General features: G+C 42.2%; 4 protein-coding genes and 1 long non-coding RNA gene across 12 annotated transcripts; 3 read left to right on the forward strand and 2 right to left on the reverse strand.

Annotated features, from left to right (window-relative positions):
- The first annotated feature begins 244 nt into the window (after nt 1–244).
- On the forward strand, nt 245–12,252 carry EMC7 (ER membrane protein complex subunit 7). 2 transcript variants are annotated; one of them, XM_067742118.1, is made up of 5 exons: nt 249–550; nt 4,092–4,211; nt 8,046–8,184; nt 9,483–9,563; nt 11,778–12,252. In XM_067742118.1, the coding sequence occupies exons 1-5, from the start codon at nt 318–320 to the stop codon at nt 11,928–11,930; spliced, it is 726 nt and encodes a 241-aa protein (XP_067598219.1). In that variant the 5' UTR covers nt 249–317; the 3' UTR covers nt 11,931–12,252. The 2 variants fall into 2 exon arrangements, with proteins under 2 accessions (XP_067598226.1, XP_067598219.1); XM_067742125.1 differs by lacking the exon at nt 4,092–4,211 and having other exon boundaries at nt 245–550.
- Nucleotides 12,253–27,204: 14,952 nt separating this feature from the next.
- CHRM5 (cholinergic receptor muscarinic 5) lies at nt 27,205–28,806 on the reverse strand. The gene has a single exon (XM_067748137.1). The coding sequence runs from the start codon at nt 28,804–28,806 to the stop codon at nt 27,205–27,207; it is 1,602 nt and encodes a 533-aa protein (XP_067604238.1).
- A 13,571-nt stretch (nt 28,807–42,377) lies between these two features.
- Nucleotides 42,378–236,223, forward strand: AVEN (apoptosis and caspase activation inhibitor). The gene is made up of 6 exons (XM_067742213.1): nt 42,378–42,736; nt 81,192–81,369; nt 225,957–226,027; nt 231,637–231,732; nt 234,553–234,913; nt 235,720–236,223. Exons 1-6 carry the CDS (start codon nt 42,491–42,493, stop codon nt 235,833–235,835), a joined length of 1,068 nt encoding a protein of 355 aa, XP_067598314.1. The 5' UTR covers nt 42,378–42,490; the 3' UTR covers nt 235,836–236,223.
- A 127-nt stretch (nt 236,224–236,350) lies between these two features.
- RYR3 (ryanodine receptor 3) lies at nt 236,351–790,287 on the reverse strand. Of its 6 annotated transcripts, none has more exons than XM_067742171.1 (103): nt 790,103–790,281; nt 601,835–601,954; nt 572,763–572,870; nt 546,241–546,315; nt 543,857–543,935; nt 537,577–537,689; nt 536,141–536,240; nt 532,959–533,052; nt 527,799–527,873; nt 525,383–525,539; nt 509,165–509,338; nt 505,526–505,647; nt 498,030–498,198; nt 496,549–496,684; nt 494,322–494,417; nt 492,727–492,845; nt 487,018–487,151; nt 484,958–485,199; nt 476,248–476,440; nt 462,041–462,257; nt 457,464–457,568; nt 455,709–455,812; nt 454,358–454,441; nt 452,565–452,724; nt 450,674–450,821; nt 449,591–449,796; nt 448,824–448,998; nt 439,426–439,634; nt 437,564–437,739; nt 436,648–436,684; nt 434,616–434,776; nt 431,488–431,653; nt 425,491–425,577; nt 424,856–425,082; nt 422,396–423,191; nt 419,191–419,391; nt 407,939–408,041; nt 406,968–407,105; nt 379,555–379,828; nt 377,186–377,300; nt 375,581–375,710; nt 374,325–374,428; nt 370,458–370,593; nt 360,301–360,481; nt 358,753–358,864; nt 355,949–356,069; nt 349,938–350,107; nt 347,323–347,543; nt 344,175–344,265; nt 342,347–342,487; nt 340,867–341,030; nt 338,354–338,432; nt 334,796–334,885; nt 333,570–333,716; nt 333,298–333,360; nt 332,035–332,110; nt 331,797–331,920; nt 328,910–329,025; nt 328,324–328,391; nt 327,219–327,340; nt 323,808–323,857; nt 323,354–323,414; nt 321,217–321,455; nt 319,786–319,867; nt 310,845–310,975; nt 304,226–304,546; nt 301,754–301,994; nt 294,913–295,000; nt 294,725–294,817; nt 287,075–287,245; nt 286,301–286,360; nt 284,660–284,791; nt 284,089–284,201; nt 281,232–281,328; nt 279,507–279,613; nt 279,047–279,098; nt 277,882–277,938; nt 276,916–277,015; nt 276,684–276,763; nt 275,136–275,212; nt 272,310–272,383; nt 272,037–272,054; nt 271,543–271,623; nt 271,006–271,094; nt 269,881–270,009; nt 266,946–267,050; nt 265,124–265,205; nt 263,141–264,468; nt 260,834–260,892; nt 259,496–259,664; nt 258,348–258,434; nt 256,604–256,804; nt 253,349–253,479; nt 249,492–249,534; nt 248,883–249,010; nt 248,391–248,451; nt 247,975–248,121; nt 243,194–243,328; nt 241,724–241,880; nt 239,823–239,887; nt 239,308–239,408; nt 238,229–238,280; nt 236,351–237,346 (listed from the first exon to the last, which is right to left on the reverse strand). In XM_067742171.1, exons 1-103 carry the CDS (start codon nt 790,151–790,153, stop codon nt 237,251–237,253), a joined length of 14,592 nt encoding a protein of 4,863 aa, XP_067598272.1. In that variant the 5' UTR covers nt 790,154–790,281; the 3' UTR covers nt 236,351–237,250. The 6 variants fall into 6 exon arrangements, with proteins under 6 accessions (XP_067598272.1, XP_067598264.1, XP_067598282.1 ...); XM_067742163.1 differs by having other exon boundaries at nt 358,753–358,861; nt 434,616–434,779; XM_067742181.1 differs by having other exon boundaries at nt 286,301–286,357; nt 434,616–434,779.
- Nucleotides 790,288–809,346: 19,059 nt separating this feature from the next.
- LOC137229936 (uncharacterized) lies at nt 809,347–867,495 on the forward strand. 2 transcript variants are annotated; one of them, XR_010945935.1, is made up of 3 exons: nt 809,347–809,452; nt 853,665–853,740; nt 867,131–867,495. It is a non-coding gene; the product is annotated as an uncharacterized lncRNA (long non-coding RNA). The 2 variants fall into 2 exon arrangements; XR_010945928.1 differs by lacking the exon at nt 867,131–867,495 and adding an exon at nt 862,420–862,539.
- The last annotated feature ends 33,165 nt before the right edge of the window (nt 867,496–900,660 follow it).

Below are 900,660 nucleotides of genomic sequence, written 5' to 3' on the forward strand. Positions count from 1 at the left end.
CGGTTTTAATCATCTTTCACTCGCGTGAGTTCCTCAGCCCCCGGCTGCCACAGCAACACGCCCCTCACTTTCACCTTGTGGGCGGCCCCCTTAAGCGGCACTCTTCACACCGCACTCCAATCCGGAGCGCGCGGAGGTATCCGCAACTCTTCCGCCACGCAAGTGGATTAGCTAAGACTCCTGCGCTCGGGTTTGAGCCCACAGCTGGTGCCCGAACCCGGCGCGCAGGGATGACGACATCAGCCTGCGGAGACGGCGACGGCGAGAGACGGGGAGGGCTTCCGGGGCTCCCGGCCTAACCGCCGAGAGCTGCAGTCATGGCGGCCGCAGTGTGGGGCTTCTTTTCCTTCCTTCTGCTGATGCTCTCAAGGGATGCTCAGAGCTCGGAGGTGTCTGGGGCTACCTCCGAGGGCTCAGGAGGGAGTGGGGTCAGCATCGGAGATCGCTTCAAGATTGAGGGGCGTGCGGTTGTTCCTGGTGTGAAGCCCCAGGACTGGATCTCGGCGGCCCGAGTGCTGGTAGACGGAGAGGAGCATGTCGGCTTCCTTAAGTGAGCATCCTGAGGGCAGCGCGAAAGTGGTTGGGTTGGGAGCCGGGAGGAAATTCCCCATAGTGGAGCTGAGTGTCAAGACCTGACGACGTCGCTGTCCGAGGGTGACCCTTGCGAGGCAGTCGACGCTTTCCCCTTCCCGGTCCCGTACCTCAGAAATGAGGATGGCTGGCGCTCGTCCCAGGGCCGGAGCAGTGGAGTCGGTTATCTTCAACTCCATTTTGGCCCTGAATGGGGATGACCACTCCCGGGCCCTGGGCACAGATGGACCCCTTATTTGTCTTTTGCTGAATTCTTTCTTTTGCATCTCATCTGGTTTCCCTGGAATCTGGCCCCTTTTTGCATCCATTTCAGTCTTTTGGTAGCTTCGTGTTGTGTAGAAAGATACTAAGCAAGTGGGAATTCTCAAAGCCCACAGGGCTTTTAGTGATGACACAGACTGGGAGGCTAATGTTGCTGCTTCTAAAATTAATGGGCCCTGAAGTCCCTAATCAAAGCACCTTTTTTGCCTGGAGGTGAGATTGTTCTTCTTTTTTACGCTTGAATTCATCGAGGGATTTGCGACATCACTATTGTCATTTATGTGAGACTCTACAGGGCTTGCTTACTCCCTTCTGTCCTTTCTAGCTGTTAGTAGAAATAGGATTTGAGCCTATATTAAAAGACGTGGTAGATTTATTAGCAGTCCAGTTCTGCAGCAGCCTGCTTTTCAGATGTCTAGGCACAAGTATAATGTTTTAAATCTTTCAATTGCTGCTTGGAAAGTGAAACTTTGAACTGAAAATTCATTTGGTAAAGGAAGCGTTTCTCTGGTAGGTTTGTATACGAGCAAGTGGTATCTGAAAACCAGACAATTTAAGTGTGGACATTTAATTCTAAATCTGTTTTGGAAATATTCAGAGTATCCAGGTGCCTTTGAATGAAATTTCAACCTCAGATTAATAAATAGTGACAAGCTTACAATCATTTTTAAAGTGCTGTATATTATTACAAATATGGCATTAGGGCATTCCTTAAGTTTTACCCTAATATAAATGAACTTTTAATAATAAAACTCATTAAGCTTTAGAAAATTAGCCATAATTAACCATTTGACCTCTTTTTTTTCTTCTGCAGTATACAGTTTTTTAAAATAAACATTATTTTTATTTGAAAATAATATATATGTGATGTGTCTATTGAAGAAAATGTAAACAAAGTAGAGATAACAAGCCTTAGCATTTTATTGTATCTCTTTGGAATCACATGACCTACGTTTTTAATAGTAATATACAATATACAGTGCTTTGTAACATGCTTTTTTTCATTTAATATTTTGTGAGCAGCTTCTGATACCATTTCATGTTCTTTCATTTGTATGTAGAAAGGTTAATTGAGAATTAATATGAAGAGCTTATGGTGGCAACCTTTTTGGAAGAGGGATAGGTAATTTGTCTTGTACCTGTTATGCATAAGTAACATGCAATTTTGACTATGTTTATGCTTATTGGAGGTGGCTTGGGACTTGGCTAAATGGACATCAGGGGAGTTTCAACTGAGGACTCCCATGCCACTTCTTGCTCTCATCACTGTGTATGTAAACCATAATTTATTTATCTAGTCCTCTGGGGGCACTTAGGTAGTTTTCAGTTTTTTGAAATTATGTGCTATGCATTATGTACTATACGTAAGATTACATACTATAATTTTTTGAACTTTTTCTTATGGAAAATTACAGACATACACTAAAATAAACAGAATAGCTTAGGAACCCATCACAATTTACTGTTTGAATTTATATCTCCTCTGCACCTCATTAATTTCTTTCTGGAATATTTAAATATGATGATCTTAAACATAATATAATTTCACTTATAAAAACACTACTATGTATCTCTGAAAGATAAGGACTTTAAAAAAACCCCCACAGTACCGTTATGGATTTGACAAAAGAAATGATAATGCCATAATATCATCTAATACCCAGTCCATTTTTATGTTTTCCCACTTATCTCAGAAATAGTTTTATGTGATTGTTCTTTCAAATCAGGGTCCAACAAGGTCATTGTATTGTAGAGTACATTTTAAAAGCCAAGTTTGAAAATTTCATTATACAATGTCTGTGTTATCTTTTAAAGCAAAATATTTACCTTAGGAGGAAAAATATATTTGCTTTTCCTTTACGCCATTAGTTCTGGTATTATTTGTGTTGTGCTGGAATTAATTCTCTTTTTTCTGGACCTAGGAAAATGTTTTGAAATTCATTAAGTTAGGATCCCATCAAGAAACTGAATAATTCAAGGAAAGTTAAATGAAAGGATTAACCAGGGTAGTCATGGTGTAGGGAAACAACCAGATTATGCAGTACTCCAGAGTTTACAACCTCAAGGCTATTGTCACCTCTAAGCCTGAAGGGAGGCGGGGAAGTAAAGGTTACTGGAACCTAGAAAAGAGGAAAGAACTGCCTTGAAAGGAGCTGTGTCCCTTGACAAAGCCAGTTAGGGGCCTCTCACGGGAGAGAGCTGGGGGGGGAAAAGTATACTAAGCTCATTTTCTTCCCTTCCTGCTGTGGGGAGAGACGGGTGGAGAATGATCTGAAGGGCAAATAGAAGACATCCAGCTCAGGAAGAAGTTAACTTGATGTTTGCACTTTGATTCTGTTTCAGCTCAGTGTGTACTTTGAAGTAGTAAGGAACTTTTTCCTCTTACTTTTTAGTAAACATTGTGGATGTGACAGAATCAGCTATTCCTTTAACTGTGAAAGAGCCTAATGATTTAAGGAGCATTATTTTAACATTATTGTGAGACTGGCAATTCTCTGATAAAGTCAATCCCTTTAGAACCATTTGTTCTGAAACAGAAACATCTTTTTCCTCGGAATGGCAGTTTCTCATTAGCAAAACAAATTAATTTTGGTCTGTGAACATGAAATTATCAGTTCTTGATGGGGTGGTTTTCTAAGTCTAGAAGTTTAGAAGAAAGCAGTAAGGAAAAGGTGGATGGTTTTAACTACATAAACATTTTAAATTTCTACATACCCAAAAAGAAGTAACCAAGGTAGATGGGAACTATTTGTAACAAGTGGAACAAACAGTACTTAATTACCTTTTCCATAAAAAAGAAAAAAAGGAAAGAAAACAAAATGCAAATTAAACCTAGGAAAAAAGGTCATTTTTAATTAAGAAATTGTTGGAGGGGATCTGCAAAATTGGACCCCTAAACTTGTAGGAATGACATATATTATTCATTCCCTTGAATAAAGACATGGCTTTAGAATTGGACCTGTGCTCCTGTCACCTGTCATCTCTATTTCACAGAAGGAATAGAAGTACTTTCTATGTCTCTGTGGAATGGTCTGGGGCGTTTTCAGAACTCGTGCAGTGTTAATTATGGAAGCTGAAATGTGGGACAACTCTTGCCAGTTTGGGTTTTTTTTTTTGCTAATTACTCTGACTGTCATTTTGGGAGGTGTTGGTTTGGGAGTTAACAGATGGTTTAAAACATAAGAAAAGAATAAGCTATTGATCAGAAGTGACTAAATATGATAATTTCATTGTTCCAGGACAGATGGGAGTTTTGTGGTTCATGATATACCTTCTGGATCTTATGTAGTGGAAGTTATTTCTCCAGCTTACAGGTTTGATCCTGTCCGAGTAGATATCACTTCAAAAGGCAAAATGAGGTGAGGACAACTGATTTAATTTTTACCAAAGGCTAGGCTACTGAATACCTCATTATATATATTCCTTTTAGAATTTATAGTTAAGGTTGGAAAGTTTCCTATTTAAACTACAGGTATTCCTTAAAATATTTAAAACATCCTTATATTGTTCTAATCTGAGCATTGATAATATTGTACAGTTGAACTTTCTCCTGCTCTGGCTTAATATTTATTTTAAAGCTCCTAATATGATTATATAGAGAAGAGGTAAGGTTACTTACTATAGGAGCAAAAGCACTGTGAAAGTTTTAATTGAAATGTGATTATTAAAGTTGGAAATAATTTAAATTTTCTAAGTTGAAAATACTCATCATTGGGATATTTTGATGATACCTCTTAGTATATTTGATAGTATGTTGATCTAGAAATTTCTATAGTTTTTCCTGTCTGGAACATTTAGTGTGCAATGGAAATTTAGTATTTCTTTGGAAAACGGTAGATTACATCATGGAGTTTACTTCAAAGTGAGGATCATAATAAAAAAAAAGAGAAGTACAGTATTAGAGGCTGGAAGACTAGGGAAAAGTTTCAGAAGTTCTAAGTAGATGAACACATGCTTTGAAGTCGAGGTGAAAAGAATTTTGGACTAATTCAGGCTCTGATCCTGTAATACCACAAACCCATTTGAAGTTAGAATCAGTTGTATAGATTTCCACAGTGTTCAGATTCAGCCTTATGCTCTTATAACCCCAATTTATTTATTTGTTATTAGTCTCATGCCAATAGTGCTCTCTTTAGTCTAATCTGACCAGGAAGTATAGGAAGCAGTTTTCTTGCTTGCTTTATTGAGGTGTAATTGACAAATACCAAACAATTTTAAATGGTAATGTCTCTTCTTTGTTTGAGCTATCACAGAATTACTTCATGTTGCAGTAATAACGAAGAGGTCATGCAAAGGCAAAAATAATTTGGGGGTTAGAGGAGCTGTATTTTACTACTGACCTTTTTGTTATGTGCCTAGCATATTTAGGTTGATTTGTAGAGACCCCAAATAGAGCTGACATAAGAGAGATGTTCGGTTAGTACTGTAATATTTATATTTGAGTTAGTGTTTACTCCTAAAATGCTTTCCCTCTTCCTTTGTTTTTTTTTGGTCATTGAAAGTTTTTAAAGCGTAATGTGTAAATATGCTATAATTAAAATAGTGAGTCATATATTGAGCTGCGTCATCCTTTAATATCAGCTGCATATTAGTCCAGTGAAGTCAGCTCCTGTTGACAGAGTTTTCTTTTTCGTCTTTTAGGATGTGTAGTGAACAGAGATGGTTATTCTGTGGTAATTTAAATTCTTGATATTATTACGAAACCAATACTGTGATGCTACTAAAAACGCGTTCTTTAGAAACAAACTACTTTCCCCTCTATTTTTGAAATTAAATTGTCTTAGAATATTCTACTTTGTCCAAATGCTAATATTTCTTGCTATTGGCTATTGAGAGCAAGGTGGAGCATGAATTAACGGTAATACCTTGCAAATATGTTTATAAATATTTTTGATGTAATAAATGGATTGTTTCAAAGTAACTGAACCACATTAGCTATTGACTTTCTCATGTCTTTTTAGAGGCATAAAAGTTTTTTAAAATATATGTATAAAACTCTAGTATGTTAAAATCTAAACTGTAAAGGACTTATCATGACTTTTTATGTATTTTAGAATTGCAAGCTTGGAGATGGGGGTGGTTTGTAGATTTACCATATGAACTTTATATAGGTTTAAAAGTTTTTTAAAAATACTAAAAATACTGGGAGTTCCTTGGGGTCCAGTGGTTAGGACTCTGCACTTTCATTGCTGTGGGCCCGGGTTCAATCCCTGGTTGGGGAGCTAAGATCCCACAAGCCGCGTGGCCTGGCTCAAAAAAACAAAACAAACGAAACTGAATACTGGAGAGAATGAAAGTTGTTAAAGGGGGATACTTGTCGATTAAAAACTATAATTTATTTTTATTTATTCTTTTTACTTTGAATTTTGAATAAAGTAGTCTAAGCAATTAGAAATATTTTTCTAAATATAAAGTTTTATTTGCTTTTTCACTTTGGGTAAAGAGTACTTCCTGCTTTAGTATTTAAGGACTGGTTGCAGCAGTTGGATTCATGTTCTCAGATCCATCCCTGATGATTGGATGCCTGAAACATAGGTAAAAAAAACAAGGCCCTTATCATTTTAATAATTGGGGAGGACAGAGTAGAGAACAAAGAGGGATCCATATAAGATACTAATATTCTTGACCAATATTTTGTATTCTTGACCAATATTTTGCAGAAGTTAGTTTCAAATATATGTGAGACTTACATTTCTGACATTTTGTCAGAATGAAAAATTTTAGAAATGCTGGGTAAAGCATGATAAACATTTCCTTTTAAATGTATAGCTCCCAAAAAAGTAAGGGAAATCCTCAGAGGATAAACTGTAAACTACTTTCCTACCTGGGGGTTTTGTTATTCTCTCACCAAAAGCCTTAGATTTTATTAGCAGTGTGTAGGTGGGAGGCAAGCCTGTGCATGCTTGGAGTCAGAATTAGATCTAAGACTTGGTTTCCCCTTTGACCCTTGGCCTGAAATCCAAAAGATCAGATTCCCTGGCTTTTGGAGGGAAAAATCTATCCTGAAAATTGATAGTCACACCCTCATTGAAATTTGGATATGAATTTGTTCTTGCATGATCCAGAAACTTCCAATCTGAACAGTTAATAAGGTGGCCCCTGGTCATAATCCCCCACTCCTGGCAGAGACAAATGCACAACTCTCTGTCCCAGTCCCATGCAAAAATAAAGTCTACTTAACTTATAAAATACCCAAGAAAACAATGTACGTGGAGTCAGCAGATGAATCAGACCTCTGAGAACTCTAGTTAGTAGGCTTATTGGATATAGACTATAAAATTGTTTAAAATATATTTAAAATGCTTTAAACAAATAAAAGAAATGCTTTTACCATAATATCGAAATAAGCCATAGATATTTGAAAAAAGAATGAAATTGAACTTTTACACTCAGTATATGCTTTGGAATACAAAACTCAGTGGATGTGCTAAGCAACTGAACAGAGGTTTGATGAGCTGGAAGACAGATCAGAAAAATTACCCAGAAAGCAATACAGATAAAGGAAAGGACACTGTGAAAGTGAGAGTTTAACAAGATGTGGAGTAAAGAATGAAAAGGTCTAACATGTGTCTAATAGAAGTTCCAGAAGGAAATGATAGAAAAAATAGGGGAGGCAATTTTCAAAAAGTAAACTGGAATATGTCTGAACATGGCTGATTAAAATTACTGGCATGTCTGGTAAAAATGTAATGTTACCTATGGCACTGTTGCAGGACTTTCTTAAATCATTAAGTTTTTCTTGCAAAATACCCTTTAAAATTAGGTGTACTCAACAATGCATGTTTCAGACAATCAAAAAAATTCCAGCATTTTTGTATATTTATAACAAAATAAATTTATTATTAAATAGAATCAAAGAGCTTTAGAGCTAGAAGAATTCCAGGAGAACTTCTGATATAACCAGAAAAGTTAAGAACTTAAGACCACAAGCCTAGGTAATAACAGAGCTATAGCTAGAAACTAGGTCTCTTGATTCCAAATCTAGTGTTCTCCCTCTACATTTTGCTAAGTATTTTAGACATACAGATAAAGCTACTTTGATCAGATTTTCAAGATCAAAAGTTTAGATGCCAAAGCATTTTGGAAAAAGCTAAAGGTAATTATAAGGCATTGATAATATATTATAAGCATTTCTTTTAACTAGTAATGCTTTTAGTAGGATTACTGATGCTTTTTTCATGTTGCTTTATCAGAGCGAGATATGTGAATTACATCAAAACATCAGAAGTGGTCAGACTGCCCTATCCTCTCCAAATGAAATCTTCAGGCCCACCTTCTTACTTTATTAAAAGGGAATCTTGGGGCTGGACAGACTTTCTGATGAACCCAATGGTATGTATCAGGCTACAATAAAGTATCTTTACTAATCTGTAATTTGCTTCCAGGCAGTTGAAAAATTCTAACCCCTGTGAAAGGAAAGCTAGAGTCAGATTGTTGGATCAAAGGATTACTGTGAACAATTCATGAATTTCATGAAAATAGTAGCTTTGGGAATACATAATAAAAGATAGTGAGAATGACACAATAGATTTGACATTGAAATGTGCAGCAGAAATTAGATAAGTACTTACGTTTAAAATTAAAATAGAGTAAGAGTATGTGGTAAGTCACACATGGAGCTAGCTATCTCATCCTTCATACTACCTGAATGTTAGTCCATTGATGAATGTGCCATCAGTTAATAAATTTCCCCTCTTGATGGCACAAGTAAGGTTTTTACAAAGGCTTTTTTTTTTTGATGTGTTATGAACAGAGAAGTTATTCTGTAGTAATTTAAGTACTTGGTATTTTCATGAAACGATTTTATGGTGTCCACTAATATAAAATACTAATAGCATATGTAGAAACAGCTTGACTTCTTTTTCTTTGCTGTTTTTGAAAGTTGAATTATTACCTTAGAATTATCTAAATGTTGATCATATTTCTTGCAGATAGCTATTTAGAACACAAATAGGGACGTTTCAGGCTGTACCTCCTTTGAGAGGAATAAGTTAGTACCTGGAATCTGCAGTTAGGCATAAAGAGGCAGGAGGGTAGAGTGGATGGGTGAAGTTAGCAATGAGACTCCAAAGCTAATTGAGAAATATCTTCCATGTTCTCATTTCTGAAATTCCATGGGAACATGCAGTGGTAGAAGCTCCTAGGTCATTTTTTAAAACTTGTCTGCTATAGTAGTTGCCTAGTGGTATATTGTACATTAGAGGGGGGATGTGGTGTTTTCTCCAAGAATCACAAGTCATCTGGAAAGACTTGTGGATCCAACCTGATGGTGAGCCATCAGGATCACCAATCTCAATGCCAGACTGCAGACTGAAGAAAGTGAATGAATAGTTCAGTTTGCAAACTATTTGTGTTAGATAAAACTCTAAACTCTGCAAAATGATAGGTAGCACAGACGTGAAGCAAGGTGTCTATATAAAGTCCACACACTTATAGGTAAGACTCTTATATTACGACAGTCAGATACTGAGGAGCACCTTGCTGTCACCAGGGCTCGTTCAGTAGAATTGAAGTGGTGGCTGCTAGTTTTATTCTGTTTACAATATTTAATTCCATCATTGGTTGTTAAGTGCAGATTTTGTTCTGCAGTTAAGTAGGAAAAACATTTTCTGAATTTTTTTCTTTCACAGGTTATGATGATGGTTCTTCCATTATTGATATTTGTGCTTCTGCCCAAAGTGGTCAACACAAGTGATCCTGACATGAGGCGGGTAAGATGACTGAACTATGTTCTGATGCCTGGTCTGTCCGTTGTGGCTGAATGGCTTGGGTTTGTTCAGCCTTATCCTAATTACCAAGCCAAATTCATCTACAGGTTGTGTTGATACAGTATTATGTTCCTGGCATTTAATTAATTGTTTCCACTGGACCAGATAAATTCAGTTGGTTCTGCCTGATAAAAGCCTGGGTCTTTTCATATAGTTAAAACATTTTGCTTAGTACTTGCCTCTTTGCACCTCGCTTGTTTAATAGTTGAAAAGCATAATAATTCTGGTATACCTAATCCAAATATTTCACAAAATGGTAGCTTCTTATAATCTATCTTTACTTTACAAAACTCTTCAAAGTACACATTTAGTTTATGTGTTCAGACACACAGAAGAAATTCGGATAGACCAAGGGAGAAAAATAGAATAGTGGTTTTCAGACTCTCTACCACAAGATCATACTGTTTGGCAAAGGGGAGAGGAGTTGCCAAGTAAGATGCTTCAAATTTTTAGTGCCACCACTTTGTCTCTTTTAAATATTTGCTTCCGTATAAAATCTTCAGAATTAAAAGAAAAAAAATTATCTATTCTTCCACCCAAAAACCATCAACAGATATCTCCTGAATTCCAGGTTTTTCTGTTGTATTTAATATATATGTATTTACACTTTATTCATCACTGAATAAACATTTATTAATCAATTTTTAGGTTCTGGATACAGGGGACACAAAAATGGACTATATGTCATCCCTGTTGTCAACAAGCTCATAGTCCAGTTAAATGTAGGAAGTAGAATGGATTTATAAAGCACTCTTCTTGCCATCAGAGGATTGTGTTTGTGTGTATGTGCGCATGTGTGGATTTAAATGGAAAAATAAGATATACATAAATAAAAAATGTTTGCTGAGGTACTAGGTGATTAAGTTCTGTAGAAGGTAAGACACTTATCCCAAGCTGGAATGGCAGAAAAAGCTTCATGAAAAAAGAAAACTTTATGATGTTTCAAAATGTATTGTTGCTAAATTTTGGCATCTTTGCCTCAGTGTTGGTCAGAAAGTGTACATCCTATATCCTTGTATCTGTTAAGGCAGTTAACTCTCTGTGGTATCAATAGAAGGAAACATTAGAAGTCACATTGGATTAAAAATTCATTTCTTGCAAAATGCTTTGCATATATAGTAAGCAGTGTAAAAAGTTGTTCATTCAAGAGCTTCAGAATTGAACAGCTTCAAAAATAGAGTTGATGATATATTTTTGTGGGGATTCAAGACCTGTTATATTTAAAATAAACATTTAATTCTTGATTACTAGGGCATGTTAACATAATGTTTCTTTCCTGGCCATATTTGTAAAGGTGATTTCTCCCTGAAAACTCATGTATATATTCTACATTTGGGGAGAAAGCCCAAGCTAATAATTGAACAAAAAATTCAATTTTAAATAATAGATAATAGAGTATTTGCTATTTTTTTCATGTCCGAACTAATATAATTTTAAGTTCACTTTTGGAATGTCACATATAATTCAAATGAAGCAGACATTACATTAATATTGTCAAAAATGGAACAGTACTTTATAGATTGTTGGCTCAGTAAGGGGGAGGACAAGAACCTCAAAATAAAAGTGCCATGTCCTTAGGTCCTGCCAGTGACTGTTTGTAACATTTTAACATTGATGTTGCTTGCTTTAGATGCTGTAACTGAGGTCACCCAAGTCATACAGTATTCATAGATTTACTACTAAGGCCCTTAAAAATCAAGTCTTGGAAATGCTACAGTTACCTTCCAGACTTTTCTGATACCTTGATACATGGTTAAAGATTGCTGTTCTGGTTATATGCATCTAGAAAAAGCATGAGTTTAAGAAAACACTTGTTAAAACAATAAGAAAGCATTCTGATCAGAAAACAAAATAAGGTGGCAGGAATATGATCACATATGTCCATTATCCGAGAAAATGCCCTTTATATATATATATTCGGCTATATAAGCCGAATCAAACCCCAGGCAACACTTATCGGACATTTACTAAGGGTTGAAATGCTTAGTGATATAAAGGAGGCATGAAACATGGTTTCTGAAATGCTGTTGGGTATGACATTACATCATTGCTCAGAACCAGTACCTTTTACCTGTTCTATTTCTCTCCTCCTTCCTTAAGGGAAGTGTTGTTAAATGACGTGTGCGTTTCATATCATTGTGCTTTGTCTTCCCACAGGAGATGGAGCAGTCAATGAATATGCTGAATTCCAATCATGAATTGCCTGATGTTTCTGAGTTCATGACAAGACTCTTCTCTTCAAAATCATCTGGCAAATCTAGCAGTGGCAGCAGTAAAACAGGCAAAAGTGGGGCTGGCAAAAGGAGGTAGTCAGGCAAGCCAGAGATGGCATTTGCACAAGCATGGCAACACTGGGTGACATCCAAGTCTTGAGGGAGAACCGTGTGAAGCAACTACTGTAAACTTGAGTCATCCTTAAAGTTGATCTCGTATAACTGTTGTATGTGATAACTCTTCAGCACATGTTTTGTATTTGGTACACAAGAAAACCCAGCTTTCATCCTTTGTCTGTATGAGGTCAATATTGATGTCACTGAATTAATTACAGTGTCCTATAGAAAATGACATTAATAAATTATATGAAGTACTATACATTATGTATATTAAAATAAGTCTTAATCCAGAGATAAAATTATCTTGTCATTTTTTTTCCACTTAATGTTTCCTTTATTTCTGACAGTTTTCTTCTATCTTTCATTATCGGAGGCTTGAAATTGATTTTTCCTGTTTAAAAAGAAGTGGTTGATATTTTTAGAGCAGCATGCACTGTGGGTTTTTGTGTAACTAGACCTTTCAAAATTCTTAGTCCTGCCCTGCCATTTAAGATTCCCTGATATTTGAAGTAGAACCACATGTTCCTGATGTAGTTTTAATTTTTATTATTACAGTTAGTTTCAGAGTGTGGGTATATGAATTAGGATAGGTGTTAACCAATTTTTAAATTCTGGTTACCATCTCTGGTTTCATTTTACAATTATTGAATATCAGCTATGTGCTGTGATTCAAGGTAAGATACAGAGATGGGTGGTATCCAGTGCCTGTCCTCCGTAGAGCTTATTATGTAGGGAGGAAGCACAAATAATAACAGGGAGTGAATGGCCAGGGGAAAGAAGTGCAGCAGTAGGAGAGCCTTGTAGAGTCTGAGGATGGAAAATCAACCTTAGAGCTCCATATTGTAATGTTGGTAGTATAGCAGAGGTAGCTTATAAATCCCCTCATCTTCCCCACTATTGATTCTCAGAGGTGTTGGAATATCCAATCAGGATATCTCATATATCAGGAGTGTCTCAAAACCTTTTTATTTCAGTAAGTTACAACACCTTTTCTTTTGGACTTTGGTTGTTTTTTTTTTTTAGCAATCTTTTAAGTATTTATTTATTTATTTATTGGCTGCGTTGTGTCTTCGTTGCTGCATGCAGGCTTTCTCTAGTTGCCGCGAGCGGGGGCTACTCTTCGTTGTGGTGCGCGGGCTTCTCATTGCGGTGGCTTCTCTTGTGGAGCACAGGCTCTAGGTGTGCAGGCTTCAGTAGTTGTGGCTCACGGGCTCTAGAGTGCAGGCTCAGTAGTTGTGGCGCACGGGCTTAGTTGCTCCGCAGCATGTGGGATCTTCCCGGACCAGGGCTCGAACCAGGGAAGCCCTGGATTGTTTTAATTAAAGAATGCTGAGGCTGCAGTATTGCTTCTATTAGGGCTCCTATCCTCTCCTATGTTAGAGAACTCCCCTGTTGCTTTCTTGGGGTTATTAAATCAGCAAAAAAAAAACAACAACAAAAGATTGGTTCCAAACTCTTATTTTCCCTTTTATTATCCTATTATAGGTGCCATTTTTCATTTTGAAATAAGGTACATGAGTTTTCTTTTAAAGAATTGAGTTCAAAAAAAAAAAATCAAAGGGAATTCGGGACTTCCCTGGTGGTACAGTGGTTAAGAATCTGCCTGCCAACGCAGGGGACACCGGTTCGATCCCTGGTCCGGGAAGATCCCACATGCCACGGAGCAGCTAAGCCCATGTGCCACAACTACTGAACCTGTGCTCTAGAGCCCATGCGCCACAACTACTGAAGCCTGTGCGCCTAGAGCCCGTGCTCTGCAACAAGAGAAGCCACCGCAATGAGAAGCCTGCACACCACAACAAAGAGTAGCCCCCTCTTGCCACAACTAGAGAAAGCCCACACACAGCAATGAAGACCGAACACAGCCAAAAATAAATAAATATTTTTTTAAAAAAGGGAATTCACTTGCGGTCCAGTGGTTAGGACTCTGGGCTTCCACTTCAGGGGGCACAGTTTCGATCCCTGGTGGGGGAACTACAATCTACAATCCTGCATGCTGTGTGGCGCTGCCAAAAAAGAAAAAAGAAAAAAATAAGTTCCAATGCAGGACATTTTAAAAGCTGTATCTCTGATTATATTACATACACTAAAGTTACCACGCTGGTTAAGCTATGAATGAATAAGGTGGGTAAACTGGTTAATGGTTAGAATCCTTTAAAATAGTTATTTACTGAAAATAACTAAAATATTAGAACACAGATTGCATAAAAGTTGAAATTCAAAGCAGCCAGAATATAGTAAGAGTCATAGTTGTACAATCAGAAATCATATTAAAAAATTTCAAAATTTGGATTGTCAAAATTTGCACATGGAATACGTAGTAAACTAGAAATTAGCACTTCCAAGGAAATTACCATTTCATTTGCTAATTAAAAAACTCTTTATTTTATGTAGGTTTTAACACTGAATATAATATAAACATATACCTTATTACAGAATGTTATTACATCAATTGTATATGAAAATCTTATCTTTGCACAGCTCCTTCATCAAATGCTTAGTGTATTTTCAGGTACAGAAAAGATTGTATATTATTAGACAATTTGGAGTTGAGTGCAAGCAGCCCGTTTAGTTGCTAACTTGCTTAGTGAATTTGGGCAAGTCACATTCCCTCTTTGGACCATGTCTTGTCTTGTTCATTGTTGTATTTCCAGCATTGAGCATGTAGGCACATAATAAATGTTGTTGAATGAATAAACAGGCCTCAAGTTTCATCATCTATAAATTGAGGGATTTGGATTAGACCTGTAAATCCCTTTTCAGATCCAAAATTCCAGTATAATTTTAACCCAATACTATTATTTCCTACCTTTGAGAACCATATGATTGGTGCCAAGTTTTTGAACTTCCTTGGGTTCTTTCTGCTATTCCTCTCTCAGAGACAAAGTGTTTTGCTCTTCCTTAGGGTATTTCTTAGATTCAGTTTACATGTATCTCCTTTTAAATGTAAGCTTTGTGGTTAAAATTTTTTCAGTTCTGCTAAATTAAACCTGAGTAGTAACTCTGTGCAAAACAGATCTTTGTGGCCCATTCTTGCCAGGAAGCCCTGAGTGCCTGGGATGGATCCATAGCTCCCAAGTTTCCAAGCATTTTTTTAGGAGTCAAATCCTCAGAACTCATCTCGAGACTGGTTAACATTTTGAAAAAAATGGGCATTTTACCTAACATGCCCAGAGTAGTAAAGTCTGTTATCATTTTTTTTCTTATGTTTCCTCTGACAAGAGAGAGGAAGCAACCATTCAGCATACTTTTCAGTAGCTGGAAGAGTTTCGAAGTCCTGATGAGGTCAATAATAAAGAAGACCTTTTTCATTTAAATAGTTACTCAAACTTTCAGAAAGTTTGGGGTTTTTTTTAAGTGTTCAACTAAAAATAATCTATTGAAAATATTTTTATTAAATATCCTAAAGAAAAAACTAAAACAAATATTTTCATTTTTTAGAATTGCCTTCCAGGTCAAAAATAGTCATATTTTTGCATGGTTACAATCAGTTCTTTAAAAATTGGGCAAAAAGTTCACCTTTTAGGATGGTTTACATATGCATTTTGCATTTTAACCCAACAAAAATTCTGCTAAGCACTAACATTAGGGAACACAATAGAAACTAGCGACCCAGTCCTTTAGTGTTGTTCAAAGAGTATGTTGAGGCAGGACCTAGTTGTGCTCTCCCCTTAGCATTTTAGGTGTGATTATTGTCGTCACAGTCAATTATTTTTTAATTTGAAAAGTATATGAGAATATCCAATTGGTACAAATGTTTATAATTATTTAGGAGAACTTGAGGGTAGGTTTTGCAAAATTCAGATGTTGCCTATAAATTATGAACATTGTTTTAATATTCCTGAAAAAAAGATGATGAAATACTAAAATAGCTATTTTAGATAAAAATCCCCCCTCCCCCAAATAGCACCATGTATTAGCTTATCTCCTTTCCCACAGTAACACAGCTTCATCATGGGAGCATAGGGAATTGAAGCTTTTCACAGCGGCTGCAGTCTGATAGCATTGAGCCAGCCTGGGCAAACCTGAGAAGAGGGAGGAGTAAATTAATAATGTCAAGTGGTAAACAGGAGGAATGGGTAGGGCCGTAAAAACTATCTGGGCACAGCATTTCCAATAGAAAACTTTGACAAGGCATTTAATTCCACTAAAATTTAATGAACTAGTAATGACTGAAGATTTGTATCTGTACCTCCTTAGTAAACAAAAATTTCCATATACATATGGAAAACATGTATATATAAAGTAATCCCACTCGAAGTAATCCCGCTCCTACTACATATATTTGGATATTTTAAAGCATATTTCTAAATAACTGTAGTAAAAAAAAATTAGAAAATCTTCAGAATTAAGTGATCATGAAAATTTGGCATGAAGATTAAGAAACGGAATCATTCTAAAAGTTTTATGAGGTGATTCATAAGGGACCATGAGAAGATATGTAAGAAAAGCTTCCTTGCAATCATTGCTGTCACGGTATCTTGTGCATTATACACAAGAAAGAAAAATTTCATTTTGCATTTGTCTCTTCACAGGCCTGGATGGACCTGCCTTCCCATCCACAGCTGGTTGGACTGAGGGTGGGACTTGAGCCAGTCAGTTGGGTGGTACTGTATCAGAGAAGCCGGTATGTTGATCCTGAGCCACAGGTAAGCAGAATCAACAGTCTAAGGAATCTGGCCCACAAAGAGAGTATGGCAGAGATTGGTGGAGCAAGTAGCTGCTGGACAACCTTTCAAGTCCATGGAGGTTCAGCTGCAATTCGTGCAGGGATTCAGTGAAAGCCTCTTGAATCCCTTCCCCCACCATCTCCAGCCTAGCCCCTTACTTATCATTTATCCTGATTTGGAGAGTACTGTGTTCAGTTTTAGCCTCTATAATAAGATATATAGAGCAGGTCTAGAGAAAAGCTGCCAGCGATTAATATTCATACTTTTCTATACAAATGATTCTACTGACCTCATGACTATATTAACTAGATATACTTTAAGAAGGATTAAAGTGGCTGTAATTTTTAGTTTGGTAAAGAGAATGCTGAGGGGATTTTTCAAAGGCTTGATAATCCCTTTAAAGCAAATTCTGATGAGCTGTGTACCACTCTGTGAAGTCTGAGAAAGGAAATGGACTTAAATACAGCAGAAGGAATTAGTTTCTTGTGAAGAGGAATTTCTTGGCATAGTAAACAAGATTGTGAGGTGCCAGTGACCGTGAGATTTACTTTTCTTGGCGTTGTTAAAAAATTGGGCAGAAGTCACCTCTTAGGAGGTTTATATGTGCACCTACCTGATGGTCTCTCAAATTTCTTTCTATCCCCAAAAGTAAATTATTTTATTCCCAGAATGTGAGGAATGGTAGGATTGAATCTTTATGGAGGAGAAAATGAGATATATTAGCACAATTGGAAAGTGGGGAAGGGCAGAGGAAAATCTAAACTCTGACAATCAGAGCCTGCCTTCCTTTAATGTACATCTGTTGAGCTGTCGCCCAGCTTACCCCTGTAACTGGTTCTCCCCTGAGAAGGGGGTGCAAAGATGTTGTCCCAGCAACCATATTTGTGCTGTGCGGCTCTGCTTTTATGGGCATCTCATCCAGGTTAGGCCAAAGGCTGTTCCTGAGGAATTTAAAATGAAAACTCAGGGACTAAACGCGTAGATTGCAACATATAAACTTGCAAGCTGTTCCTGGCTCTTTATTCTACCATGTACACTACAGAAAAGGAGAAAACAGGTTCCAAGCTGAAGTGGAAGATGAAATCTGAGAACTGTACCTTTTTTCAAATCCTTTCCTGAGGTCGCTGCGTTCTTGCCCTTGCGTTCCACGGAGCACTGGTATATCCTCTAGTATAGTGTTTATGTGTTTTACTAAAGCTAGTTCCAGTAGGTGTCTATCACTTGAACCCAGTGTCCTGACTTATGCACTTATCCAGAACGGACCAAAATGATCTCCAACCTGCTGAAAGCCTTCTCTTTTTCCCTCAGTCAATGCAAAATTGGCTGTGTTGCCTCCATATCCATCTTGAATGAATGGGTCAGAAGGAACTTTCTAACTTAAGGGAGAAATTGGGTGAATACATGTCCTGGCTCCGTCACTTACTAATTGTATGATCTTGGGAAAGAAACCTTTCTGAGCCTCAGTTTCATCATGAGTGAAATGGATCAAAGGTTCAGCTGTAAAATGGGGGAAATATCTACTTCATAAGTAGAACTGTTTAGAACACTTTACATGTATTATCATCCCACTTAATATTAATACTAACCCTATTCATATAAGTGCTCAGTGAAAGCTCATAATTATTAATATTCTTACTTTTCAGATGAGGAAACAGAGGTTAAAATTTTCCCAAGCTCACCTGCTGGTAACCTAGAGCAAGTCCTGTTAACTACTTCCTACAGTGCTTCTCTCATAAGCTAAACTAAAAAAACTAAACATTCACATACCCATGATCAACACATAGCCATACATCTATTCACTTGCCCACCCTCTGCCTACAGCTGTTGGCATGATCTGGGGACTTGCCTCTCTCCTTCCAAACACTCCTCAGAAGGGGTGGTGTAGTCAAGAGAAACTGACTTCCAAGGCAAAGCAGTCCTAGTCCTAATGTCTGGTGCCTAGAGTTTCAGACACTGTAAACCTAAAGATCTTTCTAAAAGGCAAATCCGACGGGGTCATTCCCTTATTAAAAACCCTTTGTAGACTCTCCATAGACTTCAAAATATGGGACCCTGACCGTGGTCCCTCCAGATTCACTTCTTGCCACTTTGATCCCACTTACATCTTGAGTTTTCCTCATTTCCCCACTCTTAAGTTCTATATGTTTGCTCACCTCTGGACCTTTTTGATTATTTCTTCCTCTCAACTCTCTACCCCACCCCCATCCCTTTCCCTTGTCTACCTCTTACATTTTCTTCAGGACTTAGTGTAGAAATCACCTTTGACAAAAATCTTCCAGATGCCCCAAAGGCTTGGATAAGAGCCTCTTTTTTGTCCCCTTTCATGCCTGTGCTTACACCGTTATAGAATTTCATTTTATTGGATTACCTGTTTACTTCTCTGACTTTCCTCTCTGGACTCTAAGCTACCTGGACTGGAAAGCACTAGTAATACAACAGTCCTGTTCTCAAGGAAGGGTGGGAAGAATCTTAATTTCTCCACTATAACAGTTCTGGGTGGCTGCCACATACAGCTTCATCATTTTTAGGGATCCCAACTCAAATCAGACAAAAATGGAGATCAGAGACTCGTGGTGAATTAAGCTACTTCTCAGGGAAGCACAAAGATACTAACCATGCTAGAAAAAACCCAGGAATCTTACCTTGCAACCATCGCTTATCTCAGGTATGCACTTACTGTTTAGTAAAGACTACCTTGTGAAGCACCTATACTCTTGAATGTGCCAAAGGCTGTTAGGTGAGGGGGCACAGTGATGAGCAAAACAGCATGACTCTGGCTTCAGAGCTTAGAGTTTAGTGGGAGAAATAGACATGAATAACCAAACACATAAATATATGTAATGAAAACCTTGATAGGTGCTCCACGGAAAAGTCCTGGGTGCTATAAAAGCTCATAACATGGGAATCTGGATGAGAGGGTAGAGGGCCAATGTAGGACCACTTTGCTGAGAAAGTGACCCGTGAGGTAAGACGAAAGACTACATAAGAATAAACTAGGCTGAGGCTGAGAAGAAGGGATGAGAATGAGGGGCTTCCCAGTGTGAGCTGAGGTGGGAGGGAGGTTGGCCCCTGAAGGAACTGAGAGAGCCATATAGCTGGACCACTTCTGGAAGAGGGGAGAGGAGAAGGCCTGGACAGGTAGGCAGAGGCCGCCTGGAGGCCTTGCAGGCCTGAATTCGCCTTATCTTCTCGAGGACACACCTCGCTCCTCTCAGGACAAACGGTAAGGGAAAATCCTGTGTGTGGCGTTCCATGGTCACCTGGTGTGACTGATTACTGCTAACCAGTCTCTAAACTAACTGTGGTATATGAAAATCACTGCCCCAAAGCCTAGAGTCTTTCGTAGAAACCTCAGGTACCCAAAACCTTTGAGATAATATGTTAATGGAAGAAAAACAAGCTTTGCCTTCCCTCCTGACTTGCTCTCCGGCCCAACCTCACATCTTTAAATGATGTGGCCCAGCAGATGTCTGTGACATAAAGCAGCTTCTCTTTCCCTTCATCTTCTTTGGGGCTGGTGGGGATTGGTTGGGAAGGAAGTTCCCGCTCTTCTTCAAGGCGTCTCGAAGGACTCTGAGCTCCTGGTAGGCTCTCAGCCCTCCCACTCTGAACCAACTGCTTGAGGCTCTTTTCCATCCTCACTGCTTCAAGTTTTATGTATGTAAATATGTGTGTGATTGTATGTATTTGATTTTGAAAGTGTCCTTGCAGAATCCTACTGACAACTTCTCCAATTTCTGCATTCCTACCTGACCTCTACCTTGAGAAGGGATTGGATTATGGAATAGGAAGGTTAGGCTGTATCCTGACAGGGCAAGACTCCTTTCTGAAAGGCCTGGGAACCAAACTGGATAAAAAAAGACCAGAGGATTGCTTGTGAGAGCTTCTAAGTGGAATGTTGGATATAATCCACATTCATCTTGTTACTCTTCACTCACTTTCTCTTTTCAATCATATAAGGGTTCTACCCTCTGCAGTTCAGATTTTGGTGCTAGTTTCCCCTTCTGCCAAAGAGCAGGGAAAAAAAAGAGGCCTAGAGAAGGGGAATGTTTGTGCTTGGGGAGGAGGAGACCTGGAGGCCTCCAGCCATCACTGGGGTGATTCTCTTTGTACTGTCCCTCATTCTGTTAGTCTGTGTTCTTGGAGGCCGGGACAGTGTCTTGTTCCCCTCTGAAGTCACGTGGTTCCCACAGAGATAAATAATTATCTGCTGAACAAATGAGTAACCAAACAAAGGAGTAATCAGGTTGCCTGGATGGTGGTTCTTGGATCTAAGAAGATGGTGAAGGAAAGAGGGTACAAAGATTTGGGGCATTTGGAGAAGGTGGCGCCAGTGAAAAATAGAGGAAAGAAAAACAAAAACAAAATGACTGTGAGTAAAAATGAAACAAGTGTTACTGATTGTTTTTTTAACATTAAAAAAAAATAAATTTATTTATTTTTGGCTGCGTTGGGTCCTCGTTGCTGTGCATGGGCTTTTTCTAGTTGAGGCGAGCGGGGTTACTCTTCATTGTGGTGCATAGGCTTCTCATTGTGGTGGCTTATCTTGTTGCGGAGCACGGGCTCTACGCGCGCGGGCTTCAGTAGTTGTGGTGCATGGGCTCAGCAGTTGTGGTTCATGGGCTCTAGAGCACAGGCTCAGTAGTTGTGGTGCGTGGGCTTAGTTGCTCCATGGCATGTGGGATCTTCCCGGACCAGGGCTTGAACCTGTGTCCCCAGCATTGGCAGGCGGATTCTTAACCACTGCGCCACCAGGGAAGCCCCTGTTGTTTGAATTGCAGATGTCAATATGAACTCATTGTTTCTAGTAAGTATACACATATACATATTTTTTAGTTCCATCCACTGAAAGGGCCTAATAGCAATGAATACATCCTGATTCTAGAACTGAGTCAGGTACCATTCTCTACTTAATGAAACCAGGGCTCCTTGAAGAAATGGATGATTCTTGGGTTGGGGTGGGGAGAGTGAAGATGAGCCTGGAATATCTTCTTGTACCAGAAAGTAAGGGAGTGCTCAACAAATGTTTGAACTATGTCAAAGGGTCACAGGAATCATCTTGAAGGGGCTCTTACTGCATAAATTTGTGACAATTTTAACATTGAAATAATGACAGTAATGGGTTTTAACCAATTATTATGAGTTTGTTAGTCTATAATAGTAATAAATAAGTAAATAAATAGATAATAAAGAGGGAACAAGTCTTCCTTACAGTGGAATGCCAACCACTTGGCAATCATCATAGGCATAACTTGATGAGAATAATAAAGATATGTTACAATTATTGAGTGAAAACCTGATGACCCATAGGACGTTTATAGAGGCTTAAAATCTCTTTCTCAAAATTATTAGTTGCAGAGGGAAAAATAGTAAATTTATAGTGGAGAAACGTGGAGGGGTGGATGGAAGGTACACTTTAACCAAGCGATCCATGTTAGCGTCACCACTACTGGGATAAAACATCATGTCTTGCTAATGTGAGGCACTGAGGACACGATATCACATTTGTGACATTCCTGCCCAAATCAAAACAAACAAACTGAATCTGATGTGAAACATCAGACAACCGCAAACTGATGGAAATTCATTTTTTTAAAACTAACCCTTTAATTAATTAATTAATTTTGGGGGGCTGTGTCGGGTCTTAGTTGCGGCATGCGGGATCTTTGTTGTGGTGCACGGGCTTCTCTCTAGTTGTGGCGTGTGGGTTTTTTTCTCTTCTTTAGTTGTGGCGTGCATGCTTAAGGGCGCTTGAGCTCTGTAGTTTTGGCGTGTGGGCTCCAGAGCGCGTGGGCTCTGTAGTTTGCGGCACGGGAGCTCAGTAGTTGTGGTGCGAGGGCTTAGCTGCCCTGTGGCATGTGGGAACCTAGCTCCCCGACCAGGGATCGAACCTGAATCCCCTGCATTGGAAGGCAGATTCTTTACCACTGGACCACCAGGGAAGTCCCTGGAAATTCTTTTTTAAAAATCGGATTGAATGTACGCTAAAGAAATGACCATATCATAAAAGACGAAAGAAAGCTGAAGACCTCTTCCAAATTAAAAGAGGCCAAGAGACATGACAACTAAATGCAGTGTGTGGTCCTGGATTAGATCCTAACTGGAAAAGAAATTCTTATAATGAACATTGTTTGAACAACTGGTAAAAGTTGAGTATGGACTGTATTACATAATTATGATTCACATAACAATATTACTGCAATATTGAATTTCCTGATTTTGTATTTGTATTGTGGGAATGTAAGATAATTTCCTTGTTCTTAAGAAATACCCACTGGAGTATTTAGAGGTCAGTGGATGTGATGTCTGCAACTTACTCCAAATGGTTGAGAAAAAAAAAAAAGTGTACTCACACACACAGCACAAATGTGGCAAAATGTTAACAACTGGGGAATGTGGGAGAAGGATATCAGAGTTCTCTGTACTATTATTGCAGCTTTTTTTCTAAGTTTAAGATTATCCTCCCCCCCAAAAAAAGTTGTATGTTTTAAATAATTTTTCTTCTGGTTCCTTTCTGGATGCTTAAAAAACGTATTTCCCTTCCTCCTCACTCTCAATCTGGGGCTCTTATCAGAAAGAATTATATAATCTCAAACTTCACTGGTGATATGAGTGGGGGGAGATGGGAATTAGTATCCCTTACAATGGGAATGAAATGACTGGGGCACAGCTCTTCAAGCAGTGGGAGAAGAAATGCTGCTGTTCTGGTTTGTTGCAGGGTCTGTATTGGCTAACGTGCCCTGGATTGAGGTCTGCCTCACCTCCCTCGTCCTGGAGGGTGATGGGATCATTTTAGTCACAGGAACCTTGTCATCATTATTTCATCTTAATTTGGTCATTTGGTAACTGAGAGGAAAGGGGAAAATCACAAAGGTGGCAAGAGGGACATGTGTCTACATTGTATATCAACCCCTACTCCCTTAAAAGGCCAGGCAATGCGAATGTGTATGGAATCTCTAACATAGATGGATCTGTCAAGCTCACTGAGACCATTTTCTTTCTTTTTTTTTTTCAAATTTATTTATTTAACTTATTCATTTTTGGCTGCATTGGGTCCTCGTTGCCGCATGGAGCCTTTCTCTAGTTGCGGTGAGCGGGGGCTACTCTTGGTTGCAGTGCGCGGGCTTCCCATTGAGGTGGCTTCTCTTGTTGCAAGAGCACGGGCTCTAGGCGCGCAGGCTTCAGTAGTTGTGGCACATGGGCTCAGTAGTTGTGGCTTACAGGCTCTAGAGCACAGGCTCAGTAGTTGTGGCGCACGGGCTTTGTTGCTCCACGGCATGTGGGATCTTCCTGGACCAGGGCTCAAACCCATGTCCCCTGCATTGGCAGGCAGATGCTTAACCACGGTGCCACCAGGGAAGCCCGAGACCATTTTCTTATTTAAACACTTTGCGTTGGACTACTGTGTGGTTAAATTTCTTTAATATCTAGAACAATGCTAGTATGATACAGAAAAGCAGTCCAGTCCCCACATCCTTTGCTGTGATTCCAGTATTTACAGTAGACAATGGGATTTTTCTCTCCAGAGATTAGGTACAGATTTCACAACGACAAAGAGCCAAACATCAGCATCACCCTCAAAAGACATTCACCAGAGGAGCAAAGCAGAGACCAGGAATACTGACAAAATGCTTTAACCAAACATTGTACTGAAAACAGATTCCTCGACAAGCCATCAAATTCACAGCAAGGAGAAACAAACCACAATGTTAGCAACATAGCAGTATCCAACAGGCCACTAATCAAAGCTGCACATAGTGTACCACAAAGAGAGCTTTGGAGACGGGGCATAAGAAGGCCTAAGATCCAAAGTCAGTCCACACCCTACCCATCCACCCATCAGGTCCCTGTAGTTTACAGTTGGATCTGTTCATTCTGAGGACCCCACCAGAGGCCCTAGTCTAAAGAAGTCTCCTTTCCCCTAGTAGTTTGGGGCATTCTTTTTGTCTTTGTCAAGGGGCATAGGTAGTCTTCATAACTGGTTGCCTCCCAAAGCCCGTGATGTAGGAGGCATAGACCTCTCAATGAATTTCACAAAAGACAAAAAAGGCTTAGTTCTAGGCAGTTGTGGAGTGAGAAAAGTGTGCCTCCACCAGCCCACCCCCTCAGTTTTGTGTTCTTTTGTTTGAATTAGGTTGTATCTCTGTCTACTGTGAACAGTGAGTGAGCTCAAAGTGCTATTCTCTTGGAGGGATTTTCACTTTTGTCAAAGCCTTAAACTCAAAGAATCAACTGTTTATCCGGAGCTTATGAAGCCACGTCCTGTTGGCATCTTGTAGACCTGGGAGTCTCTGTCTTGGGGAATTGAGCCAGTTAATATTCTCTACCAAATTCTTGGTGGGTGTCAACCTGCCCTTCATAAAGCCTCAGCAGCTACATTGCTTCAAAGATGTTCCATCTCAACATCAAGTCCCTACAGGGCTGGAGAGGCCTGGGTTTCCACTTCCCTGAAGCGTCCTTGGTACTCTGTAGAAGAGGCCAAGTCACTCTTCAGTGGAAAGCTTGAAACTCTCCTATACTCAAGTACGTACCAAATTCCCAGGACAACTAAACCAGCTATTCTTACATCCCTTTAGCAAACGAGGCTGAGAAAGAACTGGCCCACATTAGGTGAAAAGAAGCCCAGAGATTTTTATATACAACTGCAGATGTAATTAACAGGTCAAATAATGAGTTTCTGTCTGACAGGAGTGTTTCATCTTTCAAATCCTTGTTGTATGCTATACTGCTGCTTTCTTTGTGGACTGTTCGTTAATCTTATGCATTATTGTTTTGATTTCCTGCACATTGGTTTATTTTCAGAATCATCAAAGAAGCCTCTTAGATTTGGTCTGTTTATATACGCAGAGACTTCAGTTAAAATTTGGTTTTTGGATAATCCTGATATTTAAATGTATGTTGATAACTTTTATTTTTATACATTATTATGGCCTACATTTTGTTTTTAAAGAAAACATGATCATTTTTAATGACCATAGCCAGCATTACTGGACCTCAACTGTATTTTTCTGGGCTTCTCATTTTTGTGAATTTGGAGAGGAATGACTAAGTAAGTCATTTCTTTTTTTTTTAATTAATTAATTAATTTATTTATTTATGGCTGTGTTGGGTCTTCGTTGCTGCGCACAAGCTTTCTCTAGTTGCAGTGAGCTGGTACTACTCTTCGTTGCGGTGCGCGGGCTTCTTCTCATCATGGTGGTTTCTCTTGTTGCAGAGCACAGGCTCTAGGCACGTGGGCTCAGTAGTTGTGGCTTGCGGACTCTAGAGCACAGGCTCAGTAGTTGTGGCGCACGGGCTTAGTTGCTCCGCGGCATGTGGGATCTTCCCAGACCGGGACTCGAACCCATGTCCCCTGCATTGGTAGGCGGATTCTTAACCACTGTGCCACCAGGGAAGCCCAGTAAGTCATTTCTGAGCCATGATTTGGAGGACCTATTTTTTTTTAAAAGAGCCTTTCCCCTGCTGTCCCTCTAAATAGCATTTCTGGCTGGAGACAGCAAAGTGACCTGCTTGTGCCTGGGTGTGAATTGAGGGTCTGGATGAGGGCCTGCAAAAGGGCCTGGAAGAAGTTCAAAAGCATGGAGCGAAACCAGATTTGTTTTGCACATTTTGCCTCAGGTTTGCCTTGTGAAGAGATTAGAAAGTAAGACCTCTGAAAATAATTTAAGAGAACCATGATTAAACAGACTGGAGAAGGTCTTTACCCAGTGAAGAGCTGTCATACAATTAGTCTTCCTGAGGACAGAGCATAAATAAATGGGTTCAAAGGGCACAAACTATAATACATAATATTTGTTTACATAAATGGAAAAAAATCCCCACTGGTAAAAACAAAATAAATGACTGTGGAGACCTGATCACCTTTATTAACAGAATAGAGGCTTCTCTGTAGGACTGGGTGTGATCAGGTTCCAGTGTCCTTTCAGACCCAGGACTCTGAGAGGAAGGGTGGTTCTGTGGGGACCAGCCTGCCCTCAGTGGGTTCCAGGAATTGGCATCAGTTGTGAAAAGGAAGAGCAAGAGCTTTGCTCAGATGTAGGGACAGGAAAACATACCACAGTACAGAACACATAATAGCTGCATAATAAATACTGATCAGTTCATAAAGAAATAGAATCTTAGAAGCCAGTTGAATATCACTCTTGTTAACAGGTGACACTGACTTACATTCTCCTCGTTCTCACTGAAATGAGACAACTTCACAGACACATACATACTGCACAAAACTCTGTGACAGGTTTCCACCGGTCCTGCTGTTGCCCACAGAAGGTTGGACAGGAGCTCCCTCAGTTGTTGTTTGCTGTGACCAACTGCTCCTCCTCCTGTGAAGGGTCATGAGTCTGTCTCTTTACTTTGGTGGCAAACACTCCAGCAGCATCAGGCGACCCTGGTCATGGATAAGAATCATTCAATATGGCAGTAACTGTGGCAGCTGTGACTCTTTCCTTCTGGCGACGGACCTCGAGGCTTTCCATGTCCTCAGGGACTCAAAAGGTCTTTTTGAAAAGTAAAGCAGAATCAGCTCACCCGTCCTCAGAGGACCTTGACCTTGGTCATTCTTTTGAGGGGAGTCGTTACTTTTCAGGGGAGCTTGCTGTTCCCCTGCCAGTACAATTTCTCTTCCACTTTTTTCTTTTTCCATCGGCAGAGAAGCAGCATCTTAAAGGTCTTCCTGAAGGTTCTGTTGCAGAGGGCATAGCAAATGGGGTTGACAGTGCTATTGACATAACATAGCCAGTAGCCCAAGTGCCACAGGGTGACTGGGACACACTTGTCGCAGAAGGTGGAAACCAGGACCATGATGTTGTAAGGGGTCCACGTGACGATGAAAGCCAGGAGAATTGCACTCAGGGTCTGGGCTGCTTTCCTCTCTTTGACGAGGACCATCCTCTTTCGTTTGGTCATCTGATGGCTGAGGTTGGGATCAAGGCCTTTCGTTGAAGGGTCCTTGGACACCGGGAAGGAGCAGGGCATGATTTTCACCTTGCGACAGCCGTTGTTGGTATCCTGGGTCCCATCAGCTTTCACCACCAGTCGGAACTTATAGGCCATGCCCTTCTGACTCTTGGGTCGATGAGCAGCAGCTGGAGACAGGAAGTATTTTTGGCTGTCATAGTCATTTTTTTCAGTTTGAGCGTTCACAAAAGTTTCCTTGACCTCTTCAGCACTGAATTCTTCCCTTGGGCTTTCCTTGGCCTGACTCTTGTAGACCACTTGAAAGACAGGGTCAGTGGTGGGCTTGTCTTCATCTTCTGAGGAGGGGTAGCTGCTACAGGTGGTCAGCTGCTGAGCTTTGCCCCACTCAGTGCTCAGGCCAGTGGCTCGGGATGGCTTCCCAGTGACGGAGGTGCTCCTGCAGGAGGATGGCCAGGAGGCTTGGTTCCTTTCCCTCTGGGCCAGTGTGGGCTGGGGGCAGCAGCTAAAGCAGGACGTGAGCAGAGCCTCGTGAGCTGGCTTTCTCTTCTCAGTTTCAGCCACGCAGTCAGAGCCCTGGAGGTCGGCCAGGTCCTTGGTTCGCTTCTCTGTTTCCCGGTAGATCCGGCAGTAGAGGATTGTCATCACAGAAACAGGGATGTAGAAAGCAGCGATGGCAGTGCCAAAAGTGATGGTGGGCTCCGAGAGGAACTGGATCTGGCACTCATCTGGTGGGACCGTCCGCTCCCCAACCAAGTACTGCCAGCAGAGGATCGCTGGGGCCCAGAGGATGAAGGAGATCAGCCAGGCCAAGCCAATCATGATGCCGGCCCTCTTTGGGGTACGCTTGGCCCGATACGTCAGGGGTCTTGTGATAGAAAAGTATCGGTCAAAACTGATCACCAGAAGGTTCATGACAGAAGCATTGCTGGCCACGTAGTCCAGTGCGAGCCAAAGGTCACAAGCCAGACTCCCGAGAGCCCAGTGTCCCATGAGGATGTACGTGGTGTAGAGGTTCATGGAGAAGATCCCAATGATGAGGTCTGCACAGGCTAAGCTGAGCAGGTAATAGTTATTAACTGTCTTCAGCTGGCTGTTGACTTTGAAAGAGATCATGACTAAGACGTTGCCCACGACGGTGATCAGGCTCACCACAGCTGTCACAGCTGCGATGGTGATGACTTCCCACAACCTGTGGCGTTCCAAAGGCTGGTGATTCACTGGGGTGCCATTGACGGTAGTGGCATTGTGGTAAGATTCCCCTTCCATCCTGGTGCAAGAGTTTACATTAGGAGTAAGTCTTAGGTTCTAGACTGTTCTCTTTTCTATCTCATTTCTCTTGCCAGTTTCTGGAAGAGAGGGAAATACATTAGCTCCACTCACCAGCATGAATTTCTTTTCCACTCATTGTTTATAATTTCTAACAGAACATTAAATGTGGTTCCACATCTATTCAGAGCAAGATGCTGAAATCTCTAAAGTTTTGATAACACTTTTTATAAAGGCATCTCCTCCCTTTGCTTTTTATGATTACCAATGCCTGAGAGCCTTTCTTGTGCATGAGGCTGCTGCCCTCTTGTGGTTCTAATGGGCAATTTTAAAAAAAGGGCTGGGAAGATGACAAGGGCAAACAAAAAGAAAAGAATCAGATTGTTGGAAAGCAGGGAAGAGGGGAAAACAGGTGATGTTAAGTTATCTTAGACTATGGCCTTGAGGTCAGACCCTCTGTTTTTTTGTTTTTTTTTTTTTTTTTTTTTTTGCGGTACGCTGAGCCTCTCATTTTTGTGGCCTCTCCCGTTGCGGAGCACAGGCTCAGTGGCCATGGCTCAAGGGCCCAGCCGCTCTGCGGCATGTGGGATCTTCCCGGACTGGGGCACGAACCCGTGTCCCTTGCATTGGCAGGCGGACTCTCAACCACTGCGCCACCAGGGAAGCCCCAGATCCTCTGTTTTTTAAGCTCCTGGTGATAAGTATCTATTTTGTCATTCACTTGGGAAAAAGACAAGTTGTATCTACTTTATAGTCCAACTTTATTGAGTTTAATTATAAATTCAGTTATTAAATATTACTGAGGCACTGTTGTGAGCCAAGGCTGTATTACAGCACTTCTCCCTGACTTAAGGCACACACTCCCCATGAGTACCTCGTTTTCATCTAGAGGGTTTAAAAGTTGCCCCAGCTGCTGAAGATGATGACCCTCCCTCCATTTTGGGGCTATTTGCGTTGTCACAAATGTTTTAAATTATCTTTTTTTCTGATTATAAAGTAATATGCTCCTTGTAAAAGTTCAAACAATGTCAAAATATATAACTTAGAAAGCGAAAGTATCTTCTAATTCCATCTTGCCAGGGTAATCAATGCTAACAGGTGTATTTTGACAGCTTTTCCCTATGCATATACATGCTAACAGGTATTTAAACACGTTTTTTTCTAATGGGTGGATTTTTAATGTTTACACTCTAAATTTTGTTTTTTACTTAACTAATCATCTTGGACATCTTTGGATCAGTACATCTTTTGGATCAAAGCTGTCTCGTTTTCATTTTAATGACTGTACATTATCCCACTTAATGGATGTACTATAATTTATTTAACCAACAGCCCATTGACAAATTCCAACTTTTAAAAATAAAATAAAAAATTTTCTTTTCTACATTAAAGATTTATGTACATGATAAAAAGCTTCAGTGGGTACAAAAGTGTAAATGGTAAAAGATAGGTTTCCCTCCCACCTCTGACCTCCAATCTCCTAATCCCCCTTTTCCAGAGGTAACCACTGTTACCATGACTTATCTTTCCTTCCAGAGATATAATATGTGCATACAAATTATATGTGGTGATATACGAAAAGTACCATTTTAATTACATTTCAGGTACCTTGACATGATGATAGATCGTGAAGGAGAAGAGTCTTTTTGATGACTCTCAAAGCACATCGTATAGGCAATACCGGTTCTGCCTACCGGCTAGTTTTGACACTTCTCTGATAACAGGAATTGATATAAATAATTTGTGAAGGACTGTAGATCTTCTTGGCTTTGTTTTATATTTTCAGCTGTGTTTTTAGATGCTTTCCTAATACCTCCAATTCAGTATGGAATTGATGATATTGTCTTGTACCAGAAATCAGATTCTCCCAGCTTCCTGATCTTGCACCCTTCTCCTTCACATCCCAACGAATGCAGTCCAAATTAGCCATGAAACATCCCTTTATGGGTCCCTTTCCATTCCTGCTGCTACCACCCTGGTTCAGCTTCTTGTTACTTTACACCGATAACTCCCTGGTGATATCAATGTCCAAATGACGGCAAAACAAAACCCCAGGATGCCGGGTCACTTGATAGAGACTCCCTAGCACCTGAAATGACCAAATTTGCTCTACCCCCTGCAGTTCCCTGGGCAAATTTCATCACAGACTGTTTCTAATAGTCAGATCTCAGTCATGCAGTGCAAGATAGGCCCTACAGAAATCCCTTCCTTTTTCCTTCATTCCTCCTTTTCTTCCTTCCCCCAATAAACATTTATTGAATGTCTTTTATGTGATACACTCTAACATTGGGGATACCATGCTGGGGATACCATTAGTGGGGATATAGATAAATAAACAGTACATATCAGGGGTTGGTACTGCATGCCATAGGGGTGCATGGGAAGGACATCTAACCCGGTCTGGTAGGGGCAGGGGCATTACCTGAGGAAAAGATGTTTCAGCTGAGACTTAGCATGACTGGGCTTTAACCAGGCAAAAGGGGTGTGTGTGTGTGGAGGGGTAGGGGGTTGAGGAAAGAGTGCCGCAGACAGAAGAGCATATTTGCAAGCCCAGAGGCAAAAGGAGGCATCAAGTTGGAGGAAGCCTGAGAAGTGACAGGTGAGACTGGAGAGGTTGAGGGGGTGAGTAGGAGGGACAGGAATGAACTTGAGAGTAAGTCCGCTTTTGGGGAGAAAAGTGTCAGCTATTTCCAGACTCCCCATCTGCTCTGAAAGTAGTCCCCACATCCAGCATGTGGGAGCATTAGCCTGGAGAGAAGTAATAAAATGGACTGTTTGCTGAATTTTCTAATCAAGTCTTCAAAATAAAAATAAATGGTGTTTTGGAGGGATTTAATTTTTCCACTTAATTGTATTAGAAGGTAGTGAGCAACTTATGAAAGGTTCTGCGAATGTGGGTGTGCATGTTCTCCTGTGAACGCATGTTTATCACTGGGTGCCTATCCTTTCTGATCTGTTTTCTCATTTGCAAAATAAGGAAATTGGACTATGCAATCTAGGATACCTACATTTTTAAAAATTTTTGTTTATTACATAGTGTGATGGTTAATTTTAAGTGTCAACTTGGCCAGGCTACAGTACCCAGCTGTTGGTCTAACACCTGAGTCTAGGTGTTGCCGTGAAGGCATTTTGTAGATGTGATAACATTTGAATCAGTAGACTTTGGGTAAAGCAGATTGTCCTCCATAACGTGGGTGGGACTCGTCCAATCGGTTGAAATCCTTAAGGGAAAGGACTGAGATCCCCAGAAGGAATTCTGCCTCCAGATTGCCTTCAGACTCAAGACTACAGCGTTGACTCCAGCTGGGATTTCCAGCCTGCTGGCCTGCGCTGCACACTGCAGACTTGTTAGCCCTCACAGTCCTTAAACATTTCTCCAAAAGCTCTCTCTCTGTCTCTATCTCTCTGTCTCTGTCTCTCTCTGATAAATGGAATACACTCTGATAAGTGGAAAAGAAGATCATTTATAGTGGCAACATCATGTCATAATCACATAACTGAATCTGGCATTGGGCAGCTTCAGGTTCAAAACCTAGTTCCACTACTTACTGTATGACTTTGGACATGCTACTTAACCTCTTTTAAGTCTCAGATTTTTAAACTTTAAAGTAGGGATACTAAGAGTCCTTACCTCATAGGATTGTTTTAAAGATTAAACAAGATTATCCGGGTAAGTGCTTTGCCTAGTGCCTGACACAGGGATTTGCTCATTACAAAGTAGCAAACCAGCAAGAAGGACATCACAATGACTTCCTATTGGGGGAATGGGTCTGAGGCACGGTCTATTAAGGGACAACGTGGAATAAAATGATGAGGCCATACTTTTGCAGCCTTGAGCTGACTGTTTTAGATGTCTTGTGGTGCTAATGATACTTTTCCCTTTAGTTATTATAGTTGGTGCCGTAATTCTGAGGGCATAACCTTGTTTCCAACCCCTCAAGCAGAGTAGCCTACAGTCCTCCTCAAGGTCTGCTTATTTGAATAGGACTATTTCCAGATTCTTGACTAAAAAAAAGTGGTTCCATAGTCAAATAAGTTCTGGAAATGCCATATATTACATAAAGCTCTCAGAGACTTGGAGGACACATGAGCCCAGTGAAGGCCGAGAAGTCGTGAGGTCAAGGACACGATTGAATTTGTTTTAACCCACATATGGCTTAGCATATCTAACCTTTTTCAGTGGAACATCTGTTAGTATCTTGTGGAATCCCACAAGATGGATCATGCTTGGGAAATGCAATTTACTGGGAAACATACTGAACTAGGAGCGTGGAGATCTGAGTTCTCATTTCAGCTAAAATTTGTGGTTTGAGACAAATTTCTGGGCCTCAGTTTCCTCACATATAAAATTAAGAGATTGGCATTGGTGATTTATCCTTGAAAATGAGTTCAGGTTTTTCCTATAGACTCACAGTGGAAAACACTGGATGTTGTATTAACTTTAGACCTCAACTTTCCGCTATTCTCAACCAGGGAAATAGCAGTTATTTAGCTGTGCCCTAAGTTAGTGTCGTGAAAGCAGCTCTCAGCTAATTTTCTTATCTGTTAAACAGGTGTAACAATATCTGCTGTATCTACCTTACAGAGTTGTTTTGAGGACTCCCAAATGAGATAAAGTAGGGAAACCACCAAGTCCTATTCTAATGGCAGTTTGGGGTTTTAATTATTAAAAAATGAAGAGTTAGTCTAGGTAAATGGATCTCACCACTGGCCACTTGTTAGAGTCATCTGGGAGCTTTTGAAAAATCCTAATGTCTGGGCCCCACCCCAGACCTGTTAATTCCGAATCTATGTAGGAGAGACTCAGGCTCATGTTGTTTTGAAATTCCTCAGGTGATTCTCACTTGCAGCCAGGGTGGAAAGCCAGTGCCTTCTCTAGATCCTTGCTACTCAAGGTGCGGTTGATAGAGGGGCAGTGTCGGCATCACCTCAGAGCACATTAGAACTGAAGGATGACCAGGATCAGTGCTTCTCAAAATGCTCACGAATTACCTGGAGGATCTTGTTAAATTGCAGAAGGGCAGGGCTTGCAATTCCACATTTCTCAAAACCTCTCAATGCTGCTGAGCCATGAGCCATACTTTAAATAGCAAGGCTGAGGGTAATTTCTGAACTTCTTAGAAAAGGGGAACCATAGCTTACAATGTGCTGTTGAAACCAACTGAAATGTTCGGTAACAATTCGGATCCCCCTCTGCCTTCCAAGGACAGTTGAGGGACTTCCCTGGTGGTCCAGTGGTTAAGACTCCACACTTCCAATGCAGGGGGTGTGGGTTCGATCCCTGATGGGGAAACTAACATCCCATATGCCGCGCAGCCAAAAAAAAAAAAAAAAAAAATTAATCACAAGGACAGTTGAGTTCTTCTTATTTGAAATTAATACATATTTCCTTTCCAGCTTTGCTTCCCTCTATTCTTTCCTTTTTTTCCCCTGCCTCATTTTTGAGAGTGATTTTCCTGATTCCTAAACTGCTGGGAATGGACAGACTTTCCACAGACAAAGGCATCTGGGACATGAGGTAAGTTCCATGACTGAGGATTGATTTCTTTTTGTTCTGATAGCTGGATGATAGTTGAGGGTGAAAACTGAGTTTCAGGCATCTTAGTCTTCCATAATAAACTTTATGAATCATTAAAATGTTTTTGACTGAAAGATTGTATTTATGGAGGGGAAACTCAATGTTTTTGTGTGTGTTATGGAGGCAAATGAAATAGAAGTGGTTATGGGGAGGAGTGAGAATTCTTCTGAGTTCTTATTTGGTCACTCAAACTTTAAAAGTTTCCATTTTTCACCATAGTGTCTAGAATATGTTTTTTTCTAGGGTGCCTGCATCAGCAGAGAACAGATAATCATCCCTGGTTTATTTTCCACTACTGAACAGAAAACAAGAATCTCAGAGTAATAAAAGTGTCCTTGTTCCCAACCTTGGTAGATTGCTTCTTGCTTCTTTGTTGTCAAATTACAAATGGAGCAAAACAACATAAAAACCGAAAAAGGTAACACTGTGTACCAAATGAATTCCTTTCCTTGTGGAGTGGACTTGATGACTTCTGGGGCTTTGCTTTTCTCTGAGAAGCTTTATGCTCAAACCACTCTTCACTGTTTCCATAGCAACCACAGTGGAAACCGTTAACAGCATCTACAATCCAGTGATATCAGGACACCATCATCACCAGCTTGTGTTGTTATGCAGACTATTCATGTGCAGCTCCTCCTCTCCTTTATTTTCAAGGCTAAATCATAGAAAGTAAGCTTAGACTCATGGTACCATCAGGTTAGATATCAGGAAGAACTTCCAGTGACACAGTGTGTGAGTAAGGGAGGTTCTGGACTTGTCTTTTTTGGTTTCTACTTTCAAGTAAGATCTATCTAACCTTTGACTGATAGAACAGAATGCTGTCCAAAAATGTATGGCGATTCAGAAAGGACTTCTCGGCCACTCTCGCCTCCTGAGACAGACTGCATCTGCCTATGGGATGTGTATCTCTCTAAATAAACCTGCTTTCACATAAAAGAAAAAAAAAAGACAATGTTGCTGAAGCAATAGTATCTGGCACAGAATTTTATTCTGACATATTTTAAAAAATATGTTCTGTGTTCACCACTGTGCTAGGTGCTGCAGGGCATGTAAGAGGGATATACAACAGGCCTTGAACTGAAGGAGTTAAACTTCTACAATTCTAAGAAAAAGAGTATATAAGAATTACTGAGCCTTTGCACCACATTTATGCAACAGAGAAGTCTATGACCAAGGCCATCAAATGACTGTATTTTCATTGTAGCCCAAGAAAACAGAGGTGGGTTGCTTTACATGAAGGCATACATTGGAGCCATTCAAAGCACGTGTTGTGACCCTCAGGCCTTGGAGTTGCCTAGGTGGGTTGTCTTCTGTTGGGGTCGGTCTTGTCTCCTTATCCCGAAGTACGGGGCAGGTGTTATCATCTTTTTACGTGTGCCTGGACATGAAAACGTCTGGGCGGTACCGCCACAAATGGATTTATGTGAGACTCTGGAAGTCCAGAAGCTCTTGACGGTGTTGTCCAAGTCTTCCTAACAGACTTGGCGGCATGGATCATATATTCATCTTTGAATTCCCAAGGATAGTGTGTCATTCTGGAAGCAACAAGGGAATGTTTCAAGGAGGGGGGAGTGATCGATCAACGGTATCAAATGAAGCTGATAAAACAAGAAAGATTAAGACCGAGACCTGACTAGTGGATGTAGTTACATGGAGAGCGTAAGTCATGTTGGTAAAGTGGTGGGCACGAGAGCCCTGTGGGGTGAATTCAAGGCTGAATGGGAGGAGAAATGAGACAGTGCCGTAGATGACTCTTCTGAGGAGCTTTGCTGTAGAAAGGAGTGGAGAAATGGGGCAGAAGCTGGATTAGAAGGTGGGACCGAGTGTTTTAGTTTTTGTTTTTAAGAAAGGTGTAAATTATAGCAGTTTGCAGCCTGATGGGAGCGATCCAGTCATTAGAAGAGAAGAACTCATGTGTAGGAGAGAGGAGGGGTAGTTGCTAGAGAGACGTCCTCTGATAGGTGAGCAAGGATAGGACCCAGCGCCGTACTAAAGGCACTGACGTCGCACTGGAGCAGAGGCCCCTCTCAGGAACAGGAGAGGAGGAAAGGTATATGTGTGCAGGCACAGGTAGGCTGGGAGTTGCAGTGGTGGAGAGTCTTTTCTGATTGCTCCCATTTCTCCGTGAAACAGAAAGCAGGAGTGGGAGTGAGGATGGAGGGAGAGAGGAGAAGGGATCAAGTCATGAATTCTGTATGTTTGGAGTTTGTTCCGTTCATTTTTGGGAGTTCTCTACCCCTGACACCAGCTCTGGAAGCCAAAGCACCATTGTGAGCTGACAGGCGGTTCACTTGCCCTCATCATCCGCAGGTTACAGGCTGGGGAACCTGGCCTGAAAGAATGACTCCTGTCAGACTCCCTCCCCCTTCAGCCAGAGAGCACCCCTCACTGACGCATGCTGCTGTTCAAAACACAAAGTAAATAAACAGACATAAGAGACCTTATCAGTGTTTTCCAATTTGCATTGTTCATAGACAAAGCATCAACTAGACTGTAGAAAATCTGCCTGCCTATAAAGAGAAGAATCAGGAAGACGCTTTTTTTCCCCATAAGAATTCTATTTGCAAGGGCACAGTGCCTTTTAAAAAAAATCCTATCATAACAGCTACTTTCTGACAAATACCATATGATATCACTTATATGTGGCATCTAAAATATGGCACAAGCGAACCTATCTACAAAGCAGAAACAGACTTGTAGACACAGAGAACAGACTTGTGGTTGCCAAGGGAGATGGGGGGAGGGAGAGGGATGGACTGAGAGTTTGAGGTTGGTAGATGCAAACTATTACATTTAGAATGGATACACAACAAGGTCCTACTCTATAGCACAGGGAACTATATGCAGTATCCTGGGATAAACCATAGTGGTAAAGAATATAAAAAAAGAATGTCTATATGTGCATAACTGAGTCCCTTTTCTGTACAGCAGAGATGGGCACAACATGGTAAATCAACTGTACTTCAGTAAAAAAAAGTTGAAAAAAAAGAAGAAAAATAACATCTACTTTCATCAAACAGTGAGAGTTTATAAAATCTTGGACTAGGAATTAGGAGGTATTCTTGTGGTGTTTAAATGCCCAGTACTACCTTGAGATGGTGATTCTCAAACTTGGGCACGCATCACGATCACCTGATGGGTTTGTGAAACTCCTGATTGCTGGGCCTTATCCCCAGAGTTTCTGATTCTGGGGTGAGGCCTGAGAATTTGCATTTCTAATAAGTTCCCAGGTGATGCTATGCTGCTGGTCTACACTTTGAGAACTATTACCTTAAGGAATTGGCTTCATTTAAAAAAATTAGGTCATATATATTTTATTTTATTTATTTATTTTTGTTTTGCGGTATGAGGGCCTCTCACTGTTGTGGCCACTTCCGTTGCGGAGCACAAGCTCCAGACGCACAGGCTCAGCGGTCATGGCTCACGGGCCCAGCCGCTCCGCGGCATGTGGGATCTTCCCGGACCGGGGCATGAACCTGCGTCCCTTGCAATGGCAGGTGGACTCCCAACCACTGCGCCACCAGGGAAGCCCGGTCATATATATTTTAAAATATGCAACAAGTGCGGTTTATTTTCTTAGGAGTTACCTATGTAATTCAGGACTTTGTTTTAGATTATCTCATGAATACTACCTAAGGGAAAACTGAATTTTTTATTCATGCAATGGCGTATATTTAAAATCAGGACTATCATGTCAAATCAGTTGCAGAAAATCCTCCTTCCCTTTGTTATTTATAAAACTAAAAGCTCTCTGTTGTTTTTTGTTGCAGTGCAGTAGGTACTTGTGTGCCATTTTCATCCTTGATGACACTTTTCCCATGTGGATCAGAATCAAATGAGGAAAGCATTCTCAACATACTGGTTAAAAGAATTTCTGTCAGTGATGTCCTCCAATTAGGAAGTGTTAGCAGGAGACCTTCAAATTCTCCATATCCTAAACACTCCTGGTTGAATTGAAAAAACCTTGAACTCAGATGGGGAGGTCAGAGTAATGTAGTCCCTGGACTTCTGATGGCATCCGCAGCATAGACATAAGGGCACAGATTCTGAAAACAGACTGACCAGGTATGAATCTCAGTTTTGTCACTCAAAGCTTGAGCAAATGATTGAACTCCTTTGTGACTCAGTTTTCTTATCTGTAAAATAGGAATAATAGTATTTACTTCATAGAAATATAAATGAAGATTAAATGCGTTAGTGTGTGTAAAGTGCTTGGAATTGTGCCAGGCACAAAGTAAATGTTAAATAAATGTTACCTGTTACTACCCACAAACAAGTCTCTCTGCTTGAACGAAGTTGGCTTAATCTGAAACCCACTGATCTTATTTCCCCGACCAGGGATTGAACCCACGCCCTCGGCAGTGAAAGTGTGGACCCCTAATCACTGGACTGCCAGGGAATTCCTGCTCCCCCCACCCCCACTGATCTTTTGAATGTCATAATTTTGGAGGCTTCTTGAGGGATAGTTATACAGTTAAATCCATTTTTGCTAGTGGTTCTCATGCAGGGTGATTTTGCCCCTTGGGATACATGTCTGGAGACATTTTTGGTTGTCATAACTGGGGGGAGGGAGGGTCGCCAGTGGGTAGCACCTAGTGGCTGGAGGCTGGGGGTGCTGTTAAATTCTACAATGCTCGGGACAAGCCACCACCACCACAAAAAATGACCGAGTCCTAAATGTGCCAGAGTTGAGAAGCCCCGATTTGTGCTGTCTGGTGTGAGATTAATATGCGGATCTTCATCTTGGTGACAGCCTGAATCTGTGGTGTGTTGATCAATATTTAACAACCTGTTTCCACCCCCACTGATTTGCAGAATTTTGCCAATTTCCGTGGTGTAAAAATTCCCACTGTAACCCGTTTCAAGCAACCAACTTTATGTCACTGCACGTAGAATTAGGAAGAGATAACGCACCAGACCATTACAGTTCCTGGCCACATAGAGGATGGGGGCCCAGGCTGTCCAAGGGGTTCTCCTATTGGTTCCTTTATGGGGCGCAGAGAAAAGGATAAAATTCTTGTTACTACTCCCATCTGCTTGTTTAGTGTTTCTCTAGGGGTGGGATTATGAATTTGAGCATGAGGATGAATAACTTAATTCTGAGTGCCGTTGACAGTGTTAATTTCACACAAAAAGATAAGGTAGAAAAACAGAGAAATAGGATGTGGAGGAATAAAAAATGGGAAGAGTAGAGAGGGAAAAGAAAGAAAAATTGATGTACTGTGTGAGAAGTGACAGTGTCTATTGACAAAAATGTTAACTATTAAGACAATGAATAGAGAAAAATATATAATACAGTGTTAAAAAAAATACTATTATCCTGACACATCTCCTCTCCCAACCCTGTATTTCCTCTCGACTAATAGCATCATTAGCTACCTGGTCACTCAAGCAAGAAACCTGGGCATCACCCCTAACTTCTCACCCTGACCTCCCCACTTAGAATTGGACACGAAGTCCTATCAGTTCTCCCATCTCCTATCTGTCCCATTATCTTCCTTCTTAGCTCTCAACTTAATTTAGGCCCTAATTATTTGTGGCTTGGACTCTTCCAGTAGTTTCCTGATGGCTGCCTGGAATTCTGAGTCTCCTCTACAGAATGGTTTTCTGAGTACAGTGGTTAACAGCATAGAATCTGAAGCCAGACTGCCCTGGGTTCCAATCATTCCATTACTCACTAGCTGTGTGATTTGGAAGTTACTTTACGTTTCCGTCTTAGATCCCTCATCTGTGAAACAGGGATGACACTAGTAGTACCTCATAAGGCTGCTGTGAGGTCTAAAGGAAGTGCTATATGGGAAGTACTCAGAACTGTGCTCTGCGTTACTTTGTTCAAGATTGCAGTTTACAACCCTTCAGCAGTTCTCTAGTCCCACTTATCAACCAGGCAAACTCCTGACCAACCATCAGGATTTGGCTCCTGGGTCTGTTTCTCATGAAGCCCTGGGAGACTCATTTAGGCAGTTTAACTTTTCTTCCTTCCAGACTTCACCTTGAATCTCTCACTGCACTCAGCACAATAGTGCAATCACCTGCTTACAGAGTTATTATCTTCCTTCTGGGAAGTGAGCTATTCATACTTGAGAGCAAGGATTGTGGCTTTTCTTTCTTTTCTTTTTTTCTAAATCTTCAAGACCAAGCACTGCGCCTAACACAGAGTAGATAATTAGAAGCAATGAACAGTGTTAACTATGTATGAATGTAAGAAAGCGACAGAAAGGATTGGGAAAAAGACACCTGTTTCACCACACTGATTGGATGATGGATGTTTTAACCCTTCTCTGTATTATTTTCATGTGGTTTCTACAATACAAAGTTTTTTTAAAAAAATAATTTTATTTATTATTTTTGGCTGCATTGGGTCTTTGTTGCAGCGTACGGGCTTTCTCTAGTTGTGGCGATTGCAGGCTTCTCATTGCTGTGGCTTCTCTTGTTGTGGAGCACGGGCTCTAGGGTGTGCAGGCTTCAGTAGTTGTGGCTCGTGGGCTCTAGAGCGCAGGCTCAGTAGTAGTTGTGTCACATGGGCTTAGTTGCTCCACGGCATGTGGGATCTTCCCAGACCAGGGATCAAACCTGTGTCTCCTGCATTGGCAGGTGGATTCTTAACCACTGTGCCACCAGGGAAGTCCTGGTAATACAAAGTTAAAAATGGCTCCCATGTAACAAAAGGCCCTTTTCCCCCTTGGTTAAAATAGACTGGATCCATAAAAGGAACTACTGCTTAGCAATAAAAAGGAACAAAATATTAAATCATAAGATATGGGTGAGTCCCCAAAACTGTCTACTAAGTGACACTGACACACAAACATGAATAGACTGAGCTTGCCTGAATTAGAATGTCATTTCCACCACTACCGTAGCTGTGTCACATCAGACAAGTGGTTTAACTTCTCTAGGGGTATTTCCTTATCTGTAAAATAAGGATGACAGTAGTACCTACCTCACAGGGCTGACAGGAGAATTAAATGCTCATGTGCTCAGTAAGTGTGAGCTAAAGCAGCCATTTCTATAAAAATTCTTTTGACGTCCTGGGAGCCCCTTCTGTCCATGACAGGCTGCACTGTTCTCTCTACTCCCAGTGGCTTGTTGCAGGCCACACCTCTCACCTGAGGGCTGCCCCCCCCTTCCTTCATACCTCCTCCTGAACCCAGAGGTATGAAGGAATTTTAATAATTACACCTATTCATTTTTGATGATCAGAAGACTAAATAGGAAAAAAAATGGAAAAATTAACTCACTGGAAGTCTCACCCCGCAGTTAACCACTAATGTAATAGGGAAGAACCTTCTATTCTATTACAAGTTAGTCACTAAAGGGCTGTTGCCTGTAAGCTTCAATTATACATAATGGCCCATCTCTGGGAACCCTGCCTCCCAGGTAGTGAGCATTAAGCTAAAATACCTTTTTTTTAGCTCACAAGATAACATCCTGACCAGGCCCACCTGTGAATGACTGCAGGGAGGAAGAGAACCTGTTTGACTTCGCCCGCCCTCTCCCGTTTTAGTATAAAAGAAGCCTGAGTTCCAACACAGGCAGCTGGTTCCTTGGGGGCAGAAGTCCACTCTCTTCTCGGTTTGCTGTGTCTCCAAGTAAGTCTTCACTCCTTGCCCCAACAAGTCATCTCTCGGATTCATTGGCCTGTCCTCTGCAGCGTGCACCAGGAGCTTGGACTCGGTAACACTAATGTTTTGGTATATACTTTTTAAGACCTTTTCTTAGGCAAATACACCGTATCAGTATGTCTTTCTTCTTTTAATTAAAAAACGAATTCATATTATATAAACTTTATTTTATAACCCATCCTTTTACTTATACTACGGACCTTCCCCCAGAAACACCACTGTCTCCCACTTGCAGCTTCTACTAGTCAGGCCTTTCCTCTGAGCCCCCGGCCGTGCCGGAGACCAGGTTCCGGCCCCACCTGCCAGGCCCCGGGGCCGCCCCGCCCCCGCCGCGGCCAGCTTCATACCCGGCCCCGCACCCCGCGCTCGCTGTCACCGGGGGCCCGTCGCTCGCGGCTCCTCCGTGCGGCCCGTTTCCGGTGGGGCAAGGGCGTCTCCGCGGCGGCCCGGCTCCCGCGCGCTTAGCACCGCCGGCGGCGGCCAAATGCAGGCGGAGCGAGGAGCTCGGGGCGGCCGAGGACGCCGACCCGGCCGCGGCCGGCCTACCGGGGATCGCGACCGCGAGCGGGCCGGCGCCCCGGCGGCGGTGGCGAGAGGCGGCGGCGGGGATGGAGGCGGCCGCCGGGGCCGCGGCAGGGGCTTCCGGGGCAGCCGCGGAGGCCGAGGAGGAGGAGGTCCGCGAGGCGGCCGCCGAGAGCCACGAGGCTGGGGCGCTGGGGCCAGTGCGCCGGTAAGAGGCGACAGCTGGTGGGATCCTGGTCGGGGTCGGGGTCGCGGCCTCGTGGGACCGGGGCTGGTGTGGGTCCAGGCCCGGTGGGGGTCCGGGCCCAGAGTCAGAAGCCGCGAGCGGCATGCAGGGAATGCGCGAGCCGGACGGCGGCAGCGCCTGCGCAGGGCGGGCGGAGGGCGGCGGGGGCGTGCGCTGGGGTGCACACGTGGCGTGGGGGGTGGGTGTGCGTCCCTTCCTCCCTCTCTGCTGGGCTGCGCTGAGGTTCAAGGCCATGGGCTTCCCCCGCCTGCCCAAGAAGTCTTGGCCCAATTATTAAAGAACCCAGCGGCCGCGGCTGTGTCCGCAAGTCAAGGGGGCCGGTTGGGTTCCGGTGCGGGTGTCAGTGTGATTAACCCTTTTGGGGTAGGGACAACCAGGGCTTGGTCTCCCAGTGCCTAACCTCACAGGGAGACATTCCTATTATTAAGAAGGGAGGGATTTGGGGGTCAGTTTTGTTCACTGCCTGTGCAATGCGTGGCACACAGTAGGCACATAATAAATGTTTACTCAGTGAAACAATGACCCCGACAAGCTGGACTCTATAGTATTTGGGGGCGGGATCGGATGCATAGTTCTCTTTTTTTTAATAGCATAGTTCTCTTTCATTGTATATGTGTAGGAATCAGGGGGTGGTGGCCTTCGTCTATTTGAATTTTCTATCTGTAAATGTTTCAGCAGTCAGGTCTCAATTTTACTAGCAATATAATCGGCCATATTCACACATTCATAATTGGAAGTGTCTTAGAGCTTGGAGCAGGGAATGGTTTGGGGGCAAACTGTTACTCTACTGATACCCTAGCTAAAGGAGTTAAATTACTTTCTTTATGAGCTGTTCTGTTATTTTAACATTTGTAGTACAAAACTGTCTTTATATTTTGAATTCCCATGTGCATAGATTAAAAAATTATTTTGGGTTGAGTTAAATTTCCTATTACTGAAGTATTGATATTTGTAACATCTTAAGGGCATAGTAGGTAGGATGTCCCTAAAGATAGGAGTTGTGTACAGAAGTAGAGTTGGAAAAAATACAAAACTTAAGTGTGCCATATTTAACCTTGTTAGGATTAAGGCAGGTAATAAGTAAAATTTGAGAGAGGTATGAAGAAATTCTTAGAGTCAGCTCATCAGGAAATGAAGGAAACTGACCAGTCTAGTGCACATTATATATCACATCTTGTTTCTATAACATTATTTACCTATATAACTTTATTACAACTTAATTTTTTTAGTAACTTGAAAGTTGTTTAAACAACTTGATAAATTTTTTATATGTATACTTTATAAAATCTTCATTTTTATAGGTTAACTGACTTGCCTAAGCTGTTGAAGCCAGTGGCAGAGCTGGGATTTATACCCAGCTGCCTTTGACTTGACTGTTTTATCTCTCACATTTTTGTGAACCAATCACTGCTTTACTGAGAATAAAGGGGACACTCCTTGGTTGCAGGGATCATGTTTTAACAGTAATTGTAGTAATGGTACCTTTGGTATTTGGTCTCTGTTGAACTAAATTGAATGAAATGATGGTGTATCATTTAGAGATGAATAATGTATTTTTTGATTTATGCTAATATTGTAACCATTGTATTAAAACTTTAGGCTTTTATCCTTTTTTACAATGGTCTGAAAAATTCCATCTTGTGTTTTCTTTTAGGATTTTCTCACTTCACAGTTTAATGATTCAGTGTGTCAGTGAATGTAGATGATTTGCACAGTGCCTGGGGCATAGCTGCAGCCACTGTTACTACCACCATCATATTTTTAGGCAGAGGTGGATGAAGAGTGGTTGGAAAGATTATTCCTTCATTTTGGTTTGGGTTGGTGGCCTGTAAGGTCACTTCCACATCTCAGATTCTGAAGTGCTCTTCCTGTTTAGGCTTGCTAAGAATACCATTTCTTGGTGCCTAAAGACTAAGTGGGACAAGGTTGATTAAGGTGCCTGAGGCCTCCTTGCTCTCATATCCTGTGGTGCATTTGTGCCCCAAATGGAGATTAATTGAAATGATTAGAAAGAAAAAAAAGTTCACAGTGGAGTTTTAGCTGTGTAAGGACCAGGTACCTAACTCCAGAATTGAATACTGTCTATTCCCTTTGCTACCGTAGACTACTACGGATACATGGCTTATAAGTGGAAAACAGGCCAAAATAAAACTAAACCAAACAACTTCTTGATATGTAATACTCCAAGGTAACTTAGTTGAGTACATTGCATCTGCTAGTCTCTTGCTCTTCAATCATTTCCTCTATAGATGGTATGAACCCCAAGCCTATGGAGTTTGGGTAAGCATGTCATAAGGCTAATTATCTTCATTGAATACCCACTAGGTGTAATATTATACTTAATGCAATCATTAACTTAAAAAAAACCCAATACTAGGATTTGCTTAGTATTATATTAATATTTTTGATGAACTGTTAACAGAGAGGAAGTCAAGGCCTATTGGCAGTCCTTGGAAATTTTTTTCTTCCCTGTAATATTAATAGTAACTTACATTTATTGAGCACTTAGTATGAGATGAGAAAACTGAGGCACAGTTAGATTACTCACAGTTAGGAGAGCTTAGGTGATTTACCCAATATCACTCAACCACCAAATTAAGGAGTCTGAATTTAACCCAGGCATTTCGGCTCCACAGCTGAATCTTTTAACTACTACCCCAAATTGCATCTGGAGTGATTCAGAGATGTGAAGAGCGGATGTATGGATGACTTGAGTGATACCTGTTTTCCTGATATTTTGATATGATTATAGGTTTTAAGGTAATACAGATACCATATTCAATTATTGTGGGTGTCAGATCTTTGCTTTCTTGCTCCATGTTAATGTGTCAGCTGCTCTTATTCATTTTTTTAAATAAATTTATTTTTTTTAATTTTTTTTTTTTTTTTTGGCTGTGTTAGGTCTTTGCTGTGTGCGGGCTGTCTCTGGTTGCGGCGAGCGGGGGCCACTCTTCGTTGCAGTGCGCAGGCTTCTCATTGCAGTGCTTCTCTTGTTGTGGAGCACGGGCTCTAGGTGCACAGGTTTCAGTAGTTGTGGCTTGCGGGTTTCAGTAGTTGTGGCACATGGGCTTAGTTGCTCCGCGGCATGTGGTATCTTCCCAGACCAGGGCTTGAACCCGTGTCCCTTGCATTGGCAGGCAGACTCTTAACCACTGCGTCACCAGGGAAGTCTCTGTATTGATTTTTTAAATAGAAGTGTCACATCATTCTTATGCATGGTCTAAATACTATAGTCATTTAATATTCTCCATTATTATCTATTTTTCCACCTTTTGCTTTTTTCGATGTTATTATTTTTTAAAATTTTCTTTTCAAGGTTTTCTTTTTTTTTAAAAAATTTATTTTTGGCTGTGTTGGGTCTTCATTGCTGCACACGGGCTTTCTCTAGTTGCGGCGAGTGGGGGCTACTCTTCGTTGCGGTGCATGGGCTTATTGTGGTGGCTTCTCTTGTTGCAGAGCATGGGCTCTAGGCACACAGGCTTCAGTAGTTGTGGTGCACGGGCTTAGTTACTCTGAGGCATGTGGGATCTTCCCGGACCAGGGCTCTAACCCGTGTCCCCTGTATTGGCAGGCAGATTCTCAACCACTGCCACCAGGGAAGTCCCTCGATGTTATTTTTTTTCCCAGTTTGAGTTATAAATGATGTATAGCACTATATGAGTTTAAGGTGTACAGCATAATGATTTGGTGTACATACATCATGAAATGATTATCACAATAAGTTTAGTGAGCAACTGTCATCTCATAGATGCAAAATTAAAAAAAATAGAAAAAATTTCCTTATGATGGGAACTCTTAGGATTAACTCTGACTTTCATATATAATATACACCTGTGTTAATTATATTGCTCATGTTTACATTACATCCCTAGTATTTATCTTATAACTGGAAGTTTGTACACCACCATCCATTTAAGAATCACATTAATATTAACAGTGAGAAGACTTACATTATTCCTTATTCTTTTTAACTTGTTTTTTAATTCCACATCTCCCTTAGAGCTTGACCCAGTGTAATATATATATATATATATATATATATATATATTTTTTTTTTTTTTTTTTTTTTGCGGTGTGCGGGCCTCTCACTGTTGTGGCCTCTCCAGTTGTGGAGCACACGCTCCGGACGCACAGGCCCAGTGGCCATGGCTCACGGGCCCAGCCGCTCCGCAGCATGTGGGATCCTCCCGGACCGGGGCATGAACCCGTGTCCCCTGCATCGGCAGGCGGACTCTCAACCACCGCGCCACCAGGGAAGCCCGTAATATATTTTTGAACTTGAAAATCTTTTAGTGATTACCCTTTCTGCTTCCTTGTAACAACTTGTGATTTAAAAAAATGTTCTGTAACCTTAAGGCTTGGGTATAAATTTTTCTTTTAGATTAAATTAAAATCACATTGATTTATATACAATCTATTTTAATTAGCAGTTGTTAAACATGTAAAATTTTATGTAAATTTTATGTAAAATTTTATGTAAAAAGATCATGTAAATGATCTTTTTCCCTAATGAGTTTAGTTGGCTATCCATGAATGAATATTACTTATTGCCTGAATGAGACAGGATTCACTGTCAATTCTCTTCCTAATTTTTCTTTTTATAGATGTAAGTACTGAGAAACATAGTTCTCATAAATTGGTAGATGGGACTGGTTGGAGTTTTGTCATGTAAGTGTCACTCAATTCTTTGAACACCTTTCTGATTATATGCTGAAATCATTACTGTAAAACATTTGAATGATCTGTCAGCTGACGACTAGATTAGGTCCTCCTTCAATTTTGTTGAAAACAAGGAATTGGAAACTACTGATTTGTGAAAGGTCTCAATACTTTCCCAGTATCTACACCTGTATTTCAAATTACCCTTTGCTTGGGCTTCAGGGAATGCACCACAGTCAGACTGAAAATGGTCGAGAAGGGGTTGCCTTGTCCTCAAGTGCTAAGTGTCCTGTATTTCTAAGATAGACTGCTCTTAGGAAAGAGTATAGACATTGAATATCTGGAACTGGAACTTGATTCTTTTAAAAACGTGCTTGTTCAAAAACCCTTAGGAAAATCTATATGACCCCCCCTCTCCGCCCCAGGCCTATGCCTGCTCCATCAGGGGCCTGCTGAGATCACATTACTTACGAGCTCTCCTTCCTATCAGGAGCCTGTGTAGAGCCCTGTGAAAAAGGGAAAAGAGGAAATCAATATGTGAAGGCTCTGCTAATTGCACTAGTCAGAAGGCCCTGTTCAGGATCTCCTTCTTAGGGATGATTTCCCCTCATCTCCCCTCATCTCCTCGTGACCTGAACCCTCTCTCTCACTGAGTTCGGTGCCCCGTCTTTGAGCTGCCTTAGCCCTTGACTTTCTGCTTTGTCCTAGAGGATAGGAGCTTGTGTTGTTCACTGTTAAATTGGAAAAAAAAAAAAAAAAAAATCACATACTTTTTTTTTTTCTTTCCTTAGTAAGATAGTTTATTGCATGTATTCACCCAGAAGGTTGGAGCGTTTTTGTTTTTCTGGGTTTTTTTGGGGGGGATTTCACACTATGCAGAGTATGGTTTCCAATTTTTTGTCATTCTTAGTAGTGTTACTGTCTCTGATTTAAACTACTGCTAGGATGGAAAATGGCAAGCTCATAATTCAACACGGCTACATTTCCTGGGGAATTATGTAGTAAGCCTTTTCTGCTTTTTCCTTTTTTCTTCAGAAAAAGTAGTGATCATGTTTCACAGTACCGGTCACTGTGCAGGTGACCTCTAGAGAGGCTGTGTAAGAAGTCATTTGGTCTTAGCCACACCACAGCATGACTGACAAGGCTTTTTTAAGAAATTAATTTAAGTGGTTGTAAAGGTGTTTTCTCTTCAGATGTTGCTATTTCCTGATGCACTTTGAAATACCAAAGGGAGAAATAAAGACCATACTGACACAATTATTTCTATTTTATAGAAGCTCCCGATTAACTTATTAGGGCACTACATTCATTCTCTTTAAAATTTCTTTTTCTTTTTTTAGAGCCATTTGTGCGTGTGTGTTGAGGTACCAAGAATAAATTCTTTAATACTTTTTCCTTTTGGATGGAAATAACAACTTTGTTCTGAATATTTTCTACAGAGTTTTCATGGGGCAGTGCATTGATAATTGTTATAGATAATATCACACTTTTGAGTGGATTTTGTCAAAGGGTGTTGAGAAATACAAATTGATATGCTTAGTTTTTTCCTGATGTTGCTAGGATGCTGTTTTTAGAATTTGACTAACCTGATGTCTGTCAGCCTTAAATTACTTAAAAGACAATTTCTGTAAAGAACAGTACTCCCAAGGATGCCATTTCTACCATCCATGCACATCATTGGTATGTGCACATAGCATGACAATTAAAAAATTTGTAAGAGACAGATAGAATGAATTCTCCATTGTACATATTTAATTCGCCTTTTTTCTTCTTGCTATTAAGGACTGATACAAATACGTCTGATCCATATTTCTTTAGTACCAAGTCAAACCTATACTGAGGGATAGCAAACACATTTTAATATTAACCTAAGCAAAGTATTGGGGTGACAGGACTGTTGCCCCAAATTCATATATACTCTTGGATTATCAGTGCTGTGATCCCTCCATTTCTGTATTTAGCTGTGGGAAGTTACTAGCGCTGGGAGATTTTGTCAATGGATGTGTATTTTGTGAAATGATTAGTCGCCAAATTTAGATGTCTGTAGTCTCTGGCTTGAAAGGACCATTAACAGCTGCATTTTGGGAAAATATAAAATACTTAGCCTTCTCTCTCGAAGTCTAATGCAGTGTGAATTTCATTTAAATCATGGGTTTGGCTCTGTGGTTCTATTATGAATCTAAAGTTCACCTCCCAGTAGCTGGATTCACGATATTGAAGACTAGGATATTTTGCTCTCATTTTTTTTCTTTTACTACAATGCTGATGATAAAATAACATGTCTTTGTTTAATACTTGGACTAACTAACGCCTAGTCTTATTTTATACTACTGAAGAAGGCTTAATCTCTGTTGCAGATACACAAACTTCAGGTCCTTCTGAAGAACTTGTGAGTTCTCTGGGAGCAAAGCCTGATTAAGAAATGAGTATTTTTCTAAAGGCAAAGCTTGGCTTCCTATTTTCCCTTACTGTCCTTCACCCCACTCCCAGGTTGTATTTTGGTTTGCTGCTTCTTTTTTTATGTCAGTAGTATTATGATTTTGTAGAACAATTCCTATTAAGTTTCCCTTAATTTTTATTTTATATTGGAGTATATTTGATTTACAATGTTGTCTTAGTTTCAGGTGTACAGCAAAGTGATCAGTTATACATATACATATATCCTTTTTCAGATTCTTTCCCCATATAGGTTGTTACAGAATATTGAGTGGAGTTCCCTGTGCTATACAGTAGTAGGTCCTTGTTTACCTATTAAGTTTTAAAAAGTATTTTTTTTCACAGTCAAGAGAATCATTGAATTAAGAGGTTAATAGAAAATGTTATTTTAAGAGCAATTATTTTATGTATATTGGAGGGGAAAATTAAGCAGATAAGTTGGTTTTTCATTTTTACCGTATGGAAGTAGACTTAAAATGGAGGGTTTTTAGACAGAATTGGCGGGGAGGGGAGCTTCAGGTTTGCACCTCATCTGTTTCCTGAGTGGCTTCGTGGGGGCAGGGAGGAGAGGGGAAAGTGCTGTTGAAGCCTGAGGATGGGTGTCCATGCTGGTGGGGGCATCATGGTGATCCCATGTGGGATGGGGTCTCTGAAAACATAAGTATGAGAGTTGAAGCATTATGGACAAATAGGAATTATTGTTTCAAGGTGGTAGATAACAGGACTTTAGAGACAAATGAATAGTTAGGGTATAACTTCTCAAAACCCACCTAAGTTCTGCTTTTTGCCTGTCTCCCTTCCTTCCTTTCTCTCCTCCCCCCCAGCCCCCACCCATGTTTTTTGTTTTCTGTTTTTTCATTTTTCTTTCAGGCGCTATATCACATGGCGGTCAGTGATGTGTGTTTTGCAGTGTAGCTGACTGGTTAGAAACCTACCTTCCAAACCCCTACTTACTAGTTGTAAAACCTCAGGAAAGTTGCATAAGCTTTCTGAAACTCAGTTCCCTTACCTGTAAAGGGTGACTAAGAGTGTCTACCTTACAAAGTTGTAAAGATTGAAATTAGATGAACACAGTCAAAGGTGGTTCTTTTATCTACAGTCGTGCTGCTGTCCTCTCTCATGCAGAGTGTTAATCTTCTTAGAGTATGCAGGTCAAATGCAAAACTACACTTAGTCACACACAGGAACTTACAGATGTATAGAATATTTAGAATTTGTATTACTTATTGAATAAGGTATTATCTTTTTTCATTTAGAATTTCCTTAAAAGCTTTGAAGCAGTAAGTCTCCCAGCCTTTACTGAGAGGCTCTGTGCGTGTGTTTTTGGGTATGTTTTCAATGCTCTATCAGGAAATTTACAGCTCTGCCTTAACTTTCACTTCCTGCTTGTGCAGAGCCTCAAGGTTGGCCTGAGGGAAAAGATTAGGGCCTTCTCAGATCTTTCCTGGGCATGCCCACAGCTTTGCACATGTGCATGGCCTCCTAGATTCTCAGGAATATGTCAAACCTTTACAATGCCCTCTTGGGCATCTCATTCTCCAGTTTTACCTTATAAGTTTCAGCCTCTTTTGAGCCCACCTGGTATCACTGCCTCAAGTGGCTATGATTTTAAACTTTTGCTGCTGATTTTTTTTCTTTTTTACAAACTTCCTGGTTATATGACTGTTTACCCAGGGTGAGTTCTAAGTCTGCTCAAATAAAAACAAGATCTGAGGGCTCCCCTGGTGGCGTACTGGTTAAGAATCTGGTTGCCAATGCAGGGGACATGGGTTTGAGCCCTGGTCTGGGAAGATCCTGCATGCTGTGGAGCAACTAAGCATGTGTGCCACAACTACTGAGCCTGCGAGCCACAACTACTGAGCCCACACGCCTACAGCCCTTGCTCTGCAACAAGAGAAGCCCCTGCTCACTGCAACTAGAGAAAGCCTGCGTGTAGCAATGAAGACCCAACACAGCCGAAATAAATAAATAAAATAAATTATTTTAAAAAAGCAAGATCTGAGAATGGAGCTTTTCACAGAGCTTCCAGAAAAGTCAAATAGTGACAGCTCTCTGGGGATGGGACTTTGGCAAGCTCTCCTACCCTCTCCAGTGGCTGCAAGGCTGCTGGTTTTCACAGTCACCATTGTAGTGAGGCTTTTGGTTTTCAGGGCTATTGTAGAGCTGGGTAGAGTGGGATTGGAATAAGCAAGTTGCTGTTCTTACAGAAATTTAGCTGTTTTCCTTGAATAAACACTCACTGGGTTGTTGCAAAGTTTTGGTTAATTTCCATAGTTCTGAAAGTGTTGGTTTTAACAATTTTTTGTCAGTGTTCTTGTTGCTTTTGTGGCAGAGTGGATATTCGGAAGTCCTTACTCCGCCATTCTGGAAGTGCTTCTATCCTACTGTTTTTTGAAGCAGCCGTTGCTACTCTTTCTAATTGTTGGAAACTTCTTTTTCTTTTTGTGACAAAACATGTCTCCCCTTAACGCTGTTATGTGTAGGACAGAGTTCTGTTCTCTGGAACAACAGAATTTTTTTTTTTTTTTTTTTTTGCGGTACACGGGCCTCTCACTGTTGTGGCCTCCCCCGTTGCGGAGCACAGGCTCCGGACGCGCAGGCTCAGCGGCCATGGCTCACGGGCCCAGCCGCTCCGCGGCATGTGGGATCTCCCCAGACCGGGGCACGAACCTGTGTCCCCTGCATCGGCAGGCGGACTCTCAACCACTGCGCCACTAGGGATGTCCCAACAACAGTGTTTTTGACTGAGCTAAAACATAGGAAGAATTCCCTTGAGACTAAAAAAATGCCCTGGGGGACTTTTTAATGTTTAATTTGGGAGACTTTTTTTTTTCCTGAAACTGTCAACTTGGGATTGACCACATATAGTCAGAGTATGGTAAGTAGGCAAAAATGAATGATTTTTAATTATTTAGTCAAATATGATATTTTATCATTTTATGAGACTATTTTCATGATTGATTCCTCTGAAGATTTTGGCACCTAATTTACAGTTTATATTTTTTAGTACATCCTGGGTGACACTCACTTACATGGGATTGATACACACCACATCATGGTCTCTATCATGTGATTTCTTCAATTCTAAACTTCTCAAATTTGACTTCCAATATTCCTCCCTATGTTGTCAAAATTAATCTGTTTCTTTTCCTTCCCTTTTGTATCAGAGATACAGGTATCTCCTAAGATCAAAAGTTCTACCTGTTCTGTTAAATAACAGAAAAATACCAAGAAGAAAATAAAAATTATGTGTAATATCATTACCCAGAAATAATCAGTCAACATTTTGCTGTATGGTCTTTTGATATAAAACTGGAAAGATGTCATGATAAGACTTTAAGGAAAAAAGATAATATGTATTTATGTCAAAATTATAAGATGTGTACATTCATTTAAAATCCTGAGAGGGTGTGAATACGTATCAAGCTATTAATCTGTGTTTGGAGTGGGGAAAATATAGGGACTATGTGGAACTTTGTCTTTCTCTTTATTCAAATTTTTTATAGTTGTATATTATTAGCAACATAAATACATTGCATTTGAAAAGAGGATTCTACAAATAAACTTTGATTAGAAAATATGACAAGATGGGCAGGCAAGATGATGCATATACAAATAATAGGGATTATCTCTGGGTGAAGGGACTGTGTGGTGTCATGCACTGTACAAAGGACTTTGTGCGGAAGACAATCACTTTAGTTTGGACAGGTTATATTCCTGTCCCTCTCCTATTTCTCTCTCTCCACATACACACACACTATTGTTTTTTTAACATCTTTATTGGACTATATATAATTGCTTTACGATGGTGTGTTAGTTTCTCCTGTATAACAAAGTGAATCAGCTATACATTTACGTACATCCCCATATGTCCTCCCTCTTGCCTCTCCCTCCCACCCTCCCTATCCCACCCCTCTAGATGTACACAAAGCACCGACCTATTTTGTTTTTTCTTAAAGATTTTATTTTGAATCTTTAAGAGTGAATGGTAGACATGATGTCCCTTCATCCCTAAACACTGCAGTATGTATTTTCTTTTTTTAAAAAAATTAATTAATTTATTTTTGGCTGCGTTGGGTTTTTGTTGCTGCTCGCAGGTTTTCTCTAGTTGCGGTGACTGGGGGCTACTCCTGGTTGCGGTGCGCGGGCTTCTCATTGCGGTGGCTTCTCTTGTTGCTGAGCTTGGGCTCTAGACATGCGGGCTTCAGTAGTTGTGGCTTCTGGGCTCTAGAGCGCAGGCTCAGTAGTTGTGGCGCATGGGCTTAGTTGCTCTGCAGTGTGTGGGATCTTCCCAGACCAGGGATCGAACCTGTGCTGCCTGCATTGGCAGGCAGATTCTTAACCACTGCGCCACCAGAGAAGCCCTGTATTTTCTAAAAGCAAGGAAATCTCGTACATAACTATAGAACAATTATTAAAATCAGGAAACTAAATTGATACAATACTATCATCTAACTTGATTGAGATTTTTCCAGTTGACCCAATAATGTCCTTTATTAGGCTTTGAATCTTGAGGAAATGACATATAGATGTAGGATAATTAGAGATTATTTGCTATAGCAATGATCATGGCATCCTCACTATTTCTGTTAGGTGACTGAGTTCTTAGTTGCTCGTTTCCTGCTTGGGTGTTTTGGGTTTTTTTTTTTCCCCCAGCCTCTAGACTTCTTATCTATTTTATAAGCTACTCGAAATTCTTTTAGTAAATTCATTTGCTGCCCAGGTTTGCCAGAATTGATTTCTATAGTTTGCAACCCAAACTTTGACTGATATATTACATTTCTCACACTCTCTGGTTTTCAAAATCTTGTTCATCCTCACATGCTAGTTCGAATGCCACCTTCAGTGAAGCTTCCAGTTTTCCTCAGTTAGCAATGTGGTACTTTGTAAATAGAGCACTTATTTTTAGTCTTCGTTTTATTATAGTCAGTTATTTACTTGTATGTCTCCTTCATTAATTGTAAGCTACTTGAAGGCCTGTACATGATATAGCACTGTGGTGTTCAGATGAGTGATAGGATTTATCAGTAGAAGGTAATTTAGAAGGTAAATGGAGCAAGCTAGAGAGTGTGTGTTTTTAGACAGTGTCATTTGGGAGTTCAGGTCAGGGGAACCCTTTATGTTTCATTTGCCTTTGTTATGCTATTTGAAGTACCCTTCATTGGTGGTTGAGAGCTCAGTAACTAAAAAGTTATTGCTCTCCCAAGGGCCAGATCTACACAAGAGCTTTAAATCACATTGGATTTTATATTTTCCTTGTTCTAAATCTTTTAAACTTTCCAGTGTAATGCAAACCACAGATTTTTTAGACTGTGAGGATAAAACAGGAATTATAGTATCCAGAGGTCTTATATGTATAGCGCCCCTTTTCACTATTTTGTTTTCTATTTATGTTTTAAACTCATTTGTTGTATGTATTATTCAGACTTGATTCTTATTTCGTCTATACTTTGGAGTCCTTGCCACTTTTATCTTTGCCATTTTTTTGGTCAGTTATTAAATAGAAAAGTTTTTTTTAAAGCTGTGTGATTTATATGGTTCTGTATATTTTAACTTATATTTGAAATGTTAGCGTCCATAAGAAATTTTAGTGTTTATTTTTCTGTTTTTTCTTAACTATTTCCTAATCTGTTACTAATGAATTGACAAGAGTACATGTTTGTTAAATTTAAAGTAGAATTTATTTGTAAAAATGTGCTGTGTTAGTTCTATGTATAGAATAACGGGATTGGAGAAAAAAAATTTTTTTACCTAGCAGGGAATAATGAAAGTAACTAGCTTTTTAGTAGTGTTTCTTTATGCTGTAAAATTAGGTCAGGACTAACCTAGGACAGAGCATTTCTTGTGCCCTAATTTTATTATTATTGTTACTTTTGTTTCTTTTGCCAAGTAGAAATTGTAGGTTCTTTATTTGCTTCAAAGAGATGGTAGGAACATAAATTAGGTTGCTTACAAATATTTAAAAATCTATGTTAGGGACTTTGCTGGTGGCTCAGTGGTTTAAGAATTCGCCTGCCATTGCAGGGGACACGGGTTCGATCCCTGGTCCAGGAAGATCCCACATGCTGCGGAGCAACTAAGCCCATGCGCCACAACTACTGAGCCCACATGCCACAACTACTGAAGCCCGTGCACCTAAAACCCCTGCTCTGCAACAGGAGAAGCCACCGCAATGAGAAGCCTGTGCACCGCAACGAAGGGTGGCTCCGGCTCACCGTAACTAGAGAAAGCCCGTGCGCGGCAACAAAGACGCAACGCAGCCAAAAAAAAAAAAAAAAAAGATGTTAATTTCCTTGCAGATAAACTTCCTAATGAAAGCATATACAGAAAGAACCTTTAAAACTATGTTTTTTAAAAAAGTGTTGATCATATTCAATACTTAGATAATCTTCTCTTGGTGGGAGTTGATACAACTCACTAATGAAACCATTTGACATCAGGGTTTAGCCCGTGACCTTAGGTACTCTTCTCTTGGTGGGAGTTGATACAACTCATTAATGAAACCATTTGACATCAGGATTTAGCCCGTGACCCAGCAATTCCATGTTAGCAATTTATCTTACAAATATGTCTGAATAGTTAGCAAATGTAAGTAGATGATTGTTCTTTGCAACACTGTTTAAAATAAGGAAAATCTAGAAACAACTTTCTAAATGTCTGTTAAGAAGGACTGGTTAAGTAAATCATGGTATGTCTATGCAGAGGGATACCATGTAGCTATTAAAGAATGGGGTAGATGTGGAAAATGTCTAATATCAAGGGAAAAAGTTACTTCAGAAAACTTAGTGTTACATTTGTGTAAAAAGATATTCATACAAAGGCATACAATGGAAGGCTGTATAAGAAACATGAAGTGGTTACCTTTGGGGAATAAGAATAGGAGAAAAGGAGGATTTTCCTTTATATCTTTCTGTACTATTGAATTTTTATTTTGTTGCCATGGACATGCATTACTCATATGAGTAAAGAAACAAGCATTAAGTTAAATTACCTAGAACTGCTTCTTCGTAGGCCCTGAAAGGCATCCTTACATTTAACTGATCAGAACCTCCCTGTGAAGGAGGCTGGCAGTGTTAAGTGTAGTTTTGTTTTTTTTTTAAAATTAATATTATTTTTGGCTGCACTGAGTCTTCATTGCTGCATTCAGGCTTTCTCTAGTGGCGAGAGGGGGCTACTGTTTGTTACAGTGTGTGGGCTTCTCATTGCGGTGGCTTCTCGTTGCAGAGCACGGGCTCTAGGCCTGCAGGCTTCAGTAGTTGTAGCGTGCAGGCTTTAGTATTTGCAGCATACAGGCTCGGTAGTTGCAGCACACGGGGTCTAGAGCTCAGGCTCAGTAGTTGTGGTTCACGGGCTTAGTTGCTCTGCAATCTTCCCTGACCAGGGATCGAAACCGTGTCCCCTGCATTGGCAGGTGGTTTCTCAACCACTGTGCCACCAGGGAAGTCCTAAGTGTAGTTTTATAGATGAAGATATTAGTAGTTGGGTGGATTTAGGCCTTTTAAAAGATATAGTGAGGTAGTTGGTGGTGGAATGAATACCTGAGGTTTCTAACTTCTAGGATGGGACAAGTTTTTTGTTTATGAATGAACAAAACAATGAATTGTGAATTGTTTTTTTTTCCCCCTCCTAGAAGGGGGGTTATGTACTTTTCATGCTCTCCTATCAAACATATATATCTTTTCTAATATAGCAAATGGTTAGGCTATATTGAATTGTAGTTTATCCCTTAGATCTGTTGACTTTTTTTTTAGTTTATTCAATATGTATCTCATTGCTCTTAGAGATAGCAAATGTGGGGTAGTAAAATGTGGAGATGGGAATTTAAGATTTTCACCAAATGACACAAATGGAGGTTTCTGCCCAGTATGCTAGGTCTACGTGTGTGGCTTCACCACACTGTACCCCCTAGGCTGTAAGAAGCCATGCTTCTATCCCTCAGTTTCTAGTTCCTTAAACATAAGGGGTTCTAAATGGGCTGCTGTGATATTAAAAAGACTGGGAAACTTTTAGCATCCCACTTACCTTCCCTTCTCAGTTTCTTTTTCTAAAATTGGGACCTCTATAGCAAACAAGTATTTATTCATTCTCATTCTCTCTCTCACTTATAAAACATTTAAGTGTGAAAAGCCTTTAAGAGACCACTCAGTTTTATAATGTCATCATTATAGTTTATAATCAATTAAATCATCCTGTAGCTTAAAAAAAAATCGTGTAAGATTCCGATTTGCTCTGTAAGTCCACATTCTGGAAGTGCAGACTGCTTACAAGTGACTGTGAAATGGTGACGCTTCATTTCTCTTCACAAAAGTTAAAGGATTTTTTTTTTTTTAAATAAGAAGTGAATAGTAGAGAGAAAAGCAAATGTGTAAGTGCTCTTTGGCCTAATCAAATAAAGGACAATTGAGCCATCTGTCAAATGCAGGTTGAACTAGATGTATGAACTCCAGTGCCCTTGTCCAAAACAGGAGTGAAAAGAAAATTCCAGGCCACTCCCAGGCATCATCTGCTGCACAGAACGTGTGTCTGCTCGCAGCTGACGTGAAACCAGCAGCCAAAGTACAGTTTTAGCCTTGAACAGCAGGTGGGGTAAGCAGTGAAACATTTTTCCAAATGGGAGTAACGTTCATTTCATACCTAGTCATTGATTGAACAACCACGGAATGCGTGCAAACCCGAGTGGGTTCAAACCTTAGCTGAGTAGACTAAAACAACAGCAACAGCAACAAATTCTTCACTGTGATTATAAATCTTCTCAATTCTATTTCCTAGATTGTTGATATCATTTTAAACCAGACTGGAAATCTGAGAAATGATGTACACTAACGATTCTCTTGTGTTCTTCCTCCCCTTGTTTTGTTAGAATCATACCGTCTTACCCATAGAGGAAAAAAGAGTGGGAATCAGACAAGTTGTAGGAGAAAATCTTCTTTATTGAGGGGGTTTCTTATCTCTTGGGTGTGTGGGCTTTATCTCTGATTGTTGGTGTGTATGTCATGGCCAAGGGTAACTCAGGCAAGGATAATTAGCAAATGTGTAAGCTTAATAGGCTGCTTAATATTTTATCCTTAACGTAGGTATTTCTAGATGAAAATGTTGCCTGAAACGGACTTTTGCAGTATAAACTCCAGATCTGGCATGTATTATCATATTTGTGAAATTTCAATATAGTTTCATTGATTTTTCAGCATTAGTGGCTTAGAGTTAAGGTAGAACTTAGAGAATAAATTTTGTGGAATAAACAACAAACTTAGGGAGTTGTTCTTTTATTTTGCGTTGAGTCTCTTCTGATATATGGACTTTCGTTTATGCTACTTCCTTCATTTTCTGTATTGTAGAAACTGAGTTGATATTTGCAGTTTATATATATATATATAGTGACTTTTGGTGCCACAGCCATTGTACTTCTCCACTACCAAAGCTGGTATATCTTTAAATACACATTTATTTTAAAAGAACAAATTAAAGGGGCACCTTTCTTTTTTAGTGCAGGAGCTGACCGTCTGTGTTCTGTCAACACCCACAACCGGCATGTGCCCCTCTCTGTATCTACACATATATATTCATTAACATACTCATATAAGTTGTATATTAATATGCTATTTGGAAGTGCTTTATACTCACAGTTTTTTCCTTTTTGTTTATGGTAATTTATATGACTTAATAGTTTTCCCTAATGAATATTCTCTGGGCAAAATATCTTTCTTTTTTGTTTTCTGACCTAAATAATGATTACTGATGATGTTATGAAGTGAATGTTTCTGTTTCCCCCCAAATTCCTATGTTGAGGCCTTAATTCCCAGGTGACTGTATTTGGAGATAGGGCTTGTGAGGAGGTGATAAATGTTAAATGAGGTCATAAGGGCGGGGCCCTAATCTGATAGACCTGGTGCTCTTGTCGGGAAAGGCAGAGACCAGAGCCCTCTCTCCTTGACATGTGAGGATACAGTGAGAAGGCAGCCATCTACAAGTTAGATAGCCGGTCCTCACTAGACATCGTCTGCTGGCACCTTGATCTTGGACTTTCTAGGCTTCAGAACTGAGAAATAAATCTCTGTTGTTTAAGCCACATGGTCTGTGGTAATTTGTTTGGGCAGTCTGTATGGCTAATACAGATGGCTAACTTTCTAACCATAAATAAATAGGTATTTTTTATAGTGGGTAATGTGAAGACTTCAGATGAAATAGATTAAGAAACTGATGGGAAATTTAATGCAAACTAAGACCACTAAGACTGTTACTGACCTGAATAGCCCAGTCTGCTTTTTGTTGTAGCTTACATATATCAATTCTTTTAGATACTGATCTTCGGATTTTCTTATTTGTGATTGTTGACTTCACATGCGAATGACACATTTTTTCCCCCTTTCACTCGTCTGTGGTAAAGACACCCCCTGATACTGGGTTAAAAAGGGCTCTCTCCTTGAAGCAGGAGAGTTCTTTTTAGAGGAGGCGTATTTGTTTTTTTTTTATTGTTGCTGTAACAACTTGCCGTAAAGCTTAGTGGTTTAAGACAATACAAATTGATTATCTTATGGTTCTGGAATCCCAACGTGGGTTTCACTGGGCTAAAATCAAGGTGTCTGCAGGGCTGCATTCCTTTCTGGAGGCTCCAGGGAGAATGTTTCCAGTTTCTAGAGGCGGCCAACGTTCGTTGGCCCTTGGCTTCTTCCTCTGTTTTCGAAGGTAGCAACGTAGGGTCTGTCTCACTTTACTTCTGTGGTCACATCTCTTTTCCTTTCTCTCCTTTTTTCTGCCTCCCTCTTCCATTTGTAAGGATTCTTGTGATTACAGTGGGCCACCTGTATAATCCAGGGCAGTCTCCCTGCTTTAAAGTGGACTAGTTAGCAACCTTAATTCCCTTTTGCAGTGTACCCTAACATTCACAGATTCAGGGGATTAGGATGTGGGCATCTTTGGGGAACGATTCTTCTGCCTATCACAGGCAGAAAGTGTTATATTTAATAAAGTATGAGAAAACTTTGCTTGGAAAATTATTGGAGCTCTTGTGTTCCAGCCTGTCTTTTATTGGAAGATTCATGGTCTATTTTTCAACTGTTTAAACCTATGTCCTCTTTTGAGAAACAAACCTCGTCTGTTCTGCGGTTGATAATAAACATATTTGTTTTTTCCCCTCTAAAATATTCACATAACCCCCGCATCCCCCAAGTGTTTGAGCTAAATAAGGTTTGTCACACCTGTACTTCGCCTATATCTGGGCCATTGTTTCAGACTTCTGGAGTATTTTAGGCTCTGGGATATAACATTTGCCCTTTTGTTTGACTTAAAAATCTGCCTAGGGTTTGCTTTATTCTTATTACCGGCTCCATTTCCCCCATAATAGTAATTATTTGCTATTGCTATCGTGAACTTATTTAAAGAGGTAAGCATGCCTAACATATTTTCTAAACATGTCCATATACTTAAGAGGTAGGTAGAGTATGGACAGTGCTTGTTCAAAAGAAGTGAGTATCTGCAATCTTAATTGCTTAGTTGATTGGAAGCTAATTTTCAGTTTCATTGTTGTATCAACTGAAATAACTCATAGCAGTAGGATAAGGTGATTGCTTTTGTTGGTATGTGGTTTCAGAGCATATATCCTGCCCTGAGATTTTATATATTTATCAATATATGGAGATTTTATATATCTCTGTATAACTATGTATTACCTCTAGATAACTATATATGACTATATCTATATATACATAGTTTTAAAATAGACCTTATAGACTTTTTAGAAGAGTTTAGATTTACAGAGAAATTGAGACTAGTATAGAGAGTCCCCATAGATCCCATACCCAGTTTTTCCCGTTATTAACATCTCACATTAGCATGGAACATTTGTTACAATTAACGAACCAATATTGATATAGTGTTATTAACAAAAAGCCATGATATCAATTTTGTTTTTTAGTAGAAAAGGAATAATTTGGCATTTGAGAATATTACTTATGAAATATAAATAATGTGTTTTTGGGGGGTGAGTTAATTATGCTTTATTCATCTTTAACTTTGTGATTTGACTTTGTATTGGCTTCTTGATCTGTGAAGACTGACCATGAAGTGGATTTGAATGTTAGATTTAGCTCTGAGTTTGAAAGTAATTTTTCTGGTTAGGACTGAGAGATGGTCAGATTACACCTTGCACTTTTCATGTCTTTATGGATCTGCCTTCCCATCACATTTAGAATGAAATCTGAATTCCTTACCCTGCCCTGTAATGCTCTTCTCTGACTCCTGTGAGCCTCTTAGGCCTCATTCCTTCACTCTTTCCTCCAGGTTCAATGCAGTGTAGCCGGGATACTGGCTTTACTTCTGATTTTTTTTTTTTTTTTTTGCGGTACACGGGTCCCTCACCGCTGTGGCCTCTCCCGTTGCGGAGCACAGGTTCCGGACGCACAGACCCAGAGGCCATGGCTCACGGGCCCAGCCGCTCCGCGGCATGTGGGATCCTCCCGGACCGGGCCACGAACCCATGTCCCCTGCATCGGCAGGCGGACTCTCAACCACTGCGCCACCAGGGAAGCCCTTTACTTCTGATTTTTGAATGTGGCAGGATTGTTCTCTCCTGAGGGCCTGGAATGTTCTGCCTTTCTGCCCCAGATCCCGGCATGGCCTCCTCCCTCATTTATCTGGTTCTCTGCTTAAATGTTCTGTCTGAAGATGTTTCACTGATGATTCTGTATAAAATAGTGCCCTCATCCTTCTCCAAGCCATTACCCTGCTTTATATTTGTAGGGTTTTATTTGTCACTACCTGAAAGCACAGTGTTTTATGCATATATTTATTCAAACACTGTCTATCTATTTATCTGTTGGTTGACTCCTACAGTAGAATGTCAGCTCCAGGAGGGCAGGGAATGTTCTATGCACACCAAACAGTGCCTGGCATAGTATAGGCTCTCAATAGATAATTGTTATGTGAGCAAAGAGTGGGTTTTGTGTTTAAGCATGGCATTAGAATATTCTGGAAATATTCACATTTATTTTTTGTTAGCAGCTTTATGCTTTTCCTATTACAACTGAAAGTAGTGAAGGGAGGCTGGGTGTAGCTGTAGTAACTCTGAAACCAACTCCACTCTCTGGGCTCCTCTCTGCATTATAGTCCTCTATTTTGCCATCCGTGAAAAGAGCCAGAAGGAGTTTAAATGCCTCTGCCAAAGAAATAAGCATCTGTCCGTTTCCAACAGGTGTTTTGTCTTTCAATGCCCTTAACAGGGGGAATGTGTGTAGACTACTTTTCTTTAGTCTCTAGCAACATACCTGATGAGCAGCTGTTTACAATGAATAATTACCCCCCCTCCTGGCCTCTTAAACCCAGCCTGAGTGGCAGGGAAGGTAAGAGGTGAGGCTTACAGAGTGGGGACTGGAAGAGGAGAGTGTTCCAGAGGTCAGGAAGTTTTGGTTTTCTTTCTTTCTTTCTTTTTTTGTTTTTTGAGGGTATTAGGTAAATTGTGACACCTAAGAGGAGAATAAGAAATGTGCGCGAATATCACGGTTTCATAAGAGTCAATAAAATGGCGATACCATCAAATGGAAGGTGAGAAATGGGTTGGCCCTCAACTCAGGTGTGTGGAAGCTCTCATAATCCGAGAGGTTGAGAGAGATGCTGCCTCAGCAAACCACGGTAGAGTCACTGGGCAGACACGACCAAGGTGGAGTTGGCCCACTACGGCCTGTTTCTTCTGCTGAGTGCAGTTCAACACCATGGACAGATTGCCCGAGGACTCAGAAAAGCAAGGAAAAGCTGGCACGTGGTGAAGGGAGTGAAAACCCGGGTAAGCGACCTGTATGGGGACCAGGGAGGCGAGTTTCTCATCGTTTTCCTTTTCTCTCTGGCCTTGAACCAAAGGCAGGCTCTCAGCAGAGCTGCAGCCATGGCGCGGAGGTAGCTAAAAACCAAGAGAAAGTCCATCTTTCTGACCAGAAGACTAGGAAAATGCAAGTTGGGGAGTATGGGGTGGGGGGTCCCCTCCTTCTTTTGAATCATGGGATGAGCGCCGGGGTCGGGGAGCACCAGACTTTTTGGAGAGTCAGGCTGGCTGGTGGTGCTAGCAGCTAAAACGTGTAGAAGTCTGTTTTTCTGGCCAGAGGACAAGGAAAATGGGTTCCTGCAGTCAAAAAAGTATGGGAAAATGCCCGTTGTTTGTTTTTTTTTTTTTGCGGTACGCGGGCCTCTCACTGTTGTGGCCTTTCCCGTTGAGGAGCACAGGCTCCGGACGCGCAGGCTCAGCGGCCATGGCTCACGGGCCCAGCCGCTCCGCGGCATGTGGGATCTTGCCGGACCGGGGCACGAACCCGTGTCCCCTGCATCGACAGGTGGACTCTCAACCACTGCGCCACCAGGGAAGCCCCCGTTTTTTTTTTTTTTCCCCCACTTTCTTTTTTTTTCCCCCTTTCAGCTTTGCCCTCTGAGGGGCAATGTGGGCGGCTAGAACTCTAAGAGAAACCCGACCTTTGGGCCAGAGGATTGGGAGAATCCTAGAGAGGAAAGAGCTGGAAGGGGATCCTCTCTGTGTGTGAAATGTCCAAAGGCAGGGGCTCACCCTGAGCTGCACATCGGGGAGACAGACTGGAAGTAGCAGAGTAGCAAAAGCCTTGAGAAGTGACATGGGAACTGTTGCCCACAGGAGATGAGACAGAACTTACTGTCTGGATCTAACCAGATTGGTTGCCTGATAAAATGGAACAAACAAAACCGTAACATTCTCCGGAGGATTTTTAATGGGATCCAGAGTCTAAACAACTTCGTATTCACAGTGTTATTCTACATCTAAAATGTCACAGTATACCAGCAAAATGTGACCAATTCTTGAGGCAGAAGACAATCAATAAATGCCAACCCCAAGATGGCCCAGATAATGGAATTCTGAGCCAGAGACTTTAAAGCAGTTATTATAAGTCTGCTCCCTCCATGAGTTAAAGTATCTTGACATGAATGGAAGGATAGCTATTCTTCTTTTAGAAGAAACCATAGGAGGGAAATGTTCGTGACCTCGGATCAGGCAAACATTTCTTAGGTATAGCACCAAAAGGATGATCCGCAAAGAAAACAATTGCTAAGTTGGACTTCCTGAAAATTAAAAACTTATGCTTTGGGAAGGACACTTGAGGAAAAAAAAAAAAAGCGACATAGGAATATATGGGAAATTGCTGTACCTTCCATGTAATTTTTCTGTGAACCTAAAATTGCTCTAAAGAATAAATTCTATTAAAAAAAGACAAGCCACAGACTTGGGAGAAAATATTTTCAAATCTCATATCCAACAAAGGACCGGTAGCCAGAAAATACATAGAGCTCTCAAAACTCAGTATGAAAGTCAACAATTTGTTTAAATCTTTTCCCCATTTTTAAACAGATGGTTTACCCAAGAAGATATATTGATGGCAAATAGCACAAGGTGGTCAACATCATTTGTTATTAGGGAAATCCAAAGTAAAACCGCAATGAGAAACCGCTTTATGTCTATTAGAATGGCTTAAAAAAAACCCTGACAGTACCAAATCCTAGCACTTTATTATCAACTTAAACGTACGCTTTTCATATGACCCTGCAGTCCCACTCTTAGGTATGTATTTACTTACCCCAAGGAAATGAAAACTTTCTGTACATGAACGTTTATAGCAGCATTTTTTTCATAATTGCCAAAAGCCAGAAACAACCCAAAGATTCTTTAACTGGTGAATGGAGACACAAGCTATCCATGCAGTGGTCTACAACTTGGCAGTAAAAAGGAATGAACCACTGTTGCTCAAAACAACATGGATGGATCTGCCACTAATGTACTCGATTAAGTGAAAGAAGCTTGGAGGGTGGTATGAAGGGAAGCTTTGGGATGATGGGATTGTTCTGTATCTTGATCGTGGTGGTGGTTACATTGATTCCATTTGTCTAAGCTCACAGTACTTTGTATTTTACTATATGGAAATTGATAAAATAATTATTGGGGACTGTCTAGTTATAATTTTTAGCAGATCCTAAAAAGGTAAGTATTCCAGACCGAGAGGGCTATTATTTTTCACATGATATACTTTGGCTTTGAGGTCAGTCATCAGCCCTCTTCAGTGGTGAGAGAAGAGCGTGTCTGTTTAGTAGACTTGTAAACCTGTGATGTCTTTTTAAGTGAATTGTGTGCCTTAGCTAACGAAATCTACCACTCTGGATCTTACTGCTTTTTGAGTGGCTTCAGGACCATGAGAAACAACGAGAGGAATTTCCTTTTTTCTTTTTAACGTTTAGTGCACTGAATTGCTGTGAATAATGCCTGAAGGCTGGTCTCAGAATTGTGTGCGGAAGGAAGCAAGGTTTATCTTGCTGGTGATTGTGACATTTTCTTTGGGACAGACCCAGGGCCTTCTTCCTGTTGCTTCTGTCCTCTAGGGTTGTCTCTGAGGTAGCCCGTTCAGAACTATCTTTTTTTTTTTTTCTAACATCTTTATTGCAGTATAATTGCTTTACAATGGTGTGTTAGTTTCTGCTGTATCACAAAGTGAATCAGCTGTACCTATACATATATCCCCATATCCCCTTTCTCTTGCATCTCCCTCCCACCCTCCCTATCTCACCCCTCTAGGTGGTCACAAAGCACCGAGCCGATCTCCCTGTGCGATCTTAATGACAAGTCACACTCCAGACATTTTCTTTTCTTCTCCTCTTGTCAAAATTGTGATAATGACCGTGTGTTACTCTCAGGGAAAGGCTTTGAATTTCAAGTTTCTTTAATCTAGTCAGTGTGTTGCCTTTTTAGACATCCCAGTGGGGACACTATTTGGGGACACTTTTTGTGCTGCGCATATTATGGAAAGATGCAGCATTTTCCTTCTGCCAAGCCTAGAGCTCATGTTCTAATAGGTAGTAGCTTTTTCATATTTATTCCTCTTGAGAGTTTCGATCACGATTTTAAACTCACAGGCTGCCGTGTTAGAGGAAAGCAATACTACGAGTTTAATTTGTGCTTCCTCCACAAAAGAGTATTTGGACACTGTGGGTGGGGATCTAGAGAAGGTGGAATTAAGTGTTGCTTTACATTTCTATGAAGCGGAGATAGTCTCACGCTTACACAAAAGATGAGGCACACGTCACGTCAGTATTGCTAACTCCAAGGGAGTTTTACCGACACGCGATTATTCCGCCTCGCTGTTCCGTGGCCCAGCTTCAAGGCCGTTGGCTTGTGTGCACTTCATAATCCTGGTCCTGAGATTTGCGTTTTGTCCTTGTGGATTGAGGGCTTTGAGAAAATCCACCTTTCTCTAATGCAAGGTGGAAAGCTCTCTCCCTTCTTTATGTGTCTTTGCTGCCCTTTCTTTTAATTAAAGTTTTTTCCTCCCTAATGTTGGAAGAGCTTCCTAAAGGTCACACTTGAAAAGAGCTGCAGAAGGGAAATGCTGATTATAGTATTCTGTCCTTTCACAGGGGAAATTGTCTTGCGAACCTTTCTGCCTCCGGAAAGTGCATTTTCTTTTTCTCATTTCTCAATTTTGGTTAAAGTGGTGCGGATGGGAAGGAAAGTTTTTGCTGACATGTAGCCATGATGTCATTCTGTTGATGGCAGAGGAACAGAGAAGGCAGTTCAGCCCGAAAAGAAGAGTGTGGCAGCTTGAGCTCCTTGCAAATGTCACGCATTATGGGGCAAACGTAAGGCTTGCGTTTAACGCAGGCGTTTGTCTTCATTGCAAACAATGCCATCTACAAAATATTTGCCCTTGAAATCTCTAAATACGATGTTTGTAGAAGTTGTCATCCGATTTTTATGGATGTTAAGGGAGCCGACTGACAAGAGTGCTCCGAGTGTCCCAGTCCTTTTCTCTTCAGACTAATGTTGTCATGTGTAAGTGCTCTTGAAAATAAAAGATTTTAGTGTTAAAAAAAAAAAATCAGCCAGCCCACAAAAGAGAAATGATATGCATTTTGTACAGATTCTATTCATCAGGGAAGAACTGAATAGGGGGATGAATTCAAAAGAGGCACTTCAAATGGTAGAAAGCGAGAGACCGTGGAAGCATACGTTAAATTATGTGTGAGATAAAATACATGCACAAAGAAACACTTTTCCAATGATTGGTCGAGTGATTCATTCCTCCTCATTCGGTCAGTGTGTGCATGGGCTGCCCCACATCACGTAAGGTAGGGACTTAACAGGAAGAGAATTCTCTTAGGTCCGTTTGTTCTTTCATGTGAAAGGGCAAATTCAACAGCTTTCACTGGGTAGGGCCTGGGTTTAGCCCTTGTCTTTAAAGAGAGAACAGCTAAAAAAGGGTAGCTGTTGTCTTCAGAAATTTGACCTATAGGTTAAATTTATAGGTTAAGCTTATAGGTTTTTGCCACAAGGAGAGTAAGACTGTAATTCAGTCAAGGGATCTAAATGAGGTGATGTGCAGAACTTGTATGAAGGCCCACAAGTTTCTAGCTGCACAGCTGTAACTTAGATCAGTCACTAAGGAAAGTGCAGTGAAAATTGCAGTCCACTTGACTGAGTTGTGAGGTGGTGTGAAGTGTGTTCTACCAGATGGTAGCATTCGTCCTTTAATTAATATAGATTGTATAAGATGTAAATCACACCTATTTGCTTATTGTTTCCTTTTTCCCACATTTTATCAGTTTGTCACCCATTGACATCATCTTCTATTTTAGTTTCGACAATTTTTGCAAAAGCTCATCAACTCCCCTGTTTAACTGCATATTTTTCTTCATGTCATTGATGTAGGGAAGGTAGTTTCACACATCAGAAGATGATTCTTGAACTATCAGTCTCTGGCTGGTTACATCTCTTCTGCCCGTTAAACAGTCTCATTATTTTTCTCTGTTGGTAGTTAGGAGTTTTGAGCAGGACCTTCACAAAAGCTTTAGAAACTAAAAGACTAAAAACATTAGAATGATTTGTTTCACTAAGATTTTGCTCAGTGAAGAGACATATTTGCAAAAGCACTAAATTGCATCTCAGGCAGATTGTCATTCTGCCTCTGCCAGTAAGACCTTGGGCAAGTTCTTTTCTGAACCTCATCTCATCTCCAAAGCCTTGGGGCTTAAACCAGATGATCTACAAAGATCCTTTAAGAGAAATACTGTTATTTCAACCAAATTTTCAATTTGTCTCCTTGGGTTGATTATTGTGGAACAAGTTTGTAAAGGTATTGGTAAGAAATTCTGTTCTAAAGGTAGAAAATGACATTATCTAGTAGTAAAACGTGTTTTGAGGCATGGAAAAGGGTAGATGACTTCATTAAAAAAATAAATTTATTGACTCTTATGTGCACAGGATAAAGTACAGCAGCATACAAAAGAACTGTATATGACTTTGTGCTTCTTCTAAGTGCTGCTGGAATAAATGGTTGCCAGGTAACAGTTTTCAATCCTTTCAGAATCTCTGAATAAGGCTTACTGAAATCACTTACCTTGGTAATTGGCATCTTATTAGAATTAATAGCTACGTGATAACAGGGACATTGTATGAAAAATTAAGTGATAAATGTTTCAAAATAGCTAACTTCTTTGAGGAAGCCGCTTAGCATTACTGAAACAAGGATGAGATCTCCATGCTGTTTAAAAGGCAGGTGGAGGCGGTTACTTTGTCTCATTTCGTAGGGAGAGTGTAGCACTCCATTCTAGGCTCTGTGATGAATTGTTAACAGGTGGACTGTGGGTGAATTTGGGATGGGTGGGTGTGTGCGTAGTTGGTGAAGAGACACTTGGCAAATCATACACAATATTTTGATAAGCCCAAGAGATTATTTATAAGACAGTGGTTCAGAACTCAGAACGTAAAGAAGACAAAAGCCTTGCTTTTGTCTCAATACCTGTGCTCACCAGAGGAGGGTATTCACTAAGTATTTAAACTGTTTCTTCATTCTCCCGGACTCTAGCGCACAAGCACCCAGAGACACTTGGGTTTAGCTCACAGTGGGTTCACAAGTTTGATGGAGAAAAGTTTGTTAGCTGGACCAAAAACTGGTAGAAATATTTTAGAAGAGATGCAGTTTCATTTTGCGGCTCTGGAGATAAATAGTGCTTGAGATAACTTTTGACTAAAGTGTAATATGAAAGAAAGGGGGAAGCTTGTGAGCAAAGAGACTGCCCCATGCAAAGAAGGAAGTAACAAGGAAATGTGACCGTGTGAGACAGATACCCATCAGAGTCCATCTCAGAAGCTATCTTTAATATAACGTTTATTAGGTAATTTTGAAACAATCTGTTGTGCTGATCCGATAGTGCTGGGAACTTCATTCTGATAAGGAACCTAGGAAGTAGAAAATATCGCCCCATTTTGTGTTCGCATAGTGGTTACTGTTCAGATCTGGGGTGTATCGTTTGAAGGAAAGGTGCAGAGCCTCTGAGGAGCTAGGAATGGAGATGAGCGGTATGGCCCCAGCTTCTTGATTCTGCTAACAAATGGTAATCAGTTTTTCATACCTCATTTTTATCAGACTCTGAACCAAAATAACACCAATGAGAAAGAGATAACCTGGAGAAGGAAAGGGATGGCATGAAGGGCCCCATGAGCCGAGTCATTAACAGTCGCTTCATGGGTTGTTTTACCTTTTTTCTCTGTTCTCAGATTCTTTCCGCCTCACTTTTTTTTTTTCTTTTCATGTATTGACATCTCTGAGCAACACTGAGACTGGACAGCTGTTCTTTTTTATCCTTTGCCCCAAAAGACTCGGTAGAATTTCTAGTTACATACTTAAAACAGTGAAATTGTATTACGATAAAACACTTCTGGATGCTGTGTGGGATTTATTGTAAAAATGCGCTTATCCTTAGTATGTTTGTCCTTTACAATAACAACTTTGTATGGGATTTGATCATGATCCTCGGTTGTTCCTGATTTTCATGTGAAAGCAGTTTCCGGAACTTTTAAAAGGGAGACACACTTAAGGTTGGCTTTTCAGATTTCATGTCTCTGGAGCCCCCTCTTCTGTTATTTTGTAGTGTAAAAATATGGACATCTTGGGCTTCCCTGGTGGCGCAGTGGTTGAGAGTCTGCCTGCCGATGCAGGGGACATGGGTTCGTGCCCCGGTCTGGGAAGATCCCACATGCCACAGAGTGGCTGGGCCCGTGAGCCATGGCCGCTGAGCCTGCGCGTCCGGAGCCTGTGCTCCACAACGGGAGAGGCCGCAACAGTGAGAGGCCCGGGTACAGCAAAAAAAAAAAAAAAAAAAAAAAAAAAAAAAAAAAATATATAGATATAGATATAGACATCTCACATCTGGTATATCCCTGCGTCCTCACCACCCCTACCCCCAAACCTGGCCCTTCTTTTCCCTCCCTCCCTCCCCTGTTCTGCTCAACTGTGACTCTACATCCAGCAGTTTCTCCAGAGTGGAGTCTTGTCCTGCAAAGGAGCTTTGTTTGCCCTGTTACTTTTGAGAGTTCATAAGGCCCTGGCTTACTCAGCCCCTTCAGGCTTTCCTGTGAACGCCTTGTACACACCCACTACTGGAATACAAACGACCCAAGATTCTTAGCCGCTGCTCTCCACGGACCTCTTCTGGTGAGCACCTGTTGTTTATTTTGGGATGCTCAGGTCTCCTAGGTGTTCCATTGCTCTCTTTGCTTCCTCTCACAGGTGCTGGTACATGTGGGGCTTGTGACTGCTGGTGATTGGTTTCTCCCTGTTCATCTCTGTCACTTTGTGGCCGTACCTTGCCACCTAGGTTTTTGTGGATGTTTTCTGTGTATTTTTGATTTTTCTGTCCTCGTGGTTCTGTGTGGACTTTATGAGGAGATTTGGGAAGACTAAAAAACTGCTACTACTGCTACCATCTTCCTCGAATCCTCAAACATGTTTTTCTTTTTTACCCTTTCCCATGGTTGACCTCCCTGGGCTGTGCTTTCAACAGCTCTCATCCCATAGTTAGAAGCATGTTTTTTGCTAATTCTCCTTGAACCTGGGGACCGCCTTCCAGCAGGAGATAGCAGCTGTTTCCTTTACTAGACTAATCTCAGGCCATGTGTTCACAGCTAGAGCCGAAGTATACCATTCCCTCAACCTTCTTGCCTTCCCTGAAGTGCAAGACTGTTCCTGCAAACGTCCCCCATCCCTCTCCTTCCTCCATTTCTGATGCTCTCTTGCTCCCATAGCGTCTTAGGTTTTTTTTCAAAGCACATATCACACTGCTTTAAGTGTATGTTTGCTTCTCTGATTTCCCCACAGAACAGCGGTTCTTAAGGCTAGGGACCTTGTCTTGTTTTTTATATTCCCAGTGCCTGAGCTGGTGCTTGGCACTCAGCAACTACTCAAGAAATGCTTGTTGAAGGAACACTCGCAAACGAGTGGTGCAAGGAACAAAAGCAGCCCTCTTCAGATATATTGTAAGATAGACAGAGGGAAAGGAAAGTGCCACTTAGGCTTGTATTTAAAGAAAAAAATGTGTCTTGGTATGGAACTCTGAAGATGACTATTTTAATTTTTATTTTCAAAATTTCCGGTGGGGAGAGGGTGGCAGTGGTCAAACCACATCTACCAAGTCCATTTTGATTATAACCACGAAAAATGGTCATGGGGAATTTAAGAGATGTAGAACAATCAGTGATAATGATTAAGGAATCAGAACTTTGTCATTATGAAGGAAGAAATATGATTAATTTAGGTAGAGAACATAATCATAGACTCAGGTAGACTGGCCCAATGTGATTGCTACATGATCTTGCTTGAGGGCAGAGGGTGGACCAGGGCTACCCAGGTTCCCTTTAGCTTGATAATTACTAATTTAATTAAATTCTCTCTGGTGTTTTGAGGGTTTGGGGAGTGTCTTAAAGTTGGCCAGATAAACAACAGCTCTTTAGTGGTCTGTGATTTTTCTTGAAAATGAAAGGTGATGACATTAAAACCTCAGTAACTAAGGAAACCAACCCTGTGCTGGTAGAGAAGTGAGATGAAAATTTAACTGAGACAGAGTTGAAAGAAAATCTGGCCTATAGAGAACACACTAGTGGGGAGGGGGAAGAGGAGAGGGGCAAGATAGAGGTAGGGGTTTAAGAGGTACAAACCACTGTGTATTAAATAAATAAGCTACAAACAAGGATATGTTATACAGCACAGGGAATATAGCCAGTATTTTATAATAACTATAAATGGATATAGCCTTTAAAAATTGTGAATCACTGTGTTGTACACCTTAAATTTTATAATATTGTACATCACTCTACTTCGATCTAAGAAAAAGAAAATCTGATTTCCAGTGTTAAGCCCATGCAGTGTAATCCCTGGGACGATGGGACAGAGGCAGGTGCACCTGAAGTACCATTTGCCTTCTTAGGAAGAGTAAACTGTCAATGGCTGTGATAGAGGGGAATATGTTTTGTACACTGAGCTTTACCCAGGGATGCTTGGTTTACATGCACTCTTTATACGAAGGTTGATTATTTTTGTGTATGTAAAACCTTTTAGTCAAGTGTTTTGATAAAGCAGGGTTCTTACTTGAAGGCCTCTTAGTTGCTTTTCTGGTTAATTTGTGTGACTTAGAGCATAACCACAGCAAGAAGCAAATTGTCTCCCTTATAGTTGCATTTAGTGCCTTCTCTACCGGAAAAATTTTTGATGTTGATTCGTAGAATTTTACCTGGGAGTTGGGACTTACAAGGTGGATTAATTTGGTAGTTTTTCAGCCTTTTTAAGCCTGAATTCTTACATGGAGCTCAAGTTGTAAAGCAGATAAAGCGAAACTGATTCGTTCTATTGCCACTCCCACCCTCCTTTCCATAAGGACTCTATAAAAGGACAAACACGAAGTAGAGTTTAAAATCACCAGTTGGAACGAATGGATAAATAAAATGTGGTCTATACATACAATGGAATATTATTCAACAGTAAAAGGAATGAAGTACTGACACACACTACAACATGGACGAGCCTTGAGAACATTATGCTAAGTGAAAGAATTCAGCCATAGAAGTGAGTTCATTTATAGGAAATGTCCAGAATAAGCACATCTGTAGCGACAGAAAGTATATTAGTGGTTTTCTAGGGCTTTCTAGAAAATGGAGAGTGACTGTTAATGGGTACAGACTTTTTGGGGTAATGAAAATGTCCTAAAATTGATTGTGGTGATTGTTACACAATGTTGTGAATATACTGAAGACTATTGAATTACATACGCTAAATGGGTGAATTGCATGGTATGTGAATTATACATCAATAAAGCTACTATTTTAAAATTTGAAAAAAATAAAATCACCAGTTGGCCCAATGAAAGTTACTGCAGTCTAATTTCCCAGACTGCCCTTAAATCATGGAAGCAGTAAACTCTCAAGGTCTTAGGTGGGCTGCCAGCAAATGGTAATTGGCTTTCTGTGCCTCCTGTTTTTAGGCAATGTGCTGAAACAATAACACAGGTGAGAAAGAAAGACTTGAGAAAGAAAGATATAAGGACTGGGGTGAGTGAGGGGGCCTGTGGAGAAGTGTCACTGAACAGCTGCTTTGACGGTTGGGTTACCATTTTCTCTGTTCTCAGATGCCTCCACCCTCTCTTCTTTCCCGTATACTGATCACAAGGAGGGACAAGAAAAGAGGCTGTGTATCATTCTCTTGCTAGAGAAACAAGCAAATTGAATACAAATTGAATGTGAATACAGTCTGGATCACTTTTTTTTCCCATTAATGGCCACAGTATTTTGGAGCTCAAATACGCCGTACGTTGTTCTGGGATAGATAATTTATATATATATGCCATATATTGCATTGACTAATTTTTTCAAGTATGATCATGCTGTAATGTGTATTTTATTTAATACACAATGACAAATGGAAATGTCCTTCTTAGTATACCTGTATACTAGGTATATACTATATTTTTTATTCAATCATTTATTAAAATTTAGCTTCTTGAAATGATATATAAAAGTTATTTTTGCTAGCACACTTTTCTAATACCGAAAGCTGTCATTGAACTCTTTAACCATGATGGCGTGTGAATTTTTTTTTACTAAAAGCATAATTAAAAAAATAGTGATGCCCAACAAGGGCCTACTATATAGCACAGGGAACTATACTCAGTATTTTGTGATAACCTATCAGGGAAAAGAATCTGAAAAAAGTAGATAAATATGTAGGTGTAACTAAATCACTTTGCTGTACATCTGAAACTAACACAACATTGTAAATCAACTACACTTCAATAAAAAATAGTGACGTATCAGTTGCTGCTTAGGGTCCAAATGATTATGTGAGAGAAAAATAACCTTAATAGGGTTAAAAATATAAAAGTTGGCAACTAGATTATTAACTAATGATATATTTTAAAGCTTGATAACATTTAAAAATTTTATAGTAGGATGAATTAATATAATTTTCAAATTATACACAGTGTAACATTTTTGGTTGGATATATTTGACATTATTACTTAATTACTGAAATCAGTTTCCAGTTACTTTCTGTAGGAGGGTTTCCTTAAAAGTGTTCTTTCATATTTTTCTATCCCACCTGTTCGCTTCTGTGGTATAATTACATTTTGTGAGAAACATACGAGTTTGTTGAAAAATGTGTGATTGACTATTTTCAACCTCCTTATTAGGTTCAAAGCAGGAAAGCTTTTTCTACACCCATTTACTCCAGAAGAAAGTAGAACAGGGACCTTCAAAAGCTAGGTTCCTGAGTATAAAAGGCTTTAATTAGGATCTGTTGTCTAGCTGTTATCTATTAGTAACTTCCCAGATTTTACTGGCTTATCTGCAAGCTCTTAATGATAAACATAATCTTTAAAGACTGTTGCTTTTTTGAAAGAAAAGGTAAGAGGATATTTAAAAAATAATGTTGCCCAAACATGATGTTCATAGGCTGGCCAGTTAAATTAAGCTGATTGCAAGTTAATGTAAATTATTGTCGTAAGTTAAATAGGACTACAGCTTCAGTGAGTAAACATTTTTATTTGTTCTGCTGTGTGTATTGGTACCTTTTGTCTAGTTGCTCTAGCCATTATCAAAAATGAGGTGTTGAAGTTTCCAAATATTGTTGAACTATTTTTCCCTTCAATTCTGTCAGTTTTTGCTTCATACATTACGGGGATCTTTAGGAACATATGTTTAAGTGTTTACAGTTGTTATCTTTCTGATAGATTGACCCCTTTTCTCCTTGTATAGTGTCCTTTTTTGTCTCTTATGACAGTTTTGCCTTGAAGTCTATTTTGTCTCATATTTGTGTAGCCACTCTAGATCTCTTTGGCGAACTGTTTTGCATAGAATATCTTTTTCCATCCTCTTACTTCATTTTAATGATATTTTTATCTTTGAATCTAACATGTCTAGTGTAGACAGCATATAGTTGGATTTTAAAAAATGTATTCTGCTAGTCTCTGCCTTTTTGATTGAATTGTTTCATTTAATCTATTCATATTTAATGTTATTATTGATACAGTTGGATATTTGTATCTGCATTTTACTTTCTGTTTTCCACATGTCTCATGTATATCATTCCTCTGTTCCTCCTTTACTGCTTTCTTTTGCACCAAGTGAATACTTCTAATGTAACATTTTAATTCCTTTAATGATTTTTTTCACTTTTTTGTAGTTATTTCCTTAATGGTTGCTCTAGGGCTTACCATATACCTTTTAATTTATTAGAATCTGCATCAGATAAGTTAATTCCAATGAGATATAGAAACATTACTCCAATACACTCTAGTCCCCATTTCCCCTTCTTGTGGCATTGTTGTTATACATATTACATCCATGTTACAAAACCAGTAACACATTGTTATAATTATTGCCTTATATAATTTTATATCTTTTAAAGAATATGAGAGAAGAAAGAAGAGTAAGCATATATTTATGGCTTTTGTTACAAGAGCCTTCTTATTTCCTATTTCTAGTCTTTTTCATTTGTTTTTGTGTATTCCCCATATAGAGTTATTTCCTTAGACTAATACAGTTTTGCTCCCACTCACATCCTTTTTGCTGTTATTGGCAAATGTATTGTTGGGTCTATAACGTATAGAAATATAATTGTGCACATATTGTTTTGTACAGTTGCTTTTAAAATCAGTTATTGGAAGAGAGGCTGTATCAGATATGATTTGCAAATATTTCTCCCATTCTGTAGGTTGCCTTTTCATTTTGTTGGTAGTTTCCCTTGCTGCGCAGAAGCTTTTTAGTTTGATGTAGTCCCACTTGTTTATTTTTACTTTTGTTGTCGAATCCAAAACCTCATTCCCAAGACCTATGTCAAGGAATTTATCACCTATGTTTCTTCCAGGAGTTTTATGGTTTCAGGTATTACATTCAAGTCTTTAATCCATTTTGAGTTAATTTTTGTGTATGGGGTAAGATAAGGGCCCAGTTTCATTCTTTTGAATGTGGCTCTCCAGTTTTCCCATCACCATTTAAAGAAGAGATTGTTTTTTTCCCCATTGTATATTCTTAGCTCCTTTGTCATAAATTACTTGACCATATATGCATGGGATTATTTCTGGGCTCTCTATACTGTTCCATTGAGCTATGTGTCTGTTTTTATGCCAATACCATACTGTTTTAATTGGTATAGCTTTGTAATATAGTTTGAAATCAGGAAGTGTTATGCCTCTAGCTTTGTTCTTCTTTTTCAAGATTGCTTTAGCTATTTGGGGTCTTTTGTGTTCCCTTACGAATTTTAGGATTGTTTGTCCTATTTCTGTGAAAAATGCCATTGGAATTTTGATAGGGATTGCACTGAATCTGTAGATTGCTTTGGGTAGTATGGACATTTTAACTATTAATTCTTCTAATCTGTAAACATGAACTAGCTTTCCATTTATTTGTACTGTCGATTTCTTTCATCAGTGACTTATAGTTCACAGTATACACCAGACTTATTTCATAATGATGAGGTTAACATAATAATGATGCCTTCCTATTTAGTTTTCACATTGCTTTCATCAGTATTTTCTTATTTGTTCTGTTCTTTCTCTCCATCATGGGACTATGCATATTTTATTTTTTGTCCCAGATTTTTGCCAGATGAACCAAACATAAAATCTCTAGGAGTTTTTAAGATACACCTTTCTCTAAGTTACATCAAATGTATTCTAAACTTTATTACTTTTACTACCCTCTTGTGATGGAGGCTAATGACGACTTTTCTTGTCTCCACTGTTGGGTGGAGGTAATGAGATTCTTGTTCAGTGATTCTTCTAATTTGGGAATTAGTCATTCAGCTGTGTGAGGCCCAGCCTATTATAAACACTCTGTAAATATTAAATGAGGTGATGGCAGAGTCATTAATTCTATCTAGGTCTCCAGTCTTCCATTTCAGTGGTTATTTCTGTGTTAATACTTCCTTGGGTGTTTCAGATCATAATCCTTTCACATCAAGCTAATTATTTTGCTCAGGGTTACATTTTTGCTATGGCTATATCTGTGTTCAAAGTTTTTTACTAACTGGAGAAGACTCTCTGAACTCTGTTCACCCAGTGGGTCAGCAAAAGAATATTGGATTTTCTCAAATTAAACCCTGCAAGTATTTTTCAGCTGTAGTTCTATTCCCCAAATTCTCGTCAGTTGGGAAGCTATTTTCTTTGGAATATTCCTGGTATTTGTTATTTATATAGCAGGTATCATTCAGTCACATACCTTTAATCTGCCAGCATCTTATGGTTCTGAGAAACTTGCAGGAATGGTAGGAAACCTCTAGGTTTCAGGCAGTGTCTGCAATTTCTAGAATATAATGTGGATTGCCATTTTTTTGTGTGCTGTCAAGGAGGTTTATGATGATATTTGAGTGCTGAAAGTGATTGTGAAAGGTCAGTTACTCCATTGTTTCATGAAAACTTATGAAATTTGATTCAGGTGAGGACTGTTGCCTACTGTTAAATTTGTTACGTGAATGGTTGATTGGGGAACTAGAAATTTGTAGTGGACCAAAATAACACTACACAGACAATTTCCTAGATGTAACAGGGAAAACATATCCATACAGTGGGTGGATCAGGCTTCATCATCCAAATTCATTGGTTAATCTCAGCTTTACTTATGTTGGCTTAGCCGTTTATCAGCTGTCATTTGATGTGATGTAATATAAGGTTCAGAGCACCATCTGTGATGTATTTTAGCCAAAAAATACCTGACTCTATTGGGTGTTTATAGATTAAAAAAATTTTTTTATCCACTATTTCCTGTAAACTAATATACTAACACCACAAGGAATCAGCCAGACAGAAGATGGGTCCTTTTGCATTCTACCTGTACTGGTCTCTTCAATAAATCAATGTCATAAAAATAGAGGTTGTACTAGATTCAAAGAGACTTAAGGGACAAGCACTGAGATACAACGCATGATCTTGAATCGGATACTGGCTTAGACAAACCAACTGTAAAGGAAATTTTTTTGGTCAGTTAGGGAAATTTGGAAATAGTCTGGATGTTACGTGAAATGAAATTTACTGAAATGCAGAAGTGGAGAATAACTCTGGTGACCAAGAAAAAGTATATATAAATATTTATATAGTAAAAGATCTGGAAGTATATACACTTAAGGTGTTAGTAATGGTACTCCCAGGTGATGGGAATGTGGGGTTTTAATATTTTTACTTGTCTTTCCCTCCTAATTTTCTGCAATGTACATGCCTGTTTCTGTGTTATTAAAAACTTACTTTAAAAAAGTCTAACTCATCCTGTACAGATGGATTATTTTAATATATTTCACAAATTCTTTTCTTGGTAAGGATTTTATAATCTTTGGGATACTCCTTTGAATTGTATCTTTAGATTCTATATACAGCTTTTTAAAAATTTAATCTTTTTTTTTTTTTTCGGTACGCGGGCCTCTCACTGTTGTGGCCTCTCCCATTGCGGAGCACAGGCTCCGGACGCGCAGGCTCAGGGGCCATGGCTCACGGGCCCAGCCGCTCTGCGGCATGTGGGATCTTCCCGGACCGGGGCACGAACCCGTGTCCCCTGCATCGGCAGGCGGACTCTCAACCACTGTGCCACCAGGGAAGCCCCTAAAATTTAATCTTTTATTATGGAAAATTTCAAACACATATTAAAATAGAATAATATAATGAATTTCCGTGTACTCATCATCCAGCTTCAGAAATGATCAATTATGCCGTTTATTTCATCTCTACCCACAATTCCTCTCCACCTATTATTTTGAAGCAAACCCACATGTCATATCTTTGCATCCATAAATAGTTCAATATTTATTTCTAAAAGATAAAAACATTAAAAAAATAATGGTATCACACCAAACAATAAGTAAATAAAATAACAATATTTCCTTAATATAAGAAAATGTCTTGTTCACATTTCTTCAATAGTCTTATAAGTGATTTTCTCTAGTTATAGTGTTTGAATCAGAGTACAGATAAGTTCCCAACATTACAATGGTTACGTGTCCATTAAGCTTTTTTTTTTTTTAGTGTTTATTTATTTTTACTTGTTGACAGTTTGCTTTATTTATTTATTTATCGCTGTGTTGGGTCTTCGTTTTTGTGCGAGGGCTTTCTCTAGTTGTGGCAAGCGAGGGCCACTCTTCATCGCGGTGCGCGGGCCTCTCACTATCACCGCCTCTCTCGTTGCGGAGCACAGGCTCCAGATGTGCAGGCTCAGTAATTGTGGCTCACGGGCCCAGTTGCTCCGCGGCATGGGGGATCTTCCCAGACCAGGGCTCGAACCCGTGCCCCCTGCATTGGCAGGCAGATTCTCAACCACTGCGCCACCAGGGAAGCCCTAAGCTTTTTTTTTAAACATTTTTATTGGAGTATAATTGCTTTACAATGGTGTGTTATTAAGCTCTTTTAATCTATAGGTTTCTCCCTCCTCCCCCATCATTTTTTTTTCCTTGCAATTTATTTGTTGAAGAAACTAGACCCTTTATCTTTTGTAATTTCTCACATTCTGCATTTTTCTGCATGCTGTCTTAACATTTTAATGCCCAAGTCTGGAAACTGTTCTCTGGAATGCATCTGAGTAGGTTCCCATTTAAAGCTTATAAAATATACTTGCGGAATGTGTTTGTAAAATCTGTAAACTGGAAGAACTAATTTCCATCCTAAAGTCTTTTGAATTTAAGACTCTTACAGCCTTGACTATTTCAGTAAGAAGAAACAACTCGTGAAATAGGATTACATTGGGGGTAGACTTCAGTGATTCAGTTACACAGATTTTAGGTAGGATCTCATCAGATTTCCTTTGCACAGCTAAATGAAGAGTTTACACTGAAAGTACATTCTGATGTAGTGGGGTTCTCTTGAAATATTATTTAATACTTGCATAAAGCTTGGTTTATAAGATGTGCTCTTTATACCTATGTACTATTTTTTTGTTTTCATTTGTTTTTAAAAATTTTTACTGCTAAGGCTACTAAGGTTAAGATTTCCACTGCCTGCTTATCGATTTGTCTCTAATGATTGCAGGTCGAAGATGACAGTGATGCAGAGACCTATGGAGAAGAGAATGAAGAACAGGGAAATTATTCTAAAAGGAAGATAGTTTCTAACTGGGATCGATATCAAGATACTGAAAAAGAGGTCGATAATGAAAGTGGAGAATCACAGAGGGGGACAGATTTCAGCGTTCTCCTCAGCTCTGCAGGTATGAATTCCAGTTGCGTGCGGACTGCTTAGTGCTATGAAAGTTGCATAGGCATTTATGTTCCTTTTTAAATAGCATTTTAATAACTAGGAATTCATTGTTTGTTCTTTGGATTTTAAATCCAGATAAAGGACAGTGTGTCTAATGGTTGGCAAGGAAAAAGTGACATTTCTTTAAATGGAAATCTGGGTTTCCATGTACTGATGTAGAAAGACTTCAGTCCTGGTTGAAAGGTAAAAGGCTTTATAGGAATGAAAAATGCTAAACTATGCCCCTGTAAATTGGGTAGGCTGAGAAACAGAAGTGTTTTCTTTGATTTCAGAGGAATTAGTACTGAAGTTTATACAAAGGTTTACAAAGTTTCTAGAATATACATTCTTTTTTCCTTTTATACTCAAGAACGTACATATTAGTGGGTAGGCACATATTGTAGCCATATGTGTCTGAATACTGATACTTTCTTTGTTGGTTTTGGACAGTCTTCTCTGTCAGCAAGGGGAGACACTCATCCCTTCTTTGACCAGCTGTTTAAGATTGACTCCGTTGAGCAATGCACAGCAGTGTGAAGCCTGAGAGTAGCAACAGGAAATGGACCAGAGCTGGTTGTATAGAGGGCTGTTCCCTACCAGCGTGTGGCATAAGAATTCAAAGGAAAAATGGTGGCTAGACTTTTGGTTTTCAGGAGTTACGGATGGGGAGTGGGCGGGAGGTGGATGTGCACATGAAAGGGCAACACGAAGGATCCTTGCAGTGCTGGTACCGATCAGTATCTTGATTGCGGTGGTGGACACACAAATTCTTACATACACACACGTAAAAGTGAGTGCAAATAAAACGGGAAATCCAAATAAGATTAGTGGATTCTATCTATGTCAAATGTCAATTCCTGGTTGGGATATTATACTATAGTTGTGCAAAATGTTATCATCGGGGCCAACCGTGTAGGAGATCTTGCTGTATTATTTCTTGTAACTATCTGAATTTACAATTACCTCAAAAAAGTTGCCAGGTTAAAAAAAATTTAAAGGATGAAGCTATGAGAAACGGAAATAAAGTGAAAGTAATATTTTCAGACAGTTGGCTTTGAATTTCTTCTTCTCCCCAGCTTTTATGTTGCTGTTGAGTTGTGCCTTTCTTTTTTCTCATCTGCCTGTATTTTTGAATGTCTGCACCAAACTAAGTATCATAAAGTGATGAATTGTCTTCCAAGTTAATAGAATAAACCCTTTGAGTAGGAAACGAAGAGGTAAGTGGAGAGAGTATTAGATTTGAGTAGGAGAGCAGATTCAGCCTGGGGTTGTTATGTTTATGCCACGTAGCGTAACCCCCTTGTTTGGATGATGGCATCCAACTCGTTGTTCAGGGACTGGTAGCTCATCTTTTTGCCACTCAGATGAGTGTTTCCCTCTCATTACCTGCATTTTGGCCAGTTATGGATTTATAAGCACTTTTTTCCAAGATAGGAGAAGGATAAAATGTGGGCTCATCAGTTTCAATTTTTACCAGCTGTCCCACTAAAAGATTTAGGGGGCAAATTGAAGTAGTGCATAAAATTAACATGTGGACTGCCTACCAGTGGATTTAATTGAATCAGTTGTGTAGTCAAGTTACTAGGACGGTATCTGGCAATAAAAGAGACTGCATAAATGTTTGAAAGCAATTCAGAATGCTAGTTTAATCCAACAGTTATGCACATTGGCTTATGATTTTGGTTATTTATTGTAGCGTTTTATTTATAACTAAAAGCCTGGCATGGTTTGGGTCTTATATGTATATTTTTCTTGTAGTCTGTCTTTGCTTACTGATTTCTTAAGTGGTTTGTTTATCGGTGATTAGTTTCTTGGGAGATCACAACTGTCACATCTTGATATGTGCTTACATTTCTTTCCCAGTTTGCTGCTGATCTATCATTTTCTTTTCACTACAGCGTAAGCCTGAGAAGAGCTTCCGTGCTTTCTTCCTCTATGGTGGGGTAGGCTATATTGGATTACTTTTGAGAAGTGGAGTTCATTCTGTGATCATAAAATATTAAGAATGTCCTCTAGATAGGCTGACCATATTCCTTGGAATGATTCTGATTTTTAGTATACTGTCCTTATTTGTATAAATACATATACAACCCAGAAAAAATATCACTGACCATACTCCTTGGAATGATTCTGATTTTTTAGTATACTATCATTGTTTATATTAATAAATATACAACCCAGTAAAAACATCATAGACGTGCGCATTGTAAACTTTCCTAGATATTGCCAAAATGCTCTCCAAAGAGGAGATGAGCTGAACTTCCTAGGGTCCACTGTCTTTGCCAATATGTAGCACTGTTAGACATTTTTTTTTTTTTTTTTTTTTTTTTTTGCGGTATGCGGACCTCTCACTGTTGTGGCCTCTCCTGTTGCGGAGCACAGGCTCCGGATGCACAGGCTCAGCGGCCATGGCTCACGGGCCTAACTGCTCGGTGGCATGTGGGATCTTCCTGGACCGGGGTACGAACCCGTGTCCCCTGCATTGGCAGGCGGACTCTCAACCACTGCGCCATCAGGGAAGCCCTGTTAGGCTTTTAAAAAATTTTTTTATTGTGGCCAATTGATTGAGTGGTATCTAGTTGAGGTTCCTTCAATTATTGGAGCACCCACCATTTCCAGGTACCGTTTCAGAGGCTGAGCATACACAAGTGAAACAGAACAGACACAAACACCTGCCTCGTGGAGTTGACATTCTAGAGGGTGCAGACACAGAATAAAGAAAAGGAAACTATGTAAGATGTCAAATGGCTATAATTGCTTAGGGTAGAAGTGAAGTGAGGAGGGGCCTTTACAATTTTAGAAAGGTGGCCAGAGAAAGTCTTACTGATAAGATGACATTTGAATAAAAGACCTGAGAAAGGTGAGGGAGCAGGCATTGAGGATATCTGTGGGAAGAGTGTTCCGGGCAGAGGCGGGAGCAAGTTCAGAGGCTTTGAGATAGGAGTAAAGGAAATAGCAGAGAGGCCAGCGTGGCTGGAGCAAAGTGAGCAGGTAGGCGGTGAGGTCAGAGATGCGTCGCGTGGCCAGATCGCCTGGAGGCTTGTAGGCCATTCTAAAGATGTTGGCTTTTACTCAGAGTGAAGTGTGCAGCCACTGGAGGGTTTTGAAGAGAAGAGTGATATAGCTAACTCTTGTTTTAACGGGATCATTCTGGCTGCTGAGTTGGAATAACCTGAAGACTGGTGAGGGAGGGAGCAGGTAGACCAGTGAGGCTACTGAAATACAGTTGTTCCTCGGTATCCATGGGGGTTTGGTTCCAGGACCCCCAGTGGATAACAACATCTGTGGATGCTTAAGTCCCTTGCATAAAATGGTGTAGTAGAGCTAGCCCTCTGTTTCCGTGGGTTCTGTATCTGCAGATTTCTGTCTGTGGTTGAATCTGCGGATGTGGAACCTGCAGATATGAAGGGCCGACTGCAATGCAGACAAGTACTGATGGTGGCTGGGGCTAGGGGTGGTAGCGGTGGAGGTGGTGAAACATGGTTGAGTTTCGGATCTATTTTGAAAGAACTGCAAATGTAGGGTATAAGATCAGACTTGCACATGTGGGGTGTGAGATTAAGAGATGCACGAGGATGACACCAAGATTGTGGCCTGCAGAGCTAGAAGAAGGGGTTTGACATTAAATGAGATGGATAAAACTATAGGAGGTGCTCAGTTTGCACGTGTTAAAATTGAGATGCCAGTTAGACATCTGTATTAGTCCAAATCCTGTAGGAACTAGATGGTACAGTCAATATAATTATAAAGAAGTTTTAATGAAGGAAGCATTTCCAAAGTTACAGGTAGCACGTAGGGAAAGCACAAAGATAGTACAGCATTGGGAGGGCAGGTAAAGGCAGAGATGTTACCACCCCTGTTACTAGAACTCTGAAGGAGAGCTTCATGTGAGAAGTTTGCCTTGAGAGGATGAATCACCTTTGGTCTAAAGATGTAGCCAGCAAAGGTGACTCTACAGGGAAAGGGACAGGGGAATAAGTGCTCTGGTCTTAGACTCCTTTTTTCCTTCATTCTCCTTCCAAAGCTCCCCCATAAGCCTAACCTACTGGAAGTCAGAAGGCAAGGGAAGCCTGAAGCTGTGATCCATATAGATCAACCTCCTAGGGCAGAACAGAGAGGGGACGGGTGGAGAGTGAACCTGGAGTGATAACTGCAAGAGACCTAGCACAACACCCAACAGGAAGTATTGGAAATATTTCCAAGTAGCTTGTTGGATAAAGGTATCTGGGGTTCAGGACCCGGGTTTGGACAGGAGATAAACATTTGGGTGATGCCAGATGGTATTTAAAGTCATGAGAATGCGTTAGGATGACCAAGGGAGTTATTGAGTAGAAAACTACTGAGCCCTGGGTACCACAGTGTCTAGAGGTTAGGGAAATGAGAAAAAAACAGCAAGGAGAATGAAGAAGGAATGAAGGAGTGTTTCCAGGAAGAACAAGGGATTTGTGTCAAACACAGCTGACGACAACCAAGAATTGACAGTTGAATTTAACAACATAAGGTTACCGGTGAGCTTAGCTACAGCAGTTTTGTTGGAGTGGTGGGATAAATTCTTCTTGGATTCAAAAAGAATATGGAAGGAGAGACATTTGAGACAGAAAGTATAAACAACTATTAATATTGAGGAATTTTGTTTATAAAGGGAAGGAGAATAATGGGCTGGTGGAGGAAGTGGGTCAAAACATATTTTTTAAACATGGGAGAAGTGATTGCATGTTTATCTGTTGATAGAAAGATCCAGAAAAGAGGTCAAAAATAATGTGAGAAGAGGTGAGAATTGCTGGATCTGTGTTCTTTGGTCCACATGAGGTGATGGAATCGTTTGTACAGATGGAGCGATTGCCCACTGCCAGGGGCTGGGCCAGTTTTTCAACTGTAATTGGAGGAAACCCAGAATATTTGGGCATAGGTGTAGGTAGTAGGTGGGTAGATGTGATGGGGGCTTGAGGAAGCCGTCTTCTGATTGCTTCTGTTTTCTTAGTGAAATGAGAAAGCTGTCAGTGAGAGTCAGGGAGGAGGTGTTGGAAATGTGAGGAGAGAGTAGAAGTTAAGAAATAGTTATCTATAGAAGACAAACTCATGGTTGCCAAAGGGGAAGGGAGGGGGATAAATTACGAGTATGGGATTAACAAGTACAAACAACTGTACATAAGATAGATAAGCAACAAGGATTTACTGTATAGCACAGGGAACTAGATTCAGTATCTCATAATAACCTATAATGAAAAATAGTCTGAAAAAATAGACTGAATCACTTTGCTGCATACCTGAAACTAACATAATATTGTAAATCAACTACATTTCAGTAATCAAAAAGTACTAAAAAAAAAAAGAAACAGCTGTCTAGAGAGTGGGAAACTGAATGAAATAGGAAAATGTGGTATGGTTGCTGGGTGCTCATGGACGCCCACGGGAGGTTGATGGTCATGAATTTAAGGTGAGAAAAGGTGTGTTTTCCCCCATTCACATCCTGCTGTGTGGGTGCAGGTATGGAGGGATGGAGAGTAGGATTTAATCATGATTATATCGTTGTTCAGCCCAGCAAATGCAACGAAGTGAGAAACAGAAAAGGGGTGATTAGAATGATTGCCGTTGCGTTCAAGCTGGGTAAAGAGAGACGTGCAGGCACGAGAGAGGTGAGGGGCAGAGGAAAGACAGTGGGATCAGTGGACTATAGATTTCTCTGTGCAGAAGGATTGTTGACCTCCTTGAAGGGGTATGAGTCGGAAAGTGGGGAAGAGGTGGCCATAGAGTGGAGCATTTCAAGTTTGGGTTTAGTGGGGCAGAGGTTGTAAGTGATGCTAATGATGTACTCTAGTATGAAATCGTGAGTGAGTGTCTGAGCTGGCGTGGAGGCCTGGGTGGTTGCATTTCCTGAGCTAACTGTTGAGGCTGAGCATCTTTTTTTTGCTGTGCTAGCTTGCTTCTGTAGACGCCTGCACACATTCTTTGACCATTTGGCTTGTTTGCTTCTCATTGACATATATTTTTAATATATTCTTGATACTTTTGATGTTTATTTTTACAGATACCTTCTATTATGGGATTTTTCTCTTACTTTTGTAATGGTATCTTTTGGTGCATGGTTTTATGTTTTAATATAATTGAATTTATCAACTTTCTGTCTTACAGTTTGTGTTGTTTTGTGCCTTGTTTGGGAAATTCATCTTTCCCTCCAGATCACAAAGATATGTTCTCTTATATTTCCTCTTACAAATTCAAATTTTGCTTTGTTTTCTGAAGCGTGTTAAATTTTATCAGTTGCTACATTCTTTCACAACCTTTAAAAAAGAAAAACCTTATTGAGGTATTATTGACATATAAAAAGCTGTTCATATTTAACATATACAACTTGATGAGTTCAGGGATTAAGTTTGTACCTGTGAAATAGTCACGGCCATAGAATGTCCATCAACCCCCCAAATTTCCTCCCATCTGCTTTATCTTATTATTAATTTTGGTGGTAAGAACACTTAAGATCTACCCTCTTAGCAAATTTTAGGTATACAATACAGTATTGTTAGCTACAGGTACTCTGCTGTGTAGTAGATCTCTACCGCTTACCTATCTTGTATAACTGAAACTTTTACAACCATTTTTAGATTAGTGGAGTGAGGTGGCATAATTACTCCACCTTGCATTTCAGTCTTCTAAAGAGTATTTAACTTTTGACGGTAGAACAGATCTGGTTTTGAATCCTATTCTATCATGTTTTTGTCTAAGGCAACGCTATTTCTCTCAGTAGGAAATGCAGGAATAGTAGGAAGTAACAGTGTTTGATTTGGTGATGTCAGCATCTTATCCCAAATTTACCACTGATTTTAGTTCTGCTTAATGTGTAACCAAGGTACCTAGATTTAGTATTTATCTGAAATTTGTTGTTGATAGAAGCTTAGTTAACTGTGTTCAGTAAAATAAAGTCCAATTTCTTTTTTCCTTGAATGTTAGACATAATAGCAGTGGTTGCCAACAGAATTTATATATCTTTGTTTTCCTGAGAAATTAAAAGTTATCCTTGGGTATAATATAACTTACTTATTGAGTCTATTTCTTGAATAATCAGTGGTGGTGATCTGAGTTACTAAACATTTAAAAGTTGGTGGCCTTAAGTTAAGTCATAAAACAGTCTTTTCCCCTTTCCAGCGCTTTGTTCCCTATAGTTATTAATCTGCTTTTCTCCCCCATCTCGGTGTCCGCCACATGTCATGAAAGGATCACCATTGCCATTGCAATGTGTCATCCAGACTTGGTTTTCCAGTCAGGGGCTCTTTGCTTTGGACTGTTCTTTAGACATTATTTCCTATTCCAGAATTAGCTGTGCTTTGCGTACACCTCTGGTCCAATTCTCAACTGCCATTCTGAAGGCAGACCTTCTGCTAAGAGTATACCTAGCTTAATGGGGTGTTCTTCTCCTAGTAGGATTTCCATTACAGTGGTGAATTTTTGAAGACCATGAATGAATTCAAAGAGTGAATTTCTGTTGTGCACACAGTTGGTGTATACGTATGTTGGTATATTAACTTTGGAAGACAGTTTGTCATTTTCCAGTAAAGTTGACGCTCCAGTACTTCCAACCTTGGAAGATACTCTAGAGAAATTCTAGCACGTGTGTATCAGGAGACATGTGCATGAATGTGCATAGCTGTATTTGTTCAGAAGAGCCACAAATGGAAGCAACTCAAATGCCCATTAACAGTGGGATGAGTACATAAATATTGTAAGTGGATGAATCTCTGAAACCTTATGTGAATACCTCCAAAATAGCTCAGTATGATTCTATCCATAGAAAGTTCAAACACAACAAAAAGTAAACTGTGTTATTTAGGGATGCATGTTTAAATGGTAAAATGAAAATCAAGGACATGATTATTACAAAAATCAGGGCTGCGGTCACCTCCAGTGGAGAGATGAGGGGAAATGATTGGGAAGGGCGCATAGTAGGTGTGCGGTGGGGTTGGTAGGGAGGCTTCTGTGGCGTCGGCGGTATTCTATTTCTTGATCTGGATAATGGTTCCTTGTGTTTGTTTAAAAATCCTTTAAGTTGTCTATATCCATTGCCTATTCTTTACGTATCTCTCTATACGAGGGAAAAAAAAAGTCTAAAAATGGACTTCTCACGGTAGAATTTCAGTTACTACCATAGACCATGGGAAACATTTTGGGAGAAGCAGCCCTTTTCAGCACCTTCATCCTGTGTCTTCAACATGCAGGTGCTTTCTGCTTTGTTTGAGTTTCTGGCCAGGGGCAGTGGCATCTCATTTTTATAAATGGAGGATATGGGAAGGGGACTAGTTTGCTTGAAGTCCTTTTTCTGGTAGGATTGGGAGTCTTCAGACATCTGTTTAGTACTCTTTCTGGAAGCCTTCATCTTATAGCTAATCATGCCTTCCGCTTTTCTTTTTGAACAGTATTCTTGCAGTTCTAGGTTATGTTTCAAAACCTTTGAAAATGACACCATACTCTCACATTCAGGCATAAAAACTTAGATCTTTAAGCATTTTTTCTGCCTCCTACTTTGTTTTTCAAATGGTGAGTTATTGAAACCATGCCATGTGCTTTATTATTTTTCTTTTCAGATGTCACAGATAACCAGAGTTAGACAGATGTTTACAGTGTGAGCAGGATGCACTGAAGCAACGTTGAAGATAAACATGAGGAAAACAGTCTTTTAGGTGCAAGTCTATAAGCTGTTTATTTATTTATTATTTATTTATTTATTTATTTTTGCCGTACGCGGGCCTCTCACTGCTGTGGCCTCTCCCGCTGCAGAGCACAGGCTCCGGACGCGCAGGCCCAGCGGCCATGGCTCACGGGCCCAGCCACTCTGCGGCATGTGGGATCTTCCCGGACAGGGGCACGAACCCGTGTCCCCTGCATCGGCAGGCGGACTCCCAACCACTGCGCCACCAGGGAAGCCCTAAGCTGTTTATTTTAAGTGGAACAAATAAAAATGATTAGACTACAGTTTGGTCAGCATAGTTCTCTAGGCATATTTTCATTTAAAGCTGTTATAGGAAAAGCCCATCTATCCTATAGATGGGATGCTGCCTGATTCATGAATCATTGAATAAAGCCAATTAGACCTTCAAAAAGCTACTATATATCTTCCTGAGTGTAATTTTAAGAAAAGTTGATTTTGGGGGGAGATTTTAATTATAATATTAGATTTTCTTACCTCTGCATCCTTTTGCCAGCAATTAGACCGAAAGGGAAAAGAAGGCTGTCACTCTAGCAGCCTGTATTTTTTCATTAAACTTTGAACCTTTTTTCCCATGAAGCAGTGGGACAGTTTGAGTTGTATTTGTCCTCTTTGATTGAGTTCTTTTGTTTTTTTCTTTTTATTTGGTATGCATTTTATTGGTTTTTACTAATATATTCTTATATTACGAAGGAATTTAGTGGAAATACATTCCCTTTGATATTGGAATCATTTGAAATAACACAAGCAGAACTATACATTAAAAAAATCTTTATTTGAACAACAACAACAAAAAGACAGGTTAAACCACACACACAGGTTAAAACACACACACACACACACACACACACAAATCTTTCCTTTCTTACAGCTGGATATTGAAGTGGGTCTAATTTGATTTTCTTATTTTCAAACCTCCAAAGATAGAAGCAGCTGAATACCTAGAAATTTGTTTGCTACCCTACTGGTCTCCTGCACCATTGTGTTTTCTATTGTTTTGATGAAGACTCTTTGTCTACTTTTACCGTCCAGCTGCTTCATTTTTTATCATGTTTATCATTAACTGTCAATTTTCATTCTCTTGCTCTGAAACTGTAGTTTTCCTTAAACAGACGCAGCCTAGGCAGCTTTAATTCCTTTTCCTTTAAATCTGTGACCTTTTGATTTCCATTTGTTGAGGGATTCTGGTTGATCCACCACGATTGTTTTCAGCGCTGTGTTTTCTCTCTCCTGGTACTCCCCACCTCTCTTCTTTGTTCTTTAATTGGAGGTTACCATTATTGGCTTCTTCGGCTATATCTAGTGCTGCTTCGGCTTTCTCATGAAATGGAATTATTTCTCTCTTTTGCACCTCTGATAAAGTCTATCCGCTTTATCTCCCCACAGTTTGAGGAAAGGAAGTGTAGATCTTCTCTACAGGTCGAATCATCTAAGTCATCCAAAAAACTCAGCAAAAATCTCATCTTCTAGAGATTTCATTTCAGCATTTATAGCACTGCTGTTTTTCTTCTTCTTTAGCTCTCAATTTAGCTTATACTTCATTTTGCCTTCTCTCTCTCTCTTTTATTTTTTTGCAAATTAATCTTTCTCGAAAAGTATTAGAGAGTCTCTCTTTATGCTTTTGGTCAGAGGTCTCAGTTTCTCATTTGAATATTTTTATTCTAATCTTTCTTTTGTCTTTATCTTTATCTTCTAATCTTTCTTTTGTCCCCTAGGGTTGTACCAGTTGAGAAGCCTTTTATATAAATGGATCTGTTTTTACATCATTTTTTATGGTCATCCGTCATCAGACATTTTATACTCATCAGAGAGTTTTGCATGGAGAGCTTCTGATTTTAGCTTTATCTTTATTTATTTTCATGGGTTTTGACTTTGATTTTCTTACTACTTCTATTAAAGTCTGAGGGATTTTAACCTGTTGAATTATATTATCTCCAGAGGTACCCAGCTTTCATGCAGTTTGATCTGTTCCTTAAAAAATTTGTCTTATGGCAAACTGTAGTCAGATAACACTTGGTTCGATGACTGATTTTGGTCCCAGAGCAGCCATTTTCTCACCACCACCATTTTTGGCTGTTGTTGCTGTCTTCCTGAGCCCAGTCCTTCAGAGCTGAGCCGTGGTGACTGAAATGTCTCAAGTTCATTTTATGAACTGAATGTTTATTTAGACTATTAGATAATTTAGATTATTCTTACTAGAAATTTTACTGAGAGAACATTATTGAATCTTTTTGGATTTGACTTGTATTCCAGATACTGTTCTGGTTGATAAATGTCTAACTGGCTACATCATCCAGTCTGCATGTTACATTCTAACAGCATCTACATATTCCTCTCAACTCTGCTGTCTACCCTCTCAGTCTGTTTATTCTTGTGGACTCATACTTCCCTTTAAAAAATTACCCTCATTTAAAAGAGGGTTTTGGGAAGCAGAGCAAATAAATGCTCATGATCAATGTCATATTTAAGTGGAAGTTGATAAGTTCTCTTTACTTGCTCTAGAAAGAGAATAAAAGAGTTATTTTGGTAAAAGCTTTAATGAAGGTCAGGGTAGAACCTCTTCTAATATAAAGAGCATGGAACATGAATTTAAAGGCTATGAAAAGGGCAGACATAACCATAGGATTGTGATAACAAAGTCATCTATTTCAGTAAGTGTACCCAAAGTGTTGTATGTGTATTTTGGTTGTAGAATGGAAGGCGCATTGGATTGAAGGATGTCAGCTGAACTGTCTTGGTTCTGGTTGTCACTTACTAACTACATGCCTTTGGGGGAGTGAAACTCTCGGAACTTCCTTTTTTATTTTTTTAAACTGTAAAAAATAATACCTGGTTTAATACTTGCTTTAATCCAGGATGGTTGTAGGGATCATGTAGAACTATTAAATAAACTATAAAGTGCTGTAAAATGTTAAGAACTATTTTATAGGCAAAGACAAGCAAACCGTTGGGGTAGATATACAGTGTAAGTGTGACGATTGAGAAAATCTAGTTGTATTTAAAATCATGCCATTAACATGGGGCCATCATTAAAGTAACAGCATAATACTGACATATATAATTAGAATATAAAACACAATGGCCATTAGCTCGTTTTCTCTCTTATGGGATTTGTTGACCTCTTTCAATCTCTACAACTACAGAGGTGACACAGGGAACTTGAAAGATGATTAAAAATGGGAAAAATTGGATCTGTGATGAAAGGTTTATGATGCTAAGGAAAAGAAGTCTGAGAAGTGATTTAATAATTATGTCATATGTGTTCCAGGCCCTAAAGACAATGGAAAAAACCAAATGGGCTCAACTAAAATGTAAGGGAAATCGATTAGATATTCATGTACATTTTGTACATGAGATGTTAACTGGGCATCTGAGGGAGAGTTGGGGAATCATCCTAACTGTGGAAACCTTTCAGAATCGATATGGTCTCATTTGACTGGAATGGATCCAACCATTGTCCTTCCTGCGGCACAGGGACAGGCAAGGTGATTTGTCAAGGAATTTAATTTTGTTATTCATTTATTTGGCTGTGCCTCGCGGCTGGCAGGATCTCAGTTCCCCTACCAGGGATTGAACCGGGCCACAGCAGTGAAAGCGCCGAATCCTAACCACTAGGCCACAAGGGAACTTCCAGGGAACTTATTTTTAAATCCTATAATTCTGTTCTCCTGGCTTCTTTAAATTTTGCAATGATTCTATAGCATTTTACTCAAGCATTAAGTTAACACTTCCAGTGTTCTCAGAAGGGTTAGGCTTAAAATAAATAAGTGAGGGGTGTGTGTGTAAATGGATCCCTGTGGCCATTAGTGACCCTGTGACAGCAAATGACCTGAAGCTAACAAGCTGATGGCAATAAGTACTGCCATTTCCTGAATACCTAGCAGGTGCAGGATGTAGGCTTTTTCTATATCATTGATTTGGAATGGTAACTACAGGGTAGATTTCATTATCTCTACATGTGTTGAAATTAAGCCTTAAAAACAATGTTAAATAATATATGCAACATTCACACATCTAATATGCAGCAGAATAAGGATTCAAACTTAAGTATGCCTGACTTCAGAGTTGGTATCTTTCCCATTTGACACTCTCCATTAAAGTCTACATGTACATCATTATCTAAGATACACGTTCTCTTGTATATCTGTCTCTGCAAAAGGAAGCTTTATTGTTGACACTTGGTCTGCATCTTGGGACAGGGTTTGTGATTGGTTAAGAAGCTGCCATGGGGCTGGAGGCAGACGTCCAGAGGCCAGGGAGCTGCAGCAGGGCCTTAGAAGGTGCGGCCCCTGGAGGCTTCTAGTCATGCTTACGGTTGAGCGTTTCAAAGAGGCCTCGCCCAGCCCTGCCTCAGGCTGGCCCGAGGAGGTTGCTCAGGTGGTTGTCCTTCCTGATGAATTTCACCTCGTCTTCCAGGAAGTGTTTCTCCAGGAAGTCCAAGAGACGGGAGTCTCTGTGGGCAAAACCCAGGGCGTGCAGCTTCAGCAGGACCTGGTTCAGGGTTTCCCCTAGGGCCAGGACCCCTTCCTTGCCACCCAGACTGTGACCTCACTCATCTTGAGGCCGCCTCTTCATGTCCTGGAAGAGGACTCAGCTGCAGCCCCGGTTCTGGATCTTCTAGAGACGTTTGGTGCCCTTGCATTTTCCCGGCAGCTCATCGCCAGCCACACTTTTGCAGCTGGAATGGAAGCCCAGAGAGAGGGAGGTGTAGGAAGCCCACAGATGCAGGTTGATCAGGTAGGTGATAGCAGCTTTGACCTTGGTGGAATAATTCTGGTGGATCTGGGAGCTCACGGTTGATTGGCGACAAGGAGCTAAGCACAAAATCTGGGGTTAACTGTTGTGGGAAGCAAAGGATGGCAAGGAGATGTCCTGGAGGCTGCAGCTGGAGAGGGGATTTGAGCGGTGATCAAGAGGCTGGAGTAAGGGGGCAAATCTTGGGTCTATTCCACCTAACACTGCTGAGGCAAGAGACAGGTCCAAGGACTGCCTGGTGCTGTTGATTCTTTTGGTCAAAAAAAAAAAAAGCCAATATCAAATGAATTTGATGGAAAAAAAACCTCAAATATGTCTTTTCCACCTGAAAGGTGACATAACTCAAAAGATTAAAACCCATACAGGATACTGCATTGTATATTCTTAGTGTATCGTCATACTTGAAGGGAGTGGAAGGAATACCTTCACATGATTTGTTACGAGAATACTGCATCTGTCTCAGCATTTTCAGTTAACCTAAGAATGGAACTGATGTTAATGAAATACCAATATATACTGCTTAAGTTTGTGACTGAGTGTGGTGTACATTCCCCACATAGCTTTTCATAATCTGTGGTGGGAATTCCTCTTGGAAATTAAATCTGTATCTTACACGTTTTGCTGGCACTTGTCGAAGGGACTTAATAGTCACGTGATCATTATCTATTATCCCTTAAATATTGCATCCTGTGTATTGTACATAGAGGGAGATGTTTCAGTGTTAATGACACTGCTAGTCTCTTAAAATCATGAAGTTTGAGAAGGTTTTTCTTCATCTATTCATCTATCATTTACTAGGTAAGTAGATAATTTATGTGGTTTTAATATTTACCTTGAGAATTCTGTGACAGTAGAGGTTTCTGCCTTGTTTTTATAGAGTTTAGTCTTTATGAAATTTTATAGTGAAATTTGAGGTTATCATGAATAACTTTGGATAACCAACATTAGTAGAATTCTAAGTTTGTTGTCACGAATTTCTACCTCCATGGTGGGAATGCAACGGGAATCACATCTATCAGAGAGACAGTCAGGCACCCAGGCTTTCTGGCATCTCCTGTTTAGAAAATTATAGAAACTTTCAGTTTTAGAGATAGAAGAATCCTTGGAGGTAATTTTTTCATTATCTTTTCATTTCCTTTCTTGAGTTTCTATTTTTGAACATTTTCTAGAAATTAAGAGAATGAAGCTTAAGGAGATTAAGTGACTGTGTCCATGGTCTTGATATTGAGCAGCTGTCTTTGGCTTCAAACTCAGGATTTCTAACTTGTAGTCATTCCTTTAGCAAACACTTAACAAGTGTCTACACTTTGTCCCATGTCATGCCAGGTGTTAAGGGTACAGAAATGCCTAAAACATTCCCTGTGGTTAAGATTATTGTTGGAACCTCCTACACTGTTGGTGGGAATGTAAATTGATACAGCCATTATGGAGAACAGTATGAAGGTTCCTCAAAAAACTAAAAATAGAATTACCATATGATCCAGCAATCCCACTCCTGGGCACATACCCGGAGAAAACCATAATTCAAAAAGATACATGCACCCCAGTGTTCATTGTAGCACTATTTACAATAGCCAGGTCACGGAAGCAACCTAAATGTCCATCAGCAGAGGAATGGATAAAGATGATGTGGTACATATATGCAATGGAATATTACTCAGCCATAAAAAGGAACGAAATAGTGCCATTTGCAGAAATGTGGATAGACCTAGAGACTGTCATACAGAGTGAAGTAAGTCAGAAAGAGAAAAACAAATATTGGATAATATCGCTTATATGTGGAATCTAGAAAAATGGTACAGATGAACTTATTTGCAAAGCAGAAACAGACACAGATGTAGAGAACAAACTTATGGACACCAAGGGGGGAAGGGGGTGGCATGCATTGGGAGATTGGGATTGACATATATACACTACTATGTATAAAATAGACAACTAATGAGAACAGACTGTATAGCACAGGGAACTCTACTCCGTGCTCTGTGGTGACCTAAATGGGAAGGAAATCTAAAAAAGAGGGGATATATGTATACGTATAACTGATTCACTTTGCTGTACAGCAGAAACTAACACAACATTGTAAAGCAACTAGACTCCAATAAAACTTAATTAAGAAAAAAAAAGATGATTGTTGGGAGAGGCAACAGGGGTCCTGAGCATTCCTGCATGTTCCTGCTGGACGAGCCAAGAATGCGGGACCCTGCCCATTCTCTACCTGAGGCAACAAGCAACCGTGAGGGATGAGGTAACACCTCCCCCAGGCAAAGGTCGGGCTTGCTTCCACTTACTGTAAGAGCAGTGAGTCTCCTAAGCTTAGTGTTCCTTTCCTGTAACATGACCCATAGCATGTGGAGGATTCCATGACGGGCTCTTTGAATTACTGCTCTGAGGCAGAGGGGGCCTGAGAAACCAATGCAGACGAACATGAAGCTTTGGCCATGAGTATTCATGTCCTTGGTCTCTGATCCAGGAGTCTCATGTCTTCTGCCAGCATCCATGGAACCGTAATAGGCTAACTTATTATCTTACAAATAGGATAAAATCTCAGACCCTGAATAGTATTTGGCAAGTATCAGTCGTGGGAAAATACAGGTGAGAAAACCAACAATTACAGTTCAGTGTGGGCAGCACAGAACTGTGGAACAACCAAGGGAGGGCACCCAGTTCATCTTGGGAAGGTCAGAGAGGCTTTTCTGAGTGCATTGCCGTTGACCTGATCATACTGGATTGTGTGTCTGTTGAGGGTAGATCTTTTTATCCTCAGTATTTGGCACGGTACCCAGCACATGGTTCATGACTATAAGCTTGCCGAATGGATGAGTAAACTGTTACTTGTAGCTGCTGGTTGTGATTTACTGCATTGGTGGTCCAGATACTTGCTACTACGGTTTGTCTCCTTTTTAAGAACTGTAGTCCTGGGAAGGTAATCTTCAATGAAAAGCAACTCACTTCGACACCTAGCATAAATCTATGCCAACAAGTGAGGAAGGTGGTCAAGTTGCAGGATATCTTGCATGTGGATTCATTTAATACTAAGTAATATTAAGGCCCAATTATTTGTTTCTTGACTTTTTAATTTTCTAATACTACTTAGATTTTTCAGAAGAGTTGCAACAATAGTTCCCTTATACCCTTCACCTAGCTTCCCCTAATGTTAAATAACATCTTAGATAAACATGGTACCTTTATCAAAACTAAGAAATTAATGTTGGTATACTACAGACTTTATTTGAATTTCCCCATTTTCTTCCCACTTTCTTTGTGCTTTCTTTGTTCTAACTCAGGATACCACATTGCATTTATTTAGCTCCTTAGTCTCCTCCAATTTGTGACAGTTTTTCAGTCTTTTCTGGACACTTTCGAAGAATAGTGGTTAGGTATTTCATAGGATCCCTCAGTTTGGGTTTTTCTGATATTTTCTGGTGATTGGACTGAGGTCTTGGATTTTTGGGGGGATACCACAGAGATGGTGTGCCTTTCTCGTTGGCACACATGCTATCAATGTGACATTACTGATTGTGTTGACTCTGATCCCTTGATGAAGATGGTATCTGTCAGGTTTCTCCACTGTCACGTTACTTCCTACTCTCTGTTCACTGAGTCCTCACACCGAAGGGGATGGGAATTAAGCTTCACCTACGCGGGGGAGGAGTGTCAAGGAATTGGTGGGCATATGCTAAAATAGTGACAGTAAATAATAACTATCTTGGGGGAAATATTTTTAGGTTATGCAAATGTCCTATTGCTCCTTAAAGGCTCAGGAGAACCAGTTCTCTCAGAATGAGGCCAAGAGTTGCCTGGGACAAAGCATTTATATTAATTGAATCGGGTGAATGAGGGTATATTTGTTAAACAAGGTAAAACATCAATAATTGATTTTAATTTCTTCATTAATCAGTTACAAAATGCTTATTTATCTCTGAGGGTGTGTTGGCTACCAATTAAGAAGGTACGTATGTATGTGTGTATATATATGTGTGTGTGTGTATGTGTATTTATGCATGTGTTTGTGTGTGTATATATATATATGAATAGCTTCATTCCAAACGACTTGTATACATGTCTAAAGTCCATTGATCAGAAAAACTTCATTTAAAGAATAGATATATATGTATAACTGAATCACTGCTGTACACCTGAAACTAACACAATATTGTAAATCAACTACACGTCAATTAAAAAAGAAACTTTTTTTTAATGTTGTGCTTCTTGTGCAAGAGACTGTCTTGATGTCCCATGCAATCAGGAGGTGCAGTCTTCCAAAAGGTACTCTAGCAGTTGATAGATGAGAGGCAGGCATGCTTCTGTTAGCCAGCAGTCATCCCAGCACGTACCACCTATGTGGCTAATCTTCCATGGAAGTTGGGGCAATTCTAGGGTAGCCTTTGTTGCCCCAGGTGCTGTCCAAACAGGGGCTGGTCCAGAGAGAGAATCTGTTTAATGTGTCTTTAGATGGATAAGGGGAAAAACATCCTGACATTTTGATGTATGACATAACCATTTATCCTTACTGCTATTCTCAGCAGCCCCATAATCTGAAAGTACTCTTGCTTAGATATTTGAGTTGAGTAAGAGAAAATCTGGAATACTATTTGGTACAGTGCTATGGTGCTAGATATGGGTAAGGACTTACAGCATTTAAAAAGAATTTGTGGGCTTCCCTGGTGGCGCAGTGGTTGAGATTCTGCCTGCCGATGCAGGGGACACGGGTTCGTGCCCCGGTCTGGGAAGATCCCACATGCCGCGGAGTGACTGGGCCCGTGAGCCATGGCTGCTGGGCCTGCGCGTCCGGAGCCTGTGCTCCCCAATGGGAGAGGCCACAACAGTGAGAGGCTCGGGTACCTCAAAAAAAAAAAAAAAGAATTTGTAAAATCTTAAAAAAATATATGATCACGATTTGGCGGTGATCAAACCATTGGACTGAAATTTGGTTTCTTAACCATATGTTATTGCTTTGCTCCAGAACAGATTTTAGTGATGAGCTATTGTCAGGAATACTTTCATTTCTTTTTTCTTTCTTTCTTTCTTTTTTGCAAAGCACAGCATTTCTAATTCTTGGGGTCATCAGAGTAGGGTTTAGATGAGAGGAGGGGGTATCCTTGCAGGAATTTGCAATGGAGAAGGCAACATCGTTGTGCTATGTATTGGGGCCATTTCATATTAATTTAAGTTGAATAACAATATCTGCCTTAATTTGGGGTGGAGGGGGTTGATGAGGTGTAGACATAAACAAATTCAAATTTCAAACAAAATGTGTTAAAATAGTTCTTATTTGTAGAGCACTTGGCCAGGTAGTTGGTACTTTATGTACAACATTCTCTTTAACTTCAGGATAACCCTGCAAGGTTGGTGCTGGACCGTTTTACAAATGAGGCCAATTAAGCTCAAGGAAGTTAGATAATTTGCCTAATGTCACATCACTAGTACATGGTGAAACTGCAGTGTAATTTTCTATCAGCCTGATTCCAAAACCCATCACTATTCTTTACTGAACTCTTACCTTCTGACTATGCACGCAGTTGGCTGTGTGGCAGTAGTCCCTTTTGGTATATTGTATAGAAAATGAGTCATTTCATGGTCTGGGAATAGTTATGTCCCACCCCCCTGCCCCCCTTGTAGTAAAAACAAACAAACAAAACTTTTAGCTACTTTAAAAAAGTTATCTTTGTTGTATAGTTTGTTGCCTTTCGATCTGCTCATGAGAATGGAAACATTACTCTTATTACCTGCTACTTGTTTCATTTATACTGAAAAGTATGGAAGAATAGGGATTTACTTCAACTCTCTGACTTATTATGACAGAGGTACTCAGGAGCTCTAACACGGAAATGAGTTTTTCTTGACTGCTGGTAATTAGCAGCTGGAGCAAGAGAATAATTAGGTGTTAACCTGTTTATGCAGCGTATGTGTAAATGAAATTCATCTGCTTCACATTAGGAAAATTGACAAGGCGTCACTATTGTTAATATTTTTCACATTACCCGCTTGGATTTTTTATTTGGATGTCTTCATATAATTTTGAGAGAAAATCCAAAGGGATTGTTGCCAGGGCTTAGAGGAGTCTTGGAAAAAGTTGATTGTAATATTTACACATAAACTCACTGTAACCTCAGTAGGCCGTTGAGCATTTTTACAACTTGTTGATCCCCATTTTAAAGTGAGAGAGTCCTTATTTGCAACACGTTTCTGAATCCCAGGTTAGTCTTTTTTGAATTTTGATTGGAGGCTGTCATGATGTCATTTTTAGGGTAGGCTACGGTTACCTATATGAGAACTGTATCATTTTCCTTATATTATTTATCTATTTATTTATTTGCCTGCGTTGGGTCTTTGTTGCGGCGTGCGGGCTCTTCATTGCAGTGCACAGGCTTTTCTCTAGTTGGGGCGCGTGGGCTCCAGATTGCGGGCTCAGTAGTTGCGGCGTGTGGGCTTAGTAGTTGTGGTGTGCAGGCTCTAGAGCACGCGGGCTCAGTAGTTGCAGCGCATGGGCTTAGTTGCCCTACAGCATGTGGGATCTTAGTTCCCCAACCAGGGATCGAACCCGCATCCCCTGTATTGGAAGCGCAGTGTCTTCATCGCCAGGGAAGCCCTAAATGCCTCTTTAAATGCTCCAGAATGAGTATACTTTAAAAGCCTCAGGGATCTTAACCACTGAACCGCCAGGGAAGTCCCTCCCTTATATTTTGAAGTCAGAATGGTATTGCACATGAGTAGTTTTCATACTGTTCTTGATGCTTTAATTTGCTTACCGTGTAAATGGAATTTGGGAACAGCTAAGGGAGTTGCCTATATACCTCTCTTCAGAGCAGGAAGTAATTTTGAGCTCTGTGTATAGCTAATGATAAATGGGCCAAGTTGTGGGACCAGTTTTATCGTTAGACCTCCGCCCCTTTTTTTCCTCTGTGGTGTTCCCTTTTCTTTCCCATTTAGGTACTTGACCACCTATTGTAATGCTCAAGGCTCTTAGGTACTCACTTATGCTTTGCCTGCTCTCAGGGTACCTCTCCTAGGAAGCCCATTTGTGTATGTTTGATATTCGTACGTCGTGCTCATATCATATATGACCATCAGGCCACAGTTGGAGAAATCAGAGGGAGTGTTGCTTGAGGGTCAGTCCACTGGAGTGTTCATATGAGGGACTATACCAGGACACCCTTATATAAGTAAAGCAACAGGTAGAGTGAAATCATTTTAGAGCAGGCTGCTGGGTGAGGTCTTGTCAAGTTAAGACATTCCCGGTGCACTGGTACTTAAAAGGTAAGCTGCAAACAAAAAGATATTATTAAATCTGGTCTGTGTAGGAGTGTGCATGTGTCAGCTATACAGTATAATTCCTAAAGAAGAATTTGCTGTTCCTGATGTAACTTTAAAGCAACGTGTCTTCAGCTCTGCGTGTTTGATTTTCTTGTGCCTCATCTCTACTGTGCCTGGTTGCTATGAGCTGTACCAGTTTACTGTGGGATCATTAAAAAAAAAAAATAGTACTTATTCAACCAGAATATCTTATTCAACCAGAATATCTTAAGTCTTTGCCCCTGTTATTCTTATGCTTTTCTTTTTCCCTTTAACACTCAAAATCATAGTGAAAAAGTGAATTGTTTCTTATTTTGAAACCCAGAGAATAGAACTATCATTACATAATGAATTCATAGCTAAAAACAAGTAAGGACTCACCTGAATCGTTTCTTCTAATAACCAGTCTTAAATCTCTTGGGTTGCTCCTGCTATTCCAGTAATCAGCGGCTGACATAAACATATACAGCCACGCATAAGTCGCTTTTTTCCTGACCACTTCAAGTCCCTATTACTTTTTTACATGTACCCTTTAAGATCCCCAAGGGCGACAAACTAACAACTCTTTTTTAAAATGAATTTTTATTTTTTTAATTTAATTTTTTATTAAAAAGTTTTTTTTTTTTTTTGGCCATGCTGCATGGCTTGCAGGATCTTAGTTCCCTGACCAGGGATTGAACCCAGGCCCCAGCAGTGAAAGCACCGAGTCCTAACCAGTGGACCGCCAGGGAATTCCCCAAGCTAACTACTCTTAGTTGAGTGAAGATAGTTTGTTTTGAACTTTTGATGTCTTTTTCCTCATTCTTTAAGGGGCATCGTAGAATGTACACCCTGAAACAATCTTAGATATCGTTTGGTCCAAATCTTTCACTTTTTAAATTGGGAAACTGAGACTCATATAAGTTGGGGTTTAACCTAAGGCCATATAGGTATTTGTTGGAGATGAATTGCTCAGATGAGTATCTTTTCTGAAGGCTCATAAGGTAGAGTGGTTTCCATGTCATAGCAGTAGACATCTCATTGAATTCCAGTTTTTATTTGGAAAGGAATTTGAGTTGATTCCTTGGGGGTCGTGTCCTTGGGGTAAACAATAATCAGATTGGTACGTAGAGAGAAAATAGAGATCATTTTTTTCAGAGTTAAAAATTGTGAATATTCTCAAGTTTATAAACTTTCCCAAACATATTCATACAGGATGAAGAAGAAACTTGGAGTACCATACAAGCCCGAAGTTCCATCTATTGTCTGACTTTTGGCTGTCTCATTTTGCTACCCCTACTCTCTACTCTTGCCTGACATGGATATATATCTTTTTCCTCTGTCCATTTTCCACTTTTGCTTTTGTTAGACCTTGGACTTCAGTATGGAAGCGAATATTACTGATTAGTTTCCATGTTTGTGATTTATATCCTTCTAATGTTTCTTGGGTGCAGGAACCATGGGAAAGGAAAAAACAGAGGCTGATTTCTGTTTTTCTCTTTGGACCCTTTAAGGACCAATTTGTACAACTTATTTTTCATTTGGTACTTTTCCCAGTTTTTAAAATGTACTTCTTTTCCTTTTTTTTTTTTTTTTTTTTTTTTAAATCTCGTAGAGACTTCTGTCTACAATGGATTTACCACAGTCTGGTTCCCCAACATGTTCAGAGGCTGTTTGGGAAATACTAATAATACCTAAGTGCCACTTTGATCAGAATGGCCAGTCTATATTGGATCTCTGCCTACAGAGAGATTTTCTTCTCTCATCATCTCCTCTGATCCCCCAGTCTTTCTGGACCAGTTCATTTGTAGTTTTAAATAGAAGCAGTGAATTTTGAACCAGTCTTTCTGATTGAAGCCTGGCTGCTTTAACAGATAGGACTCACTTACCTGAAGATCTTATTATTGGAAACATAGAGTAATAGAGCACCTGTGATCCTTCATTCGTAGAAATAGAGTTTCAAGGTTCAAAATTGCACAGAGATATAGGGATGTAATGAAAAGGAAAATATGCATGGGCCATCCTTTCTTTCAAAGTGTCCTTGAGGAGAGAGAACATATGAATTGTGCTCAGTGAAGCCACTGGGCTGGGATACAACAGCCTGACTCTTAAGTATGCTGTCAGAGCCTCGTAACGAGAGAGAAGGTGAATGTGTACAATTGGAACTTACTGTGATGTGCAGTATTTGATGTGTCGTGGATAAAGGCAAGGGGGGAGTAGCAGGAGGTGGTGAGGAGGGGAGGGTTTGTCTGAAACTGTCTCATTGTCAGCATTTGTTGACACGTTAAATCAGATGATCTTTCTATGGTAACAGTATACCAGAAACAGTATCCTTTTTTTAAAAAATTTAATCTTTATTTTATATTGGAGTATAGTTGATTTACAATGTTGTGTTAGTTTCAGGTGTACAGCAAAGTGAATCAGTTATACATATATCCATTCTTCTTCAGATTCTTTTCCCATATAGGTTATTATAGAATATTGAGTAGAGTTCCCTGTGTTATACAGTAGGTCCTTGTTGATTATCTATTTTATATATAGTACTGTGTGTATATGTTAATCCCAAACTCCTAATTTATCTCACCCTCCACCTTTCCCCTTGAGAAACAGTATTTTTTTTTTTTTTTGCAGTTCACGGGCCTCTCACTGTTGCGGCCTCTCCCGTTGCGGAGCACAGGCTCTGGACGCGCGGGCTCAGCGGCCATGGTTCACGGGCTGCGGCACGTGGGATCTTCCCGGACCGGGGCACGAACCCGTGTCCCCTGCATTGGCAGGTGGACTCTCAACCACTGTGCCACCAGGGAAGCCCGAGAAACAGTACCTTTTAAGGGGTGAGAGTATTGGAGCTCACTCCCAATTGTTATCCTGAAGGAGGGCTTCCTTGTCTCCCTGTAAGAAGTCCAGCCTTACATTCCCTTTAAAGGCGGTTATTCTGGTTTTTGTTTTATTTTGTTTCTAAAAAGGGGAGTGGCTGGATTTTCCGACTGTCCTTCGAGCTAGGAGATGCACGTTTTCAGTCTTCCTAGCTCTTTGGTACTGACTTGAGCCAAAAATGCATTATTTAAAAACACAGTATTAACCTTACCATCCTAGTTCATGCCTTTGTGACCACAAGTTGAGGTATTTCTTTTCTACATAAGAAATCACTGTTGAGGCTTGGTTTCCTTCCCAAGGGACCCTGTAATATTGATTATTTTACTTCTACCCAGGATGTTACTACACCACAGGAAGCTGACACAGTGTGGAGGTGAAAGAAACTAGTCTATGATTCTGTTATCAAGGACATTTATTTCAAAAGTTCAGCAGGGTGGGCTTTCCTGGTAGCGCAGTGGTTGAGAGTCCGCCTGCCAATGCAGGGGACACGGGTTCGTGCCCCGGTCAGGGAAGATCCCACATGCCGCGGAGCGGCTGGGCCCGTGAGCCATGGCCGCTGAGCCTGCACGTCCGGAGCCTGTGCTCCGCAACGGGAGAGACCACAGCAGTGAGAGGCCCGCGTACCACAAAAGTTCAGCTGGGCATCTGAGACAGGAAGGGTACAATAAATTTTAAAAAAGTCTTTATCTCTGCCTTGATATTTACATTTATTTAAAATATTTGTAACGAAGGTAGTTCTATAAAGAATAATTAAGTATCCTTCTGATACTTAAAAACCTTAATATATATGTAGAATTATAACTAGCTCCTAATATGCTTATCTTAGAGAAAACAGTTGTATTGCCTATTGGAGTTTTTCTTCACAGATCTATTTATGGAGGGGACATAAAATATGATGCAAAGATGGCAAAAATTGATACTTGCTAAAAGCTGGGTGGTAATTACATGGGTACTGGCTGTTTGAAGTAATTCAAAGTAAAATATTAAAAATAAATAGAATATCAAGATATATTTCAGAGTATTTAAAAACGTTTTAGGGGGAAAAAGATGTTGCTCACTTGGGAGATTGGCTTCAAGATAGGAATCATTCGAGATTTTGGAATAATAGTTGTGCAAATTCCTTAGTAAATAGGAAATAGTGCTGGAGCTGATCAGTGAATGGAAATGAATAAATTATTACATAACCAGTGTGTCACTGTGATTGAAATATGTTTTTTGGGGGATGGAAAATGATATTTCCTCTTGGAAAAAAACAAAGGTTGCTTTTATCCACTATATCCTGCTAGGTATAAAATTTAGTTGTGTATGGTTTCTAGTTTAAATACTTGAGCCCTATCTCATTCTCAGAGTAAATTACAGAGCCCACAAACCTGGAATAAACTGACGGTAACTAAAATGGTTGGCACAATGTTATCAGCGAAAGAATATTATAGAGGAAGCTTCTTGGATTTCCAACAATTAAATTCTGTTGATTTCTCACACTGCATTTTTTTTTTTTTTTTTTTTGCGGTATGCGGGCCCCTCTCACTGTTGTGGCCTCTCCCGTTGCGGAGCACATGCTCCGTTCATGCAGGCTCAGCGGCCATGGCTCACAGGCCCAGCTGCTCCGCGGCATGTGGGATCCTCCCGGACCGGGGCACGAACCCGTGTTCCCTGCATCGGCAGGCGGACTCTCAAGCACTGTGCCACCAGGGAAGCCCTCACACTGCATTTTGACTCCTTGTATGACATAGTCTCACTCTTTGATTTCTATGCCTTACTTCTTGATTGCAAATGATATAATTTTCTGAGATTTTGTTAATTTTAGTTACTTCTGCAATATCCTAACCCAAATTACAGATGTTTAGTCCATGTTTATCAACTTGTAATTTATTAGACTCCTTGGTCTTGGTTGCTTGATCACTGTTGAGACAACAGAATAAATGAGTAGCAGTCTGCATGTCTACGCTGCACTGTTTTGCAACGTGTGCCCACTTGGGCTAGCAAAAGCTAGGACTTGACATGACTCATTCCAGGAATTTCAGATAAGAGTATTCATCAGTGTCTATAAGGTTTTAAGTGTGTGTATTAAAATAGAGAGGAATGCTTTGGTGGATCCTCTAGATGGCAGAACAGTTACAACAAATATACCTCAGGAGCCTTTCCAAGAAGTATGGGGAGGGGAGAGCAAGGAGAGATGGGGTGCCAAGGGGACCTTCTAGCTAGCATGGCTCCAGGCTTTCTATCTCAGCCCAACCAAGGGAGGTCTGCTTTTATATGCTTTATCTCGATGATCTATCTGAGACCTTGTTTGAAAGAATGCAACACTGCTGAAAAATGATGGGATAAAGGTTAAAAAAAAAACAAAACCCTTGAGCTGTGCCCACCAACATCAAACCACAGATTTTTATGAGGACTAATGAATACATTCGTCCACATACCCTGAGCATCTCTAGAGATTGTAGCTGACTCCACCCCAACACGCATGCTGATGAATTCCAGAGTGATACTGGCCTGCTTCCACACTCTTCTTACCTTAATTTCTATCAGAGAGGATCAGGTACAGCATAGACTCTAGCCTTTGTCCCTACTTTGAAAGAGATCACCATTGTTGGCATAGATTTGACAGATGAATCGGATAATGTGGCTCTCAAACTCAGAAAGGAGACTAAACTTAGGTACCCACATAGATTCATTCCTCACACAGAGCATAGAATAAACGTAAGATTGTAAGTATGCCACTTCCCCATTCTCATCTTTGAGTTGAAAGCTGATTGTAGTATTGCTTCAGTTTCTCTTGCAAAATGCTTATCCCAATTCTCCTGTAATCACCTTTTAATAGCAAGATCAATTTCGGTCCCTTTGGACTATTGATGAAGTTCCAGACCACAGTGTGGTATGGCAAGTGTGATTTCCATATGTCAAATACAGCAAAAGTGTAAGGGATAAATTTGCTATCCTGTGTTTGCATACCTCATAATATCACATAATATGCTTAACAGATCCGATCTCTTTGTAGCCATTATTTCTGTATGACTGCTCCAAAAAATTCCTCACATTGAGACACTTTGTCTTAGTTGCTCATTACTAGTGAATTGAAGCTAAGGTATATTTCAGGATCACTCTTCTTCTGCCTGTTTGAGATTGTACTTGAGAATGTATTAGGATACATTTGTACATTGACTTAACTATTGATTCACTAGTCCTGTGCTTATCTTGGGAATAGACACATTAATGAGATGAGGCCCTCACCCAGGAGGGTGCAGAGTTTAATAGGCAAGATAAGTATATAAATAGATATTCAGTGCCATCTAACAAGATGTTACAAAAGAGGTGTTACCAAAATGCTATGGAAGTTTCTAGGCATGAAAACTCTTCTGTAGGTATTACCACAAACTACCCAGAAATTACTGCATGCAGAGGACTGTGTCCTTGCAACACATATGAAGGAAAACATGCAGTCGATGAAGGATTAAATATTAGAGTGGTAGCATGTTAAGCACTAAGCCCCATAGATTTAGACTGTGCATCAACCAGCATATTTAGATGATTGCACCAAGAAAATTCTATAAACAGCTAAAGATTTTTATTGGGATAACTGAACTGGAAGCTGTCTTTGACTTGCTACCTGAAGAACATTATTCAACGCTACATTCCTATAGTGACAGTCAGTAAATGGGAAACCCATGTGTTCTGATGATGACAACATGTGACCTCGTACTATGAGTCTATAAAAGTGGTCTATAAAATTTGGTCTGGGTTATTGAGCTATTTCACTAATACCTTCAATACCATATGAAAAGTGGAGAATGACAGGATCTTCAAACAGCTGTTGAATAATAAAGTGGTAGTAATTAACCAGTGTGTGGGACTGGAAGAATGCTTTAGGAATTCTCTAACACAGCACTGTTTCAAGCAAACTCAGTAACTGTAGATGACAAGTCCTCAGGTTGGCTTCTAGTAATTCATGGAGTTGTTATTTTTTGTGAGTAACGTAATCGTTACACAGACTCTGAGTTCAGGAGGCTAAGACACAAAGGACTGATGTTGAATTGGGGCTACTGCAACTAATCAAAGGATAAACTGCACATGTGTTCACTGTGGAAGGATTGGTGGCTCTGTCCTTTGCAGCGAGAGCTGCATAAAGATGATAAAAAGAGGAGAGATGGTCTATATATGTTTATGTGTTTGTAAGAGGGGTCTCATTTTGTCTCCTTTGTTGAACTCTAACTTCCAAATTATTTTTTGCAAATTTTTGTTGAAGACTTTTTTTAGAACACACTAGGTTTGCTTATAAAGAGATTCCTCTTTTATGAATCCATGTTTTCTCACAAGGATGTTCACCAGCTTTCTCCTCACCCCCCCCATGTTACAGTACTGTGTATGTGCCTCACACTAATTAATTATGTCATGGGATCACTTTATAACCCATATTTAGGGGTCTCTTTCTCATTCAGAGGTTCTTTCCCGTTTTGAGTGTATTGATAATTTTCTCAGTTTCCTGAGCGGCGTCAGTGTTTGTTTGAACCAGGGTGGAGTTGTGCACCCATCCCTCACTCTCTGTGTCCCTCTTCCTTTATTGTCTGGTTGCTTGCTGGTACTTTCCTCCCTCCCATTTTATCATTATCTGTGAGTTTTATTAACATGACATTAACTCCTTCTTTTAAATTAATAATGAAGTAAACCGTGAAATGGTACTTTTATCTTTAATGGCCGATGCTGTAAAAGTGACAAATGCAACGCAAGCATCTTTCCCTAACGTGGCTCCTGTCATGCATCTCAGTAGTGTCTCTGTGACAGGACTTGAAATGATAGCGCTCACATCTCTTGCAGCTCATTCACACTGAAAGCATATAATCATCGGTTTGCCATCACAGCCACTTCCCCAGCTCAGACTGTGATGTCACAAACCAAAGACGATTCTCTCTCAGTAGGATGGTTCCATGATGAACCATCAGCCTTATTCAAATTTGGTCACTTCATGAAGAAAAATTAACCATAATAATGATCAAAGATACCAGCTAGTTGAAATACCCTGTTGAATTAAGCTTGAAAAACTTTTCCATGATACTGGAATGAAGGAAATTCTTTCAAAATTCTAAGGAAAAATTTGAGAGTTATACTAATGCAGATATCAGTAAATATTTATGGAATTAAAAATATTATGCAGTGCTGGTCCCTTTAAATGTTAACACTTAAAAATAACTTATAGGTATGTTTCTTATTTTCTATGCAAAATTATGTGGCTTGCTGTTTCAGACAAAGATGACATATCAATCTGAAAAGAGTCAGCAAAGACACAAAATGGATGTACTTTATTTTGACCTATACACCTACTTTTATATTCTCATGGTTTAAATAAAAAGTACAGCTTTTGGATGATTTAAAAAGAGCAGAAGCTAAAAATACAGTACTAAATATCATTGCAAGGATTTGGTAGCCAAAATATTTGCTCCATTTCTATGAAAGAATCCATTAATACAAAATTATATTACTTTTATACTATAATACTTTTTATATCATGTGTGCATGAAAAACATTCCAAATTACAGAAACAATTAGACAGTCACTGAATACTTCCCAAGATGTTCAAAATCTCTTTAATTGTTAAATCTATCAACACACAACACAGAAACTCTCATAAATAAACCAAGTCTTCAGGTATCAAACCAAATCTTCTAGCCTAAAATTCCTTATCCGTTTGTACCCATGAGATGCTAAAGTTGAAGCAGTTTTCAACTTCAATCATTGATAAATGATGTGTTAAAAAATAGCTTATGTTTTTAGTCTTTATTTTTTCACTTAAAATGAAGAAGAAACTGTAGATTGGGCTAATTTGGAATAAATTGCTATAGAGTTTTTTTTTTTTTGAAAGCAGTTATTTAAATCTCAATAATCATTATTCAGAATGGGTTATTATAGAGAAATAGCTTGATTTAGATAGGAAAGAAGAATGAAGATTCACTGGGACTGATGCTAACCAGGGCTGAAGGGGAGGTGGGTTTGCTCATCCATTGTCTTTAGAAGATAAATCGTAGAAGCAAAGTCCCCAAACTGGTGGGACGTGGGTCTCTTTGTACATTACAATGAGTAAATAAAATCCAGAAGACTTGAGGAATGTAATTTTATACCCCCTTCAATTCTATTTATTGGAAGCAAATTGTTTGAGTATAATATTGTTAATCTCTTATTTTTGCCTAAGTTAAACAATTCTTTGAGTTGAAATAATTTTTTAACTTAAAAAATATATGCATATTTTCAAAGCATGTCAGTTTACAAAATATAATGAGGAAAAAGATGAATTCTTAAGGGTTCAGGTACATGTAAGTATAGTTAAAGAATACTTTTAGTTAGGGCTAGGTATAAAAAGTATTTTGAAAATTTTAAATAAACATTTTTCTCTGCAACAAATTGATACACTACAGTATTACTGCTTGTATTTGAATTACTGCTTTCCTTTACTGGAAAATGATGGGTGAATTTCTGTAATGAATTCCGACGCCCAAGATTTATGACATTTAAGGTTATTTATAGACTGTCTTGAAAAGAGTGATGGGATCATGTAATTCACTCTATTAATTAAATTTTGAAAAAAGGAAAGAATTCAGTGAAATGGAAGAATTTCAAATTTGATTTATTAGGCAAGTACTGAATAATTACTTTAGATAAATTTCCTTATACTTTCAGAAGATCTCTACGGTTAGGTGTGATTTGGCTTTTATTGTTTCACTTATCTCCTGTCTTCTAAGATAGTAGAAGCATATTATTTGTAGGGCTTCTTTATGAAAAGATTAAGCTTTGAACTTTTCCTATTGAAGTTAACTAATATGGTTGAATTTTTGCTAAAAATCTATGTAGGGAACTCAGATTCTGACAAATCCTTTTCTTTTTTTTAAACATAAGATAGTCTCTCTGAAAGTCGCATTATGGAGTGATTTCTAGGGAATTTCTAAAAGCCACTGTACCCTTTAAAATTCTTTGATGGTTTCAGTAGTTCTTTGCATTTTACGGTTTGGGCCATTTGATCTGAGTTAAAGCTTTTGAGGCATTAAGATACCATTTTTTTTTTGTTCTGTTGTTAAATCAGAAAAATGTCCTCATTTATAAATGTTACGAAAATATGCCCAGAACCTTTGGGTATTTTAGCTCCATTCTACTGAAGTGCTTGCTATACCTTAGTTTACTAGAGATTGTTTTTCTTGAGTGTGAATGAGAATGACATCACAGGGATTTTTTTTTTTTTTTTTTTTTGGCTAATGATAAAAACCAGTCATTGAGCTTTGTTCTTTTGCATCAATAGAAATAATATTAAAAACAATCATTTTTCTTTGTTTTACCAAGTGCCCTGGGAAATAAATTACATTTGAATGTGTTTGGTAAATAGCATCTGAATGGCTCTTCTGCCCCATTCAGGGCTCTCTTTGTGCATTTTTTCCCCAAGCTATTAAATAAAACAAAACTGGGAGTTTTAAGACGAAGACAAACATGGGGCAAATCTATTGAAAAATGAATGGAATTTTTGGAGTGTTTTCTTACCTAGTTATGGATGATTAGTTTATGAGCATAAGTAAAAACAAGTGTTTACCTTACAAGGCTTAAATCTGCCCAGAGCTCAAGGGAGGGTCACATGAAATTCAAATCTACTAGCTCATTCACAGCATCAGCAGGTTTAGCTTCAGTGGTCGAGACAATGTTACAAAATTAAATCTTACCTGGCAGTGGTTTGTTTGAAGCTCAGTCATTTGAACTCCGGCTGGAAATAGCAAGCTTCGATACCTGAAATGCTGTCTCTACGTCCTTTCGTGTTCTCTTACCACTGTGTTTTTCTTTCCTGCAGTCTCTACCTGTATTCCTGGTAATCTTGGAGCATTAGTTAGGACAGCATGCAATAATAGATGAAACCTCCTTTTGGATAAGATTATAGAACTAGAAGGGTGAATTTTGCCTTTCTCTATCTGATGACAGCCGTCGATCTGACCGCAGACAACTTGAGTGTTCAGAACTTATTAAAAATTCATTGACTGTTTCAGCAATTGAGAAATCCTGGGTCTTTCTATATAGACATTTTACCTTCTGCAAAAGTTCTGTCCATATTTCAGAATTACACATGCTCCTGAATCAAGTTGCCTTAAAAAATTGTCTGGACTAGAAGCGTGGATGTTCTCTTGCATTCTCTTGCTTTCCTTGTTTTTCCCTTTACCAACTTTTCAGTCCGTGAGCTTCCTCTCTGTAGAGGTTGAAGGGATTTCTTCTGTCCTTGTGTTTCTGTAACACATAGTTCTGTTCCACTGTTCTGTGAATAGTGAGCGGAAAATCCAAAAGGAGGCACGGCTTTATCGTAATCTCCGGACACTGAGCACGCTTGTCATGAATGAAGAGCTGATATGAGCTATTCAAACCAAGCAGCAAACTGATGGGATGACGCTTTCATAACATAATAAACCCATTAATTACTTCTCCTGATGGACAGCAGTATGCCCTGAAAGGAAAAAAGGAAGGAGCAGATGATCACATTCGGTTTAATAGGTGTTCTCTGAGCAGCTTGTCATTGAGAAGTGAGTCCAGGAAAAGCTGCAGCTTTGGAATGTGATCAGGTAGAGCGGGCAAGAGTTGTTTTGACAGTTAAGTGACGTATTTTGGGAGAGAAAAAAAGAGCTGAGCACAGAGGTAGCTGGAATAAGGTTCCAAAATGCTTTTGAAAATGTTCATTTTTCCCTGTTAGTCCTTTTGGCTGGAAGAAAGTAATCTGCATTATTTGCAGGGATTTTGCTGAGCTGTTTTCTCATGATATAGCTTTCCCTAAAGAAGGAAAATAATTTTTAAAAAGTCTTTGAGATAGAAAAGTATATTGTGAGTTTAAAAAATTCGTAGCAGGGAAAAGGCTACTTTTTTGTGAAAGATGTGTAAAAAAAAAAATTGTAAGCTGTGTTCTGACATAAATCTGAGGGTAAGCAGAGAAAAGGCTGCTTTTTAAAAAATATATTTTTATTTTCTATATATGTTTTAGGCACATGCATTTTGTTGCTTTGGAATAAAGCATCACTTGACGTAAAAATTTAGCAGGGTCTTCCTTTTAAGAAGTTCTTAAATTAGAGGGAATTTTGAGTAGTTGTATAAATGAATAGATCTAAAAATGTCAATTTCATAATTTTTTACTTCATTTTTGAAATATCACAAGATGATTTTTTTCCCCTACCTGTTCATAGAGTCCTTTAAGGAGGGTTTCTGGGCAACAGAATGCTTTTAAATGTTTTTTAAAAAAAGTATTATGAGAAATCTCAAATTTGTACAAAACTACAAAAAATAATATATGAACTTCCATAAACCTATTACCCAGATTCAATAAGTACCAAGATTTTTGCCATATTACCTTCATTTAGCTCTGTTTTTTCAGTAGCTGAAATATTTTAAAGCAAATCTCATTTCACCCCTGCATACTTTAGTATGTATATGTTTAAAGCATTAACACTTTCTCACGTGACTACTGTGCCATTATCACACTTAACAATAATAATAATAATAATTAATAATTAACAAAGGGGTTAATTGTAATAATCATTTGGGGTCATATAATACCCAGACTATTTAAAATTTCTCATGTGTCCTAAACTGTGTCTTTACATAGGTTTTTTTTTGAATTGGGATCTAGACAAAGTCCACACATTTAGTTGTTAGGCATTAGAATTTTAAACTCTGACTCAGATGCACATATGAGGAAGAGGTAAAATTTACTTTTATTGTGGTTTCTACACACACTCATAATATGAATATCTACAGAGAATGTATCTCTAGAATATTTTCTTGAATATTTTCCCACTTAACATTATGCATGATACCAAACAAGGAATGTAATTTTATATGGTAATGATTGGCCATCCGTTAGGTTCATTGCTTTCTATAAGTTTTGGTTTTGACTTGTTCTGGAGTATGTATTGATAATGCAGGATTCTGCCCAAGCTGTTGAGCCTACCATTTGGGCTGGGCAAATTCAATCCAATGCATTCCAGTCAGTTCTGCTTTATTGCTGAAAAAGACCATCTTGCTTGTTTACCTTATCAAACACAGTAGAACATTGCGATAATAAACACTCCAAGTTTAAAGCCATTGATTATTAAGCCACTTTCAACATTTGAATGTGACCTAAGAGTTCCATGAAGATCTAAAAAGAGAGACGTAAGAATCAGATGGGGTCATTGTGTTCATGAGGACCAATGACTGTAATACTGTATAATTACATAATATCCATAGTAGTGTATAATTTTATAAATTATTGTATAATTATTTCCAATAATAGCAGTTTTCCTCCTATGAATTCTTATTTTCCTGTGATATTTGAACTCCCAGCTTCTTTCTGAAAAAGCAGAGCATTTGGCTGCCTACTTAGCTTTCTCAGGAGTGCAACAACATGAGGTCCTTGAATAACTTGTGTGCTGCCTTCTCCCCTGTTGACATTCATTCTTCATTCTCATCCCGATTCTCTCTCTCCCTCTCCATCTTCCAGGTTGGCTAGATAAATGAGAATGGGGAAGATGAAATATGGGGGGGGGTCACTAAAAGGGCATGGATGGAAATTATACTCAGGTTCAGAGCCAGTGCTGAGGACCATGCTCCCATTTCTCTGGAGGCTGTAGAATTCTGCTCTCCCAAGTTGTCCATGGATGGTACACCCCTGGCTGTATCTCCTGTCCCATGTCAAGTTATGGCATGATTGTTTGTGTAACACTTCTTTATGTTGTCAAATTATGCCTAACGAGGTTTATATGTGTTTATTATCTACATATGTGAAAGCCTGGTAAATAGTTAATGACTATGACCATTTTATACACGTAAATGGAATAGAAAAAATGAGGCAAAATGCTTCTACTTTCTGCAGGATGGACTTTCTGCTTTGAAGCAAGGCGTTGTCACTGTGAATAATATTGTTCGGGGATCTAATGGGTTGAGCGGCTAGTTGGGTGAATGGCTTGTTCTCCTCACCTCCACCTCCATAGGAAGAGGAGGGAAAGTCTCAGGGAGATGGATTTTATGTTCTCTTTGATGCATGTGATAAAGCACAATTTTCTTTTGTTCAGGTGTTTCAACTCCCATCTTCCTTTTTTTCTTTTTTTTTTTTTTGCGGTACGCGGGCCTCTCACTGTTGTGGCCTCTCCCGTTGCGGAGCACAGGCTCCGGACGCGCAGGCTCAGCGGCCATGGCTCACGGGCCCAGCCGCTCCGCGGCATGTGGGATCTTCCCGGACCGGGGCACGAACCCGCGTCCCCCGCATCGGCAGGTGGACTCCCAACCACTGCACCACCAGGGAAGCCGCCTATCTTCCATTTTGCAACTCCCTTTATTCTCTAAATTTAAGTTAATCTGAACTCACCCATTTCCACTATAAAACTGACCAAAGAAGTTCAGAAGTTTCATAGTCTTTATAGATTTTTAAAGAGCTTCATGTATAATAAGATAAATGACTTTTCCCCACAAAGTTCTTTCTTGTAGGAGTGTTTTGTCCATACCAAGAAGTATGCTCACAGCTGTTTCTGAGTCTTTGCAAAATCATAACTGCTTTTATAAAGGAAAAATAAAAAAAATAGCCCCTTCTTTATGTTCTCCAGTTCTTAGATGAGTAGGATTTGTGTTTCAGGACTGCTTCTGTGGCAGCTACTTATTTTTAGGGCATTTTAAATATCCATAATCTCAATCAAGTGTCATTATTTTTCAGTTAATAAAGAAAAAAGTTGCATTTTAAGAGTATTGTAGAATCATGCAAATTCTTTCTAAAATATGCTTTTTTTGGTTGCTCTTGTTAAAGACATCAAATCTTTGTTGGCTTACATGGGTCATTCTAGATCACTTTAGCCCATTAATTGTAATAATTAACAAATATTTGATTCCTTCCTAGGTACACGACACAATTCTAGATTCTTTGAGTGTGTAATAATCTACTTTTTGTAGCTTTGGGGCAGAGACTGTTATCAATCATATTTTATAAAGGAGGAAATTGAGATACAGGGGGGCTAAGTAACTTGCTCAATTTGACCCAACTAGTAAGATGTTGAACTGTGGTATGAATCCAGTAGGATGCCCTACTAAGGAAAAAGATAATGGAGCCTTTTCCTTTACATGTGAGACTCCCAGGATAGTTCTGACAGTGGTGTGTCTCCAGCATAATCAACACTTTACCAGAATGAGGTCTGCAGTTTCTCTGAGATCCCAGATGACTGGCAGATGACCCTAAGAATTGACTGTTCTTGAGAAAAGGACAGTGAATTTAATATAGAACGAATGTTGCCTTTCTAGCTTCCCTGCTTAACATTTACAAAGGGGGTGATTTCTTCCTTCTAAAATTATTCATTTTATTCTTTTATGGGGTCTCAAATAGTAGTATGTTTTAGAAGACCACTCACATTTAATTAAAAATTTTTAAACTGAGTGTGGTGCTATGAGGGGATATGAACTAGACTTGTACTTTGTAATAAAATTGATAGGAAACAAGTCTTCATATGTGTCACATTCAGATAAACTGATTGCAATTTTATCTTCTTTGGATTCGTTTTATGTTTCACTTTTAAACTTCTTTAGTTCATTACTCTACCATAGCACTTACTTGTTTCTCTTGTCTTGGGCTTTAACCTGTGTCCTGGTGTTTGGCCCTTTCCATCTAATCTGTCCTCCTTCAGATCTTGACTTCTCCTGGTGACCTGCAGACAACCCCTAGAGGTCTCCAGACCACAATTTAGAAGGCTGATTTTACAGGCACACCCCAGTGAGTGGGATAGATATGTTCCTGGGGAGATTGGTTACTAATATTTCTCATTAAATATTTATTAAGTGCCTCTAATGTTCCAGGTCCTAGACTAGGCTATGTTCTGGGGGTAGATTAAAAAAAAAAAAAAGAAAAAGGTAAGAACCTTGAGAACCCTGCAGCCTCGTGGGGACACTAAAGTGAACACATGGTCCCCAAACCGAATGTTAGGTATGGCCACATCATATGCTTTTAGATCCCAGTTACTGGGGCCCTTCAGATTTCCAGGTTTATTAGAGCTCTTCTAATACTCTTGAACTTCTCTGTAGCTCTTCATCTGTTGTGAGATCACTTCTGCTTTCTCAGTGAGCTCTGATACTGCATCTTCATCAGTCTGGCAAGGAGCCATTCTCTGGAGCAAACTGGATTATTTGGATAGGCTCTGTTTTTTGTTTTTGATGCCCTTCTCAGTGGCTCTAGGCCTCTAGCCTTTAGGGAATCACTTCATACAAGAGTCAGCCTCTCCGATCCCAGGGAACAAGGTAATCCCCACAATTTGGGATCTTCCATTTCCATTTTGCTTTCTACCAGAGACATTTTTTTTAGAAAGCGTCTGTGTCCCGTTTGCCTTTCGCTGTGTTAGGAGTGGTCTCCTAGTGACATGCTTATAGACTTATTCTGAGTGATCCATGAAGAGTACCCAGCACAGTGCCCCACATAGATGGCAAATGCTCAATAAATGTCAGCAGTTATGATTATGGGATTTAGTTTAAGTTTAGTGCTGGAAGAACTTCAGAGATAATTTATTCTAACCACCCATTTTACACAGTAAGTTTTAATGTTCTTTTTCAGATGGGCCGTTTAACTGGAATTGTTATCTTTAGTGCTATCCATTCCAGAGTAGGAAGGCCAAAATTTTGATTTGGTCATTATCAGCTTAATGATTACACTATTTCATAGGAGTTTTTTTGTAGATAAATATTTTGAAGTAAATGGCAATTATGTGTTTTAAAAGAAATTAAGGGTGAAATTGGGAAAGCACTAAACATTTCTACATAAACAGTGATGGTATAGAAAACCTGACAATTTGTTAGTCTTCTATCTGTAACAAAAGTTCCAGAGGGAATTCTGAAAATTATAGATTAGTAACTTTCTGGAGGGTTGATATTTATGTATGTATGTATTTATTTATTTATTGTAAATTAATTTTTATCGGATATAGTTGATTTACAATGTGTTACTTTCTGCTGTGCAGCAAAGTGAGTCAGTTATACATATACATATATCCACTCTTTTTCTAGATTCTTTTCCCATGTAGGTCATTACGGAGTACTGAGTAGAGTTCCCTGTGCTATACAGTAGGTTCTTATTAGTTACCTATTTTATATACGGTAGTGTGTATATGTCAGTCCCAATCTCTCAATTTATCCCTCCCCCCACCTTTCCCCCTTGTAACCATAAGTTTGTTTTGGTAGATCCGTTTTTTTTTAAAATATAGAATTGTGCAGCCACTTTATTTATCTTCATTTATTTATTTATTTTTGGCTACATTGGGTCTTCGTTGCTGCGCGCAGGCTTTCTTTAGCTGCGGCGAGTGGGGGCTACTCTTCGTTGCGGTGTGCGGGCTTCTCATTGTGATGGCTTCTCTTGTTGCAGAACCTGGGCTCTAGGCACGCGGGCTTCAGTAGTTGTGGTACGCAGGCTCAGTAGTTGTGGCACACGGGCTTAGTTGCTCCGCGGCACGTGGGATCTTCCTGGACCATGGCTTGAACCCGTGTCGCCTGCATTGGCATGCAGATTCTTAACCACTGTGCCACCAGGGAAGCCCGGTAGATCTATTTTTAAAAGTGTAGAATCCTTGAATACTTAGGTGAGCAATTATTGAAGCAAAGGTAGCTTGGTTTCAGAAATAAATAACTATATGAATGAATAGAAACGGGGGTTATATTTTAGATTTAAAAATATATTTTGACAAAGTATGTACCTTAAAATAAAAGCTTAGTAAATAGCTAAACACTTAAGTAACCTTGGGGACCTTTAAGTGGATAGCCCAGTTGTCTGCGCCAGCAAGAGAACCGTAGGAATAGACGTCAGTTCTTGGAATGGAGGAGCTTTGGGGATCGTCTAGGAGTTGAGACAGTTTTCATTTAACATTTTTATAGATTATTTGAAAGACAGAGGATAGGAGGAAAGCCCCAAGATTAGGTAGTAGTATATAAATCTGTTAGGGATAAATTCTAGACTAGAGCTCTGTGAGTGGGAAGTGGTAGATGCATTTTACTGTGGGCATGAGTAAGTAAAAATAATATTGATGACAGCTATGTAATGATAGGCTGTAAGATAAGGGGGGAGTTATAGGAAGGTTTCAATCATTCCATGATTTGCCGTGTTTTTATTTTATTTTAATTAATTTATTTATTTGGTTGCACCAGGTCTTAGTTGCGGCAGGCAGGCTCCTTGGTTGTGGCTCACTGGCTCCTTGGTTGAGACAGGCGGGCTCCTTAGTTGCAGCTCACCAGCTCCTTACTTGCGGCCTGTGAACTTTTAGTTGCGGGATGCATGGGGGATCTAGTTCCCTGACCAGGGATTGGACCTGGGCCCCCTGCATTGGGAGTGCAGACTCCTATCCACTGCACCACCAGGGAAGTCCCCTTGCCATGTTTTTAAAAGATCTGAGTCCTATGTGGCATCGTAAGAAATTAAGAGATTGGTAGACTAGTAAGTAAGGAGATGATTGTGATGATCTAGGCAAAATATGATGGTTCCTATCTTAGCTTAGGCTGCTGTAACAAAATACCATAGACTGGTGTGTTTTTAAAAATTAAGTAGGGCTTCCCTGGTGGCGCAGTGGTTGAGAGTCCACCTGCTGATGCAGAGGACGTGGGTTCGTGCCCCGGTCTGGGAAGATCCCACATGCTGCGGAGCAGCTGGACCCGTGAGCCATGGCCGCTGAGCCTGCGCGTCCAGAACCTGTGCTCTGCAACGGGAGAGGCCACAACAGTGAGAGGCCTGCGTACCGCAAAAAAAAAAAAATTAAGTAAAGAATTTATTAGAAATGCTTAATCCAAGTTTAATAAATCTGTAATTCACTAGTATGTGTGCTTTAAAATTGAAGTATAGTTGATTTACAATGTTGTGTTGATTTCTGCTGTATAGCAAAGTGATTCAGTTATACATATTTAAAAAAATTCTTTTCCATTATGGTTTATCACAGGATATTGAATATAGTTCCCTGTGCTATTGACCTTGCTGTTTATCCATTCTATATATTGTAGTTTGCATCTGCTAATCCCAAACTTTCAATCCACCCCTCCCCCACCCTCTGTCCCTCTTGGCAACCACGAGGCTGTTCTCTATGTCTGTGAGTTTGTTTCTATTTTGTAGATAGGTTCATTTGTGTCATATTTTAGATTCCACATATAAGTGATAGCATGTGGTATTTGTCTTTCTCTGTCTGACTTACTTCACTTAGTATGATAAGTCCATCCATGTTGCTGCAAATGGCATTATTTCATTCTTTTTTATGGCTGAGTAGTATTCCATTGTATATATATATTCACATCTTCTTTATCCATTCAGATCCATTCAGTGGATATTTTGGTTGTTTCCGTGCATAGACTGGTGTCTTAATCAACAGGCATTTGTTTCTCACTGTCCCGGAGGCTGGAAAGTCCAAGTTCAGAGCACCAGCATGGTCAGGTTCTGGTGAGGGCCTTCTTCCTGCCTCGTAGACGGCTCCCTTCTTTCGGTATCCTCACATAACCAAGAAAGGAAGCTCTGTTGTCCCTTCGTCTTCTTATAAGGGCACTAATCCCATCATGGGAGCTCTACTCTTGTGACCTCATCTGAACATAATTACCCCCCAAAGACCCCACCTCCTAGTATCATCACATTGGGGATTAGGGATTCAACATATGGATTTGGGGGCTCACAAACACTCAGTCCATAACAGTTCCTTAGACTAAGGTAATAACGGTGGAAAAGGAAAGAAGTGGACAGATTAAAGGAATATTTTGCAAGTATGAAAGATAGAAGTTGCTGATGAATTGGGGAGTGATGGAGAGTGAAGTGATGGAGATGTGAACGTTGAGAATGACTCTCAGTACTCTGGCTTGAGTAACTGTGGATGAAGATGCCATTTGCTGAAACTGGGGAAGCTCCCTGAGGAGGAGCTTTGGGAGGGGAAAGATCACTAGAGAAAATACTGAACAAGCTGGGCTGTGGATCTGGTAAGGCTTACCTTCTTAGTTACTTGGGGCATGTGAAAGAATACAATCTTTATAGGCAGGGGTCAACATGCTCTTATATGTAATCTTTGTAATAGGCCTTTTTCTCTGTTTTAAATGGTGGTTTCAGCTTCACTTTGTTTTCTCTTGTCTCCATTATTTACATGTAACACATACTCATCATAACTTCTCTCCATGCAGGTATTCCAGGGAGGTAGGAAAGGAGTGGATAACTTAATCTCTCTGTATGGGGTATGGTTTGAAAAAGTCACTCTGGGAGAAAATATGCCCATGCATATTTCCATTCCCACCCCTACCTGGTTGAGAATAATTAAGAAAAAATTCTTCTGTGAATGGTTTTCGACATGTCCAGATTTCTTTAACGTTTTTTTGGTTTCTTGGTCGCACTGGCTCGTAGGCAGAAAGGGCTCTCCTCAGATGGTCCAGACACCTCATTTTCTAGATGAGAATGCTGAGCATCTGAGAGGTTGGCGTTTACCCAACGATGCAGATCTTGCCGCTGGTTAACAGTAGATATATTAGAACATTAGAACGTCAAGAATCAGAATCCCAGCCTATAATTCTTTCCATGAGACATACCATTTACTTCTCAATTTTCTCTTGTAGGAGAAATTCTCATGAATAATAAGAGAAGTGAAATATGTTTTATAAGAAATATGTTTGATAAAGTAAAATATGTTGTTCTGTAGAGATTTCCTATTTATTATTTGATAGGATTGATACTTTAGTCCTCAGTTGAACAGCTTAGCGCCTAAAATATCTGGATCATTGTGCAAGGGTGACTAAGGATAAACTGTTCCCAGGCAGCTGACGTGGAGTGAGGGAGACAAGCATACAAACGAACGATGTTGTCCTTAGTGTGACAGTTACTAAAGTGGCTATAGAATAGTCAATAACATGGGGCTTACACGCAGGAGGAAACAGTGTTACCTGGAGACATTAGGGAGGTTTTCTAGAGGAGGTGTGTCGGGGGTAGACATTGGCTCGGTGCTCTTTGAACCCCTCCGGAAGAATCAGTTTTAAGAAGTTCATTTTATTCTTCTTGTTTATCGCGAAACATTAACCAAGAGGCTTGTTGTGTGCTAAGTGGAGAATTAGTTTGAGATAATATGTGTAAAACATTTAAAATAATAGGAGTGGCAGCAGTCTGAGACACACACACATACACTCTCTTCCTCTTTTTAACCCAAGTATTCTAGTTGCCATAACAACCCGATTATGGGAGTGCATTTGCTAGTATGGTTGAGGTTGTGTCAGCAGATCCATTATAAGCTGCAGTTTTCAGGATTTTAAAATTCAATGTCATATTCACCGACGTGAATATAAAATCCCATCCATTGGTTTTATTTTCTTATCTAGTTGAGTACCCAAAAGTCATTCTCCTCTCCCCTCTTGTTGACAAAGTCCATATGTACAGTGTCTAGGATTCTGCTTTTGTTTGTGAATATTTTACTGCTCAAAGAAACCTCCATATCTGATCAAGTTTTCTCATCTTACAATGAGGAAATTGAGGCTCTGAAGGGTTAAATGACTTGCCTGAGGGCCAATAATTCAACAGGGATTTACTAGTTAATACATTACAGCAGTGATGGTGTCGGAGTTCAACAGTTTGTGCTTAGTGATCTCCTTGATCTTTGGTTAAATCTCATGACATGCCTTTAATTTATCTAACTATGTGTCTGTCTATATTTGATGTGTGTCCTTTTTCGTATAACAGCATTCTTTTGTCATACGCTGCATTGCAGACATTTGTTTATATGTCTGTTCAATCTCCACTGAAAGAGCTTCTCAAAGGTGGACACCAGGCTTTACGCACGTCTCCAGCATTTGCTGGGAGAGGTCAGCTCAGCCCCTTCTTCCTTCTTGCCTTGACTCACGGTTCCTGAGCTTCTGGTCTTCCTTGTTGCCTATTCCTCGTTCTTAGACCTGGTGACCTGTTACGGGTTTGTTGTAGTTTGACTCCTAGCACTCTCACTAGAGAGCACTGAGAGGAGGAGATCGAGGAGATCGGGAAAGAGGAAGAGATGAGGGGGAGGGAGGATGTTCGTGGCAGAGGCAGAAGCCCAGGGAAACGTCTGGAAACTCAGGAGAGCATGGTGCTTTGAGGGCTGCCGCTTCGCTAACAGTGTGAGACGTGGGTCAGAGAGATATTAAGGGGCCTGAAGATAGACTTGTACTGGACCTTCTGCTAAGGAATTTACAATTTGTCTAGTAGGTAATAGAGACCCATTGAAAGGTCATTAAGTGGTGGAGTGATAGAGATTACCTAGACCTACTGACTTGAAGACTCAAATGTGCATGTAAAAAAGAGTGAGGCATAGATAGATACACATTCTCTGAAGTAGAAAAATCTAAGCACAGAAAAGGAAGGAATTAATTCTGCCTGGGGTATGATGATAGGGAACTTTGAAAGTGGTGATATTGTAGCTTGATTTTAATGGGCAGCTAGGATTACACCAGGCAGGGAGGTGGGAGAGATGGCATTTTAGAGACGAGAAGCACCTTGAATGAAGGATTTGGAGGCAAGAACATGGTTGGCATATTAGGAGAATCTTGACTGCCAATGTCGGTGCAGTGTAAGGTCCAAGGGGGCCAATGGCTCGGGATGAGACTGGATATGTTGGGCTGTGACCAGGTTGTCAAAGGTTTTTGGTGTAGACTTTGTGCTTTCGATAGATTGGAGCCATGGTCTTGAGAAGAGCAGCAGGAAAGCACTGAACTGACATAGGGAAATAGTTCCGGCAATTTAGAGCCTGAATCAGACAAGGACAGAGGTAGGCTGTTCTGCTAGACCAGGTTAAAAAAAAGAGTGTTGAACTAGGGTGTGGGATTAGAAATACTAGAAATGGAGGGTAAGAATTGAAGAGGGAGGGGCATTCCAGAGGTGCATAGAGCAAAGGAGGGGAAGGAGTGGAAAAGGGAGGTTTCTCATTCAAGCTTCCAGATGGATTCTTTTGCCATGTATCAAGATGCAGAAAACAGGAGGAGGAGATAGATTTGGGTTAAAGATAATATTTAAAGAAATATATCCAAATTCTAAAAATCGAGTTGTCACTTGCTTACAAAATGCTCGTATCCTAAGCGAACATATAGATGAGCTTAGACAATCGTATACACCTGTGTAACCACCCTCACAAACAAGATATAGAAGAGTGGCTCTCAACCTTCAGGGAGCATCAGAAACACCTGGATGGCTTGTTAAAGCATAGATTGCTGCACCCACCCCCAGAATTTCCGATTCAGTAGGTCTGGGGTGGGGACTTGAGCTTACATTTCCAGCAATCCCCAGGTGCTGCTGGTTCAGAGCCAGCATATTGAAAATCGCTGATAGAATACATTACCATCTCTCCAGAAAGGCGGTTTCCTCTCTCTCCCTTGCTCCCCAAGGAACCATGGTTTGATTGCCATCATCATGATACAAATGTAATTACACAGTATATACTCTTTATGTTTGGCTTCTCTTCATACAGTGTAATGAGTTGAGATTCATCTATGTTGCTGCACGCAGTTTATTCCTTTTTTATTTTTGCGGACTAGTGTCCTGTCATATGAATATAGCACAATTGCTTATCGATTCTGTTCACAGACATTTGTTTTAGTTTCAGTTGTGGGCTATTATGAATAAAATTTCTACGAACACTTACATACAAGTCTTTTTGTGGTCACATGTTTTCATTTTTCTCAGGTAAATACCTAGGAGTATGCTGGATCATAGAGTAGATATATGTTCAGTTTTCTAAGAAACTATCAAATTGTTTTCCATAGTGGTTGTAATATAACTGGTTGAATTGTGATTAAATGTTAATTGACTCTAGGGGCTTCCCTCGTGGCGCAGTGGTTAAGAATTCGCCTGCCAATGCAGGGGACACGGGTTCAAGCCCTGGTCCAGGAAGATCCCACATGCCATGGAGCAACTAAGCCTGTGTGCCACAACTACTGAGCCTGTGCTCTAGAGCCCGTGGGCCACAACTACTGAAGCCTGCGCACCTAGAGCTCGTGCTCCGTAACAAGAGAAGCCACCGCAATGAGAAGCCCGCGCACTGCAACAAAGAGTCGCCCCCGCTCGCCACAACTAGAGAAGGCCCACGCATAGCAACAAAGACCCAACACAGCCAAAAATAATAAGTTAAAAAAATGTTAATTGACTCTAGGGAGGATACTACATTTTGACTAGACTGAAGGACTTTTCTTAAAGGAGAAAGGGCTAGAGTGGACAGGGAAGTTTGGCAAAACTACCCTTTGGGACATACACATAATTAAACAACAGTGATGCAACTCTCCTCCAAGTCCTAAGAGAATCTATATCTATACTTGGTCTTAAAAAATGTAGATCACTGTTCATTCAAAGGACCTTTAATAAGCAATTACTGTGTGCTAGTCACAGAAAGGTACATAGGTCAAGATGTCTGCCCCAAGGAGCTCACAGGTAAATTCTTTAAGAAGGTATAAAGCAATGCTTTATAGTATACATTGCTCTTAATTCTAGCTTACCTGAATGCCATTATCCTAGAAATCCTAAGCATCAAAGAATCATGACATAAACAAATACCCCAAACACCCCAAACTTCAAGCATTTCATATCACTGGGAAAAAGACAGATTTGTCAATCAATGATGTTGGTCCAAGTGGAGTCACCATCTGGGAAAAAAGTGGGATGCAAACCTCAGACTGTATAAGTGAATAAAGTCTACGTGGGTCCAGTTTTTTTGTTTGTTTTAATAAATTTATTTATTTATGGCTGTGTTGGGTCTTCGTTGCTGCACACGGGCTTTCTCTAGTTGTGGCGAGCCGGGGCTACTCTCTTGTTGCGTGCACGGGCTTCTCATTGCAGTGGCTTCTCTTATGGAACATGACCTCTAGGCTCACGGGCTCAGTAGCTGTGGTGCGTGGGCTGTAGAGCGCAGGCTCAGTAGTTGTGGCACACGGGCTCAGTAGCTGTGGAGCATGGGCTCTAGAGCACAGGCTCAGTAGTTGTGGTGCACGGGCTTAGTTGCTCCGCGGCATGTGGAATCTTCCTGGACCAGGGCTCGAACCTGTGTCCCCTGCATTGGCAGGCGGATTCTTAACTACTGTGCCACCAGGGAAGTTTTTTTTTTTTTTTAACATCTTCATTGGGGTATAATTGCTTTACAATGGTGTGTTAGTTTCTGCTTTATAACAAAGTGAATCAGTTATACATATACATATGTTCCCATATCTCTCACCAGGGAAGTTTTAAGTGTAAAGAAAAAAAAAAAAAAACCCATAAAAGTATTAGAGAACAAATCACTGACAGATTCTTTTCTAATGTCAGAATGGGGACGGTCTTTCTAAATATCACACAAAATCCAGAAACCATAAAAGACTTAAATTTAATCATAAAAATGAAGAATTTCTGCATGGCAAAGACCATAAACAGAGCCAAAATACATGTGATGATGTGCCTGGTAGTGGCAGTTGGAGGATCATAACTCATATCACAGAGGACTAATTTCCAGTATGTATATAGTGAGTTTTAACAACCTTATTAAAAATGGGCAAAGGCTATCAGCAGACTGTTCACAGGAAATGAAATGCACATGGCTCTTCAACATGTGAAAAGATGCTCAACCCACTCAAGATAAGAGAAATGCAAATTAAAACTGAACCGAAATCCATACTTTTCAGCTTTCAGATGGACAGACGTCAGAGAGTTTGGAGAGAGACCGCGTTGGAGAAGGGCACTGGGGTTGAGGGAAAAGCAAGAGAAGAGACACGGAGGCTGAAAAGTAGGGTCAGCAAGTTGGAGCAGGGCAGGGAAAATGGGGGCAAGCATGCTGACGATAGCGAGGAGTGACAGCAGCAAACTCCTGTCGGGGAGAAGGCGGGGAAGCTAGACGTCGAAAGCCATGGCTCAAAACGTTCACTACAGTGAAGGCAAACAGGCCGACAGGTACCAGCGTCCTAAGAGTGTCACTTTATAATGACCAGGGTCACCATAAAAGGTTGAATTATGCCCCCAATTTTTTACTTAAGAAAGCTTTAGGGTAGAGTTTTAAATTTAGCACACTCAAATGATCGTTCAAGGATAGGTTTTTCTCAGCTATCTTTAATATATAGAGGATACTTTGCATTTGAAGATGCTTAGTAAGGGAAATGCATTTCTTACTGTTTTAGTTGCTTATTGCCACTCTTAGCTTCTCTTATAGTGAGTTATGTTACATCACTGAATGTTTAGGCCAGTAGTCACCCCTCTGTCTCTCTCTGGTTGCCAAGGAATAGGTAACATCATTTGCTGATTATGGGAGAGAGATGAGCTACTACTGTTTGATTTTGAAAAGCAAGTAATATGTGGAATTTAACAGAATGGTGCTTTTATTTTTAATTCCCATTCCCTCCCTTCCCCTCATATTTCTTATCCTTCTTTTATTACTCCTGCTTCATTGCTCACTTTATTCTCAGAATTCTGAAATTCACGATGCTCTTTAAAATGAGGTTATTGTCACCTTTTCATGACTAGTTTAGTATTGGAGGGCAGAAGGTGAGATGAGAACTGCCTGAGATACCTTCTGGTCTAGAATGTTATTCTCTGCAGCCTTCATGGTTTAAGCATTGTACATTGTGGATTATGCCTTCAGATTTTATAAGTATTAGGGGCAAATAGGGCACCAAATACTTAATGAGATTCTTGTCTGCTTACATTCTTAACAAAGAATGTAATTATATGCTCAACCCAAAAAGTCAACTTAATTTACATCTTCCTTCTTTCTCACAATTTGGTTGCTATCTAGATTTTAAAAAAAATTAATCCTTTGCCCAAGTATATTTCAGTAGTCTCTTTGAGTCACTAAGGCAAAAGCTTTAGCAAAAAAATAAACCTTAAGAGAGTACTTTGAATGCTGATGAGTGTAGATCCTATAGGGTTTTCTGATAGGCAAGGATGTATGTGCTATTTAAAAAAAAAAAAAAAAAGGGCAGTGGTGTTACATGATTAGTATCCTCTGTGGTATCTGAAAGGTAAGCATATCGTTTTCTATTGAATTCTTGGACAGGTAGTCACTAACCAAGATGTTTTGTACCCTTTTCAGTGCAAAGTTGGAGAAAGATAACCATCTGATACTTGTCAGTGGTCCTTTCAGGGACTTGTCTAGGTAGAGAATCTGATGATTAAGAATCTGATGATTAAGAAATGTTGACACTGATAACTCAGGTGTTATTCATCTCAATTAAGAAGAGTTGAGGGCTTCCCTGGTGGCTGCAGTGGTTGAGGGTTCGTGTCCCAGTCTGGGAAGATCCCACATGGTGCGGAGTGGCTGTGCCCATGAGCCATGGCTGCTGACGTCCGGAGCCTGTGCTCCGCAATGAGAGAGGCCACAACAGTGAGAGGCCCACGTACCGCAAAAAAAAAAAAAAAAAAAAAGAGTTGAGCTTGTGAGACTAGAAGTAGATGGAAAAATCTTGTTTACTAATACTGGGATACCTGGAAATCTGTGTGTGTCCTTGAAATGTTTTGTTTATTTCCTTTTTTAGATCCTGTGGACAAAGGTCACGTCAGACGTGGCATTCTTGTGTGTATGTGGCTGTCTTCCTGTAGCGCCATGTTAGATACTCAAATGTAGTTTTTGGTTGATTGACATTTTTGTCTGTATTGTTTTCCTCAGACAGTTTCATCCCATATCCGGTTCAACTATCTGAGAAAATTAGATAAATTTGAGTTGAGTTGTTATACAAAAACCTAATGCATGATTACTCTCTATTTTTCTGTTTATGCTGTTTGGGAGCCATTTAAAAAAAAAGAGTTAATTCTGTTTCATTATTTATGCAATTTCATATCTTATCAGAGATTTATCTTAATTTTTGCCCTTGAGCATGTTGATGACTGACTCAGAAAGAGGAGAAATACTGAAATTGCAGTAAATGAGACTTAATTTCACACTTCCCTCTAACCAACAAATACTACAGGTGCTACCAATTATGGGCGAGCCTCTATATTGAAAGACAAAGTAGGATAAATTTAGGAGTCATCTTTTAATAGCTCAGGGAATAGGTTGCAAGGTGTTTTGCTGTCTTCTCAGTGCTTTGCTTCTTCCAACTTTCTCCACCTGTACCCTTGAAAATTAGGATGGATTTTTTTCTTTTTTGATGTGGAAAACAACTGGCATTTTTCTAATTGAAGATAATCACCCCCGCTCCCATCCCAATCCTGTGCTTGTGAGCTGCTGTTATCTGTATAGCCACCTCGGTACCGACTCTGATTCAAACTAGGCCAGACGAAGAGAATTTGGCTCTAAAATGTATCTTTTGTTACTATGGCCACATAAACCCTGGGTGATCTAGACATCTTGCTATTGTAATTGAATGGATTTTTGAGCTACAGAGCTGTGTTTACTTGAATGGAGAAGAATGAATTGTGTGTGGCAGGTATTTAGGAAATTAATGTTTGGCAGTGGTTTTATGTGACCTTATAGATAGAGGTGAGAGTGATTTCCCTGAAGGATAGAAGCATCCTTCTCAGTTAAGATGCAATTTAAATTTGAAGTCTACCAAACTTTTCCTCCTGTGCTACCGTGGTCTTTCCCAAATAATTTCCTCTTAAAATTATTTTGTATTCATGGTGTGTGTGATACTTTAGTAGTGGACATGGTCCTTGAACTTGGGAAGTAGCCCTCACCTCCATTTTCTTCTGCCTTACTGGCTTGCTTGGCTTATTCTAGGGTGACCGTAATTGAGTACGTAAGTACCTTCTCCCTCATAGTTGGGAGTGGACAAATAATAAGATTTTCCCTAGTTGTTTTTTTGTTGCTGTTGTTTGTTTTTTACAAAAGTGTTTTCTTAAATGTACAGCAGGGTCCAAGACAATATTTCATTCTAGCTATAGGTGACAACAGATGTTACGGCGGCGAATCCAGATGTTTAAACAGGAATGGATTTAAGGATCATCATTGCCTCAAGCACGAGGAACAGCTTACTTTTTGCCAGATTTGTATCCCACCTGTGGCCAGGGAGCTTTTCCACCACGGCCTTCGCTTTTATTTTATTTTAGGCTGTGCCGTGCAGCTTGTGGGATCTTAGTTCCCCAATCAGGGATTGAACCTGGGCCACGGCAGTGAAAGCGCTGAGTCCTAACCACTGGACCACCAGGGAATTCCCGGCCTTTGCTATTAGCTCCTCAGGTTTCTTCTGCTTCTCTTTCTGTTTCTGTTTGAATACCTTATCTTCCTCGTCCATCTCCTTGGCCTCCTCCTTGGGTTGCTTTAGGGGCTTCTTCTTGCTACCTTCGTGGCCCAGCATGGCACCTGCCGCCCCTTCTCCCTTGTGCTATAATGGACACTAGAGATGCTCGCCATTTGGCATGAAGTGAATTAGCCTTTGAGGCCACGCTGGCTCATTTGGCTGAAAGTACCTTGTAACTTTTTAGAGCCTTTGAGACCGGATGAACTAGATGCTGTAGAGGTAACTAAAATGATAAACTATAAATACTCTAACTTTTATTATTTGGTTAAATATTTCAAATAAATTTCATTTGTAGGAACTGTAAACAGAATAATCTTAATATTACATGTGTATATATTTTAAAAATACAAATAATCTGTATTAACTTTTGATGACTGATTTGATGTTCATGCCAGAAACATCTGTTATACAACACCGTGTGTTTGGGTACTGTGCTAGGACCCTGGGGAGGTTGGTAGGGGTACAAAGGGGAACAGGACTTGGTTCCTGCCTTTGAGGAGCTTTCAAGCTAGTGGAGTGGATGGATATGCAAATATGTGCCGAGCACCTGACAGAGGTACATAGATAGGGTATGAACACAAAAGAGGAAGGGAGTATTCTCCTTGGAAACCTGTACTGAGAGGTACTCCTAGGGAATGTCAATATTTGATGTACAGAGGAGGGGTTTGGGCTTGAGAGAGGGGTAGAGATAAGAAAGAGTTTCTGGTGGAAAGGAAGAAAGCAAAGGAAAGTGATCAAAGATGTTAAATGCCATAGAGCAGTAAAGCAGGATGAGGATTTTTTAAAAAAATTAATTTATTTAACTGTGCCAGATCTTTGTTGTGGCATGTGGGATCTTTTTTTTTTTTTTTTTTTTTTTTTTAGTTGTGGCATGCAGGATCTTTAGTTGCGGCATGTGGGATCTAGTTCCCTGACCAGGGATTGAACCCTGGCCCCCTGCATTGGGAGCGTGGAGTCTTAACCGCTTGACTGCCAGGGAAGTCCCAGGATGAGGATTTTAAAGTGCCAATAGTTGTGGCTTGGCAGTCACCTTGGCGAGGACCAAGTTCAATGGGGCAATGAGTACAGAAGCCAGGGTGTTGGGGTCTGAAGGATGAGTGAGAAGAAAACGGAGGGAAAGTAGGTGTAGCTCATGTTAAGAAGTTTGTTGGAGAAGAGGCAAAGGTTGAGGGAGAGACAAGGCCAAGGAAAGGGTGTGCATGGATTGTAGAATATTTAAAACATCATCAAGTATAGGAAACTTGAGCTTGTAAGTGGGCTGAGAAGAAGCTGTAAAGGGTGACATTGAAATGAAAGAAAAAGGAGCGATAATCTTTAGCTCAAAGTCAGAGGAAGTAGAAGGGGATGTATAATATAAACAATTAATGCCATAGGTCATTTTGTTTTGTTTGCATCTACACTCTTTATTCTCCTGGAACCCTAAAGAGCAGTGTTACGCTCAGGCAAACTGGAAATACAGTACATATAAAATCAGTAGCATAATTCTTGACAAGGGTCCAGTGTTATGTTTAGTATATGCTAGGTGAATTCAGAAAGGGAGTGAATTAGAAACTGAGCATAGAGGTTATAGAATTACTGAGGTTGTAGAGAAAATGTGCTAAAGGACGTGAGTGCAGAGCTTCAATTTGAGAGTCTGTGTCTGTTCCCATAGACTGGGAAGGAAACTTGTTTCTCATGTACGTGGAGTCACTTGGGCAAAACGTCTCCCGCCTTCAAGGAGACAGGTTTGATGAGAGTGGAAGAGCATGGGCTCAAGGATAACGAGATGAGAGATGCCTCAAGGAGGAAAAGGGAAATGAATGAAGGGATTTGAAGGCTTGTTTAATTTTTGGCTCAGGGAATAATGGCTGTAAGTATTACGTTGACATGGTCAAGGTATTAATGGTTAAGAAATTGTCTCAGGAATACTGTGAAGCACGCAGAACCCAGGAGGCTAATCAGTGTTGGCCTCCCTCCCCCAGGCAGGCCTTCATAAAGGTTTTGGTGCTGGAGGTGTAGACAGGAGTGCCACACGAGACTTCCCAAGATCTGGCCTTGGCCAAGGTCCTGTCTCCTCTCTCAAGTTCACCCTTCTTTTAACGATAGCAGCTACTTACAGTTTCCTGAACATACCAGACTCTCTACCCTTTTACCGGTTGTTTTATCTGATTACACCTCTAACCAACTCTTCCCTTTTTCTTAGACCCTCAGTCATCCTCATTTCCTTCCTGGAACTTTCCCGGATGGCCCATTACAATCAGTCAATCCTTTCTCTATGTTGTCTCTGTCCCTTGGACCTGTGTTCTCACAACCGCGGTAATGACCTGTAATGACAACTTGTAATGTTTGGGCTCTGTCTCCCTCATGACTTTTAAGTTCCTTGAGGGCAGACGCAGTGCCTTTCATTTCTGAGGCGCCAGCACCTGGCGGGTTACTTGGCATATAGTAGGACATCTATAGATGTTTGTTGAAATGAATTGAGTTTTCATACTTAAACAACCTTCAAAAACCAGACTTTATTCTAGATGCATTCTTGGGGTCTCCTGCCACAGTATCCACGAATACAGAGAAGGCGTTCTTCCTTACCTGGTTAGTGTAATATTTTTAGATATTTATTAAAAGATACTAAAAGTATTCCTTAAAAGTATTGTTACTTTCTTTATTGTTATGCCTTCTGCCTTAATGGCATCTTTAAAATATTGATGTTCCTTAGACATTTACGTATTTAAAATTTACTTTTAAAATATATCAATACAGGGCTTCCCTGGTGGCGCAGTGGTTGAGAGTCCGCCTGCAGGTGCAGGGGATGCGGGTTCGTGCCCCGGTCCGGGAAGATGCCACATGCCGCGGAGCGGCTGGGCCCGTGAGCCATGGCCGCTGAGCCTGCGTGTCTGGAGCCTGTGCTCCACAACGGGAGAGGCCACAACAGTGAGAGGCCCGCGTACTGAAAAAAAAAAAAAAAAAAAATCATTGCACAGAGATTGCACCATTCTTTTTGACTCTTTAGAATTACATTGTGTGGCTATACTGCAATTTACATAACCATCGCCCTGTTGATAGACATTTTGGTTATTCTCCACCTGTTGCTGTTCCAATGCTGCAGTGAGTATTCTCCATATATATCTTGTATGTATATTTCTGTAGGATAAATGGGATGCTGGGTCAAAGTTATGGTCATTTTTGATACATATTGTCAAATTATTCTCTAAAAAGATTGTACTAATTTACGCTCTCGTCAACAATGTATGAGAATAGTTCCCCATACCCTAGCCAAAATAATGTATTGTCAAACCTTATCTTTGCCAAACTGATGAAAAATAATATCTTACTTAGTTTTAATTTTCAGATCTCTCATTCTAAGTGAAGCTGAACATCTTTATTATATGTTCAGGGACTTCCCCGGTGGCCCAGTGGGTAAGACTCCATGCTCCGAATGCAGGGGCCCAGGTTCAATCCCTGGTCGGGGAACTAAGATCCCGCACGCATGCCACAACTAAGACCCGGTGCGGCCAAAAATTAATAAATAAATATTAAAAAAATAAAATATTATATGTTCAAAAGCCAGTTTTTGTTCAGAAAGTTTGCTATAACCTAATGCAATAACAGAAAGTTAAAGAACCTAATGGAAGAGGGTGGATAACATAGAACACCCTGTTTGATATCGGAGATGAAAGATGAAGAAGACGAGATCTGTGCAGTAAAGACTGGCCATTAAAAGTACTTAGGCAGGAGAAGTTGCCATAGTCAAAATTGTGTTTTGAGGGGCTTCCCTGGTGGCGCAGTGGTTGAGAGTCCGCCTGCCGATGCAGGGGACGTGGGTTCGTGCCCCGGTCCGGGAAGATCCCACATGCCGCGGAGTGGCTGGGCCCGTGAGCCATGGCCGCTGAGCCTGCGCGTCAGGAGCCTGTGCTCCACAATGGGAGAGGCCACAACAGTGAGAGGCCCATGTACCGCAAAAAAATAAATAAATAAATAAAAATAAAATAATGGAGATAATCAATGAAGTCAACAGTGATTCTCTGAAGAAAGCAATAAAATTGATAAACTTCTAGCCATACTGATCAAGGAAAAAAAGAGGCAAGACATAAATTACCAGTGTTAACAAAGAAAGAGAGGATATCAATATAGAGCCTTCAGATTTTAAAAGGATTATAAGATAATATCGTAAACATCTTTATGCCAATGATTTTGATAGCTTAGGTGAAACAGACAGATTCCTTAAAAGACACAAACTACTCAAGAAGAAATGGATGTGGAGACCTTTGGGCAAATGTCTCCTGCCTTCAATGTCTCCTGCCTTCACTGTGCCACCAGGGAAGCCCTGATTTTTTTTTTTTTATAAATTTAATTAATTAATTTTATTTTTGGCTGCATTGGGTCTTCATTGCTGTGTGTGGGCTTTCTCTAGTTGTGGCGAGCGGGGGCTACTCTTCGTTGCAGTGTGCAGGCTTCTCATTGTGACGGCTTCTCTTGCAGTGGAGCACAGGCTGTAGGCACACGGGCTTCAGTAGTTATGGCTCGCGGGCTCTAGAGCGCAGGCTCAGTAGTTGTGGCGCACGGGCTTAGCTGCTCCGCGGCATGTGGGATCTTCCTGGACCAGGGCTCAAACCCGTGTCTCCTGCATTGGCAGGTGGATTCTTAACCACTGTGCCACCAGGGAAGCCCAAGGTGCTTGATTCTTTACATCAGTTAGTATAGCACCTGATACAGCTGACATAGGCAATTAAGAGACATAATTTGATATTCTTATAAGTGTGTTAGATATTTTTAGAAACAGCATGTGGTCTCATGTTTATATCTCATTGTATATATATTTGAACATGTAATCACATATAGTTTTAAAAAATTTTATGTCATTCTTGGAAAGGAAAAACCTTTAAAACTGTTGGAATTATTCATATATTTTCTACCTTAGAAATAGTAGAAACTTATTATCACAGTATTTTCCATGCATCACAGATACAGCCTAGCTATCATTTTTGTTCCAAATGATTGCGTCCAAGGGAGTCTAAGCGATTATACTTCATGGTTAAATCACTTATTTAATTACATAGTCCCCAAATACGTCTACATATTACAGATATTTCTATTTTCTTCATCTTTTTGTCTCAGCCTCTTATGATGGTTTTGCGCTTTTCCTGTTCTGCTCGTTGGGGTACGTATATCTCTCGGTTTTTAAGCAATTAAAGCCCAGGGAGCACGCCAGCTGTTTGGCTTTCCCTGCCTCACGCTGGGAGCTTCTCTGTGGCTCTTTGCCCATGTCCGTCTCCAGCAGATGTGTAGGAGTCTGGCTGCCCGGGTTTCCTGTCAGCGGTTCCTTGGAGTTAGATGGGAAAGGAGACGGGAGGGGCTGGGAGTTCGTCACCTTTTACTTAGTCTCCCCGTTTTTAGTGGAGCCCCCCACTTCCTCCCACAGCTACGCCTAGCATCCCTGAGCCCAGAGCTCCTCTGATTCCATGGTTCTAACCTCATCTGCGCGTTCGAACGACCCACGGAGATGTTGAAACTACCGATGGCCAGCCACACCTCATACCTATCAAAATTCGGATCAGAAACTCACATTTTTTAAAGTTCTCCAGGTGCTTCCGAAGTGAGGCCAGGTTAAGGGAATCATTGCTCCAGCGGGTCCTTCTGTGATCTGGCCCCTCCCCCATCACCTACACACCACGTCAGCGTCCGCGTGGTTCGCCCACTGAGCGTGCTCCCCCATCGAGGTCTGTGCAGCCAGCCTGCTGTGTCTGTCTGGGGTGATCTTTCCCTGGGTATCTGCGTGGCTCATTTCTCTTTTCTGTCAGGTTCCTGCCCTGCTGCACCTTGCTCCAGAGCAGTTATCACAGGGCCACTTGCTCGTTTCTCCCCACTAGAGCGGAAGCTCCATGGGGGCAGGCCTTGGCTGTGATCCCATGGAGATTTCTGGGCATTTAGGACTGAGCCTGGCACAGAGTAGTTGCTTGCTGTCCATCAGCTGAACAGTTTCTCTAGAGAAGTTTCCCTGCTGGCCTTGGAGGGAGAGTTGGTTACATGCTTGTGTAGGGTTGGGCGGGAGCTCTGGGGAGCCTGATGGCTCTTTCTAAGATTTTTTTCAACCTGCCTTTCCCTTTGCAGCCCTCCCTGCACCCATGCATCAGAGACACCCGTGCCTCCATTCCTAAGCCTTTCCTCTGGGCTGCCCTTCTGAGATTCACATGACTCGGGCTGCTGGGTCAGTTGTCTTCCCCCATTTGGCTGCTGTCATCTCTTTGTCCTTATGGATTTATGTTTCTTTAGAAAATGACTTTAACGGTTATTTAAGTGAGAGTTCAGGAGGGAGTAGAGTAACATTTGTGTTCGGTCCACTCTTTTTAACTAGAAGTTGGGCCCCTCATCAGTTCCTCCTTCACTGTGCCAGACGCTATGAATGAAATATGCAGTTCCTGCTCTCACTGAGGTTGTGTCCTAGGGTTCATGAGTGGTGAATTTGGATGAAAGAATCAGTATAGTTGATTTACAATGTTGTGCTAATTTCTACTGTACAGCAAAGTGATTCAGTTATACATATATTCTTTTTCATATTCTTTTCCGTTATGGTTTATCACAGGATATTGAACATAGTTCCCTGTGCTATACAGTAGGACCTTGTTGATTCATTCTGTATATAATAGTTTGCGTCTGCTAACCCCAGACTCCCAATCCTTCCCTTGCCCACCTCCTTCCCCCTTGGCAACCACAAGTCTGTTCTCTGAGTCTGTTTCGTAGATAAGTTCATTTGTGTCATATTTTAGATTCCACAAGAATAAGTTCTTTTTACTATTCTTGCAATGTTTCTGTAAATTTGAAATTTTTTAAAAATGAAGTTTGGTTTTTTTTAATGTGTCACATAGGGACTAAATCGTCAAGAGCCTCTCCTGTGCCGTGTCAGAGATTCTGAAGGCTTTGTGAACCATGGAAGGTCTTAAGCAGGGGAGTGCGGTGATAAGTTTTGGATTTAGAAAGATTAACTCTGAGTGTAAACTAGGATGGGTTTGAGGCATGCAAGACTGGAGGAAGGGAGAGCAGGTAGGAGGCTTTTGCAATAATCCAGAAATGATGAAGGCCTAAGATGAGACCCTGAGGATGGAGCAAAGCTGCTTTTCCCATAATGCTCATGTTATCAGATACCATTGGAAGTAAAGCTGTTTCTGTGGTAATGCAACCTGCCGATATACCATTATTAAGGAAAGGAAGCTTGGTCTTAGAGACTGTCTCTTGTGGTTGTACCCAGAGACGAAATAACTAAGATTTATGACAAAATTGATACTGCCGTACACGAAAAGACCCACCAGAAAGTAACATGGATTATTACTGTTCACGGGACAACTCCGGGTGCTGTCATGATGAGACATTGCCCAGTACTGAATTCAACTGGTCTGATGGGTAAAGTGTTGGAATTTGTACTAACACATTTCTTTATAGTTATCACAGCCATAAATTTTGTATTTTATTGGGTTGCATATTTTTATTCTGTTGGACGGCGTTTGCTCGCTCTTGTTGCTATGCAGAGTCCGTCCCCGCTCTGCTAGGCTATTAAGTGCCTTAAGGATTCTTTATACATATCTGCTTTAGTGGAAGGGCATTTCTATCATTTTTACTTCAAGTTTTTCTTTTAACAAAAGAACTTTGGGTTAGTTGATTGTTTTACAGTTTATACTGACTTCTTCTGTCCCTCATGTGGGTATTGTTCTTTGTGCTATACTATAGGGGAAGTTTGCCCAGAGAAACTTCAGTCCTGAGAAATCCCACTTTTCTCCTGTCATTTAGCAGCTAATTGAGGAGAACTGTAGAACTGGTTGATCCATTGCACGGATAATAGGTTCCCAGCACTGAGCTCGGTGCAGCTGGTTTCTCTGATCTGCTCAGGGGCAGGGATCATGGCCTACTTAATCTTTATATTCTCTTTCAGTTACCACAGTCTCACTGCTTGCTTGATATCTGGTGAATTGAGGAGGGGATCTGAGAGAAGGAGGTTTTGTTCTGTGAGCCGCTTTCAGAGCTGCATGGCAGCTGAGGCTGCTTTATTCAGTAGGTGGCTGTGTATATTGAGTAAATATGGTCACATCAATTTTACTGGAAGATTTGGGACAAATAAAGTGACTAAAAATTTTTAAAATTGTGGTAAAGAACACATAATGTAAAATTTACCACCTTAATCATCTTTAAGTATATATAGCTCAGTAGTGATAAATATATTCATATGGCTGTGAAACAGATCTCCAGAACTTTTTAATCTTGCAAATCTGCAACTTTATACCTGTTAAATAACAACTCCCCTTTCCCCCTTTCTTCCAGCCCCTGGTAACCACCATTCTACTTTTTGTTTCTATGAATTGGACTATTTTAGATACCTCATATATGTGGAATCACACAGTATTTGTCTTTTTGCAACTGGCTTATTTCATTTAGCGTAATGTTTTCCAGGTTCATCCATGTTTATCATGTGACAGGATTTCCTTCCTTTCTTAAGGCTGAATAATGTTCCGTTGTATGTATGCATCACAATTCATGTATCCGCTTTTCTGTCAATAGACACCTGGGTTGCTTCTTCTTGGCTATTGTGAATAGTGCTGCTATGAACATAGGTGTGCAAATATTTCTTTTAGACTCTGCTTTCAATTCTTCTGGGTATATACCCAGAAGTGGAACTGCTGGATCATGTGGTAGTTCTTCTTTTTTTTAATTGGCGTATAGTTGCTTTACAGTATTGTGTTAGTTTATACTGTACAGCAGAGCGAATCAGCGATATGTACACATATATCCCCTTTTTTTTCAATTCCTTTCTTATTTAGTCACCACAGAGCATTGAGTAGAGTTCCCTGTGCTACACAGTAGGTTCTCATTAGGTATATATTTTATACATAGTATCAATAGTCTATGTATGTCAATCCCAATCTCCCAGTTCATCCTACTCCCCCTTGGTATCCATATGTTTTCTATGTTCTCTATGTCTGTGTCCCTCTTTCTACTTTGTAAATAAGGTTGTCTATACCAATTTTTTCTAGACCCCATGTATATGCGTTAATATATGATATTTGTTTTTCTCTTTCTGACTTCGCTCTGTATGACAGTCTGTAGGTCCAGCCACGTCTCTGCGAATGACCCAATTTCGTTCCTTTTTATGGCTGAGTAATATTCCATTGTATATATATATACCACATCTTGTTTATCCGTTCCTCTTTTGATGGACATTTAGGTTGCTTCCATGTCCTCACTATTGTAAATAGTGCTGCAATGAACATTGGGGTGCATGTGTCTTTTTGAATTATGGTTTTCTCTGGGTATATGCCCAGTAGCTGGGATTGCTGGGTCATATGGTAGTTCTATTTTTAGTGTTTTAAGGAACCTCCATACTATTCTCCATAGTGGCTGTATCAATTTACATTCCCACCAAAAATGCATGAGGGTTTCCTCTTCTCCACACCCTCTCCAGTATTTATTGTTTGTAAATTTTTTGATGGATGGACATTCTGACTGGTGTCAGGTGATACCTTATTGTGGTTTTGATTTGCATTTCTTTAATAATTAGTGATGTTGAGCAGCTTTTCATGTGTTTGTTGGCCATCTGTATGTCTTCTTTGGAGAAATGTCTAAGTCTTCCACCCTTTTTTTTTTTTTGTGGTACGCAAGCCTCTCACTGCTGTGGCTTCTTCCGTTGCGGACGCGCAGGCTCAGCAGCCATGGCTCACGGGCCCAGCTGCTCCGTGGCATGTGGGATCTTCCCAGACTGGGGCACAAACCCGTGTCCCCTGCATCGGCAGGCAGACTCTCAACCACTGCACCACCAGGGAAGCCCTTTCCATCCATTTTTTGATTGGGTTTTTTGTTTTTTTTGATATTGAGCTGCATGAACTCTTTGTATATTTTGGAGATGAATCCTTTGTCTTTTGCAAATATTTTCTCCCATTCTGAGGGTTGCCTTTTTGTCTTGTTCATGGTTTCCTTTGCTGTGCAAAAGCTTTTAAGTTTCATTAGGTCCCATTTGTTTATCTCTGTTTGTATTTTCATTAAGAGGTGGGTCAAAAAAGATCTTGCTGTGATTTATGTCTTAGAGTGTTCTGCCTATATTTTCCTCTAAGAGTTTTATAGTTTCTGGCCTTACATTTAGGTCTTTAATCCATTTTGACTTTATTTTTGTATATGGTGTTAGGAAATGTTCTAATTTCATTATTTTACATGTATCTGTCTAGTTTTCCCAGCACCACTTATTGAAGAGGCTATCTTTGCTCCATTGTATATTCTGGCCTCCTTTGTCATAGATTGGGTGACCATAATCTGTGGGTTTATCTCTGGGTTTTCTATCCTGTTCCACTGATGTATATTTCTGTTTTTGTGCCAGTACCATACTGTCTTGATTACTGTAGCTTTGTAGTATAGTCTGAAGTCAGGGAGCCTGATTCCTCCAGCTGTTTTTCTTTCTCAATATTGCTTTGGCTATTCGGGGTCTTTTGTGTTTCCATACAGATTGTAAAGTGTTTTTTTCTAGTTCTGTGAAAAACGCCATTGGTAATTTGATAGGGATTGCATTGAATCTGTAGATTGCTTTGGGTAATATAGTAGTCATTTTCACAGTATTGATTCTTCCAGTCCAAGAGCATGGTATATCTCTCCATCTGTTTGTGTCATCTTTGATTTCTTTCATCAGTATCTTATAGTTTTCTGTATACAGGTCTTTTGCCTCCTTAGCTAGGTTTATTCCTAGGTATTTTATTCTTTTTGTTGAAGTGGTAAATGGGATTGTGTCCTTAATTTCTCTTTCTGATCTTTTGTTGTTAGTGTATAGGAATGCAAGAGATTTCTGTGTATTAATTTTGTATCCTGTGACTTTACTAAATTCATTGATTAGCTCTAGTAGTTTTCTGGTGGCATCTTTAGGATTTTCTATGTATAGTATCATGTCATCTGCAAACAGTGACAGTTTTACTTCTTCTTTGCCAATTTGGATTCCTTTTATTTCTTTCTCTTTTCTGATTGCCGTAGCTAGGACTTCCAAAGCTGTGTTAAATAATAATGGTGAGAATGGGCACACTTGTCTTGTTCCTGATTTTAGAGAAAATGCTTTCAGTTTTTCATCACTGAGAATAATGTTTGCTGTGGGTTTGTCATATATGGCATTTATTATATTGAGGTAGTTTCCATCTGTGCCCACTTTCTGGAGAGTTTTTATCATAAATCGGTGTTGAATTTTGTCGAAAGCTTTTTCTGCATCTATTAAGGTCATCATATAGTTTTTATTCTTCAATTTGTTAATATGGTGTATCACATTGATTGATTTGTGTATATTGAAGAATCGTTGCATCCCTGGGTTAAATCCCACTTGATCATGGTGTATAATCTTTTTAAAGCGTTGTTTGATTTGGTTTGCTAGTATTTTGTTGAGGGTTTTAGCATCTCTGTTCATCAGTGTTGGCCTGTAATTTTCTTTTTTTGTGATACCTTTGTCTGGTTTTGGTATCAGTGTTATGGTGACCTCATAGAACAAATTTGGGAGCATTCCTCCCTCTGTAATTTTTTGGAAGAGTTTGAGAAGGATGGGTGTTAGGTCTTCTCTAAACGTTTGATAGAATTCGACTGTGAAGCCATCTGGTCCTGGACTTTTGTTTTTTGAAAGATTTTTAATCAGTTTCAGTTTCATTACCTGTGATCGGTCTGTTCATATTTTCTGTTTCTTCCTGGTTCAGTCTTGGAAGGTTATACCTTCCAGGTTGCCCATTTTATTGGCATGTAGTTGCTTGTAGTAGTCTCTTATGATCCTTTGTATTTCTGCGGTATCAGTTGTAACTTCTCCTTTTTCATTTCTAATTCTGTTGATTTGAGTCTTCTCCCTTTTTTTCTTGATGAGTCTGGCTAGAGGTTTATCAATTTTGTTTATCTTCTCAGAGAACTAGCTTTTAGTTTTATTGAGCTTTGCTATTGCTTTTTTCATTTCTATTTCATTTATTTCTGCTTTGCTCTTTATGATTTCTTTCCTTCTACTAACTTTGGGTTTTGTTTTTCTTTCTCTAGTTCCTTTAGGTGTAAGTTTAGGTTGTTTATTTGAGATTTTTCTTGTTTCTTGAGGTAGGATTGTATTGCTATAAACTTCCCTCTTAGAACGGCTTTTGCTGCATCCCATAGGTTTTGGGTTGTCATGTTTTCATTGTCATTTGTTTCTAGGTATTTGTTGATTTCCTCTTTGATTTTTTTCAGTGGTCTCTTGGTTATTTAGTAGCATATTGTTTAGCCTCCATGTGTTTGTGTTTTTTTCCAGTTTTTTTCCTGTAATTGATTTCTAATCTCATAGCGTTGTGGTAGGAAAATATGCTTGATATGATTTCAGTTTTCTTAAATTTACTTGATTTGTGACTCAAGATGTAATGTATCCTGGAGAATGTTCCGTATGCACTTGAGAAGAAAGTGTATTCTGCTACTTTCTGGTGCAATTTCCTATAACTATCAATTAAGTCTATCTGGTCTAATATGTCATTTAAGGCTTGTGTTTCGTTATTAATTCTCTGTCTGGATGATCTATCCATTGGTGTAAGTGGAGTGTTAAAAGTCTCCCACTATTATTGTGTTACTGTTGATTTCCTCTTTTATGGCTGTTAGCATTTGCCTTACTGAGGTGTTCCTATGTTGGGTGCATAAATATTTACAATTGTTGTATCTTCTTCTTGGATTGATTCCTTGATCATTATGTAGTGTCCCGATCATGTGGTATTTCTTTTTTATATTTTTTGAAGGAACCTCTATACTGTTTTCCATAGCAGTCACAACATTTTACAGACTTCCAGTAGTGTACAAGTGTTCCAGTTTCTCCACATCTTCACCAACATTAACACATTTTTATTTTTATGTTAAAACAAATGTACTGTGGTATTGAATCTTACATTTTGAATGACTTTTAAAGGTAAAACAGAAGACTTCAGGTAAATTTTGCTTCTGTAGCAGATCCTCTGACAAAGGGAGTACTTTGGTAGAAACATTTGAGAAGCCCTAATTGTAAAAGAATTCCTCAGAATAATCTAGCTGAGAAGAATTCATGCACATACATGAAGATAAAGAACATTTTCCCAAAGCAGCATGTCACAAAGAACAACTTAATCTTTCAACATTTAGTGCCACAGGCATTTAGCTAGATAGAGTGAAATCTAATTATGTCAGTAACACAAGAGTTCCTGAAAGTGATCTTTTTGAATAGGAGCTTGAAGGAGGATGGTAAATGTGAATTGACAGCAAGAAGAATATGCATTAATGTAAAAAAAAAAAAAAAAAGTGATCCCATAATGACGCAATCATAGAAGTTGACATTGATAGATAATACTCACTGCTTTTTCTTTCGTATTTAGTAATAGTTGTAATTGGATGTAGTTAGTGTGAGTTTATTTTTATTTTTTTTTGCAGTACGCAGACCTCTCACTGTTGTGGCCTCTCCCGTTGCGGAGCACAGGCTCCGGACGCGCAGGGTCAGCGGCCATGGCTCACAGGCCCAGCCGCTCTGCGGCATGTGGGATCTTCCCAGACCGGGGCACGAACCCGTGTCCCCTGCATCGGCAGGCGGACTCTCAACCACTGCACCACCAGGGAAGCCAGTGTGAATTTGTTTAATGAGGACAGGTTGAGTATTTTTATTTCGATTTTTCTTCAATATCTGACGGTAAGGCTTCAAATGCCATAATGATTTGTGTCACTGAATTTGTAGAGTGGGTTTTGATGACTACTTGATAGACACCGTTTTGTTAGCTAATCCCCTAGGACCAAGTGTTTTTGATGATTATGATTTAGGGTAGGCTGTGCCTTTATTTTCTTTTTCTTTGACATGGCTTGAAGGAAGAAAGAACTCTTACTGTCAAGAAAGCAAATGCTGAAAGACTTAAATGTATAGATAGCTAACAAAGTGTTCTGTTTTTTGCAAGTATTGGCCCATCTTGTGTGGATCTAAGTCAGTCTTAATTCAAGTGATGACTTATGTTTTCAGTATGAATGCTGACTATAAGACTGTTGATCCATAAGTCTTATGTTTTTCACACATAGATTTTTCTTCTTTTATATAGTGTATCTTAAGATTTGTCCATTTTCAGTTTTTTTTTTTTTCTTTTTCCGGTACGCGGGCCTCTCACTGTTGTGGCCTCTCCCATTGCGGAGCACAGGCTCCGGCCGTGCAAGCTCAGCGGCCATGGCTTACGGGCCTAGCTGCTCCGTGGCGTGTGGAATCTTCACCTACCAGGGCACGAACCCGTGTCCCCTGCATCGGCAGGCGGACTCTCAACCACTGCGCCACCAGGGAAGCCCTTGCACATTCTTTTTTAATTGCTCAAGAATGAGGTATAGCATGCAGCGTTTCTGAAACTTTCCTGGCATTCTTTTTTCTCAGGGCATCTTGCAGGACTAATATTCTGTAGAACAAACTGTAGAAAGATGGACTAGGAATTGCTAGAGCCAGTTTGTTGTAGGTTACAAGAAGGATGTATGGTCCAAATGAAATTAAACCTGACAGATCACACAAACATTTCAACTATATTTTACGTGTGCATCCTCCCCCCCAGTTTCATAGGTATGACTGAAGTCTACTTTGGGGACAGAGAACAATGCGGAGAAGATATCCTGCCAGTCAGGAACTCCTAATATTGTATTTGTGCTTCAGAACACAGGAAGGAAGTGAAAGATTGATTGATGAAAGGAAAAATAAAAGGAAGTTTGTTTTCTTGAAATATTTGCTATTACTTGATTTTATACTCTTGAATTTTGCATATTAAAAGAGATAATAAGTACCTTAATAGTTGTTCAAGCTTGTTAAAAGGAAACTGAGATGCTGATTTACATTACCTGTTCAGTCCAAATTATTATTTTCAGCTCACTGTGCCACATTTCCCCCATCTGTGGAGAAGAGTTTATAGAATCATAGAATTTTAGAGCTTTTAACAATCATTTCACCCTATTTTTGAGAATGAGAAAGCTGAAGACTAGGGGTTTTATGCTGCTCACTTCATTCACAGCTAATTTATGGTGGGGTTTAGACTAGCATTTGGGTCTCCTGATTCCTAGTTTAAAATTCTTGCCAGTGCATTTTGCAACTTCTTAGGGTGGCTGTGATCCCTCCCTCCCTCCCTCCCTCCCTCCCTCCCTCCCTCCCTCCCTCCCTCCCTCCTTCTCTCCCTCTCTCCCTCCCTGTTCCTTTAGAGTTTACTGCTGTAGAGGACTCTGTCTTTAGCATATTTTATTCAGCTCTACGTGTTACTCCGTAAAGAAAACAATTGATACTGATTTCTAGCTTATCATATCTCCTAAAATGGTGCCGTTTTATACTCTGGCAATTCATGAATTATAACTGATTCTTCAAATTGAACCAAATTCTGGTGATCACGTTGGAGATTTGTGATAATTCAGAGGGAGGAGTGAAAGACTGCTGGGAGTTTTCAAGGCTTTAGTGGCCGGGACAGTGACGGTGCTGTTAAAGGAAACAGGCATGTCTGACACTGGGGGTTTGGCAGGACACTTGATGCTGGTGGTAAGACATCTCGAGTTCATTTAAAAAGCAACTTTATCATTTATTCTGATTATATGACTAGTGCATTCTCAATTTGATTAATAAGGTGCTGCTAAGAGGTTCCATATAAACGTCCAGCAAGTAGTTTAGATTTGTAGGAGTTCTTTGTATACTCTAGAACTAGATGTTAATTTTTGATTAGCTGCATGTGTTAAGATAGTTTCTCCCAGGGAATGGCCTGCTAAAAAAAAATTTTTTTTTTTTACCTTGCACAATTTAATAAATGAAAGCAAAATGGATCATAGACCTGAAAGTAAGAGCTATAATTTTAAAAATTCTGGGCAAAACAGAAGAAAATCTTTGAGATCCTCAGTTGGGTGAGTGTGTTTTAGAAAGGACTCCAAATGAACAAAAGAGAAAAATTAATAAATTTGTCTTCATCTGCCTTAGTCTTGGGCTGCTGTAACAAAGTACCACTATGAACTAGGTGGCTTTTAACAACAGAAACTTCTCACAGATGTGGAAGCTGGGAAGTCCAAGATCAAGGTGCTTGTATGGTTGGTTCAGATGAGAGCTGTCTTCTAGGTTGCAGACTGCCGACTTCTCATTGTTGCCCTCACATGACGGGAAGAGAAAGGCCTGTTTTTTACTTTGGTTTATGGTGTCCTTTGTTGAATGTAACTTTTAAATTTTATAGTAACCAAATTTACCGGCATTTCCCTGTATTCTTTCAGGTCTATTACTTCAAGAAATCCTTCCTTTCTCTTAAAATCTTATGTGAATATATTTACTTTCTTTTAAATTCCTTAATTTTCAAAGTTAGTACCTTAATTCTCAGGTGGTTATGTGTGTGTGTGCGTGTGTGTGTTTGTGTTTGTGTGTGTGTGTGTGTGTGTGTGTGTGAAGCATTTGTATTAATCATCTAGGCTGCCGTCACAAAATACCATAGACTGGCTGGCTTAAACAGCAGAAATTTACTTTCTCACAGTTCTGAAGACTAGAAGTATTATATAAGATCAAGGTGCCAGCATAGTAGGTTCCTGGTGAGACCTCTTTCCTTGGGTTGCAGACAGCCACCTTTTCTGTGTCCTCACGTGGTAGTGGTGGGTGGGGTGGGTAGAAAGTGTACAAGCTCTCTTGTGTCCCTTCTTATAAGGGCACTAATCCCATCAAGGGGACCCCATTCTTATGATCTCATGTAAACCTGATTACTCTCCAAAGGCCGTATCCAATACCATCACATTGGGGGTTAGGATTTCAACATATGAATTTTAGGGGGACACAATTCATAGCAGGATGTTGTTTTATGTTTTTCCATATGGCTAACCAGTTGTCCCAGAATCATTAATTGCATCAGCTTTTCTTTCCCCACTGATTTATAATTGCTATAAAGGTCTATTTTTGGAGGCTTAATTTTTAATCACTGCTTTATCTTTTTTTTTTTTTTTTTGTGGTACGCAGGCCTCTCACTGTTGGGGCCTCTCCCGCTGCGGAGCACAGGCTCCGGGCGCGCAGGCTCAGCAGCCATGGCTCACGGGCCCAGCCGCTCCGCGGCATGTGGGATCTTCCCGGACCGGGGCACAAACCCGTGTGCCCTGCATCGGCAGGCGGACTCTCAACCACTGCGCCACCAGGGAAGCCCCTGCTTTATCTTTAATTGTACTACTCCCACGCTGTCTTTTTTTTGTTTTAACATCTTTATTGGAGTATAATTGCTTTACAATGGTGTGTTAGTGTCTGCTTTATAACAAGGTGAATCAGCTATACGTATATACATATCCCCATATCTCTTCCCTCTTGCATCTCCCTCCCACCCTCCCTATCCCACCCCTCTAGGTGGTCACAAAGCACCGAGCTGATCTCCCTGTGCTATGTCCCACACTGTCTTAATTATTATAGTTATATAGTAAGTCTCAATATCTGAGAAGACGAGACTCCACTTTGTTATGCTTTAAAATTGTCTTGGCCATTCTTGGCCCTTCTATGTGAAATTTAGGAGTAGTTAGTTAAATCACACACAAACTAAAAAATAATCCCAAACTTAAGGATTTTGTTTGGATTTGCATTGAATTTATAGGTGATTTGGGGTGAACTGACTTCTTTATGATATTGAGTTTTCCCATCCATGATCATGGCACAGACTCCATTTATTCGGCTCTTTTCTATTCTTGAATAACATATTGTAACATTTTTCCACAGGAGTCTTTGACATATTTTGATGTATTTATTCTTAGGTAACTGGTAGTTTTGTTGTTATGGTACATAGGATTTTTTTTTATCAGTTATATTTTCTAGTTATCATTGGAACAGATTTGATTCAGTAACCTTAGAGAACTCTCATTAATTCTTGAGAGTTGTCTGCAAATGCTTTTGCATTTTCCATGTACGTAGCTGGGTTGTCTGAGTACAAGATGAGTTTTGTTTCTTCCTTTCCACTTCTTACATCATTGATTTCTTTTTCTTATCACACTAGTTTTTCCACAGGTTAAATGGAGGCAGCGTTGGAGGGCATCCTTTTTGGTTTTTACTTGATTAGAAATGATTCTAAAGTTTCACCATTATGTGTGTTTGTTGAAGATTTTTGATAACTTATCAGTTTAAGAAAGTTCTCTTCTATTCCTAATTTTGGTTTTGATTTTTTTTTTTTATTCTTGACAGTGGTTCATTTTATGATTGTGTTTTCAGGAAATTAAATGGTTACTCTTAGACACATTTCTTGCCAGTGGTATTACAAAACTAAATGTGTGACCATATGTTGACTCAGTGAGACTAACTTTTTAAAAAAGTAGAATGATAATCTCCCCAACAGTCTTAAACATTTATGGTACATTATAGAAAATTTGGAAAATACTCAAACACATTTAAGGAAGTAAAAATTAGTTCATTGTAAATGTCTCAAAATTTTCAGTTTGTGCATTTGTGGTTCAAAACAGGAGAAAATACAGCCATCAGAATACATGAATGATGTCTGCACATTATTACCATGGAATCACAACACCTTGGTGGATCACACCACTTCTGAAAAGGGCTTAAGTGACATCTGGTTCAGTTTCCTATTTTATAGATGAACAACCTGAAAATCAGAAATTATTTCTTGTTTTTGGCATGGGTATGATTACTTTCAAAGTAAATAATATTTCAGACCTATACTTTGCCAGGCAGTGTACTATCTGCTTTACATACATGATTTCATTGATTTTTACTCAACCGTATGACATAGGTATTCTCATTCACCCTTTACAGTTGAGGAAACTGAGGTTTAGGATTTAGGTGGGTAACTTCCTGAGTTACACAATCAGAAAGTGGTAGAAACAGAGTTTGAAACCACGTCTTTCTGATAATAGAGCCCGTGTTCTTTAAGTTACTTCCTTTCTGGGAGACCGTGTAACCAGGATACTTGTAAATACATTACATTCAGGTTGTGTCTATAGCGTATTGCTTTCACGATGCCAAGAGTTAAGTATATTTACTGTTTACCAGTCATGTTTGGTGAGGATGTTAGTATGCTGCTGGGAGAGCCAACTTAACAGAGAGACTGCCAGGAAGGGGGCCAGCTGACATTTGTATTGATCAGAATGGCTGTCCAGGGCTATTCTGAGATCAATATAAAAAAAACAAAATAGAGTCAACCTGGGCATAGATGACACTTTGTGTGATTTTTGTCCTTCCCTCACCCCCGCAAATTCTTTTCTATTCTTTGGGCTCCTAGAAGAATCGCTTGAAATCTAGCTCCTGAAGATCTTCTTAATCATGTTATCTTAATTTTATTAGGTACTTCTGCTAAGTAATAGATTGAGCCTCAGCAATGAACAAAGAGGGATTTCTTTAGCAAGGAAAATTCCTTTTCTTAAACCAATCTTTTTTTTTTTTTTTTTTTTTGCGGTACGGGGGCCTCTCACTGCTGTGGCCTCTCCCGTTGCGGAGGACAGGCTCCGGACGCGCAGGCTCAGCGGCCATGGCTCACGGGCCCAGACGCTCCACGGCATGTGGGATCTTCCCAGACCGGGGCACGAACCCGTGTCCCCTGCGTCGGCAGGCGGACTCTCAACCATTGTGCCATCAGGGAAGCCCTTAAACCAATCTTTTACCATTATGGGTCCTTCTTTTTGCTGTTGCTTATTTTTTATTTTAAACATGTTTGATAAGTAGAATCTAGGTTGGTTGATCAGTCTTAATAACTTGTGATCCAAATCTTCATTGCAAGAGGAAAATCACTTATTAACTGACTTGGTGATTTTTTAAAAAAAATTCAAATAACATTTTGAATGAGCCTTCACTACTTTCTCTTTCAAATACTTTTAGAACCTTTTCTGACACTGTGAAGGTACATATTTAAGATTATGTGTAGCCATAAAAAGTACATTGGCCATACACATTTAACAGATTTGCACACTTATTATTTTATTTAGTCTGCTTTATGACTGATTTTTTTCCTTAGAAGAGAGACATCATCTCTCAAAGTACCTTTGGCAAGTTTGGGTCTTTGAAGTTATTTTGGAGACAGGACCATTTGATTCCTCTAGAACAAAGATTTCCCCATTCTTAGATGCCTTAATTCTACAAGATGTGATGTCTTGACTCTACAATTTAGTTGTCATGAACTTTCTTTTGATTTCTCACTTTTGGCTTTTAAAAAGGGACAGATAGCTTCTCACTGAGACCTGCATCACAGCCAGTGTTAATATGTTGACTAGTGATGCTAGAAAGTGACTGGATCATAGGTCGCATCTCATCAGTATTGTAAAGTTAACTGGGGTGCGGGGTGAGTCTATGGGAAAACAATGGTCATTTTAACAGATTGAACTTTACAGTTGAAAAACTTAATTTTCTAGTTTGTATTCTAGACTTGTCAGGTTCACAGCCATTTGATAGAGATATGGACAGGATGTTCTTTTGTGTCATGGTGACGATAGCCCAGCTTCCTCTCTTGTAGCTTCTCATCCTGTAATGATTACTGAAATACTGAAGCTTTTGTTATTGGCCACTATATAGTTGCCATATGTCCTGGCCTAGAGTTTCTCTTCATCTCCACATGGAGTCAGACAGATAACTCTGGTCTAACCTTGTTCTCTCGGAGCTTCACAGCCTTGTTTCTGCTTCCGAAAGACCATTCTACTCCAGCAGTGTGTAGGCAAGAGCTGTCTTTGGAATACGTCCTACACCTCTCCAGTGATGCAGAGTGATTGTGAGCTGCTTAGAATAAGCTTTGTGGTTCTGGAGCTGCAGGCTCTGAGAAGGAACGTGATTCTTTCACGGTTCCCTTCATCTCAAGCTCTGGTTAATCATGTTCTGTCTTGTAAAGGCAGTGCTTGAGGCAGTGACTTTCAAACTGTTTTGAATAGCATCCAAGTAAGAAATACAGTTTATATTGCCACCCCTTCTCCCCACACACCAGAAATAAGACTCATAAAATCTTATATTTCCTACATGCAATGTCTTTGATATATCCTACTATTTATTTAATTTGAAAATGCCTTCTATATTGATTTAACAAAACACTAATATGCCAAGACTTGCAATTTAAAAACAATACTGACTTAAGGAGACCATTTATCATTTTCCTTCATAATTGCTTATTATTCCTGTTACAGTTTAACTTCCTCATGGAAATAATCTTCCAAAACTGTGTACCTTGTGATGTAGTGGACATAACACATTGTTGTTCTCAAACTCTTTGTCTTCTGTGTGTGCATATGTAACTGACAAGATGCCTTTTCAACTGTATGCATTTTCAACATGCGTGTCCTTTGGTGGAAATGGAGACTCCAAACTATTTTGTTGATTTAGAGGGAGTAGTTACAAACTTGCCAGATTGAATATATGTTATTGAATAGTGTATATTACAAAGAGGACCAGAGGTTCTCAGAACTTGTTTCTATTCTTCAGATTTTTGCTCATTCATGTCAGTAGATGTAGCTTGTTTATACCGTCTAACGCAACTCTTAGTGGCTTGCATCCTTTTTTTAAAAAATATTTATTTATTTATTTGGCTGTGCCGGGTCTTAGCTGCAGCATGCAGGATCTTTAGTTGTGGTGTGCAGGAAATTTAGCTGTGGCATGCGAACTCTTAGTTGCAGCATGTGGTATCTAGTTCCCTGACCAGGGATCGAACCTGGGCCTGGGCATTGGGAGCACACAGCCTTAGCCACTGCACCACGAGGGAAGTCCCTAGTGGCTTGCATCTTGACCTGGTAAGATATACTTAGTGACTTAGTGATTTTCAAATTTTTACATGCTGGGAGTCTGTTCAAACTAACCTTATAGGATGCTAGATAGTATTTACTTCTCATTATGATTTATTTCCCTGGAGATCAATGTCATCTCAGAATCAAGCTATTCAAGTAAGTGTGAACTGGATGTTTTATTGTTTCTCTGATCCCTCTCTTCTGTTGGAGGGATTATTTTGACTATGATGAGCTATTTTCTCTGTTGCAAATTAGCTATGCTTCTAGATGTGAGAAAGGAATCTTTCTAACCAGTTAGATCTTGTATTCTTCTTACTACATGAATTCTAATGACCAATCTCTTTATTAAGAAAAAAAGATGAAATGAAATATTTAAAATTAAATACTTAATTTTGCTGTAATACTGTTTGTTTTAATGAATTTAATGAAAATATTCAGTGTAGTTTCTTTCTGGCAAATAAAGAGGTTTAAAAAGTTGTCTCCCTTAATATTTTTTTTTTTTTGCGGTACGCGGGACTCTCACTGTTGTGGCCTCTCCTGCCGTGGAGCACAGGCTCTGGACGCGCAGGCTCAGCGGCCATGGCTCACGGGCCCAGCCGCTCTGCGGCATGTGGGATCTTCCCGGACCGGGGCACGAACCCGTGTGCCCTGCATTGGCAGGCGGACTCTCAACCACTGCACCACCAGGGAAGCCCATCTTTCTTAATTTGATGCTCATATGCTGACTGAAATAACTTCAAAATAAATCCATACAAATGATCCTATAAATGGAATGCAATATTTAAATTTCAGTATTTGAAAGCTGCCTTTCTTTAAGTGAAGAGTGATAATGGTTTATGATTCAGGCTGTAGATAATTTACTCATTGTTTATACCATAGTTGTCATTGTAGTCATTCTGAAAGAAAAGCACCTATTTGTAACTTCTATTTTTTCTAAGGAGTGGGTGGTATATGCAAGTAAAATATAGGATCTGCCCAGGGAAGAAGAGGGGATGTTTAAAAATCATGAAATCGTGGTTATTATGATTATCATGCAATCTCCCCTTAGTATTTCTTAAATTATAACAGATTGCTTTTCATTCAGAATTTCATATTCAATGTGATAATCTTAATTTGGGGTCTAAGTGACTATTTCTACAGCGTTTTACATTTATCAAAAAAGTATTTATAGACTGTTTCATGTGAAAGAGGGAATGTTTTGCTTAAAGAGTTATGGACTATAATTTACGCATATTTTATTCATGCTTACATTCTTTTGTAGAAAGTCTCTTTATGTCTAGGACCTTACTTTTTCTTGGCTTAAGCTGGACTTGAAATTAGTATTTGGTTAATAAACTGTCATTAAGGATTACTAGAGTGGTTCTTTGTCACAGATGGACTCAAAATAGTCCTCGTGTCATGGTTTACCTCTTGTCTCGAGTGGCTAGGTGTCAAGATGCTATCCTGAATCAGATCTTTATTCCCTCAATAAAATCTTCTCAACTTTGGAACATGGTTCTGCTCACTCCTAAAAGATTAGGAAATCACAGACAGAGGGACAGAGAAAGATAACAGAAGGTTATTTGTAAAACGATGGAAGGTATTTGTTAATTTTTTCAGTTGTCCTGGGGGCTTACCATGTCATATTGGGACAGTTACTTAATCTGCTCATCAAGATGCTGGTGCACTTACAGGACCCTTTGGTATGTTTCAAGCAGATGCTTGATTTGCAGCACTTATGAAGAAAGGACTGGATGGATTTTTTTTTTTTTTTTTTTTTTGTTAACAACAGTTGTGCCAGTTATAACCGAGCATGCTTTAGTCATCAGTCTGTTATCATATACTTTTTATTCATTTCGCTAGTAGTTTAATGCCTTATGTTCCTATTTGTTCTGAATAAATTTCCCTTCTCAGATATGTGAAGATTAGACTGATCTGCTTCACTGTGTATTTAGGGACACCGTGTTTCCCATTTATCACCTGCTGCTAACCTTCAGCAGTAGGATTAAATTGACATTTGTTAAAGGGTGTTTTGATCTATCTTTGAAAAGGGTAGTAAAGAGTAATTAGTCACAGTAATGGCTCCCCCCTCCCCATTTTGTGTGCAATTTTAGGTTGCTTGCTGAAACAGATTCTAATTTTGTAATGGTGGTAGAGAATTCTTGCTTTAGTTTCATGGTTTGTTTAAGCAGTTAAAAATCTGATGAATCCTTGAAACGTGTACATTCAGCAGCCTTCAAAACTAGCCTCCTTTTTTTTTTTTTTGCTTGCCCACAAGGCTGGCGCCAGCACCCGTCCTGCAGTGTTTTTCCTTTTTTCCCGTGACCCAGAGGTTGGCCCCAGTCCTGTCTGTTGAAAGAGTGTCTACGGCTACGTGGTGGGGACAGCTTGCTTGAAATCATCGCTCAAAATAGGAAGTCAGGACATTGGCAGTATGACTTTAACTTTCCTGGGTGACTAAGTTTAGCATTTCGCTGGCTCAGTAAACTAACAGTCAGCATAAAGACCTGGGAGGGAATAGAATGAATATGGGAGGGCAGAATGCATCAGGTAAGACTCAGGTGCTAAGACTAATAAAACCTGTATGCTTCATATGCTGGGCATAATTGATTATTCTGGGTCGGGCATCCCGTTCTGCACATCCGTGGTCCTAAAGCTCCACCAAGAGCAAGTTTTCTCTCGCCCCCAATCAGCTGCTTCTTGGAGAGCGCTCTGCCCGTTTTACTGTTCCTCATCATTCAGCTTCAAACTCTTGCACTGTCTATTAGTCCTCAAAATGCATTCTTCAGTCTAGGCTTGCTGGCAGTGTCACTCCCTACCTCGAATTCTCTCATGGCCACCTTTGCTACCACCCTTACAGCCCTGCCCGCCTCGGTTGGTCTCCTGCTTTCACGCTGCTGGCCTGCCTTCTGTCAAATTTGGGAACACCGCTCTTAGGTTTCTTTCATAACAGGAGTTGTAAGACTACAGAGCTTTCCAGTTTTCTCATGCAGAGACTCACCTTTGAATTGATAGCGCTTGGTAAACCGTTTGTTCTTGTCTTTGTTGCAGTTGTTGATCATGAGTTTCATGGAATTTTTTTTTTTTTTTTTTTCCCGGTACGTGGGCCTCTCACTGTTGTGGCCTCTGCCGTTGCGGAGCACAGGCTCCAGACGCGCAGGCTCAGCGGCCATGGCTCACGGGCCCAGCCGCTCCGCGGCATGTGGGATCTTCCCGGACCGGGGCACGAACCCGTGTTCCCTGCATCGGCAGGCGGACTCTCAACCACTGCGCCACCAGGGAAGCCCGGAATGTTTATTTAATAGTAGTACCAGTGCATTATCGAATGGAGAGGACTTCCATTTTGACTAAGTGTTGAAGAGAACCACATCTTTAGCTTACAACTTTACTCGTTTGACGGCTGGAAGACTTTGGCATGGATTAGCTCCTGCCTTGATACATTTCAGACCTTGATTCCACTCCACTACCCACAGACTTCATCACCAGGTCTGGAAGGACACGCAGGGACCTTTGTGTGTATAGGGATTGCTGAAAGCTATCCCTGGAAGGACACGCAGGGACCTTTGTGTGTATAGGGATTGCTGAAAGCTATCCCTGTACCAAGACGGTCAGCACTACAGAAGTGACTGCAAACCACATGCACCCATCCCACTAAATCCCAACTATGTCTCCAATTCAAATTCCCTTTATCCAAATCCCTCAAAGGCCCAGGGCCACACCAATGCTGCCCCACGCAAGGGAAAGTATGAAATCAGAGTAGAAAGAGTGCTCTTAACAGATTGCAGTTAAAATATCTTACTTTCGCAAATTCTACGAAAACATCCGATCGCATGAATATGTTCCTAGGCTTCCCAGGGCCTTGGAAGGAGCCTGTGCGAGTGAGGGGCCCTGAAGTATAACCTTCATTAGGTTTCTTGTAAACTGCCTCTGGCCATTCTTCATCTTCTGTGGTAGAGAAAGGTCTGAGTGTCCTGTCTGACTATGGTTGGAGCAGTGCCTTTTAAAGTGTTTTATAGTTGGCGCTGGAGAACTCATTGAAGCGAATTAGCTGCCAGTATACACAGCATTATTGGTAATAATGGTGGGCATTTAGTTAGCACTTTCCACCTGCTAGGCTCTGTCAGGAGCCCTTAACATATTATCTCGTTTAATCCTTAGGACAACACTACAAGTTAGGTGCCATTATAATTCTCAGTTTAAAGAGGAGAAATCTGAGGCACAGAGACTTTAAGTAACCTGCCACCACCAATCAACGGTAGAGCTGGGATTAAAGCTCAGGCTGCCCCGTCTGAGTCCTTCACCTACTGACCGCGTCTCAATCCTGGTAGAGCTGCCATAATCCTGACCCAACGCAGAAGGTCAGTTTGTTCTTGTCTTCGTTGCAGTGGAACAAAGGAAACCTTCCAGTGTCCTTAGGATGGATGTCTTCTGTTTTTCCTATTGTAAGAAGGCTGTGTAAGAGAGAAAGATTCATAGAAGAGAGACTACAATAAAAGAAGTTATAAATAGCGTTCCTAAGAAAATAAGAGTTCAGGCTGTTTAGCCAGGGAGAGGGCAGTGATTGAAAAGCTACTTAATTTTACTGTGTTTTCTAAAGAAGTTCTTCTTTTCACATTTTTGATGTTTATAGTCAATATGTGCTTTACAGATACGTATAGGTGACATATTTCTCCCACCCCCCCCCATCTGAAAAGATGTTTTTAAACTGATGCTACAAATGAAAATGGTGTCTTGCAAAAACAACACATACAGGGTTGCTATAAAAACTGTTGCCCAGTATCTTCATTTGCTGAAAAGGAATAATTAAAAGGAAATAGGTTAAGTAACATAGGAGTAGTTTGATGGAACCTAAGTAACGCTTTCTTAATGATGATATTAGACCACTGCACCAAGAAGAGGTATAGAATGTCAGTTTCTCAAGGTATATAGATATGATTAAGAGCTTTCCATGTCCAGTATGCTAAGGGTTGGATTCTAGCTATGGTTTGGAAAACTTCGCTGTCACTTAAGAGAGATTTAGCACATAAACTAACTTTGCCATGGTACCTTTTTAGATAAGTCTCTTTTATTGTGTACCTCATTCACTGCAGTCTTACTACTTTATAGTATTCGGCCCTCACCTGTGCTTATGTGCAGGAATCACCTTTAAGTATCTCATGCATTTAACAACCACTAACCTACAACCCTATCTTAGAAGCCCTGCCTTACGGTTCCGATGGCCAGCAGTACCACTGCAGTGCTACCACTGTAGTGACTGGAGCATGAGAGAAATTAATGGCAGTAGAATGGTCCCACTCTTCTTTTACCCATCCCTTCAACCAAAGTGTCATAGATAGACATCAAAGACTTCCTTCTTTGTCACTTTTATTATACCTTCGTCCTGTTGGGATCAGGTGAGCAGCCCTGGTTTTGCCTTAAAGGAAGGTATCAGAAGGGAGATTTGAAGGCAGCTTTCTCTCCATCTACTCTCAGCACTAATGATTTATCCTTCTGGGACTTTGTAAAAATTATATTGTTAGGGGGGATGGAGTGGTACTTTTTCTGGTAATTGTTTCAGGGAATCATCAGGAGGAAGGTCCAAGGGGCTTGTGTGAAGTCATCACTGAGTTGCTTTATAAACCAGAAGATATGTAAAAGTTAACATGGTTGGCTTCCAGTTTAATGAAGGATGAGTTTCAGTTCTAATTTTGACATGAACAATTAAATTTTTTTTTTTAAAGCAAGGTTTTTATACCATAGGGGTGCTTGTGATAAGGAGTTTAGTATATGTGCTGCCGAAGTGAGCACTGTGATAAGGAGCTTAAAAAAGACATTTAATCACAGTTATATAATTTATGTTTCAAACATAACTCATAGCTTTTAAAATATAGAATTACATGTTTTCTCTATTTAATTCAGAGTAGAAACAAATTGTTTCAATTATTTATTGCCTACCTGCTTCTTCAAACAATGCCAATAATTCTGGATCCATGATAACAGCGGAATGTTCTACATGAGAAGCAGGAGTGTGTTCTGAATGCTTACACCTGTATAACTTTAATGTTTCAAAATGCTTTGAAAAATTCCAGGAGCATATTCATTAAAATAGTAGGAGACAATCATAGTAAAACATTTAAAATGATGTGCTATGAAAAACGTAGTGTGAGGTATGATTTAATGGAGTGGAAGATTCTCAGGAGCTCCATCAGACTCTGCGGACTGGATCCTGGACAGTGCAGATGTAACACGTTGCCATCACTGCAGAAAGTTCCTCTGGACAGTGCTGCTCTTGAGAGTTGTGTTAAATCAACAGCCTCTCGCTGACTACCTACTAATCACGTGCAGGTCTCTAGGGGTTTGAAAATGACCTCCTCTCGTACTTTATGTAGAGCTGGCCCTCTGATCCGAGCTCTTTTACCTGTCCTGCCTTCCTCTCAAAATTTGTGTCATACCTCCATGATCATTTAAACTTTTCTGCATGTTCACTCAGCAGTTTTCCCCCCAATAGAAGCACCCTTTGCTTCACCTCTTTCCATCTGCCTAAATCCTACCTTATTTCAACTTTGTTTAGGCTCAGTATGTACTGCTTTATATTACCGAGCAGCTTTGTTACTTTGGAGAGGACAGGGGCCAGACTGTACCCCCAGTCCTCTGCATTCAGTGAGTGGTTAGTGGAGATGAAGACACTCTGCGTAACAGGTGCACAGAGTACTACCTGAGGCCCAAATCTGGCCCATTGCCAGCTTTTGTAAATAAAGTTTTATTGCAACACAGCCATGCTCATTTATTTGCTTATTGCCTAAGAGTGCTTTTGCACTGTAACAGTGAGGTAGTAGTTGCAGCAGAAACTAGGTAACCCAAAGCCTAAAATATTTACTACTTGTCCCTTTGCCAAAAAAGTTTGCTGATCTTCGCTCCGCATTTGTGCATGTGTAACATCGCAGGCTCTTACAATGTGGTAGTCACAGAATATCACTTAGTGTGCCAAGGTGAAGTGACTGTGATTAGGCTTCATTCGTGCATCTGCTCGACTGTTATTGTAAGGTTACATATAATGATCATTAACATTATGGGAGTTAAACACATATTTCAGGGATAGAATGAACTCCCAAGTACTCATTCCTTCAATTGGTAAAAACAATGTTTGACTAAATCTTACATTACTAATTCTTTTTCTCTGCCTAATAAGGATGTTTCATTGAAATGGAACAAAAGGATGGTAATTACCAAGCTTATATCCCCTTCTTTTCAGTATGTCCTTTTTTAACGTAGTTTGCCTTAATCTTGTAAAAAACTTGCTAATTATTGTATGAAATTTGTATCCGTAAAATATGTGTTCTTAGGTTAACCCAGAAAGTGTAAGATTTATCTTAAATTGATATTTATTAAACATATATATGATACTGGTTAGAATACCCGTAAAGCAGATGTAAATTTAACATTCATTCACTCATTTATTCCTAACGAAACTTTGAGCTTTGTACAGGGACTTGTGAATGTCCTTAGGATATGGTCACAGGACAAAAGAAAGGAGGAACGTTTAAGTATCAGAAGTAAAGCAGAAAACAACATTTCATGAAATAAGCTGTTCAGAAGAGAAGGCCTCTGGGATAACACAGAGGATTCGATTGTCAAATCAGATTCACAAGAATCAGATCTTACCTCCCATTAGGCTTTACTAATGATGTTTTAAGGGTACAGTTGGTCCTGAGGCACAGCAAAGCATGATGAAGACCAGGACTGCCCCCCACCTCCGGCCACTGACCCCCGCCCCCAGGTCCTCTCTGGCTGTATGAGGATCTTCTGGTCCGCATTTAAGGTACCACATCTCTAAGCAGTGCCTGTGGTGTGTTAGTACACTGTTTGCATTGGGAAGCATTTCTGTTTTGTACTCTGATGGTGACAAAACTTATGTGCCATATTTTCCAAGGGCGTATACTCCATAAATTCAAAGATTCCGGATTTGTTAACCATAAGTGATCCTAGACAGATTAGGTATATATCCTGCTGAAGTAATTCCATACATAGGGACTCTGTTGCTAATAAACATCATTAGACTTTTTTTTTGTGAAGAGCTCTGACACTAGTTGCTTACAAGAAGACCAGACCAGGTTAACTGCCCTCTTTCTTTCCTAGGGCATTTCCACACCCCAGTCTCTCCCAGCCCGCAAAGGGAGAAGATGACTTACAGGCTTGCTGCTAACCATTTCTTCCCAGTCTCTCTCCCTAGCCTTTCCCTCCTCCCTCCTTGCCGCCCCTGCTCGCATACAAACATTTGTGCTGTGGAAGCTGATAACAGACCTGAAAGAGGAGGCCGGATGATAAAGCCGTGTCAGTCAGCGTGTGCCCCGAGTTCTGCTTTTGTTCCTTTTTCTTAACATTTATGGAGATTTGTGGACGTGCTTACATTTTGAGTATGATTCTTGTTACCTGTATTTTCAGGATAGGAAGACAAATGGATCTTTCTCTCAATCCTCACTATGTCATTGCTTTCTCACCATTTCTGCTGCCACTCTGTGGGCTGTAGTTTAAATATCTTCTCCCACCATTTTTAGGCGATGCAGTCTGGTCCCAATTTACCTTTCCAACTCTCTTGGTTTCCATTTTCCTAAAGAACCCTCCTGGCCAACGAGAGGGAACCACTCCTGCCACCAACATGGTTCCCTCACGTCTGTGACTTCTGATAAGTTCCTTCTGCCACAAATGCCCCTTCTCACTGCAGCCTGTCTGAGTTCCACTCCTCTCAATTCCGGATGACATCTCACCTGTCCTGCCAAACTGTTTCTGACTGTCAGTTTACAGCAGGCTCTCTTCTGAAATACTAATTGTCACTCTTTGTGTCTGTCGCCTGGAACGTGCCAGTTTTCCTCCCTAATTAGTTTGCGAGCTCCTGAAGGATGGGCACTGTTTTATGTACATTAGGTGTATAGGTACTGTGCTGCAGAGGTTAGTCTGTGTCCATGGGTTGAGAGTATTTGAATAATAATAATAATAGTAATAACTTGTGGGCAGGGCCATATTTTTCAAGTTGGTGAGATACTTGTTTTCTTTGTTTTTCCATGTTTTGTGTTTGTTTTTGAAAATCAGACCTGTCAGTCCTGCATGAGGACTGCACTACAGAGGCAGCAGGGTGGTAAGAGTGGAGGACTCTGTAGCCATTACAAATCCCAGGGCCACCAGGATTGCTCGTGTCTGACCTTGAGCGAGTCATATAATCTTCTTTTCCTGAGTTTCCCCATCTGTAAAATGGGGCGATAATAGTACTTACCGCATGTGGTAGTGGTGAAAGTCATGTGAGTAATGTGCAGAGTGTGGAACAGTGTCTGGCGTGCAGGGGAGCTTCTGCTGCTGCTTTCTGTCATCGTTGAGATACGAAATGTAAGAGCCAACAGTTTTTCTTTAAATGTCCTAAAATAAGTCAATTGTTCATTGGTGGTTAAGCGGTCGTCAGGTTACTTGCAGAAGCTGGTTATGCCTTCAAGAGATTTTGACCACATTTGAAGATGAATTCTGATGCCAGAGGAATTCGTGCTACCTAAACATAAGAAGCTTCTCAGGGCACGCTGATATCCAAAGCCACATGTTCTGTAATGGAGATCCTGTCTGACTGGACACGTTTACCCTTCATTAAGCTGTGAGAGCCCCAGAGGCTTAATGAGGTGGCGCAAGGAGAGTGCTGATGTCAGCCGATTTCTTGACATGATAACTAACAGCTCCAAAAGAAGTGTATGTACAAAGTAAGATGCTGTAGGTTTATTGTTTTAATTTGGAAAAAGAGCTGGTGTAGAGAGTGATAAATAGGGGAAGGAAATCGACATGTGGAAATGGAATCCATATTCACTAAGACAAGGAGAACTGGTAAGGAGTGGGGGCTTTCTCAGAGCTTATAAAACGTAGTTGTCGTTCTCTAAGCTTTTAGGTATTCAATAATAACTTTATAAGGGCAGAGCATGGTAAGGAGGGTGACAGAAGAAGATAGGGGCTATCGGATCAGCTAACTCAATGAGATTCTTCTGATTAGTCTTTCAAGAGCCAGATTTTAAGACTATGTTAAGAACAGGGGTGGCTATTAAATAGTGAGGTGGAATGTTACTTTGATATCAACTGAATACAGATTTAAATGATTAATAGTAAAATACCATTTCCTATCAAATCGTTGAATATAAATGAGATGATAATGTTCACTACTGATGAAGGTATAGTGAGAGAGGCATTCTGATTATGTAGTTATTGGCAATGTAATTGATAGAACTGTTCGTTAAAGTATTGTATTAACGTGTTTCCAGGTATAAGAAGTGCTTCCTTTTAATAACTTTACTATTCTGACTATCATTAAGAAATAGAGTATTAGATAGAGATTTATGCATAAGAAAGTTAATTGAATCATCATTTATGATGAAAAAATGGGAAACCATCTAAATTTCCACCAATATTGCAATGGTTAAATTGTTTGATAACTATAAAAGGGAACATTGTACAGCCATTAAACTTGGGCTGTAGAAGAATACGGGGTAACTTTGAACACATTTGTGATTTAATATTGATTTTTAAATGGTGTACTTAGAATGTGTACAATTTATATAAAATTATAAACACGGAGCATGACCGAATGAAAATACAGTGAAGGGTTATCTCAGTATGGTGGAATAACAGGTAATTTTAGTTTTCTGTATATACTTTATTGAAATTAAAGAACCCTTGTTTTTACTTTTATTAGAAAAAATGTTATTGAAAAATGAATGGTTGTACACTACTGTGGCCTGAGCACCCCCCATCATAGGGCTCTCTAATGGCACATGTCAGTGTAAGCTAATAAACGCACTGTTTCACCAGCAATAAGTATAGCCTGGCACAAAACAGGTGTCCTAAAAATGTTTCTTGATTTGAAATTAATCCCTAGGTAGGTTGGACCTAATTACTTTGCCTCTGCCTGTTGGCAGCCTAAAGGAGTGAGAATCTTAATTGTAGAGAGTGTCACTTTTTTAAAAAACTGAAATTCAGTGGAAGGAATTTGGTCACAATAAGTGGTTGAAGCTAGACTTTGTAGAAAAGCATTAAAAATTATCAAGGGCAAATAAAAAGTTAGCTATTGAAAATTGAAAAAATGAGGAAGCATATTTAGAAAATTAATCATCAAACATTTATTGAGTGTCTTTTATGTACTTGCCCCTCTGCTAGAGATCCAAGGAGGAATCAGATGTGGCCCTTGCCCTCAAACTCACAATCCACTGGTGAGGTAGACACACACACAGTGGGTCGTTAGGAAACCACGTAGTACGTCCAGTAGCAGAGAAAAGTCCGGGCTGTTACAGTGAGCAGTAGAGGGGCGCTAATGTAGGCTGGAGTGGGCAAAAGGAACTCTTTCTGGAAGGCGATGATGAAGAAGGTTGACGATGGTTACTCTTAAAATGCATAGGAGTGAGCTGGATGAAGGAGAAAAGGGGGCGGTCATTCCAGAGAGAAGGAACAGCAAAAAGCAAAAGCCAGGGCATGGAGGCAATGCACATCCCAGTATATTGCAGAGTGGAGGGGTGTGTGTACCCCCTACTGGCATATAAGGAGGCAGTAGGTAGTTGTTAGGGGTCAGGCTGTTGAGGAAGGCAGAGAGCAGGTACCAGTACCCTCTCTGGAGCCCTGAAGGTCTTAGACTTTGATTTCTGCGTAGTAGTTATTCAGGGGTTTTAAGCGGAGTGACAATGAGATTTGAAAATTAGGAAGACTCTCTGGTGGCATATATGGCATGTGGTTTAGAGGTACGAGACTAAAGGCAGGAAGAGCCCCCAGTTTAATGGTCTTTGCAGGAGTGGACCTAGAACATGAGGGGAACAGGACCGGGAGAAGGGCAAAAACCAATAGGACAATTGATGAAACAGGAAAGAAAAATCTAGTATGTATGTCACAATGCCAGTTTGTTAAAATTTTTTTCTGCATCCGTATGTATACAGAAACAAGACACACAGAAGATAACTGTAAGGACCTTATAAAGACTGTAATATCATTCATGTTAATAGTGACTCTTTTTAGGTAGTAGGAATTCAGGAGCCAATGCCTTTTTTCATTTTTTTTTCCCCAAGTATTTTGCTTTGAACATGGATTACTTTTGTAATCAGAAAAAAAAAGAGGCATGTCCTTTTATTTTTTTTAATATCTTTATTGGAGTATAATTGCTTTACAATGGTGTGTTAGTTTCTGCTTTATAACAAAGTGAGTCAGCTATACATATACATATGTTCCCATATCTCCTCCCTCTTGCGTCTCCCTCCCTCCCACCCTCCCTATCCCACCCCTCCAGGTGGTCACAAACCACCAGGCTGATCTCCCTGTGCTATGCGGCTGCTTCCCACTAGCTATCTCTTCTACGGCAAAGTGAGAGAGTGGCATGGACATATATAGGCATGTCCTTTTAAAAGTAATAGGAGAAAGATTAAAGAGAGTACCGGGATTAAGATACCCATCAGATTTAGGGATGAGACTGCTGTAAGGAGGAATACCACAAAGTACTGACGAGAAGATAATAGGACCAAGTGAAACAAGCCAGTCACAAAGAGACACATGCCCACATGACCACCTATACGAGTAATCACACCGATAGAGGCAGTAAGTAGAAATGGTTGTGGGAGCGGGGTGAGGGGGAAGTGAGGAGTTGTTTAATGGGTGTAGAGTTTTAGTTTTGCAAGACGAGGAAGTTCTGGAGATGGGTTGCAGAACTATAGGAACACAATTAACAAGTAAATTTAAAAATGGCTAAGATGGTAAATTCTATGTGTATTTTACCACAATTAAAAAAAAAAAAAGTAGGACAGATCCTCATGTCATAGTTAATCTCTAGTGCCCTGTTGCCTAGAGAAACAGGTAAGTCATGAATCCAGGGTTAGGGTTTTGCTGGACCAGCGTAGAAGGCGGTAGGGAGTGCTGATGAGAGCAAGCACACATGGTCAATTAATTCTGGGGTAGGGGATGGACAGGGAAGAAATAAGAGGTTAGGAAGGACTCTTAAAGAGCATGCATATTGAGAAGATGCCAAAGAGACAGGAGATTGTAATCCGAGAACAGGAAATGGAAGTTTAAATGTATTCTGTGGGAGGGATACTTAACATTCATTATAAATCCAGTTCTCCTATTCGATGGGAAGCTCCTTAGAGGTGGCTTGGAATTGTTCTTATTTGTACTTCGTAATAGTTGAGGGAATGAGACAAAATCTGTAAACGTGCTCAGTAAAGTGATCGGTTGAAGAATGTGTATATATTGAGTCTCCCATATTTGGAAGGAGCATCCCACACCTAGAAAATGCCTTTTGCTTGCCCATCTTTTCCTTCTGTGTCTTATTCTGAGCCACAGATCGCTGAGGTGTTCGGCAGTAGGGCTCAGCATTCATATGGCCCATCCCCATACCCTCTTTGTTTTCTGTCTAAGGGCACTTGACAGTCCACTGAGATTTGGGAACAATTTTATGGACGTTAACTCCACGCTGTAGATTCTGATTTAGTTGCTTTCGGGTAGGACCTGAGCATTTCTACCTTAAACAAGCTCCTTGGATGATTCTGAAATACACGAAAGTTACACACCTACTTTTTGAGAAACACCAATTTTGTCTTTCTAATGTTAGAATTACATCACTGTATTTGCCTTTGGTATACAATATGACCATTACCCAATGTTTTCAGACATTATTGAAGTTTGGAGTAGAGTCTGGAATTTATTTTCTTCTTTCTCAGAAAATTTGTCAGCAAGATACTAATGCGGATCTTTTTCTTAAAAACACAAACAAAAGCAGAGGTATGTGCTATTCATGTTTGATGAGAAGTCAACAGCATTAACCTCCGTTAAAAATGGTAGATCAGGGCTTCCCTGGTGGCGCAGTGGTTGAGAGTCCGCCTGCTAATGCAGGGGACATGGGTTCGTGCCCCGGTCCGGGAAGATCCCACATGCCGCGGAGCGGCTGGGCCCGTGAGCCATGGCCGCTGAGCCTGCGCGTCCGGAGCCTGTGCTCCGCAACGGGAGAGGCCAGAGCAGTGAGAGGCCCGCGTACCGCAAAAAAAAAAAAAAAAAAGTAGATCAGTTTTCTCCATATTGAGGAAATTCTGTTTAGTCATTTGAAACCATATAATTTATAAGAAAAAGTTTTATTATAAAAAAGCATGCTTTAATTTAAAAGACTGGGAAGCGATAACATGCTTCATTAAATTTTATAAAATGCTCTGTTTTTCTTTGACACAAATTTTAGCGATGTTCAATTTGTGCTGTCTAAATTATTTAATAAGCAAGATTTAGGAGAAGGTTGCTAGATTTATAACATCAGTTTGATTTTGAAAGTACATAGTGGGAGCTAAATTAGCTTAAATTTTATGGTCATTTAAAGGAACCTTCAAGAAGTTTTTAAAAGTTGATTAATCTTTTCCAGACCTGTCAATCGTTTCTGCTTCGCTTTTCTTAGCTACGTATAAGAATCTGCTTTTACATAAGAAAGCCTAAAGTGAAATATCTTATTTCTGTTTTTGTTGCATAATTTTATTATAGAATAAAACAGGTACAGAAGACTTCACAAAATAAATTTATAGCTTAAGCACAAGACAGATACCTTTGTGATCACCACCTGGATCAAGAAATATCGTTCGAACTTTTTGGCCAACCCAATAAAACTTCATACCCCAGGGGTCCTCCTTACACCACAGCCCCATCATAGCCCAGTCCTTCCCTCTGTTTGTAACCACCATCCTGGTTTGTAGTAATGACTTCCTGTGTTTTCAAAACGTTTTATTACCCAAATGTAGCTCTAGACACTATAGTTTAGCTCATTAAAAAAAAAAAAAAATAGATCTGTTTTAAAAACATCTCTTAATGGACAGCAGCACTGTTCAGTAATGGGAGCCTCGTATGCAATTTAAAATTTTTTAGTAGCCACGTTATAAAAGGTAGAAAGAAACAAATGCAATTGAGGTTCATAATATATTTTTTAAATTAGATATATCCAAAATATTATCATTTCAACATTTAACCAATGTAAAACTTATTGAGATATTACACACACCCCACACATATATATTTTGATGGGAGAGTACTAAACGTTTGGAATCTGGTGTGTGTTTTATACTTACAGCACACCTCAGATTATCTTGGATTTTGCCATTTGGAAGCCCCTTTTAGCTGGCTGCTGTATGCTTGTGACATGCCCCATCATTTTGGGGGGTACTTTCTTACTTTCTGTCATTCAAGATGTTTCAAACTCATCTTGTACCTGCCCCCAGTCCCAATCCTGGAATTGGCCATTTATCTCAGGGGCCCTGGTTCCTTTCAGTGCTGATGGTTCTAAAGACCAAGATACGGTGCTACGTGTGTACATTGCTCCTGGGGTGCCTTTGCTAGGTGGTCAGAGGTGGGGAAAATACAAATATATATATGCATATGCACAGGAATACACACACCTGTGCATGAATATATCTCTACATATACTTTTTTTAAACATCTTTATTAGAGTATAACTGCTTTACAATGGTGTGTTTCTGCTTTATAACAAAGTGAATCAGTTATACATATACATTTGTCCCCATATCTCCTCCCTCTTGCGTCTCCCTCCCTCCCTCCCTATCCCACCCCTCCAGGTGGTCACAAAGCACCGAGCTGATCTCCCTGTGCTATGCGGCTGCTTCCCACTACCTATCTACCTTACGTTTGGTAGTGTATATATGTCCATGCCACTCTCACTTTGTTCCAGCTTACCCTTCCCCGTCCCCGTATACTCAAGTCCATTCTCTTCCATATACTTTTTTTTTCTTTTGTAGTCATGAATTCATACCAGTACTTCCAATTCTAATCTATCCCCACAAGATTCCTTCTTGCCTCTCCCTTCATATTTGTATGTTTTTTCTTTCACAGTGAGAACTCTGGCACTCAGCAATATCAACCCATTTACTTATTTGCTCAATCTTATAATTCGTCTAGCATACTAGTATAATTTCCAAACCGCTTCTCTCATTTTCCACTACAAAACCCAAAACCTCTAGAAAGAGATGGGGATTTATTTGCTGTTTTACCCCACAATTAAGAGTATACAGTCTGTATATACTACCAAATGTAAAATAGCTAGCTAGTGGGAAGCAGCCTCATAGCAGAGGGAGATCAGCTCGGTGCCTTGTGACCGCCTGGAGGGGTGGGATAGGGAGGGTGGGAGGGAGACGCAGGCGGGAGGGGATGTGGGGATATATGTATACGTATAGCTATTCACTTTGTTATAAAGCAGAAACTAACACACCATTGTAAAGCAATTATACTCCAACAAAGATGTTAAAACAAAAAAAAAGTATACAGTCAAGTATGGTGTTTATAAATTTCCTGTTTATTGAGATATAACTCACATTGCCATACAACTCAGCCATTTAAAGTGCACAATGGCTTTTAGTACCTTTAGGGTTGTGCAACCACTACGACGATTTTAGAACATTTTCATCATCCCAGGAAGAACCACTGTTGGTTCCTCACTGCTGGAAGAACCAGCAGTCACTCCTCATTTACCCCCAGGCTCTCTAGCCCTAGGCAAACATGTATCTACTTTCGGTCTCTTCAGTGTGCCTATTATGGACACAGTGTGTGAGAAGGAAAGGGAAATGAAGAAAGCATATATATGCCCATCCATATAAAATGAAACATAAGAAGGATAAACTAGAAAACAATGAGGGTAGGGGAAGCAGGGTGGAAGAGATATAGAAGGGAGTGATACTTCTCTGGATGTACCGTGTAAAGTCTTAACCTTTGGAAGCTTAGCAATGTTATACGTACAACTGAATCAGTATGGTTGGGTACGAGAGGAAACACCTAAAACAGGAAATTAAAAAATACTCCTTTGTATTTCAAATGAATATCATAACCACGCTGAAGGAGCAGGGAAGGGAGAAATAACTAACTCAAGATATTTATTAAAAAAAAAAAAAAAAAAAAAGAAGAAATGTGGGACTTCCCTGGTGGTCCAGTGCTTAAGACTCCATGCTCCCAATGCAGAGGGCATGGGTTGGATCCCTTGCCAGAGAACTAAGATCCCTCATGCCACATGACTTTTTTAACTAGCTGCTTAGTACTCTGTTGTGTGTATATAAAATAGTTTATTCAGCTATTCTCCTGTTCTTGAACATTTAGGTGGTTTTTAATCTTTTTCAGTTATAAATGGTCCTGCAATGAATAATCATGTGTAAATACATCCTCACACTGTTGAGGGTTATCTTCAGGGTACATTCCTCGAAGTGGGATTACCGGATCAAAGGGAAAATGCATATGCAGTTATAAGATAATGCCGGTTCTCCTCCATTCTGCATTCCCACAACGCAAAATGTGTCTCTCTCCCCATAATTTGCCAACAGAGTTTATTTCCAACTTTGCCAATATGATGGCTGGAAAATAGGATCTTATTATTTGCACTTCTCTTTTCGTGGGTCAAGCTGAATGTCTTTTCATATTTTAAGGGCCATTATATCTTTTTATGAATTGTCTTTTCCTGTTTTTCTGTAGGATTTTTATTTATGTTTTTCCTCCATTTTAAAAAGCTCTTTGTTGTAAATCAACTATATACTTCAATAAAATTAAAAAAATTAAAAGCTCTTTGTATATTAGAGGTGTTAACACTTTATCTCTGTAGTATGTTGCAAATGTTTTCTCCCAGTTTGTCTTTGAGTTTTGCTTATGCAAAAGTTTTTACGTCGTCAAATTATCAATCTTTTTTTTTTTTGCATCTGGATTTTAAATCATAGCAAGAAAGCCTTTCTCTTTACTCACATTAAAGAGGAATTCACCTATAGTCTCTTCCAGTACTTGCTGAGTTTCATATTTTACATTTAGATCTCTGTTGCATGTGGAGTTTATTCTTCTGTATGGTTTGAGGCATGGATCTAATTTTATCTTTTTCCAATAACTGTCCATTTGTAGCAGTCCTGTTTATTAAAAGGGCTGTCTTTGCCTCTGTGGTTTGAGATACATCTCCCTCATATGGTAGAAGTGGGTCTATTTCTGGACTTTCTGTTCCGTTGGCATCTCTGTGTGCGTGTGCTAGATACTGTTTTAATGAAAGAGGCTTTTTAATGTGTTTTAATATTTTTCACGGCTCTTCCATTTCCGTGTGCTCCTAGCTATTCTTATATGTTTATTTTTACATTCGAGCTTTGTAAAGAATGACTATAAAACTGCCGTGAAAGAGCTCATTGCTATCCTGGGGGGATTTCATTATATTGATACATTAACTTAAGGAGAACTGACATCTCACTCTTCCCACTCCTCAAATGTAAGTATAATTCCATTCACCTCCTCCTCACTCTTTGTGCTGCTGTTTACTGCTACATAGGGCAATGACCCCTACCTTATGATGTTATTTTGCTTTAAGCATCAGTTGTTTTTTCCAAGAAATTAAGAGAGAAGAAGAAAAATGGTCTTTTATATCTCCTCACATACTTAACCATTTCCAGTGCTCTTCAGCAATGTCTGTAGGTCCTAGTTTCTGTCTGGTACCCTTTGATGACGCTGAGATGTCCATAGCAAGAGCAGGGGATAGCTTTTGATGCGTTCAAGTCTCCTTTTTGTTCTCAGAGTAGTGGGAGAGGACATTCTTATCTTGTTTCAGATTTTATGGGAAAAGCACTCAAGATGCTACGACTAATTATATTCTTGGTCATTCTGTTAGGACTCAGTGGGCTGCTTTTCAGTTTTAGGGGAAACGTATAAACTTAGGGCGATTTGTACATGAGCGTGTACTGCGTTAGATCTCATCCCAGGCCCACTGCACTTGCCACTTAGTGTATTGCTAGTCATCCCACCACGAGGCTTAAGAAAACTGCAAGGCAATCTTAATATTAGATTAAGCAAAACGTAATTATGAATGTAAATCTGCTCAAAGTCCCTTATGTTCTGTAATGTGCTGTAAGGTCCCAAATTAATGATGTTTTGGTTGTCTCTTCTACCTTCTTCATTAATTGAGCAATCGTAGTGTTGACTGTTTTGGAATCAGTATTATTTGGCACCTGTGTGTATATTTCTATTCTCTTTAAAACCAGTCAGTTTAAAAGCTGAACGTTTGGTTTCAGCCTTTGTTTAAAAGTAGGCGTAGCTGCTGTGTTTAAGTTAAAGCCTCTTTATATTATTTTTTCTCTTATGTCTTTTACACAGTAATCTCTAAATAATATATGCAGGCTATATGAGTGTTATTGTTACATTAATTTTTACTAATGAATTTTAGAAAGTTCTTGCCATATGGGTTCTAGTCACTGGCCTCTAGGGACTCAGTTTTTTCCCTTTGCCATCAGTGCATCAATGTAGTACACATGAGTGTCTTGTGTCACCAGTCTGGGTGCGATGATTGATTTGATCAATTAGCAGTGAAAGACAAGCTTCTCCCTTAAAAAGAGAACACAGGAGAGCTAAGGTCAGAAGAGGAAAGCATTTCAAATGGGCAGAACATCAACTAAGGTGCTCTCTTTGAGAGGAGTTAGTTTACATGTTAATGGAAATCCATACTGGGGAATGTTTTATATTGTAGTTTTGCCCTTTTACCAAGAATTGTCCCTAACATTATAGATGATAATTTTGTGAGGAATCTCATTTGGATGCCCATATTAAATAACCTTTCCTATGAATATTTTACATTTCTTGTATTAAAATTTTATTTTGTAAACTGACTTTTAATGGCTACTGTTCCATAATTGATAATTTTAAAATATTAAGCAAAAACTACCATATTATGTAGGATACCTTGCAACTATGGTCTGTTAGCATGGTAAGTGGTGAACAAGGAGAGCACGTAGGGAGCACTAATGTTGATTGTGCCTCTTCTGAAAGACATTCTCTGTTCTTTCACTTCAATTTGACGGTAGCTCTGTGAAGTCGATAGGATTAAATCTTATTTTACAGTTGAGAAGGTTAAGAGAGATTAATTGACCTTACTGAGGTCACAGAGCTGATGAGTTGTGGAGGTGTGTTTTAGGCATATGTCTCTTTGATTTCCATTACTTTGTGCTGCTTCCAAAGAGCCACAGATAATTTACATCATGCAGGGAATGTATAGGTGACACAAAGCCTTCTTGAAGCCTGGAGTTCCTTCCTTTTCCTGTCTTCAAGTATAGTTATTGGAAGATCCAATATAAAAACAGCTAACTGACTTGCATTTCACCCCTCCCTCTCTCTTCCCGCCCCCCCCCCCCCCCCCCAGTATATAACTGAGAACAAGCAAGGGAACTATGTAAGTCACTAGCTAGTTGTCAGCCTCTAAGGAATGGGAAGTTTACTAAGATGATTCTTAATCGCTATTTCATTTTTCTGTATAATTTAGAACAAACTAGAGTTCCATCTTTTCATATTGCCAGTGAGATGAATACACAGTGGTTTTCAATGTTTAAATAATATATGCTTTCATTTTCCGAGCTCTGTATTATTATCTATTGTGTGTAGCTCTTTAACTGTCTCAGTTTATGGCTCAGAGATTATTTTAAAACCTTGGCCCTGGGAGTGCCTTAGATTTCAAATGCAACGTATGCTTTTTTTTTTTTTAACATCTTTTTTGGGGTATCATTGCTTTACAATGGTGTGTTAGTTTCTGCTTTATAACAAAGTGAATCAGGTATACATATACATATGTTCCCATATCTCTTCCCTCTTGTGTCTCCCTCCCTCCCACCCTCCCTATCCCACGCAACGTATGCTTTTAACAAAGAGTTATTCTCCCATTTGGTCTTGTTATACTGGATAAAACGTATACTCTTTTTCCAGGCATTGCATTATTTCTAACAGTCAACTTTGAATGAAAGGTGTGTAGTGCTCTGTGAAAGGCCATGTGAAATATTTGATCATTTAGCTGTAGTTCATCAAAGAGAAAAGGAAACACGAAGCACAGATGAAAATGACAGCTAGTGACACTGTTGATTTTGTTGGGCACGTCGTTCCTGTGTCCCTCTCTGGTTCTTCACGAGGTGTCCAGCACTGGCTCTTATCTGCTTCCTTTATGGTGATATGGTGGTCGGTGGAGCAAGCTTTCACTATGTATTTTGCTTGACCCCTAATATGGCATTGGCACAGAAGTGGTTTTGATGCTGAGAGTGGTGAGGAAGAGTGAGGGTGCTGGAGTTTGTCCCCAGAGGAATAAGGAACATTGATTTAACATCTATACATATTTTTGAGAGAGGATTGTAATGAATTGCATTCAGTGCAGTTTAGTTTTTGAAACTGTTCTCACTGCTTTAGCTTCTCCCCCCTAATTCAGCATTGAGTCACAGTGATTCATTTGTGTAAGGTTGCTTTTCTTCCGAAGAGCTTAAGGCACTTTAATAAAGAATATTTACGATCTTGATATCTGCCCAGAAGTGGGCAAATGGAGAGTTGAAGTGATAACTAGTTGGCACTCGCCGTGGTACTGGTGTGTCCCCTGCGTCTTCACTAGAGCTGCCTTCTCTTGGCTAGACTTCGGAAAACTGATTTCTTTTTAGGTCTGTCCTTATAGGAGTAAATGCATTGGTCCACCTGTAGAATGTTACTGTTATTCAAACCTCACCATTGTGTCTACTAGACAGATCTCCTCCTAGCAGAATGGGTAAGTCTCCCTTTGGTGAGTCGAGCATTTATGAGGTGCATTCGGTCACTTTAAAATCCTAGAGCAGAAATTCCACTAGTGTCTGTGAGAGAGGAAGCCTCTGTCCAGCATCACTTTAGCCATGGGACAAGTAAATAGGCACCAATATGGGTGGCACAATCTTCAGGCCCCAGTAACTTCCATCCACTTTTTGCCTGGTTCTTAGAGCACCAGGCACAAAGCCTTGCAGATACTGGGTATGTATGTGGTACATGTTTTTGCTTTGTATTATTTTTGTTTTTCTTCTGATCTTTCCTGCGGGTGATTTCTAAAGAGACAACTCAGTAGTCATCCGGCAGAGTTCCTAGCCAGCTCACAACTTCCCACCTTGTTTGTTTTTAACGCTCCCTGGAGCTCCCCGTTGACAGATCTCAGAGAAAGAGAAGGAAGGTGTATCTCCCACAGAGACCAAGGGGACCCCTGAAAGAGACTCATTTTAACAAGCAGTACCTTGCTTACTATGCACATGCTTTTAATGCTTAACAAAAAAGAAGTCCTAAATAAATGCAAAGTTGTGGTGTTTATAATTTTATATACCTGTTATAGTAATTCAGTCATTCTAAAATTGTTTTGATTTTAAACATTTGAAAAAAAATACTTAGATGATTTTTAACTGGTAGCTTGATGGAGGTAGGAATATAACGGACACTTTTTAGCATCTAACCAAAATTCTTTCACTTATAAAGCTGAATTGCTAATTCCAAGGAACAGTGTGCCGACAGCGCCTGCAATTAAGAAGCTCTCACCTTTGTAGATGACAATTCTGTGTCTTCCAGCAAGTGCTATTGTTAATGGGAAGAAAAGATTCCTGCTTTCTTGTTCAAACCTTGAACTAGTAACATACCATTATTCATTCACATTACTGCTAGTGCATTGATTTAGTGTAAAATCATTTTATAATCACAAATGGGCAAACAGTTTATTTACATGAGCGCTCTTACTGCCCCCTCACCCTGCACATTTTACCTTTGTCTTTTTCTCTGAATTGCCAGCCTGTTACCTAGCTTTCTTCCTCTCTCTAAAGGAGAAGGCACAAAATGTCTTCTTTGTGCCCGGGTGTGGAAGTAAAGACGTTTCTGCTGTATGCCTTCCTGAGAAACCTGGAATTTTGCAAAATCACACACAAACATAATAGGGCTTAAGGGACAAATAGAGTAGAAGCTGGCCACTCGGAACTTACGCAAGTTTGTGACCTGATGACTGACTGACTCAAGCACGGAAAAAATAACTAGTGCTTAGGGAGATCATTTGAGGGACAGCCCAGGCAGGCAGCTCCTAATGGTGGGAGGCTGCTGCAGGGGATATTAAGAATGTACGAAAACATGTTAGTCTCTGCAGCATCTTCAGAACTCAGCAAGCATCGTGCGAGGGACGTTGGTCACGCTTCAGATCTCCAGCTTTGTCGCTCTAGACCTACGTGACTGCTCCCATCTCAGCTGGCTTCTCTTCCCCAGCAGCAGTTCTCTGCATGAGCTAGGACTCGGGCCTGCTGGAGTTTTGTCCATTAACTGGATTCTTTGTCTTTCAAAAAAATTGATTTGTACACAGTAGCCAGTATATGGAAACAGCCTAAATGACCTTTGATGGATGAATGGATAAAACATGTGCTATATACACACAATGGAATATTATTCGGCCTTGGAAAGGAAGGAGATTCTGACACATACTACAACATGGAGGAACCTTGAGGACATGCTGAGTGAAATAAGCCAGTCACAAGAAAGGACATATATGAGTCCATGTACATGAGGTGCTCAGAGGAGTCAAATTCATAGAGACAGAAAGTAGAACGGTGGTTGCCAGAGGCTGGGGGAGGCGGGAATGGGTCTCATTGTTTAATGGGTACAGAGTTTCCGTGTGGGAGGAGAAAAAAGTTCTGGACATGGATGGTGGCCATAGTTGTGTAACAATGTGAATGTACTTAATACCATTGAACTGTACAATTTAATGAATTTACCAATTTCATTTTTTATGCTCTGTTTTACCACAAAAATTTCTTAAACATTGATTTGTAAAGTGTACGTTGTAGTGGATGAATAGTCTTTTATCTGTTGTGTTGCACATATTTCTCTTATGTTGTGATTTGTCTTCTGACTTGATGGCTTTTGGCTGTACAGATGCTTTACATTTGATGGAGTTACAGACATTTTGTATTGTGTTTATAAAGGTCATCTTCACCCCTGAGGTTATAAAAATATAATAAGGGCTTCCCTGGTGGCGCAGTTGAGAGCCTGTGCTCCGCAACGGGAGAGGCCACAACAGTGAGAGGCCCACATACCGAAAAAAAAAAAGAACTTGCTGTATTAAAAAAATAATAAAATTAAGAAGAAAAATGAGGCCCTCATTGGTTAACTGGCTTTCCAAAGCAACCAGTTAATAATAGAACAGGGATTAGGGCCAAGTTCTTCTAGTTGATGGTCCACAGCTTTTCCCACGAAACCGTGAATGAAAAGAAAAATGATGATGTATTTGGAGTGTCTTCCCCATCAGCATCTGGACCACCTCTGGCCTAGTATTACAGTATTCCAGGTATCACCAGGTTATGCCCCTGCCCACCCAACTCCAGTTCCCTGCTGACACCTACAAGGCACTAGATTATCTGGTCTCTACTTACAACTGAATCTTCAAATGGTGGAACTGGAGGCCATGCACTTTCCTACCCCCTCAGACACTGCATTGTCTCAAGGGCAGCCATCTGAGGCCGGCTATTAAAGCAGGCTCTGGGAATGTTAAGGGGTATCTCATAGGAAAGAAAGCCTGAGGTACGAAGGTTATTTTGCTTCCAAACTGGTTTATGCTTTTTGAATGAGACATTGGTTCTTAAGGGACATTGCCAACCCTCTGCTCCATGTTTTTCACACATTAAAAAAAAATTTTTTTTTGCTAAGTCAGTCCATCCAGAACGAATGAAATGTAACCCTGCTTTAGGCCTGCATGTTCTAAATGTCCTCAGAATTTATAAATGTCCTCATAAGTAGTCACCCTGGAAGCACAGATTTCGTGTTGCCATGTGGTTTTCATTCCCCTCACCTCTTCATTCCGACAACCATATACAAGTCAAAATTCAGCAGTGTGTAAGAATCAAACAGAGAGCAAAGGCTGTTTCCCTCAAGTCCTAATAATCCTTGAAAATAATAAAGCACTAGAAATATCCTTGCTGTACTGTCCTGAACCACTAAATTCCCAACACCAAAATAAACTCTACAGAGCAAAGATTTAAAGATTTTAAAAAGGTGAAAGTGCTAGAAAAAAACGTGGGTAAAACCTACTTTATATGTGTGTGTATGTGTGTGTGTGTGTGTATATATATATATATATATTTTTTTTTTTTTTTTTTTTGCGGTACGCGGGCCTCTCACTGCTCTGGCCTCTCCCGTTGCGGAGCACAGGCTCCGGACGCGCAGGCTCAGCGGCCATGGCTCACGGGCCCAGCCGCTCCGCGGCATGTGGGATCTTCCCGGACCGGGGCACGAACCCGTGTCCCCTGCATCGACAGGCGGACTCTCAACCACTGCGCCACCAGGAAAGCCCACATGACTCTTTTGGAATTGTGGTTTTCTCAGGGTATATGCCCAGTAGTGGGATTGCTGGGTTGTATGGTAGTTTTATTTTTAGTTTTTGAAGGAAACCCCATACTGTTCTCCATAGTGGCTGTATCAATTTACATTCCCACCAACAGTGTAAGAGGGTTCCCTTTTCTCCATACCCTCTCCAGCATTTACTGTTTGTAGATTTTTTGATGATGGCCATTCTGACTGGTGTGAGGTGATACCTCATCGTAGTTTTGATTTGCATTTCTCTAATGATCAGTGATGTTGAGCATTCTTTCATGTGTTTGTTGGCAATCTGTGTATCATCTGTGGAAAAATGTCTCTTTAGGTCTTCTGCCCATTTTGGGATTGGGTTGTTTGTTTTTTTAATATTGAGCTGCAAGAGCAGCTTGTATATTTTGGAGATTAATCCTTTGTCATTTGCTTCATTTGCAAATATTTTCACCCATTCTGAAGGTTGTCTTTTCGTCTTGTTTATGGTTTCCTTTGCTGTGCAAAAGCTTTTAAGTTTCATTAGGTCCCATTTGTTTATTTTTGTTTTTATTTCCATTTCTGTAGGAGGTGGGTCAAAAAGGATCTTGCTGTGATTTATGTCATGGAGTGTTCTGCCTATGCTTTCCTCTAAGAGTTTGATAGTGTCTGGCCTTACATTTAGGTCTTTAATCCATTTTGACTTTATTTTTGTGTATGGTGTTAGGAAGTGTTCTAATTTCATTCTTTTACGTGTAGCTGTCCAGCTTTCCCAGCACCACTTATTGAAGAGTCTGTCTTTTCTCCATTTTATATTCTTGCCTCCTTGATCAAAAATAAGGTGACCATATGTGCCTGGGTTTATCTCTGGGCTTTCTATACTGTTCCATCGTCTATATTTCTGTTTTTGTGCCAGTACCATATTGTCTTGATTACTGTAGCTTTGTACTATAGTCTGAAGTCAGGGAGCCTGATTCCTCCAGTTCCGTTTTTCGTTCTCAAGATTGCTTTGGCTACTCCGGGTCTTTTGTGTTTCCATACAAATTGTGAAATTTCTTGTTCTAGTTCTGTGAAAAATGCCATTGGTAGTTTGATATGGATTGCACTGAATCTGTAGATTGCTTTGGGAAGTATAGTCATTTTCACAATGTTGATTCTTCCAATATAAGAACATGGTCTATCTCTCCATCTATTTGTATCATCTTTAATTTCTTTCATCAGTGTCTTATAATTTTCTGCATACAGGTCTTTTGTCTCCTTAGGTAGGTTTACTCGTAGGTATTTTATACTTTTTGTTGCAATGGTAAATGGGAGCGTTTCCTTAATTTCTCCTTCATATTTTTCATCCTTAGTGTATAGGAATGCAAGAGATTTCTGTGCATTAATTTTGTATCCTGCTACTTTACCAAATTCATTGATTAGCTCTAGTAGTTTTCTGGTAGCATCTTTAGGATTCTCTGTGTATGCTGTCACATCATCTGTAAACAGTGACAGCTTTACTTCTTCTTTTCCGATTTGGATTCCTTTTATTTCTTTTTCTTCTCTGATTGTTGTAGCTAAAACTTCCAAAACTATGTTGAATAATAGTGGTGAAAGTGGGCAACCTTGTCCTGTTCCTGATCTTAGTGGAAATGGTTTCAGTTTATCACCATTGAGAGCGATGTTGGCTGTGCCTTTGTCATATATGACCTTTATTATGTTGAGGTAAGTTCCCTCTATGCCTACGTTCTGGAGAGTTTTTATCACAAATGGGTGTTGAATTTTGTCAAAAGCTTTTTCTGCTGCATCTATTGAGATGATCATATGGTTTTGCATCTATGTTCATCAGTGATATTGGTCTGTAGTTTTCTTTCTTTGTGACATCCTTGTCTGGTTTTGGTATCAAGGTGATGGTGGCCTCGTAGAATGAGTTTGGGAGTATTCCTCCCTCTGCTATATTTTGGAAGAGTTTGAGAAGGATAGGTGTTAGCTCTTCTCTAAATGTTTGATAGAATTCACCTTTGAAGTCAACTGGTCCTGGGCTTTTGTTTGTTGGAAGATTTTTTATCACAGTCTCAACTTAAGTGCTTGTGATTGGTCTGTTTATATTTTCTATTTCTTCCTGGTTCAGAGTTGGAAGGTTGTGCTTTTCTAAGAATTTGTCCATTTCTTCCAGGTTGTCCATTTTATTGCCACATAGTTGCTTGTAGTAATCTCTCATGATCCTTTGTATTTCTGCAGTGTCCGTTGTTACTTCTCCTTTTTCATTTCTAATTCTATTGATTTGAGTCTTCTCCCTTTTTTTCTTGATGAGTCTGGCTAATAGTTTATCTATTTTGTCTATCTTCTCAAAGAACCAGCTTTTAGTTTTATTGATCTTTGCTATTGTTTCCTTCATTTCTTTTTCATTTATTTCTGCTCTGATCTTTATGATTTTTCTCCTTCTGCTAACTTCGGGGGTTTTCTTGTTCTTCTTTCTCTAATTGCTTTAGCTATAAGGTTAGGTTTTTTTTTTTTTTTTTTTTTTTGCAGTACGCGGGCCTCTCCGCTGCGGAGCACAGGCTCCGGACACGCAGGCTCAGCGGCCCTGGCTCACGGGCCCAGCCGCTCCGCGGCATGTGGGATCTTCCCGGACCAGGGCACGAACCCGTGTCCCCTGCATCAGCAGGCTGACGTTCAACCACTGCGCCACCAGGGAAGCCCAGGTTAGGTTTTTTACTTGAGTTGTTTCTTGAGGTAAGATTGTATTGCCATAAACTTCCCTCTTAGAACTGCTTTTGCTGCATCCCATAGGTTTTGGGTCATCATATTTTCATTGTCATTTGTTCCTAGGTATTTTTTGATTTCCTCTTTGATTTCTTCAGTGACCTCTTGGTTCTTAAGTAGTGTATTGTTTAGCCTCCAGGTGTTTGTATTTTTTACAGATTTTTTTCCTGTAACTGATACATAGTCTCATAGAGTTGTGGTCGGAAAAGATACTTGATACAATTTCAATTTTCTTAAATTTACCAAGGCTTGATTTGTAAACCAAGATATGATCTATCCTGGAGAATGTTCCGTGAGCACTTGAGAAGAAAGTGTATTTTGTTGTTTTTGGATGGAATGTCCTATAAATATCAGTTAAGTCCATCTTGTTTGATGTATCATTTGAAACTTGTGTTTCCTTATTAATTTTCATTTTGGATGATCTGTCCATTGGTGAAAGTGGGGTGTTAACGTCCCCTACTATGATTGTGCTACTGTCCATTTCCCCTTTTATGGTGTTAGCGTTTGCGTTATGTATTGAGGTGCTCCTATGTTGGGTGCATCAATATTTACAATTGTTATCTTCTTGGATTGATCCCTTGATCCTTATGTAGTATACTTCTTTGTCTCTTGTAGTAGTCTTTATTTTAAAATCTATTTTGTCTGATAGGAGAATTGCTACTCCAGCTTTCTTCTGCTTTCCATTTGCATGGAATATGTTTTTCCATCCCCTCACTTTCAGTCTGTATGTGTCTCTAGGACTGAAGTGGGTCTCTTATAGACAGCATATATATGGTCTTCTTTTTGTATCCATTCAGCCAGTCTGTGTCTTTTGGTGGGCTCATTTAATCCATGTATATTTAAGGTAATTATCGATATGTATGTTCCTATTCTCATGTTCTTAATTGTTTTGGGTTTGTTATTGTAGGTCTTTTCCTTCTCTCGTGTTTCTTGCCTAGAGAAGATCCTTTAGCATTTGTTGTAAAGCTGGTTTGGTGGTGCTGAACTCTCTCAGCTTTTGCTTGTCTGTAAAGGTTTTAATTTCTCCATCAAATCTTAATGAGATCCTTGCTGGGTAGAGTAATCTTGGTTGTAGGTTTTTCTCCTTCATCACTTTAAATATGTCCTGCCAGTCCCTTCTGGCTTGCAGAGTTTTTGCTGAAAGATCAGCTGTTAACCTTATGGGGATTCCCTTGTGTGTTGTTTGTTGTTTTTCCCTTGCTGCTTTTAATATGTTTTCTTTGTATTTAATATTTGATAGTTTGATTAATATGTGTCTTGGCGTGTTTCTCCTTGGATTTATCCTGTATGGGACTCTCTGCGCTTCCTGGACTTGATTGACTATTTCCTTTCCTATGTTAGGGAAGTTTTCAACTATAATTTCTTCAAATATTTTCTCAGTCCCTTTCTTTTTCTCTTCTTCTTCTGGGACCCCTAGAATTCGAATGTTGGTGCGTTTAATGTTGTCCCAGAGGTCTCTGAGACTGTCCTCAGTTCTTTTCATTCTTTTTCCTTTATTCTGCTCTGCAGTAGTTATTTCCACTATTCTATCTTCCAGGTCTCTTATCCGTTCTTCTACCTCAGTTATTCTGCTATTGCTTCCTTCTAGAGAATGTTTAATTTCATTTATTGTGTTGTTCATCATTGTTTGCTTGCTCTTTAGTTTTTCTAGATCCTTGTTAAATGTTTCTTGTATTTTCTCCCTTCTTTTTTACAAGATTTTGGATCACTTTACTATCATTACTCTGAATTCTTTATCAGGTAGGCTGCCTATTTCCTCGTCATTTGTTAGGTCTGGTGGGTTTTACCTTGCTCCTTCATCTGCTGTGTGTTTCTCTGTCTTCTCATTTTGCATAACTTACTGTGTTTGGGATCTCCTTTTCACAGGCTGCAGGTTCTAGTTCCTGTTGTTTTTTGTGTCTGCCCCCAGTGGGTAAGGTTGGTTCAGCGGGTTGTGTAGGCTTCTTGGTGGAGGGGATTGGTGCCTGTTTTCTGGTGGATGAGACTGGATCTTGTCTTTCTGGTGGGTAGGACCACGTCCAGTGGTGTGTTTTGGGGTGTCCTTTACCTTATTATGATTTTAGGCCACTTCTCTGCTAACGGATGGGGCTGTGTTCCTGTCTTGCTGGTTGTTTGGCACAGGGTGTCCAGCAGTGTCGCTTGAGTGGAACTGGGTCTTGGCGTTGAGATGGAAATCTCTGGGAGAGCTTTTGCCAGTTGATATTATGTGGAGCCGGGCAGACTCTGGTGGACTCATGTCCTGAACTTGGCTCTCCCACCTCAGAGGCACAGGTCTGACACCTGGCCGGAGCACCAAGACCCTGTCAGCCACACAGCTCAGAAGAAAAGGGAGTAAAAAAGAAAGAAAGAAGAATATAAAATAAAATAAAGTTATTAAAATAAAAATAATTATTAAAAGTAAAATTAAAAAGTAACAAAAAAAGAAGAAAAAAAAAAGAAAGAAGGAAGAGAGCAACCAAACCAAAAAACAAACCCACCAATGATAACAAGTGCTGAAAACTATACTAAAAAAAACCCCCAAAAACAAAAAACCGACACACAGAACCCAGGAGAAATGGTAAAAGCAAAGTTATACAGACAAAATCACATGCAGAAACATACACATACACACTCACAAAGAGAAAAAGGAAAAATATATATATATCTTTGCTCCCAAAGTCCACTGCCTCAATTTTGGGATGATTCGTTGTCTATTCAGGTATTCCACAGATGCAGGGTACATCAAGTTGATTGTGGAGATTTAATCCTCTGCTTCTGAGGCTGCTGGGAGAAATTTCCCTTTCTCTTCGTTGTTCGAACAGCTCTTGGGGTTCAACTTTGGATTTGGCCCCGCCTTTGCATGTAGGTCGCCTGAGGGCGTCTGTTCCCGCACAGACAGGACTGGGTTAAAGTAGCAGCTGATTAGGGGACTCTGGCTCACGCAGGCGGGGGGGGGGGGGGGGGGGGGAGGGAGGGGCACGGAATGCGGTGCGAGCCTGTGGTGTCAGAGGCCAACATGATGTTGCAACAGCCTGAGGCACGCTGTGTGTTCTCCTGGGGAAGTTGGCCCTGGATCGCTAGGACCCTGGCAGTCGCGGGCTGCACAGGCTCCCAGGAGGGGAGTTGTGGACAGTGACCTGTGCTTGCGCACAGGCTTCTTGGTGGCTGCTGCAGCAGCCTTAGCGTCTCATGCCTGTCTCTGTCTGTCTGCGCTGATAGCCATGGCTCACGCCCGTCTCTGGAGCTCATTTAGGTGGTGCTCTGAAACCCCTCTCCTCATGCACTCTGAAACTGGTTTCTTGCCTCTTAGGCAAGTCCAGACTTTTTCCCGGACTCCCTCCCAGCTAGCTGTGGGGAACTAGCCCCCTTCAGGCTGTGTTCACGGAGCCAACCCCAGTCCTTTCCCTGGGATCTGACCTCCGAAACTCAAGCCTCAGCTCCCAGCCCCCACCTATCCTGGCGGGTGAGCAGACAAGACTCTCAGGCTGGTGAGTGCTGGTTGGAACCCATCCTCTGTGCGGGAATCTCTCTGCTTTGCCCTCTGCACCCCTATTGCTGCGCTCTCCTCCGTGGCTCCAAAGTGTCCCCCACACACACACCCCGTCTCTGCCAGTGAAGGGGCTTCCTAGTGTTTGGAAACATTTCCTCCTTCACAGCTCCCTCCCAGAGGTGCAGGTCCTGTCCCTATCCTTTTGTCTCTGTTTATTCTTTTTTCTTTTGCTCTACCCAGGTACGTGGGGGAGTTTCTTGCCTTTTGGGAGGTCTGAGGTCTTCTGCCAGCGTTCAGTAGGTGTTCTGTAGGAGTTGTTCCACATGTAGATGTATTTCTGATGTATTTGTGGAGAGGAAGGTGATCTCCACGTCTTACTCTTCCACCATCTTGAAGGTCTCTCCTTTAATCCATTTTGAGTTTATTTTTGTGTATGGTGTTACGAAGTGTTCTAATTTCATTCTTTTACATGTAGGTGTCCAGTTTTCCTGGCACCACTTGTTGAACAGACTGTCTTTTCTCCACTATATAGTCTTGCCTCCTTTGTCATAGATAAGTTGACCATAGGTTCATGGGTTTATCTCTGGGCTTCCTATTCTGTTTCATTGATCTATATTTCTGTTTTTGTGCCAATACCATATTGTCTTTATTACTGTAGCTTTGTAGTATAGTCTGAAGTCAGGGAGTCTGATTCCTCCAGCTCCGTTTTTCTTCCTTAATATTGCTTTGGCTATTCGGGGTCTTTTGTGTTTCCATACAAATTGTGAAATTGTTTGTTCTAGTTCTGTGAAAAATGCCTTTGGTGGTTTGATAGGGATTACATTGAATCTGTACATTGCTTTGGGTAGTATAGTCATTTTCACAATGTTGATTCTTCCAATACAAGAACATGGTATATCTGTCCATCTGTTTGTGTGATCTTTTATTTCTTTCATCAGTGTCTTATAGTTTTCTGCACACAGTTCTTTTACCTCCTTAGGTGGGTTTATTCCTAGGTGGTTTATTCTTTTTGTTGCATTGGTGAATGGGATTGTTTCCTTAATTTCTCTTTCTGATCTTTTGTTGTTAGTGTATAGGAATGCAAGAGATTTCTGTGCATTAATTTTGTATCCTGCAACTTTACCAAATTCGTTGATTAGCACCAGAAGTTTTCTGTTGTCATCTTTAGGATTATCTGTGTATACTATCATGTCATCTGCAAACAGTGATAGTTTTAATTCTTGTTTTCCAATTTGCATTCCTTTTAGTTCTTTTTCTTCTCTGATTGCCGTGGCCAGGACTTCCAAATCTATGTTGAATAAGAGTGGTGAGAGTGGACGTCCTTGTCTTCTTCCTGATCTTATGGGAAATGCTTTCACTTTTTCACCACTGAGAATGTTTGCTGTGGGTTTGTCGTATATGGCCTTTATTATGTTAAGGTAGGTTCCCTCTGTGGCCACTTTCTAGAGAGTTTTTATCATAAATCAGTGTTGAATTTTGTCAGAAGCTTTTTCTGCAACTATTGAGATGATCATATGGTTTTCATTCTTCAGTTTATTAATATGGTGTATCACATTGATTGATTTGCATATATTGAAGAATCCTTACATCCCTGGGATAAATTCCACTTGATCATGGTGTATGATCCTTTTATTGTATTGTTGGATTCTGTTTGCTAGTATTTTGTTTAGGATTTTTGCATCCATAATCATCAGTGATATTGGTCTGTAATTTCCTTTTTTTGTAGTATCTTTGTCTGGTTTTGGTACCAGGGTGATGGTGGCCTCTTAGAATGCGTTTGGGAGTGTTCCTTCCTCGGCAGTTTTTTGGAAGAGTTTGAGAAGGATGGGTGTTAGTGCTTCTCTAAATGTTTGATAGAATTCACCTGTGAAGCCATCTAGTCCTGGACCTTTTTTGGGAAGATTTTTACTGACAGTTGCAATTTCATTACTTGTGATTGGTCTGTTCATATTTTCTGTTTCTTCCTGGTTCAGTTTTGGAAGGTTATACCTTTCTAAGAATTTGTCCATTTCTTCCAGGTTGTCCATTTTATTGGCATAGAGTTGCTTGTACTAGTCTCTTAGGATGCTTTGTATTTTTGCGGTGTCCGTTGTAACGTCTCCTTTTTCATTTCTAATTTTATTGATTTGAGTCCTCTCCCTCTTTTTCTTGATGAGTCAGGCTAAAGGCTTATCAATTTTGTTTATCTTCTCAAGGAACCAGCTTTTAGTTTTATTGACCTTTGCTACTGTTTTTTTCATTTCCATTTCATTTATTTCTGCTGTGATCTTTATGATTTCTTTCCTTCTACTAACTTTGGGTTTTGTTTGTTGTTCTTTTTCTAGTTCCTTTAGGTGTAAGGTTAGATTGTTTATTTGAGATTTTTCTTGTTTTTTGAGGTAGGATTGTATTGCTGTAAACTTCCTCTTAGAACTGCTTTTCTGCAACCCATAGTTTTGGGATCATCGTGTTTTCATTGTCATTTGTCTCTAGGTATATGTTGATTTCCTCTTTGATTTCTTCAGTGATCTCTTGTTTATTTAGTAATGTATTGTTTAGCCTCCATGTGTTTGTGTTTTTTACACTTTTTTCCCTGTGATTTATTTCTATTCTCACAGCGTTGTGGTCAGAAAATATTCTTGATATGATTTCAATTTTCTTAAATTTACCAAGGATTGATTTGTGACCTGAGATGTGATCTGTCCTAGAGAATGTTCCGTGTGCGCTTGTGAAGAAAGTGTAATCTGTTTTTGGATGGGATGTCCTATAAATATCAATTAAATCTATCTGGTCTCTTGTGCCATTTAAAGCTTGTATGTCCTCAATAATTTTATGTCTGGGTGATCTGTCCATTGGTGTAAGTGAGGTGTTAAAGACCCCCACTATTATTTTGTTACTGTTGATTTCCTTTTTTATAGCTGTTAGTATTTGCCTTATGTATTGAGGTGCTCCTATGTTGGGTGCATATATATTTATAATTGTTATATTTTCTTCTTGGATTGATCTGTTGATCATTATGTAGTATCCTGTCTTGTCTCTTATAACATTCTTTATTTTAAAGTCTATTTTATCTTATATGAGTATTGCTACTCCAACTTTCTTTTGATTTCCATTTGCATGGAATATGTTTTTCGATCCCCTCATTTTCAGTCTGTATGTGTCCCTAGATCTGACGTGGGTCTCTTGTAGACAGCATTTATGTGGGTCTTGTTTTTGTATCCTTTTAGCAAGCCTGTGTCTTTTGGTTGGAGCATTTGATCCACTCACATTTAAGGTAATTATTGATATGTATGTTCCTGTTACCATTTTTTTAATTGTTTTTGGTTTGTTTTTGTAGGTCCTTTTCTTCTCTTGTGTTTCCCACTTAGAGAAACTCCTTTAGGATTTGTTGCACAGCTGGTTTGGTGGTGCTGAATTCCCTTAGCTTTTGCTTGTCTGTAAAGCTTTTGATTTCTCTGTCGAATATGAATGAGATCCTTGCCGGGTAGAGTAATCTTGCTTGTAGGTTCTTCCCTTTTGTCACTTTAAATATATCGTGCCGCTCTCTTCTGGCTTATAGAGTTTCTGCTGAGAAATCAGCTGTTAACCTTATGGGAGTTCCCTTGTATGTTATTTGTCCTTTTTCCCTTGTTGCTTTTAATAATTTTTCTTTGTCTTTAATATTTGTCAGTTTGATTACTATGTGTCTCAGTGTTTTTCTCCTTGGGTTTATCCTGTCTGGGACTCTCTGTGCTTCCTGGACTTGGGTGGTATTTCCTTTCTCATGTTAGGAAGTTTTTGACCATAATCCCGGCTTCTTTCTTTCTCTCTCTCTTCTCCTTTTCGGACCCCTATAATGTGTATGTTGGTGTGTTTAATGTTGTCGCAGAGGTCTCTTAGGCTGTCTTCATTTCTTATCATTCTTTTTTCTTTATTCTGTCTGTGGCAGTGAATTCCACCATTTTGTCTTCCAGGTCACTTATCCGTTCTTTTCCCTCAGTCATTCTGCTATTGATTCCTTCTAGTGTATTTTTCCTTTCAGTTATTGTATTGTTCATCTCTGTTTGTTTGTTTTTTAAATTATTCTAAGTGTTTGTTCTTTAATTCTTCTGGGTCTTTGCATCTTCTCAGTCTTTGCTCCATTCTTTATTCGAGGTCCTGTATCATCTGCACTATCATTATCCTGAATTCTTTTTCTGGAAGGTTGCCTATCTCCACTTCATTTAGTTGTTTTTCTGGGGTTTTATCTTATTCCTTCATCTGGTACATAGTCCTCTGCCTTTTCATCTTGTCTATCTTTCTGTGAATGTGGTTTTTGTTCCACAGGCTGCAGGATTGTAGTTCTTCTTGCTTCTGCTGTCTGCCTTCTGGTGGATGAGGCTATCTAAGAGGCTTGTGCAAGTTTCCTGATGGGAGGGACTGGTGGTGGGTAGAGCTGGGTGTTGCTCTGGTGGGCAGAGCTCAGTAAAACTTTAATCTGCTTGACTGTTGATGGGTGGGGCTGGGTTTCCTCCCTGTTGGTTGTTTGGCCTGAGGCACCCAGCCCTGGAGGCTACAGGCTCTTTGGTGGGGCTAATGGCGGACTCCAGGAGGGCTCACGCCAAGGAGTACTTCCCAGAACTTCTGCTGCCCATTTCCTTGTCCCCGTGGTGAGCCAGAGCCACCCCCCACCTCTGCAGGAGACCCTCCAACACTAGCAGGAAGGTCTGGTCACTGCTCCTTCCCTGTGGGTCCTGATGTACATACTACTTTGTCTGTGTCCTCCAAGAGTGGAGTCTCTGTTTTCCCCAGTCCTGTCAAAGTCCTGCAGTGAAATCCCACTAGCCTTCAAAGTCTGATTCTCGGGGAATTCCCCCTCCTGTTGCCGGACCCCCAGGTTGGGAAGCCTGATGTGGGGCTCAGAAGCTTCACTCCAGTGGGTGGACTTCTGTGGTATAATTGTTCTCCAGTGAGTCACCCACCCAGCAGTTATGGGATTTGATTTTATCGTGATTGCGCCCCTCCTACCGTCTCATTGTGGCTTCCCCTTTGTCTTTGGATGTGGGATATCTTTTCTGGTGAGTTCCAGTGTCTTCCTGCCAATGATTGTTCAGCAGTTAGTTGTGATTGCAGTGCTCTCGCAGGAATTCTTCTCCACCATCTTCAACCAATCTCCCTGGACCTCATTTTTTATGTCTGTAAAGTGAAGCAGTTGAATCAGAGGACTGCTAAAGCCCTTCAGGTGTCTCTAATATTCTCTGGACTACGTTGGCATGGAGGGCTCCTACCTCCTGTGGGTGAGAGTTCCATTTCCTCTTCAGTGTTTGCCTTTGCTGCCCCTTGCCAGTCCCACCCGTCTTACATATGCAGGAGAACAAACACACGTGCGTTTGACTCCAGCTCTGATCAAGAAGTAAAGGGAAACTAGCACCTACTCTGAGATAGTTGCGTGGCGTTGAGTTGACCTTAATCGTTTTCGTTTTGTTAGGACAGTTGCATTAATAAAATCAAATTTGACAACTTAATATAAATATATGCCTTCATAGATATAAGGACAGTAATTCATGTGTAGGAGGTAATCAGAAAATCTAGAAATAGGAGAAAGACAGTATATTAGAAATGTAGGGAAGACAGTATTCTAACTAGTACACCGAACACCGGTTCTTTGGTTAGATTGGGTTCAGGAGTGAATTTTACTTTCCTTTTCCCTAGTTGGGAACAAAGAATTCCTGGAGATGAGTTTGGATTTGACATTGAGAGGATGGGCAGATTGTTGAGGGTAGGAGTATAAAAGTTTGTTTAGTATCAAATACATGTCAGATTCTGGAGTTCGTGTTTTAGACATATTATCTCTTATCCTGGAAATAGCCCTACAGAATGAGTGTTATCATCCTCAGTTTTTCCAATGAGAAAACTGAGGCCCAGAGAGTTTAAAGAACTTCCCCAAGATTTCACAGCAAGTAAGCAATGAAAAGTAGTTCTTTCTGACCCAAAGTTCATGTTCTTTTATATATATGCCATTGTGATATTGTGATTTATAATAAGAAATATATATTTGATCTTCCTCCCTGTTTCTGGCACAGAGCTCCTAAACTCCTGGAATTTCCTAACAACTGAGAGCCAAAGGTTTTCTTTTGTTAATGTCAACAAGATGACTCTTGGACCCCACCTAAGGATGGAGGCTGGTTGCCAGGAGAAGCAACCCTGTTATTAGAGGGTTGGAACTTTCAGCCCCACCCTCCTGACCTCTGGGAAGGGGAGGGGGAGTGAAGGTTGAGTCAGTTGCCAATGGTCAGTGATTTAATCAACCATGCCTATGTAATGAAGCCTCCATAACATCCCCCAAAACGGGGTTCAGGGAGCTTCCAGGTTTGTGAACACTTGGAGGTGCAGGGAAGGTGATGCTCTTGAAGCATGGAAGCTCCATACTTTGCCCTGTGTATCTCTTCCATCTGGTTGTTGATTTGTATCCTTTATCATATCCTTTTATAATAAACTGGTAAATGAAAGTAATGTTTCCCTGAGTTCTAGGAGCTGTAGTAGCAAATTAGTTGAATCTCCAGTCTATAGTGGGTTGGTCAGAAGCACAGGTGACAACCTGGGCTTGCAGCTGGACTGGTGTCTGCATGTTTATATGTGTGTGTGTGTGTGTGTGTGTGTGTGTGTGTGTGTGTGTGTGTGTGGTTAGGGAGGGTAGTCTTGTGGGACTGAGCCATTAACCTGTGGAATCTGATGCTATCTATGGGTAGATAGTGTCAGAATTGTTTTCAATTGTAGGACACCTAGCTGGTGTTGCAGAGAATTGCTTGGTGTGGGGAAAAACCTCCACACATTTGGTGATTAGCAGTGAAGTGTTCTTTCTGAAGGTAAAGAAAGATGCAGTAGGAAAGAACTGGATTTTTCCCTACATAGAAAGGAAAAAGCTGAGTTTTTCCTTTACAGCCATACTGTTTTTCATTCTTTTAGAATCAATGAAGATCTATTCATTGCAAAGAGTTAACATTATATATATATATGTATGTGTTTGTATATATATATATATATATATGTGTGTGTGTATATATACACACATACATATATATATATATATTTTTTTTTTCCCCCCAAACCTATCTCCTTATATAGGATCCCATCTGTGCTTTGAGGAAACTTATAGTTAATGAGATTATATAATGCCAAAAATACGTAAAATTAAGTAGACCAAGATACTGTATCAATCAGGGTCTTAGTTGTAAGCAACAGTATCTGACTTAGGCTAATTTAAGCAGAAAAGGAATTTATTAGAAATGTATTGGGCAGCTCACAGCCTCTCTGCAAGGGCCTGGTGACCAGGATGAGGGCTAGAGGGCCAGGAGCAGGGCTTCAAATTACATTGCAGAACTGACCGCTGTGCAGAGGGACACCGCCGCTTGTACCACCCACACCAGTGTCACTGACACTGGGCACTGCTCTGTCCTTTTAGAGACTGGTTATAGTTGGGACCACCCAATACTAATAATGGATTCTGAATAATGGTCCCTTATCCTTGTCATTAGCTTTTGATTCAAATATTGGGATGAGTATTAATGATCAGTGTGGCCTTGTTTATGTGCCCATGTTTTACAGAAGTGAAAAGGGAGTATCTGGCATTTTCTGCTGTGATAGTAGGAAGAGGACTGTTTCATAAGCAAGGGGATTCAGATCTGGTGGCCAAAAGAATGATACATGGCTCCAGTAGGTGACTGTTGCTTATTTAAAAGTTAATACCTTTTATCATATTTTATCTTCTGAAAGATCTATCTTGTATCATTTATAGCTGAATGTCAAGTTTTAGTCCTTAAGGAAATTATATTGTAGTAGAAGAGAAGGATGACACCAAAATGATGTTGTAATTGACATCATGTAATTGACATGTTGTAATTATCTGGCTATGCAATCACACTTTTTGTATTTAAAATAAGAAAAAATGTTTTTCCATCTACTTTTCTGTGCTAGAGTTGCTGTGATCTCTGACAGTTGAGAACATTTAGACACAATGTAGCTTTGTGGGAGAGGTGACCTAAGTGGGAAAGGTTTCAAGGACTCCTTTCCATAGAGCAGTTACAATTACATAGTCCTAGAAGAGGGCTTAGAAGAAAAGGGCGGGGGGAAAGAAGGTTCTTAAATACAGATGTAGGATGCTAGACAAGAGTACAAGCAATAATTGTGACCGTGGCATTCTCCCTGTGAATTTCAGCAGAGTTGCTGTCAACTAGATCTTCTGTTCTATGTACTTATTTGCACATGCTTTCTCCCTGTATGTAGAAAATAACGTAGCTATGATTTGAGGATCCTCAGCTTTGTAACCTAAAAGAATGAGTTGGTTTACACTCCGGGAATACTCTTTTGGAGAGAGGAATTACCTACCTACAAGGAACTACCTACAAGAATTGTTCCCCTGTGAGTTAGAAATCTTACTAAATTTTGTGTACTAGCTTGCAAGCTAACACTAGAAAAGGCTTTTACTGAAGCACATAAGTATAAACACTTTTGAATTAATGTTGCATTTTCAAGAGGGAACTATTTCAGCAGGTGAGTGAAATAGATTATGGCAGGGGTCCCAAACCCCTGGGCCACAGACTGGTGCCGTTCCATGGCCTGTTAGGAACTGGGCGGCACAGCAGGAGGTGAGTGGCGGGCCAGCCAGTGAAGCTTCATCTGTATTTACAGCAGCTCCCCATCGCTCGCATTACCACCTAAGTTCTGCCTCCTGTCAGATCAGCAGCTCATTAGATTATCACAGGAGCATGAACCCTACTGTGAACTGCGCATGTGAGGGATCTAGGCTGTGCGCTCCTTATGAGAATAGAATGCCTGATGATCTGAGGTGGAGCTGAGGCAGTGATGCTAGCGCTGGGGAGTGGCTGCAGATACAGATTATCATTAGCAGAGAGGTTTGACTGCAAAGAGACCATAATAAATCAGTTGCTTGCAGACTCATATCAAAACCCTATCAGTGAGTGGCAAGTGACGATTAAGCTGCATCTGGTGGCAGGCTTTATAGTGGCAAGTGAGTTGAGGTACTTCAATTGCACAGCTGCATCTGGTGGCAGGCTTTAAGTCAGAATCTGACACTTATTTTAGTCCGCACGTGGCCCACCCATTATTTTATTTACCACTTCCGTCCGTGCCTCTTTCCCGCACTGCGCACTTGTCTCAGTTTTGGTAAGCCCACGAGCTAACCCTAGCCAAAATGAGTAAAAAAACAAACATCACTGGAGAGCTTCTTTGAAAAGGGGGAAAGACACAATGATGAAACAGCAGAAGACTCTTAAGACTGCCAGCAAAAAGAAAGCTGCATTTAAAGCTGGGACGAAGTGAGAGAGTAGCACTGACGTATATACACTACCAAATGGAAAATGAATAGCTAGTGGGAAGCAGCCGCATAGCACAGGGATGTCAGCTCAGTGCTTTGTGACCGCCTGGAGGGGTGGCATAGGGAGGGTGGGAGGGAGATGCAAGAGGAAGGGGATATAAGGATATATATATACACGTATAGCTGATTCACTTTGTTATGCAGCAGCAACTAACACAACAATGTAAAGCAATTATACTCCAATAAAGATGTTAGAAAGAAGAAAAGAAAATACCAAGAGTCCTACTTAAATTACGGGTTCATTGCAACAGGTGATTCACATTCTCCAAGCCCTCTTTGTATAATATGTGGCTACCGGCTATCCAACCAAGTTATAAAACCTTCAAAACTGCTTTGCCATGTGGAAACCAAGCACCCTGCATTAAAAGACAAGGCTTTGGAGTTTTTCAAAAGAAGAAAACAGGAACAAGAAGAACAGAAGCGATTATTGAAGGCTACCACTTCATCAAATGTGTCTGCACTGAGAGCATCATTCTTAGTGGCTAACCGCATTGCTAAAGCTAAGAAGCCCTTGACTATTGGTGAAGAGTTGATCCTGCCTGCTGCTAAGGACATTTGTCATGAACTTTTAGGAGAGGCTGCAATTCAAAAGGTGGCACGTGTTCCTCTTTCGGTTAGCAGCATAGCTAGACGAATTGATGAAATAGCAGAGGATACTGAGGCACAGTTGTTAGAGAGGATTAATGAGTCACCATGGCATACAATCCAGGTTGACAAGTCTACTGATGTTGATGACAAGGCAACAGTGCCTGTTTTTGTGCGGTATATTTTTCAGGAGGATGTGCATGAGGATATGTTATGTGCGCTTTTGTTGCCAACCAACACCACAGCTGCAGAACTATTCAAGTCTTCAAATGATTACTTATCAGGAAAACTGAATTGGTCATTTTGTGTCAGTGTATGCACAGACGGAGTGGCTACCATGATTGGACGGCTTTCTGGTTTCACTACTCGGGTCAAAAAGGTCGCTTCTGAATGTGAGTCTACGCACTGTGTCATCCATAGAGAAATGCTGGCTAGCCGAAAAATGTCACCTGAACTTAACAACGTTTTGCAGGATGTGATTAAAATTATCAACCACATTAAAGTACATGCCCTTAATTCACTTCTGTTCACACAGCTCTGTGAGGAGATGGACGCAGAGCATACACGTCTTCTCTTGTACACAGAAGTGAGATGGCTTTCTAAAGGTAGATCACTGGCCAGAGTTTTTGAGTTACGAGAGCCGCTCCAGAGATTTCTTTTAGAAGAACAGTTGCCTCTGGCAGCACATTTCAGTGACACAGAATGGGTTGCAAAACTTGCTTACTTATGTGACATATTCAACCCGCTCAGCGAACTCAATCTGTCACTTCAGGGGAGAATAACAACTGTGTTCAAGTCGGCAGATAAAGTGGCTTCATTCAAAGCCAAACCGGAATTATGGGGGCGACGAGTGAACATTGGGATTTTTGACAATGTTTCAAACATTAGCGGAGATTTTGAAAGAGGCTGAGGCGGGGCCTTCTTCCTCCCAGCTGGTGCATGATCGCCTATCTCAGCTTTCAAAGGAGTTTGAGCATCACTTCCCAACCACAAAGACACCCGAACTGGGAAGGAATGGATCCGTGACCCATTTGTGAATAAGCCAGGTGAATCGACTTTGTCCATGCTAGAAGAGGATCAACTGCTCGAGATCGCAAATGACGGTGCCCTCAAAAGTATGTTTGAGACAACTTCAAATCTCCATACGTTCTGGATTAAAGTCAAGGTGGAATATACCGAGATTACCACAAAAGCACGGAAAAGCCTGCTTCCGTTTCCAGCATCCTATCTTTGTGAAGCAGGGTTTTCTGCAGGGACAGCAGCCAAAATGAGATTATGGAGTAGATTGAACATAAGCAACACTCCTTGGGTGTCACTGTCTCCCATCACCCCCAGATGGGACCACCTAGTTGCAGGAAAACAAGCTCAGGGCTCCCACTGATTCTGCATTATGGTGAGTTGCATAATTATTTCATTATATATTACAATGTAATAATAATAGAAATAAAGTGCACAATAAATGTCATGCGCTTGAATCATCCCGAAACCATTCCCCCTCCCCCAGTCCGTGGAAAAATTGTCTTCCATGAAACCGGTCCCTGATGCCAAAAAGGTTGGGGACCGCTGGATGACAGGGAGTAAAAGTGTTTGGGCCCCTCCAGCTGTTTCTAATTCCGATATTAGGTGTTAGCCGAATCAGTAGGGAAAATTCCCAGTTTGGGCCCCAGTAATTGCAAACTGGGCTATGTGAACTGTCCAGAGAACTACTTTGAAAAGTCCCCTGTCATGTTATGTGAACCCCTTCTATGTGTTATCTAGGCAGGGGTGAGAAAAGCGGGCTATTTCTACCACTGTTAGTCCCTCAGTGGCCCCCAAGCACCTAGTGAGTGAAGTACAGGCTCCTTATTTAGATATTCAACCACCTGCTACCTGGTTCCCACCTACCTTTTCTATATATCACCCTTAGAGCTAATGCTTTCACTAAATTGGATTCTTCTCTGCTTATTCACCGCTTCCTGCCTCTGGATGATAACATCATAGCATTTCTTCACTTAACTTAGAATGTCCCACCTTTCTCCTGCATATCTCCTGGCACAAATCATACTCCTCTGTCTCAGGACTGTCTTCTCAAATACTATTTTTCAATTACGATGAAGCCCTCTCTTAACCCCCCTAGAGCTTCTGAACAAAAGCACTTTATACTTCTTGTTGTGTTGTCATATTTTTGCCTTGTTTCATAGCTACTTGTGTGTCTTATGGATTGAATTGTGTCCCCTCAAAAGATATGTTCATGTCCTAATCCCAGTACTGGTGAATAGGACCTTATTTGGGAATAAGGTCTTGGCAAATATAATCAAGTTAAGATGAGGTCATACTGCATTAGGATGAGCCATAATCCAGTGACCAATGTCCTTTCCTTAAAAGAAGAGGGAAATTTGGACACAGAGGAAGGATACATGAGGAAGAAGGCCATGTGACCACAGCTGCAGTTATTGGAGTGATGTAGCTACAAGCTAAGGAACACCAAGGGTTGCCAGCAACACCAGAAGCTAGGAAGAGGCAAGCAAGCATCCTCCCCTAGAGCCTTCAGAGAGAGCATAGCTCTGCCAACACCTTGACTTCCAACTTTTAGCCTCTGTGAGTGAAGAAATTTCTGTTGTTTTAAGCCACCCGTTTTGTGCTACTGCCCTAGGAACTGAAGTCCTGAGAAAGGTCTGTGAGTATCTGAATGTTCTGTAACCAGACTATGCAGAGCAGGCGCCTTCCAGAGGTGTCATAGGATTCAGCAGCTTCTTCCCAGTTCTCCATTTTTAGGAGCTGGTGAAAACCTATTTGAAATTCTTGGCATCATGGTTGTTCCTCCTTCCCACTCTTTTCTGTTTGAGAAATTTTGAGAAGGAACTTGGTATCTTCGATGGAACACTGTGGCCATACTCTCTTCCAGCTGCTTCTTCCATTTATTGCACATTTGGTGTGAACCAGAAGTAGCTGCTCTGAGGTGCTGCAGAGCAAAGAAGGAGGGCCTGTGGAGTGCATGCCCACTGCTGCGGTTCCTCTCATCAGTTCCGAGATCTCAGGCCCTTTTCATTTTCCTAGTAGAGGACCACGATTTTTACTCAGGAAAGATAAAGTGCAAAAAGAACAAAAGTAAGTTTCTAAAGAATTTATATTAGGTCATTAGGTATTGCAAAAAAAAAATAGTTTAAAAGTAGAGAATCTTCAGGAAAATACTGCCTTATAATACAAGCAGGGCTGGTGTTTGCCTGCATCTTCTCCTGTATATTAAAGTTTCCCTGAGGATGCATTTCTAAAACTTACTTATTAATAACAAGTGGAATATTTTATTTGTTGAACTATGGTTGATTCACAATGTTTCAGGTATACAGCAAAGTGATTCAGTTATACATGCATACATATATATGTATTATTTTTCAAATTCTTTTCCATTATAGATAGATAATTAAGATATTGAATACACTTCCCTGTGCTACATAGTAGATCCTTGTACAAGTGGAATATTTTAAAGCTGTGTTTTCCAATAAATATTTTAGGATTTTTTCCTTTTTTTTTTTTTGCTATACGCGGGCCTCTCACTGTTGTGGCCTCTCCCGTTGCGGAGCACAGGCTCCGGACGCGCAGGCTCAGCGGCCATGGCTCACGGGCCCAGCCGCTCCACGGCATGTGGGATCCTCCCGGACCGGGGCACGAACCCGTGTCCCCTGCATTGGCAGGCGGACTCCCAACCACTGCGCCACCAGGGAAACCCCTTCCCTTTTATTTTTATGATTTTTTCCCCCAGCTTTCTTGAAAATAATTGACGAATATAATTGTATATATTTAAAGTATACAGTGTAATGATTTTGCTATACATATGCATTGTGGAATGATTACCAAGATCAAGGTGATTAACATATTCATCACCTCACCTAGTTAGCTTTTTTTTTTAATGGTGAGAATACTTAAGATCTACTCTCAGCAGCTTTCAAGTATGCAGTACAGTATTATTGACTATAGTTACCATGCTGAACATTAGATCCTCAGAACTTATTCTTCATATAATTGAGAATTTGTATCCTTTGACCTACATCTCCCCATTTCCATCTCCCCCAGCCCCTGGCAACCACCATTCTACTCTCTGCTTCTGTAGGTTTTCTATTTTAGATTCTCCATGTAAGTGAGATCATGCAGTATTTGTATTTGTTTGGCTTATTTCACTTAGCATAATGCTTTCTAGGTTCATCCCTGTCGTTACAAATGGCAGGATTTCCTTCTTTTTTATGGATTAATATTACATTGTATACACACACACACACACACACACACCACATTTTCTTTATCCATTCATCTGTTTAAGGATGTTTAGGTTGCTTCTGTATCTTGGCTATTGTGAATAAAGCTGCAATGAACATGAGTGTGCAGGTATCTCTTCGAGATCCTGATTTAATTTCCTTTGGCTATACCTATATCCAGGAAAAGGTTTGCTGGATCATATAGTAGTTCTATTTAAAATTTTTTGAGGAATCACCATACTGTTTTCCATAATGGCTGTACCAATTTACATTCCCACCAACAGTGTACAAGAGTTCCCTTTTCTCCAAGTCCTTACCAACATTTATTATCTCTTGTCTTTTTGATAATAGGCATCCTAACAGGTGCGAGGTGATCTCATTGTGGTTTTGATTTGCATTTCCCTGATGATTAGTGATTTTGAGCACTTTTTCATGTACCTTTGGCCATTTGTATGTTGTCTTTGGGAAAATGTCTATTCAGGTCCTTTGTCCATTTTTAAATGGGTTATTTGCTTTTTTGCTATTGAGTGGTATGGGTTCTCTATATATTTTGGATAGTAATCCCTTATCAGATCTATGGTTTGCAAATATCTCTCCCATTCTGTAGGTTGCCTTTTCATTTTGTTGATGGTTTCCTTTGCTGTGCAGAAGCGCTTTAGTCTGATGTAGTCCCACTTGCTTTTGTTGCCTGTGCTTTTGGTGTCTTAACCAAAAAATCTTTGCCAGACAGAAACAGACTCACAGACTTATAGAATGAACTTACGGTTACGGGGGGAAAAGGTGGGAGGGAGGGATAGATTGGGAGTTTGGAATTGACATGTACACATTGCTATATTTAAAATAAAATGCCTTTCCATGAAAAAAAAATCAACTATACTCCAATTAAAAAAAAAAAAATCTTGGGCTTTCCTGGTAGCGCAGTTGTTAAAGAGTCTACCTGCCGATGCAGGGCACGTGGGTTCGTGCCCCGGTCCGGGAAGATCCCACATGCCGCGGAGTGGCTGGGCCCGTGAGCCATGGCCGCTGAGCCTGCGCGTCCGGAGCCTGTGCTCTGCAACGGGAGAGGCCACAACAGTGAGAGGCCCGCGTATCGCCAAAAAAAAAAAAAAAAAAATCTTTGCCAAGACCAATGTCAAGGAGCTTTTCTCCTATGTTTTCTTTTAGGAGTTTTATGGTTGCTGGACTTACATTGAAGTCTTTAATCCATTTTTGAGGTAATTTTTTGAGTGTCATAAGACAGGGGTCCAGTTTCATTTTTTTGCATGTGGCTGTCCAGTTTTCCCAGCACCATTTATTGAAGAGACTGTCCTTTCCCCGTTGTGTGTTCTTGGTGCCCTTGTCAAAACTTAGTTGGCTGTTGGACTTCTTGCTTCAATTTGCACCGTTCACTTGCCTTGGATAGTGTTAATTGTTAGAATGTTTTCATTTTGAGATCCATCCTTTGTTTCTTTGCGTCTTTCTCCAGTTTTGAGGGCAGTGTAAGTTTTCCAACTGAAAATCTCTGTGTCTTTTCCTCCTTCCCGCTTGTTCTTAATTGAGGTCCTTGCTTTAACAGAAGGTTCTGGCTGCAAATATAATTCTGTATTTTATGTTTCTGCCTGATATTTTGGCACGTTTCGTGAAAGTAGAATGTTTACTCTTTGTCTTATTTCTTGATCACCTACCGCTTTTAAGTCACACGGACCACTTACATCATTTGCTGATTTGTTCTTTGATCTGTACATTTACTCATTTGCTTATTCGTTCTTGCACGCATAGATTTACGCATTGTTCATCCAGTAAACACACACGTACTAACTGCCTACTGCTGTGCCAGAAACTGCACTAGTCCCAGGAGTATGTGATAACGGAACCAGCGGGCTCTGACGATTACTGTACTTGAGATGATTGCTTTAGCGAAGGTGTGTGTAAGATGCAGAAAGGACCTTGGCTTTGTGTGGAGCAAGGTGGAGTGGGTCCCCCACAAAGATCAGGTCATTTGCATCACCCATTTTCTCTCAAGGAATAGGGAAAAAAAAACCCAAACAGTATCAAAGAACAAAAACCGAGGCACTGTTAGTGATGCGTCAACACCACCAGTGAGATCAGCGTGACACTCCGTGAAGGGAACTTGGGTTGATACCTTGCGGCAAATTGGATTTGGGTGAAGTTTAGTATTGCAGGACGCTGGGCTGGCAGCCACCTTTCTGTGCCCCTGCCCCATGGGTGGAAAGCACATTCATTTGCACGTAATTTTCACAGCCAGGCTTTGTGACCACTGCCTCTCAACCCCCTCCTGAGGTCAAACTGTGTGCCAGATTTCCCTGTAGGTGAGGAAAAGGAACAATAGCTGCTTTGTAAGTCTCTAAAGACACGACTCAGAGAAAACCACAGCTCTTACATTATTTGCTTTATTTCTTGACAGGAAGGCAAAACAAAAAACTTTTAAAATTCAAATTACTCTGCATATATTTGCCCATTAAATCGTAGCTCAGTAGAATAATACTTTAGTGTTTTTCAAAAGTAAAAATAAAAGGAAAGAAAATCTACTGGGATGAGAAGGTTGATGGTTTTTTCCCATGTAGAAACATTTCATATCCATTGGGTTGAATGGTATGAGGATGAGGCAGAGAAACAGACATTTAAGATTTACATTGGCATGTGAGGGGGCGAATCCAGGGGACAGCATGAACTTTTTAATGAGCCTAATATTATTCTAGAGTTTTCAGCTGAGCTCATAGTATATGCAAAAACAAACAACAAAACAAAGTTCATAAGCCAACAATGGAGAAGACAATAAAAGCCAGAAGTCTGCCGGATACTAACAGAAATGATCTTAGTATTGGTCGGAAATGTTTCGTTACACTGACTTAGATTAAAAGGGCATCATTAGGGCTTCCCTGGTGGCGCAGTGGTTGAGAGTCCGCCTGCCGATGCAGGGGACACAGGTTCGTGCCCCGGTCCGGGAAGATCCCACATGCCGTGGAGCGGCTGGGCCCGTGAGCCATGGTCGCTGAGCCTGCGCGTCCGGAGCCTGTGCTCCGCAACGGGAGAGGCCACAACAGTGAGAGGCCCGCGTATAGCAAAAAAAAAAAAAAAAAAAAAAAAAAAAAGGGTATCATTATTGGATAATGGGGTCTTAAAACTGTTGAATTTAATATATTTGTCACTTGAAGTCTTTGTAGTGCAACAAAGATGCCCATTTTTATAGCTTTATTAATAGAATAGATTCTTGATTTTTTAAAAATAAAATGGTAAATGTTCAAAATGTAAAATATGGTAATTAAATATTTTCTGAAAGGTATATTTTCTTGTACATGTAAGTTAAAAGAATAATCTCTTTTGAATATCTGTAAGTAAGAGTACATCTTTTTAAAAAATTTTCTTTATTATTTTTGGCCGCGTTGGGTCTTCGTTACTGTGCGCGGGCTTTCTCTAATTGCGGCGAGTGGGTGCTACTCTTCACTGCGGTGCGCGGGCTTCTCATTGCGGTGGCTTCTCTTATTGTGGAGCACAGGCTCTAGGTGCGTGGGCTTCAGTAGTTGTGGCACGAGGGCTCAGTAGCTGTGGCTCGCGGGCTCTAGAGCGCAGGCTCAGTAGTCGTGGTGCACGGGCTGAGTTGCTCTGCGGCACGTGCGATCTTCCTGGACCAGGGATTGAACCCCTGTCCCCTGCATGGGCAGGCTGACTCTTAACCACTGCGCCACCAGGGAAGTCCCAGAGTACATCTTACTTAAGTACCAATATAGGAAAAAAGCAGAATTCCAAAAGTATTTCCTATAAATAATATGTTAAGTTCCCCCAAATTAAAGCTATTTAATAAAAATGTCAGTTTGGCTTATGAAGTACATTTACACATTGTTTTGGGTCCTCACACAATCCTGTGAAGAAAGGTAATGACCCATAGCTTTAGCTACTCTGGGCGCTGCTGCTCCTCACATGTGTGAAGCATCATCCCAAGGCTTTGCATGTTTCCCCTCCTCCTGGGGTGCTCTTCCTCCAGAAATCTGCATGCTCCGGTCCTTGCTTCCTTGAGATGGCCTCAGTGTTACCCATCAGAGAGGCCTTCCCTGACCTTTCCATGATGCATTAGCAGTCCGCCCGCCCTCCCTCCTCGGTCCAAGCTGTTCTTACCCTGCTTTGTTTTTCTGCACAGCATTTACAGCCACTGGACACACTACATATTGATCTTGTGTAGATAGAATGTAAGCTCCAAGAGGCAGGGCCTTTGTTTTATTCACCCCTGTACACCCCCCCTCCAATCTGGGACAGTGTATAATAGGTGCTCAATAAACGCTGAACCAATGTACCTAAGGACGAATGAAGTTTACAGATGAGAAAATGGAGTTAGCAAAGATGGAACTAGAACCTGGTCGTGCCAACTCTAAATACATCTTCTTCCCGTTATGTGGCCTGTTTTTACTCTTCATGGTTGTACAGAAAAGCATTAACAGAGGAGGCCTGAGACAGCTTATGTACAGAAGGGCCTGCTTGCCAGGTTGGCCCTTGGCTGGTGTGGGGAACTTGGAACCTGGGAGGACTCTCATCATCCCCGGAACTGATTAGAGTGGCTCACTGTATCTAAACTGTTTGTACAAACAATATAGTTTATGCTAGACACCTGCTTTCCTCGGGGTGTCTGGAATTTTGGAACAGGCTAGGCAGCAAGTGCCTATGTGATCAGCCCCCAGTACGTACCCTGGGCACCAAGTCTCTAATGAGGTTCCCTGGTAGCCTATTTTACATGAATTTTCATATTTCGTTGCTGGAGGAATTGGATCCAGGTGAGTCCAGGGAGAGGACTGTTGGGAGCTTGGGCCTCTGGACTTCACCCACACCCCTTCATCCATGCCCCTTTTCCCTGATTTTGCTTTGTGTTTTTTTGCTGTAATAAATCATAGTTACGGGTACAACTGTTTGTTGAGTCCTAAGAGTCCTTCTAGCAAATCATTCAACCTGAGGATGGTCTCAGGGACCTCTGACGTAATGGTGTTCCTTAGCTTGCTCTTCGGACTCATCAGTGCATTACAAACGTCCTCCTGTGTTAGTTATACAGACCTATCTCATTCTTTTTAATGGCTGAGTAGTAGTCTATATTAGGAGTATGCTGTGAGTTAGTTAACCATTCTCCTATTAATGAATATTGAGGATGCTTCGAGTTTTTCATTTTTATAAACAATGCTTGCACATATACACTGAGTTCTAAAAGTAGATTTGCTTTGGTCAGTTTTGATAGGTACTACCCAATTATCTTTCAGAAACTTGCTCCAAGGTATATTTCCACTAGCAATGTATAATGCCCCATCTCTCCACATTCTTACTAATCCTGGATGTATCAGTCTTTTAAATTTTTGTGCCTCATGGTCAAAAAATGGAACAGTCTCTTATGAGTTTTAAATTTGAATTTTCTGACAACTAGCAAGTTTGAGCATCTTTTCCTATGTTAACTTCATTGGTCTATTCTTTCGTCCTCAGTTCTATTCTACTGAGTGTGTTTTCTGAGTTGATTTGTGAGTGCTCTCGGTATATTAGGGATATTAGCTCTTTGTCTTTTTTATCTTGCTCATTTAAAAATTCAAGTCAGTTTTTCTTTCTCTAATCTTTTTCTTTTGCTTAACAGAAGTTTTCAATTTTAAGTAGTGAAATCTGTTTATCTTTTCCTTTATGGATTTTCTAAATATCAAGTCTTGATTTGAAAAGTCCTACCCCATTCTAAGATAATAAAACTGTTCCCTTCTGGATTGTCTCAATATTTTTGTAGTTTCATTTTTTACATTTATATTTTAAATTTTTCTGAAGTTGTGTGTGTGTCTGTAGCAAGAAATGTGAAAACCTAATGTAAATTTTCTTCCACGTGGATAAGAAAATTGTCCCACTCATGGGCTATTATGTTTTCCCCCACTGATTTGAAATGCCATCTTTATCACATACAAAGTTGTGTGCCTGGGTTTCTTTCTGAAGTGTGTATCTTATTTTCCTATTCCTCTGCCAGGACTATAATGTGTAATGACTATAACTTTATAGTCTGCTCTTTTGATTTGGTAGGTAGGGCTCATTCTTTTTATTTAAAAAATTTCAGAAAAGTCTTGTTTGTAATCCATTTACTCTTGCAGATGAAACAGAATAGTTGATAAAATTCTCCCTCTACCCCAAATTGGGATTTTTATTGGAATTGTGTTGAATAGAAATATTTATTTGGGGAGAAATCGATGTTTTTACAATTGTTTCATTCCTAGGTTTCATCTAGGAATGCTGTATTTTTCCATTTATACCTTTTCCTTATTTTTAATTACTCTTTCCTCAAATTTTATGCTCTAGTAACACCAAACTGCATGAGGGTACCCACAATGCCTGCATTTTCTCACTTTCTGATTTTGGCCAAACTTCGTCATCCTTCAGGTCAGGCATCACCTCTTCTAGGAATCCTGACGCTGCCCTAACCTGAATTAATTATCCCTCCACTCCCCACACACAAGACACACAGCGCTCCCATAAAATGTTGCGTCTTTCGTTGTACGTTCTGTGATTGCTTCTTCATGTAACCATGAACTCATCAAGGGCAGCAATGTCCTATACAGTGCTATACTTTCAGCACTTAATACAGCCTGGTTCTTAGTAAATTTTTGTTAAATGAATAAACAAGAATCCTTCTTTATAATTTTATAATTTTCTTCATATAGGCCTCAACATATATTAAGTTTTTGTTGCTGTCATGAAGGGGTTCTTTTTTCCTCCATCCCATTGTCTAATTGTTTATTGATAGTATGTGGGAAAGTTGTTGATTTTTTTTTTCATTTATCTTGTAATCATCCTTCTACTGAATTTCTCTGTTCTTCAGGTAGATTCCCTTGGCTGGTGTTAAATTCTTGCTAGTATAGCGTGGGAAGAGGTGGCTGGAAGTGACAGAGATAAGTATTAAAAAAGTATTCTAGGGCTTCCCTGGTGGCGCAGTGGTTGAGAGTCCGCCTGCCAATGCAGGGGACACGGGTTTCTGCCCCGGTCCAGGAAGATCCCACATGCCGGGGAGCGGCTGGGCCGGTGAGCCATGGCCGCTGAGCCTGAGCGTGCGGAACGGGAGAGGCCACAACAGTGAGAGGCCCGCGTACCGGAAAAAAAAAAAAGTATTCTATGCTTTAAAAAATGTTTTCCTATTAAAGGGAGATTAGATATATTATTTCAGAAGATACTTTAGTTTTTCTTTATATTAAGTCGATTAACTATAATCTGAGTAAGAAGTAAGCTAAGTTTATATTTGGTTACCTTATATTATATGGGTTTTTTTTCCTTCCCAGCAAATCTTAGCCAAATGATTAAGTACGATTAAAAAATATATAGTTGGGGCAAGTTTTGTTATATTAATATTGAATTATGCAGATGAACAAGGTGAGCATGAGGTTGATTTGGTCATTGGAACATCCTGATAATTGATGGGTGAATTTTGAGATTATCTTTCCCTCTTATCCAGAATCACTTTTTGTGATAATGATAAATTATGTACTGATATTTGATGTAGTTATTTCTAGGTAAAGAAATAAAAGAAATTTAATATTTAGGATTTATATGATTTTCTTTCTGTCGTGATACAGGAACAATTTATAGTGTCTTTTTTTTTTTAACATCAGTGTACTAAAAACTACTTTGAATGTCTTGGAACAATGACAGTTCTTTCTATAGTTCTCATAATTTAGGCTCAACACGATGTTTGACGGTAAATGATTGGTTTTTGAACGCAATTACTTAATCAGGTGGAATTTCTAACCTTAACCTTTTTATTCACTCTAATTCAAGGTTACAGTAGAAATTTAATACAGTAGAAAGCAACTGTGAGCTTTCAAATAATCACTATACTTGGCTATTACTCTTTCAATTTTACTTAACGCCTGCGGTCTCATGGCAAAAGATTTTTTTCTTTGTTATTTATCTTTCCAAAATTGGTACAGGGAAATCAGCCTGAGTGGCATTTTTGGGAGAGCCCTGGCATCACTGGCTTTGGGGGACACAAAATAGGATAGAGCAGCATCATAATTTCTACTCACTGTTTGCTTGGTGATTATGTTGACATCAACTAAAACTACTAAGCATTTGCTGTCTGCCAATGACTGTGTTAAAACAGTTTATGTGCATAGATCATTTAATCCTCATAATCGTGTGAAGCTGAGAACTATTATTATCCCCATTTGACAGAAAGGAAGGGGAGGCACAGAAAGTACCGGCAACTTTCTTAAAGACATACAGCCACTAAACAGTGGGGCCAGGATTCAAACTCAGACAGTCTGACTTCAGAGCCTAATCACTTAACCACCATAAAAGGATAAATGTGTTACTTGTACGTTGATTTACCAAAATGATTACCTCTCAATGAACATCCCCAATTTTGCTCTAGTGGCTCAGTTTACTTCTTTTATCTCTCTTTCTCTTTTTCCTCTTCCATGAAAATTAGGTCTGAGGACTTGATTTGGTATCCTTCAGGTTGATCTGATCTTCCTCTTGGCACCCAGTTCTTCACCTTTAAAAGTGTCACTGACTATTCAGCAACATTCTATAGTGTCATTGAATCTGTCACGCAAACCTTTGTTGTTTCTTTAAAACATTATGAAATCAAAAGTCCATCTTAAACTCTCAAACGTATAGTCTGTGAATTTCATTTTCCATCCATCATGTCCAGTTACCATAGCCCTTGTCAGCAGTGTTGGTATCATATGATCATTGGATCTGACGCTCTGGAGTCAGATAAGACTCTTACATGTAATCAGTTACCTGGTGCTGGCAGTGTCGAGGATGGACCTCTCTCTGGCTGACATTTCACTCTGATCCCTGTGGGTTCTTGCCCGGGGGCTGAGTGGCAGCAGCAGTTGAGGGTGAGCTCCGAGGTCTGGTTCATAGTCTTGGGTCAGAGCAAACACATCATCTTGGATCTTGCTTGTCCGAGATCACGTGGCCTTGTGTGCCACACACATGTCGTGATTCATAGTCCTCGATGAGTAGACCTGCTTCGAGAACTTCGGGAAGTCTGCATAGGAGAGCCCTCCCTTTAGGTTGACGGCCCTCTGCATAATGCTGATCTCTGCCATTTTATTTTGGGATCTGTGTCATGGCTATGTTTTCCTTCACATCGATGGCTAGTGTATATTTTGACGTAGTTTATGAATATTCATTGCTTAAGTACACCACTGTGAAGCCGGCCTACTATGGTCTTCAGGCATTTGGCCCTGCAACCAACCCAAGAAAAGCAAAAAATTAACCATGTTAACTATACAAGTTCACAAAATATTTTAAAGTGTAAAATAATAAAAAGTAAACGACATAACCCAGTCTTTCTCTAGAGACAGTAAGTTACCTTGAAGGGCTTTACATCTATAAAAAGAATTATTAGCTTTTGAATGTCACAACTGTAAAACAAAACAAAACAAAACAAAAAAACCTATGTCTTATTTGGTAGGAGGATGGACCTCTCCAGAAAAGAAACCAAAGGAAAGCAATGCCAGATACATTTAAACAGTTTAAAATACGTACTGGGTTTAGAAACACTGACATTTCAAATCGCTATTTTTTCCTTATTCTCCACCAGAAAAGAAAAACCTTAACATTCTCTCCTGGAGAGAAGTGATAAAAATTGAAATTTTATTTTGTAGCAAAATACTACTTTGCAATTCAATTTCAATTCTGACATAAAGACCATTTTAGCGAGGTTACATCTTCACAATGACAGTTGTAAATAAATGCGCTTAATATGTATCATTCACCAAAATTTAACTTGAGAACACAAAAGAAAGCTTTGTACAATTCATTGGAAACAGGCACGTGGAGTAGGAAGGGGTTTAGTTCCCCTCAGTGTTGGAAGCCCTGGATTAGTGGGAGAAGACTGTTCTTACATCATATTCAGGTGAGGAAATGAAAGCATCAAACTTGTAGACCTTGGGGTTGTGTGTGTATTGGGGTGGGGACCCCGTGTGTGGTGGGTGCGTGCACCCTTTCTTTTCCTTCAGCGTGTGAACTCTGCAGGGGCAAGGGTCATGCCATTCCATGCGCCTCACAAAGCAGCCAGCCCAGAGCATGGGCTGAAGAACCTCAGACAGCTTATAATTCCCCTTTTAGAAATCCCAGTTTAATTATGCACCAGTCTCTTTTTTTCCCTGTTTGTTTGTTTTTTTAGCATCTTTATTGGAGTATAATTGCTTTACAATGGTGTGTTAGTTTCTGCTTTATAACAAAGTGAATCAGCTATACATATACATATATCCCCATATCTCCTCCCTCTTGCGTCTCCCTCCCATCCTCCCTCTCCCACCCTTCTAGGTGGTCACAAAGCACCGAGCTAATCTCCCTCATGCACCAGTTTTTGAAATTTCCTTGTACAGAATTCTTCTGGATTTGCCCTGGGTATGTATCTGCTTCTCTTTGTATTCCATCTCTAAATGACCAAGGTGGGAAAGTGGCATGGGAAGCGGCACTCATCTCTTCCACTCTTGCTACCTCTTTTCCTTGGAAAACAGGATGGGTTCAAAACTGGAAAGAAATACAGACCTTCCTTGACTTACAATGGGGTTACATACGATAAACCCTACGTTGGTTGAAAGTATCATTAAGTCGAAAATGCATTTAATATACTAACCTACTGAACATCATTAAATGTGCTCAGAACACTTACATTAGCCCACAGTTGGGCAAAATCATCTAACACAAAACCTATTTTGTAATAAAGTGTTGAATGTCTCATGTAATTTATTGAATGCTGTACTGAAAGTGGAAAACAGAATGGTTGTATGGGTGCAGAACGGATGTAAGGGTATTGGCCATTTACTCTCATGATTGTGTGGCTGATGGGGAGCTGTGGCTTGCTGCCACTGCCCAGCATCACCAAAGAGTATCAGCATATCACTAGCCTGGGGGAAAGATCAAAATTCAAAATATGGTTCCTACTTAATTTGTAGGAACCATCAGAAAGTCAAAAAATCATAAGTTGAACCATCATAAGTTGGGGACTCTCTGTCCATTTCCCTGGCTGATCGTGATCTAATCTGTTCTCATCTGAATAAAAGTTTATTGTCAGTAACATCCTGGATTTAATATGATGTCATTATTGATGACCATACAGGTTGTGCATTATTATCAATCACTTCAGTTTTTTAAAAAAATTTCCTCTATTATAATCGAAGCTTATCTTAATTTCACTACTAAATGATACTACTGATGAGCAACTTTAAGGTCTACTCTTCTCCTAGAAATTTCAGGCAAATGGTAGGGGTACTTTCCTTCTGTATCCAGACAGCTCTAAAAACACAACATCACACCTTTATCTAAAATTGGATTCTGTCCTTATACATTTCAATTAATTTTCTCTGATTTAAAAAGCATCCTTCCAAAAAATCGAATTTCAACCTGATCAAGGCTCTAGATCTAGCTACCAGTTTATAGAAAATAGAAGGAATAAAAGAATAGATTAGACAAAAAGAAGAGTCCAAATCGGCAAAATCAGGAAATGAAAAAACCAACAGGTCAAATGCTCTGGTTTCCTCAACAAAAAAGTATGAATACTAAAGAGATTTAAGAGACACATCAACTAAATGCATTGTGGGGAATTTATTTGGATTATGGTTTGAATACATTAACTATAAAAACCAGTTTTCCTTAAGACACTGATGAAAGAAATTAAAGATGATACAAACAGATGGAGAGATGTACCATGTTTTTGGATTAGAAGATCAACATTGTGAAAATGATTATACTACCCAAAGCAATCTACAGATTCAATGCAATCCCTATCAAACTACCAATGGCATTTTTCACAGAACTAGAACAAAAATTTCACAATTTGTATGGAAACACAAAAGACCCCGAATAGCCAAAGCAATCTTGAGAACGAAAAACGGAACTGGAGGAATCAGGCTCCCAGACTCCAGACTATACAACAAAGCTACAGTAATCAACACAGTATGGTACTGGCACAAAATCACAAATATAGATCAGTGCAACAGGGTAGAAAGCCTAGAGATAAACCCATGCACATATGGTCACCTTATTTTTGATAAAGGAGGCAAGAATATAAAATGGAGAAAAGACAGACTCTTCAATAAGTGGTGCTGGGAAAACTGGACAGCTACATGTAAAAGAATGAAATTAGAACACTCCCTAATACCATACACAAAAATAAACTCAAAATGGATTAAAGACCTAAATGTAAGGCCAGATACTATAAACCTCTTAGAGGAAAACATAGGCAGAACACTCCATGACATAAATCACAGCAAGATCCTTTTTGACCCGCCTCCTACAGAAATGGAAATAAAAATAAACAAACGGGACCTAATGAAACTTAAAAGCTTTTGTGCAGCAAAGGAAACCATAAACAGGACGAAAAGATAACCCTCAGAATGGGAGAAAATATTTGCAGATGAAGCAGCTGACAAAGGATTAATTTCCAAAATTTTTAAACAGCTCATGCAGCTCAATATCTAAAAACCAAACAACCCAATCCAAAAATGGGCAGAAGACCTAAATAGACATTTCTCCAAAGAAGATATACAGATTGCCAACAAACACATGAAAGAATGCTCAATATCATTAATCATTAGAGAAATGCAAATCAAAACTACAGTGAGGTATGACCTCACAGCAGTCAGAATGGCCATCATCAAAAAATCTAGAAACAATAAATGCTGGAGAGGGTGTGGAGAAAAGGGAACCCTCTTACACTGTTGGTGGGAATGTAAATTGATACAGCACTATGGAGAACAGTACGGAGTTTCCTTCAAAAACTAAAAATAGAACTACCATATGACCCAGCAATCCCACTACTGGTCACATACCCTGAGAAAACCATAATTCAAAAAGAGTCACGTACCACAGTGTTCACTGAAGCTCTATTTACAGTAGCCAGGACATGGAAGCAACCTAAGTGTCCATTGACAGATGAATAGATAAAGATGTGGCGCATATATACAATGGAGTAGTACTCAGCCATAAAAAGAAATTTTTTTTTTTTTTTTTTGCGGTATGCGGGCCTCTCACTGTTGTAGCCTCTCCCGTTGCGGAGCACAGGCTCCGGACGCACAGGCTCAACGGCCATGGCTCACAGGCCCAGCTGCTCCGCGGTATGTGGGATCTTCCCGGACTGGGGCACGAACCCGTGTCCCCTGCATCGGCAGGCGGACTCTCAACCACTGCGCCACCAGGGAAGCCCCCCATAGAAAGAAATTTTAAAAAGAAACGAAATTGAGTTATTTGTAGTGAGGTGGATGGATCTAGAGACTGTCATAGAGAGTGAAATAAGTCAGAAAGAGTAAAACAAATACCATATGCTAACACATATATATGGAATCTAAAAAAAAAAAAAAAAAGGTTCTGAAGAACCTAGGGGCAGGACAGGAATAAAAACACAGACATAGAGAATGGACTTGAGGGGACTTGAGGACACGGGGAGGGGGATGGGTAAGCTGGGACAAAGTGAGAGAGTGGCATGGACATATATACACTACCAAATGTAAAATAGCTAGCTAGTGGGAAGCAGCCGCATAGCACAGGGAGATCAGCTCCGTGCTTTGTGACCCCCTAGAGGGGTGGGATAGGGAGGGTGGGAGGGAGACGCAAGAGGGAGGGGATATGGGGTTATATGTATATAAGTAGGTGATTCACTTTATTATGCAGAAGCAACTAACACGCCATTGTAAAGCAATTATACTCCAGTAAAGATGTCAAAAAATACTCCCAGTGTTCCACCTCTCCTGCTCCCAAGAGAAACAAAACATTTTATGGGGATATTTAAATATTATTTGTGTAGTTGATAATATTATTCTTTAACTGCTGCTGTTTTACATATGATAATATTATTGTTGTATTATTCAAAAGAGACCTTATACGTTAGAGGCATATACCAAAGTTTTTAAAAAAGCTTGCTATTTGGTTAATACCTGGAAAGCCCCAGATGGGGATAAATTTGCAGATGTGAGTGCTTAAAGCAAATAGGTCTTTAACTGGCTGAATTCTCCCAGTGGCATCTCCTGGAAACACAGTAAACATGAAATGGGGCAAAGCTCGTTTAATTATGTCAAAAATAATTGCTAAAACTTGTCAAATGGAATTTGGTAAACAGATTCATTCCACTGGCACCTTGCCGAGCTAAAGTTTCTCATATAGTGGTGGTAAAAAGATTTATAAGATAATTCTTGCTTTAAAATAGCAAAAACACAAACCCAACATTGACTACGCTCGTCCTACTCTTAAAACATGAGAGATATACCAGTGATTTAGAGAGACTACTCTGGTGGTTCACTTGCAGAAATTCTACCTTAGGCTTTGAAGCCTTGAAAAGATGTTGCTACTTTTGACAGCACCCATGAAAAGCAAACTATTTATTATGATATAAAATACAAATATGATCATCAAACTGAGAGCACTGTTGAGTTAGCATCCAGACAGCAGATGTTTCTTTGTAGATAATTCACTGATGTTCCTACCATTGAACAATAAAAAGTTTTAAGTAAAGCTTTTGGAAATTCAGTCCCATTTTAAGTATGTCAAGGAATCTCAATACTAAGTGAATCCGTTCATGAATCCATCGGTAAAATCAATAAATTACAGTTCGACTTACCAAGTTACTGCCTTATAATGTTGACTTTTTGTATATCAGATTTTCTTAAAACTCCGCACTCTGTCTTTTAGGTGTGGAACGGAAACTTTAGATACAAGCAAACCAAGTACACTCTAAGGCAGCTGTAAATAATGAGAATCAACATGGGTACTACTGACATTCTCAAACAGATCTACCCAGTACAAGGCAACTTGTGACTGTCCAATAAAGGCAGCACATGTAATTCACATAAATAATGCGAGGACCCAAAAAGTGCCCATCAAACTTTGTTCGGTAAAACCAAATACTAAGGCTTCTGAATATGCCATTTGCATTTTTGCTTCATAGTACTGCACTTAAGCATAGAACACTCGTAAACTATCATTAAAATACGTACTGGCCATCTATGAGAAGAAAATAACAGCCATGAAATGGATACCAGGGTGAAATGGCAGACCTGGTAAGGCTGGAAGTTAAATGTGGTCAGAACATAGGCCGAGGTTCATATTTAGGAGTTGGATCAGGAAAGGTGCTGATGAAAACAACTGTCTTAAATAGCAAAAGTCTGGGAGACAGGGTTCTGTAGCCAACGCCAGACACTGGGGTTAGAATCTGTGGGCAGCTCTGAGTAGGCACAAAGAACCAGAATGCTGCACGGTACCTCCCTGCCAGTCTGGAACAGGCGGCAGGGATTTATCACGTTATTAGGTGAGGTGTAAACCCCCCCGTTTCATTCTCTCTCTCCCTACATTTCCTCTCCCTTCTGTCACCGCCAATGAGGAGGTCAGCTTTCCAGATCAGTGCCTCCGGATATTAATTAGAAAAGTGGCATGTTCTTAGGCACGGAGATTTTCCTGTGCCCAAACTTCGTAGAGGCCCCACCAGATTTTCTCCTGAGCAACTTACTAGTTAGGGTAGCTTCCCAAATTCCATAGCGTCACATTTGCATGTCTGCTTCTCAGGAATGGCTGGGGGAGATGGTGTATAACCATAGTAACGTTAATTAGAACAATCATTACCCTAGCAAAGAGAACTTTGTATCTTCCACCCTCTGTTTTTTTGTTTTGTTTCCAAGGTTACAGTCCTTTCCTTTATTGGAGTTCCAGATTTTAAAAACGGAAAGTAAAGCAATCAGTGGTTCAGATAAAAGAAAAGCATCTTTACCTGAGTTACCCATCAGGCCTACTCTGACCTGCCCTAGCTCCTCCCAGAACAAGTTTCTGGGTATCTAAAAAAAACTGTTTACATATCGACTCATTAAAAGTCATCTCTACTATATGGGTCAACTAACTATGAGAACAGTTCTTCTCATACCTATTAAATATACACAGTCCACAGTTAGATCTCTTACTAGAAGAAAATTATCTGCAGAGTAGGTTCTTTGGGGCCCAGTAAGGTAGCCACCCTCTGTTTTGAAGGTGACAATTTGACAGACACTGCTGTTTTATTTTTTTACTATTTTGTGTTGTTTAATCTGTAAATGGTAAGGGTAATTGTCACTTGAGAATTAGTATGTGTTTGGGTACTCGTGTCAAATGTGTTTAACAGATGAGAACTCGACTAGTTGAGTTTCACTAACCTTGGTTATTATTGTGGAATATAGTGTTAAGCAGTGAAACTCGACCCCTGGTTGGAGAATGCTGAGTCACATGAAGAATATGACTCAGCCTTCTCTTCACTCTCTTCTTGCCTCTTCATCCTTCACTGTGCTCGAGTCATACTGGCCTGCCTTCTGCTCCTCCAATGGCCAAACTTCTTCTGTCTTGAGGCCTCTGCTCATGAGTTTCTTCTGGGGAGATGTTGCCTTACCAAACTCATCGCAGGCGTACTCGAAAGCTAGAATTAAGAGTTTTAAAAAGGAAAAGCAAGGATCTGGGACATGAAGAAGTTAATCAAAACTAACTTTAAAAAAAAAAAAAAAAAACTATAGTAGGTTTCATGTTGCCTACATGAGTTGACCTCAAAAGAAGTATATTGGCTAATGGTCTCCTGTTTTCAGTTTGGGTATTGCTCGTGCTTGCTGGAGCTGCCCAGTTGGAGATTTTATAAAGAATATTGTGCTTGTGAGCAGTAAATTCTTACATGATTTAAAAAAAGACTTTATGGAATCTTATGAATGAGAGTAGCTAAAGGTATGGATATGAATTTGGATTTTATACTAAGAAGATGTGAATTAGTATCAGAAAGATAATTTCAGTGAACTGAGCTAACATATAGTAAGAAAATAATGAGACAAATCAAAGATAATGGGTAAGACTTCTTAATCCTTTAATATATGAGTCTCTGGCATACATTTAGTCAGTAAACAGCAAATTGAAAGCAACCTCATATTCCTGATAGAAAGGGCTTCAGGCATTTTCTCTCACAAACCCCACCGTACTCTCTGAGGACATGCTTTGAGCCGTCTGCTTCATTATGGGATTAGTGTTTGGGGATTTTAATTATTAACATTCACCTTCATGGAATACTTTTAATTGCAAGAAGAAATCTTGGGCAGATTAAGGTAGAAAATACCATGTTTGAGAGATGTAAGTGGTAATAGGGATAAATTGACTTTCAAAAAAGTACTCAGTATAGGAAAGAAAATGAAATCGTAAGGAGGAATGGATGGTGGGCCAGGAAATTCAGGGAAAGTTTGGCTTCACTGTGGGACCCAAGTTACTGAGTGTTCTGCAGTGACCTTTGGAGAGTGTCGTTGTCCTAGTGGGACTGTGCTTTTTCTGTCCTGCACTGAAGTGTGTGCGAGTGTGTGTTTGAGTCTGCGTGGCATCCTCCTGATACAGACCGTTTTCCAGATAATGACAGTTTGGCATTGATCTGATTTTTCTTTCTCACTTACTCCCTCTGGAAGTGAATCGTGTACCCTTGCAAGATCACTGATGGGATTAAAGGGGAGTCTACTCCTTAAGGCATTAGACCTGGAACCTTAGAGTATATGTATGATGGTTCCATCAGCTGCAATAACCAACAAAGTCAACATTTTGGGTGTCAGGTTATAAATAAAAGAAACAAGCTGTTAGGTGGGCTAAATATTTTTTGAGGAAATAGACACCATGAGTGTTGAGGATTCATCTTTATATTATTTATTCAGCCTTGTCTAAAAATTTGCTGTCATCCTGGAGTTCTGTGCCAGGGTTTGATGTTGGCCTTGTTTCTGAAAACCATTGATCTGAGAAATGTTACTAGATTGTCTACTGTAGTACAGGGTTCACACAGAATATCTGCCAACTATTTTGGGGAAAACAGGTTAGATTCTAAATTCCAGAATGTCAGCATCATCCTTCACTCATAAAGCCTAGAACCATTCTATGGTACCTGAGTATATTTGGCTTTTCCTTCAACATAATCCGTGCAGATGGGGAAGCACTTTTTAGGGGTATTGGGAAGATAGGCACATCCTATTATGCTCAATGTGGATATTTGATGCTCAGGGGCCTTTGGGGCCGCACACCTGGTGAGAAAGCTCATGATAGGTCACTGTTGAGCAGGAGAGAGTTTTCTTACCTCTCATGTTCTTTTGGCTCAACCTAACTTTTTAAATTCATCATGGCTTGTATGATCTTCCTCACAAAGACCAAAATGTTAGCTGTTGCTTTGTTTTAGGGTAAATATTGAAATGCTTGATATCTGCATCTAGAAAGTCTCATCCGTAGAAGCTAGAAAGTGGGAGGTAGTAAGGACTTTTTATATCGTGTAGGCTGAACTGTAGATCGCCTCTGGATTGATCTGTGTCAGCCTGTGGACTTAGGATCTACCTGGACCTTCCAAATATGGCATGTCCCATAGATGAGCTAGAGAAATTCAGAGAGAAGAAAGGGTATGTTTCATTTTCTGTAGCAGCCATGGTGTTGACCATTGAGACATAGTGTCTTTCTATGAAGATTGTGAACCTGTCAACCTATAAAGTTGTGATTTCCCATAGACATGGTGTCCTGGTTAAGGGCATATTCTAAGGGCTGTGGAGGATTTAAAGGAAGGTGATCATGATAAAGAAGAGCCAGGAAAATGGAGCTTAAGATGAAGTACTCATCCAGAAATAGTGCTACATTCCTCTTGCTTTCTAGAGCTGGTTTCCGAAAGGACGTACCACAACAGTCTGGGCCACTTTTATAAGGAAAAGATCCAAATACCTAGGACAGATGTCAGTTACGGGAATTGCCACTCCCAAGTCATCGGAACTGGGTATTTTTAGACTTGGGCACATTTTCCATCTTTCACACTCACTCTTTGTATACATCTGATCTGTATTGTTGAAACCAAAAGTCTTTGCAGGTTTCTTTGCCCAGATAAAGATTGTTCCTTGTCATCCCACCTGAACTTCCACCGAAGAGCTCTTTTATTTGGCTGGAAGCTCTTTTTTGTTGATGTGGCCGAAGGAGTAAGCCTAAAATTCAAAGCTGTCTTATTTATGACTAAAGTGTAAGTTTTTTGATAGTATGTTGGTATTGTGGAATTCTAGCAAGTTTAGTGTCCACTTTGTCCCTGATCCTGAGACTTGTGTTAGACTGGTTTTGAGAAATTAGGCAGAGTGAGAATCCTGGGTATCGTCCACACAGCGACAGTTGGTGTATCGCCTTTATTTCTCTGACGCTATCCCTATTAGAATACTTAGAGGGCTATCAAAACACTCTTATTTTTTAAAAGTACTTATTTAAAGGAATCCCTGAAATGACTCCTTTCCTAAAATGAGGAATTCTTTGTTTTTGGATTTTCAAATCTTCAGCCATTGTCAGCATGTCAGATAGTAGTATATCAGATGTCATAAAATATTTATTGAGTATCTGTATTGTCCTAGGGAACTCAGATGGCTGAGAAGCCTAGTGGAAGTAGTGGAAAGAGCTTCGTTAGTTATAGGTATAATAATGAATGTTAGGAGCCAAGAGGTCTTGGTGTCCAGCCATTAACTGGCTGGTCAGGCCATTGAGCCTGTCCTGACCTAAGGCTCTTTACTGTTCTATAAAGGGAGGGTTAGAATGAATGACATCTGGTGTTCCAGCTTTGAGATCTATGGATGTTTTGTCTTCAAGGCATTCTGAGATGGTCTTTGCCCTTAAGAAGTTTCAGCTTTGTTTCTAGAGTTCCTTACTTCTGTTTGGCTTAGTTCCAAAAATAACATGTGTTTGTTGTTTACAAAGGAAAATTCAACTGGAAAATGTATTATGCAGAAAGGAAGTCTCCTTCAATCCCGCCCTCTGAAAGAGAATCATTCTTAAAATAGCTATCTAATGATCTCCACTTATTTCTATGCATATATTAATATTTTTGTGATATATACACACATATATGTGTGTATATAGTATGTGCATAGGTGTGTGTGTATATATGTGTGTATATATATATCTTATTCATACTGTATTAAAACTTGATTTTTTTCATGTAACAGTTGAGATAATGGGCATCTTTCCATTTGTCAGTACATATAAAACTACATTTTTTTTTAATTTAGGTATAGTTGATATATAACATTATTTTCATGTGTACAATATCATGATTCAACATTTGTATATATTGCAAAATGATCACCACGATAAGTCTAGTTAACATCCATCACCATACATAGTTACAATTTTATTTTTCTTGTGATGAGAACTTTTTTATTTAATAAAGCACACATCTTTTTAAAAAAAATTTGTTTATTTGTTTTTATTTTTGGCTATGTTGGGTCTTCGTTGCTGTGCATGGGCTTTCTCCAGTTGGGGTGAGCGGGGGCTACTCTTGGTTGTGCTACAGGGCTACTCTTCGTTGCGCTACGTGGGCTTCTCATTGTGGTGGCTTCTCGTTGCGGAGCACGGGCTCTAGGCGTGCGGGCTTCAGTAGTTGTGGCGCGTGGGCTCAGTAGTTGTGGAGTGCAGGCTCAGTAGTTGTGGCGCACAGGCTTAGTTGCTCCACGGCATGTGGGATCTTCCCGGACCAGGGATCAAACCCGTGTCCCCTGCATTGGCAGGTGGATTCTTAACCACTGTGCCACCAGGGTAGCCCAAGAACTTTTAAGATCTACTCTCTTAGCAAGTTTCAGTTATGCAGTACAATATTATTAACTATAGTCACCATACTGTACATTACATTAACTATTGTATTTTTAAAATAACCTCATAGAATGTTTGTAATTCACTATTGGAGGCAGATTAAATATACATTTTGGCCAGAATGTCAAGTGTTGAATCATATTCAGCTGAAGCTAAAGCTAAATATCTCTGTCATAGAATGGATGTGCTGGAATACATGGAAAAAAATCTGAAATTTCAGCAAAACTATTGAAATATTATTATAAAAGTTATTAGCGGCCAGATTTACTTTTGACAATGTACAGGCATTCTCATTTCTCACCACTGTCTGCTGTTAGATTGTTCCTGCAGTCACGGTACCATCCTACACATTCGTGATACTAAATAGCTGGCAGCTTGGCTGAGGTGGGTAGAGGAGCACAATACTCTTTGGCTGGTTCTGCCAGGATAGTCGAGGGTAATGGTGCCCCTCGCGATTAAATTTGTCCTCTCTAAGAGTAACTAGTTAAAGACTGGGTAATAGGCTAGGTGAAGACTTATCTCCTCATTAACTGCTAGACTTGGAGATTTGTTTGATGATCATGAGTTTCATTGAAGGAATCCCCCAAACTGAAGCACTGTGCACTGCCTTTTTCCCCATATTCTTTTCCATTGTGGTGTATTACAAGGTGTTGAATATAGTTCCCTGCGCTATGCAATAGGACCTTGTTGTTTATTTTATATATAATAGTTTGTATCTGCTAATCCCAAACTCCTAATTTATCCTCCCCCAGCCTTTCCTCTTTGGTAACCACAAGTCTGTTCGCTATGTCTGAGTCTGTTTCTGTTTTGTAAATAAGTTTATTTGTATCAATTTTTTAAGAGTCCACATATAAGTGATATCATATGGTATTTGTCTTTCTCTGTCTGACTTAATTCACTTAGTATGATCATCTCTAGGTCCATCCATGTTGCTGCAAATGACATTATTTCATTCTTTTTTATGGCTGAGTAATATTCCATTGTATATATATATGTGTGTGTGTGTGTGTGTGTGTGCGCACACACACACACACACCACATCTTCTTTATCCATTTATCTGTCAATGGACATTTAGGTTGCTTCCATGTCTTGGCTATTGTACATAGTGCTGCTGTGAACATTGAGGTGTATGTATCTTTTTGAATTAGAGTTTTTTCCAGATGTATGCCGAGGAGTGGGACTACTGGATCATATGGCAATTCTACTTTTAGTTTTGTAAGGAACCTCCATACTGTTCTCCATAGTGGCTGTACCAAGTTACATTCCCACCATCAGTGTAGGAGGGTTCCCTTTTCTCCATACCCTCTCCAGCATTTATTATTTGTAGACTTTTAAATCATGGCCAGCCTGACTGGTGTCAGGTGATATCTCATTGTAGTTTTGACTTGCATTTCTCTAATAATTAGCGATGTTGAACATCTCTTCATGTGCATTGTACACTGCTCGAAACATTCTTTCTGATTATTTTCAGAAGCATACTTAAGATCACATATATCTAACTTTCTAATATTTTTGCTGCTTTATACAATTAGTTGATTGGAAAAAATCCATCATTAATTTTGGCTCCAGAAATGTGGCAGTAGAGCAACGTTGTTGACTTTCAAGATATACAGAATTGTTTCAATATCGCCTGTATCTCAGCTTTCATTGCGTGTACACCAACTTCAGCTTTGTTGGAATAGAATGACATGGGACTTTTTATTATGTAGGAAAAATGTGAACTCTCCAGGTACATCAGTCTTGTTCAAATCCTCCCCCCGCCTTTTTAAGCAGATTCTAATGAATAAATTACTTCTTAATAAATAATCATTGGATTTAGCAGGCCTGCTATTTTTGTATTCTTATCTGCAAAGTAGAATATTATGGGATTTTGTTGCTGTTATTCAAGCAGCCTATGTAATAGGTACTAGCTCTTCTCCATCTTGTTTGAGGATATGGTATAAGTACACAGCAAGGCAGTTCCACAGCCTCTTATACATCATGAAATTAGTCTTTGGCTGAAGGAGGAGGAGGAAAGTGTTATACTCCTTTTATGCTTTCTGGTTCTGTTCATTACACTGTGCTGTAATTACTTGCTGAACACACAGCTGGTGAGTGTGACCAAAACTTTGAATGCTTATGACTTGCAAGACACATTTCACCATGTTTGTTCCACTGTCAACAATAGTTGGCTTTCCCTGTTCTTCACTGGGTTCCATTCTTTACTTCTTCATTCTGATTCATTCTGTTAGTGTGAGAGACAGGAACTCTCTCAGCCAGAGAATAAAGCAGGAGCAGAATTGAGTGCATTGTGAATGCACCACACTGTCTTATTTAATGGAAGTCTCCAATTGTTGCTGCACGTCCAAATGTCTGATGTACAAGATACAGGAGTAGCATGTTTACTAATACCACCATTGTTCTGTACATGTCTCAGTATAAGAAGAAAATTTTGGTAACATGTTTTCCAGAAGTACTCTTGATTCTAGGAGTCATAATTTTGACAAGTCTGGACACACTTTCATCTTCAATGAGAGGGTTAGAGAGGTTGGCTTTCTTTAATAGTCATTTAACCAGCTTATTTTTCAAAATTAGCCTCTGTGTACTTTATTAAGATTTTTAAATTGTGTTGTTTTGGAGTTTGAGTACTATAAACAAAATGTGCTTAAAGTACCTTATTTTTCTCAAACATTTTCTTCTTTTCTTTGAATTTTTTATGTGAATACTTTATTTTGTATCAATCAAGAATGACTTCATGGTCAGAAAGAGAAAGACAGTTACCATATGATATCACTTATGTGGAATCTAAAATATGATACAGATGAATTCATTTATAAAACAGAAACATTCACAGACATAGAAAACAAACTTATGGGGACTTCCCTGGTGGCGCAGTGGATAAGAATCTGCCTGCCAATGCAGGGGACACGGGTTTGATCCCTGGTCTGGGAAGATCCCACATGCTGTGGATCAACTAAGCCTGTGCGCCACAAATACTGAACCTGTGCTCTAGAGCCCGCGAGCCACAACTACTGAGCCCACGTGCTGCAACTACTGAACCCCGCGTGCCTAGAGCCCGTGCTCTGCAACAAGAAAAGCCACGGCAATGAGAAGCCTGTGCACCACAACAAAGAGTAGCCCCCGCTGGCTGCAACTAGAGAAGGCGCGTGCACAGAAACGAAGACCCAGCACAGCCAAAAATAAATAAATTTATAAAAACCAACAAACAAAAAGAAAACAAACTTATGGTTACCAAAGGGCAAGGGGGTGGGGGAGGGATAAATTAGGAGTTTGGGATTAGCAGATACAAACAATAATATATACAAAATAGATAAACAAGGTCCTGCTGTATAGCACAGGGAACTATATTCAATATCCTGTAATAAACCATAATGGAAAAGGAAAAAAAAATGACTTCATGAATGTCATTGTGATTTTATAGTTTTTCCTATTTTTGAAAATTTTACATTGCAAATCATAAGATCTGGGTCTGATAACTGGATTTTTTTCTATTGTCTCTTTTTTAAAAAATTATTTTTATTTTATATTGGACTATAGTTGATTTACAATGTGTTATTTTCAGATGTACAGCAAAGTGATTCACATATATATATATATATATATATATATATATATATATATATATATATCCTTTTTCAAATTCTTTTCCCATTTAGGTTATTACAGAATATTGAGCAGAGTTCCCTGTGCTATATAGTAGGTCCTTGTTAGTTATCTATTTTTAATATAGTAGTGTTTATATGTCAATCCCAAACTCCCAGTTTATCCCTCCCCCCAACCCTCGACCCTTTGGTAACCATAAGTTTGTTTTCTAAGTCTGTGAGTCTGTTTCTGTTTTGTAAATAAGTTCATTTGTATCATTTTTTTTTTAGATTCTGCATATAAGCAATATCATATAATATTTGTCTTTCTCTGTCTGACTTCACTTAGTATGATAATCTCTAGGTCCATCCATGTTGCTGCAAATGGCATATTTCATTCTTTTTAATGGCTGAGTAATATTCCATTGTATATATGTACTACATCTTCTTTATCCATTCATCTGTCACTGGACCTTAGGGCCTCCATGTCTTGGCTGTTGTAAACAGCGCTGCAGTGAACATTGGGGTGCATGTATCTGTTTGAATTATGGTTTTCTCTGGATATATGCCCAGCAGTGGGATTGCTGGATCATATGGCAACTCTATTTTTAGTTGTTTTTTTTTTAATTAATTTTTATTGGAGTATAGTTGCTTTACAATGTTATGTTAATTTCTACTGTAAGGAAAAGTGAATCAGCTATACATATACGTATATCCCCTCTTTTTTGGATTTCCTTCCCATTTAGATCACCACAGAGCATTGAGTAGGGTTCCCTGAGCTATACGGTAGATTCTCATTAGTTATCTATTTTATACACAGTATCAATAGTGTATATACGTCAATCCCAATCTCCCAGTTCATCCCACCCCCACTCTTGATATCCATGTTTGTTCTCTAAGTCTGTGTCTCTGTTTCTGCTTTGCAAATAAGATCATTTATACCATTTTTCTAGATTCCACATACATGCGTTAATATACGATATTTATTTTTCTTTCTGACTTCGCTCTGTATGACAGTCTCTAGGCACATCCACCTCTCTACAAATGACCCAGTTTTGTTCCTTTTTATGGCTAATATTCCATTGTATATATGTGCCACATCTTCTCTGTCCATTCCTCTGTTGATGGACATTTAGGTTACTTCCATGTCCTGGCTATTGTAAATAGTGCTGCAATGAACATTGGGGCACCACGTGTCTTTTTTTTTTTTTTTTTTTTGTGATACGCGGGCCTCTCACTGTTGTGGCCTCTCCCGTTGCGGAGCACAGGCTCCGGACGCGCAGGCTTAGCGGCCATGGCTCACGGGCCCAGCCGCTCCGCGGCACGTGGGATCTTCCCCGACCGGGGCACGAACCCGTGACCCCTGCATCGGCAGGTGGACTCTCAACCACTGCGCCACCAGGGAAGCCCGCCATGTGTCTTTTTGAATTATGGTTTTCTCTGGGTATGCCCAAGTAGTGGGATTGCTGGGTTATATGGTAATTCTATTCTTAGATTTTTAAGGAACCTCCATACTGTTCTCTGTAGTGGCTGCACCAAGTTACGTTCCCACCAACAGGGTGGGAGGGTTCCCTTTTCTCCACACCCTCTCCAGCATTTATTGTTTATAGACATTTTGATGATGGCCATTCTGACTGGTGTGAGGTGGTATCTCATTGTAGTTTTGATTTGCATTTCTCTAATAATTAGCAATGTTGAGCGTCTTTTCATGTGCTTTTTGGCCATCTGTATGTCTTCTTTGGAGAAATGTCTATTTAGGTCTTCTGTCCATTTTTTGATTGGGTTTTGTTTTCCCCTCTCTCTTAGTTTTCTGTCATCTTGGTCTCATCTCCTGATACACCTGAATTTTGGATACTGTGTATAAAATATAGTAGAGATAATTCTAGGTTATTGATAATGTCATTTTCCTCCAAAAAGGATTAACTTTTGCTTCTTTTAGTGAGAATCAGAGATTGAGCTGATTCACTGCTTTGCCTCAGACTTTGTAAAGCTGTCCTATTCCTCCTTGATCCTTACTTCCTTTCTTATTCTCACCCCTTTTCCTGTTTTCCTACTGGGTGGTTTTGTTCTGGTTGATTGGCAAAAGCTCTCTTTGTATATGAGAGACAGGCTCTTTGCCTATATGTGCTACAAATGTTTATCACCAGCAAATATGGTTTGTCTCACTGCTACATTTTAGGATTTTTTTAAAGGTTTTTTGTAGGCTTTCTATTGTCCTTTTAAAATGTTAATATTGCACAAATATTTATAAACTACCCACATATAATCACAATACACTTACACATCCACATGCACAGACAAGACATTATTAATTATATTACTCAGGTTCTTTATATCATAATTTTTGAGGGATCAAGCTTGATTTGCCAATGACTAATGGTAGTGATTTTACCCTTTCTCATGATAAAGAGTGATGTTCTTGGTCTTTTTTACCTAGAATTTGATCTTGTCAAGTGTTAAAATGTTATGATCCATGTGTTTTGGAAATGCTGGGGGTACGGTGCAGATTCTGATTTTGTCTTTGTCTCTTTCATTCAGGATTCTTCAGTTCTTTTCCCCCTCTGTTAAGTTAGAAGTAAAGAATGGATTCTATGGTTAAATAACCTGAGCGATATCATAGGAGGAGAAAGTGGGCCTGTACCTGAGTCTTAAAGTATAAACAGGATATGAATGGGTAGAAGTGTGTGGGCCTTCCAGACAAGGGAGAAGGATTAAAAAAGAAATGAGGATAGGGTAGAAAATGAAGTATGTTCAGAATGTGAAAAGAGGCTCTCGGGAGCAGGAAGTCAAGAAATAGGAAGCAAATGTGGGTTAATGAGGTAGGATCACGTTCTGGAGGATCCTGAAAGCCAGGTGGAAAAGTAATTCTTTATAAATTGGCTATTCTTAATGCAAATAACCAGATAAGTACATATTTACAAAACAAGCTTTGTGTCAAAGCTCGCTGTACGGAATCATCTGTCAAGCTTGTTTATCTTGATTCATTTTCCTTTATTCCAAGAGCTCAGAGCAGTGCACCATGATTCACATTAACTAATCTAATGCACATTCTTTGAGTTTTATTTTGTATCTGACATTCTAAGCAGGTGATTTTTAGAGTGATGGTTCAGATTGGTAACCTTGCCTCAAAGAGATATTTTAAGTCTGTCATATTGTGGATCAGTTGAGAACTGCTTTCCTTCAGTTCTGTTTTTCTCCTTCCTTTTCTGCTTTTGCCCACCCCCAAATCATAAATATTAGTTTCCTTGCATATATTAAGCAGATGAGATGAAAATAGGCTAAATATGGGGAGATGGCCACGTCTGCAGGCCTGGACTGTTCAGTTGTCTCTCAAGAAGCATGTAGGATGGTGGCTTATTGAGAGTTGAATGAAGCAATGAATACAGTTGCCAATAGTATTTTCAAGTACCCACTCTGCACAGATGATGTGGAAAGATGCGGAAGCCAGGACCTTCTATTGAATATCATCACTGAGTTTGGGATGGTCAGCTCTTCAGAAACAGCACTTTTACTCCCAAAGGGAAATTGAGAGAACTGAGTGTTTTCCTTTTAGCTTTGACATAAAATTGTATGTTTTTTCTATTCCCAGGGGACTCCTTCTCACAGTTCCGGTTTGCCGAGGAGAAAGAGTGGGATAGTGAAGCTTCCTGCCCCAAACAGGTAAGGTGAAGCTCTGTCTGGAACGTGGATTGGCTCTTCTCAAGGCTGGAGACCAGCACCTTTCACATTGTTGTTGCGATGGAGACTTCACATAGAGAAGAGTCTAGTCATTCGTGTACAGTTCAGCGTCAGTTACCTAAATTGCTCAGAAGGTTTTCAGGGAGCTTAAATTATACAGGCTCTTGGAGCTGGAGTTGACCTTTATACCTGGCCGTCTATGTGAACTACTTATATAGCTCATATATGACTATAGTTCATATAGACTGGGTTGTAGGGCTGAAAGTTTATAGTCACGATTTTGAGTGGATTACTTTGCCATTTGGCCTTCCTTCTTTTCCCTTTCTGTGAAAATTCATCTAAGGCTTGAGAATTAATTTATTTCTCCCACACTGTTTTTGGTGTTAGGTAAGAAAATCCTTAACTTTATAGTTTTAAATAACTCTTCTTCTATAATTAGGAGAATAAAGCTATAAAATAAGAACAAGCATCACAGAAGTCTTTCAGTGAATCTGTAGCACCCACGCACGTTATTTGCTTTGTATTGCTGCCATATTTTCCTCCCAAGGAGTTTTGATGATTCTCCAGGCAGGATTTCACTGAACCTTTCCGTACGAGAGACGACAGGTATTCTCACCCTTTTTAAAATGCACAGAGGATGAGTAAGTGCTGGCGTGGCATTTGCTTCCGACTCCGGGGCTGGAGCATACTATCTGATACAGTGATCAGACAGCCTGCCCACAGCTTCAGACAGGAGACCGGGCAGCAGACCTGACGGATAAAGGGCGGGACCTTCCTCCCCATTCCGCCGTCAGCTCAGTACACACACAGTAGGTGGCTCACACCCCCAGGTGGGCTGGCTTCACGTTCAGTTGTTTGGGGGGGACATTGACTTAAAGACAGAGGGGAGGGAAGTGACTTGTAAAATGACTTCCTGTTCCTGTACAAAGAGTATGTTTTATAATATAGAAAAATTTGGGAATTAAAAATATTTGTTTTTGCTTGGGTCTGTTTGGGCATGTACCTGAGTATGGTTTAGAATTCTAGCACAAGTTGTAAACAGACGAACGCAGATCATGGAGGAATTCAGTGAAAGCCAGACAACTCCCATTTCAACTCCTTTGCACCATGTTGGCTATCAGAGAACATTTTGTTATCCTGAGAGTTTCAAATAATTCTAAGGTTCTTTATTTATCAAAACACATGTTCTTTATTAGATATTTTATTAGATGTAGCTTATTGGAAGATGAATGAGACAGAGACCATGCTTGTTCATTGCCCTAGGCCCCTTACCTTAGCACAGTGGCTGACACATAGTAGATGGTAAATATTTACATGATAAATGAAAAAGAATGCAACATAAAATAAGAGGTATAATGAATGAATGAACATAATACTGTGGGAGAAAGCTGCTTTGGGCTGGAAGTGATTGAGAGTAGCAGCATGGGATAAAGATCATTTGAATGGGCCTTGGTGGATGGATGAGTATGGTTCTGGTAGGTTCTGTCTGGGGAACAACAGGAGAATGATGAGATCTGAAAGACCAGGCTGTGCTCAGAGTCGGGAGCATAGCTGGAGTGTAGCTGGAGTGTGGATTCTCAGAAGAGGTGGCTTCCAGTGTGGGTCTGGGTCACTTAGTACCAGTGGTTTGGTCTTCATTTTTATCTAGGGGCAGTTTAGCCTGTGGGTCAGAGCGTAGACTTCAGAGACGCAAACCTGAGCGTAAATACTAGTTCTCATCTGGAAAATGGAACTAATAATAAAATGTAACTCAGAGTTGTCATGAGGATTATATTAGATTATAAATAAAAGTCCTTCTGTGCAGTTCCTGACACAGAGGAAACACTCAAAATTAGCTCTTATTACTACTGTTACTTGTTAACAAAATTTTGTTTAGCAAGACAATGGAAATGGCTAGGCTGGACCTCTGCAATATTGGGAAGGAGGGACTGAAGAGGTCAGAGGCTGGAGGCTGGGAGAGCAGGTAGGAGGATATTACGTGGGGTGAACGGGAGGGGACGTGGGCCGACAGCATGGGCCGTGAGATGGAAGACAGTTCACTGGCAGATGGGACTGCAGTGGAGGACGTAGTAGATTGCGTCACGGGCCAGACGTGAGACATGAGGACAAGAAAGATTCGCAGGGGCGCTAAGCTTCCCAGCACGCTGATGAGGTGAGCAGTGATGGCTGATGGAGCGAGAGAAGGCAAGCTTGGTTGTGAGCATCTTGAGTTGAAGTATTAGTGGAGCACATCCCAAACTGAATTCATCACTTCGCCACCGGCACTGTTTTGTGTCCCACATCTCCCCTCACTCGGTCCTCTTTATTTTTGCTTACTTGAGAGAGAAAAAGAAGAGAAGAATCTATCTGTCTATCTACCTGTCTATCTATCAGTTGTTCCTCATGTGCTCCTCTGTCCCCAGCACAGCCAGTGACATGAAGCAGTGAAGAGTTTGCCAGTGGGTCCTGGTGGAGGCCCCGAAGGGCACCCTGATGGGAGAGGGCCCAGTGCTGTCCCTGTGACTTGCCTTCATGTCTCTGTGGCTCACATGCAGGGTGAGGGGAAGGTGGCCTGGCAGTCAGGGTCCCTGCTTCAGCCGTGTTGGCCCCATTACCGCAGGGGAGTTGGTCCCTTCAATCCATGAGTGGCGTTTTCAGACCTGTCCTTTGGACAGTGTGGGGACATGTGAGGAGGGAATGGGTGGGAGGAGAACTGAGGGTGAAAAAAATAGGTCCATTATTTTTTGAAAATCACCTGAAGCTTTTTTTTCATTCCATTTTTCAGTTGTGTTGACTAGCGACTTATTTAGTCAGTAGAGCTTCCTCGAGCAACCACTGAGCACTGGGTGGCACGCCGTGGTTCCTGAGTGTGTGGCTTTTAAGGGAACAGACACTCAGGCCCACCCCTGAGAGCGCAGTTCTGAATGAGGCCTGACGCTCTGTACGTGGAAGGCGCCCCAGCTTTCTCTAAAGTGTCGCTTGATCTGAGCACTTCCACTGTAAAGTGTCCCCGTGGTCCCTGAGTACCCAAAGGAATGTGGACTGTGAGTGCTGTAGGTCTTGAGGAAGGTGCAGTGGTCTGATCAGAGGCTGTAAGTGGAGTTTCTAGTAGGTTCGTTCCTCACCAAATGGTGTACCTCTACGCAGACACTGAGACTCGGAGTGTGATTGGCTTCCTGGACAGGGAGGAGCCTTCGAGAATAGATTCTCACCACCGAGTCTGTGCGCACACTGATGGCGGAGAAGTGGGGTTGGAGGGACTTTGTTCTAACAGTCAAGGCTGGCCTCCTGCCCCCAGCCTCCGAATCTGCAGGAGAAGAGGCGCTGGGGTGGCCAGGCTGCGTGCTCCAACTGTGAGTGACTGTCAGCGTTGGCCAGGTGGATGTGGGGATGGGGCTCTCCGGGCAGAGATGACCCACCAGTTATTTACAACATGGAGCAAAAAAGCTAATTCATGGTGGTTATTCCAATTAAATCTGTTTTCAAATTCACACTTTACTATTACAAGCAATTCACTTCAGCTCCCTTTATATCTAAGGCCTTCAGCTGTAGCCCTTTAGGGGACAAACTGGTGACAAAAAGGGGAGGTCTTCTTACATCGTGGTGTTTGATGGTAGGTTCTAGGCTCTAGGACTGCTGCAGGGAGACGAGGAGAAATCACTGTGCTGGGCTGAAGTGTCTTGAGGTCCTCATGGAGGCGGTGCCCTATCACCTGGGCCTTGGATGGTGGGTGGGAATTGGAGACGTGGGGAAAGGAGACACCCCAGCAGCTGAAGGTCCATCACTTGGGACTCGGCACATAAGCACAGCCTGGCCATTCCCTGGATCTCACAGACTTTTCATTGTTAACGATATACCTTGTAGCCGTGTCACACATGATGCAAAAGGGGGGAGGAAGTTTGGGCACTTCTAGCTGGACCCCAGCACGTCTCAGCGGGCCTTCTCCAGAGAGCTGAGACAGCAGCATGTGAATGGTTGGCAGGCATCGTGGACGGAAAGTTCTTGCTCTTTTATAGGCTGAAAGCAGGGGGTCTACCCGGGTGACTTTGCAGACACCTTGGCAGTGGGAAGGGTGAGATTTCCAGTTTGTAATGTGGTGACTTACTCATGGGTTAAGCATTCAGGATCACACTTTTCTAGTGCTTTGAGAGGTCTTCTCCAAACTTCGAAACAAAGACTGGCCACGCTGGTCTTGATCAAGCACGTGACGTGCTGAGTGCAGGACTGCGGCAAGGCCTGCACATGTAGTGCATTTCCCACTCTCCTGCTCCCTAAATACTCTATGTTTTTAGATGTAAGTTCCTTTTTTTCCAGGGTGAGGGGCCACATCTGCTGCTGCCAACCTTGCTTACCGTAGAGCTAGCCATCTCCGGAAACTTTCAGAAGGGCAGGTGAAGAGCTGTATTGCTTCCTTTGATCCCTGTGTACTGCTGTTGTGAGGCTCAGGGGTTCGGGTGGGTCTGTGTTTAGTGTCGGCGCTCTACTTGAGAGCACCAGGAATGGCTCCCCACCTCCAGTCATTATAAACCCATCTACCCAAGGCATCCTTACAGTGGAATGGAGATTAGACTCCGTGACCCCTGGGTGGTGTTCTCTAACTTGAAATCAGTGATGGCAGCGTAAGTCCTGGTTCTACCTGGGTCTGTGATAGTCCTTGGTAGACAAGGTGGTCCGTGGTGTCTGCCTCTAACGTGGCAGCCACCTTCTAGTTTTTCCTTCTCTTGGGTAGCCGGGGCACCTAGAAACAGCCGTTAGGGGTCATGCGATAACCTGGGCCGTTTTCTCAGATATGGTCGATTTGTGAGGGCATTGCCTGGATGGGATTTTGCGTCTATGCACGGGAAGGGAGTTCAAGGGACTTACAGTGTTGGCCTCACACGAAGTGCTGCCAGCTGGAGGGTAAGTTTCCATCCTCTGCTTTCTGGTTGGAAGAGAGAGAAGCGTATACCTCATGGGCTTCTTTGGCTGTGACTGTCCTCCCCATCTGACTGCTGAGACAGCTCTTCCCTGCTCTCCTGAAGGCCAGCCATCTGAATCTGGGGGGAGATGTCCAGTTAGATTTCATTAAGTGCTTTGAGTTTTTTTCAGTAATTCCAAGAGCATCCGCAGGTTCCAGGTTTCCGTGCAGCCTTGATGTGAGGTGATCACCACCCTGCTGCTGCTCTGGCAGCCTGAGCTGTGGCTCAGGAAGGTGCTTTTGGTTTTGCTTATCTTAATGCAGAGATGGTAGAAATTAGAACCATATCAAGTGTGATTTATGATCTGATTACTCCCAGCTAAAAGTAATAGATGATTTATTTACAGTTACTTATCGTCTTGTGCTCTTTTATTCCTGAAAGGTCATATGTAATCATCTTTTTTTTTTTTTTGCGGCACGCGGGCCTCTCACTGTTGTGGCCTCTCCCGTTGCGGAGCACAGGCTCCAGACGCACAGGCTCAGCGGCCACGGCTCACGGGCCCAGCTGCCCCGTGGCATGCGGAACCCTCCCAGACCGGGGCACGAACCCGTGTCCCCTGCATCGGCAGGCGGACTCTCAACCACTGCGCCACCAGGGAAGCCCCATATGTAATCATCTTGATCAATAATCTATCTTTTTTTTTTATATATATAGAATTCAGCATTTTATGTGGACTGTGAGTCATTGGTTCGAGCCCTTCAAGAACTGCCTCTCTCACTCCGACTCAATGTTGCTGCTGAATTGGTCCAGGTAAAAACCCTGATAGCATCCTGAGGCTGGTATGAATTAGGGCAGGAGAAGAAGAAGAATGAAAAACATCCCCCTGCAGGATGTTTCAGACTCAGCTTTTCCTTTCATCAAGCTGAGCGTTTTGTATCAGGTAGAATTTCGTAAAGTTTTGAGGGAGAATGAAATACTTTCTAAAGGTTTTTTCATTTTATATTTGAAACATTTTAAAGGATCAAATGTAATAGAATTGAATGAAATGTAGAAGTATAGAGTCTGCCTTGTATTGTACTCAAAATGTTTATGTGCCAGGCTTTGTGTTAGGCACTAAGGTTACCGTGGTGAACAGACAGGCATGGTTCCTGCCCTCATGGAGCTTAATCTATTGGGAGAGACGGATATTGATCAAGTTATCAAATTATAAGTCCTGTGAAGGGGAAGGACAGTATGCTGTGAGAATATGTAATAGTGAACCTGATCGACTTTGGTGTGATTAGGAATGGCTTTCCTGAAGAAGTGGCAGATAAGCCGAGATCCAAAGCATAAGAACATTTGAGTTGGGATTTAAAGAAGAGTGACCCAATCAGATCTGCATTAACAACTGTGCTAATAACAGTAACAGTAACAACGAACATTCTGGCTGCAGGATGGAGAGAGGGCTGTATTGGGGTGTCTGTGTTTAGGGTAAATCTGCACTTGCACACCCATGCAAGAGTAGAGCGGATGAGGGGAGGCAAATTAGGAGGCCACTGCACGGCTCAGGTGAGTAATACTGTAGCTTGGGCCAGGCTAATGATGGTAGAGATGGCAGGGAACTGGACTTTACCAAGAGGTGTATTACAAAAGTAAAATTAACAGGACTTGGTGAAATACCGGAAATGGAGAGGGAGCAGGGAAAGAATTTTCTAGGTTTTCCAGCCTGTGCAACTCAGTGGTAGCTAGTATTAGGAAGGGTGAGGCTTGGACATTATGGGTTTGTGTCTCTGAGATGTCAGAGTGAAAATATTAGTCAATTGGACGTAGAAATTTATAGTTCAGAATCAAGGGTTGGAAATATAAATTTGGGAGATATCGGTTGTAAGGTAGCTAAGAGCGGAGCCATTGAATCGGCTAAGAGAGGAGGGGCCCAAGGGCTATACCAGAAGGAACTTTGAAATGTAATTGTGGCTAGATTGGATTTTGTTAAAAAGTGAAACCCTAGGCAGTACTAGTTGTCAATAGAATCCCAGCAACTAAAGTGATCAGTTTTGTTCTGCAGTTGAATGCGATGCTAAGCCTGAGCATAGGCAGGCATCAGTGGGTATCCACCCAGCTGTCTCTGTGGCACTTACGTCAAATTTAGGGCAGCAAGTAGAATTCAGGCTGGAGGACACTTAGGGAAAGAGAAGTAGAGAGGACAGCATTTGCCTCTGATGGGGAATCACCCTGGGACGTCTTTAGGAGTGTTTGGGGGTATTGGGGCTTGTCTTAGTGATTGGGTGAGCACTCCTCTTCCTCTGGCTGTCCAGAGATGGTCAAAGTCCTGACATACTTGGTTTGATCCCACACAATGAGGAGTGGTTAACAGAACACATCAGGGAAACACAGATGAAGGTGATGGGGGCCCCAGGATTGAGGAGAGAAACGGGAAGTGGTGTGAGCATTTGAAAGTGAAGGATGATGTTGTCAGAGGCAGGCCTCAGAGGAAAGATATAAAATAATTGTACTTTTGTAAATAGTAACTTTTAACTATCTAGCCAGGTTTTCCCACTCCTCCCATGAGGGAGAGCGGTTATTCTCAACTGTGTTTGCATGTTAGACTCACCCAGGAGTTAAACAAACAAAGACAATGCCAGCCAGCCAGTGCAGACCCACTGAATGATTCCAGGATTAGAACAGGGGACCACATCCCATCTTCGCCCTGCACACTGACAGTGCTGGATGAATATTTAAGTTCCTGTGTAAAGCCACGTGGTCTTAAAAGCCCTAAGGAGCTATTAGCAAACTGGATCTGCTCAGGATGCTTAAATGTACAAATAAGGGGACAACACCTCCAACAGCAGCTGACCCTCCTTCTGAACCTACCCACGGATGCCAGCCTGGTCACCACAGGCCTCCCTCCAGAACTGTGGTTCTCGGCCTTCCTCTACATTACAGTCACCTGGGGGGGGGGGGTTTAACTTTATTAAATTATAACATATAGAGAAGTGTGTGCGTAAGTCTTTACACATGCAGATCAAGGATCAGAATGCCGCCACCACCCAGAACCTCCCCCCACCCCCCGAGACAATACTTCCCTAAGACCACTATCCTGACTTCTCATACTCAAGATTAGTTTTGCCTGTTGGGGGCGTTTTTACAAATGTAATCAAATGGAATGTTTTCTTTCCTGTCTGGCAATTTTTACTCAAATAATGTTACTAACGGTCATTCTTTTCTTCTTGGTGAATTTGTTCCTTCATCTCCTGTATTTGTGCATCTTAGTTCAGTGAACAGATCCGACTCGCTAATTACTTCTCCGTGACTTTTTACAAAGCCTGCCTCGTCGCAGGCTTAAGTGTACATTCACATAGACATACAGGACTGTCCATTCTCAGGCTGGTGACAGGAGTGCACAGCCCTTTTGATTTCAGCTCTGAGCAGGTTGGCACATGGCTGAGGTGGGCACGGTAGGGAGGTCTCCCACACTTACCCCTGCAGCAGTAAGAGGGGTGCTGGCAGGACCTGGATGGAGACACTTTGTGACCTTCCTGTCTGAATTGAGTTTCCTACTCCACAGAGTCTGATGGCTTCCTTTGCTTTAATTTCTGCTTAAGCAAATACGGCAGGACTCACATTAACTCAGATACTGTGCTTCTCTTTCAGACGGCCCTTCCTTTAGAGCTTCCTCAGGTGAAACCAAAGAGAAATAATGATGGCAAGGGACTAGGGATGCAGTTAAAGGGGCCCTTGGGGCCTGGAGGAAAGGGGTCCATCTCTGAGCTGAAATCTGCTGCCGCTGGCTGCCCCATGTACCTGGGTAAAGACAGCCTAGGACCGGGCCCTTCCAAGGGTTCTCAGAACCCCGCTTCCCCACTGCAGTCGGCAGCAGACGATTTGGAAGAAGAACTAGATCTGCTGCTTAATTTAGATGCGTCTGTAAAAGAGAGCGGTGACATCTTAGCAGACCAGACAGCTCAGGACCTGGAATCTGAGAAAGATGAGGAGGTGGCCCAAGAAGAAACAGGTATGGTTTTCATTTTATTCCCCATCCATCTTCTCGATTCTGGTGTTTTTCTGAGAATAGCTTCACCTCTGTCACATCCCTACACATCGTCATCAGTGTCTGACATCGATCTGGCCTTGTCCACTGACATCTATTTCTGTGCTCACGTCTCTGCTTCCCCCTGAGCTGACCTTTCTGACAACATTGCTCTCACTCGATATTACTGGGCTTCCAAAGCTGCTACCTGCCTGATTGCAATCTTAAACCCGGGGCTGCAAATTGAACTCGTGCTGTAAAAGGCATTTCGATACCCGTGGCCTCAGCTGTGCAGCAGCAGACCTTTTAATCGACTGTCTGAACAGGCCTGTTGATCAGTGCTTTGTGCTTCTTGCTTGCTATTTCGATCTTGGTTGTTTTGTTTTTTTTTTTTTACAAAAGAAGACTTCCTCATTTGTGCATGTTCTGTTAGATGGCGGGCCATCTGACAGGGAGAGGCCTAGTGACTGCCCCGTCCATACACTGCATTCAGGACCCTTTAATGGCTTTAGTTTCCAGGAAACTAAGCTGTTAGTCTTTAAAAAAAAAAACTAGTTAACTGTGAGATTCATCATCCAAATAAATAGAAGAGCAAATCTCTACTCCATTTATGAATTTGTTTAGGTATCACTGGATCTTCTTAGGGAGCAGGAAAATAATAGAACGTTTCCCCTTATCGTGAGCAAAGTCAGAATGTGGCTGATTTCCAGCACGGCTCAAACCCCAGGGAAGCGTTAACCCTCGGTTCTGGCACTAACGTGAAGTTGTTAACGTTGCTTTTATTTTTGTAGATCCTGCAAAACCAGCTGCGTTGGAAGGAAAGAACGTGGCATCTGAGCAACCAAGTATATCCAGAAATGTTACTGAGGAAGAGCTTGAGGATTGGTTGGACAGCATGATTTCCTAAACTCGATGAAAGAAAAAAAGAGAGAGAGAAAGAAAATGAAAAGTGCCTGAAGCCAATTTTGGTTGCCTTGTAAGGGAAGGCGGGCCCAAGGCTGTCCTTCCAGAACAGCTGGTTTACAAGCACAGCCCGAGCCCGTGTGGCCATCACGCTTAGCAGTAGACGCCTACCTCCCCCATGTTCAACAAATCCGAAATGAGACAGTAAGAGGCTCGCTGCATTTGTTCTCTGGCTTAGTAACTGAATAGACTTCTTAAGGGCAGGAGATGTTACGGCCCTTGTGTCCAGTTTCTTCCTCTCAATTTTTACAGCATAGCGGATGCAGCTGATGAAGAAAGCTAAGCAAACCAGGCATGCATTTGGCCAAAATAAACAAACGCTGGTTTGTGGATTTTTTTCCTTCCCTTCTTTCTTGTGCGGGGAGCCGTGGGCTGTTTGTTAGTCTCCTGTCCCTTTTCCCAGCACCACAGGGTGGTTGTAAATCATCCAGAAAGGGGGCGTTACAAGAGGCCAAACCGTGAGTTGGTGATTATGACTTTATTGCAGTGGGCACTTCGTTTTATTTAAGGAGATTCACCTAAACAAACAGAGCAGCTCCACTACTTACAAGGGAGACCATAAAGCGTTACTCTATTTGGCATAAGATTGAGATTTTTTTTCTGAATTTTCAGTACAGTACTTTTTTTCTCTGATAACAGCAGTTGACAAGCTGTTACTGAAAAAAAACCAAACATATGAATAACCTTTGAGTGCAGTTTCATAAAGTAAGACAGAAGATCCACACGACTAATTAATGGAACTGTCCGTCTCGAACATAAATGTAAAAAACTTGCATAGCTATATCTAAAGAGGTTTTGTAAGGCACTTACTCGATACTTCAGTGTCGACAAAGTGGCGGTTTGTTTGTTTCTATTTCTTTAACTGCTTAAAGCTTTTCAAGCTGATTCTGGATACATTCACTAGCAAGTACCATGGGAGAAATTAGACTGCAGTTTTAAAATGACTTTTTTGTAGCTCAGACCGTGAGTCACTAGTGGAGTACCATCATGTGGAATTCAAGTGTTTAAAATTCCAGGTTTTGTGCCTCCCAAACTTCCTGCTTCTCTAGCCCTTCCCTCAGTGGTACCATCCCAACGACCTAGTTAGAACTGAGAAACCTGAAGGCTTTCAACTAGAGCTTCCTTGAAGCTGGGCCGTACTCTTTTTTTCTTTCAACATTTTTGACAGGTTATCTCGCACAGTGTACGTCCATTAGATACAAAAAGCCAAATCAATTCCAAAATACCACAGATGTGTAACAAACACTTCCTTGTAAGGGAGGCATTTTAGGAAATGTCACTTTTCAAATGTGTTGCAGAACTGTTAAGAGAAGGATTTTATTGACCGTCCAGAATGGTGGAGGCTTCTTTCATTCCCATTTATCCAAGCTGATCTTCGTACTGTTTCCGGAAGCAGTCACCAGCAGGGAAGAAATCCCAACACCTTTCTTGGTACATCTTCCAGACATAAGATTCCTGAAATAACGGGAACAAAGGAGACTTCCTTATAAACCACAGTAAGCTGGAACCCAATGTATTTTCCCTCTCTATGTCTCCCTTTGGGAATACTGACGTGGATAAATGTGAGGCCCAGCTGGTACATTCTTCCTTGCACTGTTCCCAGCTCAGGCTGTTTTGGGAGCAAGAAGTTTCTCCCTTCTTTTCTCCCTTCTTCTGACCGCCCCCCCCACCAAAACAAACAAAAACCCCACAGTGAGACCAACTCGATGATCGCCACTAAAAATACTTAAAGATTTAGCAGAGGGTTGACTCCATGCCATTTGTAACTGGTAGAAGGAAGGCAGAATATACGAATCCAATGACGTTTGACTATTTGGTAAGCTACCTTTTCCTCCCCTATTCTCTGTCTTTACACTTCTTTTTCATACTTAGTCACAGAACCCCTCTGACACATACTTTCACGCACCCTGTCACACCCACACCTCCGCATCCCTGTGTCACCCACACAGGAGGTCGTTATCTTTCTTAGGCTGTCGTCTCACCATTTTGCTCCGACTCTCCTGCTCTTTGTCGGAGCCACCCACTCAGCTTTGTATTGTCTTTTTCTCTGTAACGTTCTCCCCACCTCCAGCTATTCTGCCCTGAAGCAGCAACTATAAGGATTTAGAAAATGTCAGTGTTTGCTGGGAAGGATAACCAAGGGGGCCTTTTGGAATAGGTGGGAGTTGCCTTAGAATTTTGGCTTCTTAAGTCACAAAGAGATGGTGGAACAATGCAGGAAGCAGTGGGAAAACGCACAGAAGAGACAAATGGGGGTCACCTCTCTATTTCAGATATCCTGTGCTCTACTGAGGCTTGACGTAGAAAGGGGAAGCTCTATCTTAAGGTGTTTCTCACCTGACCTGTGTGCTCTGTTTCATCTTTATTAATCAAATACATCAGGAAGAACCTGGAACGAGGAACAAAGGTTTAACAACTGAGAAAAAGACAATATTAGATTCTTTGGTTAGAAAGCCAAAGTCAAGTGAGCTGGAGAGAGGATTAAATACATTGTTCAGCATCATGCTGACTCCTATACCTTTCAGAATAGGGGAAACGTGGCATGACAACATACGCCATCATCTTCTAATAATAATACACATTTATCTCAAAATTAGCCTTTTTGTGAGGAGAGGTCCTTAAACCTTGAGCTAAGATCACTTGTGAGGAAGAATTTTGGCTACCATTTTATTGTTTTTTAAAAAAGTCCTAAGGTAAACAATAAAATGGTAACCAAAACTCTTACCATATAATTCTTAGTAGGCCAATTTATCATCTTATAAGAATACAGAATTGAAATTTTGTGTGTCGCAAAGATACGTTATGGAAAAGTAAAAATATTTACTCTCACTCAGTTGCCCTGGAATTCAGCAGCACGCAGGTGACGGGCCGCCTTGACGAGAGCAAATATGAATTGGTTGAGAGGAAGGCCTGACTGGAGGGGGTTCAAAGGAGAGTGGGACGAGAGAGATTGGAGACCCCGAACATGCACACTTTTCCAGTTTTGCTGGAAGGGAAGGAAGAAGCAGGGCAACAGCTGGAAGGAAAAGTGGGGTCACAGCCTTTTTTCTTTGTTTAGGATTAAAAAATATTATATGGTGATAGGAAAAATTCAGCAGAGAGGAAACTTGCTGGAGTTAATATGACCTTGATTGAGAAGGGGTGGGAGCTAATTAATTCCAGGTTGAGGGGCTGACATTTGCTTGGAGCAGAAACAGTCTGCAGCGCACACCTGTCAGTCGGAACGGGGAGGGGCAGGGCCTATGGACAAAGACACGGGCTCACGGGGACTCCTGCAAGCTCTTTCCTAATTGCCTCTGCTTTCCGGAGACCAAGGAGGAAAAGGCATTGGCAGAGCATGAACTACAGGACGTAACTGTATTTTACTCACTGTTCCTGGCCCTGCCCCATCACCTTTGCTGACCAAGGATACTCACAAGTAGTTGGCTAAGTTGTGCTCTTGTAAGGTGTGTGTTTCAAAGCCATGAGGGGTCGTGTCAAAGTAGTCATTGCCGATCCCACAGATGAAACATTTCGTCTAAGAAGAATAACAGGGAGAAAAGGCATGAGTAGGCGTGACGTTACAGGCAGGTAGCAAAAGGGTGAGGATCTCTGCTTGAATTGAGAGACACTAAAATATTTCTGTCTTTCATGCTTTAGGCTGTTAGTCGTCTTCTCCAGAGTGTCACATACCTAGCTTCTACCTAGTGGAGGGTACTTGCTCCTTCCTAAGCCTGGGGCCTGGCGGAGGCAGCAGGTGGGGGTGGTGGTGGTGGTGGTGGTAGGGTACAGAGCAGGTAGATGGGCCCAGAGAAGAGGACAGGCTTGGAAAACAATCATGGTTGGTAATTTTGCCTAGGGCTGGCCCTAAATAAGAGTAGAACCTACTGTTTAAAAAAATCCATGTGCTGTGAGATAACGGAGATCAAGTTGGGATTTAGTAGAACGGTACCTCCATATCCTCTCGTACTTGTTCCTGCTGGTCTCTCAGCTCCCCAAAAGCATCAATAATAAGACCTGGAATTTTAAATACAAAGACAAACAAAACACTTCAAATAACCTGTTTAGTCAGGGCAGAGGACTGATAGATGGAATGGCAGAGGCTATTTTGTTCTGTTAAAAAAAAAAATGTGGAATATTACTCAGCCATAAAAAGAAACAAAATTGAGTTATTTGTAGTGAGGTGGATGGACCTAGAGTCTGTCATACAGAGTGAAGTAAGTCAGAAAGAGAAAAACAACTACCATATGCTAACACATATATATGGAATTTAAGAAAAAAAAATGTCATGAAGAACCTAGGGGTAAGACGGGAATAAAGACACAGACCTACTAGAGAATGGACTTGAGGATATGGGGAGGGGGAAGGGTGAGCTGTGACAAAGTGAGAGAGAGGCATGGACATATATACACTACCAAACGTAAAATAGATAGTGGGAAACAATCGCACAGCACAGGGAGATCAGCTTGGTGCTTTGTGACCACCTAGAGGGATGGGATAGGGAGGGTGGGAGGGAGGGAGACGCGAGAGATGTGGCAACATATGTATATGTATAACTGATTCACTTTGTTATAAAGCAGAAACTGACACACCATTGTAAAGCAATTATACTCCAATAAAGATGTTAAAGAAATGAATTATAAAGCTGAATGATACAATTAAATCAAAATTAGGAAAAACACTTGTGTTTTCAAATGCTGAGTCCCGGCTAATGCTTTCTCATGGTTCCTCTTACAGCGCCTCTCAGCAGTATTTGACGCTAACTATTCACTCCTCCTGGACTCTCTTCTTGTCCTTCCTTCCTTGTCCTACTGTTTTGCTTGGCTGTTCCCTTTCTGTCTTCCTTATCGGCTCTTCCTCTTCTAGTCCCTGAGGCACTGATATGTATCATCAGGGCTCCTCCTCAGTTTCTTTGCTTTTCCTTCTGGGAAGTCTCTACGCCTACATCTTTGACCACCACCACCAATGGATCCCATTTCTTTGATTTTTGTATTCATTAATATTTGTCTTGTGTGTCCTTATTGAATGTAATATTTCTATCCTATTCCATTCCTGACTTGTCTCTTGAAAGACCCATTACAGTTAACTGCTTATTAGCCCTCAACGCCTGCACGATGTCTCATAGGTACCTCAACTTGGCATGACTCAAACTAAATTCATCACCCTCTTTCTCTAATTCCTGACAAGCTACTGACCAAAATACCACTACCTCTACCCCGCAAGGAAGGAAAACACATGTCACACTCTCACAGATCCTCTTTCTGCTGCTTCCCACCCCATTGCGTGGGAGGAAAATGATCAGGGCAGGAATCATGAGGATGTGGGGCAACACTAGCCAATGGAGATATTTAGGAAGCAGAATGAGACAGAAATGATCAACTTAGAGTGGGTAATGAAGGAGTGGGCGAGGGGAGTCCTCTGTAAGGATGCTCAAGTTTCCTGTATCAGTGCCTGGGTGTATGTTTGCCTTTATGTATGGTAGACGTTCAAGAGATGTCTGTTGGGGCTTCCCTGGTGGCGCAGTGGTTGAGAGTCCGCCTGCTGATGCAGGGGACGCGGGTTCGTGCCCCGGTCTGGGAAGATCCCACATGCCGTGGAGCGGCTGGGCCCGTGAGCCATGGCCGCTGGGCCTGCGCGTCTGGAGCCTGTGCTCCGCAGCGGGAGAGGCCACAGCAGTGAGAGCCCCATGTACCACACACACACACGCACACACACAAAAGAGAGATGTCTGTTGAATTAACAGGTAAGCGAATGCATAAACCTCTTTACATAAAACAGTTAAGTCAGGTGCAGAAAGGCAAAGAGAATCAGATTGACTGAGCCCCATGCAGATGACATAACTGGCAAGCATACCTTGGATGATGGCCAGCAGGATGACAATGACGAAGAAGAAGAATGTAATGTCAAAGACGATGCGGTACATTTCATACGGGTCCCCAGCGGGGTCTTCAATTTCATCGCCAATGCCACCTCCAGCTCTCACTCCCACGTACATGTGGAACAGGTAACACTAGAGAAGAAAAATGATGGCGATTCAGGTAAAAGGTGCAGAGTTTTGTTTGTTTTTACAGAGATGGTCAGATCATTCATGTAACAAGATCAAAACATGACAGCCCTGAGGCAGGAGAAGGGTACTCTTCACAATAACACATTCATGCTGCTAACTCTGTCCTCTCCACCCTCTGGTTAGGTTGGTGTCTATAAAGATGGAAAGGCTGCTGTTCCACGTAGCCTTTAAAAGGTGTTTTTTGCTCTTTTCTTAAAAACAGTTTTGAACTCCTTGACACACACGTGAGAATTCACTCTAGGTGTGTATAAGTTAAAAGAATTTTCTGCCCTGATGAGGATGGCCTATGCCGGATACGAGTTTTCTCTCACTTAAGTTTCAAGTGCCAGCCTGGACTTGGGGCCGGGCTACAGCCTCCGGGAAGAGGCCTCCCCTACTTGGCATCCTCCGCGCACCCGGGAGGGCAGGGCTCCCCGCAGAATCTCCTCCCAAGTGCCCGTGTGCTCCAGGTAGGCTCCTGGGCCAGGGCTCACAGAGTAGGCTGCCCTCTGTCTCTCCTCCTGACTGGCAGTGATGGCTTTGGGATGGGAGTGTGGAGGCAGTCTTATGGCTGGTAGATCAAAAGCCAGTGGCAGCACGGAGCCCACGCTGGTCATACGGTTGCTCTTGTGCCTGTAGTGTTGCTGTCTCATGGGCTGCTTGCCCCAAGAAAACTCACGCAGAGTTTTTAGCCAAAAAGTATATCTATTTTCTGGAGAAACGATCACAGGCGGGGGCAGGGGGGCAGTGTACTGTCACCTGTCTCTGATACACACATTCTTTTCCTGAAATCTGGTCACGATAAGTGTCTAGAGATGCTACTGCAGCTGTGCTGGCTCACCCTGCGCTGTGCCCTTCTATGCGCGCAGGAGCCCCAGCCCCGCCCTGACCCAGTCCTGCTGCTGTGACATTTTTCAGACGACATGGCTGTTCTGAAACAAGCCCCACTGGCTTGCTGAAATAAACGGAGCACCAGATTCATGGGACTTTGCTCTTAGCTCTCAGAGGCAAAGAATCAGAGTTTGACTTCCGTGAGATACAGACACAGGTAACTCACGTCTTCGCCACACACAGATGTGGATGGGTGGTGATCCGCTTAGCTGTGTGTTTCTCCTTCCGCCTGGGCCCCGACAGGTGGTCTATTCCATCACTTCTGTCTTTCCAGGACCCACCTCCCTTTCGGATGAGACATCAGTGTTCTACTCTCATCTCTGTCCTGCTCTGCCCACAGCCCTTCTGTCCCAGCCACGCCAGGTGACCCTACAGGGAATTCTCACCGTCATCATGTCATCACACTTCATGTCGGGCTCATCGTCGTCTTCACTTTTGTTGTAGAACTTGCGGAAGAAGTTGAACGCCACCACGGTATAGAGGTAAACCACCACGGCCAGGAGACCAACAGTCAGGACCAACTGGCAGCGGAAAGAGAGAGAGGGGGGAAGAGGAGGTGGGTCTTCTCCACCTTGAAAGGTTGGTGGGAGACTCCAAGCAAACAGAGGAAAGGGGAAAGATGAGGGGTCTGGAACGAAGGCTGTCATACAGCAGGTGCCGAAGGAAAGCAAGATCACAGAGAGAAACAGGCCTTATTGGGAGAAAAGAGTAATGATGGACTGTTATGGAACAAACTGTGTTCCCCCGGAATTCATATGTTGAAGCCCTAACCCCCAGTACCTCTGAAGGTGACTGCACTTGGAGATAGAGCCTTTAAAGAGGTGATTTAATTAAAATGAGGCCGTGAGGGTGGGCCCTGCTTCAATCTGACTGGTGTTCCTACAAGAGGAGGAGGTTAGGACTCAGAAGGAGAGATACCAGGTAGCCGTAGGCATCGAAGGATAATCAAGTGAAAAAGCAGCAAGAGGCAGCCAGCTGCACGCCAAGCTACCCACACCTTGATCTTGGACTTCCAGCCTCCAGAACTGAGAGGAAATCAATGTCTGTTGTCTAAGCCCCCAGTGTTCAGTATTTTGTTATGGAACCCCGGGCAGACTAACAGCTGGGGTACTGCACGGGGCGCATATCAACTACACAGGGATTTAAGGATGAGAATAGTGACGGTGCTCTGAGGATGGTTACTTTGTTTTTTCACAGAGATAGCAGTGACCCAAGGCTTCAAGACGTCGCTTTCACTCTAACGCTGCTTTTATTTATTTGCTTATTTATTTAATTGAAGTAGAGTTGATTTACAATATTGTGTTAGTTTCAGGTGTACAGCATAGTGATTCAGTTATACATATACATGTATCCTTTTTCAAATTCTTTTCCCACTTAGGTTGTTACAAAATATTGAGTATAATTCCCTGTGCTCTATACAGTAGGTCCTTGTCATTTACCTATTTTATATATAGTAGTGTGTATATGTTAATCCCAAACTCCTAATTTATCCCTCCCTACCCCGCTTTGGTAACCATAAGTTCTAATGCTGCTTCTAAAGAAACTACAGGAAATTAATATAACATTGTAAATCAGCTATACTTCAATAAAAATTTTAAAAAATATATATATACATATATGTATAACTGAGTCACTTTTCAGTACAGAAGAAATCAATACACATTGTAAATCAACTATACTTCAATAAAATTTTTTAAAAATTAAAAAAAAAGAAACTACAGATTCCTTGGGCTCATGGGTATCCCTACATCATAATATTTCATAACTAACCATGAACTGGATAACTGTCACAGCTTTGAAGTTACTATAAGAATTATAATTGAGCAAAGTGACATTTTTCATAATGAAGAAACCTGCCTTGGACCTTTGCCAGGGACATAGGGCCTGTTTGTTTCTCGGCTTTCAGAGGCACAATAAATGAGGACTACGCAGGACCTGCTCATCGGGCCTATACCAGGGACTAGGTGCTGGGCTGGAGCTGTGAAGATCAACAACATAAAATCTTTCTTTGCCCTCAAGCTGCTACACAAAAGGGAGTGGGCATAATAAGTACCAGAACAGACATATTCAGCAGCTTCTTGAACAATGAACTTAGTGATTTGAACCTTGGATAGCAGACCTCACGGAAAGCAGCCGGTTTCAAAAAAGAGAAAGAATGTGGGCTTTGCACCAAGGAACAAATGGGCTGGAATCTAAGTTCTGCCACTTAGCAGCTGTGTGCTCTTGGGTGAAATACTTAGCCTCTCTGAGCCTCAGTGCTCTTCTGTCTCGAGTGAGTGTAACACTTACCTTATAGGGTGGTTGTGAGCGTATTGCAGTACCCGGCATATGGCACAACCTGGGCACATTTTTTTTAACAATCTTGCCAGAGTTTAGTTGGCAAGCCCACATAAGACATTCATTGTTTAATAAATGCTGGAGAGGGCGTGGAGACGAGGGAACCCTCCTACACTGTTGGTGGGACTGTAAATTGATAGAGCCACTATGAAGAACAGTATGGAGGTTCCTTAAAAAACTACAAACAGAATTACCATATGACCCAGCAATCCCACTCCTAGGTACATACCCTGAGAAAACCATAATTCAAAAAGATACATGCACCCCAATATGCAGCACTATTTACAATAGCAAGGACATGGAAGCAACCTAAATGTCCATCAACAGAGGAATGGGTAAAGAAGATGTGGTACATATATATACAATGGAATGTTACTCGGCCATAAAAAAGAACAAAATAATGCCATTTGCAGCAACATGGATGGACCTAGAGACTGTCATACTAAGTGAAGTAAGTCAGACACAGAAAGACGAATATCGTATGATATTGCTCGTATGTGGAATCTAAAACAATGGGTACAAATGAACTTATTTACAAAACAGAAGTAGAGTCACAGATGTAGAAAACAAACTTATGCTAACCAGGGGATAAGGGGGTGAGGGATAAATTGGGATATTGGGATTGACATATATACACTCCTATATATAAAACAGATAACTAATAAGAACTTACTGTATGGCACAGGGAACTCTACTCAATACTCTCTAAAGGCCTAAATGGGAAAAGAATCTAAAAAAAGAGTGGATATATGTATATGTATAACTGATTCAATTTGCTGCACACCTGAAACTAACACAACATTGTAAATCAACTATACTCCAATAAAAATTGTTTTTTAATTAAAAGAAATTCATTGTTTAAACTTTTCATTTAAGGTACAGTTTTGTATAACGCCGTTAAACCAAATCAATAAAATCTGAACTTTCTATATTTGAGTAAAGGGGAAGAAAAGAATTCTAAAAGAACAAATTGTAGAACTGGCATTCCATAAATCCCGTTTTGGGAAATGCCACCTTTATAGGATAAAACTTCCCAAGACACACATGGAAAAATAATACACAATGCCCTTTCTCCCAGGAACCTATAAGGAAGTATTTACCACTCTCTAAGCAAACATCTATATCACAGGTTCTGTTATTACCTCCCCAAACTTCAGCTTCTTGTATGTGGCAGCAAATTTCTATCTCTAGCTTTCCTCCCTTCTTTTTAGTGTCAACTGAGAAACCGGCGCCACTACCAGAAGCCTAGAAGAAATAAACCATCGTAATACCTGATGATCTGGCACCCTTTCATTTTAGAACAATTAAAGGTTAATCTGACCTTTTTTCTGGTTGGAATTTTTATTTTTTAAGGTGTACAATGTGACGATTTAATATATGCATACATTATCAAGTTAATTAACATATCCATCACCTCACACAGTTACCGTGTGTGTGTGTGTGTGTGTGTGTGTGTGTGTGTGTGTGTGTGTGTGTATGTGTTTGCTGAGAACACTTAAGATCTACTCTCTTAGCAAATTTCAAGCATACAATACAGCATTTTTAACTATAACCGCCGTGCTTTACATTAGATCCCCGGAACTAATTTATTTAATAACTGAAAGTTTGTACTCTTTGACCAATGCTCCCCATTTCCCCCAACACACCCAGCTCCTGGTAACTACTGCTCTACTCTCTGGTTCTAGAAGTTTGCCCTTTTTATGATTCCCCATATAAGTGATACCATACAGTATTTGTCTTTCTGTGTCTGGCTTATTTCTCTTAGCATAATGCCCTCTAGGCTCATCTATATTGTTGCAAAAGGCAGAATTTCCTCTTTGTAAATGGTTGAATGATATTCTACTGTATGTTCATAACAAATTTTGTTTATCCATTCATCCACTGATGGACACAGGTTGTTTCCATATCTTGGCTATTGGGAATAATGCTGCTGTGAACATGGGAATATAGATAGCTCTCTGAGATACTGATTTCGTCTCCTTCAGATATATATACCCAGAAGTGCAACTGCTGGATCATGTGGCAGTTCTATACTTAATTTTTTGAGGAACTGCCATACTGTCTCCCCTAATGGCTGTACCAAGCTGGGTACATATTAACTCCTTTCTTTTCTCCCTTCTCCTGTAAAGATTTAGAGATGTGAGGGAACATGTCTCATTCGTGGATTTGCACTTAATGAGGAATAAAATGCTAGGGAGTTTGAATCTGTTCACAGGAGGAGCCATTAGAGGACTTTAATCAAGGGATTGACCCTGACAATTCTGTAGAAGACAGACTAGATATTGATGAGACTGGATGTAGAGCAATGACTAGATAGGTATATATAGAAACTGCACAAATACATGTATATAACATATATAGCTATATATGTCTACCTATGTACACATATAGCTGTATATATGTATAGATCTATATATATCTAAGTCATTGGTCTTTTTTTTTTTTGGCTGCATTGGGTCTTCATGGCTGCACGCGAGCCTTCTCTAGCTGATGCAAGCGGGGGCTACTTTTGGTTGCGATGCCTGGGCTTCTCATTGCGGTGGCTTCTCGTTGCAGAGCATGGGCTCTAGGTGCATGGGCCTCGGGAGTTGTGGCACGTGGACCCAGCAGCTGTGGCTCGCGGGCTCCAGAGCTTAGGCTCAGTAGTTGTGGCACACGGGCTTAGTTGCTCCGCGGCATGTGGGATCCTCCCTGGCCAGGGCTTGAACCTGTGTCCCCTGAGTTGGCAGGAGGGTTCTCAACGACTGCGCCACCAGGGAAGCCCACTGGTTATGTTCTTTCCTAACCCTATCTAGGTCCCTCCTGTTCTGCAGCAGTATAAACCCCATACCTGTTTGCCGTTGTGAGTGACAGATGACAGAATAGTCCTCAGAGTCTTGAAGCCCATCGCGATATCCAGCAGATGAGCAGCGAAGAAGAAGTTGTTGTAGTGGCCCAGGACTGACATGGTCGTGTACCAGGCGAGGTAGAGAAAGGACTGTGGAAATGGAAGAAATTGAGCAGCTTTTCAGGCATTCAGGGGACTGAGGTGCTTTGAGCTGGCCCAAGAATTGCCAAGTCAAGCCCCATCTGCCTCATACTACTGCACAAGAGAGGAGTGTCCCCCCAGCACCCTAGGGCCCTCTGTCTTCGCCCAGCACTCCCTGCATCTTCCTGAGCTGCCTCCATAGCTTGTTTCTTTGTGGCATCTAATGACATCCCTGGACTTGGGGCACAGAATTTTGCTTTCCCAGATGCCATACTTACATTGTCAGTAAAAACAACTCCCAGCTTCCAGATATGGTACTTCATGTCGATGGAACTTAGCCTAAAGGGGAACAAATCATTTCAAAACTTAAAAATGTCAAGATTTAGTTAAGTGTTTAATAAGGGGAAAAAATGAATTTTTTTCTCTCTTGGGTTTAATAACCTAAATACAGCTCTGAGGTTTATCAAGTTGTATGTGTTCACCATGAGAATGAGAGTGGCTGAATCACACACCCTGAAATTTTAATTAGTCTTTCTCTTTCAGCTCTATCAGGCATAAAGGCTGATAAGTCTTTCAATTTTTTTTAAAGCAGTGCTCTCCACCGCCCCCCCCCCCCATATTTTAGAACCTAGAAGAAACACTTAGGCGAGACCAGAGTCTAAGACAGCGAAGACATGACTGTGAGCTTTCCCTGTAGCACAGGGAAGAGGACTGGAAAGATAAAGGGTCTAGTCAGCCAGACTTTGGGATTTAACTCCTAAGCTCTGTACCATGACACCAGGGAGGCTGCCTCTGCTTTGGTCTCTTCTACTGGGCTAAAGTCGAGGGCATTTTTGTCCAACCCCAGGAGTTCAGCAATGCGTTCTGCTCCGTAGAGATCTCCATACTTGTTGATCACCTAAAGCAGAGAGGAGGACAGGGTGAGCTCAGGCCGTGCAGCACCACCAATGTTTTCTCCAGCCCCAGTGCCGTCAGAGCTGTGTTATGCTCTGGGCTCTTCCAAGGGGTTGATAAAGACATGAGTCAAAATGCAAAAGGAAAATAAAGAGAAAAAAATAACCTCCAGAGAAAACAAATGATACAGACAATTAAGTGAAAACTGCTTTTCTAGCTATCATTTAGCAGGAGAGAAAAAACCTAGTATGTAGAAAACAGTGATTTTGTTAAGCTGATTAAGGCAGATGAGTATAGGAACTAAGCCCCAAACCTACATGCGTTCATATAAAACCCCTTCTGTGGCTTACTCTTCTCGAGATGCCATCATAAAAGCACCATTACATTTATTCATGTTCGTATATGGAGAATTTAAAAAAACAATTTACATTTCTTTGGAGGTCATGGAATTTACTCCCCCTGCCCCACCCCCCAACAAGGCATACCTTTCTCTTTACAAACTTGTCCCAGTAGTTATTAGGAAAAGATCTGAAGAAGAAAACGAAACAGGGAGATTCTTAACATCAAGGCAAGCACATCAAGAAACTTTGCAGTTTGTCTGGACCTGTGATCTTTTGGGGTTTTGTCCTGCTCATTGAAGAATTCAAGACTTGATTGAAGTTCAGAGTCACCGCAGGTCTGATTTCTGGTTTCACTGCTTTGCGGTGAGTTCTGAAACACTTGGAAAGCTCCTTTGCATTTTCTACTTCAAAATTATGGTTAAGAGCCAGGAATCGTGATGACAGACTAGCTAGAGGCAGGGATATGTGTCTTGAGCTCAGTGTAACTAGAAACCAAACCCTGCAGGAAACACATGCATTCAACCTTCCTTCACTGAGTGCCCACTTTATGGCAGTAACTGGGGTAGGTGCTGGGGACACGGTGGTGGGAGGTGTAGACAAGGTCCCTAACTATGAAGTTTCCAGTCTGGAAATCACCGTGAGTTAATTTACGTGGGGGTTTTCTTAATGGAGCGCTCTTCTGCTCTGTTCTCCATTCCTGCATAACTCCTGTGGGGTGTGCTTTTTTTTTTAAGATTGTTTTGGGATGTGGACCGTTTTTAAAGCTTTATTGAATTTGTTACAACATGGCTCCTGTTTTGCTTTTCTGGCCTCGAGGCGTGTGGGATCTTAGTTCCCCCGACCAGGGATCGCACACGCACCCCCTGTACTGGAAGGCGAAGTCAATAACCACTGGACCGCCAGCGAAGTCCCCAGCAGTCTTGGTCTTAAACATCCAAATGCCACTTAAAAACAAAGCAAACTGCTAATAGATTTTATCTATGGGGGATGGAAGTAATTATTTTGACCTCCTTCTTTGTCCATTATTCTGCTACTTGATCTTTTTCATGAATGGTATTTAGAATCCAAAAAGTGGAAAATTCCACAAGTGATCCTGCAGGGCCAGTGACTAAAGGCTCTGGTCAAGACCCTTTCACAGATGTGATCTTACTTTGATCTGAATATTCTTGGCTCCTGACCAGGTATGTAAGCTCCTTCAAGGTCGAAGCCATAATTCCACTTGGTAATATTCCTTTAAGTGTGGGGTAGGCCAAGAACCTTCAGAAGGGAAATGCATAAATAAGTGACAGATCTATATATGAAGGGTCAAGAAAAACAACATAAGCTGCTCACCTCTTGGAAACTAGCAGAATGCACAATGAGATGCTATTACACACCTACCAGATGAGCAAAGTTATCTGAGGATAACAAGTGCTGACAAGGAGGCAGAGAAGCAGGAATGCTCACAGGGTGCTGGTTTAATGTAAATGGGGGCAAACATTTGCATATCCTACTATTCAGCAAGTTCGTCTCCTGCTACCTACTCCAGAGAAACTCTTTTATTTGTGCACCAGGTATAAAAATACTCCTTACAGCACTGTTTCCAACAGACACTAGTGGGAAACAGTTGAAATAGCCACGGTCAGGAAAATGGATAAATGCACAATAATATACTCCTAATGGAAAATGCTACAGTTTTGAAAATGACCAACTCGGGCCACACATATCAACGTATTCAACTGATGAGTTCTTGAAGAGGGTGCTGAACAGAAGATTCAAACGACAGTACAATGCATATAGTATAACTCCATGGATATGAAGCTCAAAACTAGTTAAGATGAAACCATGTATCTAGGGACACATACCTAAGTGGTAACACTATAAACTAAGGCAAAAGAATGGATAGCACTGAAGTCAGGAGGGTGGTTAGCTCGGGTCTGGGGAGGATCCGGGCCAGAGAGGATAACGTCTGGGACCTCAAAGTTTTCAGCGATGTTCCAGTTTTGAAGCTTTGTAGTTCATTTTATTACTGTACTTTAAAATATACGTTTTTATGTTTTCTTCTATATGTGTATTTAACAATACAAAAATAAAATTAAAAAAGAAAGCTCTCCATGACATATAGTTAACTCAAAAAAGAGCAGGTTACAAAGCACTACATGTACAATGATGCCATTATCGTGAAGGAATAACGGAAGTTCATTGATCTAAATGTTTTAAAACAGCTGTTTTTCTTATACACGCGTTTCCCTATTCATGGGCATTTCAGCCACTTCAAATAAATGTCAGCAACTGTCCTTGTTAAAACAGTTTAGTGTTCTTGTCTCATTACCTCCTTAGGATAAACTTCTAGAAAGTGAACTGCGTTCTTCCTGGGACTTTTAGGCTATATCATCTTGTGCCGCAGACACAAGCGTCACTGATAATTACAGAAAGCTTACCAAGGCATGAGATTATTTGATATTCAAACTTTCTATACTATAATAACAAAGGGTCAGAAATAAGTCTTAGTAGTTTCCCTTATTCTTCCTTAAAAGTGAGGAGATTGGCAGTGACCTGCAGGCCTGAACAAGCTTTTGATTTGCCTGCTCACACCTATTTTTCCCTAGGACAGGAGTCTTCCCTTTCTCGGGACTATTAAAAAGGCTCAGCGGTGCCTGTGTGGAGCTGCCTCTCTCAATTTGCCTGGCCGCCTCTGAATAGTAGAGTGTTCTTCCTGCAGGGGCCAGGGTTGTCGTTTCTAGGTGTGCATTATCTTATTGGCACAGCCGAGACTCAACAGTCATCTTGTTCACATATTCAGCCCTATTTCTTGACTTTTCTTTCATCCCGTTAATGTATCTTGCAACTCTCATTTCCCTGTTGTGAATACACCGGCGTTAGAGCATCACCTTTGCTCATGGTGATGGTCATTATTTTCCTAAATTTTTATTGTGGTAAAATATACATAACTTAAAATGTACAATCTTAATCATTTGGCCATAATCCCTGTGTTGTACAATATATCCTTGTGGCTTATTTTACACCTAATCGTTTATGCCTCTTAATCCCCGTCCCTATATCGCCCCTTCTCCCTTCCCTCTCCCCGCTGGCAACCACTGGTTTGTTCTTGTATCAGTGAGTCTGCTGCTTTTTTGTTGCATTCTCTGTGTTGTGTTTTTAGATTCCACAGATAAGTGATATCATATGGTGTTTGCCTTTCTCTGTCCGACTTATTGGTGATGGCCATTTTTCTTTAACAGGGGGAGGGAATAACGAACAGCCATGCGCCAGGCACTGTACCAAGCACGTGACAATCCATTCATGAGGCCTCCCAGGACTGCAGGCGGTGGTATTCTCATCCCTCTATTAATGAAGAGGAAACTGAGGTTTATAAAACCTGATTCCCTCGCCCTAGGTCATAGGTGTCTACGTTACCAAGCTGACTCAGTATTCTACCTCTTTGCCTCTAGAATCAATGCTTGTCTCCACCACGTTAGCACTTGTACACGTGCCTACCTAGAAGGCAGGCTTCACCCCACGGGTCCTAACATCCCCACCCAGATGGGCCTATTTTAACTGCCCGTGGAACTGCCTATCAAATTATATTGGGAGGCGTTCTAGTACCAACCAGGCTATTTGTTTAGGGAGAAGACTTCAGAGATGGTGCTGTCACAGGGCTGCTGTGCCATCTGGGGACTCTGGAGAAGCTGATCAGTTTGATCACTGAAACCCCGGGCCAGGGAAACACTGTACGACTCGAACATGGAAAACTAGATTAAGTAGTGTTGTGCTGGACCATCTGGTCTTAATTAAAAATGCTCAGCACTTTCCGATGATATCCTCTGTCCCCCATTAAATGCATAGGGACACATATAACTGTTGGAGGCACGACAGGCTACTTTGTGAAAAGGCAGGGGAGAAAACAAGTCCCAGAAACCAAAGCAAGGCTTATATTAATCAGTCTCCAGGGCTGCTGAAGAAGGTATTATCCTATTTACAATAGAAACTCCGTTTTCTTTTTGGGGTGGGGGGAAACTTACAGTGTGTTGATTACCAAGCGATCCCATTGCCCCTTGATGTCATCTTCAGAAGGCTGTTCGGTGATATACAGGCCATCAAACTCCAGCTTCCTGGCGATTTCTTTTTCTCTTTTGAATACCACCAAAGGAACCTAGGAGTGGGAAGACACCGGTTACTCAGAGAAGGCTTTCTAATGAAAGCATCCTCTCCCACGCGTATCTCACAAATTGGCCTTCCAACTTCAGGGCAACAAACTCTTTGTAGTGGGATTCTTAGGGTGCCTCGTTGTGGGTCCAAAGCCAAAGAAATCACTTCTCAGTCCTCTGGCTCACACACCTCCCTCTCCAAAGCTGATATGATTTGGGTCATCCTTTAAACAGCTGATAGTATCACAAACTGTGGACTTCTTGACCCGTCCTGGTGAGAAGACCACATTTAGATGAATCACAGGGCCGAGTGACTTAGGTCTCCTAAAACACTTAGGCTGGAGGTAAACCAAGACTTAGAAAGCATAATAAACTATGCTAGAATATATTGGACAGCTGCAGAAATACGATGAAGCGTTCCAACCCCCTTCAATGGCTAGGGTCATATTCATCTCATGTCTTTGAATTCTGATTAATGAAATATGGCTTAATGGTTACAATGAGAGGATTCACTGGGCTCTGTGCATAGTCTCTCGCTATTGAAATTTTCTTCCTGACATTCCTTCCGAGAAGAGCTCCTGCCTGGCACACTTATTTGTTCCCTACCATCGTTTCCCATTCTCTTATAGTTATGACTGCTTCTAGCCTACACATGGTGGCATGGTTCTAAAGACCTATCACAAAAGCAATACATACACAGAAAATGCTGGGAAGATAATCCACTTGCTCCAACCATCGCCAGACACACACACACTTCAGATAAGGGACAGAATGAGCAAGGTCAGAGGATACGACTGGAATCCCAGGAAATGAGAAGGCAGAAAAGCCAGAGCTCCACTAGCCAGAAAAGCTTAGCTCAGACAGAGCTAGGGCTTCCCATCCACCTGGGAAGCTACTGGTTACTTGGCAACACCCCTGAGACCTTGGTCTCCAAACTGTTTCTTCTAATAACTCCCTCTCAAATCTCATGATATCCGTACAACTCACGCTGCTCCTTTATTTCCAAGACAAAAAGGCAAAATTTAGATAATGGTTCGTAAAGAGTTACTGCTTACCCTTTTTCTTCCTCCCTTAATTATTTATTTTTTATTTTTAAAATTTATTTCACTGAAGTATAGTTGATTTACAATGTTGTGTTAGTTTCTGGTATATAGCAAAGTGACTCAGTTGTACATACATATACCTTCTTTTTCATATTCGTTTCTATGATGGTTTATCACAGGATATTGAATATAGTTCCTGCTTACCCTTTTTTTTAAACAAGGCAACAACACTGAGAAAATAAAAGAATCATGACAGGAAGGTGGCAAAGGCCACTAATGGACATTGCACACTGCAGAATCAGTGCCTGGTGTTGGTTCATGGATCATGTGGGAGGGGAAGCAGGGAAAGCCACCCTGACTAGTGTCTGCTGTGTGTCGCGGTGACTCTGAATTACAATAATAATATCAAGTTTTAGATCAGTACTGATCACTGGGATTTGAAGCATTCTCCGTCAATCTTTTAGGAATTTGTATTCCCTCGTAAGTACAACTTCCACATTTTTATTCCCTAGCTAGTGTTTATTTTTGTTTTCTCTAGGTTACCTGTACCTAGCCGACAAGCTGAGCTCTAGATGGTGAACTAAGGAATAGTAGCGAACATGCTCTAATGTTTACTATGTCTGGCCCTGAGTATTTTACACATGTTAATTCATTTAAATCCTCCCTTTAGCAACTTCAGCGGTTGGTGTTATTATTATCATAGTCATTTGTTTTTGCAGATGAGGAAACAGAGGAATGGCGAGGTTAAGTGGCAGAGCTGTGGGTCCAACCCCGGAGGCCAGGCTCCAGAATCCATTCTTTCATTGTTACAGTGGAGGCCTCAGGGCCGATTAGGACACATGGTCTCTCCAGTAGAGCAGCTGGACTTCCTAAGTGATACTGCAGTCCACTGGGGGAAGTGAGAGCCACAAGGATAGGAAAAGACTTCCTGGACTCTTCTCAGGGAAAAGGTGGCTTGGTATAGGGCCAAGGAAACTTCCTACTTAAGAGAAGTAAGAAAAAATGTAATGAGAAAAAACAATTGTGGTGTATGTAGTAGAAACAGAACTGGACCTGGAACACCTAAAACAGAATGACTGAAGATTGACAAAACTATAGCAGTGCCTGAAGATGGCCCCAGAGAACCACATCTCCTGCTATTCATGCCCTTGTGTAGCCCCCTTCACCCTCTGTGCAACACTGAATCTTGGCTGGCCCTGTGACCTGCCTGAATCAACAGAATGTGGTAGAAATGGCACCTTGCCAGTTCTGGGCCTAAGCCTTAAGAAGGTCTAGCAGCTTCCATGTGTGCTCTTTTTTGGACACCCAAGCCATCATGTGCAAGAAGTCCGGCTACCCAGCTGGAGAGAGCATGTGAAGAGACCACATGGAAAGGGAGATGCCCTGAGTCTACAAGGAGGGGGAGAGAGGCCCAGCTACCCCAACTGAGCCCAGCCTTCCAGCTGTTCCCTTGCCAACGTGCATGGGCCGTCTTGGACAGTAGCCCATCTGAGCTCCCAGCTGGTTGCTGATGTGACCACTTGTACAGGGAGCAGAGGAACCGCTCTAATGTGCCCAGGCAGACACAGAATCAGAGAGAAAATGGTTATCATTTTAAGCCATTGAATTCTGGGGGGTGATTTGTTATGCAGCAATAGGACAACGGAAACAGTAACTCATCTCAAATAGCTAAGACCTAATCATTTCTGAAAGGTGAAAAGGATTTTTATAAAAATTTCAACATAAATGCAAAGGTGAGAAGAGCCCCTCATTACCAGCTCCATGCGTGACTCAGCCCGACGATTTGGATTCTGTGAAATGTCACGAGGGGTGGCTGAAGTGAGGCTCCTGGACCAAGGCTTCTCAAGCCAGAGTGTGAATACAGATCACCTGCGGATCATGCTCACTGCAGATTCTGATTTAAAAGGCTTGGGTAGGGGGCAAGAGTCTGCAGTTTTAACCCGCTCCTGGGTGGTGCCCAGGCTGTGGCTTCACCAACCTTAGGCTATTAGTCTAAAGTCTTAGAGAACAAAGGGCTGGCTGGGTTCAAAAAACGATGCTTCTTCCCCAAGGAGTCTGATTACATTCAGAGTGGCTGGCAACTTACCTTCAGGCAGTAATAGCCCACCACGCAGACTAAAGAAATGATGGTGTGGATAACGGCCAGGGCTCGCAATGTTGGGGCCATATATCCAGTGCTCTCCTGCAGGACAAAGAATACCACTGCTTCTTCCTCTTCCTCATCATTAAAGGAATTCCACAGGTTTGCAATGTCTTCTGTCTCTTCTTCTAAAGGTTCCTCGGTGACCTGGCCCAAAACACACACTCTCTTAGAAACACCGGAAAGACCTCCGCCACTGGGCTCTCCCCACGTATTTTATACTGCTGGCATTTGCTGTGCAAATAGTAGTGATTCCGTATTACTCGATGAGGGAATGAGGTTTTTAGGTAACTTGTTCCTGGGAATCTCCAGGATCTCTAATAACTGCAAACAAAAGTTTTAAGAGACAAAACCTCTCTCTTGAAAACAAGCCAAAAATTGAAAAGTTAGGAAAGTGTTACTACATGTGCTACAATCCTTCAGCTGCAGGAGGTAATCTTTGAAATGCTACGGCCTGGGGCTTCCCCAGTGGCGCAGTGGCTAAGCAACTAAGCCCGTGCGCCACAACTACTGAGCCTGTGCTCTAGAGCCCATGAGCCACAACTCCTGAGCCCGTGTGCCACAACTACTGAAGCCCGCACGCCTAGAGCCTGTGCTCCGCAACAAGAGAAGCCACCGCAATGAGAAGCCCACGCACTGCAACGAAGAGTAGCCCCCGCTCGCCGCAACTAGAGAAAGCCCGCGCGCAGCAACGAAGACCCAACACAGCCAAAAATAAATAAATAAAACAAATAAATTAAAAAAAAAAATGCTACAGCCTGGGAGGAGGCTAGGACAAACTCGCATATGCACAAGTGCAGACATTTCCCTTCTTTCTTAGATGCCATTAACACCTGTGGCTTCACTGCCATCCTTACACAGTGACTCCCAAATTGGCGCCTTTGAGGCTGTTACCGTGCATGTCCAGCTGCTTGCTGGCTGTCTCCACATGCATGGCTGAGTCACCTCAACCTCTCCATGTGTTTAAAGCTAGCCTTCGCCACACCCCTCTACAGACGTCCATTTTTCTGCTGTGGGCAACAGCAAGCCATTAGTTTATCAAGTGCACTATTGATGTGGATAAGAGCATGTTTTATAAAAATTAGATTTGTGGTTTTCAATAGGAAGGGAGAGAGGCAAGAGACAGAATAGCCAGTTAAAGACGATGCCAAAAAAGAATCCAGGACCTACAGCATTCATTAGTTCATTCTACTAACATTTATTACGCATCTACAGTGTACAAAACCCACTTACCAACATTCAAAATCTTCATTTATCTTGATGAGTCCCTGTCTTCCACATCCAGAAACCAACTCCTATTAATTCTTCCTTCATAATAATTCTAACACACGAGCCAACTATCATGGTTCTTTGTTACCTTATTCCTCAGGGAAAGAACTGTATTTATCATTCAGTTTGAAATACCTTACAGCTCCTAATATAGAGTCTAGCCCATTGTAGACACCCAACAAATGTCTGAAGAATTAAGTAGTAACTAAAACAAGCCTGAATGATTGAAATGGTGCCTTAACTGGCTTCCCTTACAACCAGTCTCTCTATTCTCCCCACTGCTAAAGACAGTGTCCTTTTTTTAGGAGCCAGTGTCTTAGAAATTTCCTTAAAGTTTTTCCTTGAATTGAGAGCATAACCTCTATTACTTTTTAAAAAGTATATAATCTATTCACCAAATACCCCCTGAATGACGTATCACCTTGTAAAAGAGCAGGATGAAGTTGATAGCGAAGGCTACAAACAGAGCAAGGAGCCTCAGGTTGTAGAAATTCCTGGCCAGGTAGTGCTGAAAAGAAAAGGACAGGCAGAAGTAGAAGAGCTCTGGCAGGGAGAAGGACCTTCCCTCTTTCACACCGATGATCTTCTCTGATTAGAAGTTTACACAGGACGACTCCTACTCTTTGGTAACCACTCATCTAGGACTGTCCTGGCCTTCTTACAACTTATTTGGGGGGACCAAAATGGATGATTTTTTTAAAAATTGCTTAGAATGATGCTCAAGGGAACGCTGCTCTGGTTTAAACCTCAGGGAAGCAAATGCCTAAACACGCCGCCGGCACAGGACTCGTGCTGTTACGAAGGTACGTGTGCGCGCGTGTGCGTGTACCCTCCACACAGCAAGTAAGCGGTCCATTTGGAAATTATGAGTGATCTAGGCCCACCGAAGACCCCTGAAGCTCCCACCCTGGCTGCAGCCAGACTGAGGCTGAGAGTCTCTGTCTCTTTGTAAGTCACAGACCCAGCGCTTCTGCCTCTCCCCTTTTAGGGGGAACCATGCCCATACCCACTGCCATCTTCCCGGGAAAAATCGACACTTGAGGCCTGGAATGGTAGCTGCTTGGGGAAGCTCTCACCCTCTCCGTGGAGGGGGGCTCCCACCAATGGTGCTGGGAGGTGTAGTCCTGGCTTTCAGCAACTGTGCCTCAGTGGGCAATTTGCCAGAGAAAGGATATTACAAGCTGGGCTGAGGGTGTGTGGAGTAACAAAGCTTTTGAGGACTAGTGTGAGAACCTGACACAACACAGGAATGTTCTTTCTGCATCTGAATGATCGCACTACTTCTGAAGTTTTGGACCAGGATGGGCCAAGTCCCCACCTAGCACACGTAAAGGAGCAGCTCTTTTAGAGAGAGGGCGGGGTAGAGGGGCTGCAGCACCTGCCGTTTCCCTTTTCCTTTCCCTCCAACACAGAAGGGACAGACAGATAATCGAGAAGAGGGAAGGAAGAGGAATGAGAAAGACGAGGAAGAACAACTAACCAAACGTGAAACAAAGTCAGTGGCCGCTTCTCCGAGGTCCGCCCGGGCCAGCGCCTGCACCCGAGCGGGGCCAGGGCCAGAGCACTCACCAGCAGCTTGGTCTGATAGATTTCCAGCCCTTTAAAGAAACTGGCCATGAAGGCTTCAGGCTTCTCAATTTTCTGGCCACACCATCGCTTCTTCCTTTTGGTCGCATCTGCCCACCCGGCCTCGGCCTGCTCTTCTTTGGCCGTGTTCTCTTTCTCCCCATCTTCCGCGCTGCAGGAATGAGAAGCCCACTCATCACGGAGGGGAGGGGGAGGCCTGGCCCTGGCAGGGAAGCTAAAGAGAAATCTTGGCTGGGGGTGGGAGATGTATTATTCCTTGAGGGTGGGGACCTCAGGGCTTTATTACCCATAGTGCTTGGATGTCAACGTTGTATTTAGGAGCGGTGCCTGCTTTGATGAGCCACAGTCACAGGTGTACATCGGTTATATACAAGTTCTTCTGAACTCAGCCTTACCAACCTTTTTCCCCTTCAGAAATGTTGTCCTTTATTTTCTAGGCTTTCATGGGCATTACCCATAGTACCTATTCTTCTAAGTTTGTCGTAGGAATTAAATGAGATATTGTATAAAAGAGCTTAGCAAAAGGCCTGGTATGTAACAGTTATTCAGTAATTACTAGATATCACCATCATCAACATTATATGAAGTTGCTAAGTGTGAGTGTTTGATAATTTGCTCGGTCAGATGGTGAAACTCTGATCTACTATCTGGAGTCTAAAGTGAACAAAATTATTAGACTGTGTTTATTGTATAGATGGGGTAAAAAGAAATGTATCCACACATGAAGAGATGCTCACCATCACTAATTATCAGGGAAATGCAAATCAAAACCACAAAACCTCACGCCTGCCAGAATGGCTATCATCAAAAAGACAACAAATAACCAGTCCTGGCCAGGATCTGGAGAAAAGGAAACCCTTGTGCACTGTTGGTGGGAATGTAAATTGGTGCAGCCACTATGGAAAACAGTATGGAGATTCCTCAAAAAACTAAAAATAGATCTCCTATACGATCCAGCAATTTCACTCCTGGGTATACATCCAAAGAAAACGAAAACAGTAATTCCAAAAGATACATGCACCCCAGTGTTCACAGCAGCGTTATTTACAATAGCCAAGATATGGAAGCAACTGAAGTGTCCGTCAATAGCTGCATGGATAAAGAAGAGATACACACACACACACACACACACACACACACAATGGAATATTACTCAGCCATAAAAACGAAAAAAAAGAAATGTATCCAGGGCCTGCACAATATCTGTTTCTTATGTTAATAGAAATCAAGCTTTCTATTTACCATAACAACAAAATGGCGGTTACCATCAAGAACGATTAAGCACAGCAGTTAGAGCAGTCCATGCCACCAAGAACTTACTCTGCCTTCTCAGACTCCACTTTTCCTTCGGTTTCATGAGCTGCTTTCGTCTCTGCTGCCTAGACAAAAATAACAATCAGTCAAACTTTCCTCAAAATAAACGAGTTCATGGTGATGAGCCGTATCACTGGCCGTTTTGCTCTCCATGGTCAGAAGTCCCAATGGCTTTCTCTCCTTATGCTTCTGCTTTTCTCAGGATCACAGAACATAGATGTCCTGCTATATATTAAGCTGCTCTAGAGTGATAAGACAAAGACTTCAAGCTTGAAAACATAACCGCCCTGTTATTATTCAACCCAAAGAAAAAACTTTTGCTAGGACATTGTCAGAGCCCCGTGGCAGTGGTCCTACTGCTTCACGGGGTCGGGGAGAGATGGAACACAGGTCCAATCCAGAACCTGCGTCCATCAGACAGTATCTTCAATTCTCTTCCATCACCCCAATCCCTCTGGCTGATGACCATTGCACTTAGAATAAAATTCAAGCTCCCTAACACCAAAGCCTATAAGGCCTACATGATCATGGCCTTTCTCTCCATTTTCACCTTGCATCACTTGACTCATTTCCAGCACAAACATTCAGACCTTCGTTCCTTTCCTGGGACATTCCAAATCCTTCCCTGCACCAGGACCTTGGCACATGCTGTACCATTTGCCTGGAATATGACTGCCCTGGCTTTTGGTGGGCCTGCCATTCTTCAGGACTTGGTTCAGATGATACCTTTGCAGATGCTCCTTGAGTATCCTACTTACAGTAGGGCCCACTTTCATTCTGTAACACACGACCTTGTTCATTTATTTTAGCATATGTCAAAAATGATAATTAGTTGTTGTCTCCTTCCACTAGAAATTAAGCTCCTTTAAAACAAAAGTGTTGTCTCTTTTGTTAATCAATGTATTCTCATATCCTAGGAACACAGCCTGGCATGTAGCGGGCCTTGAATGAGTCCCTTTTATGTATCAAACTCTGTTCTAGGCCCTGGGTGACATCAGGGAGCAAAACAATAAATAAATTAATACTGTCAGAATGCTTATGATTCTGATACTTCTCTCCCTGACTCTCTAACCCAGGTGAGACATCTCTCCTATACATTTCCATAGCACCTGATAGACTTCCTAATGTTCTTCATGCTTGTACTGACCTGTCCAATGTCTATCTTTTCCACTAAATTATAGGGACGATGCATTTCTCATTCACCACTGTATTCCCAGAGCCTAAAACAGTGACAAGTGCATATTAACTATTCAATAAACATTCATGTAAAAAATGAATAAAGGGGCTTCCCTAGTGGTGCAGTGGTTAAGAATCCGCCTGCCAGTGCAGGGGACACGGGTTTGAGCCCTGGTCCGGGAAAATCCCACATGCTGCAGAGCAACTAAGTCTGTGTGCCACAACTACTGAGCCTGCACTCCAGAGCCCGTGAGCCACAACTACTGAAGCCCGCACGCCTAGAGGCTGTGCTCCGCAATGAGAGAAGCCACCGCGATGAGAAGTCCGTGCACCACAAAGAAGAGTAGCCCCTGCTCGCCGCAACTAGAGAAAGCCCGCCGTGCAGCAACAAAGACCCAACTCAGCCATAAATAAATAAATAAATAAATAAATAAATAAATAAATAAATAAATAAATAAATAAATAACTTTATTTATTTTTAACAAAATGAATAAAGGTTGACTTTGGGCTCTGATCTTTTTACATTTCTCTCCATACTCTCTTTATCGCTAGAATGATGCTGTGAGTTGGATGCTGCAACGCCCAGAACTTTCCATGGCCAAAGGGCTCTGAATTACTGCTATCTTAATTTAGTTGACTGACTCAAAGTCCAAACTGGCTAGTGGTTGCATCACAAGGATGAAAATGTCCCAAGCATGATAAAACTCACTGGGCACTGTGCTAAATCATATGATAACATCTGGACCTTTTAGGATACTGCAGAAGTTTATCTCACCAGAAAGGTCTCCTCGTATGCTATACCTGGTTTTCTATGCTTTCAGTTACTGAATGAACCTGTGCGCCTTGAGAACTAACCTAATAAAGGTGTGGAAGCAAGTTGAGGGTCAAGGACCATCCTGTTTGAACTCTACAATGTAAACTGGAAGACCATTCAGCAATTAGATATTGAGACAACCACCTAAGTCTCATCTCTCCAGACATGGCAGAGCTGGAATTATCAGATCAGGGTAATCACAGATGAGCTGGTGTCTAACACAACATTGCCTCCTAGGAACTGGTGTCAGTACTGACGGCAAGGTAGAGTGGCAAGTCTTTTTCTAGGGATAAAGAAAGATGATAGAAACAAATCATGCTTACCTGTGCTTTCCTTTTCTCCCGTACAGTACTCTCTAACGTGGGGGGTTCATCCTTGCCAGTAATCTCAGAGAGGTCACCCAAACCCACTTCAGGCCCATGCTTTAAGCCACCTTCTTTCTTTGACTGGAGTCCAAAGAGATCTGACATAATTTCCGCATCTCCCCTCTCCCCCTTTACGAAGTGCACGAGTTCCGTGGCGATACCCGGCTCGGGCACTTCTGCCCTCTCAGCCTCCATTGCATCATCGTGGATACCAAATTGGGTTGGGTCAGGCATGTCACCCAGGATCTTTGTGACTCTGATGTTCTTTGCGCCTTCTATGAGGCCCCCTCCAAACACTGTGCTCCAGAGAATCTGAAAGATTCCTCCCAGTATGGCGAAGAGCAAGTGGAAGAGCCCCACGAACAACGTCCAGAAGAAAGAGAAGAACACCTTCACCAGCTCCTTCAGAGTCATCTTCTTTACCTTCCTACACTGCTTCTTGAGGTTCTTCAGGGTGGCCCTCTTCAGAAAGTTGGCCACGTTTCTCTTCACTGAGGCACAGGCCACGGCAAACGCAGAGGCACACTCAAAAGCCTTGTCGTCCTCTTCACCCTCAACTTCTAACGTATAGGAAGAGTCTTCATTTTCTTCCTCCTCCTCTTCTGGCCTGTCGGCTGAGTCCGATTCTGAGATCTGTGAGGCTAACTGCATCTCAAAGATGGTGTCTTCACAGAAGTTCACGAACAGCTCCATCTTCTCCTGCTCTCCACCTTCGTTGACGACATCAAAGATGAACTGCTGCTTAGACTCCTTCACCTGGGGCTTCTCCCACTGAGTTCGACTGGACTCACTGATCTCAAAATAAACACGCTCAATCTTCTTGGCCTCACCCATGATCTCAATGCGTCCTAGGTACGGTTCAAAGTAAGTGAGTACGCTTTCGGCTGGGTCCAACAGACACTTAAGGCGAGAATCATTTGGCATATGTTCGGAGAGGTTTGTCAATAACACCGCCACGTTAAACCCTATGTCCTTGGCCGGCTCGTGGAACCGGTCTACAAAGTCAACGTAATTAAACATGTCATTCTCATCCGCTTCTGCGCACGAAAGGAGAAAGTCAATCTCCGACTGCGTGTACTGTTTTTGCCCTTCCATGGCCTTCTGGAATTCCTTTTTGGAGATGATCCCTTTCCCATCGGGGTCATATTCTTTGAAGGTGTCTGAGCCAGTTAAGTCTTTAAGTTTCAAGAACATGTCAAAGAATTTCAAGATCATTTCTACATTGGTAGAGGACTCTACCAGTGTGTCAACCATCTGCTTGCCAATAGTTCCATTTACCACATTCCCTGTGAGGCAGGTTCAAAAAGACATACAGATACATAAATAAACCCATGTCATCATGTAACTGGTCAGGCAGATATTTCTTAGAAGACTTATATGCCAAATCGGTCAGCTCCTTTCTGACCATGATGATTTGGAAATGGGTAGGAGGGAGCAGCAAGCCATAAAGACTACACCACCAGGAGCCAAGGGGGAAAGAAACACAGGGAAGGAGGAGATGGCCACGCCAGTGCCTTTTGTCTGGCCTGGGGCCTGGAGAGTGGTTTCATTATCAGATTATCAGGGACACATAGGGATAAGTGGTGCCCCTCTAATCCCCTTAGACCTAGGAGGGTGCCCAACTAGATGGCTGGCATACACACTGGCAGCCAGATGTATCGAAAAAGCAATGGGGAGAGGGAGAGGATAGGGAAAAGCAAAGCTTGGAGGTTTTCCCCAGTTCATTCTGGCTTTCCTACTGAGATAAAATGAGTTGGTTTCAGGCTTTGTCCATCAGACCATGTGCCCCTCACTCATTTTTTTGTTTCTGAAAATTTGGTTTTCTAACCAATGTCATATGGCATCAATGACCTGCCAGGAGGATAATCTGCGTGATTAGTACTGTTAGTGCTCGGACCAATTACAGTCGTGTGATTGCCTAGTTATACCAAACAGCCCAACCTTCCAGGAGGGACAGAAGCATCACCACCATGTCCTGAAGGAGATCCAAGAGTTCCTTCAGCAGCTCGATCTGACTGGAATCCTAGAACAGAAACAGGAGATACCCCTGAGCTATCTGATCCCTCAGTAAAGTACAGGGCAGTGAGCAAGGAGAGCCTGCTCTGGGAAGGTCAGGTGAAGGCTACATCCATCTCCAGGATGAGCTCCCTTCTCATGGTGAATGCGGATGCCTTCGCATCCTCTCTTTGTAGCATCCGGAGGCTCGCTGCAGCAGGGTTCATACAAAAGAGTTCCTTTACGGTTTTCCTTTTATTAACGCAACGTGGCAGACATACCAATTGTTGTCCAAAACTACTGAACAACCCAATCCACCAGAGAGCCGTTAGGTATCTCTAGTAGCTTAGGTTGCCATTTTTCATACTGAAGAATTACCAGTGAGCTTCTGGGGAATACTACTGCAATCCAATTAAAGTAGCAAGGTTCTAATCACCAATTGGGTTCTCCTTTCTTTCTTAATTTAGGTTCTCCTGATTCTAATTGGTGGTGATCTGGGTGCCAGTGGTCCCTTAAAATGTTATTAATATATCATCGAGGCTATTCCTCCGGATGGTTTTGATACCAGTCTGTTTGGTTTTCATTTCAGCATTGCAGACGGGGCACTGCCAAGTGAGCTCCGGGCTTGATACCTATGTCACAGAAGCAAAACAAGCCTTGGAAGATCTGAGGTGGGGAATCTGAGGGTGAGGTTAAAAAATGCATTCTGGGCCACACTTCTTTTCCAGACTCTCTCTCACAGAGAGAGTCTGTGGCCCTTCAGACTTTGGCCCTTCAGACTTCAGAGGGATTTTCTAGCACCTTTGGAGTGTGTCACAGCTGTCCACAAAACATCAGAGAGGTGTAGATTGTCAGAGCTAGAAGAGCACTCAAAGGGCGTCTATTTTAACTCCCAATATCTTATAGATGATGAAAACAAAAACCGGAAAGGGGAAGTGACTTCCCAGAAGACACCAGTGAGGAGGTGGCAGGGTCAGGATCCTGTCTCTGGAGCCTCTACACCGCACTGCCCCACTGGGCTGATAAATCGGCAGCCCTCCCAAGAACTCTCTCCTCCCATAAGGCCAGAGTCAAAAGGGGAAAAATGAAAGGGGTAAATAGCACATTCCAGAAGAGAGAGGCAGATGTGACAGCCTTGACAATTTTAGATACATATTATTTAAATTAACGCTGCCAATGTTACTCTGAGCAGCCTGAAACATATCCTGAAGTTCTCCCTCATGTGTTGCCATGGAGAGAGGCCATCGACTACCACAGACGCTACATTTATTTGTTCATAATAAATGCTCTGAGCGATTCCGATTCATCTTGCCAGAGAGATGGGGAGTGAGAAGGAAAGGCAGAGATGGGGGAGAGGGGAAGCAAAGGTGACAGAGAAGGGAGATGTGAATTACAGAGACATGCAGACATTTGACAGAGCAGACAGGGGGGTAGATCATGTGCATAAATTGCAAAACAGTGACAAGGAAGCAAAAGGGATTAGCACCATAAAAAGCAAGTGTTGAAGCTGTTATGAAAAGGACACAAGGGAGAAAGCTGCATTCATGCAAAAGCCTGTGTGGGACACCCCCGCCCGCCCCCCACTCCCCGCAGGTATGCATTCCTATCTCCCACTTAGGCCCTCATTTTAAAAATGAGACCTGATCTGCATGGCTTTTCCAATCATTTCGTCAAGCAGCTACACCCACAATGGGAAGACCATGGGGTGGGGATTGACTTAGCGTTTCACACCAACCACACGTCGGGAACGGGGAACGGGCCACAGTACCTGAGAGAGCTTCATCTGCATGTTAGCAAATACATGGAGGAAGCCGACCACTGCATCCCATAGCCTACTGTGAGCGAGGCTCTGCTGGTTCCCAACGCAGGGGCCCTACGGAGAGGAGGACATTCTTATTTCACTGGAGCATCACCAGCTGCTCTGAAACTTGCCCTAGTAAGGGCATTTGACATCAGCTCAGATAAGTAGAGAGCTCTTTCCAAAGGTCACATATTTTGCAGCTCAATATTTTCCCAGGATATTACTTTTCTCCCCACTCCATCGGGTCCCCCCTGCCCCCACCCAATCCTAAGATCCAATTTCTAGGAAAAATCACTAGGAATGTCACAGTGCGGTGATTTTCAGAGATTTTCTTTTAGCTTCCATTCTTATGCTAGAGAACATTATTTGAGAGGTAAATGCTCTGGTTGAAACAGGACTGAAGGGTACTCCTGCCGACTCTGGCCCACACCTTGGCCTAAGAGGGGTTCTGAGGAACTCCAGGGTTCCAAGGAGCACAATTTGAAAACCAGGCCCTTGTGCACGCGTTGTTTGCAGGCAAAGTTGCATGTCAGATGTGATGACCACAGGGCTATCTACTTAAGTGAAAAAATCTGAATTACATTCCTAATGTTCAACTACTTTTAGGATTTTCTTATCATTAACCTAAATGTCAGGTACATCATCTCTATCTTTTCTGAAAGCCAGACATAGACGGATGACTTGATGACCAGTCTGCATTTTCCATGTCAATAGCCTTTCCTATTTTGGAAGATCATTACTGAACCACTGTTTCTTTTCTCTTCTTTTTAAAAATAAGTTACTTGAAATTCTTCTCAATGGAGAGTTGTCTATTCTTTCTTATTTATTTAATCATTTATTTATATCAGTATGGACTCCACACATTCATTTTATGCTTTGGGTTATAATGCAGTACTACTTTATTTACTTTCTTTTGTAGCTCTAATTTTTCCAGTTTTGGCCATTGGGAGCTCTTTCAGTTGGCTCCTGTATCCCTTTGACACACCCCCATCATTTTTTTTTAGCATTCTCTTGCACTATAGCATTCTCCAGGCTCATCCTGTATGTTTCCAGCCCTAGTTCTAGAATCAGCCATTTCTCTACGGAGCCCTATTTCCTTTCAATGGTATTAGAAACCAAGATCTGGGCTCTAGTTGTGCTTGTTGCTACTGGGGCATCATTTTTGAGGTCCTCCTGGCTGACAGAGCAGCAGAAATATGTGTGTTGTCCTAATCCGTGTGTATACACATCTCCATAAACATTTCCATATGTAACCATTTGTATCTATGTTAAGCTGAACATGAGTTTAGCATACAAATGTCTCTGACTCTCATTCATTCCCACAGGGATCTTCTATCTCCTCTGCTTGCTCCTCTGTAACTTCCCACTCCAACGGTGAGAAACCTCGTTCACTTCCATTATATATGTATAATGGTTTCAGAATTATTAACACATATCCACATGGGAAAAACTTCATCAACCAAGGTGCTTATGTATAGCTCCTTTTGCCTTTGGTCTTTCAGACTGTACTCATTTCCAAAGCTTCTTAGGCTGGCACCTTATTCCCTACCTCTTGAGTGAGGCTGTTTTATATATATATATTTTATACATTTAGAGTCTTTTGTCACATTCTGCCTATGTTCTTTATCCTTAACTCTTCCTTATAGCTTTTTCCTATATTTTTCTACACTTTCACTGGTACTGGTGTTCTAGTATCAAGTTCTAGAAAAGGCTTGGCAGAATTCCCAGGGAAGAGGTGAGCAGGAGAAATTTTGCCTGCGTCCCTAAATCAAGTAAGCTTGTTTAAAAAGTACTGTTCATGTACATTTGGTGTCTGATCCCTAGAAGCCTCTAGATTCTTTGTTGAAACAAAACTGGTTGTTGAAAAAAACTCACATTCACCCCAAATACACTTTTCTTTTACATTTGGGTTAAGTGCTCCATAGGAAGTTCTGGAGATTAGGATGGGCTCTGCAGAGAGCAAATCAGATGCTTGTCAGATCAGTTCAATGACCTTCATACGTATTTCACATGCTGTGAAACTTCAGCTCAGTCACCTGTTCCTAGGTTTATCTCCCTATGTTCTTACAATCCTTGAGTAAAGCATGGATCAATATCTTCCTTAAAATCCTTCTTTTCAAGTCTTCGTCTTGTGTTTATTTTAGTAAGCAAATATGATCTGAGTGTGCCAGTTGGCTCAACATATAGATCTTAAAAAATCTTATATTACATCACAGAGCACCATGATATGGCTACTGATTTCACAGCAAATTCTGCCTGAGGATGTCCTCTACTCCTTTTCACAGTAGCTAGACCACTGTAGGCAATGAGTAGAGAATGCTGTGAACAGAGAAAGACTGCTGTGAGATGTGCAACCTGAAATTTACCTGTTGATGTGACAGCCACTGCACTTAGTTTATGTGCTTCTGAAGTTACCTTTTCCATAGAGTGAATTTCTGACAAATTGGTAGGCTCTCATGAATCCTGTGTTTAATCTCAAGGCTCAAGATAATACCACTTGTCCCTTTATTCCTTCATGCTATCAATCATTCCTCCACTCCACTCTCCATGCTTACTGAACACCTCTGATGTGCCACACATGCTAAAAATGAAGAATTTTAAAACGAATAAGAAATCTTCTGTTGACAAAAAGATTTCAGACTAGGAGGGAAGGCAAAATGTTAACCAGATAAATGCAGATAAAGTGTGACACTGCTATTCACAGGTCACAGTGGGGTCCGTAAACTACAGCTTCTCGTAGAGTGTAGGTACCACTGGTTTCTATTTATAGGTGAGGAATATCGTCAGTGCTATAGCTGGATGCACAGTCCACATATGCAGCCAAGTATTCTGTAGGGAATTAGAACATGGGAAGGTTAAAGATGTTCTCTTTGTTCTCAGGCATGCGCTCTATAGCACATACCTGGATGTATTCCGTAAGAGAATTGAAAATCTGCTTGGTGACCGCCAGGGCTTTGGAAAAATTGTGCTGTCCAGATTCATCAATGACGTCCTTCCCTGAATAATACCAGTAGAAGTCACTGATTGATTCCTAAGAACAAAAAAGGAGAGTTTGGTATTTCTCACATAGTGAGAGGGTTTAGTATTTCTCAGTCCATGAAGCTAAACCCAATGTTCGGGAAGAGTACAAGAGCGTCCTACATTTCTGTGACCCCTTTGTTATGACAGGAGCCTGGGACTCTGTGAAGAAGCACAGAGGTATCTGATCCCGAGCACCTTTTAAGTACAGATATTCCCCCTCCGCAGGAAAGAACACATAGAAGAGAGGGCAGCGTTCAGCTGGACCTGGGTGACCATGTTATAGGACAATTTATTCACAATGAAAATTGTACGTTAAAGATAATATTGATCATCCAAATAATCATGATAGCAGCAGCAACATGATAGCTGACACCGTAAGTGCCGGGCGTCGTTCTGAGCACGTTACACGTGCTCTCCATCTTTACCACCACCCAATGAGACACTACTACTCATTTTCAATGAGACAGGACTACTCGTTTTATAGATGAGGAAATTGGACACCAGGAGGTTAAACAGACTGCTCCAGGTCATGAACTGGTGAGTGGCAGAACCAGGTTGAGGAATCAGCAAAGAGAAGAGGGCATCCTTTTTATGTTTGTGCAGATTTTCTTGACATTATTTGGATTTTCCTTCAAACCATCCAACCAGATGACGTCTCAACACTAAGAACTTGTGAACCCATCTTATTCCCGCTTTCTGTACCTCTTTTTCCTAGTGAAAGTCTGTTCCCATGCACAGCTTGCCTGGAGTACTGTGGCTAAGCTTACACTGGCGAAACTAAAGTGAATCAGCAGTTTATAACAGAAGGTTTGGTAGATAACCACTCCCCCGACTTCCGTCTTCAAACTCACATTTAGGTATTTGACTTCCCGTAAGTGTGTGGACATAAGATTACAAGACCTTCCTTACTGAGGCTGGACTGTATCCTGGGCCGTCCCTGAGGCTGTGTAACTGTCTTTAGCTTCCGGAAGTATGTGAGGTGTGCTACCATCCAACGCCCACTCACCTGCAGACGCAGAAGGTAGTCCACGGTACTGATGATGACGTTCACGGTGGTGGTGTTGCCCATCTGAGTCCGCAGGAAGTTCTGGAAATCTGAGAACACCAGGGTTGGGTCAGAGTCCATCCCTGCAGAGCAGGTGGCTCTAAGCTTCTTCTCAGCTGAGCTCAGAAGAGACTCACCATGTGAAAAGCCTTACAAGGGCACACTGTTTAGGTCCTGAAGGACAGAGCACTGCCCTGAGCCCTCCCATCCCAGCGGCACCAGAAACTGGACTTAATGAGCCCTGAGGGACTTGACAGCAAGGGGTGGGTGTTTAGCTTCAATATCTGAAGATTCTGGAAGCAACTTAGCCTGGGTGGCGCTAAATAACATTAGTCATGAAGTTAAAGGCCATGTTACATAGGGTTTCTTATTAAGGAATGGATTAACTGCTGTTCTTAAATTAGCAACTGGCTGTATTAAATGTGGCAACCTGAAATATATCAAAATTTTGTACCTGAATGTTGTTGTCCCTTGACAAATCAAATCTGTTCCACTTACCACTGTTATGTCCTTCACAAAGTAACTGTAGGAATCTAAAGAGATCTCGTGTAAACTCATCATTCTGGAGTACTTTTTCACCTTGAAAACACAGAACACTGGTGAGCATCTGTTTGGCTTTTCAACATAGAACACCTTCCACCACACATGACTGCAAAAATGCTAAAGGAGCTGTGTCAGAACAGTGTGGAGAGGGAACTGTGGATGAATGGTGACAGACCCAATTAAAACTGGAACTGAGGCAACACCCAACAAAGCTAGAATTGTTAGCCCCGGGATGCATTTGGAAGGAAAACAACTAGGCGGTAATGATTCACAGTCCATAACACATGCTTTGGAAGATGGAAGACACTTCTTTAATTAAACAACAAACTGCTGAGTTAAACTCAACATGCAACCACCAAGCCGAAAATGTGTCTGTGCTGAGCCGATTAAGTAAGATCTCTTGGGACTCACACACACGGTAGGAGCTCGGGCCGGAAACTCAAACTTACCACGCTCACGAACGATGACTAGCCGTAAGAGAAAAACAGAAGGATACAGAGTAAGAAAACCACAAACATCAAGACAGACTCTCTTTAGCTAATACTGGTTCTGTGAACACATCAGTCTGGATATGCCTTATCAAAACTATGGATGGAAACATCTTGCTGAAATGGAGCAAGTCCTTGGAGATTAAGCGGCAGTGAACAGGGGCTCTAACCAGAAATAGTGAACTAGGATTTGAATTGGAAACAGAGAAGCCTTCACCTTCATCAGTTACTTACGTGTTCCTTCCTCAGTAACCATCCCCAGGCCTTCAGCTTTATTCTGCCTCTCAAATGCATTCAAATCAAGGACACTTGTAACAGACGAAAGAAAACAAGGTTCAGGGCTACACGCACTGGGAAAATGGGTTTTTAACATCAATGAACCCATCAACTGAGAATACCCTGTCCTTGCATTATCATAAACGCGCCAGCGTATTGTGGTATGGTTGAGAGTCTAATGATTCCCTGGGTTCGTGCTAAGCAGTGTTGTCCAAGGATGCCTGGAGCTCACAGCCCTTGCCATGTGCAAGGACAGGGGTCAGAAACATGTATGTGATGGTCACTGTTTGTCCAGTTTGAGTCCCTTCTTATGGACGAAGATTTAGAAAGGCTTTCCAAATCAAGAAGGAATAATCTGTTTCTAAGATTTCTTAAGGGAAAGTTTACTTTAAACTGTACTAATTCATGTTCACCTTCCACATTTACCTACTTTCTCTGAGAATCACAAGGAATAGCGGCTTTTAGTGCTTAGGATGAATACTGATGGAGAGAGCTACAAAGTTTCAGATTTTTTTTTTTTTTTTTTGCGGTTCGCGGGCCTCTCACTGTTGTGGCCTCTCCCGTTGTGGAGCACAGGCTCCGGACGTGCAGGCTCAGCGGCCATGGCCCACGGGCCCAGCCGCTCTGCGGCATGTGGGATCTTCCCGGACTGGTGCACGAACCCGCGTCCCCTGCATCGGCAAGCGGACTCTCAACCACTGCGCCACCAGGGAAGCCCCAAAGTTTCAGATTTTGAAGGGCCACACCCTTTTATTCTAACATTCAGGAGCCAAAAGTAGCCAAGATCACGCTTTCTAGAGGCAATGGTGTCCCTAGGTGCTCCTGAACCTGTGACAAGTTGGCTTTCATTTTTGTCCTCACCTTCCACAACCTTCCCAGCCACAGCCACCAACAAAACCTGCTTAGCCAGGAACCTCTAGGACAACCGCAAAGCTATAATGAGAATAATGATCATGTGATTTCCAACTGGGGCTCACTCCATTTCTCTAATAGGGTCTAACTCCTTAGCCAATAAAAAAGATTTTATGGAACATAAGACCACAAAGTCTCACAAGAACATAGACCTTAGAGAAGCTTATGGCTGAGTCCAGTAAGATTCTGCAAAACCTCCTCTTCCTTTTATCACTGGGCAAAGGAAATGACTGTTGGATTGGAAAGACTTTGGGGAAAAATCCAACACCCCTTTTCCCCTTTTAGGGAGTCACATATGTTCTGTAATTTAGATGAATTTTAAAGAGAAAGTGAAAATTCCTACTGCCATTATATTGGTTTTCCCCAGACCCTGCTATAAAAAGGGTCTGCTTGATAATACAAAATTATCCTTTGATTTTGGGAGGAGGATACGGAACCAGGACACTTGGACATAGCTGCTTTGAAGCATCGCTGCTGATTCAGGAGACAATCTGTGCGGTGGACATTTCTGACCCTTACTCCATCCCGAAATACCCATTTCAAATGTTCTGGTTTCTTCAATGCTTAACCATTTTACAAATACACATTATTTCTATAATCAGCAAAAAACCATTAAAATACCTTAAAACTTCTGTTAGAACTCAGTTGGCCTCTAAGGGTATGTCACCTGTCCCTCTAAGCCAGCATTATAAATTAGCTTAGCAATATTAAGTACTACAAACTACCAAGAGAACTCTTAGAAAGTTAATCGAGAATATCATGAGCAATACAGGACTGAACTGCCTTGATTTTCGCCATCTTTGAGTCCACATGTACTATTTCACCCTCAGTGAGTCAGGTCTGGCAATATTACATTTTCTTTTCCTGAGGGAGGCTGTCGGTGGGGGAAAAATGGAGCTGAGGACAGGGATTGTACTGCAGCTCAAATATGCTCTGTATATCCCCAGGGTACAATATTTACCCAATCCAATATGACTAGCAATATTATGCGGTCCACCAAAAAAAGAACATCCATCTTCCAAATTTTCAATTGGACTAACGTTCCAAGTTTAAGAATTATTAATCGGAGGCAAACGAGCTAGATAATTATAACTTTGACTTCTTTCAGAATGAGTTGCAGACGGTTCAAAATACATATGAATCTCGGAGAATAAGCTGACACTTTTCTTAGAAAGATTGCTGGCTTGTTTCTGAAATGAGCAAGTATGGTAACCTTACGACTTTTGGTTACCTATTGTTCATCTGTCAGAGGGTTCAGCCATGAGGGGAGGCTTACGCCACTGGGTAATATAAATGGAAAGTTTAATGCTTTGTTTTTCAGACAATGTCAAAATGTTCCCACGTCAGGATGTGCCTCTGTCAGAATGGATGTGTCAAAATATGTACCCACAAAATATCTATTCAGGCTGAAAGAACTGTTAAGGATTAACAAAGTGCCTAATGGGTCTAACGAACACATAGCCTTGAGTCATACTGAGGGATTCCTCCTCTTTTCCGTTCTTTTCTAGTTTGACTTTTATGAGCATACATGTTTAAGAGAAACTCACTTAGCTCCAAATAAAACAACCTAAGAAAAAAGGAGGTAAGGGCGATTCAAACACCAAACAGGTGTTGGTAGGGGTGTGTGTGTGTGTGTGTGTGTGTGTGTGTGTGTGTGTATAGATTACATTTTCCCCTCTGAATGCTATTTGAAGGTAATCCTGAGGGCTGGAGGAACAATACCCATCCTCTTAGCTTTCGGAAGTAGGTACTCCTTTCTCAATAATTCCATGATAAGCCAGTTTATTCTGTGGCCCTCCCCCACCCCATTCCCCTTTCCCTGAATAGTGAAGAACTTTAAAAAAATGCTATGGGTGGTTTTCCCATATTTACCTGCAAGACTGCATAAGACCAGAAAGGCTTTGAAAGAACCCAGCATCCTTTTTCTCCTTTAGGTAATCTAGCATTTTCTGCAAGGGAGACACATTTAAAAGGGAAAAACAATGAAAACTATGGCACACGTACTAACCCTCCTAATTGTGATGGACAGATGGCAGCCATGCAGGTACACCGAGTCAGATCCAGGATGGTGGTTTGTAACCCTGGGTAAGCATCGAGATACTCCACCTGTGGACTTAAACCTTCAGTGTGCCTGAGCGCCACCCTCCACTTATGGAACCAGAATATTTTAGGGCAGATGTTTTATTTTATAAAGGTCCACTGGTATTGACAGTATAGTGGATCTTTGACATTCATAGATTTACTGTTTGAAGCCTCTTCTATTTGGGAACAGGTGCCAGGATTGGGATGTAGTAATGTTTACGGTTGCTGAGGTATAATCTGAACAGCTCATGCAATGATTTTAACGCACTGGAGCAAGGAGCTTACCTACTAATGAGCCTAGTTGAGAGCTCAGTATCTCTCTCACAATAAGACTTAGTGTCCTCTGTTCCCTGTTACTGGCAAGCCAGGAACTTTGTCTGACATAATAAGAATTTTCTTTCTTTTTTTTTTTTTTTAAAGGGCTCTGTAAGAAAGTCAACTGACGGGGTGGTGGTGGAAGAGAACAGAAAGTGAGAGGTGCCTTTGAAAATGGTAGTTCTTAATGAGAAATTTGTTTGTGATGAGTTAAAGCCTGGGAAAAATTATACGCAATAATGGTAGTCATGGATTTGGAAATTCTCAAAGGCCCTGGGATATAACCCTTATGAATGCCAAAAGTCTTTGAAATTTCATTTTCCTGTGCACACACAGATGCTTTTATTTTTAGCCAGAGCCTGGAGTACTCAGGAGACACCAGTGCATTTCTATCTCCTGTAGCCAGTTCCAAATCAGATTGCTGAATGAACTCCATGTGCCAGACGCTCCACTTTGTATGTCTTTGTGTGTTCCCTCATTTAATGCATGATGGCAGGAGTTTTTATTTGCATTATTCACTGCTACACCCTCTACCCACAGAAGAGAGCCTGGCCCTAGTGCATAGTCAACAATCACTAAACAGCTGTTAAATAAATGAATAAATGAATGAGTGAACGAACAATAGGTGTGTGGGGTTATGAACCTCACTTAACTGATCAGGCCCCTTTTGCTCACAGTAAGGCAGCTAATAAGGGAAAGGGTCGAAATAAAAACCTAAGGCTTAGAAAACTTCCTCTAGAGCATATTTTTGTAGAAATGATGAAAAAAATGTAATGTTTTTCTTTTTGAAGCCTAGGTAAGCCCTCTTTACTAAGCATACCTTTGTCTAAAGACTCCTAGTCCTGGTTTTATCTGTGTTCCCAGTTACTCTGATATAACTGGTCACTAAGGACAAAACACCAGCAAAGGTGATTCTGGGCGGCCACCTCTGTAGCAGAGTCAACATCTCTTCCCTGAAGTGTGACAGCTGTCAAATGGAAATACCCCAGGAAGTCTGCCCCACCTCCTGCAAGCCCCCATTACCTGCTGCACGCCAGCGTTGCCCCCATTCAGAATGGCGATCCCCAGCTTCAGAGTCTCCACCACCATGGGGCTCATCTCACCTGCCGTGGTAAAGATTCCGTTGAATCACCAAGGAAACAGAGGGTAAATCCCATCTACTGGGCTTTACCTGGACCCGTTAATAACGACGTCACGTCATGGTGTGACATCTCTGTGGTAGCTAAGGGGCCCGTGTAGAAATCCCAGAAATCACCTTTGCTGGCGCTTATCATCTGAAGGACCATCTCTGCGGCTCCACGCTCATGCAGCCGAGCTTGCTGATAGAGGGTTTTCTGCTTTTCCATTTCTTTCTCCTAGAAAAAAAAAAAAAAGCGGGAAAAGATCTGTTTACCCCCAGAGAATCCACCGTGGTCAGGTGAGTTGAGAGAGAGAATCTTTACTTGCCTAAGAAGGCAACAAACATAATTTTGAACAAAACGGACTTTGGAAGTTTATTTTTAGATGCTGTCCAGCTTTCCAAAACTGTCCACCCATAATTTACCTTTCGATGCGGAATTTTCTACTTTTTGTACTGATAGGTAACACAGTCTGTTCCCCTGTGATACTATAATTATAGGAAGTGACCCCAGATTAAAATGTGCTTGCTTTCAATGTTCAGTCATACAGGAAAACCTGCTGAGGGCTCAGCTGGAGTTTATCTGTAGGAAACACCCACTTATCCAGAATGCTCAGACCACACTTAACTGAGACTCTACCAGCTATGAGATGCTAGAATGTCAAGGCTTTCCAGAACTGTAATCGTCTTCATTTACTTTTACTGTTGTATATTTTGTCTGTAAAACAGTACAAGTAAACTCATGTCGCTCTATCTTGAGAGATTCAGGGTCCTGCACTGCCTCAAAATTAAGATTGTGATTAAGTACGTTTACAGAATAACGGTGCAAAAAACCATCCAGTTTCTCTACCGCTGTGAATTTTCACTTTTGAACGTTTGAATGTGCCCTTCTACGGCCCCTGTTACCACCACACTTGGGTAGAGGTAGGAGATTTTCCAGAAGAGCAAAGCTGTGGGGCCGTTTGCTGACTGAGCCAAGAGACAGACAGCAACCACAACTAATGTATTTGCCACCAGACACCTGTGGTGGGTGAGCCATGTGGCTAATGTCAGCACCCACCCCTGAAGGCCCTCCTGCTGTCTTCCATCTTAGTGAGAACTTACTTCAAACGTTTTTTCCTTGTCTTCCTCCCCTTCTTCGTCTTCCCCACTCTGACAACTCTGAATTGCATGCAGCAGGGAGAGGAGGAGACAGACAATCAAATTAAAGGTGAGCCTTGTATGTATATGTATGGCTGGTTCACTTTGTTATACAGCAGAAACTCACACACCCTTGTACTCCATTTATTGGAGTACATTATACTCCAATAAAGATGCTAACAAAACAGAACAAAACAAAAAGGTGAGCCGTGTAAACAAGACTCTACTGTGTGAGGAAGGGGACAGGATGTAATTCACAGGTACCTCAGGACCTCAGCACTCTGTAAAACCAAGAACATTTGGACCACTGCAGGCAACATTCAACTATAAAGGCCACCTTTGCAGTTACCACGGGGTTCAGAAATGAGAAACGGGAACGCCGAGATCACACAGTCAATGGGGACCCATCGGGTTTAACCACAGACCTGAACTCTTCTACTTAGTGAAGTTCTGGTGTAAATCGAGAGACAAGAGCACAGGGAGCTGGCCTTTCTCAACAAGAACCAGGGGCTTGGACAAAAGATTAGGGAAACCCAGACTGTGAATCCCAAAGTGACCCCGTGGTGCAGCTGGCAGGGGAACGGGCGCTCCTGTACCCCAACCTACCCCCCTTGCTGCCCGACATGAAGTTCTCCCATTTGAGAAGCAGCAGTTTGCTTAACCACTTGGCATTCCAGAGGCCACCGTCCCTCTCTGTGACACAGAAACGTCATCTCTGGTCACTCCATCTCTTCCAGAGCACTAGGAACTTCCTGTAGTCTCTAGGCCTGTTTCCAAATGTACCGGACTTCCTTCACCTACAGATGTGTCTGAACAGCTGGACGTGTTCTGAGCACTGAGTAAAAATACGAGGATGAAGTGGATGCCTAAGCCCTGATTAGCTGGCTCAGAAGCATCATGAGAACCCAGCCACCAGACCCACTGTTTCTGCAAAGCTTCAAGGTTTCTATAGGATGATGGGAGAGTGGCTTATTAATGCTGCCCGTACGGCACGTGAACTGTGCGAGGCCTGGAGCCCAGGCCATGACCCAGTCCCAGGCCTGCTGCTTCCTGGGACAGCTTTCATGTGCCTGAAGAGGTCTAAGGGAAATAGAAAGACTGAGACAATGGGCAGAAAACCCACGTGTACCTTGGCCATCATGCTGGCATAGGAGGTGTACAAAGGGTCGTCTTCCAGTTTGCTGGAAAGAATGGAGGAAATATTTAGCAGGCTACCTTTGGACCCAGCAGGAAAGACCAAGTGCCGTATAAATCTTCAATGTACTAGTGAATTAATTAGAAACTCCCTCCCTCCCCCCGATTCTTAGAAACCACTGTGAAAATCTGAATCAGCCTTGGCTTGACATGGAATTCAGGGAGGAAGTTACAATTTCAGGCTGCTTCATCTTCAGACTCAGTGTCAGGCGTTATGACGAAAGGGCTTAGGTAGTTCCCCTAGAGGTTTCTTGACGGCCAAGAACAGAGCAGCCAGGAGGGCTGCTCAACTCTGGCATCCCCTCTGTGCACACTGCAACCTGCGGGAGGACGGTTTGGGGTCGACACAGCTGTGCCTGTGCCTGGGACGAGCAGGGCGCTCCGGCAGTGCTGACCTCCTCTCTGTGAGAGCATTGCGGCTAAAGTGGAGTATGATCTGATGAAGTGGGTCCGGCTGCTTTTCTGTCTCCTCCGCCTCTTCTTCTTCCACCTTGGGAGATCTCTACACAAACCAAGGCAGACAGGTTTTAGGCGCGGATTCCAGCACATGGCACACCACCGCATGCGAACAAAGGTAAGAGCACCAGGCACAGAGCGCATCACCTCAAAGCACAGAGAGAAACCACGACGTCATATGTTTATTTCAGGACAGAAGCCCTAAGGATGCAAGGTCTGGGAATGAAATATATGTATTTTTCAGCCAATTAAAGAAACACTGCAGTTTGGGGGGTTAAAACGAAATGAAAGGAAAAGCAAAAGCCTGACCGCAGGGGAGGCGCTACAGACCCGAGTCAGCAGAACTCTCATGCAAGCTCTGGGCACCCTCGGTCAGGAGGGAAGCCCTGGAGAGTCCCCGAGAGGCCGCGTCTCTCCGTCAACACCTGACATTCCTCTTGGAGAGCTGGGCTGGGAATAGGTGTTGGGCAAGAGTTATAAAGCACTGGGGCTGTTTTGGGGTCTATTACTATTCTAGACTCAACCCACGGAAACAGTTCTCTTTCCTGCCCTCACCCCTGACACTGAAAATCTTGCTGTTCCTGAGAGATGCCATCCTGGAGCTGTGAGCCTTGCAGTTTCTCCTCTTTTCTCTCTCTCCTTTTACAGAAAGGGAAATCTCAGCTGATGCCAGATGTATAAGTGGATTTTCCAGCAGTGGCAGAACAAGCAGGGTGGACCATATTCAGTAAATTGGTGAGAACTGCGCAGGTTGTGTGAATGGTTCAGAAGAAGGGAGAGGGTTGAAATGATGTTCGTTGTCAACGTCACACTAATCAAGAAACTGGGAAAACCAAGTGACTGTCTTTCTCACCAACAGGAATATATGAAAAGACTGAAGGGCATAAAGAGAAATGGAAAGAAAATGCGGGAGGAAGGATTAAAGGAAAAAAGCCAGGAAGAGGATAAGAAACAGAGGGAGATGGGGAAAGGGAAAGAGAATGTAACATGGAAAGTGTAAATATGAGAAACACAGGGCAAGACTAATGGAGAGAAGTAGGGATGACAGAAAAAGATAGATGGGAGAAATAAGGAGAAAGAGGAAAAGAACCAGGGCTTGGCCAAAGGAGAGGAGGGTGTATTTTCTTTCTGAACCAGGATGAAGCTCAGTGTTGCTGCTGCGATAAGCTTTTCCCCTTGCGTGTTGTTTCAAGTAGTTTTAGAGCATGAAGCCTGTTAGAGACGAGGCGTGGCAAATCTTCAGAAGGGCCAAATACAGAACTGTGAGATGCAGGAAGGGCATTTAGATATGCCTTCCCCAAAGTGAAGCTACTGACTGGACATGCAGGGCTTTGGCTGGGGTGGCTGGCCTCCTGCAACCAAGGGTGCTCAAAACTTAACTTAGCATGAACTTTCCAAGGCACGGCTGCGCATCCCAAGCAACATCAGCTGTTAGTGAGGACGGGGGAGGATGATCACAGGACCAGCCCCTCCAAGTGAAATTCATCCTCTGGCTCTTATGACCATTATTAGCAGGGTTCCCTCTGATAATTTATACAGTTAGCTCCTTTCAGATTTATACACCCAATTCTTTGCGCATCTTTAATGGTTATAACGCACACACATGAATACAAAAATCAAATGCATTCGCACCCATATCTGCTCGCAGTTGAGTCAGTACTTACAGCCAAATCCTGTACTAGTTTCTCTTCAAAGGAATACTCCTCTGTTTCTATCCAAAATCTCTGATAGCCATGGAGGAAGAGGTTAATAGAGCGGTGCCTGAGCGGAAGGGGTGAGAGTGAGGTCAAGAGGGGTCCACGGGACACCTTGTTTTAGTTTGGGCGGTTAACGGTTAGTAAGCAGTTTTTGTACAATCCTTATCTTCTGATTGGTCAGGGTAGCCAAGAGCACACCGTAAGCATTTGTTTCAAAGAAACCAGAACCCTCTAACGTGGCGGATCCTGAATATCTGGTTCAAGACCTGGAGGTCACCGTAACCCTCCTCTGGTCTCCTTGGGTCTTTATCATGTTTTCCCTGTAGTGAGAATTCATTAGGCCAAGGAACAGTCCTGAACTATCTGCTAAATACGGCGATTTGGTTATTCATTTTGGCGGATCACCTGTCCAGGTGATCCAATCTAAATCATGCTGATGGTGAGGGAGTCAGTCTCAGATACGCTGAAAGCAGCAAAGCATGGCTCCTTTACAGGGCCTCTGAGGAATCACAGCTGCAAGGAATCCAGCTTCTACTCAGGAAGCAAAGCTTGGGCACGCTGCACAACTTCTGTGTGCTTCACAGGTTCTAGCTGTGGCCCTGGTATGTGGGAACACTGGATACACTGGCACAAGCCACTTACTCCCTATAGGACAAGACTGACGTCTGGGAATATTAGCCGCTGAAGAGCCAGTAAGTGGTTACCCAAACGTGAGGAGGAAAGGAAGGTCAAGACCAGAGTCATCGAGACCTGGTCATGGTTTCCAGTAGAACACAGCCCTTACCATCTTTCTTCAAAATCTGACCAATCAGAGTTTTTTAAAAAAATTGTACAAATTTGTGTCTTTATGTGTCATGTTAAATCATGGTCAAGAAAGGAGGAGTGTGCAGAGAATGAGCGGGTCTCTCCACCGGTTACATTACCATTAAAATGAGTATAAGCCTGTCATACTGAGTTTTTTCATTAACCTTTTCCAGCCAAACCCGTTGAAAGGTGCTCAGGAAGAAATTGTTAATTTTGTGTCTGGGGAAAAGCATACAGGTTTTCTTTTAAAAACTCACATCAGAGAAACAGTTTCCAGATGATAAAATAAATCCCTTTAGCCCTTTAGTTTGGAAGACTCCATGTAGTTTAGATCCTCATAAGATGGAGAAAAGGAGCGGACTCCACCACTAGCTTCTTAGGTAGTTAGTTTTTATTGTCGTTATGAAATCTACGTATAATTCTCCATGCTAGGGAGAAGTCCAGGGCAACCCTCTAAAACAGCTGGGTTAGGGGCTGGGGTGGCCACGTTTCATCAAGGACACAGTGAATTCCTGGACTTACTATTATCCATACAGGGACAGAGTCGTTGAAGGAGCAACCAAAATATTAAAGGACGGTACTAACATTGTCAGTGGATTTAGAAAAAAAACTGCTTGTTTTTGAGAGATGTAATTGCCGCCTAGCTGGCCCTGGAGGCATGTGCTTAAAGCTGAGCCCTTCTGGAGGTCACGTTAGCACGTCAGGTATGGCTCTCTACCAGAGGGGAAAGCCAATGCCTTCTTGATGTTTTACCACTTCTAGAAAACAGACAAAAGTCCTAGGCGTTTTTGCGTTTTCTACTGGACTATAAATTTCATTTGTCTGCCAGGGCTTCAGCAGGCTTCATGCCCATGACTTCCTGACTTAATTTTTCAGCTTTTTATTAATGAATTCTACTTGATTTGTGATGCCTCCACCTTTCCAGAGACACTAGTTTATTTTCTCAGGAGACCTGTAGGAGCAGGTGTGTGTCTCAGAGGCCGTGATTCTCCACCATCTTCAAAGACCCTAACTAGGAGAGCTCAGTCGGCCAGCTGGCTCAGGACAGGGATATAGGACACTCTCGACAGATGATGGCCAAGATGCACAATTAGATGAAAGCAAAATGTCAAGCATAGGAATACTCTTTTCATCTGATATTCCAAAGAAACACATTTATTTACATGGGATTCAGAATTTACTTGGCCAAGTCAGTTTATTTTTCCTGACCAGGTGAGGATGTTCCTATTGATTTGAAAGGTGATGAAGCAGTGGCTATTCAACTACCAGCTTTGTTTATGATCATAGGCTCAACCTTACTGACTGTGCAATTAGTTTGAGGATGGGAACGTTGTCATATTGCCAATGACACCGAGTCAGCCTCAGGGGTCGACACTGGCCCAGTCTATACTGATGCTCTGCCCTATGTTGACACAGCATGTGTTCACACACAATCCAGAAAAGCCTTCACATATAGACTAAACATCCAGGGAAAGGCCTTATGCCCATGACTGGCCTCTTGGGCCATCTCTAACCAGTGCCCTTTCTTTATCTTGAAGGCAAGTACATCATGCTGAAGAAGTCTCAGCTTACATTTCTGTACTTGCTGAGGAAACATAATAATTTTGGTGTCATCCAAGTACTTGACCATGGAAATATTGTTTGATCTGTGGATGGAATTTGGGGTAAAGTATTTTAGAAAGCAGTTCCCTTTTTCCAGGGTGCCTTTACAGCTGCACAAAGAATCCCACAGGGCAAAACTAGAGAGCTTCCATCTGCTTACGTGGCTGACTTTACAGTGCAAAACGGTGAGCTGAGGCAGGCTTGGGGGCACGAAGGAATCTCAACTATTTTCAGTTTTTATGCTTACCTTAGCAGGCCATTATACTACATGCAGACTGTAATGGCTCTGTGGGTGAAGGACTCCAATCTCTACCTCTGGGATCATGAGGGTCAGGGCCAGAAGAGAGCACAGCTCTGGGAGGATACCTTAATTCTCATCTCTGACTCACATGCCAGGAGAAAATGACAGAATACTTGCCTGGGCAGGTTGTAGAGAGGGGCCATCCTGAAACAGGCCACCACTGCCCGTTTCCGCTGCTTTGATAGCAGTTTGTGCCAGACCGCCTTCTTGGACCTCAAAGGCTGTTCCACCTGAGAAGAAACCACATGGGTAGGTGCACACCAGGCTGATCTGGGTGGCAGAAGGTAGCCACCTGCAGCCCAGACTTCTCAACCCTAGAAGAATTTTGATTTCTCAACTGTAGTCAGCAAAAGGTACCCAGCACTAAATGATTCAGTCTGTGGGAGGCTTAGGTTTTCTTTCTTTTCCCAACTGCTTCTGGTGGCTTATTGCTTTACAAATGAGTAGGGAGCTTGGATGGGTCATTTGAACTAATGGGAAAAATTTTTCAAACACTGGGAATGTTAAGCATTGAGCAGTCTTGCTACAACGAGGCACCAAGATGACACTTTGGGGGTAGGCCAGGATGATCCTTGCTCCTTGCTTTCTGTCTTACAAGGGTGCTCTTAACTAAGAGCTGAGTGTGGAGGAGTTTTATATTTTGCAGGGTAGTCTTCCTTCCTCAATCCTCAGGGTAGACGCTACTTACCTGCTCTAGGTGGAAGACAGCTGCTGAAATTCTCTGCACACGCTCCACTGTCTTTTCTGGGTTGGAAGGTTCTTCACTCTTCAAAACATCCTTGTATAGGTTCAGTTGCCACTTTACAGCCGGGTCATCAGACTGCAAATTGAAGCATGTACATGAAATGAGCCATCTCTTATATCTCTTGAACTGAAAAGGCCTTTTACTCCTAGCATGGTACCATAGTGTTCAAGAGTCTTTTCTATTAATTCCTCTCTCATTTTCTCTATTATCTTTTTCTGGAACAAAGCAGACGCTTTGTAGGAACTTCTCATTCTAGCCTATATGTCTCTTAACCTTCTGTCATATTTTCCACCCCTTTCTCTCTGCTCTGCCTTACGATTTCCTTAAATCGAGCTTCCAATTCATAAATTCTCTTTGCAGCTGTATCTACTATATTTTTTAACCTATAACTTGAATTTTTAATTTCAATGATTATTTTTAACTTTTAAAAATCACTGTGAGGTCTTTTTCAGTGCCACCTCCCCTCTCCTTTTTAAAAAATAATGTCCAAGTCTTGCTTTATAGTTTACATTGCTGCCTTTATCTCTTTAAATATTTCAACCACACTTTAAAAATTCCTTTCTGTAGCTCCTTAGGCTTGAATTCTTCATTTCGTGGCATTTTCTGACTCTCTAATGGTGGTGGATTTCCTTTCACACCGTATTTTTATGAGCTTGTATTCAGGAGGAGTTTTGTTGACTAGCATCTCAGCCCATATTCTAGCAGGTAGACACTCTCTAAGTGGTTCCATGGCTGTTTTTACAGATGATTCATGGGTTTCACTGGTTCAAGGCCAGTTTTATGTACGTTTCCTGCTCTACATTCATGCACAGCATGGGAAGTTAGGCCCCACACTCCTGTTCCAGGTTACTAAAAACCCCAGCCCCTATAATATATATATCTGGTCAGGAGAGCTCTGCAAGTTTTCCCAACTGCATCATCTTCTCTTCATTACTATGATTTAGAGCACCTATTTTCTGGCACTTGGAATTTCTTTTTACTGCCTTTTTTGTAGTATATTTTACCCACCAGGAATTCCTACATATTTGGGATGGAAAGGAGAGGCTATTTGTGTCACTTTAATCTTCCATCTCAGAGCATAATATAATGTATCTGAGGAAAGAGCTGTTCAGATGTGCAGGCTTGGAAAAATCTTAAATAGCCTTAAAATCAAAATTGGTCTTGATTTTGTTTGTTTTTTTGGGTTATATCAACTCAGGTACAAAGTTACTTTGTTTACAAATCTCTAGAGCTGGAAGTGCTAAAACTTCCCCCAGGTGTCTGTTCCCCTCTTTAACAAACCTCACAGTCAGTAAATTCTGAGACCTAATCTAACCCCCCTGCTATGGCTTGATGCTCACACAGTGGGAGGTGGGAAGACATGTTTTACTGGGCCTCTCTGCAACAGCAAAGGAAAGAACAAAAATTAAGGGCCAAAAAATGAAAAACTAAGGGCAGAGAGTTAGTTCTACCGATTAAGCACAAGTACTCTGAGGCTGTTTTTAGAACACATTTAAAAAAACATGAGTAAACTAAGTGGGTGTGTGGCACCCTGCAGCCAGAAGGAAGCCTGTGTGAGTTCTCATTGTCTTCCTGCTGCATCACCTTTTCCTGCAAGTGCAAGTTATTCCACAGATGTTCCTTCACCTCTTCGTCTGTGTCCTTCTGTGGAAAGAGATGTTGAATTTTATTCCTACAGGTCAATATGGAAATATAAAGCAGGGATGCACTGAGGGCCAATGGACAGTTTTGCTGCGATCTTTATTACGAGGACAAAAGAATAGAATTGACAGAGACTCGTCCCAAAGGGCATGCGCTGACTCCCAAGTCAGCTGTAAAGACAATGGGGTGTTGGGACTTCCCTGGTGGTGCAGTGGTTAAGAATCCACCTGCCAATGCAGGGGACACGGGTTTGAGCCCTGGTCCAGGAAGATCCCACATGCTGCAAAGCAACTAAGCCCATGTGCCACAACTACTGAGCCTGTACTCTAGAGCCCACGAGCTACAGCTACTGAGCCCGCGTGCCACAACTACTGAAGCCCGTGTGCCTAGATTCCGTGCTCCACACAAGAGAAGCCACCACAATGAGAAGCCCAAGCACCGAAACGAAGAGTAGCCCCCACTCGCCACAACTAGAGAAAGCCCAGGTGCGGCAACGAAGACCCAGTGCAGCCAAAAATAAAATAAATTAAAAAAGATATATATATATATAAATGGTAAATTAAAAAAAAGAGAAAAGATGATGGCGCGTTGCCTCTGTGCACCTTGGCACCTCTGTGTCCATTGGTCTCCAGGGAAGAAGGACAAATCCTTTAGGGGCTGAGCACTGATCACCACCACCTGTATTACATGCTCCACCAAAGCAGATGGGCGACTTACATAGCTGTACCGTGATTTTGCAAGGGAGATCAGCTCCTGATCGCCTGGGGTGCACATATTCAAACCAATGGGCAGCATCTTCTTGAGTGCAGCCACGATGAGGGAGGTCTGGATGGAATACAAGTCCCCCCTCCGCTTCGTCTTCTTCCTCTCCTGGTCCTGTCCTCCAGACTAGGAGATGAGGTTGAAACAAACTGGTTGAGTGACTCTGAAAGGCACCGCCTCACCTTGGAGGCAGCCTGCCTCCTGTGGCCCCATCAGTACAGGGTGGGCCTTTCTATTAAACATTTCAGAGGACAGTAAAGGAGCATATGAAACAAAGACAACCAGGTGGCCCTTCAAGACCGGCCCTGACCCTGAGCCCTCTCCTTGTGCGCATGCTCACGGAACCACGTGACCAGACACACACCACGGACACGCACGGTCTCTGTTCGCTGATATCTGGGCAGTATGAACAAACTGGTGTTTCTGCTAAAAGAATGATTCGATAACTGACAAAATGACTGCAGAGAAGAACTGAGAATCCTGATGCTGGGCGGCAGTAAACAAGTGAAAGAGCATCTACCCTAGAACAACTGCTGGTGGCCGGGGCTGAAGCGAGCCTTTTGGAGCACGTGCATCCCACTCAGCCTCTGCTCAAGGCAGCACACGTTCCTGCAGGAAAAGGGGAACCCCCAAGTAGGTGGGGCTGCTTTGGGATCTGGCTGGGACAGAGTTAGGAGAAACAGTGCAGACAAGTGAGGGAACGCCCCAAGTCTGGGGGAGTCTGCCCTCTTCTGGTTACACTGTCTCACCCCTTTCTGGGAGCGTTCATCCAATGAAGTGGGAGGTTTGAGAGAAGAGGCCAATGCACTAGGCTACGGCAGCCCCAGGCAACCGACTGAGGACCCTCTGCACCCACAGCACGAGGCGGGTATGGGTGGGCTCAGCAAAGCAAGGCTCTGCGGTGACCCGATTTCCCTGAGTCAGGTTCCAAAAGAGCAAAGCGGCCCACGTGGTACCTCATTTACTGGACCCTGCCTCAGCTGAGTGGGCTCTTGCTGGAAGTGAGGAAGGGCTGGGTGGCCAGAGGCAGAGAATGAAGTCAGGGACCATGACAGGGCAGAATCGGGGCTCATTAAAACTTTGGCTTTATGAGGGCCTTCAAGTGTTTGCAGCATCCAGGCGGTCACGCTGTGGTTCACAACAACCCAAACACATAAGGCTCTGGGAGCAGGGAAGAGTCCAGATGCCTCCTCTGGAACTGGCTTGTAAGACCTGGGGCCCTGGGCTGGAACAGAATTTGTTTTGTGAAGGACTGGCTTTCTGAGAGAAGATTAAGTACGGTCAGAATTCACACCGTCTTGGGGCTGATCTCTTTAAATTACTTCCCAAAGTGTGAAGGAAGTTCATAATTATTAATGGACACTCTTAAAATAGTGGCGACTTCTTTTACCCAGCTTGTGGTGGCTAAACCTTCGGGTGGTTACACCACAGAAACCACAGTGAAATCCCTAGCCAGCAAAACCCAGTCTGACCAAATACTGCCAGACGACTCTACTTGTGCCTCGTGCTCCAAAACAACAGGTCAGATCCAGGACAGCAGTGGGAGGCGGCAGTGAGAAACATGAGGAGGGAGGGGGATGTGAGACAGACAGGCAAGATACACAGTGTCTTATGTTCTAGACACACAGTAGACGGCTGATTCACACAAAGACCTCAAGAGCTCTATCATTTACCGAGTGCTTTCTGGGTTCCTTAGATGTTCTATCAGGTAGAGAATTCTAAAGGTTGTGCCTAACACAGAACTCATTTAAAGTCTAAACTACCTTTGAAAATTGTAAGGGTAATTTGTGAGGTTCTATCCTCAGATTGTCCATAGAGGATAGAACCCAGTTTTGTGAATATAAATTATGAGGTATTGTTACATATACATTACATATAAATGTAAGAGGTAAACAGTAACATGCAGTATACAATCAAGGAAGTATGGAATATAGAACTCTGTGGATTTGATATGCAATTTAAATAATTTCTTGCTCACTATTTTATTCGGCCAATCTCATGTTGTTCTAACTACAAATGCTAAATATATGACGTGGCTCCAACGTGCCTGCTACTTAAATAAAGCATTTCTAATCCTCCCAACAAGGCTGAGACACCCAGTCAGTTTTATAAAGGGGAACATGAGGTTCAGAGCAGTTAAGTGATTTTTCCAAGGTCACACAGCAGTTAAGAGTCTGGGCCAACACCCAGGCCGACATCTACCTGGCCACGGCTCCATTTTCCTTTTCTAACTAAGAGCTGCACATGACCTGGTTCCTGCACATCTCCCTGTCTCGGCTACAGACCTGAGTGCAGAGGGCTTGGGACAAGTGGCAGCAGACACGCATCAATGGAGGCATAGAGAAATATTTCCAGGCAATAACCTGCATAGGTTACTAGAAAATTGTCCCAGGGTTTATTCCACTGTGTGCACACTTTATGCAAAAACTCATGGCTATTTCCAATCCCTGCTGCTGATTCCAAATCCTTGACTTTAGTCCTTGGAAAACTCTCTTTGACGCATAGGAGCCTTGCACAAGAGGCAGACATGTATAGTGTGGAAGGGCTGGGATCACTAACAGCAGATAAGAGGAGTGAGTCTCCCGAGCTCTCAGCCCCAGTCAGCGTCCCTATCTGTTAGTAGGCTGGCTGCAGAGTGGGCAGCTGGGGAAGGGAGCAGAGATAGCAAGGAGACCTCGGATAGGGCAAGGCTTGGCTGGCTTCCCCGGCTTCCCCATTCCGAGGGTGGGTAGGGCCTACATTCACTCTTTGACAGGCAGTTGTCTTCCCTGAAGCAGGCCCTGGGGACCTCCAGGTGGGAAGATCCATTCTGTACCACCCCCACGGTGATCACAGTGCAGAGGGTGGCCAGAGCCTGGCACCTCTAATACTAGGACAGAAAAGACACGTCATGCATTTGACCTGTACCTTTACTTGCATGGCCTGTGTGGAAAGACAAGAGAAAAGAAACAAGGAGAAGTCAGTCAGTGAAAGCAGGGGTCCAAGACACAAGGCACCACATGTTAGTCACAGGTCTTTCACCCCCATTCCTCTGCCAACACCATAGAAAACCAACGGCTCTGGAAGCCGGTTGAGCACAGCATGAAGAGCGGGTGGGAGGTTAGGATGGAGGTTAATTGGATCAAAAGGACTTACACCCAGACCAAGCAGTGCATCCCTGGGGCAAGGTCATCAGAGACCAGCCTTCCAGAGTGTGTGACCCTCGGACCCTGGTGGTCTTCAGATCTGGCCACCCAAGTGAACTCTTAGATCTCATGCCTTCCCCGCCTCCCACCTCCCTCCTGGCACCTGGGTGGGATGCAGACGATCTGTCATGTAACCAAAGACGCCAATTTTCTTTTTTCCTTCCACCCACCACATTATCACCTCCAGAAGATCTGTGGTTACAAAAAGAGTAGGGAGAACTGAACTAACAGGCCATGTGTGTGCTTCCCCTAAAAAAAGTTTCTAAAAAATGTACTCTAGGAATATCCAAGGTGGTTCAGGATCACCCCACAGCCCAAAGGATGGGGAATCTCCCTTCTGTGCTGTGACCTTTAAATATACCTTAGGTCAAAGGCTCCTACACGCTATAGGTTCTAATTTTATTATTTTCTTCACATATTGCTAGGATTAGTTAACTCAATGCATTTCCCTAATGCTGGAAATGCTTTTATTTATGTGTGTGTGTAAATATGTATTTATCGATCGATCTATTTATGCATCTTTTAAATGTTAGCTGAAAGTTTTTATTTCCGAAACAGAAATCTAGAAATTCCTATACCTTCAAAATCATTTCATTTCCCCACACTTTATCACCAATAGTTTATGACCAAATAGACAATTTATGTGTGAACTTTAAAAAAACAGAGACTCTTAAGGGAAAAGGAGTTGGAGGAGGACACAGCACACGGTAGGTGGTGTGCTGTGTTGAGACAGCACACGGGGAGGCTTCGGAACAAGGGCAGAGCTGTGCCATCTGAAGTGCTCATCCCCACTGAGAGGGTGAGGGAAGTAGAGACCAGTCAACCCAACAATAGATGGTAGAGGGAAAGGTGAATGTCCAGAAGCCAGTCTGAGAATGAGAGAGCAAGAGGGAGAAGGAGAGTGAGACAGAGAGAAAGAGAGAGAGAGAGGCACTAAAGCAGGAGGGAGGGCAGTAAGAGAACAGGGAAGGGTAGAGGAGGGAATGGTAGACAGAAGAGGGGGAGGGGATGGGAGACAGAGAGATGAAGTGAATGGGGGAGGGGGAGGGGGAAAGACAGGGAGAAGAAGAGAGAGAGGGAACAGGAAGGGGGAGAGAGAAGAGACGGGGGAGGGGGGCAGAGGGAGAGAGAGCACTTGAGCTACACAAGTGCAAGAGCAAAGGGAATACAAATGAAAGTGAAAAAAGGTGGGGGGGTGGAGGGAATGAGAGAGAGGAGAGTGAGCAGCTAGGGGGATGGGAAGAAGAAGCAAACAAAGTCACACGCATCATTCTGAATACCCTGGACAAGCACCAAGGTGTCTTCTCAACTCCTCCCTGCCCTTTTCCAATTCACTGAAATCACGCTCATGGGGTGAAGTGGCTTTACACGAGGCACTCTAACATGTGCTGCATCACAACTCTTTTACTGTTTATAATCTTGGTCAAGGAACTGGCATTTCTTGGGCTAAACACATTCTAACTTACCATTCCCCTCTGAGGAAGCTGCTGCCATTTTTCCAGAAAACAAAACGAGTTTAAAAACAAAACAAAAACCACCGTGCTCAGCTTAGTTATGTATTGCTGAACATATATTTGCAAACTGGTGTTATACAAACAAAAGACAATACAATGAGCTCTCCCCAAAACGTGCTTTAGCTGCTGGAAAAAAGGACACATCTTTGAACTGACCTTCAATTGATCAAGTAAGAACAGTGTGGCCCACTGTATATTTTTTCCACTTCCTTTCCATCTGCAATGGCATGTGCAGTGTGTGTGGGCGTGCAGCATTCCAGCACACATATCTCTGCCACATGCACGGAGGCCAACTTCATTTATACAACACCAGAATTCAGTTATGAGTGCAGATAAAAGCAAGCACAGGTGACCATGCAGATCAGGTAGTAGAGAGAACATGTAATTTCAGGGAGGCAAAGGCAATGGGGATTCAGCTGGTAATAAAGAGAATACCCCCTCCCCATCCTCGTAATATGTAGTTCTACCTCCAAAAAATACCAGAAATGGCTATGAGTTGCTGTTTATTGGAGGTATGATATCTCTCTGTCTGAAATAATGTGCTGCATTTATGTAACATTATTCAATTCTAGAGATGCATTTAAAACTGACTTTCCAACAGGGCCTACTAGTAGAGCTGCGAGAAGCCAGGCAGTAAGCTCAAGCCCATTCTACAGATTGGTAAACTGGGGCCCCGAGAAGTTAAGTGAACGATGCAAGGCCATACCTATACCGAGCAGCTGGGCCAAGAGTGGGACTTCGCTTCCTTTCAGGCTCTAGTCCTGTTTGCTACTACACTTTGTGCCTCAACTGAGGCCACAGGAACAATATGAATATCTGTTACCCTGAGAAGCACAGCAAATATTATTTAACATCTAGGGAGTGTCCTTACATCCACTACACTGTAACTTTGACCCTCTCCAACACATCTCAGAAAAAAACTGGCATACAATGTCAATGGAAATGAAATGAAAGCACCTGCTCCTATGGACTAACCTTACCAGCAGGAAAGATGCACAGGTTCTGAATACGCTCATCCTCTGACAAGACTAACATACCCTTTTCCTCGTTCAGTGATGTGAATGAACAACTTCAGGTTAGTCTGTTAGTAGGTTAGTTTTGAAACATCATTCTTTGTCACCTCTTCTCTTTCCAAGTATAAACCCAAGGACCCTGAGTAGCCATTCATCACCAGAGGGCTGAGATTATCTTTGCCATTTCTGCTCATCTGGGATCCAAATTCTTGTACCAGAATCATTTTCTTTGCTTTTTTTTGCCATCCGCTGACAATAACAATGGATGCTAGCTGGTTCAGTCAAAAGCCAGAAGATCTACCCCAAGTTGAAGGTAGCAAGGAATCTGTCTGGGATTCAGTGACTTTCGGTAGGTGGACAGGGTCAAACGAGACACTGTAATGACTGTAAGAAGACCCTTCAGAGGGAACTTAGGGATAGATATCCAGGGATCAGGAGTCTGAAAATATCCTTCCTCCTGTACCTCACATGAGCAGCTGTGTATGCCAAAAGTCAAATGCAAAATAAACTTTGGAAAATCAAATAAAAATTATCCAAAGCACAAAAGGATGCACCTTAAGTAAGCTTCCTTTGCAGCAAAGATTCCTCTTGAATGTGAATATATATACACCTAATCTCTCTACATTGTATGTGCACAGTTCTATTTATCAAACTTTACCAAACAGCGCATACCAGATTCTAAACTCCAAGAATCAAATTTTGGATGCTGGAAGAAGTGTTAATGTCAACATAGCTTAAAGATGGAAGGGATGGAAAGTGCAGAGTAATTGCAGCTGACCAGAGCTAGGCACGCTTGGTGAAGTTTTGGGTGTTGAAGTTTTCACTTTTGGTGGCCCCTGGTCTGCAACTCTGCATACAAAGGTCTTCTATCCCAAATGGTTATTTGGAAGGTTGCCCCAAGAGCTTTGCTACAAACCCGCGACTGCCATCTTTCCAGAACTGGTTCTCACTTCTGAGGGGTTCCCGTGCACACTCCACCTTCCTGGTCCTCAGAGGCAGCACTGTACCAGCAGTGAGAGAGATGCGCATCTCAGGTGTCACACGTCTCTTATACGTGACAGTACAGTCAACCCTCACCCAGGCACGCTTCTCAGGGGAAGACAGTCCAGGTAAGCCATGACAGCCGGGAACGAAACAGCACATTTAAGTAAGCCTTGTTTTTGTGTGTACACCTAAAGGAGTGTGTCTGAGAATTCTCTCCAATAAAAACAGCAAAACCTCACTGTGCAGAGCTGACTCAGGGGGAACCCGGAGGCCGGCTGCCCCTCCTGTATTCAATACTGCGACACCCTCCCTGTAGGTGACTCTGTTTTCAGACAGATCTTTGGAACGCCCTCTTTCAAACATTTCCCTGCAGGGTGATGGACAAATGTTTGGGTTTCTGAATGCAACTCACGTGGAAAATAAACAGAAGGCATTAAGAGGTCAGCACAGCTGAAATAAAGCAGCTACAAGATGTTCAAGATAGGAAGAAAACAAGTGCACTGTAAGAATATGTGTCTACGAAATCTTCAAAATAAGGCAATGTCCTCACAGCTAATTAAAAGGTGGCTCTAGGCACATGTATTTTTGTAGCTTTTCTACACAGCAGGGAGTTCTACTTTAAAACAAGTAACAGCAGCTTCTGTTCTGGAGGCCTCTCGAAGGCCTTAGGCAAGTCTTGAAACTTAAACTTTCTGACGCACAAAGAAAGCAGCTACTTATTCATAAAATGTGATGACCATGCTTATTTGAGAGCAGTTTCTTCTGGCTCATTCTCAAAGAAAGAACAGTGGACCTGTTGGTCTCTGTTGTTTGACCTAAACGCAGTAGGAGCTAATCCCTTCATACACCCAAGACATGTAGCTTAGGTCAAGGTTGGAGAGTCTTTGGAATTGATTTCTATGGACTTACTTTTGACATCTTGCTTTTGCTGTCTCCAGTTAAAAATGCCAAATTATTAATTTCGTTCTGAATCACAAAATTTTGCTCTTCCCTCTTGAAGTTCTAAGTGGGGGGAAATAAAAAAGCAAACATTACAAGAAAGTTGAGGTGTACCTTTCACCACCAACTCTAAATCCAGAGCCCCCATCTGTGCTTACGTGAGATTTACACCACAGGATGAAGACCTCTGCCACCATGCGGAAGAGCTGGTCAGAGTCAGCATTGGGGCTTTTGAGCCAGTTAGATCTGAGGTGAAAGACAAGTGAATATGCATGTGGAATTCAGCAATGATTGAAAGAGTCACACTCTAAAAATTATACCGACACCAGATGCACACATTTATCCGGATAAAATTGCATTCCCATAGAAGGCAATCTTCAGAGAGACTAAATATCGATATATTCCTTGCATGCTTAGATACAGGCATGCAATTGTTGTAGGTATTTTTGAAGACCTACAATAATCATTTCCATGTTACCAAAGGATTCCAGGATTCTCTTAGCAAACAGATGTCAGAAATCAACATTTCAAAATGGTCAAAGGTAAGGTTTTGTTTTCCTTTAAACTGAAGAGGTGATGCAGGTTACATTCTAAGTTTTGGGACAGGCCTCCTTTAATCCTCAAGTCTAGCGAGACTAGGAAAGTCTTGGTCAGTATGACATCTAATCTTGTCAAACCTCTGAAATTGTGAGCACTCTATGAACAGTTCAGGCCTTGCCCGTTTTCCTTTCAAAGCCACTTTTATGAATGAAATCTGTAAGACAATAATTTTTTTTAACTGTTATATAAAGTGTATAGGCAGAGACCAAACACCTCCTATGCCCTTTGAAATGGTTTGCAAATTCCCTATAAATAGGCATTACTCATTTAAAAAAAAAATACTAGGCTAAGAAATTTCACAGTGGCGGCAAGAAGGCTCAATTGCAGTAGAATTCAGTCATTTCCTAAAAGTTGTCTTGCCCCTATCTTGTGCGTTTGAATTATATTTTGAAATGGCTGGGTGAGTAAATATCTGCATAAAGTAACACATTAGAAATTAAATTGTCTATCGTTTTTCTTAAAGAAAACTTTGGGGCTGTCATGAATGGTCTAAAAAACCTAATGTCCCTTGGTGGTATGCATGGTAATAGCTATCAAAAAGCCAGTTCCCTAAGCCCTGGGACATCAGACTGAATTGCTCTGAGCAGCCTGTACCGTCTGCCCATTCACGGAAGGCACCAGGCTAAGGAAGAAAGGTGAAGACTCATGAGGCCAAGACCACCTCTGGATTCCTCTCTCATCTCCTCAATTCCTTCCCGCCCTGAGTTCCAGCCTCATGGACATTTTTGTCTAATCTTCCTTGTTTTCTACCTCAGCTAGCCTCTCCTTTATAGGCAGACACTACAGGTGGTCTGCCCAACACTCATTCTCCTCTTCTTCCTTAGGCACAAACCCCCATTTTACTCCGGGTGGCACTGTGCCCTGCTGAAGGTCACATTACCCAGCCCCCCTCGAGGGACAGCCGTGGAGCTAAGTTCTGATCAATGAGATGGAAGAGGAAGTTGTTGGATGAGCCTTCTGGAAAACTCTCTAAAAAGGATCAGATAGCAGAAGGTGCCCTTTTGCCTTTCTACTTCCTCTCTGGAATGAAAACACGACAGCTCAAACTCTAACTGGCATGTTGCACCTGAAGTAACTTTGAACACGGACGCCAATGTTGAGGACAGAAAGACAGAGGAGTGAGGGTTTCTAACGAACAGCAGCCGTACTGGCCATGGACTGGCTCTCTCTGGACTTCCTTCACGTGTGAGATTTAACTTCTAATTTAAGCCACTCTGTAAGGTATCCATCACTAGAAGCCAAATGCAATCCAAACTCGAGGCTTGAGACTGGTAATGCTTTTTGATTTCTTTCATATTGATTTTTCAGGAGCGCTTTTTCAGGGTCAAGTGTCAGGTTTTATCAGAGCTGCCAGCTGTTCCTTCTGCACCGTTTTGGTTTAAATGTGCTTTATAGGCTTGTACTGTGCCTTGAGTGGGAAGAGGCAAGGGGTCACATCCTATCCCGCCCAGGAAAAGCACAGCCACCGCCAGTGTGAGTCGCAGGAACACTGAAAACAAAATCTCAGGTAAACATTTGCTCACAGGAGAAAGAGGCTTTGCATACTTTTGCCTTCATATGGGAATGCAGTTTCAGCTGAATGAATTTTGTTTTCAACACCCTTCTTCCAAGAGGCAGATTTTTACTCTTTGTCTCTAGTGAGGTTCCTTCTTCAGGTTCAGAATGGTGGGTACACATGAACCCACCGTTAAGTGTTTTCCCCCAGGCACGTAAACTCTCTGCACCTCTCAAACCAGATTAAGTCAGTATTTGCAGGAGGACAGAAGAACCTGACCTTGCCTCTCCAACTTGCCCATATACGTCCTACCCCCAAATGATGCAACCAGACTCTCTCCTCCCTGCTCCCAGCCTTCCACAGAACTCAGACCTTTCTCAACATTCAGACATTTGATCCTTTTGGAGGTACTTAACCGACCTGTGGGTTTCTTGTATCATCTGCTCTGCATGCTGCCAAAAGGCAGCTGGGAAATGCAAAGCTGTAGATGGGGAAGACAGTTGGGTTTAGAGGCAAAACAGAAACAAAAGGCAGGAGAATAAAGGAGCGTTAGACTGCTATTGTCAAAATGACAACTTATCAGGTTTTTGAAGAAAGTAAAGCCAGTTATCAGGTTTTGAAAGAAAGTAAAGCCATGTTCCTATATTCACTGCCCAGTTGTCTGACTAAGAGGTAAGAGCTTATCTCTGCCTTGTTCCTGAGCCTCTTGTAGAGGATACAGCCCGAGGTGGTCACCACACAGGATTCACTTGGATTCCCTTCAACAGTCTGCGAGATGGGTTTTCACCCCAAATCGTACTATTTAAAGTTGGTCGTTTCTGTTCAGAGTGTGTCTGATTTCCAGAAAGGAGGCTGAGGCGCTGCTGCCTTGTGTAGAGAGGTTTGTTGAACCTATGTTGATGTATAATCTCCCGGCATGAGGACATGGAACCCTGATTCGCCCTGCTCGGACCACAGCATGCTGGGAGCTCTTGCTTATTCTGGGTCAGCTTCAGGTTCAACACTGACCCACAGAAGCTTCTCTTCAGAAGACTGTTTCAGCTGTCGAAGAGACTTGGAACACTGCTGTGACAGGGCTGAAGGAAGTCCAAAGGTTTAATATGACGAGAGAAAACAGGGGAGGACAGGACAAGATGGCTCTCTTCAATGTTTAAAGAGCTGCCACAAGAGAGACTGGAGTAGTTTTGTGTGGCTCTAGAGAGCAAAATCAGAGTTGATAGGAGATAACAGATCTGAACTCAAAAACGGTTCAGAGTGCGGGGAAGGGGAATTGGATGAAGGTGGTTAAAGGTATAAACTTCCAGTTGTAAGATAAGTACGTCCCAGGGGGTGTAAGGTGCAACATGATTAATCTAATTAACGCTGTATGTTATACGTGAAAGTTAAGAGCGTAAATCCCAAGAGTCCTCATCACAAGGAAAAAATACTTTTTCGTGTCTTTTATTTTGTATCTGTGCGAGGTGATGGATGTTCGCTAAACTTATTCTAAGCATTTCATGATGTATATAAGTCGAATCGTTCTGTTGTATACCTTACACTTACAGAGGGCTGTGTGTCAATTATATCTCAATAAAACTGGAAGAAAAAAAATGAATGAGAAAGAGTTGAACCAAAATGGCTTTAACTGTCTGAAACGAGAATGGGAAGGCACGCACAGTATGGTTGTACCTGTCATCCATAACCGTGGTGGACAATCAGGCAGGAAATGCACCGCTAGGAAAAGGGAAGAGGATATTGATTCATCCAGTTATAGGTAACATGAGCTGGCCTCTATTATTCCTGCCAACTCCACAATCCCGTGCTTCCAAGCCAGCCAATTCTTTTGGGTGAAGAAAGAACTTGAAGGAGGTAAAGGCACACACACAGGAAGGAAGTATTTCTAAGGGAGGCTCAGATGGCCATAATGCTCCCTGGTGTTCAGGGAAGAAAGGGTTGAGAAGTGGGGATGAATGAATTAGTGATGATCTCAAAGACTCTCTGACATTGCCATTTTTAGCAACTGTCAAACAATGTGTAAGTGGAACACACTCTATCTTGCATCTTGATTGTCAATAGTGACAAATGCAGTTAAAGAGCTATTCCAGGGGCAACCTTACTCTACTTTCATTTCTGTTTTCACCTCAAACTCTGACAAATTCCTTCGCTAACCTGCTAACATAATTATGTTATCAGAAGTGACTAAAATGATGACCCTGAAAGCAGGATTTCTTTTGAGACAGTGAGTAAAATTCCCCACAGATAGGTAAGGAATTTCATACACACACACACACACACACACACACACACACACACACTTATATATAGTGTGTGTAAGATGTTTATTTTGTAAAGCTAAATATAAGTAATCTTAAGTAAATATTTTAAACAGTAAGTACAATTTACCTTATGAAATGCTAAATGCTAAAATGGGCATATCCAGACGTATTCCTTGCCCATGACAGAATGGCATATCACTCAAAAGGTCAGCAACGTTCCCCCCAATATCCCTAGGTCTTTTCAGTAACTACAATGGAGTATTTGAAAATTAAACCTTCCCAAACTTACAGTTTAGGCCTCTAAACTTTAAGAGGGTGTGGTATAATAAAGACATCTATTTGGTCTTTGCCTTCCACTGGAACCTACAGTCCTTTGTTCCTTTGCCTGTTCATGAACATTAGGCTCCTATGCCTTCCTTTCCCCCTCATCCAGCTTAAATCCCATGGCCAATCTTTAGAATTACCCTATAATATACACCCTCAACTCCCTAACCCATTTTTCTTTGTCACACTCATTTTGCAAAGCCCCAACCCTGGTTAAATCCAACTCTCTTCCCAGTCTGGGCCTGTACCTGGCAGCCAAACTGGCTGGAGAAAAACACGACTTGCCAATGGGTCCCACTTTCAATTCACGAGCGCAGATCTCCAGTGGGGCCCTGCATGTGCCCGGCAATCCCACCCACTTCCCTGGTCCACCTGCTCTCCCACTCTCCCTGGGCGCTGCCTCCTTCCTCCTCAAACCTCCAAGCACCTTCTCTATCTTAAACACTCTCCTCTTGGGCCTACTTCTTCCCCCAGCTAGCAGCCCGTTTCTCTGTTCCCCTTTAGAGTAAAACTCCTTGAATAAGTTGTCTGTACTGCTATCTCCAAGTCCTTTTCTCCCATTCTCTTCCAACCTACTCCAAAGAGGTCCTCATCTCCATCGCTCCATTGAAGCTGCTCTTGTCAAGGTCACCAACAACCTTCATTCATCATTCTTCCCTCCTGGAAATCCCTTGTGAAGTTGGCATCCAGGACACAACATTCTGTTGGTTTCCTCCTGTCTCACTGGTGGCTCCCTCTCAGTTTCACTCACGGGTTCCTTCCCCTCTGCCTGACCTGAGCACATGGGCTCAGTCCTTAGAACTCTTCTCTCTCCCTCTCAAGCCTTTACTTATCTCATCCAGTCTCATGTCGCTCAAAGACCACATATCAATGTATGGATGACTCTCAAACTCTCATGTCTACACCAGACCTCCCTCCTGAACTCTGGACTCATATATTCAACCGCCCACTCAACACTTTCATTTTTGTATTGAAGAGGAAGCTCAAATTTAACACGACTGAAAGTGATATCCTGATCTTGCCCTAAAAAAACTTCTGTATCCACAATCCTCCCCAACTCAACTGCTGGGAACTCCATCCTTCCATTTGCCCAGAATCATCTTTGACTCCCCTCTTTTCTCTTATTCCCAATCTGCAGTCCCAAGGGCTCTACCTTTAAAACAGGCCCAGAATCTGACATCTTCTGTCAACCTTCATTGCTACCAGCCTGGTCCCAGCCATCACCAACTCTTTGTTTTTTTCTTTTTAATTATGGTAAAATATACGTAACATAAAATTACTCATTAGCAACATTTAGTACAACCATCACTCCTAGTTTCAGAACATTTTCAGGACTCTGAAAGGAAACCCCAGCCCTATCCTCTGCCCCAGCCCTGGCACCACTAGTCTGCTCTGCACCCTCAGCTCTCGACTGGCTCACCGTGAGCCTCTCGGCCGGTCTGCTCACTTCCTTATTTGCCCTGATCCCTCACCACAGCGGTCAAAGACTGAGTCAGATCACATCACAGCTTATCTTCAAACCTGCACCAAATGCTCATCTCGCTCGGCCCCGTGGAGAGAAGATGGCTTCTCGGACGTCTCCTCCTGCTTTCCTGGCCCCTCACTCTTCTCCAGTTGTACTGGCCTCCTCGTGATGCCCTGAACATCCCAACGCACACCCCTTCCTCGGGGCTTGCACCAGATGTTTCTTTTTCCTGGGAACATAACCCTTCCCCAGACCTGCACGGTTCCCGACCTCACCTCCTTCGGGTCAGTGTTCAAATGTCGCTTTCTCAGTTAACATTCTTTTAAAACTGCCACCCTGGCACTCTTAATTCCCTTTACTTTGCTTGTATAATTTACTCAGATAAGTAAATTATAAGTAAAGTGTATAAGTAGATCTATAAGTGTATAAGTAAGTATATTGTAAACATGCAAGTATTTGTTTCGCTTATTGTCTGCCTGCCCCACTCTCCTGCCGGAATGAAAGCTCCCTGGGCCAACAGCTCTTTCTGTTTTGTTCTCTCTTGTCCCCTAATGCCTACAACAGTGCCTGACACCCAGTCGGTAATGTCTGTTGAATGAATGTGTGACAGAGCAGCAGAGGGGCAGAAGTGGGTTGCTGCTGCCCTTATTCGACTAACTCCCTCTTCCCTGTGGTGGCCTGTGAAGGTGGAAGGGGTGGCCATGCCACTGCTCATGTAGAATCACTGCCCAGAGGTCCCACACTGGGGATTCTGTGGGGGAGGGGCACTGGCGGCGGCAGCTGTGACCTCCCTCTCTCGCCTGCAACAAAACCCAATACCGTCTCTCCATCCTGGGGACTTGCCTAGGCCGCCTCCGTACCTGTTGTTGTCCACGTAGCGGATCAGCATGGGGTAGAAGGCATAGAGGTCTCTGCAGAGGACGGCAAACTCATCCAGAATGAGGAGCTCTGCCTCCTGGGCGTCCCCTTTGCTGTCGGCTTTCAGCTGCTCCTCTTCCTGCACGGTCTTCACAGCCTTCTTCTTCAGCTTCTCCAGAGTTGGGATGAAGTGGCTTCTTAGCAGGTCCGCCCTGGCTTTGCCGATGATTGGCTGGGCATACACTGTGTTTGCAAACAAAGGGCCTCCCCCTCATTTTGCATGTTATGACAATCGATGAAAGGAAAGAAGGGATACTCAAAGGTGAGGCTGCGAAAAGCCGGCAACTCAGGATAGCACTTGCCCTTCCATCTCGTGAAGGCTCAGTTGCTGGGGGTGGGGGTGGAGCTACAGGAGAAGGTCTCTATTCCTGTTCTGCTTCTCTAGGCCACGGGGAAACCTTGCCACCCTTTAACTTTTCACGTATGGTGTTTGCTATACCTCTGAGCTCTTCATAACAGGCTATCTTGTTTCATTTTAGAGTACATTCACGTTGGTTTTGGCTCACTAGCGAGATTATAAACCTTTTATTCATAATAACCAACACTGTGCTGAGTCAAGAGTAGGCACTCAATACTACATTTTCTGGTTTATAGAAAAATCTCTTGTTAAAAATATATGGACCCAACCACAGTTCTCAGCCCCCAGGACTTGAGAACTGCCAACCTACTGCCTGGGGACTCCTCTGGGCCCTGAGAAAAGCAGAGAAACTACTATCATCTATAATAAACTGAGAGGCAGACTGGGGTCGCCACTAGAAGTCGATGAGCAGAAACAAGCAATCAGTGGGACCTGGGACTATGGTTCCAGCCTTCTTGAAGAGAAAGATAAAACTTACATGTCTCATCGAGTTTCTTAAATGGAATATCCTATGGGTCTAATCCATAATAAAGATGAGAATCAGAGTAATTATTTAAAGATAAGTGAAATAAAATTCTCAAGAGTCATGAACCATTCACAAAGTGCACTGATGCGTGTTTTGTGTATTTCAAAGGTTCTTTCACGTAGGGCGTTTCGACTAGAAACAGCCTATAATCCAGCACTTTTTCTTTTTAATCTCACTTGACCTTATTTTTTGCTTTCATAAATACGGCTGTTTTAGAAAGAGAAGGCGAAAACAGTTCTCTGCTGAGAAGCATTAACCAACAGGTGGAAACTTCACGTTTCACACTCCAGCCTTCACCGGGCTGCGTTTCTGCTCTGGATCTGGAATCGGAACGGCTGTTCCAGATATGGCTGATGTGAGGTTGCTATTTAAAATGGACTCTGTTCAGGCACCAGGAATGAAGCGGCCTAACTGAATGAGATATGGGTTCACCTGTGAAATAACAGGTCCCGTTCAGTTCCCATCAGGGTGCTGTGACATCTCTCCACTGCACCTCTGGGGAAGCTGAGGGAGTCCATCCTTCCATTACCTTCCTTCCCTTACTCCAGATTTAGAAATTAGAGCTGCTCAACAAATTGCCTTAGGGTTAACAATATTCCTGGGCTACTAGGTAAGAAAGGAAGGCCAACTTTATCTACTCATATGTTCCCAGAGGTCTATACTGTCTAGGAGCCATCAGTACCCGAAGTATTTATAATTTGAAGTTCATTTCAGAGACAGGAAGGCGGTAGAAGTTTTCTTCCTTGGAATATCTACTCATTTGTCCGGGAAGCTAATAGCTACCACTGATCCCACCGCTGTGTTTTATGGTTAGGAGATTGTAGGGGTGAAACAGCTATGGTCCATCAAAACCGCAGGTCCATCAAAGGCAATGACTTTGCTTTAGCTTCTGTTTTCTCAACTCTACTCTGACAGAGGACACTAAAATACTCATGGTTTCCTGACTGTGGAAAGTGTGGTTACTAATTTTCCAAGGTTCTCCTCTTTTGGAGTTGTTTCAGGAGCAGAAAATCAGCCAACAACATTCATTAAGAGCCTACTGCATGCAAGGAGGAATATAAAACAAGACGGAACTCCTAGTGAGGCTACTGTGAACCTAAGTTAGAGAGCGTCTTAGGAAGCATAAAGTGAAATACAAATGCTAGAAACTTACAGTACAGCCCAGATGGGAGTGAGTTTTGTACGTGTGGAAAACACGCAGGATCACTTACCCAGAAAATATGGACAATTATTACTGTAGGAGCAAATGGAATTCTCAAGTACCAAAAGCAAATAAGCAATGATCATGGGAGTTGGGTAGAGTTTATCAAGAAGGGCTTCCTGGAGATTCGAGGGACCTGGATTAGTTGGGGAGTTAGGCAGGAGCATTTGCTCCAGGAAGCTCTACAGGGGAATAAGTCAATTCTTTTCACTGTTAAATAACTAAGTGCGGGGAGGGGGAATAGCTTAAAGATAGACTAAGAGAAGGAAAGAGAGTCCAGGCGTCTTGGTGCTGGGGCCGGGGCCGGGGAGGAAAGGCATGTGTGGTACCTGCAATGCGCTTCATCCAGGAGGCCTCATCGATGCCCAGGTTGTTGTTGATGATTTTCAGAATGTTGCCCAGGATGACACTGAGGTGTTCAGAGGTGACCTTGGTGCACCAGGGCCCTGTGCTGGGGGGCAGGTGCTCAGGCCCCCGCTCCCACCAGTAGGACAGGTAGTTGCAGAGCATGGGCAAGATCACCTCGATGACGTGGGGCATCTCCGTGTACCGGGCCCCTGACTCGGCCAGGTCGTTGATTTCCTTCATCAGGCCTTCCAGCTGGGGGATGTCAGGGCACATCTCCTCCACCGTGTCTGGCATCCCCAGAACTGACCGAGAGGGCACAGGAAGAATAAAGGGACAGTAATTCAAAAGCACAAATAGTGCGACCTTCTCTCTCTCTGTCCACCCCTCCTTTGGTCTTTAGACATAATTTTCCACCCCAGAGCCTCAAACAAGTCAGCTCCGGATACAGGGGAGCTTTTGCTCTCCTGCTGCCTTTGTAAAGACTGAAGCTTCCAGAGGCTGGGTTATCTTCTAGATGTCATATTCAGGTTAGAACACTTAAACTGAATCTTAGAGGAGCATAACAGAGACATGGCCGAGGGACATTTCATAAGACTTCTCTGTGATACAGTCAGTCTCTTGCTTCTCCATCTTGGCCTCAGTGCATGCAGGAAAGGCAGGGCTAGGAGAAAAGCAACCCATCGGTGTTGAGTTGCCAATTTGTGGTTGGGTCACCTGGATCATGTCTGTACTGTTTCAAAAAGGAAAAAGAAACATCTTGCATCAGAGATTCTTTCAGCTGGACCAGAGACAACACCTTCCATCCAGTTGAAATCTCGGGGAAGAAAGCTTTGCACATACATTGATTTCTGCATTTACAAAAGAAGTTATTGATGACCTGAAGGAACCTTTGCCAAGACCTCTTGTCATTCGCTTAAACCTTTTTGTTTCTGAAGGTTTATGTGCAAGGAATAGTGAGTCAGCCCTATCTCTTCCTCACACTGAGTGACTGAGGCCGCTTCACTGAACGAGGACACACAGGATGAGATGATGACAGCGTTCAACATTAAACGTTGTCAGATACAAGAATAGCAAAAAGAAGCAGCCAAGGGGATATGTGTCTTGTTCTTCTTAAGGCAAAAGACACTCTTTCCCTCCAAGACAGGAGGAGAGACCAGAAACATCCTGAGGTTCCTGACGGGTGAGACGAAAACAAGGGCTCTGAGTGGCAGGGCAGGGCATGGTTGAAAAGAAGCACGAGCCGAAAGCTCTGCAGAGCGTCCATTTATGTCATAGCCCCCAGGGTCCACCTGGGCCTGGGAGGCAGCTCATTGCAGACTCCACCCACAGGCCAAACTTCTCACAGTGGGGCCGAAGCATCAGACACCAGGGGGGCTACGGAGTCAGAGGAGCAAGAGGAAAATGTGGTGCATTTTAGATCCACTAGTGGAGCCTATTAGATCCACTAGAAGATTTGAGGAAATTCTTTTTGATATTAGGAGTAAAGTGTAAAGTTCTCATGAATTTCAAAGGACAAAGCAGAAACTTCAAATAAAATGTGACGTTTAGTGAACTGGGTTGTGCCTGCAGGCCCTTTGCCACGGGGTTACTGCTGGTGTGAAGTCTCTCTCTTTCCTAGATTTTAAGTCCATAGGAATGGAAGTGTTAATGAATAAGAGGCCACAGCAAATTCCTTGGCTTTTAGGAATATTGGCCAATTGAAGGGACTGTCTTGATTTCTGTCATAATTATCCTGCCTGGAGCAGAGATCCAGAATAATCCTGGCTGCCTTGGAGACAGTGAATCGGTAGCTGTTACAAGTGGTTCTAGGAGATGGTGTGCAGCTGCACAGTGATGGACGATTCGGAAGAGCCTCCCTGCTATGGAGCAGGCCCTGTGAGGTGCTAACACCCTTTCCCTAACTGTGATTTTCTGTTGCTATCGGTATGGCCTTTTGGCAGGGAGAAGGCTACAGATCTCTCTTCCTTGGAAGTGAGGAGTGAACCAGTGTCCTTTAAATCCAGACAATTCAAAAGGACTAGTAGCATGAAAGCCAAAGAGCATCGAACGCCTATGATTTGCAGCGTAAGGGAGTTATACAGGTTAGACACCATCCACTGCCAATGCTGGCCATTTGCAGAGAACAAGTCCAGCCCGTACCTTGCTGCAGAGCAGCAAGAATCGGGGGTGACATCAACATGGGGGTCTGGGGAGACTCTCACGAACAAAATCGTTGGACACATACAGTGTCAGAATCAATAGGTACGAACAGTACCGTCAAACATTCTACCGTCAAGCTCCGCACACAGAACAATGCCAACTGCCACAGATGCAGCTGAAGTTTACAACTGTTTGTTGTAAAATTATACGTGAGAAGGCTCGGGGCGTGTGTGTGTTTAAATGTCACACAGAGAATACATCATCATGGACGCTTTTTTTTCCTACCTAAGAGAAACACAGAGTTGCTTGCGGTTGCTTCACTGGAGTCATTACAATGACCTTTAAAAGTTATTTATATGTAATTGGTCCTCGAGGGGAAGAAACATTTGTGATTTACGTGTTGTTTTGTTCTTCAAATGCCATATAATAAACCTGCAGAACGAATGCTGCTGAGTTATCTACCTGAAAAACAGCTCAGCTGGGTCCTATTAGAATCAGACACAAGAATGTAAGAGGGGACCATTAGAACACGCTGGCCTTTCATCTGCTAGATCAATGGTTCTCAAGTGAAATCCTCCCACCAGCAGTGGCAGCATCACCCGGAAACTTGTTAGGACCTTCAGAATCCAGACTTACTGAATTAGAAACTCTAGGGGTAGGACCTGGCATTCTTTAGCAAGCCTTTCGAATGATTCTAATACATGCTAGTGTCTGAGAACCACTGGGAACCACTGAGTTAGATTCCAAAGTAGTATTTTCTTCACCAAGCAGCTCCTCCCTCAAGAAGACAGCATCAGAGAGCACCGTCTCTGTAGTATAGGCAGACAGCTTACATGGAAACTGGACCTCCTTTCTCTCTGGTTGATCTTTCTAATAAGGATTTGGGAAGTAAACTGGCTGGTGAGTAGGATGTTTTGGTCAATCTACTATTCTGATTAATAGACCACTGCCACACATAACCAAAGATTTTATCTAGCGCATAACAGTATTAGACCTTTTCCAGTTTTTGGATGAGTCAGAAAATGCTCCAGGACATTACAAGATAGAAGAGTTCCTAATATGAGTAACTCTGCTGGCAAAACACCAACTGTTAATTAAGAGAGATGCCCAACTGACTGAAGCCTTGATAAATCAGTTCATATTGTATTTCTCAACCAAAGACTCACATCATTTGTCACGTCACATCATCTGTCACATTCCTTTCCCTGCTTGGTCCCTCAGGCCACCTACTTTGTATAATGAATGAAGTCTACCTTCTCAGAGTCCATCAAGCCATCAGTCATTCTCTGGCTGCAGGCAAACCTGGTTATCCCAGAATAAATATTCGCGTACACTCTACTTTTCAACAGCCATACACATGGTCAGCATTCAGTCTTTGTTGATTCATTTTTTTTTTTTTAAGGTTTGATTTTATTTATTTTTGGCTGCCTTGGGTCTTTGTTGCTCTGCACGGGCTTTCTCTAGTTGCGGTGAGCGGGGTCTACTCTTCCTTGCGGTATGCGGGCTTCTCACTGCTGTGGAGCATGGGCTCTAGATGGGCGGGCTTCAGTATTGTGGCGTGTGGGCTCAGTAGCTGTGGCTCGCAGGCTCTAGAGCGCAGGCTCAGTAGTTGTGGCGCACAGGCTTACCTCTGGGAGCTCAAGAGCAGAGTAGGTCTCTCTCTTTCCCAAGGTGCAAGCTCTATACGTTGGTGATACACAGACAGAGACACACTTTTTCTTGAATCACAGTTGGAGCAGAATAAACGTATACGTATCCAGCACTGTCATGACTGGACCCATGTCCCTCTGGAGTTGGGGAGCAACATTTTTGCTGGCTTTTGCCTACAGATGTCACAGCCCTTCCTCAACATTGCCAAAGCCTGCTCAGTTGTTCAGCTCCTCCTTTAGCTGCAAGATGTGACTCATTCGGAATCATGAGATGGCAGAGAAAAACAAGGTTGGAACTATATTTTTCCTAGTCCATGAAAGAGGAGGAAGGGTGAGATGAGGCTAAGGAGGTTGGGGAATTAACTGAGAGACTTCACGTGAGACTTTGGAACGTGGAGGCATCTTGGCGATGCTTCTCTCTCGACGAGCTCTGAGAACACTAGTCTCCGCTGTATATCTAGCTCAGGAAGAGAACTTTAAACAACAGTCTTGTCTAAATTGTCCTGGTCTTTCTTTCTGGGGCTCATGTGCTTCTTTTATCTGAAGTAATAAAAGCAAGTGAGAATAAAGCCACCAACGCTTATTAGTACTCTGGATCCTTAGACGGAAAGAAGAGTGGTGACAGAGAAAAGTGTGACAGGAACCTTTCCTCTCCTAGCACCCTTAGGACCCATGAGAGCTTGAAAAGGGGGCTTGAACCAAATGGAACGGATGCACAGTCTAGTCATCTGCTGGTACTGTGCATCAATATTTTAAGAAAATATTGGTTCTGAATAGGATAGGTTATGGTTAGAAATGGTTTACTATGATTTTTGGGGGTCTGTCTTTCTTAATATTGATCAGACCCACGGTGTGGTAATTTTTGCTTCATGTCGCATCAAATCATTGTAGTTCTTTCCCGTTGGAGTCCAAGCTTCATTCAAGGTCCCTGCTGGAAGCTCCTCTGTTCTAATCCGTTGCCATTCAGCAGGATCACAGTTCATCCACACATGGGGACTCTCTCTTCTACCCTCCAGAAGCAGGTTTACCACCTGCCTTGGATTCCAGTTCTAGGTTATCCTAGAAGAGGGGGTGGGAGAACTTTTCCTATAAAGGGCTCAGACAGTAAATATGTTAGCCATTGCAGGCCCGACAGTCTTTGCTGCCACTGCTCAACTGTGTCACTGCAGTTGAAGGGGAACAGAATGGGCCACGCCCAAATACGCCCCTTTGGCAGAGGGGTTACTTTGAGCTGATTAGTTTTAAGAAACTGCACACCCAGGAGAGTGTCTGAAAACAGAGTTACTCTTTTGTAAGGAAAATCTGCATTTATAAGGAAAGTTCACCTTAGATACAAGTGCCCGTACCAGAAGAGAGCTCTTGCCCGAGATCACTTTTTCATCTGAAAGACTCATGTGCGTGGCAGGGCAAACTGTTCACCAAATCCTTCCTCTTCTCACTTTCCCATGAATGGCTACCCCCTTTGAAGCCCCAGACGCCTAACCCTTTCCTTAGATCAGGATGGTGTATAAGCCTCAATTGTTGGGCTGGTTTTGAGCCTCATATCTTTGTGGGGCTCCCTTATGTACACATAGGTACATAAGTAAAAGTCTGTCTTTCTCCTGTCATTCTGTCTTTTTTTAGTGGGGGGGTTCTCGGCCAAGAACGATGAAGGGTAGAGGGAAAATTATTTTTCCTCCCCTACACAGTGCTAAAGCAGCTGCAGACCACATGTAAATGAGTGGGTGTGGCCATGTTCTAATAGAACACCATCTACAAAAATCAGCAGCGGGCCAGATGAGGCCCGTGGCCAGAGTTTGCCAACCACTCTTCTAGAACTCAGTGCACCAACACTCCTGTCAAATTCTCTTTCTTGTAGAATTTCAGTTCCTTCTTGTGTTTTTCTCTGCTTTATTTTCCCCGAAGATGGAGAACACGTGGTTATCATCCTTGGAAACACGGCCTGTCTGTGGACTTGAAGAGTGTAACGAGGGTTTCCCTGGTGGCGCAGTGGTTGAGAGTCTGCCTGCCGATGCAGGGGACACGGGTTTGTGCCCCGGTCCGGGAAGATCCCACATGCCGCGGAGCGGCTGGGCCCGTGAGCCATGGCCGCTGAGCCTGCGCGTCCGGAGCCTGTGCTCCGCAACGGGAGAGGCCACAGCAGTGAGAGGCCCGCATACCGCAAAAACAAAACAAAACAAAAAAAACCTGCCAAATTGTTAGGGGCTTCCCTGGTGGCGCAGTGGTTGAGAGTCCGCCTGCTGATGCAGGGGACACGGATTCGTGCCTCGGTCCGGGAAGATTCCACATGCCGCGGAGCGGCTGGGCCCGTGAGCCATGGCCGCTGAGCCTGCGCGTCCGAAGCCTGTGCTCCGCAACGGGAGGGGCCGCGACAGTGAGAGTCCCGCGTACCAGAAAAAAAAAAAAAAAAAGAGTGTAACGAGGTTATTAGTGCAGCTGTGCCCCTCCCACTGACACTCTGGAGAGGAACTGTAAAGGGCAGCCATATCCCCAGGTGCAGAAAGAGAACGGAGACCAGGGCAGACAGGAGAACCTGAATTTTTAGGATGCAAGGGATTTAGAAATCAATTACACTGTCTCCTCATTTTACAGAAGATGAAACCAAAGTCTAGCGCTAACAAAGTACCTGCCTGTGCCCACTTTTCCAGCAAGATGGAGACGTGCCACACGGTGCCAGTTCTGACCTCCCGGCCCCTCCCAGACCACGTGAACCAGCCACAGTGCTGCAGGCTGCCGTCCCTGCCTGCGTGGCCTTCCCTCCCGCTGCTTTCTTCAAGCACATCAGTGATGACCTCTGTGGGATGATACTTACTAGACCTCTCCCTGGGGGTTTTGGCGTTGAAGACTGACAGTGGGTTGTAGCAGTCAAGGGTGGGCTCCAGGAATGCCACTGGTATGGCACCTGCCAGTGAGGCCAGGCATTCTCCGAGGGCAGGACGTTGCCTGGAAACAAAGAAGTCCATTTAGAAGTGGTGACAGCCCCATGCTGGCCCCATGCATTGGTGGGCCACTTCCCCATAGATGGCTCCCCTGGACAGCCTGGGGCCCAGGCTCAGCAAGGTTGCATGCTCTTCCCCCTCCCTCACCTTTCTCTGGACACTAACCAACGGTTTACAATGGTCTCACTCCCTGGTACCTAGTTCTTAAGCAACTAAGGTGATATAATACACTGTGTAGCTTTGCTCTTCTCTCCCAGCATCTCTGAGGGCAAGTTTTGCTGGCATCCAAATTGAATCGGATCTTCCTGGTTCCCAGAATGTTTTGAAATCTTCTGTGTAATTTCTCTGTGTCTGTTCCCTGTGACTGGAGCTTGTGTCCACCAGTGGGAACAGTAGATAATGGGCCAAAAGCACCAATAAGGCACAAAACTAAAAGACTGCTTTGCGAGAGAAACGACAGGTCCTAAAACGCATTGCTTGATTTGACGAAAGAGCTCTAACACCTATTACTTCTCTTTTTTTCCACAAACATTTGTGTGTCCACCATGTATTAAGCTCTGGGTTTTAAGTCCTTCTGTGAAACAAGCAATCAGTCAAAAACAAAATGCTGGACTTCCCTGGTGGCGCAGTGGTTGAGAGTCCGCCTGCCGATGCAGGGGACGCGGGTTCGTGCCCCGGTCCGGGAAGATCCCACATGCCGCGGAGCGGCTGGGCCCGTGAGCCATGGCTGCTAAGCCTGCGCATCCGGAGCCTGTGCTCCGCAACGGGAGAGGCCACAACAGTGAGAGGCCCGTGTACCACAAAAAAAACAAAAAACAAACAAAAAAAACCCCAAAATGCTTGGGATTCCTAGTTCAGATTTGTATCGGATTGGCCAAAAACCCGAACGAACTCTTTGGCCAACCCAATCGTTCTCCGGCTAAGAGGCGTTGTGCTCCTTGCAGGATAACCAAGGCTGCAAGAATAACTGAGGGGAACCAGCCCACCAGCTGGTCAAAGCAGAGCTAGTACTGAAATAGTGCTTCCCCCTCGCGGACCTGGGCTTAGCCTTGGAGTTGTACTTTCTAACCCCGCAGGTCCTTTCTGCTAGTGAGATGACACAGTGACAGTGCTGGCTAGAAGGGCCCCATATGGGGACTGACATCTGTTGCTTTCTGATGAATGGGAGACCAGAGCCATCCGGTTTCCACCCATCAATATCTTTTCTCTGCCACTCACTGGCATTCAATCACAGACAGACTACATGCCCGCCTTGTGAGTTACACAAGTGATGTCAGTTTCCAAACAAGGGGAAAAATTTCTTCCAATAAACCAATAACGTGAGTCCTTTGTTAGACTGTGATACAAAGATAGCCAGTGGAAAATGCAGACAGTAGGTCGATAATGAAGAGTTGGAAGGGCTTACAGGGTTCAGGCTTACAGGGTTGCTGCCTTCCTCTGTGACTGATCAACTCAAACTGAGCGTGGATACTGTGTATGTGAAGCCCGGTAGCAGAAGCTTTGGGAGTGGAGGGTGTCAGGCTGCATCTTGGGGGATGTTACAGAATCATCATGGAGAAAACCGCCAGCTAGAGAGGGCACACTTGGAGCCAAGAGCTAACAACCTACTACTGCAATTCTGTGGAAACAGGAAGGCATTCAGTTCTCAGGGTTCCCTTCAGCTCCCACCAAAACCCAAACCCAAGACCGCGTTAACTGCCCTTCACTATGACAACAGTCAACAATTCCAGCAGCACCAAGAGAAAGAATGTCAAAGCTGCAGGGTCTCTGGATGGGATAACAAGCATTTACTATGGGGCAAGGCAGGGGGCTGGCTAGGGGAGTCACTGTTTACTGAGGGGTGAACGAGGTAGTCCTAACCTTGGCCTTTGGCTTCCAGGTGGTGAAATGAATGCAGGAAGGAAACATAGAACCCTGATGCAGTATGACAAAATAACACGTCTTTATGGTCTAATTATAAGGATTAAAATCAACCTGCAACTTCATTATAGCACACAGGAAGATACACATTTGAGCTGGATTAAAAATGTGATCTTAACTCGTCCTGAAAAACTGACTTGACAGGACTATCTGGGGTAGAATCAGAATCTGCAGGGGGCTAGCCTGGGGGTCCACAGAACTGTTCTGCTTGAGATGCCAGAGGAATCTACTGGACCAGAGAGAGGAAGGAGGGAGAGGGTGGGTGAGTGAATCGGTAGAAAGCTGTGTATCCCTTGGAATTCCCACACAATCTTAGCCAAGTTAGCAAACTTATGAAAAATGAGATCTTTTCATTACTTTCAAAGACAATTAATATATATGGTTTTATTCCTTATCTTGTATCTTCTTCTTGGGCTCAGCTTTTAGGGGACCAGCTGACACCTTATTTGGCCATGAAGTATTTGAGCAGATAACTTTCAAATTAGCCTCTAGCAAGCAAGAATGCCCTCAACCGGACAAGCAGCTCTCAGCTAACAGCACAGCCTTGTCCTTCCGTGGAAGGTCTGACTGTTAACTCGCCCCATCCAGGTCTGCTCTGGAGACAGAGCAGCAGCCCCCCTGGGCCCTGTGTGTGCTGCCCGGCTCCATTTGGAGGCTGCATCAGTGGTGGAGGGAGAAAGCAGGGGAGGCAGTGGGGCTGTGGAGACCGCAGAGACCAGGCCTCCTCTCTGGGAAGCTTTGCAAAGCTGCTTCACCTCTGAGCAGGCCCCGGCCAGGCCTGTTCTCCCACCTCCCCTTCTCTCCACCTCTTCTTCCCCCATCCCCTCCCTTCTTTGCTACGCTCACGGTGGTGGTGGAGAGGCATGAGAAGAGGCCAACACCCTCAGGGACAGCTGAGCAGAGTGAGGGCCTGTACGCATCAAACATGAGGACACACAGGGGCTGTTTTTTCAGTCAACATTCTCTCCATTTTAACCAACCCCAGGGGCCAGCCAGTGAGGAGAGATACCCCATTTCCTCTCATTAGTCTTGCCTTTTGAGGAGGAAAAGGAAATAAAGAGTTAAATTACGAAAGGAAAGAAATACCATAGAGAGAGCTTTGAGTAAGGAAAAAAATCTGGGTGAAAATCAGGGATGACCAGGGGTAATATCAAATTTGAGAGCAAATTTTACTTGGCCCAGGGAGGGGAACCTTGGAAACAGCTGGTCCTGGGTTGTCTTGGTACTAAACCCATTATTCCTTCCTTTCTCTTTCTCTCACCAAAATGAAAAGTTGTGATCTCCTGAAAGTGGACTTATAGGAAGTTCATCTGATAAAAGGCAATCCTTGGAGCAAAAGACAGTTCTCTAGTGCTCTGCTGATTCCCTGACTCAAAGGAGAGGGACAAGTATAATATTAATTACTGACAAACTGCGTCTCTACAAGCCCACCACACTGGCATTTTCTAGTCTGGAGCACACAGTGACGCTAATCAGTTGTGAGGGAGAAACAACGGTTCTCCTGGCCTCGCTGTTAGAAGTTCTGTAAAAGTAAAGCCCAGAAGTCTTTCAATTAATGTTCCTGGCTGTGAAATACCAGAGTGAATGACCTTGGTCTCCAGGTCCAAGGGGGACTGAGCCTGGCAAAGGCCTGCTGTTAAAATGCTTCTCTGATCATTAGTGCCCCCCCCCCCCAGGGGGCAGTGTGGGTATAGACCAGGCAGAGCAAGGGCTACAGAAACAGTTCCATGGCGACTCAAGGATCTACTGGAAGAGTTTATCAGTGGATAGAGAAACTCACTCTCCTCCTACCCACCCACCCCCTGCCTTAGCTCTTATTGCCTAGAACAGTATTTTTCATATAATAGTACTTGGTCAATGCTGACAGACTGAAGACGGTTCAATTTACTTTTTTTTAGTTGAAGTATAGTTGATTTACAATGTAACAGGTGTGAAGCAAAGTGATTTGGTGTATGTGTGTGTATATATTCTTTTTCAGATTTGTTTCCACTATAGGTTACTACAAGATATTGAATATAGTTCCCTGTGCTCTACAGTAGGTCTTTGTTGTTTATCTATGTTATATATAGTGGTGTGTATCTGTTAATCCCAAATTCCTAATTTATCCCTCCCTTCCTGCTTTTCACTTTGGTTCAATTTGTATTTCAGTTCTTGTGACTTCCTAAGTTGACCTCTCAATTTTATTTCCATGGACTGGGACCTTGCTTCTCAACGGTCTATCATCTGGGACACAGGCAGAGACAAAGTCATCATGGTAATAATAATTATGCCTGCACATATCTGGTGCTTTGCAATTTTGGAAGTTCCTTCATGTAAATTCCAGAGGATGCTAAGGAGAGGAAGCAACACGTAGCACAGGGGCAGAAAGTGGAGGCAGAGCAAGGTTCTAGATACAAATACTAGTAATCTCAGTGGTTTAGGGAAAGCCATGTTTGATCAGAACAAAACTGGTCAAAGGGGGCAAAGCAGGAAGGAAGATATAAACATTTCTAAAGTGTGAAGGCAAAAATAAAGTTTTAATTTGAAATAAAATGGAGAGTCAATGCTCAATGCAGTTAATTACAAAACTTAGTTTTCTTGATGCACCCTCATCAAATGCTCTATCAATTAATCAAAGTATATCCAGATTAAAGAATTTAAGTATTCTCCATGTTTAAATACACGAAAGCCTTTACCCTACCCTGAAATTCTGTATCTGAAAACTTTGCTTGTCAGTGACCATCTCAGTATTGCCTCAATTAGAAAATATCCCGAAAGAGGTCTCCACTCTGTTTCAATGACGTTTTCCTTCTCACAGTCAACACTATCACTGAGGTGTCCGGATCTTTTCTATGCACAATGCACTCAAGCTATATTGAGTGGTTCCTTTGCAACCCTAGAGACATTCATTAGCCAAAGAAACTTCAGTAAAAGGTGGTAGAGAAATGGTGGGTTTCGTTATATTGGGTTGGCCAAAAAGTTCATTTGGGTTTTTCCGTAACATCTTACAGAAAAGCTGGAACAAACTTTTTGGCCAAGCCAATACTTTCCTCCCTAAAACCCACAAGAGCTGGGGAAAAATTTGGGAAGAAATTTAGATCTGTGCTGAAATTAGAAAATGTGTGATAACTTCATACTGCAAAGTATGGACCAAATCAAGTGAAGATGCTGAAACTGAAACATTCTTTCAAGACCTGGAGCAGAGTGTAGACATCATTGGAAGTAAATATGGGGGTTTTGAGGAGCCCAGGAAAGGAGTTTTGCTTGAAACAATGAGACTTAAGGGTGTGAGCAGGCCCTGGGAGACCTGTTGGACGTGTGTGGGACTCAGGTTCCGTCCTGCAGAGTGGCAGGCAGGACCAGAGTAGGAAGGAGTGTGCATGCCATCTGCCACAACTATGACCTGGACGCCTGGCCTGGAGAACCAGTGGAGGTGAGGTAGAGTGAAAGAGTGAGAAGTAACCTGTTTTGTAGCTGCTGCCTCAACTCCTCTAAAGCAGAGAAGAAACATACATTAAATCACTAAGCAAAAGGCCTATTCTATAGGATGCACCAGGAATTTCACCAACCTCTCATCTGCACCAGCTGTTTACTCTGGTTGAGGAAGGACACCAAAGGATAAGGGTGGATGACTCCTAGGGCTAAAGGCACTGCTGATACGGTGAGAAAGAGTTCTCAGTCAGCTTCTAGGTTTTGAAGCTGCCTGATGTTTCAGCCCTGTCCACTCTCCTCCACCGAACACACACACACGCACACGCATACGTGCGTCATACACACACACGTACTCCTTTCCCTTCTTGAGAACTAGAAATGTACCTAATGACCAAGAAATAGATGAGAAATAGAGTTCAGAGGAAGAATTATCCAGGAAAAACCCAGAAAACTTCTCTCTACCCTCACAGAATATAAGAAGAGATATTAACATGGAGATAGTTTCAGAAAAGAACAATTAGCTAAAAGTTACTGAGGAGAAAATGAGAGATGTGGGAGGTTAAGGAAAAAGCCAATAAATACACATAATTTCGCTCTTTGAACAACAGCTAAGACAAAAAACCCAACAACAATAGAATAAAATGAAAGACTCGTTAAATAAACGAGGACCTAATTCTGAAGATGGAGGGGGCATATTAAGTTCTGAGAAGAAGTGCAGGGGCTGATACAGAAAGGACAACCCTGGGAGACGGTAGTAGTGAAGTGAATGAGCTTCAAGACCAAAGAAAGAACCCAGTGAGCAGCAGCTTCTCCCCTCCCACGGCAAAGTCACGTGTGTGGGGAACAAATCACCGGATCCAAGGAACACACACTGTCAGAACACAAAGAAGCAAAGGCTATACACTTCCGAGGAAGGAGAATTATGACCCAAGGATTTTATACCACGGAAACTGTTCACATATAAAGTCAAAGGATGATAGTCCAAAATATGCAAAGACTCAAGAGTAGGGCTCTTACAGAAGCAACTACATATGATGAATCTGGCCAACCAAGAGATAAACCAGGGCTTCCCTGGTGGCGCAGTGGTTGAGGGTCCGCCTGCCCATGCAGAGGACGCGGGTTCATGCCCCGGTCTGGGAAGATCCCACATGCCGCGGAGCGGCTGGACCCGTGAGCCATGGCCGCTGAGCCTGCGCGTCCGGAACCTGTGCTCCGCAACGGGAGAGGCCACAGCAGCGAGAGGCCCGCGTACCGCAAAAAAAAAAAAAAAAGAGATAAATCAAAATAAGAGTTTTGGAATGGGAAAGTCACAGTTCAAAAGGATTGGCTACACACTGAATCATTTAAATACAAACCAAGGTAAACAACTCAAGGAACATTAGTTCTAGAATATTCCAAAATAAAATGTATGTGTTATAAGGAATTACATAGCAAAAAAGGAAAGGTAGAAAGGATAGGAAGTAGCTAGAAATGTAAATGTACTAAACTTGCTAATCTTTTTTAAAGTAGAGAATTAATGATGATTTTATCTAAATGATAAATTAAAAATATGAGTTGTATGATAAAGAAATTCAGTTTTTAGCTTCATCCAACAAGACAAAGTTGCAAAGCAATATTATGATCCAACATGTGTAAGAACTTACACATGTAGAAAACACCTGGAATGGTATACACCAAACTGTTACTAGGTGGGGTGATCTGGGGTGAAGAAAACAGCAGACTTTTAACTTTACATATGTCTGTACTGTTTGATTTCTTTTTTGAATAAGTATGTCTTACTTTCACAATACAAGAGAAAATAAACAAATAAAAGTCATTAATGGTGGCAGCATCACAACTCGAGGATTTTAAATCTTTACGTCCTTAGTTGTTTCATTAACTAATGGAGAGACAACAGGGGCATATTTGATCTAGGGGCTTCCTCAAGCCTGGCTTTCTACCTGTGTGGAGTATAAAACACAGGTACCAATATTCACAGTGCTGTGAGAATATGAATAAAATATAAAAAGTCATATGAAGAAGTCTTTTTCTGGTCTGACATTTCAGAGTTGACCTTTCTTTGAATTTTTTTCTTTTTTAAAAAGAGAATAATGCATAAGCTTTTCAAAAGATTGTATAAAGAAACACATACACATATAGATGTATGTATATACGCACATAGAAACTGACAGAATAAGAAAAGATATTGAGAAAATATTCACAAATGCTTAATGAAAGTAAAGATACCTTCCCTAAGTGAAATTCTGTATTAAACAGAAAAAATTTTATTAAGTTTCTTGTTGATTTGGTATAAAATATGGTTATGACTTTTGTCTGCCCAGTTCCTATTAAAGGATAGAACTATTTATCTATATTTCATGTAAAACAATAAGGAAAGCTACATAACTCTAAGGAATTACAATCATAATCAAAATAAATTAGTCATTAGTCCTCCAGTTGATTTCTTGAACTCTAGAAGCTACTTAAAAGCAGTAATTATGATGACATAGACATTTCTTCAGCATTGTTTGGTTATTAGCACATGATTTCAAGTCATCAGTTCTTGAGTTCTTGAAGGAGCCCAAGTCTTGTCTTTACTTTATTGAGAAATTGCAATTAGAATTTATGTAAGTTTCGATGTGAAATGGGGATTTACCATTGGTTTGTTTGTAAAGGTATCATAAACTGAGGAGGCCCATGGAGCATGGATACCAAGGGGATGTTTAGATTAAATAATTTTAAGCACAGATCAAAATCCTTCAGTATCGTTGACTGAAAAGGCAGAAAAGGGAAAAAACGTCTTCCAAGGATAAGACTAAGTCTAGGGTTTGGCTAACACTGTGTTTATCTTCCTGATCTTCCCCGTGGATTTAAACAGAACCACACAACACACGGCATTTGATGGTGAAAAGCAGGCGGTCACCGAAGGCCTCCATCGCTCCAGGCAGAGTAGTGAGTAGAGCAGGAAGCTAAGCACCTCAGCAAATCTGCCTGTTCAGACTCAAGACCATTGAAGAGCATCTCTGCTTTCAAAGTGTGGACTTGTCTAAAACTACAGCTAATGTGACAGCCGAGAATGGTAAAGGTCCAGGGCTGTATCACACAGAAACTCATTAAACACTAAAGCAACCGCCTCACATCCCTTGAGCTTCTCAGCAAGCTTTAACCACAGGAACTCTGGAGGCTATTTGGAAACTGTGACTATGAAAAAAGAGACATTTCTTCGACATTTTTTTGGCCACCAGCACATGATTTAGCTTGGCTATATTGCTGCTCCAGCCACATACATTCTGCAGCTATCGCCAGGGAAGTCATACATCTCAGAAGCCTCATTAACACATTTTATACTGCTGTAAACATTTCATACCCTAGGCTCAAAATCACCAAGCCATTTCGGTGAGCATTTCGCTTCTGCTGGATTGAAAAGATGCTATTGTTAAATGTTTAAAGACTTAAGTAACACATTCAGCCTGAATGTGTTAGCTTCTTTCGTTCACTAATTACCTTTCAACATAGATGTTCTTTCCTGTCCCAAGGGAGTAGAGGCTGCACAGTATATGGTAGCATGAAATCTGCACGTCACCCACTGAAAAGACCAAACAAGAGCTGTCATTCCTGTTCATCAATCCCAGTGGCCCACCTCCTGCACACAGAAAGGGTCTGCAAACAGAAAACACGTGGTGGCATCACCTAAGAGCCAAAGAGCTCTCTTTCTCTCTTTTTAACAAATATAGCCCCTCTCTACTCAAATGCCAGTTGCTGAACTGGGAGAGGAAACACCAACAGAAAAACACCCTCCATTGAGCTATCCCAATTCCTTTGTGGGACTCCTGACACAGATCACATTGCTTCTCAGGGAAAGGAATCACTTGACCAATGAGTCCTTCCATATGGGTATTTTTTTCCCCTCCAATAGAGGGAGACGCTGTAATCAAATTTTACCCAGAGCACGATCTCCTTCTTTTGAAAGGAAGAATGCAAGAAATCAAAGAAGTTTGAATGAGCTTTTTGTTCCTTTCTTAGGGAGATATGTACAATGTCCCTACCTCTGCAGAGACAGAGCAAAATTCCTCCTGTCCACCTGTTCCAAGTCCTCTGATGTTTTTCAAAAGGTAGTTCAACTGTATCATGATTTTGCCGTGTTTCCCAAGGGAAGGGCGTGTTTCGCTTAGGAACTTAATGGGCAGGCTACGTGCCTCTATTAACGTATGGAACTCATGATAAGACTGGAACCAATTTAACATAAAGAGAACTAATTTAATTTTTAATTTTTCAACAAGGAAGTGCATTGTGTCCATGACACAGAATAGCGAGTTTGAATGTTCCCCTACCTGTCCCCCTAACCCCATGGAAATAACTGATTTTCCCCGTCGAAGGCTATGGAAGACACAGCCTTGGCTACTGACAACTGGTTAAACTAATTAAATCATGCGCCACCATTTAAAGTGTGAAACTGAAGCTTGGTGGCAGTATAAGAGGGCTGGACATGGTACCAAATGCAAACTGAAAGAAAACCAACCCACTACTGGGTTTCTGGAGGCTTAGACAATGAAATGTTAGCAGCTTCTCTTTGCTCCTGGTATCCAATGAATACATTAAAGCTTCTTTACAGGAAAATTGGTGGTCTGGGAGCAACCTATATCTCTTGCTGGATTTCTCAGATAACCTATTCAAATTAAGTGAGAACACAATGGCTGAGAGCTAAACCAGTGGGTGGGAAAATTCTGGTCCTGAAAAACAGTGGGAAAAGATGAAATATTATATACTCAAATTTGGGCATTTCTTCCCCTCCAAGAGTCTATTACTTCATTTTTAAATCTAAGAAGGGAAAAGTGTGGAAGCGTTATCTCTACTCTGTCCTCAAGGTCAGCCTGAGGGAATGAGCCATCCGTGGCCAGATGCACATGAATGCATGACGGGCAGCAGGTGACTCACAGAGTAAATCCACCCCGAACTGATGCTGGGCCACATGCTCAAAGATGGACTTCAGGATGGGGAGCAGAGCCACCGTGGTGTAGTTTATATTCTGAGAGACGCCTTTCATCTGCGTTCTGGAATGGGTAAACTTGCCGAGCTTCAGGTTTTCTGAAGTCTTCTCTAAGTCTTCGGCTGCATTTTCAAAGAATGCTCGTAACCCGGCCTTCACCAGCTCTGAGCCTGACTTCATGACTGTCCTGTAAGCAAACAATGTTCAAAACCAGAAGCATAATCGGAATCTTTGGCCAACCCCCTTCTTGAGACTGGTGGCTTGCAGTGCAACCCGGGCAGACGTTTGACACCCCACTCACCTGGAAGACACCGAGTCGGGAGAAATGGACAGAGTGGTTATTAGCACCCAGAAAGAAACTGGGATCCACAAGCCCAAAGGGCAGGGGGGTGGGCAGCAACTGGAAGGCATGCTTGATTTGAGGGAATCACTGCTCAACTCTTAGGAAATGGCAGGACGACTTAGAAAGAAACTGATATTGGTCACCTGCTATCTATATAATATTGCAGCTGGCTACATTCTTCTGCAAGTATCTAATTAAAAGGAGGGCGAGGGGAGCTTTTCTTGCAGCTCCACATGGGCTCAGCAACTTTCATAAGGACTAGTTAGAAATATTAGCTCTCCTGTGATGTAGGACCTCTTAGAGAGAGAGAACAGAGAATTAAATCAACTGAAGCTTAGATTTCTATCAGTTTTCAGGGATGTTCTAGCTTGGAGAAGGGGAGTGGAGAAGAGCCAGCCCCTTTTAAAACAGACAGCTTAATCAGACCACCGAAGAAAACATGTGGGAATGGAGATTAGCTATGGGTACCTGGGGCTTTCCCTTAAAAACTATTTTATAAAACTTAGAACTGGAACAAAGCCTACAAGTCATCTATTCTTTTCCATATTTCTACATCTTATTCACAAGATTATGACAGGCTTGCTATAAGGACAGATGCTTTTTATCTACAGCATTTTCGTGATAGTCAGCCAGCCAATCAGAAAAATAAAAACAAGGAAATAAAGTCAGTGAGGCTTGCTGTAAGTATTTATGAACCACCCTCCTCAGGTTTTCTCAGGAATGACTACGAAAAAAAACATGCAGGTCGGTGCAGGTCGGTACGTTTAAGAAAGAGGACTCTCTCTTAAGGCATTTTGCATGCTTTTGGGAATAAAGATTCCTCGTCCCAGTTGCATCCCTGGGGTGCTTTGGTCTGGGCGTGAAAATGTTGTGCTGTCGTAATATCTCCACAACATGATTGTTTCTCTCTGACACTTGAAAATCCCCTTTAACTACCCTTAACTTTTTAAAAAAAAAACATTCTTAGTTTGTAGAGGATTTTCATCATCTGGCCACTCTTTCAGGTTGGTGCCTCTCTTCTGCGTTGGGTTTTGGGATGTGTGTTCTCCTCTCAACTGTGACAGGGGCCCTGCTTAATGAGTGTGTTAAAGAAAACTCCCTGTCAGTTATTTGCACTGCTTCTCTTTTTTATCTCATCAAATAACTTATGTTTATACTACCAGAATATATATACACACACACACACACACACACACATACACATATATGTATGTATGTGAAAGAAAAGGAAGACTTCCTTTCTTGTTCAGCCATCTTTCCCATCAGACCCTCAGGTCATGGGCTCGAATCTATCTTTGTCTTTGATCTTCTGGTAATCACATCCCCTCCTTGGCCATTTTGAATTCAGAGTGCTAGGGGCCCCCTCTCCCAGGATTCTTATGGCATTGCCACCCATCAGGCAGCTCTTCCTTTTTCTTTTTTTGTGGAGAATTAGATACGAAGTGGTACTTTACCACGTTACATATTTTATCTTCTGAAAGATGAACTTCTCGGTAAGAGAAGACAAGAATTGATCAAATGCTCAGCTTTCGGTATCTGCCATGACACTGGCTCTCCATCATGTGAGCTGAGAAACAGAGTGTGCTAACGTCATGGTGGGATCCACCTTTTCCCCATCTTCCCTTTTCTCCCCAGCTCCTGCATAATGGTGACATATCTCCTCTTCAGTACAATAATAAGCAAGGAGAGAGGGCCAGAGAGGGAGTCCTGAGAAACGACTGGAAAATTCTGGGCACACTTACCTTGTGTCAAGTGTCTGAGCTAAGATGTGAAGACAGCTCACCATTGTGGTAGAATCGTTCCCTAAAATCAAAAGTATCACCTGTGACTCCCCAAAGCATTCAGCCTGTCATTTAAACACAATCTTCTCAATAAGTATAAACAGCCCAGCCTTATTAACCACCAGCACACCAAGCGCCAGGCCTCCGTTCGGGGCCAAAGCATTTATCTCTGGCCTGACGCATCGCTTTATGATGGAAGTTAGAGGCAGGGCTTAAGGCATTCATTGGCGTGGAAAATCTGAGCTGTTCAAGGGGGGAGAGAGGGGTTTATCACACTTCAGACCAACTTTCTACGGCAAATTTAGGTGACACCTTAGTCCTAAGGCTCAGCTTGCCTGCAGGAGCCACAGATGAAGGCAAAACACAAGTTCAGGATAATTACAGAGGGTGAAGCCTTTAGCAATACTTCTCTTACCAAAGAGGGAAATCCTATGTCGAACAAGAGCAGCGAGTTTGCAGAACAGGCTGAAGCAGAAAAGAATGAAAGTCAGAAAGGGACAGAGATTCAAGGAAGACTCATTTGTACCCCACCCCTTGGCCCCTGTGCAGTAAAACAAAGTGCCTAGTACAACACCCCGGGAAGATGCACTGTGTTCCCCTCAAAGAATCCTCTGGACCACACTAGGACAACATGTGGTTCCCACTGTCCTGCTGGAGAATCACGAAAGGTACCTTGCAGGCAGAAAACAATCCTTCTGCAGCAAGTACCATGTTTTGCAATGAGCCACCTGTTGCAAACCACCTCTTCCTATAGCGTACTATATGTTGAAAGGTTCATCTGTAGAACATTCATGGATAAACGAGGATTCTGGAAGGAAGCATGATTTTTCCATTACTGCAGTGGATTGCAACCCCTTTCTGTAGCCTTCACTCGGGGGAACAGGGTGTGAGGCCTTAGTTGGAGGTACGCAAGATGGTGGGATTGGAAGAAAGTTAAAGGTTCAGGTATGGGCAATACTGTGCTGAACCAGAAACATTTCAAGAAATGGCTTTTCTCTGACATCTCCATTAGCCTATAGGCCTGACTGGGTTGCTGTCCTATCTGTGTCTTTGAAGCTAGGAAATCCCATCTGCTACGCTTTCGTGTTTTTTGACCCTATTCCATGCTTTCACCCATACTGTCTACCATGGAACCCCTAGGAGTCCAGTTGTGCCTTACTGTTTTACTTTCCACAGTGTCTAATAGAGGGCTTTGTGCAGTTAGCAAAGAGCCCATGGATGTTTCTGAACACACTCCTGATAGCCCCTGTCTAGGGGCACTATGGCCATCATTTGACCTGTGCTGCTGAAGGTCTTGGGAGGAGATTCCTCAGAACGCTGACATTACTTGACATCGGCACAACTAGGTAAGAACTTAGCAATCCCTTCAGAAAGCAGTCCTTCCTGGTGGAACAGAAAGAGGGGAAGTAAAATAAAATCACCTGGTACAGGCCATGGGATGCCAAGGTGAGACCTAGCTGAAGTCCTTCCCAAGATCTTCTTAGAAGTCATGGGCGTCTTGCCCCACACAGGGCAAAAACCTTTAGGGGACAGCTCAAATAGAGAAGAAATCCATCCAAGTGTTGGTGGGGATGAAAACTTGTTCACCTCTAAATGGTTTTCAATGAATACCCTGAGCCTTTCTGGGCTGTCTACTGGACACCACAGCCAAAGTCTCTGCTGCTTAGTCATTTGTTTTTGCAGTGGAAATAAGTTGGAAACACTGGTCTAGAGCTTAAGAGAGCTCAGAGTAAGTTAACAGAAATTTGGCAGCCCGCGAGTGTGAAATTAAATATGAACTGCTGCTTCTTTTCTCTTCCCCGGATGTTTGTTTTTTTTCAGAGTTATGTATCTGATGAAAACTCATGGAGTTGGCGGAGATCCTGGAGGAATATGAGCTCTGTGTTTTAGCTTTCTCGTCTGTAGTCAGCGACTAATCACATGACCCTTTTAGCCTGTAGAATTAGGGGCTGATAAACTCAGCTATTTCTGGCAAAATGCTTCAAAATGAACCCACTCTGTATAAATACAAAATTAACATTTTTCTAACTAAAGCAGATCCTTGGGTTGTTTGATCCTAATATAAACGTGGCTCCCCTTGCTGTCGGAAGTGCTTTCTCAGGTGTGTCAAGGCCGGGGCCTGAAATTTCCAAAGGCCCTTTTTCGTTGCCTGTGGGACCCACGATTCAAGCAGGAGCACTGTCCTTCACCCAGAGTTATGAGGGGCCAGAGTCCCCAGGCGCCTCTCTCTCATCTCAGAATTTGAAGGTGATAAATTAAAGAGCTCCCAGGGGAGAGATTCCAGAAAGCACTGGTAAATTGCATCAGATGCAGAAGAGGTGGGGTGTGGGTGAAGGCTGGGAACAAAAGGGGTCTGGAGATGTGAGCACGTTCAGTGCCGATATGGCCACTTCTATGGGAGGGCAGCGGGCACACTGATGGATCTGAAAGCTATTTGCAAGGCCGATCGGCGAGCTCCAGCTTGTACTCCAGCTGCGACAAATGGTGCCTGGCTGAACAAATGTTACATTTCCATGAATTAATACCCTAAGAAAAACAGATGAAGAGAACAGACACACCTGCCCTCTGTTGGCTTATCTGAGTATCTCACTTGGTTCTTCATTTCCTTAACTTCTTACAAAAAACACCGGCGTGTCATGAAAATATCTAGGAAATCTTGGGTCAGTAACTGGTTCTAAGTGTATCTTATTTTGACATCATGTGCTCCTCCCTGCTTAACAAATATTAATGTCAGAAGTAATTACAGTGTAGAGAAAATGGCACTCGATCTGGACAGAGAGGGCTACGCTTTCATTCTTGCTCTAACTTACGACCTGGGTCACTTTAGGCACTGGAGTGAACCTGCCCAAACCTCGGTTTCCTCATCTGCAAAATGGAGATCATAACACACAGGTGGTTCCTGGAATTTAAAGCATTGTGGTGTTTCACAATGATATTTCCACAGGTGGGCAATAACTTGTGCATATCAAAAAATCGAGCTCACTGCTGAGCCATGCTGTGCTTCATAAATGTTAGCTAAATCCTAAAGTTGAATATCCTCCCAAAGATGGTGATATTCAATGGCTGGGCCCTTATAAAATATAAAGTACATTGTTCACCATCAGTGGATGCCAGGGAAAGGGCTGACAGACTGCCTTTATTGCAGTCCTTAACTCTTTGCCATTTAGAAGTCTAATCCATCCCTTGTCATTCGTAAATCAAATACAGAGAACCTGAGGCATAGTGGTATCCACTTGTAGCCTGATCACGAAGCACCTGCTTTGTTCTCAGCTCTGCTGAGGCATCCACGTGTCATGCCTAGTGGAATAAGAAGGGAAGCTGGTGCTTTTGATGAAAATTTGTTTCCTGTTAGGAATTTAAATTGAATTATGTCACTCTAGATTTCAAATCTCAGATCATCCACACCAAGACTTGTAAGATCTGATTCCTTAAAAAAAAGTTAAGCTTAAAAAGCCTGAGAAGAATGAGAATGAAAACAGTATTAATCCGTTTCTTCTCAACGTTGTGTGTTTGCTTTTCCCAAGCTTCAGAATTACCTTCTCCTTTTTCTAAATGTTATTTCAGGATAGAAGCTGACCTGAGGATATAAGTTTCCCCCAAGCCCTACTGATACCCCCAAACAGTGCACCTCTCTCGGTTGCCAAAATAATATACAGATAAGTGTGAATAAAGTCACTTTCAAAACCAAGATGATAACCAAAACCTCTGAGCTACCAATCATCAGGCCACAGTTCATTTCTCCAGAAGATTCACCACTGAAGCCCCAGGAGGCTGGGGTTTTACATAAATCACGTGAGCACCGTGACTTTCTCTTCTGCAGACTCACCTGGCCACCATTTCTTTCTCCTTATGAGAGGCGTACCCGCTGCTGCTAAGGGGCTTCAGAGGGGACGAGAGGAAGTAGAGGCGGTGATTGGTGAAGTACTGGTCAACCAGTGGGAGAAGAACCTGAAAGACCCACCAGAGATGCACTTCTAAGAGGCTGGCCAAAGCCCTTCCTCTGGTTCCTCTGGAAAAGTTCATCCTTAATGAGCAAAAAGACCCTGAACACAAAAAGACTCTGGTCCTGGAATTTCTAGGAAACTCTACCCTGGGAATCCCAGTTTCCAAAACATGTTTTTTCTTCTATGCCTGTAACCAGAGGCCTTAGAAATATGTGAAGGGAGAGGGCAGGACACTGACTAAGGGCCCAAAGAAATGCACATCCTGAATCAACATTTTCAGGGGCGTCCTGTAGGACATCTGCACTCAGATGTGGCTTCTTGGGCGTGGCACCCAACAGAATATTTAAGGCATGGCCCAGCACTACTGGACTTGACCATCCTGTCTCTGCTTCTCAGAACATGGCTACCCCGAAGTCTCACTTGTATTTAGTCCTCTGAGTAGGGTTATGTGGCTGAGACAGCTCACTGGCACCCACATTCGTTCTTCCCTTCTTTCTCTTAGCAGTAGAAATCCCCGTGTTTTATCTGGGCATGGGGTCACCCAGTTAAAGCATGCATTACACGCCTCCCTTGCAGCTAGCTGAGGCTGAAATGAGTAAGCTCTAGCCACTTAATAAAACAACTTTTATTAAACTTTAGAACTTTAATAAAACAACAGCTTGCCCTCCGCTATCCTTCCCCCCTTTCTCACAGATGTGGTACAAGTGAGTCTGGACCACTGTCAGGGACCACATCTTAGGAGATGAGAGAGCATCAAGAGAGGAAGAACCCGAGTCCCTGGGTAATGGCGTAGAGCACAGCAGGCTGCTTACCTCCTCGGACCACCCACCTGCCTCAGGACCTTTCCACAACAGGGAAACCCACGTCCATCTCATCAAAGTCATTACTGGAGTTTTGGATATCTTTGTTGGATCTGCTTAACTTGTACCCTAAATTGTACAGATCCCAAGAAGAAGGTAATCCGGTTAAATGCAGAGAGTCACTTACTTTGGCAAAGAATTTGATCTCCTGGTCATGGGGAGACTTTTCAGTTTTCCCACTGCTGACAATGGTTTCTACAAAGACAAAAGTGACACAAAGTTGACCAGAGCTAAAGAAAACAAAGACAAAAAGAGTCACAGCATTAAAGAAACAGAGCAGCTTTTCGTCATGAAAAGGCCATTTGATTTTATAAAATATCTAATATTTTACAAAGTACTTTATAATTGTGAGGGTTGGTTATTTCTTCTAGGGTTTCACTACTCTTTACTGATACGAAGGCAGCTTCAGAGAGGTTGAGTCATATGCTCACAGGCATAAAACAAAATGATGGAAAACTTAGAGGAGGATGAGTTATGTGAAAAATGACAAATGATTCAATCAAACCCAGAAGGGAAACCAAAGACAAAACTGATTTTTTTTCAGTGCGTGTGTGTGTGACATCTCAGCCACTGTGTCTTTCCCTAAACCATATGTTTCAAAGAATCATGAACAGCTACAGTATGAAAGCATCGCTCTTCATAAAAGGAATATCTAATTCCTTTCGGTATTATGAGAAGCACACATTTTTCTGATATTTCACAATGATACTTACCCAAATGGGCAATAAACTCTTGAGCAGAATCAACATATTTCAGGATCTTCTTCAAAAACTTATAGGCAAACCTCTTTTCCATGGAGGAGGCATCCAGCCCCATATCCTTGATACCTCTAGATTGGAAATGGGTAAACCCCAGGGAGTAACAGAGATAACAATGTGACTTTGGTGCACAAGCAATTTTCTCCACGTCAACTCTGCTTTCCAAATGTTGATGGCTATGCTGGCTTAGCGACCTGACTCATCATTTGACTCATTTCCCCTTGCACTTGAAACCTGCCTCTGTGAGCATGCAACACCTGAGCGACAATAATTTCTGAAAAGATTTTTCAGAAAGATCTTTGTCATTCATTCAACAAATACTGAGCTGGGGATAAATCAGAGATGCAAACAAAGAATCCCTGCGCTCATGGAACTTACGTGCTTGCTATAAACAGGTACAAACGCTACATAAAACGAAATATAAATTATCTGGGGACTTCCTTGGTGGTGCAGTGGTTAAGAATCCGCCTGCCAGTGCAGGGGAGACAGGTTCAAGCCCTGGTCCGGGAAGATCCCACATGCCGCGGAGCAACTAAGCCCACGAGCCACAACTACTGAAGCCCGTGTGCCTAGACTAGCCCGTGCTCTGCGACAAGAGAAGCCATGGCAATGAGAAGCCTGCGCACCACAACGAAGAGCAGCCCCTGCTCGCCACAGCTAGAGAAAGCCTGCGCGCAGCAACGAAGACCCCACGCAGCCAAAAATAAAATAAATAAATTTAAAAAATTATCTGGAATGCTGTAAGTTAATAAGTTTTGTGAAAAAAAAGAAAAACTAAAGCAAGATGAAAGGGCCCAAGAGTACCTGAAGTGGGGTTGAGCAGACTGTCGTGTTAAATCAGTGCTGGGCTTATTGGAAGGACGACACTGGAGTATAGGCTTGAAGGAGGTGAGCCATAGAGACATGAGGGGAGAGAGCTTTCCAGGCATAGGGAGCGGGGCTGCAAAGTTTCTGAGTGGGCACATGCATGCTGAGTTGAGGCCAGTGTGGAGGGATGGAAGTGAGCAGGCAGTCAGAGGGGCGTGGGGTGGGCAGTGGAGGCAACCGTCAGGGTGGGCCGTCCTTAGCATTTTGCTTTTGCTCTGAGATGGGAAGCTATTGAAAGTTTTGAGTAGAGGAAACGACATGATATGACTCTCATTGTGACAGAATTACTCTAGTTGCTAGGATTAAAATTGACCGAGGGCAAGGACTGAAACAGGGGGCCCAGGAAGGAAGCCCTTTCAGCAACGGCAGTGACAGCACGAAGGGTGAGAAGTGGTCAGATTCCGGGTATCTTAAGGGGAGAGCCGTCAGGATTTCCTAAAGGATTGGATGTGGGTTGAGGGAAAAAGAGAGGAGTCAAGGTTTTTGGCTTGGGCATCGGGAAGAACAGGCTGTCGTCAAGTGATGGGGAAGTTGAGGATGGAGCAGGTCTGAGGCATGGGTAGCGGGAACCTAGGGTTTCTCCTTGGTGACAGGGATGTTACCGCCTTATCAGTACATCCAAGTGCCCACCACGGGCTCTGGCTCAGGGTAAACCACTACAAGGGTATGTTTGCTGAATTCAGTGGTCTTTTTCCTTTCCCCCCCGCTATTTCCTTGATTCCCTTCTTATAGTCAAGAGGAATTTTTCACTTCTGTGAGCAAGTTATTTATTGGCAAATCATAGTCTGCATGCATCTTGGTGTTAAGAACAGGATTAAAATGACGATGGGAGTCTTTCTTAAATGCTTCCCCAGAGGCTGTCTCCTGCTGCCTGACCTTTCCCACTCAACAATACAGCAAATAGGTTTTGTTATTTTTTCATATGAGCTACAACAGAAATATTTGTATAGATTTTTACTTAGGTTTCTGTCACTCAGTGGCAAAAATTCTGTAGGAAACTAAAAGAAGAAACAGCAGCTGGCTCAGCAGACATTTCTTTCAGGAGGAATGGCTTATCGAGGTGGGGACACTGCCTTGTTTTTCGTTCTACAAAGGACGCCGCAAGCACAGCCCATCACCGACACCTGACCAGCGGGGGAAACAGGTTCTACCTTTAAGACTTAAGCAGCCCAGACCATCCTCACCTAAAACATTTGTCTAGATGATTCTGACAAACATAAGTTTGAGAGAAAGTCTTAGGAAATCATGATTCATTCAGTCTCTCCAGTGGAGTTGCCATCTTTGTTCAAAGGTTGTTGATGTCACTCATCTTCCCTATTGTTATCATGGCATTTCATTAAATATCACATAAAACAAAAAAACACAAGTGTGAAGAGAACTGATGACTCTGTGAGAACTAAGCTGCATATTTTGCAAAGACCTGTGATTGTAAGGTTCCAAAAACAGCGTTTCTGAATTAGGTGTGAGACAACCGTAAAAGATAGGGAGGAAATTGAAAAAACAAACAAACAAACCCAGAATACTGCATTTACATTGTTTTGTATGTACCTTAATTCTCTTAACTGTACCTTAACTGCTCTTCAGCCCAACTTCCAGAGCTTTGAGGAAGCATTATGGATGTGGTTTATAATTCCAATCAATAAAACAACCAACAAAGATGAGATCTGAGGGCCTATGGTACATGTGAATGAACGCATGTGTGTTTGTTTTAATTAAAATTAAATGTTTAAGGTATAGATGTATAATTTGTCAAGATTCTTTGCTGTAACTGATTTTTAGAAATTGGTATCGACCAGTCTTATTTCTGTCGGAAGAGAGGGCTTCACACTCCAGAATAAACATCTATTCGTTTCAAAAGACTCAACCGCTATCCTTACTCTGATCTGCTTTGCAGGCAGGTGATCAAATATCTAGAGCACGAGAGACCACACAAGCCTGCCCCTGGCCCGCTAACGTCACCTGGAAGACGACTTACCTGGAAACCACAATGCCGTTCACTTGGAGGAACTTAAACAGGTCCTGGGCCTTCTCCCGGTCCCTGAACTTTTCCTTGGCAGTCAAGGTGTCATAAGGTACCAAAAGAGGGTGACTGCCGCCACCTGGGGTCAGTAAAGTAAGAGATGACAAAATAGGTGGCTCTTCCTTTGCACTTCTGGGAAACACACCTGCCCCCCAGCTCACCTTCTGTAGGAGATGCTGTGAATCTAGCTCACCTTTGCTCTCCAGCTCCAGCTTCTTCTTCTTGGCCCAGATATTGTGATAGTTCTCAGCTATCACCTCCACCATCCCCTGTGTCCCACCAGGGAGATGACAGTCAGAGAGAAAGCAAGCAAGAAAAATGGGTTCACATCTGCCCCGCTGTTGCAGGCAGCCTCGGGAACAGAGCACCACCAAACGCTAATGGCACATTGCTGAGTGTCTCCCATCATTAATTAGTCTTTGCTTATGCACCCCGTTAGTTTTATATCTTCCCATACACACAGAAAACAATTTCTAATTCTGTCCTTTTCTGGTAACTTATTATCTTGGCAGTTTGATGCATTTCTGAGAAACACACATTTCCACTGGAAACTGCGTTCTGGTGGCACTCCATTTGTCACAGGAGTGAAGTATTTTACTCCTGACCTGAGATAGGGAGCTGGGAGTGGGGGGGGGGGTTAAGCAAAACTCTAGGATCCCCGAAAGCCTTTAGCTTTGCAAACTAAAAATAATCACGTGTTGGAGAAAACTGCCGCACATAAGATTTCTCAAATAGAATGCATCATTATAAGGTTCATAAAATAGTGACCCGGAATGAAGGGTGTACTTTGGAAAGAAACTTTCTTTAAGGTCCAAAGCGTTGGTCTGATGGACTCTCTAAGGAGTAACGGCCTCAGGCTGGGGCCGGTCACGGTCACTGACATGTGCACAGGGGAGGAATGGGGGTGAGGAAGCTTAAGCCTTTAATTTCATCCTCTTGGGTGTAAGTCCCTAAATCCTACAATGATGACTTGTCTGTACCACCAAGGGCAACTCAAGTGAATCCACCACGGGATATGCGATTGTCCTCAAGGTTGGGGGGCCCGGTGTGAGCAGTCCAGCAGCCCAACCCAGGGGCCACCTTGTACATTTTCTCCTAGTTGTTAATAGCTTTGTTACTAGTTATTTCTCCTGGCTGTTATAAGTTCTGTTTTGGGTTTTTGTACAGTAATTTGCTGTTCGATCTTCCTTCTATTGAGTCATGACCTGCTATGACGTCTCCGGAAGAAGCGCAAAGCCTCACCTTCTCAGACTGTTGGTTAATTCTGCTGAGACTGTGTCAGATGAGTGGCCTCTGCTCGTTGTGACCCTCTCTAATTTTGATATTTCAGTGGTGATATGTTTTAGGCATTCTTCCCCCTCGCCCCTTTCTAGAACATTCTTTGGAGGGCAATATGTCCTGCACTTGAGGGGTTTTAGAAAGTCCGTTACGCTGTTCTGAAAGTATCAACACTGACCTGGAGCTCTCTGGAGAGCACAACATTGGAGAGATCCAGGGGAGCAGGGCTGTAGCTGTTGCCCTAGGAAAGCAAAGGCAGAATCACTGGGTTTCCTGTTACTTGCCTTATTCTCACCAGCATCCCTGACTTCAGTGGCCAAAGATATGTCCCGAAAGATTCCCAGGGCTCACTGGTGGTGGGCCTCATCTCTGATACCCTGGGGATAGCTTTCCCAGATTCTCCATGGGTTCCATTGGCCTAGTGTTGGCCTCTGGGCGTGATGGTCATACCTGGCTGGCCTGGGACACGCTTCGAAGCTTCTCATTTTCCCGCTGTTGAAATAGGGCTTCTCCCTCTTTGGTCCTCTCTACCGTCCAGCCCACAGCCAGCATGGTTTTCAGGGACTCTCTGGCAGGCCAGCGATAAATTTCCTTCTCCTGGAAGAACATTGGAGCAGAAGAGCTGTGCAGGGCACGCCCCAGCACTGTGGCTGGCTTGTCTCCCGGAAGAGAGGTCCTCCCGCAGTGGAGGGGGGCTAAGCGGCTCCAGCTTCCTCTCACTGGGTCAGAATACCCTCTGCAGCATCCCGTCTGAAACACGTCATCCGTCTTTCTGAGGTTTTTAAGTATAGGACCCCACAGTCTCCTGCTTTTAGAGGGAATGTGCCAGACGTATCCACAGTTTGTGGAGAAAGCAGAACGAGAACAGGAGAATGACTTCTTCCCTCCCCCCACCCCCCAGCGCTGCCACCTCTGCCTCCTCTGTGCCCCGCCCACTGCACAAGCATCGCCAGCCCTGGACCCACCCCTTTCTCTCCAGAGTGACTTCTGTTCTCTAGTAGGTATTTAAGATGGGACACGTCAAAATGCATTTGCACAAAGCTCTCCTCCGAGCATGGGAAATAGACATTCTTAGATTTAGAATTCTCTTTCGAGCCACGCACAATTTTATAACTGGTCAATATGCACATAAAGATACACATGTCATCCTTTACCTGTGACACTCGGTCTAAAGCCTGCAAGGAACTCTTACTGATCGCAAGATAGGAATTCAGAGTTGAGTTGAACCAAATCTCATAACTTAAAAAAAACACAAACAAACCGAGAGACCTGTCCACGTTTCCCTGGGGACTCTCTCCTCTATTCTTTTTATCCGTCACGATTGGAAGTCCTTTCTATCTGAATGTTCTCCAACAATGCAAGTCCACCCGCCCCCTGCAACAATCTAACAGAAGCCCTTCCTAGTTCAGTTACAAGTGAAACACAAATGCGTTTTGGCCCAGCCTCTAAGTGCTGATTGGTGCTTCTCTCTCCAATGGGCTTTCAGAACCAAATAGCAGAATGGGAGGCTGGGTTCTCAGAAACCAGTCTTGAGGCTGTGGCCCGTGGGCCAGCTCCTGAGGAGTCTGCCGAGTCCTGGAAAGTCTCTGAGGAACTGGATGGTGAATGTGCCCTCGACCCCTCTGCCATCTGATATAATTCCCAGGGGAGGGAAATTAGCATGGCCTGGTCCTTACCTTCTCTGTTAACGTCTTGAAAGGCCTGATCAATGGATGGGTCTTCACATTTTCATCCAGGGAAATTCCATATTTCCATCCATTCTGACTCTGTAGAAATGTTCTCAGTTCAAATATCCTTGGCACCCAGAGAGCCCTGCTATGTGACCCACATCCCAGCTTCAATTTTCACTGAACAAATAAAATAATGGAACGTGACAGAGCTTGGCAATTTCCCTCCAAAACGTCTAACGGATCCTTTAGGGCTGTCAGGCTCTCTGCCCCCTGAATTTTGAACCCTGCTCCTTTATTTCTTCTCATTTTAGTTGCTGTCCCCTCCACTTACTCGCTTGTGTTTCAGGCCCACCAGACAGAAGCATGCTTCAAAAGACCCGAGAACAATGCTTTTCAGAACTATGTGTCCCAATCACAGGCAAGGACAGATGTCAAGGCTGAACGCTTGTGAGTATTGGACCTACTGGCCACGGCGTGCAGGAGGCTGCTCTGGTTTGCACCCCTTGCCCGCCAATCCCACAGCAAAGCTCTAGCAAGGCATGTTTCTAGAATCATAGAGGTTTAAGAATTTCAAAAGTCATGCAACAAACATCGGTGGAATGCCTATGACAGTAGGTGCCAAACTCTGTCCCAGGGATGGTGGATACAGAGATAAATAAGGCTCTGCTTTCCATAACCTCGCAGCCCGAAGACTTCCGGTGGCTCTTTCTCAGCCTCTGCCAATGCCCCCTCGTCAATGTGGCTGTTTCTCAAGTTTCTGTCTCTTCTCAAGGAACACTGTCCCTGCGGGATATAATCTAGGCCCATGGTCCCTAAGTGGATTAATCCCAAATCAGCGTTTCCAGCCCAGATCTCTCTCCTAACTTCCAGACCTATTTAAGCTCTGCTTGGATGGCCATAGGTACCTCTCAACAGGTCTGAAATAGCACCTGGAATTTCACTTCTCTCAGTGGCCCTTCCTCTCAGGTTCCCTGTATCTCCGTGAACAGCACTAGCTTACATTCACTTTTCAAGCTGGAAGTGTGGGACTCTTCCTTCTCTGCACTCTCTCATGTGTGTTCAACCTCCCAGACCTATTGGTCCGTCCCTCCTTCGCTTTCCTGCCAGTGCTCTAGCTCAGGCCGCCGTCAGCTGTCACCTGGATTACTGCAACGGCTTCCTGTGCGGTCTCCCGTCTCCAGTCTTGCTGTCTCTCACGGATTCCATTTTCTACACCACTGTCAAGTGGCTTTTATAAAATACCCTGCTCAGGGCACTCTGCTGCTTTAAAAATTTCTGATTCCCAGCTGCCATCATGGTAAAAATCCAAATTCTTTCTGGCTTCTACTGCTGCAGCGAAGATCTTGTTGGCCCTCTAGGCTCATGTCCTGCCTTTCTTCCCCTGCCCTACTCCGTGACCCCAATGTGTCGAACCAAGCTCCCCTAAAGCCACCACACTCTCTTGCTTCTCGGGGTCTGCACCCACTGCTTCCATGGCCTGCAGTGCACTTGCTCCCCTGTGCCTGAACAATGGCCCCTCATTCACCACACCCTGTAGGTGTCAGCAGCTCGAGGAAGCGTTCCCGGACCCTCCCTATTGGGTTGGGGTCTCTTCCTGTGTGCTCTCACCCCGTGCTCATGCCCATCACAGCATGGTACAACCTGTTTAATGGCTGCTTTACTTGGTTTCTCCCACCGATTGTGGGGTCCTTGAGGACAGGGGAAAATACTCTTTTCCTGTCAGATTATCAATGCCCACCTGGCAAGGGTGAGCAAACTTGAAGCTTCCAGGCTAGTGGATGGGAGAGATTCATCAAATACCACGCCAGTAAATGCAGAGTTGGTAACTGGTATATATAAATGTCTAACTGTTGCAAAGCCAACTATACAAGACTGCTATAAAAATACTGGGAAGGAAAAGAGCAAGGTGCTAAGAGGGCCTATATCTGAGAAATCTGGGAAAGAGGAGTCCTAGGAATTCACACTTGGACAGATTTTGAAGGAGGAATTGGTGAATGGTGTTTTCACACATGTGAGTGCAGATGGGTACCTGGCTCAGACAGGGGGCAGATTCAGGCATATGCAGAGTGTGTGTGTGTGTGTGTGTGTGTGTGTGTGTGTGTGTATGTGCACGCACGTGAGAGAGAGAGAGAGAGAGAGAGAGAGAACGAGCCTAAATGAAGGGGATATGGCTGGAGGGCAGAGGGTGAAGGGAGAGATGAGGCTAGAGATGGTAGCAGAGATTAAGCAGTGCCTATCAGGCCATATTAAGGATTTTGACGTTTACATGAAAAGAGTTGGAAGTTATTAAGGGATTTTAACAAGGAGAAGGGGCTGGGTTGGAGAACTTGACCCATTTGGGAGAATCTGACCAAATTTGCACACTGAAACCATCACTTGCCTGTAGCGTGAAGAACGGACTGGACAGAGTGCACGTGGGCAGACTAGTTAGAAGGTTATCACATTGTCTGGGTGAAAGATGAGAGCAGCTTGGACAAAAACCATGGCATGGGCACAGAGAGAACCACTCACATTCAAAAGTGACAAGGAGGTAAAATGCACATGGCTTAGGGATGGATTGGAGATTGCGATGGATTCATGTGTCGTCATCGGCTGCTTTTGTGCTACGCCAGCAGGCGTGAGTAGTTGCAGTGGAGACTGTCCGGCCCACAAAGCCTAAAATGTTTACTCTCTGGCCCTTTACAGAAAAAGCATGCCAACCTCTGCTCTAGAATCATGAGTATTAGCCCATTCTACAGATACAACGATTGGAGTCATCATGAGCTCTCAACAGGGGTTCAGGAGAGAATCAGAGCAGAGGCTGAGCCAGGGCTTCAAGCTGTCCCTCATCCAGGGTGCATCCAGGCAGGTGGTTGCTGCGGCCTTGCTGTGGAGACAGGTCCACCGTTACGGGCTGTAAGCTGCCTCTGGGCAAAGGCCCAGTGCTTAACTGGCTGCCCACAGGACTCCGAGATGTCTTTGGCATTCCTCCCCATGTGCCTGCCAGCATTAAAGGGCTGACAGAGCAATTAAACTTATTAGCAGCCTGACCTCATGTGGTGAAGAATTTTAAACACCAGCTGGACAGGCTTACTGATAAGGGAGAGTCTGGAAGTTCCAGCACTGCCCACCACAGGAAGCCGCGTGTCCTCCCTAGAATAAAATTCAGCTTGCTGGCAAAATGCAAGGGTAAAGCTTTCCATTCAATTTTCCCTTTTTCCGACACTACGTTCAAAGGAAACATTTAATAAAAGCCTCCGGCCCCACGTTAAGCCTTTATGTCAAACACACGCAAGCACGTGCTTGGGCGCCGACTCCAGGAAATGCAACGTGAAGACAGACATGAACACTCCCAAAAGCGATCGTTTTCTTGAGAGACACAAAAAGCCGCATCAGCAGCTGCCCCGCCCATTTCTCCGATCTCCACCAACCCTGGGAAACTGCCGCTCAGAAATAACGAATGCCGTTGGCATGGCGAGTCTGTCGCTTAGACAAGTCAGGCAGACTTCCAGGATTGGACCCTTTCATGTTCTTGGGCGGCTGTTTTTTTCCCCTGACAGTTATGGGTTGGATGAGGATCCCTACCTTATCACAGGCCCATTTATCATGTGAGTGCTCAGCATACTTGGTGACGATGTATTCCAATTTTTCAGGCAAGGAGAAACTGTGAAATGAGGGGAAAAATAAAATTACAACCTCCCCAAGCACTTCAGTCACGTGTGCCGAAAAGATGGCCAGAGCTAACAGCCATCAGAAGTGGCATGTGATCAACCAGTTAACCCCAAATCTGAAGGTGGACCCCAGATGCAGTGACCTTCCTGAGCTCAAAGCATGTCCAGGACTAGGTCGCAGACACACCCACGGCTAATCAGAGGGCGTCTCTGCAGCAGCCTCTGCTTCACAGGTGGCCTCCCTCCAGCTGCTCTGGGTTCCCTTGGCTCCTGGGCCACAACTGTCCGGGTTAGACCGTGAGAATCCCTTCATCCAAAGACACTGTCCTGCCATCTCACAACTCCGATCTGCGGATGGCAGAAGTGGGCAGCTACAGGACCAAATGATCCAAAATAGTGCTTGTCTACCTTTTGGGGTTTGGTGATTCATGTTTAAATACTGAAATCATGGCAACCCAGTAGGCACACCTGTCAGTTCTGTTAGCCCTGCAGCTTTTGCCCCTTCTGTTTGGCAATACGCCTCCACTTCGCTTTAAGGAATAAGTCTTCCTGACTTGCGTGCAGGCTTATGTGAACTGTCTCTGAGGAATGGCTCTGATGAGGCCAGTCAGACTCACTCTTCCTGGAATTTGAATCTTTTTTTTTGTTTTTGGCTGCCTTGCACGGCTTGTAGGATCTCAGTTCCCCGACCAGGGATTGAACCTGGGCCACAGCAGTGAAAGCACTGAATCCTAACCACTAGACCACCAGGGAACTTGGAATGTGAATCCTCAGTTGAGTGAGACCAGGACAGCAAACTCTTCAGGGTGACTCATCCAATGTGGACACCTGGAGAATGTCCATCTGGTCACTCTGCCTTACTTCCTGCCCTGGCTGAGGCCTGGGCAGTCAGCCTTTCACTAGGTTTTAATAATGACCCCACATCCTTGCAATAAGGCCCTTTTCTGTTTAAGTTTTGGTCACAGTCCCCATTACTCATATTACTCAAAGAGCCATACTGACGTCAGAGGTCTATTTGAAGAAATCAGAACTCAAAAAAACACTGGGCCTTCCCTGGTGGTGCAGTGGTTGAGAGTCCGCCTGCCGATGCAGGGGACGCGGGTCTGTGCCCCGGTCTGGGAAGATCCCACATGCCGCGGAGCGGCTGGGCCCGTGAGCCATGGCCGCTGAGCCTGCGCGTCCGGAGCCTGTGCTCCGCAACGGGAGAGGCCACAGCAGTGAGAGGCCCGCGTACCGCAAAAAAAAAAACGAACAAAAAACACCGAATGAGTCACCATTAGCACACCACTGCTTGAGTACCGCATTGTCTCATAATGTTTATAAAAGCGTCCGAGTGATCACACCTTTTGTCCTCCTTCAGCACACTTACGTTTTCATAGGGCCAAGTTCTCCAAATCAATACGTGCCTTCCCTTTGGCCTTAGCTTGAAGGCTCACCACACCCCTTACCTCTTCCTTACAGCAGGTTCAATTCGGTTTCCCACCATCCACTCAGCTCAAGGCTCTGCTGATGGAATATGTATTTACTTTTCCCAAAGATGAATTTTATATGTTATCACAAGCTGACAGCTCCGGGGAAGGGCTGAGGCTATGGCTCTCATCTGAGAACTACTGCCATAAAACATAAGTTCAAGGGGCTCACAGAGGATGCCTCCTTTTCCCTGCACATTCTACAGCAGTTTTGGAGCTTTTCATTGAAACTGCAGCTGGAGATGAAGCCTGTATGCCCCACGACCCATAATCATAATTGGGGCCGTACTGCCAAAGGCAAAATTGAGCAGATCTTGTCTAATACTTTGTCCGTGGCCTAATCATCACCAGTGAGGAATGCTGGAGGATCAGGGGGAGAAATGAAAAAGCGCTATTGTAGAGTTTTTCCAAAGATCTAGCATCTGTTGGCAAAGAGCTAGCATCTGTTGGCAAAGAGCAGGTCCAGTCGCTCAAATAAGGACCCCATGTTGTTCTGCCCTCACACCCTGAAGTCCTGCTGGAGCTCAGCTGAGTGTTATTTATGGAGATGTTTTGATGTATGATGTTATTAGTACTGTACAGGCCTAATTCACAAAGAGCAAAGATTTTGTCAAAAAACTCATTAATAAATTAATTGCATCATTTGTCAGGGTTCTTGCAGTGCCTCAGGTGACATATGTGGAGAGCATCCACCTCTTATAATAAATAACCCAACCCCACCCTCCAAAAAAAAAAAAGCCCAGAATATAATAATACAGATATGGATGGATTAATCTTTCAGGAGTTGAGGACAAAATCTAACACCTAATGTGACTTGTAGTGTCAAGGGACATGATGAACCATGTTGGCAGGAGGGAAGGAAGGGAAGCTTAAATTTCTGGCTACCTTCTGAAAGAGAAACAATGGCCACGGGGCAAAATCTAGGACCAGCTTAGAGATGATTCTGGACTCAACTCACTTCATGGTGTTGATAGGCTTGGGGTCAAAGTTGCCATCTGCGTCCACTGAGATCTGTTTCTCCAATGTGGCTGAGATCCTGGTATCTAAATAGTCTGGTGGCAAGGCCCCAGCTATAGCACTGAGACAGGGAAGGGCCATTCGGAAAAGATCTGGGTCGTACCTCTGTGAGGAAAGACAAAGACCACGTTAGCACACACACCAAAACCATAGCCCGCCAGGCAGAACCACTCACCGATTAGCTGGGAAGAAAAAAAAAAACACGTGCATTTGCCCAGGTTAACCAAAACGGGGAATGTGTAAGTCCTGTAATCCAGGTATCCTTGTCACAGAAAAGTGACCATCTGTAAAGCCTTCAAGTCACCGTTGGCGGTAGGTTGAGAAACCTTAAATCAAGGTTTAAATCGATATCTCCTAACTAGTTAATTGCAGGGATATCTAAAGGTTAAAGCGGTTCTCACTAGGCCAACAGAGGCTACAAACTTGTCGGCCACAGATGGTTATAGAAAGTGACCCACCCTGTGCCTGGAGAGGGCACAGCAGCTCTGCTGGCTCCCTCGGTGGCTGACGCGGGTCATATGCTGACACGATCAGCAGGCGGCTCTGTATCACAGACGTTCTCTCCTGAACCCGGCCAGGAAGGAATCTCAGTTAAAACGTGTCAGGTGAGGGACAACCTTTGATCTGCTTGTACTAGACCAAAGGAATATAGGAGGGAAGATCACGTAAGTGTAGGTAAACACCAGACTGCGGCTGTACACTTGCTCCAGACTTCTGTACGAAAACCCGAAAAACTTCTCATTTTCTACCTTTAAAGCTGGTGACCTGTCTACGGCCATACCACCCTGAATGTTCCCGAGCTTGTCTAAAGCTGGTGACGTCACAAACCTAAATCTGGGGGAAGGGGAGGCAGGTGTGAGGCTGCCTACATACAGGTCGGGGCTGTAATCCAATCAGACTGCACAGGAAGGCTTGGGATGCAGAGGCCTGCGTCCCCCCTCAAGCTCCTTCGCCTCAGTGGCTGGGAAGCACCTCGCCTGAATGGAGTAAGGTCTCCTGGGAATCCCACGTCCCCGCATCCGGGCAGACGCTAGGACTTCTCTAGGCTTGAACTTGGTGAAGGCCAGCTAACCGGGGCCACACAACATAGCAGGGAAGGGATGGGGGCGGGGTAAGTCATTAATACTGGAACCAGGAAATATTTCTGTGATTCACTCTGGAAGTTGCCCTTCCATATATTCGCTTGGTGAGTCTGGCAAGTCGTCAGCTGCTCTTTCTCTCACCTGTCAAATGAGGGTCGGGGTAGTTCCTCCTTGAGAGAGTTGGGGTAGTGAATGTGATCTGCTTGTGAAGTGCTTGGCACACTTCTGGGCACATGGTAGATAGAGGCTGACGAGGTATCAGCTATTCTTACGTGCAGGTGGTTGTATCACCGAGGTTGGGCGACCCCCCCTTCTCTGTTCAGGAAGCACTGCCATTACCTTATGGGAAAGGGAGTCAAGAATCCCCCAGAAGATCTTCTCTGTCAGATGCAGCTCATCCTCCACAGCCAGACCGCAGCTCCCCCAGCCTGACGGCAGACAGTAATACTTCCAGCACTGTTCGTAGTGATTTGTCAGAAGCTGGGAGGTTGAGAACGGATGTGCGCCAGTGGGGTGGGGCAGAGATGATCCACAGGTATCAGCAGCACACAGGGGAGAAGAAAACAGCACACACGCCTCAGGAGAGTGAAACCAACGATGGAAACTGTTCCGTTATCTACAGAGCAGCCCCCAAACGCCGCTGGGAACGGTCTGCTCTTGTGCCTCATGAGCTCCAGCCTGAACGGAATCTACCTGATTAATTCTTGTGTCTCCTAACTCGTCCCTCGTATTTCCTGGAAAACGGAGAGGAACTGTTTCTACTCCTACTGAGAAAATGCTACCCTCCGGAAGTAGTCACCGTGTGCTGTTCCAGCCAGTCAGGGATGGGGAGAATTTCTTCTGAGATCTTTGCTTATAATAAATCTGGGAGATCCTGGTAATGCTGACATGGGGAGGGGAGGGTGGGGAGCAGGCTGTGGGTCTGCAGATTTTCTCAGCATTGATTACTGCCCCTGGCTTCCCTGCCTTTCACTTGAGCCTTCTGACGGTCCAGTCATGTTGCAGCAGTTCCCCACATGGCCAATAGAGGGCACACGTACACTGCCAATGGTCCCATCTCAGCCGGCGGGATCCACATCCTCCAAGAAAAATCCCGCTGATCTAAGGGGTAAAGGTGAGCTTACTGAGTGCTATCGATGTTGTTTCTTTGGGAGCCAGAATCCAGCTGACGGCACAGGTCTGCCAAGGAAGCAATGCCAGGCTGAACTGTAAAAACTGTCGTTTTTAGCTAAAGGATTTTTTTGGGGATGAAAACTGGGAGTGTTAGGGTTAGACATAAGAATGAGCCCGTGGAGGACTGTGGAATCTCTGACAGCATACAAGCTGTCTTCTGCGTGGCGTGCTGAAAGAGGATGAATTAAAGGCTTCTGGGAATTCTGTTTATCCCAGTAAAATGCTTCTTGAAATCCTTGCTTGAACTAGTGATATTCCTGAAAAGAGGGAAAAGTTCTGTTGAAATCACTGGGCAGAATCTTCAGGTGTGGCTGGCCACTGCTGACCCTTTTGAATATGCTAATATGGCAGGTGCCTCAGAGGTAAAAGATGAAAAACACTGCCCTCTGTGTGGGTGGCAGAGTCTGGTGTCCTTCTACCCAGGCCTGACGCTCCCTATACCAGCAACAAAATGTTGGTAATTTGGGGGAAAATCAGGAATCAGGTGGCTAAGAGAGGGCTCTGTGGCCTTACTTTTCATTAATAAAACAAGAGAAAAGAAGTAAAAAAAAAAAGAAAAAGAGGACCTGTTACAGAAGGGAAAAAAAGGCACAACACAGTATGGAATAGAAAAGGGACATTTTATTTTCTGTACCTAAATGAAGAATCACAGGGCCTTCAAAGCCTTTTGAGATTAAGAACATTCTGAAAACCTAATTAGGGCAGGAAAGTACAAAATCCAAGTGCCCTCACTAACCTCTGCTAAATAACAAGTAATTGGTAGAAATCGATTAAGGAAAATTGGAGCAGTTAATGAATCTAGCAGAACTACTCTTTCCAACCTTGACACTCAAGAAGGGATTTGATATTGGAGACTGTATTTAGTTAGCTATCAATTTAAAGGAGTAAAACCCATTTAAGATGTACTTTGCTCCCCCAGTTGTGAAGATCATGTTTTACAAGGCGAGTTTCCTGTGCCATAGACTGTTTTTTCTGTAACAATAGAGAGGTTTACCTTAAGAGGCATTTTGCAGTATTCACTGAGTTGCGGCACATCAAAAACTAGACGTCGCAGGAGTTGCTGTAACATGGAAGGCCTCAAGTGACTGCAGTATGAAATAAGAAAAACAAGAGGACAGAATGAAAAAAAAAAAAAGGAAGAGGGAATGAAAGGAATACTCAGCTATAACCATATATTAGAGCTAAGCTTCAAAACACTCAGCTCCTAAGTCAAAAGATCATGGATAAACCACAGTCTACGATAAAACACTTTAAAAACTGAGTACAGTTAAAATGCAGAAAGAGGGAGTAGGGCTCATGGCTTGAGATCCCTAAGGTTAAATTCCAATCACCATGTGACAAGATGTCCTAAGGTCTATGCACACTCAAAGTACAGCCACTGATTACGTGCAAAGAAGTCTGTAACAGAAAGAAAGTGCAGGTGGTTTTAGAGCCATTGCTACGAACTGACCATCCTCCCGAACTCTGCAAAGGAAGAAGTTAGAGGTGATCAGCTGCACGGGTGGAATCTGAGGCCACCTTCTGGTGTGATCTGAAGGGTGCTCTGAGTTACTACCTGATCCCTGATATTCTCATTATTGAAATCATTTCTTTGGGTTAAGGGTCTGTCCTCAAAAAACTCCTTTAAAAGGCAAATTGAGTAAGTAGAGAACAATGTACCAAATTATCAAAGTGTTCATGCCCTTGGTATTTGGTGCAAGTAAATTCTGAGATAGAGAAAGGAGAGAGAAGCAACGCTGATTTAGCCTATATTTTCAGATTGCCAAACCTTTCAAAACCCAGTGGAACCTCTGGATTCTTCCCAGTGAAAATACACACTTACACACAATTTGGCACATAAGTTCATCCCATGAGCCCCTTTCAGAGATGCCTAAGAGCCATGGAGGCAAAGTTAATAACTGATGTTGAATGTTAAAATGCCAGGAAGAAAGCCTTGGAGGCATCTACAACAAGAAGGATGGACATGAATGGAGGTGGACAACAGAGTTCGTCTGTTTCACAACTTTTGGTAGAGCTGGCCTTGCGATAAAAAGCCCTGGAGTGAACAAGTCAGGCATAATACATAGAAAAAAAAAAAAAAAAAAAAGCTTGTCTCTAAATGTAGTAATTACAAGCATATAAAGTTCCTCATTTTTTTTAACATCGTTTACCCAATTAGCAATATCACCTTAGATTGACTAATGAATAAAATCAAGAAATTAAAAAAAAATCTCTAACTTGATTAATTCCTGACTTACTAAAAATAAATTAAAAATCTACGTAAGTGTCAGTTTGTCTGTGTTTCTAGAGCTCAGATGGTTAAGAGGAGGAGTGGGGAAGCTCCTAGGAGTACAGGAATAGGGCTGTGAGCTCTATTTTTGGTTTGATGTAAAATTCTAATTTCCCCAAGGTCTGATCTGATTCTTTTTTTTTTTTTTTTTTTTTGCGGTACGCGGGCTTCTCACTGTTGTGGCCTCTCCCGTTGCGGAGCACAGTCTCCGGACGCACAGGCCCAGCGGCCATGGCTCACGGGTCCAGCCGCTCCGCGGCATGTGGGATCCTCCCGGACCGGGGCACGAACCCGCGTCCCCTGCATCGGCAGGCGGACTCTCAACCACTGCGCCACCAGGGAAGCCCTGATCTGATTCTTTAAAAACATTTGCGCTAACATCAGTCTCACCATGACTTTTTTTTTTTTTTTTAACTAGGAAACAGCTTTTGCTGGGAGACAGGACTTTTGGTTTGGTTTCTAAGATACCTGCTGAGTTCAGATCTAGCAAAAGGTAGAACAAGATCTATAGCTGTGATCGATGCGGCTACCAGCCAATTACAGACTCGATGCTGATAGAAGACTTTCTTTCTGTGCAGACTCACTGTTTATTCCCTTGGCCACTACTCAGAAGGAAAGTAGGAGCCCATGTACACCAGTAATGGGGCTCTTGTCCCTCCTTTTGAAGTGGCAGCATGGAAACCCTAGTCACCCTATTAATTCCTAGAGGCCTATAGTGTGTTTACCAAGCTTTGTCTCTCTTCTAAGACCACCAGTATTCAAATGAGCTTAATTCTCTGCCAGTTCTAATAATACTGGAATGAATGAAGTGGTGTCAGAGTGTAGGGCCTGATTCCGGCAGAGGATCTCAGCGAGAAATCCCTTCTGTGGGGCCTGGGTGGAGGTCTCCCACCTTCCACTCCACACCCTAGGCAAACAGTACTGTGCATGACACAGTTTGGTCCCTAAAGTAGTTGAAGCCTGTAGGCCTTAGATGATAGAAAGGTAGCAGATAGAGGTTAATTTTAATAAAGCATTTAAAATGGAAGGACCATTGTTACACTTGAAATATAAATGTGAGATTGCCTTTTAACTTGACGTCCTAAAAGGACGGACCAATTCCTTTTTTCTAGGCAGCCCTAGACCCTCACTGCGTAGTCATCTCTTGTGTGACTAGGAAACAACCCATTCAGCAAGAATCAGGACCAGACCCAGCTGGCCGCTAAAGGGGGCACCTGCTGGTCCTGGCTCCAGGACAACCTGCAGCAGTGATTCTCAGTCTTGGCTACATCATGGCATCATTGGGGGAGCTTCACAAGCTAGAGGTCTGGCTCTTATCCCTAAAGGTTTTGATCTTTTGGGCCGAGGTGTGGCCTGGCATTGGGGTATTTAGTAGCTCCCAGGTGAGTCTAATACAGAGAGATGAGCCCCAAGGGAGAGGCGATCAGAGAGAACCTGTGGGATGTTAGAAGTTTCAGATTAAAATATACATACATACATATCTATCTATATATATATATCTATATATATATATAAAATAGATAACCAACAAGGACCTACTGTACAGCACAGGGAACTATACTGAATATCTTGTAATAACATATAATGGAAAAGAATCTAAAAAAGAATATGTGTATATATATATATATATATATATATATGTATAACTGAATCACTTTGCTGTACACAAAACTAACACAACATTGTAAATCAACTATATTTCAAAAAAATTTTTAAAAAAGAAAAAAGAGCCTGCAGCAAGTAGGGGACCCAGCACATCCTTAGCATCTGAGCATATCCTCAGACTAGATTCATCAGGTTTCGGGTTACACAATTCAGTGCAGCTGATGTGGACGCATATGCGGAAGTGAAGAACCTAAGACCGGGTACTTACTTGCAAATGGCCAGCAAACACTCCTCTATGGTGTCCCTCTGAGCTTTGGTGAGGGAACGGCCCTTGGAAAGCCTGTATATTGTCTGCAGTGTGGAGTCGATCAAAGAGGAATAGTGCTCTGTTCCAGCAAAGAGAGGGGCGCATCTTGTGAGAAGCGGGAGCACGGCAGAACATATGTACCTGTTCAGTGCCAGCACGGCCTCGGTGGTGCTTAGGGAGACCTAAAGAAAGAAGATTGAGACGCTGACTAGTCTCCTGGGAAAGACAGAGCCAGGCTTCCCCCTGTACTGAGCTCTCATCTAGCAGGGTGGGGAGGTGTACACATATGCGTGTTTCACAGTGACAGGCTGAACAACTTTCTACCTTGTCTAAAGAGACCCATTTCTCTTTTGCATCTTAAATGAAAAAGAATCAGGTTAAAAGAAACAATAAACAGAAGAAAAGCAAAGGCTAGCCAGTGCTAACTCATTCCAAATGGTCCACAAACATCTGTTCCCTTCAAAGAAGAAGCCGAAACGCTTATTAAACTCAGCTGATGACCAGTCTAACCCAACACCCTTGATATTTGCAAAGACCAACTGCCAGGCTACTGTATTACCATTCTGGTTTTCGCTCTCTGTTTCCACCGTATGGAGACTCACAAGCTGTCCTCTTGCGATTTTGAGATTAGTAAACGGTGACGAGCTGAGCAAGCTCTCAGACTCACTGGTTGTGTGACAATTTTACAGAGAGGAAGTGGAGCTCTGACCCCCATCACCTGATTTTTGAGCACCGTGAGCAATTTGCAATCTGATAATTGGCGTGAGGGTGAGACATCACTGAAGGGAACCTAACTCTGCATGGGGAAAAAGTGTACAAGGAATAGAAATCAAGGGCCTTCTCTTAAACTCTGCTGTAATCCTCATTCACATTGTTGTCTCTTGCTCATTTATATAGGTTAGATTTAAGGAAGGGCCACTTAGTGACACTAAATATAGCCAAAGCATGCTTAACTACCATCTTTGAAAAGTGCAGAACTGCCAAAGAAACCTCGAGGTCCACAGAGATGAAATATTATCCTTATTTCCTGTCATGATCACAGCCATCGTATCTGTAACACATTTCCTTTAACTTATGATCTGATAAACTGTTTTCTTTGAATGGTACATATTTCTATTAATTATCAAAAGTTTGCCTTCTAGGAGCTGCAGTAATCATATGGAAAGAAACAGCTAATCTTCCACATTTATCACTTTAAAAGACAGAGTTGTTAAAATGAGGAAGGAAGAGCTTTGATTCCGGTGGCTTCAGAGTTTTCAAAAGAGAATGCATGAAAATACGTGTGCTGAGGAACCGAATACAAAACTTCTTCTGTGGTAGGTGGTGTGTAGACAAGCATGTGATTTGAACACCAAATTCTAGAACAGTATTTGCTGTTTATTTGATCTATAAACAAGTTGAATGCTTTGATCAGGAAACTTGGGAATGTCCCACAAGTTAAAAATATTTTTAATATTTTAAATCAAGGAATTTATAGGAAACCTCAAAAAAATCGCGGTGGAAGCATTGTTTTAATTTGACAAAACAGCCGTATGTCTCTAATGCCTTCGTGGATATACCATTTCTTATCTCCATGCCACAGATAGGGACAGAGCTCCCATTCAGACTGGGGCTCCTCCTGCTTTCCATTGCTGGGTGACCCCATCCATTTCTGTGTAACTCGTTCAAATGGAATCCACCCCAGTTAACATATTGGTTAGCTGACCACTCATCGCTAGAGCTCAGACCTCTATTGCTGTTGGACACCAGGTGGAGCCTTTGAGAAACTTTATGACTGATCAAGAAGATATGCCACTGGCTCTTTAAAAACAACCCTAAACTGGCCAAGGTTTGTTTGAAAACTTACTCTGATCTAATTGGTCTTTCCTCCTTGGACCCAGGACTCCTAGTACACGATCTCTCTGCTTCATCCTGACTTGGGGCATCTGGCCTCCATGTGTTCTAACTCCTGCGGCCTCCTGTCTTGATGTCTCTTGATGTTGGATTACCCTTACCTCACACTTGACTTCCAAACTTGGATTTGCACTTGGCCTCTTACACTGACCTTGTCATGCCGTGAGCTTCAGACTATCCTTCCTGATGGTCAGTGCACGTAACTTAAGGAGTGAGAGTATGAAGAGTATTTCCAGCCTATCTTGCTGCCAGCCATCCTTTTTCATAAGTGACAGAGCCATAGTTCTCATGTGAGGTTTTGTCTCCCAGGGTGCCTCTGGTGAATTGCTTTGTGGGGGGGTGTGCTACCAGGGGGCAGTACCAGTAGTACCAGTAGAGGCCCGGGATGCTGCTAAACGTTCTGCGATGCACAGGATGCTCCCCACCCCCACTTCAAAGAGTGCTGAGCTTGGGAAGCCTTGCCCTAGAGGGATCTAGATTGAATATCTGAGGTCCAGTCTACCTACATAACAGTCTCTGGACTAATTAATTCATCTGCCATTTCTTGGTTCCTCTATTTTCTCACCCTTTAAAGCAAACTGTTAGTATGTAATCAGTGAGTAGATAGAAACTATTCACTTCTAATTCCAATGTTAATCATTTAAAATGATGGAAAAATAATTTTTCTTATTTTAACCACTTACTGTATCTAAAGAGGCAGAGGCTCTTAAGTCGGGTAAAAACCCAACTTCCAACAAGTGGAGCAGGAAAGTTTGATCCTTTATACCATAAACACGGTCCAAGAACAGCACCATGGGTGCCTTGTGGTCGGGGCAGAAGTTGGCCGCCATATCTGGTTCGCTGACTGATCCATCTGAAAGACACACAGAGAATGTCATTTCCCCTTTTCTAGCTCCATAGTCTCACATGGAACACAGAGCTTGTCTGGCTATGGCTTGTTCTCCTGACAAGAAACAGGAATTTTAGAAATAATACAATGTTGTGCTAGAGTCAGCTTACACTGGCTTGGAAGAACTGACTGTTAAAATTGCAGGAATTTTGTGAGCCAGTTATTAGATATATCCATTATTAAAAATTATGATTTGCAATTAAGTGTATTGTATTTTAAAAGGTAACAAGTACTCAAAGATCACCACTTCCTAATTATTGTACTATAAACTATACTTGAGGTTATGTACGTCTGTTGTATTTGTATGTTGGAAGCGCAGTATGTGCATTCTCTGTCCAACTCCATGCTCAGGGGTGTCACACCGGGAGCTTGAAATTGGTGGGTAAATGCCAGGAATCAGGGCTTGATTTATTGCTTTGTTGAATGATGAAGAAAGTGAGGGAGAAAAATGTAAGGCAGATTAAATTGAAAAGTGTGTCGTGCTTACAGCCATTGCAACATAAATAGCACAAAACTGAGGAAATATTCTTTCAGTATTTAGAAACTATTATTTGATTTGGGTGAAATTTAGATCAGATCATCCAAGAATTCTAACCTTACTTTAATAGAGCAGTTCAAAGATAAAGTGGGGGAAATATCATGAAGAAAATAAAAATTTCTTGACTTGGAGAACAAAAAGGATCTTGAAAGAGGATAAAAAAGAAAGTCTTCCTCCTACTGTTTTGTTAACACCAAAAACTAGGAAAGAGAGCCCCTAAATGATCAAGCTAAAGTCATAGCGTCTATAAATACTGTACTTCGTAAGGCACCCTGAGAGCCGCAAACATTTAGCGCTATCCAGCCAAGAACCTAAGGCAGCCCAGGCACCTGTGCAGGGCTCTGGGAGAGCAAGGAGAGAAGACACCTTCCAGATATGAGGCTGCCTGCTTCTCCTCCCCTGAGCACCAGGAGGCGCTGTTTCCGAACATCGGAGGCTGAATGAATCTCTCAGACACGTGGTGTTCTGAAGAACAGTATTTTAACGGGATACTAATGAGTGCTTTGTCTTCAAAAGGTCTGGGAAACATTGAGCTCAACATTTATTTTCTTTATATTTTGTTTTCTCAGAGCCTTTATAATCTTAATGTGCTTCATGTAGTTATAAAATGTGATATATTCAAGAATGATGTCACCAAGATGGGGGGGTAGGAGACCCCAGCCTTGCCCCCCGCCCCCCAAAGATCAACAACTAAACACCTATCCATGAACCAAACCAGTCTGGGAGAGCTCAGGGATCCACTTAAGAAACTTCAACAGAATGGAACAAAAACTCAGAGTAAGTGCACAAAAAGGGAAGGAAGGGTAGCTTCATTCTGCCTGCATCGCAGTGGCAAGAGTGGAACTCCTCAGCTGGAAAGAGTTCCTTTTGCCAGAAAGCGAGAGTGTGGTGGGTGACTGGCTTTCCCAGCCTTCTGGGGCACTGCACGAAGGACTAGCTTTGGTTTCACCCCACCCAGAGACTGGCAAAGTTGAGGTGTCTAGAGATGGCTAGGAACAGGGAAGAAGGGCAGGGGCTACCAGTATCAGCCACACAGTAGGAGCCACTGTGGTTCCCGGTGACCTGCTTGCTGAGGACCCAGCAGCTTCTGCCACTGAAGAAACCAAGAGCCAGCACCGCCGCCACAAAATCCAGATTTCACCGGTTTTTGTCCCACAGGTTTTTGTGTTCACAGATGCCCAGTCACCTGACTCTCTCCCCAGTGCCTCTCCTGCACCAGCCAGAACCCAAAGTCCACACGGGCAGCCAGCCCCAGCCTTGTGGTTGTGAGAGTACAAGATGCCACCTACACCCCTTCAGCTGAAGGGTTAGTCACTCCAGCTGTGCAGCTGCATGCTGCCAGCCCAGCTCTCATCACTGGCCTGCACTGCTGTGCACGCACCCAGGTGAGACCCTGCAGGCACGGGAGTGCACACTGATAGCCAGGGTCTCCGCAGGTGCTAGTGTACCCACGGTTGGCTCTGGTCTTTGCTGTTGGTCCCTGCCATTGCCACTACGTGTGTGTCTGCAGTTGGCCTCTGCCACTACACAGTCACCTGCAGCTGGTCCCTGCAGCCAAGTGTATGTGTACCACTGGCTCTGGCCACCACTACTGCCTACCCTGGTCCCTAGTTACTAGAACCTAGAAGCACTGCTTAGGACCCCAACAGCCCTTGAAGCCACTGCGGACCCCAGGCAGCACTTGCCAAGGTCCATGCAGTTGTCAGTGTTGTTGACCCTAGTGGCCTGAGTCAGTAAGACATCATGCCCCCTCTGGACCTGAAGCTGCCACACACCCCCGTACTTGGTGCCCTGTACCATCAGACCTTGGGTCACAGTACACTTTAATGAACCCCACCTGAAGGTGAAGCTCTTTCTTTGCCAAAGTCAGTCCATAAAGTCTGGAAGAGGTGACTGCTTCTTCAAAGGCACAGATACCTATGCGAGACTATGGGAATCATGAAGAATAAGGGCAACATGACAGCACAAAAAGAACACAGTAACCTAGTAACTGAACTCAAGGAAATGGAGATACATGAATTGCCTGTCAAAGAATTCAAAATAATTATTCTAAAGATGCTTAGAGTACTACAAGAGAATCCAGATAAACAATTTAATATAGAGAAAACAATACAAGAATAAAATTATAAGTTCAACAAAGAGATAGAACAGAACATTAAAAACATAAAAAAGAACAGAAAAGAGATACTGGGGCTGAAGAATACAATGACTGAATGGAAAAATTCAATAGAGAGCTTCAATAGCACACTGGACCAAGCAGAAGAATCCGTAAACTCAGAGACAGATAATTTGAAATTACCCAGTAAGCAGAACAGAAAGAAAAAAGAATGTATAGGAATGAAGGTCTTACAGGGCTTAAGGGACACCATTAAGAGAAACAATTCACATATCACTGGAGTCCCAGGAGAAGAGAGGAAGAAAGAGGCAGAAAGCTTATTTAAAGAAATAATGGCTGAGAACTTCCCAAACCTGGGGAGATATTTGGACATCCAAGTTCATAAAGCTGCTATGTCACCCCCAAATTTCAATCCCAAACCATCTTCTCTAAGACACAATGTAATAAAACTGTCTAAAGCCAGAGACAAAGAGAAAATTTTAAAATTAACAAGAGAAAAAAATTTCTTTCAATGCAAGGGAACCCCCAATAGACTATCAGTGGATTTCTCAGCCAAAACCTTGCAGACCAGGAAAGAATGGAATGATATATTCGAAATGCTGAAAGAAGAAAACTGCCAACCAAGAATACTGTACCCAGTAAATTGTATTTCAGGAAGGAAGGTGAGATAAATGCTTTCCCAAACAAATAAAAGTGGGGGGAATTCATCACCACTAGGCCTTACTTATAAGAAATGCTGAAAGGAGTTCTTCAAACTGAAATGAAAGGATACTAATTAATAACATGAAAATATATCACACACTGTTAAAGCTACGTATATAGTGAGATCCAGAATACTCGAATACTGTAAGGAAGGAAATAAGACAGAGCAGAGCAGAAATAAATGAGTTGAGAATGGAAAACAATAAAAATTATCAACAAAACTAATAGTTGACTTTTTGAAAAGATAAACAAAATTGACAAGCCTTTAACTAGACTTACCAAGAAAAAGAGAGAAGACTCAAATAAATAAGATTATAAATGAAAGAAGAGACATTACAACTGATAACACACAAACAGAAAGGATCAGAAGAGACTACTATGAACACTTATATGCCAACAAATTGGACAACCCAGAAGAAACTGAAAAATTCCGGAAACATAGAAGAAAACATAGTGGGTAAGCTCCTTGACAGGGCCTTGGCAATAATTTTTCTGGATATGACACCAAAACCAAATATTGACAAGTGGGACTACATTAAACTAAAAAACTTCTGTAGAGCAAAAGAAACAATCAACAAAATGAGAAGACAACCTACAGAATATGAGAAAATATTTGCAAACCATATATCTAACAAGGAGTTAATATACAAAATATATAAGGAACTATAAAAACTCAACAGCAAAACCAAAAACAAATAATCTGATTTAAAATGGGCAAAGGACCCACATAGACATTTTTCCAAGACATGCAAATGGCTAACAAGTACGTGAAAAGATGCTCAACATCACTAATCATCAGGGAAATGCAAATCAAAACCACAATGAGATATCACCTCACACCTGTTGAATGGTTATTATAAAAAACAAAAAACCAAGGGATAACAAATGCTGGTGAGGATATGGAGAAAAGGGAATCTTTGTGCATTGTTGGTGGGAATATAAATTGGTGCAGCTAATATGGAAAACAGAGTTGAGGTTCCTCAAAAAAATTATAAATCCAACAACCAAATGATCCAGCAATCCCACTTCTGGATATATAGCCAAAGGAAATGGAATCACTATCTCAAAGAGATATCTGCATCCTTATGTTCACTGCAACATTACTCACAATAGCTAAGATATAGAAATAAAATAGTCTAATAGATAGATAAAGAAAATGTGGTATGTATACACATATAGACAGACACACACAGAGGAATATTATTTAGCCACAAAAAGAAGGAAATCCTGCCATTTGCAACAACATGGATGGATCTTGAAGGTATAATGCTAAGTGAAATAAGACAGAGAAAGACAAGTATTGTATAATCTCACTTATGTGTCAAATCTAAAGTAATTGAACTCATAGAGACAGAGAGTAGATTGATGGTTACCAGGTGTTGGGGGAAGTGAGAGAAATGGAAGATGTTGGCCAAAGGGTACAAACTTTCAGTTATAAGATGAATAAGTTTTGGGGATCTAATGTACAGCATGGTGACCATAGTTAACAATACTGTATTGTGAAAGTTACTATGAGAGTTACTATGTGAAAGTTACTATGAGAGTAGAACTTAAATGTTCTCACCGTAACAACAACATCAACAAATGGTAATTATGTGAGGTGAAGTATGCATGAACTAACCTTATTTTGGTAAACATTTTGTAATATCAAATCATAACATTGTACACCCTAAACTTATATAACATTATATGTCAGTTATATCTCAATAAGGATGGAAAAAATGTGATATATTCCATAGGTTCCCCAAAGTGATTGACTGCAAACCCCTTGCTGACATGTACACCAATTAGTATCTTTTATAAAAATGTTCCTTGGAACACTAGTTTTGGGAAACTCTATAACAAAATCATATTATCTTTTCAATTCTTCCGTCTGCTAAGAGGAAACTGCCTGGGTAGCAGGTGGAGTGACATGGAGAACCTGTGTGCTTTTGGGAGAGTATAAATTTTGCAAAGTTAATAAGGACTGATGCCCAATGTCACATGTAGCACAGGGGGAAAACTCTTTATGATCCATGGCTGTGAGGGACACAGTACTGTGGTGCAGGGGAGCCTGGGTCAGACCCTATCCTTTTGTTGCTCTGGCTGGCTGGACAAGCTGGGGGCACAGAGGCAAAGGAGAAGGAAGGTTTGGTGAGAGATCTCATTGGTTCCAGTCCGTCAGCCTCCTTCCAGAGGGCTGGAGTTCAGAAGACTGAGGTCTGGACTAGCCGTACTGATAGGAAATGGGGTACGAGAGTCTCAACGCAGGGGAGCAGGGGAGACAGCAGCCGGCTGGAGCTGGGAGGAGAGGACCCCTCAACACCAGAAAAAGAGCAAGATACTTCGCCTGTGCAGCCTGCCCTGCAGTAGGAGGCTGGGAGGAGCCCTGCACTGCGGATGGAGTCCTGCTGTGAGCAGGTGGCCCTGGGGAGACTGGCAGAACTCAGCCTCCAGCAGCTTCCCTTACCTTTGTTCAGGGAGGGCAGTTTCAAGGGGATGCTGATGATTCCAACCAAGTCCTCGGTGGGGACCAGGGAGCGCAGGATGGACCTGATCCGGATGGCTTCCCCCTTTCCTGTCTGGATAAGCTGCAAGGTAGGTTTGGAGAGTAAGATAAATGAGGTTCCCACACTCCTGCTTCAGAAGCCTGGGGCAGTAAAATGGTTCTCCTTGTCGGGGGGATGGGGTGGGTACACGTCTATGTTTTCCTAATTGTTCTAGACATGTGTGACCACAGGGAAAAGAGGAGCTTTCTCCTGATTTTCTAGAAGAGCTGCTACTGAGGGAATGACTCTGGCCAAGGAGGGTTAGTGTGTTCCTTTGCTGCGACAGCAATGGTCACGCCCTTTTGGCATCAAGTCTCAGCAGTGAAGGTGCAGCCTGTCCTCAGTGTGACTGCAATACCAGGAGCTCTCGGTGGCTATGACAGGAGTGGTGACAATGTGGCCACGATTCCAGACCCTGGAATTCTGCTAAATGTAGAAACGACTTAGGAATTTCTATTTCCTAAAAATCTGATTAATGCTGGGACTAGGGCAATAAAAGGGGTGTAGAGGATGTCAGAGAGAACGTGAACATCTCAAGGGAATTATCCGGGGACGGATAACCTGATCCTTATGGCCACAGGCGGGATGTACAGGTGCACATTCTCTCGGATCTGGGGGCAGCAGGTGCGCTTCTGGGCACAGGCTCTTAGCCAGCAATGGAACTGTCATGAGCTCAGGATAGACTCTACCCAGGAGGGAGGTGGATGACATGCTGAGACATAATGCTTGAAGGACTGGAGACAGGAGAACACCTGTGTGTGACCCTAGCTGCCACCTCTCATTCCTGTGGGCAGAGGGGAGGCTGTCAGTGATGACGGCATCAGCCCTCCCCCTCACTAACAGAGGAGGGGCCAGGGGAGAAATGTGTGTGTGTGTGTGTGTGTGTGTGTGTGTGTGTGTGTGTGTGTGTGTGTGTGTGTGTGTGTGTGTGTGTGTGTGTGTGTGTTTATAAGGTATTGAATCTGAGGGGCAGTAAGCAAGGAGGAAACGCCTTCCCAGTGGGGCTCTGATGACTTAGCTATCCCATGCGGCCTGTCTTCCCGAGACTAGGCAAACGGTGTAACCTGCTTTTTGAAGTGATTACAGGTGACCTGGGGAAATGACACCCCGCCCCAAGACTGTAGGACACCCCAGTATTTCCCCAGCCCCCTTTCAAGTTTCCTTTATTTGTATAAGGGCACAGAAATGGAAAGATGGGCCTATGTGGGTAAGGTACAAGTTCCACAGTGGGAACTCGAATAGCCTCACTTCGAAGATTTAGACTTTCTCCTCTCCACAGTACTTTTATCCTAGATTCTTCCATACTGGAATAGTTTCCCTAAACACTTGTAGATGGATTTGCAAACAGGCTACATCATTTATTAGATAAGACCATGACAAACTGGAAGAAAGGTAAGAGTGAATGCTTTAATGCAATGTCTTTCGAACTGTAGTCATGACCAATTAGTGGGCTGTAACCTCATTTAGTGGACTGTCACCAGCATTAAAAAGCATGAAATAAATTAGTATAGAATAGAAAATATTAGAGTGCATTATCCATAGTAAGGATAAACTTTGTTTCTGGAATATATGTATACTAGGTTGCAATGTAAATTGTATGTCTTACTATGATCAAAACAAATTGTTTTTTTTTTTGGTCAGAAAGGAAGTTTGAAAGCCACTACTTTAATTGATTCTGTCTTTCATTAGCATTAAACAAATACAACATATCCACTGTTCTCTTGGCAGTGACCAAATATATAACCTCATCAATACCAGAAACCACTGTTTATGTCATCCCAATCTGCACTGCAAGTACTTTCAGGAGACGCTCTGACATAATCCAAAGGCAGTGAGCACTGCGGAGAGAGGCAGGCGCCTCAGCCCTGAATGAGCAAATCCAACAGTTCTTTTAAAGAGTTAACCAAGTATTTTTTTAAATATAAAGAGCTATCTTTTCTGTTTTCCTACAAGAAGTAATTATTTCCTGTCTCACTTATGATGTGAGTCTTTATGAGAAATAAGGCCAATCTCTTTCTCCACCCCCAGCAGAGAGGGAAAAAGGAAGGTGAAAACATAACTTTTTTGCGGTTTGCGGGCCTCTCACTGTTGTGGTCTCTCCCGTTGCGGAGCACAGGCTCCGGACGCGCAGGCTCAGCGGCCATGGCTCACGGGCCCAGCCGCTCTGCGGCATGTGGGATCCTCCCAGACCGGGACACGAACCCGTGTCCCCTGCATTGGCAGGCAGACTCCCAACCACTGCACCACCAGGAAAGCCCTAGAAACAATTTTTTTAGTATGTCTGTAAAGCTTACCTCTGGGAAATAAGCAAACATGAACTGTGACTACCTTCCTGATGCCTGACACCATGGTTGTCAAGAAAGGATTTTCCATGTGGAGTGTCCTGATAGACACAATCAAGAAATCAAGTTGGTCACATTTTGACCAAGTCGAGGCATAGGAAAACATAGTTTTGGGAGGCTTTTGAAACAGAACATGTATCAGATATGCCCTATTAGTGTCACAGAGAAATCACACAACGCAGAGATCTTCCCAGGAGTCATTCCCCGGAAAACTGTAGAATCAGGTACGAGAGATGGAAACTACTTTTGATATTGGCTAAAAGGAACAGAGAGAAAGGCATGTTCACAAATGTCAGAGTCGGAAGAAGAAATGACATTCATGAAATCTACAGTGTTCCTGGTTCAAGCCCCTCAAATCCGCTCTCTGGGAACTCATCACTTACGTGCATTTCAGGAGCACAGCGGCCCAGCAGATCTATAAGAGCCGAATAAAATGACATAATTGCATTGCCCATGTGCACAACCTCTTCTTCATCTTCATGGTCCTCCGTGCTGCTGAGAGAGAACCAACACAAGGTGTAGGCAGCCTGGCAAGTGGGGCCCTGTTTTAGACATGATATGGAAACACTTTCTCTGCTCACCCTGGGCATCACGCATCCTTTCCGTTGGGCTCCTTCTCTCCCTCTAGCTGTCAATGAGATGGTTTAACTCACCAGGCTCAAGGGACCCAAATATTTGTTCATGACATTCCTAGGGTCCCATGAACTTTACTGACATGAATGCATCATGCAGACCACACATACTCATGGAGCTGCACTGGGACCCCCAAAGCTCCTACCAACCATTCCTTCCCTTTTCCTTCCTTAATAGACATGGAAAGCACATTGGACAAGAAGTCAGAAGGGTCAAGTCCAGGTCCTGGCCCTGTTGCTAACAAGCTATTTGACTCTGGGCCTCAGTTTTTCTCATTTTACATGAGAAATTTAGGACAGTTTATGTTCGGGATTCTATCTAACTCTACCAGATCACCTACCAGAACTAATAACCACCTCCGAACCCCCCCCCCCCCCAAAAAAAAGGAGCCACTGGCTGCAAAGTTACCTCTGCTGAGTTATATCCCATCTCTAGATTCTGGGGTCTAATCTAGAGGCTGCAATAAAAGGGAAATGTTCACAAGACATAACGAAAGGAAGGTCACAAGGCAATCTGATAACGTACTAACTATGTCTTTAACCATTAAATACCAAGATTTTTTTTTTTGCGGTATGCGGGCCTCTCACTGTTGCGGCCTCTCCCGTTGCGGAGCACAGGCTCCGGACGCGCAGGCTCAGCGGCCATAGCTCACGGGCCCAGCCGCTCCGCGGCATGTGGGATCTTCCCGGACCGGGGCACGAACCCGTGTCCCCTGCATCGGCAGGCGGACTCTCAACCACTGTGCCACCAGGGAAGCCCTAAATACCAAGATTTTTACTGCTGTGATTTTTCACATTCTGCAGCTTTCTTTTTACCTAAGGAATCAAATCGAACACTTTCGGAAGAGGGAGTGCAGGGTACTCCCTCTTCTTAAAAGTGAGGTATGAGATGGGACACCAAGGTTCAAAATATTGAAGGGAACGGGCTGGGGTTAGACAGTGACTGGAACCCTGTTGGTCCAGGCCTCTTAGCCTGGATACAGCTTCCTCCCATGGGGATGCCCTAGGGAGGCGCAGCGAGGGCTGAAAGAGCTTGCTGACCCCTCCATTTGCCAGCTGGCCTGAGTGGAGTAGGAGAAATGGAAAGGGATGAAGATGATACTGATCACTAGGCTTACTGGGAGTCAAGATGACAACAAGCTTGACACAGTGACCTAAAATGTGTGAGCCACAACTGCAGAGCGCCTGTGCTTTCTCTGCCAGGGGGAGGTTATGGACGTTTGCTTTACCATGTGTGTACTGAGAATATTTCAGAGCTCGACAACCATACTGGGGTGAGAAGGCAATTCATTCACTTACACTTCTCTCTTGTACCCCTGCGAGGGGAGGTCGAGGGCTGGGTTCTCGGAGATCTTAATGGCGCCTTGCATGGCCGCCAATAGACCATTTCCTCCTTCACCCCGCAGGGCCGGGCCGAAGCACTCGGGGCGTCTAATGAGCAGCTTGACCACGACGCTGGCGTTTTCTTCCACACTTTCACCTAAGGGAAAGAAGCATTATTACCATCTCATTGGAGAGAACAACCCCGGAATTGATTTCTTTCTGGCCACGCCAGGTGGCTTGGTTCCCAGACCAGGGATTGAACCCATGTCCTCAGCAGTGACAGTGCAGAGTCCTAACCATGGACCACAAGGGAATTCCCCCAGATTTGATTTCTAATTGACGAGGCTGGGAGAACAGTATTTGATTGATCTTGTCACATACTCTTAAGATTAGGAGGTAATACTGATGCAGAGAGAGGGGAGCTTTGATAAATTACATCAGACTCTATTTATTTGAAGTATTACGATTAACTGATATAGAACAGTCTTACTTCTCAGTTCAGGATTTTGTGCTATTCACATTATTTCGCTTTATTTAGGTCCTCAGAGGGCCAGAAATACACTACTGAGTCTGCCATGGATTACTGATTAATTCACAAGTGACTTTACCTCTTTATTAACTCCCTGAGGGGTGCTTAATAGGTATTTCCTTCCTGCCTTTGAGAGGAGGTAAGATGGTAACTCAATCGGGTGTGCCTCAATTAACATCCTGAGAAGTGACATGCTAGCTCCTGAGCTGTCTTCTCTCAGAGTCGAATACATACCCTAGAACAACCAGGTCTGTGGGGATGAACCTCAGGGCATTTCTGAAATCATTTATCCAGGTGAGAATCTACTTGGTAAAGTTATCTTGGTTACTCTTAGACTAGCTCTGTGGGGAGCTAAAGGTTGGACAATTGTATTTTGCTGGTATTTTTCTTTGGAAGAACCATAGACAACTATAGACAGGGTATCATTTCCCAAAGAAATAATTAAGCAGTGAACTATGACATGTAGAGAGGGATAGCCAATGCTTCTCAGAGACAATATTTTAATCAAAAGTAGTTTTACAGCTTGTTCAAACAATTTCATGAAACACACTTTCTGTCTCAGTGTCTCAGATGACAACTTAATTTGTGTCTAAGAACTTATCCCTGGGCTAATAAAAAGTCTCAAAGACAAGACTTTTTGATGTTGTATATTGGATGAAGCCTAAAGAAAAACTTTTAAATAAGATCATTAGATATTATTAGAGGATTGAGCTCTATAATAGATAGCATCTTGATATGCTGTTGTAATATTAATTATTTATTCTTGCATTAAAATTTTCCTCCAATCTTAGCAGGTTAAGGCAGTAACTATTATTTCACAGTTTCTGTAGTCAGGAATTCGGGAGTGACTAAGTGAGGTGGTCCTGGCTTGGGATCTCCTATGAGGTTGCAGTAAAAATGTCAGCTAGTGCTGCAGTCTCCTGAAGGCGTGACTGGACGTGGAGTATCAGCTTCCACGCTCACTCACATGGCTGTTGGCAGGAGGCCTCCGTTCCTCACCATGTGACCTCTCCATAGGGCTCCTTGAGTGTTCTCATGACATGCCAGCTGGCTTCCCACAGAGCAAAGGATCCAAGAGAGAGGGTAAGGCAGAAGCTGCAATACCTTTTACAACTTTGTCACATACTGTCACTTCTGCCATATCCTATTCATGAGAAGTGATTCACTGAGTCCAGCTCACACTCAAAGGGAGAAGAAGGGCTTCCCTGGTGGCGCAGTGGTTGAGAGTCCGCCTGCCGATGCAGGGGACACGGGTTCGTGCCCCGGTCCGGGAAGATCCCACATGCCGCGGAGCGGCTGGGCCCGTGAGCCATGGCCGCTGAGCCTGCGCGTCCGGAGCCTGTGCTCCGCAGCGGGAGAGGCCACAACAGTGAGAGGCCCGCGTACCGGAAAAAAAAAATAAAAAATAAAAAAGGGAGAAGAAGCAGCCTCCATCTTTTGGAAAAAGGAGCATGGAAGAATTTATAGATATATTTTAAAACTATCACAGGAGTTTAAGTTCTGTTTGATGAAAAATTTTATGAATCAACTTAGAGTAGAGCATTCGAATGGGAACCCATAAAATCTGGCTTCTCTTCCAGATTTTTAGCAAATCCCTGTGTGAGTATGTACACTGCACAGTCTCACTGGGTCTCATTCGCCCCGTTGAGATGTTTGTGCCTCTTCTAGTTTTAGAGTGAGTCTATTAGTTTAACCTATATGCAGAGATTTCTTCCACCATGTCCACAGCATCAGAAGGGCTGAGCTTGCTGTTCAGATATTTGAAGCTAACTTGTGCCCACACAAACTCACAAGTGAACACACTGCTGTGTCTCACAGCCCTGGAGAGTCTACCTGTAGTCCTGGTCAAGAGCTTGGCCTGCTGACGTCCTCTTTTATCACCTGACCTTCTACAGCACAGGGAAAATTCAGGATTGTAAGTATATACCTCTGTAAGTTTTAGAACTGTGTAACTAGATTCAGAATATTTCATTAAACTGAATTTATACAGCCCATCAGCATGCATTCACTATTTTATAGCTCAATCCTTCAAGAAGAGACTGAAATTTTTATAAAGAAGCTTTTCTTCGGGTTTCATCTAATATAACATCAAAAGAGAATTTGTTTTTAATTAAACCAGAATCCATGTGAAGAAAATTCTCAGGAGGTGCTATAAAGGGAAAATAATCACAATAATGGTATGGTGGAATGAATCAGGGCAGGAAAGGAACCCAAGGACAAGGTTGAGTGATACCGTACAGTTTACAGAAGAGCTCAGATAAAGAGGTGATGCTAAGTCTTAAGGACATATTTTCCTATGAGGTGAACCTGGCATTGATACATGATAGAGTTTAATCACAGAGGGATACTTAAAGAAAAGCACCATGATCATCAGCATACTTGAAAGCAAATATTCTTAGTTACAGACATAACTCACAGCTGGCTACTTTCAAATGTTGTTCGCCCACAAAACTTACCAGGTAGCACACTCTCAGTTGTCATTTTCTATGACAAGAATAATGAAGCTAAAACTTTGAAATTGTAAGTGTCAAAAAATGGAGAAAAAACCCAACCCTGTTAGTCAAGCTTATTTAAACACTGTGCTCTGATTCTTTCAGTTCTCAGAATGGAAACACTTGTGGGTCAGCCCTTGTCTTTACCAGCACACTGAAATTAACTTAGCTCTTTCCGAAGCCATCAGCATCATGGAATTTGACGGAACGTGGACCACAATGTCCAAAAGAATTTGAAAAATTAGGCTATGAGTTCTATTGAGTTTGCTATTGAAATTCATTTGCCAAATTAGCCTTATTTTATCTGAATTTCAGGTCTTCAAATCTAAGCTAATTGGGTTGGAGCTACAATGGACCCAGGAAGCCGTCGCTTGATCACTGAATTGTGGTCAATCCGTGGGGATGCAGAGGGCGCCCTGCAACAGGAAGGAACTGAAGTGCAACCATTGATGCTAACTGGAGAGGGGACCAAGGAAAAGAATTTCTCAAGGCTTCACAAGGTAGAGAGGATGGCCTGATTAGAAGAGAGAGAACATTCTCTTCCTAATTACCTGTAGTTCAGGAAGTTGGACTGCCAACCAAATCCACAGTGGGGAAGCTGAATACTGACCTTGAGGGCATTTTTCAAGGGAGAGAGAGATCTGAGGTAAGCTAGCTTTGCCCAGGGGCTTACAGCAATGTTTTTGCTGGAGTTCCAAATGAATAATAAGCTTAATAGCAGCGTGTATGTTCACAGAGCCTTTCTTCAAAGGCTCTCAACACTGCCTTCGCATTAGGACCTTCTTTTCAATGTTCCTAAGAAGCTGGATGGAAATGGGATGATTCTCCCCGTTTTAACCAGAAGCGGTCATTCTCGCCACAGGGATGATTAGGAAGGATGAAATGATTTTACCTTCCGCCCATCGCTTTTCTTACTCTCTCTATTCTAAACACAATCCCTGTTTTAAGTTCCTTTGCCTGGAACTTTGCCTTTCTCATTCCTTTGACATAAAACCTTGATCTAGGTAACTCCACTTCATCCTTCAGGACCAGCTTAAGCTTGGAAGCCCCAGAGTCCTCTCAAATACCCTATCCTCTTCCTTAAAGCACCGCACACAAGTATAATGAATGAATTGTTTGTACCTGTTTCTACTTTTCTCACTAGACCGTATGTTTAATAAGAACAGGGTTCATGTCTGAACTATCTAACCCTGTATGCTCAAGCCTCTTGTTAACATCATGTAGAGGCTTGAAATGATCACATGGAACGCTGGGGGTGACTCTCCATCACTGCGTTATCAGACCAATTATCAGCCTTTGTTTGCAGGAAGCAAGGCTGTCCGTTTCCTAGGATTATAAATTTGAGGACATCGTAGACATTTTAATCCTAACCATCCCCGGTCATCAGTACCAATCACACTGAAGAATGGTTATTACATCTTTTTCTAACTCTAAAAACATGAATATACGAACCAGCTGATTCTTTTAAGCATTCATTCCTACTCTGCCCTTCAAAGCTAACATGCTACTTTGTACCCTTGATCCTAAAAGACTTTTCTTCCATTGTTATTGAAACATAAACGACACATCCTAAAAGTTTCATGGCTCCCAGCTCAACGCCCCCCAGTATGCTCTCCCCCAACTACTCTGTTAAACTATGTCCATTTCTTTCTTCAAGATGTTATTCAACATTTGCCTTCTTCTTCCCCAGGCATTCCTATACTCACTTCACCAGATTCCAATAAGCACCATCACTTCTGGCCTGCCAACAGTCACACGTCTCACTACGTAGGTAGGTGTAGTTGAGTTTTTAGTATGTATGTACGTTGCTGATAATTTTACTTGGGTTTGCTCTGTTTGCTGCTTTGATTCGTAAGTGACTTCAGGGCAGAACTTCTAGAGCATGTCTCCTGTCACTTCTCATAACCCCTCATGTACTCTTCACATGTCACATGATGGATGCCCAGCTTATGACCACTGATGACCAAGCTGCCTAGGGAAACAAGATTCAGCAAAGCTAGGACACGCTGTGTTCCTCACAGATAAGCTTGTAGCCTGAGGAAGATATCACTAAAATACTCCGAGGACGCTAACGAGGCACAGAATTACTTTTGCTTTCTTTTTGAGGATTTGTAAGGAATCTTTTCCTACTTGGTGCTACATTAGGAAGGGATTAATCAGACACCCAGACACATCTGTGTGTACACTGGCTATAAAGTGTGCAACTCCTGGGTTAATAGAAACTTGTCAGCTTCAGGACTCCTGGCGTTAAACACAACCCAAGGCTTCCCAGCAAGCTAATAAAAATAAAGTGGAGAAAATGATATGCTTTAAGAAGAAGATTTAACACCAACTGTAATAGAAACTAGTAAAATAATGTTAGAAAGAATTTTCTAATTCTATTATTTTGATATAGCAAGAGCTTTTTAAAATTTTTTTACTTTTTTAAAACATCTTTATTGGAGTAAAATTGCTTTACAATGTTGTGTTAGTTTCTGCTGTACAACAAAGTGAATCAACTATATGTATATATATATCCCCATATCCCCTCCCTCTTAGCAAGAGCTTTTGATTTGCCTTCAAAAAAAATTTTTTTTTAAACATTAGCACCAAACAGAAATTAAATAATTCCACAATTACTGATCAGCTCAAAGGAGGAAATGCTATTTCTCCTTGTTCATTAGGGAGGAAGTGTTTTCAAGGCAATACTACATAATGGTTTGAGTACAGTGTGGCCTCTGGAGCCAAACTGCTCTGGTTCAAATCTTAGGAAAAGTCTTACTAGCTGTGTGATTCTGGGAAAGGTACTTAATCTTTCTCAGCAGAGGGGTGTTTATCCATAAACTGATAAAGATAACTGTAACTAACTCATTGGATTGTTGCAGCAAATGAATAAGTTAATACATATAAAATTGCTTTGAACCATGCCTGGCACATGAAAATGCTAAGTGTTAGCTGTTATTACCACCGCCACCATCCTCACCACGCACTACCACCTACCACAGTCACCCCTACAACCCACTATGACCGCCTGCCACCCAGCCATCATATACCACTACCATCACCCACTATGACCACCCCTACCATCACTCACCACTACCCACGAAACATTATCACCACACGTACCATCACTAACCACCACTCACCTCGATCACCTCACAAAACCCACGATGGCTACCACTCAACCATCATATCCCATCATCACTGCCATCACCAATCACTACCCACTATTACTACCCTCACTATGACTCACCCACCATCACCACCTACCACCAACCGACCCCCACCATCACCCATCACCCACCATAACCACTCCCGTTATCTATCATGATCACCCATAACACCTTCATCTTTCGCTGCTGAGCAGAGGCCACAAAAGTGGCCGGGAAGTCCTTTGTAATCACCTCTTAGATATAAAGACTTTGAAATAAAGATGTAAAGACAAAGAGCTTTGAGACCCCAAGGAATCTGTTTATGAGAGTCTTCCCATTTCAAATGTCCTAATACTCTTGTAAGGATCACAAAAACAATGCCAACTAACACAACTGTAGGTTTACTACATTTCTGGCAGTGTGCTAATCTGAGTTCTCCATGGATTACTTCATTTAAGCCTCACAACAACTCTGTGAGTTATATGCAACCCGCGAGGCTAGGAAAGTTTTAGTAACTTGCCTAAATTCACAGAGCTAGTGGTGGAGCCATATCTGAACCCAAGATACTCCAGCCTCCAGCCCAACCTCTTCCATGTCATTCTGCTGTGACTGAGCCACTCTATCTCCTCTAGGTGCTCAACAAGATTCTAATTTTTTCTTTTTCCATACTTGCCATCCCTCTCTCTTTCATGCTCTCCCCTGTGACAGTCCACTCCTACCATTTCAACTGCAGGTGACCCGCAAGTCTACTCGGTCCCAATCTGTTGCCTGATTGATCTCTATCCTATTGCCCCAATTGGGGCATCTCCATTTGGGGTTTGCAAATCATTACCTGAATCACACAAGCTCATTACCCTCCGTCTCAAACCATTTTCTCCTTTTGACCATCCTTATTTCTTTTCTCCCTACCCTTAAATCTCTAAGCTTCAGGACTTCCCTGGTGGCACAGTGGTTAAGAATCCACCTGACAATGCAGGGGACAAGGGACACGGGTTCAATCCCTGGTCCGGGAAGATCCCACATGCTGTGAAACAACTAAGCCCATGTGCCACAACTACTGAGCCTGCGCTCTACAGCCCGTAAGCCACAACTACTGAGCCCGCGTGCCACAACTACTGAAGCCCGTGCACTCCAGAGCCCATGTTCCGCAGCAAGAGAAGCCACCACAATGAGAAGCCCGTGTACCGCAAAGAGGAGTACCCCTACTGGCCGCAACTAGAGAAAGCCCGCGTGCAGCAATGAAGACCCAACACACACACAAAAAAAAAATCTCTAACCTTCAAAGTGACTTCTGTTCCTTTTCTCCCAACATACCCAGGGCCCAGCCACCAGAGTCATCGCCACCAGCGAGTCCTGTAAATTCTGTCTCTGTAATTTATTTCCAGCTGATCTCCTCCATCCCATTCCCATCAACACCATTATAATTCAGAAACTCATTATCCTAACCTGGGCACAGAAGCTCCCAGTGGTTGCCATCAATCTCTCTTCTTTCCCAGTTCTCTGCACACTGAATCAAGACAAAACTCTTCAGCTTGGCATTTAGATTCTCCCTAGTATAGCTGCCTACCTACGTTTTAAACCTGGTCTCTTACCACTGTCAATCATGTATCTATCCTCTAGATCAGCCAATCACTGCGTTTCCTAAGCATGTGTGCTTTAGGTCTCAGGCCACTGTTCAAGCTTCTCCCTACCTGGATCACCTCTTCTGCATCTCTGCATCTGGAGATCTGACCCTTCAAAGCTCATCTCTAATATCACCTCCCCCAGGAGGCTTTTTCTGATCTCAACAGGATGTGAGCTTCCCCTCGTGAAATCCTCTATCACTCTGTCCCTACCTTACTCCACTCCTTATTACAGTGACCTCTCTCCATGCCTGTTCCACTTACTAGACTGTTAATTCTTTCAATGCAAAAGCCAACATCCTTTGCCAAGACCAAATGTGGCCTTTATATAATAGAGACACAATAAACATTAAAGTGCACATATCTTCCTACTGATGGTCTAATAGATTTGCTAGAATGTATTGCATTATGAAATCGTACTGCAGAGAATATATTAAAAAGACATAAAACAATCTGAAAGCAAAGAGGGTGGACCAAATGCTTTTGGTTTAGAGTTTAGCTGAATATGGTAGTACCTAATAAGCATAAGGAAGTTTTGGAATTTGGCCATCCAGGTAAGACCATAGCCAGTGGACTCCTCTACCTTCATAACCCATGTGGACAGTCCCACTAATTGACTCATAAAGCACTTGATCTTGACTGTGAAGGTGGCCAACATGAATAAATGGGTCCTGCCTGTATCTGGTTTGTGTCATACAGTCTATTTACATAATTTGGTGACATTTATGAATCCTTAAAATCTATTTAACAAAAAATTTCCCTTTATTACCACAGTAACTCTGCGTTAATTCTGGACATGCAATCATCTGGATTAGAAGTAAGACAGACTATTAGAGGATGCTCTGAAACTGGCCTCAGAGGAAGAAAATGGAGTTTAGCAATGCTGATGATGGACAGACAGGAGGGACAGTGACGAACATGCAGAGAGAAGCAGAAGGCCTGAGTTCCTAAAAACTTGGCTGGATGAGTCCCAGGGGAACAAGAGGTAGACATCTCAAGGTCTGTCACCAAGTCAGGAAAGGGGAAAAACCGGGACAACGGAAACCATTCAAGTATTAAGAATAGAGTGCATTATGGTGTAGGAAAATAAGCGGGGGGGGGGAGGGGAAGGAAGACAAGAACACATGGGAATATAATGATCACGTCACACCAATATATATATATATATATATATGTATATATATATATACACATACATACATATATATGTATGTGTGTATATATATATATATTTTTTTGCGGTACACAGGCCTCCCACTGCCATGCCCTCTCCCGTTGCGGAGCACAGGCTCCGGACGTGCAGGCTCAGCGGCCATGGCTCACGGGCCCAGCCGCTCCGCGGCATGTGGGATCTTCCCGGACCGGGGAACGAACTCGTGTCCCTGCATCGGCAGGTGGACTCTCAACCACCGTGCCACCAGGGAAGCCCCATCGCCAATATATTTTTAGGTGAATTCTCATAGTTAGAAAAATCAGCATGATTGTTTATTAGGTGCAATCCCTCTTTGTGATCACTTAACCGGCCCAGCTGGATTTGTTGGCCTGAAACTCCAAACTGGGAAAAGGGCGAACTATTTTAACTATAACGTAAATGTAAGTGAATTAGTATTTTAGCAGAATCTAGGGAGACAAGGTACAGTTTTAAGAAAGTAGTTTACTTATTTTACACAATATTCAGCACATTAAACTAATGAAAATACAGAATTTGTGTCAACTTGGAATTCACTATAAATGAGAGGTGACTTGTATCAATATTAAGAAGAATAATATTTAGGGTTTCTATAGCAATTTTTTTCTCCTGGGAGTTTAGTTACCTTTAACAGCGATCAGTTATTCCTGATTTTTATTCATCCATCCATCCATCCATCCATCCATCCATCCATCCTTCCTTCCTTCTTTCCTTCCATCCATCCAACCATCCATCCATCCATCCATCCATCCATCCATCCATCCATCCTTCCTCCCATCCATCTATCCATCCATCAATCCATCCATCCATCCAACCAACTAATAGTCTAAGGATCTGGAGGCACACTTGCATTTAATTCTGTGAAACAGGTGAGATCAAGATATTAATAAGCCCCCTCTTTTAGGAGAAGAGGTACAGAGAGATGACAAGCCCAAGCCCATGCAGTGAGCTCCTTGCAGGCTCTGGCACTAGAGCTCAGGACTGTCCATTGGATTCTACTGTTGATCCTTGTCTAGCCTGATTCTCCCTGAGATTTTTCTTCCAGCTGCCACCTACCTATAGAATCTATCATATTTATGGAGAGGAAGCAGTGCAAAGGATTTCCTTTTCCTAGTATCCACCACAATTATGCCATCCTAGGTCTGAAAAACATGGAAAACTGAGACTCACTGTTCACGAAGACGGCAAACCTCAGGAAGGACAGGTAGCGCTCCCCTTCAATGGGGTTCCAGCCGACATCAGGGTATCCTTTGGCCAGAAGCATGGGGCAGCTCTGTAGGCCACAGCCTGCCAAGTAGGTCACCACCTGCCAAGAACAATACAAAAGTAAGTGCCCAGCTTTTTTTTTTTTTTATGTGAGTTTTTTACATAACTATACGGCAGGCAAAATTCTGGGAACTGAAGGGCTTTCATTTACCTAGAAGCTAGAGAGAGCCCAGGACTTTCCAGGTAAATAATTTAGTAGATTTGAAATTGGAACCTTTTATTCTTTTTTTTTTTTTTTTTTTTGCGGTACGCGGGCCTCTCACCGTTGTGGCCTCTCCCGTTGCGGAGCATAGGCTCCGGACGTACAGGCTCAGTGGCCATGGCTCATGGGCCCAGCCACTCTGTGGCATGTGGGATCTTCCCAGACCGGGGCACGAACCCATGTCCCCTGCATCGGCAGGCGGACTCTCAACCACCGCGCCACCAGGGAAGCCCCCTTTCATTCATTTTTGTTTCCAAGCAGTTGACGAGACTGATGATCACTGCTATGTAGGAACACTCCACGTGCTATAGTTCCATGGATTTTCCAGTTCTGGCAAGAGGGATCTGCCATTTAAAAGTAGGCCTAAGTAGGGTGTCTCTGGGGAGGCAACAGTGGATGCAGGCTGGCCATGTTCATTTGGCCATGCTATTTCAAGACCAAAATGTTCAGTCACTGGTTGACTGGGTGGGCCTTCAACTAATCAGGGGTCCCTAGGTAAGTTCTGGCTCAACAACAGCTGTCCCAAGTCAGGAGCTGAGACGTTCAACGTGGGACGGCTAGCAAAGAGGTCATGGCCACTTAAGGACTAGGATGGGTAGTGTGTTCTCTTCACTTCCAGGTTACCAGACACTTAGCAGAAGATCTCAGCTCTGCGATCTGGTAGAATATTTTAGAATCTCCCTACTTTTCAGAAGGTACCAGGCTAAAAGCTTAGCAAATAGACCTCCTGTGCTTGAAATGCAGTTGTCATTCTAATTTAGCCTCTGATATTCTATGTACGCGGAGAGAAGAGGGGAATCCATCGTGCTGCTAATCTTCCAAGTCAGGATGGTGTTTTCAATTTTTAGTCCCCAGGGCCTAGCACAGAGTAGGGGCTCAATAAACATTTGGCAAATGACTCATGTATTTGCTGACAGCACATACTCTAAGTCATTTTGAAAGACTGATGGATCTAAGTCAAAACTCAGTAAGAAACTATCATCACACTTTTTCCTACTTAAAGGAGCGAGAATATTATTATGCTTGGAGTTTAGATTTTGTTTGGTCTTAAAAATGTCTGGAAAAGGGCTTCCCTGGTGGCGCAGTGGTTAAGAATCCGCCTGCCAATGCAGGGGACATGGGTTTGAGCCCTGGTCCGGGAAGATCCCACATGCCGTGGAGCAACGAAGCCCATGCGCCACAACTACTGAGCCTGCGCTCTAGAGTGTGTGAGCCACAACTACTGAGCCCACGTGCCTAGAGCCTGTGCTCCACAAGAGAAGCCACCACAATGAGAAGCCCGTGCACCGCAACGAAGAGTAGCCTCCACTCGCCGCAACTAGAGAAAGCCCGCGCACAGCAACGAAGCCCCGATGCAGCCATAAATAAGTAAATAAATAAAGTCCGGAAAAGCATTAATAAAAGCAGGAATTAGGCAGAGTTTCAGGGTTACAGGTGCAGGGCATTTCACTGGCCACAAAAATAAGTGTGTGTGTGTGTGTGTGTGTGTGGTTGTTGTTCCGTCTCAGGCCTGATTCCTGCTGGGATACATAGAAGGGTGGAACGGAATGGCAGCATTCACTGGTCCTTTGCCTTCTCCCCCAGGGACTACACTTGGGGCGTTTCCTGACACTGGTCTGAGTAAAGCCTGCGCACTTTGCTGAGCCACGAGAACCACCTGAAAAGGAGGCAGCAACCCCATCATCCTCCTCTACAGATTTCCCTGGGTCCCCTTTCTCCCCTCTCCCTGCCTCCTGGCCTCCACTCAACATATGTTGCATCTTCTGAGGGAGGCTTGTGGTCCTTGTCGAGCAGTATCAACTGAACAGGTGAACGAGGCTGACGCTGGGATGCTGGGCACTGAGGCTTGTGGCACTGTCTTGTCAAAAGAGAACCGTTAACTGCTTTTAAATACAGGTGTCAGTTATCATCACAGCACCCAGATAAAACCCGTGATATTTATTGCTGTCTAAATGTGTGAAGAGCTGAGCCTGACTGAAGTCTGTCCCACAGAGGCAGAGGCCAGGAATACCCAGGGCATTTACGGAGCAGCTATCACATATCATGCTGCTGGGTGCAGAGCTGCTGAGTCCCTGCGTGTATGCGGGCAGGGGGGTTGTCTTGTTTCTGTTCCAGTCAGTTCTTCTTATTGAAACCAGAAAGTGTTTTCTAACATATAAACGGTGTTGTGTTGCTCCTCTGCTTGAAGCCCTCCAGTGGCTTCCGTGGCTCCAGGCTCTACAGGGAGGTCCCATAATATAATAGGTAAGAGCACGGCCTCTGGAGCCCAGTGCTTTTGACCCCTGGCTCTGACACTTACAAACCCCACGACACTGAGAATGCTCCCTAATCTCTCTGTGCCTCAGTTTCCTCTCCTATAACTAGGGCAACAATAAAAAGGCTTGTCCTGAGGGTCATGTGAGTTAATTCCGAGTGGGGTATGTCACACAGTGATTCCGGAGGAGAGTGGACTTCTGTTATTAGCAGCAATGGCAGCACAAGGCCCATTCCTTTCTGCTCGCACTCTGCGCTCTGGTCACACCCAGCTTTCCGAAGTTCAAGCATGCCACGCTCTCCTCTCTGAACTTCAAACATTCCTGGCACGCGCTTCCCCGTGATGTGACCGAGTAGCTTCTGCCCACGCTGGGGGTCATCTCTTTGCTGAGGGCCTTTTCTGATCCCCTTGTCAGGGTCAGGGGCCCACTCCTAGGTGCTCCCAAACCCACCACGCGGTGGACGACCTTCTCCTTGTCCCCCTACTAGATTGCTCCTCTCCGTACTCGGGAAGTTCACTGGCAATCTCGTCAGCTGTCTAGTCAAGGAAACAGTCCCAAGACAGGACAAATGATGGAGGCGAGGCGGCCTGACCCCCACCAGGAGTGCACTTCACAGTCCCGACGACGTGGGGTAGCTCAGTTTCGTCTCCTCTGTCCACGGAGGGGACATGTGTGGGCCCTCTTTATCTTTAGAGTAATTATACCGTTTTCTGTCATGTCGCTTTCTTTAGTGTATAAACATGTAAATTCGATGACACAATTTTATTAGGAACCACAGGTCTCTGGTGGGCCCATGCAGACCAGTGAGTCTGGGCCTTCACACAAAAAGAACACACATGTCCACATGTCCATGTCTGTGGAGCTGGCGAGCCCAGACCACAGGAGATGCTTGGTCCTAATTATCACACAGCTGCCAGTGACTCACATCCATATATATATATATATATATATATATATATATGTATGTATGTGTATATATATATATATATTTTTTTTGCGGTTCGCGGGCCTCTCACTGCTGTGGCCTCTCCCGTTGCGGAGCACAGGCTCCGGACGTGCAGGCTCAGCGGCCATGGCTCACGGGCCCAGCCGCTCCGCGGCATGTGGGATCCTCCCGCACCGGGACACGAACCCGTGTCCCCTGCATCGGCAGGCGGACTCTCAACCACTGCGCCACCAGGGAAGCCCCCCCGATATTTCTGTCACACGCTAAAGAGGTTCTGACAGAGACCCAGACTTCCGTCTGCTTCTCCTTGGCCTGGCTGTGCTGTAGGCAGTGGGGAGCAAGCACAGTGCCTCCCCAGGGCCAGTTACCTTCTCGAGGTCTGGTTCCTCTAAGCCCAGCGCTAACTCATTGTTGTCCATCACAGAGGAAGCAGCCACGTCCAGCGGGGTGGATCCTCTCATGGACGGGGAGGCTGAGGAAGGAGGAGAGAAGGAGAAAGAAAGAGAGAAAGAGGCCATCTAGCGCTGAGCTGAGGTTGCAGTGCACAGTAATGGCCAGGAGAGGGCAGCAAACACAAAACCTGGATCACATCGCTGTCCCCCGAGGGGGGCTGCCCACCCAATTTAAGAACAGCTCTATTTGTTATCTTTCCTCCCCACACTCATTACTGATTGTGAATATAGCTTCAGTTAGAAAATCAGTTCATAGGATCAGCTGGGACCACGTATTTTCAAGTGCTTTTCTAACATGGAGGTTCTTGGGCCCCCATTTGGTGATCATTCAAAAGTCTCAGATGTCACTTGATCAACTAAGCTCACATAACTTGGCCATTTCTGGGGTCACCACCTAGAGTTAAAAAAAGCCTCAAACAGAATTAGCTCTTACAGTTAAATCAGGTCACCAACGTTGTCTTTCGTTTCCTTTGTTTGGTTCTTAGGCTAGAACTGAGAAAAACTTCAGGTGGCATTTTATAAAAAGGTTGGTCCGTGTATGGTTGCCTTTGATAAACAGGAAAACTGAGATGTCAGATTTCACGTGCACGTCATGTGTGTATGTGAGTCTTCCACACATTCATCTGGTTTACGTCCACAACAGTGAGGGAGGCATGTGCATGCGTGGGTTTTCTAGCAGTGGTGACAGATTTACACTCTTTGCCCATAGTTGCTCCTGGCCCGTCTGCCTTGCAGCTACGAACGCACTGGCTGGTTGGCTGATGGGACAGGCATGCAGCCCAAGAGGGGACTGGATCCATGACCTTGGTCTCGTGAGCACTGCTCCCTGGTCAGTTGAATGGGCTGGGAGGCGCTCTATCTCCAGACTGCATCCACAGTCTCAGGCACCATTTCATACACCATGAGCCACTGGTCTCCAGAGAGAAGAGTCAAACTGTGGCTATGCTGACGCAAATCTGTCACCAGCGCTGGTCGGCAGCGACCTCTCTACTTAGGTTGGAGAGCGGAGACATGGTATTATTATCATCTCACCTGTTTTTAGATCAGGCAGGGTTCCTTCTTATATTTAAAAATACCATAGCATGCATGTGTTTCTTTCCCTTTATTGCCTGAGTGGTCAGCAGGGGGAGGGTAACCTCTGAGCCAACAGCAGACGTTATGATGTGACCTACCTAGGCCAACACTGCTATTCTCCAGCAGGTAACTGAGATGCTCAAACATGGCCTTCTGATTTTGTCGGCTAATTCGACAGAAATAGCACAGGAAGCGGCAACAGCTAGCAACCATCTTTGGAAAGGCAATCTGTAGGGAGAAGTAGAAAGTGTCAGGGAGAAGAATCTATCACGAGGCCTTTCTGAAAAGGCTGACTTCAAAGAGTCTTAGGGTGAAGTCTTGCAAGCTGCCAACAGTTTGGAAAATGAATTTTCTCCTTACTTCCAGATGGTTCCAAGACTGATTCATAGGAGGGACAGAGAATACACACCTAAAAGAGGCTTCTAAAAATACTGAGAGCTAATTATAATTCCCGAAGTATCTTTTCTTTCAAAGAAAATAGATGTCAAACCAGAAACCCAGTCATCCTTACATGTCATGAGAAACTGTACAACTCTACATCAGACTATTCTAACTAGGAAGGGAGCAGACAGAAAGGCAGATGGGTGGTCACAGACAAACAAGACCCAAAGCTATGATCAAACCTGAGTCTTCTGGGTAAAGATTGGCTCCTACAGTTGTAGAAGTCCCCAGAGCATCACCGTCTCAGACTGTGAGCCTTCCCCCTACTTCTGTCCTTGATAACTACTCTCCTATGGGCTCCTATAGTACTCGTAATATGATTCTTATAATTTAGCACTGAGATGCCAACTTCTATTACCATCTACAGTGCTTGGCTTCTCTGCTTAACAAAGTAATTAGCATCTCCAGGGCTTGGCCTCATCTTCCGTCCGATCAGTCATGCTCAGTAAATGGTATCAGTGTTGGCTCAGGACCCTAGAAAGCCCTTAATTTCTGCCTTTAGAGTCATGGAGGCTCTGGAAGCTCCAGTCTGCCTGCCTGCTGAGGCGTCCAGACATTTGCTCAGGGATCTCCTGGAGAGAGTCCACTTTCAAAAGAGACCGGAGGGAAGGAAGTGAGGAGGAAAGTAAGCCTGGCTCCTCTTCCTACCTCACAGCCCTCACCTGTCAATGCTGGTGGGGCTGCTTCCTAGGATCAGGCACTTCGGAATTTCCGATATTTGAAAACACACCCCATCTTCTGCTTTCAGAAGCTCTCTAGCTCTGAAGAGGACCCAGACAAACTGGGATACAGGCCCAGGTGGGCCCAATCGGCACTCCCTGCCCCCTGGCAACAGGAGCTCCCCCTGACAGCAGGCTCCTTATGGGGGAGCCGGCCAGGAATTCCAGCATCGTCAGGAACTTGGCTCAGAGAGGAAACACGCGTACTCTGGTGGGAACACTGCCAGGATCGTTATTAAAATCGTGTTCTCCTTTAGAACAGCCTTCTCCTGACACAGCACCAAACACAGCAGGCTCCTAAGTGGGGCCAGAGGCATTCCATCTCCGAAGGAGCAGGGCTGCAGAGGATGGGAAGGAGACTAAGCAGCCCAGTGGAATGAGCGAGAAGAGCTCCTACACTGGCTGGACCCCATCTCAGGGCTCCTTCCTGGCTGTGTGCTCATCCCCGCCCCCTCCTTGGGAAGAGTCACTAGGCAGTTGGCACCACCTCATGTGTCCCTGCCCAGGGGTCAAGTTCTGGTTAAATTCTCCTCGGAGCATTACCTGAGATTTCTCTGCACCCAGCACGTTCACCATCACCTCCATGACTGTCTCGTGCATGCCAAGGACTCGCATGAGGTTGGGGTGCTGGTAAAACACCTTGTTGTTCATTATGTCTCTAGGGTAATCAGAGAGAGAGGTCAGCCCTTGCTTATTTCAACGCTAGGACAATTCAGGGGCGAGAACACACAAATGCACAAACATACTCAGGGTGAAGTAATGTACATGTGACGTGCTGGAAAGATGCTAAGAAGGCACTAGGTTGGTGAGAATATACATGGAGGGCCTTTCTTTAGCTGAAAGGAATATTTTGTGCTCCTTTATTTCTACTAAGTGCTCTCTTTCTTTGAAATATTTCCTTCTAATGACATTAAACAGTTGTCCCTTGCCTTTTTTGCTTGTAATAGTTTTGAGACAGCTCAAATCACTGGATTTCTCTTCCTCTGTGTGCTAAGGGTCTTCTATTTTCCGTTCTCTTGTCCTTATATCTATGCCTCTATGTACCTCAGTTATCCAAATGGTAGGGCTGTACCCTTTCCTTAAGGCAATTGTGTATTAGGTACCAATGACATTTTTGGACAGCAGTGCTAAAAAATCAATGAAATGATCAACAATGAAACATAAAAGGAATTATATTTTTAAGTCATTCAACATAAATTCACATAATAAAGCTGCAGGCAAATCAAAACACAGAAGCAGCCTGTGACGGGGCTGTGGAATCCCTCGCAGGTGGTTACTCTCTGCCCATACCCATTCCCCCAAGGGCTGCAGCTGTTAAGAGGAGACACAATCAGTTTTTAGCGCAGCTGTGTCTACTGCAAGGGCTGGGGGAGAGGCTAATTCTGTGGCTTTTTTCTCTTTCCATAGAAGTCTCTTCATCTCTATTATAAGATTCCTCTTTGGAAATGAGTTTAAAAAATGCATGCATCTTCCCCCGACTCCCAGCAGGTGTCCTCAGAGTCCCTGTTCTGGGGCTCAGTGATGCTCCTTTACTCTGCAGGCTCGTGGGTGGTAGGATGGAACATCCAGCGGCAGGAAGGTTGTAGCTCTAGTGCTTGATTTTAATCAAGTAAAACTGTGGGCTGGTCAGTGAACCTTGTGGGGCTTCAGTTTTCTCACCTGCAAAAGGGAACTATGCTACCTAATTAAAGGAAATCTTTTTGATGTCTAAAATGTGATCTTGCTTGTGGTATATATATACAATGGAACACTACTCAGCCATAAAAAAGAATGAAAATTTGCTATCTGCAGGAACGTGGATGAACTTGGGGGGCATTACGCTAAGCGAAATAAATCAGACAAAGAAAGACAAATACTGTTATGATATCACTTATATGTAGAATCTAAAAAATATAACAAACTAGTGAATACAACAAAAAAGAAGCAGACCCACAGATATAGAAACCAAATTAGTGGTTACCAGTGGGGAGGCGGGGAGGGGAAACATAGGGGTGGGGCAGTGGGAGGTACAAACTGTTGGGTGTGAGACAGGCTCAAGGATGTATTGTACAACACGGGGAATTTAGCCAATATTTTGTAATGACTGTAAATGAAAAGTAACCTTTAAAAATTGTATAAAATAAAAAAAAATTTTAAATGATGAAAATAAAAATAAATAAATAAAATGCAATCTTTCTGGTGACGTGGCTTCCAAGGAAGAACCACGAGCTACTGTCATTGGGAAAAGGTCTCAAAGAACTGAAGAAAATGACTCCACATCAGTCCTGAAAAAAGGGAGGAATTGGGCTGTAATTTTTCAGAGGGAAGTCTCAGAAGATCTCCAGTCAAAAACTCAAGGGCTCAAAACGTTTCTCTCTTGTGGAGTTGAACACACTGCCACTTCCTCTGGATTTTTTCATTGCCTCCCTGGGGCTACTTTTATCAGATTCAAACTAAATATCTGCTTTTCTCCAAGATTCCTCCCCACTTCTTCTGGCCATGCCCCTTCATCCCCAGTAGCCCACTGTCTGGTCTCTCAGGTTATCGAAGGTGACTGATTTAACGAGCACATAATCCCATGAGGGGTGAAGTCAGGATGGGGGCACACGTAGGTTTTATGTGATTTGCTTCCAGAACTGCCATGTAGCAAGTTGAACCAGTTTTCCCACCGGAAGTTTCTTTTTCTTTTTTTTGCGGTACGCGGGCCTCTCACTGTTGTGGTCTCTCCTGTTGCGGAGCACAGGCTCTGGACGCGCAGGCTCAGCGGCCATGGCTCACGGGCCCAGCCGCTCCGCGGCATGTGGGATCCTCCCGGACCGGGGCACAAACCCGCGCCCCCCGCATCAGCAGGCGGACTCTCAACCACTGCGCCACCAGGGAAGCCCTCCCACCGGAAGCTTCTTGGAGAACCTGCCCTTATGGGAATGACCTACCCCAGCCCGTTGATCATGAGCAGCTCCTCCTCCTTGCCCATCCGGACACTAAGCAGGCAGCGAATCTGGCCCAGGGCAGCCAGCAGGCTGATGGTGTCGCTCACGGAGGCCTGGCTGATGGTGTAGGTCTTCCGCAGCGCCTGCAGCAGCTCCCCGATGCTGTCGTACTGCCTCCGCAGGAGGTTGAACATCATCCGAACCAGCTCTGCATCCTGGATCTGGTCCTCCTGGGCCCAACAGATCATGGTCTGTGAGATGAGCTCCTTCAGCGTTGCTAGAAGGACAAGAGGAAGGACCAGTACTGAGGCTGTCAAGGCTCAGGAGAGCTGCATACTTCCGCCACGTCATTCAGTGATAACACACATCATCAGCTGGGCAGGGTTAAAAAATTCTTTTTTTAAGGGTGGGGTATGGCAGGTAGAGAAGTAGAACATATGACCAAAAGGCAGGACCGTGAGCCGTACTATAAGAAAAGAGTATCTCCACTTTGAATTGAGAAACCTAAATATTCTATTTGGATTAAATGACATTAAATGACCTTTGAATGATGCTGGATGTAGAAGACGAAATAAGACGCCTTCTTGCCTTCAGGGTGCTCACAAGCTGGTTCTTTACATTTTCATTTTGACTTAAAAGTTACATTTTATCTTTATTTTATAATATAATGTAATACGCACTAACATGGATGCAAGCCCCACGGGATAGAGTGGGGAGTGAGTGATTCTGGATGGATGAAAACATTAAGAAGACATTGGTCACTGCCTCTTTAGAGTAAAGCACTATTAAGTCCTGGGATTTCTCTACCATAAATGCTATTCTCCAAGTGTTCTAAAGATACCACGTACCACGAACTGAGTAAGCCATGCCATTGACTCAAGAACTCTAAAATATATTTGAGTTGACACAAACATAAAAGTACATTAGGGGATGGAGAGAAGTAGACTGACAACACTCTTTTAGGTCCAAAGACTTTGCAACACTGGACATCTGACCATCACCGCTGAACTGGCTGGGTTGTCCTGGATCTTTTGTTTTTTTTTTTAGGTACGCGGGCCTCTCACTGTTGTGGCCTCTCCTGTCACGGAGCACAGGCTCCGGACGTGCAGGCTCAGCGGCCATGGCTCACGGGCCCAGCCGCTCCGCGGCACGTGGGATCTTCCCGGACCGGGGCACGAACCCGTGTCCCCTGCATCAGCAGGTGGACTCTCAACCACTGCGCCACCAGGGAAGCCCTGTCCTGGATCTTTGGCAGGAGTCAGCTGACATTATGTCAGGGACTAATTTCACAAGCATCAAGAGAGAAACCAGTATGACTCTGAATTCAAAATTTATCAGGGCTCACGCTGGTTGCACAGAAACACCACTGGCTGCACAAGTAAAGGAAAGACGGCTGAAGTGGGACTCAAACCAGCACTGGGACCTTCAGAGGTTGAACTGAATAGCCCCTGAGAAGTGCTGATGGGCACTGGTGGGGGAAGATGACCAAAAGAGAGAGGTAGATCTGTGCAGGAGGACAGAGTGATGGGGGCCCTGCCGGAATGTCTGGGAAGGCACTGCTCAACCCCTTCCATGTCATACACATTTCCAGAAGACGCCCTAACGGAAGTTAGAAATGCTGCTCTTATAACTTCATCCAAGTCCAGCTCTGCCTGTCACACTCCTGCAAGGTATGGATGGCACCAAGATCGTTAATTCAGACCCAGTGATAAAGGCAGAGCTCAGGGGATGATGAAGGTCACATAGTCTATCAGTGAAATGACTGGGAATAAACTCAGATGGGTGCTGTCGGTAGCCTGTGCCCCATCTTGAACAGTCTAGTTTTCTACTCCATATCACTAAATATGGCAGATATCTGCTCTACATACAGTAATGGCTCATCATAAGGATATAAAAATAGAACTTCATTACCAAAGCTGCAGAAGAGATCTAGATGTAATGGATTAGTTTAATTTACCGCTGTGTCAATCAACCCTGTGGGTGTTTTAGGTTCAGATAGGAGACGTAAGCTGAAAAACTTAAAAAAGGATACCCAAGGCAGAGAGAAGCACAGTTAAAAGATGTTCCTAAGAGACCTCACTAGGCAGGGATTACTGACTAATATCTGTTAGGTTAGATAATATCTGTACTCTCTGAGAGAGAAAAGTTGTTTGTGGTCTAAGCCTGGGCTCCTCTCAGGAACTTGTTTCCTCAGTAGCGAAATGTAAAGGTTCCTGTTTCTCCTACCTAATAGTCACACTAAGGAATAAAAGCAGGACAGAACCATAGACACTCTTGGATGCAACGTCATTTTATCTAGTCCTAGTCCTGTATGTACAGTTCCCTCTTAAGCCTGAATTTGGCCTGAAAGAATTACAGTTCTCAATACTTACAACCACATACTTTGCAGAGATAACACACATCACCACAGTCCCCGCCGCACTTGAAAAGCAACCAACAGAGTTGTTAATCAGCTCAAGGGTCATTCCAACCGGGAATTTTACAGAGTCATAATGAAACCAAGCAAATATTAGCTTTCCCTTAACCTGGCTTTCAGATTAATTCAGGATTTGGGCTTGCTCTTAGCCACCACTGACTTACCAATCCAAATCAACATTTGTAGCCCAGAGAACGAAACATTGCCAGCAAAGCATCTCATGAGAGGGCAAATGGGAAAGGAAAAAGCTATTTTTTTTTGGAAAGGGCAAGATTTTATTTTATTTTAATATAGTTGATTTACAATGTTGTGTTAATTTCTGCTATACAGCAAAGTGATTCAGTTATACATATATATATACATGTACACACACACACACATATATATGTATACACAGTCTTTTTTTTTTAAAGTTTTATTTTCCATTATGGTTTATCGCAGGACACTGAGTATAGTTCCCTGTGCTATCCAGTAGGATCTTGCTGTTATCCATTCTCTATGTAATAGTTTGTATCTGCTAATCCCAAACCCCCAATCCATCACACCCTCCCCCCCAACCCTCCTTGACAACCACAAGTCTGTTCTCTATGTCTGTGAGTCTGTTTCTGGGAAACAGCTCTTTAACCCAAAAGGGTGGAGCAGGAAACGCCCCACAGGTTCTTCATCCAGGCCAGCCTTCAAGGCACGGATGAGACAACAGGATAAACAATTATCTGTGTGTGACCAAGCTAACGCTCAGTTAAAAAAATGTGACCCCAAGATCCTGACAGAAAGAGCAACTCGTCATTGTGTATGGATGGGCAGATGTAGTTCAGCCAAAGGCATGACATTTAAGGCCATTCTTGTTGGACAGGGGTTCAAACGGTGAGACCAAGGTCCAGAAAGTGAGACAAAGAATAACTATGAGAAGAAAACAAATTGGGGGGTGGGAGGAAACATTCTTAAGAACCCTGAGAAGCACACTTTGTGGCCTGACGTATGCTGAAGACCTAGCACCACCAAGAAAACGTAGACTGAATCACGAATTTCTAAAGGCCTAAACACTGCTGGGACTGAGAAAATGGAGCGTTATACCCCTGGCAGCAATGCTGTTGACAATTCCTCAGATTTTAATTAGCTCCCACGAGCCAGCATCAGAGAAGTGTAACCAGGGTAGAAAGGTTAAAAAGAATAAATTTTCTTTTTTTTCTATTTTATAAAATAAATGTATTTATTTTTGGCTTCATTGGGTCTTTGTTGCTGCGCATGGGCTTTCTCTAGTTGCGGTGAGCGGGGGCTACTCTTCATTACGGTGCGCGGGCTTCTCACTGCGGTGGCTTCTCTTGTTGCGGAGCACGGGCTCTAGGCGAGCGGGCTTCAGTAGTTGTGGCTCGCAGGCTCTAGAGTGCAGGCTCAGTAGTTGTGGCACACAGGCCTATTTGCTCCGCGGCATGTGGGGTCTTCTCGGACCAGGGCTCGAACCCATGTCCCCTGCATTGGCAGGCAGACTCTCAACCACTATGCCACCAGGGAAGCTCAATACATTTTCTAGAATGTGGTAGGCTCTCCCTGTATCTGTAAGTCTGGGGATTAAAATAATTAATGCACATAACCATGTCTGGCATATACCATGGGCTTAATAAAGGGTAACTATTATGCTATCTATGCCAGTAGCTATAAAAATGTGATCCACAGACCCCTGGGGTCTCCAAGACTCCTCAGGCAGTTTGCAAGGCCTACTGTATTTTCATAATAATTCTAAGATGTCGTTTGCCTTTTTAATTGTGTGGATAGCAACACTGATGGTGCAAAAGCAACAGCGAGGAAAACTGCTGGGGACGTAGCACAAATCAAGGCAGCAGCACCAAACTCTACGCTTTCCTGCCACATCCCTGAAACAACGCCCAGGGTCTCATAAGAACGTTCTGAGTGAAATATAAAGATTATTAATTTTATTAACAATAAACTCTTGAGTATACATCCTTTCAATGTCCGGTCTGACAAAATGGGAAGCGTGCCTAAAGCACTTCTGTTGTACAAAGGTCAGTGGTTTTCCTGAGGAAAAACACCTGTGCAATTGTCGTCATTGTTATGAGCTAAACGAGGTGCTTATTTCATGGAATGACATCTTAATTAAAAGAACGACAAACTATGGTTAATAGTTTGAGTATTAACCATAATACTCTCTTGAGTAACAGAAATAGTTTCTTAAAAATGAAAGAAGCCTGTCACTTGAAGGAAAACAACTGATAGTACCTATTGCCAAGTTTATCATTCGAGCTTTCAAGTGAAAACTAGAATTTTGCAAAATGTTTATCTGCCACTGTGAATTTGACAGCTTCCCAGCACTTAAAGACTTTTCTGATTAAGTTGTTGATATTAATGAATGATTTAAAAATATTTTATAATAAAATGTGTCAACATTTGAAAGCTCTGTAGAACTCAGTGAACCAGTAATTTCCCAAAGGTCAATGCATGATGTTACAAAAGCATCATGGGTAACAGAATCCATTTAACATGCAAGATAGACCAATGGATTGTTATGTAACTAAATACAAAAATTTCTTTAATATGATTTCAGATCCCACATAGCAAATTAACTTTTGAGGAACTATTACTTGCTGAGTTTTGACACAGAACCAAAGAAGAATATCCACAATTAACTGAAAAGGCTACTAAAAACACTCCTTCCCTTTGCAACTATATATCTGTTTGAGGCCAATTCTCTAACCAGATATAAGAATTCCAAAAAAAAACCACCAAAAAACAGAATCTAGCTATCTTCTAAGTCAGACACAGATTTATAAAAATGCAAAACAATGTCACTCATCATTTTTTTAATTTTTAAAAATTCAGCTGTTTTTCATAGATGTTATTTATGTAACATGTAATGGGTTTACTATTTATTATTTAATTTATTTATTGAAGTACAGTTGATTTATAATGTATTAGTTTCAGGTGTACAACACAGTGATTCAATATTTCTATAGATTATACTCCATTTAAAGTTATTATAAGATATTGGTGGGCTTCCCTGGTGGCACAGTGGTTAAGAATCCGCCTGCCAACGCAGAGGACTTGGGTTCGAGCCCTGGTCCGGGAAGATTCCACATGCCGCGGAGCAACTAAGCCTGTGCGCCACAACTACGGAGCCTGCACTCTAGAGCCCATGAGCCACAACTAGTGAAGCCCGTGCACCTACAGGCCGTGCTCTGCAACAAGATAAGCCACCACAATGAGAAGCCTGCACACTGCAACGAAGAGTAGCCTCCGCTCGCCGCAACTAGAGAAAGCCCGCACGCAGCAGCGAAGACCCAACGCAGCCAAAAATTAATAAATAAATAACAAAAAAAAACCCCATCATTTAAAAAAAAGAGATATTGGCTATATTCCCTGTGCTGTACAATATATCCTTGCAGCTTATGTATTTTATCATTGTAGTTTGTACCTCTTAATCCCCTACCCTATCTTGCCCCTCCTCTCTTCCCTCTCCCCACTGGTAACCACTAGTTTGTTCTCTGTATCTGTCAGTTTGTTTCTGTTTTGCTATATTCATTTGTTTGTTTTAGTTTTTAGATTCCACATGTAAGTGATAATACACTGTATTTGTCTTTCTCTGACTTATTTCACTAAGCATAATTGGGTTTATTATTTTTAAAGGAATTAACAAATAATCATTTTCCCATAAAACTGATAATAAATTAGAATTTAAAACAATTCTAATTCAGTTTTAAATGTGTTAACGTGATAGATATAATCCTCATAAACGAAAGCATTTGGGGAACCTTGGTAATTTTTAAGAGCATAAAGGGGTCTCAAGACCAAAATTTAGAGAATCCGTGGTCTCTATAAAAGGCCTATGTTAGGTGATGGCTGTGATTGGAAAGCAAAGCTTTCCCTACAGCTAAGATGAAACCCTGTTCCATTAGGCTATGTGATTCTAATCGAGTGGCTGAGACCTGAACCTTGAAAAGTGCAGCTTAGGAAGCTTTCTCTGTTTGTTTCTGGATAGGAGGTAGATTAAATGAGAGTATAGAAAGAGTAAGACAGCTCACATTGAGAATTAAAGTGAAGATTAAAGAATCATTATCTCGAAAGTTGAATCCCGGCAGTCAGCAAGGGGCCCAGCTGTTACTCATTCATCACCAAAGGGCTTCCCGCCAGCCTGAAGGGCCCTAAATGCTTCCCTCTTCCATTTGGGTTGAAGATCAGTCACCTTGGGGGCAAGGAGGGGGCCGGGATCTTTGATACGGAGGTTGCTGGACCTTCTGCAGCCTGCTCTGCGGCCAGTACAATGGGGTACACAGAGAAAAGGTGGGCTTCAGGCTGCAGAGGGAGGCATTAAACCTCTGCCCCCGACATTAGCTTACCTTTCAGCAAAGACTTCACTCTCATTAACGCTGGAAACCAGGGCTGTCAATTCCAGAAGGCTTTGCTCTGGAGGCCATGTATACCTAGGCCTCAGGACAGACGTCACTCACCTGTTTCTGGCTCTCCTCATCTTAGTAGCTGAATTACCTCCAGTTGTGTCCCTCCTAAATAAGCTTATTAATAATAGAACGATAATTTCTGTTATGTGCCCAATTTTGAGTAAAGAACTCTATATGAAACTATTTCAAGACACAGTAATTACCCACAGCAGCCTGGCTGGGAAAACTAAGTACATACACGTGAAGAAGAAATAAAGTGTAAAATAATGGGCGAAACTGTGTTGCCTAAGACATTTAGAAATAAGACAACTTATAAGAAGGTACAACTTCCATTGTAATACATATACCCAAAAGAAATCAGAGAAGCGAAATGATCAGATCTTCCCTTCTTACTTTTTTCCCTAACGAGTCCTTTATCTAAAGTTCTTTATGTTTCTAGAATATGTCCACATTACATGGAGACTAAAGCAGAAGGGAGGGAAAAGTTCTATCATGAAGTTAAGAGGGTCCCTCCAGGGGAGATACAAAACGATCTGAGAGAAAAGATATTCCAACGGTTTGGAATGCCATTTCCCTTCAAAATATGATTCACACAAGTAGTTCACATAGTAAATACTTATTTTTTTTTCTGGTACCAATGGGAGAGTGCTGACAATTTTGGAAGGATTTTCAACAAAGCAAACGGAGGCGAGTCTCGAGATATATTTGAATCTCTTTCTTAAGCAGAGACAGATACAACTAAATATTGATTTCATTTCTGCTGTTTTTCTAAATTCATCTTTGGAAATGCTGCCCTTTAATGACTAAAGACACTCTGGTGTTCATAAGAAACACATCTCTATGTCTGTGAGTCTGTTTCTGTACTTAGAGAACGAATTTATGGTTACGGGAACGGGGCGGGGAGGAGGGGTAGATTGGGAGTTTGAGATTGACACGTCCACATTGCTATATTTAAAATATATAACCAACAAGGTCCTACTGTATAGCGCAGGGAGCTCTACTCAATATTCTGTAATAACCTATATGGGAAAAGAATCTGAAAAAGCATAGATACTTGTATATGTATAACTGAATCACTTTGTTGTACACCTGAAACTAACACATTGTTAATCAATGGGAAAAAAATTGCTAAAACTACAAAGAAAAGAAAAGAAATACATCTCCTGAAGGGGGCGAGGCTCTGGGAATAAGGTAAAGGTGAGGTGGAGAGGTCAATCTACTGTTTGCCATCATGTTCTGGCCCCTGTTACTTTCTCATAATGTGCACACACGTCTAATTGCTCCACTCAGAACCTCCACCCCATGTGATAAAATTGCTTCCCCAGTCTTGGTTGCAATGCTAGGATTTTTATCCACCAATTTACCTGTTCCAAGAAGGCCTTGTCAAGTGAACTGGATGGTTCAGCTCATGGGATTTTGAAAAAGCTAGCGTGCTCTTTTCAAAAACGAAAAAGAAAGAAAGATATGTAACCAAGCCCTTGTTTTTCTGTTGACAGAGAAAAAATCCTAAGAAACAGAACGGCTTTGGGATGCTAGACGTGTACGTGTGGTTTCCTTGATGATTATAAATGGCTTCGCTTATGAAATTATTAACATTCTGACTCACACCTTACTTTTGTAATTAGTCTAATTAGGGACAGCCAAATCTAGGCAATTATATCAAGTATATGATCTAGAAACCGCATTTTAAATGATTGCTCAGGCTAACTCAGAGTGGAAATATTTCTAAGGCACTGTATTGTTTAGGGAGACTTGATGACTGAAAGGTAGTCTAAAAGAAAAACAGCTACTTCACTACTTAATTTCTCGACTAGTCAGACATTCCACATAAGAAGAAAGGATCAGAGTGTCTTCAAATTAGAGCTAGCCTTACTTAGTACACCGGTTTGGGAGCCCAGGTAGTCATTTGTTGGTAAGTTGTTTATTTCCTTCCTCTCGTCACTTTGTAACCTCCTACTGGACCTCAGAACCTCAAGCCCAACCATTCTGTGAACCTAGCAAGCAAATTCTCTGGGGAGTCACCCATCATACGTGGTATAACGTTTTTCTAAATGGTCAAATTACCAGCTTTGCCATGCCAACTACAATAAGAGAAAGGCCATTTATTCTCACGGTGCAGGTTTAAATTTTTAGGCTTCAGAGGTCTGAAAAGAATCTTTTCATCTCTAAATTTAGACCGCAGTCCAAGTGGCCATCAAACAATGAAGTGCATGCTTATTATCAGAGAGATGCTGGCCACTGGCAAAGCAAATCCCTGCAGCTTACAGATTCCAAACCTATGCTGGTGCTACGTTTCTTTGAGTGTGCTCTTAAATCTGGGTCAGTTTGGAAGAAAAAGTGTTCCCAATTACATTGTGGAGAGGGCGCAAACAAAACGGCACTGCCCTTAGTTTAAACTTAGAAAGCAATTTATAATGCTCACACTTACAATGGGAAAAGAAAAATAATTATGTGTCTCTAAATTACGTACACTTATTTTTAAATTCTAGGTGATTAAACAGTCAGCTTGTGGCATGCTGCAAATGCTCTGGAGGCGTAACCGTTGGTCGATCAATTCCGAGTAGAAAGAACAAGTGTATTTTGACCTCTGCTTTCTTCCTCCCTGGGGTAGGGTGAATAATGCCCCTCTACACCCCCGCCAAGATGTTCAGCTCTAAATTCTCAGAACCTGTGAATATGTTACCTTACATGGCAAAGATACTTTGCAGATGTGTTTAAGTGAAGGATCTCGAGATGGGAAGATTATCCCGGGTTATCTGGGTGGGCTCAATGTAATCACAAGTGTCCTTTTAAGAGGGAGGCAGGAGGGTTAGAGTCAGAGGAGGACTCGTGATGACAGAAGCAGAGGTTGGACCGGTAACTGCTGGAGGGGCCACCAGTCAAAACATGCAGGAGGCGTTTTGAAGTTGGGAAAGGCAAGAAGAGGATTCTCTCCAGAGGACTGCAATGCTACTAACCTGTTTTAGACTTGTGACCTCCACAGCTGGGTGCTAACAAATTTGTGTTGTTTTACGCCACCAAGTTTGTGGTAATTTGTTACACCAGCAGCAGGAAACTAATATAGTTCCACGGATAGGAAGTCCTGGGTTGAGGATATCTGACTGTTTTCCTGAAGCTCCAAATCAGACTGGAGCATCTCAGTGAGCAAGTACTACAGACCCTGGGACCTGAGAGAGAGCCGGTTTTCTAAATTTTTTATGAGGCAACTGGAGTACATAAATGACAGGGTTGCTGACAAAAGCAGAGCCTCTCTGGATCTGGCCCAGAGCTTGTGTCAGACGAGAACAACATCAAATGCAGAAAGTACCTACCGTAGAACCGCTGTGGCCCATTAGATAAGGTGCACACATCACAGACAGCACCTTCTCTAGTTCCCGTAACACAGCTTGTTGGCCTCTACTCCCCCTCTGAACATCAAGGGTAGAAATGCCTACATCTCAACACTACCCGCTGAGTATATGAAAGATGCTGTAGGTGAAGACCATCATGGCATAATGAATACTCCTGACAATGAGCCAGCATCCATTTGACCATCCTTCCTTCTTAACAGAACTCTGCTTTTGTACTGATATCTGCCTCTCTGCCTTATGGCCCATGTTCCTCTGTGAAAGGACCCAACACCACTACAAAGGTGGCTCTGTTGACTAAGTCACCAGCACATGTTATTTCCTAGGTCACACTCATCGGTTCATAAGTTGACCCATGATCGAGTTCTCCAAACAAAGGTGATCTCAGGATCCTTGCCTCGAATATCAGGGCAGAAGAAACTTTCTTGCTTTTCCCTTGGACACTGTAATGCATGGATGTAAGGCCCAGAACTACAGCCACCATGCTGGCTGGGGACATGAGCAGAGCCAAGGGATTAACTCAACCAGGGCCTGGCTCCATCTCTAAACCTCCAGATACGCCAGTCAAAAAAGTGCCTTGTCAGCTACTCTACCTGAATTGGGCTTTCTGTTCTTTTTTGATGAAAGCATCTGAAATGATCATTGTGGAGGTGAAGTTCTTACGTATGACCTGTGCTTTGTATATTCACTTCAGAAGCTGAGAGGGATACCAACTTCTAAGTATCAGAACATTAAACTGAGCACTGCTTTAGTGAATTCTTATATTCCCTTCCCTTACCCCGTGAAGTAGGAATTATTATTCTCTTTTTTACAGAGAAGAAAACTGAAACATACAGAAGTTACAGAAATTTGCCTAACGTTATAAGTAGTAAATGAGCGAGCAGGGATTCAAACCTTGCCTGCTAGAATCTAAACCCATCCGCTTTACCATCTTAGTGTTGCTTACTCTCAATAGCTTCATAAAATTCAGAAATAGTTATCTTTATTAATGCTTTACATTTATATTATACTGCTTAGATGGTCTCTTAATAAACTCCAAAATGGATTCAGAAATGAATCCTGAAAATCATAAAGCTTCAGCTCTTTTTCTAACTGACTCTAGCTGGGCACATGAGCTACTCTCTCAGAGCCTTGGACTCTTCACCCATAAAATGAAGTGAACAATATAAAATCCATGTTGAAGAAAATGAATGGGAGTACGGTCTAGTGACAAGAGTGCGGGGTACTTTGTTTCCGCTCTGCCTGTGTGACTTTGGTCAAGATGCTTTACCTCTCTGTGTCTCTGTTCACTTCTATGAAGTCAAGTCACTTGTGGCTTTATATTCTATGATTCTGTGTCTATCCAACCCACTGAGCTCTTGAAAGTATTGTTCTAATTTATTAAAATGGTAAATGAATGCCTATGGCTTCATCGGGTAAAACTGATGAGCACCAAGAATTTTACCACTGCTCTTTTTTTTTTTTTTTTTTTTGCAGTATGTGGGCCTCTCACTGTTATGGCCTCTCCCGTTGCGGAGCACAGGCTCCGGACACGCAAGCTCAGCGGCCATGGCTCACGGGCCCAGCCACTCCGCGGCATGTGGGATCTTCCCGGACCAGGGCACGAACCTGTGTCCTCTGCATCGGCAGGCGGACTCTCAACCACTGCGCCACCAGGGAAGCCCTACCACTGCTTTTTCATGCTACCCAGCTTGCTCTTACCCATGATGTTACCCAGCTTGCTCTTACTAATACTGAAACCTGAGATTGAGGAAGTAAAATCTTAAAATGCCAGCAGTTCCTGACCATGGTGAGGAAGTGGTCATTATCAAAGCATCACTGCACGCCGCTAATCACTTACATCGAGGAGATGAGCTGTGGAAACTTGATGGCCTTTCTGATGACTGTCCTGATTGCTGAAGTAGAAAGAGCCCTTCCTATGCCAGGGGTCAGATGGCGCAATAACACTCTCCAGATTTAGTTGGGGAGATTTACTGGGGCAAGTCTCATGCCCTCTGTGCTCTGAGCTCCAGAGCTTCCTTGGGGCTGAATGTCTGGTCTGTGTTACAAAGCATCCAAATACCTAGACTTCTGAGCAGAGAAGGTCAGGGAGAAAGTCAAACCCATCCACTCCAAGGAGATTTGGAAAATTCATCATGCTCGTTTCTCTGAACTTGCCTGGTGCCTCTCTGTCTCGGGCTGTGCCCTTGGTGGCACTTTTGCCTCATTTCAGTAGAACAAGGATGCTATTGAGATCACTGAGAACAAGGTTACGAGGCCCTGAAAACCTGAAAGGCAAAGCCTGCAAAGACAACTGGACATTGTTATTCTAAGAAAGAACCGCTCTGTTTACGACGGGGCCCAATGAACAGGCACTGGCTGTCAGACCCCCAGAGACACGTGATGCGCACGCACCCCACTGCCTGGCTCTGCAGCAGGCAGCTGAACGTCTAAGAAAGCACCCAGCTCTCGTTCATCTCAGCTCTCCATTTAATTGTGGGACATGTCTACTCGCTTCCTTCTCTACGGGCTTCCTTGGCTGGGGAATAAGGATGAAAGTTCAGGCTGCTTGCTAGAACATTGTACTTCTCACAACAGTAGTAGCCAGTATTTACTAAGAGCTTCCTGTGTGTCAGACTCTGTGCTAAATGCTGAATCTGAATTTTTACTTAACCCTCATGACCACCACGTAAGAATAGAAAAGACAGATGTGGCAGGAACTGAGTTTCTCCAACATGGATGGCCGTTGTTAGACTAATCCTCACTTTATTTTTTATTTTATTTTATTTATTTATTTATTTATTTATTTATTTATTTATTTCCCCGGTACGCGGGTCTCTGACCGTTGCGGCCTCTCCCGTTGCGGAGCACAGGCTCTGGACGCGCAGGCTCAGCGGCCATGGCTCACGGGCCCAGCCGCTCCGCGGCATGTGGGATCTTCCCGGACCGGGGCACGAACCCGTGTCCCCTGCATCGGCAGGCGGACTCTCAACCACTGCACCACCAGGGAAGCCCCTCACTTTATTTTTTATGTTGGCAAAGAAGCACTTCAATTTAATAAACGAACCAAGGATCTTGTAAATAGGGGGTCTGCTGAGGCAGCGGGGGAGTGAGTGCTGTACAGGAGACGGAGCCGCTCACCTCTCTGCACAACTGGACCCTACAAACTGCCCAGTCTCGCTGGCCTGGCTGCCCTGGACCTTGACTCTCAGGGCCCGCCATATGGGGACAGTCTCGTGGCGGTCGGCTATTTCTGCTAAATCTGTTTCCCTCCCTCAGTGGTTTTCTACCTTGGTCAGAGCATCCCCACTTGTGAAGCAGACAGCTTCATCCCCAGGACCGTTTCCCCAGCTGGCCGGCCACCCCCTCCCGTTAGAGGCAGCCCCGCAAAGCACCAGTGGGGCTCACGGTGCCGGTTCTGCCAGCCCATCTCTGCAGCCTCCTGGGGTCTCATCCATCATATGGAGATAATTAGCCTGTTGTTTCTAAAATAGTCAACCAGCCTCATAATCACTTTCTCAAGAACACTCAGGCGATTAAATGACCGATGATGACAACAGGGTAAAGAGAACAGAGAGAACAGATGATGTTTGCTGATGTGGTAGGGAGGGAAATCTCTGAGATGAAGATGAAGCACGGATGGGACAGCAAAGGACTCAGGGACCTGAGGTCTCTGTCTTTACTCTGTTGGGAAAGCACTCAAATTGCTTGTATTTTAGTTTCTATGTCTTATTCACCGTGGAGAATAAACTGACGGTGAGGCAAACTCCCAGCCATGCGTCCTTGACGTCTGTGCTTCCCTGTCCGCCCCTTCACTGCCTCCCGCCCTCGCCCAGCATCCCTGTAACAGTTCTGAAAGGGCAGGGTCCCTGCCCTGGACGTGGAGCTTGATTCCCATCTTGGCCTCTTTTTCACATGTTGCAAGAACCTCGTCCAAATTATTTTGCTTCTCTCAGGCTCAGCGGCGTAGCGTACAAAATGGGTATCTGCCTGCCACTATATCTGGCTGTTTGCTGTGGGATAAACTCAGATGAGGTAAAACTCTGGTTCTAGCACAGAACCTGGCACAAAGCTGGTGCTCAGTCGATGGTAGCTCTTCCCTCTCCTGACAGACTCTCTTCTCCATCGCGAGAATGCAAGCTACTCCGAGGGAGGGCCTCACATCGACTGATCAAACAGATGCAGAACACCTCTTACGCATGGATTTCTGTTGCGCTCTGGACTGGGAGCCAGTGCACGATCACGAGTTCCGACCCTGCTCTGCCATCTATCGGTGGGCAAGTCACCGCATGCCTCGGATTCTCTACTTCCTCATCTCTAAGCTGGGACTCACAATGCCTGTTTCATCTGCCATGCAGGGCTAGCCAGTAGATTGAGACCAGGTGTGGAAAATCTTCTTGTGTCTCCTATGGAGCTAAATAAAAGTTAAGCTCTGCCTCCCCCCACCCCCATGTCTGTTAACACAGTCACCCATCCTGTCCCATCAGTAATGCAAAGACCATCTGTAACCCCTTCCTCTTCCTCCTATTTCCAACTGGTCATCAAGATATGCCAACCCTACTCTTAGAATGTGGCTGGGCCCCTTGAGCTCACTTCTTGCTGTTAACACCTGTATTAATTTTTTTTTTTTTTCCTGCTGTGACAAATCAGCACAAACTTGGTGGCAAAACAATACCAATTTGCTATCTTACAGTTTTAGAGATGAGAAGTCTGACCCAGATATGGGTAAACCCAGACTGGGCTAAAATCATGGTGTGGCACGGTGCATTTCTTTCTGAAGGCCTTAAGGGAGAATCCATTTCCTTGCTTTTTCTAGCTTCTAGAGGCTTCTGGCGTTCCTTGGCTCATGGGCTCTTCCACCAGGAGACTTGAGCCAGGCCCTTCTCATGTCCCCAACCCTCTAACTCTCGTCTGCCACCTTCTTTCACTTTTAAGGACCCTTGTGATTACTTTGGGTCCACTCCAGAAATCCAAGAGATTTCCCTACTTTAAGGCCAGCTGATAAGCAGCCTTAATTCCTCTTGCAATTAAGTTTCCCTTTGTCATTTAACATATATATAGGTTCCAGGGATATGGACATCTGTGGGATCACTATCCTTCCTACCACACCACCTTATTTAAGTCCTCAGAACTTCACATCTAGGGCACTGCAGCGATGTCCCAATGGGCTCCCATACCTCCAACGTATCCCCGCTGCAGTCCTTTGGATGGTTATCTTGCTAAAATAGATCGACCGGTGCTAAATACAGGGTCTGAGATATGGCAGGTGATCAACAAACATTTTAATAGCCAAAAAATGCTTGAAATTAGTGCTCACTCTGTGCCAGGCACACTTCAAAGCACTTTGCATGTATTAACTAATTTAATCATCGCATCAACCAAACGAGGGAAGCATTAACGCTATGTCCATCGTAACGATGAGAAAACTAAGGCACAGAGACATGGTCACATGTTCACTCTCACAGTGAGAGTGGCAGAGCAAGAATTTAAGACCAGGCAGCCTAACTCCAGAGTCCTATGCTCATAACTACCTCACTAATTTTTAAAAATTTTATTTATATGTGTGTGTGTGTGTGTGTGTGTGTGTGTGTGTGTGCGCGCCACGTTGCACAGCTTGCGGCATCTTAGTTCCCCGACCAGGGATCAAACCGGGGCCCCCAGCAGTGGAAGCGTGGAGTCCTAACCACTGGACCGCCAGGGAAGTCCCTACCTCACTATTACTGAATAAAAGAACAATTTAGTCCTCAAGAACCTTTCATCGTCATTGCTATAATGTTATTATATAAATAATATGGATGGGAATTAGACGCAGGTGGACAAAGGTTTGAATTTTTATGCCACCCCTGTGTGACTCTGGAAAGTTATTTAATCTGTCTTTACTTCAGTTTCTTCAACTGTAAAATAGGAATAATACTGTCAACTGCATATTTTCGTTGTGAGAATTAAATGAGGTAATACTTACAGAGCGCTTAAGACAATGCTCAGGACACAGTGGGTACCATGTAAATGTCAATGCCTCCTCCCAGCAGCTGTAAGGCCAAGTAGTATAAAATACACAGGAACAGTAACATGTCACACTCCAAGACGGAATATAGTTTAACTGCTGGATTTTTCAAGACACTCTGCTCTAACACCACCCTACCTTTCCACTCTTCCTTATTCTACTCCTCTTATAATTCAGCCAATCTCAACTCATTGCCACTCTTGGAATATAAATTTTTTTGCCTCTGGGCTTTGTTGAAGTAGCTCCTTTCACCAAAAATACCTCTCCCTTATATATCCACCCAACTATGTTCTTTATGGGCACTTTTCCAATCCCCCTCCTCTGGTCACCTACTGTCCTTTAACTATAGCACATCTGACCTCATGTTATATCGAGTTGCCTGTCCACACATATTCACTCCTTTGTCTGTGAGGTCCTTGTTTTCTTCATCTTTGTGAGCCTCAAATGACTAACATGCATTGGAGGTCAAAAAGATTTCTGCCGATGAGCTGAATGTGGAAACAAGTAAGGTGTGGTCCCAGTAAGAAAATAAACAGGTATACAGACACTCCACCTGAGGTGGAAAGTCACACATGCCCTGTTAGAAATTCCACAATGTGGCAGGGGCAGGGTGATGGAGGATGAGACTGAAAAAAAGACAACATGGAGGAGGTATCTGTGTGTGTATGTCTCAGGGAGAAGCTGTTTGGAGAGAATCTAAAGAGGCTTAGAAATACTGCCTGAGTGCCACAGATATACCTACTGCTAAGTTATCTTACTTTGTGTGTGAGTATTTGGGTTGGGGCCCAAGACTTATTTTGGTGGCGATCAGTAGACTTTCTTCCCCTCCTCAGCATGAGAAAAGGCTGCAGCATTTAGGTGGGGGGAGAATTTTGGTCTAGGGCTCAGGTTATGCAGTGACTGGATGAGAGCTGATACAGGTAGCAGCTTTCTTTGCAGAGATTACGAAAAAAACTGCCATAGAGAAAGCGCTCAGAGAATGACAGAGGTCAGGAAGGCACCAACTTTGAGCTGTGAAGTGACAGGTGATTTTTATTTTGTTAAATTTAGAATTTAGCAGAAAGAGCTGGTTGGCCTCTTCTGGAGGGATAACTCAGGGGCTACAGATATATATTCAAGGAAACCCTACTTACATTGTAGTGTGCAAGAAGCACTGGCCTCCAACGAACAGGCAAAAGATTTTCCAGGGAATGTGATGGACTGGGATATTAAAAAAGAAATGTGACTTAGTATGGTGGGCTGCTACTATTAGAGGGGTTTTTTTTTTTTTTAACCTCTTCACTATCATATAATCTTTTGATCAGATTGTAACAACTTCCAGCACAATATGACTTGGAATTAGTTTGGGCAAATCCCTGTAACACCGAACCAGTTCGCAGGATTCTTATGGGTTTCAGGACACTTGCTTCCTCTTTCCTAAAAGCTGAGGTCCCCTGCAGTTTATCTGGCCAACACCAACTGCTCGTAGAGGAGAAGTTGCACCACCTGCCCTGAAAACCCTGAGTCCAGATCTTTGGCTGGGTTAACTTTTTGATGTTAAAATTTTGACTTCTGTTGGGTTCAGATTCCTATGCATAACAATGATTCACAGGAGCAAGTTACCTCACAGATGCAGTAAGCAAGATAAAAAGATGAAGGTTTTAAGAAGCCATTCTGTATGTACTGATAATATGTATAATATGTGGGTTGAGGGCTCATGGATACACATGCTGAAAAATTCTTTGGCAAATGTCATATCATGGGACAATGGAAACAGCGTGGAATCAGAGTCAGAAGACCTCAGTCAAGTCGCAGCTTTACTCATCTTGTTGACATTCTAGATCTGGAAATTTTTCTGGAACTAGGTAAGGGTGGAAAGAATTAGTGAATGAACAAGTAGCCCTTAACTCTTCCGAGTCCTATGTTCATCACCTACACAACGGAGTGGTGAAAAAAAACTAACAGCAGTAAACTAATATATATGAACTATTTGCTAAACTGTCAGTTCACTATAGCATACAATTCTCATTATCTAAACTTTTAATATTTTATCAAATGCAAGGGTAAGAAATCATAAGCAATAACATGAGCAAAGTTACCAATATTTTAAAGGATTAGAAACCTTTATGGCAACTGGCTATGCATTCAGAAACCTCAGTACCATTCAATTAAGTGAAAAACTATTTTGGGGGGTATGGCACTTAAACCATCCCCAAGATTTTCTCTTAAAATGTCAGCCCTGGGGCTTCCGGGAAGATGGCAGAAGAGTAAGATGCGGAGATCACCTTCCTCCCCACAGATACACCAGAAATACATCACACGTGGAACAACTCCTACAGAACACCTACTGAACGCTAGCAGAAGACCTCAGACCTCCCAAAAGGCAAGAAACGCCCCCACGTACCTGGATAGGGCAAAAGAAAAAAGAATAAACAGAGACAAAAGGATAGGGACCGGACCTGCACCAGTGGGAGGGAGCCGTGAAGGAGGAAAGGTTCCCACACACTAGGAAGCCCCTTCGCGGGCGGAGACTGCGGGTGGTGGAGGGGGAAGGCTTCGGGGCCGCGGAGGAGAGCACAGCAACAGGGATGCGGAGGGCAAAGCAGAGAGATTTCCGCACAGAAGATCAGGGCCGACCGGCACTCACCAGCCCGAGAGACTTGTCTGCTCACCTGCCGGGGCGGGCGTGGCTGGGAGCTGAGGCTCCGGCTGCGGTCGGAGCGCTGGGAGAGGAATGGGGTTGGCGGCGTGAACACAGCCTGCAGGTCGTTAGTGCGCCACGGCTAGCCGGGAGGGAGTCCGGGGAAAAGTCTGGACCTGCCGAAGAGGCAAGAGACTTTTTCTTCCCTCTTTGTTTCCTGGTGCGCGAGGAGAGGGGATTAAGAGCGCTGCTTAAAGGAGCTCCAGAGACGGGCGCGAGCCGCGGCTAAAAGCGCGGACACCAGAGACGGGCAGGAGATGCTAAGGCTGCCGCTGCCGCCACCAAGAAGCCTGTGTGTGAGCACAGGTCACTATCCGCACCTCCCTTCCGGGTACCCTGTGCAGCCCGCCACTGCCAGGGTCCCGGGATCCGGGTACAACTCCCCCGGAAGAACGCACTGCGCGCCTCAGGCTGGTGCAGCGTCACGCCAGCCTCTGCCGCCGCAGGCCCGCCCCGCACAACGTGCCCCTCCCTCCGCCCCGCCTGAGCGAGCCAGAGCCCCCGAATCAGCTGCTCCTTTAACTCCGTCCTGTCTGAGCGAACAGACGCCCTCCGGAGACCCACACGCAGAGGCAGGGCCAAATCCAAAGCTGAGCCCCTGGGAGCTGTGAGAACACAGAAGAGAAAGGGAAATCTCTCCCTGCAGCCTCAGAAGCAGCGGATTAAAGCTCCACGAACAACTTGATGTACCCTGCATCTGTGGAATACATGAATAGACAACGAATCAGCCCAAATTAAGGAGGTGGACTTTGAGAGCAAGATTTATGATTTTTTTCCCCTTTTCCTCTTTTTGTGAGTATGTGTATGCTTCTGTGTGCGATTTTGTCTGTATAGCTTTGCTTCCACCATTTGTCCTAGGGTTCTATCCGTCCGTTTTTTTTGTTTGTTTTAATAATTATTTTTTATTTTAATAACTTTATTTTATTTTACTTTATCTTCTTTCATTCTTTCCTTCCTTCCCTCCTTTAGACAACGAATCATCCCAAATTAAGGAGGTGGACTTTGAGAGCAAGATTTATGATTTTTTCCCTTTTTCCTCTTTTTGTGAGCATGTATGTGTATATTTCTGTTTGAGATTTTGACTGTATAGCTTTGCTTCCACCATTTGTCCTAGGGTTCTATCCATTTTTTTAAATCTTTTTTTTCTTAATTTTTCTTTATTTTAATAACTTTATTATATTTTTTTTTAACTTTATTATATTTTATCTTACTTTATTTTATTTTACTTTATCGTCTTTATTTCTTTTTTTCCTTCATTCCCTCCTTCCTTCCTTCCTTCCTCCCTCCCTCCCTCCCTCCTTTTTTTCTTTCTTTCTACTTCTACTAATTCTTTCTTTCTACTTTTTCTCCCTTTTATTCTGAGCCGTGTGGATGAAAGGCTCTTGGTGCTCAAGCCAGGAGTCAGTGCTGTGCCTCTGAAGTGGGAGAGCCAACTTCAGGACACTGGTCCACAAGAGACCTCCCAGCTCCACATAATATATCAAACGGTGAAAATCTACCAGAGATCTCCATCTCAACACCAGCACCCAGCTTCACTCAACGACCAGAAAGCTACAGTGCTGGACATCCTATGCTAAACAACTAGCAAGACAGGAACACAACCCCACCCATTAGCAGACAGGCTGCCTAAAACCATAATAAGTCCACAGACACCCCAAAACACACCACCAGACATGGACCTGCCCACCAGAAAGACAAGATCCAGCCTCATCCACCAGAACACAGGCACTAGTCCCCTCCACCAGGAAGCCTACACAACCCACTGAAACAATCTTAGCCACTGGAGACAGACACCAAAAACAACGGGAACTACGAACCTGCAGCCTGCAAAAAGGAGACCCCAAACACAGTAAGATAAGCAAAATGAGAAGACAGAAAAACACACAGCAGATGAAAGAGCAAGATAAAAACCCACCAGACCTAACAAATGAAGAGGAAATAGGCAGTCTACCTGACAAAGAATTCAGAGTAATGATAGTAAAGATGATCCAAAATCTTGGAGATAGAATGGAGAAAATACAAGAAACATGTAACAAGGACCTAGAAGAACTACAGAGCAAACAAACAATGATGAACAACACAATAAATGAAATTAAAACTTCTCTATAAGGAATCGAGAGCAGAATAACTGAGGCAGAAGAACAGATAAGTGACCTGGAAGATAAAATAGTGGAAGTAACTACCACAGAGCAGAATAAAGAAAAAAGAATGAAAAGAATTGAGGATAGTCTCAGAGATGTGTAGGACAACATTAAATGCAACAACATTCAAATTATAGGGGTCCCAGAAGAAGAAGAGAAAAACAAAGGGTCTGAGAAAATATTTGAAGAGATTATAGTTGAAAACTTCCCTAATATGGGAAAGGAAATAGTTAATCAAGTCCAGGAAGCACAGAGAGTCCCATACAGGATAAATCCAAGGAGAAACACGCCAAGGCACATATTAATCAAACTGTCAAAAATTAAATACAAAGAAAACATATTAAAAGCAGCAAGGGAAAAACAACAAATAACACACAAGGGAATCCCCATAAGGTTAACAGCTGATCTTTCAGCAGAAACTCTGCAAGCCAGAAGGGACTGGCAGGACATATTTAAACTGATGAAGGAGAAAAACCTGCAACCAAGATTACTCTACCCAGCAAGGATCTCATTCAGATTTGATGGAGAAATTAAAACCTTCACAGACAAGCAAAAGCTGAGAGAGTTCAGCACCACCAAACCAGCTTTACAACAACTGCTAAAGGAACTTCTCTAGGCAAGAAACACAAGAGAAGGAAAAGACCTACAATAATGAACCCAAAACAATTAAGAAAATGGGAATAGGAACATACATATCGATAATTACCATAAATGTAAATGGACTAAATGCTCCCACCAAAAGACAGAGATTGGCTGAATGGATACAAAAACAAGACCCATATATTTGCTGTCTACAAGAGACCCACTTCAGACCTAGAGACACATACAGACTGAAAGTAAGGGGATGGAAAAAGATATTGCATGCAAATGGAAACCAAAAGAAAGCTGGAGTAGCAATTCTCATATCAGACAAAATAGACTTTAAAATAAAGACTATTACAAGAGACAAAGAAGGACACTACATAATGACCAAGGGATCGATCCAAGAAGAATATATAAGAATTGTAAATATTTATGCACCCAACATAGGAGCACCTCAATACATAAGGCAAATACTAACAGCCATAAAAGGAGAAATCGACAGTAACACATTCATAGTAGGGGACTTTAACACCCAACTTTCACCAATGGACAGATCATCCAAAATGAAAATAAATAAGGAAACACAAGCTTTAAATGATACATTAAAGAAGATGGACTTAATTGATATTTATAGGACATTCCATCCCAAAACAACAGAATACACATTTTTCTCAAGTGCTCATGGAACATTCTCCAGGATAGATCATATCTTGGGTCACAAATCAAGCCTTGGTAAATTTAAGAAAATTGAAATTGTATCAAGTATCTTTTCTGACCACAACGCTATGAGACTAGATATCAATTACAGGGAAAGATCTGTAAGAAATACAGACACATGGAGGCTAAACAATACACTACTAATAACGAAGTGATCAATGAAGAAATCAAAGAGGAAATAAAAAAAATACCTAGAAACAAAAGACAATGGAGACACGATGACCAAAAATCTATGGGATGCAGCAAAAGAAGTTCTAACAGGGAAGTTTATAGCAATACAATCCTACCTTAAGAAACAGGAAACATCTCAAATAAACAACCTAACCTTGCACCTAAAGCAATTAGAGAAAGAAGAACAAAAGAACCCCAATGTTAGCAGAAGGAAAGAAGTCATAAAAATCAGATCAGAAATAAATAGAAATGAAGGAAACGATAGCAAAGATCAATAAAACTAAAAGCTGGTTCGTTGAGAAGATAAACAAAATTGATAAACCATTAGCCAGACTCATCAAGAAAAAAAGGGAGAAGACTCAAATCAACAGAATTAGAAATGAAAAAGGAGAAGTAACAACTGACACTGCAGAAATACAAAGGATCATAGAGATTACTACAAGCAACTCTATGCCAATAAAATAGACAACCTGGAAGAAATGGACAAATTCTTAGAAATGCACAACCTGCCAAGACTGAATCAGGAAGAAATAGAACATATGAACAGACCAATCACAAGCACTGAAATTGAAACTGTGGTTAAAAATCTTCCAACTAACAAAAGCCCAGGACCAGATGGCTTCCCAGGCGAATTCTATCAAACATTTAGAGAAGAGCTAACACCTATCCTTCTCAAACTCTTCCAAAATATAGCAGAGGGAGGAACACTCCCAAACTCATTCTACGAGGCCACCATCACCCTGATACCAAAACCAGACAAGGATGTCACAAAGAAAGAAAACTACAGGCCAATATCACTGATGAACATAGATGCAAAAATCCTCAACAAAATACTAGCAAACAGAATCCAATAGCACATTAAAAGGAGCAAGCGGGGTTTATTCCAGGAATGCAAGGATTCTTCAATATACACAAATCAATCAACGTGATACACCATATTAACAAATTGAAGGAGAAAAACCATATGATCATCTCAATAGATGCAGAGAAAGCTTTCGACAAAATTCAACACCCATTTATGATAAAAACCCTCCAGAAAGTAGGCATAGAGGGAACTTTCCTCAACATAATAAAGGCCATATATGACAAACCCACAGCCAACATCATCCTCAATGGTGAAAAACTGAAAGCATTTCCACTAAGATCAGGAACAAGACAAGGTTGCCCACTCTAACCACTCTTTTTCAACATAGTTTTGGAAGTTTTAGCCACAGCAATCAGAGAAGAAAAGGAAATAAAAGGAACCCAAATCAGAAAAGAAGAAGTAAAGCTGTCACTGTTTGCAGATGACATGATACTACACATAGAGAATCCTAAAGATGCTACCAGAAAACTACTAGAGCTAATCAATGAATTTGGTAAAGTAGCAGGATACAAAATTAATGCACAGAAATCTCTTGCATTCCTATACACTAATGATGAAAAATCTGAAAGTGAAATCAAGAAAACACTCCCATTTACCATTGCAACAAAAAGAATAAAATATCTAGGAATAAACCTACCTAAGGAGACAAAAGATCTGTATGCAGAAGATTATAAGACACTGATGAAAGAAATTAAATATGATACAAATAGATGGAGAGATATACCATGTTCCTGGATTGGAAGAATCAACATTGTGAAAATGACTTTACTACCCAAAGCAATCTACAGATTCAATGCAATCTCTATCAAACTACCACTGGCATTTTTCACAGAACTAGAACAAAAAGTTTCACAATTTGTATGGAAACACAAAAGACCCCGAATAGCCAAAGCAATCTTGAGAACAAAAAACGGAGCTGGAGTAATCAGGCTCCCTGACTTCAGACTATACTACAAAGCTACAGTAATCAAGACAGTATGGTACTGGAACAAAAACAGAAAGATAGATCAATAGAACAGGATAGAAAGCCCAGAGATAAATCCACGCACATATGGTCACCTTATCTTTGATAAAGGAGGCAGGAATGTACAGTGGAGAAAGGACAAGCCTCTTCAATAAGTGGTGCTGGGAAAACTGGACAGTACATGTAAAAGTATGAGATTAGATCACTCCCTAACACCATACACAAAAATAAACTCAAAACCGATTAAAGAACTAAATGTAAGGCCAGAAACTACCAAACTCTTAGAAGAAAACATAGGCAGAACACTCTATGACATAAATCACAGCACGATCCTTTTTGACCCACCTCCTAGAGAAATGGAAATAAAAACAAAAATAAACAAATGGGACCTAATGAAACTTAAAAGCTTTTGCACAGCAAAGGAAACCATAAATAAGACCCAAAGACAACCATCAGAATGGGAGAAAATATTTGCAAATGAAGCAACTGGCAAAGGATTAATCTCCAAAATTTATAAGCAGCTCATGCAGCTCAATAACAAACAACCCAATCCAAAAATGGGCAGAAGACCTAAATAGACATTTCTCCAAAGAAGATATACAAACTGCCAACAAACACATGAAAGAATGCTCAACTTCATTAATCATTAGAGAAATGCAAATCAAAACTACAATGAGATATCATCTCACACAAGTCAGAATGGCCATCATAAAAAATCTAGAAACAATAAATGCTGGAGAGGGTGTGGAGAAAAGGGAACCCTCTTGCACTCTTGGTGGGAACGTAAATTGATACAGCCACTGTGGAGAAGAGTATGGAGGTTCCTTAAAAAACTACAAATAGAACTACCATATGACCCTGAAATCCCACTACTGGGCATATACCCTGAGAAAACCATAATTCAAAAAGAGTCATGTACCAAAATGTTCATTGCAGCTCTATTTACAATAGCCCGGAGATGGAAACAACCTAAGTGTCCATCATTGGATGAATGGATAAAGAAGATGTGGCACATATATACAATGGAATATTACTCAGCCATAAAAAGAAACGACACTGAGCTATCTGTAATGAGGTGGATAGACCTAGAGTCTGTCATACAGAGTGAAGTAAGTGAGAAAGAGAAAGACAAGTACCGTATGCTAACACATATATATGGAATTTAAGAAGAAAAAAATGTCATGAAGCACCTAGGGGTTAGACAGGAATAAAGACACAGACCTACTAGAGAATGGTCTTGAGGATATGGGGAGGGGGAAGGGTGAGCTGTGACAAAGCGAGAGAGAGTCATGGACATATATACACTACCAAACGTAAGGTAGATAGCTAGTGGGAAGCAGCCGCATAGCACAGGGCGATCAGCTCGGTGCTTTGTGACCGCCTGGAGGGGTGGGATAGGGAGGGTGGGAGGGAGGGAGACGCAAGAGGGAAGAGATATGGGAAAATATGTATATGTATAACTGATTCACTTTGTTATAAAGCAGAAACTAACACACCATTGTAAAGCAATTATACTCCAATAAAGATGTAAAAAAAAAAAAATGTCAGCCCTGAGTGAGGAGCTTTATGTCCCTGGAACATCTGGCAGGGAACCTGTATCCTGCCAACCAGACATGCTTGGCCACCTTCTATTTCTACTTCTGGGACTGCAGGAAAGAAGACTTATGACACAAAGCTTGAACCTCTCAGAATTCTGCTTGTGGAATGGAAGCAGCATGGGGCGCTCCATGGTGTCTCATGCTGGAGTAGCCTTTCAGGTTTGCACATCCTTCCAGGACAGAACATAATCTTTCTGCCTGAGGCCCGGGGTAGCAATGCTAAAGATTGCAGTCCTTAGAGCTTGGACACCATTCTTAGAGTTAGGGAGACTTCACAGAGCTAGGTGACTTAATCTAAGTGACTCCATTTACCTAACATGAAGCGGTCACCTTGGAGGACCCCCTGGCTGTGACATATTGTTTTAGAAAGAAGCAACCACTTTCAAAACTGACTCTCCACAGGGAATATGGGTCAGCTCAGCCTATTTTTAGTTCTGCTTTGGCAGTACCACAAAGGGAGTCTAAACTCACTTTTTTGGACCTTTGAATCATGCTGGCCTGTCCTCACCAAAGACCCCCCCCCCCACGCCATGGTGACAAATAGGACCGACCAAGGGTTGCCAGTGCAACTGCTTCCAGAGGCTTCTACACTTCTGCTGATAAGTGCGGAGGATTCTTTCCCTTCAGAGATAGTCTGACAAAGATGGAAGGTCAATCGAAAGGGCAATAAGATGTATGAACCCCAAAGCAGTGTTTTCAAACAAACTGAGCACATCTTATCAGTCCATTGCTCTAGTCTATAGTTTGAAAGCATGTTCTAAGATGGATAGGAACAGGGAATAAGATAAAAGGCAATTATATTAAACCTGGGAAATTCCTTCTTCTTTAGACACTGAAATATTTGCAGAATTTGGTACGATGGAGCAGACTGATTATAATATGCAGACAATCTTCCTCTTGAAATGTTAATGGCAATGGACAGTCAACTGCCTTGCAGAACAAATTATGATCTTGTTTCAACATGGGTCGAAATGGTAGGAGTCATCTGTACTATAAGGATTAGAGAAATGATTTGAACAAGGTTCGTGAATGTTGAAAAACAGAAGGTCCAATTCCTCTGGGATGTTATATTAGGAAAATTGTAGCCAAAACCCAACCCCCCCTCCAAACCCCACAATCTATTCCCTTTACTTCTGCCTTATTATTATTACGTTATTTCCTTGCTGGGGCAATTTTCAACGCTAAGGAACCACAAAAAAAAAGTGACAGAAACAACAGTGGTTTAGAAGAGGAAGATTATGAACACATAAAAGAAAGAACAGAACTCTGTTTACAGGCATTTAAAAGTAGACAGACAAGAGCAGACCCACCAAGCAATCCATCCCTAAAAGACGACTCAAAGGAAGTTCCTTAAGTCAGAAGAAAAGCATAGTCCCAAACACATAGCAATAAGTTCTACAAATCATAACAGAACGCTTCCTTGAAGCTAGCTAAGCATCCCTTCTCTATCCCACAGTATTTGCTTAGAAAGTCCGTGATCTTAATTAAGTCTTAGAAGAGCTCCAGGTTGGGGGCAGTGTGATTGAAAGGCTCTGGAACTTACTAGGGCATCTCTCCTCCTCCTCTGTCGGCCGCTCCTTCTCTGGCTTGGAAGAGCCTTTGATTTTATACACCAAGGCACGGAATTTTCCAGTCCAGGAGGCGTCTTCCTCTTCCGCTTCCTCTTCCTCCAGGGGAACCCCTAAGCAAGTCACATAACAGAGTGATAACCTCAAACAGTACATGAAGCCACCAGATGATGGAAAGAACATAGGAACACTGCTTTCCACCCTTTGGAACTTTCTAAGGATACTATAGGCAGCCTCCCATAAGTATTTATCTACATCATGTCTTTTGGCAAGTTTTTAAAAAAAGATGATTTCTTGTATACAAGAACATTAAGTAATTTCAATCCCAAGACTTAACTTTTTCTAACCCATACCCAAAATGGGCTCTAGAGTGTCCACAAAGAAAGAGTTAACCATGAGTTACTTCAAATGAAAAAGTCATCTCTTATCCACATAGTACTCAATCCACCCATGTACAAGCAGCACAACTGCTGAGAGCCACTTTAAAACGAGCAGATATGTATCTAAGCAGGGATGGCTGGTATCGAATCCTTAAGGGCAGACATGGCCATACTTATATCATCGCAGAAGCTAAAAAGCAAAGGGGATCGGAATCTTGGCTCAGCTGGGAGCAGAGTCCCAACTCTCTAACTTGAGGTAAATTGGGTGAGGTTTATATAAAGATCAGTTCTTTTCTTTCCTTCTTTAGAGACCCAGTTCTCTCTTAGATCTCAGCAAAATTTCTTCTAGGTAGTAGTTTCAGTTATGTATTATGCCAGGATGATGTCCTGTATCTTCTCTGACCCAAACAGTTTTGGAGAAAATCATTTCTTGGACAATTAGTATTGTAGTTTAAAATAGAAAACTAACTTTGCAGCCCTCCCCCGTACCCCCCCCCCCCCGGAGCTTCTAACGAAGGAATCATGAACAGACTTGTCTTTCAAAAGCTTTTATCTCGGAAGCTCACCGCAGTGAATGAGAAGGTCCTCGTGGAAGTCATACATCTCCTCCCGGATCTCTTCTGGGCACGGGCAGTTCTCCCCCAGTTGAAAGTTAAGAAGCATGTTGATCTTTGAGGGACAAAGCAGAACGGCTAGTTGGTTCTCAATGTCTGTCCAAAGAACTCAGATCCAATCTTAGTCAGACACCTAATATTTCTCTGCAAAATTTTTTAACTCGATTATTATTATTTTAGTTTTTTGGTAAAGATGGCCAACATTTAAAAGTAGCTTTCTATAACTGAATCACTCTGCTGCACATCTGAAACACTGTAAATCAACTATACGTCAATAAAAAATAAAACATAAAAATTTTAAAAAAGGGTACAAACTTCCAGTTATAAGATGAATAAGTTCTGGGGATGTAATGTATAGCATAGTGACAGTAGTTAACAATACTATACTTGAAAATTGCTAAGAGAGTAGATCTTAAAACTTCTCATCATAAGAAAAAGAAATTCATAACTATGTGAGGTGATAGATGTTAACTAAGCTTACTGTGGTGATCATTTCACGATATATACATATATCAAATGATTATGTTGTATACCTTAGACTATACAGTGTTATGCGTTAACCAGATCTCAATAACTGGGGGAAAAAACCCCACTACAAATAAAAAAAGAAAAAGAAAAAATTCCAGCAATATTGCTTTGCATCACCAAGACACTGTCTCTGCTCTCCTTCTTTAGAGTAATTATTTTGGTGACTATGGCTCTAATTCCTGTCTTTAAGAAAGAATGCATGATTCTGAGAAAAAAGTCATGCATCCAGCGCATTTTAAATGATCTTTGGAGAGATGAGTCATGAGAATACAAAGACGTAAAAACTACACTAATGAAATACAGCCATAAACTATGAGATGCTAAAAAAAAAAAATAAAAGAGCTTTCACTTTTTTCTGATTATAAAGGTAATTTATTAATTACACAAAACTTGGAGATTACCTAAAGTAGAAAATTTACTGCAATCTCCCCACTCAAAGACAGCCACTGTTTTTAGTTAATATCTTCATGTATGCAGATTGAGATCACACTCTAAATCAACTTTTCTGAAACTCAAATTTTCCACTTAATTTATCTCGAGAATTTAAAATTTTTCTTAACCTGATCTTTAACAGGTGCATTACATTTCATCATAAGGATGAACAGCAGTTTATATAAAATGCATGTAAAATTAATGATCTGCTATGAAATATTTAAGTTGTTTTCATTTTTTTTATCCTCGTAAAATAAAGTTGGTTTGAATTTCTCTGATCATTTTCTTAGGATAAACTCAGAGAAGCGAAATGCCTGGACAAAAAGGTTTGAACATTTTAATGGCTTTTTTTTCCCCTTATGATTTTTTTTTACATCTTTATTGCAGTGTAATTACCTTACCATGTTGTGTTAGTTTCTGCTCAATAACAAAGTGAATCAGCTATATGTATACATATATCCCCATATCCCCTCCCTCTTGAGCCTTCCTCCAACTCTCCCTATCCCACCCCTCTAGGTGGTCACAAAGCACCAAGCTGATCTCCCTGTGCTATGTGGCTGCTTCCCACTAGCTATCTATTTTATATTTGGTAGTATATATTAGACCATGCCACTCTCTCACTTCGTCCCAGCATCCCCGTCCCCCGCCACCAGTGTCCTCAAGTCCGTTCTCTACGTCTGCGTCTTTATTCCTGTCCTGCCCCTAGGTTCATCAGAACCATTTTTCTTTTACAGATACCATACATATGTGTTAGCATACGGTATTTGTTTTTCTCTTTCTGACTTACTTCACTCTGTATGACAGACTCTAGGTCCATCTACCTCACTACAAATAACTCAATTTCATTTCTTTTTATGGCTGAGTAATATCCCAGTGTATATATGTGCCACATCTTCTTTACCCAATCATCTGTCGATGGGCACTTGCTTCCATGTCCTGGCTATTGTAAATAGTGCTACAATGAACATTGTGGTACATGTCTCTTTAGAATTATGGCTTTCTCATGATATAGGCCCAGGAGTGGGATTGCTAGGTCATATGGTAGTTCTTTTTTTAGTTTTTTAAGGAACCTCCATACTGTTCTCCATAGTGGCTGTATCAATTTACATTCCCACTAACAGTGCAAGAGGGTTCCCTTTTCTCCACACCCTCTCCAGCATTTATCGTTTGTAGATTTTTTGATGATGGCCATTCTGGCTGGTGTGAGGTGATACCTCACTGTAGTTTTGATTTGCATTTCTCTAATGATTAGTGATGCTGAGCATTCTTTCATGTGTTTGTTGGCAACTGGTATATCTTCTTTGGAGAAATGTCTGTTTAGGTCTTCCACCTATTTTTGGACTGGGTTGTTTTTTTGATATTGAGCTGCATGAGCTGCTTGTATAGTTTGGAGATTAATCCTTTGTCAGTTGCTTCTTTTGCAAATATTTTCTCCCATTCTGAGGGTTGTCTTTTTGTCTTGCTTATGGTTTCCTTCACTGTGCAAAAGCTTTTAAGTTTCATTAGGTCCCATTCATTTATTTTTGATTTTATTTCCATTACTCTAGGAGGTGGGTCAAAAAGGATCTTGCTGATTTATGTCAAAGAGTGTTCTGCCTATGTTTTCCTCTGAGAGTTTTATAGTGTCTGGCCTTACATTTAGGTCTTTAATCCATTTTGAGTTTATTTTTGTGTATGGTGTTAGGAAGTGTTCTAATTTCATTCTTCTACATGTAGCTGTCCAGTTTTCCCAGCACCACTTATTGAAGAGGCTGTCTTTTCTCCATTGTATATTCTTGCCTCCTTTGTCAAAGATAAAGTGACCATATGTGTGTGGTTTTGTCTCTGGGCTTTCTATCCTGTTCTATTGATCTATATTTCTACTTCTGTGCCAGTACCATACTGTCTTGATTACCGTAACTTTGTAGTATAGTCTGAAGTCAGGGAGACTGATTCTTCCAGCTCCGTTTTTCTTTCTCAAGATTGCTTTGGCTATTTGGGGTCTTTTGTGTTTCTATACAAATTGTAATATTTTTTGTTCTAGTTCTGTGAAAAATGCCATAGGTAGTTTGATAGGGATTGCACTGAATCTGTAGATTGCTTTGGGTACTACAGTGATTTTCTCAATGTTGATTCTTCCAATCCAAGATCATGGTATATGTCTCCATCTGTTTGTATCATCTTAGATTTGTTTCATCAGTGTCTTATAGTTTTCTGAATACAGGTCTTTTGTCTCCTCAGGTAGGATTATTTGTAGGTATTTTATTCTTTTTGTTGCAATGGTAAATGCGAGTGTTTCCTTAATTTTTCTTTCTGTTCTTTCATTGCTAGTGTATAGGAATGCAAGAGATTTCTGTGCATTAATTTTGTATCCTGCTACTTTACCAAATTCATTGATTAGCTCTAGTATTCTGGTAGCATTTTTAGGATTCGCTATGTATTGTATCATGTCATCTGCAAACAGTGACAGTTTTACTTCTTTTCCAATTTGGATTCCTTTCATTTCTTTTTCTTCTCTGACTGCCGTGGCTAAAACTTTGAAAACTATGTTGAATAACAGTGGTGAGAGTGGGCACCCTTGTCTTGTTCCTGGTCTTAGAGGAAATGCTTTCAGTTTTTCACTATTGATAATGCTGTTGGCTGTGTTTGTCATATATGGCTTTTATTATGTTGAGGTAGGTTCCCTCTATGCCCACTTTCTGGAGGGTTTTTATCATAAATGCGTTTTGAATTTTGTCAAAAGCTTTTTCTGCATATACTGAGATTATCATATGGTTTTTATCCTTCCATTTGTTAATATGGTGTATCACATTGATTGATTTGCATATACTGAAGAATCCTTGTATTCCTGGGATAAACCTCATTTGATCATGGTGTATGATCCTTTTAATGTGCTGTTGGATTCTGTTTGCTAGTATTTTGTTGAGGATTTTTGCATCTATGTTCATCAGTGTATTGGCCTGTAGTTTTTTTTGTGACATCTTTGTCTAGTTTTGGTATCAGGGTGATGGTGACCTCGTAGAATGAGTTTGGGTTCCTCCCTCTGCTATATTTTGGAAGAGTTTGAGAAGGATAGGTGTTAGCTCTTCTCTAAATGTTTGATAGAATTCACCTCTGAAGGCTCCTGGTCCTTGGCTTTTGTTAGTTGGAAGATTTTTAATCACAGTTTCAATTTCATTACTTGTGATTGGTCTGTTCATATTTTCTATCTCTTCCTGGTTCCGTCTTGGAAGATTGTACTTTTTGAAGAATTTGTCTATTTCTTCCCAGTTATCCATTTTATTGGCATAGAGCTGCTTGTAGTAATGTCTCATGATCCTTTGTATTTCTGCAGTGTCACTTCTCCTTTTTCATTTCTAATTCTGTTGATTTGAGTCTTCTCCCTTTTTTTCTTGATGAATCTGGCTAATGGTTTATCAATTTTTTTTATCTTCTCCTTGAACCAGCTTTTAGTTTTGTTGATCTTTGCTATTGTTTCCTCCATTTCTTTTTCATTTATTTTTGATCTGATGTTTATGATTTCTTTCCTTCTTCTATTTTTGGTGTTTTTTGTTGTTGTTGTTGTTCTTCTTCTCTAATTGCTTTAGTTGTAAGTTTAGGTTGCTTATTTGAGATTTTTCTTCTTTCTTGAGGTAGGATCATATTACTATAAATTTCCCTCTTAGAACTGCTTTTGCTGCACCCCATAGGTTTTGGATCATTGTGTTTTCAATGTCATTGTTGCTAGGTATTTTTTTATTTCTTCAGTGATCTCTTGGTTATTTAGTAGCATATTGTTTAGCCTCCATGTGTTTGTATTTCTTACAGTTTTCTTTTCCTGTAATTGACATCTAGTCTCATAGCACTGTGGTCAGATAAGATACTTGATATGATTTCAGTTTCTTAAATTTACCTAGGCTTGATCTGTGACCCAAGATATGATCTATCCTGGAGAATGTTCCATGTGCACTTGAGAAGAAAGTGTATTCTGTCACTTTTGAGTAGAATGATTTATAAATATCAATTAAATCTATCTGGTCTGTTGTGTCATTTAAAACTTGTGTTTCCTTATTTATTTCCTGTTTGGATGATCTGTCCATTGGTGTAAGACGGGTGTTAAAGTCCCCTTCTATTATTGTATTACTGTTGATCTCCCTTTTCATGGTTGTTAGCATTTGCCTCATGTATTGAGGTGCTCCTGTGTTGGGTGCATAAGCATTTATAATTGTTATACCTTCTTCTTGGATTGATCCCTTGATCATTATGTAGTGTCCTTCCTTATCTCTTGTAACAGTCTTTATTTTCATGTCTATTTTATCTGATATGAGTATTGCTGTTCCAGCTTTCTTTTGTTTTCCACTTGCATGGAATATCATTTTCCATCCCTTCACTTTCAGGCTGTATGTGTCCCTAGGTCTGAAGTGGGTCTCCTGTAGACAGCATATATACGGGTCTTATTTTTGCATCCATTCAGCCAGTCTGTGTGTTTTGGTTGGAGCATTTAATCCATTCACATTTAAGGTAATTATCAATATGTATGTTCCTATTACCATTTTCTTAATTGTTTTTTATTTGTTTTTGTAGGTCTTTTCCTTCTCTTGTGTTTCCTGCCTAGAGAAGTTCCTTTAGCATTTGTTGTAAAGCTGGTTTGGTGGTGCTGAATTCTCTTAGCTTTTGCTTGTCTGTAAAGGTTTTAATTTCTGCATTAAATCTGAATGAGATCCTTGCTGGTTAGAGTAATCTTGGTTGCAGGTTTTTTCCTTTCATCACTTTAAATATGTCCTGCCATTCCCTTTTGGCTTGCAGAGTTTCTGCTGAAAGGTCAGCTGTTAACCTTATAGGGATTCTCTTGTCTGTTATTTGTTGCTTTCCCTGGCTGCTTTTAGTATTTTTTCTTTGTATTTAGTTTTTGATAGTTTGATTAATATGTGTCCTGGCATGTTTCTCCTTGGATTTATACTGTATGGGACTCTCTGCACTTCCTGGACTTGGGTGACTATTTCCTTTCCCATGTTAGGGACGTTTCCAACTGCAGTCTCTTCAAATATTTTCTCAGACCTTTTATTTTTCTCTTCTTCTTCTGGGACCCCTACAATTAGAATATTGGTACATTTAATGTTATCCCAGAGGTCTCTGAGATTGTCCTCAATTCTTTTCATTCTTTTATCTTTATTCTGCTCTGCAGCAGTTATTTCCACTATTCTATCTTCCAGGTCACTTATCTGTTCTTCTGCCTCAGTTATTCTGCTGTTGATTCCTTCTACAGTATTTTTAACTTCACTTGTTGTGTTATTCATCGTTTGTTTGCTCTTTAGCTCTTCTAGGTCCTTGTTAAACGTTTCTTGAATTTTTTTCATTCTATTTCTGAGATTTTGGATCATCTTTACTATTATTACTCTGAATTCTTTTTCAGGTAGACTGTCTATTTCCTCTTCATTTGTTTGGTCTGGTGGGTAAAAACCTTCCTCCTCCACCTGCTGCATATTCCTCTGTCTTCTCATTTTGTTTAACTTACTGTGTTTGGGGTCTCCTTTTCCCAGCCTGCAGGTTTGTAGCTCCTCTTATTTCTGGTGTCTGCCCCAGTTGGTGAGGTTGGTTTAGTTGTTTGTGTAGGCTTCCTGGCAGGGGGGGACTGGTGCCTCTGTTCTGGTGGGTGGGGCTGGATCTTGTCCCTCTGGTAGGCAGGGTCACGTCTGGTGATGTGTTTTGGGGTGTCTGTGATCTTAGTATAACTTTAGGCAGCCTCTCTGCTAATGGGTGGGGTTGTGTTCCTGTCTTGCTAGTTGTTTGGCATAGAGCATTCAGCACTGAAGCTTGCTGCCCGGTGGGTGGAGCTGGGTCTTAGCATTGAGATGGAGCTCTTTGGGAGAGCTCTCGCTGATTAATATTACATGGGGCACGGAGGTCTCTGGTCGTCCAATGTCCTGGACTCAGCTCTCCCACCTTGGCAGCTCAGGCCTGACACCCGGCCGGAGCACCAAGACCCTCCCAGCTGCATGGCCGCTTCTTACGTCAAAGTCTCTGTGGGACCATTGCAAAGTCCACAGGCCTCTGCATGACCCAAGCACCTCTCACTACCAGCGCAGTCACGTTGGCATGCACCACCCAGTAATTCCAACTGGAGCTGCCATTTTAATGGCTTTTGATATTAATTGCCAGACTGCTCTCCAGAAAGCTCACAACAATTTGCATTAATACCAAATTTATACAAGAGTGTGTATTACTTTGCCATCTCCATTATGGTAGTGAGAGTTAACATATTTTCAAATAGTTTCCAATTTAATGGGTGAAAAATGTCATATCTCTACTCCTTTTATTTTTCATTTTTTTAAAACAGTCCTAATCTTTTTAATTAATTTATTTTATTTATTTATTTTTGGCTATGTTGGGTCTTCATTGCTGTGCGCAGGCTTTCTGTAGCTGCGGTGAGCCAGGGCTACTCTTTGTTGCAGTGTGCGGGCCTCTCATTTCAGTGGCTTCTTTTGTTGTAAAGCATGGGCTCTTGGGTGCGCGGGCTTCAGTAGTTGTGGAGCGTAGCATCAGTAGTTGTGGCTTGTGGGCCCTAGAGTGCAGGCTCAGTCATTGTGGTGCAGGGGCTTTGTTGCTCTGCGGCATGTGGATCTTCCTTGACCAGGGCTCGAATCCATGTCCCCTGATTTTGCAGGTGGATTCTTAACCACTGCATCACCAGGGAAGCCCTCTGTTCCTTTTATTTGCATTTAATTGGTGAGGTTGAACTTTGCTTTTCCACACAGAAGGACTGTTTTTATCTCACAGTTTATATATTTTCCATCCATGTTCTTCCTCCATTTTTCTGTTGTGTGATTATCTTTTTAAAAATTAATCAGTGAGTGCTTTGCACATCTGCAGTTTATTAACTCTTGGTAATATATACTCCAAATACTTTTCCCAGTTTTTAGTGAGCTTTTAATTTTCTTTACAGAATTTTTTTTGGCATGTAGGTTTTATGTTTTGCAGCCAGCCTGTCATCTTTTCCTCTATAGTTTTGTGTCAGAGATGCTTAACTGTTTCTGTGCCATGGACCACTCTGACAGTCTAGTGAAACCCATGGATTTTTTTCTCAGATTAATATTTTAAATACCTAAAACAAAACAGAGAGGATTACAAAGAGAAACAATTATACTGCAATCTAGTTATCAAGATGATAAAAAACAAATTTGTGATACAGTAACATATATACAAAAAGATCTAGCAGCAGGTCTCACATGCACTGTGATCTTGAAGTAGTGATGAATGCAAATGATATTTCAAGGTATTAGAACTCTGTAATATGACATGAAAAAATATGTAGTTTCTGTGGGTGACAAGGTTAGGTACTTGCTTTGCCGCCCATATCAATAACTGAAAGAAATGCTCTTAGAAATTAATGAAAAGTTGGTGAAAATAAAGCTGTCACTAAGATTTCTGGATGTCTAAATTCTTCCACAGACCCATGACCCCAGGTTAGTGAATATCTCGAGGCACTGAAGTAATAGCTAGAGGTAATCTTGTCCATTTTGCTGTGTCAGGCAGAGTAACCCAAACACCAGGCAAAGGGGTATTTTCTACTTTTGTTTAGGATATCTAGGTGAAAAAAATTTACAGTCTCATTTATTAAACCATGAACCTTATTTAATATTGTTAGGAAGATACTTTTTCAAAGCTTCTACTGCAAACAAGTTTCTGGCAGAAGGTAGAGGTATTGTTTGTAATAAAATAATATTGATAAAACAGATTGGAAAAGTGATTTTTGTGGTTATTCCACAATGTTAAATTATGGTAATTGTATCAGCAACATATATGGATGGGTTGTTTATTAAATAAAAATCAGATCTGAAGGTCTGATTTCAAGAATCTGAAAGTTAATTTCTTACTGAATGATCTTTCTTTTGTTGGAACACTTAGGAAGCAAGTGGTCCATCAGCCCTCAGGGCGTAACCAAAAGGGGAGTGAACTGACTTTTCTGCCAGGTCACCCCCTTTAATGAAAGTCCTTTTCAAAGTGAAAGCCTTGCAAGCTGTGCTTGGCTAATTTGCCAACAATCACTGGACTAATCTTCGCTTTGCCTACTTTTGTACTTAGTTACATCCCCCAAGTATGTTTTTTTCATCTCTCTGAATAGTGTATGGATATAGGGCTGAAAACCTCTATTTTATCCTCACAGGTTACAGAAGAATGAGGTAATCATATCACTGTTTTAAAATTCTAATTCCTATGTAGCCTATATTCCAAGTGATTTTGCATGCCTCTGCCCTGAAATTGAAACCCTCCTTATCCTTTATCAATATTAAATTCTTAATTACTCAGAAAGTTCTATGGGTAGGTTCCTTCTAGAAATGAATACTCTGGGAAGGGTGGCAGACGGGACAGCTGAATTTGGTAACAGGGTCCCTGCTTTTATTTCAATTCTAGACCAGCAGCATCAGCATAGCCTGGAAACTCGCTAAACATGCAAATTCTCAGGCCTTACCTTAGACCTACTGAATTAGAAACCCTAGAGGTGGGACCAGCAATCTGTGTTTTATTCAGCCTTCCAGGGATTCTGAGGTCTGCTCAAGTTCTTGAGATACAGACTTCTGAAATGGGTCTGAAATGATTGTTCAGAGGACTGTCTAGAAGGCTAAAGAAGGAAGTGATGGTAGGTCCCAAAGATGACAGAAGAGAAGATAAGGAGGCAGAATGGGGCTAGAAGAGGGTGGAGCCAGCAGGGCCCTTCTAGGATCCAGGATCATGAGCTGTGTCTATGGGGATGATGGTGTCAGATGGACAACCAAGTCCCGGCTGGCTTGAGGAGATGTCAGAAAACATGCAGAAACTCTAGTCACTGGCTCACTGACAGAAGGTCATAGTACATGGCATGAGGCAAATGCAAATACCTCTGACACTAAAACTAATGAGAGCTTGTAGTACTTACAGAATGTTTACTACCTGACAGATTACCTGCTAAGCGATCTAAATGAATTATCTCATAGGTTTCTCACAAACATTATCCACATTTTGCAGCCTGAAGAAACTGAGAGACAAAGAGAAGTAATGCGCCCAAGACTACCCGGTGAGTGATGGTGGAGCCGGAATGGGAGCCAGGCTCTGAAGCCAACAGCAGTGTTTTAATCACCACTTCATCCACCTTCCCACTTTTCACAAATACAAGTCAGCCTCTGCCCAGGGAAACAGGGAATGTTCGCACCTGTTGCCAGCCTAAAAGCAGCCTGACAACATCTGTAAAGCCTTCAAGAATAATTCACACTCACTGCATTTTCCTCACCACAGTGCAAAGTACCTGCTCTCACCAATCCACAGGGCCTTCGCATTTTGCCTCTAGCAAAGAGATGTGAAGCTCTGTCTGCTCTGTATCAAGGCCAGTATCATTCAAAGGAATCTTAAAAAGCCAAGATAGATGGTTCATTTTTAAGCCAATATAAGTATCTATAGCCTATAAACTGGGTTTTAGGAACGTAACTGGACCATGCTGTGGTGGCCTCGCCATTGTTACAAAATGGTGGTAATTATATTGACAACAATTTATGGATAGGCTGCTTATTAACTATATATAAGATCCAAAGATTTGGTTTTGACGACAGAAAATGAATTTCTTCACTGGAAGATCTATCTTGTCTTTTGAAACTGAGGGAGCTGTGACAAATGGCCTGCAGGATATACGTGAGCGGCCGAGCAGCGGCGACGAGTGGAGACCATTATTTTATAAGCTGTCCCTCCCTCATCTGCAAGTTTCTCACCAGGATTTTCATTCTTTTCAAAGCAGCCTTTCAACCTGGATGAGGCTGACTACGAGGTGGGGTAGCGCAAAGAATGGAGACAACACATCCCAGGAGAGGACTCCCTCATCCATGTCGTGCCCTCCAGGCTTCCTGGGGCTGGGGTGGGGGGATTCCAGAGGGTCTCGGTCAAGGAAGACTGTGTACCCGCCCTCACGAGTCAGGAAATGCGGACCACATTCTGTTGATCTCTTCTGGAGAGTAGAGTTCTGACTTCTGGAAGGACTGGACAGAAATGCTTCTAAGGGGTAGAAGCTGGATCCTAACAGAGACAGGAGTGGTGGCATGAGCGAGCAACGGAAAGGAGGAAGCCTGGCTCTGTGTGTGGTTTTGGAAGGTTATCTTTCCACCCAAGACAGCTGGCCAAGGCTTCCCAGTTGTCTCAGCACAGGACTAGCCTGTCTCCTGGTGCTGGCCGGGGTCTTTCAACCTCCCAGGAAGGCTTTGCGTACCCTGCTTTGTCGGGTTCAAGCTCTTCCCTAGGATGGAGGCTCAGAAGGGGCTTCTCACCTGCTCCTGCGGCGGTGAGCGGAACTCCCTGGTCTTCCGAGCAGTCAGGGCCGCAGACATGTTCAGGGCCTGCATGAGTTCGTTGTAGCGGAACTTCTGATTCGCCTGGAGCTTGGAGACATAAATGTCGCCAAAGGCCACGATGGCCTCCACCCGGTGTTGCAGCTCACAGTCACAGAGATAGCTGAGGAGCTCACACATCTGCAAAAGTGTACACACACGTGAATATAATAATACTTCATGTACATTGGTGAAGCGGCTATCATCCCCATTCTACAGATGGTAACACTGAGACTTAGGCGATTTAAGGAACTTGCCCAGTGTCACACAGTAAGCATAGAGCTATTACTGGAATCCAAGTTGGCCACTACTGGATGACTCTGGATTAGTACTTGAACCCAGCTGAAGAGCCCAGCTCTTTACCGCTGGGCCAGGAGAACAACAGGAAAATGAGCTCATTAAACACAGAGCGTGTCTGCCTGTGGAGACAGAGAACAGCACATAGGAGAGCGTTTTCCCAGGGCTCTAAGCTCAGTATGGAAACCACCACTGAATGGTACATATGAGCACTGGGTCTCCTTCCTGACATCTTCTGGTGCTGGATGATGGGAAAGCGAGACTTCTGCTTCCCTCCCCACATTTCACTGTCTTTGTTTATCAGCACTGTTTTTCTATGATCGATTGATATAACTAATCTTATCGCCATTAGAATTTATACTAATAAGAAAAAAACAGCCCTACCTTACTGAGCACTAGCTACGTGCCAGACACTGTGCCAGGCACTTGCCATACTTTATGTGTGTTCCTCATATTTTTACTAAAGCAGAAGTTCTATTTACCCACCTCCACTTAACCCATCACACGTGACTAAAGAACACTCTCCAGGGCTTCCCTGGTGGCGCAGTGGTTGAGAGTCCGCCTGCCGATGCAGGGGACATGGGTTCGTGCCCCGGTCCGGGAGGATCCCACGTGCGGCGAAGCAGCTGGGCCCGTGAGCCATGGCCGCTGAGGCTGCACGCCCAGAGCAAGAACACTCTCCAGTGTGTCTGGGCACAGACAAGGCCCCTGGTGGTGGGATGCTGTCACCTAGCAGGACAGTCTCTGCACATCTGCCCACCTCTGCTCCAGCCAGGTAAACTGGGACCCAGAGCTTATGCTCATCCCACTTGTGATTATAATTACAACATTTAAAGTCATGTGGGTGAATGAAATAGGAAAACTAAGTTGAATGACTAGGGAACATCTGTGAAAGGTGAGGTTTTTTAAAAAAAAAATGCTAAAATTGAGTGTGAGTTAGACAACTATAAAAAGTTGGGGAAAATCATAAAAATCTAGAAGCATTTTGCACTCAGGTTGCTTTCAATTACCTCTAAGTCTGCAGCCTACCTTAAAGACTCCAAAGTTGTAATCATAGATGGCGCATGACAGGTGTCATCCACGGAAAAGAGGGGACTCTATGTGCCCGTCAGGGACTCACATTAAAGAAGAGGTCTTGCCCCAAATCATGTGCATATAGATACCTGCTTCAATTAAACTGGCTACTGCAGGCATACTTATTTTCTTAATTTTAGAGTTAAGAAAAGTTACAATAAAATAAGCCAACTCTTAGTTTTGACATTTTCCTATTGTTTTTCTGCTTTATCTCATTTATTTCTGCTCTACTATTTATTTCCTTCCTTCTGCTAAATTTGGGCTTGGTTTGTTCTTTTTCTAGCTCCTTGAGGTAAAAAGTTAGATTATTTGAGATCTTTCTCCTTTTTTTTAATGTAAACATTTATTGCAATGTACTTCCCTCTTCTATTTTTGCTGCATCCCACAGATTTTGGTAATTTTTGTTTTCATTTACATTTGTCTTGTAACATCTTTTTTTAAAAAAATTAATCAATTATTAAAAAAAAAAAAGAAGAGGTCTTGGCCCTCCATCAGAATAGCACATTTCTATGTTTTAATAAAATATTTAAGGTACATATGTAAAATTTGTTGTACTTCTCCTCTATATTCAATGTTTTAATGAAATGGCCACCTACCAATCCCATCATATTGGATAAGAGAGCTTCGACTGCAGATTTTTTTTTTTTTTTTTTGCAGTACATGGGCCTCTCACCGTTGTGGCCTCTCCCGTTGTGGAGCACAGGCTCCGGACGCGCAGGCTCAGCGGCCATGGCTCACGGGCCCAGCCACTCCGCGGCATGTGGGATCCTCCCGAACCGGGGCACGAACCCGCGTCCCCTGCATCAGCAGGCGGACTCTCAACCACTGCGCCACCAGGGAAGCCCAGATTATTTTTTATAATATATTTTATGGTAAAATATGTTTCCAATTATATTTTTTAACAACACATTTTAATATTATGTTTTACTATATCATCATCCACATTTTACAAATCATAAAGCCAAGACTGATGGGCTACTGACTTGGCAAATTTATTTAGCTAGTAAGTGGCTGAGGCACAGGAAGTGAAATCCAGGGATGCCTGAACCAGGGTCACTCCACTAAGATCAACTGCTCTCCTCTATTTCTTTTCTTTTCTCTTTTTTTACTTTCTAGAAAATTTACTGAAGTATAGTTGATTTACAGTGTTGTGTTAATTTCTCCTCTATTTGTTTTCATTTCTCTCTTCTCAGTGCTGAGAAGACAAAGGTCACCATCCTCTTCCGTGCATCACTGATGCTAGCTTACGTCTGGTAAGACTAAGCTGCGCGAGGGGGCAGCTCTCAGTGAGCAGGACGCCCAGCGCAGATGGCACTTTCTCTGAGTGCCAGTGTAACAGGTTCACGTCAGCCTTGTGATCGGAGCACGGCAACAAATGAGAGCAGCTGATGAGTGTGGTCATTCTACAAGCCAGTTCCTCTGGTCAACTCCACGGCCAAAGGCTCCTCCCCGTCTCCAGACAAGATGTCACAGATGAGCGCTTTAGTCCCAAAGGGTAGGAGAGAAGACCAGGGAAAATCCATCGCTGGGACCAGAAAAACAGTTCTAAAGCACACACTTTATTGACGAGGGCTGGTATTTTCGTTTTGGTTTGGGGAGACTTAGGGAGTACCTTCCAGCTCAGAAACAAGCAGGACCAGTGCGTGCTCTCCCTGAGCATCTCTGCTACACTCCACATTCAAGCCAATGCCCACAGTCCTGGCATCACCACCAGGCTGCACTGTCACCCTCCCCAGCTCTTTCCAAGGGCAGGATGCTGGTTGCCCCGAGTTACCTGCAGCTTGACGGACTCCGGTAATCGGGTCTGCAACAAGCCTTTGACGGGAGCCTCCTTGCTGGCCTTTTCCCCAGCCTCCACAGCCTTCTCCTCCACCTGGGTCACCTCCTCCTTCTCTGCTCCGTCCTGTGTGTCCCCACTGTGCTCCCCAAACACGGAAGGGTCGATGACAAGGAGGATCTGCCGAACATCGTCATCGTCAAACACCCCCATGACCAGCAGGGTTCCGATGAGTTTCAGCACAGGCACGAACTGGAACTCCACGGACCCCCCGACGGGGTCCCGGATGTGAGCCCCACTGCACCGCACTGCCTCCGTCAGCATGCTCAGCGCCTTCGTCTTGAGAAGCTCCAAGGGAATCTCGGGGCTCTGCTTCTGGTGTTCCTCGCTGGTCATGACGAAGCAGGCGGGGGAGAACCTGAACCCTGGCTTGAGGCACGTTCTCGGGCCCACCCCAGGGAGCCCATGCCTCTTGGACTCGTCCGGGTACAGGCGGATTTTCCTGGTGCTGCTGGTGATGGGGATGATGTACTCATTCTTCATCATCAGCTTCCTCTCCTTAGCGCTGGCCAGGTGGATGCTGATGAGAAGGTCATAGAAGCCGGAGCGCAGGAAGCCAGGGAGGTACTTGTTGTCAATGGCGTAGAAGAGCTGGGAGAGGTCCACGTGGCTGCACAGGGCGTAAGCCACCCGGCTGTTTCCCAGGGCGCACAAGGCGCCGTAGAGTCTCAGCGTGTGGTAATGGAACCACATGAGGTCCTCCTTCTCACAGAGCTCCAGGATGTCCACACACCTGAGGAGGAGACAAGCAGTCAACCACTCCAGGGGGAGAAAACTGCCAGAATTCAGCAGAGCACTGACCCTCGGAATCCCCACGCGTCTCACCCGAGCCAAGGAAGGCAGAGCGGGTAGAACCTGGAGGAGTCTCTCACGGGTTATCATTCGTCCCACCATTTCTAACTATGAGGGTCTCAGAAGTCTGTAAGACTTAAAAGCCACTAGCTTACCAAATATCAAAGTCCCCACTATTAGGGAAAAACCCAACTCAGAACGGAAAACATTCAGGTACATGACAGGTGACTTGGTCCTCTTATTTGTAGGCTCAAGGGGATCCTCTGTTTCCTGATGTAAAGCCCTCCCATCAATTTACCATCTGCCTCATCTATGGAATCTCCAGTTCACCATCAGCCATGGGGCTATCCTTTTCCTGAAAACAAACACACACCCGCGCTCTTGTCCAGAGAGGAAACGCCTTCCAACCTGTGATGAGTTGGCGTAGTCAGGTAGCCAGTTCACTTTCTCCATCCTGACCGTAGAGATCTATTTGCTGTGTATTATTCCCTTGTGTGCGGGGGCCCGGGGCTCTGAGCTCTGCTTAGATTTTTCCATTTTGTCTTGCTTCTCACTGAGAACCTGAGGACACTTTGCAATTGGCTTACTTGGCTGGTCTCCTGGTCTTTGCTGCTCCTTCCCTACACTAGCCTGCCCTTCTGCTGCCCATGACCCAGTGGAATACCTAAATGTGAGCTGTGCCGGTGTCAAATACCTCCATCCTCTATTGCTTTATCTTTTCAGTCCAAGAGATCAAGGGGTAATAACATCCATAAAAATAAAACTTACTTAATTTTTTTCTATGGACAGAAACTGAACTAGATTTTCCCTACACAATTGAGTTTTTTCTCTCTCAGCAATCCTTTGGGTGGGCACTGATCTCACTGTACTGATGAGAAGACTGAGGCCTGGAGTGCATGAGTAACTCACTCAAGGCCACGCAGCCAGAAAGTGATAGCGCTGGAATTGAATCTAGGTCATAATCCAGGAGCACCTCTTTTTTTAAATTTTTATTTTTTATTTTTATTTTTATTTTTTTCGGTACGCGGGCCTCTCACTGTTGTGGCCTCTCCCGTTGCGGAGCACAGGCTCCGGACGTACAGGCTCAGCGGCCATGGCTTACGGGCCCAGCCGCTCCACGGCACGTGGGATCCTCCCAGACCGGGACACGAACCCGTGTCCCCTGTATCGGCAGGTGGACTCTCAACCACTGAGCCACCAGGGAAGCCCCAGGAGCACCTCTTAAAGAGTGGGGACCAGGAGCCTGATTCTTGGTTCTCTAAGCAAGCTAGGCATGCCTCATTCTTCCCCTTCTTGCCATCAATAACATATAATTTCTGAGCCACGCTAGGGTTTTTAATTAAGCACATGGAAATATCCCTGAGTGCAGGTACTCGGAGCTACAGTGAAAGCCCCGTGGCAGACACGTCACTGTGAATATCGTGCTGTTTCTGAGTGAATAATCCAAGTGGGGAAGGGAAAGAAGAGAAACCGAGGCTTCAGGGCAATCAGCAGTCGTCTTGGGCCCTTTGCCAATGAAGATGATCCTCCTTCCCTTCTGGGCTTGCTGGGTACTGCTTCCCTGCCTCCCGGGCCCGGCCCTTCCTCTTTGGGCCCCCCCACTACCTGTTCTCCTCGGGGATGTAGAGCGCCATCATCTGTAGAGGCTCCAGGCACTGCACCACCCAGCCATGGCGGTCGCTCACCCGCTCCGTCTCCACCTTCAGGAAGCTGCTGGGCATGCGGCTCCAGAGGACGGGCTGGATGGTTTGGACGTCCAGCCGTGGTGGGCACTGCGGGACGGGGTTTTTCTCTTCACTCTTAAATATGGCTGCCGACAGGGGCATGGCGTTCTGGGGCAAGGCAGAAAGGCATCAGGGAGGAGAATACACGTGCAACACAGAGATGCTCAGTGGCTGGACAATACACCCGGCCCATGTTGACCAAAAGGATGAGCATACATTAAAAAGAGACAAACGCATCCAGGGACCAATGAGGGCTTCACCGGCATCAGTGAAGACCTGACATAATGGGTTATGTGAACGTTCATTAATTCTTTCGGTACTCAACAGAAGTGGGAGAAGGGGAAATGGGAACCTATCTACGGTTGCATGAATTTCACATGGAAGTGTAGATGTTTGGGAGGCATATGAGAAGCAAGAGGTGACAGATTCCCGGTTTTCTCAGGCCTGAGCTTCTCCCCCTAATGGTCAGCATGCCCCCTCATGTCACAGACATTAGATGAGGGGACAGATAAATACCTTCAGCTTCCCAAGTTCAAACTGAAACAAAGAGGTGCTTGTAGGCTGCAGGAAGACCGCTGGAAACACCTTGGTATTGGGCTCCACCTGGAAAGCAAAACAAATCCAGATGTTTGCCCAGAATTATAAACCCACAGGGGGCTAAGTCATGGGTGTTTCAATCAACACCCTCACTCCAACTTGAGCTGAAAGAGGGCAGTTAACAGGCTGCTGATTGCCCACTGCTCAGAGATTCCCAGAGACCCGGTGCCTAACCGTAGCTACTGTCACTGCTCCCACCTTCAACACTCCCTTCCTCTCTCCACTCGGGGCCGAACGATCTCACGCCCTTTCATTTCCTCCCTCGGGTAACCAAAGCCAGCAGCTTTCTGCAGTGCTCAGGGGAGCAACCCACCGGCCACCGAAGGCAGGGCCTGCTCTGGTCACAGAACGAGCTGAGGCGCTGGCTCTTCACAGAGCACGGAGACCGCCCCCCCGCAGGCCCACAGCCCACCACCATCCATCACTCCCGCCCTGGAAGGTGACAAGGGAGGGTGGTGCGGTGGCTTCAGTATTCTTTCTCAAGGCACACGGGCGTCAGTCAGGCAAAGCCGGGGGGACCTACAGCAGAGCGTCGCAACCTCAGCCCTACTGATAAATGTCTCCAGGGTTGCCAAGTGTCCCTGAAGGGAAAAGTGCCCCCACTCGAGAGCCCGCTGTGCAGGCAGGGACCACGCGGCGCTTCCCTGGAATTACATGAAGAGGCTGCTCCTGGAGCCTCTCCCCTCCCTCAAAACCGTTCCCTCTCACTTGGTTCCTCTGGACTTCTCTCCACCCCTTCCTCACTCTCCATGATTTTAGTTCTTACATTAAAAGGTGCAGGATTCACCAGCTGCCTTTTAGCTGCCACTGAGATGAGGCATGTGGATTGATTTACTTATGACATCAGGGGCTCCGCTTATCCCTTGCTCGCCTTGACGTCGGGCTTTTGATCAGACTCGGAAGAAGAAATGGAACTTTAATTCCACCAACTAAAGTCCTTTGCCTTTAAGCAAATTCAGACATTAGGACATTCTTGCAACTCTCCCGACCCGTCACATTAGGGGCTGCTGGGTATTGGGAACATACCCTAAAAGTGTCCCCCAATGAGTCACCCTCTTGTACAATCCCCTCTCCTAGAACCTGTGCCTTGTTTCCAGCAAACAGAATATGGCAAAAAGTGACTGTCATGCCCTTGATTGGGTTATACTGTACAAGACTCCATCTCAGCAGGTGGGAGAGGAAGATGGTCCAGACAGCCTCGGAGAAGTAAACTGCTATGTTGCCAGAGGGCCATGTGACAGGAGTTCCAGGGGGGGGTCTCATGGGGCTGAGAGTGGCTGGCCCCTGGCTTCAGCCAGCAAGAAATGGAGCCCTAGTTCTACAGATGTAAGCAAATGAATTCTGCCCACAACCATGTGAGCTCAGAAAAGGACCCCGAGCTCCAGAAAAGAATGCAGCCTGGCTGACACCTTGACTGCAGTCTTGTGTGACGCTGAGCAGAGGACCCAGCTAAGCTGTGCCCTGACTCCTGGCCCGTGGACACTGTGGGACAATAAGTGAATGCCTTTAAGTCACTGAGTTTGTGGCAATTTATCAGGCGACAGAAAACGAATAGAGCAGTTTTCCTTTCTGCCGGGATATTTGTTACAGGCTTCTTGTAAATAATGAACTTCCTCAAGGCATTTAGACATAAGAATTATAAACATACATTTTTATGGCTGGAAGTGACTTAAAAGATTGTCTGGTCCAGTGCTATCATCGGCTCACGATGAAGAGGCCAGACTGCTTAGACCCCAGGCGTGCACCCAGCACATGGCATTTGAGCACACTGTAGTAGGCTTACGTTTCAGATAAAACATTTGCTTTTACCTGATGCTTCAGGTACCCATGCATGATGTGAAGGGATGATGCCAGTAAAACTAACAGGTAGGGAGGGGGCTGCTAGAATTGCCTAGGCTATGTCTGAAATAAGCTTTGGTAAGGACATTCAACAATCATTTAGTGCCCATCACGTACCTTCTTTGTGCCAGGATCTGGGTTTATGGGTGAGAGACACATATGGGAAATTCTGATTTGATGCTGTGTGACTTTGGCCACAAGGCAAGACTCATCTCTGGTCTGGCCCCAGATTTCTCAAATACCCAACAGGTAACATCTAGAACAATGTGTGAACTTGAAGCAAGCAGAGGGCTGGCAGCTGAGAAAACTTCACCTGGACCAGCCAGGTGAAGAGAGAGAGAAATGCATTCAGCCAGAGGTTTTCTTTGCTGAGCTAAATTGTACCAGTATAGGGAGCGACAGGCTGAAGAGGGTGGTACCTTTTTAGGTCCCTCAGGAATTGCCCCTGCAAACTTCATAAACTACCCAGTCAAATGCCAGGGCCCTCCTCAAATCTCCTTGCAGAGAGGAGGTCCTTGAAAGCATCTAGGATGGGTGCCCTGGGATGGGTTTATTTCTACCGTGCAGAGTACACTCCCACCACGATGAACAATGAAAACGTCCCTTCAATCACTAAAATAACAAGAACACACAAGGGTGGGCTCCTGATGGGTGTACATAAGGAGAGAAACTGCAACTGGTGGTGTGGTAAGTGGAATACTAGACGGCCCTCCTGACCCCTGGGGTTAGTCCCCCGATCGTGTATGTCACAGGGCAAAAGGGTTTCTGCAGATGTTAGTGAGGCTACTGGCCAGGTGACCTTAAGATAGACAGAATATCCTTGTGGGCCTAATCCAATTGCACGAGCCCTTAAAAAAGCAGGCGTTTTCTCCTGCTGGGGGCAGAAGGGAAAATCAGAGAGAGTCTTGAAGCCCGAGAAGAACCAGATGCGCCCTTGTTGGCTTTGAAGATGGAAGGGGCCACGTGAGAGGGAATGTGGGCACCTCTGGAAGCAGAGAGGGGCTGGCCGGCAAGAAAACGGGGACTTTGGAACCTCAGCCTACAGCCACAACTGGATCCTGCCGACGACGTGAAGGAGCTTGCGGGGGATGCTACCCAGAGCCTCAGGACAGAGACGGCTCATTGCAGCCGACACCTTGATTTCTGGCCTTGTGAGAACCTGGGCAGAGAACCCAGTCAAATCTACAGAACTATGAAATGATACATGGATGCTGTTTTAAGCTGCTAATTTTGTGGTAACTTGTTAGGCAGCAATGAAGAAACTAGTGGCTTCCCAGCCGAGTTGGTCAGTTTGATAATAAATACTTAGCAAGCACTCACTAGGTACCAGGTACCGTCTCATGTGTTAGGGGATGCAGCAGTGAACCTGAGAGATGGCCTCTCCCCTCAAGGAGCTTACATTCTGGAAGGGGAGGCTGCATTCTAATGGAATAAGCAGTGAGCCCAGACTTGAGGCTGCCACAAAGTGCCACGGACTTTCTTCCCTTTGTGTTTAAGGTACCTTTTATCACTGGCTGCTATGTTTTGTCTTTGCAATGACAGACATCCTATTTCTAATCACGTGTGAAGGTCAGGGCATAGGAACTAGCCTGAATTGAAGGGTAACCCCTCTCGTAAATCGGAATCTCACGGCTGGCTCTGCTCTTGGAGCAGTGTGGCTGGAGTGGCAGCAACTGAGGAGTATCTCTTGTACATACATTTTATTTCTCATTTCTCCCATGATTACATTAAGTGAGACAGAAAAAGCTTTTCAAATCGTGTAGCAGTATTTAACGGGGAGGTCTAGAAACATTGTTTGAGAGAACCCTCCTCTCATTGTTTTGGTTACTGGTCCTTTCTGAATGGAAAGCCAGTATATAAATATTGCTGCCCTGCTCCTCTTGAGATGATTGAAAAATGAAAATGGCTACAGCTGCAGAATAACAATTATCCCACTGCTGGGAGCCCAGACGCATGGCTGGACACGTTACTGTCTCACGGGAATGAGAAGGGGGCTGGGTGGGTATGAGCCTCCCGAGGGTCCGTGCTCAGAGTCGTGACCTCCTCCCCATTCCCACCTCAGGGTGGGAGTGGGTTTGGACCCCTGAGCAGAGTCATCAGGATCTGTACGCATATGGAGTCACGCCAGGCATCCCGGGGTGCGGGTGTCAACATGCAGCTCACACAGCTGACCAGCCCAGTGTCATGGGTGAAAGATGGGATACAAATGTGTTCTGCTCTTTGTTGTAACATCTTCTCACCGTCGTGGGCTGTTCCCTGAAGCAGGCAAGTCACTGCTGCTGCAGATGCCATGGGCTATTTATTTATTTATTTAGGGACCTTAAAAGTGATTAGATGCTTTGGAGCTCTCTGCAGCTCAGGGAGGACCCTTCAGTCAAACTCATTTCAAAAGTTAATGGGAAAAAGCTAATGGATTCTGAAGGACGGCAGTAATGTACACAAGCCTCCTCTCGGTACTGGTGGGGAAGGGAATGTGGAATCACGAGAAAGTACCGGAAGAATACTTCAAAGCCTGGCTGTGCAGAGGCCTCTTCCTGGGAGCGGCTGGTGGGGTCCCGGTTGCTGGGTGGTAGTGATGATTCCACTTCTTCCCAGGAGGAAGAGGAGGTGTGCAGGGGGCTACCCACTGCAGGAGGTCCTGGAGAGGACCGCCACACCAGCAGGCCGTCCCTGGCCCCCAGGAAGGGCTCTGCCCATCTGATTTTGGTCACCTAACATTTCAGACACTTGCTGCCAAGGGGCTTTTCAGCCCAGAGGCTGTAACCTGGGGCTGATTCTGGAATCTGGGGTTTTAGCCCTTTACACAGGAGCCGGATGCTTTCAGTCCGCAGTAGCTGGGTAACCTTCCCTGGACGCTGCCTGCCACTGTCCTGGTCAGAACTCTTCAGGAGTTCCACATTTCTTCCTAATACCTCCCTACCTTTCCAAATTTGTGACTATGAACCATAACCCATTCTATTCTGTCCATCGTTCCTCAAACATACACTATGCCCCCGTCTCCATTATGCTTCTTGTGCCGTTCTTTCAATCTAGTACACTCCTCTCTCTCCCCCTGGAAGAATTCTTTGTTTCAAAATCAAGATTTCTCTGTAATAAACCTTTTCTTGATCACTCTCGATGGAAGCAGGCTCTTCCTTCTCTGAACTCGGATAACACTCTGTCCACACATACATGAGGCTCTCCATTCTACCCCTGGAGTGTCAAGAAGGAAATCTGACTTCCTAACTTAGCCTGTCTCACAGTATGCTCTGTAGAACTCTAGGCTTATAAAAGATTACTAATTGTTAAAAAAAAAAAAAAAAAAAAAAAGCTCTTCTTGGTTAAATAATATGAGAAATGCTTGGCTAGGTTTCTTTCTGAAGCATTCCTTAAAGTTTTCCTGTACTAACACTCACTGCGAAACTTCCAAAGGAAGATATAATTTGTGGCATTTCCCAAGCTTACTTGGCCATCAGAGATGAAGCTTAAAGGAGATTAGGCTTCTTGTGGTTAATGACGGGTAAACCTACGTGGGTGTAATTAATGGCTTCCTCAAGTAGTTCTGTCGAAGTTCATAGTCAATGAAAGAGAAAAATTATTTATGTAAATGCATTTTAAAGCACCCTGTAAAGAAGCCATAGTGAATGAGAATAACCTTTTATTGCAAAGGGAATACTCCCCTGGCAGATCAATCAGTTTTTATAGGTCTATATTTTGAGAACAGAAGTTTCTTAAAGTGAGGAGTATCTCTGTTGACCTTTTAAACTTTGCATCTTATATAGTGTAGGTAACATGAAAGTCACACAAGAAATACTGATGGAACCAACAAATAACCTTTTAGAGCCCATCACCAAGGAAAAGCCTTCTCATCTTCTACAAGGATGACCAGCATTTCTGATCAACCAATAAATGAGATCTTTCCCTCTCTGAACAAAAGGAAGTCACTTTACTCTCGTCTTCCTAGACGGCACAGGACCACGTGGGTACATCAACTCCATGTGCTGTGGTGGGGATGCCACCTATGGAGAAGACTGAGGAGCTGTGCCCTGAGCACCAGGCCGGCGATGCTGCTGTCACGGCCCCAGGAGCCGCCCCTACCTGGTAGCAGGTGCCGAGTTCCCTCCCGTTGGCCGAGAAGGACAACATGCCCATTGCCAGATCCACGAGGCAGCCGATCTCTAGGTCCACGTTGCTGCGACTTGCTCTTTGGGACGTGGCCACGATGTCCCCACCCCAGACCATGTAGCAGTTGCTGCGCTTCACACTAGGAGCCAGAGAGAGGAAAAGGCACAGAATCTGGACTGGGGGTGGTTTGGAATCAAGACTCAGGATTGAAATGCCCCCAAAGCTTCCAATGAAGCTTTCCAATCAGCCCCGAATAACCTTTTTTTCTTAAATGAATTCACTCAGTTTAGGAATGTGGCACTCTATCTGCTTCACAGAGCAGAGGGTTCAGGCAAGTTGTTTCCTGGCCCATCATCCATTCATGTTTCTGAAACAGATGATGGGGATGGTAGTACTCACACCTTAGAAGTGGGAGACAAATGTGCAGAGAGGATGACTACCTCAGGGGGACTTAGAGAGGAATTTGGCATAAGAGGCAGGAACAAAAACTCTGTGTCCTCAGTTCCATTTCAGTGCCAGGGCAAAAGGCCATTTGACACTTGAGAACTCAGGCCCACATTCCCTAGGATGGCAGGCCTGGGCCCCAGGAAGACTTGCAAAGTAGATAAAGTTAGTCTCTGATGGCCTCCCACCTCCTGATCTGTACTACCCCCCCCCACCCACCCCAGCTCCCTGGAGCCCTACCCCCTGCACTCTTCACCACCTACCAACCTGGGTCCCTTTCTCAGCTAGCTGGCTACCACCCCCCAGAAAGAAAACTCCACCATAGGCATTTAGCTTTAAAAGCCAACTATAATAACTAAAAAGCCTTTCAACTCCAAAGCCTGTTTTTTATTTTTTGCGGTACGCGGGCCTCTCACTGTTGTGGCCTCTCCCGCTGCGGAGCACAGGCTCCGGACGCGCAGGCTCAGCGGCCATGGCTCACGGGCCCAGCCGCTCCGCGGCATGTGGGATCTTCCCGGACCAGGGCACGAACCCGTGTCTCCTGCATCGGCAGGCGGACTCTCAACCACTGCGCCACCAGGGAAGCCCCAAAGCCTGTATTTTTAATGGTAAGATTTCAAACCCTGGGTGGGCTTTGGAGAAGTGCTATGTGGATCCCCAGAGCCCCTCACGATGGCTGCGGGCAGGAGGCAGCTGGTATGTCTCTTCCTAAGCCCAGTCCTGGTGTGGCTCATCTGAGGGATCCAGTTGCTTAAAGTAACACCAAGTGATTTGTCTCAGGCTGAAGGAGAGAGTGACTCTATACGGGATGCTAGAGCAGCCCCTTTAAACTTCCTAAGGTCAATCTGATCTGGCCTTGGAAAGCCCAGAGTTTGATTAGAATTCTCCCAGTTTTTTTCCGGTTCTAGAAGCCCATCACTTTCCCAGACAACTAGAAATCCCGTTTGTAAGCATTCCTTCACCTCCTCCCCTCGACCCTCCTCTGCGGCACCAGTCAGGCTGGTTTCTCAGGGTGAATGCCCACAGGCAGGGCCAGTGCAAATTGCTCATTCCAAAGAGTTATAGCCATTGCTAGATTTCCACTAAGGTCAAACTGTGGCGATGTCATTACTTCTTTTCAGTGATTAAAGTACGAAGTACACTAATGACTACAGAATTCAATTAATAAGGTACAGAAGCCGCAGGAGTGTCAAGTGCCACACTTTGGTCATATTTCAAAGGGTCCATGTTTGAAATGCCTGAAAACATCCGAAAATCGATCCTGTGTTTACTTATTGCACAAGACAAAGAACTAAGAGTTACTGAGCACCTGCTGTCTATTGGGTCTTATGCTAGGTGCCGATGTGTCAGTTAATTTTCACAATGAATGTGGTCACTGAGGCTCAGATAAATAAAATAATCAGTCTGGCATGGCAGAGCGAGCAAACTGGAGCAACAGACCCAGCTGGGATGAGACTGTGCTTTTTGTTCTTTTGGTTGAAGAGCAAAGTCTGGAGCGGTCAACTGCTTTCGCATACTTTCCTTTAAACCAAACCAGATGCTGCATCTGGTTATAGCATCTACGCTGGGTCTCATAACATGATGAACATTCAGTAATGGTAATAAGAGTGCTGTTTATTGAGTACTTGAGTTGAGGCACTGTTGTAGGCTCTTATCTATGTATCATCTCACTCAATCCTCATAACACTCTGTGAGATGAGAACTATTATTCTCATTTTATAAATAAGGAAATTTAGACCCAGGGAGGTTAAGTAACAGGTCCAAAGTCACACCTCTAGTAAGTACTGGAACCCAGTTTAAAACGCAGGTGGTTTGCTTCCAAAGTCTGTACTCTTAACCACCCACCAACAATGGTCCCCCAGAAAACAGCAATTGTGCCTGACCTCGGGCCATTGGCCTCTGATGAGCCAGTAGCATCTGAAGAGCAAAACATTCCTGACTTTGTAGGGATAAAGTTATCATGAGAAACAACTTATTACATTTCTATACAAGCCTGCCGTATGGGCAAGGACTCTAGTATCTCACTTAGGTGGAAATAAGGCATGGTCTGCTGGTTCATTTCTGGGGCAACCCTGGCTAAAGATCCTTCCTTGGTGGTAGTACCAATGGACCAGTGGGAGGGGATGGGTGTGCCTAAAACATTTTCCTTGAAGATCCCTAATTTCTATTCAGTGGTTATTATTTATAAATTTGCCATGTCTGTTTTATGTTCTTTATGCTTTCAGCCATTACAAACTTTTGGGATGAGAAGTTCTGAGTTATCAGTTGCTGTGTGATGTGGTACATCTTCTTATTTTCTGCAACTGACTTCCCTCAAGCACCCAGGGAGTTTTCTCTGTCTGTTCTTATGTTGTAGAAATTGGGGCTTGCCTAGAAATCACGGAGTCTGAGAGGGAGCCCAGGCTTCCCAACTGTCCATCTGTATCTCCCATCCCTGGGTCATGTTTTATACATGTGATGAAATTGCCCTTTATTTTGGCTAATAACGCTTCTCCCACCATAGTCCTCCCCCACCCCCGCCATTTACTTAAGGATTTTAAGCCTGTGCTTCATTTTCCCTTTATAATAGAGGCTGATGTTTCCTTCTTTGGGGTGTGAGGGGAAGGGAAAAAGACCTCTGCAGGAGGGCCAACCCTGCCCCTCAGGAGTCCTCTTACCTTTCGTGGACCCGGCCTCTTTCGTCCCCCAGAGTAACAGTCACGGTACAGTTTTTATTCAAGTCAAACTTTTCACTGTACAAATGATAGTCGGGAGTCACCCATCCGACCCAGACGCAGGAGGGATCCTGTCCAGCAAAGATGCGAATTGCGTAGTAGCACTGCTGGGGAGAGACCACAGGGGGGCGTGAGTGACCCCCGCCCCTGTTGCGGGGAGCGGGCTCAAGAGGCAGAAATTATGCAGCAGCCCCCTTGACTCCCTTTTCTTAAAAAGCACACACTGTTCTGGGGGTGTACTGCGCTACACTCTGGACTGGGTGAAGAGTTGATGAGAGAATCTGGTTTCCTTATTTTTTCCTTTTCTGTTGTGCTTTAGCCTAAAAAATCAGGCGTCTAATATACCACCCTCTGCCCAGAAGATGCTGCTGCCTAGATCAGGGGCAGCCACTCAGAATGGTCAGCACAGAACCCTAACCCTCTTCTGGGTACCAGGGCTGCTAGGGAGAGCCAGGCACACCTCTGCCCTCAGAGAGAAGAGCCATGAAATTGCCCTGGGGGCCGGGGGTTAGAGAACTCAGGCTACACTTTCCAATTCTGCAGGAAGTCTAAGTTTTTTTAAGTCTTGAAAAACATGCTACAAAAGAAAAAGCCCACAATGTGGCCAAACGTGCTTTGTGTGGTCATCAGACTCAGTGACAGGCAGGGCTGAAAATTAAAGCCATTCTTGGGCATTGTAACGACTTGTGAATTGTATCACTGTGTTATCATAACAACTGAAGCACTGAGGTAAGTGACTGCTTCATCATTTTCTTTATGAAACGAGCACATTTATTCTTTTTTTCTATTTTGCGTCTATTTTATTTTTTTTTAAATTTTTATTGGAGTACGGTTGCTTTACAATATTGTGTGAGTTTCTACCGCACAGCAAAGTGAATCAGCCATACGTATACATATATCCCCTCTTTTTTGGATTTCCTTCCCATTTAGGTCACCACAGAGCACTGAGTTCCCTGAGTAGAGCTCCCCGAGCTATACAGTAGGTCCTCGTTAGTTATCTCTTTTATACATAGTGTCAGTAGTGCAAATGAAGTCCTACTTCATTTGTAGTCTGTCCTACTTTTTGATTGGAAAAGGGTCAGCCAGACACACCTGTGCTGGCATCATGGCTCTGGCAGCTATTAATCATGTGACCTTGGACAAGTCATTTGTCCTCTCTGTGCCTCAGAGCGCATGGTATTGTTCATCTCCTGGGGTTGCCCTAGAACTTAAGAAGGAAGGCGATACAATGTGCTCCGTGAAGTGTCCTGCACATAGTAAGTGTGTGACGTGCCGCTGCAGGAATCATACTCTTGATAGTTAACCTACAAACTTGGGGTTGCAGGATAACTTTATAGAAAGGGTGACATGCATTTCTTCCAAAGGAATTTGTGTGTGTGTGTGTGTGTGTGTGTGTGTGTGTGTGTGTGTGTGTGTTTTGGTCAGGTGCTAAAGAAGGATGAGAGAAAGAAAGAAATTAAGAAGCATTGCTTTCTGACCACTGCCTAGCTTGAAGGAAAAGAACCCAAGGCAGCCTCCATCTTCTGGGCTGGCTCCCTGCTCCTTTTTCTCATTTGACTGCTTTCAACATTATTCCTGGCACTGCTCAGAGAGACGGGAGAATTGATTCATAGAAGTTTACATAAAAGAGCAAACAAAAGGATTACATTAAGAGTCCCCCCTTTTTCCCCCAACTGATGTTCATTTCAATCAGAAAGGCAGTGCTGGGTCCCTGGTGGCAAATAGGCACCAATTACACAATGACGCCCAATTAGCTGCTCCAGGTAGAGTTCTGTTTTGCACTGAATAACTGTTTCTCTTTCTCCCACTTGAGAAATGCCATAGATATGTTCTGGAAGCACCAAGAAGGATATTAAAAGACAGAGTAATCGGCAATTAAAGAGGATCTCTAGACAGATCTTTGCTGTAGGGGCCATATTACCAGGCACAGCAAAGAATCAAATAATTAAAACCATAATTGCGCACATTTACTTACTGTTGTTGTATGAGAGAGTATTTCTTGCATCTGTTTCCTGGGGGGAAGAAATCCATGTTTTAGTTCTTCAGGTCTATAGAGAAGCCCACAAGTCTGACAGGCAACTGATCTACCTTTAATGATGAAAGCAAGTTTAAGAAGCTGGCTCTTTCCTATACATGAGTGATCCTGACTGGTCTTGGGACTTGTTCATTTTCAACCTGATACCACCAGGCAGGGCTGTGCCTTCCAACTCTTGGCTCTCGGCCCAGGTGTAAGTTAGAGCTAGGGGGAGGTTGGGAGATGCTAATAATGTAGGCAGGGATACCTTGGAATACATTAACCTGTTCTCTTAAGCAGCTTTGCTTGTTTAAAGCTTGGTAGATAGTAAAACTCTAGAGGAAACCCGGACCAGATATACACCAACAATAAAAAATAGACATTGAAGGGAAGAAAGATAGCAAGGAATATATTCCCTATCAGGAAGCAGGAAGTCACACAGCTGCTGGGCTGGACACTGGCCATAGTTATGCAAAGAAGGCAGTATTTGCCTACAGAAGCTTCTAATTTCACACAAAGGCAACCACAATTGCACCCTCTCATGCACTTACATTCTTTTTACTCCAAAAACATACGAATTATAGGTTGCAAGGAGGCTAGGGACTCAGCTTGGGAAGAACAGAAACTTGTTCACTGGATGTGACCCAGTTAAGCTTGATTGGTCCCCTAATTATACGCTGCACACGCACACATGTGCACGGGCATGCACTTGTGTGCACACCCATCCTCATTTCTTCCTGACTGAAAGCAGAGGGAACCCTACTCACAGAGGAGTGCTGTGAGTTGTGCCGAGGTAGAGTGAGAAGGAGACAGACAGAAAGCCGACTTTGCAACAGACAGGCTGAGCACCTCTGAGAGCTGGAGGCTCCTCCCTCACCTTTTCTGGAAAGCGTCACTGTCCAGACACGGGCTGTGACTGAAGGAGGAGTGGCACTCCACCGGCACGCTCAGGCGGCAGTAGATCATGGTGGCATTGCCGTTCTGCGTGCCGAACGTCTTGTGGATCACCTTGAGGCACGGAGGGCTGTCCATGGTGCCATCGATCCTCACCACCTGGAAATGCCACAGTCCTCACCTGACACAGCCTGACTCTGACCCACCCCTCCTCCCCTCACTGGCTACTTACGTCAAGGCTTTATGAGAACTACAAAGGGTGTCCCGAGTGATAACGAACCATTACACTCATCCTTACGTGGACCGTGCCCTATAAAATATCACACAGACCTGCCTCTGGCTGGGGAAATGAGGGATCTAAATTAGGGATCTAAAAATGCTCACTGGGCTTTCTGCAAGGTCAAGGATGCCAGGCAGGGGGGTAATGCAGTGTTGGACTTGCTGATGCTGACCTTTCAGGAAGGTGACAAGTGGCTAAAGGAGAAAATCTTTCCAGAGGTTTCCCCTGTCAGTGGGCATGAGAACATCTAAGGGAGAAGGCACCAGAAAGCCCAAAGCTCAAGAAGAGACATCAGAGTTTCCTTGGGGGGCACTGTCTCCCACCCAGCGCCTTTCCCACCTTTCCCACAGTTACAGCCTGAGCGCAGAAGCTCCTGGAGACTCCTCCACATACTGAGGAAATTCCCAGCTCCAGGGCACAAGCACTGCAGGGGATGCACTGGAGGATGAGAGATCAAAACTGGATTTTTGAAGGGGTGTGTGTGTGTGCGTGTGTGTGTGTGTGTGTGTGTGCGTGTGTGTGTGTGTGTGTGTGTGTGTGTGTGTGGAGGGGTGAGGGGGGGTGGGAGGGAAGAGCAGAGGAAGTAAACAGACTTACAATAATAATTTTGTTACGATCTGAGCATTTCTCCCTGCATTCTAGACAATAGTTCCTATCCTGTGGTCCATGAGTACGCTTACATATTTTTGTGTGGTTTGTATATTTTGCTAAGTGGAGGGTCTCTAGATTCTATCAGTTTGTCAAAGGGGTTCATGACCTCCAAAAAGATTTCTAAAGTAATGGCCAGGTAGGAATCAGAGAAATTAAAGTCTCTACTATTTAAGACCGTAGGGAAAAGCAGAGGATGAAGAATTGATACTTTGCTGAATTCAAACTGGGCAGGGAGTGAAGGGGACTTACAGTCTGGGGGAATCAAGCCATTGAATCTAACGCTTCGGTGGAGCTGACTTGTCTGACATCCCATCAGCTCCCGTCCCACCCCTACGCCATGAAAAAACCATGGTGGGGCTGGGCGATACAGAGGCAAGCAGATGTAGAACCAGAATCTGAATCAGTCTCCTTACAACATTTGGCTTCTCTGCCTCTCTGCTCCCCCGACAAGGTGGGAGCATCATAATCAACTACTACACCTCCACTTAAAAACATGGAGACGGTTCTGCAGGAATTGAACAAAGCCTAAAAGACATCAAGTTATGAGCAGAGGAGAACCATGTTTGGAACACATGATCCTGAGCGCAGGTACTGAACTTTTTTAGGAAAACAACATTGAAGGTCTCTGGATACTGTATTGCTATAATACCGGTATAGGAATGTCTGGAGAAAACATCGTGGCCCAAAGGTTTGGGGACGGATCTGCAAGGTGTTTACCACTTGTAAGATGCCACTCAGCTGCCCCAACTAAGGTACCTGCAACGACAGCTCTGAGGGCCAGCGAGGAGGTGACCGGGGTAGGGGCAGCCAGGGCGTGGACTTAGGCAAGCGCCACCTGGGCACAGAAGCCTCGGCGGGAGTTCAGGGCCTTGGTCCCCCCGGCCTGCCAGGGTCCCCGCAACGTGCAGCATTACCTCTATCTGCGGATGATCCTTGGGCACGTTGACAAATGTCGGGAGGCGCTTGCTGAACCACATGGCCACGTCGCGGTTCATGTTGACAGCAAAAGGCTCAAAGCCCTCTTGGAGGCCGCACATGGTATAAAACTTGAAGGTGCTGGCGTCCATCCCGAGATTCATGCGTCCGATCTGAGACAGGCCCAGAGAGCATATGGGCACAAAGCCTGCAGAACGGTGAGAGAGCCCGGTCAGCCCGCGGGACTGTCCTGGGAAGCGGGGAGGAAGCGGAACCTTTGCTTCCTCCCAGCAGCAAAGTCTCAGCAGGAAAGACGGAAAGATGGGACGGCGGCCTTTTCTTTCTTCCTGGCACATAAACTCAGCAACGGGAAGTCACATGGAGTTTACGGCTGCCCTTGGTATATGGGAAAGAAAAGTGAGTCTGGTTCAAAATGATTTGTTGAAAAAAACAATCATCTAGGTAAAATTCTTCTTAAGACATAAATACATGTCAGCTGGAAAAGTAAAACCAATAAGAGAAAAAGTGAAATTCTTTATCCATGCCTTAGCTAAAATTGATTTTAGGCCCTGGGTAATTTTATTTTATGTTATTTATCTCTGGAGATATATATATATATTTTTGAGGTACAGTTGATTTCCAATAGATTAGTTTCAGGTGTACAACATAGTGATTCAATATTTTAATTGACTGTACTCTATTTAAAGTTATTACAAAACAATGGCTATATTTCCCTGTGCTGTACAATAATATATCCTCGTTGCTTATCTCTTTGATACATAGTAATTTGTGTCTCTTTTTTTTTTTTTTTTTGCGGTATGCGGGCCTCTCACTGTTGTGGCCTCTCCCATTGCGGAGCACAGGCTCTGGACGTGCAGGCTCAGCGGCCATGGCTCACACGCCCAGCCGCTCCACGGCATGTGGGATCTTCCCAGACTGGGGCACGAACCCGTGTCCCCTGCATCGGCAGGCGGACTCTCAACCACTGCGCCACCAGGGAAGCACTAGTTTGTGTCTCTTAATCCCATACCCCTAACTTGACCCTCCCCACTTCCTTCTCCCTATTGGTTATCACCAGTTTGTTCTCAATATCTGTGAGTCTGTTTTGTTATAGTCCTTCAATTGTTTTATTTTTTAGATTTCACATATAAGTGATAACACAGAGTATTTGTCTTTCTCTGTCTGACTTATTCCACTAAGCATAATACTCTCTGGATCCACCCATGGTGTTGCAAATGGCAGATTTTCATTCTTTTTTATAGCTAAATAATATTCCATTGTATGTGTATGTATGTGTGTGTGTGTATAGACACACACCACATCATCTTTATCCATCCATCTGTTGATGGGCACTTACCTTGCTTCCATATCTTAGGCCCTTAGATAATTTTAAATACTGCCCCCAAACAAAACAATGCCTAAAGAATGACTTGGTGTAAACCACCCAACTTTTCTAGGTCTCAGCACCTCCTCCAGTGAAATGAGAGGTCTAATGGCTCGTGTCATTTTGAGAGTATGCTCCTAAGAAGTTTTGGATGCTAACACAATGATTCTGCTTGTTTACAAAATACAGTTTACAAACCCCATCCTCTCAGCCTTCAGCCTTCTGCTCCTAAGCAGGAAAGCGAGATTTTCAAGCAGGAGACACAGAAAACTCTGTTCACTCTTACAGTGACTGCCTCTCCAAGCTCTCTTCTGTACCCTCATCATATTATAACACTGCCAGGCAGAACAGACCCAAGGCAGAAGTTCAGATTATTTGGTGTTCTTGTTTGTTAGGCTATTTATGAATCATAATTGTGGACCAACAAATCAGCAGAACTGGGAAAGCACTAATTATCCCAGATCTGGGAAGATGTGCGGCAGGCAGCCAGAGGGCAGCTGAGGCTGCCAGGAGAGCTCAGAAAAGGAGGAAGGGCTCGGAGGCTGGTGGCTAAAGCAGGGCTTGGAGTCCCTACAAGGAAAACCGTGTCACTCCTAGGAGGGCGGTGCTTATTTAAGGGGATGTTTAAAGGTCTATTTTGAGGGAATTTATGTTCAACAGTAAGTCGCTCATAGAGACCAAAGGCAAAATGCACTCCTCCTAAAACCAGTGCTTATATACTATTATCTAAGCCACAAAGTTTCTATGTAAATAAGTCTCGTAAGTGAAAGATAAATCCCTCCCAAACTGAGCTGGTTGCTTTCAGAAACTATGAACTCATTTAGGACACTATTTAATACTATTTCTGAGTAAGAGAGCTCCAGTGAATTCCTAGCAATGACGGTGACATCTGTACAAAGAGCCTCCTCCCAGGACCATCGGGGACTGGTGGTCCCACCACTCGGTAAGGCAGACGGTCTGGTCCATCAGACAAGCACAGATTCATGCACCGTCCTGAGCATTGCTGTTTCTGGCATGGCATTCGAGACTGGGATAGATGAAACTATCCCCTTCTAGAGACAGAGATTTTTATAAATGAGGAATCTTTGGAGATCTGATTCCAGTATGGAATAAGGACTGATTATTGGCAAAACTTTTGGGTCCCTACTGGGCCAGAGGGCTCTGCTCTATGCTATGAGAAGATGTGAAGGAAGGAAAAGAAACCATCTTGATCACCAGCAGCTTACAGAAGTGGGGATGACAAATGGAACGCACAAGAGTGAATGTTGTGTGGTAAGACATGCGCACCTGCAAGAGAGTACTTTGGTTTTCAACCTGGAAAAGTACCACTACAGTAGTTTTATGTTGGAGACATGATTTTGAAGCGTTCCATCCGTGATGTGAGCAGAGATAGGACATCTTAAGAAAGTCTCTCTTGGATGTGGAGAAAAGGCAACCCTCCTACACTGCTGGTGGGAATGTAAGTTGGTGCAGCCACTATGGAGAACAGTATGGAGGTTCCTCAAAAAACTAAAAATAGAGCTACTGTATGATCCAGCAATTCCATGCCTGGGCATATATCCAGAGAAAACCATAATTCAAAAGGATACATGCACCCCAATGTTCAAAGCAGCACTATTTACAATAGCCAACACATGGAAACAACCTAAATGTCCATCGACAGATGAATGGATAAAGAAGATGTGATACATATATACAATGGGAATATTACTCAGCCATAAAAAAGAATGAAATAATGCCATTTGCAGCAAAACGGATGGACCTAGAGATTATCATAGGGAGTGAAGTCAGACAGAGAAAGACAAATACCATATGATATCACTTATATGTGGAATCTAAAATATGACATAAATGAACTTATTTAGGAAACAGAAACAGACTCACAGACATAGAGAACAGACTTGTTGCTTCCAAGGGGTAGGGGTGGGGGAGGGCTATTTGGGTGTTTGGGATTAGCAGATGCAAACCATTATATATAGAATGGATAAACATTCAGGGAACTATATCTGATATCCTGTGATAAAGCATAATGGAAAAGAATATGAAAAAGAATGCATATATCACTTTGCTGTACAGCAGAAATTAACACAACATTCTAAATCAATTATACTTCAATAAAATCAATAAAAAAAGGAAAGTCTCTCTTCCCCTTTCTTCTCCAATAACTTGAATGATGGGATAAGTAAGCAGCAGATTCAAAAACAATGAGGACTTCTGAATAACCCAGATCATATCAACGACTTCCTAGTTATAGACCCCCTGACAATGCAAGATGCATGCAGAAAGGAAGAAAGGTCATATCTGCATGAGGTCTTTTTTCTAAGGAACTTGGGCTCCTCATTGTTCCTAAGCCATCAGCAGAGGGGACAGTACTTTGCTGAAGATAAATCTGAAGGTTTGAGGAGCTAACAGACTTGACCAAGGTTGTAAGAAGGGCAAGTGACAAAATGGGAAAAGATCCCACACCCTCTGACTCACAGAGCAGCTGACAGTCAGTGTGCAAGAGAGGGGGTGAAGGTTACAGGGGATGAATTTAAACAGCAGTTATGTCCTAGGGCAGAGGGCTGTACGCATTACAGAGCAGAGCGCTGTCCCTCTGAGGCAGAAGCCATCTCTATGGGGGGAGAGCTGAACACTGACTGAAAACAGACTCTGAAACAGAAGTTGGGGATGTCAAAGCAACAGGAGGGAGTGTCAGGGACCTCCTCGAGACTAGCGGGGACAGCTCTGTACAGCAGCAGACGAGAAGCTAAATCCCAGGCTTGAGCCAGAAAAGAGAAACTCCAGAAAGGACCGAGAGCAAAGCTACATCTTCATGAGGCACCAGCACTTTCTCCTGGGGAAGAATACTTGAAAACTGGATATATTTAATCAGCTCCCTCCACCTGGTGGAGAGACTTTGCTCCATTTCTACAACTTCTTTACTTGAGAAGTTACAACTTCATGTAACTTGATAACTCTGCTTGATAGACAGATAAGGGGGAACAATGATGATAAATCCTACCAGCTAATATTTATCAAGTACTTTCTAGGTGTCAGGCCCTGGGCTCAGCGCTCTACAGATCTAGCTCATTATTGTGCCCATTTTACAGATGAGGAAACCGAGGCCTAGCAAGTTGATAACTTACTTGCTCAAGTTGTCTCTTGGTAAGTATGTGGAGCCAGCATGTGAACAAGGCTGCCCGAGAGCAGTCCAGAAAGAGCAAGCAATGGGGACTGAGGCCCGGATGACTGCTTTCTAATTCTTATCTCCAGTGACTGGCTTTGAGATGAACTCTTCCTTCACTTTTCAGATGATTTTCCTAAGTGTCGTGTAGTTGATTAGTTTGCCTCTAGATCAGGCAGCTGGAGACCTACAGCCACAAAGCACTCCAGGCCCCTTGGAGGAGAGGGGCTGCCTTCTTCAAGTGGCCACACGGCTCCCTGGAGTTGATCTGGATGGACAGATCCACTTGGTAAGGCCACCTGGCATTACTGTGAACAATGTCGTGCACACACAAGGATTTGCACTTTGCACACAACTCAATGAATCCCTAGCTTCAAATGAGACTGGAGAAGTAAGAAAACGGAAAAATAAAGGGGAAAAGCAGTACTCCGTCCCTACATGCGGCCTAGTAGAAGTAATTATGCTGACATCATTGAAGAGGTTTGAGGAGAAAATTTGCAAACGGCCTTACTTGGAACCTAGATGTGCATAGAATTCCTGTTCTAGGAAAGGTATGTCGAGAACACACGCATTTAAATCCTGCAGAGGACCCCAGGTTCTGATAAACTTTGAATCACAAGGCCTCATACGGCTTTGTGATTAGGAGGAGAGTCAGCCAGGAGGTCATCTTTTTATAATTCAGGAGCTTGGAAAGAAACCAATTATCTACACAATCCCAACCATGGATCCATTTTTAGTCCATTTCAAGCTGAAGAAAGACATGAGAGCAAATCACTCCCAGTAATGGAAAGACTCAGATCTTGGGGCGAGGTGGTTAAATGACTGCCCAGACCACCCCTGGGCTGTTTCTGAGAGTCTCAATCCAGCAGCTCACGTTTTACCCATTAATTTTAATTTTCTAAGCCTCACAAAGATGGTGTTCGGGGACGGCACTGAGATGGTCACAAGCCTTGTAGAAAACACAGGAAACCAGAGGTCACGTTCCCCTGCCATAGCACGCATCCGGGGAGAGGATGACAGGGGGAGCTTGGGTACCAGTGTGTCTGTGCGCAGATGGTGGCAACACTGCCCGCAAGGAAGTTTCATCTGCTGCCTACGGAAGAGCTGCCAGCAGAGCTGGGGGATCTGTTAAACCCTGACGGGCCAGTGGCAGGAAGAGCCTGGGAGGCTGCCCCTGCAGACGCTGAAGCTGGCGCGAGGCAGGAGGTGCCCCAGGAGAGTGCCCGGTACAGGCAGAACAGGACACCAGCACTGAAGCCTCTTCCAGACAGCATGTTCTGAGGTCTGGCACCATGTGCAGAACTTTCTCTTCCTTTCCTTCAAATGGGATAAAAGAGAACACTAATAGCAAAGGTTTCACCGTGGAAGCTTCTGAGCTTCCAGATGCCTTTTGGCGAGAACACTGTGAGCTGTGATGGTCCAGGCCAGGGAACAATGATTAGGAAAATTCTAATGAGGCCGGTAAGAGTAGATCATCTGTGATACAGGAGAGAATGGAGATGACAACTTATAAATAACCCAGAGGAAAAAAACCAGCCACGAATGGTAGTGCCTGCCCCCATTCCTTCCCCCAAAGGACTAAAAACTTCGCACAGCACAACTCCCTCTGGGGTGAATGGCCTGCACCAAGGCTGGGGTGCTGGTGACCAGAACACAAACATATAGGGGATTTTTCTCGATATGGGGCTATAATGCACAAGATGTTTTATTTTCAACAGATGCTTTTCCTAACAGCTCAAGGCAAGAATTTCTGCCTCTTTCCACTTTATGCAGAGGATAGAGAGATGCTATATGGTGATTCTAGGCCTCTGGGTTATGGTCATCAAAGAAAAGCACGCAGACTCCCTCTCAACTGCCCTTCCTCTGACTCCTGAGCCATCACAGAACTGAAAGAGCCTCCCAATGATCTTGTCTCTGTGTGATTAAAGTGCGATACAATACTACAGTACAGTGTGTTAACACAGTACAGTACAATTCTATTATAAAACAGAGTGCTAATAATAGACTCAGTTATTCTGGAGGTTAAATCATGTCTCTGTACACAAAAGGTCTATGAGGCTTCTCTTTCATTACAGCACAGCTGATCTCTAAAAACAGAGTTCTCCTAAAACATCCCTCTTCTTTATAGTATTCTTCTGCACAAACCCTAGGACAGCTCCCCATGTCATAGAGAGTGGAGTCCAAGGATGCTGGGCCCAGATTAGACAATAAAGAAAGTTTTTTGAATAAAAAGACCAAGTCTTGATGTCTGAGGCTATCATCTGCACCTTCTTGTTCTTTCCACCTTCATCTTCTGTAAATTCCGTACACAAATCTTCCAAAATGTATCGTCACTCTTTCCTGCCGTTTCCTGATTCCACACTATTACTCGACTCACATCCCCTTAGAAGAAGACCCTTCTCCTCAGAGGCAGACAGCTCATATTTTTAATTTAACCTTCAGTTCCAACCCCATTCTTATAGAATTTTCATCCTGCATTGGTCATTTGCCATTTTTAACCCACCGCTTCACACTGGTAGTTACCTTTCCGTATTTTCATCTGATTTATTTTTCCAACTAGAAAATGAACTCCTTAATTTTGCTACTATTTACAGTTGTGTATACTTTAGACCACTGCTTTTCATACCTTAAAGTGCATAGGGACCACCGGACTGTCTTGTCTGAATGCAGTTTCTGAATCAGTAGGACAGGCATGGGGTCTGAGAGTCTGCATTTATAACAACTGGACCACACTTTGAGTAGCAAGGCTTTAGACTTTACAGAATTCTTAGAACTCTGCACATAGACAAGAGTCTTGTCTCCTCCTTAGGTTGAGCCAAAGTCTCACAGACAAGTAACCTCCCCGAATCCACACTCAGGGGAACCATAACAAGGTCTCTGGTCTTTGGACTCTTCCTGCTCTAGGGAGCTACGCTCCTTGGGGATGAATCTGAATCTTCTAATTCTTCATTTTCCTCCAGCCTCATGAAGAGAGCACTGCCTGTGATGGGTACTTGGTAAATATCTGTTTCCAAAGAGCAGTGCCAGAGGATACTCTTCTCCACTGCCCTCATGCCCACCGACATGATTTCCCCCTCTTTGCCTCTGAACCAGAGCATAAACCATTCTTTCTGCTGGCAACATCTTTCCCAGTTGTTTCCAAAACCATATTTTTCAAAACTTTGATTTTAAACCTTTTTAGAAGGCATTAAAATATGACACCATCTGGCTTCAGTCACCCTGTCTTTCTAGGAAAATACGTTGACTTGCAACTTTTCTATTACCCCAAATATGTGGTCTCTTAGAAAAATCTTTAAAGCTCTTTTAAGGTACAGTTGGATATGCATGTTGCAGATAATAGATGTCTGCAAAAAGTGTGAAAGTGATTTGTAAAGCTAAACCACATTGTAAATACATAATATCTTATATGTATTAAAAATACATACTCGGGCTTCCCTGGTGGCGCAGTGGTTGAGAGCCTGCCTGCCGACGCAGGCGACACGGGTTCGTGCCCCGGTCCGGGAAGATCCCACATGCCGCGGAGCGGCTGAGCCCGTGAGCCGTGGCCGCTGAGCCTGCGCGTCCGGAGCCTGTGCTCCGCAACGGGAGAGGCCACAACAGTGAGAGGCCCGTGTACCGCAAAAAAAACCCAAAAAACAAAAAAACATACTCATGTATTTCTGCTGCTTTTGCCTGTGCAGTTTTATCTTTTTTAACTTTCAGGGTGGGGAGGGAGGACTGTTTCTTTTTGTAAAGTCTCAGAAATTTAAAGCTACCAGGAACCCTAATCATTTACAGAGAGGGAAACGAGGTAAAAAGACATTAAATAAATGTCTTTCATTAAAAGACATTAAATAAAGTCAACCCGAGATGTCACAGGTGGGAAGGGCAGAGGCAGGACAGGAAACCAGGCCTCCTGACCCAGAGCAGCCTCTTTTCCTCTCCACCTCCCTGCCTCCTTCTCGTCTGTACTGAAGCAGCAGAGAGTGGCAAAGCACCCAGCACAGGGGTGTGACCACAGCTGGTATTCAGTCACTGTCATAGAATTTTACAACTGAGAAGGATGCTGGCACTTATGCAGTCTATCATCCTGTTTTCTGGTACAGATGTAGGAGGCAAAGCCCAGAGAAGTCAAGCCAAGCCCGTCTGGGAGCCACACAGTTTGTTAGGAGCGAGTCAGCTAACTCCCAGTCCAGTACTCCCTTCTCCTGGTGCCAACAGCCTCGGTACATAACGTAGCTCTGTCGATGGGAAATAAGAAGCGCCCATCGCTCCTCTGTGTAGCCGGAAGCACTGCCCTGACTGCAGTCTATTCACGGCCATTAACAAGTGCAAGTGTGCTTGGGTTTCATAGCATGCTTGACTTTCAAAATAAATTCTGTTTCATTCAAGGGAACAGCTAAGTCAAACTTCTGTGTTTCAGTGATTCTCATCAAAGCATCAAGGTCAATTACACAGACATTCAGATTGACAATTCAATTCAGAATATGAGGATAATTCTTTAACTCACCACCTTTTCTCTCCTGCCAGGGTTATTAGTCTACATGCAATTAGCATTTCCTTTGTGATACCGGGAAACGTGAGGTACCTTAACATGCCAAGGCACAGGGCAGGGGATTAGAGGAGAGCCCCTTGGTCAGCCTCTCGGCAAGTTCAGGCTTAGATTTACACTGCACACATCAACTATCACCTAATATTATTTGTCTTGATCCTTCAAAAATGATAGCATAAGATCTCATCTTCACCACCAGGGTTTCAAATCTGCAAAGGTCAGTGTGTCCTAAGTGAGGAGGTAGAAGATCTCACCCTGCTCCCTAGATTTCCTTTCATCTCGTAGAGGTGGAAGGGGGGAAAGCTGGTGGATTTACCATTGTCAATCTCGTAGTCAGCGAAGGCAAGCTCAGAGCCTTTGTTGGTGATCAGCAACTCCCCATTCAGCGTGAAGATCATTGAAGCATCATCCAGGTTAATCATACATCCAACCACATCTCCTGGCTGCCAGGTCCGTCCAAAATACCCACTCCCTTGATGCCAACGCTGGCCCTAGAAAACAAGAGCGAGGGCTCAGAGCAATGGAGGTCCTAGCCTAGAGGGCCCTGTACTACTGGAGAAATGACCCCATGAATAATTTCTCCTAATGGGCAGTGGTACCTGGTTTCTACAAGGCACTTCCCTTCCTACCAAGGACAACTCACAGGGAGGAGTGGTCTATCTACAGATGCATGAAACCAAGATATACAAGGCTCATCAGAAAAGATGGCCTGAGTCTCCCAATACCTAGTCAGCTATGAAAACAAGCCGAACTCCCTCTAAGACAAAGTGGTAAGATTTTCCCTCATACTGGCTGCACAGTGTTCTGTGAGCCTCCCCTGAAGAGGGGAACATGGGCTCAGAGGCAAGGCAGATACGGAGGTGACCATGGAAAGGACGAGAGTGTGTAGCCCTCCCTTTCTCCAGAGGAAAGAGTGAAGGGACAAACACTAAGTGATGATCATTCTATGGTCTCAATTAGCCAGTGCGGTGGCTCCTCCCTTTTGAAGCCAGAGATCCAGATACTCAGCACTTTTCACTTCTGGGGAAATATCTGAAGCAGAAAAACCCGGACTGAGGACATGCGGACACCAGCCAGACTCACCCTGCTGCCTTCAAACACAAAGGCCTGGTCATCGGCCCCCAGCTCAATGTCAGGCCGACAGCCTGGCCTGGCCCAGCCGACACGCATGTCTCCTCCGGTCACTACCTCAAACTCAAAATACCACTTTCCAGATCTCACTGCGTAAGAGCGCTCTACCCGGAAAAAGCGGATCTTGTCTATGCTGACTTTCTCCACAGCTGGGTCGGCTATCGAGAAGAAAAGGGAGTAGAGGGTGCAGGAGGGAGAGAGAGAACATAGGTTTAATATTTAGGGAGCATGCCTCAAAAGACTTTCAACAACAAAGGCTGATGACAGATCTGCTACTAGCCAATACAGCATTCTGTTCATAATATAATCATCACTATCATCATCATATCATAATAACAATACAAGCCACCATTCAGTGAGTGATTGCTTTGCAGTAGAAACTAAATCTCAGTGTTTCCTCACAATAATCCTATGAAATCAGTATTACTGTCTTCCTCTTACCGATGAAGAAATTGAGGCTCAGAGAGCTTCACCTGTTCAAGGTCTTAGACCCCATAAATCAAGGAGAGCAAAGATTTGAACCCAGGTCTGTCTTCCTCCAAATCCATCCCCTTAACCAGGTTTTACTGTCCCACTAGCCTATGGTATCCCCTGGGGTATGAGATGGCAGTGACATGTTAAATAACCATAAGCTGGTGATTTTAATCACTGCTAGAATTCAATTTAGAGATGACATTACCTGGCCCCAAAGTAAGCTGCTATTCACATGTTTGGAAAACAAGAGAAATAAAGGTAACTTGGTTTTGTGACCAAATATCCTGAAAAGCTCAGCTATGCTGGAGGACAACTTACTCCCTGTGGGATTATGTCATAGACGTGCTCGTTACAGAAACATCTGTCCATGGGACACTGCTTTATTATCAACATGGCCCCTCCTCCCTCCCCCCACTTCTAAAATACACCATTGAGTTTAGCACTCTTTAGCACCACCAGCATTTCTAATAGTGCAAGTCAGACCTGTTGAAAGTTAGCATTCCGCCAGAAGAAGACCTGTTTAGTAAACTGGGGCCAGAGGGAACAATCTCCACTGATTACCTAGTTCTTGGTCTGATGGCTCAATGTTATAGCCATAACCAACGAAAGTCCGAACAGCTTCACGAAGGCTATCCCTATTTGACTTCTTGGTACGCTCATCCAATAATGCATAGGGCACCAGACGGGGATTTCTTTTGTTCTTTAAATCCTATGTGAAGCCAGAGAAAAGAGATGCTGAGAAAATGCATTATCATCTTTACAAAGAGCTTGTCCCACTCACACGCTCCCAGCAACAGTCCTGGTTTCCTCGGGTGAGTCTGCTAGCTCTTCTCCCAGTGCCTTGATATTTACCAATGTACATATTTGCTGCTTCAAGATTAAATGAGTATAAATGGAAAATTTGTACTAACATTCAAAACTAGCAGTAAAAAACCCATTTCAATAATGCCAGCCTGTGAATAAAATGAAGTGTCATGAAATTGGTTAGAAACCTCCATTCCCAAGGCAAGGCAGATGGGGGTTTGCGTAACTATTCCCTTATGAAAGAGCATGCCATGATTCAAACAGTTATGGCCTCCTCACAACAGATTCTTTTTTTAAATTTATTTTTAAAATTTATTTATTTTTGGCTGCGTTGGGTCTTCGTTGCCGTGTGCAGGCTTTCTCTAGTTGCGGTGAGCGGGGGCTACTCTTCGTTGTGGTGCGTGGGCTTCTCATTGCGGTGGCTTCTCTTGTTGTGGAGCACGGGTTCTAGGCACGCGGGCTTCAGTAGTTGTGGCACGCGGGCTCAGTAGCTGTGGCTCGCAGGCTCTAGAGCGCAGGCTTGGTAGTTGTGGCACACGGGCTTAGTTGCTCTGCGGCATGTGGGATCTTCCCAGATCAGGGCTCGAACCTGTTTCGCCTGCACTGGCAGGCGGATTCTTAACTACTGAGCCACCAGGGAAGTCCCAATAGTTCTTAATAGACATCTCTGCTCACAGAGAAACATCTGAAAAGGTGGCAGAGCCACAGTGGGGCCATTTCATTGTAGCAGGCACACATTTGTATTACAGTCCTCCTCGGTTCCTTAATGGGGTCTAAGAAGACAATAGCCCAGGAGAGAGGCAGACGAGCCCACAACAGCAGTGACACGTCACCATAACCTAACCTGCTGTTTTGAACCCCCAACTCCCTTCCCTGCCGCAGTTTCCACAGCTGTGGTCTTCTTGGTTCCAGACGCGTGCAGGTTTGGAGGCTCAGGAATGAATGAACACGTGTGCACACAGCTATCCTTGAACTTCCCTGAGCCCGGTACTTACTGAGACGAGGGGGGCATTTCAGAGTGAGAGGTGTGCCAGATGGTTTGGGCCGAACCCTGGTTCTAAACTCCACTTAATTCCTTGCTGGGCTCTCAGGCTGCCTCTGGATAAACTAAGAACCCTGCCCAAGAATCTTGGCCCTGTGGACTGAAGTAAGGGGGCACAGGCTTCTTGGTGGGCTCGTCTGCCTCTCTCCTGGGCTAGCTTCCCCTTCAGTGGTAGATACTTGGGACTGTCCCAGAAATACTGCTGAGCTGTGACATTGATTTATGAGAGCCTTACCTTGGCCTCGGAGAGTGCACGAAAGCTCAGCCCTCCGTGAGGCAAGCAACAAGACGGGGAATGAGAGAAGATGCGGCCGGTGGCCATATACACAGGGCAACATGATCACAAGTGAACCCGACCAACAAAGGAAACGTAAGCCTACCCATTGCTGAAAAACTGGAATTATGCCTGGAGTTAATATCAATGTGACCATTACAAATTCCATCCAGCCCCATGATTCTATAAACAAGGAAGGTGCTGAGGCATGAGGAACAGAGTGCAAGGGCAACCTCCACCTTCCAATCTAATACCCACCAAAGCAAAATGGCATTTTAATGCACGATCACATCACCTGGCTTCTCCAGCAGGCCTGACCCAGCACGTCTCACCTGTTGAATGCCATAGGTCCATCCTTGTCTTATTCTGTCTTTTGCCCAAACGTTGTGTGCATTTTCTGCAAGCTTATCCACTAACATTTCTTGAGGAGGTAACAGCTTCACATCAGACAAATCCAAAGGGGCTGGCTTATAGCCATTGGACATCATGTAGCTAGAAGTAAATGGAAAAAATATATTTTGAACAGAACTGTACGGCTCCCCCATTCCAGATTTTAGACCAATAGCACAGGGTCAGAACACTAGGAAAACAAGGCTACAGTCACAGATTCTATCTTTGGCAGAATGGACAGCTCAGCTCTATCTCAAGTCTTTAGTAGAAGACCCCCATCCACCATCCTTTTTGCCAATGCATGTCACAGATTAAGGCGACTGTTGGAGAAAGTGGATGGTCTGTGCAAATCCACCCTTATTCCTAAGAAAACTACTCTGCCCTACAAACGATGGGCACATTCCGTGTAATGTAACATCACCCGAAGCTCCTTGGTCTCGCTTCAAAAGCACAAAAGCTTATGACCACATTGGCACGGACAGGACCTTGAGCCAAACGGTTTCTTACAAATCAGCAAAGAATGATCACTCAGTCTAAGAAAGCTAAACCTTCATTTTGAGAAGTTTAAAAAATCATAACATGAGAGAGTTTGTGAGCTTGAATGATCCTCATGGTTTGCTGTCCAGTCCAGGAGTCACAAATGTCTGTAATTCGACAGATAATTTGATAGATAACGTGAAGACGGGAAAAGCTCAGTGTGAGTCCAGGTAGACGCATCGTGTGAGTGGAGAGGAGCAGGGCCCTGTGTGGAGTGACTCACAGGAGAGTAACTGACCACAGTCACGTGGGAATGTGAGTCCAGGGGCATCCAGCGCCCCAAGGCCACGGACTGCCCAGATCAGGGCCAGAGCCCAAATGTGATGACCTGCAGACCAGCGCTACTCGACCCAAGAACCTGTGAGCAGCGCGAGATACAAGGTCGACTGTAGGCGTGATATGGCCCCTCGTCCACCTCCTAGGGATGCCTGACTTTGGGCAGAGTCAACACGTGTTGCTTGCTGAGCGCCGCCCCCAGCCACCTCTCAGCTGCTGCCTCTCAGATGAGCTGCTCTTGGCACCAGGAGCTGCCTCTGAGAGTGGAGCCTGGCAGCTTGGGAGTTTCACAGGGAGGAAGGGGAAGATAAGCATTTGATTAAGAGCCGGCACTGCCTTGGCTCATAAGTCATTACGACACCTGGGTGTGAATGCGTGCGCACCCGAGGCTGGCACGTGTGCGGGTGAGCAAGTGAGCCAGGGGATGCGCCCGTGGGCTCGCATCTGAATGTGTGAGAACACATGGCTCGGTGAATGCACGGGCGAGAGGGAGAGGACACATGCAGATTTAGGGGCCAAATTAAATCTTGGCAGTGACGCACATTTCCACAAGGGACTTGCAAGGTTGGCCCAGTGACAGAGGACTGAATCTTTGCTGTGGCTACCGACGATCTTCAAGCTCCCGTGCCAACTGCTTTTCTTATAGACCAACACAGCGTATCCATCTGAGTGCCACATCTGGCTCAAAACTAACCCTAGTAGATAGTAGTATAGGTCCAGGCAGAAGCACTGAAAATACTCTACTTCAGCCGGCTTCCGTCTGGGGGTTTCAGGGCAGTCTAGGTACCTGATGGAGACATCCTGAGCTGGTGCTAGAAGTATCTGGGGCCATCACCTGCCTCTGTGCGTGGGCCTCCTGTCCTCCCAGTTTAAAAATTCAGACTGAAGCATTAAAGTCTCTGACCATTAAATGATCACCTACTTTTTGGGCAACTTGACCTTCCTGAGATCCTCTTCAGCAGCCGGGTTAACATGAGCGATGTGGCACCCCAGGGCCAGGAGGGTTCTGTGACGTAACAGAGAGAGGAAACAAGGGTCAACTGCAAGGTGAAGGACAGCGAGAACCCTAACCTGTGTGATAAAAACATACAATATTCATTCACTTAGACCAGAGGTTACCAGACTTTTTCTGTAAAGGGCGAGAGAGGAAACATTTCAGGCTTTGTGGTCTTTATGTCTCCGCTACAACTACTCACCTCTGCCATTACAGAGTGAAAACAGCCATAGAAAATACACAAAGTGATGAGCTTGGCTTTGTTACAATAAACTTTTTTACCAAAGTAAGTGGCTGGTTAGATTGGCCTGTGGACCTTAGTTTGCCAACTCGTGATTTAGACGGTAGCAAGAATGCAACAAAAAGTTAGTTAATAGCCCCTTTGGGAGAACCCAGAGGTCAGCAAGTATTTCCCACGTGCTCCCTGTACGAAGTGTCTTGAGCTGTGTTGGACACCATGAGGTACCAAAGCCACATCCTCAAGAAGGGTCAGTGTGATGGAAGACATCACATACGGGGAGCCTATGAGACAAAGCAACCTGACAGAGCATCATTATGCCAGCAAGACCACAGTGTTAAAAAGTTCTGCACCAACTATCAGACAGAGAAATACAATGCAGAGAAGCACAGGTAACCAGCACAAAGGGAATTCGAGAAGGGAGATATAAAATGGGGCTAAAAAAATGAAGATCTGAATCAGGGTTTAAACCACAGGTGGGATCACAGAGAAGCTAAAAGTTACTTTTAAATGGAATGTTTGTGCATTAAACCATGTTTTCCCATTCATTTTTAGAAATGCCTTATCTTTTAAAAAAAATATTTATCATCTCATTGAACCATTACAACAATTATATAGAGATAAGAACTATTACTATCCTCATGTTGTAGATGAGAAAATGGAGACTTAGAGAGGTTAAGTTGTCCAATTTCAGTATGATCTAGAACCTACTATATATCTTACCTTCTTTCCTTGATTATACATGAACTAGAAGAGGCACTTGGTCCTTTGATTCTAAGTTTCTCTGCTTTTTTTTCTGCCTACCTTTTCCCTGTCCCTGGCAAATAGCAAATGGTCTCTAAAGAACTATATATGCTAAATAACAATAGTAGACGTGTTATTCACTATGCTGAACCCTTTCGTGGCATGAATAATCCCCATCCTGGCTACTCTGTCAGAATGCATCACGTTTTCGAGAGACAACAGGTTTGTAGTTTAGTTATAAGGCATTAAATCATCCACTCACTGTTTAGTCCAAATTCAATTCAATTAAACACTCACTTTAAGGTTTCAGTTGACATTTGTAGGTTATAATTCTTCTCAGTTTCAGGTAGCTTTGAAAACTCAACAAGGCAGGGGTGTTGTCTTTTGTTGTCATCCCGTATCTAGGTGACAACATAAGAAAGAATATAATTTAAGTTTTGACAACTGGCACTGCCTTGGGAAACAGAAAAGACACGCTTTGGAAACATGGCCCAGGTAATTCATATCAGGCAAGACAAAGACAGTTATTTGCTGATAGGCAAATAGACGATCTTCTCTCTAATAGATGATACACGCCGCCCCCAGGCTGCCAGTGGCTTGTGTTCTGAGGACTGCTTCTAGTCAAGTGTCTGCATTCAGAACATACTTTCCTAGAGAAGCCATTTTATGCGTGGTAGCCATGCTCCTGCCTGTCCAAAACTCATGGAACCACAGTGCCACTGCAGGGTAGCATTCTTCAGAACATAAAGGACTACAGAATCTGGGCCAGCACTGTCCAATAGAAGCACAAAGTCAGCCACCAACGTGAACCACATTTGTCATTTCAAATTTCCTAGTAGCCATATGAGAAAAGCAAGAAAACAAAAAACAAAAACAAAACAAACGAAAAAGCCAGGTGAAATGAATTTTAATAATGTATTTTACTGAACCCAATACACCTGGAACCTTACCATTTTAACAAGTAATTAATATAAGAAATTATTTCTGAGCTACTTTATATTAGTTTTTCATAGAAAGTCTTGAAAATCCAATGTGTATTTTACGCTTACAGCACATCTCAACTCAGACTAGTCACATTTTAAATGCTCAGTAGCCACATGTGGCCCATAGCTACTGTATTGGACGGTGTAGATCCAGACATTAACTAATTCATTCATTCATTCCACAAACATTTGTCAAATGTCTACTATGTGGTGGGCAGTGAGCTAGACCTTAGGAGTTCAATGGTGAGCTGGGGTAGCCCCAGCCCCATGAAGGATACAGTCTCATGCAGTAGTAAGACAATCATCATAGAAATAAATTTACAATTGCAATTGTAATTCGTTCTCAAAGGAGAGGTTTGTGGTGTTAAAAGAGCATACAGCAAAGAGGTGGTCGTATATCAGGAGAATATGTATGGGAGCTATATCAATATATAAGTGCTAGAGTGCAGGGACGCTTTCAGTAACTAAGCTGGAATGTGCATAATCTGAGAGTGCCAGGGTCGTAGGGAGCTTCAGAATCACAGATCCTTCTGCCCTCCGACATGACCTTATACAAGTCACAGAACAAAGTCAATTTACATCCTCTTTGAAAAATGTTTTCTAGTGAAAGAGATTCCTTAACCTCCTCTGCGTGTCCATTAATCTTAGTGATGCATCTGAAAACCACACTAAACAAATTCTGACTCACAACAATGAATCAGCCTCTTTTCACCAGCCATGCAGAGAGAACAGCTTTTTCTGAAGAGAAAGGGAGATGTGAGGCTCTGAAGGAGGAGCTAAGTGTTGACCACATTCGATATTCCCTGAAGAAAATGACCAGCATCTGGGAGTAAGAAGGAGACAGGGTCCTGGGTCTGTCTGTGCAGTGCTGGTCTCCCCAGCACTCCTGACTGCAGTTCAACAAACTCCCAAGCAAGGCTGCTGTACTCAGTGAGAGCTGGATGGGAGTCAGTAAGAACCAGTGGGTTTGGGCTTGTGAGGTTTGTTTCTCATGTGAGTCTTTGGAGAACGCTTCCAGGTAACAAGGCAACCCAACCCTCCACCCTGGCCCGGCCACTCAAACACATACCTTGCCAAAAGTCCAGCCAAGCTCTATTTTATTCATTCCCCAAAGCTCGTGGATGTTTTCAGCCAGCCTGTCTCGGATCTTCTCTAGGTGAGGTGGTAAAACAACCTAAAAGGAAAAGGAAGAAGTGAGAAGTGAGAACTGCAAGAATCAACCGTACTGAAATCTGTCATAAAATCTAGACAGATCGTGGGCCCCAGGTGAATTCTCTACACATCACCCAGGAGGGGCTACTTCTAGAGATTCCCTCCTCTCTTGGCTTCCCCTGGACCGTATCTCCCCTTCCTCTATACTCTCTCCTTGGGAGATCTCATCCACTTGCAGATGGTCACTCCTGACCATCCAGCCTCCAGCCATGGTCTCTCCTGAAGTTCAGACCTACTATTCCAACTACCTGCAGGATTTTCCCACCAAAGTGAACTCAGCATGTTATTCAAAGCTGAATTCATTATTTTTCCTTCAAAACCTTTTTCTTGTCTTATTTGTATTTTCTCTTTTCATTGAAGGACCCCACCATAAAGTCATCTTAGTGTCTTTTCTCTTGGCATTACATCCCCCACCAACAACACCTAATGAGTCACAAAATCCAACATGTTTATTTCCTAATCATCTTTCTGAAGGTTCCCCTCCTCTACGTCACTCAACCTCGTTATTTTCTACCCGGACCATCGCAAGAGCTTTGCAATTGGTCTCCCCAACTCCCCGCCAATCTATTCTTCACACTGTGGCCAGAGTGATGAGCTCACGACAACACAACCACATCAAAACACTCTCCTCCTGAGTACATCCAAGTGCCCCTTGACACTCCCAAGACACAGACTAGATGTATTAACCAAGCATATAGTGCCATTCTTCAGTCCTCTTGTCACGGTCCTCCCAAACACATCCTTTCAAAGCTCCTGACATTCTCCCCAAAGGTCACACTGTCGCTCAGTTCTGTGCCCTTGCACACGGAACCTTAATTCTTATTAGTACTCCCCATGATACACATCATATGTATACTTCCTACCCCCATGCTACATGGCAAATGACAAAGACTTTCTCCTTGGACCAAGCTCTAGATGGGTGCATCTGAGCCATTTCTGACTAGGCTCGATCCTTGGGCCTTGTCCTCAAGATCCCAGTTCTAGCTAGAATCTTGCTAAATTAGTTTAGTGACAATCTACACCCTTGAATATGTGATCATCCTCCATGTCTGATCAAACTTATTCATCCCCCATCCTCCCCCAGGTGATATCAGATCTATCTGACCTGCCCTCAGTAAGAATCCTGTTAGATCAGTTTAGCAAGAATCCATCCCAACCCGTGATGTTCCTCTTAGTAATTTTCCGTCACTGACACGCCCACCCCACCTGCACCCCAAACCTGCTCCTTGGCTGTAAATCCCCAGTTGTTTGTGTTGTATTCAGAACTGACCCCAGCTCTATAGTGGAGTTCCTTTTCCCCTACTGCAATAACTTCTAAGCAAAAATCTGTCTTTACCCCTTTAGCTGCTGTCCAGCTCTGGTCTTAATACAAACTCCCTCAGTATTTATCTTTCTGGAGTTAGCTCAAATTCCTCACTACCTTTTGGAGGTCTTCCCCAGGTACCTTCAGGAAAAGTTTCTCTGTGTTTTCCTGGTACCTTGCTCATGTCTCTCCACAAAGGTCACAAACTGAGGACTCAAATTTCTCTTTTTTTCCCCCTTTCTTTAATTTACTACTACTACAATTATAACAGTAAACAATTAATTATTGCCATTTTCATTTACTAGTTGATAGCTCCTAAGAAATAGGAGATTTCATATAAAAATCCAGATTTCTAATTTCCCCTGACCAGTTGAAAGATTGCTAACATTGGCCCCACACTTTTGCCTGGCAACTAGTCAGCTGGGGCTAAGAAATGGCCCCCTGCTTTAGGAGGGCCTGCACACTTGACCTGTTTCCCTTCTGTATCACCTCCCTGGCTCCTACAATTCTAGCTCTATTATAATGATTATTAGTGTTTCCACTACTTGCAAAAATCCCAATTATTTTCAAGGAGGGGAGCTCATGGAAAAAAATGTATATATATTTTTTTTGTAGAAAAAGTATATTAAGTTAGTGATGTATAAGGAGACCACAGAGAAAAGTAGCAATAAAATATTTTAACTATGTGTCATAACCACTATTGGCCTTTCAACTAAAGACACTCTTTAAAAAAAAAAAACTTATTATTGAAAAGTCAAAGTTATGTGGCATAATGTTTTGATAAGGAGCAAAGTGGGGAAAATTATTAGTAAACAAATGACAACTGTATTTGAGTTTTATTGGTTAACTAATTTAATCTGTTTAAATTAATCACAGCCTGAAGGGGGATTTCCATGTGAAGGAACCACTTGCTTCAGCAAAAGGGGGAAATGTGGAAAGAAGCCTCCACAAACAATCCTGCATCATAATTTCAGTGACCTCAATTGGTGACTAGCTGGGATAGAGTAATATTGGCTTGGTAACTGCCTCCTGGGTGTCTGGGGCCTGAGACTGACGTCCCCAGGGAAGGCTGCTAGGAGCTGGGCTCCTCCCCCGCAGCGCTCAGCAAAGGCCTGGGGGTGCTTCAAGCACTGGACACAGGTAGCACTGAAGGATAGGGATCTAGTCAACAACATTTTATCTGCAAACTGGTTAATGTGCCCCAAGCAGGATGGAGTTGACTGTGTATCTTGTATTTAACTTCTCTTTAGACAATAATTTCACAGACTGATAGATTCTAAAAAATTACAAAGTCTCATTCAAAATAATAAATTGCACCTTTCCAAAGAGAACTTCCTTATTATTTGATTCCCAGCAACATTTCCCTCATTCCAGGGTCTATACATATTCAGCTTTGGGTCCAGACATCAAAGTTCATCTGGCTTGTTGATTTATCTCCACTCTTTGATTTTCAAATCTTCTATTCTGTATGTTTAGAAACTCTTCTCACTCTGGTCCAGTATTCTTTCCTCCCTCATCAAAACTTCCCCTCATTCTTTTGAACTCTCTTTGAGGCTTGCTTCCTCCAGGAAGCCTTTTCTGAGTAATACCTACGTCTCTGATAACTTGGTAAGGAGGGCAGCACAGAGAAGTAGGAACCATGTCCATGTGTACAACCTCTCCCTGCTTGGGCACTAACCACCTTGTGTCCACAGAAAAGCTAGTTTAGTTCTTTGGCCCTCAAACTTCTTATCTAAAATACACAGCAAGCAGATGATCCGATTCCTAGGATTACCTCTGGCTCACAAACTCCTAGCTCGTTTCCTATCAACATTCTCAACTCCAGCTACATTCCTGATGTTGTACTAGGCTCTGTGAAGCAGACAGAGAGACACTGTGATTTCTAGACAATGAGAATTCACAATCGTTAGCCACAGGAGGTAAGAAGCAGACGCATGACCACACACACAGAGCTGAATGTAAGAGGGCCATAGAGGTATTATGGGAAAATATACTGTAGAGACCATCTACAGGTTAAAAGAGCCATAATCCTACAAACTACTATCCCAAGTGCCTCAGAGACAAGGTGCCTTTACACTTATTTTCTCTAACATCTAGAATAGTGATGTAAATAGCACTGGCATGGCAGAGGCACTGGAAAGCTGTTGTATGTTCCTCATCATAACTGTGTGAACGTGTGTCTGTCAAAACAGAGACCCTGGGAAGGGAAAGAAAATGTCCATTTCGAAGTGAGAGAGTGGCATGGACTTATGTACACTACCAAATGTAAAATAGATAGCTAGTGGGAAGCAGCCGTGTGGCACAGGGAGATCAGCTCGGTGCTTTGCGACCACCTAGAGGGGTAGGATAAGGAGGGTGGGAGGGAGACACAAGAGGGAGGGGATATGGGGATATGTCTGTACGTATCGCTGATTCACTTTGTTATACACCAGAAACTAACACAACGTTGTAAAGCAATTATACTCCAATAAAGACTTAAAAAAAAGAAAAGAAAATGTCCATTTACCAGCACCTTCTGAGGTCTCCATGCTCTCCCCTGTTGCTTTCAGTTTTACTTCCCACGCTTCTCCTACCTGCTCCTCCTCCAAGCATCCAGCCACAGGAGAATATTCATTGCCACCTGTCCCTATTTTGTGCTTCTACTTCCAGGCTCTCATTCATCCCATTCCTGTTACTTCACCCCTGGACGCCCCTCCCCATTTAAGTTTATTAAAGGGTCCTGACTGAATGCCACTCTCTCTACACAGACTTTTAGAAACATTCTAGCATAAAGAACGTCTCTAGCATTTATTTGTGTACACGATCATTCTGCATATTACATTTGGACTTGAAAAAAAATAACACATTTGCTTCTTATCTCTTCAGCTTGGTTGTGCATTCCCAGAGAATACTGTCACGCGTCTGCCTATGCCTCCCAGAACCTAGTACAGTGCCTTGCATGTAGCAAGTGCTTAACCATGTTCATTGGTTGCAAAATCCTTCAAGAGCTCAATTGCCGCGTATGGTGGAAACGTGAAGCATAATGGTCGTTCACACATCACGACAATTCAGTAGAATGTATGATAAGAATGTTTCAAAGACAACGCAGCATCATCTCCGTGGGCTGCCTTCTGCTGGCAGCTCAAACCTACCTGACTGGTATCTATGGGGCACGGAATGAAAGAAGCTTGGGAGAGGAACTGGGTGGTACCCAGCAGATCTCGAACACCTTCAGCATCACGTTTATACTCTTTGACAGGCTCCAATCTCATCTTTTCTTTTGGAAGTAAGGCTTCGTAGCAAGGGGCATAGCCAGAGGGAGGCAGGAACTTAAATTCTCCGTGACGTCCCCCCATCAGGAAACGTACTCTGTTATTTGGAGAGACCAGGAAGAGAGAGGTTAAAAAATATATATGCCAGCCCAAATAAGTGAAAGTTAAAGATCAGCTCTCCCCACCCAAATTAGTTTTTGGGGAAGTGAATGATTTCAGATTCATCACAGCAAACACTCAAAAGTACGCAACAAAGCAGTGGAGAGAAAGCTGACTGTCAATTCATAGTGCCCCTGATTCTCAGTTGACCACGTCAGCTAAGTTCTTAAAAATGAACTTATGCTTTAAAACCACTAGATTTTAAAAATCAAGTTCATCCTTCCTCTAGTAGGGGAATCATTACTGTAGATATTATTACTACAGTTTGACAAGAGTAACAGTGATAACGATGATGACGTTCTTTTCTGAAAAGATCACATTCAAACTACAGCATGAGAACTTCAAGTATTTTTACTTGAGAGAGTTTACTCACACAATGATGAAAGAAAACATGATATAAATATTTGGGGAAAATAGGACATTCCCATTTTAGGGTGCAGCTAAAAGATCAAGTAACACGAGAGTATTAAACAGAAATGGTACACATGCCAAGAGGCATTAATAGAAATGATACCACTGAAGAGGCTGCAGTTCCCCAAAGTAGCCATATGAGGGCGACTGTGAGGAAGCATCAGCAGGTGGTTACAGCCATGGGGGTGCCAAATAGGCGTCACGTGTTTGCTCGCTAGGGTCCCAGTGCCTTCTCAGGGGCACCACCGCCTTGCTGTCATCCAGGCCTCATGCTCTGGCCCACTCCAGCAGTGCCCACAGGGGCCTCCCAAGGAAGAGGGAAGGATCCTTGGGAGGCCACAGTCATGGCAGGCACTAATTACCCACAAACTGAAGTCTTTCAATATTTTAATTCAGCATTCTGGCTGAATTTCAGCCCCATAGATATGATTAAGTTAGGGTTAGGGTTAGAGCCCATAGATTCTCTGCAAGAAGAGGGTGAAAGTGAGGGTCATAGGCTCTTAGGTTTGGGACTAGAAATATAGCTTTTGCAGATCGACTGCAACTATGTTAAATTGACGAGAAAATATGACTGCAATTTTAAATAATGAAGACATGGCAAGATACACAGCCCTGCAGGATCAACAATAATTTTACGTAGGAAAAATCCATCCATACACGTAGCAGCTACACGTATTCACTCCCTCCAAGTTGTATTCGAGCCCATACGACTTGCACTGTTCTCCATACTGGGGATTCAGCAATGAACAAAGAATACCCTGTCCCTGGTGTCACAGAGCAGGCATCCAATGAAACAAATAGGATAATTACTGATTGGGAGACATCTGATGAGGGAATAATGAGGGAGACTGAAACAACTCGGGGAAGGAGGAGGGTCCTAGATTGGAGGCTAGAAAGGCTTCTCCGAGGGGGAGATATTTTTATTAACCCCGAGGGAAAAGGAGGAGCCAATGAGTTCAAAATCTGGAGGAAGAGCATTCCAGGCAGAGGAATAACACGTGCAAAGGCCCTGAGGTAGGGAAGTGCTTGGGTGGAGGGCAGTGTGAGTGAGAGCACAGAGAGCCCAAGGGGCTAAGAGATGAGGTGGCAGGGGGCAGGGCTGGATCAGGCAAGGTCTCTGAGCTGGGATTTTCTTCCCGGTGAGCAGCTTCTGAGGGATTTTAAGGAGGAAGAAATACAGGATTCTTCTAGCTGCTCTATGTAGGAGGCACCTGACACCAATCTAGTCCCCGTGAGACATGAGGGGGGGTTGGACCAAGGTGATGAAGGCCAAGCCGGAAAGCAGCAGTTAGATGCCAATTCTGTTCGGAACTGGTGATGGAGTGAGCCTGTGTGTGTGGAGGGGGGTGAGGTGTATGTGGGAAAGGTTATGATCTAGCAAAACTCTAACAACAACACTCTCCACTAGATCTCACATCCTTTAACTGGAATATTCTGATGGGGCAGGCTTGCAAGAGAGTCTCAGTGTTGGCTGAGTAACTGTGATTGTGTGTAGCCTAATGATAAAACTGGAAAATGAAAATCTCTCTGAGTAAAAGACATTTAGGATTTTCCCCCCCTTCCCAATATAAACAAAATCTTTATCCAAACAGCATTTTATAAAATGCTGTTTTAAAATTAATTACAGAAATCATATGAAGCCTCCCACTTTCCCATTTTAAAGTAGTAAGCAACAATGATATAGAATTAGAACCACAAGCGTCCCTTGTGAATGTTCCTACGTTAAATGTTATATAACAGGGCACGATCTATGTGCATTAAGACTATGAACAATGATATAAGAACAAAATTGAGTCACTAGCCTGCAATGTTACTAATTTAGTAGAACTTCAGGAAATAATGACTAAGACTTAAAATTTCTTGAGAACTTTCCAAAATTCAATTGCAACATAACAGATTGTGTTACTGACATGTTGAAACTATGGGATAAAACTAAATTGTTTTGAACAAAGAATTTGTGTGGGCAGTTTTCTGCTTTTCCCTTCTCACTGAGCATCCTTCCTGTGAAGAGCTGAAGCTTCCTGGGAGCTCGTACAGCAACTGTATTCTTTGTTACTCACTAGCGTATGGATTCCAAGGCCAAGCGAACGATCTCTTACGAGGACGTCTAGATGGATTTAATTATTCATAAGCTCTCTCGCCAGTTCCGTTTAGTTTTAACACTTCTCTTATGCTTTTAAATCTGCTCTTGTCTTCCGGATAGATAACATATCAAGCAAGGTGGGAAGCCAGTGTAGCACTTAGGGAGAACAGTGCTGCTTTTATATTCGGTTATTAAAAGGAGAATGGTAATCTGGTTTTACAGCTTAATCTTATCACCTCGAATGGCCACAAAGACCGTAAAATGAAAAATTAACGTAGCCAGAAATCAGCGTTTACTGCTTACTGAAGCATTCGTCTTCCAACGCCATTATGCTGTGCTTCAGTGGGCAGAAGGCATGGTTCTGGGTAGCTTCCCAAGTCCTGCCAGACAAGAGCCCTGCTCCCCAGCAGGCGGGACTGGATGGGAGCCGGTGTGGGCACACCCGCCATCTGTGGATCCTTCCCTCGCTGCCCAGAGTCTGTGGGAAGGGCTCCAGCAAACCACCACCAATATTGGTGGTCCTCATGAGCTCTCTCTGGGACCCCAGATTGTCCAGGTCAAAGGAAATCATGGGGATAAAATACAGGTTTAAAGGAAACAGTCCAAAGAAAGAAATAAAATACCTGAAGCCCACTTTAATTATTTGAGGATATTAAAACGGGATCCCCTCTGTCTCCATTTTAGCAGAGGTCCCAAAGGCAACTAATTCAGAGGATGCCACTATTTTCTCATCCTGAAGTGAAGTGCTGGACCAACTATGAGGATCCACCAAAAAACTGTGAAACCTTTTCAGCTTTAGCCCACCCCATACCTCCACACTGATAGGAAAGGTAAAGAATTCATTTGGAGAAAACCATCAGGGAGAAAGGGATGAGAGGTCTTGCCCATCAGGAGTCAAATGAGGGCTGTAAGGAACTACTCAGAAGTTTGTGAGTACCCCCTGGATGTAGTGAGGGTCATATCTGCCTAGTGATAGTGAAGAGCAGAGGGGGAAATGAGCCAGCTGCCAGCCATCAGAAAGGAATTCTGGCCGGAAAGGCAAATGACTGAGCAGAGATCAGAAACCCAGGAGCTGGGGGAGGTAGGAGGCCCATGCAGCTGGAGGGGGAGGGGAGGGGGGAGGTCTGGGGTCAGCCAGAAGGGAGCAGCCAGTACAGGTGGTAAAGCCAAGTCAAGGGAACTGAAGTTGGACGCTTCCAGCCTGGTGCTCTCCAAGAAAGCTACAAAAGGGCCTCAGAAGAGAAAGAAGCAGCAATTGTGCAACCGCTACAAAAGTCCTGATGCCACAAGGCAGCTGCACCAACTCCATCAGATGTGCCCATCCCCCAGTCATCTTGGGTCTGGGCTGGACCCTAGACCCTGGGGGGCGTGAGAAAGGAGCCAGCTAACTGAAGAGGTGCCCGACCTCAAACTGCAGGGGAAGCAGGGTCGGGCTCAAATGTTAACTGGATACAAATCTGGAGTTTTTATACTACTCAGAAGATGGAATTTTTTTTTTAAGTATTGGCAAGATGGTTCCTGGCCTTAAAAGAAGTAATGAAGGCTATAGAACTGGCCCAAGAACTTATCCAGGAGTCCAGAGCATGGATTTGAAGGGGTGGAAAGAGAACCAACAAAAGTTACACCTATCTAGTCTACTTCTTCTGATAAATCTGTTTTCTGGCATTTACTGTTTATCTTTTAAATCCTTTGAAATTTAAAAGATTTAAATTTCCAATCAGAATATAAACCTCTCTTCTCTAAGTATATTCTTCCCTGCTCCTTGGGTTCCACTGAATCTCTCAGCATCGCAAAAAATGTTAAATTGCAAATAAAAAGATAATTTAAGAACGGAGCTCATTAAAATCAGTTCTTCTTTACCCTCCAATTTTTCTCTACATTAATAGATTTAAAAAATCAATTTCATTAATCAATTTAATCTCTTCCACTGAAGCACATGTATCATCTTCTGGGGTTCTTCCTATAACTCAGACATGCCATCAGCTCTCCAAGGTTTTTTTTTCTTCCTAAAGTGATTACAGTCAGTGACTGTGTCCTTAGATTTCTCCACTTTAGAGATGAGTAATGGCTTCAGTAATAGCCGCCTGGGAGTAGTGAAGTTTGAGGATGTGTAGAGGAATTTTTTATTGACTAGACTAATTTTAAAAAAACAGAGAAAATTGCATTGAAAAATCCCCACTGGCATTTCCAATTTCATCTTTTAAGATTTGTGCATTTTTGTTTGCCAGTTTGCAGAAGAGATGAGAATACCTATCGCAAATCCCCAAGTCTGAAAGACTGATCCATGAAAAAAAATAGAGTAAACATCAAGACAAACCTTTGCTATGCTCAAAAAGGATGTCTAGGTTTCCTTATTCATAGCGTACTAGCAAACTGTGAAATCATTTTAGTCTTACTAGATGTCCCATTATTCTTATTGAATCCCTCCCAGGAGTTGGGATAGTGTTCCAAAGAAGAAAAAGATACAGGCTGTGGTTAGCAGGAGAAAGAATTAGCGAGCTTCTGCTGACCTAAATTCAACTCATAAGTCATGATTCATAATTGCATCTTTAGTCCATATCGTTAAGACGGGAGAACAATTTGAGTTATGTATGCTCTCACATTCATATTTCTTTCTGGCCAGCGTTTGATGAAAGCCCAGGGCAATCCAGCCAGCGCTCATCACGTTCTCTGCAAAAGTATATTTATCTCAGTAATAATTTCCACAGCATTGACCACAGCAAGCTGGAAATAGCTAAGCTACTGGTTACCTGAATTTTAGCCAAGCCTGGTGGATACCAACAGAAAACAAACAGCAACCGCAAATACCAACCATCTTTGGTTCGTGTTGCTTTTATAGACGAGAACGGGCTGGTAAAAGAGTTACATGAGAAGATTAAGCAGATCTACGCGGAATTTAACCATAGCTATGAAATCGATTCTACTACAGTGACTAACGCATCAATTTTCTGCAAAACTAAAAGCAGCTCTCAAATGTCACTACACACTGTGGCTTCTGTGGAATGTTCTCCGTGTGGCCCGGGCCATCATACCGCTTGGCAGGGTGAGATTACCTTTTCATAAGAGCTTCCTGGTATTTAAGTAATTCAACCTTTTGGGTGGGCTCCAAGGTACACATGCCTCATCCCAAATTCTGTCCCAGAATGAATAGGGTTGTTACACTCAGGGCCTGTTACACTAATAATACACTCCACAAACAAACCACAGTGAGAAGGAAACTAAGGAGGCACATTCATAATAGTTAGAAAAGAGAGCACGTATTGACTTGTGGATTTTATTAGTAATTGCTCAGGCTGCTTTTGACGTCACTGTGGGTAAATCAAATTGAAAAAGATTTTGCTCTCCAATGACCGCTGGCAAGGACAGCCTCATCAGGTATCATTAACAACATAGTCTGTAATTATAAAAATAATTGTGGGGTCACAAATTCAAGACAAGGACCTCGGTAAAGACCGAGGAGGAAAATGGAGAGGAATCTAATTTAGAGTCCTCACAGAAGTTGAAAGTAAATATGAGAAACAATTCTCAATGTTTGTATGATGAGGGAAGAATCTCTTTCTAGATAGGAATAACCTTGTACCTTGCTGGGAGGGACACTATGAAACTAGGCAAGTACTCTACTATATTGGGTGAAAACAATAACTTCTTTTCAATTTTGTTATTAAACACATTTATTTTCAATAAGGTACTTGGATTAATATCTTGTTTTCTCTTTCTAGCTTTTCGTACAACTGAACTGAAGTAGCACAGAGAGGACGTGCTGGGTTTCAGCACCAAATCATACTTTACCAATTGACGTAAGAGTAAGTACTGGTATATTGATCTCATTTGCTCATAAGTGAAAATAAAAGAATTGGCTACTCCAACACAGGACCAGCACTGACCCTGAGCAAAGACTTCGTGTGACGGGCTGGATGTATTTCAGTAACATGTATTTCCCAAGTATGCAACCAACTGTGATTCCATCTCTCCTCAGACCATATCAGGTTCTGAGAACCAAAGACAGGAATATGACACAGGTGATATTTTCCTGATAGAAAGGAGGCTTAAGAAACATCAAGTCCCCTGATATAACTTTCGGCTTACCCTCATTCAACTGCTACGAGCAAGAGGTTCTTATGCGTAAGCTGTTAACTTTTCAAGTCAACGCATCTGGACCCCTAGTTCTTAAATTCTCTCAGCAGTTGTGCCTTCTAAATGGGTTAAACGTCTCATCGTTCTTATCCTGGAACTCTGCTTCTTTTCTCCTGTGCACTGGAAGGATGCTGACCTAGACACAAGATACTAGAAACGTCTTCTACATATGAATACCTTTGAGCCCCCTATCTCTTCCCCTGCTAGCCACAATCTTTGCAAAGAGAAGATTTCAAAAAATCCCCAACAACAAAAATCATATCACACTCAAAATTTCCTATCTCTTTGACCTGAGGAGGAGCGAGTGGATGAGTTAATGATTAAAAGTCATGCAACGTCTGAGATCGGATATACTGTTTGCTAAACACAGAATATGCAGAGAAGTCCACTAGCCAGCAGACTGGCAAAGACCTCTTCTCCGGAGATTTGACTTCTAGCTAAGCACTTCTCTCAGATGAGATGCTTGGGAAGTAGGTGAGCTTTCTTCGAAAATTAGTGAAACCCAGTGAGTAGGATATGGTCAAAACAAAGAAAAAAGGGAAGGGCACTGATGCTGGGTGACCAAGGCCATCAACTACCCAGGAAAATGCGGTCCTGAGAACTAACTGCTCAGTGACCTTGCTTCTCCAGAGAAGGCACTGAGCCAACAGGTCCAAATGCTGTTATGTTGGATTTAGATTTCTGCTCATTCTCTTTACTCCCGGGGAATAGGGTGGGAAAGATGTACAATGGGGCTTCTGCTGGTTTTCCCCCTGATTGCCAGAGGGTCTTTGTTCCAATCAGTTTTCTTTGTGTTTACAGTGCCTCTGTCTTTCAATACCACTTCTTGTTTTCTACATGCTCCCTATGGATAGAAATAGGAATGATACATTCTATCACACTTCAAAAGGGAGAATTGGGGTGAAATTCTCATGGAAATATTCTCAGCACAGAGAAACACAGGTAAAGAACGCTCAGCTCTTTCGAATATAGTTCCTAAGGCTGATGTTAGAGTCTCTGGCTTAACCTGTGATGGGCATATTTACAACCTTAGTAAGGTTTTACTATAGTGGTTCTCCATTTGTTACAAGAACCTCAAACAATGAAAATGCTTAATTTCAATATATTATATCCATCTACATGGGTATGTTTATAAATATGTCTATATATGTGTGTGTACATGTGTAGGGATGTGTATACTGTGTTGCTATGTATGTTTGCAAACATACATTACAGGCGTACCTTGGAGATATCGTGACTTTGGTTCCAGGCACCACATAAAGCAAGTATCACAATAAACTGAGTCACATGAATATGTTGGTTTCCCAGTGCATATAAAAGCTATGTTTACACTATACCATCGTCTGTTAAGTGCACAATAGCATTCTGTCTAAAAAAAATGTACATACATTAATTAAAAAATAATGCTGTTAGAAAAATGGTGTCAATAGACTTGCTCAATGCAGGCTTGCCACAAAGCTACAATTTGTAAAAACTGCAATAAAGCAAAGCACAATAAAACGAGGTACACCTGTACTGTATACCAGCGGTCCCCAACTTTTTTGGCACCAGGGACTGGTTACGTGGAAGGCAATTTTTCCATGGACAGGGGTTGGGGAGGGATGGTTCAGGTGGTAACATGAGCAGTGGGGAGCAGAAGATGAAGCTTTGCTGCCCACCGCTCACCTCCTGCTGTGTGGCCCGGTTCCTAACAGGGAGTTGGGAACCCCTGCTGTATAGTATGTATGTTTACATATCTGTGTCAAATTCCAAAAGTTGAATATCATATCCAAAGGATAATTCTTTATTCCTAAATAGTCTATTTAACTGAGACAGAATGAAAGTTGTATCCTTTTTTTGAAAATATATGTATATGCCTTGATTTATCCATCTTCCGGAGGTACTGAGACCTATCACAGTGGTATCACTCTGGAAGTCCCATCAGTTGGATACTAGAAGCTCTCAGATGGATTTTTTGTGGTCCCAGCTTTAAGTGTCTGCTCTCCACAACTCTCCTCTTTTCATGGCCCTTTCCAATGGAAACCAGCATGATTCTAACTGTACTGACTCTAGTCTCCCACTCAATCACTTACGATCTCCTTAACAAGCAGGTATCAAGAATGGCTAAGAAAGTTTTGCGACAAAAGAGTTATAATGAGGTCTTGCCTTACAAATGTTAAAATGTACTGTCAGACTAAAATAATTAATACAGCATCCAACTGGTACAGGAAAGGGGCAACAAATACATGGAGGCTAAACAATACACTACTTAATAAACAAGGGATCACTGAAGAAGTCAAAGAGGAAATCAAAAAATACCTAGAAAAAAATGACAATGAAAACACGACGACCCAAAACATATGGGATGCAGCAAAAGCAGTTCTAAGAGGGAAGTTTATAGCAATACAATTCTACCTCAAGAAACAAGAAAAATCTCAAATAAACAACCTAACCTTATACCTAAAGCAATTTGAGAAAGAAGAACAATAAAACCCCAAAGTTAGCAGAAGGAAAGAAATCATAAAGATCAGATCAGAAATAAATGAAAAAGAAATGAAGGAAACAATAGCAAAGATCAATAAAACTAAAAGCTGGTCCTTTGAGAAGATAAACAAAATTGATAAACCATTAGCCAGACTCATCAAGAAAAAAAGGGAGAAGACTCAAATCAACAGAATTAGAAATGAAAAAGGAGAAGTAATAACTGACACTGCAGAAATACAAAGGATCATGAGAGATTACTACAAGCAACTCTATGCCAATAAAATGGTCAACCTGGAAGAAATGGACAAATTCTTAGAAATGCACAACCTGCCGAGACTGAACCAGGAAGAAATAGAAAATATAAACAGCCCAATCACAAGCACTGACATTGAGACAGTGATTAAAAATCTTCCAAAAATCAAAAGCCCAGGACCATATGGCTTCACAGGTGAATTCTATCAAACATTTAGAGAAGAGCTAACACCTATCCTTCTCAAACTCTTCCAAAATATAGCAGAGGGAGGAACACTCCCAAACTCATTCTACGAGGCCACCATCACCCTGATACCAAAACCAGACAAAAGTGTCACAAAGAAAGAAAACTACAGGACAGTATCACTGATGAACACAGATGCAAAAATCCTCAACAAAATACTAGCAAACAGAATGCAACAGCACATTAAAAGGATCATACACCATGATCAAGTGGAGTTTATTCCAGGAATGCAAGGATTCTTCAATATACGCAAATCAATCAATGTGATACACTATATTAACAAATTGAAGGATAAAAACCATATGATCATCTCAACAGATGCAGAAAAAGCTTTCAACAAAATTCAACGCCCACTTATGATAAAAACCCTCCAGAAAGTAGGCATAGAGGGAACTTACCTTAACATAATAAAGGCCATATCTGACAAGCCCACAGCCAACATCATTCTCAATGGTGAAAAACTGAAAGCGTTTCCACTAAGATCAGGAACAAGACAGGGTTGCCCACTCTCACCACTATTATTCAACATAGTTTTGGAGGTTTTAGCCACAGCAATAAGAGAAGAAAAAAAAAATAAAAGGAATCCAAATTGGAAAAGAAGAAGTAAAGCTGTCACTATTTGCAGATGACATGATACTATACATAGAGAATCCTAAAGACACTACCAGAAAACTACTAGAGCTAATCAATGAATTTGGTAAAGTATCAGGATACAAATTAATGCACAGCAATCTCTTGCCTTCCTATACACCAATGATGAAAAATCTGAAAGAGAAATTAAGGAAACACTCCCATTTACCACTGTGAGACAAAGAATAAAATACTTAGGAATAAACCTACCAAAGGAGACAAAAGACCTGTACGCACAACACTATAAGACACTGATGAAAGAAATTAAAGATGATACAAACAGATGGAGAGATATATCATGTTCTTGGATTGGAAGAATCAACATTGTGAAAATGACTATACTACCCAAAGCAATCTACAGATTCAATGCAATCCCCATCAAAGGACTAGAACAAAAAATTTCACAATTTGTATGGAAACACTAAAGACCCCGAATAGCCAAAGCAATCTTGAAAAAGACAAACAGAGCTGGAGGTATCAGGTTCCCGGACTTCAGACTATACTGCAATGCTACAGTAATCAAGACAGTATGGTACTGGCACAAAAACAGAAATATAGAAAAATGGAACAGGATAGAAAGCCCAGAGATAAACCCATGCACGTATGGTCGCCTTATTTTTAATAAAGGAGGCAAGAATATACAATGGAGAAAAGACAGCCTCTTCAATAAGTGGTGCTGGGAAGACTGGACAGCTACATGTAAAAGAATGAAATTAGAACACTCCCTAACACCATACACAAAAATAAATTCAAAATGGATTAAAGACCTAAATGTAAGGCCAGACACTATAAAACCCTTAGAGGAAAACATAGGCAGAACACTCTATGACATAAATCACAGCAATATCCTTTTTGACCCACCTCCTAGATAAATGGAAATAAAAACAAACAAATGGGACCTAATGAAACTTAAAAGCTTTTGCACAGCAAAGGAAACCATAAACAAGACGAAAAGACAACCCTCAGAATGGGAGCAAATATATGCAAATGAAGCAGCTGACAAAGGATTAATCTCCAAAACTTACAAGCAGCTCATGCAGCTCAATATCAAAAAAACAAACAACCCAATCCAAAAATGGGCAGAAGACCTAAACAGACATTTCTCCAAAGAAGATATACAGATAGCAGACAAACAAATGAAAGGATGCTCAGCGTCACTAATCATTAGAGAAATGCAAATCAAAACTACAATGAGGCACCACCTCACACCAGTTAGAATGGCCATCATCAAAAAATCTACAAACAATAAATGCTGGAGAGGGAGTGGAGAAAAGGGAACCCTCTTGCCCTGTTGGTAGGAATGTAAATTGATACAGCCACTGTGGAGAGCAGTATGGAAGTTCCTTCAAAAACTAAAAATAGAACTACTATATGACCCAGCAATCCCACTACTGGGCATATACCCTGAGAAAACCATAATTCAAAAAGCGTCATGTACCACAATGTTCACTGCAGTTCTATTTACAATAGCCAGGACGTGGAAGCAACCTAAGTGTCCATCGACAGATGAATGGATAAAGAAGATGTGGCACAAATATACAATGGAATATTACTCAGCCATAAAAAAGAAATTGAGTTATTTGTAGTGAGGTGGATGGACCTAGAGTCTCTCATACAGATCGAAGTAAGTCAGAAAGAGAAAAACAAATACTGTATGCTAACACATATATATGGAATCTAAAAAAAAAAAAAAACGTTATGAAGAACCTAGGGGCAGGACAGGAATAATGACGCAGATGTAGAGAATGGACTTGAGGACATGGGAAGGGGGAAGGGTAAGCTGGGACGAAGTGATAGAGCAGCATGGACTAATATATATTCCCACATATAAAACAGATAGCTAGTGGGAAGCAGCCGCATAGCATAGGGAGATTAGCTCAGTGCTATGTGACCACCTAGAGGGGTGGGATAGGGAGGGTGGGAGGGAGACGCAAGAGGGAAGAGATATGGGGATATATGTATACATATAGCTGATTCATTTTGTTATAAAGTAGAAACTAACTCACCATTGTAAAACAACTATACTCCAATAAAGATGTTTAAAGAAAAAAAAAGGAAAGGGGTAGAACAATGAACACAACAGTTGTCAACAGTATGAAGAAAAACAAAACGCATAGTACAAGCCCAATTTAATTTAAAATTATTGAGATGTATAAATAAAAAGGTAATATGGTTATCTCTGGGTGGTACAATTATGGGCTCTTGGTTTTTTTTTTTTTTTTTTTTGACTTGCACTATTTTTGTAAAAGGAGAAAAAAAAGAAAAAAACTAAGTTTAAAAAGGTGAATCACTAACTGGGAAAAATATTTGAAAGCAATAATAGTTTAATAATCTTAATATATAAAATATTGCCCCCCAAATTAATACCAGAAAGGCAGAGAACACAGAATTTTAAAAAAATCTTGGGTTGAAATAACATGTAAGAACAATCAGCATAAAAACTGTTTAACCACATCAGTTATCAAACAAATAGGAAGTTAAAACTAAGACACAATTTTCTCAAATTGGCACAGATTAAAAATAACCCATAACAGTAAAAGTTAATGGGGAACCAATCAGTTGGGTATTCCCATATGTTACTTTAAATGATACTACAGGCCGAAATTCTTTATCTGAAATTTTTGGAGCTGTGTTTCAGACTTCAGAATGCTTTAGATTTTAAAGAAGACAGAAAATAAGACGTAGTATATATTAAACAGAACCTCCAGCTAGGTGAGAGGCTGTACCCCATAATCAAACACATACATTTTTGCTGTTAAGCACGTAAACATTCACAAGAAATTGAATACACGAAGGACCGAAAACAGCCTCATTTCTGTTGATGCCAGTTTTTTACACAAAATAAGTTCGGGTCGGAGTTTGTGGTGAAATGAGTTAAGAAAAAAATGTATGGTTTTCAGAGTTTTTTAGGTTTCAGAATTGTTCATAATGAATTCTGAACTGTTCGTACAATCTTCCTGAAAACCTCTTTGGCCACACGATTGTAAATTTAGACTTTAAAAAGATTATACCTTTTGACCTCCTTCTGGGAGGAACTAAACAGAAGTGCAGACAAAAGAATTATCCTCAAGGATGTTCACGATAATTTCATTTATAACAATAAAAAAGAAATCAGCAGGGAAGACTAACATAAAGTAATGGTTATATTGTGGGACAGCCAAATGAAAGGATATTATTGGCCAAAAAAGTCATTTTGAGAAGGATACTTAATAACTCAGAAAAAGGCTCTGTACTTACTGCTGAATGAAAAAAAATCAAGACAAAACTTCATTTTTAGTGTGATGTCAATTAAAAAATACATATATCTGTAATATAAAAGACTTGAAGAAAATACACCAAACTACTAATAGAGATTAGAACTAAACATTGGGATTATGGGTGATATTTACTGTCTTATCTATATGTTTCAAATTTTTTTGTAATGAGCATGAAATACTTTTTACAATTATTAAGGTAATTTTCTACATAGGATTTATCTTATTCATCTTACTATTTATCGGAGGACATAACATAAACACTGGCAGGAGGTGCGTGTCCCACAAATATATACACGTGACTCTGAATCGCTCCTCCCCTTTCACCATCGCTTTCTTCGGGGAGTTTGGCTTATGGTGCTGAAGCCCTGAAGGAGATTACCACACTCGCCAGCTCATAAGAGTGGTGGGAGCTGGGGGAACAGCTACTCTCCGTGAAATCACAGCCATAACTTACTTGACACCTGCTGAAAAGCTCACCACAGGGAAGAAGAGCCCATCTGTGTTGAAGTTCTCAAACATCCCCTGCACAGGCTGCCCGTTGATGCGGAAAGAGATGCTGGGTGCTCCGAGGTCCAGGCAACAGCTCACCACGTCGTCCGACTTCAGGAGGTGCTGGTTGATGGAGGCCACGGCTCTGGGTATGCGGCCTGGTGAGCAAAGAACAGGAAGAAGGTGTGTGGGACTCTGGGGAGATGCTCACAGGTGAGGTGAGCAATGAGAAATGGTTTCCTAAGCTTTGTGAACAGGCAGCCCAAGACGAGATGAGTCCCAGAGGAAAGACTCAAGCCGCCAGGAATGAGAACAAACAAGAATTCAACCCGTTCAACGTGTGCTCAGATTCTGGCCTGGTGTCTGAAGTAACGGGCAAACCGCTTTGCTGGGTGTGGCTCCTAGAGTGTGTTATGTGTGTGTGTTTATTCACAGATGCCCCAAGATCTTGCTCTCTTCTATTTCCTCTAAAAGACATGGCCACCTCGGCACCGGATGCAGGAGCCATCCGAGTGGGTAAGAGCAAAGCCATCCGGCCACAAAACGGTGCAGCACAGTTTGCTTGCTTGTTTTAAAGAATTTATTACTTCATTGAGGCAGGGAAACACATTGTCAGTTACACGCTGTATTGGTTGATTTTTGTTGTTGTTGCCTATCTTTCGTAAGATGATTTGTCATTTCCTGACCTAACTTAAAGTAGTGAGAGAATCATCTCTTAGGTTTTCTATGTCACACCATCTCATTCTGGAAGTTCTTGAAGTAAATTATCGTAACCGCCTCTCTCATCCCCCTACCAAGTTCTCAGTTCTACTGGAAAGGGAGCAACAAAGCGGCAAAAGTTAGGTATTAAATAGGGTTTCAAGCAAAACATTTACAAAGGTATATCTTGTTTCTTGATCATGGAAGCAATACCCATTCATTATAAATGTTAATTGTGTATACAGAAAAGTATAAACAAGGAAAAAAATGTTATAATACATTTTTTTGACTTTTTCACATATATTTAAATATTCACCCAAACTGGGATATGGTAGATTTTGTAACTTGTTTTTTCTACTTATCACATTGCAAATATTTGATTGTATAATGGAATATTCATTAGAAACTAGATTTTTAATAGCTTCATAATACGCCAGGAAAAGGCAATTTTTAAAAAATCCCCTTATGATGACTATGTGAGTTCATAAATTTTGTACAGATATCTATGCTATGTAATATTCCTAATCTTAGTTTAGAACTCTTTTTCAGTGGTTACTGCTATTCTAGTAATAGATTCCAAACTAAGTGGTGGATTTTAAAATAGTGAAACTACTACATTCTCCTTAATAAAAAAATTTAGGTACCCCTTTGTGGTTGTTTTGGTTGACTGACAAAATCATATTGTATTCCCTCCCACCCTTCCACAAACAGTAATGAGGCTCTACCCTGTGCCAGATACTGTACTTGGGGCTGGGGATCAAAGACTGAGGATCCAGTTCCCACTCCTAAGAAATCCATAGTCTTGTGGAAAATAAACATTCAAATAAAGAACTACAATTCAGTATAACTATTGGAATGAAGGTGTACATGACGAGATGCCTTTAGAGGTAGAACAAGGTGCAAGGTCAGCCTGGGAGTATGGAACAAGTTAAAACTTGAAGAATGAAAGGTTCACCAGATAAATGAGAAAGAAACGAGCATTCCAGACAGCAGGAACAGCTTATGCAAGAGGAGTGTATGAGTGTATGACATTTGCAGAATGGCTAGGGTTTGGTGAGGCTGGAACGTGGGGCTTTGTGGGGGCCTGATGAGGGGTGATAGGGGAATAAAGGATGTAGAACTTGGACCACCGGCACGGCCACAGGGCAACAGCACCTAATATATTCAATGCATATTGGCAGATTAGCCTGGGATGGCCTCAGACTCTGTTTTTACGACTTTATACCTTGTTTCATCACTGAGGATGAAGAACAACTTCCTCATTGTAGGACCTACAGTCAACACTATTTAAAACAAAACAAATCTAAGCAAACTTGATGAGTGTGTAGGTTTGATACCTTTCCAATGTCTCCATTTGACAAGACTGAGTCCTCTCAGCTCCTTTTATGGGGTTTAGATATCCCAGGGTCCCAGAATCTTTCCTTCCTTATCATATTCAAGTCTGTAATTGGTATTAAAACTCAGCAAACTTTGCCATAATTGTCTCATTCTTAAGACTTCTTGTTTTCCCAGTAAAAACCAATCTTTCCTGCTTCAACTATTTCTTTTTCAATTAGTGTAACTTCTGGAAAATATCACTGGAGTCATTTGCACCAATCCTGAGAGATTTCCATGAATTTGGGAAAACCAGGAAATTATCGAAATGCTGGGTTGGACAACTACCTTTAAAAGTATCGAGATCCTTACTGGATAAAAATACAAATGAGGAGGACCGTTAGCTTTCTGAGATCCACATCAACTAGGACAAGACTGACAGGGTTGAATTGTGACTCCAGGGCCCTCTCGTCCCACCCTCTCACAATTCACTGTTGGTTTTTGTGCCAGTCTGAGCCTTAGCCAGTAAAGATGAAGCGCACCCTTCATGGGGGATGCTCTTCACACAGCACTGCTTTGATGCCACCTGAGACCGAGTTCTGAGCTTTACTTAGCCTTCAATACGCCAGAGCACCAAGAGCCTTACTGAGGAAGGATGGCTGGGAGTATCTCTCCTGTCCAGTCTGCTCTCTCATTTGAAAACCACCACCAGAACGAGAAGTTATGTCCTTGTGGTGAAGGACACTGTCTTTTAGCTCCCGTATTCTAAGAGACTGGTGCCTAGTAGAAGTTGCTGCTGGAACATTTGCTAAGAGCATCCACAGGCAAATCAAAATCATAGTCTGAGCCTTTTTTTTTTTTTTTTGCAGGACGCAGGCCTCTCACTGTTGTGGCCTCTCCCGTTCTGCAGCACAGGCTGTGGACGCATAGGCTCAGCGGCCATGGCTCACGGGCCCAGCCGCTCCGCGGCACGCGGGATCTTCCCGGACCCGGGGCACGAACCCGTGTCCCCTGCATCGGCAGGCGGACTCTCAACCACTGCGCCACCAGGGAAGCCCTATTGTGAGTTTTGAATGAACTATTCCATAGAGAGTAACTGGAAGAGCCTGACACATTGCAAACCACAATAAATGCTATTACTCTTGCTTTTATAACTCCAGACTTGTTAATTACTAGGCTAACAGTAGATAAGCTTACCCGAACATTGTAGGGGTAGTATGTCCTTTATAATATTAGGTAAAAATAACAATATGGAGAATCATAGCATTGAGGGCTGAGTCTAGGAAAGTGATTTGAAAATTGAGTTACTGAAACCAATAAATCCCTTTATTGAAAGACTGTGCTCAAAAACTGTCACTTTCAAATACATTTACGATGTATTTGACGCTTTTAGCACAACCAATAGAAATGTGATGCTGTAGAAAGGAAAAGTAAACATGTCACAGTTTTTCTAAATTGCCTCAACTGCTTTTCCAGATATTAGGAACTCTGAGTAATCATCGGACCACCTACTGAGACAGTCTGGGAAGTCTTGTGGCCTCTGCTACTAGTTTCTTCTGCTAGTCTGAAGAAACCTCCCCTGACTTAGAGGCTCAGGACCACCTGAAGGTCCCAGGAAGCTTGGAAAGGCTGTTCCAAGCCTAGCATTTTTAAGATAAAGGGAAAAGCCACTTTATCATATGCCGTACATCTTCTAATGAACCCAAGGGTGTAACACTGAGGGATTTCATCTCTCCTGATGAGTAACGTAGACAATTGGAAACACTGTCGCTCAGCATTTCCATCGCCCCACGCACCGCAGAGTTTGGCATTATAACGTAAACACAAATATTCAGGCAATTGGAAAGCGAGAAGATCCAAATACATAAAAATGCTGGTGTTCTACAGCTACTCCTTGACCCCTCTCCACACAGCGCTAGGGTTGGAAAAGTCCAAGTCACAGTAGGGTGTGTTTTGATAGATGAACCGATACCCTGGAGCTCATCTTAGTAGGGAGATACGTAAAGACCCTCTCATCCAAGTTTGACTGTAGAGCTAATTTTTCCTCATGAGTCAGAAGTTCTAAGAAATCAGGAAATACAATTTCATTCCATTCATTTACTTTCTGTATCACTTATCTCTTGGGAAGGTGAATTCCTTTGCTTATTCCAATTCTGCAAGGGAAAAAGTTGCAAAAAGGGAAGGGTAGGTGTGATTTCCTCCTGTGAAATTGCTCCCTAACCAGTGACGTACTATATAGGCTGCCCTGAGCCAAATTCACCCCCGACTGCAGTTCTGAGAGGCTACGTATGTAAAGGCTACATCAGGAGGGAGAAAATGATGATAAGAAAAGAGCCATTCCTCCGAAAGGAGAATAACAGTGGCTGGCCTGACTCAGGAGTCTGTAGGGAGGGCTGGGCAGGGCTGAGATGGGGGATATTTGTACAGCTGTGCTTGAAAGTGACTTCATAGGCTCTGGTGGCTAAAAAGACTGATTAAGGCTGCCCTCCCCCTACCCAGAGAAAAAGCTCATTCATATTCCCAGGATGTCACTTTAAAACTTCCTTTCCCATTCAGCATGGAACCTGGGATCTTTTCCCCCTCAGGATGGGGCTAATCTCATGATCTTGACTGAGAAACTCTGGACTTGGTCCTTATGATGATGGTTGACTTCATAGACACTGAAGGAAGGGAAATCATATTTACTTTGCATCTAGTGTGTGTCAAAAAATCCACATCCCTCGTTTCATTTAAATTTCCTAAGAGCCTTGTATCATCTTCATTTTGTCTGAGGAAACCAAGTCTCTGAAACCAAGTCTTTTTGCCTGGTTAAAAAAACCCAAATAAGTGAAGAGCTGGGATTCAAACCCAGGCATACCTCCAAAGCCATGCTGTTCCTTCTTGAACTTCTCTACTGACAAAGTGTTAAGGGCTCTGCCATTCTTTCCAACTTCGGCAACATCCTCTGTGCTTTAATAAGTAGTTAATGACCAGTTCAAGGCAGTGGCTTAATTTGTGCACATAGATAAGTTTAAAGGTAACGGACCATCCATGTTCCTGCAAATGGCATTATTTTGTTCTTTTTAATGGCTGAGTAATATTCCATTGTATATATGTACCACACCTTCTTTATCCATTCCTGTTGATGGACATTTAGGTTGCTTCCATGTCCTGGCTATTGTAAATAGTGCTTCAGTGAACACTGGGGTGCATGTATCTGTTCCAATTATGGTTTTCTCCGAGTATACGCCCAGGAGTGGGATTGCTGGGTCATATGGTAGTTCTATTTTTAGTTTTTTAAGGAACCTCCATACTGTTCTCCACAGTGGCTGTATCAATTTACATTCCCACCAACAGTGCAGGTGGGTTCCTTCTCTCCACACCCTCTCCAGCATTTATTGTTTGTAGATTTTTTCATGATGGCCATTCTGACCCATGTGAGGTGATACCTCATTGTAGTTTTGATTTGCATTTCTCTAATAATTAGTGATGTTGAACATTTTTTCATGTGCTTTTTTGGCCACCTGTATGCCTTCTTTGGAGAAATGTCTATTTAGATCTTCCACCCATGTTTTGATTGGGTTGTTTGTTTTGATATTGAGCTGCATGAGTTTTTTGTATACTTTGGAGATTAACCCCTTGTCTGTTGCTTTGTTTGCAAATATTTTCTCCCATTTCTAGAGACTGTCATACTGAGTGAAGTAAGTCAGACAGAGAGAGACAAATATCATATGATAACACTTATATGTGGAATCTACAAAAATGGGTATAAATGAACTTATTTACAAAACAGAAGTAGAGTCACAGATGTAGAAAACAAATTTATGGTTACCAGGGGATAAGGGGGGGAGGAATAAATTGGGAGATTGGGATTGACATATACACACTACTATACATAAAATAGATAACTAATAAGGACCTTCTGTATAGCACAGGGAACTCTACTCAATACTCTGTAATGGTCTATATGGAAAAAGAATCTTAAAAAAAAAAAGAGTGGATATATGTATATGTATAATTGATTCACCTTGCTGTACACCTGACACTAACACAACACTGTAAATAATAAATAAATAAAAAAATAATAAAGGTAATGGACCTGGGCATTTACATCTCAAGGAAAAGAAGAAAAATTGTCAGACCAGTTTCCACTCTCTCTCCCTAGCCACCCTCCATTCCCTCCTGTAGTAAGTTAGAGCGTCACTTCACTTCATTTCTACATCAGACAATTAGCCTTTCATCAGATAGTCCAGAATTCACTGCTGTCCTGGTAGAAGCCATTAACAGAAACCTTATATCTTCTGCTGGAGCACACGATGACATATCCATCTGTAGTGCCTTCTGCTAGATATATATGTTCCCTGTGTGCTGCTTGGAGAATTCAGAATGATGCCCAAACCCAAGGAAGCTTTGTGTTTTAGTGAGCATGAAAGGTGCCAATTTTGTAGATGCTGGTTTCTCTACATCTCACCAGATGCTGAAGGCTGAGGGGTGAAGTCCCCCAAATGCACCTATACGGAGTTATATTACTATGTGAATAATGTTCGGAGAGCCACAGTCAACTTTTGAAAAACTGAATCCCAAGCCCCCTTCCCCTGTATTTCCACTCAGATGAGCCCTTGCTAGTAATGACTGTGTGGGCTCAGCACATCTGGCTTCCTGGTCTTGAGCGGACAAGAGGAAAGAAGGGAACACTGTACACTCCTGGGCACCGTCCACTCCTGGAACAATACACAACTGGATGGATGTCCACGTCCTGAAATGCACTGACAGCAGCCCTTTCTGGATGCACAACGAGTGGGTCGTCTGTCTCCTGACTCACTGATGTATTTATTCTGCAGACTTTACAAAGGGATATGCCACGGAGGGGCACGGAGGGCTGCGAAATCTAGAAAAGATGGAGTAAGTGTTTTCCTTTGAGAATGGTTAGTTTCTCTTTGAAACTAGGGGCCATTTTGCTTCATCCAAGGGTCTTGGTGACTTCGTATTTCCTTAACCAATCCAGAGTTCTTGTTAGGTGCAGCCTGGGATCCAGAGAATATGCTTGGCTCATAGTGAGGACAGGGCAGGAGCTGAGTGGCAACCAGCAGGCAGGAGGTAATGATTTTCTCACCTCAATCCCACTCGTTCCCCCACAGATTCAATTTTATCAAACTCAGGAGCTGTAGATGTGTGTGAGCATAAGGACTCCTTCTTTTCAAATCACTTCCCCGGAGACAACTTCCTGAGAGCCTTATGCCATCTGATGATAATCTAAGCTAAAGGCTACTATGACCGTACCACCACGGAAACAGTGGCTCTACGACGGGGCTCTGAGAACCAAGAGGAGAAGATCCATCCCCACCCCCCATGAAAATGGAACCAGGGAAGGTCAAGCTGGGAGGATATGAGAACAAGACTGCCATTCCCCTCTAACCCATCATCCTGCCCTTTTGTACCCACTTTTGTCTGTACCACACTGTCCCCTGGGACACACAAAAACAGACACAGACAATTTCTTCCCATAAATGATCCCAGATAAAGAAGTACCTAAATAAATAGGTTTACACCATTCCTAAAAGTTAAAAAATGTTTATACTGAATATAAAACAGCACAAAATTACAAAAAAAACCCATACTGATCAATTGAAAGTAAAGACCAACTATAAGAAACATGTGACCAGGACCTGAGCTACTGGTTTTAGCTGGAAGCTAAGGGAAGAAGGAAAACATGATGGATAATGTAGTTCTCAGATACAAAAGAAAATACATAGTTTTGCCCTGTGGAGACAAACTTTTCCCTGGTACTGGATTTAAGGAGAAATGTGTGTCCTGGCTCCTTATGTAAGAGGCATGCAGCACAACGCTTACCTAAGGAATTTCTATAAGGGACACAGTGTCTCCAGTTGCAGTTTTACAAAAGGTACAGATAAGACACACTGTGGACAACAGATGGGAGGAGTAGAGCTTCTGCTGTGGGCGAAAGCCTGAGGGTTAGTTTTCCATTTTCACCCAGGCAGAAGCCAACCCATTTGTCCACAGGCACAGGCCATGGACATGCTTTGGGGAAGGCATCAATGTCTATATAAAAAAAGGAAGCTTTGAATTCCTTTAAGAGATTAGCATCTACTGTGTGTCAGGCACAGACCCAGACACCTTACAAAGTGTATCATGAAGCAATATGTTGCATCGACAGAATGACGGACTTGTAGTCAGATGTGGATCCGTCCCAGCGTGATTGGGAGTAAGTTAATTAAACATCTTTGTACTCAGTTTCCATGTCTGTGACATGAGATCAATATTATCCACCTTAGGGAGTCACTGTAAGAATGAAATGAGAGAAAAAATGTACAAAAGATATGTAGCCTACTGCCCAGTAAGTAAATGCTCAGTCTTTTTCTCCTTCCCTGTTTACCCATATAATCTTGACAAGTCTATGCAATTAGGATTGTACAGAAGCAGACACTGAGCTTGAGAAAAGTTAAGTAATCTGTACTAGACCATGCAGCTGAAGTACCAGACTCATGGTTTAAATGCAGGACAGTCTCATTTCAGATGTGATGCTCTTCCTGCTTAACCACCTAATTAGTTGAGACTTGAGTCTATATCATTTCAACAAGAAGTGACCATCTCAGTTTGAACAATTTGAGCATCAGTCATCCTCAGGAAGAGATAAGGGGCCAAAGCTTTGGCAAGGTGCTCACCTGACCAAAGGTGAAGTCCATCAAAGCCGTAGGAGTACAGGTCATCACCAACACCGTTGCCCCCCCATCCTTCTCCGCCTCCGGGGTATGGGGCATAGCCTGAGGAAGAGGCCCAGCCCACCCGCAGGTGTGTGGGCTCTGCTGTGAGGAAGGGGTCCACCTGGTCGATGATTAGCTCGAAGTACCACTTCTTGTACTGTGCTGAGCCCTCAGCGACTCCCAGGAAGATGTTTGGCCGAATACTGAAATTAAACATGGGACAGGTGGCATCAACAGACTCTTAAGAAGTAAAAAAAGCAAATTGAACGAGACCATAGGAAGCATCGGCCCATGTAAACCAAGGGCAAGAGCAATTTTGTGATTTTTATCTTGTTCTAAAGTACAAAAAGCTTCGAGCCTCCAACACTGGATCAAGTTCTTAGTGGGAGGTGTCAGGACAACATTAATTCCCTTATAAAATATAAAGGATATCTCTTCAAATATTCTATTCAAGGCAACCAACATTTACGGAGTGCCATCCACAGGTAAAGATGATGAACACATCATACAGAGTTGTATGATTACAGACCCTTGTTTCTTCTCTAAGTGAAAGAACCGACTTACTCAAGTTCCATCTTCTGGTAAATTGGTTTAAGGACCCCCAAACCATTTTCATAGCATCAGCTTTTCCCCCTAGGCCTTATTAATAACAATGGCCTCTTGAAAGCATTAAGAAGTCACTATTAGAAATAAGACAGAGAAAGAGAAATACTGCATGGTATTAATTACCTGTGGAATCTAAAAAAAAAAAGAAAAAGAAAAAAAAAGAAAAAGTCCAACTCCTAGAAAGAGCAGAAAAGTGGTTTCCAGAGAGCAAGGGTAGGGTTGGGGGGATAGCGAGAGATTGGTAAAAGGGCACAAACGTTCACTTATAAGATGAATAAAGTCTGAGGCTTTAACATCGTGACTATAGTTGATAACACTGTATTGTATAGTTGAAATTCACTAAGAGAGTAGAACTCACACGTTCTCATTAAAAAAAAAAAAGGTAAATGTGTGAGGTGCTGGATGTGTTAATTAACTCGATGGGGAGAATCCTTTCACAAGGTATATGTGTACCAAACCATCACATCGTATATTTTAAATATCTTACACTTCTGTTCGTCAATTATACCTCAATAAAGCTAAAAAAAAATTCAAGCTTGATGACAAAAAAGGTGGAGGGGGTGTGTGGAGACATCACTATTAGGCAACTTTGTTAAGGGATAGAGGTTTGAATGTATCCAGCAGAAATGGTTAAAAAGCTTGGCACAAACTACTTGGAGTTGTCCTGGTTGGAATCCTACTCTTAGAGGTCCACTGGCCTGGGCTGGGGCTATGTCAGTTTTGGGTTCACAGGGGAAAAACGAGACTGGTACGCAGCAGAAAGTCTGTGTGATGCCTGCAGTCCAGAGCCTGCTCTACACTTCTGAGGGGAGGTTCTTTTATCACGTTGCAGGGTAGAGAGCGGGCCTAGATGGAAAGTTGCTGAAGTTGGTCCCTAGTCCGGGCCCAGTGAGTTCATGACTCCCATGTGGCCGCATGTATGGACCAGTAGGCCAGGGTTCTGCATGGGCCCGTGAACTTCATCCTGGCCTTCACAGATGGCCCTGGGGTAAACGGCCATGTGCCAGAGGACACAAGAAATCATGGTCTCAACATGGGACATCCACTCTATTAAAAGATTTTTAGAAAAAAGTGTTGGTACAGCAAAATAAAAATAAATACGTTAGGAAGAAGGTATAAGAGATGCATTAATGTTTAATATAAAACATGGTAGACCCCTCTCTCAAGGCCAAATTCTTTAGCCCTCAGATGGTATATTTACTCTACCTTTGGCTGCTTTACAGGAGAAGTTTGAGAAACTCAGCTGAAGGGATTGGAGTACAAGGCCCTGAAAAAGTACACATTTGCCTGGTCTCATCTTACGCGGCTGCATCAGCACAGAAATGATGGGCAGGTGGCTTTGGAGTTGAGATCAGCCCTCTTCCTTTCCTTTCTGGGGACAAGATGGGCATTTGGAATGACGGTGGTGGCCTTACCTTGTCACATCGTTAATGAGCCGCGTCTGCAGGAGCAGGTTTCTCTGGGGCAGCAAGTTGTCACAGATCAGATTCTGGTTGGCTCTCACTGCGACCCCATTGCAGAGACAGAGGGAACACAGCACATCCAGAACCTGCAGCAGGACACACGCCGCCAGACCTTAGGACCCCTGGGAGGGCACAGCAGGCAGGACCTGATGGCCACAGCACACGAAGGAAGCAGGTCTCGTGAAGGTGGGGGCCAGGTGACAGGTGCGAGGACCTGTTTAGAGTCAAGAAAGCTGCACCTGTCTCACCAGGCATGAGTGAGGGATGCCCGGGAGCCTGCTGCCCCTCGGGAAAATGAGGCTGGGCTTCTTTCTAACTGCTCTGCCCTAGTCTTGTGCCCCATCCCTCCAAACTAGGCATGGCACCTGTGGTCACTGTTCTGTTAAAGTGGGTCAGAGTCTGAGCTCTGAAGACAGCCTGTCTAGGTTAATATCCCAGCCAGGGCCAGGACTAGGGAGAGGTGAGTCATCTAGGGCACAAAACCCAGGCACAACTTCCTCTCAGGGTAGGTGCTAGAAGGCCCTCTGTGGGCCTCAAGCTGACACTTGTGCTCCTGCCTGGCCCTGGGGGCCCTCTGCAGAAGATCAGTGGGCATTCATACAGTGCTTCCTGAAACACACTGCGATTCCCATTTGGCTACGGTCCCTTGCTCAGAGCAGGCTTGGGACTCACGTGGGTGGGGTAGACAGGAGAGCAGGGCAGATTCCGAGTCTTGGGTCTCTTGCTGTGATATTATCAAAGTTCACTAAGATACCCTTATATTCCTAGAAATCCCGATTCAGAAACGTTTCACCTACCGTTTCTCCCCCTTAGAGTGAGAGCAAACCACAAGAGCAAGCAAACCAGGCAGCCCCTGAATCTACCAGACCCGTCGTCGTGCGCTGTCCCTAATCCACATCGTTCTCCAGCCACCTGGGAAGTGGGAAGAGCCTCTGGCTGCTTCCGCCACGTGCTGGCCTGTCTGCCCCGCCTCCTTGTCCTGCGTCCTCATTCATACAGATTTTGTGTTCCTATTGTGGCAGAGCAAGCTGCTGGGCCAGGCACTCTCCTCCCTCTCCCCGCTACGGGGAGGACTGTGCAAACAACAGTGGCTAAATAACGGCCAGGACTGTGGCAGGCTGGGCTGACAGGGAGGGGGCAGCCGCAGTTCAGTCTCACAAAGTGACCACCGAAGACTCAATGCTTGGTGGGGTTGGATGGCTTCAGGTTGTTGATGGCATTTGTATCCGTAATTCTCACAAACTAATTTTCTACCTGACTCCCTGCATGTCAATTTCATTCCAGATAAATACAAAGTACAATTACGGGACAAGCAGAAAAGAACCCCAAAGGCAGTTTTACGGAGGATTCTCACCATTACCACTCCGTGAAACATATTGACTGTGGCACTGGAAATCCAGAGGATAATTTCCCACTCTAAGAAAAGAGCCATAGATGGCCAGGAAATTAAATACTTATCATCCAGCCTATCACACATTTTCATCTGTTTTGCCTTGGAGTGACAGCTGTAGGAGCCTTGCTGTCACAGCCGGAAGAAAAGCAGAGCTTAATCCACATACAATAGGAACAGTGAGAAGAAAAAAGCCTCGGTGAAAAGCGCACAGACTAAGGGAGTAGTATGTCGCCTACAAATAAATGATGCCATAAAGAATGTGCTGACATCGTTCAGGCTTTGTTTTAGAAGGCATTTCTTTGGGTAAAATGGGAAATAGGGGCAAACTCCCTTTTCTGAAAAAGTTTAAATGGGTTCTTTTAAAAGTGAAGGGTGCCGGCAATTCCGCTCCTGGGCATATACCTGCAGAAAACCATAATTCAAAAAGATACATGCACCCCGATGTCCACTGCAGTGTTGTTTACAATAGCCAGGACATGGAAGCAACCTAAATGTCCATCGACAGAGGAATGGATAAGAAGATGTGATACGTATATACAATGGAATATTACTCAGCCATAAAAAAGAATGAAATAATGTCATTTGCAGCAACATGGATGGACACAGAGATGACATACTAAGTGAAGTAAGTCAGACAGAGAAAGACAAATATCATATGATATGACTCATATGTGAAAACTGATTTTTTAAAAATGATATAAATGAACTTATTTACAAGACAGAAACAGACTCACAGATTTCAAACACAAATTTATGGTTACCAAAGGGGAAACGCAGAGAAGGGGATAAATTAGGAGCTTGGGATTAACACCCACACGCTACTATATAAAAAATAGATAACCGACAAGGACCTACTGCACAGCACAGGGAACTCCACCCAATATACTGTAATAACCTATATGGGAAAAGAAACTGAAAAAGAATGAATATGCGTATACGTGTAACTGAATCACTTTCTGTACACCTGAAACGGACACAACATTGTTAATCAACTATACTCCAATAAAATTTTTTAAAAAGTGAAGGGAGTATAGATGGGCCAGTCCACGTGGGGGACATGCACACAGTGCTAGGGGTCATCTGTACTTTCTGACAGAGAGGGAGCATCCCAGTGACCTCTGGGATGAGTGGCTGGCTGTGGCAGGTACTGCCCAGTGGTCACCAGACTCTGCCTTCTTGTCCTGAGCAGAGAGGCTACATTTCCCAGCCTCCCTTGCAGTTCTGTGGGGTCATGTGACTGAGTTCTGCCCAGTGGAAAGTGGTGGATGTGATGTACACTGCTTTCAGGCCTAGCCCCTACCCTCCCTCTCTCTTTCCAGCTGGATGTGGAGATCCAAGGAAGGATTACAAATCCCAAGGGTCTCCTTACTGGGATCCAGCAGCGCTGGCCTCACCTAGGAGCTTGCCAGAAGTACAGATGCTCAGACCTACCCCCGGACTTACCAGATCAGAGCCTTCATTTTATCACGATTCCCAAGAGATTCATAAGCACATGACAGTCTGTGAAGTCCTGTCCTGGGGGACAGTGGGGCCGCTACACAGAAGGAGCCTGTGTTTCTGAACGACCACACAGCACGGTGCCCTCCCACTGGCCGGCCTCAGACAATGACTTCACTGTGAGAATTTGGGGCTGTCTGTCTTAGGCATCAGCCTCCTCTAATCTGTACACTGGCCCAACTTGAGAATTTCCCTGGCCCACTTTGTGGATTCATTTGCTACTTAGTTGTAATCATTTTCATCAAAGACACCACATTTCATCTAAGATCCTCTCTTGTGCTTTTAATCTCCATTAGTCACTACCCCAGACACAGGCTCCTGGGGGAATTCTGCTTTAAAGGTAAGAACTAGGTATTGTACATCCATGGACATAACATTTGGCTGTTGCAGTTTTGTCCTCAGACTTATCTATAAAAACAATTTTTAAAAATGCAAAATGTACTTAATTCTGTGAACTTTTGGTCAAGTTGTATATTTGAGAAATGAGTGCTTTGCTGCCCCTGAGGAACAGATTCTGTTCTCGCTGTGGATGCACGAACTGGGTGGTTGGGAACGCGTCTACATTGGCTGCCTGGGAACTCAGAGGTGATTTTATGGAGCTACTGTAGCAGGTCTGTGGGGGTTAATGGTTTGCTTCCCTGTGCTCTCTTCTGAACCGCCCCCTCCTGCCCCAAATCCCCACCCCGGGTTAACTTTTCAGGTCTGATTTATACCTTCTCAGGACCAATGATATTACTACTTTACCATGTATGTTTCTCACAGGTGGCTCCAAATCCTTGTGAAACAAAGAAGATAATAAAACATATTAATCTGTGATAACAGTGAGCAGGTTTGGAGTAAGGTAGGTTGTGCTGGGGGACAAGTGAAAAGGGCATAGTTTGCTTTTATTATTACATGCTTACTCCATGGAAAAATTAGAGGGTAACTGTTATAATTTTCAGTAATTGTTCTTTTTACCCAATAACATTGGCGCTACCAACATAGTAAGTGTGTTTCTTACTACTAATAGCCATCTGTTGGATGAGATGAGACTTGTACGTATATATGAGCTACCAGCCAATCATTCAAGATGAGACAGGAGTAGATTCTGGCCCTACGCATCCATTCCTCTAATTCATTCATCACACCTTCAACAAACATGGATTAAATGCCTGTCGTGTATAACGTATGAGCTGGGCACTATGCGGTTTACAAGGTCCCTGCTGTAAAGGAACTGAATCTCTGAGAGAAGTATACATGTAATATAAGGAAAGGCAGAGTGAAAACACCATGTAACAGTGTGCACAGTTGTACAAGGATTGAGGAGAGGAGATCATATCCAACTGGGATTCAGAAAAAGCTTCATGGAGGGGGTGGCATCTGAACTAAGTTTTGAAGACAGATACAGTTTTGACGGTTTCTGGAAAAGCTGAAAGAAGCCATCGCAAAGCTGGTTATTTACTAAGTGTGCTCTGACCGTAAAGCAGCCCTGGGAGCGACGAAACGAGGGCATCCTGTCTAAGGGCTCCTCTTGACATGCGCCCATAGCTCGTGGCTCAGGCCACAGGTTACTCGGGTGCTCATCAATTACCCTCATTACACCTTGCAGACAGGAAGGAACATGTTGGAACGTAGCGAAGCTGGGCTGAAGCAGGGGCCTCAGGCCTGCTTTTGATTTACCACATTTGGGAAAGCAATGACAGCCCCCAGATATTTCTTTTTGTTCTTTGCCAGGCAATTTCACAGACGCTAAGGACCACAGCTCTTTTTTGTTGTTTCCTAAGGATGATACATGTCACCCAAGCAGTGCTACGGAGGCCTGTTCTCCTGGACCGCCTGAGACACGTCTCCGATGTGCAGCGCCCCCATCTGATGGTGAGCAGAGAGGGCCAGTGACCACGCTGGGTTCTCTCCCCTCCACATGAGCCCAGCGGCCATCCCTCACATCCAATTATGCCATTTGCTCTTGAAATGCACCCCCTCAGCCTCAGAGTACCTGCCTGCTCGCTAACAAGTCATCACGGCAACCCCCATATATGGGGCAGATGTCGAAGGGTCAGGATAAGACATATTTTAATAGACTTTCCCGAGATCATTGTGGCTTAGAGATATAATGTCATAACAGTGGAGATGTTAGAACTTTAAGAGACCTCAGAAATACTTGATATAGCATTCCACCTTCATAAGTGAGCTGGCGATGGCTCCGTTTTACGGCTGAAATGACTGGGGCGCAAGGTCACACACCTGTTTTGTATCAGAGGGAGGGCCCCACAGCTCGCCCCCTCCGGCTTGTTCACGCAGATCCACTTACTTCACCTGGTTTGACTCACGGCAAGTCTGATTTCATTTAAGAACATGCCATGTTGCCAAGACTTTCTGCATTATTCTAAATCTGATTTCTGTACAGCTTCTTTACAAAGCTTGGTATTAGCTGTTTCACTACTAAGGCTCTTGGACCCGAGGGTGGGCGCGAATCCTGCAGCTGGCCTTGTATGGGCTTGAGCACCCCACACACAGCCAGCTGTGGGTTAAGGGGTAATGATGAGCCAGGCTCGGGAAGCTGGTGGAAACTGAGGGGACCACCCAAGACCCAGCGTGACTGGCTCGGAGTGTGCTCCTAGGGAGGAAGGGTCCTTCAGGACCTCAGTTTCCAAAGGTAGTATCATTATTATTATTTTAAATCAAAGCCAAGAAAGAGAGCAGTCAACATCCTCTCAGTAACACAGAACACTTATTAAACGGCAGAAAGGGAAAAGCCAGGTAAAGTTAATCACCGTTCTTTCTATACCCACCTTGTGATTTCGCCCGTGCTTATCCAACAGGGAGATGATTGACTTGATGTGGCCTTCCGCTATCAGGTTTAAGGCTTCTGGGCTTTCAATCAGGATGCAGTGCAAAACTTCCAAGATACCTACGCGAATACCACAAAAACCATTTGGACGTTAAATAACCTGCAGAGCTGACTATAATTAGAAACCTGAGGGTGAAAGGACCATCCTGAGTGAACAGAGTATCATCATTTCTTTGACTCTATTAAATACTTCCAGCCAGAAGAAAAATGCAGCCACCTCGGATGGCTCACTTCAGGAGCCCCTGAGGTCAACCAGTCTGTAATTCAGAAGTGAGTTTATTCATCACTAACCCCATCTCCCTCTTCCTGGACAAAGCCAGGATCCTTCTGTGTAGAGAAGCAGCTTTAAAAGAGAATTCTTAATTTGATCAAACCAAACAATACTTAATTTAAAAACAGATAGAAAATGGGATACTTAGGTTACTATAAATTCTAAAGGCCATTCAAGTAATTTAGAAAATAGTCTGAGTGTTCCTTGAATAAGAATTTTTCTAGGAATCATCCCAGAATTTTATTTTAGATGCACTGGTATGTCAGTAAACTATAAGCTCACAAATAAAGGCTATTTGGCTTTGTGCCCTTTCCTGGGCCCACTGGATGGTTTTCTGTATTAAGTGAAGGTTGAAGAAAAACTAACAGGTGCCCTTGCAGCCTAGCACCTACAGGGTTAACACCGGAGTGGAAATGCATGGGAAGTAGTTGGCCAATATCTTTATTGGTTGTATTGAGAAGATTCCTCTTGATTCTGTTTCTTTCAAGGTTTTCATAAATTACCCTAAAATGTAGTCTGGCCCATGGGTGGAGGCACTGAAGAAAACAGAGGTTTTGGAAGAAGACATATGTAGGTGGATGGTCCTGGAGGAGCCTTGCCTTGGCCTGTCCAAGCTCCTGCCATCTCTAGACGATGAAAAGAGCATTAAAAACCTTTTAGCTTCCCAGATGGGGGTGCACACCTTTCACGTTCTCTCATCTCTGAGGAAGCAAACTGCAGAGCCTCAGGGCATGGTCACTTACCAACGATGACCACTCTTCTTTACTCAAATTCTCTGGGAGTCACCACAAAGGGCTCCAGATAGGATGTTAAGGGTGATTCAGGGGGTATGAGGATTTATCATTTCCTCTAAGTTCTTGGTCATCCTTCAGACCTGCTTCTAACCAAAGAGTTGAGAGCACTACGTCCAGACAGGGTTTAGAAACCCAGAGAATAACAGTCCAAGTAGCATTTAGAAGGGGACCAGCACCCTGGGGTGGGGAGAGGGCGAGTCCAGAACCCAGAGGGTGGAGATGAAGGCAAAAAGTGAAAAATGAAACAGAAAAGGAAAGATATTTGAGGCATGGGTTCAAGTTGTTCAATAAAGTTATAAGAGTGCCAGGAAAATTTAGGACTTTATATTTCTTTTCGTTGAAGCAATTATTGAGGATTGCTTGCAATCCAGTGGAAAAAAGAATTGTTCAGAGATTCGACTTTGTTTTCTTTTTTTTAACAGAAATTGAAAAACCCCACCTTCTCCAGTTATGTTTCCTATCACATCTTACCTGAGGAAGATTCTAGTCTGTCCAATTTGCTGATTAGCCAATCAAGGTTATTGGAGAATTGAGCGCAATTGTTTCTGTTTCCACGAATGAGAGCAGCTGTGAACAAGAACACATTTGATCATGCAGGTTAAAGGGCACGGTGATGGGCCTGAGAACTTGGGGTGCTGTTCGATACTCCACCTGCTTAGCAACTAAAAAGCATAGAGTAACACTCTTCCCCTCCCAAGCCCTTTGATACAATCCTGTTTCTACATTTTGGAGAGTAAAATATCTACCATTCACTCGAATATTTTCAGAGATTCTGCTGTGTACCAGGCGTCTGTCTACTTGCTGGGAATAAAGCAGTGGGAATGCGACAACGGATTCCCTGCCTTCGTGAAACAGGAGAGAGAGACAATATACACACAAATTAATAAAATTACTTCAGATGGTGATAAGCAAGAAAATAATATCTGCTTGGTTACTGGCTTAAGAATTCAATTTCCTCTAATGTTTTCTTAAATCGAGCTAGAGACCTGCTATTCTTCAGTGCTAAAGGAAGGCATGCAAATGAACACAACTGAAAAGGCTGGTTAAACTAATAGGCAAGTCATAACAAAACATGAAACTCTAAAATATCTAAAACACATCAGTACATGACAGTGGTTCCCAAAGTGTATCCCTGGAGAGGAATGTCAGTATCACCTGAGAACTTGTTAAAAACACAATTTCTCTGGCCACAATTTCTCTGGCCAGATCTACTGAACCAGAAACTCTGGGGATGGGGCCCAACATCTGTGTTTTAACCAGCCCTCCAGCTGATTCTGGTGCTTGTTCATTATCTGAGGACCACTGGTAGGTGATACTGTAAAGGGAGAGAGAGAATATGCTGTCATTAGATTTCCACCTATCTAGACCAAGTAAACTTCCCTCCATAGGCCTGTACTGTAGATGCAACTCTGGAATAAGTCCACGTAAGTTGACTGGCCCCCAAGTAGCCTGTTCTTCATGCTGTTGGCTTTCAAAGACTGCGGGTTTGACAGATGTTTGTAAGGTACTTGGATAAGGAAATGTCTTCCTCAGGACCTCTGCTTTGTACCTCCACGGTCACTGGAGGGCAGAATTCAGTCTGAGCTCCTACCCCACTTTTCGGGTTGGCCCTAGCAAGGGATTAACCTCGAGGCTCTGGGGTCAGGCTGTCTGGGCTCAAAACAGTTCCATCACTTACAACATGTGTGACCTCAGATAAGTTATGAGCATTTCTGAGCGTCTGTTTCTTCATCAATAATTTGGTACCTACACCTCACAGTGTTGCTCTGTGGATCAAAAAGAGATACTCTACTGCCTGGCATACAGAACTCAACAAATGTTAGCTATTATTGTAATAATGACTACTGAGTTCAAGCCACATCACTACAAAATGTTAGAGTTGGAAGAGACTTTATGAGGTCACTAAATAAAGCGGCAATCGAATCTGCCTGACCCTTGACATGGAGAATGAGTCTAACCTGACTTCTCTGGCCTCCCATCTGGCCTGCTCAGCTTTCCATGGACTTCCTCTCAATGGGGCATTTACATCACAGCGAAGTACTAGAATACTGCCATGTTACCATGGCTGAGCCATTACTGGTGGCCACCTTCTTGCAGAAGCTGATGCTGTCTTCCTCCTGCAGCCTGGCAGCCTGGGCCCATGTGATGGCATCAGTGACAGCAGGCACCGGAAGGTCACCATACACTCATAGTTGTGAAAAGAAAGGCTGCATGCTGGAACATCCCTACTCTTTGCCTTTTTCTTTCCACCAAAATGAAATAAGGAACAGGCCAAAGCAGCAGGAATCATGACGGCTCAACAGGTGGACAGTGAAAGGGCACACAGTCAAGGGTAAACATCCTCAAACTGCAGGTGTCAAAGGTCTAGAACTGGAGGGTACCTGAAACGTATTTTTGTCTTGCTCCCTCATTTTAAAGATGAAGCACTGAGGTTCGGGGAGTGTGACTGTTAAGGGTTTCACAGGTAGTTTTGGCAAAACTGATCGCTATTTGCTTCTACTTGCTGACACCTTGCTGTCTGTTTGGAAAGTACGGTACGCTACCAGTTAACAGAATGAATGGCTGGCTTAGAATCAAATGATTTAACAAAAGCTTCCAAAGAATGAGGCTGGATGACAGCCTCAGCTCGTCCCATGGAAATACCTACAGACCACCCTTGGCCACCTTCCCAGGGAGAGGGCTCTGGGTATGTACTTACCCAGCAATTTGTAGAGGAGGTTCAGGATTTCCTTCCAGGCCATCCCACTCTCCTCCCTGGCAATCCCTGTGAAGTGCGCTATGCTATTGTAGATATTTAAGCGATCAATGCAGTTTAACACAAGGGCCAACATTCCCTGTGAAGGTGAGTTGGGCAAAAAGAAAAAATACTTGATTAAGATCACAGGATCCCTTTTGTTCGTTCCTCTCCGATATCGTTCACCTTTTAAAGCCGATGACGCTAATATGCAAAAAGACCTTCATGGTGCCAGTTTGGATGTTGTTGTTTCCTCCCCCCAAAAAAACATGCATTTTTATGCCTCAGAGACCTAAATAGCATCCATTTGGGGAGTAGCAGCAGTCTCCTCTGACGGGTTTGCTCCCCACGTGTTTAACTCAATCCAAGGACATACTGAGGAAGGCGGAGCATGAATGAGTCTCACAGAAGCCTGCCCTGTGTCAGGTGTGAAATGATTCTGACTCACCCAGAAACAGCCCTGGATATAGGACCTATTTTTCTCTTAGATGCACAAGACATCTCCCCATCCCCTTGAAAAGAGGTGGAATTTACAGACAATAAGACTAAAAGAGGATTTTAAACTACTTCTCAGCTAATTTACAATACCATGCCACCCAGTAAAAATATCGGTGCCCAGCTGTTCTTAAAGAGCAGGAGGGAGGTGTTAAGTGTAGTTTCAGCAGACCTATAAGGCACACAGAATGTTCCCCCAGCCAAAGTCTGCTCACATCAGAAAGCTGGGTAGGGACGGGGTCTACTTCCCATGCCATCAACTTTGGAAACGCCCAAGGGACGAGCCCTGTCCCCAGGAATGGGGGGCTGCAGGAATATGACCATGGCCTTCAAATTAGTGCCAAATCATCACGTCCAAGTTCAGAAAAGGCATGTGACTTGTCTAAGGACACACACAGCCAGGGATGGAGCCAGAACTAGGGCCAGGGTCCCTAGAGCCCCAAGTTAGCATTTCCCCTATATCCGGGCCCCATCCCAAGTGACTTAGAGGCTCAAGTTCGACTTGAGACATAGCAGCATCTGTATCTCTCAAACCAGCTCCTCAGGCATTTCTGATGTGGTGGAACCTCGGCATCTGTATTTTTCCAACAAGTTTCCAGGGTAATTCTGACACCTTCCAAAATGTGGTGATCACAGCCAATGCCATACGCTCATAGCTGAGATTTATGGAAGATGAATTTTGGATACATAGGTGACACTGAGGCTTTAAATTAATCTGGTTTGAACGTGCCAACATACAAGCACGACAATGTTCACTGCTAATGTGCTCAGGGGTGCCTACAGGGAAGGGCGGCTTCCAGGGAATCCTTTTCTTTCCAGCTTCCTCTCTCTCGTTCTCTGTCTCTTTCTTAAACACGTGCATGCATGGAGACAAAGCTAAATTGTAGTCATTGGGGGTACTTTAGCTCTGGACACAAAGAGAATCTCAATTTCTAACGTTTTGGACTTACCTCTTCCTTGAAAAGATTCTGTCTGTTTTTGAGTGAGCGGAGCTTGTTCTGCCTGTCCTCATGCTGCATCTCCTCCTCCGGGGGCTGGAAGTAGGCGATCAAGTCGTGTAAGGTCTGCAGGACCTCTTCTATCGGCAGGGTGACAGGGGCTGCTGTGCGGCTGTTTCCACTAAAACCACAAATATGGACGCGGCTCAGGCGGTGGGTCCCCAGCAGGGCTCTGACAAGTGTCCACTAGGTTCTGGCTCCTCCCTGCCCCACTCTGGGCACACGGACTGCTGCCTGGGCTAGTCGCTGTACAGATGACCACAGATTGTAGTTTGCCGACAAACAGAGCAAAGGGAGAGGACTTCTGATTCAATGTTAAAGCCACTTCATAAATCAAGGGAAATGACCCTTGGCTGTCTGCCATCATTTTTCCTTTTTAAGTGGAAACACGTTTATAAATAATAAATGTATTAACCCATAGCTCTTTTAGACTCTCACACGTTCTAGGAACAGGTTAAGCATTGGCTGGAAGGGGCTTCATCAGTAGATCTCTTCCCCCATCTACATCTTTGTCTTCTGTCTCTCTCCATGCATCTTTGTGATACCTCTGCGTGTGTTTTTCTCTTCATATTTGTGTGTGTGCAGGCACCCCATGTGTTCTGTGTGTGTGCTTCCCCACCCCATTTGTTGATGTCTCCCTTGCTCTCTGTATCTGTCTCTCTCTCCTTCCTCTGTGTGCCCTTCCTCTGTTTATCTGCCTCTCCCCTAGCGTCCCATCTCTCAACATCCTTCCTCTCTGTCTCAACATCCCCATCATCTCCCTCACTTGCTCTGCTGTGTTCCTCCCATCCTGTATGTGTGTCCATCTGACTCCCTCTGTCATAATTTTCCAAACAAATCTTATAATTAAATCCTTTCAACACAGAGAGACCACAAACCTCCACAGATGACAAAATGACCCTTCATTTTCCCATCTCCTTGAGAGGGGGACACCAGTGAGCCTTTCAGAGGCCAAGGCTAAGAAGAGGAAGGGGGAAATGGACCCAGCCCCCGTGGAACTGCATCTGTGGCCCCAGCAGAATGGGAACTGATTCCATGTGTAAATAACATCAGGGTTTTTCCTCGGTGGTCGATTTCTAATGAGCTGTCCTTTCATTTACAGCAGATTCGCTTATATATCAGTCCGGACACATGCTAAGAAAAGATCGTGATCTAGGCCTAAAGCAAAGGCTTACGAACAAGCCCTGAAAACACTCAGGTTATGAGGTAATGATAATTCCATTATTGTATAAAAATGCCAAGTGCACATGATGAGAGAAGAGTGAATTACAGGCAGGAGGTATTTCTCTGCAGTGTGTCCTCTGGCCCATGGCAGGTGCTCAGGAAGTGGTTATTAATGACTCTCCGGGACATTATTGGACACAGAGACAGTGAGGAAGAGAATCCCATGTGGATATGAGGTGAAGGTTTGGGAACAAAAACCCAATCAGAAATGACTCCCCAATTCTAGATTCAGTGAAGAATGAATTCATTTTCCTCAATATTTCTGGTCTAGTTGCAGAGTTTGTTTTTCTCTCTCCCTCTCTTTTTTTTTTCTTTTGAAATATTTTGCATTTACTAGAGATACTCATGCCAGTTTAGAGAAAAGTGTGTTTGTTTCTTCATCTGATAAGAAATGAGGATGAAACAAGAGGTTTGTAGGCATTTCTGTAGCTTGATGGGGCATCGCATTGCTACACAGAGGGTTGGAAAGCCCAGGGACTCAGGCATAAAAAAGAATGAACTTCTGCCATTTACACCAATGTGGATGGACCTTGAGAGTATTATGCTGAGTGAAACAAGTCAGAGAGAGAAAGACAAATATTGTATGATATCACTTATATATGGAATCTAAAAGATAATACAAATGAATGTATATGCAAAACAGACTCACAGATACAGAAAACAAACTTGTGGTTAACCAAGGGGAGAGGGAAGTGGGGAGGGACAAAATAGGGTATGGGATTAACAGACAAACTATTATGTATAAAATACCTAAGCAAGAAGGATATATTGTATAGCACAGGGAAATATAGCCATTATCTTGTGATAACTTATAATGAAGTGTAATCTGCAAAAATACTGAATCACTATGCTGTACACCTGAAAGTAATATAATATTGTAAACCAACTATACTTCAATTTCAGAGAAAAGAAACACTTGGGGAAAACTGAAGAAAAAAAAAAGGGAAACGTTTTATAATTATAAGAGTCAATTTTGGGGGAAGATATACCTATTATAAACATAAAGCACCCAACAACAGAGACCAAAATATGTGAAGCAAAAATTGACAGAATTGAGGGAGAAATAGACAATTCAACCATAATAGACTTCAATTACATCTTCAAGCAGGTAATGTAATAAGCTATATAAATAAAGGATGAAACCACATCATTATCTCAATAGACAAAAAGAACCTGACAAAATCTAACACTCATTCAAGATAAAAAGCTCTTAGCAAACTAGGAATAGAAGAGAACTTCCTCAACCTGATAAAGGGCATCTACAAAAACCCTGTAGTTAACATCATACTTAATGGTCAAAGACCAAATGTTTTCCCACTAGTTCAGGAACAAGACAAGGATGTCTGTTCTCTCTGCTTTATTCCACATTGCAGTGGATGTTCCATCCAGTGCAATCATGCAAAATAAAATAAAATAGAAATAAAGGACATTCTTATTGGAAAGGAAAAAAAAAAACCTTTTTATTCCCAGATGACATGATCCTGTATGTAGAAAATTCTAAAGAATCCACACCAAAAATTATCCCCGGTAGAATAAAAAATTTCATTTAAGTCATAGGATACATGATTAATCTCTATACCAGTATTTATAGACACCAGCAGTGGACGATCTGAAATGAAATTAAGAAATCATTTCCATTTGTAGTTGCATCAAAAATAAATACTTAGGAATAAATTTTACAAGAGAAGGGAAAGATTTATACACTGAAAACTGTAATATCTTGCTGAAAGGAATCCAAGAAGAATAAATAAATGGACAGACATTCTATGTTTATGGATTGAAAGATTCATTATTAAGATAAAAATTTCCTGAAACTGATCTATAGATCCAATGCAACATCTATCAAAATCCTAGCAGACTTTCTTACAGAAATTGACAAATTCACCCTAAAATTTATATGGGAATGCAAAGGACCTAGAAGAGACAAAATAATTTTGAGAAAAAGTACAAAATTGTAGGAGGACTCAGTCTACCTGATTATATAATACTTACTATAAAGCTACATTAAGGAAGACAGTGTTGTATTATCATACACATGTTTTAGCATGTGACATGAGTATACCTGTATGTGTGTATCTCTCTCTCTCTCTATATATATATGTATACACACACATGTATATACATACATATGTACCTTTATGTGTACATATGTGTGTATGATTTATATATATATGTATATGTATATATATATAAAACACATACACAGAAATACTCTTCAGCAATAGAAAGGAACAGAACACCATTATGTACTACAACAGGGATGAACCTCAAAAATGTAATGCCAAATGAAAAGGCCAGATTCAAAAGATCATATATTGTGTGATTTATCAATTTAATGCATTAAAATGTGATAGAAATAGATGATTGGTTGCCTAAGGCTGGGGGTGGCGACTAGTATAAATTGCAACGGGCATAAGAATCCTTCTGGGATGATGAAAATGTTCTAAACCTGAATTGTGGCAATGGCTATACGGCTCATAAATTTATTAAAATTCACTGAGTTGCGGACTTAAAAGGATGAATTTTATGATATGTAAATTATAAGCCAATAAAGCTGTTTAAAAATAATTTTCCGATTGCTTGGCGTGTAACTTGCACTGAATTTTTAAAAATAACAGCTTTCTTGAAATATAATTCACATATCATACAGTCATCTATTTAAAGGGTACAGTTTAATAGTTTACTAGTTTTTAGTATATTTACAGAGTTGTGCAATAATCACCTAAATCAACTTTAGAATTTTTCCTCAGCTTTCCCCCAAATCCCACACCCATTAGTAGTCACTCCTCTTTTCACCTGCTGCCACCCCAGCCCTAGGCAACCACAGATCTATTTTCTGTCTCTACAGATTTGCCTCTTCTGGATATTTCATATAAATGCAATAATACAATATGTGTTCTTTTGTGACTGGCTTCTTTCACGGAGCATCATGTTTTTAAGGTTCATTTATGTTGTAGTGTATATCAGTACTTCATTCCTTTTTACGGACATATAATATTCCATTGTATGGATATAGCACCTTTTATGTATGCATTCATCACCTGATAGATGTTTAGGTTGTTTCCACTTTTGGGCTACTATGAGTAATGCTGCTTTGAACATTTGTATACAAGTTTTTGTGTGTGCGCATGTTTCATATCTCTTGGGCGTATACCTAGGAATGAAATTGTTGAGTCATACGGTAACTCTATGTTTAACATTTTGAGGAATTCCCAGACTGTATTCCAAAGTGGCTGCAACATTTTACATTCCCACCAGCAGTGTATGAAGGTATTTCTCCACATCCTATCCCACACTTCTAATTGACAGTCTTTTTGATTATAGCCATCCCATCCTATTGAGAATAAAGTGTTATATCACTGTGGTTCTGATTTGCATTTTTCTGATAGCTGATGGTATTGAACATCTTTTCATGTGCTTATTGGCCATTTATATATCTTCTTTGGAGAAATGTCTATTTAGATCCTTCACCCATTTTTAAATTGGTTCCATTTGTCTTCTTAATGCTGAGTTGTGAGTGTTCTTCATTCTAGATACAAATCCCTTATCAGATCTATGATTCACAAATATTCTCTGCCATATCATGGGTTGTTTTTACACTTTCTTAATGGTGCCCTTCACAGCAAAAAAGCTTTTAATTCTGATAAAGTCCAATCTATCTACGTTTTCTTCTGTAGGTTTTGTTTTCGGTACCATATTGAAGAAACTATTGCCTAATTTAAGGTCATGCTGATTTGAGCCTATGTTTTCTTCTCCAGGTTTTATAGTTTAAGGTCTTACAATTAGGTCTTTAATGCATTTTGAATTAATTTTTGTATATGTGTGAGGTACGGGCCCCTGACTTAAGAAAGATATAAGGACAGAGGTTGAGAGAATTGAGGACCACATTAATAAAACCATCCACTCCCTATGGTGATGGTTGTGGTCATAGCCCAGACTATATGAAAATTTCATGTGTACATGCAGCTAATTTTTTCTGCCCATACCAAGCCATTCGTTCTTAGGCTCCTTCTTTGAAGAAGGAGAACAATCTGGATGTAATGCAGAATAAAAAGGAGGAAATATTTTGCTCAAGGTTCACAGAAAACCAGTGGCAGAGCCAAAAGCAGACAAAAGATCATTGATTTGCAGGTCTCAGTCCCATCCTGTAGCAGGAATACCCCTATTGTCTACTTGCCTTCAATTTAGTATCAGGACCCCTGAGTTGTACATAGCCAACCAACCAGAGGTGATATTTCTCAGCCTTCCTTCAGCTAGATGTGGCCATGTTACTACTGTTAGCCAATAGAATGCAAGATAAGGTGATCTAATTCTGGGTTATATTTTTTTAAAAAAGAAATGGGGGCTTCCCTGGTGGCGCAGTGGTTGAGAGTCCGCCTGCCGATGCAGGGGACGCGGGTTCGTGCCCCGGTCCGGGAGGATCCCACGTGCCGCGGAGCGGCTGGGCCCGTGAGCCATGGCCGCTGAGCCTGTGCGTCTGGAGCCTGTGCTCCGCGACGGGAGAGACCACAACAGTGAGAGGCCTGCGAACCGCCAAAAAAAAAAAGAAAAAAAAAAAAAAAAGAAATGGCTTGCACTCTACTTCCTCTGTCTTCCCATCTTTTCAGGATGGACCTCAGACATGGTATTAGTAAGCTATTTTTTAAAATTAATTAATTAATTAATTTATGGCTGTGTTGGGTCTTCGTTTCTGTGCGAGGGCTTTCTCTAGTTGTGGCAAGCGGGGGTCACTCTTCATTGCGGTGCGCGGGCCCCTCACTATCGCGGCCTCTCTTGCGGAGCACAGGCTCCAGACGCGCAGGCTCAGTAATTGTGGCTCACGGGCCCAGTTGCTCCGCGGCATGTGGGATCTTCCCAGACCAGGGCTCGAACCCATGTCTGCTGCATTGGCAGGCAGATTCCTAACCACTGTGCCACCAGGGAAGCCCCAGTAAGCTATTTTTAATCACATGGATGAAGTATACATACCAGCACAGTTGGTTCTCAACTGTGGCTGAATATAAGAATTTTCTGGGGAGTGCTAATAAAAAGCTGGTGTTTGGATCCCACCCCAGAGACTCTGATGCAATTGTTTGGAGATGCCACCTGGGCATCAGGGTGTTAAAAGCTTCCCTAATGAATCTAATATCTGGCCAAGGTTAAGACCTTTACTCCAGGGCAGTGGTTTGTAAACTTTAGCAAGCATCAGCATTAACTGCAGGGCCCATTAAAACTCAGTTTTTCTCAGGTACCATTCCTAGGTGTCTGATTCAGTAGGTCTGTCGGGGGTAAAACCCAAGAATTTGTATTTTTAACAAGTTCCCAGGTGATGCTGCTGGGCTGGTCCAGGGACATACTTTAAGAACCTGTAGGAGATCTCAAACAAGAAAACTGAGCCCCAGTAGCGGCATGGTCTGTTTTCCCCAAACCACCTGCCTCCCCTATATTATTACTTGAAAAAGAAATAAAAGTTTATTCTGAGCCACAATGGCAGCTTAGCCTGTATCCTAACTAACACACATCCCTTGGATCACAGTGGTTCAACAGGAAGGAAAATACAAGTATAAAAATTTTTTCTCATTTCATGCAAATTCACACACACAATTGAAACCCTCTAGGCTTTAGAAATTTTCCTATGAGAGAAGGATGGCTTGCAACACTGCACTGTTTACAACAGAACCCCTTCCTCGTGGTAACTGGTGAACATAATCCACAGAGTTCTGTTTGGGCAGCACTGTTGAGGCTGGAGGAATTATGATCCAAGCAGGCTAAGTTACTTTCCCCCATTTAAGTCCCAGCCATAGGTGGCTAACCCGAGCCTTCCACGTAAATCTCCTTGGAACCAAACCACAGCAACAATTCTGAATGATGTAGAAAAGCCTTTCTAAATAGCACAGAGGGTGTGGATCCATTACTCCTCTCTCCTCCCCGCTTCACGCACTAATACAAATGGGACTTAAAGCACTCCAGATCTTTCCACTTAATTTTCATGAGAAGACCTTGGGTGTGTGTGACACCAACCTGAATAACTAATGCGTCTTGGGCATCTGTTGGGCCAAGAGTGAAGCTGGGAGGAGCTTACCTACTGGGAAATAAGTTTCAATCCCAAGCTCTTTCTGGCAAAACTCTTTGCTGGTGCATACTTATTTCCTGAAAATTCATAGTATTAACAGGGGATGGTTGGTGGGATTGGATGGCCACAAAATAGAAACTGACGAGCAGAGAAAGGGAAGGAGCTCACCTACCTCACAAACTGGCTGAATAAAGCGGTCGTGTTCCGGATGATCCGGGCAGCCTGGGACTCCTCATGCTGGCATCTCTGCAGTGTTAACCCGTCATCCATGTGGCCTTCCTGATGGAGTATGACCTACCCCAGAGCCAAGGACACCAGTTCCAGGTTACACAGCTGGAGAGTCAACGTTTCTGGCAGTATTTCCCTCATCCCTTGTACTCCTTCTCCCCAGTCAAGTTCCCCACAGGCCCATTTTGAAAGTGGGACATTAACAAAGTTATTTTCCCCATACTCCCTATTGCTGACCTATGACTCATTCCTGAGACACGGTGCTTTGATGAAAATGAAACTTCATGTGTCACTGTGATGTGAGTTACAATAAATTCCTTGGGTCTAGATGGCCAATTTGAAAGGGTGAAAACGTATTTTATGAGAGATTTTTCTCTTAAAATGAACACAAAACCTTATCCTTGGAGATGAGAAAAATCACTTTGTTCAGAGCCTTTTCCTCCAGAGATAAACCAAGAAAGAAGAAAGACAAGTTAAAATAAAACCCTCTACTGGCATCAGGCATGGCTTTCTCTCCTGAATGACAGCTACACCTAATTAGCTGACTGTAGAACTGGGGAAGCAGCTCGAGATGGTAGTTTGCTTCTCATGGAGGCTAGAGAGGGGGTTTGAAAGCCTGGGCCTGGGTATCAGCTGACCTGAGTTCTAATCCTGCTAGGCCACATCCCAGCTGTGTGACCTTGGGCAAACCTCTGCTTTGACTTCACCATCTGCAGGTGTTATTTAGAGGGTTGTTTAGAGGATTCGACGATTTACATGTAAGTCATTTAGCATGTTTCCTAGAATATAAAAGGTACTCGATGCATATCTGTTATAAGGGGAGATATATTACTGATCTCAGATCAGTTGTCTGGAAGCTAGTATACTTATTGCTCACCAGTGACATCATGATAGAATTTTTGGGTGGGGCTGGCATCTTTTGGCGTGGAGGTCAGCTGTTTTTTTCTCTAGAAGGGCCAAATATATACTGTTATTAACTGGGATGGTTTGACTCTGGTTCAAGTCAGGGCCAAATCCTGATTCAAGTTCCTGGCATGGTTTCCTCTGGATGGTGAGTAAGTGAGGGGAGGCCATTTGTAGGTCCTGGGGAAGGGGGATGGGGGTCAGTCGGTCTCTATGACAATGAAATATGTGGCTCTAAAAATATCCTGAGAATAAGGATTTTTGTTATCTCATTTTTAGCACGAAGAAACAACTTATTTTCCTTTCCACGTGAAAATCTCTTCCTTATTTTTATTCTTCTGAAAGCATATCCTGATTTAATGAATTCACACAAGAAGTAGAATGCTGGCTTGTACAAGTTTATGTTCATTTTCGAAAAAAGACCTCTGGCCTCAGTCCCAGCTTTTGGGTCAGTCCCTAAAGACCTTAGGTTTTGCTTGTTCAGATAACACATTCAAACCAGCCAACCAAACAAGAAAGTAATGAGAAATGGGGGAAATGCAGCTGTTAGAATGTTGTTATTATGTATCCTATTGATCGCGGCAGCTCAGGTCCTTCCTAAGGTCCTTTTTCTCTCGGAGGAATTCCATAACCCGAGAGCAGAAGCCCAAGATGGAAAGAAGGTACTTCCTTTAAGGTGAAGTATCATTCGTCAGGTTTTTCACTGTGTCTGTTTCCGATTGGTTTTTCTGAATTCCCATTTTGTTTCATAAAATGCTTAACACAGGTTGGACAATCTTTGTATTTATAGAGGGGAACTTAACTGGCTCCTCGCGAAATGGAGCCGGGCAGCCCTATGAAGGGCTGAGCATCATGGCACCATTTAGAGAGAGCTTCTGGAAGCATCTCCCAAATCCACATGCACATTTCAGCAATTAAATGGACCTCTGGAGTATCGCCAGATGAAAAAGTCAGGGGTAGGCACAATAAATCAACACTGTAAACTGGGATCTCTCCTAGTTGACAGGGTCCTTCAACTGTGTCCCCACCCACACAGAATTACAGCCAAGATCCACAAATTCTACTTTCTTAAATGTCATTCTTATCTTAGTAGGTATGAAAAACTGTGGAAACTCTAGATGATATTATCATACTCTTTAGAGGATTTAATTTTCTTCTCATTGGCTGTTAGGGTAGATGATGGGCCTTTGGCATCGATTTTCAATTTGCCCTTATTTCCAGGGTGCAGCCCTTACTCCTGGGTTAGAGCCCTTTTGGGGATGCAGTTGAAAACCTACTGTATTTTCAGGGGCCGTTCCAGCTTGAGGGACTTCGACTATGGACTATGTCTCCTAGTACTGTCATACTGTCCACATCTCTGCTTTGCTCTTCTCCACCATAGCTGGCACCTTCTGTTCGCTATCTTAGCGTCATACTCTATCCACAGTCAGCTTAAGATGCTAGGGGAAACTGCATATAGAATTTCAGGTTCATGTTTCTATAGTTTCCTCCACTGGGGAATGTGGCCCCTCAAGTCCCAGAAACCTCGACTGACCTTATCACAACTATGTCTCTCCAGCCCGGTGAAACTAACATAAGACCCCACTCCTTGGGCTGCAACTCAGAAAAATGCTGAGGGGAAAGTGGTGATAAAGGAGGAACTCACCTTAGTGCACTTACATTCTATTTGGGATCTTTAGTACCCATGTCCTGGGTGCCTTGCTTGTGGAAGCCTTCAAACGGTTTGTTTCTGTGTTTAATCCAGCCTTTATAATTGTTGGCAGAGGAAGGGCTGGGTTCATACAAGCTAGTCTTTGTGGCCTCTTACTTATTCTATTTTCTACCTCCTCTTTGTAATTTTATTTTCCCTTTCTGGATATTTTCCTGGTACATTTCACTTTATACAAAAATAAGCTATTTATTACTTTATGGTTTCCTCCCAACCTCCTTTCTTACAATAACCAGCATTCTGGGAAACTTTTCATCACCTCCCATTAGGCTGACATATAGAAAACACAGTGTACAGTGCTTCCTAGAACCTTATTATGGGACTCCTTGGCTACCCAAACCCATGTTTTGTTAAGGGTTTTCAAAAAAAAAAATTATCACGCCTGGAGCATCTATTTTCTGGTTCCTATCAAAAGAAACTCTATTATGGCAATTGACTTTCTGGAAAAAAGATGTTGTATGTATCCAAGCCAGATTTCCCACTGTAGCAGGCTGTGACAGACCACTCAGATCTGCATTCATTCTCTGGGAATACAGTATCATTCCACGGTATCTCCTATTTCTGCACGTTGGTTCCTGTGCGCTTGTTATCATGCTATCTGCCTTTTTCTTTGTGGAGATTCTATTTAGTCTGTATATTATGAAAACTGCATAATAACCCAAGTATCCACTTAAATGAAAGGCGCAATGATGTGGATACTCCCAAAACAGCATACCACCAAAAGTCATTTAGTTCAGGTTTTAGAGCACATGGAACATATTCTACCCTCTCCTCACAGATTTGTCATCTATGTAGCTCTTTTTTTCCCCCACTGAATATGAGGTCAGAGTAACCACATTAGGCTACACAATCTGTCACAGAAATAACTCTTCAGAATAGTAAGAATAGTAAGAAGTAAACATACATCATGTTCACCTGATTCTCACAATCACTTCTCTTGCCTAGTTGCTTCCAGCCTTTCTAACCCCTCACCTTTCTTTTCAGAGGTCCCAGGCGGGATGTCTTGGCATCTTGTGCTTTGTAGGTCACCCAGAGACCACTGGCTATATGTTGGACAAAGCAGACAGAGTCTCCGTACTTGATTTCTGGGACTCCCATGCCCTCTATATCTCGCTTGTGACTGGAATCCAGTTTCTCCTTGATTTCCTATTTCACAGAAAATGAAACAAAGGTAGGCATGTCTGATTAAATAGAAATGCAACGTATAAAGCAAGTCATCTGTGCAGAATTTGTAAGCCAGGGAACCGATTACCAGTATAATCATGATGTGCCTGTCCAAGCCAGGACTGCAGAAAGGCTTGCTTCCTCTATCTGCTGCTAATTGTAAAATCAATGGATTTCAAGTTTTGGCTACTTTAGTGATTATTCAATCACTCTTTGGTTCTGGTTTTATATAATTGTCCATTATATTTTCTACTTTCTTCATCCCGACTTAGATGCTTTAATAACTAACGCTTTACTGGCCAAATAACTTATTGTATTGTAACTTATTGTATCTTCCATGATTTTAATGGTTATGTTATATAAACGCCCTGACTCAGAGCTTTAAATATATCTGTTAAAATCATAAATATGGAGACAGAACCAAGATGGCGGAGTAGAAGGACGTGCTCTCACTCCCTCTTGCGAGAACACCAGAATCACAACTAGCTGCTGGATAATCATCGACAGGAAGACATTGGAACTCAACAAAAAAGATACTCCACATCCAAAGACAAAGGAGAAGCCACAATGAGATGGTAGGAGGGACGCAATCACAGTAAAATCAAATCCCATAACTGCTGGGTAGGTGACTCACAGACTGGAGAACACTTATACCAGAGAAGTCCACCCACTGGAGTGAAGGTTGTGAGCCCAATGTCAGGATTCCCAACCTGGGGGTCCGGCAATGGGAGGAGGAATTCCTAGAGAATCAGACTTTCAAGCCTAGTGGGAATTGACTGCAGGACTTTGACAGGACAGGGGGAAACAGAGATTCCACCCTTGGAGGGCACACACAAAGTAGTGTGCACAAGGGGACCCAGGGGACGGAGCAGTGACCCCAGGGGAGACTGAACCAGACCTACCTGCTAGAGCTGGAGGGTCTCCTGCAGAGGCGGGGGGTGGCTGTGTGGCTGTGGCTCACCGCAGGGACAAGGACACTGGCAGCAAAAGTTCTGGGAAGTACTCCTTGGCGTGAGCCTGCCCAGAGTCTGTCATTAGCCCCACCAAAGAGCCCAGGTAGGCTCCAGTGTTGGGGTGCCTCAGGAAAAACAATCAACAGGGAGGGAACCCAGCCCCACCCATCAACAGTCAAGCAGATTAAACTTTTACTGAGCTCTGCCCACCAGAGCAACAGTCAGCTCTACCCATCACCAATCCCTCCCATCAGGAAACTTACACAAGCCCCTTAGATAGCCTCATCCACCAGAGGGCAGACAGCAGAAGCAAGAACTACAATCTTGCAGCCTGTGGAACAAAAACCACATTCACAGAAAGATAGACAAGATGAAAAGGCAGAAGGCTATGTACCAGATGAAGGAACAAGATAAAACCCCAGAAAAACAACTAAATGAAGTGGAGATAGGCAACCTTCCAGAAAAAGAATTCAGAATAATGAGAGTGAAGATGATCCAGGACCTCAGAAAAAGAATGGAGGCGAAGATCGAGAAGATGCAAGAAATGTTGAACAAAGACCTAGAAGAATTAAAGAACAAACAAACAGAGATGAACAATACAATAATTGAAATGAAAACTACACTAGAAGGAATCAATAGCAGAATAACTGAGGCAGAAGAACGGATAAGTGACCTGGAAGACAGAATGGTGGAATTCACTGCCGCAGAACAGATAAAGAAAAAAGAATGAAAAGAAATGAAGACAGCCTAAGAGACCTCTGGGACAACATTAAGCACAACAATATTCGCAATGTAGGGGTGCCAGAAGGAGAAGAGAGAGAGAAAGGACCTGAGAAAATATTTAAAGAGAATACAGTCGAAAACGTCCCTAACACGGGAGAGGAAATAGCCACCCAAGTCCAGGAAGTGCAGCGAGTCCCATACAGGATAAACCCAAGGAGAAACACGCCGAGACACGTAGTAATCAAACTGGCAAAAATTAAAGACAAAGAAAAATTATTGAAAGCAGCAAGGGAAAAATGACAAATAATATGCAAGGGAACTCCCATAAGGTTAACAGCTGATTTCTCAGCAGAAACTCTACAAGCCAGAAGGGAGTGGCATGATATACTTAAAGTGATGAAAGGGAAGAACCTACAGCAAGATCACTCTACCCGGCAAGGATCTCATTCAGATTCGATGCAGAAGTCAAAAGCTTTACAGACAAGCAAAAGCTAAGAGAATTCAGCACCACCAAACCAGCTCTACAACAAATGCTGAAAGAACTTCTTTAAGTGAGAAACACAAGACAAGAAAAGGATCCACAAAAACAAACCCAATACAGTTAAGAAAATGGTCATAGGAACATACATATAGATAATTACCTTAAACGTGAATGGATTAAATGCTCCAACCAAAAGACACAGGCTTGCCAGTGGATACAAAACAAGACCCATATATATGCTGTCTACAAGAGACCCACTTCAGACCTAGGGACACATTCAGACTGAAAGTGAGGGGATGGAAAAAGATATTCCATGCAAATGGAAATCAAAAGAAAGCTGGAGTAGCAATACTCATATCAGATAAAATAGACTTTAAAATAAAGAATGTTACAAGAGACAAGGATGGACACTACATAATGATCAAGGGATCAATCCAAGAAGAGGATATAACAATTATAAATATATATGCACTCAACAAAGGAGCACCTCAATACATAAGGCAACTGCTAACAGCTATAAAAGAGGAAATCAACAGTAACACAATAATAGTGGGGGACTTTAACACCTCACTTACACCAATGGACAGATCATACAAACAGAAAATTAATAAAGAAACACAAGCGTTAAATGACACAATAGACCAGATAGATTTGACTGATATTTATAGGACATTGCATCCAAAAACAGCAGATTACACTTTCTTCTCAAGTGCACACGGAACATTCTCCAGGATAGATCACATCTTGGGTCACAAATCAAGCCTCAGTAAATTTAAGAAAATTGAAATCATATCAAGCATCTTTTCTGACCACAATGCTATGAGACTAGAAATGAATTACAGGGAAAAAAACGTAAAAAACACAAACACATGGAGGCTAAACAATACACTACTAAGCAACCAAGAGATCACTGAAGAAATCAAAGAGAAAATCAAGAAATTCCTAGAAACAAATGACAATGAAAACATGACAATCCAAACCCTATGGGATGCAGCAAAAGCAGTTCTAAGAGGGAAGTTTATAGCTATACAAGCCTACCTCAAGAAACAAGAAAATTCTCAAGTAAACAATCTAACCTTACACCTAAAGGAACTAGAGAAAGAACAACAAACAAAACCCGAAGTTAGCAGAAGGAAAGAAATCACAAAGATCAGAGCAGAAATAAGTGAAATAGAAACAAAGAAAACAATAGCAAAGATCAATAAAACTAAAAGCTGGTAGCTTTTAGCGAGACTCATCAAGAAAAACAGGGAGAGGACTCAAGTAAATAAAATTAGAAATGAAAAAGGAGAAGTTACAACAGACACCGCAGAAATACAAAGCTTCCTAAGAGACTAGTAAAAGCAACTCTATGCCAATAAAATGCACAACCTGGAAGAAATGGACAAATTCTTAGAAAGGCATAACCTTCCAAGACTGAACCAGGAAGAAACAGAAAATATGAACAGATCAATCACAAGTAATGAAATTGAAACTGTGATTAAAAATCTTCCAGCAGGGCTTTCCTGGTGGCGCAGTGGTTGAGAGTCCGCCTGCCGATGCAGGAGACACGGGTTCGTGCCCTGGTCTGGGAAGATTCCACGTGCCACGGAGCGGCTAGGCCAATGAGCCATGGCCACTGAGCCTGCAGGTCTGGAGCCTGTGCTCCACAACGGGAGAGGCCACAGCAGTGAGAGGCCCGTGTAACGCAAAAAAAAAAAAAAAAAAAAAAAAAATCTTCCAACAAACGAAAGTCCAGGACAAGATGGCTTCACAGGTGAATTCTACCAACCATTTAGAGAAGAGCTAACACCCATCCTTCTCAAATTCTTCCAAAAATTTGCAGAGGAAGCAACACTCCCAAACTCATTCTATGGGGCCAACATCACCCTGATACCAAAACCAGACAAAGATACTACAAAAAAAGAAAATTACAGACCAATGTCACTGATGAATATAGATGCAAAATTCCTCAACAAAATACTAGCAAACAGAATCCAACAACACATTAAAAGGATCATACACCACAATCAAGTAGGATTTATCCCAGGGATGCATGGATTCTTCAATATACGCAAATCAATCAATGTGATACACCATACTAACAAACTGAAGAATAAAAGCCATATGATCATCTCAATAGATGCAGAAAAAGCTTTTGACAAAATTCAACACTCATTTATGATAAAAACTCTGCAGAAAGAGGGTAGAGAGGGAACCTACCTCAATATAATAAAGGTCATGTACGACAAACCCACAGTGAACATTATTTTCAATGGTGAAAAACTGAAAGCATTTCCTCTAAGATCAGGAATGAGATAAGGGTGTCCACTCTCACCACTATTATTCAACATAGTTTTGGAAGTCCTAGCCATGGCAATCAGAGAAGAAAAAGAAATAAAAGGAATACAAATTGGAAAAGAAGAAGCAAAACTGTCACTGGTTGCAGATGACATGATACTATACATAGAGAATCCAAAAAATGCCACCAGAAAACTATTAGAGCTAATCAACGAATTTGGTAAAGTTGCATGATACAAAATTAATGCACAGAAATCTCTGGCATTCCTATACACTAATCATGAAAAATCTGAAGGAGAAATTAAGGAAACACTCCCATTTACCATTGCAACAAAAAGAATAAAATACCTAGGAATAAACCTACCTACAGAGACAAAAGACCTGTATGCAGAAAACTCTAAGACACTGATGAAAGAAATTAAAGATGATACCAACAGATGGAGAGATATACCATGTTCTTGGATTGGAAGAATCAATATTGTGAAAATGACTATACTACCCAAAGCAATCTACAGATTCAATGCAATCTGTATCAAATTACCAATGTCATTTTTTACGGAACTAGAACAGATCATCTTAAAATTTGTATGGAGACACAAAAGACCCTGAATAGCCAAAGAAGTCTTGAGGGAAAAAAATGGAGCTGGAGGAATCAGACTCCCTGACTTCAGACTATACTACAAAGCTACAGTAATCAAGACAATATGGTACTGGCACAAAAACAGAAACATAGATCAATGGAACAAGATAGAAAGCCCAGAGATAAACCCATGCACCTACAGTCAACCAATCTATGAGAAAGGAGGCAAAGATATACAATGGAGAAAAGACAGTCTCTTCAGTAAGTGGTGCTGGGAAAACTGGACAGCTACATGTAAAAGAATGAAATTAGAACACTCCCAAACACCATATACAAAAATAAACTCAAAATGGATTAGAGACCTAAGTGTAAGACCAGACACTACAAAACTCTTAGAGGAAAACATAGGAAGAACACTCTTTGACATAAATCACAGCAAGATCTTTTTTGATCCACCTCCTAGAGTAATGGAAATAAAAACAAAAATAAACAAATGACACCAAGTGAAACTTCAAAGCTTTTGCACAGCAAAGGAAATCATAAACAAGATGAAAAGAGAGCCCTCAGAATGGGAGAAAATATTTGCAAACGAATAAACGGATTAATCTCCAAAATACATAAACAGCTCATGCAGCTCAATATTAAAGAAACAAATAACCCAATCCAAAAATGGGCAGAAGACCTAAGTAGACATTTGTCCAAAGACGACGTACAGATGGCCAAGAAGCACATGAAAAGCTGCTCAACATCACTGATTATTAGAGAAATGCAAATCAAAAGTACAATGAGGTATCACCTCACACCAGTTAGAATGGGCATCATCAGAAAATCTACAAACAACAAATGCTGGAGAGGGTGTGGAGAAAAGGGAACCCTCTTGCACTGTTGGTGGGAATGTAAATTGATACAGCCACTCTGGAGAACAGTATGAAGGTTCCTTAAAAAACTAAAAGTAGAATTACCATATGATCCAGCAATCCCACTACTGGACATATACCAAGAGAAAACCATAATTCAAAAAGACACATGCACCCCAATGTTCATTGCTGCACTATTTACAATAGCCAAGTCATGGAAGCAACCTAAATGCCCATTGACAGGCAAATGGATAAAGAAGATATGGTACATATATACAATGGAATATTACTCAGCCATAAAAAGGAACGAAACTGAGTCATTTGTTGAGACGTGGATGGACCCAGAGACTGTCATACATAGTGAAGTAAGTCAGAAAGAGTAAAACAAATATCGTATATTAATGCATGTATGTGGAACCTAGAAAAATGGTGCAGATGAACCGGTTTGCAGGGGAGAAGCTGAGACACATATGTAGAGAACAAACGTATGGACACCAAGGGGGGAAACCGCGGTGGGGTGGGGATGGTGGTGTGCTGAATTGGGTGAGTGGGACTGACATGTATACACTGATGTGTATAAAATTGATGACTAAAAAGAACCTGCAGTATAAAAAAACAAACAATCAAACAAACAACGAATACTAAACTTTCTTTGGGTTATTTTTATGGAAATATGTTAATATAAATGTTTCACACATTACATGAAATTTCTAATAATCTTATATGTTCTGGTATAATGTTATAAGTCATAATTCTAGTTATTACTTTAAAATGTATATCTCAGAAATAACTAAAAAAAAAATCATATAAGTATCTTTCACAGAAATCAGCAGAGGAAACAGACTCTTGGAGAAGGTCAGGAGCTAGTCCCATGCAGTAATTGTTGTATTAGTTTTTTATGGCCTCCTCAGTTGTGTGTTAGTCAATGGGTTTCATTCTTCAATTGCCACAGTTTCACGAAACTTACTGTCTAGTATGGAAAAAGGAGTTGCTTGTGCACCAGGTGTCCACTTGGTGATAACCTGAGGTGCCTGTCACAGAGTGACTCAGGAAGTGGACTGGTAACTCTGTCCCCTTCTCATCAATCAGGGCCTCTGTATGGTTCTACCCTATTTCCATTTCTTCTCTACATCTTGTGTTAAATTGCTCATTTGTAGAAGCCATCAGCTAGGTGGCATTTTGCATTTTTACAGAATAAAAATGTAGCACCCTGTTCCCTCCGCTGTGCCAACTTTACTCTCATTCTGAATGATGGAAAAACAGGAACTCGTGCACTAAGCTCTTCTCACGTGTAAGGCAGTGCCCTAAGTTCCTTACGTACACTAACTCTTCATAACGGCCTCGGATGTAGCTACAAATATTATCCCAGTTTTACGGAGGAGAAAATGAAGGTCCAGAGAAACAAGAAATTTGTCCAAGGTCATTTAAGAAGTAGTGAAAGAGCCAAGATTTAAACCAGGAAGTCCAACTCCAGAGACTGTGCTCTTCCGATGGCCCCAAACTCCTACTCACCCTTTAATACCCTGCTCAGGTGCCACCTTCTCTGTGAAGGCGGAGTTAGTCTCTCCTGCTGTATTTCCCCAGCACAGTCTCATCCCTCTATTGAGTACTTAGCACATCACAATGTAAACGTGCTTGTTTAAATGATACTTTCCTTATGCCAGGTTATAAGAGAATGAAGGGCATGGGCCAGATGACAATTAATTTTGGATTCCTAATACAGAGAATTACCAATTACTTAACAAACATAAATTGAAGGAACAAATATATATAGCTGAGTAATTTTTTTCCTTCAAATATATATATAATTTTTCATTTCAGCTCCTAGTTCTTTCCTTGAAATCTTCATAAAAGCAAAATTAGTTATTTTGCACACATTTAAGGATCATTTTGAGCAATGTTAATATATTGCAGGAACATTCTTATTTTAAATATATGTTGAAACACCGGCTGGATTGTTAAATATGACTTATTTCTCAAAATGAACATTTCCAAAGGAACTTATTTCTGATTTTATAACAAAAGTCAGTGGGAAAATAGAATTTGATATTTTAGGATTCTTAATAGGCAAGTGGTCAAAAATGCATTTATTCTATAAAACAATGGATATTTGATTTTCGTTTCAAAAATATCCAGAGTTCTATAGACACTCAAGCCAGTAGGTGGATTTAAAATACAGCAAAGTTTTCATCTCTAGCCTGCTCTCTAACCATAGGCAATGCAGCAAAATAAAAATATTACACGCTGCAGCTGTTAAATATGAATAATTACACTGGTTACCAAGAGCTCATAGTTAAAATAGCACATATTCCCCAATGATCAGTGACTATGGTCATTTCACTTGTTTTATCACTTTTCATTGATTTAAATATGACTTTGCCAAAAATAAAATAAATACTAGGGTTTTTTTTTTAAGAGTCTCTGAAATAAATGGATCATTATTGTTTATAGACGATGGTATCTTTGCTTTTAAAAAATGGCATCAACTCCCAAAGTTCTATGGCTGGCACTACAGGGGCTGCTTGAAATTCAAAAGAAAGACAGAAGCAATAACAACAAAAACTAAAACATACAGACAAACCGACACTAAAGCCAACTCTACTAAACAACGATGACACAGCTTAAAGAAGTGAGAGCATCCCGAGATAGAGAAGTTGGATTTGGCTGACCACAGGTGGGTGAGCTCCTTTTGACTTAAGCCATGAACTAATGCTCCCCTCTCTGTCTTCACTTGAACATGGCCCCAGATGTATTTACTCTACTGCTAGAAATGGAAACTTCCTATACGATGGGGCTATTTCAGTCACTCCCTTTCAATAACTCCCCAATTCCCACAGAACACAATTCCCACTTCTAAAGTTCTTGTATACCACGTGCTTTAACCAAACTGGACTACGTCTCTGTGTCATATCAAGTGTTCCCTCCCTCAGGGCCTTTACTGACATTACACTTCCTGCTTGGAATGCCCCTACTTCATCTCTGTATCTTTTCATCTTATCCAGCAAGCCTTTTGCAGATCCACCTGTGCATTTTCTCTGATCTCATGGCACCTCCCTTCCACCCTCTCAAGACTCTTTACCATCTTCTGCAATACGAATCCTTTGCTGGTACACTTCCCGTCCCCTGTCTCCAAGGGCAAGACTGAGATTTGTTTGTCTTTACACTTCGCACAATGCTCTGCCTAGGTTGCAAATAATTTGTTTTATTGGTCTGTGAGCATCAATTTATCTGTTTATCTGCATCAACCTCCCCTACGTTAGATCATGAGTGGATTCCAAGAAGGAACAGGTTACTTGGCCTAATAATGTGTTGAAGGGTAATAATAATCATTACCCCTTGTCTCCACTGAGAGTTTACAAGGAAATGGTTGTGACCACATCATTATTGTCACATAAGTATGTATTTAGTTTAGATGATAAGCTGCTGCTCTCCAGATTGATTTAAAACTTCTAGAAGGACACGAAAGGGAACTGGAACTACTATTCGTTTAGTGCCCACTTTGAGTGAAGTATTTTGCCAAGTGCTTTACAATGACAACACCAACATGTGAATTTACCAAAGACCTACACGGTGATGTGTATTAGACATGACACTTTAAAAACATTTTATCTAAACCTTTCAATGGCCCTGCTGTTTTTATTTCTCCTACTTTATAGATGATAAAACTGAGGCTTGCAGAGTTGGAGTAATTTGCTCAAAGCCCTGTAGCTAGTAAGCAATGGAAGAGAATCCAAAGACAAGTGTAATTCCACAGCCCATTTGTCATTTGAACATAATTTCTTGAATGGTAACTATCAGTACAGTTAAGTATTGATTGTATTAATGTTTATGTGTTTGAATGCTGTTATAAAGAAGAAGTGGAAAATATATGTTATCATTTTGTGAAAAAAATGGCTCTGGGTTCTGAAGTATAAACTTCAGGAGTCATACATACAAACCACTCATGACAACAAGGTGATATGGTTTATATTCAAGGTGCAACTGGAATTTGGAAGAGAGAACAACTCACTCTGCCTGGGGAGCTCGTGATGATTTTATACCAGTTGCCACTTTATGTGAGCTTGGCTAGGAGAAAGAGGAGAGACGGGGAATGCGGAAGGGGTGGACATTCTAAGAAGATGGGTATAGTGTGGCAAGTGGGTGGTGAAGTCCAGAAAGGGACCTGAACAACAAGGACTCTGACTTTATCCTATAGGTGCACGTTTCTCAAACTCACACTGTTCACAGACTTTCTGTGGGAAAAGAGGACTTTGGACAGTATCTTCTTCCAGGAGTCAAAGGGAACATTAGGATAGTATAAAATGGACTCTTATGAGAATAGCAAAAAGAAACAAAACAACCTATTCAACTCTGTTTAACACAGCATTTTACTTAAAAAAAATTTTTTTCCCATAGAATTATTGTTTGGAACACCTCTTGGAAAAAGCTAGCATAGGTAATGGGAATCCGTTGAGAATTTTAAGTGAGGGATAACACAAGGGTTGCATCTTAGAACAATTGTTCCAGCAGCAATGTGAATGACGGATTGAAAAGAAACAAAGGCATAGAGATGGACGAGTTTTAGCTATGGTATTAGAAATCTAGCACGATATCTGGCACAGAGTAGGTCCTAATTCGTGTTTATTATTAGAGTGAAATTTGCTGCATTTGACATATTGAAGCCACCTACATTCACAGAGGACAAAAAAGTACCTTTCCAAAAGACAGGAAACAATGAAAAAAGATTCAGAGGAAAAGGAGATATGGGAAGATGGGCCCCATTCATGGATGCTGGGGTCAGCCATCAATAAAGTGCTGGTGAGACCACTCCTTCGTAAAAGTCGCAGGAGAAACCTTGAGAAATCACCTTTAGGTTCACTTCTCCACCAATACAGTCCCCTTCTGCATTTCTGATCTCGAATGGGAGGTCTTAGAATGGCCTTAAAAAAACTGCACGCTGCAGGATACTGCAAGGAGCCTGGCTGGCCCCAGGGCTGGCTGCAGAGCCTCTGCTGGGTGGGAAGCCAATGACAGATCCTCTGCCATTTCCAGCACGCTAGGGGAGCAGGCCTGTCCGGCTCGTTAGGGAAGGTGCATTTCGTAAGCAGGGGTCACTGTGCTGGGCTCTTTCCTCCGTCTTTCTCATCAATCCCTCCCTACATGATCACCTTCAGGTAGGCCGCACTCCTGCCATTTCATGGATAAGGAAACACTCTCTTAGGTCATCTTCCTGGTCTCATTTAATCCTCATAACAATCCTTCGGGACATACTTCTTCACTCTCGTGTTTTACAAAAAGAGACAGGAAGACTGAACAGCATATGGTGGAGCCAGGATTCAAAGCCAGGTTTCCTCCACTTCAAAGCCCAGGGTTCTCCTTGACTGCCTCTCTATCTGGTCCACTTTGAACAACCAAGTCTTGGGAAACTGTCGAGTTAAATTTTAAAAATGCTTTGTAGATTCCATTTAAAATGAAACTGCAGGAGGTGGTGCTGTCTTGGGATGATTGAATCTCAAGGTCCTTGTTTTCTTCTTTCCCCTTCCCTCCTTTCCTTCATACCCTCTCTTTCCCCAACTGAGAACTTGGTGAGGAAATGGACAGAGCCAGTAAGGGGACAGGCGCAAACAGCACTACCTCAGTGCTTGCGATTTCACAGAGGGATGCTGGGAGCCCCGCTGCCCTCTTGTTTCGGGCGGGGCCGCTGAGGTTAAAATGCTCAAGAGGATCCCGTCTACAGGGATGCTTTCCACTCACAGCAGAGAGAGCAGTGGGCAGTTTTTAAAGGGGAAGTCATGTTTGGCCAAGAACACAGATCTTAACATACAGTAGATATGTGATAAATGTTGACTGAATTGAATTGGATGTTTTTATACACTGAGGAAAAATTTCCTCCAACTGAGAACAGTGATAGCTGCCTGCCTTTATGTAACAAAGGAGGCAAAATGTGAGACGATCTCAATCACTCAAAACTTACGGTAGAGTCATTAAAAGTAGCCATAAAATAAATGGTTTCATATAATAAGGCTTGCTTTAACATTAGTAATTCACCCTTCCCTGAAGGGAACTGAGTGTTATACACTGACGTGGAGACATGACATCTAAATAGACGGTCTTGCTGTGCCAGAGTAAATATTAAATCGCATTACCCGACAATCCTTGGGGCATGGCCTTGCAATGTCAAGACCACGGGAAAATGATGTGAGATCAAGTTCACAGAAATTTGACTTCGATGTTCAAACGAATGAATGTCTCTCCTTAAGTGTTTATAGGGGTTGTGTTATGATCGAAAATGATTACACAATGATGAGAAAATCTATGAAGAGGATGGAGGTTAAAATGGAATGGGTTTCACTCTGTATGAACCTATGACCTCATTTATGTATCCCTTCAGCAAGCAATGCTCAAACTTACTACATGCTACACACTGTGTGGGGTGCAGAGGTACAGAAAGGGCTGGGGGCATGTGATCCAGGAGCTCCCCGTCGAGTGAGTGGTGACTGTAATGGAATCGTGAACAGGGCCCTGCTGGAGGGAAGGGGAAGGGCCTTCTTCCTGTGAGGGGCACTTGACATTTGTCGGAAAGATGCGGAGGAGTTCGCTGATGACGGTACATGGAGGGTTAAAAGGGTACAGGTTTAGCGATGAGAAAAGATAACACGTTCAAAGACGATACGTACTTCGTATGCTAGAGCTCAAGGCAAGCGTGAGCTGGTGGCCAGTGATACCATGGAAGGGCGGGCAGGGGTCGGCCCTTAAAGCATCTTTTATGACAGACTTCAAATGAGCTGCAACTAGATTAAGAATTGTGTTCAAGGTTCCACAGTGGGTAGATGGGAGTCAAGGCCAGATCTAGGTGACTTGGAAGCCGTGTTCTACCTTACGCGCTACCCCTTCCAGATTAAGGGAATAGGTGCGATGCTGTGATTCGGAGCCCTCAGTACTTCCCAGGCCTCCAGTTTGATTTGGATCCCCCGCTGAAGGAGAGGAATGCAAGCTCTGACCGAGATCCCATTCTGCTCATTCACATAGTTTGCTCAGAGACCACAGTTTGATTCCATCTGAGCCAGGCCAGGTCAATGACTGCGGCCGATGCTCGGACTTGACCCCCAACCCAGCAAGGTTCAGTCACGCCCCCGTCCCGTCATGCGGATACAAGATTCACAGGGGCACCTGCCATCTTCCTCGTAAGGACAGTTTGCTGAGGATATGAACACACACCTGCGGCCGACCTAGGGCCCCCGGTCGTGCAGTCATAGCTGTCACGGGCTCGTGCAGCCTGACAGGAAACGTGGGGCGGGAAGCCCATCACTGCCGGTGACTCAGAGCCCAGCGTCCTCCCAGAACATAGGAGCCTAAATCGTGCTCCTTTCGGGAGTCTCTTCTCCTGTTCTCCAGATTCTCCAGCATACAGAGAAGATCAGAGGAATAGCCCCACTCAACCCCATTCAGTGAGGCACAAAGGACACACTATCTCCCCCTCTCAACCTTCCCACTGAGTCCCCCCAAACCCTGTGCCACCACCCAGGTCCTGACACGCTATTTCAGACCCCTGTCTGCCGTCTGCTCCATCACCTAACACCTGGTACAGGTGAGAGCTGGCAAGACAACTCAGAGCCTTCCCACTGTTGAAAATCGGAGCCACAAATCTGTCTGCTGGGGAACACTGTTCCCCAGTGAGGGGAAGCACAGTGGAGAGTGTACTTAAGGAAGAGAGCCTGCACCAAGTAAGGTAAAAGTACATGTACTAAGGAGGAGTCTGGAGGCCCAGAGAAATCAAGGCATCTCTAGAGTTCTTCCCCAGGAGCTCTTTGGATCGTGGACGGCAGAACTCCATGTTCCCACATGTTCTTCCTTCCCGTGCAGCTTCACCGTTAAGATGCCCAATGCCCTGTCCACACAATGTCCCAAGGAAGCTCCGATCTCCTGGGGGATGCAGCCTTATGTTGGCCTGACACGGAGACTAGGTCACTTTAATTTCAGTTCCTTTCAAGTTAAAATGAAGGTAGCCGGACTGAACACTGCTGCACTGAGAGGTATTTAAACCTCCAACGTTGTGATGCCAATGAAATGCAACCACATTGCCAAGTGCACAGGACAATGTGACTCACGGGTGACTTTTCATCCAGCTCTGCTATGCTGGCAGCCCCCTGGTACCATGATGCCTCTCAGCCATCAGCTGCTGGCCTCCCTGTGCATGGAAACTGGGGGACTTGCGGAGATGAGGAATGAGCTTTTGGAGGGTAAAATGTGCTCACAGGCTGGCAGTGGTGCCGAGTAGAAGGAATGTTATGAGGACTCTCCGGGGTACTCTGAGCTTGTTTGGCTTCCCGCAGAGGCCACAACACAGGGCTGAGCCATACTCCACGAGGACAGGCCAAGAAAGGAACGGAATGCAAGAGTCCCCTTGGAGCAGGATCCCGCCAGCTGCCTGGAAGGCCACCTGATTCTTCTGCTGTCACAAGAGAAGGCTCCTTCTGCAGTGGTAAAGACCTCAGTGTCAGGGTTCGTCCCAGGGCTGAGGAGACTGGGGTAGAACGCTCAAATAAGGGACAAGCCAAGCTGGCATCTTAGAAAGGTATTTACATGGTCACCAGCTATGATGAGTCACTTCTTACTTTCCACCCCTCCCGACCCTCCCACACCTGCTCTCCCCGCCCACTTCATGTCCAAGTTGTCTCGAGGACTTTTCTGTTGCTTTGTTTCACTGCTCCTTTTAGCCAGTTGCAATGTCCTAACACACCTCCTGGAGGCCAGAATGTTTTATTCCATGGTCATCAACTTGAATTTAAAATCCTTCTTGTGTTGAGAATCTTAAAAAAAAACAAAAGCGAGGGTAACATGAAGGAGATGAGCTCCGAAAACCAGAATGAAGTCAAGGAGCTAACGTGCCATTGGAAGAGAAGCAGACAGAAGGAGATGCTTGAATGGAACTGATGGCAGGAAGCTCTCATTTCTTAAGGTTTGAACCATGGGTGTAGGAAAAGCCTAACTCTGATACAGGGCAACTAGGGGAGAAAAATCTCTGTGCCAGAGATTCTCTGCCTAAAAATACTTCAGGACCATAAAAGGAGGGAAAAAAAGGAGTGTGACTCCTTGCTTCAAGGAAGACAGTGCTGAAAGACCGGCCTCTCTGATTCATTATGAAGCAGAGATGTCCCGCAGGAATGCAGCTGTCAGCTTGACACCGAGTCCTACATGAACGGAATCATCAATAAGCCTTTACTGAAATCGTGTTGAGAACACAAATCAAGATCTATTTCTGGAAAAGAGCAAAGAAGAATGAAGCTAGAGATGAAGTTCCCTACGGAGATGCTGAGCTGTCCTCTTAGGAGGTGCAGGCTCCCTGACAACTATGCGTATGTTGGGCACAGCCCTTCTCATGCTTGGCTAATCTTTCCAGAACAATCATAAAGTAACAGAGCACCGAACTGTCTGTCAGAAGCTAGCTCCGTGTGCAATTCCGACCATCCAACTAGATCCAGCTCTGAGTTACGCAGAGTCAAAACCTGGCTGACCGTTAAAGACAAAGGTTTCAAAAAATATTTGTCTCTCCACACACCAAGTGGCAAAGCTACATGTTTGGGGTTAACATGGTGACCACAGAATTCACTCTTAAAGAAGGCTGGGGATGGACAGGCCAGAGCTAAGAGATCTGGAGAGAACAGACGACCTGGGAAGAGGAACTAGTAACTCTGTATAATATAAATAACTGCAAGACGATGTCGTGTCCAGAATTACACCTTCTCTGCATCTTTCTGAAAGAAATCACTTCCTTGCTTTAGCTAAATGTAGCGCTGAAACTTATGCCTCCGTGTTACCCTGCTTTATGGGGAGTGAAGCATATGACTTAAAAGTACTAAAAACAATTCAGAACATGTTTAACAACAACAGTATTTTCCATTAGCCTCTGAGCGACACTGTCCCTTCCTGTGAACATTTTTGTTTTCTAGGGCTTTCTACTTTCCTTTAAAGTTTTTCCCTCCTAAGACTTCAACCTTCAACCCAGGTAAGCATTCCTCTATGAACTCAATTCAAAAGATAAGAGAACAAAGTGTTTATCATAGGTCTCATTTCCAATTCCATTTTGTTCCAGCCTACTTTATTTTTCAGTCACCGTTCTACCTGGAGGTTTCAGAGCTTTCACTTTGAGAACGAGGTCGAAGTCCACCTCACCTTTGATGCTCGGAAAGAGAAGGCTGTGGACTTGGTGTCTGATTTTCCCCGGTCTTGCAGTATAAGGCCTTGGTCCTCTGTCAAGGCCAGGTAGTGGCCTGTGGTGAGATGCCGAAGTCGGAAAGCCTGGCCCCATCTGATGTTACTGCCGCTCCAACTGGGCAGATGAAACAGACAAGAAATTGCATTTACACAAAAATCAGTCCTTTTCAATATTTACCCTGTGCTTTTTCACACAGGCCTTCTGGGGTTCATCCCCTGACTCCTGGCTTGCTCTAGGATTGCATGCCTGCCTACAACTCAGCATGGTGTTCTCTAATGAACTCTCTTAAGATCACCAACAAGGAACATGGTCCTGGGGGCAGGTCAGTGGTTTAATGGAACTGGAAGTCCCAAGCTTCCAATTTTTCCTTCACTCCGCTGAAGTGTCTTGATGCCAAAACCACAAAAAAAAGAAAAAAAAAAAAAAAAAAAGGGAAGCTTGCCATTTTAGAGAAACTTATTCCTGGGAAAGTAAAGCATTTCCAAATGTGCCACCTCAATTCAAGCATTTTACTACCACCACTGATTTGAAAAGAGATACACACCCCTATGCTCACTGCAGCATTATTTACAATAGCCAAGATATGGAAGTAACCTAACTGTCCATCAATAAAGAAAATGTGCCGTATACACATACACAATGGAATACTAGTCAGCCATCAAAAAGGATGAAATTGTGCCATTTGCAACAACATGGATGGACCTTGAGGGTATCATCCTAAGTGAAATAAATCGGACTGGGTAAGACAAACACCATATGATTTCACTCATCTGTGGAATCTGAAAAACAAAACAAATGAGCAAACAAAGAAAACAACATAAATTTCATAGATACAGAGAGTAGACTGGCAGTTGTGAGAGAAGGCAGGTTGGGGAGGTGGGAGAAGTGAGTAAAGGGGAGTAAGAGGTACAAAGTTCCATGGTCCTGCATCAAAAGGCTGGCATTCAACAAAAGTCATGTTAAGTGTTAGGGTAGGACTTATGCACCGAGTAATCTGTATCTAATTTATCCTTTCAGTTAGAACAAAATGTTTCAGGAATACACGTATCAGCTTTTAAAATGACCTTCCTCTCGAGCTAATTCTTTGGATCTCCAAAGAATCCAAATAACACTGATAAAAGGCTTAAATTGTTCATATTTAAGAGTCTGGGGAAATAAACAAAGAACCATAACTGGAACTATATATATATATATATATATATATATATACACACACACATATATACTTATTTTGATTTTTTAAAAAGTCCATTAAACAAGAACCAAGCCCTAATACCCTGAAAAAAAAAAAAGAGTATGGCACTATAAGAATTTCAACAGGCTTGAAAGAGAATATAAATACCACAAGCCAGCTAACAACCACAAGCTAACCAGGATTCTTTCAACCAGCCACCTCCAGAGTTTCTCAGTAAAAAATGTGAATGTACCTGCATGTGTATGTGTGAGAGAAGCTCTAATGTTTTCTCCCGATCTCCAGTGGATTATCTTGAGGACCCCCCGGGGGGCATATAGCGTCCCCCCCGCCACCCCCCGATTAGAGAGATTTTACTTTGAACAAGTGTTCAGGGAGAGACTGAGCAGAGCTAGAGGGAGAGGCAGAGAGGGAAAAACAAAAATGGCAACACTGACCCTCCTCTCACCTCGAGCAGTTTAGCTCTAACCTAACTTGTGACCCCTCCAGGCAAAATAAAGGTCCAGAGCTTAACTGGACCCCCCCTTCAGTAGTCTGATGTTTAGAGATGCCATGTTTTTACTCAAGTACCTGTATCCAAAGTCTCAGCCTCCCATTCCTTCCTCCAGGTACAACTGTTTCCGACAAGTTCTGATAAATACAGTTTCCTTCACAGCTACACTTCCAGTGATGTTTTAGTCTTCCCTGCCTCATGCGATTACAGCCCTCTGTCATTTAAAGCTAATTTTGCACTGGAGCCAACAAGGCTACCGGGAGGAGGAAAACTTACCTGGGTTCCAGAGAATCTACTTAAGAAAATAAATGGGCGAACAGCTTTGATGACTCTCGGTGAACATGTCTGCGCTTGCCTTTTATAACATAGCCACTGCAAGGGCAGCAGGAGCTGGGGGTTTGGTTCAAGGCACCAGAGCTTGCTGGCTTCAGAGTCAAAACGGAGGTGTTGGAAATCATGTGTGTGCGTGTGTGTGTGTGTGTGTGTGTGTGACTGCGTGCGTGCGTGCGCCTGTGTGCGTGCACTTTAAAAACAAAAAACACAGTCACAGACATTTCAGAATTTAGCTCTTGGCCAAGGAACTTCTGAGAGTTTGCCAGGCGATACGGAACAAATGAAACATTTAAGACAATGGACTGTCCTGGAAAAGATAATCCTTGAAAAGAATGCCCCCCGGACACTCCATTACCTTATCCGAAGGGGTTCCACTCTCCACAGAGATCTGGCTCTCGTGCCAGCTCCCCCAGCTTCGTAGTATATCCTCCTGTGAGCAGAGTTGGAGATTAGCTCCTCTGTGCCGAATGCTGACCAGCACCGGGCAGGGAACAGCTCCCTGCAGAGGCTGCTCAGAACCCGCTGTATTTCGAAGCCCTCACAGAGTCAGCAAAACGAGAAGCAAGAGCCAAAGGAAGGCACTACTTCCCAGTCTCTCTTATAAGGGAAAAAGGGTGCTAAAGGGGAGGGAACTGCTAGCCACATACTCATCATGGACACTCATAGACCGTCAGGTGTACAATGGAAAAAGGACTGTCTCTATTTCCACATCAGGAGTCAAAACAGCCCAGTCACATCATCAGACGCGATACCAAACGCTCCAATTCTTTCTCGTTCAGCTCGCTGATGCAGTTTCACATCTTTAGAAAATGTATTTGTACTTGTAAAACATATACGTAGTACTGTGTGAATTCATTTCCATTGTTCTAGGAAGCTGGGCACAAAGCTCTATTCTCAGTTGCTGTTGTCTCCTTTCCTGCATTAACAATAATCTTTTAATGTGTTTTTAACTAAAATGTTTATTTTGGAATAACTCTAGATTTGTAAAAAAAAAAACAGTTGCAAAGATATTCCAGAGAGCTTCCGTATAGTCTCACTCAGTTTCCCCTACGGTTATCATCTTACATTACTATGGTACAGTTGTCAGAACTAAGAAACCAACCTTGGCACATTATTACTAACTAAACTCAAGACTTTATTTGGACTTCATCAGTTTTTCTATTAATTCTTTTCCTGTTTCAGGATCCCATCCTGGAAGTTGCATTGCATTTAGTTGTTATGTTTGCCCTGTTTCCTTTGGTCTGTTAGAGTTTCTTAGTCTTTCCTTGTTTTTCAGGACTTTGCTCGTTTTGAGGAGTACGGGGCAGGCATTCTGTAACATGTCCCATGAAATGGGTGTGTTTGATGTTTATCTGATGATTATCAAAGTCTGATTTTTAATCCATACAATTGGGACCAACCCATCTATATCACAGATTATGAGGAATTAAATGAACTATCTTAGTTTAAAGGTATGTCTCATGATAGTGGTCCCTGGATTGCCAGGTATACTGAATCCAGATACTTTGAGAATCTTGTGACCTTGGATCAACACTGATCATTTAATTGCATTTAATTTCACTAATTTAAAATGCTACCTCTACTATAGAGGGTTTGTATATATCACAATCGAATTACTCAAACTCCAGAAGAATCTTGATCTAAATTTTAAGACAACAGGTAATCAATAGAGGGGAAGAGGAAATATGTGGTAATTATTTCCTTCTCCCAAGAAGTATTATAATTATGAGCTGGTTAAAAATATGGGCTTGGGAGTCAGGCAGACCTGAATTTGAATCTATTAGCTGTGTGACCTTGTCAAGTCCCTTCAAATCTCTGTGCATCAATTTCCTCACCTGTAAAATGAGCCTAATAAGGGTACGTAAGTCACAGAATGGTTGTGAGCATTTAATGGGGTTTTTTAAAAAAATAATGAATGTGCACCAAGATGTTCATGGGTGTACAAAATACTATGTATTGTTGATTTTTATTTAAATATAGATGTTTATAAGTGTGCATCGAAAGCTACATTACCTGGCACAGAAATCCAATAAAACACTGCATTAACAGTGGTTACCTTTTGGTGGTGGGATTATAGAAGATATTCTAAACCTTTTTCAAATGTATGTACTATCAGGAAATATGTAGTAAATATTAAGAAAGAAGTCCTAGGCTACTGCAGAGCTCCAACACCCCAGGTGTCTCTGTGCCAGGCCCAGAATAGTAGTGATGCTGTACTGACCTAGCCCTGCAGGAAAATTTGTTGAGATTTTCACTGACGCTTCTCCATCCTCAATGAAAGCAAAAGCGGTCTCTCAGGTGGAAACGGTGGAGCAGATCACCCTAGGTCACATGATTTGAGAACTCTCTCCCTCTGACATTTAAAGAATTCTAGAAGGTTAGTCCTTCCCACCTAGGAGATGCGGGTGGTTTGCTCCATTGAATCTCGAAAGGTTACAGAGGTTGAAACAACCTGCCCCCGCTCTCAAACAATTACCCAAGGAGAGGAGGTGAGTGGGTGGGGAGCTGAGGTGCTCTGAAAGCTTGGCTGACAGCTTAGCCTTAGTTTCAGTGAGTTAAGTGACTTATTCCAGGATGCTTGACAAGCCTGAGGCAGAGGCAAGGATCAGAGCTCAGAATGTTAGATTATTCTTTCGGCTTTGCACCCTGGGACGGTCAGCCTCTCTACCCAGCCTGGCTGCTCTCAGGCTTTACAAGGAATGATTTCCTCTGGAAAGTCAGCCCCATTACGGTGGAATCACTTGCATGCCTTCCCGACTCTGGGCACCTTTTTGTGTATTCTTGATTTCCTATTCCTTTGTGCTCTCCCAAATTTCGGTATTCCTGGCTATCCTGGCCAGTTCTGAGGATTGACCTGATGACACGTGACAATGATGAGGCTTATCACGCACCTCACCTAGACAGCAAAAAATGCCGAGGCATCCTGTGTTGAATGAGAGACCAGTTGCTACAAAAATCCGAGTTCCAGTATAAGGAGCCACTGCTGACTCCCCCCAGTCTCAACTCCTTCCTAGGAATAGTCTTTTTATTTTTCCTTACAAAGAAAAGGAAGAGCCTTTTTATTTTTATCTGTCGATTTCTTTTTTTCCCCAAAATACAAATTAGCTCACGTGAAATCCTCAGCCAAAGGAAGGCCGGTTTTGCTCTTAACTCAATGATGGCATGCATGCCTTCCTCAGGGGGCCGATTCTGGAATTCCTCTCTATCTGTTTCACTCTCCCCTGCAGCACCTTCTTTCAAATACTTGTCCAGCCTTTCTTTTGGGTCAGGATCTTGTTGAACCACTCGATAGGAGTGCCCACCAAATGACAAGCTTCTCCAAGTAGCATTGTTTCTGCCCAGATGCTTCTAATTTGGTTCTAAATTTAATGACAGGTGCATGTGTGTGGGGGGAGGGGTAAAGGGCCATGCAAATGTTATTTTAATTGTTTCCAAATTCCTTTCCTTAACAAAAGAATAGGAAAGGGAAGAGAGAACTAGTGAGTTTTGACGTGTTCCATCTTAGATGGAGCCAACTCTGCCAAACTCACTAACAAAACTTCAGTTCTGTATCCACCTGCAAGCTTTGGCCTTACTGCAGCAGGATAAGATATTAAAGAGACAGTACGTGGGCTACTGCATAATTTCACTGTTTGAAAAAAAAGGAGGGCTTCCCTGGTGGCGCGATGGTTAAGAATCCACCTGCCAATGCAGGGGACATGGGTTCGATCCCTGGTCCGCGAAGATCCCACATGCCGTGGAGCAACTAAGCCCGTGCGCCACACCTACTGAGCCTGCGTGTCACAACTACTGAAGCCCGTGCACCTAGAGCCCGCGCACCGCAACAAGAGAAGCCACCATAATGAGAAGTCTGAGCACCGCAACAGAGTAGCCCCCGCTCGCAACTAGAGAAAGCCTGTGCACAGCAACAAAGACCCAACACAGCCAAAAGTAAATAAATAAATATTTAAAAAAATAAATTAAAAATTTAAAAAAGGAAAAGAAAATCGCAACTGAGTAGGATCACATGTCATTATCTAGTGCAGGGAATCCTTAATTCCAAGGGATATCAGGTCAGCCTAACTTTTCTACTCAGAGATAACTGCCAGCCACTGGACCAGTGCCAGGAAGGCTAGACACCATTCCGGGTCACATCTGGTTCCCATGAAGGGATACACAGAGGACAGAGCAAGTAGAAAGAGGTTCAGAACAATAAAGGATATACATCGCCAATGGGTAGTTTCTAAGATGCACAGTAACACACTCAAGCACATTGCTCCTGGGGGTCCTTTAGAACATAAAATAAGGAAGGAGCCCTGGCTGGAGACTCAGCATCTCTGGGTTTCAGGCTCCCATCTGAAATCATCCAGTGTGTGACCTTTGGCAGGAGCCTGACTTAGATGATTTCTAAGATGTGTGAATGTGATCACGTGTTTCTAATGAAGTAAAAGAAATGCAGTTAATGAGGTTTCCGTAGGCATCGTGCAAAACCAAAGAATGTATTACGAGCGATCTGGGAGATCAGACTTGTTGCTGTCCTAAGTTCAGTCTAATTTACATCTGAGATTTGATTTTTTAAAACATATCAGAGTTCCATAGTTACAGAGGCCAAGCTTTTTATACTCTGTTCCTCTATATATAAACAGAACACTAAAGGATGCTTCAGTGTGAATTTAAGACCTAGATTAATATCTTCCATCTCCTGATTTTGAATTTTGGAAAAGCATCCTTTGAGTAGATAACTAGAGATCCAAAGAAAGCATCATCCTCAGCAGTACATGCCGCCCCGGCACCATCCCCTGCTAATCCAGCTCTGGTTGGATATCGACATTTGGTTTCTCCAATCCTGTTTGATGATAAGCAGAATGAAATCACTGAACTTCACCTTCATAGTACATAAAAGGGGGAGTAATAGAGATAATCTGCCTTTGAAGAGCCTGGTGAATAATTTATGTAAGTGCACAGACTCACTAGAATGACCATCCTGATTTCCATCACAAAATTGGATTCTTCAGGGCTTCCCTGGTGGCGCAGTGGTTGAGAGTCCGCCTGCCGATGCAGGGGACACGGGTTTGTGCCCCGGTCCGGGAAGATCCCACATGCCGCTGAGCGGCTGGGCCCGTGAGCCATGGCTGCCGAGCCTGCGCGTCCGGAGCCTGTGCTCCGCAACGGGAGAGGCCACAACAGTGAGAGGCCCGCGTACCGCAAAAAAAAAAAAAAAAAAAAAAAGCGTCCTTCAGTCTACAATTAATGCTACCAGAAACTCCTTAGATTTGGAAGCAACCACAGAAAACAAAGGGATTGAAAAGCACCACAGAATTGCTTGCCTAAGAAGCAGCATGTGTGTATAGCTATTCCTGTGAGCACACTCAAGCATACTGCCTTTCCTGTTTTATAACTGCAACCCATGACTGGAGGGAAGTTCGTCAATTAACTAACACTTACAGAATTCATCTGTCTCCACATCCAAAAGCCAACTCTTTAGGCTGAGTCACCGGAGACAGGAGACAAGAGAAGGATGAAGCTACTGGCTTACCTGTGCTGGGAATCATTCTGGTCTGTAGATGGTATTGTCAAACACTCATCGTGACCATGGAAAAGACGTACTACATGCCCACCAAGTAGGTATCCTATAAGAGAATTATATCCTACCATGAGCTTACAGGAAGTTGAATAATGAGAACACTGTATTTTAAAAGGGTAAATTCATGCATATCTGAGTCAGTTATGGAAAACACCAAGAGAAAAAGCATTTGGGAAATGACAGATTCCACGACTTCAGGTCTCAGGTAGAAAAGACAAGAAAGTCAAAACAATTCTAACATTGAAAGTTAAATAGGGTTTCAGAGATGAGCAAGTCCAATACCAAAAGGGAGGGTGAAAACAATGTGTCAATTCATATCATTAAAAGCCAAAAGGTCACCTGTAACTAATATAACGTTGTATATCAATTATGCCTCAATAAAAATAATGCAACATTTAAAAATACACACACACACAAGGCCAAAAGGAAATTTAAGCTGCTACTCTTAGGAGGATAAGGATTTTCCAGTTGTTTAGGATATAAATACATCCAACACCAAGTTCCTGGATAAACTGTTACAATCTGGATGTGTATACTTTGTGGCAAATTCCAAATCAAACTGCAGCCATGAGAAAGAAAGAAGGTGCTGGGAAGGGGGAAGCAAACTGTTATTCCGAGCTCTCTTAGGAGGAGCTACTTTTCCAACGCGTTAAATAAACACAGATCAAACCAGGACACTATTTCTACAGCACCAAGGAGAGGGCAGAATGACATTCCAGTGTCTCTGAGTGGACAAGCCCAGAGGCAGCTATCAACGAGCCCTTAGCTTTCAGAATAAGGAAAGGAATCTCAATAGCCATGGAGTTCAGAGATGGATAGGAAACAATGAACTTCAAGGACTCGATGACCAGTTAGTCTTCAAATAAACTGTGAGCCTCCATTTAAACAACACAGTAGTAGGAGAGGGGCCCCAATCTGAGCTTTATCTTGCATGAAGAAATGAAATTCGTTATCCCTTTGAATTAAAAAATTCTCCCAGCTAGACAGTTCTCAGGAGACAAATGGACTTCATATGTTCAATGTCTGTATCAGGATTTTGAGAAAATCACATAATTAGATCACTTTAGGGGCTGTCAAACTATTTAGGGCGTTGGAGCAAAACAGCAAGAAGGAAAAGTTATGCCACAGTAGAAAAGGGTGTCATCAATGCATCTTATACAAGGACAGTCTGATATTCCCTGGTTCATTTTTCTTCATCCAGGCAAGGCAAGTTCTTTTTAAACTTCCCTCGAATATTTAGAAGTCATTTTATCATTTTCCTCTCTCCTACTGTACTAATATTTGCAACTGCATGCTTTTTTGCATTAAAATAATTCATGATATACTGTAGGGGAATCGTTAACAGACAGTTTGTTTAGAAAATTAACCCCTTCCATGATCACATTTTTTAAAAACATTTTTATTGGAGTATATTGCTTTACAATGTTGTGTTAGTTTCTGCTGTATAGCAAAGTGAATCAGCTATATGTATACATATATCCCTATGCCCTCCCTCTTGCGTCTCCCTCCCACCCTCCCTATCCCACCCCTCTAGGTGGTCACAAAGCACCGAGCTGATCTCCCCGTGCTGTGCAGCTGCTTCCCACTAGCTAGCTATTTTACATTTGGTAATGTATATATGTCCATGCTACTCGATTAAACTCTCCATCGTCTCATGATGGTGAGGCCATGCTCCCTTTGGAGCCCACCATTTACAGACCTCAGGCTCCTCCAATCAATATCCTACTCCACAGAGGAAACTGCTAAGTGCTGGCGCATCACAGCATCTTAGTTGAAACATACCAGGGCAGTAATCAGGAAAGAAGGGTCATGAGAAAGATCACTCACTCTCTCAAGGGCTGAAGTGGGTTTCTCAGCAGTGGATGCTGAGAGAGCATTTTGCAGTCGGATGACTCAAGTGATCAGCTACCCAGGCTCTATCACAAGGGCACTCAATACTTCTAAAAGTATTGTTGTGAAGTGATATGCAATTAATTAATCTCCACAAGCCCTCTTTTGGGACTGGGCAATAATTTTATTCCTATAGCGGAAATGAAAAAAAATCAACACGGAGAAGATTCAGTCAAAAGTTCCTTGGGGAAGATTTTTTAACCCAGTTCCTTGACTCCTGATAGAAAGGGAATGATTGACAATAGATTTAGAGCGGTGGGTGAATTCTGGTGTGAAAGAAGAGAGCTAAAAACATATCCTGCTTTTGAAAGGTCTTCCATCAGTTGCCAGAAGAGTTACAAATTTGTTGTTTCCTGATTATTCAATTTAGCTATGACGCCTCCTGAAACGGGGGTATCACCTTAACAACTCTCAGGTTTCCCTCTATTTTCCAACATCATGAAACAGAGAGGCATTCCAAGTTTGAAACTACTAGGCTCAAGCTTTAAAACAGGGTTAAAGCCTGTGATTTGAGTATTTTTAAAAATCCTAATCTTGCTATAAAGGGCTAGAATGTGATGTGATAACCCTTACGTCATTGACATTTGATTACTGTGCTCAACTGTGATATTACCCACGCGCAAGGTAAGGCCAGTGTATTTATTATACAACTTGAAAGGTGTATTGTCTTTGCCTGGCTCCAAGAAATAGGATATGTTGAACAAACTTTGATGATCTTACTTCTAAGAGAACAAGAAAATATGGAGAAAATACCATTTGTTGTTTTTAAACGGCCTTCCATAAATACAAGTAAAAGCAAATGGCCAAATATCTTTTTACTATAAATTCCTTCTCCCACCTGTATGGAGAGATGCACTGGGGAGAAATATTTTAAAAAGTCACCTTCTTGGCGAATAATGTCTTCTCAAACTGAACCTGCTAAGGTCTGTATACTTCTAACCATAAATAAAAATGAAAAGTCGGTGGGAGAGCGAAGGTACATCTCCAAGGTCCTGAATACACACACTGCCAAACCAATAGTGAACTCGAAAGGATTGAAAAAGCATGTCAGGAGTGCTCATGTAATCAGAAATCAGGACAGAAAACCATCCACACTAACATCAGAGAAAGGAATTCAGGTGAACCAAAATCACGCTGTGTACCGGGACATTCAGGCAGGAGCTGTGAAGTCGCAGAAAATGTCAATATATGTAGCACAAGACAAACGGGCAGGCTGAGGGTTGAATGCACACAAAGAAGCACACCTTCTTCGATGCTACTTCCCGAGCACGTAGGATGTACATTCCAGAGTGTTTGCATAAAGGAGGCATCCACTTGTATGTTACCATTTGATATTGAGAGATGCTGCAGCAGAAACAGAAACGAGACATCCTTTAAATCACCAGGCCAGTCCTGACAGAAGCAGCTCACCTAGAATTTCAAGGATTGAATTAAACAGCCTTACTGTCGTCGGGCCTTTTCTACGTAGCCTGTGGGAGATTGTTCCACCCAATCTAGAAGCAGCTTCAAAGCGGGACACTTTATTCAGGGAAGAGGAAGTATTCAGCTACAGAGGGGGCAGACAAGACTCCATTCCCTCAGCTGGATCCCTGATTCAACAGGAAGTTATAAAATGTCTATTCTTGGTAGGAGGAGGGAACTCACAAGTGGGAAAAAGTACTCCAGCCTTTGGTCTAGGCAAAGTAAAATGTGCTGGTAGCATTGGCGCTGAGAAGCTTAAAAACTTATCTCTGACATTTCTCTGATCTGCAAGGTATTGCCCCACCTCCACCCCCTAAGGACCTGACTTCAACGATGCTTGCCTAGTACCATCCCCAGGTGCAAAATCTCACCTGCCTCTTCTAACCACTGTGGCATCCCACACACTGAAACACGTCTTCTAACCACTGTGGCATCCCACACACTGAAACATGTCTTCTAACCACTGTGGCATCCCACACACTGAAACATGTCTTCTAACCACTGTGGCATCCCACACACTGAAACATGTCTTCTAACCACTGTGGCATCCCACACACTGAAACATGTCTTCTAACCACTGTGGCATCCCACACACTGAAACATGTCTTCTAACCACTGTGGCATCCCACACACTGAAACACGTCTTCTAACCACTGTGGCATCCCACACACTGAAACATGTCTTCTAACCACTGTGGCATCCCACACACTGAAACATGTCTTCTAACCACTGTGGCATCCCACACACTGAAACACGTCTTCTAACCACTGTGGCATCCCACACACTGAAACATGTCTTCTAACCACTGTGGCATCCCACACACTGAAACACGCACAATTCTCTTTCTCCCTCCAAACATAAGTTTATGTTTTTATATACAACACTTTCTGGCTTGCTCTTCATTGGACAAGAGCTAAACAATGTGATAAACTGAGAGTGATGGTAACTTATGTGTTAACAGTTGGCTTTCTAAGGAAGAGCCTGGGGGCATTTAAGCAGAGTTTGCTGGGAACAGTACTTTAATCTAAAAAACTAACTAACAGTTACATTCCAGGCCCCATGATAAACTGGCCAGAGAGAGGATTTAATCACCTCTCAAGTATACTGTGTAAAGGTATCTTATTCTACTCAATCTAATGTGGTTCTGTTCTCCCTGGCCATCTATTCCTAAAAGAAACTACTCTGGAAATGACAGATGCTTGTGTTAGGAGGTACTTACAAGGTATCTTTCAGAGGATACGCTGACAAGGATGAGGTCATCACCAATTCGAACCTTTTCTCCCTCAGACCTCTGCTTGGAAGCGGGATGTATGGTCCACCAACAGGCTTCTCCTACACAAAGGCTCCTTGAGTTAGTGACTGCTTCTTGGAAGCCCATGTCCCTAATTCTGTCCCTTATTCTGTCCCTCGTTCTCCTTCCTCCTGATGAGAATCCCTGAAACACGCATGCACTTGCCCACGCACACTCCAATTTCTATTTATCTATAAGCATTCCAGTTACCCCCACATCTGCGCTTGTGTGTGTTTATCATTTTCATTTTCTCTAGAGACAGAAAGAAAGTATTTGGAAAAGAGTACTGGAGGTCAGAAGCTACAGAAGCCTTTGAGTATTTTTAATACATATGGTAATATGCTTTTTTTTCACAAGCACCTACAAATCTTTAAGAAATGACTTCATTGGTCTACTGACCACTTACAGACTTTTATCTTTGCCCCACCCCTTCCCCATGAAATTCTACTAAATCATCAGTAATTCCACTAAAAAAAAAAAAAAAAAAATCAGAGGTTTTTCAGAAGGCCTAAATCTACGAGGACTAAGACAGCAGGTGAGAAGTTAACAGCAAAGAAGAAAAATTGACATTTTGGAAAAAGGAATGTAGATAGATGCTTTTAGCCAAGAGAAAGCTACAAGTCCAGTCTTTGGGTAAGAAAATGGATGACAAGTTGATCTCAAGAAATAAGGCCACTCCTGCTACATATTCTCCAGAAACTCTCTGGAATTGGAGGTAACAGTTCCCTGTGAAGGCAACCATAGAAGATGGGGTTGAAAACAGGAGGACTGGCTGAAGGTTTTTTTTTTTTTTTTTTTTTTTTTGCGGTACGTGGGCCTCTCACTGTTGTGGCCTCTCCCGTTGCGGAGCACAGGCTCCCGACGCGCAGGCTCAGCTGCCATGGCTCACGGGCCCAGCCGCTCCGCGGCATGTGGGATCCTCCCGGACAGGGGCACGAACCCGTGTCCCCTGCATCAGCAGGTGGACCCTCAACCACTGCACCACCAGGGAAGCCCTGGCTGAAGGTTTTAAGCAAACATTTAACCTTCTGCATCCCTTTCTTTATCCTGCATGCCAGGTGACTCTTCCCCCTCCACTGCACAAAAGAATAGAAGTTAAATCCATGGAACGACTTCCATGGATCAGGCACTGTCAGACAAGGAAGTAAAGAGTATTGCTGAAAATGGAGAATAATTAGAATTCTTTGCCCTGATTAGTAAAACCCCAGCTCCTCTTCCTTTACCTCCATTCCTCAGCTTCCAGAATGCCAGCTGCGATACTGAACCTCCCCCCAACCCAAATGAAGATTACTCTTTAGGGAAGCCAAACTACCCAACATAAAAGATACCTGTTTGGGCATCTCCAGTGCAATGCCTGGGTCCCTGATAGATTACCCCAAAGCGAGGCTTAAGAGATGGGAAGCCACTCACACAGTCAGGACTTCCTGTCGCTTTTTACCGCCTTGATCTAAACGTCAGTGGGGACCAAGGATGACCTGACATGTGAGGAAAGTCTCTAACGTGAATGACGGGAACAAACCAAAAAGTGGGTAAAGGGAAAACACGAAGATTACAGACAGCTAAAGATAACTTTAAGCAAATCTTAGAATTAATCATCTCAGAGAGATAAGAAAAAGTAACATTCATGAAGCAGCTATGAGAGTATCCGTGAAGGATCGCTTCAAAGAAAAAGAAAAATCTTTGTTCCTGAAAAAGAGAGAAAGAAACAGGAAGGTTATAGGATAAAGTTGAAAAATCCTCCCAAAATGAAGAATGAAGAAAAACAGATTAGAAACAAGACTGAAAAGCAAATTAGAAAACCGGTCTAGAGGAGTTCCAAAAAGCAAGAACAGAGAAAACAAAGGGAGGAGATTAACAAAGAGATAATATTAAAATTTTCCCAAGGCTGAAAGACAAACATTTTCAGATGGAAGAGGCCTGCAGAGTCCCTAGCACAGTGGAGAATGGACACACACACCAGGGTCCACTCCTGTGACACTAAGAACAAGAAGGATGCAGGACAAGACATAGCGCTGCAGAACTGCAGACATCAGGGCAAAAGAGAAGATCCAAGTAGCTCTCAGAAAATAGCAACAGGTCACACGCAAAAGATCAGGAATTAGAATGTAGACATCTCACAGCCAGACCAAACGCTAGAAGAAAACCTCCAGGATGCTGAGAAAAAAATATCTCCAATGTAGAATACTCTTACGAATTACTTGTAAAGCTGGAATTAAGAAACTTTCAGACAACAATTTTTCTCCCATGGATCTTTTCTGTAAAAGCTACTGGAAATGGAGTCCCCCCAAACGATGTGATAAACCAATAAAGGAGAAAAACATGAGATCCAGGAAATACAGGATCTTGGAGAGAGAAAACGGGAATTTCCCGGATGACATTGGATGTTTCTAAGAAGATGAAACTGACAGAACAGCTCTTGTGACTGAATGTAATCAGGGGAGAGTTTCTGTTCTATGGGACGGTTTAGAAATGAATGACTGGGTCACGGAAAGTAAAGCAACAAACAAGGCAATTATTGAGTACTGGAAAACTCAAAAGCAATACAGTAAAGTGAACTGACCATAGTATATCATGAGTCTCACTTGCAAATAAAAGTTACAGTTATGCCAATGTAAGTAGTTAATATTGACTTTGGTAGTTATATAAAAAATGGATGCAAATATATTGGGAGGGTGGAAAGAAGACAGGGAAGAGTGGAGACTAAGAGCTAAATTTTTATTATTCATTTAGGACATCAATAGATCATACCTAATTGGAAAGAATAACTAAATAGCAGTAAACTGTATGACTCGCACACAAGTGAGGAACATACTAGAGGAGCTGAAAGTGGACGCCCCAGAGACGCAGGAATCCAGAACGCGGACGGGGTGGGCAGGAGATGGATGTTTCCAGTAAGCATAGGACTACTGTGTCTCTCTTTTAACTATGTACGGGTATTACTTTGATTTACTTTGGATAAATAAGTATGATCATTTTGATTACGTTTTGATTAAACTTAAAATTTCATAACAGAAGAGGCTGGCCTCTACATCTGTATATATCCATTATGTGCTCTGGACCACTGAGAGGGACCAGGATGAAGGGGTCCTCAAGAGGCACACGGGAGAAGAGAATCCTTGTTCTCTCGCCCTCTCCTGGGAACAGCGTAGTGGCCTGGAGCCCAGGGACAGGGCCAATCCCCAAATCAGTAGGATGTGCACGGGCCAGGCGAAGGTCCTAAAATACCTAATAGTACATTTAGTGGGGATTTTTTTTTTCATTTTTTTCCAATTCTAACCTAATTCTAAAGCTATGTCTAAAACCAAAACAACAACAAAAAACTTTTAAAAGGAGAAAAGAAAGAACCCAATAAGCAAAATCAAGGGCAAAATGGTCACCAGTTCTGTTAGGTCAGTCAAATCATTTATTACCCACTGTGCAGGGGGAAAAGTTTCCAGAAGTGTTCAAGAAACTGCTTCCAAGCTTCTACTCACATTCTCCTAGAGATTCAACTCAACTACTTGTTTTCAACCCAGAAGAGGTTTCTGAGCCAAAAGTGCATTCACAGAATGACCTGGGTAAAAAACAAGGCTTTTCTGTTGGATCCTGAGTGACTCTCCTCCTGAAGACAGAAGACCCACTCCAGGCCATACTGAACCATATCTGAGCTGCACGAGCGCTCTTCTCCTCCCCAGCAAACAGCAAGCTGGTCTTCTTCAAGGAGAACGTGAAATGGGTTGGGGGTGAGGGAGGTAAATAAATTATTTTAGGCTCTAGGCTTTCATGAACACCTGGTCAACACCTTCCCCTCTGTCTTTCTGCCAAAGTCAGCTTCTGATCAGCTACCTTGAACTTGGGTTGGTGCATGTGTTTCCTTAATCTGTCAGCAGAATTCACACCAAGTCTGATTTTAGGAATTTAGAAAAAAAAGTGCTAGAAAGAGTAATATTCTCTGCTGCTATTTCCCTCTATTTTTATTGGAGGCTCTAATAATTAAAAAAAAAATAGGTTTCCTGAACACACGACTAGAAAGTGGTTATTTCTCAAATTTCTTCCCAATTCTCAAAAAGTCTGAAGTCATTTTACTGGTATAAATAGAATGACCATATATGACTTTTCCGGTTATGTGCTCTAAGACTGACAGCTGGTTTATACTTAGAGGTCAACTTACACTCAGAATGTGTGGCACTCCACTCATTTTGTCATTTTCAGCAAAGGTTGACAACACCTTAGAGGAAATTATATTTTAAGAATAACACTTTAGCTGAAAACAAAGCAACCTCAAATCAAATTCAAATATAATCTGATTTCAGGAAGAAAAAAAAAAAACCCTAAAGAGGCAGGCTCACTCTTCTGCTCTGTACAAAAAGGAGGAGAGGGAGGGGCTCTCGTCAGGCGTTCTGGATGTGACTGTGCACGATGCAGAAACTGCAAATGCACATGGGTTAAACCCTAGATTTTTTTTTTTCTAGATTATCTGTAAAATCAGACAATCTGGATCATCCCCTTATGAACGGACGTAGTTTCAGCAAGACCATATGGACTTTGTCCTTGTTTGACTACCCAACAATGGAACTCTCTTCCTATTTGGGGGAAAATGTCATGATATTAAAGACTGAGACTTTGAGACTCTTCCTGCAGTGTGACCTAGGCTGTTTGCTCTTCCCTTGCCTTTGTTTCCGCCCATTTTCTAAGGCTGGGGCTCAGCTTCAGAGCAGGTCTACACAATATCCTTCCAGTAAACTCTCATTCTGCTTGAGTTAATGGAATTAGTTTCTGCTGTTTGCAACCAAGAATCCTGATTGGTCCATAAGCCCAACCTCTAAATAGAGCAGAAATTATGTATGTAATGCCCTTGGCAGATAGATTGCCCATGAATACTTCCAGCCACAGGGAACATCCTCCTTCCCGAGGCCAGCTGTTCCTCTACTGGATACTTGCAGATATTACAAAATGGTTTCCTTCTTTGAGATGACATGGGCCTCTTTTCAACTTCTATCCATTGCTCCACTGGTCTTTGGAATAACCCACAGCAAGTCAGCTCCTTCTTTGATACTATAACTAGAAATACTTGTTGACAATTATCTTAGCCCTCTGTTCTTCATTTCTGGTGTCCAGAGAGAACCTGCATCTTCCTGGTCACCACCTTTCTTAGGATCCATCACTTGACTGTCATTATTTTCGACTGAACTAAAAAAAAAAAACAGCCAGTGTTCCCCAAACTATATGATGGTATATGAGGTATAGCACTGGCGGTGGAGGGCAATTAAACAACATTGAATCATATAGTGAGAAATTTCTTTTATTACTTTTAAGCCTTCTGATTCTATCAGAAAGTTTTCACTTCGGAGCTCGTATATCATGAACACTTTTCTAATATTTGCCAACACCTCTTCAATTATTTAGTGACATGGTTTTCTTTTCTCTATATTTATTTTTAAGGCAAGCAATACCAGTTTTCTACTTATACCAATGATTTTAGTTTAGTCTTATTATAAAATTATAAGTACAAAGTAAGTAAATGTAAAGAAAAATATAAATAATAATAAAAGTGATGTACAGGAATGGCAAACACCGCGATGGTGGATGTCATTGACTAACATTTGGGAAACAGTGCTTTAAAAATAGCTCGTTCACTGCAGAATAAAATGGGACTACTCTTTTTAAAGATTTTTTTTTTTAATGTGGACTGTTTTAAAAATCTTTATCGAATTTGTTACCATATTGCTTCTGTTTTATGTTTTGGTTTTTTGGCCACGAGGCATATGGGATCTTAGGTCCCCAACCAGGGATCGAACTGTACCCCCTGCACTGGAAGTCGAGGTCTTAACAACTGGACTGCCAGGGAAGTCCCAGAACTACTTCTCTGATCTCAACACTACACTTCATTATGTAAACACTTATTATGCTATCTTTGTTTTTTAGCGATTATTCATTACCATTGGTTTCTTTCAGGAATAACTTCTCTACTTACTTTTGGTTCCTAACCCTAAAAATTGTTTTTCGTTGAGACTCTGGCAGACTGTGGTTAAAACATTATGCTTGCCCTCATTCTTAGTTCCTGTGTTTTCATTACACATTCTTTTTTTAAATTCTCCAAAGTTTTATCAGACCAGGTTGATACTGACCACTTTGCTTTGGAATCCCAAATGAGTAGCATTCAGCACCCTTCTCAAAAGCCCTTAGCCCAAGACCCCACTGAGCAGCAGACCTAGGTATGTTGACTTACCTGTGGCATGTTCCCGTAGACCTACATCAAAGGCAAGTTTATCTGTCTGGGATCTTGATGTAGTCAAACACGTGAGATACTGTGGAACAAGAGGAGATGCTAGTGAAGTCATACTCTTCTGTCAAATCTTGGCATCTCACCACTAGTTGGCTTCCAGTTGTCAATTTCAACATTGAGCTACTATGAAAAGGGCCTGTTTATCTTGTTCATTGCTACAGTGCTTCTGGGACATATTTTTGTAAAATATTTAAAACCTCAAAGATGTTCTTATCTGATGACCCAGTGATTTAACTCATAGGACTATGAGGAATAAGTTTTGAAATAGAAAAAGGCTGAAATATTAAATATGCTTTTGTTCAAAGATACTCTGAGAAACTTTTAAACTGGGAACAATATAAACAGAACATAAATGGCCAACAATAATGGAAAGGTTGATAAACTTTGGTACTTTATTTTATGGAATATTATGTTACCATGAAGCCTATTTTTCAAGAGTGTGTAACAATATGGAATATACACAAAATAGTGTACTTATATAGTTGCCACGTATGCAAAACTTAAATGCCTAGCACCCAGGCTAAAGGGAATTACACCAAACTGATAACGAGTTGTCTTTGGACAGTGGGAGTGACCACAACGATGCCCCCATTTCTATTTATTTTCTGTTTTTCAAATTTTCTATGAGCTTTAGAACTTCTCAATTAATGCCTATGTTTTTTTTTTCTGATGATAAAAATACATGTGCATGTAAAAGTTAAAAATTATTTTAAAAAATAACTTAATAAAGGAAAAAAGGACACAGCCTGTTCCCTGCCTCCTTTTATTGACAGGCACAGTGGGTGGTCTTAGAATTAGACTGGGAGGCGGATATGCACTTGGCACAAACTTGCTGAGTTATACTTCTAGTTCAGTGCAACAGGAAAATGGAGAATCACTGTATTATACAGTCATCTTCACAGGCTGCATGCTCAATGCTGCTCCTAAAAGGAACTGGCCAGGATAGAGTTCATGTTAACCATGAGTGGTATTTCTTGGGAGTGAGGGGCAACCAACCTAAGGATGAATAATGTAAACCTTCCTCTCTCTAGCACAATGCTAGCCTGAGTTTTCAAAGCCAGAAGTGTGCTTTTTGAGCTTTTGTTTATTCTATTTAGGTAGAAAAAGAGAGGTATTAGGGTTTTATTTACCCTATGGATAAGGACCAGATGCTTAAAGATGAATGATCACCTCTCAATTCTAGAGAGTGTCAGGGTGCAAAAGTTTCCCCACTCTCTGTCCCCATCTCTTGCTCAGATAACCTTCGATTTGGTCACTTTTGTTATTTCTCCTTTGGCACGAGGGATTATCACAGACGAATGTTCAGGCTGAAAAGGTCAACTTCTTACCAGTGCTCAGGAAAAAAAAAAAATGCTGCAATAAATAAATCATTTAAGAGGCAGCTGCTGCTCTCGCTGCCAATTTGATAGTTCAAGCTTTGAGACAAACTTTGCAGCTACTGCAGGTATGAAATGTGTGAAAATAAAGTCTTGAATTCATGTCACAGTTTTCCACTAGGGCTAGAGAAAGAAATCTTCCTTATACTGATAGCGAGGGAGAATGATACATGTAGGAACTGGGGGTAAAGGTTATTAGAGTTGGTACATATTATACTTGATCGAGATCATGACATTCCTCTTAACACTCCCTGCAAAAGAACTGCAGTATCTGTGTTTAACAAATTATATTTATTTAAAACTTGAAAAATTTTTCAAGTTACAGTGAGTAATCGCCATTTCAGTTAATTCTGGTTCTAGATCCCTGAATAGATCAAAGCCTGACCTGCTTCCTGTGACTGCTTTGCTCATTGTCTGTCTCCCACCTCTGGATTAACATAATACCTTCAAATTCTTCCAGGACTAAAGGCACCAGATACCATCCTATTTCCTTTCGCTAGTAAAAGAGGAGAAATTTCACAAAAAATCCATTTGATTGCTTTTTCTCCTACACTGGTTATGCTCGTATACGTCATATGTGCAAGTCATCAGGTATTCCACGGTTTATTTGATCATCCATTCAACAGATATTTACTGAGCATCTAGTATATCCAGGCACTGCACTCGGTCCAGGTAGGTTTAGTTAAATAAATTTAAAACAAGACACGGTCCTTCTCTGGAGTGGGGAGGAAGGTGGTCAGACATTAAACAAACACAAATATATAAGTGCTCAGTGAGGTAAGTTCCAGGAAGGAAACGCTAAGACAGTAACGTGCTATAGTTACTTCCATTTCAAATGATTCCCGCTGATTACTTAACCTGATCTAGACACTTGCTGGTTTCCTGCCCTTTCTTCCCTCTTCATCTTTCCCCTCCTCCTTGAATGGTGAAAGCGGATCCAGAGGTGCTTACCATTCCGCTGAAGGAGTGCCGCAGGAGAATCGCGTGGCCGTACAGCAGGGTCCTGTGGCCACCCCCTTGTGCAGCCTGTGGGGAAGGAGGGCAAGAAATGTCAGCACCGGCCAGGCACGGCCTCTCTGATGGCAAAGCAGCACAAGAATTCTTGGAAGACAGACTACAAAGAAAAGACCCATGGAGAAGCTCCCAAGGAATTCATTCTAGAAGCGAGTGGCCAGCCTACAGGCGGGGGGTGGGGGCGGGGCGGAGGGGGGCGGGGCGGAGACTGGTGACCACAGCCATGCAACATCCCTGGGAGAGCGTGTGTGGGGCTTCTTCTTGAAAACAGCCCCTGCCTGGGATCAGCGGAAACCCAGAGCCGTTCTACTAGAGAAGCACGTAAATTAGATCGTTACTGCTTACCTTCCTTTGAAACTTCTCAGAAGCGTTCAGAGTGAGAGAGAGAAACACATGTGATGTAACTACAGCCTAGCGACAAAAAGGCAGCTTGGGGGCAGGCATATGGTCACAGTCTGTGCCTTGTGGTCTTTCCTCTTCAAGGCACTTTTGCCTCCTGCCCACTCACTTAAATGGGTCCTATGTACCCACATTGCAGCAACGAGAGATGGCTCTGAAGTCCAGGGCTCTAAAAGGGCAACCAGTGATGCGAGAATAGATCCTCTAGTTAAGGGTCCGTCTAGGTGCCCTTTCTGTGCCCCACCAGGCAGCTCCACTCTGGCTGTTCACTCAAGGGCAGCCCAAGCAGCGGGAGAGGCCCAAGAGGAAGAGACAGCCCAACGTAAAGCCACCGGTGTCTGCTTCTTACTTTTCCCCTTATCTGATTGGCACCAAGTGATCTGAACTGAATAGCACATGATAGGAGACAAGGCTATTATGTTTCCAGTTATAGGTGAAAAGGTAACATGGAAAACTGAAATCTACAGAAAATTCTAGAATGTTTTGGCATCAACATTTTCAACCTTTTACCCAAATCTCTCCCTGTCGTGTTAACCTGCCCTCAGAGACAAGTCACATTTTTTTGATCACACACCCCTTTTAGGAAGAAATATTTGCGCATAGACCACCATCCCCAAAGGTGGACAAAAAGAGAGTTCAAAGCCTGAGATTAAAATGAATCACAAACAGAAATTCTAACATTTTCCTTCCATATGCCAAGGGCACCTCTTATGCATCATGTATTAGAACTACACAGCAGCAAGCCCAAGGGCTGGTTCGAGGGTCTGCTTCTCTCCTGTGTCGACCCCTCATCAGGGCCACGGGTGATGAAGGGGAAGCTGGTGGTGGAGAGAAGGCAGAGGTCTAGATGGTAAGGCCTGAAGTAATTCTATTTCAACTCTATTTGGATTAACAGAATCACCCTGTCAAAGAGATGATTTTTCATGTCATACAAGGAGCCTAAAGAAAAGGAAAAAGATAAATGTGGTATCATGTTAAAAAAAAAAAAAAAAAAGCCGGTAACTATATATAAATGTGGCTGTGCTTTTTCTCCCACAGCTATAGAGATATTTAAACGCTCTCTACACCTTAATACTACGGAAGGATTAAATGTTCTTCACAATATTTCTGAATTTCTTGAAACCATCTGAACTAACTTTAGTTGCTGTATTTACGAATGTGTCAACAGCTTACATTAAAATCAGTCACACTAAAGAATTTTCATTATCTTGTCAGGCTCACTGACAGTTGTAATATTACAAGTTAATTAATAGCTCACGATGGCTTATGTTGTGGGTTTATGCTCCCAGACTAGTCCTGTGCCTCAAACTGAACTACTCACTAAACTATACTTCCCATTGTTAACCAAGGGTCACACCTTCCTCCAATTCTTCTTTGTTCCTGTCAACTCTGTGAGTAATCGTAGGTAAAGAGTCAGGAGTTGCTGACCCTCAAAGTGGCACTAAGGGTCCTGTGCTATCCTTCTCTGGCAATGCTGGAAACATCTCCTGGCTCTCATGTCCTCAATTATGATGCCAACAGAAAAGCAGAGTGACTTAACTACCCCTCTGGGATTGAAGGGAACGACCCATGCCAACTCTTCCCTCCACTAAGATCTCAGATGCGTGTGCACATCAGCTTGTTAATACACAGGCTGCTGGACCCCACTCCACAGTGTCTGCTTTACTAGGCTCGGGGTGGAACCTGAGAGCTTGCATTTCTAATAAGTTCCAGGGAAAATGACATTGATTATGCTGCCGGTCCAGAAACCACATTTTGAGGACCAGTGCTTTAAGGAATGATGGAGCTTCCGTGCCAGAAAGGTAACAGAGCTTTTTCTGCAGAAGCTTTTTTTTTTGTGGTACGCGGACCTCTCACTGTAGTGGCCTCTCCCATTGTGGAGCACAGGCTCCGGACGCGCAGGCTCAGCGGCCATGGCTCACGGGCCCAGCCGCTTCGCGGCATGTGGGATCTTCCCGGACCGGGGCACAAACCCGCGTCCCCCGCATCGGCAGGCGGACTCTCAACCACCGCACCACCAGGGAAGCCCTCTGCAGAAGCTTTGATAATCGCCATCCTGGTGAGAGCTATCATTGGCACACACCATGCCGCAGGTGCTTTACATCCATCATAGTTCATCCTCCTAACTTTTCAAGGTAGGAATCATTTCATCCACTTGGAACGTGAGGAATTTGAAACTCAGAGAGGAAAGGATCTTGCCACAAGTCACACAGCTGGATGTGGTGGTGATGGTGGTGGGAACTGAACTCAGAGTTAATTCCCAAACCTGACTCATTTCACTGTACTTTTTACAATATATTCATTTGCCTACTGTGTACAAAACCAGGGTACACAGCACCAGGAAGAATAGGATAGAAAGATACTTCCTCAGCTCCTTAATGAAGGTAAATTGATACAGTTGGAATTAAATGAGCTCTAACCACATGGCAGGCACATAACTACACTAAGTGCTGTACGGGAATCATCTCATTCTATCTCTTAATTAGTGCTGCGAAGTAACCATGGAACTACCTCCATTTTATGGAAGCGCCAACTGAGGCTGCAAGAAGTAAAGTAAGTTGCTCAAAGTCATACAGGTTCCAAGGGCAAAGCTGGGATTTAACAAAGACAAGGGATTTAACCATATCCTCTATTGTCTCCCTCTTTGTATCTGGCAGGAGACAAGGCTTGTGTATAAAAAACCATGTTACAAATAGAAATGACATCCCTGTTCAAAGAGGTGAAGACACACAGCATTGGAATAGACCAGGAGGGTAACGAGGGTGTTAAGGAATTGCTTTATCAAAAAGGTAGACAGTAACATTCTAGTAGGACTGTTGATGTGTAATGATAATTTTTAAAAAAAGAGGAACCCATATAGGCAAAGCTCTGGAGGTGGGAGTATGAAGTACACGTGGGGACTGGTGGACGATTCACTGGTTAGCGTTGGGTTTGATGAAAGGGAACAGCTGGAAATGAGTTAGGACGCAGGCACAGGCCTGTCAGATTAGGGAGGGCCACACCTGACCGTTCCACAGCTAATGGGACACTGGTAGAGGTTGTTTTTTTTTTAATCATGTAAATGTTTTGTTTTCTTTTTCTTTCTTTCTTTTTTTAACATCTTTATTGGAGTATAATTGCTTTACAATGGTGTGTTAGTTTCTGCTTTATAACAAAGTGAATCAGCTATACATACACATATATCCCCATATCTCCTCCCTCTTGCGTCTCCCTCCCTCCCACCCTCCCTATCCCACCCCTCCAGGCGGTCACAAAGCACCCAGCCGATCTCCCTGTGCTATGTGGAGAATGTCACAATCAAAACTGTCCCTTAGGAAGGTAACCCTGACTACAGAATGGTAAAAGAACTGAAGGCATCAAACCCTAAGGACAGAAAAGATCATTCTCTCATTCAGTTTCCAGGACAACCTCAGGAGAGGAGGTAGACCAAAAATCTTGGTGTCATCCTTTACTCCATCCTCCCTCTCTCACTCCACAGTCCATCCAAAGCACCTTCGGTGCCACCTTCAAAATGTATTCTCTATCCGACTATTCAGTGTCCCACTGCTACCAGTCTGGTCCAACCTATTGGCCTGTCTCACCCTGACTATAACACCTCCTAACTGTGCTCCCTGCTGCACCCGCCCCGTTTACAGTCTGAGCTAACACAGCAGTCAGAGCCATCTGTTTAAGACTGTCAATCACCTCCCGTTAATTGTCTTGCTCAGAACCCTCCCAATGGCTTCCTTTCACACTTAGAAATATGGACGTCCTCACCATGGCTTCTAAGGCCCTGCATCAGGAATTGGCAAATTTTCCCTATAAAAGACCAGACAGTAAATAATTGGGGCTTTGCAGGACACATATGTCATGTAGTCTTCTTTTTTAAACAACTTTTTCAAAAATTAAAAGCCATTTTTACCTAGAGGGCTGTACATACACAAGCATAGGCTGGATTTGGCCTGCTGTTGCGATCCCTGCCCTACTCGATCTGGTTCCCTCCACCTACCTGACCTCATCACCTGCCAGCAGGAGGGTCTCCACCACTCCCTCTGCTCCAGCCCCATGGCCCTGCCTCTATTCTTCAGACAAGCAATCTCCTACTACAGGGACTTTGCACATATGCTTCCCTCTGCCCGGAATGCTCTTCGTTCAATATTCCCATGGCTCATTTCCATCCTTATTCATCTCTGTGTTCAGATATCTTATTAGAGAAGTCTTCTCTGATCATCTCTTCTAAAAGAACAATCCCCCTTACTTGATCACATTTTTTCTGCTTTATTATTTCTCATGGCATTTATTAGCTGATATATTGTTTTTGACATGTACCTCCCCTCCCTCCCTCCCCCTAGGACATAAGCTCCATGAGTCTTTGGTGTGTTCTCTGCCACATCAACATCACTTTTACCAGGGCCTGACAAACACGAGGCACTCATTTTCATATTTCATCTTCCTATTTCCCGAACAAATGAATAATAATTGGATGAGACAGTCCTTTTGTCTGCCTTATACAAATGGAAAAAGAGAAGCTTTCCTATGGTCAGCTTGTAAGCAGCGAGCTTGGATTTCAACTTGGGTCTAACGACAGATGCTACCAACTCTTTTCACTATTTGATGCTAATTCTAGATAACATTCCAGGAGGTGATATGCTACATAGAAGACTTCACAGGTCTGTTCCCAAGCGGGATCCAGACCTCAAGACGGTGAGACTTTATTGGGATGGCAGTCCTGTCCCTGCTGGGAGTGACCTTGGCTATCATCATTGGCAGAATGAGAATAGATGGTACCACCTCATGGGATGGGAGTGCAGCAGGGGGTGAAGCCAGCAAAAGCACCCTGATGCCACGTCCTGAGGAAAAATGTTCCACTAGATCATTAATTCAATCATCTCGTCTGTAATTTCAAAAGTGATTCTGTCACTGACATTTCTTTAGGAGGTTCCCAGAGGACACTGTCACCCAGTAAGATAATCCCAATATGGCAACAAAGGAGAGGGGAACTCTGCTTCTCTCCAGCCATACATAAATGTTTCAAGACTGTCAGATCTCTAAGCCACCTCTTTTATAATCTGGAACCCCAGATTCCACTTTGGGGGTCCCAGGATCTGGAAAGACTCCTTGTGGATCTAACATAAGCTGTGAAAGCTTGGGGGGCTACCTTCCTGGAGGGCTTGCAGGGCACGACATCACTTCCTGGGTGTGGATGTGTGTACTTTCATTTTCTTTTCCTCCCCCACTCCCCTTCCTTCCACTTTTTCAGGCTATCAGAGAAAGAAAGGAGCCTTGCTAGAAGGTCACAGAGCAATGTTTCCTCCAACGCGCTGGAGACCCTTTACATCGCCCAGGAGGTTTCCTTTGACACAAGCGACAACTAATAACAATGATGCCATACAGGTAAAAAAACAGTAACACTTAATAGCAGAAGCAAAAACAAGTAACCTAGTATTTTCAGTTAGAAAACGTAACAGAAGTTTCTATTCATAATTGCTACAAGATATTAAAAATTTTAGGAATTTACCTAAATGTTGAGCTAAACCTTCAAAATGAAACCACAAACTTTTGCTCTATAAAACAAAATTTGATTTGGTGAAATGGAAATGTGTACTTTGTTACAGAATGAAAATACTAGTATTTGTTAATGCTTATTCTCCTAAATTTAACTTACAGACTTAATGTACTTTTAATGAAAATTCCAGTAGGGTATTTAGGCATTCAACAAGATCACTCTACAGTTAATCTGCAAGCATAAACATTAAGAAATTTATTCTGAAAAGGAACCAAGTTTCAGAAAATGTTACAAAGCAAAATTCATTCATTCATTCTGGTAATGGTTCAAAAGAAGAACGTAGCACAATACAGACAGCCCATAAACAAATCTGAAATGCAGCATATGATAAAGCAGATTCTTAGTACAGTGCGGGGAAGGCAGGATTATTAAGCAAATGTCTCTTTGTTTGATAGGTGGAGAGCAAAACAGAAAAGTATTCTGTAAGATCTACAGGAAATATAAAAGATAGATTATGGATGGGTAACAGAGTTAAATAATTTATTTTAAAATTAAACTCTAAGACAACTAGCATGTGATAAATAGTCCACATTCTTTTACAGAGCTAATACTTATCTATGCTCTGAAGCAACAGATAAATTCAAAGGAAATAAAAAGACAGGATTTTCCCAAGATTTCTCAACTTCAGAACAATGGAAACGTCGACGTTTAATAGACTACAGGAATTCTTTGTATCACTTTGACAAAAGGATTAACATCTCATTGAAATGTAAGAAAAAATCATCAAATAAAGAAACGGGCAAAGGATATGAATAAATGATTCATATCAGGAATAACATTAAAACATATGGCAGAGATTTTATCTCTTCTAGTAATGAAAGGAATGACAAAGCAACTCTGATGTATCATTTTTCATCAACTAAATTTTCAAAAATGGGGAAAAAGCCTTAATGCTGTCAGAGTCGCAATTTAGCTGGTGCTACCCTGTAAGGTGGCACTGAATACAACGCTTTTGAAAAGCAAGATGGTAGTATATAAAAAGAGCCATAAAGAAGTCAGTAAACTTTGCTGTAGTAATCCTACTTCTCGGAGTAATTCAAAAAAAGCAAAACGTTTGCACACTGTTGTGAAAAGAGCATCATAATGGGGCAAACAAAGAACCCGGAAAGGACTGGACTATCCAAAAGAAAAATACTGTCTAGTAAAACATGGGTCTTCTTCAGGACGTTCTACCCTGCAACCATGAAAGGAGACAATTTACAGAGGCTACTGGAAACACAGAAAATGGTTATGATAGACCATTGTGAAAATGGCAGAATGCAAAATGCCTTCTACTATTTTATATATTTTTATATATATATATATATATATATATGAAAGAATGATAAGGAAACCTATAAAAATGAAATAGCCATTTGGGTGGTTGCAGAACCACGGGACTTTCCTTTTCCAAATTTTTCTTTAGCACTACTACCACGTGACCATTTCAGTAAAACGTCCGTGTGCCTGGGATGCAACACCGTGCTGCATGTGTTTAAAACAATGGAGGGCTACAAAAGTGTTCTGTCTCTTCGTTAAAACTTCAGTTGCTCGAGGTGTGATTTATTTGCCAGAATCCTCTGTAAATGACTTCACCTGTCTGAAAGGTGGCTGGCAAGGCATACCTAGCATGCTTGCAGTTAGGCAGTGATTCCAGAGTCTAGCCCTACCCTGGTGTTGGATAGAAAGCCCAGAGAGGCAGCCTTTATCCAAGACACCTCTGTCCTCCCCTGAGTTCCCTCAAGCCTACCCCAGACTCCATAGGGAAAAGCTCTTGCCCAGGGAGTCACTCTCACTTGGATCTCAAACATCCTGGCTCTTCTGACAGCCCTTAGTGGATCCTTCACCTTGGATCCCACCCTTGTCCCTAGAGACATGGTTTCTACACTACTCCGTGCTTCCCAAGGCTGCCCCCACCAGCCATCAGATTCCAGGTCTACCTTCCCCAACTGCTACAAGCCATCACAACCATCTGGCCAAATTCCCAAGACCCCACTCAAGCACCCCACTGTTCTAGGAGGGGTTGACAGATAGAACCGCATAATCAGTGGGACAGATGGGACTCCCCAGCTCAAATGGCACGACTGCTGGGGCACTTTCCAACCAGGTCTTGGATTGGAAATTCCTGGAAACAGAGACAATTTTCCCTCTTTAATGACAGTTAAAGTAGCATACTGGAATTTACAAAGTCCAGGGGTGGGAAGGCACATGTACAGATTAGTAAGACCGGTGATTTGGAGTCAGAGTCAGGGAATATGACAATAGCAATTCCATAAGCGCTTTCTAGCCATCCTAACTCCCTCACTATGTGTGAAATCCTGAAAAACCCAATACAGGAAACTATACTCTTTTCTTCACCACCTTCTCTGGATCAGATATCCTACTCTTCAGCTAGGTAATTGCCAAGTCCAGCTTTTGGTTCCCCACTTTGGGATATAAAGACACTCTAAGAAGTCTAAGGTATCATTCTTACAATTTGACACCTTGATTTTTCACTTATAAAAGGAGGATTAATATGGATCTAAAACTCTTAGTCAAAGATTTCTGAGCCATTGGCTGTACAGAAAGCAACAGTAGCAGGATGGAGTCCCCTAATGAGGTTTCCTCTATAAGAAACACTTCAAGTGAGTCTGGGCCAACTCGACCACAACAGTGCAGGCCCTTAAGGTAAACACACACGAAAGGAGGACACATTCTTAGCATCCTTCATGGGCCTCTTGGGATACTGTTAAAAACTGAAGTCATGAAATAGAATTTTAATGAAGTTCAGAAAAGAGGAGGAAGTGCAGCGTCTGATAGCCCACTTCCCCACGTTCAGTGATCACGACAGTCTGCCCAGTTGCCCTACTGACAAGACAGACCCACGATTCACAAGCTGCAGGCACAGTACAACCCCAAAGAGAAAAGGTTAAAGCTGGTCTGCAGAGGGCCTATGGCAGAACTTGACCTCCCAGCAAGGTCAGCAGGGTGACCGTGACTCAAGGAGCCCGACCTCCCATGCCCTCAGTACTGCTCGCTCACCATCACTGCATATCCCAGGGCCCAAGAACAGAGTGATCAAAAAGCTGTGCACAAAGGCAGGCTAGTCCCTTTTCTTACTTTCACTTCTTAAATAGAGAAAACACAGGCAAAACGCAAGCAATCCATCCCCCAGCCATCGAGCACGGAATGCCAAATTTACCATTTCCATAGTTTATCATTCATTGAATTCAGCCAACCCAACCTCCTGGAAGCACCTAGAATTCTCCTTCCTGGGTGAGAACATTTTGGCAATCTGATTTTTGTTCAAGTCATTAATTTCATAGCCACATGGAAGTAGTTCAGGACAAAAGGATGAAAGGCCAGAGCCTTACGTGAGAAAATGTAAGCTCTGGGTCATGAGCCTTATCTGTAACAAGAACCTGCACTGCAAGGAGGTATTTTCTTCCAGGAAAGTGCCTACACGGCTTCTCTTTTGCACAGATGTGGCCGAAGGGGTGAGGAAAATCAGAGAGATGGCTCAGATGACTTAGGGATCGCAGAGGAGCTGTTATTATGACCCCGAGTTCATTACTTCCTGTGAGCACTTCAAGTCATGAGAAGGAAGAGCCTGTGGATGGTGCGGATTTGAGCCCTGAATGCACGACTAAAGGCAACTGAGGAATCTCCTGCCTTTCAAGTCTTTAAAAATAAAGGTCTCGGCTCTTCGAGAATGGTGGACACATGCAACCATGTCCCCATCCCAACCCACGATGTTTGGGGAACAAATTAAATGACTTTTGGAGGTTCCCACTCGGGCTGGGATTTTACAAATGTTGATTCTGAAACAGGAGGATAAGCATTCTCCATTGAGGGCAAAAATGGTGGCCATTGGGACGTCTCCAAATTGAGCACGGGGTCATTCTAGTTGCACCTGTGCTTCTCTTTGCAGGTAGACACCACAGGGAAACCAGACAGCCAGGATGGCAGCTCGAACATATTTCCTATTATGGTATCTTTTAAAGGAGCAAATTGACAGGAGATATTTGTCAGGGTATTAAAGACATTTAGATTGATGACCTTTGAAAGAGGTGAAGCAATTATTTTCTTCTCTGAATTAAATTTCCCCCTTTCTCCTATAGCTGACTAACAAATTTCTAAGAATCTGACATTGCCAAGTTCATTCTCTAAATAAAAGGACCCTGTCAGCCAGATTTGTTTTCCAGGCACTGCTCTAGTTTTTATTTGAACCATACATCCTCATCATTCATCAGGCCTCTGATGGGATGGTGGACGAGTGGCCACATAGGGTCAAGACTAAGAGCTCTGCTCAACCATTTCCTTTCACCCAAGGCATCGTACAACAAATATTTCCTACAAACAGTTTAACATCTAAAAGGTCAGATTACCCGGACATGAAAAATCAAATACTGTCTTTATCTACTATGTCTCTAGGAAAAAAAAAAATCACCATTCATCCTGGGAATTAACAAAATAGGCGTAAGTTTTTATCATAAAACCACTATTGAGTCCGACTGTGTGCAAACAAACACCTCTACTCATGTGGGCTATAAGGAAGAAAATGAACTCAAATATATCTTGTTGTTTGATCTCTCTCTCTCCTGCACGCTTTAACCAATTATTTTTCTCTCCTGGATGTCCTTTATCAACACAACTTCCGTTTCCTTCATCCCTCTAACCCCCTTGCACTGTTCCCAATTATGATCATGCTGGATAGAGATAAATTCATCCTGTTTTCTCTACATCCACAAAATAAGCCTAGGGTCAAGTTTACATTTCCAAGCAAAACAAACAAACAAAAGCTTGACCTTTCCTTGAAGTATATGAAGTGGCCTTAGGTGAGAAGCTGATTCTCAAAGAGTTCTGTGTAGGTGTGAGCCTGTGGATGAATAGAACAGGTGCTCTTCGTACTTCCTATGTGTCCGTGGACCATACACTGCTCGGAGGGCAGTGGAAATGGTTCTCCCGAACCTCTCATGGGTTGATTATACAGAAGTGCTCCTCAATCCCAGCTATCCCTGAGAATCATTGGTAGAGCTTTCAAAATGAAAACAAAGTGAGGAAAAAAAAAAACTACAGCCCTAAAGGCAGGGCCATTTGCCTAAGACTCTTATTTGGTAGGTCTCTGGTGAGTCCCGGGATCCTAGGTAATTCTAACGAACAGCCTAGCTTGAGAGCCACCACCCTTCCAGGACTTCCCCAGCCACACTGGACCCTTCATCTGAGTAACTGGTATGATGCTTACAGTCAGCAAGTATCGGGTTGGCCAAAAAGTTCGTTCAGGTTTTTCCGTAAGATGGGACGAAGAACCCGAACGAACTTTTTGGCCAGCCCCATATTTCCCCATTCTCAGAAGCATCATTCTGGACCAGTGGCTGATTTTCCTTTTAGCATTTCTCCAGAATCCTGCGAAAGCAAAGAATAAACATGGTTGTTCCCCCTTGCCCTTGATAGCTCTAGGACTAGTGTTCAACTATAACTCTCTGTCTCTTAGCTCTACTGCCATGTATGTGACAGGTGGAAAGACACAAATTTCTGCTGTAAAACCTGTGTGGTGAGGGCTCTAGACAATTCAAACTTGGTAGGAAAAGAGTTCCAGGCCCACTACAATGACCTCTAGATCTCTACACCCATCTTCTTGGTGTCCAAGGCCAGCTAGACCCTTCCTGTTCTGTGTCACCTGCAATCTGGCCTTCCCTCTCCCACCAATCTGGACTTCATAAGGCCTGGGAAGAGATGAAGTTGAGGGCAAAAAGCAGAACAGATTAGGGGGGAGGAACTTTTACTTTTCATCTCTCACTACTTGGTCACCCCCTCCCCAATCAGTCATTTCCAGTCTTCTGTTCTCACTCTGGTTGCTGTGTCCCCAGCCATTAAGAGTGCCCTTCTGCATTCTCACTTATAACATTCTACTTTTTTTCCCTGCATCTGTAAGGTCTCTTAGAGTTGTTCTGAATCATCTAACACTTGGGCAGTGCTATTCACATAGCTGCTTTCAAAAGCCTAGCTTAAATCTAAGTGTTCTTGCTACCAACTAGTTCTTCTGTCAAAGAGAAAAACTTCAGGGTTTTTTTTTTGAAAAAAATGTCTCCTCTGCTGATCTGTGAATGGAAGCCAGGACTTGGGTAGAGGAAGCACTATCTGATCTATTTTCTCGCCATTGTGCAGGGAGTAAATTCATCACACTGACATTGAGAGGATAACCAACTGGGACTGACAGTAACACCAACTAGAGCTGCAAGAAACCACAGCAAATCTTTGGGGGCAAGGGAAGAAAGGCACATTAAAATGGCCCCTGCTATCAATGAGAGGAGGAGGAGAGTGGCTGGCTCAGAAACACCAAGTATGGGTTACAATTTGAAAACACTTACGCCAACATAAGCAAAACTAAATCTCAGTTGTGCCCATGTTTGCCTCCTTCAATGGCTGGAGAAAAATCAATCAATCATTTCCCAGTGGGGTTGTGATGTGATGGTTAATATAATACAATGTGATGATCTGGTACAGAAAAGAACACTGCAAACAATGAATTAGCTGAAAAAGAAATAAAGAAAATGATCCCATCTACAATAACATCAAAAAAATAAAACCCTTAGGAATAAATTTAGCCAAGGAGGTAAAAGATTTTTACAGTGAAAAATACAAGACATTGATGAAAGTGAAAAAGACACAAATAAACGGAAAGATGTCCTGTGTTCGTGAATTAGAAGAATTAATATTGTTGAAATGTCCATACTACCCGAAGCCATCCATAGATTCAATACATTCCCAATCAAGATTCCAATGGCATTTTTCATAGACATAGAAAAAACAATATTGAAATTTGTATGGAACCAAACTGTATTACAAAGATACAATAATCATACCTTTATGGTACTGGCATAAAAAAAACAGACACATAGGCCAATGGAACAGAATTAAGAGCCCAGAAGTAAACTCATGCATATATCATCAACTAATACTTGACAAGGGAGCCAAGAATACTCTGTGGAGAAAAGACAGTCTTCTCAATAACTGGTTCTGGGAAAACTGGATATTCACATGTAAAAGAATGATCTTACACCACTCTAAAATTAACTCAAAATGGATTAAAAACTTGACCGTATGACCTGAAACCATAAAACTCCTGGTAAGAGATGTAGAGGAAAAAACTCCTCGACATACATCTTGGCAATGATTTTTTGGATATGACACCCAAAGCAAATGCAACAAAATTAAAAATAAACAAGTGGGGCTACATCAAACATAAAAACTTCTGCACAGCAAAGCAAACAATCAACAAAATGGAAATGGAAGAAAATATTTGAAAGTCATATATCTGATAAGAGGTTAACATCCAAAATACATGAAGAACTCAGACAACTCAATAGCAAAAAACTCCAAATAATTCAATTAAAAAATGGGCAAAGGATGTGAAGTGACATTTTTCCAAAGAAGACACACAAAGGCCAAGTATATGAAAAGGCGCTCAACATCAGTACTCATTAAGGAAATGATATATCACCTCGTGCTTGTTAGAATGGTTATTATCAAAAAGACAAGAGATAGCAAGTGTTGGCAAGGGTGCAGAGAAAAGAGAGCCCTCATGCACAGCTGGTGGGAATGTAAATTAGTGTAGCCACAGTGGAAAACTGCATGGAGGTTCCTCAAAAAATTTAAAGTAGAACTGCCATATGATCCAACAATTCCACTACTGGGTATTTATCTGAAGGAAATGAAATGACTATGTCAAAGAGATGTCTACACCCTCCATGTTCAGTGCAGCATCATCTACAATAGTGAAGATATGGAAGCAACCTAAGTGTCCATCAACAGATGAATGGGTAAAGAAAATGTGGTACAATGGAAGACTATTCAGTCATAAAAAGAAGGAAACCCTGCCAGTTGCAACAACATCGATGGACCTTGAGGGCATTATGCTAAGTGAAATAAGTCAGATGAATACTGTATAATCTACTTATATGTGGACTCTAAAAAAACCCAAACTCAGGGGCTTCCCTGGTGGCACAGTGGTTGAGAGTCCGCCTGCCGATGCAGGGGACACGGGTTCGTGCCCCGGTCCGGGAGGATCCCACATGCCGCGGAGCAGCTGGGCCCGTGAGCCATGGCCGCTGAGCCTGCGCATCTGGAGCCTGTGCTCCACAACGGGAGAGGCCACGACAGTGAGAGGCCCGCGTACCGCAAAAAAAAAAAAAAAAAACCAACCCAAACTAATAGAAAATGATATCAGATTTGTGGTTACCAAGGCAAGGAATGGGCAGTAGAGGAATTGGGTGAAGGTGGTTAAAAGTACAAACTTCACTTATAAGATAAATATGCCCTGGGGATATCATGTACAACATGATGACCTTAGGTAACACTACCGTATGGTATGTTTGAAAGTTGCTACAAGGGTAAATTCACAAGGAAAAACAATGTTTTATAATTATGTATATGAGGTGATGGATATCACCTAAACTTACCACGGTAATCATTTTACAATGTGTGTATGCCAACTTGTTGTGCTGTAGACCAGTGTTGTATACCAATTATATCGCAATTAAACAACAACAAAAAGAATACTGCAATTGATTTCTGCTCTTTATACTCGGAGCGATCACTGCTGACTGTGAATGATCTTCAGAAACCTGAAGAAGTAAATATGTTATCTAAAGAGTCTGCAGGGAGAGGGAAAGTCAGAGGACCAGACAGACTGTCTTGAACCAGAGCAGCTAAAAAAATTCCTGGTAACTTATCACTGTCTAGTGATTAATCTGCATCTATAGCTGTTCACAGTAGCCGAGACTGCATTCTTGAGAGAGCCCGGGACTACCACAGTCCTATTGTTTCTCCCACTGACATTGACTGAAATCAGCATAGCTAATAGAGCATGGATTTGTATACCCCTGTTGCCCTACACACCAAAGTGGCTGCCCAGAGGGAACAATGAACTGGGAAATAGCAGTTGCTCATTCTCTTGGCGACCCAGGTCAACCGCCTGGGGTCAGAGAAGTGTGGCTCCTGCAGCTCAGACCTCTCCCAGGCCCTTAGCATCACCGGGGGCTGAGGCCTGCCTGGGTGCAATATGGGAGTAGAAGAGGAAGTTGAATCCACCACAAAGTTTACAACCCTGAGCGGAGCAAGAGGTTCTGAAATGCTAGCATCTTGCTAAATATACACCCTCCATTTTCCCCATTATTGGAAATCTCTGGATGAAATTGGTATAGAAACATGTTATTGGACCCTGTTAAAGGCTGAGAAAAAGAATGTGAATTTGAGATATTGTATTACATCAGGTCATTTTTTCCAAAATCTGTGTAAATCCTAAAATTGGATCAGAGTTTGCCAACAGTCCCTTTAGCAAGCTGATGTGGGAAAATCCCCATGAGGGCAGGAGATAAGGTAAAGTTGCCATGGTTGTAACATGGGGAAACAGTTCTACAAACTATTGGGGCAAAATGCCAGGTCCTCTGGCCCCTGGAGCTGTGTCCTGAACTGAACACACAACGTACTGCGTTAACTTAGAGAATCAGCACCATGGATAGCACTCTCTGATTGCCTGACTAAAGGTGTCTCAAGAATTACAATTCAGTTACTGGTATCCACTAATAAGATAAAATCTAGAGATTTTTGTACTCCAGCAGTAATTCTGAAGATTTCTAATACCAAGTCATAAACTTCAGAAAAGGGACAACTATTAAAAGATATACACATAGCTAAAAAAAAGGGATGAATTCAACTTACCTTTCTAATACCTCACAAAAGACATGCAGACAGGTGTTTTCAGGAGTGGTCATGAGTTTCCATCACTGGGCCCAGCACCAACCAGAGAGCAGGACTCAGGGGAGTCAGGAAGAGGAAACACTTCCTCAAGCAAATCCCCAAAGGTTGTTCTTCAGCAGAAGCCTGCATGGTGCTGGCCACACTGACACAGGCACAGCTCCAAATTCATGCTTAAGAACAACATCCTGGCTCTCCTGCCCACCGCCCTCCACCTTATAAAAGCAGAGGAGCAGCAGAGAAATGGGGCAGGGAACCAGCCTCTAGCCGCACATCACTAATGAGATGGAAGCGGGTGATTCTTAATAACGTGCTGACTCCACTTCTCTCCATAACAAAAACAAAAGAGGCACAACTGGTGCCTATGAACTCAGAGGCCTCTTCCTTCCATCACGGAGCTAAGACCTGGAGCTATCCACCAGGGAAGATGTGAATAACTACCACCAACAAGGGCACCAACTATCTGGGTTACAAAATCAAAAATTTTTTGTAAATAAGCCGAAGCACATGTGTGGTGTTTGGCTGAAGCTACTTAGAACACGGAGTCCACAAGCTGTACATGAGAATAGGCCTTAGGGGTTCACAAGCTCAAGAACTGGTGCAATTTCAACAACAGGACCAAAACAGATCATCCACGGTTGCCAATCTTACTTTTTACCCAATAAAGGCATTTATAAAAGAAAGAAAGAAAGCTGTCACTTCCACTATCACTATAATTTTCAAAAAGAAAACATACCAACTTTATTACGGTTATAAAATACTAAAAAGGACATAATCATTATGCTAAATGAAATAAGCCAGATAGAGAAAGGCAAATACTACTGTATGATAACACTTATATGTGGAATCTAAAAAACACGACGAACTAACAAAAAAGAAGCAGACTCACAGATATTGAGAACAAACTAGTGCTTACCAGCTGGAGGGAGGAGGGGCGATACAAGGTGGGCAAAGTGGGAGGTACAAACTATTGGGTGTAGGATAGACTACAAGGATGTATTGTACAACATGGGGAACAGAGCCAATATTTTGTAATAACTGTAAATGGAGTATAACCTTTAAAGATGGTATAAAAATAAATATTTTTTAAAAAAGGACATAATCACAGAAAATAAGAAAGGCAGAACTTTCCATTTATAAAGTTTGCTTAATGAAACAATTTATACATTGTCTTTATTTTCCTACTTTTCCTGATGATCTGCAGATTCTTCCGCATGGGCAGACACCGGTCCTGGAAGAGCATCCTATGATGTCCGGGAGCCACTAATGTAGTTCAGAGGCCCCATCTCGCAGAGGGGTAGAACAAGGCCCAGAGAGCAGCGAGGCCCAAGCCACAATGCCCAGCCCCTGCTGGTCCTGCACTTCCCTCCCTCCCATCAGATCCCCCCTCCCCACTCGGTACCAACCTAAGTCTCAGCTACAGGAGACGTCAGGTAAAAACAAGCGTTCTGCCTTTAGCTTTCCTCCTCTTCCTCTACAGAGCTGGAGGCCCTTTTACCCCATGAACTCCCTACATCTTGTTCTTATTTTCTTTCCATTCGATGCCATTTGGTCATTCCAGATCCTTCCATCGTAAAACCAGATATTAGTAATCATAGGATTGGGACACTGGCTACAGGGTTTTAACTCCAGCGAGGATTAAAGCGCCAGTTGAGATAAGGGTTTCTCTGGAACCAAGTTAATTTTTCTTTACCAGAATTTCCAAATAGAATAGAATTTCATTAAACTTTCATGAAATGAAAATAAGCTGGAGTTTTTTTCTAGTTCACTGAGTTTTCCCTACAAATATATAATTTAAACTCTGGTAGCTATTAAAAGTAAATTACACGATCAAAGGAAAAGGCTAATAAATAACTTGAAAGGTTTCTCTTCTCCCAGGATTTCTTGAATTCCAAATGTGCTTCATTTTTAAAAAGGTAAGCAAGGCTCTTAACATGAAAGATTTCCCCTAATTCAAATATCCCACAGTTAGGGATTTAAAAAATTTCTAAAAATGCAGCTGAAATTCATCTCTGCCCCCGCCCCCCACAAACTAGTTATTAAAAAAAAATTCAGCAAAATTTCTCTTCCAAACATCTCACATAAGAATACAACTATTTACCTAATTAGTACGCACGGGAGAAAGTTTAAGTACTCCAATCCCGCCTCACTCCTCTAAGAAACTTTAATGAAGATGTTTAAATTTTTTTACAATTAAAATGTAAAGAGCACACACAAACACACACACACACACAAACATATACAACCACTGAAAACTACATTTAGTCCAGCCTTGGGGAAGACACTCAAGCTTTCTAAGACAACTGAGGTCACTGTGACAGGACTATATTCACAGAGCATTTGAATGTCCATAGCAACAATGAGAAGAATTCCAGGGTTTGTGTCACAGCAGCCAAGCTATAGTTATCACATTTGCTAAATAACCCCAAGATCACACAGGCCTACTGATTTTAAGCAGGAGGTACTGACTTCAGAATGAAAAAAAATTCCACCAAAGAAAAGGCCATTCCACTCAAGCTGAAACACTATATTCAGAAAGGGGGGGAGGTTTGATACAATCTGGAGCTTTAAAAATTAATTCTGTGGGTTCTTTACTTGAAAATGCTTCTACTCAGGATATGAATAAATGGAAAAAGCCAGTTAACTTTAATGGTTATTCTTAACTGTTGAAATTAACATTTGATTTTTCCTGCTGGGTGACTTTGGGGATGTTGCATGAGAAAGGGAAAATATCCAACTAGCTTCTTCCATTTTTATTATGAATTCCAGCCTTCCGGAGGAGCAGAGCTGGAGTTGCATAATAGACTAGGCGAGTCTGAAGTACTGAGAAGCTTGGAGTAAGGCAAGGCTGCACACTTCTGTCATCTCACCAACTTGAACCCTATGGCCACAGGCCATCTAGACCATAGTCAGAGGGAAAAAGAATTTAAAAACAATTTTCAATATCTCGAAGGAAAAAAAATGAGTCCACAGGCAAGCCATCCTTGTAATTTCAGAGCAGCAGTTTAACAAGCTTCTTGGCAACAAATTCCTAAGTGCAGCCACCTTTAATTCCACCAGATTGAAGTGTGTGGTGCGGTGGTGTTTTTTTTAAATTGCAGAGGCACAAAGGATGGAAACTGTTCTGAACGCTCACAAGTGAAAAGCCCAGTTCGTTACAAATACAGCTGGAGTCAGTTGTCCATGCAGAGTACATGTACAGTAAAGGAGTGAATAACATACCCATTCCGAGAGGTCACTGAGCTAGCAAAATCCAAAGCAAAAACAGTAAATGGATATTTTAGTGTGTGCCAGTCTCGCTGAAAGCTTTCAAGTCATTTGAGGAATCTGCTGATATTTACAATAGAGAAAGACCCCAGTGGGAACAGAGGGTATGAAGTTCCTACCTGGTGAATATTTTGTGATTTTTGGCTAGAAGTAAGCAGTGGCATTAGATGTTAACGTTTGTTTTTACTTTTCCAGTACTGTGCTGATGTCATCAAGAAACTAGCAAGCAAGCAACATGCTGTAGCCGAAATCTGTCTGCAGCATTTTTTTTTTTGTAATTACATTTATGCAAGAAAATCCACCCAAGGAAAATGGTCAGTACCCACATCAGAAAATTTGGAATTTCTTTTTCTTAGAATACTGCAAACAATCAATTAGAGTTTTTCTTTTACCAAAGAGGAGTTTTCTTACCATGAAGTAAGGTCTTCCAGATAGCAAATTTTAATGAGATATCATGTTATCGAAAGACCGGTTCAACAGTGAAATATGAGTTACTTGCACATGTTTTCATTAGTATTAGCTTATCAGAGAAACATTACAATCCATTATATCAGCATAAAATTCTAAAATCATAGCCTAACGTGAGCGAGAACAGTAAGAAGTGAGAAGAGACATAAGTTTAATGACAATTTGGTCTGTAGAAAAATACATTAAAAACCTTAGTTTGGAGGCCTTTCATTATTGTTTAAGTTCTGAAAATAATATCTGGCTCTTTGAAGAAAGAAGTTCCGTCAAAACTGCAGAATACATCCCATATTCTTCCAAAAGACAATATATAGGAGATTCATGTCTCAAAAAAAAAAATTAAAACTATACTGTCATCACTTAGTGGTTTAGGGTTGATGTTTTGGATGGAGTTTGAAAAAAATTCCCTTTGTCCACACCAAGGCAGAAAGAGAATAAATGCATTTATCCATCTACTTAAATGCATTTATCCAAATACTTAAAATTATGGGACCCGGGGTCTCCAAAATAACAGCTAATACCAACAGGCTAAAATTTCCACAGCTAACTGATGATGGGCTATTGTCAATGGGACACACCAGAGGACGTGAGATGGTGACACTTTTCCCTTTTAACTTGGTGCATTGCAACCATCACAGACAGGAGGAAGTTCTTTTTCATCTTGATGTCTGTGCTATAGAGATGGTGAAACCAAAGCCCAGGGCAGTGAGAGATTTGCCCGCAGTTAAACTTCCAGTAGGTGGCAGTACTAGGACTAAACCACCTGACAGCTTTGTCACCAAACAGGCTGCCATGAGCTCTAACATGGGGCAGGTTCTAAAGAGTAGTTTTTGGTATATAAACCCCTCAAGCTTTTGCAGGTAAGAGCAATTTCACCAAATAGGTTTGGTTATTTTGTTAATACAAAAATACTATTTTTTTGTAGCAGGTGTGGATGACCAGCCAAAGGTTAAAAAAAGAAATGGAAGCATCCCAAATCAGAATGTTATTTTTCTCCCTTTCAAAAGAAAAAGTAGGATCAAGTCAAACAAGTTAAGATTTAATACTGTGGTATCTGGCTCGTGTCCATTAGGCAGCAGGCACAGGTAACATCCACAGGATGAACAACCCGACAGGCGGTGGCACTGGAGAGGGGAGGTCCTGAGTGGGAGCAACGAGGAGGTACTTGGAGAGCTTGACGCAGTGGCTTTTTACCAACTAGTGCAAAGGAAGTTCAGACTTGAACACCTAATAAAGTGATTTTTGATGCATCCTGTCTACCCTAGCTTTAGGGCATATATGGGCGGGTCCTGGGACTGACATACGACACATGCAGAAGTGACTTTGTACCTTCTCTCCAAAGGAAATCTTATGTCCTATTTTAAAGGTGTAATTAATGCCCACTGTTAGATTTGACTCATTAAATAATTTCTTTCCTTTAAAAAACGTCAGTGGGGACCAGGTTTATTTAGAATTGTGTACAAACTTTCTCCATCAGTCTTGTTTCCTCCCCACATACATACCAAAATAAATTCTCATTCTGGCTCTTTTCTGCCAATGATGAAGGGAAGACAAAAACCTCAGAAAACTGAGAGACTACATCTGGATGATGGGGGGTGTCCCTTCTCTTCTATAATACAGAAATGATGGTGGGAACTCAGGGTCCCAGGAATAAAAAGGTAAGCCTCCTATTTGCCTTCTTCATTTTGGATGAGTTTGCACAAGATCTCTAAATCTGGGCACAGCCAGGATTCACACTTTAGACAATGGGCTTCTAATTCCCCTCATCAGCATCTGTTTTGATTTGTTCATTACCTAACCGTGTCAGGGGAGATGCATCTTGAGCAGGTTCTTTTTTAATGATGCTGTCACCTTTCTGTGACTAAATTTTCCGTGACCTTATAAGATGGATGAATGTCTTGATCTTGGCTACAAGGTAAGTATCTCATGACATGTACTTTAAATAACATTTACATGATGACACTTTGTAAGCAAAATGTAAGATTATGCCTCCTTGGCCATTTACAAGGTCACACAACGCCAGGAGGCAACCCCTAGCTTCTCAGAAAGCATGGGCACGTCATCCCTGAACCTGACAAATGTGCCACCACACGTACGCATCTCTTTAGCAACTGTGCTGCGTGTAGTATTCCCTATTCTAAAGACGGGGGCGAGTGAAAGGAGCCTGAGGCTCCCCTTAGTGTTAATGGGACCATCTCATAAGTAATAAGGGGAATTAAGGACCACCTCTCAGTGAGCTTATCCGTGAGACAGGTTCTTGCATAAACAGTATCTTTCCAGGTCACATTTCCCAGTCAAGTTTAAAAGGCTGAGTGTGTATTTGCATTCTAGATATTTTAGAATCTAAAGTCAAGAGTGATCTTATACAACCGTAACATTAATTCTTCTTACACGTATATTTTATCTCTTTCTTGTTTTTTTTTTTTTTTTTTTTTTTTTTTTTTGCAGTACGCGGGCCTCTCACTGCTGTGGCCTCTTCCGTTGTGGAGCACAGGCTCCGGACGCGCAGGCTCAGCGGCCATGGCTCACGGGCCCAGCCGCTCCGCGGCATGTGGGATCTTCCCGGACCGGGGCACGAACCCGTGTCCCCTGCATCGGCAGGCGGACTCCCAACCACTGCGCCACCTGGGAAGAAGCCCCTTGTTTTTTAAGTAGTAAAAGTCTGACAGTGATTAAGTCAACTTTTAGAGAAAACCAGAGCCCTTATCAGGAGTGCAGCTAGTAATTGTGTAAATCAAGGCCTTTCATTTTTAAAAGCATTACGTTCATTCACGTCAAAACCCATCTGTAGTTATTCGGCCCTCGATTTAACATGCACCTGGTCATACAGTGTGGGTCTCTCTTTCCTTTGAGGCATTTGAATATGCCTGAGGATCTGTGACAGGAGGAAGTAGACCCGAGATGAAAAGAGGAACCAATATTCATTTCCACACCCACAGGCACCTGTCAGCACTTATTTAATTCTCACCCAACCCTATGAGGGAGGTTGCATTTTGAAGGTGTGGAAAGTCAAGTACAGAAAGGGGAAACAATGTGTCCCAGAGGTCACTCACTCCAGTTTAGCCTGGACTGAAAACACATCTGCCTAAGTCCAAAAACGGAGCTTCTCTCACCACAAATGCTGCTAGGTCTGTATGCAAAGTCATTGCCATAGGATGATGACGACCGAGGACTCAGAGGGAGATGGTGACATCCTTTTTAGCCCCAGGTCCTGCTGAAGGTGGCTGGGGACCTCACAAACCGTAGGTTCTATCAATCCAAAATGTGAAAATACCTTAATATGCGTATGCAGGGATTTCACATCAAACTCCAGCTATTTAATTGGCCACAGTGCCAAGCAGCCATCTCTTGGTAACATTCCCAGAATAACATCAGATAGCATTTAATCAGCGGTAAAGTGACCCAAGGATGAGTTTAGCGACCGCGGACTCTGAGGGGCACTGACGTTCTCTGCCCCCAGGGCCTCCTCATCATTCATTCTCCTTTTCAACATAAAGCTGGGTCCCACAGGCTACTGGCGGTAGCTAAGGACATTTCCATAATAAACTCGGTCGTTAAACCAAGCTGGACACCTCTGTTTTCTTTGCCGGCCAAAGGAATTGCTGCAGAACCGTCTATCCTTGCAAAAAGGCTTCTATACGCTCATCAAACAAATAAACAAATAACCCACGTCATTTTTTTTAAAAAGTTCAGTTGCTGTGCAGCAGTGAACAGACACAAAAGGACCAGTTTATGCCTAGAAGGAAAAATGACCGTCTTCAAAGCAACCCGTTTGATGGCAGTCGTGATCATTAGGGAAAGTAATATCTGTTAAAAAGCAGTAAATGCCTGTTTCCAAACAGAATGGACTGGCATGCGGAGGAGGTGCAAACCCAGTCAAACATCCCCAGGCTCCCCGGAGAATCATTATGCTCTGTCGTGTTAACTCACTTCCTTCTTGATTTTTCCACTTTTTCTTTTTCTTCCCTGCTGAATATTATCATCTCAAATCAAATTAAGTACTAATAGTAAGTGGGCACAGCAGTCACTTCAGAAAAGCAAAACATTCAGGCTCAAGAGGTTATATAAAAATATTATTTCTCATTATAAAGATTGAGAGCCCAGATGGAATTGTGAGAGAGTTCCAAGGACTCTCAGTTATAGCAACGCTTCAGTTGTTATAACTTCAGTTACAGCAACTGAAGCTGCTGTTCAGGTAACTAGTGGAGCCACCAATAACTAATAAAATCTAAATCATTTAAAAAGAGTGCCCTCTCCTATCTGTACTCCAGCTCTCTTTTCAAATCCCTTCCTCTAGCTCTAAGACCTCTAGTTATTAATAATAATAGCAATAATGTATCAAGGTGGGAAATAACTGTTGGAACGCTCTTTTCTTTGGTAAAATGGCACAAAACAGCCATATGACACATGGGGAAATTTCAGAGTCTGACCCAACATGCTGATTGTTATCCAATGACTTTTTAATATTAAAAATGTCATGGATAGTTTATTTTGGACTTGATTTTTCAAAGAGAATGGCTCCTCCAATAAGATTGAACATATTGGTTCTTAAATATTATAAATTAAAGATGGCCCCTGAAATATATAACTGTATGGAATACACTTCTGCTATAACACGGCTGGTAATTCAGGTATGTCTTATTCATATGTTCCAAAACTAAGAATTCAATCTTATTAAGTTGGCATTAGTATTCTGTTTGGAAAATGAATTGTTATTTATTCTTTTTCAAAAGACAAATCAAGTTAAGACTATTGTTTAAGTTCTTGACAACAAAGAAGAGCAAGGGTTATAAACAGAACTTTTCAACTTACTTTGTCATCTATAGGATTCCCTGAACTACTCAAACTAAACGGTAAAGAAAAAGAAGTCCTTTGAAATGCACTTTGTGAACAAACAAGATAAGAGAATGCACACAAGATAATTCTCCAGTTAACACAGCTTCTCTCTATCTTCCCAATTTCTATACTGGGTCATATATTGGCAGGGTCTAGCTGATCTTGGTTGACACTGAAAGTGGTGATATTCCACATCAAGCAGGTTTCTCTCACCAAAGGTGTCTGTAAATCATGAGTTAAGTATACTAGAAAGAAAAGGGAACAATTAAAAAGTAATCTGGGGCTTCCCTGGTGGCGCAGTGGTTGAGAGTCCGCCTGCCGATGCAAGGGACACGGGTTCGTGCCCCGGTCTGGGAAGGTCCCACATGCCGCGGAGCGGCTGGGCCCGTGAGCCATGGCCGCTGAGCCTGTGCGTCCGGAGCCTCTGCTCTGCAGCGGGAGAGGTCACAACAGTGAGAGGCCCGCGTACCACAAAAAAAAAAAAAAAAAAGTAATCTGTTCCACTGAACTGGAAACGTTTGAGTGTATGTACCTAAGGAGGAAAGCATGGGGTACTGAGGTCTGTGTCAGGAGGAGGTGAACACAGGTTTCAGATTTCAGTGAACATCAAAAGAACAAAAACTCACCTGCGTTAATGCTCTAAGGAAAAGCTATTTTCAGGTGGCTGATGAAAGCATACTATTCTAAGCCGAAAGAGTAAAGAATCGCAAGTATTGGTGTTAAGGACCCTAGAAAACTAATTAAACATCCTAATTTTATAGATGAGAACGCTATGGCGCCAAGAGATTGGAAGACTTATGTAAGATCACATTAAGCGCCGCAAGATGACCCAAATGTAAACGTTGGTTCTCTTGAGTCTACGGTCATTGTCTCTTCTACCACCAATGAGACACTTCTTTATGATGTATGAGTTCTTTCAAGTAATAAACTGTGCTAGGTCCTGCAAATACTCCTACCTATGTGCAGTATAAGATGCAAAAAATTAGATTTGTAATTATAGTACACAATGGTAAGAACTAGTTATTGACTGTTGCTCAGGCAAGGGCACCCATCCTAGACTTACGGGGTCAACAAAGGCTTCTCAGTCGACCTAATATCTAGACTCGTTCCTTGAAGGAGAAGTAAAGATTACATAAAGGAAGAGAAGAGGAGAAAGCTGTTTTACATGGAGGAAACAGCTGACACATATGATTGGGGGTAAAGAGAGTTGTCGTGTTTGAGGAAGTGAAGGGAATTCAACGTGGTTGGATCACTGAGTGCTTGGGGTGGGGGGGTGAGAGATGGGGCAGGAAAGGTAAGCAGGGCTCACCAAATCCTGAAGGCCTTTATGCCTAGTTAAGGAATTTGGGATTTCTCTTAAGGTAATGGGCAGACAGAGAATTTTAAAATAGTAAAGTGTAGTGATTAGATTTGCATTTTGGAAAGAACATTATGACAGTTGAGTGAAAAAAAAAATCATAGGGGAGGTAGGCACAGAAGGAATCAAAGCAGTTAGTCTGAGGTAGTAACGCAGAAGATAAAGGACAGTCATCGAATAAAGTATCTAACGGGGGTGGAGAGGGGTGTTTGGACTTCAGATATACAGGCCATAGAATTAAAATACTTGATGCTAAATGCATATAAATAGATGTGGGTCATCAGTGAAAGGGTCAACATTACTCTGAAGTCTCTAGCCAAAGTCTTGCCTGGGAGACCTTTGGGAGACCATCATCCCTCAGTTAAAGACTTAGAGACAATTTTACCAACAACAGAAACTCAAGACAGCTTTGTACTTGCTCATCATGAGTGAAACTGTGGAAATCTGGGTACATGTCAAAGATTCTGCATTCTACAGGAAATCCTCTCCAAAATGCTGTAACCTGGTTGTGCTGCACTGAGACAGTCATAAATCTCTGATGAGACTTTCCCAAGAAAAAACAACCAGCCTAACAGGTATCCACACCCCACGTCCCAAGGCCCTTTCAGCCTCTCCATATTTCCCAGTGGATTATGGGCTCAATGTCCTATGCCCTGTTCAGGCAGCATTAATGATGGTCTATTTTCTGGTGGAAGTTCGTTAACCCAAAGGAAGCAGAGTTAGGGCTGCTAAGTAAGAGGAATAAGAGGACTGACTCAAGGAAACTAGAAAACTAAGGTTTTCTAGTTCAAAACTGGAGGAATGAATTGAATTGTATACTTTTGGGCTATGGAGTATCCCAAACCCCACCAAGGACATAATTCAGGTACTCACCCCTTCGCCGCCATTTTCACCTGTGTTGGCAAGCATTTCCTGTAGGGCTCTGACAGAGAGGGACTGTTCCAGTACAAAATTGCAGACGCAGAGATCTGGAGGAACATACTGTGGAAATAAAACCAGAATGAGGATACCTACTCATATCAGTTGGGGATCAGTCACACCATAACATCTCAAGGGCAAAGAGCCTATGAATCAAAGTAACACTTGGATCGATGGATGGATGAATGAGTACAAAAGGTAGCTTTTTTTTTTTTTATTCACGTTAAAATGGGTTTCAAGCTGGATTCTAAAGGATGAGGAGAAGAAAAGCCCTAAGTCTCAAGGGAACAGCGACCAAAATGTCAGGATCAGCTTGAGTAATGGCTGGGGGCACACATGGGAGAAGAATACACATCCAGCCTTGCTGAAGGAGCGAAGGCTGATCGACACTGATGTCTGGGTGGGACCAAAGGAAGAAAGTCACTGGGATCTCATCCACAATAATTTGTAGGAGGACAAGACCAGAATAGTGACCAAACACTCAGCAATAGTGACCAAAATAGGGAACCCAATTCCTTGTTAAGAAAATCTGGATGCCACAGTGTAAAAAGAGAGGATTAAGAGCTACATAAATTTAATTCTGAACAAAGAAATTGATGACCCCTACAACAATCATTCTAATTTATTATATGCTCAGGTAACACCATGATATTTTCAAACATTTCTCAATAACAGACAGCCTTCTCTGCAGATTGACTAGTAATAGCTAATGCTCATTGAGTACTTTTCTGTGCCAGGTATTGTTTTAAGTGCTTTGCTTATATTGGCTCATTTAATCTTCACAATCACTCCATGTATACATACTGTTTATCTCTCAGTTTACAGCCGAGGAAACTAAGGCACAGAGGAGTTAGGTCACCTGCCCAAGGTCATGGCTTACACTTGGGTGAGTTGGATTCAAATCTAGACACTCTGTCTCCAAATCCATACACTTAACTCTGTTCCTGCTGCTGATGAAAACATTACAGATTTTTTTCACAACTAGACCATTTTCTTTAATAAATTTATTTATTTATTCATTCATTCATTCATTTTTGGCTGCATTGGGTCTTTGTTACTCTGTGCAGGTTTTCTCTAGTTGCGGCGAGTGGGGGCTACTCTTTGTTGCTGTGCGTGGGCTTCTCATTGCGGTGGCTTCTCTTGTTGCGGAGCATGGGCTCTAGGTGCACGGGCTTCAGTAGTTGTGGCACGTGGGCTCAGTAGGTGTGGCGCACGGGCTTAGTTGCTCCGCGGCATGTGGGATCTTCCCGGACCAGGGCTCGAACCCGTGTCCCCTGCATCGGCAGGCGGATTCTCAACCACTGTGCCACCAGGGAAGCCCTAGACTATTTTCAATCAGCAAAGATTTAAGTTTTATATTTCTGCAAAACACAGTGCTTGGTATTGAGAAAGATATAAAAACATGCAAAACAAAATCAATGCTCTTCAGGAGTTTACAATCCGGTTCCACGATACATCATTTTCTTTGGGAACACAGCTTATAGTCACCTTGCACACCAAGCCTTTGTTTCCTCTGTGATATTGGCTGAACATTGACACCATCAGAGTAACAGGAATAAGGAATGAGGACCGGAAGTCGCCCACAGCTATGTCTAACACTCCGAGACAGGTAACACTGTTTCTATGGAGCTCCAACTTAAAAGCTAAAAGCAAGCCTGCTATTAAAGCACATACAACCCCTCTGATTTTCAACATTTTCATTTTTTAAATAAAGATTATGGAATTGGTGATCTTTGATTTCCCTTTAATTTCCAAGCGTTTGTATTTGTACCTTCTTCCTCCTCTTCCCCAACCTCAATGCCCTCAAAAATAAACTGACGTCCCACTTGTCGGACCTGCCCACTCTTTCCCTTTAGTAAAGTTCTGAGACCCCCGTAAGCCAATAGTGGCTCATCCTATCCTGAAGGCTACTGGCCCATGGGTGACTTACATTTTGCCACTTAAATACTTTTCTACTTAGGATCTCTACAGTCAGAAATCCTAAAAACCCAGACTCCCTAGAATTCTGGTGTTACAGGAAATTGCTCAGTTCTCTTTATGAACATGATGTAACCAAGGAGAAACTGTATGTAACACGAGGAGACAACAGCCTTTATTTTACGTTTCTTGCTTCGTTGTCAACGTTTGTTCCTGCTGCAGGTAATTAACTCATTTGTATGAGACTTGAACAAGCAGACGGCTGGTGATGCAGGGCAAGGCTTCACATCAGGAAGTGTTTTTAGAGTACATATCGCATCATTACAAGTACCAGGCAATAATATGATAAAGTATTTCCCTAAAGACCATATGCCACAAATATATATAGTCCGACTCAGTCTCCCAAAAGACGATGCCACTCAGAAGATTTTACAGAGGTTTTTTTCCTACCACATCTTGGTCTTTCTTGATCTCATGTCACCAGAATAGGAAGCAAAAAGAGCTAGGGTTTGAGTGTGTCCACTTCCTCCTTCACTTCACTAGAGCATGCGATTTGGAGATTTCTCTATTCAGGAATGTCTACGGGTATGGCTGGTACTTTAAAGGGTGCGTTTTGGCTAATCAGCTGAACGACCCCAACATTCACGCTCACTTTTACAAGAACCCCATTTAGTCCAGTCTCTTTAAGACAGAAACGTTCACAGCTCCAAGTGCTAGAGATCCTGTCCTTATATGAGATTGTGTGATTCTGTCAGCTCTCTTTCCTCCTGTTCTGGTTTGCTTGGACAGGGATAGGCGTTCTCCCCCGGCGATGCCATCCCCCATCCTGATAGAGGACCATGGATACCAGACATGAGGCGTGCTCCAATTACATTTTTCTTTTCCCTCCAGAAGTTAAAAGTCCCAAGGTGGTCGTGATTTAATTCCTGGTACAGATGGGTACATTGACAGAGGGAGAGTGAGCACGGGGAGTGGGGGGAAGCATCTCACAGGGGAACACTGTATCTGCCACTGGTTTACATAGTTTCCTTACAGTTTAGTTTTTCTTCCTCTAGAGTGTGGTCCTGCCTGGACTCTCCATGCTCGGGGATAAGGTCACACCACTCCAAGAGCAGGCAGAACAACATGTGGGCAGTGGCAGGGGAGGGAACAGGGCAACAGAAATATCTGGAGGAAAACAAAATGTAGCTAGCAACTTGTGACACGGAGTACAGAGCACAGAGCCGTCTGACCTGCTCCACCAGCTGCCATCCTTAATTACACTCCACACCGGCCTGAGCTCCCACCTCCACATTTGCCAAGAATAAGCCAAGGCCACTGGTCCATCAAAGCTAATTTGTTTGCAGCATGAGAATTCCCCCAGGAGGCCGGCTCATTGTGTCTGGGCTCTGGAGCCTGTGCGTCGGTCACTGCCTGCCAGGCGTGGGGCATGTGTTTGATGATTCTCAGCACGGAGAGAAGGGCTCTGTTGACATCTGTTCTGAAATAGCTCCTCATCACTCTCCCCAGCCCTGTCCTCAGCCTAGAGAAGCACCATGTTTCCAAATGTCCTACAGAAAACCTTGAGATGCCAGGGCTCTGCGTGAGCCAGGAGCTAGGTATTCATTTAACCCCACCGTGTAGAAAGCAGTGAAAGGGAAGGCCTATGGACCCTCCAAGTTCCGTAAGTCTATGTAACATATACCTCGCTGCACTCAACGTATTTTTCTGGGGCTTACTAAGTCCAAGAAGGTGGGAATTTAACACTCCTGTTATTGGATTCATTTAGCATTTTTCTACCTAGTACCCCACAATGTACACTCACCAGGGTACTAGTTTGTACAAGGCAATCCTTCAGGGGAACGAAGAGAAGAAACAGTTAACAGAAACAGGGATGTTCTCCCTCTATTACGCTGTTAACCACAGTCGCTGTGGCTTACATAGTTCTTCACGCAACGCAGTCTGTTTCCCTAGATTGTGGGTATCTTGCAAAATCTGTGTCTGACTCTACTTTTGCTATCCTTAGTAGACAGAACAGCAAGTGCGCAACTCAAGCCTTCTTGAGCTGACTCTGTGTGTCCTAGACTATCCGAGAGTATGTGACCGATGGTAGCGGTGGTTGCAGCGCTAAGCATGCACTTGCCTGTTGAGCCTCTTCCCCAAGCCTCCTGCTTAAGATTCAAGGGACCCTTCTTCTCTCATCGTCATGGGTCTCCTCCCACTTCCCTGTTAGCCCATCTGGCTCTCCTATGGCCGCGCCTCAATAATATACCCTGTAAGTGCGGCAATGGCTTTGAATGAAAAGCAGTACAGGTTATATTGGCTAAGAGCGAACCCTCTAGCACAGGATTGCCTGAGGTCCTATCTCTGTTCAACCGCTTATTAGCTGAATGACGTTAGGCAGATAACTTAGTCTCTTTGCCTCAGTTTCCTTACCTGTAAAGTAGAGATCTGATAGTACCCACTTCTCAGAATAAACTAATTTTTTATATTTAAAGAACTTACGATATGGTCTGGCACATAGTAAGTACTCAATAAATGTCAAATGTTGTCCACACAGGGCAGTGAAATCCACATATCAATAACTCCCTTAAATGTTTATGTACATATCTACTATTTCTGAAGTTCTTATTTTGTGTAAGGATAAGGCAAAATCCCTGCTCTTCAAGGCTGTGCGGTCTCGTGGAGAATTGAGGGAGCAAACGGGAAATGTCCAAAGTGTGATTCAAAAGGCCCATAGGTGGGTAAGGAAGCATGAGGAAGCAGCACCCAGAGTTGAACAGGGCTGGAGTGGAGAGGGGGGAGGGGGAGGGGAACAAGCAAAGGGAGGGGAGAGGTGAGGCTGAGAAAGACGTGGGTGCTAGACTGAGGGTCTTGAGTCATCCTGCCAAGGATTTTGGACTCTGTCTTCAGTGCAATAGCCTACATTCAAGGAAGTGACCAAATCAAATGTGCACCTTTGAAAGATCACTGCAGGTCCAGTGTGAAGTGGGCTAGACCAAGGCAGAGAAACTAGTTAGGAAGTTGTTGCAATAAACTGGTTACAAGGGGACAATGGCATGAATTAAAATAATGGTAGTTGAAATGGAGATAAAGCAGTGAATTTGAAAAATCTTCAGAAGTTCAGAGAGAGAAGATCTGGTGACTACTTGGACGTAGGAGAGGAGTGGAAGATAACTGGTGTTTCTACCGGATGGAAAAAGAGTGCAAAAAAGAATTCAGGTAGAACAAGCCACACCAAGGGTCAAAAGTACCATGAAGACAGTAACTGCACTTGGCAAATTGTCCCTGGATCTCCATTTGGGCAACAGAATGATGATGGGAGAGCAAAGTCTCTGTGATGATGTAGTGGTATCCCTGCAGGTGTCAGCAGAGGAAGGCTCACCTGGGAGAAGAGGAGGAACCTGAGAGAATGACACATGTTTTCCACAAAAGGAGAATTCCTGGAGACCCAGCAACCAAAGTCAGCCCAAGTAACCTTACTTCCCTTTCCCATGTCCATTAGGCAGTCAGCCAGTATTTAGAGAACCTAACAGTATGCATGCAGTATTGTACTAGCTGCTGTGGGGAACAAAAGAGAAAAGACATGGTTTCTATCCTTTAAGGAATTCTTAAGCTATTTGAAGAGACAGATCTACCATAGATGAGACTTTATGAAACAATAAAAAAGTTTACATTCAGTGCTAAATTGGAGAGTATATGTCTTACAGGACCAAGAGGCCTCTCAGCCATGTTGGGATGGGGAAAGGCCAGCCCAGGCTGGAGCGTGGCCTAAAGAGGGTTTACGTGGGCAAGTGGCTCCTGGCACAGAGCCAGAACTCAAATTTTTGTTTAATGAATGAACAAGATGGGAGGGTTATCCTTCCATTTCCTTGTGTGGATTCTTCCCTTCTGTTTAAAATTCCATTCATTGAAGCAGCATTTTTAAGTTATAGGCTTTCCAGAACCTCTGCCCTTACTTCCCTTTGCTTTTTCACCTAATTCACCATCCTCCCAACTCACCTCCATGGGCACCATGTCTGCTGGCAAGAGGCAGAGCTGGACGCTGTCCCCAGTGGTCTGGCTTCTACACGCCTTGTCTGTTCCATTTCACCACAGTGCCTCCCACAGGACTGAAAACCATCTCCCTATGATGGCTCAATGCAGTCCTACTCAAAGACTATGGATGAGAAGACTTCCCAAGCCCTCGGGGGCAGAAAATTATCCTCTCCTCCAGAAAATGTTCCAGGTCAATCTGGCCCCACTAGGTACAGTGTGGCATTGGATAAGACCAACTTTCTATGGGTGAGCACCACGATGGCTAGAGATGGGACATGTAGCTTGTATTTCAGGAGCTCTAAGCACTTCACAGACATGATCTCATCCACCTACAGCAGACGTGAGCTCATTTGTGGACTGCCTCTCTGTTATTGATAATACATAATTATTTGTATTGTGTTTATACTTCAAAGGCAGAGCCGATCGTTAACCAAACTAACACCTACATCTCATCCCAAGCAGGTTTTAAGTATTTATGCAGTTAAGCGCCTTTTAAATCTACCTTTGTCACCTCTGCTAAGTTTTTGATAGATTATAATGAAGAAAGTTATATAGTGAATATTTAAACCTGAAGCTGTTGCCCAGTCTCTGTATTTCTACAAAAATAGTTGGTGGCTTTACAACTATTTTAGAGGTGGGTCAACTGAGATACAAAGGAATTAGGTAAAACTTATATGGGCAAGTGGAGAAATAAGAATAGAATTCATATATACATTTAAAATGTATCTATTTACCTATCTATATAATTGTAGCAGGTACTGTACTAAATCCTCTATAAATATTACCTCATTTAACTCTTACATCAACTCTTTTAGCAAAAAGATTATAGATAGACAGTTTATAAATGAGAAGACTGAGACTCAGAAAGGTTGAAACACTTCCCCACAACCACATGCTGAGAATAGCATTTAAATCGGGAATTCCAAGCTCAACACTTTCTGATACTGTGTCAATATTCCTGAAGAGAAGGTTCTCATCCTTATACGAACATTGTGTTGTGGAACTCTAATTCTACTAGGCTACCTCCTCCCAATTCTTTTTTTTTTTTTTTTTTTTTTTGCCACACCGAGCGGCATGTGGGGATCTTAGTTTCCCAACCAGGAATCGAACCCCTGCCCCCTGCAGTGGAAGCACGGAGTCTTAACCACTGGACCGCAAGGGAAGTCTCCTCCCAATTCTCATACTTTAATAATTTAAGGACTTCATATTAGGTTCTTGACTATCTCAGGAAGAGTTCTCTACTCTGGAATGGCTACTGCAAAGATTACGGGCTGCAGTTTGTGGGACTATCGGGACTTAAGAGCTTTCTAAAATTGAGATTCCTGGCAAGCACGCTCATTTCCCTCTTCATGCAGTTCTGAAATCTGAAACCAACTTACCACGTAAGCTCTCTCTTCCAAAAAGCAATTCAACTCTGGGCATGATGGGACAAGTTTCCACCAAGGACATACATGTGGAGATTTTAAACGTGTGTACGTCCAGATTTTAAACATGTCGAGGGAAGAGACTTTGCCTATCTTTGTTAAAAGCTATCATGAAACGAGTTTAAAATGTATAAAACTTCGCTTAAGTTTTTTAAAAATATATTTTGCTATGGAAAAGGATCTTTCAGAAAGGTCTTTCTGCAAATATATACAGAAACTATTCGAAACATTTGAGTTCCAATTTTTGCCTGAACTTTGCTAACAAAACCCATTATCCGTAAACAGTAAGGCACACAGAATTTAAACTTATAGCTGGAAAACATCCCTTCTGGGCAGAGAGGAGAAAGATTCTACTATCTTTTAAAGGAATGAAGTGAAGAAGGTGCCTCCTGATGCCCGAGGAATCAACCACAGGAAGGCAATGCTCTCAGTATCCTCCAGTCTCTTGGCGGTTCTTCATTCTAGGGAACAGTGAGCATCCCTGGGAGGACTGACAGCTGTGGAAAATCACTACCACAGCACAAGGAGACTTACGAAGCAAAATCACTCACGGTCGTGAGCAGAACAACTGCAGCATCTGACGCCATGCTGGCCTGAGGTTTTACTCCAAGAAAGAGGGAGTATTCAGAAGGAAAGGGATGGAATAAGTTGATTATGCATAAGGGAGAGGAAGATTACCAAGTTACAGAAAGCTGTTGATATTTAAAAAAAATAAAATAATAAGCTTCTACTAGGGAGTTAAATATTTACTTGAGCAGAACACTTGCTGAAACACTTCCTACGTGAGCGAGGAGCCACTGCCGCCTAGAAGCAGGAAATCCAAATTGCAGGACCAATATCCTTTGACAAAAGTCCTGCCAAGAAATACCAGCCCAAAGTGATAAAGAACTAAAAACACCCACAATCACTGTTTCTTTGCCTCATCCCTCAAATGCCCAGATATTGGCTGTTTAATTCACACTGATCCACGGATCCATTACAGTCTAGCCTCTCATAGGGAGAATGTTTATGAATTCAAGTAAGAGCCACACTTGCAACATCAACTATCCTTTTGATGATGCTCAGAGATTTCTCACAAGAGGTAACACAAATAAGCTTGTTTTGGAAGTGTGAATGCAGTTGGCCCAAGCATCTCCCGGGCAAGGCTGCTAACATTTCAGATTCCTGGCACCCTTCTCCAGGTGGTACTTGAAAAGAATCTCCCAGGTGATTCTGAAGCAGGATGTCTCTGACCCCAATTTGAAAGATACTGTAGAGTAACCGGACCAAACGAGTCAAGTCAGGTCCCTGGACAGTAACTGATTCTTACTCTAGATCTTTCATTAAACGAGTTCAATTCATCAAAATATAAGAATTTCTTTCAAATGAATAACCCAATCATTTGAAATCCACATAACTGTTGTTTTTATGATCTTGCCTGCTATGGCCCCAACCAAGAGTAATGCTGAGGTACCCTGGACGCCTCTATTCTGCAAGCATCAGTTGTTTCTGGTACATAGGAAAAATGTCACCAAGAGCCTGGCAAAAATCAGTGCTGTGAAGCTTGTGTTCTTTAAAATAAGGAAGAAGGGGCGGCCAAAGAATCAGAGTCAAAACGCTGGGCAGCTGGCTTGTACAACTGCCTGCTGGGAAAATGCATCACTCACAGGCTGGTTGACTTGGGTCTTGATTGAGCCAAGTTTTGCCTCCCTGCCTGGCACGGTCGGCATGTAGAATAACAAAGGTGCCAAAAGGTAGAAATGTGGAACACTTGCACCTGGAAAAAACAAGCTGTGCGGAGGAGCAGCAAACAATACCCACTGTTTATAGACGGAGATAGCGGAAACAATGACTCTTTATACGGCCCTAAAAAAAAATACGGTCATAAATGAAACTCTAGCTTAATGAGTAGCACAGGCAATACAAAACGCTCTGTGGTAAGGAATGGGACCCTAATTTGCTAGCTTTCAATGGGATCTACTGTGAGAAACTGAAGTTGTTATTCCGAAGAGCTTACATATTGGGAAAAAAAGCAGAGCTCAGGAAAGAGGAAAGGCAGCATGTCAGTAAGGAGACGAAACCAGCATATGTGTTCCATGTGCCATGAATAAATTAGGGGTACCAGCCTCAGCAGGAGGAACAGCACAGGGTACAGGATGGTGGAGTCGGAATGAGGTGTGACAGACAGAAATATCAAGAGATGAGATCAAAGCTGAGGGGGGCGGACTGGCAGGAAAGTCTAGTCTCAACCTAATGTTTGTGTTTTAGTCTCCAGCTTGGTTTCCTTTAGTTTTGGTGGGAGGAACACTGACCAGCAGTGTATATATTCCTTGGCAATTCCACTTGCCCTCTCCTCCCTTTTGAGAAATGACGTGTTTGTCAGAGAATTTAGAAACCATGGCAAAGCTTTTCTCCATGGCAAGGCACTTCTCCATTTCCTCCAGCAGTGGTATCCAGCAGCTTCAGGAGGGGACAATGTGTGTCTCTTGGCCTCTCATCACATACAGGAAGGGGAAGATTGAGGAAAGCCTTCTGAAGAGCCCACAAGAGAAGAGACAATGCCAAGCTCAACTAAAGGCTGATGGAACAGAGACACCGTGTACGCAATGGCAGCTCTGTCCCCTTAGGTGCAGTGCTCACCACTATTATTATCGGGAAGAACCTCCTGTGTACTGAGTCCTGCTTGATTCCAGTAACAGCTCCATGAGGCTCTGGATCTGAAGTGGATAAAGCTCGGGGTGCCAAAGGGCAAGGACGACAGCTTGGCTTCCAAATGGTCTGAATTTTTTTCCCAATGCCTCCTTCCCACTCTCAGATTGAATCCAAATTCCAATGTGCAAATGCAGTTTTTACTTTTTGTCCCCTCCATGGAAGTTTTGTTTTGGAAAAAATAAACATGTCACTATAAACTAAGTTCTGGATTCAAATTTTTTCTTTTGGCAGGAGTATATGGATAGACGTTCATAAAAGTTTCAGTTTTAAAAAGCCTTTGTGGAAATCAATAACAGTTATAAATACTTTTCTCCAATATGGAAGAAGTCCTCCTATATCCTACCCCCTTCAACTGCCTCATAGTGTCTGAGCTAAACTACTACCACTAGATATTTACATGTGCAAGGATTAGTATCACATGCCCCCATTTACAAGGGGACATGTAATATTCAACACAGATATTTTAAAATATGTATACTAGAGAGGGATTTAGCATGCCAGTCAGAAGTAGCTGCATGAGTTAAAAATGTTCATTTAATAATAAGCACTGCTTCAGTGGAGTGGGCTATATCTACTTCAGTAGTGCCACCCTTACCAGGAAGCATTCCAAGTATGAAGGATGAACAAACATCAAAATGCTCATTCAACTGTGGAGACGTGTTGGGTTCCATTCTCTCCAAACCGTCTCCCATTGAAGTCACTGATACCTTTCACTCAGGTCGTGAGCCAGCTTTGATAAACACAAGGAAACCAGTAGGAGACTCAGTCTCTTCCTATTTGAACCCAACCTGTCACTCAGCATCCGGTGAAGGTGACCAGGAAATACCATGTCAAATACTGCCTCTGCCCAACCATCCAAGTTCACGCGACAGAACCTTCACTTCAGCTCCCTTCCTTATCCGCGCTAGACAACTAAGCCAGGTTAGTGAGGTTTCCCATCAACAATGAGGACAGAGAATAGGTGTTGCAGGGCACATTACTCAGGAGGGAAGGGGAAAGGGAAAACCTCATCAGGAGTTACCTCCAACACACAATGGTTGTGTCAACCATTGGTGCCATGAGAGAGGATGAACACACTGACAGAAGCTGAAAGAGCAATGCCACACCTCAGAAAGGAAAGTCCTTGCTCATGGTGACCCAAGATAAGTTTGTCAGACCTTATGAAGATAAACGTCTCAAATTAGGACTTCCCTGGTGGGGCAGTGGTTAAGAATCTGTCTGCCAATACAGGGGACACAGGTTCGGTCCCTGGTCTGGGAAGATCCCACATGCTGTGGAGCAACTAAGCCCGTGCACCACAACTACTGAGCCCATGCTCTAGAGCCCACAAGCCACAACTACTGAGCCCACGCGCCAGAACTACTGAAGCCTGTGTGCCTAGAGCCCGTGCTCCACAACAAGAGAAGGCACTGCAACGAGAAGCCCGCGCGCCGCAACGAAGAGTAGCCCTGGCTCGCCGCAACTAGAGAAAGCCTGTGCACAGCAACAAAGACCCAACGCAGCCAAAATTTAATTAATTAATTTTTAAAAGTGTCTCAAATTAGTCAGTTGCTCTCCAGCGGCATTTGTCCTTATGTCCTAGTGAATAAGATGAAGATGAGCGCCATGTCTGGCTTTCTAGTAAACGTGGACATTTTGGCAAAGAAGCAAGTTCATTCATTACTACGGCAATTCGAAACTTTTCATGGCAGGCTGCAGGTAAGGGTGAACATGATACTAATGAAGCCAAGGTCGGTGGTAGCTTTGCCTCGTTTTGTGATGACATCTAGCTACTTTGTCATTACTTAGTCAAACAAGGAAACAGATGTATAAGGCCGACGACTGCAAATTCAGACCTTCCACAATTTCTGAAAGTGAGGTCTGTGGACCACCTGCATAAGAACCAGACAGGAGTTTGTTTGAAAAAAAATAAAAGCAGATTTCTGGCCCTACGCAAGACAAGGCTGGGGATTGAAGGATATGCTCATTCCAGTTTGAGAACCTCAGCCTTTCTGGGTGAGCTCAGTGCCAAAGCTCACAGGTGCTGGCTAGGATCATCATCTTCAAGGATAAAGCATTCATGACACAATTTACCTGGGAAATCAGGGAGTGAGCGAAACCACAGTGCTCATTTTTCAAACTGAAAGGTGATCAGAGGAGGTCCTGGAAACTTCCGCATGAACATCAAAAAGTTCTCATCTTTCTTGGCTGTAATTTTTCACAAAAAAAGTAATTCCCTTTAGCTGTTTACTAAGAGGTTTTGCTGAATGACAACAGTAAGCCTTCTTGCGTTCACTCAGTCTCAGAGTTTGCATTAAATTCTAAAACCTCTCCTCATCTTTAGGTAAAAGAAGAATTGTTTGAACCTAGATGCTACAGCTTACCAGGGTAATGATTCAGATTTCAAGTCTCAAGTGACTGCCCTTGGGATGGAGGAGGTGGGGTGGAAATCAATTATTCCGCCCTCAGTGCTCTGAGGCAGTACTGTACCTGAACCGCCCCAAAGAGATGATAATCTATTCTATTTTGAAGTAGAAATATGTTGGGATATATAGCGAAGTGCTAAAGTAGCGCTTAAGGCAAAAGTCTTTGATGAAAGCGCTCTAATGAGAAATGGATCATTAGGGTCAAGGGTTTTAAAATCCTGTCAACCACTCAATAGCTCAAAAAGAACAGTCAGACAGAGGCTTACAAACAGCTTTCCTGTACCAGTCGTTCTCATCTAAAGGCTTTGCATAAAGCTCAGCTGAGTTTAAGTGGAATGGAAGAAAAATGATTGGAAAACATACTGACAGAGAAAGCAGCTAATCCTGGGATGACTGTTTTAAAAACAATTTGTAATCACTCCCTGAAATAACTTGGATGAAGAAACACAAATTAATTCTCCATAGCATTTTGAATTATTTAAAATCAACTATTTGCTACACAACAGGAATTTAAGAGCAAACAAGATTTGTTTCCAAATGACTCGTAAAATGTTTCAGTTCATGTAGTTTGTTCAGGTCACTTTAAAAACTACTCAACGAACGACTGAAAAGTAGAGAAATAAAGTTGTCAACTGTCTGTAAATCTTAACTTCTAAAACAATTTTAAACATTTCCTTTACAAAACTCTCCTCATGCAGTGGCTGGCAAATCAGATCCTAGAGGTTATTTTGTGTAACATTTTAAAGCACGTTGGAGGGAGAGCAAAACCAGATCTCTTGAATCACTATTCCGTTCTTTGTAAACAATACTTTCATCTGTGAATTATGAATACGCACATCATTTCAAAAGATCACATAAGAGGTCATCAGCATGGCTTAGGTTTTATCCCCAGGTTTTAAAACACCCACAAGGAATGAAAATGATGGATGTTAACATGCCTTGGGTTTTTGACTCAAATTCTAACACGAACGCAATGCATCATTTTAATTCCATGTAAAAGTAACAACTGGAAGAGAGATGTTCCCCCAATCACAGGAAGAAAAGGCAAGTCTTTGTGGTCTAATTAGTAAGTTCAAGAGTTGGGGGAGGAAGAAAAAATACTGCTAATCAAGACCAAAATAGCAGCTATTAGGTCTGAAGAGCAAAGTACTAAGCGCTGCAGAGGAGCCCGGGTATGAATAACACCTACTCATAATTCACCTGGGGCCATTTGCCTGCTGTGAACAAGTAAATGACAAATGAGCAGCAGAGCAATGGTGCCACTTTACGCACTGAATAAATTCTTTGTGAAGATGCCCACCACTAAAGGTACAGGCTGTCTTTAAAGAAAAAGAGGGGACGGTATTGCCTCAAGCAGATACGTTATCAACACAGTATTAATAACTCAAATAGTAAGAAGGACAATATAGACGAGAGGAGATCTCAGGGTTGACACTTTTTTCCTTCTCTTTAACTAGGTCCTCGGATCCGGCAACTGACAAATGCATTAATAAACTTGACATGCGTTGCTCTCGACTTCTATGCTATTCCTTTGGATATCTGTTTCCCTTCTCGTCTCTTAACCGTTAGAAACAGCAGAGCGTGAGGCTCAATGTGGATGCAGAAATGGAAAGAAGACTTCTGGAAAGAAAACCATTTAGCTGCCGAATGGGAAGAACTGGACCATGGAGCCACGATTTTCAGAATCTGAGCATCCCTAGGATTAGACTCCAACCCTTCGACTTGATGAATTCACATATGGACCAGTAGGAAATGAGCCCTTTATCCTGCCTACACAAAACAATAGTCCCTGACCCAGTGTGAACAATCTTCCCTTGGCGCCCTCTTCATTCCACCTGCTTATTCTCTCATTCTTCAGATAACTTGGGCTTAGGAGGTTGGGTCTGTGTCCTTCTCCTTCCCGGGACTGTTTCTAGATCACTGCTCTTCCACAAGTTAACTCCTTCTCCTTTAAGCATCCTGTGCCTGGAGACATCACCCTTTGCTGCCTCCCTTTTTGCTATTTGTTTATTTCTGTGACCTTCCCATCTTCACTGAACTCTCTGGCCCTTTTTCGTTCCCACTCTTGCAACAACTGTTAATATGACCTGATTTGAAAATAGGGGCTTTACAGATGTAATCAAGTTAAGATGACGTCATTAGGGTGGGACTTAATCCAATAGGACTGATTTCCTTACAAGAAGGGGAAGACGCCATGTGAAGACACACGCACAGAAAAGGGCCATATAAAGATGGAGGCAGAGATTGGGGGTATGCTGTCACAAACCAAGGAACACCTGGGCTGCCAGAAACTAGAATGGGCAAGGAGGATCCTCCCACAGAGGCTTCGGAGGGAGCACAGCTCTGTTCACACCTTGATTTCAGACTTCTAGCCTCCAGAACTGTAAGAGAATAAACTTCTGTTGTCTGAAGCCACCTAGTTTATGCTAATTTGTTACAGTAGCCCTAGGAAACTAACGGGCTCTATGAATAATCTATCCCATATTACAGCTCCGCAGTTATTTTGCTTCTTCTTCATCAGTGATCTTCTATACTGTAGTTCAGCCACCCTCTTTCATGGTCATACACCCGGGGCCTAGTTTCAGCCAAACTGCTCTACTCGGAAACCTCTGATGGACGCACCCCACTATTTAACCATGCAGTCCCCTTTCAGCGGGCTTCCTTACTCAATTACTCTCATCACTATTTACACCCCTTAATCCTTTTCACTCACACAGTCTCCTCCTATCTTTAGTTCTTTCCTCATTCAGTCTAAATTCCAAGATTCCATGGTCCAGTCTCCTAAACTCTCTTGCCATTTTGACACTTACCCCACTCACCCGGCAACGCTTTGACCCTGGCAGAATTTAACTATCCGCCTTCTCCATGCCTGCGCTGGGCCTGCGGAGAGCTGCTGCACAAGATGACACAATTCAGAAAATTGGTAGCGCTGGAAAGTCATGGTTACCAACCTCAGCTGGCCCTCCCTGCTGTGCCCTCACACCTCTAGGCGGCTCGCTCACCAAAACTTTCTGCACAAAACCTACAGGTCTCCTCCCAGCCTTGCCTTCTTCCTCTTCAGTGGAGTAGGAGGTCTTCCTTGCTTGAAGGCCAGTTCCTCATCTCTGTTCTTAATACCAGCCCTTTCCACTGTATCAGCCATTTGCACACTAAAGCATCCCTTCCCTCTTCTGCATCTCTTTCTTCTCTTTCTCCACTTGTACCTTTCCATCAGCATGGGAACATGCTTAAGACTTAAGCACACTTGAGCCTTTTCTATTACAAAAATCCTTCCATCCTCTGACTCTCTCCAGCCGTCACTCTCTCTTTCAGAGACTTCTGCACTGGCTGTCTTTATTTTGTCTTTATTTTCTGCTTGCGCTCCACCTCGGCTAAACTGGCTCTGCCCTTGTCACCCCACTGAGCGAGCTCTCACCAAGACTACCATTGGCCTCTGTGTCACTACATCTAATGGACACATTCCAAACTCACATTACTTTGCCTCCAAGGGACATCCTACCCTATTGACCATACTCCTTCTTGACACTCTTCCCGTGATTTCTGTGGCTTCTATGACATTGTCAATGCCTATTTTCCCTCTGATCTCTTAGGTTTCTCCTCCTCCTTCTCTGTGCTGTGTTTCTCTTCCTCTACTCATCTTTAAATATCTACATTTTCCAAGCCCTCTTCTGTTCCCTTCTTAATCCATATTTTTTCCCCTCTCAAAGCTTGATTTGCTATCCTTAAGCCAATATCTCCTAGATATTATCTCCATTCCAACCTCTCTGATCCATACATCCAGATGCCTATCAAAGTTTCCTCTTGGATGCTTTCCAGGCCTTTTGAATTCGATATGCCCCAAATCCAGTTCATAAGCACTATCTGTCCTAACACTTTCCTTCTCCCATATGCCCTATTTCACTAAACAACATGTCATCCATAGGCAGCTAACTCGAGTTACACTTGACTCCTCCCACTTTGATCCCTTCACCACCCTATACGTCCCATTAACCACACCTGAAGTCAATTTAATCCCTGTCTATTCACGTCCTTTTTACATATGAAGGACCTATACAGTTTCCACAAGTTCATGTTTTCGCCTGACAATCAGCCCGTTTGTGTTCAACTCCCATCTTTGCTGCTTCAAAACCTGTGCCCTCGCCTCTTCTCTTTTGCATATGCCAAAGCTGCTCTCAGTTAATTCCCTCACTAACAGTGCCATATGTTAGTCCCCCCCTCCCTGCCTTTTCTTTTATGGCTTCAGTCTCTCCTTCTCTACGGCCTCCTTTTTCTCTGCCTGAAACATGCCTGTCTCTCTCATCATGGAAACTCCTTCTTTATAACCCAGATTTTGCTTCAACACCATTTTGTCTTCTTTTAACTCTCAGCTGCTTCACAGAGCAGTGAACACTCACTGAAGAGGTTCTGGTTCAGGTAACAGTGGAGAAGCTTACAGCAGAATAATCTTCCTGACAATAACAATTATAAATTTTGGAAACACATTAAAAAGATAACTGTTTGAAGGTACTGGAGAGCAATCTAAAGCCAGAGGGAAAAATATGACTCTTGAAAGAAGGGAAGCCAAGCAGGTGATATGCACATTTAATTAAAATTTCCCCTGAGGCCACTCCCTTGTTTATGGATTTTATAGGGGATTGATGGCAAGAAAAAAAGCTGCTGTGGAGTCAGAGGGCTGAGTTTGGGGTTGTTGGAATGTCAGGAAATTGAAGAGGAGAATGTGGAAAAAGGAGGGAACCACTGTATATGAAAACCCCAAATCGGCAATAAAAATGCCCCTCAAATTCTGGCCCACTCATCAACTGTACAGGGCAGCACTCCAAGTATCAAACGGAAAGGAACAGCTGGAATGCTTAAAAGGAAGGAAGGTTTCAGTAGCTACCTGGTTTTGGAGTGTCAGAATTTGGTGTTCAAGCCTAACTCTCTAGACGGGGTTAGGAAACACTTCAGGATTTTCCTTAAAAGCCAGATGGGCTACATCCCAAGACTAACGACTATATCCTAAAACTAAATGCAAAACTAAAAGAGACGAAGGCTCCAGAAGATCAAGGAGCTCCACCAGTAATTTAACTGCCTCCTACAACAAAATACAATACTCTTAGGGAAAGAAAAGTGAAAACAAAATAACTACAAAACATCAGCTACAATCTTCAGTATAAAATAAAAATGACTAGACATGCAAAGAAATAGGAAAATGTGACTCATAATCAAAGGAAAAACCAGTCATAAGAAGCAGATCCACAGACAACCCACATACTGGCATTAGTAGGCAGGATTTAAAATAACTATTATAAATGTTAATGAATTTATCAGAAAAAAATAAGAACAATGGGAGATGAGAATGAGAATATGTAAACCTTAGAAATGAACTACTGAAAATTTTGTAATTAAAAAAATACAGTATCTGAAATAAATTCACTGGAGAGAGTTAATGGCACTTTTAAATTAAAGAATCAAGAAACAAATATAAGTCAATAGGAATTATTCAAACTGAAGCACAGAGAGAAATATAGTTAAAAAAAATGAACCGAGTTTTAGTGGCCTATGGAATAACATAAAATGGTTTAATGTATACGTAATTGGAGTCCCAGCAGGAGAGAATAAGTGTGGCAAAATAAATATTTTAAGAAGTAACAGGGGACCTTCAAGATGGTGGAGGAGTAAGACATGGAGATCACCTTATACCCACCAATACATCAAAAATACAACTACATGTGGAACAACTCCTACAGAACACCTACTGAACGCAGGCAGAAGACCTCAGACTTCCCAAAAGGCAAGAAAATCCCCACGCACCTGGGTTGGGCAAAAGAAAAAGGAAAAAACAGAGACAAAATAATAGGGACAGGACCTGCACCTCTGGGAGGGAGCTGTGAAGGAGGAAAAGTTTCCAAACACTAGGAAGCCCCTTCACTGGTGGAGACAGGGGTTGGGCGGGGCAGAAGTTCGGAGCCATGGAGGAGAGCGCAGTAATATGGGTGCAGAGAGCAAAGCGGAGAGATTCCTGCACAGAGGATTGGTGCTGACCAGCACTCACCAGCCTGAGAGGCTTGTCTGCTCACCGGCAAGGGCGGGTGGGGGCTGGGAGCTGAGGCTTGGACTTCAGAGGTCAGATCCCAGGGTGAGGACTGGCGTTGGCTGCGTGAACACAGCCTGAAGGGGCTAGTGCGCCACAGCTAGCCGGGAGGGAGTCCGGGAAAAAGTCTGGACCTGCCTAAGAGGCAAGAGACCATTGTTTCAGGGCGAGCGAGGAGAGGGGATTCCTTCTCTGTCTGCACACAGAAGGCAGAGCACTGACTAAACGAGCTCCAGAGACAGGTGAGAGCTGTGGCTATCAGCGAGGACACCAGAGACGGGCAAGAAATGCTAAGGCTGCTGCTGTAGCCACCAGGAATCCTGTGTGCAAGCACAGGTCACTATCCACACCTCCACACCTGGGAGCCTGTGCAGCCCGCCACTGCCAGGGTCCTGTGATCCAGGGACAACTTCCCAGGGAGAACACACGGCGCGCCTCAGGCTGTTGCAACCTCATGCTGGCTGCTACTGCCGCCGCAGGCTCGCCTCACATTCCAGTTATGACTACCGTGCCCCTCCCTCCACCGAGCCTGAATGAGGCAGAGCCCCCTAATTAGCTGCTGCTTTAACCCCCTCCTGTCTGGGCAGGGAACAGATGCCTGAGTGCAACCTACATGCAGATATGGGACCAAAACCAAAGGTGAACCCCAGGAGCTGTGCAAAAAAAGAAGAGAAAGGGAAATTGCTCCGTGCAGCCTCAGGAGCAGTGGATGAAATCCCCACAATCAACTTGATTTACCCTGCATCTGTGGAACACCTGAATAGACAACGAATTGTCCCAAACTTGAGCCGGTGGACATTGGGATCAACTGCAGACTGAAGGTTTGCTGTCTGAGACTAACTCGTTTCTGAGGCAGAACACTCTTTGACATAAATCACAGCAAGACCCTTTTTGACCCACCTCCTAGAGAAATGGAAATAAAAACAAAAATAAACAAATGGGACCTAATGAAACTTCAAAGCTTTTGCACAGCAAAGGAAACCATAAACAAGACGAAAAGACAACCCTCAGAATGGGAGAAAATATTTGCAAATGAAGCAACTGACAAAGGATTAATCTCCAAAATATACAACCAGCTCATGCAGCTCAATATCAAAAAAACAAACAACCCAATCCAAAAATGGGCAGAAGACCTAAATAGACATTTCTCCAGAGAAGATATACATATGGCCAAAAAAGACATGAAAGCATACTCAACATCACTAATCATTACAGAAATGCAAATCAAAACTACAATGAGGTATCACCTCACACCAGTCAGAATGGCCGTTATCAAAATATCTACGAACAATAAAGGCTGGCGAGGGTGTGGAGGAAAGTTAACCCTCTTGCACTGTTGATGGGAATGTAAATTGATACAGCCACTATGGAGTACATATGGAGGTTCCTTAAAAAACTAAAAAAAGAACTACCATACGACCCAGCAATCCCACTACTGGGCATATACCCTGAGAAAACCATAATTCAAAAAGAGTCATGTACCAAAATGTTCATTGCAGCTCTATTTACAATAGCCAGGAGATGGAAACAATCTAAGTGTCCATCGACAGTTAAATGGATAAAGAAGATGTGGCACATATATACAATGGAATATTACTCAGACATAAAAAGAAATGAAATTGAGTTATCTGTAGTGAGGTGGATGGACCTAGAGTCTGTCATACAGAGTGAAGTAAGTCAGAAAGAGAAAAACAAATAACTGTATGCTAAGACATATATATGGAATCTAAAAAAAAGAAATAAAGAACGTTTTGATGAACCTAGGGGCAGGACAGGAATAAAGAAGATGCAGATGTAGAGAATGGACTTGAGGACATGGGGAGGGGGAAGTGTACTGGGACGAAGTGAGAGAGTAGCATTGACATATATACTCTACCAAATGTAAAACAGATAGCTAGTGGGAAGCAGCCGCATAGCACAGGGAGATCAGCTCGGTGCTTTGTGACCACCTAGAGGGGTGGGATAGGGATGGTGGGAGGGAGACGCAAGAGGGAGGGGATATGGGGATATATGTATACATATAGCTGATTCACTTTGTTATACAGTAAAAACTAACACAACATTGTAAAGCAATTATATGCCAATGAAGATATTAAATAAAAAGAAAAAAAGAAAGATAAGTAACGGGGACTTCCCTGGTGGTGCGGTGGTTACGAATCTGCCTGCCAACGCAGGGGACACGGGTTTGAGCCCTGGTCCAGGAAGATCCCACATGCTGCAGAGCAACTAAGCCCATGCGCCACAACTACTGAGCCTGCACTCCAGAGCCCACGAGCCACAACTACTGGCCCATGTGCCTAGAGCCCACGCTCTACAACAAGAGAAGCCACCACAATGAGAAGCAAGGAAGAGTAGCCCCTGCTCACTGCAACTAAAGAAAGCCCGTGCGAAGCAACGAAGAAAAAAGGTAACAGCTGTCAAATTTCCAAACTTGATTAAAAAAAGACAAACCCAACCAAGAGATCCATAAAGCTTAGCAACATCTAGGCAGGATAAATAGAAAGAAAACCACCCTCAAATACAGCATTCAAACTGCTGAAAATCAAAGCTAAAGAAAAAATTCTTAAAACCTTCCAAAGCAAAAGACTTATTTCATATAGAGAAATGATAAAATGATAGCTCATTTTTCATTAAAAAAAAAAAATAAATGCAGGCCAAAGACAACACAACACCATCTTTAAAGTGCTGAAAGAAAAAAGTCAAACCAGGATTTTACAACCAGAGAAAATATCCTTCAAAAAACAGAGACAAAATAAAGATATTCTCAGTGAACAATAAAAGCTGGGTGAGTTTGTCTCTGGCAGATCTTCACTATGAAAAATGCTAAAGGATATTCTTCAGGCTGGAGGAAAATGTACCAGATGGAAATCTGGATCTAAAGGAAAACCTGAAGAGCACTAAAAATGTTACATATCTGGATATTATTTTTATAAAAACCATCTTTTTTCTTTTCTTAATTTCTTTAAATGACAATCAACTCTTTGCAATAAAATTAATAAAGTATTGCACACTATATAACTTGTAGAAATAAAACACATGTCAATAGTGCACAAAGGATAAGGATAGTAATGTAATAGTAACTCACAGAAGATTGTGATAAGTTAAGGATTCATATTGTAATCCCCAAAGGAACTAGTGAAAAACAATACCAAGAAGTAGAGCTATAAAGCCAATAGAAGAGATAAAATGGGACATTTTAAAAAATATTTGATTTATTCTAAAGCAGGCAGAAAAGGAGAAACTGGGACAAAAACTAGGGTATATATACACACACAGAACAAATGGCAAGATAGTAGACTAAAACCCAATAGTATCAACTATTACAATAAATGTAAATGGACTGAACACTCCAATAAAACAGTAGAGATTATAGAATGGGGGGAATCAACACTTAACTCTATGCTGTTTATAAGGGACATATTTTAAAAATAAAGATAAAAACAAGTTGAAAACAAAAAGATGGAAAAAGATATACCACACAAACAGTAAGCACTAGAAAGCTTACGGCTAGATTAGTATCAGTCAATGTATATTGTAAGACCAAGGATAAACAGTTACATTTGATCATGAGAAAAGGACCGATTCATCAGAAAACAAACAAAAATTCTAAATGTGCACACCTAAAACAGAGTTTTAAAATACATATAACAAAACTGACAGAACTAACGAAAGACACAGGCAAATCTTCAGTTTTTAACATCTCTCAGTAATTGACAGAACAAGTAGATACAATTTAGTAAGAATATTCATCTTGACATTCATAAAACACTACATTCAACAACTACAGAATGCAGCTTTTTTAAGTACATATGGAACATTCTTCAAGATATACCATATGCTGGGCTGAAAAATAAGTCCCAATAAATTGCAAAGGATTGAAATCATACAGAGTATGTTCTCTGACCATATTAAAATTAAATTAGAAGTCAGTAACATAAAAATCTACCTCCCACTAATTCATCTTACTTTTTAAAACCATTCACTTATTGCTTAATCCTTTTTATCTAACTTACTCTCTCTGACTCTCCTTTATATGTCACTTTTAAGGTCACAAATGTCCTGCTGATCCTCAAATCCAGGCCTTTTAATTAATTAATTCAGTACATGGGTAACTTAACTGAATAAAGCAACAGTTCCTGAGGACCTAATGTGTGTCTGACCCTCTGCTGGGGATAATAAATGCTATTGCTTAAATAGCACTTTGGATGTGTCAGGCCCCATGTAAGTACTTTACAATTATAAACCATTGTTATTAAATCTTCATGATAATCCTATGAGACGGGAACATTTTTAAAGATGAAGAAACTGGGGCAAAGAGAGAGAAGTCATTTGAACCATGGTCATAAAGCTATTAGGCAGTGAAGCCAAAATTACCAGCCCAGAAATTCTAGCTCCACGGCTGTGTTTCTTAACTGCTATACTATACAAGCATAGTTTTTTTTTTTTATGTTTCATTTTATTGTGATTTGCAAATATTGCTTTATTTTCAAATTGAAGGTCAGTGGCCACCCTATGTTGAGCAAATCTATCGGCACCATTTTCCCAAAAACATTTGCTCACTTTGCATCTCTGTGTCACATTTTGGTAATTCTCACAATATTTCAAACTTTTTCATTATTATGCTTGTAATGGTGAGCTGTGATCAGTGATCTTTGAGTTACTACTACGACTGGCTGAAGGCTTAGATAACGGTTAGCATTTTTTTTTAGCAATATTTTTAAATTAATTTATGTACATTGTTACTTTTGGACATAACGCTATTACACCCTTAACACACTACATTATAGTGTAAACATAACTTTTAAACTCACTGGGAAACCAAAAAAATTTGTGTGGCTCACTTTATTGCGATATTTGCTTTATTGAAGTGGTCTGGACCCAAACCTGCAATATCTCTAAGGTATGCCTATATAGTCTTTGACTTTAGTGATCACAGAATGGTGAAGGGCAGGAGAAAAGACAAGTAAACCATCCTACTGCAATGCAATGGATGTTTTGATCACCCCTCCACTACCCCGTTTACAGTGTTTCTGTGCCTTATATCTCAATACTGAGGCACTTAGTAATCTGCCTTATCACCCCTTTATAAACTTACTTTCTAGGAAAAAATATAATCTTTATATTGTAAAAAATTAGCTATAAAAATTTTAATATTGCTTCATGTGTTGAGAGCATCTGCATTTTAATAGATTCTGTTTGATTTAGGCAAAATACATATTTCTAACTTTGGAATGTCAGGCATTCAGAGGACACATGAAGGAAGGTTGTGGGAGGCGTGTGGAGATCTGCCCAGGTATTCTTAAAATCTAACCACTTGAAGAAATATGGCTTCTTTATAATTAAATAAGTTAGAGTCATAATACTCTTTATTGATGAGCATTATAGAAATTAGACAGTGATTCGAGTTTGTAATGAATCATCTTCAGGAAGTCATCTAACTTTGTCTCAATTGTTCTATCTTTCTTTTTCTGTAAATGAGAATAATATTTGCTCCATAGGGTTGTAAAGATTAAATGAAAGAAAGTATGTAAGCACCGCGGCATACGATGCTTGATAACTGTTAAAAAACCAAAAAGATGTGTTAAGTCTCTTTATATTAATGTGTAAGTCTCTTTATATTGTTAAGACAAGGGAATTTTTTGAAGTAAGTTTTATAATAGTTTGGCCTTTCATAAGATCTCAAGTCCATAGAGAACACTACACACTAAAGTAACAATCAGAAGTTCAGAAAAGGGTATACAATGTCAGGCTGGGCCTCTGTCTGTAAATTTGCATAGGCCTAGTTTTTTAGGAGTAAACAGTAAATCTTTCTGAGCTGAAGATAATAAAAGCAACAGAAAATAAGGGTTTTTTAGCCAAGAATTCTATCCTAATTCATGTCATTGACATAATGATGTTTGCACAATCGCAAATGTTTAATTCTGGGTCTTGAGAACCTATACAAGTTTTCAGAAACCACAGCAGACTATTTTTCAGTTTTCAAAAGACGAGGTGAAAACAATAGGAATAAAATTTACCCTGAAAATGTTCAGTTTGAAAATTAGATATGAAACTGGATTTTTCACTTTGAATAAACCATGATCAGTAAGACACAATGTTCCCTGACAGAGGTAGAACTTTTTTCTGATACACTAGAGCCCAAAGGCTTTAGATGTGACACTGGCTTTTGAAGGGTACTAGGGTAAGTTGTTTCACTTCATCAATCGCAGTTTCATTATCATTAAAATCAGTGAAACAAACAAACCTCAGTCTGTTGCAACTGATTTTAAACAAAAAGTTCCCATATTTTTCCTCCTTTTTGATGATCTACAATACAGTTAAGGAAGGTGGAAGTCAGGATTTGGAAAGGTATTGGGCTGCAGTAGTTAAGTGATGGTCATCAGTGAAGACTCCTATGGGATAAGGCTTATGAAATTTTCTCTTTCGGCATGAGAATCTGACCTTCAGTTAACTGTCCAGTTTTGTTCTTGGGACAACTTGATAAAACTGATATGTTAATTATGTTACTAGGGAACATTACTTAGGGTGAAAATGATCCCTGATTGGTAGCCTGTCTCTGGACTGGAAAGACCACCAGTACCTCATGGAAAGTCCTATATTTGTGATTTCCCCAAGTATGATGACACTTGTAGTGGTGGTGGTCCTTCATGGGCATCTCAAAAGCTATGTCTATGGAGTTGTTACAAGATACACTGGCTCCTGGGGTCCATGAAGCTTTTAAGCCATGGTGACTCCACACCTGCCTGATGTGGACCTTGTCTCTTTGAACTTGAGCTGTCATTTGGGGTGGGGATTCAGAAGGCAGCCCCTGGATGGCTGCAAGGATTCCCGCAGGAGTGCCTGACACTTCCCAGCAGGCAAGCTGTGGTCCCTGTCCTACTGAGCAGACTGGGGTCTATCAGCATCTTATGAGTCTGGATGTGAAGTTGAACCAAAGACAACCCGCTTGTGGACACTGCAGATACATCATAGATGAGATATAATAAGAACCAGAGGAAAAGTAGTAAATTCCTGATTCCTGGGAACACATTTTCCACTTAAAAATGACAGTCAACAAACATTTGCTGCTATTGATAAAATAGAGAAGCAACACTTCCCCTCGATGTTTCCTGGTCTCTGGTTTTAACCCTGAGTCTTCCCTACAAAACAAAATACCTTTTAACTCCCCAAGCTGTGCTCATTAGAATGGAAAGCTGAATAAGGGTGCTTTCATGAACTAATATCTGCAGTTTAAGGGGCCTTCAGAGAAGGGTGGGCCATGACAAACAGGAATCAAAGTCACAAGAACTCTCCCAAGTGCTCAACAGTCTCCAGGTCTATAGCAAGTGTTCACATTCTTATACTTTTGCTTCTTATTCTTCTGCCCTCTCACTCCTTGCTTCAATATGACCTCTTTTTCTCAAGGCTCATATACGGAGAATCTCTTTTACGTACCTTATCTCAACTGTTCTTTCTCTGAGGTCTTTCTTCTCCCTAGAGTTCATCTCAGTTTTCTCTCTCTGAGCCTCAACTAGCTTGAAATACCCTTGACTGGGAATGCCCAAGGTCACCATTTGGCTCTAGCCAGCTGATAAGAGTGACATTTGAGATCTGTGTCTCATGCCCAGTGCCAGCCTTGGGAATACACATGCCTTCTCACTTCATTGCATGGCTTATATTAGTTTCCAAAAGCCTAAGAATGGCACAGCTGGTTGTGAAATCTGATGGTAGAGAATTAGGAGAAGTATCTACTGAAAAGGGAGGGGACAGGCCAGAAGAGGTGTGTGCGATAGTTGGAGCTGGTTGTAGGAAAGCCTGAAGCCACAGAAAATGGGCTCATCTAGCAGGCTGCTCTCAGGAGTGGTGACGGGAAATTCTGAAGACCTACTCTATCCTTTCCAGGAACTTTACCCTGTTTTTCTGTAAGAAGCCCTCATGGTACATTTTCTTCATACTGTATATAAAAGAGAGACACTCACATGATAGTGGGTGTGCTAACTGTAACAACTGGTATATCCTTTTAAGAAAGTAGTTTAATATTGTTTATCCTTCTGATATCATTAATTCTTCTCCGGGACATTACTCCAGGAAGCAACAGTAAACCAACAAAACCACATACATGATTTTTTTTTTTTAAATAACCACGAGGGCTACATAGCAATATGGAACTGACTGAAACATGAAAGAAAAAAAGCGGAATGTCTGAATATCTACTATGAGTACGACTTTGAAAATATATGGGTACACGTGGACAAAGGCCAGAGTGCAAAACAAAAATGAAAACAGTTGTGACAAGGGAATATAGTTATAGATGACCCATTCTATTTTGTTTAAAAATTCTTCAGTCGTGTTATCTTGTTTTACATTTAAAATGAAAAATTAAAATAAGGACAATCACTTAGTCAAGCAGGGGTTAGGAAGGATTCGTCTTAACCCTAATGTATTTATGAGTGCTGTAGTTTATTATTTTTACACCTGTGAGATACAAAGAATTCTTAGATTATGATATACAGTTCTCTTTAATTTGTTTTAGGTAATCTGGTCTAGGTAAGAGTAAATCGCAATAGCCAGTGGTTAAACAGAGTTTACAATGTGCTAGGTGGTTCACATGTATTCATTCATTTAATCCTAATAACGACCTTATTAGGTAGGTCCTATTAAATTCCCACTAGGCAGAGGGGAAAACTAAGTTCAGAAAGGTGAGATACCCTGCTCAAGGCCCTGGCTTAGTTGGTGAGTGGTGGAGACAGGATTCCAACTCTTGCCAGTCCAGTTCCAGAGCTGTGCCCTAAACCAACGTCCTATGACCCACTCAGTGGATGACTAGAAAATGGTACCATGGGTTTCTAATTCAGGCCAATGCTCTTTCTACTGCACCAGGCTGCATCTTATCCGGCCGGTGAGAAAGCTGAAAACAAGACTGAGCGACTTGCTCATGGTCACATGATGAGCTAATGGCTGAGAATTAACTTCTTGACTTATAATCTAATGAGCTTCCTATTATCCCGGACTGCTGGGAATGAAAAGAAAAAAACCTAGCTAAGAACAAAAGTAAATGAGAAAAGGCTTCAGGGAAATCAAGCCTAAGATCTTTAAAAAGATAAAAATCTTCCTTGTCTCTTTGCTCTGGCATTCATTTGAACGTGACCCTGTCCTACATGCCACTGACATACATATGTCTCTGCTTGTGGATCAGTGACCTACACGGGAGGGAGCAGGGAGAGGGAGAAGAGAGGGCTTCTGGGAGACACAGCCATCACGGTGCACATCTGCTGCGCTACGATTAGCCCAGACTCTGCATGTGTGCCTGTGTTGTGTATGTTCACATGGAGAAATGACACATCAATCAGGTGGGCTCACTGGAAAATGTAACCATCTTCTGATTTAAAATTTAAAAAGATTCTGTAAGAACAACTGAGCGTGGAGGGGTGATGGTTAATTGTGCGCCGACTTGGCTAGACTACAGTACTCGGTTATTTAATCAAACACGGATCTAGGTTTTGATGTGAAGGCATTTTGTAGATGTAATTAACATCTGCAATTAGTCGACTTTAAAGGGGATTACCCTTGATAATGTGGGTGGGCCTCCCCCAATCAGTTGAAAGCCTTAAGAATAAAAACTGAGGTTTCTTGGAGGAGAAAAAAAATCTGCCTTAAGACAGCATTAATTCCTGAGTTTCCAGTTGATCTGAACCTACTGATTTCAGACTTGCCAGCCTCCCTAATTGCATGATCCAGTTCCTTAAAATAAATCCATATCCATCTATCCACCCATCCATCCACCCACCCATCCATCCATCCATCCACCCATCCATCCATCCACCCATCCATCCATCCATCCATCCACCCACCCATCCACCCATCCACCCACCTATCTAGAAAAAGGGAGAGATCCTATTGGTTCTGTTTCTCTGGAAAACCCTGACTGATATAAAGGTCTTTCCAGGACTACAAAGTACTGTGAGAACACTGGGCACACAGATCCACCTGACATACAGTTCAGGAAAAGCAGAAAGTAACTGAAAATGCAGGAAGCAAAGTTTGGCTGAGGAGAGATGATGTTACATGCCACCCCGCAGGTGGGAACCAGAGCAAACATTCCTCTCTGCCCCCAGGGCACAGCAGGCAGTTACAACAATCTCAGCACAGTCACAGCTGAAAGTGATGAGCTTGCTGTGCAACACAGGTCCAAGGATATGAGTCCCTGTAGCAATAAAACGATAGCTGGGAGTACAGAACACGCACTCAGATTTCCAGGAATTAACAACACGGAAGGTGCGCTGGAGGTAGTAAAAGAACGTCCTCCATGAAGACTGACAATGACCTCAAGGCATCCTCCGTGTCCTGCTGAACACTGAAAGACAGTGTTCTGATCTGCTTCCCATTTTAAAAATAAATGTGTCCTTTCAGATTTCTTCCTCACCATCCTTATCACCCTCACCACCATATCCCAGCAGTCCCATCCCCTAGACGACTTTGGGGTGCCAAACGGGAAGGTGCAGGGCAGACAGTCAACCTCACCTTGGCTTCTGAAGTGGGTTCCAAGAAGCACAGGCGATTCCCAAGTCCCTCAGCTGCCAGGCAGAACTTCCTCTGTTCCTTGTGAATGTTGGCGATGCACTGGAGGACCACTTCATCTTCCTGCCGGGGGAACAGAGACCCACGTGAGCAGGGAGGGGGCTGCATCCCCACGCAGAGCCAAGCCCCCAGGGCACCTCGCTGTGCCTTTACCAGGTGCGCTGAGGGGCACATGTCTTTGAATATTAGATAAAGGAGACTTCGTTCTTCTCGTGGCACCACCGAGCTCCTCCCTTGAGTTAGGACTCTCCTCAAATCTGGGGTGGCGTCAGAGAGAGCAAGTACACGGAACAGAGGTACTACTTAAATACACCGCGTGAGCCTCACTTGTGAAATGTACAAACTGCCCACCATCCAAGCGAGCAGCTGGTTTCAACACTTGAGTGAACGTGAAAGTAAACCTCAGCGATCTCTCCAAAGAAACAATGAAACAATGAGGTGAGATGGAGGGAGACAGAGACAACAGCAGAGATCTGAAGGAGGTGGGAGTTGTGGAGGGAAAGTCCATTTTATGTCAGGGAGAGAAGAGACGTGTTTTGTCGGGGGAAGGGGGTGCATGCAGTGATAACACACCTGCCGGAGGTGACAGAGGAGGCTGTGGAGAGAGGCAGCAGATGGGTGTCAGACATATGGGAGAGGAAGACAGAAAGAAACCTGGAGGAGCCAGGCTGGAAGGAGATGCTGAAGGCCGAGTGGGGGAGCCACTCTGGATTCCCAAGGAGGCATCAGTCTCAAAAGCAGCCCTCCTCCAACTGCAGACACCTTGTTTGAATGGCATTCCTCTGGTTGATGGTCCAGAAATGAGGCTGACCTCCATTTACACTAATATGCTCACCTCGTGCTCAACCCTGCCTGAGGCGGAGAGGAAAACCTTCTCCTTACCAACCACTCCCTCCTTACTCCTCCCACCTGTCAGTCCACATGCTCTCTCTCGACTACCGCCTGACTTTGGGTTGCAAACATCAAAAATATTTCCAGGCATGGTGAAGTTAATGGACATATATACACTACAAAACGTAAGGTAGATAGCTAGTGGGAAGCAGCTGCATAGCACAGGGAGATCAGCTCGGTGCTTTGTGACAGCCTGGAGGGGTGGGATAGGGAGGGTGGGAGGGAGGGAGATGCAAGAGGGAAGAGATACGGGAACATATGTATATGTATAACTGATTCACTTTGTTATAAAGCAGAAACCAACACACCATTGTAAAGCAATTATACCCCCAATAAAGATGTTAAAAAAAAAAAAAAAAAGGAGTAACCAGAGAAGCACCAGGTGAGCTTTCTCCTTAGCAATGGCTGTCCTGTTCCCCGTCTCACTCCCCTGTCCCAGGTGTTAGTGTCTGTCCTGGAGTATTGGAAAGGCATACTAAATGGGCACGGGTTTTCTTCACCTGTGTCTACAGCCTATGTGGTCATGTGGAAAAATGAAATCCTCTACTTGGTGGGAACATGAAGAGAGTCAATAGAACCAACCCCCAGAAAGATGGCTGTAGGTGCCCAGGGATTGGCTAGGGGCAGCAGGGAAATTCGAGAAGCCACAAACCACAGACATACGAGGTGCAGACTGAGGGAATTAAAAAAAGCTCCACACTTTCACTAGCACTGAAATGTCACTGTTCATGACTAAATTGAGTCAGTAATAAATTCAAGCCTCTGCGTCTAGTGAAGCCAGAATTCAGTCTTCGTTCGAACTGAGACAGAAGAAAACTCCAGAATACCACTATTCTCAACATGTGGGCTCAGGGAAATCTCTGACAAGGATGAAGTTTTTCCCCGAGGGGCAGTCTCCCCCAGATCCCACAGCAACCAGCGGTGACACCATCCTCCCTAAGGGGCACAGGCCGTGGGGGAGTACTCTGAGTTGATGGAAGAGTGCTACAAAACAGTGGCCGTGGGCGTTCAATGGTCTGTACTGCAAGAGGCAGTCCTCATAACACATAATTTACCTGTCCAAAATGTCAAGAGGACCCCTGTTGAGAAATATCTAAATATCTCCCACCTACGCACCACTCCCCAGTGAAAACAGGAAAATCTGGAAATCACAGGAGTGGTTCTATGGACCAGACTTTTCACGAACTAGTGAAAGTCGACAGGGTTTTCTTTCCAATATGTGTCTTAGAGAATCTCTTTCCATGATCTCCTTTCTCATGCTCTTTCCACCCCAAAGTGCCCAAACCACCTTGCACTAGCTGCCGTGGGATCGTTGTCTTCTGAAATTGACCTGTGCTATAACTCACAACCTCACAACCTAGGCTGCCAATCAACTGATGAAATAAAAGAACTGCCCTGGGGACTTCCCTGGTGGCGCAGTGGTTAAGAATCCACCTGGCCATGCAGGGGATACGGGTTCGAGCCCTGGTCTGGGAAGATCCCACATGCCGCAGAGCAACTAAGCCCGCGAGCCACAACGACTGAGTCCGCGAGCCACAATTACTGCAGCCCGCGTGCCTAGAGCCTGTGCTCCACCACAGAGAGAAGCCACTGCAATGATGAGTAGCCCCCGCTCGTCGCAACTAGAGAAAGCCCGCACACGGCAACGAAGACCCAACGCAGCCAAAAAGTAAATAAATAAATTTATTAAAAAAAAAAAAAGAATTGCCCTGGCTCAGCAACCACTTCCTAAAGAGCACCCATGTACAGGTGCTGTCCAAGTCAGCACTGTGGGGGACACCCTTCTCCAAACACTTTCGCATTTTTCCACATGCTGTCTGGAACCGTATGCTCCGTGCTGACCTGGCTACAGACGCCATCTGGCGTGGCAGCCCGTACCTGCCTTCGCTCCAGACAGCAGCTATTATCTCCACAAACCTTCAATAGACAGACATCTGGATCCTTGGAGCGCTTGACCAGAAATCTCTGCACCATTTGGAATCATAAGATGAGTTCATTTAACCCATCTCATGAATTCTCTCACTCCCTAGTGAAACACAGAACACAAGTCCCCCCCAGTTACCAGCCCTATCTAGTTTATTGATCCCTATACTGATGTATACTTTCTCCCCTCTTGTTATCTCACTTCCTTTCTCCCTTTGATTTAAAGCAAACCTGGGAATTTCCAGATAATTCCGTTTCCAAGGAAGCCCCTTTAATTGAAGGTTGGAACTTCTTCCACATTTGTTATCTCCTCTCCCCAGAAGCTCACGCTCTCCTCACATCCAGTGCCAACTCAGATCATTCCTCTTCTACTCAGGTACAAACACTCTTCTAGTCTGAGACACATGATAGCCAATCTCCACATCTTCTCTGGCAATCTATCAACAGACTAGTTACTTCTCCCACCATTTATCTGACTCTTAATGACAATCAGGAACTTTGATAAACATTTTTGTGTGATTTCACCACACAGGTACTGACTACCTTCCAAGGGCACAGAATTCTTCCAGGCTACCGTGGAGTACACCAGGTTTTATAAGAGGAGATCTGTTAATACTGTCATGATGGAGCTGACAGCTGAGAGCCCAGCCCACAGCCTTTCTCCACTCTGCTTCAGCCATCATCTCAAGTAGCTTCAAGGTTCATGTGGACAATCTATTCAAGAAGAACACCTAGACCTAATGACTGCCGCTCTGTTTTAGTAACACACTCTAATGAACATTCCCTGTCATAACCTAGAATGATTCCAGTTCTAAAATCCAAAACTAGACTATCTCACTCTATAGATGCAATCTCCTCGCTTGCCTGCGTTCTCATTCTCTTCCACTATTCTTGCTTTCCCCTTCATCAAGACGTCTAGTTCCAAGAGGGCACTGCCAGCTCCATTATTTCCACCGCCCCAGCAAGGAAAATGATTGATTTTTTGATAGAGAAAACAACACAATTTTGAAGTTTTGTTCTACTATAAATTTATGGGGTTTTTTTTTGGTAATGCATTCTCAGCTTGTTTGAATCTTTATTCACTGGAACCAGACCATAAAATTTGTCCTTTTTTGTAGGACTTAATAGCAGATCCAACACAGTCAATATCAAATAATAATACCTTCCATCTGTAAGAGGGCACAATAATCAGTAATGGTGAGACCTTTCAGACCCAGCCTCCGTCGTTAAGGGTGAGGGGTATGAATCCCCTAGGTCCCCAGGAAATAATCTCTGTACGATCACATAAAGGTTTCTGGATTTCTACCAAATAAGTCAAAAGGTCTCTGCCTGGCTTTTGTTTTTTTTAATAATTATTTATTTTATTTATTTATTTTTGGCTGCGTTGGGTCTTTGTTGCTGCATGCGGGCTTTCTCTAGTTGCAGTGAGCGGGGGCTACTCTTCCTTGCGGTGCACGGGCTTCTCATTGCGGTGGCTTCTTTTGTTGCAGAGCACAGGCTCCAGGCGCCAGGCTTCAGGAGTTGTGGCTCATGGGCTCTGGAGCGCAGGCTCAGTAGTTGTGGCACACGGGCTTAGTTGTTCCGCAGCATGTGGGGTCTTCCCGGACCAGGGCTCGAACCCATGTCCCCTGCATTGGCAGGCGGATTCTTAACCACTGCGCCACCAGGGAAGCCCTCTGTCTGGCTTTTAAAGCGTCCCTCCCCACCACTGTTGAGTTCTCCCCTTTACCTCTAACCTTATCTCTCCTCCATTCCTATTGCCTACTGCCTCCCAAATAAGTCTTGCTCAGCCTCCATGAAATGCTCCTTCTTGAAATCCCTCCATCCCTTCATTCGACTCTGTATTATCCTAAGTTCTCCTATCTTTCCAATGGATCCTTCCCATGTTCCCTTTCTCCAGCTACCCCTAAGTATAGGGATCGCCCAAGGATAGGTCTTTGTCATTTCCCCTTAGCAATCCCATCCATTCTTCAGGCTTCCAGTTTTATTCTGAGAAGTCGTTATGCCATCTGTACCTCCAACCTGAAGGCATCCCAAGGTCCCAAACCTCCACCTATTCCTAGGTCGATCCACGGACTTATCAACACCTCAAAGCAATATGTCCCAATGCATCAAAAGGCTTCCTTTTCCATCTACTATTATTTTATGGTTCCTGTGTTTGTTCATGACACATCCAGCCCCTCTGCAGCCCAGGCTCAGCATCGTCACCCCCTGTCTATCTATGAGCCTCCTCTCCCTCCTGTCTTACAGCAAATGGGCCAGAGGAAGGAGAGACTGGAGTTCTAGAGCCCAGGGCAAGGCTATAACAACACCCAGAACATTCTTCCTCTGGTCTGTTCCTGGAGGCATAGCTCCTACCTTATCATTTTCCTGCTGAAAATCCACTATGAGTGTCTACACTATCCATAAAACAAATATAAATTTCTTGAACTAGCATATGAGGACCTTCACCTTCCAACTTATCTTCCCAAGTTCTTCCCTACAGACGTCCTTGGCCTTCTTTACCTCCACGCCCTTGCTCATGCTGTCTCTAATTCTAAAGCTGCCATGATTTGCCCTATTTTTCCAAGTTCGTAGATTCCCTAGCCTCCCAAGCTTGGCTCAAATACCACATCCTTTATGAAGCCCAGGTCATGTCACCTCTCCTGCCGAACTTCCATAGCAATTATCACCCTACTCTTGCATTATGATTATTCATATGCATGTCTTATCCCCAGCTCCATGTTATATTTGGAAATGCCTCCCATTTGCTAATCTCTGATTGTGTAACAGGTACAGTGCTTTGTGCACAATAACCCATTTAAGCTTCACATCAACATTATGATGGAGGTACTATTGTCATCTCTGTTTGACAAATGAGAAGCCCCTGTGCAGAGCAGTTAAGTAACTTGCCTAAGGTCTCACGGTGGCAAGGGGTAGAGCCTGGTAGCCAGTCCAGGCTCTATATCCATGGTCTCTCTCAGCTCCTCTCGGTTGACTTTGTACCCCTTGAGGGCAGGATCCCCATCTGGTTCAAGTTTACACCTATCAGGATACTCACAAGCCTGGCACCTTATACACATTATACACCCAGTTATAACTTATTGAATGGGCGTGTTTTCACCTTGTAACCCCAGTCATTTACAAACTCTGCTAGAGCAGAAAACTGCTTCCCCAGCCAAGCTGGGAACATAATGCGTTTGGTAAAATCACGTTGACTGATTGGGATACGGAATCCGATTAAAAGAAGAGATTTCTCTACTCTCACGTAACAACAGTTAGTGTAGAAAGGGTCCCTGCTTCACTGGCGAGTCAGAACTGAGTAATCTCATCAAAAGAGAACAGACGTTGACGTAACGAAGTAATAGGGAACAAGCAACGATGAGGCCTTAGAGTCCATTTCAAAATTTTCTAGTTTCTGTTGCTTAGCTGTTATTATTACTGATAATAATAACCAGTCACTCCATACCAGACACTCTGCTGAAATTTCCCCCCAGATTATTTAACACTCATATCAACACAACCGTTCTGAGAATGAGGAGACCAAAGCTCTAAGGAATTAGCCAATTTTAATGAATGACCATTTAATGAACAGCCATGATGTGCCACCACGTTCCAAAATCTCAGTTTAATCCTTGCAGCCACCCTTGGATGGGTACTAATATTCTCTCTATTTGTGGATAAAGCGGTCGAGGCACAGAGAGGCTAATTAATAACACCGCAGAGCATGCAAGTGACAGATTCTGACCTTGAACCTAGGATTTCATGAATCAGGAGCCTGCCCTCTTTACCGTGGTGCCAAATTGGCTCTCGACTCCAAGAGACTGACCTTAGCAATAGGGCTGAAACTTGTCTTCCAGACTCTAAGGCCCATGGTGATGGTGTCGATAAAAATAGATATAGCCCAGCCCTCTCACGTGGCCATACGACTTATAAAGTAACCAAATCACAGAGCACGATGCCAGAGAGAACAGCCGGAGAACTAAAGAAGAAAACCAAACTTCCCTGTGTCCCATGACTATAACAATGGAAGGAGTGACCATCATCCCCAAACTTGTAGCAGAGGGGAGAAAAAGATTAAAATCCAAGGTATATCATATATCAGCATCCCTCCAAGCTATGTGGTTCACGGGCACCAGCTGCTCCTGTCACAGCTTGAGCCTGTGCTGGTGTTGACTGACTGTCCCTGAACAAGAATCTACAGCCTTCAGCTCTCTTTGCTGAGATTTCATATTATCACAGGTCGCCTCTGACAAAGTAAAGTTCTTTCTGTACTCTGCTAGCTAAAGAACTTTGAACTTGAAAATGAATGGGGTTTGCCTATTCTATCCCTACTGCTCCTTTCTTACCCCCTGCCTCCCAGCCCAAGGACTGGAACATCCGTTTTCGCCATCTCGGAGTTGATGGCCAGAGGCACCTTGGCTCTCCCTCTTCTCTCTGGGTCATTCGCAAAGGACTCTGGGACAAAACAAAATGGCTGACAGCCCTATTTGAGGTAGATCATCAGGCAGCTGATGACAGCCCCATAGTGAGCTGTGCACATCACTGGTACAGAGAAGCGCGGGAGCACGTGGGACAGAGTGCAGTCCAGCAGATTTCATGGTCCACGTTTAAGTGCAGATATGACTGCAGAGGACAATCCATAACCATTTATTGCTTTAAAAAGGAATATGTGGCCTAGCTACTCATCTTGAACATCAGGCACTATTCTGGGAACCGATACAGTTAGACCTACCTGCTAAATATATACAGACATGGGTAACAGGGCTCATTCTAAGGCTTTACCCCAAAGCATCTCTTAAATGAAAAATAAGTGGGCTATTGGGATGACGAGACCATCCGCAGATGCTTTCACAAGGATTGATGGCACTGGCGGTCTACTGGACATTCTAAGTATCAATCATTTTAACTCTTTGCTTCCTTAGTGTCGAAGCTCCTTAGGAGCGGGGGCCTCTCGTTTCCCCGTGAATCCTCAGGGCCTGGCACTGAGTAGAAAAGCACAAATATTTGTGAATTTAATGAAAGAATCATATATTTTGAAAACAACTCATAATATTAACAAAATATTTATGTATAAAAATTGCACCATAAAGAGACTTCTGTATTTTCTTACTTGCAGGGTCTAGAATGCCAGCATGGACATCGTTGGGATACATAAAAGGCTCTATGATACCCCGTTCGCTTCCACCATGGCCCTATGAGACCTACAGATATTCTTAATCCCATTTAAAAAATTATGAAGCCAAAGGTGGTGACTGAGGGAGGAGATTAACTCGCCTGATGTCCAGCTCTAGAGGCTGACATTATGTTGTGCCTCTAAGGATACCATTTCTAGGGGTTTGCTGTTGCTATTGTCTGTTTTGGTTTTAGTACGATTACACCTTTGGAACTCGTTGTTTTTCCAATCTGTCAAAACTTAGGAATGGCTCCTATCTCTGGTTCCTTACTACTCATGGGTTGCTGCGAAATGCAATAAAATGGAAATGACAGGACCCCAAGAGACAAAGATGATATAGTTTATCATTCCTCCCTTTTTGAAATACTTTCATCATTTGGTTCATAGGGTAGACTTTCTCTAGCTTTTTGCTCCTATCCACTAGCAGTTCCCTCTCCAGCTCCTTGGCTGGCCTAGCCTGTGTAATGCTGGAGTTGTGCTCCCAGACTATTCCTCAGAGTTCTTTTCTTTAACTGAACTCCCCTCCCTGGTCATCTCATTTGGTTTCATGGCTTTAAAAACCATATGTAGTCATTAATATTAATGACTCTCACATTTGTATCACCAGCTTAAACTTCTCCTCTGAGCTCCAGACTTGTATCTCCCATTGCTTAATATGCCCAATTCCTAATCATCTCCCCTGTACGTTCCTCCTGTGATCTATCTCAGGACGTGGCAACTCCATGCTTTAGATGCTCAGGCAAAAGAAAAACCTTTAAGTCATACTAATTCCTCTTTTTTCTCACCTCACTTTCACACCAGCAACAAATCCCACCCATTCTACCTTCAAAATACATCTGATTGGACCATCTTGCGTCCTCTTCACCACCACCACCTGGTCATGCCATCGCCTCTTGTCACCATTACTGCAATCACCTCTGAACTTATTCCCCACTCGTATCTCTTTTCGACACAGTGGGCAGAGGAAGGCTTTTAACTGAGATCATGTCTCTCCACTACTCAAAACCCGCCAGGGGCTTTGTCTTACTCAAGAAAAAGGCAGAATTCTCACTGTGGCCTACGAGGTCCTAAAAATAGGTCTACCTGCCTGTGATCCCTCCTCTATCACTCTTTATGCTTGCTTAGTTTCAGCTGCACTGGCCTCCTTCTAGGAGCTCAAATTTTTGAAGCATGCTCCTCCCCGCAACCCTTCGCACTGGCTGTTCTCTTTGCCCAGAATGTTCTTCTCCAGATCCCTGCAGGGCTCCTTTCCTCACTTCTTTTAGGTGTCTGCTCAGTGTCAGTTTATCAGAGAGGCCTTCCCAGGCCTCTCTGATAATATAAAATTACAACCCCATTCCCACTCTGCACTCCCCATTTTGCTTAATCTTCCTTCTTTCTGCACTAGCACTTACCGCCTAAGAACGTGTGCTTGTTTGTTTCTTATCTCTTTCCTCCTTCATTAGAATGTAACCTCCATGAATACTGTTTTGCTCACCACTGTACCTCCAATGGCCTAAACAGTGCCTGGTACAGGTAGGCACTACGCCACCAAATAAAAGACTAGTGGTTTTATTTCCTATTAAATACAGTGCCCTCCAAAACCGATGAATTCATCACACCCTTTTAGTCCTTTACAGGAAGCGTCCAAACACTCCTCAGTTTCAGCTGGAATTGCTTATGTTAAGGGCTGACAAACAAAAGAAGCAGCCCACAGCCTACAACCCTCTGGCCCTCTATGCCCCAGCAACACTTCTTCAGCAAAAGAAGTGTCCCGTTTCCTCTTTAAAACTTTTCCCATTGCCGAGAAGGCTGAATTTGAAGTCTGATGATAAAATCGACTCAGCCTCCCCCATGGCTTGGACCCTTTGGAACTTGCAGAGAAGAAGGCAAAGAGGAAAGCCTTCCCTGAATTTATTAGGGAGATCCGCAGGCACTAGGGTTCCCATATGCAATTAAGTCCCTCTCAGATAGACCATGCTGCTATGCGACATGGAAGAATGCAGTGACCTATGACATCTTCTCCTAGATATAATGGTCAATGTATTTAAATTTTCGATTCTCACAGGATAGAAAAATAATGATCTAGTTGGTACCGAGGGAATTTCAGGCCCCACAGGAAGGGTTTTGCTTTGTTTTGTTTTAAGAAAATTATTTGTAACTTGATATTTTGAATCCTTCTCCCCTACACCAGTGACCACACCTGGGAGCATACACACACCCCTTTGCTTTCTTTCTTCTTTAGGCACATCAGCCGGGATGAAGAGCGAGAGGGAAAAAGCTAGAACACTAAAACAAATCATGACGTTCGATGTCTAACCTAAGAGGGAGCAAGGGTCGATAATAGTTGTGGCAGGGGAGTCTCTGGATCTAACATTGCTCTGGACCTAATTTTAAAAAGGTGGGAATGTAAACTGATGCAGCCACTATGGAACAGTATGGAGGTTCCTTAAAAAACTAAAAATAGAGCTACTGTATGATCCTTCAATCCCACTGCTGGGCATATATCCAGAGAAAACCACAATTCAAAAAGAGACATGCACCCCAATGTTCATAGCAGCACTATAGCTAAGACATGGAAGCAGCCTAAGTGTCCATCAACAGAGGAATGGATAAAGAAGATGTGATACATATATGCAATGGAATATTACTCAGCCATAAAAAAGAATGAAGTAATGCCACTGGAAGCAACAGGATGGACTTAGAGACTTTCATACTAAGTGAAGGAAGTCAGACAAAGACAAATATCATATGATATCACTTATATGTGGAGTCTAAAAAAATGATACAAATGAACTTATTTACAACACAGAAACAGACTCACAGACTTAGAAAACAAACTTATGGTTACCAAAGTGAAAAGGGAGTGGGGAGGGATAAATTAGAAGTTTGGGATTAACATATACACACTACTATATATAAAATAGATAAACAACAAGGACCTACTGTATAGCACAGGGAACTCTATGCAATATTCTGTAATAACCTATATGAGAAAAGAATCTGAAAAAGAATAGATACAGGTATAGGTATAAATGAATCACTTTGCTGTACACCTGAAACTAACACAACATTGTAAGTCAACTATACTCCAATATAAAATAAAAAATTTTTTTAATTTAGAAAGAAAAAGGGGGTTTCACCAGCACACTTCAACTTCCCACGTTTGTATTGTAACAGCTGATGAGTTTGCACACCTTCTCCATCTTGATACACCCTGAGCACCGTAACCCCAGAAAGACACAGAGTATCCCATTCTGATTCTACCAACAGCACTACTGAGAGACCTTGATGAACTGTGCAACGATACCTGCGTGTTTATGTGATCAGATCTATCCTTTAGGTCAATTTCCTTTGCTTTTGTCATTGGTTCTGGGATCTGTGGCTTCTGACTTGAGGCATAATGCCTTCTCTAGGCCATGCAATTCAGCCTTGACAGTCAACCCCTTTTAAGTCAAATCTTCTAACAATCCCTATGCTCGGGGGGGAGTGGGTCACAGGACCATCTGTTTCTGTTTCTGGGACATAAACTAACTTTGGAGTTTCTCTCTACTAGCATAAGGCAGTGCCTCAGACAGGGAGCTGTCTGAAATTTTCCCCTTTAAGATGTGTAGAAAAAGCAAACAAAACTCAAGTATCCTACATGTAAGATACACCTGACTACTCCGTGTGTGCCCAGAATCGCTCCAACTTACCGACAGATGTCGCATCTGAAAGCGAGAACAGAGCACCCAGCAGTTTCCATACACAATCTAATAGCTAGGGAACACTGTTCCTTTTTTGAAAAGGATGCTTGATGAAGCCAACAGGTTCTAATGGAATTTACGCGCTGACATTCAGATGGCTAAGTCTTTGAGAATAGATCACTTAAAGGCAAAAGAAGTGTTTTCATAGTTGAAGGATGCATAAAGCCCTATGAACTGTCCAGGACTAGTTTCTTTAAAAAGTTATCCATGTCTTCCAGCTTACACACAATCATTTAAGAAATATTTGTGTGCCTACTGATGCATCAGATTCTGTTTCATGTCCTGGAGTGAAGTGGCGAACAAAGGCAAGGTGTCTGCCCTCCTGGAGCCCCCAATCTAAGTGGGTGACTATATCGCCATATAGATTGGCTCAAATGGGCTTTCTGTGGTAGTGGTTTGCAGAGAGGATAATATAATTCAGGACCAGAGGAATCTGAGTAAGACAAAAGAACCCAGGAATATTTGAGGTACTTCTCCCTCCTCCCTGACGCCTTTTCTGTCCAGGCTGAGCTCCTGTGTATGTGCTTCTATCAGAGAACTTACCCCTCTTGGATTTCTTATTGAAATCCCCTCTCACCAGATTTTTTTTTTCCTGCTTGGAAGGCAAGGATTACATCTGCTCATCTCCACCTTGTTTGTGTGGTATCCCTAACACCTACCACGTGGCCAACATGCCACAGATGCTTGTTGAATGAAAATCAGGAAGGTGAGAAGAAACAGTGGATCAGAACGGTTGGTCAAAGCAGAGTAAAAAGCTGTAGGCCACGAGGACCTGAAAGTCAGGAATCAAAACCAGACACTGTCGGGGATCATAAGACACACCTCATGAAGAGACGGAGGACCCATGAAAGCCAGGCCAAGCTGAGCCGAGCCTGTTCCTACGAACAGGGATTCACTCTGACACATCCTCCTGGGGCAGGACTGAGCGTTCAGTTCTCAGAGTCTAGTCTGGGGTTAAAAGTTGGCTCCTGTGTGCAACAATGTCCCATACTTGATGGTTTCAATTCAGTGAGGCTCTTCCTATCACAAATCAGCAAATACACGGTGCTGAGGGAAGGTGTGTGCTAGCAGGCGAAGAAATATAAGGAGAACCTACCAGGCACAGGTTGAAAAACTTCATAGTTTATAAGATTTCAAAAACCTCATCATGTTAGTCATCAGTATGCCTGTCCTACAGGTAAAGCCACTTGGGCATAGGTTCAGATGTGGTTAAGTAATGGCCTGGAGTCAGATAGCTATTGCTTTCGTTCATGCATTATTCATTAATTTATGAAGTATTTATTAATGCCTATTATACGCCATGCACTGCTAGGTCCTGAGAAGACAAAAATGCCTCAGAGCTAGCAAGTGGGGATTTCAATCTTGTTCTGTGTGACTCCAAAACCCACATTCTTCCCACTATACGGAGGCTCCTTGGTGAAGAAAGCATTTCAGTAATTTAATAATTGACACGACTCCCACTTAGCAATGCTGTTTTTTCAATTTCTCACCTTACTGGGGCTGGTGGCAGGTGGGTGGTTGCAGCTGGAAGACTTTCATTGAAGGGGTAGCTTCCTCTTTCTTAAATAAAGGATAAACACCCAATTGTTTCTTGATCTTAGTCAAGTGCAAATAGAACTTCAAACCCCAGGGTCATTCTTTTTGTCCACACTCCACCATTCACTACCACTGCCGCCCCTAAATCCTGCCGAGACTTTTTTTTTTAAATTCCAGAGAGCACTACGTTCTACGAACAGCCTCAGAAAATGCAAGTGCCCTTCTGCAGCAAAAGTCCTCAGAGTTCTTGGGCAAACCAAAATCTCATGAAAACCCAATAAAATTAAAAGCATATGAGATGGGGTTATTTAATTGGATTGCTTAATTCCTTTTGTTACACAGAGTAGTATTTATTCCACATCCCTCATATCTAAAAAAAAAAAAATGCCATATTACCTTTTTTTCTAAATATAGTAACGTCTGGCTCTGAATCCTGACTTGCAATAATTTCAATCTCAGTCATGTTCAGGGAAGCTTTCCCCTCCCCAGGGCTGGGTAACAATCCTAGGAGATTTATACAGTCCACAAAATTTGGAGCAAAGCAGCTGGTCCTAAGTCCATCAAGATTGCCGCCAAGATGCTCATTTTCTAAGTCTGTGTGGTCCATTTGCGGGCAGGGATCCAGTAGTTCTTTACCCTTCTTAGGCACAGAGACTGCGGTCCCCGAGTTCTTGGTGTTTCAGAATCAGCATCTTGCTCTCCATCACCCTACCATCTCCTGGGTAGTATACGGGCAGGGCTGAAGGTCTCTGCTACCTGTGAAGCCCCTGCCACGCCCTTCTCTCCAGCCTCCAAAGCGAGGCTTCGCCAGGCTTGGCAACTTGGCCTCACCCTGTCCAAGTCTTGGGACCCATCCCCTACGAGGACCACTCAAATTTTCACCTCCAAGAGACTTTGGGAAATAAAAGTCCTCAGAGCAAAAGGAAGCCCCAGATCTCCAGGACACAAAGCCTAGCCTCTTTTGATGAGAAAGAAAAAACTCAGTTTTATTCTGTATTGTTTTGTCCCCAATTTTTCTCACTTTGACGAGTCAACGGGGAAAAAAACAAACCTGCCTCTGCTGCAAAGCGGTGGCGCTCAACCCCACGTGAACATGAGAATCACCTGGAACGCTTTTAAAATATGCTGAGACCGGGGCCCTACCCTGATCCAAATGACGGGAACCTCTAGGGAAGGGTGCTGGGTGCAGGTCTCCCCGGGTGACTGATGCACAGTGAGGATGGAGAACTCCTTTCCAGACTCAGGTCAGAGGTGACAACTAGGGAAGTCAGAGGTGGCCGGCAGATACCCTGATACAGGTATGGAATCACAGGGGAAAAATAAGTGAGTTCTGGGTGTGATAAAAGGAAAATCCTGGGGGAAAGATCAGGTATCCTCATTTCCTTTTAATCAAGGATCCAAAAGCTAGGCCACGGCTGACCCAAGACCCTCCAATCACCAAAGGCTGTCATCTGCGGGCCCCTCGGCAGGTCAGGTGTGCTTCTCTAGAACATAGCCTGATTCCTTTTTCCTCTTTTTTGCTAGGCCTTTATAATGTTGCCTCATGAGACTCCTTCTCCCTGAGTACAGGCGACTAGGAAGATGATCTGTCAGCTATAAGCGAATCACCAGGAGAAACTAATATCTCGCAGACTCCTCCAAAACTAGGGAATGATAAATTCACAATGGATGAGAAGTTTGAAACGGAAAGCTTGCCAACAAACCAGCAAGTACTTATTGAATGTTCTCAAGGTACCTGACACTATCTATGCCATGACACTTGTGGCCCTTTCCTCTCCTTTCCCCAATCCACTCCCAAACCCCTCCTTGACAAGTGTGAGTGACTTTCTCTGATAACTTCAACGAAGAGCAAGTAAAACCATTTTGAATGAATAACACTCTTTACATTCCCTAAAGAAACGAAGTGCTGTGCAGCTAGGGACAACCGAGCCTCAAAACGTATAAGGGAACTGTTCAGAGTTGCCCAGTGGCCGATTTTGGAAGAGAAGCAAGTGCTCTCCACCCCTCCTCAGTAACACAGTTCCTTCTCAGTGGCAGGAGTCAGCATATCTAAACGAGGTTCCAAAGCTAACAGGTATCCATCTTTTTCTTTGGCACGTATTTTTTTCTACCTGGAAACAGGGAGCGCCATGTTAGTCTTCTTGCCTAAAGGTGAGAATTATTTATGGTTGGGATCACACAATGCTAAATGATTTGTGTGACTTAGAAGTAAATGTATTTCAAACAAACTTCTGAAATCACAGCTCATCTATAGGTGGCTATGGATGTGTTGAACGCGAGCAGAAGTCTAGTCACTGCAGTATTTATGGTCCCAGGGATCAAGAACCTTTCCTTTAATGATTTTCAGTTGTAAAACCCTGAGTTGACTTAGAGTTAAGCATTACCATCCACTGCTTTTATTATTTTGGCTTTTTAAAAATTGAAAAATAGGTGGTTGGGAAATTAGGAGGTTGGGATTAATATATACACACTGCTATATATAAAACAGATAACCAACAAGGACCTACTGTAGAGCACGGGGAACTCTACTCAATATTTTGTAATAACCTATATGGGAAAAGAATCTGAAAAAGAATAGATATAAATATACATATAACTGAATCATGTGATATCCACCTGAAACTAACATGACATTGAGTCAACCATACTTCAATTAAAAAGTAATAAATAGGGGCTTCCCTGTTGGCACAGTGGTTGGGAGTCCACCTGCCGATGCAGGCGACACGGGTTCGTGCCCCGGTCCGGGAGGATCCCACATGCCGCGGAGCGGCTGGGCCCGTGAGCCATGGCCGCTGAGCCTGCACGTCCGGAGCCTGTGCTCCGCAACGGGAGAGGCCACAGCAGTGAGAGGCCCGTGTACAGGGGAAAAAAAAAAAAAAAAAAAAAGTAATAAATAAATAAATAAAAGATATTAGAAGGGATTAAGTACATTTCTGAAGGAAAGAACTGAAGTATAGGTGATTTACAATATTATGTATACATAATTATTATTATATTAGTTTTCTTTTTTATGAAGCAGATCAATGATACAGAAAGGCCCCTATTTTATCCTACAGTTGCAACTAATTGTAGTTCTGATGATTTTCTGATTCAGCCTTGACTGACTAAGACTGTACAGAGCAGACCACACCAGGAACAGCCCAAAGCAGTATCCACCTCCGCCAGCAAAATGCTAAGAAAGTGCACATGCCCTCACTCTTCCCTGCATTGCCATGACCAGGTTCTCCTGTGCAAATCTTCAGACCAAGATAAGGGGAGGAAAAGTGGTCTACGTGGAATCACAGCGTGTTTAGAGAAGCACCTCAGCAGTCATTGAATCCAAACTTCTTGGGAGTTCATTCACACCAATGAGGGGGAAAATTCACATGTGAAGCTCCAGAAGATATCATAAAAAGCTACTGAAAGCTGTAATACTGAATACTAGTTTGCACACTTCTCTTTCCAAATTAAAAACCTCCTCTGTCATGTGCTACCCTGCTCTGCCTACCCACAGCCAGTACTTGTTAACTAGTTAATCCTCTTGGTATTCTGTGAGATCAATTCTTTAGGCTTTATTAGAGTTATTTGGCCTGGGGAATTCCAAGTAGGAAGGAAATGTATTATTCATCTGCAAGGATAGGCAGGATTGATATATGGAAGAGGTAACCATCTGTTATCCACTGAGGTCAGAATGAGACAGGAGAGCCCTAAAGATATAGCAGAAAAGACTGAAATGCGATATGAGGAAGGTCTTACTGAAAGGGAGGGTTAAACACGACCATAAATTATCAAGATTGGATTACAGTTATTTACAAACGGAATACAGAAACATCTCCTCTGGGCGTGTTTAAAGTATCTTATGACTGGAATTCTGTAAGAACACAACTCTGCGGAAATAGCCATTAAAATAAGATTATTTTGGGTCGATTTACCCAATTTTAGCACCTTGATACTCATGCACTTGACGTGAGCTCCACAAAAAATGCATAAACTGTGTTTAATTCTCCCTGTCCTCCGTTTAGCATGGCATTATGTGCAAATACATAGGCAATAAAGTATTTTCATTGCTCTCTGTTTAACAAGGTAGGCAGTTGTGCCTAATACTTTTGTCTAGAACCAACATCCAGAGACCCGGATTCCTGGGGTCTGTCCCTTGTGACAATGTGACAAAGCCTCAACCATTTAGTCAATAATGTGTGATATTCTCTCTGCTCCTGCAGCCAGGTGCTTTCACTTTAGGTCACCAGTAACCTGCAATTTGTCATATCTGGGAGATCTTTTCTGACTTGGTCTTTCTTGACCTATGTGGCCATGGGCACTGCGAATCTCTTCATTTTTCTGGAAACGTTTTCTCTTTTGGCTTCTAAGGCAACGCACGACTCTCCCAGTGCGTTCCCATCATCTCCCCTCTCGTTCAGCCTCTCTCACGCCTTGAGAGTTGGGAGTTCCTCAGGCTTCTGTCTGCTCGTACTATTTACCGAATAACTCCATCCAAGTCACTGGTTTCGACTCACACCTCCTTCACTTACACCTCCTCGATCTCCCAGGCCCCCGCGTTAGAATGAATGAAATGGTCATCTCCATTTGGATGTCCCTGACACACCACAAGTCAATTCATCCAAAGCATCTCATTATCCTTCCTTTCCCAAACTTGCTCCTTCTGCACCCCCTGTATGGGCGGACAGGTACCGGCATTCATGCACACACCCATGGCAGGAGGCTGGAAGGCACCCACAGCTCCTCTCTCACATACCCCATTAGAATTTCCTTTCCTCCTCCCCTCCTCTCCATTCCCACTGCTCCTGCCTTGATTTAGGCCCCTAGGATCACAATAGATTCCTTCCTGAGCCGGGCTTTCTGTTTCACTCCCCTCCACCAAATGCTAAACTTCAGCCCTCTGGAGCTACTACTGGAGTGCCATGCTTTCCTCTTACCTCTGAGCCTTTGCACAGGCCTGGAACACCTGTCACCATCACACTCCCTATTTCCTGAGACTTATGATCTGGAAAGGCCCACCACTGTGCTTCCAGAGGACTCCCTGCACACCTCTGGCCTGGCGTTTATTACCTTGTACCCTAATTGCAGGTTTGTCTGCCTCCGTCTGCTGGCTGTAAGATCCCTGAAGATGGGGACCATGTCTGATTCGTCTGTGTGCCTCGAACAAGGCCTTGCACAGAGGAAGTGTCCAGTAAATGCCTCAGGAATGAATGATGAGCTTCGCTGGCCCAGGGTCTTAACCTCAGCCTGTTGCACCAATATAGTCACTGTTTAACTTCTAGTTGTTATTGGGTAAGCCAGGCCACTGGAGGGGGAAGCAGGCAGAAAGAAAGGGCCGATGTCACATGCATCAGAGTAGCTGGCTGGGTTAAACGGTCCCAGGAGCAGGCACCTCAATTGCCCTCTCTGGCCAGTTGCTCTGGTTTGAGCGTGCTCAGCAACAGTGCGGCTCCTTGTTTCTTAGCCTTCAAGTCTTCTCTTTACGGGCAGCTCCCTGATGTCAGGAGCCATGGTTTCCAGTTCTCCAGTGTCATCACAGGACTTTGCCAAGGGAACCTCCACCTCAGAAAGAACGAAAGGAACAGACCAACGGGATGTCCTCGAGCCTTAGTTGAATTCCCACTATGCCTGTTGTTCAGGTTTGGCGTGACTCAGTTTTCAGGGGCAATTCCATCCCACGAGCCTCAGCCTGCCGAGAACCCAGCGACTCCTAGTTCAACATGAGTCCAGCATTTACCTATGGATCCTCAGAAAGAGGATGGAATGGAATGGAAAGCCTATGTCTAACTCACTGCGCCTCTCCAACTGAGTCAAAGAGTTACTCACTGTTGTGCATCTCGGTTCCTTTGTTTGTGTGTGAGTTAACCCTATGTTTGCCCCTCTGAAGCTAATACTTCCTTTAGAAGCAACATCCTGGCTGCTTTTGCAACAATAAAAAAGTCATGAACTGAAACCTGTGTGTTGACTATTGCAGAAACATAAAGACAACGCAATACCACCTGCTTATTTTCCAAGGGTAACAAGTTTGTGGTATAACGGCATCGTCAACATTTGCATACAGATGTACACTTTTAGGGAGGCTAAACTGTTACTCTTTATACTATACCAGTTGATCTTTTTGCATTAAACCTACAGAATTGTCATATGTTCCTCTTCAGATTTCTGCTTTTTTATGGACAAGTAATCGGTATGTAGGATTTTCTCACCCAGGCAATCATGCAAATGGATGTTCTCTCTTTCTACCACGTGTAATGCCAGACTTTTATGGGGAGACGACTCTAGAGGAAGAATACATAAAAATTCCCAAACAGTTTAAAGGTAACCACCAGCAAAGCTGGAATAAGCTTGTGGAATCCACTGCATCTGGGCCAGGATGAGAGCTAAACGGACACAAAATGCCAAAAGGCCTTCTGAATAGTAGTAGTTAAGATTTATTTGTCCACGAATCTTGCTCTAAGGTGGCACCTGGCCTTCTCAACTTTCTTCCATTTCAGTTGACAAATAGATGGTTTTTTAACGTATTTTTTTAATTAACTAATTTATTTATTTATGGCTGCATTAGGTCTTCATTGCCGCGCACAGGCTTTTCCTTAATTGTGGCGAGCAGGGTGGGTACTTAACCACCGCGCCACCAGGGAAGCCCCAGATGTTTGAATAAAGGTCTTAGTTTATTTAGAGCTTAGAGATACAACTCGTTGCTTCCCTAGATTCCCTTCTGAAGCTATAAGCTGCAATTCCAGTTGCTGCCCCTAAGACGAAAATCCTAGTTTCAATAGCAGCGAACCGCGCTGGAGTCTTCGAAGAGACGGAAAAGGAGGCCCAAGTGCTGTGGGCCTTGCTGCTCCGGAGATTTCATCTGACAAGTTACGCATGCAAAGACAGAGAACCTCCACTGGCAGGATCATATTCTGTAGGGTTTTATGTAATTACAGTTAAGGCATTAAGATGTTTTTCAAGTCTGTCTTGTGAGTTGATTGATTCGGCTACTTCCATTTTCATAGAAAACCCATTACAGCAGAGTAGTGAACGGTACCAGGCTCTGAAAATCGGACAGGCTGGGTTGGCATCTTATCTCCGAATCTAGCCATGTAGGCTTTGGCAAAGTTTACTACCTTCTTGCCTCACTTTTTTTGGTTGTGAAATGGGAATAATAAATAATTGCTTCAGGCATCGTTTGCGATGAAATGAGTAAACGTAAACCCCCTGAAACTATCCTTGCACATAACAAGCATCCCATAGATAATGGTATTTTGTTAATATTACTACCATATTTTATTTGAGAAACCTTTAAGAATAACCAATATTTAAACGCCTATGTATAACAATAGAATAGATTGATCTTCACAGACATATCATTGATGTCTCCAAAGTTACAACCATGGTTTAGAAGGAGACATTGGGCTGCTTTTTGCTTTTTTTGACAACTGAGATGCTACTTTAAACCTAAACAATGTAAACTCCCCCAACAGATTGCTGACCCAAACCTGAAATATCAGTCCTGCTCTTGGAAGTTGTAGGTTAAATGAGGAGGGTCCTGTTTCTGTCCTGCAATGAACTGTCAGCCTCTGAGGAATCACCAGCACCGACCAAACAGCAAATAACAGCCCGCTCTGGACCCCATAACCAAGCTTGCCAGTCCACTCCCAATACGCTGGGATCTTTCCCATTCTTTGAAACCAGCTCTATTTCTGAGAAAGAGACAAATACACAGGCCCTGGCCTACGAAGTTCTGCCCCACTCTCAAGTCCTAGCCGGTTGCTGGAGTACAGAGGCATTTTCCTGTCCTTTAACCAGACTTCCAGTGCCCTTGATGAAGTCTGCGACAGCAGACGTAACAGACGAAGCACCAAAATGCAATTCCCAAGTCCCTGGTTTGAGTGATTAGATGACTCACTGGCTCTGTGGCTCTGGGTAAGTCCTCGCTTCCGTGAGCCTTATTTACAAAATGAGGTTAATAATGCCCAAGTCAGAGACGATTGTGAGAAGTGACGTAGTCATGCATGCAGGGAAACAATCAGATCATAACGAATATCACTGACCCAAATTCTTAGCCTTCAACTTTATTTTTCAGTCTGCCGATTTGCCTGGGACCCTATCATCCTTGCTCTGTAAGCCCCAGGCTCCTCTCGGGACCTGACCTCTGACCTCTAGATCTTCTGGGTTCTCTTCCATTCAGCCAAATTCTGGCAGGCCGCTGCAGGTGCCACAGACACATTAATAATCCTGACGCTAACAGAACCTGCTCGTCTGCCTCACTAATATGATTATACATTCTTTGCAGGGTTTTTTTTGTTGTTGTTTGTTTTTTTAATTTGGGCTCCTCTTTCCTGACGATCCTGACAACTTCTAACAGAGCTTCGCAGCCCGTGGGCACTCTTTTTCATCCAGTCCTACGTGGGAGGCTCTACCAGGCAAATGGGAACTGTTAGTATCCTGAAAGGTACATGAGGGTGAAAAAGAGAGAGAGAGGAGATTAGGGCACAGGATTGAATAGGTGTAATGACTGACAGCCCTTGCTATCTGCTGGGGAAAAGAAGGAGAAAGCCACCGTTTACTGAGTGCCTATTACGCACCGGTTCCATGCTAGGCAGTTTGTAAACAGTACTTCATCAATACTGATTATAAGCTCATATGCATTTCACAAAGGAGAAAACTAATAAGGCTCCAGGTACATGTCATTTACCCAAAGCCACACAGTGGAAGGGATGAAATGAGAATCCAGGTCTGCTGGGGGTCTGGGGAAGGAGAGAAATAGGGGAGGGAGATTAAGAGGTACGAACTTCCAGTTGCACAATAAATGAGTCATGGGTATGAAATGTACAAAGTAGGGAGTTAAAAAAAAAAAAAAGAAAAGAATCCAGGTCTGCTGGAAGAGATAGGGGAAAAGTCACCTCATCTTTATGTTGCCTCTGCCAGCGCTGGGTTGCTTCAGCCACCTCAACGAGCCTCCAAAGACCCAAAGCACACCCCATCTCTGCTTCTTCCAGAGATCACTGCAAAGCTCAGAAGGGCTGGGTATAGGCACTGGAACTTGTGAGCTGGAAAGTCAGTAAGCATGTCTCCCACTTTGGAGCAGGGCAGTGACGAGCACCCCGGATAGGAGACACACAGTATTGCTCTGTTTCCTGTGGTCCAGAGCGCGTGTTCTGGAAGTCTTTTCTTTCCTGGCACCTACAGGTGCACTCGAACTGGGCATGACCAAAATCTGTTTACTTGCTGGGAAGATCAGGGAGCCTGGGCTGATGTTTCTGCAAAGATAAGGATCCTGCAGACTCTGCAGTCTAAACAAAGGCTACGTATATCATCCGTAGGTTTCGCCTCAGCACTCGGGCTCTGTAAACTGCAGTACAGAAACCTCAGACTTGGGGCAGTCTGAGATAAAGGCAGGAAACGTGCCTTTGCTGCGGGCAGAGCTGCAGTGCATGGCTTGGGGCTGGGCGGCACCCAGTCCCTCCCCTCTCTCCTCCTGGCCTGAGGAATCAATTATGTGTTAGAAACTCACGATCAGGCTCTTGTTTTCCCAAATCGAGTGCAGCCAATAGACTCAAGAGCTAATTAGTTAGCAGGATGTTTTTTTGTGTGTGTAGAAGGGCATTGGAGAATATCAGACTCTTGCTCAGACCTTTCGGGTGAGGCCATGCAGGTGAGTGATGCCCCCAGCATTCTTCCATCGAGGGGGGTTCCTGCTAAGGTGTCAATGGAACTAGCTCCATGCTGCTGCCTTATCTCTTGCTCCATCCTCTTTAGGTCTCAATCCTTCAGTCACAGGAAGGCAGGGGACAGGGGACTGAGATGGGAGAGAGAACCCCTGGATACTTTGCTAATAGGGAATGACAGGACTGCCCCTAAGCAAAAATTCACAATAGGTTTACATTTCCTTTGGGGTATTCTCCCACCTCATTCAGACTGCATTCCACTTCCCTGACTCCCCTTTGTCTCTCTCCTTCCAAAATGTCAGTGTCTTCAGCACTTCCCTCTGGCTGAATACCTTCGTTTCACACTGACACAGGCTCCAGGTCTTTGGAGCAAAGAGATCCTTCCTTCAAAGTTACTGACCTCCTACACACTTTGTCAAAACTTCCAGGCTCATGATGTTATCACTTTAGGGAACTGTCAGGGTTTTTCCAGGTTTCACTATGGCATTTGTGTTATTTTTAATAGGCAGTACGGGACTACACATGGCACTGTTACATTTTAAAATTTATTACCAGGAACACAAATGTATTTCTGTAACGTGCTCAATATCCTGCCCTCCCACTACAATATGGCGCAGACAGGCTCTCATATGGCCTTCAGGGAACCCCTGAACCCCCGCCCTCCTGGGGTTCACACCCTGTGGAATCCCGCCCCTTGAGTGTTGCTAGACCTGGGGACTTCCTTCTGATGAAAAGAATGCGGCAAAATGGTGTGATGTCATTCCAAGATTAGGTTCCAAAGAGACCCTGGCTGCCCTGTTTCTTGTCCTCTCTTGCTGTTTCTGGTGGACGTCCGCTGCCCCGTGTGGTCAGGAACTGCTATCTCTGGCTAACAGCCAGCAAGGAAAGTCAGCTTGGAAATACCTCCTCCCCCGATAGAACTCTGAGATGACTGCAGTCTGTAAGACACCTTGAACCAGAGGACCCAGCTAAGCCACACCCAGATTCCTGACCCACAGAAACGGAGAGATCATAAAAGTTGTTTGAAGCCACTAAGTTTGGGGGTAACTTGTTATGCAGCAGCAGATAACTAATTACTCTGTATATCAGATGTTCTGAGCACTGATAGTCTCCCCAGGACATTCTTCTCAGACAACTTGTATCACAAATACCTGACATTTGTACTACACTTCCCTTTTGGAACCTGTGGAAGGTACAGAGGATTAATCACCCCACACTCCAGGGGGCAGCCCCTTCCAATCAATCAGAATGGACCACCAAGACAAAGCCATTTGTCTTCGGGAACTGACTGTATGAGAAGAGTGCCATCACCTGTCATCCTCTGTCACCTAATGAGGCCCAGAATCCCCTTCCCATGGCCTCAGTTCCCTCACTCTGTCTTTAATTTTCTTTAGGAGTCCAACTACACTGAAACAAAAAGGATTGATTTCCAGATAAATCTTTCCTTTGCTCTATCAGCTAAAGGCCCGTCATTACTTTGTCACAGTCTGTGGAAACTGCTCTCTGTGACTGGTATTTTATGCATATTTCCTTATTTCACAAGTGTCAGTCACCTTCAAATCTTACTGTCAAGGCTTTTTCTTTGTTCCCTTCTTTAGAAATATTTGTCCATTTCTTTAGCAAGTCTACAATAGTCTCCCCCGATCAAGGTGTTCTGTAAGTCACATAGAAACATGAATAAAGGATTCACATCCTTAAGACTTTCAAGGTCCTTTTCTTGTTCAACCAGAGCATCTTTTCATTGGTAGACTGGGCTGCCTCAGAGTCTTACCTACTTTAGTCCCAATTAAACACGATCTGGATCCAGAAAAGGAGGAGGAACAAAAAGCAATACGGAGCTCAAACCTCTCCTTGTAATGAGATATGTCAGGATGGGCAACTGCCTTCACATTTTCTCGTGTTTGGCAGCTGGAGAAACTTCTCCTTCCCCGAGAGGGGCTGCTCGAGTTTGGGAACCCCTCAGTGGAAGACTTGGCCACCTCAAGGTACTGGGGACCAAGTACCAGTTGGTACCAATACCTCAAGGTACTGGTACCAAGGTACCTCAAGGTACTGGGGACCAAGACAAGTTGGGCAGCGGGAACTTGAGACCAGCTTAGCACAAGACACAATCTCTCTAGGACTAGCTTCGTGCTCTTCAATTTCACTGTTGAAGACTGCGAGTTGAAGCTACAATGAAGGACCATTTTGTACCTATTAAATTAGTAATTTTAAAAAACTACTATATTTTTATGATTATTTTAGCTCTGCTACTTTCTAAGTTGGGGATCTTGAGTCATCTACTTAATTCACTGAGCTTCCATTTCCACAGGCTCAACTGGAGATTTTCTAGAGTCCATCACACGGTGAGCGCACGCTACATGGTGCGTATTGTGATTATCATCTACTGAAGTAAATGACCAGCAAAAAAGTTGGATCTAATCTTTAGAGCCAGGCTGAACAACAGAACTTTCTGTGATGATGGAAATGTTCTACAGTCTGTGCTGTTCAATATGGTAACCGCCAGCCACATGTGGCTATTTAATACTTGAAATATGGTTAGTATAACTGAGGAACTCAATTTTTCATTTTATTTTACTTTATTCAAATGTCAATAGCTCCGTATGGCCAGTGGCTACCATATCTGACGATTCAGCTTTAGAGGGATATCGTATTTCTGAAGCAGCCTGCCATTCTCCTGTCCTTCCCACAGGGAGCACAAGCAGACTGGCTGCATGACCAGAGAGCACTGCAAAATATCACCTTGACCCCTTAAAGAGTCCAAGAGTGCAATACTGCTCAGAGGAGAGCACTTTGTGAATGGGTATGGGATGGAGAGGGAAGCCGTTTCAGTCAAAGAGAGTGCGTCTGACCTGCTAATCAACAGGATATTCAGTTCTACCTGTTCTGAAGAATACTTGCCACTTTGTACCCAGTTCTCATCATCATCATCTAGTCACCTTAATGGCTACCGGCTGAAGTCGGGGGTTCTGTGTGAGGCTGATGAGAGCATGCGAATTTAAAGTAATTAATACCAAGTCCTAAGCAATGAACCATAAGTGAAATGTAAGCTTCCTTCAAGCTAATACTAACACCTATACATATTTCACCTTCGTATTGATTAAGCACTTATATGTCAGGCTAAACACTAGAATACAAAATTGAACACAGTTCTTTACCTCATTTCTCTCTAATCCAATATAGAATTCTAATCTAATTCTTGGATTAGAATCGTGGTGTAAGATGAGAAGTACAATATGGCCTCATAAAGAGTCCGTAATCGACTGCAGATGTTGGAAACAGAGCAGAAAAGCTTTCTCAGAGCAGGAGGCCATTGAGCAGGGCTGTGAAGGCGCTGCAGAACTTGTCCGCATCAAAGTGTGTAAGGGAAGGGAGGGTGCTCTTGGCAGAGAAGAAGCACGTGCAGAGCCCGGCACCTTAGAGAAGCATCCACGGCTCGTGACTGACGCTCAGGGGGCAAATCTGGGAGGAATACAGAAAAGTAAGTGGGGTTAGGACGTAAGAGGCTAGCCTGAGGAGTTTAGATTTTCTCTTAGAAAATGGGAAACCACTGAAGGATATCAAACAGGATGATAACAGGATTTGTGTGTTAGGTCACTCTGAACATCGTGTGGGAGACGGACTGGAGGGAGGGTACAGGCATCAGTTAGAAGACACCTGCACTGGCGCAGGAGACAGGGGACGGTGTGTGTGGAGGGAAGGGGCAGAGACAGGGAATCCACAATGGCTAACAACTGTTGTTTTTTTTTAATAGAAAGGATGGAAGTTTCCACACCAGAGTGAGTTTTATGGAGGAAGGAGTCTTATAAGATTGAAATACTGTTACGGGCTTAATTGTGTTCCTCAAAATCCATGTGTTGAAGTTCTAACCTCAGTACCTCAGAATTCGACTGAGTTTAGAGATAACCAGTCTAATGACCATGTTATGTTTAACCTTAATTACTTCTTTAAGGTTAAAGACTGATTAAGGTTAAATACGGTCAGCAGGCTGGTCCCCAATCCACTAGGACTGGTCTCCTCACCAGAAGAGGAGATTCAGACACAGGCACAGAAGGAAGGCCATGAAGACACTGGATAGAGACAGCCATCAGTGAGCCAGAGAGAGAGGCCTCAGGAGAAACCAACCCTGCTGACACCTTGATCTCAGACTTCAACTCCAGAACTGTGAGAAAATACATTTCTTTCTTTAAGCCACTTGGTCTATGGTATTTTGTTACAGCAGTCCTAGCAAGCTAAGACAAACACATTGGGTCTGTTTTTATAACAATTTCTACCCATAAAAAGAGATGTTGGTGTTTATTCTAAAACTTCCATACCTGGGAGGGAAGAGCTCAGTTTTTCCTATGTCTTCAAGTTAAAAAGAAAATCTTTTACCCTAATCTCTTTTGCCTGGTTCTCATGAGAACACTAATTTGAGCAAGAGAAGAGGAAAACAGAAGCTAGGCCAATAGTAATAAAAGGCATTTTCTCCAGATCACAGAAAAGGATAGGTTTTTGTTCCCATTCTAAAACTTTCTCATGCAGAAAATAAACATGAGGGGTGGGAATATTCTTAAGAAACTGCATCCACTATCCTTAGGGCTTTGGACACTGAAGCCATGCCTGAGAGTTCATGTACAGGCTTAAGGGAAGCAAGTCTCCTACTAAGGTGGCTCAAGGTCCCAGAACCTTCAGAATCTTAAGGCACATCTTCATTATCTAACTTAAAGCACTTCTACTGTTATTTTTGATGGTACAAAAAAATACATCAATCTTCCTCTTTGGCTATAAAATGTATAATCCAGTATCCCAGTACAAAATAAGGATCAATTATGTTGATATTTTAACTTCCATCAAAATAAAAAATCATTTCATCAAAATGATTTTTTAGCTTTTCAGTCAAAATCCAAATGGAATTCTTCCCTTGAATTTCTTCTTTGAGTCTCAAAAGGGTTTTCATGTATGTATATGTGTGTGTGTACTTATTCTTGTGGCAAAATGAGATAAGGAGAGATGGGAATTGACATTCACATCTGAGAATGAAAAACAGAGGCAGCTTCTCTGCAATGTAATGATATTTAGCATGGGCCCGGACTTGTGGCGCAGTGGTTAAGAATCCGCCTGCCAATGCGGGGGACACAAGTTCAAGCCCCGGTCTGAGAAGATCCCACATGCCGCGAAGCAACTAAGCCCGCGAGCCACAACTACTGAGCCTGCACGCCACAAATAAAAAAAAAATAATTTATAATGATATTTAGCCAACCTAAGGCCTACCACGCATCTGCCGCATTCTCCAGAGGGGACCTCAATCAGGAAAAGTAAGATCTATTTCTTCACTTAGATGGCTAATAGTCATTTCAATGTGACTATGCCCCAAACAGACCTTTTAATTTCCTCTTGTGTCTTCCTCAATACTGCAAATACCACCATTCACCCAGCTGTCCAAAGCTCACATCTTCATTTTCAATCCCACCCTCTCTCTTACCTCCCTCCAATATCCAGCCCCTCAGCAGCTCCCATCACCATCACCCGCAAACCATACCCATGTTCCCACTTCACAGCAACCTCACTGCTGACCCTTCAGCCCAAGTTCTCATCACCTCTGCTCTGGCCACCACTTAAGCTTCTTAACTCAAACTTCCTGCTTCCTTCTCCTCGGTCATCTTAGCAGTCAAATGCAATCTTTATAGAACTTAAGAGATCAAACCACTCCTCGGCTACAAACCTTCAGTAGTGTCCAGTTTTCCTCAGGTTTCATCCAAATGCCTTATCGTGTCCTCCCAGGCCCGTCATGAGCTGCCCACTGCCTTCACCTCTACCTTAACTGCCAGCACTGTCCCTCCAGGTCACCAGGACCCACTCACCCTGGCCTTATTTCAGTCCTTGCACATGTCAAGCCCTTCCCTTTCAGGGCTTCTGACCCTGGCCATTCTCTCTGCCTGCCACGCTCTTCTGATAGTTTTAATATGTGGCAGTTCACTCACACCTCGGATCTAAGCCAGAAACGTGAGGCTGAGCTATCCACCCCCCACCCCCGCCTTTGCCCTGTCTCGCACCACTGCTAATATACCAGAGAGCTACCACGATCTGTATTTATTCAAGTGCTTTCTCTGTTGTCTTTCTTCTCCACCGGAATGTAAGCATCCCGAGGGCAGGGAGGTCCTACCCTCACCACTGTGCCATGAGCAAGGCCAGTGATGGTAAACAGCCACCAAACAAGAGTCCTCCAAGTAGGGACTGTGGCTCTCTCACATTTTCCTTACTACTCTGCAGTTGAAATTAGCGAAATAAGAAATACCTTTAAACCTTCTCTTTTTCAGAAAGGAAGTTAAAATGCAGATCGGCTTAATTGGAGGAGCTGCTGCTAAGAAAACTCCTGGCTCTAACAACAAGCTTCCTGCTCAGGGAGCTGAATAATTAGTGTCACCTACCTGCCTAGACCAAGTCTGTGATAGCCTCCCAGCTCTGAGCACGGACCCCATTCGCAGGCCGTGACAAAGGGCAAAATGCCCCCCATAGTGTATTATTGTGGGTCCCAACTTGGTTTTCCAGACTGAAATTTTTATTTCAAAAAACTGATAACCACAAAGCCGTCAAATTCATTTCAGGCCCACGGGGCACCTTGCAATGATCACCCCAATATAACCTACAGGCTGTGAGAGAGCTCGGCTTCAGGCCATGGCTGCCTCCCCCCAGGAACTGTGCTGTGCTGCGGGGTAACAGATTTTCAGGAACCCCAGATGAACTGTCAACACGTAGGCTGAAGTCCCCAAAGACAGCAGGAGCTAGATGAAGGCAGAAAACAAGAGGGAATTACAAGGGGAAATATGACAGAGCAGCCGGCTGCTGTGTACAGGTGACTGCGACATAGCCCATGAATTCCCAAATGCACGAGCAAGGTGGGCATGTTAACTGTGCCTGCTCCATCATTTCCAGACTCTGGGGTCCCCGTGTCACCTAAAACAGAAAAGGGCTTGACAACCTGACAATTACTACTCTGAACAACATCACAACCTTGTTTGCCACCTTAAGTACGCAGCACTTTTGATGTGATATTATCATGTTATTAGGGGCTGTTCACTAATTTCTCAGGGGGAAAAATGGGTTAATCTCTTTTTAAATGGATTATAAACTTCTGCTTTATTAAATGGCCCCTACTGAACATAATTTAGCCTACGGTTAATCACTTAGGGTCATCGTAATCAAGTTAAATAATGATGCTGTGGCCTGACTGTATCTGAAGGGCCCCAGGGCATCAGCCTTTGCTTGTTTCTGACTTGTTCCAGGGTTTGGTTCATTTTTTAGCTATCCACAAGAAATGTTGTGCTTTTGTTTATGCAGTTTGTAATTCCCTCCTTTCTCCCACCTTCTACTGTGCTGTGGTCTGGAAATCCTAATTAGCAAAACAATTAGAACTACTTATTTTAGGAACAAATGTCTTTTGGTTAGGGCCCTTTTTGGTGAGTGAATACATGCAATTAGTGTTTTGGCTTTGTGACATCCATTTTGGCTGTTCAGAGGCCTCTGCTTATTATTAGATTGCCAATTATATTTTAAATGCTCACAGATACTGGATAAGTGACCTCCAGATAAAGGAAATACTGCCTTGGTGGAAATTTCTGTCTAAAATTTATTTGGCTTGAGGAAAGGAAATAAAAGGTGACATTTCCAAGCCATGTGCAATCTGCTGATATAGTCAGGTGGTCATAACCCGTAGTACTAATTGTCTTTGTCATCAGCATTGCCATTTTTGAACGTCACTTCTCTGCAATATCCTCTCTTATTTAGTTTGGCCGGAAGCATCGCAGAAAACCATTTCACACTGAAATCCTCAAATCTAATTCTTCTTTGAAACTTTGAAAAGAATTTTAGAAGCAAAATATGAGGACATTAAATACATTTAAAATTTTAAACTACCTCATATTAAGCAAAATAAACAAACAGAAAAATTGAACACAAATGCTCAAAGGTAAGTTGTATGAAAACAGCTAACCTGGTTCCGGGAGAATATAAAAATGAAATGGCATGAAATGACATAATTAATTCGTTATGGAAATCCAACTGCTTAGCTGAATATTGTTTTCACAACCATCTTTTAGCTACATTTCCACTCTTGGATGGGAAAAAAAATAGGTAATTTATTACACTGATTACTTTATCATTACAGTCAACTTCCAAATGCAGGGGACAGACAATACCAAGTTGAGAAATCACAAAAATTGTTTTGGTTCACTCAAAAGCCACTCACTGACACATCAGTTTTTAGCTTTGCCTTCTCTCTGGTTCCATCCTACAGTCAACAGCCTATGGCCCGGCTGAGCAGTAGAGAAAATGAAGTTTGAAAATACCTACGGATAATCCCCAAAGTGGTAACTGAGAATTAATTTGCTGAATGATATTCCAGTGAAATGTCTGAAAAACACTTCCTTTCTGTACAATTAATATCTTTTCTCTTCTCTTTCCTATGCTCAAGGAAATAATTCAGTCTCCAGCAAGATGTTCACCATGGAATCCAATGTGGTGACCATGTAAGGACCTGCAACAGGTATTTCATAGTCAACAGCAGTAAGGTATTTCGTACATTTTGAGAAATAAAATGGAATTAAAAAGCCAAACGTATAAAGCAGAGCATTAAAAGCACAGGTCTTTAAACAATGAACTTTTAGGGCATGAGCATTTTGTAAATTTAATTCTACGATCATAATGTTTGAGAGAGTTGGTTTGGTCAAGTGGCTGAGAGCATGGGTTCTGGAACCAAGTGTCTGGATTTCAGTCTCCATTTGCACTATCTGTGTGATCATGGGGAAATTATTTATCTTCTTCTGCCTCAATTTCCTCACCTTAAAAATGAGAATAATAATAGCACCTACTCACCAAGGTTATTTCAAAAATTAAATCATCAATGTCAAGTACTCAGGAAAGTTCCTGGAAAACTGTAACTGCTATGTAAGTATTAGCTAAAAAAGCACCTATTATACAAAGACGATCCCTACAAAGGGGCTTTTGGTCAAAGTGACATTAGTTAACACTGTTGCTGAAACGGATGTTCCAAAAGCCAGAATGAACAATTTGGCAAACAGAGAATAAAATCTGACGTGCAATTTCCTCTGGGTACTCTTGTCCCTAACTGCAACCAGGATTGCAATACATACATTTCTGTGAAGAGTACTGTAACTTTAATCCACAGCACTCAGCCTTGTTTGCAGCCTGCCTAGAAATGATGGCAGATCCTTGCCACTGAAGTGACCCTGAAGATGTGGCTGGCTGAGCACAGAGTGTGCAATAAGACAAATTGTTCAGCTGTGCTGTGTATGCACCTGGGGTAAGAAGCCACTGCTGCACAAAGGCGAGTGACTTGAGAAATCATCGTTACCAGCAGGAGAACAAGCCAATGAGAGCCTGGCTGGTCCTGAAACCTGAGCTCTAAGCACTACTATTCTTGGTGCTGCTCTACTGTTCTTTCCCCTTTGGCTTCCAGGTACTTGGTCAATGCATTTATTAAAATGTTCACACTGTACTTATTTCAGTATTTCCTAAGAAATTCCTGGATCACCCACATCAGATTCATCAGCATGTTTAAAGATCCAGGTTTTAGGGTTCTAGTAAGCTGAAACAGAATCTCTAGGGATGGAGCCTAAAATTTCTAGAATTCTGAACAAGAAACCCAAAAGATACCTAGACATGCTATGCTGCAGAGTCACTTCAATACATACGGGTTTTAAAGTTAGCACTACTGCCATTTTGGACCTTTGTTATCAGGGCGGCCCTGTGCATCGTATGATGTTCCGGCTGCATCCCTCGCTTCTATCCACCAGATGCCAGGAGCGCCACCAACACCCCAGTTGTAACAACCAAAAACATCTCTAGACATCACCAAATATCCCCTGGGGGACAAAATCGCCCCCGGTTGAAAACTACTAGTTAGTCTATCTTTAAACTCACGCAGGATCAAGGCTCAGGTGACTGCCTTAGTGAAGCTGTGAGGCTCACATATGTGCACACCTACAGGCTTCCTTGTTTACCTGGGTTCAAGGTGGTGCGCCACAACCAAGTCTCAATTTTATTCATATTTCCCGTAACACCTTGCACGAGGTTCCAACTCAATTTGTTAAAAGATGAGTTATAGTTCAAGAAGTTAAAGGGAATTTGTTTTGACCTACACGTTGCTAGTTGCGCTGACATCAAACCAGAACAAGAGTTATCAGCCAAGGAACAAGCTCCTGTTGCCACAGACCTGCCCTCTGATGCTTGGTTATTCTACCTGTGCTCGAAGGGAATTAATCCTAGTGCATTCGGGGGTTTCAAATATCCATGCTTTTGTAATTACAGCACATGAAAGGCAAACTGTTTTCCATAAGAAAAGAGCAAGTCCATATGTTTATGGATGAAAAGGGACTAATGAAGGATAATACAACCGTATCTATCATTTTTGTACTCTTGCTTCCTGTATGTCAGTCAACGAGCTAAATGCTTCATAAGGTTATGTCAATGAATTCTCTCAATAATCTCATGGCATTGGTACTATTATCGTCCCCATTTTATTTATAAGGAAACTGAAAACTTAATGAGACTGAGTAACTCATCCACAGTCACACAACCATTTTATGGTTGTAGTTAATTTAGTCTTAAAACATTTTGAATAGAGATAAGAAATAGGAAATATTCCCTTCCCTACTTTATTTTATGAGATTAAAACCACTTAAGGGGAACAGGGGAAAAGACAAAGACTGCTTCATTCATGAGTATAAATTTATAAAACAACAACGATAACAAAATAATGGCAAACTGAATCCAATAGAGTAAGAAGAAGATATTATATCATAATCTAATTGAGCACATTCCAGGGATTCTAAGGTTGAGCACATAAATATACTTTCTGATGTTGCACCAATCACATTAATGGAATAAGGCAGAAATGCTATGATGATCTTAATAGATGCAGAAGAAGCACTGGAATAGTCATTTACAAAAAACAAACCAAAAAAACTCCCTAGCAAACTAGGAAGTGAAGGGAACTTGCTTAAGTCGTCTTCAGTGATAAAACACTAGAAGCAGTCCCTTTAAAAATTAAAACAAACAAACAAAAAAAAATTAAAACAAGTATATCCACTATCACTAGTACTATTCAACATTGTACCATGCAATATCGCAAAAGAAAAACGCTGTCATTGTTTGCGGTCTATATACTTTTGTGTATAGAAAACCCAAGTGAATTCAAAGACAAACAGAAATATTATGAAATTTACAAGGTGGTGGGTTCTAAGATAAACATCCAAAAAAACAAAGGCATTTCTATGTCCCAGCAACAAAAATTTACAAAGTGAAGTTTAAAAAAACAACAAGATTTAAATAACAACCAATAAACCAGGAAAATACATTAACAAAAGATGATGGGACTTTTAGTTTTTTAACTTTTTGAACTCTGAGCTAATAATACTCCTCACATCTTGGCCCATAAATCAACATTGGCCCATTCACTTTCATTTCTACTTCGATTCCAGAGCACCCATAGGAAACATCCTAATGTGTTTGATTTGTATCCTTCTTTGTATGAGTCCTTATAAAGTGCAGATTACTGTTTTATGTGCCTGTATATTTATCTGACATACGAGGTAATGTGTCATTGATCGCACGCTTTCTTTTAGTTATCATTATGTTTTCAAATCTATCAACTTCAGGAGAAACTCATATAACCGTTACTGAAAGACATTAAAGGAGACCTGAATAAATGGACCATGATCAAAGAGAAAAAAGATACTGTAAAAATGTCATTTATCCTCAAATTAATCTATCGATTCAGTACAATGCAACAAAAATAACCAGTGTGTGTGTGTGTGCTTAACTTGATAATTCTAAAAATTACATGGAAGAAAAAAGAATAGCTAAGATGCCTGAAAAAAGAACAATAGGGAAAAAGGAAGAAGGACTTGCCCTACCACACAACAACACTCTTTCAAAGTTATAGTAAGTAAGATAACGTGGTAATGGGCCCAACATAAGCATATAAGACCAATGGAAAAGTATAGCTCAGAAACAGGCCATTGTGGCAGATACAGTAAGTTGGTCCACTCAATACTTATTTCATCCACATTCCATCTTGCTTTCCTCTGCAGTGGACGCTACCCAGTTAAACACTCTATTTAAATTCCTAGTCTCCTTTAAGCTAAGGCTAGCATTTTTTAACAGTTGAATACAATAAGATTTCCTAAGGGAAAATTTCTCTTCCTGAAAAATACAAGGTAAAGCATCACAAAGATTGGGTCTTTGTCCTTTACAATTCCCCCTCTTTTTCCTGACTTGAACACAGATATGATGCCTGGAGGTGCAGCAGCCATCTTGTAACCATGAGGAAAATGTTAAGGATGTGAAGGATGGCAGAGTCGTAATATAAAATAAGTTCAGGCTCTTGATGATGCTTTTGAACTGCTATGCCAGCCTGAGCTGCCTTTCATCAGACAGCTTACTGCATGAGATAAATAAGTCCCATGTTAATTTAACAGGCTACTTTACTAATATTTTCTATTGCTTATAATCAAATAGAACTTTAACTCACGTACAGACACACATACAATCTTGATATTGACAGAGGTGCAAGTATAAATCATTACAGTAAATGACACCTAGCAACTGGTTAGCTAGCTACCTGAATAATAAAACTAAATCCTCACTTCACAACACATATAACATCAATTCCAGTGGATTAAATATTTCAGTGTAAAAAGAAAAACTTTCAAAATTTTAGAAGTATACTTTGCGCGTTGTGATAAATAAGGATCACTTAAGAAACAAACAATATCACATATCTTACAAATCTAATATATCTGACTGCATTAAAACTAAAAATACAGTTTCATTAAAAGACAAAGTAAAAGTACAGGCCAAAACCTGGAAGATCTTATAACATATAACCCACAGCTTAACAGCTATGATGTACATTATAAGATGTAAGAACTCTTACAAACTATTTAGAAAAGAAAGTAACTCAGTATAAAAATGGGGGAAAGCTATAAGCAGGCGGAAGAGTAAGACGCGGAGATCACCTTCCTCCCCACAGATACACCAGAAATACATCTACACGTGGAACAACTCCTACAGAACACCTACTGAACGCAGGCAGAAGACCTCAGACCTCCCAAAAGGCAAGAAACGCCCCCACGTACCTGGGTAGGGCAAAAGAAAAAAGAATAAACAGAGACAAACGGATAGGGATGGGACCTGCACCAGTGAGAGGGAGCTGTGAAGGAGGAAAGGTTTCCACACACTAGGAAGCCCCTTCGCAGGCGGAGACTGCGGGTGGCGGAGGGGGAAGCTTCGAGCTGCAGAGGAGAGCAGAGCAACAGGGGTGCGGAGGGCAAAGCGGGGAGATTCCCACACAGATGATAGGTGCCGACCGGCACTCACCAGCCCTAGAGGCTTGTCTGCTTACCCGTTGGGGCGGGCGGGGCTGGGAGTTGAGGCTCGGGCTTCGGTCGGAGCGCCGGGAGAGGACTGGGGTTGGCGGCGTGAACACAGCCTGCAGGGGGTTAGTGCGCCACGGCTAGCCGGGAGGGAGTCCGGGGAAAAGTCTGGACCTGCCGAAGAGGCAAGAGACTTTTTCTTCCCTCTTTGTTTCCTGGTGCGCGAGGAGAGGATATTAAGAATGCTGCTTAAAGGAGCTCCAGAGATGGGCGCGAGCCGCGGCTAACAGCGCGGACCCCAGAGACGGGCAGTAGATGCTAAGGCTGCTGCTGCCGCCACCAAGAAGCCTGTGTGCGAGCACAGGTCACTCTCCACACCCCCTTTCCGGGGAGCCTGTCCAGCCTGCCACTGCCAGGGTCCCGGGATCCAGGGACAACTCCCCAGGAAAACACACGGCGCGCCTCAGGCTGGTACAACGTCCCGCCGGCCTCTGCCGCCGCACGCTCGCCCCGCCCTCCGTGCCCCTCCCTCCCGCCGGCCTGAGTGAGCCAGAGCCCCCGAATCAGCGGCTCCTTTAACCCCGTCCTGTCAGAGCAAAGAACAGACGCCCTCCGGCGACCTACATGCAGAGGCGGGGCCAAATCCAAAGCTGAGCCCCTGGGAGCTGTGAGAACAAAGAAAAGAAAGGGAACTCTCTCCCAGCAGCCTCAGAAGCAGCGGATTAAAGCTCCACAATCAACTTGACATACCTTGCATCTGTGGAGTACATGAATAGACAACGAATCATCCCACATTAAGGAGGTGGACTTTGAGAGCAAGATTTATGCTGTATAGCTTTGCTTCCACCATTTGTCCTACGGTTCTATCCGTCCGTTTTTTTTAAAATGTTTTTTCTTAATAATTTTTTATTTTAATAACTTTATTATATTTTATCTTACTTTATTTTATTTTACTTTATCTTCTTTCTTTTTTTCCTTCCTTCCTTCCTTCCTCCCTCCCTCCTTTCTTTCTTTCTTCTTTCCTTCTTTCTTTCTACTTCTACTAATTCTTTCTTTCTACTTTTTCTCCCTTTTATTCTGAGCCGTGTGGATGAAAGGCTCTTGGTGCTGCAGCCAGGAGTCAGTGCTGTGCCTCTGAGGTGGGAGAGCCAACTTCAGGACACTGGTCCACAAGAGACCGCCCAGCTCCACATAATATCAAACGGCGAAAATCTCCCAGAGATGTCCATCTCAACACCAGCACCCAGCTTCACTCAACGACCAGCAAGCTACAGTGCTGGACATCCTATGCCAAACAACTAGCAAGACAGGAACACAACCCCACCTGTTAGCAGAGAGGCTGCCTAAAATCATAATAAGTCCACAGACACCCCAAAACACACCACCAGATGTGGACCTGCCCACCAGAAAGACAAGATCCAGCCTCATCCACCATAACACAGGCACTAGTCCCCTCCACCAGGAAGCCTACACAACCCACTGAACCAACCTTAGCCACTGGGGACAGACACCAAAAGACACAGATTGGCTGAATGGATACAAAAACAAGACCCATATATTTGCTGTCTACAAGAGAACCACTTCAGACCTAGAGACACATACAGACTGAAAGTAAAGGGATGGAAAAAGATACTTCATGCAAATGGAAACCAAAAGAAAGCTGGAGTAGCAATTCTCATATCAGACAAAATAGACTTTAAAATAAAGACTATTACAAGAGACAAAGAAGGACACTACATAATGATCAAGGGATCGATCCAAGAAGAAGATACAACAATTGTAAATATTTATGCACCCAAAATAGGAGCACCTCAATACATAAGGCAAATACGAACAGCCATAAAAGGGGAAATGGACAGTAACACATTCATAGTAGGGGACATTGACACCCCACTTTCACCAATGGACAGTTCATCCAAAGTGAAAATAAATAAGGAAACACAAGCTTTAAATGATACATAAAACAAGATGGACTTAATTGATATTTATAGGACATTCCATCCAAAAACAACAGAATACACATTTTTCTCAAGTGCTCATGGAACATTCTCCAGGATAGATCATACCTTGGGTCACAAGTCAAGCCTTGGTAAATTTTAGAAAACTGAAATTGTTTCAAGTATCTTTTGCAACCACAATGCTATGAGACTAGATATCAATTACAGGAAAAGATCTGTAAAAAATACAAACACATGGAAGCTAAACAATACACTACTTAATAACGAAGTGATCACTGAAGAAATCAGAGGAAATAAAAAAATACCTAGAAACAAATGACAATGGAGACACGATGACCCAAAATCTATGGGATGCAGCAAAAGCAGTTCTAAGAGGGAAGTTTATAGCAATACAATCCTACCTTAACAAACAGGAAACACCTCAAATAAACAACCTAAACCTTGCACCTAAAGCAATTAGAGAAAGAAGAATAAAAAACTCCCAAAGTTAGCAGAAAGAAAGAAATCATAAAACTCAGGTCAGAAATAAATGAAAAAGAAATGAAGGAAATGATAGCAAAGATCAATAAAACTAAAAGCTGGTTCTTTGAGTAGATAAACAAAATTGATAAACCATTAGCCAGACTCATCAAGAAAAAAAGGGAGAAGACTCATATCAAGAGAATTAGAAATGAAAAAGAAGTAACAACTGACACTGCAGAAATACAAAAGATCATGAGAGATTACTACAAGCAACTCTATGCCAATAAAATAGACAACCTGGAAGAAATGGACAAATTCTTAGAAATGCACAACCTGCCAAGACTGAATCAGGAAGAAATAGAAAATATGAACAGACCAATCACAAGCACTGAAATTGAAACTGTGATTAAAAATCTTCCAACTAACAAAAGCCCAGGACCAGATGGCTTCCCAGGCGAATTCTATCAAACATTTAGAGAAGAGTTAACACCTATCCTTCTCAAACTCTTCCAAAATACAGCAGAGGGAGGAACACTTCCAAACTCATTCTACGAGTCCACCATCACCGTGATACCAAAACCAGACAAGGATGTCCCAAAGAAAGAAAACTACAGGCCAATATCACTCATGAACATAGATGCAAAAATCCTCAACAAAATACTAGCAAACAGAATCCAGCAGCACATTAAAAGTATCTACACCATGATCAAGGGGGGTTTATTCCAGGAATGCAAGTATTCTTCAATATACACAAAACAATCAATGTGATACACCATATTAACAAATTGAAGGAGAAAAACCATATGATCATCTCCATAGGTGCAGAGAAAGCTTTTGACAAAATTCAACACCCATTTATGATTAAAAACCCTGCAGAAAGTAGGCATAGAGGGAACTTACCTCAACATAATAAAGGCCATATATGACAAACCCACCGCCAACATTGTCCTCAATGGTGAAAAACTGAAAGCATTTCCACTACGATCAGGAACAAGACAAGGTTGCCCACTCTCACCACTCTTATTCAACATAGTTTTGGAAGTTTTAGCCACAGCCATCAGAGAAGAAAAGAAAATAAAAGGAATCCAAATCGGAAAAGAAAAAGTAAAGCTGTCACTGTTTGCAGATGACATGATACTATACATAGAGAATCCTAAAGATGCTACCAGAAAACTACTAGAGCTAATCAATGAATTTCGTGGAGTAGAAGGATACAAAATTAATGCACAGAAATCTCTGGCATTCCTATACACTAGTGATGAAAAATCTGAAAGTGAAATCAAGAAAACACTCCCATTTACCACTGCAACAAAAAGAATAAAATATCTAGGAATAAACCTACCTAAGGAGACAAAAGACCTGTATGCAGAAGATTATAAGACACTGATGAAAGAAATTAAAGGTGATACAAATAGATGGAGAGATATACCATGTTCTTGGATTGGAAGAATCAACATTGTGAAAGTGACTCTACTACCCAAAGCAATCTACAGGTTCAATGCAATTCCTATCAAACTACCACTGGTATTTTTCACAGAACTAGAACAAAAAATTTCACAATTTGTATGGAAACACTAAAGACCTCAAATAGCCAAAGCAATCTTGAGAACAAAAAACGGAGCTGGAGCAATCAGGCTCCCTGACTTCAGACTATACTACAAAGCTACAGTCTTCAAGACAGTATGGTACTGGCACAAAAACAGAAAGATAGATCAATGGAACAGGATAGAAAGCCCAGAGATAAACCCATGCACATATGGTCACCTTATCTTTGATAAAGGAGGCAGGAATGTACAGTGGAGAAAGGACAGCCTCTTCAATAAGTGATGCTGGGAAAACTGGACAGGTACATGTAAAAGTATGAAATTAGATCACTCCCTAACACCATACACAAAAATAAGCTCAAAATGGACTAAAGACCTAAATGTAAGGCCAGAAACTATCAAACTGTTAGAGGAAAACATAGGCAGAACACTATGACATAAATCACAGCAAGGTCCTTTTTGACCCACCTCCTAGAGAAATGGAAATAAGAACAAAAATAAACAAATGGGACCTAATGACACTTCAAATCTTTTGCACAGCAAAGGAAACCATAAACAAGACCAAAAGACAGCCCTCAGAATGGGCGAAAATATTTGTAAATGAAGCAACTGAAAAGGATTAATCTCCAAAATTTATAAGCAGCTCATGCAGCTCAATAACAAAAAAACAAACAACCCAATCCAAAAATGGGCAAAAGACCTAAATAGACATTTCTCCAAAGAAGATATACAGACTGCCAACAAACACATGAAAGAATGCTCAACATCATTAATCATTAGAGAAATGCAAATCAAAACTACAATGATATATCATCTCACACCAGTCGGAATGGCCATCATCAAAAAATCTAGAAACAATAAATGCTGGAGAGGGTGTGGAGAAAAGGGAACCCTCTTGCACTGTTGGTGGGAATGTAAATTGATACAGCCACTGTGGAGAACAGTATGGAGGGTCCTTAAACTACAAATAGAATTACCATATGACCCAGCAGTCCCACTACTGGGCATATACCCTGAGAAAACCATAATTCAAAAAGAGTCATGTACCAAAATGTTCATTGCAGCTCTATTTACAATAGCCAGGAGATGGAAGCAACCTAAGTGTCCATCATCGGATGAATGGATAAAGAAGATGTGGCTCATATATACAATGAAATATTGCTCAGTCATAAAAAGAAACGAAATTGAGCTATTTGTAATGAGGTGGATAGACCTAGAGTCTGTCCTACAGAGTGAAGTAAGTCAGAAAGAGAAAGACAAATACCGTATGCTAACACATATATACGGAATTTAAGAAAAAAAAATGTCATGAAGAACCTAGGGGTAAGACAGGAATAAAGACACAGACCTACTAGAGAATGGACTTGAGGAAGGCGGAAGGGTAAGCTGTGACAAAGCGAGAGATAGGCATGGACATATATACACTACCAAACGTAGGGTAGATAGCTAGTGGGAAGCAGCTGCATAGCATAGGGAGATCAGCCCGGTGCTTTGTGACCGCCTGGAGGGGTGGGATAGGGAGGGTGGGAAGGAGGGAGACGCAAGAGGGAAGAGATATGGGAACATATGTATATGTATAACTGATTCACTTTGTTATAAAGCAGAAACTAACACACCATTGTAAAGCAATTATACTCCAATAAAGATGTTAAAAAAAAAAAGCTATGAGCAGGCGTTTCCATAAAAAACAAAAAGAAAAGAAAAGAAACACAGATCATGTCTGGTAAAAACGTGAAAAAGATGCCCAACCTCAATAGTAATAAAAATTAAACACAATATGACATCATTTCACTCTATCAGATTTGCAAAAAATATACAAGTCCAACAAAAACCAGTACAGCAAGGTGGATTCAGAAAATGATGGTGGGAACGTAAACTAGTATAAAGCACAACTCTGGAATTCAATTTGGCTTTAGACAATATGAATGAAGATGTACACAGCTCATCAATTTCACTTCTAAGTATAAATCCTACAGAAGTTCTCACACAAGTACAAGAATGTTCATAATAGGGCAGCACACAGACAAAACACACATGTAAAATAAATCCCAAACTCTCCACTGACAGGATAAATACATTGTGACAAATGCATGCACTGGAATACCAGAGAACAATTGAAAATTAACTGATGAGAACTATATATATCAACATAAATGAAACTCTCAATATTAAGTAGTAATACAAGTTCCAGAAGAATATACCATTTACATTAAAATTTTCAAAAAGAAAAAAGTATTGTTTATTAGTGTTTAGAGAAATGTAGCAAACCCTAAAGAGAAGCAAGAGAATGACAAATGCAAAATTTTGGTCCGAGGTTTCCTCTGGGGAGGAGGTAAAGAAATACAGTTAGGTAAGGAGTACGGTTATCAATAAGGTTGCTTTAGCTGAATAGTAAGTACATGGGCTCATTTTACCTTTATTCTTTGTAGCTCACATATAGGCACTATGTATTTTTACATGTATGAAATATTTCATAAAATTGCCAAGGTTCCACAGCAAACTCTATTTTCAAAAATGTTGCCATGAAATTGGTCAGTGCTGTTCTGTATTATAGAAAGGAGGTAGTTTTAGGCACACTGGAAATATGGGAGGGAATGAATGGATTCAACTGAGTTCTAACACCTTTTGGAGCAAATATACTTTGAGATCTTTAAGTGTGCAGATGACACAGAGCTTCTGCAGCAATAAGAACTGTAAGTACCACAACCACCATGGCATTAGAGGTGATTTGCAGAGCAAACTTCTGAAGCTATGAGTGGCAAACAATCAACAAAACAAACAAACAACTAGTGAATGTCACCATGGGTGAGCACAAGACAGTATTTTTTTACTAAAAAAAAAAATTAACCCATATTTTCACAGCTGCCTAATAAGCTTTCTCTCTGGCACAACTTAGAAAAGAAGACTTGATGACATCACAAACTATTTTTAATGACATTGACCCAGTGTGTTATTGCCTGGAAAAATGGCCAACAGAATGTCAATGATCATTAGAAAAGGTACAAAATATTATCCTATAATTTTGGAGAACAAGGGTGCTTATGTATTTGGTACATTGTGTGCAGTTCAAATTGTTGTTCTTAAAGAAAAATGTAATGGATCTGGAAAAGATTCAAAAAGATTAAGTATAATGATCAAGGGGAGGAAGTTGTACCAAATGAAGTCACACTAAAATACAAGAGTTAGCCAATCTAAAAGATGAGACTAGAAAAGGAATGTAACTGGAATCTATCAATTTATCATCCAAAGGTATAGACCAGGCAACTCAAAGCTCCAGAGAAGGGGAAACTAACATATACTGAAAATCTGAAATGTACTAGCTACTAAGTTAGGTGCTTTCTCACACATATACATTTTATTTTTAAAACACTAAAAGTACTTCTTATATAATCATGTGAAACTCATTACTGCAAAAGCTGCTACAGAATCAAGATATATATGGGCTACTTCTAATTTTTAACTTTTCTTACCTTTATTCATACTCCTAATACTGCATTTATTTACTTACACATTAATCTTCCCAAATGCCCTTTAAACTCTTTGAGAGTATGTACTTTTTTTTCATCTTTTATGTCCAACACACAGAACCTGACAAGTTTTGAGCACTTAATATGTACTTATATATATATATAAATGAAATGATGAATGACCAAAATAGCTTTAGATAAATCGGAAGGTATACTCAGGGTCTAATAATGGAATAAAGGGTTTGGGGGCCTAACCTTTGATACTAACGTTGTAAAACAGAAATCACACCAGGATGCTCTTCTGTAACAGTGGATTTCCTGTGGGAGACAGCAAACTGAGCAGTGTGGTGACCCCTGGGTCCAACTCTGGGCAGCGGTTTTATGCTCTGTAAACACTAACAGAAAACACATACCTGACTATATACAACTTAAAATGCATCTCTATACAGCAGAGAGCAATGAACTGGAAGATCCCATTTCATTTTCCTCCAGAATGTTAGCCTGAGTCAAAGCCTGACAAAGGTAAAGGTTAATATAGATTTCAAGCAATAGACAAACCAAGTGAAAGGGTTAATCAATAAACTAATTTAATGCAGCCAATATGATGGGCATTATTTCCAAGGTTGTAAGATTAGATTAAATTAACCCAAAGAGTTGGATTCTATTGACTTTTCTATCCTCACTTCGTATAAGCCACACACTGAAAAACTAATTCAGTGTGGAATTAGTGGAACTAGAAATAGCTTTGCATCTAGTGGAATATAAGTGCTTCCCATGGTCAAAAACTGATGCATAATTTTACTAACTATTTACAACAGACCTTCCATACCTGCTTCCCAACAAGGCCACTTTTCAGCCAACTAGTTTATAGAGGTATTAAGTGCAATAAACAAGGGTTATTTGAGGTAGAGAATAAAAACAAGTAAAAGAATTTTAATGACTACTGGCATAATCGTAAAAAAATAGACATTCTAGATTTAACACAAAGATGACTGTTTTCAACTTCCTGTTTCAAATTGCCAGAAAATATTTTAAACAATGTAGATAAAATTTTAGAAAAAATTCTCCCCTTCTTTTCTCATAAGAGACAAATAGGAATGTAATGTGTCCTTTTTGTTGTATCCTGCTTAATACTTCCTACAGAATATTTTGTTTCTCTGTAAATAAATGAAAGAATTTCACCGTAATTTAATAATAATAATTAAAAAAAACTGATGGATAAGATAGTTGACTCTACTTCAAGCCTAGTTCCATGGTAGTCTGAAAACCCGACTTAAGTGCAGCCTTGTTGCAAAGCTCAGGAGTGGGATTTTTTTTTTTTTTTTTTTTTGCGGTACGCGGGTCTGTCACTGTTGTGGCCTCTCCCGTTGCGGGGCACAGGCTCCGGACGCGCAGGCTCAGCGGCCATGGCTCACGGGCCCAGCCGCTCCGCGGCATGTGGGATCTTCCCGGACGGGGACACGAAGCCGTGTCCCCTGCATCGGCAGGCGGACTCTCAACCACTGCGCCACCAGAGAAGCCCAGGAGCGGGATTCTTAAAGTGACAGGAAGTTGCACAACCCGGAGGGAAGGAAAAATCTTGGAACAGTGCCTTTTATCAAATAGATGTTGCAGCCACAGGATGAGGGCTGGCAGGTAAAATGTAGGTGTATTGTTTTGAAAACTACATCTGTGCTGTTCAATAATATCCTTTGTGCGCAAACGCGGCTCTTTTCCTGCTGTCCTAGTCATCTTTGTACATTGGCACCTATGATTTTTTTATGATCTTCACAAGCTCCTTCTGTGACACTCATCTTGGCTTTCTCTAAAAAACTTATGCAGCCGTGAAAAGAACATATTCTCATCTGAAACTGAATAATATTTGTGAGGCACCTTTGAGATAAACGAGAGCTAGCTGTTACATTCACATTTTACAAGTAGCCGAATCGGAAGTAAGGCAAGGGAAAGCACTGTACGTGAGCGTAACCCATTGACTTAGAAGAAGCAACTCCTATCTCCAATCAGTCAAGTTGTTTGTTCTCTAAAATATGTCGCAGATCACTTTCATGCAAAAACCTCCCCTAGCCCCACAAACTTCCCAGTCCCACCTTCTACGAAAAGGGTAATGCTCTCCTTTCTGTTTTAAGCTTTAAATTACACCGGTAATACATGAGCATGTATTTATTTAAGACTTTTTGGTATTTCAGAAAAGTCTACAGCCTCTGTGATCATCCTCCATCCCTGTTTCCTCTTTCTTCCCAGTGGTAAAACTAGGTTAATCTCGTTCCAGACACACCTACACACTCGTATACCTACTCATATCTATGTGTGGTTGTATGTAAATGTAGCAACAGAAACTATACACTATCTCATAAAAGGCATTAATACAAATATATTATGTGTATATGTAAATATATATGTATGTATGTGTGTGTATATATATACATATATATGTATATATCTCAACTTTTATTCCACCCACTCAATGCATCTTGGAGATTCCTCTGTGTTGAGCTGGAACAGACCTAGCTTATTCCCTTTAAATGGTTCATAGTTACTTTCCCATGGTATAGAAATACTCTATTATTTGGCAGTGGACACTCTCATGCTTACCTCCTGCTAGATATACTGAAGCAGAAATGCTGAGTTAGAACTTCCAGCTCACCTTCTAAAGTAGTCGTACCAACTTATAGTGCCATCAGCAATGAGTGAGGGTCCAAGTTACCCCACATTCTCAGCTAGTTTTGATATTGTCAACATCTTTATCTAGGGTAGTTCACTTTGACCCATTCTCTTTTGGACCCCTGAGTTCAGTCATTTTTCTGAGCAGGGATACAGAAGGTGGGTCCAAAAAAAGTGGAGTGGTAAGAAAGCATTTTAGACTCTCTTCTAAGGCTGCCAGGATTTGATGAGCTTACTAGCAGTCATGTCATGTCTCTCAAACAATCTTCACCTCCGCTTCCCTAGTTTTTATTGATGTTGGCTAGAAATCTCACTCGTTCATTTGGTAAAATGAATGCCCCTCTCCTATTAGACCAACCCCAGGCATACCCAGCCAGAAGGCCCTATGTGCTCTGAAGAGCTTCTGGCTGAAGGAATTGTAGAAAACCAAAGAAATGTCTTTATCCCATTGCTGCTATTTCCATTTCCTAAAGAAACACTAATAATAACCCATCTTCTGCAAAGAAATATTATTTGTGTCATATAATATTTAACAGAGCTCTGCCTTTCCAAAAGCCAACTGTCAGAGGTATCTGGTCATTTTAAGAAGCTTCCTAAATTATTCATTGGATTTTTGTGATTTTCCTATACATGTTCAAAAAGTTCTCAATAAATCTATTTAAGCAAAATGTACAAAGGAAGGAGTCCCTCAAAACAGTGTTTTGAGAGGGGATGTAGAGGATTGTTGGGGAAGCATTCAGAATTCTGGGGAGTGTTTCTTCTATCCAAAGAACTTTATTAAAAGCACAATGAAAACATTAGTGCCATCAATGGCACTTTTTAACCAGTAAATTAGAAGACCACCGTAAGCTCAAATCTGATACGTAATCACCATTAAAAGCTTAGCCTCCCAGAAGCTAAGAGGAAGAAAGAGAGGAATCCTGCATCACGACATACTTATAATTTATTATTTCAGATCTTTTAAACCTTTCTCAGAAGAGGCTGCCTTTACTGTTGCAAGGAAGGTAGTTTATAAGAAAAAAATTAAATCTCTTTGAGCAACATGACAATCCTTAGTGACTCCTACACTTCACTAATGTAGGGTACTCATTGAGCTAAAAAATGTTTCCTTACTTTCTCACAGATTTCCACATCAACCCATAAAAACTGAGAGGAAATAAAATTATAACTTCTCTGAGGTCCCTGGTGGTGTAACTCTTACAAACACTTAGACACATTGAAAAATTAGCCTCATAGGCCTCCTGCAACATCTCTTTCAACAATTAGTTTAAGGGAGTAATACAAAACACAAAGGATCAGAGTGGGAGAAAAGGAGGAATAAACTCCTGCAGTGTCCCATTCCTAAACATAAAGTATTGTTTCTTTCCCAAGATGTTGGAGCCACTGGCCATTTTGATGGCCGAGGACAAGATTCTTGTGTAGGTGCTCCTCTTAAAATTCTCAGGTTTCAATAGTAAAGAATTTCAACAGCTTAAAGGAACAGAAGTCACCAGACATTCAAATCACACTCTGGTATGAGGTCTCATTACCTTGGGTATTTGTAAAACTTTAGCCCAGCACCAGATGGCTTCACTAGCAGATTCTACCAAACATTTAAAGAGAATTAATACCAATCCTTCTCAAACTCTTCCAAAAAATAGAACAGAAGGGAATACATTCAAACTCATTTTGTGAGGCCAGCATTACCCTGGTATCAAAACCAGACAAGGACACTACAAGAAAAGAAACTTATGGGCCAATAGCCCTGATGAACATCAATGCAAAAATCTTCAACAAAATGTTAGAAAACTGAATTCTACAATACATTCAAAGGATCATACACCATGATCAAGTGGGATTTATTCCAAGGATGCAAGGATGGTTCAATATCTGCATTTCAATCATTGTGATATACCATATTAACCAAAATGAAGGATAAAAACCATATGGTTATCTCAATAGACGCAGAAAGGGCATTTGACAAAATTCAACATTCATTTATGATAAAAAAACTCTCAATAAAATGGGTATAAAGGGAATGTACCTCACATAATGAAGGCTATATATGACAAACCCACTGCTACCGTCATGCTCAATGGTGAAAATCTGAAAAATTTTCCTCTAAGATCAGGATCAAGACAAGAATTCCCACTCTCACCACTTCTTTTCAACATAGTATTAGGAGTCCTAGAGAGAGGAATGAGGCAAGAAAAAGAAATAAAAGGCATACAAATCAGAAAGGAAAAAGTAGAACTGCTTTGTTTGCAGATGATGTCATCTTACATATGGAAAATTCAAAGACACGACCAAAAAACTATTAGAACTAATAAATGAATTTAGAAAGTTGCAGGATACAAAATCAATATACCAAAATGTTTTGTATTTCTATACACTGATAATGAACTACCAGAAAAATTATAAAATAATACCATTTTCAATTACATCAAGAATAATAAAATACATAGACATAAACTTCACCAAGGAGGTGAAAAACCTGTACATTGATAACTAGATATTGATGAAAGAAACTGAAGATGACACAAATAAATAGAGAGAGATTCTGCGCTCATGGATTAGAAGAATTAATATTGTTAAAATGTCTGTACTACCCAAACCCATTTACAGAGTCAATGCAACCCCAAAATTCCAATGGTATTTTTTGCAGAGATAAAAGAAAAATCCTAAAATTTGTATGGAACCACAAAGACCCTGAATAATCAAAGCAATCTTGAGAAAGAAGAATAAAACTGGAGGAATCACACTCCCTGATTTCAAACTCTATTACAAAGCTATAATAATCAAAACAGTATGATATTGTCATAAAAACAGACACACTGATCAATGGAACAGAATAGAGAGCCCAGCAAAAGCCTGTGCATATATGGTCAATTAATTTATGACAAAGAAATCAAGAATATACAATGATAAAAGGGCAGTCTCTTCAATAAATGGTGCTGAGAAAAGTGGACAGCCACATAATAAAGGAAAAAACTGGATCACCATGTTATACCATATATAAAAAGCAACTCTAACTGGATTAAAATAACTCAAATAGAAACTATAAAATTCCTAGAAGAAAACATAGGCAATAAACTCTTTGACATGGCTCTTGGCAATTTTTTGGACTTGACACCAAAAGCAAAGGCAACAAAAGCAAAAATAATCAGGTGGGAACTACATCAAACTAAAAAGTTTGTACACAGCAAAGGAAACCATCAACAAAATAAAATGGCAACATACATAATGTGAGAAAATATTTGTAAATCATATATCTGATAAGGGATTAATATCTAAAATATGTAAAGAATTCATTCAATTCAATAGCAAAAAATCCCCAAACAGTTTGATTTAAAAATGGGCAGAGGATCTGAATAGACGTTTTAACAATGAACATATACAGATGGCCAACAGGTACATGAAAAGATGCCCAACCTCACTAATCACAGGGAAATGCAAATCAAAATCACAATGAGATATCACCTCACACCTGTTGGAATGGTTATTATTAAAAAGAATAAAAGGGGATTAGAAGTGCTGGCAAGGATGTGGAGAAAAGGGAACTCTTATACACTATTGGTGGGAGTGTAAATTGGTTCCACCACCATGGAAAACAGTATGGAGGTTCCTCAAAAAATTAAAATCAGAACTATAAATAAAAATATGATCCAGCAATTCCACTTCTGGGTATTTATCCAGAGGAAATGAAAACACTAACTTGAAAAGATATCTGCACCCCTATATTCATTGCAGCATTATTTACAATAGGCAAGACATAGAAACAATCTAAGTGTTGATCAATGGATGAATGGATAAAGAAACTATGATATATATATGCACAATGGAACATTATTCAGCCGTAGAAAAGAATAAAATCTTGCCATTTGTGACAACATGGATGGACCTTGAGGGTATTATGCTAAATGAAATGAGTCAGAGAAAGACAAAAACTGTATGATCTTACTTATATATGGAGTCTAAAAATAAGCTGAACTCAGATATAGAGAACAGACTCGTGGTTGTCAGAGGCGGGAAGTAGGGGGTGAAATGGGTAAAGATGGTCAAAGAGTATAAATTTCTAGTTATAAAGTGAAAAAGTCATGGGGATGTAATGAAAGCATGGTGACTACAGTTAATAATATGGTATTCTATATTTGAAAGTTGCTAAGGAAGTAGATCTTAAAAGTTCTTATCAAAAAAGAGAAAAAATTTCTAACTGTGTGGTGATACGTTAACTAGACTTATCGTGGGATCATTTCACAACATATGCATACATAATCATTATGTTGTATGCCTGAAACTAATATAATACGTCAATTATCTCCCAAAAAAACCCACTTTAGTGAAAAGCTTAATGTAGTACCCTAGAGAATCATGTTAACAACTCTATTTTTTTTCATTGAAATATTTCCTCTAAGCTACAACTCATTATATTATTCACTTTAAAACATCAAGTCAGAAACAACGTCTGACCAAATTGGGTCTATGTGAATGCTAGAAAAGAATCAGGAATCAAGTAATCTTAGAATTGGAATGAATCTGAGAATTTTTCCCATGCATCTTCCTCTTCAAAGAAAGGAGAGAAAAAAACCCTGAATAAAATTAGAATAAGGTTGTACTTCCACATGGGCATTTTATCTTGCCTTAAATGGATGTGAGAAGACCCAGAAACAAGGGTCTGAGATAGTTTTTGTTGTTTGTCCAACAATATAGAGGATTTTGTTTATCCAAGATATTTGGGTAAGGATTATTAAAATCTTCAAAGTACAGATCTTAATATCTGCCCACACAAAGATAATTTTCTTTCTGTTTTTTTGCGGTACACGGGCCTCTCACTGTTGTGGCCTCTCCTGTTGCGGAGCACAGGCTCCGGATGCACAGCCTCAGCGGCCATGGCTCATGTGCCCAGCCACTCCACGGCATGTGGGATCTTCCTGGACCGGGGCACGAACCCGTGTCCCCTGCATCGGCAGGCGGACTCTCAACCACTGCACCACCAGGGAAGCCCGATAATTTTCATAAAGGAAATTAAGGGAGAGAAAGTGAAATCCTTCTTGCAGTAGAGCTTGTTAAACCTGAGATAGTGCCCATATCATTACTAATTACCAAGTGCTCATATGTCAAGTGTCACAGAGTCATTTGATACAGGAGTAGCTTATTCACTCTCATGCAACACAAGAGATGGAGAAAGATGTAGGGACGTAAGGAAATGCACCATAGTTCTAGAGGTATGACGAACATGAGGCTTATCTAGGAATTCCAGATTGTTCAAGAATTTCAGGTGGCCTTCTACTACGAGCCAAAGACAAAGACATGAACCTTTCCCTCAAGGAGCTTACTATGCAAACGTAATGGACATACATGGCAGATTATTATACCTCATGGTTGGGATAGACAAGGAGGAAGAGGTGAGGTCAAAGAGATGTCTTTGGCTGGAAGGAGAGAAAAGAGAAAGGATTCACCAAGATGGCATTTCCTGCATCAACATTTCTAGTCTACTCAAGACCTGCCCTTCGCTATTTTCTTTGAATCAGAGCTCTGATCTAGAATAAGACTTCTCAGCAGGAATAGGGGAAGGGATATGTAGTCCTGACACCTCTTTAATGTCAGTCTCTAGTTTCATGTGTTATGTTAGTGGGTCTGGACCTGCTCCCTTTCCACCTCTGGCTTTCACTGTGATGCCATTGATTGGTGACTGGTCCCACTTGGAGACATGAGGCAAGCTTTGCACAGATGCATAAAAGTTCATTTCAGAGACAGTCACGAATAAACTTCCAGTGATGGGCTGCCATACAATAGCCAGTTTCAGAAAATGAAAATCAAATTTGTTTTTTTAAAGTCATCCTCCCAAAATGTATTTTTCAAGGAAGAAAGAATGCTACTTATAAATATTTACTGAAAAGCACACTCATAAACACACAAAATTGTAGCTATGAGCAGAGTTCTCTATCACTGGTTACCAATCATCACAGTTTGAATCTTTTTTGATCCTTAGGCAGAAATATCTTCTGACACCAGCTCTCTAAAATGAGATCGGAGCTAAATTCAAGAAAGAGTAGAACATTAAATTTTGATACTACTGCACTTTTTTTAACGAACACCCACTGACTCACATATCCACACACACTCAAGTTCAACGCTTTGCTGCGTATTCTCCTCTGGACCCTTGCATCCATCAGAGGCACTATTTAGCCAGCTAGCTATGGAACCTAACAACTATTTGTTGAGCATGGTGGCATGGAGAAAACGAGGCCAGAGAATCCCCGGACCTGATTTCCAATCCTGGTTCTGCCACAAATCAGCTGTTGATTTACTTAACCTCTATGAGTCTCAGGTTGATCCATGTTAAATGTGGATGGATTCAAAACATTAGAGAGTTACTGGGAAGGCTGAATCCAATTAGATGCATGTAAAGGCATTTAATAAACCATGTAACTCGTGTCTTTTTTGTACTACTAAGTGGCTGTTAGTACAAAAATATTACTTTTACCACTAAAAGGATGGCAGGTACCGCTTCCAGAGGCGACATTTTTAATGACTAACTAAAAAACATGGAATAATAGCGAGAGCCTATAGTCCACTATCTTTCAAACTTAGGAACAAAGGCCCATCCTCACTTCCAAGTCTGGATCCAACATCATCTCAAATCTGGAAGCAAGGCTGAAGCACATGAAGGACCACAGTGGATGCCTACAATCACTACATGTTCTTGAAAACAAAGAAAAGCTTTTAACTAAGCGATTTCAAAGTTTTACAATCATAATACTTCAAAGTGTTAATTCAGTTCCTAATATTTACTTTATTATTCTTTTTTGCGTTAACTGTCAAGAAGCTCAAAATTAAGTTTTATGTCTAGTTTTGAAAAGAATGCTTAGGCTGTGCTTTTTGCTAGAACTTTTCTCCTGATTCACACCTCCTCCCCCTTTCATTAACGTCTTTTCAAAAGAATGCTACTGAATTTGTAGCTTTTAAGGTTAGAGAGTCAGGAAGGCGGGTTATAAACAATGAAGGAATATATCAACACATTGTTTTTAAAAGATGAAAACTGACAAAACTGTGAGTCTTAACCTAGTAGAACTTCAGACTTAACAGCCGGCATCAGAAAACTCACTGTCGACTGTAGACGCCACAGGATTATTTTATTGAGTGTTCACTTCTGAATTGCTACCTACTGTGACCTCCCTCTCAACCTCTTTGCAAACAGCACGATTTCTCTTGTGTCTTAATGCAATTCTTTGTGTCCCTTGACTTATACAAACTGGGTGTTCAATAAAGTTGTTGAATAAATAAAACACAGTCAAGGTCCACAGCAGCAAATAGGATTCAGTTTTAAGGAGTCTGTTCTGAGGACTACATGGCCACCAGGAAAGACAGGTAAGTTTTAAGATACAGAAACTCTACCTCTAATTCTGACCAACCATGTCAAGCTAGAGAACAAGGGAGTAGGGCAGGTTTCCACAAATGACTTGTGCAGGGAAAGTATTTCCCATATTCACATCTTGATCAAACCCCACAGTATGCATCATATAAATGAGATCCAATAAATGAGATGAATAAGACAGAGGAGTCTAATGCATAACACCCATGTGACCACAGATAATCACTGTAACATAGATAAGTGAGCCATGACCCAGCCCAGCATGTCAGGTGGGGCTTCAAAGAGAAGACATCTTTCTGTGGGCTTGAGAATCAAGGACAAATTCCTTATAGGAGGTTCAGTCAGGCAGAGAGAAGAGCATGCTCTAATCTCTGGTCACATGAATGTGTCTGGTCTACACTGGTCAGTGGCTCACAGGCTGAGGAAAAGGGATGAAGCAGCAGACAAGGCTAGCAACTTAAGCTGTGAAGGGCCTTGTATGCACTGCCAACTAGTCTGAAGTTTGTTTTGAGAAAACAGAAATCCAAGTTAGTTCAAGCAGAGTTCTATCAGATTTTTAGAAAAGTAAGTCTGCAGGCTGCACAACGAGCCCCCACTTAACAATTACTGAGCCTGCTGTGTGTACTAAGCCAGGTACCAAGGGCTCAGCATGTACGGTCCTCACAGCAGGCCAATCAAGCCGATGCTATTGCTTCCCCTTTCTAGAGGTAAGGACACAGGGTTTAGTGAGATTAAATGACTTGCCCAAGGTGTCACAGGGAGCGACACTTCTGAGATAGACCAGTGTCTCCGATCAGGGTCTGATTCCAACGTTCATGCTCTTAGAACTAGAAGGAAAGATCACAGGCAGGAAGGGCAGCAGGCAGGCCAGTGCCCTAGTCCAGCACAGAGACAAGGAGGATCTGAACCAGGGCAAAGAAAGTACGACTTGTATCACTAGCATAGAGTGATAGCCAGGAGCTGCTGTTTTAGCAAATTGATCCCGAATGCAATAGAGGGTATTACAGAGCAAAGAATTGTCTTACTTTAGGGCTTCCCTGGTGGCGCAGTGGTTGAGAGTCCACCTGCCGATGCAGGGGACATGGGTTCGTGCCCCAGCCCGGGAAGATTCCACATGCCGTGGAGCGGCTGGGCCCGTGAGCCATGGCCACTGAGCCTGCACGTCCAGAGCCTGTGCTCCGCAACGGGAGAGGCCACAACAGTGAGAGGCCCGCATACCGCAAAAAAAAAAAAAAAAAAAGAATTGTCTTACTTTAAAAATTTGAAAGAATGCTCCAATGACAACCATTCACTTGGAAATACAAATTTACAATCAAACATCATTTTTCACGGCAAAAATAGGAACACATCTTAAGAAGCCTCAGGAACAAAAATGTCTTCAAAGCTTGGTATTCCTTACTAGAAAAGGTCTTTGCATATCTCAAAACTAGTGGGCCCAAACCCACAATGAGGTTGTACTTCACACCCACTAGGATGGCCATAATAATAAAATAAAACAATACCAAAAATGGAAAATAAGTGTTGGCAAGGATGTAAGGAATTAGAACCCTCCTACAGTGGCAGTGGGAATGGGAAATGGTGCAGCTGTTGTGGAAAACATTTTAGCGGTTCTTAAAAAGTTAAACACAGGATTATCATATGACTCAGCAATTCCAATTCTAGGTTTATACCCGAAAGAACCGAAAGCAGAGATTCAAACAGATACATGTAGGCCAATATTCATTGCAGCATTATTCACAATAGCCAAAAGGTAGAAACAATTCAAGTGCCTAGCAACAGACGAATGGATCAACGAAATGTGGTATATACATACCATGGAATATTATTCAGTTATAAAAAGGAACGATGTTCTGATACCTGCTACAACACGGACGAACCTTGGAAAAATTCTGCTAAGTGAAATAAGCTAGACACAAAAGGAAAAATATTGCATGATTATTCCACTTACGTGAAATACCTCGAATAGGCAAATTCACAGACACAGAAAGATTAGAGGTTACCAGGGGATTGTGGGGCGGGGACGGGGAGTCTTTGCTTATTGGTTAGAGCCTCTATTTGGGGTGATGGAAAAGTTTTAGAAATAGCAGCGATAGTTACAAACATTTTGAAAGTATTTAATGATACTGGATTTTACTTAAAATGTACTTTTAAAACTGTACTTAAAAAGGATAAAAATGGGGCTTTCCTGGCGGCGCAGTGGTTAAGAATCCGCCTGCCAATGCAGGGCACACGGGTTCGAGCCCTGGTCCAGGAAGATCCCACATGCCGTGGAGCAACTAAGCCCATGCGCCACAACTACTGAGGCTGTGTGCCACAACTGCTGAAGCCCGCATGCCTAGAGCCTATGCTCTGCAACAAGAGAAGCCGTCGCAATGAGAAGCCCATGCCCCGCAATTAAGAGTAGCCGCTGCAGGATGCAACTAAAGAAAGCCTGCACGCAGCAATGAAGACTCAACGCGGACAAAAATTAATTAATTTTTTAAAAAATGGTTAAAATGGCAAATTCTATGTTATACATATGTTACCATGATAAGAAAAATTTTCCCTCAAAGAAAAACAAAAAACGAACGTGCAGAATTGCCTCAACTGTTGCCAGAGGGAATAAATGCAACCCTTCTTGTGTACAGAACTGTGTGGAACTTGGCCTCCCTGCTGGATAAGAATGACAATATATGCAAATGAACTGAGAACCTTCAAAATATGTTATTCAAAAGAATTCACTGGCTTCCTACAACCAACAGGCTAATATTTAAACTATTTTACAGGAGATGCAACACCTTTTCTAATTTGGTTCCTACTTACCCATCTAAGCCCAGGCTCGTCCCACATCACCTCTGCTTTCTCTGTAACTATGCTTCAGGGATACTGACAGGCCCCAGGACATCTGGGCTGTCTCATACCTCTGTTTGCCTGTGCTGTTCCATGTGCTTAGGAAGGGCTCACTAACTGCTCCCCTCCCCAAATTCTATCATCTAGCAAATGCCTAAACAATCTATCATCAAGTTTCAGTTCCATGAAGACTTCCCTGGACTTTCGAGCCTCCTTACCCATGGTCCATTGCCTTTATTTATTGATCCCTCTATAATAACAATTATAATATTCTCATTGCTTACTTGCATGTCTGTATTCTCCTAGACCGTTATTCTGTTGAAAGTAGTAATATGCCATTTCACTTCTCTCAACAGGGACTAGTATTCCGTAAGTGTTTTTCTAACAAATGGGCAAGACAGTAAGCCCAGCACTCAGCTGGGGAACGAAAACTCAGATCCCTCAAATTCTAAGGAGTGGTCCTGCATTGGTATCAATACTTCCTCAATGTACTTCAACGGACATCAAATTTCGGTTTGAATACAAGGTATGAAATAAAACATCGAACAATCAAAGTCAGAAAAGCTGCAAAGGGCCGCCCACACCTGTGGGACTGTGAGAAATCCATACACTTTGGAACTTGAGGAAGTTTCCTGAGAAGGCAAATGAGAAGCGGTTTTTTGAAAATGGGCTCCCTGTGAAATCGGATTGTTCAATTATAGAGATGCACCGAGTTGCATTGCAACGAAGGGAAACCAAATCTGAAGGTGAAAAATAAAAATGCTAGTAATCATCCAATCCTACCAACCTCAGATGGGTAATTTGATTATTTTTGTCACTAAATATGTCTGTTTCAAAGCAGAAGAGCTTCCACGTTTTATGTGACTCAATAAACCTTCTTTAAAATCCAACCATTTTTTTGTCGTTCTGCTTCTAAATACATCTGATAATTGGGTTACTCTGAGGCACTATCTAGCAGATGGAGTTGATACACATCGGGGGTTTTCCAGTCATCAGAAAGAAATGTTTCTAAATAAAAATTAACAAACTGAGACTCTGATAAACTCCCATGAGTTTGGTCAGCATGATTAGGGCCTAATCGGCCCTACATGACCATAATTAAAAATGAGCATTTAGTTCTTTAGGATTGAGAATTCCAACATTAGGAATGACGTCATCCTGGGCTTACAGCACTTCTTTATGGCTGAAATGGAGGCTATATTAAGGAAGATCTTTCCCCAGTCACCTCCTTTCTTCTTCCCCTCCAAGAGGCTGCCTGTTGCGACGCTCCCTGGATTTCCCCTTTCATCAGTTAGCTAATTCCAGCTCTGCTCAATTTTTTACTACCTACAACCCCCATTTCTACTATTATTTCATTTGGAAAACTTATTCCACATCCTTCACAACCAGCTTTAAAGTAAACTTTTGACTACTTTTCAGTTGGAGTTTACTTAGTACCCCTGGCCTGAATGGACAGGAATCACCACTGAATTTCTCCCTCCCCTGTGCTACTCTGGTCACGCTAACGAATTCCTACTTTTACCAGCATGCTGGATCCACTAGAGAACAAAGAAGTAGACCCAAATATCCAAGTCTTGCTCTTCTGCTTCTTTGAAACTGCTTCGTATCAGTAAGCCTGAGCCATTGCTCCATTATGGCAGCCAGGCCCCCGCCCAGCACTTGGAAATGACCTGTGTTCTGAGTCTTCTCTCCTGGAGCCACTATCTGACACCACGTCAGGGACCGTGCTGGTCTTCGGAGGCATTCCAAAAAGAATGCCTCCGAAGCTGGAGGCAAGATTCCAGGCAAGCTGGAATCTTCTGTGATCAAGTCCCCAAGGGCCTAGCTGAGAAGTTTACCTAAAGGTCATGCCACATTTCATCAGAACCTCTAAGAGGCTTTTAACATGCTCATTTCAGAAAGATGTGGCTTCGCCCAGTCTTGAGTGTCCAGGCCCAGAGAAGGTTCACCTATGCCCTTTAGCAAGTCCATTGCATAAGTCCTCACTCAGGTGTGCCCCATCTCCCACACCCAAGGCTGGACCCACGTGGCAGCTGATGTCGCAAGAAAAGATGATGAGCTCCACAGGAGGGGGGAAGCCCTAGGTTTCAACTCTGGCTCCCTGACTTAATCCCACATGTGAAGCTGGGATTGTCAGTCATTCCTCTGAGCCTCCGCATTCCCAGTTTTAATACACGCATAGACATCCTTTACATTTGAAAAGTTTTCCCCCCAAAACAGTTCTACTAAGAGCTGATCATTACAAACATAAGGGCCAGAAACTTGAACTGGACTAATTCCTAAGACTGATTCATGAACCTGGCTCTCCCAAATCTGCTGCCCATGTACTGGCTCTCACTAGTGGCTGGGCTGGATTTTCCTTGCATCGCTTCCATTTTAACTTATCCATTTTAACTCCCTGGGTAGCCCTGGAAAATTAAAGCAACAGGGAGACAGCAGCTCAGCGGGGTCCCAGGAAGATTGAAGGCTGAGGCTAAGTTCACAGAAGCAGGAATGCAAAACACACCTTTGACTTAGGTCAAAAGATTTTAAATTGCCATTTCTGTAAGAATAGGTTCTGTTTATTCTTGGGTTAAATTTTTTAAAAATTTAAAAAATAACCGTTCACTCAGGAGTGATGTGAAAAATGATGGTAGTTCAAAGCCTTGGATGCCTTCCGAGTCCTTTTACATTGTGGCTGCTTTGTGCTTATTGTAACAAGAAAAACATGTTTCACAGTCTTGTGGTTCTGAAATGAGATGTCCTTCTCATGTTGGTCTCTTGTTTTTAATTTACTGAATTGTAAGCATAAACTTGTAGGCACATGCGATTCTCAGAGGTGGATGGGCTCAGCCTGATTACTGAAGGATCTAGAGAAAAGCAGGTGAAAGTTGATACCAATTTACAAAATCCCTGTGCCCCGCAACCTTGCATTAACTCTACTTCTCCCATAATCAAGGTGTTTGGTTTACTGAAGCTCCTTTTATACAGGACACTTTAAGATATAACTCACACATCATACTTTCAAAGTGTACAATTAAGTGGTTCTCAGTACATTCACAGAATTGTGCAGCTTTTACTAGCACCTAATTTTAAAACATTTCCATGACCTCAGAAAGAAACGCCATACCCATTGGCAGTCTCTCCCCATTTTCCCTTCTCCCCAGCCCCTGGCAACTACTTGTCTGCTTCCTGTCTCTATGGATTTGCCTGTCCCGGCCATTTAACGTAAGTGGCAGGCATTACGCAATATTTGTCTTTTTTGGCTGCATTTGATGCTCCTTTTCAATTTCCTCTGATGACCCTTCTCCCTCTCTCCTTCCCTTATATGGCACCTGCCTTCTGGTTCTCGCATAGGTCCTCCCCTCATTCCGCTCTCCGCTGTGTGTCTGGGTCATCTCACCCCTGACCTCGAAGCCCCAAAAGCTTTGATTCCTTTGCTAAGGATTCAGACTCAGATCTTGATCTCCAGCCTACATCTCTCAACTGGGCTTTTGGTCCACACCTCCTCCACTGCCTCCTGGGTGTCTCTCCTTGAATTTCTCACAGATAAAGTTAAAGGTGTCTAAAAGCAAGCTCACTGTCTCCTACCATCCCTCAGAGCCACTGCCTTACCTCACCATTTCCCTGGGTTTCAGAACCAGAAACCCAGGCCTCATCCCTGAAGCCTCACTCCTTTGTCTTTTTCCTCGTACAATGATCACCAAGTTCCACTAAATCTTTCCCACCCCATGTAGGTTACTTCCATCCTCAATACTATTCTCCTAGTCCAGGGCCTGGATTTTCAATCTGGATGGCGAACAAACTCCAACTGGACTCTCTGCCTTTAGTCTTGTCTCCAGCCTATCATTAGACCCAGAATGACTGATTGGAAACAGCTCTGATTAGATGCACTCCCTGCTGAAGGCCCTTCTAATACCTGACAGCTTTGAAAGTCTTGCCATATCTGGCCTCTGCCTCTCTCTCCTGTCTCATCAGGCACCAACTCAGCTTTCATTAAGTTTCTCCTCTAATTCACAGGGATCTTTTTACCTCCAGGCCTGTGTTCTGGATAGAATAAATAGCAAGTGAATCTCTCTTTGACCTGGCTAACCTATTCAGATGTATTTTAGTCATCTTTTCAAGGCAATCCTCCCCAACTATGTAGCATCCCCAAGAAAAGAGGCTCCTTTTCTTGGCTCCTCTCTCGTGTCCTCCTCTTTGTGATACCTTGTACTACTGCAATCACAGCATTTTTCATATAATCTGAATCATCTGTTTACTTGCCTCTTCTTCCCACTAGACTGTGAGCTCTGTGAGGGCTCACCATGTATCCTCAGTGCCTAGCACACTGCCTGACACAACACAAGTGCTCAAAAACACTCCTAGAATGACAGCTTATCATTTGCAACATACAGGCAACGGGCATAGTGGGATTCCACTTTACCAATGGTGGGTACTGACCCACAATATTTTTGCTCTTTTATTTCTCCTATTTGGGCATATTTCATGGTAGGCCCTGATCAGAAGCAAATAGATTCCTTTCTTATAAGGCAGGCAAAGAACGAGGCAAACAACTCAAACATCAGTTGCTTTTTAAAAATTTAATTTCTTTTTATTTCCGTCTAAAGAGAAGGACAATGACATGCTGGACCTGACTCTAGTGCTTCACCTGTCCCTCACCTGCCAGGCTGAATCTGACTCTTTTGTGCCTTAACTTCCTCCTGTGCAAAATGAGGATGGTAAACACTACTTACCAGGGTGTTGCAAGAACAAATAAGAGATGTGAAGGGACCTCAACTCTGAAAGGAAGAGCCTACAAGAAATGCAACGGATTTCACCTTGCTCTTCTATGCCATTAGAAAAATATTAGCTACACTTAAATACCAACACAAGTAACATGACACAAAGGCATGAATTAAGCTCTGTGGAGACATATACACAGGACCCTGGGCTTGAGACGCCCAGGTCACCTACTGAACACCCATCTCCCTGACACTCTGATTCCTCTATCTTTTGGTTGCTCAGCTTCAGGTAAGGAGAAAACCCATCAAATTTTCTTTTTTCAGCCGTGAAGGATGAGCAACATATCTCTTTCCCCTATTCCATCCTCCATGCAACTCAAATTTGTGAAAACAAGGGTGGATTCTCCAGAGGAGAAAGTATGATTAGGGTAACATGTTAAGGATTGCTTGTGGAAAGTCACCTACTGTCTGATAAATTCATAATTATAGGTTGCATCTCCACTCTCTTAGAGGCACCATAACAGTCTCTTAGTTTTAATTCTGCTGGTGGAGAGGAAGACTTACATCATTTAGGAGGCCAGCTGTGTTGTATTTCAGCTGCAAAATACGAAAGTTCTCAAGTGTGCTTGGCATATATTCTGAGCTGAAGCATACGCTGCTTACACAGGCAAAATGCCCTTGTACTGCAGATACCTGGTAAGGTGACATGGGGACTTTAAACATATGTGGCCCATCAACACTGGCTCCCTCACTGATGAGCACATTCTGTATCACTTTTTCGTTCAGATTCATGTCTTTTAAATGGGCACCAATTCAAGTTAGAGCCACACCACCACAGAATTTTGGAACTAAAAGGATGATTCTTAGTGGTAATCAAACCCAATGCCTAAGTTATACAGATAAAAGAAAACGAAGCACAGGGCTTCCCTGGTGGCGCGGTGGTTGAGAGTCCGCCTGCTGATGCAGGGGACACAGGTTCGTGCCCCAGTCCGGGAAGATCCCACATGCCACGGAGCGGCTGGGCCCGTGAGCCATGGCCGCTGAGGCTGTGCGTCCGGAGCCTGTGCTCCACAACAGGAGAGGCCACAGCAGTAAGAGGCCCACATACCACAAAAAAAAAAAAAAAAAAAAATGAAGCACAGAAAGTGTATTTTAGAGCAGAAACAAGAAGAACTACAGTCCTACAGCCTGTGAAACAAAAACCACATTCACAGAAAGACAGACAAGATGAAAAGGCAGAGGGCTATGTACCAGATGAAGGAACAAGATAAAACCCCAGAAAAACTACATGAAGTGGAGATAGGCAACCTTCCAGAAAAAGAATTCAGAATAATGGTAGTGAAGATGATCCAGGACCTCAGAAAAAGAATGGAGGCAAAGATCGAGAAGATGCAAGAAATGTTTAACAGAGACCTTGAATAATTAAAGAACAAACAGAGATGAACAATACAATAACTGAAATGAAATATACATTAGAAGGAATCAATAGCAGAATAACTGAGGCAGAAGAACGGATAAGTGACCTGGAAGACAGATGGTGGAATTCACTGCTGCAGAACAGAATAAAGAAAAAAGAATGAAAAGAAAAGAAGACAGACTAAGAGACCTCTGGGACAACATTAAACGCAACAACATTTGCATTATAGGGGTCCCAGAAGGAGAAGAGAGAGAGAAAGGACCCGAGGAAAATCTTTGAAGAGATTATAGTCAAAAACTTCCCTAACATGGGAAAGGAAATTGCCACCCAAGTCCAGGAAGCGCAGAGAATCCCATACAGGATACACCCAAGGAGAAACACGCCGAGACACGTAGTAATCAAATTGGCCAAAATTAAAGACAAAGAAAAATTATTGAAAACAGCAATGGAAAAATGACAAATAGCATACAAGGGAACTCCCATAAGGTTAACAGCTGATTTCTCAGCAGAAACTCTACAAGCCAGAAGGGAGTGGCATGACATATTTAAAGTGATGAAAGGGAAGAACCTACAACTAAGATTACTCTACCTGGCAAGGACCTCATCCAGATTCCATGGAGAAATCAAAAGCTTTACAGACAAGCAAAAGCTAAGAGAATTCAGCACCACCAAACCAGCTCCACAACAGATGCTAAAGGAACTTCTCTAAGTGGGAAACACAAGAGAAGGAAAGGACCTACAAAAACAAACCCAAAACACTTAAGAAAATTGTAATAGGAACACACATATTGATAATTACCCTAAACGTGAATGGATTAAATGCTCCAACCAAAAGACACAGGCTTGCTGAATGGAAACAAAAACAAGACCCATATATATGCTGTCTACAAGAGACCCACTTCAGACCTAGGGACACATTCAGACTGAAAGTGAGGGGATGGAAAAGATATTCCATGCAAATGGAAATCAAAAGAAAGCTGGAGTAGCTATCCTCATATCAGATAAAATAGACTTTAAAATAAAGAATGTTACAAGAGACAAGGAGGGACACTACAAAATGATCAAGGCATCAATCCAAGAAGAAGATGTAACAATTATAAATATATATTACCCAACATAGGAGAACCTCAATACATAAGGCACCTGCTAACAGCTATAAAAGAGGAAATCGACAGTAACAATAATAGTGGGGGACTTTAACACCTCACTTACACCAATGGACAGATCGTCCAAATAGAAAGTTAATAAGGAAACACAAGCTTTAAATGACACAATAGACCAGATAGATTTAATTGATATTTATAGGACATTCCACCCAAAAACGGCAGATGACACTTTCTTCTCAAGTGTACATGAAACATTCTCCAGGATAGATCACATCTTGCATCACAAATCAAGCCTCAGTAAATTTAAGAAAATTGAAATCATTTCAAGCATCTTTTCTGACCTCAACACTAAGAGATTAGAAATCACTTACAGGGGAAAAAACGTAAAACACACAAACAAGTGGAGGCTAAAGAATACATTACTAAATAACCAAGAGATCACTGAAGAAATCAAAGAGGAAATCAAAAAATACCTAGAGAAAAATGACAATGAAAACACGATCCAAAACCTATGGGATACAGCAAAAGCAGTTCTAAGAGGGAAGTTCATAGCAATACAAGCCTACCTCAAGAAACAAGAAAAATCTCAAATAAACAATCTAACCTTACACCTAAAGGAACTAGAGAAAGAAGAACAAACAAAACCCAAAGTTAGTAGAAGGAAAGAAACCATAAAGATCAGATCAGAAATAAATGAAATAGAAAGAAAGAAAACAACAGCAAAGATCAATAAAACTAGAAGCTTGTTCTTTGAGAAGATAAACAAAATTGATAAACCATTAGCCAGACTTATCAGGTAAAAGAGGGAGAGGCATCAAGTCAATAAAATTAGAAATGATAAAGGAGAAGTTACAATGGACACCACAGAAATACAAAGCATCATAAGAGACTACTACAAGCAATCTATGCCAATAAAATGGACAACCTGGAAGAAATGGACAGATTCTTAGAAAGGTATAACCTTCCAAGACTGAACCAGGAAGAAATAGAAAATATGAACAGACCAATCACAAGTAATGAAATTGAAACTGTGATTCAAAATCTTCCAACAAACAAAAGTCTAGGATCAGATGGCTTCATAGGGGAATTCTATCAAACATTTAGAGAAGAGCTAACACCCATCCTTCTCAAACTCTTCCAAAAAATTGCAGAGGAAGGAACACTCCCAGACTCATTCTATGAGGCCACCATCACCCTGATACCAAAACCAGACAAAGATACTACAAAAAAAGAAAATTACAGACCAATATCACTGATGAATATAGATGCAAAAATCCTCAACAAAATACTAGCAAACAGAATCCAACAGCACATTAAAAGGATCATACACCATGATCAAGTGGGATTTATCCCAGGGATGCAAGAATTCTTCAATATACACAAATCCATCAATGTGATACACCATATTAACAAAATGAAGAAGAAAAACCATATGATCATCTCAATAGATGCAGAAAAAGCTTTTGACAAAATTCAACACCCATTATGATAAAAATTCTTCAGAAAGTGGGCATAGAGGGAACCTACCTCAACATAATAAAGGCCAAAAAAGAAAGAAAGTGTATTTTATGTGGTCACATTGTCAGGTAAAGGTACTATTTCCATTAAGTGTCAGACAACCCTTTACAAGATACTTTATTTCCGCACATGTTTTCAAACTAAAGCCCAAAGGAAAGCACATAGATTAAAAAACAAAAATGTGGGGAGGGCAGGAGCTCGATGTTATGATTGGAGTCAGGAGAGTCCAACATCATACTGATTGCTTCCTGGCACAGTCCATCTCCAAGAGCCAGAACCAACTTGCAATGGATTCACTGTCCCTTCTAGGGAGGTCAGCAGCAAGTAGAAACAGGAAAGAACTCTAAGGTGCTCGCTCCAAGTTGAAGAATTCCAAGTCTGTGGAGTCACTGTTCCCGAAAAGGTAGAACTGAGGGTTTCAGCAACCTCAACTTGCCACGGTGGCTTTTTTTGAATTTGACTTCTCTCCTTTACCTAATTCTTGATTCCCAGACCCTGCTCATGTCTCTTCAGGAACCTCTGCCCACTAACTATCCCCTTGCTCTTATATCTCTATTTGTTCTCTTCCTACTTTGTCCTACCCGCCCCCCTCCACCAACTACTGCCACCAAAAACTTAAGTTTCCCTCATTATGACACACACAGCAGGATGGCCATGCACCACTCCCATGTCCTCCCACCAAAGACTACTCAGCTTTCTGCTTTTCCTGAACATTCAAGCTTCTGGAAATAAAGACTCCTCTATCCTCATGGCTGCCTCTTCTTTACCTCCATTCATTCCCTTAGAACTCAGAGCTGTATTTTAGCTCCTGCCCTCAACACGCGAGCAGACTGCCCCGATTCCCCGCAAAACTTCCAAATCCTGTTTTCTACATCATCGAAATATTTTGTGACTATGTCACCTTGTCTTCATCCCTATTCCCAGTGTCTGAAGTCAAGGCCCTCATGTCTCTGGACAATAACTTTATGCCTGGTCTTAGTGGGGCTTCTAACTTTGCCTTTCCCAGGTACTCAGTTATACTGCTTCAGAGTTAGTTGTCTTAAAATACAAACCTAAAGTCATCTCCTGTTCAAAAATCTTCAAGTGCACATCACTGACAGGCTAACTTATTCTATAGGCTATGTTCTATAGGATAAAGTCCAGGTTCCCCAACTATCATTCCAGGATCATTTTCCTCTATGTGTTTCCACCTCTGGCCGCACTGACCTCTTCATACAACCCACTTTGTCCAGCTCTTCCCTGTCTTTCTCTCTTCCTTTATGCCTTTCTTGCTCCCTGGAATATGTTCTTTCCATTTTCTCCATCTGTTCTATTTCTACTTTTCCTTTAAAGTCTAGTTCAAGTGTCAGCTCCTCTCTGAAGCCTTCCCCACTCCCTGGCTTGCAGTGATCACTCCCCCTCTTGCTGTCCGCGGGGCTCCTAGAGCACTGGTTCACTTTCTATCGTAGCGCTTAACATACTGCACTGCAATGACTACTTTTAAAAGAAGACTATCTTTTCTATCAAATAGCATGACTCTTCCACTAGGAATGAACAGTTCTTTACTTTGGTTTCAGAGTTTTTTCAGGCCTTTTGGAAATCATGCTTGATAAGCATCTCTTCCTAATGTTCATCTTTTGAAAAGTTTGCTAAAATAGTATGAACTCTTGCCCAAGACATAAATCTTTTGAGAATCCTCTAAATCAGCAAGAAAAGCATTTGGATAATACAAATGTGCTTTTACCATGTTTCCTGGGAAATGCAACTTACCTTCTTTTTCTAAAGCGTAGTGAAACCTCTCCTAGAAGCACAAATGCCAGAATTCAAGAGGTTGCAAGAATGCCTCATTTTTTTTTTCTTCAAAAGAGGAGAGTTACTTTATACATGAAGAAACCTTGGTATTAAAAAAATCATGATTATCAAGACGGTACACTTGCCTTTTAGGTTTAGAGATGGACAGACCATTCCTATGCTCAAAAAGAACACAATAAAAAGACGGAAAAACCATCCTATGGAATCTTATTTTCTCAAACAGAATCTTTTTCTCTTGATCCAGACTCAACCCCAGCTGCCTTCCTCCAGGAAGACTGGCTTTCCTCCTCCTTTCCCTGACACAAATGTACACAGACTTGGTTTTCTCCATTTAACAAGCAAATCTGTTTGCAAACAGGAAGCTGCCGAAGTGGGAGGGTGTGAAACAGGCAAACCGGAGGACCGTTCTGCAAATGCACCAGTGGAGCAGAAGCTCGATTTAGCCACGCTGCTCAGCTTCAGAGTTACAAACAAACCTGTCCATCCCCAGAGATACAGGAAAAGGCCTGAGTCCCATCCTCCTGAGCCCTGGTGACAAAGGTTAGGCCCTGAAGGGAAACCATGGGGTTTTCCTCTCCTTTCCCCAGTGGGCAGGGAGACCTCTGCCAACAAACTCGTTCTGTTGGTTGGGGTGGCTGCAAAGTGATCCTTCTGCTGACAACTGAGTTATTTGATGGAAACCCACACACCACCACCTGCTGCCTCTCCCAAGGGCTTAAAGAGAGCCGGAGTTTCCACCATCAGCTTGCCCCCTGGGGAGCAGCGGCATCAAAGCCCAGATCGAGCTCAGGAACATACCTCTGGCACTTGGAAGAGGTCACCGGCAAGTCAGTGCCCAGTACAGCCCGCCCTTCCCGGCCGCAGGCCAAAGGGGTCATTAGATGGAAAAGCTGCATTCTTTTGCCAGAGACTACTGCCTCTGTGAGCCCATAACTATTTCTGAAAGGGAAATGAGTCTATTTCATTTCAGTGGTCATATTTATAATCTGTTTGCCTAAGTAACTATCCTAAGTAACTTAGAAACTCTTCACTAAGAAGAAGAATGAGTAGCACCAACAGGTGTAACCGACACCCAAGAAACATACAGTTGCTATTACATTCACAGTAACATGAGATTTCTTGGCGGACAACTGTGGCAAATTCTTTCTTGGGGGTTAATTTGGCCCTAAAATGTCTTCATGGAGCTGATGACTACAGAAAACCTCCAAAAGATAGGAAAGACAGACCAGACGTTTGCAAAGGGTCAGACAGTTTTCTCCCTACACCTTGGGGCTTATTGGTGAGGTGACGGCCACCAGCAAGGTCCATGAGAAACCATGGCTGTACAGCCAAAGGGCAGAGACCTGCACAGAAACAGGATTTTCTGACAAAGACATAGCCTCTCAGAAAGTGTGAAACCTCTGCAGCCCTCATGATCTTTTGCATGTGAGCAGTCAGGGAAATTAACTCAAGGTAAATTTGATGTTGTGGGAAGTTCTATGATTTAGATTTTGGCAGCTTTGCTCAACTAATTAAAAAAAAAGTAGTAATTTGGAAGACAGAGCATGCCCAGGGAACAGGTGAGGTTGCCTAATGACCCCACAAGTATCCTATCTAAACAAGCCTTACACCTTATTCCCTCTCATGTCTATATGTGGCCACATAAACTCCCCTCACCAGGTACATTTGAATAGAATGTAGCAGATAGATTTGTTTGCTTTGATTACAAACGTCTGCCCCCTACTTCTTAAGGCAGGAAGCACATTTGCCTGCCTCACTTAATCCCTCAAAGATGTCAATGTCATAGCTGAGTGTTGTGTAAACACAACAACCACCTATTGTTTACATTTAGTCTGGATATCTCATAACTTTTCTCAGGGGCTCAGCAAGACAATTTCAGCCCTAGGGAAATAACTTTCAAACAGCCCAGAGCAAGAAAAATCCAGGTGGAGGGGGCTGAGAAGCTGAGTACCAGCAGGAAGCCAGCTTCTAAGCCGAGGATGGATGTGGTAATGGTACCCAGCCGGGCCCTCCACCCACTGCTGTGTGGTCTGAGGGCTTGTACCCTCCTATCACTCGAGAGTCGAAAGACTCTACTGCGAAGAGCAAACTTCTCTGAGAGATGTTTACAACTCCATTCCAACTCTGACAATTAGATGAAAATAATGCAGCGAAACACACACAGACTGCTCGTTGCTTTCTAACCAGTCAGTTTATTTCGCCTGACAAGCTTTTCTTCTTGAATCCATTACGGATGGCTGGTCCTGCACTTGAATAATGAGGATGAACTTGAGCGACAAAAAGTTTGTCTAAACTTGTAACAAATCATTCTCAACATCTTGACGCGTAGTGAATAATTAATTTGCACTGTAGAGGCGACCTGCCTGTTCAATTCTTCTCAGATGATTCCAAATTAGGGAGCCTTGGGCCTGTCTCCGAGGAGGCTAAGCATCGTGTTCAGCTATTTAAAAATAAATGAGGAGCAATAATGCGCCCGAGTCTGATGACCTAGCAGATTAGGCCCAAATCTCTGCTTCATCAGTGCTGTGACGCGATTTCCCCAGGCAGCTGCATTATATGTGCCAGTTACACGGTTCCTCTCGCTCCCATTTATCACTGTACACAGAGCCCCAGGTCGTGTTTATGCAGTGAGATGTACAATTTTTCCAGGTTCAAAACCAAACAGTGAAAGAAGAACAGAATCTATTTGAACTTGACTTCTATAGTCTTTGGGGTTTATACCTCTTTGGACTGCTCTAAGCTATGGACATGATTTGAATCCCAGGACCACTAGACCCCAGTACTTTCAGGTATCTCTTGGGTTGCAATCCTCCTCCAATCCAGGTCTGAAGGAAAAAGGGAATGGGAACTGGCATTGCCTGATTCCCTCACATCTTTTTAGTCTACAAAATAGATTGATTCCCTCCAAGAGGTGGGTTTTAATTCAGCTGTTTGGCAAGCATAGCTACAACTCCAGGAGAGATAAACTCCTATGCTACTGCCTCTTGTGCACCCGCCTCTGGCCAAGATGAGACAGAAGGACCAGATTTACCCTCCCTCCTGAAATGACAATAGAGAAAAATAAAGAAATAAAACTAGGACAAGATAGTGTGTATGAAACAGTGGATTTCAAGACACTGGCCATCAGGCAAAGAAGGGTGGTGAGCCCAACAGCTGGCCTTGCTTTCTGCCTAAGGGGTTCCAGGCTGTGGCATGTGGAGGGGACCCTCAGGGGGAGCCTGAGTAAAGGAGACAGAGCTGAGAATCTGGAGAGACCAAGACAGCTAGTGTGCACGGGACAGAGTACCAGATAAAATACCAGATGGCATGCGGCATTTGGGACATACTGAGAAGTTATTTGCTGTGTATCTGAAATTCAAGTTTTGCTGGGGTGTCCCTGTTTTTTTTTCTTTTTCTTTTTCTTTTCTAAATCTGGGAACCCTACTCCCAAGCAACACTGTACGGGAGAACACTACTAGATTTGACTCTTGAGAGAAAAGGGGAAAGGAAGAATACACATGCTGCAGGAGCCGCTCAGATGGCAACTGTATAGCTCATGCTTAATCTGGAACCCAGCCGCCATAGGAGGAGTAAGTGCCTTTCTGTTTCACACTCCTGTTCTCTGTAGATGCCACCATTTTCTCTCTACTCACTCTCTTCCACTGCCAAGGAGCGAGGGTTCCACTTAGCTGGTAGGGAGCTACATGAAGCCCGTCCCACTCCATCCAGCAACACAAAACAAGCTGCCCAGCTCTCGGGTCTTTACCGGGGTGAAGGGGCATGTCACCTCTCCAGGGCCTTCCCACCTCTCTCAGAGCACGAGTCCATGTCCTTACAGTGGCCTCCGAGGCCCCCAGCACTCTGGCTCCAGCGACCTCACCTGCTGTTCCTCTGTCACGCCAAGCGCGGCCCATCTCAGGCCCAGGTACTTGCTGTTCCTTCTGCCTGGAACTCTCTCCACAAAGCTCGATCTCACTCCTCCATCAGGCCTTTGTCCAGTGAGGCTTCTCCCCTCCACCATACTGTTCCGCTTTACTTCTCTGCCAACACATTCGTTCATTTGCCTTTCTATTTATTGTTGCTCTCTCTCCTATCCTAGAATGAACACCCAGTTAGGTCAGGAACTTTGCTGTGCTCCTTGATGTAGCCTCAGAACCCAGACTCAGAGCTGGCATGTATCAGGAATTCCATCAACATTTGTGGAAGGAATCAATGGACCGTCCCGAGGCGGTTCTTCGCTCTCCAACGGGAGGGCTCTCATCTGCCGGCTTTCAGCTATGTCCAAACTGATTCTTCAGAACACAGGGGCTGGAGACTGTAGCCCGCAGCAGACTAGGGGCCTGCCTGCACTGTATTCCTTGAGGATTTGCAGGGCAGGGCTGCCTGACCCCCATTTAGAGACCTTCTGTCCATTGTTTCATGGTAATTCTTTATTCTTTGGCTCTTAAAAGCTTATCTTTGAAAAACACTCCAGTGTAAATGTTCTTCAGAGGCAATTAAATCTCATTTGGTCTACACTTTCATGTCAGGCTGATATGAAGAGATCACAGATAGAGGTTTTATGGAGGTGGGGTGAGGCCAGAGGTCGGGGGAAAACGGTTGGAGGATTCCTGAGAGGGGCACTGAAACCCTCGGAGGTCCAGCCATCTGGCCAAAGGGAGCAACTTATCTGTCATCAGTTATCTACTCCTCGAGACTCCCTCCTCCCTAATCACCTCTCTAATCAGAGAAGATGTTAATGGAAGAAGGCATTTCTTTGACATCCAATCACAATGCTATGTTCATGTATGCTCGACAAAGCACACAAAGTGCTAATGAACTACTGGGGTGCTCTTTCCATCCTAACCCCCTACTATAATTGAATACCATAATTTCTAACCACAGGGATGAGCAGACAGCTCAGGCTGGATGGTCAGAATAACACACCCTTCTAGGTACGCTGTTTAGTTCAAGGGTAGGCCCATGACCTAAGCAAGGCCATTAAAAGTACTTTTCAGAATTAATAGGGATGGTAGAGAAGAGTTTAGAAACACGTTCTTTTCTCCAAGATCTACAGCAGTGAGGATGCTAAGGGCCTGGAGCCACTGTGGGTCTCTTTGTCCCCACAGAGAACCTGCCTGAAAATAAAGCAGAGCCAACCAAAAGACACAGAGGAGAATTCCGATGACATCGTCTAAATCCTCAGTTCAACTGTGTCTGAAGCCAACATCATCACCTGGACTATCTAATTACACTAGCAAATAATCTTCCTGTTTTGCAAGCTCATTTGAGTTGGGTTTTTCACACTTGAAACATCATGAATACATATCATTACTACATACAGACCTCACCTGCTTGTAAGTATCAGAGAAGCATCTACCCAATGAGTTGATCACTGTTTTCTACTGGAGAAACTATTTATTGAACACATAATACATCCAGGCTAAAAGAATATATCAGCACACCAGAGAGATTTCATGGTTCTCCAGATTTGCTTAACGGTATTTCTTTTCACTATGAAAGGCAAGATAAACTTCCTATGGTCCCAGAATCTTATCTCTGGCCTAGAAGCTTAGCCAAATAACTCAGTAAAAAGCCCCTGGGAACATCCCTATCGAGTCGAGTCGACACAAGAAAGTTTATATGGTCGCATATCACCCAGTTAAACTCTAAGCCACATCCTTAATGCAGTATGTCAGGGGTGTGGTTTACAGCCTCGGTCTCCGGTACCAGGACTGTGGCCTTCGAGCATGAAAACTAGCCATGGCCGCTCACTCAGATCACTAAGCCACGTCTCACACTAAAAATACTCACCCAAGAAGACCAAAGTTTTCTTTTGTATGTCTGATAGAAAGTATCATCACTCTTGACTCACAGAACTCTGTGTATTTACAGTATTTCCATAAATATTATCTCACTGGGGCTTTTGCAGCAATCTAGGAAATGTTATGGTTCCTACTTTCCAAATGAGACAACCAAGGCTTTCCAAGTTTACCATGTGCACAAGGTCACCAAGCCAGTCAGTGGCAGAACCAGGACTTAGACTCGGGCTATCTGACTTAAGGATTCATGCTCTCTTCATTCTGCTTCCAAGTTTCCCCGAGAGATAGCCCATCGGACACTTGACATCCAATACCAAAAAAAAAAAAGACTTTAAACAAAGATTATATGTATAGATTAAAAGTACACATTCTATCTAGAAAGAAAAAACAATTAGTCTACAGCTTTCAAAAATCTAATTCACGTCAGTCCTGTTTCTACTTTTATTATGAACGTATTATGAACTCAACTATTTTCCATTTACATTAAGACTTTGTTATAGTGATAATGCCTTTCAGTTTTTTAATAATTTGCTTGGTTTATATGCTTTTAACAGTAACTCAAGCTTAATACTTTCCAATTTTGACAGTTAAAAGTAACAGCAGGGCTTCCTGGTGGCGCAGTGGTTGAGAGTCCGCCTGCCGATGCAGGGGACATGGGTTTGTGCCCCAGTCCGGGAGGATCCCACATGCCGCGGAGGGGGGGGGGGAAGTAACAACAGTAGTCAGCAGACATTCTTCATTTAAAATCATAAATAGATCCCTATTTTGTGATATGTTTATTGCGCTAATTGAATTCGGCATTTCAATGACAGTAATTGTGCATGCACAAACCAGAAGGCTTAAGAGAATGGTCTAGCCCAAGGCACTTGAGCTTTGAGATCAGATCAACTTCAATTCAGATCACAGCCACCCCCATCTATGTGACCTTGGCCAAGTTACTTAGCAGCTCTGAAGCTTGTTTTCTAAAGTGGTTAAGAAGGGATGAACATTTACCATTTAGAATTGCTGTGAGGATTAAATGAGCACACGAACAGGTAAAAGTTCAATAAAAGTGAGTTCCTTCCCTTTAAATAGCACCAATACGTTCCCTCATTTATAGTCAACAGTATAAGCTAAAAGACGACGGTGCAAGCAATATTTTGATTTTATATCCTGTCATCATTCCTACTAATAAAAGGCACCACTCCAGATGAAAGCTACCCATTACTTTACTGCCACATCACCCCTGAAAGGGAGAGGCAAAACACTTCTGACAGCACAGGAACATGTGGCCTGCTATTATAAGTGAGAAATACCCATACCAAACAAGTGCTTATCTCTGGGTTGACAAGATATTCCATATGCTTTCTGGCAATGGCATTTTTTTTTTTACAGCTCCTCTAAAATTATGGCTGGCTAAGAATCTCTCTCCTGGCTCTAATTTGGAAACCATCCAAGGGTTATTTAAAGAACAAACTCAGCCAAATCTAACTAGGAGTAACGATATTGTGAAGAAATTGGAGAAAACAATGGACTTGATTATGAACCGATTCCTCTTAACCATTTAAGTTCGGCGTTGAATGTCAAGGATACACAGAAATACGTGAATGTAATTATCGGCCATGAAGCTGATGGGAGACGAAATTGTGGTTATTTATTGACTTCAATGAAAAAAGAAAAATGATTCATTTTAAGTTTTCTAAAATTACGTTTATATCAACGCATCATACATGTTTACTGAAAGTTGTTACAGAATTATCATTCTACGGTGAAATTTACAATTTGACCTAGAAGAATCTTCAGAGATTTCATCGAACTTATTAACACCAAAAGACTCACATCTTCATTTCTTGTGTATATATATTTATATATTAAGGATGTTTACATTTACTATGTATCAGGCATATACATTACTGGGTAAAGTATACCTTTGACATATAAAGTATTTCAATTCAGCTCTGATTACTAAATGCATCTAATACCCACTAACAGAAAAAACAAAACAAAACAAATCTCGGCATTTCTCAGTATAGTCTTCAGAATTAGCTTCATGGCTTTAAGCACATATCTTATTTAGCGTTTAAATTTGCTTATCTTCACAAACCCAGATATTTTATAAAGATAAAGACATTGGCTCAGAGTTTGAAAAAAAGAAAAAGCACTGTCACAAACAGGTTTAATTTGCTACTTACACCTGGTTAGAAAGTAAATACCAACATAGGTAGCTACAGGGATCTTTCATCAGTTACTGGGTTTCAAACCTCTTTACAGAGTCGTTCAGAAGCAAAGTCTTTATGGTTCCTCATGTCCAAATCAGCGGTCCCAGCCTCTCATTCATTTCTATGCTCCCTCATAATAAAGATGCAAACTAAAAGTACCACAGTGAAATGCCAATAAATGCTCATTTAAATAACTCTGTCTCTAGTCATGTGATGGTAGACGTGGTCGCTCACAGCAGGGTCATGCTGAGACCAAGGGGCTGGCACTGCCTACCGCTATCCCTCTGTGGGAAGTTCTCTGACCACTAGCATCTCTGCAGCTGGCACCATGGTCAACCTCATTAGTCTCGGCCCTACTGGTCTCAGGATTTCATAACAACAAACAGCAGCAAGTCTAAAAACACAAACTTGATATCCCACAGCAGCAGTCTTCTGAGTCCTTCAGTAGTAGTCCTTGGGCACCCCCCTACCTAGGGCCAGTTCTGACAGACACGCTCTTAGTCTGTGCAGGATTTATGCCAAATGGACGGATCATCCCCAAAGCTAGTGGCCTGAGTCTAGCAAAGCTGTTTCATATGTTAAGTTCAGCCCAGTATTAACAGAAACAACACTAGCCTATGTTTCCGCCATAAATCAGGCTCTCAAGTAGAGGTCTGGGTTAAGGTGATGAATAAAGGACATTCATCCCGGGCAGGCTGTGAATCTACACAAGTATGGCAGTAACACCGAGTACCTGGTGAACGCTTTTTCGCATATATGATGCAAAAGATGTATCCAAGCCTCCTCTGCACCTTCAGTATTTGGGGAGCGAAAACCAAATTAGGAAATCTGAATTCCACTGTCATTTACTAATCATACCACTTCAGCAGTGCTATTCATTGCCCTTCCTCATCTATAAAATGGAAACAGCTGTAGTCTCCCTGTTCTATGAGGAAAACACTTGTGAACGAATCAACCACAAAAACAAGTAGGAATTTATTAGTGTCTTATAATGTCTTTCCTATCTGATATTCTTACATTGTACAGAAATATCTATGACCAAGAAAAAGCTCTTAAAACACAATATTTACACTTATTTATATTCCCTTTTCCCCAAAGCAACCTCTCTCTAAATACATTTAACCATTTCTGCAGGAGGTATTTGTAGCTGTTTTGATTCTCTATCTGCTACTTTATAATAATCATGGGAAAAGAACCTCATCTTTCTCTGTTAGAGTGCACTGCCCTGATTAAGGGGTCTTGGGGTCTTAAGTATCTGTATACTATCTTTTTAAAAACAAACTTATGCTTACCAAAGGGGAAAGGGGCCAGGGAGAGATAAATTAGGAGTTTGGGATTAACATACACACTCTACTATATATAAAATATGTAACCAAAAAGAACCTACTGTATATAGCGCAGGGAACCATACTCAATGTTTTATAATAAACTGTAAGGGAAAAGCATCTGAAAAAGAGTATATATTACATATGTATAACTGAATCACTGTGCTGTATGCCTGAAACTAACACACATTATAAATCAAGTATTTAAAAGTCACTGTTGAAATTAATATATTTGCTCAGAAAATTTGGAAAACACAAAGGAAAGAAAAAGAAAATGAAATCACCCACAGTCCTCCACCAGAGATAATCACTGTTAAGATTTTGGTAGATATCCTTGTTCAGTTATTTACATAGATAGGGATTTGAGAGAGAGGGAGAGAGATCCTAATTGATCCCCAAATGCTATCAAATATAAGATTTACCATTCTTGTAATAAGAATCATGTAAGAGTGGGGCAAATACATTGTAAAATGTATCCTTATCTTAAAAATGTTAACAGAAAACAACATTAGTCTGAAAGAAATATGACATTTTTTCCACACAGCATCACACTGAACATATTGTTTATAGCCCAATTTTTCCAGTAAAATAATGTGAACATTTGTCCGTGTAAAAAGTATTCTACACGTCAGAAATTCCAGAGTTTCTACAGCATCACTTTAATGGCTATACAGGATTCAGCTGGGGAGGGGGACAGCTGAATATAATCTCTGGATGGCCTGTTACAGGATTTTACCAGGTGGTTTCAATTCATGCAATATATAGAGCGCTTGTGAAATCAACAAGAAAGTTACACCCATCCTGACCAAGGCTATTACTGCCAGGATAAAATTATTAAGTTTTTGAATGAGCTTTGAGAAGTTAAAAGTGCTCTCTAAATGTAATGCACTACTTCCATCATCTGAAGGAAGGCATCCAGGGGCTTCTTGACTCCATTCTCCTTCAGGATGTTTCACCCAACAAAGCAGTGCTATTTTTAAGACCTCATAACAGCTGAGCAGAAGATAGCACTAAATGAGACTCTTGAGGGACACACCTCACACAGTGCAGATAAGAAGAGCCCTAGTTCATATCTGGCCCAGGGTTGCTAATGCCTTTAACATGTCCTGGTAACCGGAAAGTATGTCTTACACAACCAAAAGTTGTTTCTGGGTGACCAGGTCACGGTGGGTGGTAAGGCATCCTGCTGGCCCAGCAAGTGATTATTTCTCTAAGATGGAGCTGCCCAGGCTGCCTTAACTCTAGGTGAGTATGACTGACCCAGACAGTCGCTCACAGATCAGAGGCAAGAAAAGGGAACAAAAAATTTACAAAAGAAGGTTCACAGAATATTGTTTCTCGTTCAGGTCAAAGCTTTAGTATGTTGAAGTGTGAGCTGGGGGAAGAAAGAATCCGTGATAACTTTAGCAACACCACTCCCCAGTGGAAGCCAACTCAGGCACCTTGCCATGGAAGCTATTTTTTTCCTTTCAGACGAAAAAATTCAAGCACCCGTACTCTTTACTTCCTCACTTACTGCAGGAAATTGCCCCTTTCTCTTACCTTGTTCTTGCAGCTCTCATGAAGGAAGAAGGTCTCTGCGAAGGAAGTTCAAATTACGATAGAACTCAGCCCTCTACAGCTTTCACCAACCTCTAAGCAGGGAAATGGCTCAGGGCCTCATCTGCTCTCTCCCAGCACATGAACACAACTGGTTCGGGACTTCCCTGGTGGTGCAGTGGCTAGGAATCCGCCTGCCAACGCAAGGGACACGGTTTCGTAGCCCCGGTCCGGGAAGATCTCACATACTGCCGAGCAACTACGTCCGTGCGCCGCAGCTACTGAGCCTGCGCTCTAGAGCCCCCGTGCCACAATTACTGAAGCCTGTGCGCCTAAAGCAGCTGCTCTGCAGCAAGAGAATCACCGCAATGAGAAGCCCGTGCACCGCGGCAAAGACTAGCCCCCCGCTCGTTGCACCTAGAGAAAGCCCGAGTGCGAACGTGAAGACCCAACGCAACCAAAAATAAATAAATAAATAGTTTAAGAAGAGCAACAGGTTCAATCAATAATCTTCATCACGGAGATTGGATTTTAAAGGAAAAGGAGTCACAAGAGAGAACTTCATTCTCGATCAACTAATTTATTAAATTGTGACAATTCGGACCTGAATAGTACTATGAATGCTGTGCTTAAATTGTTAATGAGCAAATAAAAATTATGTCATCAAAGTCTCACCACAAAATAGGTCTATTTCACGGGTGAAGAAACAGAGACTTAGAAAGAGGTGGTCACCTATCAAAGGTGATGCCAGGATCTGGCCCCAGGTGTAATGGGTTCTAACGCCTGTGCTCTTTACTATGAGGTCTCTGTGTTCTTAGGACTCTCGGTGCTTACTCATCTATATCCCAACCGTTGTGTAGGATTCTGGATTTACATCTAATGCTACAGTTTGGAGAAACTAAACAGTCAACCTAGAGACCCAAGAAATGTCGGCACAATCTGGAAGGTCCATTCTTAGCATGCTGTGGGCAGGTGACAGCTTACAGTGCCCTTCAGCACCCAGGTACCCTGACTACTGGAGATGCCCACTTTCTCCGGGGTGAGGGAACCCCTCCAGGTTGGGGCCTCACTCTCCTTAGGGCCAGGCACGTGGCTCAACTCTGCCCCGGGGGGTCTGAACAACCCATCAGCCCTCAGCTCAAGGTCCCTGCTCACCTCTGTGCTTCACGGTGCTCCCAACACCCCCTCACTCCCATAGGAGGCAACCAAAGCCTCCACTGCCTAGGTAAGAAGAGCACGGGACAATCCATCTCCCTGAAATCCCACGTAGAGAGAACTCTCTTGCTTTACACAGAGTGAACCTAGTACAGATTGATTTGCCATTCAAAGACATTCTGTCAAGATAGTATATTTTAGCACAACCAAAAATTTTTTAATTTATTTATTTATTTTTGGCTGCATTGGGTCTTCGTTGCTGCACACGGGCTTTCTCTAGTTGCGGCGAGCGCAGGCTACTCTTCCTTGTGGTGCGTGAGCTTCTCATTGCGGTGGCTTCTCTTGTTGTGGAGGCATGTGGGTTTCAGTAGTTGTGGCACGTGGGCTCAGTAGTTGTGTCTTGAGGGCTCTAGAGCGCAGGCTCAGTAGTTATGGTGCGTGGGCTTAGTTGCTCCGCGGCATGTGGGATCTTCCTGGGCCAGGGCTCAAACTCCTGTCCCTTGCATTGGCAGGCAGACTCCTAACCACCGCGCCTCCAGGGAAGCCCCAGCACAACCAAATTTTTGTGACCTAATTCTGACTCAGATCCCCAACTTTCTGACTGTGAAGTTGCCAGACACCCTTCCCTGAGTCCACTACTTATGTTCTTGACAGTTAAGATATTACAAAGTCACAAATTCTTCTCACTGCTGCTACACTAACATCTAGTACACCTGATAACAAACGCTGTGGATGAATGGCCGCCTTGACAATTTGTTTTTCTTTTTCACGTCTTTATTGGAGTATAATTGCTTTACAATGGTGTATTAGTTTCTGCTTTATAACACAGTGAACCAGCTATACATATACATATATCCCCATATCTTTTTTTAAATACATCTTTATTGGAGTATAATTGCTTCACAGTGCTGTTAGTTTCTGCTTTATAACAAAGTGAATCAGCTATATGCATACATGTATCGCCATATTCCCTCCCTCTTGAGGCTCCCTCCCACCCTCCCTATCCCACCTCTCTAGGTCACAAAGCACCGAGCTGATCTCCCTGTGCTATGCGGCTGCTTCCCACTAGCTAACTATTTTACATTCGGTAGTGTATATGTGTCGATGCTACTCTCACTTCGCCCCAGCTTCCCCTCCCCGCCCGTGTCCTCAAGTCCATTCACTATGTCTACGTCTTTATTGCTGATAGTTTCTAATAACAAAACCTGTCAACTTTGACCACTGACATTTCATGATCTATACACTGTAAAAAAAAAAAAAACTTTAAAAAAAGGTAATTCCTCAGTAGTTTCTGTAAACATTATGTGTTTGTCACATTTTATTTAAAGGTACTGTAAATTTATAAAGGATCATTCTTTAAGGAGTCCTGAGTTGAATATTTTATCATAATGGGACACCAGAGAAAGAGTTTAAATAGATTATATTATTATATAGATATTATATTAGATAGACTAGGCTTTTGATAGATCACAAAAATCAAATGTATGTTGTTTCCTTCTCAGGGAATATATAAGCTCCAATTCTTCTGCAGACATTATCCCTTACCTTATTTTAGCTGTATTAACAACATACAACTGGCTTAGTTTCTTGACCAAGGAAATAAAGAGGCTGGTTGGGTTTCAAAGGCTATGAAGGGGGTTGAAGGAGGAAGGCGCCTCTCTAAGTCTTCTCTCCTGTGGGATGAGGTTTCTATGGGTGAAAGGCAAACGTCTTCCCAGGACCCCATACCCAGCTCATCTGTTATCTCACTGATAACAGAGAGCCCTGATATCAGGGCTGGACCCCTCCTACATGCCCATGTATAGTACTGAGAGGCAGGGAGAGGCAGGGGTGGGGTGGGAGGTCTAGGGAGATCCAAAGGCATGGAAAGAAGCTGCTTCTTAGAGTGACCGGAAGTGGAGCCCCAGATCCTATCTAACACATAGCAGTTTTTGTCTGTCTCATTCTCTTTAAAATATGAATTTGCTGTCAACATACAAAATCCAAAGATTTTGTATTATTCTGTAGTTACAGTTTCTCTTGAAACTCTTAGGTCTCAAGTTCTTTCTTGGCAACAACTGGCTGAAGCTAAGTAGCAGGTGTGCCCCGCAGATGGGTCACCTCTTCTCCAGTTTGCCGCAGTGCCTAGCACCCCTAGTGTCTCTTACCCTGGCCTCTCTCCCCCCATCTCATCTGTCTGGCCATGTGATTACACGGGCTTGAGATCTCTGATCTAGAGAGAGAGGAGGTGAGGAATTGGAACTTGGGATAAAATCCCATTACTTCACCAAAGAGCAGGTGATGTGGCTCTCAGGTGGGCACAGGCCAGAAGAAGACCACTGAGGTGAAAGCCATGACTATCCCCATTGGGCACGAGTCAGATGTGCCACCCAATGTGTCAGTGACAAGGGTCGGGGGATGGGGCACTCCACTCCCACCCACAAAGACTGCATATATTTTCCAACTTTTAATCTGAATGAGGACAGTCTCAACAAAGCCTGTGCATGGCTCTTTTAGTGAGGTGTGCCATTCTGGGTTAGAATACACTCAGCTTTCAGAATTCCCCGAGTGGGCCAACAACTGAATACGGGACCACTTCAGACAACACCCACATCTCTCCAGGCACCGAGGAAAAGTCACGAATCCAAAACATCTGTGTCCCTGAATGACAACACAGGTGGATGGAGTTTCTCACTCACTCACTCAGGCCAGACATCTCCATGGGACAGGCACAGTGGGACAGATAAGAACTCAATTCCAAGGTGAACAGCCCCCAAGATAAATCACTCTGCTAACCAGAGAAGACTTAACAAGGGAGCCCACCAGAGTGAAGCACATCCACGTTCGTCACGGCCTGGAGCAGCCAGATATGATTTCTAGGATGTCTGACAAACGTGGGGCTCCAGCTCCAGAGGAAGGACTTAGCAGATCTCCTGCCTGGGTCACTAGCAGCCTGTCAGTTACTGGGTCCGGCACAGATTCTATCACTAGCTCAAATTTTATGCTCTGCCTGTCTCTCTGGTTTGCCTGTCAGTCATCCAACAGCCTAGCCTGACATTTAGAAATGCCCAGTGTCAAACTGCTTCTGCGCCTTGCGTTATGCAGCCAACGTTAGAGGTAAAAGGGCCCTGGATGGGTTCCATTTTTAAATTTCAAACTATCACAAACAGAGCAGTGCTCCAGGAACTATGGGTAATAAAATATGAAACATAAAAACACCATCTCTGAATTAGAAGTGCCTTCCAATCAGTCCACTGCTTAAGGTAGCTGCTCCAGCTAGACCCCCATGTTTGTGAGTAATACGGAAAGCGACACCTTGATGTGTGCACAGCTATGAGGGTGGGCACTAGTTTCTCACAATCAGACTTTAGAACTGCCTTCTTGGTATATCTGAGCAAATTTTGTTTTTCCTCTAAAAATTACCTTGCCATCAAAATCCTGAGAAGAACACACATGACTTTCTAATCTGGTGGTTCTCAAATTTTGGCTTCGTAAAATCCCAATGTCAAGGCTGCAGTCCATACCATACCAGTGAAACCAGAACGTCTGGGACCCAATATTTTTTTTAAATCCCTCATGACTCATGTTGTACCATATACCAGTCTGGTTCTCCCTACCTTCCAAATTCCAAATTTTTTTTCCATTCCTCTCTCAAAATTGGCTTTCAAAATCAATTTCCCTCCCTCTTCTTATTGCCCGAACTGTTGCTACATTATTTGGAAATTAGCTTGACTTGTGAAAAACAGAGTCGGCCCATTTTGGTTGGTGGAAGCCCCAGAGATTCAGAGATGAGTTTTCTATACAGCATCATTTCAGAATCCAATTAGTTTGTGGCCTCAGCCAAGAATCTCATGCAATGAAGGAAAGAATTCTTCCACTGAAATTACAGTTCTCTTCACAGGGTAACACCCCAAAGAGATACTGAGGAAAAAAAAATCAGCTCAGCAGCCAAAGTGACAACTTGTGACTCAATATGATGGAAAAAAACAAGATGTCTCATAGCCACCTCCCTCCCTGCCCCCAAGCCTAAAAAACAAAAGATCTGAAATCTGGGCCAACCAAAACCACATGGAAAGTTGACTGTGAAACGTAAATTCTTTCCTTCTGTCTGACCACTGGATTCAGAGTACCAGACGCTCTGATATTCTGATTCTCCCATCTCTCTTTTGGGTTCTGCAGAAAATAGTTTAAACAATGTTGAGTTCTAGTGAGAGCTTTCTGTATTCTGTAATGTCTTGCTTCCTTGCCCACCATCTCAGTCCATCATAGGGTTGCCACCACGCTAATACAAAGGGCTACTTTGCTCTGGGAAGGCGACACTGCCAGGCAGGGTTAAATGCACGGCCTTACATTCCCCAACACAGGAAACAAGGATAATAACACTTCAACTGATTTCCCAAGGTCATGGGAAAATGGAGAGGTCACCTGTGCCACACAGGGTGGTACAAAGGCACAAACTTTGGAACCAGATAAATATGAGTCTGGTCCCTCCACTTACTAGTTGGGTGACCTTGGGAAACAGTGCTTAATGCTTTGTGTTTCAGGTTCTTCATCTGCAACTGGGACTGCAATGTCTAGGTCATGGGGCAGCTAGAAGTGTTAAATGAGATAATATTGATATATCTAACGTTGGGTCAGGCACGTGGTCCTTGCTCAGTAACGCTTGTTCTCTTTCCCTGGGATAGATCAGGAAAGCCAACAGGAGATGCCTTGTGGTGCTCTGAGGATCCAAGATTGTGATTTTCCCTGGTTTGGAATTGAAGCTGATCATCCCACACCAGCATCCAACAGAGGTTCTGAGAGCTACCAAACTGGCAACGTGCCAGGCCTAAAATATGGGACGGAGAATTCCTACTCCAGAGTCCTGCCCAACAATACCCCCATGTTGTTGAATTGTTCTCATCTTGCTCCTCAACTATAATAGGTTTGAGTGGGCTCATGATCAATTTCAATCTAGAACATATAATTGCTTCCTTTCCTATAAATAATAAACATTTTCCTATTTCCACCCCTTATTTTTTAATATGTGGTTCCTTCTCCTCCAATTCCCAGAAATGGCATAAAAAAGTGTTGCATTTTCACACATGGTACATAATTTCTCAGCATGGTTCTTGTGGTCTTTATAACAACCTTGCTGTGGAAATAAAACCGCTCCACTGAGGGGAAAGTAAGTCAGTAGGTATGGAGACAGTCCACTTGATATTTATGCTGATGTTCTGAAAACAAGTAATAATTATGGCCCAATACTCAGTCCTGGGATGTTTCAGTTCCTTGTTAAAGTCAGGTCAGTTATTAGATTCTACCTGTTAACGTCAACCTAGGAGGATTGTTTCCTAAAAATCTTTAAGCAGTTACAAAACACACTTAAACACTGCAGACAATGTCCCTCTTGATAGATATGGTTCCATGGGACAGAGGTGAGATGGTCCCAGGCACGCATTCAGGGACTTTGAAAGAACTTTCTTCAGCATCTCCAACTCTATAGCCAATATGACGTTCCTATGGCCACAGCTATACCTACATCGTGTACTAGCTTCTCGTGCAATTCACTGCCCCCACATACTGCTCAAATATATGTGAGCAATGATAACAATTGCATATATAAAGTTTTATATTTCTCCTTTCATTTTCACCATAGGACACAATTATAGATGCTCCTTGCTTCAGTTTCAACCAGCTGAATTTCTGACTGTCCCATAAGCTGTTGGTGACCCATCATCGTATGACCTCAACAGCATTCCACTAAGGCTGAGGTCTTGCAATTACAAGCATTTTCTCCTCTTTGCTTAAGGGGCATACCTAGCCAGAGGAGCCTGCAAGGTCCTCAAGTGGAACAGCCAAGAAGTATTAGGGAGTTAATGATCCAGGGGTAGCCTTCAAACAAGATAGGAGGAAATTAGTGACTAAATATCCAATTCCTCACTGCTCAGAACAGCTCTGAGGCAAGTTCTACACCATCTCTGAGGCCCCAGCAGGACTGAGCCTCAGTTGCCCATTGGGGTGACCTGCTATTCACCATGGGTTGGCTCCCCTTCCCTGCCTCACTTCCCTGCACCTACCAACACTTCTTGAAATAGCCTTCTAAATAGACTACTTGTACTCCAACCTTATCTCAAGATATGCTTGTGATCCACAGAAAGACAGACAAGATGAAAAGGCAGAGGGTTATGTACCAGATGAAGGAACAAAATAAAACCCCAGAAAAACAACTAAATGAAGTGGAGATAGGCAACCTTCCAGAAAAAGAATTCAGAATAATGAGAGTGAAGATGATCCAGGACCTCGGAAAAAGAATGGAGGCAAAGATCGAGAAGATGCAAGAAATGTTGAACAAAGACCTAGAAGAATTAAAGAACAAACAGAGATGAACAATACAATAACTGAAATGAAAACTACACTAGAAGGAATCAATAGCAGAATAACTGAGGCAGAAGAACGGATAAGTGAACTGGAGACAGAATGCTGGAATTCACTGCTGCAGAACAGAATAAAGAAAAAAGAATGAAAAGAAATGAAGACAGCCTAAGAGAGATCTAGGACAACATTAAACACAACAACATTCGCATTATAGAGGTCTCAGAGGGAGAAGAGAGAGAGAAAGGACCCTACAAATATTTGAAGAGATTATAGTCGAAAACTTCCCTAACATGGGAAAGAAAATAGCTACCCAAGTCCAAGAAGCACAGAGAGTCCCATACAGGATAAACCCAAGGAGAAACATGCAGAGACACATAGTGATCAAATTGGCAAAAATTAAAGACAAAGAAAAATTATTGAAAGCAGCAAGGGGAAAATGACAACTAACATACAAGGGAACTCCCATAAGGTTAACAGCTGATTTCTCAGCAGAAACTCTACAAACTAGAAGGGAGTGGCATGATATACTTAAAGTGATGAAAGGGAAGAAACTATAACTGAGATTATTCTAGCCGACAAGGATCTCATTCAGATTTGATGGAGAAATCAAAAGGTTTACAGACAAGCAAAAGCCAAGAGAATTCAGCACCACCAAACGAGCTCTACAACAAATGCGAAAGGAAGTTCTCTAAGTGAGAACCACAAGAGAAGAAAAGGACCTACAAAAACAAACCCAAAACATTTAAGAAAATTGTAATAGGAACACATATATCAATAATTATCCTAAACATGAATGGATTAAATGCTCCAACCAAAAGACACAGGCTTGCTGAATGGATACAAAAACAAGACCCATATATATGCTGTCTACAAGAGACCCACTTCAGACCTAGGGACACATTCAGACTGAAAGTGAGGGGATGGAAAAAGATATTCCATGCAAATGGAAATCAAAAGAAAGCTGGAGTAGCTATACTCATACCAGATAAAATTGACTTTAAAATAAAGAATGTTACAACAGACAAGGAAGGACACTACATAATGATCAGAGGATCATTCCAAGAAGAAGATATAACAATTATAAATATATATGCACCCAACATAGGAGCACCTCAATATATAAGGCAACTGCTAACAGCCATAAAAGAGGAAATAGACAGTAAGACAGTAATATTGGGGACTTTAACACCTCACTTACACCAATGGACAGACCATGCAAAATGAAAATAAATAAGGAAACAGAAGCTTTAAATGACACAATAGACCAGAAAGATTTAATTGATATTTATAGAACATTCCATCCAAAAATGGCAGATTACACTTTCTTCTCAAGTGCACACGGAACATTCTCCAGGATGGATCATATCTTGGGTCACAAATCAAGCCTCAGTAAATTTAAGAAAATTGAAATCATTTCAAGCATCTTTTCTGACCACAACACTATGAGACTAGAAATGAATTACAGGAAAAAAAGACGTAAAAAACACAAACAAGTGGAGGCTAAACAATACGTTACTAAATAACCAAGAGATCACTGAAGAAATCAAAGAGGAAATCAAAAAATACCTAGAGACAAATGACAATGAAAACACGACAACCCAAAACCTATGGGATGCAGCAAAAGCAGTTCTAAGAGGGAAGTTTATAGCTATACAAGCCTACCTCAAGAAACAAGAAAAATCTCAAGTAAACAATCTAACCATACACCTAAAGGAACTAGAGAAAGAAGAACAAACAAAACCCAAAGTTATCAGAAGGAAAGAAATCATAAGGATCAGAGCAGAAATAAATGAAATAGAAAGAAAGAAAACAACAGCAAAGATCAATAAAACTAAAAGCTTGTTCTTTGAGAAGATAAACAAAATTGATAAACCATTAGCCAGACTCATCAAGAAAAAGAGGGAGAGGACTCAAATCAATAAAATTAGAAATGAAAAAGGAGAAGTTACAACGGACACCGCAGAAATACAAAGCATTCTAAGAGACTACTACAAGCAACTCTATGCCAATAAAATGGACAACCTGGAAGAAATGGACAAATTCTTAGAAAGATCTAACCTTCCAAGACTGAACCAGGAAGAAACAGAAAATATGAACGTACCAATCACAAGTAATGAAATTGAAACTGTGATTAAAATTCTTCCAACAAATAAAAGTCCAGGACAATATGGCTTCACAGGTGAATTCTATCAAACATTTAGAGAAGAGCTAACACTGATCCTTCTCAAACTCTTCCAGAAAATTGCAGAGGAACACTCCTAAACTCATTCTATGAGGCCACCATCACCCTGATACCAAAACCAGACAAAGATACTACAAAAAAAGAAAATTACAGACCAATATCACTGATGAATATAGATGCAAAAATCCTCAACAAAATACTAGCAAACAGAATCCAACAACACATTAAAAGGATCATACACCATGATCAAGTGCGATTTATCCCAGGGATGCAAGGATTCTTCAATATATGCAAATCCATCAATGTGATACACCATATTAACAAATTGAAGAAGAAAAACCATATGATCATCTCATAGATGCAGAAAAAGCTTTTGACAAAATTCCACACTGATTTATCATAAAAACTCTGCAGAAAGTGGGCAGAGAGGGAACCTATTTCAACATAATACAGGCCATATACGACAAACCCATAGCAAACATCATTCTCAATGGTGAGAAACTGAAAGCATTTCCTCTAAGATCAGGAATGAGACAAGGATGTCCACTCTCACCACTTATTCAAAATAGTTTTGCAAGTCCTAGCCATAGCAATCAGAGAAGAAAAAGAAATAAAAATTGGAAAAGAAGAAGTAAAACTGTCAGTGTTTGCCGATGACATGATACTATACATAGAGAATCCTAAAAATGCCACCAGAAAATTACTAGAGCTAATCAATGAATTTGGCAAAGTTGCAGGATAAAAAATTAATGCACAGAAATCTCTTGCATTTCTATACACTAATGATGAAAAATCTGAAAGAGAAATTAAGGAAACACTCCCATTTACCATTGCAACAAAAAGAATAAAATACCTAGGAATAAACCTACCTAGGGAGACAAAAGACCTGTATGCAGAAAACTATAAGACACTGATGAAAGAAATTAAAGATGATACCAACAGATGGAGAGATATACCATGTTCTTGGATTGGAAGAATCAATATTGTGAAAATGACTATACTACCCAAAGCAATCTACAGATGCAATGCAATCCCTATCAAATTACCAAGCGCACTTTTTACGGAACTAGAACAAAAAAATCTTAAAATTTGTATGGAGACACAAAAGACCCCGAATAGCCAAAGCAGTCTTGAGGGAAAAAGACAGAGCTGGAGGAATCAGACTCCCTGACTACAGACTATACTATAAAGCTCCAGTAATCAAGACAATATGGTATTGGCACAAAAACAGAAACATAGATCAATGGAACAAGATAGAAAGCCCAGAGATACACCAACGCACCCATGGTCAACTAATCTATGACAAAGGATGTACAATGGAGAAAAGATAGTCTCTTCAATAAGTGGTGCTGGGAAACCTGGACAGCTACATGTAAAAGAATGAAATTAGAACACTCCCTAACACCATACACAAAAATAAACTCAAAATGGATTAGAGACCGGCCACTATAAAACTCTCAGAGGAAAACATAGGAAGAACACTCTTTGACATAAATCACAGCAAGATCTTTTTTGATCCACCTCCTAGAGTAATGGAAATAAAAACAAAAATAAACAAACAGGACCTAATGAAACTGAAAAGCTTTTGCACAGCAATGGAAACCATAAACAAGACGAAAAGACAACCCTCAGAATGGGAGAAAATATTTGAAAACAGATCAAAGACAAAGGATTAATCTCCAAAGTATATAAACAGCTCATGCAGCTCAGTATTACAACAACAAAAAACCCAATCCAAAAACGGGCAGAAGACCTAAATAGACATTTGTCCAAAGAAGACATACAGATGGCCAAGAAGCCATCTGAAAAGCTGCTCAACATCACTAATTATTAGAGAAATGCAAATCAAAACTACAATGAGATATCACCTCATACCAGTTAGAATGGGCATCATCAGAAAATCTACAAACAATAAATGCTGGAAAGGGTGTGGAGAAAAGGGAACCCTCTTGCACTGTTGTTGGGAATGTAGATTGATACAGCCACTCTGGAGAACAGTATGGAGGTTCCTTAAAAAACTAAAAATATAATTACCATATGATCCAGCAATCCCACTACTGGGCATATATCCAGAGAAAACCATAATTCAAAAAGGCACATGCACCCCAATATTCATTGCTGCACTATTTGCAATAGCCAGGTCATGGAAGCAACCTAAATGCCCATCAACAGACGAATGGATAAAGAAGTTGTTGTACATGTATACAATGGAATATTACTCAGCCTTAAAAAGGAACGAAATTGGGTTATTTGTTGAGACGTGGATGGATCTAGAGACTGTCATACAGAGTGAAGTAACTCAGAAAGAGAAAAACAAATATTGTATATTAATACATATATGTGGAACCTAGAGAAATGGTACAGATGAACCGGTTTGCAGGGTAGAAATTGAGACACAGATGTAGAGAGCAAACGTATAGACACCAAGGGGGCAAAGCGGCGGGGGTGGTGGTGGTGGGGGTGTGATGAATTGGGCGATTGGGATTGACACGTATACACTGATGTGTATAAAACTGATGACTAATAAGAACCTGCTGTATAGAAAAATAAATACAATAAAATAAAATTTTAAAAAAGAAGAGATTAATAAGTCCTGGGGGGAAGAAAAAAAAAAGTATGTTTGTGGCTCAGTCCAACCTGAGACACAGACACATGCAGTGAGACCAAAATGGTTTACCATTACAACCAAACAGTTTCTTCATGCCTTTATTCAACATAAGTTATTTTGAGGGTTTCCTATGTAGCTGGTCCTATCCTGGGTTCTAGGGCTGCAATAGTTACCAAGACAGACACCATCCGTTTCTCATTAAATTTATAGACTAGCAGGGGAGACAGATATCACACAAGGATTTAATTGACAGATGCATAAAGATGAAGTGCAGAACACAAGCAGTATATTTAAGGAGATCTCCCTATGTCTGGGGAAAAGAGTTCCCTTAGGAAGGGAACACACAGGCTAAAGCATGGGTGGAAGTGAGCAGCGTGAAGACTAGGTGGAATAGCGTCCCAGGCAGAGGAAACAGCACGTATATAAGCCTTGATGCTTAAAGAGACAGTGTTGCAGAGTGAAGGCAAATGTGGCTGGAGCACCTAGAACAGCCTACACCCTCTTCTAATCCCTTGTGAATTATCACATTGGGCAAAGGACCCTAAAGAAACAAAGGACCATTGAATTTCACTTGACAGTTGAAAAGTCAACACACTATTAATTCATTCATCTAATGATTTATCAGTTCTGCCTGTTCGGTCCAGCCCTCAAGAATTTTATTACTTTTTTTTTAAACATTTTTATTGGAGTATAACTGCTTTACAATATTGTTTTAGTTTCTGCTTTATAAAAAAGTGAATCAGCTAAACGTATACGTATATCCCCATATCCCTTCCCTCTTGCACCTCCCTCCCATCCTCCCTATCCCACCCCTCTAGGTGGTCACAAAGCACCGAGCTGATCTCCCTGTGCTATGCAGCTGCTTCCCACTAGCTATCTACTTTACATTTGGTAGTATATATATGTCCATGCCACTCTCTCACTTCGTCCCAGCTTACCCTTCCCCCTCCCCATGTCCTCAAGTCCATTCCCTACCTCTGTGTTGTTATTCCTGTCCCGCCCCTAGGTTCTTCAGAACCTTTGTTTTTAGATTCCATATATATGCATTACCATACAGTATTTGTTTTTCTCTTTCTGACTTACTTCACTATGTATGACAGACTCTAGGTCTATCCACCTCACTAAAAATAACTCAATTTCGCTTCCTCTTCTGGCTTAGGAATATTCCACTCTATATATGTGCCACACTTTCTTTATCCATTCATCTGTTGATGGACACTTAGGTTGCTTCCATGTCTTGGCTATTGTAAATAGTGCTACAATGAACACGGTGCTACATGACTATTTTAGAATTATGGTTTTCTCAAGGTATATGCCCAGTAGTGGGATTGCTGGGTCATATGGTAATCTCTTTTTAGTTTTTTAAGGAACCTCCATACTGTTCTCCAGAGTGGCTGTATCAATTTACATTCCCACCAACAGTGTAAGAGGGTTCCCTTTTCTCCACACCCTCTCCAGCATTTATTGTTTGTAGATTTTCTGATAACAGCCATTCTGACTGGTGTGAGGTGATACCTTTTTACAGTTTTAATTTGAATTTCTCTAATGATTAGTGATGTTGAGCATCTTTTCATGTGTTCGTTGGCCATCTTTATGTCTTCTTTTAAGAAATGTTTATTGAGGTCTTATGCCCATTTTTGGATGGGTTTTTTTTGTTGTTGTTGTTGTTTTTTACCAGTACATGGGCCTCTCACTGTAGTGGTCTCTCCCGTTGCGGAGCACAGGCTCCGGACACGCAGGCTCAGCAGCCATGGCTCACGGGCCCAGCCGCTCTGCGGCATGTGGGATCTTCCCAGACCGGGACACGAACCCGTGTCCCCTGCATCGGCAGGCGGACTCTCAACCACTGCGCCACCAGGGAAGCCCTGGATTGGGTTTTTTGTTTTTTTCATATTGAGCTGCATCAGCTGCTTATAAATTTTGGAGATTAATACTTTGTCAGTTGCTTCGTTTGCAAATATTTTCTCCCATTCTGAGGGTTCTCTTTTTGTCTTGTTTATGGTTTCATTTGCTGTGCAAAAGCTTTTAAGTTTCATTAGGTCCCACTTGGCTTCTTTTTTGTTTTTATTTCCATTTCTCTCGTAGGTGGATCAAAAAGGATCTTGCTACAGTTTACATCAGAGTGTTCTTCCTACATTTTCCTCTAAGACTTTGATAGTGTCTGTCCTTACATTTAGGTCTTTAATCCATTTGAGCTTATTTTTGTGTATGGTGTTAGGGAGTGGTCTAATTTCATTCTTTTATATGTAGTTGTACAGTTCTCGCAGCATCATCTACTGAAGAGGTTGTCTTTTCTTCATTGTATATTGTTGCCTCCGTTATCAAAAATAATGTGACCACATGTGCGTGGGTTTATCTCCGGGCTTTCTATCCTGTTCCATTGATCTATATTTCTGTTTTTGTGCCAGTACCATACTGTCTTGATTACTGCAGCTTTGTAGTATAGATTGAAGTCAGGGAGCCTGATTCCTCCAGCTCCGTTTTTCTTTCTCAAGGTTGCTTTGGCTATTTGGGGTCTTTTGTGTTTCCATACAAACTGTGAAATATTTTATTCTAGTTCTGTGAAAAATGCCAGTGGTAGTTTGATAAGGACTGCATTGAATCTGTAGATTGGTTTGGGTAGTATAGTCATTTTCACAATGTTGATTCTTCCAATTCAAGAACATGGTATATCTCTCCATCTATTTGTATCATCTTTCATTTCTTTCATCAGTGTCTTATAGTTTTCTGCATACAGGTCTTTTGTCTCCCTAGGTAGGTTTATTCCTAGGTATTTTATTCTTTTTGTGGCAATGGTAAATGGGAGTGTTTTCATCTCTTTCAAATTTTACATCATTAGTGTATAGGAATGCAAGAGAGTTCTGTGCATGAATTTTGTATCCTGCTACTTTACCAAATTCATTGATTAGCTCTAGGAGTTTTCTGGTAGTGACTTAAGAATTCTCTATTTACAGTGTCATATCATCTGCAAACAGTGAGAGTTTACTCTTCTTTTCTGATTTGGATTCCTTTTATTTTTCTTCTCTGATTGCTGTGCCTAAAACTTCCAAAACTATGTGTAATAATAGTGGTGAGAGTGGGCAACCTTGGCTTCTTCCTGATCTTAGTGGAAATTGTTTCAGTTTTTCACCAAGAGAACGATGTTGGCAGTGGGTTTGTCATATATGGCCTTTATTATGTTGGTAAGTTCCCTCTATGACTACTTTCTGGAAGATTTTTTAACCATAAATAGGTGTTGAATTTTGTCAAGAGCTTTTCCTGCATCTATGGAGATAATCATATGGTTTTTATCTTTCAATTTGTTAATATGGTGTATCACATTGACTGATTTGCGTATATTGAAGAATACTTGCAATCCTGGGATAAACCCCACTTGATCATGGTGTATGATCCTTTTAATGTGCTGTTGGATTCTGTTCGCTAGTATTTGGTTGAGGATTTTGGCATCTATGTTCATCTGTGATATTGGCCTCTGGTTTTCTTTTTTTGTGACATCTTTGTCTGGTTTTGGTATCGGGGTGATGGTGGCCTCGTAGAATGAGTTTGGGAGTGTTCCTCCCTCTGCTCTACTTTGGAAGAGTTTGAGAAGGATAGATGTTAGCTCTTCTCTAAATGATAGAATTCGCCTGTAAAGCCATCTGGTCCTGGGCTTTTGTTTGTTGAAAGATTTTGTTTTTTTTTTTTGCGGTACGCGGGCCTCTCACCATTGTGGCCTCTCCCATTATGGAGTACAGGCTCCGGACGCGCAGGGCCAGCAGCCATGGCTCATGGGCCCAGCCACTCCGCGGCATGTGGGATCATCCTGGACTGGGGCACGAACCTGTGTCCCCTGCATCGGCAGACGGACTCTCAACCACTGCACCACCAGGGAAGCCCTGTTGGAAGATTTTTAATCACAGTTTCAATTTCAGTGCTTGTGATTGGTCTGTTCATATTTTCTATTTCTTCCTGGTTCAGTCTCAGAAGGTTGTGCTTTTCTAAGAATGTGTCCATTTCTTCCAGGTTGAGCATTTTATTGGCATATAGTTGCTTGTAGTAATCTCTCATGATCCTTTGCATTTCTGCGGTGTCTTCTGTTACTTCTCCTTTTTCATTTCTAATTGTGTTGCTCTGAGTCTTCTCCCTTTTGTTCTTTGAGTCTGGATAATGGTTTACCAATTTTGTTTATCTTCTCAAAGAACCAACTTTGAGTTTTATTGATCTTTGCTATCATTTCCTTCATTTCTTTTTCATTTATTTCTGATCTAATCTTTATGAATTCTTTCCTTCTGCTAACTTTGGTTTTTTTCTTCTTCTTTCTCTAATTGTTTTAGGTGTTAGATTAGGTTGTTTATTTCAGATGTTTCTTCTTTCTTGAGGTAAGATTGTATTTCTAAGAACTTCCCTCTTAGAACTGCTTTTGCTGCATCCCATAGGTTTTGGGTCATCGTGTTTTCATTGCCATTTGTTTCTAAGTATTTTTGAATTCCTCTTTGACTTCTTCAGCGATCTCTTGGTTATTTAGTAGCGTATTGTTTAGCTTCCATGTGTTCGTATTTTTTACAGATTTCTTCCCTGTAATTGATATCTAGTCTCATAGCCTTGTGGTCAGAAAAGAAACTTGATACGATTTCAATTTTCTTATATTTTCCAAGGCTTAATTTGTGACCCAAAATATGATTTATCTTGGAGAATGTTCCATGAGCACTTGAGAAGAAAGTGTATGCTGTTCTTTTGGGATGGAATGTCCTATAAGTATCAATTAAGTCCATCTTGTCTAAAGTGTCATTTAAAGCTTGTGTTTCCTTATTTATTTTCATTTTGGATGATCAGTCCATTGGTGAAAGTGGGGTGTTAAAGTCCCCTACTATGATTTTGTTACTGTCGATTTCCCCTTTATGGCTGTTAGCATTTGCCTTATGTATTGAGGTGCTCCTATGTTGGGTGCAAAAATATTTACAATTGTTGTATCTTCTTGGATTGATCCCTTGATCATTATGTAGTGTCCTTCTTTGTCTCTTGTAATAGGCTTTGTATTAAAGTTTATTTTCGCTGATAGGAGAATTAGTACTCCAGCTTTCTTTTGATTTCCATTTGTATAGAATATCTTTTTCCATCCCCTCACTTTCAGTCTGTATGTGTCCCTAGGTCTGAAGTGGGTCTCTTGCAGACAGCATATACATGGGTCTTGTATTTGTATATATTCAGCCAGTCTATATCTTTTGGTTGGAACATTTAATCCATTTACATTTAAGGTAATTATCGATATGTATGTTCCTATTACCTGTTTCTCAATTGTTTTGGGTTTGTTTTTGAAGGTCTTTTCCTTCTCTTGTGTTTCCTGCCTAGAGAAGTTCCTTTAGCATTTGTTGTAAAGCTGGATTGGTGGTGCTGAATTCTCTTAGCTTTTGCTTGTCTGTAAAGGTTGTAATTTCTCCATCGAATCTGAATGAGACCCTTTCTGGGTAGAGTAATCTTGCTTGTAGGTTTTTCCCTTTCATCACTTTAAATATGTCCTGTCACACCCTTCTGGTTGGCAGAGTTTCTGCTGAAGATCAGCTGCTGAAGATCAACCTCATGGGGATGCCCCTGTATGTTATTTGTTCCTTTTCCCTTGCTGCTTTTAATATTTTTTATTTGTATTTAATTTTTGATAATTTGATTAGTATGTGTCTTGGTGTGTTTCTTCTTGGATTTATCCTGTATGGGACTCTCTGTGCGTCCTGGACTTGATTGACTATTTCCTTTCCCATATTAGGGAAGTTTTCAACTATGGTCTTCTCAAATATCTTCTCACTCCCTGTCTTTTTCTCTTCTTATTCTGGGACCCCTGTAATTCAAATGTTGGTGTGCTTAACGTTTTCCCAGAAGTCTCTGAGACTGTCCTCAATTCTTTTCATTCTTTTTTCTTTATTCTGCTCTGTGGTAGTTATTTCCACTATTTTATCTTCCAGGTCACTTATCCATTCTTCTGCCTAAGTTATTCTGTTATTGACTCCTTCTAGAGAATTTTTAATTTCATTTATTCTGTTGTTCATCATTGTTTATTTGCTCTTTAGTTCCTCTAGGTCCTTGTTAAATGTTTCTTGCATTTTCTCCATTGTATCGCCAAGATTTTGGATCATCTTTACTATCATTACTTTGAATTCTTTTTCAGGTAGACTGCCTATTTCCTCTTCATTTGTTTGGTCTTGTGGGTTTTTACTTTGCTCCTTTATTTGCTGTGTATTTCTGTGTCTTCTCATTTTGCTTAACTTACTGTGTTTGGGGTCTCCTTTTAGCAGGCTGCAGGTTTGTAGTTCCTGTTGTTTTTGGTGTCTCTCCCAGTGGGTAAGGTTGGTTCAGTGGGTTGTGTAGGCTTCCTGGTGGAGGGGACTGGTGCCTGTGTTCTGGTGGGTGAGGCTGGATCTTGTCTTTCTGGTGGGCAGGACCATGTCCAGTTGTGTGTTTTGGGGTGTCCGTGAGCTTATTATGATTTTAGGCAGCTTCTCTTCTAATGCATAGTGTTGTTTTCCTGTCTTGCTACTTGTTTGGCATCGGGTGTCCAGCACTGGAGCTTGCTGGTGGTTGGGTGGAGCTGGGTCTTAGTGTTGAGACAGAGATCTCTGGGAGAGCTCTCACTGACTGATATTATGTGGGGCCGGGAGGTCTCTGGTGGTCCCATATCCTGAACTCAGCTCTCCCACCTCAGAGGCTCAGGTCTGACACCCAGCTGGAGAACCAAGACCCTGTGTGCCACACGGCTCAGAAGAAAAGGGAGAAAAAAAAGAAAGTAAAAAAAAAAATAGTAAAATAAAGTTATTAAAATTAAAAATTTAAAAATATTGTTAAAATTTTAAATGTAATAAAAAAAGAAGAGATTAACCAAACCAATAAACAAATCCACCCATGATAACAAGCTCTAAAAACTATATTAAGATAAACATAAAAATCAGAAACTAGTCAGTCACATACAGCAAACCCCAAGTCTACAGTTACTCTCAAAGTCCACCGCCTCAATTTTGGGATTATTCATTGTCTATTCAGGTATTCCATAGATGCAGGGTACGTCAAGTTGACCGTGGAGATTTAATCCACTGCTCTTGAGACTGCATGGAGATATTTCCCTTTTTCTTCTTTGTTCGCACAGCTCCTGGGGTTCAACTTTGGATTTGGCCCTGCCTCTGCATGTAGGTCATCCTCTGGTGTCTGTTTTTCACCCAGAGAGGAGAAGGTTAAAGGAGAGGCTGATTACGGGGATCTGGTTCACTCAGGCTGGAGGGAGGGAGGGGTATGTGCAGGGTGAGCCTGTGGCAACAGAAGCCAGCATGACGTTGCAACTGGCTGAGGCACGCCATGTGTTCTCCCGGGGAAGTTGTCCCTGGATCATAGGACACTGGCAGCACAGACTGGCGGCAGCACAGACTCCTGGCAGGCAGCACAGATTCCTGTGAGGGGAAGTGTGGATAGTGACCTGTGCTTGCACACAGGCTTGTAGGTGGCTGCAGCAACAGTCTTAGCAGTTCATACCCGTCTCTGGTGTCCGCACTGATAGCTGCAGCTCGCACTTGCCTCTGAAGCTCATTTAGGCAGTGCTCTGAATCCCCTCTCCTTGCGCACTCTGAAACTATGGTCTCTTGCCTCTTGGGCACGTCCAGACATTTTCCCGGACTCCCTCCCGGCTAGCTGTGGGGCAATAGCCCCTTCAGGCTGTGTTCATGCAGTCAACCCCAGTCCTCTCCCTGGGATCCGACCTCTGAAGCCTGAGCCTCAGCTCCCAGCCCCCACCCACCGTGGCGGGTGAGCAGACAAGCCTCTCGGCCTGGTGAGTGCCGGTCGGCCCTGATCCTCTGCACAGGAATCTCTCTGCTTTGCCCTCTGGACCTCTGTTGCTGTGCTCTTCTCCATGGCTCCAAAGCTTCCCCCCTGCCCACCTCATGTCTGTGCCAGTGAAGGGTCTTCCTAGTGTGTGGAAACCTTTTCTCCTTCACAGCTCCCTCCCAGAGGTGCAGGTCCCATCCCTATTCTTTTGTCTCTGTTTTTTCTTTTTCTTTTGCCCTACCCAGTTACGTGGGGGTGTTTCTTGCCTTTTGGGAAGTCTGAGGTCTTCTGCCAGCAATCCGTAGGTGTTCTGTAGGAGTTGTTCCACATGTAGATGTATTTGTGGGGAGGGAGGTGATCTCCATGTCTTCCTCCTCCACCATCTTGAAGGTCCTTGCCTCTATGGCTTAGGCTTCTAAAAATCCATCAAGCATCCACTGCATAGAAGTCTGATTTTTCTCCTGTTGTAATTCACTCAGGAAAGTTTCTAGAGGTCCAGTGGTGTGGGCATGTCAAGGTCTCCCTTTTATAGCCATGAATAAGTTACTGTATCTGGCCCTTCCTTTCCAGTCCTTGCAGATTGGCTCTAGTAGGTCACTCATCTGACACTCAGCAAGGCTGCTCACTGCTCTAGTCAGCAGCTTATCAGAGCCTATAAATCTTTGATAATTCCACCTGGCAGATATCTTTAACCATGAGTGACACGTTTAGTCCTTTGGGTGTTTTTAGGTTTCTATCCCCTTGGCCACAACTGAGCAGCCTGCTTGAGGATAGTTTTGTTCTCTTCATTTCAATATCCATGTGACTTCTGCGTTTTATTCTTAGAGGACATGAACAGTTCCGTATTTTGAATGTACCTGTAGTGCCATTGGTCAGAGAAGATGGTATTACTTGCTGGAAGTACTAGTCTAAAAAGTTCTATGTACTTTTCCAAACAGGGAAGCAGAAAAAATTCTTGGTAGCTCACTGTATCGTAGAGGATGTGTTAAAAAAAAAAAAGAAGAAAAAAACTTGATTACTTTTAAACCCCATTTAAAAACATGAAATCTTGAAGTAGTTCTAAAGTTAAGCTGAAAGTATAACCTCAGTGGAGGCACACTGGTTCAGACTGGTTGGACTACTAGTCCTTTCTTAGAAAAAAGTAAATGTGTTTGAGAATTACTCTTAAATCTTTGACCTGGTGGTGGTAGGGGGTGGTTTGGAGAAATGAGAGAAAAGGGGCATGATTAATCTATTTCCTACTGTTTCATGGATCCCAAATATCACCTCCATTTTCGGAGATTCACTTGGATTTGTGGAACTCAGCATATAGTTGTACCCCTGGCTAGGATTTATCACAGCCATGTAGTAAGGATATACAGCTGGATCCTAATAGGAAAAGACACAGGCAGAAAAATCAATGCCAGGCTTCCTTCTGACGTGTCCCTCCTGAGAAAGTGTACACTTGAGAATATTCCTTTCTCTAGCAACTAAAAATGCAATAGTATATAATGTTTTTCTTGGGGAATCCCATTAGAGATTTAGCACACAAGACTTTTACCGGGGTATGGTCACACAGGCACCCTCTGCCTAGCATATACCACTATCTTAGATTCCCAGAAGCAAGCAGGTGTTTGGCATAATCACATTATGCAGACAGTCTAGGACCAGTGGATCACCCTTATCTCTTAAGGGAATGAGTCAAGTGTGAAATTCTCAAGTGCCAGCCAAAGGCCAGCCTTGCAAGCAGATCCTACTAAAGAAGCCCTCAGGCCTGTTATGTTAACTCCTTTCTGCACGTCTACCACCCCTGTAAATAAGACATTGTGAAAACAAATAGAACACATTTTCCTCTAATTTCAGCATCATAAGATCAACAGAGAAAGAAAAGTAACTTAATAGGAAGTTTTATAGGAATTCTATTCTGCAGCAACTTGGTCCTGAGTGGTTTGGAAGCGTAAGTATTAACTAGCTCAGGTGTGGTTTAGGTGCCTCCAGGTATACAAGTATTGATGCCAGTCTTGGCCCAGCCCAACCAAAAGAACAGACCAACCAAAACACTTCTTTTGTAAGTCTCCAATAGAAAACACAAATCACTTAATGAAAGCAATCATTTGCAAAGCATGTTAAAAACTAAGACCATCTCCTCCTGTCTCCCAACAGCAAGACTCTGCTTGGAATAAAAGTGCAGATTTCCAGCAATGAAGCCAACTCATCCAGTGACATAAAATCCATTTATGATAAACATAAACCTTGTTTTCAGCAATAATTTACATATCTGAAATGGGAGAAATTGGAAACTGATCAGCATAGCCTAAATAAATGGTCCTCTTCATTGTAACTCTTTTATAGCCAAAGTGACCTTTCTTAGTGCCAAGGCAGCATGTTTATAGGATGCTATTTTCTCATGTAATTCACTGTCACATTACATTTTCATAAATATTCCTGAAAGGTTAAACAGCTGCATATAATAACCATAAATACTAAACTGTATCCTTGAAAAACCAATGTAAAAATATTAAAGTTTGCAAAGAGAATCATTCACAATTTTACACAATACCTGGCATATTACCTTTTAATTTCTGTCTAAATGCACAGATATTGGTGAAGTTATGATCATATTACACTTGTGCTTTCACAGATTGTTCAACATACAGCAAATATTTTCCATGTTTCTCTATAGACATCATGTGTTATTGTTCCATTCCACTATTGCTACAGATTTAATTTTAATACATGTTTTTATTAAAAATTCTCATTTAATCAATGTAATCTATACATATTATTTAAAATCAAATGGTCAAGAAATGAGTTATAATATCACAGTCCCCTGCTTTACCCCATCCCAGCTGCTGCCATTCCCCTGTAGCAACCATTTTTATTTAAATGTTCAACTTTTTTTCTGATTATCTTTATTTTACTAAATAGCATACTTATTATTTCTCAAGTTATTGATTTTAGGTATTAGTTGTTATTTTTAGTTTCCTTGTTGGTTTTCTTTGTATTTAGATACTATACTTATCTCTTCATTTCTCCTTCCAACTGCTACAGGTGGAAGAATTTTTCTTAATTTCCCACTCTGTGAGAATGAAGAGTTATGAGTACCCTTCGTTTCTCTTCTCTAACTTCCAATTCTGAACTTCTGTTGCTCACACTAACACTTTTATAGTGTAAGATTGGTATCTTTTACATCTGTTTTGTAGCCATGACTGTCTTCCATGCTTTGTTTATAGTTTAATTCTAAAAGTTGAAATCAATAAACAGTATCTATATAATGACTCCATAAATATTGTTCACTCTTAGAGATAAATAGTATAATATGGTTCTATTTCCTTTCTGTACAGCTCTTTACTTTTCCTTGAGTTTCTAGTTGCCTTTGTTTTTCCTCTTGCAATGTTTATCTGTCTCACCTCTTTATATTTTCTAAAGAATCAAAGGGAGTAATATATTTGTGGAATCCCTTTCCCTCACCTATACCTATTCTGATAACTTCTTCCTAAATCACTTTTCTTCTGCTCTAATCATGGTTAATTGCTACCAATTAGTTAGTACAACCTAGTTGTCATCCTCGGACTGAATTATACTACTGGGCTGGAATTATTTTCAGAATTTCAACTTCCCGTTTTGTTTTTTCTTCCTCTTAGGACATATCCGAAAATATCTGTTCTCTACCCTCACACTTGCCTGAGAATTTTGCTAGACAGAGAAATCTAAACTGGAAAATTTCACTCAAAAACCTAGTTTTACCCCTTGAACGGACTGCATCCCTTGTTGCTATGATTCTTGTTCCTTTGTGGGTTGCCTGTTTTTATGTTTATCTTGTTATTTTCTTCCTCAAGAAACTTATAGAAGCTTCCATTTATTCAGAACTTTCTGAAACTGCATGTTTTCTTTGTAGATCATACTTTATTCATTTGTACTGGACATTCAGTGACTCCTTTCATTCTGGTCCTTCAGTTTTAGAAAATTATCTTAAAATATTTCTTTGGTAAGTTTCTTCTTTCTCTTTTACTTGTTCTCTCTCATAGACTTAATCTCTATGACTTATTTTTTCTCTCATATTTTCCATTACTGTATCTCTTTGTTCTCCTTTGTAAGAGATTGCCTCAACATTATCTTCCATGCTTTCAGTATTTTTTAAATTTCAATAGTCACATTTTTTAATTGAAGTATAGTTGGCTTACAATGTTGTGTTAGTTTCTGGTATACAGCAGTGATTCACTTTATATATATATATATATATATATATATATATATATATATATATATATAGTGTGTGTGTGTGTGTGTGTGTATGTATATGTGTGTGTATATATTTCTTTTTCAGATTTTTTTCTATTATAAGTTATTACAGGATATTGAATGTAGTTCCCTGTGCTATGCAGTAGGACCTTGTTGTTTATCAGTAGTCACATTTTAAATGTTTTCGCATTTGTTCATTTTTTAGAGCATCTTATTTTATGGATACAGCATCTACTCACATTTTCCTGAAAATAATAAAACGAGCTCTCTTACTGTTTAACTTATTTCTGTTTTCTGTGAGGTCATTTATTTTCTATTCAGTTTTCTTTTTTTTTTTTTTCACTTTGCAAACATCTGGTGATCCTTAGTTATTCATAATTAAGAATCAAGCAATAAAAAACTGACAGGTACTTCATACCTATCAGGATGGCTACTACGAAAAAAACGCCAGAAAATAAGTGTTGGTGAGGAGGTGGTGAAACTGGAATTCTTGTGCACTGTTGGTGGGAATATAGAATGATGCATTTGCAATGGAAAACAGTATGTGGTTCCTCAAAAAATATTTCAACAAACTGCCACATGATCCAGCAATCCCATATCTGTGATTATACCCAAAAGAAACAAAAGCAGAGTCTTGAAGAGTTATCTGTACATTCGTGTTCACAGCAGCATTATTCACAATAGCCAAAGGGAAAAGCAACTCAAGTGTCCATCAATGGATGAATGGATAAACAAAATGTGGTACATACATACAGTGGACTATTATGTAAACTTAAAAAAGGAAGCGAAGTCTGACATATGCTACAACATGAATGAATCTTGAGTGAAATAAGCCAGTCACAGACAAATACTGCATGATTCCGCTTATAAAAGGTATCTAGAGCAATCAAACTATAAAGAATCATGGTTGCTAGAGGCTAGGGGAGGGGGAAATGGAAACTGTTGTTTAAAGGGCGTAAAACTTCAGTTCTGCATGATGAAAAAGTTCTGGAGATGGTTGCACAATCATGTGAATATACTTAATACTGAACCGTGCATTTAAAAGTGGTTAAGATGGTTAAAAACAACAACAATTTACAGGAAGCTGTAGCAGACACATTGGGATCCTGCCCATTATTTCTCAGTAATTACCATTTCAGCCCATGCTGGCATGATTCCAGACAGATTTGAGTGTACCAGTTCATGACAATTTTATCAATCTGGGACATGGTAATGATCAGTATTAGTATTGCACATTCATATAAACATTTTTCTCCAAGAGGATGGGCTATCTGACACCTAAAAAGTTGCTCTGTATTTGGAAATAAGACCTAATTATGATAAAATAGGCCTTAAGGAATGAAAGGCCAGTGAGTTGAAGAACTTAGCAGTTCTTATGCTTAATTCATACCTTCTTCTAAGAAGATATAAAGCAAACAAGGGGGTGGTGTTTGAAGGCAAAGAATTTCAGGCTCTATGAATAAAATGAAAGGCTACCAACTTATGAAAAATTGACACAGAAGGTAAAAATTTTATAAAGATTTCAGGCTTTTGAATCCATGAATATTCTTTTCTTGAAAAAGTACTGTTTCTGTTTTACAAAAGTAAAGACACTTTTAGAGAAAAGAAACGAGGGTACTGCTATCAGCACATTTCACGAAAATTCCTGATGTAGAGGCAAATCATTCCTGCCCCAAATCAGGGATAACATAGAGGATGAATATTTGGCTTTGTCATTCAGATTTTAAACTCTGAGGTTTTGTTTTTGTTTTTTAATGCAGAAAGAAGAAGTCACTTTTTAACTTCAGGTCTCTTCAGTTTATATATAAAAACAGTACTGGAGACAGCTACAGAAAAAAATGACTTGAATCATATTACTCATCATTTGGCTAAAAATAAGAAGCCACACTTAAGTACCCTGGCATTTACAGGGGTAAAAAACAAAATTTCCACTGTCACTGTTGTCAGCAAAGAGAATATATTTCTTCATCTTCTATAAGGAAATCCCCCCCCAAAAAATTACCATTGAGCACAAAGGGGTAGCACCTGGCTCTAATTCAATTCTGCCGAGAGGCCCAGAAGTAATCAATAAACACTTACTAATACAGCATCTTGCTTCCATGAGTAAAATGGCAAATGCTGTACACATGCTGAAATTAAACAATGCTTAATATAGATGAAAAAGTAGGAGAATAAGGAAAAAGCTGAGGAACTGGTTTACATCAAATTTCCTAGGAAGCAGTTTAGCCTTCTTCTTTCTATAACTTGTGGGGACCACCTAGGTGTGGAGGGGAAAACATCAAGACTACTCTGTCACAGTCTTAAATTCCTATTCCTTCCATTTGTTTAGCTTTAAATGGTTATGAGATAGCCTTGGATATCCCACACCACCCCCAATAAACCTGTAGAAAATCATTAGCCAGGGGGCCTTCAAGATGGCAGAGGAGTTGAGACGTGGAGATCATCTTCCTCCCCACAAATGCATCAAAAATACATCTACGTGTGGAACAACTCCTACAGAACACTTACTGAACACTGGCAGAAGACCTCAGACTTCCCAAAAGGCAAGAAACTCCCCCACGTACCTGGGTAGGGCAAAAGAAAAAAGGAAAAACAGAGACAAAAGAATAGGGATGGGACCTGCACCAGTGGGAGGGAGCTGTGAAGGAGGAAAGGTTTCCATACACTAGAAGCCCCTTCACTGGCAGAGATGGTGGGTGGGCGGGGAGGGAAGCTTTGGAGCCACAGAGGAGAGCGCAGCAACAGGGCTGCAGAGGGCAAAGCAGAGAGATTTCCGCACAGAGGATTGGTGCCGACCAGCACTCACCAGACTGAGAAGCTTGTCTGCTCAGCCGCCAGGGTGGGTGGGGGCTGGGAGCTGAGGTCGGGCTTCGGAGGTCAGACCCCAAGGAGCGGACTGGGGTTGGCTGCGTGAACACAGCCTGAAGGGGCTAGTGCACCACAGCAAGCCGGGAGAGAGTCCAGGAAAATGTCTGGACCTGCCTAAGAGGCAAGAGACCATTGTTTCGGGGTGCGTGAGGAGAGGGGATTCAGAGCACCGCCTAAACGAGCTCCAGAGATGGGCGCAAGCTGGAGCTATCAGCGGGACACCAGGGACGGGTGTGAACTGCTAAGACTGTTGCTGCAGCCACGGAGAAGCCTGTGTGCAAGCACAGGTCACTATCCACACCTCCCCTCCTGGGAACCTGTGCAGCCCACCACTGCCAGGGTCCCATGATCCAGGGACAACTTCCCCGGGAGAACACACAGTGTGCCTCAGGCATGTGCAGCGTCATGCTGGCCACTGTCGCCACAGGCTCGCCCCGCGTTAAGTACCCATCCCTCCCTCCAGCCTGAGTGAACCAGATCCCCCTAATCAGCCTCTCCTTTAACCCCCTCCTGTCAGGGAGAAAAACAGAAACCAGAGGGCGACCTACATGCAGAGGCGGGGCCAAACCCAAAGCTGAACCGCAGGAGCTGTGCGAACAAAGAAGAGGAAGGGAAATTTCTCCCAGCAGCCTCAGGTGCAGGGGATTAAAGCTCCACAGCTAACTTGACGTACCCTGCATCTGTGGAATACCTGAATAGATAACGAACCATGCCAAAAATGAGGTGGTAGACTTCGGGAGAAACTGTAGATTGTGGTTTGCTGTATGCAACTGACTAGTTTCTGATTTTTATGTTCATCTTACTATAGTTTTTAGCACTTGTTATTATTGCTGGATTAGTTTATTGGTTTGGTTGCTCTCTTTTTATATTACTTTTATATTTTAATAATATTTTTAATTTAATAATTTTTTTTCCTTCTTTATTTTCTCCCTTTTCTTCTGACCATGTGACTGACGGATCTTGCTGCTCTGGACAGCTGTCAGGCCTGAGCTTTTGAGGTGAGAGAGCTGAGCTCAAGACACTGGACGACCAGAGACCTCCTGGCCCCATGGAATATCAGTCGGCAACAGCTCTCTCAGAGATCTCCATCTCAACGCTAAGACCCAGTTCCATTCAATGACCAGCAAGCTCCAGTGTGGGACACCCCATGCTAAACAACTAGCAAGACAGGAACACAGCCCCACCAATTAGCAGAGAGGCTGTCTAAAACCATAATAAGCGAACGGACACCCCAAAACACACCACCGGATGTGGTCCTGCCCATCAGAAAGACAAGATCCAGCCCATCCACCAAAACACAGGCACCAGTCCCCTCCACTAGGAAGCCTACACAACCCACTGAACTAACCTTACACACTGGGGGCAAACACCAAAAACAACAGGAACTACGAACCTGCAGCCTGCGAAAAGGAAACCCCAAACACAGTAAGTTAAGCAAAATGAGAACATAGAGAAATACATAGCAGACGAAGGAGCAAGGTAAAAACCCACCAGACCAAACAAATGAAGAGGAAATAGGCAGTCAAACTGAAAAAGAATTCTGAGTAATGACAGTAAAGAGGATCCAAAATCTTGGGGATACAATGGAGAAAATACAAGAAAGGTTTAACAAGGACTCAGAAGAACTAAACAGCAAACAAACAATGATGAGCAACACAATAAACGAGATTTAAAATTAATCAATAGCAGAATAACTGAGGAAGAGGAACGGATAAGTGACCTGGAAGATAAAATAGTGGAAATAACTACCTCAGAGCAGAAAAAAAGAAAAAAGAATGAAGAGAATTGAGGAAGTCTCACAGACTTCTGGGACAACATTAAGCCCACCAACATTTGAATTACAGGAGTCCCAGAATACAAAGAGAAAAAGACAGGGAGTGAGAAGATATTTGAAAAGACCATAGTTGAAAACTTCCCTAATATGGGAAAGGAAATAGTCAATCAAGTCTAGGAAGCACACAGAGTCCCATACAGGATAAATCCAAGGAGAAACACACCAAGACACATACTAATCAAACTATCAAAAATTAAATACAAATAAAAAATACTAAAAGAGCAAGGGAAAAGCAACAAATAACATACAAGGGAATCCCCACTAAGTTAACAGCTGATCTTCAACAGAAACTCTGCAGACCAGAAGGGTGTGGCAGGACATATTTAAAGTGATGAAAGGGAAAAACCTACAAGCAAGATTACTCTACCCAGAAAGGGTCTCATTCAAACCAGCTCTAAAACAAATGCTAAAGGAACTTCTCCAGGCAGGAAACACAAGAGAAGTAAAAGACCTACAGGAACAAACCCAAAACAAGTCAGAAAATGGTAATAGGAACATACATATCAATAATTACCTTAAACGTAAATGGATTAAATGTTCCAACCAAAAGACACAGACTGGCTGAATGGATACAAAAACAAGACCTGTGTATACGCTGTCTACAAGAGACCCACTTCAGACCTAGGGACACACACAGACTAAAAGTGAGAGGATGGAAAAAGGTATTCCATGCAAATGGAAACCAGAAGAAAGCTGGAGTAGCAATTCTCATATCAGACAAAATAGACTGTAAAACAAAGAGTATTCCAAGAGACAAAGAAGGACACTACATAATGTTCAAGGGATCAATCCAAGAAGATATAACTGTAAACATTTATGCACCCAACATAGGAGCACCTCAATACATAAGGGAACTTCTAACAGCCATAAAAGGGGAAATCAACAGTAACACAATCATAGTAGGGGATGATAACACCCCACATTCACCAATGGACAGATCATCCAAAATAAAAATAAATAAGGAAACACAAGCTTTAAATGATACATTAAACAAGATGGACATAATTGATATTTATAGGACATTCCATACAAAACCAACAGAATAAACTTTCTTCTCAAGTGCTCATGGAACATTCTCCAGGATAGATCATATCTTGGGTCACAAATCAAGCCTTGGTAAATTTCAGAAAATTGAAATCGTATGAAGTATATTTTCTGACCACAACGCTGTGAGACTAAATATCAATTAGAGGAAAAAATCTGTAAAAAATACAAACACATGGAGGCAAAACAATGTGCTACTTAATAACCAAGAGATCATTGAAGAAATCAAAGAGGAAATAAAAAATACCTAGAAACAAATGACAATGAAAACATGACAACCCAAAACCTATGGGATGCAGCAAAAACAGTTCTAAGAGGGAAGTTTATAGCAATACAATCCTACCTTAAGAAACAAGAAACATCTGAAATAAACAACCCTAACTTACACCTAAGGCAATTAGAGAAAGAAGAATAAAAAAACCCCAAAGGTCGCAGAAGCAAAGAAATCATAAAGATCAGATCAGAAATAAATGAAAAAGAAATGATAGCAAACATCAGTAAAAGTAAAAGCTGGTTCTTTGAGAAGATAAACAAAACTGATAAACCATTAGCCAGACTCATCAAGAGAAAAACGGAGAAGACTCAAATCAATAGCATTAGAAATGAAAAGGTGAAATAATAACTGACACTGCAGAAATACAAAGGATCATGAGAGATTACTACAAGCAACTCTATGCCAATAAATTGGACAACCTGGAAGAAATGGAAAAATTCTTAGAAAAGCACAACCTTCTAAGACTGAACCAGGAAGAAACAGAAAATATGAACAGACCAATCACAAAAACTGACATTGAAACTGTGATTAAAAATCTTCCAACAGGGTTTCCCTGGTGGCGCAGTGGTTGAGAATCTGCCTGCTAATGCAGGGGACACAGGTTCGAGGCCTGGTTTGGCAGGATCCCACAGGCCACCGAGCAACTAGGCTCCTGAGCCACAACTACTGAGCCTGTGCGCCTGGAGCCTGTGCTCCATAACAAGAGAGGCTGCAATAGTGAGAGGCCCGTGCACCGTGATGAAGAGTGGCCCCTGCTTGCCACAACTAGAGAAAGCCCTCACACAGAAACGAAGACCCAACACAGCAAAAATAAATAAAAAAATAAAATAAAATAATAAAAATGGAGCTGGAGGAATCAGGCTCCCTGCTTCAGACTATACTATAAAGTTACAGTAATCAAGACAGTATGGTACTGGCACAAAAACAGAAATATAGATCAAAGGAACAGGATAGAAAGGCCAGAGGTAATCCCACACACATATGGTCACCTTATCTTTGATAAAGGAGGCAAGAATATACAAAGGAGAGAAGACAGCCTCTTCAATAAGTGGTGCTGGGAAAACTGGACAGCTACATGTAGAAGAATGAAATTAGAACACTCCCTAACACCATACACAAAAATAAACTCAAAATGGATTAGAGACCTAAATATAAGATCAGATACTATAAAACTCTTAGAGGAAAACATAGGAAGAACACTCTTTGACGTAAATCACAGCAAGATCTTTTTTGATCCACCTCCTAGAGTAATGGAAATAAAAACAAAAATAAACAAATGGGACCTAATGAAACTTAAAAGCTTTTGCACAGCAAAGGAAACCATAAACAAGACCAAAAGACAAACCTCAGAATGGGAGAAAATATTTGCAAATGAAGCAACTGACAAAGCATTAATCTCCAAAATTTATAAGCAGCTGATGCAGCTCAATATCAAAAAAACAAACAACCCAATCCCAAAATGGGCAGAAGACCTAAATAGACATTTCTCCAAAGAAGATATACAGACTGCCAACAAACACATGAAAGGATGCTCAACATCATTAATCATTAGAGAAATGCAAATCAAAACTACAATGTGATGGGCTTCCCTGGTGGCACACTGGTTCAGAGTCTGCCTGCCGATGCAGGGGACATGGGTTTGTGCCCTGGTCCAGGAAGATCCCACATGCCGCGGAGCGGTTAGGCCCATGAGCCATGGCCGCTGAGCCTGCGCGTCCGGAGCCTTTGCTCCGCAACAGGAAAGGCCACAACAGTGAGAGGCCCGCGTACCGCAAAAAAAAAAAAAAAACAAAAAAAACACTACAATGCGATATCATGTCACACCGGTCAGAATGGGCATCATCAAAAAATCTACAAACAATAAATGCTGGAGAGGGTGTGTTGAAAAGGAAAGCATCTTGCACTGTTGGTGGGAATGTAAATTGATACAGCCAGTATGGAGAACAGTATGGAGGTTCCTTAAAAAACTAAAAATAGACTTACCATACCACCCTGTAATCCCACTACTGGTCATATACCCTGAGAAAACCATAATTCAAAAAGAATCATGTAGGGCTTCCCTGGTGGCACAGTGGTTGTGCGTCCCCCTGCCGATTCAGGGGACACGGGTTCGTGCCCCGGTCCGGGAAGATCCCATATGCTGCGGAGTGGCTAGGCCTGTGAGCCATGGCCGCTGAGCCTGCGTGTCCGGAGACTGTGCTCCACAACAGGAGAGGCCACAACAGTGAGAGGCCCGCGTACCGAAAAAAAAAAAAAAAAAGTGATGTACCACAATGTTCATTGCAGCTCTATTTACAATAGCCAGGACATGGAAGCAACCTAAGTGTCCACTGACAGATGAATCGATAAAGATGATTCGGCACATATATACAATGGAATATTACTCAGCCACAAAAAGAAACAAATTTGAGTTTTTGTAGTGAGGTGGATGGACCTAGAGTCTGTCATACAGAGTGAAGTAAGTCAGAAGGAGAAAAACAAATACCGTATGCTAACACATAGATATGGAATCTAAAAAAAAAAAAAAATGGTCAAGAAGAACCTAGGGGCAAGATGGGAATAAAGAGGCAGACCTACTAGAGAATGGACTTGAGAACACGGGGAGGGGGAAGGGTAAGCTGGCACGAAGTGAGAGAGTGGGATGGACATATATACACTACCAAATGTAAAATAGATAGCTAGTGGGAAGCAGTAGCATAGCACAGGGAGATCAGCTCGGTGCTTTGTGACCGCCTGGAGCGGTGCGATAGGGAGGGTGGGAGGGAGGGAGACGCGAGAGAGAAGAGACATGGGAACATATGTATATGTATAACTGATTCACTTTGTTATAAAGCAGAAACTAACACACCATTGTAAAGCAATTATACTCCAATAAAGATGTAAAAAAAAAAAGATAAATGTTCCCTGCCAGAAAATGCCTTAAAATAGAATGTTGGAAGGATTTCCCTGGGGCAAGTAATAGGCACTTGCTTAAGTTCTCCCATGCTGAGTCCTACCTCCTTCCTCCAAGAGCAGACTCTGGTCAGTCCCTCTGCTGACCCTGGGGCGCCGGGAGCCCCTTTATATAAGGTTGGCAGGGAGAGAAGTGACCAGTTTAGAACCTGGAGCAGAAGTCAATGGCTTAATCTCAGCTCTGTTCTCCTTGACTTATCAGTTCCATTGTTTACTTCCAATTAGGTGAAAAACAAACAAGCAAACTGAAGAATGATGAAATCTAGGTGGCAGGACAGTCCAAGTCAAAGTCAAGTGGACTTTGCTAACAGAATAATGACAAAAAGCTTCTTTAAAAAAAAAAAAGTCAAACCAGACCTCAGTGTCCAATCTGCCCCAGCACTGCCCCCACCAGCACAACCCTTCAATTCCATTCTTTTTAGACTATAATAAGGAAGAGCCACATGGCTAGTCATCGATAACCAAGTGTCATTTCCATCTTTATTTCAGAATATTACATCAGCAACCTTTCAGACTCTTGAAAACCATAGTGTTTCACAACATCTCGGACAAACATTTCTCCAGTTTCATGTGGTTGCCCAGCAGTAGCCAGACTGCTTGCACTCTTTTCTTTCCTGACCAAAAGATTATCAGAATCTGTTGTCTTTTACCATCTCCATTTTTTTCCATATGTGGAAAGCTTGATGTGGAGAGATTGACATCCAGAAGGGTGAAGTAGTTTATCCACAGTCATTTAGAAGGAAGAAAAGGGAACCTCTGTAGTAACACAGACACGATTTTCACTCGCATTAAGCGTAGTATTAAAACATATTTTCAATCTACTTTCTGTCCTAAAACTAACTTCTGACAAGCCAAATACCCTGAGTACAGCTAAGTTTACTCCATTAGGAAACACTAAGCCCCCTCTCCTCACCTGCTTCTCGTTTAAACAACTTGGGTTTCATTGGCTGTCACTGCAAACCAGCTGTATCACCAACCACATCAGCCTCTGTCAAAGATGAAGAGACAGCCTCAAAATACTTACAGTCCAAGATGCTTGGGACTAAAAATTCTTTTAAAATTCTGCTATGTATGGCCTCTGACCCCTTGACAACATTTCTCCCAGGAAACACCACCTGTAAGTTTGAAGCAGTGTGAGGCTTACCATATACAAAACAGACAAATGACAAGGATTTATTGTATAGCATAGGGAACTATATTCAATATTTTGTAATAACATGTAATGGAAAAGAATCAAAAAAAAAGAATAAGAGCTCCCAGGATTTGTGGAACAAAGCAGTGAATAAAGAGGGAGGAAGCTAGGCTGACTGGCTCCTCTGGATCTGAACCCTTTCAAGTAATGCCTACAGGCCTCTACGAAGGTACATAATAATAACTACAATTTATTAAATACTTATTCTATGCCAAGCCTATGCTAAGTGCTATATGTATATTAATTCTTTAAATTGTCACCACAACCCCTTAAGTATTATTATCCATCACTTTTTACAGATAAAGGATCTGGGGTATCAGGAAATGTATGTGACATGCTCAAAATCACCCACATAGTAAGGGAAAGAGACAGGACTGAACCTGGAGGAATCTATAATAGCTCTAGAGCTCAGGCATTTAAGAGCTCTGCTACAAAGCCTTCCACAAGGGAAGTCCTGCATCCTCACTGCGCAGGCTCACCTGTGGCCGAGACAATGCTCATGTTTACTAAAGACTACATTTCCCAGCTTTCCCTACAGTTAGGTTGCATGATGGGACTGGGTACTGGACAGTCAGAGGTGAGTAGACATGATGTGAGCACACCTAGGGCAGACACTTAAAAATGTCCCGTGAGGGCCTTCAGCTCCCTCTTCCCTGTCCATGAAGCCTTGGAAGGCATAAGTTCCAGATAGCGTAGTTATAAGATGGAGGCAGCCAGGGTGTCCCAGTCATTACTTGGAGAAGAGCTACCCAGGAGAGCCACTCAGCTCACACCAAGTAGTGATGTGAGGAAGAGAGAAACTTCTATAAGAGTAAGCCATTAAGATTTTAAAATTGGTTTGTAACTATGGCATAGCCTTGCCAATTCTGAGCACATTCCATGCAATTTACTTCACGCTTTAATTATTGGGGCCATTATTGTCTACATCTGTCTAAGTGAGTCTGCACGAACCATACTGTTTTCCTTGCTTCCCTAAGCTACTAAATTACCTTCCTGATCAAAAAGGGTTACGCCGTTTCTGCCAGAGTACTTTCAAAACACTGCCTCATGGAAGGATAAATAGATCAATGAAACAGAATAGAGAGCCCAAAAATAGACCCACACATATGTGGTCAATTGATTTTCAACAAAGACACCAAGAAATTCAATAGGGAAAGGGAAGTCTTTTCAACAAATGGTGCTGGAAGAACTGGATATCTGTATGTAAAAAAACGAACTTCAATTCCTAACTCGCTCCATGCATAAAAATAAATTTGAGATGAATCACAGACATAAATGTAAAAGAACCATAGAAATTCTAGAGGAAAACGTAAGAGAAAGCATGACATTGCAGTTGGAGAAAATTTCTCAGATTGGTGTAGCAGATGCTGTGGTGAGCTACCCAGGTTCTCCCCATCAGACCAAGACCCTCATTCCCCCAGCTGCAAGTGTTTTGGCTCTTGTGGTTAGCAGCTGAGTCTCTCCCCAGATGTTTCCTTCTGCAAAAGGGATCTACCTCACCCAGAGTAACATTCTATCCCCAGAGACAGCTTTTGTCCAATGACTGGGGACAAAAAAGATCTGCCCCTTTGTTTCAATTTGGGACAACTTTGAAGGGTTATCCCGTGAGAAATGAAACACGTACTCACAGAAGACTTATTCATGAATGTCTGCCATAGCCTTATTCACGATGGCCCCCAAATGGGAAACCCAAATGTCCATCAAAAGAGAATGAGCAAATCGTGGGATAGTCATACAAATGCATATTACTAGGCAATGAAAAACAACAAACTACTGATATATCCAACATCACAGGGGATCTTAAAAACATTAGGTTGAGCCAAAGGAGCCAGACACAAAAAAGTACACATGGTATGATTCCATTCATATGAAACACCAGATCAGGTAAAACTACAGTACTAGAGATTAGAAAGTGCTTTTCTGGAGTGAGGAGAGGGAAGTTCCCTGAAAAATGGCAAAAATGAACCTTCTGTGTTGATAGAAACGTTCTATATCCTAATCAGAATGGTGGTTACACAGGTGGATGCAATTGTCAAAACTCATCAAAGGGTACCCAAAAGCTCTGTGCATTTTACTGGATGAAGATTTTATTTCAATAAAAAATGCTTGCCTCGCATCTGGGCTTCCTCTCTCACCCTCAGCTGTGGGCACAGTTCTCCGTCACTGCCGATCCCACTGCAGTGGATTTAAAGAGTGGTTCATAAGGTGACTCCCATGTTCAAGTCCAAAGCCTTGAAACTTCCCTATCTGGCTTCATTCAGAACTCTGCCCTTCTCCTTTCATTCCCTCCTGAATTTAATGGAGCTGGATTTCCCTCCTTTTAAGAGTTTTAAGGTTCTTTGAAGACTATGACAACTTCCTTCCTCATGTACTCTCCATCTCTGAGTCCAGATGGTCAGACTCACTGTTTTGCCAGCTAAAGAATCAACCTCTCAAAAAAAAAAAAAAAAAAGAATCAACCTCTCTTCCATCCCCAGACCAGGGAGGACTTAATAATAACAACAACAGCAATAACAGTAATTGCCCTTTCTTGAGTACTTATCACGGGTCAAGCAGTGTTCTAAATGGTTCGTTTACTGTCTTAGTCCATTTGGGCTACTGTAACAGAATACCACCAACTGGGTGGCTTATAGACAACAGAAATTTACTTCTCACAGTTCTGGAGGCTGGAAGTCCAAGATCAAGACGCTAGCAGATTCAGCATCTGGTGAGAGCTCAGTTCCTGATTCTGAGACAGAACCTCACATGGTGGAAGGGGCAAGGAAGTGATCTGGGATCTCCTTTATAAGAGCACGAACCCCATTCATGATGGCCCCACCTTCATGACCTAATCACTTCCCAAAGGCCCCATCTCCTAATGCTATCACCTCAGGGGTTAGGTTTCAACCTATGAATTTTGGGGGAAGAAAAACATTCAGTCTATACATTATCTCACTTAAAAACAGGTCAGCCCCTTAAAGCAGGTATTATTATCCCTGTTTTACAGATAAGAAAACAGAGACTTAGAGAAATTTTGCAACTTATACGTATTCATAGAGCCAATAAATAAAAAACCCAGTATTCAAATCCAACTCTGACTCCAAAGGCTGGATCCTTTCCACTAGACACTATTTGCTTTTCACATATTTAATAAAATATCTTACTCAAATATAAAAAGATAGCTATGCTTTTAATAATGTAATGGTTGTAACAAGAATTCAAGATAGCTTTTAAAAATAAATAACACCACTTTCTTTGGTTCAGAAACAAGGGGCATCAAGTTGAAGCTCTGATTTAGGCTGGAGAAAGCCCACAGAGAGCCAAGGCCTGGCAGGCTCTGGGAGACACCCCAAATGCCCCAAACACACGCTACCGCAATTACATTTCTGCTCATTGGATGTTTAGTGCAATATACTTCACCTGCTCTCAATTATAACATTACCATTTCACTAACATTCAGAGCACAGATTTGCTTTTGGTTCTTTTTAAACCCCAGTGAGATTCCTTCCAGGCCACCAGATACAACTTCAAACCGTCCCAAAGAAGCATGTGGGATCCGGCGTGTTAAGAAATCTTTCTAGATGCCACTGACTGGATATCTTTCACTGCCCTCTGTCAGGGCTGCTCAAAGCAAAGAAGGTAGAGATGGCCCTGAGGATGACTGACAAAGGACGGGATTTGGCCGTGTGTGTGTGTGTGTGTGTGTGTGTGTGTGTGTGTGTGTGTGTGTGTGTGTGTGTGTGTGTGTGTGTGTGAGATATTTAGCCACTAACTAAACGAGGGATGAGCTTAGAACTAGTCACATATCAGTCAGCTGGGGAGGCAGCCACAGTTAACACTCAGTTATTCAGATGCTGAGGATCCAGGGTCCGAAATTAACCTTCGTTCTTTTAAAAAAAATTTTTTTTTTTGTTACTCATCTTCCTCCCTCTAGTTACCTATCTTTTCAACCTTTCACTACTGATTAGCTGCTCCACTGGAGATTTGACAGAGACAATAAAAAGATACCAAATGAAACCAGCCAATTTTGTTTTCTGACAGAAACCCTGATTCAAGGCATTATGAGGAAGGTGGTTTAAACCGTCACAGAAAATTACATTTATTTTCTTTAATCATCTATAAATTTCAATTATCCATTTTCTTATTCTCTATTTCTACTGCAACATATTTAAAAATGGTTTTAACTTCCATTTCATCTGTCTTGCACTGTTACAAAATATCATAAATATTGGCATTTGTTGGGGGAAAGCCTTAAGACACTTTCTGTTGGGAGTCAGAAACAGATACCATTTAGGGCTTCCCTGGTGGCGCAGTGGTTGAGAGTCTGCCTGCCGATGCTAGGGGAGACGGGTTCATGCCCCGGTCCGGGAGGATCCCACATGCCGCGGAGCGGCTGGGCCCGTGAGCCATGGCCGCTGAGCCTGCGCGTCCGGAGCCTGTGCTCCGCAACGGAAGAGGCCATAGCAGTGAGAGGCCCGCGTACCGCAAAAAAAAAAAAAAAAAAAAAAGAAATAGATACCATTTAGGGACCAAATCCCTTGCCATGGAATATCTGTTTGCCCAATCCCCTTGAGATGTGTATTGTATTTTAAAGGTTGCAAGGTCAGATCTCTTCTCTTAGCTATTTTTAAAGGAAACGCTATGTTTTCAGCCCCACATACCATGTAAGCCACTTATAAATTAAGCCATTAGGGCCCTTCAGGAAGTGTTGTGCTCTGAGATGACGTAGCGTCCACAGCACACGGGAGGTAGTGGGGATGGGGCTGGTTGCACCACCCTGCAGAGCACAGTTCCCTCTCCCCCTCTCCACGCAAACCCCGGGGACCAACTGCATCTTCACGTAGCCACGACGACTGAGAGACAAATTAGATCGTGTACTGCCTTTTCTTATCCACGTTGGCCACTTCAGACAGCCCTCAGTTTAAGCATCTTGAACCTATTCAGGGGAATCCAATTTCATTGTTGTGGGTCTGCAGCAGAACTAAGCATTACGATGCCTTTTCCTAAGATTACATGCAATTTAAAACACATCAGAATATAAAAAGCAAGTCACCTCTTGGAAACTTATCCTGGACAGAACAACAAAACAAAAACACAGAGCAGCTGTTGAATCAATATCTGACAGTTGCCCAGAAATATATGTTGAGATTCCACTCAGGGGTGTATCCCCAACACTATTATTTTTCCTCAAAATAGGTCGATAATTTACTATACCAGACCCTTTGCCTCATTATTTTGGTTAGACCTTGTGGCAAGCTTAGGAAATAGGTATTACTCAGTCCATTTTACAGACACAGAAATAAAGTTCAAAGAAGTTAAATTTAACTTGTTGAAAGTCTCTCATCTGGTAGGTGAACTAGGAATAAATACCTCACATGATCTGGATCTTCTCTGGTATTTACATAGAGATGATAGAAAAAGAAGGCAAAAACAAGTAAGGACTCTAAAATAGAGATGTATTCTTTTTTTTTTTTTAAAGGGAATGCTATTTATTTATTTATTTTGGCTGTGTTGGGTCTTCGTTTCTGTGCGAGGGCTTTCTCTAGTTGCGGCGAGCGGAGGCCACCCTTCATCGCGGTGCGCGGGCCTCTCACTGTCACGGCCTCTCTTGTTGCGGAGCACAGGCTCCAGACACACAGGCTCAGTAGTTGTGGCTCACGGGCCTAGTTGCTCCGTGGCATGTGGGATCGTTCCCAGACCAGGGCTCAAACCCGTGTCCCCTGCATTGGCTGGCAGATTCTCAACCACTGCGCCACCAGGGAAGCCCCTAGAGATGTATTCTTAAGACAGAAGGTGATGAACTAGGACTCTCCTGGTCAGCCATTTGCCGATGCTTATTGATGAATCCAAGAGAGACTAGGAAGGCAAGGACTCAATCAACATAAATCCACCATTCCTGGCAAACTAGGTGAAAACGAATGGGTCAGTAAACTCACTGATGGGAACAACGGCAGAGACACACCTGAGGAGTATGAGATAGTGTCTGCTATTGGCAATGATGTCAAATTCACGTTGAAGCCCTGACTCCCAACGTGGTGGTATTAGGAGATGGGGCTTTGGGGAGGTAAGTAGGGTTAGATGAGGTCACAAGGGGGTGGGGCTCTCACGATGGGGTTAGTGGCCTTTTAAGGAGAGATACCCAAGGGTGAGTTTTGCCTCTGGATGCTTTACTTGACTTGCTTTACTTGACTTTCTCCACCCTGGCTCCCGGCCTTGCTTGTCTTGCACCAAAGCTGCCAACATCCTGGCATGACAATTCCCATAAAATGCCCAGCTGGGAAATGGAAAACTGGGTGCATATCACCACTCCAAAAAGTTTATTTTGCATCAGGGCCACAATAGTGATTACCTACAGGAAAGATGAGAAGCCTAGCCAAGCAATGAGTCAGCACTCTTTCCAGACAGCTGTGTCCAGTCTGCAAGGAGCACGGCTTGCCAGCTGCCTTTCTCAGCACATCTGGCCTGGGAGTTCTGGACTTCGGTGTTCTGAGCCAATAAGAGCACCAAGGGAATGATCACTGTTGATTTTCTGACATCATGATGACAGGTCCCAAGATAACTCATCAGTAATGGGATGAGAGGTGGAGGTGGGGCAGGCCAGGTGGAAACCATGTCAGAGGGCATGGAGTGAAGGGCTCTACCTACTCAAATCTGCTTAGGTGGGAAAAAAAAGTCTTTGGGGGAAAGTGTCTCACTGCATGGTTTTTATAGCAGCAGGTAGAAGGAAAAGCCTTCAGCTCCTAAGACATACTTCCAAGTCAAACCAATTTGGCTGCCATGGTACCAAAGGCTCCTACAGGGGGGGAAAAGATGCATTTTCAAATACTTGTTTGAAATATTCAAATAAATGGCGGTGTGATGGCTGAAAGTGTCAGGAGGCCCCTGCAATTCGAGTGAACAAACATCCACTGGGGAGTACTTACTATGTGCTAGGCACATTGTATTAGGGGTAGGATGGAGGCTGGGATGAACAAGATGCTCTCCATGCTCTACCCAAGGGGTTTATGATCAAGTTTGGCAGAGAAATACTTCACAAAGAGAACTAAAACATAAGGCAGAGTGTGACAGCTACTAAAGGAAATGTACAAATATCTATTCACTTATTTACTCATTAAACAAATATTTGAGTCCAAGCTCTCCTATAGATGTTGGGTATCCAGTGATAAGAAAATTAAGCAGTATATATAGACTGGATAAGCAACAAGGTCCTATTGTATAGCACAGGGAACTATATTTAATATCCTGTAATAAACTATAATTGAAAAGAATTTTAAAAAAAAGCAAAAGAAGCAGGATGTCTTCCTTTATCAACTAGGGCAGGGAGAGACCTGAGCAATAGATGATAAATTAGAGATGAATGATGATAAAGATAGATAATCGACAGATGATCGATGAATAGTTGGAAGACGGAAGGATGTACAGATGGATGATAGATAGATAGATAGGCAGACAGATGAGAGATTACAAATTGGTGGTTGCCATGAAGGTAACAGACAGGATCCTATACTAAAAGTGCTCCTGAGCACAGGGATGGTGAAATTATTACAGCTGGAAGGAGAAGGGAGGCTTCAGGGAGGAGACAGCATGTGAGCCTAGCCATGGAGGATGAGGAGGTTTACCAAACAGGGAGAGGACCAAGAGCATTGAAGGACAAGAAACTGAACAAAGACACAGAGGTGGAAGAGTGCCAGCGGTCCTTGTGACAGTGGAATGGCTAGAATGTAAGGAGAATGCTTGAAGCGGGAAGCAGGAAGCTAACAAGGTCCATGCCAGGACAGCAGAGCACAGCAGCTAGGACTCTGTCCTGGAACCAGCTTGCCTGGTTTGGCCACTTCCTAGGTGTGTGACCTATACTTTTCGGTGATTCAGTCTTTGCAGACTGGGGAACAGCAGTCTCTACACTGTTGTTTCAGGGATTAAATAATTTTATATCATTCAAACGTGTAAGTAGCATCTGGCATTTAACGGTGTGTGTTACAACCGAGGAGAGAGAGGTAAAGGCCTTGTCTAACAGTGCTGGTGCAAAGCAAGGGCTCCCCAAACTTGGGAAACATCCATGATGATGACTAAATGTCCCTGGTAATGACCCATTATTTTGAGGTGCATTGAGGAAGGTAAATCTTTCGGGACGCTGCCTTCTCTCCGATTGAAATGTTCTCTTCTGGACCTGGCTGTGAGTTTGGCCCTTCAGGCTTGTTTCTCGGGTCTTAAGGCACTAGGACCCACCGTCAGATGGAGGCTTTCTCTCACTGCTCTCCCTGCTGAGGGAGCCGATCCACTGCTGAGGGTGGTGTGCTGCGGACACCGCAGGTGAAGAGACTGCGTTCCGATTGGGTGGACCAGAAGAAGGAGGCAACTCACCGCAATTTTCTTAGGAGCAATGGTGTGATCATTTTATACTGAACAGGTCACTGAATTGACCACCATTAACGTGGGACCAGGAGAGGCACATCCATCCATCTCACCACGTCCTGCAGTCACAGCTTAAACGGTCTCAGAAAGGTCCCAAAGGCAGAGCCAACAACAGATGTGAGCCGCACAGACCAGCATGGGGGCTGCTGAAGCTGAACCCTGCACCCACACACACCCTCCACCCCACTGCCCACCAAGCTCAGAAGCCCTGCTGATGCTGAAAGGGGAGATGCAAAGCGGTTCGCCAGGCCTCACGATAAGGAACCAGCATGGGAACGAGAGAGAGAGAAAGAATGTTATAACAGAGAGAGATTCCCCTTCTCAAGCTGCAAAACCAGGCTATGACCCAGAATCTAGTCCAAAGGATATATTCAGATGAGCTGATGCAATTCAATCTCTGTAGGGGTCTGTTCCTTATGCTGAGTCCTTATGTCTTTTTGTGATTTACCTTGGTGAATTGGTAGCTAGGCTGGATTTTCCAAAGGGAATTCACTAGGCAGCCTGGGCAAAGTTAAAGGGTTTCTGCAATTTACTGGCAGAACAACGAAATTTCAATAAAACTAAAGTTCAATTTAAGCCTCTATTCCTCCTTCCCGCCTACACTGGTAACAGTACCTATATACATTCATAAGGGAGAGTATGTGTCATATAAACAAAGCGAAGGGAAACTTCTGGTAAGAGATCGATGGCTGCAGAGTAGCCACACAACTTTACATGAGTCAGTTACCTCTGTGGACTTCAATTTTCACATCTGCAAAATGGTGAGGCTGAACTGGGAGATCTCCTGAGCTCTTTGCAACATACGGAGTCTGGGCACTTAGAGGAATGTGTTGTCAACAGATCAGCCAGCACTGCTCCTGGGTATAGCTTCAGGATATGGAAGCAGCTCAGAAATTGATAATGTGTACTTCTGCATGAAAAGGAGGCTGAATTTTGCATTGTTTTTAAATCATCGTGTACACAGGCATTGTTTAACTTGTTAAGAACAAATCTCTTTACTGGCAACCTTAGTACCAAACCAATAATTGTGCTCATTAGAAATGGTCTTCATCCAGCCTAAGCCTGGGCAGGATTCTGGGGTCTCATTTTCTTTTTCTTCTTGCCACAGGGTTATTCTGTGTACATGTTCTTATAAGTGGAAAAGCTATATTATATTCATCAGGAATACTGGCCTGTAGGTTCCTTTTCTTATTCAGATTTTTTTCATTAATGCAATTGGACTTCATCACCATTTAAATTAAATCAACCGAGGGAACATCAATAAAATGGCAGTATAAGAGTTTCTAACACCTGTGCCTTCCCAGAAACATTCATTTGAACCACTATCCACAGGTGAAAATACCTTCACAAGATCTAAGGATTCCAGGTGAGGAATTATAGCACTTGGATGAAGCGCAGAAATAAGAAAAGATGCATTGATGAGGGTAGAAAAGATAGATTCAAATTACTCCCATCACCCTTCCCCAAGCCGGGCAGTCCAGCTCAAAGGTAGATACCCCTCCTCTAGGAATGGAGAGTGAAGTAGGTGGCCGTTTCACTGAAGACTCCAGCACAGCCCACCCCAGCACCAAGCCGACGCCTGTGACCCAAAGAGGCTCCCAGTGTGCTCCCTCGAACCCAGGCCCCCAGCACATCCCAGCACTTGCCAGAGCTCGTGGCCCTGGCAGCTCCTGCGGCCCCAGGCTCCCAATCAGTTCCTGCAAACCCAGGCTCCAGGTGGGCACCCACAAACCTAAGCTTCCAGATAGGCCCTGAGCCAGGCTGACCACTGAAGACCTAGGCCCCAGCCAGGCCAGCCCCCATGGACCCAGGCTCCTGATTTGCCCCACCACCAAACCAGCCCGGCAGACCCAACCTCCAGGCCAGCTCCTGGGAAACCAGGCTCCTGGCCTGTCCCAGTACCAGACTACTTCACAGGGCCCCAGGTGCTAGGCCCAAACCTGTGGTCCCTGGCACCGGTTTGACCCAGGATGCAAGCCTGCCCATTGCAGATCCAGTTCCCAGGCCCACCTCAGGGACAGCAGGCTCCAGGCTTGCCCCCATGTACCCAAGCATCAAGCCTTCCCACTCTATAGCCCAGACACAATACCTGCCCACCCAAGGACTCCAGCACAACACTCCCAAACTCATTTTACAAGGCTAGCATTACCCTGGTACCAAAGCCAGATAAAGACACGAGAAAAGGAAAACACAGGCCAATATCCCCGATGAATATAGATGCAAAAATTCTCAACAAAATACTATCAAACCAAATTGAATAGCACATTAGAAAGATCACATGCCATCATGATGAATTTACCCCTGAGATGCAAGGATGGTTCAACCCACAAATCAATAAATGTGATATATTTTCACATTCACAGAATGAAATATAAAATGATATGATCATCTGAATAGATGCAGAAAAAGCATTTGACAAAATTCAACATCCTTTCATAATAAAAAACTCAAAAAATTGGGTATAAAAGGAACGTACCTCAACATAATAAAGGCCATATATCACAAACCCACAGCTAACATAATCCTCAACAGTGAAAGTTTGAAAGCTTTCCTAAGATTAGGAGCAAGACAAGGGTGCCTACTCTCACATTCCTATTCAACATAGTACTGGAGGTCCTACCCAGAGTAACTAGGCAACAAAAAGAAACATAAGCCATCCATATGGGAAAGGAAGAAGTAAAACTGTTTCTGTTTGCAGATGATATTATCTTATACATAGAAAATCCTAAAAACTCCACCAAAAAACTGTTAGAATTAATCAACAAATTCAGTAAATCTGCAGCATTCAAAATCAATACACAAAACTAAACTGCATTGCTATATGCTAACAACAAACGATCTGAAAAAGAAATAAAGAAAACAACCCCATTTACAATAGCATCAAAAATAATAAAATACTTAGGAATAAATTTAACCAAGGAGGTAAACAATCTGTACACTGTAAATTATAAGACACTGATGAAAGAAATTGAAGAAGACACAAATAAATGAAAAGATATCTGTGATCATAGATCAGAAGAATTAATACTGTTAAAATGTCCATAGCCAAAACCCATCTATAGAGTCAATGCAATCCTTATAAAAATTCCAATGGCATTTTTCACAGAAATAGAAAAACAATCTTAAAATTCATATGGAACCACAAAAGACCCAAATACCCAAAGCAATGCTGAGAAAGAAGAACAAAACTAGAGGCATCACAATTCCTGATTTCAAACTTTACTATAAAGGTATAGTAATCAAAACAGTGTGGTACTGGCATAAAAACAAATACATAGGCCAATGAAACAGAAATGGGAGCCAAGGAAAAATCCCATGCATATATGATCAACTAGTATTTGACAAGGTAGCTAAGATCACTCAATGGGGAAAGGACAGTCTCTTCAATAAATGGTGTTGAGAAAACTGGATATTCACATGCAAAAGGATGAAATTTGACCCTTGTATTACACCACTCACAAAAATTAACTTGAAATGGACTGAAGACTTAAATGTAAGGCCTGAAACTATACAACTACTAGAAGAAAAGGTAAGGAAAAAGCTCCTCGACGTTGATCTTGGAGACAAATTTTTGCATATGACACCAAAAGTACAAGCAACAAGAGCAAAAATCAAGAAGTGGGACTACATCAAACTGAAAAGCTTCTGCAGAGCAAAAGAAGCAATCAACAAAGTGAAAAGGCAGCCTATGGGATAGTAGAAAATACTTGCACACCATCCATCTGATAAGGGGTTAATAGCAAAAATATATAAGGAACTCATAAAATTCAATAACAAAACAACAACAACAAAATTAATCTGCTTTTAAAATGGGCAGAGGATCTGAATAGACATCTTTCCAAAGAAGACATAGAAATGTCCAACAGGTACATAAAAAGGTGCTCAATATCACTAATCATTAGGGAAATGCAGATCAAAACCACAATGAAATATCATCTCACCCCTGTTAGAATGACTAGTATCCAAAAGACTAGAAATAACAAGTGTTGGTGAGGATGTAGAGAAAAGGGAACCCTTGTGCACTGTTGGTGGGAGTGTAAATTGGTGCAGCCACTATGGAAAACAGTATGGAAATTCCTCAAAAAATTAAAACTAGAACTACTGTATGATCCAGCAATCCCATGTCTGAGTATATATCCAACAGAAGTGAAATCACTATTTCAAAGAGATAACTGCACCCCCAAGTTCATTGTAGCACTATTCACTATAGCCAAGATATGGAAACAACCTAAGTTTCCATCAATGGATGAATGGATTAAAAAATAATAATATTATTATTCAGCCACATGAAAGAAGAAAATTCTGCCTTTTGATGGACCTTGAGGACATTATGCTAAGTGAAATAAGTCAGACAGAGAAAAGACAAATACTGTATGTTCTCACTTATAGACTCCAAAAAAGCCAAACTCACAGAAATAGAAAGTAGAATCATGGTTACCAGGGTAGAACTAGGGAGTGGGAATAATGGGGAGATGCTGGTCAAAGGGTACATGCTTCCAGCTATAAGACGAATAAGTTCTGGAGATATAATGTACCTATAGCATGATGATTATAGTTAACAATATTGTATTATATACTTGAAAGTTGTGAAGAGAGTACATCTTAAATGTTAACACCAGACACACACAAGTGATAATTATGTGAGGAAATGGAGGTATTAACTAACCTAATTGTGGTCATCAATTTGCAATACACACGTGCATCAAATCATCATGCTGTACACTTTAAACGAAAAAAATGTTTTTAAAATTTTTTTGTTGTGTGATTCATTTATCTTTTTATTTTTATTGAAGTGTAGTTGATGTAGAATATTATGTAAGTTACACATTTTTATCATAGTGATTCACAATTTTTAAAGGTTATATTCCATTTACAGCTATTGTAAAATATTGGCTATACTCCCTGTGCTTGAAATATATCCTTATACCTTATTTTATACATAATAGTTTGTACCTCTTAATCCCCTACCCCTATCTTGTCCCTCCCTCCTTCCCTCTCTTCACTGGTAACCACTAGTTTGTTCTCTAAATCTGTGAGTCTGTTTTTGTTTTGTTATATTTACTAATTTGGTGTATTTTTTCGATTCCACATATAAGTGATATCATACAGTATTTGTCTTTCTCTGTCTGACTTATTTCACTTAGCATAATACCCTTAAAGAACATCCAAGTTGTTGCAACTGGTAAAGTTTCATTATTTTTTGTGGCTGAGTAGTATTGCATCGTATTTGCTTACCATATCTTCTTTATCCATTCATCTGTTGATGGACACATAGGTTGCCTCCATAGCTTAGCTATTGTAAATAATGCTGCTATGAACATTGAGTGCATATATCTTTTTGGATTAGTGGTTTTGATTGTTTTTGGATATATAACCAGGAGTGGAAAAAAATGTTTTTAAATCTTTGAGGTCAAAATAAATAAATTTTAAAATAAATTAAATAAACTCTATCTAAAAGCTCTGAAGACTACAACAGAGTCAGGAAAAAGGGCAGAAATAGGAGATAGAGATGAAAAAAGAGAGTAAGAATTCAGAGGAGATAAATATAAGGTCTCTGTAGTTATTCCTTGGTTATTTAGTTTCTTTATACTTTCTGAACTTCTTTTCAGAAATGCAGTGTGACAGAACTAAACATCTGGTAGTAAACTGCATGCTTTCTGATTTATGACATAACCACTGGTGGTATCACAGCCCCTGGCTGCTGAAAATAATGTACTTACAAAAAAAAAAAACGTTTTGTTATTTATTTTTCACAGCTCTTAAATCATCTGCAATGTCCTTAGAAGCATTTAAATGAACGAATAAAATATTTACTCTCAGTGCTAGAATAATCTTTCTGATATGAGACATACCCAGTGTCATCCAGGCATCCTTGCATCCCTCTAGAGATGGGGTGGCTTGTTTCCTCCTATGATATTCCATTCCATCTTCACTATTAGAAAATGCTTCCTTTTGTTGGGCTCAAATCCATCTCCCTCATTTTCTACCAATTGGTCCTATTGTTCTGCATTTGGGCTATGTATAGCAAGTCTCTCACATAGAGCAAAACTCTCTCATATTTTGAGTAAAGCTATTGACTGTGTGTCTCCAGGCTCCATGATTCCATGGGTCTGATAGCTCCTTCTAGCTCACAGTGCTTAAGCTATTCAACATCCAGTCATTCTCCTAGCAAACTTCTCCTCCAATTTATCTTTGTCTATCTCAGTGTAGTCCAAGTTCACATTAGTTCTTCATCAAGCACACCTCTCTGAAAAGTCATACTGAATTTACAATCAATTTAAACCCCCTAAGTCTTGTTCACATGTACCACTACTTCTGGTTCTCTTCGTTTTTTGAAACTAAGTGCAGAGACCAACATTAATTCCTAAAAAATTCTTCTTGGATGGGGCCCATCATTCCTAGCTATTAAGATTTTTTTTTAAAATTCTGCCATCCAATATATTAACTACTCCTGAAATCTTCATGATATCTACAAATTGAAAAACATGTCTTTTTAGACTTTACCTTGTGCTCGCTTCAGCAGCACATACACTAGACTTTACCACATTCATTGAAAAAATTGTTTGCATTCTAGTTAAGTCTCCTTTAAGCATGAGCATTAGTTACCAAGCACAATTCTGGCATCATTCAGTTTACATTTCTCTTTTTTGTTTACAACACTTTCATAGGAGACCTTATCAAGTGCTGTGTAAACTGTAGATATATATGTAAAATACTATCTCAATCTTAACAAAGTAAGGAAAATCAGCTTCTCTGAGATGACGTACACTTGGTGAACCTAAATTGGCTTCTACTGATCACTGATAGCTTTTTCTAATTTTCACAAACTACCTTTCTCATAACTTATTCCAGAGTATCGGATGGAATTGATGTAGAACTCACTCTTTACAATCTACTGGTCTTTACAATCTACTTCCTTTTTTGTTAAATCTAGAAACTCTATATCCCTCTTTCCCCCTTTCAATCTCTTAAAGATTCTGTAGAAAATTCAGTGGTCTTACTGACTGCTTCTCTGTTCCCTTGGATGTAATTCATCCAGGCTAGAAGCCATGAGCTCTCAATTCCCCGTTATTAATTAATGTTCATTCTCCCAATCTTAAGACAAGGATAAGCACTGTGGCCCCAAGGAGGAAGTCTATCCGGACTGTCCCTTCTTGTTATTCTTTCTGCACCAACTGAACTAAAATGTCTCTTAGAATTGCCATTATTATTCACCAGCATCTGCTAATCTGAACCCTCAGCCTCCTGGGTATTGCTCTTACACATCATTGCTACTTTGTCATACTCCTCTTGGTTACATGTTCTTCTGTCCATCTTTGGTATGTGTCCTCTCTGCCTCTGAGCTCTTGAAGAAGCTCCCTAAGCATTCATAATGCAACTGCAAATGATCTCAGGAATGAAGGAAAGAAGGTCAGTTCTTATATATATGTTCTTAAATATCTGCTTTTCTTCCTTGCTGAGATCATTTGAAAGTAGTTGAGTTACTTTTTGAGAATGCCTCAACAGTACTGATCCCTCTTTCCTGTTAGAATTAGATACCATGGAATCACATCTCCTGCTTTTTCTGACATTTCTGAAGCCTGCCTTGCTCGAGACTAGGGTTCCTCTGTCTAGTCTTCCTTAATTTTTTTTTTCTGATGAACTCTAAGGAATCACTTTTCTTCTAGAGTGCATTCTTCTGCAGCTCATCAATCTGGGGCTTCCCTGTTGGACAGAATTCTGTCCACCTTGTCACTTCTACAATATCTTAGGAAAGGACTTTTATTGCAGAGCATGTTGATGCATTGTGCATTGTCTGGCCCTCTGCTTTTCAGCTGAATGTGTCTGCCTACACAGGTTCAAATATTTGAAGTCTCCCACTGTTACTCTATCTTGCATTTCTCCCAGTATTGTGCCCATGGATTTACAAGCTGCTAACAAAAATCATGATCTCGTTAAAAGGAGAATTTAGAGGAAAGGTACAGATGGGGAACAGAGGGAACCTACAAAGGGGTGCTCATGAGGTATGCATGGAAGGCAGCAATTTTGCTTAATCACTTGTTTTAAGGTAATCGCAGAACCCCTTTGCTCCATATGAAACACAGAGAATAAGAGAAAGAACAGGTTTGTGCTGTGACCAGTTAACCACTGAGAGATACGGTTTAGTGCTGCACTGTCCAACAAATGTATAAAGTGAGCCACACGTGTAATGTAAACTTTCTAGGAGCCACATTTTAAGCATGTGGAAAAAGGTGAAATAACTACTAATAACATTTTATTTAACCCAATAGATCCAAAATATTGTCACCTCAGCATAGACTCAATATAAAAAGTCACTATGACATATTATATATTTTTATACTAAGTCTTTGAAATCTGGTGTATAATTCCAACTTACTACACACCTCAATTTAGATGCTAAATTTTCATCAGAAATGCCTGATGTGTATTTATATTTTATAAAAGTTTTAGTTGAAAAAGTAGATTCTTATATCCACCTTGTTCTAACCACACTTAAAACATTTCCAATAGCCGGATCCAGTATCAGTTTTTTAAATTTAAACTTCAAATTTTAAATAAAATTTAAAATTCCAGTCCTCAATTGCATCACCACATTTCAAGGGCTTAATAGCCACAGGGGGCTAGTGGCTACAACACTGTAGAGTACAGTGTAGAGTGTACAGTGTACAGTGTAGAGACACTGTAAGTTTTGAATGTGATAACCTCTCCTTTAACAAAAATTTCTTGAGCTCAACACATATAGTGATTTTTAAGCTAACAGCCTATGATTGAGAAAGTGCACACTGGCAAAAAAGATGTATCTAGTAATTCCTTTAAATAATTTCATTTTCATAATCACAGTTATACCTACATAGGCTTGAAAAACTATACTCCAATACAAAATAAAAATTAAATTTAAAAAAATACTAATATAAATATCTCAAAAGAGTGGATTTTTTTAGCCAGCACACACTTCTTTAGTACACATGTGGATTTGAAAACCCACTTTAGTAACTGCTGTTTTAACCTATGAATCCTCATGCTGCCAGCTGGAATCCACCAGCCAAAGGATTCCCCTGTACCCCAAAACTGAACATTAGAGATCTGGACTGGTTAAAATGGAAGAGAAAGCTCTGGAGCTATTTTCAACCTCCTTTAGCATACTCACAAAAATTAATTATCAAATGTTAGCAAGCCAACAATCAACACAGAACCAAGGCATTTTAACTGGAATGAGGGAGGAAGGTAAGAGGGAAAATTCGGAACAGTGGCCACACTGGCTAAGTAAGCCTCTCTGCAAAGGATGGAGAGAGGTGAACAAGGAGGGCAGGCACTGCAAAAAAGCTGCCTGCTTTCTCTCTGTTGCTGATGGATACACATGGCACCCTTGTGATGTTCATTCTGTGTTTATTTCTTTATTCAATCAATGTGCATGGAACTGCCATCATGTGTGGATCACTGTGTTGGGGAAGAAGAAGTTAGGACAGGGTGAGGATACAAAGAAGGACATAATTCACAGCCTTGTCCTGAAGCCACGGCCCCTATTCTCTAATAGGGGAGAGAAGACCCAAGCTCAGCTGATACTATCATAATGTAGAACGTGTAGGTGGCATAAGGGAAGGGAAATAAATCATACAGATTTCACAGGAGGAAACATTAATACTGTCCAGGAAGATTGGGGAAACTGTGGGGGAGGGGATGACTTTAGCGTCTTGTCTTGGGCCTAAAGCATGGTCATGGAATACGATGTTTCAGGGAAGGACTTTCCAAGCCTGGAGTCAAGTGTGAGAAGACACATGGAAAAGCATGGGGGCGAGGGGGTATGCTGAGCAATTCAACTCTATTAAAACACTGGGTGAAAGAGAGAGCTACGATTGACAAGAAAGGCTGCGGTCAGCCATGGCTGCCAGGCTAGGAGTTGAGTCCTGGGGTCTCTGTTCTAGCAACTGAACAGAGGGTTTAAACATATGTATATATTTATACAAATGTGCAGGTTTATACCCGTGAAATGATGGTCATAATGATGATATGATGATGACAACTAACATTTATTGAGTGCTTATGAGTGTCAGGCCCTCCTCTCAATGCTTTACATGCAGTATCTCACTTAATTCCCCCAACAACCCTATGATGTAGAGGAGAGGAGGAAACATCAGGCTGTTCATTTTGGAACACAGCGAGGCAAAAGAGAACAGAAGACAAAAATATCAAACAATAAATGCAGTAACATAAGCCAACAGGGAGTTCTTATTTACAAGAGCCGCAGAGCCTTTGGTACAAAAAATAAGAAGTAACACACTGCAGGAGGCAAAAGCAATGTGCTATAAATAACTCAACTCTTACCTGTTGGATTCACCTCCCATGGGACCCCGTGAAGACAGTCGGAAGAGGGTCCTGCCTGGCTATGGATACGTGGCCTGTGGCCAAGTGGCTCAGCTCCTGGGACCCAGATGCCTCATCAGCTGGCTTGCAGTTACCTTTGCGGGGCAACCACTGAACTCTGTTCACAGAGGAAGATGCTGGGCTTAGAACACTCTTTCTCTAAGCATGGTTCCCCGACAACAAGCATCCGAATCATCTGGGAATTGCTAAACTACAGATTCCTGGGCCCCATCCCAGATAGATTATCTCCCAGTCACTGAGAGTAGGCTCTGGGAATCTGTGTTTTTAACACGGCACCAGGTTTTTCACATACTGGGAACCGGGGACCACTGGCTTCTGTATCAGCCAAGCTACTGCCAATCAGGAAGGGAAAAACACAGAATAAAGGGGCTCCTCAAGGCTGGGAGCTGTTAACCTCACGGTGAAGCAAGCCCTTTCTGCTGCTCATTTAGCCTGTATTTTGCATTCATGATGCTGCCTGAGGCCTGGGCACCTGCAATTCTTGCAGTTTCTTTTACTTTTCTCTGCGCTGGCGACTCTTCAAAAGGTGTGATGCTAAATATCCCTGAACTTCATTCTTCCTCATCCTCTCCTGTGAAGTCTATCCTGTTGATACCACCATGGGATTCCCCTGCTGCTAGAATGGAGACAGCCATGCATGGGCAGGTAGTTTTATTCCTGTAATGCTACATAGTTGCTCACCATCCTTCTAATGAGGCTATAGATTGCCAAGGGGTCCTATCCTTTCTAATAATTGTCACGTGTTTAGCAGGCACTCAGTGAAGAGTCCCAGGTGGGAAGAAAAGAGCTTCTTTACCAATAGGAAAGGTGAGATCTAGTGTCTATTTCTCACCGTACACATGAAGGTGCAGTAGCGAAGCTACACCAGCCCAGCTGATGACCTGCATCCAGGGCCACGAACCATGTGGGCCCCAGCTGCGTGCAGGCTGAGAAGCCTCCAGCTAGCAGGGAACATGCCATGTGCTCCAATTAGACTAGGAGCTGCTGTGCACAGCATCTTTCCCTTAATAAAGCCACTACCGCTCTAGGCTGGGAAAGAGAGACAGGAAGGGGAGAAGACAGGGAAGGGAATCAGGGTCCAGTCAGACCCCAGTCTACCGTTCCGTCTCCAAGAGTAGAGAGCTGGCCACTCTGAGGCACGTGCCAGATTCCTTAGCTGCCTGGGGCTGTAGAAATCTTCAAGGAAAGATTCAAAACTAAGGCACTTTGGAGTTAAACCACTCGGGCAAACCCCAGCTCCCCCACCGACTGTTGGTTCTTGGGAAGTCATCTACCCTCTCTACGGCTCCAATTCCCCATTTGTAAAATTCATTCAAATATATATTAAGCCAATCCTAGGTGTTTAGTAGGAAGAAATGAAAACATGTATCCTCAAGATGACTTCTACATAAATGTTCATAACAACTTTATTCATCAGAGCCAAAGACTATAAACAACCATCAGCAGGTGAACTGATAAACTGCGATACATGTGTATAATGCAACACTACTCAGCAAAAAAAAGAAACGAACTGCTGGTACATGAAATAATACAGGTGGATAGATAGACAGACCTAGAGATAGATATATATCCTATCCATAACATTATGTAAGCAAAAGAAGCCAGACACAAAAGAGTACACACTACAGGATTCCATTTACATGAAATTCTAGAAAAGACAGATCTAATCTATAGGGATAGAAAGCAGATGAGTGTTTGCCTGGGACTAGAGGGTGGGCAGTGGGCAGGGACTGACTGCTCTTTTGGGAGACTTTTGCGAGACTGCTCCATCAATGACTGTAGTAGTGGTTTATACATTTGTCAAAACTCATCGCACTGGGGCTTCCCAGGTGGCGCAGTGGTTAAGAATCCACCTGCCAATGCAGGGGACACAGGTTCGAGCTCTGGTCTGGGAAGATCCCACATGCCGAGGAGCAAATAAGCCCGTGCACCACTACTGAGCTCTGCACTCTAGAGCCCGCGAGCCACAACTACTGAAGCCCGCGCACCTAGAGCCCGTGCTCCACAACAAGAGAAGCCACCACAATGAAAAGCCCGCGCACCACAACAAAGAGTAGCCCCTGCTCGGGGCAACGAGAGAAAGCCTGCGCACAGAAACAAAGACCCAATGTAGCCAAAAAATAGATAAATAAAGAAACTAAAAAAAATTCATCACACTGTTCATTTAAGTGGGTACATTTTATTGTATCTCAATAGCATCTCAGTAATAAAATTTATTTATATATGGCACTACTATATGCCGGGTACTGTTCTAGGTGCTAGACTACAGTCATGAACAAAACACAGAGTCTGCCCTCATGAAGCTTACTTTCTAAAGAGGGAAGACAAGATAATCAATGCATAAAAATGGAGTCAACTTGTTGTGATGAGTTCCATCATCAAAATAAAGACAGGTAAGGGGATACAGAGGGACAGAGGTACTATTTTAGATAGAGGGTCAGAGATAGGCCTCTCTGCAGAGACTACATTTCGAGCAGAGGCTTCAATGAAGTGAGAGAGAGAGAGAGGGAGAGAGAGCAAGAGGAGAAGGAGATCATTTGGGGAAAGAGCATTCCAAGTACTGGGAATAGGAAGTGCAAAGGCCCTGAGGCAGAACTATGTCTGGGGTGGCTGGGAAACCACTACGACTGAAGCCAATTGATCAAAGTTGAGGGTGAGAGACTAAAGACATGGTCCTGCAGGAAAGCTGTGTAGGGAATTTGGAATATGGTATGTTGGAAAGTGAGTGGAAGCCTTTGTCTGTTTGTTATTATTGTTGTTGTTATTATGGTATCTTTAAATAAGAAATGATTTGATCTGATCTGATCTATATTTTTAAAGCATCATGCTGGTTGCTTTGTGTAGAAGAGGTGGAAGGGAGGAAAGATGGAAGCAGTAGTTACGAGGAGACTAGTGTAGTACCTAGGCATGAGGTGACAGTGACGGGACTAGGGTGTAAGGGTAGGTGGAGGTGGCAGAAGGCGGTCAGGGTAAATCTGAAGAGTAAACAGTACCTACCTTTTGGGGGTGGCTCTGAGGAAAACCTGAAAAGAACTTCATATACTCTATGTACCTAAGTACCTAAAAAGTACTCAGAATACCCTGAGCACTTGAAATGCTGCTTAGAATAGTACTTAGACTATTCTAAGGAAAACAGAATAGAAATGTGCTTAGAATACGCTAAGCCCCTGAAAAGTGCTGACAATAGCACCTGGCATGTAGTTAGGCCTCAGCCCTGTGAGCTAGGATTATCACTCCTTTGTGGTAAAAGAACGGTCATCATCCCCGTAGGGAAGGCAGCGCTTTGCGTTTTGGCCGAAGGGCTGTGACAGGGCCGCATCTTCACTGGTTTAACTACTGCTAAGGTGCAAGGGACTGTGAGAGAGGCAAAATTTAATAAAGTGTTAAAATGAAGGTAAAATTATTCCTGCTTTTTCCACACGACTGTTACCCTGTTTCAGTAGTCACTACAAGAAGACTAAGTCAAAACTCTTGTGGGGGCTTCCCTGGCAGCGCAGTGGATGAGAGTCCGCCTGCCCACGCAGGGGACACGGGGTCGTGCCCCGGTCTGGGAAGATCCCACATGCCGCGGAGCGGCTGGGCCCGTGAGCCATGACCGCTGAGCCTGCGCGTCCGGAGCCTGTGCTCCGCAACGGGAGAGGCCACAACAGTGAGAGCCTCACGTACCGCAAAAAAAATAACAAACAAACAAAATCTTGTGAATATTAGACTCTGGGACAGAAATTAAGGACTTGAGCTCCACCTAAGTCCTGGGCTGAACCATGTCAGGTCACCATGTTTCTGCAGCCCCTTTTCACATTAACACAACAGAGTGTTTTATTTGTGGAGACAGGTCTGAATCCCTCTCTTGATGGGTCAGCTCGAGACACTGTCAAACAAATTCCGAGTAAGCCAAATAGAGGCCAAGAGAATTTTCCAGTGGAGAAACCCTGGGTACGTTTCCCTGATTGTTGCTTGAGTCTGAGCTCACTGACGAGCAGCAGTGCCCAGCACAGAGCTACCCCTGCTCCCCAGCCTGCTTGATCCACTGTGGTTGCTCTGCACAAGTCCATGAACTTAGCATAATTATCCTCATTTCACCAAGGAAAAAAAGCGAGGTGCGGAGCAAATATGTGAACTGCCAATGGTCACTCAGCCAGAATTTGAGCCAACCTGACTCCATACTCTTCTGATTAATCTGCCAGCATAGAAGGAAGTAATGAGAGGTGAAGACAGTCCCCACCATGCTGTTGCCAAGGTGAAAGGCAGTGATGCTATATTGGTCTACAAAGAGCTTGGACACAGCCCTTCTTCTAGTGAAGTTTCCCATCTAGTCCAATACAAGTTTGCCATTCATGTAAAACACTTCTCATCTAAAAGATCCCAAACACGATCAGGTTCAACGGCAATGGCAGGAGGGGGAAAATACCCTGTATGTTTGTTTTCAAATGGTAATTAAAAATTAGTAAAAAAAAAAAAAAAATTAGTGAGAGGGGCTTCCCTGGTGGCGCAGTGGTTGAGAGTCCGCCTGCCGATGCAGGGGACGTGGGCTCATGCCCCGGTCCGGGAAGATCCCACATGCCGCGGAGCGGCTGGGCCCATGAGCCATGGCCACTGAGCCTGCACGTCCGGAGCCTGTGCTCTGCAATGGGAGAGGCCACAACAGTGAGAGGCCCGCGTACCACAGGGAAAAAAAAAAAAAAATTAGTGACAGGAGAAAAGCTATGCTTTTAAAGCTATGCATTAAAATATTCATAAATTAATTCTGAAGTTTCCAGCATACTTATGAAGATCATTGCTCATTTTAAATATGCATTATAAAATAACCTAAAACACAAAAATGCAGTAAGTTGGGAAATCTGGATGGGTTAGTCTGGAGAACTAGATTCAAATTTTAAAACCTGAAGGTGTTTGAACAGCAGAGAAGTTCTGAAATCTAGGAGACTGCATGACAGATTAGGGTGATACGGAGTGACATGTAGGTCACTTGAGGATGAGAGTGATACCCAGATCACTCTCTGATCTACACAGCCTTACCTTTTCTCTTGTCAAGTAAGTAAGAGTAATGTGGCAAGTAAGTTTTCCCAAACAAGGAAGTCCCTACAAGGGCAGAGGATTTTGTTTGTTTGGTGGTTGTTGTTTGTTCGTTCTCAAATCATTCAAGAAAAGAGATGATGTCATCTTCAAGAAGTCCAGTAGTCCCTAAATAATCTAGGCCTGAGAAGTGTCAGAAAAGGAGGGCTAGACCCTCTTTCAACATTGTTAGACTTCTGTTTGCTGCAAATACCGTACATGTCTAGCACCAGGAGACATGATGAGAAATCAAAGACAGAGGCAGCAAACAGACAGGTGAAGGCAGGCAGGACAGAAGGGAAGGATGGGACACACACCTTCTACTTCCTAAAGACATGTCCAAGAGAGTCAGACAATGTCATGAGACATAGGACTCACTCCTTTCCAAAGAAGCATCTGGACTAGATTACCTTATAATCAATGACTTTGCTGAACTATGGCCCCCAAAGTCCCATCTTCCCATGTTATAACTCTTCCTATCTACCATTTATTAGATGCTTATCTTACGCCAAGTTAGAGGGAAGTTAAATGTTGCATTGGTGCCTAGAGAGTAAACCTCAGTCTTATCTATTAACCAATTTCCTTAGGACTCGAAACTTTTTCGTTCCAGACATCAGAGCTTGTGGAGGCTTGCAAGTGTCGTAAGATATGCCGTTGTCTCCACCCCAGTGACTCAGGGGACTCTCCCCGCTTCATTCCTTATCCAGGTTCACACACTCTCTTGATCTGAGCTTGTGTCCCTGTCTCCATCCTCTGTCTTTGTCCCCTCTCAGGAGTCCCTTCAGAAGGGCTGCCTGGCTTTTGATTGCCAACTCACTCCCAGGGTCTTCTCAGATCGCCTTGATTGATTTATGGTGATCAGCCCTGCCTGACTCCCACCCTCAGCCCAGAACCTCAGGAGCTAAGGCTGAGCCCAGAGTCCCACGAGACTGCTTGTCCAAGAGGGGAGCTCTGCCAGTGTCAAGAAACACAATCACAGATGTCGGTGTCATTACAAAGGAAGCATAAGCTTCTATTATTAAATTCATTTCTAAAGAAAATATTCCTTCAGTCGAGGCTAAGAGCTGATAATCTAGTCCAAGATGACACCTTTTAAAAATGAACTAGGTTTCTTCAGTATATGCAAATCAATCAATGTTATACACAACATTAACAAACTGAAGAATAAAAACTATATGATCATCTCAATAGGTGCAGAAAAAGCTTTCAACAAACTTGAACACCCATTTATGACAAAAACTCTCCAGAAAGTAGGCATAGAGGGAAACTACCTCAACATAATAAAGGCCATATATGACAAACCCATAGCAATCATTCTCAATGTTGAAAAACTGAAAGCATTTCCTCTAAGATCAGGAACAAGACAAGGATGTCCACACTTGCCACTATTATTCAACATAGTTTTGGAAGTTCCAGCCATGGCAATCAGAGAAGAAGAAGAAATAAAAGGAATCAAAATTGGAAAAGAAGAAGTGAAACTATCACTGTTTGCAGATGACATGACACTATACATAGAAAATCCTAAGGATGACACGAAAAAACTTCTGGTGCTAATCAATGAATTTGTTAAAGTAGCAGGATACAAAATTAATGCACAGAAATCTCTTGCATTGCTAAACACTAGCAATGAAAGAACAGAAAGAGAAATTAAGGAAACACTCCTATTTACCATTGCAACTAAAAGAATAAAATACCTAGGAATAAACCCACCTAAGGAGGCAAAGCACCTGTACTCAGAAAACTATAAGATACTGATGAAAGAAATCAAAGCTGACACAAACAGATGGAGAGATATACCATGTTCTTGGATTGGAAGAATCAATAGTGTGAAAATCACTACACTACCCAAAGCAATCTACAGATTCAATGCAATCCTATCAAATTACCAATGGTATTTTCCACAGAATTAGAACAAAAAATTTTACAATTTGTATGGAAACACAAAAGACCCCAAATAGCCAAAGCAATCTTGAGAAAGGAAAACGGAGCTAGAGGACTCAGGCGCCCTGACTTCAGACTATACTACAAATCAAGACAGTATGGTACAAATCAAGACTATACTACAAATCAAGACAGTATGGTACAGGCACAAAAACAGAAATATAGATCATTGGAACAGGATAGAAAGCCCAGAGATAAACTCATGCAATTATGGTCACGTAATCTATGACAAAGGAGACAAGAATATACAATGGAGAAAAGACAGTCTCTTCAATAAGTGGTGCTGGGAAAACTGGACAGGTACATGTAAAAGAATGAAATTAGAACACTCCCTAACACCATACACAAAAATAAACTCAAAAAGGATTAAAGACCTAAATGCAATGCTGGACACTACAAAACTCTTAGAAGAAAACATAGGAAGAACACCCTTTGACATAAATCACAGCAAGACCTTTTTTGACCCACCTCCTAGAGTAAGAAAATAAAAATAAACAAATGGGACCTAATTAAACTTCAAAGCTTTTGCACAGCAAAGGAAATCATAAACAATATAAAAAGACAACCCTCAGAATGAGAGAAAATATTTGAAAATGAAGCAACTGACAAGGCATTAATCTGCAAAATATACAAACAGCTCAATATCAAAAAAAAAAAAAACACAACCGAATCAAAAAATGCACAGAAGACCTAAATTGACTTTTCTCCAAAGAAGACATACAGGTGGCCAAAAGGCACATAAAAATATGATCAACATCACTAATTACTAGAGAAATGTAAATCAAAACTACAGTGAGGTATGACCTCACACTAGTCAGAATGGCCATCATCAAAAAATCTATGAACAATAAATGCTGGAGAGGGTGTGGAGAAAGGGAACCCTCTTGTACTGTTGGTGGGAAAGTAAATTGATACAACCACTTTGGAGAACAGTATGGAGGTTCCTTAAAAAACTAAAAATAGAACTACCATATGACCCAGCAATCCCACAACTGGGCACATACCCAGGGAAAACCATAATTCCAAAAGATACACGCACCCCAATGTTCATTGTAGTATACGGTTTACAATAGCCAAGACATGGAAGCAACCTAAATGTCCATCAACAGAGGAATGAATAAAGAAGATTTGGTACATATATACAACGGAATATTACTCAGCCATAAACAAAACTGTGCCATTTGCAGAGACGTGGATGGACCTAGAGACTGTCATACTGAGTGAAGTAAGTCAGAAAGAGAAAAACAAATATTGTATATTAACGCTTATGTGGAATTTAGAAAAATGGTACAGATGAGCCTATCTGCAAAGCAGAAGTAGAGACACAAATGCAGAAAACAAACATATGGACACCAACGGGGGAGTGGGGTGGGATGGATTGAGAGATTGTGATTGACATATGTACACTACTATGTATGAAGTACATGGCTGGTGAGGACCTACTGTATAGCACAGGAAAAAAAAAGAAGGTACAATCTGTCTGCTGGACATGTATCAAGTTAACCTTAAAAATGCATTCCAGTACACAGTAGGTGCAGACAAATACTGTTTGATTCCACTTATACAAGGTACCTAGAACAGTCAAATTCATAGAGTCAAAATTACATTGGTAGGAGGAGCTTCAAGATGGCGGAAGAGTAAGATATGGAGATCACCTTCCTCTCCACAAATACATCAGAAATACAACTACATGTGCAACAACTCCTACAGAATACCTACTGAATGCTGGCAGAACACCTGAGACGTCCCAAAAGGCAAGAAACTCCAGATGTACCTGAGTAGGGCAAGAGAAAAAAGAAAAAACAGACAAAAGAAGAGGGACGGAACCTGCACCAGTGGGAGGGAGCTCTGAAGGAGGAAAGGTTTCCACACACTAGGAAGCCCCTTCGCAGGCGGAGACTGCGGGTGGCAGAGGGGGGAGCCTTGGAGCCATGGAGGAGAGAGCAGCCACAGGGGTGCGGAGTGCAAAGTGGAGAGATTCCCGCACAGAGGATTGCTGCCGACCAGCACTCACCAGCTGAACAGGCTTGTCTGCTCACCCGCCGGGGCGGATCGGGGCTGGGAGCTGAGGCTCGGGCTTCAGTCGGAGCGCAGGGAGAGGACTGGGGTTGGCGGCGTGAACACAGCCTGCAGGGGGTTAGTGCACCACGGCTAGCTAGGAGGGAGTCCGGGGAAAAGTCTGGACCTGCCGAAGAGGCAAGAGACTTTTTCTTGCCTCTTTGTTTCCTGGTGCGCGAGGAGAGGGGATTAAGAGCGCTGCTTAAAGGAGCTCCAGAGATGGGCGCGAGCCGCGGCTAACAGCACGGACCCCAGAGACGGGCATGACACGCTAAGGCTCCTGCCGCCACCACCAAGAAGCCTGTGTGCAAGCACAGGTTACTGTCCACACCCCCCTTCCAGGGAGCCTGTCCAGCCCGCCACAGCCAGGGTCCTGTGATCCAGGGAAAACTTCCCCGGGAGAACACACGGTGTGCCACAGGCCGGTGCAACGTCACACCGGCCTCTGCCGCAGCAGGCTCGCCCTGCATCTGTACCCCTCCCTCCCCCAGGCCTCACTGAGCCAGAGCCCCTGAATCAGCTGCTCCTTTAACCCCGTCATGTCTGAGCAAAGAACAGACACCCTCAGGTGACATACACGCAGAGGCGGGGCCAAATACAAAGCTGAACCCCAGGAGTTGTACGAACAAAGAAGAGAAAGGGAAATCTCTCCCAGCAGCCTCAGGAGCAGCAAATTAAGTCTCCACAGTCAACTTGATGTACCCTGCATCTGTGGAATACCTGAATAGACAACGAATCATCCCAAACTGAGGAGGTGGACATTGACAACAAAGATATAAATAGTTTTTCCCCTTTTTCTCTTTTTGTGAGTGTGTATGTGTATGCTTCTGTGTGTGATTTTGTCTGTATAGCTTTGCTTCTACCATTTGTCCTACGGTTCTGTCTGTCCAGTTTTTTTTGTTTTTTGTTATTTTAGTAAAGTTTTTAGCACTTGTTATCATTGATGGATTTGTTTTTTAGTTTGGTTGCTCTCTTCTTTATTTTTTTAAAATTTTTTAAATAACTTTCTTTTCTTTTCTTTTATCTTCTTTCTTTCTTTCTTTCTACTTCTACTAATTCTTTCTTTCTACTTTTTCTCCCTTTTATTCTGAGCCATGTGGATGAAAGGCTCTTGGTGCTCCAGCCAGGAGTCAGTGCTGTGCCTCTGAGGTGGGAGAGCCAACTTCAGGACACTGGTCCACAAGAGACCTCCCAGCTCCATATTATATCAAACAGCGAAAATCTCCCAGAGATCTCCATCTCAACGCCAACACCCAGCTCCACTCAACAACCAGCAAGCTACAGTGCAGGATACCCTATGCCAAACAACTAGTAAGACAGGAACACAACCCCACCTATTAGCAGACAGGCTGCCTAAAATCATAAGGCCACAGAAACTCCAAAACACACCACCAGACGTGGACCTGCCCACCAGAAAGACAAGATCAAGCCTCATCCATGAGAACACAGGCACTAGTCCCCTCCACCAGGAAGCCTACATAACCCACTGAACCAACCTTAGCCACTGGGGACAGACATCAAAAACAACAGGAACTACGAACCTGCAGCATGCGTAAAGGAGACCCCACACACAGTAAGTTAAGCAAAATGAGATGACAGAGAAACACACAGCAGACGAAGGAGCAAGGTTAAAACCCACCACACCTAACAAATGAAGAGGAAATAGGCAGTCTACCTGAAAAAGAATTCAGAATAATGATAGTAAAGATGATCCAAAATCTTGGAAATAGAATGGAGAAAATACTAAAAACGTTTAACAAAGACATAGAGGAACTAAAGAGCAAACAAACAATGACGAACAACACAATAAATGAAATTAAAACTTCTCTAGAATGAATCAATAGCAGAATAATTGAGGCAGAAGAGTGGATAAGTGACCTGGAAGATAAAATGATAGAAATAACTACAGCAGAGCAGAAAAAAGAATGAAAAGAATTTAGGACAGTCTCAGAGACCTCTGGGACAACAATAAATGCACCAACATTCGAATTATATGGGTCCCAGAAGAAGAAAAGAAAAAGAAAGGGAATGAGAAAATATTTGAAGATTAGAGTTGAAAACTTCCTTAATATGGGAAAGGAAATAGTTGACCAAGTCCAGGAAGTGCAGAGAGTCCCACACAGGATAAATCCAAGGAGAAACACTCCAAGACACATGTTAATCAAACTATCAAAAATTAAATACAAAGAAAAAATATTAAATGCAGCAAGGGAAAAACAACAAATAACACACAAGGGAATCCCCATAAGGTTAACAGCTGATTTTTCAGCAGAAACTCTGCAAGCCAGAAGGGAGTGGCAGGACATATTTAAAGTGATGAAAGGGAAAAAACTACAACCAAGATTACTTTACCCAGCAAGGATCTCATTCAGATTTGATGGAGAAATTAAAACCTTTACAGACAGGCAAAAGCTAAGAGAATTCAGCATCACCAAAACAGCTTTACGACAAATGCTATAGGAACTTCTCTAGGCAGGAAACATGAGAGAAGGAAAAGACCTACAATAACAAACCCAAAACAGTTAAGAAAATGGGAATAGGAACACAGATATTGATAATTACCTTAAATGTAAATGGATTAAATGTTCCAACCAAAAGACATAGACTGGCTGAATGGATACAAAAACAAGACCTGTGTATATACGCTGCCTACAAGAGACCCACTTCAGATCTAGGGACACATACAGACTGAAAGTGAGGGGATGGAAAAAGATATTCCATGCAAATGGAAATCGAAAGAAAGCTGGAGTAACAATTCTCATATCAGACAAAATAGACTGTAAAACAAAGACTATTATAGGAGACAAAGGACACTACATAATGATCAAGAGATCAATCCAAGGAGAAGATATAAAAATTGTAAATATTTATGCACCCAACATAGGGGCACCTCAATACATAAGGCAAATTCTAACAGCCATAAAAGGGGAAATCGACAGTAACACAATCATAGTAGGGGACTTTAACACCCCACTTTCACCAATGGACAGATCATCCAAAATGAAAATAAATAAGGAAACACAAGCTTTAAATGATACATTAAACAAGATGGACTTAACTGATATTTATAGGACATTCCATCCAAAGCCAAAAGAATACACTTTCTTCTCAAGTGCTCATGGAACATTCTCCAGGATAGATCATACCTTGGGTCACAAATCAAGCCTTGGTAAATTTAAGAAAATTGAAATCATATCAAGTATCTTTTCCGACCACAACACTATGAGACTAGATATCAATTACAGAAAAAATATCTGTATAAAATACAAATACATGGAGGCTAAATAATATACTACTTAATAACCAAGAGATCACTGAAGAAATCAAAGAGGAAATCAAAAAATATCTAGAAACAAATGATAATGAAAACATGATGACCCAAAACCTATGGGATGCAGCAAAACCAGTTCTAAGAGGAAAGTTTATAGCAATACAATCCTACATCAACAAACAAGAAACATCTCAAATAAACAACCTAACCTTATACCTAAAGCAATTAGAGAAAGAAGAACAAAAAACCCCAAAGTTAGCAGACAGAGACAAATCATAAAGATCAGATCAGAAATAAATGAAAAAGAAATGAAGGAAACGATAGCAAAGATCAATAAAACTAAAAGCTGGTTCTTTGAGAAGATAAACAAAATTGATAAACCATTAGCCAGACTCATCAAGAAAAAAACGGAGAAGACTCAAATCAATAGAATTAGAAATGAAAAAGGAGAAGTAACAACTGACACTGCAGACATACAAAGGGTCATGAGAGATTACTACAAGCAACTATATGCCAATAAAATGGACAACCTGGAAGAAAAGGACAAATTCTTAGAAATGCACAACCTTCCAAGACTGAACCAGTAAGAAATAGAAAATACGAACAGACCAATCACAAGCACTGAAATTGAAAATGTGTTTTAAAACCTTCCAACAAACAAAAGCCCAGGACCAGATGGTTTAACAGACGAATTCCATCAAACATTTAGAGAAGAGCTAACACCCATCCTTCTCAAACTCTCCCAAAATATAGCAGAGGGAGGAACACTCCCAAACTCATTCTACGAGGCCACCATCACTGTGATAGCAAAACCAGACAAAGATGTCACAAAAAAGAAAACTACAGCCAATATCACTGATGAACATAGATGCAAAAATCCTCAACAAAATACTAGCAAACAGAATCCAACAGCACATTAAAAGGACCATACACCATGGTCATGTGGGGTTTATCCCAGGAATGCAAGGATTCTTCAATATATACAAATCAATCAATGTGATACACCATATTAGCCAGTTGAAGGATAAAAACCATATGATCATCTCAATAGATGCAGAGAAAGCTTTCGACAAAATTCAACACAGATTTATGATTAAAAACCTGCCAGAACCTAGGCATAGAGGGAACTTACCTCAACATAATAAAGGCCATATATGACAAACCCATAGCCAACATCGTCCTCAATGGTGAAAAAATGAAACCATTTCCACTAAGATCAGGAACAAGATAAGTTTTCCCACTCTCACCACTGTAATTCAACATTGTTTTGGAAGTTTTAGCCACAGCCATCAGAGAAGAAAAAGAAATAAAAGGAATCCAAATTGGAAAAGAAGTAAAGCTGTCACTGTTTGCAGATGACATGATACTATACATAGAGAATCCTAAAGATGCTACCAGAAAGCTACTAGAGCTAATCAATGAATTTGGCGGAGTAGAAGGATACAAAATTAATGTACAGAAATCTCTTGCATTCCTAAACACTAATGATGATAAATCTGAAAGTGAACTTAAGAAAACAATTCCATTTATCATTGCAACAAAAAGAATAAAATACCTAGGAATAAACCTATCTAAGGAGAGACAAAAGACCTGTATGCAGAAAATTGTAAGACACCGATGAAAGAAATTAAAGATGATACAAATAGATGGGGAGATATACCCTGTTATTGGATTGGAAGAATCAACACTGTGAAAATGACTATACTACCCAATGCAATCTAAAGATTCAGTGCAATCCCTATCAAACTACCACTGGCATTTTTCACAGAACTAGAACAAAAAATTGCACAATTTGAATGGAAACACAAAAGACCCCGAATAGCCAAAGCAATCTTGAGAAAGAAAAATGGAGCTGGAGGAATCAGGTGCCCTGAATTCAGAGTATACTACAAAACTACAGTAATCAAGACAGTATGGTACTGGCACAAAAACAGAAATATAGATCAATGGAACAGGTAGAGCACCCAGAGATAAACCCACGCACATATGGTCACCTTATCTTTGATAAAGGAGGCAAGAATATACAGTGGAGAAAAGACAGCCTCTTCAATAAGTGGTGCTGGGAATACTGGACAGCTACATGTAAAAGAATGTAATTAGAACACTCCCTAACACCATACATAAAAATAAATTCAAAATGGATTAAAGACCTAAATGTAAGGCCACACACTATAAAATTCTTTGAGTAAGACATAGGCAGAACACTCTATGATATAAATCACAGCAAGATCCTTTTTGACCCAGGTCCTAGAGAAATGGAAATAAAAACAAAAATAAACAAATGGGACCAAATGAAACTTAAAAGCTTTTGCACAGCAAAGGAAACTATAAACAAGACCAAAAGACAACGCTCAGAATGGGAGAAAATATTTGCAAATGAAGCAAATGACAAAGGATTAATCTCCAAAATTTACGAGCAGCTGATGCAGCTCAGTATCAAAAAAACAAACAACCCAATCCAAAAATGGGCAGAAGATCTAAATAGACATTTCTCCAAAGAAGATATACAGATTGCCAACACACACATGAAAAGATGCTCAACATCACTAATCATTAGAGAAATGCAAATCAAAACTACAATGCGATATCATCTCACACCGGTCAGAATGAACATCATAAAAAAATCTACAAACAATAAATGCTGAAGAGGGTGTGGAGAAAAGGGAACCCTCTTGCACTGCTGGTGGGAATGTGAATTGGTACAGCCACTATGGAGGTTCCTTAAAAAACTAAAAATAGAACTACCATATGACCCAGTAACCCCACGACTGGACATATACCTTGAGAAAACCATAATTCAAAAAGAGTCACTGCAGCTCTATTTACAATAGCCAGGACATGGAAGCAACCTAAGTGTCCATCAACAGATGAATGGATAAAGAAGATGTGGCACATATATACAATGGAATATAACTCAGCCATAAAAAGAAAAGAAATTGAGTTATTTGTGGTGAGGTGGATGGACCTAGAGTCTGTCATACAGAGTGCAGTATGTCAGAAAGAGAAAAACAAATACTGTACACTAACACATATATATGGAATCTAAAAAACGAAAAAAAAATGGTCATGAAGAACCTAGGGGCAGGACGGGAATAAAGACGCAGAACTACTAGAGAATTGACTTGAGGAAACGGGGAGGGGGAAGGGAAAGCTGGGACAAAGTGAGAGAGTGGCATGGACATATATACACTACCAAACTTAAAATAGATAGCTAGTGGGAAGCAGCTGCATAGCACAGGGAGATCAGCTCCGTGCTTTGTGGCCACCTAGAGGGGTGGGATAGGGAGGGTCGGAGGGAGGGCGACGCAAGAGGGAAGAGATATGGGGACATATGTATATGTATAACTGATTCACTTTATTATAAAGCAGAAACTAACACACCATTGTAAAGCAATTATACTCCATTAAAGATGTTTAAAAAAAAGAAAAGTACATTGGTAGATGCCAGCGGCTGGGGGTGGGGGTTGGGTGAATGGGGAGGTAGTGTTTAAAGGGGGCAGAGTTTCAGTTTAGGAAGGTGAAAAATTCGGGAGATGGATGATGGTGGGAGCTGCACAACGATGTGAATGTACTTAGTGCCACTGAACTGTACAGTTAAATATGGTTAAAATAGTATGTTTTATTATTATGTGACCTTTACCACATTAAAAAAACATTAAAAAAAACTCAGCAACTCATTTTGAAATTAATTGGTATGAAAATGCAATGTGAAAAAAGTGTTAAATTATTTTTATGTCTTTTCCAGTCTGTAACTGATTCTCTTATTGTTTGTTGTATGTTAAGTGCTTTATGACACGGAGTATCAAGGATGTTGCATAGAAATAAAATGGACTATACAAGGTAGATCTCAAAAAGAAAACTGACTAGATGTAGGTGCTGAGATTTTTATCATTCATGCTGTTCATGCTAGTGGTGTATTGTATACACTTCAATTTCAGCAGTCACCAAATCACCAGATTTTAACGAAAACATTCTCAGATTCACTAATAGCAAGCCCCCCAGAAAGATCCTAGTGCTTCTGATACAATGAATACAACTAAAGACTCTTACATAAACTTAGAACGGTAGCTTTTATAAATTAGTTTTGACAAACTGTGACTTACCATAACAGTCCATCACTCTAATTATTGTTTTGGAGTTAACATCTTTTGTTTGACAGCCTAACTATGATGCTTACTGAAGTTAATGAATCCATAAGCCCATAAATTTAAAATTGTGTTTGCTCATAGTCTTGCAAGTGAGTGAAATGAGCTGATCTTTCCTTTTTCGTACACAATTTTGGGCAATAAATTCTGCTTTTACTTCTGCTTCCCACTCTTTCCTATATAGCTCACCTGTGACAATTCCAGGTCCACCTGTCTTTTCTAGGTCCTTTGTCTCTGGCTCTGTTGAATATTAGAATGGTCGGAAGTAGGCCTTAACATCCTACCAATGTAGACAACTGATCCTGACTAATGAAAAAAACAGATGGGAAATTCCCATTTGGTCCCATCTGTCTAAACGTTTAGCTTCCATGGGTTTCAACTCTCCTACTAGCTCATTATATAAACTTACTGTTAATAGTACCTCCCAATTATTGGATGCTTACTATGTGGCAGCCACTGTCACAATAAACCATCTATATACAGATGAGGGAGCAGAGGGACGAACACTTGACTAACTGGTCAAAGCAACTGGCAGGGCTAAGCAACCATCCTAACACCAGACTGTTCTACATAGTCATTGGGCCAACTTCTTGCATTGTTATTATGGGCAGGGCCTATGCTAAGGGGTTTTGAAAGTATATTTTTAATCTCATTTAATCTTCAAACATATGATATGTATATAATCATTTCCATTTTACTGAGGAAGAAACCAAGATTTAGAGAAAATATGTGATGATCTTTTTCTATACATAATTTTATTTTTTTTTGATATGTTCTTAACTACCGTTGTTTCTTCTATCTGTGCTATGGCATCTGTCCATAGAGAAAGGTCTACAAATTCAAATTCAGACTTCTAAGCCTACCTCCCAAATCAGCCAGGAACCAGGAGGTTGGTTCCATGGAGATTCACCCCCACCTACTTTTGTCTTTCTTACTTGTTAATAACAGTAACAATAATAATAAAAAAACAACTTAAATTTGATAGTACATTAGAAGCATGCCAGAATACTTCATTGCTATCCTTGTGACAATGCTGTGAAGTAGGAATGATAAGTATTCTGTTTTAAGAGATAAGGAGTCTTGAGTTTAGTTGAGATTATATAGATTACCAGAGGTCAACCATCTAGGAAGAGACAAAAATGACACTGTAACATAGACGTTCTTGCATCAAATTCTGGGCTCTTTCCAATAAGCTGTGCGGCTTCACTTAGATTCATCAGACCTCATTACACATACGATTCACAGATCTATGCTATGGTCCTTATCTATCTCCCAAATTCAAATACAACTCTACTATCCATCTGCTGGGCATCTCCATCTGAGTGTCCTAGCTGTAGGTCTTATTCTTGTTTCCCTCACAGTATCTACAGCAGGGACCTTCATGAAGTGGGCACTTAATAACAATTACTGAATAATAAATGAAGGACTTCAAAGGAAAAAAGAAAGCCCCACAACTGAGCTGAGTGAGGTGGTGAGGACCTGGTCAGTGTAGGAACCAGGAGATACCAAGCTCTCTTCCTCTGCACTCAGTACCACTGGCATCAGTGCTGCCCAGCCCAGAAGACCAGGGGCGAGAGGCAGCCATTTCCTTCCGGCAGCTCAGGTGACAAAGGGCCTCCACGGAGCCAGCTGCAGTGGGAGCAACACCAGCCTGGGAGGCCCAGACACTCCAGATGTCTCATGACTGGATTAAAGGTTGGTTCTATAAGATCCCAGGAGGAAATATGGCAGAAGAAAGATAATCATGGCTTCGATGGTCTTACGGTAGCCACAGTAGCAGCAAACCCATCTCTAATGCTTACCAGCAATGGGAGCCTGCACAAGCATCTTGAAGTTTCCAAACCTCAGTTTCCTCATCTGTTCAATGGGGTTAATAATACCCCTCATAGTGCTGGTAGGAGGCTGCTAAATGAGGTACTGTCCGATGCAAAATAAATATTGGCTGTTATTATAAGCATGGGTCTTATTCTCCTTGCCATTAAATGACTGCAAGTTAGAAACCTTCATGATTAAATATTGAAAACACAGTTTTCTGTAATCCCATAAATAAGGATGGCAAGCCCGCCCAAAGCAGCTAATGACATGCTCTTGGCTGTCAGGGTACGTGGTGAATGTGCTGAAAGGCGGTTCTGTCACAGACTAGCCAATGAAGTCCAACTATTTTACTTGTGAATTGCTAAGGAAATCGAGGATCACAGGAAAGGGGTACACCTTCAGATCAGCCTTGAGAAACTCCTCCCTGAAAGAAAGATCTCCTTATTTTATAAAGAGAGTATGTGAGAGTTAGTGAGAAACTACTCCCTACCCACATTCCTAGAACATGTCTTTCCCACCATGCTCGCAAAGCTGATTAAACCAATTCCCGAGCAGGTTTGTGAAGTAGATGAAAGCCCTAGCATTCTTGAATAATAAGAAGTCAAGAGCGGCCTTAGGAAGTGATACTTGACAGTTAGCAGTTTTTCTTTTTTGTAAAGATGCTCTCATTTACAGGATTTGAAAAGACTGTTGATATTTCCCCATGGGTAGGTTCAGGGCTTCACACGTGGCATTAGTCACAATGTTTGCACTTGATGTGTGCAGTCTGAAGAAAGAAAAGCAAATCGAAAGCAATGCTGTATCAGAAGAGGTGGGGGCAGACCAGATTCCAAAGAGAGAATTAGAACTGAGTGGATGAAACACTAACAAATGGGCATCTTACTACATGGTTCCTTCACAAGTGATTTCTGGGCAGGTGCTGCAGAGAGGCTGAATTGAACAGCTGCAAGATCAAATGCATCTCTAAGGACTCTCATGGATGTCACCTGTATCTGAGAAAGTGGGATGTTAAACATCTATCTTGGGTAATGACAATAAATACTCATTAACTTTTGCATTTGCCAACTTCTTTTGCTATACAACTCAAACCATTTGCCAGAATCCCAAAGTGACTTCAGAAGGTCATGCAACCTTTCTTTTGATTCTGAGCAGCCTTCAGATGAATGGATGTCCAAACTGCTCTTCAAAGATCTCTCAGAAGGGAGGAGTCACAGCTTTCCATTTCCCAGGGCTATCCAGTTGGAAAATTATCTCTTTTATAGACACTAACGCTCCCTTACTGGGAGGGAACTCTCTTTCACATAGATGTTATAAGGATGGGATATGGTATTCTTTTCTGTTTGTTTGTTTTTGTTTTGTTTCTGTTTTTTTTTTGGGTGGGGGTATGTTATTCTTATAGAGGATGCCTTCTTCTGAAGTGCCTGCCTGGCCCTGGCAGAAAAAATACCAAGATTGCTGTTAGACCTTCTGTTAATTGGGGGAAAACTGCTCTACAGGAGTATTTCACAGGATCATAGCAACATAGAACTTTAGAGCCAAGAAGAACCTTCGTGATATGTGAATCCAATCTCTGATTTTAAAGAGTGGATAATCCCCTGCTAGCATGACCCATGCTAAAACTGGGACAGTCTTGAGCAAACCAGTGTGGTTGGTGGTCTTATCCCCCAATCAGGTTCAATCTCTCAGCAAGTCTACTTAGCCCGACCTCCCAAACAGGCTTCAGCTCTGATGCCGTCTCTCCAACTCCGCTGGTCCCAGCCATTTTCTAGCTTTGCCTATCATAATCACTCCCTAATGTGTCTCCCTGTTTCCACTCTTGTCCCCATAAAATATCTTTTGCACACACCATCAAGAGTGATCTCTTTTAAAAAGAGATCAAATCACGTCAATAGCCTCCTTAAAATCTTTCGGTTGCTTCCTTTGGCAAATGGAATAATATAGAAATATCTTATCAAGGCAAAAATCAGACTTAGCTGTACATTACTACCTTCTCAAGAGCCAACTTAGGCTGTTCTTATTGAAATTCAAGTTAAATAAAAAACACAGTCATATACCTTAGAGAAGTGAAGAAGATGAAAAAATACCGGGTTTACTGTTCTAAACTTTTCTACTTGGTCTAACAACGTCTGAAGAAGACCCTGTAGGTAGGTTCTACATTCTGGGAAGCACTTTCCAAAGGAGAGCTCATGTTAGGCCTAGGGGAGATGTCACAGCCCATACTAAATATAATATACTAAGAGAGAAGCAAATGGGCCCACAAAGTCCTGATATGTGAGACATTTGGAATTGCTTATACATATTTCTAGAAATGATCCAGTTACAGCTTTAACATTGACTCTCTAACTCACCACCATGCGTGAACAGAAGTGGGAACAGACTCTTGCTTTCAAAGCTAATTGTAGTAGCCAAGACATGGAGCAACCTAAGTGTCCATGGACAAAGGAATGGATAAAGGAGATGTGGTATATATAGAGAGTGGAATACTACTCAGCCATTAAGAAGAATGAAATAATGCCATTTGCAGCAACATGGATGGACCTAGAGATGATCATAATAAGTGAAGTAAGTCAGACAGAGAAAGACATCATATGATATCACTTATATGTGGAATCTAAAAAAAATGATACAAATGAACTTATTTATAAAACAGAAACAGACTCACAGACTTCGAAAACAAATTTAGGATTACCAAAGGGGAAAGGGGGGAGGGATAAATTAGGAATTGGGGATTAACGGATACACACCACTATATATAAAATAGATAAACAACAAGGACCTACTGTATAGCACAGGGAACTATATTCAGTACCTTGTAATAACCTATAACGGAGAAGAATCTGGAAAAGAATATGTGTATGTATATATAACTGAATCACTTTGGTGTACACCTGAAACATTGTAAATCAACTATACTTCAATTTTTTAAAAAGGCTAATTGTAGTATCCAACTTTGAAACTCAATGAGAGTAATCAAGTACTTTGACACTAAAGCTTTTGCTTGTGAATGATATCTCATAAACTACTAGCTAAAAGAGTATCAGATCCAAAGTAACTGAGATGCGGAGAAATAACCACTGTCTTTTTAAAGTCACACAGCTAGTAATGAGCAGAGCCAGAACTAAGCACCACGTCTCCCAGGTTTTTATGTACCTACTTCCCCACTGCTTCAATCTAGTTAAGTCAATGAGAGAGGCTCCAAAGTATGGTGGGCTTGGCCTGGCAGTGAAAATCTGGAACAGTGGTTATCAAGATAGGAAGGAAGCATTGGCTGTACCAGAACAACTGACCTGTGTAGTACCAGAAGGCTTCAATCCTAGAGCTACTCTTTGAGACTAAAGAAAATGGTGATGAAATTAACACCACATGAAAGACACTGTTAAAAGGATGAAAAGACAAGCCATAGAATGGGAGAAAACAGTTGCAAAGCACATAGCTGGTAAAGGACCTCTATCTAAAGATGTATACAAAGAACTTTAAAACTCAACAATAAGAAAACAGACAATCCAATTGAAAATGGATAAAAAATCTGAATAGTCACCTAAGAAGATATGCAGATGGCCAAAAGCAAGATGTTTGGGACTTCCCGGGTGGTCCAGTGGTAGAGAATCCACCTTCCAAGGCAGGGGACGCAGGTTCAATCCCTGGTTGGGGAACTAAGATCCCACATGCCGCAGAGCAATTAAGCCCGTGCACCAGAACTGCTGAGCTCATGCGCCTCAGCGAGAGCGCCTGCGTTCCTCAAACTACAGAGCCCACGCACCCTGGAGCCTGCGTGCTACAAATACAGAGAGAAAATCCTCACACCACAGCTAGAGAGAAGCTCGAGCACTGTAAGAAAGAGCCTGCACTGCAACTAAGACCTGATGCAGCCCCCACCCCCAAAAAAAAGAACAGAAAAAAGAAAAGGAATAGATGCTTAACATCATTTGTCATTAGGAACTGAAATTAAAACGAGGGACTTCCCTGGTGGCGCAGTGGTTAAGAATCCGCCTGCCAATGCAGGGGACATGGGTTCGAGCCCTGGTCCAGGAAGATCCAACATGCCGCGGAGCAACTAAGCCCGTGTGCCACAACTACTGAGCCCGCGCGCCTACAGCCCGTGCTCCGCAACAAGGGAAGCCACCATAATGAGAAGCCCGCGCACCGCAATGAAGGGTAGCCCCTGCTCGCTGCAACTAGAGAAAGTCCGTGCGCAGCAATGAAGACTCAACGCAGCCAAAGATAAATAAATACATTTTTCTAAATAACTAGATAACTAAATAAATAAAACAATGAGATGCTACTATACGCCTATTAGAATGGCTAAATCCAGAAAACTGACATACCAAACGCTGGCAAGGTCATCAAGCAACAGGAAGTCTCATTCATTGCTGCTGGGAATACAAAATGGTACGGCCACTATGGAAGACTGTTTGCCAGCTTCTTACAAAGTAAACAGTCTTACCATCCAATCCAGCATTCACGCTGTTAGGTGTTTACTGAATTGATTTGAAACGTTATGTCCACACACAAGCCTGCACATGAATATTATTCATAGCAGCTTTAGTCACAATTACCAAAGCTGGAAGCACTCAAGATGTCCTTCAATAGGTGAGTGGATAAACAAATCAGGATGCATCCATCCAATGGAATATTATTCACTGAAAAAAGTAAAAGAGCTATCAAGCCACAGAAGGACATGGAGGAATCTTAAGTGCATATTGCTAGCTGAGAGAAACCAGTGTGAAAAGGCTACCCACTATATGATTCTAATTACACATGTGACCTGGAAAAGCCAAAACTACGGACACAGTGAAAAGATCGGTAATTCCCAGGCATTCAGGGGGAGGAAGGGCGGGATGAAGCATAGGGGATTTTTAGAGTGATGAAACTATCCTGTATGATACTATAATAGTGGATATAGGATACTAAGCATCTGTCAACACCCATTGAACCTTATGGCATAAAAAGTGAATCTTAATGCACGCACATTTGGAAAAATCATTTAGGAGATCAGAAAACAACAGGAAAGAATGAAGATGATGACAAAGAAAATCTCTTTGTATTGCCAATGTATGAAACAACCTCACTGAGGGGAGTAGGGAGAAGATGCTAACCTATGTAACTTTGAAAATAAATGAAGTCGGTAAGACTAAAGGCAAAATGAACTGTACATAGCCTGTACTCTAGTTGATTCAGTTGTTTCCCACAGGGGTATGAGTCAACAATTCCGATACAGGTAGACTGGAAGTGAACCAGTAAGTAAATGGATGGTGGATGGGAGGAGACAGGTTTCTCACTCTGGGAGTGAAATTTACAGACAAGCAAGTGGAGAAGCCTAGTGCAATCCACGTGGTAAGGTATTAGGTTTGGAGACATCGATAAGCACTGATGTTTTACTTAATATAGATGTCGATTATTTCTAGATGATTACACTCAGAATATTTATAGATATATGTATATACAAAGGTTATTATTATGTGTACATCCCTTTGTTAGTAAAAGGGACCTAAAATAAGCAAAACGCTAGTAGCAACCGGCACACTTAGCACCTAGAACTTGGTTTCTAATACCATTCTCCAATAAAAGGAGAAACAGCTGATTCTAGGACTAGGGCAGGGGCTATGCAAGATGAACCTGGAGCATCTTTCAGGGTGAGAAAGTAAGGAAGTGCTAAAAAAAAAAGATGATGGGAGTACATCAAAGGGGCACAGGAGCCAACTGAAAGAGCTCCCAAGAGCTGGAATAATATGAGCGTCAAAATAAAGTGATATTGGGCTTCCCTGGTGGCGCAGTGGGTTGAGAGTCCGCCTGCCGATGCAGCGGACACGGGTTCGTGCCCCGGTCTGGGAGGATCCCACATGCCGCGGAGCGGCTGGGCCCGTGAGCCATGGCTGCTGAGCCTGCGCGTCCGGAGCCTGTGCTCCGCAACGGGAGAGGCCACAACAGTGAGAGGCCCGCGCAACGCAAAAAATAAATGAATAAATAAAGTGATATTGGATTATAACTCAAAGTATAAAACAAATATCCATTACTTCGTACTGACATAAATAAATGGTTGAATAAATTAACAAAGGGGGAGAAGAGACAAATCTCCTATGCAGAAGACTTCCAAATAATTTATGTAGTTGCTCTGCCCTCAAGGAGGTGGAGCCTAACTCCCCACTCTGAATGCAGGCTGTGCAAAGTGACTTCCCTCCAAGGACAACAGTGTGGCAAGAGGAGTAAAAAGCACCTTGACTGTGGAGAAACCTGACAAACACTACATCAGCCAGGTGATCAAGGTCAGCACATGGACTCATAAATCATCTTGATAACATGTACCCTTGATGTGATGTGATGAACTCCACCCTTCACCTCTGAGATCCTCCTCTCCAGAACCCCAGCCTAATCATGAGAAAAATATCAGACAAATTCCAGTAGAGGGACATTAGCATACCTGGCGAGTATGTCTCAAAATTGTCAAGGTCATCAACAACGAAATCTGAGAAACTCTGTCATGAGAAACCTAAGGAGACATGACACCTAAATGTAATGTGGTATCCTGGATGGGATCCTGGAACAGAAAAAGGACATTAGGTAAAAACTAAGGATACCTGAATAACTATGGATGTTAGTTAATAATAATGTATCAACCTCAGTTCATTAATTGTAACAAATGGACCATCCTAGTGTAAAATGCTAATAATAGGAGAAACTCTGATAAAGAGGGGGAGTAATAGGGGAACTCTGCACTCTCTGCTCATTATTTTCTGTAAATCTAAAACTGTTCTAAAAAATAAAGTTTATCAATAAAAAAATCCACAAACACTAGTTTGTCTTCTGGCGTGCTATTTTTTAGGACGTTTACCAATAAAGCAACATGATTATGCTGGTGACCAGTCACTCTTTCGGGTCTCTTACAGGAATCACAGGAGACCCTTGCCTACCAGTTTTTCTGATGTCAATAGGATTTCTAATCATGACAAGATCCCCACACACACCAAAATAGGGGATTTTGAAGAATTCTGAACTCATGCAGTTAAACCCATGTCAATTCTTACATTTAGGTATCGATAGTTGAAACATTCCCCTGGATACAGTTTTTCAAATTAGAAGGTAAAGCCATGAGTAAATCACTGTGCCCTCCCAAATGGTTCTGGCGTTCCTGGTCTTGTGGCTCCCTAGGGCACTGCCACGCTTTGGTGCACATTTCATGTAAGGATGCGGGCAGATAATTAGAAGAGGATTTACTTCATTCATTTCGGTAGCACTGCACTGAAACCACTTTAGGTCAGTAAGTAGGAACAACAGAATGTCATTGTTTGTCCAGAAATTACAATTTCTTTTTTTCAATATATTTTTATGACTGATTCCCCATCAGCTATGTCTCTCTCACCCCAACACACACACACACACACACACACACACACACACACACACCCCAAAATAAGAAAGTTTTGTTCTCTCTCTCATATTCCAAAAATCACCTGTCACCTTTATCTTAAAAACATAAAGGTCAACATCCTTTAGAAGCTGGTATAGTATTGTTATTTTAGAAATAGAAAAAAATATAAAAGTTTTATATTCTGATACTCCCATTCAATGGAATGCTACATAGCCTCTTAAAATAAATATACTAACATGGAAAAATATCTAAGATAATTAAGTTTAAAAAGTTGCAAACTAAGTATAACGTAATTTGATGTTTATTAAGAAAGGGAATATGTTAATAAGTTATAATATGTATAAATAATATATGTTAGTATATTCAGAGGAAACTATCTGGAGAAATGCACTCCAAACTGCTCTATAGGAGGACGATGTGATAAAGGATTTTATGTAGGGATTTCTGTCATGTTTGAACTTTTATAAACAGAGCATATTAATTTTTTAATTTGAAATGTTTGCAATATTAAAAAATGTCTATGTATTTCCTCTTGAATATTATGTGGCCTGATGCAACAAGGTGCTGGAAATTCTGGAGAGATCTATGAACCCTTCGAGTTCTTCCAGGACCCAGGTTGGGCCCACGCTTGACAGAGAATGAAGTCTGAGACCTTCTTTAGTCCTATAACTGATGTAGGTTACACACTACCTTCTCCTCTGCTCAACCCATATCTAAAACCCTGTCATGAAAACATTTATAGAAGCTTTTTCAGGAACCTTAGGACTTTTAAGCTGTAAAGTCATTCATTGCAGAAATGCTCTACTGAATCTCCACCAGGTGGTTACCCAGCTCCTGGCTGGACACTGAGACCATGCTACCTCATGAGACAGCCATTTTATTCTTAGGAGTTTGGGGATATTTTCAAAAAATTCTACATGTGACTCAAAATTACAGAATAGCTGTTCAATCACACCCTGCATAGCCATTTTTAATGCTGTGTCTAGCATAATTCATGACATATAGCAGCTACTCAATAAATAGTTATTGAATGCATAAGTTGATTGTTGAGAAGAGGTAGGCTTCCACTCTGCTCTAGTCTTCTTTTACCTGAGTTTGCATCATATATTTTAGCCACTACATCACACAGTTACTTAGTATTGAAAAAAGCAATAATTGCAAAAAAAGCAATGACTTAGAAACCAAGAAAGATGAGTTCTGTTTCTGGTTGTGCTATTTATCAACTGTGCAAATTTAGGGAAGTCATTTCACACCTTTGAACTCTTTTTTAATATCTGTAAAGTATGGGGAGAGTTGGGAAGGTGGATTTCAACAATAAAACTCTGAAAATCAGCTACAGCATCAAGACCTTTGCCATCCTATATAAGTAGTCATGCCTAAGCCCAGGACTTTTCAATTATACTTATTAAAAATGACCTTTATGTCTTGGTGTCTTATTTTGTATATTAAGTCACATCTCCTACCCCTCTTCCCCACCCACTTCAGCTTTCTAGTGGTTGGAGATTTAATAACTCAGCTGAAAGTAGAATTAATTGAAAATAGATCTTGGTGTCTAAAGAAACCATTTTCAAAATACTTGTACTATCATACTCATCAAGAGTCTTTCACCCAGAGCCAGTCTTTAAAGTTAGAGTTGAGTTGAAACATTTGAGAAATGTTTTGAAGGCAGTGGTCTTAAAAACCACCCAGAAAAAACACTTTGCCTGGGAAAATAAACTTTTTTTTTTTCTATATGAACTGGCTGATTCTAAAACTTCTTTCGGGGAAAAAAAAAAAAAATTGTCCTCTAAGAATGAATATGTTAAAAACAAGCAAAGGGAGAACTGAGAGTTTTGTCAGGAAACACTTGCCAGTGGGGAGACGGCCACAGTGAGGTCTAATTTTCCTAATGTTAACCTTCAATTGGCAAGTGGTCAGTACTGGGAAATACTTTGCAGGAAGAAATGACTTTTCATTACTCAACTCAATGTTACCAAGACACATCTGTTCAGACATTTGGCAGATTTTGGTACTAGGTCCATTGTTTAATGAAGTCAATGGAGTTTCCTTTTCCAGTGGACGTTTATGAGGATGGATTGAAACCTCACCTTCAATAAAGGCAAAGAGTTTTCTGTCTCTGGCTCATGGTAACTTCACACTACTCAGCAGTAATACTGCTTTGTAAAAAGCAACAACAAAAATTCTAGCAAGTGAGTGAACTTTTTTTTTCTTGGCGGTACGCGGCCTCTCACTGTTGTGGCCTCTCCCGTTGCGGAGCACAGGCTCCGGACGCGCAGGCGCAGCGGCCATGGCTCACGGGCCCAGCCGCTCCGCGGCATGTGGGATCTTCCCGGACCGGGGCACGAACCCGTGTTCCCTGTATCGGCAGGCGGACTCTCAACCACTGCGCCACCAGGGAAGCCCATGAATGAACATTTTTAAATACAAACCTGCAAAAGCATTTCAGGACTTTTCCTCTGGCAGAGAATTTTCTGAATCTTAAAATAAGATTGCTAGAAACGGCCATCTTTGGAAATCCCCTTAACCTCTCTCCATTTCACTAATCATGCTCCGCTCCATGGGCAGAAGATACTATGAATTACTACTGCACGGGAAAAATGAAAATGACCAAGACATCTTTCTGAATAACTAAGTAGTCAAGGTGTCTGCAACTGGGCCAGATAATTAGAAACCAAGGCAAAAACTTGCTTCTATTCCTGGGATGGGACATCTCCTGGTTACTTCATCTGAAAAATGAGATCAAAACAATGGGGACAGAAGATAATAATAAATGTCCAACTATTTTGAAAATTTCAAAATGGGTGGACAGGAAATAATACTAAAGGGAAAAAATGTTTTTCCACTTATAGGAGCGATCTCTTTTCCTGGGACAGTGAAAAATTGGCACGGATGATCACAAATCACTGTGAAGATGGAAAGGGCAGAAAAATTCAAAAGATAGTGAAGTGAGAGCTTCTGGGAAGTCAAGGTAGGGGCTGGGGGAAAGCAAAAAAACAGTGACAAGATAACCCAAAATAAATTCTCTTGCGTGATTCAGCAGGAGGTACCACAAAGAAGGCAGTACAAAGACAAAACACAAAAGGAGGTGTTTGTTAGACTTCAAAAGAGAAAGGGAATAAAAGATGAAGGCTACTTTTTATTTTTCATTTGACAACAAAGGGCAGGTTAGGGAAACTAGGAGCTTGTGGGGAAGCAGAGAGCCATCCCCTTGCTTTTAAAGAACTCAGAACTTTCAGAGGACCTGTGGAAGCAGATTTTACTTACACCATGATGATGCTATGAAATACTGCACTCCTAGTAAAGACAGTCCATGCATTACCTCAATGGCTGCTCTTTTATATATATATAGTGGGGAGATGGGAAAGTAAGAAAATCATGCTCCCTGACTCCAATTTCTCATTTCCATGATCAAAAAGAGCTTTGCTGTGGATGTTTTTTCTGTCTTAATTAACTGGAGCAAGACAGAACATTTAGAACAACCAACTCTGTTTTGCTCAAAACCTGATACTCTGCCCCTTTAGAATCCCCTGAGATGAGATATTATATCTAGATACCTCATCACAGATCACAACTTGTCCTCTGACATTACCTATGGGGAGGGACCTAGGGGCCAGAATTTGAACAGAACTTCTGAGCTGTGAGTTAATATCAATAAGAAATGTCTTTTTCCTTTGGAAATGGTTTTGAGGTTGAGTCTCAGAGTATGGCTGGGAAATTCATAGTTTGATTATAATTGTAATAAGAGCCACAATCTGAGGCATAGATTCCAGTAACTGGAGAAAAACAATTTTAACAAAATCCTACAATTCTGAAGGGAAGCATCTTGCTTCTGAGTTTGAGTTTGGGGGATGGAAAAAGGAATCTGAAAGAGGAAACAAACTGGCTCTATAACTACACTAAACAAGGTCATTGGATAATATCAGGTACATTAACGAAAGACCTGCTTTCCTTGAAATGACTTTTTAAACTATTGCACGTTATGGAAATTTCCCCTATTAATACATTTTCAATCCTTAGTCGATGGATATCAATGCATCAAGCAGAAAACTGGCATCAGGGCTGTGATCTTAGTACAAGAAATGAACACTACATCCCAACTCAGCTGAGAAGAATGAACATCTCTCAACTTTCATCAGGTACAAATTTCTTTTAGGCATGCAACTTTCATTATCCTGTATTTTATTCTTAATTTGTGAAAATTGAGCTTGAGGCAATGCAACAAATTATCAGCTTTCTAATCTCCACACTATGGAAATTTGCAGATGGCAGGGGCCATAAGTCAGCGAAGCCTCCCCGCAGGAGCGTTTATGTAACATATGCCGCCCTTCCTAAATGCTGAAGTAACCCACCCCACCACATCTGTTGGGGCAGGACCTGCTGCTCCACTGGAAAGCAGAAATCCTGCCCGCCCACTCCCATACTGTTTCTTTCACTTGTCCTGCTGAATCATTTTTTTATCATGCTAAGTAGGTATGGAGCACCTGGACTGGCCAGGTGAATCATTAGACCTCAAATCTAGTTCCAGCCCGGCCACTAATTTGCCGTGTGGCTTTGGGTAGGTCATCCTCGAACCTCAGTTTCCTCTTCTAAAAAAATTAGAATTCTGGTCTAGAAATAATTTACAATCTCTTTGAGTTCTAACATCTTTTGATTTTTTAAGAATCCTTTTTGGCCAGAAGGTAGTGACAGGTAAGATAGGGTTTCTGCTCTCCTGCAGGCTGTGGACACCACCTTGGGAAAAGTAAAGTTCATCACAGGAGTCCCCTGAGTATGCTTGGACCTCTAATATCAGTCCTTTTCAACAAAGTTTCCACAAGGGGATGAAGCTTTCACGTCCAAAGACGTCCCCTCTCTGTGATGAAAGAACTTCCCCCCTGTGCATCTAGATTGGTACTAGTTATGTACCATCCTTGGGAGAACTGAGAAAACAGCCACTCAGATTAAATTCCAGGTTATGTGATTCAGATGAGGAACTCCAGTTGAGAAAGGCTGCAAGATATTACCTTCCCGTAGCATCATCATAGAATGCAAAGCTAAAAGGACCATATGTATCGTTCTAACCCAATGGTTCTCAAAGTGTGGTCCCTGAACCAAGAGCAGTACCTGAAAACTTGTTCAAATGCAAAGTCTCACTCACTTCAGCCCACTGAATCAGAAACTTTGGGGATGGGACCCAGCAATCTGTGTTTCACCAAGCCATACAGGTGATCCTAATGCATGCCAATGTTTGAGATCCACTGTTCTAGTCCTTTTACCCTCCTTTTCAGATGAGGAGGGCAGGAATACAGGAAAAGTCACTTGCCCAAGCTGGCCCCTCTAGTGTGTGGTTAGGCCTTGATTAGAATCAGGTGTTATGGACGGAATTATGTCCTCCCTCCAAATTCATATGTTGAAGCCTTAACTCCCAATGTGGCTGAATTTGAAGACAGGGCCTTAAAGAGGTAATTAAGGTCAATGAGGTCAGAAGGGTGGGGCCCTAGTATTGTACAATAGGACTGTCATCCTTATAACAAGAGGAAGAGACTCCCAGAATGTCTCTGGAAGAGACGCCCAGACACCCAAAGAAAAGGCCATGTGGGGACTCAGAGAGAAGGCGGCTATCTGCAAGCCACTGAGAGAGACCGCAAGAGAAACCAAACCTGCCAACACCTTGAACTTGGACTTCTAGCTTCTAGAACTGTGAGAAATAAATTTCTGTTGTTTAAGCCCCCCAGTCTGTGGTATTTTATTATGGCAGCTCTAGCAAATGAATATACCAGGTCTTCTGATTCTCTGGACATGAATCTTTTATTTCAATTAAGTAACTTTGGAATTCTGGAATAAGTCTCCAACACCTAAAGAAACAAGTGAATCCCTAGGATGGCTGTTCTGTCAGCTTGACAAATGGCAAGAAGAGGACTTGCTGGAGCCCTGACCATGTGCACAGGCCAGACACTTGCTCAGAGGGTAAGTTCTCCAAACCTGCAACTTGTGTAACTGTTTTGCCACAGTCATATGAGAGCTGTGGTCCTTATAAGAGGGTTTAAAGGGGCCACTAAATTGGGAAAAGTTAAGGAAGATTGAGTAACATAAGGTATGAGGTCCCTGTCTTCCCAGAAGAAGCAGGCAGTAGTAGTAGGACAGGTTCTAGAAGGGCAGTGACCAAACATGCCAATCCTGGATACACCTCAAGCTCAATCTGACATCTTTCTCTCCCCTTCCCTTCCCTGTTGGGCCACAAAAACATGCCTCCTCTTGTTTCCATGGCTCAGGTTATGGCATTTTTACCGCTTGATGGTGCCAGCTAGAATCCCTGAGGTCACCTTGACCTTTTGGTTCCCTCCTCTTTCATATCCACCAGGTACCATCTGATCCTGCTCATTCTGCCTCTGAGATATCTTTCAAATCCTTCCTCTCCTCTCTCTCCCGGCTGCCACTACATTTTTTTTTTTTTAACAGATCTTTATTGGAGTATAATTGCTTCACAATACTGTGTTAGTTTCTGCTGTACAATGAAGTGAATCAGCCATATGCATACATATATCCCCATATCCCCTCCCTCTCGAGCCTCCCTCCCACCCTCCCTATCCTACCCCTCTAGGTGGTCACAAAGCACCGAGCTGATCTCCCTGTGCTATGCAGTTGCTTCCCACTAGCTAACTATTTTACATTTGGTAGCGTATATATGTCAATGCTACTCTCTCACTATGTCCCAGCTTCCCCTTCCCCTCACCCCCGTGTCCTCAAGTCCATTCTCTATGTCTACGTCTTTATTCCGCCCTGCCACCAGGTTCATCAGTACCACTTTTTAAATAAATTTATTTATTTTATTTATTTATTTTTGGCTGCACTGGGTCTTCGTTGCTGTGCGCAGGCTTTCTCTAGTTGCGGTGAGCGGGGCCTACTCTTCGTTGTGGTGCATGGGCTTCTCATGGCAGTGGCTTCTCTTGTTGCAGAGCACGGGCTCTAGGCATGCAGATGTCAGTAGTTGTGGCACGTGGGCTCAGTAGTTTTGGCTCGCAGGCTCAGTAGTTGTGGCACGCAGGCTCAGTAGTTGTGGCTCGCGGGCTCTAGAGCACAGGCTCAGTAGTTGTGGCGCACAGGCTTAGTTGCTCCGCGGCATGTGGGATCTTCCCAGACCAGGGCTCGAACCCGTGTCCCCTGCACTGGCAGGCGGATTCTCAACCACTGCGCCACCAGGGAGGTCCCCATCAGTACCATTTTTTTTTTTTTTTAGACTGCATATATGTGCATTAGTATACAGTACTTGTTTTTCTCCTTCTGACTTCCTTCACTCTGTATGACAGACTCTAGGTGAGACGGCTGCCACTACTTTTGACGATACCTTCATCATCTCTTGCCTGAGCTAAACTCGAAGTCTTGTAACTGGTCCCCTGATCACCAACCTCACCCCTTCACATTCTCTCCAAAAGGTGGTCAGAAGTCTTCCTCCCAAAACACGGATCTCAGACAAGACTCTTCATGATGCTACCTGCCCTTCTAGTCTGTCCTCCCACCTACCCTCCTTCATCTGCCGGAGGCAGCAGCTCTCCTTGATTCGCAGGCTTTTCAGTCTCCTGATTTCCCTGGTAGTTTTATCACGTGTATAAGTACCCATGAATAATATTGTTTGGTTTTGCTTGTTTTTAAGAGAAAACAAATGTTTGTAGTTTTCGAGGACTTGCTTCTTTACCATGATGTTCATAAGATTTACCCGCATGGTTGCAGGGAGAGAATTCATTTCACTGTTCTCTATATATCTGTTTATTTATATGTATGCTATGCACACGCTTTGCCATTCTGTTGTTGATTGGTGTGGCGGTTGTTTGTACAATATTATGAACATGCTTAAACACATGTTCATATACATATGTATGAGTTTAGAGGCTGTATCCAGAACATACCACAGGGTGTGTGTATGCGATCAGGCAACGCTAACTTGTTTTCTAAAGTGGCTTTACCAATTGATAGTCATAACTTTTTCATCTATTGATAAATTCAATCGATGATATTTTGTTTAAGATTTTGCATCCATGTTCAAAAGTGAATTTGGTAACTTTCCTTTCTTAAATAATATTTGACTGTTATTGGTGTAAAGGTTGTATTGACCTCATACATTAATCTGGGAGTCTCTCTTCTCTTTACACTCTTTTAAAAGGTTTTGCAAGATTGGAATTATCAGTTGCTTGTTTTTTGTTTTTGTTTTTGTTTGTTTTTTTTTTTTGCTGTTGTAGAATTTGCCTATAAAATTACCTAGTCCTGTGTTTTCGAAGGAAACTTTTTCTAATACAGTGATTCATTTCATTTAATAGTCCTTAGGAGCATTCCAATTCTCTTTTTCATCTTAAATCAGTTTTACTAATTTATACTCTTCTAGGAATTTGACCTAACATCTAAGTTTGCAAAATTATTGGCATAAAGTGATTCATGATATTCTCTTATCATTTAAATCTCTGCTGCATCAGAGATTTAAAAATATTATTCCTAATACTGTTTACTCACGCCTTCTTTTTTTGTTTTGTTTTGTTTGTTTGTTTGTTTTTTTGCGGTACACGGGCCTCTCACCGTTGTGGCCTCTCCCGCTGCAGAGCACAGGCTCCGGATGCGCAGGCTCAGCGGCCATGGCTCAGGGGCCCAGCCGCTCCACGGCATGTGGGATCCTCCCGGACCGGGGCACGAACCCGTGTCCCCTGCATCAACAGGCGTACTCTCAACCCACTGCACCACCAGGGAAGCCCCTTCTTTCTTTTTTACATTAGTCTTGTCAGACTTTGAGAAGCATTATTAGTCTGCATATTGCAACACAAATCGATGTGCATTCTTGGATTTTCTTGACCACCTTGTTTCTCTCTCTCGTATGGAGCCCACCCACACTGGATCACCCCTCCACTGTCACCTGGATGCAAGATCACACTGCTGAGTGAATGTGCTGACGGGCCACACGCTGTGCCCTTTGATAGCTCCTTGTGCTTTCTGCTACTCTTTTTTTACCTCACTCTCATAGCCCTGGGCTTCTACCGCTCAAGTTAAAAAGTGCTAGTAACTTTAGTCTTGACCTAAGGTTCTGCTTTCTGGAGCACCCAGGCTAAAACAGTGTTTTAAAATAACCAGAGTTTGGCTTTGGTTTAGGGAGTCTTTCTTTTTATTTATTTCTGCTAGTGTCTTTATCATTTCCTTCCTCCTCCTTTCTCTGGGTTTAGTTTCTGTTTTGTTTTAAGAGTTCTTAAGTTAGATGATTAGTCATTTATTCCAAGCATTCTCTTTTTCTAACATCCGCCTTTAAGGCAGAGGTCAGCAAACCAAGAGCCCACTGAATCTTGTTTTTGTAAATAAAGTTTTACTGGGACACAGGCACACCCATTTATTTTCCTATTGTCCCTGGCTACTTCTGTGCTACAGTAGCAAAGTAGAGTAGTTGTGACAGCATTGTGACTGTAACTAGTAATATTTTACTATCTATTCCTTTACAGAAAAAGCTTGCTAACCTCTGCTTTAAGGATACAGATTTTTCTCTAAGTATTGCTTGAGTTACATCATGAATTTTGCTACATAGTGTTTTCAAAACTCTTCTTAACTTAGTGTTTTCTCATATCTAGTATGATTTACTTGACTCATGGGTCATTTAGAAAGTGTGTTTCTTGAATTTCCAAACATGTTTTGTTTTCAAGGCTATCTTTTGGTAATTCACTTCTAACTAATTTGTTCTGTGATGAGAGAGTAGATTTGTGTGATACTGATTTTCTAAACATGTTATTCCTGGCCGAGTATACGATCACTTTTGTAATTTCTTAATGTATGTTTGAAAATAATGTGTAGTCTCTATACGTATGTATATGTAGTGTCTTATTAATCGCATCTTTGAAATCTTTTGTATCCTTACTGATTGTCTGTTCATTTTAATTCTGTGCAAGCTTAACCAATGAATTATTGAGAAAAGTGTTAAAATTTCCCTCTAAAGGGTGGATTTATCAGTTTCACTTACAGCACTGTCCATTTTTGCTTTATTTTTTCAGATATATAACAATTAAACCTTTTACAATTTCAAGGTGAACTAATTCTCTTATGAAGATAAGCATTGTCCCTATTCATTTCTAATGACATGTCTTAAGTGTGTTTCTTATAAACAGTAAATAGTTGAATTTTGTTTATGTATCCACTCTGAGAATCTTTAACTTTAATTGGATGGTAAGTCCATTTAGTTGATCGCAATTATTGATGTACCTGATTACTTTGATCATCTGATTTTTTATCTCTCATTTTGTCTCCCTTTAGATTGATTGACATTTCCCCCACTATATTTTTTGTCTTCTTTACTTGCTATAAAGTTATATAATTTTTCTTTCTTTCTTTTTTTAAAGGCTAATTTAGAAATTTTAACTTGCATATTTAAGTCTCAAATTAATATCTTTACCTTCCCACAACAATAAAAAAGAATTGTTTATCATCAATAACCTCCTTCCTGATTTATAGGCTATTATTGTCCAGAATTGTGGGTATACATTGATTTTTTAAACCCCACTCTCACTGTTACTGTTTCATATCACCTTGTTTGCCATTTTTATTTGTTTTGTTTTTCTTACTGCTTCCTCTTTCTTCTCAGACCCTCTTCCTGGGATCATTTTTATTCCACATAAAATACGTCCTTTAGTTAAGTCCTGTTGGTGGCAAACTTCCTTGGATTAGTTTTGTCTATAAATGTTTTTATTTAGTCTTTACACTTGAAAGATCATTTCACTGGATAGCTTAATTTTTCAGACCTTAATATATAAATATATATTTATGTGTATGTTTTTGTCACTCCAGAATTATTTAATTATATATTTATTAAAATAATTATATAATTACTATATGTAACATATAAATAGGTATCGTATGTGTATATTTTTTGTCACTGCAGAATAGCTAGAAGCATTATCACCAGGTGCATCAAGAAAACTAGAAGTCTATTTCTAGTTAAACTATTAAAAGTCTATTTTATTTTCTAGTGAAGAGTCTCTTTCTAATTTGCTACCAAAAATTAATTAAACCTGACTATGCTTCAGTATATCTTTCTAAATGTGGTATTAGCTAATGATCTACTTTATAAGAACGTCAACAAATTAAACAGCTATAAGATAATGGATGGGATGAATTTAAGGACAGGTTATTTTGCCTTAACTATGTGAATGTACCCTAAGGTGCTTGGCATCAAGAATATTAAGTTAATACACATTTGAAAAAGAATGAATCCATTTTAAAAGATTATTCTTTCAAAAGATCCAAAGGATATTTATCTAGAAAAAAGTTGTTAACCCTAATGTATTAAAAAAGATACAGTAGGATGAAGAGGCTGAAAACCTTGAACACCAACCTTTAAAATAGGCTCTCTCAACTCTGCTCATAAAACTGCAAAAAAGGCACTGTCACCTGAGTGCTCTGCTCTTGGGAGAGCAGCTACCTGGAAACGAGATGAAGTCCTCTGTATTTATAGAGCGCTGGTAAATCTGAATACATTAAACCATCACATGTACCCTCCTCCACCCAAAATAGAGGCCAAACCAAAACAGACATACTGAGCACAAAGATGCCATAAAAATTTCTGAAAAGTCAAAGCAATCTTGAGAAAGAACAAAGCCGAAGGCATCACGCTCCATGATTTCAAACTCTATTACCAAGCTATAGAAATTCAAATAGTATGGTACTGGCATAAAAACACATAGATCAATGGGACAGAATAGAGCCCAGAAATAAACCCACACATATGGTCAAATAATTTACGACAAAGGAGTTAAGAATATACAGTGAGGAAAGGACAGCTTCTTCAATAAATGGTGTTGGGAAAACTGGACAGTCACATTCAAAAAAATGAAACTGGACCACTATCTTAACACTATACACAAAAATTAACTCAAAATGGATTAAAGACTTGAACATAGACCTGAAACCAAAAAAATCCTGGAAGAAAACATAGGCGGGAGGCTCCTTGACATATGTCATGGAAATGATTCTCTGAATCTGACACCAAAAGCAAAAGCAACAAAAGCAAAAATTAACAAGTGGGACTACATCAAACTAAAAAACTTCTGCACAGCAAAGGAAACCATCAATAAAATGAAAAGGGAAACCTACTGAATAGGAGAAAATATTTATAAATCATGTATCTGATAAGGAGCTAACATCCAAAATACCTAAAGAACTCATACAACTCAGCAGCAAAAAAGGAAATAATTCAATTTAAAAATGGGCAGAAGATCTGAATAGACATTTTTCCAAAGAAGACAGACAGGTATTACATGAAACAATGCTCTACATCATTAGTCATCAGGGAGATGCCACAAATCAAAACCACAGTGAGATATCACCCCTGTTGAATGGCTATTATCAAGAAAAAAAAAAAGAAGAAGAAAAACTGGAAATAACAAGTCCTGGTGAGGATGTGGAGAAAAGGGAAACTTTGTGCACTGTTGGTGGAAATGTTAACTGATGGAGCCACTATGGAAAACAGCATGGAGGTTCCTCAAAAAATTAAAAGTAGAACTATCATATGATCGAGCAATTCTACTTCTGGGTTTTTATTCGAAGAAAATAAAAACACTAACTCAAAAAGATATATGCATTCCCATGTTCATTGCAGCATTATTCACAATAGCCAAGACATGGAAAGAACTTAAGTGTCCACTGATGGATAAATGGATAAAGAAATTGTGAGACAGATATAGATAGATAGATAGATAGATAGATAGATAGATAGATAGATAGATTTTAGCCATAAAAAAGAACGAAATCTTGCCTTTTGTGACAAACTCAAGGGCATTATGCTAAGTGAAATAAGTCAGAGAAAAAAAATATGCTTTCTCTTAAATGTGGACTTTTAAAAATACATATATATATAGTGTGTGTGTATGTATGCATATATCTATATATGTATATATAGATCTATGCTTATAGACACAGAGAACAGATTAATGGTTGCCAGAGGCGGGGGGTGGTGGGTAGAAGAAATGGGTGAACTGTTTTTGTTTTTTGGATTTTTTTTAGCTTAAATGTTTATTTGAAAATAAAAGCAAGCACAAAGATGCACAAGTACCTAATCACATGGACTGGTCTTTGACATGGCTCAGTGTTCCAGCAAACCTTGATCTATCTAAGCCACTACCCCCTCACCTGGACCATTGCAGTCACCTTCCAACTGGTCTCCCTGCTTCCACTTCTCTCCTACTGCATGGAAGCCAGGGCTCTCAACCATGTCACTCCCTTCTGAAAACCTCCCAACCACTTCTCATCAGAACACTATCTCAACTCAATCTCATCTCAACTTCCTATTTAAAGACAGAACACAGTGGTCAAGGGTAGATTCCCTGGAGACAGACCACCTGGCTGTGGCATAGACAGACCATGTGTGAACTTGAAGAAGTTGCTTGTCCTCTCTGAGCCTCAGTTTTCTTCTGAGTACAATGGAGATAATAATAATGCCTACCTACAATATAGGGCTGATGTGATTCCCACAGACAATTAGCAAGGCTTACAAGACCCTGTTAGATCCGACCCCTGCCTACCTCTAACTCCACGTCCTGCAGTCTTCCCCTTGTTCATTCCATACCAGCCTCTCCAGCCTTAGGGCCTCTGACCTGTCCTCTCTCTTTTCTTTGAGAGAGAAATGAATGTTCTTTGTGGCTTCTCTCTCATACCATTCAGAGCACAACTGAAACGTAACCTTACAACAATTTCACCCTAAATAACCACCTAGACCTCTGCAAACTGTCACTCTCTGTCCCCTGATCATGTATTGCTTTTCCTCATAGCTTTCAGCCTTATATGAAATCACATTTACTCCTTGTTTATATGTTCTTTGTCTCCCTCACTGGAACGTAAGCTTCATGAGGGAAGGAGTTCCATATGTCATGTTTACTATCATATCGTAGTGCCTATTGCAGTGCCTGGTACATAGTAGGCACTAAAAATATTCACTGAATACTAGAATAAATGAAATGTTTACTAGGGCATATAGTTCTTTTTTCTTTTTTTTTTTTTAAACATCCTTATTGGAATATAATTGCTTTACAATGGTGTGTTAGTTGCTGCTGTATAACAAAGTGAATCAGTTATACATATACATATTTTCCCATATCTCTTCCCTCTTGCGTCTCCCGCCCACCCTCCCTATCCCACCCCTCTAGGCGGTCACAAAGCACCAAGCTGACCTCCCTGTGCTGTGCGGCTGCTTCCCACTAGCTATCTATTTTACATTTGGTAGTGTATATATGTCCATGCCACTCTCTCGCTTTGTCCCAGCTTACCCTTCCCCAGGGCGTATAGTTCTTCATAAATAAAATGTCAATTACTGTTATTGTCAGAGAATATTAGACCCGGAACTGAACTTAAAAATTATCTAGCCCCATTCATTTTAGAGATGAATGAGAAATAGTCCAAATTTACAGAATTAGTGGCAGACTACAACCCAAATGCTAAATGAGTGGGTACTTTCAAGAAACAATTCCGTGAAAACTAGTATTTCACTGCTCTTTAGTTCATTTTAATTCTGTGCAACAATATCCTTAAGACTGATGAAGGGAATTGATAGCCGTGGAAGTAGGGTAGCTCCGAGTAGCTATTCTTATTGTAGCTACAATCTATGCCATCCTACTAGTAGTATGCCTACAATTCCAGTTATTATTTACTTATATGAATCAAAACATTGAAGACTGATTTTAAAATAAAACTATCTAGGTACAGCATTGGTCAATCTTTAATATCCTAGCTCAAATTAATTCATAGAAACAGTAACAAGATACCAAACAGAATCGTGATGTAAAGGAACACTGGGGAGGCAGACTTTGGAGGGGAGGAAAAGTAGGACAGTTCGAGCACAGCACAGCTAGCCTGCTGGAGGAGCTAGCTTATGAGCAGCACCCCCAAGTATGTGTGTAGGAAGGTTCAGTCAGTCGGTGGGAGGAAAGCTGGGGAGCAAAAAATGACATGCTGGCAACTGTTCCCATGAGACTCTTTCAGAAAGGGGGATACCAGGACAAAGAAAACAAAAACCATGACACTCTTCTTTTAGCTTTATTTAGTATAAGTTCTGGGAGTAAATAGGGGCATGAGGAAGGAGTACAAGTAGGTTTCGTTGGTGAATGGAAGACAAGGGAACCCATAAAATGGTGTACCCCTAATAATTTGCGGATGAAGAGAATGTTACCCAAAACTGAAGAACCACCACCTCGAGATGAGTTACTCTTGCTATTAATTGGTCAGAATGGTGCTGCCACAGAATGTAGCACAAGTAAAAATTGACCAGCCTGACTTAGGCCCAGAATGCCTCAAGCCTGTGTAAGAAGGTTGCCCTGAAGGACCCTCCGGGTCTTTGTGTTTAGATCCAGGATCGCTTCCTTTTGGCCCATCTGTACCGCCATCTTGATTTACCAATGGTTGTCTTCCTAACTCCCAACTCTTACCTCCATTTCCTGGATTGAGTTTAGGTATCAGATTTCAAATAAACTTAAGTTTCCTCCTGTTTTCTCCATTTTGTTTTATTAGGTTGTTCTATAAGTGTTTACTCAGCACATGCTATAGGCTCTGCTCTGTTTGCCACTGGGGATACATCAGAAACAACTACAAAAATGCCTTAATCACAGTCACACCACACACATACAAACACACACACACACACACACACACACCCTTTTAAACTTTATGGGAAAAGAGTCAGTCCTATTAGAAGTTCACATTGTCTAATTCAGAATGGAACCTGTAATTTCTGAAGGTAGAGTCCCTTTTTATAAGTAACTAGATTAAAACATGCCATTTGCTCTAAGCAATGAGGTCTTGCAGAAACACTGAATTAAAAAATCGTTCGAGAAATCACTGAGCCACTGTACACACACATATGGGCACTGAAAGAGCTGTAAGAAATCAAACTAGCTAATAAAAGACGACCTTGCCCCCAGGGAGATATTCAATCTTGTGGAGAAAAGGAAATTTAGGTCCCATGAAACCAAGTTTGCACAATATGATCAAGCACCAGATTATTTAGTTCAGACAACAATAATTAGCAAGTACTTTCCAGTCATATTCCTCACTAAACTTTTAGCAAAATTTTAAACAAACCATCTGAATGTGCTGATTTGAATTTTGATCTCCTATTTTTTTTCTCACTATTATATGTAACCGTATGGTAGGTCACCAAAGGCAAAAAGAGCCAGGGTAGTAAAGCCTATAGTCTATTCAAGAAAGGGCTGCATTCCACTACTGCTGTGACTTTAGGGCTCAGGTGCCCCATGGCCTAGAAATGGCCTCTGGCAGGAGTACAGGAGCCTAAGTTTAACAGTTTGAGGTATGAGGGACACTGCTGATACTGAGCTTTTAACACCCAGAGTCCTCCCTCAAGAAGGCCTGTAATAGAGCTACAGCCCTTCGGTGCTAATCAGTTTCTATTTTCCAGATGTTCTTGGAGTGCCTACTTCTTTTTCTGTTACTTTAAACCCCTTGCCCAAGCCAAGGTGAATCACCTCCTATAGCTACGCAGTAGTTCTCACTCCACGAAGAAAAGTTTAGTGCAGCATGAGACTCTTCCTTCATTTCCATTGCAGGGGCAAGGCCAGGTCCCTGTCGGTGGAGGTTCTCTCTGGTAATAGCCTCAGACCTCTAAGTCCCGTCTATACAGATGCCGTTGTTCAAGTGATCTTCTATATCTGTCCTTTAAGGGCCAACTGGATTCTCAAAGTATCAGATATACAGTCGTGAACTGAAGAAACCAGTATAAAAGAGTACCCTGACAGGATCTATATCTATCTATTCTACTTTACCAAACCCACACAGTAGTGAATTAACATGAGCATATATTTTGAAATCTTTAGGATCAATTATATTCATGTTAGCTGGTTCTCCATTACCTAAAGAATTAAGTCCAGTTCACCCTGATCTGCCTGCAGAATAGTTTTCATCTCCCAAGAGTCTTCCGTGTACCCCCTATACTCTAGTCTTCATAGTTCCCTGAATGTGTCACATATTTTCACACCTCTGGGTTTTACTTGATGGTGACCCTTCTGTCTGAAATGTGCTTTTAACCCCATTTTCCATCTACCAACACCTTATAGAACCCACCCAGTTCAAATACTCCCTCTCTTTTCAAATTGTCCCTGACTCCCTGGTCAAAATTATGGATTCCTTCTAGGCTGTGTAACTTCTATCTTTGTCCTAATCTACTGTCAGTTCTTTAGATGTCTAAGCTCTCCCACTAAACTTTAAGATGCTTGAGAATAGGATTATGTATTTTGCTCCCCTTTAAATCTTCTTCAGTTCCTAGCACATGTCTTTCACATAGTATGTACTCAACAAATATTTGTTGGATGGATGGATGGATAGACGGATAACATATAGTATCTCAGTTTCCTAACAGAAAAATTAACAGATGATTGCCAAGGGTCATTACCTAGCTATAAATGTCTTAGGATACTTTCAGAAAGCTATTAGCTTTCTAATAAAGCTAATAAATAATAAAGCTCTAATAAAGCTCTGATTTAGCTCAGTAGACACTGGGGGGAAAAAAACACCTCAGTAGACTCACATAAGAAAGAGAAGCCTCACCATAGTCTTATTCAGGACCCTACAGGAGGAAATCTCAGAAGAAGGTCCAGAAGCAGCTGGAAGTCAGGCCCAGGTTCCTCTAGGCTCTAAAGGAGGGCTAGAGCTTGGAGGAAACAGAGATAGTATATAAGTAGAAACAAGCTGAGCAACATGAAAGTATTAAAGTCCATTTCAAAGGCAAACAAAAATCAATCTTGAATTATCAATAATTTGAGCTATTAATAGAATGGCTTCCTTTCATCTGTAAATATGAATGGTGGCTGAGTTTTACTCCATATCTGCATGTTCACGTGCCAGTGGAGGATGGTGGTACATGCTGTTGCTGGCGCTCAACGTGGAAATAAAGGGGCTACACAGAGTGGTTACTGGTTTCTATCTGGTATAGATTAGAGACTTTTAGAGCCCATAGAAATCTTTTCCAAGGTAGACTGACATCAAAATAGCCTTCAGTTACTCAAATAAGCATCAGTTTGTAAATACCGAGAAACACAAAAAGTATAAAAATATCAATAGTCATCAAATTGGTATCAATGATATATACAGCAGACATATGTTCCATACATATGGAATTGTCCCATACCCATTTTCTATTTCCATAAGGACCTAGAAATGTCCCGTGTGTGTTTAGTCCTGACAGTCAGGTAAACATATATGTGAAGTCAGAGCCATCCTCATTTCTCATTTTTTACAAGCTGACTTCACGTGAGTCATGGAGGTCAGAAACTGAGACATTAGTCCCCATATTCCCAAGCCTGGATTGGAAGATTCTATGATATGCTTGGGGTTTTTAATCTTCACTGTAACACATTTACATCAGTGTCACCAACTATAAGGGCACAGAGAGGGGAACTCAGGCAGTGAGGACACAATGAGGTAGGGACGTGGGCTGGAGGATCAGCATGTGAGAATGTATTCATTCCTTCAACAACTATTTTCAGAGACCTACTATGTGCCAGGCACCATCCTTAGTACTGAGAATATAACAAAGAAAACAAAAGGACAAAATTCTGATCCTTGAGTGGCAGGAGAGACACAAACAGAATAAGAAAATAAAATATGTGGTATGTTAGATGGTGATAAGTGTGAAAGGTGAAGAAAAATCAGCAGTACGAAAGAGACAGTTAACGTACAAGTCACTCTTAATTGAAAACACGGAGTTCTGTCTAAGATATTAACATCTACACAATAATATTGGGGTGAAAATTATGAAGTTAGTGATGCTTGGCCTCTTTCCTCCTTATCCTTACCCTTTAGGTGCCATATTTTTTTCCTTTTGTTAACATACCCTCTCTTTCCCCTATTTCCCTAGGAGATCCAGTGTAACCAACTGCGGAATTGAACCTGCCAGTGCTCTGGTGACCATTCCCTTCCTTTCAACCCCATATGCCATAATGCCAGATCAAGGGTTTTTTGGGGGTTTTTGGGGGGTTTTTTTGCGGTACGCGGGCCTCTCACTGTTGTGGCCTCTCCCGTTGCGGAGCACAGGCTCCGGACGCACAGGCTCAGCGGCCATGGCTCACGGGCCCAGCCGCTTCGCGGCATGTGGGATCTTCCCGGACCGGGGCACGAACCCGTGTCCCCTGCATCGGCAGGCGGACTCTCAACGACTGCGCCACCAGGGAAGCCCCAGATCAAGGTTTTATTTCTAGGTAATCTGATAATCCAAGAGGAGGCACAGCAACATCGAAATCCACTCCCAGACCACTCCATTTACCATGGAGATAATACCTTAATCTAAAGGAGTATCTCGAATGTCAGGAATTCCATGCACCTTGTCATACGGTGAGAGAGAAGTCTGGGGCAAAGGAGCATATCTTCCCCAACAGCATATTATAACCTAACCTATGGGTGAGACAGAGGTTAACCTTAAATCTCTTGTACTCTAAAACCCCAGTAAAGCTACTTTTAATTTCCATTTGATGTGGGGCGTTTAACCTAGATGCAGAGCCTCTTTGGGCTCTGTGAGTTATTTGCCTTCTTACATGTATTCTGGAAGGTTCACCAGGACATGAACATGAGTGACATGCACTTAGCACAGCCAGAGACCAGAGCAAAGCCCAAGAATCAGTAAATGTATTTGTCATCACCTATAAGGCAGCTGGAAGTCAGGCCCAGGTTCCTGTTGTCCGTAAAAAGCACGATTTGGGACTGCCACCTTCCTACATGCAGAAACCCAAGCAGGAACACGTGCACACCCACAGGATTTCATCTGGCAAAGGCTTCTAGGGAGCAGGTGGGAGAGCTATTTAGATTTTTTTTTCCAATTAACTGAGTTAGAAATCGTAGTAAATAAACAGCTTTAAAGTACATTGTCTACCCTCTAAACAGTTCCCGAATCACTGAAAAGCAGCTGCTTCAAGATCCCAGGTGGCTCGTAGAAGCACAGGCTGAGCATGGGTGCTGGGGACCTGGCAAAGGGAATCCCCATCCACTGGGGAGGAGGACCTACCATGAGAATATGTATTATATCACATCATATATTGTAGCACAGAGGAGAAAATATGCAGAGTATGAGATACTGTGCTCATTACAGCTCTACAAACATTACCACCTTTAATGATCTCAAAAGCTACATGAAAAGTTATCAATATTCCCATTTTAGAGATGAGGAGACAGTCAGGGTCTTACAGCCTGCAAATGATCAATCGAGAATTCACACTCAGGTCTGTTTTACCTTTGAGCTCTTAAACACTCTCTTATCAAAGACTACAAGTGACGACGGTGTTGACGCTGATGACAGGGATGATAATGGTGATCTGAAAATGGCGGGGGTACCAGAGAAACCATCAACTTTAAGGCTCATAATAGGAGAGAACTAAGACATACAATTTTTAAAAATTGGTCCGGCTAGGCAAAATTTATACTAATTATAGTCATTTATGTGATCATGCACAATTATGCCTAATTATGAGTCACTACAATAATATTTATGTACAAAAATAAATATGTCAGAATAACTTTGATCTAAAATGTATTTGATTAGAATAGTGAGCTCCAGACATATGTAATCAGACTTCACTGTTGCCCAGGTTCTAATGTGCATGTGGGACATCTTTATAGCATTTTATATTTTATAAAGTATGCTTTCTGAGGACATCCTCAAGCAGCAGACATTATCAGATGTTGGGGGGAAGGAGGCAGCCAATAGTAACAAAGTAGGGCCTGGCTCTGGAGAGACTCAGGGTGTGGTCATTTCATCCTGACCCCTTCCTGTGAATTAATTATGACAGTCACCATTCTATAGATTAGGAAGGAAACTGAGGCTAGATTCAATGAAATAGCTCATCCATAGAGTTTAGTTTTCTATTCAACACTAAAAAAGTGAAATTTATGGCTAGTGAAACATCCAGATTCAGCACTAAAAAAAAATCTCCTCCTTTCTTTAAAGAAATCAAAAGCCCCCCGTCCATTCTCTATTAGCTGGGGGAAATCTCACTTTAATTTTTTAAAATATAACTTCCCATCTACTTGGCCCAATTGTTTCGGTTGTTGGGACCAGCTTTATGGATGAAAATAAAGAGCCAGCTAGGGGCTACAACCTCATCAAAAACAAGGAACCACCAGCCAGCCGACACACCTAGACTCCCATTACACTCCTCAAGGACGAGAGAATTTTAACTAGGTAAATATCTACCCTCATCCAGGGAAGGGAAAACTCTTGCTAAAGATTAAATCACCAACATTATCCAAATTTAATTCCACGGAAAGCAGAGGAGACATAATGGAAATGATGTTTGGTAGAGTAGGAGGGAGGTAAAAATCAGAAGCTTGGGCCACTGCCTGCAGCAGGACCCTTCAGAGGAGAGGGCACGAAAGTACGTAACAAAAATCAAGCTTTACTTTAGGTTCAAGCTTTGCATCCACAGAAATGAGAAGGGATCAGGTAAGGTGCACAGCCAGATCTTTACAGTGGGATGACCTTGAATTGCTAAAAATACAGCGAATTCCCTGAAAGGCAAATTTCCATACTTAAGACATCGGTTGAAAAGAAATCTCCCCAAACCAAGGACAATGTGTTGCTTGTGTTTAGGATTCTGCAAGCCACGTTGCCTACCCGCTGATGCTGATACAGGTAATCAACACTTGCCAGAGGAAGAGTCAATCAACATTTGCATCAAGAGGTTGTGCACAGTAGACACTCTGAGAACTGACCTTTCAGTCTGTGCACTTGGGGCCGTGTCCATCCGAGGCTCATTTCCATTCACAAGGCCTGGTCATATTATACTGAAGCAGAATGTCAGCAATCCAGACCATGGAATAATCCCAGGGCATTGTCCCTTTGTACTTTCCAACTTTAAAATGGATGGGCAATGACATTTGGAGTAGCTAGTGTGACTAATGTCGCTGTTTTATACTGGTTGTTGAGACGATATTAATAGCTAATATTTACCGAGGACTTAACTATATTTTGGACACTCTTCCAAGCACCTTACGTGGATTAACTCATTTAATCCTCACAACAACGCTTGGAGAGACACACTATTACTACTCTCATTTAACCCATGAGAAAAGAGCGCAGAAGTTAAGAAACGTCCCCAAGGTCATAGATGTTAGTAAGAAAATTTTCGTACCACAGAGGTATGGAAAAGTGAAATGAATTGTTATAAATGCATCTGAAGTGATATCCTTGCTACCTCAAAACCAGACTGAGCTCCCTCGTGACCTCCAGCTGTTGGAGGCATGGAACATTATGATGTCTTATTCATCTGTGTAATTCCCAGTCACTTGCCAAGGTCCAGGCTGGCCAATAAAGGTTGCATGGATACCCTGCTTACTTTATATTTCATGATATCTATATCTATATGACAATTTTAAAGGGTGTTTAAAGGCTGACACAATCTGCGTTCATTTTGATGATCCAGTCTATCATTTATTAACCCTACTAATCTGTCTGCCTGCCAATCTCTCTCTTATACACTGAAACAGATGATACACTGTCTTTTATGTTGACATTTTCATCCAAGGACCTTGATGTGTATTGTGAGCGCCATCCTACTCATAAAAATATTCATGCATTCCAGGGAGCGCATTCACTCAGAATCTGAGGGTTCATCCACGGCTGCAAACTGGCAGACAGCTCAGGATCCTGCTGCGGATGTGTTTTGCTTGGCTGGCCATGTTTAAGAATTTTTTTTATTTGAATGTGTAGATCAGGCCCATCTCTCTTTGCAAATAAAGCCTGATTCACACATTTAGTTACCTGCCTGGCCCCAAAAGTGTTTAAAAGTGAGCCCTTTAATCTGCTGTTACCTAGGGATTCGGAGTAGACTGAATTTAAGACCTCTGTGTTCCTGGAGTTTATAATCTGCGGATAGGAAACTTTTCAGGCAATGGGGCAACAAAACATTCTTTTATTCCAAGCTACTCCTTCCATATACACATATCTAATTCTCCCGGAGGAGACTCAGAATCTCTTCACTCCTATTTTCAAGGCATCCTGGAGATATACATTATTGCCATGTCTTCAGAAATGGATGAACTAAAACCTAGGGAAGGGCAGACAGTCCTGCAGGTATCTGGTGATGGAAATGCCACCAAATAAAGCGAATGCTTTTGCTCTGAGTTCACCCATTTGACTGGTATGTTCTGTTCTGTTTTTCATCTTAAAATCCCTCTTGCAAAGAAATGAGATTTGCTCAAGACCTCACTATGGTTTATTCTTGGACTTCTCTTTTCTAGGCAGCCTGGACAGAAGAGAGGCCGACTTGGAGGTGGACCGCTGCTATAGTTGAGAGCAACATCTATGTGTCCTGGATGATAGAGATGAAGGGGCTCTTGAGGGGCTCACACTTTTCCTGGGTTGCCCGCCCTGTTTTGATGAGACTGCTTGGAGTCAGCTTTTGGTTCAATGTGACGTTGTGGCCAACTAAATCCCACTTACCGCCCCGGTGTTATTTACAGTCTGGATCTGGTCCACAGCATACAGTACAGCAGTGCCAATCAATACTTCTTACACTGTGGAACATTTAGGTGCCATTGATGGAGAATTTTCCATTTCTTCCTGTAGTCCCACTGACTAGCTCTCTCTGCTCGGGCCCATTAGAGTACTCAACTGTGAAATTATCAGAGAGTAAATGCCAGGCCCTGTCACCGGTGTGTTTGAGAAGCAGGTACCTTCCAGTAAGAGCCTTTGCTCTGTTGGAGGACAGGCAGCTCTCCTTGGCATTCTCCTTTATTGCTGTAGGAATTGTTCTAATTGTCCCTGATCTGGTTTCAGGGACTCTGGAGCATTTGCTTGGTATCACGATGAGGAACACATCACCAAATATGATAACTGACAATGGAGTTTTGTCACTTGAACACTCTTCTTCTTCGGGAAGCCGCTGCTTTAGTACTCTGTTTGAAGTAGAGTCACCTCATCTTATAGCAATCTGAGGCTTTCTTTTTCTAACTGTTGTCTCTGATTCTGAATTATCTAAAACAAAGTATTTATTAGCACCAGTCCTGGCTGCGAACAGCGATCTTCCCAATGCCTGAAATGAGGTTGGCCACTTTCTCCCATGCAGCTCAGGGATTCCTCTCCTGTGATCAAAGGTCATAAGTAGATAAAGATGGAGTCTCTGTGCCACCACCCCCAGAACCCAGACTTCCATGCCCTGGTGCTTCTTCTACCTACTCAGGGCTCCCCAAGAACCAGTGCAGTGCTCACCCAGGCTTGCTCCTCTCAGGAGTGCTCCCAAGTGCTCTCAGGTGTCACCAATCCAATTGCTATTTCTTCAGAAACTGGCTCTGCTAATGATGCTAATCATTAATGGCACCTGCTGAGCTAACAATCTTGCATTTCTGTACTTTGATAGAGGGAATTTCTTGAGTCAATGCTTCATCCCAGAGGCAGACCAAGGAAATAGTTAGCCTTCTGGGTCACACTGACACTGACGCCAACTCAGATTTGCATTCTTACACTTTCCTGAAAGTTGCGCTGCCTTGCGCATCACACGGGTTGGTTCCCATGGCATAAAACCACACGTAAACTAAACTCAGTAGAAAACTGTTGATGGCCTGTAAGCTTCTGTCTCTAGAGCTCTCTCCTGCCTCCTTTGCACTCTGAAAAGTAAGCAGCCACCAGCAGCTGTCACCCCGGAGGGGATGGCTCCTGGGAAACTTTCTGAGTCTCTCTGTGATCTGATTTTAGGATATAATGTCTGCTGTCCTTCTTCTTGGGCACCAGATCCAATAAAGTAAGACCTCTTCAAGTAGTCAAGCCTGAATGGGGGCTGGGAGACCTGTAATCAATGAGGTTCACTGTCTAAGGAGGTGGAAGGTGAAAGAAAAAGACAAAACCAACAAAGAGAAAAACAGGGCCTCGTGCCTCAGTGTCTCCTACTGGTAAGGCCATGTCCGGCCTGAAAGGACAATAGCCCAGAGCGTTCCTGTAGAGTCAGCAATGTGCTCTGAGCTAGACAAGGGAAGAAGTGCATTTGAGGAGAGGAGACACAGCTCTTTTATTTTTGAATACTGCATCATCAGTCTCAGAGCTGATCTGAACTTTGTTTTCTAACAATCAGGAATCAGAAATGACACAGGAGGGAAAAAAACAATCTTGGCACCTCACAAGGCCCATCCCTGTAGCAGGATCAGGACCCAGGTGCCAGCACTTTTCATTCCCTCTCTCTGAGTTGAAGAGGTGCTATGATGGCAAAACTCACTGAAGCAAAGGAGGCTGCAGTGGCTGGAAATGTCTTTGTCCCTAAAATACCCCACTGGCTTCCAAACAGGAAGATGGCTGAGAGGATGCCAGCCTGAAGCCCGAGGACCCGACGTGGCTCCCTGGGGAGAAGTGGTACCCTGCAGCCTCAGCATTGGCTGGGATCCCACCACAAAGCATCTGCTTCATCCAGGTGCGGCCAGAAAGGAACTTTTCAAAGGCCCTGACTCTCCAAACAGACGTGACTGAAGCAGCAATATCCCTGGGAGGAAAAGCAGGGTGGGCTTTATAAGAAAGCTGGTCCCAGTGCTCTGGGGGAAAGGACAATGGGGCTCATAAAAGAAATGGGAGGGAGGAAACGGGAGGGGTAGCTTTGAAGGGAAGAGATAAGGGATTCAATAAGAAAAGGTGGTCCAATGGGAAATCATAGCTTTGGTAATTATCTGAGAAGATGAAAAATAACTGAAGGTTCTGTTTGGTGGCTGGAATCCTGGGGACCTACCTGGCCTTTTGAAGGCTCTTGCACCAACTGACTTGTCTTCTCAATCAAGTTTTCTAGTCAAATAGCTTGAGGGAAGCTGGCGTTTGCTTTAGTCAAGTAATTTCCCAGATATGCTGGGGCTGGACCAACATTGGAGACCGTCTAACAACTCTGGGATGAAGGCGAGGCCCTGAGACAGAGGGCATTTTAGAGGAAGGGGAAATGCACTTTTCGACAAGATCCAGTCACAGGCAGGGTTGATTTCCTCGTGCAGGAAAAACACAATAATACCCGATGAAACACACCCTCTTCTCCCCTTTGACGTACTGTTGGAATGACCGTTGCCTCTCGTGACACTTCTGTGAAGCGACTAAAGCAAGTTCTACCTCGATACAGTGTGGAAGATCTCCATTTTCTTAAGGGACTCATTCAAGGTCACAGTGAGCTAGGGCTAGAAATAAGAATTCCTGCCTCCGAGTTCAATTTTTTTATTCTATCATTCCACTGCTATTGGATAAATCTTGTATTAAGGGTAGCTTAAAGACAGAGCTAATAAAGAAGAGTTTCTACGGATGCAGGGTTGTGGGAAATGAGCTGGTGTGTTGGTTTCTGAAGACATTCCAGGGTCTACACAAGAGATTGGGAAGAATCAGGCAGGAGGATGCAAGTCAATTAGAAAATGATGAAGCCAGTGACTTCTAAACTAAACCCACTTTAAGTTGTAAGGTAAAGGAAGAGTCAAATGATGAAATAAAAAAATCCTTCCCAGCAAGTAGTGAAAACAGGTGATCACAAAAAAAGCAACAGAGGCAAGTGAACACAGATATTCATAATAAGATCTATTTCAATACAAATCCTTCAAACATAATTACCAGGGTATTTTGCTCTCCAGATAAATTCCTCCCACCCTTTCTTTTCCAACAATTTTTCCCCTCAGATCAACCCTTAGGAAGCCAGGAAATATATTTGTCTTCCTCTAATTCAGTATTGGAAAAGAAATAAAGAATTGTGAAAAAAAACGTATTTCACCAGAAGTGTCCTCATCCTGCTTGACAATCATATTCGCATCAGAAAAAATATTCAGACGTCAGACACACCTTATTCAACTGCAGACCTGTACTTGGTCCCACTCCTCTTACACTGGGCTGCAACGCATGCCAAACCTTTCCAGGTTCACAGTCACCATCACCTCATTCCCTGGAGCGCGGCACCTCCCAATCCCCCAGGACAACCCTGGTCACGGCAATGAGTGCCTCCGGGGAGAAGCTCCACCCCCACCCCCGTGCTGATGTGACCTTCTGACGCAAGTTAATTTCTGTGAGAAGGAACTGGCTTCCTTCTACATCCACCCAGGGCATTTCCCTGGAAAGGAGGGGATATCAGGTGTCCAGCTATCCTGCTACAGCTCCTTAGTAAGATCAGCTTTCCAAAGCCAAAGGAAAAGAGACTGAGAAAGTGCGAAGCCATATTGGGAGACCCAGAGCGTGGGAATATTCTGCGTTTTTGCCATTTTAACCATTAGACCTGATTCGGCAGCACAGCCCAGCCCTGCTCTCCAACCACACACACCTGGTACTGGGTCTGCACTCTGGCACTCCCTCCATCACCAAGCACCGTCGCCCCGAGAGCCGATGTGCTTGAAGGCAGAAGTCACTGCTGTCCACCTCCTCGCCCCGCCTCCCTGAGGAAAAGCTACCAAAAGCACGCCATTGGCAACAAGCCCCTGTTATGTAAATGGATTCAGCTGAGGGGAGAAGCAAGCAGGAATCCATAAACCACCAAAGGAAAGTTCACTGTCATCCCAACCTGGCACGAGCACGTGCTCTGGACCGACGTGAGCTCACGCAGCTCAAATTCAGGGATTTGTCCTAGTCACCCTGTAGGGTGGAAGCCAAGACCACGGGAACAGTCTCAGTTCTCAGCCCAAGTGCCTTCTCCCGTCGCTTGAGAGCTGCAAATTTAGATGAAGGAGGACAACTTTCTACGAGGAGGGTTAAATGAGGCAGCTATGACCTATCTTTAATGGAAACTAATAGAAACGAATGCCATCTCATTTTGAGTTCTGTCTCAGTTAACTTTGTGGTGGAGAGGGCGTTGGCAAAGAGAAGGCTGTGGCATTTTAAAACAGCAAGCTGAGGCTTGGAGGTTTTCCTTTCTCTCTTTTTTCACGGATGCTGTAGTCCAAGGGGAAAAAAATCGGGGGGAGAGACCATCTTCTTCCTGGCACTCTCAAAGCATGATGCAGTGCCAGCCACTCCACCAACCGTCTGGAGATAGGGTAATTGTCACTCTTCTCGCCGTAACTTCTTGCTTTCAGATCGGTGGCTGGCAGGTTTATCTGCTTCTGAGCAGCTTCAGAGCCACTGACAGTGACAGTGACACTGGCTACGTCAGCAAGAGCAATCAGAAGGGAGGATGATGCCACTGCCAGCAGCAGTGGGAGAGAAAATTGTAGCCTTCGAGAAAATTCTTAGGTCTATCCGTCTGGCTGACTCGCTCTCATTGACTTAGATGACTGCCATGACGAATCACTTAGATGATTTCGGAAGGCCAGAAGAGAATCAGTAGTTTTACGCAGCCGTTTTCAAGTTTGAGGTACAGGAGCTTTTAGTTGGCATGATGTGCTTACATTTCCAAACCCCTTGTGTGGGACCTGCCCCCGACGTAGGAGAGGGTGGGCTTCAAATGTATCAGAGGAGGCAACCCAGACGAGCACTACCACCCAGCTAGTGCCTGAAGCCCCCGTACACACGCCTACAGGGATTACTGCAGTAATTCTGGTCCATTTCAGGTCATCGATAGTTCTAGCTGCTTTCATTTTTGTCACTATCATGATAAACAGGACACGGTAACCATCAACAATTTGACAAGGGTCCTTGACACAGTACTAGTCTATGGTCTATTTTTTTTAAAGTAGCTTAGAAAGCCTCTGCTCTTGGAGTAGCAACTCTCTAAAGCTCACGGTTGCAAAGACAGAATTCTATTTCATGGTCAGAAATCAACCACCTTCTGGTCCAGGACGATGTTAAGGCGAAGAGGCATTACATGACTAACGTATGGCCAAAATGCTTTCAAAGATACTGTTTTGGGAAAAGAAAGAAACTCTAAGGTAAAGGTAGGTGGGGGAGTTTAAACTGAAATATTACGTTCTCAAACCTAGTCTTGGTCAGAAGTGAAAATTTTCCACTGATAGCACAGCCCTATGATTCCTGACACCTCTAAAAGCAGCAAGATAAAACCAAAATCTTGTGCAGATCAAAAACTTACATCAGGTAGGTTTGGAGAAATAATTTTGTCTAATTCATGGATACAGAGGGAGAGTGTCAGGGTTCAGAAAGCGGCAGTTCTCATCTCAGTATATATATATTTTTTTTCGGTATGCGGGCCTCTCACCGTTGAGGCCTCTCCCGTTGCGGAGCACAGGCTCCAGACACGCAGGCTCAGCGGCCATGGCTCACGGGCCCAGCCGCTCCGCAGCATGTGGGATCCTCCCGGACCGGGGCACGAACCCGCGTCCCCTGCATCGGCAGGCGGACTCTCAACCACTGCGCCACCAGGGAAGCCCTCAGTATATTCCTAAGACTATAACCTCTGGAGTAATGCTCAATGTCACACTCTAGTGGGAATCTAGTTTAACATTATGGAATGACAGTGATCAATAACTCGCTGGGCAACCATGGCCAAGTCACTTGACTTCCTGTGCCTCAGTTTCATCACCTATTCTCTCCCCAATAAGCCAAAGATGAAGAAGTTAAGCTGCTTCATAGGGTTACTGAGGAACACACCTAAAAATGCTTAAGGTGATTACTAGAAGGAAAAGGATCAATGTCACATTTGGAGTCACTAGCCCCCATGGTCACTTGCAGGTTTCGGTAGAAGCCATAACTGACATGCTGTACCTCTGCAACAGAGGTTCTTAACCTGGATCCTTGAACCACACAGGGGGCCATGAATGGGCTTTAAAAGGGGCCCACCTGCTCTGATCTAGGGGCAGGATGTCCATGACACAACAGTTTAAGAAGCACTGCTCTATGGTAAGCCTTGGTTACAGATGTACCAAAAAAACAGTGACACTGCCTGATGGAGAGGAAAAGTCAGGAAAGATGGCCACAGAAGCCAAGGGAAACACATAGGATCGGATCTCAAGAAAACCACCAGGATTTCGTCTTGACCCTCTGGGTCATCTACCCAACACTGAGCCTGTCTGTCAGAATGGAACTTCTTCAATCAACAATACCTAGAAGATCATTAATAGTAAGCAGAAGAAATGACTGATTGAGGAAGGCACAAGGCAGGAAGCACCTGAGCTGCCGTCCACGCAATACCAAGAACACCTGTTGGAAGGAAAGCCTAAGGATCTCACAGGGCTTTGGTGGCAACAGGCAGATTTACAGCAAAAGGGCTGTAAGGAGTGGTATGTGTGGTTGTCTTGTGTGCAGTGTGAGAGATGAGGATGGGGTCTGGGTCTGCAGATCAGAGCCAGGATGAAGAGATGGATAATTCTGCAGTATCAGAAGGTAGTACCAAAGGGTATTGGGTCCCAAACGAGACCCAAGTCCCACTCCCAAAAGAGAAACCATGTTTGGAAGAGAAACTAAAGGGAATTGTAAGGAAGCACTCCATGAAGGAGAGGGAATGGTGCAAAAGATGGACAAGAGCTAAGTTGGGATCTCCAGAGAGCAGGTTTGAAGGTGGACTTGAAGAGAAGGAGAGAAAGGATTCCAATCCCTGATGGCTAGGCAGCGCATATAAAATGATTTAACACTTATAGAGCAATTTACCGTTTACAAAACATTATGACATTCACTATCTCATTTAATCCTTATCACCCTGAAATGCTGGTTGTATTTTTTTCATTTTACCCATGAGGAAACTGAGGCTTGGAAGGGCGGATTATGCGACTCGCTCAAGGTCACTTGGAGAAAATCAGAGCTGGGACGCACCCCAATGTCCCCACCCCTACTGGTTGTCGTCCACCCCCACCCGAAAACCTTCACATCAACTCCTAAGGGGCAAGGTGGATGTGGTTACGACAGACTCCACCCCAGCCCCCAACCCCGCCACTTCCCCTAAAATCTGGAGCGGAGCAGCGCCCTCCGGTGCCAGGGAGGGGACCTGAGTGACGCGGAGCCAGAGCCCGGGGTTTCCCTGTCCTGCGGGGCTCGGAAGAGCGGGTAGCAGAAGCCACGGCTCTTATACTCGGCACAGTCAAGCAACGCTCCAGCAGCAGCTGCCGGCTTGGGGCTGAACGTGCGAGGGGCAGTGGCGGGCGATTTCCCTTCCGAGCGATCCCAGGACTGACCCAGCGCCTGCGCCCACTTCTCGGTGCCCCATGCTCGCCCCTGCCCCGCTGGTTCCTTCTGGCGGTTCCCCAGTGCGTGGAGGAGGCGACAGGGGGCTGGGGTGGAGTGTTGGGGTGAAAGAGCGGGGCCGACTCTGGGGCGAGAGCCTCCACTTCTGATCCTCCAGGTCAGAACAACAGCGAGCAAACCCTGGCTGGAAGTTTGGGCATCAAAGGTTTCGGATTAAGTAGCAAGTTGCCCGGAGAGCGGTAGAGGTGGAGGTGGAGGTCTGGGGTGGGGGTGGCGTCAGGGGAAGAAGGGACAGGCGAGAGAAGGTGCCCCTTCCCGCGCAGCCCCCTCGCGGCCCCGCTGGTGCGGAGAACGCGCCGGGCTCCTGGCTTCGGGCACCGCGCATCGGACACCGCGGCGCAGCGCAGCCCCTCCTCGCCCGGCTCCGCGCTCCTCCCCACCTGCCCGCCGCCTCGCCCCCGCCGTGGAGACTCACAGTCCGCAGGAACTGGATCTCGTCCTCGCCTCCTTCTGCCCCTTCGGCCATGGTTCCCGAGGCGCCGGCGGTGCCCCTGCCTCCGGCGCCTCTCCTTCGCCCGGCAGCCGCTCGGCGTGCGCCCGCGGCTGCTGCGCTCTTTCTCCTCCTCCTCTTCCTCCTCCTCCTCCTCCGGCTCCTGGCTCAGCCTCAGCAGCGCCGAGCTAATCCCCGACCATATAGGGAGCTGGGCTAACACTGCACTGCAGAGCGCCAACGCCAGCCAGGCAGCCCGCCTACCCTCTCGCCTCTCGCCCCAGCCAAGTGTGCGGCGGCCGCGCGGCCCGCGTAGAGCGCAGCGCCGGGCGCACGGAGCGGGCGGGGGACGGCGCAGGCACCCGGGCGGGGGCCGTGGGGCCTCCCCCGCACCGCGCCGCGCCGCGCTGCTAGCTCCGCGGAGACGCGCGCCCCGCGGCGACGGGAGGGTGCCCCTACCCCGCTCCGACTCGCAAACAAAGGCCAGGTGCTTAGCTCCAGCGTGCCCAGATTGGGCGCCAACCCCCTCGCTTTGCCCACTTTCCCCTCGTGTGTGTGTGGCGCGGTGGGGCCCGGGGCGACACGAATGCTTTGCTCCGACCCGAGCGCCTCCTTCGGAGCCCCAGCCGCGGAAGGCTGAGAGGCGTGTGCCTGTGTTCGTCTGAGCAGCAGGGAGAAAACGGTGCCGTGAGGGTGTCTGTCCATTCATAACAAAGTTTGCAACTCCCTGAATAGCCCTTTCTGCACCTTAAGAGAGCCCCGTCGCCTCTTCAAAATCCAATCAGTCTGTTTTATCGAAGCCCTTGATTATCCATTGTTGCTGGGCAGCGTGACATCTCGCGGCACCTCAGAGAGCTTCCAGGGATTCCATCCACAGTTCAGAGGTCAGGTGGCATAAAAACCCCTTCTCTCTGACTACCCCTCATCTCCTAAACTTACTCTGCATTTTAGGGTGCCAGCTCTGGGAACTCTAAAAAAGATAGAGAATAGTATATACAGTGGGACCGCTTCCAGGTCCTTGGACTGCCGACATCTCACCCAGACTTAGGTCACTTTCCGGAGGTGGGAGGCTGTCAGACTGGTCCTTTCTAAAGCTGAGGGTACAGGATGCCCCCTTCTGTCTGCTGGCCAAGAAGTTCCAGGGTGAGAGAAGCTTTCAAGAGAAGGGGTGCTCCGAAGAGCAGTGCCCCTAGGATGAAGAGGAACCCAGAAGATGTACGTGTGACAATTCTGGGCTCCTGGTGGCAGAGGACACTGAAAATCCCAACCAATTTTGCAGCTTCTGTGTTGATGGTCCTTCTCTCGGCTCTACCTTCAGACCTCTTTCCTGGACTCCAGTCTCACATTTTCTACTGGACATCAGAGATGCTAAGAAAAATAGTGTGTTTTTTTCTTATATTTTACCCACACTGCTTCCTTCCAGAGGCTGCCCCTTGGCCCTAGTGCCTCTTCTGAAGCCTGCCTAGAGGAAAGCAAACCATCTGCACATCGTGGCCCTTCACATACTGGGAGGGCACCTGTCACGCTCACCTCTGTGACCCACCATCCACTTTTCCCATCTCCTGGCTAAACATTCCTCCTCCCCTGGCCATCCCCTGTAGCACAGTTTTCAGAGCCTCCATCAGCTCTGATGGCCTAGTTACAAGCATTCCAGTTTGTCTTCTTCCTCCTAATTCGTAGTGCTCTCCTCCCTTGTTTGGGACAGTCTGTACACGCAGCCTAATATTGGATTGTCTTTGGAGCAGCACCAATGACACCTTATGTCTGCATTTAACTAGAATTTCTGTAGTTTTTTTTCTCTTTCCCACATGAGCCACTCAAGTCAAGACTTCCCCACTTTAGTCATGTCTCAGTACTTACGTACCAGCTTTAAAAAATATTTCTTTCCCTTCTAATTCATTTTATTTATTTCTGTCTATATATGGTCCTTGAAGACATTTTTGAATCTAGGTTTTGCCATCCAAAGTGCTAATTATCATTAAACTATGGTGTGGCATAACTTTGCCATATCCCTAGACACCCTCTTGGGTCAAGTTTCATACTTTTGTCTATGATTATTTGATAGGTAAAGAACCTACCTAAATATATTATTTTGCAGCCCCAATTTTTTCTTGTCCGTGAGACTACAAATGCCTTTTTCACACACTTTACTGAAATCAAGATACGTGGGGTCAGACAGGCACTACCTGCTTTATCGGTCAAATAACCCCACCACAAAAAGAAGTGGGAACGACACTCCTTGCTCTGACGCTGAGTGCATCCTCTTGGATTCTGGGTGGTCCGCACATTGCTTTAGTGTGCACAAAAGTGATCTGTTTAATTACCCAGTCTAGGATTTATTCCGGGGCTCAGCCTATAGTTTCCGCCTATATTGGGGGGAAAGTAGAACATTCACCTCTGTGTGAAATCCTCTTGCATTCTCTAAGATTTCCCAAAAATTTACCGGTAATGATGCTGTAGTCAGGTGATCAAATTTTCTCACCACTTTAGGATTTAATTCATCCAGGTCTGCAGATATAACACTGGATATGACAGCTGAAGCCCTTGTCTGCAGGGTTAGTTGAAAGACAGAGTGAAAAGAAAGGAAACTAGTATGGGTAAGATAGATGGAGAGTAGATAGATGATAGATAGGTAGAGAGAGAGAGAGATTTCAGATACTGGGCTTTGTTAGTCCTTCCATGACGTCTGGGACAGAATAAACTAAGATTAAGTTACTTGTCAATTTATACATCTGGTAAGTGGCAGAGCTGTCATTCAGACTTGGATTGTCTGACTCCAAGCCTAATACTTTTCGGTACTTTTTATACTGTGCCACCTTTCTTCTAGGACAGCCAAATAGAAACCATCAGTTTGATAGAACCCTCCCCACCACCCTATATCCCCACATATCAGGTTTGCTCCTCCACAACCTGTATTTTATTTTATTTTATTTTGCGGTACGCGGGCCTCTCACTGCTGTGGCCTCTTCCGTTGCGGAGCACAGGCTCCGGACGCACAGCCTCAGCGGCCACGGCTCACGGGCCCAGCCGCTCCGCGGCATGTGGGATCCTCCCGGACCGCGGCACGAACCCGTGTCCCCTGCATCGGCAGGCAGACTCTCAACTACTGCGCCACCAGGGAAGCCCCACACCCTGTATTTTAAACTGGGTATCTCCCCAAACCAGTTTCTCTTCGTAGAGAGCTAGAGGACTTGGACTTTGGGTCTTAGAGGACATAGCATCTACTATAGTCTCATTGGAAAAAGGCAAGCCTCCCAGGTTTCTAAACCCCTGAAAGCTCTCTGCCATTTATTAAAAGTCCAGTGAGGTGCCCACAGAGCAATAAAATACCATTGGGATGCTTGAGTTGTTCAGAGCCAGCCCTGGAAACCAGCAGCATTTGAATGTGGGGCACCGTGCAGCCAATATCACCAGCAGCTGGAAAGCACGTAGTAACAGCCCCTAGGCCTGCAGGGTCAAACAAGAAATTTCTAATTTTAATCCTTTCAGCACTTCTGTACCTTTTACGTATATACTTTTTAAAGGCCTGACAAAATCTGAAGCCTGATTATTGAAATAAAATTCATGTATTTTATTTTTCCCTCTGGCAAATTCTCACATGAAGTATTGGTTCTGAGGATTTTCTCACATACAGGGCCTCTTATATGTGTTTTACCAGAAAGATTGATACAGCTTTAAAATAATGAAAACTGGCCACAGTCATATAATTCAGTATCCCGTTTGCTATGCTTTATTACTCATGGTGGTCAGTTGCTCAAGTGGTGTTAATGAGGCCAGGGTTGTGGATTCAATTCCAGGAGGGCCAGTTAGTCTCACTCTATCTGCTGGTCAAAGACCCTGGCCCCTTTACTCTGGCCAAGAGCCTCATAAGCCTTTGCTGGTTTAACCATAGGGAAGGCAGGCCCAAGCCTGGTGACTATCTAAGACCTACCATTCTTGGAGACACAGGAACTAAGAGGCCACACTTGGTAAAGATAGCCTTCACCCCTATTATTGGAGATATATTAAACTCTACACAACATTGAATCTGTCTTCAATATCCATTTCAGCCTCACCTCCCAGCTACAGGAGTCATCCGTCTGCTGAAAATACATTTCTCCAGTTAATTATGCTCATGACTTTGGCCTGCATTGACTCACGTTCCACCTGGGGAAAGTATAAAAGGCAATGATGGAATAACTGTAGAGGTGAGGAGGGGGCTGACCTCTGCTAGCTGCCATCTTTTCTTTTTTCTTTTTTTTTTTTTTTGTGGTACGCGGGCCTCTCACTGCTGTGGTCCCTCCCATTGCGGAGCGCAGGCTCAGTGGCCATGGCTAACGGGCCCAGCCGCTCCATGGCATGTGGGATCCTCCCGGACCGGGGCACGAACCCGTGTCCCCTGCATCGGCAGGCGGACTCTCAACCACTGCGCCACTAGGGAAGCCCGCTGCCATCTTTTTTGATCCAACACCATACACATGAGTACTATCTATATATTGACTGAAGATTTATTTATTTTTCCATTAGCAAAGAGAAAAAAAAAACCACCTTTCTGTGCTTTTTTTCAAGTATTTAAACTGTGAAGGTCTTTTACTGGCGGGAGGGCAAGAAGGTATTGTTACCAATTAAGCCCATGAACAGAAATATTCCTAAAAAAGACACCTGCTTTTGATTCTGCACTGATAGGAATAATGGTGTACACACTTACATTAGTCTTTTTTTTTAATGTTAAGTAATGATTATCATTGGTTTCTAAGATATTTGTGATAAGCTACTAAGTTGATGAATTCCTTTGGTCAAAGAATTGGAAGCCATACCAAAAAGCCTTGACTTGAATTCCTTTCTTCATTAGCAAGGGGACAGTTGCAGGAAAATATTTGTCTTTTTCTGATGATATCTGTTCTATCTCTCTCATAAAAGTCACAGACGTCAAAACTGCTTAACACAGGCAAGGATTCACAGGTAAGAAGACCTCTTGCAGTTAACACATGGAAAATGTCTTTATTTTATTCTTTTTCTGACACCTTAAGATTGGAAGATTACATAATAAGGTCAGAGTTAATATGCCACTCTGGTGAAAGTCTCCTAAAATTAAGAGGGGGCTCTGTTCCAGGGGGCGTTTTGACTGAATCTCAGCAGAGATGGAGGCAAGCTGGGCACACCTGCAGAAGCCTGGGAGGCAGATCCTCGCACCCTATGCCATCCTTTGAGCTGATTCATCCTCAGGGCATCTCCAGCAGGAACTGTTCGTTAAAGCAATAGATTAGGCCACAGTAGTATCATGGCTCATTTGCATTTGCCTCCTGGTCAACCACTGTTTAACCTCAAATTTACACTCTCCTGAGTGTATAGCACGAAGTTTACATTAGGCAGATGAGGGTATGAGTCCGGGGTAAGACTCTACAATTTAAGGATTGTATGACTCTGAGCAAGTGATTTAAACTCTCAGAACCTATTTCATCTTCTGGAAAATGGGAATGAAAAGACCTGCTTCTCAAGGTTACTTTAAGGATTAAATGACTGGGTGATTAGCAAAGGTTTATCGAAGTGTCTTGTAAAAGTGCTCAGTAGAAAATCATGAGGGTCTTCCCTGGTGGTGCAGTACTTAAGGCTCCATGCTTCCACGGCAAGAAGTGACAGTTTGATCCCTGGTCGGGGAACAAAAATTCGCACGTCTGAAAAAAAAAAAGAAAATCCTGAGATCTCTCTCGCAGATCCGTCCCCTTCCTTTTCCTTTGTATTGATTTCTAATGCCGGCCCTTCAGGTCTGTTTGTATGCCTGTCTCTCTGAAAGTTCCGTTCTCATTTGACTTTCAGGAGGCCTCTACTCACCAAAAAAGACACAATGCCTCTGATTTCAGAAAACAATTTCCTGCCCCAATAAACAAAACATTCTGGGCAGATCTCACTCATTGCGAGTTCATGGGGAACACCAACACTGCTTTTCGTTCTTTGTTTCTTATGGAGTTTTGTTCTGAACTGTATTATGTCCGCATCTTTAATGAGAAATGTATTCTGTTGCTATGGTGTATTGAAATTCATGGCTTCCTCCGTCGGTAGAATCATCAGTGCCCACCTCAGGTTTTGCCTAGGGCTTTATGAGATTGAGATCTATGAAACTACACTTAGATAAGTCTCAGTTACATTAAACTCAATGCCCTTGATTCCTAATTTCTGCATCTTAATTCTTCCTGCCTGCAGTTTAGTGGCACAGATATATTGAAGCTTCTGCCAGCGACAATTTGCTCTGACCTGCTACAGTTTTAAGAGTTCCTTCAGAAATAGGCAGGTACACAGTGGGAAGGAGATGAATGGAGTTTTGTGTCATTTATTTCAGGTGCCAGGGTAAGACCCACATTTCAGGAGGTAAAAATGGACATAAATAACTTTTATTCTGGTTCTAAGGTAATGTTTCTGTAGTCAACTTTCGGGTTAATTTGTCTCTCCAGCCTGTGCTGAGCGGGTCTCATTTCCAGTATCTTTGAGCTGGTGAAATTTCCTTTACAGTGATTAAGGAATTTGTCAAAACACATCTTCTTTCTCTCTACTCTACAAGGATGCACAATTTTTCATTGGCATTCAGAGCTCCAGTGTCCTGGGATGAGAGCTCTGCTTTTGAAATTTCTTCTCAATATGTTACTGCTGCTGACAAGTATGGCAGATAGCTGCCGGACTCTGATAAGAGTTCAGACACTGGCCGTGCTGCTGGGTGCCTCCCGTTGCTCTCATCTGAGATCCAAATAAAAGTCAGACAACCCTCAGAATGGGAGAAAATATTTGCAAATGAAGCAACTGACAAAGCATTAACCTCCAAAATATACAAGCAGCTCATGCAGCTTAATATCACAAAAACAAACAACCCAATCCAAAAATGGGCAGAAGACCTAAACAGACATTTCTCCAAAGAAGACATACAGATGGCCAACAAATGCATGAAAAGATGCTCAACATCACTAATCATTAGAGAAATGCAAATCAAAACCACAATGAGGTATCACCTCACACCTGTCAGAGTGGCCATCATCAGAAAATCTACAAACAATAAATGCTGGAGAGGGTGTGGAGAAAAGAGAACCCTCCTGAACTGTTGGTGGGAATGTAAAGTGATACAGCCATTATGGAGAACAGTATGGAGGTTCCTTAAAAAACTAAAAATAGAACTACCATATGACCCAGCAATCCCACTACTGGGCAATACCCTGAGAAAACCATAATTCCAAAAGAGTCATGTACCACAATGTTCATTGCAGCTCTATTTACAATAGCCCAGAGATGGAAACAACCTAAGTGTCCATTGATAGATGAATCGATAAAGATGATGTGGCACATATATACAATGGAATATTACTCAGCCATAAAAAGGAACAAAATTGAGTTATCTGTAGTGAGGTGGATGGACCTAGAGACTGTAATACAGAGTGAAGTTAGTCAGAAAGAGAAAAACAAATACCGTATGCTAACACATATACATGGAATTTAAGAAAGTGGTACTGACGAACCTAGTGGCAGGGCAGGAATAAAGATGCAGGTGTAGAGAACAGACTTGAGGACATGGTTGCGGGGGGAAAGGGGAAGCTGGGATGAAGTCAGAGTAGCACTGACATATATACACTACCAAATGTAAAATAGATAGCTAGTGGGAAGCTGCTGCATAGCACAGGGAGATCAGCTCCGTGCTTTGTGACCACCTAGAGGGGTGGGATGGGGAGAGTGGGAGGGAGGCTCAAGAGGGATGGGATATGGGGATATATGTATGCATATAGCTGATTCACCTTGTTGCACAGCAGAAACTAACACAACATTGTAAAGCATTTATACTCCAATAAAGATGTGAAAATAAATAAATAAATAAAAGTCAGAGATTTTAAACTCTACTTGACACATTCAACCTAGAATTGAAGAGGAAATAAGCATTCTAGCCCAGTAGGTCCATAGACCAGTAAAAATCTAGAGAAAATTTTCAGCAGTATCATGAGGTTGCTAGCTTTTTATGTTGCTATGTAAACATATTAAAAAAATCTGTTAATGCCTAGAACATTGTTTTATAAAAGAACATTTTAGCATACAGTAGAAATGACAAATCTTAGAATTAAAAATAAATAAATTTGACTTCATAAACAACTCATGTTGCAGTGTAACACTCACTACATAATTTTTCTTTCTTTTCTTTCTTTTCTTTCTTTCTTTCTTTCTTTCTTTCTTCCTTCCTTCCTTCCTTCCTTCCTTCCTTCCTTCCTTTCTCTCTCTGTCTCTTTCTTTCTTTCTCTCTCCACTCTCCACTTCCCTCCTTCCTTTGCTGGAAAGGAGCAGATGCAAACATCATCAGAGACCAGTACTGGTCTGGGACTCTCTGATAAAGTCAACCTCCTCATTCTAAGATAAGAAAACTGAAGCTCTCTGAGGTGAGCTGAATTGATGAAAGCTGGGACTAGGCCCAGACCTCCTGGCTCCTTGTCTAGCATTTGTTTTCCCTGCTGTCTTTGTAATGGAATTCAGGGTGATGTCCCAGAGGTACAGCCAGATCCTGGAATATCTTCTTAATCATCAAATAAAATTATTTTGCCTTCTATTAAGTTGTGATGTTAAGTAAATTGACTACAGTCTAATTCTTTAAAAATCAATAATACCTGTGTGGCAATTCTCTAGTGGCTAGCTAGAGTATTTGTTCCCTAAGGAATGATTTACTAGTCTTTAAAACCAACCAAACAAACAAATAAACAAAACAAACCCAGACAGTTAAGATTGAGGTCGACCTTAAAGATTCCTCACTTAAAAACTTATACATTAAAACAGTGTATTGAGGAGGTTTGGGGATTGGGTGGTTCTAGAATACCGTTCACAAAAGCAAAGGATTGATTTACTAAATTGCATGACTTACACACCACTTTTCACATTTTCCAAACCCTTCCTCTCATTAGTTTCTACCTCAACATTCTAGTCTCTGACCTCCAAGGTCGAGAGAGACATCCCAAGCATGACATTTTAATTTTGGCCCTTGTTCTCCTTCTTGACCATTGTAGTATTTGGCCCTATTGATTAGTTACTGTTTCTTGAAACTAATACTATTCCCCTTCCTCATCCTTGGGAAGCACTACCCTGGCTCTCTTACCTCTCTGCCTCCTTTGATGACTTCTCTTCTTCATCAGGAATGGGCGTTCCCCAATATTCCTTCCTTGAGCCTCCTTCATCCTCTATAAATGTAAATCTTATCCTCTCCTATGACTTCATCCACCACCACCTCTAGGCCCAGATCTTTATTACCACCTCTTCCAAGTTCCAAGCTCACTTTTTCTAACCTCATGCTGAATGTTTCCAACTGTGTGTATCACCATTTCTTCAAACACAAAACATTTCTTAAAACAGAATTCATCTCCTGAGGAAGAGCCTTCCCCACGAACCCTCGTTTTCCACACCAGCTAGCTTCTCCTTCCTCCCAACATCTACATCTGTGTTATTGGTACTACCATCCTTGGAGGAATGATTTCTAGAACCAAGGCCTTATTCCTCCAGTAACACGGGCAAAGGAACCAGCAGAAATAATAAACACCACTCAGTCAAGATATCAGGACACACTGCTTCTCCCTGTTGCATCGCCCCTGCCCTGACCTCCATAACAGAGTTTGGTATGTAAGAAACAAAATAAAAGGTGGGGGGAAGAATAAATTAGGAATTTAGGATTAGCAGATACACACTGCTATATACATAATAGATAATCAACCAGGACCTGCTGTATAGCACAGGGAACTTTACTCAATATTCTGTAATAACCTATATGGGAAAAGAATCTGAAAAAGACTAGGTATATGTATATGTATATCGGAATCACTGTGCTGTGCACCTGAAACTAACACAACATTGATAATCAACTCGACGCCAATTAAAAAAAACAATGACTCCCATAGAGTCACCTTCAAACCACAGACCAAGGTCATCTAGATTTAAAATATTTAAAAACAAAGACAAGATTCAGGAGTTAATGGGAGAAAATGAGCTTTGCCAAGGACTTCTGGAGGAAGCTGTGATTCTTCTCGAATGGGCAGGATATCAGCGTGGATCAGCAAATTTCAAAGTCTCTTCATTATGGAACCCTATGCTTTGAATCCTGGCATCAGCATATATTAGCTTTATGAACTCAGGTGAGACACCTGACCTTTCCTTGCTTCAATTTCATATTTGCAAATAAAAATACAATTTAAAGTTGTTAATAGGATGGTGGAAGAATTGAAGTGGTCAGTATCTGTAAAGCTTTTAGAACAGTGATTGGTAATGAACAGATGCTGAGTTGATGTCTGCTTTCCCAGAAGCAGACCCTGAGACAGCGATTTGGGAGAATATCCCAGGAAATACCTGTAAGTGAGGAAGTGAGATGGGGAAGGGAAGAAAGCCAGTAAGGGGTAGGTTATCAAGCCAGTTTCCACTGTGAGAAAGTGGAGCCTAATCACATTGGGGAACTCTGGGAGTCAGTAAGGATCACCCACCTCAGAGTCACCCCCAGAAGGTCAAGGAACCTGAGGTATTTACATACTATAAAACACTATCAGTGTTGAAGGCTGTCCCAGGGGAGTGAATTCTCTGGCTGCCAGAGAAAGCCCTCAGGCAGTTGAAAACTGGGCCGGCAAATCCCCTACAATGGTAGGGCCTAAGGAGATACCAGCATGCTCAATAAATACGCCATCATCATCATCACTGTTGAAGTGCAAAAGCAAAATGGATGAAAGCCAGGGTCTTCTGGCTAAAGCTGGTAGGAGACAGTGAGGGTGATGAGCCCAAGCTTTGCACTGGGAGCCCAGTTCTCTCATCCCAGCTGATAGACCTGAGTCACCTCTACAGAATCTTAGAGATCCACAGAGCAGTTTGTGGAGCACAGTTCACGGTGCCTACTACTGGGACCCTTTCCATCCTCAAGGATCTGCAACTTAGTTTCTGAGACAAACTATAAACATAGTACAGTAAGGTAAGCAGCAATGGAAATTGGGACTTGTTCAGTGTCCAGTGAGCGGAACAGAAGCTTTTTGGAAGGGTGAGATTGCCATGGGCTGGAGCAGTCAGAATGGGCTGCATTGAGTAAATAGGATTTTGCTCAGCCCTATACGATGATTGGTTTTCAGTTCTTCTAACGAACAGGGCAGAGTAGAATTTCCAGGAGGCAGCAATACACTGTTGAAGGCCTGGGGGCTGGGACTGCTGCTTCACACCATCCCTCAGTTATCCTGGAATATGCAAAGTGCTTTATGCTAGCAGTGATGCCATTCTCCCTAAACCAGCATTTGCAGAGGCAGGTCCAGCTTTCAATCTCTCTCTCCGCCCCTGCACCGATCTTCCATCTTAAACATTATCTCTCATATCATAATAATAGCTATCAACAGCTCTGTGAGATAGGCATTTTTATCACCATTTTATAGATGAAGAGATTAAGATTGGGGGTTAAGGAATGCCTTTTAAGCTAAATTTGGATTTACGTCTTAGTCTGTCTTATTTCAAAGCCGGACCAAATCACTATGCTTGATGCCTCCAGTTCAGGCAAAGAGGAGACAAAGAACTCTTTTAATTACTTGAAATTTGGGAGAGTCAAATTAGCTCCTGCAGATTGATCCAAAGCACTTATATTGATAGATTTTTTTTCTTCTCTCTCAGAGTCAGCACAGCTATGGGCACCTCTTCTAAGGCTACTTCTCTCCCAGCAGCTGCTGCAAGCTTACAGAAAACAAATTGGGAAGGGACAAAAAAGAGTAGATTGATGTCCATTTGAGTGACAACTTCCTTGCCCTGGTCAACCGATGGTGCCTTTATGGCATTCTTGGATATCTAGGAGAAGAAGAATTCCTTGAGATCTGAGTTCAGCCCCATTTCTGCAAAAATTGCAAGGCTCATTCAGCCAGTACTTAACATTCCATCTGTTACCTTTTGGCAGTTTTTTTTTTTTAAATCAAAGGTACTCATTACCTGAAGCCTCCTTTCGCTGTAACAGATGTGTTAAAGATATCATCATTCATTCATTTCTAATAAGACAGCTCAGAAAAGTAGAGAAAGTAAAATATTATTCTTCATTTACAGGTAAGGAAAGAGAAATGACCAATAATGATCCTTTAATATGGCCTTTCCCTCTTGTAGACACCCCTCCCCCACCTCCCTGTCAGCATCCCCAGAGAAGAAGTTCTGCAAGATTCCAGAGTAAATCTTAGGAAGGGCAGTTGCAGGCTCTTCTCAGAGTTCCGGTTAAGGGATGGCTTGCCAATCCCTGAGGCCAGAGGTCTTCTCCATTTCTTCATCAGATAAATCCATGACTGTGTGCTAAAAATCCTTGGATAAAATCACACCATGATGAAAGGGATCAGATACGAAAAGATGGCTGAAGAGGTCATTTCCCAGATACTTCAGAAATATTTTAGGATATCCTGGGCTCCTTGAGGCACTGGGCTCTCTGGGACCACCTGTGTATGTGGACATGCCATTCCAAATATAGAATCTCATGAAGCTAGCCCCAGCTTGGGAAGTTAATGCTGAAAATGTAAGAATAACTCCCTAAGGAGCAGCAGTTAGTCTTCATTGCCTGGTGGTGACCTTGTGTGTTTCTCTAGAAGGATATACACAATGGTCCTTCCCAAAACTTTTAATGATGATGATGATGATGATTGTAGGAATCGCAGTAGCCGTAGTAAGCTCACATTAACTGTGTGCCAGGCACTATTCGGCTTTTATATGAATTAAATCATTTAGTCCTACAGTAGTCTTATACAGTCAGTATTATTATTATTATTTTTTTTTTTTTTTTTTGCGGTACGCGGGTCTCTCACTGTTGTGGCCTCTCCCATTGCGGAGCACAGGCTCTGGACGCGCACGCTCAGTGGCCATGGCTCACGGGCCCAGCCGCTCTGCGGCATGTGGGATCTTCCCGGACCAGGGCATGAATCCGGACCCCTGCAACGGCAGGCGGACTCTCAACCACTGCGCCACCAGGGAAGCCCAGTATTATTATTATTGTCTACATTTTACAGTTGAGTTGGCTGAGACAGAATTCGAGTTACTTGCCCAAGGTTACATAGCTAATCAGTGGTGGGATCTAAATACAGGCAGACTGTATGAGTTATCTATTGCTGTATTACAAATTACCCCAAAACTTAGGGACTTAAAACAACATTTACTGTCTCATACTTTATGTGGGTCAGGAATCCGAGTGGGGCTTAGCTGGGTCTTCTGACTCAGGGTCCCTCACAGGCTGCATTCAAGGTGTCAGCAAGGGCTGGTCATATCAAGGATCAATGCGGGGAGGATTGACTTCCATCGTCTCTCATGTGTTTATGGACAGAATTCAATTCCTCGTGGCCTATTGGACTGAGGGCCTCAGCTCCTTTCTGAATGTTGGCCAAAGCCTGCCCATAGTTCCTTGCCACATGGGCCTCTCCATAAGGAAGTTTACAACATGGCAGCTCACTTCATTAGAACAAGCAAGCCAGAAGATTCAGAGGGAAAGAGAGGGAGAGAGAAAGTGCTAGCAAGATGGAAGTCACAATCTTTTGTAACTTAATCTCAGAATTGACATCCCACCACCCTGCCACATTCTATTCATTAAAAATGATTTTCTAGGTTCAACCCACTCTCAAAAGGAGTGTATAATACAAAAGTTGTGTATAATCTAGTGGGCAGGATCAGTGGGGTCATCTTCAAGGATGCCTTCCACACAGTCTGACCGCAGAGCCCAAGGCACTGATCAAGAGAGGAAAGGGACACATTTCCCTTAGAGTCAAATTCAGAAGAGCATAGAGATGGGAAATTTCTAGCCCAGGGACCAGCTCCAGGAAGGATCTAAGTTAATAATTTTCAGATCACTTCAGGTGTGGGAGTTATGTGTCCCTACCTGGCAAACTCTGCCATTCAGCTCTAAGGGTAAAGAAAATGGAAAGCTGGGAATAATAATAATTTCTCCAATTCCTTCTTTAAAATGAGTGATGAGAGCAGTTTAACTCAGGAACAGTCACTCTTCCCTCTCTCTGTCTTCCTGTCCTTTGTCTTTCCCACCCTGATTTTGTATGTCTCTCTGTGGCAATTTCTCACTGTCCATACTGTGTCTCTTCTCCATTCCCCTCCCACCTGACCAGCTTGCTCTTCCTATTCTCTTATTTTCTTCTTGAGCTGTGTTTTTCTTATCCTTTGTCCTTCTTATTCCCTAGGTTGTTTTTATTTTTATTTTTTATTTTTTTGGCTACACTATGGGGCATAAGGGATCTTAGTTCCCCCACCAGGGATCGAACCCGAGTCCCCTGCATTGGAAGGTGGGTTCTTTACCACTGGACCACCGGGGAAGTCCCCCTTGGTTGCTTTTATTATTTATTTATTTTTAACTGGAAAAAACAATATTACTTTTAATTTAGATATTTCTATGCATTTCTAAAGAAAATTTTGTTCATAAAATGTGTGTATATATATATATATATAGTTTCACACACACTGTATTTTATTTTTTCCGCTTTTTTTTTTTTTTTTTTTCCTTTTGTGGTACGCGGGCCTCTCACTGTTGTGGCCTCTCCCGTTGCGGAGCAACAGGCTCCAGACGCGCAGGCTCAGCGGCCATGGCTGACAGGTGCAGCTGCTCCGCGGCATGTGGGATCTTCCCGGACTGGGGCACGAACCCGTGTCCCCTGCATCGGCAGGCGGACTCTCAACCACTGCGCCACCAGGGAAGCCCTGTATTTTATTTTTACAAGAGTTAATAGGTTGCTTTTAAATTTTAATTTATAAGAAGGTTTTAGGAAGAAAGAAGTTGAGATCAAACAAATTCATCATCATGTGTTAGAATGGTCAGTTCTATGTCAACTTGGCTAGACTACAGTACCCAGTTATTTAATCAAACACTAATCTGGTGGTGTTGTGAAGATATTTTGTCAATGTGATTACGATCCACAGTCTGATGACTTTTTGTAAAGGAGATTATCCTGTATAGTCTGAGTTCTATTGATCTAATCTGTTGAAACTGAGGTTTCCTGGAAGAAGAAATTTTGCCTGTGGATTGCAACATCACTCCTGCCCAGGAGTTTCCAGCTTTCTTGTCCTGATAGACTTGCCTAGTTCCCACAACCACATTAGTCAATTTCTTTATATATATATATACACACACACACACACACACACACACACACACACACACACACACACACACATATATCCCAATAAACCCATTGTAAATTGAAAATATCTTAAGTCAAAAATGCATTTACTGCACATAGCCTACTGAACATCATAGCTTAACCTAACCTACTTTAAACAGGCTCAGAACACTAACATTAGCCCCCAGTTGGGCAAAATCATCTAACACAAAGCCTATGTCATAATAAAGTGTTGAATGTCTCATGTGATTTATTGAATGCTGTACTGAAAGTGGAGAACAGAATGGTTGTATGGGTGCAGAATGGTTGTAAGTGTAACAGTTGTTTATCCTTCTGATTGCATGGCTGACTGGGAACTGCCACTGCCCAGCATCAAAAGAGAGTATCATACTAGCCTGGGAAAAGATCAAAATTCAAAGTATGGTTTCTACTGAATGTGTATTACTTTTGCACCATTGTAAAGTCAAAAAGTCGTAAGTCAAACCATCGTAAGTTGGGGATCGTCTGTATCTATATCTGGGTATAGATATATAGATAAATACAGAACTTACTGATTCTCTTTCTCTGGTGGAACACTGAATGACACAAGTGAGAATGTCCAATAGTTCTGAAAGTTGTCTCTATAATGGTTGGGAGAGGAAAGCGTATGTTCATTTTAAAAGAAGAGTTGATTAATTCAAAGAAATGAGGTTTGGGCGATACTTCTTTTCTTTCCAGATGAGAATTCTTGATGTCCCTCAAGTTATGTATGCTGGCCACCTCCCCTGTGGTCTGAATCAGTCCTTGGTAACACCCTCTTCAGACTTTTTCAGCCACTATTCCCTGTCCCATCAAAACTTGCTTGTCATGTTTTCCATTCTCTCAGGGAACTAGTTGCTAATACATTGTTCTATTATTCTGTTTTATTCACATTTACATTCCTAGCTCTGAGTCTTGCAATGTATGCCATTGCATACAGGTTTATTTAAAGGCTGACCGGTAAGTTTACATTTAAATAGGAGCAACCAGTGTCTTGACCCAAAGATAAGACAAATGGTCAGGTTCAAGCACCGTGAGGGGCACTGAAAGGGGAATACTTTGGGGCAGGAGCATCTCTTCATGCTTCTCAAATCCTATCGCTCAGCTGCCTAATCTGCCACCCATATTCATATTACATTTCTGTGCCTGTTCCAATATGTGGTCACAGACTGACATTAAACCATGCAAACTGCCTGTGCCCAAACTCCACATAAAAAGCACCGGTCTCGGGCTTCCCTGGTGGCACAGTGGTTGAGAATCTGCCTGCCAATGCAGGGGACACGGGTTCGAGCCCTGGTCTGGGAGGATCCACATGCCACGGAGCAACTAGGCCCGTGAGCCACAACTACTGAGCCTGCGCGTCTGGAGCCTGTGCTCCGCAACAAGAGAGGCCGTGATAGTGAGAGGCCCGCGCACCGCGGTGAAGAGTGGCCCCCGCTCGCCCCAACTAGAGAAAGCTCTCGCACAGAAACGAAGACCCAACGCAGCCATAATTAATTAATTAATTAATAATTTAAAGAAAAAAAAGCACCGGTCTCAAAGTGTGGTCTGAGGACCCCGAGAGGTCCCCAAAACACTCTCAGGGAGTCTACTAGGTCCTCTGTTTCCACCTACATATCTATGAGATGCTGTATTTTCTTCATACAGTTCAATTGAAACAACATATTTAATATATTTAAAGTCATTATCAAAATGCGAGAATGGCTCTTGATGTTAAGAATGCAACATTCTGCTCTTGCAGGCATACTGTCCAGGCATTAACATGCAAGTGAATGGGGCGTTACGTGGCATAAACATCCCTGGACAGCTGCTCTGGCACTGCTCAGCTATACAATATAGATGCATATGGAACACCTGGAAACTAAGAGGAGTGTGAACCTTTGAGAAAAAGTTATATTTCCTAAGCACTCCCAAGTGTGAAGGGTTTATTACTATCTTGTAAGTAAACCATACCGCAGGCTTCCATGGCCTGGGGATATACCTAAGATAGTAACATTAGTCATATAAATGCAAGCCTTGCTGTTTTATATTTGGTATGTATCCAGTCCATCTCTCTGTCCATAATTGATGGAAAAATCATTTTTGGAAACTACCTAAGATATTATTTTTAACTTCAATAACACTTATTGCATTATGTGTGGGAAATAACATATCAATAAAGAAAATTAGGAAAATAGAGAAAAGCACACAGAAACCTAAATTACAAGGTAGTCCCAGCATCCAGTTATTAGTCAAGTAGTATGTAACACATGTATCATGGATATATATTTATACATTATTATGATTATATAAAAAGCCTTTGCATATTAAAAATAACAACTCCTTGAAAAAAAAGGAACAACATATTACAACAGGTTCTAAATGAAAAAGCATATATAATAATCATGTTCTCTTTTATTAAGTCATCCATGAAAGAGATTTGAAAAAATGTATAATGATGGCATTTTTCTCACGAAATATTTTGGGAAAACAGTTATTTTGCATAAACTGTTATATGCAATGAGCTTATTATTGTTATTTTAAATGAGTTAATATGTACCTATTTTTAGAAATCTAATCTGTTTTAATTTCTAATATGAGAAATATCATTAGATATAACCCACATAAACAAAAGCTCTTTGTGCTCTCAATAATTTTTAAGAGAGTAAAGAATTCTAAAACCAAAATGCTTGAGAAACCGCAGCTATAGATCCCTGATTATGTTTCTGCTGGACCAAGAAGCACAGTGTGCCCCTGGGGATAACTGGCCATCCCCAGGAATAGGGAGCGATTTAGAGTGACATGTAGCCTCAAGCCTGTCCCTTTCCTTTATGGTCAAATCCACATCAGAGGCCATATTTCATATTCCTTCATTATCTTCTACAGAGCCTAGCAGGAAAGTGAGCACACAATACACACTCTTTAAAATGCATTGATTGATTTTTGTTGATCTTCAATTGTACAGAATATATTAATTTGGAGTAAGGAGGTCTCTCATCCAGCTCAAGAAGCTTAATGTCGACCTCAGGAGCTAAGACATGAGCAGTTTGGGAGCTCCACCCCCTCCCCCCCGTGTCCCCCTTCCCCACCCCAGCTTGGAGCCTGCAGCCTTTTCTCATTCCACGGAGTCACATGAAGTTTTCCTTTGGTTCAAGAAACTGGCAGGACAGGACACCAATATTTACAGCATGGATCTTAGATGAACTATAGATTAGAGATTGGTGACGTAGAAACGAGGGTGTATTGCCTGTGGACATGTCCTATCTTGCAGAGTTCTTAAGTCCAGACTAAAATACAGGTACAAGTGCTGAATCAAAGCTCATCCTACTGATGGTGAGATCTTGAGTAAATTTCTTACACTCTACAGTTTCCCTATCTGTAAAATAGGAATACTAGTAATATGAGTTGAAAAGGTTGTGGTGGAAATTAAATGATATAATGTATGCCAAGTGCTTAGCAGAGCGGCCGGCCACCACGAAAGACCTGGAAAAAACGGGAACTACTACTGCTCTTATATATCTAACACTTCTTTGTGTTAGGCAGAGTAGAGGGGCTGGAAAATGGAATTTCTGTTCCTACTTTGTGGTTCATAATTAATATGCTAAGCACGAAGGAGACCCATTGTTTCCCACAGTGCTTGCTGTGGGTAGGAAAGGAAAACACAGATTTGTCTTGCTTCTTTTTTCATTCTTATCAAAAGCCCAAAGATGGAGGAGAAGGAGGCCAGCCACTGGTTCACTAAAGAAACTGTGCTTCCGATTTGACCTTCTGCTGTGTGTGAGTCTGGGACAATCCCCTTCGATACAACAAGATCCTGTTTGTGTTGGAACAGGAGCTTCTCTTGCGGGAGGGAAAGGGCACGGTGTTGACCGTGCAGCATGTTTGCCACGGATCCTCGGACTGCCCGTTAACTGTCAGCACAGAGTTGGTTTTCATGTCTGGAGCCAGGAAAACATACTCCTTAATGCCCACATATTTGCAGGGTGACACACCTCCTGGAAGCCCGTTACACAGATTGCAGTGGTCAACTGATTTGTTTCCCAGGAAAGATTGTCTTCATGAGATATTATTAGGGATGATTGCCGTGAGCCATGCGTGCCTTGGACAGGACGGCAGCCGCCTAACTTGAAAGGCTCCTCCCCGCCAGGCGGCCACAGACTGAGCCCTGTCATCAGCCGGCCCAAAAAAGACCTTTCAGCAGCAAGGGGACCGTGACTTGCCTGGTGGTTGCATTTGAGAATCCAAGGGCTGATTTCAGGTAACGATGTGCTGTTTGTCTGGAGACGGGCTTGGGGACTGCTCTCCTGTTCTGCTGAAGGAGTAGAAAGCAGCATGATTTCACACCAAATGGCTGGCTCTGGTGTGTTCTTGAAGTAAAACCAAAGTAAACGAGGAGACACCCACCACTTGACCAATGATGCACTTGGCACCCTAAGAGGCAAACTAATGCAGGGGGTGGGGACTAGAGAGTGCTGAACCTGAAATCAACCAATTCTCTTGTTTCAGAAGAGGGCAAAGCTGGAAAGTGGCAATGCCAGGTAATGCCTGAAAAGAAGCTAAAAAAATGCATATTATTTACCTAGAAGAGCAAAAAACCAAGGAAAGGCTATGACAAAACTTTCTGTGTGTTTAACAAGCTGTTTCCATCACTACTGGACAGAGGAGGAGGATGTTGATTAGAATTAGGAATTCGGGCTAAGTCATGAGAACTCTGTTGCTGTAACAACACGGGAGGTAATGGGAGGTAATGGAACAAACATCTCAGTGCATCTTTAAGAAGGAGTAGTCCCCATGCATTAGGAGTAGCCCCAGGGCCACCCTTCAATTTTAGGCAGTGAGTTGCAGATATTATAGTGCATTCTTTTCTACCTAATCCTTTGACCTAAAGAAACACTTTTGTTATTACCTCAGACAGCAATGAGGCAAGGGCAGGGTTTAAAAATAACCAAGGCAAGACATAAAAAAATATCAAGTAGCAAACAATGAATGAACAAGTATTTAGAAACAAGGAAGTATGAATCGGGAAAAATGGAAGATTGTGGGCATGTGTATGTTTATTTTAATTTTCCAGATGTGTGTTCTTGTTTGTGATATTATTCCCTGTCAACAATCTGGGGCTCACTCCAGATGCTTCCTGAGACCAGGCATCCACATAATTAGGTTAGGTCTCCCTCTGGCGGCAAGGAGCTAATCCAGCTTCCGGATAAAGTTTGTGTATCCCCTGCCCTCCCTCGGATTTGAGTTCAATGTTCTGGCAAATAGCGTTTTCATATGTCGCAAATACAAACTCACAATTTTTACAGAATGAAGAAATAATGAAATACAAACTAATTATGATTCCCGCTTAATTTCTTGTAAAAAATTCAGGAAGCAGTTTGGGACCTTGAAGAACCTAAGTAATAATCATTGGACTATTATCTAAAAAGAGGTGTCATTAATAGGGATTCTGTTACTGAGATTGATACAGAGTCTGATAAATGAGGTTTCACTGTTGATGGCAACTAAAACACTCTGGTTTAGAAAGAGATGTTCTCAGCCGGGACAAACTTCAAAACCTACTTGAAGTGAACCTGAAAAGATACAAGGGCCAACAATTACTGAAAATAACCAGGAGATAAGAAAAATAATAATAATTGAATTTCTCGTCCTGATACCGTCGCTATCTGGTTCAGTGTTCTTGGATTTCACTAGATACTCTGACAGTCCTAAGATAAATTTCCTCTCTTTTTCCTTAAAATATTTTCAATATTACTTGCAACCTAAATATTAACCAAAGTAATGTTAACTCAATGTTAATACTTTCCAGAAGACTGCAATCAGCATTGACCCAATAATATGTGCACACACATTATAAAGATAATTAAAAACAATGAATACATGAGGAAGGTTTCCTCTGATTATTTAAAAGACAGTGGGAAATACGGCAGAAGTGAGCATCAAAGTGGATACATTATGGACACAGCTACAAGGAGAGGGCCCAACATTTCATCTCAAACTCAGATTTTGAAGGAAGAATCTGTAAATGAGCTTTGGTCAGGGGCGCATCCAGGTTTACATAACTGTGGCTGTCAATAGTGTGAACAGGATAGGTTTGGGGGCTGGGGCAGATAACTCAGTAGATGTCCACTGCAAGGGCAAACTCTTACCACTCTAAAATAAGTGAATGATCTCTTGGTTTGACCCCTGCTATGTACATATTTACGCTGCGGCTACTGTTGTTGATAATTAACAAGGAAGTGAATCTTTTTTATTTATTTCATTGACTTTAGGTAGTAGAACTAAAGCCATATTATTCAGTTAATGTATTCTGATCCACGCTACAAAAAGGTTTTATGTTTCAAGATTTCTTACAAGGAATATGGCATAGTAAAAACATTAATCTCTTAGATAAAAATGCATCTGAGCCTTAAATGTCTGCTATAAAATTCCATAATTTGAAAAAAAAGTCAAAAAAATTTTAAATAAATTTATTTGGTTTTATTTTTGGCTGTGTTGGGTCTTTGTTCCTGTGCGCAGGCTTTCTCTAGTCGTGGAGAGCAGGGGCTACTCTTCCTGCGATGCACAGGCTTCTCATTGTGGTGGCTTATCTTGTTGTGGAGCATGGGCTCCAGGCGCGTGGGCTTCAGTAGTTGTGGCTCACGGGCTCTGGAGTGCAGGTTCAGTAGTCGTGGCGCACAGGCTTAGTTGCTCCGCGACATGTGGGATCTTCCCGGACCAGGGCTCGAACACGTGTCCCCTGCATTGGCAGGCGAATTCTTAACCACTGTGCCACCAGGGAAGCCCCTGAACAGTTTTAAGTGAGAAAAAAATCCTCCTGATATTAAGCAAAAAAATCTTCACTTAATTTAATCTTTACTTGGAAAGCTATACTATTTCTTAAAAATTTTTTTTTTCCATGATAGATATTTTAACATTAAACACACCTCCTCGTAGGTTTTTTCTTTTCCAGGACAGAGCCTGAAAATCTTTCTACACTCTGATTTGCCTCTTTTGGAAGAACTAAATTTGTATTGTCTTGAAATGTGATGCCCATATTGGAGCTGATCTATTCGAAGTGTAATGGGGCCTCATCTGATGATATTTTTACACTTCTATTGATACTAATGAACTATATAAAAGTATGTGGTTTTGTAGCACCTGAAGTCAACTAAAGCCCCAGATCTTGCTGCTCCAGCCACCATCCTGGCCAGGGGAATTATAGTGTGTGGTGGGAGGGGAGAGGGAACGAGGGAGGGTTAGTTAAGGAAATGCGTCTTACATTTGCTGGGTCCCTTGAACAGAACCTGAGCATGTGGACAGAGGAGTAAATCAGGCTGGCCCTGGTCCTGGGGTTGGATGTCCAGGCTTAGGGGAAAATGGAAAAGGGAGTCCTGAATGAGGGCAGGCCAGAATGCAAGGCAAAAAATAGACATTGAACATCTAAGAAGCAAGTTGAAATGAAAATCAAGATCTATAGTGAAATGGCTTCAAGCAGGAACAGGCAAGGTTGCAAAGCAGGTTTCAGAGGTGGAATCCACAATGGTAACTCGAAGCAATTTTAGGTCTTCCAGGAGTGAGCCCAGAGAATAAGAGAAAGCTATTAAAAAGACCAAGACTGTTCCAGCACCTTCACTTAATCAATATTTCCTGTGTGCCATGGCCTGGGCTAAGCACTAGGTATAAATGTTAAAGAAGGTCTACACCCAAATCTCAGAGTTCTCACAGCCTCCTTTGGGAGATGGTCACAGGACATCTACCTGCTACATAATGGGATCAGTACAATGATGGACCGACCACAAGAACCACAGAAGAGGAGTAAGACTTCTGAAAGAGGTGATTGTCTGAGTCTTATAGGATGAGAAGGAGTTGGGTGAATGAAAGGAATAGGGAAGGACTTTCTCGATGGAAGAAAAAAGTCAGGTGAAGGACCAGAGAATGAGAACCAGCGTGATGTAAAGAGGAGCTTCTTGTAGTTCTGTATTGCTGGATTGTCAAGAGTAAATCACTGGAAGTCAGATTTGTCCTTTCCTGGACTTGTGAAGTTACGTTTAGAACCTAAGAAAAAGTCATTACAGTTATTCATTTTAATACTCATATTATTTGTTTGCCCTTTCATAGTAGTCTTAGAATATTCTCAGAATATCCAAGGTCTATAATTACTCTTTCCCCAGGCTACAGATCATCTGAAAATTTGATGAGTATTCTTCTTCTAGTTTCCTCTAGTCCTTGATTAAAAAATAAAAATAAAAAACGTTGGACAGTGCAGCACCAAGTCTAGAGTCCTTCAGTATTCTCTAGAGATCTCCTGCCAAACTGACATTGATCCGGTAATCAACAGCCTACCCATATGGTTGTTTAATTAGCTAACACTCTGTAGTAATGAGAGATAGTATGGTTACCTATTGCCAGGAAGGTCAGGCTAGGATAACTTGGAAAGGATCCAGATATAAAAGTGTACCTGCCAAAGGGGAGACCAGGCATCAGAAGACAGACCCACACATCAGTGCTGGAGGGAACCCGGTCCAACAGGCAGTATCTGGAAATCGTGGTAACAGATAACAAGCAAGTAGTCAAGTAGGGAGGGGAGGCAGAGAATGAAAATTACATAATATAATGGGTTTATCTAAAAGGTGAGCGGGACAGAGTGTTAGGGAGGCTATTTGGAAATCCAGGGGAACATTTAACATCAGGAATACAGTTTATGATCTACTAGAACCCAAACTACTAGTCAAGCTCATGGGCAGTACTCCAATTCCCAGGGGAAGATATAGTAAAATCAAAGCATGGTCCCGGAGGTAAAAGAGGACCAAGAATGTAGCAAAGATGAGTACTGGGGCATAGAAAGCCAGTACGAACTGAATCTAGTTACTGGGACTTGGACAAGTCAGGACTTAGTTTTAGAAGCAAGAGAGCAAACCTGAAATGCAACAGAGTCAGAGCCGGACGGGTCACTAGTGTGACTTGATCTAGACCACCTAAGGCTGAACCTGCAGGTGAGGAATCAGTGGCACCAGGTTTAGGGAGAGGAGGGCTCCAGAGACCAGGAATCTGTACGTCAATAGTAATAAGCAGGTCATATTTCTTCCCCTGATTCACACTGCAAGACTTGGTCACATGCATCGCCCAGTTGGAGATTCTCTATTGCTCCCCTGAGCCTTCGTCTCACAACCTTATCAAGAAAGGGAATGAGATTACGCTGAGGCAGCTTACCCTCACTGATGGGAGCTGGCTTCTATCAATACTGTCTCCTTCCTTTAAGTGTGCATAGACTTGTGTTTCATAATTCATCCTAATTTTGCTGGAGATCAACATAAAACTCTAATCAAAGCCTAGAGAATTTCAGTAAAGGGAGAAGATGATTCCATGACTGGGGAGAAAATATGAGTAGTTCTAGGTGGTATGTTTATTCATCCTTGAAAGAGGAAGAGTAGTATCAGTTGGTGGAATGGGAGTGGAGAGAATGATGTAGTGTCATACAGTAGAGAGAAGGAGCAGCTTAAGAACACAGATGACTGTAGACTGTACAGTCCAGTCTGGCTTGTTATAAAAAGTTAGACTGGAGAAAGGAGAAGAGTCAGATCCTTTGGGACAGAGGATACGAACTTTGCTGGGGATGTAACAGATGGTAACTGAGGGTTACTGAGCCTCAGTGAAGCTTTAAAAAGAATGATGTGAATAGTGAGAAAGCACCAGGAAAAATCCAAATAAAGGGTACTCTGTACAGTAACTGGCCTGTACGCTTTAAAGTATTAATACCATGAAAGGTGAAGAAAGACGATTATTCCAGAATAAAGGAAACTAAATAAACATGACAACTGAATGCAACAGGTGACTTGGGTTTTGTTTTGTTTTTTTAGCTATAAAGACATTATTGGCATAATTGGCAAAATCTGAATAAGGTTCATAGATTAGAAAATAGTACTGTGTCAGTATAATTCCTGATTTTGTATTATGGTTATGCATGAGAATATTTGTGTTTTTAGGAAATGTCCACTTCAGCATTTAGGGGTAAAAGGACATATATCTGCCAAATGCAACAGACAAATGGTTCAGACATATAGATATATACACACATGCACACGTATATATCAACTACACATATATGGGGTATATGTGTATGTATATATTATATGTATGTATCTATCTATCTGGAGAGAGCGAAAGAATTTTAAAATGTGATAAAATATTAATATTTGGAGGATCTGGGTGAAAGGTATTCTTGAATTCTTTGTACTTTTCTTGAAACTTTTCTGTAGAACCAAAAATATGTCAAAATAAAAGTTAAAGGAGGAAAAAAGAAAAAGTTAAAGGAAAAATAAAATCCATAATGTAATGACAGAGTACAGTGGATTGACTGATTAGGAGGCCCCCAAGGGGCTAGTGCAATTGTCTACATGAGACGTCATACGTGCCAGGTGTCGGCAGGAATAGAAAGGAGAAAGAAGCAAGAAGCATCCTGCAGGTAAAGGTGCCCATACTGGCAACTCAATAGATAGGATACTGGAGCTCAGATGACTTGGAATTTTCACATCAAGGTGCCAGAGAGAATGGTATCACCTTCACAGCTGGAAACATTTACTTGATGATCATGGTAGAGAGTTACCAACGAGATTGCAGAATAAAAACTATAGTTTTAAGAAAGAGGCATGAAGGGGAATACATAACTTGGACTGAGACTATAATTCCTGAACGCTTAATAGGTAAGCTGATCATTCTGTTGTTGTTGTTAAAGTATCCAATTAAATTTAATTGTGGCCCATCTGGTAAATTTGTATTTGTGCAACAAGCCAGAAAAGAACTGCATCCATCCCCAAGAAGATAAAGAGTACTGAACGCTGAAAGGTGAAAGGAGCAAACCCCTTAGTTGTGAGATAAGCTTTTATAAGAGCACAGGTGCTGGGCTGGGCTGGCCATCCCTCTCGGTCTCAAAGGCCATCTCATAGAGCCTGGCATCCCACCCACCTCTGTGTCGTTAACATGCCACTCAGGTGATCAGGCCCAATAAGAGAGGTCCCTGTCGACCAGAGCTTGCTGATGCCTTCTTGCTTGCCCTTCGATATCCTGAAATATTAAGGCTCCACCCTCTTAGGTTTTCCCCAAAAGTTTCTTCGCTTATCAACTATCGTAGTGAAATGTATTCTTCGCTCACAATTCTTCCTTCCCTTCTTTGTTCACCACATGGACTCCCCCACCTGTTGACTATGGACTGGGCCATCTGGAGGAAATGACAGGTGCAAGTTCTAAGCAGAAGTATCATCTGTTTCTGCTTCCCCTCTTGTCCTCCTGTCCTCTGCCAGGACCAAATGCCCTGGCTAATGGTTGCTCCAGTGGGACTCAAAAACTTGCACCGAAGTCTAGACAAGCCAAGCAAAGCCACAAACGACCTAACAGACATATGACAAAGAAGTGAAGCTTTATTGTTACAACCATTGAATTTGGGGGCTGTTTATCACACAGCATAATCACAACAAAAAGTGATGAGTAAATACCACTCTCTTGTCTATTTGGTTCGCAGCTTTGCACTCACCCCTTGGATTTGATGTTTTAGGAGCCTTCTTTAGAGCTGATCTCTGGCTTTTCCGGCCTCTCTGGCCTCCTCCTATAAACCACCCTGAATCCGTGGAGCATACGGTTTCTTGTCCCCACACCCCTTACAGCTCTGACCCATCATGGTAACTCCCTGGTACACGCAGCCCTACTGGACGTTTACAGGCCCACAGATCAGGAAATAGACATGAGGTGGGCAGTATTCAGAACACAAAGGTCCTTGCCTATGGGAAATTCAGTTCTTTAGAAAGCTTTCCTCTTTAGAACACAACTGAAAAGGAGTGAAAAATGATTGGGAATAGTGAAAATCATAAATGCCCCCAAAGTTCATTTCTCCCAAGGGCAGAAATGTATTATTCAGAGAAGAATTCCTTACTCAAAAATAATATGTTTTTATAGCGCATGCACTTTTAACAGACATGGTCATATGGTTTTCAAGGCCACGTCTGACTGGAGGAGGGGAGGAGGGCTGTAGGCAGGGACACCGACATCTGGGAGGAGGGACAGCTGACAATCTCATGGGAAGAGAGGAGATAAAAACCTATTAAAATAGGACATTAATAAAAAACAAAAAGCCCAGTGGCAAGTGTCCCTATGTACCATGGGCCATCTCTGTGGTATAGTAGATCAAAGTAATTGCTGTGATTTTCTTTTTTAGTATTATTTATTTGTATTGAAGTATAGATGATGTACAACTGGGATTTTCTTTTAAACCAGCATTTAGCTCTATGAATATAATTGTTTCATGGGGGGAATAAAAACTCTCAAGTTAATGGTGTCTAAGTGTCAATGTACAGCTAAGTTTGTTAGGAATGTTATCAGTAAAACATACCAGAAATGAAATTCTGGTCAGTTGAATGCCTACTAAGTGACAAGCACTACGTGTTTTCTTTCTGGGTTTGGATGGGTGCGGGCAGGAGTGGGGTGCCATGAACATTTGTAAGCACAAAAGCAGCCCTGGGCTTCCCTGGTGGCGCAGTGGTTGAGAGTCCACCTGCCGATGCAGGGGACACGGGTTCGTGCCCCGGTCCGGGAAGATCCCACATGCCGCGGAGCGGCTGGGCCCGTGAGCCATGGCCGCTGAGCCTGCGCGTCCGCTCCGCGGCGGGAGAGGCCACAACAGTGAGAGGCCCGCGTTATCGCCGCTTGTGAGTTTCCATGCCTCATCCCCCTATTGTCATATCTCCCCCCACTCCTCCCACCCTTGCTTTCTTCTCTGGCCAACTCCTGCTTGTCCTTCCATGCTCAACCCAGAAACGGTCCTCTGGGAGGCTTTCCCCGGCTGCCTCCTCCTCCCCAGTTTTGGTTAAGCGTCCCCCTGGTGCTGCCACAGCCCCCTCTACCCACTCCTGTCGTGCGTGCATGGCCTTTATGACACCATGTTGTATTTACCTGTTTAGACGCGGGCATCCTCACCGGGCTCTAACTCCTTGAAGGCAGGCTCCACGTCTGTCTGATGCACCGCTTTCCTTCGTGACTCGCAACCAGCAAACTCCCAGTATATATTCTTTAAATGAGTAGCACTCCACACAGCTGACTATCCAACAGCAGGGAACCTGCATTACAACCATGATAACAAAATGAAAACACTCATTACGTATTATTTGGACAGGAAGGGCACTGAGCTGCATTATGTCAAATGGTTGGCAGTTCTTGATGGTGAGGTCAAGATTTTAGGCCAGATTCGGGATGTATAGCCATAGGCTTCATCTTGGACTCTCTAAATGCATCTTCGCCATTCATGCCCCTGGTCCCTGTAGGACTATTTGCATATATGGTGGCACTCCCCATCTAGTGCTGGGGGCTGCAGGACAGGGCTGGGCAGGAAGAAAGAGGGGTGAAATTGCTTCAGTCTGGCGGAAAGGGACCACTGTGCAAGCAGAATTAACAATGACCTCAGGGGAATAGGAGACCATGTTGGAACAAGATGCTCCCCCAAAGAAAGGCTTGTGAAGAGGAATGCTTCCTCAGACCCTGATCAAAAGACATTTTTCTGGGCAATCAAAGTAGCTTACAACCTTAAGATTATTAGACTGATGTGCTGCTGGCAATTAAAAAAATATGGCTTTGGGTTTCCCTGGTGGCACAGTGGTTGAGAGTCTGCCTGCTAATGCAGGGGACACGGGTTCGAGCCCTGGTCTGGGAAGATCCCACATGCCGCGGAGCAACTAGGCCCGTGAGCCACAACTACTGAGCCTGTCCTCCGCAACAAGAGAGGCCATGATAGTGAGAGGCCCACGCACCGCGATGAAGAGTGGCCCCTGCTTGCAGCAAGTAGAGAAAGCCCTCGCACAGAAACAAAGACCCAACACAGGAAAAATTAATTAATTAATTAATTAACTCCTACCCCCAACATCTAAAAAAAAAAAAATCCTTAAAAAAAAAATATATGGCTTACAACCATTGCTGATGGCAGGTGAGTGGTCTCAATTTTATATAAAAGGTCAGAAAATTTGAGAAGATGAAAGGCATCAGGTAAAACAGTTTGTTAGAATGAAATCTAGAAGTCTACAGGTCTGAGCTCTTGTCCGTTTTTTTCACTAATTTCTCTGTATGCTTAAGTCATAGCGTCTGCCTGGGTCACAACGTCCTTACTCATAAGAAAGGAAGATGAGCAAGGTGGTCTCTAACGTTCCCTCCAGCTCTCCCCCAAGTTCCCCAAACATAGTATGTTCATCATGATGACTAAGAGTTATTAAGAAAAAACCAAAATACATTTTTTAGCAAAATAATGAAATGAGAAAGTGTTCACGATATACTTTTTTTTTTTTTTTGCGGTACACGGGCCTCTCACTGCTGTGGCCTCTCCCGTTGCGGAGCACAGGCTCCGGACGCACAGGCTCAGCGGCCATGGCTCACGGGCCCAGCCGCTCCGCGGCATGTGGGATCTTCCCGGACCGGGGCACGAACCCGTGTCCCCTGCATCGGCAGGAGGACTCTCAACCACTGCACCACCAGGGAAGCCCCATGATACACTTTTAAGTGAAAAAAGCAATTTATAAAATGGCATGTAGTATGTTCCCAATGAATATAATGGACATATGTGTGTGTGTGTGTGCGCCTGTGTGTCTGCGTGGGTATGTGTATAGAAAAATTTCACGCATATAGAAAAATTATCAGACTAAGACAAAGCACATTATTACCAGTGATGGCATCAGCATTACTGCTGTTTTACTCTTGGTGTGTTTTTTTTTGGTTTTTTGTTTTGTTTTGTTTTGTTTAATCCATCCTTTATTACTGTACATGCAGTTTACTACCAGTTTCTCACTCGTACTAGACACATTGAATCCATGTGCATTAGTCTGTGTATGAGCCTGTGAGAGGTAATCATCTCCTTAAGATAAATTCACAGAAGTGATAGAGATGATTGGATCCCAGAAAATGAACGTTTTAAAGGTTTTTGAAGCATAAGGCCAAATTTCCCCCCAGAAAGTTGTGCCAGTTTGTAGTTCTGTCTCGGTATGGTTTTGCATTTTATTCTTTTTCAGTAAGGTACAGGTTTTACATTATTAACTGGAAAAAATAAGTTTTTTGAATGTTTTCTTCTGATCATTAAGTTAATATAGGTACCTTCTAATAGAGCTAATGTTTTGTAGCTATGTAATTGGAATTAAAATGATAGTTGACCATTAATGACTACAGCTGGTCCGGAGCTTAAGAGCCTCACAGACCTCAGACATGGCATCGTGCTCTCTCTCCCCGCTTCTGAACTGATCTCTGTGGTCCCCAGTTGCTTACAGATCCCGCTTCTTCCCGCCTGTTTTATGAGGCTTTGCATTTTCTACTCCAATAAATAGTTAACAATTGGTGTGATGGTATGATGCTATCGCCAACCAGCTTCAGTCGAGCTGCTGAGGAGAAATCACAATCTGCAGCTAAATGGGCAAAGCAAGGGAAGTTAGGCAGAGACAGCTGTGGGACGCAAGCCAGCACCCAGGAAGCAGAGGCTCACTCTCTTGGCACAATAAGCTTCAAATGTTAGGTGGAAGATTAGCTCCCACACTGAGAGATTCCTTTTTCTTTCTTTTTAAATGATCATGGTATCAAGAGAAATAAGTAGGGTGAGCTCTTGGCCGGAGTCAGATCTCCTCAGTGGAGTTCCCACCCTGCTCCACCCTCAGGACCTAAAGCTCCTTCCTCTCAGCATCAGAAGCTTCAACACCAATGGATGGTATGATGTTAACAGCCTGAAGTTTTCAGAAGAATTAGGGGACACCCCCTCCAAAAAAGTACCCAAGACTTCAAGGGCTGGGAAGAAATTAATCAGCCATTGCTGAAGCTGGAAAAATGGGGAAGAGGGAGTGGGTATTTGTTGTTGATCCCACAATACCAATTTTATTGAAGATAGTTTAATTTCATCTTGTAATTCCATCACCCTTGCCAGCATTTGCCTAGGAACAGGTGGGTGACAAAATTCTGCTAATGAGACTTGAGAGAAGTCTGCTGAGGGCTCCTGGGAAGCACAGGAAGAAATGGTCTTGCTTCCTAAGGACGCTGTTACGTCTGCATGTGACTCTTGGAGCTGCCTCGGTCACCTTCTCCCAGTCTGAGAGTTAAGCCAACACTAATAATAACAGACCAGAGAGTGGACCAAAACCAGAGACTGTAGGATGGTTGGGCTACGGAGTCAAACAAGCCTGAGCTCTCTGGACTTCCAGTTATGGAAGGTCATACAGGCCTTGCTGTTTAGTCACTAGGAGTTAGGGAAGAAGAAGAGGTCCAGGGAGTGATTCGCTGGGGGTGAGACAAATAACTTTAAAGGGTGGACAGTGACCTGAGCTCATGGATGGGGAGGTGGGTGACTTAGGTAACCTGGGTCCACCCAGCCTTTTGCCTCCCTGACTAAGTATAGTTTGCAATAAAGCAAAACTGAAAGAAAGAATTTTCTTGTGATTTTCATGTGTGTTTTTCTCAGCCAACGTAGCAGGGTTACAAATAACTCAGACTTTATACTCATATGTACAAAGAAGATGTAGTTAATATTCCAGAAGTCCCCACCCTCATAGGTATCAGATTATTCAAAGTTCAGTTTCCTAGTGGGTCTGGTATAAAGCATACATTTTGGATGACTTGGTCTCTCTGAGTAAATTCTCCGGTTCCAGAGTGCTGCTCTATACGTGTCCTCCTTCCTAAGAGATCTATAAGGCATTTTACTGGGTTCCTGACCCAGTTCCTGACATGGCTTGCCTGATGTGCACCTTGACTGGTATCACCGCAGTGTGGCTGGTCCCATATGGCCCCCTCAGGTCACCTCCTGGTACCCATCCCTGGAGTCCACAGTCCCAGCCACCTGCTCCTACATGAAGACCCCTCTCATAGGAACCTCTTCATCCTGCTGCTGCCCTGGATCCCCCAGCACTTTCCATCCCTTCAGCAGGGCAGTGACATCTCCCTAGGCAAGATGATACCAGAGGGGAGCCAGGAGCAGGGCCCCATGCTCACTGACCCAATCAGCTCACCCCATTCCATCACTCTCTCACCTCATGGGACGTGGAGCCATGCAGCAGACCAGGGCTCCCCAAAAAGCCCTAGCCTCCTCCAGGCTTCTCCCAGGAAGCAGCACTGAGTCTCAGGATCATGGAGGCCTCCATACCCACCTTAATGTGCCCACACACCCACTCGCTCAAGGCTTGGGCTCCAGAAGAGGAGACAACGCCTCCTTTCTTCTTTTCACAAACCTGAAGGTGTTGAAAAGTTCAGGCTCATCATTTCTGCATCTTATCTACCGGTTTCCCCTGACCTAAGACTCTGAGATCAACACCACCTGGCACGGAGCTGTTAGGGAAGCAAGGTTTGGGCCACAGACATCCCGTCTCTACCTCCACAAATCTTTGCTTTTAAGACTTATGAACTTATTAAATTGCTTAAGCAAAACCCTTCAGATTTGAAATTCAAATGGCCTTTCTTTCTACACTGAATTAACTTTTTCCTCATGTGGTAATAAGCCTCATGACTGCTTAGAGGTAGAAGGCCACAGAGTACTGGACTTAAAGAAAAAAATATATATATATAATTAGCCATACTCGATAGTCGGGAATAAATGGAGGCATGGGGCAGGGGGTGGGGTGCTTGTCCCACCAGCTACCCAGTAACACAGAGTGCACTGCCCATTCTCTGCTTCCTCTGAAGCTCCATTGCCAAGATAAGAAATGCAAGTTATCTGGGCTTTCTGATCACCTTTGAATCCTTCCTTAATGATTTGATAAACAGTTAAAATCATTCTTACAGATTTCTATTCCTCTCCACTGTCACATTAAGGAATTAAATTGAAAATGCTACAAGATAATCTTTGAATATATACTGCTTAAATGAAGAGGGGTCTGTAACCCTGTCTAATTAAATCTCAAATTAAGTGTAGAGAATAAGGAGGGCCAAGTTTGTTAAGGAACTGCAAGGGGATAGAACCAATATCAAAATCACCATAGCAATAGCAACCCACGCACTGTCAGAACTTGAGACACCATGGGCCCAGGAGAGAGTATGATCATGAGAAAGAGAGAAATCACTCACTTTTCTAGTATGGAAAGCAAAATCAGCGTCTGATGAGGAATTTTCATGTTAACGATTCATGAGTATCCTTTAAACCTTTTTTATTTTTTAACTGTAACCCATAATAAGAAATGCATTTTATTTTCCGTGATGTGTTCTTGTAATAGGGAAGAACCTTCTATTCTATTACAAGTTAATCACTAAAGGGATGTTGCCTATAAGCTTCAATTATATGTAATGGCCCATCTCTGGGAACACTGCCTCGCAGGTAATGAACCTTAAGCTAAAACACCTTTGTTTAGCTCACAGGAACTATCCTGACCAGGCCCAGCTGTGAATGGCTGTAGGAAGGAAGAAATTAATACATCCCCTCTAGAGTCTGAGGAGCCAGGACTTCACCTTCTCCCCTTTTAGTATAAAAGAAGCTAAAATTCTAACACAAGGAAGATGATTCTTTGCAAAATTAGTCCAGCATTTTCTTGGTCTGCTGGTTTTCCAGATAAAGTCACTACGCCTTCCCCCTACAACTCATCTCTCGACTTATTGGCCTGTTGTGCAGTGAGAAGTATGAGCTTGGACTCAGTAACACATCTAATCTATTCTGTTTTGTCCTAGTCTATTTTTCTTTTTTTTTTCCACACTGCATGGCTTGTGGGATCTTAGTTCCCCAACCAGTGATTGAACCCAGGCCCTCGGCAGTGAGAGCACGGTATTCTAACCACTGGACCGCCAGGGAATTCACTATTCATTATTTTATTTATTTATTTAACAATTTTATTGGAGTATAATTGCTTTACAATGGTGTGTTAGTTTCTGCTTTATAACAAAGTGAATCAGTTATACATATACATATATCCCCATATCTCTTCCCTCTTGCATGTCCTTCCCTCCCACCCTCCCTATCCTACCCCTCTAGGGGGTCACAAAGCACCAAGCTGATCTCCCTGTGCTATGCAGCTGCTTCCCACTAGCTATCTACTTTACATTTGGTAGTGTATATATGTCCATGCCACTCTCTCACTTGTCCCACCTTACCCTTCCCCCTCCCCATGTCCTCAAGTCCATTCTCTAGTAGGTCTGCATCTTTATTCCCGTCCTGTCCCTAGGCTCTTCATGACCACTTTTTTTTTTAGGTTCCATGTCTATGTTAGCATATGGTGTTTGTTTTTCTCTTTCTGACTTACTTCACTCTGTATGACAGACACTAGGTCCATCTACCTCACTACAAATAACTCAATTTTTTTATGGCTGAGTAATATTCCACTGTATATATGTGCCACATCTTCTTCATCTGTTGATGGACACTTAGGTTGCTTCCATGTCCTGGCTATTTTAAATAGAGCTGCAATGAACATTTTGGTACATGACTCTTTTTGAATTATGGTTTTCTCAGGGTATATGCCCAGTAGTGGGATTGCTGGGTGGTATGGTAGTTCTATTTTTAGTTTTCTAAGGAACCTCCATACTGTTCTCCACAGTGGCTGTATCAATTTACATTCCCACCAACAGGGCAAGAGGGTTCCCTTTTCTCCACACCCTCTCCAGCATTTATTGTTTGCAGATTTTTTGATGATGGCCACTCTGACTGGTGTAAGGTGATATCTCATTGTACTTTTGATTTGCATTTCTCTAATGATTAGTGATGTTGAGCATCCTTTCATGTGTTTGTTGGCAATCTGTATATCTTCTTTGGAGAAATGTCTATTTAGGTCTTCTGCCCATTTTTGGATTGGGTTTGTTTTTTTGAAATGAGCTGCATGAGCTGCTTGTAAATTTTAGAGATTAATCCTTTGTCATTTGCTTCCTTTGAAAATATTTTCTCCCATTCTGAGGGTTGTCTTTTCATCCTGTTTATGGTTTCCTTTGCCGTGCAAAAGATTTTGAGTTTCATTAGGTCCAGTTTGTTTATTTTTTTTTATTTCCATTTCTCTAGGAGGTGGGTCAAAAAGGATCTTGCTGTGATTTATATCATAGAGTGTTCTGCCTATGTGTTCCTCTAAGAGTTTTATAGTGTCTGCCTTATATTTAGGTCTTTAATCCATTTTCAGTTTACTTTTTATGTATGGTGTTAGGGAGTATTCTAATTTCTTTTTTTGTGATATCTTTGTCTGGTTTTGGTATCAGGGTGATAGTGGCCTCATAGAACGAGTTTGAGAGTGTTCCTCCCTCTGCTATATTTTGCGAGCGTTTGAGAAGGACAGGTGTTAGCTCTTCTCTAAATGTTTGATAGAATTCACCTTTGAAGCCATCTGGTCCAGGGCTTTTGCTTGTTGGAAGGTTTTTAATCACAGTTCCAATTTCAGTGCTTGTGATTGGTCTGTTTTTATTTTCTATTTCTTCCTGGTTCAGTCTTAGAAGGTTGTGCTTTTCTAAGAATTTTTCCATTTCTTCCAGGTTGTCCATTTTATTGGCATAGAGTTGCTTGTAGTAATCTCTCATGATCCTTTGTATTTCTGCAGTATCAGTTGGTACTTCTCCTTTTTCATTTCTAATTCTATTGATTTGAGTCTTTTTCCTTCTTTTCTTGCTGAGTCTGGCTAATGGTTTATCAATTTTGTTTATTTTCTCAAAGAACCACCTTTTAGTTTTATTGATCTTTGCTATCATTTCCTTCATTTCTTTTTCATTTTTTTCTGACCTGATATTTATGATTTCTTTCCTTCTGCTAACTTTGGGGTTTTTGTTGTTGTTCTTTCTCTAATTGCTTTAGGTGTAAGGTTAGGTTGTTTATTTGAGATGTTTCTTGTTTCTTAGGGTAGGATTGTATTACTATAAACTTCCCTCTTGCAACTGCTTTTGCTGCATCCCATAGGTTTTGTGTCATCATGTTTTCATTGTCATTTGTGTGTAGGTATTTTTTGATTTCCTCTTTGATTTCTTCAGTGATCTCTTGGTTATTAAGTAGTGTATTGATTAGCCTCTATGTGTCTGTAGTTTTTACAGATTTTACCCTGTAATTGATATCTAGTCTCATAGTGTTGTGGTCAGAAAGGATACTTGATACAATTTCAATTTTCTTAAATTTACCAAGACTTGATTTGTGACCCAAGATATGATCTATCCTGGAGAATATTCCATGAGCACTTGAGAAGAGAGTGTATTCTGTTGTTTTTGGATGGAATGCCCTATAAATATTAATTAAGTCCATCTTGTTTAATGTGTCCTTTAAACCTTGTGTTTCCTTATTTATTTTCTTTTTGGATGATCTGTCCATTGGTGAGAGTGGGGTGTTAAAGTCCGCTACTATGATTTTGTTACTGTCGATTTCCCCTTTTATGGCTGTTAGCATTTGCCTTATGCATTGAGGTGCTCCTATGTTGGGTGCATAAATATTTACAATTGTTATATCTTCTTCTTGGATTGATCCCTTGATCATTATGTAGTGTCCTTTTTTATCTCCTGTAATAGTCTTTGTTTTAAAGTCTATTTTGTCTGATAGAAGAATTGCTACTTCAGCTTTCTTTTGATTTCCATTTGCATGGAATATCTTTTTCCATCCCCTCACTTTCAGTCTGCATGTGTCCCTAGGTCTGAAGTGGGTGTCTTGTTGAAAGCACATATACATTTCTTGTTTTTGTATCCATTCAGCCAGTCTATGTCTTTTGGTTGGAGCATTTAATCCATTTATATTTAAGGTAGTTATCGATATGTATATTCCTATTACCATTTTCTTAGTTGTTTTGGGTTTGTTATTCTAGGTCTTTTCCTTCTCTTGTGTTTCCTGCCTGGAGAAGTTCCTTTAGCATTTGTTGTAAAGCTGGTTTGGTGGTGCTGAATTCTCTTAGCTTTTGCTTGTCTGTAAAGTTTGTAATTTCTCTGTTGAATCTGAATGAGATCCTTGCTGCGTAATCTTGGTGGTAGTTTTTTCCCTTTCATGACTTTAAATATGTCCTGCCAGTCCCTTCTGGCTTGCAGAGTTTCTGCTGAATGATCAGCTGTTAATCTTAAGGGGATTCCCTTGTATGTAATTTGTTGCTTTTCCCTTGCTGCTTTTAATATTTTTTCTTTGTATTTAATTTTTGATAGTTTGGTTAATACGTGTCTTGTGGTGTTTCTCCTTGGATTATCCTGTATGGGATTCTCTGTGCTTCCTGGACTTGATTAACTATTTCTTTTCCTATATTAGGGAAGTTTTCAACTATAATCTCTTCAAATATTTTCTCAGTCCCTTTCTTTTACTTTTCTTCTTCTGGGACCCCTATAATTCGAATGTTGGTGTGTTTAATGTTGTCCCAGAGGTCTCTGAGGCTGTCCTCAATTCTTTTCACTCTTTTTTCTTTAGTCTGCTCTGCAGTAGTTTTTTCCATTATTTTATCTTTCAGTTCACTTATCCATTCTTCTGCCTCAGTTATTCTGCTATTGATTCCTTCTAGAGAAGTTTTAATTTCATTTATTGTTTTGTTCATCATTGTTTGTTTGCTCTTTAGTTCTTCTATGTCCTTGTTAAACGTTTCTTGCATTTTCTCCATTGTATCTCCAAGATTTTGGATCATCTTTAGTATCATTATTCTAAATTCTTTTTCAGGTAGACTGCCTATTTCCTCTTCATTTGTTTGGTCTGGTGGTATTTTACTTTGTTCCTTCATCTGCTGTGTGTTTCTCTGTCTTCTCATTTTGCTCAACATACTGTGTTTGGGGGTCTCCTTTCCGCAGGCTGCAGGTTCCTTGTTCCCGTTGTTTTTGGTGTCTGTTCCCAGTGGTAAGTTTGGTTCAGTGGGTTGTGTAGGCTTCCTGGTGGAGGGGACTAGTGCCTGTGTTCTGGTGGATGAGGCTGGATCTTTTCTTTCTGGTGGGCAGGTCCACGTCTGGTGGTGTGTTTTGGGGTGTCTGTGGCCTTATTATGATTTTAGGCAGCCTCTCTGCTAATGGGTGGGGTTGTGTTCCTGTCTTGCTAGTTGTTTGGCATAGGGTGTCCAGCACTGTAGCTTGCTGGTCATTGAGTGGAGCTATGTCTTGGCGTTGAGATGGAGATCTCTGGGGGATTTTCGCCATTTGGTATTACGTGGAGCTGGGAGGTCTTTGGTAGACCAATGTCCTGAACTCGGTTCTCCCACCTCAGAGGCGCAGGCCTGACATCTGGCCAGTGCACCAAAACTCTGTCATTCACACGGCTCAGAATGAAAGGGAGAAAAAAAGAAGGAAAGAAAAATAAATAAATAAAATTAAGTTATTAAAATAAAAAGAAATATTAAAAATTAAAAAAATTTTAAAGTAATAAAAAAAAAGAAAGAGAGCAACCAAACCAAAAAACAAATCCACCAATGGTAACAAGTGCTAAAAACTACTAAAAAAACAAAAAAACAAGAAAAACAAGAAAACGGACAGACAGAAACCTAGGACAAATGGCAAAAGCAACGCTATACAGACAAAATCACACACAGAAGCATACGCATACGCACTCACAAAAAGAGAAAAAGGAAAAAAATGTATATATATATCGTTGCTCCCAAAGTCCACCTCCTTAATGTGGGATGATTCGTTGTCTATTCATGTATTCCACAGATGCAGGGTACATCAAGTTGATTGTGGAGCTTTAATCCGCTGCTCCTGGGGCTGCTGGGAGAGATTTCCCTTTCTCTTCTTTGTTCTCACAGCTCCCAGGGGCTCAGCTTTGGATTTGGCCCTGCCTCTGCGTGTAGGTCGCTGGAGGGCGTCTGTTCTTTGCTCAGACAGGACGGGGTTAAAGGAGCCGCTGCTTCGGGGGCTCTGGCTCACTCAGGCCGGGGGCGGGGGGAGGGGCACGGAGTGCGGGGCGGGCCTGCGGCGGCAGAGGCCGGCGTGACGTTGCACCAGCCTGAGGCGCGCCGTGCGTTCATCCGGGGAAGTTGTCCCTGGATCCTGGGACCCTGGCAAAGGCGGGCTGCACAGGCTCCGGGAGGGGAGGTGTGGATAGTGACCTGTGCTCGCACACAGGCTTCTTGGTGGCGGCAGCAGCAGCCCTAGCGTCTCCTGCCCGTCTCTGGGGTCCGCGCTTTTAGCCACGGCTCGCGCCCGTCTCTGGAGCTCCTTTAAGCAGCGCTCTTAATCCCCTCTCCTCGCGCACCAGGAAACAAAGAGGTAAGAGAAAGCCTCTTGCCTCTTCGGCAGGTCCAGACTTTTCCCCGGACTCCCTCCCGGCTAGCCGTGGCGCACCAGTCCCCTTCAGGCTGTGTTCTCGCCACCAACCCCAGTCCTCTCCCGGCGCTCCGACCGAAGCCCGAGCCTCAGCTCCCAGCCCCCGCCCGCCCCGGCGGGTGAGCAGACAAGACTCTCGGGCTGGTGAGTGCCGGTCGGCCCTGATCCTCTGTGCGGGAATCTCTCCGCTTTGCCCTCGGCTCCCCTGTTGCTGTGCTCTCCTCTGTGGCTCCGAAGCTTTCCCCCTCCACCACCCGCAGTCTCCGCCCGCGAAGGGGCTTCCTAGTGTGTGGTAACCTTTCCTCCTTCACAGCTCCCTCCCCTGGTGCAGGTCCCGTCCCTATCCTTTTGTCTCTGTTTATTCTTTTTTCTTTTGGCCTACCCAAGTACGTGGGGAGTTTCTTGCCTTTTGGGAGGTCTGAGGTCTTCTGCCAGCGTTCACTAAGTGTTCTGTAGGAGTTATCCCACATGTAGATGTATTTCTGGTGTATTTGTGGGGAGGAAGGTGATCTCCACTTCTTACTCCTCTGCCATCTTGAAGCTCCTCCCCTATTCATTAGTTTTTAACGCTGGTAGTGACCCACTAAATTGATGTTATGGCCCACGAGTGGATTATGATCTGTAGTTTGAAAAATGCATATTGCCTTATAAAATGTTTTTCAAAATGTGATCCAAAGACGTCCCCCCAAATGCACACTATAACAGAATCTCCTGGGGTTCTTATTTAAACATGCAGATTCCTTTATTTCTTTTCTGGACTCTGAACATGAATACATTTGCCTGTGGCAATGGCTCCCAGCCTCTATTCTCATTCCATCATGGGCCTAGGATTAGGGTTGGGATGATCTCAAACCATGGGTTCCGAGGAGTAAGGATGGACTAAAGAAAGAAGCTAAGCTCAGTGCTGAAGAAGGCTTAACAGGCATCAGTCCTGAGGGCCCGGGGGAGAAGCTACAGGACAAATAGACCAGAGATCAGGAGGTAAGAAGAGCAGAAACAGAGTAAGGAAAGCAGAACAAGGAGAGGAGGCTGAGCCTTGCTGGATTTGAAGTGCGTGACTGAGTTGCCCTGAGTTAGGGCCACTCTCCGTTGTGCTGGCCAAAAGCAGAGTCTGAGAGTGGGGCCTGGGATTCCAAGTGAACTAACATCCCCAGGAGATCTTTATGCAAATAAAGTTGAAGAGACATAGTCCGTTGCCAGGCATAAATAATGTCGTTCAGCCTCCAAGAAGGAGAAGATTAAAATGTGCAGCCGCAGGCGTGAAATAAATGTTAGCCATGCACCAAAGTGAGGTTTAGTTACTTCCCCGTTATCGTAAGGCACATTTGCTTCTTTCTGTACAGTCTCCCTTCTCTTGCTCACCATAGTTGCCACGAAATAGTTGATCTTTCACCAGGCAGCCATCATTGGTTTCAGCTGTTACCTGAAATTCAGATCCACTTCTCACCACCAGGTGAGACACAGAGCTCGCCTCCAGCCAAGGACATATGAGGGCAAACGTGTTAACCAGACTGACACAAGATTTCTGAATAAGACGGCTTTGAGGTTGTTCTCAGCAAAAAAATTTCATCATCTTAAAAACCAAATCCAGAAAACGAATACCTTAATTTTTACTGAAGAAAGTGTAACTCAGAAGACGAATGCTGTGTGCCTCTCCCAGTAGGCGATTTTCCTGGGATACTAAATTATCAGAATGCTGCTCGGTGATCATGGCGTCACAGCAAGCAGAAGTAGTCAGGCAAGCCTCCTGCCCATGGAGGATGGAATGGATGCATTTCAGGCCCTCTCTAGGGGCGCACTTGCCCCCAGGGCAGTAGCTTCCAATCCTGGGGCACTTGTCATTCTGGACATTTTAGAGACACACTGCTGGCAGAAGAATCTCCAAATGTAACTTTTCTTACTTATTTTCATAAAATAAAGTTTTCAAACCTTTTTCTTCTATTTGTTTATTACAGAAAACTCAGACAAGCAAACTACACAACATAAAAGATACCCTCCCAGAGAAAACTGCCATTAACAGCCCGATGATCCTTCCAGACGCTTCGGTTTCCATCCGTTGTTTTTCTGATCTTTTCTGAGCATGGTAGCCCCCTGACCCCTCCCTTCTCCATACAGAGGTCAGTCCTGACTCTGGGTGAGGAACAGGGGACAGGGCAGAGGGGCAGGCAGAGCGCACAGTTCACCAGCTTCTCAGGGTGGAACTCAGATGTGCTGAATGCCACGACAGCAGCTTGAGCAGACAGCGGTGTGTGCCGCAAAACACAGACACCCTGGGAGTTTGCTTAGCCTACGTTCCCTTGTCACTGAAATTTCCCCTTGAATTTCTCCCTGCTCAGGGAAGCAAAACTGGTCAGTTGAGAGCAGGTGATAATTATCAATGACATTCATGGACCATTGATCTTGTGCCAGTCACTGAATATTTCTTGAGGAGCTACTTTGTTCCAAGTGCTTTCCCACACACTGAAAATGTAGAAACAAAACAAAACAAAACCCTGCTCTCACGAAACTTCCATTCTCACGTGGAGGCAATTTTTCAAACAAGTGAGATAAGTAGAATATTAAATAGTGATAAATGCTATGGAGGAAAATAAGTCAGGAAAGGGGGGTGGGCTGGAGGAGAGTAGGATTTTAAATGGTCAGGAAGACCTCTTGGAGAATGTGCTATTTGAATAAGCACCAGAGAGAGGTCAGGCAGTGAGCCACGTGGAAATGCATTCTAGGCTGAGGGAAGAGCCAGTGCCAAGGCCCTGGCAGCCAGAGTGGCTGGTTTGGAGTGTGGCAATAAGGAGAATAGAGGAGACGAGGTCAGAGGCTAATGGGTAGAGGGAAGGGCTAGTTTGTGTTGGGTTTTGTTTAGAGACCACCGTAATGACTTCAGCCTTTCCCCTCAAGTCAAATGTAGTGACTTGAGTCCTCGGGTGTGGGAAGTAGAAGAGTGACATACTCTGATTTCCTTTTTAGAAGCTCCCTCTGGCTGCTGTGCTGAGAGCAGAGTGTTGGAGCCCAGGGTAGCCGAACAACTACTGTAACACCCCAGGGGGGCAGGCAATGGAAGCTGGGACGGAGGCAGTAGCAATGGAAATTGTTAGAATTTCCATTGACGGGTGGCAAGTTTTGGACATGTTTTAAAGATGGATCTGTCAGGATTTGCTGACCAATTAGAACTAGGGTTCAGAGAAGGAGGGGAACCAAGGCTGACAGAGCAACCAGAAGGATAGAGTTGCCATTTCCTGTGACAAGGGAAACCGTGGGGAAGCAGGTTGTAGGGGGGAAGATCAGGTGTTCAGTTGGGTATAAGTTTGAGGTGCCTACTAGGCATAAAAGTGGAGAGAACCGTCCTGCAGGCATATAATTGAGAATGCCAGCATGTGACATACAAAGAGACCAACTAGGGAGAAGTAGGTAGAGAAAAAAAAGGTCTAACGACTATCCCTGGGTCACGCTGTTGCAGGACAGAAAGGATGGTCACATCTCAGGTCTCAAAAGAGTCCCTGGGACGGCCACCAAGTGTGGGTTCTTGGATTTGCACAGGAAAGAATTCAAGAGTGAGCCATAGTTAAGTGAAAGAAGATTTATTCAGGGAGATACACACTTCACAAACAGAATGTGGGCCTTCTCGGAAGGTTAGAGGACCCAAGGTAAGGGGTTGTCAGTTTTTATGAGGGTGGGTAATTTCATAGGATAATGAGTGGGAAGAGTATTCCAGCTCTTTTGGGGAAGGATGGGGATTTCCAGGAATTGGGCCACCGCCCACCTTTTGACCTTTTGTGGTCGGCCTTGGAACTGTCATGGCGCCTGTGGGTGTGTCATTTAGCTTGTGCTGATGTGTTTCAATGAGTGTATACAGAGGCTCAAGGTCTACTGGAAGTCGACTCGACTGCCATCTTGGACTTGGTTGGTTCTAACCAGTTTATGTGGTGTCCTCAATGGTTGTGCTCTGCCCCCTTCCTGTCTCAACACCACTATTTAGAGATCTGGGAGGTGAAGAAACACCAGGATATGAAACTGAGGTTGAGAACCCAGTGAGATGGGGGGAAACTAGGAGTGGGAAGGCAAAGTGAAGGAGTAGGGGGTGGTCGACCATGACAGATACTGCAGATAGCCAGGGGAGACCAGCTGGGTTTGGAGCTGTGGGAATTGTTAAGAGCCTCGACAGCAGTAGTTTTGGTGGAGGCGTGGGGGGATGAAAGCTCGGTGGGAGTGGTTTCAAGACAGTATGTGAGAAGAGGAATTGGAAACAGAAGAGAAAATTCTTTCTGCAAGTTCTGGTCTAAAGGGAAAGAGATAAATGTGGTGGTAGCCAGAGGCGGATGTGAGGGTCCAGAGAGGGCTTTTGATTTTGATTTTTTCATGGCAGGATCAATTACACTTTGTTCGTATGTTGGTGGGCATGATCTACTAGAGAGGGGGAAATGATGATACAGGGAAGAGAGAGGAGTATCGCTGGGATGGTGTCCTTGTGTAGAAGAGAGGGAGGGGGCCTAACGTATGAGCGGAGGGATACACAGACAGACCTCCTCCGTGGTACCAGGATGGCAGGCAGGGTACCCAGGCACAGGCACTTGTTAGCAAGTTGAGGTCGTGGTGGGGTTTATGGACATTCTCTTCTCGTTGCTTTTGGATTCGCAGTGCAATATAAAGCAAGTAAGTCATCAGCTGAGAATGAGGTTGGGGCAGGAAGCGTGGGAGGTTTAAAGAAAGAGAAACACTCTGAGAAGAGAGGATGAATGGATTAAAGAAATGCATGCTTGCTCTAAGTGCTTTTTAGTAACATTCATTAATCATTACAATAGCGGTATGCAGAGGAACTAGTCTCCTCATCTAAAAATAAGGAAGCAGGATGATAAAACAGATACGTCCCAGTAAAGCAAGACCTCGTGAGAGGCAGCCTTCACTAGCCAAGAGTAAAAGCCAGGCGTACGTGGTTAAAAGACCTGTCTCAGATCCTGACGACTTTCAGGGCTTTGTTCTTGTGCATCTGTAGGATTTGCCATTTTTTTTAAAACTCAGTGACTGAGGCTCCATCCCATATAATAAAAAGCGTCTAACTAGCACAGTATTATAAAATATGAAAATTGACCCAGCCCTTTCTTTCTGCCAGTCAAACCGTATGACACCAGGCAGGGGTTCTGTTTACAACTATCAGGTCGCTTCTGAGCCCTCCTGCCTCTTGGTTTGAATTCAGTTAGGCTTCCCACAAGCTAGCATATTTCTGGTTCTAGCTTAAGAACTGTTCTATTACTTACAGTCACTGCACAAAAGCATTGTCTGAGAATGATAAATATGGTCTCTCAAAGACCAGATCTTGCCTAAGGACTAAAAGAGGGTATTTTAATCAAATTAAAGAGAGTTCGAATATTATCATTTCAGTCCTTCAAGTTGATCATGTTTGCATGCGCCACCTCTCTGACTCTAATTTGAAAAGAGTTTTCTCTGTATAATTCAATTTACCAAATAATAAAAGACTTTACTGTCACTATTCATTACTTTTCCTTGATCCCAGAGTAACAATTTCACCTTGCTGTGTCAATACAAATGGTGACAACTACTGATTGTGTTGACATTCAGTCTAGTTCCAAATACTTTTTTTTTTTTTTAACTTATTTTTATTTTTGGCTGCCTTGGGTCTTCATTGCTGCGCGCGGGATTTCTCTAGTTGCGGCGAGCAGGGGCTACTCTTCATTGCGGTGCCTGGGCTTTCTCATTGTGGTGGCTTCTCTGTTGCGGAGCACCGGCTCTAGGAGCACAGGCTCAGTAATTGTGGCTCGCGGGCTCTGGAGCTCAGGCTCTTCTTCCCCATTTTAAGCAGCCATTATGACTTTGGCATATGTCTTTATCAGAAAAGGAAATATCTACTTTTCTGTTTTGGGAGGAATACATGAGGAAAGATAGTAAGTACTTTATGGCTTAAATAGCCTAACTAAAATCTGACACAAAGAGCCCTCATTCAGATTCTAGTTTTGAGATACCAACCCAAATCAATCTGAATTTGATTAGGAAAAGTGTTTTTTGGCTCACTTTGGCCTAGAGATACAGCATCGGAAGTTTCTGATAAATAAGGTGTGCAAATTTAACCCGATGTGCCTTTGGAAAAGAATGCTCTTTTGCATGAACCGAAACCCCACACCTTTTCTCTTCATTACCATTATTTTCTGGATTCCAAGCTAAACCAGAAGTGAGAAAAGAATATCTCAGAGTTCTCTTTGACTCCACTTAGATCCATCTGCTCTGCAAGAACACATTTTTTAAATGTGTTGTATCAATAATTTTATTGTATGACATTTATCACCAACAGCAAGATAGACTATGTACCCACCATTTTTTAACATCTTTATTGGAGTATAATTGCTTTACAGTGTGTGTTAGTTTCTGCTTTATGACAAAGTGAATCAATTATACATATACATATGTTCCCATATCTCTTCCCTCTTGTGTCTCCCTCCCTCCCACCCTCCCTATGTACCCACCATTAAAACACTCAACTACTTCACTTTTAGGGTTTAGCTGAAAGGAGATATGGCATCCTTCTGACTCACTCACAGGATAGAAGACTTATGGAATGCCTAACCTATGTCAGCCATGGTACCAGTACCTGGGAATACAAAATAAGGGAGAATGTGTGCTCGTAGTGTGTATAGTGCACTCAGACAGAAATGAACCTGTTAAGGGAAAATTCTATAAGGAAAAATGCTTATCTGGTGGGCTCATTCTGAGCACCAGGATATTGATTACCTTTGCAATTTGTAGACAGGTAGAATCGATTGAGGTAGCTGTCTATAATATTTGAGAAATTTTTTCTAATTTTTGTAAAGTTAATCGAAGGATTGAGAATGCCTGAACTCACACCGATAAACAATAACTTACCATTCCTTTAACTCAATAGCTAAATGATAGATCGATAGGCAGAATAAGTAAAAACGCTATATTGTGGTGTTTGGGGATTAACTTCAATCTATCCTTACTGCAAATTAGTGAATTGTTCCTTTTTGGCTCTGCACCCTTTTCTGCTTGTTCAGATTCTACTGGGAGCTATTCCTGCTCCTTGCAGCTCTGGCCTTAAACAGCTGCTTCCTTGTATCAAGGCACTTGTTGCCAATTTCAGAGTTCTGTTTTTTGATTTGCAGATGTACAGGTTCAGATGTTATAAAACAGGGTCTCGTCGATTTTATTTCTTAGGAGATTTGCTTTGTTAAGTAAGCTTGGCAAAATGCTTGCCAATATATACTCATTAACTGGGAATAGTTTCTCGATTTACATATTGCTGGTGCTTTCTATCTCTATTCTGAATGTTCCTGAAGCCTCTGTAGGAAAAATAACATATGGGTTGCATTTGAATTGGAAAAGAATTCTCCTACTGCACAGAAATTACAGGTGTCACAGTGCTTATTACATATCTTTCTTTTTTCTTTTTTGCGGTATGCGGGCCTCTCACTGTTGTGGCCTCTCCCATTGTGGAGCACAGGCTCTGGACGTGCAGGCTCAGCAGCCATGGCTCATGGGCCCAGCTGCTCTGCGGCATATGGGATCTTCCCGGACCGGGGCACGAACCTGTGTCCCCTGCATCGGCAGGCGGACTCTCAACCACTGTGCCGCCAGGGAAGCCCTGCATATGTTAACCTTTAGACACCCTTCTGTTTAAGCACCATCAAAGTTCTAGGAGCTCATGTTCTAACAGGGGTTATACATTTATAATGGAGGTATACACAACATTCTGTGAGATTAAGTAAGATGGGGTAATTAATTGCTCTAGGGGTTGGGGGTTTCTAGAAGGCTTCACGAAGGAGCTAAACCTTGAGAAAACACTAGGCATTTGCCAGGGAAACAAGTGCAGAAGACTTTCAGCTAAAGAGAAAAGACATAGAGGGGTAAACTTTTATTACGTTTAATTTCGTCATTATTTTTAAGTCATTAGAATCTAGTTTACTACAGTTCTACTACCAAAGATGAGGGCCAACCCTGGAAGATGAGAAGACTCGCTCTTCAACTTCGACTTTATGCATCGCACACAGACGAGCTCTCCTGAAAAGCTGTTAAACTCCTTTTCACATCCAAAGTATCTGTCCTGCGCGCTCATTCACTCAGGACATTTGCTTTAGCTTTTTTTTTTTTTTTTTTTTTGCGGTACGCGAGCCTCTCACTGCTGTGGCCTGTCCCGCTGTGGAGCACAGGCTCCGGACACGCAGGCTCAGCGGCCATGGCTCACTGGCCCAGCCGCTCCGCGGCATGTGGGATCCTCCCGGCCCGGGGCACGAACCCGTGTCCCCTGCATCGGCAGGCGGACTCTCAACCACTGCGCCACCAGGGAAGCCCTGCTTTAGCTTTTTAAGGCAGCAATTCTTTATTTCAAAAGGTTCAAGATAAAACCTCAAAAAGTGGTCATAACCGTTATAGTACTCTTTCCAGGAATAATAGTAGTTTAACAGGTTGATTCTAAATGCAAAAAGGTTTACTGAAAATTAGTGAATTTTCATTTGTGGAATTTTTATCATTTTGGTAGATGGGTGGGGATATGTCTTAGTACAGTAACTTTAATGTCTACTCTCACAGCATGGACAGAACTGTGTGAAATATCATCCCTCCCTTCAATAATCAGATGTTAACGTTGTCTCTTAGCCATGGTAATGTTTGTTTCATTTGCTCTTTATAACCAAGATTATATTTTTCCCAATCCAGGAGGAACTGATTTCACTGGAAGCTGTAATATCTTATTCAGACTTAATTTGTTTTAAAATGAGGAAGAGAGATGACATTTTGTTTTTAATGCAGAGAAGCATTTTACTCATTTAGCTGAACAAGATTGCATTAAAAGAGTGTTTTTCTTTTGTAATGAGGCTTAAAAAATGATAATTTACCTAACTTTTTTCACTTTTGTGAAAAGCCTCCCATCACTATTCTAGTTTCCCCACTAGTAAGTGAAAATGTAATGGGAATACATTAATTACATTTTCTAATAAGATTCTGTAGCTATTGGTCCTAAACTCTAGGGAAACCATAAGTCCCTAATTACAGCTTATCAGTTGAAATGAAGTCTTTCAACTACTCCCTAGACGGAGAGAAAAGGAAAACGAGTCGCTAATAAATTTTAGAAAAGATTGAAAGCTCTTTCTATGGCTGTCAAGGGGCCCACTATTGACCTGTGGGAGAAAACTCCCATCCTGCATTCAGGAAGTCTTTACTGTAGAGTAGCTCTTATTTTCCTGAGATAGCCTTAGGACTTGGGTTCTCGGTGTAATGGCTCTTGTGGCAGTGGGTTGGTCTTAGGCACAATGGCTCTGACTGCCTTTGCAGGCTCTGGGCCTGCTCACCATTCACATTTTCAAGTGCCCCAGTTTCAAAAACCTGGAGTTAAGCACTTAGGGTGAGGCAGAGAGCGGATGGAAGAGATGTGGTGTTTAGTGTGAAGGATGAGGATGGAGTGTAGGAAGCTGAATGGTTAATCCAGCAAAGCTCCTTGGGGCCACGCAGGGAGCCTGGGATGACACTCAGAGTTTCTCAGCTGCAGCCTTTCAAGGGTGGCTTCTGTGTCTTGATTATGAGGTCCAGTAGATGCAAAGAGCCCTCTGTTTAAATTCTTTTGGTCAGGTCCCTGCAGTTGTAGTATGCTTGAACTGGAACCCTATATTTGGTTTTGTGTCTGAAGGATTCTTTTTTTTTTTTTAATTTTATTTATTTGTTTATTTTTTGGCTGCGTTGGGTCTTCGTTGCTGTGCGTGGCCTTTCTCTAGTTGCGGCGAGCGGGGGCTACTCTTTGTTGTGGTGCATGGGCTTCTCATTGTGGTGGCTTCTCTTGTTGAGGAGCACGGGCTCTAGGTGCACGGGCTTCAGTAGTTGTGGCACAAGGGCTCAGTAGTTGTGACACATGGGCTTAGTTGCTCCACAGCATGTGGGATCTTCCCAGACTAGGGCTCGAACCCATGTCCCCTGCATTGGTAGGTGGATTCTTAACCACTGCACCACCAGGGAAGCTCATGTGTCTGAAGGATTCTAAGCACCTCACTCCTGGTTTCTTGCCTCCTCCTCACGGGACACCCGAAGGTTAGCCAGCATTTTGTTTATCTACAGCTGTGCAGCAAAAAACCACAAACACAGCTTAGATGCTTAAGACAGTTACAATATTTTCTTTTTTTAAATTATTCTTATTTATTTATGTTTTGAAACTTTTTATTTTATATTGGAGTAAAGTTGCTTAACAATGTTGCATTAGTTTCAGGTGTACAGCAAAGTGATTCAGTTATACATATACATGTATCCTTTTTCAAATTCTTTTCCCATTTAAGTTGTTACATAATATTGAGCAGAGTTCCCTGTGCTATACAGTAGGGCCTTGTTGGTTATCCTTTTTTTTTTTTTCTGTACGTGGGCCTCTCACTGTTTTGGCCTCTCCGGCCGCGGAACACAGGCTCCGGACCCGCAGCCTCAGTGGCCATGGCCCACAGGCCCAGCCGCTCCACGGCATGCAGGATCCTCCTGCACCGGGGCACGAACCCGCGTCCGCCGCATCGGCAGGCGGACTCTCAACCACTGCGCCACCAGGGAAGCCCGGTTATCCATTTTAAATATAGCAGTGTGTACATGTCAACAATATTTTCCTTTTTCCTTACAAATCTACAACTTGGGCAAGTGCCCGTGGAAACAGCTATTCTCTTCTCCGTGGTGTTAGGTGGGGCTGTTTGACTGGGGTCTGGAGGACCTGCCTTCAAGATTTCTCATTCACACGGCTGGAAAGTTGGCACTGGCTGTTGCCAAGCAGCTCAACCACGCCTGTGAGCCTAATACTTTGAGCCTTTCTGTGAGCTGCTTGGGCTTCCTCAAAGCATGGTGGCTGAATTCCAGGGGAATCAGGCAAAAGCTGCATGGGCTTTTCTAACCTAGCCTTGGAAGCCACTCAATGTCACTGCCACTGCATTCTATCTATGAAAACAATCACAAGTTTGGCCAAATTCGAGGAGGAAGGGACTTGGACTCCTCACTTGATAAGGAAGTGGCCAAGTCCTAGAAAGACCTATTATTATGGCCGTCTTTGGAAAATGTAACAAAGTGGTGCCTGTCACTGAGGGGAGTCCTGTTCATGAGGCACCTGATGCTCTGTGTTCTCTCTATCCAAGTCCCACCAGCCTTCAGCCTCCTGATTCCTTCATGGAATCTTCTGAATATACTACAGCCCTCATCAAACCTTTCTTATGTGCCAGCTGCCTAATGAGATTATAATGTCTGGATTACTCTTTTAACATTAATTTTAAATTAGCTTATACACTAGATTTCTCATCTGTAAAATTAAGCAATGTGGAATAATTTCACAGGTTCCTTCAGCACTAAGATTCTCTCTCTCTGTATCTTTCTTAGTATTAAGAAGATTATTATGTACTATGAGGAACATTCTATGCAACAACTGTCTTACACCCTTCAAAATAGCAGGGTCATGAAAGACAAAAGAAGGCAGAGCTGTTCCAAAAAAAGGGGACTAAAGAGACATGACAACTAAACGCAATGTGTGATCCTGGATGCAATCCTGGATATAGGAAAAACACTGTAAAGAACACGATTGGCACAATTGGCAAAATTCAAATACTATATAAACAATAGGCATTTTGCAAGTATGCATAGAATTTAGATGAGTTTAATTGGAATATATTTGAATTCCAATACTTAGAGTGGCATGACTGACAGGACAGCTATCATAAAAATCAACACGTTTATATTCCAAATAAATAAACACCCATCAATCAACAGTGAGGCACGGTCAGGTGAGGCAAATAAGTGGAAAACGTTTAACCAAATATTCTCCCTTTTAGGACCTTTTAGTGACCCAGCAGCAGCTCAGCTCAGCGTTTCCCTGACTTCATCTGACCTCCTTCCCAACCACGAGAGCCTCCTGCCCCTGCAGGCAGTAGAGAAATGGAGAGAGCGCTCAGCTGCTGCTGTAGCTCTGATTGATCGCATCCCTGTTTGCACCAGCCTTACTGACTCCCTTTGGATTCAGGACATTGCCCACATCTTGTCTGTTCCACTGGCATCTGCTCATTTGCCCGCCCAGTTCTAAAATTGGGCAGGTCTCTCCTCTTTTTTTTTTTTTTTTTTTTCGGTATGTGGGCCTCTCACTGTTGTGGCCTCTCCCGTTGCGGAGCACAGGGTCCGGACGCGCAGGCCCAGCGGCCATGGCTCACGGGCCCAGCCGCTCCGCGGCATGTGGGATCTTCCCGGACCGGGACACGAACCCCGTGTCCTCTACATCGGCAGGCGGACTCTCAACCATTGCGCCACCAGGGAAACCCAAGGTCCCTCCCCTTAATTCAAAGTCCCTACCTTCCCTCTACGAATTCTGGGTCTGTTGGATTCCATGCTATGGGGTAACCCTTATGAGTCCTGGATCCTCATTGCCCTGTTTCCGTAAGTAATGGCATCAGGTTCAAATAAGAATTCAGTCTCCCAGTCCCCACCTACTGCCAAATAGTGATTCCAATCTTTAAATTGTGTCTGTTATAAATATCAAATAAATTTTAAATATTAAGGAGGGGGTCTTATTTATTTCACGATGGAAGCATGCTGGTCTTTACCTTCCTGTCCTCCACCGGTTTCTTGCTTACCACCTGGTCCTCAGGCTGATTCACCTGTCAACCCACCTCCCACCCTCTTTCCACCCAGTCCCTTCTCCTTTTCACCCCTCCCCTCTCTCCCGCGCTTTATTATGAACTCAATTTGGCTTCTTTCCTTCATTTCCCCTCTCCTCCTGTCATCTGGGCTTTTTCCTCACCCATTTCTGATTCTGCTCTGGCATTTGCAAGTATAGGAATTGTTCTGGGACTGATAAACAGAGGGTGAGGAAGAGAGAGAAGATAGACTAGCAAACACAAGATTCTCTTTTCTAAATGGGAGGAGAGAGAGGGACTGGAAACATTTAGACGTTAATATTCTTTTTAACTTCCATCAAAATAGGTCATCGTAGGGCTTCCCTGGAGGCGCAGTGGTTGAGAGTCCGCCTGCCGATGCAGGGGACACGGGTTCGTGCCCCGGTCCGGGAAGATCCCACATGCCGCGGAGCGGCTGGGCCCGTGAGCCATGGCCGCTGAGCCTGCGCGTCCGGAGCCTGTGCTCCGCAACGGGAGAGGCCACAACAGTGAGAGGACCGCGTACCGCAAAAAAAAAAAAAAAAGGTCATTGTAAAACACCACATAAAAAGCATGAATGAATGTTCCCACAGTAATCAAGGTGCAAAAAAGGTCATATTTCTTTTTTTTCTTCAAGTCAAATCCGTTTCTCAGCCTACCTTTTCAAGATCAATGATATGGCCAATACCAGTATGTTTCTATTGATTCCTCCCCTCGCCACCCACTCTTCCTTGTGTCATACCAGGATCCTCCGCTTTCGTCATCCAGGAAAATGGGAGAGGAGAGTTAGCCATCCATCATGATCCCTGTTGGCATTCCCCCCGTCAAGCTGCTGTGAGGCCTGAGCCATATCTGCTGAACCTCATCCCTCCGTACCAGATCCATGCAGGGGCCCTCATCACGGCTGCTTCAGAGAGCACATCACATAGCATCCAGCCTCCATGGGCATTCCTATGGCCCCTGCCATACCCAGGCTTCTTTCTGGAGTACTAGAAGCAAAAGGGCCACATTTTTGTGGTCACAGAACCCACAAACCAGGTGCTGCTCATGCCTTCAGAGGTCAGTCCACTCATGTAAATAAGCAAGTTCGGTGTCAGCCAATGGGGGGTGATGAGAACCGTGCTGAACTGAAGAGTGAATATTCCATCTAAATGGGTACCCAATGCTACCAGGTTTGATTTTTCAAGAGGAACTGAAATTTAAGATTCTCATGTGAAATCTCATGTTTTGAAGTTGCTACCAACTAGCTTAAAAATCATGAACACATGGGGGTCCAGTCATAAACACATGTCCATGGCCCATATGAGCCCCTCCCCACCATTGGCAGTTTGCAAACTCTGAGCCCCAGAACCAAGTCCGCCATTTTGGAAACAGGTGTTTCCTACTTCTGCTTAAACCCATGCCTGCCATTACTTTCTCGTCTTGGCAGACCCAGAGTGATCGTTTCAAACAGGCCTAGACCAGACTTGGATGAAAGGAAAGTCTGTTTTGGGGTTGCCTTTTGTGAAAGGGCCATTTCTGTTTCCTTCAGCTGTTACCTGTGAACTCTCCATCCTCCAACCCCTACACCTCCTGCGGATATAGGGAACTGAGACACTAAAAACATGAAACTAAAGTACCTTTCCTCTACAAGTTTTATTGAAGTAGAGAATAAATGTAGTGTACAAACACATGTGTAATGTCTAAGGAATGGTTAGTAGTCAACACTCATGTACCCAGGCCAGACAACAAAATATACTCCAGAACTTTCCTCTACCATATCCTGAACTCATCCCCTCTCTCCTCCAGAATATTAACCACTATTATGAATTTTAGTGGTTATATAGTTAGGTTATTTAGTTTTAGTGATAACTATCCCCTTGTTTCTTTTAATATATTTATTATTTACATATGTACTCTAAAATATATTGTCTAGTTTAATCAACTTTGAACTTTGTCTATCTCAAATTAGAATGCATACATTCTTCTGCGATCTGTCTCTTCTGGTCAACATTATATTTAGGGGATTCATCCATGTTATTGAGTATAATCACAAATTATTTCTTCCGCTGTATATCACAACTTTATTTCTCCATTATACTGTTGATGGACATTGGGTTGCTTCCAGTGTTTTGCTATTATTAGCAATGCTGTGTAAAAATTATTGTACATTCTCCCCTAGAGTATATGCACAAGAAATTTTTAGGATATGTTATATAGTGAGATTACTGGCTTGTAGGATGAGTGAATGTTCTATTTTGCCAATTGCAGCTTTCCAAAAGTGGTTTTGCTGAAGAGGTGGTTTTCTCCAAATTGTTTTCCATGGTTTTGTGCCAATTTACATCCCACTGGCAGTGTATAAGATTCTTGTTGCTGCACATAAATTATTAGGCCATAAGTAACATTGTCTAACTGAGATCTTCATTTTTTCTGTGAATCCAGCTAATATAAAAGGCAAGACACCAGCAAAGTTTTCAACAACACACTTTATTATAGGTCTCCTTAGGAGAAAACAGATCTTGGAGTTTTCAAGAATCTGATATTGTCATTATTTTGATCTAAAATAATCCCACTGTCCTAAACATAACCCAGTGATTCTTAGAGAATAGATCACTCCCATATATTAAGAATATCATGAAAAAAGCTTCTTATCATGACGGACTGGAAGGAATATACACACACACACATACACACACACACACGCACACACACTTTTTTTTTGGTGATCAAGTCATTTATTATATTTTCAACCTGGTATCATAAATTTTGATTACAAATTGTGCAAATCCACCATTACCTTGTGAACAACTCTCTGTTAATGATGTAGGAAATTTTTATTTTATTCTATTAGTTTTGATTGACAACTTAATCTTAATGTTATGAAAAGTTATATAAAATGCAAATTAAGTGGATCTGTTCTAAATCTCAAAAGATTTCATTTTTCACATATCTGCATATAAAGTGAAGAATGCAAGATCTTTAAAATGTATTAAATCTACATATCTGATCTTCCAGGCATACAATCCAATGAATGAAAATGAATACTCCTTAATCAGAAGACAAAGTTAATTCCTGACACTGCAACAATTTGTCTTGCCATGTTGTGATATTTGTAGAGAACTAAAATAGCATGACAACACAAATCCTACTGACTTGTGGCATTTCTAAGAAAAAGGTTAAAACTGCGTTCTGCAGCCATGCAAATTAACATCTCTATAGCCTCAGGTACTGGAACAAAACAGGAGCAGTTCTCAGTAAAACCAAGGTGTTGAGAATAAAAAGTTAGAAGTCAAAAAACAGTAAATAGGAGGCATCAGTTCTTTGTTTCCCGAAGCCGCTGAAGCTTAGAGCTCCCACTAGGGAGCTGATGCACCGCATCATTACAAATGTACTGCTAGGTGTCGGGAGGGCCATAGGAAGTCTAAAGAGCTGATCATTTTCAGATTCATTTTTTAAAAATTGAAGTGTTAAAAAGGTCTTTGTCATCTTGATACATATATCATTCTTTCTATTTGCTAGGATCACATGAATGGAACTATATCAAGAAGACATGAATTTGAGTATTTATCCAACAGCAAATGGTTCACATTCATGGATTATACACTGTGCCAGGAAAAAGTATGGGCCATACTTGTAAAAGTTTATATCTATGGGGACCCACAACTTCAAGCTATGTTATATGAAATAGAAAGATCCAAATACATCTTACTAATTAGTCATACCTATGTGCTCACTAAGGGCTAATAGAGTTACTTGAAAAGTCCAAAAAAAAATAGATTTAACTGTATATTTCTACCCTGCCACTGAGAAAGAAGAAATATTCAATTACAACAGCATTTGCCTAGGAGCTAAATGTTGTATCACCACAACTGGATCTAACCAGCAGAACCTATTGAAAGACCATGGTTTGGCCAATAGGTTTTTGACAAAGGTGCAAAAACAATTCAATGAAGAAAGGTTAGTCTTTTCAACAAATTGTGCTGGAGGAATTGGACATTCATAGGCAAAAAAAATGAACCTCAACATACACCTCGCTCAAAAATTAACTGAAAATGGGAGGTGGAGTCAAGATGGCATACTAGGGGGATGCGGAATTCTCATCTCCTCACAACTAGGGCACCTACCAGGCACCACTGGGGGATCACAGTCACCTAAGGGGATGGGAGGAACACCACTTGACTGGCTTGTGGGATTTGGTTCCCAGGCTGCAGGTCAGGCCTGAGCTCCTGTTGTGGGAGCTCCGAGTCCAAGCTGCTGGACTAACAGAGAAACTCAGACCCCAGGGAACATCAATTGGAATGAGGCCTCCTGGAGGTCCTCATCTCAGGACCAAGACCCAGCTCTACCCAACTGCCTGCAAACTCCTGTGCTGGACATAACAGGACAGACAACAAGTAAGACAGGAATACACCACCACTCATCAAAAAAACAAAAACATGAAAGGACAAAAAAAATGTTACAGACAAAGGAGCAAGGTAAAAATGTACCAGACCAAATAAATGAAGAAAAAATAGGCAACCTACCTGAAAAAGAATTCAGAGTACTGATAGTAAAGTAGGATCCAAAATTTTGGAAACAGAATGGAGAAAATACAACATTTAACAGAATCTAGAAGAACTAAAGAGCAAACAACTAGTGACGAACAACACAATTCCTGAAATTAAAAATACTCTAGAAGGAATTGATAACAGAGTAACTGAGGCAGAAGAATGGATAAGTGAGCTGGAAGATGAAATGGTGGATATAACTGGCAGGGAGCAGAATAAAGAAAAAAGAATGAAAAGAATTGAAGACAGTCTCAGAGACCTCTGGGACAACTTTAAAAGCACCAACATTCAAATTATAGGGATTCCAGAAGAAGAAGAGCAAAAGAAAGGGTCTGAGAAAATATTTGAAGAGATTATAGTCAAAAACTTGCCTAACATAGGAAAGGAAATAGTCAATCAATTCCAGGAAGCACAGAGAGTACCATACAGGAAAACCCAAAGAGAAACACACCAAAACACATATTAATCAAACTATCAAAAATTAAATACAAATAAAAAATATTAAAAGCAGCAAGGGAAAAGCAACAAATAACATATAAGGGAATCCCCATAAAGTTAACAGCTGATTTTTCAGCAGAAACTCTGCAAGCCAGAGGGTGTGGCAGGACATATTTAAAGTGATGAAAGGGGAAAACCTACAACCAAGATTATTCTACCCAGCAAGGGTATCATTCAGATTCAATGGGGAAATTAAAATAATTAGAGACAAGCAAAAGCTAACAGAATTCAGCACGACCAAACCAGCTTTACAACAAATGCTAAAGGAACTTCTATAGGCAGGAAACACAAGAGAAGGAAAACACCTACAAAAACAAACCCAAAACAATTAAGAAAATGGTAATAGGAACACATACATTGATAATTACCCTATATGTCAATGGATTAAATGCTCTAACCAAAAGACATAGACTGGCTGAATGGATACAAAAACAAGACCCATATGTATGCTGTCTACAAGAGACCCACTTCAGACCTAGGGACACATACAGACTGAAAGTGAAGGGATGGAAAAAGATATTCCATGCAAATAGAAATCAAAGAAAGCTGGAGTAGCAATTTTTCTATCACACAAAATAGGCTTTAAAATAAAGACTATTATGAGAGATATAGAAGGACACTACACAATGATCAAGGAATCAATCCAAGAAGATATAACAGTTATAAATATATATGCACCCAACATAGGAGCACCTCAATACATAAGGCAAATGCTAACAGCCATAAAAGGGGAAATCAACAGTAACACAATCAGAGTAGGGGACATTAACACCCCACTTTCATCAATGGACAGATCATCCAAAATGAAAAGAAATAAGGAAACACAAGCTTTAAATAACACATTAAATAAGGTGGACTTAATTGATATTTATAGGACATTCCATCCAAAAATAACAGAATACACTTTCTTCTCAAGTGCTCATGGAACATTATATAGGACAGATGATGTCTTGGGTCACAAATCAAGCCTTGGTAAATTTAAGAAAATTGAAATCATATCAAGTATCTTTTCAGACCACAGTGTAATGAGACTAGATATCAAAGACAGGAAAAAATCTGTATAAAGTACAAATACATGGAAGCTAAACAATATACTACTTAATAACCAAGAGATCACTGAAGAAATCAAAGAGGAAATCAAAAAATACCTACACACAAATGACAATGAAAACACGACAACCCAAAACCTATGGGATGCAGCAAAAGCAGTTCTAAGAGGGAAGTTTATAGCAATACAATCCTACCACAGAAACAAGAAACATCTCAAATAAACAACCTAACCTTACACCTAAAGCAATTAGATAAAGGAGAACAAAAAAACCCCAAAGTTAGCAGAATGAAAGAAATCATAAAGATCAGATCAGAAATAAATGAAAAAGACATAAAGGAACAATAGCAAATATCAATAAAACTAAAAGCTGGTTCTTTGAGAAGGTAAACAAAATTGCTAAACCATTAGCCAGACTCATCAAGGAAAAAAGGAAGAAGACTCAAATCAAGAAAATAGAAATGAAAAAGGAGAAGTAACAACTGACACTGAAGAAATACAAAGGATCATGAGAGATTACTACAAGCAACTCTATGCTAATAAAATGGAAAACCTGGAACAAATGGAAAAATTCTTAGAAAAGCATAACATTCTGAGACTGGACCAGGAAGAAATAGAAAATATAAATAGACCAATCACAAGCACTGAAATTGAGACTGTGATTAAAAATCTTCCAAAAAACAAAAGCCCAGGACCAGATGGCTTCACACGTGAATTCTATCAAACATTTAGAGAAGAGCTAACACCTATTCTTCTCAAACTCTTCCAAAATATAGCAGAGGGAGGAATACTCCCAAACTCATTCTACGAGGCCACCATCACCTTGATACCAAAACCAGACAAGGATGTCACAAAGAAAGAAAACTACAGGCCAATATCACTCATGAACATAGATGCAAAAATCCTCAACAAAATACCAGCAAACAGAATCCAACAGCACATTAAAAGGATCATACACCATGATCGAGTGGGGTTTATTCCAGGAACGCAAGGATTCTTTAATATACGCAAATCAATCAATGTGATAAACCATATTAACAAAGTGAAGGAGAAAAAAACATATGGTCATCTCAATAGATGCAGAGAAAGCTTTCGACAAAATTCAACACCCATTTATGATAAAAACCCTCCAGAAAGTAGGCATAGAGGGAACTCTCCTCAACATAATAAAGGCCATATATGAAAAACCCACAGCCAACATCGTCCTCAATGGTGAAAAATTGAAAGCATTTCCACTAAGATCAGGAACAAGACAAGGTTGCCCACTCTCACCACTGTTATTCAACATTGTTTTGGAAGTTTTAGCCACAGCCATCAGAGTAGAAAAGGAAATAAAAGGAATCCAAATTGGAAAAGAAGAAGTAAAGCTGTCACTGTTTGCAGATGACATGATACTATACATAGAGAATCGTAAAGATGCTACCAGAAAACTACTAGAGCTAATCAATGAATTTGGTAAAGTAGCACGATACAAAATTAATGCACAGAAATCTCTGGCATTCCTATACACTAATGATGAAAACTCTGAAAGTGAAATCAAGAAAACACTCCCATTTACCATTGCAACAAAAAGAATAAAATATCTAGGAATAAACCTACCTAAGGAGACAAAAGATCTGTATGCAGAAGATTATAAGACACTGATGAAAGAAATTAAAAATGATACAAAGAGATGGAGAGATATACCATGTTCTTGGATTGGAAGAACCAACATTGTGAAAATGACTCTACTACCCAAAGCAATCTACAGATTCAATGCAATCCCTATCAAACTACCACTGGTATTTTTCACAGAACTAGAACAAAAATATTCACAATTTGTATGGAAACACTAAAGACCCCGAATAGCCAAAGCAATCTGGAGAATGAAAAACGGAGCTGGAGGAATCAGGCTCCCTGACTTCAGACTATACTACAAATCTACAGTAATCAAGACAGTATGGTACTGGCACAAAAACAGAAAGATAGATCAATGAAATAGGATAGAAAGCCCGGAGATAAACCTACACACATATGGTCACCTTATCTTTGATCAAGGAGGCAGGAATGTACAGTGGAGAATGGACCGCCTCTTCAATAAGTGGTGCTGGGAAAACTGGACAACTACACGTAAAAGAATGAAATTAGAACACTCCCTAACACCATACACAAAAATAAACACAAAATGGATTAGAGACCTAAATGTAAGGCCAGACACTATCAAACTCTTAGAGGAAAACATAGGCAGAACACTCTATGACATAAATCACAGCAAGATCTTTTTTGACCCACCTCCTAGAGAAATGATAATAAAAACAAAAATAAATAAATGGGACCTAATGAAACTTCAAAGCTTTTGCACAGCAAAGGAAACCATAAACAAGACCAAAGGACAACCCTCAGAATGGGAGAAAATATTTGCAAATGAAGCAACTGAGAAAGAATTAATCTCAAAAATTTATAAGCAGTTAATGTAGCTCAATAACAAAAAAACAAACAACCCAATCCAAATATGGGCAGAAGACCTAAATAGACATTTCTGCAAAGAAGATATACAGACTGCCAACAAACACATGAATGAATGCTCAACATCATTAATCATTAGAGAAATGCAAATCAAAACTACAATGAGCTATCATCTCACACCAGTCAGAATGGCCATCGTCAAAAAATCTAGAAACAATAAATGCTGGAGAGAGTGTGGAGAAAATGTAGCCCTCTTGCACTGTTGGTGGGAATGTAAATTGATGCAGCCACTGTGGAGAACAGTATGGAGGGTCCTTAAAAAACTACAAATAGAGCTACCATATGATCCAGCAATCCCACTACTGGGCATATACCCTGAGAAAACCATAATTCCAAAAGAGTCATGTACCAAAATGTTCATTGCAGCTCTATTTACAATAGCCAGGAGATGGAAGCAACCTAAGTGTCCATCATCGGATGAATGGATAAAGAAGATGTGGCACACATATACAATGGAATATTACTCAGCCATAAAAAGAAATGAAATTGAGCTATTTGTAATGAGGTGGATAGACCTAGAGTCTGTCATACAGAGTGAAGTAAGTCAGAAAGAGAAAGACAAATACCGTATGCTAACACATATATATGGAATTTAAGAAAAAAATGTCATGAAGAACCTAGGGGTAAGACAGGAATAAAGACACAGACCTACTGGAGAACGGACTTGAGGATATGGGGAGGGGGAAGGGTGAGCTGTGACAAAGCGAGAGAGAGGCATGGACATATATACACTACCAAACGTAAGGTAGATAGCTAGTGGGAAGCAGCCGCACAGCACAGGGAGATCAGCTTGGTGCTTTGTGACCGCGTGGAGGGGTGGGATAGGGAGGGTGGGAGGGAGACGCAAGAGGGAGGAGATATGGGAACATATGTATATGTATAACTGATTCACTTTGTTATAAAGCAGAAACTAACACACCATTGTAAAGCAATTATACTCCAATAAAGATGTAAAAAAGTAAATAAATAAAAAAATAAAATAAAGAGGGTGGGAGGAAACTTTTGGAGATGCTGAGTATGTTTATGGCATAGATTGTGGTGATGGTTTTACAAATGCATACTTATGCTTTTCTGTATGTCAGTGATTGCTCAATAAAGTGATTTTTAATGAGGGGGGAAAAAAAACACCCGGACAGACAGAACGCTTATCTTGGCTATTTTTGGCTCTTTGTTTTGTTTTTTAAATGTTTATTTTATTTATTTATTTATTTAGGCTGTGTTGGGTCTTTGTTGCTGCACGTGGTTTTCTCTAGTTTTGGCAAGCAGGGGCTACTCTTCATTGCAGCGCTTGGGCTTCTCATTGCGGTGGCATCTCTTGTTGTGGAGCACAAGCTCTAGGGCGCGTGGGCTTCAGTAGTTGTAGCATGTGGGCTCAGCAGTTGTGGCTTGCAAGCTCTAGAGCACAGGGTCAGTAGTTGTGGCACACAGGCTTAGTTGCTCCACGGTATGTGGAATCTTCCTGGACCAGGGATCCAACCTGTGTCCCCTGAATTGGCAGGCAGATTCTTAACCACTGCGCCAACCAAGGAAGTCCCTATTTTTTGGCCCTTTGAATTTCCATATAAATTTTAAAATTAGTTTTTCAATTTCTACCAAAAAAATTAAAACTTGCTGAGATCTTGATTGAAATTACGTGGAATCTACAGATTAATTTGGAGGCTAATTAATATCTAAACAACATTGAGTTTTCCAAGCCATGAACATTATCATCCCTCTATGTATTTAGATCTTCGTTAATTTTTCATAAACATGTTTTATAGTTTTCTGTAGTGTGCTTGTGCATCTTTTATCATCTTTCATCAGATTTATTCTTAGGTATTTGATATTTTTGATTTTATTGTAAATAAGGTATTTGTTAATTTGATTTTCTAATGGATTACTGATAGTATATAGAAATACAATTGGTTTATAGATTCAGTTGACCCTTGAACAACATGGGGGCTAGGGACACAAATCCTTTGCACAGTTGAAAATTCATGTACTACTATCCCTCGAAAACAAAGGAATTGATGAATGACTCACCCAAGGGCAGGACGCTGAAACATTTTGAATAGATAGACTCAGGACTCCAACCCTGCCTTGGATTTTTCCCCTTATGGTCTTAAACTCCAATCCCTGTCTCCTCAGCCAACTGATGCTGCCACCTGCTCCTTGGACTCTATTCCCTGTACCACAAAGTGCCCTTGGGGAAAAGCCTAGAACTCATGAGGAGCTTTCCTCAGTAAGTTTACTTTGCTCAGGGTTTGTATCCCCTCGTCTTCTGACTGCATTCTTCAGTGCATTCAAATGGCTTTTTTATGTATTTTGTCCAGTTTTTATAGCTGCTTGTAGAGTTGGACTAGCCTGATACGAGCTATTCCATCATGGCCAGAACGTGGAGTCTGTGTCACTTCTCCCCTTTCTTCTCTATTTGATGATTACAAAAAGATTCCCATGTAAAGCCTAGTAAGTTTTTACTGGATCTGACCCTCCGGCAGGAAACAGCTCTAAACTCTGAACAACAAAACAAGAGAAATGAACGGACAGTTGGAAGGCACTGGAGAGTGAATAAAACCAAGCAGATTCTGGAGGGTGGTTGACACTTGGAAGAAGGGAAGGCAGGAGATCATTTCCCCATTTTATCACTTTTAGACTGAGGGCAAGCTAAACTTGGTGTGTGAGGGTCAACTAAAATACCTTGAGAAAACTTAGTCTGTCTGGACTAGAAAATAGAGGACAGAGTTTGGGGTAGTCAAACTGCTGGATAAAAAACAGAGAGCCAGAGAGGGAGAGCCTCAAATTTTATCTAAACTCGGCCCAAATCGCAGGCTGACCTCCAAAACCACGCACGCCCAGGGCATTCTGTGAACAGCCCAGCTGAGGATATCAGACTCGAACTGAGGTTTGAACTGCCACCAGAAGACAGACATTTTGCAGTGTGAATCCAACATCAGGGTTGTGTCATGTTACTTTTCATTGATTGTCTTTTCTCTTGAGAATGGACCACAAGTTCTTGTTTCTTTGTACATTGACCAATTATAAATTTTGAATATTGTACATTGTGAATGTTATCAAGAATCTAGGAAATAAATCATAGATGTTGCATGACTTAGAAAATCCCCTTTCATCAGTCCCACGGATTATGTTACTTAATTCTTGGATCTGATTTTTCTCACCCAGGTTCAAAGCCCAGAACAACTCCTCCCATATAGTGAAACCGGGGTCAGTTCTGGTGGAGACCATCCAAAGCAACATGGTAAGTCTTCCTTGTCCCAAACTGGAGTCTCCTCTATCCCTTCCTCCTCTGGCTTCGTTCTTCTTGCCCCCTGCCCCCTCCCCTTCTTTTCAATAACCAAAGAGTTAGGAAATAATGAGGCTCAGTACCTTGCTTCACACCATGGCAGCTAGGACGTGGCAGAGCCAGTGACTTCTGGGTCAAGGTCTCTAACCACCCTGCTATACTGCCTCTCTGTGAGCACATGAACAGGCACCCCTGTGGCTTTTATTGCTTCTCACAGGAGAAGACCATCATTAAGAAACAGAAGAGAATCTTTTGGTATAGCAGGTAAGTGGTAGAATCTTGTTGGTTTCTTTGTTTTTTTTTTTCCTGGTCTAGGTCATCTTCACTCCGTAGGAGTAAGTAAGTCGGTAAGAGCATATGGAGTGAGGATTAACATAGCCACCAACCAGAAAATATCAGGCAGCCCCAGATTTATCCTAACTCCTCCTTCCTTGTTTTCTGAAAACAGAAAGTGGCTATTTCTGAGAAGTTCAAGATGAAGCTTGCTGGTTGCATTTCTGTTTCAATTTCCATTCTTACCACCCATAGTAGGGCCCCTTTCTGTTTTTCAGACTCTAAATCTGATCATCTGCTCTCCTCTTTGCTGGAAAGAGAGTTCAGGGTGCATTAATTTTCTTAGTTCTTTTATTACAGGCTGAAAATTTTTTTAAAAAAAATTACTTGAACTCTCCAGGCCTTTTCTTTTTTAAGTTCTGAAACAAGGACACTAACTCTAAAATACTCCATGTGGCACTTTAACGAAAAGCTTCAATTTATGCCATTTCAATATAGTTAAAGACTGAAAGCCTTAGGTTAGTTTTCCAGGTGGAATTTGTGGGTGTACACAAGAAGACACACACACACACACAGGTGCACACACATACACAATCTATTATTATTTAAGTTGGTTTCTTTTGGTACTTGTTGTTTAGAAAAAATCAACCTTAACCATTTTATGTGGATGTTAATATCAGAGATGGCCCAGACTTATTTCAAGTTCTAGAACTGCTTTCTACAGTAGGCCTGAAGAGGGCCACTGATCATGAGACTCACAAGTGTGACAGTCCTGAACCTTTTCTGACAACCTCCACAAAGGCCTGCGTATATAGTACCTGGAAGGTCTTATTCTTCTGCACCTTCAACTCTTCTATGTGGACACCTATTCTGTTGGAGGGCTTAAATGTCAGGAGGGCTGTATTCAATTCCTTACCACCACATCCATCTTTTTCTGTTATCACCTATCCCCTACCCTCACCCTTTGTGTCTCCATTCCCCACTTCCCCATCAGGTTGGCCTGAAGAAAGCAATTCATCAGTCATTTATAAGTGTGAAGTTGACCTCATGCGGCTGGATCCTGGGCTATCTTTTTCCCCCATGCTAACGATGAATGTCTCTTTGCAGGCATTTCAGGTATCTTGTCTTCATGGTCATGATCTTCATTAGGCTGCTGGGTTATGTGCTTTTCTACCTGCAGTACATAAACCCAGACCTCCTTGTAGATGCTCTACCCATGGTAATGAGCAGAGACACCTTGAAGAGGCTGAGGGACATCTTATTTCCCTTCCTCACTCTAGAGGTAGAAGAAGTTCTACCACATTAGTCTGGAGTGACCTGGGGGCTTCACACTGCACCCAAGCAGAGAGGGGGGCATGGCTGTGGCCCCAGTTGGGGGATGGGCCAGGAAGGAAGTGGAGCTTTGACTCAGAGCTGCTGCTTTGACATCCGACCTCTTCATTTCTTTCTCGTCCCTCGCGTTTTCTCTAGAGTGTCTCTCTTTCAAATAAAAAATATGTTTGATCAGAGTTCACTGTGTTGGTCTGTGAATTTGGTCTGTGAGTCCTTTAGGGAAGATAACAACGCATTATCTTCCCTAAAGCTCTTTTATTTTATATTATGCTATGCCTTCCAGGAGTGGGATATCCTGAAAAGCTGACCTTTTACATGTTCTCGGATGGTTACTCATTCTCAATTGAGAAGAAAATTACCCTAAAATTCAAGTGCTATAATAAATTCAAATCGTAATTCAAATGCACCTTCTCTGGGCTTCCCTTACTGCCCCGCCCACTTGTGCCTTGTAGTGTTGTTGCTGTATGTCTTGACGGCAGGGCTTCTGACCCCTTGATTCTGTATCATCCCTCACGGCCCCAAGAACCGTGTCTTTACAAAGATTCCTTGAAGAATTTGTAAGTCCCTTCTGTGGCATCTGGAGGGTAGCAGCTGGAACCATGAGCCTTGACCTGTATTATGAGAGCTCTTTCTTTTGCCGGTACAGCCAACTGGGCATTGGCAGTAGAAAGGGAAGGGGGAAAAAAGAAAGTGAAGGGAGGTAGGAGGATGTGGCACAAAACACGAGGCTGTGTGGCCAGCTGGTGGTGTCTACTGGGTACCAGAGCTCAATGGCGGAGGTACCAGAGCTCAATGGCGGAGGCACCTTCGTTTGGCAGCTCCTTCCTCCTGTGCATTCCTGAGGTTCTTGCCTTCTGCTGACTTTTCTCCTTCCAAGACCATTCCTGACAAAGGTTTTAACCGAATTTCACTTGCACAGCAATGTCAGGGTGGAAGAGACATACTGTATGTTTGCTTTGGCTGCCGACATGACACTATCCCACGTTTTTTTGGGGGGGGTCTAAGGAGGAAAGGGTGAATGTTCTCAGAAGGCTCCTAAAAAAATGAAAAGCTGATCAACACCACCCTCTTGTGGCCAAATACAAGCTCTAGTGCATTTCAGAGGCTTCCCTCCAAAGGGCAGGAGTGTGCTCAGCAAGTTGAAGCAGAAAGATGGATCTTGGACAATTCTTTGAGCTCTAACAAGTACAGTTAGTATTCGTTCATTCATTCAACAAAGATTCACTGAACCTCTTCCTTGGGCCAGGCAGTATTCCAGGTGCTGGGATTATAGCAATGAATGGAACAGACAAAAATCTCTGCACTTGTAGTGGGTAGATACAGATAATAAATAATTAAAATATAAAAATATCAGATGATATTAGGATATATTAAAACGTTAGATGGGGGAGGAGGGCGGGAATGACGATGAGCAACAGTTACAATGCTCCCTTGAGAAGGTAGTGTTATAACCAAGACCTGAAGGCGATGAAGGAGGCATATGGATACCAGGGGGGTAGTACAGCCAATAGGGAGAGAGCAAGTATGTGGCCTTGAACGTGGAGTGTGCCCCTTGGTGCGTTTGAGGTTCATTTGCTGATTCCCTGATCACACCTCATTAAACTCTCTTCATTGGAATCCTCCGAGCTGAGTTCTGGCTCCTGCCAAGACCCTGGCCGATCCACTGTTCACTGTCAGAGGCATGCCTTAGGCTGGAGGATCTCAGCATTTGGGTGATTCTAAACTAAAGGTGTATGCGAAGAAAAACGCCTGCAACTGGCCGAGAGATGTATCCGCAGAGTATTATTTCCTGAGTCATTCCCTTCTCTGGTCACAGTCCCTCATAAGCAAATGGAAGGCCTAGGCTCTCCTCCACTACCCAGCCCTTCCCACCAACACGTTCTAGACAAATGTGGGTCCGTCCCAACATTCAAGACTGGCTAGGAAATACCGGCTTAGGAAGATTGCGACTAGGTAGCCCCTCACTTGCAGTCAGCGTTTCACTGGGGATTTGAAACCTTAAAGTTGTCTTGGAAATCCATGTTAGAGAAGCACAGCAGCCTTTTCTGCCACCCGGAGAGCCTGCCTCCAAGTAGGAAGCTGGCTCCAGAAGGGCCTGGATGACACTCAAAAGTCTGGGAAGCAGAAGAGAGGTTACTGCTGCTTTAAATGAGCAGTGCTAAGCCGAACATCCCACTTCCAGCAACTGGGAGCTTATCACACCCAAACCCCACAGGTCCATCAATTTCTGAAAGATTTTAACAAAATAATTAACTCACCTAGCACAACAGAGGGCACATGCAGAGCATTCCACAGCACGAGTTTCCTTTCTTAAATTAAAGTTTGCCTTCATGTAGCAGTTAATCTTATATAGCAACACAGCAAATTGACTGCCTCCTTTCTATTTTAGTCACTAAAATGAACAGCCTTCTGTTCTCCAAATGAACATTCCCAAGTCCTCTAAGCTGTCACATGACATGGCTTCTAGATCTTGTATTATCTTATTTACCCCTCCCTGGCACCGACCAAGCTGAACAGAATACTACAGATGAGGTCTGACTGGCACAGTACAATAGCCCTGTTCTCTTTTAGTTTAAACGGTATCACTTTATTAATGCCGCCTAAGATTTCGTTAGCCATTTTGGCAACTGTATCACACAAAGATATGAGCTTGGAGTCAACTGAGATGCTTAACCTTTGGGGACATGAATTATTTTTATCCTATATCTTCTCTGTTTTGTGTTTGTACAGATTAAAAACAATACTGATAAAACCATATTAAAAACCATGTAGGACTTAACCACTTGCCCTATAACATTTCATTTGTTGGTGTAGATGCTTCCTTTCAGTCTGCTGCAATCATTCAAAACCCTGATTCTGTGGAGGAATTAACTGGCCCATTTAATGACCAGAGACACCTGGTAGAAGAGAAACTGCAGAACTTTGGATCGAGAGAGGCTTGAGTGTGAAATCTCCTTTGGCCTTGTAGCGGTTGTTGACCCCAGGCAGCTAGTTAACCCTTGCTTTAAAGTGGCTAATAATACTCTCCCCCAGGAAACTTACAGCAGCTGCTAAGTTTTTTGTTTTTTTTTTTTCTTTCAGTATTCTGAAATGGAACGTCTTTGGGTCTGAAGGCTTGAAGCACTTTCCTTATATCTTCTCACCTATCTTAAAATCTGATTACCTGTTAACTATTTTGGACTATTCTTTTTTAGCATGCTAAGTATCAATTTCCTTGATAGAGTAGGCTGCTGTGGAACAGGATTCTTACCTTTTAACATTACACCCCATGCCCTAAGGAGTAGCCTACCCCTTTCGTCTCTCCTGTTCCAAACATAACATTAAAAATGTCTTTTTTTTTAAAATGCACTTTATAATATCTTTTTGCAAACCCCAGTGTTGTCTTGAAAGAAGCACGGAATAAGGAAGCAAGACTTGGAACGTAGTCCCAGCCTTTTTGTTATGTAGCTGATTTTCTACAAGTCACCATACCCTCTCTGGGCCTGATTTCTGAGTGCCTTCCGAGACCATTGTGCTGACATTCTTTGGTTTTACGAACTATTCCATTCAGGTCTTTGCATGAGTGGGAAACAACCCTCCTCCTAACCTTCTGCAGGCCTGCCAGGCTTCAGCTCTTCCAGTGATCTTAGCCCTTTCCTGGCCTTTCCTCTCCCCCAGGGAATCCCTCTGGAAGCCTCAAATTGCTTCCATCACTTTTCATCATGAGGAGTTTTCAGAGGGTGGTGCTTCTATAATTCTTCTTGAGAAGAAACAGTGTTTCTATTAACTCTAAGAATGAGTTAAGAAGTTTGGTTTAGATTGGGATTGACGTATATACACTGCTATGTATAAAATAGATGACTAATGAGAACCTACTGTATAGCACAGGGAACTCTACTCAGTGCCCTGTGGTGACCTAAATGGGAAGGAAATCCAAAAAAGAGGGGATACATGTATATGTATAACTGATTCACTTTGCTGTACAGCAGAAACTAACACAACATTGTAAAGCAAGTATACTCCAATAAAAATTAATTGAAACAAGAAGTTTGGTTTAAAGTTCTAGTTCAACAAACATTTACTGAGTTCCTACTATGTGCCAGGCACTGCACAATCAGTGCACTGGGATGTGGAGAAGGAAGTGGGAACAGTTGAAGAAATAAGCAATAAAGCATGCTCTCAAAGACTCAACTGTGGGCTTCCCTGGTGGCGCAGTGGTTGAGAGTCCGCCTGCCGATGCAGGGGACATGGGTTCGTGCCCCGGTCCGGGAGGATCCCACATGCCGCGGAGCGGCTAGGCCCGTGAGCCATGGCCGCTGAGCCTGCGTGTCCGGAGCCTGTGCTCCGCAGCGGGAGAGGCCACAACAGTGAGAGGCCCGCGTACCGCGAAAAAAAAAGGACTCAACTGTGTGGCCGATCAAGTTTAGATGTAACTCTGAAGTTTTCTGAACGATAAACACTGACTTAATGGGGGCTCAGAACTATCAGTAACCACAGGTATTGATCATCAACTGAACTACAGATACAGCATTAGATACTTCCTATGTTCTCCATTTCACAGTTAGGTGAACTGCCTGAGATTATCCAGATAGTAAATGGTAGAGCCAGGGCTCACAGGCCACCTCTGGATTCCCCCAGGAAACACAAAAGGCAAGTAAGAAAGAGTGATCAAGACCCTTGAAGTCATCTTCTAATATAATATTAATCTGCCAAGTGCTAGAACTGTTGAATCAGTGAGTGTAATCAGTTACTTTCCCATTACTTATTTTCCTCTCTCCTCTATAGTCAGTTTAAAGTTACTCTAGAGATCCAGTATCATTCCTTACACGGTCTGAAATTTTCCTTTGGAGCTGAATTATCCCTCTCGTTTAATGATTCCCATTAAAATTTAAAAAATGCCTTGGAAAAATGCTTTATCAAGGCATTGAGGGCCATTCATACCTTAGTATAAATACAAAGTGGAAGAACTGAGCTTTATAGGGGGAGGGGAGGAGCTGAAAGAAATATTAAGGCTGTTGTCACCTGAAGGTGGGTGAGGGTGTTGTATGGAGGGAGGAACAGGGACGCTGTTCCTTAGTCATTATTAGTCATTATTCTAAGTAATCATTAGGATAATGACTCTACCAAGAGAAGCTTTGCCTGAAATACCCCTTGAGGAGCCCAAGTGAAAGCTTTAGTTCTCACACATGGCCACACCACTCCCAGGTTACAGGTTTTAGTATAAAATAACTGGACCTGGAGGGAACCCAGCCCTGTCCAGGGGTGCCATTGTCCCCTGCAGATTGCTCTCTTGCAAAGCCCAGTTGAATTGTTCCTGGTGGGTCTTTCTCCCACCCTCACCAGTTAGAACTGCATCAGATCTTTTGAAATCCTTGCCTTTACACCATGGTCATTCGCCCCCTGTGTGTGCGTGCCAACTTGAAAGCACAACGTTAGTTTCTTCCGCTGGGAGTTCAGTGAGTTTGAAACTGAGGGCTCGATGGTCCCTGAGCTCAAGAGCCACCAGCTCTGTTGCAGGAACCACGAATGGGCAGGTGATGCTCCCTCCACTTGCTCGGGCAGGTAGAAGACTTCCCTGCTGCTGTCCTAAAGGCTCTCAGCTAGCAAAGCTGCCCTAACGTACAGTTGCCTACTGTTTGCCATCAGTCTGTGGGAGACTGACCCCGACTTGGGGCTCAGAATTTATTTTTCTTCTGGGACATTTGTTGGCAGGTTGGTGAAGACTGGATCTAGCCTGAGGCTTTCCTCAGCCCCACTGAAGTAATTCGCAGAGGAGTGAAATGAGCAAAGGCAGTGACTTTCAGCAGCTACTAAAAGTTACAATTCAGGGGGTGGTGAGCTGGGATGGAGGTGAAGGCTGGGGCAGCTTGGCAGAGAGAAACGTCCAAGAGGCTCTAATGAAAAGGGGAATGGATTTCCTGTCTACTGATCCCTCCTTTTGCTAGAATTTTCCTGCTGCAAATGTAGGTGGTTAGGAGATTCTCAACCCTCCAGGCCAGTTTAACCTGGAACTACATTTGCAGTCAACTTTAAACAAAACCACATGACACTGTAAACTCTGTACAGTTCACAGTCAGTGCTTCAGTCTGGAAATAAATAAGAGGTAAACTTGAGATAAGGTGCTAAAAGGTCCACCTGCTTCTCCAGGCAGGGTCTGAGCATCTCTGGTCTAGGAAATTGACAAGTCAACAAAAGCATGGAGCCCAGTGTACCCGTGACTTCCTATGTAATGAGAAACCTACCCTCTCCCCAGGGTTCTGTCCTGTTAGGAAGATCACCACTGACCAATCTTACAAGAAAAAATGTCAAGTCAACAAATTTTCATGTCCTTCCTACCTACACTACTGTGCTAGGAAAAATAGGCACAGCAGAATTGTGTATTTGATTATATAATTTCTACCTTGAAAGAGTTTATAATCTAGCAACTAATAAAAAGTACTTAGTAACTGTAAGGCAAAGCAAAGTGAGGCGAGTACCATTAAGAGGATACAGAGCGTTGGGCTTCCCCGGTGGCGCAGTGGTTGAGCGTCCGCCTGCCGATGCAGGGGACACGGGTTCGTGCCCCGGTCCGGGAAGATCCCACATGCTGCGGAGCGGCTGGGCCCGTGAACCACGGCCACTGAGCCTGTGCGTCCACAGCCTGTGCTCCGCAATGGGAGAGGCCACGACAGTGAGAGGCCCGCGAACCCCCCCCCCCCAAAAAAAAAAGGATACAGAGTGTCAAGGAGGCTCAAAGGAGATCGTTATATCTAGAGCAGGAAGGAAGGATGGGGAGGTGTCATTTGATATAAGCTTTAAGAGAGATAGGATTTCTACCCTCAGAGATAGAGGAGGAAGGGCTTTCTGACGGAAGATGAGAAATGGTTATTCAAATACTCCCCAGGCTTTTAAATAAACTGATCTAAACTGCCCGGGGAGAGGGTAGAGTGCCACTAATCCTTTGAACACAGAAAGAAAATTCTCCCAGGAGGGAAAATCTTAACAGCAGCTTACTTGATTACTAATTGTTTAAGAAATGTTATTAATGATTCACTTACATTTGGTTTGCAGGAAAGAGTTCCAAAGCGGATTTGTCTTCAATGGTTAGATATTGACAAGATTGGAGGGAGAATTTCTCTGATAATCCTGCGCGTCCCCGTATGCAAAGGGCAAGGAGAGACCGAAGAGGCCAATCACTCCAGATTGGTAAATGGCAGTTTAATAAGCAAGAAATTTACATATGAGGCTTGTCTTGGGTGGTCACGAGATGAGTAGATATCCGCACCCGCCCTCCAGAATCTTAAAGTTTATGTAGCGGCTTTAGCAGGGGTTCAGTCGTGTATACCATCCAGATGGTCTCAACAACACCTTGCATTTTCAAGACTATGTCCTTGAGGCATCTTCTAGTTTGGGAGTGGGGGGCGGGGGAGCAGATGAAATACACATTCCAACGACAGGGGAGGGACGAGGAGCCTCTGATTGCCCAGGTCCAGCTCATGGGTCAATCAGTAGTCACCTCGTTTCAATGATCTCATCCAACACTAAAATTCTTTTTTTTTTTTTTTTTTTTTTTTTGCGGTACACGGGCCTCTCACTGTTGTGGCCTCTCCCGTTGCGGAGCACAGGCTCCGGACGCGCAGGCTCAGCGGCCATGGCTCACGGGCCCAGCCGCTCCGCGGCATGTGGGATCTTCCCGGACCGGGGCACGAACCCATGTCCCCTGCATCTGCAGGCGGATTCTCAACCACTGCGCCACCAGGGAAGCCCCCAACACTAAAATTCTTAAACCTTCAAGGCCTGTGATTCTAGAGGTACTCAGACCAAAGTGAAACATCATTTAGTAAAGAGAAGAAAAAGGGAAAGAACATTCTGTGAGTCTGTGGAAGAGCAATTCAGTTACTTCCTTTACACCAGAGACTCCCATTAGAGACCATTAGAGAGTAATACCTTAGAATCATCCGGGGATATTTTAAAATAGTAGTGCCTGGGCCCCAACCTCACATATCTTGATTTCATTTAAGGTCATTGATAGTTTTGAAAAGCCCTCCACCCTCATCCCAGGTGATTCCAATATACAGCCAAGGCTGAGAACCACTGGTCTAAAAGCATTTAGAGTAACCGTCCAGGCTCTTTATGCAAAGAGAAAGGTGGGGACAGCTATTTCCAAATTGGGAAAGTAAGTGAGAAGAAGCAGGGACATCTCTATGTGGGAAGACAGAGTTCACCTCAATTTGCAGCCACACATCTGATCATTCTCTCTTCATATTTACAGCTGCTCTGGCATCTTCCAACTGGGTCTACATTTGCTGCCACCTACCTCGAATTGATAAGAATAGTTTTTTAGCACATTGAGTTTTTTTTTCTATTGCATAGAGAGAGTATAGAGATCAGGGTTAAAGCAAAACCTTACCCTTTCCAAATGTGGGAGCCAGAATGATGTCCCCCAAGATATCCACATCCTATTCACTGGAACCTATAAATGTGTGACTCACATGAGACTTTGCAGATATGAATAATGGATCATATCTGAGGATCATATCTGAGGATCTTGAGATGGGGAGATTATCCTCTATTTTCCAAGTGGGCCTGATGTAATCACAAGGGTTGTTTCAAGTGAAAGAGGAAAGGAGAGTCATAGTTGGAGGAAATATGATGACAGAAGCAGAGGTCAGAGCAAAGGCTTTAAATATGGGAGGGGCCACGAGCTAAGAAACAGAGGCAGCACCTAGAAGCTGCTAAATATTTTACACACATTATCTTATTTAACGCTCATAACAACCCTATTCCACAGGTCCTCTTGTTGCCCTGTTTTATGGAGGAAAAGCCAGAGACTGTGAGGGTTGAGATTTGTATTTCTTAAAATCTGAAATGTCACGAATTAGAAGATGCACCATTATATCATGTGCCACCAGGAAAAAAAAAAAGATACTGCTAATTAAACTATGACATCATCAACACACACCATTTTCAGTTCTAATTCAAAAATCACAAAATAAATGAGATACGATTTTCCACGTGGTAACTTTTACATTGCATTGTAGAAAAATCAAATATCCAATTCTTTAAAACGTGCTTTACTTTTAAAAGTTTCTGTCTGGAGCCCTTACATCTGCACTGTTCAGCATGGTAGCCACTAGCCACATATGCCTAGTCCAAAATGAGATGTGAGGGAGGTGTAAAATAAATCAGATTTCAACGGCTTAGAATGGTTAAAAAAGAAAAAAAATTAAATATCTCACTAGTAATTTTCTGTATTGATTACACACTGCAGTGATATAATATTTTGGATTTATTGGATTAGATGATATATAACACTAAAATTAATTTTACCTGTTTGTTTTTACCTTTTAACGTGGCCTCTGAAGTATTAAAATTTTCACATGTGCCTTGCATTCTATTGCTGTTAGATAGCACTGCCTTAAACATGTGAGTAATTCACCTATTGGGTAAAACAGCACAATACTGATGTTAGGTGCCGCGGACCAGCCGGATGAAGAGGACCAAACCGACCAGAGCCAGAAGGGAAGGGGTGAGGAACTGAAACAGCACCGACGAATGGGGTCAGAAGGACCAAGACAACTGATGGTTGCAAGGCAAATTTTATTGCGCTACAGTTGCAGATTATATAGACTAGAAAAGGGAAGGTTGCCGGACGGTGGTTTACATTATCCGAAGACTGTCTCGGCTCAAGGTTAACTTCCCTGGGAGAAAACCCATAAACCCAGAATCATCAAAAATAACCTGCACATCTGACCATTTGATCTTTAGATGTGCAGGGGGGAGACAGCTTTGCTTATCTCATTTTACATTCTCTCTGATCTCTGGGCCCTGGTGATTTATCTCCCATGGGATGGAACAAGGAGGGGGACAAGTAGGGACAGTCCCTTTGAGCAGCGGCGGCAGGCCTGGCGTGTCCGCAGCCTGCTCTCATGGCTGACTCTTCCCACAGGTCCCCATTTTTTATTTTTAAATTTTTGCTGCAAAATTATTCCATGAAGCTTAGTGCCGAGAGTAGTATATTGTTGCATGAGGATACGAAACAAACATGGGAAGATTATTATCAATTATAGGCAAATTATGGCCAGGGTAATAAATCCTGACAACCCTCCAGTAATCGAAGACTGAGGGTTTAGCCACTGTAAATGATCCAGTAAAGTTTGAATTACATCTTCTGGCGAAATATCATCAAGATGTGCATTTTGCATATCCTGAATTTCAGCATTTAATTTCTTAAGATCAAGACTAATATTATTATCTGACCAAACACTCAGCAGATGCATTTTTACTTTTTCCCATTCCCAAATAGAGTCATCATACTTATAAGGAGTAACACAAATCCATGTGTACTTTGCATGACAAGCTAAACGCATCCTCAATTTTAATGCTGCCATCTGATCTCCAATCCCCAAAACTGCGTTTTAAAATTCATCTAACTTGTTATTCATCTGTAAATCTATGTGACTTTGTAAAGATAAAGCAAGACTGGTATTTTGAGATAATTGATTAACAAAGTGAGCATCATTAATACTCTGTGAAAGAGCAAGACCGGCAGCAGCCGTGGTAGCAGACAGAGCAGCCCAGGCAAGTCAACTTACTATTAGCCACCCAGTAAAGCGTCTCCTTCTCTGCAAGGCTTTAGAGAGTTCCACCCATGCCTGTACTCCGGTATTTTTATACCAAGCTTCATTTACATGTACAGGTACCGTTACGTACATAGGCTGTTTTAGTATTAGTATAGATTGGGTTTCTGCAGAAGGGAATATGCAGCTATTAAAAATACAGTTAGTACAGCTAATGTCATAACCTCCATTAGAGGAATTCGTTAGGTTGATAGAACCAAGTAACGAAGCATAAGGAGGTGCAACACAACTTATTACTGGTTCGTTGGAGTAAGATAAAGCTAATTTCCACAAATTCCAATTTTTGTGAAATATTAAATGTTCATTAGTAACAGGAACAGAAGAAACAAGTAAAGAACCCTTTCTATAATTAATTGTACACCAAATTTGGGAATCATTCCATGTAAAATTACAAGGTTCAAAATTAGATTCAGGAAAAATGTTAGGAATAAAAGAGGGAACCTGATTTCTAGTTACCTTATTTTCAATTGTAACTTTATGACCAATGACAAGCAATCCTTGCCCTTCTACGGACAATTTTATGCATAGATAGTTTCCTGAATCGCTCTTAGTGATATTGCTTATAACAATAAAATGATTAGTTGGATCGTTGGGGCTAGCATAAGTAATCTTTTCTGAAATTTGTAACATTTGATGATTTTTATACCAATAGATGTTATTTGCTAAATCACCTTGTGTCTTAGTGGCTTTGCAAGAAAGAGTGATATTACTACCAGAGAATTGCACAACAGTAGGTTGGCCTTGAGAGACATATGGCATAATTTTTCCCTCTTACTTTTCATCGTGTTCAAAGCCAATAACTTTCATACAACCAGATTCATAATTCAGTGGGCTTAAACAAACAGGATACGAATTAAACCAATTAGTATAGTTTACAGACATATTGATCGGTTTTATATTCCCAGTAAGAGGCCCAAATATCGTATCATTATAAAAAAACAGGAAAGTCTGCTTCAGACCAAGATATGGGTTGTAATAGTGGAGGATCAGGTACATAGGCCCAGTAAGTTGCTGCATTAACAGAGGGAACACATGAAATGGTTGCCAACATAACCAAAAATAAAGTTACAGGTGTAACAGGATTATTCTGTTGTTTCACTAACTCTTGAGCTCATGAAACCAGTTGTTTAATTTGTCCCCAGGTTGGAACATCACTCCTTTGAGTCGTCCTGGCAAGCGATCTCCTCTTCTTCTTTTTCTGAATCAACACTGTCAAATTTTCGGGAGAGATGCAGAGCTTCTTCATCTTCTAAACTAGTTGTGAGCTGTGGCGAGCCATCTATTTGCTTGACTAAGTGCTCAGGAAGCCAGCGAGGTCCAGGCGCTGATCTGGGAAAGATACACACGTGACCACGTCCCGAAATCAACACAGGATCAGGACCACGCCAAGTGCTGGTTAACGGATCTTTCCAGAGGACCTCCGGAGACTGAGAGGCCAATCGTGGCTCAGCCACCAACCTCTCCCCTGCAGAACGGCCAAATTTGTCAACAGTGAGAAAATTTAAAGTAAACAAAGCATGATTTATAAGGTTATGTGGTGTTGTTCTGTATAATTCCCCCTTTTTCATTTTTTCAATAGTTAGCTTTAAATATCTATTTGCACGTTCTATAATACCTTGTCCTTGAGGGTTATATGGAATGCCTGTAATATGGGTAATTTGTAATGAATTACAAAATGTTGCAAAAGCAGCACTAGTGTAAGTGGGCCCATTATCTGTTTTAATAATTTTGGGAAGGTTCATGAAAACAAAACAGTGTAATGAATGAGTGATAACATGTTTAGTAGCTTCTCCTGTTTGTGCGGTAGCACAAAGGAAGCCAGAATAAGTGTCAATAGTGACATGAACAAATTGCAATTTCCCAAAAGAGAGGATGTGAGTAACATCCATTTGCCATAAATGACTAGGTAATAATCCACGAGGATTGACACCATAATGTGGAGTGGGAAGGTGAGGTAGACATTGTGGGAATTGCTTAACAATTTGTCGGGCGGCTCCTCGATAAGGGAAAATTGTTTGCGTAAGGTGGTAGCTGATTGATGATGGGAGTGTTGTGCTGCTTGTAAAGGAGTTTGATCATAACTCACCATAACGTAAGGGCGTCCTGGACATAAACCATGTTTATTTATAGTACGCAAGTAGCGAATGCTACTTGCTAATGTAAATAAATACATTAGCCATTTAAATACTATAAATAAATACATTAGCCATTCTTGACAGCATGATGAACGGAAAGGAGTACGGTAAATCGGGATATATCCTGCTTTAGGGAAAAGAGATTGAGGAGGAGGAGTAACTTCAACTCTGCTCTTGGGAGGAAAATGCACGGGATAAAGATCACGTTTAGATCGAGTTAAAACATCTGCAGTCGCATTAAGTTTAGTCAATGGACCAGGCAAGTTAGAATGAGCACGGATATGTAGGGCTGCGACAGGACCATCGTGGGAACGAATAAGCTGTTGAAGCAAACGAAAAGAGGATGATAATTCAGGGTCATTAGTATGTCCTATGGTAGCAGTTTCCAAAAGAATAGATCAATAAGGTATTTACTATCAGAAAACAGATTAAGAGACACAGAAGGAAAATGCTCAAAAGCCATAATAACAGCATGTAGTTCAACACACTGAGCTGAAGTCAATGAAGTTTGTTCAATCAATTTTGTCCCGTCGTCCATGAGTACAATAGCCATTCCTGAGGAGGACCCGTCTGTAAAAACCAAAGGTACATGTGGAATAGGGTGTTGTTGGATTATAGAAGGAAAAATGTAAAGATTATTTTTACGAAATTGAATTATCTTATCAGCAGCATAATGACATTTTAGGTTTCCTGGAAATCCTGCAAGAGCAAGTCCCCATTCATTACTATGTTGAAAAAGCCAATTTTGTTGACTAACTGAATAAGGGATAATAATTTGAGAAGGTTATATTCCTATAAGTTGTAAGCATCTAGTTCTACCTTGCATTATTAAATTACTAATAAGTTCATAATAAGGGTTAATAACTTTAGAGGGTGTAGGTTTCATATGAATCCATTCAATAATCCCAGCAGTTTGCCATAAAACAGCTGTAGGTACATGAGGTGTTGGACAAACAATTAAAGAAATTGGCAGGTGAGTATGTATTCGAGTTAATTGCACAGAGCTGATAGCTCTATTAACTATTTGCAATGCTTGGAAACCCTCTGGAGTCATGCAGCATAATGATGAAGGGTCTGAATTGCCTTTAAGAACATCCAACAAAGGCTGTAATTGAGCAGTAGTAAGTTTTAAGGAAGGCCTTAGCCAATTAATTTCTCCAAGTAATTTTTGAAAATCATTTAATGTTTTTAAATTATCAACTCGAATTTGCAGTTTTTGAGGCCTAATAGTAGTGTTATCTATATATTTACCCAAATATAAAAATGGAGATTGTCTTTGAATTTTTTCTGAGGCAATGACCAAGTCAAATGATTGTAAGGATTGTTGTAAAAATTGAAAAGCAGTCTCTAATAAAGAAATATTATCAGTGGCTAAAAGTATATCATCCATATAATGTATGAGATATAACGTTGGAAACCTTTTTCTCACAGGAGTCAAGGCCTGAGACACACATTTTTGGCATAACGTAGGACTATTTGCCATGCCCTGAGGCAATACTTTCCACTGAAATCTCCTCATGGGTTCCTTAAAATTTAAGGAAGGCAAGCTAAAAGCAAAATGTTTTCTATCTTCAGGAAACAAAGGAATAGTGAAAAAACAATCTTTTAAATCTATAACTAAAAGATGATAATTGTGTGGTATGGCTGTTGGAGAGGGTAGGCCTGGTTGAAGAGCTCCCATTATTAGCATAGTTTTATTAACAGCTCTTAGATCCTGTAATAACCTTTTTTTTCCAGATTTTTTCTTGATAATAAAAATAGGAGTATTCCAAGGACTATTGGAAGACTCTAAGTGTCCTAACTTTAATTGTTCTATAACTAACTACTCTGCAGCCTCTAATTTGTCCTTAGTGAGGGGCCATTGGTCCACCCATACAGGGTCATCAGTCAGCCAAGGAATTGGATCAGCAGTGAGTGGAGGAGAATCCAAGGCCCCTAAGAAAAACCCAAACCTTGTCTATCATTTTTTATTTTCACATCAATAGGATAGACAGTTCCTTGTTGATTTGTTCCCAGCCCTTTTGTGGGAAGAAATCCTTGATCCAACATCATATTAGAGACTTGAGAGTTTGGACTATAAAGCAATACTCCCATTTCTTTTAATATATCTCATCCCCAGAGGTTTAAAGGCAGCCCAGGCAAAACATAAGGCTGGAAGTATCCTGAATGGCTCTCACTATCTTGCCATAATAATAACTGACTACTTTGCATAGGAGAAGAACTTTGTCCTATTCCTTGAAGTTCTGTAATACTAGGACTAATGGGCCAATGTCTAGGCCAGTGCATCTGCGTCATAACAGAGACATCAGCTCCAGTGTCTAACAAACCTGAAAAAACCTTCCCATTAATGGTTCATTTCATTTCTGGACGTTCTTTCCCTATCTTCTGAATCCAGTAGGCAGCGTTAGATGATCCAAAAGTCTTTGTTCCTCTCTTTTGATGTTGTAAAATTTGTCCATGAGGTACAAATGGCAAAAGTAGCAATTGTGCAATTTTATCACCAGGAGAAATAGTTATTATATTGTTAATAGTTTGTGCCATGACTTTTATTTCTCCTTCGTAGTCAGAATCTATGACTCCTGGCATAACAGTTAAACCTTTCATGGTGACACTACTTCTTCCCAATAATAGTCCCATCAAACCCTTGGGTAAAGGTCCACAGATGCCCGTAGAGAGGGCCTGAGGACCCATTTCAGGAGTTAATACGTGTTGGGCGGAGGTACCGAGCTCCAGTCCTGCGCTTCCTGGTGTTGCGCTGGAGAGCGAGGATATTGTATGTTTTTGTTTTTGGTTAATGTCTGATTGATCATTTGAGGAGGATACACAGACATCGCCCTATTGTTTGTTGGGGCCCGGGAAGGGCCCGGGAGGAGTTTCCCGACAGTGGTGGCCCATCCTTGTGGGTCAGCGAGCGACAATCTCGTGCCCAATGTTTTCCCCTATTGCATTTAGGGCATAAACCAGGGATTTCCCGACCATCCGGAGGTTTTTGAACAGGGAAGGAAGGGCTAGGGTTAGAATTAAAAGATCTACATTCTCTAGCAAAACGACCTGACTTCCCGCATTTAAAACAAGTCTTTGTTTTCTTTTGATTGTTTTTAAACCCCACTTTAGTTAATGCTGCAGCCACAGCAGCACCCTGTATATAAGCAGGCCCAATGTCTGCACAAAGGCGAACATAATCCTCCAATGTTCCCCGTTTTCTCCAAGGTCGAATCGCAGCCTGACACGCATTATTAGCATTCTCAAAAGCAAGTTGCTTAACTACAATTGTACCAGTGAGTCCGTCCACAATGAGTCTCCCCACCACCTGTGACAATCTATCTACAAAATCAGCATATGGTTCATCAGGTCCCTGTCTAATTGTTGAAAGATCCTCAGTTTTATGAGCAGAAGGTAATTTCCTCCAGGCTTGCAACGCCAGATGATTTATTTGAGGATAAGCAACAAACGGATAAGACAACTGATCTTGAAACGATATATACGGTCCTTCACCCACCAACATACGATAATCCACAGGAATATTATGGGCAGCATTCTTTTCTGCTTGTTCAGCAGCCTGTTCATAAAAATCAAACTTCCATAATAATCTCCACCATCTAAACAAGCTCGTGCAATAGACTTCCAATCAGCGGGGGGAAGAGCTTCTCCTGTCAACCATAGCAGTAGTACAAGGAGCAGTGGGCCCATATTGAGCACAGGCAGATTTTCAATCTTTCAAAACTTTCAAAGGGAGAGCCTGATGCTCCCTAATAGCCTGTTGAGGATTATTGGGATCAGGTCTTTCTATGACGGGACAACAGAAAATAGGATCTTCTCCTCGTTTTATTGCTCCTTGTACAGCGCGCTGCAAGGCACTGAGCACGTAGATTTTTGAGGAAGGCAGTCCTTATTAACCTGCAGCTTTTTCACCGACTTATCTATCATAGCCATTAGAAAATCATCCTCAGGATATTTCTCTCTTTCGTGTTTAAAAACCTCATCTGTTAAATCGAAATGTTCCTCTTCATCTGATATGTTAAAACTAATAAGTTCCCTAGATTTAGGGAGGGGCGGTGCAGAAGCCATGAAGGCAGTTTTATCTTCTGAAGAAGGCTTTTGTTTTTCTGACTTTACATTCAAATCAACACTATCATGAGAAGAATCTAAACATATTTTTATCAGATTCCACAAACTAAATGTAACAACAGGAGTATGACCAGGCCCTCGAGGCTCATAATAATTTTTTAAATCTTCTCCAACTTTCTGCCAGATTTCTATGTCAACAGAGCTGCCATCAGGAAACCAGGGAGATACATCATAAATATGCTGTAAAAACTCAGTCAACTGTGAGGTAGAAACTTTATTACCCCGAGCTTTAAGCATCGAAAATAAAACCTGAGCAAAAAATTCACGCTCCTTTGAGCCCTTTTGTCCCATCTTATTTTACTTCTGACTATTGCCTTATGCCGCTATTAGTTTCACTTTTACTCGTGGCCACACTTATTTTGCATAAGGTTCTCTTACCTGCACTTTCTTTTTCTTTTAATTGCCTTCACGCTTCAGGTCCCTGTTCAGGCGCCACTGGCCGCGGACCAGCCGGACGAAGAAGACCAAACCGACCAGAGCCAGAAGGGAAGGGGTGAGGAACTGAAACAGCACCGACGAATGGGGTCAGAAGGACCAAGACAACTGATGGTTGCAAGGCAAATTTTATTGCGCTACAGTTGCAGATTATATAGACTAGAAAAGGGAAGGTTGCCGGACGGTGGTTTACATTATCTGAAGACTGTCTTGGCTCAAGGTTAACTTCCCTGGGAGAAAACCCATAAACCCAGAATCATCAAAAATAACCTGCACATCTGACCACTTGGTCTTTAGATGTCCAGTGGGGGAGACAGCTTTGCTTATCTCATTTTACATTCTCTCTGATCTCTGGGCCCTGGTGATTTATCTCCCATGGAATGGAACAAGGAGGGGGACAAGTAGGGACAGTCCCTTCGAGCAGCGGTGGCATGCCTGGCACGTCTGCAGCCTGCTCTCATGGCTGACTGCTTCCCACAGTTATGGAGCTATTTTGTGCCTTCTTCCAGAGGAAAAAGTATGATATTCACAAAATCAGGGTGAAGTGAGTGTGTGTGTGTGTTGTTGGAAGTAGAAGGTATCAGGACAAGATGACCTTTTAGGTTTTCATTTTGGAATTCACTTTAAATTTTTTTTATTTCATGAAGATGTACACAACATAAAATTTACTATTTTAATCTCCAGGACTTTTTCATCCTCCTGAACTGAAACTCTATCCCCATTAAACAATAACTCCCCATTTTCTATCCTCCCAGCCTCTGGCAACCATCATTCTACTTTTTGTCTTTGTGCATTTGATTTTATGCCTCGTATAACTAGAATTATACTATTATGTCCTTTTGTATCTGGCTTATTTCACTTAGTGTAGTGTCCTCAAGGTTCCATTTGTGTATATGTCACATTTTGTTTATCCATTCATCTCTTCATGGATGCCGTATGTCACTTTGCGCTTGCTGTGTTACTTATAGCTGTTCCACTTTAGGTGAAGGGCTTTAGCTTTGATTTATCTCATATTCTTTTGTAGTGTCTATTGGACATCTTATGGCATAGCACCTCTTAATAGATTGGTTTTAATGATTTGTGCTTTTCAGAGCTCTTTACAAATTGGGCACTTTTGGAAGGAACCAGGAGTACATATTCTCTGCCACACTGTCAATAGATTTCATTAAGTTAGAAGAAATTTTGTTAACAAATGATTTGGCATCAGGCCTTGCAGACAAGACAGTTCTATTGAGATGCTGAATTCTCATTTTAGAACTTAAGATGAGGAACCCAGTGTTATTCTACTATATTTATTCAGTGCCTCCTGTCTGCAGCCTTGGGAAACAGACATTCTACAAGGTTACTAGGCTCTGCTGAATCTGTGCCTAGCAAACCAGGAACCAGGAAGCAAAACCTTTTCCTCCTGCAATGTCTCTCCGGTGTCCTCCCTTGACAAGTTGACACTTGGTCAGTTGGTAAAGGAACAATGCTGGAGAAGCCAAGATCTATTTTCACAGAGCAGGCAAAAAGGATGAATTTGGAGCTCAGAGTCAATAATCTTTAACTGGCACAAAAGCTTAGATGAGTGGTGGGAAAACACCTATACAAGCCATAGAGTGATAAACTGAGCAATCCTAGTCTCACAGACAGGAAGTGAAGGGAGTTTGTTGGGCATGAAGGAAGAAAGCTCTAGTGATATGGAAAAGAATATTTGTTTTTTGAAGACCCCAAAATGCCCTTGGTAACCTGAAATGAATTAACAGGAAAACCTGGCTGCTATGAGCAAAAGTGTTTAGTGGTCCGTCTCTCCTGCCCAGTGGGTGAGACCATATATGTTCTTTCAGCAAATATTTAATGAACACCTACTAGGGGCAAATATTCCTCTAGTTACCAAGGAGACAGTGGTAAACAAGGTAGACATGGTACCCAACCTCTTGGCCCTTAAAATAAGACAATGAATAAGAAACAATTAAAGCAACAGACTATTAACAAGACAATAAATAACAAGCAAATTGAAACAGATGAGAAAGATGATATATGCAGAAAACATTCTGGCTGATGTTATAACAAGTAACTGGGGAAAAGGGCCAGCTGAATTGGATGGGGTACACTGGAAAGGTCCTCTACCTTAAATTCTCTGACATTCAAATTCAGAATTAAAGGATGAGCAGGAGCTAGGCAATTGAAAGCCAAGGGAAAAGCACTCCAAGAAGAAAGAAGAGCAAGGGCAAAGGCCTTGAGACAGGAAACAACTGGCTTCACTCAGAGTGGAGCTGGGAGGAAAGAAGAGATGGGGGGAGATGAGGTGGGAAGGAAGGGAAAGCATTTCTTATCAACAGTGGGAATACACTAAGGCCAGCTCATATCCCTGCAGCAGACAGAAGTATGATAGAAAGAAGAGCCTTAGGGTTCCATAAAGAGAAAGAAATCATCTGATTACTTCAGCATGGATGGTGTGATGTGTCTGAATCAGATTAGGTTAAGCTACAGCCAGCTTTAGCTGCTGTTCCGGTCATAATGCAGCTGGCCTTGAGGGTCAGCAAGCATCTAATGAGAAGGTCTACATTCTAAAGGCAACAACTCCATGCACTTCTCTTATCCATCACCCAATCAACACCAGAAGCTTGGGTAAAGAAATAAGTTTCAAAAATGAGTTTATCTATAAAATTAATGACTAGTTAATATAAGGGTATGCAGTTTTGTGACTGACCAAATTGTTTTTTTTTTTTTTTTTGGATTTCCAAATGATTTCTGAAGCCCAAAGGGCAATATAATGCATAATAATATTTTACAAAGGTGACTGAAACATTATCTATTCTGTACAATGCATTTATAAAAGTGGGACATGCAAAGCAAGATGAAATGTCATCTGGAAATAATAAAAATTATAAAATAAAACTGCATTTTCTCAATTCCACCCCTTCATTATTCCCCCTTTTTTTAAGTATCAATAAACACTATTTTATTTTTTTTATGATTTTTTAAATTTTTAAATTTTATTTTATTTATTTATTTTTATACAGTAGGTCCTTATAAGTTATCCATTGTATACGTGTAAGTGTATATATTGTCAATCCCAATCTCCCAATTCATCCCACCACCACCTCCACGACCCCACCACTTTCCCCCCTTGGTGTCCATACGTTTGTTCTCTACATCTGTGTCTCTATTTATGCCCTGCAAACTGGTTCATCTGTACCATTTTTCTAGGTTTCACATATATGCGTTAATATACGGTATTTATTTTTCTCTTTCTGACTTACTTCACTCTGTATGACAGTCTCTAGATCCATCCACGTCTCTACAAATGACCGAATTTCGTTCCTTTTTATGGCTGAGTAATATTCCATTGTATATATGTACCACATCTTCTTTATCCATTCATCTGTCAATGGGCATTTAGGTTGCTTCCATGTCCTGGCTATTGTAAATAGTGCTGCAGTGAACATTGGGGTGCATGTGAATTTTTCAATTACGGTTTTCTCTAGGTATATGCCCAGTAGTGGGATTGCTGGGCCATATGGTAATTCCATTTTTAGTTTTTTAAGGAACCTCCATAGTGTTCTCCATACTGGCTGTAACAATGTACATTCCCACCAACAGTGCAAGAGGGTTCCCTTTTCTCCACACCCTCTCCAGCACTTGTTGTTTCTAGATTTTCTGATGATGCCCATTCTAACTGGTGTGAGGTGATACCTCATTGTAGTTTTGATTTCCATTTCTCTAATAATTAGTGATGTTGAGCAGGTTTTCATGTGCTTCCTGATCTCTGTATGTCTTCTTTGGAGAAATGTCTATTTAGGTCTTGTGCCCATTTTTTGATTGGGTTGTTTATTTTTTTAATATTGAGCTGCATGAGCTGTTTATATATTTTGGAGATTAATCCTTTGTCCGTTGATTCGTTTGCAAATATCTTCTCCCATCTGACGGTTGTCTTTTCGTCTTGTTTATGGTTTCCTTTGCTGTGCAAAAGCTTTTAAGTTTCATTAACTCCCATTTGTTTATTTTTGTTTTTATTTCCATTACTCTAGGAGGTGGATCAAAAAATATCTTGCTGTGATTTATGTCAAAGTGTGTTCTTCCTATGTTTTCCTCTTAGAGTTTTATAGTCTCCAGTCTTACATTTAGGTCTCTAATCCATTTTGTGCTTATTTTTGTGTATGGTGTTAGGGAGTGTTCTAATTTCATTCTTTTACGTGTAGTTGTCCAGTTTTCCCAGCACCACTTATTGAAGAGACTGTCTTTTCTCCAGTGTATATCCTTACCTCCTTTATCATAGATTAGTTGACCATAGGTATGTGGGTTTATCTCTGGGCTTTCTATCCTGTTCCATTGATCTATATTTTTGTTTTTATGCCAGTACTATATTGTCTTGATTACTGTAGCTTTGTAGTATAGTCTGAAGTCAGGGAGCCTGATTCCTCCAGCTCTGTTTTTCTTTCTCAAGATTGCTTTGGCTATTCGGGGTCTTTCATGTTTCCATACAAATTGTGAAATTTTTTGTTCTAGTTCTGTGAAAAATGTCAGTGATCATCTGATAGGGATTGCATTGAATCTGTAGATTGCTCTGGTAGTCATTTTCACAATGTTAATTCTTCCAATCCAAGAACATGGTATATCTCTCCATCTGTTTGTATCGTATTTAATTTCTTTCATCAGTGTCTTATAGCTTTCTGCATACAGGTCTTTTGTCTCCCTATGTAGGTTTATTCCTAGGTATTTTATTCTTTTTGTTGAAATGGTAAATGGGAGGGTTTCCTTAATTTCTCTTTTAGATTTTTCATCATTAGTGTATAGGAATGAAAGAGATTTCTGTGCATTAATTTTGTATCATGCAAATTTACCAAATTCATTGATTAGCTCCAGTAGTTTTTTGGTGGCATCTTTAGGATTCTCTATGTGTAGTATCATGTCATCTGCAAACAGTGACAGTTTTACTTCTCCTTTTCCAATTTGGATTCCTTTTATTTCTTTTTCTCCTCTGATTGCCGTGACTAGGACTTCCAAAACTATGTGTTTTTTATTTTTATTTTTTTTGCAGTACACGGGCCTCTCACTGTTGTGGTCTCTCCTGTTGTGGAACACAGGCTCCGGACGCACAGGCTCAGCAGCCATGGCTCACGGGCCCAGCCGCTCCACGGCATGTGGGATCTTCCTGGACCGGGGCATGAACCCGTGTCCCCTGCATCAGCAGGAGGACTCTCAACCACTGTGCCACCAGGGAAGCCCCAAAACTACGTTGAATAACAGTGGTGAGAGTGGACATCCTTGTCTTGTTCCTGATCTTAGAGGAAATGGTTTCAGTTTTTCACCATTGAGAATGATGTTTGCTGTGGGTTTGTCTTATATGGCCTTTATCAAGTTGAGGCAGGTTCCCTCTATGCCTACTTTCTGGAGAGTTTTTATCATAAATGGGTGTTGAATTTTGTCAAAAGCTTTTTCTGCATCTATTGAGATGATCATATGGTTTTTATTCTTCAATTTGTTAATATGGTGTATCATATTGATTGATTTGCATATATTGAAGAATCCTTGCATCCCTGGGATAAATCCCACTTGATCATGGTATATGATCCTCTTAATGTGCTGTTGGATTCTGTTTGCTAGTATTTTGTTGAGGATTTTTACATCTACATTCATCAGTGATATTGGTCTGTAATTTTCTTTTTCTGTAGTATCTTTGCTGGTTTTGGTATCAGGGTGATGGTGCCCTCATAGAATGAGTTTGGGAGTGTTCCTTCATCTGCGACTTTTTGGAAGACTTTGAGCAGTATGGGTGTTAGCTCTTCTCTAAATGTTTGGTAGAATTCCCCTGTGAAGCCATCTGGTCCTGGACTTTTGTTTGTTGGAAGATTTTGAATCACAGTTTCAATTTCATTACTTGTGATTGGTCTGTTCATATTTTCCATTTCTTTCTGGTTCAGTCTTGGAAGGTTATACCTTTCTAAGGATTTGTCCATTTCTTCCAGGTTGTCCATTTTATTGGCATAGAGTTGCTTGTAGTAGTCTCTTATGATGCTTTGTATTCCTGTGGTGTCCATTGTAATTTCTCCTTTATCATTTCTAATTTTATTGACTTGAGGCCTCTCCCTCTTTTTCCTGATGAGTCTGGTTAATGGTTTATCAATTTTGTTTATCTTCTCAAAGAACCAGGTTTTAGTTTCATTGAACTTTGCTGTTGTTTTCTTTGTTTCTATTTCATTTATTTCTGCTCTGATCTTTATGATTTCTTTCCTTCTACATACTTTGGGTTTTGTTTGTTCTTCTTTCTCTAGTTTCTTTAGGTATAAGGTTAGATTGTTTATTTGAGATGTTTGTTGTTTCTTGAGGTAGGATTGTATTGCTATAAAGTTCCCTCTTAGAACTGCTTTTGCTGCATCCCGTACATTTTGGATTGTCGTGTTTTCATTGTCATTTGTCTCTAGGTATTTTTTTATTTCCTCTGTGACTTCTTCAGCGATCTCATAGTTATTTAGTAACGTATTGTCTAGCCTCCATGTGTTTGTGTTTTTTATGTTTTTTTCCCTGTAATTGATTTCTAAGCTCATAGCATTGTGGTCAGAGAAGGTGCTTGACATGATTTCAATTTTCTTAAATTTACTGAGGCTTGATTTGTGACCCAGGATGTGATCTATCCTGGAGAATGTTCCATGCACACTTGAGAAGAAAGTGTAACCTTCTGTTTTTGGATGGAATGTCCTATAAATATCAGTTAAATCTATCTGGTCTATTGTGTCATTTAAAGCTTGTGTTTCCTTATTAATTTTCTGTTTGGATGATCTGTCCATTGGTGTAAGTGAGGTGTTAAAGTCCCCCACTATTATTGTGTTACTGTTGATTTCCTCTTTTATAGCTGTTAGCAGTTGCCTTATGTATTGAGGTGCTCCTATGTTGGGTGCATATGTATTTATAATTGCTTATCCTCTTCTTGGATTGATCCCTTGATCATTATGTAGTGTCCTTCCTTGTCTCTTGTAACATACTTTATTTTAAAGTCTATTTTATCTGATATGAGTATTGCTACTCCAGCTTTCTTTTGATTTCCATGGAATATCTTTTTCCATCCCTTCAGTTTCAGTCTGTATGTGTTCATAGGTCTGAAGTGGGTGTCTTGTAGACAGCATATATGTGGGTCTTGTTTTTGTATCCATTCAGTGAGCCTGCATCTTTTGGTTGGAGCATTTAATCCATTCACGTTTAAGGTAATTATCGATATATATGTTCCTATTACCATTTTCTTAATTGTTTTGGGTTTGTTTTAGTAGGTTCTCTTCTTCTCTTGTGTTTCCCACTTAAAGAAGTTCCTTTAGCATTTGTTGTAGAGCTGGTTTGGTGGTGCTGAATTCTTTTAGCTTTTGCTTGTCTGTAAAGCTTTTGATTTCTCCACTGAATCTGAATGAGCTCCTTACCAGGTAGAGTAATCTTGGTTGTAGGTTATTCCCTTTCATCACTTTAAATATGTCATGCCACTCCCTTCTGGCTTGTAGAATTTCTGCTGAGAAATCAGCTGTTAACCTTATGGAAGTTCCCTTGTATATTATTTGTCATTTTTCCCTTGCTGCTTTCAATAATTTTTCTTTTTCTTTAATTTTTACCAATTTTATTACTATGTGTCTTGGTGTGTTTTTCCTTGGGTTTATCCTGTATGGGACTCGCTGAGCTTCCTGGACTTGGGTGGCTATTTCCTTTCCCATGTTAGGGAGGTTTTCAACTATAATCTCTTGAAGTATTTTCTCTGGTCCTTTCTCTCTCTCTTCACCTTCTGGAACCCCTATGATGTGAATGTTGTTGTGTTTAATGTTGTCCCAGAGGTCTCTTAGGCTGTCTTCATTTCTTTTCATTCTTTTTTCTTTATTCTGTTCTGCAGCAGTGAATTCCACCATTCTGTCTTCTGGGTCACTTATCCGTTCTTCTGCCTCAGTTATGCTGCTATTGATTCCTTCTAGTGTAGTTTTCATTTCAGTTATTGTATTGTTCATCTCTGTTTGTTTGTTGTTTAATTCTTCTAGGTCTTTGTTAAACATTGTTGCATCTTCTTCTTTGTTTTTTTTCGGTACGCGGTCCTCTCACTGTTGTGGCGTCTCCCGTTGTGGAGCGCAGGCTCTGGACGCGCAGGCTCTGGACCCGCAGGCTCAGCGGCCATGGCTCACTGACCCAGCTGCTCCACGGCATGTGGGATCTTCCCAGACCGGGGCACGAATCCGTATCCCCTGCATCGGCAGGTGGACCCTCAACCACTGCGCCACCAGGGAAGCCCTGTTGCATCTTCTTGATCTTTGCCTCCATTCTTTTTCTGAGAATAGATCATCTTCACTATCATTATTTTTAATTCTTTTTCTGGAAGGTTGCCTATCTCCACTTCATTTAGTTATTTTTCTGGGATTTTATCTGTTCCTTCATCTTGTTCATAGCCCTTTGCCTTTTCATCTTGTCTATCTTTCTGTGAATGTGGTTTTTGTTCCACTGGCTGCAGGATTGTAGTTCTTGCTTCTGCTGCCTGCCCTCTGGTCCCCACCCCCTTATTTTTAATGAAAGAAAATCTGGCCAAAATATTTTAAATCACTCCCTATTCTCTCATGAACAGAGACTATAAGAATCCAGTGAGGCATGTAGTCTATACCTTGCGTATGGAACCACAAGCTTGATTCCAAATTGGTTGTTTCCAGCCACTGAGGATTGCTAATCCTCGGCCACCTCACACTTCAGTGACTACGTTTTCAGTTTGTGTTGCTGTTGTTTTGTTAAAAAAGAACCTAAGAGAGTTTACACAACCAATTTGGCTTACATCCATTTGCAACACATTCCCATTTGACAAAAAACTGGCAGCAGCCATTTAAAAGAGAGGAATTGGAGGAAAGCAATGTACTCTAAATACAGGTGAGAATTCTAGATTTAAAATCTGACCCATGACTGATGGCCTGAGAGCATACACATTTCCTGCAATTAGCAATAAGTTCTCCAATATAAGGAAACTCTATCCCAGAACAGGAGTGGCATGGCACAAGAACAGTACAGATCTAAGTAAGAGGCTCTAACACCCTTTAGGCAAGGTTTCCCACACATGTAGGGTCGACATGTGGGAGGGCTAAGTGTGGATATGTGAAGATGCATCCTTTTTGATCCGTCTCATGAATCTTCTCCATCTTCCCTCTGTGGTTCCTAGAATTTGGGGCTTTGAGGAAAGATCAGGCCAGGTCCAGCTCTTAAGACCTGAAGGAAAATATTATCTTAATACTCCATTCCCTTCTAACCTACTAAATAAGTGAGAATATATTTGTGACAATTTCTGTAGCCCAAAGCATTCTTACAAATTTTTCTGCAAGATGCTTTCAATCATGTTTCAGAGTAATTTTTTAAAAGATAGATCAATAAGGAAAGCCAACATTATGTATGGAAAAAGTTAATTCCAGAGGGATTAAGTGGAAATTATGGAATTAGAATTCATATTCTTTTTATGGATTACCTATAGGAGGAAGCCAGTAAAATGATAACTGGTACCTGGAGCAAAGACTTCTAAGATATTAAAAAGTCAAAGGAATATAAATTTGTGGAGACCTTGAGCATGGGCTTCAAAGACCTTAATTAAGGGAACTTAATCAACCAAGGACCCCAACTCTGAATGGATTCCCATACTCTATCCCCCTTCCCTGAACACAGGAGGGAGACTGAAGCAAGTCTGTTCCTAAAGATAGAACTCTTCTGATGGCCAGCTTTGGTTCAAGGACCCCTGATGGTCTTGCAGAACCTTCCTGGGACTGTCTGAGAATCCAGGATGCTTCCACCCAAACTTCCTCCCCCCTTTCCTTTAGTTGTGGTCAAACCTGTGTCATAGTCTGATTGTTCTCCCACCCTTTTCTGGCTCCCTCCCCATTTTCTCTCATAGGTATGTCACCTAATAACGCCTTTGCCTGTTTAATCACGTTAGTGTTTGCTGCTTGGAGGACCTGGACACACAATACTTTCTACCATTTTTTTCTTCAAATATTTCAAATGATGGAAATAGTCCTAATTAAACCAGAGCCAGTTTCTTCTCTCTTAGTCCTAATTAAATCAGAGCCAGTTCCATCTCTCTTAGTCCTTAGTCCTCAGGGGTCACTAAAATCTTGGGTGAAAATGCATTTTGGAAGTGGATACATAGTAATTTGGGTGATTCTAATCTGATGTTATTAAAGTTCAATGAGTGTCCTGTTTTTAGAAATAAGAATATAATTCACTTAAATGATAAATTGTAATTCTTAGAAATCTCCTTGAATATCTGTAGAGAGATTTTAAATGCCTTGAGGATATAGTACACCCACATCTCTATTTTCAAAAAACAAATTTTCACAGCCGTAACTCAAGTTTTACTTTATGCATTTGCACAGAATGAGATTTGAATGAGATCTTAGGAGTCTTTTGTTCTAACTCCCCTACTTCCTTTTTTTTTCTGAAGGAGAAATTTAGGCCCAATAGGGAAGGGTTTTGCCCAAGGGCACATATGCTGTTAGGTCAAAGTCAGGTTCTGACAACAGTGCCCAAATGCTCAGCACTCTGCAGTGGGCACCTCTCCACGCTGCTTCCAGCTGAAGGAGGCTCTAGGCAATGGAACAGCAGTTAAGAGAAGATTTGCTCCACATTTTGAGTGGCCCCATGCAAAGCCAGGGAAGTAGAAATAAGAGCAGATTTATTGTTAAGTCTTAAAAGGAACTGAATTTCGGTTTAATCTCTCCTAATAACTGCTGCTTGGCCTTGGGTAATTCCTGTGGCATCCCTGGATCTTAGTTTCAACCGTAAAATTTTGGTGTCAAACTCAGTAATCTTCAAGGTCCTTTCCACTCGTACATTTGATGTCTGTGCTTGGCAGACATCACGGGGGAAGGTGTTGCCAAATGATTAAATACAGAGTACAGCCAAGGGATGTCATGGGGCCAAGGAATATCTGACTCTTGCAGTTTAAGCTAAATATCTAAGTTTCTAAAGAAATTGAACAGCAGTGGTGGCTATGATACATACTACCCCAGGATACACGATGAGCACACAATAAAAATAGTCAAAAATGATGCAAATAAGTTAACCTGAAACTGAAAAAAATAGTTTGCTCTTCTCTATGTAGCAAATGATCTGATATAACCTGTTTGCAGGTCATTTGTTATAAATTACCTATTAGTTTACCAGCCTCTTCAAACGTCAACTCTTACCATAGTTAACACTTGGCATCTTATGGTTATTTAAGAATAACATTGCAGTCACATGGTTTGAACCCACCTTAGAAATTTAAGTGGTGCTAGAATGGGCATGATCAGAAAATCTACAAACAACAAGTGCTGGAGAGGGTGTGGAGAAAAGGGAACCCTCTTGTACTGTTGGTGGGAATGTAAATTGATACAGCCACTACGGAAAACAGTACGGCGGTTCTTTAAAAAGCTAAAAATAGAATTACCATATGACCCAGTAATCCCACTCCTGGGCATATACCCAGAGAAAACCATAATTCAAAAAGATACATGTACCCCAATATTTGTTGCAGCACTACTCACAATAGCCAGGTCATGGAAGCAACCTAAATGCCCATCAACAGACTTGTTTCGCAAAAGGCATTGGTGCTAACATTTCTATTCTTTGAGTTCCATAGACTGAAGATTCTTGGTTGTGGGTCATCCTGGAGACAAGGATTCCCATCTTGCACATGTGCAGTGCTGTCTCAGTTAAATAACTCACGGTTTGATTAACCAACAACCTACTTAAGGAGGCAAAACCAGTTTAAGCTTGTCAATGTTTCATCTGCTGTTTCAATGGGTGAGCAGAGACTAGATCAAAGGCATGGGTTAGAGGGAAGCATTTGACTTGAAAAGCTTGAGTTTTTAAGAACGGAAGCGGTGGGGACCATGTTCACAAACATACCTTTAATGGTCTTTGTGTACGGGAGTTGATGAAATTATTTCCCAGGAATATCTATGCTTTCTGTGAAGTAGGACGCTGAAGTTAAGGAATTAGAGGAAGAGATTTCAGGAAAGAGTGAAGGTTTATCATCTGAGGAGAATGCGAGGCAGAAACGCTCCTTAGACAAGCAAAGAGAAGTCAGAGATGACTCAGCTGAGGCTGGATATGGTGAATCTCCCTGTCTGCAGATGAAGGGATTGCTCTTAACAGCACAGGTGTAGAGAACTTTACCTGGGATTGAACAGCTTTGTGGGTTTTACCTCGTGGTTGCAGGTGAAGCATATGGAGTTGAGGGTGCTGACAAGAGAATGACAATGGACTCGAGACAGTGATGAAGGAAAATGTGACCAGTAGAGTGTTGATAGTGATGAAATAAAATGCATATTTCAAGGCCAGATAAGAAAAATCCAAACAGAATTTTTTCTCTGCTCATCTGGGCCTCTTCCCTTCCCTCTAGCGTGCACTGTGCATCTGCATTATACGTTAACCAGACCACCCCAATGGCAGACATACCTGCTCAACCTTAAAGATCAGTTTTTCTTCTTCTGGCGCCAGTGATGTAATGGCTTAGAAGATAATACTCCTTTCTCAATCCTGTAAGAGGTCATGATGACCAACCACTCACCTTGCATGTACAAAAGTCTTTGTGAACTTTTTAGGTACAATGCCGATATATAAATTCCCTTAAAGATAGCAATTGGTATGGAACCTATTGGGTCAGACCATCTGGGGACATACTGGGCTGCACCTAATGAAAGTTCTTAGCTTAAATACTTTAGCACCATGGGACAAATTGGTGACTACATGCCTCCCAAACCTTGGTTGAAATTAAGAACAAAAAGGAAGGGATCGTGAAATAAAGAATGTTGCTCACCAGTTCTATCAACTCATTGAAGTCGCTGACCTATAATAAGTGAACCCTGAGAGGAATGCAGGGCAAAGTTCAGGATGAGGTACTTTGTGCTCTGGGAAAACTGGCAGAACCGGCCCTCAGATGGTTAGGTATTTTCGGGAGAACATTTTAGGAGCCAAGTTTCTTGCATCTTCCCATACACAGAAGAGCAGTAAAACCATTAACTAACATATCTGTTCCTCACAAATAGCAGTGACCTTCTACCAAGATGTGTGCTCGATTGCACACACCCCTTCACCAAAATCTCGTCTATACTGCCCCCCTCACCTTACTTCTTCAGAATGGTCCTCAGAGCTTTCTGAAAGACTGTCTCCCGGGTTATAGTCCTCAGGTTGGCGCAAATAAAATTTTCCATTTCTTTCTTAGATTGACTATTGATTAATTCTTTTGTCAAGAATAACTTCAGGAAAGTGGGAAGAAAAGAGTCTCATAGGGGTTTCATGAGAGTTAAATTTGATAACATACAAAACTGTTGGGAACTGTGCAGACAGGGTCTGTAATTTTACCCTACGTATAAGCTACCAAGTCAGCGTGCTGCAGGATGCTGGCAGAAGACACAAGACTCGTAAGTCAAAAACAAAGAACTTCATTACTCATAGTAGCCAGAGCTTCCCGCTCATTTGGACTGGTTCTCTATGTCCCCCAAGTCCCATCGGGGCAACTGAAGGCCTGTGATAGACACTCGCACACACAATGGGCTAAGTTGCAGGATTTACACTAAGTTAGGTTTGGGGATTCACCACTTTCTTAAAAGCAAAAGCAAACTTGCTTGTTGTCCAGGGGGAGATCCTACCTCAGACCTCAAGGTTATGTGCTGCAAGCACAACTCTGAGAAATGACCTGACTAAAGAGTGGTCAGAACTTTGCATTCTTGGCACACCCAGAAGAACATGCAGGGGTGCTCAGAGCACATTGCCAATTGCTTCTTCTATTAAATACAGTGTCTGGCTGATGGTAGGTTTTCAACAAATATTAGCCATAATTGATGACCATGTTGTTATTCGTGATTAAGTTGAATTCTAGTTAAAATTCAGGGGAGATAAATGGAGGAGCCAAAGGCCCACAGTCACAGGTACACATGCTCCACTAGCAGGGACTTGATATTAAGCTCCAGGAAAATGAAAACTCTGGCGTGTTTGACTTATTTGTAGATGAAATGCAAAGAAAATAAGAACTAGAAGTCTGAATAAATTTGTTATAGAAAATTATTCTTCTTAATACTATGTAAGTATGAAATGTGAAGGCAGAACACATGATGAAATGGCTAAAGTAAATCATAATGGAATCACATTTCTGAAAACATAATAGATACATGTGAGGTGCAGAGAAAAAACTCTGCACAAAATGTGGCTGAGAAGGTTAATCTTCATATACCATTTACTTAAAAATTCAAAAGGAGACAAGTAGAGATACCAAATTGGAAAATTTTTTCCAGAATGTTTCCAAAGTCAAGGGAATGGACTCAGTGAGCTCCCCAGACAACTAAAATAAGATTTTTTTTACATGAGCTATGATCTAATTTGAAGGTTATATAAAAAAACACGTAACACTTTTAAACCCAAACACCAGCTCCTTTTCCTTGGATTTCTTCTCCAACTTCACAAGACGACAGGGATCCTCTCCACTCTGCTTTTATAAATTGGTCCAGCCTGTACTTTTTTCTTGTCCCTTACTCTCTGTTGTCAAATTCTTTGAGATTGACAAGGTGTTCCCAATCAGAGAGAAGGAGTTTCCTTATAACTGAACATTCAATGAAACCATTATCCTTTATGTGTTCTAATATTCATCTTAATTGAGGGACTATTTTCTCAGGCTCTGTGGGTGAGAACATGGGTTCTGGAGGATCCTGGGAAATGCTTTTGTTTACACCATGAGATTGCCTCTTCCCCGTCTCTCAAATAAATATTCACTAGTTACGCCCTTGTACAATCCATAACTTTACTGATCTAAAGTTACTCAGGTTTTTATCTCTAACTACAACTGAAAAACCATTTTTTTTAAAAAACAAAACTATTCACAGAAATGACACAGAACTGAGCCTAGCTCCACCCAAATGAGTCAAATCATGGCACAACTATCCTCTTAATTGTATCATTCTGGCTAATAAGTCTTTGCCCAAGTGACTTTATTTCAGTTTGGGGCCAACTTCTGAATCTGGTTTGTGAAGGATTTGGGACAGTTGACTTAAATTTCCACTGGATTTGCTAGCTCAGCTGGGACACTGATTGTTGGTGTGGTTAAATGTCCTAGACCTTAGGACTGCACGTGCAGTTTTACCAGGTTCATTTCTGGGCAGATCCCAGGTTCCCAAGAGCTCAAAGATCAAATGCAGCATCCCCTCTTATACATTATTATGAGGGTGAAGGGAAAGTAAGAAGGATTGATTCCAATTGTATCAAAATAAAAACTTCTGCCTAGGGCAATGGTGGGACTTTCCAATCTTTCACATACATATTATGAGAGGTTTATTTTTAGGAAGATTCAGCCTACTATTATGTAAATGTCTTTTGTTTACATGGGGCTTTTTAAAATTTATAAACCTCCCCAGCTATTTCTACCAAGGATTCAGATTGCAAGAAATCTTTTAAAATTAACTTAATCTCTGTAATTTGTCAAATATAAACCCATTAGCTTATTGAGGGAAATTACTGAAAAACAAAACAAACAAACAAAAAAACCCAGGCAAGACAAGGAGCTTCCTCCCAGCCTTCCTGTTTTCTTGAATGTAAATATATTTCATATAGTGAAGATAAAGTATCTTAAGTCTCAATCTTGTTTTATAGCTTAAATGATCAGGATGAACTAATTCTAGAATGCTGCCCTAAATCAATGATACACAAATCTCTAAAATAAAACTTGATGAGAAAGGAAATTCTAAGGGTGAAGACTGTCTTCCTATCAATTAATTTCATCTCCCTCTTTCATATTCTAAAACTGTGTAAGATATGGATATTTCAAGTCACGTGTCCTCTGGCAAGGAGCCAATGAGTCTCTGCTCCAGCATGGAGCCAGATGTGTACTAGGGAAGATAATAAATCCAGTGATTAGCAGAGACATCTGATCACCTTAGTCCTACCCCCGCTTCACGTGTGAACTTGCTTTTATTTTTAATACTTTGAGACATGACACTCAAGAGTTGATTGGTTCAAGAAGATGTGTTTATATATATATATATATATATATATATATATATATATATATATATATATACACACACACAATGGAATATTAGCCATTAAAAAAAGAATGAAATATTGTCATTTGCAGCAATATGGATAGACCTAGAGAATATCATACTAAGTGAATATGAGAGAATATCATACTAAGTGAAGCAAGGCAGACAGAGAAAGACAAATATTATATAATCACTTATATGTGGAATCTAAAAAAAAATACAAATGAATCTATATATAAAACAAAAACAGACTCACAGACATAGAAAACAAATTATGGTTTCCAAAGGGGGAAGAGGGGAGGATAAATTTGGAGTATGGGATTAACAGTTACAAACTACTATACATAAAATATATAAGCAACAAGGATTTATTGTATAACATAGGGAACTATATTCAATATCTTGCAGTAACCTATAATGGAAAATGATCTGAAAAAAAGATATATATATATATATATATATATATGCAATTGAATCACTTTGTTGTACACCTGAAACTAGCACAATATTGTAATACTTCAATTTTAAAAAAAGAGTTGATACCACACAAAGAACTGCATTTTTGTTAATGATCACATTTAGTAAAACAGCTGGCATATCAGTATCGCAGGAACAAACATTCTCCTTTCACTATAGCAGAAAGCTAAGACACCTGCTGGCTTAGAGGTGGCAGTGCCCTAGAGCAAGCGTGGACAAAAGGAAAGATCAGATCCCCATTATGCGGGCCTTGCCTTTGCTCCTCTTTTCCGTTTTCCACAGGGAATCGTTAAGTTCCAGCTCAGTAGTCAGCATTGTCTTCTTCCTGGCTAGGAGTATCCTCACACCTCACATGACTCCAGTGTCTAGGCCTTAGATGCTTCTGTGTTAAATGAGAAAAACTAATTTGAACAGCTTATCCTAGAGAAGGGCTGTTTTGAAATCACAACAGACCAAAAATCTAATAAGTAGGAGCGATATCTGTTGGTGAATGAATTCGGTTACCAGAGGTGAAGCTGAGTTACTAAAGCAGTAAGCAAATCAAGAAGAGAGCCATCTGGAGGGTTGGGAATGTGACGTCTGGTTCCTAAAAAGCAGGATTAGCACTGAACAGAAAAATCCAATGAACCTTGGCCCATTTGCATTTTAGCACTCATTTTGGGTACAGGTGGGATGGTAGAGAGGACCCTGGTCATGGAAATGGAAGTTCTTTGCTCTAGTCTCAGTTTGGAAATCTTATCCCAGATTTTCTCTCTGAGCTTTAAAGAGTTGGTGTGAGATTAAATGATAGAATTAATGTTAAAGCACTTGTGATTTTGCCTGCCTCTACAAGACATTTGATAATGTCTGGAGACATTTTTGGTTTTCACAATTGGGTGGTGAGTGGTGCTCCTGGCATCTATCTAGTGGGTACAGGCCAGGGATGCTCCTAAAGTTTCTGCAATGCACATGGCAGCCCTCAAGAGAAGACTTATCTGACCTCAAAGGTTAATAGTGCTGAGGTTGATAAATCCTATCTAGGTCCATCTTCTTGGTTCTGTTTGACCCAGAGAAACTGATAAATGAGAGCTTTACTAAGAATAGGTAGCTGATTTGGGGAGGGGTGGGTAGAGGATGTTGGGGAGTGCAGATTCAGGTGATAACCTGGGTCCCTTGTGATTACATATAGATCTGGTTGTCAGTTTTCACTGGCCTCAGCTCCCCAGTTGGTAGTTGAATAGAGTGGGAGGGCATTGCTGTGGAATTTACAGAGATAGTTGGTACCTATGTCAAAAGGTCCCTCTGAGTGGCTGGGCTGTAAGCATAAGCTTTAGATGGGGTGATATATTGGTGTCTTATCAGTTTGTTGGATTTACAAAGACCCTTCCAGCTCATTTAAGTAAAGAAGAGTCACTTATTAAAAGTTATGTTGGTTATCCATTTAAAATATAGCAGTGTATACATGTCAGTCCCAACAAGGACCTACTGTATAGCACTGGGAACTCTGCTTAATATTATGTAACAACCTAAATGGGAAAAGAATTTGAAAAAGAATAGATACATGTATATGTATAACTGAATCACTTTGCTGTACACCTGAAACCATCACGACATTGATAATCAACTATACTCCAATATAAAATAAAAAGTTAAAGATTTATGTTTAAATTTATGACGTAAGTTCTTATCTTGGTTCTGTCACTGGAAGAGTTTTGGAAAAGTCAATATCCTTTTTTGGGAACTCATCTACATGTGATTGCAGACTCTGACTTTTATAGATGTGCTCAATGCAATGAGGCTAGAATCCATAAGATGGAATTATTCAGACGATTGTCAGCGACAGAATTGAAGAGCTTAATATACAAAAAAGTAGAAATGGAGAGAAGACAAATGTTAATGATTGACTTAGGGGTACCCAAAGGCGTAGAGAATTGTTTATATAAGAGATCGAAGTGTAAATGTGCCACAAATCCCTTTCTCTATGAGAAGCTTCTCAAGTACAATACCTATAAGAACTTCTCTAGATTTCCACTTATGCTCCCCATCCGGGTACCTCTACTTTACATCCTGCTATTGATTCCTAACCCCTTTCTACTTCTCCACTCAGGACCGTTGACTGATGCCCCTACTGGACCTCTACTTGGCTCCAATGTTTTCTTTGCCCTGGATGCATCACTTGTGCCTTGCCTCCCCCTGTACCCACAGTCACCAAGCCTAGGATCCAGGAAACAGTCACAGCTGCCTGAACACCCCCTTGGCTGGGAAGGATGTTCGTGAGATCAAGTTCAGAGTGACCAACCCTGAAGAAAAAGGGACTAGGGAGAGTTCTGAAAGGCAAAACCTCAGGATAGTAAAACTAAATTTTGATATCCATATAAGAACTCTCAGCAAGAAGCTATATATCAAATAGATATATAGTCTTAAGGACTTTTATGTCTTGTAACTTATACAAAAAACAAGGCAATAGTGTTCATAGCAAATGTTTCTTGAATGTAGGGACTGAGTCGTATTTGCTCTTAGGGCTAGAGACTAGCACATTACATGAAATACGGTAGGCCCACAACACATGTTTTTTTGGATGAAATCCATTTCTAACTTGTGTTTGTGGTTTGTGTTCAGTCATTATGGAAAGATCAGGCAAGTTGATGGAAGAATCATTAGTGTAAAAAGGAACTTTTTTCGCAGCTGTCTCTTCTCACATTCTTGCAGGGAAGGAGAGATGAGTGAGCAAGCGTTGACTTAGAATAATAAGCTATTACCGTCTATACAAATCCAAGAAATCCTGGTGTCACGTTTTGGAGGGGAAGCAAGGTACTGTTGGCTGTTCTTAGAGAAAGGACTTGAAGAGGAGAAGGAGAGAGTTTTAAAATTGTTAATATCCAAGAAATGATTCACCAAATTAATTTGTTCTACTGGAACTATGTACACATAAGATGCAGAACTTCCTGGAGATCACCAGCCCTTAAGAATGCACATGAGGTAGACTTCAAATGCTGGGATCACAGTATTTCGGGACTGTTTATGTGCTGTCCTTCCTCTTCAATAAATCTCACCTTACCTCATTCACTCACTCACTCACACACATACACACAGATCCCTGACCCCTTCTGGTTCAGGAAGGGGTGCACAGGTACTTTATTACCCAGGATAACAGGGGTCCCAAGGTAACAGTGTACCTGATTGGGTCTGTGTAGAAGGCATTTTTTAATTTGAATCATTTAAAATATACTAGTAGAACGTCTTTGTAAATTCTTAATTATGTTTGAGTCATGAATCTTTTTGAGGCCCTAATAAAGAGCTATGAACAATCTATCCAGAAAAATGAATATAAGGATATAGGCACACTATTTTTCAGACACATATAATTTCAGGAAATTTATAGATACTTCTAGGAGACCCTTAAAGTCTTCATGTCAAAAATCTCGAGGAATTGTGGGAAGAACACTTTTTTTTTTTTTTTTTTTTTTGCGGTACGCGGGCCTCTCACTGCTGTGGCCTCTCCCGTTGCAGAGCACAGGCTCCGGACATGCAGGTTTAGCGGCCATGGTTCACGGGCCCACCCGCTCTGCGGCATGTGGGATCTTCCCGGACTGGGGCGCGAACCCGTGTCTCCTGCATCGACAGGCGGACTCTCAACCACTGCGCCACCAGGGAAGCCCGAAGAACACTTTTATGAAGTGAATAATCCTTACATAATCAATCCACTGCTGTGTCTATTTGTGACAGGGATTGCTACTCAGCTACCTCTGAGGGTCGGGCAGGAAACCTAACTGAGTGACTCAGGGAGGACATAAGGCAATGGAAATGGTAAGGGTGTGGAGACCTGGTGAGCTCACACCCCTGGAAAAGGCAGACGCTCCTCAGCCCACCACTTGGCAAGTAGGTTCAGTATTACCGGAATTTAGATTTTTTTACAGAAAGATAAAAATCTGGGTTTTACTACATCCCCTGATTTTCAACAGACTACACATGCAAACAAAATATGACAAGTTGCACTCCCCTTGACAACATTTTATTTTAATTTTTTAATGTACAGAAAAGAAGAAAGATTTATGCAGTGAATACTCATACACTCATCACCCAGTTTCTACAGGAAACTTTTGACTTTTTTGCTTTATCGTATGTCTATCCATCCACCATCCCTCTACCCACCCACCCATCCATCTTAATTTTTATGCATTCTGGTACACTCCCACTGAAACACTTCTGGTTGCTCATTTTTGGTCCCTAGTTTGATCTATTTTTATTTATTTCTCTGTATGTGTGTGTGTATGTGTAGGTGTGTGTGAGTATGCACATGCCCATGTGTGTGTTTTAAATAAAGCTTCTGTGTCTGAGCTTACACATTTGGGGTATGAAATAATTAACCAGTAATGCCGCTGTGCTGCTGCAGCACAGGGCCAATCTTGGGTGGGAGCATGACATTCAGATACTTGCTGCACCTGGAGCAACAGGCCAGAGTGAGAAGGTGAGAGGAGGGGACCTGCCAGGAAGGACCAGGTGTGCCAGGGCTCCCACTCTTACATTGCCTCATCCCCGACCCCACTGGTGCCTCCCAGGAGCCTGGCTGGCACCTTTGCTTATTTCCTCTATCAGTTCTGAGCTCAGAGGGAGAGAGGCAGGATTATTTACCACTCCATCACTGCAGACACACACTCAAAAACAAGTAAAACCCCTCTGACAGGGCATCAGACAGAATCCGAGCCCATCAGGAGCTCACCTGTTTAGCAAGCCAGGCGGCACAGCTGAAAATATTAAAAAATAAAAAAAATACAAAATAAAGGCAACTTCACTTACAAAAAAATTAAATTTCTCTTCTTATTGTTTCATAAAGTTCTTAAGTTAAACAACTATTCCAGTGTTGCTGTAGTGGGTCCTCTGGACTGAGTCCCTCCTGACCAACGGCTATCAAGATTCTGGTGTCCCAGGGGGTGAAAATAAGTAAACTTCCCTGCCTCCCCCCTATACCTCCCTGGTCCTCTCCCACAGCTGTGGTTTTTGCCAGCCGTACTGTACGATTTCAGTCCCAGAAGATGCCACCTATGTTACATCTGATTTATGTATAAGCCCCTGCAGCCCTCACACACCCTCAATCACAGTCTTGATCTTCCCGGATCAAGACCTGTCTGTGCAGAAGGGACTTAGGGATAGAAGGGAGGCCAGTGGGTCTTTGCATGTGATGCATGTAATGAATGCAATGATCCCTAGGCGAACGGCAAAGCTGTCAAACTTGTGTCCAAATCGCTTCTCTCTGCTGCCCCACTCTCCTACTGGCCATCCTTTTCTCCTTGGCATGCAGCCTCCTCATGGGGCCCTTTATTCCCACTGTTCCGTTCCCTCCTTCAGATCGGCTCATTCCCTGTCAAGCCCAGACCTGCCTCTTCTCTCCTCTCAACAGGTCTTAACTGACTTCCCTCTTTCCCTCAGGGCTGTCCTATGTGATTGGCCAGGAGGAAATTAATCTCATGCTTTCATTTGCTCTAAGACTAACGGGAAACACTAATTTGATGGATTGCTTTCACATTTTAATTCCTTAGCTCGAGGATGACTGATGTGGGTCCATTAGGTACGCAGGCTGAAAGTTTGCAAGAGATGTCTCCAACAGAGGGGCTATTTGGGCTGCCTTTGACTGACATTGACAATAGCATACTTATTTCACTGAGAGGAAAGTCTCGCTCTCTGTGAAAAAAACAGCAGGCAATACATATTTGTTCACTGTTAAAGGAAAACTTCAATGATATACTTTTTGCTTATCAAATGTTGAAGGTAAAAAAAAGATAGTGAATGTTGCTGAAGATGAAGTGAAATTGACACTCATATCCAGTGCCAGAGAATAAACTGGTGCATACGCTCTGGAAGGAAGTTTGGCGGTTTGATGGTGATGATTAAACCACACACACACACACACACACACATGTGCGTGCACGCACACACACACACATACACATATGTCGTGTATATGTATATATACGTATACACATATATGTGTATATACATACACATACATGTATACACATGTATATGTGTACATATATACATATATATGAATAAATAAACTATTTGAAGAATTTAGATGAAGGTCAACAGTGCCCTGTGGGGTCTGACCCTGCCTGCCTCTCCAGTCTCATGTCCCCCTCTCCTTCCAGCTCTGAGTCTATCCACACTGGCTTCTCTCAGTTCTGCAACACACCTCATGTTCCTTCCCACATGTTATTCTTTCTGCCTGCGTGGTTCTTCATCTTCCTTTTCACTAATCATTTCCTGCCATCCTGCGCACCCCAGTTTAAGAGGCACCTCCCCGGGAAGCCTTCTCAGACCACCACTCCTCTCCCCCAATCCCCCAAAGTCTGGACAGACTCTCTTTTGATCTACTTTTAAGGACTATATTCCTTTCCTTGTGCTACTTAGCCTAGTAAGTCCTGAGAGTCTCCTTTGTGTGGTTATATTATTCATCTGTCTCCCTTCATGAACTATACACTCAAAGAGAGCAGGTTTGTGTTCACCTTTCCATCCCCCGTGCCTAGAAAAGGACCTGGTATTTAGAAGGGGCTCAAGAAATACTTGTGGATTAAATACATGAATAAATACTTGCTGAATTAAATAAATGAATGATGAGATTATAATCCATTTTAATTTTCTCCTTTGTGCTTTCTTGTATTTTTCAAATTTCAATAATCATGGGATACTTTTATAATAAAAAGAAAGTCACTTTTAAAAAGCTTCTTTTGAGCCTACAGCTCAAAAGAGCCTACAGCTGTTCTCTGCAGAGCCTGCTGCCTTTGGCACTGATCCTCTGACTGCTACTGTTCTAGGCTAGCCTGAGCAATGAAACAGGATTATGCTACATTGTCTGAAATTCTGCCCCAGCTAGGGACAGTCTTCCCAGCCCATCACCTTTGGGTTACTGGGCACAAAGCAGTGGATTTGGATTCCTGCTGTTATCTCTCTCCTGCCCTCAGAGCTACAGCTTGGTGGCTTCCATGACTCAGCAGATGACTCTTGGACAAAGCAGTGTAGTAAGCCTGTTTTGCCAGGTAACGATGAGACAGTGGGATTTTACTGAGTGCAAGTTCTGCTATAGCGTCTGAGGCTGTATCTCTTGGCATGAAACAATCATACATTACTCCACTCCACTACCCTTTATTCAGAAGAACTATAGTCATTATGACTTTTCCTGTTGAGTCAAGCCTGAGTTTTTCCATGGAATTAATACAAGAGATTTAATGGTTTCAGCTTGAGACTCAAGTTCTTACTTTCTTCCTACCCGCTGACAGCATAAATGCAATAATGGTTGTATCTCAGTGAGAGTAATTTCTCCATATGGCGCTTCAGGTGGCATCCGAGATATTTTTAACATTTCTGTAGGCAAGTTAAAAATACCTTGCCAGTCTGCAAACATTTTACCAGCCTCCGCAATGCTCACCTGCACATTGCAACATTCCAAGGATAATTTGTCATTTCAAATCCTTTTCGGAATGAGTTGGAGAATAAATAAATATGGATGATGCATCAGAAGGGACAGAGCCCACCCAATCCAAATAGCTATTATTCTGGTGGTCTGAACGGGCGTCTAAGTAACACTCAATTGTTATTTGAGTTCTGGGCTTTCCCATGGTCTGATGAATCCTTTCTCAGACTGTGCATCTATATTAAGTAACAAAGTTGCAGCACAAAGCCTTGTTTTTCTGTGTCTTAGATCCCTGGATATGCCAGGGAGACTGGCATCTTAGCAGCACTAAGTATTTTCAGGAAATTTGGGGGTGATGAGTAGTTACTGATTGACAAAGTAGCATCTATATTAGGATGAATGTGGCAGCAGGCAAAATGCATTTATCCGGTGTTGAGATGAAAAGCTGATTACACAGCCCGGGGCAAATGAGGTGGAAACATCTTGGAGATTAGGTTTGCTCCCTGTGTCCTACATTTCAGAGGGATGCAATCATTGGTTTAATGTTTCCTGTGGACAGCTTTTCCCGGGGTTGAAATAAACACAAAATCTATCCTGGAGAACGTTGCAATTAGAAATTTAGCTCAGTCAGGACAAAAAACAACATTAAAATTAGTGGTCCTACGGCAGGCACTCTGGGATGACTGTGTCATCCCCTGTCCGTGACAATGAGGTCCGGATTGGTTAAGGTGATTTGGGCCACACAGTGTAAGGAAATATTGGATCCTTTCTAGAATTATCTGTTATGCTGTTGTATCCTGCCAGAGCACGGTCCTTCTCTGTGGGAGGGCAAGTCCACCCCGCTGGGAGTGCTCACTGGGGGGCTCTTCCTATCCATGTTCCCATCACAGCTCCCAGAATTCACTTGCAGTGTCTAGTTCCCATGTTCGCTCCAGCTGGTCTCCCCTTGGCATATCCATACATGGGTTCTACAGATGTCCGTTCCCTGACATCAGCTCTTGGATAGAAGAAACTCCTTGCTCCCGTCTGGTCACATAATGGGAAGGTGGGACTCTTGAGGCCACAGATGATGCCACCTACTACATCTCATCTCTTTGTTCCCTGCCTGGGTTGGAGTCCTTCCAAAGGGAACCACCAAAATATCTGTGTCCTTTTCTCTGTGTCTGGCTTCTTTGCTTCTTTTTCAAACACCTCTTCCGCTTTTTCTTTGACATTGAAATCACCTACTTCAGGGAAGGGCAGAGATGCAATTAAACACAGCAGATCACTTATTTTATGCAAGGCATTATGGGGATAAAGTGGTAAACCACAGCTAATCCTCTCCCTCAAGTCGCTTTGAACCCAAAGGAGGAAACAAATATGTCTGCAGCCCTTCACGAGGGACAAGAGGATAAAAGAAGTACAAACAACATGCTACAGAAGCGCAAAGCTGGAAATGAACTCTGACAGGGCAGGAGGGAAGGCTTCAGGGAGGAAGTGGCTTGTGAGCTGGAGCTTAATGGAGGAAGGACCTGTTTGTTTCATTCTTTGAAAGGAAGCACTTAGTGGTTGAACCGATATCTGTGGTCTTCATTGGCTGTAGAAGGTCACAGCAGCAGGACTGAGAAGCTGCAGGTATATGGAGGATCCATCTAAGACCTAGAGCCTGGCTTAAGTCTCTCTTGCTCCCTTTCTTGTAGGAAAGGGATGGTTTAATCTTTTGAGAGGAGTTGAGAGTTAATGATCTGTGAGCACAAGTAATGTTTCTCGCTGTTAGAGGTCATGGTAGAAGCATAAGTGAACGTGTGCATTGCCGATGTTCCCCTCCCCAGTCCCAGGTCAGGAGCAGTCCTCTTCCGGCAGTAAGCTGAGGGAGTTATTAAATGCATTTCACACAAGCTAAACAATACTTGAGTGCACAGGAATCACCTGGGATATTTTATTACAGTGCAGATTCTAATTCAGTAAGTCTGGGGTGGTCCTGAGAGTCTGCATTTTCAATAAGCTTTGAGGTGAGGTGGATCCTTTTGGTCTACTGACCACATATTGGAGTGAATGTCACTGTCTCATTTCACTAGAAGTGAACTAAGAGGTAATGAAGAGAGTTTGGGAATAGATGGGGAGTTACATGAAAATTTTCTACGTACCACTAAGGGCTTAAAAAGAGGACATGTAAACATTACATGAAGCCCAAGTAGGCAGGAATCGTCTTTTATATTTTCTTGGTTCCATTTAGAAAGTAGAGTGCTTTGATAAACAAACTGACCAAATTCAGTATTTAAAAATTCATACCATATATTTCAGAGAGGGGTGCATTCTGTGGGGATTATTAGAGCTAGTTTCTTCCCTTAGGAAGGCAGAATGGTGTACTGTAAAAACGTGGGCCTCCGAGTCAGAAGAATTTGCGATTAAGACTTTCGCAACTATGTAACCTCAAGTGAGTTATCATTCTCTCTAATCTCAGTTTCTCATCTTTGGAATGAGGATAATACCTACCCTGCTGGGTGGCTGTGAAGACTAGTGATGATATTTACAAAGTGAGCTCTTCAAGCCTGATCCAAATTGTGTGTCCTCAACTAAGTTGTGTTTCATCGAGGTCATGAAATGGGTTTTATTGAAATGGATATCCCCAGAGTCTAGTACAGTCACTAACACATGTTAGGCACTTAGTAATTGTTCATTAAACCAGGTGAGATGTACAACTCTAAATGTCTATACCACTAACCTGTTAATTAGTATATACCTATCTATTATCTATGACCTTTAACTTACTTATATTTTGTCTTTATAAATAACCTTTTTGGAAAAATATTTTTCTTCTCTTTCTCTTTAAGCCACTTCCTACACACCTCTCCCTCCCAAACTTAGAGCGATTCCATACTTCTAAGTTTGATTAGAAGGTTAGAAGAGGATTATGAATCTCTTCAGAAAGCTTTAGAAACAATGCTAAAATAAGACTTTGGGTTATATCCTTTTTTTTCTTTCTAGGACTAAGCTCTTATGGCCATGATGTTATTTTATTGGTTTATTTTAAAAGATTCCTACTTCTGTTAAAATCTAGTTAGACTCAAGCCCTGGAAAAATTTACTTCCTACCCATCAATATCAAATCACATCTCTTTTCTATGAGCAAAGCTGACTTGCAATTGCTCCTAACACATTTCAGAGGCGATGCTTCACTCTTGGAAGTGCTTCTGAAGTCGCAGTTTCAAGAAGTGTGAGAATTGGGTCCCTCTAGTATAGTTTTTCAGGTAAACAAAACAAAACAAAACAAAAAGCTTCAAAGTAATGAGTTGTCTTAATGCTCTTTGTTCTTCTTCTAATTGATAATAACGAGTTTTAAACAGAAATATTGATCTAGTATTGACTCTATTCCTAACTAATTATATGAACCTGAACAATTATTTGCCCTCTCTGAGCCTCAGTGTTCTCATCTAAAAGGTGGAATTTACATGAGATAGATGTGTGGCTTGAAGGAGACAACTATATATAAACTGCTTATTAGTGTTTGGCTAATATGAGTAAGAATATATCAAAATGTCCATAAACTATTATCTAGAAAAAAAAATTGAGGAAAAAGTCACTTTAAAATATCTGCCCATTTTTTGACATTTATTTATGATTTGAACAGAATATTATTTGTACAGAATCTGTTCAGGATAGATTTCTCTTCTTACGTGCCAGAAGGATGATAAGTTTTGCATTTATCAGGAAGTAGATTGAAGGCAATGCCCTTTCTTGCTTACCTACCTGGAACAGACAGAAATGCCACCCAAATCACAGACCAAATCACTGTATCATTAAGGCCTCAAATCCTCTTATGAAACGTTTGAAGGTAGTTCATTCCAGTAACGATTACACACTTCCTTAAGGGAAAAACAGTTTACCCTGGCATCAAACTGTACACCGATTAACTGCACAGAAACAGTGGCAACCAGATCTTGAACGCCAAGGTTTTCCAGCAAGCAGGTAGCTTCCATTGTGAGGCGCAGGCCTCTTGACATCTGGACTCAAACCTCCTTTCCCGGTTCACCAAGGCCCTAGCTCACACTTTCGCTCAAACCTGTTTAGCTCTTAACTGCAAGTAGTCAAAGTAATTTACCTGCCATAGGTTCTGGCTAAAGAGCTATATGGAGCGGAATT

The sequence above is a fragment of the Pseudorca crassidens genome, chromosome 1 (assembly GCF_039906515.1).
Source record: "Pseudorca crassidens isolate mPseCra1 chromosome 1, mPseCra1.hap1, whole genome shotgun sequence".
Lineage (NCBI taxonomy): Eukaryota > Metazoa > Chordata > Mammalia > Artiodactyla > Delphinidae > Pseudorca > Pseudorca crassidens.

Bases quoted from the DNA above. Each gene is read 5' to 3' on its own strand.
- EMC7 (XM_067742118.1), top strand. From the start codon at position 318: ATGGCGGCCGCAGTGTGGGGCTTCTTTTCCTTCCTTCTGCTGATGCTC. The intron at 551-4,091 runs GTGAGCATCCTG...TCATTGTTCCAG, and splicing joins GAGCATGTCGGCTTCCTTAA to GACAGATGGGAGTTTTGTGG. The intron at 9,564-11,777 runs GTAAGATGACTG...GTCTTCCCACAG, and splicing joins GTGATCCTGACATGAGGCGG to GAGATGGAGCAGTCAATGAA.
- CHRM5 (XM_067748137.1), bottom strand. From the start codon at position 28,806: ATGGAAGGGGAATCTTACCACAATGCCACTACCGTCAATGGCACCCCA.
- AVEN (XM_067742213.1), top strand. From the start codon at position 42,491: ATGCAGGCGGAGCGAGGAGCTCGGGGCGGCCGAGGACGCCGACCCGGC. The intron at 81,370-225,956 runs GTATGAATTCCA...TTCTATTCCCAG, and splicing joins CGTTCTCCTCAGCTCTGCAG to GGGACTCCTTCTCACAGTTC. The intron at 226,028-231,636 runs GTAAGGTGAAGC...TTATATATATAG, and splicing joins AAGCTTCCTGCCCCAAACAG to AATTCAGCATTTTATGTGGA.
- RYR3 (XM_067742153.1), bottom strand. From the start codon at position 790,153: ATGGCCGAAGGGGCAGAAGGAGGCGAGGACGAGATCCAGTTCCTGCGG. The intron at 323,415-323,807 runs GTAAGAGAAGTA...TTTTGATTTTAG, and splicing joins ACATAGGATTTCCCTCTTTG to GGAACGATTCTACCACAATG. The intron at 272,384-275,135 runs GTAAATATGGGA...GTCTGTTACAAG, and splicing joins GGTCTTATGCAGTCTTGCAG to TGTCCTTGATTTGAATGCAT.